General features: G+C 46.3%; 2 protein-coding genes and 1 pseudogene across 3 annotated transcripts; 1 reads left to right on the top strand and 2 right to left on the bottom strand.

Moving 5' to 3' along the window:
- Positions 1-10,383: 10,383 nt before the first annotated feature.
- Positions 10,384-582,982, bottom strand: KMO (kynurenine 3-monooxygenase). 2 transcript variants are annotated; one of them, XM_069234506.1, is made up of 15 exons: positions 582,792-582,982; positions 447,612-447,681; positions 355,378-355,475; positions 327,741-327,830; positions 322,391-322,439; positions 263,857-263,944; positions 262,345-262,510; positions 160,882-160,953; positions 115,299-115,420; positions 78,186-78,333; positions 75,741-75,798; positions 73,999-74,081; positions 53,042-53,143; positions 14,207-14,266; positions 10,384-10,807 (listed from the first exon to the last, which is right to left on the bottom strand). In XM_069234506.1, the coding sequence occupies exons 1-15, from the start codon at positions 582,843-582,845 to the stop codon at positions 10,637-10,639; spliced, it is 1,431 nt and encodes a 476-aa protein (XP_069090607.1). In that variant the 5' UTR covers positions 582,846-582,982; the 3' UTR covers positions 10,384-10,636. The 2 variants fall into 2 exon arrangements, with proteins under 2 accessions (XP_069090607.1, XP_069090608.1); XM_069234507.1 differs by lacking the exons at positions 10,384-10,807; positions 14,207-14,266; positions 53,042-53,143 and adding an exon at positions 55,504-56,436 and having other exon boundaries at positions 582,792-582,981.
- Positions 582,983-644,676: 61,694 nt separating this feature from the next.
- On the top strand, positions 644,677-649,403 carry LOC138295897 (uncharacterized). The gene is made up of 2 exons (XM_069234508.1): positions 644,677-646,045; positions 649,023-649,403. Exons 1-2 carry the CDS (start codon positions 644,707-644,709, stop codon positions 649,055-649,057), a joined length of 1,374 nt encoding a protein of 457 aa, XP_069090609.1. The 5' UTR covers positions 644,677-644,706; the 3' UTR covers positions 649,058-649,403.
- Positions 649,404-798,351: 148,948 nt separating this feature from the next.
- LOC138297050 (protein YIF1B-like) lies at positions 798,352-873,383 on the bottom strand (annotated as a pseudogene).
- Between the last annotated feature and the right edge of the window lie 280,050 nt (positions 873,384-1,153,433).

The raw sequence follows: 1,153,433 nt of genomic DNA on the forward strand, positions 1-1,153,433 counted from the left end.
CTCTATTCAAAGTATAAAGCGGACGGAGAATATTTGTAAAACTTTTTTTACTCAACATTGGTATAGATGGTAGTGAACTTCAACAGTCTGATACAACTTTTACCAGTCTGATACTGCTGGGAAAAGGGGGGGGGAGAGAGGCGCGATTACCAACATCTAAAAGTATAAAAAGAGAACCGAATGACTCGGGGGCCCTAATGCTGTTGGATGCACAAGTCGATTTATCTAGGTACCCATATACTCCCTCACAGCCTCTGAGGAGTGTGATTAAACAAGCAATATCCGATGCGTTAGCGGCAGTGGCCGGAATAACAGGATTTTTGAGACTGTTATCTCACGTTCTGAAAACAAGTATGCCACCCAAAACTACTCGGAATCTTGGAGACAAGACCGAAGGAGTTAAGATGACACGCGTCGGAAGAGATAAAGGAGAGCTAGTGGGGGTAAACAAACGCCTGACATCAATAATAGGCAAATCAGCTGGGAAAAATATGCCTGGGTTGGGGAAAGATGCCAAGATGAGCGATAGCACTACCCCCCGCTGGAAGTCAAGGGGAAAGGCAAAAGTCAATCTAATATTATGACTTTTCTTGCGGGTGGGGCACAAGATAGCTTCTCTGCACACATAACCCCCCCTTCTGAAATCAACGCATCAGGGAAAGAACTTACTCTCCCGGGTACCAGTAGCAAGAAGATGTGCATCGAAAATAATGAGCCCCTTATTAAAGCCACACAAGGCACCGAGGACTCAAGCAACCGGAGTGTCAGATTAGGGAAGGAACTGCAAGTGCGTCAGGACCTGCAGCAGATAGTGAGGACCTACATAAGATTTTAGGAAGCCCTAAAGGGTGGAATAAAGCAACTGGAAAAGACCCCAAATTTGTGGACTGGGGCAAAGATAGTAACAATAAATTCTACTCTCTGACAGAAGAGTCTGATCTCAGCAGCGCCGATCATAGCTTCGGTGAGTCTGACTGCAGCAAGACATCTGAGGCTGGAAATAAATCATCAAGTAATGAACCTACAGTGCAGCAGCTGCGCCGACAGCGGAAATCCGTAAAATCCCGGCCCTGTTCTCAGGAGGATTTTGAATCCTGAAGGCAGGACATATCCCTGGGTGTTTTATAAGCCCTGGTAGTGGAAAACTCCTAAATTCATTTTTCACTGCTCTGAGGCCTGCTCCTTTCATAGGCTAACCTTAGGGCTGCCCTCATATACTGATTGAGTGGTAGATTATGATAATACAGGAGTAGACAGGTCATATTTAGTATGGCCGGAATGGTAATTCAAAATCCTGCTAACTGGTGAGGTTGGATTTTATGTTACTATTTTAGAAATGCTACTTTTAGAAAGTGAGCATTTCTCTGCACTTAAAATCCTTCTGTGCCTTACAGGATGTTTCCAATCCACTTCTGGCCTTTTCACCCAGACAACCACAAATACAGGATGCTCAGTCACACCTGCACACATCTGCATACTGAATGGGTCTTCCTGGGCTGGAAGGGTAGAGGGCCTGACACTTACATTTCAAAGGATAGTGGCCTGTCCTCACACAAATGATTGCCAAACCCTCTACTGGGACCCTGGCAGACAGGATCATACTGAAAGGGGACCTTGTGCACTTCAAAGCCACTCTTTGATGTCTCCCTCACTTCAAAGGCACTTTTGGGTATATAAACTGGGTCTCTGACCCTACCCTGCTGCAGTCAATATATAGTTCAATTAAAGAGCTGCAAACAGAGACCAGGATCGAAAGCCGGCGTGCAAGGATCGATACAAAGCGAATGCAGGGAACGGTTTGCAAGGTTGCAAAATCATGTACAGAAATCAAAGCTAAGTTATGCTCAATGGAAGAAAGGATAGTGGCAGTCGATGAGGATGACGATACCCGTAAAGAGCAGAGCGCTACAAGAGACGACCAATTGACAGATGTAGTGTGGAAATTGGAAGACTTTGAGAATAGACAGAGAAGGAATAATCTTCGATTTCTGGGCATACTGGAAGGGCTAGAAGGAAGTAATATACAGACTTACATGGTCAAGCTCCTGCGCGGGGCCTTCGCGGAACTGGGGAATTGGGATTGGGAGAACGAACTTCAGCGGGTCCACAGGTTTCCAGCAACCCGGTGGGAGGGGGGCCAACGGGCAGATTCTAAATACCCCAGAGCTATTTTAGTTTACTTTGGAAACTACTTACTACGACAGGAGATATTTGATAAAGCTCGCCCTAATACCCCACGTACTGTGGATGGGGTTACCTTCTTCACTCGCCCTGATTTCTGTCATGCCAATGTTGAGCGGAGATGGCGGCTCTGACAGCTCATCAAACCATTTTCAGACAAAGGAGGGGAGGCCCATCTGTTGGCCCCTGCTCGACTTAAAACAGTAATGAATGGGAAAGTAAAAGTATTCACCTCAGAAATTAAAAAAAAAGAATACCTGATGGGGGTTAAGTAGTAGAGCGCAGAGACACATAGAAGGCAAAGGTGCTCAGAGGATGGGTGGGCGGGTAGGCCCACACACGCACGACACCAACATTCAGGCCATCAGTGGTCTGATTGCTCAACAGGATGGGGGGCCAGTCCCGGGGAGGAGGGAAGTTTGGGAGGGGGTTGGAGGGGACTGGTCTGGGGTGGAGGAAGGGGGAGGGGAAGGGGAGGAGGGAGGAGGAGAGGGATGGTGGAGAAGGGTAGGATATGGGGGGAGGGGACAGGAAAGTGGGGGAAACAAAATGGAAAGGAAAGGATTAAGGGAAGCAAGAGAAATGGAAAAAATAGGAACAAGGGAGCAAAGAGAGAAGAGAATACAAGAGATTGTGCAGTTAGATAGGAAGATCTGGGGGGAGAAAGAGAAAAGAATAAAAAAATAGCAAATGGCTAGACTTCGAATTGCCGCAATTAATATATGCGGATTAAATGACCCTCCTAAAAGAAGGAGAGTGGTTGAAGAGTTAAAAACCTTTAAGGCAGACGTCTACTGCCTACAGGCGACACATGTGGAGTATAAAAACCTTGGAATTCTTGGTTCGCTCGGTATGAGAGTGATTGCTCGTTCAGAACAAGAGGTTAGAACTAAAGGGGTGGCGATATTAGATCGGACTAATAAATTAAACTTCATCAGGCAGAAGGCGGACAGGGGCGGGAGATGGGTGATTGTAGAGTGCAGCTATGGGCATGGTAGCTTTACATTATGCTCTTTATATGGGGTAGTCACGGATGACCCAGTAGTATTGGATACCCTCGCTATTGCGTTAACAGGATGGGCCCCTCCCTATATTCTACGTAGTGATTTCAATTTCAATGGCTCTTGGGAGGGACTACAGGATTTATTAGCGTCCACAACGAAGAAGTACCAGGGGCGTAAACCTCGGGTATATAAGGCAATGGTCGCTATTCAGAAAGAATTAGGACTGGTGGACGCTTGGCGAAATTATGTAAGCTGGACCCCGGATATACTTACTATTCGGCCCCCCATGCGAAATTAGCACGACTCGATTATTTTTTGATTTCTCCTGTATTATTAAAGCAAGGAAGGTTGGAATTATATCCACGGGCTATATCAGATCATAACCCCTTAGTATTCGATCTGGAATTGGATGGGCTTGAGCCAAAGGTTAGGAGATGGACATTTGAAAGAGGGCTCCTTAAGGACCCGGAATACTGTGAGTATATGAGAAAGTGGATAGTTGAATTCTTGGGGTTTAACCAGGGATCAGCTCCAGCAGAGATAGTCCGGGATACCCTAAAAGCAGGAATTCAAGGTGAAACGTTGAGTTTCAGTCTTAAAAGGCAGAAAAACTCCCAAGGCAGAATAAAAGACTTGCATATGAAGCTGAGGGCAGCAGAAAGACAACTGATTATAGCTATAGAAACTGGGGTGGATATAAAGAGGACTCAGGAGGAAGTCGCTATAGCTAAAGCAGCAATTAACGAGGTTATGGCTCAAAGAATAGCGGAGAAATACTTAGCACAGCGCTCACAAGGGTATAAGTATGGAGAAAAATCCGGGCGCTTGCTAGCAATAAGGGCAAGTCAGAAAACAGTATCCGGGGTCATTAGGGAGATTAGAGATTGGCAAGGACAGATAGTGTCAGACGTGGATGGAATTAGGAAGGTGTTTCACAGATACTACACGGAACTATATAATGATACATCTGTTCATTCGGATGAAGAAATGCTGGAATTTTTATACCCCATTAAGGCTGATAGGCTTTCCGAGGGTGATTGTCTATACATGGGAGATCAGATAGATATCTCGGAAATTGATAAGGTAATGAGTGAATTTGCTACCGGAAAAGCCACAGGCCCGACTCGATCCCCTTCGAGTTTTATAAAAAAAGTACTACTACTCCCGGTGATGAGAGAGCTCTTCATTCAGGTACAGAATGCAGGGGAAACCCCCCATCATGGGGTATGGCCAAAATAGTAATGTTCCTGAAGAAAGGGAAAGCCCCACTAAACCCGGCTTCATATCGGCCGATCACATTAATCAACAGTGATGTTAAAATATATTTAAAAATATTGGCCGCTCGATTATCTCTGGTGATTAAGAAGTTAGTTACCCCTAGGCAACATGGGTTTGTCCTGGGTAGGGATACTACCGATCATATTCAAAGAGTTCTTGCGCTCTTTGATGCTACGGAAGTAGCAGAGGAACCTATGGCAGTCACATTATTAGATGCAGAGAAGGCGTTTGACCGGGTGAACTGGAATTACCTGTGGTATGTAATGGAGAATTATGGATTAGGGAAGAAATTCATCACAGCAGTAAGGGCTCTATATAGATCACCGGCAGTGAAAATACAATTAATGGGAGGACAATCCGATTGTATCCAGGTCAGGAGAGGCACTAGGCAGGGATGCCCATGCTCTCCACTCCTGTATGCTTTATATATAGATCCCTTGCTTAGACAGTTGGAAGAGAATAGCAATCCACTGATAGGTAGGCAGGGATGGGATACAAAAGTCCTAGCATACGCAGACGACATAGCTATATTAACCCCCTCCCCTGATCCGGCGCTCAGAGAGGTTGAAGAGGTGACGAGGAAATTTGGAAGATTTTCCAGATACCTGTTAAATAGAGCTAAAACGCAGTTACTGGCTAATCAATATATAAGCACCCAGGATACTCGGAGGGTTGATCACGCAGTATATCTGGGTATAAATATTACACCAAAAATAGGAGAAACTGTTAATCTGAATTTGGATCCCATACTCGTGAAAGCCAGAAAAGGTATATGCAGATGGAATAATCTACATTTGACTATTATGGGGAGGTGTAATAGGGTGAAAATGATCTTCCTCCCTAAATGTTGTATCTGTTTCGTGCTGTACCACTGAGCTTTACAAATCTTAGATTTAAGTAAACAGATAGAGTGATTATAAGATTTATCTGGGCATATGGCAAGTGTAGAAGAGCAAGTAAATTTATGTCTCTTCCTCGAGAAAGGGGGGTGTGGTCCTTACTGAATATAAAAGTATACCAAATGGCAGCAGCTTTTCAGTATATGCGCCCATTATGGGGTTTTAAGAAAGAAGGGATTGTGGAAGAGGACTGCCCTAATATATACGAATTGCAGATAGGAACAGCAGCCAACGGGTGCTTGGTAACATTTCATGAACCTGGATATTAGAAGAAAACTCGATATAAGGTACTGGAGGCGGCCTATAAATGTTGGCGATTGTGGCATAAAAAGAAAGGACTTGGCAGATATAATTACTATACCATAATTGAGAATAATCAATTTCTCCCTGAAATATTTAAGGATAGGTATATGGCAAATTGGGCCTCCTTAGGCATAGAGAGGTTAGGGAACTTCTTCGACAATTTTGGGGTCAAGGCGTTTGGGGATCCACTGGAGCAGTATGGCTGAGAGCGAAGGGACTTCTTTAAATATCTACAGATACAAGATTTCCTGGCAAGAAAAACAGGGGGTGTGCAGGGATTTAGAAGTAATCAACTGCTGAATTACATCTTGGCCAATCCCAACATAGCAATCAGGTCGATTTATCCATTATTGTTGGCAGAACAGCCCGACGACTTAGAGAAGTATAGTGAGAGGTGGAGAGAGAAGCTAGTGGATGGGAGCAATAACTTTATAAGGTCACTAGAGTTGGGACACACTATCTTACTCTCCTCTTCACTGCAAGCACAGCATTATAAGACCATGTTTGACCTGTATCATACCCCAGCTCATCTCATCAAATGGGGGAGCTTATCAGGAATAAACTGTCCAAGATGTGGGATGTATGGAACAGAGATTGTACACATGATGGCTACATGTGGGGAACTAATGGTTTTGAGAGAGGGTATTCAATCTGTCTTGAAAAGGGTGGTGGGATATGACTTGGCTCTTACCCCCGAGATCATGGTCCTAGGGGTCGCGGGAGAAGTAGGTGGTCTGCATAGAGCGTTTATCTTTGTGGCCATGGCAGTGTATCAAATATGTATATCGTCTGCGTGGTTGAATGTACGACCTCCATCTTGGCAGCAATGGCTGGCTAGATTGTTGTCTGTATATCATTTGGAGATGGCACTGTACGAACGCAAGGGGAGACGCGCTAGGAAGAAAGGGAAGGCAATATGGGGGCCATTCCAGGACTGGATCCTGGCTCATAATGATTAATGTTCAAACTAAACCCAGACTATCCTCCCCCAATTTAACTTAATCATCTGGAAGTCCCGTCTGGATTAGTTGGGCTGCTGAGCTTCTCTTTATTTAGGTTGTATTTTTCTTCTAATTTATTTTTCTTTGGTATGAATTCCCTTTATTTGGTGTAAAGTGATGTATGAGTACATTTGCTGTATGATTCCTTTCCAATAAAAAAAAAAAAAAAAAAAAAAAAGAAACAATTACTCAGCAGATGACCTTTCATGAACAGGTTATACAGCCCATCATAATCTTGTACCTTGTTTCCAGCTAACCACCTACCCAACTTTTTTACTGAATAGTCCACAACGTCTACCCAGGTTTGGCTCTGGTGTCCTTTTAGCCTCCTCAAACCTTATTCTGTTCTGTTAAATCCAAAGCCCTCAATCATGGTAGCCTTCCTGAGGTCATAGGATGTATAATCTGCCTCATTCAGTGACAGGAGCCTATCCATGCACTTTCCTGAGAATAACCCCCACAACAGTTTGCCCCAATGCTTTTTCTCAATTTCTGGCCACAATGCAGGTGCTTTCAAAGAAGACTATATCATCCCCTTCAAGGAAGGGAGGGACAACTTCTTTTGGGAATTTTATGTTGAAAGATTTCTCCCTCAACACTTGTATGCTGCTACCATAGATGGGTCCTAGGTCCAACTCTTTTCTTTGTTTCTCTATTTCCATGTGCTGACTCTTTAAGGCCAGTCTCTTGTTATAGCCTGCAGTCTCCTTAATTAGTCATAGTTATATGCCTCATAAGTTTCCAACTCAAGCTCCTGGGTCTTGGTCTCTGCATCTGTCACTTTTATTTTGCTAAAGTTAGGACCTTTTTCAAAATGTGGAATCCCCTTTTTGGATAGGCCAACTAAAGTAGGGACTTTTAAAACCTTTAGCTAGAGTTGTAGGGACCTAACCAGGGCCCTAACAATTATTTCAAACATTTGCAAAAAATGTTTAGGCAATTAAAAATCAAACATTAATTAACTAAATACATTTTGAAGAGTTATCTGTGTGCTCACAAAATTGATAGAGTGGTATCAGCAATTGCAAAGTCTTTCTCCCACCGCTGATCCACCAATTGTAGGAGGCTGGCCCTCTATGTAGTGTAAACACTGTGCAGGGGGTCCAGGCAACCACACGTTGGTTTACAGGGCTAAAAACTAGATCATCTAATGCTCTAATTTTTAAGGTAGCTTGGTTGAGCAGTTAGGCCAATCTTGGCGGAGTACAAAGCATTTGGTTTACTCACAGCATCAATCTTGCAACTCACACATTCAAAGGAATAACCTGAGACCAATTTGTAAAAATACTTGATTTGTATGTAATTTTTAAGATGAAGACAATCAAAATTGGTTAGGTACTTTTTGAGATATGAATTTTTGAAGTTTAATAAAAATAGTCTTTTTGTGAGTAATTTGCACCATTGAAATCAATGGAAGATCACTCATAAAAATACATATAAAATCATACAGTTGGTTTAACAAGTTCTTCTTTTGCAGGTTGGTCAAGGTCATCAGTGGACACACTGTGTCAGCTGGTGAAGTTTGGGCGGCTCCCTGTTCTGGTGGGAGCAGCAATGAAACGTCTCTGGATCAGGTGCAAGGTCTCTGCAGGGGACCAATTGAAAAAGTACTGCATAGGTAAGATTAAGGATGGTTCCTTGGGGTCCCCTTGGAATGTCGAGGTCGCAAGGGGTGGGGTACCCTTAGCGCACAGCAGGTTCTTTGTTGCAGGGCACAGGGCGAATCCGTGAGCCAGGAGTTGTGCGCAAGGATGCCTAAGGAACAGGAGATAAGTTGGTTCAAGGGTCATTGCAGGGCAATGGGGGCACTCTGGTGGGAGTTCCCTCGACTGGGGCTTCCTTCTGGTCCTTTTTCAGCCTCAGGTGGGCATGTTTTCTCAGTATCTGACATTAATTGACCAATATCCACGGTGTTGGTATGGTTTGACCACGGGAGGGCGCAGTACCACCAAACTTGGCGCACTTGCAGGGTCTGTCCTTGTGGTCGTCAGTGTGTGGTTGGGTCCAGCTGCAACTTCTGGTTTGGAAAATAGCGGCTGGTCAATGACGTGAACCTCACTGGTTTGCCGGTTTCTTCCTATTGTAGAGTTGTGCCTCCACTTTGGAGGGAGTTCTATGGTGATTTTCAAAACATAGAGATCCTCTAGAGTTCTTTAGAGTTTTTCCTGTTGTCCAGCAGCTTCTCAGTGGTGATTGTTGGGTCCTGGGTGCAGCAGGCAGGGTTTGGTGCCTTTTCTTTGTCTTCTTTTGTCCATAAAATCTGGTTTCCTGGTCTAGGGATGCCCACTAAATTCTGCATTTAGTGGGCATTTTATGGAAGAACCTGTTAGTGACCAATCGGTCACCTAGCTTTGGGAGGCTACACCCACTACAGTAACCACTTCCTGTGAGAAGGGTCACTTCCCAGTCCCTGATTGGCTTTTTTCCTTCCATACAAAATGGAGGAGAATGAAATGGAGTGCCCAACCCGCAGGCAACACCTTAGGGGTTGTGCATGCCAGGTGGGGCTACTCCTCCCACTCTTTGTTTGAGTTTCCTGCTGTTGCTCCCAACCAATTTGGGGTTGACACAGTGGTTAGCTGCAGGCCTGGGGTCAAGTTTCAAAGGTGGTTAGCCCTTTGAAGCTCACTGCCAGGGTATTGTACATTTCTGAGGGAGAGGTGGTTAGCACCTCCATCTAGGAATGGCTTTGTTCTACAAACCAGAGAGAAGGATTTCTCCCCCAAGGTTTGTAGATTAGGTGTCTGGAGGTGGTAAGATGGATAGAACCAGTCAACAACCATGCCAGGGCAGTTAGTTTTTGCAGGGGCACCTCTAAGTTGACCCCTGGATACATTTGGGATAAATCCAATACTGGCACCAGTTTGGATTTATCATTCGGAGTTGTTTGATACCAAACAACCCAGGGTTCAGAGTGGCCATCATGTAGCTGGAAACTTGTATTGACCAGTGTCCAGCACATGTATTAAAATGGCTTCTCTGTTCTCTCATTATGTCCCAGGTTTGGCAGATACACAGTTGGGGCATATTGCTCATGCAGCAATGCCCTCACATATAATATGGTGCACCCAGCCTTATAGCTGGTAGGCCTGCCAAAGGGGGGGTCTCACACATAGAGTATGTGGGGTATGGTGGACAGGGCACACAGGCACTGTGCCATGTTGAGTCTGTGTTTTAGGTTTGCCCCAGGACACCCAGCCTGCAATGGGGGTGCTGGGTGCATCTGGATGCATGGCCCTAGAAGGTGGCACAATCAGTGCTGCTGCCCTCAGGGGCCTACCTTTAGTACCTCATGCCCTGGGAACCTAAGTACCTTTTACTACAGACTTATAGTGGTAGCTAAATGTGTAACCAACTGTGACAATGCATCACAAAAATTTTAGGGAAGGAGATCTGGCCCATGGAACCTGGTTAGCAGGGACCCTGGGCACTCCAATGTCTAGGCTACATCATACATCAGGCAAAAAGTGGGGGGACTGTTTTTAGGAAATAAAAAGGAACAGGCACATTTCTTTCTAAATATGTTCTCAGGACAGACAAACAAAATCATTATGTTTGTTCAAACGCGCCTATGGGGAGCAGCATTTCATTAAATTTTTTTATCGATTGTGACGTTATAAAAATTCAGAAACAAAGGTACAATGTCAAGTATTGGTAAGTCAATTGTGCAACTCTTCTTTAAAAAGAAAAACATTTCAGACAATCGCTTATGCTTGTTGGAAAATACTTTTATTTTTCATATTTTAAATAGTCAAAACAATGCCCGTAATTGTTTTAGTGAAACATGTAAATACAATATTGGAATTTAAGTGTGTATTAAGACATTTGTTGGTGCTAAAACTATAGAGATACTCTTTTCATAATATTCATCACAGTGTAGACAATGTTTTCTTAACTTCATGTGTGCCTAATGATATACTTTCAAGTAACAGGCTGAAATGATTGCTTCGCTGGTCCAAAAATTAGCACTTTAATTCTGGCTTTTTAGGAATGAGAAGCTGGCAGCATTCTTCACATGGCTAGGCCAGTTCCACAAACTTTGTAGGCAAATGTTGGGTCTATGAGGAACATACTTTACAATCAGGAAAGTACCACTAAATAATGTGGTTGCTGCCAAAGCCAGAAGTCCTCCATTGATGACCTGAAAGGAAAACGACAGTCACTTTTTTATCCACAATATTACAAGCATGCAACCTCCAATATTGAATAAAGAAATCTCGTCTTTTAAACCACCAGCAATCATGAGAATTGCCAAGAAATCGTGATTACATATTCATCCTATGGATCTGCTTTGACCACCTTGAAGTTACACTTAGTGAAAAATTTCTAATGTCATCTCTACTTTATATCATGGATAGCAGTGGTGATTACTATTGAGTTTTGTTTATTGCCATGTTTTAGGGTGGTACACATCACTCATACCACTCAGGACCATATTTATACTTTTTGACGCACAACTGCGCCGACGAAGTTTTGCGTAAAAAATCTAACCGCCGGCTAACGCCATTCCTACGCGCCATGCGGGCACCTTATTTAGCCGGCGCTGCGGACTGGTCTCAGTAAAAAAAAATGACTCAAACCAGGCAGCGCCGGCGTAGGGAAAAATGGGGGTGTGTGTCAAAAAATGGTGCAAGTCAGGTCTGAGGCAAAAATCATGCCTCAAACCGGTCTTGCGCCATTTTTTGATGCACAACCCCCACTGAAATGACTCCTGTCTTAGCAAAGACAGGAGTCATGCCCCCTTGCCCAATGGCCATGCCCAGAGGACTTCTGTCCCCTGGGCATGCTCATTGGGCACAGTGGCATGTAAGGGGGGCCAAATTAGGCCCCCCTATGCCACTTTAAAAAAATAATAAAAAATACTTACCTCAACTTACCTGTACCTACCTGGGATGGATCCCCCCATTCATGGGTGTCCTCCAGGGGTGGGCGAGAGTGGCAGGGGGTGTCCCTGGGGGCAGGGAAGGGCACCTCTGGACTCCTTCAGAGCCCACAGGTCCCTTAACGCCTGCCCTGACCCAGGTATTAAAACACGGCGCACATCAGGCTGTGTGCCGTTTTTTAAGGCTCACCCCCTCCTGTGCGGCAAAATGACACTGGGGTATAAATAAGGCACACAGGCCTTAAAGTCATTTTATGGGTGGGAACGCCTACCTTGCATATCATTAACGCAAGGCAGTTTCCAGCATTCACAAAATGACGCACAGGGTGGAATTTTGACATCTGCGGGATCGGGCGTCAGAGTTTAAATATGGGGCAAGGTTTGCGCTGAATGTGCGTCAACATTTTTTACGCACATTCGGTGCAAACAGAGTATGAATATGCCCCTCAGTGTTTACTTCACCTCTGGCTACGGCAAAATTGTTGTGCTCAAAAAATTGCTGCTGGTGTTTAAATGGCTTCCATGATTGACACAAACTTTCAGAAAACCTTGTGATTGCCTACATTCTCATTTGAGTGCCTTATTGCACCATCAATAATCTTCTGGAGGCCCTCAGATTAAGGTATGCTACTATGCATGACAAACGTTTTGCTCCGAGAAATTATTTTCTTATGAACCACCCACAAAAGGCAGAAAACATGAATTTAAGAAGTACGATCTTGAATGTTTCTTCCAAAAAAATATTACAATAAAGAGATCGAGTACCTGATTTTTAGGTCGGGCAGTTGACATAAAATTGTTGAAGTGCCATTCCCCAACCTAAGTGTTACCCCACTTTATTCTAAATACAGTGGAAAACAGTTTTACCAATGATGAGCTGCTGCTGGTTCCACCATTTGGAAGACCAATTGGGTGGATGTGACAAGGCCAGTCATGGTGTCAGGCCCAATTTATGGTTGATAATCTGCCATGATTCCTGAGCGGTGCAACTTCCGTGGAAAGTCCCAATGCACAGAAACCTATCAACTTTTCTTTGATGTGTTGGGAGAAAAGGACTGCATGTTATGGACATTTTGAACAAGAGTATTGAAAACATACTAAAATCTTTTGAGATTCTCTGTTTACTTAGGATTATGCCCCCTAACGGGTGAAAAAAGTTTTTTTTATTACTTTTGGCCAGTGGCGGCTGCCACTGAACAGGGGTGGTGGTGGGTGTTGAAAAAATAAATACATAAAAATACACTTACTTCCTGGAGACGCGCATGTCTCTCCAATGTCCCTTGTTCTCGTCCAGGAAGCACACAGGCTCCCAGCCCATCACGACGCTGCTGTCACCAGCATGGGAGCAGCATCATGGCTGGTGTGAGCGACCTTCTTCGGTGCTTACAGAGAGAGTGGCACCCTGTGCACTTTCTCCTCCTGGCTGTTCAAATACAGCTGGGTTGAGAAATGCAAAGTGCGCATGTCTGTTTGGCCGTCCCAACAAGGCACATAAAACTCCCCCTTCAGCCCTCCTCCTGACACCTCCTGCCCAACCCCAGCCAGGATAAATAAAATTATAATAACATAGCGTTATTATCATTTTCTTTTTTCTTTTGCTGCATCCTGTGGGGCGACGCTCCTCTGCCTTAGCAGGAGGAGCTGCTGCTGCTTTATGCCACTGTGTAACTTCTTGACATGTGTGCCTGTTGCTTTCTGGTGATGGGATAATCTTTCATGGCAGACCTGGGAAAGGAAAACTAGTGATGCACTAAATATTTCGCGCCAACCTTCACTTTGTTCTGGAGACCCAAGGGCATTTAGTCCAGCAGGTCAAGGGCTTTTCAACAGCAAAATCAACTGAGGCTCCAGCATTAGAAAGTCTGTTGTTCTGCCCCTTTGGGGGTAACCACGAAGCTAGTGTCCAGAGCAACAGCAGTGTTTAGTGGATTCCCCTCACCTTGAAACCTCTAAATGGGGCCCTCAGTGTGCCTGCATTAGATGATTGTGACACAGATTACAATAGTATCACTTGAGTGAATCAGACTTTCCTCCTTCCTTTACTAAATCAGGATCAGTGGCTAACTGGAGCACACTTTAGGACAGAGTGCAAAATTGCATTTTGCCAGTGGATCCTATTCAGGCCTTAGGTGAGCAAGAGACAAAGACTGAATAATAGTGGACTACATAAAAAACCTTTTTGAGTGCAGTTTACTGGAAGAAAAAGCTATAAAGAAATAATCCTGCAATTAAAAATGTTCTTATTGACATGGAAATTCCAAGGGTTCCAATCACAGAAGAACAGTATCACCCTGTGTTCAATTTACCTATCAATTACCTTTTTAAATATTGACACATACATAACATTTAACATTAATCCGAACAATCAATAAGTTATTGAAGTGCCCGGCACCATTAGAGTACAACAAACACACCCGATTAAGGATTAAGGAGTTTGAAACTATATTAAAATTTTATTTTCCTCACTCAGGCATTCATTGAAATGTCTCTTACTTATGTGAGGCTGCCATTGCTTGACAAATGCATGTTTTCATTTGCTCACTTCCCCCAATAGTTGCCACTAAAGAGAAGATGTTTTTAAATATGTTGTACATTCTACTTCATTTAACTTGAACCCTGGCTAGAGCTTTCAGTTAAAAACAAGTATTGTTCACTAACTTTGTTTTGCCATTTCCACCGTTGAATTACTTCATGGTATCGGATCCTACTGAAGGTTACCTAAAAGAAATAAAGTTGAAAAATAATCAGTTAGAAGATCTCTTCTTGCACCTTTGCTATTGTCTTGGGTTTGTATACCAATGCATGCATTTGTTTTACAAAACAACATTCACATTGTGGACATCCTCATATAAGTAACAACTTTGTCACACTTCATTGTCATTCTACTATATCCGTTATAATAAGCAGCGTTCTCAGTTATTAGGGATACCTTAGTGTTGCAAAATGGGGTCTGCCCATTTAATATTCCTAGATTGCTTGCTTTTTGGATCACCCAGTTTTGGACTTTTTACTCTAAGTGTCTCTCACTACATTTGTCTCATCCATGTTAATCACATGGCAAATAGACTGCACATGTTTACCCCATTATCTGGCTTTCAAGGCCACTGTGACGCAGCTAAAGAGCAAGTGGCTGGTTACAGATGAACACATGTGCACAAGCGTATGCACATGCGTGCTGGCTGCGTGTGTGAGACTACCATCATGTGCAGTCTGAGAAATGCACACAGGTAGCCTAGTGTAGAGGGGACTCTGCAAGGTTAGATGATGACCTGGCATGGGCCCTATAATATCAGTGGGCACTTATAGGTAACGTCAGTGTGATTTACTGTTCCATCTGCAGTAACACTTTATTATATATTTAGGGGGAAATGTGTCTTAGAGTGCATTTTTGCTTCCTTTTGGCCTACAAAGTCCTGTAAAGTATGAACTGGGGTGAAAAAGATGTGCATATTTCCTATTCGCAGCTCCCACAACCATACATGTACATCTTATGGGTCATTCGGAATTGTCACATTTTTCTGGTTCAGCTCAAGATCAGTCTGACTGTGCCCAGGATGGCTGGCTCCCGCTAGAGCTCCTGCACCACCCAGAACCGTCTTGGAGGATTAGGCACACCCTCGGCTTCCAGCTTCCCATAACAGAGTATGTCAGATGTAGGAGTAGGAGGAGCACCATCTAGGGCCCCTCTGGTAGTTGCTTAAAAAGCATTTCCTCATACTGGGTTAGGGAGCCCGGCGGGGCCAGCTTTCTCCCTTTTCACCATCCTACTGTGTTGGACTATTCCCACCCAACGTGGGGCAAGGTGAGTGGGGTAGTGGAGGTGCACATTTAGTAGCAGCCTCAGATTGCTGTTGGGCACAGGGGCCCCTCAAGCTTTCATTTCAGAGGAGTTGATAGCCTAGACAAGTCTTCAACCCCTTGGGCTTACCCGGGATCACGGCTGCCATATTCTGCTGGCATGCCTGCCCCTGAGCTTATGTAGGCAGCCCCTACCTCTACTCAGTGCCCTGTATGGCAGAATTGGGCCCTACTGGCTTGGGGATCAATTGGCTTTCTTGTCTGCTCTGCTGCATTTGCCTTTGGCAGTGACCTACCTAACAGCGTAGCTGCTCATTGGGAGTGGGTTCCAACACTGGGCAGGGGGCCTCCTCTACCTATGAAGAGAAATAATACCTCTTGCTTGTGACTGTTTCTCTGTCCAAGCAAATAATATGTTCCGATGGCACTCTGTCTTGTTCTCAGGGGGCATTACGCAGTCTACATACATAATGGAGGGCTACCCTATGGAATAATACACCCACAAGTCCTATTGCAGCTCGGGGGAGGTTGCCCCATTGATAGGATACACGGATCTGTTGACGCTGAGACGCCCATTGGAGTGGTGCTGGAATAGGCACTGGGCACTGAGATTGCTACTGACCACCTTACATACTCTGAGGCGTCTATTGCCCATTTGAGGCCCTCTTGGTGGTGCTATTGATTCACACAAAGGACAGTAGCTCTGGGTCACTGCCCATCCTCAACCACAGCCGCTACAGTGGGATCACAGCACCCAGGCATCTGGTGGGCTTTGTGTTTGGGACACTGTCGGATTTGAGGGCCATCTCAGCTTCCCGTGGCTAATAGCAAGGGGGTGCCCCCGTACCAAAACACATCACCCACATTGCACTATCTAACTGGATCTGATATACTGATGGGGGGTTCTCACCTCCTCCTGGGTCTTATATTCTCTCGCCCTACTTGATGTCCAAAGACAAAACCACGTGCCAGCTCCTTTTCATGGATGTGGAGGCCAGAAAGTCCAAGACTGTTGCCCCCACCACGGCAGATGTTACTTTGGAAACCTTAATGGGAGAACTCACAAACATCAATACGTCAATTGACTAATGCACTTGGACACCAAGTCCACATCCGTGGATCTAAAATCCCTTCGGTCAGACCCTAGCTTTTTGCATGCACAGCTTGACAATTTTGATCATAGGTTTGAGGCTGTGGACACATGCCTGCCTATTCTGGAATCTAATCTTGATGTGGGGAGTGAGGTGTTGCACCTTCATAGAAATAATGTCTGCTTTTCTGACATGCTGGCAGAGATGAAGGTGAAAGACATGAATGGTTTTCTCTCTGTTTTTCTCCCAGAACTGACCTTTGTGCCCTATTGGAGTTTCAAAGGGTTCACAGGATCCAGGATAGGGGAGCTGCACAGCAGAACACACAGTGGGTAGTTATTACATGTTTCCTTTGACATCAGCAGGCCAGGCAGGTCATTATGGCAGCTAAGAGACATAATGATCCTTTTTTCTATCAAGGTGCAAAAATCATCCATGTCGCAGATGACTTCTCACATAACACAGTGATTTGAAAGAAGATATTTTTGTTGATCTGGCCAATTTTGAGGAAACATGGTATCGGATATGGCCTCCTGGAACTGCCCACTATGCTCCTTACAATTTATGGCAAGCAAAAAGATTTTGAGGACCTGGATGACCTTGAACAATTTTTCCGCTCACTGCCTGGAGCAGATATGGAGGTGTTGTGACCTGCGATTGCCAATGCACCACAGCAGGGGTTGGGTCTGGAGACTTTCCAGTGCCAAGACCTGAGCGATGACACCCCCAGAAGACCAGCGGCTGGATACTGAGCTGAAATGATGGAAGGGAAGGCGCTTCGAGAAGGAGTTGACTCTGCTGGGAGAGTCCATCGTATTTGTGTTTGTATTTTCATATTTATAAAGCGCATTCCGGCTGGGGCATCGAAGTGCTAAGCAACAGGCAGTGAAGTGACCGACAGAAAGACAGAAAGAAGAAAGAATAGAGAATTAAAAAAACTACTGAGGGAAAAGCCAAGTTTTTAGCTGCTTCCTAAAGACAAGGAAATTGTGTTCCTTCCTAATCATTACGGGCAGCATATTCCAGTGTTTAGCAGCAATCACTATAAATGCTTTGTTGCCCTAACTGACCTTGCGGGTCCAAAGAACATGGACCAGGCAGGATCCTGTAGACTTGGGACATACCAGCGAAGCCTAGGTGACAGGTATTCAGAGCTGCGCATATTTAGGGACTTATGTGTCAGACATATCGTTTTGAAAATAATACGCTTCTTGACAGGTAACCAATGTTACTGTCTCAGATTTCCACTGGCCGAAGCTGAACAGGGAAGATTTAGTATTGAGCGAGCAGGATTATTCTGGATTAATTGAAGTTTGCTGAACGAGAGGTTATCAATATTAAGCATTAAAGCATTACAATAATCTATTTTGGAGATCACCAGGGCAAGCTCCTCTTGTAACTAAGGAAAACCTTTTTTCAGAATTTTGAGAATCCAAAAGCAAGATTCTTGGTGGAACTAATGGGGACAGGTAAATCTCCACATGCTGATGGCCACCAGCGTGAGCTCCACAAATCTCTACTAGAGCCAAAGAGTAGAGTCCCAGTTTTGTCGCCGTTCATCTTGAGCCAGTTTAGGCCCATCCATCTATTAACCTCACTCATGCAGTGGTGAAAATGATCAGCCACTTCTTCCCAATTCTTATTAATGGGAATGATTAATTGAGTATCTTCCGCATAGGAAGTGGCCAGGAAGCCAAAGGATCTAAGAAGTTTGGCCAATGTTGCCACAAATAGATTGAAATGTGTGGGGCTGAGCGAGGAGCCTTGAGGGACCCCGCACGGTAGTTGATAGGAGGGTGCTCTAAAATCCCGGTAAGATACTATAATATCCTCTAAAACAGACTTCAGAGTGTACAGAGCTGTGCCTCTGACACCCGCTTGGTAGAGACGGTGTGTCATAATTTGAGGAGAGATGGTGTCAAAAGCTGGTGAAAAGTCCAATAGCACTAAGATGGCTCCAAGTCCCTCATCAACTAGTTTCCGAATAGTGTCCGATGTAGTTATGAGGGCTGATTCCGTGCTATGGGCTTTCCTAAAACCATGTTGAGTAGAGTCTAAACTACCCGAATATTGGAGAAATTTGGCAAGTTCTTCACTTATATGTTTTTCAAAAAATTTTGTTTGAAAAGGTAGCAGAGCAATAGGCCGAAGATTCTTAAGGTAATTTGCTTTACCATCTAATTTATTTTTCAGAGGAATCACCATTGCTTCCTTCCAAGAAGGAGGGAAGACTCACGTAGTCAGGACCTCCTGAAAAATCGGATCAAGGGCTGAGGGGACTAGGTCAGGGACGAGCTGTAAAATGTGCGGAGGGCAAGGGTCACTAGGAGAACCCGATTTAATGGTCATCATAAGCTCCTTAATCCTCTCCAGCCATAACGGCTGAAAATTAATCAGTATAGGACTGTCATCCTCTATGGAACTGTGTAGAGATTCATATAGATCCAATACTTCTTCAGATTGAGTGAAGCTGGCTTGAATTTGCAAGACTTTGCTTTCAAAAAATGTAGCAACCTTGTTGCAAAAATCTTGAGAGTTCTCAACTTCTGAGGGTATGACAGGAGTTGTAAAGGAGCGAACTACTTAAAAAGGTTCTCTAGGAGCCTTAGATGCTTCCTAAATTTTCTGTGAACAGTACTCTGTTTTAACTTTGTTAATCGCGTCTTTAAAAAGACTAAAGGTAGCTCTGAGCTTTTTCTTTTCCATAGGATTAGAGTCTAATTTCCACTTCCATTCTTGTTGACGGTATTTTCTCTGCAGATTTTTAAGGTCATTGGTGAACCAAGGACTGCTGGCATTTTTCTTCCTTGAAAATCGAGGAGATTTAAGAGGGGCCAACTGATCAATAGCTGTTTTAATCCCCTGATTAAACCTGTCTGTGGCTTATAAAGGGATAAAGGGAGTTCTTTTGTTGCTTCCCAGCCTAAGACCAATAAGTCTTGGTTACCCATCAAACCTTACCTGCCTATGGCCCTTGGACTCTTTTTCTGGAATTTTGATACATTTTCTAGGGAACATGTGGGTGAAGTTTTTACCATTTGTTGTGTGTTATGGATCGGTGGGCACTTTTCTGGTGGATGTGGGGAAATTGGGGGAAGTTGCCTGTCCTTTTCTGTGCTGTATGTTTGGGGTTTGCGCCTCCTTGCCAAAATCATGTTTCCTATTTAGATTGTGACTGCTGCATATATCTTTGAACTGTCTAGGGAAAGAGTGGTCCTAGAGAAACTTAGCGGTCCAGAATGGTCTTGGGAGGTACACTCACCTGTTTCAAGTAGTTTATATATATTCTTGGTAATCAGAGATCACTACTCCTTCTTGGATTGTTACGTTATTGCTTCCCTGAATGCCAACATATAGTTGGTGTGTAGTTCCTTCATAGTATTTGCGTATTCAATGTCTTAGCCCTCTTCGTGCTCATAATATAGGCCTGCAATTCTCATCCTGTTTTTGAGATAGTCATTTGCCCTTCGCCTCCCCACTGCGGCTGGCTTAGGCTTGCCCCCAACTCATGTCTCTGCAGTCACAGCCCAACAGACTTTGCATATTATCCCTTAGTGTTAGTGGGCTTATTCATTACACTAAGATGAAGAAGGTACTGACATATCTTGCTTCAAAGTCCCCAGACATTGCCTTATTGCAGGAGGCACACCTTTCTGCCCTAGAGTCTGATAAACTGAAAAACAACTGGGTGAGTTGTGTCATTAATAGTAGTATAGTGCCTGCCACTTCTGCTGCTGCCAACCCTTCCAACTCCCGATCCTCTCCAAAGTGGTGTGGGGTAGCCATTCTTTTATATAAATATGTCCCAGTGACTGTCTTCATGACGTGGACTGACACGCTGGGTAGTTACATTTTTGTAAAATTTGAAACTATGGACCAGATTTGATACTGGGATTGGTATATGCCCCCAATCACGATAAGGCACCTTTCTTTTCTTCTTTATGCAGTCTGTTGAAGGAGTTTAGTACCATCAAGACGATTATAGGGTAATAAGGTAGTGGTAGCACTTGATCCCCCTTAGATGGTTCTGGACCATGGGATAGGCCTAAAGCAAAGAATAGAGCAATCTTACATGATGTGATACCGGACCATGGCCTCCAGGATCTCTGGGGCCTGACTCACCCTTGAGATAGGGACTATGCCTTTATTTCCTGTGTGCATGGGACCTGCTCCTGGATCGAGTTTTCTTAATGTCTCATGCTTCGCTGGTCTTCCTATGTGCTTATACCATTGAGCCTGCAGGAATCTCTGACCACGCCCCAAAGATACTGGAGCTAGACATGGGACACTTGTGCCCCACATCCAAGCGTTTGCAACTGAATCCCTCCCATTATCACATGCCAAAGAATAAACAGAAAGTCATGGGTTATCTCTGTCGGATTTTGCTAGACAATGACTCTTCGATTACTTCTGCCCAGGTATTATGGGCAGCGGGGAAGGGTACCTTGAGGGGCATGATTATGCGTGACACAGTGATCCTAAGCAGGAGGTTCAGGATGTACAAACCCCACACTGGCCCTTCTACAACGGTTAGAGCAAGCAAACTACAATCTCAATGTTCATTCTACAATGCAAGTAGAGTATGCCCTGCTTCGCCTGAAGTGGCGTCATTATGAACAGGGAGAGAAGGTGGTCAGACTCCTTGCAGTGCAGCTATGCCAGTTGGAGGCCAGCTCTGCCATCCCAGTGATTCGCAGTGAGACTGAGGGCTTCATTACTCACGCAGTGGAGATTACAGAAATGTTCACCTGTTTCTTTACTACACTGAATAGCACAGAGGCACCTGCTGACCCTGCCACTGAATTGGATTTCCTAAGAGACCTCTGCCTGCCCTCTTCCTCGAGGCTGGTAAGCAGCTCCTATAGGAAGAGATTATGAACATCTTGGAGGCTGTCACAAGCATGTCCAACAACAAAGACAATGTATTTCTGGTTAAGTTGTATATGATTAACATGGAGCAGATGGTCCCATCCCTCTACAGACTCTTCAAGGAGCTTGTGGGTGTTATTGTAACTGATAGGGACCATACTAAATGTGAGACTTACAGCCCTATATCAATCATTAATGTGGTATGAAGATCCTTACGGAACCACCTTAAGAAAGTCCTCCCTAGTTTGATACATGACTCTCAGGTGGGATTGATACTGGGATGTTCTTTCTGCAACCATATACATCTAATGTCCAATGTTTTATGGCACTTACCTAATGATTCCAATCATAACCTATTGCTTTCTTTGGATGCCGAGAAGGATTTTAACTGGGTCTAGTGGGGGTTTCTTTTCCATACACTGAGCAGGCCAGTTATAGGTCCAAACTTTTTGGCTAGAACCAGTGGTTCTACACAGCCCAGATTGTGGGGGACCATTTTTAGAGCCTATATATATCGGGGTATGAGGCAAGGTTGCCCGCAGTCACCTTTGTTGATCATTTTGGCTCTTGAGCTTTTAGCGGTAGCTATCCGCCAGTCCACTCATATGCGAGCCATAGATGAGCCTGTAGGCATTAGCAAAATGCTGCTCCACAATGATGATAACTTACTATGTTTGAGCGAGCCAGATTCCTCTGTCGCATACCTCATGTCTCTAATTGGTGCTTTCATGGTCTTCCCCGGATACAAAATAATTTGGTCTAAGTGAATGGCATTAAAGCTAATGTATGGGGACCGATGGCCTTCACGGGATACTTTTGGCTTCATGTGGAAGACCTTGGGATTGCAGTGTTTGGGATTTGTGGTTAACTGGGGTTTAAATAACAATGTGAATGACAATATTCAGCCCTTGCTGACTAAAATGGAAAAGGATTTTGCAAAATGGTCAACTTTCCAAGTCTCTTTTTGGAGACAAGTACAGATTATCAAGATGGTGAAATACTCCAGATTTAACTATGTGTTTGGAATGCTGCCCCTTTTGATGCCTGCGCATGCCCTGCATGCCATTATTAGGAGCATAAAGCAGTTTGCCTGGATGGGCAGAAAACTGTGTCTTAAATCATTATGGCTACATATAGCAACTAGAGCAGGAGGTTTATGCTCCCTGAAATGCGGCTCTACAATCTGGCGTAACACTTGCTCAGTTGGCCTACATGCTGGTTTGGTCATGGATCAGCCCCTTTTGCTGCCTTGGGATTGAGACACTGAGTGGGACCCCATAGGTTTAGGTTGTTTGTACAATACTCATGCTCTGACAATCTCTCTTTGCCCACCTACCCTAGGGCTAGGTAGGCCACCTGGAAAGACTCACAGCCACTTCTGGGTATCGACAGAACTGTTCATAAATAGCTCCACTCTGGTCAAATGAGGGGGTCCTTGTCGGGCCAGCAAACAATCAGATGGGATATGTGAGAGGATTAAGGAATCCAAATATTTGGAGACCTTCTCGAAAGGAACTCATTTCGATCCTTTGAGATGCTAAAATTGGACTTTGCACTACCCCACTCACAGTTATGGCAATATTGGCAATTGTGAAACTGATTGTGGGGTAAACTGGGGTGGGGTTCAATACATCTCTCGACCTCACTGATTCTGGATTAGCTCAGGATAGGGGGGCTCTCCAGAGAGGTGACCAGTATGTACCAAATACTCATTGATAATCTTTACTTGCACAATATTTGCCTGGCAGCTGGGAAGTATTGGTAGGAGCAGCTTGGATTAGCCTATTCAGAGACTGACTGGAAGGAAGATGTAGAGTACCATGATCGCTCACTGAGGAAATCGTGCCTCAAGTATGCTTATTTCAAGATTTTCCATAACTGGTCTTAGTCCCCACAAAAGTTGCATGGGGCACCTTTGATCCTTAATGCTGTATACTGGAGGTGTATGGACGTTGCCTGTGATCTGTACCATATAATATGTCCTTGCCCTATTCTAGTTACCTATTTGCACTCTATATGGGAGATGTTACAATCCACTAGTTTTATCCGTTTTGTGGAATCTGACAAACTAGCCTTGTTACATGATTTTATTGACTCGGAGAATATGGCCTCCCACTGGCGTAGATGGATGTTTGCGGCTTACATGGTATCTAACAAGTGCATTCGACAGCATTAGCGGTCATCACTGGTGCCCACGCACCAAGAATGGCTCGCTTGGCTATGTCGAATGGCTACCTATGTACGCCGTATCTACAAGGTTCAGGATCAAATACACATTTATGATGCTATATGGGGGTTCCTTTTTATTAGGGCCATTATCAACTTTAATTTTCTTCCCTCCTATTATGACCTGCTCCAGCTCTCTGTTTGTTCGAGCTGGCAATCGGAATGGCTGTTACCACATTTGGCATCCAGGCAGGAGTGCTATGGGCATGGCTTTGGGGTTTGATGCACGAGGAGTGATCCTTCCTATGTACACAACTATGTTGCTGTTTTCTTTTTGTTCTATTTGGATCAGTGGGGTTGGGGATGGGCGTCGGGTAGATGTAAAGATGCTATATCTTGGTGGGGTTCGGGATGTACCTTGGGATGTCACTTCAGGTGGTGTTTACATTGTACTTTGTGAGCATGCTAGCTCTTTTGGTCCTTTTGGTTCTTGTGTTCATTTAGTCCCTTTCAGGATCTCCCATAATTCAGTCCCTATGCATAGTGCGGAGTACCATGTGAGGCCTTATTCTATAGCTGTTGTTTTCTTATCAACATCTCAAAAATTCAAAAAGAAATTTATGAAAAAATAGAATCTGAGCACAGGTCTTGTATCGCCATGCTGGGCCATGTTAATTACATTTCTTCCCAGATGAGGGAGCACAGGCGTCCCTAAACAAAAGTAGTAATTATCAGTTATTCCGTCAGATTCTGAGGAGGAAGGGGTTGAGATAATAATCTGCATCTGTAAATTACCTATCACACTGTACCAGGGCTAATGACAGTCCAGGACCACTAAACCAAGAGGAAGCCCAGACAACTGGAGCCTACAAAGGAAGGGTCTCGCCTTTGAAATTTTGGTGGGAAAGGCCCTTGCAGTGATGTCAGTGAGGGGCAGCGCTGAGGCTCCGGTAGCAGATATGACCAGTGACACCTTGCTGATGCCATCTTGAACTGTCCCAGCATGCTGTGCAGGAGGGTTAGGACAGGGGTGGAGAGGTGATGTGGTACCCTAGGATTGACTAGGGGTGGGAGGTTTCTAGAACCTTCCATACCTTTTAAAATATTTTGCATAAGGTAGAGCAAAGGCTCTGTGTGTTTTTTTGCTGCTGTACCCTGAGACTGCAACAGCCATTCACAACTGGAAGAAAAAAACACCTGATGCCCACAAGGACTCTTCCACATTTTACCTCAGGACCAATGGGCCTCTCTAAGGGCCAGTGAGGCTACCCACCCTACAGCCCTTAAAGACCAGATGGGGGAAGGATCTGGATTTCTGAACCTAGAGACAAAAACCAGGAGGAAAGCTTTTGCAGGGAGCCAGTGGAACCAACTCCCTGCCAATTACACCCTTTGACACTCTAGAGATGGCCACCAGGAGTAAAATGATCCCAGAATTGTTCAAACCAGTCGAACTTATGGCTATTTTAAGGGTGGTGACATTTGACCTTTTCCAAATGACAGAGTACTTGGGGCTCCATGTGCCGCCTGGAGTGGGCCAGAGCCTGGGGCACAAGAATTCATCCATTATTTGCCTGGAGGAGGTGGTTGGACCCCTACCCAACTGTAACTCCTGCTCCCGGGGTCCCTATTTCCCTGTGGGCCAACGCGAAACTAGCCTGTGTCCCTGGGACCCTAATCCCTGGACACTGAGCACCAAAAAGGGCTGAAAGTGCCTCACTGCACCTCCCGGGCTCATGTCTGGCAGGGCGGAGGACACCCAAGCAGATTGCCAATGCGGACTAGAGAAGGAGAAAGGGCTGGCTCCTGCACTGGCCTAAGGAGGAGGACAAGCGAGAGAGAGCTGGCCAGAGTGTGGGGCCCAGAGGCTCCCCCCATGTTCCCCACCACTTCACTCACCTAGGGGGTGTCCCAGGTGGGACAGGGCACCCCGAAAAGAGAAGGAAAACCATGGTGCGAGACTGCTTACAGGCAGTGCTTCTCTCCTGAAAGCAGCGGGAAATCAGATAAGTAAATATTCACTGCTTCCCAGCAGAAACACCCCATAATGCCCTGTAGGGTTAATTTGCCTACATTTCTCTCTTCTTGTAGTGGTCCCAGGAAGACAAGGGATCCACCAATAAACATGAGCAGTGTTGTGTGGGCTGCAGGAGTTGTAGCAGACCCCCCAGAAGCAACTTTAAAAAGTGTTTGCAGGATGAAGGAATGAATGGGGATTCTTATACCTTTTCATGAACTACATACAAAACTGAAGATAGCTTTACAGCTAGTAGTGTGTTGCCTGCTAGGTGCTGGTTCTATGGCTGTATACCATGTAGGTGATGGTGTATAAAGAAAATGTTGGTTATTAATAATCATTGCATTTACACTCAAAATTATTTTTTTTAAACGTGTGGTTTGTTGTTCCCGTAATACAGTGAACCCTTAATAATGCCAATATGCCTGTTTTTATCTAAACTGATACCCCCTATATTGTCATGTCCTATGTGGTATAGGTGGGGAGGTAATGTGGTTTTAGGGGTCATGACCCTTTAGGGGTCAAACGGGCTTTCATTATGTTATCTAAGGTATTTTCCATCTGCCTTGTGTATATATTTGTAAATCAATGTGTAGTATTTAGTAATGTGTGTGTAATAAATGTACTTTTCCTTTTTCTAAAGAAGAAAACACTCACTGGACAGTCATTTAATGAGTGTTGACATTGGGTGCCAGCAAATGGTGATCACTAGCCCACACCACTTCCTCTGAGTAGGCCTCCGACTATTCTGCTTTGCTACTCTGTGAGAGTAAAGCGCTACCATGGGGTGCTTGGTTCCCACAAAGGGGAAATTGTGGACCCATTACTTGTGCAGGCCTCACATTCTGCAAAGCTAATAACCCTATTTCTTACACTGGTTCAATCAGGCTGTAGATACAGTAGTTAATAACTGCTATTATTAAAATCTTCTGTGTAATCTGGAGAACTGCCTAGATATTAAAACCAGATAATCTTCATATATAATTTTCAAAAATACAAACAACAATCAAGACCATTATACCAAACGCTTCTGTCAATACATAAACCATTTATCTACATCTGCAAAATGACTGAATTATTTATAATAATGATTCTGATTTTGAGCCTGCCTAAGTTTGACCATTTGAGAAAAAAGAGCAATGTTCTTAGTACTCCCATATAACAATAAATATTTTTCAGACTCTACATTTTCCCTCCAACCTGGGATAAAGAAAAGCCCCTCCCAGTGCTACAAATAAAATTTCGAAATCCTTATGGTTCCAGGAGGATCATCTACTGTTTTCATCATTACATAAGGAGCCATAATAGTCAATCTGCAGGAAGATTCCACATACCTTTTCCTTTCCTGGCCAAATAGAAATTAGTTTGTCAAGTACTATTTATGAAGTGCTGATGAAATATCAGAGAAAAAAACAGACATCAAGGTTTCAAAATGGGGAAATGACTGATTAATTTCATAAATGAAACTGATTCAAAGGAACTCATTTAGTTGTTCAAAAAACATAAGTGATGAAAGAGTTATGCTCTTTAAAATTATACTCTTGCTAACAGATTTAAAAGGAAGCAGATAGGGTGCAGATCTAATTTGATCATGTAGAACAAATAGAATTTGGAGGGAAGGACAAAGCTGGCAGATGCCTTTTGTATTCCATAATGTTTATTTGGAAATTCTCTTTTCTAACACAAAGATGTATGATGGAATATGATTGTCAAGAAATTGTCAGATATAAATATTGTCTATTAAATATTGCTTACAAAAATATTGTCCCATTGGATGTAGATTTTCTATGCTAAAGCCCTTACCTGCTGGGCTTTATTTCCTATCCCCCAAGTTTTTTTTATATCTGTGTCAGGCACACTTAGGGCCTTATTACAAGTTTGGCAGTCCTAGGACTGCCAAACTCACGGTGGTGTTCCAACAGGCGCAATTGTGGCGCTCAGACCGCCAGGAGACCACCGCCATTGCCAGGAATAGGGATCTCGCCAGTTTGGTGGCAGAGAAAGTTGTTGTCAGTCACAGCGGTGCTGAGTTTGGCACAGCTGATCGTGACTTTCCTTTCTCCCAGCCTTTTCATGGCGGAGCCCCCACCATAAAAAGGCTGGCAAAAAGGCAGAGTTGGGCCCACATGGGGGCTCCCTCACTGTCCATGATGAGGTTGTGGGCAGTGCAGGGCCCCCCCACCCCCCATCACCACTCTCAGAATCTGCACTGTCTGTTATGGTAGACAGTGCTCATTCCAAGGGTGCTGTGTGTGATGGCATTGGTCAGCCTGGCAGAAACATCGTAAGGCAACGTTTCCACCAATCAGCACGAAGTGCTTATGTGAGTGGAAGAATACGTGAGTTTGCCCCCACGTGTTTAGCTTTTTATGTGCTGCATGTTTGCTACATTGCTAAGGCCCTGCCTATCTGCTAAACCACTGCCTACCTGCTAATAGTAGGGCACTGCTCTCTCAGACCCTGCTGATGCTTAGCAACGATTTGCTCACCTGTCTCTGCACCTATTGCCAGTGACTTAGCATTGTCACTTACAGTGAGGGCGTCGCTACCAGCTGGCCCAGTTAACTCGCATTGCTGCGGACTACTTACTTCGGGCCTAACTTGAAGCTAAGTTGGACAAATATGGAGTGGAATGACGCCATATAAAAGCAGCTCAACTTTGAGGCTGCCTGCACTCTGCGCTGCCATTCCTCATCTCAGGGTGTTGGCAGCCCTGTTGATCAATCTGTACCCAGAACAGCACTAAATAGTACTCCTGCCATTATGTCAGAATTGAGGGCAGGGTTCAAAGCGATAGACACTTGACTTGATACCCTATAAAGCCGCCTTGACAATATGGCTGAGTATCTTGATTGGCACAACACCAGAATAGAGGGCACAGAAGGCTGGATCTCAGTCCTGGAGGATGGGAACGTCAATGTGCTTAAATGGTTGAACATGCTGAATGTATTCTCATGACCGTTGCTGCTAAGAATTAGGACCTGGAGTCGCAACAACATCCGTATTACTGGAATAGCTGAATCCACTAACACCGTAGGGATGGATGTATTTGTTGAACAACTGCGGATGGACCTATTTGACTGGAAGTCCTTCACCAACGCCTTTGTAGTTGAGAGGTCGCATTGCTCCCTTGGCCTGCGCTTCCACGGCAGATCATTTCTAGACTACTAAATTATAGGGACCAGGACACAGTCCTGCAGCTCTGAGTTATTATGGCCCCCTGCACTATCAGGGCTCAGTGGTATCCCTTTACCCCGACCACACCAATTGTTCAAGAAGTTTGCTGAAATTTAACGATGTTAAATGTATCCTTCAAAAGTGAGGCCTTCAGAATGGGATGCTATACCCTACATGCCTGCGTGTGGAGGTAGGGGGACAGCACTTTTTCTTTACTACCCTAGCTGAGGCAATACAGTTTTGTAAGCAGCTTGGACCAGAAGACCCATCGCTATGTACTAGTCTATGGCAAATTGGCGGGAAAGTCTGTATTTTTTTGTCTATGCTCCTAATATTAACTCCCTTTAGTTTTTTACTGATATACTCGAGCAAATTGAATGATGTCAAACATTATAATGGGAGGTGTTTTTAATATTACCTGTCAGCCTGACTGTGACTCTACCGGTTCACGTCTCGCAACTAAGCTGCACTCCTTCCCTAACCTGCCTACTGTAGACACTACAATTAGTTGATGCATAGTGCCACTACAGTTAGTTGATGCATGGTGCCACAGATGTCCTCACAGGTGTGACTACACCTTTTATTCCGCTCCACACAATGTGTGGACTCATATTAACCATTGGTAAGCGTAGAACGGTGCGCTGCTCTGGCTTGACACCATCAAGCATCTCCCCCATACACACTCAGACCATGCATCTGTACGCATGTTACTCAATGTGCCCTGTCATACCCCAAAGGAAAGGCAATGGCACTTTCCTGAAAATGCACTCCATTTCACTGTTTTTTATACAGAGGATCGGGATGCAACAGTAGAATATTTTTCCACCAATACTGGCTCCGTGTCACAATATGCTACACTGAGGGAGACCTTTAAGGCCTATATAGGAGGGGTCTGTATTGTAAAACATGCTGGGGTCCTCCGGAGTATACGGAAGACTGTGTCAGAGTGGAGGGGAGGTTGCGTGACCTTGAGCTGGCGACCAGGGCCCCCATGCAGTCGGACGTTACGTGAGATAGGGTGGCCCTGCTGCGCGAATTTCAGGAGCTTGCTCAGAAGGAGGTTACCTACCTGGGCAAATATGCCACGGGCTGCCAAAATGGCGAGGGTAAGCACTTGGGCCGTACTCCGGCCTGTTAATTACAGTCTCCATATCAGGCTAGGTATGTGCCAGGTGACAAGACCGGATGGGACAGACATCATAGATGGTGACACAATACTTACCGAGTTCATGTCATACCATAAGTCCCTATATGCATCTCGATTAAGTGACAGTCCATCAGCACTTGCTGACTATCTGTCAGAGATAACCATGGTCTGGCTGGAGCCAGGAAAGCAAGCAGTTTCTAGCTGCTCCTATCATGTGTGAGGAAATATCCCAGGCAATTGATGCCCTAAGCGGTTATAAGGCCCCAGGACTTGACAGATTCACATGGGACTTCTATAAAGCTTATAAAATGCTTCTGGTCCTCCAGTTGTTGGAGGTATACGCTAAGTCACTGAGTGGGGTGTCCTCCCACCCACGCTGCACAAGGCAGTGAGTATGCTACTACTCAAACCCAATAAGTCCAGCCACCAGTGTACATCCTATCGACCTTTGTCACTCATGAACCATAACAATAAAATATTGGCCAAGGTACTGGCAACCCACCTCTCCCTGATACTGGACTACATCATATCACCCATGCAATCTGGCTTTATACAGCACCGCTCCACTTCCATTAATCTGCATATTTTGTTTGCAGTGCTTAATCAAATTTATCCAAATACCCCAGCAGGAGCTGTTTTGATAGACATGGAAAAAGTGTTTGATTCCTTTGAATGGGCTTTCCTACATGCTACGCTTGCGAAACTGGGCATTCCTAATGGCTTTCAAAATCTTGTCTGCCTGCTGTACACTGATCCATTAGCCAGGCTGTGCGTAAATGGTACACACTCAAAGACTTTCCCACTGACATGAAGCACCCAACAGGTGTGTCCCCTTTCCTCTCTATTGTTCATTAGTGCTATGGACCTGCACGTCCACCACCTGCAGGAATGGCATCTCCAGAGGGGCCTTGGCTTCCCCTGAGGGATGCTGTTGGCATCTCTCTATGCTGATGATATTCTACTATTTGTAAAAGACCCCTCCACCAATTTACCCCCCCATTGTTCGAGAGGTACAGCGCTTCAGAACTTTCTCTGGGCTACATATAAATTGGAGTAAATCTTAAATATTTCTTCTTACGGAGACTACAGTTGCATGCAATCTCGAATTCCCCCTACAGTGTTGCATAGAATATTGACACTTATCTGGGTATTTATCTCAATAGAGGCTGCACTGAGATGGTTTGGCAAAATTATAGGCCAGCCTTGGATAGGCTTGAAATGCAGGAGGAATACTGGATTAAGTCCCTGCTGGGAATGGTTGAGTGCATAGCAATTGTTAAAATGCTTGTCCAGCTGAGATTTCTGAATCTGTTTTTAAACATTCCTGTAGTGCTAACTGGTAGCTTCTTTGGTACATTGTGGGGGTTACTTATATGGCTCATATGGGCAGGACTACGCATGCGCGTCCGATGGGACACTCTTACACTTCCACATGACAGGGGAGGGCTTGGAGTCTCAGATCTCCAGCTATACTATTTTATAGTGCAGACCCATAATGCCTATCACTGGTATCATCCTGACGGTAGACTTCCCTTTTTTAAGCCTGAGAGGGCTCAATAGCCCCATATTCCCTAATCTACTATATTGCCGCAGGGACTCTTGCTACCTCTAGTTAGGCCTCGTTCAAATTGCTGTGATCCACAGGGGGAGATTTTCTTTATTCCCCTCATATCCTTCTCATTCACAATCTGTGGCTCCCCCTTACATAGGAGCACCTGGTTCAGTATACACTACGGGTAAGTGGTTTGCAGGTCACCGGAGATCTGTTTGTAAATGAGATACTGGGGCCCCAAACCACTGCAAATGAGAACGGGGAGACCACCCCAAGGATGGGTTTGTACTACATCGGCTGTATAGCACATTGAGTGAGATGCTATCTGATTATCTGCACAAACCCATGGACTTTACCCCACTCACACTGGTAATCACATTCCCAGACAGCTGTCATATTATTTCAAAAACATATACCATGATTTCTCACGATTAGGAAAACCTGGTATGGAGAGGACCAGGGCAGCCAGGGAGCGAGGTACAGTTCCCTTGACTGACAAAACCTGGTACTACTTTTGTACACAGACTAAGCTAATCCCTGGTAACCACTGACATAAATTGCTCCACTATAAGTATCTCAACAGGGCATATACAGTACAATCCCACAGGTGCTTGCCGAGCTTGATCCCACCAGACTGCATTGCTGCCCTAAGTGCCTTGCCAATCAGGCAGACTTCTTTCACCTCTCCTGGACTTGTCGGGTAGTAGCTGCCTACTGGGGGGACATTTAAGCAGCACTGTCTCAAATGCCTGGTCATCAGCTAGCAACGGATCCCTTGATGGCGCTGCTGGGATATGTCAAACCATTCCTCAGGGCCTACTACTATACACTGCCACCTCCCTCCTTATTGCTAGATAGGCAGATTTTGTTACATTGGGGGCTGTGACAGTTCCTACTGTATCAGTCTGGCTCAAAGATTTGTCCTATTGCAATACCTCCTGTGAGCTTTTTGATTCCTTGCAACACCCTACTTCCTGGCCCAAGGATATATGGCAGCCATTGTGTGAATATCTTAATGTTAGCCACAACTGAGGACGATACTGTGGCCTACACTCTCTCTGCCAGTTGCTGGGGTTGGCGATATCTGGATGGCTGCCCGCTTATATAATCGTTTTTCTTTTTTTTTTTTTTTTGCCGGTCATGAACAGTTTTAATACTTATTTATCTCTTCACCGTTACATCATTTAATCTCCTTGTGTCTTTCTATTGCTTTGTATTTTGTTTTTCTGTGCCCTGGACTGGGCTGGATATGTCACAAATGGATATTACATTAGTGTCTTTGCCACTATGGTTGGTATGGCTTTGATATTTGTGGTGTACTTTCACCACAAAACGGTAAAATAAAGCTTAAAAAATAAAACAGCCTTCAGCCAGATGCATTGCATCAAGGCTATCAAAGAGATACATGTCAGCTCTCGGAACTCCCTGGACGGGAGTGACAGATAAGGGCACCATAGTTTGCTGAATAAATCACTCTGTGCATTGAGTGCCAAAGTGAGTTTTTCCTTGCCCAGCACGTGCCATAATCAATGAAACTACCCCAAATGTGTAGGGAGTATATCCTTGCCTTGTTTTGAAAGGCCGCCCCTAGCGCCAGTCCAATCTATCACCCTTGTCTAGATTTCAGTGGCTAGGTGAGGGCATTAGGAAGCCCTAATAGGATATATGCAGGGAAGCATGGAAGCTGTATCTCTAGATGCATGTCTATATCTCCTAGGACTCCCGCCCAGTAATGTGTGAGCTTTGGACTTTCCCATAGCAAATGTACCAATATCCTGGGGGAACCGCATTGCATTGCCTCTAGCACTCTGTACTTTGTGTGTGTAGGAAACTGGCACCATGTTGCAGTACCCCCACCTTTTGCCTGGGTTCTGGATGCAACTTTGGCTGGAGTGCACTGGGACCCAGCTAACTAGGTCCCCAGTGCCAGTGTTCTTTCCCTAAAAATTGCTGAGGTATTGATACAATTGGCAACACCTTTAGCTGTAACTATAAGTACCTAGTAGATGGAACTTAGGTACCCCAGGGATGGGGTGCTAATGGTTGGCCCCTGAGGGCAGCAGCACAGATTGTGCCACCTTCTAGGGCCATGCAACCAGTTGCCCCTAGACATGTTATTGCAGGCTGAGTGTTCTGATGCAAGCCTAAAATGCAAACTCTACATGGCACACACCCTGTGTGTACATTATACACTGCATGCAATATAGGATGGTCACCCCTCTGGCAGGCCTTCTAACCCTATGGCAGGGTGCACTATATTGTATGTGTGGACATAGATGAATGAGCAACATGCCCCTATTCTGTCCTTGCCAAACCTGGGACATAGTAAGTGAACAGAGCAGCCATTTTAAATGAATGTTCTGGACACTGGCCAGTATGAGTTTCACAGCTACATGATGGCCACTCTGAACCCTGGGTTGTATGGTATCCAACAACTCAGAATGATAAATCCAAACTGGGACCAGTTTTGGATTTATTACATGGACCCAGTGGTCACATTAGAGGTACCCTTTGCGAAAGCTCGCTACCCTGGCATGGTTGATGGCCAGTCACAACCAGCCTACCAGCACCAGAAAAGATTCTGGAACCCTGGGTTGAGAGATCCTTCTCTCTTGGTGCCAGAACAAAGACCTTCCTGGGCAGAGATGCTATTGCACCTCCCTCCAGGAATGTGCAATGCCCTGCTAGCAAACATCAAAGGGTTTACTGCCCCTAAACTCAACCCCCAAGTCTGCTGCTAGCAGCAGATGACCGCCCACATTGCTTTGGTGGGAGAACGGTGGGAAGCCACACAAAGGACAGGAGAATAGTCAGCCCCTGCTTGCACCGCCCCTAAGGTGTTGCATGTGAGGTGACCACTCCATTTCATTTTCCTCCATCTTTGCTGGAAGGACAATAACCAATCCAGTGTGTAGAAGGGACCTTTGCCCAAGGAAAGTGGTCACTTAGTGGGTGTAGCCACATTACGGTAGATGACCCATTGTTCACTACCAGATACTCCCCTAAACACCCACTAAATACAGAATTTAGTGGGCATCACTAGACCAGAGGATCAGATTCCAAGGATTAAAGAGGACCAGCAACAAAGAAGATCCATGGCTCGAGAACTGAAGTCCTGCTACACCAAGAAAAAGGCGTCAAACCCTGCCTGTGGCACCCAGGACTCAACAATTGCTTTTGAGGGGTGGCTCAGACATCAGACAGGCTCTACAGACCTCCAGAGGACATCAACACTTCTTAAAATCACCAAAGATCTTCCTACAGAGTGAAGGCATCACTCTTTTGCAACAAAGACCAAAAGACCAGTGAAGTCCTGTTCACTGACTAGCTACAGACCAAGCAACTGGATTCTGCAACTAGACCAAATTTCACCTGATTGACAGAGAGGACAAAACCTACCAGTGTGCCAAGTTTTGGTGGCACTGCGACCTCCAGTGGTTGACCTGTGCAATAACCCCTGGTCATTCAACATCAGACACCCAGAAGGACACTCCACTCTGGACTGAAAAAGGACCAGGGGGAAGCCCAGTTGAAGGACTTCAGAGACCACCAGGACCCCCACCAGAGGGTCCGTGCTGACCCACAAGGGACCTTCAAAGTGATCTCCCTCCTGCTTCAAAGGGCATCTTTGAACACACATCCTGGCTAACTGATTCGTTCTGCACCTGGCACCCTGTGCCCTGCAGGAAGATCCAGCTGTGTTCTAGGGGTCCCCCACAACTTGCAACCTCAACACTCCAAGGAGACCCAAGGGACTCACCTTGAAGTACACCTGTGTAGTGCTTTTCCAAGTGGTCTCCTGCAGTGGCCTTGCACCAGCTCCAACAACTTTCTGCAGCTGCTCCCGCTGAAACTGGGAGCTGCCCGAACGTCTCCAGCTGGTCCACAGTGCCCACCGATGACATCTGCCTATCGGCAAAAGGAGACATTGGTAAACGCTTTGCCCGATTTTATATGCATTTTTTAATTATTTCTTCATTGATTCCTATGGTGCATAATTACACACAGAACTGAGACATTTTCTAAACTTTAAAAATGTACCCGATTTTGATGATGTTGGGCTGAAAGATTTGATAAAATCTGAAAGATTTTGTAAATTGGTCTTGACTCATTCTTTTGTGTGTGTGGTCGCATTTATTGATACCGTGAGTACAACAAATGCTTTCCACTTCTCGCAAGACTAGCCTAACTGCTTGACCAAGCTACCATAAAAATTAGAGTATCTAGTGGCGGTCTAGTTATCACCTTTGTGAACCAATTTGTGGTTGCCCGGACCCTCTACACAGTGTGCCTGGTTTTGGACTCTACACAGAGGGCCAGCCTCCTACAATACCTGAGTGACCGTCAGCACAAAAGTGGCTCACCCAAGCTGCTGGGCTTATGGTGGTAATACTTGAGTTGTCACTGGAACCCAAATAGCTAATATCCTTAACCACTCTCCAGAAGGATGTAGAGTCCTTATTCCTGCAAGACAGCATCAACCTCCCCCATTGCTCTGAATTAATTTCTTTGTGCCTCCTATTCAGGTCTGTTTTATACACCACAACGTATTCCTTAATTTTGGGCAATCTCTAGGTGCCTCCTTTAGGACCCTATGCAAGGTTGAAGAAGACACACACAGATCTAATCAGTTAATCTCTGCCCAAGTAAATATCTGGCTTACTTTTAAAAACAAAGATTGACTGTGAGAAAAGACTCTCATAAAATGTTCAGACTAAAGTATAAATCTGATGAATCCTTTTGTAGGCCTCACAATCCTTTCCAAAGCCCTTGCGGCATAGTCCGCATGCACTTAACTTCATTGCGAAATATTACTGGCCACAAATGAATTATTGTGACCAGTTGCAGCATTGAATGTGTCCCTCTGCTGCCGTGCATTTGGGGCTTCTTGGTTGTCTCATATTGAGATGCCTGGTCTTGAAGTGTACTTTCCTTTTTGTTCCCTTGCTGACATTAGCAGCCCTTAAGGGTGCTTTGACTGAGGAGCTACCTGTTCTGTAGATAAATCAAGATTGGTATTCGAAACCTCTCTGACATTCTAGGCCTCATTATGAGTCTGGAGGTCAACAGATCACCAGACTCGTGGTGACAGTCCGACCGCCAAATGACTGCTTTCTCCGCCAGGAAAACGTTTCCCGACAGGCTGATGGTGGTGCAGGTTGGAATCAGCTAGGGCAGCACTGAACTCAGTGCCGCCCTGCTGATTACAACCTGGTTTCACCACAATGAAAAGGCTGGTGGAGAACATGTGCAGGGGGCCACAGGTGGGCCCCTGCACTGCCCATGCGCTAAAGCTGTTGAGGTGGGTCAGTTCCCTAGATGGAAAGACCTGGACACGGTATGGACAGTGCAAGGGTCCCCATGCCCAGCACCATCGAAATGTGCAATGTCTGCTGTGCAGACAGTGCGCATTACAAGGGTGCTGTTGCCCCCTGCGGGTGGCAGAATTGCCACTGGCTCGATTATGTGCTGGAGACAATGCTGCCGCCACTTTCCCGCTGGGCTTACAGGCAGAAACCATCCACCTGTCAGTCCAGCAGGAAAGTCATAATGGGGCCGGCCGGGTGGTCGCCAGTAAGGCAGCAATCACCCCATCTGAAGCTCGGCAGATGGGTCTTCCCGACTGCGAACACGTAATTGCCTCACTGAAGGAAACCTGACATACATTAAACTTAGTTGTAAAAGCTAATATTCTGGTACAAAATATTGCCCTGCAAAATTGTTACATGCAGCGCATTGAATACAACTATAACATGAAGGCAACTATACATATGTAAGTATAAATGTACTTTTCTTAGTTCCACATATGCATATCTTGAAGGAAAATGTATGGACTAGGTACGTAGATATCAAACTAAGAACAGTAAATTTATACTAACCTCTATCTATTTACTTTGCCAATATAGTGGTAGTCTTTATTCCGGAGTCAATATTTTTGTAGTACAATATTTAAAACAAATCAATACCATCAAACACCAACTCAAAGAATTGCAGAGTCAATATGCAGGGCATAACCATTTTCCAGACTTTCTCTGCCTCCAATCTAATCTTACATATGAAATGCCTATCGCCCATGCCAGATATGTTAGTCAGCCCTAAACTGTGGCCTATCATGAACCTGCTTAACCACCACTTCTGCATTACAAGGAGTAAAATTTGTGTTTACCCCTAATCTTGCAGTCCTTTATTTTAAACACAAAGCTGTGCATATCCTGTATAAAAGCGCATCTACTTTCAGTCTTTAATGATAAGCAGTAAGCTTACACTGTTATTATTAAAACTCTAACACTGCAAGTCAGAAATGTCACTGGGATCCGACAATTACCCGCTGCAAACATCCCAGCTTATTCCGAATATTAGGGCAAAGTATTAAAGTACAAAATGCGCACAACTCATAATGTTTTGCAAGAATTAGAATGAGTGACTGTGGGCTACTTTTTGAGCTACTATCAGAATCATGTCTTGCCCGACCAAACACACAGGATACACCCGCTACTCACTTGAATCAAGAATTACACCATGCCATTACCCCCCCCCCCCAAGGTAATCTCGGATGTGGAAACAATGGGGGACGTGTAAGTGGACAAAGCACTGTCCCTCATCCTCAGGGATTCTGCACCGCTCAATTTGTAATCAGCTCCCAGATGTGCAATTTCTCCAGCAGCAATCTTGTCAAGTTGGACTTAAAAAATTATTGAATTTTTCAACACTTGTCTCTTTAGCTGAGGCTGTGGAACTCAATTTTTGCATCAGTTCTCAGCATTTTACATCAATTTAATTTTTTATCCATTACAATAGAATTATTTATTATTCTTGTAGAGTTTTTGATTTTTTTTCTTTTAATAATTTTTTCCTTCTCAAAAATGGATTGGAAGGTTTTACTATTTTGTATTTCATATAAAGTCAGAAATAAGCTTAGGGATTTTTTAAGAAAAGTAGCGCTGCACACAGTGCAGCGTCACTTTTCTTGCACCCCTTAACGTTCACCTAATGCCACCATTTGTGCACTGTATTTAAAATACATGAAAAAGTGACGATAATGTGGGGTTCCAATGGTGCTAGGGGCTCTCAAATATGCCCCTTAGTATTTAAGTACACACCTGCCTAGGTTTTCTTTGCTGCTCTAACAGTGGGCCTGATTACAAGCAAAGGTGCTATCACACCTGGTAAATAACAATACCCTGCACCTGTTATGAGTTATTGGGGAACAACAATCAGATTTTGTTGTTTAAAACGTTAAAAAATGCATGGTGCGGTAAATACCGTACACATTTCCCCTGTTAAATTTCGGCATTCGAAATGTAATGAATGCTGTGTTATTTAACACATCTGATAATTATTGCATGGTTAAAAAAAACTAAAATCGTAATTGCGTCCTGTGCATAAACTCCTGTTGGAATTAACCGCCTAACATGTATTCAAGGCCTCGGTTTTTAAATTTTGTTCATTTTTAGTTGTGAAATACTAGTTAGTCAATCAACGGGCGCTCAATCGAATTTCGGTATTCGCACAGATTTAATATACGTTTTTTACTGTTATCTTTGGAAGTTTACATTTTCAATGTCTGAAAACAGTACAGTCTGTCAAATGTGACCATTTCCAAGCAATCATTACTTATTACAACCGAAAGGAATTACTAACTCAACATATTTAATTCTCAAAAATACTGCACTGCGCAACAGTAAAAATACATAGTAATGTATTAAAATGATAGTGAAAATCCCAAATGTCTTTGCAACTCATATTAGCTCCACTTCTAAAGATGTAACTTTGATAGACTCAACACACAGGATCATGCAAGCATGAATGGCTGCGTTATCATCTTAAAAGCAGTCACAATAAAATGGGACTCTGTCTTATCTCAACTCATCTTTGCGAACTTCAGTTTTGGAAATAGCTTGACTCATCCGGATTCCTAGATTGCACTCCGTTCATCACTGACAACATCAAAACTCTAGACTTTACCCGCAAACCTCAAATCCAGCTTCATAAATATTATCAAACCAATGGTCAACTTAGATTGATTCAGGGAATCAAACCTCTCTTCCATGACCAAGACCCAAAAACATTGATCCAAACACTAGGATTAGTGAAAATTGACTATAGTAGTTCTATCCTCCCTGTCGTTCCCAAAACTCACCTTACTCCTCCCAAAGCTTCTCTGGATGCTGCTGCTCACATGATCAAGCGTATTAACTGCTCCAATCGCATAATCCCTATATCAAATTTCTTAGGGTAGCTTCCTATGGATGTCAGTTCAACCTACAAACTTGCATGTTTAGTGCACAAACTTTTAAACTTTAACTACCCTTGCCAACTTAGAATATTTTACACCCTCAAGCTTAAAATCCCATTCTTTAATGGAAAACACACCCTCAACCAGTCCTGTTTTCTATGACCATGGCATTATGGGGGTCATTCTGACCCTGGCGGTCGCGACCACGGAAGCACCGCCAACAGGCTGGCGGTGTTTCCTGGCCAATTCTGATCGCGGCGGTAAAGCCGCGGTCAGAAAAGGGAAACCGGCGGTTTCCCGCCGGTTTTCCCCTGGCCAAAGGAATCCTCCATGGCGGCGCTGCAAGCTGCGCCGCCATGGGGATTCCGACCCCCTTCCCGCCAGCCTGTTCCTGGCGGTTTACACCGCCAGGAAGAGGCTGGCAGGAACGGGTGTTGTGGGGCCCCTGGGGGCCCCTGCACTGCCCATGCCACTGGCATGGGCAGTGCAGGGGCCCCTTAACAGGGCCCCATAAAGATTTTCAGTGTCTGCTTGGCAGACACTGAAAATTGCGACGGGTGCCACTGCACCCGTCGTACCGCAGCAAATCCGCCGGCTCCATTCGGAGACGGCTTCATCTTTGCTGGGGCTTTCCCGCTGGGCCGGCGGGCGATCTTTTGCAGATCGCCCGCCGGCCCAGCGGGAAAGTCGGAATGCCCCCCGTGGTCATCTGACCGCGTGGCGTGTTTGGGCAGTTTCCGCCCGGCGGCCACCGCCCGCCGCCCGCCGGGGTCGGAATGACCCCATTTGTCTTTTTGTGCCGCACTCAGATAGTAACTCTACCCCTTATTCTTCATGCACTATATATAGCACTTTCGACTTGCCAAGGCATGACAAAGTCAAGCCCATCACTGTCCGTATAGTTCCCATCAGCATCTAGAGCCAAACATGCTGCTTTCCGATGCATGACCATACAGCATGTCTTCGCCGTATTGTATATTCACCTTCCAGCCTTTCATCCTACCTCACCTCTTACTGTTCTGACTGTGCTCACAGAATCTGACAGTAGCCCCTATAATAAATCCCCTAGCAACCTAGCACAGTCAAATCAGCTTAGGTTCATCATATTTATTTCCCATTCACTAAGTATGCATAAAATTGAGATCTGTGATTGTATACAGGAATATGAATCTGACATCCTGCTTGTAAAATAATCTTGTACAAATAATGCTTTGGCATCCACCCTCATTCTAGTAATTCCTCCCAACTATGAAGTCCTTCACCTCCCCATTCTTATAAAAAAATTAGGCAATCAGATGACCATCTTCAAAGCATACCTTTCTCTCACTCGGGTGAAGCTAGATCCTTGGCATGATGCTGACGTTATTGGCTTGAATATATTGACTTTCTCTTCATGCTCGCTTACAGGGACTGCACTTTATCTTTCATATGGCTCTGCTACCACCTTTACAAATTCTTTGTCTGACATCCTCTCCCCTAGCTTTGTAGGGTGCTATTGTATCTATTTCTTGGCAATTATAACATATGGAAAAAAACAGAAGCTACTTGATTGTTGCTTTGCCCTTGGAGTCCACCAACGTGTCACTGGTTCCACCCACAAAACCAGGTCCAGCCTCGACCTCTCTTCACCCTGAACTTGCAGTCCTTTATTTAAACTCCATCTGTCTCAGTGGCTGCAGCTCCTTGGACCAATCAAGGAGCTATGTTTTAGAAATTATAACATAGCGTTATGGGCACCAAAGTTACAATGTATATTGGAACAGTGTCTTTACGGAGCGTATTGTGCAGAAATTTCTTTGAAGGGGCCCGACCCGCTTTTGTCAGTGAGAACCACAGCATTTATCCAAGACAGAAGGTTAGACAGAGGAGAGCAAGGGATGGGAGAGAGGTATTTTACCTCCCTTCTAGCTGATTGGGACATCCTTGAGGTGAGAGGAACATGGTCAACAACTTTAAAAACAAATACACTGTTCCAATGTACGTTGTAACTTTGGTGCCCATAATGCTATTTTACGTAGTGCAATGATTCAGCACCAGAGTTTAAGAACACAGAATGGTGCATCTTGGGACATGGAGTTTGTGATTATCAGGTCACATGATTGGCAATTCAAAAAGCACTGGCTTTGTGATCACTTGCATTGTCTCACCTGTGATCAAGGCAGTTGGAGCCGAAACGCTTCAGGAAAAGGAGAGCTGTTGTTCACTCTTCAATAAAGCGCGCTTGGATGGATCCCAAACTGGTGCCTCGGCTATTTTGTTGCGTTATATATATATATATATATATATATATATATATATATATATATATACACTTATGTAAACAACATGTTTAAAATGTTAAGTATATATTGAGATGCTGTATCATTACTTTAGTATCAAAATTAGAGAAAGAAAAGTCACATAAATGCTCTTTTAACATTACAGTGTCACCTTTTGTAGTACATGAGCTCAAGCAGATTTCCTGAAGCACATTTAGGCAAGTAACTACAATAATATTGTAGAATGTTCAGAAATGCATTTGTTCCTTCAAGATAAGCACTCTGCTAAAATATGAGGTCTGAAATACACCAGCTGCTCTAGGAAAACGCATCGCTCAAAGAACAAACTCCCTGGAGAATACTAGTCACTTAGCTGCAGTCTTTTCAAGAGTGCTGGAGGAATGCCGGGTGTCAGATGGTACAGGAACGAAGAAAAGAATTGCCTCAAAAGTCCTGAATATGAGGATGACAGCAGGGGCTGGACTGCCAAATCAGATGCTGAGATCAGGAAGCAAAACAAAGCCAAGCAGGGAGGCATGCTTCACTCTGCTATTTATAGCCAATCAGGAAAGCAGTTGAGTTTCCACATGTGGATGAGTCACCACACCCAATTAGAAGCACATGTCTACACCACACCCAATTAGAAGCACATGTCTACACCTGCTCACATTAGCAAACAAGCATTAGTAAAACAAGCATTGATAAAACCAATTGTGTAACACAGCACATTATGTTTACTTAGAAACATGAAGAAGAGAGATATGATTTAATCCTTATCCCTGGGGATGCTGACAGATAATGCAGGAGGCACCTTGGGGATTCCTGACACTGGTAGAGAGAAGTCTTTGTTGTCCCTGAGACTTCAACAACAGGAGGCAAGCTCAGTTCAAACCCTTGGAGATTCTTCACCAGTGGGAAGTCACCCAAAAGTCAATCTTAGTCCTCTCTCAGGAAGAAGCAGCTACTGCAGGTCAACCTAGCAAAGCACAGTCACAGGCAAAGGGGCAGTACTCCCCCTCCATCTCTTGTCCTTGGCAGAGGTTCCTCTAGGTTCCAGAAGTAATCTGATTTTCAAGGGTTTTGGGTGTTCTTCTTAAACCCCTTTCTGCCTTTGAAGTAGACGTACTTCTAAGAGAAGTCTCTGTTGTTTTGAAGTTCCTGTCTTGCCCAGGCCAGGCCCCAGACACACATCAGGGGGCTGGAGACTGCATTGTGTGAGGACAGGTATAGCTCTTTCATGTGTAAGTGACCACTCCTCCCCTCCGCCCAGATGGCCCATCAGGATATGCAGGCTAAATCCTAGCTCCCTTTGTGTCACTGTCTAGAGGAGAAGTACAAACAGCCCAACTGTCAAACTGATCCGGGCAGGGAACCCACAAACGGGCAGTCACAGAATGGTTTAAGTAAGAAAATGCCTACTTTCTAAAAGTGGCATTTTCAAACACTCAATCTAAAAAACAACTTCACTAAAAGATGTATTTTTACATTGTGAGTTCAGAGACCCCAAACTCCACATGTCTATTTAAAGGAAGCCCCCATGAGATAGGCCTTGCAACAGTGAGAAACAAATTTGGCAGTATTTCACTGTCAAGACATGTAAAACACATAAGTACATGTCCCACTTTTAACATACACTGCACCCTGACATGGGGCTACCTCGGGCCTACCTTAGGGATACCTTACATGTATAAAAAGCAAAGGCTTAGGCATGGCAAGTGGGTACACTTGCCAAGTCGAATTGGCAATTTAAAACTGCACACACAGACACTGCAGTGGCAGGTCTGAGCCATGTTTACAGGGCTACTAATGTGGATGGCACAACTAGCGCTGCAGGCCCACTAGTAGCATTTGATTTACAGGCCCTGGGCACCTCTAGTGCCCTTTACTGGGGACTTACTAGTAAATCAAATATGCCAATCATGGTTAAGCCAATGTACACATATAATTTATACAGGGAACACTTACACTTTAGCACTGGTCAGCAGTGGTAAAGTGTCCAGAGCAAACAAAAACAGCAAAAACAGAGTCCAGCACACAGAAGCAACCTGGGAAGTAGAGGCAAAAAGTTAGGGGAGACCATGCCAATGATGCCAAGTCTAACAGTGGTGAAGTGTTTTAATATCGTAGAAGTAAAATGTAATACTTGAGCATTAATTTATATATATATATTTATATATACATATATTTATTTTATTTTTTACACGTATTTACATATCGATATTTATAGCTTGTTAAACATACTTGTAGGGAAGTAAGGGATATAGGGTTGATAAATGTGAAAGTGTATTAATACTCTAGTATTACGTTTTACACACACACACACACACATTTTTATACATATACAGATATATATTTATACCATGTTATATATACTGATACGGGCAGGATGTAAAGATATAGGAACAATGGGTGGAAAAGTTAATTAATACTCTAGTATTACATTGTAATACTTGAGTATTAATTTTAAATCATATATGTTTATAAACATTTTTATAAATATACAAATATATATTCATACAATATTACATACTGTATACTATTGGGATGTTTTGTAAGCGATATAGGAGTAATGGGTGGGGAAGTGTATTAATAATCTAGTGTTAAATTTTAATACTTGAGTATTATTTTTTAGAAAAGAAACATATATAAATTATTTTGAATACGTTTTTTTTTTAAATGTATATATATATATATAATAATATATGTATATTCTAAAGAATGGGAATTCATGCTTAATTGGGGTAATGGGTAGTTGATTATATCAATATTTTATTCTAAAATAAAATATTTTTTTAAATATAAAATACACAATAATGTATTTTAAGTGCAGTTCAATAAATTACATGGTGGAGTTAGAAAAGTAATTTTATCCTCCGGTCACTATCCACCACCTTCCCTGAGGTAAGTGGCCAGGCGGAGTTAGAATGGTAATTTTACCCCAGTCACTGTACAGCACCGCCCCTGAGGTAAGTACCTAGTGGAGTAAAAATAGTAATTTTGCCCTCCTGTCAATGGCCAGCACCTTCCATTATGTAAGTACCCGGTGGAGTTAGAATAGTAATTTTGTTCTCCAGTCACTGTCCAGCACCTTCCCTGAGGTAAGAGTCCCATGGACTTAGATTAGTAATTTTACCACCCGGTCACTGTCCAGCACCTTCTCTGAGGTAGATACGATGTGGAGTTAGAAAATTAATTTTGCCCCTATCACTGTCCAGCATCTTCTCTGAGGTGGGCACCAGATGGAGTTAGAATAGTAATTTTGCTCCCTGTTACTATCCAGCACCTTCACTGAGGTAAGTAACTGGTGCAGTTAGAAATGTAATTTTGCCCCTGCTCACCGATCAGCACCTTCCCTGAGTTAAGTACGCAGTGGAGTTAGAATAGCAATTTTGCCACCAGTAACAGTCCAGCCCCTTCCCTGAGGTAAGTACATGGTGGAGTTAGAATAGTAATTTTGACCCCTGTTGCAGAACAGCACCTTTCCTGAGGTAGGTAACCTTTGGAGTTATAATAGTAATTTTGCCCCATCACTATCCAACACATTCTCTGAGGTAAGTCCCTGGTGGAGTTAGAAATGTAATTTTGTCCCCGGTCATTGTCTAGCATCTTCCCTGAGGTACATACCTGGTGGAATTAGAATACTAATCTTGTCCCCCATCACTGTCCAGCACTTTCCCTGATCTGAGCACCCAATGGAGTCAGAATAGTAATTCCCAATCACTGCCTAGCACCTCCACTGAAGTAAGTACAAGCTGCAGTTAGATTAGTAATTTTCCGCACATTTATTAACCAGCACCGTCCTCGAGGTAATTACTCAGTGGTGTTAGAAAGTAGTTTTGCACGTTAACTCTGCTGCACCTTCATTTAGATGATTAACATGAGTAGTTACAGTACTACTTGTTCCCCTTTTCATTGTTTATTAATAATTTGATAATGCTTATTGAATTTTTTTCGTTGAATTATTATTAAAATATGACTTTAGCACACTTTATAAACAACATATTAATGTATATTTTACCATAGTGTGTTCTCATTTTATTTAACAGATAATCTTAATGGTATTTATTTTTCGATATTTTATCTTAACTTGGTTTTACTAAGATGGTAATTTGCTGTAGTCTCTAGTACCCCTTTTTATTCCACGAATCAGTGCTTAAAATAAATAATAGCACTGTAAGTATATAACATGGCAAGGATGAATATTTCTTTTAGGGTTCTATACTCTTATAATACTTATGTGAAAAGATAGGTGGCAGTATTTATTTAAACATCCCTGTTTGTACTGACAGCTCTTAGTGTCATATCTGGTCACCTCACATACCAGTGTCACACTGGCGACAAAATAGTGGACAGCATTTTTTATAGTGTTTTCTTATGTGTTTACCATAATTTTAAGGAAATATGTTTTGAAAACGTTTTTTCCACATTTATTTGCTGACTAAACATGTATTTATTTTAGTAGAGGCAAAAAGTACAGTTAGATCTTTTCAGTAACGGGTATCAGCCATTTTGGTAGAGGACAGCTCCTTGACAAATCACTGAAATAGAAAATGGACAAAAAGTTTCATGGTCGTGCACGGTGGTGAAAATACCATACATTCTTTTGATTATATTTTTTGTTTAGCTGCTCCGTATTTCCTTATAATGTTTAATCCATTTATTTTAAGTGTAATTACGTACAAGAAAAAAATCATTGGTTTTATAGATTTTGAAAGTGTCTCCGCATCAACGTTATATAAATTAATATGGGTGTTACTTTTTTAAACAATTCGGCACAGATTTAAGAGGGCCTAGCGCCATATAACGTCATTTTTTAATGCTAATGTGGCACTATTATGGCAAAATTGTCATGCCATATTTACAAAGTGGTGCAATGCATGCTTTGAGCCACTATGTGACCCCTTGCGCCACATTATGCCTGTGCCTAGCATAATGCATGCAAGGGGGCGATTCCATTGTTAGGGGGGCCAATAAATGGCACAATGACATCTGAAAGGTTTCTTGGCACCATTTCTTTTGGCATTTTTAATGCTTGCACAGACCAGGTGTTAAAAGGAGGTACACCATTGTTTTCATTGGGCCTCAATGTGCTTTGGAGGATTAGCATAAATTTTTTGGCGCTAATCCTGCAAAACACAAAACTAGCGTAAACAATGTCTTACTACCGCCATGGTACATCGCATATTAAATATTGCACCCACATGGTGGCAGTAGGGGGCGCTATGGGGCGCAAGAAAAGAGGCGTTGCATTGGATGCCTGCCACTTTTCTTGAATCTGGCCCTTTGTTTCTAGGACTTATATAATAAAAGTTTGCAATGCGTGGTAAATGGATGCGTGGTTGTGGTATACGTGGTGACTGTGTGTATTGTAATGGTACAGATCGTTATTTCCAATGTCCGTGCATTGTAACAGTATGCGTGATAATATACATTGTGTGGTAATGCTCCCGTTGTAAAGACATGTTGTAAATATATGCTTTGTTCCATCATACAGCCGTTTGTCCCAACAATCAAGAACAGAAAGTGAGAAGTTAAACACCTTTATATTCTCTCAGATCTTCTTCACTCTGCCTGCTGCCTCTACACAAGATTAACCTTTCTTGTGTTGTCAGCTGATCTTTTTCTTAACTTGTTGCCAGGTCCTGGACTCCTTTCTCCTCCATATGTAACTGAACAACTATTACTGAAACTCTCCTCTTTCTAGCAGCCTAAGCCTATAACCCTTGTGTCATACTCCATTTACTAGCTTCCCTCTACAGTGCCAGGATGCCCTTTTTTTGTGACTGGGAGCTTCGAAATAAGCTAGACTAGACTGCCTTACTCTGCAAAAAGGAAAAGCATTATTTGAGGTCTTCAGGCTCTCGCAGGTCTCCAATTGTCCATTCACATATGGTAGCAAGGAATTACAGAAACAGTCCTTCATCATGAATATTGTTAAGAGAGGATTTCTCTGAATCATAGTGGCCAGTTCTAAATAAACCTTCTGCTGCTTTTTTAATGTAAGTTGTGAAACTGGTGTTCTTTATATTTACCAGTGTTATCTGTAATGATACTCTCTTTTTTATGTTTGTATAGGGTTTTGATTCCCCTTCATCCAACATGTTGAAAAATAAATAAAAAATGATGTTTTATGTATTTGTTTGGCCACATTTAGAACACACAGCATATATCCCACATCACCCCTGTATTGTTAGTTTTGTAATATTAGCCCCTAGGTACCCAGGGAATGGATTTTCTGCAGATTCCAGAGTTAAGCTCAGGGCTTCAGATATATCCACAGAACTGATAACAAGGATCGCCCCTTCTTGTGCACCACCAAAGGAAGACAGTATTTGAAATAAATCTGCTTACTCTAACCCTGGCAAACTCTGTGCCTGAAAAGACAAACCACTGGGCCCAGAAGCCCTTTTTGTTGAGGGAAACTTGGCATACTGTGGGCCTGATTTAGAGTTTGGTGGATGGGTTACTCCGTCACAAATGTGACAGATATCCCATCCACCATATTACAATTATAGGATATAACGGGATCATAATGTGGCAGAAGAGATATCAGTCACATTTGTGATGGAGTTATCCCCTCAGCCAAACTATAAATCAGGCCCTGTGTTGCGTGGAGAACTCAGTTAGGTTTGGTATTCTATGGAAATTTCCCACATCTGGCAGCTAGACGTCCTGCCTAGTTTTGTTGATTATCATAGGAGGAGGTTATTTCTAACATAGAAGTCAGTATATATTTATGTGATGTTTAGCAAGTAGACATTTTAGTTATCCTTTTGCCTCCAAATAATGTAACATTTCTACAACAAGATCAGCCTAAGATTGTCACAATAACTTACAAAATTGTTAAAGAAACTGAAAGGAGAGGTGTTTGGTTTGGTTTTTCTCTCTACATGGGGTACTCTTTAGGAGTCATTTAACACTTTCTGCAAAAGTAAACAGGGAGCCTTTGCCTAAGTAATTAGTGGCTCCTGATCCTCCCTCATTTTCAAATGTCTGTAGCCTACTCTGAGCTCCTCCAGGATAGATACCAGAAATGATTCACGCTGGATTCCAGACAGACACCAGTCTGTGTCTCACTTAAAGAATTATGATTCTGTGAATGCTCACAGAGGATGCCCCATAACCTTCCAGCACTCTTTCCCTACAAGGCAATAATGAAACAGGGCAAACATTTTTAAAAAATAATGGTTTGAGTAAGAGGTTTTTTTTTGTTAACAGTGGAATGACAGTTGCCTTTTAACAAAATAGATAACACTTGGCCCTTTTCAAGTGAGGACATTTAATACACAGCATGGAGATTGTACAATCACTGGAGCAAGATGGTTAAATGTTAAAAGTCATCACTGGGCAGGGTGAGTGAAAGCGCCCTAGCTGTATCAGCCCGAGTAAATCTGCAATTGTAAACAAAGAAAACGTTGTTAGCCTAGGCACCAGCTCATCCCCGGGTGTCACCCCCAGAATAAAGAAACCACCCTCTTTGTCCCATTTCATATCTTCCACTTTCGCAAGAAAACAAAATTCAAGCTGCTCACATAATTCTGGGGGGAAGTGACATTAAGTGATATGGTTGATATGCTGGAACTGTCCGTCAATTCTCTGTAGATCAAAAAACATTTTTCAGCATGCCATGAGAGCGCATGATCTTATGATAACAAAATGGTTTTTTGGCTTTCCTGAGATTTTATAGCTATTCAGGTTTTCCTTATATTTCAACCTATCAGCAGTGAATGCATTTCCTACCATTAGTATTCCTTTTAATTTTTTCGTCCAGTCTCAGTTCAGGGGTCACCTACTGGACTGCGCTTCTGACTCCTAACAGTGGTTTTTCTGAGTGGTATATTCTGTTAGACTACCTTCATCATTGAGTTATGGACGGCCTCCCCCTGCTTATACAGTGAGCGGGAAGATCTGCATGTCTGACATCTTCCATCTCAGCAGCATCATTACTCTGGGGTACCTTTCACCTCCTCCTTGGTAACATTGCTGTCATAGATGTTCTTTACCCTTAAGGTAAGCAAATGCCCCCATGTAGCTGAAGATTGTCTTACCAAAAGTGCAGCTTTATCCACAGATCCATTAACTGCAGGCCTAAGGCCTGTCATATACCTCCGAGAGAAACTATGCCAGATAAAAGAGGTCGAGGAGTCCACAATGTTCTTGGCTGCTGAGTCTTCAACCAGTGAACCCATCTAATAATTTAAATCACCCACAATTATCATCCTAGAGCAATGGGATAGAAGCAAACCGACTTAACTGCTCATTCCATCCAAAAGGTTGCCTTTCACGGTAGTGGACAATAGGCTGAGACTGCTTCAAATGTGAAATCGTCCCAACGTACCTACAAATTGAGGTATTCTGCAGAAGAAAAGGAAGCATCCTGAATAGGGACCGACCTTAGCATATTTCTGAACACTGCTGCCACACCCACTCACTTCTTGTCAGTAACACGATTGCCCAATCATATATTGTGGCCTGTTGGTAAAGCTGCATTTTTTCTGCAGCACTATCCATACCGATGTCTCAGCTAATAGGAGATCCAAACTATTTTGATCTATTACATCGAAAATCTGTAACTTGTGGTTTGGGTAGGAAAGCACAAGTTAATACCGATGATCCTTCACTAAAGGGGCTTTACCTGTCAACGGTGCAGCACGTAGCTCTCCTGCCATTCTTTGGGCATCTGAAATATTAGCCAGCATGGCTTCTGCAAGTTCCCCTCTTGACCTGCTGAAGTGCCACGAGTTAATCCTTGGAACATACATACAAATGAGCAGGGTCCCTGGCCATTGGTTCAACTTGGGACCAGTGTTGGAGCAGATATGCTGATATGAGAAATTTCTAATGATTTGTGTATGAATACTAATGAGAAAACTCGATAAAGAAACTAATATTAGAAAATAACAGGTATGAGCAAAACGTGCCCACAGGGAGTGGTCGCCATGTGTATTAACAAGATGCTAAAAAATGAAATATATATTAAAAACGTCTTAATATGTCATAATTGAATGTATAACCTATGTTTTATGTTAATTTGTGTTCTTAACTTAGCCATACTGGAGCCCTGGTTTTCACTGGGCCTTGCCTGCTTTAATGTGGAGACGCGACAAAGCTGCTGAGGACTTGAACTGGAGAAAAGAACCTTGAACTGTACAGAGTTCAGAGAGCTCTGCTAGAAAATTCAGCAAATGTACCAGTGGACAGGAGATGATGAGGACAAATTGATACAATTATGTGTAGTGTAGGCTAAACGTACTTTCCCAGGACTTGAACAATGGAAACACTGACTAAAAGACTGTGAGCAACAATTTTGTTACCTTACGAGCCGGATGATGTTCTCATCGACAGAAGAACCAATCAAACTAATGGAATTTGAATCCTGAATAGACGTGTACATGTGGTAAACAAAAACTATAAGTTAGAGTCATAACTTCTGATAAGGTTGACCAATTAGCTACTAGTGGGATGGACTGAAAGAACCTAATAAAAAGTCATGACAAAGGAAGGAGATTTAGAGTGGAGAGGAGAAAGTTGATGACGTCAAGAGACGCTGTCCGAAGTGCTGATAATTGGGCTTACTCTCTGTGAGCCTGATACTTTGCTGATGAACGATGACCTGGAGACAAAGACTGACCCGTTACTGATCCATCTGGGATAGGTAGCTATAACAATGTGACTGACAAATGAGTGCTTTTTCTTCTAGGTACCAACTGTGCTGTTTTAAATGTTTTTGCGCTTTTAGATAGATTTTCCAAATCAATGTTTTTGTCTAAATTGTTTTTGCATGAAGTCCCAAATGCTGATGCTAATTAAGGTTAGGTATGTTGACAAGGGTGACTTTGACGGCGACAATTGACTGACTAAAAAATTGCATTGCTGAATTACTCTATAAATGTTTTAAGATTTCGCTAACTTCTGTTGTACTTTGATTGCTTGAGATACTTTTGGTGAACATTGTTTTGTGATGATTAATAAAGCTTGATTAACGATGAATTGAATAAGGTTTTGATTAGAATTGTAACTAATAGGGAATAAAAACGATTAACAATATAGAGAGTGATGGTATTTCTTTTTAGATAGTTTTTTCATTAGTGGTTGCCATTGATTTTAGTGCTATTGATGGTTTCACTGGTCTACCGCTTAGCTAGGATACTCTATGCGATCCAAAAGGTTAATCGACCTATACGAGTCCCCTTGTAGGTTCACTTACTGAGGACCAGGCGCGCTAGCACTAGCTTTCCTTTGGCATGTCCACTTCATGTCTGAGAAGTGGAATTAGCTTTATACAGCTGCTGGTCTCCACGCATGTCTGAATACAGAGTGACAGAAAAACTAGCCCAGCACCCCTCCAGACATCTACTCGGTGTCGAGTCCAAAAAACGAAGTAAAAAATCAGACCTTATGACCCTTTCCAATCCGAGCCCCTTTATAGAACCATTTCTTCATGACTTTCCCCTGAAAGTTCACTGTGTAAGCCTCGTGTAGTCTAAAAATTAAACGAGATATTTAATGCTGATGAAATCAAGGTGAAATACCTTCTAGCTTCCCAGTCACACCTCGTTGAGAAAATGTTACTTTATTAACTGAGGTACTTTGTGCTGAAAGTTACTCGTTTAACTATCACTTAATCTATATTTTAATTACTGATTTCAAGACCCGAGACGTCTGACAATAGAATTAGTTCTTTCATGGGAGCAAACACAATTTTACATTAATATGAGACACTTATCAGAAATGATGTAAGGCCTTTTGATCAATTCCATAGTGTAAGCAAGTATGACCGGTAGTAGGGAGCTATTGGGTGGTGCATCCTACACAGGTAACCAACAAATAAGGTGCTCATTAACCAGAATTCTGATTTTAGGGCATCTGTCGTTTTGTTTGTGTACTTAAAATGGCCTTCATTTCCCAATATACTTACAAAAACTGATGTCATGAGAGAAAGAAGGGTAATGATTACCTGGGGTTACGGTGAGTACTTAAGCTGCTCATGACTCATGTCTGCCATTTCTAGAACACATTTTCAAATATATCTTTCAAAGGTTTTCAGTTCACTGAAATTCCTTTTCATAACGTGCTCTTCTTGTTCTGTAGCTGAAGTAGATATATTCTCCATAACAATTCCACTCAGAAGTGCCGAGAACAGATTTGCAAATGAGGCAAGCATGTAAAAACTGGATCTTACCATTGTGTATAACGGAACAACTGTAGAAGGGAAAATGGCATGGAGAAAGTTGTCTACGTGTTTTCTGAACAGGAACCATTTAGAATTGACATGTGCACGCATCTGAAATGAGAAAAAAACATTTAACAATATCTGATTCCTTCATAACAGTAAAGAAGAACGCAATAAAAACGATTGACCATGTGTAATAACATGCCTCAATTACCTACTGTTAATTGAATTACTCAGAGTCCTTGTCCTTTGCTTCAATTCATCAGATTATGAGGCAGTCCAGCTTCCAAGACACCAAAGTCACTTCAAATAAAACAGCCTTCTCTCCCTCGCTCGTCCTGTTCGTACAAAGCAAGAGACGGAACCAAAACAAGCTGATCTTGAAAGTACAAGGTGGCAGGCGGATGTAATGAATTGACTCAGGGGAGAAGGACTGCAATGTAATGGCATTACCGGTAAGTAAATGAGGCAATACCTTCTTGTTCCTCCCTTTTTAAACTAATCACATTGTGAGCTGTGCCAAAGCAAATCCAGGACAACTTAGGTTGAATGCAGCAATCTTTTTAATCACATTCAACATACAACCGCCCTATAATCACTTCACAGAGGTAAAAAACCTGGAACCAAAAACATCATTTAAGTCCAAGTCCTGCACAATTCATTAATAGTTCACAAAAGTACATTGAATAGACCAAGTGGTCGATTTGCAAATTTCCACAACAGACAGAGGCACCCTGGATTTCTGAAACAGTAGTTGACATCCCCCTGGACAACCTGTCCTATCTCCCAAGAAGGGAAGGACGGGACCGCTGCCCTGTAATGTAAAGAGACTGAGGACCTGATTCATATATTAAGAGTTAGGACCAAAGGCTAGATGAGAACTGTTCTTTTCACATTAAGAGTATGAAGCCTATTTTCTTCCTCTTAAGTAGGAGAAGAAAAGAACTCCAGTAACTTCACCTCTTGCTCTCTGTGAAAGTGGAATGTACATTAGGAACAAAAGATGGACCCTGACATAGAAGGATTCTATCATCAAAAATCTTTAAAAATGGGTGTCTATCGGAAAGGGAACTCAGTTCACCAAGCCTTCTGGCAGATGTATTTGTCACTAGTAACAATGTTTTTTCATGTTAGTATCCTAACATCTACTGAGTCTAGAGGCTCAAAAGATGTGTCCTAGAGTGCCTTTCACAGCAAAAAAAGATACCAAGTGCAGGGAGAACTGAAGCAATAATAGAGCAAATGTTATTAACACTCTTAAACTACTTGATGCACCAAACTCTCCTAATCTGAAAGGTTCTCCTGAGCACACCTAATTGCCTTGATAGCTGACCATTGTTAACGCTCCTGACCTTATTTGGTTAAGTTACATTATTTTATAAGGAGACGCATAAGAAGGTCGATGGACCTTTTGACTGTGCTTAAAGTATTTCCCACCATGAGACTCCGTGTCAATATAAATCAATGGCAATGACAATCAATAGCATCAATAATCACAGGAGTCAGTAATTTCCACACATCATTTCCTTTCGATCATGAATAACCACACATTTACGTAAAAGTTAGAATGTTTATTTCCCGATGTTAACAATGCTAATATCACATAACTTAATCTCAAAATCAAATGATAAGCAAACAGAAACAATACTGGCTGCCCCAATCTTCTAGAGAAACGTAATTTAATCAAAGCTTGGACCACTACACATTCTAAGGTTACTGTACAAATCAATAGCAAGAATAACTGTGGAAGAGAAATGGCATACATTTAGATTCAGCAAAGAAAATACATCAACTGTTATTATATGTAGCAAGCACCATCAGTGAGTAACCTAACTAACCTTCAGATTATAATAGCATGTTTGGACTTCATGCAAAACAATTGTAGTCAACACAAATTTGGAAAAACATCTAACTATGGCTCTATGAAAATTATCGGTTGGTACCTAGGGATAAAAGCAAATAAACAACATCGTCTTATACCTTGCCTCAGTATGGTTTAGCAAGCTGTGACAGTCTTCGTCAATTGGACAGCAGTCTAGTCAGCAAAGCATCGGAATTCACCATTAACATTCAGGAAAGTAAAGTCTCTTCATGCAGTTTGGAAAAAATAATATGGAAACCCTCAAGAGGAATGGGGAGAATGGAGCCTCTCCTCTGGGTGCAGTCTGGCTAAGTTAGATTCCCTAAAACTACTTCCCCAATTGCTATTTGTCAAAGAATCATACGTTTACATTTAGTCCAATGAAAGTAGAACCCCAAATCTAAGAATTTACTAGACCACTGTTCACATGTCGATGATTGGCTCCTCTTCTCGTGTTCCCATTGTTGGGTTCGTCAGGTAAAATATTTGTATCAGCTTATACTCCAGTCAGTGCATCCATTGTCTGCTCCTGGGAAGGTCGTCTTTACATACACTAATATATACAATATATCTCTAGCTAGTACAGTATATTCTAGCAAGCAGTTCTCATGGGAAACAATTCTAGTTACTAACAATCGGTCTAGGCAATAGGAAATCACAATTTAATTCTCCTAAACAGCCATTATATAACTCGCCTACGCAATGCAGGTTGAAATGAGGCAGTGCAACTAGGCCCAAGACCTCGCTAAATTAAGGCCTATGATTAATAAAGAAAATACATAATACATGACCTTTAATATGACATACTACTACATTCATCCAAACATGAGCTCACCATATTGCATTAATAAGCTGTTAATAAGTATGCTTCATGATTATTGGTGGTCACTCAAATAGGCACATTTTCAAATGCATGTATCATTTCTCTATGGTAACTCATTTTCTATGCAGATTCAACACTCAAAATACATGAATATTCATTAGTAAAAATTCAGCTTTAACAATCCCTCCTCCGATGACTACATCTTCCCACACAAATTTTCTGCTTCAGCTAAAATTTGTCATCTCTATCACTTTTTATCTTCGTTCCCTCCTTGAATGTTTCCTAAACAAATTGTCAATTTTTATCTCTTCCCTCCTATGGTCATTTTTCATTTTCTTTGATTTAATCACAGGATACAATTGGCATATTCCCCATGTTACAATTATGCAGATCACAATAATCGATATTCCTTGTATTATTTTCAATATCATTACTTTCCCAATGTTGCTGAGCCAAACTCCCACTGCAGCATAAACTTTGCCAACTTTCTCCCAAACACCTGGTACTTTCAGCTCTTTGAAATCAGCAATTCATTAGTCAGATTATTAAGTAAGCTTCTAATTTATTTTCTTTTATCAGGAATATATGAACAACAATGCTTCTAATTAAGCATCTTGCAAATTCTGCCATCTTTTTCTAAAGGAATATCTAACGCAAGGTGGTTCTGAAGAGTCATAGATCTTACCACAACCATTTCTGTATCCATTAGGATCATGGCTCCTGAAAATTTTTTCAACATGTTATCCACATGAGTAGACAACTTTTGAATCTTTATAGAATTCAGAACAACTCCTACTGAAAGAATCATTGATCCAAATATATCTCCTACTTTACCAGAAGCAGATTCTCTCTTTTGTTTAATGGGATGTAATTCAGTCATTTTCGGTAATCTTTTCAAGTCCTCTAGTTGAAATATCTTTAGGAAAACTATCCCCAAGTAACATGTGCCATACCATCCTCTTGGAAGACGGTAATACGCATTTGGCCCATAGATGTTACATATTTCAGGGATCGCTGAATCCTGTACATTCAACATAAATGTCCATTTAATCTGAAACAAGAACACATGTCTACATTCACTCTTTCCCACAAACAAAGTGTCAGTACTAGATTTAGGCCTAACTACACAAAGCTTCCCTACATGTTGCACATCTAAAGCTAATCTCCCTTGTGTTTTTATTTCACTAAATGTGTAATCATTTAAAAAAAAGAAATTCTCTAAACTCTTTTCTAACTTCTCCTTTAATGCCTTTCTCTTGTTGTCTGTCTGATCTAAGAAGCTCTTTTCTAGTGGAGTAAGCAAGCATGTCAAGTTATTTTTGTGCGCATTTGCCGTGCCAAAAGTTAATGTAGGCTCAAAGAATCCTCTCACTAAATCCATATTGTTCTGCTTAGCTACTCTACTCAGGTACTTCATTATGGGGACAAACGAAAACACAACGTCATAGTTGGAGAAGAAATACTGGATGTACCCCTGGTTATAAAATCTTGTTAGAAACAGGCTACAACTTATGCCATATGTGAGGGGCAAACTGTGAGAGGTAACGCCTTCTTCGACTGATGAAGGAATATACGCGCATCCATAACAATTTCTCGCATCCATTGTTTCAACATATTCACTCACTCACTAATAAGGGATAGAAAACATGAGAGGAACGTTCTCCTTGTGCATTGTCTAAGTGTAGATACTTCTCATCTAACCTGAACTTCTCTATTTCTGTTATTGCTGTAGTTGTTTCTAAAGCTGAAGTATGGTTGGCTCTACTCTTATCAGGAACAGTCATTCCCACAATCAATATCATGAACAATACCATGCATACAATCGCCAAACCAATACTTGGGTATTTACAGCATCTATTCTTCCTACCCTGCTGGCCAAGGTTATTCAAGATCTGTAAAGAATCAGAAAGTAGAAGAGAAAAATAGTAACTATGCAGCGAAAATCAAAAACAAAATCTTCAAACTTCTTTCAGCAATTATTTACAGCTTTCAGTCTTACTTCCAGGACCCTTTGTCAAAATTGCGACTGAATGCTAACAGCCTGGTAAAGCTGCTGCAACTGGGTCCACAGTAGCTGGAAATATGCTACTGGGCGGTTTAAACCTCCATGGACTTCAGTCAAGACAGACAAAGAACATGCATCACGCTCATGGCAAAACAACATGAAGGGCTTTGTGTAGTCAGGCATTCCCAAAGCCGGAGCTTTACACAAACTTTCTCTCAATCAAGAAAATGCTTTCATACAGACCTGGTCTAACACTAGGGGATCAGTAACTTCTTCAGCTTCCCTAATGGCTTTCAAATGACTGAAAAGTTGGGAATCCACTGGCGACAGTAGCCTACCATACCCCAAAAACATCCTGACATCTCTCTGTGTGGCTGGGGGACTTTCCCTTTTCAATCTGGGTGCCAAAACACTTCACTTCTTTCTGACAGTATTGTAATTTAGGTGGAGACACTTTATGACCACCATTTCCCAAATGGTTCAGTAAGGCAATTGTGATATATTTACAGTCTACCTTTGTTTTGGATGCAATCAACAAATCATCGATGTACTGTACCAATGTGGATTGGCAAGACATTTCCAAGGTTTTTTTTCAAGATCTGGTTGAATATGGAAGGTGATTCTAAAACCCTTGAGGAATTCTACACCAACATTAAACTTGATCTAAAAATTTGAAACAGATGAGAAATTGAGTATCCTTGTGAAGAGGCACAGAAAAGAAGGCTTGTGACAAGTCTATGATGGTGAACCATTCAGCATCACATGGAATCTGAAACAAAATCATGGCTGGATTTGGTACTACGGGTCAACATTTGACTACAATGTAATTTATTTTTCTTAAATCCTGGACAATCTGAGGGCCATATTTATACTTTTTGACACACAACTGCGCCAACGCAGTTGTGCGTCAAAAATTTTAACGCCGGCTAACGCCATTCCAAAGCGCCATGCGGGCGCCTTATTTATGGAATGACGTTAGCCGGCGCAGCTGACTGGTGTGCGTAAAAAAAAATGACCCACACCAGGCAGCGCCGGCGTAGGGGAAAATGGAGCTTGGGCGTCAAAAAATGGGGCAAGTCAGGTCTGAGGCAAAATATTAGCCTCAACCCGATTTGCGCCATTTTTTTTTGCTCCCAACCCCCATTGAAATGACTCCTGTCTTAGCACAGACAGGAGTCATGCCCCCTTGCCCAATGGCCATGCCCAGGGGACTTATGTCAACTGGGCATGGTCATTGGGCATAGTGGCATGTAGGGGGGCACAAATCAGGCCCCCCTATGCCACAAAAAAAATATATATATATATATATACTTACCTGAACTTACCTTAAGTTCCCTCGGATGGGTCCCTCCATCCTTGGGCGTCCTCCTGGGGTGGGCAAGGGTGGCAGGGGGTGTCCCTGGGGGCATGGGAGGGCACCTCTGGGCTCCTTCCAAGCCCACAGGTCCCTTAACGCCTGCCCTGACCAGGCGTTAAAAAATGACGCAAAAGCGGCTGGACGTCATTTTTTTTGACCCGCCCACTCCTGTGCGTCATTTTTGCACGGGAGTTTAAATAAGGCGCACATGCCTTGGAGTAATTTTTTAGACGGGAACGCCTACCTTGCTTATCATTAATGCAAGGTAGGTGTCCACGCAAAAAATGACGCAAACTCCAAGATCTTTGGCGCTAGACGGATCTAACGCCAAAGTACAAATATGGAGTTAGCTTTGCGTAAAAAAAAACGACGCAATTCCGGCGCAAACAGAGTATAAATATGCCCCTGAATGTCCCCACAGGGCTTTCGCAATCCCATTATCGGGGAATTACATGGACTGCTTAACATTTCTTTCAAGACCCCTCGGTTCACAAATTCTGCACTTATGGGAGCAACCTTCTCAATGATATATTGTGGCATGTGGTACGGGGGAATCTGGGGAAAAATTGTGTTTAGCTCTACCGGAACTTTAACTGGCTCAACTCCCTTTATCAGGCCAATGTATTTCCCTGTCATATCCCACACTCTCTCTTTAACTGTTCCCTGTAAGTCAGGAGGAAGATATTTTACTGTAAAAACAGGAAAGAAACTAATAGGGAGTACTCCTCATTTATTACTTCACACTCTGGAGCTGGGTCATTCTCATTATCACTGTTCATTTGTAGCTCGATTCCATCATTTGAGCAAGTAATCAAGCATCTTGTTTTACACAGCAATTCTTTTCCCAGTAGGGATACTGGACTTGAATCACAGACTACGAATTTGTGTAACCCTTTAAAGTTGCCAATTATAACCTGAACCAGTTCTCTATGGGTTGGTCAAATACTGATTTTCTACTCCTACAATCTGGACTGTTTTTCCTGAAAGGGGCAGGTTTGGAACTTCTGCAGTTCTCACAGTAGAGCGTCTAGCTCCTGTCTCAACCAAGAAGGAAACTTTATGACCCTTTACTTTTCCCTTCACATATGGACCTTTCTGATCTACTTCCAATGAAGCTGCAAGCACACATTCCTCTTCATCAGAACTCTTGTTCACCCAATCATCATTTATTCCATACTCACTCTGTAATGTGAATTGGTGTATTGTGTTATTACTCTGGTAAAACTCCTGACCTGTGACCTGTTGGGGAAGCATCACCTGCTGGTATTCCATTGGGGCTTGAAGTATTTGGATTTGCTGTGTAGGTACCATTTGAACCTGCTGTGCCATCTCTACACATGGCATTTGCACCTGCTGAATGGGTTGAAAGCTTTGCATTTGATTCACATTGTTTTGAAAATTTGGATTATGACCTCTCACTCTTGGTCCTCTCATATTTTGGAACGACTTGATATCACTTGTTTGCTGAATAACACCTTCCTGCGCCATCACCGGGCACTCCCTCTTCTATTGTCTGATTGCTCGGCAAGCGTGACAAGGCAACAGTTTCTACATTCCCTGCACATCACTCTGAATCACTACAGTACCCAGATCAGGACTACGGTTTCCATTTCCAGTTCCTCAGCAACCTCTGCCTCTCAGCTGATTTTGAAATACCACATTACCCTGCTGCTGCTGCTGTTGTGGAAAATTTCCCTGCATCCCTGTTGGTGCCGCTCTAATCTGCATCACCATCGCCTTCTCTTTCAATTTTCTCTGCTTCAATTCAATCTTGTCACTACAGTACTTTGCATACTGTGATACCTCATCAATCGGCTTTGCTTACCAGCAAATCAAATGACTCTTAATCATCTGGCTAATTTCAGGTCTTAATCCTTCCACAAATCTAAACACAAAATAAATCATATCTTTTGGCTCAACTGTCTCTGTACCACTGTAATGCTTAAACACCTGCAACAATCTCTCATAATACACATGTATCGACTCTTTCGCTTCCTGAGCTGTCTTATCTATTTTCTGCCATTCAATGTTTTTGGGTGAAATTCTCCTTTTAAAAAATTCAGTCACTTTGTAGTATTTCATTACCTCGGGAGATGGTGGACCTGTAATCGGATCTCTCTCTGATTCTTTTGTCGGCCAATCTATATTCCTCTTGCACTCCATCCATAAATCAGCTGGAACTACTATCTCTAATAGAGTGTTCAAATCCTCCCACAGGCATTTTGCAAGTTTCATGAACCTGTCTATCTGCTAGTACCATTCTACTGGTTTCTCTCTCAACCTGGTATAATCATTTGTGAAGGACAGAGGCCCTCATTACAAGTGTGCCGGTCTCGAGACCGCCACACTCACGATGACGGTCTGACCACCACAGACAGGGCAGCCCGACCACCCTATTATGACCGTGGCAGATGTGCCATGGTCCGACCACCGGCACCACCAGGTTGCTGCCTGGGGATTACGAGTCTCCTTTCTGCCAGCATTTGCTTGGCGGTCTTACTGCCATGCAAAGGCTGGTGGCAAGGAAGTGTCGGGGGACCCTTGGGAGCCCCTGCACAGCCCATGCACTTGGCTTGGGCAGTGCAGAGGCCCCCATGGACAGCCCCGTTGCACATTTCACTGCCTGAATTACGGGCAGTGAAATGAACGATGGGTGCTGTCGCAGTTGACGCACCACAACATTGCCGTCGGCTCTATTACGAGCCAGCGGCAATGTTGGGGTGAGTTTTCTTCTGGGCCAGTGGGCAGAAAATATGTTTTCGCCCGCTGGCCCAGCGGAAAATTCCTAATAGGGTGGGCAAAAGACCTCAATTACTGGCAGTCTTTTGTCTGCAGCAGCTTCAGTGGTCCTGTGAAAGGACCGCCAAAGTAGTGATGAGGCCCAGAATGTCACTTCTGCTCCAAGGGACATGAGCAAAATTCCCTCCTGGAATCTCTCTCATTGGTAAAATTTTCACCGGACCCTCAACCTGCTGCACATTGCAGTAGGATTTGAGAATTCCTTTTCCTTTTATCTCTCTTCTTTACCCATCTGCCTTCCCACTTATCTAATGCTCCCCATGTCTGGATACATTGCAGTAACTCCCAAAGGTGTGCTTTCATTCCTACAGATCACATGTGTTCAAAATCTTTTGTGTCAAAATCTAACTTGTAACTCCTCTTCAAATGTTTAGTTTTCTCTGTTTCTATTCCATACTTCTCTGCCAAGTCTGCTAGCTTCTGATGTACCTCGCTTGCCTCTCTTGTAATTTTCGGGCACAGGTATCTCAATTCTGCTTTGGTGTAAGATTTGAGTCTGTTCACACCCATGATCCCTTCAATGAGCTCACCTGCTTCCATCCTTAGTCTCATATAGTTCAAGTACTCCTCTTCCCTAGGAGCGCTCTGCAGGGTATTCAGCTTGTCTAACCATTCAGTCAATTGTTGGGCAGTCAAACCTTGCAACAAAATATTGTCGGGCTGAGTATTTGGCAACGGCTGTACAACTAGATTTGGAGACTGCGGTGTCAGTAATTTAAGGCTATGAATGGGGGTTGACGCTATTACAGTATCCTGGACTAAGGTCTAACAATGATCTAATTCCATCAAAGGGCTGTCCCATGGGAGAGACTATCCCACAGGAGAGACTATCTGAGTATTCCCATTGGGTCCTCCCCTCATAAAATTCTGACTAAGGACTCCCTGTCCATTTGTGCTGTTATTTTCTTGTGCAAACAAAGGCATGACTGGGCCAATGATAATGGGAACAGATAAGGCATCGGACTTCGTCTGACGTTTCTGTCTGTGTCCCTATTATAGGAGTGTAATTTGGCATTGCTTGTGGTTCCGCTTGAGGCAATAAGTGGAGTTTTTTCTGTCTGAACCAATGTCGGTTTCGGGAAAACCTGTCCTGTTGGCACTATTAGGTTTGTGGCAGTTTCCACAATTGGTACATCTGGGCAAATTCTCAGGACATTTGGCTGTGGCATCTAATTTTGTGCTACTGGTGTCTCAGGCAGATTAAGACTGCTCTGCATTGGGCTCTGTGTCATGCTAGGATTAATCTGCACTGGACTCGTCGTCATGTTAACCGGTGTCAGTGCTGAAGGGTTTACGCTCTCTTCTGCTGCATATGGTGGGAGACGATTTCTCAATAATTGTAAAATAAACTCATCATCATCTGACTCTTCCTCAAATGATAGAGATCTCTTAGACTCCTTTGATCTCCACTCCCTACTCTCGGAATGGCTTCTTTTTGTCTTTCTGGTAGCTTAAATTCCTTCTCTCTTGCTGTCCTGTGTAATCGCAGGAAACAATTTAATCCCCTGTAAAGTCTCAGTTCTCCAAAATTTCTGATCGCTGTTCCATCTGGCCTCTGCTAGTGTCTTTTCCCCCTTTCACATCCTCCACTCACACATCTGTTGCTGTTGCTGTCTGGCTACTAATTCCCAGATCGCTAAGGCCTCGAACTGTGCTGATCTCAGAGGAGGTTTCAAGTCATATAGCACCCTCTTCAGATTCTCAAAGCTCCTCAAATTAAATGTTTCATGGGAAGGAAACGCTAAACTCCCATCTTTCTCTGTCACTTTGCACCAGTGTTTCAGCCAGAGACATGGCGCAGCACTTTTTCTCCGATTACAATGTAAGCTGGTGTACCTTCTGGTGGTGCAATAGCTCCTATACTTGTTGTAATGCAGCAGCATCCCAGGCAAGCAAAGGAGCCAGGGCACAACCAAGTGGGGAAGCATCTGGACACAGTACCTCTGATCATGACACCACCAACACAGAGGGTGCATATTACCCAGAGGGTGAGGGGAGTGCCACGGAAGAGACAGGATCAATGTCTTCATCATCAGATTCTACCTCCAGGGGCCACTCCCTAGTGGTGGCGGATCCATCGGGACCTACTGCTGTCCCATCTTGTCCGCCACCACAAGTTCTATCACCACCCTCCCTGTTGCACCCCACCCAGGTGGCTCTGCCCGCTCACACACGAAGGTGGGTGTCTCCTTTGCCACAGGCACCTCTGCCCCAGGCCCTGTTACCCTTGCTGTCCTGAGTAAGGAAGCTATTGACCTCCTGAGGAGTACATCTGTGGGGCACACTGCCATTGTGAAAGCCATCCAGGGGTAGGCCAGCCAACTTCACCAGATCAATCCTTTCCTGAAAGGTATTCGCAGTGCCATGTCTGGCCTACAGAGATTTTCTCAGGCTCTGGCCTCTTCACTGACGGCAGCCAGTCACCCACCACATCCTCCCCTCCTCCACCTCCCTCTTCCTAATCCTAATCCTCTATTCCCATATCTATCCCAAGCACACTGACACATCCACACGCAATCACCTCACACAAAAGTAGCACACATTGACACAAACACCACAAGACACACTGGCATGCATACACTCAACATACACCCACAAACACACTAGCCTCCATTTCACCCGATACCCCCAAAACCCCTACCAACCCACAAACCACATCAAGCATACCCACATTCACCACCACAAAAGCCAGTGACACTTCCATCACTCCCACCGTACCCACAGACACCAGCACAACACGCTCAGGCACATCTACCTTACCTGCAGACACCACCACAACACCCACAGACACATCCTCCACATCCAGCATACCCGCAGACACCACGCCAACAGACACAGAAACATCCACCACATCCACCATACCCGCAGACACCACCCCAACAGACACACAAACATCCACAACATTCAACATCCCCAGAGACACAGAAATACCCACACTCACATAAGCAAAAGACACCATCAAAACAGAAGAATCCCTCACACATACACACACCCAAGACATCCACACCCACACACCAGACAACCACTCCCTCAACCTCAAAATCCCCAACCCCTTCTGTAGACAGTGCCATTGTTCCCAAGTAGAGTTTCCTTTTCAAGCATGCCCTTTACCCTGTTCCCTCCACCCCTCCTTCCAACCCCAAGAGGTCCCACCCACATCCCAAACCATCACTTCCACATCAAAGTCCTCCCCTGTCACACCTGCCCCCCTGCAAGCAACTATACCCCTCACCCCAAGAAGCCCACCCCTCCAAAGAAGCAGCCCCCCAAACCCAGCCATTCCCAAATCCAACCCCAGCCGACCGAAGGATGATTCCTGAGGTGCCTGTCTACCCACTTGATACCCCGTCCTGTGGAGGTTCCCTGGCAGTGATTGGGGGCAAGTGTGGGCACAGTGATGCACATGGACATATCTATATGGACTGGCCAGTGGCCTTTGCTCTTATGAATTTTGAGTTAATAAACCCAAGCAGGTGGGTACACATTTGACCTGCAATTCCTTTTCTACCTTGTTCCTGAGTAACTTGTGTTGTATGCCTACAGTTGTGTATGTTTCACCAAGACTGCTGATCCTTTTGCTGTTGTTTCAAATATCCGACATTGTGGGCAGTGCTGAGGTCATCCAAGACAAAGGTAGATGTTGACTGTATGGATAGGTGATTGTTAATTAAAGTGGGGTGTCATTGTATTGTGTTATGTTTGGTATAGTAAGTATTTCATCTTGTGTGGTCCAATGTCAGCATGTATGATGTTAGACTTGTCCCCCTGATATGAAGTTCACCTTTGTCTCATATGTGGAAGCTTAAGTTTTGTTTGTCCAGACATGGAGGGTGTTCAATTGTGCTAGCTTCCTTTGCAGTTGACCATTCATGTGTCCATTTTGCTGCATGTACTTTGCAGCAACTTCATCTAGATGTACGGCCCATGTTGCAGCTGTATTTGCTTTCTTGACTTGCACTTCCACATTATGCAGATGGGCATGTAACTTGGCTCTGCTATTGTTTGTCCCTGAAATACCTGAAGAGCCACTTCCTGTGTTAGAAATGGGGTCTCTAGTTGGCAGAGGTATGCACCCTTGTCCAAGTAGGGACCCCAATCCTAGTCAGGGTAAGTCACACATAATCCAAATGATCCTGTGCGCACCCTCTGGTAGGTTGGCACTGAGCAGTCAAGTTTAACTGTAGAAGGCAATGTGTAAATTATTTGTGCAATAAATCATGCAATAACACAGTGAAAGCACCACAAAAATACACCACAGAGGTTCAAAAAAATATAAGATAGTTATCTGATTAAATTAAGGTCAAAACGATTAAGATGTGATAAGCACAAGTTAAAATATCACTTTTGCCATGTTAAGAAGAATCTTAAGTCTTTAAAAATCAGCAATTGTCTCTTGTGTGCACAAAGTACCTGGTTTGCATCAAAATTACACGCATGGAGACCCCAGAGGAGGAAAGGCGTGGAAAAAGGAAGGTGTACGTCGGATTTCCTGACACAGCACAGATGATGCGTTGTTTCTTCAAACCCTGATATCCAGCACGCAGTCTTGGATTCTTACTGCAATGCGGGGTGTTTTGACACCCAGGAATGATGTGTGGAGATCAATGACGTGCAGGACGAAGTCACAAGAGCTGCTTCAATCCGGTGGGCGATGCATCGGAGTTTCTGTTGCAAGGCAGACGCAGCGTAGATTCTTCACTCAGAAAGTTGGGCTGCGTCGTTCCACCTCAGCTGTGTGTCGATCCAGTGTGGCTGTGCGTCAAAGTTCCTGTTGCAACACAAGTGCTACGTCGATCTCCACTCCGGGAGCCGGGCTGCTTCATTCTGGTTCAGGGATGCAGCGATTATCTCGTCGCTGGGCAGGCACACGTTGTATCTGGCAGGCTGTGCATCGATTTGCGCCGCACAAGGAGTTTCCTTGAAAAGAGGAAGTCTTTTTGGCCCTGAGACTTCAGCAAGCTCAATCCAAGCCCTTGGAGAGCACTTCTCAGCAAAGCCAGAGGCCAGCAAGGCAGCAGGACAACAGCAAGGCAGCAGTCCTTCACAGCAAAGGAGTCCAGGTGAGTCCTTTGGGCAGTCAGGCAGCTCCTTTTGACAGGTTGCAGGCTCTGGTCCAGAAGTGTCTGTTCCAGGAAGTGTCTGATTTGGTGGGGTTAGAGACCCAGGGGCATATTTATACTCCGTTTGCGCCGAATTTGCGTCGTTTTTTTCGACGCAAATTCGACGCAAAACTAACTCCATATTTATACTTTGGCGTTAGACGCGTCTAGCGCCAAACTTCATGGAGTTAGCGTAATTTTTTTGCGTGAACACCTTCCTTGCGTTAATGATATGCAAGGTAGGCGTTCCTGTCTTAATGATATGCAAGTATGCGTCTACTGTGAATATTTACAATGAGAAACTCTTTTGGAAATACGTTAGTTACATTTTTAACCAGTACAACACAGCTCGACGGTTTCTACCATGGATTCAAAGTAAAGTTCCACATAGGCTTCAAATTAAATGTGGGTTTTCATGAGGATATGAGGTCAGTGTTCCAGTTGCCTTTTCTGCAGTTTTGAGCATCAACCTCAAACGACAGAAGGAGGAGTTGACCTTGGTTGAATCATAACCATGCGAATGCTTTACAGCAGTGGAGTCCTAATGATATGTGCCAGTAATTGCTAGTGAATTTATTTGAAATATGCCAAAACCACAATGAGAGCTTTTAACTGAGAGAAACTCCAAAGCTGTGTTAAGCGGAGGGAAATGTTGCAAATCTTAAAGTGTGGAACACTGTCACGTGTCATTTAAAAAACTCTGGGCCAGCTTTACAGATGGTGACGACCAGTGCGACAATCTTGGCTGGTGCCATTATACCCTCCTTCTCCACGGATCCCCTCACTACCACGCTCCATGGATACTCCTCATTTTTCCATAGTCCCTACCACATTTATCTAGTTTTAGATTGAGCCTAGACAGTGCACAGGGGTATAGGCATTTGGTCCGGCCTGCCGCTGCCTGCCACTTCCAATAGGTTGAGAGCAGTGTCGCTCTTGTAGTGCTGCCTCCTAAGTGGTTTGACAGCCGATACGTCACTTCCTGTACTTGGCCGAGGAGCACCGGCCAAGTACAGTTTACTTACGCCTCAAATGTTTTTCTGTTGTTTGGATGGACTATTTTTCTTTGATTCCTGCCTCTCATGTTTGTAAGTGAGCACTCGTGTTCATACGTGTGGTTTGTATTCCGCATTTGCCTATCACGTGGTCCTTAGTTTACATAAGCAGTAATTACAAGTAGTTGTGTTGTACCTGTTTTGTACTTGTTTTTGTTGCCTTATATTGCATGACATCGACGTAGGAATGAGTCCTCAACAGCGGCTCTTCCGGCACAACAGGAGAGCAGGTACTACAATATTCACTGCACTCGGGGAAACTCACCGCATAATGCTTTGTAGACATTCATTTTACAATGCATTTGTGCCCATAATTCAGCCTGTGGTGTTCCTAGGGCAATGGAACCACCCCTAAAACATTTATAATGATGTGCTCTTTCTGTTCAAGCAATCTTGTGGGTCACACTAGATGAGAGGGGACCCAAAAAGCATGACCTCTTCCACCATTCAATGTGCATTTAAATTTTTTTGTAGTTGAAACTTTGTTTTTTTACAGCAAAGAGGAGTTTGTGTTATAAGGTCCTTGTGAGTATTCTGACATTCTTGTTTGGTCTGTAGCTTTGTAATGTTCTATGTGCTCTCTATATCAAAAAGATAATTACTTTAAGAGACTACTGACTTAGTTGGTTCAACATAGATCTCTAGCCATCACCAGTAATACTGCATCTTTTGCTAATTCACTACTGACTTAGTTGGCTTAATAGGGACATGTAGCCACCATCACTGATACTTCAACTTCCGCTAATGAACAAGCACACTGTATTTCTGATAAAGGTTTATTGTATTCAAGGAAACAGCCCATACTGCTTTGCAGGCACTCATTTGACAACACATTTGTGCCCATAACTCAGCCTGTGGTGGTCCTAGGGCAATGGGACCACCCCCAAAACATTCAGAAGGATGTGCTGTTTCTGTTTAGGCCATCTTGTGGGTCTCTGTAGGTGAGAGGGGACCCTAATATCATACTCTCTTCCACCATTCAATGCACATTTAAGTTTTCTCATTGTTAAAACTTTTGTTTTCATAGTTGAGGATAGTTTGTGTTATAAGATCCTTGTTTTAATAGTATATTGATAATCTTGCTTGGTCTGTGCTTTGCCTTATCTGGTCTGAAAAATGATTATTGTTCTAAGGTACTCCCAATTCACATAGCTTAACTGGGGCATCTAGTCACTGTCAGTAGTATTGCACCTTCTGTTGAATCTACAGAGACATTTAGCCATAACGAGTAGTACTACATCATCTGTTGTTGAATCTGAAGGGACATCTAGCCTAAACCAGTGGTATTGTACCTTCTACTATTGACCAGTGGTACTGCACATTCTGCTGTTGACTCTACTGGTACATCTAGTAATGATCTGTGGTACTGCACCCTTATGCCACTGATTCCACAGTTAAATTATATTTGAAAGGCCTGCAAGGCCTGAAAATGTGTAATGTACTATGTCCTCAAGGGGCTAGTTATATGATTACACTGCAATATTCTTTATCACTCTTTTTTATGTGATTATGCCCCCTAGGGGCTGAATATATGTTTATAAGACCATGCTTCCTCCAAATGCTATTTGTATTGTGGTGCTCTGTAGGGGCTGTTCAGACCATTATAGTCTAATGCCAATTGTATGAAGGAATGCACAAATACACATTTAATGTGCTGCATGGCAAAATGTTTATAAGGTCCCAAATGTGGGGTTGTCATTATCATTTACAACGACAGCAGCTCTAACTCTGGCTCATGCAAGACCTATTGCACTGCAGAAGCTTGTTTTATTGTGCTACTCATCCCTATGTAGAGTGTCAGAGCATTGTACATCACACACACATATTGTACAGAGACAATTAATCATACAATTGTGTAAACCAATGTTTAATTCATGTTACGTAAAATAATAGGGGCTGCAAGGCATGGGAGTCATATGCTATCCAACCTGGTAGGGATTATATCAGGCTTCCTTAACGAGTAGTTTGTGAGCTTCTGGCAGCTCTCCATCTACAGTAAGTGGCTCTCTTGTGCGTACCCTAGTGAACTAAATTAGAAGCGTTTCCGTTCTGAATAATTCTATGTATATGAAAATTGTCAAGCATGTTTTCAAAATCAAATTATCTTATTATTCAGTACTCATAAGTTGATGTTTGGAAAAAGTTGTTTGATTTCCAAAATATATTTACAGTTGATATGTATATACTTAGGCCCTGATTTATACTTTTTGAAGCTAAACTGCGCTAACGCAGTTTAGCGTCAAAAAGTATACCACCGGCTAGCACCATTCCAAGACGCCAGTGGGGCATCTTATAAATGGAATGGTGCAATCTGGCGCAAAGGGTGGGCTAACGTCATGGAGAATTACGTTAGCCGGGTGAGGGTGGCGGTATGGTAGAAGGGGGTTATGCACCAAAAAATGACATTAGGCTGGTTAGAGTAAAAAAAGATTACTCTAACCAGCCTAGCGTCATTTCTTGATGCTAAACCTACCATACCACATGATTCCTGTCTTAGAAAAGACACGAGTCATGCCCGATACCCCAATGGCCAGCACATGGGACAATGGTCCCCTGGGCATGGTCATTGCACCCAGTGCCATGTATGGGGGCCCATTTCAGGGCCCCCAATGGCACTTAAAAAAAATACTTACCTCTACTTACCTATATTTACCTGGAATGGGGTACCCCATCCATTGCTGTCCCTCTGGTGTGGGTGGGGGTGTCCTTGGGGTCTGGGTAGGGCACCTGTGGACTTATTTCATGGTGGTCCACCATAGAAATAGGCCCACAGGTCTCCTACCGCCTGCCCTGACCCAGGGGTTAAATAATGACGCTAAGAAAGCTTAGTGCCATTATTTACGCCCGCCTCCCTCCCATGCACCGTTTTTGCACAGGAGGATAAATAAGGCGCACAGGCCTTTTTTTGTCCGGGAATGCCTACCTTGCATCTTATTGACGCAAGGTATTTTTCCACAGGCAAAAATGACTTTAATTCCAATATTTTAACACTAGACGGGTCTAGCGTCAAAATATAAATATGGAGTTAGGTTTGCACTGAAATAGCGTAAAAAGAAATGACGCTATTTCAGCTCAGAGTATAAATATGCCCCTAAAAATCAAACAATATTGGGCAGAATTATTGTTAAAATTATTAAGTCAGTACTAGGAGAACTGCAGCTAATGCTTTTACATGCTACGCTTGGAAAGGGCATTCCACATTGGCAAAGCATTTTTACATTATTGCTGACAACCATGCCTGATGCACAAGGAAAGCACTGCTGGCAATCTTGCATATGAGGGCCACTAATGTAATCTTGCTTTATGTGGGTACTTTTATATTTCTAATAATACTTGCAGCTCAGGAGCAGTCTTGTAAAACATTAGTAGCTCCTATTACAAAAAGGTTGGAGACCCATGCATTATATGTTTAGGCCCAGATTTATTCTCTGTTTGCGCTGAATTAGCATCATTTTTGTTTATGCTAATTCAGCACAAACCTAACTCCATATTTATATTTTGACACTAGAATAGTCTAACGTCAAGATATTGGAGTTAAAGTAATTTTTTGCTATGGCAAACTACCTTGTGTCAATGAGATGCAAGGTAGGCATTTCTGGGCAAAAAATTATTCTGAAGGCCCTAGCTCTTTATTTATCCTCCCATGCAAAAATGGTGCACGGGAGGGAGGTGGGCCTAAATAATGGCACTAAGCTTATTAATGCCTGGGTCAGGGCAGGCGTTAGGGGACCTGTAAAAATATTTATTTGGTGGAACATCATGGAATAAGCCCACAGTCGCCCACCCCAGGCCCCAGGGACACTCCCACCCACACCAGAGGGACAGAGGGGGATGGGGGATCCCACCCCAGGTAGGTATGGGTAAGTAGAGGTAAGTAGTTGGATTAATTTTTATAAGAGCCTTTGGGGGCCCTGAAATGGGCCCCCCTACATGGCATTGGGTGCAATGGCCATGCCCAGGGCATCCTTGTCCCCAGTGCAGGCCATTGGAGTGGTGGGCATGACTCCTGTCTTTTCTAAGACAGGAGTCATGTGGTATGGTAAGTTTTGCGTTGAAAAAAGACACTAGGCTGGTTACAGTCCATTTTGTTTACTCTAACCAGCCTAATGTCATTTTTCAGTGCAAAACCCCATTCCCCAATACCGCCACTCCCACCTGGCTAACGTAATTTTCCTTGACGTTAGCTCTCCCTTAGCACCGGCTTGCGCCATTCCTTAAATATGGCGTCCGACTGGAGCTCTGGAATGGTGCCAGCTGGCGGTAAACTTTTTCATGCAAAACTGTGTGAAAAAGTATAAATATGGGCCTTAGTGCTTTGTCTGGGGAAACGCCATACTCAAGATTTAAAAAGTAAGAGAGTGATTGAGGTTGCCTATTGTAATACGAGTTAACTACCACCAAAAGAACCGTTTTTAGTGAAAGACTGAGAAGAAAAACCAAGGCTCAAATTCATACTTTTTGAAGAAAAACTGCGCTGTTGCAGTTTTGCATCAAAAAGTATAGCGCCGGCTTGCGCCATTCCAGGATGCCATATTTATGGAATGGCGCAATCCAGCATAAAGGGTGGGCTGGTGTAAAAAAAAAATACGTTAGCCGGTTGGGGGTGGCGGTATGGGAAAAGGGGGTTTTGCACCAAAAAATTACGTTAGGCTGGTTAGAGTCAATAAAAATGACTGTAACCTTCCTAGCATCATTTCCTGACGCAAAACCTACCATACCATATGACTCCTGTCTTATAAAAGACAGGAGTCATGCCCACCACCCCAATGTCCTGCACAGGCGACAAGTGTCCCCTGGGCATGGCCACTGCACCCAGTGCCATGCAAGGAGGCCCATTTCAGGGCCCCAAATGGCACTTTAAAAAATAACACAAAATACTTACCTCTACTTATCTATATTTACCTGGGATGGGGCCCCCCATCCTCTGCTGTCCATCTGATGTGGGTAGGGATGTCCCTGGGGCCTGGGAAGGGCACCTGTGGGCTCTTTTCATGGTGTTCCACCTGACCCAGGCGTTAAATAATGGCGCTAAGCAAGCTTAGCGCCATTATTTAAGCTTGCCTCCCTCCAGTGCACCATTTTTGCACGGAAGGATAAATAAGGCGCCTGGTCCTTAGAGTCATTTTTTGCCATCTCATTGACGCAAGGTAGTTTTCCGCAGGCAAAAAATTACTTTAACTCCAATATTTTAACACTAGACTGGTCTAGCGTCAAAATATAAATATGGAGTTAAGTGTGCGCTGAAAAAGCGCAAAAAAATTACGCTGTGTCAGCACAAATAGGCCCTGATTTATACTCTTTTGCGCCGCATTACCATCATTTATTGAAGCAAAAGCGGAAAATACAATTGTATTTTGTAAGTTTGCACCGTTTTTGCGTCAAGAAATATGGTAATGTGGCGCAAAAAAAGTATAAATCTAGGCCCAAGTGTATAAATATGCCGTCAAAATTCTAAACAGTTTTTATGCAGCTCTTAGATGTCACTTCATAGCTCACTCTGCTTTTTTAAAAGGATCATAACGTATGAACTTCAAGTAACAAAAAGAATCTCTGTGAAAAAAACAGTAACCAAGTAAGCTATCTACACAAAATTCAAATTTGTGATCTGAATGTTACACCTTGTGCACCGTTTCAGCAGGCACATTAACCTTATGCGATACTTTCTGATGAGTCAAAAATGTGACTAGAAAAAAACCCACAGATTTCTCTAGCAAGTACAGCAGTTTATTAATTCCAGACTGCCAGTTACCATGTGGAAACTGGCGTACTGTTTGTCCATGATGTGTCAGTTCAGTAGAAACTATAACAGTTAACGCAGATTATTAAAATGATTAGCTAAAACTGCCAGCCGAGTCGACAGAGGCTCCCCAATCAAAATCATGCACTCAAATGAGGCCACTTATAGAGAGTATATCCTTATGTTTATATTCAGCAGTTGCCGAGCTCTAGATTTGGGCCCCTTCTTACCTCTTTATAATTGTACATGGCCAGGTCTGAAATAGCATGAGCATCTGGCACCCGCAGTCTTGAAAATTCAGGTAGACAGACCTCTGGAATATAAAATAACTTGTCACACAAAGTTTTACATTTTTTTCACAAACAAATTTGTGTGGCTATAGATATGAGTAAAGTATGTTGAACAATTCACACTATTTAAAGAAGTAACTAAACCATGCATTGCAGTTTGGGCCCGAATCTCTGCATTTTTGGGACACTTTACTTGAACGGCCATAAAAAAGAAGGTGAAAGTAGTTTGTGGATAGTCACCTGACTTCCCAATGTATATTTCTCAATCCCATTGAGGCATGCAACTAGGCTGCCAAAAGGATGGAGTAAGTACGTGAATGAAGCAGAAAAAGTACCAGTCTGTAAGCAATATCCACCTCTTGCCCCGGTGCATGAACTCCCTGCGCTGCAGAAAATCCACATATATTAGTGAAGGGCAACAGGGTTTTCCATGCATATCATTTTGGAGAAATAGCACGTTGGTCTAAGGCCCATATTTATACTTTTTCACACAAAACTGCGCTAACGCAGTTTTGCGTGAAAAAGTTTACCGCCCGATACTGCCATTCCAAGACACCAGCCGAGCGTCTTATTTATGGAATGGCGCAATCTGGTGCAAAGGTTGGGCTAAAGTCAAGAAAAATGACGTTTGCTGGGTGGGGGTGGCAGTACGAGAGAAGGGGGTTTTGCACCAAAAAATGACATCACGTTGTTTAGAGTAAAAAGTGATGACTCTAACCAGTCCAGCGTCACTTCTTGACGCAAAACCTACCATACCACATGACTCCTGTCTTATAAAAGACAGGAGTCATGCCCACCACCCCAATGGCCAGCAGAGGGGACAAGGGTCCCCTGGATATGACCATTGCACCCAGTGCCATGTAGGGAGGCCCATTTCAGGGCCCTCAATGGCATTTAAAAAAAATGCAAAACACTTACCGCTGCTTTCCTATACTTACCTGGGATGGGGTCCCCTATCCTCTGTTGTCCCTCTGGTGCAGGTGTCCCTGGGGCATGGGGAGGGCACCTCTGGACTCATTCCATGGTGTTCCATGGAAATGGACCAACAGGTCCTCTAACGCCTGCCCTGACCCAAGCGGTAAATAATGGCGATAAACAGGCTTAGCGCCATTATTTAGGCCCGCCTCCCTCCCTTGCACCAAAACAAAATTAAGCTAATTCAGCGCAAACACAGTATAAATCTGGGCCTAAATGTTTTATGACTGGGACCGGGAACAGCAATCTATCCGATTAATAGGGAAGTGAGAGACTCCTATTTTCTCCATCAGTCAAGCAGTTACTTGTGTAAGAACAGAAAGGTTGATAGTCCATTCGGAATGTCACGGTTGCCCTAGTAAAAGCATCTCGTGCCAACCTGTCAATCCAGCATATTAATAAGAAATTTCTGCAGTATGTCTCTGTTTTGTCCGATTTTTAATCTGGCTAGTCTTCCTTACTGGCCCATTTGTGACTGCAAAAATTTGACTAGAGCGATGATCGAAAAAAAGTCCAATTGTAACTGAGAATACCAGCAAATACACCTCTTTCCCTATTTTCATGGGTTAACTGAGCATTTTGACCCCGATATTCAAAAGCCCGACAGCCGAATGTTTAATTACAAATTGCAGCATTAATTTTCAATTTTCTGTCTTCGACATAACTCTGAATTTTCCTTCACCATTGATTTTATTAGGTTTTCTTACTGATGTCATTCTGGTACTGATCCATCAGCTCTGAGAACAGCAGACAGTCTTCAAATCCCTGCAATGATAACGGAGAGCAAATGAGCGCTCTTCAGACAGAAAATACTTTCAGAGGTTATGGATTTTACCAGTGGTAAACAACACTAAGATTTCTGGAAAGGTTTGCAGTAAATACGCAAAAGACCCAAATATTTGCAGTGTCTCAATGTTTCATCTTGTATTGTAACAAAGCCCCTTACAGTGTTGCCCTGCTTTGTGCTACTTGTGGTAAGGCACCTGCCTCGGAATAACAGCATTACTGATCCTGCTAGTTCTGTATTACCTGTAAAGACTCTCCTAGGTGAACCTAAATAATCTGGACACCAATAGCTTTGCTGATTGTTTAGTGGTAGATCTGATGTAGCCAACCACACGGGCCCGACTAACACGTGAAGGAAAGACACAAGAGCCTCTTTACAGGTCCTAGCAGGATAGCAGATTGAGCACAACACTCTCCCATAAAAGACGTCCGGTCACGGGACACAATAGAACCCCCCCCCCCGCACCATCCAAAGCACCCCCGTCTACAATGCTTTTCGCCATTATCTACGGGCTGTATGGTGGATTTTCTGCCTACCAGTGCGGAATATTTTTTAGACTAACACTGTGTCTGTAATAGTGACAAATGTGTCGTTACCTTGCTATCGATGAATATTCTGTGTCACTGTTAGTTATGCTATCATGTTACTGACGATTTTTAAAAATCTAATACCCGTTAACCGTGAACTGTTTACATGGTACATATAGTTTATTCAAATTATTGTACACTGTTTATGATAAGAAAACCTCTGCAGCCCAATATTGCGTTATTTTCCTCAGCACTGAAAAGGGGTACGTACTTTAACCAGCATAAAAGGTACGCTAGAACATTTTCAAAGTAGGTTTCATATTTTGTGGTCAAAGTATGTAAGAAATTCTTAATTTATCAAGTCCAAGCATATGTATATCATCAACGTTTTAATCCAAAGGCTAATCATTTACAAGGCATGGTTTTCATCTGGACAGGAGATGATGATGCAACCCGGAGCGAGTGAAATGTATAGCATATAAAGTGGTAAGAATCATAACCAATTCCCTTCAAGAAAAACGATAAAGTTCAGGACAAACGGATTCTCAAAACATCCAATCTAATCACGGAAATATCAGAAGATACCTCTTTGACCAGCTAGCCCTGTTTCTGTCACCCTGGACTATCTGGCCCATTTCTATCCCCCTGACCGTGGACCCCGTCACAATACACAGTTTGAGTCCGAGATGGACTGCTTGAGGTGTGTCTGTTGGCTATCAGTCATAACAGAATTTGGAATAGTGTGATACTTAGCATAACCACAAAGCCTCTGAAGGAAAATAAACTAAATTGGAAAAAAGAGAAGAATGACTTTTCTCTCCAAGCCACAAGCTGGTAGAAAATAATTCTAAAGAGGTTGAAAATGTGGAGAATACACAACTTGCCACTCTGTCTCATTGGATTCTTTGCTTAATGACCTTTAGCGTACGAGGCACACAACCACTACAAGTTGGTTACTCTGAATGAAGTAGATACAAGGCTTCGAACAGAAACGTATGGGTTTGGATACCAGGGCGGATCAATGAGAAAACTTGAGTACTTCAGGTATCGTGCCATCAGCCAGTGCCACAACTGAAATGGGACATAGAGTGAGTAGATAATGTAGAGCTGTTCCGGCCATCTCAGATAGAAGTGGTGATAATCAATTATGAAATACACATTGTCACAGATATAAGCAGGACACCCTGAAAAGGAGACCAGAATTAGAAGAGGTTAAGAAAGTCATATTGGGCTTGATTTAGATTTTGGCGGACCGGTTATTCCTTCACAACGGTGATGAATACCCCATCCGCTGAAATATAAATCCCCTTATTTCCTATGGGATTTATACGTCAGCGGTTGGGATATCCATCATTGTTGTGATGGACTAACCCATCAGTCAAAATCTAAATCAGGCCCATTGTCTAAAGTTTTTTGAAGCCTCACTATGCTTTCTAGTGTAACTCAAAGTAGTTCATGTGGGCAGAACCTTTTTTTTCACATAGCCTTGATCTGCCCGGCAATTCCTGGGGACAAGGAAGTTTTGTGGGGAAGTTGGGAACAAATGGAACCCATTACTTGATCTTGTTATTGTGTTTGCGACCATGTGAAGGAGTGATCCATATAAATTGAGTCTGAAGGGGATTACATTTGATCTTGTTATATCTGTTCCTGTGTTTTTGTCTCTCCTTTCCTCCCATTTTCTATGATGATTGAGTGTAGTTTTTGGCCATTGTGTGATGGTTTATTGTTCTTACAGAGTGGCTATAAAAATGGGATTGCTATATTCTATTGTTTCATTTTTTTAACTTTTGTATACAGCTTAATAAAAAAGGTTTTGAAAAAAAAACCATACTCACAGCATTCATTCCTTGTCCATAGAAGGGCACCATGGCATGCGCTGAATCTCCCATCAACACACACTTGGTGCCTATGTGGAATGAGGAACATTTGACTGAGATCAAGGCCTGAGGTGGCAGCAGGAAGTAATCCCTTTTTAGCGCCTGCCTAAAAGAAATTACAACTTAAATTGTTTCATTTGTTTTGGTTACATGGGCATCACCGTGTTATAAGCATATTTAATTATGAATGAATAACAGCATCACAAGCCACATTAAATAACTAGTCTCAAGATCCTTCATGCAAGCAAAAGGAGTAAGAGATTCAGAACTGTAATCAACAGCTGTACAGTAGTCTTCAGGGTGATGGCAAGGCCCACAATCACTGTGTGAATGCTGAGTGGAAGAATGTTTGTTGTGTCAGGTCACTGGTGAGTGCAAGGGCACAAGGGCGAGAGTTGATTTTGTTTAAACTATTTTCATTAGGGGCGTAACGGAGGACCCAGCAGCCCCCTGCAGTGTAGGGGGGCCCTATGGTACCGTATTTTGGCAGGGGTACCCTTAGCTTTAGCCTTGCCATTGCATGCCTGGCAGAATCTGTGCAATGGCATGGAATAAGAAACATTTAAATGCTTGAGAAAGCCACTCTTCTTTCCCAAGCAGAACCCCCCCCCCCCCCACACAGAAAAGCAACACTGCTCATGTATCATCGCTGGCAGATAGAGGCCCAGCAAAAGGTACATCATGTCCCCATGTCCAAGGCAGGGGTGTAATGCAGGCCCCTGCAGTGAAGGCGGGGGGGTCAACCTTTCAGAGGTTCCCCCATTCAACCTGAAGACTAATGAATATCTGTGGGATCTGCGAGACACCTGGTCTGCTCATGACATTATGCAGGGGGGCCATCATTTTGTGTTATGCCACTCTGCCCTAGTGAATGCCTAATTTGCCTATATGGATGGGATGTCCCAGATCAGGCCCCAGGCACTTTAGTTTTGTACAGAGTGAGTGCTAGTTCTGATGAAGAGACCATAATGTTACCTATCTGCAGGAGTGAAGGTCTTGAAGTCCACAGCCGTTAGTGCTCTATATCCTGGTCACAGCTACCTACATTGGTTCGTTTTTCACACACTGGCAACCAAATATTTGTATAATATTTGTATGTGTTTATGAAAAAGGCATAGTCTGGACATATTTTGAAATGCCAGGGCAAAATTTGGAAGTGCTGTGCATAACACATGTCATCTGAGGGCGTGGCTTAGGGCGTCAAGATGGCAGTCTCACTCACAGTGCTCCGGACCTGTCCGTCATCCACCACCATTTCCAGCAGTGCCCTGCCTCACACACACCAAAATGTACCAGCAAGACCCCTGAAGAACACCGTCAAGGTGATGTGGCATTCAAACAATCTTGAAATGCCATTTCTGACAAGTGTGGCACAGATGGGTCGAGGATCTAGATGGCAGATTGGGCCTTTTGAAATGCTTGCAGGCCGCAAGACAGACTGAGGTCCCGGAGTGGGGATACCCCTGGGGGCCAAACATCGGAGGAGTGGAGACCTGCCTGGTAGCCGCGCTGCCCTGCTATGACCCCCAGGTGAGCATCTACTCCAGTAGCGGGCTAGGTGCGGGGGCCCGATCCTGCAAAGAGATGACTGCATGGAGGAAGGAGGTATAACTGCTGCACTAGCTTGGGGGCTACACCTGTGCCTCTCCCTGAAGCCTCCTCCTCACTTGCATTGAAACGGTGGAGTATTGCCACACCAGCACTCAGGGAGCTGACGGCAGGGGAAATGCGGCCCTCTTCTACCAAAAGGGCCACAGCCCTACATCTGATCCGCTGAGACCCCTGGGATACCTTCCACCCACTTGAGCAGTGGTGGCGGTGCAAGGGTGGGGGGCCTTGACGAGCATCCCAACTGGAAGGTGAAGGCTGACTGCCCAGTATGGATGGAGGAGCTAGTGCCTGCCTCTCTGAGAGCACTATGCTCCCCGTGACGGCATGGCTTTGGCTGGGACTGAACCAATGCCCTGTGACCTGACCGGGGCCGCACTCTGCATTATCCCTCGTGGCTGCACAACCTAAGTCCTTGCTTGCAGCAATTGGCGGAGCAGAATGAGCCTTCCTTCCTCCAAGGCACCCATCACCAGCATGAAGCCCTTCCCCCACTCCAGCACATGGCCCACTGGGACCTGCCGTCTGCGCATATTTACTGGACTGGTGCTGGGGTGCCCTCCCGTTGGGCCACACGGAGCATCTGGGCCTATTGACTGTGTTCCAGTTTGCGACCTGGCCTACACAGCCTGACGGCCTCACGCTCTTGCATGGGGTTCCCCCCCTTTCAGGAGCTGTGTCTCTTCCGCACTCATCCAACGCATTGACTGAGAGTCAATGATTGGTCCTCCCTCGCTGCTTGTGCTACAGTTGTTAACAGTAAGCGGGCCCGACACTAACATTTTGAGACAGCATCCTAGCCGCAGAGATGGGGAAGGACAAAACGGAAAGACCACCACCCCCCCTCCCAGCCCTGCATTGATCAATTCACCATATCCACTGGACCCACCGTGGTCAAACGTCCTGTTAAAGGAGCACCTGTTAGGAGTGACCTGGACAAAATCATACACGCTATCCATACCTCGCAAACAGCGGTCGAGGCGAAGATCAGAGAGGTGCGTGTGAATATTGAACTTTTTTGCCAAGATCTGTGCAATGCCTCAGACTGCATCCCTGAGACATAAGGATGCATCTCCATAGTGAAGAATAGGGTTTCTCACCTTAAAGCAAAAGTGCCCAACCTCCTGACCCACACAAATGAGCTACATCAACGAGCCAAAGACATGGAAAACCACTCGCGGTACAACAAACTGAGTTTCATGGAATTTTCAGGGGACATGGAGATCTCCTGACCCATCGAGTTCCTTGAGAACTGGCTTAAAAGTTGGATGTCTGAAGCCAGCCTGTCCCAGTGGTTTGCGATTCAGAGGGCACACTGGGCACCTACGCCGAAGCCACCCCTGGGGCTCAATAATGCCCCCTGATTGCAAGATTCCTCAACTTTAAGGATAGGTACACCATTCTGAAAGAGGGTCAGATGCACCCAGACCTCCACTACCAACATTCTACAATACTTATCTTCCAGTACTACATATGTGGAGGTCCAGGGCAAATGCAGCTCCTATGAATCCATCAAGCAGAAACTCTGGGCGCTCCAATTATCTATATGCTCCTCTTCCCAGCACGTTTTAAAGTCATTCACAAGGGCAAATCCTCCTTTTTCGGTACCCCAGAGGCAGCCTGGTAATGGCTAACAGAGGACAGGCAGCTCCGCCTCACATCCCAACCCTCATCTCAGACCAAACGACAATCACTGCCACAGGAGCACCCATCGAAGCAATGCCAGAAAAGGGGTCCCTCCTGCACCCACCAGTGGAAAACTTGAGCAACACCATTCTCCCCAAACGAGGGATTTTGACCTCACCACTGCTTCAGGGGTCCACCCAGTCCCGGGACACAGGGAGTGACGTACCTCCCCTCCGTCCTGTGCTGTACACTTTGAGCTGCAACTGCACAGAACAGTAATCTGAAACACTCCTGCACCAGATCCAGTAGATAGAAGGGTAAAATGAGGCCTACTTCACAATCCCCAAATTCAGTCTTCTTGAACCCGCTGTCTTCACAGCAGCGGAAGCCCTCGCCAGCTCCTGGCAAAGATAAAAAAGTGTCAGTTCGAAAAAAAGACCATCTAACTCAGACAGCTTCAGACCTCTAAACCCATCAACAGGCATTCTGAAGGATGTACTTCCTAGGTGCAATATAATCTTTTGATAATAGATAGTCATCCTGCTTGTGCAGGCTGGCACTGATGTTGTTGTATTCATCCAACAACATGGAGGGGTCCACCACGTCACACCAAAAAATCCACTTTGGTTCTCTGTTAGGGTGATGGTTATGGGGTGACAAATGCTTCTTGGGGGGGTGTATGGGGAGGTTGGAGTTACAATGTTTACGCACATTCCCTCAAAGAAACATTTGAATGCTGATTGTTTAACCCTGTGTCCTTTCAGGCTGTCACAAAGACCTAATACCACCATACCTGCAGCAACCTCTACACACTTGTTCATTGGCACACCATACCCGACATCCAGGCTCCTCGAAGCCACTGACTTACTTCCAATCCGGTCACGAGCCATGTCAACACACCTTCCATGGCTCCATACACTGTGATGTCATGGAATGTACATAGCCAATTGGACCAGATTGCTCCCTTCCATCTTACTGCTGCAGGAGACCCACCTGCTGGGCATATGTTGCCCATTCCTGCCCCTCTTTGGTTTTCATCACATATATCATTCTGGCTTTACATGAGGGCCCGCAGGGTGAAAATACTTCTGCATCATTCCTTTCCCTTAGTGGTTAGTCAATCCTTGAAGGGCCCTCATAGCCACTACCTCAACCTAACAGATATGACGGAAGGCCACCCCTGAAAATTCCTTGTATTTATGCACCTCCAATGGTGCTTGACTCCTTCCTAGGCACACTTATTGGGATAATGGCCTGCCTTCCTCCTAGGATTAGAGTCATTGGTGGTGATGTAAACATTTTCTTAGAACCCACACTGGATTCCACAGGCCCTACTGCTACCCGGTTCTAGAGAGCCACCTCTCTACTTAACTGGGTAACCGAACTAGGTCCCTGTGATGTGTGGAGGACCTGGAACCCCAGGAACTGGCAGTACACCCATACCTCAGCTGCGCATCATACACATGCGCGTATTGACATGTTTCTTTTGCCAACCACAGACATACTGTTGGTCATGCAGAGCCAGATACTCGCTCGAAGTATCTTGGATCATGCTCCATTACTTCTCAGTATTGGCTCACCGGACACCTCTTGGTGTCCCCTATGGTGACGCAATGCTTGGCACCTCCAAGATGAGGAATGCACCTGAGATATCAGCCGAGAGATCGAGGCATACTTTTGCAATGATGTGGGAATGGTCCGATCCCAAGGAACCTCGTGGGTGGCATGTAAAGCCACCCTCTGAGGATATGCTAAAGCTCTTCGCAGGGTGAAAGAGAAGGCCCAACAGGAGCACATCAACTAACTGGAGGCCTGGGCCCTCCTCCTAGAAATGCAGCTTACCCACGATGGCTGGTGCACAGACGTTGTGTCCCTGTCTTTAGTGAGGGAGGAAATCAAAGCCCCCTCCCTAGAGGCAGAAAAGCAAATTTGGCATGTTTCTCTGGGGCAGATCTATTGTTGGGGGGACAAGAATAGTAAGTTGTTATACTGGTTCGCTTGCAAACCACTGGCGGGGCAGAATATACCTTCAGTGGCCACCCCAAAGTGTCTTATGCAAACCACCTCCCTAGGTATAGCCTCCACATTTGCAAACTACTATGCCGGGCTTTACACAGCTGTCCCCGACCTGCTTTAGAAAGAACCGCTCCCCTCACTGATGAGGTACCTATGCCTCACGTATCAAGTTCAAAGTGATAGGTGCGGGACAAACCTATGATGTTGGAAGAGACTGGAGAAGCAATCTCAGCCTTGAATCCAAGCAAGACGACAGGCCCAGAAAGCTTTCCAGCCGAATTTTACACCAAATTCAAGGACATCCTCACCCCTCACTTACTAAATCTATACGAAGAAGCAATGAAGTTGGGTACCTTCCCTCAAGACCTTGACCAGGCCACCATAATGGTCATAGTGAAGACATAACCCCCATCCACATCTTGTGCCAATTACCGGCCTATCTCCCTCATCAACGGAGAAGTAAAAATGTAAGCCACAATCCTGGCTAATTTCCTGCAGCAGGTCAAAGGGTCACTGATCCACTCTGACCAGTGCGGCTTTATACCTGCCCGAAGCACCAGACGCTGTCTGCAACATCTACACATGGCGCTCGCCCAATTACACACTCTCCCAGCTTCACTCGCCTTGTTATTGATTGATTTTGAGAAGGCGAACTGGGACCATTTTGTTTTAGTCCTAGAAAAGGCCTCACTTGGCCATAGTGAACATTAATGGGGTGGTGTCCAAGGTATTCAAAATATGCTGTGGCACCCAGAAGGGCTGCCCTCTATCCCCCCTCCTTTTTCCACTAGCCATAGAGCCTCTAGCTAGGCTTGAATGCTGCGCCCTACTGCTCACAGGACGGAGGTGAGAAGTAGGCTACGAGGACCACATCACACTTTATGTGGATGATGTTCTATTATGCTTACTAAACCTGGCGGACAGAGGCCCTTGTTGTCTTCACCTCCTGCAACTATTCACAGGTATCAATGTCACGCTTGAGCCGTTCCTGCTCTGGTCCCTCAATATAACCCCAATAGTCCGCAAGGTCAGATCAGACCTTAAGAAATGGCAATCCCTACCATTGAACATCATGGTCCGAATCGCATTATATAAGATGATGGTCTTACTCGGTTTACTCTACCTTTTCCAAACTCTCTTATCAACATTCCTCACCACTGGTTCAAGGAAACGGAATCCATGGCCATAGCCTTTCTTTGACACCAACAGGTGGCCCTTAGCCTGGAACATTTGTCAACGCACCCCTTATGAGGGAGGGCTTGGCATGTCTAACCTATATTGCTACTACTTAGCATCTCAAGTCCTCATCATCAATGACTGGTTCACAGAGCGTTAGTCCAGTCCAGCCTACCGACTAGAACTCACCTTGCTAGGCTTCCTCCATATTATGGAACTGCTTTATGGCAGCCCCATTTCTGTAAACATTCCAGAAGTTACCAGGATGGTATTTTGTGGCTGGAGAGCCCCACAGAGACACGTGGGATGGTGGAATAAAATCAACCAATACCCCTGTGCCACGGGATGTGACTGCGAGAGGTAACTGCCATGGAAGATTTATCCCAAAGGGATCCTAAACGTACCACCCTTGTGGGGGATGTATGGTCAAGTACGAGCATGGCCTCCATCCAGGAACTCCAAAAGACTTATGCACTACCCATCATACAATTTCATAAACTTTTGCAGCTGTGCCATGTATTGAGCATGTACATCCCTTCTGACACCCCCATGTCAGAATTCAGCCCTACAGATGCTAAAGTAGTTATGGGGACAGTGGGTATGGGAGGGGTCTCTCAGATATACTGCTCCTTGATACTGAATGCCCCTGAGACTTTCCAATCCCTTAGGCCCGCTTGGAAACATGGATTGGGCCCATGGTGGATGAGGACTGGCAAGGTGATCATGGATGAACTTTCCAGAGTGCTGGATCAAACACTGAACCTCTCCTTATGTGTAGTTATATTGGGGGCAGAAGGGGGGGGGGGGGTTGGGGGCTCTTGTGCAGACAAGGCCTTGCTGGTCACTGCTCTAACGGTCTCCAAAAGAGACATTGCAGCGCACTGGAACGCACCTGGCCCTCCTTGGGGCTCGAAGTGGAGGAAGGGGGTTGATTGGTGTGCCCAGATGGGACGATCAGTGTACATAGCACGAGGATGTCCAAAAAAGCATGCCAAGATCTGGTCCAAATGGTTAGATGATTTAAGATCGGACATTGAACGGTGATAATACCGGAATGGATGGTTTGTGGTGATACTATCTCTATGTTGCATGATACGTATATGTTATAATGGGTGTGCACGAACCGGGGAGGGCAGGGCTCGAATTCATTGGATCTGTAATGTGACCTGTTATCATTTGCAAAAACAATAAAAATTGATTGTCAAAAAAATAAAAACACATGCCACCTACCACCACCAATAAATATACAGAAACTAAGTGTAGCTAGTGTGTCAGACTTAACAAGTAACAATGCCTCTTGAGGTCCGGAAGACAACCAAATTAAAACAGCAAACCAGACATTTTCCTGTTATGCTCCGGATGTATATAACGCTCTCTTGGACATTTTTTTTTATCAGAGAGTAAATACCACATTATTCAAATTAGCTCTGTTCGGAGACCATGTGTACTGTATCCTGAAATGAAGTCATGCATTATACTCTGGCTGCTGTTCTTTTATTCACCGTCACTGCCTAATGAATGCCTAGTTGCCTTCGGGTGCTTATTGCACATCACTGTAAAATCACACCAGTCAGGTCTCATTGAAAAATGACTTAAAAACAAAAATCAAGTTTCCTCCACTCGCCTGACATGATTTTGATTTTAGAGCGTAAATGTTGCTGAGTGCATAATCTACCATGTAACTTGAAAATGAGCTGGTGGTCCCAGGCTGTTCTCCCTGAACTCCCTAGAGTTCTCGTAATTCACTGACCCCTGTGGAATCATTTGCAACTTTTAACATTTGTTCTTTGAAATCAAGTAACCAACACTTTTTCAAAGGAAACTACCTAATCTGTTCACGAATAATTATTTTCAATATCTAATGTATGAGAGCTTATTCTCAAATAATGATTTTGAATCCGATAAAGCAATACACAATTATGACAACGGGTTTCACATTCCACCATTGCTTTATCATTGTCTTCTGGTGCACAAATTTAATGTACATGTGTCAATCATACATAACGAAAAATCTTAATATGCCTTTTTCAAGTAGCATTTGTTCTAACCTAACCTAGACTAAACTGTAAGACAAAACTCGGAGGCCAGCTAACACATCACTTGGGAGCTCCTCCACCCGATTACTGCAGTTTGGAAGCACCATTTCGCCACCTCTACACACCGAGAAGCATCTGGCAAAAGCAGGATTTCTTGAACGCTCTACTGGTACCACAAGGCTCCTTTTTAACCCATTTCTGACCCCTACCACTCTTACCTGCTAAGTGAAATAGAGCTGAGAACTCATTGCATGTGGATGTGAGGTCTCTCTTGTATTTCTTTCCACCCTGATGGATGGATCGTCATAGGCAAAGGAGGAGAAGAAAGCGCTGTGCCCCTGGATGCAGGAATGGCTGATGCCAAACACAGTTTAAAGAGAAGGAAACTGTTGTAATGACTGTGTCTGAAAAATTGTGCCTCCAATGGACTGAAGCACTGAATACGCCTCAACACTACAGTATGACTACTGGGCAGGCGCTAGTAAGAACACATTCAGCAGGGTCTCCAAAGACAGAAAAACAAAGTAAAGCACATGGTAGGAGCATGAAAGTAAGAAAGGCTAGTTCTTTTTCATCTAGGGCCAGGCCCCGTTTTTTTTTATACTGGCGTAACAGTAAATAAGCTTCGGTTAAAGATAAGTCTCCTTCACAATCGAGTGGGCAGTGAGGTGAAGGTAGGTACCATTAATCCCCACGTGGGATTCCTCTACCCTTTCCAAAACTCTCTTATCCAGTGAAGGAGCATGACTCAAATCCCCATTGCTCAGTGTGAAGGTCACAGACCTTCACACTGAGCTTTGAGGGTTTTCCTTTTTTTTTGCCCTTTATGGGCTATGGAGGACTGCGAGGAAGCCCTCAAGGGCTCCCCTACGGTTCCTACTTTTTTCATTTATTTATTTTTTTGATTAAAAAGCTCTTTATAGGCTATGTGGGACCGCCAGGAAGCCCCTTGGTCCCTACTTTTTCATTTTGTTTTTTTAAATTGAAAAGCACTTATCAGCTACCTTGCACTGTGAGGGAAGCCTTAATGTTCCCCTACAGTGCCACTGCTTCAGTAAGGTGCAAACTTCTTTGACAGCAGCTGCCTGCTTGTTGAAGCATTTCATCTCTGTCCCCTGCACGTGTGGGGGACAGAGAATAAAGCTCTGCTGTTTGACAGCGGGACCTGATTTAAAGGCCCCGCTGTCAAACAGCAGAGTGTTTGCTGTGGCTTGGCTACAGCTACAGCGCTGCAGCCAGGCCACAGCAAACAGCTATGTCCTGGGGGCTTGCACTCCCGGAACATAGCAAGAGCCCAGGGCCATCACAAGCTCCTTGAGGGGGCCACGTGGGCCCTCCACCAACATAGGCATAGCCCCAGGGGGTGGTGGTCCCTTGGACTAATGGGGGTCGAAACCGCCCCCTTTTGTTTTGTTTTTCCATTTTGACCCGGGGGTGGTGGTCCGCAGGGCACAGGGGGTCCGTGGCCCCCCGCATACATTTAATTATAAATCCTGAGGAGGTGCTGGTCCCCAGAGCAGCGGGGGGCTGTGCATGATACAGTAGAAGCCCCAGGAGTTGGTAGTTCCTAGGACACAGAGGGCCCTGCCCCCCTGCATATATTTAATTATAAGCCCTGGTGAAGTGGCAGTCCCCGTGGCAGGGGGGGGCACAGGCCCCCACATGCATGATATATTAGAAGCCCCAGGGTGTGGTGGTACCCAGGGCATGGGGCTACGGGTCACCCTATATATAAAAATTGAAGGCCTGGGGAGGTGGTGGTCCCCAGGGCAGCGATGGGCTCGCCCCTCTCCCGCATACAAAAAAAATGAAAGCTCTGAGGAGGTAGTGGTCCCGGAACTTTGGGGGGGTCCCAGAACTTTGGGGGGGGGGCAGGGAGGCCCCCCAAATAAATTTTGTTATGTCCCCAGCACCTGGCCAACCCGGAGGCCTAACAAAAACAAGTGTGGGAGCCCACACTTGTTTTTTAAAACTTGTTTGCCACAAATTTGCAAGTCCCGGGAACTTGTGAAAAAAAAAAATTATAAAAATTTTACAATGTGTTTTTGCTTCCCCCCCCCCCCCTGCCCGCACCAGTTCTAAGGGGTCAGGGTATTTCTACCCTCACTCCTTTTATTTTAACTTATTTTCTGGCACTCGGCTCCACCGAGTCCCAAGATGGCTGCCAACACTTCCTGGTTTGAAGTGTTGGCAGTCCATCAGAGCTGTGCACTTCCCTGCACGAGCTCATCTTTGTTCACAAATACTTTGCAGCCAGAGATATAGAAATTTGAATTTCCCTACATTTCTCAAAAACTACAGAATGGATTTACACCGAAAAGCACAGTCTGCGTACCGACAGCTAGCTCTCTGCCAAATTTGATGTAATTTTGTCCAGTGGTTCGGGCTGGAGATGTGTTGACAGATTCAATGGGAATTACCATGAGAAACACAAAATTTTTGAGCCCCTTTTTCTCTGCCCTCCATTGACAGATCACCCGGAAACTTTCCATGTGTGCCAAGAATCATCGGGGGCACTTTTTTTGGAAAATTTGATGAAGATTCCTTAAACGATGTCAAAGAAATCCGCAAGTCAAAATACGCTTTTTCCATGGAAACAAGGCCCTAACGATAACTACCTACTGGCGATCGCCAGTAGGATATATAGATATAGATATAGATATATATATATATATATAGATATATATATAGATATATATATATATATATATATCAAAACAAAACCCTTTCAGGGTTAGGGTGATGCATAAATTATGCAAACCAAAAGAAAGAACTCTGGGTAGTTCCCGAGTTTAGGTGGAGAGCAGCTCCAGTAAAGAGCACCCAGCAACACCAGCAACACTCTGGATTTGCTCACCTCAAATTTTTAAGCACAGGATGAACACAGTGCCATCCATGCTGAGATAGAAAATGACAAAGTCTTTTGCCATTTGCACAGTAAAATCGTTAAGCATTGGATCAGCTCAGTGCCATCCTCGCCAAGCTGTAAAGTTACAAAAGCCTTTCATCACTCCAGGCACAATACTACAGCTTTGCATTGATAAAATACCATCAAAGCCAACCTGGAATAAGCAAAAGCAGCCCCTGATATGTGTTTCAATGTCATTACATCTCTTCATAGAGATTTAGCTTTGTCCAGACACAAGGGAGCAACCAGTATAAGTCAAAACAAAACTCTTTCAGAGTTAGAGAGACACATAAATTATGCAGAGCAAAAGAGAAAAACAGACATTTGAGGTTAGCAAATCCAGAGTGTCACTGGTGTTGCAGGTTGCTCTTTACTGGAGCTGCTCTCCATGTAAACTTGGAAACTACCCAGAGTTCTCACTTTTGCTTAGTATAAATAAATATATATATGTATATATATATATATATATATACATATATATATATATATAGATAGATACATACAAATATAGGAAATAGATTAAAGTATTGCTCCTGCATGCAGGGAGGTACATTTCTAGTACCTCCCTGCTTGCGGGAGCAATGCCGGCTCCTGTAGGAGGCAGGGAGCTAGCTGGGACCGCGGGGTCTTTGAGACTCCCCCCACACTCCCCGACATACAAAAAGCATCAAAGTGTGTTTTCTCTGCATGTCCATCTTGATAAGTTATCTGATGAAGACGCTCGAGGAACAATAACACTGGCAAAGTTACAGACACACATGGTCACTGGAGACATTACCACAGCGTCCTTTAGGTAGCTCTAGTGTAGGAGATACACTATAGATATATCCAATGAGGTAGCACTTACTAATTACCCAGTAGAAAGTACTCTATTTGGGTAGACATTGTGCACAAAACCTTGAATTAATATTCAGGGCAGGATTCATTATGGCATGATACTCATTTGACAGAAATCAAACCTCAACGGAAAACACTCATAGACATAAACAAAGCATGTGCCCAAGTTCAAGGTCCACTTCTGCATAGTACTAATCATCTTTTTTTTTTTGTGCATGGTCACGGCACAGCAGGTGTTTTTTTCCTCTGCATTTCGGCCTTGAAAAGTTGTCTGTAGTCCTTGGTGAAGGTGTTTGCATCCTTGCTTTTTTCGAGCACCTTATCTCATGTAGTGACTGTGACAAGTGGGTTATTTCTTGTCATGTGCTGCCGAGACCAGAGATCATCTTCTCCCTTTAGAAAACTACAAGTATGTAAAATGGCTTAGAAGCTCAGCCCTTTTGGACCCGCCCCATATATATTAGTGGTATGCAATGTCTTCCCGCCATTTTCCCAGGATGATGGGGAGCTTACTAAAAGGACCCCCAAGCATGTTTCCCACCAATGTTTGAAGAGCATTCTTGATGCAGAGGAATATAATCACATCTCCACCAAACAAGGAAGAACTTCATGTGTGGCGTGGGGCTGGGTGGTTATAGGGGCCTGGATGCAGGGCCTGGCCACAGGGCCGTGCACAGCTGTGTTTGGATTAACATAAAATAATTCAAATTACTTAAAGTTAACAAATTCACTGAAAAAGACAAAGGTTACAGGGATGTTATAGTTAGGACATAGAATTAAATAAAACATAAAAATTCACTTAAAAAACAAAGGTTACAGGGTGTTATAGTTAGGTTCTGAATTAACTCACACAAAACCATAGAAATTCAGCTGTTATAGTTTAAGTTATATAAGTAACTATAACTCGTGTTCTGAGGTAACTATACCTAACGCCCTCACCAGGCACTGCTAGCTATCCCATATATTACATCACTCGTTGCATCATTTATGACATAATTGACAAATCACTGCAACATTTGCAATAAAATTATTAATGAGAAAACTGTGCATTAAGGGGGCGCAACTTAAATTTGTAATTTTACAAATAGTGCACCAATCGCACAACACTAAGCCCAATTTCGCATTGCCCAGGGGGCACAAGTCCGCAGTCAGAGAACTTGCACATAAAAAGATAGAACAGGCCTATCTTTTTTATGAGCGGATTCACCGATACGAGTGCCAAGTCCCACAGATCTAAATATACTTTTAGTAAAATTAAACTTGTAGTTTGTGAATACCAAACAAATAGCAAACTGAAACAAAGTCTAAGCTTACCTTTTTTAATCAGGTCCTGTATGTGCAAGTAAAACAACACTGCAAACCTCCAGGCATGCTCTACTAACACCCCAACACAGACTACTATTGTCCAGCAACTCGCTACAAGTATCACCAAATGCTCAAGTAAAAATGTCACCTCAGCAACTCCACTATCAGCCCTATCCCCACACTACTGTCCCCTCAAAATGGTCAACTACATCCCAAAATCACAATTCCACTCCTCATTACGACACAGTTACCACCATCAGCCACCACTGCAGCAGCATCTCCCCATCAAGTAACCACTCTCCACATTGCACTACACGATCTCACTGCTGTGCCACCCTTCCTACTGCACTACCATCCCCATCCACTTATCACCATCACGGCAGGGCAAACTGCATGCCTCTGTAGATTTTAAGATAATTGTACAATATGATAATGTTTAAGTTCATATTGTATTATGCATCTATTTGGGGATAAAGATAACACAAAGGGACTAATTTACCACTGTACTGTGTGAGTGCTCATGTGATATGAAGTGGTGCTGTACAATGCAAAGCTCAACACCACAAAATTGTCCCAGAGGAGTCACTTGACAAGATATTTTGCACTACTTGTAGGAAGTTGGCTCTGTATGTGCTATTTCAAAGTAAGGAATAGCATGCACAGAGTCCAAGGGTTCCCCTTAGAGGTAAAATAGTGGTAAAAATAGATAATACTAATGCTCTATTTTGTGGTAGTGTGGTCGAGCAGTAGGCTTATCCAAGGAGTAGTGTTAAGCATTTGTTGTACATACACATAGACAATAAATGAGGTACACACACTCAGAGACAAATCCAGCCAATAGGTTTTTATATAGAAAAATATCTTTTCTTAGTTTATTTTAAGAACCACAGGTTCAAATTCTACATGTAATATCTCATTCGAAAGGTATTGCAGGTAAGTACTTTAGGAGCTTCAAATCATCAAAATTGCATGTATACTTTTCAAGTTATTCACAAATAGCTGTTTTAAAAGTGGACACAGTGCAATTTTCACAGTTCCTAGGGGAGGTAAGTATTTGTTAGGTTAACCAGGTAAGTAAGACACTTACAGGGCTTAGTTCTTGGTCCAAGGTAGCCCACCGTTGGGGGTTCAGAGCAACCCCAAAGTCACCACACCAGCAGCTCAGGGCCGGTCAGGTGCAGAGTTCAAAGTGGTGCCCAAAACACATAGGCTAGAATGGAGAGAAGGGGGTGCCCCGGTTCCGGTCTGCTTGCAGGTAAGTACCCGCGTCTTCGGAGGGCAGACCAGGGGGGTTTTGTAGGGCACCGGGGGGGACACAAGCCCACACAGAAATTTCACCCTCAGCAGCGCGGGGGCGGCCGGGTGCAGTGTAGAAACAGGCGTCGGGTTTGTAATGGAAGTCAATGGGAGATCTAGGGATCTCTTCAGCGTTGCAGGCAGGCAAGGGGGGGTTCCTCGGGGAAACCTCCACTTGGTCAAGGGAGAGGGACTCCTGGGGGTCACTCCTCCAGTGAAAGTCCGGTCCTTCAGGTCCTGGGGGCTGCGGGTGCAGGGTCTCTCCCAGGTGTCGGGACTTAGGATTCAAAGAGTCGCGGTCAGGGGAAGCCTCGGGATTCCCTCTGCAGGCGGCGCTGTGGGGGCTCAGGGGGGACAGGTTTTTGTACTCACAGTCTTAGAGTAGTCCTGGGGTCCCTCCTGAGGTATTGGATCGCCACCAGCCGAGTCGGGGTCGCCGGGTGCAGTGTTGCAAGTCTCACGCTTCTTGCGGGGAGCTTGCAGGGTTCTTTAAAGCTGCTGGAAACAAAGTTGCAGCTTTTCTTGGAGCAGGTCCGCTGTCCTCGGGAGTTTCTTGTCTTTTCGAAGCAGGGGCAGTCCTCAGAGGATGTCGAGGTCGCTGGTCCCTTTGGAAGGCGTCGCTGGAGCAGGATCTTTGGAAGGCAGGAGACAGGCCGGTGAGTTTCTGGAGCCAAGGCAGTTGTCGTCTTCTGGTCTTCCTCTGCAGGGGTTTTCAGCTAGGCAGTCCTTCTTCTTGTAGTTGCAGGAATCTAATTTCTAGGTTCAGGGAGAGCCCATAAATACTAAATTTAAGGGCGTGTTTAGGTCTGGGGGGTTAGTAGCCAATGGCTACTAGCCCTGAGGGTGGGTACACCCTCTTTGTGCCTCCTCCCAAGGGGAGGGGGTCACAATCCTAACCCTATTGGGGGAATCCTCCATCTGCAAGATGGAGGATTTCTAAAAGTCAGAGTCACCTCAGCTCAGGACACCTTAGGGGCTGTCCTGACTGGCCAGTGACTCCTCCTTGTTGCTTTCTTTGTTCCCTCCAGCCTTGCCGCCAAAAGTGGGGGCCGTGGCCGGAGGGGGCGGGCAACTCCACTAAGCTGGAGTGCCCTGCTGGGCTGTGACAAAGGGGTGAGCCTTTGAGGCTCACCGCCAGGTGTTACAGCTCCTGCCTGGGGGAGGTGTTAGCATCTCCACCCAGTGCAGGCTTTGTTACTGGCCTCAGAGTGACAAAGGCACTCTCCCCATGGGGCCAGCAACATGTCTCTGGTGTGGCAGGCTGCTGGAACTAGTCAGCCTACACAGACAGTCGGTTAAGTTTCAGGGGGCACCTCTAAGGTGCCCTCTGGGGTGTATTTTGCAATAAAATGTACACTGGCATCAGTGTGCATTTATTGTGCTGAGAAGTTTGATACCAAACTTCCCAGTTTTCAGTGTAGCCATTATGGTGCTGTGGAGTTCATGTTTGACAGACTCCCAGACCATATACTCTTATGGCTACCCTGCACTTACAATGTCTAAGGTTTTGTTTAGACACTGTAGGGGTACCATGCTCATGCACTGGTACCCTCACCTATGGTATAGTGCACCCTGCCTTAGGGCTGTAAGGCCTGCTAGAGGGGTGTCTTACCTATACTGCATAGGCAGTGAGAGGCTGGCATGGCACCCTGAGGGGAGTGCCATGTCGACTTACTCGTTTTGTCTTCACTAGCACACACAAGCTGGCAAGCAGTGTGTCTGTGCTGAGTGAGAGGTCTCCAGGGTGGCATAAGACATGCTGCAGCCCTTAGAGACCTTCCTTGGCATCAGGGCCCTTGGTACTAGAAGTACCAGTTACAAGGGACTTATCTGGATGCCAGGGTCTGCCAATTGTGGATACAAAAGTACAGGTTAGGGAAAGAACACTGGTGCTGGGGCCTGGTTAGCAGGCCTCAGCACACTTTCAATTGTAAACATAGCATCAGCAAAGGCAAAAAGTCAGGGGGCAACCATGCCAAGGAGGCATTTCCTTACACAACCCCCCCCCAAACGAAAGAGGATGAGACTAACCTTTCCCAAGAGAGTCTTCATTTTCTAAGTGGAAGAACCTGGAAAGGCCATCTGCATTGGCATGGGCAGTCCCAGGTCTGTGTTCCACTATAAAGTCCATTCCCTGTAGGGAGATGGACCACCTCAACAGTTTAGGATTTTCACCTTTCATTTGCATCAGCCATTTGAGAGGTCTGTGGTCAGTTTGAACTAGGAAGTGAGTCCCAAAGAGGTATGGTCTCAGCTTCTTCAGGGACCAAACCACAGCAAAGGCCTCCCTCTCAATGGCACTCCAACGCTGCTCCCTGGGGAGTAACCTCCTGCTAATGAAAGCAACAGGCTGGTCAAGGCCATCATCATTTGTTTGGGACAAAACTGCCCCTATCCCATGTTCAGAGGCATCAGTCTGCACAATGAACTGCTTAGAATAATCTGGAGCTTTTAGAACTGGTGCTGAGCACATTGCTTGTTTCAGGGTGTCAAAGGCCTGTTGGCATTCCACAGTCCAGTTCACTTTCTTGGGCATTTTCTTGGAGGTGAGTTCAGTGAGGGCTGTCACAATGGATCCATATCCCTTCACAAACCTCCTGTAATACCCAGTCAAGCCAAGGAATGCCCTGACTTGAGTCTGGGTTTTTGGAGCTACCCAGTCCAGAATAGTCTGGATCTTGGGTTGGAGTGGCTGAACTTGGCCTCCACCTACAAGGTGGCCCAAGTAAACCACAGTTCCCTGCCCTATCTGGCATTTGGATGCCTTGATAGAGAGGCCTGCAGATTGCAGAGCCTTCAAAACCTTCTTCAGGTGGACCAGGTGATCCTGCCAGGTGGAGCTAAAGACAGCAATATCATCAAGATAAGCTGTGCTAAAGGACTCCAAGCCAGCAAGGACTTGATTCACCAACCTTTGGAAGGTGGCAGGGGCATTCTTTAAACCAAAGGGCATAACAGTAAACTGATAATGCCCATCAGGTGTGGAGAATGCTGTTTTCTCTTTTGCTCCAGGTGCCATTTTTATTTGCCAGTACCCTGCTGTCAAGTCAAAGGTACTTAAGAATTTGGCAGCACCTAATTTGTCTATGAGCTCATCAGCTCTTGGAATTGGATGAGCATCTGTCTTGGTGACAGAATTGAGCCCTCTGTAGTCCACACAAAACCTCATCTCTTTCTTTCCATCTTTGGTGTGAGGTTTGGGGACTAAGACCACTGGGCTAGCCCAGGGGCTGTCAGAGCGCTCAATTACTCCCAATTCCAGCATCTTGTGGACTTCCACCTTGATGCTTTCCTTAACATGGTCAGATTGTCTAAAGATTTTGTTCTTGACAGGCATGCTGTCTCCTGTGTCCACATCATGGGTACACAGGTGTGTCTGACCAGGGGTTAAGGAGAAGAGTTCAGGAAACTGTTGTAGGACTCTCCTACAATCAGCTTGCTGTTGGCCAGAGAGGGTGTCTGAGTAGATCACTCCATCTACTGTCCCATCTTTTGGGTCTGATGACAGAAGATCAGGGAGAGGTTCACTCTCTGCCTCCTGATCCTCATCTGTTACCATCAACAGATTCACATCAGCCCTGTCATGGAAGAGCTTAAGGCGGTTCACATGGATCACCCTCTTGGGGCTCCTGCTTGTGCCCAGGTCCACCAAGTAGGTGACCTGACTCTTCCTTTCTAGTACTGGGTAAGGGCCACTCCATTTGTCCTGGAGTGCCCTGGGAGCCACAGGCCCCAGAACCCAGACTTTCTGTCCTGGTTGGAACTCAACCAGTGCAGCCTTTTGGTCATACCAAAACTTCTGGAGCTGTTGGCTGGCCTCAAGGTTTTTGGTTGCCTTTTCCATGTACTCTGCCATTCTAGAGCGAAGGCCAAGTACATAGTCCACTATGTCCTGTTTAGGCTCATGGAGAGGTCTCTCCCAGCCTTCTTTAACAAGGGCAAGTGGTCCCCTTACAGGATGACCAAACAGAAGTTCAAAGGGTGAGAATCCTACTCCCTTCTGTGGCACCTCTCTGTAAGCGAAAAGCAGACATGGCAAGAGGACATCCCATCTCCTTTTGAGTTTTTCTGGGAGCCCCATGATCATGCCTTTTAATGTCTTGTTGAATCTCTCAACCAAGCCATTAGTTTGTGGATGGTATGGTGTAGTGAATTTATAAGTCACTCCACACTCATTCCACATGTGCTTTAGGTATGCTGACATGAAGTTGGCACCTCTGTCAGACACCACCTCCTTAGGGAAACCCACTCTGGTAAAGATACCAATGAGGGCCTTGGCTACTGCAGGGGCAGTAGTCGACCTAAGGGGAATAGCTTCAGGATACCTGGTAGCATGATCCACTACTACCAGGATATACATATTTCCTGAGGCTGTGGGAGGTTCTAGTGGACCAACTATGTCCACACCCACTCTTTCAAAGGGGACCCCCACCACTGGAAGTGGAATGAGGGGGGCCTTTGGGTGCCCACCTGTCTTACCACTGGCTTGACAGGTGGGGCAGGAGAGGCAAAACTCCTTAACCATGTTGGACATATTGGGCCAGTAGAAGTGGTTGACTAACCTCTCCCACGTCTTGGTTTGTCCCAAATGTCCAGCAAGGGGAATGTCATGGGCCAATGTTAGGATGAACTCTCTGAACAGCTGAGGCACTACCACTCTCCTAGTGGCACCAGGTTTGGGGTCTCTGGCCTCAGTGTACAGGAGTCCATCTTCCCAATAGACCCTATGTGTTCCATTTTTCTTGCCCTTGGACTCTTCAGCAGCTTGCTGCCTAAGGCCTTCAAGAGAGGGACAGGTTTCTTGTCCCTTACACAGCTCCTCCCTTGAGGGTCCCCCTGGGCCTAAGAGCTCAACCTGATAAGGTTCAAGCTCCAAAGGCTCAGTTCCCTCAGAGGGCAGAACTTCTTCCTGAGAAGAGAGGTTCCCTTTCTTTTGCTGTGTTGCAGTTGGTTTCCCAACTGACTTTCCTGTTCTCTTGGTAGGCTGGGCCATTTTTCCAGACTCCAGCTCTACTTTTTCACCCTGTGCCTTGCATTGTGCTCTTGTTTTCACACACACCAGTTCAGGGATACCCAGCATTGCTGCATGGGTTTTTAGTTCTACCTCAGCCCATGCTGAGGACTCCAGGTCATTTCCAAGCAGACAGTCCACTGGGATATTTGAGGAGACCACCACCTGTTTCAGGCCATTGACCCCTCCCCATTCTAAAGTAACCATTGCCATGGGATGTACTTTTCTCTGATTGTCAGCGTTGGTGACTGTGTAAGTTTTTCCAGTCAGGTATTGGCCAGGGGAAACCAGTTTCTCTGTCACCATGGTGACACTGGCACCTGTATCCCTCAGGCCCTCTATTCTAGTCCCATTAATTAAGAGTTGCTGTCTGTATTTTTGCATGTTAGGCGGCCAGACAGCTAGTGTGGCTAAATCCACCCCACCCTCAGAAACTAGAGTAGCTTCAGTGTGGACCCTGATTTGCTCTGGGCACACTGTTGATCCCACTTGGAGACTAGCCATACCAGTGTTACCTGGATGGGAGTTTGGAGTGGAACCTTTCTTGGGACAGGCCTTGTCTCCAGTTTGGTGTCCATGCTGTTTACAGCTATGACACCAGGCCTTTTTGGGATCAAAGTTTTTACCCTTGTACCCATTGTTTTGTGAAGAGGCTCTGGGCCCACCCTCCTGAGCAGGTTTTTGGGGGCCTGTAGAAGACTCTTTACTATTTTTATTTTTGGTTGTCTCATCACCCTTCCCCTGGGGAGTCTTTGTGACCCCTTTCTTTTGGTCACCCCCTGTTGAAGTCTTGGACACCCTTGTCTTGACCCAATGGTCCGCCTTCTTTCCCAATTCTTGGGGAGAAATTGGTCCTAGGTCTACCAGATGCTGATGCAGTTTATCATTGAAACAATTACTCAATAGGTGTTCTTTCACAAATAAATTGTACAGCCCATCATAATTACTTACACCACTGCCTTGAATCCAACCATCTAGTGTTTTCACTGAGTAGTCAACAAAGTCAACCCAGGTCTGGCTTGAGGATTTTTGAGCCCCCCTGAACCTAATCCTGTACTCCTCAGTGGAGAATCCAAAGCCCTCAATCAGGGTACCCTTCATGAGGTCATAAGATTCTGCATCTTTTCCAGAGAGTGTGAGGAGTCTATCCCTACACTTTCCAGTGAACATTTCCCAAAGGAGAGCACCCCAGTGAGATCTGTTCACTTTTCTGGTTACACAAGCCCTCTCAAAAGCTGTGAACCATTTGGTGATGTCATCACCATCTTCATATTTTGTCACAATCCCTTTGGGGATTTTTAACATGTCAGGAGAATCTCTGACCCTATTTATATTGCTGCCACCATTGATGGGTCCTAGGCCCATCTCTTGTCTTTCCCTTTCTATGGCTAGGAGCTGTCTCTCTAAAGCCAATCTTTTGGCCATCCTGGCTAACAGGAGGTCATCTTCACTGAGAGCATCCTCAGTGATTTCAGAAATGTGGGACCCTCCTGTGAGGGACTCACTATTTCTGACTAACACAGTTGGAGACAGGACTTGAGGGGTCCTGTTCTCCCTATTTAGGACTGGAGGAGGGACATTGGCCTCCAAGTCACTAATTTCTTCCTCTGTGATGTCATCATCAGAGGGGTTGGCTTTTTCAAACTCTGCCAACAGCTCCTGGAGCTGAATTTTGGTAGGTCTGGAGCCAATGGTTATTTTTTTGATATTACAGAGAGACCTTAGCTCCCTCATCTTAAGATGGAGGTAAGGTGTGGTGTCGAGTTCCACCACATTCATCTCTGTATCAGACATTATTTTGCTAAAAGTTGGAAGACTTTTTAAAGAATCTAAAACTGTTTCTAGAATCTAATTTCAAACTTTTAACAAACTTTTAAACTCTAAAAGACAATGCTAAACAGGGACTTAACACACAAGGCCCTAGCAGGACTTTTAAGAATTTAGAAAAATTTCAAATTGCAAAAATGAATTTCTAATGACAATTTTGGAATTTGTCGTGTGATCAGGTATTGGCTGAGTAGTCCAGCAAATGCAAAGTCTTGTACCCCACCGCTGATCCACCAATGTAGGAAGTTGGCTCTGTATGTGCTATTTCAAAGTAAGGAATAGCATGCACAGAGTCCAAGGGTTCCCCTTAGAGGTAAAATAGTGGTAAAAATAGATAATACTAATGCTCTATTTTGTGGTAGTGTGGTCGAGCAGTAGGCTTATCCAAGGAGTAGTGTTAAGCATTTGTTGTACATACACATAGACAATAAATGAGGTACACACACTCAGAGACAAATCCAGCCAATAGGTTTTTATATAGAAAAATATCTTTTCTTAGTTTATTTTAAGAACCACAGGTTCAAATTCTACATGTAATATCTCATTCGAAAGGTATTGCAGGTAAGTACTTTAGGAACTTCAAATCATCAAAATTGCATGTATACTTTTCAAGTTATTCACAAATAGCTGTTTTAAAAGTGGACACAGTGCAATTTTCACAGTTCCTAGGGGAGGTAAGTATTTGTTAGGTTAACCAGGTAAGTAAGACACTTACAGGGCTTAGTTCTTGGTCCAAGATAGCCCACCGTTGGGGGTTCAGAGCAACCCCAAAGTCACCACACCAGCAGCTCAGGGCCGGTCAGGTGCAGAGTTCAAAGTGGTGCCCAAAACACATAGGCTAGAATGGAGAGAAGGGGGTGCCCCGGTTCCGGTCTGCTTGCAGGTAAGTACCCGCGTCTTCGGAGGGCAGACCAGGGGGGTTTTGTAGGGCACCGGGGGGACACAAGCCCACACAGAAATTTCACCCTCAGCAGCGCGGGGGCGGCCGGGTGCAGTGTAGAAACAGGCGTCGGGTTTGTAATGGAAGTCAATGGGAGATCTAGGGATCTCTTCAGCGTTGCAGGCAGGCAAGGGGGGGGTTCCTCGGGGAAACCTCCACTTGGTCAAGGGAGAGGGACTCCTGGGGGTCACTCCTCCAGTGAAAGTCCGGTCCTTCAGGTCCTGGGGGCTGCGGGTGCAGGGTCTCTCCCAGGTGTCGGGACTTAGGATTCAAAGAGTCGCGGTCAGGGGAAGCCTCGGGATTCCCTCTGCAGGCGGCGCTGTGGGGGCTCAGGGGGGACAGGTTTTTGTACTCACAGTCTTAGAGTAGTCCTGGGGTCCCTCCTGAGGTATTGGATCGCCACCAGCCGAGTCGGGGTCGCCGGGTGCAGTGTTGCAAGTCTCACGCTTCTTGCGGGGAGCTTGCAGGGTTCTTTAAAGCTGCTGGAAACAAAGTTGCAGCTTTTCTTGGAGCAGGTCCGCTGTCCTCGGGAGTTTCTTGTCTTTTCGAAGCAGGGGCAGTCCTCAGAGGATGTCGAGGTCGCTGGTCCCTTTGGAAGGCGTCGCTGGAGCAGGATCTTTGGAAGGCAGGAGACAGGCCGGTGAGTTTCTGGAGCCAAGGCAGTTGTCGTCTTCTGGTCTTCCTCTGCAGGGGTTTTCAGCTAGGCAGTCCTTCTTCTTGTAGTTGCAGGAATCTAATTTCTAGGTTCAGGGAGAGCCCATAAATACTAAATTTAAGGGCGTGTTTAGGTCTGGGGGGTTAGTAGCCAATGGCTACTAGCCCTGAGGGTGGGTACACCCTCTTTGTGCCTCCTCCCAAGGGGAGGGGGTCACAATCCTAACCCTATTGGGGGAATCCTCCATCTGCAAGATGGAGGATTTCTAAAAGTCAGAGTCACCTCAGCTCAGGACACCTTAGGGGCTGTCCTGACTGGCCAGTGACTCCTCCTTGTTGCTTTCTTTGTTCCCTCCAGCCTTGCCGCCAAAAGTGGGGGCCGTGGCCGGAGGGGGCGGGCAACTCCACTAAGCTGGAGTGCCCTGCTGGGCTGTGACAAAGGGGTGAGCCTTTGAGGCTCACCGCCAGGTGTTACAGCTCCTGCCTGGGGGAGGTGTTAGCATCTCCACCCAGTGCAGGCTTTGTTACTGGCCTCAGAGTGACAAAGGCACTCTCCCCATGGGGCCAGCAACATGTCTCTGGTGTGGCAGGCTGCTGGAACTAGTCAGCCTACACAGACAGTCGGTTAAGTTTCAGGGGGCACCTCTAAGGTGCCCTCTGGGGTGTATTTTGCAATAAAATGTACACTGGCATCAGTGTGCATTTATTGTGCTGAGAAGTTTGATACCAAACTTCCCAGTTTTCAGTGTAGCCATTATGGTGCTGTGGAGTTCGTGTTTGACAGACTCCCAGACCATATACTCTTATGGCTACCCTGCACTTACAATGTCTAAGGTTTTGTTTAGACACTGTAGGGGTACCATGCTCATGCACTGGTACCCTCACCTATGGTATAGTGCACCCTGCCTTAGGGCTGTAAGGCCTGCTAGAGGGGTGTCTTACCTATACTGCATAGGCAGTGAGAGGCTGGCATGGCACCCTGAGGGGAGTGCCATGTCGACTTACTCGTTTTGTCCTCACTAGCACACACAAGCTGGCAAGCAGTGTGTCTGTGCTGAGTGAGAGGTCTCCAGGGTGGCATAAGACATGCTGCAGCCCTTAGAGACCTTCCTTGGCATCAGGGCCCTTGGTACTAGAAGTACCAGTTACAAGGGACTTATCTGGATGCCAGGGTCTGCCAATTGTGGATACAAAAGTACAGGTTAGGGAAAGAACACTGGTGCTGGGGCCTGGTTAGCAGGCCTCAGCACACTTTCAATTGTAAACATAGCATCAGCAAAGGCAAAAAGTCAGGGGGCAACCATGCCAAGGAGGCATTTCCTTACACAACCCCCCCCCAAACGAAAGAGGATGAGACTAACCTTTCCCAAGAGAGTCTTCATTTTCTAAGTGGAAGAACCTGGAAAGGCCATCTGCATTGGCATGGGCAGTCCCAGGTCTGTGTTCCACTATAAAGTCCATTCCCTGTAGGGAGATGGACCACCTCAACAGTTTAGGATTTTCACCTTTCATTTGCATCAGCCATTTGAGAGGTCTGTGGTCAGTTTGAACTAGGAAGTGAGTCCCAAAGAGGTATGGTCTCAGCTTCTTCAGGGACCAAACCACAGCAAAGGCCTCCCTCTCAATGGCACTCCAACGCTGCTCCCTGGGGAGTAACCTCCTGCTAATGAAAGCAACAGGCTGGTCAAGGCCATCATCATTTGTTTGGGACAAAACTGCCCCTATCCCATGTTCAGAGGCATCAGTCTGCACAATGAACTGCTTAGAATAATCTGGAGCTTTTAGAACTGGTGCTGAGCACATTGCTTGTTTCAGGGTGTCAAAGGCCTGTTGGCATTCCACAGTCCAGTTCACTTTCTTGGGCATTTTCTTGGAGGTGAGTTCAGTGAGGGCTGTCACAATGGATCCATATCCCTTCACAAACCTCCTGTAATACCCAGTCAAGCCAAGGAATGCCCTGACTTGAGTCTGGGTTTTTGGAGCTACCCAGTCCAGAATAGTCTGGATCTTGGGTTGGAGTGGCTGAACTTGGCCTCCACCTACAAGGTGGCCCAAGTAAACCACAGTTCCCTGCCCTATCTGGCATTTGGATGCCTTGATAGAGAGGCCTGCAGATTGCAGAGCCTTCAAAACCTTCTTCAGGTGGACCAGGTGATCCTGCCAGGTGGAGCTAAAGACAGCAATATCATCAAGATAAGCTGTGCTAAAGGACTCCAAGCCAGCAAGGACTTGATTCACCAACCTTTGGAAGGTGGCAGGGGCATTCTTTAAACCAAAGGGCATAACAGTAAACTGATAATGCCCATCAGGTGTGGAGAATGCTGTTTTCTCTTTTGCTCCAGGTGCCATTTTTATTTGCCAGTACCCTGCTGTCAAGTCAAAGGTACTTAAGAATTTGGCAGCACCTAATTTGTCTATGAGCTCATCAGCTCTTGGAATTGGATGAGCATCTGTCTTGGTGACAGAATTGAGCCCTCTGTAGTCCACACAAAACCTCATCTCTTTCTTTCCATCTTTGGTGTGAGGTTTGGGGACTAAGACCACTGGGCTAGCCCAGGGGCTGTCAGAGCGCTCAATTACTCCCAATTCCAGCATCTTGTGGACTTCCACCTTGATGCTTTCCTTAACATGGTCAGATTGTCTAAAGATTTTGTTCTTGACAGGCATGCTGTCTCCTGTGTCCACATCATGGGTACACAGGTGTGTCTGACCAGGGGTTAAGGAGAAGAGTTCAGGAAACTGTTGTAGGACTCTCCTACAATCAGCTTGCTGTTGGCCAGAGAGGGTGTCTGAGTAGATCACTCCATCTACTGTCCCATCTTTTGGGTCTGATGACAGAAGATCAGGGAGAGGTTCACTCTCTGCCTCCTGATCCTCATCTGTTACCATCAACAGATTCACATCAGCCCTGTCATGGAAGAGCTTAAGGCGGTTCACATGGATCACCCTCTTGGGGCTCCTGCTTGTGCCCAGGTCCACCAAGTAGGTGACCTGACTCTTCCTTTCTAGTACTGGGTAAGGGCCACTCCATTTGTCCTGGAGTGCCCTGGGAGCCACAGGCCCCAGAACCCAGACTTTCTGTCCTGGTTGGAACTCAACCAGTGCAGCCTTTTGGTCATACCAAAACTTCTGGAGCTGTTGGCTGGCCTCAAGGTTTTTGGTTGCCTTTTCCATGTACTCTGCCATTCTAGAGCGAAGGCCAAGTACATAGTCCACTATGTCCTGTTTAGGCTCATGGAGAGGTCTCTCCCAGCCTTCTTTAACAAGGGCAAGTGGTCCCCTTACAGGATGACCAAACAGAAGTTCAAAGGGTGAGAATCCTACTCCCTTCTGTGGCACCTCTCTGTAAGCGAAAAGCAGACATGGCAAGAGGACATCCCATCTCCTTTTGAGTTTTTCTGGGAGCCCCATGATCATGCCTTTTAATGTCTTGTTGAATCTCTCAACCAAGCCATTAGTTTGTGGATGGTATGGTGTAGTGAATTTATAAGTCACTCCACACTCATTCCACATGTGCTTTAGGTATGCTGACATGAAGTTGGCACCTCTGTCAGACACCACCTCCTTAGGGAAACCCACTCTGGTAAAGATACCAATGAGGGCCTTGGCTACTGCAGGGGCAGTAGTCGACCTAAGGGGAATAGCTTCAGGATACCTGGTAGCATGATCCACTACTACCAGGATATACATATTTCCTGAGGCTGTGGGAGGTTCTAGTGGACCAACTATGTCCACACCCACTCTTTCAAAGGGGACCCCCACCACTGGAAGTGGAATGAGGGGGGCCTTTGGGTGCCCACCTGTCTTACCACTGGCTTGACAGGTGGGGCAGGAGAGGCAAAACTCCTTAACCATGTTGGACATATTGGGCCAGTAGAAGTGGTTGACTAACCTCTCCCACGTCTTGGTTTGTCCCAAATGTCCAGCAAGGGGAATGTCATGGGCCAATGTTAGGATGAACTCTCTGAACAGCTGAGGCACTACCACTCTCCTAGTGGCACCAGGTTTGGGGTCTCTGGCCTCAGTGTACAGGAGTCCATCTTCCCAATAGACCCTATGTGTTCCATTTTTCTTGCCCTTGGACTCTTCAGCAGCTTGCTGCCTAAGGCCTTCAAGAGAGGGACAGGTTTCTTGTCCCTTACACAGCTCCTCCCTTGAGGGTCCCCCTGGGCCTAAGAGCTCAACCTGATAAGGTTCAAGCTCCAAAGGCTCAGTTCCCTCAGAGGGCAGAACTTCTTCCTGAGAAGAGAGGTTCCCTTTCTTTTGCTGTGTTGCAGTTGGTTTCCCAACTGACTTTCCTGTTCTCTTGGTAGGCTGGGCCATTTTTCCAGACTCCAGCTCTACTTTTTCACCCTGTGCCTTGCATTGTGCTCTTGTTTTCACACACACCAGTTCAGGGATACCCAGCATTGCTGCATGGGTTTTTAGTTCTACCTCAGCCCATGCTGAGGACTCCAGGTCATTTCCAAGCAGACAGTCCACTGGGATATTTGAGGAGACCACCACCTGTTTCAGGCCATTGACCCCTCCCCATTCTAAAGTAACCATTGCCATGGGATGTACTTTTCTCTGATTGTCAGCGTTGGTGACTGTGTAAGTTTTTCCAGTCAGGTATTGGCCAGGGGAAACCAGTTTCTCTGTCACCATGGTGACACTGGCACCTGTATCCCTCAGGCCCTCTATTCTAGTCCCATTAATTAAGAGTTGCTGTCTGTATTTTTGCATGTTAGGCGGCCAGACAGCTAGTGTGGCTAAATCCACCCCACCCTCAGAAACTAGAGTAGCTTCAGTGTGGACCCTGATTTGCTCTGGGCACACTGTTGATCCCACTTGGAGACTAGCCATACCAGTGTTACCTGGATGGGAGTTTGGAGTGGAACCTTTCTTGGGACAGGCCTTGTCTCCAGTTTGGTGTCCATGCTGTTTACAGCTATGACACCAGGCCTTTTTGGGATCAAAGTTTTTACCCTTGTACCCATTGTTTTGTGAAGAGGCTCTGGGCCCACCCTCCTGAGCAGGTTTTTGGGGGCCTGTAGAAGACTCTTTACTATTTTTATTTTTGGTTGTCTCATCACCCTTCCCCTGGGGAGTCTTTGTGACCCCTTTCTTTTGGTCACCCCCTGTTGAAGTCTTGGACACCCTTGTCTTGACCCAATGGTCCGCCTTCTTTCCCAATTCTTGGGGAGAAATTGGTCCTAGGTCTACCAGATGCTGATGCAGTTTATCATTGAAACAATTACTCAATAGGTGTTCTTTCACAAATAAATTGTACAGCCCATCATAATTACTTACACCACTGCCTTGAATCCAACCATCTAGTGTTTTCACTGAGTAGTCAACAAAGTCAACCCAGGTCTGGCTTGAGGATTTTTGAGCCCCCCTGAACCTAATCCTGTACTCCTCAGTGGAGAATCCAAAGCCCTCAATCAGGGTACCCTTCATGAGGTCATAAGATTCTGCATCTTTTCCAGAGAGTGTGAGGAGTCTATCCCTACACTTTCCAGTGAACATTTCCCAAAGGAGAGCACCCCAGTGAGATCTGTTCACTTTTCTGGTTACACAAGCCCTCTCAAAAGCTGTGAACCATTTGGTGATGTCATCACCATCTTCATATTTTGTCACAATCCCTTTGGGGATTTTTAACATGTCAGGAGAATCTCTGACCCTATTTATATTGCTGCCACCATTGATGGGTCCTAGGCCCATCTCTTGTCTTTCCCTTTCTATGGCTAGGAGCTGTCTCTCTAAAGCCAATCTTTTGGCCATCCTGGCTAACAGGAGGTCATCTTCACTGAGAGCATCCTCAGTGATTTCAGAAATGTGGGACCCTCCTGTGAGGGACTCACTATTTCTGACTAACACAGTTGGAGACAGGACTTGAGGGGTCCTGTTCTCCCTATTTAGGACTGGAGGAGGGACATTGGCCTCCAAGTCACTAATTTCTTCCTCTGTGATGTCATCATCAGAGGGGTTGGCTTTTTCAAACTCTGCCAACAGCTCCTGGAGCTGAATTTTGGTAGGTCTGGAGCCAATGGTTATTTTTTTGATATTACAGAGAGACCTTAGCTCCCTCATCTTAAGATGGAGGTAAGGTGTGGTGTCGAGTTCCACCACATTCATCTCTGTATCAGACATTATTTTGCTAAAAGTTGGAAGACTTTTTAAAGAATCTAAAACTGTTTGTAGAATCTAATTTCAAACTTTTAACAAACTTTTAAACTCTAAAAGACAATGCTAAACAGGGACTTAACACACAAGGCCCTAGCAGGACTTTTAAGAATTTAGAAAAATTTCAAATTGCAAAAATGAATTTCTAATGACAATTTTGGAATTTGTCGTGTGATCAGGTATTGGCTGAGTAGTCCAGCAAATGCAAAGTCTTGTACCCCACCGCTGATCCACCAATGTAGGAAGTTGGCTCTGTATGTGCTATTTCAAAGTAAGGAATAGCATGCACAGAGTCCAAGGGTTCCCCTTAGAGGTAAAATAGTGGTAAAAATAGATAATACTAATGCTCTATTTTGTGGTAGTGTGGTCGAGCAGTAGGCTTATCCAAGGAGTAGTGTTAAGCATTTGTTGTACATACACATAGACAATAAATGAGGTACACACACTCAGAGACAAATCCAGCCAATAGGTTTTTATATAGAAAAATATCTTTTCTTAGTTTATTTTAAGAACCACAGGTTCAAATTCTACATGTAATATCTCATTCGAAAGGTATTGCAGGTAAGTACTTTAGGAACTTCAAATCATCAAAATTGCATGTATACTTTTCAAGTTATTCACAAATAGCTGTTTTAAAAGTGGACACAGTGCAATTTTCACAGTTCCTAGGGGAGGTAAGTATTTGTTAGGTTAACCAGGTAAGTAAGACACTTACAGGGCTTAGTTCTTGGTCCAAGGTAGCCCACCGTTGGGGGTTCAGAGCAACCCCAAAGTCACCACACCAGCAGCTCAGGGCCGGTCAGGTGCAGAGTTCAAAGTGGTGCCCAAAACACATAGGCTAGAATGGAGAGAAGGGGGTGCCCCGGTTCCGGTCTGCTTGCAGGTAAGTACCCGCGTCTTCGGAGGGCAGACCAGGGGGGTTTTGTAGGGCACCGGGGGGGACACAAGCCCACACAGAAATTTCACCCTCAGCAGCGCGGGGGCGGCCGGGTGCAGTGTAGAAACAGGCGTCGGGTTTGTAATGGAAGTCAATGGGAGATCTAGGGATCTCTTCAGCGTTGCAGGCAGGCAAGGGGGGGGTTCCTCGGGGAAACCTCCACTTGGTCAAGGGAGAGGGACTCCTGGGGGTCACTCCTCCAGTGAAAGTCCGGTCCTTCAGGTCCTGGGGGCTGCGGGTGCAGGGTCTCTCCCAGGTGTCGGGACTTAGGATTCAAAGAGTCGCGGTCAGGGGAAGCCTCGGGATTCCCTCTGCAGGCGGCGCTGTGGGGGCTCAGGGGGGACAGGTTTTTGTACTCACAGTCTTAGAGTAGTCCTGGGGTCCCTCCTGAGGTATTGGATCGCCACCAGCCGAGTCGGGGTCGCCGGGTGCAGTGTTGCAAGTCTCACGCTTCTTGCGGGGAGCTTGCAGGGTTCTTTAAAGCTGCTGGAAACAAAGTTGCAGCTTTTCTTGGAGCAGGTCCGCTGTCCTCGGGAGTTTCTTGTCTTTTCGAAGCAGGGGCAGTCCTCAGAGGATGTCGAGGTCGCTGGTCCCTTTGGAAGGCGTCGCTGGAGCAGGATCTTTGGAAGGCAGGAGACAGGCCGGTGAGTTTCTGGAGCCAAGGCAGTTGTCGTCTTCTGGTCTTCCTCTGCAGGGGTTTTCAGCTAGGCAGTCCCTCTTCTTGTAGTTGCAGGAATCTAATTTCTAGGTTCAGGGAGAGCCCTTAAATACTAAATTTAAGGGTGTGTTTAGGTCTGGAGGGTTAGTAGCCAATGGCTACTAGCCCTGAGGGTGGGTACACCCTCTTTGTGCCTCCTCCCAAGGGGAGGGGGTCACAATCCTAACCCTATTGGGGGAATCCTCCATCTGCAAGATGGAGGATTTCTAAAAGTCAGAGTCACCTCAGCTCAGGACACCTTAGGGGCTGTCCTGACTGGCCAGTGACTCCTCCTTGTTGCTTTCTTTGTTCCCTCCAGCCTTGCCGCCAAAAGTGGGGGCCGTGGCCGGAGGGGGCGGGCAACTCCACTAAGCTGGAGTGCCCTGCTGGGCTGTGACAAAGGGGTGAGCCTTTGAGGCTCACCGCCAGGTGTTACAGCTCCTGCCTGGGGGAGGTGTTAGCATCTCCACCCAGTGCAGGCTTTGTTACTGGCCTCAGAGTGACAAAGGCACTCTCCCCATGGGGCCAGCAACATGTCTCTGGTGTGGCAGGCTGCTGGAACTAGTCAGCCTACACAGACAGTCGGTTAAGTTTCAGGGGGCACCTCTAAGGTGCCCTCTGGGGTGTATTTTGCAATAAAATGTACACTGGCATCAGTGTGCATTTATTGTGCTGAGAAGTTTGATACCAAACTTCCCAGTTTTCAGTGTAGCCATTATGGTGCTGTGGAGTTCGTGTTTGACAGACTCCCAGACCATATACTCTTATGGCTACCCTGCACTTACAATGTCTAAGGTTTTGTTTAGACACTGTAGGGGTACCATGCTCATGCACTGGTACCCTCACCTATGGTATAGTGCACCCTGCCTTAGGGCTGTAAGGCCTGCTAGAGGGGTGTCTTACCTATACTGCATAGGCAGTGAGAGGCTGGCATGGCACCCTGAGGGGAGTGCCATGTCGACTTACTCGTTTTGTCCTCACTAGCACACACAAGCTGGCAAGCAGTGTGTCTGTGCTGAGTGAGAGGTCTCCAGGGTGGCATAAGACATGCTGCAGCCCTTAGAGACCTTCCTTGGCATCAGGGCCCTTGGTACTAGAAGTACCATTTACAAGGGACTTATCTGGATGCCAGGGTCTGCCAATTGTGGATACAAAAGTACAGGTTAGGGAAAGAACACTGGTGCTGGGGCCTGGTTAGCAGGCCTCAGCACACTTTCAATTGTAAACATAGCATCAGAAAAGGCAAAAAGTCAGGGGGCAACCATGCCAAGGAGGCATTTCCTTACACTACTTCATTCAGATTTTTTTTTAAAAAGTACTCATGACCTCTGGCTTCTGCAAAACAAAGTAATTCAACCTGAGGCTTCTGAGACATGACTGAGAAACTGCAATAGAAAGATATGCCAATATTCCTTGCTGGATTTCTTCCAGAGTTAATTAAATTGACTTTTAAACCACACCTGAAGTTTATGGGTGAGTGTTTGTCCCTGGCTAACCCCCCACCCCACCTCATCCTTCCACAAACCCTTCTACATTAGGTGTATGTATTCCCGATTTTCTGGACACTTCTCGATCCCTCCAACCTTTAATATTAAAAACATAGATCTAAGTGTGCTTAAATCTTCACACATGAGTTGGACACCACAGCACACAAAAGATAGGAGTGGCCAAGGTGGCAGTCTCTGCAAGTTTGTTAGTGAATTGCATTTTGTAGTATGAATGCAGTACTATTGTAGTATTATTTCTACTACTACAAAATGCAGCTTGTGAATAGGCCCCCTAGTGTGCACATGGAGTGCGAATGCCTGTCTCCAGCTTACATTGTATGAAACAATTTAGTATATTAACAGGAAGCTAGTAGTTCTCGCTCACAGGCCAGGGAACGAAAGCTTGTGAGTGAATTAAACACAATTGCTGCTTGGAAACTAAATACCCCATTTGCGCTGAATTTCCTTAATTTTTTTACGCAAATTTGGTGCAAAACTAACTCCATATTTATATTTTGACGTTCGACCCGTCTAACGTCAAAATATTGGAGTTTGCACCATTTTTTAGATGCGTGAACCTACCTTGCGTCAATGAGATGCAAGGAAGGCGTTCCCATCTAAAAAAATGGTGCTATCCCCATATTTATCCCCATGCTAAAATGGCACAGGTGGGAAGAGGGGATAAATAATGCTGCAAAGCTTGCTTTGCACCGTTATTTAACGCCGGGTCAGACCAGGCATTAGGGGGCCTGTGGACCCATTTCCATGGTTAAACACCATGGAATGGGTCCACAGGTGCCTTCCTCAGGCACCAGGAACATCCCCACCCACACCAGAGGGACACCGGAGGATGGGGGACCCCATCCCAGGTAAGTAGGGTAAGTATAGGTAAGTATTTTTTATTTAAGATTAAAGTGCCATTGGGGGCCCAACTTGGGGCCCCCTGCATGACACAGGGTGCAATGGTCGTGCCCAGGGGACACTTGTCCCCTGTGCAGGCCATTGTGCTTGCGGGACATGGCTCCTGGCTTTTCTAAGACAGGAGTCATGTGGTATGAATGGCTTTGCATCAAGAAATGATGCTAGGCTGGTTAGAGTCATCTTTTTTTTACTCTAACTAGCCTAACATAATTTTTTGGTGCAAAACCCTCTTCCCCCATACCTCCACCGCCACCCAGCTAACGTCATTTTCCATGACGTTAGCCCACCCTTTGCACTGGATTGCACCATTCCATAAATTTGACACCGGCTGGTGTCCTTGAATGGCACAAGCTGGCGCTATACTTTTTGACGCAAAACTGCGTTTGCGCAGTTTTGCTTCAAAAAGTATAAATCTGGGCCTTATTATTTCAATGGGGAATTGACTCTAAGAGAGAATTCACCAATGCCATCCACCCCCATCATCTCATTGCCTCCTTGGCTTTTGACATATTTTCATAATGGTTACTCTGGTGGTATTACAAATCTCTAATATATATGGGGTAAAGCACCTCCTACCATATATTATAAGGATATTGAAAGGCACCGAGAAGTTTCATGACCATATAGAGGAACGAGGCCGTAGACCCAGTTCCTTTATAATGTTATAGAACTCAGAGGTGACTTGCAATATCCTTTTCACATACAGTAGAGGATATTTTATTCTGTATAATGCATGGTCACACCCTCACCTTTCTCACGACCCACTTAAATTATTGTTACACAAATCTTTCTTATGAAAGACAGATTATGTTTGCAAACATTAAAAAAAATAGAATCTATAGTGCTAATATTTGTTGCAAAAATATATTAAAGACGTTTAATATGAGTTCGTTTTTTTTTTAAAGTGCAGTATAAACATTCAGAAAGATTCTAACATTTCTGTTATTACTAAAACAAAAATGTTGCTATAAATATCTCTTTACTTCTTGTGAATACACAACTAGAAAAACAGAATAGGAGAAGAAAACGCAGTGTTAGTTTTGTTGTTAAACAGCTACTTTAATTATGCTCTGTGACCTGACTTGTCTTTCCCCTTGCCTGCTAGCCCTGTCAGCAGGCATTGTGATATCAGAACTCAACTGTAAGAAGTTACTACAGTTGAGTTCTGATCTTATTTCTTTATAATTGTTGACTGGGTGTGTCACAAATCGTTGGTTATAAAGAAATTAGAGACTGTTTTTTCACACATCAAGGTTTGCAATATCCCATGTATTATAAATCATTCTGAAACACACATTTGTTCCATATGAGACTGTTGGACTTTTTTGCTTATGCAGGGTCATCCCCAATCTTTTTGCCTCCTGCCTCCTATTTTTTCTGACCTGTTGCTATTGGCTTTTGAACTCCGAGCACTTTACCACTGCTAACCAGTGCTAAAGTGCATATGCTCTCTGTGTAAAATTGTATGTAATTGGTTTATCCATGATTGGCATATTTGATTTACTAGTAAGTCCCTAGTAAAGTGCACTAGAGGTGCCAGGGCCTGAAAATCTAATGCTAGTAGTGGGCCTGCAGCACTGGTTGTGCCACCCACATAAGTAGCTCTGTAATCATGTCTCAGACCTGCCATTGCAGTGTCTGTGTGTGCAGTTTTACCTGTAAATTCGACTTGGCAAGTGTACCCACTTGCCAGGCCTAAACCTTCCCTTTTATTACATGTAAGGCACCCCTATGGTAGGCCCTAGGTAGCCCCAAGGGCAGGGTGCAGTGTATGGATAAGGTAGGACATATAGTAATGTGGTTTATATGTCCTGACAGCGAAATACTGCCAATTTCGTTTTCACTGTTGCAAGGCCTGTCTCTCTCATAGGATAATATGGGGGCTACCTTTAAATATGATTAAAGTGAAGATTCCCCTAGAGAGTAGATGGACATGTGGAGTTTGGTGTCCCTGAACTCACAATTTAAAAATACATCTTTTAGTAAAGTTGGTTTTGAGATTGTGTGTTTGAAAATGACACTTTTAGAAAGTGAGCATTTTCTTGCTTAAACCATTCTGTGACTCTGCCTTGTTTGTGGATTCCCTGTCTGGGTCAGTTTGACAGTTGAGCTGTTTTTCACCTCGCACTAGACAGTGACACAAAGGGAGCTGGGGTGTAACCTGCATTTCCTGATTAGCCATCTCTGCTAGGAGGGAGGGGTGGAGTGGTCACTCTCATCTGAAAGGACTATGCCTGCCTCTGACAATGCAGACTCCAACCCCCTGGTGTGTGTCTGAGGCCTTGCCTGGGCAAGGCAGGATTTCACAAGTAGGTGTGAGCTCCCTTTGAAGAAAGGTGACTTCAAAGACTGAAATTGGTATAAGAAGGGCACCCAAATCTACAGACTTGAGAAACACTTCTGGAACCAAGAGGAACCTCTGCCTGGAGGAGAGCTGAATAGCTGAGGAAGAAGTGCTGCCCTGCCTGTGACTGTGCTTTGTGGAGATTTCCTGCAGTTCTGCTTCTGCCAGAGTAAGAGGGCAAAGACTGGGCTTTGTGTGCCTTCCATCTTGTGAAGAAATCTTCAAGGGCTTGATTTAGAACTTGCCTCCTGTTGTTTGAAGTCTCAGGGACAGCAAAGACTTCTCTCTGCCAGCACCTGGAGTCTCTGGAGAGACTCCTGCTCTGACAAGTGGTGCCCTATCCAGTCCCTGGGCCCTTGAAAGGAAAGCTGGTGGAAATCCAAGGAAATTGACATCGGACGACTCCGGACCAACGCCGCTGCTGAATCCGGTGACGCCGCCTGCACCCGACGCCGTGACCTTCTCTGGAACGCGACGCTCTTCGCAGGCCCGACGCCGCTGCAGCCCTGCTGATGTCCGCGACTCCTTGGAAGTCGCCGCACCACGTCGTGACCGACGCCGCTCGAAGTGCACGGATTCAACGTTTCGCACAGACGCCGCGATCCCCGACTTTGCGCATTGGCTTGTTTTCACTCTTCACCAAAGGTACTGTACTTGGGGGTCTACACGATTCCGTGTCTGGCACCGCTGGTGTCGGCTTGTTGGGAACGACTCCGTCACAACAGCGTGTTAACATCTCATTGAAGCATTTTTGTTTCTAAACACTATTTTTGAGTTTAATCTTTACAAATTCATAACTTGACCTGTGTATGTCAGATTTTTGTCGTTTTGGTCTTGTTTTGTTTAGATAAATATTTCCTATTTTTCTAACCTGGTGTTGTGTCATTTTGTAGTGTTTTTCATTAAGTTACTGTGTGTGTTGGTACAAATACTTTACACCTAGCTCTCTGAAGTTAAGCCTACTGCTCTGCCAAGCTACCAAGGGGTTAAGCAGGGGTTAGCTGAGGGTGATTCTCTTTCACCCTGACTAGAGTGAGGGTCCTTGCTTGAACAGGGGATAACCTGACTGTCAACCAAAGACCCCATTTCTAACAGAGACAATGTGTGACAACATTTTTGTAAGTCTCTTTTTAAACAGTTTTTTACTACATTATCATATAAATGTTTACTTGAAAATATCAATGCGCCACAAATACATTATATTGGCCATGAAGGTCTGATCGCAGCTCGCACATTACACATTACAATAAATGGAAAAACAAGGAGACACAACTTACTCTCCAATAAATTGAATAGAGTCTGGAAAGTATGTTTTGAAGAACTCCAATACTTCATCCCCTGTGGTGAGCTGTTCGAAGTTTTCAAAAGGCATGAATAGAGTGCATGTGAACGATTTATCCTGTGGAAAGAAAGAAACGTATCTAAAAGTGTTTGATGAAGGGTGGCACATTTTCAGTTCCTCATCAACAGTTAATGCTATTTTTGCAACACCACAATTTGTTTTACTTTCATTATTTAAATCACCTCAACCTTGTTGGGCTGACAACTCAGCACCACACTTGCAAGAGCCACTTGTGTGTGTGAAATCTTTGACTGTTGCAAGAGTTGCCAGAGTTGCAAGAGTTGCCCACCCACCTCATGCAACAGGGGCTGCAGGAGCCTGCTTTACGCCCCAGGTACAAACCCTTCTGTTATTAAGATCAGTCTTTGTAAATTACAAAAGTGGTTTTGTTGCTCATTCAGATTCGCAATTAGGAGTGGGAATGAACGGCGCGTCACCACATAATTGCAAATTAAAATAAAATGTATTAAAGGTTTTTGACTACAATTGCAGTTGCAACCAAACCATTAAAAACTTACCAGCACCTCAAAAGAGGAGGTAACTCATTCTCAAAGGGGACACCATACCTGTTGGCTAGCTTCACCTTTGGGAACTCTGTTGGGGGGCCTCAGGCAAGTAGGCAGTGGTTCAGAGGACCACAGTTCCTCCCCCAGTGCCTTCCCAAACAAGATAATTTTGGAAACAGCAGTACAACTTCCTTCAAGGACCACAAGGACACCATCCTTGGATATGTAGCCAATCGCAGGGGTCACAAATACTGAGCTGGCTAATCAATATTTATTAGGGAGGTTGTTCTGCGACCTTTGGTGACCGAACACTGTGGGATGTAACCTATTAATATATAAATTACAGACAGATGGCAAAAGTTTGTGTCCACTATTGGTAACATGTCTGTTAGTACAATGAACTCTTGGTTAATTATCATTAATTTTTTTACACCAGGCCTTGCATTGACTCTTCCTCATTATTGAATATAAATTTTCTCTACAAGAGCTTTCTGCCTCTTAAGATAGGTATCCTGTTTGCCATCCTTTTTGCAATAGTATGCAGTACTTCAGCCATCGGCTCATACCTCTTAAACAATCTAGTTGTCTCACTGCCATACTGAGGTTGATGCTTGGCAATCAGAGGAAAGGAGCAAAGAAAGCAAGTACTGTAATGAGGAAAAATCTGACTTGGTGTAATGGATGTTATTAGTAGGCAATTAAGGCATTAGCACATTTTCTTTTCTTTCTTCATTGTCACAGCACTTGATCTGAGGGGAATTACCAAAGAAGAAACAGGTTCCAACCACAGGAACTGATTCCAAATGAAAATAGGCAAAAGTAACAGATCAGTTATGCATACTTACATCTGTCATAATTTCTGTGTCTGTCAAGTAAATCATCAAAGGCATACTTTTTTCACTATTAGGGGTCAAACAGATTAATCTCCTTTTTCAGGCCTCACTTGCAAAACCTTATCTATGTACATTTTTACTGTGGTCTTGTACAGAACATTAGTGCAGGTTTACTGTTTTTATTCTGGATTCAAAAATATCCAGCACAAAAGCACTTTTTAGCCAGGAATGAAACATTCAAATTGATTATTGAAAGGGGAGTCAGAGAATCAATTTTCTTCTCCTAGATCCGGAGGGAGAGGATAATCTTGAAAAAGTCCAGGACTATTTCATCGCAAAGGTTTAAATGTCTGAATGCTACTAATGGGAGGGCCACCATGTTGCGTTGAGAAACAGAAAGGAGATGAAATTATCCCTGAAGGCCCTGGTCAATTTTTAGAATCATGTGATGATAAAAGGGAATTCTTCTTGCTGACCAAAGGAATTACAAAGGCGTTTGATATGCTCCTAGGCATGGTACCACCTGTTAAACCTTATCCTTTCTTTGGGGTCTCCCAAGATGTTTGCCTTCCTCTGCCCTCTTTTTCTGAACCAACTTTTGTTGGACTCTGTGCACTTTTTCCCTGCTAACCAGTGCCAAGGTTTGTGTGGTCTCTCATAACACAGCAAAATTGGCCTACTCTTGAATGGTACATTTAATTTACTTGTTAGTCCCTGGTAAATTGTACTACCTGGGCCTTAAATTAAAAGGTACCAGTGGGCATGAACACTCACTGTGCCACCCACTAAAATGTCACTGCAAAATATCACTCAGGCTTGCCATTGCAACCTATAGTACACTTTTAAAATGTCATTTCAACCTGGCAAATTGAAACTTTTCAGAAACAAGTGATAGAATGCACACCTTGTTTTACTTATGAGCAACAATTTTGAAAAAAGCTCGATGGCAAGATTTTGGCAGGCTAGCTCGACTCATGCTCTGCCCCAGTAACCCGAAATTCAATTGCACAACTAGGTGGTGCACAGTCGCAAACCAAGCTCAAGAAGCACAGCCATGCGGACATGAACTAAAGTCTGATTTCCATCCATCTAATCTGTATTAATCTATGTATTTTAATGTTCTTTAATGATTTCTAAATTCACAGAGTCAGCTTGGTTCCAAACTTTAAATGCTAAAGAAATGCCCGTACAGGCTTTTTTCTGCAGCACTTTAGATTACACATCTCAAAGTAGGTAGCCATACAAATATTCATCCAAAGTATTTCAGTCTGAAAGCCCTTTGTCAAGGGTAGATGTAATGTAAACAAGCATTTGTAATGCAATGGGTCTCACATTTGCTCGAATTAGAGCTATTGGCATTGTAAATTCCTAACTGGACTTTTCTTGCCACATAACTTGAAAATGAAAAGTAAAACAGTTGACATCATTGTGCTTTGCTGGATCTAACAACATGAGGCCCCATGTGCAAGGGTCCCCACCAGCTCTAAAAAATGCTATGAAGAAGGTTGTATTTAAGCCCTCTTAAGTTATAGGAGGTAGAAAAATAAACCAAATGCTGGGGGGCATGATGCCTTTTGGGACATTTAAGTGAAAGAAATTCAGGCCCACAAGTACGTAGGGAGACATTACATGAGTTGGCAATTATCATAATAGTACAATAATGCAAACTAGACAGGGAGTTCTAGAATAATCAATTAGCATGTCTACTTAATAATGTTTGGGTTTTATATTCTCTTATCCCTGATAACATTTGTGATCATCAAAGTAATTAACATATATATTAGACTCACATTTAATAAACTCCTAATATGATAAAATAGAAAACTTCAGCGGTTCTCTGGCTGGTCTGTTCAATTGAAAACATCCACAACTCATGCAAGCAGAATCCAGAGGAAGGGTTTGGATCATTCAGTTTACCTTTCTCTCTCTGCAGATGCAAGGGCCACCTTTGAAGGCCTAGGAAATCCACCAAAGTGTGATGACCCTCCCGAAAAGGGGGTTTCACAAATGTATAACGCAAGTCTAGGCTAATAATCATTTCTCCCTGATGTCTGGCATGGTCTGGGCCAGCACAGTTTGATGTAAATAAATGTGGGAATGACACTGATACCTATTGAATGAGTGGATTAGTGTCACTGGTCTTGGGTTGAAGATCTTAGTATTCTTACTCAAACAATGTACCTAAGAATGTCAATCTAATGCACTGAAAGTATCAGAAAAATATATCATAAATGCAATAACTCAATATATATTACACAGTGGTACTCTCCAATGTGTAGTTATTGTTTTGTTGGAGTCTCCACGGGAAGAGCATTTTTGAATGTTTAATAACTTTTGCACTGTTTCACAAATCTGCACAAAACCTTTTTACCAAAATGTAATCTACTATGAATGTTCCTTGGAAACATTTATGCCAATCTGTCCCGCAGGGGCTAAGAAAGTGGGAGGGGTCATAAAAATTCCCATGTTAAATCCGATAGGAAGGTTTTCTCTCTGATACAGAAAAAAATAGCTGAACAAAATGACACCATATTTGGCAGAAAGTTAGAACTTTATTCAGGAAGTGTGCTTTTTGTGAATTCATGTCCTTGCATTTCTGAGAAATTATTTGAAAAGGAGCTCAGGGTAGAATTAACCTTGGTGTTAAAAAAAATTGCCATATAAAGAGGAGCTCAGGGTGGGAATTAAAAGGTTAATGTTCAGACATAGTTAGGTCTGTCTTTATAGTTGACCCCAGAGGAGTCCCCAGTGCCAAAAATGTAAAAATTAGGACCCTTTGATTAGCTGTGGGAGTTTTTAGTTCTGCTGATCATTTCAGTACCACAGTACGAGTGCTGACACCACAGTACATAATCCTTTGGCTGGTGGCAACACTGAAGAAAATATTATGGCCACCATTGCGGGGCTCAGGGACTCAGTCCCGAGACCTGAAAAAAATGAATGTCTATATGGGAAGGGGCAGCGTAGGAAGACCATGACCCCCTCTTGGCCATGTGGGAGAGTTCCCAAAAGGGCCCTTCCTTAAGTCATTTTTTTTGAACAAATAAATACTTTTGATCACTGATACCACAGTACCAGGTATCGCAGTACCCAGAGACGTCCCGGTGGTACCACATTATCTAGCACAGCATCCCCTTTTTTACCGTGGTAGCATAATGCCATACATTTTTTTACAAGGGTCTGGTCTTTAATCAGACCCTGCGACTAACCGCCATTGTTCATGTCATAGGCCATGCACAGTGGGGACTGACCATCTGCAATAGGTTGGGCACAAGGCCTACTCATTGCTTCACACTGCTGAAGGCTGTGTGCAGCAGGGGTTGCTCTCCCACAGTGTGTTGGGTGCTGGTTGCCGAAGGGGGTTGGGATTATGCTAAATTTAGATTATAATTAAAAACTCCAGAAACTCAACAAAAAAACAAAGTTTACAGTGATGTTATAGGTGGGTGTTGAAATGAGATAAAAACTAATGTTGAAAAAAATGAAGAAAAAAATACCTGAAATTTACCAGTTACAGTTTAGTGAACTAAGTATAACTTGTTCCCCTGTCATGAACTGCATATGACAACACATATCAAATCATCACTGATGGGTCAATGAAACAAATATTGATTCAAAAATATTACACAACATAATTATTGAGTCAAAAATATTGTCATAAAAAATATTTTTATTGTGGTTTGTAATTTTTGTTGTGTAATTAACATTGTTTTACATTTAATTAGCACTTTTGAAATTAGTAGCGGGTTGTTAGGTTTGCGAGGGAATAGGGTGGCAAGTTATTTAAATTATAAATTACTGTTTCTTATTCCTAAAAGTTTAAATTAAATACATATTTCATTAGTTGTTATTTATGTTAATTGAATAACGTTTTTATGTATTTAAGTTTATTTTCTGCTTTTTAATGTATATTTTCCATTACAATGTATTTACAAATGTAAATTGTAGTAGTACGTTGTTGAGTTTGTAGGGGCATAGGTTGAAGAGTTTGGTGCATTCTAATAGTGTTTTACATTACAATTTGTGGTAATTAAATATTTAATTGGTATTGAATTATGTACATTATTTTAAAGATTATTTGTTATGATTTAAATTATTTGTTACACATTCATTATTTCCTAATGAATTGCTAAGTGTATTGAATAGTACACTTTCTAAACTTTACTTTTATATTTATTATTGTTTTTATTTTATTTGTTGTATTTAAATATTATTTTACTTTTAGTAATGTTTTATTTCTACTTTTTTTTGGGGGGATATTTGTGTTTTTTTAGACAGTATGGAGGAAAGCGATTTCTTTTACACTTATTTATTCAGTTTTTTATTTGATAAAAATGTGTATCATAATTTTTAAATACTTTATTTTTGTATTTATATAGTAGATATTTTTTATTTTGCATCCTTTTTAATACTTTTATGTTAGGTATATAAATGTTTTTTAAAAAAAATAATATATTGAGTTGAAATGTTACATGTGACCCTTTTGAAGTCCAGCACTTTCCATGATGTTACCTACTGTTGAGTGAGAATTGTAAAACTAACCCCTTTTATTAAGTCCAATACCATTCCCACTGCTGCTTAGATTGCAGTAGGATTAGAAAATATAACTCCCCTGAAACGTATCACTTTCCCTAATTTTGCCTATATTGGCCGGGGATTGGTAAATCTAACCCCTCTGAATTCCAACACCTTTTCTACTCTTGCTTAGATTGGAGTGGAAATAATAAATCTAACCCTTCTGAAATCCAACACTTTCTCTACTGTTGTTTAGCTTGGAGTGGGAATAGTAAACCTAACTCTTCAAAAGTACAACAGTTTCCCTGATTTTGCTAAAGTTGGAGTAGGATAGAAAATCTACCCCCTACAAAGCCCAACATTTTACCTACCATGTCTTAGATGGAGTAGGGATAATAAATCTAAACCGCCTAGTCCAAAACATCCTGCTACTTATTCTGGAAAGGGAATAGTAAATCTAACCTCTCCAAAGTTCAATATTTTTCCCCTTTTTTGGTTAATTTAGAGGTAAAGTAGTTAGTGAGACATCTTTAAAGTTGAATCATTTAAAAAAAAAAATCTTTTTTATTTACTTTTTTTAGATTAAGTTTATTTTTCAAATTAAGGGGGTGATTCTGACCCCGGCGGTCTTAGACCGCCGGGGCCAGGGTCGGCGGGAGCACCGCCGACAGGCCGGCGGTGCCCCGCAGGGCATTCTGACCGCGGCGCTTTGGCCGCGGTCAGTGCAGGAAAACCGGCGGTCTCCCGCCGGTTTTCCGCTGCCCCTAAGAATCCTCCAAGGCGGCGCAGCTCGCTGCGCCGCCGAGGGGATTCTGACCCCCCCTACCGCCATCCTGTTCATGGCGGGAAAGCCGCCATGAACAGGATGGCGGTAGGGGGGTCGCGGGGCCCCTGGGGGCCCCTGCCGTGCCCATGCCAATGGCATGGGCACGGCAGGGGCCCCCGTAAGAGGGCCCCGCAAAGTATTTCAGTGTCTGCCTTGCAGACACTGAAATACGCGACGGGTGCCACTGCACCCGTCGCACCTTCCCACTCCGCCGGCTCGATTACGAGCCGGCATCCTCGTGGGAAGGGAGTTTTTCCCTGGGCTGGCGGGCGGTCTTTTGGAGACCGCCCGCCAGCCCAGGGAAAAACTCATAATACCCTCCGCGGTCTTCTGACCGCGGAGCGGTATAATGGAGGGCGGAATTCTGGCGGGCGGCCTCCGCCGCCCGCCAGAATCAGAATCACCCCCTAAGTGTGTTATTTGTTAATATGTTTGTTAATTTTAATTTTTAAGTTATCACTATTATTAATTTTATGTTGTTTATAACCCCTCTCCGCCTCCGCGCCACCTCCATCCCCGCTTTCTTTCTGTCTATTTCCCCGCCGCTGCGTCCCCTGCGGCCCCTCCCACCTCCCCCCTCCTTCTCACCGCTCCATTAGCCAGTTTTTCCCCGCTGCTGCGTCCCCTGCGTCCCCGCCCCCCAGCCCTCCCATTGGACAGGCCCTCCCGCCTCCCAGCTGCCACTCCCACCCTCCCCTCCTCTTATGGCAGCCGCGGCGCGGTGACAGGGAGCAACCTTTGACCCTGCTACTGCAGGCAGGTCGCTCCCCGCTCCGCCTCCGCACCACCTCCATTCCTGTTTTCCTTCTGTCTATTTCTCTGCCGATGCGTCCCCTGCGGCCCCTCCCTCCTCCCCCCTCCTTCTCACCGCTCCATTAGCCAGTTTTTTCCCACCGCTGCGTCCCCTGCGGCCCCGCCCCCCAGCCCCGCCATTGGACAGGCCCTCCCGCCTCCCAGCTGCCACTCCCACCCTCCCCTCCTTTTATGGCAGCCGCAGCGCGATAACAGGGAGCAACCTTTGACCCTGCTACTGCAGGCAGGTCGCTCCCCGCTCCGCCTCCGCGCCACCTCCATTCCCGTTTTCCTTCTGTCTATTTCCCCGCTGCTGCGTCCCCTGCGGCCCCTCCCGCCTCCCCCCTCCTTCTCACCGCTCCATTAGCCAGTTTTTTTCCTGCCGCTGCGTCCCCTGCGGCCCGCCCCCCAGCCCTCGCATTGGACAGGCCCTTCCACCTCCCAACTGCCACTCCCACCCTCCCCTCCTCTTATGGCAGCCGCGGCGCGGTAACAGGGAGCAACCTTTGACCCTGCTACTGCAGGCAGGTCGCTCCCCACTCCGCCTCTGAGCCACTTCCATTCGGTTTTCCTTCTGTCTATTTCCCCGCTGCTGCGTCCCTGCGGCCCCTCCCGCCTCCCCCTCCTTCTCACCGCTCCATTAGCCAGTTTTTTCCCGCCGCTGCGTCCCCTGCGTCCCCGCCCCCCAGCCCTCCCATTGGACAGGCCCTCCCGCCTCCCAGCTGCCACTCCCACCCTCCCCTCCTCTTATGGCAGCCGCGGCGCGGTAACAGGGAGCAACCTTTGACCCTGCTACTGCAGGCAGGTCGCTCCCCGCTCTGCCTGCCAACCAACTCAACACCCTCAATCCCAGCCACATCACAGGATGCTCCCAGCCCTCACCAAGGAACACCCACAGAACCTTTGCATGCCGCACCTGCAGATTCACCTGCGACAGAACAATGAAACCAACAAAGACCGAAACTAACCACCTCCACTGCATACTCCTCAACACCCGCTCCGCACGCAAGCACGCCATCGAGCTCTGGGACCTGCTCGACTCCTCCCCCCAGACGTAGCCTTCCTGACCGAAACCTGGTGGAACGACTCCTCGGCGCCCGACATCGCAATAACCATCCCGGACGGCTACAAGATCATCCAAAGGGACCGCAACAACGGAATCGGAGGAGGCATAGCCATCACCCACAAATCCTCCCTCAAGGTCGACACCCACACTGACGACTCCCTCAAGACCGCCGAACCCCTACACTTCCGCATCCACACCGACCCCAACACCACTCTCAGAGGAACGCTCATCTACAGACCCCCCGGACCACGAGCACCATTCAGCGAATCCCTCGCCAACCTCACCAGCACCCACGCCCTCACCTCAACGGATTACATCCTCCTCAGGACCTAAATTTCCACCTGGAGAACAACAACGACACCAACTCCACTACCCTGATCGACAACCTCACCAACCACGGCCTCAGACAACTCGTCAACACACCAACCCACATCGCCGGCCACACGCTTGATCCCATCTTCTCCTCAAGCACCCACGTCACCTTCAACCATACCACCGTACTCCACTGGACTGACCACCACTGCATCCACTTCACCTACAAGAAACATACCGGGCACCATCGCACCCAACAACCACCCCGCCGATGCTGGAGCAAAGTTACGGAAGACCAGCTTACCAACGCCCTCGCCCAGAACCCACCCCCGACTCCACCGACCAAGACACCGCCGCCAACAACCTCAACCTGTGGATCAACGACTGTGCCAACACCCTCGCGCCACTCAAAAAAACCACCGACAACCAAACCAGAAGAAAAGCCACCTGGTTCACCGACGAGCTCCTAAATTCCAAACTCGACTGTCGGAAGCTAAAAAAGGAATGGCTCCTCAAACGCACACCTCACAGCCCACAAGGACGCCACCCACAAGCACCACCAACTCATCAGACAAGCCAAACAATCCCACTTCAAAAACCGCCTGGACAACAACGCACACAACAGCAAAGAGCTCTTCAGCATCGTGAAAGAACTCTCTAACCCAAGCGCCAACATCAACGACATCCCTCCATCCCAAGAACTCTGCAACGCACTGTCCACCTTCTTCCACCGGAAGATCACCGACATCCACAACAGTTTTGACGCCACTCCCACGCCAGACCCCACCCCCGAACACTCCACCTGTGCAAACCACCTGACCTCCTGGACCAACGTGAACGACACAGAGACACGCAAGATCATGAACTCCATCCACTCAGGATCTCCGTCAGACCCCTGCCCCCACCACGTATACAATAAAGCCGACTCCACCATAGCCCCCCAACTACGGAAGGTCATCAACATCTCCTTCAAAACAGCTACATTCCCTGAAAAATGAAAACACGCCGAAATCCGCGCCCTCCTCAAGAAGCCCAAAGCAGACCCCAAGGACCTCAAGAACTTCCGACCCATCTCCCTGCTCCCTTTCCCAGCAAAGGTGATTGAAAAAATCGTCAACACACAACTAACCAGCCACCTCGAAGACAACGGCATCCTAGACCCCTCCCAGTCCGGCTTCAGACGAAACCACAGCACCGAAACCGCCCTTCTCGCCGCCACAGACGACATCAGACGCCGAATGGACAACGGCGAAACATCAGCCCTCATCCTCCTGGACCTATCTGCCGCCTTCGAGACAGTCTGCCACCACACCCTGAAATCACGCCTACACGAAACTGGAATTCAAGGAAAAGCCCTCGACTGGATCGTCTCATTCCTCTCCAGCAGAACCCAGAGAGTCCGCCTCCCCCCCTTCTGCTCCGAAGCCACCGACATCATCTGCGGCGTCCCCCCAGGCTCATCCCTCAGTCCAACGCTGTTCAACATCTACATCCCCCCCTCGCTCAAGTGGCCCGACAACACAACCTCAACATTCTCACCTACGCCGACGACACCCAGCTCATCCTCTCACTCACCAAAGACCCACGCACCGCCAAAACCAACCTCCACGAGGGAATGAAATCCATCGCCGAATGGATGAGAAACAGCCATCTGAAACCGAACTCGGACAAGACGGAGGTCCTCATCCTCGGACCCACCCCCTCCGCCTGGGACGACTCCTGGTGGCCCACCGCACTAGGAACCCCCCCGACACTGTCGGACCACGCTTGCAACCTGAGCTTCATCCTCGACTCCTCCCTCACCTTGTCTAAACAGGTCAACGCAGTTTCCTCCTCCTGCTACAACACACTCCGCATGCTCCGCAGAATCTACAAGTGGATCCCTACAGAAACAAGAAGAACAGTGACACAGGCCCTCGTCAGCAGCAGGCTGGACTACGGCAACGCACTCTACACAGACATCCCAGCAAAAGACCTACTACGCCTCCAACGTGTCCAAAATGCCTCCGCCCGGCTGATCCTCAACATACCCCGCCACAGCCACATCTCCCACCACCTGAGAAACCTTCAATGGCTCCCGTGGACAAAAGGATCACTTTCAAGCTTCTTACCCACGCTCACATAGTGCTCCACGACACCGGACCAGCTTACCTAAACAACAGACTCAGCTTCTACACCCCCACCAGTCAGCTCCGCTCCACTAACTTCGCCCTCGCCGTCGTCCCCCGCATCCGAAGAAAGACCTCCGGCGGCAGATCTTTCTCATACCTCGCCGCCAAAACCTGGAACACCCTCCCCACCAACCTGCGACAGACTCAAGACCTACTCACCTTCAGAAGACTCCTCAAGACCTGGCTCTTCGACCAGTAACACTAGCTCTCCCCCCCCAGCGCCTTGAAACCCTCACGGGTACGTAGCGCGCTTTATAAATTTAATGATTGATTGATTGATTATATATTGATTTTATATTTCCTAATTATTTATATATGTGTATAAAATTAATTTATTTAATGTACAATATTATACTTATTTTTATATTAACTTTAATACTTAAATAGGGCGTGGCCAAGACGAGGGCCTTATTGGACACACTAAATTAGCTCCACTGCCGGCCCTTCTGTTATCCTTAATTTTCCTGCCAGACCAGCTATAATATCCCATGAAAGGCTGCCGAACGCCACAGATCCTGTTTCTTGCACTCAGGACTCTCACACTGAAAGGATCACAGCTGTGCAGCACTGGTCAATGAGGAGGGTCTGGTGTGAGGCCTAAATCGGAGCTGCCCTGTACCTGCACAGGGCCCAACCACTAGAGTGATCAGCACTGACAACAAGGTGACTTCGAGTGTCTGTATTCCCGATGCTCGTCTCCCATGTTCCCTAGACAGGAGAGCGGTGTCTCATCGTGAGGGTGGCCTGAGATAAGCAGCTGTCTCCCACTTGACAATCCGAGCCATGAGTGTCTCCCTGCCTACAAGTGAGTACAGAACTGACTAGGCTTCTCCCTACACTCCTGAACTCCCAGCGCTGAAGCAGCTACACATGGGCTCACTATTGCCTGGCTGGTGGAAGCAATGCTGTGCGGACTGGCTTACTGCTGAGCGGCAACGGTGCCCCCCCAGGAAGCCATGATGGTGCCTTAACTCCCTGCCGAAGGGACCGCACTTCAATCAGCCGTGCACCCCAGAAGTGAGTCTGGATGGTGTGCAGCACTGTATGTCTGCCAATTGCCTGCCTTTCTCGCATTAACAGCTGCCTGGGCCCTCATTACTCTGGGTGAGGCCATGCTTGATTTACTGGTAAGTCCCTAGTAAGGTGCACTAGAGGTGCCAGGGCCTGTAACTCAAATGCTACTAGTGGGCCTGCAGCACTGGTTGTGCCACCCACATAAGTAGCTCTGTAATCATGTCTCAGACCTGCCCCTGCAGTGTCTGTATGTGTATTTTTACACTGTAAATTCGACTTGGCAAGTGTACCCACTTGCCAGGCCTAAACCTTCCCTTCCCTTACATGTAAGGCACCCCTAAGGTAGGCCCTAGGTAGCCCCAAGGGCAGGGTGCAGTGTATGGATAAGGTAGGACATATAGTAATGTGGTTTATATGTCCTGACAGTGAAATACTGCCAATTTCGTTTTCACTGTTGCAAGGTCTGTCTCTCTCTCATAGGATAATATGGGGGCTACCTTTAAATATGATTAAAGTGTAGATTCCCCTAGAGAGTAGATGGACATGTGGAGTTTGGGATCCCTGAACTCACAATTTAAAAATACATCTTTTAGTAAAGTTGATTTTAAGATTGTGCGTTTGGAAATGCCACTTTTAGAAAGTGAGCATTTTCTTGCTTAAACCATTCTGTGACTCTGCCTGGTTTGTGGATTCCCTGTCTGGGTCAGTTTGACAGTTGGGTTGTTTTTCACCTCACACCAGACAGTGACACAAAGGGAGCTGGGGTGTGATCTGCATTTTCTGATTAGCCATCTCTGCTAGGAGGGAGGGGTGGAGTGGTCACTCTCATCTGAAAGGACTGTGCCTGCCTCTGACAATGCTGTCTCCAGCCCCCTGGTGTGTGTCTGAGGCCTTGCCTGGGCAAGGCAGGATTTCACAAGAAGGTGTGAGTCCCCTTTGAAGAAAGGTGACTTCAAAGACTAAAATGGGTATAAGAAGGGCACCCAAACTTACAAACTTTAGAAACACTTCTGGAACCAAGAGGAACCTCTGCCTGGAGAAGAGCTGATAGCTGAGGAAAACGTGCTGCCCTGCCTGTGACTGTGCTTTGTGGAGCTTTCCTGCAGTGCTGCTTCTGCCAGAGTAAGAGGGCAAAGACTGGACTTTGTGTGCCTTCCATCTTGAAGAAGAAATCTCCAAGGGCTTGATGTAGAGCTTGCCTCCTGTTGTTGAAGTCTCAGGGATAGCAAAGACTTCTTCCTGCCAGCACCTGGAGTCTCTGGAGAGACCCCTACTCTGCTCTGTGGTGCCCTTCCAGTTCCTGGGACCCTGAAAGGAGAGGCTGGCAGCCTAAGGACAAAAATACACGCACCGAGCGCCGTGCGGAGAAAAGATCGACGCGAATCCGATCGCGGCTGAGAAAACGACGCGACGCCGGTTCCGCAGCTGAGAAACGACGCCGCAGGAAACGCGACCGAAAAACCGACGCCCGGAGCAGGAGAAACGACGCGCAGCATCGCTGACGGAGGCTGAGAGATCGCACCCTGCGCCGCGGGACTTTCGGATCGTCGTGTGGCTGGCTTTTTCAACGCGCACCGCCGTGCCGAGTTGTTTTCGACGCACACAGCCGTGCAGGGTTACTTTCGACGCACACCGCCCGTGCGGAGTTATTTTTGACGCAAACCAGGTACATTTTCACGCTAGCAGCGCTAGTGTGGTGTTACAACTACCTAAAGACTCTTTTTATTTTAAACCTTTAAAAAAATCATAACTTGACTTGTGTATGTTGGATTTTTGTCGTTTTGGTCTTGTTTTGTCTAGATAAATATTTCCTATTTTTCTAAACTGGTGTTGTGTCATTTTGTAGTGTTTTCATTAAGTTACTGTGTGTGTTGGTACAAATACTTTACACCTAGCACTCTGAGGTTAAGCCTACTGCTCTGCCAAGCTACCAAGGGGGTAAGCAGGGGTTAGCTGAGGGTGATTCTCTTTTATCCTAACTAGAGTGAGGGTCCTTGCTTGAACAGGGGGTAACCAGACTGTCAACCAAAGACCCCATTTCTAACATTGGTGACCAGCGGTCGGGATTGGACTTGTATTTGTACTTGACATACAGTAATTGAGTGTACACTACTGTTTTGATCTCAGACCACTACGTGACCACATACTACTTGTTTGGTGATCTTTTGATTTTTCTCTTAAGGACTCTTTTTATTCTACTTCCATGATTTTGCTGATCCCTTGACTGATTCTTTTTACTTCATTGGGAAATTATTTTTTTCTGCCTTTTGGAACTTTGCACTTGTGACCATCATGTCTCAATCTGGAGATGCAACAGCTGGAGCTGTGTTTGAAATGGAGAAACTGAAGGAGTACTCAGTTGCTCAATTGAAACAGTTCCTTAAAGATCTTGACTGTCCCACTGAGAGCTCCACCAGGGAGGGGGAGCTGCAACAGGCACAGAGGGCTTGGGTGACAATCAAGAAGGCTGGAGGGCACACAGAGGAGGAGAATATGGGTGGGGAAGTGCAGAGGATACACAGTGGTATAGTGGAGGAACCTGTTACGCCTGGGGGGAGGGTCCCCAGGAGGGGTGGCAGGGTGTCACCCAAGGGTCTGACTCCTGAAGAGTTACAGGACAGACAGGCAGAGAGGGAGTACCAATGGGAGCTGAAAAAGCTCGATTGGGAGTTGGAAGAAAGGAGGAGGAACTTAGAGATTAAAAAAATGATTTATGCTTACGAGCTTAAATTGAAAGAGCTGGAAGTCATGAGGCTGAGTCCAGCTGGAATGGTGGCAGCAACAATTGTATATCCAGTGATGCTGCAGAAGTGCACATGCCCAGAGAGGTGGTGCCCTACTTGAAGGAGGGAGTTAACACACGCCAGGAGGGTCAGGGGTATGAGGTAGCTCCAGTGATGCACAGGGTCCCTGAGGTGGATTGGGGAACTGGCATGGGGAGTCATATTCCTACTGGGGGGAGGGACACTCTACTGACTCTAGGTGAGAGTGACAGGGAGAGGGGTTTCCCCCAGGTAGAAGTCCTGGTTATGGAGTGTGAAAACATCCCAGAAGAGTGTGGGTTGAGTGTCAGGGACAGTCAGGTACTGTCTCACCAGTCTCAGGAGGGTGATGTGGGGTGCTTTTTCAAAGCAGAGTCACTGGATGGTTGGGTGAAGGGTACTTTGGTTAATTCATGTGAGGGGCTGAGTGATGTAATTGCTGGAGAGCATATGTCTAGTCCTTATTTTCCAGAGCTATGCCAACACCAGGTGGAGTGTGAGTTCTCTGACCCCAGGGAGCTTACAATGGAGGCAGACTTCTGGGTGAGTACCAGAGGGTCTGAAGAGGCATTTGGGGGTGCTCCTGAGAGGAGTGGTCTAGGTAGTTCCCAACCAGGTGAGGTAGGGAAGGATTGTAGTGTCCCAGGTAGGTCCCAGTGTAGTGGGATGGGTGAGGGACCCCATGTCCAGTCTCAGAGGAGAGGGAATGGGGATGGGTTGAGGCCCAAGGTGCCCGAGATCCGGTCCCAGGTCCTGGAGGGTTCCCTGCGGGAACACCAGGAGGGGAGCCTAGCCTGTACCATAGGGCCATCTGTTGAGGGAGACCCCACAGTGTCAGGAGAACTTGGGGGGGCGGCTGTAGCCAGCGTCCCACCAGTTCTGGTGTCTGGCAGTACCACTCCTAGTGAGGGGGTGCAGAAGTCCAGACAGAGGGTTGAGAGGGGGTTGCGGACCCCAGTGGAGAACCTGGAGGGTCAGGGGTCAGCTCTGAGAGCAGAGCCCCCCATGAATGACCTTGGTAAGACCATTTCTGGGTTGGGGGGAATCCAGACTCTGTCAGATGGGCAGAGGTCAGGAGACCTGCGCCAGCCAGACTCTTGTGTGGCCCTTCGGGACAGTGTGTCCCTTGAGGGGGGTAAGTGTGCCCCCCTGGAAGTCCTGGTGTGCCAGGCAATGGTTCAACCGCAGGGTGGTGACTCTGGGTTGAATGATCAGGTTCAGGGGGTAAACTCTGACCTGATGGGGGGTAAGTGTGCTCCCAAGGAAGTCCTGGTGTGCCAGGCAGTGGTTCAACCGCAGGGTGGTGACCCTGGGTTGGATGACCAGGTTCAGAGGGTAAACTCTGACCTGGTAGGGGGTAGGTATGCCCCCCAGGAAGTCCTGGTTTGCCAGGCAGTGATCCAGTCTGTGGGTACAGACCCTGGATTGGGAGGCCAGGTTAAGGGTGTCCCCCCTGACCTGGAGGAAGGGGCTACTGCTAACAGTGCCCCTACCATGTTGTCTTCTGGGGGGGCCACTCCTAGTTGGGTGGTTCAGGTCCCCAGAGGAGAGGGCAGGGGGAGGGAAGCCTCACCCCTGGCCCTGGTCCAACCTGAAGGTACAGACCCCAGGTTGGAGGATCAGTTGCAGGTTAACATCCCTGCACTGGTGGAAGATTTGTGCAGGACTGCTTCTACAAGCACCCTGACAGTTTTTGACTCTGGGGGTGCCGCTTCTGCAGGGAGGTTACAGAGCCCCAGAGGGGAGGACCAGGGTCAGGTTGTCATCCCTGACCTGGTGGAAGAGAGAGTGGTCAAAGGGTGCCAGGCACCTGGGGCTACCACCCCCCACTCTCCACAGTCACAGTGGTTAGAGAGGCCTGAGGTCGGGCTCTCATCCCTGACAGTTGTCTGGGGCCACTGTGGCTTGCTGTCCTGGTGGACAGAGTTGCCCCTGGGGGGGGGAGGACGAGAGTCACACCCCGGGGGTGGAGTGGGCAACACCACTGTGTTGGCCCTGGTGGTACTATCTGCCCATTGCAATACATCTGTGAGCAAAGTAAAGTTAGGTGTTGCACAGATGGTGTCTGTAGATGTGGAGAAGGGTTCCCCATGGGTTAGCTTAGTGGGCCCTGAGAGTATGGACAGAGGGATCCAACTGGAGTCGGGAAGGCGTAGAACTGGAACATGCCCCTGCTGTTGTGGGCCTGGGTCCCTGTTCTATCGCCCCAATCAGGGAAGTACATCAAGGTATTGATTGTTCTCCCCTGGCTTTAGGCTGGTAGGGGGTCGTGTTGGACTTTTGCTTATGCAGGGTCATCCCCAGTCTTTTTCGCCTCCTGCCTCCTAATTTTTTCTGACATGTTGCTGTTGGCTTTTCAACTCTGAGCACTTTACCACTGCTAACCAGTGCTAAAGTGCATATGCTCTCCTGTTTAAATTGTATGTAAGTGGTTTATCCATGATTGCATATTTGATTTACTGGTAAGTCCCTAGTAAGGTGCACTAGAGGTGCCAGGGCCTGTAACTCAAATGCTACTAGTGGGCCTGCAGCACTGGTTGTGCCACCCAGATAAGTAGCTCTGTAATCATGTCTCAGACCTGCCCCTGCAGTGTCTGTATGTGTATTTTTACACTGTAAATTCGACTTGGCAAGTGTACCCACTTGCCAGGCCTAAACCTTCCCTTCCCTTACATGTAAGGCACCCCTAAGGTAGGCCCTAGGTAGCCCCAAGGGCAGGGTGCAGTGTATGGATAAGGTAGGACATATAGTAATCTGGTTTATATGTCCTGACAGTGAAATACTGCCAATTTCGTTTTCACTGTTGCAAGGTCTGTCTCTCTCTCATAGGATAATATGGGGGCTACCTTTAAATATGATTAAAGTGTAGATTCCCCTAGAGAGTAGATGGACATGTGGAGTTTGGGATCCCTGAACTCACAATTTAAAAATACATCTTTTAGTAAAGTTGATTTTAAGATTGTGCGTTTGGAAATGCCACTTTTAGAAAGTGAGCATTTTCTTGCTTAAACCATTCTGTGACTCTGCCTGGTTTGTGGATTCCCTGTCTGGGTCAGTTTGACAGTTGGGTTGTTTTTCACCTCACACCAGACAGTGACACAAAGGGAGCTGGGGTGTGATCTGCATTTTCTGATTAGCCATCTCTGCTAGGAGGGAGGGGTGGAGTGGTCACTCTCATCTGAAAGGACTGTGCCTGCCTCTGACAATGCTGTCTCCAGCCCCCTGGTGTGTGTCTGAGGCCTTGCCTGGGCAAGGCAGGATTTCACAAGAAGGTGTGAGTCCCCTTTGAAGAAAGGTGACTTCAAAGACTAAAATGGGTATAAGAAGGGCACCCAAACTTACAAACTTTAGAAACACTTCTGGAACCAAGAGGAACCTCTGCCTGGAGAAGAGCTGATAGCTGAGGAAAACGTGCTGCCCTGCCTGTGCTTTGTGGAGCTTTCCTGCAGTGCTGCTTCTGCCAGAGTAAGAGGGCAAAGACTGGACTTTGTGTGCCTTCCATCTTGAAGAAGAAATCTCCAAGGGCTTGATGTAGAGCTTGCCTCCTGTTGTTGAAGTCTCAGGGATAGCAAAGACTTCTTCCTGCCAGCACCTGGAGTCTCTGGAGAGACCCCTACTCTGCTCTGTGGTGCCCTTCCAGTTCCTGGGACCCTGAAAGGAGAGGCTGGCAGCCTAAGGACAAAAATACACGCACCGAGCGCCGTGCGGAGAAAAGATCGACGCGAATCCGATCGCGGCTGAGAAAACGACGCAACGCCGGTTCCGCAGCTGAGAAACGACGCCGCAGGAAACGCGACCGAAAAACCGACGCCCGGAGCAGGAGAAACGACGCGCAGCATCGCTGACGGAGGCTAAGAGATCGCACCCTGCGCCGCGGGACTTTCGGATCGTCGTGTGGCTGGCTTTTTCAACGCGCACCGCCGTGCCGAGTTGTTTTCGACGCACACAGCCGTGCAGGGTTACTTTCGACGCACACCGCCCGTGCGGAGTTATTTTTGACGCAAACCAGGTACATTTTCACGCTAGCAGCGCTAGTGTGGTGTTACAACTACCTAAAGACTCTTTTTATTTTAAACCTTTAAAAAAATCATAACTTGACTTGTGTATGTTGGATTTTTGTCGTTTTGGTCTTGTTTTGTCTAGATAAATATTTCCTATTTTTCTAAACTGGTGTTGTGTCATTTTGTAGTGTTTTCATTAAGTTACTGTGTGTGTTGGTACAAATACTTTACACCTAGCACTCTGAGGTTAAGCCTACTGCTCTGCCAAGCTACCAAGGGGGTAAGCAGGGGTTAGCTGAGGGTGATTCTCTTTTATCCTAACTAGAGTGAGGGTCCTTGCTTGAACAGGGGGTAACCAGACTGTCAACCAAAGACCCCATTTCTAACATTCAGCTGCTGTCTTGAAATTTTGGGGTGATCCATCAAGCAGCGCTGAGAAAAATAGAGTGTCCCAAAACATGTTTTCCCCATGGAATTTCCCATAGGGATTTCAAACATACTACAGCCCGAGCTGCTGGATGGAATTACAAAACATTTTGCAGAAAGCCAGCTCTTGTTCCAGAAAGAGTACGTTTTGTTATTTGATGTAAATCTGTTCAGTACTTTTTGAAATCTGAAAAAAAAACTAACTACAGATATCTAGAGGCGCGAAGGGTTCACAAATAATTACAAGCTCGTGCAGGGAAATGCAGTGCTCTGATTGGCTGCCAACACTTCAACCAGGAAGTGTTGGCATCCAAAAAAGATGAAAAAAATAAAATGGGCCACAATAGGGACACCATGACACCTTAGCTCTAGTGCTGTGGTCCCAGAGGGTCCTGCTCCAGGGCAAAAAAGCTTTTCGTTTTATTTTCCCACAAATTCACAGTGGATCCACAAATCTGCAACAAAAATGAAAAATAAAAAAGTGGGCTCCCGTGTTTGTTTTTAAGAAGCCACGTGTGGGCCATGTCCCAGGGGCATTGAAAGTTTGCATACAGGGGGCCTGTCTGGCCCCCCTGCAGCTCCAGGGATCAAAACCTCCCCAGGGCTATCATCTAATTAAATTTAGAGGGAGGCACAATCTGATAAAATGTGGAGGGGCCGGGTGCCCTGCCTATAGCCCCGTGGACAGCCACTTCCCTGATGCTTTCATATAAGTAAACACAGGAAGGCCAACCCCCCCACCGGCATCACCAGGGAGCACCACCTCCTTGGGGCTAACATTCTATTAAATGCAGTGGGGCCACCCCCCCACCCACTCTGTTCTTGGTTAAACCTTCATGTTTATAAGTAAACACAATGTGCTGTGTTACACTATTCGTTTTATCAATGCTTGTTTTACCAATGCTTGTTTGCTAATGTGAGCAGGTGTAGACATGTGCTGGGTGTGGTGACTCATCCACATGTGGAAACTCAACTGCTTTCCTGATTGGCTATAAATAGCAGAGTGAAGCATGCCTCCCTGCTTGGCTTTGTTTTGCCTCCTGATCTCAGCATTTGACTTGGCAGTCCAGCCCCTGCTGTCATCCTCGTATTCAGAACTTTTGAGGCAATTCTTTTCTTTGTTCCTGTACCAGCTGACACCAGGCATTCCTCCAGCACTCCGGAAAAGACTGCAGCTAAGTGACTAGTATTCTCCAGGGGCTTTGTTCTTTGAGCGCCGCGCTTTCCTAGAACAGCTGGTGTATTTCAGACCTCGTATTTTGGCAGATTGCTTATCTCGAAGAGACAAATGCATTTCTGAACATTCTACATTATTATTATAGTTACTTGCCTAAATGTGCTTCAGGAAATCTGCTTGATCTCAAGTACTACAAAAAGTGACAATGCAATTTTAAAAGAGCATTTATGGCATAACTCTTGGATTTAAATTGTGTCATTCATGCCTGTGTTTCAGGTTTGAGGAGTTTGCTTTTTGAAGGGTTTTTCACACACACAGTGAAACCAAACCAAACTGTGCCACCCTAATTGTTTGAACCCAGAGTGGACATTTGTATTTCTTGGATTGTTTTTGTTCCTTTTATTTTAGCCCTATGCATGCAGGAAAGTTGTATGTGATATAATTAATGCCCAATGTCTTTCTTGTGCATGATAAGTGCAACCACAGTTCTAATTGTGGTGTGCAACAGTGAATCTCTGTGAAGCCAGCCCTAGTGGTGCAGTACTTATTGTTATGGTACTCAGTTTGGGTTTTTGGTAACGCAGTGTTAGTAACTGTGCCAACAGTTATTATTATCCAAGAAAAGTGCTGAAGCATCCCGGTTTTCTTCTACCGCTCCCATATCAGAAAGAGAGATTCAGTTTCAATGAAGTTGAGTGCACTAACTCTACTATCACTCTGTCGACAACGACCTGCCCCCTGAAGATACAGGGTGCCTGGCTGGACCGGCAAGACGTGGCAGTGTTTTGTTTCTTTCTCTTCCACTCCCCTTTTCCTTTTGAGACACCTGCCGGGATTTATGTGTGCACCAGGAAGTGCCAAGAGGTATTCCAGGAGGTTGGGGGCATACCATCGCCCCTGCAGACATCATGCTTTTCAGGTGAGTGGCCCCGTCTCGATAACAGCCCTGGAGACAGCTACCTCCCTTGGGCTAATCTCCAATTGAATGTGGGGTCTGCCTGGCCCCCCACAGCCCGAGGGTTGCCACATCCCTGGGGCTACAATTAAATAAGATAGGAGGTCCACTGCGGACCCCATACCCGAGGGACCACCACCTCCCCGGGTCTAACTAGGTTGGAGGGAGGCCGCTCGGCCCACCTCATTGAGCCAATGATGGTAATGGGGACTACTACGCCCCAGGGCCGGCTCCTACAATGTCCCGGGGTGCCCACCCCCAGGACATAGCTGTGTGCTCTGACTTGGCGGGAGCTTTCACAGCTCAGAGCAAACACTTCGGTTCCAGCAGGAGAGAGCTGTCAAACAGCTCTCACTTGCTGGAAGCAGAGGTTGCCTTCAACTGAAAAAAAAAATGATTATATATATATATATATATATATATATATATATATATATAGATATTTATATATATGACACCAAGCTGTCTGCATATAAACGTTGGTTAGTCTGTTGCCTAGGGTGGGAGTATTTTTGTTTATGTTTGGTTGTTCTGAAATTGCACCTCTCATGGTCTCATCCATCTTAAGGACACACCAGTTCTCTCTCAGTAGATCCCTTATTTCTCTGTGGGATGTATTACATTCCATGATGTATCTCAGAGGTCCTTCTGCCTCCTTATCACCCAGGTTTTTTCGAATATTTGATTTTGCTGCCAATAGTTCCTCTCTTTTCCTTTTCCTGCCTCTCAGAAATGCTTCATTCAGGTATTTTTCTGGGTATCCTGCTGCTTAGAAGCACTCATACATTTCTCCTGTTTGTATCTCAAAATCTTCTAACTCTGATCAGTTTCTCCTTGCCCAGAGGAATTCCCTGTAGGGTACGCTCCACTTAAGTGTAACGTGGGTGGCCACTATTGGCTTGCAGAATGCTATTAGTATTGGTGGTTTTCCTGCAGATCTTTGTGCATAACCTGTCATAATTTACATACACATTGAGGTCCACATAATGTATTGTTGTGTTGCTGACCTCAAAGGTAAATTTTAACTCTTGTGGGTTATTGTTAAGGGATTTGATGAAGTCATCAAAATCCTCTCTCTCACCTTCCCATTGCAAAAAGAGATTGTCATTATAGAGAACCCACATGATGACCTGATCCGCTCAAGCCAAGTTTTCTGCATTCCACAGCATCTCTGCTTCCCATCAACTCATCATGAGGTTTGCGTAGGTTGGTGCGAAGGATGTCCCCATGGCCACGCAGTGTTTTTGGAGATAGAACACATTATGCTGAAGACACAAGTCCATCATCTCAATTATCATTCTACAGTGCTCTAACAAAGATACTGGAACTTTAAAAAGTATTCACAGGCTCTCCACCCATCTGAGTGTCTGATTGAGGTGTACAATGATACTACATCCACCAGCACCATCCAACAGAAGGATTTCCAGGGTTTCCCCTCTATTTTATTAAGGAGGTTTTGTGAGTCCCTGCGATATGATGGCAAGGTGGTTGCATATGGGAAGAGGAAGAGGTCAATAAACTGAGAAGTGTTCCCCAATAGGGCTCTCATCGGACTCATTATTGGCCTCCCTGGTGGATTAAGCATGTCTTAGTGTACTTTTGGCAAAAAATATATTGTTGGACTGACAGGATGATCAATTTTCAAATAACAATATTCTTCTTCATCTAGTAGTGCCTCTCCATTCCAGTTTTTATATTTTTGATGGAATTCCTCCTTAAACTGCCTTGTTGGATCTTCTCCTAATCTCTGATAATGTTCAATGTTCCTCAGTTGCCTCTTGGTTTCTTCAATGTATTGTACTTTATTTAAGATGATGATATTTCCTCCCTTATCAGAGGCTTTGATGACAACATCCTTATCCTCCTGTAGATCCCTCAGTGCCCACCAGTCATCTGCCGTCATATTGTTTAATTTGTCTCTTTTATTTTTTGAGGCATTTTTGCTGATTCTATGCAGACCTGCCACCATTTTGTGGAAGACATCTATCTTATTACCTGGTGGGAGTTGTGGGCAGCACTTGGATTTCGGCTTGCATCCGCTCAATGTTGTTTCTGATACTGAGATACCCAAATATTTACTAAATTGTGAAATAGTCAACTTTTCTGTCTCATATTGTGTGGATACGTCATCTGCCTCCAATGCCAATGCTGTTAAGATCTTCAGATTAGTTAAATCCTCTGCTGTGGATGCCAATATGGTATTCCTTTTTCCCTTGATTTTAGTTGTGTTTCCTTGTTGTAGCTTCTTTTGTTGAGCAAAGTATTTCTTTAATTTCAACTTTCTGGAAAATGTATACAGATCTATTTTAGCAGTAGCCAAATCCATCTCCACCAGGGGGCCAAATGTTAGACCTTTATGCAGCAACTTTGTATGCTTTTCATTCAGTATTTTGTTTAAAAGATTAATGATTAAGTTGTTATCCATTTCTAAGGTTACTTTTTTTGCCTGCGTAGCCATGTCCTCTTCCTCCGCTTTTTGGACCTCCTTATCCTCCTTGTTCTCCATCTGGCAGTGGAATCATTCCTTTCACCAGTACTTCTACCCCCTTCCTTCTCATCTCCATTTGGTACAACTTTCCCTCCTCAGGAAAATCCATTCTGGGCCTCGAAGTTGTTGTACGCTCACCCACCAAGCTGATTTCCGCGCTGTCCTTAATAATCTGTGTAATCTTTGTGCCCATATTTTGCTCCATTCGTGTCTGCTGTACAGGTAGTCAAATGTTTTGGCAAAGGTGTAAATTCTGCCAGTAGCATAATCTATTCTATCCTGATTGAATTTCCTACCTTTTTTGGTCTCAACTTCAGCTTTATGTTTCTCTAATTTCTTTTCCATTAATGCCAGGTTAATTTGGACCTCTTTGCAATCCTTAAAAGGTTTTAGCAGTTCTTCCAATTGTTTTTTTGTGGTCTATAGCCCTAGTCTAGTCTTGGGCTGGTGGTGGCCCTAGTAGGGGTAGGGGCACCACTAACCATTTTTTATTAAGTTGTGGATGGCTTCAGGGAGAGCAGCAGTATCTCAGCAACATTAAAACATAAAAAAAACACAGTAAGTCTCCTGGGTCTTTGAATCCATGACCTCAGGGGAGCTTACCATATTTTTTGCAAAGCACGCTGAGTTGAAATCGTATGTTCTTCGGGTGGAGTGCAGGGAACCCTTGTGGTTGGTTCTATGGCTTCAATTTGTGGCCTGAAAAATGTTTTAAAAAATACTCAAAGACATGTTTAATGCTTTTTTAATAATACGTTTTGAAAATATTTTGAGATACTATTATTAAAGATGTCAATGTGTGAATTTATGAAAATATAACATTTTAATATATTTATTAATTACTTTTTGACAAAGTCATTGGTCTTTTTTATCTATGTTGATGTACGCACCCTTGATAAAGCCAATAGACCTGTTGCTTTTTGTATTTTGACCATTTGATTTAAAACAGCACCCTTTATATTGTTATACGACATAGTCATGCACAGCCTGGGGTTGGGCGTCTGCTAGGGTAGGCTGCAGGGTCTGGCCACAGGCAAGGCCAAACACCACACTACACATGGCTGAAAGTTTGGTGCATCAGCTGTCCGGATTGGGTGTCTGACACCATGCCACGCCCACACTGAGTAGGATGCCCATGGTGGGTTGGGTACAGGGCCTGGCCGCAGGTCCTGTGCCCAATCCCATGGCACACATGCATTTTGGTTGTGTGCAGCGTGGGACTTGGGCGCAGGCCCTGCACCCAACACCATGTCAGAGGCCATGCACCGCAGGAGGTGGTATGCCTGTGGTGGTTGGGTAGAGCTGCCCAACCCCATGCGATGTACGGCCAAAGACCTGCGCTGCTAGGGGTAGGGCACACATGGTAGTTTGGGCACAGTGCCTGGCCTGCACCCAGCCCCATGCTGCACATAGTCAAGAGCCAGGTTCTGTGCCCAAGCCCATGCCACACAGGGCCAAAGGTCGTGCACGTTTGGGGGTTGAGCGCCCAACCCCATTCTGCACACAGCTACTGACAGCTTACTTTATGTTTAAAAAAACATACATTTTCACTGAAAACAAAGGTTAAAGTGAGCTTATAGTTAGGAACTCCAATAATATCTTACTTTCTGTTAAAAAAACCTTAGATTTTCACTGAAATAAAAGGTTAAATGGTTGTTATAATTAGGTAAAAATGTCAGGTAAAACATACCACTTTAAATTACAAAACAACCAGTTATAGTTATCTCAAGTAACTTTAACTCATGTCCTAAAAAATCTATAACTCGTGTCCTCACCATGCACTGCTAATTACATCAGACATTACATCACTCATGACATGTTCTATGATATCATAGATAACATCACTACAACATCTCAATGACAACACTGTGCATGGTTGGGGCGTGAGTTATAGTTACTTTCCACCACAACATATTGTCTCCCAAGAAGGTGCCCAGGCGGCTTCAGTGTGACCTTCACCTTGCCTTACCTTTCTGACTCGTGTTGGTGCCTGTCTCCTGCCATTTTTCTTGTTAGCTGCATAATCTACCCCTGACTTGGAAACTGTTTGTTCCTGTTTGTGCCATTTGTTCGATCAACTGTTCTTTCCTGTTTGTGCCTTCTGTTCTATTTGCCCCTTTTGTCTGCTTAACTGCTTCTTTTTGCATCCTTTGTTCTTCTTAACTTAACTGCCCCTTTTGTATCTTTTGCTCCTCTTACTGCTTGGTTTTGCATCTTGGTATTTTCTGTCAGTTCTTGCCCCCTGACTTGCTCCGCTGGTCGCATTTTCTTGCCTTGCTGCTCTTGCTGGACTTTCCTGCTATCTCAACTGGGCTTTCCCACTCTTGATGATCCTGCACTCTGCCCCCCTCACTCCTTCAACTCTCCAAAGCCTTACTTGTTGGAGGCTACAGAGTGAAAGTGCAGTTAATGCATGCAGAGGGCAGGTTGCAGTTCACCACCGGAATGCCATATGCAGGCCCATCTGCACCTGTTCACGCCTGGACTGCATCCAGCACTGGGAACACTGGTTCAAACACCTTCTAGTGTTACACTGCTTAATGTTGGACGCCACCACAAATGCTCTTGCCGAGCTACACCTCAGTCCACTGTGGGCTCTTATGCCTTCTTGCATTGGCACTTCACCTGCTGCCACATGCCCGCTCCCTCAGCCCACGCCCACACAATACCCCCTTCCAAGTCAGAACTCAAGACTAGCACTCACACAGCACTGCACATCCACCCCACACAACAAAGTCACTTGAATGCATGCTCCTCAACACACGCTCACTAGGCAAGTACTCCATCAAGATTTGAGACCTCATCAACTCCAACAACACCTGGACCTCCTCTTCCTCACCAATACCTGGCTCAACCCCACATCAGCACCAGATCTCACAGCAGTCATGCCTACTGGATACAGTATCCCACACCAGGACCAACCCTATAACCAGGAGGTGGACTCGCCATCATCCACAGAGACGCCATCAAGAGCACCTCTTAAGCTGACCCAGATGCCATTTTAATGGAACACATGCACTTCAATTTCAGATGGACAGTAAAACCACTATCAAAGGCACCCTCGTCTATTGGCTACCAGTAACTCACACCTACTTCAGCAACCTCCTCACCGACCTCACCGCTCCCCTCACCATGGGCATCAAAGAATTCATGTTCAAAGGTGATCTCAACTTTCATCACGACAACCACATGAACTCCAACTCCATAGACTTGCTCGAAAGTCTACAGAGAATCAGCTTTATCCAGCTCGTTCATGGCCCTGCCCACATCCCAGTACACATCCTGCACCTCCATCTTCTACTCCAGCAACATTTTTAAAGCCAGCCACACCACTCCATTCACATGGATGGACCACTCCATCATCCATTTCCACATAACAGGGCCACCAACCTCTTCCACGGAGCCTCGTACCACCTCATGCCACTGCTGGAAGAAAGTTACAGAAACAGAATGGCTCAATGACCTCCAACTAAACTACCCAGACCCCGCCAACGACCTCATCTTTGTCAAAACTTCAACAAATGACTCACCACCTGCACCAATACTCTGGCACCGCTGCAAAACATCAAACTCAAAAGGTACAACAAACAAACTAGCTGGGACAACGTTGACCTCAGAGACTCCAAGAGAGTTTGCAAACAACTCGAAAGGAAATGGAGAACCACCTTCAGAACCACCGTAACAAACACCTACGAGAGAGCACTTAGACTCTATCGACATCAAGTAAAATAGACCAAGAAAAATGCCCAGACCCTGAGAATCAATTCTAGCTCCAACAACTGCAAGGAACTTTTTGTGTCATCAAAGAATTCACCAACCCAAAAGCCACAGGCCAAACCATCACCCCCACACCATAACTTTGCTAAAAGCTCTCAGACATCTTCCATCGTAAAAACATACCAAATGTTGAAGACAAACCTACAGACCCCTGCCCCAGCCATTGATAGAACCTGGGAAGAGTCACAATAACAGCTGTACTCACTTCTATCATCAACACTTCCCTTAAGCCAGCCACCTTCCCAGATAGCTGAAAACACATCGAAATCACTGCCCTCCTCAAATTCCCCACACTTTTCAACATATACATGAATCCTCCGGCAAATATTATCAGGTCCCACAAAATCAACATCATCTCCTATCTCTGCAGAATCTAGCTTATTTTTTCCCTCTCAGGCGACACCGTCACCACCAAGACAAACTTCAAGCAATGCATGACCAGCATGGCCAATTGGATTAAATAAAACTGCCTCAAGCTCAACAACAACAAAACTGAAGTGCTGTTCACTGGGAATAAAATATCACCTTGACACTCCACCTGGTGGCCCACACCCATTCCGACTGACCACTCTAGGAATCCAGGCCTCATCCTGGCCACCAACTTCACCATGAAGTCCCAGGTCAACACTGTCAAGTCCTCATGCATCCACACCCTCTGCATGTTATGTAAATCTTCAAGTATCTCCCACTGGACACCAGACGTACTATCACTAGACACCAGATGCTCCATTCATTCTTTCAGTAGTTTAATAGTGGCTGCAGCATTTTGGATGGTTTGAAATCTGTGAGGGAGATTGGTTGAGATGCCGGCGTGTGCTGCCATAGTCCAATCCGCTTGTTACTAGGGCAGCACTGTCGAAATTATATAACTCAAAAGAAGCTACAATAGAAATCCTCCCAAAATTAATAATAAATGAGAACCTCAAACCGATATACAAGGGGAAATTAAATTACACTACTACACAATAAACTACTGAAAGAATAAATGGAGGACAGTTTAATCAGTTTATTCAGCAGGAAGCTTAAACCTTGGACTATTGCTATCTTACAATCTTCCAGGCTTCCTCCAGGAACATCAGGAACATGAAGCAGAATACATTTTAAGAGACAATAAACAAGACCATGAAACTGTTTGAATTAAGGGTATTTAAAAAAATTCTACAGGACACATTTCAAACTTGAGCTGCACACACAAAGAAGTTATAAATCATTTTAATTTTCAAATGTACAAAGTTCAACAAATAAATTGCAGGTGAATTTGCAGTTTAATCATGTCAATTTAAAAAGCTTTATTATGTCAAACTCAGCGTAAATATATTATATGAGACCTTTCTGTGTTAACTAAACATACGTTGTTTTTATTTCTCAATTCACTCCAAGAGGGACAGTGTCACAGCTTCAACAAACAAACTGTTCAGGTTGAAACCAGCCAATTAGAATTGACTAGCCTCCTTTAAAGTAGCCAAGCAGAGAATATTTGGACACCAACTGTCCAGATATACCTAATATCTTAACACCTTCATGCCTAAACCCACCCCCTATTTAAATGTAAATTTCTTGAAAACAGGTGAACAGATTGACACCTAATAATGAAAAGCTTGCTTTCTAAGTAGAGTTTTAACTATCTGTCACATTGGGTGTAATGTTTTTCTCCTGTATCTCTTCCCAAAATTTCTCATTGAAAATAACATGGGAACTCAAGACTTTGGGGGTCATTACAACATTGGCGGTAAAAGGCGCTTACCGCCGTACAGAAGACCGCCAATACACCGCCACGGCCGCGGAAGCGGAATTCCGCCACAGCTATTATGACACACAGCTCGGAATCTGCCAAAATTCAGACACCCACACAACTCCGCCACACCAAAGGTCAGTGATAAACTGGCGAAAACAAAACCTCCACCTCCACGCCAACAGAAACACGCCCATGCTATTACGACCCACGAATCCACGCGGCGGTCTTTCAACCGCGGTATTCCATTGGCGGTACACACCGCCGCGCTCAAAATACACACACATCTCCAAAACACCACCACATTGGACAATTCAAAATACACACACCTGATACACAAACACACACCACTCCCACACACCCAATACTATAAAAAACACACACCCACATCACCCTCAAACCCCTATGACCGAAAAATCACAAACGAAGGCCAGAGAGAGAGCACAGAATAGACAACCCCATCACACAGAGGCACACAACACCATCACCCACACAACATCCACGCACCAAACACCACACACCACTACACATCACCACACTCATCACCACATACACCACCCCACACATCACACACACCACCCATGTCACGCCAAAGACACTTCTCCGAGGAGGAGCTCAGGGTCATGGTGGAGGAAATCATCCGGGTAGAGCCACAGCTATTTGGCTCACAGATACAGCACACATCAATAGCCAGGAAGATGGAGCTATGGCGCAGAATAGTGGACAGGGTCAACGCCGCGGGACAGCACCCAAGAAATAGGGAGGACATCAGTAAGAGGTGGAACGACCTACGGGGGAAGGTGCGTTCAACGGTCTCCAGGCACAACATCGCGGTGCAGCGGACTGGCGGCGGACCCCCACCTCCTCCCCCACAACTAACAACATGGGAGGAGCAAGTCTTGACCATCATGCATCCAGAGGGCCTCGGAGGAGTCGGTGGAGGATGGGACACTGGTAAGTCAAATCTTAACTATCATATCCCCCACCCTACCTGCATGCTATCACACACCCCCACCCTCACCCCCTCCCCTATCACTCCAACTCCTCACTAATGTACTAATAACACAAACCACACATCCCAACACCAAGCCCTGCATGACACAACTAAGCATGGTCACCCCTCACTAAAGCATGCTCACTGCACATACCCAGAACAACCCCCTAACCATCATCACACAAGCCCCCACACAGTAATGCTTGCACTGGGGTACACAGACACACCCATGGCACACCATCACACACACGTGCAATAATCATGCTCTTATGCCCCTGCAGGAACCCGAAGGACCGTCACCACACCAGAGGGTCCAGACAACACCACTCCACCCCCAGAAGAGGCCCACAGTGACGATAGCAGCTCTGCCCTACTGGATCCTGATGACCAGCCCGGACCATCGTGGGCCTCGGGACAGTCGGTTCCCCTTGCACAGGCACAGCCCAACACTGACCTTCCACCCTCTGGTAACACCAGCACAGCATCCACCCAGCGGGCCCAAACCTCCCTACCAAGGACAGGTCAATCAGTGGTGTGTCCACCACTACAGGGAACCCAGGATAACCCACCACCCCAACAACAACAGGGACCTGGGGGCAGTGGTAGTGGGCACACGGTCCAGGGGACGGAAGCACAGGAACACAGGGGAACTGGGAGGGCTGCTGTGCGACAGGGGGCGGACAGGCCAAGGGAACCCACTCTCCACGAGGCCCTCTCCTCCATCATGGGAGCCTACCACCACTCCCAGGAGACGATTGCGACGGTCCTGGCCAAGGTTCAGGAGATCCTGCGCCTGCAGGAGGAACAGTATTTGGGGTTCAGGGAGGAGCTCAGGACCATCAGCTCCGCCTTGGGCACCATCGTAGGGGTGCTGAAGGACATACAGAACACCATGAGGGACACCGTGGCACTCCAAGGGGCCCCTGACACTAGCCAGGATGATGAACTGCCCACCACCTCCGCCGGCGCTTGTTGACAGGACGCCCCGCCACAGGACCAACACACCAGCACCCCACCCCCTGCAGACAGACAACCACCACGCAAGCGGTCCCTGAGATCCAGGAACAGGACAGAGCAAGATGGCAAGACCCTCGCCAGGAAATTAGACCACCCTGTTTGTCCTCCCACTGTACCACCTTGTTACCGTGTCCATACTTAAACTGCCCCAGCTCCACTTCCTATGCCCAGATGGGCAGTGCATCTGTGAGACTAATAGACTGGACTCTGCCATGGACATTCCTACGCCATCACCCATCCTCTTTTTACAACCCCCTCACATTTCTGAGCACTTCAATAAACACCCTTGAAACACAAAACAATCTTGAGTCAGTCTGTGATTTACTAATTATGTATTATCAATGACAGTGTCATAATGCGTTTCCCATTGTAAGGCTAACATACCTATGTCACACATCACAAGTCCTTGAAGGATGCAAGCAGATGACACGTTGGTAACCACACCTGTGAAACCGTAATGGAAAGGTACAACTCAGATACCAAATAGTGTTTGAAATCGACAAACCGGATAGAGGTATACGTGTGAAAGTTAATGTAATGTTAAACATGAAAATGTTCTCACCTGTGTGTCACTGGAAATATTGCTGTATGACTGACTCCCTGTTGTCATTGTCTTCTTCCTCAGCTTCCTCCTCATCACTGTCCACAGGCTCCACAGCTGCAACAACACCGTCATCTGGATCATCCTCCTGCAGAAAAGGCACCTGGCGTTGCAAAGCCAAATTATGGAGCATGGAGCAGGCGATGATGATCTCGCACACCTTCTTCGGTGAGTAGAATAGGGATCCACCTGTCATATGGAGGCACCTGAACCTGGCCTTCAGGAGGCCGATGTGCGTTCGATCACCCTCCTAGTCCGCCATGGGCCTCATTGTAGCGTTCCTCTGCCCTGGTCCTGGGATTCCTCACTGGGGTCAATAGCCAGGAAAGGTTGGGGTAACCAGAGTCCCCCAATAGCCATACATGGTGCCTCTGGAGTTGACCCATCATATCAGGGATGCTGCTATTTCACAGGATGTAGGCGTCATGCACTGAGCCAGGGAACATAGCATTTACCTGCGAGATGTACTGATCTGCCAAACATACCATCTTGGACATTCATTGAATGATAACTCTTCCTGTTCCTATACACCTGTTCACTCCTGTGGGGGGGGACCAGAGCTACATGGGTCCCATCAATGGCACCTATGACGTTGGGGATATGTCCAAGGGCATAGAAGTCACCTTTCACTGTAGGCAAATCTGCCACCTCAGGGAAAATGATGTATCGCCGTACGTGTTTCAGCAGGGCAGACAGCACTCTGGAAAACACGTTGGAAAACATAGGCTGGGACATTCCTGATGCCATGGCCACTGTTGTCTGAAAAGACCCACTTGCAAGGAAATGGAGCACTGACAGCACCTGCACGTCAGGGGGGATTCCAGTCGGATGGCGGATTGGTGACATCAGGTCTGGCTCCAACTGGGTACATAGTTCCTGGATTGTGGCACGGTCAAACCGGTAGGTGACGATGACATGTCGCTCTTCCATTGTCAACAGGTCCACCAGCGGTCGGTACACCGGAGGATTCCGCCATCTTCTCAACTGTCCCAGCTGACGGTGCCTACGAAGGACAACAGCGAAGAATCAGTCATTATTCCTCCAGGTATGTACCCACAGTTACACACAAGACTACACCACTCACAGAACCCTTCCTGTATGTGTGTTGAGTGTAGGCCTAGCTATGTGTGACGCAGAGGTAAATTAAGCCATGTGGGCCCCTAAAATGGCGGCTGCCTGACCTCTAAACTGGGACAATGGGATTGTGGGGTAACTGCGCTGGCGTTGCACACCGTCGCGGTAGGCGACCGCGGCGCAATGCTGCATTGGTTAACTTTGGACCCTATGGGTCCCAGGAGCCAATTGACAGGTGCGCCGGCGGTGATGATGCGCACTGCCGCGGACGTCACCGCCGCGGACGTCACTGCCATTTTCTATCTGTTCAATCACTAGATATCTGACCTTTGACAGGAAAGGACCTACACTGCAAGTACTGCTGTGACCTCGGTCTGGAAGCGACGATGGCTGCTGCATCTGGGGAAAGGGCCCCTGCCTTCACTGCACAGGAGTTGGAGAAACTGGTAGACGGGGTCCTCCCCCAGTACACGCTACTCTACGGTCCTCCAGACCAACAGGTTAGTACACAGGGAGCACGTGGTATGGGCTAGGCCTGGGTGGAGAGGGCTGGTTGGAAGAGGGAAGGGGGCAGAGTTCATAGTACATTAATGCATGGGAATGAATGGGCCACATGGCCAGAGTAGGGAGGGGGCCCCTCACAACGACGGTGCAGTTGTTAATGACTGTTCCTCTTTCCTTGTGCATGTCATGTAGGTCAGCGCCCACCAGAAGAGGGACATTTGGCGTGCCATCGCCAAGGAAGTCCGGACCCTGGGGGCCCACCAGAGACGGGGCACCCACTGCCGTAAGAGATGGGAGGACATTCGCCGCTGCAGCAAGAAGACAGCGAAGGCTCAGCTGGGGATGGCCTCCCAACGTGGGAGGGGTGCCCATCGCACCATGACCCCCCTGATGTTCCGGATCCTGGCGGTGGCCTACCCGGAGTTGGATGGGCGCTTGAGGGCATCACAGCAGACACAAGGGGGTGAGTACACTCTCATTCTGCGGACTTTGCGCACAGTGGAGGTGTCTGGGTGGGGGAAGTGGGCTGTGGGTGTCCCTAGGCCAGGGCGAGTTCGGTAGGCAAGGCCCCTCCATAATGTAGGCCATGTGGCACTCTACCCCACATCAGCAGAGTGCCAAGTCGAGGTATAGTTGCCCCTGTGACATCCATGTGCGTAGATGTCCACCGTTGCCATGTAGGCCATATCCCAGGAATTGCATGTGCAGAGGGCAGGAGCACGGCGTAACGCAGGGGGCTGCTGTGTCTGTCTTGTCCGCCGACGGTAGCAGTATGCCATGCACTAAAACTCTCTTTCTTCTGTCAGCATCATCAGGCGAAGGTACAGTGGTACCGGAGCACGAGGGAGCTGCATCCCACATGGCCATGGAGGGCCACACCACGGACTCTGAATGCACCAGTGGGACGATCACCAAGCAGCGACACGGACTCGTCCGCTGATGGGGGCTCCCTTGTGGTGGCGGCACCATCTGTGCGCCCCACTTCTACAGGTACAGCCGCCACCTCCCCTACCAGCACCGCCTCCCAGCAGCCCCTCAGTGTTCGCCCCGTGCCCGCTCACCCAGGAGGGTGGGCATCACCTTCGCCCCAGGCACCTCAGGCCCTGCCCCAGTCACCCCTGCTGCCCTCAGTGAGGAGGCCATTGACCTCCTCAGGTCACTCACTGTTGGACAGTCTACCATTGTGAATGCCATCCAGGGAGTAGAACGAGAGTTGCAACACGGTAATGCATTCCTGGAGGGCATTCATTCTGGTCAGGCTGTCCTTCAGCGAACCCTGCAATCTCTGTCCTCAGCACTGATGGCAGCCCTTGTCCCTGTGTCTAGCCTCCCCCCTCCAACCTCCTCCACCCAGACCCAATCTCCTGTACCCCAGCCCATCCCAAGCACACCTACAGACCAGCATGCACACAAGTCAGCACACACAGGTAGCTCAAGCAAACATAGGCACCACACAACCCACAGGCACTCACGCAAGCCTCACCCACGTACAGACACAGCAACATCCACTGCCTCCACTGTGCCCCCCTCCTCCTCTTCTCCCTCCTCCCTCCCAGTCTCGTCTACACACACACCTGCATGCACCACATCTACAGGCACCCTGAACCGCACAAGGAGACCCAGCACCACAAGCCGCTCACCTGCACTCACCACCTCCACTCCCATTTACACGTCCCCTGTGTTCTCTCCCAGTGTGTCTGTGAAGCCCCCTCCCAAAGTACATAAACGCTGGCAATCACTCACCCAACATCCATCCACCTCACGACAGCCTCCAGTACCTGCACCTGCACCCAAAACACCTAAAGTGACACCTCCGACAACCACCTCCTCTTCCTCCACTCCCAGGCCCCCTCCAACTACCCATCCCAGTGTTCATCAGAAACTGTCCCTCTGTAAAGTTGACCTTTTTGCACCCCCCCTCCAATTCATCAGTCTCGTCGTAGCGCCTCAGCCAAAAAGCCTCCAATACGATTATACGACGGAACACCGAATCAAAAACAACTACTAACCTTAACAACGAGGTCGTCCTTACTACTAATGATTTTACCACAAATGTCTTAACAACGAAATTTCGTTGTAAAGGCATTCCTGATAAAACCATTACTAATAGGCACCATTCACCCTACATCCCTCACCCCACCCCCCAACCCCACCCCAAAACCTAAAACCCCCTGACCCCCACCCCCTCCCCAAAACCAAAAACGCCCCACCCCCCAACCCCTCCACAAAACTAAAAACGCCCCACCCCCCAACCCCACCCCAAAACCTAAAACCCCCTGACCCCCCACCCCCTCCCCAAAACCAAAAACGCCCCACCCCCCAACCCCACCCCAAAACCTAAAACCCCCTGACCCCCCACCCCCTCCCCAAAACCAAAAGCGCCCCATCCCCCCAACCCCACCCCCTCCCCAAAACCAAAAACGCCCCATCCCCCCAACCCCACCCCAAAACCTAAAACCCCCTGACCCCACACCCCCTCCCCAAAACCAAAAACACCCCACCCCCCAGCCCCACCCCAAAACCTAAAACCCCCTGACCCCCCACCTCCTCCCCAAAACCAAAAACGCCCCATCCCCCCAACCCCACCCCAAAACCTAAAACCCCCTGACCCCCCACACCCTCCCCAAAACCTAAACCCACTACTTACCTTAGTCAACCCCTTGTCACCTGCGTCGTCCTCCTTCGCCAACTCCCTTCTTTGTACCTTAACCACGCATGTTCGTTGTTCAGAACATACGTAGTTAAGGCACAAAAAAACGAAGTTGTGGTTAAAGAAAGCGTTGTTGCGCTTTCGTTAACCACGACTTTCGTAATCAAAAAGTCGTAAAAAAGGATGTTTCCTCTCCAATACCAGTGGTGCCTGTTCAAGGTTTGTGGAGTGCACCGGCCACCAGGGCAGGCAGTATGGCCCGGAGCCAAGGCACTGGCAGCCCACCCCCTGTAAAGGCTCTAAAATTGGAGAGTGGACGACGGGACCGTGTGAAGACTCCTGGTGGGAAAACAACTCACATGGGTTCCAAGGGGATTGGAGAGTCAGCTGTGACTCCACCAAAGGTGGGGAAGGGCCAGAGGAAGTCTGCCCAGCCTGTTGTGAGTGTCACGGCGGAGAAGTGCGCCAACATTTCCGGCGGTGGAGACACAACCGCCAGCACCGTCGTCACTGGTCCAGAGAACACCGCCAGAGTCACAGCCCAGGAGGGCCCAAGTATCGTCAGTGGTCAGGAGACCACCGCCGGAGTCACAGCCCAGGAGGGCACAAGTATCGTCACTGGTCCTGAGACCACCGCCGGAGTCACAGCCCATGAGGGCCCAGGTATCGTCAGTGGTCAGGAGACCACCGCCGGAGTCACAGCCCAGGAGGGCACAAGTATCGCCACTGGTCTAGAGACCACCGCCGGAGTCACAGCCCAGGAGGGCACAAGTATCGTCACTGGTCCAGAGACCACTGTCGGAGTCACAGCCCAGGAGGGCACAAGTATCATCACTGGTCCAGAGACCACCACCGGAGTCACAGCCCAGGAGGGCACAACTATCGTCACTGGTCAGGAGACCACCGCCGGAGTCACAGCCCAGGAGGGCACAAGTATCGTCACTGGTCAGGAGACCACCGCCACCGCCAGAGTCACAGCCCAAGAGGGCCCCGGCTGCCACAACCCAGGTAGGCTATGATGGAACGTCATGCCACACACCAATGCCCAGTGTAGGGAACGTCATGCCACACACCAATGCCCAGTGTAGGGAACGTCATCCCACACACCAATGTCCGTACCAGAACCGCCATGGCAAAGCACCGCTGAACAGTCCTGAACCGCCATGTCGAAGCACCGCTGAACAGGGCAAAGACCGCCATGGCAAAGCACCGCTGAACAGGGCAAAGACCGCCATGGCAAAGCACCGCTGAACAGGGCAAAGACCGCCATGGCAAAGCACCGCTGAACAGGGCAAAGACCGCAATGGCAAAGCACCGCTGAACAGGGCAAATACCGCCATGGCAAAGCACCGCTGAACAGTCCTGAACCGCCATGTCGAAGCACCGCTGAACAGGGCAAAGACCGCCATGGCAAAGCACCGCTGAACAGGGCAAAGACCGCCATGGCAAAGCACCGCTGCACAGGGCAAGCACCGGGTAGGAATGAATAGACCCCCACATCAGGCATCCTTATCCCATGTGCAGCTGGGACAGTGACAGGACAGGAACTTTCACGGGGAGACTCATCCAGTCTGGGCACCAGTCCCCCTCCAGAACCAGTGGAGACCTGCATCCACTCTGTCTGTCCTGCACAAGATGAAGCACTCTGGGCACCATTCCCCCCCACTACCAGTGGAGACCTGCATCTACTTGAGAGACTGTGGCTTTGCACTCCCCAGGATGGCACAGTGGGCAAGCGACCCACTGTAGAGACTTGAGAGACTGTGGCTTTACACTCCCCAGGATGGCACAGTGGGCACCCCACCCACTGTAGAGACTTGAGAGACTGTGGCTTTGCACTCCCCAGGATGGCACAGTGGGCAAGCCACCCACTGTAGAGACTTGAGAGACTGTGGCTTTGCACTCCCCAGGATGGCACAGTGGGCAAGCCACGCACTGTAGAGACTTGAGAGACTGTGGCTTTGCACTCCACATGATGGCACAGTGGGCAAGCCACCCACTGTAGAGACGTGAGAGACTGTGGCTTTGCACTCCCCAGGATGGCACAGTGGGCACCCCACCCACTGTAGAGACTTGAGAGACTGTGGTTTTGCACTCCCCAGGATGGCACAGTGGGCAAGCCACCCACTGTAGAGACTTGAGAGACTGTGGCTTTGCACTCCCCAGGATGGCACAGTGTGCACCCCACCCACTGTAGAGACTTGAGAGACTGTGGCTTTGCACTCCCCAGGATGGCACAGTGGGCAAGCCACCCACTGTAGAGACTTGAGAGACTGTGGCTTTGCACTCCCCAGGATGGCACAGTGGGCACCCCATCCACTGTATAGACTTGAGAGACTGTGGCTTTGCACTCCCCAGGATAAATAAATGGGCATGGAGCCCCGTCGTGGATCTGGCTTTGCAGTCATCCGGCTGAGGTGCCCCTCCTTCCCTTCCCCCTGAGGTGCCTGTAGTATTTCTATCTGATGCCCCGGCAGTGTTCTCTCCGATTGTGGTCAGGTATCCTTTGTGGGCCTCGTCCATGCATTTTTGGACTGTTGGTGCACGGACATTGTTGTGTACATATCTGCACTACTTCTCGTACTGTATACAGTATAACTATGACTGATTTTCATATATATCTGTATATTTTTGTATGACATGTATATTGCCACATTACAATGTTCGACCGAATTTTGCTTTGTCTTTTCATTCTTCCGGGGGGATTGTAGGTTGTTACTGTGATTTTTGTGAATGCATTGGTGCGTATGTTGTATAATGCGAGGTTGGGGGTGGGGGTGGGGGTGTTTGGTGGGTGTCCCCCTAACTTTTGCCTCCCCCTTCCCCCATGTCGTAGGTGCAGTACTCACCGTTGTCTTCGGCGCCTACGTAGATGATGGTCGTAGAGGAGCAGAAACACAAGGGCAGGGAGTATTTGCAGTTCCGGGTCCATGGAGTCCTCGTTCCTCGTGGGATGTGTTCAGGTGAGTGTTTTCCCATTGCCAAAGCTGTTTCCGCCGTGTTTTTATCCACGGTGAATCCGCCCCGGAAAAGGTGGCGGATTGGCGGGTTGTGATACTATGGGCGGTACATTGTGTTCCGCCTGTCTGTTGGCGGTGACCGCCGCGCTGCTTGTCTATACCGCCGTGGTGGGCGGTGTGTTAAAGTGGCTGTCTTTGTTGGCGGCTCCCGCCAGGGTAATAATTCCCTTTTTTTATCCGCCGGCCTGTTGGCGGTCTTACTGCCGCTTTAACACCGTCCGCCAGGGTTGTAATGACCACCTTTGTGACCCCGCCATTTTTCTTTGTCCCCCTCTTCAAGGATGATCACCAAGATGCCTCTTTCCAGGAAGGTGCTGAGATGGACGTTCTTTTTTTTTAACGTTTTGTTCAGATTTTTCAAATCGAGCCAAAGTTTTAGCAAAACATAGCACTGCGAACCATAAAACTCTCTTCCAATGGAATTTCTGACATAACTATAACTACAAAGTATATATATATATATATATATATATATATACATATATATGTGTATATATATATATACATATATATATATATATATATATATATATATATATATATATATATATATATATATATATATATATATATATAAATTAACAGCAGTAAAGTGCTTGTGCACTGCCTTTTAAACATGGCAAAATTAGCTTCCACCTAATTGGTCATTTAATTTATCTATAAGTTCCTAGTATATTGTACCATATGTATATAGGCTGTGTAAATGTAATGCTAAACGTGGACTACAGCACTGTCCCACCCACTAAAGCATTACTGTAAAACATGTTTCTGGCCTTCCTCTGCAGCCTGTAAAGCAGCTTTAAACTTTTACCTGCCATTTCGACCTGAGAAAATAAACCTTTTGCCAGGTCTAAATGTTCCTTTTCCAAACTCAAATATCACACCCAATGTAGGCCCTAAATTATCATATGGTAGTGGGCATGGTATTTAAAAAGTAGGACATGTGTATTTAGGTTTTGCATGTCCTGGCAGTGAAAAATCTCCAAAATTATTACACTAACACAGGTTTATCTTATTACATTCAATACGTGCTAAACTCAGTTTGGAATTAACCAGAGAAATACTTCTTACAGTCTCTTTAATTGTAATTTATAATCCTCCTTAAAGGTGAAGCCAGATTTTAAATTACTATTTTGAAAATGTCACTTTTGGAAAGTTGGCATTTTGCTGTCCAAGCAAAATGAGTCTTACTGTCAGTGACCAGGATCATCTAACTGTTAATGACTCTCCTGTGGTGTGATGTGTTTTTCTCCCAGAGAGTGCATCATGGGCCTTGGGTGTCGGCAAAGGGACTTTAAAGTGCTTTAAAGGGTAGCATGATGCCATATTCAACCTCTTCCTGACTTCAGATGATGCCTACCCTGTCATTCGCAAATGCAGTTCATACCTGGCCCTGTCTGCATGGTCTTTCATTATACAGACTGAAGCTAAACTGCGAGGAATGGGAAGATCTGATCAGATTACGTTTTAGAGTTAGACAACAGGGTGTCCCTCACCCACATGCTAGCACTGGGCATAAAGGTGGCATATCCAGAACCTAAAACCAGAATAATTCTAGACATGAGAAGATTCAGAAGAACTGTCCTGCTGTCTATAGAAGGAAAACTAGACTTGCTTGCCTTGAATCCCAGGACCCCAGACCAGAGACGTTTTAAGGCATGGGCAAAGTGAGCTCTGGCCCAGGGCCCCTGCCTTCCGGGGGGGGCTGATAGAGCCAGCTCTGTTCTGCAGAGAGTCTTTCCCTGCTGACCTTGAATAATTCTTAAACAGATTGTTTAAAATATCATTTCCCTTTAAATTATTTTTTATATGAGTGATGTGTGAGAGTCTATTACAGACATTTTGCAGAGAAATGCTGTGTTTATGTTTCATACAACATCCATAAATAAAGTTTCTTTTAGATCAAAACAGAACAGACCCTCAATCAATCGATCAATCAATCAGTGATTTACAAAGCAAAGCTAATAACCTCACATATTAGTGAGCTACTGCTGTGTTAAAATATTGAAAACACACATCACTATCTCTGAATATTGGATGTAACAATTTTAGAAATTGGGCAAGTGTGCCTGAGCACCTTCAGTGACTTGGCCAAAGAGGACAAGAAAGTGCTGAAATTGGATCATAAATTTCAAGCTGTTCCGAACAGGGGTCCCCAAAATACGTTTGGCCCGGGCCCCAAAAAATCCTTCAGATGTCCCTGCTCCAGATGTGGCTCCAAGGGTCAGTTGGCTGACCTCCCGTTTGAGCTACAGGGACACAACCTGCTTCTAGAAGCCTTGCCACCTCTCTCGCTGACCCGTACAAATTGGACCTGACTTGGTCCACCATGTTGGCCTCGGTGGGAGTGAGTCCTGACCTCCAAGTGTCATCCTTAAGGTCCTGGACCCTTGATTCACACTACATTTCTTCCTTCCTAACTAAAGGTTTCACCAGATCAGACGTTGAGCAACATAGAGCGCAACAAACCAGCACTCTGCAGATTCTGCAACAAAGGCAGAAGATAAAAGCTGCAGCAGGGCGAACTTGGCCTTGTATCTGGCTCGCCCTCCACTACGGTCAGCTTGTGATTTTGTCCCACTGCAGTGAGACGAGATACTTACAGTCGGAGCTTCGCGCCTCTTGGTGCTATTTTAACATAAAGTTAAAAAACTCATATCGCTGATTCTACAGATTGGATATTTGTTATTATGGTGTCATTTTTGTATTACCATATTCCCTATTTTTCCACATTGGTTTGGGATTCTTCTTCTGTTGTGTTTTTAATTTATTGATGTTTGAGTGCTGCATAAATACACAACTGCCTCTAAGTTAAACCTGACTGCTTGTGTGCCAAGCTACCAGAGGGTTAAGCAGAGGTTTAGTTAGTGACTTTTGTGATTCACCCTTGACAAGGATTGAGATTATTATATGAGGTGGGTTCCCACTCCGTCAACTAATAACGCAAGTTATTTCAATATTTATTTTAACTAGGTCACGAGAGACACCTTGGTAAACGGTATAACATGTTACTCAATCAGCATATACACCTCAATATGTTTTTGAACTTCAATGGTACATTGTGAAAACAATGAGGATCTCTGCATATGGAATCTAGGCTTTGGAACAAATATGTCATCTTCTTATCATCCTATATATACAAAAAAAGTCAAACGTTATGCACATTTGTATTTACATGATTGCAGGGAGAGCATTATTCTGTTTATTTTAAAATCTTAAAGCAGTTGATTGAAATGTAAAAGAATGCTCCTTTTTATGCTCCGGACTGGTGCAGTTAAACCAAATAAATAATATCAGATCATCGATAAGCGCTATAACTACAACTGATGAAAGAAAAGAAAAGAACTGGAGGTCGCAAGTTTGATAAGAACGGAGAGCAGGACTCAAAAGATAAACATATGTTCAGGTATTTACAATTAAGCTAACTGGAGTCAGATGTTTGATTAGAAACGATGGAGAAAAAAATCATAAAATAGCAAATTCATTCCCTGCGGCTGTTTCAGAACATAGGGCTCCAGGGCGGCTGACCAACTACTGCACATGGGTGGATAGAGCATTGGTCAATGGCAGCCAAAGATTTTACCTTTGGATTTAATCTTCCCTGAGCATCACAACACAGGTACTCATATGCTAAGGCTGGTGCGTTCCTGTGTACAGACATTCAATTTACAGCATGCTATTTATTAATAATTCACACCTCGAGGCCATGTACCTATCACGAAGTAGGTGTGATTCTGTTCATGGGCTGTAAGTTCACAGTGTTCTGGCTGTGAATAATTCACATCTCCCCGCCAAGTGCTTATTCACAGACTGGTGCGATCCTACTGCAGTCAATTCGCAGTATAGTTAGTATGAATAATTCACACCTATCAAGTGTCAGTAATGTATGGTATCTTAAAGGAGCACACCAGGAGTTATAGCCACAAGAAATTTGGGGATACAACATAAATACATAAACTTTCTTCCAGGTTGATGATTGAGTGAGGCGCCGTGCTTATAAAAAATGGAAAAATAACCTCCGCACCTCTTAAGAAGTTTTTGTCGCCAATCCACCAACTGACCAAATGCAAGACTTCTTATCCTTGGGCATACAAAGGGTAAACAGAAGCCATGGACCATTTGAAAGTCCTACTGTTCCTTTTCGCCCACCTTCCCTTCATGGATGCTGCCAAGCGGAGTAAGAAGAAAGCAAAGTGCCATCAACAAGGGTAATCTGTTGTACTGTTACATTGTGTTATGTGGGTGCATGTGGTGTATGAGATAGTGAATTTTGGGAGATGCGGGTTATTTTATGATGACCAGTGAGTGACAATCATAAGACGCACAGTCTTGAAAACCTCTCTTCATTGCCCTCTGCCTCCCATCTCCTCTTTGACTAACGGAATTATCATCAGCAGACTGTTAGTTATGAATCACTTTCTAGTGCAAACCGTGAACCATTGAATGCATCAGGATTCATCTTCCATTTTATAACTTTAGGCACACTTATAGGTGCATCAATTACACTTTGGACTCACGTGGCCTTGTTTATGTTTGCAAGTGCCCTCCAAGCACCTTCCTAGTTTCTGAGAAATATGCCTAACATGGATGAGAGCTCTGAGAAGAAATGTGAGAAGAAAGGACGTCATTTGTAGCGTATATTGTTGGAGTATGTTCACATAATATGAATATCAGTAGAACCATTAGAAACAGTAAACAGAAATGTGTCTACCTATGTGACTGAGAAACAGGGAGCGCCTAAACCACTTAAAACATCTAGAAACTGACAACTGAAATGACCTCTGCTGGAGAAACTGTTATTGTATGCATTCCGTTTAATTACTTTTGTAATGCAAAACAGACATATACCATCAAAGTTCATCATACCAATAAAATGCATGGACTCTATTATATTTGGCACAAAGGAAATATTGAGTTACCACCAGGAGGAGACATGGAGCAAGTCTAAACAGGATGAGACTCTTCACTTGCACGGTTGGCGATTTTGGTAACAATCCACGGGCAATCTGGGCAATGTAAATACAAAAAGCCAAACTGAAAGCATTTACCTGAAGAAAATGAAATGTTGTAAGGACCCTTATATCCCTACAAGACTGCTGGATTAGGGGATGGCAGCACCTCTGATTGTAGGTGGCTGCGTCACTCCTACACCAGTTGGCAAATGTCGGCCCAACATTTATGGCTGTCTAGCAGCACGTCACCTAAACCCAAACAGTGAAGGTGATTTCTGACAGCCTAGAGCATGGACTCTATAAGACACTCTTAGGGAAAATCGCGGTGCAACAAGTCTTACCATTTTCTCTCGTTACCAATAAGGCCCATATTTATACTTTGTTAGCGACGCATTTGCATCATTTTTTGATGCAAAAGCGGCACAAACGTACAAATTACAATTGTATTTTGTACGTTTGCGCCGATTTTATGTAAAAAAATGGCGCAAATGTGGCGCAAAAAAGTGTAAGTATGGGCCTAAGTCTCTTACACACTCAGCGGCAGGAAAGAAGATGCAGGAAAGTTTCCAATAAATGTATTGAAAAGATTGCAATCTATGATAAAATGCATGAGCTGCAATGATTAGGATAATGGCAAGAGACAAAATCAGGATTGTGAAAATACGCAGAGTGAATATGAACAATCCCAACATTTTGCAAAAAACATGAATATGCAAATTCCTCCCTAAAGCGTATTGTCTACCCTAAATAGAGCAAGGCATGATAAACCTAATCTGTCTAAGCCATGTCCATGAGAAGAGCCCAAAACCCCATTACCTTAGGACAAGGTTGGCCTCCAGTCAGGCTTCATAAAAACACAAAGACTGAGGTCTGCTGCAAAGTGACATGGAGTTTAGATGGAATATCCTGATTGGTACCCCCTCTAATGACCTTGTTCTCAGAGAGTTTTTTTATAAGGCCCATGTTATTGTCCGTGTAGACATCCTTACGTGGATATGTACCTAAGCGTTAGATTATGTGTGCAAACTTGTATCGACAATATCATAACAAAATGCCTAACATGTTCACATTCTGTTCTCGTCTAAAGTGAAGCAAAGGGACATAATGACAATCCAATACGTACATTATTGATAATGGCGCTTTCACAGAATGGCAACTGATTAAAAAATAAAAACATTTCTTATAAATTGCAAGAACTGAAAGTACAGCTAAAATGAATAAAAATGAATAATAAAACAGAGCATATTTCTCTAGGTAAATTGGAAGAGGCCAGCAAGCCGAAGCTAAGCTAAACTCCTATACCCCAGCAAAGTAAAATGGATACACGACAGAAAGAGACAATGGGCCACTCACCAGATTAGGGAGCGCGATCATCATGAAAGTGTTCCTGGGCCAGATGTGGAGATAGTTGGGTTTCATTGCAAACTAGAGTAAGGACAAAGGAGATAATGTTTATTGAATTCTAGCATTAGAATGCATTAGCAGCCATCCCAATAAAATGTTCAGTAAGATTTTTCCTGAGTATTTTTCTTACTTTGCAAATGTGTGGGGTATTCGTCAATAAAGGTACCCTATAAATTAATGCCTCCCTTTAACAAAGGTGTTTGCTTCCACATTCACCTAGATGCTAGTCATGCTCTTGTGTCTGTTGCCGTTTTCATTCCAACATAGATGGCTGCAACAACAATTAAATTCTCATGCCCTTAAATAGTGGAACAGCTCTATCCTTTTTTCTGAAAAGATGGTACTAAGTTAAAAATCCCTTTGTCTGTTCCATCTCTTTCTCTATATAAAAGCCTGTTGAAAAATGGGAGCGCCCCCTCAGTCTTGACAGAATTATAGACAGGATTATATCACTGTCAGTCCTAGAATATCTAGAGATATTGCTTAATAGAAAAGAATTTGAAAGCCCAGGAAGACCCTGGAGAGCCCCTCAGTCTCTCATTTCAGATGGACTTAAAATCTGACATTCACAGTGTCCCGGTTCCAAAGCCTATCCATGCACTCAGAGTACCACCCCTCCCCATTGTCACAGATCCCTCACATAATAAAGTTGTGTGTGTGTGTTTGTGTCCTGTCAGTCAGACGCATAGTACTGTGGACTGGATGAGCATCCAACGTGCATGTGTCTTGAACACCAGAGTCATTTAACTGGTGTCCTGTGTGTTGCTCCATGTTATCAGAACATTATTTTTGAAGTGAGAGCTTATCCAATGTGGTAACATTTCAGTGGAGCATTCAGCCAAGCGTTGAGCGCATCCCCTCTGGATCAGTGAAGAAGTCAGGTGGGTTGCGCTCTTTGATTTGGAACTCTTGGGTAACACTTGTGAAGATACTGTGAAGGCATTGAAGGAATGGACTTGAAAGGGAACAGGATCGAGTAATGAAAACCACCATAAGCATTATGAAGGAAAAAGGATATGAGCATATATTCATCAGATGAATAGTTCAAGTTAGTTGAGGGGGTATTTTATCCAGTTATTCAAAACTACTCCTATTGCACAGAGTACGATAATTTTCATAAATTATATGTTTGTGATCTTGGAAGTTTTTTAACATGGGTTTTTAATATTATTGGAAAGTAAATAATTGCACTGATTGCTTAAATATCAAATCACTAAAATTTAAGGAATAGTGTATTATTGTAACTCCTCATTAAAGACAAGAATCCATATTTGACAACCAGCCCTGATTCACAGCATTTTGCACAAATTTAAACAGAAATCCTGTGAATTAGGAAGGAAGAATTCCAAAAAGAACTAGAGCATGTGTTTGTAAAACACATAGGACCTAGAAATATGTGAACTACTCACACTAGTAAACTGAAACACTCTTACTATAATTCAGAATCTCAGCATCCAGAGTGTGATGTTTTTAGGAGTATTTTGATATTAGTAGTGGTGATGGGCAATTTCTCGGGCCGCACAAGGTGATACGTCATTTAGTTTTCACGCAGGGAAGGCTTTACATCGATTTCCTGTGCTCGGTCATGGATCCTCTTCGCGTTGCGGGGTTTTGAGATGCGTGGATTTCCGGTGCTGACAGGATGAAGTCACAGGGGCTACGTCGATCCGGTGGGCTTTGTGTGGAAATTTCTACCTCACGGCAGGCGCTGCTGAATCGATTCCTCTCTGGAAGTCGGGCTGTGTCGTTCTGACTCAGCTGTGCATCGATCCAGTGGGCAGTGCGTTGAATTTCCGGTCGCTACGCTGGCACTGCGTCGATCTCCTCATTGCGAAGTCGGGCTACAGTGTTCCAGTTCGGTGTGCAGTGAATTTCTCACTGCGATGCAGGCTGTGTGTCGATTTTTCACCGCACAAGGATTCCTTCTTGCAGAGATGAAGGGCCGTATTTATACTCTGGTTGCGCCGAATTTGCGTCGTTTTTTTCGACGCAAATTCGACGCTAAACTAACGCCAACTAACGCCATATTTAGGAGTGTGCGTCATTTTTTAGCGTGAACCCCTTCCTTGCGTTAATGATATGCAAGGGAGGCGTTCCCGTTTTAAAAAATGACTCCCAGGCCTTTATGTGGTATTTATACTCCCGGGCAAAAGAGACGCCCGGGAGTGGGCGTGGCCAAAAACGGCGCATTTGCGCCGCTTTTTAACGCCTGGGTCAGGGATGGCGTTAAGGGACAAGTGGGCTCAAAATGAGCCCAGAGTGCCCTCCCCTGCCCCCAGGGACCCCCCCTGCCACCCTTGCCCACCCCAGGAGGACACCCAAGGACGGAGGGACCCATCCCATGGACATTAAGGTAAGTTCAGGTAAGTTTTTATTTTTTTATTTTTTGTGGCATAGGGGGGCCTGATTTGTGCCCCCCTACATGCCACTATGCCCAATGACCATGCCCAGGGGACATAAGTCCCCTGGGCATGGCCATTGGGCAAGGGGGCATGACTCCTATCTTTACAATGATAGGAGTCATGTTGATGGGGGATGGGCGTCGAAAAAAAATGGCGCAAGTCGGGTTACGACGATTTTTTCGACGTAACCTGACTTGCCCCATTTTAAGACGCCCATACGCCATTTTCCCCCTACGCCGGCGCTGTCTGGTGTACGTGGTTTTTTTCCACGCAAACCAGGCAGCGCCGGTCTGTTTGCGCCGGCTAACGCCATTCCATAAATACGGCGCCCGCATGGCGCTTCAGAATGGCGTTAGACGGCGCAAAATTTTTTGACGCTAAACTGCGTTAGCGCAGTTTAGAGTCAAAAAGTATAAATATGGGCCGAAGTCTTTTTGGTCCTGAGACTTCAGGGAACAGGAGGCAAGCTCTATCCAAGCCCTTGGAGAGCACTCCTCACCACAGCCAGAGAGCAGCAAGGCAGCAGGGCAACAGCAAGGCAGCAGTCCTTCACAGAAAGCAGTCAGGTGAGTCCTTTGGGCAGCCAGGCAGTTCTTCTTGGCAGGATGCAGGTTCTGGTTCAGGTTCTCTTCTCCAGGAAGTATCTTGATGAAGTAGAGTGTCTACTTCAGAAGTGTCCAAATTGGTAGGGTCAGAGACCCTGCCTAAATACCTAAATGTGCCTTTGAAGTAGGGGAGACTTCAAAGAGTGGCTTAGAAGTGCACAAGGTCCCCTTTCAGTTCCATCCTGTCTGCCAGGGTCCCAGTAGGGGGTGTGACAGTCCTTTGTGTGAGGGCAGGCTACTGTCCTTTGACATGTAAGTGTCACGCTTTCCACCCTCCCAGCCCAGGAAGACCCATTCAAAATGCAGATGTATGCAAGTGAGGCTGAGTATCCTGTGTTTGGGGTGTGTCTGAGTGAATGCACAATGGAGCTGACAACTAAACCTAGCTAGACATGGATTGGAAGGCACAGAAGGATTTAAGGGTCATATGTACGAGCACATTTCCCCATAGACACAGAATGGGTAAAACCCTTTGCTACATCTGGCCCTAAGTGTAGAGAAATGCTCACTTTCTAAAAGTAGCATTTCTAAAATAGTAATATAAAATCCAACTACACCATTCAGCAGGATTTTGTATCGCCATTCTGACCATACTTAATAAGACCTGGCTACTCCTTTCAGATCAGGATCTACCACTAAAACAGTATATGAGGCTAGCCCCAATGCTATCCTATGAAAGGAGCAGGCCTCACAGCAGTGGAAAAACGAATTTAGGAGTTGTACGCTACCAGGACATATAGAACACACATGTTCATGTCCTGCCTTTTACCTACATAGCACCCTGCCCTATGGGCTACCTAGGACCTACCTTAGAGGTGACTTATATGTAGAAAAAGGGTAGTTTAAGGCTTGGCAAGTACTTCTAAATGCCAAGTCGCAGTGGCAATGAAACTGCACACACAGGCACTGCAGAGGCAGGCCTGAGACATGGTTATGGGGCTACTTATGTGGGTGGCACAACCAGTGCTGCAGCCCACTAGTAGCGTTTAATTTAAAGGCCCTTGGCACATGTAGTGCACTTTACTGGGGACTTACAAGTAAATTAAATAAGCCAATTGGGTATGAGCCAATATCACCATGTTTTAAGGAGAGAGCATATGCACTTTAGCACTGATTAGCAGTGGTAAAGTGCACAGAGTCCTAAAGCCAGCAAAAAATGAGGTCAGAAAAAGAGAAGGAGACAGGCAAAAAGTTTGGGGGTGACCCTGCAGATAGGCCATTTCCAACACACTGCACGTATGATAGTTAGAAGACTTGTTTTAGGCACGTGACTTTCTCACGTTAGAGACTTTCTTGGGGTAGGAAGGGCGAGCAGTCCAGGCTTCCTCCGATAAGAAGAGGGGCTTAGAGACAAAGGCCCTCATTCCAACCCTGGCGGTCTCTGACCGACAGGGCGAGGGCAGCGGAAGCACCGCCAACAGGCTGGCGGTGCTTCCTGGGCTATTCTGACCGCGGCGGTAAAGCCGCGGTCAGAAAAGGGGAACCGGCGGTTTCCCGCCGGTTTTCCCCTGGCCCAGGGAATCCTCCATGGCGGCGCTGCTTGCAGCTCCGCCATGGGGATTCCAACCCCCTTCCAGCCAGCCTGTTTCTGGCGGTTTTCACCGCCAGAACCAGGATGGCGGGAACGGGTGTCTGGGGCCCCTGGGGTCCCCTGCACTGCCCATACCACTGGCACTGGCCACTGGCATGGGCAGTGCAGGGGCCCCCTAACAGGGCCCCTCAAAGATTTTCACTGTCTGCTTAGCAGACAGTGAAAATCGCGACGGGTGCCACTGCACACGTCGCACCCCTGCAACTCCGCCGGCTCCATTCGGAGCCGGCTTCCTCGTTGCAGGGGCTTTCCCGCTGGGCCGGCGGGCGGCCTTTTGGCGGTCGCCCGCTGGCCCAGCGGGAAAGTTGGAATGGCCGCCGCGGTCTTTTGACCGCGGGGCGGTCAATTCGGCGGTGACCGCATGGCGGTCGGCGACCGCCGCCCGCCGCGGTCAGAATGACCGCCATAATCTGTATTCCATTTGAGTATATTATAACCCCTTGCGCTAGGCTTTAAAATTCAGGATAATATCGAAACCCATGGTTAACGTCATGGTATGGGTGGTGCTTTCAGTTGAACTGGGTCTTTACAGAAGCATATAGGTCCCTTAGTGAAAGACAAGGGTGATTGAAAGAATGCAGGAAGGGATACAGTTTCCAAGACATAACTTTGAAATGACTGCCTGAGGTACATGAGGAAGCGCTGGATAAAAGATGTCAACTGTAAAAGTATTGCAAGTCCTAAATTAAAAAAGGAAGTCAAAAAAATCAAAAATAACTAAACCACGAAACCGATCACTCAACCAACAATGTAGCTTTGTCATGAAGATAAAAAAAGAGTAGCAAAATGTAAAATAGAACCAGCCCTGGCTAGCTGACTCCACTCAAAAAGTAAATATGCATGCCTATCAATCATTCTATGCAGCTACTTTCTATTCTCCAACCGAGTCACATAGTCACCGAGTCACGTAGTCAAGCTACTGTGCGGGACTTCTTGTCTCTGTGCAAGTCAAAAAGCACGATGAAGTTGCAGACTTCCAAGACTTATGGGCAATCTGGTGGAGAATGAAAAACACATAGAAGTACCACTGCTTATCCAGCAGTTCTTTCTTGTATGGAAGTCTCCTAGTTTTCCAGTGAACAAATATGAATATTAAGCTTAAGATGAATCAAGGGCTGGCCTGCGGATCAGAACTTATAATCCTTCGGTGGGTTTAGTTGGCATGTCAGAGCCTACTGGATACTGCAGGTTTTAGGATAGCCTTATAGACATATGGCCTATACCAGTCATTAAAGGCCCGCTCCAGTGTTAAAGGTCCGAGCTACACTAAAGGACACTACACTATGCCGGGCTATAAGTCTATTAGAACACTCTGCCCGAGAGTGCAAAATGTCCTAATTATAAAAACAAAGGCATGAGAGCTGCAGGAGGTTGAAATCCCTGAGGCACTGAAGACTTTGATTCACAGCTGTTGCAGTGATTGTTCAACAGCTAACAGCCACGTGCAGGCTACAGCTGTTAACTGTAGAACATTCACAGCAAAAGCTGTGAAAAGGGTTGGAGTCAGCCCCTTGTTCTCCCCAGCTTGACTTAACTTCTTTTTGTCTCATTCAGCTGAGCCCGGGAGAACCAGGAGCTGAGCAGCATTACCGCTCCATCTTTCTGAGGCTCCAGTGACTCTGCAAAAGGGAGGAGAAGGGGGAAGACCCTGGTGTGCCTTGCACCACAGTCTCTGCCTTTTCCTTTACCCTGCCCACTCCATGTATTTTGGGAAGGCAGAGGCTGTTTATTAGTACATTGAAATGTTGAAAGCAGCAGGCCTAGACCAGTTTATATAGGCCGCTGACGCTAAAATTGTCTTCAATGACACTCTCAACATTCCAATCTTCCAATCATGTGGTAGCATTTTTCCTACAATTACTGGTTACATCTGTGGACTTCCTGAACTGTGTCCACTCTGAGATCAGTTTGGGCTTTGTCAGATGTGACGCATAATGTCTTGTGTTTGGCGAGCCATTAATAGGAGAAATTAAACACAACATGGCAACAAAAGGGAGGGGTGGATTTATCCTGGGCAGGAGAAACTGTCCTAAAATAAAGGGTTTGGACTGGCTAACTATCCGCATCCATGAAGTATGAGACTGTTGGGCAGAAGCAATCAGGAATATCAGAGATGACCATTATCAGTGCAGTACAAAAAGACTGCCATCTTGTGCATCACACACAGATGAAAACCCAGCACTCACCATTGACAGCAACAACAAACACACACACCCACACACACACACACACTCTATGCACGTTACAGGCAACCTTCAATCATACATACCATAGACAAGATGAATGCAAATGCCCAACTAAGAGAGCGCCAGTAGTCATTCTCGCTACAAGGGTGTAGATAAAAAGACAAGTGCTTTTAACTACAAACAAGATGTTGCAATCATCATTCAATGCATTGCCTGGTCTGAGAGGACTGTAGCCACTCTCACACAAATGGAGTACACTTTGGGCATGAACTGCCATTACAGTGGAGCACTGAAGCTGATAAAACATTAAAGTATTGGGGGCATCACCACTGGGTCCGTATGATGATCAAGCTTATTGGGCAAAAAACATGCACGTCTGCCCAGAATTGTACAAGGGCAGTGCAGCACAGTTTTAACAATGGCATGCAGAAAATATTACACCCAACATAAGGCTTGATACAAAAAGTGACTCTACCTGTGTGTTGCTGCTCTACATGTGTAATATGCTAAAGAAAAACACCATGAGTCAGATCACAAAGCATTTTGAGTAGCACTATTTAATGTCCTTTGTGGTAAGTTAAGGCAGTGGCTGCTCCAAATACTTTACCATTCTGAAAACTAGATCTTGGAGGTGGTTAATTTTTATTATAACGTGCTATTTGATATTATATTGCAGTAGTTGTGCTGCACTCTGTTTTGCCTGTTTTGTTGTAATGTGTTCTGTTATGGTTTTAATGTTGCTGTGTTGCTTGTTATTGAGTTATATTATGTTGTTTACTTTATGTATGTTGATAAATGTTGCTACATATTTAGCCAAATGCAGCTCATGCCTAGAAAGGTCTTGTCACAAGCAACCAGTCCCCTCTATCTAAGGTGGTAAAATACCACAATTCCAGCTCTTTAACTACTTAAGACAACCATCAATCTAAACCTGTGGCAGAGACTGTGTCTTAACTGAGCTGTTCCTGTGTGCACTTTATGTGATGTCGCCCAACATCTCAGTACATCAGGGCCCGTATTTATACTCCGTTTGCGCCGAATTTGCGTCGTTTTTTTGACGCAAATTCGGCGCAAAACTAACGCCATATTTATACTTTGGCGTTAGACGCGTCTAGCGCCAAAGTATGGGCAAATAGCGTCATTTTTTTGCGTGAACGCCTTCCTTGCGTTAATGAGATGCAAGGAAGGCGTTCCCGTCTAAAAACAGACGCACATAGCGGTGCGTGGTATTTATGCTCCAGGGCAAAAATCACTCCCGCGCGGCAGGCGGCACAAAAAAATGGCGCAAAGCACGAATAGCGTGAAATTTTAACGCCTGGGTCAGGGCAGGCGTTAAAATGGGGCAAACACACCTGTACTTAATCAGAACACACAGAACAAACAACAGAGCAGCAGAGCAGCAGAGCAGCAACAGGGAGACATGGAGGTGCTTTTTCTTCAACGTGCACGTAGACGAAGAGCCCTGCAGCAACAACAGCAGCCACAACAACAACAGCAGGGACCCCAAAGACAGCACAGAAGGCAGGAGAGGATATTCCGCCCACGAACAACCCTGCAGGGCCTCAGGGAACGAGACATCATCCAGAGGTACCCGTTGAACTGGCAGGCCATTCAGCAGCTGCTGACAAATATTGAACAGCAATTGGCCCCCACTTTAGTGACTCCACGCACTATCCCAACCGAAACAAAGCTGCTTGCCGTACTTCACCTGCTGGCAAGTGGCTCGTTTCAGACAACTGGTGCCCTGGTTGGTGGAATCTCACAACCATCTTTCTCCGCATTCCTGCCTAAAGTACTGGATGCCATCATTGGACTGACACCCCGCCACATCTGCTTCCCTAACACAGTGCAGAAGCAGCAGGAAACAAAACAGGGGTTCTACGCCATCAGTGGCTTTCCGCACGTCCTTGGTGCAATCGACTGCACACACGTACGCCTTGTGCCACCTGCTGCGAGTGAACACCTCTACCGCAACAGGAAGCACACACATTCCATCAACGTGCAGGCCATAGTCGATCACCAAGGACTGATCAGCAACATTGTGGCTAAATATCCTGGGAGTGTACATGACGCATTCATCTTCCATCACTGCACCATCAACCAACACTTCCAGGATGGACGGTATGGCAATGGACTACTTGTTGGTAAGGACAAAAATCTACTTATATACTCACTGCACAGAAATCCTCTAGGATAAACAACCCATACACCACAATAGCAACACCTAGACAGGAACACACTGAGGTACTCACATCACTAGCCATGTGTCACAAGTCACCATTGAACCTCTCACACATTTGAATTTACTCCACAGCTTAGTGTGAAGACATTCATGACTGTGGTTGCCTAAATGTCACCTTGCAAATTGGAAGTCTCACAATAACCTGTACACTAATACAATGCATAACTTTTAAGGGATGGGATGGCCTGGCTATGTTCATATGAATGTTTCTAATACCCTTTCATGTTTCAACTCTGCATGGAACTATCATCACACCCCCAGTGAGGACACACGGACACCTGTGTCACAAGTCACAATGCAAGGGAGGGCACACTGTACTTGAGAAACCAATTCATCCTGCTGACAAACAGTTAGACAACAAACACTTGCTCAGCCAATGAAAAAAAACAATGCCAAAGTTTCCACCAACAACCATAGGTTGTCACATTAGTACACAAAATAGTCACAGACAACACAACACAACTACTGCCATCAAAGATACGTACAACAGTGCCTCCTACATCTAATTGATACCATTCTGTGTTTCTCTTTCAGCTGATCAGGGGTATGGCATCCAGCCTTGGATAATGACACCATATGGGAACCCAAATACTGCTGCTGAGCGGGCATACAATGACGCCCACAAGAGGACCCGCAGCATTGTGGAGAGGACCTTTGGGATCCTAAAGTCAAGGTTCCGCTGCCTTGACATCACTGGCGGAAGCCTACTATACTCCCCAGAGATGGTATGCAAAATCATACTCACTTGTGCCATATTACACAATATTTGTGTGCAAAGGAACATTCCCCTCCTTGAACCGGACCCAGACATGCCTGAGGATGATGATGAGGAGGATGCTGGCCTGCAACAGGAGGGGGAACAACCTAACACCGCAGCAGGAGTGCGTAGGCGCCAACAGCTTGTGAACAATTTTTTTACTTAACTTATTATAATCACTTGTATTCCACACTTGTAAATAAACACAGATCACAAACACCACATCATGCTTTGGCCTATTCATTTCTGACCACCTTTAGTTTGAAATAGCTGAAGATGAATGTCGTCTCATTGATCAAGAATGCCATTAAAATTCATCACACCAAAAATAAACATCACAACTGTATGCACAGAGGGTAGGATGTGACCTGTTACATTACCATACACAGAGCCCAACAAGAGTACAAATGTGACAATTACACATGCCGGATCCAAACAACTGAAACAGTCTCTCATCCAGCCCAAAATTTGAGATCATTTGAAAGTCACATCACACGTGTTCAGAGACAGGGTGGGACCATCCATGTGTACGTGAACATGTCATCAATGGCTTCTCTCAAGTGTATGATGTGAGCAATACACAATTGCAACAACATCAGCTGCCACTAACTCAGGAGGAGACCTTGAAGTTACAGTGACAACATACACACAGACAGGTCATACTGGATCCACATTCCCACACACATGTACACATATGTCATACAACCAACCTAATATTTGAAAGTAGACCATCACAGTTGTGTCCCAGTTTGAACCTAGCAGGAAGATTGTAACATGACACTAAACCAGTTTATGCAGAAAGGGACACAGACAAGCAAAACAATCTTCGCATTATCACATCGTGAACGCTGAGAGTCTTGCAAACTTAGGGGGTCATTCTGACCCTGGCGGTAATTACCGCCATGGCGGAGGTCGGCGGTAGCACCGCCAACAGGCTGGCGGTGCACTGATGGGCATTCTGACCGCGGCGGTTCAGCCCTTGAGAATCCGCCATGGCGGCGGAGCGCGCTCCGCCGCCATGGGGATTCTGACACCCCCTACCGCCATCCTGTTCCTGGCGGGTCTCCCAATGGCATGGGCACTGCAGGGGCACCCGTAAGAGGGCCCCACAAATAATTTCAGTGTCTGCTTTGCACCCGTCGCACCTTCCCACTCCGACGGCTCCATTCTGAGCCGGCGTCCTCGTGGGAAGGGTGTTTCCCGCTGGGCTGGCGGGCGGACTTTTGGCGGTCGCCCGCCAGCCCAGTGGGAAAGCCAGAATGACCGCCGCGGTCTTTCGGTGGGAACCGCTTGGCGGGCGGCGACCGCCGACCGCCGCGGTCAGAATGACCCCCTTAGTCATATGAAAATGGTATGCAACTTAGCTCCAAATCATCATTACTGCAAACGTCAAATGGGCTAATGAGATGAATGAATGGTCAACAGTCATTCATACCATATGGCCTTACATTCGCCCGCTGCTGCAGGTTTGCCAGGATATGATAAAAATACTCCATGGATACAGTAGCTATTCTGGATGGTCAAATCCTAGGGTGCTGGGGGCCTAACTCCACCTCTACCACCCCTAAAACATACAAGAATCATGTACTTGTGAACTAAACACATGCATAAGGCACATGTGTGGCCTCCATGTCACAAGTCCTACACAAATATGAAACACAAAATCATAATGGGACATGGTCAGCCCCATAAAAACTGAAAGTGACTCTCCCACTCCCTGTTAGGACTACAGATAAAAGCATCCCCATCATAAAGGTGGGGACATTTTGGAGACGGAATACATAATGGTATCAAAAACATCATTTCAAAATAGCCATCAGCAATTACACCAAATATGTTGTCAAATATGGTCAATACATTAGTTAACGTATCCCAAACATCACAGTGTGAAGGCCGTCTATACATAAAAGTACGGACATTTGTCATATACAAACACAAATGTGTCTCACATCGCACCGTTTTACCATGACAAATCACCTTTCCAAAGCTAAACACATGAAGACATTTGGATAAATTTGCTCCATATTCTACGCATACAGCATGGCCGTCATAATTTGTTCACGTACATGAGTGCACACAATGCAGAGTCAGATACAAATGTATCCAAAAGTGTCTTGATATTTCACCTTCAAATTATTATTTACATCCACAATATTTTTGACTCTGCATCATGTGCACTACTGTACGTGTAAAAAAAACCACGCCCATGATGTATGCGTCGTGAAATTGACGCTACATGAACAATATATTGGTCATTTCATGTACAGTATTAATTATTAATATTCATATCATATTTTTTCACTCCGCATCATGTGCACCACTGTACGTGTAAAAAAAATGACGCCCATGATGTATGCGTGCTAAAAATGACGCTACATGGACAATATGTTGGTCATTTCATGTACAGTATTAATTATTAATATTCATATCATATTTTTTCACTCAGCATCATGTGCACCACTGTAAGTGTAAAAAAAATGACGCCCATGATTTATGCGTGCTAAAAATGACGCTACATGGACAATATGTTGGTCATTTCATGTACAGTATTAATTATTAATATTCATATCATATTTTTTCACTCCGCATCATGTGCACCACTGTACGTGTAAAAAAAACGACGCCCATGATGTATGCGTGGTGAAATTGACGCTACATGCACAATAAATTGGTCATTTCATGTACAATTTGAAATATTAATTTTCATATCATTTTTTTTCACTCCGCATCATGTGCACTACTGTACGTGTAAAAAAAATGACGCCCATGATGTATGCGTGGTAAAAATGACGCTACATGGACAATATGTTGGTCATCTCATGTACAATTTGAAATATTGATATTCATATCATATTTTTACACTCCGCATCATGTGCACTGTAATGCGTTAAAAAAATATGACGCACATCTGTGTATGCGTGAAAATATGACGCATTACGCGAAAAGAAAAACGGCGGCCATTTTATGCAGGAAGTGATGTAATAGGATATCCTGTTTACCAAATCTGTACTGGGAGTTGACTTTCACTTTCACTTTGCAGTCTCAGAGTTATCTAGACTGTGTGGTTGTGTGAAAGGTGTTGTCCTGTGTTTTACTGCTTTAGTGTCCTGTGTGCCTTGTATTTTGTCTTTGTGTCAATCTTTTATTGTTGTCTAACATTGTCTCAGTCTGTTTAGTGTTATTTTGTCTATACCTGTGATAGTTTGTATTGCCTGTGGGAGTCTGTTGTGGGTAGCATAGTTTGGGGGGTTAGTTGGGCTATTTTTCTCCTTCTTCTTGTTCTTTCACACCTCTACCTTTCCCCATTTCCCACTTTTTCTTTCATTTTTCTTTTGTACTTTTTTACACCTCTCATCATGTCAGGTAGGCCTCGCCTGTCCAGGATGGGTGAGGACGAATTGGGGGGCTTCATATGGCTCGTAAGCCATTTCTTCCCACTGATGCTGGAGGCTGGGGGCCGTGTGATACAGGGGTATCACACGGAGGCGAGGAAAATCCGTTGGGAGAAGGTGCGCCATCACCTGGTCCGGGTCTACGGGAGTCTGAGGAATATCCATCAACTCAAGCACCGCTGGGCAGATCTGATCAGCAGGGAACAGGACCTGCTGGACCACCTGGGACTCCGGATTGGTGGCTATGTTGGTGAGTACTAATCAATTACATGGGAATAATAGGAATGTGTGCGTGAACATGTGATGATTGGTAGCCACTCTGCAAAATAAGTAGCTGACTGCGTGTTATGCTAGGGAAACCTAGGCCCATGGGTATACACATAAATCCCCATTTTTGCTACACATGTACACCCAATAACAGCAGTAAAATGCAACATCTATTTGTATTTTGCTAAGTAGCCCCCTCTCTGCGTCACAAAATGATGCAAATGCTGCGCTACAAAGGTATACATATGTGTCCAAATGTGTATTTGTTGCAGGATGTGTATGAAGACCTATGCTACCAGGCCGATGCCTCATTTTTGCAACACATACCAGATGGCTGTAGCTGCATGGAATGTACTGTTGCATTTGTGTCTGAAAAGCAACACGTGAACTGCTCTATTTGTACTCTACTGGTCATAATGGGCAGTGAGTACGTCATGTAGAAACAACATACCTACATATGTAGACGCCATAGCTAGACCGAAAATTGCAAACACATGATGATGCTACACGTGTGTTGCCTTCACGTCACATGAAGTTAGTCATGTTGTCCACACATATGTCACATGTGTGTCTGGTTGCTGTGTGTTGAACCTGTCCACATAGCCTGTTTGATTGTGAGTGGTCATGCAGTTCTCATGGAACCAGTTGTGGAATGTTTCTCTCTGGGATGCACATGCTGAGATGTATGGATCACATGATTGTTGGGGCCTACTAATGGAGGATTAACTTGGACGACACATGACTGTCCTGGCCACTGCATGAGTGTAGTAGGGTGTGTCACTGGAGCAGGAGACTCATCCAATGATAATCTAGAATACAAAGTCAGCCAGGCAGGATGAGCATGTGTGAAAGTGTATCATTACCATGTAATATTCACACACTGTCATTGTAACAGAAATTATTTGTCTGTTCACCCAGTCTGAGTATAATCTTCCTTTCATGCTTTACAGGTGGACCAGCCCCGTACACCGTTGGTGAGGTGGCCCATTTTGACGACCCCGATACCTACAGTGAGTGTTGCCTAAGTGCTATTTACATTGTTTGGAAATGAAGCATGATGGATTACTGTGTGTTCAGGATAATTCATGATTTGATGTGCTGGCCGTTCATTGGCTTTGTTGTTTTGGTGTGATATCAAATTGGAATAATGTTTCTGTAAAGCAATACCTAGTCATCTCTCAGATTGAGGGGCAGTAGGTCATTCAATTAGTGCGACAATTGGGAATGGCATGACTCATTTTGAATACACTGGTCAATGTTAGACTTGGTCAGGAACTTGCCATTAACTGAGTCAGCATATCAGACTGACAGTCTCCCAGATAGCTTAGGCACATGGCTTCGATGACAAGTGCTTCTTCCTAGTTGAGGATGGACTGTGTACACTGTAGGTCGGATCTTCCGGGGGCATGTACTTCCACAAGGTGACCTCGAAGTGTGTGTGACTTGAGTGCAATGGCCTAGGTGTTCTGTTGAATCATGTGAATGGGTGTTCTACCTCCTCTGTGTGTGTTGTAAAACATGCCTCACTAATAGTATGTTATGTTGGGCTAAGTCATATCATTTTGACATGTGTGGACCTGGGATGTGACAAGGTTGGGCTGACTCCAACGTGTTGCTAGCCATTCATAGGTGTTGTGTGTGAAGGCACATGCTTGTTGAACTTTCTGTACACTCCTGGTTGTGCATTGATCATGGGATTGTTGTTTGTTCTTCCCACACCACCCACAAAGACTGGGATGTTACTGTGAAACAGGGTACCTAGGACTGTAGCAACCAGTATGTTACACGTACTTAACACCTTTTGTGACTTGAGTTTGTACCTAGGTCCAGATGTAGCAAAATGTCTACACATTGCAAATAGCATCATTTGATATTAGTGAGTTGCAAACGTCTGTTTCCTAATCCGAAATGTTTTTGGTGGTCATGTACATATTCGCAAAATGCTTTTCTAAATGAAAAAAATAAAGGAGTTTACCAGCCCTACTTGCAAATCACAGTGGTAGGCAATCCCATTTGCTAACGAGTACGTGGTTGCAAAGTGAGTAGCTGTTATCATCCACTTGAAGTGGATGCTAACCAACTTGCTGACTGGAAGGGGTCCTCATTGTGAACCTTCACCTTTGTGAGTGGACCAAAATACTCCTGCACAAAACAGCCAGTGGTCTAGGGGAGCAATAATTATTGTGTAAATTACGAAAAATCAATTGTTGTGAATTTAAACAAATCGCAGCTCATTTTCCTTTCAGATAAAGGGCCTACACTTGGTGAAAAATAACTTGCTTCATTTAAAAGCAGTCACGTCTATGGAGTTCTGCTGTTCCCAGCAGGCCTCCATCCCCGTGAGTGCCCATAGTTGCTAAGGTGGTGCAAGTTGGAACCCACATCATTGATGTTCATGAGGTGGGATTTAGGGACCCCATAGTGACTCGCAGACGGTGTCAGAGACACCGTTCAGCTTTGCAATTTGCTAGTTGATTTCCCATCAATTCCTACATCTGGCCCATAGTGTCGACGTATGATTCATGGCCAGGGGTTCAATCTTAGCACACATCTATTTCGAAATGCCATTGAGTGAGGATTGTGATTCTTATCACAGAGAATGACATATGTAGTGAAGTCAGTATGCGGACGAGCTGGTGCCATAATGTATAATGCCTTAGGTATGAATTGTATGAGTAGTTTAGGGTGATGTCATCCATCATGTAGAGACATGGATATGCTATATGTGATATGCCCTTCAGTAGGCATGATTCACATGTATTTCCTCTGATCCTTCCCGTGAACTATGTTGTAACAATTGCTGCAACCAATACATTGCTAGTAATGGACAAATTACCCATTGTGGTATTCAACCCACTGTAAATTCTATGCTCAATATTTGCCTTTTCTCTTCACAGCTGCAAACCTGAGTGCCGCAGCTCGCAACCAGTTTGAGCGCCGGGCAATGAGGTACAGCCACATCCTGCAGGTGCAGTGTGGGTATCGGAGGATGGCCCGCAGATACAATTCGGAACGGGCCTCCGGGGCGTGGTATGCCACACCACAGGCTCCCCCAACGGTGCCCCCAACAACCCCCACCACTACATCCACCAGGTCTGGCCAAGTGGACCCAGCAACGGACCAGGCATCCTCATCCAGACCTGGACCCAGCCGTGTGGTGGGAGCAGGGCAGTCCCGTGCCCACACCACTCCACCAACACAATCCACCTCCACCGGCACCCAGACCTGCACTGACCCTCCGATCAACCCAGCGGACTTCCACGCATTGTCAAGGAAATTGGACAGGTTGATTGCAAAAGTTGACACCCTGACGGAGGACATGGCTGAGGTGAAGAGGAAGGTGCGCTCCATCCGGCGAACACTACGGAGGCCAAATCAGTAGACATTTTGCCCTCCAGAACTTTTACCCCTCCCCTCTCACCTCTTTCCTATTTCATACTGTTAGTTGGGTTTGGGGGTTAGTTATAGGATAAGTGTAGGAAATTAGCTTAGTTAGTGTTAGGTAAGAGGGTGGGGGGTCCTTCTTCTTTATATCTTATCTTTTTGTGTGGGTGGGTGGGTGGGGGGCAATGTTGGGATTCCTGTTTAAAAAAAAAAAAAAAAAAATCTATAAAAAAAATATAATAAAAAAAATATATGTTTGTTTAGGATAGTGTAGTATGTGAGTAAGTTTAGCTTAGGTTAGTTAGGGACAGTTGTGGGTTAGTAGTAGTCAGGTTAGATTAGTGTAGGTTTATCTTTCCCTTAGTTGCCTCTTTTATTACTTATTGGAAATAAAAATTTTGTTAACCCTTTACCTGATGCGTTAGGTGCTACCTTTTCATGGCCTTGACATCAGTGTAGCAGAAAGTTTTAGTATGACATTTGTGTCCTATGCTCGCTATCCCCAGGCTATTGAGGTTTAACATGCCAGCTACCCGTGTGCTAACTTGGTAAGTATCCACCATGTGGGAGAGCCACCATTGGTAGTGTGCATAGATCATCAAGATTTGGGGTTGGTATGTATCCTACTTCACAAAGAGTGCTTCCAGAGTTGATTTTGTAGGTAAATAGATAGGTCGGACAGCATTGTGAAGTTCAGGGAGAGCTTTGTAGATGAGTATTTGTTCACACTCTTGTCTTGTTGCTGTCATTGCTGACCTACATCATGTGTGTACTGCTTGAGCATGACTTTCCTTCATGGTAGTATACGCTGTAAGGGTGATTGATGCAGTGTAATTTGGTTATCATTCCTTTCATTTTACAGCATAATTTCTTGTTTTAGTATTGCAAGGTGCCTACATTTCTCAGCCACCATTAGTTGTCTACAATAGCTATGGATGGGGCCTCATTCTGTCCAACACAGCATGATTGTGTGTGCTTAGTCCCTACATCAGTTATTTTCCTCAGTCTAGTAAAGCTATGATGCAATCCTGGCCACTGCACAGATGTTTCAGTATACATGAAATCAGGACAGTAGTATAGAGAATCGACATGGTTGCCACACAGCCACTTTGGAGTTATGTACTGCACAGTTGAAGTGTGAAATGACACAGAGACACAATAGGTGTGCAAGTGATATTTATTTTTAGGTGGAGTAGTGCAAAAAGTCCATTAACAATGTTAGGTGAGTCCGTTCTGGTGCATTCTTAAATGGTGATCCTATTTACAGGGTGTGGATGATGCTGACATGCTGGGGTGATGTCACAGACGGTGCAGAGGAATAGGAATTGCCAAATGGTAGGAGAGAAACATTTACAGCCAATGTGGACAAGTTAAACAGTGGATTGCCGAACAATCATTGAGGGTAGTTGGAGTGAGGCTGGCATGTGTCAAAACGTAGGACCTTGGTCAGAGTAGGGCATGGTGCAGGGACTAGGGCTTCCGGGTACTCTTGCGAGTGAATGTTATCTGTTCCATGTCTTCTTCTTCTGATGTGTGTGATGCCTGGTGTGTCCTTGTTGTTGTTGGTTGTGAAGGGGCAACACACACCTCAGTGTCAGAAGACATGGAGGCAGACATCCCGGGGGCTGATCCCTGTCCAGTTATGAAGGGCAGTACTGCAGCAAGGAGGGCGTGCTGGTTTTTCAGAATGGCAGCCACATCCCGATGGTAGGCAGCCAGGTCGGCCCTGAGGGGTTCGATGTTGCATTCGTGCACACGTGCACACGCTGACTGGCTTGCTGTTGGAGTTGTTTGGTCAACTGGATGACAGCTGTGCAGATTGCCTTCTGTGTTACTAAAAGTTCCTCCAACAGCGATGTTCTGGCTTGCATTGCAGCTGCCTGATCAGCAGTTGACAGCATGCACGAACGCACCCCCTCAAGGCTGGCTGCCATAGTTTGCATCCCCACCCGCACCTCCTTGGCCAGCTCCCGCTGGACCCCAACAACTGTTCTTTCGAAGCTGGTGCCAGTGTCGTCAGAGTCCTCAGCTGTGTTGGAGCTGGCAGGTCTTACAATTGGGGTGGCGGGTGGTTCTACTGTGGTGGCTGCTTCTTCTTGGCTCCTCCTTGTTACTGAAGGGGGGGTTTGGAGGCTTTCGAGGACCATGTCAATGGTCTCTTGTGTGAGGTTGATGGTCTCGTCATCCATGTCATCAGGGAACTCATGGACAGGCATATCGGCAGGAGATCCGTGTTCCTCTGCAAAGAAACAGGGTACAATTAGTGTGTCGGTGTTGAGATCATTTTGCACTAAGATACAAGCCTTTGGATGCCTTAACTTTGTACTCTGATTTTGTCTTGGTATCTGCTGTCCGTCATAGGGCATTGTTGTAGGCCTATGGCCCACCTGTGTGTCACATGTATGATATGGAGCTATCAGACATGCCTGCCAGGTCATCTCTAGGTGTTGATTTGTAATTATTTCGGAATATGCATTTTTTTGTCCTACTCCTCCCTCGGTGTTTCACTATTGTTATGGAGGGACATTTGTTTGGGTGGGCTCTCATTATCCTACATGTGATTCTTGGCTTTCTAGGCAGCAGGATAGCTAATGGTGTGGGGGACTAAGTTTGACCCACTTGTAAATAACTCTGTCACCCAGATATTCTATTTAGCTCAGACAGACTAGCAGTGCCTCTGGTCTCCCACAACAGAGGAATGTTTAGAAGTCCAAGCCCATGACATCTTTGGGACTTCTCAGGGAAGTGGTAGTCACTCAGGTCCTACACATTTCTATCTTTTCCGGTATGTTCCCATACACAAATGACACAGACAGTATTTGTTTGATATGAAGTTTCATTGTACAACTGACTTGTAGGAATTTAGGTGTGAGCCCCAATAACCAAAACAATACACACAGTTAGAACTGAAATAGTCCGCAGGAGAGTAATACATTGGTACACAGCTATCATGGTGCCTAACAGTTTCTACTCTCCCTCTGCTTGTTCTATATATAGCACAGCATGTTAAGTTTGGAGCTTGGCTGTCTGAATCACAGGGGAGACATCATCCCTCATATCAGAGGAATGGGCTGGGATCTGGTTGTGCATCAGCAGCAAGGCAGGCAGCATCTAGATGTGATTTTCTGTTTGTAAACTCCCCCATGCGTGTCTTGGGACGAGGAAGTGAATTTAAAAGACATATGTCATTGTGATGACAAAGTTTCCCTACGCAGGAATGGCAAACCTTAACCCCTAACACATCTATCATCAACGAACCAGACGGTATCCTTGACTGGGGCACAGAGTGAATATGTTCTGGCAAACTCCAGTGCAGAAGTAGGCAAAACAGGGTGATTTGACTAATTGCCAACACCTTAGGACTGACTATTTGCTACATTAACTGATAGGAAGGGCAATGAGATTCATTTAGTGCAAAGTGCTCTGAGGCACTTAGATGTCAGCAAATTAGTATAAGTACATTCAGAGTAAGATGCACAAAGGCCTCCAGCCTGAGGCTATTGCGCAAAGTATACGTTTCACTTGCCACGCTACACTTTGACTGACTGTGGGTGTTGTGACTGCCCTGACAGCACACTTGCCTCACAGGCCCTGCACCATACACTTTTTATTCACATTGCATGATCTGTACATGTTAGGTGGCATGACCTATGTATGTCAATGTTAGGATGTGGTATGGATGTAAACATTGTTGATGTTTGTATCTGATGGGGTCTCATGTGTGTCTTACTGGATTGGCCTGTTTATCGTATGAATGTCCTATTTTTTGGTTAGACTGTGCAGATGTGTTTCATTGACCAGTTGCCTGTGTCCCCTCGTCAATGTTGTTGTCTGAGCAGTATGACATTTGTGATGTAGCATTGTTGGGCAGGCACGTGAGGGACCCTGACGTATGCAGCATGTGTGTGTCGTTAGTGCTGTGTGGCTCCTATTGCTGTTTACTTAGGCTTATGTATGTGTCAGTTATGGACATTCGGCATTTAAGTGTACTGGTACCTTTGTCTTATTTCTAGGAGTAGTTGCAGATGTCATCCTCACCCCCTAATTTAGGTATGTATGTTCCAGGGTGGGGTTCCTGCCATTTGGTACTATAGCTGCCCAGAGATGAGAGGTGTTATTGTCAACTGTGGTGGCAGTTAAGTTGCAGTTGTTGTATTTGCTACTGCATTACAGGTAGGGACCTAGTTGATGGGGAATAGTTTGTGCAAAACAAGTGCCTGGATGTGGATTCAGGGTAGTGTCCTTCCCACCTGTCACTGGTTTCCCTTGGCTCTCTTGTTGTAATTACAGGATGTCCCCGTGGGACTGTAGTGGTGGCAGTATTTTGTCGTGCCCCGGCTATGGTCAGTACTGGCCATTCCCCCCTGCCGTGCCCCTTTCCCCATGCCACTTCATATATGTGCTAAGTTACATGCATTGTGTAGTAGGTATCCCCCCCTGCTTACAGTCCCCATTATTGCATTGTAATTCCCCATGCGACTTACCCTGCATGTGCGTAGTGTCGTGGTAGTCTGCGCTGTCCAGTCCTTGTATCCCTGTGACGATCTCCTCCGGGATGACGGCTGCGACCATCTCCTCCATGTGGTCCAGGGCCTCCTGTTGTGCTGGACTCCCCCCTCCAGTCTGCATTGCTGCCTTCCTGTTCCTGGCCATTTTCTCTTTGGTCCTACGTTTACAGTCATGCCAGCGTTTCTTACACTCGGTGACTGTCCGGCGTTCTTCAGCCACACTGTTTATCTTGTCCACAATTTGTTTCCATATGGCCTCTCTCCTACTGAGTGGCAATTTTGAGGATATGAAAAGTTGGTGCTGGTGTTCCGTCACCTCTTTCACCAGGATTTCCTGCTCCTCTGCACTGAAGCGACACTTTCTTTTTTTCTTTAACATGTCCTGGTTCCTGTATGCTTCCTCCTGGCTGGTTCCTGGTCTGCTCTCATCCTCCTGGGGTCTGTTGGGGCATCTAGGATCCATTTTGGGTCTCCTCTCCTGTAAGTGCAGTTTTCGCGCAAAAATGTCACGCAATAGCGTGAAAAAAACCGGCGTTTTCACGATTGCGCTGTCGTAAATCGACCCACAGTGATTTGCGTCACTTTTACGTGGGTTTCCCTTACGACAGACCGACGCTGTGTGCGTCACGAAATAATGACTCCCACCTGTTGGTTGCGCCGCCGTACGTCAAAGTATAAATTTGACGCCCGAATGGCGCATCCAAATGGCGTTAGACGGCGCAAATTTTTTTGACGCAAAACTGCGATAGCGCAGTTTTGCGTCAAAAAGTATAAATATGGCCCCAGGTGTTCTGGGGTTACATACAGTGCCCTGGGAGTGCAAGGAGCATGTGCACTGATTATTACACCCAAGGGGCACTATAGTATTACACAAGGGACCAGAGAAGCTTGTGTGGCCCCCCTCTGTAATACAGGTACAACTGGTCCACATATAATGTTGGAGATATCCTAAGAGGGTGTTCCCTCATTTGCCTGGCTGTATGCAAATGAAGGAAACACTTTGCTTCTGTGCCTGCTTCATAGTATGGATGCAGGTGGAGACAAAGAGGCTGTCAGAAGGCACTCTCATTGTGCTCTACAATAAGGTGGGGAACAGTCAGTGCTCCCCAGGAAGGCAGTCCTTTAGAAAGGGAAAGCTGGGGCAGCCCTGTGTACTGGGAAAGGGAGACATCTGTCTGCATGTGAATGCAGACGCTCACTGCACCTTCCTGCAAGGAGATCTGTCACTGTGCCGTTTGCACAGAGAAAGACAGAGTGGTTGCTTAAAGAATGGCTGCTTTAAGCAACAACTCCAGCCTTCACTATTGCGCTGTGCCTAGGGCATTAGCAAACTTGCGTTTTCCCTGTGGGCAGTGCATTATCAGTACTATAGAGCACTGCCCCCCTTTGTGCCTGGCACTGGCATAACAGGAGCAGTGTGCCATATTTATATTACGGCCCTGGTGTACTATAGAAAGTTGTTGACCCTGTCTCGACTGCCTATAGTCTGACTATGTCTGGGCTATTAATTTTTAATCACTGAACTGAATGTGGTTGGATCTTTCTGCCCACTTCAAAACTGTACCTTGAAAAGATGCTGGGTTTTCCTCTTGATTAACAAGACAACACCCACCAGCTTGTATTTCAGAAATTCAAGGAGCAGCTCTTCAAACACTGACTGCCAGAGATGCTCATTTAATACAAGAAATTGAATCATCTGCCACCTTCCTCTAGTTCCAACTGACACCTTAGTACTGTGTTCAGCATCTAGAGAGATTTGCACTATAGAAACACTAAGGCATACTTACAAGAATGAATGCAAATGGCTAATAACATAATAGAAAACAACATGTCCCAAAATACGAAAGAGTAATAACATTCAAGGGCAAGAAGGGATGAGTTAGCACGGCTTTCATTTAAACAGTTGACTTGCATGTTATAGGGCTTGCTAAATTGCAGGCTCAAAAAAAGAGATGGCACTGCTTACATAGTTTTCTGTGCACTACCTCTGTAGGTATCTCAAATCACATTTTTAGGTTGAGCAAGCAAGCGCTTTGACCCCTAGTAAGCATTGTGGGCTTTTAACCACACCTACTGCACATCCATCACTTTCACTCATTCCTCCGCTTGCCTTTCAGAATTCCTTTGTTATCATTGGTAAATACTTTACATTTGTCCCACCTTGGGGTGATTTGGTTACCACTTGGATACCAATCCTATTACATGGATTATTGCACGATACGTTTGACTTTCAGTGAACTTTTTTTTCCTTTTGTGTCTCTCTTTCGTTCGCACTCATGCTCATGGTGACCATGGCACATTGAATCGGCTCGCTTATGTAGATGGCAAGTTGTAGAATACTTTATGAATCTAAATGTGTGTATGTTTCATGGCAAAAAAACGGGCTCGAATGCGTGCATGTTTAGAGGGCTTTTAAACCGGGTGTAAATGGTAATTTCATCAAACAGTGCTGAATTTCACCACCTTCTGGGTGTTCACAAGACTCATCGATTTGCATAATGAAGCATGGATGAGTAACCTGCTGTTTTCAAGAATGCACATTGGTGGCCGTTACATGTGCTAGCTGATTTGGCAGGCCCCTTCGCAAGTGGCACAGGAGGGCAGATGTCAGACACACGCTAATTCACAATTCTAGGTCTCAGAGGCTTCATAATTTCACACAAAAACACTGTGCCTGCACTCCCCCTTAAAACTGCAACTGCTTGCTATGCCTTCCTTGCATGTCTACGAGGCTGGCTGTAACATTTCATCAAATTACACCACTCCTTGTGGTGTCTACAATAATGGAGCTGCTTTTTAGGGTCGAGTGCGGAAGCGCTCTGGCCTGTTGTAATCTCTCTGTGGGCTTTTAACCATGCCCATGTCCCGCCCATTCCTTTCATTCTTTCGTGGGCTTGTCTTTTAAAATTTGCTTGATTTTATTTGTGAAAGGCATACATAAGTCATGCCTTTTCCGGTGTTTAGCCCTCCTCGAGCGCACCAGACAACTACGGAAAACTTACGAGGCGCCTTATTTTCCGCATCGTTTCTGGACCACTTTTTCTTTTTTTGTGTCCTATGCTGCGCGATCTCGCTGGGCAGTAATCGAGCACTTTCCATGACTAGTTATATCAATGCAGATCTCTGGGAGACCACAACAAGATAGTTGCTTTTGCCCGGATAGGTGGCTGTGTCCATAATTCAGCTGCACCCCTCACCCTGGTCCCGGTAGCGCCTCACTCTCAGTGTAGAATGCATATTCTCTGCCCTGCCGTGTGCCCTTCATTTCACCAACCAAAGAAAACACCACCCCCAGCCCACCCACCCCCACCCCAAGTGGTGACTGCTTCAGGCCCGCCACGTTTCATGCCTTATCCAGGGCTGGGGAATAAAGCAACGCCCCAGAAAAATACCGAGCGGCTCTTAGCGCATTAAATAGCATATCACATCGAACACTGCATAGCACATCAATGGGGAGGAGGGCAGCCCCTGGGCTCCTGGTGCTGACCGCCTTTATCGGCTGTGGAAAGTGGGGGCAAGGCATGGATGCATACACTGCATGCACATCTGCAGCACGGCCTGGAGAGGAGAGGGGGCTGTATCCGCAGCCCACCCAAAGAGGAACATTCCCCCACCACCCTGCAGAGGGGATGGGTGCAACAGGAGAAGGGTGGGGGCATGCTGAGGATGCTTTGCGTGCAGACGTAGGCCCATAATTATACTTTTTTAATGCCGCATTTGCATCATTTTTTGAAGCAAAAGTGACGCAAACTTACAAAATACCATTGTATTTTGTAAGTTTGCGCCGCTTTTGCATAAAAAAATTACGCAAATGCGGCACTAAAAAAGTATAAATATGGACCTTAATGCGGTAGTGCTGGTGGGGTGGTGACTGTGCAAAACACTCAAATATAATCACACTTTAACTAGGAATGCCAGATAAAGAAAATGCAGTTTCTTTTACGTTTCTTGGCAATCAAAATATTAATGCGAGATTTGGGAGTGCCCTTACTTCTGACACAGCAGGTGTGCACCGATAAATAATATCTTGTTTTTATATGGTGGTTCATGCTGCTGTTTTACTGTTTCTAAGCACTATAAATCATAGGTATTACAAATACCACATTCAAGGGTCTATGGTTCATAACTTGCCACTAACTGCCACAATGTCAGAATTGCACTGTTGCCCTTGGGCTTCTGGGTGCATGGCCGTGGGGCTCACAATTGCACCACTGACTTCATTGAGCCACCTGCCCCACTGACACTTTATCCCTCATTACGAACTCGGCAAGAAATCACACTGAGTTTGGTGCTGGAGGACGAAACCACGACCGCCAGCACGTTGAAGACCCCGCCCGACAAATAAACAACATTCCGCTGGGCTGGTGGGCAGAAACAGTGTTTCCGCCAGCTGGCCAAGCTGAATGCAGGGCCTGTACATTGCCGACGGAATGTAGCAGTGAGGCGGGTGCAGCAGCACCTGTCGCACATATCACTGCCTGTAAATCGGACAGTGACATGCGCAACAGGGCTGTGCATGGGGGCCCCTGCACTGCCCATGCCAAGTGCATGGGCAGTGCAGGGGCGCACCGGGGCACCCATTCCGCCACCCTTTCCCTGGCAGCCTAAACTGCCAGGGAAAGGCTGGAGGAAGACAGGTTCATTATCCGGCGTGCAGCGCTGCCCTGTCGGATAAGGAACTCCGCCATCGCCAGGCTGCCTGGTGGCAGTAGGCTGGCGGTGGCAGAGTTCCGCCTGTGGCGGTCTCCCCATGTCCATTATATAGCGGTCCGGACCGCCATGCCGGTGGCAGTAATTTCCGTCACCACCAGCATGGCGGTCCGGACCGCCATGTTCATAATGAGGGCCTTTGTTTGGTGTGGCACAGCACTTTTGCAACTTGATCTTGTGATGTTCAACTGCATTACTTTGCTACTGTCCCTGTTTGTTTTGAGTGCTGTTTGAAGGGATTTGGGGGCTCATGAGCTTCACTAGTGCCCCTGTGCCACAAGGAAGCTGTACCATTGCACAGCTGTGCTGTGGCAGAGATATATTACTGTACATTTACCCTGTAAGATATAGCTGCACCACTGCTCATGAGTAGACGAGCTGCAGTATTGCACACTTACTGTGAGAGGTAGAGCTATAGAACGCCCCACTATCCAGCTTGGAAGAGCTTTTGCTCCTCTGCCCTTTGTAGCCTAGCTGTACTATTGTTCTGTGTGAAAGAGCTGCACTATTGTATCTCTGCCTAGTTTAAAGGAGCGCTATTGCACCACTGGCCTACTGGTACAGGACGGGGGAGACGCATTGCTGCTTGTTTGCTATTTGTTGGTGATGAATTATTACACCACAGCAATTTGTATGGTGCGTGGAGGCACACCACTACTGCATTATGGTGTTTGCCTGTGAAGAGAGAGATGGCCAGTGCTTAATTAGTGCAGGTGGTTTCCGGTGTTTGGCACCCGCACGTAATAGTCAACACCGGCTCTTATTTGATACTTTTCAAATGAGCACAACAACAATTATTTAATAATTTAAAAGGCATCAAAATGACAAATATCCGCTGCCTCATCCATTCCTTAAACTTTTAGTGGCCTGGAATAGCCTAAGCTGTCACACTTTTCGGAGTGGGATGGCTAGTAGTTGTGCTGGTACAGTGCAGCGTTTGCTTTTGTTCACCTCTGTGTTGTTGCTTGCCCGCCCTCCTCTCACTGTTGCTGCTTGACCCCACCATCTGTCCATGTTGTTGCCTGCCCCACACGTTGTTGGTGTTGTTGCTTGTTTTCTGTGTTACTATTCTGCCCCTTGTTAATTAATGGCGGGTATCCCAAGAGATTCATGACAACCACCCAATGTGGTCTTAGAAACCAGGTGAGATTAGCACCATCCTGCTCCTTATTGCTATACAATACCCACAAGTACTGTGAGCAGGTGACTAGACTCCTTTTCCCTTGGACGCAACATGTTCGTACCTGGCATTTTGCAATAGATGAAAAAGGTAAATGGAAATGCTTTAGTTATACGCAGGGCCACTGAAATTATGTGGCAGAACAAGACCAAATTATGAGGCAGGGTTGACCAATTTAAAAAAAAGTACAGTTATTAATTTACAGTGCCAATAGTTCTAACTCAAGCAAATGCAAGACCCATTCCTTTGCAAATGCTTGTTACTGTGTACCGCCACGTCTCTTAGCATGTCACAGTCGAAGGACGGATCTGCAATCATTTCAAAACATCACTGAGGAAACTGGACTTCCTCTGAAACAGCAGATAATTAATATACACTGCTTACTCTCCTGTCGCATAGCATCTGGAAAGGGGTAGCATGTCATAATTTCAAACCTTTATGAAAAAAACTGAGCTAGCTCTAGCAGAACAGTCTTGTAACTTGAAATGTGACCTCTCCTGTCTGCATATCACTGGAATAAGGCTGACATTATTTCACCATTTCAAACAGTGGCAAGGGAATCTGAGCTCGAGCTCATAGAGCTGCCATCTCTTTTCTCTGCATATCACTCAAGAAAAGCTGGCATTTCAAACCATCATTGACCTTACCTAAGAGAAATTCAGGTGAACAGCCTTTTAGCAGGCACTAGCATCTCCCCTCTATGTAGCATCTTATCCAGTGAAAGTCATGGAGGTGCCTTCCTTTCCAAAGTCAGTGAAGCCATTTAACACACAGAACAACTCTCCTCTCCTGACAGCTTCCAAGAAGGGATGGCATTTCATCATATAAGCAGTTATGCAGTAGCTGAGGTTCCTTTAGCAGAGCAGCTTTTAGACAAGGTCTCCTTACGCTTTCCGATTTTCATCGAAGCTTAACTGACAAGCAACTCTTTGGGCACTGGACAGGCAAATAACATTGGTTCCCCTGTGGTCGCTGTCAGACTGACCTTGTTGTCTGTATAATAATAACAACAACTATAATAATAATAATGTAGTTCTTGCGACCGCAGAAATGCTTAATGTGTGGAACCGGATAAATGTTATTACAATCCGTCAATGTAGTGCAAATAAATATATGCATCTAAAATGGGGAATCATGTACTCGACATCAGAAGGATAAACGGTTGAGCTTGCCATCCTGGAATTGGAAAGATTATTTTGCAGAGCTACAATGTCTATATAGGAAACAAGAAGCTCACACAATGTTTGCTCACTCAGGTATTGTTTATGACACTGTAGGAAAGTACCCTCTTTCTTGGCATGGTTACCCCCATTTTCTGCCTCATGTCAGTGTGCTTATATGTGTACTGGGATCTTCCTAATGAGGATCCCAGTAGTTATGCACTCTCCTTCTGAAATTGGTTGTAGTATACTGTTAACACAGTATTTTACCCACAATTGGCATACTGGTGCCCCATTATGAGTCCCTAGTATATGGTACCTAGGTACCCAGGGTATGAGGGTTGCAGGGGATCTCTATCGGCTGCAGCATATATGTTGCCACCATAGGGAGCCCATTCAAAGGCTTCTGCAGGTCTGCCATTGCAGCCTGCGTGAAAAGATGCATGCACCCTTTCACTGCCATTTACACTGCACCAGGTCACTTATAAGTCACCCCATAGCAGGCTCTCCAGCGCTGAGGGCAGGGTGCAAAGTACCTGTGAGTGAGGGCACCCCTACACTAGCAGAGGTGCTCCCATGACCTCCAAGACAAAGACGATTTTCCTTGACTTTGTGAGTGCGGGGATGCCATTTTATGCACATACTGGACATAGGTCACTACCTATGTCCAGCTACATAACGGTAACTCCGAACATAGGCATGTTTGGTATCAAACATGTTGGAATCATACCTCAAGGCTTTTGCAAGCATTGGTTGTATGATTCCATGCACTCAGAGGGCTCCTTAGAGGATCCCTAGTATTGCCATTACAGCCATTGGGGTTTTTTAGTACTCCCAGCACCTCTCTACATACCACACTTGCCTAGGTGGGAAACCAACATTCGCATTCCACTTTCTTAGTATACGGTTTGTGTTCCCCCTAGGCCCATTTCTAACTGTAGGAGGCTGGCCTGGTTTGTAGTGGGTACCTTGGGTGCTTACACCTTATACCAGTTCCAGTTATCCCTTATAAGTGAAGTAGTAGTTTTCTAGCAGCTTAGGCTGATAGAAGTAGCTGTATCAGAGGAGCTTAGGCTGAACTAGGAGACATGCAAACCTCATGCAATACCACTTATAGTTACACAGTACTTATACACAAGTAAAGACAATACTTAGTGTCACCAAAAATATAGGTATTTATTTGGGTGACCCAGTACCAAAAATATCTTAGTGATAATACTCCTTCTGGAGGTAAGTATTATACACAATATATACACTAGACAACAAAATTAGACAAGTAAATAGTCATAGAACAATGCAAACAGTAGGAAATCCTATAGAATGCAATGGGAGAAAATAGATCTAGGGGCAACACAAATCATATACTAAAAAAGTGGAATGTGAATCACAAATTCCCCCCCTAGACAAGGGTAGCATGTGCAGAATCGCTGGGAGAGTAAGAATACAGTAAAGGTGAGTAAATTACCCCACCCCGGAGCCCAGAAAAGCAGGAGTAAAGTACTGCAAGTTTCCTTAGGACACACTACACCTCGTTTTTGGGAATTTGCAGCAGCCAAACAAGTCTGCAAAGAACAACTGCTGGATTTTGGGACCTGAAGACCTGCAAAGGAAGGGGACCAAGTCCAGAAGTCGAAAGAAGTTCCAGGAAGGACAGGAGCCCCTGCCAACCCAGAAGAGGATGCAAAAGAAGAGTCCCTGGTTAGTTGGAGACTGCAGAAATGCACCCTAGGAAGATGCCAGCAGGTTTCTGCATGATGCAAAAGATGTCCCACAGCGTGAAGATTGTTGTAGACGAGACTTCATATTGGAAGGCGCCAACAAGCCTAGGCTACGGCAAAAGTGTGTTTTTCATCAAAATGGTGCTGGATGGACCCAGGGGGGACCTGGGGGTCTCAACTCTATGTGAGGAGGAAGAGGGGCCTCTCAGCACTTTAGAGAGCCCTGAGGATGCCGGCCAGCACCCCCAGAAGCCACAGGATCTGGGTTCAAAGGAGGTGCAAAATGCAGTTAATGCAGCACAACCAAAGAAGGTCCCACGCCGCCGGAGAACAACTCGGCGAGTTGAGCATCACAGGGTGAAGTGCTGGGGACCTGGGCCAGGCTGTGCATGAAGGAATTTTGCAAAGAGTGCCCAGAGGCCTCAGGAGGTGAAGAAGACACAATATACAGGGGTACTGTCGTTCTTGGGGAAGGCAAGGTCCTACCTCCTCCACATTGCATCAGCAGGACCTCAGGACAGTCTTTGTCGATGATGTCCACCCTCTGTGTCTTTAGGGGCATGCTCGTTGCCTTAAGAGGAGTCCCAGAGTACCAGTCATCATTTTAGAAGGTGACTGATTGGAGCAGGGGAGTGATTCCGTCACTCCACGGGAAATTTCTTTGGTTCTTCTGGTACAGGATGAAGGCAGGGAGTCCACAGAGAGTGCACACTATGGAAACTGTTGCAGTTGCTGACTTGGAGCTGAGGTTGCTGGGAAAAGTGTCTCTTGTAGACACTTTGTTGCAGTTACAGTGTTTCTTGGAGCAGGCTGTGGTTGATCCAAGGTCAGAAGAGTCTGAAGTTGTTGCAGAGGATTCCTGAAGGAAACTTGCAAGCAGAATCTGAAGAGAACCCACAGGAGAGACACTAAATAGCCCTGAGAGGTGGATTGGCTACCTTATCTGGTATGGACCTATCAGGAGGGGTCTCTGATGTCACCTGCTGCACTGGCCACTCAGAGCCCTCCACAGTTCCCCCACACCTTGCAAAGCAAGATGGCTGAAGTCTGGGACACACTGGAGGAGCTCTGGGCATAACCCCTGGGGTGGTGATGGACATGGGAGTGGTCACTCCCCTTTCCTTTGTCCAGTTTCATGCCAAAGCAGTGGAGAAGGGGTCCCTGAACTGGTGTAGACTGGTTTATGCAAGGAGGGCACCATCTGTGCCCTTCAATGCATTCACAGAGGCTGGGGGAGGCTACCCTTCCCCAGCCGGTAACACTTATTTCCAAGGGGAGAGGGTGTAACACCCTGCTCTCAGAGGAAATGCGTTGTTCTGCCCTCCTGGGACTGGGCTGCCCAGGAGGGCAGAACCCTCTCTGTGAGGTGGCAGCAGCTGTGGCTGTGGCTGCACTGCAAGCCTCAGAGAGCTGGTTTGGCAGACCTGGGGGTCTATGATGGAGCCCCCAGGATGCATGGAATTGGATTCCCAGTACCAGATTTTGAATGAGGGGACAATTCCATGATCTTAAACGTGTTACATGGCCATATTTGGAGTTACCATTGGGAAGCTACATATAGGTATTGACCTATAAAGGTGTCCCCGCACTCACAAAGTCGGGGGAAATGGCATTGAACTATGTGGGGGCACCTTTGCTAGTGCAAGGGTGCTCTCACACTTAGTAACTTTGCACCTAACCTTCAGCAAGTGAAGGTTAGATATATAGGTGACTTATAAGTTACTTAAGTGCAGTGAAAATGGCTGTGAAATAACGTGTGCGTTATTTCACGCAGGCTGCAATGGCAGGCCTGTACAAGGGTTTGTCTGAGCTCCCTATGGGTAGCAAAAGAAATGCTACAGCCCATATGGATCTCCTGGGACCCCAATGCCCTGGGTACCTAGGTACCATATACTAGGTACTTATAAAGGGGGTCCAGTATGCCAATTGAAATTGGTAAATGTAGTCACTGGCCTACAGTGACAAATGTAAGCGCAGAGAGAATAAGCACTGAGGTTCTGGTTAGCAGAGCCTCAGTGACACAGTTAGGCACTACACAGGCATACATTTAAGAGCACAAACTATGAGCACTGGGGTTGTGGCTAGCAGGATCCCAGTGAGACAGGCAAAGCACACTGACATATAGGTTTTTATGTATGAGCACTGGGGTCCCGGCTAGCAGGATCCCAGTGACACAGTAAAAACACACTGACACACACTCACAAACAGGCCAGAAGTGGGGGTAACCATGCTAGAAAGAGGCTACTTTCCTACACTGACTATTGTGATTTTCACTAATTGCACTGTTTTATGCCTATTTCTGCATACTAGTGAATATATTTGGTGTATTACTTACCTCCTAAGGGAGTATAGTCTCTATGGTATTTTTGGTATTTGAATCACCAAAATAAAGTACCTTTATTTTTGTAACACTGTGTGATTTCTTTCATGTGTGTGAGTACTGTGTGACTACAGTAGTATTGCATGTGCTTTGCATGTCTCATAGATAAGCCTTGGCTGCTCATCCACAGCTACCTCTAGAGAGCATTGCTTCTAGACACTGCCTACATTACACTAATAAAGGGATAACTGGACCAGGAATAAGGTGTAAGTACCATAGGTACCCACTACAAACCAGGACAGCCTCCTACAGACACTCACACAAGTCCTCTGTGAGATGTAATGTTTTTCTCTGAAAATTAAAAGAGTGCACTTATAGCTTCTGAACACAAATGTGTTCATTCAGTTCTTGCATATGTCCAGAGCACCCTATATCTCCAAATACGAAAATGAATTACTATGTTGGAATTAATTATTTTGCATATTTACATAATGAGGACATTACCATAAGGTCTTACCAGCTTTAGACTAAAAAAAGTTTCATTACGAGAGATACAAAGTTACAAACAGTTGCATAACAAAACATAGCACAGCATAACATAGCACAAAATAACATAACACAACATAGCTTAACATAATACAACATAGCACAGCATTATATAGCACAGCATAACACAACATAACACAGCATAACATAACATAACACAACATAACACAACATAGCATAACATAACACAGCATAGCATAACATAACGCAATATAGCATAGCATATAACACAATATAGCATAGCATATAACACAACATAACATAGCATAAAATACAACATAACACAGCATAAGATAAGACAACATAGCCTATCATAACATAACACAACAAAGCGTACCATAACACAACATAACATACATACCATAGCATAACATAACTTAAGACAACATAGCCTATCATAACATAGCATAATATAACACAAAACAACATAGTATACCATAACATAGCATAACATAATATAGGACAACATAGCATAACATAACACAAAATAGCCTAGCATAACAAAATATAAGACACCCTAGCTTATTATAGCATAACACAACATAAGATAGCATAACATAACACAACATACAACATTGCATAACATAACAAAAAATAGCAAAACATAACACAATAAAGCATAGCATAACATAAGACAACATACCCATATAGTTCCATACCACACCACTAATATCATAATGGCCAGAGCTTCAGACTTTGGAGCTGGGATGCCAGGTTTGAGTCTCTGCGACGGTTCAACATCCTGTGATTCTGGGCAAATCACTTAGGCCCTCATTATGATATTGGCGGTAAAGCTCTGCCATGCTGGCGGTGGCGGTAACACCGCCGACAGCGTTGCGGGCTGGTCAACAGCCAGTTCACCACCTGTACCACCAGGGTGGTCGGACCGCTGGGGTGAAGGTGGACCATCTTTGCCCCGGCGGTCCACCACAGACTACCGGCGGTATTAGGAGCCTCCTTTCCTCCAGAGATTCCCCAGCAGCAACAGCGCGAAAAAAATCCCTGGCGGAAAGGATACTGGCAACAGGAATCTACATTTCTGTTGCCGGTATGTGACTCTCCCTAGCCCCCCCACATAGCCACAGTCCCCCCTCAGTCCCTAGGGACCCCCTCACCCCCACCTCATCCAAACATGCGTGCACCACACACACATGCAATCATGCATTCACGCACTCATACAGACACACTCATACTCTTGCACACACACCCAACACACCCACATCCATTCACGCACTCACACGCTCACAATCACACACATACACACACACAAACCCCACCCCCTCCAATCACATACACGCACACACCCATGCACACACACACCACTCATCACCCCCCTCCCCTATTGGACGGGCACTTACCTTTTCATGGTGGTCATCTGGAAGGGGATGGGATCCTTGAGGCCTGCTCTGCCGCCAGCACTCCGTCACCACAACACCGCCACGCCTATTACAAACTCGTAATAGGCGTGGCGGTGTTGTGATGATGGGGCGGTGCAAGCGGAGCAGCTGCCACTGCACCGCCAGTATGGCTGCTGGCGGCTCTCCTTGGCGGTCTAGTGGCTGGTGGGACTTCGGCGGTCTAGGCTTTAGACTGCCAAAGTCATAATGAGTGCCTTAATCTCCCAGTGCTTACCAAAAATGAATGTGTCCATGTGTAATGTAAGTGGTGCACATGTAAAGCACTCCAATACCTTCGGGTCGAGTTTGCACTATATGAAAACTGCTGTTGGACCTGGCCCTTTTCACAGGGTCATCCCCAAAATGTTTGCCTTCCTCTTTATTTTTTCTTATCTCTTGTTGTTCGCTCTAGGACTGCTGATCAGTGCTGAAGTGCAGGTGTTCTCCCTTCTAAACTTGGTATGATTGGCTTACACCTGATTGGCACATTTAAGCCTTATGGTTAGGGTGCTATGTATGTATAAGGCAGGACAGGTGCCTCATTATGTTGCCTGTCCTGGTAGTAACAAACAGCCTATTTGGTTTCTCACTGCTGTGAGTGCTGCCTTGCTCAGGGCTTTGCATTGGAAATGCCCTGCCCTATTTCTAGGAGATACTGTCTGAACTATGAGAGGTAGCATAGGCATGTTTGCTATGGTTGTAATGGTAGTGAGAAATGCTGCTTACTAGTGTAGGTGGATTTTTTATTACCATTATTGAAATGGCACTGCTAGAAAGTGAGTATTGCTCTGGTGTTTTGCAGCATGACTCCAATCCACGTCAAGGGGAAGAGTGACAGCTGGGCTTTGTGCATACTTTTCAGACAGCCTGTACACAGGGAAGGTGGAGATGTCACAGAGGGGCATCTACATATTGAATGGCCTTTCTGGGCTGAGAGAAGGAGAGGCAGGGCACACCTACATTTGTAAAGGCTTTGCCCTGGCTTCACACAAAGGGCTTGTTTACCCCTCACTGATGTCTGGAGCCTGTACTGGAGGAGAGAGGAGACACTCCTAGAACCATTTAGGACTGGTTGGAACCGCTTCTCCCCCTTTTATAAAAGCTTGTGCAAAACTGAGTATAAGTACAGGGTGTTTTCCCCATGAAAGAGAGACATTAATGGACTACTGAACTGGACACAGGATGCTGCTGGAGGGCCTTGCCAGGAACCGCCTTGGACTGCTGCTGTTGTGCTGACCTGTGACCGGCTGGGTCACTAGGAGGAACTGCCACTGCCTGAAACCCTTTGTGCTGGCCTGCTTGCTTAGGCCCTGCAATTCTGTCCACCATTCGTTGTCTCTAGGGGCTGGGTGATGTGCCCCCTGTTACCCTGCAGCTTTTCCCTGTGCTGGCTGTGACGCAGGAAGAACGCTTTTTGTTGACTCCTGGAAGCACATGAAGAGTGCTTCATTGTCTTTGGTTAAGCGCAGACAGAGAGCTTTGCTTTATTGGAATCAAGCGTGTGAAGAGCACTTTGTCCTTGATGCCTACCGGATCTTGGAAGCGCAGGAGGAGTGCTTTGTTTTCTCTCTTTAGAGAGATTTACTTTATTTGGTTCAAGCGCTTGAAGAGCATTTTGTCAGTGTGGCCGGGTGGATTGAGAAAACCCAGCATGCACACTGTGTGTTCTTGGGTAGGTGCCCCCGGTCACAGAAGCGTGTAGAAGAGTGCCCCCGGGGCACAGGTAGGCACCTGCTTTGGTGCCATCACTGCTGCGGCCCGGTGCGGCTGTTTGAGGACACTCGTGCACCATATCCAGCGGAGGAGCAGCGGCCATGAAGGTGGAAAACCTCATTGGAGATCTCTCGCTGGGATGCCCCAGGGCTAATGCAGGAGAGGCATTGCTCCCAGGAGGGTGAGGGGGGAATGCTTGGTCCCCGAGGCGTGAGAGGTGGTGTGAGCCTCTGTTTCCTCACTGGGCGGTAGGGAAGCCTTGACGGAGGCCCCACCCAGCTGAGGGTGAAGGAGACAAGGTGACCCCCGTCCGAGGAGGGGCACCTCAGGAGCAGGACCCTGGTGACTGAGGGTAAGTCCCTCTGCTTAGATCTCTGCGATAGGAGCATGTGTGCTCCTCATGATCATACGTCAGGAGACCTTCCGCTGCGAGAGCCTGCCGTGGCTCCCGCGGCCGATCTTTGTTGTATTCGTTGTTTCTGGGGAGATATCTCCCCACCATAAGGGAAGGGGTGGGTGGTCCCTCGCAAAGGACGGCTCGCATGACGGGAAAGGGATCCTCAACGGCGGTTCCACCCCAGCGAAACCAGTTTCGGCTGCATTTAGCATAGAAGGAGAGCTGGAGCTCCTTTATGTGGCCCAAGGAACTTGTCATGTACCATGCAGGTAATGTTTCATTTTAATGTGCATTCATGATGTTATGGTGACATTTACGCAATGTAGTTTCTGGTATGTGCAATCATGATGTTGTTTGACCTTTCTGGTAACGTGTTTTCCATGACGTGCATTTCTACTGATATTGTTGTCCTGACTACTGCTTATGTTGCAGAATACTCAGTAACCTATATGACTACTGCTGGCTTTTGCAGAGTACTGGTAACTGAGTAATGCTCTGACAACTGCCTGTGTAGCAGGGTATTACTGACATGTTGTGTTTGGTTTAGTAAGGTTGTGTACAATGAGCAGGGGTTATCTTGGGTGTGTAACTCCCTCTCCCTGACTAGAGTGGGTGGGTTCTGTCTGGCTTAAGTGCATACCCCAGTCAACCACAAACCCCATTTCTAACAACCACAAAAAAAATACCAAAACACATGGGTAAAAAACATTGTAATTTACAATGCCAATAGCTATCACTCTAGCAAATATGAGACCGATTGCGGTGCAAAAGCTTGTTAAGAATTGTAATCTATGCTGCGGTCCATACAACAACCCTCGCATTTTTCCCTAGTTAGTTCCAGCAGGTCCCACCTTACAAAATTTACATGAAAAAATACCCAATAAATAACAGGATATGCAGACTGTGGTGTGGAGGCACCATGTTCCACGTTACGCCCCATTTATAGGGTAAACCCTAGGCAATTGGTGGAATGTATCGCACCTGAACACGGGTATGCTAGATATCATAGCATCGCAGCATCTCTTCTCACTCCGCAAAGATCCCGACATTCAAAATAAGAGCCAAAGAGCCACTGTTAGATTGAATGCAACGTTATTTCGTTATTTGATTAGTTTTGCTTGACAGTGTTGGGTTTCATAATCGGCGGAACTCGGTAGGAAAAATGCAAGCAATATACGTTTGGTCTCGTCGATCTGCGCCGTGATTCTCAGACATACGCTTCTGTTGCCATCTTGTGGCTATATACTGGAAGTACTGGTTGTAGTTTAATTTGATTCAGTTCAAATTCTACTCTCACCTTCGCAAGGGTTTAGAAAACAAAAGAGAAGTGAGGGCAGTTAAGTCAAACTGAGAGGGTAGGAAGAGCCAATGTCAGGGGATTCGCTATCGGTCGTGCAGCAGGTGCAGTGGCACCGGTGCCCACAGACATAATAAGCCTACAGAACCCTGATTAATGCCGTATTATACTACTTAAACAGCAGTCAGAGTGCCAATGTTCTTGCTTGCACTAGGTCTATGGCGTCATTACTGTACCACTGGTCAAAGGATCGGGCCAGGAAAGGCCAAGAGATGTGGGCCCATATTTATACTTTTTGACGCTAAACTGCGCTAACGCAGTTTAGCGTCAAAAAATTTAGCGCCGTCTAACGCCATTCTGAAGCGCCATGCGGGCGCCGTATTTATGGAATGGCGTTAGCCGGCGCAAGCAGACCGGCGCTGCCTGGTTTGCGTGGAAAAAAGCCACGTACACCAGACAGCGCCGGCGTAGGGGGAAAATGGCGTATGGGCGTCTTAAAATGGGGCAAGTCAGGTTACGTCGAAAAAATCGTCGTAACCCGACTTGCGCCATTTTTTTTCGACGCCCATCCCCCATCAACATGACTCCTATCATTGTAAAGATAGGAGTCATGCCCCCTTGCCCAATGGCCATGCCCAGGGGACTTCTGTCCCCTGGGCATGGTCATTGGGCATAGTGGCATGTAGGGGGGCACAAATCAGGCCCCCCTATGCCACAAAAAAAAAAAAAAAAAAAAACTTACCTGAACTTACCTTAATGTCCATGGGATGGGTCCCTCCGTCCTTGGGTGTCCTCCTGGGGTGGGCAAGGGTGGCAGGGGGGGTCCCTGGGGGCAGGGGAGGGCACTCTGGGCTCATTTTGAGCCCACTTGTCCCTTAACGCCATGCCTGACCCAGGGGTTAAAAAGCGGCGCAAATGCGCCGTTTTTGGCCACGCCCACTCCCGGGCGTCATTTTTGCCCGGGAGTATAAATACCACGTAAAGGCCTGGGAGTCATTTTTTAAGACGGGAACGCCTCCCTTGCATATCATTAACGCAAGGAAGGGGTTCACGCTAAAAAATGACGCACACTCCGGGCACTTTGGCGCCCGAAGCGTCTAACGCCATAGTATAAATATGGCGTTAGTTGGCGTTAGTTTAGCGTCGAATTTGCGTCGAAAAAAACGACGCAAATTCGGCGCAACCAGAGTATAAATACGGCCCGTGGTGTTTATTCGGATTGAAATATTCGTATTTTCTATGTGTACAAGTTCACGTAATTATATTTCTGCTGTATTTAAAAGTGGATTTTTCTTCCTGTATATATATAAAACGATGAACATTATAGTAGCTTCTGATTTCTCCATATTGAGGTTCATACACAGCATCCCTGTGCCACTCCTGGTCTACCCTCCACTAAAGAGCCTCCGTTAGTCAGCAATCATCCACCCTTATGCCTGTCACCATCATGGTATAAAAGTAACCATACCCGTGACCATACCTGAGTAAGCTTTGCCTTGGCAATCATTAACATTTCATCAGCTTCTCATTTTTACAAGGGCCAGATTGGAAAAGCAATAGGAAAGGCAATAGTCCTTCATTTTAAAGAACAAAATATTGCCAATGCTCTCTGACATCGGCAAGTATGAGCTTGCACCAAGATGCATGTGCATGCATGGCTAGACATCGAGCCATAGGGTTTCTAATAAAGAACCTAGACCCATATTTATACTTTTTTAGCACCGCATTTGCGTGCAAACATACAAAATACAATTGTATTTTGTAAGTTTGCGCTGCTTTTGCTTACAAAAATGACGTAAATGCAGCGCAAAAAAGTATAAATATGGGCCCTAATTCCAAGATGGCTGTCGATGTGCATGCACGCGTTCTAACAATAAAATATAAATCTGTGACCTGCATGTTATACGTTGTGCTTTGCTGCAGGCACTTTAAGCCTGTATGATATTTTTATGATGAGTCAAGCGTGAGATTAGAATAGGTGTGTGTGACAATACCTTTCATTACAGTTTTGCAGCAGTTTCAAGGTCTTTTTCTTGCTTCTGATTGCCCAAGAGAGGTAATTTCTGACATTTCTTTCTTGCTACTGTCTTCATTTCTTGGTTTTACTCGCAGGAAAGTGTCACTCGAAGTGTCCCACATTTGGCAATAGAACGTCATTCGTACATACGTTGAAAGCATGTAAATGTCACACATAAGAAATCAGAATATTTGCCAGCTATGCATATGCATGTGGGCCACAAAGCATGGGTTATGATGCTAGCATGTGCATGTGTCATGAAGCACAGTGGCTATTTTTATATTACCTTTCCAACATGGCGGATTGCCGTGTGTTGAAAACTGGGTTATTGGTTGAGTGGTTAAAACTCCACTCAAGCAGCAACCACATTTTCTGTCAGGGGGAAGTCACAAACAAACTCCAAATTAACCAGTGCTTAACCCTATGGTAGCTTGGGACATAGCAGTCAGGTTTAACTTAGAAATGTGTAAAATAATTATGCAGTGTTTCAAACAGTAATAAAGTGAAAGTAAAACAAGAAAAATCCCACACCAATTTAGAAAAATGGAGTAAGATGTAGTAAATTATTTGAGACCAAAACCTTCAAATTTAATCGTGAAGAGTTCCGTTCACAGTGGAAGAGGCCACGAGGATCAGGAAGAGTGTGGCAGATGGTCATCGTTTCGTGAAGAGCAGGTCAGGCATCATGAATGGTCATCACAGGAGCATGAAGATCCTGTCAAGCATCGCTAAAAGTCATTGCTGGAGCTTTCTTTTTGTGGTCACAGCGAGCTGTTGATGAGGTAGTGTGAGGTGCAGATCTTACATTGCCAGGCATTTCTGGCAGTCGCTGTGGCCTAAAGAGTCAGGTTCACTAGAGCTTCACATTGGTAGGTGGTGCAGGCAGCAAGATCTTGGCACAAACGGGCCCACTCACTTTCACAAAAAGTCCAAAACATCCAGATTTCTTCTTTTTGTTGCCGATAGAGCTAAACTGTTGCCACACCAAGGGCCTAATTTCTGAAGAAGTGGCACAACATCACTTCAGAAACGCTGGGATGCACCATATTTAGGCCCTCATTACAACCCTGGCAGTCAAAAACCGCCAGGGTTGTTTTGGCGATCGTACCGCCAACAGGCTGGCAATACAATTTGCCATATTTTGACCGTGGCGGTAGCGCCGGGGTCACACCGCTGGGACCGGCGGATTTCCACCATCGTTGTGTTGATGAGTGTGCATGCTGTTCTGATGGTGTGCTTGGGATAGGCTGAGGTACAGCGGATTGTGTCTGGGTAGTAGAAGTTGGAGGGGGGAGGCTGGACACCGGGACAATGCCTTCCATCAGTGCTGAGGCCAGAGCCTGTTGGGCCGCCTGCCCAGAATGAATGCCCTCCAGGTATGCATTTGTTTGTTGCAAATCCCTCTCAACGCCCTCGGTGGCATTCAAAATGGTAGATTGCCCAACAGTGAGGGATCTCAGGCGGTCAATAGCCTCCTCACTGAGGGCAGCAGGGCCTGAGGTGCCTGGGGCAACGGAGATGCCCACCCTCCTGGGTGAGCGGACATGGGACACACACTGAGGGACTGCTGGGAGGGCGGTGCTGGTGGGGGGTGGCAGCTGTACCTGTTGATGCGGTGGGCACAGAGGTGCGTGCCACTGCAAGGGAGCTCCCATCAAAGGAGGAGTCGCTGTCACTGGTGTATGCTCCTGTCACCGTCATGGTGCTCCCCTCGGCCTCTGTCCCACTGGTGGCTTCAGACTCCGTTGTTTCACCCTCCAGGGCCAAGTGGGTTGCAGCTCCTACCTGCTCCGGTGCCACTGCTCCACCGCCTAATGATGCTATTGCACACAAGAACAGGGAGACTACAAAAAAAGGGGGGGAAGACAGAAGAAAAACATGTTCAGTGCATGCAACACCACTACCGTTGGCGGACACAACACACAGGGAGCAGCCCTCAGCAATACGCCATGCACTAACAGTTCCTAGAAAATTCACATGCCCATGGGGTACGAGGCCTAAGCACAATTGCTGCACACCTGGAAGTCACAGGAGCCTGACTAGGTGTAGATGGCTCTTACCACTAGTGGGGTTGGGGTGCCACATTGCCTGCCTCACAAGGGACCTTGCCTACCAAGTTCGCCCTGGCCTAGAGGAACATACTGCCCACCTCCCCCACCCAGATACCTCGTAATGCGCTCAGAGTCAGCTGAATTAGAGTGTACTCACCCCCTTGTGGCTGCTGTGATGCCCTCAAACACCCGTCCAATTCCGGATAGGCCACCGCCAGGATCCGGTACATCAGGGGGGTCATGGTGTGACGGGCACCCCTTCGGCTCAGGTCATGCCATCTTTTACAGCAGTGGGTGCTCCGTCTGTGGTAGACCCCCAGGGTCCGAACGTCCTTGGTGATGGCACGCCAAATACCCTTCTTCTGGTGAGCGCTGACCCAGAGGAATGGTACAGGGGGGAAGAAATTACTCACCCGTCCGGACCGTCATACTCATTGCCCACCAGTTCCCACCCGTGCCCTGACACACATACACTCACCATCCGCACATGCAGGCCTCTGCCCCCCCATGTATCATCCATTCACACCACTCAAAACAGGCATTGCCCATGCAGCATGCTCTCAGTGTACTCACCTTTTTGTCTGGAGGACAGCACAGTTACATGTACTGGGGAGGACCCCATCCACTAGTTTGTCCAACTCCTCTGAAGTGAAGGCAGGGGCCCTTTCCCCAGACACTGTAGCCATCGTCGCTTACAGACACAGGTCACAGCAGCACTTGCAGTGTAGGTCCTCTCCAGTTGATGGTCAGGTATCAAGTCAGTGAACAGACAGAAAATGGCAGTCATGTCCGCGGCGGTGTGTACCGTCACCGCCGGCGTACATCGTCATTGGCTCTTTGGACCCATAGGGCCCAATGCAGAATTGCGCCGCAGTCTTCGACCGCATACCACGACGGTGTACAACGCCAGCACAGTTACCTCATTACCCCTTGTCCCACCTTACAGGTCAAGCAGCCGCCATTTCAGGGGGTCACATGGGATGGATAAAAACTGCGTCACACCTATCTAGGCCGGGAATACACACAGATAACGGCACATCGCGGATTACAAACGTTTCTGCATATAACACATTGTGATACCTCAGTGTTGGATGCCTCTGCTCGCTGTTCTCCTCCATAGGGAACGTCTGCTGGGGCAGGTGATGAGATGGCGGCATCTTCCGGTGTACAGACCCCTGGTAAACCCATCGACAATGGAAGAGAGACACATCATAATCACATACAGACTTGATCGTGCAACAATCCTGGAACTGTGTGCCCAGTTGGAGCTAGACCTGATGTCAGCTATCCGCCATCCCACAGGAATCCCCCCTCTCGTGCAGGTCCTGTCTGTACTCCATTTCCTGGCCAGTGGGTCTTTTCAAACAACAGTGGCCATGGCATCAGGGATGTCCCAGACAATGTTCTCTAACGTGTTGTCCAGAGTGTTATCTGCCCTGCTGAAACACATGCGCAGCTACATCGTTTTCCCTCAGGTGGAGGATTTGCCCACAGTGAAAGGTGACTTCTATGCCCTGGGACATATCCCCAACATCATTGGTGCCATTGATGGTACACATGTGGCATTTGTACCCCCCCCTGCAGGAATGAACAGGTGTACAGAAACCGGAAAAGCTACCATTCGATGAATGTGCAGATGGTGTGTTTGGCAGACCAGTACACCTCCCATGTGAATGCCAAGTATCCTGGCTCTGTGCATGACGCTTACATTTTGAGGAATAGCAGCATCCCTTATGTAATGGGGCAACTCCTGAGGCACCGTGTGTGGCTAATAGGGGAGGCCAAGGTCCCAATACAGTTGACATAGGTGTCTGGGTATGGGGTTGTCCCTAAGGGTTAGTGTGTGTCTAACAGTTGTCTCTCGACATTTGCAGGTGACTCTGGTTACCCCAACCTGTCATGGCTACTGACCCCACTGAGCAATCCCAGGAAAAGGGCACAGGAACGCTACAATGAGGCACATGGGTGAACTAGGAGGATTATAGAACGCACCTTCAGCCTCCTGAAGGCCAGATTCCGGTGCCTCCATCTGACAGGTGGATCCCTATACTACTCACCGAAGAAGGTGTGCCAGATAATCGTGGCCTGCTGTATGCTGCAAAACCTGGCTTTGCGACGTCAGGTGCCTTTTCTGCAGGAGGATGGGCCAGATGGTGGTCTTGTGGCAGCTGTGGAGCCTGTGGACAGTGAAGAAGAGGAAGCAGAAGAAGAGGATATCGACAACCGAAACAACATCATTATGCAATACTGTTGGAAAATGGGTTATTGGTAGGGCAGGTAGGTACCTACACCTAGCAACAAGCCACAAACCTCCACAAAAGTACAGTTAGGTCTCAGTAAATTAATCCCAGCTCTACCCTTGGTAGCTTGGCATCGAGCGTCAAGGCTTAACTTAGGAGACAAAGTGTAAAGCATTCAAATATCACAAAACAGTAATTAAATAAAACACAGGAAACAGTTTAAAAATCCAAAACCAATTTATAAAAATAGCTTATATTTTTATCTTTAAAATGACACAAAAACAATTAAAATCGGTTCAGGGGAACCGGAGATATGAATTTTTAAAGTATTATTATTTTCTAGCGCATAGAAACAAAAAGCGCCAATCGGGTCATCTGGTTGCACCAGGACCGGGACAAAGTCAAACTTTCAGGCCGACCGCGATGGAGCCCTGCTCGGATACAGGTCGCGGGAAGCCTCGGTTAAAAAGTTACCTTCTGACTTAGTCTTTATTTTGAAGTTTTTCTTCACCGGGACGAACCTGCCAGTTGGATCCGACCTCCTGGAGCCCTTGTCCGGATACGCGAAGTCGGTTTCCTCGGTGGTGATTTCTACCTTCGGACTTAGTCGTTTTTTCGAGATGAAAATCCTTCGACCGGGGTAAACCTGGATCTTGATCCGACGTCCGTGGAGCCCTTCTCGGATACGATGGCTGGAAGGTCCCGGTCAACTTTTTACGTTCGGACTTAGTCTCTTTTTCGGATGTTTTTCTTGACCGGGACGAACCACGAAGTCAGGCCGGGTCGCGGTTGAGGCAAGCCGGCTAGAATTTCCGCGTCGAGTCGGTCACTTCATGGAGCTTTTTTCTAAAATTTCTCCAATCTTTTCCAAACTTCTGGGGCTTCACCCAGATGTTCTTTTAAGGTTCTTTTGGGGTCCACAGCTCACCCCAAGGGTCCAGAAGTTCTGTGATGGTCCTTGGGAAGTGCGGACTTCAACTCCCAGAGTGCACCTGGCGCAAACTCCTTTTTGGCCACTGGGCAGTGGTCAGCTGGTCACTTTTTCAGGAGTTGGTGCAGGGGACTCTGGTTAGCAATTTTTCACCTGTAGCAAACAGGGAGTCCCTCCTTGAACCAGTGGAAGCCAGGCAAAGTCCTTCTTGTGGTGAAGCCCAAGTGTGCAGCTGGTGCAGTCTTTCTGAGTGCAGGGTCCAGGTGCAGGCCAGGGGTCCAGCAGGGCAGTCCTTCTTCTCCTTGTAGTTCTTTCTTCTTGAAATTTGGTGGGGATCTGAGGCGTGGGTGCAGGTCTGCCAGTTTTATCCTTGCTCCTGGGTGAAAAGCAGGGGGGCCCTGGTCCTCCAATCAGGGACAGGGTCGTCCCCCTGTGATGACCACTTCCTGGGAAGTGTGGCAAAAATCCATCCCAGAAGGCAACAGTCTCTAAAAATCCAAAATGGATGAATCTGATTTTTAGAGGAGAGATCTGGCTGAGCCCACCCACTGGTGTGGCTAAAAATCATAAACACACCCCTCTCCTGCCCTCTCCTAATCTAATCAAGGGGGCACCTAGCTGTCTGGGGTTGCAGGATGTGGGGGTGTTGCTGGGTGCTCCAGATGTCCTTCTCTGCCTTTGAAGACCAGTTTGGCAGCCCTCCCCCTTCCTGCTTCCCCATCTGCTGAGGGGAGATTCTCTCCCCCAAGCACATTCCTTTGTGTAAAGCCAGGCCACTTCACACCTCATTAAAGTGGCCTGGCAGAAGCTGCTGCAGGCTGGCCAATCAGAGCACAGCAGCAAAAACAATGCAGAGCTGAAATTGGCAATTTTTTAGGTAAAGTCTAAACTTTTTACCTGCACTAGTTATATTAAATCCAACAACTGGAAGTTGTGGGATTTATTATAACAATCAATTTGATACCAAATTCTTGGTATGTAACATTTAAGGAGACTTTAAAATTTAAAATAAAGTCTGCCCATTCTAGCCTATGAAGGCCATTTACTTCAATGAGGGAAAAACGAATTTGGCTGTTTTTACCTCACCAGGGCTTATAAATCTATTTTTATAAAGTCCCTGCTTATAGTTACATGGCACCCAGCCCTAGGGGCACATAGGGCACACCTTAGGGGTGACTTATATGTAAAAATAAGGTAGTTTAAAACTTTGGAAGTACCTTTAATTCCAAAGTCGAATTTGCATATAACTTTAATTTAAAAGCAGCCAGCAAGGCAGGCTTGCTTTTAAAATGACACTGGGCACCTCAGCAATGCACCTAGGTGTGCACCACCTATGCTGTGGTCCCTAAACCTACATGCCCTACCATATACTAGGGACTTATAGGTAGGTTAACTTAGCCAATTATAATTAGCCTAATTTGCATATCCATTTTACACAGAGCACTGGCCCTGGGACTGGTAAGCAGTACCCAGGGCACAGCCAAGAGTCAGTAACCACCAGTACCTATCCAGAAAGAGTGGGGGTGATCAGGCAAAAAAAAGGACTTTCCTACACTGCCCCCCCCCAGATGAAAGGTGATGGGTACTAACCTACACCCTGGTAGTCCTCATCAGCTAAGTGGAAAAACCTGGAAAGGCCATCTGCATTGGCATGAGCAGTCCCAGGTCTGTGCTCCACTGTGAAGTCCATCCCCTGTAGGGAAATGGACCACCTTAACAGTTTTGGGTTCTCCCCCCTCATCTGCATCAACCATCTGAGAGGTCTGTGGTCAGTTTGTACACGGAAGTGAGTGCCAAACAAGTAAGGCCTCAACTTCTTCAGGGACCAAACCACAGCAAAGGCCTCCCTCTCAATGGCACTCCATTTTTTCTCTTTGGGGAGTAGTCGCCTGCTGATGAAGGCAACTGGGTGATCATGGCCCTCTTCATTAACTTGTGCTAACACTGCCCCAATCCCTTCCTCTGAAGCATCTGTTTGCACTACAAATTCCTTGCTATAGTCAGGGGCCAGTAACACTGGTGCTGAACACATAGCCTGTTTTAGGGTGTCAAAAGCTTTCTGACACTCTGGGGTCCAAATGACCTTCTTGGGTTGTTTCTTGGAGGTAAGCTCAGTCAGAGGGGCCACTATGGTCCCAAAATTCTGAACAAACCTCCTGTAATACCCAGTCAGGCCAAGAAAGGCCCTGACCTGAGTCTGGGTTTTTGGAGCCTCCCAATCCAGGATAGTCTGGATCTTGGGCTGGAGAGGTTGTACATGGCCTCCACCAACAAGGTGGCCCAGGTACACAACAGAACTTTGCCCTATCTGGCACTTGCTTGCCTTGATAGTCAGGCCTGCTTGAAGCAGGGCCTGAAGCACTTCCTTCAGGTGGACCAGGTGGTCCCTCCAGGTGGAACTAAATACAGCTATATCATCCAGATAAGCTGCACTAAAAGATTCCAACCCAGATAGGACTCTATTCACCAACCGTTGGAAGGTGGCAGGAGCATTTTTCATCCCAAAGGGCATCACCTTGAACTGAAAGTGGCCCTCTGGTGTGGAAAATGCTGACCTCTCCTTAGCTCTTGGACTTAAGGCAATCTGCCAATATCCTGAGGTCAGATCAAATGTGCTCAGGAATTTGGCAGCCCCCAACCTGTCAATGAGCTCATCAGCTCTAGGTATGGGGTGAGCATCAGTCCTAGTGACTGCATTTAGACCTCTGTAGTCCACACAGAATCTTAATTCTTTCTTCCCACCTTGGGGATTAGCTTTGGGTACCAGTACCACTGGACTGGACCAAGGACTATCAGAGGGCTCAATTACCTTCAGGTCCAACATCTTGGCCACTTCAGCTTTGATGTTGGCCTTGACCTGGTCAGACAGCCTGTACAGCTTGTTCTTGACAGGCAAGCTGTCACCAGTGTCAACATCATGGACACACCAATTGGTGAGTCCAGGGGTCAGGGAGAACAGACTAGCAAACTGTCTCAAGACTTGCTTACAGTCTTGTTGTTGCTGATCTGTCAGTTTGGGAGAGAGTACCACTCCCTCCACTGACCCATCTTTTTCTTTTGAGGATAGGAGGTCTGGCAGAGGTTCACCCTCCTCCTCCTTCCCTTCATCAGTGACCATCAGCATGGTCATGTCTGCCCTGTCCTGGTGGGGTTTCATCCTATTAACATGCAGGACCCTGTGAGGATTCCTGGGGGTGCCAAGGTCCACCAAATAGGTGACCTCACCTTTTTTTTCTAGGATTGGATAGGGCCCAGTCCATTTGGCCTGTAGTGCCCTAGGAGCCATGGGCTCCAAAACCCACACCAGCTGTCCTGGGTGATACTCAGGCATGGTAGCCTTTTGATCATGCCAGAGCTTCATGAGCTCCTGACTGGCCTCCAGGTTCCTGCTTGCCTTCTTCATATACTCAGCCATGCGAGACCGCAGGCCTAGTACATAATCCAGCACATTCTCCTTGGCTTCCTTGAGAGGCTTTTCCCAAGACTCTCTCACCAAGCACAATGGGCCTCTTACAGGGTGCCCAAACAGTAACTCAAAGGGGCTGAATCCAACCCCCTTCTGTGGCACCTCCCTGTAGGCAAACAGCAGGCATGGGAGGAGGACATCCCACCTCCTCCTGAGTTTGTCAGACAAACCCATGATCATGCCCTTCAGGGTCTTATTGAATCTTTCCACTAGACCATTGGTCTGTGGATGGTAGGGTGTGCTGAACTTATAAGTAACACCACACTCCTCCCACATGGCTTTCAGATAGGCTGACATAAAGTTTGTGCCCCTATCTGAGACCACCTCCTTTGGGAATCCCACTCTGGTGAACACACCAAGTAGGGCCCTAGCCACTGTGGGTGCAATGATTGTCCGGAGGGGTATTGCCTCAGGGTATCTGGTGGCATGGTCCACTACCACCACAATGTACCTGTTACCTGAAGCAGTTGGTGGGTCTAGGGGACCAACAATGTCAATCCCCACCCTCTCAAAGGGAGTCCCAACCACTGGCAGTGGAATTAAGGGAGCCTTTGGCTTGCCCCCTGTCTTGCCACTGGCTTGACAGGTGACACAGGAGCTGCAAAACTCCCTGACTTTTTCTGACATTTCAGGCCAAAAAAAATGGTTGACCAGCCTGTTCCAGGTCTTGGTCTGTCCCAAATGACCAGCTAAGGGGATATCATGGCTTAAGGTAAGGAGGAATTCTCTATACTTTTGGGGGACCACTACTCTCCTAGTAGCCCCTTCTTTGAGGGTCCTAGCCTCAGTGTAGAGAACTCCATCCTCCCAGTAAACCTTGTGGGTACCACTGGTATCCCCTTGTTCTTGCCTGGCAGCAGTCTGCCTCAGGCCCTCAAGAGTGGGACACTCTCTTTGTCCCTGGCACAAATCTTCTCTGGTGGGCCCACCTGCCCCTTGCAGTTCTGCCAAGTCAGGCAGAGTTTGCAGGGAAGGTGTCCCTCCCTCAGAGTTCAGATCCTCCCCCTCAGGGTTGGATTCTTCCTGACCCTCTGTACTTGTTGGGGCTGGTAAGCCAGACCCAGTGCCCTTTCTCTTCTTCTTGGAGGCTTGGCCCATTGTTCCAGGGTCCAAGTGTCCAGCATTTCCCTGTTGTGCTGCCTGTGACCTGGTCACAGCACACACCCATTCAGGGAGATCCAGCATCTTTGCATGGACCCTTCTCTCCACTTCTGACCATTCAGATGCTTCAAGATCATTTCCCAGCAGACACTCTACTGGGAGGGCAGGAGCTACAGCTACTTTTTTAGGGCCAGTCACACCTCCCCATTCCAGACTCACCATAGCCATGGGATGGAGTTTGGTTCTGCTATCTGCATAAGTCACCTGGTGGAAGACACCGGGTAAGACCTGCTCTGGAGAAACCAGCTTTTCTGTGACCATTGTCACACTGGCTCCTGTATCTCTCAGAGCTTCCACTTCAGTCCCATTGACTTTAGGCCTCTGCCTATACCTCTGCATGATGGGAGGTAAGGTGGCCATAGTTGCAATGTCCACCCCACCCACGGATACTAAGGTGACTTCAGTGTACCCTGATTCCACCCCTGGGCCAACTTCCACCCCCAACCCTACACTAGCAATCCCCTGGGATTGCCCACCAGTGGGGGGCTTCTTGGTGCAGATAGCATCTCCTCTTTTATGTCCTGGCTGATAACAGTCAAAACACTTGCCGGCCTTAGCAAGCTCCTGAAACTTTCCTGCTTTAGCAGGATCAAAATTCTTTCCCTGATACCCTTTCCCTTTAGAAGTGAATTGGCTCGGGGCTCCCCCTCCCTGAGAAGTTTTTGGGGACTCTTGTGAGGACTCTTTGGGTTTTTTGTCATCTTTCCCTTGGTTCTTCCCCTGAGAAGAACCATGTCCTCCCTTTTTCTGATCACCCCCTGGGGGTCTCTGGTTAACTCTAGTTCTTAACCAGTCATCTGCTGCCTCCCCCAGCTCTCTGGGGTTGGTCAACCTAGAGTCTACTAGATACTGGCGGAGCCTCTCTTGGACACAATTAGTTAGAAGGTGCTCCCTCATAATCAAATTGTACAGCCCCTCAAAGGTACTTACCCTGTTGCCCTGTATCCAGCCCTCCAGTGCTTTCACTGAAATGTCCACAAAGTCCACCCAGGACTGGGTGCTTGTCTTTTGGGTGTCCCTAAACTTAAGCCTATACTGCTCTGGGGTTAGACCAAACTTCTTAGTCAAGCAACTCTTCATACTGGGGTATGAGTCTGCATCCTCCCCACTCATGGTTAGGAGCCTATCCCTCCCAGAGTTGGGAACTAACTCCCAAAGGAGTGAACCCCAGTACTGAGGCTTGACTTTCCTCATCTGGAGGGCCCTCTCAAAGGCCCCCAGCCACTTATCGATGTCATCCCCCTCTACATAGGCAGGAACCACCCCTTTGGGTAATCTGGGGGCAAAACCCCCACCCAGGGACACCTCAGTTTCTTTCTCGCTGCTTCCATCTTTTTTTTCTTTGCTTGCCCACTTTTTCTTTTCTAGGGCAAGCTTCTCTGCCTCCAAAGCTATGTAGGCTAGCTGGGCTTCCAGCTCTCTTTCCCTGATGGATGGGTTCTCTCCTCCTGAAAGGACCCTCTTCCTACCACTAGCTTTGGGTCTGCCCCTAGTGACTGTGTCCAGTGAGGACCGTTCCTCCTCTTCCTCACTTGGGGTCTGATGCCTTTCCTCCCCTGACTGGTTAGAGTTAGCATCATCCTCTTTTGGTTCCTCCTCTGGAGCTTCCTCTGTCTCTACCTCTTGGGCCTCAGCCCATGCTGTCAGGGATTTAATCAGGATTTCCTTCCTGAGATTAGTGGTTGCAGGCAACCCCCTCTCAATACACAACCCCCTAAGCTGGACTACTGTCAGTGTGGGTAGGCTAGCGAGATCAAGCTCCATGGTTCCCTAGTTTTGTGTCAACAAAAACTTTTTGCAAAAATTGGAAACAAGAATTTAGAAAAAATTACAAAAATTCAATAATTGAAATTAATCCAAATTAATTTAAAAAAAAAAAATTAAAATTAAAAATTAAAAACAATTTTTGCACTAGGACAATTTAAAGGATTTTTAATTTGTTTTATCTAAAACTGTAACGTGATATTGAACACAAGTACAGGATCCCGTCGCTGCTTCCAATTATGTTGGAAAATGGGTTATTGGTAGGGCAGGTAGGTACCTACACCTAGCAACAAGCCACAAACCTCCACAAAAGTACAGTTAGGTCTCAGTAAATTAATCCCAGCTCTACCCTTGGTAGCTTGGCATCGAGCGTCAAGGCTTAACTTAGGAGACAAAGTGTAAAGCATTCAAATATCACAAAACAGTAATTAAATAAAACACAGGAAACAGTTTAAAAATCCAAAACCAATTTATAAAAATAGCTTATATTTTTATCTTTAAAATGACACAAAAACGATTAAAATCGGTTCAGGGGATCCGGAGATATGAATTTTTAAAGTATTATTATTTTCTAGCGCATAGAAACAAAAAGCGCCAATCGGGTCATCTGGTTGCACCAGGACCGGGACAAAGTCAAACTTTCAGGCCGACCGCGATGGAGCCCTGCTCGGATACAGGTCGCGGGAAGCCTCGGTTAAAAAGTTACCTTCTGACTTAGTCTTTATTTTGAAGTTTTTCTTCACCGGGACGAACCTGCCAGTTGGATCCGACCTCCTGGAGCCCTTGTCCGGATACGCGAAGTGGGTTTCCTCGGTGGTGATTTCTACCTTCGGACTTAGTCGTTTTTTCGAGATGAAAATCCTTCGACCGGGGTAAACCTGGATCTTGATCCGACGTCCGTGGAGCCCTTCTCGGATACGATGGCTGGAAGGTCCCGGTCAACTTTTTACGTTCGGACTTAGTCTCTTTTTCGGATGTTTTTCTTGACCGGGACGAACCACGAAGTCAGGCCGGGTCGCGGTTGAGGCAAGCCGGCTAGAATTTCCGCGTCGAGTCGGTCACTTCATGGAGCTTTTTTCTAAAATTTCTCCAATCTTTTCCAAACTTCTGGGGCTTCACCCAGATGTTCTTTTAAGGTTCTTTTGGGGTCCACAGCTCACCCCAAGGGTCCAGAAGTTCTGTGATGGTCCTTGGGAAGTGCGGACTTCAACTCCCAGAGTGCACCTGGCGCAAACTCCTTTTTGGCCACTGGGCAGTGGTCAGCTGGTCACTTTTTCAGGAGTTGGTGCAGGGGACTCTGGTTAGCAATTTTTCACCTGTAGCAAACAGGGAGTCCCTCCTTGAACCAGTGGAAGCCAGGCAAAGTCCTTCTTGTGGTGAAGCCCAAGTGTGCAGCTGGTGCAGTCTTTCTGAGTGCAGGGTCCAGGTGCAGGCCAGGGGTCCAGCAGGGCAGTCCTTCTTCTCCTTGTAGTTCTTTCTTCTTGAAATTTGGTGGGGATCTGAGGCGTGGGTGCAGGTCTGCCAGTTTTATCCTTGCTCCTGGGTGAAAAGCAGGGGGGCCCTGGTCCTCCAATCAGGGACAGGGTCGTCCCCCTGTGATGACCACTTCCTGGGAAGTGTGGCAAAAATCCATCCCAGAAGGCAACAGTCTCTAAAAATCCAAAATGGATGAATCTGATTTTTAGAGGAGAGATCTGGCTGAGCCCACCCACTGGTGTGGCTAAAAATCATAAACACACCCCTCTCCTGCCCTCTCCTAATCTAATCAAGGGGGCACCTAGCTGTCTGGGGTTGCAGGATGTGGGGGTGTTGCTGGGTGCTCCAGATGTCCTTCTCTGCCTTTGAAGACCAGTTTGGCAGCCCTCCCCCTTCCTGCTTCCCCATCTGCTGAGGGGAGATTCTCTCCCCCAAGCACATTCCTTTGTGTAAAGCCAGGCCACTTCACACCTCATTAAAGTGGCCTGGCAGAAGCTGCTGCAGGCTGGCCAATCAGAGCACAGCAGCAAAAACAATGCAGAGCTGAAATTGGCAACTTTTTAGGTAAAGTCTAAACTTTTTACCTGCACTAGTTATATTAAATCCAACAACTGGAAGTTGTGGGATTTATTATAACAATCAATTTGATACCAAATTCTTGGTATGTAACATTTAAGGAGACTTTAAAATTTAAAATAAAGTCTGCCCATTCTAGCCTATGAAGGCCATTTACTTCAATGAGGGAAAAACGAATTTGGCTGTTTTTACCTCACCAGGGCTTATAAATCTATTTTTATAAAGTCCCTGCTTATAGTTACATGGCACCCAGCCCTAGGGGCACATAGGGCACACCTTAGGGGTGACTTATATGTAAAAATAAGGTAGTTTAAAACTTTGGAAGTACCTTTAATTCCAAAGTCGAATTTGCATATAACTTTAATTTAAAAGCAGCCAGCAAGGCAGGCTTGCTTTTAAAATGACACTGGGCACCTCAGCAATGCACCTAGGTGTGCACCACCTATGCTGTGGTCCCTAAACCTACATGCCCTACCATATACTAGGGACTTATAGGTAGGTTAACTTAGCCAATTATAATTAGCCTAATTTGCATATCCATTTTACACAGAGCACTGGCCCTGGGACTGGTAAGCAGTACCCAGGGCACAGCCAAGAGTCAGTAACCACCAGTACCTATCCAGAAAGAGTGGGGGTGATCAGGCAAAAAAAAAGACTTTCCTACAAATACTTCCAGTGAGTCACAGGTAAGAAGATGTAACTGCTTCCCACATCTCATACTATTGTTGGAGCTAGCATAAGTCTGTAATTTTCACTCAGTGTATGGACACTGACTTGTCACTTTGGCTTTCCATTTCACAGATCTGGGTCCCACTTTGTGCCCTCTGCTTTGCTTTCTACTGGCCTACAGCTGTGTTACATTGGTATGTGAACAAGTAAATTGATATTGCTATATTCCATAGATATTGCAATTACACATTTGTGAAAGCACAGATTGACTCCAGATTGTTTTGTGATTGAAGTATGTTTATTTATGTGCAAATAAGTGGAGGGGGTAGTAAAATGGGCTGTGGTGATGGTGGAGGAATGTCCATGGCAGAGTCCAGTCTATTTGTTTCACAGGTGCATTGTCCACAGGGGCATAGGAAGTGGAGCAATGGCAGTTTAAGGTGGACAGGGTGACATTGTGGGACAGAAGGGTGACATTCAGGGGGGTCTTATTTCCTGGTGGGGGTCTTGGCAATATTCTCTGTCTTGTTCCTGGATCTCAGGGACCGTTTGCGGTTTGGTTCTCCATCTGCAGGGGGTGGGGTGCTGGTGGCCTGTTGTTCCTGTGGCGGTGCCTCCTGTCCACTAGCACCGGTGAAGGTGGAGGGCTGTTCATCGTCCAGGCTAGTGTCAGGGGCCCGTTGGTGTGCCACTGTGTCCCTCATGGTGTTGCCAAGGTCTGCCAGCACCCCTGCAATGGTGACCAGGGTGGTGTTGATGGACTTCAAGTCCTCCCTGATCCCCAGGTAGTGTTCCTCCTGCAGCCGCTGGGTCTCCTGAAACTTGGCCAGTACCGTGGCCATGGTCTCCTGGGAATGGTGGTAAGCTCCCATTATGTTGGAGAGTGCCTTGTGGAAAGTGGGTTCCCTGGGCCTGTCCTCCCCCTGTCGCACAGCAGTCCTCCCAGCTTCCCTGTTATCCTGTGCCTCTGTCTCCTGAACCATGTGCCCACTGCCACTGACCCCAGGTCCCTGATCGTCCTGTGTTAGTGGGGTTGCCTGGGTTCCCTGTAGTGGTGAACACACTGCTGAGTGACGTGTCTTGGGGACAGAGGGATGGGCCTGCTGGGTGGGTGCTGTGGTGGTGTTTCCTGAAGGGGCAGGTTCAGTGGTGGTTTGTGACTGTGTCAGGGGAACCGACTGTCCTGAGGTCCCTGATGGGCCGGGCTGGTCATCTTGATCCAGGTGTGCAGAGCTGCTGTTGTCACTGTGGGCCTCTTCTGTGGGGGGACTGGATATGTCTGGCACCTCCTGTCCGGTGACGTTGGATATGGGTCCTGTTGGGGTGTAAATGCATAGTTATTGTATCTGTGTGTGCCATCTTGTGCAATGGGTGAGTGACCCTCTACTCCTGTGCTTGCATTACTGCCGTGGCCCGTGTGTGATTGGTGATTTTGGGGCATGAGTGAGTCTCTCTACTGGACATGCTTTGGTGATGGGTGTCCATGCATTGGTGTTACATGAAGGGCTTGGTTTTGGGATGTGTGGGTTGTGTTAGTGGGGTATCTGTGGGTTGTTGGGATGATGGGTGTGAGGGTAAGGGTGGCGGTATGTGATAGCATGCAGGTGGGGTGGGGGCATAAAGTAGTAAAGATTTGCCTTACCAGAGTCCAGTCCTCCTGCTACTCCTGCGAGGCCCTCAGGATGCATGATCACCAAGACTTGCTCCTCCCATATTGTTAGTTGTGGTGGAGGAGGTGGGGGTCCACCGCCAGTCCTCTGTACAGCAATCTGGTGTCTGGATACCACGGAACGTACCTTCCCCCATAGGTCATTAAGCCTCTTCCTGATGTCATCCCGTGTTTTTGGATGCTGTTCCACTGTGCTAACCCTGTCGACAATTCTGCACCATAGCTCCATCTTCCTTGCAATGGATGTCTGCTGCACCTGTGATCCGAATAGCTGTGGCTCTACCCAGACGATTTCCTCCACCATGACCCTGAGCTCCTCCTCAGAGAACCTGGGGGTGTCTTTGAGGTGCCATGATGTGGTGTGGGTGATGTGTGAGGTGGTGTCGGTCATGATGTGTGAGGGAATGTGTTGGTGTGTATTGTTTGAGGTGCATGGATGTTGTGTAAGTGATGGTGTTGTGTGTCTGTGGATGCTGGTGTTGTTTTACGTAGTCTCTCTCTCTGGCCTTCTTTCAAATTTTTGGTTTTAATGGTTTATGGGTGATGTGGGTGTGTGCTTTATATTGGATTGGCTGTGTGGGTGTGGTGGGTGTATGTCTATCAGGTGTGTGTATTTTGAATTGTCCAATGTGGTTGTGTTTTGTTAGTGTGTGTATTTTGAGCACGGCGGTGTGCACCGCCAATGTTTTACCGCGGTTGAAAGACAGCTGCGTTGATTCGTGGTTGTGATACTGTGGGTGTATTCCTGTTGGTGTGATGTGTCGGTTTTGGTATCGCCAGTTTATCACTGACCTTTGGTGTGGCAGACTTGTGTGGGTGTCTGTATTGTGGCGGATTCCGAGCTGTGGGTTGTAATACCTGTGGCAGAATTCTGCTGCCGCAGCGGTATGTTGGCGGCCTTCTGCACGGCAGAAAGCAGGATTTACTGCCAGGGTTGTAATGAGGGCCATTGTGTCCCTCAATTGTTTTCGGATACATGTCTGAACTGGATTCTGACACATACGTAACAAGTTATAGCTTACCTCAGGTAACATCTTAGAATGCTATTTTGAGTTTGTAGTGCCACATTTCAATTAGGGGTGGCTGGCAAATGGTATGCACACAGGTTCATATCTCCATGGTTGGTGCAACTCACCATAGCTGTGGCACATCAAATGAAGAAAATGATACAAATTGAGGGCTAACAACTGTCCTTGGCCCTCTGTACATTTTACCTGTGTGTCTAAAATTGGTTTAAGTCACAATGTCTGGGTGACTGGTATTGCAGTCCTCACGGAAAGTGGCTTTGCATGTCTCTCATGGATACACATGATGAGAGGAATACACTCTATGAATTTGTCTGCTCCCTAATGAAGGAGCATGTTTGCCACCACATGATAGTTAGGGCCACTGCATGTGTTGCGATATGTGTGTATCACTCACTGGAGTCCCCGGGTCTATACATGTTTGCAGTGGTATGTGGGATGCAGTATCATCATGTCTGAGAGGCTTGACTTTCTGAGTTAATATTACACATAGTATTTGTATTTGGAAGTGTTGTACAGTGCACAGACATTGAGCAAATTTTTCCCTTCCATGCCTTACAGGTGGACCTGCACCCTACACTATCGGAGAGGTGGCTTGATTTGCGGACCCAGACATCTCCAGTAACTGTTGATATTTCTGTTCTGTGTTGTGTTTGCTGATGATGTGTGATTGACTCCTGTGTGTTGGACACATAGCAAGGTGTGATGCGCTGGTCAATGATCTGTTTTGTTCCTTTAGTGGAGTATCATTTTTTCCCCATCTTTCAGTTGGCCAATCCTTATCGTATTGTCATATTTTGGGATTGTAGGTCAGTCCTGTAGGCACGGCAACGTGAATAGGGATGAGTTATGTGGATAAAACTTGAAATCAGAAAATGTAGCTGTGGACCATATTAGTGATTTAGTCAGCCAGTCAGACCCTGATTCTCCCAGAATAGGGATGCCAAAGTCTTACCCACAGACTTCAGCTTCCCTATTCACTAATGAACATGTTTGACTGTATGTTCAACTTCCTAGCAGCATGTAGCTCCACATGTTGTGCTACGAGTATGTGGCACTTGAGTACGATGGCCGAGGTGTGCATGCAGCTCATGGCCAGAGGTGTTCTTGCAACTATATGTTTGTTGTAAGTAATGGGTTACTGGTAGGAAATGATGTTGACAATGGTCTGCATTTTCCAAAGATATGTGTTGATGGAATTGTCCAAGGTTTGGGTGTATCCTATTTGGAGTTCCTCCTTACCTGTGGTGTTCTGGCCAAACCCATGTACTGCTTTCCAAAGCTTCCTGGGTGTCCTTGTTGTTAGAAATTATTAGTTGCTTGTCAACTCCCCCCCTCAGGCACATGCGTAGGGTTATGAATAGTGTACCTAGGACTGATGATCCAAGTTTGGTACACAGACATGTAAATCTGTAAATCACTTGTCCAAACCTAGGATACCCACTCGTGATTGGCACCTGCATTCTATACTGGCAGTTCCATTTACAACTCGCAGATCTTGTGGCCCTAGATTGCCATCAAGAACATAGAAATGTGTTGGCCTGTCAGTGGTGGAGGATTTGCAGCATGATTTTTACCTGACAAGTGGCTGAACAATGATGCCAAAGTCATTCCAGTTGTTACCCATCTTTTAGGGTTTGGATGTGATGTTTGATGATAGGACATGTGTAGGCTAGCTTGCCATGTACTTCCTCAGGGACAATCAGTGAACTGTATGATGATATAGGCTGTTTCAGGTACATTAGATGTGTTGTCGGATTTATGTCTTGAGCCATTTCACACAATGAAGTACCTAATGTTTGGTTTTCTATTTGTCTTAACAGTTGCCAATGTGACTCCCATCCAGATTCCAGAGTTTCAGCGCAGGGCAATGTGTTACCGCCACATTCTGGATGTGGAGTCTGGACCGCAACATGGCAAGATGTTATCGCCATGAAGGAGCCTCCGGAGTGTGGAGGGCATTTGCCCAAGGGGGCCCTTCCGTGTCCACCACAGCCACCACCACCAGCACAACCACTACCACCCTGGTGGCACCAACAGTAGCAGGGACCTTTGCTGGACCATCAACATTGACAGCTCCAGAACCTGTCACAGCACCACCTGCACCTCAGCCTACGGATATGACACCGACGAGGGCCCATACTTCCTCCACTCGCACCCAGACCACCCCAGCTGCAGTCATAGACCCTGCAGCTTTTAACCAGATGCAAAGGAACTTGGACCGTGTGCTACGTAAAATGACCAGACTGCAGCAGGAGGTGGCTCAAGTGAATCGGAGGGTGCGTGCCATCAAACAGACCCTGCAGAGGGCCAACTTGTAGGTTTATACTCAACCATGATTCTCTCCCCTCCCTCCTCTTTCCTGGTTCTTTAAATTAGTGGGTTTAGGGGGCTTAGTGTTAGGTTAGTATAGGCTGTTAGTTTAGTTAATAGTAGTGGGTGGGGGGTGGGGTTATCATACTTTTTACAACTGTTTTTAATTATGTGTCTGGGGGACGATGTTGGGGTTTTGGTGTTTTAAAAAAAGAAAAAAAAAAGATAGTATGTGTTTAGGTTAGTATATGTTGTCCTCCATGTGACCCGTCTTATAAGGGGGGTGGGAGGTTGATATTTAGATCATTTTGTTAAATGTGATAAGTAAGTTTAGCTTAGGTTAGTTAGGGACAGTTGTGGGTAATGTGAGTAGTTTAGGTTAGGTAAGGTGTTTCTCCTGGTTTTAGCTTCTGTTTTTTACTGTTTAATAAATATCTAGGTAACCCTTTACAGTATGTGTCAAATGCTTGTAGATCAGGGCCTTGCCATGACTGAACAGTGTCTCTTTTGTATTAGCTTTTGCGTCCCATGCTACAACCATATCCCAACTAAGCTGTTACATTGGCAGCTACACCAAAGCTACTTAGCTAAGATTCGGCCATCCATTGCACCCACCACTCACGGTTACTATGGATCCCAAGGTGTGGTTATTTTGTGATGTATGTTTTCAATGTCACATACTTTGCTAACAGATTTGGTATTGGGGAAACTGTGTTAAGTCTGCCTGCAGCCTGATGTACCAGCAAATCCTTATAAGGTGAGTGGTAGTATGCTCTCATGTAGTATGGTATACATAACTTACACCTATCATTTGTTACAATGTTCAGCCCAGTTACTTATTTGTATGGAAACTCATACACATCCCTTCATGCTGTTTGGTGTGTGTTAGTTAAAATTGGGGCAAATGTCACATACGTAAGTTTTGACTTTCAGTAAAAATTGAAGGCTCTATTTTCTGGCTTAGACATCCCTTGAGGAAGCGTTATTCTGTACAGCACAGCATTTTGGTGTATAGTTTATATTTTCCTCTGAAATAACCCTCAGAGAGGACAGATGATGGTACAATCCAGGCCACTGTGCATAGTTATCAGCCAAGATTAGTTCAGGTCAGGTGTATAGACAATCAATGTTCCTTGACCTGAGGTTAACATCACTGATGGCCATCACGTTTGATGTGTCACATTACACAGAGACAAAGTTGTTGTGTAAGTGTTATTTATTTGAAAGTGCTGTAGTGCTATATATACATTGTCCATGATTCCATTAGAGTCCATTAGTGTGACATCTTCCATTGTGATCCTACACAAGTGCAAAAGGACATGTCATTGGACATGCTGGGGTGGCATGTCAGACAGTGCAGAGGGACAGGATTTGCCAATGATTTAGTGAGAGACAATCACAGGGCAGGGTGACAAGATAAACAGTGGGTTGAAGAACAGTGCTTGAGTACAGTTGTTGCAAGACTGGCATGTTACAAAGCACAGGACCTTGGTAATAGGTGGCCATGTGGCAAGGACTAGTGCTACTGGGTACTCTTACGAGTGAAGGTGATCTGTTCCACATCTTCATCTTCTGATGTGTGTGTTGTCTCCTCTGCCCTTGGTGGTGGTTATGAAGGGGCAACACACACCTCAGTGTTTGAAGACGTGCGGTCAGACATCCCGGTAACTGCTAACTGTGGGGGTCTTAAGGGCAGTACTGCAGCAAGGTGGAGCTGCTGGTTCTTAAGAATAGCAGCCACATCATGGTGGTAGGCAGCCAGGTCGGTCCTGGGGGGGTTCAATATTGCATTTGTGCACGCGTTGACAGGATTGTTGTTGTAGGTGTTGGGTCAACTCTGTTACAGCTGTGCTGATTTCCTTCAACCTTTTTTCTTAGTCCCTGCAAGATTGTTGTTCGCCCTTGCATAGCTGCTGCCTGTTCTTCAGTTGACATCATGCACAAATGCACCCCCTCTAGGCTGGCTGCCATAGTTTGCATCCCCACCCGCACCTCCTTGACCAGCTCCTGCTGTACTCCAAATACAGTTCTCTCAAAGCTGGTGCCAAGATTGTTAGAGTCCTCAGCTGGCAGGTCATACAATTGGGGTGGTGGGTGGTTCCTCTGTCATAGCTGCTAGTTCTGTGCTCCTCCTTGTGACTGAAGGTGGGGTCTGGAGGGTTCCAAGGACATCTTGGAGGGTCTGCTGGCTGATGTTTGTCAGCTCATCATCCATGTCATCAGGGTAGTCCTGGACAGGCATATCTGCAGGAGAGCCATCGTCCTCTGCAATGAGATATGGTACAATTAGTGTGTCTGTGTTGTGGGCTTTATAATGTGACATGCCTGCCTTCCGATTATTTTCACATTGTGATATTGGTTCCTATTCATTGTTACTGTCTATAATATAAGCATTCTCACAGGCCTAAGCCCCACCTGCATGTCACATGTGTTGTGGTCAGTTTGTGGACTTGTCAGCATCACATCCTCTAGGTGTTGGTTCAGGCCAAATTGTGAATTGCCACCTTCTTGTCCTACTCAACCCTCTGTCTACTTCCATTCTCATGGTGAGGCCTTTCACTGGCTGTGGGTGCTCTGATGGCACTAGCACCACACTTAACAATCTGGACCTGCCCGAGTCTTTGATCTTTCACATCCACCTATATGTGGTTGAGATCCAGCATATACTATGTATAGCTTTGTCATGGCACAATATGGATGTCAGCATTAGTAATGTGTACTGCTGATGTTGGGGAATGTGTGGTACATAGGATTGTAATGATAGTCCTAGCAGTGTTCCATTTCATTCTCTGACTGTGCAGGTGTATTTCTGTAACCAGTTACATGTGTCCTCCCCCTCAATGCTGTTGTCTGAGCAGTATGACATTTGGGATGTTGCATGGTGGCACTGGAGCTATTGTGACCCAGTCACAGGGTGGACCCTGACATATGCATCATAGTTATGGCATTAGTGGTGTGTACCTCCTAATGTTAATGAAAATGGCTGATGTCTGTAGCAACTTTGGACAATCACATTTTACTGGATTGGAACATTTGTCTTGATTACAGGGGATTGATAAAGTTGTCATCCTGAAGCCTCTAATTTGGGTGTGTTTGATCCATGGGGACTTTACTGCCATTAGCTACTTGACCTGCACACACAGCAGAGGTGGTAGTGGCAACTGTTGTCAATGTTACATTCCACTTGCAGGTATGGCCAGAGGTTGTTAATTGGGCCCTAGTTACTATAGGGAGAATACTAGCTGACGTGTGACGGGCTTCCAGTTTTACGTTGTACCCTGCCCTCCTGGCCTGGCTTTACCTTTGCAACATCCTTGGCATGGCAGCATACCCCCATGCAGAGGTTGTTGGTGTTGTGAAGTAGTGTGCCCCAGGTTTCCTCAGAACGGGCCATGCCCCCGTGTGGTGCCCCTCTACCCATTCCACTTCTTGAATTTCATGACTTACATGCATTGTGTAGTAGGTATGTCCACCCCCCCTGCTTACAGTTAACATTTGTGCAATTTAATTCCCCATGTGACTTACCCTGCATGTGTGTTGACTCCTGGTAGTCTGCGCTGTCCTGTCCTTGAATCCCTGTGACGATCTCCTCAGGGATGACGGCTGCCACCATCTCCTCCATGTGGTCCAGGGCCTCCTGCGGTGCTGGACTCCCACCTCCAGTCTGCAGTGCTGCCTTCCTTTTCCTGGCCATCTTTTCCTTGGTCCTGCGCTTGCAGTCATGCCAGCGTTTCTTGCACTCAATGACTGTTCTCCGTACTTCTGCCACACTGTTGATCTTGTCAACAATTTGTTGCCATATTGCCTCTCTCCTACTGATTGGCAACTTTGAGGTGACAAACAGTTGGTGCTGGTGTTCTGTCACCTCTTTATCCAGAATTTTCTGCTCCTCTGCACTGAAACAACACTTTCTTTTCTTTTTCTCCCGGTCCTGGGTCTTCTGTGGGTCCTCCTGGCTGGTTCCTGGTCTGTTGTCATCTTCCTGGGGTCTGTGCAAGCATCTGGGATCCATTTTGGCTCTCATATGCACATTTTGCAGTGTTTGCGGTGCTTTTTGATGCAATTGCGTCAAAAAACAGCGCGTATCCGGTTTGCGATGTCATAAACCGACTCACAGGAATTTTCGCTGCGTTAATGTCGTTTTCCTTTACGACGTGACGCATTGGTTTGAGTAAAAAAAAAAGACTCACACCTGTGGTTTGCACCGCCATACGTCAATGCATAAATTTGACGCCCGTACGGTGCAAAGAAATGGCGTTAGCCGGTGGTAATATTTTTGACGCAAAACTGTGTCGGTGCAATTTTGTGTCAAAAAGTATAAACATGACCCTATGTGTGCTGCACAATGCAGCACACATAGGAGTAGCAAATCGTCATAATTTAACATTGTTTATTTGCAAGAAGGGAAACCTTCCTGCACATAAACAATCGTTAATGGTGTTTTACTCTTCCTATGTGTGCTGCATAATGCAGCACACATAGGAATAGCAAAAACAAGAAGAAATAAAAAGTATTCCTCCTCTTTGTGCCATGCTAACGCCTTCCCTATGGTGGGATTCATTTTTAGTTCTGCCTCAGGTTTGCGAATCCTTGTAAATCTGAGTCAGCGTCAAAATGGAATGGATGTTGCAGTGGAACGCCCACAGCAACACCCATTGCACGCTCCTTTCACACAACGTTGTGACTTTAAAGGGGCTTGTTAGAAATGGGGTCTCTAGTTGGCAGAGGTATTCACCTTTGTCCAAATAGTGACAACAATCCTAGTCAAGCTAAGTCAAACACAATCCAAATTATCCTGTGCCCACCCTCCAGTAACGTGGCACTGAGCAGTCAGGCTTAACTTAGAAGGCAATGTGTAAATATTGTGTGCAATAAACCATGCAATAAAACAGTGAAAACACCACAAAAATATACCACACAGGTTTAGAAAAATATCAGATATTTATTTGATTAAATTAAGGTAAAAATGATCAAGATTCAATACTTTTAAATGCCAAATCTAAGTGGCAGTGAAACTGCACACACAGGCCTTGCAATGGCAGGCCAGAGACATGGCTAAGGGGCTATTTATGTGGGTGGCACAATTAGTGCTGCAGGCCCACTAGTAGCATTTAATTTACAGGCCCTAGGTAGATGTAGTGCACTTTACTAGGTACTTACAAGTAAATCTAATACGCCAATTGGGAATGAACCAATGTTACAATGTTTAAGGGAGAGAGCATATGCACTTTACCACTGGTTAGCAGTGGTAAAGTACGCAGAGTCCTAAAACCAGCAGAGACAGGTTCAGAGGCAGGCAAAAAGTTGGGGGATGACCACCCTAAGGCTGTCAGGTCTAACATGTGTCCCCCCCAGCTGAAAGTGGGGAAAGCTACCCAACCCCTTCGGAGCTCTCATCGCTAAGGCGGAAGTATCTGGAGAGACCATCAGCATTGGCGTGTGCAGTCCCCGGACGATGCTCCACCGTAAACTCCATCCCCTGTAGTGAAATGGACCACCTCAAGAGTTTAGGATTTTCACCCCTCATCTGCATGAGCCATCTGAGGGGCCTGTGGTCTGTCTGAACCCAGGAGTGAGTGCCAAACAGGTATGGTCTCATCTTCTTCAGTGCACAGACCACAACATATGCTTCTCTTTAAATAGCACCCCACCTCTGTTCCCATGGTAATAGTATTCTGCTAATAAAGACTAGTAGTTGGTCTAGGCTCTTCTCATTAAGCTGTGCTAGAACCGCCATTATGCCATGCTCTTAAGCATCTGTCTGCAGAATGAACTCTTTGGAGTAGTCAGGGGTCCTGAGCATGGGTGCCGTGCACATGGCTTCCTTAAGGGAGTCAAAGGCTTTCTGACAAGCCTCTGTCCAATTCACCAACCTAGATTGTTTCTTAGATGTGAGTTCTGGTAAGGGGGTCACTATGGTGCCATAACCCTTACCAAATCTACGGTAGTACCTGGTGAGACCCAAGAGGGCTCTCACCTCTGTCTGGGTTCTAGGTGATTGCCAGGTCTTGATCATCTCAATCTTGGCCTGGAGGGGCTGCACCTTGCCACCACCTACTAGGTGTACACCACGGTACCTTGCCCAGTCTCGCACTTACTTGCCTTGATAGACAGGCCTGCCTGCTGCAGAGCCTGAATCACCTCCTTGAGGTGGAGCAGGTGTTCCTCCCGGCTGGAACTGTAGATGCCAATGTCGTCTAGGTAAGCCGCTGCAGAGCGCATCCTTGCCAGCTAGGACCCTGTTAACCAACCTTTGGAAGGTAGAGAGGGCATTTTTCAGTCCAAAGGGCATTACTCTGAACTGGTAATGTCCCTCAGGAGTAGAAAAAGTGCAGATCTCTATTTAGCCCCCTTAGTCAAGGCGATCTGCTAGTACCCTGATGTAAGATCAAAGGTACTGAGGAATTTGTCAGTACCTAGCCTGTCTATGAGCTCATCAGCTCCTAGGATGCGTTGAACATTTGTCTTCGTGACAGAGTTGAGACCCTGGTAGTCCAGGCAGAACCTAAGTTCTGGCTTGCGACCGGAAGCAGCAGCCTTGGGAACCATCACCACAGGGCTGGACCAGGAACTTCTGGACTTCTCAATCACCCCAAGAGCCACCATCTTGGTGACTTCCTCCTTGATGCTAGTCCTCACCTTGCCTGACACTCTGTAAAATGTGTTCTTAACAGGGGCACTGTCTCCTGTGTTAATGTCATGGACACACAAGTGTGTGAGTCCAGGGGTGAGTGGAAAACAGGGAAGATAACTGTTCCAATAACTGGTAGCAGTCTCCTCTCTGATCTAGGATCAGGGAGTCAGAGAGATTGACACCCTCCACTGACCCATCACCTTCCTTGGCAGAGAGGAGGTCAGGGAGAGGTTCACTCCCCTCCTCCATACCCTCATCTGTCACCAAAAGCATGCTGACCTCAGACATCTCAAAATGAGGCTTCAGTCAGTTCTGATGGAGCACCCTTAGGGGGTTTCTAGGGCACTTGAGGTCCACCAGGTAAGTGGCCTCGCACTTCCACTCCTTGATTTCAAATGGGCCTGTCCAGCGGTCCTGAAGAGCTCTAGGCTCTACTGGCTCCATAACCCAAACTTTGTCACTAGATTGAAATTCTACCAGGGTGGCCTTCTGGTCACACCATTGTTTCATAAACTCTTGACTGGCCTCGAGGTCTTCCAGAAGCGTTGCATGTGGTTACAGAGGGGCAGCATGTAACTGACCAGATCCTGGGGGGGGGGGGGGGGGTTCCTGGAGCTTTCTCCCATACCTCCTTTATTATGCTTAGGGGTCCCCTGGCAAGGTACCCATAGAGACGTTCAAACCCACCCCTTTCTGTGACTCCTCCCTATAAGCAAAGAGAAGGCATGGCAAGAGGACATCCCACTTATGCCTTATGGCCTCAGGAAGGCCTGTGATCATGCCTTTCAAGGTCTTGTTGAATCTCTCCACAAGACCATTGGATTGAGGATGATAAGGGGTGGTGAACCGGTAGGTCACACCACATGCATCACACATAGACTTCATGTATGCAGACATGAGGTTTGTGCCTCTGTCAGACACAACCTCCTTTTGGGAATCCCACACCGGTAAATATTCCCATCAGAGCTCTGGTCATCACCAGTGCAGTCACTGTCCTCAGAGGGATCGCCTCTGGGTAGCGGGTGGCATGGTCCACCAAAACCAGGATAAGCCTGTTGCCTAAGTGTAGTAAATTACCATCTTGCCTGGCATGTTACCCCCATTTTTACTGTATGTATGTTTGTTTTTGCCTGCGTCACTGGGATCCTGCTAGCCAGGACCCCAGTGCTCATAAAGTGTGTCCTCTATGTGTTCCCTGTATGGTGCCTAACTGTATCACTGAGGCTCTGCTAATCAGAACCTCAGTGTTTATGCTCTCTGCTTTTAAAATGGTCACTGCCGGCTAGTGACTAATTTTACCAATTCTGATTGGCACACTGGAAAACCCTTATAATTCCCTAATATATGGTACCTAGGTACCCAGGGTATTGGGGTTCCATGAGATCCCTATGGGCTGCATCATTTCTTTTACCACCCATAGGGAACTCAGACAATTCTTACACAGGACTGCCACTACAGCCTGAGTGAAATAACGTCCACATTATTTCACAGCCATTTTACACTGCACTTAAGTAACTTATAAGTCATCTATATGTCTAACCCTCACTTAGTGAAGGTTAGGTGCAAAGTTACTTAGTGTGAGGGCACCCTGGCACTAGCCAAGGTGCCCCCACATTGTTCAGGGCAAATTCCCCAGACTTTGTGAGTGCGGGGACACCATTATACGCATGCACTACATATAGGTCAATACCTATATTTAGCATCATAATGGTAACTCCGAACATGACCATGTAACATGTCTAGGATCATGGAATTGTCACCCCAATACCATTCTGGTATTGGGGGGACAATTCCATGCATCCCTGGGGCTCCAGCATACAGCCCGGGTACTGCCAAACAAAATCTCTGGGGTTTTCTCTGCAGCTACCGCTGCTGCCAACCCTCAGACAGGTTTCTGCCCCCCTGGGGCCTGGGCAGCTCAGTCCCAGGAAGGCAGAACAAAGGATTTCCTCTGAGAGAGGGTGTTACACCCTCTCACTTTGGAAATAGGTGTGAAGGGCCTGGGAGGAGTAGCCTCTCCTGGCCTCTGGAAATGCTTTGAAGGGCACAGATGGTGCCCTCCTTGCATAAGCCAGTCTACACCGGTTCAGGGATCCCCCCAGCCATGCTCTGGCGTGAAACTGGACAAAGGAAAGGGGAGTGACCAGCACCTCTCAAGGGAAGATGCCCAGAGCTCCTCCAGTGTGTCCCAGACCTCTGCCATCTTGGATGCAGAGGTGTGAGGGCACAATGGACACCCCTGAGTGGCCAGTGCTAGCAGGTGACGTCAGAGACCCCTCCTGATAGGTGCTTACCTTTCTCTGTAGCCAATCCTCCTCTGAGGGCTATTTAGGGTCTCTCCTGTGGGTTTCTCTTCAGATAATAAATTCAAGAGCTCACCAGAGCTCCTCTGCACTTCTCTCTTCGACTTCTGCCAAGGATCCACCGCTGACTGCTCCAGGACGCCTGCAAAACTGCAACAAGGTAGCAAGAAGACTACCAGCAACATTTTAGCGCCTCATCCTGCCAGCTTTCTCGACTGTTTCCTGGTGATGCATGCTCTGAGGGCTGTCTACCTTCACCCTGCACTGGAAGCCAAGAAGAAATCTCGAGTGAGTCAACGGAACCTTCCCCCTGCCAGTGTCTGCATCACCGGTCCTCTGGGTCCACTCTCATCTTGATGAGCGTGGTCCCTGGAACACAGGACTGGATCCAAGTGTCCCCGACAGTCCAGTGGCCCTTCTCTCCAAATTTGGTGGAGGTGAGTCCTTGCCTCCCCACGCCAGATGGTAACCCTAAGTACTGCGCGAACTGCAGCTGCTCGGGCTCCTGTGCACTTTTGCAAGACTTCCTTTGTGCACAGCCTAGCCCAGGTCCCCAGCACTCTGTCCTGCATTGCCCAACTCGCTGAGTTGGACTCCGACTTTGTGGGACCCTCTTTTGTTATGCTGAGTCAACCATTGTTCTCAGATCTTCTGGATGCCTGTTCAGGTGCTTCTGCGGGTGCTGCCTGCTTCAGCGTGGGCTCACTGTGTTGCTGAGCGCACCCTCTGTCTCCTTCTCCAAGGGGCGACCTCCTGGTCCTTCCTTGGCCCTGGCAGCACCCAAAACCTTCGACCATGACTCTTGCAGATAGCAAGGCTTGTTTGTGGTCTTTCTGCGTGGAAACAACTCTGCATCCTCCTGCATGCTGTGGCACATCTTCTGACCAAAGGAGAAGTTCCTGGCACCTTCTGTTGTTGCAGAATCTTCAGCTTCTTCCACCCGGAGGCAGCCCTTTTGCACCTTCATCCGGGGTTTAGTGGGCTCCTGCCCCCCCTGGACACTTGCGTGACTCTTGGATTTGGTCCCCTTCCTTTAAAGGTCCAGGAATCCATCTTCAGTGCTTTGCAGTCAGTTGTTGTCTTTGCAGAATCCCCTATCTTGACTTTCCTGTCTTTCTTGGGTAGTAGGGTGAATTTACTCCTACTTTTCAGGGTCTTGGGGTGGGGTATCTTGGACACCCTTAGTGTTTTCTTATACTCCCAGCGACCCTCTACACACTACACTAGGCCTGGGGTCCATTCGTGGTTCGCATTCCACTTTTGGAGTATATGCTTTGTCTTGCCCCTAGGCCTATTTTCTCCTATTGCATTCTATTGTGTTCTACAGTGTTTGCACTACTTTTCTGATTTTGGTCTGTGTGTATATTGTGTGCATTTTACTTACCTCCTAAGGGAGTATATCCTCTGAGATACTTTTGGCATATTGGGGGTCATTACGACCCTGGCGGAAGGTGGAGAACCGGCGGTAAGACCGCCAACAGGGTGGCGGTCTTACCTTGTGGAATTATGACCATGGCGGTTACCGCCATGGTCATCCGCAGGTTCTCCGTTCCGCCCGCCAGGGCGGAGACGACCGCTGAGCTGGAGACCTGGGTCTCCAGCCCGGCGGCCGTCACTGTACCGCCGGCGGTATTTGGACCCGGCTTACCGCCGTGGATTTCCAGCGGTTTGAACCGCCATGAAATCCATGGCGGTAAGCACTATCAGTGCCAGGGAATTCCTTCCCTGGCACTGATAGGGGTCTCCTCCACCCGACCCCCTCCACTACACCCCCCACCACCCCTGCCACCCCCCAAAGGTGGCAGGGCCCCCCTCCCCAACCCGACCCCCAACATCACAGAACTCACACACACACGACACGCACGCAGGCACCACCAACACACACACGCACACACACCGACATACATGCCTACATCCACACACTCAGTCAGACACGCACACCCATATACAGACATACACACACACATCCATACAGACATACATACAGACATACACGCACTCATTCCCATAACACGCAACACATCCGCAAGCATACACGCACTCACACACCCCCTCTACATACACAGACGCACATCTCCATGCACCCACACAACACACAACACCCCCCCACCCCCCTCCCCTAACGGACGATCGACTTACCTGTTCCGTCGAGCCTCCGGGAGGGGACGGGAGCCATCGGGGCTGCTCCGCTGACACCACACCGCCAACAGAACACCGCCGCGCCGAATCACAGGACGTGATTCGCTGGGCGGTGTTCTGTTGGCGTGGCGGTGGAGGTGGAGCAACCTCCACTTCCCCGCCGCCCGCCAGTATGGCTGTTGGAGGCTCTCCATCCGAAAAAGGACGGAGAGCAGCCAACAGTCATAATACGCTGAGCGGCAAACCGCCACTACTGGCGGTCTTCCGCACGGTGGTACCTCGGCGGTCTTGTAAAAAGACCGCCGAGGTTGTAATGACCTCCATTGTCACTAAAATAAAGTACCTTTATTTTTAGTAACTCTGAGTATTGTGGGGGTCATTACAACCCTGGCGGACGGTGTTAAAGTGGCGGTAAGACCGCCAACAGGCTGGCGGGAAAAAGTTTGCAATTACGACCGTGGCAGAAACCGCCAACAAAGACAGCCACTTTAACACTCAGACCGCCACCGCGGTACAGACCAACAGCTTGGCGGTCACCGCCAACAGCCAGGCGGGAGACAATGTACCGCCCACACTATTATGACAGGCCAATCCGCCACCTTTTCCGGGGCGGATACAACGCGGATAAAAACACGGCGGAAACCGGCATTTCGAATGAAAAACGCTCACCTCTACACACTCCACGAGGAAGGAGGACAGCATGGAGCCATAACTTTATATTCTTCAAGCGCCAGTCTTCCAGCTCTTCTACGAGGATCACCAACGCCGGCGGCGAAGAGCACGGTGAGTACTGCACCTACGACATAGGGGAGGCAAAAAACAGGGACACACACACTCAACACTCCAACCCCCACCCAACCCTCACCCACCACAACACACACACCAATGCTTATCTATTCATTACAGTAACACCCCCCAATCCCCCCCCCCGGAAGAATGCAAAGACAAAAGGAAATTAGTGTAACTATTGTAATATATCAAAAATCAGTAAGCAAAAATATACATATATATATATATATATATATATATATATATATATATATATATATATACACTATAAACAAAATATACACCACGATTATTAGTGCAGGTTTTGCATCATTCATAGTCCGTGGACCACTGGGCCCAAAATGCATGGGCGAGGCCCACACAAGATACCCGAACATGACGGAGAGAACACTGCTGGGGCATCAGATAGAAATACAACAGGCACCTTAGGGGGAAGGGAAGGGGGGGCACCTCAGCCGGATGAGTGCACAACACCAGATCCACGAGGGGGCTCCATGCCCAGTGATGTATCCTGGGGAGTGCAACGCCACAGTCTCTCAAGTCTCTACAGTGGTTGGTTTGCCCACTGTACCATCCTGGGGAGTGCAAAGCCACAGTCTCTCAAGTCTCTACAGTGGTTGGTTTGCCCACTGTACCATCCTGGGGAGTGCAAAGCCACAGTCTCTCAAGTCTCTACAGTGGGTGGGTTGCCCACTGTACCATCCTGGGGATTGCAAAGCCACAGTCTCTCAAGTCTCTACAGTGGTTGGTTTGCCCACTGTACCATCTTGGGGAGTGCAAAGCCACAGTCTCTCAAGTCTCTACAGTGGTTGGTTTGCCCACTGTACCATCCTGGGGAGTGCAAAGCCACAGTCTCTCAAGTTGATGCATGTCTCCACTGGTTCTGGAGGGGGACTGGTGCCCAGAGTGCTTCATCCTGCCAAGGACAGAGGGAGTGGATGCATGTCTCCACTGGTTCTGGAGGGGGACTGGTGCCCAGAGTCCAGCACTCACCCCGTGACGGTCCCAGTTGCATCACTGCCCCTGCCGCAAATGGGCTAGCGGTGTTTTCCATGGCGTTCTTTGCCCTGTTCAGAGGTGCTTGCCCTGTTCAGCGGTCCTTGGCCTGTTCAGCGGTGCTTGAGTTGCCAGTTTCTGACCTGTTCAGCGGTGCTTGCCCTGTTCAGCGGTCCTTGGCCTGTTCAGCGGTGCTTGAGTTGCCAGTTTCTGACATGTTCAGCAGTGCTTGCCCTGTTCAGCGGTGCTTGCCATGGCGGTCTTTGCCCTGTTCAGCGGTGCTTGCCCTGTTCAGCGGTCCTTGGCCTGTTCAGCGGTGCTTGAGCTGCCAGTTTGACCTGTTCAGCGGTGCTTGCCCTGTTCGGCGGTGCTTGAGTTGCCAGTTTCTGACCTGTTCAGCGGTGCTTGCCCTGTTCAGCGGTGCTGTCCATGGTGGCCTTTGCCCTGTTCAACGGTGCTTGCCCTGTTCAGCGGTCCTTGGCCTGTTCAGCGGTGCTTGAGTTGCCAGTTTCTGACCTGTTCAGCGGTGCTTGCCCTGTTCAGCGGTGCTCGCCATGGCGGTCTTTGCCCTGTTCAGCGGTCCTTGGCCTGTTCAGCGGTGTTTGAGTTGGCAGTTTCTGACCTGTTCAGCAATGCTTGCCCTGTTCAGCGGTGCTTGCCATGACGGTCTGTCATTGCCCAGCTGGGCTGTGGCTGGCAGTCCTTCATGGGTCAGCTGGGCTGTGGCTTGCGGGGCCCTCCTGGGCAGTGACAATAGGGCTGGCGGTGGCCTCTTCCTGGGCAGTGACGATGGGGCTGGCGGTGGCCTCTTCCTGGGCAGTGACGATGGGGCTGGCGGTGGCCTCCTGGCCAGCGGGGATGATGGCGGTCTTCTCCACCGTGCTGCTCCTCCCAGACTTTGCAGGTTTCTTCTGCCCCTTCCCCAACTTGGGAGGAGTCACAGCTGAGTCCACACTCCCACTTGCCCCTGTGAGCGGCTTGGCTGGCTGGAGTCTTCCCCCTCTCCTGCTGGGCACTGTCCAACTTCTGGTGCTTCACAGGGGGGGGACTGGCTGTGCTGTGGCTCTGTGCCACACTGGCTGCCCTGGTGGCCGGTGCACTCCACATACCTGTAACAACAGGCACCACTGGTCCCGGAGATTTTTTGGCTGAGGTGCAAGTACGGGACCTATGAGTTGAGGGGGGGGAAATAGGTTAAGGGGGGACAGGAAAAGTTTTTGGGACACACTGGGACAGGTAGCTGGAGGGGGTTTGGGAGTGGAGGAAGAGGTTGTGGTTGTAGGAGGTGTACATTTTGTGGATTTGGGTGCAGGTGCATGCGCTGGAGGCTGTCGTGAGGTGGATGGCTGTTGGGTGGGTGTGTGCCTGTGTTTGTGTATCTTCGGAGGGGGAGTCACAGACACACTGGGACAGGACACAGGGGACGTGTAAATGGTAGTGGGGGTGGTGAGTGCACATGAGCAGGGTGTGGTGGTGGGTGTAGTGGCTGTAGTGGTAGTGCATTCAGGTGTGTGTATAGACGAGACTGGGAGGGAGGAGGGAGACGAGGAGGAGGGGGACACAGTGGAGGCAGTGGATGTTGGTGTGTCTGTATGTGTATGATGCTTGCGTGAGTGCCTGTGGGATGTGTGGTGCTTATGTTTGCCTGAGCTTCCCTTGTGATGTGAGGTGTGTGCAGGCTGGTCTGATGGTGTGCTTGGGATAGGCAGAGGTACAGGGGATTGGGTCTGGGTGGAGGAAGTTGGAGGGGGGAGGCTAGACACAGGGACAATGGCTGCCATCAGTGCTGAGGCCAGAGTTTGAACGGTTCGATGAAGGGCAGCCTGACCAGAATGAATGCCCTCCAGGAATGCATTTGTGTGTTGCAACTCCCTTCTACACTCTGGATGGCATTCAAAATGGTAGACTGCCCAACAGTGAGGGACCTGAGGAGGTCAATGGCCTCCTCACTGAGGGCAGCAGAGGTGACAGGGGCAGGGGGTGAGGTGCCTGGGGCGGAGGTGATGCCCACCCTCCTGGGTGAGCGGGCACGGGGCACACGCTGAGGGGCTGCTGGGAGGGCAGTGCTGGTAGGGGGGGAGCTCCCATCGGAGGACGAGTCCGTGTCGCTGGTTGCATATCCTGTGACCGCCGTGGTGCTCCCCTCGCCCTCCGTCCCACTGGTGTATTCTGAGTCCGTAGTGTGGGCCTCCATGCCCATGTGGGATGCAGCTCCCTCGTGCTCCAGTGCCACTGTACCTCCGCCTGATGATGCTAATGCACACAAGAACAGGGAGACTGCAAAAAAAAGGGGGGGAGAACAGAAGAAAGACAGGTTAAGTGCATGGCTTACCGCTACCGTTGGCGGACAATACAGACACAGCAGCCCCCTGCACTACGTCGCGCTGTTGGGCTCTACAGTTCAATTCCTGGAAAATGGCCTACAAGGCTATGGACGACATCTGCACACATAGATGACCCTGGGGCATGAATAGCTGTACTTGACACTCTACAGAGGTGGGGTGGGGGGATACAGGGCCATGCCTTATGAATGGGCCTAGCCTACGGAACTCGCCCTGGCCTAGGGGAACCCACAGCCCTCCTCCCCCACCCAGACACCTTCACTGCACGCAAAGACAGCTGAATGATAGTGTACTCACCCCCTTGTGTCTGCTGTGATGCCCTCAAGCGCCCATCCAACTCAGGGTAGGCCACCACCAGAATCCGGAACATCAGGGGGGTCATGGTCGACAGGCACCCCTCCCACTTTGGGAGGCCATCCCCAGCTGAGCCTCTGCCGTCTTCTTGCTCCAGCGGCGAATGTCCTCCCATCTCTTCCGGCAGTGGGTGCTCCGTCTGTGGTGGACCCCCAGGGTCCGGACGTTATTGGCGATGGCACGCCAAATATCCTTCTTCTGGTGGGCGCTGACCTACATGAAATGTACAGGGGAAGAAGAGAAGTCATTACCAACTGCACCGTCAAAGTGAGTGGTCCCCATCCCTACCCTTGCCATGTGGCACATGAATTCACCGTCTTTCATGCACTCAGAACTCCCTTCCTTCTTACAACCAGCCCTCACCACACAGGCAAAGCCCATACAACATGCTCCCTGTGTACTTACCTGTTGGTCTGGAGGACCGTTGAGTAGCGTGTACTGGGGGAGGACCCCGTCGTCAAGCTTCTCCAACTCCTCTGCAGTGAAGGCAGGGGCCCTTTCCCCAGACGCACGAGCCATTGTCTCTTCCAGACCGAGGTCACAGCAGCACTTGCAGTGTAGGTCCTCCCCTGTCGAAGATCAGGTATCAAGTGATTAAACAGTTAGAAAATGGCGGTCACGTCCGCAGCGGTCATGTCCGCAGGGGTGCGTACCATCACCGCCGGCATACATCGTCATTGGCTCCTGGGACCCATAGGGTCCAATGTTAACCAATGCAGCATTGCGCCGCAGTCTTCGGCCGCCTACCGCGACGGTGCACAACGCCAGCGCTGTTACCTCACATCCCATTGTCCCGCTTTAGAGGTCAGACAGCTGCCATTTCAGGGGCCCACATGGCCTAATTACCAACTGCGTCACACATACCTAGGCCTAGTCTCAACACACATACAAGCTACATTTTGTGTATGATTGGTGTTCTGTGCATACTGTGGGTACATACCTCTGAGTTGTTTTACTGTGCTCGCTGTTGTACTACATAGACACCATCCGCTGGGACATGTGAGGAGATGGCGGAATCCTCCGGTGTACCGACCGCTGGTGGACCTGTCGACAATGGCGGAAAGACATTTGATCATCTCCTACAGGTTTGATCGTGCCACAATCCAGGAACTGTGTAGCCAGTTGGAGCCAGACCTGATGTCAGCAATCCGCCATTCCACAGGAATCCCCCCTCAAGTGCAGGTGCTATCATTGCTCCATTTCCTTGCAAGTGGGTCATTTCAAACAACAGTGGCCATAGCATCAGGGATGTTCCAGCCGATGTTTTCCAACGTATTGTCCAGAGTGTTGTCTGCCCTTCTGAAACACATGCGGAGCTACATCGTTTTCCCTCAGATGGAGGATTTGCCTACAGTGAAAGGTGACTTTTATGCCCTACATCATAGGTGCCATTGATGGGACCCATGAGGCTTTGGTCCCCCCCCCACAGGAGTGAACAGCTGTACAGGAACCAGAAGAGTTATCATTCGATGAATGTTCAGATGGTATGTTTGGCAGACCAGTACATCTCCCATGTGAATACCATGTTCCGTGGCTCAGTGCATGATGCCTACATCCTGCGGAATAGCAGCATCCCTTATGTGATGGGTCAACTACAGAGGCACCGGGTGTGGCTATTAGGGGATTCTTGTTACCCCAACCTGTCATGGCTACTGACCCCAGTGAGGAATCCCAGGACCAAGGCAGAGGAATGCTACAATGAGGCCCATGGGCGGACTTGGAGGGTGATCGAATGCACCTTCGGCCTCCTGAAGGCCAGGTTCCGGTGCCTCCATATGACAGTTGGATCCCTATTCTACTCACCAAAGAAGGTGTGTCAGATCATCGTGGCCTGCTGTATGCTTCATAATTTGGCTTTGCGCACACAGGTGCCTTTTCTGCAGGAGGATGGTCCAGATGGCGGTGTTGTGGCAGCTGTGGAGCCTGTGGACAGTCATGAGGAGGAAGCAGAGGAAGAAGACATTGACAACAGGGACTCAGTCATCCAGCAATATTTCCAGTGAAACAGGTGAGAATACATTCCTGCCTACTACAACTACTTTTACACTTCTACCTCTATCCTGTCTGTCGATCTCACCCAGTGTATGGTCACTGAGTTGTCACTTTCCCTTACAGTTTCACAGGTGTGGGTCCCAACGTGTGTCATCTGCTTAGATTCCTCATGGACTAGAGCTGTGTGACATAGGTATGTTGACATTACTATTTCCTGGAAATTTTGTCAATGTAATTGCAAATACATTATTTCAAAATCACAAACAGACTCCAGATCTTGGTGCTTTAGGTGTGTTTATTTAAATGCAAAATATTGGAGGGGGAAGTTAAATGGTGAGGGGTGATGGTGGAGGAGTGTCCATGGCAGAGTCCAGTCTATTTGTCTCACAGGTGCATTGCCCATATGGGCATAGGAAATGGAGCTGGGGCAGTTCCAATATGGACAGGGTGACAAAGTAGGACAGTGGGTTGACAATCAGGGTGGTCTCATTTCTTGGCGGGGGTCTTGGCATTGTGCTCTGTCTTGTTCCTGGATCTCAGGGACCGCTTGCGGGGTGGTTCTCCTTCTGTAGGGGGTGGGGTGCTGGTGTGGTAGTCCTGTGGCGGTGCCTCCTGTCCACTAGCGCCGGCAGAGGTGGTGGGCAGTTCATCGTCCATGCTAGTGTCAGGGGCCCCTTGGAGTGCCACAGTGTCCCTCCTGGTGTTTAGTATTTCCTTCAGCACCACTATGATGGTGCCCAGGGCGGAGCTGATGGTTCTGAGTTCCTCCCTGAAGCCCAGATACTGTTCCTCCTTCATGCGCTGGGTCTCCTGAAACTTGGCCAGGACCGTTGCCATCGTTTCCTGGGAGTGGTGGTATGCTCCCATGATGGAGGAGAGGGCCTCGTGGAGAGTGGGTTCCCTTGGCCTGTCCGCCCCCTGTCGCACATCAGCCCTCCCAGTTCCCCTGTGTTCCTGGGCCTCCGTCCCCTGGACCGTGTGTCCACTGCCACTGCCACTGCCCCCAGGTCCCTGTTGTTGTTGGGGTGGTGGGTTATCTTGGGTTCCCTGTAGTGGTGGACACACAGCTGATTGACGTGTCCTGGGTACGGAGGTATGGGCCCGCTGGGTGGGTGCTGGGCTGGTGTTACCAGAGGGTGAAAGGTCTATGGTGGCCTGTGCCTGTGCGAGGGGAGCCGACTGTCCCGAGGCCCACGATGGTCCGGGCTGGTCATCTGGATCCAGTTGGACAGAGCTGCTGTCATCACTGTGGGCCTCTTCTGTGGGTGGGGTGGAGATGTCTGGACCCTCCTGTCTGGTGACGTTGGGTAGTGGTCCTGCAGGGGTGTAAAAGCTTAATTATTGCATCTGTGTGTGTCATGGTAGACAATGGGTAGGTGACCAGTGTACCCCAGTGCTTGCATTCATATGTGGGGATTTGTGTGATGATGGGTTAGGAGGTTGTATGGGTATGTGCAGTGGGCATGCTTTAGTGATGGGTGTCCATGCGTTGGGGTTGCATGCAGGGCTTGGTGTTGGGATGGGTGGTTTGTGATAGTGGGGTATACGTGAGTAGGTGGAGTGCTGAGGGTGAGGGTACGGGTAGGAGTGTGTGATGGCATGCAGGAAGGGTGGGGTATATATTAGTAAAGGTTTGACTTACCAGAGTGCATTCCTCCACCGACTCCTGCGAGGCCCTCAGAATGCAGAATCGCCAAGACCTGCTCCTCCCATGTTGTTAGTTGTGGGGGAGGAGGTGGGGGTCTGCCGCCAGTCCACTGAACCGCCAAGTGGTGTCTTGAGACCACGGAATGCACCTTCCCCCATAGGTCGTTCCACCTCTTCCTGATGTCGTCCCGATTTCTTGGGTGTTGTCCCACTGCGTTGACCCTGTCGACTATTCTTCTCCATAGCTCCATCTTCCTTGCAATTGAGGTGTGCTGCAGCTGTGCTCCAAATAGCTGTGGCTCTACGCGGACGATTTCCTCCACCATGACCCTGAGCTCCTCCTCCGAGAACCTGGGGTGTCTTTGCCGTGCCATGGGGTGGTGTAGGTGATATGTGGGGTGGTGTGTATGGTGATAGTTGTGGTGATATGTAGTGGTGTGTGGTCTTTTGTGCGTGGAAGTTGTGTGGGTGATGGTGTTGAGTGCCTGTGGATGCTAGTTTGTGGATGGTGGTGTCTCTCTCTGGCCTTCTCTCTGTAATAGTGGTCGTAGGGGTTTGTGGGTGATGTGGGTGTGTGTTTTATATTGTAATGGTTGTGTGGGAGTGGTGTGTGTATGTGTCTCAGGTGTGTGTATTTCGAATTGTCCAATGTGACAGTGTTTTGTAAATGTGTGTGTATTTTGAGCGTGGATTCGTGTGGCGTGATAGTGTGGGCGTATTTCTGTTGGCGTGACGGTGGAGGTTTTGTTTTCGCCAGTTTATCACTGACCTTTGGTGTGGCGGACTTGTGTGGGTGTCTGAATTTTGTCGGATTTCGAGATGTGGGTCATAATAGCTGTGGCGGAATTCCACAGCCGCGGCGGTATGTTGGCGGTCTTCTGCACGGCGGTAAGCGGCTTTTACTGCCAATGTTGTAATGACCACCTGTGTTTCTTATGATATAGTTCTAAGTGATATAAGTGGTATATTAGGAGCTTTGCATGTCTCCTAGTTCAGCCTAAGCTGCTCTGATATAGGTACCTCTATCAGCCTAAGCTGCTAGAACACTACTAATCTACTAATAAGGTATACCTGGACCTGGCACAAGGTGTAAATACACACAAGGTGCCCACTATAAGCCAGAAAAGCCTCCCACACTAAGGCAGTCTTGGGGTGCAAGGTACCAATGATGTTGATGCCCACCCTTTCAAAGGGGGTGCCAACGATGGGGAGTGGGATCGGGGGGGGCTTGAGCCTTTTTCCTGTCTTCCCACTAGCCTGGCAGGTTTGGCAGGGCCTACAGAATGCATCTGAGGCCACCCGCTTTTGGGGCCAATAAAAGTGGGTGACAAGCTTGGCGAAGGTCTTGTTTTGCCCCAATGTCCCGCCAGGGGGATTTCGTGAGCCAGACCCAGTAGGAAGGCCGGGTAGCGCTGGAGGACCACCAACACATGTGCTGCCTCAGCCTCTGGCACCTTAGGCTCACTGTAAAGGAGATCATTCTCCCAATATATATGGAGATCACCAGAGGCTTCACCTGCTGCTTTGACTGAGGTTTGTTGCCTCAGACCCTCAAGAGTAGGGCATTCCTTCTGTGTCTTGCAGAATTCCAGTTGGCTCAGGGGCCTCCTCCTTGGGGACCCTGTCAACCACCATGGGAACTTCTGGGACCAGTTTCCCGCACCTCTTGCCCCTCTCTTTGGCAGCTGTCTGGGCCATTGTTCCAGACTCCAGGCGCCCTTTACTTCCTCTTAGAGTGACCATACTTAGGCCCTGATTTATACTTTTTTGCGCTGCATTACCGTCATTTTGTAGACGCAAAAGCAGAGCAAACTTACAAAATACAATTGTATTTTGTACGTTTGAGCCGCTCTTGTGTCAAAAAATGATGGTAATGTAGTGCAAGAAAAGTATAAATCAGGGCCTTAGTGCACTCTGTACATTGGGGTACAAACCTCCCTTTCTTATGATCAAAAAACCCTGGTTTCTTTTTGAAATCAGATTGAGACTGGTTACTGATACCTCCCTGGGAATTATTTTGGGGGTCTTTTGAGAACTCCTTATTTTTAAGTTTTCTATCCCCTCTTTCTTCTGGTGGGAACCCTGACCACCTTTGTGGGTGTCTCCCCCCAGATAACTTTTTGGACACTCTGGTGCTAACCAAAAGGCCCGCCTCCTCAGCAAGCTTGCTAGGATCAGTCAGCTTAATGTCAACCAGGTGCTGGCGCAACTCTGTAAAGCAAATACTGAGCATATGCTCTCTCAGGATCAAATCATATAACCCCTTATAATCAATTGCTTTACTGCCCTGCACCCATCCATTCAGTACCTTACTAGAAGAATCAAAAAAGTCTACCCAAGTTTGCGTGGAGAGTTTGGTACTGTCCCTGAATTTCTGGCGATACTTTTCAGGAGTCAGTCCAAACTTGCCAATTAAAATGGCTTTAATGAGCCGGTATGTGTTCTGGTCCTATTCTTCTAGTGTGAGAAGTGTGGTCCTCCCAATTGCAGGTACATATTTTCACAATAACCGCCCCCCCCCACTGATCTTCAGAAACCCTATGGGCCCTTAGTACAACTTCATAGGCAGCAAACCATTTGTCAATGTCATCTCCCACCACATAACTTGGCACCACATCTTTGGGCATACAAACTTTTTTGTCTCCAGTAGGTCCTGTCTGTGTGCTGCCACCATCACTGCTGGACTCAGACTGCCTAGACTTGAGTTCCAGCTCCTTTACAGTAGACTCAGTTCATGAGCCAGAAGTAGTTTCTTTTCAGCCAAGGCTCTCTCAGCTGAAGCCTCTGCTCTCCTCTCCTCTGCCTATCTCTGAGCTCTCCTTTCCTCTGCCTCCATGTTTAATCTGGCCAACTGCAGATGAAACTCTCTCTCCTCCCTACTTTCCTCTGCAGTCCTCTGCGGTCCTCTGCGGTCAGGCCATGACTTCAGACAGTGGTCTCTGGTTTAGCAGGGGACACAGATCCAGGGGTGACATCACCCACTGTTGTTAGGAATCCTCTGGAGAGCACTACTCTTCCTCTCCCAGCTCAACATTCTCTTGTGAATGGGCTTCTGCCCAGGCCCTCAGCTCCTTTTGGTACTCCTCCCTCTTAGAGGCATCCCGGAAAGGTACTCCCATCCCCTTTGCAGAACCCTTTCAGCTGGCTGACAGTGTATGTCTCCAGCTTGGCTGGGTCTCAACCTCCAGCTCCTCCTTGAGACCCAGCCAGAGACATGTTCTATAGGATTTAGATTAAAATGTCAAGCAAGAGAAATGAAATTGCAAAAAAAAGAAGAAAAAAAAATCAAATTGACCTTTAACTGTGGGTAGGTAGTGTACACATAGCTATTGTATGTCAGTGCACAAACACAAGTCTTACCCTCACCGCTGATCACCAATGATAGAAAAGGGGTCTCCAGATGGCAGTGGTATTTACCTTTGTCCAAATAGAGACCACAATCCTAGTCAGGGTAAATCACACACAGTCCAAATTATCCTGTGTCCACCCTCTGGTAGATTGGCACTGAGCAGTCAGGCTTAACTTAGAAGGCAATGTGTAAAGTATTTGTGCAATAACACAGTGAAAACACCACAAAACTACACCACACAGGTTGAGAAAAATATGAGATATTTATCTGATTAAATGAAGTTCAAAACGATCAAGATTCAATAAGCACAATCTGAGATATCGCTTTTGCAAGTTGAAAAAGAGTCTTAGATCTTAAAGATCAACAGTTGTCTCTTGTTTGCACAAAGTACCTGGTTTGCGTCGACATTACCACGCACAGAGACCGCAGAGGAGGAGATGTGTGAACAAATAGGGTGTGCTTTGGATTTTCTGACGCGGCACAGACAATGAGTTGTTTCCTTCCACGCTTCTAGGGGCTTTGCGTTGATTTTCTGGTACACAGTCTTGGATCCTCACTGCGATGCAGGGTTCTTTGGATGCCCAGGGACAATGCAGGGAAAAGTCCTGGGCTTTGCGGGAAGAAGTCAAAGGCGTGAATCCGGTAGGCAATGCGTCGACTTTTCTGTCACACCGCAGGTGTTGCGTCAATTCTTCACTAAGGTCAGTAAGTCTGGCTGCGTTGCCCTGGCTCGGCTGTGTGTGGATCCGGTAGGGCCGTGCGTCAAATTTCAGGTCACAACACAGGCGGTGCATTGATCTTCGCTTGGGAAGTCAGTTCAGCTGTGCAGCCATTTTCTCATCGCAGGGCAAGCTGTGTGTCTTTTTCAGCAGACTGTGCATTTCCTGAAGAGATGAAGGCCCATATTTATACTTTTTTAGAGCCACATGAGTTTGCGCTGCTTTTACGTTAAAAAGCGGCGCAAATGCTGCACTAAAAAAGTATAAATACGGGCCACAGACTTTTTGGCCCTGGGACTTCATAAAACAGGAGGCAAGCTCAATCCAAGACCTTTGAAAGCACTTCTCAGCAAAGTCAGAGGCCAGCAAGGCAGCAAGGCAACACCAAGGCAGCAGCACTTCACAGAAAAACAGTCCAGGCAGTTCCTCTTGACAGGTTGCAGGATCTTGTCCAGAAGTGTCTGATCTGATCTGGTGGGGTCAGAAATGCATATGAGGTGGGGGACACTTCAAAGAGTGGTTTTGAAGTGCACCAGGTCCCCTATCAGTACAGATCTGTCTGCAGGGTCCCAGTAGGGGGCTTGGCAGTCCATTGTGTGAGGGCAGGCCACTAGCCTTTGAAATGTAAGTGTCAGGACCTCCACCCTCCCAGCCTACGAAGACCCATTCAGTATGCAGATGAGTGCAGGTGTGGCTGAGAATCCTGTGTTTCTGGGTGTCTGGGTGAAATGCACAAGGGAGCTGTCAACCAGCCTAGCAAGGCATGGATTGGAGACAGGGTGTAAAGCACAGATGGATTTTAAGTGCAGAGAAATGCTCACATTCTAAAAGTGGTATTTCTTAAATAGTAATATAAAATACAACTTCACCAATAAGCAGGATTTTGTATAACCAGTCTGGCCATACTATATATGACCTGGTTACCCCTTTCTGATCAGAATATACCACTCAAAAAGTATAAGAGGGTAGCCCTAATCCTATCCTATGAAAGGAGCAGGCCTCACAGTAGTGGAAAACAAATTTAGGAATTTTGCACTATCATAACATATAAATCACACATGTACATGTCCTGCCTTTTATCTACAATGCACCCTGCCCTATGGGTTTCCTAGGGCCTACCTTAGGGGTGACATATGTAGAAAAAGGGGAGTTTAAGGCTTGACAAGTACTTTTAAATACCAAGTCAAAGTGGCAGTGAAACTGCACACACAGGCCATGTAATGGCAGGCCAGAGAAATGGTTAAGGGGCTACTTAGGTGGGTGGCACAACCAGCGCTTCAGGCCCACTAGTAGCATTTATTTACAGGCCCTAGGCACATGTAGTGCACTTTAATAGGACTTCCAAGTAAATCAAATATGCAAATTGGGAATGAACCATTGTTACCATGTTTAAGGGAGAGAGAATATGCACTTTAGCACTGGTTAGCAGTGTTTAAGTATACAGAGTCCTAAAATCAGCAAAAACAGTGTCAGAAAAGTGGAGGGAGGCAGGGAAAAAGTTGGGGGATGACCACTAAGGCTGTCAGGTGCAACAGGGCTGTATTTACAAAGCGGTGTTAAGCCACTAAAAGTTAATGCAACTTTGTAAACATGGGGCAGGGCATTGTTACCAGGGACCTGCACGTAAATTAAATGTGGCAACTGAGTGTAAGCCAATTCTACCATGTTAAAAGGAGAGAGCACAAGCACTTTAGCTCCGATTAGCAGAGATAAAGTGCACAGAATCCTAAAAGCAAACAAAAAATGGATTAAAAAACAGAAACAGGAGAGTGAAGGCAAACATCTGGGGATGACAATGCAAAAAGTGTCAAGTCCAACACCATGTTAGAATAAATTAATCTGAAGAAAAAAAGTGAAAAACAATGCATCTGAAACACAAAAAAGAAAGTAAGCACTCTGCAGCCGCTCCACAAATGTCAAGGGCCAGGGAGTCTTGGCTCGTAAACCACAGCTAGAGGTTTTGCCAAATGCTTTGTTCCTTGCTTCCCTCATGTGAACCATGCATTATAATGCATGCACACACATTATCTGCAAATCTTGCAATGGGTTTTCTATGCATACATCTCAGTGCACAACTATGTTATTTTTAACTCACCATTAAAACATAGCGAAGGTCCATATTGTAACTTGAGTGAAAGTTAAAAAATGAAAAACAAAGTAACAAAGTCTGTGCCAGTTAAAAAATGGAGGCTAGCACCAGACAGCTTTTATATCTGCTGGGTTCCAGCTATAAAAAATAACAACAACAACAAGAAGAACAATAATAATAATAATAATGATAATAATAACAACAATAACAAAAGAATGTAGCACAGGAAGCATGACAGGCAATTGGTTTGGTATCATAGAAGAGGGAAGTAAAAAGACAGTGTATGGGAAGGTACAAAGAAAAAAGCAGGGAGAGAGAGAGAGAGCTAAGAAAATATGCATTCAGAGGGAGTCCTGAATATAAAAGACAGAGATAATTTTCTCATCAGCAGTTGAGTGAGCAACTGAATTAAGGGCAGACACATGAGATTGATGGCAAAGACATCAAAGCCACTGTCAGAACCCAGATCAGGGGGACACAGGGCATGCAGGAGCTACTGGGTCCAACCTAGATGGTTGAGGCTTTTTACCCCTGATGTCCCGGAGCCCACCCTAGTATGGATCCAGCTCAACTGAGTCAAGCACCTCCTTCTGCATCTGACTCTCAGCTGAGTAGCATAGCTTGAGCAGTCAAAGATCCTATAAGGGAAGCTCAGATACAGTACAGTGAACATGACTCATACCCTCTGTGCGGGCAGCAAAAGCAATAAATCAATGCCCGGTCAAATACTTGTTTTTGTATAAAAAGAAGTACTTTAATTTTAACTCTGCACATGCAAAAGAAAATGACATTTAAAGGGCAAGAACACCACTTTGAAGTAGGGACAATATTATTTGTCAAGCCCCTTCCTGTATTCACAACTCTTGTGTAATAGGTGTGTTGTTATTTCCCTTTACTTATGACTGCATCCAGGCAATGGAAACTATTAGGCCATGCTCAAGAGTTTTCCCCTTTCGACCTCTTTTCTAAAGGTGTAGTCAATTAGAGTCAATGGGGCTGCAGAACCAAAGGCAGTATATCCCCCCAGGCCTCAAAGGCCTAGTTCTCAGCTTACCCGCTCCAGAAGTACAAAACCTGTAAGCAGTGCAGGTCAGACCTGGTCTGGAATGGCAAAGTCAGTCTGCACACAGTCACGCACAGCTCATGGCAAGCGCTGGCTCTCTGTCTTCTGAGCTGCGCTTAGCAGCAGTCTTGACGTTTGGAGTTCCTCCCGCTCCACCAAGCATGTGGTAAGTCTTTATCTCCTTCCTCAGGGATGGGCTGTAGACTCCTTGCTCTGGAGGGGCTCTGATGGTGTCCCGTTTGACACGGGCCTCCTCAGGTGCAATCCCCCACATACAGGCTGATCCTGTCTCGTTGCAGTAGCGGTTTCTAAATTCATGGTCTACGATCCTGACCTACGGCCTCAATGCCTGCGTGATACCTCCTGGCATACGGGAACACTCCAATGCACTCCACCAGTCTGGTCATGCTGGTTTCAAGTTGGCTTCCTCTCTGTTCTCTCCTACCATCAGGGGTTGTGGACACTATTCAGCACAGGGGTGATGGCCTGATTGGTGTGGGAGTTGGATTCTTCTACCGCTCCGTAGCTTAGTTCAAGGCAGTCCGTCTTGGCATATGAGGTTGCCAATTTAATCCTCTGCACATGGCGACAGTCTCATGAGTGTGGGATTCTCCCACCGCTCCATAACTTAGTTCAAGTTGGGTCCTCCTGGCATACAGAGTCGCCGATTTAGGCCTCTGCACACAGGCAACAGCCCGATCTGTGTGGCACAGTTCCTCGCACCCCATCAGAAAGCCCATACATCTGGGCTCTCTTCTTGATCTCACTTCCTCCAACACATTCCTCTCCTCACAGGCACACTGGTCTTGGGGAGCAGGTAGGCACTGGTGCTCTAGATTCCAGGATAGCTGGTTTTGGTTTCCCTGGGTGGTGTCCCCTCACCTAGCAGAAAGACTAGCAGGTTGGCACATATTCCTGGACAAAGGCAGATGTTTTACATAGCTTCCCCTTCTCATGCAGCGTGCCTGGCTGCTTGCAGATGACCAAGTTAGGGATCTCAGACTCCCCTACTTATAGAACTTTTCCATACACAAAATGGGATGCAGAGTCTGGACCTTTGAAGGTTTATGTTGGGGTTCTGCTTCTTTCAAATAGACATCTCTCCCCTTTCTTCTTTCTCCTGAAGGATGTTTTGACAGCAGACAGGACTACGTAGCTGATTAACCCACAAGATTAATTGGAGCGCCCAGAGCTCACGCCTGGATGTCAGGCAAAGTGTTATCTGTATTAAAGGTTACTTCTGGGCCCTCTGCCCTACCCTTTATGGTTTCCTTATCAGCCTCATCTCCCTCTTCCAGAGATGTGTCCAGGCCTCTTCCTTGTGATCTGTCACTGAATCAAAGAGCCCTTTGAAATGCACTGGGGGAGCTTGTCTCCCCCTCATTCAGTGCTTGTCCCACCCAGCTTACAGTAATGCAGAATATACAATTCTGTCTGGGGGAATTTCTCGACTCCTCTTGTTTCCACAAGGCAGGCCTAGGATTCCCAAAAACGGAACCCAAGATCCCTCATGTCATGAACCAGTGCACTCAGTGTACATTCACAGCACTCTCCACTGTCTAGTACTGTTAACTCAACATATAATGCAGCCACCAGCATACCCACATGCAGCACACACACTCAGTCTGCGCAAAGTGTTCAGTACTGCAGTCTCTCTGTACTACGTCAGAGTGTGTTATTATAAAAGCACACTCTGCCAGCACACACACACTTACCATGTACATACAGTACCATACTTCACCCTAGATGTAGTGCATCCCTTACGAACACGCATGCCCTCAACACATGTTTTTATCACGCATGCACTTCCAAATCAAACTGATGTAGGCCAGAGGTGAGTTAAACACACACAGCAGAACTTTTAAAAGGGTGAATAAGCCTGTAGGCCTCACTCCAGTGACAGGTTAAAAAAACCAGTTCACTACTACTGATCACTACGTGGTAGTCTGCCACCACCATGGTTATCTGTTTAACTCCTGGTGAAGGCAATGGCCTTCCACCAATATGAGGGTAGCACATTGGGCACCACTCTGTTAGAAATTGGGTTTCTTGTTGTCAGGGTATGCACCCTGTACAAACAGGAACCACAATTCTAGTCAGGGTAAGTCAGATACCCACTAAAAGATAACCTGTGCTCACCTTCTGGTAGCTTGGCACAGAGCAAATAGTGCTTTAGTGGTTATTTTAGGTCACACAGGACAAGGATAAAGTCAAGAGTTCAGGCCACCTTTAATGGAGTGCCGGCCGGCTACAGTACCCACGCAGGGTCAGCTGAGCAAACTACCTTAATCCTGGTCACAGTCACAAGATGCGTTGATTTTCCTCGAGCAGTGGTGCCAATTCATTGGGTCCAAACGTGAAGCGCCAATGCTCCAATACGTTGGTGCCAAAGCTGATGCACTGGATTTCTCCAAGCCATGAAGGGATGTGTTGACATTCCTTTGAGAGTGGCGGTGATGCGGTGGTTGTGATACAACATCGATGCATTGGTTTCGAAGCTGATGCACCAGGGTTCTCCATTAAATAAGTATATTGATGCGCTGATATTCATTATGGAGTGGCAGCGATGCATTGGTTCTGATGCAGAGATGGTGTGATGGCGAAGCACTTGTTCTGAATGGGAAGCGCCAGTTCTGCTCCCACAACAGTGTTGATGCCACCTCTCACAGTAGGTGATGCATTGATTTTCCCTGGAGCAAGTATTTGGGTCCACTTCAAGTGAACCAGGCACAGGAGCAGGGGTCGAGACTATGGAATTCCTGAGTCTCTAGAAAGAGGAGGTAAGCCAGGAGGCAAGCCAACAAGCACTTGGAGATCACTTTGCAGTGCAAGGCAGAGTCCAGATCTATCTCAGCAAGGTCAGAGAGCAGCAAGCACCATGACAGCACTGCAGAAAATCAGCTCTTCCAGGTCTGCTGTCCAGTGAAGTAACAGTCCTTGGTGCAGCAAAGCAGTTTTAGTGACAGAGTCCAGTTGTAGGTCCAGAAGTGTGTGAGCTGGTGGGGTCAGAGACCTAGTATTTACATCCAAAAGTGCCTTTGAAATGGGAGTGACTTCAAAGAAGTTTATTTGAAGTGCACAACTATCCTTTCTTCCAAAGCCCTAGCTCCAGAGGGGATAATCAGCCCTTTGTGTTGGGACAGGCACTGCATATTCAGGCCATCCCTTCCCATCTTTCTGGCCCAGGAAGAGCCATCAGTATGCAGATGAGCACGCATACACACCTTACTTTCCTATGTTTGTGGCTGTCCAGAGGGAATGCACAAAGTGTAGCTCTCACGCACTGCAGAAGTGTATTGGAGAAAGGCTGCAGACAGACAAGGCTCTGAAAAAAGCCCACTTTCTAAAAGTAAAAATAGCAGATGATGGACAGAATGCTGAACAAATCAAACATTTATTATTCAGTCACAGATCTGGGTTTAATCCATTGTTTTTTGCCCACCATGCCATCCCAGTTTGGACCCAGCCATTTACAAAGAGGTCTTCACACTGCTCTCCATGGGAACAGTCGATCCCAAACTGCCAGGCCAGGTCCTCTCTGGAAAGGCAACAAACATGGGATGCTACCCTGAGATATTGGCAGTGGTTAGACAAATTGAAAGCATTACTTTTATGTGTTTCATGCACCACCCTAAGTGTTATGGGTATTCTTAGACTTCAGTCCCATGCTTGCAAGCATTCCTCCAAAAACATTGTTTTTGTGTTTCAAGATGTGACTCGAACCCTGGTGAGGCTGATATATGTTACGGAAAACAGAGTAATTCATTTGATTTGACCTTTTTTCCTTTTCTATAAAACAAAAAAACAAGAAAAACTACTTGGAAAAACATGAGTACCAGTAGTTGCAGGTGGTGGACACAAACCCTCATTTTTGGGATAGAGGACTTAGGCCCTCATTACAACATTGGCGGTAAATGCCGCTTACCGCCGTGCAGAAAACCACCAACACACCGCCGCGGCTGCGGAATTCCACCACAGCTATTACGACCCACAGCTCAGAATCCGCCAAAATCTAGACACCCACACAAGTCCGCCACACCAAAGGTCAGTGATAAGCTGGCGATAACAAAACCTCCACTGTCACGCCAACAGGAATACGCCCACACTATCACAACCCACGAATCCACGCGGCGGTCTATCAATCGCGGTATTCCATTGGCGGTAGACACCGCTGCGCTCAAAATACACACATATTTACAAAACACTACCACATTGGACAATTCCAAATACACACACCTGATACACACACCACTCCCACACACCCAATACAATATAAAACACCCACCCACATCACCCACAAACCCTTACTACCAAACATTTAGACGAAGGCCAGAGAGACAGCACAGCAAAGACACCACCAGCACACAACACCATCACACATACACATCCACATACAAAACACCACACACCCCTAAACATACCCCACACATCACAACACACACCACCTCACACATCACCCACACCACCCCATGGCACCGCAAAGACACCCCAAGTTTTCTGAGGAGGAGCTCAGGGTCATGGTGGAGGAAATCATCCGGGTAGAGCCACAGCTATTCAGATCACAGCTGCAGCACACCACCATAGCTAGGAAGATGGAGCTATGGCGCAGAATCGCAGACAGGGTCAACGCAGTGGGACAGCATCCAAGAACACGGGATGACATCAGGAAAAGGTGGAATGACCTACAGGGGAAGGTGCATTCCGTGGTCTCAAGACACCACATCGCGGTTCAGAGGACTGGCGGCGGACCCCCACCTCCTCCCACACAACTAACAACATGGGAGGAGCAGGTCTTGGCTATACTGCATTCGGAGGGCCGCGCAGGAGTAGCAGGAGGAATGGACTCTGGTAAGTCAAATCATAACTATTACATCCCCCACCCTACCTGCATGCTATCATATACCCCCACCCTCACCCCCATCACTCCAAATCCTCACATATGTCCCACTATCACAAACCACACATCCCAACACCAAGCCCTGCATGCAACAACAAAGCATGGACACCCATCACCAATGCATGGCCACCACACATACCCACACAGACCCCTAAACAATTAGCACACAAGGTCCTACACAGGAATGCAAGCACTGGGGTACAGGGTCACCTACCCATTGCACACCATGGCAAACACAGATGCAATAATCATGCCTTTACACCCCTGCAGGACCTCTAGCCAACGTCACCGGACAGGAGGTTCCAGACATGTCCACTCCACCCACAGAAGAGGCCCACAGTGATGACAGCAGCTCTGTCCAACTGAATCTAGATGGCCAGCCTGGCCCATCTGGGACCTCGGGACAGTCAGTTCCCCTCACACTGGCAGAAGCCACAACAGAGCCTCCCCCCTCTGGAAACACCAGCACAGCACCCACCCAGCGGGCCCATCCCTCTGTCCCCAGGACACGTCAAGCAGCAGTGTGTCCACCACTACAGGGAACCCAGGCTAACCCACCACCCCAAGAACAGCAGAGACCTGGGAGCAGTGGTAGTGGGCACATGGTCCAGGGGACAGAGGCCCAGGAACACAGGGGAACTGGGAGGGCTGCTGTGCGACAGGGGGAGGACAGGCCCAGGGAACCCACTCTCCACGAGGCCCTCTCCAACATCATGGGAGCCTACCATCATTCCTCGGAGACGATGGGAACGGTACTGGACAACTTCAGGAGACCCAGCAGCTGCAGGAGGAACAGTATTTGGGGTTCAGGGAGGAACTCAAAACCATCTATACCACCCTGGGCACCATTGTAGGGGTGCCGAAGGAACTCGTGAACACCAGGAGGGACACTGTGGACAGGAGGCACCGCCACAGGACCACAACACCAGCACCCCACCCCCTGCAGATGGAGAACCACCGCCTAAGCAGTCCCTGAGATCCAGGACAAAGACAGAGAACAATGCCAATACCCCTGCCAAGAAATGAGACCACCCTGATTGTCATCCTTCTGTCCCACTTTGTCACCCTGTCCATCCTTAAACTGCCCCAGCTCCATGTCCTATGCCCCTTTGCACCTGTGAGACTAATAGACTGGACTCTGCCATGGACATTCCTCCACCATCACCCATGACCATTTTAAAACCCCCTCCAATATTTAGCACTTAAATAAACACCCTTAAATCACAAAACTATCTGGAGTCAGTCTGTGCTTTCACAAATGTGTATTTACAATAACTGAGGGATATAGCAATGTCCATTCTATTGTAAACATACCTATGTCACACAGCTCTAGTCCATGAGGTTACATAGCAGAGGTCACACAGTGGGACCCACATCTGTGAAATCGAAAGGGAAAGTGACAAATCAGGGTCCATTCACTGGGTGAAAGTGACAGACAGATGAGAGGTAGAACAATTGTATCAGATGTAGGAGGCAGTGATGTCTTCTTACCTGTGTCTCACTGTAAGTATTGATGGATCACAGTGTTTCTGTTGTCTATGTCCTCTTCTTCTGCCTCCTCTTCTTCACTGTCCACAGGCTCCACTGCTGCCACAACAACCCTATCTGGACCATCCTCCTGCAGAAAAGGCACCTGTCATCGCAAAGCCAAATTGTGCAGCATACAGCAGGCCACGATGATCTGGCACACCTTCTTTGGTGAGTAGTAGAGGGAACCACCTGTCATATGGAGGCACCGGAACCTGGCCTTCAGGAGGCCGAAGGTCTTCTCTATAACCCTCCCAGTTCACCCATGTGCCTCACTGTAGCGTTCCTCTGCCCTTGTCCTGGGATTCCTCACTGGGGTCAGTAGCCATGACAGGTTGGGGTACCCAGAGTCACCTGCAAATGTCGAGGGACAACTGTTAGACACACACTAATCCTTAGGGACAACCCCAGACCCAGACAACTATTCACATGGTATGGGGTCCTTGTCCTCACCTAATAGCCACACACGGTGCCTCTGGAGTTGGCCCATCACATAAGGGATGCTGCTATTCCTTAGAATGTAAGCGTCATGCACTGAGCCAGGAAACTTGGTGTTCACATGGGAGATGTACTGGTCGGCCAAACACACCATCTGCACATTCATGGAATGGTAACTCTTCCGGTTTCTGTACACCTGTTCACTCCTGCGGGGGGGTACCTAGGCCACATGTGTCTTATCAATGGCACCTATGATGTTGTGGATATGTCCCAGGGCACAGAAGTCAGCTTTCACTGTAGGCAAATCCTCCACCTGAGGAAAAACGATGTAGCTGCGGATGTGTTTCAGCAGGGCAGACAACACTCTGGACAACACGTTGGAGAACATAGGCTGGGACATCCCTGATGCTATTGCCACTGTATTTTGAAAAGACCCACTTGCCAGGAAATGGAGTACTGACAGGACCTGCACTAGAGGGGGGATCCCTGTGGGATGGCGGATTGCTGACATCAGGTCTGGCTCTAACTGGGCACACAGTTCATGGATTGTTGCACGATCAAGTCTGTAGGTCACAATTACATGTCGCTCTTCCATTGTCGACAGGTCCACCAGCGGTCTGTACACCGGAGGATGACGCCATCTCCTCACCTGCCCCAGCGGACATGCCCTATGGACGAGAACAGCGAGCCGAGAGTCACCCAACGCTGAGGTATTAAATAGAATATTTATTGCACACATTTGTCAATCTGCTATGTGCCTGTCTTAGTGTGTATGTAAGGCCTAGATATGTGTGACGCATTTACAATTAATGCCATGTGGCCTCATGAAATGGCTGCTACCTGACCTGTAAGGTGGGACAAGGGGATATGAGGTAACAGCGCTGCCGTTGTACACCGTCGTAGTAGGCTGTCGAAGACCGCAGTGCAATCCTGCATTGGTTAAGAATTGGACCCTATGGGTCCCAGGAGCCAATGACGATGTACGCCGGCGGTGACAGTACGCACCGCTACAGACGTGACCACCATTTTCTCACTGTACACTCACTTGATACCGGATCTTCGACAGGAGAGGACCTACACTGCAAGTGCTGCTGTGACCTCAGTCTGGAAGCGACAATGGCTCAAGTGTCTGGGAAAAGGGCCCCTGCCTTCACATCGGAGGAGTTGGACAAACTAGTGGATGGGGTCCTCCCCCAGTACACACTACTCTACGGCCCTCCATACAAACAGGTGAGTACACTGTGAGCGTGCTGTATGGGCAACGCCTGTTTGGAGTGGTGTGGATGGGAGATTGGGGGGGGGGGAATGAGGCGTGCAAGAAACAACAGTGAATGTATGTGCGTCATGGCAAGGGTAGGAACGTGGTTCAATGACTGTGACGGTCCGGACGGTTATATCTTCTCCTTTTCCCCTGCACTATTCCTGTAGGTCAGCGCCCACCAGAAGAAGGATAATTGGCATGCCATTGCCAAGGAAGTCCGGACCCTGGGGGTCCACCAAAGACAGAGCACCCACTGCCGGAAAAGATGGGAGGACATTCGCCGCTGGAGCAAGAAGATGGTGGAGGCCCAGCTGGGGAAGGCCTCCCAACGTGGGAGGGGTGCCCGTCGCACCATGACCCCCCTGATGTTCTGGATCCTGGCGGTGGTGTACCCGGAGTTGGATGGGTGCTTGAGGGCATCACAGCAGCCACAAGGGGGTGAGTACAGTCACATTAATCCGATTCAGTGCGCATTGGAGGTGTCTGGGTGGCGGAGGTGGGCTGTGGGTACCCCTAGGCCAGGGCGAGTTTTGTAGGCAAGGTCCCTTCGTAAGGCAGGCCATGTGGCACTCCACCCCACCAGTGTTAAGAGCCATCTACCCCTAGTCAGGCTCCTGTGACTTCTATGTATGCAGCAATCGGGCATACGCCTTGTACCCCATGGCCCTTTGATTAATTAGGGAACTCTAAGGCCCTCATTCTGATTTCGGCGGGCGGCGGGAACCGCCACTTGGCCGCTCCGCGGTCAAAAGACCGCGGAGGCCATTCTGGCTTTCCCGCTGCGCCGGCGGGCGCCCGCCAAAGGAGCGCCCGCCGGCCCAGCAAGAAAGGCCCTGCAACAATGAAGCCGGCTCCGAATGGAGCCGGAGGAGTTGCAGGGGTGCGACGGGTGCAGTTGCACCCGTCGCGATTTTCACTGTCTGCAATGCAGACAGTGAAAATCTTTATGGGGCCCTGTTAGGGGGCCCCACGACACCCGTTCCCGCCATCCTGTTCCTGGAGGTAAAAACTGCCAGGAACAGGATGGCGGGAAGGGGGTCGGAATCTCCATGGCGGCGCTGCTTGCAGCGCCGCCATGGAGATTCAGCCCAAGCAGGGGAAATCCAGCGGGAAACCGCCGGATTCCCTTTTCTGACCGCGGCTTTAACGCCGCGGTCAGAATGGGCATTGAAGCACCGCCAGCCTGTTGGCGGTGCTTCCATGGTCGTCGACCCTGGCGGTCGATGACCGCCAGGTCAGAATGACCCCCTAAGTGTATGGCGTAGTGCAGCGGGCTGCTGTGTCTGTAGTGTCCGCCAACGGTAGCGGTACTGCATGCACTGACATGTCTTTCTACTTTCTTTTCTCCCCTTTTTGTGGTCTCCCTGTTCTTGTGTGCATTAGCATCATCACGCGGAGGAGCAGTGCCACCGGAGCAGGAGGGAGCTGCATCTCACATGGCCCTTGAGGGCGAGACTATGGACTCCGAATTCACCACTGGGACGGAGGGCGAGGGCTGCTCCACAGCGGGGACAGGATGGGAGCTCCCTTGCGGTGGCAGGCCCCTCTGTGCCCACCGCATCAACAGGTACAGCTGCCACCCCCCCTACCAGCACCGCCCTCCCAGCAGCCCCTCAGCGTGTGTCCCGTGGCTGCTCACCCAGGAGGGTGGGCATCACCTTCGCCCCAGGCACCTCAGCCCCTGCCCCTGTCAGCCCTGCTGCCCTCGGTGAGGAGGCCATTGACCTCCTGAGATCCCTCACTGTTGGGCAGTCTACCATTCTGAATGCCATCCAGGGTGTAGAGAGGCAGTTGCAACAGAAGAATGCATACCTGGATGGGCATTCATTCTGGTCAGGCAGCCCAACAGCAAGCTTTTCAGACTCTGGCCTCAGCAATGATGGCAGCCATTGTCCCAGTGTCCAGCCTCCCCCCTCCAACTTCCTCCACCCAGCCCCAATCCCCAGTACCTCAGCCTATCCCAAGCACACCATCAGACCAGCATGCACACACCTCAACACACAAGGGTAGCTCTGGCAAACATAAGCACCACACATCCCACAGGCACTCACACAAGCATCATACCCATGCACACATACCAACATCCACTGCCTCCACTGTGTCCCCCTCCTCCTACTCTCCCTCCTCCCTCCCTGTCAAGTCTCCACTCACACCTGCATGCACTACATCTTCAGCCACTATGTCCATCACCAGCACGCCCATCACCACACACCGCTCATGTGCACTCACCACCCCCACTACCATTCACACATCCCCTGTGTGCTCTACCAGCGTGTCTGTGAGACCACCTCCCAAACTACACAAACACAGGCACACTCCCACCCAACAGCCATCCACCTCACGACAGCCTCCAGCCCATGCACCTTCACCCAAAGTCAGCAAACGAACACCTCCTACAACCACTACCTCTTCCTCCACTCCCAAACCCCCTCCATCTACCCGTCCCAGTGTGTCTAAAAAACTTTTCCTGTCAAACCTTGACCTCTTCCCTTCATCTCCCCCACTCCTTCTGTCCCTTAGGGCCCGCCTTTCCAGGTCCCAACCCAACACATCAGCCACCACATCACCGGGAACAGTGGTGCCAGCAGTAACCGTCTTCTGGAGTGTGCCAAGCAGCAGGGCAGCCAGTGTGCCAAGGAGCCAGGTCAAGGACAGTCCCCCACCTGAGAGACATAAGAAGCTGGCCACAGCACGGAGGGAGAAGGGCAAAACACCTGCCACCAAGGGCTCTCCCAGGACTACAGTTGGGAGTGACAAGACAGCTGCGCCACCATCCAAGGTGGGGAAGGGGGAGAAAACAAAAGGGAAGTCGCCGCCAACCTGCACGGCAGACAAGACCGCCACCGGCACCGCCACATGCACCTCCACCACCAGCACCGCTTTCCAGGACACCGCCGACACCAGCACCACTTCCCAGGACACCGCCGCCACCAGCACTGCTGCCCAGGACACCACCGCCACCAGCACCACAGCCCAGGACACCGCCGCCAGCAGCACACTCACTGAGCCACCCACCAGCAGCGCTGGCCAATGAGCGCCGCAAGCACCGCCACTACTGAGGCCGCAGCAAGCACCGCCAGCGGCCACGCCACATCATGTGCCAGTGGCACCACCGCAGACATGGCTGCCATCCCCAGTGGTCAGTCGTACGAAGCTGGTGGTCAGTTCCAGGGGCCTGGACAGCTTCCATGTAGGCCCACCGTCAGTGGAGTGTGACATCCACTACCTTTCTCCTTGGCAGGATGAAGCACTCTGGGCACAAAGCCCCCTCCAGAACAAGTGGAGAAAGGCATCCACTACCTCTGTCCTTGGCAGGATGAAGCACACTGGGCACAAAGCCCCCTCCAGAACCAGTGGAGAAAGGCATCCACTCACCCAATCCTTGGCAGGAAGAAGCACTCTGGGCACCAAGCCCCCTCCAGAACCAGTGGAGTATCACATCCACTAACTCTGTCCTTGGCAGGATGAAGCACTCTGGGCACAAAGCCCCCTCCAGAACCAGTGGAGAAAGGCATCCACTACCTCTATCCTTGGCAGGATGAAGCACTCTGGGCACAAAGCCCCCTCCAGAACCAGTGGAGAACTGTTATCCACTTGAGAGACTGTGGCTTTGCACTCCCCAGGATAAAGCAGTGGGCAAACAACCCACTGGAGAGACTTGTGAGACTGTGGCTTTGCACTCCCCAGGATAAAGCAGTGGGCAAACCACCCACTGGAGAGACTTGAGAGACTGTGGCTTTGCACTCCCCAGGATAAAGCAGTGGGCAAACCACCCACCCACTGGAGACACTTGTGAGACTGTGGCTTTGAACTCCCCAGGATAAAGCAGTGGGCAAACCCCCCACTGGAGAGACTTGAGAGACTGTGGCTTTGCACTCCCCAGCATAAATCAGTGGGCAAACTACCCACTGGAGAGACTTGTGAGGCTGTGGCTTTGCACTCCCCAGGATAAAGCAGTGGGCAAACAACCCACTGGAGAGACTTGTGAGACTGTGGCTTTGCACTCCCCAGGATAAAGCAGTGGGCAACCCACCCACTGGAGAGACTTGTGAGACTGTGGCTTTGCACTCCCCAGGATACATCAATGGGCATGGTGCCCCCTCGTGGAGCTGGCATCGTGCACTCATTCAGCTGAGGTGCCCCCCCTTCCCTTCCCCCTGAGGTGCTTGTTTTATTTCGATCTGATGTCCCTGCAGTGTTCTCTCCGTTTTGATCGGGTATCTTGTGTGGGCCTCGCCCATGCATTTTGGGCCCAGTGGTCCACTGACTATGTAGGTGCAGTACATGGACTTGAATTCTTGGTGTATATATTTGTTAATAATGTATATATATTTTTGAGTAATGGATTTTAATTGATTACATTCGTTCAACTCATTTCCTTTTGTCCTTGCGTTCTTCCAGGGGGTTTGGGGGGTGTAAATGTAATGTATCAACATGTATTTGTGTGTGTGTTGTAGTGGGTAGGGGTAGGGGTGTTGCGTTTGTGTGTCACTCTCTTTTCCCTCCCGTCTCCTCTGTGTCGTAGGTGCAGTACTCACCGTGGTTGTCCCCGCAGGCGTTCATGCTCCTGGTAGAGGAGCAGGAGGAGAATGGCAGGTAGAATTTGGAGTTCCGGCTCCATGGCGTCCTGTTCCTCGTGGGGTGTGTAGAGGTGAGCGTTTTCCCTTCCAAGTCCTGTTTCCACCGTATTTTTGTTTGCGGTGAATCCGCCCCGGAAAAGGTGGCGGATTGGCCTCTCATGATACTGTGGGCGGTACATTGCCTTCTGCCTGTCTGTTGGTGGTGACCGCCGGGCTGTTTGTTTTTACCGCCGTGGTGGCCGGAGTGTTAAAGTGGCTGTCTATGTTGGCGGTTTCCGCCACGGTCGTGATTCCATTTTTTTTACCGCCGGCCTGTTGGCGCTTTTACCACCACTTTAACACCGACCGCCAAGGTTGTAATGAGGGCCTTAATTTTTATTATCCGACTTTAAGCGATAAACGAGACAAAGTGACAGAAAGACAGAGGGAGGAGAAAGCAAGAAGAACATGCATTTGCAATGCAATGGGTCTCGCATTTGCTAAGGTTAGAGCTATTAGTGTTGTAAATTCCTAACTGGACTTTTCTTGCCATATAAATTGAAAATGAAAAGTAAAATAGTTGACATAAGTAAGCCAATTCAAAGCGCCACGGCTGCCATGAGCATGAGTGCGAAGGAGAGACACAAAAGGAAAAAGAACTTTGCTTGTAGTCAAACGTATCGGCAAACATGCAATTATACATGTAACAGGCTCAATGACCAACGCGGTAACAAAACTGCCCCATGGAGGGACAAATGTAAAGCATTTACCAATGATAACAAAGGATTTTTGAAAGGCAAGCCCATGAACGAGTGATAGTGATGGGCATGGAGTAGGCGTGGTTAAAAGCCCAAAGATAGATTACAACACATCAGAGGGCTTGCGCACTTGACCTAATGATAGAAAAACGAGGGGTTGGTCTGTGTTTTACGGTGTTGTCAATCTGCTACTTGGCTGTAGGTAAGCGTTCAGTGGGAGGTCTACAGGATGAGATGGCCGAGGGTGGTGGAGGTGGAAAGGCCCCTCCGCAATAGCCGGCCACACCCTAAGCGTCCGCCCTGTTGTCTAAGGCAGTAATTACTGAACATCATTTCACGTTCCCCTCCAACCCTGCCACCTTCAAACATAGCCTTTACTTTAACGATTTCCATTCTAACCAACCTCTTTCATATTGAAGAGTTTTTTTGTTTAAAGATATGTCACGCTAAATACTGGCCTCTTCGGATTTTGTTTAGGACACCCTTCGCTGTTAAGAGGACAGTGGCAGATAGCAAGGAACAACGTGTTTTGCCCAGAGGAGCAATGTTTGGACAATCGGGGAAGCCCTGACTGCAGGCTGCAGCACAATCTTCCTGGTACTACAGGAGGCAACTTGGTGAACGGACCACCTCCACTCTAAAATCTAGGGGTGGCGCACATGCAATCATAGCACAGAGGCTTTCATCATAGGTGCAGCAGTTATGTGCTCATCTAGTCTGATTAAAGTTATTTGACCAGTGCGCATGCCATGGCCCCTCATATTGGCAAGGGATAAGGTGCCCGTGTACATAAGAGTTAGGTGCAGCCGCCAAGATGAAACCAGAAGCCCAGCTGCAACAACAGGGGAACAAGGGGGCAGGAGCGAAGATGTAATAACATACGGCAGCACCGAATCTGCAATACTTTAAGAGGAAGTGAAAACACAAGTGCTGTTTACAAAGGCACTGAAGCAAGTGAAACAAGCATTTGGAAAGCAATAGTCTTGTGTTAGCGTGAGTTAGAGCTCTTAGCGTTGTAAATTACTGACTGGACTTTTCTTGCCACACAGACTAACAAGAGGAAGCGAGCGAGAGCGAGCTGGCGCTGGAAAAGCCCCCCACTGCTGTTGGTTTATGTTTACAGAGGGAGCTGGTGGGGAGGAGGGGCTGATTATACATCCACAGTGTAAGACAAACAGGCCAATACTGAAATAAAAAGTCCCCTTCAGAAGAGATAAACAGGACATAGTGTAATTATACAGTAGTTTGTGGTGCTCCCAAAGAGAAAAAAGGCAGGACAAAGAGGCAGAAATGACCACTAGCAAGCAAGGATGTTTGAATGACAGTGGAACCAACAAATGAAAACACTGGAACCCACAGTATAAGTATACTTAAAAAGTATACAACACGTCAAACACCACGCTCAACTTACAAACATATAAAATTTGTGACAAAAGGAGAAAGCAGGGATGAAAAAGAACCTGCAAGAGTGAGATGAAGAGACAGGAAGTAGGGTAATTAAAAGACGAAGCATGAGGTGGAATGAAGACTAGAAAGCCTTTAGATCTGCACCCTTTGCATTTAGTGTAAACAGCAGTGGGCTCCTTAGAAAAACTTTGGACACCTGCACCTATTTTTAAAATTAAGCACTGATATTTTGGAATACACTACTAGAACTCATAATAGGATTGTGCCATGCTAACTTGGTTCCCAAAGCAAAATATTAGATATTTATCAAAGTTGCATTTTTGGGGATTTAGGTACCATGTACAGACATGTACACCAGGAGCAGCCCACAGTGCGGAAAAGGGGCGGGCAGCACCTGGCCGGGGGTGTTGTTATTGGGGGAAAGAAAAAAAAAGAAAAATGCAAAAAAAACACTTACCTGATTCCTCTCTGCCGAACCACTCTTCAGCCTCCACTGCAGGCAGAGGCTCCCAGCCTGTCCTGCGGCCAGTCCAAATGCTGCTCTGATGCTGCTGGCAGCATGAAAGCAGCATTTTGGGTGGCCGGAGCCACCTGGTGCTCCAAGGCAGACTGGGAGCCTCTGCCTGCTCTCTCCAACCTGGCAACACAGTGCCAGTTAGGAGAAAGCCCAGTGCACGTGTGTGTTTGGCCGACCCGGGATGGCAGGCCAAACACACATGAGCACTGAGGGGAGTGCCCTGTCACGCCCCGTGGCCAGCCCCCTTAACAATAAAATGTTAATAAACATAATTTATTATTGTTTTATTGTGAAAGATTTGCTGCTGCTGCTGGTGGGTAGGGCGTCACTCCTCCGCCATAGCGGAGGAGCCGCGCAACATAGCTTTAGCATTATTTCAAGCCAATTTCCCCTTGATATTGCTAACCAACCAAAAGTTAATTTCTTCAAGCAAAGCATACTTTAGAAATGTGCTCGGTCAGGCAACTAAAGACATGGAGGTCTTGGAGTAGAGGGTACTCACCTCACCGTCTTTGGGTGGGATAGTCAACTCTTTGTAACCATGAGGGATGTACTCTTGGCTGTAGCTGAATCGTGTTTGCCTCATGAACTGCTTCCTTACAGATGAAAAGGCGCCATCGCATGCCACAATGAGATCACAGGAGAATTCTAAAAGCTCTTTGCAAGGTCTGCAGAGAGATGCAAAATGGATAAAACAAAACAAGTTCACAAAATGTGCATCCCTCGAGCAGGCTTAACAAAGCAGGTGAGTGTGTAAGGTCGGCTGATGCCAACAACAATGGTGGCTCTTCAGCAGTAAACATTTATCTTCACCTTTATTAGCCTCAGTCCCTTGATCTACATGATTTATAATTGTTAAGCAGTGAAAACAAGACTTGTCCCCTTCTAATATGCTATCATACGGCCACCTATAAATTGGATCTCCTTAAATTCAGCACAGCTTCTAGCGACCCAAGTAACACTGCAAAGACATTTCCCAGCTTGTGTTGCAGCTCCATTGTGTCCCGTCAGCATTTTTAAGTAAGCAGTCTGTATCTTACCACACATTACCCGGCCATGTGAAAATAACTCAAAGGCTCTATACATGTTTTGTTCTTAGGCATGGTTATTTTGCCAGAGTTTAGGTTGGCCACATACATTTTTTAAGTAATTTGATTTGAGTTTTAAATTTAGCAATCGAATTCTTCCAAGCACAACAGTCTGCAGAATATCCTGGATGATAGCGCGAGAAGCTGTGTTGTAATTTATCCCTCCAGGAGTTTGATCAAAAGAAAGTAGTCATTGATCTTATCTAACTACAGTCACTTATGACATCTCTTTCCTTGATGACACCTCGTATATTTATCAAACACGGGAAGTGCAATCAATAAGTGAAACTAATTCTGAAAGTTGTTTTTGGAATGATAAGGAAACAAAATTGGACACCGTGAGTGTCTGAGTTGTTTTAAGATTGTGTGGCGTGCCAGTGGTTGAAAGGTGAAGAATGATTAATTTTTTTATGTTTTGAATTCTTTCCTTGGGCTAGGGTGGGTTTATTCAGTGTGAGATCTTATAAAACGTACTCATAAAGTATTTTTGTATACCATACGTCTAATAAGGCAGTATTTTGTATACCATATATGTACTGTTATTGCTAAGTAGTTTGTTATTTTAATAAAATTGATGACACAATGTATTAATGAGTTATGGTATGAATTTGATTTTGTTTGGTTCTACGGTATGTACTTGCTTATTGAGTAGCTGGAACTGTGTACCAGTAAAAAAGTAACTTAAGGTAGGCGTGTTGGTGTGTTTTATCAAACATCGTTATTCCTCTGTCCCCAGCCCATATTGGTTTTTCGAGGCCCCTTGTGTGCTTCTGTTTGCTTCCTGCGCATGTCAACAAAATTAGAAGCGCAAACATTCTTGGTGGCAACGTGAGTCTGACTTTGCCCCTTTGCTATTTGAGGGACTTTTAATAATTAAGCAAAAACAATCAATGACAAACATTCTTAGGCTGACCGTCCACTGTTACCTAACAAAGGTCATTGCTCCCATTGGAGGTTTGCAGTCCAGGAGCTTGTGTTCAAAGTGCATTGTCACGTTGGGGAATTGTTCAGCAGCTGCAGAACAGAAAAAGAGACATGTAAGCAACTCCATGCCGCATAATAAAATGATTCATCAAGGTATTAACCAAGTCGCACATTTTTATTTCACAAACTAAGTCCAGAAAGGAATATTTGCATACATACAAAACTAATGTAACCTAGCACCCTCTGTGGTGTACCATTATGTACAAGGTCGTCTTTTAGGATCTGCTAGCTAGGCCCACGCTACGGGCGCCGACATCTAGAGGGGCGCTTGAGTTCTCTGCAGCAGTATCCCTAGGACTTAGGCCAAAAGAAGTGTTGGAGAGGGTGGGGTAGTAAATTTATTTTCACCCACGGCGCTCTTTGGGCATATGCCATCTCTGTGTCTGTGGCACTACAAACACTACAAACACTTTGGCGATCCTCAGATATTACGGAGCATATCTAAGAGCCACTCGTGTTGCCTTAGTGCTGCTGTACCATAATTTGTTTGACACTAATGCGCCACTAAAATGTCTTTTCTGCTGCACCATATTTACAAAGTGGAGCAAAGCTTTTATTGTGCCATTTTGTAACCCCTTGCACCCCATTATGCCAGCGCCAGGCATAACGTATGGAAGGGGGGCATTCCGGCGCTAGGAGGCCTGCAAAATGGCACAGTGAAATTTAAAATATTTCTGTGTCATTTTTGGCTTTATTTCTAATGCCTGATCAGAGCAGGTGTTAACTTGATGCTAAATACACACGAAAGTACGGGGTTCTCTAAAAGAGGACGTCGCGGATATCAGCGTAGCCCTGGATTGTATGTATTCCTATTTGGAAGGGTAATGTCAGTGGAAGGTCAGTTGGAAACTGCCGAGTACATATACGGAGAGGAACAACGGGGGGGGGGGAAAAAGGGATTTCCTTTTACAGACTAGGTGGTCTCACACACTATATAGTGTCATGCTTCATCATTTGACCACCTAGACCCGCCCAGGTAGGACAGTGCCACCTGGGCGGACTCAACCTCACTGTTAAAGGAACAGGAGGGAGTGCGTAAATAAACTTGTTTCTGGAAAGATCGGGATCCAGCTAATCTACTGAAAAAACTGAAAACACCTAAGCAGACACCTGTGAAGAGCAACAAATTTAATAGTGGTGTCTGACTGGTGTAGTTAAAAAGGGGGGTTGGGACACCTCTGTGAGGACAAGGACTCACAGGGTCACCTAACTAATTAATAGCCAACATGTTTCTGCCCTCAGAAGTGAGCCAATGGAGGTCTCAGGGCATTCGTCAGGGCCTAGGATCCCTACGTCTCACGTTGGAGGAAAATACTCTATGTGGAAATCAAAGAGTGAAAAAATGAAAAATGAAAGATCTACCTTACCCAAGGAATTACCTTGAGGCGGCCCTTTTCTTAGAGGCTGCTAGCCTCTGGTATCCAGGAGGGGGAGTGTCCCCTTATAGTCACACATACATCAAAGGGGACGCTCGCCGTGCGCCTATTTCGTCCTCTCCTTGGACCGCTTGAGACATGTTAACTTGATGCTCCCATAGTAACCTATGGGCCTCCTTGCACTTTGCTACACTAGCGTCAATTTTTTTTACGCTACTACAGCAAAGCACCACAATAGCATCAAAACTGTTTGCGCTATTGTGCTAACGACCGACTGTCATTAGGTGCTGTTAGGGGGGCACAAAAAAAGTGATGCATCATAGCTGTTGCGCCATTTTTCTCAAATATGCATCTACATTTTGTAGCAATATCCGCAAAACCAACATGCAATTCCGCTATTGAACCTTAACAACCTCTGTGTATGGAGGTGTATAAAAAGCCTGGAGCAGAATCATAAAAGATACATACAATTTGTTCAGTAGTAGTGTTAGAAACGAGGTCTTTAGTTGGCAGTCAGTTTACCCCCTGTTCAAGCAAGGGCCCTCACTCTAGTCAGGGTAAATCACACACAATCCAAATTATCCTGTGCCCACCCCTGGTAGCTTGGCACTGAGCAGTCAAGCTTAGCTTAGAAGGCAATGTGTAAAGTATTTGTGCAATAAATACATGCAATAGCACAGTATAATATTTATCTGATAAGATGCAGGTCAAAATGATTAAAATGCAATAAGTATATGTTGAGGTATCATAAGAAAAGTGAAATAAAGTGTCTTTAGTCTGTTAAAAGCAACAAATGTCTCTTTCAAGCACAAAGTATCTGGTTCGCGTTCAAAATCTCCGTGAAGGACCACAAAGGAGGAGATGCATGGAAAACAAGGGGGTGTGTGCCGATTTCTCGGGCCACACAAAGCGTTGCGTTTTCACGCAGGGACAACTGTGCGTTGATTTCCGGTGCTCGGTTGTGGATCCTCTTCGGGTTGCGGGGTTTTCAGACGCCCCGGGGATGATGTGTGGATTTTTGGTGCTGACAGGACGAAGTCACAGGGGCTGCGTTGATCCGATGGGCGTTGCGTGGAAATTTCTACCGCACAGCAGGCGCGGAGTCGATCCCTCTCTGGAAGTCGGGCTGAGTTGTTCCGGCTTGACTGTGCGTCAATCCAGTGGGCCCTGCGTTGAATTTCTGGTCACTATGATGGCGCTGCGTCGATCTTCTCATTGCGAAGTCGGCTGCGCCATTCCAGGTCGACGTGCCGGTGAATTTTTCACCATGGTGCAGGCTGTGCGTCATTTCTGGCAGGCTGTGCGTTGATTTTCGCCGCACAGGGAGTCCTTCTTGTAGAGAGGAAGTCTTTTTGGTCCTGAGACTTCACAGAATAGGATGCAAGCTCTATCCAAGCCCTTGGAGAGCACTTCTCACCACAGCCAGAAAGCAGCAAGGCAGCAGGGCAACAGCAAGGTAGCAGTCCTTCACAGAAAGCAGACAGGTGAGTCATTTGAGCAGCCAGGCAGGTCTTCTTGGCAGGATGCAGGATCTGGTTCAGGTTCTCTTCTCCAGAAAGTGTCTGAGTTGGTAGGGGCAGAGGTCCTGTTTAAATACCCAAATGTGCCTTTGAAGTGGGGAGACGTCAAAGAGTGGCTTAGAAGTGCACAAGGTCCCCTTTCAGTTCAATCCTGTCTGCCAGGGTCCCAGCAGGGGGTGTGGCAGTACTTTGTGTGAGGGCAGGCTACAGCCCTTTGACATGTAAGTGTCAGGCCCTCCAGTCTCCCAGCCCAGGAAGACCCATTCAAAATGCAGATGCATGCTCATGAGGCTGAGTATCCTGTGTTTGGGGTGTGTATGAGTGAATGCACAAGGGAGCTGTCAACTAAACCCAGCCAGATGGGGATTGTAAGGCACAGAAGGATGGAAGTGCAGAGAAATGCTCACTTTCTAAATGTGTAATTTATAAAATAGTAATATTAAATCCAACTTCACCAGTCAGCAGGATTTTGTATCACCATTTTGGCCATACTAAATATGACCTTCCTACTCCTTTCTGTTCAGCAGCTACCACCCAAACAATATATGAGGGCAGTCCCAATGTTATCCTATGAAGGGAGCAGCCCTCACAGCAGTGTAAAAACGAATTTTGGAGTTTTACACTACCAGGACATGTAAACTACAGAGGTACATGTCCTTCCCTTTGTCTACACAGCACCCTGCCCTATGGGTTACCCAGGGCATACCTTAGGGTTGACGTATATGTAGAAAAAGGGGTGTTTTAGGCTTGGCAAGTACTTTTAAATGCCAAGTCGAACCACCAGTGAAACTGCACACAGGCCTTGCAATGGCAGTCCTGAGACAAGGTTATGGAGCTACTTAAGTCAGTGGCGCAATCAATGCTGCAGGCCTATTAGTAGCATTTAATCTACAGGCCCTGGGCACATATAGTGCACTTTACTAGGGACTTATAAGTACATTAATGATCCAATTGGGTATGATCCATTGTTACCATGTGTAAGGAAATGCCTCCTTGGCATGGTTACCCCCTGACTTTTTGCCTTTGCTGATGCTAAGTTTTGATTTGAAAGTGTGCTGAGGCCTGGTAACCAGGCCCCAGCACCAGTGTTCTTTCCCTAACCTGTACTTTTGTTTCCACAATTGGCACACCCTGGCATCCAGGTAAGTCCCTTGTAACTGGTACCCCTGGTACAAAAGGGCCCTGATGCCAGGGAAGGTCTCTAAGGGCTGCAGCATATCTTATGCCACCATGGGGACCCCTCACTCAGCACAGACACACTGCTTGCCAGCTTGTGTGTGCTAGTGGGGATAAAAAGACTAAGTCATCATGGTACTCCCCTCAGGGTGCCATGCCAACCTCACACTGCCTACAGGTATAGATAAGTCACCCCTCTAGCAGGCTTTACAGCCCTAAGGCAGGGTGCACTATACCATAGGTGAGGGCATAAGTGCATGAGCACTATGCCCCTACAGTGTCTAAGCAAAACCTTAGACATTGTAAGTGCAGGGTAGCCATAAGAGTTTATGGTCTGGGAGTCTGTCATGCACGAACTCCACAGCACCATAATGGCTACACTGAAAACTGTGAAGTTTGGTATCAAACTTCTCTGCACAATAAATGCACACTGATGCCAGTGTACATTTTATTGTAACATACACCCCAGAGGGCACCTTAGAGGTGCCCCCTGAAACCTTAACCGACTACCCGTGGAGGCTGACTGGTTTTAGCAGCCTGCCACACACCAGACATGTTGCTGGCCACATGGGGAGAGTGCCTTTGTCACTCTGTGGCTAGTAACAAAGCCTGTACTGGGTGGAAGTGCTTCACACCTCCCCCTGCAGGAACTGTAACACCTGGCGGTTAGCCTCAAAGGCTCACCCCCTTTGTTACAGCACCCCAGGGCATTCCAGCTAGTGGAGTTGCCCCCCCTCCGGCCACGGCCCCACTTTTGGCGGCACGGCCAGAGGAGATAATGAGAAAAACAAGGAGGAGTCACTGGCCAGTCAGGGCAGCCCCTAAGGTGCCCTGAGCTGAAGTGACTCTGACTTTTAGAAATCCTCCATCTTGTAGATGGAGGATTCCCCCAATAAGGATAGGAATGTGCCCCCCTCCCTTCAGGGAAGAGGTACAAAGAGGTTGTAGCCACCCTCAAGGACAGTAGCCATTGGCTACTGCCCTCCCTGACCTAAACACACCCCTAAATTCAGTATTTAGGGGCTCCCCAGAACCTAGGAACTCAGATTCCTGCAACCTAAGAAGAAGAGGACTGCTGAACTGAAAAACCCTGCAGAGAAGACAGAGACACCAACTGCTTTGGCCCCAGCTCTACCGGCCTGTCTCCCCACTTCTAAAGACACTGCTCCAGCGATGCTTTCCACAGGGACCAGCGACCTCTGAATCCTCAGTGGACTGCCCTGCATCTAGAAGGACCAAGAACTCCTGAGGACAGCGGCTCTGTTCCCCAAAGACTGCAACTTTGCAACAAAGAAGCAACTTTGAAACAACTTGCGTTTCCCGCCGGAAGCGTGAGACTTGACACTCTGCACCCGACGCCCCCGGCTCGACTTGTGGAGAACAATCACTTCAGGGAGGACTCCCCGGTGACTGCGAGACCGTGAGTAGCCAGAGTTGACCCCCCTGACCCCCACAGTGGCACCTGCAGAGGGAATCCCGAGGCTCCCCCTGACCGCGACTGCCTGCTTCTAAGAACCCGACGCCTGGTAGGGACACTGCACCCGCAGCCCCCAGGACCTGAAGGATCCGACCTCCAGTGCAGGAGCGACCCCCAGGTGGCCCTCTCCCTTGCCCAGGTGGTGGCTACCCTGAGGAGCCCCCCCCTTGCCTGCCTGCATCGCTGAAGAGACCCCTTGGTCTCCCATTGCTTTCTATTACAAACCCGACGCTTGTTTGCACACTGCACCCGGCTGCCCCGTGCCGCTGAGGGTGTACTTTATGTGTGGACTTGTGTCCCCCCCGGTGCCCTACAAAACCCCCCTGGTCTGCCCTCCGAAGACACGGGTACTTACCTGCTGGCAGACTGGAACCGGGGCACCCCCTTCTCCATTGAAGCCTATGCGTTTTGGGCACCACTTTGACCTCTGCACCTGACCGGCCCTGAGCTGCTGGTGTGGTACCTTTGGGGTTGCTCTGAACCCCAAACGGTGGGCTATCTAGGACCCAAACTTGAACCCCGTAGGTGGTTTACTTACCTGCAAAAACTAACAAACACTTACTCCCCCCAGGAACTGTTGAAAATTGCACTATCTAGTTTTAAAATAGCTATATGTGATTTATGAGAAAACTGTATATGCTATTTTGCTAATTCAAAGATCCTAAAGTACCTACATGCAATACCTTTCATTTGAAGTATTACATGTAAATCTTGAACCTGTGGTTCTTAAAATAAATTAAGAAAAGATATTTTTCTATACAAAAACCTATTGGCCTGGAATTGTCTCTGAGTGTGTGTTCCTCATTTATTGCCTGTGTGTGTACAACAAATGCTTAACACTACTCCTTTGATAAGCCTACTGCTCGACCACACTACCACAAAATAGAGCATTAGAATTATCTCTTTTTGCCACTATCTTACCTCTAAGGGGAACCCTTGGACTCTGTGCATACTATTCCTTACTTTGAAATAGTGCATACAGAGACAACTTCCTACACCATGTTTAAAGGGAGAGAGCATATGCACTTTGGCACTGGTTAGCAGTAGTAAAGTGCGCAGGGTCTTAAAGCCAGCAAAAACAGTATCGAAAAAATGGAGGGGGCAGGCAAAAAGTTAGGGGTGAACACACTAAGGCTGTCAGGTCTAACAAGTAGTTATTATTTGGGACTGAGAAAACCAACAGGTCTATAATATACCCAGAAAAGGGCAGTTTCCCAGGCACATCTTTGAGAACATGTGAAAAGAGACTGAAAATTTGCTGGCTGCAGAAATATAAACTAAAAAACATCTACTGTTAGTATATGCATTATATATACACATCTGCCCAAAAAATCACTGTGGCCCTCATTCCGAGCCTGGCGGGCGGCGGAGGCCGCCCGCCAGGCTTCCCCCCTCCGAAATACCGCTCCGCGGTCGTAAGACCGCGGAGGGTATTCCGAGTTTTCCCCTGGGCTGGCGGGCGGTCTTCACAAGACCGCCCGCCAGCCCAGGGGAAAACTCCCTTCCCACGATGACGCCGGCTCGTAATAGAGCCGGCGGAGTGGGAAGGTGCGACGGGTGCAGTTGCACCCGTCGCGTATTTCAGTGTCTGCTTTGCAGACACTGAAATACTTTTAGGGGCCCTCTTACGGGGGCCCCTGCCGTGCCCATGCCATAGGCATGGGCACGGCAGGGGCCCCCAGGGGCCCCGCGACTCCCCCTCCCGCCATCCGGTTCCCGGCGGGAGAACCGCCAGGAACTGGATGGCGGGAGGGGGAGTCGGAATCCCCATGCCGGCGCAGCATGCTGCGCCGGCTTGGAGGATTCCTTTGGGGCAGCGGGAAACCGGCGGGAGACCGCCGGTTTCCCTTCTCTGACCGCGGCTGAGCCGCCGCGGTCAGAATGCCCCGCGGGGCACCGCCGGCCTGTCGGCGGTGCCACCGCGTCCCACGGCCCTGGCGGACTTGTTCCGCCAGGGTCGTAATGACCCCCTGTGTGTCTAATGCCACTGTCAAATGCCTGCCTGCAACCATGGTAGATCTGGAGTTAGATTAGTTAATTAACTCAGTCCCTCCTCACTGTTTCTGACTTTTCCTGCACACATAAGTATAGGGAGTGCAGAGCTGTAAGTCTCCACACATATTTAGAGTATACCAAAACGGAGTAAACATATACAAAAGGGTATGTTTATCTTTGAATCAGGCCCTCAGTATCTCACTTTGGGCCTTGGGGCTGGATCTCGAATCCTTGTTCTGTTACGTGAATGAACAAATTGTGATCTCTGGCAAATCACTTAGGCCCTCATTACATCCCCGGCGGTCAAAGACCGCCAGGGCTGTTTTGTCGATTGAACTGCCAACAGGCTGGCGGTGCAATCTTGGGAATTACGACCGCGGCAGAAGCGCTACAGTCGCACCCGGTCCCGGCGGATTTAATCCTCCAGGGCAGCGCTGCTTGCAGCGCTGCCGAGGGGATTACGAGTCCCCCTCCCACCAGCCTTTTCATGGCGGTAGGAACCGTCATGAAAAGGCTTGCGGAAAGGGGAGTAGTGGGGCCCCTGGGGGCCCCATGAAGCTTTTTGACTTTTGCGACTGCACCCGTCGCACCGCCGCAACACTGCCGGCTCCATTTGGAGCCGGCTCCCATGTTGCAGCGTCACCCCTGCTGGGCCAGCGGGGATGTCGAAATGGCAACCGCGGGAGAGCGGCCGCGTGGCGGTTACAACTTGGCGGGCGGCAGTTGCCGCCTGCCAAAGTTGTAATGAGGGCCTTAATCTGTAGCTGCCATTATTGTAAACTTGTGATGTGAAAGTATGTGAAAGACTTAGGCCGTCATAACAACCCTGGTGGTAAATCCTGCTTTCTGCCGTGCTGAAGACCGCCAACATACTGTTGAAGTGGCCGAATTCCGCTACAGGTATTACGACCCACATCTCGGAACCCGCCACAATACAGACACCCAAACAAGTCTGCCACACCAAAGGTCAGTGATAAACTGGCGATACCATAACCCACATTGTCACGCCAACAGGAATATGCCCACACTATCACGACCCATGAATCAACACATCCCCCCACACATTACAACAGACAGAACCTCACACATCACCCACACCACATCATGGCACCTCAAAGACACCCCAGGTTCTCAGAGGAGGAGCTCAGGGTCATGGTGGAGGAAATCATCCGGGTAGAGCCACAGCTTTTTGGATCACAGGTGCAGCACACCTCCATTGCGAGGAAGATGGAGATATGGCAGAGAATCGTCGACAGAGTCAACGCAGTGGGATAGCATCCAAGAACACAGGATGACATCAGGAAGAGGTGGAATGACCTATGGGGGAAGGTGCGTTCCGTGGTTTCAAGACACCAGATTGCTGTACAGAGGACTGGCGGTGGACCCCCACAACTAACAACAGGGGAGGAGCAAGTCTTGGCAATACTGCATCCTGAGGGCCTCGCAGAGTAGCAAGAGGACTAGACTCTGGTAAGTCAAATCTTTACTACCATATCCCCCACACCCCACCTGCATGCCATCACATACCCCACCCTTACCCTCACTCCCATCACTCCATCATCTCACATATGTCCCACTATCCCAACCCACACATCTCAATACCCAGGCCCTGCATGCAACACCTATGCATGGACCACCATCACCAAAGCATGTCCAGTTCAGATACCTACACAGACCCCAAATCAACTATCTCAAAAGGGCTAACACAATGATGCAAGCATAGGTGTAGCCAGTACCTTACCCAATGCACACGATGGCACACACAGATACTAAAACTATGCATTTACACCCCAACAGGACCCATACACAATGTCACCAGACAGGAGGTGCCAGACATATCCAGTCCCTCCACAGAAGAGGCCCACAGTGATGACAGCAGCTCTGTACGCCTAGATCAAGATGACCAGCCCGGCCCATCAGGACCTCAGGACAGTTGGTTCCCCTGACACAGTCCCAAACCACCACTGAACCTGCCCCCTCAGGAAACACCGCCACAGCACCCACCCAGCGGGCCCATCCCTCTGTCCTCAGGACACGTCAATCAGCAGTGTGTCCACCACTACTGGGAACCCAGGCAAACCCACCAACCCAAGAAAATCAGGGACCATCGGGTCAGCGGCAGTGGGCACATGGTTCAGGGGACAGAGGCACAGGATAACAGGGAAGTTGGGAGGACTGCTATGTGACAGGGGGAGGACAGGCCCAGGGAACCAACACTCCACGAGGCACTCTCCAACATGATGGGAGTTTACCGCCATTCCCAGGAGACCATGGGCACGGTACTGGACAAGTTTCAGGAGACCCAACGGCTGCTGGAGGAACACTACCTGGGGATCAGGGAGGACTTGAAGTCCATTAACACCACCCTGGTCACCATTGCAGGGGTGCTGGCAGACCTTATCAACACCATGAGGGACACAGTGGTACACCAACGGGCCCCTGACACTAGCCTGGACGATGAACAGCCCTTCACCTCCGCCGGCGCTAGTGGACAGGAGGCACCGCCACAGGACCAACAGGCCACCACCACCCCACCCCCTGCAGAATGAGAACCACCCCGCAAACTGTCCCTAAGATCCAGGAACAAGACAGAGAGCATTGCCAAGACCCCTGCCAAGAAATAAGACCCTCCTGAATGTCACCCTTCTGTCCCACTTTGTCACCCTGTCCACCTTAAACTGCCATTTCTCCACTTCCTATGCCCCATTGGACAATGTACCTGTGAGATCAAGAGACTGGACTCTGCCATGGACATTCCTCCACCATCACCCCAGCCCATTTCACAACCCCCTCCACTTATGAGCACAAAAATAAACACCCTTGAATCACCAAAGAATCTGGAGTCAATCTGTGCTTTCACAAATGTGTAATTGCAATATCTCTGGAATATAGCAATGTCAATGTACTTGTGCACATACCAATGTTACACAGCTGTGGGCCAGGAGTAAACATAGCAGAGGGCACAAATTGGGACCCAGAACTGTGAAATGGAAAGCCAAAGTGACAAGTCAGGGTCCATACACAGAGGTAAACAGGCAGACTTATGCTAGGTCCTACAATAGTATGAGATGTGGGAAGCAGTTCATTCTTCTTACCTGTGTCTCACTGGAAGTATTGCATGATGATGTTGTTTCGGTTGTCTACATCTTCTTCTTCTGCCTCTTCTTCTTCACTGTCCACAGGCTCCAAAGCTGGCACAAGACCACTATCAGGACCATCCTCCTGCAGAATAGGCACCTGCCGTCGCAAAGCCAGGTTGTGCAACATACAGCAGGCCACGATGATCCGGCACATATTCTTCGGTGAGTAGTATAGGGAGCCACCTGTCAGATGGAGGCACCGGAATCTGGCCTTCAGGAGGCCGAAGGTGCGCTCTGTTATCCACCTAGTTCGCCCATGTACCTCATTGTAGCGTTCCTCTGCCCTTGTCCTGGGATTCCTCACTGGGGTCAGTAGCCATGACAGGTTGGGGTAACCAGAGTCACCTGCAAATATCGAGGGACAACTGTTAGACATACTCCAAACATTAAGGACTCTCCCATACACAGACAGCAAATGAAACTGTGTGGGGACTTTAGGCTCACCTATTAGCCACACACGGTGCCTCTGGAGTTGCCCCATCACATAAGGGATGCTGCTATTACTCAAAATGCAAGTGTCATGCACTGAGCCAGGATACTTGGCATTCAGATGGGAGATGTACTGGTCTGCCAAACACACCATCTGCACATTCATAGATTGGTAGCTTTTCCGGTGTCTGTACATCTGTTCATTCCTGCGGGGGGGACAAATGCCACATGTGTACCATCAATGTTACCAATGATGTTGGAGATATGTCCCAGGGCATAGAAGTCACCTTTCACTGTGGGCAAATCTTCCACATGAGGGAAAACGTTGTAGCTGCGCATGTGTTTCAGCAGGGCAGACAACACTCTGGACAACACGTTAGAGAACATTGGCTGAGACATGCCTGATGCCATGGCTAGTGTTGTTTGAAAAGACCCACTGGCCCAGAAATGGAGTACAGACAGGACTTGCACTAGAGAGGGTATTCCTGTGGGATGGCGGATAGCTGACATCAGGTCAGGCTCCAACTGGGCACACATTTCCTGGATTGTTGCACGTCAAGTCTGTAAGTGATAATTATGTGTCTGTCTTCCATTGTTGGCAGGTCCACCAAGGGTTTGTACACTGGAGGATGCCTCCATCTCATCACCTGCCCCAGTGAACGTGCCCAATGGAGGAGAACGGTGAGCAGAGGGTCATACAACACTTAGGTATCACAAGGCTGTTTAGCAAAAACGTTAAATTTTCTCTATGTGCCTTTGTCTGTCTGTATTCCTGGGCTAAATATCTGTGACACAGTTATTTGGCCTGCCATGTGGCCCCATGAAATGGCGGTTGCCTGACTGTAAGGTGGGACAAGGGGAAATGAGGTAACTGCGCTGGCGTTGTGCACCGTCGCAATAGGCAGTCGAAGACCGCAGCGCAATTCAGCATTGGTTATTATTGGGCCTTATTGGTTCCAGGAGCCAATGACGATGTACACCGGCGGTGACGGTACGCCCCTCCGCGGACGTCACCGCCATTTTCTATCTGTTCGCTCACTTGATACCTGACCTTCAACAGAAGAGGACATACACTGCAAGTGCTGCTGTGACCTGTGTCTGGAAGCGACAATGGCTACAGTGTCTGGGGAAAGGGCCCCTTCCTTCACTTCGGAGGAGTTGGAGAAACTGGTGGATGGGGTCCTCGCCCAGTACATGCAACTGTATGGTCCTCCAGACAAACAGGTGAGTACACTGTGAGCATGGTGGATGGCACATGATTGTATGGAGTGTTGTGGATAGAAGGGGGGGACAGGCCAGCATGTGAGGATGGTGTGTGTATGTATGTCTGGGCCAGGGTGGGAGGTTTGTGGCCAATGTGTGAGAAGAACTGTACGGGAGAGTAACATCCATTCTAACTTCAAATTTCCTCTAGGTCAGCGCCCACCAGAAGAAGGGTATTTGGTGTGCCATCGCTAAGGAAGTGCTGACCCTGGGGGTCCACCATAGACGGAGCACCCACTGCCGAAAAAGATGGGAGGACCTGCGCTGCTGGAGCAAGAAGACGGCAGAGGCCCAGCTGGGGATGGCCTCCCAATGTGGAAGGGGTGCCTGTCGCACCATGACTCCCCTGATGTACCGGATCCTGGCGGTGACATATCTGGAGTTGGATGGGCACTTGAGGGCATCACACCAGCCACAAGGGCGTGAGTACACTCTCATTCAGCTGACTCGGCACGCTTGTCGAGGTGTCTGGGTGGGGCTGGTGGGCTGTGGGTTCCCCCAGGCCAGGGCAGACGCACCAAGGTAGATCCGATGATTTGCAGGCTCATTCCCACTCCAACCCCAAAGGTGGTATTTGCCCTCTACACCTAGTCAGGCTCCCATGGGTTCCAGCTGTGCACGAAATGGGTCTGGACAGAGTCCCCCTTGGGCATGTGCTTTTCCCCTGCACTGTTTGTGCATGGCTTAGTGCATAGGGCTGCTCCCTGTGTGTTGTGTCCGCCAACGGTAGTGGGGTTGCATGCGTTGACCTTGTGTCTCTTCTGTCGTCCCCCCCTTTAGTTTTGTCACCCTGTTCTTGCGTGCATTAGCATCATCTGGGGGAGGAGCAGTGGCACCGGAGCAGGAGGGAGCTGCATCCCACAGGGCCCGGGAGGGTGGAGTAACGGAGTCTGAAGCCACCAGTGGGACGGAGGGCGTGGGGAGCTCCACGATGGGGACAGGAGCATACACCAGCGACAGCGACTCCTCCTCTGATGGGAGCTCCCTTGTGGTGGTGGGCTCTTCTCTGCCCACTGCATCAACAGGTACAGCCGCCATCCCCCCTAACAGCACCGCCCTCCCAGCAGCCCCCCATCGTGTTTCCCGTGCGCGCTCACCCAGGAGGGTGGGCATCTCCTTTGGCCCAGGCACCTCAGGCCCTGCCCCAGTCAGCCCTGCTGTCCTCAGTGAGGAGACTATTGACCTCCTGAGATGCCTCACTGTTGGGCAATCTACCATTTTGAATGCCATCCAGGGCATTCATTCTGGCCAGGTGGCCCAACATACAGCATTTCAGGCTCTGGCCTCAGCACTGATGGCAGCCATTGTCCCTGTGTCCAGCCTCCCCCCTCAAACTTCCTCCACCCAGACCCAATCCCCTGTACCTCAGCCTATCCCAAGCACACCATCAGACCAGCATGCACACTCATCAACACATAAGAGTTTACATGGCAAACATAAGCACCACACATCCCAAAGGCACTCACACAAGCAGCATCCCCATGCAGACACACCAACATCTACTGCCTCCACTGTGTCCCCCTCCTCCACGTCCTCCTCCTCCCTCCTTGTCTCGTCTCCACTCACGCCTGCATGCACTACATCCTCAGCCCCTACCTCCATCACCAGCACGCACATCACTACACAGCACTCATGTGCAATCACCACCCCCACTACCATTCACACATCCCCTGTGTCCTCTCCCAGTGTGTCTGTGAGCCCTACTCCCATACTACACAAACACAGGCACACACCCACCCAACAGCCATCCACCTCACAACAGCCTCCAGCCCATGAACCTTCACCCAAATTCAGAAAACGTACACCTCCTACAACCACTACCTCTTCCTCCACTCCCAAACCCCCTCCATCTTCCCATCCCAGTGTGTCTAAGAAACTCTTCCTCGCAAACTTTGATCTCTTCCCTACACCTCCCCCCCGTCCTTCCCCTAGGGCCAGGCTGTCCAGGTCCCAGCCCAGCACCTCAGCCACCAAATCCTCAAACACAGTGATCCCAGCAACTCCGGTCTCATCGCCTGCGCCACCTATCAGGGCTGCCAGTGTGCCGCCTAGCGAGGCCAAGGAGAAGGCCATTCCGCCACCTCCCAAGGTGAAGAAGGTGCCCACATGCCAGAGGGAGAAGCTGCACCTACCAGCAAGCAAGGTCTCCTCCAAGCCAAAGGGGGACGGTGGCAAGGCACCAGCAGCGACATCAAAGGTGGGGAAGGGACACAAGCCGAAGAGCAGGTCAAGGCACTGTGGCTCTGGATGAGGGACCAGAGTCACCCCTTCTGTCAACCACAACATCAACCTGTATGGCGGTGGACATCACCACCTGCACCGCCACCTGCACGTCTGCTGCCTCAGCAACAGTCCCCAGCATCATCCCCAGTGGGCAGCCGTCCAAGGCTGCAGGAGACGTCCTGGTGTGTCCCTCAACAGGTGCAGACACATGCACCACCGCCAGCACCTCCGCCACAGACACCGCCGCAAACCCCGCCACCAGCCCTGTGACGTGCTACGACAGTCCACCACAGCTGGCATAGCAATCATCCCCAGTGGGCAGCCGTATGAGGCTGCAGGAGACGTCCTGGACCCTGCCCAGCATGAGTGACTCCCAGCACTGTTTGTACCTGCAGGTGGCAGGCAAAGTCGCAGCAGGGTGGAGTGTGTCTGTGCCTCCATGGAGTATCATGCTACCTGTTCCCAGGCAATCTCGTGGCACACACACCCAGGTGAGGCAACGGGAACTACCACACTGCATGTGAAGCACTCTGGGCACAAAGCCTCCTCCAGAACCAGTGGAGATTGACATCCACTACCTCAGTCCTTGGCAGGATGAAGCACTCTGGGCACAAAGCCCCCTCCAGAACCAGTGGAGAATCACATCCATTACCTCAGTCCTTGGCAGGATGAAGCACTCTGGGCACAAAGCCCCCTCCAGAACCAGTGGAGACTGTTATCCACTTGAGAGACTGTGGCTTTGCTCTCCTCAGGATACAGCAGTGGGCAAACCACCCACTTGAAAGACTTGAGAGACTGTGGCTTTGCACTCCCCAGGGCACAGCAGTGGGCAAACCACCCACTGGAAAGACTTGAGAGACTGTGGCTTTGCACTCCCCAGGATACAGCAGTGGGCATGGCGCCCCCTCGTGGAGCAGTAGCGTCGTCCATTCATACGGCTGAGGTGCCCCCCCAGTGTTCTCTCCATTTTGTGTCAGGTATCTTGTGTGGGCTTTGCCCATGCATTTTGGGACACTGATCCACGGACAATGATTTAATTTATATCCGGACTTGTGCAGTTGGCGTACATATTTGTATATACTAACTTTTGAATTTGGCCTATCTGATATTTCAATGATTACACTTGCTACAATGATTTTCTTTTGTCCTTGCATTCTTCGGGGGGTGACGGGGTGTGTATGTAATGTTGCTGCCTGTATTTGTGTGTATGTTGTTGTGGGTGTGGGTGGGGGTGTTGCATGTGGCATGTGTGCGTCACTCTCTTTTCCCTCCCCCTCCCCTGTGTGCTAGGTGCAGTACAGCAGCGTCTTTCCTGCTCCTGATACAAGAGGAGGTAGACCAGAATGGGCAGGACCTGTAGTTCCGTCTCCATGGCGTCCTGGCTCCTCGTTGGGTGTAGAGAGGTGAGTGGTTTCCCTTCCAAGTCCTGTTTCTGCCGTGCTTTTGATAGCGTTGGTACCGTCCAGGAAAAGGTGTCGGATAGGCGTGTTATAATACAGTGGGCGGAACCTTGTATTCCGCCTGTCTGTTGGCAGTTACTGCTGCGGTGTTTGTTTTTACCGCCGTGACAGTCAGGGTGTTAAAGTGGCTGTCTATGTTGGCGGTTTCGGCCATGGTTGTGATTCCATTTTGTTTCCGCCGGCCTGTTGGCGGTATTACTGCTACTTTAATACCAACCGCCAGGGTTGTAATGAGGGCCTTAATAAGGTACAGTGCACAGTGCTCTGAAGCTAGGTTGTAGTTCATAAATACCAGTGCATTCATTCCGAAGTCGTTTTAATGCCCTACTAAAGAAAAATTCTTCCCTAAGGAGAGACAAATATCTAGGTCTTTTGCTGCTTTCCTTTATTGTTCATTGTTTATCTAGATGTACAGTGACAAGCAGAAAGGAGATATTTATTGGCAACATGTTTATTTTTTAACTCTTCAAGTAATTACAAAAACGTTAGAAAATTTCTACTAAAAATCTTTTACTAAACCAATTCTTATATTTGTTTGCAACAAATATATAACTGTTTTTGATGTGTTTACTTTTGCAATTGAGTTTCAAATTTTCTTCTTCATAATTGCAACTACGTTTTCTCTTACATATGAAAGAGCTACGCATCAAGAATTTAAGTAGTTTGTGGAAAAGGTGGTGGTGTGTCCATCTATTATAAGGAATAAAACATCACCTGCTGAACATAAAGATATTGCAAGTCACCTTGGAGTTTCTTAACCTTGTAAAGGAACTCAGCCTTTGGCCTTGTTCCTCTATATGGTCATGAATCTGTTCAGCGACTTGCAAAATCTTCAAATTGTACTACAGGGTACTTTATCCCATGTATAAAAAAAAATAATGTTTCCTTTTAAGGAGAAAACGATATCATGCTCTTTTGTGTGTGCATGCGTGACCGTGTTGAATCTTGACGTTACCTGTAAGGTTGATACTGGGAAACAAGTGGGCATGAGGATACTGAAGCAATGAGCCACAAAGTTTACAGTAAGTTACAGCTTAATACAGGTGAGCAAAAATGGCATTTGAGATTCTAAATTCCACGTGCTAATTCACAGAACTAGGATGTTACAATTTAGAAATATATATGTTAGTATTTTGCACACCCTTATCAATCTGTCAGGCAAGAATCCTCCAATCCTGATTGGCATGTCAGGAGACATCACTAAAGGACTTCCTTGATATTTATGTTTAAATCTCCTGAAAGAGGTATCTGTGTTTTATTCTACGTCTCTTATAAAAGAGTATGTGCATAGGCAAAATAAAATGTGATATTTATTTCCATTAGTCATCTGTTTATAAGGAATGACAACAGACATTTCCAGGTTTTCAAAAGGTTTGAGGAGCTTCAAACATTGAAAACAAATGCAGCACAAGTTATTTATCTTACAGTAAGTTCTCGTAGAAAAGCCAGGTTGGGGAAAACTCGTGAAGGTACAGATGTAAACCTCAGGACCAGGGAAATATGGGAATTAAATATATTTAAATTATTTACCCCCTATCCAGGCAATAATTTAGTAGATGGTTGGCCTGCCTTTCCTCAGAGGTTTTGTAGAAAATGACATTTCTATTTTTTTTAAGAAAAAAAGAAAATTGATGGGTGCAATGCTTGAATTAATCTCAACCATGGGTCTTCATCCAGAGCATTCTTAGTTGCCCACCATGGCCCGCTGAACAGTGACCAGCCATATACACAATATAATTGCTCCTGCTTAAATAGTTCCTTCTGAATTATTTTCCTGAAACTTCACAAAAATTAAATGTATCCCCCACTCACTCTTTTCCACTGAAACATGTTGTTAGAAATGGGGTATTTGGTTGGTAGTCAGGTTACCCCCTGTCCAAGCAAGGACCCTCACTCTCACAAACACACTTAGGTAACCCCTGCTCCCCCCCTTGTTAGCTTGGCACAAGAAGATGGGCTTATCTCAGAAGCAATGTGTAAAGTATTTGTACCAACACACACAGTAATACAGTGAAAACACTACAAAAGAATAAGGGCCAGATGTATCATTCATTTTTGCATTTGCAAACGGTGCAAATACAAAAATGCCTTTCAGTATTTATGAAAGGCATTCACAATTCACGAGCCCATTTGGAGAATCGCAATTATCTAAATAAGAAATCGCAAATACATAATCCTTATTTGCGATTTCTAAACCACATGTAACAAGCAATTCCTTAATGCGAATTGGGCTTTAAGGAATTGCTATTACCACCAAGTTAAACTTAGTGGTAACCATGTGCAAATTTTAAAAATGCATAAAAAATGCATTTTTAAAATTGACATGTAATGCACACATGCCCCTTTGGCATGTGTGCACCTTACATGTCCTTAAAAAAATTATTGGGGTGCAGCAGAGGGGGCCTTAGGCCCCCAGCACCCTGGGTTTTGCATTTCCCAAATTTGTGAATTCCAGTTAGGAATTCTCAATTTGGGAAATGCACAAAATTCGCAACTATGGGCCTACAGGCCCATGGGTGCGAATGGGTCCGGGATCGCAATTTGCAAATCGGTAATAGCATTTGCGATTTTTAAGAAATCGCTATTACCGAGTCGCAAATATGATACAGAGCATTTTGCGATTCAGAAATAGCGATTTCTTAAAAATCGCTATTACCAAATTGCAAAAGGCTTTTTTGATACATCTCGCCCTAAGAGTCTTACTCCATAGACAACAATGGAAATGTTAATTGTGCACAAAGTTCCTGGTTAGCGTAAAAAACAAAGCTGCACGGGCAATGGTGCATTGGAAAAGGTAGCGATGGGTCGATTCCTTCCTCGCAAGGGAGGCCATGTGTTGTTTCTTCCTCAAACGGGTCAGCGATGTATCGTTTTTCTCCCTCGCAAGAGAGTGACGCGTTGATTTCCGGACGGGGCAGAGTCAGGTTGACTTTGACACCCAGGGATGATGTGTGGGAAAATTCTGTCTCACGGTGTTAGAAAACCACACTGCGTGGGGGTTGTGTCGTTATTAACAGCCTCAAGCGGGTGTTGTGCATTGTTTCTCCAGCAGTGATGCGTCGATCTCCCAGCCGTGATGCAGGTGGAGAGTCGATTTTAGCTGCGAGGTCGGTGGCGTGTCTTTTAGCAGCCGCATTACAGATGGTGTGTTGAAAATTTCCCCACCTGCCGTTCTGTGCGTTCTGTGCGTGGATGTTCAGCTCTTATTTACCAACTTCAAGTTTCAAAGGCCCAGGGACTGGATAGGACACCACTTGGCAGGGCAGGCATCTCAGCAGATATGCAGGGTACACCCCAGCTCCCTTTGTCTCACTGTCTATAAGGGATTCACAATCAGCCCGCCTGTCAAAATGACCCAGTCAGGCAATCCACAAACAAGCAGAGTCACAGAATGGTTTAAGCAAGAACATGCCTACTTTCTAAAAGTGGCATCTTCAAATAAACAATCTAAAAACCAACTTCACTAAAAGATGTATTTTTAAATTGTGAGTTCAGAGACCCCAAACTCCACATGTCTATTTGCTCCCAAAGGGAATCTACACTTTAATCATTTTTAAGGCAGCCCTGCCATGTTAAGCTATGAGAGAGACAGGCCTTGCAACAGGGAAGACTGAATTTAGCAGTATTTCACTGTTAGGACATTTAACACACATCAGTACATGTCCCACCTTTAACATACACAGCACGCTGCCCATGGGGGTACCTAACCCCTACTGTAGGGGTGCTTCACATGTATGAAAAGGGAAGGTTTAGGCCTGGCAAGTGGATACACTTGCCAAATTGAATTGGCAGTTAAAAACTGCACACACAGACACTGCAGTGGCAGGTCTGAGCCATATTTAAAGGGCTACTTATGTGGGTGGCACAACCAGTGCTGCAGGCCCACTAGTAGCATTTGATTTACAAGCCCTGGGCACCACTAGTGCACTCTACTAGGTACTTACTAGTAAATTAAATATGCCAATCATGGATAGCCAATTACACATACATCTTACATAGGAGCACTTGCATTTTAGCACTGGATAGCAGTGGTAAAGTGCCCAGAGTATAAAAAAACAGCAAACACAGAGTCCAGCACACATCAAAAACCTGGGAAGCAGAGTAAAAAAGTTAGGGGAGACCATGCCAGGGATACCAAGTCTAACACGTCATTAGAGAAGGTGCGCCATCATTTGTATTCATCCTGACATGCTTAGTATGGAAGTATCTGAGCAAGTTGGGGTCTCTAATACTTAATCAGATTCAGCATGGGTGACCTATGTTGTAAGAAACCCGTATTAAGCAGTGCGTTTGGGAAATAACCCCTGATAAAAATTAACCCAAGTACAGTAGAGTAACATGGAAGAACCTTGAGACATTTATTGGCTGATGGCAGACCTACCTGTGATGGATTAATTTTCTGTAAAATCTTCAAGAAACTGACTAACATTTCACTGAATATGCTAACACAGGGTCACTTGCTGTGCTCAAGCTGCTTGTCTACCCTGGCAATGAAAGTGTGGGCCCCTATTGCTGAGTGGAGTGTAGTTCCTGGTCTGCAGGTGTGACTCCTTCATTTGATACTCACTCTGTTGTCAGTTTGCTTCTGCTTGATAGGAGCTGTGCGCTCACACTGCCACGGGTGGCAAACAGTTCTACTATCCTGGCACCACTAAGAGGTACCACACACACACACCTCTCATCAGAGGCCATGGTGTGTTCGGTAACCTGGTGTAGGAGGCTAGCCTGGTTTGTAGTGGGTACCTAAGGTACTTACACCTTATACCAGGTCCAGTTATCCCTTATTAGTGAAATTTATGCAGTGTTGTAGCAGCTTAGGCTGTCTAGAAGTAGCTGTAGCAGAGCGGCTTAGGATGAACTAGGAGACATGCAAAGCTCCTGCAATACCACTATAGTTACATTGTATTTATACACAATAAAAGACAATACTCAGTATTACCAAAAATAAAGGTGTTTTATTTTAGTGACACAAGGCCACAAATATCTTAGAGACAATACTCCTTCTGGAGGTATATGTATTATACACAATATATACACTAGAGACCAAAATCAGGATGCGACACAAACCATATACTAAGAAAGTGGAATGCGAATCACAAATTTTCCCCCAGGCAAGTGTAGTGTGTAGAGGGGCGCTGGGAGTTAAAGGACACACCAAAGGTAAGTAAAATACCCCACCCCAAAGCCCAGGAAAGTAGGAGTAAAGTACTGCAAGTTTCTTCGGGACACACTACAAGTCGTGATAAGAGATATTGCAAGAACCAAGCAAGACTGCAATTAACAACTGGTGGATTCCTGGACCTGAAGACCTGCGAAGAGAGGAGACCAAGTCCAGAAGTCGCAGAAGATTCCAGGAAGGACAGGAGCTGCTGCCAACCTAGAAGATGGTGCAAAAGTGGATTATCTAGTTAGAAGAAGTCTGCAAAAGAACACCAAAGAAGATGGCTGCGGGTTCCTGCACGATGCAGGAGATGTCCCATGTCGAGATGTTGGATGCAGGCTGTTTGTGTTGCTGGATTCATCCAACAAGCCTTGGTTGAAGCAAGTTTGCGGTTTGTGTCAAAATGGTGCAGCCTGGACCCACAAGGGACCAGGGGGCCTCAACTCGGACTGAGGAGGCAGAGGGGGCTATCAACACTGGAGAGAGCCTACAGAAGACCAAGCAGCACCAAAAAGAGTCCCAGGACATGGGGACAAAGAAAATGCAAAGTGAGGTTGGTGCAGCACAACAAAAGAAGGTTCCACTCCGCCAGAGAACAACTCAGCAAGTTGTGCGTCGCAGGATGGAGTGCTGGGGACCAAGGCTACCGTGTGCATGAAGGTTTCTTGGAAGAAGTGCACAGAAGCCCAAGGAGCTGTCGATGATGCGGTGCACAGGGGTACTGTCGCAAACCAGGAAGGCAAGCTCTTACGTCCTCCAAATTTGAACAGCTGGACCTTAGGACAGTCTGGGTCACGTCGGTCCACCACCTGTGTTCCAGGGAGCACTCTCGTCAGCCGGAAAAGAGTCCCAGAGAACCGGTTGTCATCGCAGAAGGGTGCCTGCAGGAGCAGGGAAGTGACTCTGTCACTCCACAGGAGTTTCCTTCATTTCTTCTAGTGCAGGGTGAAGACAGGGAGTCCTCAGAGCATTTACACCTTGGAAACTGTTGCAAATGCTGGCTGGAGCTGAAGTTGCAGGTCATAGGAGTCATCCTGGATACTTTGTTGCAGTTACAGTGGTTCCTGGAGCAGTCTGCGGTTGATCCAATGGTCAAAAGCTGAAGCAGAGGATGCAGAGGATTACTGGAGGCATCTTGGAAGCTAAATCTGAGGAAACACCCAGAGGAGAGACCCTAAATATCCCTAAGAGGGGGATTGGCTACCTACCCAGGTATGCACCTATCAGGAGGGGTCTCTGATGTCACCTGCTGTCACTGGCCACTCAGAGGTCTCCAGAGTGTCCCCACACCTTGGAATCAAAGATGGCTAACACCAGGGACACACTGGAGGAGCTCTGAGCACCACTCCTGGGGTGGTGATGGACAGGAGAGTGGTCACTCCCCTTACTTTTGTCCAGCTTTGCGCCAGAGCAGGGACTGGGGGTCCCTGAACCAGTGTAGACTGGCTTATGCAAGGAGGGCACCATCTGTGAACTTCAAAGTATTTCCAGAGGGTCTGGAAGGCTACCCCTCCCAAGCCTGTAACACCTATTCCCAAAGGGAGAGGGTTTAACACCCTTCTCCCAAAGGAAATGCATTGTTCTGCCTTCCTGGGACTGAGCTGCTCAGACCCCAGGATGGTAAAAACCTATCTGTGAGGTGGCAGCAGCTGGAGCTGCAGTGGAAACCTAAGAGAGCTGGTTGAGCAGTACTGGGGGTCCATGGTGGAGCCCTCGGGATGCATAGGATTGGCCTCCCAATACCAGATTTAGAATGGGGGGACAATTCCATGATCTTAGACACCTCACATGGCCATATTCGGAGTTACCATTTTGAAGCTTCATATAGGTATTGACCTATATTTAGTGCACGGGTGTTATGGTATCCCGCACTCATGAAGTCCAGGGAATTGGCTCTGGACAGCGTGGGGGCAACTTTGCTTTTGCAAGGGTGCCCTCACACTTAGTAACTTAGTAACTTTGCATATAGCCTTCAGCAAATGAAGGTTAGACTTATAGGTGACTTATAAGTTACTTAAGTGCAGTGAAATTGGCTGCAAAATAGTGGGTGCACTATTTCACTCAGGCTGCAGTGGCAGTCCTGAAGAATGGTTTGTCTGAGCTTCTTATGGGTGGCAAAAAAAAAGCTGCAGTCCAGTGTGCCAATTGGAATAAGAATATGAAGTCACTAAACCATAGTGACTAATTTGGAAGTAGAGAGAGCATCAGCACTCTGGTTAGCAGAACTTCAGTGTCACAGTTACGCATTACTGACAACACACATATAGGCCACAAACTATGAGCACTGGTGTCCTGGCTAGCAGGATCCCAGTGAGACAGGCAAAACACACTGACAAATAGGGTTTTAACTATGAGCACTGGAGTCCTGCCTAGCAGGATCCCAGTGAGACAGTAAAAACACACTGACACACACTCACAAACAGGCCAAAAGTGTGGGTAACCATGCTAGAAATAGGCTACTTTCTCAGACGTGGGAGGTAGCACAACCACCAGAGTGTACACCCACTGAAAAAGCAGAGAAAGTGACACTCAGAGGATTATGAATAAGTTGCAGGGGAGAGCACCCAGGTTTTCAGCAGCACTCCCATAATCTCATGAGAACCAACCACACAAAGGCATCACAGGGATAACCCAGGAAATAGAAAAAAGTCTATTTAACAAGGAAAGCACATGGATTAATTGAAAAGGTAATAATTACCATTGATTGAAGTGTGAATATCAAAAAAACTTTGTGCACGCCTCTGAGCAGGTAGATACTCCTTTAACACACTGCAGAGAGATATTTGCAAAAGTGCATAGAAAGTTGTTTGAATGAGTGATGCCAATCCCCAAGGATGCATCCACATCTCAAGTAGGAGACAGGTGGTGGGACAGACACTATCAACCGAAAAAGTTGCTTACAAGAGGACTCTTGCAACACTACCTGGATAGCTCATATTTGATGCCAACAATCAGGGGAACAATGATGGGCAGGCGACCATCCCCATTGTGAACCATGGTGGTGGGGCACAGGCAGTAGCAGTGGAACAAATTCTAGTCATGACCAGACCACTGCTCCCCTCTGCCACAGCTGGGTGCCACGTCCAGTCCTCTACTACCATTCAGGGACCTGCTGATACCCGCCACATCTGCTCTTAGATGGAAAATGCGAAGAACTATTTCAAAACCACTAGAGACAGAGAAGGTACAATGAAAAGGTCTGTTATGTTGCAATCTTGAAGTAAAGAGATATTCAAAACTGTTTTTGAATTTGCCCCACACAGGCAATAACACAACCTACAAGCAGCTGTTTCATTGTCTAAGTGTGCTGATCCTGTGTACTGTAAATGTTGACCCTGTGTGAAGCAAGCATGTGCTTGATGCCATCATCTCTCTATGCAAGTCTCATGAACTGTCAATTACAAGAGCAGAAAAGACACAGAGTAGCTTGGCTTGTATGCCAATCAAAGAAGCAATGGGATTACAACATCCCATCAAAACCAAGATAATTGATGGCATTGAGGACAGGTCTATAGCAAGAAGTACAAAATCCAAGAAAGAGTATGACAAGGACAAGCATTCATTATATGACTAATGCATGAGTAAACCTCATGCATCTATTGCGTGTTCTACCCAGTGCAAAGACTGCTATAATTAGGGATGCCAAATATATTAGTGAGTATGACTGGCAGAATGGAATGACACTGTGAAAAAGACATGATACACCATAAACTCTACAGAGGCTATAGCACAAGCAGAAATGCCCATACAGAACTTAGTCATTACTGGTTTATCTTAATGGACGGGAGGAGGAGATATTCCTCAATTCAACTGTAGATATTTTGAACAAGAATAGACACCCTCAGCCTAAGAAGGAAGTGATAATACAAAGCCTGAAAGTGACTGCACTGATTGACTTTGATGCCTCCGTGAACATAATGCCAAAGTGTCAGTATTCACATTTGAAACCCAGATAGCATTTATCACCTACCAAAAAAGTATATATGTGTTGGACTTTTTTTGCTTATGCAGGGTCATCCCCAATCTTTTTGCCTCCTGCCTCCTATTTATTCGGACCTGTTGCTGTTGGCTTTTGAACTCTGAGCACTTTACCACTGCTAACCAGTGCTAAAGTGCATATGCTCTCTGTGTAAATTGTATGTAATTGGTTTATCCATGATTGGCATATTTGATTTACTAGTAAGCCCCTAGTAAAGAGCACTGGAGGTGCCTGGGTCTGTAAATCAAATGCTACTAGTGGGCCTTCAGCATTGGTTGTGGCAGCCACATAAGTAACTCTGTAATCATGTCTCAGACCTGCCACTGCAGTGTCTGTGTGTGCAGTTTATAACTGTAAATTCGACTTGGCAAGTGTACCCACTTGCCAGGCCTAAACCTTCCCTTTTCTTACATGTAAGACACCCCTAAGTTAGGCCTTAGGTAGTCCCAAGGGCAGGGTGCAGTGTATGGTTAAGGTAGGACATATAGTAATGTGTTTTATATGTCCTGACAGTGAAATATTGCTAAATTTGTTTTTCACTGTTGCAAGGCCTGTCCCTCCCATAGGTTAACATGGGGGCTACCTTTAAATCTGATTAAAGTATAGATTCCCTTTGGGAGCGGATGGACATGTGGAGTTTGGGGTCTCTGAGCTCACAATTTAAAAATACCTCTTTTAGTAAAGTTGATTTTAAGATTGTATGTTTGAAAATGCCACCTTTAGAAAGTGCGCATTTTCTTGCTTATACCATTTCTGTGACTCTGCCTGTTTGTGAATTCCATGTCTGGGTCAGTTTGACAGTTGGACTGGTTGCACCTCACACTAGACACTGACACAAAGGGAACTGGGGTGTAGTCTGCATTTCCTGATGAGTCATCTATGCTAGGAGGGAGGGGAGGAGTGGTCACTTACATCTGAAAGGGCTGTGCCTGTCCTCGCACAATGCCGTCTCCGACTCCCTGGTGAGTGTCTGGGACCTGGCCTTGGAAAGGCAGGATTTCACGTTCAAAAGAGACTTTACTTTGAAGTAGGCCTACTTCAAAGGAGAAATTGGGTATAAGAAGGGCACCTAAAACCACAGACTTCAGAACACTTCTGGAAACACGAGGAACCTCTGCCTGGAGAAGAGCTGAAGAGCTGAGGACGAAGTGCTGCCCTGCCTTTGACTGTGCTTTGTGGAGTTATCCTGCAGTTGCTGCTTCTGCCAGGTTAAGAGGGCAAAGACTGGACTTTGTGTGCCTTTCATCTTGTGAAAAAATCTCCAAGGGCTTGATTTAGACCTTGCCTCCTGTTGTTTGAAGTCTCAGGGACAGCAAAGACTTCTCTCTGCCAGCACCTGAAGTCTCTGGAGAGACTCCTGCTCTGACAAGTGGTGCCCTATCCAGTCCCTGGGCCCTTGAAAGGAAAGCTGGTGGAAATCCAAGGAAATCGACTTTGGACGACTTTGGACCAACGCCACTGCTGAATCCGGTGACGCCGCCTGCAACCGACTCCGTGATCTTCGATGGAACGCAACAACCTTCGCAGGCCCGACACGGCTGCAGTCCTGCTGAAGTCCGCAACTCTTTGGAAGTCGCTGCACCACATCGTGACTGACGCGGCTCGAAGTGCACGGATTCAACATTTTGCACAGATGCCGCGATCCCCGACTTCGCGCATCGACTAGTTTTCAATCTTCACCAAAGGTACTGTACTTGGGGGTCTACGGGACTCCGTGTCCGGTGCCGCTGGTGTTGGCTTGTTGGGAATGACTCAGTCACGGCCCCGTGTTAACCTCATCGAAGCATTTTGTGTTTCTAAGCACTATTTTTTAGTTTAATCTGTAGAAATTCATAAGTTGACTTGTGTTTGTCGGATTTTTGTCATTTTGGTCTTGTTATGTTTAGATAAATATTTTCTATTTTTCTAAACTGGTATTGTGTCATTTTGTAGTGTTTTCATTAAGTTACTGTGTGTGTTGGTACAAATACTTTACACATAGCACTCTGAAGTGAATCCTACTGCTCTGCCATGCTACCAAGGTGGTAAGTAGGGGTTAGCTGAGGGTGATTCTCTTTTACCCTGACTAGAGTGAGGGTCCTTGCTTGAACAGGGGGTAACCTGTCTGTCAACCAAAGACCCTATTTCTAACAATATGCATATGGGGATACACCCACCCAGTGAGATTTGCAGGCACATTCATCACATGTGTGTACCATGGAAACAAATCAGTACAAGACAAACTCTTTGATAAAGAAGAGAGCACTAGCACCTTCCTGAGTTATGCCAGTGCAAAACATCTGCACTGATCTTCTTTGCCAAAAGTGTAAAAACCTGGAACACTGAAAAAATGCTGAAGGAATTCAGCCAGTTATTTCAGAGCCTTGGCTGCCTCAAGAAAAAGAACCCCCAAACTTAAGCCATTTGCACTTCGTCATCAACACATATCTTGTTGCCTCAAACCACTGATGGAAGCCAAACTCGTCAAACTCAAGAAACAAGGTGAAATTTCTGGTCTGACCATCTACTGTCTTCCGGGGTCGTTACAACAAAGCTCAAACAACTAGGGGTGGTAAAAGGTTGCATCAATATGTGTCTGCCTAACCATGTCATCAAGAGGGGGCGCCATATCACCCTGACGAATGGCAGCATACTCTCAGTACCGACTGGTTTTCCAAGCTTGACATCAATTCAGGATTTTACTAGCTAATGCTGGATGAAAGAGGTCAGTACATAATGACACTCTGAATCCATGTACGGCTGAGGTGATATAAAAGAGTCGTCTCCAATGTTGTCAGGTTGGAGGTTTCCCAAACAAAATTAGAAAAATCCTTTCTTTGTTTAAGAGAAACATGAATATCAATGATGATATGCTGACAACATTGGTGATCACCCCGTCATCTAGGAGCCATGCTGGTATGCATCTGAGAGTGTCCCTTTATGCTTGATTAACAAAATTCCTCAAAGACAAAATACACTTCTTTGGCTATGTTTTCTTTAGTTGAGGACTTAGCACTGATCCAGACAAGGCTTGTATGGTGATTTATTGAGGGCGCTTTACTCCATAGCCTGGCACCAACACTGAGTCATTGAGACAACTCACAAATGCATCGGTGCTGTGGGAGTGAGTTGAATCACTTTAAGCTCTTTAAGAAACATAAAAATGTAATTTTGAAGGATGCAGAAATGCAGTACTTTTTCTCAAAGGGAAGGACCAAGCTCATGGTGGACGTAAACACTACAGGTCTTGGAGCAGTCTTAATACAGGAAAAAAAGCATGGAGAGTGCTCACCTGTTGCATTTGCAAGCAGAGCATGGATGGTCACAGAATGAAGGTATTCCCAAATTAAATGTGAGACTGTGTCAATTTCCATCTATACATCTATCAGAGGTTTGTGGACAAAGACCATTTTTGACTCATTTAAGTTAAACATTATCACTGACCAAACCTTATATCCTGCTATTTCAAGGGGCGGTGCCTCATTCATCATCAAGAATTGAAAAATGGGCACTGAAGTTGCAGAAATACATATTCACATTCACATATATACCAAGCATCAATCCCCCCAGGATTATATTTTAAGGCTTCCCAAATCAGGAACAAGGAATGAGGATCCCGTGGAGCATAATACAGAGGAACATGAATGTGAATAGTCCCAACTGTATGTCCTACAGTGATCAACATGGAAGAGATTTGAAAGGTGATCAAAGAAAATGACAGTCACCTAATGGAGACAGTGCCTAAGCCTTAAGATTGTTGTAGGGCCACACAAGATGTACAGATAGATAGTTGAGTTGTGTTTTGCATAGTCATGCCCAATTGTTGAATGTCTGGGTAAATCACTTCTTAAGGGAACTAATCAAATGTATTCATTTAGTATTGCATGACTCCACGCCTTATATATGTCAGTTAAGCTTGGTTATAAGTGGAAACTCAAAATAAACAATAGTTGACTGTTTGCAGATAACAATGTCGGCAGTTCAGGACAAGAGGTGAAAGACATATTTGAGGGATGCAGCCCAAATATGCACTCTGTGAAATCATGCTGTCTTCCTTCTGGAGCAGTACGACATGAGCTTGGTCTCACAGTTCATGGTCTTGTATTAAGTGGCAACACTGTAGTACCTGCAAAAGCTTACGGGCACATTTTCAAGACTCGTGCACTGCTGGTGTGTCAGTTTTTCTGATGCTCCAGCAGCACAGTGTGCAGACCCATAAGTAGGAGGTCACCCAGAAGACACTTTGCATGCCTTTTCAGGGCCTCATAGAAATAGGCCCTCATAACAACCCTGACTGTCGGTGGAGAAGTGGCGGTAATCCCGCAAACTAGCCGGCGGTAAAAAAATCGGAATTACAAGCATGGCAGTGACGCCATGCAAAACCGCCACTTCTCCACTCCGACCGCCAGGGTTATAAAGACCGCTGGGCTGGAGACTTCAGTCTACAGTCCAGCGGGCGTTACTACACTGCCGGCGGCATCACGACCCCGCATACCACCATGGATTTCGTGGGGTTCTGCACTGCCACAAAATCCCTGGCAGTAGGCACTATCAGTGCCAGGGAATTCGCTCCCTGGCACTAATAGGGGTCTCCACCACCCCCTCCCTCTCCCCAGAGTCCTCCCCCCAAACCCACGACCCCCCCTACCACCCTCAAAGGTGGTAGGACCCCCCCTCCCCACCCGACCCCAACATTGACACGCACACCCCTACATGCACATTCACACTACAACTACACATACACGCACAAATACAGGCACACATACACGCACACATACACACAGACATACATGCACAAATTTTCCAAACACACAACACACCCCTCGCATGCATACACGCACTCACACACACCCTCCATGCACTCACATGCACAAACCCATGTACGCACACAAAACACAATACCCCCCGCCCCCCTCCCCTAAAGGACGATCACCTTACCCGGTGATCCTCCGGGAGGGAACGGGATCCCTGGGGGCTGCGCCGCCGCCAGCTCCCCGTCACCAGAACACCGCCGCACCGAATCATGGGATGTGATCCGGTGGGCGGTGTTCTGATAATGTGGTGGTGGAGCAGCCTCCACTTCACCGCCAACCGCCAGTATGGCTGCTGGCGGCTCTCCGTCCGAAAAAGGGCAGAGGGCTGCGAGCAGTTATGATATGCTGTGTGGAAAATCGCCTGCATTGGCGGTCTTTAGCACAGCGGTACCTCAGCGGTCTTGCTTATAGACCGCCGAGGTTGAAATGAGGCCCATAGTGTAAGGCAATGCAGAGCAAGTCGCTGCTTTGCCTTTCACTGCATCATGGAGGCATACCATGAGTGCTGTGGTGGGTGTTTCCACACAACATCCACTGTTGACACATTCCCAGATTTACAAGAATCTGTAAACCTGAGAATGCGTCAAAACTGTGCACCTCCCCCAGGACAGGTGCAATGAGGAGAAATATATTTTGCAGCACACAGAGAAAGAGGAAAATGCCCTCTAGATTGTTTTTGTGCAGGAAGGTGTACTTTCCTGCAGAAAAGCAACCTTACTGACAACGCAGCTACCCTTGCACCATGTGCAAGGGTGCCTGAGTGGGCACTAGGCAGCAATTTGTGCGCCAGTGTAGGGGGAAAAGACAGAAATGCACCGTCCCTTGAAAATACAGTGCATTTCGTCCTTTTCAAATTGGTGTAGGACAGCGCCACAAGAATACCTGAGGCGCTGTCCTAAGCCAAATCATTGAAAATATGCCCCTTAGTGTCAAAGTGGTTCAGATAGTGCTTCAAGGCTACCAAGGCATCAAAAAAGCAAAGGCTTGCCTGCAAGAATAGGTATGGGTCCCCTGAATCAATGCCATGGCTAATTTTATTCTTAATAGCTGCCAATTCTATCAAGCCAACGGGAGAGGTGATGGAAGACACCAGTGATACTGCATGGCCATCAAGTCAGTGTGGTTTTCCGCATTCTGCTAGAATGGTGATTCCTGTTAACCCTGGGGCCTCAACATAACATGTTCTATGTGCTGGAAAACGTTGCATCAACTCTGTTCAACAATATGAAACCAATGTAGAGGAGGTCTTGATTGCTTATTGCCTTTTTTTGATGAAAACAAATAACGGACCCCATTTCAATCAAGGATATCTTTCGAAGTAGGTGGAGCAAATGGCTGCGAGAGGGGCTATGTAGATGTTGAAGAGGATGGGGCTTAGGAAGGACCCCTGAGGCACTCCGCAGCTGATCTCTGTGGGTTCTGAATTGAACTGTGGAATTTTAACTCCCTGTGTTCGGCCAGTGAGGAAAACGGATCCATTCTAGGGTATTTTTGCAAATGATGGTGTTGTGGAGTTTTGTGCAGAGGGTGTGGTGGGAGATGGTGTCAAAGGTGGCTGAGAGATCCAAGAGGATGAGGGCTGTTATTTTTCCTCAGTCGAGGAGGGTGCGGAATTCATCTGTGCAGTGAGGAGGGTAGTCTCGGTGCTGTGGTTGCTTCTGAAGCCCAATTGGAAGAGGCACAGGATATGGTTCGTTTCAATGGACTAAGAGAGTTTGGTGTTGATAGCTTTCTCAATGACTTTGGCTGGGAAGGGGATCAGCGAGATAAGTCTGTAGTTCTTGAGGTCGGTCGGGTCAGCCGAAGATTTCCTCAGCAGTTCGCTGATCTCTGTGCGCTTCCAGTCTTCTGGGAAGGTGGCAGACTGGATGGAGTAGTTGACGGTGCTGCAGAGTTCGGGTGTGATGGCGGTGCCAGCTCTGTTAAAGAAGTGGTGAGGGCAGGGATCCGAGGGTTCTTTGGAGTGGATGCTCTTCAGGATCCTGAGGTAAGGGCGGTACACTTGGATAATATCTAATGGGGTCTGGAGTCATTGGTTGTGGTGGTTGTGAGTGCAGTGGGTGGGTCTTGTGTTGCAAAGATGTCATAGATATCCTTGATCTTGTGGTGGGAAAAGGTAGTAAGGTTGTCACAGAGGTTTTGAGAGCGGGTAATGTTTGCTGTCTCTTTGTTGGGGTTGGCAAATTCTTTAACTATGGCAAAGAGTTCTTTGCTGTTGTGTGCATAGTGTTGATGCATTCCTGTATGGCTCCGTTTATTTGTTGTTCTGATGAGGTAGTGATGTGCAGTGACGGCGGTTTTGAAGGCTGTGTGGACTGCCACGGTCTCGCTGCTCCTCCATCTTTTCTAGAGCCATCTGCAAGTGCGCTTGGACTCTTGGAGGGTGGGGTAGAACCAGCTGGCTTTATTGGAGGGCTGCTTGTCTGAGGGTTTCCTGATGGGAGCCAATGTGTTGGTGCAGTTGGATATCCAGCGGTGGAGGTTGCCTGCTGAGGTGTTGGCATCCGTGGATGTCAGTGGTGGGGTTTTGCTGAGGGAGGTGGTAAGCAGGTCTTCTGTGACCTTGTTCCAGCTTCTGGGAGAATCACGGTCATGGTGGCATACAGTGGGTTTGGTGAAGGAGAAGTGGACGCACTGATGGTCCATCCAGTTTAGCTTGGAGGTGTGGTTGACTGAGATGTTGTTGCTTGCAGAGAAGATAGGGTCAAGCATGTGTTTTGTTGAGTGGGATGGAGTTGTTACCAGTTGTTTGAGTGCTATGGTGGTGAGGAGCTCCAGCAGGGATGAGGTGTTTTGGTCATCAAGGTTGTCCAGGTGGTAGTTCAGGTCACGGAGAAGGATGTAGTTCACTGAGGCGAGAGGGTAGTGAGTGATTAAGTTAACTATGGCTTCGCTGAAGAGGGAGTGGAGTCTGGGGGTCTGTAGATGAGGGTGCTACAGAGGGTGGTGTTCGGGATGGTCTGGATCTGGAAGTGGAGGTGGAGGTGGTGGTGTTCCATTTTGGGTGAGATGTCATCAGAGCTGGTTGTGAGGTGGAGGGTGTTTGTGTGTATTATGGCGTTGCCTACTCCTGATCGGCTGACGCAGTCCTTGTGGATGATTTTGTAGCCATCAGGGATGGCGGTGGCGATGTCTGGGGCTGAGGTGGAGTTCAGCCAGGTTTCTGTAAAAAAGCGGACGTCAGGGGGGAGACGGAGTCGAGCAGGTTCTTGATCTCCACTGCATGTCTTATGAGGGAGCAGGTGTTGAGTAAGAAGCAACCGAGGTGTGATTTCACAGGTGTGGTTTTCACCTTTATTTAGAGTGCCTAGGGAAAATGATACCTTCATAGCTCCAGGCACATGGAGAAGTGGAACACTTCATGAGAACCCTACATTTTTTTTCCTGCAGATCAGTTTGGAACAGAGAGAATATTGTGAGTGAGCAATCTTGTACAATAATTGGAGAGCTATCCAGCATGACCAAATGTGCAACTGCCAATCTAATCTTTGAGTGAGCAAACAGAGACTCCTTTCCAGTAGTGCCACATTTGGATCCCACTGCCCTAGATACACAAGCCGCTACGCAGCATGGCCAGAAAAACAACCAATATGCCAGCCAAGAGAAGCAAGCCTTCTAAGTACAAATGAACATAGGTGAGAGTGAAGTTATAAGTAATCAGCACCCTGCAGTGAAGTGAATCATCACCCTGGAGTGAAGTTTTACATGCCATTTGGATGCAGATCACAGACCATGACTGACATCAAAGAGACCATAGTGCTAGCCACCCCTGACTCTGAACAGGTCACTCGCAATTAACTATTTTCAAGTAGCTGAAGCTCTCCACAACAACAAAAACTCTGACCGGGGGGTGAGGGGAAGATTTATAAAACTAATGTCCTTGCATCAAAATACTAATCATCCCAGTGTCCTCCTCCCAGTGCTAATTTTATATTAGGGTTGAAATTCTAGGAAGCCTATGATTATGCAACATTTCTAATAATATTTCTAATAATACTTGACAAGGAACAGATAAGGGTTTTATTTCTGTCAAATATTTCAATATTCAGAGGCTTTGTTAAGGGCAGCTTTATGATCACAACAGACCTCTGAATGTGCCAGCCCCTTTTTTGTGCTGGAGTTCTGATTATAGTGGAGATCAGCATATACCATTGTTCTAACTGTACCTTTGCTATCTTTCTGGCTTTAGTTCGGAGGAATCATCCGTGAAACGGTTTGGCAAATATACTTTTAAGCATTCAATCAATTTCACAAAATGTTCTGTAAATAAAACCATTTTATACTTGCAGTCCAGTCCCTATAGTGCCAGCCAAGAATCAATTAGAATGCTCACAGACTGACCTTCTTGACTTGAACACACAGTGTAATTCTTGGGAAACACACTACGTCTCAGTGTGCCTCAGTTCCACTGTTTGCCATAATATCAGCATAGAACAAGCACAAGACCAATGATTGTTTTGCGTTTTACAATCAGATGAACTCCACAAGGTTGTAAGAAATTGGATTACTGGTTAACTGTGATGTGACCCCTGGTCAAACAGCAACCATTGACTGTGTGAGGGTAAGTTATAAGACAATCCTAAATTAACCTCAGGTAGTTTACCACACAGTAGTCAGGCTTAACTTTAAGTCAATGTGTAAAGTATTTGTGCAACAATTCAAACAGTAATGAAGTGAAAACACCAAACAAAAAGGCTCTCACACTAAGTTAAGAAAATAGAACTTCTTTTAGTTACTAAAACAACACCAAAATGGCAAAAACCCAATCAGTAGAACCGGAGATATACCATTTTAAAGGTTTTGGTGAAAGTAGCTGCAAAAAGCACAAAGCGCTAACTATTGCTGTCTGGTTGCACGGGACTGGGAAAAAGTTACAAATTCAGGCTGACCACGATGGAGCACAGGCAGGTTACAGGAAACCAGTTAGGCCCGCTGAACAGAGTTCCTAAAATCCTGGTTTGCAGTGCATTTCGAGGACCTGCACTGAAGATACGTCACCCACCCAAAGAGATACATGCAACGAGGCTGTTGTCTGAGGGCGTTTTTAGTTGTTGAGGATCCTGTCAAAGGGGCTTGCGATGTGAAGCATGTAATTGAAGTATGGTGCATAGTTGAGGCGATGCGTCGATTCTGAGGTGCTGTCAGGCTGCAATATGGAGTATGTCATCAAGACTGCTGTCAATGAGGAATGTGAGGACCTGAGCTGAGGATGTGCGTAGCAACAGCAGTTCTGATGGGGCTGTGAAGGCGATGCTGGTCTTTGTGAGAGGTCCAACCCACGTATCAGCAGCGATGAGTCGGTTCTGCTTGGGTGTCTCGCCGCACAGCAGAGGAGAGATGGATGTCCAGTCCTTCTCACCCAAACAACAAGCCAGCTTGTCAGCACAGCAGGGCAGCAGTACTTCAAAGCAGCAGTCCAGCAGTTTGACAGTCCCTTGAGCAGCACAGCAGTCCTTCCTCCTGGCCGAGTATCCACAGGTCCAGATGTCTTTTGAAGAGTTGGGTTCTGAAATCCAGTATTTATACCTGTTTGTGTCTTTAAAGTGGGAGAAGCCTTTGAAGTGCAAGGGTGCCGTGCCCTTCTGGGCCTGGCTCCATAGTAACTCCAGCTGTATGCAGCCCCTTGTGTGGAGACCAAACTCAGCCTAATCAACTTTATCAGGGGCTGGGCCCAGCTCCTTCCTTCCATCCTGCCTGTCAGGACCCATCCAGACACACCTAAGCTCCCCATTTAGTGTGGCTGTCTATAAGGAATCCACAAAGCCCAACTGTCAACTCTACCCAGTCATATACCCAAAGATATGCTGCAGGGACCAAATGGCCACAGCAAGAAAATACCAACTTCCTAAAATTGGCATTTGCAGAATTGTAATTTGAAATACAACTTTGTCATAAATTAGGATTTTTCATTACAATTCCAGATACACATAACATTACCTGATTATCTGTTTCTATTTGGAAATTACACTCATAAAATATAATAAGGTAACTCCAAAGTTATCATATGGGAGAGGTAGACCTTGCAGTAGTGAAAAACGAATTGAAGAGTTTTTCACTACCAGGCAGCTCTACCACGTACCATGCATCTCGAGTTAGACTAACAGATTTTGGGTAACTTTTCTGCATTACTGCACACACCTGAGATTGTCACATGAGCAAATAAAGCTGCAAACCTCTCTCTGAAGCAGGGGCAGTGTTCCCTCAACTACAGTGAATATCAGTTATTAAAGTGAAAGTAGGAACCACTAAATTAAGCTACGGGGTGTGTGCAAGTAAAGCTGCCTCTACAACCTCAGGCTACATTGGTTGTTGATACCTTCAGGGTGTCTGGGCCCTCCTCCTCAAGGCATTTAGCACTAGCCACCACATGCAGATCTTGTGCAGTCCAGGCTTAACTACTTAGACCAGGAGTGTCTCCATTCCAAGCTATCCACTGCACTAATGCCTGAACATCACCAAACATCAGCAGTGCAGGCAACTGTAGTGGGACAGAATCCGATTGCATGTGAAGAGTAGAAAGTTGGAGCTGCAGCACTGAGCCATCTAGCACAGTACAGCGTTAGACCAACAGTAAGTTAAAATCTACCCAACAGTCGCAGGCTTTGCCTGGTGCAGTAGAGAACTGCATAAAAGAGCAGAAATCATCATAAGGAATTCAGGGATTGTGGGGAGCACGTAGAAGGAAACACTGGAGAGTTCAGAATTTCCCCAGACAATTGTTGAGATAAAGGCATTTACTCCCCAGCACTTTGAAGCTAGACTGACCAGTAATAAGTGCAATTATACAGGGAATTTTAGCCATATGTGTTTATTTTTCCTGTTTATTGCAAACTCTATTAGCTATTATTTCAATTTAGTGAATTTGAATGCTAACCTCAAACTACTTTATATCCTTGACAGTTGTGCTTTCACTCTAGAGTCTCACATACTGCAGGGCAGTGATTTAGCACTGCCAACTTTTCATGTTATGTTTTGATGCAAATATTGCATGGTGAAAACGCCTTTGAACTATGTGGAATGAGAATAAAAGAGAGGAAAGTCACCTTTGCAGTGTTATAATGAAACGTATAAACTGTTATTTAAAGATCAGGAACATACTCAACAATGAGTGAATCATGCAGACAGACAGACAGACAGTTAGTCTCGCCCAACACTGCAATTTTTATGAAGAATCAAACAGCCAACAATGGAAAAGTACAATAGCTTTTTTTCCTGAGATTGCCACCCTGAAGAATTAGTACACAAATTTCCATAAAAACATAACTTTCATACACGTTAGAAAAAAATAAGATAAAAACAGTAATCCAGCAACCTCTGTGCTTAAAATGTGTACTCAGCCTCATCCTATGAGGTGAGATGGATACCAGGACATTTTTTTAAGCCACATACCTAAACAAACAGTTATCTATGTGGAAATCCCAGCCACCTCTCATCAACCTGGTGAGAGGGATGCCAGTTTGCAGGAAGAACATCTGCCTCAGTTCTCCCTCATTACATGAGGGCCACATTAGAGCCCCTGGACAACCACAGTAAGCCACAGAAACTCATGCCAGCCTCTTTGATCTCCAAGTCTTATTCCAGTGCAGCCTCAGGAGTCCCAAATGCTTAAATGATGAGCATCCTCAGGGCCCAGCAGACCCTGTTGCAGAACAACTTTAGTAGCCCAAAATGCTGTTCTGAGGCTGCTCGGGCTTTTGGTGTCTAATATGTGATTTACAGGTTTTAAATCACTGCATCCCACACATGCATATCACCAAGGATCTTATTACAAGTCTGGCGGTCGTAGGACTGCCAGCCTCGCAATGGTGGTCAGTCTGCCGTGGCCGTGGTGGCCAACCACCACATTACAAGTTTGGCGGGCGGACCGGCCTAAAGACCGCTGTCCCCGCCAGGATCAAAGATCCCGATGGGGAGACGGTGGTCTTAGGCATAGTCAGCCTTAGCCACACTGAACTCAGCGCTGCCTGCATGATTACAAACTTGTTTTCTGCCAGTCTTTTCATGGCTGTTTCCCCACCATGAAAAGGCTTGCGGAGAACAAGTGCTGGGGGCCCCCCTGCCCAACACCATCGGAATGCGCACTGTCTGCTTTATAGACAATGCGCATTCCGAGGGTGCTGGTTGGCCCCCTCTGTGCTACGAGATCGCCCTTGGTTCCTTTGAGAGAGCTGACTGATATCTCGTAGCACTGTTCCGGCCCGTCTGACCAGCGGGAACACTCTATTACAACATTCCCTCTGGTCAGCCCGGTCAGACCAGCAGGAACAATACCATAGGGTGGGGGGACGCCACCACCATGGCAGTGGTGTCCTCTCCACAAATTTGGCGGTCCAACATTGGGACTGCCACAATCGTAATGTGACCATAAGACTTGTATGCTAACTCATTTATTTGTCACAAATTTAAAATCTAAATAAGTGTGCACTGCTAAAAAGAGAAAATAACAGGTAACCAAGAAACAGTTCATGGTTCTTATTGCTTGTGAAACAGTGCTGGAGTAAAATGCTGCAACTTGGTGTCTTTTTCAAGCTGCACAGAGAGAAGTACCAAACCAACATTTTGGACAACTACCATTGATGGTGAACAGCAGGACGAGAACAAAGTGAACAGAAAAAAATTGATATATGGGACAATGAATGCAGCCATAATTCCAGAACCACTCGTTTGAAGGTGCTTTTCTGGGTTTTAATACAGATACATATTATATTTAAAGGTAGATGTGCATGTGCAAATTACTGGGCGAGCATGAAAGGAAAGGGATTTCTGTTCTAAACCTTTTACTATGACTACACACGTTTTTCAAATCTTTTAATGCTATTTCTAAATCTTTACACTGTGCAGAATGTGACTATTTCAGTTTACTATCTCATTATGCACATATAAGGTCTTGAAGTGTCACACCAAAAGGCACTATGAACATGGAAACGTTACACATAAGCAAAGTGATAACTTGGCAGCTATGCCCAGGACATGTATGACTTAAAAATACATGTCCTACATTTTAATTACATTGCACCCTGCCTTCTGGGGTGACTAGGGCCTACCCAAGTGGTGACATACATATATTAAAAAGGAAGGTCTGGGCCTTGCAAAAGGTTTATTTTGCCAGGTTGAAAGGGCAGTTTTAAACTGCACACACAGGTTGCAATGGCAGACGTGAGACATGATTAAAGGGCTGCTTAAGCGAACGCCACATTCAGTGCTACACGCCTTCAAGTAGCATTTAATTTACAGACCCTGGGCACAGGTAGTGCTACTTTACTAGGGACTTACAAGTAAATAAATATGCCATTTGGGTATAAGCTAATCTAGCATGTTTTGAGCAGAGAGCACAAGCACTTTAGCACTGGCAGGCAGTGGAAAAGTATGCAGAGTCCTAAGACTAGCAAAAACTAAGTCAGCAAATAGGTCTGAAGGTAAAGGGGAAATCCACACCAAGGTTGCAAGGTCCAAAAAAACAGCTTATCGGAATCAAAATATTATGGGCCTGATTCCTCAAAGTTATTTACTTATATAAAGATGACTTACATATGCAGATGTTTGGTTGACGCTACTAAAAGGATTTACTCACAAGATAATATCCTCATAGGTGCTGAAAGCAGGTGGGAAGTGGGGATTCCTCTGTTGGAATACCCTGTGAGTTTATGCACATCTGAAAACATATGTTTAAGAGCATTCATCAACTCATTTCCACACATAAGCGTCCAGGAAAAGGTTAGAAATGCACTACTGCAAAGCATAGGATTAAAACGTTTTCCAGGAAGAAGAAGGGACCATCACCTCCAATAAATAAGGTGAGTGTGTAAGGAAGGAAGTTTGTCCATGGGGGAAATATTTACCCCTGGCCACCTCAAAGGACACTTCTGTTAATAATTCACCCTGAGCAGCAGCAGAAGTCATGTCTGTGGCAGATGAAGAAGGATCTCAATACAATCTGAAGCCTCACCCCAAACATCTGCAACACTGAAAGACCATGTGTTAAATAAGCAGTTCTTATATTGTAGAACAAAGTTGGAGCATCATTTTTTACCTCCAGGTTATGGCGGGATGTGTATGCCACACTTATATGGTAACTTACACATCACAATACATGCATTCATACATGCATTCATACACCTAAGTAGCTGAGCTCGGCACATAGTGTAAATAAATGTCGTTTGAACTTCAAAGGATCGCAGACCATCCTCAAACATTCAGGCCCTGATTTCAGAAAAGTGGCACTGCATGCAGTACAGTGCCACTTTTCTTACTCCCCCCAGTGCACCATGGTGGTAGTTAGGGGAACTAGTGTCAAAAATGTTTATGCTAGTTCAGAGCTTTGCAGGATTAGCATAAGAAATGTTGACGCTAATCCTACAAAGCCTATTGAGGTCCATTGAAAACAATGGCTGCTGTGAGCAGGCATTAAAAGTGCTGAAATCAATGACACAAACATTTTTTTATATTTCTTTGCGCCTTTTTTCACCCCCCCTGATGGTGGAACGCCATCTTTGCATACGTTATGCCTGGCGCAGGTATGATGTAGCACAAAGGGTTAAAAAGTGGCAAAATGCATTGGGAAACTTTAAAGTAAAAAAAATATATATGCTAATATGGCTCAAGGAGGCGTTAGGGGCTCTTTAATCTTCCCCTCATGGTTTGATGTTTTTTGGGATGACCCTATACACCTCCCTTAAGCCTGAACAAATCAAGACAGAATTTGCCCTCTGTATTCTTAGTGGAGAGATGCGAGGCAAGAGTAGATTTTCATTAGGTATTTATTCTGCGAAACTGCTAAATAAAAGCAAAGCACAGGCTGACATTCAATATACTTTGCAGAGAATGTCCGTTCTGATTGCTTCTTCTGATTTCTTAAAACTTGATGATTTTCCTCCTTTTAAGAGAAACATATTAGCAAAAAAGGTTGACTACACTAAAGAAAAAAATGCAGGAAGCAGGTAGCAGCATAGTTCCTCGGACATTGCTACTAGATTTTTTCTTGCTGAAATATAAAAATATGAAATAGAAGTGGTGGAAATGTGTTCTTTAAAAATATTATAGCAAATGCAGTTTCTTTCATGGTTTACGTCAGACAGTGGCAAATTTGCAAAGTCGCCATGTTAATCTTGAGTTTACTATCTGAGTTTAAGGCCCACATGTATACTCTTTTTAGCACCGCATTTACGTCGTTTTTTGATGCAAAATCGCCGCAAACTTACAAAATACAATTGTATTTTGTAAGGTTGCGCTACTTTTGCGTTAAAAAATGAATAAATTACAATGGGTTGTCAGAGATGATCTGGTCGTCTACATCTTTGAAACACCAAACAAGGAGGTTTTATTTTCGAAATCCCAGAGAATTCAAAAGCCTACGCCCTAAGGATCATGACAGGAGAATGTATTGCCAAAATAGTGACATCATTAGTCATCACAGTATACCGATGCTGAAGGCCTCTTCAGGCTCTGTCTCTTAACCTCTTAGCTGCTGGGCCTTTTCCCCCCCAGTGCTGAGCCCTTTTTTGGCTATTTGGGGTAGTTCGCGCTTAGGGCTTCATAACTTTTTGTCCACATAAGCTAACCACGCCAAATTTGCGTCCTTTTTTTCCAACATCCTAGGGATTCTAATGGTACCCAGAGTTTGTGGTTTCCCCTGGAGGAGACCAAGAAAACAGCCAAAATACAGTGAAAATGTAGTTTTTTCCAAAAAAATGGGAAAAAAGGGCCGCCGAAGAAGGCTTGTGGTTTTTTCCCTGAAAATGCCATCAACAAAGGGTTTCTGGTGCTGAAATCACTATCTTCCCACCTTTCAGGAACGGGCAGACTTGAATCGGAAAACCACATTTTCCAACACAAATTTGGCATTTTACTGGGACATACCCCATTTTTACTATTTTTGGTGCTTTCAACCTCCTTCCAGTTAGTGACAGGAATGGGTGTGAAACCAATGCTGGATCCCGGAAAGCTAAACATTTCTGAAAACTAGACAAAATTCTGAATTCAGCAAGGGGTCATTTGTGTAGATCCTACAAGGTTTTCCTACAGAAAATAACAGCTGAAATAAAAAAATATTGAAATTGAGCTGAAAACAACAGCCATTTTTCTTTATGTTTTACTCTGTAACTTTTTCCTGCGATGTCAGATTTCTGAAAGCAATATACCGTTTTGTCTGCTGGACTCTTCTGGTTGCGGGGATATAAAGGGCTTATAGGTTCATCAAGAACCCTAGGTACCCAGAGCCAATAAATGAGGTGCACCCTGCAGTTGGTTTTCATTCTATACTGGGTATACAGCAATTCATTTGCTGAAATATGAGGAGTGAAAAAGAGGTATCAAGAAAACCTTTGCATTTCCAACATGGGATCAAGATAAGGTTTTGAGGAGCAGTGGTTATTTGCACATCTTTGAATTCCGAGGTGCCCATACTAGCATGTGAATTGCAGGGCATTTCTCAAATAGACGTCTTTTTTACACACTCTCTTATATTTGGAAGGAAAAAATGTAGAGAAAGATAAGGGGCAATAACACTTGTTTTGCTATTCTATGTTCCCCCAAGTCTCCCGATAAAAATGATACCTCACTTGTGTGGGTAGGCCTAGCGCCCGCGACAGGAAATGCCCCAAAACACAACGTGGACACATCCCATTTTTTCACAAAATACAGAGCTGTTTTTTTGCAAAGTGCCTACCTGTAGATTATGGCCTCTAGCTCAGCCGGCACATAGGGAAACCTACCAAACCTGTACATTTTTGAAAACTAGAGACCTAGGGGAATCCAAGATGGGGTGACTCACGGGGCTCTGACCAGGTTCTGTTACCCAGAATCCTTTGCAAACCTCAAAAAGTGGCTAAAAAAACAAGTTTTCCTCACATTTCGGTGACAGAAAGTTCTGGAATCTTAGAGGAGCCTCAAATTTCCTTCCACCCAGCGTCCCCCCAAGTCTCCCGATAAAAATGATACCTCACTTGTGTGGGTAGGCCTAGCGCCCGCGACAGGAAATGCCCCAAAACACAACGTGGACACATCACAGAAAACAGAGCTGTTTTTTGCAAAGTGCCTACCTGTAGATTTTGGCCTCTAGCTCAGCCGGCACCTAGGGAAACCTACCAAACCTGTACATTTTTGAAAACTAGAGACCTAGGGGAATCCAAGATGGGGTGACTCGCGGGGCTCTGACCAGGTTCTGTTACCCAGAATCCTTTGCAAACCTCAAAAAGTGGCTAAAAAAACAAGTTTTCCTCACATTTCGGTGACAGAAAGTTCTGGAATCTGAGAGGAGCCTCAAATTTCCTTCCACCCAGCGTCCCCCCAAGTCTCCCGATAAAAATGATACCTCACTTGTGTGGGTAGGCCTAGCGCCCGCGACAGGAAATGCCCCAAAACACAACGTGGACACATCACAGAAAACAGAGCTGTTTTTTGCAAAGTGCCTACCTGTAGATTTTGGCCTCTAGCTCAGCCGGCACCTAGGGAAACCTACCAAACCTGTACATTTTTGAAAACTAGAGACCTAGGGGAATCCAAGGAGGGGTGACTCGCGGGGCTCTGACCAGGTTCTGTTACCCAGAATCCTTTGCAAACCTCAAAAAGTGGCTAAAAAAACAAGTTTTCCTCACATTTCGGTGACAGAAAGTTCTGGAATCTGAGAGGAGCCTCAAATTTCCTTCCACCCAGCGTCCCCCCAAGTCTCCCGATAAAAATGATACCTCACTTGTGTGGGTAGGCCTAGCGCCCGCGACAGGAAATGCCCCAAAACACAACGTGGACACATCACAGAAAACAGAGCTGTTTTTTGCAAAGTGCCTACCTGTAGATTTTGGCCTCTAGCTCAGCCGGCACCTAGGGAAACCTACCAAACCTGTGCATTTCTGAAAACTAGAGACCTAGGGGAATCCAAGGAGGGGTGACTTGCGGGGCTCGGACCAGGTTCTGTTACCCAGAATCCTTTGCAAACCTCAAAAAGTGGCTAAAAAAACAAGTTTTCCTCACATTTCGGTGACAGAAAGTTCTGGAATCTGAGAGGAGCCACAAATTTCCTTCCACCCAGCGTTCCCCCAAGCCTCCCGATAAAAATGATACCTCACTTGTGTGGTTAGGCCTGGTGCCTGCGACAGGAATAGATCACACAACGGTCAATGTTGGTCCTTACGTGAGGCAGCTGTTGACCCTGGGGTGATCCATTCCTGACACAGACACTAGTTGTAGGCACTCAAGTGGGGTAGTGTTTTTATCAGGACAGGTGAGGAGTCACTGGGTGGTAGGAATATTGTGGATCCCAGCATATTCCTGTAGTTTGTGTGACAGAAATGCGAGAAAAATTGAGTTTTTTTTCAACATTTCAGCTTTGCAGGGTATTCTGGGTAAGAAAACTTTGGGGAAGCCACACAAGTCACACCTCTGTGGACTCCCCCGAATGTCTAGTTTCCAGAAATGTTTGGGTTTAGTGTGTTTCTCTATATGGCCGCCGAATCCAGGACCAAAAACACAGGTGCCTGCCTTACAAAACCAGTTTGTTTTGCCATGGATAATTTTGATGTCTCCACAATATGATTTGGGTGGTGGAATTTGGGGCTGAACTAAATTGGGGAGCTCCCAAGAGAGCACTCTCTCTCTGCTTGCCGCCGCATTCACCTGCTCTCTGGGTTGGCCTAACCCACTATTACCCAGTTGCACAAACAGCTTGCGAAGGGACAGCAGGACTGTCCTCATCACCTCCCTCATAATGTACTGGAAGAGGAGTTATCGAATGGGACTCCTCTGACTGAAAAATCACTCCCAGAGTCTGCGCCATTGTCCTATCCCTCAGATGCTGTCTCAGTATCTGATGTCTCAGTCTCTGATCCTATGTCAGAGCGGTCCTCTATAACCCGAGTGCAGGCAGCAGTCATCCATCAAGATGCCATCTCTGCTATTGGCTAAACTGTTGCTCTAAAACACTAGCCTACGTAGACAGTCACAAAATCGATGGTGTGTGAGATACGTGCAACAGTAGAGGCCACCTTACCTGCGCTTCTTCCCTCAATCAGCACGTACTTTCAAGACACTCAAAAAACACCTTGTCACATACCATTCGTCACAGTCTTTAGCACCTCCTGCGCCCAGTCCAACAATCATTATTGGTGCTCCCACTCCCTCCTCCTCGGATTCCCTCATTACCACCCAGCAAAAGTGCCCTTCATCTCTCCATAGACTTTGCTAATGTACTCAGCTATTTACATAAAATACAGATTTGCTCTTTGCAGTAGGCATATAAACCTTCTGCGCTTCTTTATGGCACTAAAACTGCCACTAGACAAGTCGGACCCTTTTCCCCCCAGGGAAACCACACACATATTGACAAAAGTGATATATATATGACAGCCAATCACCTGAAACTCAACTCAAGCAAAACCGAAATAATCCTCTTTGGCCCACACAAAAACACCTGGGACCCCTCATGGTGGCCCACCACGCTAGGCCCTGCACCCACCCCCGCCAACCACGCACGCAACCTCAGCATCATCCTAGACTCCTCCCTCTCGATGACCCAACAAATCAACGCTCTCACCTCCTCATGCTTCAACACACTCCGTATACTGAAAAACATTCAAATGGATCCCTACAGAGACCAGAAAAAACGTCACTCACGCACACATCAGCAGCAGGCTTGATTACGGAAATGCCCTCTACGCCGGCACCACTCTAAAACTCAAGCGCAAACTACACGCATCTAGAACTCAGCAGCACGACTCATCCTCGACCTCCGCCGACACGAACACATCTCTCCACACCTCAAATCCCTCCACTGGCTCCCCATTGACAAAAGGATCACCTTCAAGATCCTCATCCTCGCACACAAATCACTCCACAACACAGGCCCTGCCTACCTCAACGAGAGTCACCTTCCACACCCCCACACGAAACGTCCGCTCAGCTGACCTCTCTCTCGCCTCTGTCCCCCGCATCAAACACACCACCACCGGGGGCAGATCCTTCTCCTACCTTGCACCCAAAACCTGGAACGCCCTCACAACCCACCTTCGCAAGACCCAAAACCTACTTCTTTTCAGGAAGGGCCTCAAAACCTGGCTTTTCGAACAGTGAACCTCCCAGCCCCCTTCCCTCCCCCGCCCCCCCCCCAAGCGCCTTGAGACCCTCACAGGTGAGTAGCACACTTTATAAATCTCTTTGGTATATATAGATCTACCTCTATATATATATATATATATCTATGTACATAGATATATCTATAGATATATCCATGTACATAGATATATCTATCTACATAGATATATAAATATAGATCTATATATAGATCTATTTTTTTTAGTTGTTGTATGGTTTCCTTGGGGGCCAAAATGGCCCCCAGGGAAACCCTACAACATCTAAAAAAAAAAATGCCCCCACAGGGGGTCACCCTGCCCACGGGCGACCCCCTGTCATTTTTTTATTTTTTTATTTATTTTTTTTAAAACAATCCCCGGGGGGGGGGCGCAATCGCGCCCCTCCCCCCCAGGGGGCACCTACCTTTTTTTTTTTAATTAATTATGCCCCCGGGGGCGGCGGCCCGTTTTCCGAGGGGGCCGCCCCCCCAAAGTGAAATCCCTGGCGTCTAGTGGTGTTTCCTGGCCCCCGATCGCAGCTGTGCTGCGATCGGGGGCCAGGAAACACTTTGAGAAGGCCTTGTAAGAAAGGGGAGACTCTCCCCTTTCTTACAAGGCCTTTTCAAAGTGTTTCCTGGCCCCCCGAAGTGTTTCCTGGCCCCCGATCGCAGCACAGCTGCGATCGGGGGCCAGGAAACACTTTCAGGAAGGCCTCGTAAGAAAGGGGAGACACTCCCCTTTCTTACGAGGCCTTCCCGAACGTGGGAAAGGCCGTTTTCCCCATGAAAGCAGGAAGCGGCCGCAAGGCTGCTTCCTGCTTTGATGGGGAAAACACCTTTGCAACGTCAGCGCGCCGCGAGGCGCGCTGACGTCACAAAGGGGCGGGTAGGGGGGCGGGGGGAGACACGGAAGCTTCCGTGTCTCCCGGGAGGGGTTTAAAAAAAATAATAAATCCTCTGGTGCGACGCACCCGAGGATTTATTGATACCCTTCCTGGTGTCGGCCACTGGTCGTGACCCGCACCAGGGAGGGTGTGTGGGCGTCGGCCAGTGGCCGACGCCCGCATTCAACGGGTTAAGAAGATGCACTCTGTACGAGCTGCATGTTTCTATAGTGCAGAACCTTCTGAAGAGAAAGGTAGCAAAAGAGTGACAAAGAGAGAACGCAGACATGAAAATGACTCTGCTAAGGTGAGATAAAGAGACAAGAGGAGTAGTGCTGTGAAAGAACGACATGGGATGAAATCAAGACCAACCGGCTTTGGTATTTGGCAACCACACTAGTCAGATTCAGAAACCCTTTAGGCACCTTATCTTTTTCAAATTAGGTACTGCGAGTGAGTCATCCTACTTAGCTACATCACTCTTTGGAAGATAACACATTCTGCAGCCTAGCGCAGATATTGTTTCGGGGTCACCATTAGAAGTCCACCACTCAAAACTTTCTCCCCAAGAATGTAGCACACCTTCCCATTGAATAGTGTTTGTTTTTTATCACCAGCCAATGACTCAGAGAAGAACTTCTGATTGTCCTGTTGTGAACTCCTCCCGTTGGGCTGCAACATTTCCTTGATATTGTGCAAGAACAGAATAGGGAATAGAGGAGATGAGGCAAAAGCATGCACAAAATTGTCAACTTGTAATGATTCCTTGTAGTTTGTGTACTCAAAAACAAATATTATGTGTTTCCCTGTCTGCATTACTACATGGAACAACCACCTCAAAAAACATATCATGGGTTTAAGGATTAAGGAGATGGGAAATCGACCAACTGAAAAGAAATAACCATCTTTCATCTGCCACCTACCACCCAACACTACTATCTCCATTAAAATGTATTTCTAAGATAAGTTCTTAATGCAATACTCTACACAGAACAGTAGTGAGCTATACTCTTATAGGACTTGCTGAGGGAGATTCTTACCAGGAAAAACGTCTAAGCTGTATGTTTGACATCTTTCTGCAGTCAGTGTATAGACGTCTAGAGCCCAACAAGTAGGAATGTGTCACTTTGATTAATGGCTTCTATTCTTTCCTGAAGTAGAGAAGTGTTTCTGAAAATCAAAGTTGGTACAGACCTAACAAACATTTTGATCATTCTATGATGACATCGGAGAAAATTACTTCGCTTGAACTTAAATCTGCTCATCAGAACAGTGTATTTTAAACATTTTTATGGCAACCTCAAATGATTGATTCAATCAGTGATTGATAAAAGTTACAGTGGAACAGCTACTCAGACTGGCAAAAGCCAATGCCATTCTTACATTCAAAAGAACATTATTTAAAATGCATAAACCATAGACGTTTAGAAGCAGTCGAAACGGGTTGCTAGCAAAAACAAGGGCCAGCAAAGGCTGCCTCTGACTATCCCTTAACAATGCCCCCATCTTAGCTATGTAAACTAGAGCAACATGGTGTCTAAAAGAGGTTGCTGCTTATCTTATATGAAAAGATTATGATTCTGAATTGTGATTTGGATTCTTATTGAAGATTAGAAAGATCCATAAAGAGCAATGGAGGGGGACAGAGAACTCATTTGCTCAACAGGTACAGTTATACTGTGCCCCCAAAAAGAACAAGCATTTTCAATGCAACGGGGCTCGCATTTGCTCGAGTTGGAGCTATTTGCGTTGTAAACTCCCAACCTAACTTTTCTTGCCACACAAATTAAAAGAAAAAAAACACGTAAAATGCAGCGCGATCGCGCTGAAATTGAAAACGAAAAAACAGAGCGTGATCGCGCTATGTAAACCCCAGCGCGATCGCGCTGCAGGGAAAATTAACAGATAAAGTAGTCCAGAAACCAGGCTCAAAACATCGAGCCTCGTATGTTTCTAGTAGTTTACCGGTGCTGTGTAGGTGGGCTAAACACCGGAAAAGGCATGACGTATGCATGCCTTTCACAAATGAAAGCAAGAAGATTTTAAAGAGCAAGCCCAGGAACCAATGAAAGAGACTGACGTGACCTGGGCGTGGTTTAAAGCCCAAAGAGAGATTACTTTATGGACGGAGCGCTTTGCGCTCGCCCATAAAAAGGAGTTTCATGAAATCAAAACAGAAGATTAAGGCCCTCATTACAACCCTGGCGGTCGGTGTTAATGCAGCGGTAATACCGCCAACAAGCCAGCGGAAAAAAAAGGGGATCACGACCACGACAGAACCCGCCAACACAGACAGCCACTTTAACACTCTGACCACCACGACGGAAGCAACAATCACCACGGTGGTCACCGCCAACAGACAGGCGGAAGACAATGTACCGCCTACCCTATCACAACCCACCAATCCACCAGCTTTTACGGGGCGGTACCAATGCCATCAAAAGCACGGCGGAAACAGTACCCAGAAGGGGAACCACTCACCTTTCGACACTCAACGAAGAACCAGGACACCATGGAGCCCGAACTAAAGGTCCTATCGATGCTGGTGTATCTGCTAATACACCAGGAACACTAAAGACGGTGGCAGCGACGACCACGGTGAGTACAGCACCTAGCATACAGGGGAGGGGGGAGGATAAAGAGAGTGACACACACAGGCAACATGCAACACTCCCACCCTCACCCAAAACACCATACACACAAACACATGCAGCAACAGTTCATGTACACCCCGTAACCCCCTGGAAGAATGCAAGGACAAAAGGAATTGAGTGCAAATAGTGATATTTAGAAAAATGCAGATTGTAAACAAGAGTATTTCCAAATATTTATAATATGTACAGAAAGCCGTACACTGTCCTTTGAAATGTTTATGGCTCAGTGGGCAAAAAATCATGGGCGAAGCCCAAACTTGACACCTGCCTCAAAACGGAGAAAACACTGCAGGGGCAACAGGTTGAAAATACACAGGCACCTCAGGGGGAAGGGGAGGAGGGGCACCTCAGCTGGAAGATGGTACTACGCCACTGCTCCTGGAGGGGGCTCCATGCCCACAGCGATCTCCTGGGTAGTGCAAAGCCACAGTCTCTCTAGTGGGTGGTTTGCCCACTGCTTGGTCCTGGGGAGTGGTTTGCCCACTGCTTGCTCCTGGGGAGTGCAAAGCCACAGTCTCTCAAGTGGGTGGTTTGCCCACTGCTTAGTCATGGGGAGTGCAAAGCCACAGTCTCTCAAATGGATGCCTTCTTCCACTGGTTCTGGAGGGGGCCTTGTGCCCAGTGTGCTTCATCCTGCCAAAGAAAGTGATAGTGGATGCATATCTTCACTGATTCTGGAGGGGGCCTTGTGCCTAGCTTCTTCATCCTGCCAAGAAAAGTGATAGTGGATGCATATCTCCTCTGGTTCTGGAGGGGGCCTTGTGCCCAGTGATGCTGCACCTGGGGTGTGGCAGTTCCCATTCCCTCACCTGGGTGTCTGAGGCATGAGATGTGCAGGGAACAAGTAGCATGATACTCAATGGAGGCAGAGCCAGACTCCATCCTGCGGCGACTTAGGCTGCAAAGTGCTCGTAGTGCTGGTGCTTCAAGTGGTGGGTGGGGGGTCCAGGCCACCTCCTGCATCTCTGGATAGCTGCCCACTGGGGATGCTGCTGATGACAGATGTAGTGGCACCGGCTGGGCATGTGGTGGTGCAGATGGCAGTGCAGGTGGCGGTGTTTGTGGTGGTGTCTGCGGCGGAGATGCTGCTGGTGCTGGCTGTGGTGCAGGTGCTGTTAGTAGTGGAGGGAGACACCAGGCCGTCTCCTGCAGCCTCGGACGGCTGCCCACTGGGGATGATGCTGCTGACTGTTGTGGCAGCGGCAGTGCAGGGGGTGGTGCAGGTGGCGGTGCAGATAGCAGTGCAGGTGGCGGTGCTGGCGGCAGTGCTTTCTGCGGTAAAGGTTGCTGGGCTGTCGGTAATGATGGTGGGCACCAGTCCCTCACCTGGAGGCTCCGAGGCATGAAGTGCCTTGCCTTGGGTTTTCTTCCCCTTCCCCACCTTGGCAGATGCTGCTGGGACCTTGGCACTGGCAGATGCAGTTGTGGAGGAGGCCTTGCTGGGTGGGTCGTGCTTCTTGGATGTGTTGCATGCTGGCACCTTCTTCACTTTGGCCTGTGGCGGAATGTGTTGCTCCTTTGCAAGGGTCAGTGGCACACTGGCAGCCCTGACGGGTGCCCCCTTTGATCCCCTGGGACTTGCAGGTACCACAGCGGATGCCGACTTGGTGGCTGAGGTGCTGGTCTGTGATCTTGACACCCTGGCCTGTGTGGGAGGACGGGGGGAGGCGTAGGGAAGAGGTCAAAGTTGGCAAGGAAAAGTTTTTTAGACACACTGGGATGAGAAGATGGAGAGGGTTTGGGAGTGGAGGAAGTGGGAGTGGTTGTAGGAGGTGTACGTCTGCTGAGTTTGGGTGAAGGTGCATGGGCTGGATGCTGTTGTGAGGTGGACGGCTGTTGGGTGGGTGCTTGCATTTGTGTACTTTGGGAGGAGGGGTCACAGACACACTGGGAGAGGACACGGGATGTGTGCATGGTTGTGGGGGTGGTGACTGCTCGTGAGGGGCGTGCTGGTGATGGACGTAGTGGATGAGGATGTAGTGCATGCAGGTGTGAGTGGAGATGCTACTGGGAGGGGGATGGACGATGAGGAGGAGGGGGACACAGTAAAGGCAGTGGATGTTGGTGTGTCTGCATGGGGATGGTGCTTGTGTGAGTACCTGTGTGATGAAGTGTGGTGCTTGTGTTTGCCTCTGCCACTTCTATTTGTTGATTTGGGTGAATGCTAGTCTGAAGGTGTGCTTGGGATAGGCTGGGGTTGAGGGGATTGGGGCTGGGTAGAGAAAGTTGGAGGGGGAGGCTAGACACAGGGACAATGGCTGCCATCAGTGCTGTGCCCAGAGCCTGAAATGCCCTCTGTTGGGCCGCCACGCCAGAATGAATGCCCTCCAGGAATGCATTTGTTTGTTGCAAATGCCTCGCAACACCATGGATAGCATTCGGAAAGGTTGGCTGCCCAACAGTTAGGGATCTCAGGAGGTCAATAGCTTCCTCACTGAGGGCAGCAGGGCTGACTGGGGCAGGGCCTGAGGTGCCTGGGGCAAAGGAGATGCCCACCCTCCTGGGTGAGCTGGCAAGGGAAACACGATGAGGGGCTGCTGGGAGGGCGGTGCTGGTGGTGGGGTGGCGGTTGTACCTGTTGTTGGGGTGGGCACAGAGGTGTCTGCCACCGCCAGGGAGCTTCCATCAGAGGAGGAGTCGCTGTCACTGGTATCCCATCCTGTCCCTGTCGTGGAGCTCCCCTCGCATTCCGTCCCACTGGTGCCTTCACCCTCGGTGAATTCGGCTTCATGGGCCATGTGAGATGCAGCTCCCTCCGTAGCTGGTGCCTCTGCTCCTCAGCTCCTCCGTCAGATGATGCTAATGCACACAAGGACAGGGTGACAAAACAAAAAGGGGGGGAGAAACAGAGGATACACTTGGTCAATGCCAGCAACAACACTACTGTTGGCATACACAACACACAGGGAGCTGCCCTATGCACTAGGCAATGCCCAACCAGTCACTAAGGTAGTCACAAGCCCATAGGGTACAATGCCTATCACCAGCATCTGCACACCTGACACCCACAGGACCCTGCCCAGTAGTATATGCCCCCTAACACCATTGGGTTTGGAGTGCTTCAGAGCCTGCACACAAGGGACCTACGCTGCCATGATCGCCCTGGCCTAGGGGCACCCACAGCCCACATCCCCCACCCAGCTAGCTCCTAAAGTCAGGATTCAGAATCTGTACTCACCCCATTGTGGCTTCTGTGATGCCCTCAAGCGCCCATCCAACTCCGGATAGGCCACCGCCAGGATGCGGAACATCAGGGGGGGTCATGGTGCGACAGGCACCCCTTCCACGTTGGGAGGTCAGCCCCAGCTGGGCCTCTGCCATTTTCTTGGTCCAGTGGTGCAGGTCCTCCCATCTCTTGCAGAAATGGGTGCTCTGCCTGTGATAGACCCCCAGGGTCCGCACCTCCTTGGCGATGGCATGCCAAATGTCCTTTTTCTGGTGGGCGCTAACCTAGATAGAAAATACAGCAGAAAAGGAAATTACTCAACCGTCCGGACCAGCATACTCATTGCCCCTCAGTTCCCACCCATGCCCTGACGCACATACACTGACCACCTCTCATGCAGCACTCACGCCAGGATGCATCAGCACCCCCCAACATGTGGCTTACATCCACACCACTCCAAACATGCATTGCCCACACATGATGATAACAGTGTACCCACCTGTTTGTCTGGATAACCGTAGAGTGATGTGTACTGGGTAGGACCCCATTCACCAGTTTCTCCAACTCCTCCACAGTGAAGGCAGGGGCCCTTTGCCCAGAGACTGTAGCCATTGTCACTTCCAGACTCAGGTCACAGCAGCACTTGCAGTGTAGGTCCTCTCCTGTTGACGGTCAGGTAGCAAGTGAGTGAATAGTTAGAAAATAGCGGTGACGTCCACGCCAGTGTGTACTTTTACCGCCGGCGTACATCACCATTGGCTCCTGGAACCCATAGGGCCCAATTAAAACCAATGCGAAGTTGAGCGGCGATCATCGACCGCCTATCGCGACGGCGCACAACGCCAGCGCACTTACCTCATTTCTACTTGTCCCTCCTCACAGGTCAGGCAGCTGCCATTTCAGGGGGGCACATGGCATGGCACCTAACTGCGTCACAGCAGACATTGGCCCATCAACTACTGTCGACTTCACATACTGCTTGAGTGACCTATTTTCAGCAACAGTTGTGCATTCTATGTTTAAATATCACTTTCTGCTCACTGTTCTCCTCCATAGACTACAACCGCTGAGGCAGATGATGAGATGGCGGCATCCTCCGGTGTACAGACCCCTGGTGGATCTGTCAACAATGGAGGACAGACACATTATCATCACATACAGACTTTATCGTGCCACAATCCAATAACTGTGTGCCCAATTGGAGCCTGACCTGATGTCAGCTATCCGTCAGCCTACAGGAATACCCCCTCTAGTGCAGGTTCTGTCAGTGCTGCATTTCCTGGCAAGTGGTTCCTTTCAAGCTACAGTGGCCATGGCATCAGGAATGTCTCAGCCAATGTTCTCCAACGTGTTGTCCAGAGTGTTGTCTGCCCTGCTGAAACACATGCACAGCTACATTGTGTTCCCCCAGGTGGATGATTTGGCCACAGTGAAAGCTGACTTCTATGCCCTGGGACATATCCCCAACATCATTGGTGCCATTGATGGGACACATGTGGCATTTGTTCCCCCCCGGAGAAATGAACAGGTTTACAGGAATAGAAAAAGCTATCACTCGATGAATGTGCAGATGGTGTGTTGCGGACCAGTACATCTCCCATGTGAATGCCATTTACCCTGGCTCTGTGCATGACGCCTATGTCTTGAGGAATAGCAGTATCCCTTATGTGATGGGTCAACTCCAGAGGCACTGGGTGTGGCTAATAGGTGAGGTGAGCCTAAAGTCCCCACCCACTATAAGGAGGTGTCTGGGTATGGGGTTGTCCCTAAGGGTTAGTGTGTGTCTAACAGTTGTCCCTCGATATTTACAGGTGACTCTGGTTACCCCAACCTCTCGTGGCTACTGACCCCATTGAGGAATCCCAGGACAAGGGCAGAGGAACGTTACAATGAGGCACAGGGGCGTAGAAGGAGGATTATTGAGAGAACCTTCGGCCTCCTGAAGGCCAGGTTCCGGTGCCTCCATCTGACAGGTGGATCCCTGTACTACTCACCAAATAAGGTGTGCCAGATAATCGTGGCATGCTGCATGTTGCACAACCTTGCCTTGAGACGTCAGGTGCCTTTTCTGCAGGAGGATGAACTTGGAGATGGTCTTGTTGCAGCCGTGGAGCCTGTGGACAGTGAGTAAAAGGAGGCAGATGAAGAAGACGGTGACAACAGAACAAACATTATACAGCAGTACTTCCAGTGACACACAGGTATGAGACTGTAACTCAACTTTACTTTTCAGTAATCTTTTGTACATTGTACATGGTAGCCTCTTACCCTCTGTCTATGGACACTGACTGTACGCCTTGGATTCTCTATTTTCAGATCTGTGTACCCTATTCTGGCTCCTGCTATATGTAATGCTGCCCACCAAAGGTCATCCTGTAGTAAATTTGACTTGACACATACTTTGCTCTGCTTTGATGATGTTGTACTAATACATTAATCGATTCATGACACTGACTCCAGTATGGTATTTGTTTCGAGGGTGTTTATTTTTGTGCCAATAAGTATGGGGTATGTGCAAGGGGCTGGGGTGATGGTGGAGGAATGTCCAGTTAGAGTCCAATCTCTTGGTATCACAGGTGCATTGTCCAAGGGGACATAGGAAGTGCAGCAATGGCAGTTCAAGGTGGACAGGGTGACATAGAGGGACAGAAGGGTGACAATCAGGAGGGTCTTATTTCCTGGCGGGGTCTTGGCAATGTTCTCTGTCTTCTGTCTGGATCACAGGGACCGTTTGCGGGGTGGTTCTCCTTCTGCAAGGGGTGGGGTGCTGGTGGCCTGTTGGTCCTGTGGCGGGGCCTCCTGTCCACTAGCGCCGGCGGAGGTGGAAGGCTGTTCCTCGCTTTGGCTAGTGTCAGGCGCCCTTTGTTGTGCCACTGCCTCCCTCATGGTCTTGCCCATGTCAGCCTGTACCCCTGCAATGGTGACCAGGATGGTGTATATTTTTGTGAGGACCTCCTTGATCCCCAGGTACTGTCCCTCCTGCAGCCGCTGGGTCTCCTGCAACTTGGACAGTACCGGGCCCATGGTCTTCTGGGAATGGTGGTATGCTCCCATGATGTTTGAGAGTGGCCTGTGGAGGGTCGGTTCCCTGGGCCAGTACTCCCTCTGTCGCACAGCAGTCCTCCCAGCTTCCCTGTTGCCCTGTGCCTCTGTCCCCTGAACCATGTGCCCACTGCCCCTGACCCTAGGTCCCTGATCGTCCTGAGTTTGTGGGGTGGCCTGTGGTCTCTGTAGTGGTGGACACACTGCTGACTGACGTGTCCTGGGGACAGTGGCATGGGCCCACTGGGTGGGTGCTGTGCTGGTGTTTCCTGAGGGGGAGGCTCTGTGGTGGTTTGGACTGTGGCAGGGTAACCTACTGTCCGGAGGCCCCTCATGGGCCAGGTTGGTCATCGTGATCCAGGTGTGCAGAGCTGCTGTCATCACTGTGGTCCTCTTCTAGGGGATGGGCGCTGGATATGGCCTCCTCTCCGGGGACGTTGGGTAGGGGTCCTGTTGGGATGCAAAATGCATTGTCATAGTATCTGCGTGTGCCATCCTGTGCATGGCTGTGTTTCCCACTATGATTGTGCTTTCCCTGTCGGCTTGGCCTTGTGTGAGTGGTGATTTTGTGGGCTGGGTGAGTCTCTCTATTGGGCATGATGGGGTGATGGGTGCCCATGCAGGTCTGTGATAGGTGTCCATGCATTGGGGGTGCATGCACGGCTTGGTTTTGGGATGGGTGGGTTGTGTTAGTGGGGTATATGTGAGTTGGTGGAGTGATGGGGTGGGGGTAGGAGTTTGTGATGGCATGCAGATGGGGGAGATAATGTAGAAATGATTTGACTTACCAGAGTCCAGTCCTCCTGCTACTCCTCCGAGGCCCACAGGGTGCATGATCGCCAAGACTTGCTCCTCTCATGTTGTTAGCTGTGGCGGAGGAGGTGGGGTCCACCAACAGTCCTCTGTACAGCAATCTGGTGTATTGAAACCACAGAACGCACCTTCCCCCGTAGGTCGTTTCACCTCTTCCTGATGTCATCCCTTGTTCTTGGATGTTGTCCCAAGGCGTTGATCCTGTCCACAGTTCTCCGCCATAACTCCATCTTCCTTGCAATGGATGTCTGCTGCACCAGTGATCTGAATAGCTGTGGCTCTACCCGGATGATTTCCTCCACCTTGACCCTTAGTTCCTCCTCAGAGAACTTGGAGTGGCTTTGGGGTGCCATGGATGTGGTGTGAGTGATATGTGTGAGGATGTGTGGGGTGCTGTGATGTGTGTGCTGTGAGGTGCACGGATGGTGTATGGGTGATGGTGTTCTGTGGCTCAGATTGAGTGGGTGCTCCTGGCTTGTCTCTCTCTCTGTTCGCAATCTTTTTTTTTTGTGGAAAGGGTTGTGGGTAATATGGGTGGGTGTTTTCTAGTGGTGTGAGTTTGTGGTGTGTGTATGTGTGTCAGGTGTGTGGTTTGAATTGTCCAATGTGGTGGTGTCTTGTAAATGTGTGTGTATTTTGAGTGCGACGGTGTGTACTGCCAATGGTTTACTGCAGTTGAAAGACCGCCGCGTTGATTAGTGGGTCGTGATACTGTGGGCGTATTCCTGTTGGCGTAATAGTGTGGGTTTTGCTATCGCTGGTTTATCACTGACCTATGGTGTGGCGGACTTGTGTGGGTGTCTGTATTGTGGCCGTATTCTATATGTGGGTCATGATACCCGTGACGGATTAACGCCGCGGTCACAGTATGTTGGCGGCCGTCAGCACGGAGGTAATGGCGTTTACCGCCAGGTTTGTAATGAGGGCCTAAGTTTGCATTGTTAAGTGTTGAACTTAAAAAGGAAATATAGCAAACTATCACACAGTAATTGCTTTTGTCAAACAGGCCTGTATTTCTTTTGCATCTTTAATAAAACTTGCCCACATAGGTATACTTTTCAAACAAAAAAAAAACCTTAAATCCAACAACATGTTATCATGTAGAAAAAAAAACCCAAAAGAATACACAATAGAGATTAGTGGATAGCACCGTACCTTCATTTTATAACAGGCTTAGTTGCCCACGCAGCAAACAGTAGATCCATATTTCAACACTTAGGGGCATATGTACAAGCACCTAGTGCCACCATGCGCCACCCTAGCGTCATTTTGTTTTACCAAGGTGGAATTAAGGAGGCCTTTCTCCCACGCCATATTTACAAAGTGGCACAATGCTTGCATTGCGCCATTTTGTAAACCCTTGTTCCACATTATGCCTGATTTGCTAGGAATAATGTATGCAAGGGGGCATTCTGACACAGGCAGGCCTGAAAAATTGACTCAGTGAAATTTACATTTCACTTCGCCATTTTTTCAGTCATTTTTAATGCCTGCTCAGAGGGGGTGTTAAAGTGACGCACCCCTTTAAATCAATGGGCCTCCCTGTACTTTGTGGCACTAGTGTCAACTTTTTTTCACTAGTGCAGCTAAGCGCCACAATAGCGCAAAAAATGTTGACACTATTGTCCTAATGACCTCCATGATGCACCATATGATAAATACGATGCAACCATGGTGTTGTTAGGAGGGGCAGGGGTGACGCAAGAAAAGTGGCACGTCAGGACCTTTGTACAGAAAAATCAAAATTTTAATTTTAGGCATACAGATTTCTTACCGGCCATACAAAAAATTAATCATAATGTCTTATAATTCCTAGCAATTGGACACAAATAAGAAACATGTCAGGCTCAAAGATGAATTCAACTCACCATTTAGCAGTTCCTTATTTAGGTTTGCTCGGTCAACTGAAAGAATACACTGCAAAAAACAAAGATGGAATATATTTACCAAATACTTATGCATACATATGTTATCACTTGCACACGTCAATTCTACCAATATATGAACTTCTAGCAGTTGGAATAACGTTGCCTTATCTGTTTGAAAATAGAGATATTTTTTTGTCTTGTAGAAATATTTATTGAAACTATCTCGCCAAGGTGTTTTGGACGAGTTAATAGAAATTATTTGAGGCATTTCTATGCCGGGATGCATATTACAAGAGATACGTAGTGCACTGATTTGAATACAACAGACCGTGAAAGAATATATTGAATTTATAATCCCAGTGAAAAAGCCTTTGTGAAAAAGATAAGAATTAGGGTATCGGTATAAATCGCTATTCCACAAAACCTGTTCCTATTTCGATTTGAGTGTGAGATCAGTATAGTCCTATTATTTCTATATTAGAGTGTCGATTGTCGGGGTGAGTGGGGGCAAGTTATTAAAACAGGGTAAGAGACAGAGTCCCAACGACTGCCAGCACCCTTAAAGTGGCAGTCATCTGTTGGCACTCCAATCAGCACTTTAAAATTCGTTGTTTAAAATATATGGACTGGGCACTGCCATTTTATTTAAGTTCCTCCCTCCCCCGCACCAGGGCATACTGCTCTGTGCAACCATTAAAACATATTAGGTGCAGAAACCCCAGTCATGGTATTAATGGATGAGGATCTACACCAGGTAAAATAAACGGTTAAGAGAGGGGAATGTCTGCGGGCAGAGGCACGAGGGGGCTCCTTCCTGTCCCCTCCTGCACCAGAGTGGCAACAACGCACTCCTAGAGAGGCCAAAGTCTCTCCAACCTCAGATACCTTCACCATCTCACTCAACTTCCCCGACCTTCACCACCTACCCCACAGATGTTTACTATCTCCTCTGATCAGTGTTAACCTTCCCACAATTGGGTAAACTTGCATAACAGGACCTTGTACTCCTGGGTCTGGCAGGTGATTTCCCAGTCCGTTGACTTCTGCTCATTAACTCATAGGGAATATAGGCCAGAATCGTTCACCCTGGCCAAGTGTCTCCATAATGAGTCAAAGGGAGTTTGGAACAGGGACCCTTGACTCTGCACTTTTGCGTCTTGAAGATTATTTTGGTTTTTTTATGCTATAAAGAAATATAATGAAATTGAGCATTTTTTAGTAAAGGAATTCTGGTAGGTGTTTTTCTCTTCATTTTTATATTATCAAGATACATATGTAGGGAGGACCTTTCATGGCATCTAACAATGATTTAGGACATTTTATAGAATATTCTTGCTTTCACCAGCACCCAGACGAGGTTTATTTGGTGCTGAATGTTGTTTTGATTTTTGCGAGAATCATAGAAGCAACACAGTGTTGTGTTTTGTGGTCGGTGAAGTTTGTTGATAGGTAAGTGGGAGTGCAATATTTCCATAGAGAAGGTGGAACTTTAAATGTACTTCATCCCCAACTGAGGAGTACTAGTCAATATGGATGAATGGAAGAGTATTTTGAAGTCTGTGGAGATTACTTAACCATCCTCCACTTTGGATATTATATTAAGGATGAGAATGGCTCCCCGATGGTACCTACGTTTGTAACATTAAGCTTGAGAGGGGCAGTTTGTCTGAAAACTGATAGAGGTAGATTTAGCCAGCTGTCTTTAAGAGGTGGAATAGATTTAGAACTAGGATTACAGTCTTGCAGAGGAAGGTTTTAAATTGTTATGACTAATTTAGATTATAATTGCTTTCAGGCTATTCAAGATGTTTTGAAATGATCCTCCCCCAGCCCTCACCCCGTGGATGACAGGTAGATTTGCAGGCCATCTGCATAAGGGTAGAAGAGGAGGTTTTGAGTTTTTCGGAGGTTCATTAGAAGTTCTAACAGTATGTTGTAATATAGGGCAACAAATGGGGATCCTTGAGCAACTCCACAAGAGACTGGACCTAAAGGGGATGGGAATACGCCTAGTTTTACTTCATAAACTAGCTAGTGAAGAAAACGTTGAAACAATATTGTGACTGTGGCAAGAGCTAGAATAAAGTCAGCAAAGAAAATCGGCACAACTCATTATTTAGAAGTAGGAAAACAACTCGAGGAGTGTTAGACTTTTCATCCTTGGTGTGGTCTCCCTTAACTTTTTGCCTCTGTTTCCCAGGTTGTTGATGAGTGCTGGACTCTGTTTTTGCTGTTTTTGTTACTCTGGGCACTTTACCAATACTAACCAGTGCTAAAGCGAAAGTGCTCCTCTGCAAATTGTGTATGTAATTGGTTCAACCATGATTTGCATATTTGATTTACTGGTAAGTCCCTAGTACAGTGCACTAGAGGTGCCCAGGGCTTGCAAATGAAATGTTACTAGTGGGCCTGCAGCACTGGCTGTGCCACCCACCTCAGTAGTTCTGTAAACATGGCTCAGACCTGCCACTGCAGTGTCTGTGTGTGCAGTTTTTAACTGCCAATTCAACTTGGCAAGTGTACGCACTTGCCAGGCCTAAACCTTCACTTTTCTTACATGTAAGGCACCCCTGAGGTAGGCCCTAGGTAGCCCCATGGGTAGGGTGCAGTGTATGTTTAAGGTAGGACATAAACTAATGTGTTTTTTATGTCCTAACTGTGAAATACTGCTAAATTCGGTTTTCACTGTTGCAAGGCCTATCTCTCTCATAGGTTAACATGGGGGCTGCCTTTAAATATGATTAAAGTGTAGATTTCCTTTGAGAGCAGATAGACATCTGGAGTTCGGGGTCCCTGAGCTCACAATTTAAAAATACATCTTTTAGTAAAGTTGATTTTAAGATTGTGTGTTTGAAAATGTCACTTTTAGAAGGTGAGCATTTTCTTGCTTATCCCATTCTGTGACTTTGCCTGTTTGTGGATTCCCTGCCTGAGTCAGTTTTACAGTTGGGCTGTTTGCACCCCTCTCTAGACAGTGACACAAAGGGAGCTAGGGTGTAGCCTGTATATCCTGATGGGCCATCTGGGCTGAGGAGAGGGGAAGAGTGGTCACTTACACCTGAAAGGGCTATGCTTGCCCTCGCACAATGCAGTCTCCAGCCCCCTGTTGTGCTTGGGGCCTGGGCAAGGCAGGATCTTGAAAACAACAGAGACTTCTATTTGAAGTATGCCTACTTCAAATGCAGAAAGGGGTATAAGAAGAGCACCCAAAACCCCTTAAAATCAGATTACTTCAGGAACCAAGAGGAACACCTGCCAATTAGAAGAGATGAAGAAGCTGGAGGAGGAGTACTGCCCCTTTGCCTGTGACTGTGCTTTGCTGGGTTGGCCTGCAGTAGCTGTTTCTGCCTGAAAGAGAACAAAGACTGACTGTTGTGTGACTTCCCAATGGTGAAGAATCTCCAAGGGCTTCAAACTGAGCTTGCCTCCTGCTGTTGAAGTGTCATGGACAGCAAAGACTTCTCTCTGCCAGCACTTGGGCTTTCTGCTGAGAAAGGAGCAGCTGGTGGAAAAGGACAGAAATCCACTCAAAGACCACTGTGTGGGGAAACTTTAGACGCACCACCTCTTCACAGCTGAAAAACGACATGCCACCAGCCTCGGAGCTGAAATCGACGCTCCACCTGCATTGTGGCAGGCAGATCAATGCAACGAGGCTGGAGGAACGACATGCAACACTCACAGCGGCTGCTGTTAATGACGCAAGCCCCCACGAAGCGCAGTTTCTTGACACCGTGTGACCAGATTTCTACGCAACATCGCTGGGTGTGGAAAATCAACGCAAGGCCTGCCCGGACCCGAGGTGCCCATCTGGATCGATGCATCGCTCTCTTGCGGGAGAGAAGAAATGATGCAGGTCGACCTGACCGGAGGAGGAACGAGGCACGCTCCTGCTTGCGAGTGAGAAATCAACGCATTGCTGGCCTTTTCCGACACATACTCGCCCGTGCAACTTTATTTTGCCGCTACTCAGGTATTTTTGTATGCTGAACATTCTCACTGTTTTCTAAAGGATTTAAGACTCTTTTGCTTTTTAAATTCATAACCTGACTTGTGTATGTTGGATTTTTATCGTTTTGGATTTATTTTGTTTGGATAAATATTATCTATTTTTCTAAACCTGTGTTGTGTCATTTTGTAATGTTTTCACTGAGTTACTGTGTGTGTTGGTACAAATACTTTACACCTTGCTTCTGAAGTTAAGCCTGCCTGCTCATGCCAAGTTACCAAGGGGGTGAGCAGGGGTTAACTGAGGGTGATTCTTCTTTACCCTGACTAGAGTGAGGGTCCTTGCTTTGTTGTATAGACTTTGATTGTGTTATCATGTATGAAGTTGTTCTCCTATTCAGAAGTAGACTGGAAGAATGCATTTACTATAGATAGATATACTCGACCCAAAATTCTTCCTATAGCCTTTTATTGTCATCCTCTGAATAAAATATGGATAAGAACAATTATGTAATAGTCTTTGGACTTTTTATTGTATAGAGTTTAAGGTATGATGATTGAGTCTGGTTTTGAGTGTGAATGACCTTTGATGTGATTGATGGATGGTGGTTGTTGTTCATGATAGGGTGGGGTATTTATCTTGTATTACCTTTATGATTTTTGTGTATTATTGTTCTCAACACATTTTTGCTATAAATTGTTATAAATAAAACGAATATATCAATGGACGCGTATGATTGTTTAATAATTATAGATAAGTATGCCAAAATGAATAGAATTATGCCATCAGATATACCATGACTAGAGCAAATAAATTGTTTTATAGACATACATAAGGAATGGTTTAGCTGGGACCTATGAGAGAATTTGTCTGACATACTTATAAAAATACATTTATTGCGTTGTTGTTTGTAACATATATTCATAGAGTTAGATTCAAGAGTAGCTCTATTCAGATTTTTTTAGTGTTGTACAGAGCGTAACCTGAATGCCAACCAAAAACCCCATTTCTAACAACTCTGGACAACAATTTTTTACAGAGGTATATCAGTGGGGTAGGACTATAAGATATATGGGCTACTAAATGGCCAGCAACCAGGAAGAAGGTATAACCCACCATCCCATGCTGAGTAAAAGGAATAGGGATATCCCAGTGCCTGACCCACCCACAGGGATGGGGGTATGATCGGTGACCTGCTCATCTCACCCTTTAACAGTTTCCTTTCATTGATAAACTGCAAAATTAGGCAGAGTGTCAGTCGTTCATGCAGGGCAAAGTGATGAGATCTAATATGTGCAGATAGACCTCCAAGCTTCAAGCTCCCCTGCTTATCTCCACCCGATTCATGCTGGTGTTCAAAGAAATGTATTTTTGTAAAATACCCATTCTTCATGTAATTACCTGGTTTCGCTTTCCATAGGGAATCGAAGACTGTTTTCCTGATAGTGAATGAATCATCCTGGCCCTCATTGGAATTCCTTTGGAAAGAATCTAAAAACAAAGGAAAACACTATTTATTTTTTAACCACAACTTCTATACCCAGACTACATTTCAAGGCAATTCTTAACATATGCAGGCTATTTTGTAATTAGAAAGATGACAGGTAATTATCCCTCCTTTATGGGAAAAGAGGTTTGTTTGTATTGTTCTTATTTACTCGATCTTACAATACTTTCAAGCTTCTCTTCCATCTTCCACTGCTAAACTGATTTTGAAAAAGGGACAGTCAACCTTCATTAAGTTTAACAAGTTATATCTCGAGCTCTGTCATGAATAATAAATGCACATGCCTACACATGATTTGTTTTTTCAAGGATACCAACATTTACATCTCTTTGGATGGGGAATATTATTGTTTCAGTTCAGATGATGATTGTCTAGACTTATAGGATTCAAATTCTGTCAAATTTATGCTCAATGAGCCACCAATTTGAGAACTTATAATCACGTTTAGAAGGTCATTCCTGGATCAGTATTGCAACTGTGTTAAAAGTACACTTTTGGCATATTTTTACACTGTATATACAGCATATGAGCAACAAGCACTTTAACTGAAACTGATTCTCCTTGCCACTTATCAGTAATGTTTTTCTCTTGATTTCCTATTCAAATCTCATTTTACCTCTATAGCATAAAGTATACCAATTTTCTCTTTTAATGTAATTTCCAATTATGACATTGACTGTCTTCATGATTGGTTCACCTATTTTCTTCTACAGGGACCCTTGTCCCCTAAAATAGAACCTTGAGCTAGCATCTCATTTCTGTGTTGAGTGAATATGGATATGTAGTGTGTGTAAAACATGTGCTGTGATAACATGTGTGGATGATTGAGCATGAGTAAAGGAGGTCAGTGGGATCCAGTTTGGATGGACCTGGCCTGGCACAGACCAAGATGAAGGGTGAAAACTTATTTTCCAGAATGTGGAAGTGTATTACTTGCATTTCTGTGGCCTGTGGAATAAGAAGAAGACACAGAAGGATCGTGACAGGGCAACCTTTAGACATTTCATGCGGCCTTTTGTTAGTAAGGAGTTGCAGATTAAACTTCCTGAGCACTGCCCGTTTGGTTGATAGCAAGGGTGAGGTGTGGGGCTGCAGTCTCTGTTGTGTGAGATGAGGAACCTTCTACATCAGACCTACCCTTCTGTCTGTCCCTGATTACTCCTTCAGCTGGGCTGATGACAGCCAGGTGTAGAAGCCACACACCTCTATTGCTCCTGATTGGAGTCAGCCCCAGTGCTACCTGCTATGGGAAGCAAACCTTCACACAAAGACTGTGTATCCAGAAATTACAAAAGGGGACCCTTGAGGAACCACCCCAACTACAGTTTGAGAGAGTTGATCTGTATCTTCTCTCTAAAAGTTGTGTATGACAGTGAGTTTGTTCCAGTTCCAAGTTCTTAATGACCAGGGGACTACTGTGCAACCTGCCTCAGAGCCAGTCTTGCAGATGTGAAAGGACATCACCTGAAGGGGTGCACCTCCTAATGGAGGAGCTGTGGTCTTCCTGAAGAACCAAAAACCTCCCTGCCTTCTGAGGGAAGGAATATGCCTGGTTCTGTAGGAAGAGAGGTTGTCCACGATGATAAGGCTGGGGAGTCTCCAGTCGCTTAGAGACTTCCACAGAGAGCTGACTGTCTGAAAACCAGCTAGGTGGGACCCGTTTTCTTCAAGGAGGCCCCCCTGGTCTTTAATCCCAGGTCCTGGCAGGTGCCACAAGTGCTGTGATCATATTTGGCCCAGCCGGTGCTGCAACTGCTGTGATCATACACCCAAACGTGGGCTGCACCTGCACTGATCTTCGTGGGCCAGGCCAAGGCCTCAACGTCCGTGCTCATTGTAGGTCCAGTAGCGGATGCAATTGCGGTGATCATCATTGGTCTGAATGGGGGATGCAGCCACTGTGACCACGATAGGCCAAGTTTGGGCTGCAAGTACAGTGATTATCATAGAGTCCTGGTTAGGACTGCACCTAACTTTGATTTGGTATTGACTGCGACTGCTGCAACACCCATTGGCATTAGAAGGGATGACTCTGTCCTTGGCCCAAGTAGAACCTCATCAATGCAACCATCACCAATGTAACCATCCTAGTCTGCCCCTGTCGAGTTTGCACCACTGCCAGCAAATGGAATCTAGAGAATGAGACTTGGTGGGTGGATAGATGGATGCAGCCCACACTAAACTTTGATTGTGGTGCAGTAGACATCATGCTCATTGTGGACCACTCACTAGGTGCAAAGGAGATCTGCCTGAATGTAGGAACGAAGAACTAGCACTCTGTGTACCTACCTCCTACACAGACTTGAAAGTGAGAGCACATTTGACTGTAAAAGAGTGGAGGAAGCTCCTCTGCTTGATTCAAGCCATTGCCTGGTTTCCCAAGGGGGGACCCAGTGGCTGGAGGGTAACCTGGTAGGGATTAGTGAGTGGATAAATTGGCATTTAGCGTCTTGAAGACAAATCACACCCAGGGAGAGTAACTTGTATGACAAATCGAATTGTGCAGATTTTAATAAAGCTGTGAGATTTAAAGTACTTCTGTATTTGAAAAGACAAGCACTTGGCTGCAGATTGGAATTAGGGTGTCTGTTGGTTGACTGTTGAGCGCTGAGCTTGAGCAACCCACACTGCTTCCCCATGAATCGTGTAACTGCTTGCCTTCTCTACCCTGAGGGTCTAGTGCCAAAAGGGATTGTAGAGCCAAAGAAGGAGAGGCCCCAGGACATCAGAGGCAAATGACTAAAACCTTCAAGGTTGAGGCCTAGTGGTCCCTGCCTGCTCCATGACACCCTGAACAGTGTCTGACACCGTGCCTCTTTCAGAGTTTAAACTGAAGACTAGTAACAATTGAGTTTGATATCACCCTACAGCTGTTGTTTTTGGTAAAGCCCTTATTCATATAACATGTGAAATGCCAGAAATTCGCCTAACATACAGTTTAGGTGAAATCACAGCATGGCGAAAAACAAGTAATTCATGCGTGAAAAAAATCCAAATCTAGACATAGAATTGTGGACCAGGTGAACACTGTGGGATAGCATCCATGAACAAGAGCCGACATCAGGAAGAGGTGGAAAGGCCTACTGGGGAAGGTATGTTCCATGGCAGCAAGGCGCCAGCTCACTATCCAGACGACTGCCGGTGGACCCCCACCTCCTCCTCGACAGCTGACAGCATGGGAGGAGCAAGTCTTGGCAATACTGCATCCTGATTGACTCACTGGAGTTGCCAGAGGACCGGAAACTGGTGAGTCAATATTTACTACCTATCCCCCCAATGCCTGCATGCCACCACTACCCCTCACCCTGACACCCATCACTCCACTCCATCCAACACAGTTCACCAACACAAACAACAATCCGAAATTCCAAGCCCTGCATGCCATACCCACTGCAAGCACATCCCTCCCATTCCTGCATGTACATCCACCACCAATGCATGCACAGCGTAGAGAACTAATAATCCCACAATACATCACCATACACAAACAAAGGTGGCAGGGCAACAGCAACAATATAGAGGAAGCTAGGGATGCAGAATATGTCACAGACATGTAGCATAATACACCACTTACATCCCCACAGGTGCCCTAATCATTCCCAGCGGTGAGGAGGTGCCACGGCTACCCAGTCTCCCACCAGAAGATGCCCCCAGTGATGAGAGCAACTCTGGACTACTCGATCTGGATGAACTCCCTCGCCCATCACTCCCTCGCCCGTCAGTCGGATACCCCAACCCACACCCAGTCCACCACAGAGCCTCCCCATCAGTATCCAACACCAAATCAGCCACCCAATGTCCCCACACCTCTGTCCCCTAGACACGTCAAACAGCAGTGTGCCCACCTGTTCAGGGCCCACACCTCACAGCCAAGACAATCAGGGTCCTGGGGTCAATGGCAGTGGAAACACCATTCAGGGGACACAGGCACAGGGGGAGAGGGACACACAGAGGACAGCTGTGCACCAGGAGGACAGGTCCAGGATACTGACTGCCTAGGTGGCACTCACTAATGTCTTGGGGGCTTACCAACAATCCCAGGACAAGATGGGTCGGATTCTATATATCATGCAGGATAACCAGTGGCTGCAGGAGGAACACCACCAGGAGATCAGGAAAGAATTGTTGGCCCTCAACACCACCATGGTCTCCATAGCAGGGGTGCTGGGTGATATGACCAACATCATGAGGGACTACACAGCACACCAGCTGGCCCCTACCACTAGCCAGTCAACTGACCAGTCCTCCACATCTGCTGCAGGTAGTGGACAGGAGGCCCTGCCACAGGACCCACAGGTCACCAGTTACCCCTCCCCCTGCAGTAGTTGAACCACCCCACACACGTTCCCTGCGACCCAGACAGACACCAGAGACACTTGCCAAGACCAAGATCACCACCAGGAAATGAGACCCTCCTGAATGTCCTCCTTGTGTTCCACTCTGTCACCTTGTCCACGTTGAACTTCCATTGCTCCCCTTCCTTTTGCCCCTTGGACACTGGACCTGTGCTACAAACAGACTTGACCAACATCCTGGACTTACCTCTACCTTCACCCCATTCCATTGCACTATTCCTTCTAAATTTTCATTTCAATAAACACCCTTGAACACGACTTGAGTGATAGTGCTTTATCTGACACAAATGTGCAATGTGTTGAACTGTTTCATCTTTTGCAATTGTCTTGAACTTTGGGATTCCATCCAAAAAATGGTCTGTAGCAGTATGTAGTCATCACATCAGTACACCGTAGTACCCACACCAACATCTGCAAAATGGGAAGGCATAGGTGAAAGTCAGTTGGGAGGCTAAGAAAGTTACTACCATCATGCTACAGCCACACAGAAAAATAAATAATCAGAGGAATGGTCAGTTCTACTGTCCTACCTGTGTGTTGTTGGAAGGTGGCAACACTGACTCTGAATCCTCCTCTGATGTAAGCACCCTGGTGGTGGGTGACACCTCTAGAACCACCCCAGCTACAGGTACAGCTGCCGCCCACGGTACCAGCACCACGCTCCCAGTAGCCCCCCACCGAGTTGCCTGTGCCCGCTCACCCAGGAGGGTGAGCATCTCCTTGGCCCCAGGCACCTCAGGCCCTGCCCCAGTGAGCCCTGCTGCCCTCAGTGAGGAGGCTATTGACCTCCTGAGATCCATCTCCGTAGGGCAGTCAACCATAGTAAATGTCATCCAGGGGCTGGCTACCTAGAGAGCATCCACAGTGGGTTGGTGGCCCTACAGAGATCATTTCAGGCTTTTGCCTCCTCTCTGATGGCAGCCAGTGTCCCTGGTCCTACCGTCCCCCCTCCAGCTACCACTTCTCAGTCGCAGTCTCCTCAACCCCAAACCATCCCATTCACAAATACAGACACGCATGCACACAAAACCTCACACAAGAGTGGCACAGACAAACACAGGTAGCAAGGCTCAAGCACTCACACAAACAACAGACAGTTTGGCACACAAAAACATCCACTGTCTCCCCCTCCTCCTCCTCCTCCCTCACAGTCACATCTGTGCTCACACCTGCATGCACTGTATCAACAGCCACCACCACCATCACCACATCATGCAGCACACCCACCTCACTTGCAGACACCTCCACAATATCCATCCGCACGTCCTCTTTGTCCTCTCCCACCCTGTCTGTCCCCTCCTATGAAACACAAACGCTCGCACTCAGACACCCAACAGCCATCCACCTCACACATGCACACTGTCCATGCACCTGCACCCAAGTCCACCAAACGTACACTCCCTACAACCACTACCTCTATTCTCATCCCTCCTCCCACATCCCACCCCAACATCCGTAAGAAGCTTTTCCTTGCCCATCTTGCCCATCTTGACCTCTTCCCTTCACCTTCCCCCTGTCCTGCCCAGAAGTGCAGGGTCCCAACAACCCAGCCCAGCACCTCAGCCAAACAGTCTTCCACTGCTCCCACCAAGAAATCTGCTGCTGGCATTAAGGGACCCCTGAGTTTGACTGCAGTCCACATCTCCACCTCAAAAACGGAGGTCTAGGGTGGCGAAACGAAAAGGACAGAGGACGGGGTCAGTGGAGGCACCTCCTAGACCTGGAGGCAAGGACACAAGTCACATGACAAAGGCCAAGGGGGCCCGTCACAAGGTGGAACCCAAGGATCCTCCTCCACCACCTGTGGGCAAGGAGCCCCCTCCAACACCAAAACAACCCAAGGAACCCCCTTCACCATCTGAGGGCAAGGAGCCCCCTCCACCACGAAAGGAACCCAAGGATCCCCATCCACCACCTGAGGGCAAGGAGCCCCCTCCACCATCTGAGGGTAAGGCGCACCCTCCACCACCTGAGGGCAAAGAGTACCCTCCACCGCCGGAGGGCAAGGAGCACCCTCCACCACCTGAGGGCATGTAGCCCACCCTCCAGAGACTGTGGCCTTTCACTCCCCTCCAGTGACTTTTGGGCAAGGAACCCCGCCAGAACCAGTGGGCATGACACCCACTCCAGAGACTGTGGCCTTTCACTCCCCTCCAGAGACTGTTGGGCAAGGATCCTCCTCAAGAACCAGTGGGCATGATACCCACTCCAGAGACTGTGGCCTTTCACTCCCCTCCAGAGACTGTTGGGCAAGGAGGCCCCTCCAGAACCAGTGGGCATGGAACCAACTCTAGCTGAGGTGCCCCCCTAGCCCCCTTTCCCCATGAGGTGCCTGACCATTTCCACAAGATGCCTCTGAACAGTGGAGTTGAGATGTTGTCAGGAGTCAATTTGGGGCTTGGACTATGCCCTGTGGCCATGTGGTCCTTTGGTACTTTGGAATGGCTATTGGCCCAATCTGTCCATTGATGTCTGCATTTTGTTTTCATGATTCATTATGTTGGCTGCAAATTACAGCGTTCGTACTTCGGAATTGTTGTCCTTGCATTATTTGCTTGTGGGTCGATTTACTCTACAGCTGGTTCTGTGTATGTGGTGGGTGTGTATGGTGTGTGTTGTGTGTGTGTGCCACTCTCCTTTTCTTCCCTCCCTTCCTTGTGTGCTAGGTGGCTCTACTCACAGTTGTCGTCTTGGTCGGCGTTGGTGCTCAAGGATGGCCATGTCGTGGTAGAGCATCTGGAAGACTTGGAGTTCCGGTTCTATGGCGGCCGAGGAGTCCTCTGCGTCCTTGATGGTGACTCTTTCGTTTTCTGTAATGTGTTTCCGCCAGGCTTTTGATGCCATTGGTACTGCCCCGGAAATCCTGGTGGTTCACTATGTCATAATATGGTGGGTGGTACCTTGACTTCCACCTGGCTGTAGGTGGCTACCACAGTGGTCAGTGTTGTTAATGCCATGGCGGTTGGTGTAGTATATTGGCTGTCCATGGGAGGTATCACCGCCATGGTCATAATTTGGTGATAATTACTGCCAGGCTGTAACAGTGGCGGTCAGTACACCGCAAATGTCATAATGACCACCTAAGTCTGAAGGTAAACTCCCGCTTGCTGTAGCTGAGGAGGGCTCCATCCCGGTTGGCCTCAAACTTTGACTTTGCCCGGGTCTAGGGTGACCAGATGACCAGATTGGCGCTTTTAGTTTCTATGCGCTAGAAAACCATAATTTAGTTTTAATTCATATCTATGATTCCCCTCATCTGATTTTAATTATGTTGGTGTCATTATGAGGATAAAAATATAATCTATTTTTATAAATTAGCATTGGATTTTTATTTGTGTGTTATGTTTTACTTATTTACAGTTTTGTGATTTTTAAATGTTTTACAATTCTGTCTCCTAAATTAAGCCTTGTCGCTCGCTGCCAAGCTACCAAGGGTTGAACGGGGATGAATTTATTGAGACCTGACTGAACCTGGTGGGGGTTAGTGGCCTATTGCTTAGTGTAGGTACTTGCCTGTCCTTACCAATAATCCACTTTCCAACACTTATGGTATAGAGCTTGTAATTAGTGTTCAGGTTTTCTGTGTGCCAGAAGGGCTTGTGGACTCCTGTTCCCAGAGCAGCCCTTCTGCTGTCTGCTACTGCAGGAAGGCTCTTAGGCCACTGACTGGCTTAAGGTGCTGATGAGATTTCTTGCCAAAATGGCACCCCATATATTGTCAGTACCATGAGACCGCTAGGTGGACTCTTGAAGGTGGATGGCAGACCGATCTTCAAGCCTGAGGGCACCACTAAAGGGGTAGCAAAGAGCACCGTATGGCAGCCCAGAGCTGTAAATTAACTTTTTATAGATGCATAAAGGTTACCGAAGAGTGCAGACAAGAAATGCAACATTGACTGTGGTGCTGACAATCCTTGCACCACTCCTGATCTTGACTGCAACTGAGTAAATCTGGGACAGTAGGTGCAAGGAGAATGCGAAACTCCTTGTATTTAGCAGGAAAGACATGGGCTCCCACTGATTAAGGTAAACCTCCCTACTTATTTTATTAGATATAAAGAATTTAGGGGCATAGTTACAAGAAAGTGGTAAATCAGCTATGATGCGCAACTTTTCTTGCGCCCCCTTAACATCAATATGGTAACACCATACTTACAATACGCCACACCATGGCTCACATAGCACAATAGCGTCAAAATATTTGATGCTATTGCGACGCATTGGTTGACTTGCGACAAATGTTATGGGGCTAGTCCAGCAATGCATGGGGGGCCCATTGGAAACAACAGGAGTGTAACTTTAACACCTGCCTTGGGCAGGCATTAAAAATAACAGGAAAAATGTTGCAGTGAATCTCGTAAATTTCACTACGCCATTTTTCTGGGCCTCCTAATGGGGGAACGCCCCCCCTTGCATACATTATGCCTGGTGCAAGCATGATGTGGCGCAAGGGGTTACAAAGTAGCGCAATCCTTGCATGGCACCACTTTGTGAATCTGTTGCGGGGAAAAGGCCTCCTTGATGCCGCCTTAGCATTAAAAAAAAATGACACTAGGGCAGTGCAAGGAGGCACCAGGGGCTTGTAAATATGCCCTTAGTGTGTATCAAAAAATGCTTTACTGAGCACCATAGCTCTTCACTTATTTAGACACGGTTGACTAATGCATTCTACATAACATAGATATGTGGAGTACAGGATATTAGTATTTTTTCGTTGCAATGATTCTTTAGAGAAGTCTATTGATAAAATACATTGGCTTTTCCATGATACACGTTTTGTTAATATTATAGCTGAAATGTAAATGAAGCATTTGCTTGACCCTCTTTGCTTTCAATAATAAAGTAACATAATTGAGTTTGCAGCACATTAGCTCCACCTTGCTTTTGGCTAACTGATGAAGCTGCAGCAGTAATTGACAGGGGTGGTTTCTGTCTAGGGGTGTTGGGGTGTTGCCCCAATGATACTTTGCCCCCACCCCCATATTGCATGTGAAAATTACACTTAATATTGCACTTATCTGAATTGAAAACATTTAATTAAGTTAGCCTGTGTCAGCCTTCAGCCGCGGGTGCGGCAACAGTTCTGAAGGGGGTGGGGCTTAGTGGATGACACATGGTCATGGGTAGCAGTAAGCAAATGAGCACGTAGGCCACAAAGTGTGCATGTCAGGTTGGATGGGTGCCTTTCTCCAGCCAGCCGGACATGCGCACTAAAGGCTTCATTCTACTGCATATTAGTGAGCAGGGGTTGCTCAAATCTGCAGAACCCCCAGTCTCCTAATGAGCGGTGAGCTTTCCCGCCAAAGCCAATCCTGGCGCTGCTGCTTTGGTGTATTACAGCAAGGGAGCAGTGCCTGGCCTGGCTAAGAGGGTCTCTAAGCCAGCTTCTCTTTCCCTCTCCTTTCTCTCAGTGAGCCAAACTGTCACACCAGAACTGTGAAGTTAAGTCGAGACGTGTGATCAGCCATCATAATCATAAAGATTGGAGCCGAATCATAGTAATGTGGCACTTTAACACTGAGGAAAAAGTAGGTGACACAAAAACAATATTTTGTGCAAAAACCAAATATATATTTATTGTGTGTACATTGTGTGAAACGGGAACTCGATAAAGGAAGAGCCAGCGAAGGCAACTTGGAGTTGGCTAGTGTTTAGTGGGGGGATGAGAAGCGGGATTCAGTCATTCAGGCAGAATAATTATGGAGAGGTGAGGTTGAGTTGGTAACAACTAATGTTGGTGATTGTGTAAGTCCTGGTGATTGTTAACGCATTAGTCATAAAATCCTTATGGGAATCCCGGTACCTTTGGATTAAAGAATTCAAATCCCAGGGCAATTGTCTGTTAAGGTTAAACTGTCTTTTTTGTATTTATATTCCCTGTTGGCTGCTTGGCTTTCAAGATCATTTAGGTGTGCAGTGCTGCTACAGGCAGTTAATTGCGGCCAGCATGGCGTGCCCTCGTGAATGATCACCAGTGCTTAATTTGTGCTTGTTGTTTCGTGTGCGGAGCAGCAGCATTTGTTTTTCTGCCTCAAGCATTTACTGTGAGCAAAAGACACATATGGGAAAAATGAGAAAGAGAAAAATGAAAAAGTGCCACAATGGGAGAAAGCTGCAAGAGTGTGTTGAAGGGGCAGAGAGTGTCTTTAAATGATTGAAGAGGCCCGAGACAGCTTCAGGATTACACTGCCTCAGTATTCAGTGCTTGCACATTTAATTGCAGCAGCCACATGTTTAAGAGGGCAGCTTTGGGCACCAGCACATTTTTATTTACAAATTAAGCACTGACAATCATGCACGTTAGACCTGTGCTGGTCATGATTTATGACAGAAGGCAGTTTGTCGATTGTGGGATCCAGCTGCAGCTGGTAACTTAAAATGAAATTGAAATGAGACAAGTCTCCTAAATGCAGATTGATTTTGGGACTCTTGCCAGCTCTTCCCTTTGACCCCTGGTAATTTGAGCGACAAAGATTGTGGCTTTAAAACACGTGACTGGATGCCAATACTATTGCAGTGGATGATTTACCTAGTGTGACAGCAAACCTGGTCGAATTTACAGTGAAGCTGCTTCCCAGAGGAGCTGTAATACCATATAATTTACATTTCTACGTGTTGGCATAGTTTATGACTCTTGTGGGCTTTTACAACTGATTAGAGACTGTTATTTTACAGTTCCTGTCACAGCTTGCTACTTCTTTTTCACATATGATTTTATGGGCCTCACTGGGCTTGCTTCAGGGGCAGGTGTAGTGATTCCTAAAATGGAATTTAATAAACGCAAGGGCTCGGCCCATTGTCTAATAATGCCCTGTCCATGCAGGCCCACCTACATCCCTCCAGTATGAGTACGATATGCACTGGGCTGCTCCAGTATAACCCTCGCCAGGTACGAGGCCCTCAAATATGCAGTCTGAGTGCAAGGGTGATAAAAGAATGAAATGAAAGCACATGTGGAGACTGTGGGTATGGATGGAAATGTATTCTAGTATTTAGCTTTCTTAAAGTTACATATAAATGAGATCTCCCATAATCTGTCTGCAGACAGATGCTTGCTCTCTGAATGGTGTGCCATGTGCTATTTATTACAAATGCAACATCAATTAAGATTTTCCTTCCCTTGGTATCTGAAAGGCTAGATTTTATTAAAGACACGGAGGCAAGTATTATGCTTATCTTTTCTCACTTTATTAAACAGCAGCCAAGAACTACAAATCCCAGAAACCCTAGGAGAAAAACTACCAGATAGCGTCACAATGGGGTGACCAATCCAACATCGAGTACGCACATAAACATCTTGACTGAAAGCAACAAGCCCTATTTTCTTGCGAGAGTCAGTCAAAAACAGGATCAGATAGAAAAAATAAAACTATGTACAGAGTCAGTAGCTGAGAAGAAATCCTTGAAGAAGTCCATCAGGAGCCAGGGAGAAAGACCTACCGATCCAGAACTTTGAAACGGAGGCATCAGACAAGGAGAAACTGGATGTGGATCAGCCAGCTGCAATGGAGCTTGTTGAAGGCATGGCAATGGCAGAAGAAGCAACAGGGAGGGTTAAAACAAATGTGGTGGGACAAGCCTTTCAGACACCAAGGCTAGGAAAATCTCAATTTTATTACAAGACACGAGGCTCTTATTATGCTTGTTTAAAGCAACAAAATAACAGTGTCCAATGGATAGATTGACAATCAAAAGTTTTAAACGTACTAACATTTCACCAATCTGCAGATCTGAGAATGTCCTGTAAACAAGTGCCTGCCCAAAAGGCCTGAGAGGCCGCAGTCCCCCTTACCGAATGAGCGCCATAAGAAAGGGTATAGACACCAGCCAGGGACATGAGCCATCTAACCCAACGAGCAAAGGTGGGAGCGGAGACCGGTTTGTGGGGTTTCTGAAAGGAAATAAGCAATTGGGAAGAGGAGGAAGTTCTGAGATCTGCAGTTCGAGAAAAGTAAGTTTTTAAACAATTACTGACACACAATTTAGGTTGAGAGGGGAAGAAAAAAGGTAATGTACAGTGGATAAGTTGGTTTTGGTACACCTAATGATTTGAAAATAAAGACCTAGAGAGGAATAACAGAAGGAGGAAACATCCAGTGCCTTAGCATCCGACACCCGTTTAATAGAAACTAAACACAAGAGCATAGTCAATATAGCAGATAAATGTTTCAGCAATGAATCAGCATTGTCCGGCCATGCGAGAATACTGAGAATTACTGAGTCAACATCCCACATAATATTGTATTTAGGCACAGGAGGTTTAGCAAAATGTACTCCCTTTAAGAGCTGACAAACCAAAGGATGTTCTTTAACAGGCCCTAAATCCACCCTGACATGCTCTGAAGAGATCGCAGACCTGTAAGTATTGACAGTGTGATAAGCCTTACCTTGTGAAGGCAAAGAAGCCAGAAAATTCACCACCAAGGTTACATCTGCTGAAAAGGGAATTGAATCCCTGTCCAAACACCAGCTACATCAGACCAATCAGGTGGATTTGTAAACCCTTGTTGTACCCGGAGCCCAGGATTGTTGGATGAACTGGACAGCTTAGTTCTAAATTCCTGGGGTTCTCCAGGAAGCCCTGAAATTCTCCATGCTATGAGATGGAGGGAGCCTTCTAAGACTTGAATGTGAGGAAGACCCTGGGGATTCAAGAGCAGATCAGGAAACGGGGGATAAATACTGGAAGATCTGAAAAAAGCTCCTACAGATTTGCATACCATGGTTGGGACTGCTAGAAAGGAGTGATCAGAACCAGGGATGCGTGTTGCCTGCGGGCCTGAGCTAGCACCTGAGCAATAAAGAGGAAAGGGGGAAAGGCATAAAGGAGAGAAGAAGAAGACCATGGTTGAAGGACAGCATCCGTAGCAACAGCTAACGGATCTGGCCTCCAGCTGACAATGGAATGAAATTGAGTGTTTATCCGGGAAGCAAGCAGCTCCATGGACATGGGACCGAAGATCAAAGAAAGCTGACTGAATACAGAAGGATGAAGTCTCTAATCGCTTGAGTCGTAGGTATGCCTGGAAAACCAATCGACCACCACGTTCAGCTTGCCTGGGAGATACTCCGCATTGACCAAGATATTCTTTGGGCAACAGAATTCCCACAGGCTCCTGGCCAAAAGAGCCAGTGGTTTGGATCTTGTTCTGCCCAGAAAATTTATGTACCTGACAGCAGACAGGTTGTCCATTCTCAGAAGGACTGAGCATTTTACTCTGTCTTTTATAAATGACCCAATGCAAAGGAACCTGCAAGCATTTCTAAACAATTGATGTGCAGAGAGGACTCCTGAACGGACCATGGACTGCCAGTCGAGAGTTGACCAAGTCTTACGCCCCAACCCGTCAGACTTGCATTTGACTCTAAGACAAGATCTGGAGCGGCAGAGAAAATCGTTCTTCCGTTCCAGCGTCTAAGTGACTCATACACCAGCAAAGCTCTTCTCTGGACTTGGAATCCAGCACAATGGGGTCTGAGTAGACTAGACCCTTTCAAAGGTGACAGATCTTCAATCTTTGAAGAGCACTGTAATGAAGGGGCCCTGGAAAGATGGCCTTAATGGAGGAGGAAAGACCATCCAAACGAGCTAAGGATTTGAGGGAACAGAGAGGGATAGATAAGGCGTGACATATCCTTTCTTTATCAGAGTCACCTTCTGTTGAGGGAGTTGAAGCACCGAGTCGACAGTGTTCACTATAAAACTGAGAAATGTGAGACACTGGGATGGAATTAGAACCGATTTTTAAAGATTTATAAGAAACCCCAGCCTTGACAAAAGGTCCCAGCAAAGGTTTAATTGATTCAACAGACAAGATGTGTCTTGTGCCATGATGAGGAAATCATCCAGATAGGCTATGAGTCTTATCCCTTGACCTCTGAGGAAGGCTATTACTGTTTTGAGGATCTTGGTAAAGCACCAATGAGCTGATGAAAGACCGAAAGGGAGAGTTTTGAAACGAAAGAAGGAGGTCCCCCATTGGAACTGAAGAAATGTCCTGTAGGAACGATGAATGGGTACTAAGAGATACGCGTCTTGGAGGTCTAGATGGACCAACCAGCCGTTTTGAAGCAGAAGATCTCTCAGATGGAGAATAGTCTCCATCTTGAAATGATGGTAAACCACAAAACTGTTGACGAGTTTCAGGTTTATAACCGGACGATGTTTGTTGTTCATTTTCTGAACCAAAAAGATGGTACTGAGGAACCCCAAAGGGTCGAAGAAAACCTTTTCTATAGCCTGTTTTGTCAGTAAGGACTGTACTCCCTCCTGAACCAGAAGGAACTGATCTTGGGAAAAATGAAGAGGTTGAGGTAAATGAGTTTGAAAAGGAACCTGATAAAGCTCTATACATTAACCTTGAACTGTTTGGATGACCCAAGGATCCGAGGTTAGAGATAACCAAGCATGTAGTCAAGACCCCAGTCTGCCTCCTACGGGAGGAAGGCCAGAATTAGAAGTTCTTACCTGCAAGCTGCTCTCCTTTGGATCTATATCCACTGTTACGACCTCCAAGAAAATGTCGGGATAGAATTGAGGTTTTTACCCCTGACAGAATTCCTGCTGTGTGCCCTGATTAAAGGAGCCTCTGCCGAGTGATTGCTCTCTTGAAGAATAACGGTCTGCAAATTGATCCCTTCCTTTGCCGGCCCTTCCAAAAACACGCTGGGAAAATATTTTCTTCATTGAAGAATGCACCTTATTCGAGGAAGTAAACATAGAAACCAATTAGCTCATTTCTTTTATAAACGAGTCGCTAAAAGAAGGCCATCCACATTAGAGCCTTCCTCTTTGGTTGCCAATGAACTAAGCTTGGGGTCAATTTTCAACAACAGGCTTTTCCACCGCTCCTGGGAGATTTCGGCATTGGCATTGCCCAGCATACATACAGCTCTCTGAGCCCAGTTCGAGAGCGCCTCAGGGTCCACATGATTGCCCTCCATCTTAGCCTCTTCAGCTAAATCCAGAATCCTAGTTAAAGGTCCAACTAGATCCAAGAGTCTATCCTGGCAGTTAGACCAGGTCCTTATGACCCCTTTCTTGGGGTCCTTCCCAAACGTAGTAAAAAATAACAGCATGTTGGGATCAATTGTGCGGGTATCAGCCGCCTTAAAGGGAAGGGACGGTCAAGGACACTCTGACCGGTGTCAGGCATCAGTTCATTTGGGAGAGAAGCAGGCCCAAGAACTGATTTATAGTTACTACAGAGGAGAGCTGCACATTTGCATGTCCACACTTTTGGGTGGGCATGAGCTGTGCACAAGGGGAAAAGGTTCTGTAATTTTGTTTTGTCTCAGAATGCGGTGCAACAGGGGTGGGGTAAAGGGGTGGAGGGATGATGTGGCATCCTAGGATGAGCAAGGCTGCCTGGCATAAACAACTTCCACCCACACTGTACAATGGAGAGACAGTGAATAAGACCCCAGATCTGGAAGACAATGACACCAGAATCATGGGCAACCAGAAGGAAAGGCCACCTGATGCTCTGCTAAGGACATTGTCTCCAGCTGACCCCAGGACAAGATGGGTCTCTCCTGGGCCAGTGGTACTGGTCCCCTTACAGTGGCGGGTGGTGGAATTTTAAAGTGATGGGTGTAAGACCCATTAACAAACTTTAGTGAGCAAGCTCGACATTTATGAGGGGGTTTCGGGGGTGGCGGTTTCCCCTTAGGAAAATTTGTAAAAATGGGTGCAATTTTTCCTCACTATTTCTGTGATAAATGGACCAAAACACAGTTCTTATAGACATTTATGAAAGAAAAACCTCATAAAATATTTAATAGAATTTCTGCTTTGTCAAGCATGTTTAACCTCCAAAGGGAACCAGGGTATAAGATAAGAAAGTTTGGGATCTCCTTGTTACAATGTGAAACATATAAAACAGGAGCCACAATTCTGTTATCTAATCACTAGTCTCCAGTACTGATTTCTTCTCTGATACTGATTACAGAGAAGGATTGCTCTGCTGTTTGCTATTAATATCTTTCTCTTGTGCTGTGCACAGGAAGGCAATAGTTCAGCAACCTGCTCACTAATTTACAGTGCTGTTTCTCATTGGTGCTGTGCAGAAGGAGCGATAGCCCTGGTAGCATCTGCTCATCAATATGCTCCTCCCTCTGTATTTGATTAGGCCTGTTGTCAAGGAATTGTTGGTAGATACTGTGGTAGGTAAATACATCCTGAGAGGCTGAGACATATGCCTTTTGGCCTCCACAGTTGCTGTGGAGGATTAATAAGGCCTGCACAATGTTTGCTGGTTATGATGCACAAGAGATAAACTATTTGTATATGGTTCAGTATAATGTGAAGGCTATTCATAGCAGGGGTCTCACCAATTAAATCTGTACCAAAATCATTACAGAAAGTGCAAACTAAATACCAGAGCAGACTTGCTGACTACTGCTTCCACCTATGACTCAAGAGTGTCCTTTGTGTTGAGTGGTGTCCAAAGTTTACATAAGTTATTCAGACTAATGCAAGTATTTTTCAGTAACTCACAGTTCTCTATTGTAGAAGGCTTTAATACTCCTTGTGTTACAGTCAGCTCAAGCGTAAAACAGACACTGACATGTTGTTCGTGAACTAATTCTCCACTCTTTTCTTTTCCTTGCCTGTCTAAAAAATAAAGAAGCTTTCGAAGGTGATACACCAAAGTGTAAGAAAAAATATGCTCATTTGTTATTCATGTTAAGATTTCTTCAACATAAGTGGCTGTTTCCTTATACGAAATTACAATTAAAACAGTCCTGCAAGAAGCCCATTCTCTGGCATTCGCTCTGTTTTTCTCAGAACTTTTAGGTGTACCAAGGCTTGTCGCATCATGTAATTCAAACTTGCCTTTACAGATTTTATAATGAGAAAAGCTGACATTGAAAATGCACCATAAAACAAGCAATACCAAAGACGATAGATCGGTTGATTTTATGAATTAAAGGATTTCGTCATTGATTGGGAAATCTCTCTATATGTTTGCATGCATGGACGGGAGGGTGAATCTGTAATTTGATGACATGAATGATGAATGCGTGAGTGACTGAGTGCATAGATGAATATGGTGTAAGTGGATGTATGTATGAATTAACAGATTGGTATATGGATTAAAGACTAACCGCTAAATCCTGACGGATTTGAAAAGTGTGGACTCATTTCAGTGAAAACTGGGTTTTAGCAGCCTCTAATAAGGATGTCACTTGTGTACAGTAACATGTTGTTGCGCTTGTCTAGGCCTGCCAAAGGTCACTTATCACCAGTGTCACCAGCACATTGTAGCACATTGTGCCGCATACCAGCAAGAAGAGCAAAATGTTAAAAAGTGTTTGTCTAAGGGATTTAAAGTTACTAAGTGCTCAGAATTCTCTCCCACATTGTCCCCTCACGAGCAGTGTAGCTTGACATGCCATGGACCCCCCTTGTAGAGTCTGTTTTTTATTTCTTCTCATAATTATCTCCACTTTTTCCAAGCCCTCCATTCCAGACAAAGTACCATCGAGTGTATCAGGTAGGAAGCTCTGGCAGCAACCTGGGGATTTCTAGGTATCTGTCAGTCTTGAAACAAAATGATGACTGTATAGGGGACACGAAAAACATAAATATGAGGAAAGTAGAAGAGGGATGGGATATGCTGGATACAAGAACACTGAAGTGAATACACACAAAGGAGAAGGAAGAGACAGAGACACGTGGATAGGAAAAGAAAGAGGTGGAGAGATTGGAGATAGAACTGCTACATGACAGAGAGGGACATAAATTGGAATAGGTAGGAGAAAAACACTACAAAACAGACAATGTATTAGATTAATCCCTGTACAGTGTGTCTTTCAGCATGATGCTGGAGCAAGCTCTAAAGGTGAGAACTGGAGAGCTACTAGAGATGAGGGAAGGACTAAGAGCCAGATGTACAATGCTTTTTACTAGTTGCAAACAGCCTGATTCGCAGAATCAACCCATTTGCGACCAGAAAAAAGCATGTCTGTATGCACAGACCCCATTTTGCGATTAGGTAATCCATTACCAAATTGAAAGGTTTTTGCGAGTGGCTATTAGTAAGGGGTGTGCCAAGGGCGTCCCTTCCTGATAGCAAGTCTCAGGGCCATGTAAGATTATTTTTCAACTGTAAACGCGGTTGCAAAACAATCACAGTTACCACCAACTTCAAGTTGGTGGTAACCCATTTGCAAATGGGAAGAGGTCCCCAAAGGGCACCTTCCCTTTTGTGAATGCAAGCAAAAATATGTTTTCAGAGCAGGTAGTGGTCCCATGGACTACTGCCTACTCTGAAAAAATGAAAAGAAAACTTTTCATTTTTTTGTTTGAAATGCATCCCATTTTCCTTTAAGAAAAACAGGCTGCATTTTGTTTTTCAAACTGCTTTATTTAAAAAGCAGTCACAGATATGGTGGTCTGCTGTCCTCAGCAGGCCACTATCCCTGTGAGTGCGGCCAGTCCCAATGGGGTCGCAAATTGCGACATACCTCATGAATATTGATGAGGCAGGTCTTTGAGACCTCACTGGGAATCACTAAATGTGCCTGAGACACATTTGTACATTTAATTTTGCAAGTCTCTAATTGTGACACGCAAAACTTTGCAATTAGAGGCTTGCAAAATGAAATGGTCATATATCTGGCCCTTAGACACTATGGTCCAGATTTATTAAAACGTGGTGCAGCACGGTGCTGCCCCAAAATTTGCAGCACCATGCTGCGTCACTTTAGAAACCCAGGGATGTGCTGTATTTACTAAGATACAGCGCGCTCCTGTATTTCCCCCTGCACCGGTGTTGGATTTAGCTGCCAGCACCAATGCAGGCATCCTTGCACCATAGTGAAAGGGTGTCTGCATTGAGAGGATTGATTGTTTATGTGCAGGAAGGTTTCCCTTCCTGCAAATAAACAATGTACAATGGCCATTAGGCACTTCTGTGTGTGCTGCAAAATGCAGCACACATAGAAGAACCAAATCTGGAATGATTGTCTATGTGCAGGAAGGTGTGCCTACCTGCACATAAACAATAATTCATGGCCTTTTCCTTTCTATGTGTGCTCTAGAATGCAGAACACATGGAAAAAGCAAAAACGATGAGGAATAAAAGTTTTCCTCCTTGTTGTGCCATGCTAACACCACCCCTGGGGTGGTGTTAGTTTTTGGCGCTGCCACAGATTTCAGACTTGTTGTAAATCTGGGGCAGCATCAAAAGCAATGGGTGTTGCGTTGGAACCCCCACAGCAACACACATTGCAAGCCCCTCTAACACAGAAAACTGTTTTGGAGGACCCATATTTACAAGGTGGCACTAAGCCACATAAAGTAGCTTGGCGCCGCCTTGTTGATATGCCGCACTGCACAGCACCACCGGAGCATCACATAAAATGGAGCTCCAGTGGCGCATTGGCCTTGTAAATCTGGCCCTGTGATATTCCAGAATAAAAGGTATAACTATCACTGAGAGAAGCTAGGGAAATATAGAGAACAAAAGACATAACATGAGACACTGTTGGGGCAGGGGCACAACACAGAAGAGAAGTGACATACATGTGCCTTTAAGTGGAAATAAAGTAATTTTCTTCAGATTTTTTTGCTGGCTTATTCTGTTTCTTCCTTTTACTGTCAGAGCTTCTGTTTCATGAAAATTGCTTGAAATTCGTGTTAATTGGGTGAGATTTGGGTTGATGGTATTCTCTTTGAGACATAGGCCCTCATTACGAACATGGCGGTTCAGACCGCCATGCCGGCGGTGATGGAAAATACCGCCACCGACATGGCGGTCTGAACCGCAATATTCTGAACAAGGGGGGGCTGCCACAGGCGGCCCTCCACCCCTGCCAGGCTACAGCTGACAGGCAGCCTGATGATGGCCGATTACTTTATCCGACAGGGCAGCGCTGTAAGCAGCGCTGCCCTCCGGATAAACAACTCTTGTTCCTCCAGCCTTTCCCTGGCGGGTTCCCCCTGCCAAGGAAAGGCTCGCGGAAGGCGTGCTCCAGGGGCCCCCGTGCAGTGCCCCATCACGGAGGTTACTGCCTGATTTACCGGCAGTGATCTGCATGACGGGTGCTGCTGCACCCGCTGCAGAGCGGCATTGACTACGGCTCCATGTGGAGCAGTCGCCAATGTCGCGGCCCTGCATTCTGCTGGGCCGGCAGGCAGAAACACTGTTTCCGCCCACCGGCCCAGCAGAATGTATATTATGCGGCTAGCGGGGTCTCAAGGGGGCTGGCAGTCTGTGATAAGACCGCCAGCATGAACATGGCGGGGCTTCCCGCCGTGTTCATAAGACCCCCTTAATGCAATGACACCAATTTAAGATTAGCTTAATTGTCAGTTGTTGGAGAAACTGCTGTTAAGAATTGTCCATAATTTGGAAGTGAAAGGATACAGCAATTGCAGGGCCATTTCTAGTTTTTACCAATCCGAGCATAAGAAAATTGTTACTGTACTGTACCATTTCTTTAATGAGCTTCATGCTATTAATAATGAGCAACTCGCTGATATCACTGTGAAATGGATGTCTTCATGATGAGCATTCATTTAAGATTATTATACATTCTGGGAATTGCAGTTTCCACTTATGTCAATAGGTTTATTAATGTTATCAGTTTAAAAAGGTTTCACAGATAAATTCAAGTTTGGAGGTCACACATTTTGCAAAAACACAATAAACTTTTAAATTTTCAATATTTTAATTTATTTGTCTCCATACCAATCCATGCGGGGAAGGAGAATCATGAGGAATTGACAAGACCATGACATGGCTAATAAGTGGCCCGAGTCTTGCATGACTGACAGGTTAATCCAGATCTGACTCTTTACAAATGATCACACAAAAGGCATTACTAAGTCACACCTAAGTGCTCCAAAAACATAAATATGCCACACATGGGCATACTCAAAACCTGGCAGTTATGCTTTTCTGCCCACAATGGTGATTATAGGTATTCAACGTGGTAACTGTGTTGGAGTGTAGCTTTTATATTCAATATTAACATGATAAGCTTGCAAAATAATGCATAATGAAGCTGCATAGAAAACGTGATGGAAGGAAGTTAATGTGCGCGTCTGAAATATGCCCACGGGGAGTGGCCACCAATGTATACGAGGATTAATGAAATTGACTAATAACGAATTAATAATGTACTAATGTATGATTTTGTATTAGCACTGATAATTATATGTTGAGGTTTTGCTAAATCACACAGTAGGCCTTAGTTAGCAAGGGTCTGGGCCTAGCTACCTGGTCTCATATTAAATGTGTTTTTCTAACGTGCAATGTGCTGTCTTCCTGAAGGACATGAAACTGTACTTTTCCAGAAGCTAGAGATGTGTGTATAACCGTAGTAAATTCTTTCTCATGAGACCCGACTTGCTCAAGGAGACATTCTTGCTGAATGCAGCAGTGTAATTCGCAACAGGTACAAGGTCGCCTAAACTGGTAAAGACAATGGAGCTACTGACTGAAGCAAGGAGAGTAACTTTTCTTACCTGACATTCTACCCGTTGAAGACGTAAATCACAGGAGCCAATAAACTGCATGAGAACTGTTTTAGGTGAAAATTCTAGTAAGGTGATCAACGGATCATTGGACAGAGATATCGACGCACCAAACATTGACCAATTGGAAATTAGAGACTTGTCTGGCAAATTCGATTTAACAACATGGTACAAGGAGAAATCAGTCATTAGAGGGACACCCCTGCTGTTACTCTGACATTCTGTCTCAATCTTTGCTGTTCTAATACTTAAACCATCCTCACTTTTTCCTTGCCCAATACTTGCTTCTCCTCCTTATGGGGAAGAGCTTTCTGCCCTGTTTGCTGAGACTTTGTTGTTCTATCCTGGCTGATGGTGAATGAACTGCTGTCCTGAGGACGAAGACTGATTCTGTATGCTGACTCATTATGGACGGTAACTATATGATGATGAATTGTAATTGTCTGTTCGCCTTTCCTTTCTAGGTACCAACTGCTATTTTGATAGAGGCCATAGTTAGATGTTTTCTAAATTTGTGTTACTAAATTGTTTTGCATGAAGCCCAACATGCTGATGCTAATTAGAGGATAGTTAAGGAGTTCACAAATTTGGATGCAAATAGACAAGTAACTGAATCTTGCTTTGTTGAATAACGTGCTCATGATAAAGTTGATTCATGTTGACGTTGTGCTTTGTTCTAATGTTCATGAGCTTTGCTTTGTTTAAGTCATATTCAAGTTGCCACATTGTGACATTGTTGACGTGTTTTCTGGTATTGAGACTAATAAACTTGCTAGTAGAGTGTAACAAATAGGGAATAAATATCATAAATCTTACTAAAATTGTGTGGTTATTCATGGCTGAAGGGTCATGGTGTGTTTCGATTCTTATTAATTGATTTGATAGATCGCTATTGTGAATATTGATGGGGTTATTGATTCATTGATTCCAATGCAGAATAGATATCTCGTCTTAAGGTGTCTCCAATCAGGGTCAAAAGATTCATTGGCCTAAAACGAGTCCCCGTGTAAGTAAAGTATCTAGGTCGGGACGCGTTATCAACTGCTGTGCAGTCAACTTTGGTTGTATGAACAATGTTGTCAACATCGTCCATACACCTAAAGCAAACTGCACATATATTGAGACTCATGCCAATCATAACTTGTTCTCCGTTGTTTTTGCATTATTAAAGTTTGCACTACACCCACTGTTGACATATGCACGGTAGTGGCAATGGCAATCTCGAGTATGCTGGAACATGGTTGCACTGTAATGGAGAAAAGAAAGGTCTGGACATTTTGGTAAATCACCCTTATCTCCAACAGGCATGTGTGACGTGATGACTATTTGGTTGCCCGTAGTGTTTGAATTCTTAAATTGTGCACTGCATCTTTTAATAATGCAAACTTCACGGAGAACGCGTTACTATTGTGCTAGTAACATGTTCTCCACTTCACTGTGCAGCGCACACTTTAATAAAGCAAACACCACAGAGAACACGTTATTATTGTCATCAGCTAGCAACGAGTTCTCTGTGGTGTTTGTATTATGAAAGCGGGCACTGCACACTTTAGTAATGCAAACACCGCAGAGAACCCGTTGGTATTGTGCAGTCATTGTTTTCAGAGGGCTTAGTCTGCTGCAGGAGGGTATAGTTTCCTTGAGTTTCACGGCAAGCAGCTCCTGTGCGTATTTTCTCTTCCTACATTCCAGCAATCGAATGTGCTGGGAGAGGTGGAATCAACAAGTGGAGGAATGGCACAGAGCATAAATAGGGCTGATGCTGCACAAACCCTCCGGTGGCTGAAAATATGACGCTATTTTGTGTCATTAGTGAGCGGTCTTTGAGGACCCCAAAGTATTGCAGCAAGGGATGGCATCATCTCAGCCCGTTTAATATCAAGCTGCGAATAAAACCATTTCACTGGCACATGTGCACTAACACATGTGCTTCAAGAAAACTGCCTGAGGTCCAAGGCAGCGAGCTGCGAGCATCATGTCATGTGGGCAGGTTTAAGTGTTCTAAAGGAAATGTGAATGGTAATTGTTTTTTGCAATTACCATCCAAATGGCTTTTCATTTTAGAAAGGCGGTGCCCCCTTATGAGCCCTGGGGACCAACTGGGGCAAGATCTGGACTTCACTGTCACCTCAATGACTTTGTGTGAGATAGCCCCGAGGCTCTGGGGCTATGGGCTGTGGAAGATGCCCCTACAGCAGGAGAGAACTACCAGGAGCCAGGAAAGGAGAACACTGGTTCCAGGGAGCCAGTAAACCAGCTCCCTGCAAATTGGAGGCCAGGAAGCCTGTTGGAAATGCCCCTGGAGGTTAGAGCTTGCCACCAGGAGTAAAATGAGCCCAGGATTGACACAGTTGGCCCATCATGCAGGAGTTATCCTCTGTTGAAGTTTTGCTCTTTGACCTCTAAAAAATACGTTTCCGAGTGTGTGGCGCTTGGCCGCTGTGGTGGGCCAGGGTCTGGGTATCACCACAAGGAACTTTTGCTATTTTTTTATCAGTGTAGGAGGGAGCTGTGCGTGCCCCCCACAACCTCTGCCCCCCCAGAGGCTCATTTGACCCCATGGTCCCCATCACCTGGAGCCAGCACACAATAGAGTGGGGCCTGGGAACCCTTCCCTGGACCCTGATATGAGAGGGAGAAAGGGGGCATACTGCCATGCCCCTAATTGCAGTATGTCCACTCCCCTTGCTCATGGGAAGTGGGGTGGCCACCGCATCCTATAGAAACAGCCAGCATAGAGCGGGTAGGGAAACTGGGTATGCTGGCTCCTGCACTGGCAAGTAGAAGTGGCAACTGGATGTGGAGTCAGCTGGAGAAGCCAGAAGTGGGCTCTCCACAATGCTTTCAAAGATGTTTGCATTTGTGCGTTCCCCCAGGTGGTACCGGGGCACCCGTGGAAATAAAAAAAAAAGGAAAAGTGAAAAATAAGTCTAGAATGTGGCAAAAGGCAGTTGAGCAAACCCCTTCATTTGATATGTACGTGCTCAGTCTTGAGTGCCCCATAATGCCCAGTGAGGCCTAATTTCAATATTCCTCATGTTTTGTGGTGCCCAAAAGAGAGGCAGGGAGACAACTGATGGTTTTGCAATGTGATGTGAAGGGGCTTCAGGAGGTTCAGCAGCCCCACTCCACTACTACCCTGCCAGGCCACAGGATGCATGACTTGTGGAAACTGTTCAGCATTATTCAAGCATTCATGGAGATGTGGCTTGGTACTCTTCATTTCAGGATTGCAAGGACACCTAGTGGTTGGTCATATGGCTGCATTATGTGGCCACTGACACATCTTATTTTGATTTGTAATACTTTTTTTTTTAGTGACAACGATTATTGATGTCAATGAAATGCTTACATTAATTGCATTTGGATAGGGTTACTGTTCCTATTCATTTTTATAATAAATCAGAATATAGGCTTGCCTTATACATATTAATGTGGTGATCTCTTGACAAAGCCAATAGGCCTATCTTATGTTGTAATATGGTGACCCTTTGACAAAGCCAATATGCTTGTTTTATATATTGACGCAGTGATCCCTTGATAAAGTCAATCAGCCTGCTTTATGGAAAATGACACCCCCTTATACTGTGTTGTTGAATTAGGTATAGGTGGGTGATAGTATGAATATAGGGATCATGACCAAGTACGGATCAAATGGATTTGAGAATGTTATCAAAAGTATTTTATCTATTTTTATAAATGAATGTTTAATATTTAGTACTGCATTTGTGTAATAAATGTGCTTTTCCTTTTTCAATGATAAAGCACTAAGTGGACAATGATTTATTTCGTGTTGTGTTTTCATACGAGTGAATGGAGATTACTAGCCCACACTACCACCCCGAGTAGGCCTTGGACTACTCTGCTTCGCTAACCTGAGAAAGTCAATAGCTACAATCCCTGGATAGCCTCTCAAGTGATTAGTGTGCAATACAAATCAATGTAACATAACACAACAGTGGGGTACTTAGTTATCAGTAAGGAGACGATTGTTGACCTCTTACTCGTGAAGGACTCACATCCTGTGTGACTAATAATCAATTTAATATGTAATGCATTTCTAAAACAAAATTTCACATGTGAAAATATCTCTCAGCACCACTGTTTCAAACAATATGGGCAAGGATGTTCCTACAAACACAATTAGAAGTTAAACAACAATGTTTTAGCTTTTTCTTACAAAGGAGCAAGTTGGGTTCATCCCTAAGTCTAAGAGGAAGGCAATACACAAATAGGCCTCTTGGCAGCTGAAGACCCTAATATTTGGATCTTTGAAATGTATGACATACATGTGATGAAGCTTTCATGGCAGAAAGGCCTCAAGGTAGATATTTAAAGAAAACTATAGAAATAGATGATGTTAAAACATATTTCATTATGCTATATTATCCCCAGTATAAATAAGAAGACAAGTGAATATTTGAGTATATTCATTAACAAAAGTGCACAAAATCATCATCAGTGGCCCACACCCCCCACCTTTTTTCCCTCAAGAAGAGTATCTGTCATGCTGAGCAAAAGTCAGCCTGACAGACACTCTCCATCTTTAGGTAAGGCAGCCAGGAGCGAGACATGCTCGATTTGCGCCAGCTACCTGAGCTGAGCTTTGCTGGCCTGAAGAGGTGGCAAATCCTATGGGCGTGACCTCCTCAGCACAGTAAAGGTGCCTCAAGGCCCTCCCCCTCGATAATGAGGGAAAGCGGCACCCATTGACTCCGACCTGTGCACTTCAGGTTTGAGCCCTGAAGTGCCCAGACTGAGTGTTAATCAGTGACACCACGTCACAGAGTGGGGTGGGGTCAGCAGTCTCACTGTCCCCATCCCACTCTGTGACGAAGTTGGGACTGTTGCCTTCCCTCACTGGCTGACCTAAGGTCAGCCAATGAGGAAAGGCAGCAGTCCCAACCCTCCTGGGACCTCTGAGGAAGTGCTGAAGGTAAGTGTGTGTGTTTTTGAAAATGAATGTTTGGTGAGTGCGTGCATGTATGTTTGCAGTATTTGATAATGAGTGCTGTGAATGGTTGTGTGCATGCGTGTGTGTGTCAATAAATGAATGAATGTGAGTGTGCATGTGTGTCCCGCTCCCCTCCCTCCTTAATTTACCGGCTGCCACTGGAAATCATATTACACCACTGTGCATGTGCAGCTGGAAAGCAATTGCTTCGTACTGATTCAATGTTTTATACTGTATTGTATTCTCTGACAACTTTGCTAGGCCATGGTAGGCCCAGGAGCTATTATGTCTTGTGTGGTACATTGCACATTTTAACAAATTTAACATCATTTTCAAATGTGGCAAGAGAAGCTGTGTTTGTAGTGCTTTGCTGCAACTAACATTTTTTCTGGAGTGAGATCAGGTCAGTTGAAATGACAATGGTCTTTGAACTTTTTGCTTTGCTGACTGCTATTTTGCTTTAAACACTGTTTGGACATGGACTTCCCTACCTGTTGCGTTTAATTGTTCACAGTAATAAACGAATTAAAAGACGCACAAAATATTAAGAAGAATTTACAACAGTATTACATGGACCCAACAATTTATCAGTAGTGTTGATGGATCTCTGGGTCCTGCCCGGATCTACTTTCCTTCGCACTATGGGTTACAGATAGAAACCTGGCAAAACACATTTTCAGTTAGCATTCGTCTTCATTCCCATGCTAGACAATTTGGATCCTGTCATACTGTACCTGTTCTTCCAACCCAACTGCTTGAAGGGCCTGACGTCCTCTGTGAGAAAGGGCCAAGTTAATACTTCGTCCATGGACAGTTTTGGCTGTTCGAATATCTAGAAAAAGTTATGAGAATTAATTTAATTCCGTGTCAAGAGTAAGTAATGATACATGTAAGAAAAAAGCTACAAGAAAACATGCACATAAAGATAGCATAGGGTGGCAAAGAAGTAAACGATCCGGATGGACCGGTTCACACGGGGACTCGCTTCTCTGAATCAGCAAAAGATTATGGCCCCATTCTGAGTTCTGCAGAAAGTGGGTGATGATTACCACATCCAGTAAATACCATTATGTTAGGGTGGGGTATTTCTGAGGTTTGGAAGATCTCAACTATTTCAAGTTTTTCAGGTCAAAGGAGGCGTAGAACATGATATCAATGTTTTCCACACCAATTGCCCCATATTCCTTTATTTCTACACAGATAACAGGTTTCTCCTGGCAAAATGTGCCTGTGAAAATCTACAGGTGGGACATAATTAAAATGTCATTTAATTACCCCACACTTGAAGTTACAATTTGTGTGAAAATTGCTATTTGTTAACACATCGTAATTCACCTCACTACTCAGTATAGTGATGTGTGATTTACTTAATACCAAAGAGACAAATGTTCATCACAACTTCAAACATAATGCTTCCAAAATGGAGTCTAAGGCAAAAATAATAAAACAGAAGCGTATGGCTCGAGGGGCAAATTTACTATTATTTCATGCAACACTGGGCAGCAATGGAACTTGCTGCAATGTGCTGCATGAAAGGAAGCAAGTGGAAATGCTCCATATTTACTAAGATATGGTGCATTTCTGCTCTTCCTTTCCACTGACGCACTGTGTGCTGCTAAGCACAAGGGTGCCTGCGTTAGGTGCAGGATTGTTTTTGTGCAATAAGGGACACCTTCTAGCACAAAATCAATCTAGACAAGCATATTCCTCATTCTATGTTGTCGCATAGGCTCCCATTATTCTAATGAGACTACTGGATTTTGAGTGGGAGAATCGCCGGCAGTGTGGGAGACTGAGTCTTACCCACTAAAGGTGACGCCTGTTCCAGGTTTTTGCTCCGACTAACTAGCAGTGGCTCATCTCTACCCAAGGACAGGGATGATTGGGCAGCCGAGCACATGACATAAATGATTTCTCAGGGAAATCGTGGTCACTCAGGTCTCATCTCTACTCAAGGACAGGGATGATTGGGCAGACGAGTGCATGACATAACTGATTTCTCAGGGAAATCGTGGTCACTCAGGTCTCATCCGTTTCTCTCAGGTACATTAGTCTCACACACACAATGGCAACAGAGGCAGTATATGTTTCAATAAATTTTAATGAAGCAACTGCATCTTAGATAGCAAAGCATGTACTGCAATAACCATTAAAATTGTGAGGAGATTGAAGCATAGAAATAACGCTATCACATTGTCACTAGAGTCAATAGACTAATTCCTAACAAGGCTATAATAGAGCACAGCATGTTAATCTCTAGTTCTGCCCTTTGGGTTCCCCTGGGAAGACATCATCCCCTGAGCAAAGGCCTGAAGTCTGCATAAACAGCTGTAGTGAGGCGTTCAGCAATCAGCATACAGTTGTGGTTCTCTGGCTGCAATCGCCCTCTAACGTGTAAGGGACAGGGAAGTGTTTATATAATAAAACAGCTGATGTTCTAAGGAAATGTCCTTACATAAGGATGTGTGTTTTTCTCTGAATATCAGAGAAAAAACTTGTACCATGTTCACCGGCAACCTATCTTACTGCAGCCTTGAAAGAAGCACAGAGAGAGCAAGAATGTCTTGTTTAAGAACATATTGCTGGCCTAAGCAAAAACAGCTGATAGAAAGAAATTAAACAGGACCGCAAAAGTTGCTATTGTAAGAATAATAAACAAAGCTGAATAAAATATATCTAGAGTAAAGTGCACAGCGGCAGGCCTAGCATGCAAAAATAGCATGCATGGAGCTATAGCTAAAATGGCTACACAGCAATGTGTTCTACAGAATGCTTTACACATGGAAAAAAGAACCAATGAGAAGAAATACAGATATTTCACCTTATTAGGCCTCTTTTGCACAGGTGCACCATTTCGCACAAGCCAGATTTCTAAGTCTTTGTAAATCTGTGTTTGAATCAAAATATATGGGTGGATGCATGGGTCTGCCCATGCTACACCCATGTAATGCATACTCCACACAATGTAATGTGAAGCAGCGAGCACTGTGTGATCAGGCACATTATTTTGCATTTAATAAACCACGCAAGCCACTCAAATGTGTGAAAATGTCTATTTGCTTACAAATCATAATTTACCTCACTACTCAGAATGATGGTGTTTGATTTACTAAACACCAGTGAGGAAAAGGTTTATCACACCTACAAGCATAATTTTTTCCAAAGATGTAGAGCATTTCTGGTTTCTCTTTGAACTAGCACCATTTGTGGTGCCTAGAGCCATTACAGGCAACCTTGTGCCATAGTGCAAAGGTGCCTGCACTATGGGCCTATGGGCAGGATCATTTTTGTGTAGGAAGAGATACCTTCCTGCACAAAAACAAGCCTTGGAGGCATATTCCACTTTTTATTTGTGAAGCAGACTGCAGAACACATGGAAAGAGGATGTAACAAGGAGCAATAAAGATATTTCTCCTTGTTAAACCTCTGTTGATTAGGTACACCATTTTGGATTCAATCCCAGGTTTACAAGTCTTTGTAAATCTGAGTTTGTGTCAAAATGCATGGGTGTATGCATGGCAATGCCAGTACTCTCCCCCATGTAATGCCTACCCACTGCAATACAATGCAAGGCAGCGCTTTATGCTGTGTTATTTTGAATTTAATAAATCACGCAAAGCCACAAAAAGGATTTTGGATTGGACCACGCCACAAAAGTGATGCAGCCCTGACACAAAATCATGGTAAATCTGGGCTACAGTGTACATCAATGGAATACTCAGGCAAAGAGTCGGCAGCTAGCTAAGTTCATGCTCCGTCGGTGTCTCTGTCTGCTCAGTGTGAGCCATTCATTGTGCATTTACAAGGAAAGGCCAGGGTCAGACTGGTGTATTGGACAATCTGCAGTGCCAGGAAGGCTGGTCTGACAGATCAGCATGTGGGCAGTTTTTTAGCTATTTTTTGGGCTGTTTTATGGTGGAAAATGCAGTTTTTTGCTGTTAATTACCCTGATAGTACCACAAATATTGCCTTCAGCGTACACAAATGCATCTATTTTCCTATACCTTGCAAAACACCACTACAGTGTGTCTTTACAGGCTCAAACCTGCCCCTATTTGAAAGTGTGAGCAACTTATTTAGTGATCTAATCCTCTATTGGGCACACTTTCATTTGGGTGCCTAGGCCTATTTTCTGTGCCAGTCCGACCTTAGCAAATGCCTTGGTTTTTCAGACTTCAGGACCGTTAAAAATAAAAAAAGTGGGCAAAATAAAGAGACATTAAAGTATAATAAGGGAAAAACAAATGTTTCTCAGGCACACATACAAAGTTAATGGGGGGAGCATCAGAAGATCCTAAAATGATTGTAGACAATGAACTTGAAAGCTGCTGGTTTCAATTTGGGTATTTTTTAGGTTAATTGCACATTTTATTACCAAAACCTAACATCTAGTTCCTAAGAAGACTAAGGATAATGGACAGGTGTAAAAGATGACCCCCAAGACATACTATAAAGAAATAGAATTCTGAAGTCCAAAATCCTCGGCACTTATTTAGAAAATGCAAAGGGTGTCTGAATGCTGAATTTATTACTAATAAATTTGATGTATTATGAGGTATGGATTTGCATAGAATTAGTTTATTATAGAAAATAAGGTTCGATTTGGAAAATGTGCCCACTTAAGTGGCCGTCATTAAATATGTAATACTTTTTAATTAATGCATATTAATGAGAATTCTAAGTATATGAGTAGAAAATTTGCAACAATATGTTATATTAACGATTTGATGTTATGTTTTTGCTTATTAATTGTAGGCTTTAGGTCTGCAAGGTTTGGGCCTAGTTTACACAGGCTCATATTAAACTCCAAATGTCTAAATAAAAATCGGTTGAATGCATGTCAAGAAAAATGGAGATGTATTGTTCAGACTATGTTGACCAAACGTTAGCAGAATTCTTTAACTTTCTCATGAGAACCGCTTGCTAGAATGTTCTGTATTAGTTGTTGTTACATTGGAAAGTTTGATGCGTGGCACAGCGATGCTTGCGCAGCTTAAGCAAATTGCAGATGAATTGTGATGTTTGAGAGGGTTTAGGGAGTTTGCGTGCTCCAAATGAAGTTGTTTAAGGAGTTTGCATGCTTTGAAGGGTGAGAGTAGGTAAGTCATCGAACTTTACATGTGTGTGGCACTTTGTGCTCAGAAATTGCCCACGTGGTTGTTGGTATATGGATCGTGCATAGTCTAAGACTCTGGAGTATTGAAAAGTGTATGAGACACTTGGTTTATATTGTAATTTGTCTGTTTAATAGGTCAATTGGGCTTGGTTGATAACTTCTAGCGTGCGTGTTAAAGTGAGTGATAGGTTTTCGACTGAGTTTTGGTGAGTCCTATGTGCAAAAGGAGGATTCAATAATCAGTTAACACCGACATTTGTGGGTCGAATTTTGCTTGCAACTCAGGGAGACTGAGAGAGAAGGAGTATCTGTCAGAGCTAAAGGCCACAAAAAAAAATCAGTAAAGTTTCTGAAGCAATTGTGTAACCTACCCGTAGTAAACAGACAAATTTGTTTATTGATTTTTATTTAGTGCTATTTTGCATTAGTTTTGCGCAGATCTGAGTTTGGGAGGGCAAGCCGAAGGGCTTTTGGAGCCGCGCTGGGATAGGTTGGTTAGTGAAAAGGGTCGCAAACGGATTGGTGTACAACCTTGAAGCATAATTGGTTGCGAAGGTAGGCGAAAAGGATTTTGGGATTGAAAGTCATTTCATGATTTGATTGAAAGTAGCGTAAATTACTGAGAAAAACATTTTTCAAAGCTTTAAAAAGTGCCCTCAGGGGAGATACGTTTATCCCAGCTAGAATAGGAGAAGTTACACCACCAGAAGGCACACCTGCCTATGTTGTGTTCAAAGAGCAAGGTGCTGCGCCATGTCTTTGGCTGAAACTGTGGTGCAAAGGAGCAGAGAGAGACAGGAGTTTAGTGTTCCCTGCCCATGGAACATTTAATTTGAGGATTTTAGAGAATTTGAGAAGAGTACTGTAGGATTTGAAACCTCTGACGAGACCAGGACAGTTAGCAGCATTAGATGTTTGGGAACTAGTAACCAGACAGCAACAGCAAATGAAAATTGAGTGGAGAATGAGGAAAGTTGAGAAGGCTTTAGCTGAGGCGAGATGGGATAGTGATCAGAAATTTTGGAGAACTGAGACTTTAAAGGGAATTAAGGCCCTCAGTACAACCCTGGTGGTAAATCCTGCTTAACGCCGTGCAGACGGCCGCCAACATACCGTGACCGCGGTGGTAATCCACCACGGGTATTATGACCCACACAGAGAATACCGCCACAATAAAGACACCCACACAAGTCCCCCAGCCCAAAGGTCAGTGAGAAACTGGCAATAGCAAAACCCACATCATCACGCCAACAGGAATACGCACACAGTATCACGGCCCACGAATCAACGCGCTCAAAATACACACACACTTACAAAACCACACCACATTGGACAATTCAAAATACACACACCTGACACACATACACACACCACACCCACACACTCACATCACTATAAAACACACACCGACATTACCCACAACCCCTTACATAAATGTCATTTAATTACCCCACACTTGAAGTTACAATTTGTGTGAAAATTGATATTTGTTAACACATCGTAATTCACCTCACTACTCAGTATAGTGATGTGTGATTTACTTAATACCAAAGAGACAAATGTTCATCACAACTTCAAGCATAATGCTTCCAAAATGGAGTCTAAGGCAAAAATAATAAAACAGAAGCGTATGGATCGAGGGGCAAATTTACTATTATTTCATGCAACACTGGGCAGCAAGGGAAATTGCTGCAATGTGCTGCATGAAAGGAAGCAAGTGGAAATGCTCCATAATTACTTAGATATGGTGCATTTCTGCTCTTCCTTTCCACTGACGCACTGTGTGCTGCTAAGCACAAGGGTGCCTGCGTTAGGTGCAGGATTGTTTTTGTGCAATAAGCAAAACCTTCTAGCACAAAATCAATCTAGACAAGCATATTCCTCATTCTATGTTGTCGCATAGGCTCTCATTATTCTAATGAGACTACTGGATTTTGAGTGGGAGAATCTCCGGCGGTGTGGGAGACTGAGTCTTACCCACTAAAGGTGACGCCTGTTCCAGGGTTTTGCTCCGACTAACTAGCAGTGGCTCATCTCTACCCAAGGACAGGGATGATTGAGCAGCCGAGCACATGACATAAATGATTTCTCAGGGAAATCGTGGTCACTCAGGTCTCATCTCTACTCAAGGACAGGGATGATTGGGCAGCCGAGTGCATGACATAACTGATTTCTCAGGGAAATCGTGGTCACTCAGGTCTCATCCGTTTCTCTCAGGTACATTAGTCTCACACACACAATGGCAAACAGAGGCAGTATATGTTTCAATAAAGTTTTAATGAAGCAACTGCATCTTAGATAGCAAAGCATGTACTGCAATAACCATTAAAACTGTGAGGAGATTGAAGCATAGAAATAAAGCTATCACATTGTCACTAGAGTCAATAGACTAATTCCTAACAAGGCTATAATAGAGCACAGCATGTTAATCTCTAGTTCTGCCCTTTGGGTTCCCCTGGGAAGACATCATCCCCTGAGCAAAGGCCTGAAGTCTGCATAAACAGCTGTAGTGAGGCGTTCAGCAATCAGCATACAGTTGTGGTTCTCTGGCTGCAATCGCCCTCTAACGTGTAAGGGACAGGGAAGTGTTTATATAATAAAACAGCTGATGTTCTAAGGAAATGTCCTTACATAAGGATGTGTGTTTTTCTCTGAATATCAGAGAAAAAACTTGTACCATGTTCACCGGCAACCTATCTTACTGCAGCCTTGAAAGAAGCACAGAGAGAACAAGAATGTCTTGTTTAAGAATATATTGCTGGCCTAAGCAAAAACAGCTGATAGAAAGAAATTAAACAGGACCGCAAAAGTTGCTATTGTAAGAATAATAAACAAAGCTGAATAAAATATATCTAGGGTAAAGTGCACAGCGGCAGGCCTAGCATGCTAAAATAACGTGCATGGAGCTATAGCTAAAATGGCTACACAGCAATGTGTTCTACAGAATGCTTCACACATGGAAAAAAGAAGCAATGAGAAGAAATGCAGATATTTCACCTTATTAGACCTCTTTTGCACAGGTGCACCATTTCGCACAAGCCAGATTTCTAAGTCTTTGTAAATCTGTGTTTGAATCAAAATATATGGGTGGATGCATGGGTCTGCCCATGCTACACCCATGTAATGCATACTCCACACAATGTAATGTGAAACAGCGAGCACTGTGTGATCAGGCACATAATTTTGCATTTAATAAACCACGCAAGCCACTCAAATGTGTGAAAATGTCTATTTGCTTACAAATCCTAATTTACCTCACTACTCAGAATGGTGGTGTTTGATTTACTAAACACCAGTGAGGAAAATGTTTATCACACCTACAAGCATAATTGTTTCCAAAGATGTAGAGCATTTCTGGTCTCTCTTTGAACTAGCACCATGTGTGGTGACTAGTGCCATTACAGGCAACCTTGTGCCATAGTGCAAAGGTGCCTGCACTATGGGCCTATGGGCAGGATCATTTTTGTGAAGGAAGAGATACCTTTCTGCACAAAAACAAGCCTTGGAGGCATATTCCACTTTTTATTTGTGAAGCAGACTGCAGAACACATGGAAAGAGGATGTAACAAGGAGCAATAAAGATATTTCTCCTTATTAAACCTCTGTTGATTAGGTACACCATTTTGGATTCAAACCCAGGTTTACAAGTCTTTGTAAATCTGAGTTTGTGTCAAAATGCATGGGTGTATGCATGGGAATGCCAGTACTCTCCCCCATGTAATGCCTACCCACTGCAATACAATGCAAGGCAGCGCTTTATGCTGTGTTATTTTGAATTTAATAAACCACGCAAAGCCACAAAAAGGATTTTGGATTGGACCACGCCACAAAAGTGACGCAGCCTTGACACAAAATCATGGTAAATCTGGGCTACAGTGTACATCAATGGAGTACTCAGGCAAAGAGTCGGCAGCTAGCTAAGTTCATGCTCCGTCGGTGTCTCTGTCTGCTCAGTGCGAGCCATTCATTGTGCATTTACAAGGAAAGCCAGGGTCAGACTGATGTATTGGACAATCTGCAGTGCCAGGAAGGCTGGTCTGCCAGATCAGCTTGTGGGCAGTTTTTTAGCTATTTTTTGGGCTGTTTTATGGTGGAAAATGCAGTTTTTTGCTGTTAATTACCCTGATAGTACCACAAATATTGCCTTCAGCGTACACAAATGCATCTATTTTCCTATACCTTGCAAAACACCACTACAGTGTGTCTTCACAGGCTCAAAACTGCCCCTATTTGAAAGTGTGAGCAACTTATTTAGTGATCTAATCCTCTATTGGGCACACTTTCATTTGGGTGCCTAGGCCTATTTTCTGTGCCAGTCCGACCTTAGCAAAAGCCTTGGTTTTTCAGACTTCAGGACCGTTAAAAATAAAAAAGTGGGCAAAATAAAGAGACATTAAAGTATAATAAGGGAAAAACAAACGTTTCTCAGGCACACATACAAAGTTAATGGGGGGAGCATCAGAAGATCCTAAAATGATTGTAGACAATGAACTTGAAAGCTGCTGGTTTCAATTTGGGTATTTTTTAGGTTAATTGCACATTTTATTGCCAAAACCTAACATCTAGTTCCTAAGAAGACTAAGGATAATGGACAGGTGTAAAAGATGACCCCCAAGACATACTATAAAGAAATAAAATTCTGAAGTCCAAAATCCTCAGCACTTATTTAGAAAATGCAAAGGGTGTCTGAATGCTGAATTTATAACTAATAAATGTTATGTATTATGAGGTATGGATTTGCATAGAATTAGTTTATTATAGAAAATAATGTTCAATTTGGAAAATGTGCCCACTTAAGTGGCCGTCATTAAATATGTAATACTTTTTAATTAATGCATATTAATGAGAATTCTAAGTATATGTGTAGAAAATTTGCAGCAGTATGTTATATTAACGATTTGATGTTATGTTTTTGCTTATTAATTGTAGGCTTTAGGTCTGCAAGGTTTGGGCCTAGTTTACACAGGCTCATATTAAACTCCAAATGTCTGAATAAAAATTGGTGGAATGCATGTCAAGAAAAATGGAGATGTATTGTTCATACTATGTTGACCAAACGTTAGCAGAATTCTTTAACTTTCTCATGAGAACTGCTTGCTAGAATGTTCTGTATTAGTTGTTGTTACATTGGAAAGTTTGATGCGTGGCACAGCGATGCTCCCAGCAACCAACAATGGATGCACTGAATTGGGTACGGATGGCTACAAGAAAGTTACCTGACAAGTCTGACAATAGGAACAGGAGAAGAGGAGCCAGTCGTCAACGTGTGAAAGATAGTTTAGTTATATATTAGATTTGGGATTTAATTCTTGTTGGATTAACTGGAAACGTATGATTTTCTGACCAATGGCAATGTGGGAAGTTCTTTAGGTGATTCTAACTTAGCCCGACTGCACAGAGAAGGTTTCCTCCGTAGAGGTTCTGATTGAGAATCTGAACAGTTCCTTATGACTTTATTCCTAAACTTGAACTTTAAAGCTTGATGGCTAAATGATTGATGTTGTCCCTTAGAGATTGCTTCTTAAATAGTTCGGATTGCTTAGAGACCCTGTGTCTGATCCATTCCCCTTCATTGCCCTTTGCTGAAGATGACCAGATGGATGTCCAACTGACAAAGAGAATCGCAGCTTGTTGATCCATGTTGAGGAGAGGTATAACAAAATGCTACTGTCTTGGTTTTAGATTTTATTAGTTGTTTCTTTGTCCCAACCCCTATTTTGTTAGAGCCGTAGTTATATGTTTTCCAAATTTATTTTCGACTAAACTGTTTTGCATGAAGCCCAAACATGCTATTCTAATCAGAGAGCTAGATAGGGAGACATCGGAGATGCTAAAAGTACTACTAAAAGAAATTATATTCTTCAGTTGCTGAATCTAAATGTATGCCATTTCCAATGCACAGTTATTCTTGCTGTTAATTTGTACTGTGATTCTAGAATGCTTAACTGTCCATGCTTTAGCTAAATTGAAATGCTTTAGAAGATTTGCACAACCAGTGTTGTTTGTGAATGTATAATACTTGGTTTTGAGATTGATTTCCGTGATATTTGCCTTATTAATCAAGGGAAATAAATATATAAACTTTTCCTAGAGGTGTAGTTATTCATGACCAAATGGGTCATGGTGCGTGACGATTATTGAGACCAGAGATATAAATGGGTAAGGTTTATTGATTATGATGTTATATTTGTATTGAATAGGGACTTATGGTGGAATCACTCTAAGCGTAGTCAAAAGGTCTATCAAAGCCTCTAACGCATCCCCTTTTCAATTAACAACAAAATACCAAATAAGGACATACGCGCTAACAGAAATGGTAGCAAAGGATGGTTGGTCTCCTTAAGATGACATCATAAGGTCCTTTACATGGTTAGTCTCCTTAAGAGATCAACATAATTTGCTGATTTGGTAAAGAAGGTGGTAAACGTTAAAATTTTCAGATACTATGATACAAAGAGAAGAGATTGTCTCCTTATGAGCTTGTTGTGTAGCCATTTTAGTTATAGCTCCATGCACGTTATTTTAACACAATAGGCCACTATGCACTTTAACCTAGATATATTTTATTTGGCTTTGCATTGTTATTTTTACAATAACCATTTTTACGGTGTTGTTTAATTTTTCATCTATCTAACTGTTTTGCTTAGCCCAGCACTGTGTTCTCAAACAAGACATTCTTGATCACTCTGTGCTTCATTCAAGGCTACAGTTTGGTACATTGCCGGTAAACGTGGTAGAAGTTTAGTCTCCAACATTTGTAGAAAATACACATCCTTACGTAGGGATATTTTCTTAGAACATCAGCTGGGTTATTATAAAAACACTTCCTAGCCCCATTATACATGAAGAGGGAGATTCCAGCCAGGGAACCACGACTGTATGCTGATGGCTGAATGCTTCGCTACAGATGCTAACACAGACTACAGGCCTTTGCTCAGGTATGAGGGTTGATCTCTCTCCGGGGGAACCTGAAAGGCAGAATTAGAGTTTAATATGCTGTGCTCAGATTATGATTTAGATAGGAAATAATCCATCGATCATACTGACAATATGATAGCGTTATTCTTATGCTTCACTCTTCTCGTCACCATTTTAATACTGTCATGTTGTGTCGTCCTGGTTTTTGCAGCTCACGCTTTGCTATCTAAGATGCTGTCGTTTTATTAAACTAATTATTAAAACATATACTTCTTCTGTTTGTCATTTATATATGAGACTGAATTGTAAATGAGAGAACCGGATGCGACCTGAGTGACCACGACTTCCCTGAGAAGCTTAATATGTCATGCGCTCGGCTGCCCAATCATCACTATCCCCTGGTAGAGATGAGGCACTGCTAGTTAGCCGGAACAAAACCCCGATTTAGAGCGACAGGTGTCACCCACAGTGGGTTATACTCAGTCTCCCACATCGTGGACGATCTTGCTGCTCAAAATCCAGTAGTCTCATTAGAACAATGAGAGCCTACGTGACAAGCTTACCATGACTTTCCCAAAACCTTGGCGTTTGCCATTGCTTGTTTAAAGATGTTCTTGGCATTCTAGTGACAGAGTGAACATAATAGGTTATAAGCAAATTGCAGATGAATTGTGATGTTTGAGAGGGTTTAGGGAGTTTGCGTGCTCCAAATGAAGTTGTTTAAGGAGTTTGCATGCTTTGAAGGGTGAGAGTAGGTAAGTCATAGAACTTTACATGTGTGTGGCACTTTGTGCTCAGAAATTGCCCACGTGGTTGTTGGTATATGGATCGTGCATAGTCTAAGACTCTGGAGTATTGAAAAATGTATGAGACACTTGGTTTATATTGTAATTTGTCTGTTTAATAGGTCAATTGGGCTTGGTTGATAAATTATAGCGTGCGTGTTAAAGTGAGTGATAGGTTTTCGACTGAGTTTTGGTGAGTCCTACGTGCAAAAGGAGGATCCAATAATCAGTTAACACCGACATTTGTGGGTCGAATTTTGCTTGCAACTCAGGGAGACTGAGAGAGAAGGAGTCAGAGCTAAAGGCCACAGAAAAAAATCAGTAAAGTTTCTGAAGCAATTGTGTAACCTACCCGTAGTAAATTTGTGTATTGATTTTTGTTTAGTGCTATTTTGCATTAGTTTTGCGCAGATCTGAGTTTGGGAGGGCAAGCCGAAGGGCTTTTGGAGCCGCGCTGGGATAGGTTGGTTAGTGAAAAGGGTCGCAAACGGATTGGTGTACAACCTTGAAGCATAATTGGTTGCGAAGGTAGGCGAAAAGGATTTTGGGATTGAAAGTCATTTCATGATTTGATTGAAAGTAGCGTAAATTACTGAGAAATACATTTTTCAAAGCTTTAAAAAGTGCCCTCAGGGGAGATACGTTTATCCCAGCTAGAATAGGAGAAGTTACACCACCAGAAGGTACACCTGCCTATGTTGTGTTCAAAGAGCAAGGTGCTGCGCCATGTCTTTGGCTGAAACTGTGGTGCAAAGGAGCAGAGAGAGACAGGAGTTTAGTGTTCCCTGCCCATGGAACATTTAATTTGAGGATTTTAGAGAATTTGAGGAGAGTACTGTAGGATTTGAAACCTCTGACGAGACCAGGACAGTTAGCAGCATTAGATGTTTGGGAACTAGTAACTAGACAGCAACAGCAATTGAAAATTTAGTGGAGAATGAGGAAAGTTGAGAAGGCTTTAGCTGAGGCGAGATGGGATAGTGATCAGAAATTCTGGAGAACTGAGACTTTAAAGGGAATTAAGGCCCTCATTACAACCCTGGTGGTAAATCCCGCTTAACGCCGTGCAGACGGCCGCCAACATACCGTGACCGCGGTGGTAATCCACCACGGGTATTATGACCCACACAGAGAATACCGCCACAATAAAGACACCCACACAAGTCCGCCAGCCCAAAGGTCAGTGAGAAACTGGCAATAGCAAAACCCACATCATCACGCCAACAGGAATACGCACACAGTATCACGGCCCACGAATCAACGCGCTCAAAATACACACACACTTACAAAACCACACCACATTGGACAATTCAAAATACACACACCTGACACACATACACACACCACACCCACACACTCACATCACTATAAAACACACACCGACATTACCCACAACCCCTTACAACCCAAAAAAGAGACCAAGCACAGAGAGACAAGCAAAGAGCACACACCCAATCAGAGGCACAGAACACTATCACTCATACACCATCCAAGCACATCACATTATACATTCCAACACCTCACACCACACATCACCTCACACATATCACACACACCAGATCATGGCACCTCAAAGACACCCCAGGTTTTCTGAGGAGGAGCTAAGGGTCATGGTGGAGGAAGTCATCCGAGTAGAGCCACAGCTATTCGGATCACAGGTGCAGCAGACATCCATTGCAAGGAAGATGGAGCTATGGTGGAGAATCGTCGACTGGGTTAATGCCATGGGACAGCATCCATGAACCAGGGATGACATCAGGAAGAAGTGGAACGACCAACTGGGGAAGGTGCGTTCTGTGGTATTAAGACACCAGGTAGCTGTACAGAGGACTGGCAGTGGACCCCCACCTCCTACCCCACAACCAACAACATGGGAGGAGTAAGTCTTGGTGATTATGCATCCTGAGGGCCTCACAGGAGTAGCAGGAGGACTGGACTCTGGTAAGCCAAGTTCTTCTTTCCAACTTAATCCCCCCTACCTGCATGCCATCACATACCCCCACCGTACGCTCACTCCCATCACTCCATCACCTCACATCCACCCCACCATCACAACCCACACATCCCAATACCAAGCCCTGCATGCAACCACAATGCATGGACACCGATCACCACCGTATGCCCAGCAGAGAGACTCACCCAGCCCACACAATCAGCAATCACACAAGGCCAATGCGACAAGTAAACCACAATTCTATAAGGGAAACACACCCATTGCACAAGATGGCACACACAGATACAATACCAATGCATTTGCATCCCAACAGGACCCCTACCCAACGTCACTGGACAGGAGGTGTCAGCTATATCCAGTCCCCCCCCCAAGAAGAGGCCCACAGTGATGACAGCAGCTCTACACCACTGGATCACGATGACCAACCCGGCCCATTAGGGATCTCTGGACAGTTGGTTACCCTGCCACAGTCCCAAACCACCACAGAACCTCCCCCCTCAGGAAACACCCACACAGCACCCACCCAGCGGGCCCATGCCACTGTCCCCAGGAGACGTCAATCAGCAGTGTGTCCACCACTACAGGGACCCCAGGCAACCCCACTAACACAGGACGAATAGGGACCTGGGGTCAGTGGCAGTGGGCACACGGTTCAGGGCACAGAGGCACAGGACAACAGGGAAGGTGGGAGGACTGCTGTGCAACAGGGGGAGGACAGGCCCAGGGAACAAACCCTCCACGAGGCACTCTCAAACATTATGGGAGCATACCACCAGTCCAAGGAGACCATGGGCATGGTACTGGCCAAGTTTCAGGAGACCCAGCGGTTGCAGGAGGGACAGTACCTGGGGATCAGGGAGGACCTCACAAAAATCTACACCGTCCTGGTCACCATAGCAGGGGGGCTGGCTGATATGGACAAGACCATGAGGGAGGCAGTGGCACAACAAACGGCCCCTGACACTAGCCAAACCGATGAACAGCCTTCCACCTCCGCCGGCGCTAGTAGACAGGAGTCCCCGCCACAGGACCCACAGGCCACCAGCATCCCACACCCTGCAGAAGGAGAACCACCCCACAAACGGGCCCTGCGATCCAGGCAGAAGAAAGAGAACATTGCCAAGACCCCTGCAGGAAATTTGACTCTCCTGATTGTCACCCTTCGGTCTCACTCTGTTACCCTGTCCATCTTGGACTGCCATTGCTCCCCTTCCTATGCCCCATTGGACAATGCACCTGTGATACCAAGAGACTGGACTCTAACTGGACATTCCTCCACCATCAACCCAGCCCCCTGCACTAACCCCTATACTTATTAGCATCTAAATAAACACCCTTGAAACAAATACCAATCTGGAGTCAGTCGAATGATTCACAAATGTATTAGTACAACATTATCAAAGCATTGCAAAGTATATGTTCATTTACTCATGCCAATGTATGACAGTTGGTGGGCAGCAGTACACATAGCAGAAACCAGAATGGGGTATACAGATCTGAAAAAAGGAAACCCAACGGGAACAGTCAGTGTCCATTGACAGAGGGTAAGAGGCTGCCATGTACAATGTCCTAAAGTATACTGGAATGTGAAGAGGAGTTACAGTCTCTTACCTGTGTGTCACTGGAAGTACTGCAGGATAATGCTTGTCCACATCTTCTTCATCTGCCTCCTCTTCCACACTGTCCACAGGCTCCACCGCTGCCACAAGATCATCACCAGGCTCATCCTCCAGCTGAAAAGGCACCTGGCATCTCAATGCCAGGTTGTGCAACATACAGCATGCCACGATGAACTGACACACCTTCTTGGGAGAGTAGTACAGGGAGCCACCTGTCAGATGGAGGCACCGGAATCTGGCCTTCAGGAGGCCGAATGTCCTCTCAATAACCCTCCTAGATCGCCCATGTGCCTCAATGTAACGTTCCTCTGTCCTTGCCCTGGGATTCCTTACTGGGGTCAGTAGCCATGACAGGTTGGGGTAACCATAGTCACCTGTAAATATCGAGGGACAATTTTGAGACACGCACAAACCCTTAGGGACAACCCCATACCCAGACACCTACTTATACTGTGTGGGGACCTTGGGCTCACCTATTAGCCACAGCCGGTGCCTCTGGAGTTGGCCCATCACATAAGGGATGCTGCTATTTCTCAAGATATAGGCGTCATGCACAGAGCCAGGATATTTGGCATTCACATGGGAGATATACTGATCCGCCAAGCACACCATTTGCACATTCATCGAATGGTAGCTTTTTCTATTCCTGTACACCTGTTCATTTCTGCCAGGGGGGACAAATGTCACATGTGTCCCATCAATGGCAACAATGATGTTGGAGATATGTCCCAGGGCATAGAAGTCAGCTTTCACTGTGGCCAAATCCTCCACCTGGGGGAACACGATGTAGCTGCGCATATGTTTCAGAAGGGCAGACAACACCCTGGTCAACACGTTGGGGAACATTGGCTGAGAAATCCCTGATGCCATGGCCACTGTAGCTTGAAAGGAGCCAGGAAATGGAGCACTGACAGGACCTGCACTAGAGGGGGGATACCTGTGGGCTGGCGGATAGCTGACATCAGGTATGACTCCAATTGGGCACACAGTTCATGGATTGTGGCACAATCAAGTCTGTATGTGATTATAATGTGTCTGTCCTCCATTGTTGACAGGTCCACCAGGGTTCTGTACACCGGAGGATGCCGCCATCTCATCATCTGCCTCAGCAGTTGTAGCCTATGGAGGAGAATGGTGAGCAGAAGGTCATTTACCACATAGATGGCACAACTGTGCCTGAATTAATGTAACAGAAGCAGTGTGTGAATTTGAGAGTCAGTATATGTGCCAATATGTGCTGTGACGCAGTTAGGTGCCATGCCATGTGCGCCCCTGAAATGGCGGCTGCCTGACCTGTGAGGAGGGACAAGGGGAAATGATATAACTGCGCTGGCGTTGTGCAGCGTTGTGCAGCATCGCAGTACACGGTCGAAGACCACCCCGCAACTCCACATTGGTTATCATTGGGCCCCATGGGTTCCACGAGCCAATGGCGATGTACGCCGTTACGCACCGCCACGGACGTCACCGCCATTTTCTACCCATTCACTCACTTGATACCTGACCATCAACAGGATAGGACCTACACTGCAAGTGCTGCTGTGACCTGAGTCTGGAAGCGACTACGGCTCATGTGTCTGGGGAAAGGGCCCCTGCCTTCACTGCAGAGGAGTTGGAGAAACTGGTGGATGGGATCATCCCCCAGTACACCCTACTTTACGGTCCTCCAGACAAACAGGTGAGTACACTGTGAGCATGATGCGTGGGCAATGCCTGTTTGGAGTGGTGAGGATGTAAGCCACGTGTTGGGGGGTGGTAAGGCATCCTGGCCTGAATGCTGCACAAGAGGTGGTCAGTGTATGTGCATCAGAGCATGGGTGGGAACTGGTGGGCAATGAGTATAACGGTCCAGTCGGGTGAGTAATTATATTTTCCACTGTCTTCACCCTCTAGGTCAGCGCCCACAAAGAAAAAGGGGATTTGGCATGCCATCGCCAAGGAGGTGCGGACCCTGGCGGTCTATCAAAGGCAGAGCACCCACTGCCGCAAGAGATGGGAGGACCTGCGCCACTAGACCAAGAAGACACCAGAGGCCTAGCTGAGGCTGGCCTCCCAACGTGGAAGGGGTGCCCGTCGCACCATGACCCCCCTGATGTTCTGCATCCTGGCGGTGGCCTATCTGGAGTTGGATGGGCGCTTGAGGGCATCACAGCAGCCACTAGGGGGTGAGTAAAGTTTCAGAAAGCTGACTTTGCACGCTTTAGGAATTAGCTGGGTGGGGGATGTGGGCTGTGGGTGCCCCTAGGCTACGGCGATCATGCCAGGGTAGGTCCCCTGTTTGCAGGCTCTAAAGCACCCCTACCCCAATGGTACAAGTGGCCAACTACTACTGGGCAGGGTCCTGTGAGTGTCAGGTGTGCAGGTGCTGGCATTAGGTATTGTACCCCATGGGCTGGTGACTACCTTAGTGAGTTGTTGGGCATGGCCTAGTGCAACGGGCAGCTCAGTTTGTGTTGTGTACGCCAACGGTAGTGTTGTTGCTGGCATTGACCATGTGTGTCCTCTGTCTATCCCCCCTTCTTGTTTTGTCACCCTGCCCTTGTGTGCATTAGCATCATCTGGTGGAGGAGCAGAGGTACCAGCGACGGAGGGAGCTGCATCCCACATGGCCCATGAGAGTGAATCCATGGAAGGTGAGACCATCAGTGGGATGGAGGGCGAGGGGAGCTCCACGATGTGGACAGGATGAGATACCAGTGACAGCGACTCCCCCTCTGATGGAAGTTCTCTGGCGGTGGCGGACACCTCTGTGTCCACCCCAACAACAGGTATAGCCGGCACCCCCTCTACCAGCACCGCCCTCCCAGCAGAACCTCAACGTGTTTCCCGTGCCCGCTTACCCAGGAAGGTGGGCATCTCCTTCGCCCCAGACACCTCAGCCCCTGCCCCAGTCAGCCCTGCTCCCTCAGTGAGGAGGCTATTGACCGCCTGACATCCCTCACTGTTGGGCAGTCAACCATTCTGAATGCCATCCAGGGTGTGGAGAGGCATTTGCAGCAAACAAATGCATACCTGGAGGGCATTCATTCTGGCGTGGCGGCCCAACAGAGAGAATTTCAGGCTCTGGCCTCAGCTCTGATGGCAGCCATTGTCCCTGTGTCCAGCCTTCCCCCTCCAACTTCCACTACCCAAACCCAATCCCCTCTACCTCAGCCTATCCCAATCACACCTTCAGACCAGCATGCACACACATCAACACACAAAAGTGGCTCGGGAAAACATAAGCACCACACATCATCACACAGGCACTCACACAAGCACTATACTCATGCACACATACCAACATCCACTGCCTCCACTGTGCCCCCTCCTCTTCTTCGTCCACCTCCCTCCCAGTAGCGTCTCCACTCACACCTGCATGCAGCCACTACCTCCATCACCAGCACGCCCATCACATCACACCCCTCACGAGCAATCACCACCCCCACAACCATGCACATGTCCCTTGTGTCCTCTCCCAGTGTGTCTGTGAGCCCTCCACCCAAAGTACACAAACGCAGGCACACACCCACTCAACAGTCATCCACCTCACAACAGCCTCAAGCCCATGCACCTTCACCCAAACTCAGCAGATGTATACCTCATACAACCACTACCTCTTCCTCCACTCCCAAACCCCATCCATCGTCCAGTCCCAGTGTGTCCAAGAAACTTTTCCTAGCTAACGTTTACCTCTTCCCTAAACCTCCCCCGTCCTTCCCCTAGGGCCAGGATGTCTCGACCACCTGCCAAGGTTAAGAAGGGGCCGGCATGCAGCAGGAAAAAGACGCAACACCCACCCAGCAAGGCCTCATCCAAAACCAAAGAGGACAGTGCCAAGGTCCCAACAGCGACTACCAAGGAGGGGAAGGGACACAACAGTAAGGGCAAGTCACCTCAGGGCTGGAAGCCTCCTAGTGAAGGGCTGGTGACCACCATTTCTCCAGACAGGGCAGCAACCTGGACCACGGTCAGCACCGCCACAAGGACTGCCACTTTCACTGCCACCTGCCCAGTCATTTGCACCACCCCCTGAACAGCCGCTGCCACAATGACAGTCACCAGCATCCTCCCCAATGGTCAGACGTCCGAGGCTGCTGGAGACGGCCTGGTGTCTCCCTCCACTACGACAGACACCTGCACCACGGGCAGCACCGGCAGAATCTCTGCCTCAGACACGGACGCAGCCATCGCCACCTGCACCACCATCTGCACCGCTACGTGTCCAGCCTGTGCCACTACATCGGACATCAGCAGCATCCCCAGTGGGCAGCCGTCCGAGGCTGCAGGAGATGTCCTGGACCCTGCACACACCACATGAGACACCACCATCAGCACTGGCACTAAAAGCAGTTTGCAGCCTAAGTCGCCGCAGGATGGAGTGTGGCTCTGCATCCATGGAGTATCATGCTACCTGTTCCCTGCACATCTCGTGCCTCAGACACCCAGGTGAGGGAATCACTGGGCACAATGCCCCCTCCAGACCCAGTGGACGATGCATCCACTCCCCCAATCCTTGGCAGGATGAAGCACACTGGGCACAATGCCCCCTCCAGAACCATTGTAGAAAGGTATCCACTCCCCCAATCCTTGGCAGGATGAAGCACACTGGGCACAAGGCCCCCTCCAGAGCCAGTGGGCAAACCACCCACTTGGGAGACTGTGGCTTTGCACTCCCCAGGACCAAGCAGTTGGCAAACCACCCACTTGAGTGACTTGAAAGACTGCCTTTGCACTCCCCAGGACCAAGCAGTGGGCAGACCACCCACTTGAGAGACTGTGGCTTTGCACTTCCCAGGACCAAGCAGTGGGCAAGAAGCCCCCTCGAGGAGCAGTGCCGTAGTACCATCTTCCGGCTGAGGTGCCCCCCTTCCCCTCCTCTTCCCCCTGAGGTGCATGTGTTTTTTCAACCTGATACCCCTGCAGTGTTCTCTCCGTTTTGAGGCAGGTGTCATGTGTCGACTTCGCCCATGATTTTTGGGACCACTGGTCCATAGACATTTACAAGGAACAGTGTACGGCCTTCTGTACATAATGTAAATATTTATATATACTGATTATTTTAAATTTGATTGCTATTTCTGAATGTTCCAATATATCACTGGTTAAATTCATTTCCTTTTGTCCTTGCATTCTTCCAGGGGGTGACGGGGTGTATCTGTAATGTTGTTGGAGGAGTTAGTGTGTATGTTGTTGTGGGTGAGGGTGAAGGGTGAAGGGTGAGGGTGTTGCGTGTGTGTCACTCTCTTTTACCTCCCCACCTCCCCTGTGTGCTAGGTGCAGTACTCACCGTCATCGCCGCCACCTTCTTTCTACTTCGTGGTGTATTAGTAGATATACCAACTTGGAAAATACCTGCAGTTCGGGCTCCATGGCGTCCTGATTCTTCATGGAGTGTCAGAAGGTGAGTGGTTCCCCTTCGGTGTACTGTTTCCGCCATGCTTTTGATGCCATTGGTACCGCCCAGGAAAAGATGGCGGATTGGCCTCTCATGTTAGGGTGGGCGGTACATTGTCTTCCGCCTGTCTGTTGGCAGTGACCGCCCCGGTGTTTGTTGCTACCGCCATGGCGGTCAGAGTATTAAAGTGGCTATCTATGTTGGCGGTTTCCGCTGTGGTCGTAATCCCATCTTTTTAACGCTGGCCTGTTGACGGTGTTACCGCCACTTTAACACCGAACGCCAGGGTTGTAATGAGGGCCTAAGTTGTTTTGTGTAATTACCCAAGAGAATGGGAACGGGACTAGAAAAAGTACAAAGAGGAGGGATTCACATCCATCTGATGACAAAGAGCAGAGATCTAGAAAGTCTTTGACTTTCAGTGACCAATCAGATGATGATGAGTTCATTTTACAATACTGAGAAATCGTCCCCCACCATATGCAGCACATGAGAAAGATCCAAGTACAAGTGTACACCCTACAGGCCCGACTCCAGTTGAATCCACCCAGAGCCAGCTACACGTTAGTCATGGTGCTCCGAATATTTCTGTGATTCAAATGCCAATGCCGCAGATTGATATACTGAGAAGTTACCCAGATATGGCAATTGTAGATACTGCAACAAACCTAGTAGTGCCGACAAGACAAGTTTACCAGAAGCCGACTGACTCAGATAGAGTCCACACCGAATCTGATAACCCCAATGCAAGCATAAGCAATCCCAGACACCCCCATAACAGGATCACACAGAGGTGTCTTCATTGATAAATCAGAATACAGGAGTAATGTACCTGAGAGAGTCAAATGCCAGATCCAGTCCGGATGCAGTGCCAGCACTGGTTACCATAGGTCCAGTCATACCATTGTTTGACCAGGGAAAAAACAGGAGCAGTGAGCAGAAAACCCAGAATCCAAGCTTAGAAGGGGAGAGATGTACTGAAAACACCAGAATGATGACCCCCCATGAGACCAGAATTTGACAGAACTGGTCCCCTAATTGATTTGGGTTCTTTTAGGACTCCTCCAAATAGTCAGGAAAGATTCGAGACATGTCCCAATCCAAGTATGGTGACACCAGAAACCCTGAGCCTAAAGTTACAGAAAGTGACAGGTGCAAGTAATAACAACGTCTCATTACCAGGTTTGACAGCTCGGCAGTTAACTGAATGGTTAGAAAAGCTAAGTAGCGCACAAGATGATTCCAGCAGAGGAAGTGCCCTAACTTTGCCCAGGCTGAGACTAGAAGCAGAAGACTTGATCAATGGAACGATGGGGTTAGACAGAATTGACTCATACAGGGAAGATGAGTCACGTTACTTGTGCAAACTGATTAATAATAATGCAGGAGCTGTACATCAGAAATTGGCAGACTTAGCAGAAAAATATGACTTAGAAATTGAAAAAACAAAGCACATAAAGAGAACATCCAGGTTAGAGTTTGACTCAAAGGACTTTGAGAATATGAGGATACCGGGAATGAAAATTCACATTTGAGAATTAGTTCAAAGCATTCAAACATGGGGAGCCTTAGACAAGTGGGAAGGCAGATGGGTGAAGAAAAGAGACAAAAGGAAAAGAGATTCCGGGAAACTTACTGTAAACTTCCAGCAGACTGAGGACCCAGTGAAAATATTACCTATGAGAGAAATTCCGGGAGGAAATTTTGTCCATGTCCCTTGGAGCAGAATTGACATATTGTCATTTAAAAATAACTATTTTAGGATGAGAGAGAAGCCAGTGGAATGGTACCAGCAGACAGATAGGTGTGTGAAATTCACAAGGTGCCTGTGAGAAGAGTTGAACACCCTGTTAGAAATAGTAGTTCCAGCAGACTTATGGGTCGAGTGCAAGAGGAGTATAAATTTGCCAACAAAAGAACCACGAGAGATCCAGCTACAGGTGCACCACCTCCTGATGTAATGAAATATTACTATAAGGTGATTGAATATTTGAAAATGAGAATTTCACCCAAGAATATTGATTGACAGAGAATAGAAAGGACAGCTCAGGTGGGCAAGGAATCAATACATGCACGCTATGAGAGATTGTTGCAGGCATTCAAACATTACAGTGTGACAGGGACAATAGAGCCAAAAGACATGATTCATTTTGTGTTCAGATTCTTTGATGGATTGAGACCTGAAATTAGACAGATGATTAAGAGTCATTTGATTTGTTGGCAGGCAAAGCCGACTGATGAAGTTTTGCAATACGCAAAGTACTGTAGTGACGAGATTGAGTTGAAAAAGAAAGCAATGGAGATACAGATTAAAGCGGCACAAACAGGGATGCAGGGAAGTTTTCCACAGCAACAACAGAAGCAAGGAAATATGTGGTCGTAGAGGTAGAGGTAGAGATGGAATTGAAAATGTGAATCATGACCCTGATTTGAGTACAGTGGTTGTTTAGAATGATGTGCAAGGGATGAAGAGATTATTACAGAGTCACACTTGCGGAGGCCTCGGACATTGGAAATGGGAGCGTTCAATGTTAGGTCAGGAAGGTATTGTTCAGCAACAGAACAAAATCAATTCTTTCCCAAATATGAGAGGTCCAAGAATGAGAGGTCAAAAGCCAAATTTTGAAAATAATGTGAACCCAATGCAACATTTTCAGCCCGTGCAGAAAGTGCAAATGCCACGTTTGCAGATGTCCCAGTTGCAGCAAATGCAGCTTCAAGTGCAAATGGTACCTAGGCAACAAATTCAAATACTTAAAGCCCCAATGGAGCAGCAGCAGGTGATGTTTCCTCAGCAGGTCACGAGTCAAAGGTTTAACCAGAGTTGCAAACGCTATGAAAATCATTGCGGTAGACAGGCTCAAAATTCCGCCAACGATACAATAGTGGCAGCTGGGCTGGAGATTATTATCTCCGGCCCGGCGGCTGCTACCACCATGGCGGTAGGAACGGTAAATTGCCGGGTTGACTGCAGCCAACCCACCAATGTCATAATGTGGCGGTATGTACCACCAGACTGTTGGTGGTAATACTGCCACATTATCACCTACTGCCGGGGTCATAATGACCCCAAAGTGTCCCCAGGGAAATTACAATACTGCCAGAAAGAAGTGGCCGCTGGACTGGAGATTACTATCTCCAGCCCGGCGCCTGCTACCGCCATGGTGGTAGGAACAGTAAATTGCCGGGTTGACTGCAGCCAACCCACCAATGTCATAATGTGACGGTATGTACCACCAGCCTGTTGGTGGTACTACTGCCACATTATCACCTACCGCCGGGGTCATAATGACCCCCAAAGTGTCCCCAGCGAAATTACAGTACTGCCAGAAAGAAGTGAAATATTTGTGACACCATATTGAAAAGGATGTTAGTAGGATTTCCTGAAAGAGGGTTACAGCCATAATGCAAATGAATCCCCCAGCTACACAGAGAGACGTCAGAATGTTTTTGGAAATGGTGAGTTATTGTTGCCAGTGGATTCCCAACTTTGCAATCATTTCAAAGCCACTGCAGAAGCTGACTCAAAATGATTTTTCTGATCCCTTAGTGTTAGACAAAGTATGTATGAAAGCCTTTACTGAATTGAGAGAGCGTTTGTGCCAAGCCCCTGATTACACCAAACCCTTCATGTTGTTTTGTCATGGGAGTGATGCATGTTCTTTGTCTGTTTTGACACAAGTTTATGGTGGTGTGAACTACCCAGTAGCATATTTTTCAGCTGCTTTGGACCTAGTTGCAGCAGCTTTACCATGCTGTCAGTGTACTGTTGCCGTGGTTTGAGTGAGCCTCACTCAGAGTGAGAGCATTGTGTTGGGACATCCCTTAACTGTAATGGTCCCTCACTCCATAGAAGTTTTACTTACTCAAACCAAGATTCAGCACCTGACGAACGCCAGGTTGACGCGGTACAAAACTGTCACCTGGGGTCCCCCAATGTGACACTGAAAAGGTGTGCTGTGCTTAACCCAGCAACTTTACTTCCAAAAGAGAATATTGAAGTTGACAAATTAAAAGAAGTTGAACATGACTGCATGGAAGTATCTGATTTGTGCACAAAACCAAGACCTGATATTAAAGATACTCGATTGGAAGAAAATGACCAAATTGTTTTTGTTGATGGTTCCTGTGAGACAACATGGGAACTTTGAGAACAGGATATGCTGTGTGCACAATTTCAGGTATACTCGAAGCAGCCTTGCTTCGAGGAGTGTATTCCGCACAAGTTGCTGAATTAGTAGCTCTTACTAGAGCATGCCATGTTTCTGCGCAGCTTAAAGTTACCATATATACGGATAGCCAGGATGGATTTGGAATAGTCCATGACTTTGGTCAGCTATGGTCACAGAGAGGTTTCCTGACCTCTTCCGGTTCTCCGGTTAGAATCCATGACTTGTTACAAGCTATACAACTGCCTGAAAAAATTGCTGTGGTGAAATGCAGTGCACACCTGAAATCTCAAGATTTTGTATCAATGGGAAATGGATATGCAGATCAAGTCGCAAGGTTTTGCGCATTGAACTGTATATCTTTCAAAGACAAATGGGAATTGTTACCTGAAGAAAAGAATTGTACCAGTTATGCTTTGCATGTAATTGACACATTGGAAGAATTAAAAGCCATTCAAGAGAATGTTGACAGGGAGGAAAAGAAAGATTGGTTAAAGTTAAAAAAAATTCAATGTGAGAATGGCATGTGGGTGTCATGGGAGGGACAAGCAGAATGCAGATGGATTTCATTGAGATGCCTGTGTGTGAAGGATTGAAATACGTGCTGGTGATCGTTTGCATCTTTAGTCACTGGATTGAAGCTTACCCTACACAAAGAAATGACAGCCTTACAGCAGCGAAGTTTCTGCTTAGGGAACTGAAACGGCGTTTGGCAAGGGGAGTCGCTTCAGAAATTAAGTAATCAAATTGCTATGTTCAGCTTTGAACATTGAGCAGAGGATGCATTGTAGCTAGTGTCCTCAAGCCTCAGGACTTGTTGAGCAGATGAATGGTACTTGGAAGTCAAAAATGGCGAAAATGTGTGCGTCCACAAATCTGAAATGGTCAGATGCCGTGCTGTTAGTTCTGATGAGTATGAGAAACACACCTGTCAGGAAAACTGGTCTGTCACCGCATGAAATCCTCATGGGCAGAGCAATGAGATTGTCAGCGGTTCCTGCAAATGCTCTTGTGAACATAACAGATGATGCAGTGTTGGACTACTGTAGAGCAGACATTAAAAGGGGCCACACCATTAGTTACAATGGGCCACTATGTACTGTTCAGTGTTAGTGGCAAAATGTTGGCACTAACCCTGAACAGTACATCAATAGCATAAACATTTTTGATGCTCTTGCCCCCTACCCTGTGCCATGGTGTGCCATATGTTGAGTACAGTGCACACATGGTAGCGGTAGGGGGGGCTCCAAGGGGCGCAAGAAAAGTGGCACTGCACTGGGTGCAGCACCACTTTTCTTAAATCTGCCCCAAACTGTCTTTTATAGCTAAACTTTGTTCTGAATTGCAGGAATAGTGGCAGACAGCATGAATTACAGTGCTTTGTCACCTCAAGAAATCGGTCAATGATGGAGACTTTGTGTTACTGATGTTACAGTTTCAACACCCTGGACATAGATCCCTTATTTCTTTTGGTTTCATGGCTAAGGGGCAGAGATAGGTTGTTGGTGCTCTGGAGATCTAATTGCTCATTCTCTACAAGGGCATGATGGCTGTTGCACCGGTCACTCCGTAATCTGGAGTATGAAATGGCTTAGTGCTCTGCAAGGTTTAGGGTATGACCAGTCAGGTTTAATCTCTCTTTAACAGTTTACATGGCCTCAGCTGTTGAACTGATTTATATCCAGGTTCTCCTTTTTGTCGTTCCATGGTTTCCTATGTGTGAAAAATTGAGTAAATGGCTGACCTAGGCATGAGCCCTGGGCAAGCAGCAACCACAATCCTTGTCAGGGTAAGGCACAATCAAATTCCAAATTAACCTGTGCGAACTCTGGTTACTTGGCACAGAGCAGTCAGGCTAAACGTAGAAGCAATGTGTAAAGTTCAAACAGTAAAATAGTGGAAACATCAAACATAAAGGATCCCTTGCATGCAATGTTAGATAAATAGAGCATAAATTAATAATTAAAACAAGACCAAAATGACAAAAATCCAACCAGCAGAATCGAAAGTATAACTTTTTAAAGAATAAAGTGTGAAATAGTGCCTAAAAGCATAATGCCCCAACTGCAGCTATCTGGTTGAGCCAAACTGGGTCAAAGTCAAAGGTTAAGGTCAACCGCGATGGAGTGCAGTTCTGTGTAATGAGTCCTATTCGCATTGGAGAGGGTGGCGAGGAGCAAGGAAAGCATCCTAGGCAGTTGTCAGCATGTCATGAAGAGCAGGCCGGTGTCACGGATGCGCAGGCTGGAGCTTTGTGTTGGTGGTCCTCTGCAAGCAGTCAATGCTGCAGTACAAAAAGAATGGCTGGTGGTGGCTCACTCTGATTTCCGGTGCAGGCAGCACAGTCTTGTTGTGAACAGACCTATTCTTGAAGAGCCAAAAAACTTGATTTAGGTTTGCAGAGCCACACCAGGACCTGAGTGGCACCACTTGGTGGTGAGGAACTCACTGCAGCTCTATCCAGGAGCTGGTTTGTGAGACTTTTATGTTCCTGAGATTCAGATCAGGAGACTAGCGGACTAGGCCTTGGACTCACATAAAATTATTTTTCTCCAAATCATAAGTATATTACAACTATAATGAATAGACATATGACATCAAGTAGGATCCAGACCTGGCAATATGAATGTTTACAAAGTAAATAATCAAATACAGTAGAAGAAACTGATTATTCTTCCTGCCCAACATGATTGAGTACAAGAAAACTGTATGCCAGTTGCATAGCTTGCTTAAAGTGAAACTCAGACTCAACGTAAATATCTTATTATTGTACAATCCAAATCATTCCCCTAGGAAGTATTCCATTTCATAATTGAGGCCTTCCTCTACTGCTCTTAGTTTGAGAATCCAATACCATTCCCGCTGCCTGAGTGTCAATTCTCTATTTCCTCCATGAGGATCCTTACATATATATTCAAAGCCAAAAAATTCAAAACTCTTAGTCTGACCTTGTTTTGGGGCATTGTTTCATGTGTGTCACTATAGGATAACGATCATCCTCTTGTCTCAGAGCCCTATGGTGTTCACTAATTCTTATTTTTAATGGTCTAATCGTGCTACCCAAGTAGTATAGTCCGCACTTACAAATAATCATATATATAACATAATTGCTGTTACAAGTAATGTCCGAAATGATGCGTAATCGGTCGCCAGCCTGATTAGTGAAGGTGAAAATTCCAGATCTGGCCCATTTACACATTCCACATTGGCCACATTTGTAGAAACCTTTGTTACGGCTGGTAAGCCAATCTTCATGTTGCTGTATACTGGGATAACTAGGGCACAACGTATTCTTAAGGGTCCGTCCCCTACGGTATGTAAAAGTAGGGGTATTTGAAATGAATCCCTTAAGGGTTGCATCTGCTGTTAGCACATGCCAATGTTTGGTCATGCATTTGCGTAATCATACAGAAGTCTGTGTATAGTTAACTATACAATGAATATTGGTATTAGTAGGTCTGGTTTTATGTCTAAGAGTATACCTTCACCGTCATACACATGACTCTACTGCACGCATTTTCTAGAATATGCAGCGGGTAGCCACGTTGTCTAAATCAGTCTTCCATGTCATTTATACAATTACAAAATTCAGTTTCCAAACTACAATACCTTCTAGCCCGCACCATTTTTCCAAATGGAATTGAATCTATCTGGTGTTTGGGATGTGAGCTTGTTGCATGCAATATGGAACTGCAAGCTCTACTTTTTCTGTACAAACGGCTTTCAATCCTGTCATTATAAATAACAAGTTCTACATCTAAAAACGGAATACTAACCGTACTGTGTTCCCAAGTGAATTTAATATTGAGATCATTGGAATTCAGATATTCTATGAAATTGTTAAGTTTCCCTATATCTCCTGTCCAAATCATTATGCAGTCATCAATATATCTGCCCCAAAAAAGTATATCTGTATTCCATGTATTGCCTTCAGTACTCCAAATGACCTTCTGTTCAAAATACCCCATAAAGAGGTTTGCATATGCCGGTGAAAATCTGGATCCCGTGGCAACCCCCTGCTTCTGTCGGTATCATTCTTTTTTAAATAAAAAGAAATTGTTATCCAAGATCATTTCTACCATATCAAGCAACATTTTGGTATGTTCATACAGGCTAGCTGATCTATTGTGGAGGAAATGGCGTAAGCTCATCATTCCCAAGTCATGATTGATGCTGGTATAAAGGGATGTCACGTCAAGGGTTACTAAGGTCATCCCTGATTCCCAGTTTATATCCGCTAGGATACTCAGGATATGCTTAGTATCTTTGATGAAAGAAGGAAGATTAATCACAAAGGGCTGCAAGAAAATATCTACATATTGAGAAAGTCTCTCCGTTGGGCCACCCATTCCTGTTACTATTGGCCTACCAGGTGGGAAACTAAGGTTTTTGTGGATTTTCAGAAGAGTATATATACACGGATGTCTAGGTATAAATACTCGAAGATACATGTACCCTCTGGATGTTCAGATCCCATCTCAGAGTTAGCATAGGTGTGCTACTTGGTAAATTAGGTATTGACCTTAGGAATCTATTTTACATTTGTGCTACCAGGCTTGTGTCACTATAGCCCCAAAGCTCTGCCTCATATATGGCCCCACTCAAAGTCATTGCTCTGTAAACCTCACCGGCAGGTGATAGCACCCTACTAGAAGTACCCTTTTTTAAATGGTTGTAGATCTGTGCTGCAGCAGTGATGTGCTCTTTTTTCAGTTAGGGCTTCCCAGAAAGTTTCTAGGAGAGTCTAGCACCTAAATAATCAAAACTCCTGACCCGCTCTATCAATGTCCCATCCACTTCCATTTAGTTTTTAAATGAGCGATGGGGGTTTAAGGACATAAACTTTGTTTTTTCTGTATTCATTTCAAGGACTCTATACTCACAAAACCTTTGGAATTCCACCAACAAAACTTGAAGGCCCATGGTTTTGCGTAACATAAGTAAAGTATCATCAGCAAACATCAGCACAGGTGTGTCAATGTTTGCTAGTTTTGGAGTATCATGTTCATTCAACCACCCCACCAAACCACTAATATACAAACAGAAGACGGTGCGGGTTAGTACACAAACCTGTCTAACCCTGCAGTTAATGGGAATCCATTTGGTAAGATCCCTGTGGCTATCCAACCTGGCTTGGGCATAAGTATTAGTATGTAATTTAGTTAAACTATATAAAAGATATTCAGGGATAGCATATTATCTGAAAACTTCCCAGAGGTGTTTCCTAGGGACTATCTCAAATGCAACATTGAAATCTATGAAGGCCACAAAGAGATTGCCTTTTCTTAGTGTAATTTACTTCCAGCAAATGGCTGAAAAAACAGAAACACCTGGATATTTTGTGCTACTTTTCTCACATAATCCTGCCTGAAAATCAGACAGGATGTCATGCTCTTTCATTCAAGTCTGGAGCCAGGAGAGAACATGCCTAGTGAAGATCTTTTAAGAAGTGTCTACAAGACTAATCAGCCGGTAGTTCCCTGGTTTATCTCTCGCTTCCTTCTTGTGGATGGTGACAATAATAGCCCCTCTCCAAGACTTGGGAAGATCTTTTCCCCATGCAAGGGTATTCAGATAGGGCATCCAAACTTCAGGCTCAGATAAAAACAAATCACTTGGAATACTATTGGGGCCTGGTGCTTTCCCCCATTTCATTAAATGAAGGGCTATCTCAGTGTCTTTCAATTAAAAAAAGCATGCAAATGGTTTGCGTTCAGACAGTTGCGACCCCTGGGACCATAATTCGTACTCAATATTATCAGTAAAAGTTGTCACATGCGTCTCACGTTCTTTAAAAAAAATAGTAAATTGAGCGACCCACTGGTCAGGTGGGGCAATGAGTCTCCAGAAGAGTTGGGTCTTTTTCCTTGTCAGGGTATCTGTAAGTTCTACCCACTGGACCACCTCCCATTCTCTCCTATAGGCCCTTAGAGTTGGCTTGAATGCCTTTTTGGCAATAGTTAATTTGGTTTTATTGCCCTTTCTAGCTGCTTCTATCAGCCCCTGCTTTGCTACTTTAAACTCCTTGTGAACCATGTGCAGGATATATTTGTGATAGTCTTTCATTTAGCATGGATCATAAAAAATGGTCTTAGGATGTTGAAAAAGCCTGGATCAATGGAAACAAAATTTACCTCATTTGTCATAAACAGCTAAGTCATGAAAGTTAAAAAAAATAACAACAAGTTGGTAAAGTCTGCCCAATAATGAGTCATTATTGATTTTGTCACTCCATTTTACATTTCAAAGATCATTGGTGGTAAGACTCAAGTCAAGTCAAAGAAACTTTATTTCAGCTACAAGAGCCATAGAAGCGCATAGCAGCAATAAATACAAATACATACACAAGGTAATAAATATAATGATAAAAAATGGAATAAAGATAAAATACACTCACACAGTGCGATGGGACAGTCTTGTTGGAATCATTAGACTGATAAGAATTTCCTTCTGAAAAAACAGCTAGCTCCGAGGAACTTGGCAACGGCGATCACTAGAGCTGGCCTAGTGTCTGAGATGAGGATTCGCAGGGCGATTTCAGAGTTGCGGACTCCCAGCAGTCTGCATGCCGGGGCCAGCCATTTCCTACGTGAGGCGGTGAACGCGGGGCAGGCAAAAAGGACATGAGGGAGATTCTCGACGGGGGCTTTGCAGGCTAGACAGGCGGTTGATTCTTTGTGTGACCAGTGGCTGGTGAAAAGTCTTAATGGTAGCGTTCCAATGCGGAGCTGAAAGTACAGTTTCCTTTCCATTGGGACCGTGATTATGTCCCAAAAAGCCTCATACTTGCATGTCTCTTTTAGGTTAACAAAATCACAAGATAATGTAGTGTGAAGTGCGGCCCCTATATCTTCGTGATCTGCCATTTGCCAATATAGTTTTTTTAGTTCGCTTTTCGAGGGAAAGACGGAGGTGGTTGGTGAATTCCAGAGTTCACTGAGCCCGAGTGAGTAAAGTGACCCCTTGATGTATCGTAGCCAGGGGATTCTGTGAAGATGATCAGCTTTTAAAATAACCTGCAGGGCTTCAGTAAAGGTTTCAAGCTCTGGGGTAGTCCAGAGACGCCACCGATACATCAGAGGGTGTAGGCGGGCTTTATGGCTGATGCGTTTTATGCCAAGATCTTTAAAAAGGGGGAACATTGGAGTGCTTGGCAAAAGGGACACAAGGTTTCTGAGGAAGTTGTTCTCAGCGATGGTTATGTCTTGGATTTTGGCATAACCCCATAGTTCAGCCCCGTAAAGTGCTGAGGTCACAGCCTGGGCTTCGTATATCTGTATTGCTGGGCGAATTGGTTTTGCGTATGAGAGGTGGAAGTTTTTTGATAGTGCCCCTGTTGTTTGCTTTAGTTTTAAGGATTGCTTTCCTATGTGTGATTTCCAAGACATGTTGTCAGTCAATGTTAAGCCCAGGTAGTTGAAAATGCCCACCTTCTCAAGTGTGGTGCCCTCTAGTGTAAACTTCCCTCTAAAGGATTTATGGGGATTAAGGGTCATTAGTTTTGTTTTAGAGGCATTGATTTCAAGTCCCCGCGTTGAGCAGAATTTCTCAAAGTACGTGAGGAGTTTCCTTAGTCCACTAGGGGTCTTGGATATCAGGAGAGTATCATCTGTAAAGAGCAAGACAGGGATGTTTTATGTGCCAAGTGATGGTGCGTCAGCCTCCACTCTAAACAGGGAAGGGACGATTTCCTTGATGTACAGAGAGAAGAGGGTTGGGGCAAGGACACACCCTTGCCGCACACCCCTTGATACATGGATTCTATCAGTTAGTTGCCCCTTGTTGTCCCACCTAACTTGTGCGTAGTTGTCCTCGTGGAGCCGTATCAATATTGCTAGGATATGCTCCGGGATTCCCATTTGGGAGAGAGTGCCCCATAGTTTGTTGTGAGGTACTAGGTCAAAAGCAGACTTTAGATCCACAGAAGCACCGTAAAGGCTCCCTTTACCAATGAGCACTGTTTTCCAGTATAAAAATAGGAGCCTGAGGGCTTGATCAGTGGTAGACATTTTCTTCCGGAAACCGGCTTGGAGGGGACTAAGGATATCATGATCAGTCATCCAGTCTTCGATCTTTCCCAAGAGGCAGTGGCAGAAGACTTTTTGCACACAGTCAATTATACTAATTGGTCTGTAGTTGGAGGGGAGTGATCTGTCACCCTTTTTAAAGATTGGGATAACAATAGCCCCTTTCCAGGACTCAGGGATAGGCGCCCCAGATGCTATTGCGTTCGCTATGATGGCGAGGTATCTTGACCAGGAAGCTATGTCGGTTGAGAACAGGTCTGCTGGGACACCATCTGAGCCAGGGGCCCTGCCGCGTTTTATGGTGCCTAGGGAATAAGTTATGTCACTTTGAGAGAACACCTGGGGTACTTCAGTTGTGGGTGCTAAAGATGTGATTAGGCAGGGGTCTATGCAGACAGGAGTGGGGCTATCATGGTCATGGGAGTACAGCCTGTTAAAATGATCTACCCAGTCTTTCGGGGCGATGTCAGGGACCAGAACAGGCTACAGTTCCTCTTGCGCACAGCGTCACTAAGTGCTGTCAACCACTTATCGTCTTGGTCACGCTTGGCTTTGCGTATGGCTGACTGGTAGGACTTTGTAGCTAGGCGGATGGCGGCGGCATCCTTAGATTTAATACTTTGGATTAAGCGCTTATTTAGGGACCGACACATTTTATTGAACCAGAGGTGCCTACCTATGGGTCTCTTGCCATCATGGGCTGTGGAAACTGAGAAGTGGGCTGCGATATCCCTGAAGCATGAGGTGTTGAGCTTATTTCCTTATAGGGGATTGCGGGACCCACGTCTAGGTTCATTAATGTAGTCTTTAGGGTGTTAATGGCTGCATTGATGAGTGCGGGCCAAGCCGCAACCTGGTCCCACTTTAAGTGTTGTTTGTCGTTAACCAGGCTAATACACTCTGGTGCTGCTACTGAGGAGTTAATCGTGGGCGAGAGGTTGCCCAAGGCTAACGTGTGAACAGAGAGAGGATTATGATCACTTTCAGTTCTTTCAACGATCGTCATATCGATGACTAGGGGCCATAATTTTATGTCAAATAGACAGTAGTGGATTCTGCTGGTGTGGTTGGTTTTGTTGAATGTGTGATGGCCTTTAGCGTCTGATTTGGTTCTGCCATTTAACGCACTGAGCCCGAATTCAATGGTCAGTGACTTAACTTGGACTGCGACCTGCGTCCATCTTTTAATGGGTGGAATGGACAGGGCGGGGATAGACCAAGCTCGATCCTCCTCGTCTGTGGACCTGAGATCATCCTAGTCTAGAGGTTTGAACGTGACATTGAGGTCACCTGCCACAATGGTTTTATCATGGCGGGGACAGTTTTGCAAAAGAGCTGCCAGGACACAAAGGGTTTTGGAGACTTGACCCCCCCTGACCCCTCGGGTGTAGATATTGAAAATGTTCACAACAGTGTCAGGCCCGAATGATAGACGAAGACCTAACAGGTCGGGAGAATCGGTGGGTAGCTGTAAGATATGACAGTTAAGTGATGTTCTGATCCAAATAGTCAAGCCCCCTGAAGGCCTGCCTCAAGTACTGGGCACGGCAGGGATGTAGAAGTTTCAATTCCACATTCCTTGGGAGTGAGACAAATATCTGCAGAAAGATCTTGAACCAATTTGTTATGATCACTATCGGCCAAAACATAACCTTTACATCCCTTAAGAAGGGTCACAATCTAAGGTCCAGCAATATATAATCAATATAGCTTAGGGATCTGCCCCCTTAAAGGTAGGTTTAGCTAGATAGTCAGATTTAGAATGCCCATTGCTTGCTCTTAGCCATCTTCTTCGGTTAAGTGAAATAGCTGATAAGCCACCTTAGAACATTTTTTCATCCTGTTGGCCAATAGCTCTGGAATTCCCCACTTCTTATCCTCTGCTAATAGCAGGGTCAAGAACAGCTCAAAAGTTTCATAGTATGTATTACAGTCCCCAGCCATGATCACATGCCATTCTTGCTTGGTTGAGTCAAGAAAGTGGAGTATTTGGGATTCAAAATTATCTGCTACTGATCGGACATAAATATTAATCAAAACAATATGTATACAATTCAATCTGGGGGAATTTCTCAGTCAGTTTAATACCCAAGATTTACCTGGAAATGGAATCAAGTGTTTCAATCTTAGAAATAATTGTGGACTTTACCCACGTTATAAGACCCTCTTATGTGCACCCAGAGCTGGCAGGGGTAGAACTACCATAGATCCTCAAATAACCTGGCCTAAACTCTGGATGAGTCAGCCACATTACCTGGAGTAAGATGATATGATGACCCTTCCTCAGGAGCAATCGATGATTGTTGCTGTAACATGGCCATCAAGACACCACAGCCACCATTTTCCCCACTGCCCTGTGGTTGAACGTGCTGCAGTCAAACAATGTTACATGCCCCCAATAAATAAGATCTTTAGGCGCGATTGTTTGGGAACAGAGCAGGTGTTTTAACTAGCGAGCTCAGGCTGGCAAATAAAAAATGTGTCTGATAAATGAAGTTTTAAACAAATGTGGAGCGAATCATGAGAATTAAACCATCAACAATAGCATTGCTTTCAAATCTAATGCCAATGCAGTCAGTTCTGCTATGCTTAGTCAGATATCTTATTACAGTAACAATGTCTTCCCTAATCACAGATCTGCAATTTTGAATATGACGAAGCCAATGGATTGCTTTGTTCGTCAATGACTCATTACTTTCTGGGTCAGCCGAAAAAGGTTAGGGACATTTGTCAGAAACTATCCTCTACTCAGTTACCTGTCAGGCAGACTATCTCTGATGCCCATGGAGCAGTGGGAAATAGGCTTTCTCTGGGGGAGAGACATTTTCTACCTGCAATTTAAAGTGGGGTAAAATGTTTTTTGTAACACGCCTGTTATTTGATGAGATTGCTAAGCTCCTAGCATTTGGAACAGAATAGTTTAGCCTATCATAGGAGAGGCCGTCTGCCTCATGTTACTTCTCTCAATTGGGGTAATGTCTCCGGGCAATGGCAGGACACAGGTATCAGTATTAGGTAGAATTGGCGTTTGGGACTCAGGGCAACAAGGGGTACCTTTCTGCTCTCCCTTTGCCATAGTCTCAAGAAGCAACCCCAACTTCTCCACTTTCTCAACTAGGAGATGCACAAGTGAATTTACTGCAGTTTTTAGCCCCATAATTTCTTTTCTCAATTGATTGAGCTGAGTCCCCACATCCAACTCTGAATGTTGGTGTGTATGTTATCTCAGATATCAGTAGATAGGTCAGTTTGTTGAGGATATCATGAATCACATCATTCTCCAGTTCCTTTAGAGATTCAAATCTATTTGTGCCCTCAACCAATATGATGTTAGGGGTGGTTTCATGAGCTTCTGTAGTGCTCCCTGAGACTACTAGAGTTGCTGATTCACTACATAGGGCCCGTAGATTAGCTTGATGGACTAAAATGTCCATTGAATTACGCCTTTTCTCACTCCTACATAGTTTATCCAGGAAAAGCTTAATATTTCCCAGGGCACCTCTGGTTTTAACTGGACTTTTTTTCTTCTCAAGTATTTCAAGAGGCCCTCTACTTCTTCTATAAGAACATCTATTTCATCTAGGGCGCTATCTGCTGACACATGATCTGCCTGCTTCCTGGCCTTTTTTAAACTCTACTGGATTATCTGTAGCTTTTCTTTTACCCATTTCAGAGGCAGAGGACTCAGCCCCTTAATGCCACCTTATCCACCTGGTGGTAGAGAACTAATCCAATAGTGTTTACAATATCAGTAAGCTACTAGGGAGATGAGGATTCATCAAGCTGTAAAACGTTTATAACTAGAACTCAATTTATCGAAATATACCCAAGAAATTCAAGCAGAAGAGAAAGAAATGTAATACAAAACTGGCAAAACTAAAACATTCCAATAGAGGAGACAAGGTCCAATGACACGAGGCCTATCGCTACGAGGGTGAAGACACGACTAGTGTGATGAAGATAGTTTAGGTCCAAAAGGCTGAATGCCAACTGGGGGAAAATGCCTCCAGTTTGAAAATAATATAAAAAATAAAAATGTTGGCAGAACCATTAAAAGGAACCCATGGCCTGATAACCAAACCTTCACCAGAAAAATGGCAGCCGAGGGACTAAGGCCCAGATTTATGAAAAGTGGCGGTGCACCTAGTGCAGCAGCACTTTTCTTGTGCCCATTAGCGCACCCTCTAATTGTATTGTATTGTATTGACTTATTTATAAAGCGCATTCTGGCGAGATGCATCAAAGCGCTGATCTGAACGAGAACACAGGGAAAAGCAAAAGCTACCGACCGAGAGCGCCTATTGTGAAAAGAGCCAAGTTTTCAGGCTTTTCCTAAAGGTGGAGTGAGTAGCTGTTTGGAGGAGCGCAAAAGGCAGGGTATTCCAAAGCCTTGACGCTTCCACCGTAACAGCACGGTCTCCCCACCTAGCCTTATTGAATTGAGGAACTGCGATCATATATTTGGAATAAGATCTCAAGTTTCTAGTCAGTTAGTAGTATTGCAAAGTAGACTTCAAATATTCACAGCCCTCCGACTGTAAGGCTCTGTGAGTCAGGCAGAGAGTTTTGAAAATAATTCTCTTATTAATAGGTAACCAATGAAGAGATTTCAGAATGCTACTAGCCAATGAAGACTGAGGAAGATTCAGAATAAGCCGCGCAGCCGTATTCTGGATGGACTGGAGTTTATCGAGAGCAGTTTTATTTACATTTAACAAAAGGGCATTACAATAGTCAAGTCTTGAGGTGACTAGCACCAGCACAACCGGCATCCTTAAGTCTTCCTCAAGAAGATGCAACATTTTCCTGAGAGTTTTTAAGATCCAGAAGCAGACTTTAACCGTATGATTGATCTGTAACTTGAAGGAAACGGAAGTATCAAATATAATACCTAGATTTTTTGCAGAGGGACAGGGTGGAAGGCCACCAGCTGTTGTTCCAAGGAATGTTATTACAGACAAAACACATAATCACTGTCTTATCCCCGTTAAGTTTAAGCCAATTTCTGGCCATCCAATTATTAATTGCTGTCATGCAGAGTTGCACACATGCCACCATGTGTGCAACGTATTTAAAATACGGCACACAATGGTGGTAATCAGGTGGACAAGTGTCATAATTTTTTACGCTAGTCCCACTATTTGCAGAACTAGCATCAAAAATTATGACGCTAATCCTGCAAAGCATCCAGAGGCCCATTGACCCCAGTGGGAGCCTCTTTTTAATGCCTGCACTTAGCATACGGATTCCACAAGAACCACAGGACTGAGACCGCACTCATCGCTGCTACGGATGACATCAGGACCATGCTCAATGAAGGCGAAACCGCAGTACTCATCCTCCTGGACCTCTCCGCAGCCTTCGACACCGTTTGTCACCACACCCTTCACACACGCCTCCACAACGCCGGGATCCGCGACAAGACTCTCGACTGGATCTCTTCATTCCACTCCGGCAGAACTCAGAGAGTCCGCCTTCTGCGTTTTCTGTCCGAAGCCTCCAAGACCATCTGTGCCGTCCCCCAAAGATCCTCCCTCAGCCCAACACTTTTCAACGTCTACATGGCCCCACTTGCCAACATCGCACGAACCCACCACATCAACATAGTATCCTACGCAGGCGACACCCTGCTGATCCTCTCCCTCACAAAAGACCCTACAACCGCAAAAAACAACCTCCACAATGGACTTCACGCCATCGCTAACTGGATGGAATCAAGCCGTTTCAAGTTAAACACTGACAAAACAGAGATCCTCATCTTCAGCACCGAGCTCTCACCTTGGAACGACTCCTGGTGGCCTACCACCCTACGAACTGCACCCACACCCACCACTCAAGCACGCAACCTAGGATTCATCCTGGACTCAGCACTCAACATGACTCAGCAGGTCAACGCAATCTCCTCTTCCTGCTACAACACCCTTCGCATGTTCTGCAAGATTTTCAAATGGATTCCTGTCGAAACCAGAAAAACAGTCACTCACGCTCTTGTCAGCAGCCGATTAGACTACGGAAACGCACTCTACGCGGGAACTACGGCCAAACTCCAAACGAAAATGCAACAAATCCAAAACGGATGCGCCCGCCTCATTCTCGATGTCCCAAGCCGCGACCACATCTCAGCCCACCTCAGAGACCTACACTGGCTACCCGTAACGAAGAGGATCACCTTCAAACTCCTCACCCACGCACACAAAGCCCTCCACAACACTGCTCCGTCCTATCTCAATGACAGACTCACCTTCCACACTCCCCCCGCCATCTCCGCTCTGCCAGCCTCGCCCTCGCCTCCGTCCTCTTCATCTGCCGCACCACTGCTGGAGGAAGATCCTTCTCTCACCTCGCCGCCAAGACCTGGAACTCCCTACTGCTCCACCTACGCCAGACCCAGGACCTCCTGACATTCAGAAAACGCCTCAAAACATGGCTATTCGATCAGTAGCCCCCCCCCCACAGCGCCTTGAGACCCTGACGGGTGAGTAGCGCGCTTTGTAAATCTCTTGATTGATTGATTGAAAGAAACCTGGGGCACATAGTTCTGAACGCTGACTCCACAAGAATGTCCAAGAAATCAGCACTCAGGCAGCAGGGCAGTCTTCAGAGGGCACACTGCAGGCTGCAGGCAGCAGGGCAGCTCTCTTGGTTCAGTAGGGCAGTCCTCTGAAGTACACAGTAGGCCATAGGCAGCAGAGACTCCTTCTGAAGGTCCAGAATTAAACTGAAGAGTGGGTCTAAGGATCCCATTTTTATACCTGGTGCCCCCATTGAAGTGTCTGGAGATTCCTGTGCCCTTGCCCTGGTCCCAGTCCGTCTGCAGGCACAATAGGCTAGTGTGAAGTTCTTTGTGTGTTAGCTGCAGCAGTGTCATTTGAAGTGCAAATGGGGCTGCCTTGGGTGGCCTATTCTGCCACAACCCAGAGTCTCTACTGTGTGGCTGTCTGGGAGCAATGCACAAATGCCAACTGCCAACTACACATGTCATGGGAGCCGGGAAACAGGCTGCAGGCACCAAAACACCAAGGACCACATTTATACTCTGTTTGCGCTGCATTAGCGTCATTTTTTTGGGTGGGCATTCTATCCAAGAAAGAACTCTAAGGCCCTAGTGCCTTATTTATCCACCCATGCAAAAATGGTGCACGGAAGGGAGGTGGGCCTAAATAATGGCACTAAGGGGGTCATTCCAACCCTGGCATCGGTGATAAAGCGGCGGCCAACCCGCCAACAGGCTGGCGGTCCAAAAAATGGAATTCCGACCCTGGCGGGAACCGCCAACAGAGACCGCCACTTTAACACTCTGACTGCCATGGCGGAACAAACAAACAGCGCGGCGGTCACCGGCAACAGACAGGCGGCAGACAATGTACCACCCACACTATCACGACCCACCAATCCGCCACCTTTTCCGGGGCGGTTGCCCCGCCGATAAAAGCACGGCGGAAACAGACTTTTCGAACGGAAAACGCTCACCTCTACACACTCCACGAGGAATCTGGACAGCATGGAACCGGAACTACACATCCTCCCAGCCATTGTCTTCCTGCTCCTCTACCAGGAGCACGAACGCTGGCGCAGACGACAACGGTGAGTACTGCACCTACAACACAGGGGAGGGGGGAGGCAAAAAATTACGGGCACACACATACGCCACACACCCACCCCCACCCTCACCCACCACAACACACACATCAATGCAGAGCAACAACTCAGAGTGACACCCCCCAAACCCCCCGGAAGAATGCAAAGACAAAATAAAATGATCATTAAAATTGAAGTATATTATAGCAAAATTGAAGTTAAGTGAAATATGAAATATATAAATAAAATATATTACATCATGAACAATATATACATAGGCCAAAAGTCCGGCCCATATTGTCTATCAGCCATTGTTCGTGGGCCAATGGGCCTAAACACATGGGCAAAGCCCACACACGAGACCCGATTCCATTGGAGAGAACACTGCAGGGGCATCAGATAGTAAAACTACAGGCACCTCAGGGGGAAGGGAAGGGGGGGCACCTCAGCCAGTTGAGCCCACGACGCCAGATCCACGAGGGGCCTCCATGCCCATTGATGTATCCTGGGGAGTGCAAAGCCACAGTCTCTCAAGTCTCTACAGTGGGTGGATTGCCCACTGTTCCATCCTGGGGAGTGCAAAGCCACAGTCTCACAAGTCTATACAGTGGGTGGGTTGCCCACTGCCATATCCTGGGGAGTGCAAAGCCACAGTCTCTCAAGTCTCTACAGTGGGTGGGTTGACCACTGTTCCATCCTGGGGAGTGCAAAGCCACAGTCCATCAAGTGGATTACAGACTCCCCTGGTTCTGGAGGAGGCATGTTGCCCAGTTTGCTTCGTGAATCCCTTCCCGACACAGATCCGGCCCTGCCAATGGGCCAGTGATGCTTGAGATGAAGGGCCTAGCGGAGCGGTTCAGAGACGGCGGTGCCCAGCGGAGCGGTGCTTGAGATGAAGGGCCCAGCGGAGCGGTGCTTGACAGGAAGGGCCCAGCGGAGCGGTGCCTGACAGGAAGGGCCCAGCGGAGCAGTTCAGAGACGGCGGTGCCCAGCGGAGCGGTGCTTGAGATGAAGGGCCCAGCGGAGCAGTGCTTGAGATGAAGGGCCCAGCGGAACGGTTCAGAGACGGCGGTGCCCAGTGGAGCGGTGCTTGAGATGAAGGGCCCAGCGGAGCGGTGCTTGAGATTAAGGGCCCAGCGGAGCGGTGCTTGAGATGAAGGGCCCAGCGGAGCGGTGCTTGACAGGAAGGGCCCAGCGTAGCAGTTCAGAGACGGCGGTGCCCAGCGGAGCGGTGCTTGAGATGAAGGGCCCAGCGGAGCGGTGCTTGACATGAAGGGCCCAGCGGAGCGGTGCTTGACAGGAAGGGCCCAGCGGAGCCGTGCTTGACAGAAAGGGCCCAGCGGAGCGGTGCTTGAGATGAAGGGCCCAGCGGAGCGGTGCTTGACAAGAAGGGCCCAGCGGAGCGGTGCTTGTCACGGCGGGGCCCTGTTCAGCGGTGCTTGTCTTGAAGGGACCTGTTCAGCGGTGCTTGTCACGGCGGGGCCCTGTTCAGTGGTGCTTGTTTTGAAGGGCCCTGTTCAGCGGTGCTTGTCACGGCGGGCCCTGTTCAGCGGTGCTTGTCACGGCGGGGCCCTGTTCAGCGGTGCTTGTCACGGCGGGCCCTGTTCAGCGGTGCCTGTCTTGAAGGGCCCTGTTCAGCGGTGTTTGTCACGGCGGGGCCCTGTTCAGCGGTGCTTGTCTTGAAGGGCCCTGTTCAGTGGTGCTTGTCACGGCGGGGCCCTGTTCAGCGGTGCTTGTCTTGAAGGGCCCTGTTCAGCGGTGCTTGTCACGGCGGGGCCCTGTTCAGTGGTGCTTGTTTTGAAGGGCCGTGTTCAGCGGTGCTTGTTACGGCGGGCCCTGTTCAGCGGTGCTTGTCACGGCGGGACCCTGTTCAGCGGTGCTTGTCACGGCGGGGCCCTGTTCAGCGGTGCCTGTCTTGAAGGGCCCTGTTCAGCGGTGCTTGTCACGGCGGGGCCCTGTTCAGCGATGCTTGTCTTGAAGGGCCCTGTTCAGCGGTGCTGGTCACGGCGGGGCCCTGTTCAGCGGTGCTTGTCACGGCGGGGCCCTGTTCAGCGGTGCTTGTCACGGCGGGGCCCTGTTCAGCGGTGCTTGACATGTGTTCCCAGGGAACACGATCAGGCCAATATTTACCGCTCAGTCGCCATCCGACCTTTCGCTTGCGGGGCCCTCCTGTGCTGGAGTCCTGGGCCCGTGGGTGTCCTCCCTCACACCCGATATGGGGCTGGAGGGGCCCTCCTGGGCAGCTCGCCTGCTGCCAGACTTGTCCGCCCTGCTGCCCTTGCCCTCCTTCGCCGATTCTCTGGGGCCCTTGCCTCCCTTTGTGGATGTGCCAGGTGACGGTGCCAGGGTAGTGTCTTTGGGGGCTGCCGTCTCTGGCCTCTTGCGCCGGCCCTTCCCTTTTTTAGTTTTTTTCCCAGGGGGTGGGCTGGCTGTCCCCTTGCTGCTGGCTGATGTTGCTGCCCTAGAAGCTGGTGGACTCCAATAGCCCTGGACTATGGTCCTTGTAGGTCCAGGCCTTGTGGTGGCTGAAGTGCTCTTTGGACTCTTACGAGATGGAGGGGGTGGGTCAGGTGAGGGAAAGAGGTTAATTTTGGAGAGGAAAAACTTTTTAGGAGCAGTGGGAAGGGTAGGTGCAGTGGGTATGGGAGTGGAGGAAGAGGATGTGGTTGTAGGAGAGTCAAGTGTGCTGTCTTTGGGTGCAGGTGCTTGTGACGGAGGCTGTCGTGAGGTGGATGGCTGTTGGGTGGGTGGCTGCCTGCGTTTGTGTAGTTTGGAAGAGGGGGTGACAGACACACTGGGAAAGGACACAGGGGACGTGTAAATGGCAGTGGGGGTGGTGTCTGCACGAGTGCGGAGTGTTCTGGTGGGTGTGCTGGTGATGGACGTAGTGGCTGATGGTGGTGTGCATGCAGGTGTGAGTGGAGACGTCACAGGGAGGGAGGAGGGAGACGAGGAGGAGGGGGACACAGAGGAGGCAGTGGCTGTTGGCATGTCTGCATGTGGATGTTGCATGTGTGAATGCTTGTGTGATCTGTGGTGCTTATGTCTGGATGAGCTTCCCTTGGGTGTTGAGGTGTGTGCAGGCTGGTCTGATGGTGTGTCTGGTATAGGCAGAGGAACAGGGGAGTGGGACTGGGTGGAGGGAGTTGGAGGAGGGAGGCTGGAGACAGGGACAATGGCTGCCGTCAGTGCTGAGGCCAGAGCGTTGAACGATCGCTGATGGGCAGCCTGACCCGAATGAATGCCCTCCAGGTATGCATTGCTCCAGTGCAACTCCCTTTCTACACCCTGGATGGCATTCAAAAGGGTAGACTGCCCAACAATGAGCGTCTGGAGGAGGTCAATGTTCTCCTCACTGAGGGCAGCAGGGGTAACTGGGGCAGGGCCTGAGGTGCCTGGGGCGAAGGAGATGCCCGCCTTCCTGGCCGAGCGGGCACGGGGCGAACGCTCAGGGGCTGCTTGGAGGGCGGAGCTGGTGCGCTGGGTGGCGGCTGTACCTGTTGTAGCGGTGGGCACGGATGTTGCTGCCACCACAAGGGAGCTCCCTTCCGAGGACGTGTCTGAGTCGCTGACGTCTCCACGGGTCCCCGTTGTGGAGCTCCCCTCGCCCTCCGTCTCACTGGTGAACTCGGTGTCGGTTGCATGGCCCTCTGGGGCCATGTGAGATGCAGCTCCCTCGTGCTCCGATGCCACTTCTCCTCCGCCTGATGATGCTAATGCACACATGAACAGGAAGACCAAAAAAAAAGGGGGGGGAAATAATGACATGTTGAGTGCATGCATTGGCGACACCTTTGGCGGAGAGGACAGACACAGAAGACCCCTGCACTACACCGCGCACTCGGTGTACACTACTCAATTATTGTGACTTGGCCTACAAGCCTATGGGCGACAAATGCACACATAGGTGACCCAGGACCATGGATAGCTGTACTTAGCACCCTACAGAGGTGGGGGGCGGGGGCACAGGGCCATGCCTTACGGAGGGGCCTAGCCTACAGAAATCGCCCTGGCCTAGAGATACCCACAGCCCTCCTCCCCCACCCAGACACCTCCACTGTGCGCTAATATAGCAGAATTTGCTGGTACTCACCCCCTTGTGTCTGCTGTGATGTCCTCACGCGCCCATCCAAATCGGGGTAGGCCACCGCCAGGATCCGGGACATCAGGGGGGTCAATTGTCGACTGGCACCCCTCCTAGGTTGGGAGGCCATCCCCAGCAGTGCCTCTGCGGTCTTTCTGCTCCCACGGCGGATGTCCTCCCACCTCTTTCGGCAGTGGGTGCCCGTCTGTTGTGGACCCCCAGGGTCTGGACGTCCTTGGCGATGGCACGCCAAATGTCGATCTTCTGATGGGCGCTGACCTATGTGACATGTACAGGGTGGGAAAATAAATATCATCACTTTTCTGCATGGTCGATGTGAGTGGCCCCCCCTCCCCAATCTTGCCATATGGCACATACTCTCATCTGTCGTGCGATGCATGCCTCATTCGCTCCCCTCCCCACCATCTTTCATCCACCCCACTCAACCCAGGCATTGGCCACAAAGCATGGTCCCAGTGTACTTACCTGTTGGTCTGGAGGACCGTAGAGTAGCGCATACTGGGGGAGGACCCCATCCACGAGTTTGTCCAATTCTTCAGAAGTGAAGGCAGGGGCCCTTTCCCCAGTCGCAGCAGCCATTGTCTCTTCCAGACTGAGGTCACAGCAGCACTTGCAGTATAGATCCTCTCCTGTGGATGATCAGGTATCGAGTGATTAAGCAGATAGGAAATGGCGGTCACGACCGCGGCGGTGCGTACCGCGGCGGTGCGTACCGCGACCGCCGGCGCACATCGTCATTGGCTCCTGAAACCCATAGGGTTCAATGTTAACCAATGTGGCTTTGCGCCGCGGTCTTCGACCGCCTACCGCCACGGTGTGCCTCGCCAGCGCATTGACCTCACATCCCATTGTCACACCTCACAGGTCAGGCAGCCGCCATTTCAAGAGCCCACATGGCTTAAATTCTACTGCGTCACACAGGCCTAGGCCTTGCATTGCCACTCATACAAGCCATTCAATGCATAGAGAATCGTGTACTGTGCAAGCTGTGTGAACCTACCTGTGGGTTGCTTGACTCTGTGCTCCATGTTGTCCTCCTAGGCACCGTCCGCTGGGACTTGCGAGGAGATGGAGGAATCCTCCCGTGTACAGACCGCTGGTGGACCTGTCGACAATGGAAGAAAGACATGTCATACTGACATACAGACTATACAGGAACTGTGTGCCCAGCTGGAGCCAGACCTGATGTCACCCATCTGCCAACCCACAGGGATCCCCCCTCTAGTGCAGGTTCTGTCAGTGCTCCATTTTTTGGCAAGTGGGTCATTTCAATGTACAGTGGCCATTTCATCAGGGATGTCCCAGCCTATGTTTTCAAAGGTGTTGTCCAGCCCTGATGAAATACATGCGGAGCTACATTGTTTTCCCTGAGGTGGGCAATTTGGCTACAGTGAAGGGTGATTTCTATGCCCTGGGACATATTCCCAACATCATTGGTGCCATTGATGGGACCCATGTGGCTTTGGTTCCCCCCAGAGAAAGTGAACAAGTGTACAGGAACCAAAAAAATTATCATTCAATGAATGTCCAGGTGGTCTGTTTGGCTTACCAGTACATCTCCCATGTAAATACCAAGTTCCCTGGGTCAGTGCATGACGCGTACATCATGCGAAATAGCAGCATCCCTTATGTGATGGAACAGCTACAGAGACACCGTGTGTGGCTAATAGGTGACTCTGGTTACCCCAACCTGTCCTGGCTACTGACCCCAGTAAGGAATCCCAGGACCAGGGCAGAGGAACGGTACAATGAGGCCCATAGGCGTACTAGGAGGGTGATCGAGCGGACCTTCGGCCTCCTGAAGGCCAGGTTTAGGTGCCTGCATAAGACAGGTGGATCCCTAATGTACTCACCGAAGAAGGTGTGTCATATCATCGTGGCCTGCTGTATGCTTCCCAACCTGGTTTTGCGACGTCAGGTGCCTTTCCTGCAGGAGGATGGTCCAGATGGTGGTGTTGTGGCAGCGGTGGAACCTGTGGAGAGTAAAGAGGAGGAAGACGACAGGGACGACACAGACAACAGGGACAGAGTGATACTACAGTATTTTCAATAACACACAGGTAAGATTCAACATCGGCATTTTACAATTACTTACAGTCTCCTGCCTCTCTACTGTCTGGCCTATTCCCCCAATGTATGTTAACTGAGTTGTGACTTTCCGTTCAAATTTCAGAGATGTGGCCCCCACTGCTTGACCTCTGCTTTGTTTACCCATGGACTACAGCTGTGTGACAGTGGTATGTTCTCATCACTGTGTAACTGGACATTTTGGCAGCGTTATGTTTAATACATTTGTTCACAATACAGGCAGACTCCAGATTGTTTTTGTGCAATATGTGTTTTTATTAAAGTGCTGAATTTAGGGATATGGATGAAAAATCGGTAATGTGTGATGGTGGAGGAATGTCCATGGCAGAGTCCAGCTTTTCAGTCTCACAGGTGCATTGTCTGTATGCCTGTGGAAGGTGGAGCTGGGGCAGTTTCAGGTTGGACCTGGTGACAATGTGGGACAGTGGGATGACATCAGGGGGTATCCTTTGCTGGCGGCTGTCTTGGCATCCTACTCTGTCTTTTTTCGAGATCTCAGGCCCCGCTTGCGGGGTGGTTCTTCTTCTGCAAGGGGTGGGGTTCTGGTGGCCTGTTGTTGTGTGGGGGCCTCCTCTCCACTAGCGCCGGCGGAGGTGGTAGCCTGTTCTTGGTCCATGCTAGTGACAGGGGCCCTTTGTGGTGCAACATGGGCCCGCAATGTGGTGACAATCTGGTTGAGTGCCCCGACGATGGTGCCCATTGCGGAACTGATGCTTCGCAGTTCTTCCCTGAACCCCATGTACTGTTGCTCCTGCATGACCTGGATCTCCTGGAACCTGGCCAGTACCGTCGCCATCTTCTCCTGGGAGTGGCGGTATGCTCCCATGATGGAGGAGAGGGCCTCGTGGAGAGTGGGTTCCCTGGGCCTGTCCCCCCCCTGTCGCACAGCAGCCCTCCCAGTTCCCCTGTGTTCCTGTGCCTCCGACCCCTGGACCGTGTGCCCACTACCACTGCCCCCAGGTCCCTGTTGTTTATTGGGGTGGTGGGTTAACCTGGGTGCCCTGTAGTGGTGGACACACCGCTGATTGACGTGTCCTGGAGACAGAGGCATGGGCCCGCTGGGTGGGAGCTGTGCTGGTGTTCACAGAGGGGGTTAGGTCTGCTGTGGCCTGTGGCTGTGTGAGGGGAACCGACTGTCCCGAGGTCCCCGATGGGCCGGGCTGGTCATCTGGGTCCAGGGAGACAGAGCTGCTGTCATCACTGGTGGCCTCTTCTGGGGGTGGGATGGACATTTCTAGACCTTCCTGGGTGGTGTGGTGGCGTTCGGGTCCTGCAGGGGTATAGAGGTATGGTTATTGCTGCAGTGTGTGCCATATCATGCAATGGGTGGGTGCCCGTGTACCCCAGGGCTGGCATTCCTGTGTGGGGGCTTTTGTGAGGGTGGCTTGTGGGGGAGATGTGTATGTGCAGTGGGCATGCTTTGGTGATGGGTGTCCATGCTTTGTGGACGCATGCAGGGCTAGGTGTTGGGATGGGTGGGTTGTGATGGTGAGACATTTGCAGGGAGTGGGTGTGATGGGGTGGGGGTGAGGGTGGGGGTATGATTTGGGATGCAGGTGGGGTGGGGGGATGGAGTAGTTAAGATTTGACTTACCAGAGTCCATTCCTCCAGCTACTCCTGCAAGGCCTTCAGGATGTGCAAGACTTCCTCCTCCCATGCTGTTAATTCTGGGGGAGTAGGTGGGGGCCCGCCGCCAGTCTTCTGTACCGCGATGTTGTGCCTTGATACCATGGAACGCACCTTCCCCCGTAGGTCGTTCCACCGCTTCCTGATGTCATCCCGATTTTGTGGATGCTGTCCCACAGCGTTGACCCTGTCCACTATTCGTTGCCATAGCTCCATCTTCCTGGCAATGCTGGTGTGCTGCACCTGTTTCCCGAACAGCTGGGGCTCTACCCGAACTATTTCCTCCACCATGACCCGGAGTTTGGCGTCTGAAAACTGGGGGTGTCTTTGGGGTGCCATGGGGTGGTGTGGATGAGGTGTGGGGTGGTGTATGTGTTATAGAGTGTGGTGAGTGTGGTGATGTGTGGTGTTTTGTGCGTGGATATTGTGTGGGTGATGGTGTGGTTTGCCTCTGTGTGATGGTGTTCTCTATTCTGTGCTGTTTGTCTCTGGCTTTCTGTCGGATTTTTTGGTCGTGAGGGTTTGTGTGTGATGTGGGTGTGTGTTTTATATTGTTTTGGGTGTGTGGGAGTGTTGTTGTATGTGTATCAGGTGTGTGTATTTCGAATTGTCCAATGTGGTTGTGTTTTGTAAGTGTGTGTGTATTTCGACCGCGGCGGTGTGTACCGCCAATAGAATACCGCGGTTGAAAGACCGCCGCGTGGATTCGTGGGTCGTAATGGCATGGGCGTATTTCTGTTGGCGTGACGGTGGAGGTTTGGTCATCGCCAGTTTCCCGCTGACCTTTGGTGTGGCGGACTTTTGTGGATGTCGGGTTTTTGGCGGTTTGCCAGTTGCGGGTCAGAATGACTGTGGCGGTTTACCGCGGCCGCGGAGGTGTTATGGCGGCCTTCTGACCGGCGGTAAGCGCCTTTTACCGCCGTGGTCAGAATGACCCCCTAAAAGCCTGCTTAGCACCATTATTTAACGCCTGGGTCAGGGCAGGCCTTAGGGGACTCTGGACCCATTTTCAAGGTCAAACACCATGAAAAGAGCTCACAGGTGCCCTCTCCAAGCCCCAAGAGCACCCCCACCTACACTAGAGGGACACCAGAGGATGGGGACCCCATCCCAGGTTAATATAGGTGAGAATTTTTTTCAAAGTGCCATTTGGGCCCTAGAAATGGGCCCCCCTTCATGGCACTGGGTGGAATTCCCATGCCCGAGGACCCTTGTTCCCTGTGCTGGCCTTTGGGGTGGTGGGTATGACTTCTATCTTTTATATGACAGGAGTCATGTAGTATGGATGGTTTTGCGCCAAGAAATGACGCTAGGCTGGTTAGTCATTTTTTTTTACTCTAACCAGCCTAACATCATTTTTTGGTGCAAAACCCACTTCTCCCATATCGCCACCCCCACCCCATCCGGCTAACATCATTTTTATTTTATGCTAGCCCACCCTTTGCGCATGATTGCACCATTTCATTAATATGGTGCCCGGCTGGCGTCCTGGAATGGTGCAAGCCGGCGCTATACTTTTTGACGCAGAACTGCACAAATGCAGGTTTGCGTCAAAAAGTATAAATATAGGCCCAACTTTCAGAAAGTGGCATTTTCAGGATTGTGACATAAAATCCCATTTTACCATTAAAGAGGATTTTTAATTACAATTCTCTAGACATCAAACATGAAATCTCTACCTGCTCCCATTCAAAAGTTATCGTGTATTGAATGTAATAAGGAAGCCTCATGTTTTCCTATGAAGACATAGGACTAACAATAGTGAAAAATTAATTTGATTTTTTTGCTACCACAACATGTAAAACTTAAAAGTACATGCCTAACTTGTTTTTGTATTTTCCTATGAAGACATAGGACTCACAATAGTGAAAAATTTATTTGCGTTTTTGCTACCACAACATGTAAAACTTAAAAGTACATGCCTAACTTTTTTTTGTAAAAGTACAATGCACCCAGCCCTATGGGATGTTTAGCGCCTATCCTATGGATGACATATGTACTAAAAAGGCAGTTTTCAGTTTGGCGAAAAAATTATTTTGCCAAGTTGCATTGACAGTTGAAAACTGCATACCGACTGCAATAGCAGGGCTGAGACCCATTTTGGGTGGCACAATAAATGCTGCAGGCCCACCAGTATAATTTAATTTACCTGTCCACGATATATGGTATATCCCTTTACTAGGCACATATAAGTAAATTAAATATGCCAACGAGGTGTATGCCAATTTTACTATGTTTTAGGGAGTGGGCACAAGCACTTTGGTACTGGTTAGCAGTGGTAAGGTGCACAGAGTCCTATAGCAAACAAAAACTAATTCAGAAAAATAGGAGAGGAGAAAGCAAAACTTTAGGTGGAAGTCTACCCTCAGGCTGACAGATCTAACAGCACTACTCTTCATTTAATGTATAAGTATTTGTTGTTTCTCTCAGATGTAATGTGCATACTATTTATGCTCCATGTATTAATATTGTAATTAGTCAGTGATGTCATTATATAGATGAGCTAGAGGTGTTACATTCTATTACATTGCATATTTCTCTGCCCAGCTGTAATTAAGTATACTTGTGAATGAGAAACACTGATGCCCCACCTAAAGCAACAGCTTTAGAAGAGAAATTAGCCTAGCTTGCAAACTAACCAAGGCACCCTGAATATATGAGATGGGAGAAACAAGTCCCCCTGTAATAAACTTGTGAAAACCTGTAGATAACATAGCAAGGAATCATCTGTCTGAGTCTTGGCACAGTTATGAAAGGAGGGAGCGTAGGTCTTCTCAACTTTATGCTGCAACACTTGTATTGACAGTGAATATGTGTGGGTTTGCAGCTGGGTGCTTTCAAAGCCGAGCACCTGATGTCAACTGCTTGCTCTTCAGTTGACTGTGAAGCATGTTGTGTGTGCAGCATGATTGTTCTTGCAGCTTCCAAATGTGCATCTTGTAGCTTACCAGCTCAATTTTCTAAAGGCATTTGTCTGGGTATTTGTTCCAATGCACTCCATTCAGTACCAGAATCAATGAAGAAATGTTATTTATCCTCAGGTTTTACTATGTGCTTTGCAGGGATTATCTCAGCTTCATCTCACTAAGTTTGCATTTAACTCCTGCAAAAGAGGCCAATTTGGAATGTACCCTAGATTAAAGTCCACAAATATGTGGATTTGGTTACTAATTATTTCAGGATGAATGGTTTGCCTGGTAGCATATAGAATTTCATCACAGTCTTTGAAATGAAATTTAGAAACAATTTCTAGGGGCAAAGAACCAGAAGGTCTTGGGGCAAGAACCCAGTGGGCTCTTTCAAGGGAGCACAACGGAGATAGTTGAGAAGACGGAACAAAACATTTAAAGCATGATTCTAAGCAGGCCACATCATCTTGGTGTTCTGACCCTTCAGGCAGGCCAACACTTTGGATTTTGCTTCATCATGCATGACCCTTGACATCCTTGGTCCTATCTTATAAGATGTAGACTCTGTCAAATCAATGAGCTGCTTCTGTACTTCCAATGTTGGAGGCTTTGGGTCTAAGAATGTGTGTTCTGTTTGTGAAACCCTGTTGGGTAATTTCTTGTGGTCGTCCCATGGCAAGCAAACACCAAGTGCCAGAGAACTTATTTTACATTCAAGAGCTGACATTGAATGCTGAGTGGCTTCTAAAATAATGCCCATTTTTTCAAGCAAATCAGCAAAGGTTGGCTGAATATTTTAGGCCAAGAGAGTCACAGCTTTAGAGCGCTGGCTGGCCTTGGCCAAAGATTGTGTTACTTTGAGAGTTCCATTGTGGCACTATAAGCCCATTTGTCAGAGCCAGCACAGGCATCCAAGAGGATAGCCACAGGACTAATGTTTATTCTACTGGCATTCAGATCTTAAGAAGAAGCCTAGTGTCTCTAGCCAGCCACCACCAGGAGGTGAGACATGAAACAACAGCATAGACAGACTGTGGGGATCTGGGTGACACAGGCTTACCCTTCTAGATACTTAGGGGGTGCTCTCAGGGAGTGCAAGCTGCTGATAAGCAGTCACCACAGCAGGGGGGCAAAGGTAAGCAATGCTTAACAATGGTCTTTCCGGGGGCGAAATTGCAATGGTAAATTATAACAGTCACTAGTAAAACATTGAGGCACCAGCCCACTTTCCACAGCTTGCCCACACCAAAGGTGCAGCCGGAAGTAGCAGCACGAGCAGGCCCACCACTGGAAATGGCAGCAGTCACACTGAGGGCAAATTATTAGTTGGGTTGAAGGGCCCTCATCTATTCTACCGCAGATCTTCAAAGAGGGAGACTTGGTTAATCTGTTGCCAAAAATGGATAATCGTATCAAATCTAATTAAGCCTATATTCCCTCAAGAAGCCACTGAGGTCTAACAGCATATTTCACTCTACAGCATGGTGCAGTGATAACGTCACACAGGGGAGGCAAAAGGACACACCTGTAGACCTCACCAGCAGCAGCTGGTTTTCCCCATTACATCCAGAACCTAGAGTAACAATATTTGAGTGAGAGGAGTGGTGGGGTGTGCTGTGGCCTACAACTCCAGATGGTCTTTGTTGTCCATGAGACCACCACCAACCTCGCATGCCTGGGTGACTGAGGTCTTCACTTAGGAATGCCGCTAGTGCAGGGTGGATGCCACAGTTTGTGCTTTTCCCTTCCTTTGCTCACTACCACCATCACAGTGCACTGAACCAGATCACAACCACAAGGCCTGTTGCAAATGGCCACTTTATCAAAAAGCCTGGAGGCTGTCCGGTGCCCCCGAGCTCCTCTGGTAGGCACCCAGGGTGAACAAATCATATATGCCGTTCAGGAAGCTGCAGGTGGCAGTCCTGCACCAAGATAATGGTAGATAATTGAGGCAACCTGACTTGGAGATCTTGAGTTAAATATGCCTCCTCTCGGCCACCTCAGCCATGCCTCATCACTGTGTTATTTCATTGTTTATTTATTTATTTGTAACACTTTTATAGCACACCTATTAATTGAAGTATAAAGGCACTTTAAACTGTATATGAAACATTATTGTGATTAAATTAAGACATCTCACAAGATATATCCGTATAAATAGACTTAGGAAGTTAGGGGGATTAGAGCTATAGAAGTCTTCAGTATATTATGTTGCTGAAACAAGGATTACAGAGGGTTAACTGGTAGGGGAAAACAAATGTCCAAAACATGTGTTGAAATAGGCGAGTTCCAGGTGGACAGAATAAGAGTGTTATAAAGAGCTAAACAGGGAATTGCCAGAATAGGCAGGTCTTAAGGTGCCTCCTGAGATTGAGTTTTGTTTTCATAGGTGTTAGACTTTTCCATCCTTGGCGTGGTCCCCCTTAACTTTTTGCCTCTGTTCTCCAGGTTGGTGCAGTGTATGGTTAAGGTAGGACATATAGTAATGTGTTTTATATGTCCTGACAGTGAAATATTGCTAAATTCATTTTTCACTGTTGCAAGGCCTGTCCCTCTCATACGTTAACATAGGGGCTACCTTTAAATCTGATTAAAGTGTAGATTCCCTTTGGGAGTGGATGGACATGTGGAGTTTGGGGTCTCTAAGCTCACAATTTAAAAATACATCTTTTAGTAAAGTTGATTTTAAGATTGTGTGTTTGAAAATGCCACTTTTAGAAAGTGTGCAGCTTCTTGCTGATACCATTTCTGTGACTCTCCCTGTTTGTGGATTCCCTGTCTGGGTCAGTTTGACAGTTGGGCTGGTTGCACCTCACACTAGACAGTGACACAAATGGAGCTGGGGTGTAGTCCGCATTTCCTGATGAGCCATCTGTGCTAGGAGGGAGGGGAGGAGTGGTCACTCACACCTGAAAGGGCTGTGCCTGCCTCACACAATGCAGTCTCCAACCCCCTGGTGATTGTCTGGGGCCTGGCCTGAGCAAGGCAGGATTTCACATTCAAAAGAGACTTTACTTTGAAGTAGGCCTACTTCAAAGGAGAAATTGGTTATAAGAAGGGCACCCAAAACCACAGACTTTAGAAACACTTCTGGAAACAAGAGGAACCTCTGCCTGGAGAAGAGCTGAGGAGCTGAGGAAGAAGAGCCGTCCTGCCTGTGACTGTGCTTTGTGGAGCTATCCTGCGGTTGCTGCTTCTGCCAGAGTAAGAGGGCAAAGACTGGACTTTGTGTGCCTTCCATCTTGAGAAGAAATCTCCAAGGGTTTGATTTAGAGCTTGCCTCCTGTTGTTTGAAGTCTCAGGGACAGTAAACACTTCTCTCTGCCAGCACCTGGAGTCTCTGGAGAGACTCCTACTCTGCCTGGTGGTGCCCATCCAGTTCCTGGGACCCTGAAAGGAGAAGCTGGCAGCCTAAAGACAAGGAAATCCATGCACAGAGAGCTGTGCGGGGAAAAGATTGACGCAACTCCGATCTGCGGCTGAAGAAACGACGCGCTGCCGGCTCCGCAGCTGAAAATCGATGCTCGCCAAAAACACGACCGAAGAATCGACGCACGGAGCAGGAGAAATGATGCGCAGCATCACTGACGGAGGCTGGGAGATCACAACCCACACTGTGGGGTTTTCAGATACTCGTGCGGCTGGATTTATGACTCAAGTACCGCTGGGCATGGAAAAACAACGCAAGGCCTGCCAGCCCCGAGAGTGCTGACCGGATCGACGCATCGCTCTCCTGTGGAGAGAAGAAACGACGCGCCCGACCCGGCACAAGGAGAAACAACGCAAGGTCCCACTCGTGAGTGGAATCAACGCATCACAAGCCCTTTTTGATGCGGACTCGCCCGTGCTGGGTAATTTCTGACGCACTCCAGGTACTTTTTCACGCTAACAGTTAATTAAAGACTCTTTTTGCATTTTTATTGCTAACTTAATCAATCAATCAATCAAAAAATGTATAGAGCGCGCTACTCACCCGTGAGGGTCTCAAGGCGCTTGTCGGGGGGCTGAGGGGGGTTTACTGTTTGAACAACCATGTCTTGAGGTTTTTTCTGAAGAGTAGGAGATCTTTGGTTTTGCGGAGGTTGGTGGGGAGGGAGTTCCAGGTTGTGGGGGTGAGGTAAGAGGAGGCCCTGCCTCATGTGGTGGTTTGTTTGATGCGGGGGACTGTATCTAGTGCCAGGTCGGCTGATCGGAGGTTGCGGGTGGGAGTGTGGAAGTTCACTCTTTCATTGAGGTAGGTCGGGCCGGTGTTATGGAGGGATTTGTGTGCGTGGATGAGGATCTTGAAAGTGATTCTCTTGTCTATGGGGAGCCAGTGAAGGGATTTGAGGTGTGGTGTGTTTCGTTCGTTGCAGAGAAGGCCAAGGACGAGGCGTGAGGCTGTGTTCTGGATTCTATGGAGTTTGCATTTGAGTTTGAGTGTGGTGCCGGCGTAGAGGGCGTTACCGTAGTCTAGTCTGCTGCTGATGAGTGCATGGGTGAATGTCTTCCTGGTCTCTGGGGGAATCCATTTGAAGGATTTTATTACAGTTCGGAGTGTGTGGAAGCAGGAGGAGGTTAGTGTATTGATTTGCTGTGTCATGGAGAGGGAGGGGTTAACTTAACTTGTGTATTGTGGATTTTTGTTGTTTTGGTCGTGTTTTGTTTAGATAAATATTTCCTGTTTTTCTAAACCTGTGTTGTGTCATTTTGTAGTGTCTTCATTAAGTTACTGTGTATGTTGGTACAAATACTTTACACCTAGCACTCTGAAGTTAAGCCTACTGCTCTGCCAATCTACCTAGGGGGTAAGCAGGAATTAGCTGAGGGTGATTCTCTTTTACCCTGACTAGAGAGAGGGTTCTTGCTTGAACAGGGGGTAACCTGACTGTCAATCAAAGACCCCATTTCTAACAATAGGTCAGGTGGCAGAAAGTTTAATGTTGTAGTGGCAGCCCAAGAAAATGATTATTTGAGGAGTAAGGTGATCTTAAAATTAGGGATTTCCAGGAGAAGCATGTCTCTACTTCTCTGTTCTCCTGAACCATCACACTTACAAAAAATGTGTTAGGTAAGGTGAGCTTTGATCGTGGATGGCCTTGTGTACTAATAAACCATTTGAATTAAATTTGTTGATGATCTGCAGCCAGTGTTGGTCTTTAACAATGAGAGTAATGTGTTCCTATGCTAGACTAGCCTACACTCTGAGGCCCAGATTTATGGACTTGTGGCACAGGGCAGTACAGCAAGTCACTCTGCTGGACTGTAATGTGTCAAAAGGAAAAGGCAGGAATGTGCCATATTAATGCAATATAGCAGATTCCTGTCCTTTTCCACTGTGCTGGAGCCATTTTGGCTGCCTAGCGCCAGTGCAGGCACCCTTGCACCATGGTGCAAGGGTGTCTGCATTGAAGGGAGGATTGTTTTTGTGCAGGAAGTGTCAACTTCCTGCACAAAAACAGTCCTTGGAGGCTTTTTCCTCTTTTAATGTGTGCTGCACTGGAGAAGCCATAAAGTTTTGGTACACCCCTAGGTTTACAGGCTCTTGTAAATCTGGGGATGCATCAAAATCGATGGCTGTTGCAACACCCATGGAATGCCTCCCTAAGGCAGAGCACGGCAACCAGTGATTTGCCCTGCCTTGCCTTACTCTATATCTATGGGGCCATTGAAAGTCACACAAAGTAGCTTTGCGTGGCCTCATAGATATGGTTTAAAGGTTTGCGCCGTAATTACATCACTAAAAGTGACCATCGGTGGAGTAAGCCTTTCATAAATATGCCCCTGAGTGTAGGATAGTTTTTAGATGGGTAATGTGGGTTTGGGGTAAGTCAGAAAGGATGGTGTTTCAGAAGTCCAGCATAGATGTGAGTGGCGAGTGAAATGTTGTTCTGAAATGCTCCGATGAAATTAGGTGGTGGATTTACTTTCATGAATGAAGAATAAAGTGGGCTGCTTTTGTCTCTTTGTTGATATTTGGGATGAGGGTAAGAGCCGAATCTAGAGTGAAACACAAAGACGTATAGTGTAGGAGATTGGAAAAAAAAGTCTAGATTCTATGAATTCAATAAGAATAGACCAGGCTTTTATTTTGAGGAAATGGATGTCAGAAGGGAACTCTGTTTTTGCGTGTTAATAAGCAGAGTTGTCTAATATGTCTTAAAGGTGTATGGTGTCTTGTTAGGAGGCAATGTCATCCATTGCTGATGTTTTTAACTACAGTTGATCTCATCTGAGTACTGATGCCCCCCGACACCAGAGTTTTCCAGTTTTAGACTTATGCCCATATTTATACTTTTTTAGCGCCACATGTGCGTCATTTTTTTACACAAAAGTGGCGCAAACTTACAAAATGCAATTGTCTTTTGTAAGTTTGTGCTGCTTTTGCGTCAAAAAGAGGCGCAAATGCGGCGCTAAAAAAGTATAAATATGGGCCTTAGACTCCAAGTAAACATTGAGTAGTGTGCGAGCCAGGTTGATCCCAAAGGAGCTCGTCAAACTACTATTGCAATGTTTTCAAAGTGGGCTCTCTGCATTTTACCACTTGGTGACTATTTGATAAATAGGAATAGATCCTGTTCAGGACCTATCCTCATATGTCTATGCAGTGTACACAGCACGCTCACAACAAATATAAGCTCATGATTTAATCATGGAAATTCATGATGGTACTACAAGTCAGCCGGCATGCTCTGTGGCACTCCGAGTTTGCTCATTCCATTTTCCTCTTAGCTAGCATACTTTGGCTGCGTGTGAGGAAGCACATTAGCTCTCATGGTTGCTCCATGTTCATGAAACGTTCATTGTGCACAGGTGAAACTTGTATTACACAGGAAAAATCTTGTGAAATTTTCAAATTTTGTTGTTTCTTTTCTGTATCACAGTCTCATAATTTGGCATGCTATTCTTCTGTGGGGACTGTTTTGAACAGAAAAAAACACGGGTGATAGACACAGAAAGCTCTGCAAATACAACTTTACAGTCATACTGCTTAGAATGGCATCTGCCAACTCCCCAGTGCAGAGCTATACACAAGGTGCACTCTGCACTGGAGAAAGGCAGTCTGCCTCGAAAATGCACACGCTTCTCCAGTTTGCCTACCCTGCATACGAATGTGGAGGTGTTCCATTCCTCTATCCTAGCCTGCACCAACCAGCCTAGGAAATGGCTGGATAGGAGTTTGTGAATGTCCACAAGATCAGAATTTTGCTGGCATTCACAAACTTGCAAGGCAAACCACACCTTGATCCGCACACACCCAGCCCCTTGCATGGGCTTTACTACTATGTAGTTGTATGGAGTTGTGGTTACCTGCCAGGAGCAGACTGAGCCATTTTTGGCCATACACGTAGGTTTCAGTCCATAAATGGCTTTGTGAATGAGGCCCAATGTGTTTGTTAGCCGACTTTGAAATCACGGAGAATAACTTTAATTGGCTGACAGAATATTTTATTAAGGTATCGGTTCATATTTTGATGGTAATGCACATATGGATATTTGAAATGCTTTGGAGAGGGATGCTTTCATTTGAGTGAAAGTAGGGTAGAGCTATCATACTTTGTGTTAGTCTAGCCATTTAGGCATAGTGGCATATACCAGTAAGCTGCAAGTTAGGGAGATAATTTATGGCTGGATGGCTGCCATGATCCAGCCAGGAAAGTCCCCATGGTCTCATTCTAAATACAACCCCATGCCAAGGCTCACACCCAGCCGACAGGAACAATAACTCCCATACCTGAAAGCAGAAAACATTACAAAGAATGGGTTTTTCTGGGTCAGAAAAACAAAGTGCGCATACACATGTATGCATAGAATATCCTCTTCTGTGGGTGATCCTGCTGCTGTGTACTGAAGTGGTGTTCTGAGCAGCTGATACTCTGTAAAGTCATCGGTGGACAGGCCCTGCAGCTGCTAGTGCATGCAGTCAAGGACCTCGATAGCCTTTGCTGTACAGGTCTCTCTGTAGAGGGTATTAGGGGAGGAAGCAAATGGTACGCTGGCAGTGGTGCTAGCACTGAAGGGAGTTTTAAATAATGTATAGTTTGGTTTGTGCAGGACATAACTAACGTCACCATCTTTGAAGCTTGTTCGGAGCTTTGCAGGATTAGAATAAAACAATTGATGCTAATCTTGCAAAATCCATTAAGGCCCATTGAAAACAATGGCATGCCTCTTTTTAACGCCTGCAGTGAACAGGTATTAAAAATGCCAAAATAAATGATGCAAAGAAATCTTTCAGATTTTTTTGCGCCGTTTTGTTCGCCCCTTAATGGGAGAATGCCCCTTTGCATACATTATGCCAGGAGCAAGCATAATCTAGCGCAAAGGGTTACAAAGTGGTGCAATGCATGCATTGAGCCACTTTGTAAATTTGGTGCAGTGATTTTGGCCTCGTTGGGCCACATTTGCATAAGAAAAATTACACTAATGTGGCACAAGGAGGCTCTAGGGGCTCTTAAATCAGCCTTACGTTTAAACATGAGAGTTTTGCATTAATATTAAATTAAGTACTAATGTGAATTAATGTTAAGAATATTATTGAAATATTAAATTAATATGAATTAATTGTACTTATATTGAATTAATGGATTTTATTAATGTAAGTTACATGTGTGCAGAAAAATAAATGCATGTTTAAATTAGTTTCAACTTGTCGTAAATAATGTTTTCAATTAAACCATTTGCTCTGCATATATGAATGTAAGGTGCGCAATATGTTTATTAATGTGTTAAATATATTTATGTGTTAAGGATTTCTTAGCTTGACTAGGCCTGAAAGATTAATTTTGCAGCAGCAATGAAAATCACTTGTTTATTCTGTCCCCTCTGACCTCAATTCTTTTCCTAGGCTGCTAATGCGATTTCGAATGTCCTATTGTATTGAAGGCAAGAAACATGTTTTAGGAATAATATTGTTGTATTATTAGTTCTAGCTGTCGAACAAGACAGGAAATGTATGGATCTCTTGAAAAATGTATTAGTTTATTTTATTGGGTGTCATAAAAAGGATTTGAAGTTACAAATGACTAGAGGATGTAATATTTTGTTAAAAAATGTGTGAAATCATTTGATGAGAATGCACATTTGCTGAGAAGTTCCATAATAGTCGCAAACTCGGTTGTGTTATCTGCAGCCATTGGATGCTGAATCTGACATCTGAAGTGCACCCACCTAAAGAAGCAATCGAGAGGCCTGTGATTATTTCAATTAGTGAGGGACTTTGAAATTCGGAGTTAGTCTTTTCACACCTTAAAGCTGTTTGGAACTCTGCCAGAGTCTGTCTGCTCTTTATTTAAGTCTGTTGTCACATCCTATTCTTTAAATCCCCGGATGAGATTTCTCATCTTAATATTAACTACCCTATTCTGTTATGGGGTTCAGTACTAATAGGCCCAACCGAACTGTTGATCTGTCCTATGTCTAGCCCGTGTTCTGCACTGTCCTAATGCTGATGTCAACCGACGTCGGGAGAAGGAGACCACCCTGTCTGATGAATCATTGCTGTAGGCTGTGCCATGAGGCGATGTATAACTAAATGTGGTTTCTTGTTTTCTTTTTAGTTAGGTACTTACACCAGCATATTTTTATAGTGATTAGCCCTAGTTAGATGATTTTCCAAATTATGTTTGTCTTTATTTTGTTTTTGCTTTTGGCCCCATGTGTTAGCTCATTCCCACACATGCAAATCCAAATTCGTATTAGTTATAGCAATGGCCCAGCCAACTTGTAATCTGAATTTGAATGTTAAACTGTATTTTAATGATTTACTGATATCACCATCATCTGCTTTGAACTCTAATAGTAATGTTTGTATTGTGTTGTTGCTAATTTATATCATTCTCTTGGAGTTTCTAACAGTATTGATGTTTAGTAGGTTAAATCTTTTCAGACGTTTCTGTCAGCCTATGGTTTTTATGTATGTTTATAATTTAGTTTTGAGCACCATATATGTGACATTAATTTTGGGATTGTAATTAAGCTTTGAAACTTTATTCGGTTTGGAGTTTGATTGAGTATTAAATTGTTAATGGGGTTTTGAATTTTTATGTTATAATGTAATTGATTTGTGATTAAATGATTCTGACTACTGTCCAAAGATTCAGTCAACTACTAAAGATGAGAATAGTGATGGTGTTTCACCTGTGTGCTGGTGGTTCTTGAAGGAGGAGAAAAATGGCCCCAGGGCCCAGCCCTCCCTAGGTTTTGGTAACAGAGTTATGGTTTTGTCTTGTGAGGAGGAGAGTGAAAATGTGCGCAGTGAAAGGGTTGATGAAATTCCAGCATGGTGTTTTAAGTGCACAGTATGCATTTTGAATAAGGTTTGCACTTGCAATGCTTTGGCTAAATTGCTATAAAGTGTAATATGCGAAGTGAGTAAGCAAATGAGTAGGGAGTTTGCGTACTCCGAGGAAGAGAGTGGGGAGATGGCATACTCTAAGTGAATGCTGCTCTTTGTGCTCAAAAATTAAATTGCCTATGTGGTTGTTGTTAACAGGTGCTGGGAGGCCTAAGACTTCAGAGTATTGTACAAGTGTATGAACACTTGGGTAATTTTTTGGTCTGCAGGTGAAGGTGTTGGTTGATTAAGCTCTATTGACAATGCCAGTAGATTTCCTTTGGGAATGTCTGTGTTGTTGTTTGGTATTAGGTCAATCCTGAGTGCACATGGAGGATCCGTACTAATCGGAGTGAGGTTTGAGGGTCAAATCTTACTTGCGTTTGTGAGAAAGCCACAGCCAGAAGAGTAGCTGTTTGTGCAAAGGGCCACAGTCAACATTTACGCACAGCTTTCAAAGCATTTGAGTCCTACCCGTAGTGAGAAGACAGGTTTGGGTTTTGTGCTTGCAATATTTGCATTTAGGTGTATGAGATGGCTCTGAAGTTAGTTGCAGCTGCTGAGCGAAGTGAGTGTGATGTCATTTGGCATGCACTGGAATAGGTTGGTTAGGTGAGAAAAGCAGCGCACAGATTGGTAGACAAGACTGCGCTACTATAGTTTGAGAACAGCTTGTGAGATGGATTGTCGGACTGAAAATTACTTCCTGATTTCCTCGATTTTGTGTTTGTGAATTAGATTTGAGCGAAAGTGAAGTTTTTCAAAGCTTTAAGGAAAGCGTTGAGAGGAGATAATTTGATCCCAGTCAAGGAGGGTGAGCCTACTCCCCCTGAGGGTACACCAGCATTCAAAGTAATGGAAGAGAGAGGAGTTTCAGCATGTCTTTGGGTAAATCAATGGTGCAAAATAGCTGAGAAGGAAGGTACTTTAGCTTTTCCAATTTACATGTATTTTAATTTGAGAATTATGGAGAACTTGAGTAGGGGTTTGTAGGAATCAAAGCCCCTTCCTAGACTTGCACAATTTGAAGCACTTGCTATTTGAAATTCGGTGTGAGACAAAAAGAGGCTTTTTGAAAGAAAAATGAGGAAAGCAGAAAAGACACTAGTGGAAGCTAAATGGGACGCAGACCAGAGAATGGGGAGAGCAGAGACATTACTTGCAGTGAAGTTGTTTCGAGCAATTGCATAGGAATGCAGGGGAAGTGTTAAGTCGAAAGCCAAAAAGAAATCTGAGGAAGGTACAGAAAAGAAATTGGGTGATCACAAAACAGTAGCACATGTTGAGAGGGATTCAGATGATGAATTTATAAATCAGTTCTTGTAGAATCATCCCCCACCATATAATTCAGTTGCATCAGCAAGACAGAATGTAGTCCCGAATGTTGCCATAGCTCCAGTTGCACAAAGCCAGGTTCAGATAATTTCAAATGTGCCAACTGCTAATGTTGCACAGGTGCAAGCAGTTTAATCGACAGTTCCAAATGTTAACACAGTTTAGAATGGCCCAGTTCCAGTTATTCCACAGCCAAATCAGAATGCAGGAATGGCTCAACTTGAGTCTGCACCTAATGTACAGACGCCTGCACAATGTGTAAATCAGATTCAGACAATGCCAATGTACTCCCCAGTGATGACACCACAGAATGTTGCCAGAATCAGTCAAATTAAGCTTGTGGTGCAGTATTAACTGCCCAAAGTAGAAGATTAATGTTCCTAGAAAGTCGGTCAAATTTGTCAGTGCCAGAAGCATTAACAGTTCCGTAACCATGGGTCCAGTAGTCCCATTGTATGCGCAGGGTAATAATGAGAGTGGTTCCCAGATTTTAAATCCAGTATCAGCAATGAATTTACCTTTTTGAATTAATGCAGAAATGGAGAGACTAAGCACTACTGTGCCAGCCATGACCCCTATGAATTCTTTTGGTTCAGGTCACACACACAAAGGACTTGGTCCACTGATTGATGTGACATCTCCCCTGTGCTATATAGGTTCATCTGTGATGGCTCAAGAGCAGGCTACGAGAGCCCCGTACAATATACCACAGTTTAGGCCCAGAGATAAACAGAATAATATTAATTTGCAAGGTATTAACAGCACAGCAATTGACTGAATGGTTAGACAATTTCAGTTTAGCATCAGTTCCAGGAAACATGCCTGAAGGAGAAAAGACATTGAACACGGATAGGTTAAAATTTGATTTTAAATTAAATGATTGAAGGAATCTTTGAATTGGACACATTAGATTTTTACAATGAAAATTAATTGCTCTTCTTCTGCAAGGCTGTTACTCTTCAAACAGGACATGCTTATGAGAAATGAACTAATTTAGCTGAGAAATATGAAATTTAAATAATTAATCCAAAAAGGTGAAGAAGGGTTAGAGGTTAGAATTTGACGTGAGAGACATTGCAAACATGAGATCACCTGGAATGAAAATTCAAATTAAGGAGTTGATTCAAAGTATTCAAACAAGGAGAGCATTCGATAAATGGGAAGGCAGATGGGCAAAGAAAAGAGATCAGAAGAAAAAGCTGGCTGAATCTTCAAATTATGTACAGCAAGCTGAGAGAGCTGTAAAAATGATGCAAATGAGGGAAACTCATGGAGGGAATTTTGTTTATGTTCCTTGGAGCAAAAGTGACATACTCTCATTTACAAAGGATTACCCAAAGTTGAGGGACAAACTAGTGGAATGGTGCCAGCAAACAGAGAGGTTTGTTCAGCTTGCAAAGTATTTGTGGGAAGATATGGGAAGACTTGAAGACTTTGAGATTGTGGTTCCAGCAGATTTGTGGGTTGAGTGTAAGAGGAGTATTGATTGGCCAATGTGTGAGCGGCAAAGAGATGCAGTAAAAGGTGCGCCATCTGAAGAGGTGATGAAATCTTATTACAAGGTGATTGAATTTCTAAAAATGACAGTTTTCTCTAAATATATTGATTGGCAAAGGATTGACAGGATGTCTCAGGAGGCAAAGGAGTCTGTTCCTGCCTATTGTGAGAGACTGCTGAAAGCATTCAGACAATACAGTGGCACATGGGTTATTCAACCAAGAGACATGATTTATTTTGTGTTTAGATTTGTTCAAGAATCATTTGATTTGCTGGCAAGGGAAGGCAATTGATGAAGTTCTGCAATACACAAAATATTGCAGTGATGAGATTGATTTGAAGTGGAAAAGGTTGAAGAAAAAGGCAATGGTGGTGCAAATCAAGTCTGCCCAAGCAGCAGGTGTGCAGGGACTGCAAGGAATGGAATGCAGCAGGAGTGCAGGGAATGCAGCAGCAAGGCAATATGGTGCTGCAGTTCGGAGGAGAGGTCATGGAATTTGAGTAGATCAAAATGTGAATGTGGCTGATTTTCAGAAATATGAAGAAAATGTCACCTTGTCATGCGTGCAGCAACGTCAGACATTGGAAATGGGAGTGTCCATTTAATAATGTAAATAATCTGGTGCAAGGTGGTTGTGCTACGCAGATGATTGACAACAGTCAATTTAAAAATCAGAGAGTTCAAAGGCCCTGCAAGCAACGCATTAATGTTCCTACTGGAGCAGTCCAAATGCAGGTTCCCCAGCAACAAGTACAATTTCCCCAACAACAAATCCAAGTCCTACAGCAAATGCAGATACCACAAGCTCTGAAGGCACAACATCAGCTAATGGTTCCTCCGCAAAAGCTAAACAAAGAACAAATGCAAATGTAAATAAGTTAATCAAACTATATCCATTGATTGATTTCAGAGGTGATGAGATGAGTGAAGAATGCATGAGTGAGATTTCAGAAGAAGAGGAATGTTTGTTGGCTGCGACTTTGGAGGTAGATTAACATTGTCCTTAAATGAAAGCAATTGTTATGGGTCATGATGTTCTATTCCTGGTTCACACTGCAGCAACTTGTTACATTGATAGAACTGCAGAAGTCACTAATGTGCCCTTTTCAGGAAGAACAGTTCAGCTTGCAGGAGTAGCAAGCCTGCATTTGGTAAACCCCATTACAGAGCCCATTTTAATTAAAATAGGTACATTTAAAGGTCTGCGCTGATTTGTGGTTTGCGATTCAAGTCCTGTAAGTCTGCTAGGAAGAGACTTACTGTGCAAATTAAAATGTTCTATCACTTGTACACATGAAGGGATAGCAAGCCAAACTAATAGTGATGATGAAACCTCCAGTCAAAATGATGAGATGTATCCTCTTATTACATTGGTTCCTGCCATGACAGTTAAAGACGTTACTGATAAATTGCAAGAGACAGGAACGGTGTGAGTTTGGGATCTCTCTGGAAAGGAGATTGGACTTATTTGAGGTGTTGAATCAGTCATAGTAACTGTTAAGACAAATGCAGTTTCCCCCAGAACACCACAGTATAACATGATTCTAAGAGAGGTCAAGGATATTACCCCACTAATGCAGATTTTGTAGAGCAGGTCATTTTAAAGGAAGTGATGGGCAGGCCCGTAATTCACCAATAATGGGACAGCAAAAGCCAAGTGGAATTGTTCAGTATTTGAGAAAGGTGAATGAAATTGTGGTATCCTGTTGTCCCATAGTGCCAAATTCAGCAGTGATAATATTTCCAATTCCATGTGAAGCAGAATGGTTTTCAGTTATTGATTTATTACAGGCAGTTTTCTCAGTTCCATTGCACGAGGATAGTCAATTTCTCTTTTCATTCAGATTTGGCAACCAAGTGTGCTCACGGTGTCGCACTCCACAGGAGTTTTCGGAATCTCTGTCTATTTTCAATCAGATCCTGAAGAACATATTGGCCCTCATTCTGACCTTGGCGGTCTTTTCGCAAGACCGCCGAGTTACCGCCGCGGTGAAGACCGCCGACCGCGGCGGTGTGCCGCTGTGCGCATTCTGACCGCTGGGAGCGTTCCGCCGGAAAACCGCCAGCAGCCACACTGGCGGTCGGCGGGAAAGTGGAGACTGGTCAACCTCCACCGCCACGCCAGCAGAACACCGCCCACAGAATTACGACCCACATTTCTGTGTGGCGGTCTTCTGTTGGCGGTCTTCTGTTGGCGGTCACGTCCCTATGGCTCCCGTCGCCTCCCGGAGGACCAACGCACAAGGTAAGTTGATCGTCCGTGAGGGGAGGGGGTGGGGGGGTGTTGTGTGATGTGGGCGTGCATGGGGGTGTGCGTGTGAGTGTGTAGAGGGGGTGTGTGAGTGCGTGTATGCGGGCGGGGGGTGGTGCTGTGTCTATGGGTAATGTGTGCTGTTCGGCAGGTGCGCATGTCGGCATGTATGTGTGCGGGTATGTGTCCCCGTTGTGTATGTGTGTGTAGGGGGTGTGTATATGTGCATGTTGGGGGTGTGTGCATGTCGGGGTACATGTATGTGCATGTCGGGGTGGGGGTGGGGAGGGGGTTCGTACCACCTCTGGGGGGTGGCAGGGGGGTGGAGAGTGTGGGGTGAGGACTCGGGTGGGTAGTGGGGGGTGGGGGAGACCCCTATCAGTGCCAGGGAAGGAATTCCCTGGCCCCGATAGTGCTTACCGCCATGGTTTGCACGGCGGTTCCCGCCCGCAAGAAACCGCGGCGGTAGGCAGGGTCATAATACCCTTGGCGGTCTTGGGACGACCGCCGGGCCGGAGTGCGCAAACTCCAGCCCCGCGGTCATGACCGCCGTGGCGGTCGGAGTGGAGAAGTAGCGGTCGGTCGCGGCGGGGACCGCCGCGGTCAGAATGCCATTTTTAATACCGCCGGTCTGTTCGCGGTCCGACCGCCGTCTCTCCGCCGACCGCCAGGGTCAGAATGAGGGCCATTGTCTTTAAACATTCCATTTCAGTCTGCTTTAGTGGAGTACATTGATGACCTGATGGTAACATCCAATACATGTGAAGCTTGCAGACAAGATACCATACGGTTATTGAATCATTTGGGTGAAAACTGACACAAGGTTTTCCCTGCTAAATTACAGTATTGTCAGAAAGAAGTAAAGTATTTGGGTCACCAAATTGCGAAAGGTGCAAGGAAAGTAACTCGAGAAAGAGTTGCAGTAATTATGCAAATGAATCCCCTAGTTACACACAGAGAAGTCAGAATGTTTTTAGCATGGGCAATGGATCCCAAATATTTTGGTAATTTCCAAACCGTTGCAGAAGTTGACACACAAAGAAGTCCCAGACCAGTCCCATTCAATGAAGAATGAGTTGAAAGAGAGTTTGTGCAGAGCTCCAGCTTTGGGCATGCTTGATTATACGAAAGGTTTTGCACTGTTTTGTCATGAATGTGATGGCTGTGTTCTTTCTCTTTGATGCAGTCGCATGGAGGAACAAACAGGCCAATTGCATATTTTTCCGCCACATTAGATCCTGTCGCTGCTGCTTTGCCCGGCTGTTTGAAAGTTGTGGCCTGTGCTGGTGTGAGTATCAGTCAATGCAAATGCATTGTGATGGGACACCCTTTAACTATTTATGTCTCAGTAATTGCCGCCAACGGCATGGTGGTCCAGACCGCATTATTACGAGCGTGGCTGAACCGCCACGGTTGAAACAACGCCACCGCCAGGCTCCCGCCACCAGACAGCCTGGCGGTGGCGACGGTTCAGATCCAACAGAGCAGCGCTGCCATCCAGATAATGAGTCAAATTCCACCAGCCTTTCCCTGGCAGTTTTTACTGCCAGGGAAAGGCTGGGGCAATGAGTGACTCGGGCCTCCCCTGGGGGCCCCTGCACTGCCCATGTACTTGGCATGTGCAGTGCAGGGGCCTCCATGCACAGCCCGTCACGCATTTTACTGCCCAAATTAGAGGCAGTGAAATGCGCGACGGGTGCCGCCAAGCAGTCTGCATGCAGATAAAGGTACAGACAAAAGTGCAGGAGAGCAAATTCAGTGAATTGATTCCTGCCAGTACAGCAAGCTTTGTGAAAACAGTTGCACCCCGAAAGGGAACTGTGAAAGGAGATAAATAGCCTGCAGCTGCACATGGACTGGCTGCTGATAAACTCCCATCAATAACAGAAATAGTTGATGAATCAAATCAGAGTGAAGATGAAGATAGTGCTGTAAGAAGAACGAAAAGGAAAAGAGTGCCAAGTCCCAGATACTCTTCACCTGAATTGATCTACCTTGCCACAAATGAATGGGTGAGCAAGTTTATGGCTCTTTGTTTTGACCTTGAGAATTCAGGTGAACATTCTGGAACTTGAAATTGCATTTGAACTGAGTTTTGAAATAACCTTGCCAATTGATCAACAAAGATGTTACACTCTGGAAGTAACCTTAAGCGATCATCAGACTGTGTTCTATTAAAAAAAAAAATGATTTTTTTTTTTTAGTTTTTTAATTGAATCTTGAAGAACTTTCTAGAAGATCACAAACTGCTGTAAAAAGTGCAAAGACTTTGAAAAGCTGCTTTGTGTTTTATTTTTGCTAGCTTTTGATATTTATATTTTTTTCTACTTTTCTGAATTCTGAACAGGACAAACACAGTAGATGTAAATATGTGTGCATTAGTTTAATAATAGTATGCATGATTGCATAATTTTTATTGACTGAAGGAATGAGTGTTTCAATGAAAGGAGAGGTGTAAAGCATAGCAACTCCAGTGCTCAGTAACAACATCCAAGCAGGATACGTTTTATAAGGATGAGGGATTGCTTCATTTAGATGACACGAAGGGGGACATATCTCACAATGTTATTTATAGTTTGCTGTATAAGTATATGGACACAATGAATGTACATGATTGTTATGTGTGCAAACAAATTCCTTTGTCAGTACGAGAAGGAATCACTTATCTTAGCTTACCACTAACTTATGGTATTAGTTGCAGTTTAACATTAACACAATTGAAAAGTCAAGAGTACATCCAGTACTTCTATTATACTTTTGTATCTTTGTATTCTCTTTTGTTCCTATTAATCAGCATTTGAGTAGCATTGCAAAGGCTAGAAACATAGATATAGTAGGAGGAGTCTTTGAGCATACATTGACTTTTGGCACAACATATGCATACCGGAATAACTTAACATGTCTTCTTACACAGGTAGAAAAGGAGTTTATTAATCAGGTAGATGATAGAAGAAAGGCAAGTTGCAGAAAGGTTGATATGGTACGTTATTTAGGAGTGTTTTTTTCTGAAAATCTGGAGAAAACACTGACAATCCAGAAGAGACTGAGGCCCTCATTACGAGTTCAGTGGTCTGAGGACCGCAGCGGTGGAGGTGGCTGACGCACCTTCGCAGGCCCGATGGAGTAGACTGCCATATTATGACCATTGGCGGTGCTCCGACTGAAACACAGGCAAGTCACCACCAGTACTGCCAGTGTGGATGGGCCGCCACTGTTGGCGGTAGGCATTTCCAGGATGGCGGGGAGCATATTTCCGCCGCCCATATCACAAGGTTGCACACCCCCAGGATATTGGCCGCTGTTAACCCGCCATGAAAAGCCTGGTGGAAACAAAACAACATAAAAGGGGACACTCAAATTCAGGAATACAGGCATGTCCGCAGCCGCCATGGAACCAGAACTGGAAGTCTTCCCAATTCTCCTGCTAGCCATACAACTCCAGAACCATCGACAGTGACGAAGACCCCAACCGTAAGTACACCTTCCTAGCACACACTTGAGGGAAGGCCATTAGTACACACACACACACACAGAGCACAGCTGCCACACACACACACATGCAAACACCCATACCTACACACACACACATACACTCACACACAAACTACACACAACAAATCACACATATGCTACACATACATGTGAATGGAAAGCCAGGACAAGTATATTACCCTCAACAGCAAGGGGTCTCTGGTGCAGTTATATTAAATAGCAATAGCAACATATTAAAAAACTATCTACAACAGAGGCCTACTGGCCAGGCCAACAGTAGTGTGTGCCCCAGGCACACAGGGCAATATCCGTGGTCCCAACTTGACTCCTGACTTCAAAATGGCCTCCACATGGCAGGGAAATCAATGGGGCATGCAGGCACCTCAGGGGTGATGGAGGGGACCTAGGTGGGGGCTTACATTTTGAGGGGAATTCCTTGGTTTGGATTTGGAGGGGGGGGGTCCTTTGGTTTGGGTTGGGGGGTTAGGTTTAGACTTTGATTTTAGTGTGGGGGCTTGGGTTTGGCTTTGGGAGGGGTAAACTTGGCATTTGTGGGGGCAGAAGTCTTAGGCAGGGAAGGGGCATGGTTTGTACCAGGGGGACCATGGGAAGACTGAGAGGTGGAAGGCAGGGGTTTTGGGAGGGTAACAGGGTGCTTAGGGGGAACAGGGACTGGGTCAGTGGAAGGGAACACAGAAAAGTCTTGAAGGAAACATTTTTTAGGGGCACAAGGTTGGTCATGGGAGAAACGTTTGGTAGTGGAGGGAGCAGTAGTGGTTGTGAGGTACTTTGGGTGCAGGTGTGAGCGTGGATGCCATGTGTGTGCTGTGTGACCTTTGGGTGGGTGAGTGTGGGCGTTTAGGTGTAGTGGGAGGAGATGGGGAGGAGATGCAGCAAGGTGGCAGAGTGGATCTGCAAATGTATGTTGTGGTGGTATCTGCAGGTAAGGTTGACGTGCTGCTTGTGGGGGTGTTGACAGTTGTGCTGAGTGTGCATGTGGTGTATGGGGTGCATGTATGGGGTCTGCTATTGTGGTGACAGTGGGAATATGTGCACTTGTGGCAGGAACTTGGGGTGATGATGCAGTGACGGCAGGTTTGATTGGTATGATTTCTGTGAGGAAGGAGGTGGTGGGGGAGTCTGTGTAGGGAGTGGATGTTGTTGTGTCTGTATGTGTCTGTTGTGTGTGTGCATGGCGGTGATGTCTTTTGAAGTGCTTGTGTTTGTCCTTGGGAACCATGTCTGTTGATGTGGATGCATGTTGGTATGAAGGTGTGCCTTGGATGGGTGAGGGGACTTGGGATTAGGTGCAGGTAGTTGGAGGGGGGATGGAAGAAGAAGGGACACCGGCTGCCATCAATGAGGAGGCCAGAGCCTGAAAGGATCTCTGCCGGGCAGCCAGGGCAGCATGAATACCTTCCAGATAGACACTGGACTGCTGCATATGTGATGCCATTCCCTGGATGGAATTCACAATAGTTGACTGCTCCACAGAGATGGACCTTAGGAGATAAGTAGCCTCCTCATTGAGAGCAGCAGGGCTGACTAGGGCAGAAGCAGGGGTGCCTGCGGCAAAGGATATGCCCACCCTCCTGGCTGAGTAGGCACGGGCAACTGGATGGAGAGCTACAGGGATGACGGTGCTGATACGGGGGATAGCAGACAAGGATGGTACTGGGATGGTCCCAAATGGGTCCACCACAGCCAGGGAGCATCCATCGGAGGAGGAATCTGAAGATGTTGATGTTGTCAATCCTGTCTCCCCCGTGGCACTCCCTTCATCCTCCATCCCACTGGTCCCCTCGGCTCCGCTGGTATCATCCTCTTGGGTCCAGTGGGCTGCAGCTTCCCCACTCGCCACTGCCCCTTTTCCTTCACCTGATGAAGCTGATGCACACAAAGACAGAGGAGGAGAGGGAAGGAGGGTGGCAGAGAAAGACAGTGTGCAATGGGTCAATACCAACACTACATTCACACAGAGTAAAGACATCATTATCTGCTACTATGCATGGCAGCCCCTTTCGTCACCTATATACGCTACAACAGTAGAACACCATGGAGGAAACTGTTGATGCTGGAACAGTTGCACTCATGGACATGCTGAGGGTCATACTAGTCACAATTGCCCAGTGTCTGGCACGTCCTCATGGTGGTGTATGGAGACATTTTGTGTACTGCTTATGCAACAGAATCATGCATGGGTAGGTAGCATGCCCACTAATCCATTGACAAATAGCACAATGACATCTGGGACCACTGTGTCCATCGACACATACAGTACATGGCAGCTGATTGAGGACTCACTAATTACCTCTGTCACAGTGGTAGGCTGATACTGATGGCAATGCTCTGACACCTCAGGTGTACTGATGCTGATGGAAGAAGCTGGGCTCTTAAACCTTATTGAGGGTGACCACACAAATCCCAAATTGGAAGTAAATACCCACATAAGACACTGTCTGCATGGTATGGGCACACACCTATGAAACAAATTCTGCCAGGGTGGCTGATACCCATAGTCTGCATGCGACTACCAATGGCCTACGCTACATCGTCCCACTAGTAGTCAACCCAAAGGCGTACAAGCATAACAATATTGTGGCTGCTGTGCTACCCTCAAGCGCCCATCCACCACAGGGTAGGCCCCTGCCAAAATGTGAGCCATTAGGGGGGTCAGGGTCCGACGGCCACCCTCCCTCGTTGGGAGGACATCCCCAGTTGGGCCTCTGCGGTCTTACATACCCAGCGTCTCAGGCCCTCCCACTGCTTTCTGCAGTTGGTGCTCTGCCGGCTATCGAACCCCAAGGTCTGCACTTGCTTGGCGATGGCACGCCAAATCCCCTTTTTCTGATGGGTGCTGACCTGCATAGGTGACACAGACAGAAGGACAAAGTCATGTAGATTGCCATTACAGGGTCAGCAGTGGACATCACACATCAGACACATCTCATGACCACACTCACATGTCATCACGCCACTAACGCTCAGACTCCTCACCCATCTCCATGAATCCACTCAGTCTGCCTCGTCTGACGTTTAGCAATGTGTTGAAGGATGTACGATGTGCTTCGCTCAAACATTTCCCCTGCTACATCAGGTTCCCCAACGTGCAGATTTGGCCACTGTTAAAGCTGCCTTCTACGATTTGGCACATGTCCCTCATGTTATAGTGGCCATAGATGACACCCACATTGTGTTGGTTCCACCCCGGATATATGAAAAAATGTTGACGGTAATCATGCAAAGTGCCAAACTAGCATCAAGAATGTTGACGCTCGTTCCCTAACTACGGCCATGTTAAATATGGTGCACACATGATGGTGTTAGGGGGGCACTAGGAGCGCAGGAAAAGTTGTGCTGCATTTGGTGCAGCGCCACTTTTCTTCATTTTCACCCATAGTCTTTTGACCGTCAGTGGTTTGTCTGTAGTTAATGGCGTTTCAACCCTACTTTAGGATATGAAGCTCTCTTCAGGACTGATATAACCTGTGGGACTAACAGGTAATATAAGTGTTAAGAGTGGAAATAGGTCTGGTGTTTTTTAGATGAAAAGGATAAGAAAAGGAAGGAACATACTAGTTTGTATGGTAACTGGATTATAATCCACAATAAATTAGATTGAAATGGCTGAAAATATTTACAACATGCTGGATTTCTCTTGATTGAATCTCAACAGGTCTTTTGCTGTTTGATTGTAAATTGCATAAATGAGTTCAATGTGAACGCCTGTGTAAGTTTTGATTTACATATAGGCCAGTCTGACCCTGCTTACAGGAGCAGTGTGCAAACTGGCATTATAGCACGGTTGTATCGTAGAGGATCCCACAAATGTTTCAGAACTAGGCTGGAATAATAAGGAACCAGAATCAGCCCTGGCACCAGCTGATCTGCACACTGAGATGTCACTTGTCACAACGAGCAGCGTTTAAACTTTTTACGCATCTGTGATCACAGCTTACAAGCTGGTATATTTTGCGGCATGACAAAAGTTTTGTTACATGCGCTACTGGCACTTAATATTCCTCTCCGCACTGGCCTCTGGGCGAGCATTCACTGGGACACACTGCATCCAACGGGAACTGCATCTTACATGAGCCAAACACTTGCCTTATTGCTTCCATTATTATTGGGCCTTGCACACGAATTTGATGTAGCCACATACAGCGTGTTCTACTTCGGAGAAGTATTATTCCAGGATGCTGTGGCACACCTTTAGGAACTGGATATTATTAGGAAACACTTTTCAGAATATCTCAGAAACTTCTGCAGTAACATTTGCCATTTGGCCCATCTTTCCTTTTTTTGGATGGTCTGGGATACTTACTCAACCACTGGCAAGGTATCGGATTACAGGATTGTATTTATTTATTTATAATTTACTGGCTTCCCCTCATTCTTTTCTACAAAATAATTTCATATATATATATATATATATATATATATATATATGTATATATATATGTATGTATATATATATATATATATATGTGTATATATATAATTCTTACATTTTTTATAGACGATTAATTATACAGTACGATGGCACAGGTAAGTGTAAAAACAAATTCTTAACTAATGTAAATATCTAAACCTATATCAATATCGGGCATCAAACTTATCCCACATTTGATAAAATATTTTAACGTTTTGGAATTTTTTCCTGTATTGTTTGTAAGTATATATATATATATATATATATATATATATATATATAGATATCTGTTATCTCCCACACCCACTGTTACAGAGCTGGGCTGGCCCGACCTTTCAAATGTTGCATTGCCTCTAGGCATGCAGCCAAATTTTCCAAAAATACAAATCGAGATTTGGGTTGTGCTGTACACGCTAACATAATCAGCTATATCTGATTTTTTTTTTCTTTAACAACATTCAAAATTTTGGCAAAGACTAAATTCTAATAGGTCCTAATACAGCAAACAAACACAAGTAAATGACTTGCTGACTTAAGTTGGCATCTAGGGCAGCTAGTGGAAGTTCCTGGTTTCCACACAGAAATCTTATATTGGGGGATATAAAAGTCAAATAAGTTCTTACAATTGCATTTGTTAGTGCGTCGGACCTTAATAAGTAAACTCACAAGGAGACGCGTATAGACCGATGGACCTTCTGACTGCGCTTAGAGTAGTTCCCACCATATAACCCCGTACAAACACAAAAAAATTGTAATATCAATCAAGGACATCAATAATCAGTAGGAATCAGTAATTTCCACACACCATGACCTCTCAGCCATGAATAACCACACCTTTCTGTAAAAGTTAGAATGTTTATTTCCCTATATTAACAATCCTAATGTCACATAACTTAGGCCCTCATTCTAAGTTTGGCGGGCAGCGGTCGCCGCCCGCCAAAATAACCCCGCCATTTGGCCGCTCCGCGGTCAGAAGACCGCGGAGGCCATTCAGACTTTCCAGTTGGGCCGGCGGGCGCCCGCCAAGAGAGCGCCCACCGGCCCAGCGGGAAAGGCCCTGCAACATAGAAGCCGGCTCCGAATGGAGCTGGCGGTGTTGCAGGGGTGCGACGGGTGCAGTTGCACCCGTCACGATTTTCACTGTCTGCTATGCAGACAGTGAAAATCCTGCTGGGGCCCTGTTAGGGGGCGCCTGGACACCTGTTCCCGCCATCCTGTTTCTGGCGGTGAAAACCGCCAGTAACAGGCTGGCGGGAAGGGGGTCGGAATCCCCATGGCGGCGCTGCTTGCAGCGCCGCCATGGAGGATTCTCCCAGCCGGGGGAAATCCGGCGGGAAACCGCCGGTCCCGGCTGGGCGACCGCGGCTGTAATCCCAAAGGAAGCACCGCCAGCCTGTTGGCGGTGCTTCCGTGGCCATCCACCCTGGCGGTCGATGACCGCCATGGTTGGAATGACCCCCTTAGTCTCAAGATCAAATGATAAACATACACAAACAGTACTGGCTGCCCAAAGTGATGAAAGAATCACAATCTAATCAAAGCTTGAGCCACTACACAATCTAAGGTTACAGTGCAAATCAATAGCAAGAATAACTGTGCAAACAAAATAGCATACATTGATTCAGCAAAGAGAAGACATCAGTTGTTATTACATGTAGCAAACCTCATCAGCGAGAACCCTAACTAACATCAAATTAGAATAGCATCTTTGGACTTCATGCAAAACAATTTTGTCGGTACCTAGAAACAAAAGCAAATAGACATAACAATCCGTATCATTGTCATTATATCAGTCCTCAATATGGTTCAGCAAGCTGTGACAGTCTTCGTCAATGGGACATCAGTTCCGTCAGCAAGGCATCAGTATTCAGCATTAGAGTTCAGAAAAAAGCAAATTCTCCTTAAGCAAATAAGGTTAAGCGCGTCTCTACTTAGGACGTTCGAGAAAATAATGACCTATCTGCTCTCGGTGCAGTCTGCGCTATGTTAGATTTCCTAAAACTACTCCCCATGTCCCTATTGGTCAGAGATTTGCATGTTTACATTCAGTCCGATGAAAATAAAACCCCAAATCTGCTAATTCTCTAGTACATGGTTCAAATGTCAATGATAGGCTCCTCTTCTCCTGTTCCCATCATTTGGCTTGTAAGGTATTTATATTGTTGCAGCTTATACTCCAGTCAGTGCATCCATTGTCTACTCCTGGGAAGGGCAGTCTTACACATACTACACTAAACAAAGTATCCCTAGCCAGTACAACATCTTACTGCAAGCAGTTCTCATGAGAAAGAACTTCCGCTATGAGCACTTGGTCAGTACAGTGGAAAATTACAATTTTATTCTCTAAGCAGCCATTTTATAAGTTGCTTAAGAAATGCAGCTTGACATGAGGCCGTGCAAATAGGCCCAAGAACTCGCTAAGTTAAGGCCTACAATTAGTAAAGCTAATATTTGATACATAACCTTTAATATGACATATAACTACATTAATCAAATATAAGCTCAACATTTCATATTAATATATGTATATATAAATTAAAACAAGATTGGAACTTTTCATTAATGACAAGGGAAGGATTTCCTATTAATGACAAGGGAAGAATTTCCCATATATTTAATAGTTGTGCATTTTTTTTAACAAAGGTCTGTATTTGTTTAAATATTTTATTGAGCAGTTTAGATCATACTAACATGCCAAGGTGCTAACTGAAAAATTGGAACAGACAAACATTCCACTATACTAAAGTGCAGCTGCAGATTCCTGATACAAAGTGCAAAAGAAAAACGTGCAAAAAAGCATATCACAATCATTGCATTAGATCACATTAGATCGCATTAACATGCCATGGTGCTAACAAGAGAATTGTCACAAACAATCATTCCACTATGTTAAAGTCCAGGAGCAGATACCTGATACAAAGTGCAAGAGAAGAACATGTGCAAACAAGCAAATAACAATCAATAGCTGCCTACTTTTCACTTATTGGCACATAGCCAACAAAGGTGCATGTCGGGCCTCAAATACCCCTTTTTCCCTTCCTTCATTATTAAAGTGCTATAGAGCTGTATTAGAGGAATGCATCAACAGACGAAGCAGTAGAAAATATTGCACACTAGATATTTTTAAATGTGCTACCATGATAAATCAACTTCATCATTCTAATAGAACCCTCAATGCTGCAGGGCAGCATTCTTCATCAGCAATCGACCAATAAAGGACACCACTGGAAACCCCCCTGATAACATGTTTCAGTATGCCGGGCCCTATTCTCCAGCGGTGCCCATACAAAGGTCTATAAATGATGGACCTTATTTTATAAAATGATGATGTAAGCCATATTCCTAAACATTTGATACTGTTAACTGAACACACTGATTTATGAATTGGTGAGGTGAAAGGACCCACTGGTAGAATCTGAATGTTACGTTATTCATTTTGTATCTGGAACATTACCAAATACTTTTGCTACTGATTCAGAATCAAATTTAGATTTGATTTATTGTTTAAGTTAATTAAAACCATAACAATTTTACCTATACATAAAGGACATCCAATATGCTAAAAAATTCCGGTTACAGGGTATTTATATATCAAAATAAAAGAAAAAAACAGTTTTACGTAGAAGGTCGTGCTGTTTTGATTGTGCCGTACAGTCAACTACAGACCTAAACTTCCCTTTTGTTGCAATGCAAGTGTTAAGTATTTGACAAACTTATAATTTAGTTGGGGATTGTGCGGGTTGAAGCAGGCTACTATGGCCCCTCTGCAAGTTTGTACGCCTCTGTCATTGAACAGTTTCTTGAGGAACCTCCTTTGAAGGTCTAACAGACGCGGGCAAATGCAGATTATGTGTGCGAGATCTCCCTTATGGCATGGAAAATGCCTGCAGAACTTCAAAGTAGTGTTCCTCCATGACGGAGCGATGGCCGGGGTTGGCAGGTTTCCTAATCGCATTATCATAAACTGGTATTTCATGTGTGGCGCATAAGGAGTGGAAAGTTAGGCTGCCAGTTCTAGGTTGCCGTAGTGCCTTAGAATCATCCATGTGTATACATGGGCACTAAATTTGACTTTGTCTTGTGTGAACGAAAGCAATTTTCTGGCCTTGTTAACACCTTCGGCAAATCATTTGTATATCAGTGCTGCCTCCCACAGATCTTGGAGCTGTAGTTGGCTAATAGATGACCAAAGGTACTTATTATAGGCTGAGTGCTGGTAATTTTCTAGGGCCCACCAAAGTGCATCATTCAATTTGTCTGCTGAATGGCTGATTTTAAACCAAGATTTTGCCACCTCTGCTTTTGCTGCCAGGTCTTGCTGTATGAAATTCAGGTGTAACTGCGCTGGTGAGACGGAGTTTGGTAGTTTAAAAACTTGCCTAAAAACCTGGAGCTGGATTTTATATATCAGGGACTCTTCCAGGCTGTGCATAGCCACTCTGGCATAAGTTAGTGTAGGAAGCATTTTGGATAAGATAACAGTTAGCACTGGGCGGACTGATAGACCATGTAGCCATTTGGCCAGAAGGGAGAAAGCATAAGTTAATGCTGAAGCTCTTTGCACAATGTATTTCTTCTGTTGACTGAAGGTGCCTTGATAATCTAGAATTACTCCTAGGTTTTTGTAATATAGCACTACCTCCAGCAAAACGTTGTTTAAAGCCATTCTTGGTCTGAGAGTCTGCCTGCATTCAACCTGCATTATTTTGGATTTGGATACGCTGATTTCCTGCTGGTTGGAGTGAATGTAGTTGGCCAGAATATTTAAAGATGTTTGTAAACCGACCTTAATGCAGCTAAACAGTATTAGATCATCCGCGTATTGTAAGTGTGCCATTGAAATCCCTCCCAACTGTGGAGGGTGAATATTTCCGCCATTCAGAGCTGGAGTCAGTCTGCCATAAACGGGTTGAACAGATGTGGGGCAAGCACACAGCCTAGTTTCTGACCAAGGGTTGTGGTAATTTTACTTGAAAGCCTCAAGCCATCTCCGATTTGTATTCGTGACCATATGTCTGAGTATAAAGAGTTTATTGCATTCAGGAGGGGGGCCAGGAGACCCCACTGCTTAAGTTTCCTCCAAAGCAGATGTCTGTTCACTCGATCAAAGGCGGCCTTAAAATCAATAAAGCCAAGATGTAGTTTTCTATGACCCATCTGCTCTGCTCTACGAGAAAGGAGGTTATTAGGCTATCCGTAGTGGTGCCCAGCGCTTTCCTGAAGTCTGTTTGGTTGGATGGAACAATATTGTGTTTTTCTGACCATGCTGTTAGTTCAGCGAGGAGCAAGGAGGCATAGTTTTTTTGCCTCAACGTCTATAAGGGCATTTAGTCTGTAGTCACCCGGATTGTCTCTGTTGCCTGCCTTGAAGATGGGATTGATTATGGAGCCTTGCCAGCTCTCTGGGATGGCTCCTCCCAGTCTTGCTTCCTGATATAGGAAGGTCAGCACGTCTGACCAGGAAACAGTTTGTACTCTGAAGATGGCTTGTGGAACGACATTTGGCCCGGCGGCTCCTTCTCGGTGGGCCTTACGGAGTACTCAATATGTCCTGTCAGTGGACAGAGTGAGGTCAATCATCTCCCCGTCATCCAGCGGGAGGATATTTCCCCTTTCAGGTGTCCATGATGGTAATTGAGGGGTATTTCCACAGGGTTGGCATTTAGTTGAAAAACTTGTTTTGAGGTAGCTCGTCCAGTCATTTTCAGAGATGTTTCAGTTGTTGATTAAGTTTCCTGGAGTATTTAAATGGTTGATAATTTCCAAGAATTTCCGTTTTTTTCACCTTTCGAAGCATGTATTAGATTTGACCAGAAAATACTGTTGCCTTCAGCCTTTTCTTTCCATATTTGTCTATTGGAATTTTTGTTTTGTGTTCTTCAGTTGTTCCCAGAGGTGCTCATTGCCTGGGCATGCCTTCAGGCGTCTTGCCAGCTTCCTTTGAGCTTTTTTAAGGAGGTAGCTTGATTTTGATAGACGGTCAGGAGTGATTTGGCTGATTCACTGCGCAGGCCGTGGTAGATTGCTGGAAGAGTGCTAGTATAGTATTTTCTCTCTGAAGTCATCCCAAGCGTCCAATATTTGTCCGTGGCTTTTGAGGCTCTCCTGCATCTGTGACTTTGCAGATGAAGAAAGGGCTGCTATTGTGTCAGATAACCAACGTAGTCGCTTCAAGCTTGTTGACTCTATAGAGCCCACCTGTACTGGGGTATGGGGGTGAACAGGTAGGGAGGACCTAAGGGTGAGTATTTGGCAGGAATAGTTGCTAGATGTGGTGTATTTTATGTTGAATTGCTGTACCACAGGAATCAGAGGCAGTGTAACTAAGGTGTAATCTAGGGTAGACCGTGAGTTGGGGCAGTGGAAAGTGTGGCTTTGTGGAGAGTCACCTGGGAACCTTCCATTTAGGACCCCTAATTTGAGGTATTCCACCGATGCCACCAGCTGCGCACCCTGTCGGTCACAGAGGAATGTTCGATGGCACCTGTGTCAGGACGTTCCAGCAGGAGTTGTCAGCACTTTGGCCTATATTTATACTTTTTTAGCGCCACATATGCACCACTTTTTGATACAAAAGTGGCATAAACTTACAAATTACGATTGTATTTTTGCGCCACTTTTGCATAAAAAAATTACGCAAATGCGGCGCTAAAAAGTATAAAATGGGCCATAGTATTTCATCATCCTCTTCCACCATGTTTAAGTTCGAATCAAAATCTCCAGTCAGGGTGATGTGCCAATCTGGATGGCTTTGTCGGTAGTACAAGACAAGATAGTGGCTGTTAGCCTTTTTTTTGCTGCCCGCTTGCGAGAAAGACCTGGTTGAATATACAGGGAGTGCAGAATTATTAGTCAAATGAGTATTTTGACCACATCATCCTCTTTATGCATGTTGTCTTACTCCAAGCTGTATAGGCTCGAAAGCCTACTACCAATTAAGCATATTAGGTGATGTGCATCTCTGTAATGAGAAGGGGTGTGGTCTAATGACATCAACACCCTATATCAGGTGTGCATAATTATTAGGCAACTTCCTTTCCTTTGGCAAAATGGGTCAAAAGAAGGACTTGACAGCCTCAGAAAAGTCAAAAATAGTGAGATATCTTGCAGAGGGATGCAGCACTCTTAAAATTGCAAAGCTTCTGAAGCGTGATCATCGAACAATCAAGCGTTTCATTCAAAATAGTCAACAGGGTCGCAAGAAGCGTGTGGAAAAACCAAGGCGCAAAATAACTGCCCATGAACTGAGAAAAGTCAAGCATGCAGCTGCCACGATGCCACTTGCCACCAGTTTGGCCATATTTCAGAGCTGCAACATCACTGGAGTGCCCAAAAGCACAAGGTGTGCAATACTCAGAGACATGGCCAAGGTAAGAAAGGCTGAAAGACGACCACCACTGAACAAGACACACAAGCTGAAACGTCAAGACTGGGCCAATAAATATCTCAAGACTGATTTTTCTAAGGTTTTATGGACTGATGAAATGAGAGTGAGTCTTGATGGGCCAGATGGATGGGCCCGTGGCTGGATTGGTAAAGGGCAGAGAGCTCCAGTCCGACTCAGACGCCAGCAAGGTGGAGGTGGAGTACTGGTTTGGGCTGGTATCATCAAAGATGAGCTTGTGGGGCCTTTTCGGGTTGAGGATGGAGTCAAGCTCAACTCCCAGTCCTACTGCCAGTTCCTGGAAGACACCTTCTTCAAGCAGTGGTACAGGAAGAAGTCTGCATCCTTTAAGAAAAACATGATTTTCATGCAGGACAATGCTCCATCACACGCGTCCAAGTACTCCACAGCGTGGCTGGCAAGAAAGGGTATAAAAGAAGGAAATCTAATGACATGGCCTCCTTGTTCACCTGATCTGAACCCCATTGAGAACCTGTGGTCCATCATCAAATGTGAGATTTACAAGGAGGGAAAACAGTACACCTCTCTGAACAGTGTCTGGGAGGCTGTGGTTGCTGCTGCACGCAATGTTGATGGTGAACAGATCAAAACACTGACAGAATCCATGGATGGCAAGCTTTTGAGTGTCCTTGCAAAGAAAGGTGGCTATATTGGTCACTGATTTGTTTTTGTTTTGTTTTTGAATGTCAGAAATGTATATTTGTGAATGTTGAGATGTTATATTGGTTTCACTGGTAATAATAAATAATTGAAATGGGTATATATATTTTTTTTGTTAAGTTGCCTAATAATTATGCACAGTAATAGTCACCTGCACACACAGATATCCCCCTAACATAGCTAAAACTAAAAACAAACTAAAAACTACTTCCAAAAATATTCAGCTTTGATATTAATGAGTTTTTTGGGTTCATTGAGAACATGGTTGTTGTTCAATAATAAAATTAATCCTCAAAAATACAACTTGCCTAATAATTCTGCACTCCCTGTATGAGTTGACCAGCAGCATCGGTGGCCTGTAGTTAGTGGTTGCATAGTTTGATCACTTGGCAGACTGGGCCTTCTTGTGGGAGCTCTTCTGTATCCATTTTCAAGTCTAATGAGACGTAGACTGCTGGACCACCACTTGGCCTACCATACTGCTTGTTCTTAACTGCATTTATTTGGTAGGACATGAAGCCCAACAGCGGAAGATCCTACTGAGACTAGGTTTCCTGGAGTGCAATTATGTCCATGTGGTGCCAACCTTTGGGAGGATAACCAGTTTCCAGCAGTGCTCGAGCTCCTGCTATGTGCCAGGATAGAAACCTTAGGTGTTTCTGAGCTGAACGTGCCCCTGGTGATTGTGTTCCTCATACGGAGCGAGGAGGAAAAAGAGCCCATGGGAGCCACTCCCTTCTGGCCCCAGCAGTTAACGTTTGAGTTTGGGTTGGATGGATTCTTTGATTACCTGGCTGCATGGGGGAAGTGCCTAGACCACCCCTCAAACTGTTAAAGGTTGTGCGTCCGTTGCCAAAGGAGCGTTAGAGCTTAAAAGCGGAAACAGGTATCTGTCTGACTCTGGCATGGCTATAGATATCTCCCAGGTCTCGAAGCGCGATGCAAAGGACAGGATTTGGACCACCATTTCTGCTGATTCCCAGGTTGTTAGAGTAGCTTCTTATTGGCTGTTGTCATTAGCTGGATGGAACTCCACCATGGTTAATTCTGCTGAGGACAAGGTGTTAAGCTCTGGAATCACTTTTAAGAGCCTCACTATGTTCCCTCTATTAAGGTTATCATGGTTCCCCTGTGAGGTATAGTGTGGTTGAAACTGCAACTTAAGCTAGGATCAATTGTAACTTAAAGGCACTGGTTGCCGTGTTGTTGTATTTTGAGCTGGTGCCTTTGTTAATTTTTTGAGGCATAGAGAAGTGCTGAGATGCAGGCTGGGAGCTCCTATGTTTGACCCACACCAGGTCTGCCTAGAGCTTGCGATGAGGGGCTTCAATTCAACTGGAAAGGAGTATATTTGTAGGATCATCTATAAGTGCTATTTCTGGCCCTGCCACAACCAAACGACCATGGGTTCTTGTGTTCACTATTAGTCTGCTAGCGCTCCCTCCTTGGGCTTCCCTCCTACCTCCCCAAGGCAGAGATGGAAAGGGAAGCCCTTCCCCTAGAAACCCTGACCCTCCCCCACCCCCCTAATAATGTCAGGCATTTGCTTCCAGCGCGATCACGGAGAAACAGGTAAGTTTCTCCTCTGGCGGGTGGGGTGTTTCACACAAAGAGGTATTGGGGGAAAGGAAAGGGTTTTCCTTTCCCCCGATGTCTCTTTGAGCATTGCTGCTGCCCGATCGCATCTCGATCGGGCAGCAGGAATGGCCACTAGACGCCAGGGATTTTCTTTTTTTTTGTTTTAATGTGCTAGTGGTGTGTCGGGAAGCGGCCCCTTAGGCAAGGGTTGCTCCCCTTTAGGGGCATATGATTTATGGCCATTTCTGCACCCCTTGGGGGCAGATCAGCCTAGTATTTTTAGGGTGATCTGCCCCAAGGGAGGCAGAAACCACTGGAATGCCAGGGATGTTTTTTATTTGTTTATTTCTGTGGGGGGCACAGAACTGTTGGCCATTTCTGCAGATCTGCCTACTTTCTTAGGGGGGGCAGAAGCCACTTAGGCACTAGGGATAATATGTGTGTGTGTGGTTATAGGATGGGGGGGCAGCCTCTTGGGCAAGTGTCACTCCCCTTAGGGGGGCATATTATTTTTGCCCATTTCTGCCCCCCTTGGGTGCAGAGAGGCCTATTATTTTTAGGCTGATCTGCCCCCAAGGGGGGCAAAAACCACTGGAATGTCAGGAATTGTTTTTATTTCTGTATTTCTCTAGAGGGGGGCGACCCCCTGGGCAAGTGTCACCCCCCCGAAGGGGGCGAAGAACTGTTGGGGCAGATCAACCTATTTTATTTAGGCCAATCTCCCCCCAAGGTGGGCAGAAGCCACTTAGGCACCAGGGATAATGTGTGTGTGTTGTTTTGCTTGGGGGGTGGCCCCTTGGGCAGGGGTCACTCCCCATGGGGGCACACTACTAAAGGTATTTTCTGCCCCCCTTGGGGCAGACAGGCCTATTTTATAATAGGCCCATCTGCTCCTATTGGGGGGAAGAATCCACTTAGGCACCAATTTCTAAATGCTTGATGGTGGGGTGTTTGTCAACTGGCAAAGAATTTACATTTGTAATAAAAGAAAAATCTCCTTTTTGGTCTAGTTCAAAGTTTTTGCTTTCTTTGCTGTGGCTCCTTGTAGTTTTGGCAGTGGTTGACCTGCGGTTTGCATAGTTGCATGTTTTAGGTAAGTAAAAACAATTTACTCCAAAGGAGTTTTGTTGCCATGCATAAATGACATGTTTGTAGGATTGTGTGTGAAATTTTCATTAGATTTGTGCACAATGATATTTGTGTTGTCTTATTTCAAATTTACTTTTCTTTCTTTCTTTTTAGTGGGATATCATTGGTGATTGCTGTGTCTGTGCAGAGTAGTTGCTGTTGAGTAGTTTTTTACAGCAAGTGAGCGGTAGCGTTTTTCAGTACATAACTCTTTGTTTAAAGCCACACTTTGTTTACCACTTATCTTACATAGTGCTGTTTGTTGGTGGTGCATTTGTCCTGTTACTTTTCGTAGGAAGGATCATGGCTAGCTGCAGGATGATTGCTCAGCAGGTTGTTGATGTCATTGTCTGATCATGATTATGAGACTGACTCTGCATCTGAGGAAGAGGAGGAAGTGAGAGATTCTGGCAGTGAAATTTCTGTCAGAGAGGAATCTTCTGATGAGGAAGCCACTCTCAGTGCAGATGAAGGGCCTGTTTCAGAGGAGGACACTGATGTGCCATTAGTGCAGCACCCTGGGGCTGAAAGGTTTCCCGTTAGAAAACCTGAACTCTCGGTTGCCCCAAACATGGAGCAGTCAGAGTTGCCTGCCTTTACTGGTCTCCTGGGGTGTAGAGTCAATACAGAGAACTTTTTGCCTGTCAATTTCTTCGAGTTATTTATGGATGATGTGTTTTTGAAAGAGATTGTTGAGCAGACTAATTTGTATGCGGAGCAGTATTTCAGGGAGAACGCTGCTAGACTTAGGCCACAATCTAGAGCTACTCAGTGAATTCCCACAAATTTGGAGGAGATGAAAAGGTTTTTGGGTTTGACTCTTTTGATGGGATTGATAAGGAAGCCGTCACTGGCTTCTTATTGGTCTACTAGTCCCTTGATGGCAACGGTTATATTTCCTGCAACCATGAGTCGTAATCGGTATTTGCTTCTTAGGATGCTGCATTTTGTTGACAATGCTTTAGCCTTGCCACAAGATCACCCTGATTGTGACCGTCTTTTTAAGATTAGACCTGTCCTTGATCATTTTGTAGATCGTTTTTCAGAGGTCTATGTTCCAGGCAAAGAAATGGCTGTGGACGAGTCTTTGGTCCTCTTCAAGTGTCGTTTGGTTTTTAGGCAGTACATTCCCAGCAAGAGGGCACAATATGTAATTAGATTGTATATGCTGTCTGAAAGTAGTACAGGATATGTGTAATTTACGGGTCTACACTGGTAGGGATTCCGGTATTAACCCTCCTGGTTGTCCTCCCAGTTTTGGAGTTACTGAGAAAATTGTGTGGGAACTTGGTAGACGACTGTTTAATAAAGGTCACCATTTGTATGTAGATAACTTCTACACTGAAGGGCAGTTGTTCAAGGAATTGTTTAGAGTGGACACTGTTGCTTGTTGCACAATTTGTTGTAACCAGAAAGGCTATCCAACGGAGCTTGTCTGTAAAAAACTTGAGAGGGGACAGTGCAGTGCCTTGCGGAATGATGAGATTCTAGCTTTGAAATTTTCAGACAAGAAGAATGTTTACATGCTAAGTACCATCCATGAAGAGAGTACTTCCCCGTGACTGTTTGGGGCCAGGTTTATGAAGTGCGCAAACCTGTGTGCATTTTAGATTATAATAAGCACATGGGAGGTATTGATAGAGTTGATCAGAGGTTGGAACCTTACACTGCTATTCGTAAGTCTTGCATTTGGTATAAGAAGCTAGCAATTCACCTCTTCCACTTGGCAATTTTTTATGCTTTTATTGTGTTCAAGGATAGGTCTCCAGAGTCAAAGATGACATTTGTGAAATTTCAGGAGTCAGTGATAGAGAGTCTTATTGTGGTGGAACAGGCAAGGGTTTCTAGAGAAGCAGTGGTGGAGGATGTGGCTAGATTGAAAGATTGCCACTTTGCTGAGCACATTCCTCCCATGCCCAAAAAAGACTTACCAGCTAAGAAGTGTAGAGTCTGTGCTCAAAGAGGTGTCCGGAGGGAGACTCGAATGTACTGCCCAGATTGTCCTTCAAAGCCTGGACTGTGTGTGGGTGGTTGTTTCAGGAGTGATAATACCCAGAAGAATTACTAGGAACTACCATGAGTGTAAACAGCCTGTTTTATATTTTCATGTGTTCAGTTTCATGGTTGGCATTTCTGTCATGTACTTAGTTAGAGTTTTGTGTTTGTAGTTTTGTAATTATTTCTAATTAGTTAGTGGTTTCTTTGTTTAAAAAAAAAAGTGATGCCATTGTGTGTGGAGTGGCGGTTGGCTGGCGGTGTAAATATTGACTTGCTGTTGGCTACTGCAACACATTGCCAGCCAAACGCCAGTCCACACACTCCCATCAGCTGGTGTGATTGCTGTATCAGGCGTGTGGGCATATGTAAGTGATGGGCCCTTGAGTGGCGTTGTGAGTCGATGCGAGTGTTGTAATGTGCTGGGCCTGTGGCTGGCGGCGTGAATGGTCTTGTGCATGTCATGTATGAAAGGTGTGTGAATGGACTGTAAAGCGGTTGGTGCCTTGTCTTGGCTTTACAGCTCACGAGCTGTGAGTCTTTGTTTCAGTTTTTTCGCCTTTCAGTTATTAACAGTGCATTTCATTTTTGTGAAATCTCTTGTTAATAAAATTTGATCCACTGAACCATCACTCACCCTCGTGCCAAATCCAACCAGTATGTGTGGTAAAAATGACAAAACCTGGTCCGCTGTTATCAGTCATCTGCACACCTGTGACACGCTAGGTGTCTCGGGTGGGACCCTGATGATAAAGCATGCCACCAACTTGGTTGGTGGGTGAGGGGTCTTTTTAACATAACCTAAGTGCCTTTTATTTATTTTTTTACAATTTTAGTGTTTAGAAAATCACATAAGTACATGGACACATCAAAATGATCTATTGCAAAACTACCTATGTTTAGTGGGGGACACCGATGATTTTGGTCCCGGGTGCAGCCTTCATCTGAGGAAGCCTACCAAACCCAGACATGTTTTAAAAATAGACACCCCAAGAAACAAAAAGTTCTAGGAGGTGTGGCTTGCCTGGATCCCCCAACATGTTCTTTCTCAGACTCCTCTGCAAACCTCAAAATTTGCTTAAAAAAGCATATTTTCCTCACTTTTCTTTGTAGGATCACCACTGCTCCACAAATTTCCTACCACCCAGTATTCCCCTCAGTATCCCAAGTAAAATGATACCTCACTTGTGTGGGTCCCTAAAGCAGAATCAGTCTAAAAGATGTATAAAAGAAAAATATGTGCTTATCAACTTGCTGTGCTATCCCCTCAATCTCTACAGGTTTTTGGCATTTTTCTGTTGCAGGCACCTGGGCCACCCATACAAGTGAGGTATAATTTTTATCTGGAGACTTGAGAGTACGCTGAATGAAAGGAAATTTGTGGCTCCTCTCAGATTCCAGAACTTTCTGTCACCGAAATGAAAAGAAAAAGTGTTTTTTTGGGCCAAATTTTGAGGTTTGCAAAGGATTCTGGGTAACAGAACCTGGTCAGAGCCCCACAAGTCACCCTATCTTGGATTCCCGTAGGTGTCTGGTTTTCAAAGATACGCTGGTTTGGTAGGTTTCCCTAGGTGCTGGCTCAGCTAGAGGCCACAATCCACAGGTAGGCATTTTGCAATAAACACCTCTGTTTTCTTTGGGAAAATGTGACGTGTCCACGTTGTGTTTTTGGATATTTCCTGTGGCTGGTACTAGGCCTACCCACACAAGTGAGGTACCATTTTTATCATAAGACTTGGAGGAGCGCTGGGCGGAAGGAAATTTGTGGCTCCTCTCAGACTCCAGAACTGTCTGTCCCCGAAATGAGAGGAAAAAGTGTTGTTTTGGCCAAATTTTGAGGTTTGCAAAGGATTCTGGGTAACAGAACCTTGTCAGAGCCCACAAGTCACCCTATCTTGAATTTCCCTAGGTGTCTGGTTTTCAAAAATGCCCAGGTTTGCTAGGTTTCCCTAGGTGCCGGCTGAGCTAGAGGCCAAAATCACCAGCTAGGCACTTTGCAAAAATCAGCTCTGTTTTCTTTGGAAAAATGTGATGTGTCCACGTTGTGTTTTGGAGCATTTCCTGTCACGGGCACTAGGCCTACCCACACAAGTGAGGTACCATTTTTATTGGGAGACTTGGGGGAACGCCGGGTGGAAGGAAATTTGTGGCTCATCTCAGATTCCAGAACTTTCTGTCACCGAAATGAGGGGAAAAGGTGTTTATTTGGCCAAATTTTGAGGTTTGCAAAGGATTCTGGGTAACAGAACCTGGTCAAAGCCCGACAAGTCACCCCATCGTGGATTCCCATAGGTGTCTAGTTTTCAAAAATGCACAGGTTTGATAGGTTTCCCTAGGTACCGGCTGAGTTAGAGGCCAAAATCCACAGCTAGGCACTTTGCAAAAAACAGCTCTGTTTTCTTTGTGAAAATGTGATGTGCCACGTTGTGTTTTGGGGCATTTCTTGTCGAGGGCGCTAGGCCTACACACACAAGTGAGGTACCATTTTTATTGGGAAACTTGGGGGAGCGCTGGGTGGAAGGAAATTTGTGGCTCCTCTCAGTTTACAGAACTTTCTGTCACCGAAATGAGAGGAAAAAGTGTTTTTTGGCCACATTTTGAGATTTGCAAAGGGTTCTGGGTAACAGAACCTGGTGAGAGCCCCAGAAGTCACCCCATCTTGGATTCTCCTAGGTGTCTAGTTTTAAAAAATGACAGGTTTGCTAGGTTTCCCTATGTGCCGGCTGAGCTGGAGGCCAATATCCACAGCTAGGCACTTTGCAAAAATCAGCTCTGTTTTCTTTGGGAACACGTTGTGTTTTGGGGCATTTCCTGTCACGGGCGCTAGGCCTACCCGCACAAGTGAGGTACCATTTTTATCGGGAGACTTGGGGGAACGCCGGGTGGAAGGAAATTTGTGGCTCCTCTCAGATTCTCGAACTTTCTGTCACTGAAATGCGAGGAAAAGGTGTTTTTTGGCCAGATTTTCAGGTTTGGAAAGGATTCTGGGTAGCAGAACCTGGTCAGAGCCCCACAAGTCACCCCATCTTTGATTCCCCCTAATTTAAAAAAATGCTCAGGTTTGCTAGGTTTCCTTAGGTGCCGGCTGAGCAACAGGCCAAAATCCACAACTAGGCAGTTTACAAAAAACATGTAAGATTTCAATGTAAAAATGTGATGTGTCAACGTTGTGTTTCCTGTTGCGAGCATTAGACCTACCCACTCAAGTGAGGTACCGCTTTTATCGGGAGACTTGGGGGAACACAGAATAGCAAAACAAGTGTTATTGCCCCTTGTCTTTCTCTACATTTTTTCCTTTTAAATGTAAGACAGTGTGTAAAAAAGACGTCTATTTGAGAAATATCCTGTAATTCCCAAGCTAGTATGGGCAGCCCGGAATTCAGAGATGTGCAAAAAAACACTGCTTCTCAACACCTTATCTTGTGCCCATTTTAGAAATAGAAAAGTTAACTTGCTACCTATTTTTCACTTTTTATGTTTCAGCAAATTAATTGCTGTATACCCAGTATAGAATGAAAACCCACTGCAAGGTGCAACTCATTTATTGGCTCTGGGTACCTAGGGTTCTTGATGAACCTACAAGCCCTGTATATCCCCGCAACCAGAAGAGTCCAGCAGACGTAACGGTATATTGCTTTTAGAAATATGACATTGCAGGAAAAAGTGGAGAGAAATGGATGTTTTTTCACCTCAATTTCAATATACATTTATTTCAGCTGTTATTTTCTGTAGAAAACACCCTAGGGTCTACACAAATGACCCCTTGATGAATTCAGAATTTTGTCTACATTTCAGAAATGTTTAGCTTACTGGGATCCAGCATTGGTTTCACACCCATTTCTGTCACTAACTGGAAAGAGGCTGAAAGCACAAAAATAGTAAAAATGGAGTAAGTCCCAGTAAAATGTCCTAATTGTGTTGAAAAATTGGGTTTTCTAATTCAAGTCTGCCTGTTCCTGAAAGCTAGGAAGATGGTGATTTTAGCACCGCAACCCCTTTGTTGATGCCATTTTCAGGGAAAAAAACACAAGCCTTCTTCTGCAGCCCTTTTTTTTGCCATTAAAAAAGAAGAAAATAATGTTTTGCTCTATTTTGGCGAATTTCTTGGTCTCCTTCAGGGGAACCCACAAAGTCTGGGTACCTCTAGAATCCCTAGGATGTTGGAAAAAAAGGACGCAAATTTGGGATGGGTTGCTTATGTGGAGAAAAACCTATGAGGGCCTAAGTTCGAACTGCCCCAAATAGCCAAAAAAAGGCTCAGCACAGGAGGGGAAAAGGCCTGGAAGCAAAGGGGTTAAAAAGCAGCAGTGAAAGTGCGTAGTACAATGTCTATTTAATCCAGCACTGTCAGGTATGCCTTTCTTTTTAAAGCATTTTTGATGGTTTTATATTTTATTATTGTAGAGTTGTTGTAGTTGTTGCTATGCATATTATGTTTTGTATTGTGCTTTTTCTTACTTTTATGGATGTATGTTGTATCCGAATAAAGTTAATAAATCTGTGAAATTACATAAAACATGTTTATTTGCATAAGGGCTCTTACATTTTTAACTTCAAGGCTGCCTTTCTGTCAGTGTTTCTTTTTTAATAAATCAACAAATTCTTACCTTCTCTTGTTTCAAAAAGATCAACGCTGAAGCCCTTCTTCGCAAAAAAGCAAGCATTTAAAGCCCCCACCTGAAACAACAACAAATTAATGCTGTGGCATTTGATGTGGTTGTAGACTGTATAATCGTTAACTCTACGGCCAATAATCTTACAAAGCAGTTTAGTGGGTGGTTTTACAAGAAGTGCATGTTCCTTATTGCTAGACGGTCTCTTCAAACAAAACGTATTTGCTTGCAAAATTATAAATTCAAAACAACACAACGAAAGTCACACGCTCTGTCTTGGTTTGTTTTACCTTTCTAACCCATGTATACTTAGTAGGATTTGGAGATACACCTTCAGCTATAGAGCTAAAGCGGTTTTCCTACTGCTTGCTGTGCCACTGCATTCACCAGGACAACTTAAATAATAATGTATTTCAATGAATAAAGGGGCATATTTATACTCTGTTTGCGCCGAATGTGCGTCAAAAATTTTGATGCACATTTGGCGCAAACCGTGCACCATATTTAAACTTTGACACCCGAGCCCGCGGACATCAAAATTCCTCCGTGTGCATCGTTTTTTGGATGCGGGAAACTGCCTTGCGTCAATGACATGCAAGGTAGGCGTTCCCGCCCCAAAAATGACTTTAAGGCCTGTGCGCCTTATTTATACTCCTGCATATTTATACTCCTGCATCATTTTGACGCACAGGAGTGGGTGGGCCTTAAAAAACGGCGCACAGCCTGATGTGTGCCGTTTTTTAACGCCTGGGTGAGGGCAGGCGTTAAGGGACCTGTGGGCTCACTTCCATGGTCCCTGCCCCCAGGGACACCCCTGTCACCCTCGCGCACCTCAGGAGGACACCCATGGATGTGGGGACCCATCCCAGGTAAGTACAGGTAGGTTGAGGTAAGTATTTTATTTTTTATTTTTTAAAAGTGGCATGGGGGGCCTAATTTGGGCCCCCCTACATGCCACTGTGTCCAATGACCATGCCCAGGGGACAGAAGTCCCCTGGGCATGGCCATTGGGCAAGGGGGCATGACTCCTGTCTTTGCTAAGACACGAGTCATTTCAATGGGGGTCGTGCGTCAAAAAATGGCGCAAGTCCGGTTTGAGGCCTGATTTTTGCCTCAAACCAGACTTGCACCATTTTTTGACGCACAACCCCCATTTTCCCCTACACCGGCGCTGCATGGTTTGAGTCATTTTTTTTTACTCTGACCAGTCCGCAGCGCCGGCTAACGTCATTCCTTAAATAAGGTGCCCGCATGGTGCGTAGGAATGGCGTTAGCCGGCGGTAACATTTTTGACACAAACCAGCGCCAGCGCTGGTTTGCGTCAAAAAGTATAAATATGGGCCAAAGAACTTAGCCCAAATTTATACTTTTTTAGCGCCGTATTTGCGTAATTTTTTTGATGCAAAAGCGGTGCAAACTTACAAAATACAACTGTATTTTGTAAGTTTGCGCCGCTTTTGCGTCGAAAAGTGGCGCAAATGTGGCGCTAAAAAAGTCTAAATATGGGCCTTTGTGTTAAAAACACATGGACATCGTGCACAGACTGAGCAACAAGTGAGGAAATAACTGAACTAGTGAAACGCTTTGTAGATCAGGATTGAAATCAGCAAGAAATGTTGGTCATACATCCATATGAAATTGGAGTTGTTAAGAGGTTTCGTTGTGATAATTCCAGCTGCAGAGAAGGGAGGAGGGCAGAACAGAAGATCACATCCAAGCTTTATTGCATCATGGCACGATGTTCTTCCCAGCAAGATGGTGAATTTTATAAACATATACCGAGTATTGACATCCCCATGTGCTGGTAGAAAAGTGCTTTCGTTTATAGCAGTCTCGGGTAATTTGGAAAGGCCAATATATACTTGTGTTTTGGACGCATAGCGTTAAATGACATTGCATCATATGGCGCACAAAGCAGAACGGCCTAGCGTTGCTTGGAATACGGACATTAAATTAATACAGATGCAATCACTGGGCAAAAGCGATGTGGCCCTTCCCAAAATGTCAAACCACAAATATCAGTAAATCGGCCTCTACTGTCTGTAACTTCACAATGATGGAAGAACATCTGGGTACTGTACATTTCTCATTAGTAGTGTAGTACCAAGTTTACAAGGCTATACCTCAGGAAAAGCAAAAGATTAACACTTTGCTACACTCTAAATATGTACATGTGTAGAACAGTCCTATGACTGTGGATTTCCTTGCTTTGGTGCTTACTGTGTATGTTGTCTTCTTTGCACTTGTATTTTTGCCGCATTCTGTTAGCGGGCTTTAATAACCTTTGGTGCTCCCAAAGACTTTTCAATGGAACAATAAAGAAAATGAAGGCCCTTATTTATACTTTTTTAGAGCTGCATTTGTGCCGCTTTTTGATGCAAAAACATTGCAAACTTACAAAAAACAAGTGTATTTTGCAAGTTTGCGCAACTTTTGCGTCAAAAAATTACTCAAATGCGGCGCACAAAAAGTATAAATATGGGCCTAAGAGTGTAGTCCACATCTCAGCAGGAAGGGATAACAAACATAGCTCTCCATTCTAGATGAAACAAGCTTGCTCTATTGACAAAAGATATCATTTGCAAAAGCAGTATTTACAGTTGTTTCTTTTTTAGTTTCTGCAGTTAATGTAACTGCATTTTTTTAAACAAATGTATCAACCATGGTAGCCCATACTACTACCACTTCCATGGTAGCCCATACTACTACCACTTTACTTATCCAAACAGTAATGCCTGTGCTTTCATCAACGCCATTGGCTGCGCCTCTTTCAACCAGTGGCAAATGCAAAATGATAGGCCCCCTTCAGAATGTGATGAGGGACCCCTGAGACATTAATAGGCCTTGGGGTGAATGGGATAGACGTGCAGGTATGGGGCCTCCCTGCACCACAGGAGCTGCATGGGCCTGTGTTACGTTTTTGCTTTCAAAAATTTGTCAGCAGCTTGTTTGTCGCTCTTCTTCATCAACAACATCTTCCTTTATGTCTGAGACAGGTATGTCACAAGGAACTGTGGGCCTCATTACAACACTGGAGGCTGGAGGACCGACAATGCCGCTGTGAGGGCTGTCCCCATGGCTCCTGACGGGCTGACGGCAGTTGGAGTCATGGTTAGCTATGGCGGCACTGAGTTCAGTGCCACTGCGCTGATCACGAGTCCAGTTTCTGCCAGACTTTTAATGGCGAGGATCCCACCATGAAAAGACCCCTGCCAATCACCCTCGGAATGCGCACTGTCTGCTATAGCAGACAGTATGCATTCTGAGGGTGTTGGGGGCATCCTAAATGCAACAACATTGGCCCGCCACACAGTTTCCACTGGGCTGACGCGCCGGAAACCTGTGGTGAAATAATCTACCAATAGGTTACAATGAGCCATACACAGTGAGGGGTTGCCATACCATCACTGTCAAGCAACTGTAATAACCATGCTCAAAGTTACAAAACTACATCTTTCATGGAACATAGAGTCTGAACATTCTATGCACCAGGGAGACACTCTCATCCTTGGGATTTAGTCAATGTACCAACCCGAATCAGAAAACGTGTTCTACTGCAACTATTCCACAACCCACTGACCAATATTTGAGCAAGATGTGTTTCAGGTAACCATCAATACTCTGAGACCTTAGAAGGATAATTAGTGGAGTCCCATTCCCTCTTTCATTAAACAACTACAGACTTGAGAACACTAGAATATGAGGGATACATTTAAAATATTTATTCAAAATCAGAATACTTTTCCAGGGTACACAATATGAATTGTAAGCACAATGACTACAGATAAAGTGGCAGCTCATACGTTCAACAAATTTGTGAATAAGAGAAACAAATTCCACCTTCTTGCTGAAATAAGTCAATAGGTATTCTACACTCATTCTGCTTCTTCTAGGAAGTAATTTAATTGTAGCACAGCAGAAAATAAACCCCAATTTGAGTTTCAGGGATGGTGCACGCATGCATACCTGTTTGAACAACAAATCTTACATCCAATGAAGTCCTAGAGTCTTTTAGTCTCATCTCATGAGGCGAGCTGGCAGCTGCATGTAGCCTTTGAGGAGCGAAGGCTAAATGCACCTGTCCTGGTAGCCTTCATTTGGGAGAGAGATACAATTCTCAGAGTGTCTGACTGTCACTCTGTGTGCTAAACTTTTATAAGATAATATTATTTGTTTTGGAAACTCTTAGCAAAACAATTAACAGAAAGGTGCCTGGTTCTCTTTGAATTATTTCATTCTGCAAGATTGTGCTCTTTTGAAATATCAGCAAATGGTACAAGTAGGGGCCTATTCACAAACTGCAGTTTGCAGTACATCTAATAGTACTAAAGTACTACAAAATGCTATTCACAAAATCTATAAGTGTAACCCTCCACTCAACCTCTTTTAGCTTTTCTTTGAGAAGATCCTCACACATGTAATATTATAACTTTGTGGTAAATGTGAGGGGGACAGGTTTGAGTGGCTGAAAAAAAGGAGCATACTTTCTAATACATTGGAGGGGTTTATGGAGGAATGGGTGATCTATAGAAAAAGAGAGAAGTTTGGGGAGAAGTGTAGGGAGGGACATAAATTGTAAGTCTATTGCTATTCACAAACTACACCTTTAGAGTGACAGAAGGGTCACACAGCAGTAATACATGACACCAGTTCAGAGCTGTACTAAGTCAACACCACACATGGCCAACCACTGGTACTGTAACAACCTCCCATGGAAAATAGAGGCGGTAGGGATCTAAAATAAAATCCACTAGGAAGTATTGTTACATGAAATTATTTAAACATATATATAAATATAATTTTGTGTTAAAAATATCTAATAATAATACATATTTATTATTATAAAAATGTTTAACAACCTTGCTACACTTCATAAATGTATTTTGCATTACTTTTATTAACATATAATTACATTACTTTTAACTAATTACATTCAGCACTTTTAATAGTCACTAATGCATAATGCAAATGTTTTTGTTTACTTTCAGTGGGAGTTTTTTTTATTTTAAATTTCAGATTTTGTTTATTGAAATTATTATATCTAAATTAAATAATTATATAAAACAAAATTAATTCATTTGTGCAGAAGAACCTATTATTGTGGTCTACATTTAAAATAAATATATACAATAAATTGACATCAATATGTAACATAAAAATATTTTTACTAATTTGTTCAGTTAATAAACTTTTTTTTAAACTTTTCCCTGTACTTCTGCTGGGGTGGAGACCTTACGATGTTAATGTACTGGGGAAATGAAAAAGATTTATCGAACATTATAAAAAAATAGTAAAAATATGTTATAATAAATATTATTGTAAATCGCATATGTTTCTTTTGAATGTAGAACAAAATAAGAACAATAGCATAGCATTATAAACTCAACTTTGAATTAAGTCTTTACGTAGCTGAAACATAATCAATTTAAATTATTGGTATGAAGTTTAAAATGTACAAGTAAATACCCACAGAAAGTAAAAAATATCTTTTAATCATGGGTAAATAATTATTAAAAGTGCTATGTGAAATGAATTAAAATCATTATATTTTTATGTATAAGTAATGGAAAGGTAATACAAAAAATGTGTTAAATAATTTATATTTAAATAATACATGTTTTATTTTTTTAAAGAATTTATATTTATATTTTAAACCTTTTTAAATAATTTAATTTAATTAGCATTTATTTCCAATGTTTTTTTTTTTAAGTCCCCATCTCCATTATTGTTTATGGGAATGAGTTGTATTAACAGTGGTTGGCAATGTGTGGGGCTCGGCTTAACACTGTTTCTTTAATTCAGTAGTAATTCACGAATGTAAATATGACTCCGCCCCTTATCTCCAAGTCTCATCAGATGTAGAAATACAGGGGAAGATTTACTAAGGTTTTCTGTCGGTGTTGCATCACTTTTATGGCACAGCCGGCACACAATCAGGCTGCGAGCACTACACACACCTTTGCATCATAGTGCAAGGGTGTGTGTGTGATGTCAAGCCAAGGTTTTGTACTGGAAGGGCAGGTAGCACACATACAAAGTGGGAAACGTTATGAGAAATAAAAGCATTTCTTTTTTCTCTCCAGCTTCTTTGCCAAGAGGCTCACTGAGACTATAGCCCCTTGACACCTACAGTTGTTTGTTGCACTCTATAAATTCTGCTCAAATCAAAACAAACCAATCCCTGCTTCAAAACATTATTTTGTTTGCTCAAAACCCTGTCTACTATTTTGTAGATAGGCCCTTGAACGACAATTCATGGGTGGTTGCATGGGAATGCCTATGTACCACCCATGTAATGCCTTCTTGACTGAGAGAAAATCATAGCAGTGCTTTGCACTACTTTGAGTTACTTTCAGGCAACTTTCCAGTGCAAAACTTGTTTTGCACTACAAAGCAATTTTTTTTCTTAAAACAGCAGTTTTGTCTCACTTTTGTGACACAATCCCAGTGCAAAATGTTTGTAAATGTGAGCCACACTATGCTAACAAACACATACCATTCTCCATATGAGTTACTAATACAGTACCACTTACCACACATAACTTGACTGAAGAAATCTACAATAATACACAAAACAGTAAAGATAAGTTCTACTTCACACGGTTCCACAGAGGCTCCTCTTGCACTAGTAACCTTCATTCACAACTTACTTTCCAACTCACTCGAAACTATGGAAAATTATTGAAAGGCCACAACTTTCCACTTTCTAAACAAAAAGCAGTCCAAACATACTTATTTACTTTACATTATTATGAGTGCCAAGAAATGCTTTCTCTCCGACTGCCCTGCCATTGTGTATTTGCAATGTCACCATATATCACCTTCCTATTGCAAACCTTAGTTTGTCATTTCCCACCCCAATTCTTGATCAAATCATAATGATTAGTGCATGTGGCCTCCATAGATACCACTTTGTGCACTGCCCATGCCTGAGCCAGACTGAGTGCGAGAGTCATTATGGACCTATCATATTATCTATTTATTACTCCTACTGTCCTTCTACCCAAGACTGCCTTAGACGCATGAGAAAAAAGTGATTTCCCTATTACATTCCTTTGACCTTGAGAAATGGGGCAATCTAAAAATAAATGATGGCTTCATTGCACTTTTTGATGTCCCAGGTAGACCGGACCATACTCCCCTGGCCATTTTCCTGTACGGGCACCTCCGGAGAGGCCTGTGGATTGGAATTGTCCACAATCCTGTTAGAGCCAATAGCTCTTACAACACTAAATAAAACAGTTACAAATATAAATAAATTATTATTGATGTTAAGAATAAGATATAAAAATAGTACATATTTATTAACGGTGCCTGTTAGACCTGTCAGCCTTATGGGGGTCAAAATGTTTGGTGGCCCCCAAATATTTTGTATTTTTCCCTCAAGGTTTGCTGAAATATGTTTTTGTTGGTGTTAGAATTGGAGTCTCTGGCTGGCAGTTTGTTTGCACTCTGGAGGGACCATCATTCTAGTCAGGGCAAGAGTGATACTCACTTAAGATAACCCCTGCTCACCCCCTTGGTAGCTTGGCACAAGCAGTCAGGCTTAACTCACAGGCAATGTGTAAAGTATTTGTAACAACACACACAGTAATACAGTGAAAACTCTACAAAATGGACACCACACCAGTTTAGAACAATAGCCAATATTTATCTAAATAAAACAAGACCAAATTGACAAAAGTCCAACACACACAAGTCAAGATATGAACTTTCAAAAGAATAGATTCTTACTCCATAGAAAACAATGGAAATGTTGATGTTACACAAAGTACCTGGTTTGTTTAAAAAATAAAGCAGCACGGGTGAGAGTGTGTCAAAAAAGTCAGCAATGCATTGATTCCTTACTCGCAAGTGAGGCAGTGCATTGTTTCTTCTCCAGTTGGGTAGGTGATGCGTCTTTTCTCTCTCCAGCAAGAGAGCTATGCACCGACTTCTGTATGTGGCACCTCAGATCTGCGCAGGTTCAGAATGGTTTTGGTGCCAAACGATCATGCTTGTGAAATCAGGCGCACGTTGATAGAAAACCACGCTATGTGGGGTTTGCGTTGCTTTTTGCAACCGCAAGTGGGTGTTGCGACGTTTCCCCCGCCGCAATGCAGGTGGTGCGTCGGTAAGGCAGATGGTGCGTCTCTTTTAACAGCCACGTTGCAGGTGGGGCATCAGAATTTTTCTGGCACAGCTTCCTGTGCACGGATTTCAGTGCTTGTTCTACCAGCTTCACCTTTCAAGGACCCAGGGACTGGATAGGGCACCGCTTGGCAGGACAGGAGTCTCAACAGAGAGTACAGGTGCTGGCAGAGAAAGTCTTTGATGGTCCTGAGACTTCAAAACAGGAGACAAGCTCAGTCCAAGCCCTGGGAGAAACTTATCAAGCAGGATTGTGCCACAAAGTCCAGTCTTTGTCCCCTTTCAGAAGGAAGAAACAGCAATTGCAATATAGCCCAACAAAGCGCAGTCACAGGCAGGGGCAGCACTTCTCCTCAGCTTTTCAGCTCTTCTCCCTTGCAGAGGTTCCTCTTGGTTCCAGAAGTAATCGGAAAATCTGGGTTTTTGGGTCCACTACTTATGCCCCTTTCTGCCTTTGAACTAGTCAAACTTCAAATGAAAGTCTCTCTTGTTCACAAGATCCCGCATTGCCCAGATCTGGATCCAGACACACACTGGGGGTTGGAGACTGCATTGTGTGAGGGCAGGCACAGGCCATTCAGGTGTAAGTGACCACTCCTCCCTCCAGTCTAGCCCAGATGACCCATCAGGATATGCAGACCATAACACAGCTCCCTTTGTGTCACTGTCCAGTGGAGATACACAAATAGCACAACGGCCAGTTTGACCCAGACAAGGAATACACAAACAGGCAGAGTCACAGAATGGTTTAAGCAAGAAAAGGTTCACTTTCTAAAAGTGGCATTTTCAAACTGACAATCTAAAAACCAACTTTAGCAAAAGATGTATTTTTAAATTGTGAGTTCAGAGACCGCAAACTCCAATCTCTATATGCATCTAAAGGGAAACTGCACTTCAAAGATATTTAAAGGCAGCCCCATGTTAACCTATGGGAGAGATAGGCCTTGCAACAGCGAAAACTGAATTTTGTAGTATTTCACTGTTAGGACATGTAAACACACCAGTAATGTCCCACCTTTAACATATGCTGCACCCTGCCCATGCGGCTACCTGGGGCCTACCTTAAGGGTGCCTTGTATGTATTAAAATAGTAGGTTTGGGCCTCACAAGTGTGTACACTTGCCCGGTCGAATTGGCAGTTTAAAACTGCACACACAGACACTGCAGTGGCAGGTCTGAGCCATGTTTAGAGGGCTACTCATGTGGATGGCACAATTAGTGCTGCAGCCCCACTAGCGGCATTTGATTTACAGGCCCTGGGCAGCTCTTGTGCACTTTAGTAGGGAGTTACTAGTAAATCAAATATGCCTATCATGGATAAACCAATTACCAATACAATTTACACAGAGAGCATATGCACTTTAGCAGTGGTTAGCAGTGGTTAGCAGTGGTTAGCAGTGGTAAAGTGCCTAGACTCCTAAAGCCAATACAACTGGTCAGAAAAAATAGGAGGAAGGAGGAAAACAGTTTGGGGATGACCCTGCAAAAAGGGCCAGGTCCAACAGTTGGTCTTAGGACTCTATGCACTTTGTCATGCTAACTGGTGCTAAAGTGTTAGTTCTCAATTCCCTAAACATGGTAAATTGGTGTATACCTGATTTGGTATATTTAATGTACTGATATGTCCCTTGTAGAGTAGTGTACCATATACACAGGGCCTGTAATTTAAATGCTATTAGTAGTCCTGCAACACTTGTTGTGCCGCCCACTTTAGTAGCCCCTTAAAACATGTCCCAGGCCTGCGACTGCAGCCTGAATGTAGTTCTAAATTGCCAGTTTGACTTGCCAATATAAGCCCCTTGCCAAGCCTTAAACTCCTCTTTTATTGCATATAAGTCAGCCCTAACGTAGGCCCAAGGTAGACCAAAGGACAGGGTGAATTGTTATTAAAAGGTTGGGTGTGTACTTTTAAGTTTTACATGTCCCAGTAGTGAAATACTTCTATATTTGTTTTTCACTACCGTGATGCCTAGCTGTCCCATAGGGTAACATTTGGTTGCCTTATTACATTTAATAATTGCAAGTTTTTGATTGAGAACCGGCTTCCAGTCAATAAGCGCATACAAACTCCTGATCCACTTCATGGCACTGCACAACACGGGACCAGCATACCTCAACCACGCTTCACCTTCTAAGTACCCAACAGATGTCTTAGATCTTCCAAGCTTGCCCTGGCAGCGGTCCCCGTGATCCACAAAGTACAGCAGGAGAAAGACTCTTCTCCTACTTAGAAGCCTGGACATGGAACACACTTCTCCTCAAGCGCAGGCAGGCCACATCACTGAAGCAGTTCCGGAAGGACATCAGAGCTGGCTCTTAGACTGAGCAGCAGGCCTACAATCAGTGCCTTGAGACCCTATGGGTGATTAACCACACTTTACAAATCGTTGATTGATTGATTGAAATATCTTTTATGTAAAATGTCGTATGTGAAGTAAGGCTGTGGGGCTAATGGTGTAGATTGGAGATACAAAGTTGTGAGTGTGAAGAAATGTGCTGGATAGAATAGGCTATGAGGGATTTCTATAGAGAATTCCAACTGCCTAATTAAAAGAATGGTCACTATCGAGAGAGGCAATGATCTCAGTTAGTTCAGTGGATCAACATGTTTCTTGCAGTTCGAAGTCAATACTGACCATGGCAATTCTTCAGGACCAATTGTTCTAATCTATAAAGTGGTTGGCATCTATGTGTTTTGAATAGTTACCAATCACAAACCAACACAACTTGATGGAAGGTTAATACCTTCTTCTTATTATGGAAGCAACCTATGTCAGAGAGACAAAACACCATCAATAATGCAGTTTGCATGTATCACAGCTCAGAGTCAAGCCTCTGACAAGCAGCGTAGAACTCCTTTCATCGTTGCACTCACAACAGGTGTACAGACATCAAACAACGTGAAGCCTTAAACATATAGTAGCACCCACCACAAAAAGCACACATGACAGAACAATAGGAAACCATAAAGCACAGATTACACACACTGCATTAAGAAGGGTTAACTTAACCCATTTGGGTATCAATACGGTCCCCTCGAGTGAAGGCAGTGCAAACGCTATTAGGTGTGCTATGAAAGACAAATAAATGCCCATTAGTGATGATAAGATGGGCTCTTCACAGTGGGAGCGCCCAAGACAGTTCTGAAAACAGTAATACTCACAGGAATGAAGGAGAGGCATCCAGCGAACAACCTACTCACACTCTGCTTCTTCAGAAGTAAAGAAAAAGGGCTGGTAGGCTACCGTTCAAGGGTAGGGTTGAGGGCAGCCAATTTACTGCACATGCAGCAGCTGCTGTGTGTCAGGCTGGGGCTGGAGCATGTCTGAGATCAGAAGTTCAGAAGATCAAGGGCACCATGTTAGAAGCACAAGGCAGCCTGAAAAATATCTAAAACAAGGGGAAGTGGGCAGAGTGAGCCATACAACGTATTGCTGGCAAAATGTAACCAAACATAATGTCCCACAAGTAAAACGGGCAGGAAAGGTCGAAACCTTCCAAAAAAAAGAGGAGAAGAGGGAATAAAATGGGTAATGGCCGCCATCTTGGAATGGCAAACCCATTCAAAGATACTAGATAAAAGGTGCTAAGTGTAAGAATAACCATTTCACACACAATAAAGGTTAATGTGATAGACATACACCAAGTGTCCTGTAATAGAAGCCCTTTTGGATCTGAATGTGATCATTTATCATGATAATGTCAAAAATTCAGAGAAGACACAAAATACAAAAGGATTACGCCCCCTGGTTAGGGCCATAACACATTTAAGCTAGAAATGTAGGGGCCACTAGACTGGCTGTGGAAATTGTTAATGGTCCAATTCACTCCATGGAATGTGATCATTCGGGCCATCTCTGTGTGTGGACAGCAGAAAAATCAATTTTTGTTCCTTTTTGAATGAATTATTCTTACTCATATGTTGGTGTTTCTCTAGTATTGTCCTGCCTAAATTGTCAGGTGAATGACCTTCAGTAAGGTAGTGTGTGCACATTCTTTTACTGGCTTTTTTACAATGTATGTGTAGTACAGCGATGGTGATGCTGACCACCTCCAACATGGCCACAGCAAATATCCAGCCCGTCAAAATGCTGAGAAGACGCAGACAACAACGTTGCAACGTGTGCAGGCAACATAAAAGATGTACTACCCATCGTACCATCGTCAGACACCAGGAGTTGGGAGGCCGTGGAGGCAGCGCATGGGGACCACCAGAACACAGGAGGATTCAGAGCACATGAATCCTGGAAAGCTGACTAGAAGCAAGGAAAAGGACAGAGGCAAAGGAGAAGGTCGAAAGGCAGTGAGCAGTGGAAGAAGGTGGAGGCACATGAGGAACAACTGCAAAAAGGTCTGGTGATCCCCAAGAAAATACCTCGACCTACAACCAAGAAGGACATATGCTCTTTTTTAGGACTGATAGGATACTACCATTGTTTCATTCCTCGATCTTTGGATAGAGCCATCTCCTTTACAGACTTCTTAATCCACAAACATCCCAACAAAAAGTTTCACTCGACAGATGAACATGACCACAGTTTTGTTACTTTAATACTACTCTATTTCATGCTCCCATCTTCATGTTTCGTGATTTTAACAAAACATTTGTGCTATAGACAGATGCATTAGATCGTGGACTCGGGGTGGTGATATTCCAACCAGACTCACAGGAGGAGCTGAATATAGTCCTATATCTCAGCCACAGGCTTTTTTCCAGGGAAAAGTACTATTCTACCATAGAAAAAGAGTGTCTAGCCATCAAGTGGGCAATGGAAGCATTACAATACTATTTGTTAGGGGGTACGTTCATTCTGTTAACTGATCATGCTCCTCTTCAGTGGTTAACCCATCATAACTACACAAACCAGAAAGTGCTTCTGTGGTCCTTGGCCATACAGTCTTTTTCATTTCAGGAGTTCCATGTCCCTGAACCCTTACAGGTTAATGCAGATTACTTATCCCAGTGTCCTGTTCAAGAATGGCCCAATCGTCCATTCCCAATGGAGGAGCAGTGTAGTACAGGGCCGTTCACGCTGACCTCCTCCAACATGCCATAGCGAATATCCAGCAACATGGGCAGGCAACATAAAAGATGGACTACCCACAATACTGTCGCTGGATGCCAGGAATTAGAAGGCAGGGGAGCAGTGCTTGGGGACAACCGGAACTCAGGAGTATTCGGAGCACGTGGATCCTGAAGATCTGATCAGAAGCAAGGAGAAGAAGGATGGAGGTGAGGGAGACACCGAGAGGATCATGAGCAGTGGAAGAAAATGGCAACACGTGAGGAACAGACTGTGAATAGGTCTGGTGATCCCCAGGGACAGGTGGATGCAGAGGCTTTCCTAATCATGGTCCTGGAGGGCTGTGGTCTCAGGCAAGTGCTTACTCCAGCAGGTATTTATTTAAGATGGTGGAGGGAGGGATGCATGGGAGAGAGACAGTAGCACAGGGGAAGGTTATAAAAATGTGCACTAAACCAAAGCATGAGACCCCTGAGCACTCAGTGATCACTACTGCACCCCAAGTACTAAGCACTAAGAAACCACACCAGCATCTTGTTTTTTTTTCTTTTGTTTGGACAAATATTATTTTCTTTGTCCAATGGCCACCACAAGCACCTGAGTCTAATGGTGGGAAACCCATACATCCAGAGGGAAAGCAGAGGAAAACCCAAGGAGGAAACGCAAGGACTGCTCATTCCTCCTTTTTTGAAGGGTTCGAGTTTCTTTGCCTGTTTTGCAGTGGGACTCTTCCCATCAAGACTTTAGGTTTGGTTAAGTTTTGCCAGCAATACATTGTGTGGCTTACTCTGCTCCAACTCCCCTTGTTTTAGACTGTCTCATACTTCCAACATGGCAGCTGCGATTTTCTGAGCTTCTGATCTCGGACACACTCCCTCCCTGGCCTGACACACACTGGCTGCTACAGATGTAGTCAATTGGCCGCCCTCAGCTCTACAATTAAACACTTAGGCCCATATTTATACTTTTTGACGCAAAACTGCGCTAATGCAGTTTTGCGTCAAAAAAATCTAACGCCGGCTAACGCCATTCTGAAGCACCATGCGGGCGCCGTATTTATTGAATGACGTTAGCCGGCGTTAGCCGCCGGCGCCGTCTGGTGTGCGTTAAAAAAAACGACGTACACCAGGCAGCGCCGGCGTAGGGGGATATGGGGCTTGGGCGTCAAGAAATGGGGCAAGTCAGATTGAGGCAATTTTTTCGCCTCAACCCGATTTGCGCCATTTGTGTTCACTCCCAACCCCCATAGAAATGACTCCTGTCTTAGCAAAGACAGGAGTCATGCCCCCTTGCCCAATGGCCATGCCCAGGGGACTTCTGTCCCCTGGGCATGGTCATTGGGCATAGTGGCATGTAGGGGGGCACAAATCAGGCCCCCCTATGCCACAAAAAAAAAAAAAAAAAAACTTACCTGAACTTACCTTAATGTCCTGGGATGGGTCCCTCCAGCCTTGGGTGTCCTCCTGGGGTGGGCAAGGGTGACAGGGGGTGTTCCTGGGGGCATGGGAGGGCACCTCTGGGCTCCTTCAGAGCCCACAGGTCCCTTAACGCCTGCCTTTTGCAGGCGCTAAAAAATGGCACAAAAGCGGCCGTACGTCATTTTTTTTGACCCGCCCACTCCCGGGCGTGAATTTTGCCCGGGAGTATAAATCCGACGCACATGCCTCGGAGTCGATTTTTTAGACGGGAACGCCTACCTTGCATACAATTAACGCAAAGTAGGTGTCCACGCTAAAAAATTATCCAAACTCCATGGACTTTGGCGCTAGACGCGTCTAACGCCAAAGTATAAATATGGAGTTAGTTTTGCGTCGAAATTGCGTCAAAAAAACCGACGCAATTCCGGCGCAAACGAAGTATAAATATGCCCCTTAATCAGCAGCCTCCCAGCCTGTTTCACTCCAGAGGAAGCAGAGCATGTGTAGGTTGACCGCTGGATGCCACTCCAAGTTCCTGTGAGTATTACTGTTTTCAGAACTGTTAAGAGCCATCTCGGGCACTCCCAACATAAAGAGCCCCCATTTTCAACACTAATGGCTGTTTATTTGTCTTTCATAGCATGCTATATAGAGTTTGCACTGCCTTCACTCGAAGGGACACTATTGATACCCAAATGAGATGAGATATTGGTTTCTCATTGTTGTGTCACACATGCTTTTTGCGGTGGATGCTACTATATGTTTAAGGTTTCACTTTGTTTGATGCATGTACACCCATGGTTATATGTGAGCGCAACAACAATGGCATTTTTACTCCCCTTGTCAGAGGCTTGACTCTGAGCTGTGACACATGAAAACTGCATTATTGATGGTGTTTTGTCTCTCTGTCATAGGTCGGTCAGATAATAATAACAAGGTATTTACATGCCACCTAGTGGTGGTGATTTGTAATTGGTAATTGTTGGTAACACATACGCTAAGGTGCCAAACACTGTGTAGATTGGTGTAGACCCACTCAAACACCCACTCAGACACTAATGCACCTACTCACAGAACCACTCAGTCCCTCACACCCAGATAGACACTCTCACACTCAGAGACACCCTCTCACACCGGAGAGACAGATCTTTCGGCCGTGCATGGCGGGGGTTGGGTGGTTATAGGGGGTTGGCTGCAGGGTCTGGTTGCACACCAGGTTCTGCGTCCAAACCCCGCCATGTACAGCCAAAGGAAGTGCAGGGTTTGTTGGTTATAGGGGGTTGGAAAAAGGGCCTGGCCACAGACCAGGTCTTGAGGACAAGTTTGGGCATGCACAGCTGTGCGCAGTTGGGTGGTTTTAGGGAGCAGGCCGTGCCCTGTGGCCAAAAGCCATGCACAGGGATAGTTGGATTAATGTATAGTAATTTATATTACTTTACATTAAAAAAACTATAGAAATTCACTGATAGAAACAAAGGTTACAGGGCTGTTATAGTTAGGAAATACAATTAAAAAAACTAAGAAATTCACTTAAAAAACCAAAGGTTACAGGGACGTCATAGTTATGTTCTGAATTTACTCATATAAAGCCTTAGAAATTCAACAGTTAAAGTTGGAGTTATTTCAAGTAACTATAACTCGCTCCCTATGGTAACTATAACTCTTGCCCTCGCCATGCACTGCTTATTGCCTCAGATATTACAGCATTCATGACAACTTTTATAATGTCATTATTAAAAATTATCAATGAAGCATTAGAAGTCACATTAATGATGAAAAAACGGTGCATGACAAGGGCGAGAGTATAGTTACCTTAAGGCGCAAACCCCTACTTTAAACATTTACAATTGGATGCATAGTATTTAATATATTTTCTCCTTTTAGTATTATTGAGTTAAAACATTATGGCCCTCATAACAACCCTGGCGGTCAATGTTAAAGTGGCGGTAATACCGCAAACATTCTGGTGGAAAAAAAATGGGATCACGACCTTGGCGGAAACCGCCAACATAGACAGCCACTTTAACACTTCGACCGCCACGGCGGTAGAAACAAACAGCGTGGGGGACCCCGCCAACAGAGAGGCGGAAGACAATGTACCGCCCACCCTATCACAAGATGCCTATCCGCCGCCTTTTCTGGGGCGGAACCAACGCGAACAAAAACACAGCAGAAAAAGTACATAGAAGGGAAAACACTCACCTCTCCACACCCCACGAGGAACCAGGCCGCATTGGAGCTCTAATTGCAGATACTGCTGCTGATGGTTTTCCTTCTCTTCTACAGGAGCACCAACGATGGCAGCGATGACCACGGTGAGTACTGCACCTAAAACACAGGGGAGGGGGAGGGAAAAGAGAGTGACACACATACGCAACATGCAACACCCCCACCCCTACCCACAACACCATACACACAAATCCATGCAGCAACAGTACACATACACCCCCCACACCTCCTGGAAGAACGCAAGTACAAAAGGAATTGATTTGAACTAATGTAATCATGTGAAATCTCATTATCAAAGTTAAACATCCAGTAAACGCAATTATGTACACCAACTACAAAAGTCCGGATAGTGCACCAATCATTGTCCGTGGACCACTGGGCCCAAAATGCTTAGGCGAAGCCCACACATGATACCTGACTGGAAATGGAGAGAACACTGCAGGGGAATCAGCTCAAAATGAAACAGGCACCTCAGGGGGAGGGTGGGCACCTCAGCCAGATGAACGCACAACGCCACTGCTGCACGAGGGTGCTCCATGCCCATTGCTGTATCCGGGGGAGTGCAAAGCCACAGTCTCTCAAGTCTCTCCAGTGGGTGGTTTGCTCACTGCTTTATCCTGGGGAGTGCATAGCCACAGTCTCCCAAGTCTCTCCAGTGGGTGGTTTGCCCACTGCTTTATCCTGGAGAGTGCAAAGCCACAGTCTCTCAAGTCTCTCCAGAGGGTGGTTTGCCCACTGCTTTATCCTGGGGAGTGCAAAGCCACAGTCTCTCCAGTGGGTGGTTTGTCCACTGCTTTATCCTGGGGAGTGCAAAGCTACAGTCTCTCAAGTCTCTCAAGTAGGTGGTTTGCCCGCTGCTTTATCCTGGGGAGTGCAAAGCCACAGTCTCTCAAGTGGATACCTTTCTCCACTGGTTCTGGAGGGGGCTTGGTGCCCAGAGTGCTTCATCCGGCCAAGGACTGAGGTAGTGGGTGCCTTTCTCTACTGGTTCTGGAGGGGGCTTGGTGCCCAGAGTGCTTCATCCTGCCAAGGACTTGAGGTAGTGGATGTATATCTCCACTGGTTATGGAGGGGGCTTGGTGCCCAGAGTGCTTCATCCTGCCAAGGACTGAGGAGTGGATGCCTTTCTCCACTGATTCTGGAGGGGGATTTGTGCCCAGAGTGCTTCATCCTGCCATAGACTGAGGTAGTGGATGTATCTCTCCACGGGTTCTGGAGGGAGCTTGGTGTCCACAGTGCTTCATCCTGCCAAGGACTGAGGTAGTGGATGTATCTCTCCACTGGTTCTGGAGGGGGCTTGGTGCCCAGAGTGCTCTACTTGCAGTGTGGCCGGTACAATGACCTCACCTGGGTGTGTGTGCCACGAGATTGCCGAGGTACAGGTAGCATGTTCCGCCATGGAGGCTGCGACATACCTCACACTGCTGCGGCTTCGCATTCCACCTGCAGGTGACAACTGTGATGACAGTAATGCTTCATGCAAGCTGCCCAGGGTCCTGGAACTCACCACCAGCCTCGGACGACTGACCACTGTGGATGGTAGGCATGTCTGCGGTGGTGCCACTGTCCTAGGATGTCGCAGGCCGCTGGTGGTGCTTGCGGCGGTGCCAGTCGTGGTGGTGCTTGCGGCGGTGTCAGTCGTGGTGGTGCTGGCTGCGGGGTCCGTCGTTGCGGTGCTGGCTGTGGGGTCTGTGGCAGTGGTGCTGGCTGCGGGGTCTGTGGTGGCGGTGCTGGCTGTGGGGCCTGTGGCGGCGGTGCTGGCGGCGGGGTCTGTGGCGGCGGGGTCTGTGGCGGCGGTGCTGCCGGTGCTGGTGGCGGGGTCTGTGGCGGCAGTTCTGGCGGCGGGGTCTGTGGTGGAGGGGCATGTATCAGCACCTGCTGAGGGAGAAAGCTGGATGTCTCCTGCAGCCTTTGACGGCTGCCCACCGGGGAAGAGGCTGGGGACTGTCGCAGCGCCTGTAGACGTGCCAGAGGCAGTGCAGGTGGCGGTGCAGGTGGTGGTGTTCGCTGCCGTACAGGTTGGCATGGACGAGGACAGAAGGTGTGACAATGGTCCCTCAGTCTGAGCCACTATGCCCTCTCCTGACCTGCCCTTCAGTTTTTTGCCCTTCCCCACCTTTTATGGTGGCGCAGTTGTCTTGCCACTTTCCCCTTTCGTTTTCGCTGACCCCTTGGTGGCAGGTGTTTTTGGCTTCTCCCTCCGGGATGTGGGCACCATTTTAACTTTGCCAGGTGGCGGAATGTCCTTGCCCTCGCTCTGTGGCACACTGGCAGCCCTGATGGTTGGCGCACTCCATGACCCTGCAGTTGCTGGCACCACTGTGCCTGGGGATGTGATGGCTGAGGTGCTGGGCTGGGACCTGGAAAGCCTGGCCCTGTGGGAAGGAAAGGGGGAGGTGTAGGGAAGAGGTCAATGTTAGCCAGGAGAGTTTTTTAGACACACTGGGACAGGTAGATGGAGGGGGTTTGGGAGTGGAGGAAGAGGTAGTGGTTGTAGGAGGTGTACGTCTGCTGAATTTGGGTGAAGGTGCATGGGCTGGAGGCTGTTGTGAGGTGGATGGCTGTTGGGTGGGTGTGTGCCTGCGTTTGTGTACTTTGGGAGGAGTGCTCACTGACACACTGGGAGAGGACACTGAGGATGTGTGAATGGTAGTGGGGGTGGTGAGTGCACGGGAGCGGTGTGTGGTAATGGGCGTGCTGGTGATGGAGGTAGTGGCTGAGGATGTAGTGCATGCAGGTGTGAGTGGAGACAAGACTGGGAGGGAGAAGGTAGAGGTGGAGGAGTGAGACACAGTGGAGGAAGTGGATGTTGGCATGTGTGCATGGTTATGATGCTTGTGTGAGTGCCTGTGGGATGTGTGGTGCTTATGTTTGCCTGTGCCACTTTTGTGTGTTGATGTGTGTGCATGCTGGTCTGATGGTGTGCTTGGGAAAGGCTGAGGTACATGGGATTTGGTATGGGTGGAGGAGGTTGGAGGGGGGAGGCTGGACACAGGGACAATGGCTGCCATCAGTGCTGAGGCCAGAGCCTGAAATGCTCTCTGTTGGGCTGCCTGGCCAGAATGAATGCCCTCCAGGTATGCATTTGTTTGTTGCACATGCCTCTCAACACCCTGGACGGCATTTAGAATGGTAGACTGCCCAACAGTGAGGGATCTCAGGAGGTCAATAGCCTCCTCACTAAGGGCAGCAGGGCAGACTGGTGCAGGGCCTGAGGTGCCTGGGGTGAAGGAGATGCCCACCCTCCAAGGTGAGCAGGCACGGGACACATGCTGAGGAGCTGGTGTGAGGGAGGTGCTGGTAGGGGGGGTGGTGGCTGTACCTGTTGATGTGGTGGGCACAGAGGTGCCCGCCACCGTAAGGGAGCTCCCATCAGAGGAGGAGTCGCTGTCGCTGGTCTCTGCCACTGTCCCCACCGTGGAGCTCCCCTCACCCTCCATCCCAGTGGTGGATTCAGACTCCGTTGCTTCACCCTCCAGGGCCAAGATGACGCTATTGCACACACGAACAGGGAGACCAAAAAAGGGGTGGGAAAGACAGAAGAAAGGCATGTTCAGTGCATGCAACACCACTACCGTTGGTGGATACAACAGACAGTGAGCAGCCCTCTGCACTACGCCATGCATTTATAGATCATATATTAATCACATGTCCATGGGGTACGAGGCCTAAGCCCAATTGCTGCACACCTGGAAGTCACAGGAGCCTCTAACCACTAGTAGAGTTGGGGTGCCACATAGCCTGCGTCACAAGGGACCTTGCCTACCAAGATCGCCCTGGCCTGGGGGGTACCCACTGCCCACCTCCCCCACCCAGACACCTTGTAATGCACGCAACGTCAGCTGAATGGGAGTGTACTCACCCCGTTGTGGCTGCTATGATGCCCTCAAACGCCCATCCAACTCCAGATACGCCACCGCCAGGATCTGGAACATCAGGGGGGGCATGGTGCGACGGGCACCCCTCCCACATTGGGAGGCCATCCCCAGCTGGGCCTCTACCATCTTCTTGCTCCAGCAGCGCAGGTCCTCCCATCTTTTACGGCAGTGGGTGCTCCGTCTGTGGTGGACCCCCAGGGTCCGGACGTCCTTGGCGATGGCACGCCAAATACCCTTCTTCTGCTGAGCGCTGACCTGGAGGAATGGTACAGTGGGAAAGGACATTACTTACCCGTCCGGACTGTCATGCTCATTGTCCCCCGTTCCTACCCTTGCCCTGACGCTCATACACTCCCCATCCACACATGCAGGCCTCAGCCCCCCCCATGTATCTTCAATCCACACCACTCAAAACAGGCATTGCCCATGCAGCATGCTCACAGTGTACTCACCTGTTTGTCTGGAGGACCGTACAGTTGCGTGTACTGGGGGAGGACCCCATCCACTAGTTTCCCCAACTCCTCCGAACTGAAGGCAGGAGCCCTTTCCCCAGACACATGAGCCATCGCCGCTTCCAGACTGAGGTCACAGCAGCACTTGCAGTGCAGGTCCTCTCCTGTTGAAGGTCAGGTATCAAGTGAGTGAACAGATAGAAAATGTCAGTCACGTCCGCGGCAGTGCGCACTGTCACCACCGGCAAACATCATCATTGGCTCCTCGGACCCATAGGGCCCAATGTTAACCAATGCAGAATTGCGCCGCGGTCTTCGACCACCCACCGCGACGGTGTACAACGCCAACGCAGTTACCGCATATCCCATTGTCCCACCTTACAGGTCAGGCAGCTGCCATTGCAGGGAGCCACATGGCATTATTAATGACTGCGTCACACCTATGTAGGCCTGGAATACTCACAGTTACAGGCACATTGCAGATTAATAAATTTGTGCAAATGATATTTTGGGATACCTTAGTGTTGGCTGACTCTCTGCTCGCTGTTCTCCTCCATAGGGCACGTCTGCTGGGGCAGGTGATGAGATGCGGCATCCTCCGGTGTACAGACCACTGGTGGACCTGTCGACAATGGAAGAGAGACACATAATAGTCACATAAAGACTTGATAGTGCTACAATCCAGGAACTGTGTGCCCAGTTGGAGCCAGACCTGATTTCAGCTATCTGCCATCCCCAGGTATACCACCTCTAGTGCAGGTCCTTTCAGTACTCCATTTCCTGGCAAGTGGTTCCTTTCAAACAACAGTGGCCGTTGCATCAGGGATGTCCCAGCCAATGTTCTCTAACGTGTTGTCCAGAGTGTTGTTTGCCCTACTGAAACACATGCGCAGCTACATCGTGTTCCCTCAGGTGGAGGATTTGCCTACAGTGAAAGGTGACTTCTTTGCCCTGGGACATATCCCCAACATGATTGTTGCCAGTGATGGGACACATGTGGCATTGGTACCTCCTGCAGGAGTGAACAGGTGTACAGAAACTGGAAGAGCTACCATTCTATGAATGTGCAGATGGTGTGTTTGGCAGACTAGTACATCTCCCATGTGAATGCCAAGTTTCCTGGCTCAGTGCATGACGTCTACATTTTGAGGAATAGCAGCATCCCTTATGTGATGGGGCAACTCCAGAGGCACCGTGTGTGGCTGATGGGTGAGGCCAAGGACCCAATACAGTGTGAATAGGTGTCTGGGTATGGAGTTCTCCCTAAGGGTTAGTGTGTGTCTACCAGTTGTCTCTCAATATTTGCAGGTGACTCTGGTTACTCCAACCTGTCATGGCTACTTACCCCATTGAGGAATCCCAGGACAAGGGCAGAGGAACCCTAAAATGATGCACATGGACGAACTAGGAGGGTGATCGAACAGACCCTCGGCCTCCTGAAGGCCAGATTCCAGTGCCTCCATCTGACAGGTGGTTCCCTCTACTGCTCACCAAAGAAGGTGTGCCAGATAATCGTGGCCTGCTGTATGCTGCACAACCTGGCTTTGCCACAGCAGGTGCTTTTTCTGCAGGAGGATGGGCCAGCTGGTGGTCTGGTGGCAGCTGTGGAACCTGTGGACAGTGAAGAAGAGGAGGCAGAAGAAGAAGATATCGACAACCGAAACATCATAATCATGCAATACTTCCAGTGAGACACAGGTAAGAAGATGTCACTGCCTCCCACATCTCATACAATTTCTGGAGCTAGCATAAGTCTGTCATTTTCACTTAGTGTATGGACCCTGACTTGTCACTTTGCCTTTCCATTTCACAGATGTGGGTCCCACTTTGTGCCCTCTGCTATATTTCCTCCAGGCCTACAGCTGCGTAACATCTGTATGTGCACAAGTAAATTGACATTGCTATATTCCATGGTTATTGCAATTACACGTTTGTGAAAGCACAGACTGACTCCAGATTGTTTTGTGATTGAAGTGTGTTTATTTCTGTGCTTATAAGTGGAGGGGGTTGTAAAATGGGCTGGGTTGATGGTGGAGGAATGTCCATGGCAGAGTACAGTCTATTTGTTTCACAGGTGCATTGTCCAAATGGGCATAGGAAGTGGAGAAATGGCAGTTGAAGGATGGACAGGGTAACATAGTGGGACGGAAGCGTGACATTCAGGGGGGTCTCATTTCCTGGCGGGGGTCTTGGCAATGTTCTCTGTCTTGTTCCTGGATCTCAGGGACTGTTTGCGGGGTGTTCTCCATCTGCAGGGAGTGGGGTGCTGATGTCGTGTTCCTGTGGCGGTGCTCCTCTCCACTAGGGCCGGCAGAGGTGGAGGGCTATTCATCTTCCAGGCTAGTGTCAGGGGCCCCTTGTTGTGCCACTGTGTCCCTCCTGGTGTTGACAAGGTCTGCCAGCACTCCGGCAATGGTGACCAGGGTGTTGTCAATGGACTTCAAGTCCTCCCTGATCCCAAGGTAGTGTTCCTCCTGCAGCCGCTGGGTCTCCTGAAACTTGGCCAGTACCGTTGCCATCGTCTCCTGGGAATAATGGTAAGCTCCCATGATGTTGGAGAGTGCCTCATGGAGAGTGGGTTCCCTGGGCCTGTCCTCCCCCTGTCGCACAGCAGTCCTCCCAGCTCACCTGTTTTCCTGTGCCTCTGTCCCCTGAACCGTGTGCCCACTGCCCCCAGGTCCCTGATTGTCCTGTGTTAGTGGGGGTTGCCTGGGTTTCCTGTAGTGGTGGACACACTGCTGATTGACGTGTCCTGGGGACAGAGGGATGGGCCCACTGGGTGGGTGCTGTGCTGATGTTTCCTGTGGGGGGAGGTTCAGTGGTGGTTTGAGACTGTGTCATGGGAACCGACTGTCCCGAGGTCCCTGATGGCCCGGGCTGGTCATCTTGATCCAGTTGTGCAGAGCTGCTGTCATCACTGTGGGTCTCTTCTATGGGGGGACTGGCTATGTCTGGCACCTCCTGTCCGGTGACATTGGGTAGGGGTCCTGTAGGGGTGTAAAGGCATGATTATTGCATTTGTGTGTGCCATTGTGTGCAATGGGTGAGTGACCCTGTACTCCAGTGCTTGCATTCTTGGCTTGGTCCAAGTGTGATAGTTGGTTTGGGGTCTGTGTGGGTATCTGTAGTGGACATGCTTTGGTGATGGGTATCCATGCTTTGGTGTTGCATGCAGGGGTTGGTATTGGGTAGCTGGGTTGTGATAGTGGGGTATATGTGAGGTGTTGGAGAGATGGGGGAGAGGGTGTGGGTATGTGATGGCATGCAGGTGGGGTGGGGGATATGGTAATAAAGATTTGCCTTACCAGAGTCCAGTCCTCCTGCTACTCCTGCGAGGCCCTCAGGATGCAGTATTGCCAAGACTTGCTCCTCCCATGTTGTTAGTTGTGGGGGAGGAGGTGGGGGTCCACCGCCAGTCCTCTGTACTGCAATCTGGTGTCTGGAGACCACGGAACGCACCTTCCCCCATAGGTTGTTCCACCTGTTCCTGATGTTATCCCGTGTTCTCGGATGCTGTCCCACTGCATTGACCCTGTCGAAAATTCTGCACCATAGCTCCATCTTCCTTGCAATGGAGGTGTGCTGCACCTGTGATCCGAATAGCTGTGGCTCTACCCGGACGATTTCCTCCACCATGACCCTGAGCTCCTCCTCAGAGAGCCTGGGGTTTCGTTGAGGTGCCATGATGTGGTGTGGGTGATGTGTGAGGTGGTGTGTGTTGTGATGTGTGAGGGGATGTGTTGTTGTGTGTTGTTTGAGGTGCGTGGATGTTGTGTAAGTGATGGTGTTGTGTGTCTGTTGATGCTGGTGTTGTTTTAGGTAGTGCCTCTCTCTGGCCTGCTTTCAAATTTCTGGTAGTAAGGGTTTGTGGGAAATGTGGGTGTGTGTTTTATAGTATTGTGAGTGTGTGGTGTGTGTATGTGTATCAGGTGTGTGTGTTTCGAATTGTCCAATATGGTTGTGTTTTGTATATGTGTGTGTATTTTGAGCGCAGCAGTGTGTACCGCCAATGGATTACTGGGGTTGAAAGACCACCACGTTGATTCGTAGGTCGTGATAGTGTGGGAGTATTCCTGTTGGCGTGAGAGTGGAGGTTTTGTTATCGCCAGTTTATCACTGACCTTTGGTGTGGCGGACTTGTGTGGGTGTCAGTATTACGGCGGATTCCAAGCTGTGGGTCGTAATAGCTGTAGCGGAATTCCGCAGCTGCAGCGGTATGTTGCTGGTCTTCTGCACGGCAGTAAGCGGCATTTACCGCCAGGGTTGTAGTGAGGGCCTATGTCTACCCACCAGTTTCAATGTTAAAGCCTTACACAACAGTTGTTAACAATTTGTCCCTAACTATTAAATGTTTGGAATCCCCCCAGTTTATGGCTCATTCTACAATGTAACTGTCAACCCATGTGTCTACACACTATGTCCCCAAACATGTTATGACCCTACTCCTCTTTCCTCCTCAAAAGCTATCCATCCTTGTAAATTTGTTTATAAGACAAAAGTCACATATGATGAATATATACAATTGATGCTGCACAAAACAGGTTAGAAATGCATACCTCTCCATTGATTATTGTCTCTGTTTTTATTTCTATACTGAGTGATCCCTCCATAAAACTAATAATGAATTATTGCTAGAAAAGAGCAATGATAAATCAAGGTACTTCACTTTGTGTTGAAACCACAAAGTTCAATTAGCGTGCTTTTGTCTGTTTTAAAATACTCATTCTGATTACACTCTTACATCAAGAGGTATTATATTTTGTCTTGAGTTTGTTTGCTGTAAAGTGTTAGAATGGATGGTGAGAAAACAGAGAATACCATGATAAATTATATGCTGTTTGCGTAGAGAGGAGGTCTGACAAACAGACACAAGAAGAGCTGAGTTGCCTTTTACCTGAGTGATGATTATAAAGCTGACCTTAATATTTACCAGGTATCATGGATTATTTGTGAATGTAAATAGGGGCACTGAAAGGAGCTTTGTGCTGCTTTTGTACTTCCTCCGGGGTTGATATATTTCGAAATACTTGTGAACTTCAAAAGGGAATTTTGCAAACGTGTTTATTTAACATAGGTTACAAAACTGCTGACATATTCTGAACCTTTCATCTCTTCTGGAGTGTGACTAGTATCTTTGAAAGGTACAAAAGTGCAATCTATTGGCACAGAGAAACTTGTAAGTAGAGACCAGCATTGATAAACCAATAAGCAAAGGTCTGCAAGACTAAGATGCTGCATGGAGTGTCTACTTAGAATTTGACAGGCACACACACACACACACACATGTGTGGATACCTGCCTTGTATGGAAGAACCTTTCCCAATAATATTAAAATATAATAATTATAGAAAAATATTAAGAAAAAATAATTGAGGATCCTGTTTCAAATATACAAATATTGTTTTATTTAATCATGCTCACAGAACCGTCCTTCCAAAATTGTCATTTGTTGTTAAATACATTCAGAAACAAATAGCTAAAAGTATTCTTCAGTGCTATACCTAATTCCATAATAGTTTAGTATAGTTGTAGCTGCTTGTGTCCTAGGGGCACACAGAAAATAAATCTTGATGTTAATGCATATCTCAGCAGAAAACTATAGCATACCAAGTCCAATGAAAGAGAATCACAGATCTTTAGCCTATTGCTGAGTGCTGACAAACATTAAGGCCCTCATTATGACATAGGTGGTAAATGCTGCCTATCGCCACTGCGACGGCCACCACAAGACCATCGCTGTGGCTACCTACCGTCCGCCAAATTATGACCATAGCCAGAATTCTGCCATAAGGAGGGCGGAATTCTGGCTACGGTCATGACGGCGGACGGCGGTAAGGTGGCGCACGCCAGTAGACCATGATACGGTCTTGCGGTGTTCTGCTGGAGGACACTGCTCCTGTCAGCAGTACCACGTCCGTTCTCCTGCTGGAGGACCCCCTGCAAGCAGGTAAGTCGGATGTCTGTGCGTGTAGGTGTGAGTATGTCAGGGAGAGGTCGGAAGGGGGAGGATGGAGGAGGACTCTGTGGAGGGGGGTGGGGGAGACCCCTATCAGGGCCAGGGAAGGAATTCCCTGGCACTGATAGTGCCTACTGCCATGGTTTTTGTGGCGGTAAAAAAACACGGAAACCATGGCGGTGGGCGGGGTCATATTACTGTGGGCAGCCTAGTGATAGCCGCCGGGCTGGAGACTGTCAACTCTAGCCCGGCGGTCATTACCACCGTGGTGGTCATGTGGTATATTGGCGGTTTGGCTTTTGCTAAACCGCCAATGTCATAATATGGCGGTATGTACCGCCAGCCTGTTGGCAGTACTACCGCCACTATACCATCGACCGCCGGGGTCATAATGACCCCCATGAGATAAGGAAACAACACATAGTTAAATTATGTTAGAGGTCAAAGATCTTGCCATATGGTTAGATGAGAAAGCCAGGTTGAGAGAGATTACTTCATTTTCTTTCATTAACTTCAACACTAGGCATCATCTTCTTCATATGGCTGTGAAATAGTAGTCCTAAAGATGTGATATGTCTATATTAATGTCCTAAAGCTGACAGAATGTGTGTTGATAGTAGTTCTCAAGTCCCCAAAGAGACAGTGCATGATTTTATTGATGCCCATGTCCCTGCAGATTTAGGCCCGTATTTATACTCCGTTTGCGCCGAATTAGCGTCGTTTTTTTCGACGCAAATTCGGCGCAAAACTAACGCCATATTTATACTTTGGCGTTAGACGCGTCTAGCGCCAAAGTATGGGCAAATAGCGTCATTTTTTTGCGTGAACGCCTTCCTTGCGTTAATAAGATGCAAGGAAGGCGTTCCCGTCTAAAAAAATGACGGCGACGCAAATGCGTCGTATTTATACTCCCAGGCAAAAATCACGCCCGGGAGTGGTCGGGTCAAAAAACCCCGCATTTGCGCCACTTTTTAACGCCTGGGTCAGGGTAGGCGTTAAGGGGCCTGTGGGCTCAAAATGAGCCCACAGGTGCCCTCCCATGCCCCCAGGGACCCCCCCTGCCACCCTTGCCCACCCCAGGAGGACACCCAAGGATGGAGGGACCCATCCCAGGGACATTCAGGTAAGTTCAGGTAAGTATAATTTTTTATTTTTTTTTATTTTTTTTGGTGGCATAGGGGGGCCTTATTTGTGCCCCCCTACATGGGTTAGCGCAGTTTAGCGTCAAAAAGTATAAATATGGGCCTTAGCATTTATTAAAGTCACTCTCAAGTCCCTAGAGACATGGGGCCCCATTATGAGTCTGGCAGTAAGTAGACCGCCAGACGTGCAGATGGTGGTTGGACCACCACCAATGCTGCGGTCAGGACGCCATATTTTGACCAAGACGGTCTGATGGTTGTGGCGGTCCTAATCCACCAGGACAGCGCTGCCCTGGGGACTACAACCTTGTTCTCTGTCAGCCACTTCATAGCAGAAGTACCGCCATGAAAAGGCTGGTAGAGGATGGGTGCAGGGGGCCCCAGGGGGGCTGTTGGCATGGGCAGCACAGGGGCCCCCCTGGCTAGCCCACTCGCAATGTTCACTGTCTGCTCTGCAGACAGTGAACACTGCAATGGTGTTGGTGCGCCCTGCATCCTACAGCATTGCCACCGGCCTGATTATGAGCCAGAGACAGTGGTGTAGGCTGTTTTCCACTAGGCCAGTAGGCAGAAACCGAGCTTTCCACCTGCTGACCTAGCAGGAAACTCTTAATGGGCATGGTGCAGAGATAGCCACTTTGGCAGCAACTTCCCTCTCAGAAGTTCGGCAGATGGTCTAAACCATCCATCGAACTCGTAATGATGCCCATAGTGTTGGATTACATTTATGTTGAAGTCCGTGAAGCAGTAGTATGTGATTATACTAGTGTGTAGTGTGTAATTATACTAATATTCAAGTCCCCGCAGAGATAATGTGTAATCAGACTAATATTCAAGACTCTGTAGAGAGAGGATGTGATTATACTAATATTCAAATCACCACGTAGTGTGTGATGGTAGTTGTGATGCAGTCACCTGAGCTAGTGTGTCATTAGAGTGATGCCCAGGTTGGTGGACAGATAGCGTGTGATCACAATTATGTTCATATTCTCCAGAAGATAGTGTCTGATTATAGTCATGCTGAAGTCCCCACAGATATAGTGTTTGGTTTAGTCATGTTCAAGTCCCCCTAGAGATAGTTTAGGAGGACAGTCATGATGACGTTCATGCACAAATAGTGTGTTATTTCAGTACTATCCAGGTCCCCAGAGAGATGGTGAGCTGACGCTCATGTGGAAATAGTGCGTAATTGCAGTAATACCTAGGACTCCACATATATAAAGTTTATTACAGTCACTCTCACGTCCCCATAGAGATAGTGTGTGATTATATTCATGCTCAAGTCTCCTCAGTGATAGCGTGTGATTACAGTCATGTTCAAATCACCACATAGAGATTGTTATGATAATAATGTTCAGGTTCCTGGAGAGATGATGTACTATAATAGTCAGGCTCAAGTCCTTCAGAGATACTGTGTCATTACAGTGAATTCCAGACCACCTAAGAGATAGTGCGTGATAACATGGATGCCTACATTTCCACAAAGATAGTGATTATAGACCTGCATAGAAAGTGTGTGATGAATGTCAAGCACAAGTCCTTGTAGAGACAGGTTTATTTTTAACAGACATATTGATGTCCCTGTAGAGATAGTGTATGATAACAGTTATGTTCAAATCACAACAAAGTAAGACATCTTGCTGCTTTGCATGAAAGGGAGAGGATGGGGATGCACCATATATTACATTATATGGGGCATCCCTGTCCTCTCCTTGCTCTGCAGTACCATTGGCTGCCTAGCACCAAAGCATTTACCCATGCAGCATGGTACAAGGGTGCCTGCATTGCAGGTAGGATTGTTTTGTGTAAAAAGTGATATCTTTGAGCACAAAAACAATCCTTTAAGGCTTTTTCTTCGTTCTACAAGTGCTGTAGAATGCAGCATATGTAAAATAAAGGAGAAAAACAAAGAGAAATATAGATATTTCTGCGTGATACGCCTCCACTGGGAAGGCATAACCTTTTGACACATTCCCAAGTCTACCACTCATGGTAATCTGGGAATGCAACCAAAATCTATGTTGGATGCCTGTGAACACCCATGTTTACCCATGGAATGTCTCCCAGCGACATGCAAATCCTTGAGTTACTCCAGATTTACCAAGCACATCAAGGCCTTGCAAGGTGTCCTTGCTTGCTTAGTAAATCTGAATTATTGTGTTGCCCTTGAGGTACCTTGCTTAACAGAAGGGTAATACAACACTTTGATAAATCTGGCCCATGGTATGTGATGACAGTCATATTCAAATACCCACCAAGATAGTGTGTGGCTGAATATGTTGATGTCAGGTCCCCACAAAGATAGTGTGTGATTATAGACTTGCCCATGTACCTGTAGACATACTATGTGATGAAAGTCATGTTCAAATCCCTGCAGCAATAGCGTGTGATTAATTATATTGGTGCCCAATTCCCTACAGAGTTGGTGTGTGATATAGGGATGGCCTGGTCCCCTCAGAGATGCCATGGTCCAAACAGAGGTAATGTGTGATGATAGTAATGTTCAGCTCACTGTAACAATAGAGTTGATTGAATACATTGATACCCATGTTCCCACAAAGTTAGTGGGGGAATTTAGGGATGCCCTACATAGCTAGTTTTTGATTATAGTCATGTTCAAGTTCCCACAGAGAAGTTGTGTGATTACACTGATGTTAAAGTACCCAGAAATAATGTATTATAACAGTGATGTTCAAGTTCCCACAGAGATAGTTTGTGATTACAATGATGTGTGATAGTGATAGTGTGTATGAGTACAGTGATGTGTGTGATGATAGTTTTGTTGAATATCTCACACAGATGGTACTGGTGGTTCAGTAAACTAATGTAACCACATGGTCTCCCACTCACATGTTTGAATTGTGGTTCTTCCACTCAGCAGTTCATCTTTCTGAGGTTAATACAATGAGAACCATTGACTTGGGTAACAATAAACATCCGCATCACTATAGCAAGAGGGAAATGCCAATGGGTAATTATTTTAGATCAACCACTCCATAGGAGTAGTGTTTTTTGTTCTGCTAATAACTTTGGTCCCATTTGACAAATTGCCATGAAACTTTCTAAAAAGATGCTGCTTTTTGATTAGTTTGTGCATGGAAAGTTTTGGGAGATATGTCTAGTAGTGACCAAGAAAAAAATCACCATGCACTTTTCTTTAGACAGGGTTACAGTAATAACTGTGGAATTTAATTACACTAAATTTGTCAGGAAGCTAAGTGTTGGTCTAGAGACTGTGCTTTTAGTTATTTGGTGTGAATTAGATCAGTAGTTTTTTTAGAAATTAAGGATCAAACATATTTGTATATCTGGATGGTTGGGTCTGAGAGAGGCTCAGGAGCCTCTCGCAGGAACGCAAATTCAAAATAGTGTTCTGATTGGCAGAGGGACCTTTTTTGCCATGGCCAATTTGCTCCCATAGAAGTCTGGCTGCCAGCAACATCAGAAAATTGTTCCTAGAAGCCGTTACAGGACTCGGGGACTTAGTTCCCTGTCCTTAAGTTTGACGAAATAGATTTCACAGGCCAGGGCTAGGCATGCACTGTCCCCCAAGGCTCCATGGGGGGAACCCAAAGGGTCCACCCTGGGGCCAAAATACCAAAATAATCAGCAATTTTGCCATGCTCTAGCACAAGTCCAGTGGAATTAAAAATTAAGTGGCAGACCTCAGCCATACATTTTGATGAAGGTGAGGAGGACACAATGTCCCCCCCCATGAGCCATTTTAGGGCCCAGGAGCCCACCCCCATGGCCATATTTCATAAGGGGAGGTGGGCGCATAGCCCCCCTCCCTGAGCCTTGAAAGGCCTTGGGACCCCTATTCCCTGCAGCCAAAATATTTAATTGAAGGGGAGAGGGCCATGGGAGCCCAGTGTTGAGCCATTACGGGACCCAGGGAGACCTTCACTGGGGACAAAATTAGCAAAACAAGACTTTAGAAGCACCAGGGACCCCATCCTCCAGGGTTGGCTCATATACTCTGTCGTTTCCCTGCCTGCATCATCACGGGCTAAAAAACTTGTGTTTGCTCCCACCTGATGGGAGCATTTCTGAAACTCCCACCAAATGGGAGCAAACATAAAGTCTGCAACTAGCAGCAGGAGCTTTGAAAATGCTCACGCCAGCTGGGAGCAGACTTTTGATCAAGATGTTGCTCTTGTCCTGAGGAAACAGCATAAATAGCTGTTCTGTTTGGGTGGGAGCAATTACGGCTCCCACAGCATGCGGGGAGCTGGCCGGAGATGGGGGGGCACTAGGGCTCTCAATGTGGCCCACTGTCTGTCTTAAGGGTCTTAAGGGTGCCCTGGGTGTGCACTCATCGATATTAAATGCAGGGGTTCCCAGTTCCAGAATATGATTGGAGAGAGGGAACGCTCGCCCCCTACCCTTAAAATAAACACAGCCTGCGGAGATAGGGTCTCCAGGGCCTTTAAAAGGCTCAGGTAGGGGAGCCATGGGCCACCCTTCTTCTTGATAAATTGATCGGGCCCTGGAGGTTGTGGGCCCTAGGTCCAAAAATGGCTTGGGGTAAGTGGCCATGTGCCCCCTCCCCCATAAATAATATAGTTGGCCCCGAGATATGGGGTGCCTGTGGCCGTAATAGGCTCAGAGGGCCACATGAACCCCCTTCCCTTTAAAGCAGATACAGTCCTCGGACCCTGGGGGATGAGGTCCTGAGGGCCACAATAGGGTTGGGGAGGGGCACCATGTGGCCCCTTCCCTTCAAAAGAGATACAGACCTGGGACCCTGGGGGATGGGGTTCCTCAGGCCATAATAGGCTTGGGGAGGGAGGGACATTAATGTCCCTGGAAATGGGGTCCCCAGAGCCTAACAAGGCTCAGGGAAGGAGCTGCGTGACCCTCCACCCCTTCTATTAAAAAAAAGGGCCTGAGGATGGAGTCCCCAGGTTCTAAGGAGGCTCAGGGCAGGGGGGGGGGGCAAATGATTCCTGTCCTCTTCAAAATACTTAAGGCCGTGGGGGATGGGGTCCCCAGCCCCTTATGAGACTTGGGGGGCATGTGCTCCCACTCTCCCCAAAAAAGGTCCTGTGTATGGCATTGGGGTCTTATGGAGGGGGGCCATGTGGCACCCTCCCCAAGCCTCATTAGGCCCTGGGCACCCCATCCCCCAAGGATGCATGTTTTTTAAGGGAAGGGAGCTTGTGGCCCCCACCCCTTTTTACAAAAATATGTCCCAGGGGGATGTAGTCCTAGGGCCTATTGAGGCTTGAGAAGTGGGCCAGCATGATTTTCTGCTCTGTTTAATTGTAAATAGCCCTGGGTATGGGGTCATTGGGCCAATTAAGGGTAGGTTAAGGGGGTGTATGCCCCTCTCCCCTTAATATTGATCTTTTGTCCCACAGGCCCAATTGCCCACTCTATCTTTGGCTGTGGGCAGGATGGGGTTGGCTGCCTGTGAGGAGTTGGAAGCAGGGCCTGCTGCAGCACAGTCCTTGTGGCACCTAACCCACCAACAAACAAAGACCAGGCATGGTGTAGGGTTGGCTGCCTTCAGATGGCTGCCTATGTGGTGTTGGAAACAGAGCTTTGCTGCAAGCTAGGCTGGTGGCCAACTCCACGCTGCACACGATGAATGGCCATGTACATAGTGAGATTGGCTGCCTGCAGGGGTGTCTACTTCATCTGGGTGGTTAGGCCACAGGGCCTGGTTGCAGGCCCTGTGTCCAACCCTCCAGAACACACATCTGAATGCTGGGAGTTGGCTTCACATATGGTAATAAAAGATTACTTTACTTTAAAAATGTCTTAGAAATTCCCTGAGAAAAACAAAGGTTAAAGTAACGTTATAGTTAGGTGAACGTTTTAGACTAAAAAAACATGGAAATTCACAAGTTATAGTTAGGAGAGCTAACTGTAACTTTTACCCCCACCACGCAGTGCTTATGACCTCACATATTACTTCACTCATGACATGTTCTATGACATTATTCATGACATCACTGATGACATCTCACATTACTTCATTGACATCATCCAATAAGTGTGAGTTTTCTGTAACTTTTCTACTGCTGAGTCTATGATTTGTAACCCGGTTGGTTACCTAATGAGGATTGGGAGTTTGGAGTCTTGGGCTGTGTGTTGTAGGGGCTTGGGTGTCTAGAAGGAGGGAGTTCTCTTTGAAGAGATCTGTACCGGGCAAAGGTTATGTGTTATAGAGGTTTAGCCTCCTAAAGGGGCGTGGCTCTCTGGAGGGAGTGGACTGTCTGTGAAGAGCTGTGTACATTTTGAGGGCTGTGCATAGTAGGGGCCTAGCCACAAAATTGGTCTTGGGGTCTAGAGGGAGTGGGCTATCAATGAAAAGCTGTCCACAGGGTGAAAGCTGTGTTTAGCAGGTGATTGACTAATACCGCATCACTTTCACATTTCTTTTTTCAGTGTATTTGTAGGGTTTTTACAACATAAAGTTAAATATGATCACAATACCTAACTATACCTTCACTGTGAGAAAGTGGATTATTAGTTGGGGTGGATAGTAGTCCCCCACAAGGCACTATTACTGTTAGGTTCAGTAAAGGTTTCAGTAATTTAAACCTGAGCTCAACCCCTGGGAGCTATGGCACAAAACAGAAAGGCCTAATTTAAGAAAATGTGTAAAGCATTTATGATTACCAAAACTGTTATAATGTTCAAAACACAACACAATAAAAATTCCACTCGAATTTACAAAATTAGAGAACTTTTTATGAACAAAATTACATCAAAACATCTGCAACCCAGTAAGGGGATCCAGAGATAGGAATTTTCAAAATTGTAAATAAAAATTGCACCAAAAAGTGCAATCTGCCATTTGTGGCCAATTTGGCGTTCTAGACTGGACAAAAGTCAAAAGCTGAGGCAGACCATGGTCGATCACCAATCAGAAAAAGGGATTGAGTTACTTTCTCGAAGCAGGGCTTGATGTCAATAGGTTGCAGGAGGATGGGGGTCCAATTTGGCATTCTATGCCGGAGCAAGGGTCAAAAGCTGAGGATTACAATGGTCGATCGCCAGTCTGATACAAGGAATGAGTATGTCCTGTTCAGAGAGTTACCTTCTCAGAGAAGGGCTTGATGCCAACAGGTTGCAGGAGGATGGGGGTCCCAATGTAGTCATCAACAAAAGTGGGAAGGATCAGAGCAGAAGTTCACAATTCATACCAAAACTGTCCTCAACGTCAATCAGGGGTCGGTGGCACTGGTTCTGGTGATGTCTTTAGCAATTGGTCAACAGCATTTCTCTGGAGTTTAGGATTCTCTCAGCAAAGCAAGGCTACAGGCTGGTGCCAGTGAAAGGGTTTGATGCCATCAGATGTGGCTTGGACATGGGTCCCAGTGAAGTATGAGGTGGGAGTTGCAGGAAGTCCAATCTTGCTGGCGAAACAAGTCGTAGTCGTAAGTTGATTCTCTTGAAAAAAACTTGTCAGAATGTTTTAAAGGCCCTACTTTTAGGGTGAGACAGGAGTAGTACACTCTGACACCAGCAACGGGTTCCATGACCTTGGAGAAAACATGTGAGGGTCAGGACTCATACCATGGGGAGCCACCAGCAGGATCCAGGGAGGGATCCATTGAAATTGGTAGCCGGGCCTTGCAAGGAAGTGAGCTTGCTTCTTTGCATCCAAGTAGCTTAACAAGAGGTTAGCTAAGCCTTGGAGTCTATTTCTTTGACATAGATACGAATGTAAGAAGGTTCAGCTCTTAGGGGGTCTCCTAATGGTTTACAAGATCAGGTTCAGTCCTTTTTCTGTGTACCACGAGTCCAGTAGTTTGATGTAGTTTCTGTGTGCCCTACTGAAATCATCCCCACAGTGTCCCTCTCTAACTTAATCCAACCTGGCAGAAATGTTCTCTCCCTTTGCAGAGCTCCAGTGCTAAACCTGCAGGGGTAGCATGGGAAATGACCATCCCCACCTATGTGGTCACTCAAAACCGGTTATGGGGGCAGCTCCCCTCCCACTGGGATTGGTGCCTGACTGGTGAGGGGGGCAAAGGAAGGGGTAAGCCCAGTTGCTAGAAACATCTGCCAATGACAAAGTAGGCATTCTTTGAAGGTCAGGAAGAGGTTGGTCACAGCCTCCAAGTCATCCTTCTTAAGGAACAAAGATACTGCCCCACACCAGAAGCCTCTGGTCAGGCCCTGCATCCAAGCCCCAAACCCCGCCACACACAGCCAAAGGATGCAACCAACCCCCCAGCAGGTGGTCATCAACTCATCATGCACAACTGTGCATGACTTGTTTCTGGCCACTGGGACATATTATTTTAATGCTTTTTTCCAGTTCTGCTCTGAGGTACTCCGAATACACTTCCATGCCACAACCAGGGGCATCAAAATGGATTCTACATGTGTTAGTAATCAGATTCATGCACACAAAAGTCCTATTACCATCTTAGTATCATATGTTCACTGAACGCCACACACATACAAGATACTAGGTATTGGGCTTTACAATGGAACTTTACATAATAAGGGTCAGTAAACTGAGTTCTCTCTGAAACAAAGAAAAAGGTCTGGTTACACTATAATCATAAAATATGGCAAGCTGCCCCCCTGGTTTATGTGATGCACCCATGACAGGGAAGGTAATCTGCTGTTTGCTTTAAGGCCATGCTTGGTGTGCCTTTCTAGGTCAGAGGCCTAAGTCTCTGCCATGAAACCAGTGCCAGACAAAACATCCAAATACCAATTTTTCACATTCAATGAGGAACTCAGAGCAGTGGAATCACTTGGGCATCACTCTTGGGAGATTCTTGTCCCATTACCCATATTCAGGACCACCTTCCACTGGAATACCTGTTAGTCTCAAAAGAAAGGATGGAACTGAATGAGAGCCATTCTGACGTCACTGCCCCCTTCCAGACTAGGGTTTATGTGCACTATTGGTAGTGTAATATCCCAAACCCCTCACTCTCCTCAGGACTTAGGGCATTAATTCTACAGCTTTGATTCCTCTTAACAACTCCTAATTGACAAAAGTGGTGGTTCACTGACAAAATATTGTGGCAAAAAAATTAGTTGACATATTGTGGCAAAAATATTGTTTACCACAATATGGTGCTCATATGCTTATAATGGTGAATACAAAAACATCGGATAAATAATATTGTTGAAACTAATATCATTCAACAATTGACACAAATATATATATATATATATATATATATATATATATATATATATATATACATATCATATTTATTTTACATTACATTATTTGTTAATATTCAAGACATATTAATATCACAATATATGTATATATTCATAGTAACATTAATAAAATATGTATTCATTAATTATGTGTGTGTATATATATATATATATATATATATATATATATAAATATATATATATATATATATTTTTTATATATATATATATATATATATATATATATATATATATATATATATATATATAAACTCTCTGAAGAGCTATGATGATAGTGAAAAATGTGTCAAAGTCTGCTTTTATGCATTGCAGTTTGGCTTGGATGGTATTATACCAGTCCAAAGCTGTAATACTGTGGCTGGAGTAGTAAAAGGCTTTTTTTAATTTTACAGCTTGGCATGAATAGCACTAAGTTACTACTATGCTTAAAGACTTTGCGCCTCATTACGAGGTCACAGTGGCAGTTGTGCCGCGGTGGGACCGCAAGCACTGCCAGTTCTCCTCCACAGGCAGCGCCACACTAGGGATTACGACACCCCTCTCCGCCTGGTTTTACATGACAGTAGCACCGCCAGGTAAAGGCTGGTGGAGATGAGGTGCAGGGTTCCCCAGGGGGGGCCCATGCGCTGCCCATGCACTTGGCATGGGCAGTGCAGGGTCCCCCGCTGGCCAGCCACGTCACGATATTCACTGTCTGCTTTGCAGAAAGTGGACACTGTGAAGGGTGCTGGTGCACCCTATGCACTACAGCATTGATGTCGGCTATGTAAAAACCAACGCCAATGTTGTAGGCTGTTCCCTGCTGTTTCTGCCCACTGACAAAGTGGGGAAATAATAATGGGGCACGCGGGAAGGCATCCGCACTGGCGGGCCCTGACCATGCGACTTCGGCGGACGATGTAAACCATCCGCCAAAGTTGTAATGACTCCCTTTGTTCTTTTCTATTATGGCATGGATGACACTATGCTAAAAGTAAAACAATTAATGCTATAAAATCTATGTAACCGTTAATATAAAAACTACTGGAGTCTAAGCATATTAATTATATTATTCCCACTCTATTCTATGCAGCAGTAGGGAGGTGTTGGACTTCAGAGAGATTAGATTTACTTTATTTTATAAACAATTAATAACATTTATATAAACAATATTAACACATAAAATGTATATAGCAACTAAAACACATTAAAATAATTAACAATATTTTTTATTGCAAACATCAATATTATTTAAAACACTATTACCTGAAAAACGATATTCATGTCAATGATATTTCCGCATCATGATGTTTGTATGTCATGATATTTAATTTTTGACATTTCTATCTCCTGATATTTTTTACTTATTATTTTGTCTAAATACGCTGCAGTAGTGTAGCCAGTGTGTCTTGTGAATAGTCATAGAAGGACAGGAGTCCCAAGGGTGCTCTTTAAATGATAAAATACAACAGTATTCAGGGTTCAGTGGGTCTCTCATGTCTCTGGGCCCCCGTGCTACTGCACCTCCTGCACCAATGGCAGGTGCGCCCCAGGATGCCTAAGGTCCTTCCCTGCAGCTACAGCTCTCTGATTCTCAGGAAGGCTTGGGTGTTGCTAGACCAGAAGGACATTTTAGTGGTGAAATTCTTGTAATTCAAGACTTGTGCATTAGATGAAGTTTATACAATTTCTCAAAATGTTGCATTACATAATTTTGGATAATTGTCTTTAAATGCAGAAGAATTCATTCATGCTGAAAATGTCTTACTGAGGGACATTTTCTGCTTGAACCAGCAAGACTTTTTGCATGAAGTGGCAGTGTATGAAAAAAGTAACAAGATGCCTGAAAACCTCGTTATACTCTACAATCATACTTTTTTGCCCTTTTCTGTGAATTTACTAAAAAGGTTATGCAATTTTGCACATCCCTAATTTTAACCACATACTTGGAATCACGTTTTAATCCAGGGAGGGTATACCACGTTAGTTGGATGTACCCCAATCTGTACAGCAGTTGTTAAAATTGCACAGCGAGTTAGTGTGCCCTTTGCTATAGACTGAGGTGTAACACTAGGTCACAGGTTAAAAACCCCTTTAGGGTCAACTCGGACTTACATATTTCTGTGTTTAATAAAATGAGTAGCATTGTAACATCCGCACATTGACAACTGCATGTATAGGCATGAGCTATTTATGTGCTCAATATCTGTAAATTTTGCCTTTCCCTACAGGAGCTAGACCAGAAAGTGTAATTTCACTAATGTTTCTTATTTCTCAACTGACCATATTTAGTATTTTATTTGCTTTTGACACTAGAAACCTCTTCTGCTGACCTTATAATATACTTCTAAAATGTAAAGTATCTCAAACATTGCAAAGCCTACTTGCAATGTAAGCTAAACAAGTTTTATAGAGGAGACCACCTGCCATGTATGAGATTTTGGTGTGAGTTTCCTTGGAACTTATATACTGAGCACAATGAAGCAACTTTGCCTTGATGCTCTAAGATTTCTATTATTGACATGAATGCTGGCGTGCCTTAATCATTTACTGTGCAAGATAACGTTTTATTTATAATAGAATTTTGTCGATATGTCAAGAACTGTTCATTTGAAACAGTTTCCCCTTTGTGAGAAACTGACTTGTTATGGTATGTTCTGCAGTTTACTGAGTAAACAGGTTTCCAAGTGGCTCACATTTTACAGCATGCCCAGAGTGACAAGGCCATTTTCGATCAAATGAATGATGTGCGTCTGTCAGAATTTGTAAAAAATACATATTTCTTTTCCAATGCAACCAGTTCCTTACCCCCAAACACATACATTTACACTATTCACGAACCATCCTGAACCTCCACTCTTTGAAGTGAAAGAATTTTTTTTCAAATGTCAGAGACTTTTCACAAGTAAGAGGTAATTTTTTTTCAGAAATGCACCCCCTAAAAAAAAAAGCCAAAAAAGAAGATTGCGTTGATTTTGAAATTTTCAAGGCAAAAAAAATGCCTAGAAGCTAAAATAGTAATTTAAAGTGGTTTTCCTTAATAACACAATGAAAGCATTGATGTTAAACGTTCTGCGTACTTGTGCAGGTTAACTCACTGCTGTTCCATAAATACACTCATACAGGATACTTAGGGGCATATTTCCATGCCCCTTGCGCTACCTTAGCACCGCTAAAGTGTCATTTTTTTGACGCACGTCAGATTTACGAAGTGGTGCAATTCATGCACTGTGCCACTTTGCAACCACTTGCACCAAATTACGCCTGTCATAATGTATGCATGGGGGTCATTCTGATGCAGGAGGGTCTGAAAAAATGGCAAAGTGAAATTTACTAGATTTCACTGCACCATTTTTTCCATAATTTTTAACACCTGCTCAAGGCAGGCGTTAAAAAACACACCCATTAAAATCAATGGGCCTCCCTGTGCTTTGCTGCGTCAACATTTTTTATGTTAGTGCATCAAAGCGCCACAACAGCATCAAAAAATTCAGACGCTGTTCTGGTAGCAACTGCCATGGTGTGCTGTATTGTAACAAGAGAAATGGCCCATCAGCACCAATGCGCCACTTTCTCACAAATATCCCCCAGAGCTTTTATTAAATCGTGAAGATTCCTTGGCTATTGCCATTTTTTTATGTAGTGCAAACTTGACTAAAGTGCAGTAGAGCACTTTACATGATCACCAGATCACATTACCCAAGGTAAGACTTTTTCATAGGGCACGAGGAGATTAAAGGCCAGATTTATCAAGGTTTACAATGCCTTTGCACGACTCAACGTAACGTAAGGGTGATGCAAAACCTCGATGAGATTAACCAAGTCATGCAAGGCTCTCGTGTATAGCCCTGCGTGGCTTGGTAAATATGGAGTACCATAAGGCAGAACAAGTCACTGCCTTGCATTACTCTGTGTGGTGGGGGTGTTACAATGGGTTGAGTGTAGGTGTTTCCACACATCGACTCATGTATTCTGAGGCATTCCCAGATTTACCAACACTGGTAGACCAGGCGATGGATCAGAATTGTACACCTTCCCTTCAGAGATGCAACGAGGAGAACTATCTTTGTTTCTCCTCATTAGTTCCTCTTTCTAAGTGTATTGCATTCTAAAGCACACTTAGAAAGAGGAATATGCCTCTAAGTATTGTTTTTGTGTGGGAAGGTGTCCACTCCTTCACAAAAACAATCCTGCTTCTGTTGCAGGCAACCTTGTTTAATGACGCAAGGATGTCTGCTTTGGCGCTAGGCAGCTGATTTTGAACCAGCACAGTCAGAGGACAGGAATGTGCCATATCCTCATGGATATGGAGCATTCCTGCCCTCTCTCTTTCAGGAAGCGCAATGCAGTAAGTGTCTTGCTCGTTGCGCTGCACAAAAGAATGATAAATTTGCCTCTAAGTGCTTTGTCCAGAAACACTGGAGGTTTAGCTAACACCAGGACTTTTCCAAATTCCAAATTTGGCTGCTTTAGTTTATATAAAAATAAAGCTCCTCAGTATTTGCTCCACTTAAAAATACTTTTTAAATGTTTTTGCTCCACTTGAAAATACTTTAAAAATGTTTTTTAAATGAGCACAAAAACACTTTGGGCAGATCCTCAGCCTTTAGTGCTCAACCTCATTCTGCCTGCGCATAAGTTTCAGGCGATTCTCAACTACTGCTATTTCCGCCTACCTCCTCTGCTTACTTAACTAAGGAGTGTTAATAGTGTTGCAGAAGGGCCCATTTCCCAGACTATAACGTTTGCACATAGCAAATTACAGAAACCCTATATATTTTGAACACAAGGTCAATCGTTTACGGGAAAAATAATAAGTAAGCTGCAAGGAAGTTCTTGTATTTGTAAGCCTTTCAGTTTGCTCAGGTACAGTTCTTTAAATGTCAAATGTCATTTTGTACTAGTCCTGCTTAAATTGGTACGGTTACATTGCCATGCTGGAAATTCAAATAAATACAAGCTATTATTAAATAACTGGTGATTTTTCATTTGTGCTTATTTGTTCAAGGTCAGAGTCCGATCGGTTTCACTACATTAATTTCTTTTGGCTGTGCTTCTAACAGGGTGTTTGTTCATCTTTTGTGCTGGCTGTTCTTTTGAAGGGGGACTTAAGGTAGGAAGGAAAAGTCATTGAGTACTGTGCTATGCAGCAAAGACAGTTACATTCTCTTATGGCCCAGTTCATTTGCACCTTGGGGACTGGATGGCGGGAGAGAATCTGCCAGTGGAATTAAGTCCACCAAAGCAATAGTATGGCATGGTATTTCTGCTGGTGCATCCACCATCAGTTAAGAGTTCTCCAAGGATGGCCTTATGATTTCCTTCAGAAGTCTGTAGATTTTATAACTCACTATCTCTGACTATTGTTGGAGTGTGTCTTTTAAAATTAATAATAACATAAAAAGCTTGCAATATATTGTGTAATGAAGCTGCATAGAAAATATGTTAACGTAGAAAATAATGCACGCATTTGAAATGCGCCCACGGGGAGTGGCTACCAATGTATTCGAAGATTAATGAAAGTTATTAATGATGAATTAATAATGTATTAATGTTTTGAATTTGTATTAGCATATTATATTTAGAGTCATGAATTAGGGGTTTGTTAACAAAATTACTAGGCCTTAGTTAGCGAGGGTTTGGGCCTAGCTGCCTGGTCTCATATTAAGCTGTGTTTTCCTAACGTGCAATGTTCTGTCTTCCTGAAGGACACAACGCTGTACTTTTCCAGAAGCTAGAGATGTGTGTGTAGCCGTAGTAAATTCTTTCTCATGGGACCCGACTTGCTCAAAGAGACATTCTTGCTGAATGCAACAGTGTAATTCGTAACAGGTGCAAGGCTGCCTGGAGTAGGAGAAAACAATAGGACTACTGACTGGAGCATAAAGTGTAACTTTTCTTACCTGACATTCCACCCGATGAAGACTTCAATAACGAGAGCGAATCAACGACATGAGAACTGTGTTCTGTGAGATGTGTGAAGAATTATGGGTCGGAGATATTGATGCACCAAATATTATCCAATGGGGAATTAAGGGCTAGTTCGACAGGTTTGATATAAGTGCATGACCCGAGGAGAAATCGGACATTGTTTGCCATTATTCTGACATTCTGCCTTAAGCCATAGTTTGCCATTTGGAGACTTTGCCGTTTATTCTTCCTGATACTTTAAACCATCCTCTAGCTAAGTCCTTACTGATGCTTACTTCTCCTCCATATGAGGGCAGAGCCTTATTATTTAGCTATGCCATATTGAGACTTTGCCCTGTCCTATCTTTGCTGATGGTGAATCGACTGATGTCCTGAGAACGAAGACTGACGCTGTTTGCTGATTCATTGGAGGGGTAACTATCTGATGAAAATTGTAATTGTCTGTTTGCCTTTTCTTTCCAGGTACCAACTTCTCTTTGATAGAGGCCATAGCTAGATGTTTTCCAAATTTGTGTTTGCTAAATTGTTTTGCATGAAGCCCAACATGCTGATGCTAATTCGAGGGAAGCTAAGGTGTTCACAAATACCGGGTGCAAATAGACAAATGACTGAGTTCTTGCTTTGTTGAATCTTGCACTACTGAAACTTTGCTAACTGCTTCTTATTAATGATGTGTTAATGTTTGATGAATATTCTCTATGCATTGATTAATTTGTGTTCTAATTACAAAATCTGAAGAGTTACTAATGAGATGAATTTCTAATGAGATTAACGGAGATGATATTAGATTGTAACCAATAGGGAAATAAATATTCTAACTCTTAACTAAATTGGTGTGGTTATTCTTGACTGAAAGCTAATGGTGTGTTCACTTTATTGATTCCTATTAAATGTTATTGATTAATGTGTTAATTAGTTACTGTGAATATTGATTGGGTTATTGATCCATTGATTTTGTGATGCCAGAAAGATATCCCGTACTGGGAAGTCCCCGAAAGTGGTCAAAAGGTTGATCGGCCTAGCGTGACTCCTTGTAAGTTTACATATCAAGGTTCTGATGTGCTTTCACTATGAGCCACACCGTTATTGAGCCTCAGTTCCATTATCTTCCAAAATGTAAAGGAATTAGATCCTGCACAAAATGGCTAGTTTAGAGTTGTGAAGTTGCTGATAACTTTCCTATTTATGGAGTAAGTGCACATTTGTAGGTCGACCCCCCAGCAAACTTTTCTGTCAACATATGGATAGTATGGTGGAGGAGTACCTATATATCTAGAAAATCCACCAGTGGATTCTCCTATTGTTTAGCACTTATTTCACAAAAAGGATTTTGTGTTATGCATCTGGGATGATTTAGAGTTGAGGGGTAAAATTAACTCTGTCAGCCCTCAGCTTTAAACATCCAAAGTCCCAAACACTTCTTGCACATCATGCAGACCAGCTCAGAGCCTACCTAAAGCTCAAACCAACCAAAACCGAATTCCTGTAATTGACCAAGAACAAAAGACACAATACAGCACTAACCTCCCTCAATGACACGAACCATGATGGCTTCAAAACCCAACTTTCACCGAATGTCAAGTCACTTGCATTTACCCTGGACACCACCCTCAACCTCAAGGAACACTTGGCAAAAAAAACAAAGGCTACTTGATACCATCTCTCCCTTCTTAAGAACGTCAAAACCATTTCTTCCAGAAAGTGACTTCAGAACTGCTTTTCAAGACCTCATATACTTGCATCTGGATGATGGTAATGATTTCGCTCCTTGGCCTCACAGATTTCATACAGTCTCCATTTAGGGGAGTCCTACATGCTGCAGCACATCTTGTTCAGGGTCTGAAGAAATATGATCACATCACGCCCCTCCTGATGGAACTCTATTGGCTCACCTTGCCAGCCTGCACCATCTGAACCTGTTGCATCATTCACAAAGCTATCATGACTAGCACATCAGTTTATGCTGCAGTCAAGCTCATGCTTTTTGGTGGATTTGTAGCCAGGACACCATCAGCCTAAGAAGTGTAAAAAATAAAACATCAAGACAGCTAGACTTTTTCCAGCTATTCACCTAGGATCTGGAACAACATTCCTGTATCCAAGTTGCTCCAATTTAGGAAAGAGTTGAAGACTCACCTCTTTAAAGAATAGTACATCGCTATGCATTAACTATCCATAACCAAGCTTTTTCTCTTATTAGTAGACATTATTCTGTCAATAGCCATAAGCAACTACTGCACTGCCGTTGGGCTACGTTTGAGCTACAGAAATACCACATGCATACATAGATATATACTTGACAAGCAATTTGAAATGTATTTATTTGAGAAGACTGTACCTGTTGACAATCTGTCTTCAGAATTGCATCTGTCATATTGTACTAGAAATGAGGAAGATTCTCTGCACAGGTCAAGAAATCTCCAATGAAGAATGTGTCACTTACACCACAATGTAGAGGATTTTCCATGACTACCCAGCATTAAAACCGTGTCTTAATCCTATTGTATCTCCTGGGATATTTAAAGTAGCTAAAACAAATAGAGATCTGATTTAGAGTTGGGTCACAATGAAACATCCTCCAGTGCCTGGAGGAGGGGCTGAACCTGGATGAGAATCTACTGTAGAATACTATCCACTACTTTGTTAATATGGTTGAGGACCTACCAATGGTGAAGCTGCCTGTACATCTACTGCCATCAACAATCCAAGGATTTCTTGTCATTACCCAACTACTAACCAAGTCTTAGGGTCACTACAGCAGTGTAAATTCAGCAGCTAGACTCTCTATTGGCAGAGAACTCTCCAAAAGGAAGACATGCTTTGTTATTGTAAACACCCATCATTAAATCAGCTTGCACCTAAATCTCACAATGACAAATATATTTGCTTAACCACTCTAGTCCAGGATAGTGAATAGTGCTACCAGAAAACCAAATAATACCACAGAAAAACAAACCCCTACTTCTCCTGTTCAATCCTCAAATCCCTAATCTGAATTACATATTTTGTGGATTGGATTCTTTACAGCCAACCATTCATTCCAGTGCCAGGATCTCTTACGATCACAGCCAGCTATATAAAGAAGATACCCCACTTCCCACAAGCTATGAACCCAGAATTTCTGAAGGTATATGACCAAGATCCCCTCCAACCCACAACCCAATGCAACACATGTCACTTCTGGTGTAAACCTGGGTATCCTCACCTGGAGTCATAGTATGAACATGACACGCTGTCCCACTCTGCATCACGGCACACCTTTAACAGATTAGGAGAGTGCGTTCTATTTGAACCAATGGCCTGTTCAGAGCACAGACAAAAAGGCACTATTGAAGGTCAGAATGACTGTTTCAAGTCACTGCTTTGCATTTCACGATAGGTAGTGATCTAGCCTGATTTTGAAAGGGGGCCAAGGATTTCCCCTGTAGGCAGGGGCAGCGCCCGACTGCACCAAAGTGCACGGTGCATGTCTTGAGGGCTCCTTGCACACCTATCCCTAATACCAAAGGGTACTATCAGGTGTTGAGTGCCTGAGCACCATATTTATGTTGTGCATAAACAGAGCACCTTTGGATGCTTTTTTGGCATTGCCTCTGCATCATTAATACACTGTAGGCACAATAGCAAAGGGTTCACTTACTTGTGTGAGGCGACACACCCATGCAGATCAGGGAACACCTGTGATCATACAGAGCACATTTTGCATCTGTGTGATACATATTACTCAAGGGGCCACAGATTCATCTATGGTCCCTTCTGCAATATTAAAATGCACTGGGAATGCTAAGTTAGGCTACATAAGTAGGATGAGTAAGCTCACACATGAGCCTATAGCCATCTGTGCTACAGGACTTAAACTACGCCTCACTAATGAGGCCCAGCAATGCCAAAATCAGTCAGGGTTACTTGTGTTCTCTTTCAGAGGGGATATGGACAAATATTTCAGTTTGGAAAGTCCCATGTAGGTTGTGCCAAGGCTAGTTGCATGGTTTGCATATGGCTGATTAATCTGTCATAACACACAAAAGCTGAAAAGATGGACTGGAATGCGGCCCAAAATACCTAACTGTGGGTGAGAATAATTCAAGCATACCATCTATCATTTGTGTTCTGTCTAAGAGAGTCTCTCGAAGTAAGATGAGTGTGCCCAGCTATGGATTTAAAGCTCACTGTGCCAAAGGACTCAAGCTGCACTTCACTGATGAAGCCTAAGGAGCCCGGGGCTGGTATGTGGTTGCTTGTGTACCGATTCAGACAGAACATCGCCTGGCACTTTGTTTTATGCTGTTTCTAGCTGGGTTGGTCAAAAATGATTCACATACTCTGATTTCTGTAACTGCACAGATGAGCTGAAACACAATGGACTGCAATGACGATGACTCCCAGAGGAGTTACCAGAAACTGAGGTTAATCTAAGTATTCCATCCATGAACTTTTGGTTCTCCATAAACTCAGACACTTACTTAAAAAAATAATCTGGAATTCGAGTGGATGCACCAGAACTTTTTCAAATTAGGATTGGGATAATAAATTAAGAGGAAACCAAAAGACAAACTATGTATTATGAACTGGTAAGTGGCAGAACTAAAAAGCTGCTCTGAATAAACAAAATATGAATCTATCACTGTTTAAGACTCTGAATTGTGAACTGCTTTAAAAAATCATATTTGGCACAATAAAACGATTATTGTCATAAAGATAAGGTTTGTTTATCTTTACTCTACAAAACAGGGACTTGGTCTCCCATAGAAGAGAGACCATTCCTAGTATGGTTGAGCAACCACTCTTAAGATTGGTACATGACAATTACAGTAATTTATACATTACAGGATGAATCTTAACAACTCTCAATGACTTTTTGGTTTGGTCACCAAAACAAAAGTCACTTCATTGTGATCAGTACTCATGCTGCCATTATGTATGCAGAAAATATACACGACCTCCTTGCCACACATAACTTTCCTAACCCTAAATCTAATTCTACTCCTGAACCTAGCCCTAGCCCTGAACCTAACCAAAGCCAGGAGCCTAATTGCTACCTCTAAACTAAACCTTAGCCCTGAGCTTAAGCCTTGCAATAACCTCAAATCCAACCCTAGTCCTAACCTAACCCTAAACCTTATAAAAAACTTGTCTTAATGGTTACCTACTAATTAGACTAGATTCTGACTCCCAATGTCTTTGTCTTGAAAATATTTTGCGCACGATATTTGAGCAACAATATTTTAAACCATGGGCCTGATTACAACTTTGGAGGAAGGTGTTAATCCGTCCCAAATGTGACGGATATACCACCAGCCGTATTACGAGTCCATTATATCCTATGGAACTCGTAATACGGCTGATGGTATATCCGTCACATTTGGGACGGATTAACACCCTCCTCCAAAGTTGTAATCAGGCCCCATATTTTGATGGTAAACCCTTATGTTCGCATATGTTACTAACATCATTTCTGTATTCACCAAACTAGTACAACTGTTAAACAGCAGTCCCAGTGGTACAAGGGTGAATCTAACCATCTAGGGCCCCCAACTCTTCAAGGATACCCCATTCATTGGAAAGCCAGTGAAGATTTGTGAGATATGGGAGGCTTAGAGGTCTCTTGTCACATTCCGCAGGGATGGGGCCATCATTTTTAAATTATGCCAGTTAAGGCAAAGTGGGTCAGTGAGGTATACCAATATTGGTGAGCTATTTCGTGACTGGCAGTTTTCCATTTTGAATTCTGGCAAAAACCAAATCAGCCTTCCTACGTCTGAGGTTGGTAACTGAATGCCATTGCATTGGGTACTAGGATAATCTGGTATTTACATTGTTTAGAAATAACAGAAAGCAAAATGAACAGCTATGTAACAATTATTATTCATACACAGTACATGACAGATAGTGTATAATGCATTTTTCAGGAAGCTCTGACTTTAGATTAGTATTCCTTTTCATCCAATTTAACCTCGACATGTTGAATCAAGGAAGATTAGAGATGCCACTTCTCCAAAATGAGTAACAGTCGACTTAATGTGGACAAACAGGATTGGATGAGGGGAGGAGTCAAAGGTCCTAGGAGAAGTGAGACTAAACCTACTGAACAGCGGGGAGGTGCATGAACATACACTAGCACCACTCACTAGGATATCATTTGAGCTTGTTAAGCAGCCTGAGTAGGAGGTATGATTACCTCTGAGGTATATCATATCAGATTAGTTGTACCTCAGGTGTTTTTGACTTTCCTCACACCACACTCAAGACTAAACATAAGGTACAGTGGCTAGGTGAAAAGACTAATTGGGAACGATGTGAGGGCACCAAGAATGGCAAAAACATGAGGGACAAGAAACGCACAAGAGATTCATGAAGCAATCATTTTAGTTCTTTAAGTAATGTGAGATTGAGGTACACAAAAACAGTTAGTACAATACTCGCTGACCCCTATACGTTTTTAATTTAGTGCTCTTCAAATCTTCTTTCACCATCAGAGAAAGAAGAAGGAAATACAGGCACTGTGAGAAGAGAAACAGGTCTTCTCTTTGGTAAGGGTAAGTAGAGTTCTAGGATAAAAGACCTTGCTGAAGAGCTTCAACAGAATCCCTCATGAACCAAGAAATCTGATAATGTTGAGAAGGGAACCACTTATCAAACATGAGACTCCTTCATGAGTGAGGGAACCACCATTTGTTTATAAATATTGATTAAGGTCAATAGACCAGCAACAGACAAATCCAATTTAAATGTATTATTAACGTAGTTTTCCAGCCTGAGTATACATTGGGTGCAGGGCCACTTTCCTTAAATTAGGCCCTAACAGTTTTGACAATAGTACAATTATTTTATTGCAACCTTCCTTGAAATTCTATAAACATGTCACAAAATTACACATTTCAAGAAAAATATGGTTTGACAGTATCTCTTCTGACTTTTCCCGCCTGAGAGTGCACATTGTGTACAAAAACTTCATGAGCTTGCAGCATGAGACTGGTTTGAGCAGAAAATGTCTTTCAGTGGAATATGGCAAGCAAGTCTTCAAAGGCAAACTTCAGGTGATATTGCATTATGCAATTATTCATTAAGTTCATGTGACATGAAAATGAATAATTACTTGGACTTTGCCAGTGTAATCAAAATATAGTCAAGGACTTGATAACAGCCATGCACAGGTTACTAGAGCAATTGACCCAGTTTGTGTTCTAGGAGGATACTGCTAGTAAATGTGTCCTCCTGAGCTGCAAATCTTTGCAATAATGTTTGCAAACCTCCTAACCACAATGGCCTACAGAATATCTTTATGGGATATGAGGAACTCCTCCAGAGCAGTGTGTTTTTATAAGATCACCAAATTAACTTTCTGGTGATTTAGGCCCGTATTTATACTTTTTGACGCTAAACTGCGCTTACGCAGTTTAGCGTCAAAAAATTTTGCGACGGCTAACGCCATTCTGAAGCACCATGCGGGCGCCGTATTTATTGAATGGCGTTAGCCGGCGCAAGCAGACCGGCGCTGCCTGGTGTGCGTGGAAAAAAAACAGGTACACCAGGCAGCGCCGGCGTAGGGAAAAATGGCGCTAGGGCGTCTTAAAAATGGTGCAAGTCAGGTTGACGCAAAAAATCGCCTCCACCCGATTTGCGCCATTTTTAACGACGCCCAGGCGCCATTTACATGACTCCTGTCTTAGTAAAGACAGGAGTCATGCCCCCTTGCCCAATGGCCATGCCCAGGGGACTTATGTCCCCTGGGCATGGTCATTGGGCATTGAGGCATGTAGGGGGGCACAAATCAGGCCCCCCTATGCCACAAAAAAATATTTTAAAAAAATATATTTATACTTACCTGAACTTACCTGAATGTCCCTGGGGTGGGTCCCTCCATCCTTGGGTGTCCTCCTGGGGTGGGCAAGGGTGGCAGGGGGGGTCCCTGGGGGCATGGGAGGGCAGCTGTGGGCTCATTTTGAGCCCACAGGTCCCTTAACGCCTGCCCTGACCCAGGCGTTAAAAAGTGGCGCAAATGCGGCGTTTTCTGCCCCGCCAACTCCCGGGCGTGATTTTTGCCCGGGAGTATAAATACGACGCATTTGCGTCGCAGTCATTTTTTGGGACGGGAACGCCTACCTTGCATCTCATTAACGCAAGGAAGGCGTTCACGCTAAAAAATGACGCTCTTTACTCATACTTTGGCGCTAGACGCGTCTAGCGCCAAAGTATAAATATGGCGTTAGTTTTGCGCCGAATTTGCGTCGAAAAAAACGACGCTAATTCGGCGCAAACGGAGTATAAATATGCCCCTTAGTATCCCTAAACCAGACAATATGAGTGACACTAAACTCATGGGGTCGGATTTATTATTGTATTGCATTTCCATTGCAACATGCATGGTGTTGCAAGGGCAACGCAATACTTGAGTCAGATTTACCAAGCAATGCAAGGCCACCTTACATTGACCTGCGTTGCTTTGGTAAATTGGAGTAATGCAAGGCAGCGCCAGTCGGTTCCTTGCATTACTATGCCCTGGGAATGCTTTCCCAGGGAGGAGCATGAGTTTTCCCATGCATCTACTTATAGAATTTAATGCATTACCAGATTTACCAAGACTGGTAAACCTGGGTATGTGTCAAAATGCTGCGGATTCCCAGAGAAGGTGCAACATGCAATAATATCTTTATATCTCTTTGTTGTTTCCTATTTCTAAGTGTGTTGTATTCTGCAGGATACTTTCAAAGAGGAAAACTCCTCTAAAGATTGTTTTGTCCAGAAAGGTGTCCCTTCCTGCACAAAAACAATCCTGCCAGCAACACAGACACCCCTGCACCATGGCACAATGGTGCATGCATTGGCTCTATGGAGCAGATTCTGTGCCAGCACAAGCACATTCCTGCTCCCTTCCTTTCATGCAGAGCAGCAAGATGTTTTGCATGTTACGTGAAATAGTGATACATTTCACCCTTGGTTTTCGGTTTCACATTGATGGTGCTATTGCTCCTCTGAGGGTTCATATGCTGTTTTAGTTGCTAAAATTTAAGTAGATGATGTTGGCATCTGAACAGGACACATTACCTTTTAAAAAATAAGCCAGATGTGGCACATACTCACACTTCATTTGAACAATATGAAACTATGAGCTCCAACACTACATCAGTGGCTTCCTGTTGAATATTTCAGACCATTTGCATTCTAGCACATAGTGAAATGTTTCTATGTATAATTCAACGGCACAGTTAAGAAAGTGAGCTGAGATCAAATAAGCTAGGCCGAGGCATGTAAGCAGTTTAATTTTTTTAATCTTTGTTGACCAACAGTGATTAGTATTATATTTTTACCATATGTAATGCATGAAGTGTACAATATGGTATCAGTGGGAATGGATAAATGGGTTAAATGTATATTGGGTTGTGCAAGGTATTTGCAGTCATATACTAGAGCCATGCGTAATCACTTTAGGCTCAACAATTATTCATTCAATAAGTAAAAAAGGTACATTGGATTTTAAAACAATGGACTGGTTGCATGCTGCAGCTAAGGTTGATGATCAAATTTGCTTACTGAAGTTGAAGTTATTTGGCATTTCATATAGTGGTTAGGCTAAGTATTGGTAATATAGGAAACTGATCAAATTGTTCAAACGTATGCTCCTAAAATCAAAATAAATATTCTTGAATATAAATATGCAAAGTAAAAAAGGAACATTTAAATTAAACTGAAAAAGCCATTGCATTCAATAAAATATACTCAATGCTTTTCCTTTGAAAGGGCACTCCATTTATGCTAGCCCCAAAGATCATATTACCAAAGTGTGTTTATATTCCTTGGTATTTTGAATGCTGCAGTAATACCTCCTGCCTACGGGGCAGAGTTGAGCAAAAAATAATCACATTGGGAATGATTTTCAAATTGCATTTACTACACAGTAAGCACAAATTGCATTTTTGTAGTAACTTATACTTCTGAGTAAGTTTAATACATTTCAGTGTTCACAAACAGCAGTTTTCAGAAACATTGAGGCTTATTAAAAATATTTTGGTGCAGGGAAGTGCAGCAAGACTTCCATCTGCGCTGCCCTGCATCACAGAAAAGGGCAGGAATGAGCTGTAGCTATGAGATAAGGCGCATTCCTGTTCTCTTCTACTGCGCTGGCGCACAATTTTCTGCCATGTGCCAACACAGGCACCCTTGCACCAGGGTGCACGGGTGTCTCCGTTGTAGAAATAAATGCTTATGTACAGGAAGGGACATCTTCCTGGACAAAAACAATCAGTGGAGGCTTTTTTCTCCTTCTATGTGTGCTGCAGATGTTGTTTCTCATTGTTACTCCCCCATTGGGAGGCGTAGGCTTCTGATGAATTCCCAGAGTTTACAAATACTTGTAAGTCTGGGAATGTGTTCAAATCCATGGGTGTTACATGGGAGCACCCATAGCAATGCACATGAAATGTCTCTTTGATGCAGAGTAGGGCAAAACAGCAACTTTCGCTGCACTACCTTACTCCATTTCTACAAGGCCAAGAAAAGCCATGCAAAGTGGCTTTGTGCGGCCTTATAGATATGGGTCTGCAGTTTGCGCCACTCGTGTGCCACAAAAAGTGACACACCGGATGCGCAAGCTGCTTGTAAATATGCCCTGTACACTTTATTAGTAGTAAGTCCCTACCTCCATTATTTTTATGGGAGGCTGTTGCAGTACTATTGTTTGGCCATGCGTAGTGCTGGACTTACTACAAAAGTGTATGTTACTACAAAACAGTAAGTTACTACAAAAGCTCAGTTTGTAAATACTGAAAAGTAGTAAAATCACTCAAAATTGTAAGGTACCCTTGTGAACTAGGCCCAATGTCTGCTGCAACACTGATGAATCACTGAGGCATTGCCTTCAGGACACAAATCAAGGCCCATGGTATCACAGGGCACCTGGGTACCAGTATCCATGACTATGGGGGTTATTCCAACTTTGGAGGAGGTGTTAATCCGTCCCAAAAGTGACGGTAAAGTGACGGATATACCACCAGCCGTATTACGAGTCCATTATATCCTATGGAACTCGTAATACGGCTGGTGGTATATCCGTCACTTTACCGTCACTTTTGGGACGGATTAACACCTCCTCCAAAGTTGGAATAACCCCCTATATCTTGTCACTCAAACCTCTGGTTTAAAAAGAGAAATCTGAATGCGTCCAACAATCTACATGAAGACAGGAGGCACACCCTATAGAATGACACTGACCACAGGGCTTAATTTTATAGTATTGTCTAGCACCTACTGTGAGTTAGCTATAATAATCTTTAGAGCTGGGTCCCTCACCCCTAAAAGTGTGTAGCAGTTCTGGGTTAGCATCATAACTTTATGTGTGTCTAGCTTACTTGCCTGTAATAAACCCCTTTAATTCCTAAAAGTAAAGAACTAACTGAACAAGCAAGGTCTCAGCTGCTCTGAAAGAGTTATAAGGTTTCTGGTTTTCGAAACCCACACCACCTGCAGGTATATGCCTTGATTGCTCAATTCTTCAAACTTCAGGGAGTCAAGGAATAAAAGAGGTCAGATAGAAAAGATGCCAGGCCAACGATGTCAAAAGAATAACCCTAGCATGTGATGCCCAGTACCCTCTGAGTGTCCTGAGACCCCAGAAAAGGCTTCACGCTCCTCTTCCTACACTGGCAGTAGAGGGTCACCCTTTGCCATCCAGGCCTACAAGGTTATTATCCCAGTTACAAAGATTAGCATGCATTGGCTGACACCACTCTTCAATTATTTTAGCACATTTTATTTCAACTACCGCACATCTATCAGTTTCTTTTCAATTCCCTGACTAGTGTATGAATCTTTGGTATTTTAACTGCTGTCATACACAGTTGCACACAGAGCCGGCTTCAGGACGGCGTGACTGGTGCTGCTGAATCAAGCGCCAAGCTTGAAGAGGTCCTGTTTGCATGTCAGGAGAGGTAACAGCAGCCTGTTGTTTGTGGCCCCCATTTTTCAGGGGACAATGATAACTGGAGGTTAATGCATTTGATAGACATATCTGTAATTTTTGTAGTCACAGTTTGAATTTCCATAAAGTGGCATAAAGAGTTAATATTCTGGCTGTAAAGCACAACGTTTAATATGCGGATCGTTGATTTGTATTTTATGTAGTGAGCACGGTGGGTGACTGCTTATGCCACAGAGATCTGTCACTTGTAAGTCATAAGTTACAATCTTTCTGATATAGGGGCTCATTCCGACGGGGATGCTGGGGATGCTGGAGCACCGCCAACAGGCTGGCGGTGCCCCGCAGGGCATTCTGACCGCGGCGGTTTGGCCGCGGTCAGACCAGGAAAACCGGCGGTCTCCCGCCGGTTTTCCGCTGCCCTGGGAATCCCCCATGGCGGCGCAGCTTGCTGCGCCGCCATGGGGGATTCCGACCCCCTGCCCCAATGGCATGGGCACTGCAGGGGCCCCCGTAAGAGGGCCCCACTTTGAATTCCAGTGTCTGCTCAGCAGACACTGGAATTCGCGACGGGTGCAACTGCACCCGTCGCACCTTCCCACTCCGCCGGCTCCATTCGGAGCCGGCTTCCTCGTGGGAAGGGGTTTCCCGCTGGGCTGGCGGGCGGCCTGCTGGCGGTCGCCCGCCAGCCCAGCGGGAAAGCCAGAATGGCCTCCGCGGTCTTTCGACTGCAGAGTGGCCATATGGCGGTTCCCTCCAGGCGGGCGGCTCCCGCCGCCCGCCGGGGTCTGAATGACCCCCATAGTCTAATTAACAGAATTCATAGCACTGCATACAAACTACGGGACATACGTGTAGGACTGTATTTTTCTCCTCAGTATTTTGATATTCTAAGGTTGATAAAAAAAGGTTTCTTTGATTAGTAAAACACGTTTATTAGTATAGATCACCCCAATCTCTGTGTTGTTTCAAATTCCAAGTTTATGGGGTATATTTACTAAGATTTTGCTCCAGGTGTGTGCCACAAAAGTAATGCAAACTAGCACCAAACATTGTTTTTGTAAATTATTTCCAGTGCAAATAGTGGATCATCATGGAAAGTAGCCCTACAGTAATGTAAAGAAGCACTTTGCGTTACTTTGCATCAAGGAGGTGTACCATGGGTGATACAAGCACCTTCCCATGCAATCACCCATGGATGTAAACACAAAACCTTATTTGCTAACATTCATGAAGGAGGTTTGCTTCCAGAAATTATGTCTTCTCTAGGCAGGTGTAAAGTTGAAGAAAAAATGTATTTTCCACAAACGTTCCCAACTTTGCATGTTTATTGCACTGTACAGCACACATACAAAGTGGTAAAGAGTTAAACGTTGTGAAACCATACAATTCTGTGCTGGAATGGTACCGTTCCAGTACAAAACCTATGTTTTTCATCACATACAGCATGGCACTATGGTACAAGATTGCATACATTGGCACAAGACAGCCTAAAGTAGAACAGTGCTGCGTAGATTGGAACATCACTCTTTCTAAATAGATATGGCGCTGTTGTGCGTTCCACTTCTGACTTTGAAGGGTGTGAAAGGAATTTTCTTCTTTAAAGATGACATTCTGGTTATGGGTAAGAATAAGAAAGAGCATGATGTTTGTCCGAAAAAACTGTTAGGCATTTTTGAAGAAAAGGGCCTTACAGCTAAATTACAGAAGCGCAAATTTGCTAATTACTCTGTCATGTACCTAGGACATGAAATTTGTAAGCAAGTTGTTAAACCTAAAAAGGAAATGGATGAAGCAGTAAAGTGGTTAGCAGAGTATTACTTGAAAGTTGTACAGGGTTTGGCAGAGAAGACACATGCTTAGGCAATTGCTGAAAGTAGTTCTGAGTTTGTTTGGACAGTTGATTGTAAGAATGCCTTCAACAACATAAAAAATAAAATCAGTAGGGCACCTCTCCTAAAGAGATATGGTCCAAGCCTCTAAGGTGTAATAACAATCGATGTGAGCAGTAAAGGGCCCGGCAATATATTGGCACAATTGGCAACTAATGGAAAAGAGGCAATAATAGATCTCACCCCAAGCAGCTTATCATCTAATGAAGAACGATATTCAAAATATGAGACCTTTTGGCATGTGTCAGAGGAGTGGAGCATTTAGACCTTTGTATGGGAAAGAAAACTTCAAAGAAGAATTGTAAGTAAGGGTTTCGTAATGAGAGGAGAAAAAAATATTCCACCCGTTCAGTTGAGAAGAGAAGTTCTTCAGTTGTGTCACAAGAGATATCTTTGCATTGTCAAGATCAAAAGGAAGATCAAGGGATTGTGTTGGCAGCCAGGAGTAGACATAGATACAGAAAGACTTTTAACAGACTGTTCTGAATATTACAATGCTGATAAAGCTTTGAGCATGCTGTGTCCTACTCTGAGTCCAAAAGGATGTCTTAAGAAGGGGAAAATCAGGGAAATCATTGGTATTCATATGGCAGGCAGTCGCCAATGTCCTCTGAGAACCCCAAAGACCCTCCCCGCCCTCACATATCCACTTTGATGACAAAGGCCCAGTCCAGTTCTCCTTTGGGATGAAGTTCCGAGGCCCCCTGCCATATTTATTAAACATGTATACAACACAATTTCAAATATTATTGCACAGTAACTCAGATTCATCACATCCTTTTTTACGTAGTTGAGACCTAGGGGGTTATTACAACTTTGGAGGAGGTGTTAAACCGTCCCAAAAGTGACGGTAAAGTGACGGATATACCACCAGCCGTATTACGAGTTCCATAGGATATAATGGACTTGTAATACGGCTGGTGGTATATCCGTCACTTTACCGTCACTTTTGGGACGGTTTAACACCTCCTCCAAAGTTGTAATAACCCCCTAGTCTTAAAAGAGACACTAGTACATGGGAGTTACCTAACCAAAAGTATCCCACTCGTCAAAATATAAATCCCATAGGACGTAATGTGATTTATACTTCGGTGGACCAGATATCTGTCACCATTGTGACAGAGTAGCCCGTCCGCCAAACTATAAATCAAGCCCTAAGTTTGTTCCTGTGCAACCAAGAGGAACATAAGCATTCTGAGTGAGATCATGACTGCTTTAGGGCCCCTTCCTCTTAGAACCCTCATCCCAGAACAAAAGATGGGTCCCTCCTTAAGGGAGGACCCCACCAATCGCCCTCCCATACCGGGAGTCCCGGACAGGGGGCCCAGCTGTTCTTAGAACACCTAACTCAGCACCCCCAGCACCCACTATTCCTTGTCCCCCAGGGCCTGTGACAACATGTCCCAACTGCACTTGGTCCCAACACCCCACATCCCTGTAACCTCCTTTCGACTTGCTGCCAGCTTCCCTTGAAGGGTCCAGTGACACCACTGTTCATTTTGGTCTGGAGGTATGCAGTTTATGGATCCTAAATGTCTCCACCAATCAAGACCTCACCCGCCAATCACATAAATAGGACATACCATTACAACCAGCAAAACAAGGCACTAAAACATGACATCCAACAAACATGATGACACCTGCAACTGAACCAAGGTTAATAACCAGTACATATGTTTCAGTAAGCCATACAGCCCACCCCCACCCGAGCACATCTTCCCAACCCTGCTCTCACATGTGCTCCTTGCTCTGGTGGTGGTAAACCGGAAAAGCAAGTCCTGGGCAAATTTGGCCATGTGTGGGGTGGGGTGGGGAGCTAGGAGGACTCATGTTGGGCGTCTCGGTTGGCATGCCCTATCCAAAAAGGCCCATGCATCGTGCGTGCCACCGTTTTTAGGAGCACGCCGACCTTCCTCCTTGGTTGTGACCCTGGAAGCAGTTTAGTGCTTTCAAAGGTCACGCTTGGCCAGCCAAACCGTCTCGGCCAGCCCACAAAGGCCGTGGCGGAGAAGCGCCTCGAACTCTGTAGTGGGCCACATCTGCCCACCATATAGGAGGCTCCTCTCAGTTGGGGGAGCCTCTGCAATATTATTATTCAGATGCAATGTGAAGAAGATATGTGCAAATATGTCAGTTTTCAAAATGGGTGAGAGAGGAGATAACTGGGATAGCTGAAGCTGCAGTTACATTTTTTATTTATGTTTTGTGAGGGAAAGGTTGCTTAAAAGAATCATAATTGATGACGGTTCACAATTCAAGTCTATGATGGTTGAAAAAATCCTGAAGAGAAATGGCACTATCCATCATTACTCTTCGGTATTTCATCCAGCTGGAAACGGTGATGTTGACGGTTTGATTAGGGCAATAAAAGTCACAATCCAGTTGCATGTGATGAGTGGTAAGAAATGGATAGCAGATGTGAAGAAAAGCTTTTGAACGTTTCAATCTACACCCTCTGTTAGAGGGTTCTGTCCTTTTAAATAGATGAGAAGGAAAAAACATATCTAGGGATTACGTGGGATGGATATATGTATCAAGAAAAGTAGAATGATCTCCAGAAGTAGTAAGGTGCAATATTAAAAAAGCCCAATACATTTACAAGAAACATTATGATTCAAAGAATGCATGCACTGATGTAGCATTATCAGTAAAAGATTAGATGCATGTAAAGAAAATAGGAACATTTCTCAAAGGTGAAAGTTCTTTCTCTGAGTCTTAGAAAGTATTGGAATGTTTGAAGAATTCGGAATGTCTAAGAGATGGGAAAGTGTGGCATTTAAGATGCATTGCCAAGTGTGCAACAACTTGATTTGAAACTCTAAAAGTTCTCCTGGTAAGCTTAGTAACGGGTTGGTTGATGTATGTGGTGAGGAATTCACTAGCGATGACTTGTTTGATTTGGAACTCACAGAGCATACATAAATGGATGCATGCCAAGTGAACAACACCCACAATCATAGCTCAAATGCTGAACTAGATTCTGCAATGACAAGAAATTATACTAATCCTAGGAGTCGGTAGGCCATGCCATACATTTGCCTACTGGTTGTCAAATTATTATATTTTAAAATGAGTTTATTTGTTTTAATTGTATTAGGCCAATATATGAATTTAAAAAATAAAAGTGTTTGTAAATTTGAATATTTAATTATAAGTGAAGGCTCTTACATAACCTCAGCATGTTTAACATTTTCCTTTAATAGTTTAGTCATTAATTATTACTTTGCATTGGTGATACAAACGGGGTGTGGATAGAGCTGTAGGTGGAATTCACAAGACACATCAAAATCTCTTTGATGAAATGGAACCTAGTGCTGCGAACATTGTTGGTATTTGTAAGGTCATGGAAACCTTGAAAGAGAGAGAATTGCATCTCAGGGTTGCCAATAAACATATAATTTACAGAGGTAGTAAGGTGATTTTTTTCGCACCATCTTCACACCAAGGTACTAGTGAGCGAAACAAGGAAACAGAGAAAGCTAAAATGTGAGTAAAGGTTGGGAGGAAAGAGAGAGGTATGGTGAAGATGAAGAAGATGGATTGGTACTATAAAGAAGTGAAAAATGACAGATATGGCGTGGTTTTCAGCCCTTAGCCCGCGGGGTTGAGTTTTTCTCAGTACGCCATGTATTGCATCATCTGGACATGAAATGCAATAGCCTATGATGTAGTGCTGCAAATCATTACCATTTCGATATTGGCCCCTAGGGTCTGAAAATGTCTGTTGCATTTATATTGTGATAGGATGTAGCTAATACAATCATTTCTTATCGAGCAAAAGTGTATATAATCATAATAATTATTTGCTACTATTGGTTTCTACAAAGAGTTCTTCTGAAAGTGGTTGGCATGCCACCTTACTTGGATACATGTCCCTATGCAAAGAAGCCCTGTAAAGGGTAACAAAGTACTCTTACCCAGCAAAAGATTACTCAGCAAACAGTTGCCATACCAATATATATATATATATATTTTTTAAAGCCTTTACTTTTCATTTTCACATGAAGTAACTTTACAGCAGTTATGACAGTAGCTACACTATACAGCAGCTCGGTAAGGGAGGAGTGTTCCACATTGCAAGAGTCAGATTCATACACTGTCCTAAGGGAGAGCAACAGGTGCACACCACAGCAAATCCCCTGCACATCCCCACCCCACCTGGGGGGCACACCCAGCGATGGACTACCATCTGGAGCCACAGTTATCACAAGTAGTCAGGTCAGAGTCCGGGGCCAAAAACCTGTCACCCATATCTTGCCACACGAGAATATCTTCCCCCACGTTATCCCATTTTCTGCTAAGTTTCATATGAATCCCTTCTGCTAAGAGTCCATTCCACCACGTCCCAGTGCCAGTGATCGGTCTCCAGGGTGCGCTGACTCATCCAGCTGATGGACATCCGGTGCTGGCAAGAACCAGTGGCAGCTGCAATGACTTTAGGTCTACTGATATCCCCCAATAAACAACACTTTGCGGTTACAGTGGCCTATAATGAAGTAACTCCTTTGAGTTCACCCACCACTCGGATCCAAAAGTCCTGCACTGATTGGCAGCTCAAGGCCAAATGGAGGAAGTCAGCCCCCATAGTTCCTCAACGAGAGCAGATATCAGGCTCCATCTGCGATGTAAGTCGGAGATTCAAGGGTGTCAGGTAAGTGCGATGCAACGAATTGCAATGGACCAGCTTAAAGTGGGCATTGCACAATACAGACTGCATGAGCGTACAGGTGCGAGCCCAGTCTGTATCTTCCCTGGTCACCCCAGATCCTCCTCCCAAGCCACCCAGGGCCGCACCTGGCTACCCCTTGCATCTGCTCTTAAAGCGTATCTTAGATATGGTGCAGACATGGTGGAATTAGGGGGGAGCTAAGGGGCACAGGGTACAGCGCCACTTTTTAAAAATCTGGCCTCAAATGTCTACCTGACCTGCAGGACAGTAAGGTCCCCAGAGTGTTAGCTGCTCGCGGCACAGCAGGAAACATGGTCCAGGTCTGCCTGGCCATCTCAGCCAAGCCAGCATAGTGCAGAAAGTGACTCAGTCCCAGTACAGACTCCGCCTTTGCATCTTTAAATTAAATAAGCTGCTCATTGGAGTACAAGTCCCCCAACAGCTCAAAGTCCCACTCCGTCCATGGCCAGAAGGGCATATTTTTGGCCATCCATCAGACCGGCACCAGTATCCACACCGGCAACTACCAGTGGAAGGGGGCATGTCTCAATAATGCTGTAATTAGCTTTTGTCAGTTTTAAGCCGTCTGCCTTACCAGTAATGGCACAATGTCTAGGGCCCCAACGCCCTCCATCAATATCACCGGGAGCTGCCCTGCATCAATCATCCCTGCCAACATGTGTTTCTTCCAGCTGTCTCCAGTCTCCAGCCAGCGTGCAGCGTACTGCATGGTCATGGCATAATAATATAAATCAGGCCATGGCATCACCAAGGCCCTCTTTGTCTCAGCAGGGTGGTCAAAGCTACTCTGCTAAGCTTTCTGGGTGTAAGAAGGGAAACAAGAATTTGCCTAAACACCTCTGTGGGCAGTGGCAAAGAGAATTCTGCACAGCATATAAACAGCGCTGCAAGAGAACTATTTTGGAGATGGCTAGTCTGCCCATCAGTGACAGTGAAGCATGTTCCAGAAGGTGACTGAGACTCTCAGCGAATCCAGCACATTCCCAATAGTGAGGAAAATGTGTTGCACAGACCAATTTCTGGCAGGTTCTCAACCGGGGTCCCCACCAGTGAAGCAAGAGGAAAAAGTAGGGACTTACCACGGTTAATCAGGGCCCCAAAGTCATCTAGCAAGCGGAATAGAATCTCAAGGGATTCCCGGGGGAGCTCAAGTGAAAAAGAGCATCATCCTCATATAATAATACAATATGCTTAGAGTTGCCCAACTTTATGTCCCAGTCCCTCAGCTATTGCCTTGCCCACACCGACAAAGGTTCCATTGCAAGTGCGAAAGGGAGTGGGGACAGGGGCAACCTTGTTGTGTCCCAGGGCCCAGAGCCCAACTCTCTGAGCGACAGTGTCCCACCCGCACCGTTTCACTGTGTAAAGAAGTCAAATCTATCCCCAGAAATGGGGTCTGAACCCCATGACCCACAGAACCTTGAGCAGGTAGTCCTAATCAACAGTGTTGAAGGCCTTTTCCAAGTTAATGGAGACAAAGGCCATTTTATTGCCACAATGCTCAACCTTGTGCATTACATCGGATAAACAGCTGAGGTTCATCCCAGTGATACGACCCAGGATAAACCTGCATTGGTCCTCATGAACCAGGCTAATCATAATAGGATTCAAGCTGTTGGCTAACAGCTTGCACAAGATCTTCTTGTCCGAGTTGGTCATAGTAAGCAGCCTCTACGCCACAAGATCAGTCTTGTTCATGCCTGGTTTAAGCAACATGCATATGTCCCTATCTCTCATGGTGGGCGGCAGTACCCCTGTGTCCCCCGCCTCAAGGAAAATCTCAAACAGGCCCTGCATGACCACAGCAGAGATTTCCTGAAAAAACATCCACTGGTAACACATCCCCTCCTGGAGTCTTAACCCACTTTAACATGCACAACACTACACGCAATTCTTCCAGCTCAATGGCAGAGTCTAGTTTACAGCAGTTGTTTCCTCAATTCGAGGAAGTCTCAGACCTTGCAGAAAACACTTATAGCAGTCCGGCACAATCCTGTAGTCAGGCCTGTACTCTCACTCCAGATGGCCGGGAATTGCGGCAAAAATGCTCACCCTAGTTGTCTCACTAGCTCAGTGAGGGGTCACCAGATGTGTCATTGGGAACAGAGCATGCTCCCTGTGCAGGATCCAAGCCAGCAGCCTGCCCGACTTGTTTCCTTCCCTGTGCAGTCACTGCCTGTATTGCTTCAATGTGTATTGATCTAGCCAGTCCCATTGATCCGATATGCACCTGTGCACCTCCGTTCCCTCCCTGTATGAGTCTGGATCAGTCAGGTCCCTTGTCTGCAGCACTGCCAGGTCTGTTTCCCATCTTAAGCTCTGCCTGAAGTTGACGCCATACCCTGCACTTCGAACCCATACATGTTCCCTGCAGCACAGCTTTCAGTACCTCCCATTCCAAGGCTCTGTGAGCCGTGGTGCTCCAGTTGATATCCAGATAGTCCTTCAAAGCCTGGGACGGCCTTTCCCTCCCTACCGTAAGTCCGTAAGTATTTCCACCTTCAGTCTCCATGCTGCTACTCTCTGTACACGACCCCCCACTTCAATGTACAGAAGACCAGGGAATGATCTGAGAGTAACCTAGCTAGGTGCATTATCGCCATTCCCTCCACCACACAAACCCCTTCCACTAAAATCCTATCAAGCATGCTGTGTAAGTTATGGGTTAATGAGTGGCATGAATATGCCTGCTGCCTGAGATGAAGTGTATGCCATATAGCTGCAAGATCCCAGTTGTCCATAACCCCTTAAAGCATTTCAATCATGTGGGGTTTAGTACCCTCCCTGGGGGGCACCCTATCAAGGTTCCCGTCAAACCCGCAATTGAAGTCTTGCAACCAGAAAATGGGTGTTTTCACTTCCTGCACCATCAGGTGCTGCATTGCAGGGAAAAAACGTAGGTTATGTATATTCGGGGCATACATGTTAAGCATAGGCACCTGTCTCCCATCTAGTGCCCCCTGAAGCAGCACATACCTGCCCTCCACATCAGCTTTGACAAATATTAAGGAGAACGGTGTGCCCAGGGCCATTCATATTAGTACCCCCCAGGGTGTACATGGACTAGGAGGAATGAAAAATCTGACTTTGCCATTTCCAGACCAAGCGCCTGGCCCTGGTATGAAAAAGATGTGTCTCTTGCAGACAAGCAATACTAATCCCTTGTTGCCTCAGAAAGGTGATCACCCTGTACCTTTTCATGTAGGAGCCTAAGCCTCTGACATTCCGAGTCAGCTGCTTAAAGTCATCCTCCAACATTGGTACATACAAACTTTGGGTGTCCCCCCAGTGCACTGTGTTCAAACCCAACCACTGCACAAACATAGTCAAAAACAAACAAATGTGAACAAGTAATCCCCCACCCATGGACAAACATAGTGTAACATGAGTGCACTCCAGATGGGTCCAACACTCTCTTTCTGAATGCCCATATGTTGCTTTTGAAAGAGGTATGGGTTACCAAGGGTGTGTGAACCCCTTATATTAACCTCTGAGGTATGTATTAACAACAAAGTATAACCTCTAATTATTTTGTGGCATTTTCTAATTTAAGTGTACCGTTGTTTACTGTGGTGCTTTAAGATTTTATTTGTATGGAGCTTATGCCAAAAGCACGTATATCTTTATAGGACTCAGTCAGTGATTAACTGTAGCTAGGGACTGTAACAACATATGTTCTCTCTGTATAATTTTTATTGATGCAGATTTGTTCCCTAATCATTCCAACATGCTAATGGAGCAATATAATAACTCACCTTAAGAATATTGCAATAGGTATTATACCTTTTTTATCATTTTTCAGCATGGGTGGATTGTTGCATGGGGGATTTCAATGACTACTTGCCTGTCTTGAGTTCTTTTTTTACATCTTTGACACAGTGTTCTAACTTCCACGGATTGTGATTGACCTCATTGGTATTCACAGCTTGATGTCTTATTTAACAATGTGTGATTGACTAGGATCATATCTATTGTCTTTTCTTCCTTCTTTCTTGTGATTTCTCCTTCTTGCATGGCTGACTCACTAGCTAGCACCTGTTTCTCTGAATCATGTATTTCTCATATTGCTGGTGGTGCTATATATGTAAGGCAATTCACACACGGATCTTTGGAGATAGTCGGTGCTTTTCTTCAACCTTTTAGCACGTGGTTGAGATTCAGATATTTTCCTCAATGCCTCTTTTTCAGAAGGATGGATGTTTCTAATTGTCCTTGTATTATTTTCATCCTTGCGAAAGCCCTAGATTTACGTACCACTAGGGGGCGAAACACGTGTCAGCTTCATCTTTGTACGCCATACTGGTATTGTGTGTTCCATTCATGCACCTTACAATAAACTTCATTGGATCTACTGTTTTGGCTGGATATGATAATTCCAAAGAGAACTCTGATGTGAAGATATGGATTAATTAGCTGATATATGGGTTTACTAATACTTTGTTGTTAATAGTGTAACATATCGACTACAGATGTCCACACATTGCCTGTGCTAGGACCTGCACAGCAACCCAAACTGTCCAACAGCGACAGGTGAACTCTTCCAGCTCCCCGGCCAGCCACATAGCTCTACTTGTGTCACCTAGGTCTCAGCAGGGGATCCAGACCCTGCCCCAGTGGCTGTAGCCCAGTAACACTACTACTGTAGGCCGGGGCCAGGTCTCAGCAAGCCTCAACTCTTGGGCTTCTCACAATGCTATCAATCATCCACCTAGGGACATCAGCAACATGCAGCCACACAGGTCTGCCACCACTCAAAGGTGCCCTCTACACAGTAAAGTCAGCAGCAGCCAATTCAATGTCCCATCTACCCTGTGTTCAATACATCAGGCACAAATTCCAACACAGGGCCCAGTGCTCCAGGCTCAGTTCCTACCCCAGGGGAGGGAGTCTTGTTGTGCACTGGCATGGTGCCATCCTCCTGGACTGTCACTCGCTGGGAGCCCCAGGGGTCAGCTTCCAGCGGTCCCCTCTGACGCAGTTACATCTGGGGCCCCAGTGAGGCCGAGTCCCTGGGCTCTAAAGCGTACCCTCACTAGGTCAGAGAACTGAGATCTTCTACATAGTTCCAACCACTCCCAAACATCTTCTTGGTGATCCAAGAAGTGTGCTTTCCCCTGCAAGATGACCTTCAGTTTTGAGGGGTACAGGACGAAGTATTTCAGTTGAGGCACTTGCTGCGTTTGTTTAAAACTCAAGAAGAATTTACGTTGTTTCTGAAAATTTTTAGTGTAGTCCAAGTAGATGGCACTTCTACATTTCTTAAAAAGGAGCACTGGCTGTTCTCTGGAGGCACGAAAGATGCAGTTCATGTTGCAATAGTTAATGATCCTGGGGATGATTGCCCTCAGTGGGGCCCCAGTGGTGAGAGGGCACAAGGGCCCTGTATGACTGTTCCTCCACAAAGAAATCAGAGAGCCCCTGCAGCCGGAGCACCCCCTGCACCCAGTTTTCAACAAAAACCTCCGTCAAGGTCCCCACCGCTCTCTCCAGGAACCCCAGCACATGGATGGTACTATGGCCGGGGGCAGCCCTCTCCATCCTTCACCCGGCATTCAAGCTCAGTGGAGACCATGGACATTTGAGCCATCTAATGCTTGAGGGCAGCAATCACTCCCTGCAACACCTCAATGTTAGCTTCAGCTGTTGTGACTTTGTCTGCTACTTTCCTCAGGTTGACACGCAGGATATTAATATCTATGGAGACAGTCTCTATTTTTTGCTCAAGTACTGTTTGGGAGTCATGTATGGCTGTCAGTAGCTTGGCCTGCATGGGCACCTGGTCCCTCTCTGGGGGTCCCTCCAAACTTTCCATCCCTCACTGACATGTGAGCCTCAAGGGGTTGTTGTTGCGGCATAGTGTACTGCATGATCCTGATCACAGGGAGTGAGTGCCCCAACCTCTTACACAGGAATAACAATGCACGCCCACCCGCCCATTACAGTGCAAGTGTAAGCAGCTGGGGCCACTCGTGCCTCTGGGCTGTATCTCACAACCCCCCCAAGTCATGCATCTGGAGTCTACAGCTGAAAGCCCACTGTTTGGGTGGTGTTGTCCACCTTCCCGCAGCTGCCAGCTGCGAGTCACCTTGAACATTCTAGTTCGAGACTCCTACCAGCCTCTGCTCCTGCCACCCAGCATCAGCAACTGCAGGACATCTCCACACAAGTGCTACCCCAGTGCCCAGAGCCTTCCAATCTGTTGAGGTGCTCACCTGCAGCACTGTGTCTCCTCCTAGGGATGATTTTGCTAGCCCGTGGACTCCATTGGCGTCCCCTCTGGCTGCCATACTGCTGGGCCAATGCAACTCCAGCCCAGACCTCTGGTTCTCTCCCCTCTGTTACTCAATGGCACTTCCAAGACACCTCTTCTCAGGCAACAGCAACTGGCCATACATGTGGCTCATGGTTGCCAAGAGGGCCCCCATGGGTTGCTTCTAGCCACCTATCTCCCTCCGCAGCTGCCTTACCAGTCAAGCCACAGGGGCAGGGCCTTCCTCCAGGATTCTTGATGGGCCTGGTCTCCTCCACCATAAGAGGGGGAAGAGAATGTTGATGTTAGGTCATCTGCCCCCCCACCACAGCCTCAGGCCAAGCAGCGGCCTCCTCGATTGGTTACAGCGCCTCCGCTGCACTAGGGGGGAGTGAGGGAGTGACTCGAGGCTGCTTGCCTCCAGCTGTGTTACAAGACTGTCTCTGCTGCTAACCTCCCTCATAGAGTGCCTCAGCATCTAATGCTGTAGAGTCTCTCTGGGGGCTCACCGCTGCTTATTTGGGTGCCTGTCGGCAGGCTTGTACATTCCTTTGCGCGGTCCCTGCTCCTTGACACTCTGTGTGGAGAACCCAGCTCTAGCCACCGCAAGGTGTCCCGGGGGGGTCCCACACCCCTGCTCATTCGCTCACCAGCTGGACCTGGACCACGGGACCTACAGTCACAGAGCCAACTCGGCCACAGCATCTCTCCTCATCAGACAGGTGGCTGCAGCCAGTCCCGGCCCACACCATGTCAAGCACTCCAACCTCATGGTCGCTCTAGCCCTCGGCTATATGTACCAGCTCTGGGGCTTTGTAGGGAGCCCAAAACAGCTCCAGCTGTACCTCGTGTTGTGGCCGTTCCTCCGGGGATCCTCTCGGCAATGTAGTCATGTTTAGGGCAGCAGGATTGTGAATGATTAACATGGGCCAGCCAGGAGCTTGGAGGCTCATGTCCTGTCAGCCATATTGCTTGGCCATGCCCCGCTATGCCACTAAATTTGAATAGTACAATTATAAAATATTTGTATTTTACAATTAAATATTAAAACTGTACTATTTGTTTATATGTTTTAACATTAATTTACAGGTATTTACTTTTTAACCATTTAAAGGAATGTATCTTAATGTAACATTAGTTCCTGTGGGGGGGGGGTTACTTTAAGTCCCTACCTCCATTATTTTCTATTCATCAAAAACATACAATCATGCCTTTTCCTGAATTATCATAAGGAAATACAATAGACATGTTCCACACAGCAGTATTAAAGGGCCTGGAGGATGAATTAAAGAAATACATAAAGAAATTAAGATTGCTACTCAAAAACATGATTCATAAGGAGAGAACAGCAATCAATGCCTTACAAAACAATAATGATGTAATCATAAAAGAAGCAGACAAAGGAGGGACTATTGTCCATTACATCCGGATTACTATATTGCAGAAGCAAACAATGATTGGATACCAACTGCTACAGAAAACTCAAGGAAGATCTTCCCAAAGATATCTAGAGGAAACTCAAAATAAAAATTGATGAATTGTACAATTTAAACTTCGTAATACTAGAAGAAAACAAAATATGTTTATTGCATTATCTACCAAGGCCACCTTTTAGTTATTTCCTGAAATACACAAAAATGGATTTTCCACCCCCTGCATGCCCCATCATATCAGGAATTAATTATATTTGTTCCCACATGGGAGATTACATTGATCACTACTTACAGACTTTCATGAAGAAATTTCCATCCTACATCCAGGATACTAAGGGTATTTTCAGAAAACTGGACAGTATGCTATGGGAGGATAACTATATCTTAACCACTATCAATGTGGTAAGTCCTTATACCTCCATCAGACACACAGATGGAATTAATGCAGCACTTAAAGCATTAGGAACAAAATCACTACATTTCAAGGTATCAAGTCAATTGATACTCGAGATATTACACTTCTGCTCTCAAACAATGCTTTTAGTTTAAATTCAGATGACTTCCTCCAGATACAGGCTACAGTGACGGAGGCCAAATTCGCACTGACATATGTCTGTATGCTGATGGGAGACGATGAAGAATTCTGTCTCTGGGATGAAGAATTTGCAGAATATACACTTGATGTAATGCTTTGTGACCAAAACATCAACAACATCCTCTGCATCTGTAAAGGCCCAGAATTCACACTAAAAACAAAAAATTGCAAGTCCACATTCCTTCACATAAAACTACCAGAGAAATAGATTACTTGGACCTCACTATCCAAATCAATGACAAGAAATACACACTTAACTTTACAGAAAAAAGCACCAGCAAATTCAATTATGTGAGCAGGCAGTTGCCTCCCGCAAAGCACCGTCAAGAACATTCCCAAAGAAGGACTGAAATGCATCAAATGCAACTGTAGTTACAATGATATGCTTTATAACAAAAGCAAAAGAACTGATGGAGCACCTACAACACAGATGATACCAAAAATTAATCTGCTGAACTTAACCCAGGAAATGGGCAAGAAAATACACCAAAAATTACTTCAACAGAAAACTTGAACTGCCCATCATAAATCTAACCAGGCACGTTTTCTGACAGACATTTACAATGGATATTTACAAATCAGATTTGTTAAAAAACCTCTGGTACTTTATTACAACTACTTCATCCATCAACTCTAATATCAAAAGAGATTTAGCAAAGCTACTGTGCAAATTGGAATTCTTTCTCAAATGAAAAACAGTAACCACCTTTCTACGGCAGCGAATAGGGTTTTACACATGCCACAATTGTTGGGTCTGTAAACTGGATGCACAAAAATCAAAGAAGTCTCACCAGAATCAGGTATCACATTGAAATTTCAAGACTTGATTAATTGCACCAGCGGTTTTATTATTTACATCATTCAATTTCCATGCAATGGACTGTAAGAGGGCAGAACATTCCGACCCCTACAAACCAAAATACAAGAACAATATTGAAACATGAACAAATCAGAATTAGACCTTCCTTTGACAGAACAATTTCAACCACATAACAGAATCGTCACTTCCTTTGGAATAGAACACATCAAACAACACTACAAAGGTGGAAACCACAAAATAAGAATGAGAAGATATGAAAGTAAGCTAATCCTTAAATTGTGTACCCTTTCTGGACTGATAAAGGATACAAAAATGCACTACCAATAACAGGAAATATAAAATCACTTAAATTACCCTCTGGTCACCTGTACAAACCCTACCCACTTCCGTGTAAGGCATGGGTATTATCCTCTTCACGTTTCATGATCAACTGACAGTAGACAGGGATATGTATACCCTGCAAAACAATGTAACTCACTAACGTGATCATGCATTAGTTTTTGGGAGTCATATCAACTCATCACCAAATGCTGAACTGTAAGCACTCTGGGTCTGACACATCAACACTTAATGCCACCACAAATCACCTCAGTACACCAAAATATACCATTGATCAACATATAAACTGACATCCTTGGGACATCTATTGCTTGCATGATAATCTCACAGATCACATATGGATACTTGTGCAATGACACCATGATTGTAACTCCATGCTTCATATGTAACCAATTTGCCACTTGCACCTCGAATGAATACATGCTGTTTTATCAAACTTTGTACTTTGATTTATTACTGCAAATATATCACTATCAGTAGCAAGCACTCATCCACTTAGCTCTACCTATTATTATCTCAGAGAGGCTCAACTACTAAATAATATAATGCTGTACGAAATTGGGTTATTAGTAGAGAACAGTAGAAGCCAGACTTAGGCAACAACCACAATCCTTGTCAGGATGGGCCACACAAGAAAGTAAATCAATTTGTGCTTTACCCTCTGGTAGCTTGTCACAAAAGCTGTCAGGCTTAACTTTAGAGGCAATGTGTAAAGTATTTATGCAGCACATAAGCAGTAATAAAGTGAAAACACTACACAATAAATATTCCAAGCCAACTTACGAAAATAGATGACATTTTAATAAATGAAATGACACCAAAACAACAACAATTCAATCAGTAGAACCAGAGATATTCATTTTCAGTAAAAATAGTGCCTAAAACCACCTAAGTACCACTCAAGGTCATCTGGTTGCCCTAAACAGGGAAAGCCACAAGGTAAAGGTGACCGCGATAGAGTTCAGGTCAGCTACAGGGATGAAGGAAATCAGGTTCAGTCTTCCTTCTCAGACAGTAAGGCACTCTCAAGCAGCAGGGCAGTCCTTCTCCTATAACTTCCACAGGTTTAGTAGTGTTCTAAAGAGCGCCTCTGAAGATCCAATATTTATACCCTGTGCCAGCCTTGGTGAGGGGTGACTCCCTGTTCTACCTCTACATCGGATTTTGGAAAACCCTTCCCCTTCCTTCTTAAGGCTCTAAACTGTCTAGGGGTAAGAAAAGGCTGGATAGGCCTGGTGTCAGATTAATGTGTGTGTGTGTGTGTGTGTGTGTGAAAGTCCTTTGAAGTGCAAGTGGGAATGGCTACAGACCTTCCTGAGTCATCCTGCCAGGATGGCCCTTCCTGTCCCCACCTAAGCCCGCTTTGTGTCACAGTTTGGAAGGACTACACAATTCACTATAGCAGTGCCATTCATAGTCATGTGACCCAGGGCACTGGCAGAAGGCAGAGATGGTTAGGACATGAAAATGCTAACTTTCTAAAAGTAGCATTTCCGCAATGGTAACTTAAAATCCAACTTAACCACTGAAGAGGATTTTACATTAAAATTCAGTTGAGTGTAAACAGCATACCTCCATCCAAGCCATTTGCTTCCAGCGCGTCGACCAGGAAGGAGGTATGTTTTACCTCTGGGCGAGGAGGGGATCTCTCTGAAAGAGGCATTGAGGGAAAGGAAGGGGTTTTCCTTTCCCTCGATGTCTCTTTGAGCATTCCTACCACTAGACACCAGGGAATTAGTGTGTGTGTGTTATTATTGCGTGGGAGAGTGACTCCTTGGGCAAGGGTCCCTCTCCTTTTGGGGACAATGTATTTTTCGCCATGCCTTATTTTTAGGCCCATCTGCCTCCAAGGGGGGGCAGAAAGCCGCTAGAAACCAGGGATTGTTTTCTTTTTCTGATTTGTTTGTGTTGGGGGTGGCCCCTTAGGCAAGAGTCACTCCCAAGAGGTAAAAAGCACTATTGGGCAGTTCTGCCCCTCCTTGGGGGCCGACCAGCCTTTTTTTTAGGCTTTTTAGGCTTAGACTCAGCCCCAGGGATCATGTGGGTGTGTGTGCTTTGCGTGGGGGGGTGGCCCCTTGAGCAAGGGACGCCCCCCCAAAGGGGGCAGTGTAATCTAGGCCATTTATGACACTTTGGGGGCAGATTGGCCTATTTTTTGTAGGCCCTTCTGCCCCCAGAGGGCAGAAACTATGAAGACACAAGGGATGATTTTTCTTTCTTTCTTTTGTTTTTTTTTTGTGTTGGGGGGCATCCCCTTGGGCAAGGGTCGCCCCCAAGAAGCAAAAACTACTATTGGACAGTTCGGCCTATTCATTTCAGGCCTATCTGCCCCCAAGGTGGGCAGAATCCATTTAGCGCCAGGGATCAAGTGAGTGTGTGTGTGTGTGTGTGCGCTTTGTGTGGGGTTTGGCCCCTTGGGCAAGGGTCGCCCCCCAAAGGGGTAAATATAATCGAGGAGATTTCTGCCCCCCCTTGGGGACAGATTGGCCTATTTTGTTTAGGCCCTTCTGCCCCCCTGCCCATGAAGTCGCCAGGGATTTCTTTTTTTTCTTTAGTTGTTTTTGTGTTGGGGGGTGCCCCTTTGGGCAAGGGGCGCCCCCAAGGGGCAAAAAGCACTATTGGCAGTTCTGCCCTCCCTTGGGGACAGATTGGCCTATTTTATTTAGGCCCATCTGCCCCCAAGGGGGGCAGAATCCACTTAGGGCCAGGGATCATGTGTGTGTGTGTGTGTGTGTGTGTGTGTGCTTTGTGTGGGGGGGGTGGCCCCATGGGCAAGGGTCGCCTCCAAAGGGGGCAATGTAATCTATGCCATTTCTGCCCCCCTTCGGGCTGATTGGCCTATTTTGTTTTAGCCTTTCAGCCCCTGGGGGGGGGGGGGGGACAAACCATAAAGATGCCAGGGATTTTTTATTTTTTATTTCTTTTGTTTTTTTTGTGTTGGGGGTGCCCCCTTGGGCAAGGGTTGCCCCAAGGGCCAAAAAGCACTATTGGGCAGTTCTACTTGGGGAGTGGCAAAGGGGGCAATATATTCTATGGCATTTCTGCCCCCAATCAGAGAACAATAGACCCAAGGGAAAATTTGAAAATGGTTGGTGGCGGGGTGTTTGTCAACTTGCGAAGTATTTGCATTTATGATAATACCAGTTTATTTCTCCTTTTTGTTCTAGTTCAAAGCTTTTGCTTCCTTTGCTGTGGCTTGTTGCAGTTTTGGCAGTGGTTGTCCTGCAGTTTGCGTAGTTGCATGTTTTAGGTAAGTAAATACATTTACTCCAAAGGAGTATTGCTGCCATGCATGAATGACATGTTTGTAGGTGGTGTACTGAATGCAGGATTGTGTGTGAAATTATCCTTAGATTTATGCACAATGATTATTGTGTTGTCTTATGTCTAATTTGTTTTTTTTCTCTTTTTAGTGGGCTATCATTGGTAATTGCTGTGAGTAGTTGCTGGTGAGTCAAGCTTTTTCAGACAAGTGAGCGGTATAGTTTTTGAGTTTATAACTCTTAGTGATAAAGCTACACTTTGTTTGTTACTTATCTTACACAGTGCTGGTTGTTGGTGGTGCATTTGTCCAGTTAATTTTTGTAGGAAGGATCATGGCTAACCGTAGGATGACCACTCAGCAGGTTGTTGGTGTGCTTTTTGAGTCGTCTTCTGACCATGATTATGAGATTGACTCTGCATCTGAGGAAGAGGAGGAAGTGCAAGAGTTTAGAAGTGAATTTTCTGTCAGAGAGGAATCATCTGATGATGAAGCCACTCTCAGTGCTGATGAAGGGCCTGTTTTAGAGGAGGACACTGATGTGCCAATGGTGCAGCAGCCAGCAGCTGAAAGGCTTCCCATTGGAAAACCTGACACATGGGTTGCACCAAACATGGAGCAGCCACAGTTGCCTGCGTTTACTGGTTTCCCAGGGTGTCGAGTTAATACGGAAACCTTTTTGCCTGTCAACGTTTTTGAGTTGTTTATGGACAGTATAATTTTGGAAGAGATTGTTGAGCAGACTAATTTGTATGCAGAGCAGTATTTGAGGGACAACCCTGCCAGGCTTAGGCCACAGTCTAGAGCTAGCCGGTGGATTACCACAAATCTGGAAGAGCTGACAAATTCTTGGGTTTAACTTTTTTGATGGGGCTGATAAGGAAGCTATCACTGTTTTCATATTGGTCTACTAGTCCCTTGATGGCAACTGCTATATTTCCTGCAATCATAAGTCGCAACCGGTATGAGCTTCTTCTTCGGATGTTGCATTTTGTAGATAATGCTTTAGCCTTGCCACAAAATCAACCTGAATCTGACCGTCTTTTTAAGATTAGACCTGTCCTTGATCATTTGATAGATCGGTTTTCAGAGATCTATGTTCAAGGCAAATAAATATCTGTAGATGAGTCTTTGGTCCTCTTCAAGGGCCTTTAGTTTTTAGGCAGTACATTCTTAGCAACAGGGCACGGTATGGAATTAAGATGTACATGCTGTCTGAAAGTAGTACAGGATATGTTTATAATTTTCGGGTCTACACTGGTAGGGATTCCAATATTGACCCCCCTGGTTGTCCACCCACTTTTGGAGTTAGTGAGAAATTTGTGTGGGAACCTGGTAGACGACTGTTTAACAAAGGTCACTATTTATATGTAGATGACTTCTACACTGGAGTTCAGTTGTTCAAGGAGTTGTTCAGAGTGGACACTGTTCCTTGTGGCACAATCCGCTCTAATCGGAAAGGCTATCCAAGAGAGCTTGTCTGTAAAAAACTTGAGAAGGGACAGTACAGTTCCTTGCAGAATGATGAGCTGCTAGCTCTGAAATTTGTAGATAGGAGGGATGTGTACCTGCTAACTATGATCCATAACGAGAGTACTTCACCTGTGGCAGTTTGGGGTCAAGTTGCTGAAGTGCGCAAACCTGTATGCATTTTAGACTATAATAAGCACATGGGTGGTGTTGATAGAGTAGATCAGAGGTTGGAAGCTTACACTGCTGCTCCTAAGTCTTATGTTTGGTTTAAGAAATGATATGTTCACGTGTTCCGCTTGGCAACTTTTAATGCTTTTGTTGTGTTCATGGATAGTTCTCCAGAGTCAAGGATGACATTTGTGAAATTTTAGGAGTCTATCATAGTGAGCCTTGTTGTGCTGGAACAGGCAAGAGTTCCTAAAGAAGCAGTGGTGGAAGATGTGGCTAGATTGAAAGATCGTCACTTTGCTGAGCACATTCCTCCCACAGCCCAAAATAACTTTCCTGCTAAGAGATGTAGAGTCTGTGGTCTAAGAGGTATCAGGAAGGAGACAAGGATGTACTGCCCTGATTGTCCTTCAAAGCCTGGGCTGTGTGTGGGTGGCTGTTTCAGGAGCTACCACACACAGAAGAATTATTGGGAAATACTCTGTGCGTAAACTGCTATTTTATATTTTCATATGTTCAGTTTCACAGTTGGCATTACTGTCATGTATTCAGTTAGAGCTTTTGTGTTTGTAGTTTTGTACTTATTTATAATTAGTGGCTTCTTTGTTGTTTAAAAACAAAAAAAAGTGATTGCAGTGTGCGTGGGGTGGCTCTTGGTTGGTGGTGTGGTAGGGTGGCGCTTGGCTGGTGATAAGTGTGTGGTGGCGCTTGGCTGGCAGTGTGCGTGGGGTGGTGCTTGGCTGGCAGTGTGCGTAGGGTGGTGTTTGGCTGGCAGTGTGAGTGGGGGGCGCTTGGTTGGCCGTGTGAGTGGGGGGCGCTTGGCTGGCAGTGTGAGTGGGGTGGCGCTTGGCTGGTAGTGTGCATGTGGTGGCGCTTGGCTGGCAGTGTAAATATTGACTTGCTGTTGGCTACTGCAACACACTGCCAGGCAAACTCCAGTCCACACACTCCCGACTGTAAAGCGGTTGGTGCCTTGTCGTGGCTTTGCAGCTCACAAGCTGTGAGTCATTAGTTCAGTTTATTGGACTTTCAGTTATTAACTGTGCATTTCATTTTTGTGAAATCTCTTGTTAATAAAATTTGATCTGCTGAATCATCATTCACCCTCGTGCCAAATCCAACCAGTATGTGTGGTAAAAATAACAAAACCTGCTCCGCTGTAATCAGGCATCGAAGCCCACCCGTGACACGCTAGGTGTCTTGGGTGGGACCCCAATGATGAAGCACCCCACCAACTTGGTTGGTGGGTGAGGGGTCTTTTTAACATAACCTAAGTGTGTTTCTTTTCACAATTTTAGTGTTTGGAACATCACATAAGTACCGGGACACATCAAAATAATGTATTGCAAAACTACCGGTGTCTGGGGGGGCACCTATGTTTTTGGTCCCGGGTGTGGCCTTCTTCTAGGGACACCTACCAAACCCAGACATGTTTTAAAACTAGACACCCCAAGGAGTCCAGGGTAGTGTGGCTTGCCTGGATACCCCAACATTTTCTTACCCAGACTCCTCTGCAAACCTCAAAATCTGCTTAAAAAAGCATATTTTCCTCTCTTTTCTTTGTAGGATCACCACTCTGGCACAAATTTCCTACCACCCAGCTTTTCCCTCAGTCTCCCATGTAAAATGATACCTCACTTGTGTGGGTCCCCAAAGCAGAGTCAGCCTAAAAGCTTTATAAAAGAAAAATATGTGCTTATCAACTTGCTGTGCTAACCCCTCAATCTCTACAGGTTATTGGTATTTTTCTGTTGCAGGCACCTGGGCCACTCACATAAGTGAGGTATCATTTTTATCGGAAGACTTGGGGGAACGCTGGGTGGAAGAACATTTGTGGCTCCTCTCAGATTACAGAATTTTCTGTCACCGAAATGTGAGGAGAAAGTGTTTTTTTAGCCAAATTGTGAGGTTTGCAAAGGATTCTGCGTAACAGAACCTGGTGAGATCCCCAAAAGTCACCCCATCTTGCATTTCCCTAGGTGTCGAGTTTTAAAAAAATGCACAGGTTTGGTGGGTTTCCCTAGCTGCCGACTGGGCTAGGGGCCAAAATACACAGGTAGGCACTTTGCAAAAAAGTCCTCTGTTTTCTTTAGGAAAATGTGATGTGTCCACGTTGTGTTTTGGGGCATTTACTGTCGTGGGCACTAGGCCTACCCACCCAAGTTAGGTATTGTTTTTATCTGGAGACTTGGGGGAACGCTGGGTGGAAGGAAATTTGTGGCTCCTCTCAGAATCCAGAACTTTCTGTCACCGAAATGTGAGGAGAAAGTGTTTTTCTAGCCAGATTTTGAGGTTTGCTAAAATCTGGGTAACTGAACCTGGTGAGAGCCCCACAAGTCACCCCATTTTGGATTCCCCTAGGTGTCTAGTTTTAAAAAATGCACAGGTTTGGTAGGATTCCCTAGGTGCCGGCTGAGCTAGAGACCAAACCCTACAGCTAGGCACTTTGCAAAAAACACTTCAGATTTCAATGTAAAAATGTGATGTGTCCATGTTGCGTTTCCTGTAGCGAGCATTAGACCTACCCACACAAGTGAGGTACCATTTTTATAGGGAGACCTTGGGAATACTGAATAGAAAAACAAGTGTTATTGCCCCTTGTCTTTCTCTTCATTTGTTCCTTCCAAATGTAAGACATTGTGTAAAAAATACATCTAATTGAGGAATGCCCTGTAATTCACATGCTAGTATGGGCACCCCGGAATTCAGAGATGTGCAAGTAACAACTGCTGATCCACACCTTATCATGTACCCATTTTGGAAATACAAAGGTTTTCTTGATACCTATTTGTCACTCTTTATATTTCAGCAAATGAATTGCTGTATACCCGGGATAAAATGAAAACCCATTGCAAGGTGCAGCTCATTTATTGGCTCTGGATACCTACGGTTCTTGATGAACCTACAAGCCCTATATATTCCCACAACCAGAAGAGTCCAGCAGACGTAACGGTATATTGCTTTAAACAATCTGATATCGCAGGAAAAAATTTACAGAGTAAAACTTTGAGGACAATGGCTGGTTTTTTTCACCTCAATTTCAATATTTTTTATTTCAGCTGTTATTTTCTGTAGGAAGCACTTGTAGGATCTACACCCCTTGCTGAATTCAAAATTGTGTCTAATTTTTAAGAAATGTTTAGCTTTCTGAGATCCAGCGTTGGTTTCATACCCATTTCTTTTACTAACTCGAAGGAGGCTGAAAGCACAAAAATAGTAAAAATGGGGTATGTCCCAGTAAAATGCCAACATTGTGTTGAAAATTTGGGGTTTCTGATTCAAGTCTGCCTGTTCCTGAAAGCTTGAAAGATGGCGATGTTAGCACTGCAATCTCTTTGTTGATGCCATGTTTGGGGAAAAAACCACAAGCCTTCTTCTGCAGCCCTTTTTTCAAATTTTTTGGGGAAAAAATTAAATTTTCTCTGTATTTTAGCTAATTTCTTGGTCTCCTTCAGGGGAACCCACAAAGTCTGGGTACCTCTAGAATCCCTAGGATATTGGAAAAAAGGACACAAATTTGGCGTGCGTAGCTTATGTGGACAAAAATTTATGATGGCCTAAGCGCAAACTGCCCCAAACAGCCAAAAGAAACGTGCCACCTGAGGGGGAAAAGGCCTCTCAGCAAAGGGGTTAATGGACCATCTTTCAGCTCACAACTCCAAGATGGGTGCCACGTAAAACACCTCCCTGGTCCTTGATGTTTTGACCTTTAACCTTGATTCACAACCTCACCTCAGCCCTACAAGTAATCCCCTCAGAAACCTCTGATCATTCCAGATATCCCTAAGACTATCAGCTGTGCGCATTGGAACTCTTCTCTAATCGCAGTAGCCACAAGTCCAACCATGTCTATCATACAAGGTAAACCTCGCCCAGCTCTAACATAGTGACTGAGGATTCTGGTGGAAGGGAGCCAGGACCGCTCGTGAAGCCGGCAACTTGAACTGGATATCTCAAGGGACCACTGGACCGCAGGAGTCGCCCTCGGGAGGAGGGGAGAGCCCAAAAAGGGAGGACGGCAGTATGGCGCTGAAGCACAGGGATGCAGCACCTGTCTTGATGGGGACGGGTTCACCGTGGAAGCAGACACAAACTTGAATGACTCTGACACTTGACCGTACTTTCTTTATGTGTGATGTATGCACTCTTTTCTTGATGTTCTCCTCTTTCCTTCTCTCCCTGTTCACTCTAGTGCTGAAGTTGTGCGATATTGATTTTGTATGACCCACAGCTGTGGGGTGACAAACGCAAAAAGAAGAGAAGATGGACGGAATGCAAAGGAAATCAAACATTCACCCCCAGGTACATATCTGGGTTTAATCCATCAGTTTTTTTGCCAGACGAGGTCCTCCCTGAACCAGAAACAAGCATCCTGGGACCGGTTTCAGGGTATCACCCTTCACCAGCCAGACTAGCTTGAGTCTGGTGGCATAGCAAGCACGGGACCCATGTCCGGGCATACCCTTCCCACTTGGGGCGACAAATGCAAAAACAACAGAAGATTAACGGAATGCAGAGCAAATCAAACATTTCCCCCCAGTCATAGATCTGGGATTAATCCATCAGTTTTTTTGCTTGCCATGCCATTCCAGTTTGGACCCAGCCATATGCAAATAAGTCTTGACCCTGTTCCCCATGGGAACAGTCCAGCCCAAACTGCAAGAACAGGGCCTCCCTGAACCAGAAACAAGCATCCTGGGACCAGTTTTAAGGTATCAGCCAGGCTAGCTTCAATCTGGTGGCATAGTAAGCACGGGATCCACATCTGGGCATACACTTTCCAATTGGGGCGGCAATTGTAAAAACAACAGAAAATGATCAGAATGCAGAGCAAATCAAACATTCACTCCCAGTCACATATCTGGGTTTAATCCATCAGTTTTTTTGCTTGTCATGCCATTCCAGTTTGAACCCAGCTACATGCAAATCAGTCTTGACCCTGTTCCCCATGGAAACAGCCCAGCCCAAACTTACAGACCAGGTCCTCTCTGAACCAGAAACAAGCATCCTGGGACCGGTTTCAGGGTATCACCCTTCATCAGCCAGGCTGGCTTGAATATGGTGGCATAGCAAGCACGGGACCCACGTCTGGGCATACTCTTCCCACCTGGGGCGACAAATGCAAAAACAACAGAAGATGGACAGAATGCAGAGCAAATCAAACAATTACCCCCAGTCACAGATCTGGGTTTAATCCATCAGTTGTTTTGCTCACCATGCCATTCCAGTTTGGACCCAGCAGTATGCAAATCAGTCTTGACCCTGTTCCCAATGGGGAACAGTCCAGCCTGAACTGCCAGAGCTGGTCCTCCCTGAACCAGAAACAAGCATCCTGGGACAGGTTTCAGAGTATCACCCTTCATCAGCCAGGCTAGCTTGAATCTGGTGGCATAGCAAGCACGGGACCCACGTCTTGGCATACGCTTCCCGCTTTGGGCGACAAATGCAAAAACAACAGAAGATGGACGGAATGCAGAGCAAATCAAACATTCACCTCCAGTAACAGATCTGGGTTTAATCCATCAGTTTTTTTGCTTGCCATGCGATTCCAGTTTGGACCCAGCCATATGCAAATCAGTCTTGACCCTGTTCCCCATGGGAACAGTCCAGCCCGAACTGCCAGACCAGGTCCTCCCTGGGGTGGCATGGTGAGCACATGAACGATGGATTAAACTGGGGGTGAGTGTTTGCATTGCTCAGCACTCTGTCCATCATCCTTTTGTGTTGCTACGGCTGTGGGGTGGCATGAGTGCTATGATTTTGGTTGAATTTGCTAACTGGTTTGGGTCTACATTTGCTACGGGGACGGGAGCACCTCTCTCCACCTTACATGTTAGGCCATGTTTCTAAGTTTTGGGGTTAGGCTGTGGGTTGTGGCAGCATGGTCCCTAATGGGCATGCAGTGTGCATTGTTACTGTTGTTATACTGCCTGTCCGGGGTGGGGATGTTTGGGGATTTGAATTGTTCAATACCACTGCTTGTTTTGGAGGGTGGTTGGATATGTGCAGTGCATTTGAGATTTTCCACTACACCTGCCTGATGGATGGGAGGGCCTGTGTGGGCAGCTGGTCGGAGGGGAGGCAGGGCCTGCTAGGGTCAGAGAAGTATTGCAGCTTGTCATATCTGAACATACGAATATCTTGACCTGGAATGTCCAGGGTTTAAAGGGATACTCTAAACGATATAGGGTTCATTCATTCCTTCGCCGCCATAGGAAACAGACAGCCTATCAGCAGGAAACCCACCTCCTGGGGGATGAGGCTCAGGGGCTGGGGAAGAAATGGAGGGGACAATTGTTTTCAGCCATTTACTCCTCTTATGCACGGGGGTTGCCATTCGGATTGCACCTGGGGTACCTTTCAGACATGTATATAGCGAGGCGGATATAGAAGGATGCTATGTACTGGTTCAGAGTATGCTAGGCGGCAGGGTTGTCACATTACCTAATACTTATGCACCCAATGTGGATTATAAATGATTTTTCACACACATCCAGGATCTTTTGGAGGACAATCTTGGAACACCGGTGATCTGGGAGGGAGATTACAATTGTAATCTAGAAGTACCCCCATCCACCCCACGAGGTACTAAACTGCTGGTGTTGTCCTCTCTTGCAGTAGTCATGCGTAATCTGGGGTTCAGATCATTCAGATGGTCTTGAATACACATGCCATTTGCAGACTCACAACACTTTCAGTCGCCTGGATCTCATACTAGTGAGTAGCATAGATGTGCAGCATCTAGCAGGGGTGGAACATTTGGGGTGGTTCCTTTCTGATCATGCACCAGTGTTACTTAGACTACAATGGGGTCCGAGTGTGCAACGTATGCACAGCTGGAACATGCCTTCGTATCTCTAAATGGATACCTTGTGTCATGACACATTGGCGACCACCCTTACGAACTATCTGGAGGTCAATTGGGGGGTCTGCTACAACCAGGGCACTAGATTTGGAGGCCCTTAAGGATGTCATGCACTGAGACTGCATGGGTACAACGTATACAGTGCAACAACAGTGAGAGGCCACTCTGGGGGCGAGGGGGTGCCGACTGGCTGTTCTACAGGGCTCTGAGGTGACATCACAGAGGGTGCGGCAGGAGTTGCTTCAGGTTCAAAGGGAGGTGCAAATGACTTTGGACTCCCTAGATAAGTGTACACTCAGGGCGTATCGCTAGCGAGTTCATGGGGAGAGGGACAAATCTGGGAGACTCCTAGCATGGATATTATGACGGGAGCAGGAACTTTCCCCCAAACTCTATGTTCATACCCCCAATGGGGCACTGGTGACCAAACGCCAGGCTATCTTGGAGGCATTTGTGGATCATCTCTGGGAAGTATACCGTGCCAAAGATGTGGGCCCTCTGGGGAGGATTGAAGCATATCTGGAGGGAGTGGAGTTGCCTATGCTGAACCCAGCACCTATGCAGGAGTTGGAGAGTGAGACTGGCACAGAGAAATTGAGAGCAGCTATTTGGGCTCTAAGTAGATCTAAAGCTTCAGGCAAGGATGGATTCCCTGCAGAACTTTATCAGGCGTACTCTGTTACTCTGAGGGAAAAATTGTTGGAAGTCCTTCGTGAGGCTCGGGACAGTGGGATACTGCCACACACTATGAGGGAGGGTATAATTTGCCTTTTGCCAAAACCTGGGAGAGCTGCTACTGATTCCTTGTCATACAGGCCTCAATATAGTATATAAACTGTTGGCATCACGTTTGACGACAGTGATCCGCACACTGCCCATGAAGACCAATGTGGTTTTATGCCAGTATGCAGTACTACTCTCAATCTCCAGAGCCTCACACATTTATTGCTTGAAACAATGGATAGTGACCGTGAGTTGGTCTTGGTCTCACTTGACCTGGAAAGGGCATTTGACACGGTGGAGTGGCCCTTCCTTTTGGCTGTGTTGCAGGGAATGGGGTTCGGCTCCGTCTTTTGTGGTTGAGTGCGACTCCTATACACTAGCCCCACGGTTCGTGTTAGGATTGGGGGTAACCTCTCTGAGGAATGGGAAGTGGGGAGGGGCTCCAGGCAGGATTGTCCTCTCTCGCCGCTACTGTTTGCTCTCACCATTGAGCCCTTGGCGATCCTGCTGCTTAGGGAATTGGAGACGTGGGGGATTTGGGTTAGGAATCCACAAGTTATTTCTCTCTATGCAGACGATGCACTGCTGTATGTTCACACCCCTGGTTGGGCGGTGCCGATCTTGATGGGGCTCCTCGATGCCTTTGGCAGGGTCTCCTGCCTTTGGGTCAACCTCAGGAAGTCACTCCCGTTCCCTTGGCAGCCTAGTGGGTGTGTCCGCTGACCGATTGACTGAACTTGGGTGGCGCACACCAAGGACAAGTATCAACGCTTAAATGAGGACAGAGTCATGACAAATCTTGAGAGGTCCATGGCATTCTGGAGTAGACTCCCCCTGTCTGTCATAGGTAGGGCAGCAGCGGCCAAGATGGTTTTCCTTCCAGGCTGCCTTTACCTGGTTCAGAACGCTGTGTTTATGCTCCATTTCCCATTTTTTCACAAGCTGGATAGTTTGCTTATCTCACTTGGCTGGGCAGGACATCGAAGTAGAGTGGACTTATCGGCTCTTAAATGTGATTTGGAAGATAGCTGTCTTGCTATACCTGACATGCAACATTGCTATTACGCGGCCAATTTACAACATGCTGTGAGATGGCTGACAGAGATGGACAACTGGGAGAAGAGGCTGTTCCTGGGTATGCTGGGGAATGACATGCTGGTGTATTTACTGATGGGGGGAGGTCGGTCTGGGAGGCGGTCCCATATCTAGTGAAGCAGACCACGGCAATCTGGGAGGCACCGTGGGAAAGGTAATACGCAGGGCATCATTCAATAGAGAGCTATACATTTGGGACCATGACCCATTCAGGGCCATGGAATGTTGGACCATAGGGGTTTGCCAGACGGTGGGGGACCTGTACCCCGGGGAGGTGTTTATCATGTTCCAGGAGGCCCAGGATACCTTTGAGGTGGGACCGGGTCAACTCTTACATTATGTTGAACTGGAAAGCGCGGGAGGTCTGGGCTGGGTTTCCAGCCGCCCTCCCAGGTGTTGGCCTGCTGTGGTGGGGGGAGGGGGAGCACTTAATCTCATTATTCTATAGGGCAATTAGAAATTATATGGTAATGCCCCAGTGCGTTGCAAGGGATGCCTGGGTGAGGGAGCTAGGGGAGGCGGTTACAGATGTTGAATGGGCACGTGCGTGCACATTAGTGAGGAAAGTGTCCTTCAATCATAGATTCAAGTTGCTTCATTTCCATTTTTTACAGTGTACCTGTGTGACTCCAAAACACTTAAATAGAATAACTCCCAATAGGGGGGCATGGTGCATGCGATGTGGGGAGTTCAGTTCTAGCTTTTTTATTCGGGCCTGGACATGTGCAGGTGTTCAGGGATTTTGGGGGGCAGTGGTGCCAAAAATAGCAGAGGCGACAGGCAATGAGATTCATTTGACTCCATTGGCCTGCCTCTTGGGAGTAGTGGTGCAGCCCAGGGGATGAATGATGCATCACAAGATGGCCCAGCTGGCTCTGTTGATGGCCAAGAGAAGAGTGGCCATTTGCTGGATAAGTACCTGCGCACCCCTGATGTCTTCATGGCAGCGGGACCTACTTGAGTGGTGAGTGGCGGAAGAGGTACATATTCACACTACTCGTAGGGACAGAGGGGCCTCAGATGTGATCATGTTGTGTTGGTCTCTCCTTCATAATTTTGCAGAGGAGGATGAAAATGATTCAACAAAAGGCTCTAGTGATGAGGGACCCTCTAATTACCAGCAACGAGATTATGCTAGGCAACTGTGTAACTATGTGATACCTATCATGAACCCAACTAGTAGACTTGGCCTTGGGCCACCCAGGACCTCTGGGGGTCATGCGCACTTGACACGTCGACCCAGACACATAAAATACCACTCTTGAGTGTACCGCTACAAATACAGACTTGAAATCTTCCTCCTATTGATATGTCAATATGCACTGTTTGTTGTTTTTATTGTGTTTGTTTTATTATCAAAAATCAATAAAAAACAGTTTTTAAAAAACCATAGTGACTGAGGCCATAGCCCACTTGAATGAGAACAGTAGCCGCTACCTTTACCATTTATTTAGGCTGCAGTTATAACTACTTTTAAAGATTAAGGTATACGATCTTTTTATCTTATTTACAGCACATGATCTGTACAGAGACTGAGCAGTATTAATGAACTATAGATGTTGAACCATTTTCACATGCAGAATACCAGTATTTGTACCGTTCACAGACCAGGAACGACCATACATAATATGTCTTTATATCTGTAATAGTGTCTTGCACAACACCTTTTTCTCACTTGCACTAACACCAGCGTGAGGATACTGGCTAGGACGTTTGAAGTTTCTTGCACAGTGTATTTTTTTCTCACATTTTTTCAGAACTGTGCAGTGCCCATGTGGTTTTGATTACTCCTGTATGTCTTTATAGATGTAAAATTAGCAATAAGTAGTATTTATTTTTCATTTCTTTGTTTGTGTTGTACTCCTCTTTTTGACTCTATATTATTTTTACCTTACATAATACAATGCACACCCAGAAGGAAGGGGTGAAACATGTTGGCTGGCCGTTGTGTGATACTTCAAACTTTTGTTTGATATACAAATTAAATATTATAAAAATATTCAAGAATTGTACTTACGGTGCACTCCAATGAGCTCATTCAGATAACTATAACTTGCCCCCCACCATGCACTGCTTATGAACTCATGTTACATTACACATGACATGTTCAATGGTATCACTGATGACATTACTAATTACATCAAAACTGACATCATTGATGACATACACACTGAAAAAAACAGAGACTAAAGGGATGTTATAGGTAAAATGTAAGCTAAAGCATAAAATTTGAATCTAAAAAAAACACTAAAATTCACTGATTACTCGTTCCCTTAGGTAACTAGTACTTCCTCCCCCACCATGCACAGTGTTGTTATCAATGTTATAATTTCAGATGTCATTAGGGATGTTATAAATACAGTCTTGAACATGTCATAAATGATATACTATGATGTAATATGTGAGGGTACAAGCAGTGCATGGCAGAGGTGCAAGTTATAGTTACTTTAGGGAACAAGTTCTAGTCATGTGAGATAAATATAACTGGTCAATTTCAGTGGTTTTGTTAATTTTAAATGTTATGTTTTATCTGACATGTTCACTCAATTACAATGTCCCTTTAAACTTTGTTTTTTTCCCTGAGTTTTTTAATGTAAAGTAAGATATTATTACAGATCCTAACTATAACGTCTGTTTTTTTCAATGAATTTCTCTTTTTTTTAACATAAGTGAGCTGCCCCATCCCCGAGCACAGTCGACTGCTATGTAACAATATAAAGTGTGTCATTTTAAGTAAGGCAGAACTATTGGCAGACCTATTGGCTTTATTAAGGGATCTACACATTAACATATATAAAGTTGACATATTGGCTTAGTCAATAAATCAACACAATAATTTATCAATAACTATAATCCAATGTACTTCCATGTATATATGTGGAATTGATTAATAATAATCACTATCACATAATTAAACATTTTTGTTCACATCTCCCATAAACATGCATTGAGTCTTTTATTCACATTCGTCAAGTCACAAAATGAAACCATAGAATTAACCACAAGGGGTTCTTGCACTTCAACTAAACAGCATGCATATCCAGCTTGGAGTCCTTTAGAGAATATGGTGAGTCCTCCTGGGGTAATGAATTCAATGACCCTAGAGGCACACTGTAATTTTTTTAAAACGTTCCTGGGGAGTTGCTACACTCCCTGGAGCCCCCCACAACATTTTAAAGAAATCGTGGTGGTGCCCGGCCCCTTCTAGGGGCACCATAAGCATAACAAATGTTATAAATAAAAACTCTTGAAGGCCATTATGGGGCTCTCCCCAAATGAAGCAGTGAATGTGAAATGAAGGGCTACTCCACTGATTTCACATTAACTGATTTGTTTTCAATTCTTTCATATTCAGATGGGGCATGTAGCCCCATCCTTGGGCCTTCCAGAGGCCCTAGGGACTCTGTCCCTGGAGGTGAAAAGTTATTTAATAGCAGGTGTGTCCCCCTTGCCAACCCTTTTCGAGTCCCTGGGGACCCCAACTCCCAGGGCCAATATATTTTAGTTTTCAGGGTGACAGGCACTCCCCTCCCCGATGCTTGTGAATGCCCTGGACCAGATTCACTGGGCCTATGTATTTTTTTCTTTGGGGAAGGGGAGTAGGCCCATCTCCCTCTTTTTCTCAGTGGACTTCTATTTTTTTTAATCATATCCAGCCAACTGCCCCTCTGAACATGCCTTTCGGCTGCGTGCAGTGGGGGGTTGGAAGCAGGACCTGGTCTCTGGCCAGGCCCTAAACCCAACCCACCCTGTGCAGCTAACTTCCTGGTACACATGGCCTATTGCCATCCTCAACCTATGTGTGTGCAGCAGGGGGCTCAATGTAGGGCCTGGCCATATGCCAGACCCTGCACCCAGCCCCCAGCCCCCCTCCCAGAGATTCCAATCCTTCCACTGACTCCAACTCCACATTTTACATATTTTTTTGCAGTACTGCTGCTCAGGGTTCACATTTATCGTACCACAGAACTGTTCAAGTGTCACTCAGTGAAGCAAAAAGTACTACGGAGGGCATGGTTGAGCCGCAGCTCCTGCAGCAGTATCTCACTCGAGAGCCGCACTGGGTCCCACAGGTGTGCCATGGTAACCCCAGTATGGAAAAATGTTTAAAATTCACGAGGTGGGGTTCCTCTGGACCTCCTACACACAAGTGCGGTAAAGCACATTATGGGCCCAATCTACGAACGGTTTGTGAGTCACAAATCGGTCACAATCGGGTTTCTGGATGCAAAAATGGCCCTACACGATGTACGACAAGCAGACGCAAACCTGAAATTGCCATGTGAGAAGCCGGAAAATGTGACTTGCATTTAGCGATTTGCTAAAGGCGAGTTGTAAAAAAGCATGTACAAATGAGTCGCAGTTTGCGAGTAGTTGCAAAATAGCCTGTTTGCACATGCAATTCAACACCAATCCAAAATAGGTGTTAACTTAAACCAACCTATAAAAACAGGGCCCAGAATGCATCAGGGACCTCCCACAATAGCTTCCCTGTGCCTGATGGATGGAGATGAATACCAGCTGACCAGGAGAGGAGGCGAAGACAAGTGAGTCTCTTCAGGGTTAGGCTGAGCCTGCTTGAGGAGAAAGAGGACATATTTGAGCAGTACAGGCTGAGTAGCAATGTTATCCTTGAGCTAATGCCACCCTAAATTCACACCTTGAAAGCACAAGACAGCAAAGCAATGGAATGTCTACCCATGTCCAGGTCCTTTGCTCACTCAACCTATTGGTCAGTGGTAGCTACCAGCATGTTGTAGCATTGGCTGGAGGAGTATCACAGACACCATGCTCCAGCACATACACTAGCACATCTACATGCCCAGGGACAACCAGGAAATGCAGCATATCAAAACACAACTTTACCAGATAGCGGGACTTCCACAGGTTATTGGCTTCATAGATGGGACTCATGTGCCCATGTGTCCCCCATCCCATCTAGAATACATAATTCGGAACCATAAGAGCACACATTCCATGAACATACAAATTGTGTGCAATGCTCAGAACATCATCATAGACCTTGTAGCTAAGTATCCAGGAGCACACATGACTCCTATATATTCCTGCACAGTGGCATATACCAGCGACTAGAAAGAGACAACTTTGATGAAGGACTCAGATTAGGTGATTGAAAGGCTGTGCACATAAATGTTTAGTTCTAAATGTATAGAACTTCATTTTTTTAACCCAAATCTGTGTCTCTATATATGTGTCTCTATAGATGAAAGTGCATATGCCCTGCATCCTTGGATCATGACACCCTACTTGACTTCCAACACTCCTCAGGAAAGGCACTACAACTTGGCACACAGGCACACAAGGACTGTGATTGAATGTACGTTTGGCCTCCTGAAGTCATGTTTCTGTGGGGAGCCTTGCAATATGCACCTGAAACAGTGCGCAAGATAGTGGGAACCTGTGCAATATGGCAAAACATAGCTTGCAGGCGTGATCTACATGTAGAGGCTTTCCATAGAGGCTTTCCAGATCTGAATCTGAGGACAATGGCCCAGCTCTACCTGCACAACAGCTTGTCGAAGGAAGCAGAGTAGCAGAGGAGAGAAGGTGCAGACCACAAAGCAAGGCATTATTTTGCACGGTACGAAATCCACATCTAACCAATCCTCCAAAAATGACAAAAACAATTGTTGCTTTTAAATGCCAAAAGGTAACACTTTGATGTCAGTGTTGGCAACAGCAGGGCTGGACACCCGGTCTATCATGGTGCAAAGTAACTGTACCTGCATGTGTTGTGCGGTTATGTCTCTGCATGGGAGAGCATAAAGAAAAAAACAAGACAGGCACAATGTTTATGTTGACCAGATACACAGTCCTACTTGATTTGTAGGAAATATATAACATGGTCCCACCAATGTTCTAGGTCAGTAGCTTGTTTAATGGGTCTCCTGAGTAGTTGTTAAGTACCCAAGTGCTCAGTTCTCTCCGTTATATGGAGACATCCATGGTGTTGGGGATTAATCCTCCTCAGCTTAATAGAAAACCCCCTATTTTATCTGTAGGTTGCCTTAGCTTGAAACTTTACAAGGATTACCCCACTTCCCTTTCTGAATTCTATTCTTTAAAATGGCAAATGCAGTTTACATTCCGGTCGACTGCAGACAGGCTGTCACCACATATTTGTCACAACTGGGTGTCCCTAACATGGGGGAGTTACCTTTGTGGTAGAAGCCCATGAAGCTTATAAATGTGAAATTTTCTATTCATGGGTCGATTTTCCTGCAGTAGACCTAAACACATAAACTTTTCATACATACACTCGGATGACAACACAGATCACACAATTGGCTCCAAGGTGCCCTTCCACATGTAATGTCAAACTCGAGACAGGGTCCCCACGTCAATGATGAGTCAACCTAGCATGTCTTAGCCGGCTACACATCATATCCAAATATAACTGCATTAAATTGTGGTGAACTCAGTACCCTATATAATGGGTTGGTTAGACTCTTTTGAGATCTTACTCAGTTTATTATGTGAACAATAACAACTCTCCCAGATAGGGTTGTTCAAGCTGTCCAGCCACAGTTAGATGTGTCTGCAATTTGTCCTTTCCCTATCAATTATAGGTAAGGTTCTCACAAGCATTTGATTTCCTGGAATGGCCCTTCCTTTTTGAGGTTCTACAGTGCTCTGGCCTCAGATTCCAATTCATTCCTTTAGTTAAACTCCTCTATAATTTTCTGCTGGTGAGGGTGAAGACTGGTGCCCTTGCCTCTGAGCCCATTCCAATTGCCAAGGGTACATGTCAGGGCTATCCTCTTTCTCCCCTACTTTTTTCATTAGCTATTGAATTGTTAGAATTAGCACTTCGAGCCTGTGGCCACATGTGGGGAATCCCACTAGGGGATGGTCTACACTTAGTATCACTGTATGCTGACAACCTCCTTTTATACCTCAAGGATGTCATAGTAATACTGGAAGAAGTAGTCTCCATTTTTAATAGATTTGCTGCCTTATCCGGATTGAAGGTCAACTGTACCAAATCCTGTCTCTTTTCATTCCGTCCCATGTTAGTGGACCCAGCATCCACTATCAATGCCTAGGCAACTCAACATGTTTCACTACTTGGGTATGTGCATTTACCATTCGCCAGTTGATTTATATGATGGGAATCTCACCAGAACACTAAAATCAGTGCACCCGCAGGTGGGGTTTTGGTAATCCTTCCCACTCGCAGTGGCAGGCCTCATTGCCCTTGTTAAAATGATTATGCTACGCCGGTTCCTATATTATTTCACTAATCTTCCCCTCTATATTTCGAAACCCTTTTTTTGCCTCCCTTGAGAGTTTGATGCAGACACTGATTTGGCACAAAACATGCTGCGGTGTGGTGTTGCAGAAACTCTATCTGCCCACTGACAAAGAAGGGTTGGTGGTCCCTAATTTTGAGCAAAACGGCCACTGGACAGTGGTCAGGTGGTCAGTTTCTTCAGGATATGATGCAGGGGTCTCTGGTTAGCTATTTGTCACCTGTAGCAAGCAGGGAGTCCCTCCTTGAACCAATTGAATCCGGGCAAAGTCCTTCTTGTGGTGAAGCCCAAGTGTGCAGCTGTTGTAGTTCTTCAGAGTGCAGTGTCCAGGTGCAGATCAGGGGTCCAGCAGGGCAGTCCTTCTTCTCCTGATGTTCTTCCTTACAGGGATCTGAGGTGTGGGTGCAGCTCTGCCATATTTATCCTTGCTCCTGTGTGAAAAACAGGGGGGGTCCTGGTTCTCCATCCAGATGGAGGGTCCTTCCCCCTGTGATGACCGCTTTGTGGGAAGTGTGGCACAAATCAATCCCAGGGAGCAACATTCTTCAAAAGTCCATCATCGCTGAAACTGATTTTTGGAGTTTACATCTGGCTGAACTCACCCACTGGTGTGGCTAAAAATCTTAAACACACCCCTCTCCTGCCCTCTCCTAATCTAATCAAGAGGGCACCTAATTGTCTTGTTTGGCAGGATGTGAGGGAGGTGCTGGGTTGCTCCAAATGTCCATCCCTGACTTTGAAGACCAGCTGGCATCCCTCCCCCTTCCTGCTTCCCCATCTGCTGAGTCAGTTTTCCTCCCCCAGGAACATCCTTTGTGTTCAGCCCGGCCACCTCCCACCTCAAATGACGCACTATTGCATACAGGGTATACTGGGAAAATAATAGTGATTTAAAATCGACTTGGGGAACATACCATTGGGGAGTACAGGGTACAGATGCTTTGTTTAGAGCCTGTCTAATACCATGATAAATGAGTTTGCTGCTCAAAACAGTGCAACAAACACTCACATGGATATGGGTAAAATTAAAGATATGAATACACCTAGCATTCCCTCCATTGCACGGTTTGCAAATTAGCAACATTTAGCTAACTACATAGAAGAGCAATTAAATGACATGATTCAGAATGGTACGTATAATTATTCATTTTCAGGTCCAGACTGGTGGGTAGCATGGACAGTAGACACAAAGGCCCTGATTCTGACCCCGGCGGTTCCTTACCGCCGGGGCCGGGGATGCGGGAGCACCGCCAACAGGCTGGCGGTGCCCCGCAGGGCATTCTGACCGCTGCGGTTTGGCCACGGTCAGACAAGGAAAACCGGCGGTCTCCCGCCGGTTTTCCGCTGCCCTTGTGAATCCCCCATGGCGGCGGAGCGCGCTCCGCCGCCATGGGGATTCTGACACCCCCTACCGCCATTCTGTTCCTGGCGGGTCTCCCGCCAGGAACAGGATGGCGGTAGGGGGTGCCGCGGGGCCCCTGGGGGCCCCTGCAGTGCCCATGCCAATGGCATGGGCACTGCAGGGGCCCCCGTAAGAGGACCCCACTTTGTATTTCAGTGTCTGCTATGCAGACACTGAAATACGCGACGGGTGCCACTGCACCCGTCGCACATACCCACTCCGCCGGCTCCATTCGGAGCCGGCTTCCTCGTGGGGAGGGGTTTCCCGCTGGGCTGGCGGGCGGCCTTCTGGCAGTCGCCCGCCAGCCCAGCGGGAAAGCCAGAATGGCCTCCGCGGTCTTTCGACCGCGGAGCGGCCATATGACGGCTCCCTCCACGCGGGCGGCGACCGCCGCCCGCGGGGGTCAGAATGACCCCCAAAGGGTTGTCATGCACGTTTTTAAACTCTACTTTGGCTTTTAAAGCTAGCAGACCAGACCCTCCCGGTATTTGCAGTCACGACATTCAGAGGTAGTGACCACTTATGGGCCTGATTCACAAAGGTAAAATTTGACTTTTGGTCTAAACTTAGACCAAAAGTCTAAGCTTATGACTTTGGGAATTCACATAGGGCATTCACTATTATCTTCTTTATGTCCACACTCTGGGGGAGACAAAGATAATACTCGGCCTTTGGCCATGCGCAGCTGTGGGGATGGCCATACAGACCTCCCCCATTATAAATTACTGTTGGTGTGGTGCCTAGGACTGCAAGGGAGGCCTTACGGGTACCATTTCAGGGTACAATTTTGCCCCAGGGAGGTGGCAGTCCCCAAGGGCTGTGGTGCGGCCACACGGGCCCCCTGCATGAATTTCATTTGTAGCTCCGGGGAGGTAGGGTTCCCCGGGTCAGCGGGAAGGCGGTACGGGTCTCCCCAGTATAAGTTCTTGTTTTGTGAGGGGGCATGGCTTGGCCTGCAGGCAAGATGGCCGTCGCTGTGTGAGGCTCTGCCGGGCTTAGGGCCTTTCTTCGTTTATGTATCCGGACGGGCGATTACATTGGCGCTGAGCTGGCACTGCAGGCCATTGGGACCCCCGGTGCCACTTCTATTTCAACGGCAGGCCCCTGGTGGCAGCTGGCCGCAGTGTTTCCTTGGCCCGGAGGGAGCAAGGCCTGGCCGCGCAGCGCGGCCTGTGGAGGTGCGCAAGCTTCCTCTCCTGGGGCGCGTCCTGCTGCTGGGCCTCCCGGGGGCGTTGCTGCTGCCGGGAGAAGGAGTGATTGTGGGGGGCATTTTAACCCCTGATGCTGGAGCCTCCGGTGGTCAGGTCTTCCCACGGGCTGGACGGTGCCTCCCGGTGCGGGTGTGCACGTGCCGCATGTGCGGCCCAGCGCCCGTGCCGGGGGCTGACTGCCTGAGAAGGTCGGGCCTGTCTCCTGGTGCGCCGGGCACCTACGGCTCGGGTCCAGAACCTGACAATTTGGATTTACCCGGTGGCGGGGGAGGTGAGGGGGCCCGGCGCTTTACCGGAGGGCGGAGTGCTGGGGGCCGGCCTAGGGTGACCCGCGTGGTGTGCCTGTCTGGCTGGAGCCTGGCCTTGGCTGCCTGAGGGACGTCGCCCGCTAAATCGGGCCGGAGGAGGAGGCAGCTTGCTTACTGGAGGGGGTGAAGCCCTGCCTGGCCTCGCTTCAGTGAATGCTGGGGCACCTGGAAAAGAAGGATAGGCGCTACCGAGCTTGGCCCTGAGCTGGGGCGCCTGAGTTTTGGTCTACACCTGGAGGTTTCCTGGTATTGGACATCGGAGCTAGCCCCTGCGGTGGCTGCTGGTGGCAGCTGGCGCTTTCTGGATTGGCCTGCAGGGTGTGACTGAGTGACTGGTTGGAGGCCCGCATCTGCCCTGCCGGGCCTGTGAGGTGAGGCCCCCGAAGTTTGGGGAGAGGCCCCTTGAGGCGAGGATCCCCGGGACAGGCTGCCTCCTATTTTTTCCTGCTGGCGTTGGCGCTGGATGGCGACAGTGGTCGTGGATCATGGGCAAGGCGGAGCAGCGACAGGCTAAGCTTACCTTTGATGGAGGAAAGAAGAGAGGTGGCTCTACTGCCTGTATATCTAGCTGTGACAGGGGCGAGGAGGGGAACACGGGTGCTTCAGTGAAGTCCATGTTTCTGGAACTCAAGAGCAGCCTGGTCAGTATTAATGCGAAGCTGGATCATGTGACCGAGCAGTTGGATCGAATAAAGGCTCGGGTGGATGATCATGATTCCAGATTTGAGTTATGGAGTTGCGGGCATCGGAGCTGGAGGATTAACGCCGAGGTGATAGAGAACAACTTTTACAAATGGAGCGAATCCTGGAGGTTATCCGGAATAAAAATGAGGATTTAGAAGCCCGGTCACGTCAAAGCAATATTCGCATAATTGGGCTGCCGGAGACTACGGACATGGGTCGTATGGAGAAATTTGTGGAGGGCATGCTGTCTGATCTGTTTGCTGCTTAGCTCTCCCGACTGTTGGTGGTTGAGCGGGCCCATAGATCCTTGGGACCTCGGCCCCCGCCTGAAACTCCTCCACGTCCCATAATTGCCCGCCTGCTGAACTATCGAGACAGGGATACTATGGCCCGGGAGAGGAGACCTGTGGTGTACAAGAACTCTGAAAGTAAGTTTTTCACAGACTATACTCCTGGTGTGCAGGCGGCACGGCGTGCCTTTTTGCTGATCAAGCGCATGTTGAACGAGGCGGGCGTAAGATTCGCTTTGCTGTATCCTGCTGAGCTGATGGTGGGAAGTTGCTGTTTTTTAGTGACCCAAAGCTGGCTGCCAAATTCACCAAAAGGATACCTAAGCGGTTGGAGGTTGTGGGCACAGACAGTTCCGGATCTGAGCAGGCTGCCTTGAGTGATAATGATTAGTTGGCGAGATGCTGGGACTGGAGCGGCTTACTGGGGCTGCTGGAGGTCTAAATGTTCTACTTCTATGTCTGGGGTTGCTCTGCTGTTAGATTTGCTGTTTGGCCCTTCTGCCCTTCTCCCCCAGTCCTGAATGGGTGGCGGGATGAATGGCCTGGCTTTCGCCCTCTGGATGAGTCCTGATCATAGTTCACTTGTTATGAATGGGTGGTTTGGTGTTTTGGGGGGGTGGGCTTCTGCAATGGCCCAATTGGGGGGTCTGCGTGGGAGGGGGTTGGGATTGTCTCAGTTCCGCTTTGTCTTTTTTTTCTTCTATACCCTCTTTTCTGTTTGTTTGCTTTTTTCTGGCTGGCGGGGTTGGGCTCTGCGGAGGCGCCTGGTGCTTGTGAGGAGGCTGAGATGGGAGCGAGAAGCATGACAATGGTGCATTGTCTGACTTGGAATGTGCGTGGGCTGAACGATAGGCAGAAGGCGCGTCTTGTGTCTGCGTATGTTAACCACAATGAAATTGGCATTTGTATGTTGCAGGAGACTCATTTGGTAACTTCTACGCTGGGATGGCTGAAGGCCGGCTGCGTTGGTGAATATCACTGCTCGGTGTTTTCGCGTTATGCTCGCGGTGTGGCGATTTTGCTGCGTAAAGGGTTACAGTGGCGCACTCAGAAGATTATTACTGATCCGAATGGCAGATATGTTATGTTGAGTGGTATGCTGTTGGACAGAGCCTGTCAGCTAGTTTCCATCTATGGTCCTAACACTGATGACCCTGAGCTTTTTCGGGAGCTGTGGCGTCTGGTGGCGTCGTTCGGAACTGGTGTGGTGATCTGGGGTGGTGACTTCAACGTGATCCTGGATCGGAGGATGGACCTCAAAAGTGTGGCTAGGGTGCAGCACGTTGCAGCGGTGAGAGCTTTGGCATCGGTGATGAAGGAGGGCGCTTTGGTGGATCTGTGGAGGCTGCAGCATGGCGCCGCTAGAGAGGGTACATGCGTTAACTATACCCATAGTAGCTGGTCCCGCATCGATAGCTGGTTGGGTACAAGAGATGTGGATTTATGGATGCCATCCATGGATCATCTGCCTCGCACGTTGTCGGATCATTTGCTGGTTCAGTTAGTGTTGGAGGTGCCCTGTGGGCTGGAGGGCATGTTCTTGTGTCGGCTCCCACATGGGGTGCTCCGGGACGCGGCGTTCCACAAGGTGGTCCGTGAGTTAATTGTACTGTTTTTTGCTGAAAACTGCGGCTCTGTGAGTTCGGCCAGCACTTTGTGGGAGGCATTTAAGGTGGTTATTCGTGGTATGTGCCTCTCGAAGCAGCATGGGATGTTGAAGGCACTCCGCCGGGAGCTGGCAGATCTGGAGGGGAGGATTGCGGAGCTGGAGCGGCATTTGGTGGTGGACTGGTCAGGCGAGGTGATGGCGGAACTGCTGAGTGCAGTGTCCTTGTATGAGGAGGCCTCCCTCAGAGAGGTTTGTTTTTTGGGGAGGCCTGCTCGGGCGCGTCGCTATGGTGAGGGGGGGAGGGCCAGACGCACGGTTGCAGGCATGCTGCATAAGCCATGGGCTAGCAATTATGTCACTGAGATTGATGGTGCTGGGGTTGAGCGTGCGGCTGGGACGCGTGGAGTTATGCAGGTTTTTGCCCAATTTTTTGCGTATCTATAGACGGATCCGACCAGGCTGGACGCTGCTGCGGCGCAGGTTTACTTCTCTGAGATTGCGTTGTTGTGGTTTGACGACGCCCACCACTCCATTTTCTGTGGAGGAGGTCGCTGCAGCGATTTGTAGCCTGCCTAGCGATAAGTCTCCTGGTATAGATGGCTTGACTCCTGCGTTTTACAAGGAGTACGCAGATATTCTTGCTCCTCATCTTTTGGAGGCATATGCGGAGTCCTTGGAGACCGGGATTCTTCCTGCCTCTCTCCGGGAGGCCCTGATTGTCACGATCCTCAAGCCGGGTAAAGATCCGTGCTGTTGCAATTCGTATTGCCCGCTCTCTATGATAAACATTGACAAAAACATTGTGGCTAAAATGATTGTGGCGCGCTTGCAGCCGTTGCTTCCTAAGTTGGTGTTGTCGGATCAGTCCAGATTTGTGCAGGGGAGATCTACATCTCACAAGTTGCATACGTTTTTTGCTGTCGCGGTTCGATGGAGGCTGATGAGAATGCGGCGGCAGTGTTTTTAGATGCTACCAAGGCTTTCGATTCTCTGGCATGGAAGTACATGTTTGCATTACTTGCTCGAGTGGGGCTGAGTGCTCGATTTGTGAAACTGATCTGATTACTGTATACGCTCCTCACGGCTAGGCTTAGTTTGAATGAGAATGTCTCTGCTCCTTTTCCGGTCGCCCGTGGGACTCATCAGGGATGCCCTTTGTTCCCGTTACTTTTTGCGGTTGCGATGGAGCCCCTTGCAGTGTGGCTGAGACAACGACATAACGATAGGGGTCTGCTGTTTCGGCAGCGGCCTATTCTGATTTCTATGTATGCTGATGACATTACGCTGTATGTACGTGATACGCGTAGGAATCTAGATGTTCTGCTGGATGAGAGCGTGCATTTTGCCACTTTTTCTGGGATCATGATTAATTGGTCTAAGTCAGTGGTGATGCCTCTGTCTCCAGGTGTGGTGGTTTTCTTCCCGATATCCCATTGAGTGGGTGAACGGCCCAGTTCGTTATGCGGGAGTCTGGTTGAGTTGTGATACGGAGACTCTCTGGATGGCCAATTATGGTACGGTGATCTCGTGGTTGGAGGAGAAGGTTGATGTATGTGGCTCATTACCGCTTTCGCTGATTGCGCATATTGCTATTGTGAAGATGGTGGTGCTCCCCAAAATTTTGTATCTGTTTGTGAATCTTCCGCTCATACTCCCGAAGAGTTTTTTGAGGCGTCTTCGCTCTGCACTGATTCGCTTTGTTTGGGCGGGCGGACAACCTTGTATCGCCTGGGAGAAGGTGATACTGCCTTTCGAGTTGGGTGGCCTTGCCACCTCTGACCTGGAGCTTTATTAACATTGCGCTCAGCTGCACTTTGCGTATTATTGGCTGCATCCAATTTGGTTATTTGCCCCATCTGGCGCCTGAAAGTGATGCGGTTTGGCCAGATGGCTTGGCTTGTGTCCTTGGAAATCCATCCCGGCCTTGTTCGTGGGGTGTTGACACTGTGGCGTGTACTGCTAAAGCCTGGACGGCGCTGTTGCGCTGCTCCGGAGTTAATATACCCTTTGCCCTTTCGTTACCCATTCTTGCTATTGCTGATGTTTGGATGTTTTGCTACGCGGGGTTGTGTGATTTTCTTCATGATTCTAACTTGACTGAGTTGGCCGATTGGTATGTGGATGGTCGTTTGATCCCTCCTAGAGATGCGCTTGGGGATGAATGCTCAACTGCGCTACAGCAGATGTATGTGCTGTGTGTATGTGCTATGCTGCTTGCTCGGTTCCCTGGCCTTCCCGGGACTCTGCCGGAGTGTCGGGCTCTGGAGGTGCTGTGCTGTGCTCAGTTACCATGTAAATTAATTAGTAAAGTATATAATTACATCCAGGAGCAGCGGGGTGCCCTTGGAGGGTCTGCCAGGGTTTGATGGGAGATGGATGTGTGAGAGCCTATTACGGAGGAGACGTGGCGGAGTTGCTGTGCGCATATGAGAGTATTGTCCCCTAATTATAGGCTGCGTCTGATACATTTCAAGTTTTTGCACCGCCTATATTACACGCCCAGCGGACTCTGTTCTATGGGTCTGCGAGCGGATGCGCACTGTGAGCGGTGCCGCGCCCCTGATGCTGGATTCTTACTTCTTGCGTCGGAATGTGCTGAGGTCTATGCTTTTTGGGTGGAGGTAATGTGTATGATTACTGAGATGACAGGGTCGGAGCTGCCTATATCCCACAAAATCGTGCTGCTTGGGTGTGTGGGTGAGGTTCGCCAGACATATAGAAGGCTGGTGAGCCTGCTTCTTTTGCTGGCTAAGCGCAGAGTTGCCATGTGCTGGGCCGGGGGCGGGCTCCTTGTGGGTCTGACTGGCTACGTGATGCCTCCTTTTGTCAGGAACAGCTGATGATCTTTTGGGAATTGACTCCGGAGGGCTCCCGACCAAAGGATATTTGGGCTCCGCTGCGATCTTTCTTGGAGGCCTCAGGCGGGGATGTGTGAGTGCTGTGTGACTGCTCGTGCCTTAGGTGACCCTATCTCCCACAGTCCTCCTCTTACGCTGTGCATTGTGTGTAGATGTTTGTTGTTGGGTGCCTCTGTGCACGAACTCTGCCTGCCTTCTGTTTCCTTTCTTTCCATTTGTTTCTTTTTTCTGCTGTTAGTCCTTTGCCCTATGGTGCTTGGCGAAAGACCCCGCGCCTGGACTATGTGCTTGGAACATACTATTTGCGGAGGCTGGGTTAACTCTGCCGACATTACAGGATTTACATATGATGCACCCGCACGGAGTAAAGTTTGTGCCATTCCCTATAGATTGTATCCCGGTGTCAGGATGGGGATGAACTTCACCACAGCCTGTATTCATGCTTCGTGGGCTAGCCTCTGTTGTATGTGTAATATGTAATAATCAATAAATACATTTAATTTTTTTTTTTTCAAGTTCTTGTTTTGTCCTGGGAAGGTGGTGATACCTGTGGCGCCAGGATCCTGGCACCACCCCTGCATATTTTTGCATAGTCACCCTGGGAAGGTGGGGGTCCCCGGCGCTCAATGAGCCTTAGGAGGGGGCCCCGTGTACACCCATCCTTTTTTTAAAAAAAGCCCCCGGGACCTGGCCCACCTGAGCGCTCTATTCAAAACAAGTGCAGGCTTTTTTTTATTTTCATTGAATTTGCAGATCTGCCATGATTTTCTGTGAAAATTACAAAAAAATACTTTTTGGTCCTGGTGGGGTTCATCTGGGACTCCAACAACAGTGCAAAGGGTTCAGAGTATACCTACCATGCCCCCTTTTCTTTTTTTTTTCATGTTTTTTCTTGGACTCAGCTGAAGTGAAGTCCCAAGATAGCATCCAACACTTCCTGGTTGAAGTGTTGCCAGCCAATCATATTTCAGCACGAGTTTTGTGAAAGCCTTTATTCCCCCAGATATCTACATTTATTTTTCTTTTAATATCTCAAAAACTACTGAACGGATTCACACTAAACAACAAAAAAGCTTTTTTCCAGGACCAAAAGCTAACTTTCTGCAAAATTTGGTGTAATTGCGTCAAGCAGTTTAATTGGGAGGGACATGGGGAATTTTAAAGAGGGCTTTTGGGTGGGACATACTAATAAAAACACACCCACAAAAGAGTAAAACATAAACTACACTTCTAACAATACTGGAGCCTTGAAAGTGTTAAAACAGGTGTACATGTACTCCAACAAAACACATGAGTAAGCCAAGAATCATTCATGACCACTGACAGGTACTGCAACACAATCCAATAGAAAATAAGGGAGGCAGGGAATTTATATAACACAGCATAGGAAATAATGATCAATAAATTAAACTGGAGGGGCATAAACCCATAAATGTGTGATACATTCTGTGTGTTCACATGTCCATAACTCCTACTCAAGGATAGATTTGATATTAAGTAACAGAAGGGTTATACAAATCATGCAGGGCATTAAGTTATGCAACATAACTCTTCCGGATCATGCACCAGTGAGGTGTCTGGAATTATGAAATGTGACATAAGAACATTGAAGTCTTCAATAAGGAATTACAGGATACTGAAAAATAATAAAATCTAAGGTTTGGAATAAGGACTTGATAAAATAAGTTGAAAATGTAAAATAAGAGATTGATTAATATTAAAATAAAAGAGCAGAATGTGAACCTTTAAGAACTAGACAGCACTTCTAGGAAGGAGGAGAGAGAAGTGAGAAGCTAAATGTTTACCATAACTTTACAATGATAAAATGATTCATTCTGTTGCCAGAAGGTAAACTTAGCGTTAACAATCACAGAGTATCTAAGGAACCTGCCATACAATGAAGAAAATGGGACTTATTTTGATTGTCTCTCCGCTGTCATTAATACCTTCATGTCTAAAGCTGTGCAGATTGACCTTGGGGAGTTAAAACAGTATGACATTTCTTTGAAGAAACTGCATATTTTAAGACATGTTTATGCACTAAAGCTAATATGTTTATGTGGGTGTACTATTTTAATATATTTGGCAGCATAATATGCTAAAACCTGACATGCAGACAGGCATGAGTGCAACGTTTGTCAGTTATATAAATGTGATAATTTACTAGTTACAACTTCACTCTTTCCCAACAACAAATGTGGTTAAATACAGATGTGTTCACCAAAAAATATATATTGATAGATACAAACAGAAATATTTACAAAATAGTTACCATAAAACCGGGAGCCCTTAATACTAAGTACCTCTGACATCCATATAGAAACTATTTTTAACTCTTCGTAAAAGGCTGTAACTAACCCAAATAACAGAAAAGCATTTTGACTTGATTGAAAATGGAATTACTTTAAAAAAGTAATACATGTGATTGATACACTGCACATTGGGAAATTACCTGGTCCCAATGACATGACATCAACGTTTTTCAAACTTTTTAAACTGAAAGTAGCCCCTATCCTTGTTATATTGTACAATAACTGCACAAGAAACCAATAGTTCCAGAAGAGAGGCAAACATCATATTTCCTGCTTGTGCTAAAAACAAACAATATAGGCCCACAGATGAATTAAAATGATAACATTTAACTAGCACAGACAAAATGGGTATATGAAAATGGATAGTAATGACCTCAGGCAAGTGTGAGATATACTTTCAAAAATCAGAAATGGCACATCACATATAATCACATCTAGAGATGGAGAAAGCATTTGACAATGTAAACTTCATTTCTGTTAGAGACATTAAATAGAAAGAAATTCACACAAACATAAACACACCTTTGAACAACAAAATAAAACAATTAGCCAATAATAATCTTTTCTGCCATGTCTTAGACTGGACACGTCAGGATAAAGGGCAGCAGCTACAATTAATGCAGTGTATTGTGTCAGCAAATAAAATTATATTGAAAAATTGGGACTAGATGTTCAAATATCAGCTTGGTTTCTCAACATGGCAAACCAAGCTCCACTAGAGAAGACATTGCTTAAATTAAAAGGACAACCATAATTGTGATATATGGAAACTATTTAAATTCTGTGTAACTCCAAATTCAATTAAGGAACTTTGAAAGATAGTCTGAAATATTTGATTCTACTGTAATGCTAAATTGATGCATTGCTGAGTTTTGAAAGCAATTATGGCCGTGCTTTTTTAAATCACAGGAGAAATGCGCACTATATATAGCTTCATGTTTTTTATTGTGCAAAACTGCTGTCTCAGCCAATGTTAAACCTGTTACAATTCAAAACTTTCCTTTCTCTTTTTATCTTACGGTGTTATAAGATTTTTGTTGGAAAGTGGATTATTGGTAAGGGCAGGTAAGTACCTACACTTAGCAATATGTCACTAACCTCCACTTAGGCCCAGTTAGGTCTCAATAAATTAAACCCAGCTCAACCCTTGGTAGCTTGGCAACAAGAAACAAGTCTTAATTTAGGAGACAATGGTGTAAAACATTTGAAATCACAAAACAGTAAATAGGTAAAACACAACACACAATAAAAATCCAACACCAATTTATAAAAATGTATTATATTTTTATCTTTAAAATGACACCAAAACATAAAAATTGGATAAGGGGGGTGGGGGGCGTGGCCAAGGCGTCACTTTGTTAGTGCTTAGGACCCCTCCGTCATCCGCCACTAATAGGGCCACTATCCGACAACATCGACCCCGCAGATGTTCTTCTGGGGCCCCGCAGATCCGCCTCGGAACTAGAGGTGGGGTTGCTGGATCTCCGCATCCCCGTGGAACCGGGGACTTGCTGGGGTCGTGCCTGAGCACGGCCGCCTCGGACAAAATGGCGACCGAGAGGTGGGCCAGAGACGAGACCCGTCCGAGGTGAGGGACGGCTGAAACGGCAGGAAGTGTCGGAGGGCCTGCCGCTGGGCTCCGAAGCGCGAGAGAGACAGAATCTGCCACCGAGGAGCCGCGGTGGCCAGGAAGGCCATGACACACCCCAAAACTCCGGGGCGGGAGACCACCGAGTGACGGCTGAGGAGCCGCGCAGACCGAGAAAGACTCTGGTGAGCTAGTGCCGGCGGCGGTGGGATGCTGGCGTCCCTTGATACTTACCCGGGTCCCTTTCTTCTGCCCCCTTTCCTGGGGTGGCTGAAATCGGACGAGAGACTGGGGTCGCTCCCCCGGGCCTGAGGAGGAGGCGTGGGTCAGACGGAGCCCGGCGGACCCGGTTCCCGATTGTGAGACGGAGGGGGACGACCTGCCGGGAGCCTCTTGGGCAGTCGACGGATCAAGGGCGGTATTGTGGAGGCGCGAGGACCCGTGAAGGGCAGAGACGGAGGGGCACGGAGGAGACATCCACGAGGCCACTCTCGCACACGCAGGTGGGACACACGGTGGCAGAGATAAAACCCTGGGGGGAGAGGCAGCCGCCCTCCTCCTCCCGAGGTGCCAGGACCCCACTGTGGGCAGGGGAGAGGCCCGGTGGACCGGAGCCCAGAGACGGTGAGGGGGCCTGGAACGGCAGCCCAGGACAAATAAAACTACGGGGAGGAAGAGAACGACCCAGCCGGGAGGGGAGTGAAGCCGGTTCTGACAAATCTGTCCCCGAGAGCCCCATAAAGAAAGACAACCATAGAAAGATACTAAACCCAGGTCACAGGAACAATATCTGAGCCAAGATAGATATGGGGTCGCGCAACAGAAACCCGGCCTGACTAAGGGACAGAACACCATAAGTCATATGAAGCGAGTCACCCCACACCCCTCTGGACAGATATCTTGGTCCCCTGGCACTGGGTATTCTCACCAACCGGGCATCGGGGACCCCGAGGCCACACCAAAAGAACAAAAGAAACACTATCAAGACAAACTAGCGGTGAGAAGAAAGAAAAACAACAAAACAAAGAAAGAAAGTCAGACCTTGTAACACAGCGTGTCCCAAGACCATGGAAATAACGGGCAAACCCATAAGGTATGACACATTATAACAAAACGCTGTTGACCGCCTGAACCCACACTTGCCAGACACATATCAGGACGGCACAATCCTGCCCCGGTCAGTTGGGTGTCCAAAGTGACCCTAGTGAAACCAGAACCACACTCGGATGTCATGGGCAAAGACAAGGCAGCCAAGCAACCAATGGCACAGACCCGCATGGACCAGTTCACCACAGGGGCGGCGGGCTCCCAGCACAGCGACTCAACCCCACATGGTGATGGAGACCCACGGACTTCATCCGGAGACCTGGCGGCAATACTCCAGGCAATTCAAGTGTCCCAGACAGCAGTTGAATCCAAAATAGGAGAAGCTGGAGTGGATGTCAGCCTGATCCGCCAAGACATCCGTAACGCAGTGACCAGAATCAAGGAAGCCGAATCCAGAATTTCCACAGCAGAGGACGAGATAACCACCCTCAAAGCTCAAGTCTCAATGCTGACCACACGCACTTCAGAACTGCACAGAAGGGCAGAAGAAGCCGAAAACATGTCTAGACGTAACAACCTGCACATGGTGGGGTTACCTGAAACCATGGCGGAAACGTCGCTGGCTTGGAGGAGTGGTTCAGATCTTGGATGCCGAAGGAACGCCTCACACCGTGGTTCACCATCGAAAGAGCTCACAGGTCACTGCGTGCAAGACCACGTCCGGGTTCCCCACCCAGACCGGTAATAATCTTTATGCTCAATTTCAAAGACAGAGATTGGGTCCTACAGGAAGCCCGCACCAGAGGAAACCTCCTTTGCCAGGGGACGAAAGTCCTCCTATTCCCAGATTATACATTTGAAGTACAGCAACAACGCCACTCATTTATGGAGGTAAAGCAAAAACTAAGATCAATGGACATCCAATACCGCCTCCTATTCCCAGCAAGACTCCGGGTGATCTACAATAACAAAACCTACTTCTTCAACCAGCCGGCCAAGGCATGGACCTGGTTGACGGAAGAAACCCCACTGGATATACACAGACCAGGAACACGGCCACCCCTCGGGGCGACGCCAGCGTGCCAGAAGGGACAGCCACATGAGAGAAGTCGGCGTACACGCTCACGGCGAAGAAGAGGGATATGGGGATCCGGATCGGGCTCCCCCTCCGGAATGCACCGCTCAGAGCCACAAAACACACAATTGATAGCGAGACTGGAAACCAATCAACCAAGTCAAAGCATGCAGGACACAACCCAAAGTCAACTAGAGATACGGGATGACACAGACTTATCCCGCAGCCCGGTCCTATGACTATACACCACCAGGGGGGACCTGTGTGGGAGATAGCCTCGAGACACCGGAAAACAGGAACGATGAACCTAAATTAAACATACATCAAATGCTGTATATTCCTACATGATCCGATACTATGGAGGGGTCCACCACCACTACCACAGCCTCACCAATTTTAAAGACACCTCACCAGTTTTAGAAGTGAGGGAGTATTTAAATATATGGGTGACAGATGCTTCTGGGGGGAAGTATGGGGAGGGGAGGGAGTTGGGGGGCAAGGGAGTTCAGGCCTCGTTTTAAAGGCCAATGTTAGAAACTTTATACAAATGCACAGTCCACATTCGTTCTTTAATGCGCAGGGCGAGAGGTTTAGCACTACGACAGAAAACACACGCACTCAGGGCAAACAACAAAGAAAGGCAAAAATAAATCCCCCTAAGTCTCACAACCCAAGTAACCAAAGCCGGAATAACGGTTGTGAAATCCTAACTCAAAACACTCATCACCCATGAAGCAAATACAGATAATATTGTGGAATACTAATGGACTTCTTGATAAGATCAAACGCACCGCAATATTTACTTTTACACACAGATACCGCCCAGACATACTCTTACTGCAAGAAACCCAACTCCTAGGGGATAAATGTCCCTTCCTGGCGTGACGGGGTTTCGACAGGGTATACCATGCAGGGTTTACATGGGGATCACAAGGGGTAGCCATACTACTACATCGTACCTTCCCCATGACACATATCCAGATATGGAGAGACCAACAGGGGCGTTATGTAGCCATTACAGGTAGGATAGAAGGGGTCACATTCAACATAATCAGCGTCTACGCCCCCCCTCTCTGATTGGCCCAACCCTCCGGGCACTCACCAAACTACACTCGGATCTACCCCCCGGGCACACCATAATAGGTGGTGACTTCAATGCAACACCAGACCCGACCATGGATGTGGAAGGTCCAATCTCCACACATAGGCGCACACTAGCACTGGAAATCAATGGATGGTTGTCGGCTGTGGGGCTATGCGATGCCTGGCGAATCTGGCACTCAAGGCGGAAACAATTTACACACACCTCAGCAGCTCATGGCTCTCAATCTAGAATAGATTTGGTGCTACTTCCGAGTACAGACTGTACGACCCTTTCACACGTAGAGATTCTAAGTAGAGGAATCTCTGACAATGCCCCTATCCGACTCACATTGGGCCCGGCAAATCCCCAGCTTAGGCCAATATGGCGACTAAACGTCCAAGATGAGCAATTTTGTGAAAGACTACACCAGATTCGGGAAGAGTACTTTCACCTAAACGAAGGCTCGGTCACCTCGGAGGGCACGGTATGGGTGGCCGGGAAAGCAGTGGTCCGAGGTATGGCCAAAAACATAATACGTGCTCAGGAACGTGCCAAAACCCAATATATTGAGCAACTAGAGCTCCAGGCGCTGAGCCTCGAAAGAAATAACGTGACAAACCCCAGTGAGAAACTGACGCGACAAATCCGTCTAATCCAAGAAGAAATACGGGACCAATCCCTATAAGCCGCGAAACACATATGGAGAGCAAGTAATGGTAAGATATATGGCTGGGGACACAAAACTGGGAAAATGTTGTACTGGCTGATCTCTCGTAATCAAGCCTCTAAGATTGTCCCCGAAATCTATGATGAGAATGGGATTTTAGTGACAGGACACGCCGAGATTGCAAACACATTCGCCAATTATTGAAACTCGCTATATCAGGCTTCTACACAAATAGATCTGCGCCAAGCCCGTCGACTTCTGGAAGAGATTCCCCTCCCGAAATTATCCATGATAGAGCTTTTAGAAGAACCCATTAAAGCAGAGGAAATTGAAGCGGCGATCCTGGCATTGAGCACTGGTAAAACGCCAGGCCCACACGGATTCCCACCAGAACACTATAAAACATTTAGAAAAGACCTGACCCCACGCCTGCTATGCCTCTTTGCAGAGGTAGAACAAGGCGGATCCTTTCCCAAGGAGTTAGACACTGCCACAATATTAGTGATCCCCAAAACCCAGCCCCCCTCACCACACTGCGCAGACCACAGGCCAATATCGCTAATCAACCCCAAAATAAAAATCTTCGCCTCTATCCTTGCCACCCGCATAAAAAGGATCCTGCCACAATTGGTACATCTGGACCAATGTGGATTCATGGCATCCAGCAGTACGCAACACTGCAGCCGTAGACCACATGTAGCCCTGGCCGAAAAACACCGACTGCCCCGGAACCTGACCCTCTTGTTTATAGATTTTGAGAAACCATTCGATTCACTTGACTGGGGATTCCTTCTCTTGGTGCTCCACAGGGCAGGCATGGGAAGAAAATTCTGCCACCTTATTGAAGCGCTATACACCAATCCTACGGCATGTGTACAAGTGAACAGGACCATATCCCGTAGATTTGACATCCGCAGAGGTACACGACAGGGATGCCCCCTATCCCCCCTCCTATTTACCCTGGCCATTGAACCTCTGCCCCAGATGGTCAGGAATGACTCAATATATTGAGGTTGGAAATGGAGCCCATCCCATGAAGACAAGATAAACCTATATGCAGACGGTGTTCTGCTGTATATGGAGGAGCCGAATATAACTGGTCCTAGAAGTCTGTGCCTTCTGAAGAAATATGAACAGATCTCGGGCCTCAGGATGAACCCTACTAAATCAATTCTAGTTCCACTTACAATCACACGGGATTGCTTTGACTGGCAAAACACAATTCCCCTACGCAGACTGAGTTTTAAATACCTAGGCATATGGATCTCCCTCCTGCCTGAATTGTCGTGGGTGAAAAATATTTCCCCACTACTACCACGAATCAAAACAGATCTACAGAGATGGCAACCGATGCCTCTAAACGTGATGGGTCGGGTGGCCTTATACAAAATGATGATCGTACCAAGGCTTTTATACGTGTTCCAAAACTTTCCAGTACCCATACCCCACACTTGGTTCAAAAATCTTGAACCTATCACAGGTAAATTTCTGTGGCAGGGCAACAGGCATTGTGTAGCGATACAACAATTTAGAAGAGGGACTTACGACGGGGGTTTGGGTGCATCAGACCCCTATTTATATTATTTGGCTACCCAATTGATAGTGATCCACGACTGGTTCAATGGGGGGTGGGAAGACCCGGCATACAGGACAGAACTGACACTCCTAGACTTCCCACAGATCCTTAGCATCCTACATGGATCGCCACTCCCTCGTGACATGGAGGAAGTAACCAAGGTGGTCTTCCGGGCGTGGCGTGCAGCACTACGCTATACTCACTAGAACACGGTTATCACTCGCCATACTCCATTATGGAGAGGAAAGTGGCTTCATGCCTCAGCCGCTTTGGAGGGGTTCACTAATTGGGACCTGATTGGGAGGGCCATGAAATTGTTTCAGGACCTACAAACAGAATTCCAGCTAAACCAGACACAATTCTCCAAATACCTCAAGCTGAGACACGCACTGGGGTCCACTTACCTACTACAGACCCCATACCGTACTTTAACCCATTGGAAAGTAAATTACTTATGGGACGTCTAGAGGGGAAGGGAGTCTCTCAATTTACAAGATACTAATTAACAATGCCCCTGACAAAATAGCCATCCTTAGGAATAAATGGGAATCATGGGTTGGTCCCCTGGCAGAAGCAGAATGGGGGGAGGCCCTGATGGCGCCCAAAGTACTGGCAATATCGGCAAGACTCCGTACAATACAATTCTATTATCTACATGGAGCCTATCTGACACCATCCAAACTGCACAAAATGGGAGCACGCCCATCTGCCAAATGCCCAAGATGCTCAACTGAGCCAGCAGACTTTTTCCATATGGTGTGGAACTGTAGCATAATACAGAAATATTGTGAGGGAGTGCTCCGGAAGATAGAAAGGGCCCTAGGACAAGAAATCCAAAAATCAGCTAAACTTATCCTACTGGGGATAATGGAAGAAATGAGAGGGACAAGTGCTACACGATCATTCACAGCCACAGCACTATTAGTCGCCAAGAGGGACATTGCCGCAACTTGGATCCTCCCTAAGGGCCCATCGATCCAAAAGTGGACAAAATGGGTGAACTGGTGTGCCAGCCAAGAGAAATTAGTATTCAAATCCAGAGGATGTCCGAATAAATTTGGAAAGATATGGGGGAAATGGATAGAACTACTGATATAAACCAGGTAGATTTCACAACACATGATATTATAGGGAGGAAGGAAAGACTAATGGTTTTACAGATAGGCCTAAAAATCACAATATTGTCGATTGCAAACTCTGATGCATTGTTACTAACGGACCGATACATATTACATGTGTATTTTACCCTGTGCACTAACCCTGTTTGTAATGTAATGTTAATCCCATTCCCCTTTCCCTTGCAAAAACAATAAAAATTGTTTATAAAAAAAAATTGGATAAGGGGAACCAGAGATATATATTTTTAAAGAATTAATGCTTTTTAGCGCTTAGAAACAAATAGCGCCAATCTGGTCGCACATCGACTGAGGCAAAGTTTGAGGCTGACCGTGATGGAGCTCTGCTCGGCTACAGCTCGCCGGAGGCCTCGGTCAAAAGTTTACCTTCAGACTTAGTAGTTTTCTTGAAGATTTTCTTCAGTGGGACCAAGTCGCCAGTCCAATCCGACCTCACGGAACTCTTCCTCAGATGCGTGTCATGGGAGCCTTCGCTGGAAACTTTTACCTTCCGACGTAGTCATTTTTGCGAGATGAAAATCCTTCAACTGGGGCAAACCTGAATCTTGATCCAACGTCCCTGGATCCCTCTTTGGATACACTGCCTGGGTACTCCCGGTCAACTTTCTACATTCGGACTTAGTCACTTTTTCAGAGATTTTCTTCACCTGGACGAACCTGCAAGTCAGGCCCCGTCGCAGTTGAGGCAAGCCAGCTTGAGTTGCCGCGGCGGGTCAATTCCTTTAGGGAGCTTTTTTCAAAAGGTCTATAAACTTCTGGATCTCCTTCCCGATGTTCTTTTAAGGTTCTTTTGGTGTTCACAGCTCACCCCAACGTTCCAGAAGCTCTGAGGTGATCCTTGGGGGAGCGGACTACAACTCCCAGAATGCACCGGGCACAAAACGGCCACTGGACAGTGGTCAGCAGGTCAATTTCTTCAGGAGTTGGTGCAGGGAATTATGGGTAGCAATTTTTCACCTGTAGTAAACAGGGAGTCCCTCCTTGAACCAGTTGAAGAAAGGCAAAGTCCTTCTTGCGGTGAAGCCCATGTGTGCAGCTTGTGCAGTCCTCCAGAGTGCAGTGTCCAGGTGCAGGTCAGGGTTCCAGCAGGGCAGTCCTTCTTCTTCTGTAGTTCTTCCTTGTTGGAATCTGGTAGGGATCTGAGGTGTGGGTGCAGGTCGGCTAGTTTTATCCTTGCTCCTGGGTGAAAAACAGGGGGGTCCTGGTTTTCCAATCAGGTGCAGGGTCCTTTCCCCTGAGATGACCACTTCCTGGCAAAAATCAATCCCAAGGATCAACATTCCTCAAAAATCGATCATGGTTGAAAGTGTTTTTTGGAGGTTACATCTGGCTGAGCCCACCCACTGGTGTGGCTAAAAATCTTAAACACACCCTTCTCCTGCCCTCTCCTAATCTAGTCAGGGGGCATCTAATTGTCTGGGTTTTCAAGATGTGAGGGAGGTGCTGGGTTGCTCCAAATGTTCTTCTCTGCCTTTCAAGACCAGTTTGGCAGCCCTCCCCCTTCCTGCCTCTCCATCTGCTGAGGGAAGTTCTCCTCCCCCAGTCACATTCCTTTGTGTTGTTCAGCCCAGGCTACTTCACGCCTCATCAAGACAGCATGGCCAGACTGCCAGAGGCTGGCCAATCAGAGCAGACCACTACAGGGCTGAAGTTGGCAACTTTTGAACAAGTTATATTAAATCCAACAATTGTAAGTTGCAGGATTTATTATAACAATTAATTTGACACCAAACTTGAGGTATCTGTCACTTAAGGGGACTTTATAAATTAAAATAAAGTCTCCCCATTCTAGCCTATGGAGGCCTTTCACTACAATGAGGGAAACACAAATTTGGCTATTTTACATTACCAGGGCTTATAAAACTATTTTTTATAAAGTCCCTGCTTATAGTTACATGGCACCCAACCCTAGGGGCACATGGGGCACACCTTAGGGGGTGACTTATATGTACAAATAAGGTAGTTTAAGACTTTGGAAGTACTTTTAATTCCAAAGTCGAATTTGTATGTAACTTAAATTTAAAAGCAGCCAGTAAGGCTGGCCTGCCTTCAAAATGACACTGGGCACCTCGGCATTGCACCTATGAGTGCACGATCTATGCTGGGGTCCCTAAACCTACATGCCCTACCATATACTAGAGACTTTTAGGTAGGTTGACATAGACAATTATAATTAGCCTAATTTGCATACCTTTTTTACACAGAGAACAGGCAGTGGGACTGGTGAGCATTACCCAGGGCACCATCAGATTCAGGAAAACACCAGCAAAAAGTAAAAAACATGGGGGCATAAAGTCAGGGGGCCTCTGCAATCAGCCCTGTTTTCTCACAGATTCCATTCAGTACCATGAGGGAAAAACAAATTTGCCTGTGCACCTCAACAGGGCTTATAAAACTATTTTTATAAGGTCCCCGCTTACAGGTACATGGCACCCAACCCTATGGGGCACATAGGTCACACCTTATGGGTGACTGATATGTAAAAATACAGTAGTTTAAGACTTTGGAAGTACTTTTAATTCCAAAGTCGAATTTGCATATAACCTTAGTTTAAAAGCAGCCAGCAAGGCAGGCCTGCTTTTAAAATGACTCTGGGCACCTCAGCAGTGCACATATGGGGACACTACCTATGCTGGGGTCCCTAAACCTACATGCCCTACCATATACTAGGGACTTATAGGTAGGTTGATATAGCCAATTGTAACTAGCCTAATTTTCATACTCATTTTACATAGAGCACAGGCACTGGGATTGGTTAGCAGTACCCAGGGCACCCTCAGAGTCAGGAAAACACCAACCCAAAGTGAAAAATCAAGGCAAAAAGTTAGGGGACCTCTGCATTCAGCCCTGTTTTCTCACAATTGTATTAGTCTCAGGTGAAAATAAGATCCAGTATGCTGAATTCTATGCCTTGTAGTCTTGCTTTTGACTTGACACTGGGCTGCTTACAATCCCATTTTCCAGTAGTGTTTTTGATTTAAAAAAACACTTTGCTGACAACAAAAAACCACATGCTACTCATGGTCACATTCACTCTGTACACGATGTGAATGTCATGAAAGCATCAAGCCCTTTGAGTGTTTACAATGGATTCATGTGTAGCGGGCTATTGTCCAGTCGTAAGTGCCTCTGCAACTATGTCCTGGAGATAGGTGATACTCTGCCTCGTCCATTAGAAATCTGGAGGGAAAGAGGAATGGGGAGGGAAAACTGCTGAGCAGTACCCTTGTGTGGCATGGATTGTTTTTTCCTGAGTTGTATTGCCTCTCAGTGGGAAGCAGAACCTCTTCAATAGCAGATGAGCAATAAGGGTAGTATGACCCTGCTCCTCAGTCAATAATATATAACTAGCCTTAGGGTCACCATTGCTTCACCTAGCATTCTGTGCATGGATATTTACATTAGTGGCTCCAGTATTTGAAAAAACATTAGGACCTTTTACTTAGAAATTACGTCTATCTGTCAATTGTTACAGTGCAGTCCACTAATATATACTTATTCACTGGAAATATACTGACAGCAAAGGATTCCTGAGTACAGGGTTCTTGAGATTTTGGGAGATCTTTTTCTGTAAGCGCCCAAAGAAAATTATATTCTGAGCAGGTGGGAAGCACCGGCAAAATGCTGGACACATCCTGATATACCAAAAGCTAAAAACGGCTGCCACATGGGAAGACCACTAAGGGGGTCATTCCAACCCTGGCGGTTGGTGATAAAGCGGCGGCCAACCCGCCAACAGGCAGGCGGTACAAAAAATGGAATTCTGACCCTGGCGGGAACCGCCAGCACAGCCCGCCACTTTAACACTCCGACCGCCACGGCGGGACAGACAAACAGCGCGGCGGTCACCTCCAACAGGCAGGCGGCAGACAATGTACCGCCCACCCTATCACAACTCACTAATCTGCCACCTTTTCCGGGGCGGGAGCCCCGCCGATAAAAACACGGCGGAAACAGACTACGAACGGGAAAACGCTCACCTCTACACACTCCACGAGGAAGAAGGACAGCATGGAACCCGAATTAAACATCCTACCAGCTATTGTCTACCTGCTCATCTACCACGAGTACGAACGCCGGCGCAGACGACAACGGTGAGTACTGCACCTACGACACAGGGGAGGGGGGAGGAGGAAAGCTTACGGGCACACACATACGCAATACACCCAACCCCCCACCCCAAATACCTACACCCCAATGCAGAGCAACAAGTCAGAGTGACACCCCCCAAACCCACCGGAATAATGCAAAGACACAATTAAAATGATCTATAAAATATATGTATAAATAGCTCCATTGAAGTCATGGGAAATATGCAATATGAAAGATACAAAATAAGGAATGAACATAGTTGAAAATATATACATAGGCAATAAGTCCTGCCCATTCTGTCAAAGTTCCATAGTCCGTGGGCCAATGTGCACAAACACATGGGCAAAGCCCACACACGAGACCAGATACCATTGGAGAGAACACTGCTGGGGCATCAGATGATAAAACTACAGGCACCTCAGGGGGAAGGGAAGGGGGGGCACCTCAGCCACATGAGTCCACGACGCCAGATCCACGAGGGGCCTCCATGCCCACTGTCCCATCCTGGGGAGTGCAAAGCCACAGTCACACAAGTCTCTACAGTGGGTGGCTTGCCCACTGTGCCATCCTGGGGAGTGCAAAGCCACAGTCCATCAGATGGATAACCGACTCCACTGTTAATGGAGGAGGCATGGTGCCCAGAGTGCTTCGTGAAGCCCTGCTTGACACAGAACCGGCACCGTCAATGGGCCAGCGGTGCTTGAGACGGCGGTGCCCAGCGGAGCGGTGCTTGAGATGAAGGGCCCAGCGGAGCGGTGCTTGAGACGGCGGTGCCCAGCGGAGCGGTGCTTGACATGAAGGGCCCAGCGGAGCGGTGCTTGACAGGAAGGGCCCAGCGGAGCGGTGCTTGAGATGAAGGGACCAGCGGAGCGGTGCTTGACAGGAAGGGCCCAGCGGAGCGGTGCTTGACAGGAAGGGCCCAGCGGAGCGGTGCTTGAGACAGGGGGTGCCCAGCGGAGCGGTGCTTGACAGGAAGGGCCCAGCGGAGCGGTGCTTGAGACGGCGGTGCCCAGCGGAGCGGTGCTTGAGATGAAGGGTCCAGCGGAGCGGTGCTTGACAGGAAGGGCCCAGCGGAGCGGTGCTTGACAGGAAGGGCCCAGCGGAGCGGTGCTTGAGACGGGGGTGCCCAGCGGAGCGGTGCTTGACAGGAAGGGCCCAGCGGAGCGGGCCTTGACATGAAGGGCCCAGCGGAGCGGTGCTTGAGATGAAGGGCCCAGCGGAGCGGTGCATGAGATGAAGGGCCCAGCGGAGCGGTGCTTGACAGGAAGGGCCCAGCGGAGCGGTGCTTGAGATGAAGGGCCCAGCGGAGCGGTGCTTGACAGGAAGGGCCCAGCGGAGCGGTGCTTGACAGGAAGGGCCCAGCGGTGCTTGAGACGGGGGTGCCCAGCGGAGCGGTGGTTGACAGGAAGGGCCCAGCGGAGCGGGCCTTGACATGAAGGGCCCAGCGGAGCGGTGCTTGACAGGAAGGACACAGCGGAGCGGTGCTTGACAGGAATGGCCCAGCGGAGAGGTGCTTGAGACGGGGGTGCCCAGCGGAGCAGTGCTTGACAGGAAGGGCCCAGCGGAGCGGGCCTTGACATGAAGGGCCCAGCGGAGCGGTGCTTGACAGGAAGGGCCCAGCGGAGCGGTGCTTGACAGGAAGGGCCCAGCGCAGCGGTGCTTGAGACGGGGGTGCCCAGCGGAGCGGTGCTTGACAGGAAGGGCCCAGCGGAGCGGGCCTTGACATGAAGGGCCCAGCGGAGCGGTGCTTGACAGGAAGGGCCCAGCGGAGCGGTGCTTGAGATGAAGGGCCCAGCGGAGCGGTGCTTGAGACGGCGGTGCCCAGCGGAGCGGTGCTTGACATGAAGGGCCCAGCGGAGCGGTGCTTGATAGGAAGGGCCCAGCGGAGCGGTGCTTGAGACGGCGGTGCCCAGCGGAGCGGTGCTTGACAGGAAGGGCCCAGCGGAGCGGTGCTTGAGACGGCGGTGCCCAGAGGAGCGGTGCTTGTCACGGCAGGCCCCTGTTCAGCGGTGCTTGTCACGGCGGGCCCCTGTTCAGTGGTGCTTCTCACGGCGGGCCCCTGTTCAGCGGTGCTTCTAACGGCGGGCCCCTGTTCAGCGGTTCTTGTCACGGCGGGCCCCTGTTCAGCGGTGCTTCTCACGGCGGGGTCCTGTTCAGCGGTTCTTGTCACGGCGGGTTCCTGTTCAGCGGTGCTTGTCACGGCGGGCCCCTGTTCAGCGGTGCTTCTCACGGCGGGGTCCTGTTCAGCGGTGCTTGTCACGGCGGGGTCCTGTTCAGCGGTGCTTGTCACGGCGGGCCCCTGTTCAGCGGTGCTTCTCACGGCGGGGTCCTGTTCAGCGGTTCTTGTCACGGCGGGCCCCTGTTCAGCGGTGCTTCTAACGGCGGGCCCCTGTTCAGCGGTGCTTCTCACGGCGGGGTCCTGTTCAGCGGTTCTTCTCACGGCGGGCCCCTGTTCAGCAGTGCTTCTAACGGTGGGCCCCTGTTCAGTGGGCTGGTGGGGCCCTCCTGGGCAGCTCGCCTGCTGCCTGACTTCTACGCCCTGCTGCCCTTGCCCTCCTTCGCTGAAGCTCTGTGGCCCTTGCCTCCCTTTGATGATGTGGCAGGTGACGGGGCAAGGCTACTGTCCTTGGTGGCAGCCGTCTCAGGCTTGTCGCGCCGGCCCTTAGTTTTTTTTGTCCTCTTCCCAGGGGGTGGGCTGGCTGTCCCCTTGCTGCTGGCCGATGTTCCTGCCCTAGGAGCTGGTGGACTCCAATAGCCCTGCACTATGGTCATAGTAGATGCAGGGCTGGTGGTGGCTGAGGTGCTTTTTTTACTCTTACCAGATGGAGGGGGTGGGTCAGTGATTGGAACGAGCTCAAGGTTGGAAAGGAACTGCACTTGGGAAGGACAGGGACGGGTAGGTGTAGTGGGTATGGGAGTGGAGGAAGAGGATGTGGTTGTAGGAGAGTCAAGTGTGCTGTCTTTGGGTGCAGGTGCTTGTGACGGAGGCTGTCGTGAGGTGGATGGCTGTTGGGTGGGTGGCTGCCTGCGTTTGTGTGTTTTGGAAGAGGGGGTGACAGACACACTGGGAGAGGACACAGGGGACATGTAAATGGCAGTGGGGGTGGTGACTGCACGTGTGCGGACTGTAATGGAGGGTGTGCTGGTGATGGAAGTACTGGCTGATGGTGGTGTTCATGCAGGTGTGAGTGGAGACGTCACAGGGAGGGAGGAGGGAGATGAGGAGGTGGGGGACACAGAGGTGGTAGTGACTGTTGGCATGTCTGCATCTGGATGTTGCTTGGGTGACTGCTTGTGGGATCTGTGGTGCTTATGTCTGGATGAGCTGCCCTTGGGTGTAGAGGTGTGTGCAGGCTGGTCTGATGGTGTGGATGGGATAGGCAGAGGAACAGGAGACTGGGACTGGGTGGAGGGAGTCAGAAGAGGGAGGCTGGAGACAGGGACAATGGCTGCCGTCAGTGCTGAGGCCAGAGCGTTGAACGATCGCTGACGGGCAGCCTGACCCGAATGAATGCCCTCCAGGTATGCATTGCTCCGATGCACCTCCCTTTCTACACCCTGGATGGCATTCAAAAGGGTAGACTTCCCAACAATGAGCGTCCGCAGGAGGTCAATGACCTCCTCACTGAGGGCAGCAGGGGTAACTGGGGCAGGGCCTGAGGTGCCTGGGGTGAAGGAGATGCCCGGCTTCCTGGCCGAGCGGGCACGGCGCAAAGGCTGAGGGGCTGCTGGGAGGGCGGGGCTGGTGCGCTGGGTGGCGGCTGTACCTGTTGTGGCGGTGGGCACGGATGTTGCCGTCACCGCAAGGGAGCTCCCTTCCGAGGACGTGTCGGTGTCGCTGACGTCTCCACGGGTCCCCGTTGTGGAGCTCCACTCGCCCTCCGTCTCACTGGTGTACTCGGAGTCTGTTGCATGGCCCTCCGGGGCCATGTGAGATGCAGCTCCCTCGTGCGCCGATGCCACTTCTCCTCCGCCTGATGATGCTATTGCACATATGAACAGGAAGACAAAGAAAATGGGGGGGGGGAGAAATGAAGACAGGTTGAGTGCATGCATTGGCAACACCGTTGTCGGAGAGGACAGACACAGAAGCCCCCTGCACTAGGCCGCGCAATCGGGGTACACTACTCAGTTATTGTGACTAGGCCTACAGGTCTATGGACGACAAATGCACACATAGATGACACAGGGCCATGAATAGCTGTACTTGGCACCCTACAGAGGTGGGGGGCGGGGGCACAGGGCCATGCCTAACGGAGGGGCCTAGCCTACAGAATGCGCCCTGGCCTACAGATAGCCACAGCCCTCCTCCCTCATCCAGACATCTTCACTGCGCGCAAAGATAGCGGAATGTGCTGATACTCACCCCCTTGTGTCTGCTGTGATGTCCTCACGCGCCCATCCAAATCGGGGTAGGCCACCGCCAGGATCCGGGACATCAGGTGGGTCAATTGGCAGCTGGCACCCCTCCTACGTTGGGAGGCCATCCCCAGCAGAGACTCGGCGGTCTTTCTGGTCCCGCAGCGGATGTCCTCCCACCTCTTTCGGCAGTGGGTGCCCCGTCTGTTGTGGACCCCCAGGGCCTGGACGTCCTTGGCGATGGCATGCCAAATGTCGATCTTCTGATGGGCGCTGACCTATGTGACATGTACAGGGTGGTAAAGGAAATCTCATTACTTTTCTGCCTGGTCAATGTGAGTGGCCCCCCAACCTTGCCATGTGGCACATGCTCTCATCTTTGGTGCGTTGCACTCCTCATTCGCTCCCCTCCCCACCATCTTACATACACCCCACTCAACACAGGCATAGCCCATTCAACGTGCCCCCTGTGTACTAACCTGTTGGTCTGGAGGACCGTAGAGTAGCGCATACTGGGGGAGGACCCCATCAACAAGTTTCTCCAATTCTTAAGAAGTGAAGGCAGGGGCCCTTTCCCCAGTCGCAGCAGCCATTGTATCTCCCAGACCAAGGTCGCAGCAGCACTTGCAGGATAGGTCCTCTCCTGTGGATGATCAGGTTTCGAGTGATTAATCAGATAGAAAATGGCGGTCACGCTCGCGGCGGTGCGTACCGCCTCGGTGCGTACCACGACCGCAGGCGCACATCCTCATTGGCTACTGAAGCCCATAGGGTGCAATGTTAACCAATGCGGCTTAGCACCGCGGTCTTCGACCGCCTACCGCCACGGTGTGCCACGCCAGCGCATTGACCTCACATCCCACTGTCACACTTCACAGGTCAGGCAGCCGCCATTTCAAGGGCCCACATGGCATAATTTCTACTGCGTCACACAGCCTAGGCCTTGCATTGCCACTCACACAAGCCATTCAATGCATAGCGATTCGTGTACTGTGCAAGCTGTGTGAACGAACCTGTGGGTTGCTTGACTATGTGCTCCATGTTGTCCTTCCTAAGCACCGTCCGCTGGGACTTGCAAGGAGAAGGGTGAATCCTCCCGTGTACCGACCGCTGGTGGACCTGTCGACAATGGAAGAACGACATATCATACTTACAGACAGGCTTGACAGAGCAACTATACATGAACTATGTGCCCAGCTGGAGCCAGACCTGATGTCCCCCATCCGCCAACCCACAGGGATTCCCCCTCTGGTGCAGGTTCTGTCAGTACTCCATTTTTTGGCAAGTGGGTCTTTTCAGACAACAGTGGCCATATCATCAGGGATGTCTCAGCCTATGTTTTCTAAGGTTTTGTCCAGAGTGTTGTCTGCCCTGATGAAATACATGCAGAGCTACATTATTTTCCCTGAGGAGGGCGATTTGGCTACAGTGAAGGGTTATTTCTATGCCCTTGGACATATCCCCAACATCATTGGTGCCATTGATGGGACCCATGTGGCTTTGGTTCCCCCCAAAGAAAGTGAGCAGGTGTACAGAAACAGAAAAAGTTATCATTCGATGAATGTCCAGGTAGTCTGCTTGGCTGACCAGTACATCTCCCATGTAAATGCCAAGTTCCCTGGGTCAGTGCATGACGCGTATGTCATGCGAAATAGCAGCATCCCTTATGTGATGGAACAGCTACAGAGACACCGTATGTGGCTAATTGGTGACTCTGGTTACCCCAACCTGTCGTGGCTACTGACCCCAGTGAGGAATCCCCAGACCAGGGCTGAGGAACGGTACAATGAGGCCCATGGGCGAACTAGGAGGATCATAGAAAGGACCTTCGGGGTCCTGAAGGCCAGGTTTAGGTGCCTGCATATGACAGGGGGATCCCTAATGTACTCACCAAAGAAGGTGTGCCAGATCATCGTGGCCTGCTGTATGCTTCACAATCTTGCTTTGCGACGCCAGGTGCCTTTTCTGCAGGAGGATGCTCCAGATGGTGGTGTTGTAGCAGCTGTGGAGCCTGGGGAGAGTGAAGAGGAGGAAGACGACGGGGAAGACACGGACAACAGGGATACAGTCATACAACAATATTTTCAGTAGCACACAGGTAAGAATCACCCACGCCATTTTACATTTACTTAAGGCCTCATGCGTCTTCACTGTCTGTGTTTCCCCCCAGTTCCTGTTTACTGATTTGTGACTTTCCCTTCCCTTTTCAGAGCTGTATGACCCACTGCGTGGCTTCTGCTTTGTTTGCCCATGGACTAAAGCTTATTGAAATTGGTATGTTGTCATCACAAAGTAACTGGACATTATTGCACCGTTATGTGTAATACATTTGTTAAGAATACAAGCAGACTCCTGTTATTTTATGTGCAATAAGTGATTTATTTTAAGTGCTACATATAGGTACATGATAGTAAAACGGTGATGGGTGGGGGTGGAGTAATGTCCATGGCAGAGTCCAGTTCTCAGTCGCACAGGTGCATTGTCCATATGCCTGTGGAAGGATGGAGCAGGGGCAGTTAAAGGTTGGACAGGGTGACAATGTGGGACAGTGGGATGACATCAGGGGGTATCTTAGGCTGGCAGGGGTCTTGCAATCCTACTCTGTCTTCTTGTGAGATCTCAGGTTCCGCTTGCGGGGTGGTTCTTCTTCTGCAGGAGGTGGGGTTCTGGTGGCCTGTTGTTATGTGGGGGCCTCCTGTCCACTAGCGCCGGCGGAGGTGGTAGGCTGTTCCTGGCCTGGGCTAGTGACAGGGGCCCTTTGGGGTGCCACATGGTCCCGCAATGTGGTGACTATCTGGTTAAGGGCCACGACGATGGTCCCCATTGTGGAACCGATGTTCCTCAGTTCCTCTCTGAACCCCATGTACCGTTCCTCCTGCAGTGCCTGGATCTCCTGGAACCTGGCCAGTACCGTCACCATCGTCTCCTGGGAGTGGTGGTAAGCTCCCATGATGGAGGAGAGGGCCTCTTGGAGAGTCGGTTCCCTGGGCCTGTCCCCCCCCTGTCGCACAGCAGCCCTCCCAGTTCCCCTGTGTTCCTGGGCCTCTGTCCCCTGGACGGTGTGCCCACTACCACTGCCCCAGGTCCCTGTTGTTGTTGGGGTGGTGGGTCAACCTGGGTGCCCTGTAGTGGTGGACACACCGCTGATCGACGTGCCCTGGAGACAGAGGCATGGGCCCGCTGGGTGGGAGCTGGGCTGGTGTTCCCAGAGGGGGTTGGGTCTGGTGTAGCCTGTGGCTGTCTGTGGGGAACCGACTGTCCAGAGGTCCCCGATGGGCCGGGCTGGTCATCTGGGTCCAGGGAGACAGAGCTGCTGTCATCGCTGGGGGCCTCTTCTGGGGGTGGGATGGACATCTCTGTACCCTCTGTGGCGGTGTGGTGGCGTTCGGGTCCTGCAGGGGTATAAAGGTGTGGTTATTGCTTCTGTGTGTGGAATTTCGTGTGATGGGTGGGTGTCCGTGTACCCAAGTGCAGGCATTCCCTTGTGGGGGCTTTTGTGAGGGTGGCTTGTGGGGGTGATGTGTGTGTGCAGTGGGCATGCTTTGGTGATGGGTGTCCATGCTTTGTGGTCGCATGCAGGGCTTGGTGTTGGGATGGGTGGGTTGTGATGGTGAGCCATTTGCAAGGAGTTGGTGTGATAGGGGTGGGGGTGAGGGTGGGGGTATGATTTGGCATGCAGGTGGGGTGGGGGTGGGAAGCAGTAGTGGAGATTTGACTTACCAGAGTCCATTCCTCCGCCTACTCCTGCGAGGCCCTCAGGATGCAGGATGTGCAAGACTTCCTCCTCCCATGCTGTGAATTCTGGGGGAGTAGGTGGGGGTCCGCCGCCAGTCTTCTGCACCGCAATGTTGTGCCTTGATACCATGGAACGCACCTTCCCCCGTAGGTCGTTCCAGCGCTTCCTTATGTCATCCCGATTGCGTGGATGCTGTCCCACCGCGTTGACCCTGTCCCCTATCCTTTGCCATAGCTCCATCTTCCTGGCAATTGTGGTGTGCTGCACCTGTGCCCCGAAGAGCTGGGGCTCTACACGGACTATTTCCTCCACCATGACCCTGAGTTCTGCGTCAGTGAACCTGGGGTGTCTTTGGGGTGCCATGGGGTGGTGTGGATGAGGTGTGGGGTGGCGTTTATGGTGATGAGTGTGGTGCGTGTGGTGGTGTGTGGTGTTTGGTGCGTGGAATCTGTGTGGGTGAGGGTGTAGTGTGCCTCTGTGTTGTGGGATTGTCAATTCTGTGCTCTCTCTCTAGCCTTCGTCAAGAATTTCAGGTCGTAGGGGTTTGTGGGTGATGTGGGTGTGTGTTTTATATTGTGTTGGGTGTGTGGGAGTGGTGTTAGTAAGTGTATCATGTGTGTGTGTTTCAAACTGACCAATGTGGCTGAGTTTTCTATGTGTGTGTGTATTTTGACCGTGGCGGTGTGTACCACCAATGGAATACCACGGTTGAAAGACCGCTGCGGGGATTTGTGGGTCGGAATGGAATGGGCATATTTCTGTTGGCGTGACGGTGGAGGTTTGGTCATCGCCATTTTTTCGCTGACCTTTGGTGTGGCGGACTTTTGTGGATGTTGGGTTTTTGGCGGTTTGCCAGTTGCGGGTCAGAATGACCGTGGCGGTTTACCGCGGCCGCGGCGGTGTTCTGGCGGTCTTCTGACCGGCGGTAAGCGCCTTTTACCGCCGAGGTCAGAATGACCCCTAAATCTCTTGAGATTACAATAGTGTTAGAAATGGGGTTTTTGGTTGGCAGTCAGGTTACCCTCTGTCCAAGCAAGAACCCTCACTCTAGTCAGGGTAAGTCACACACAATCCAAAATTAGCCTATGCCCACCCTCTGGTAGCTTGGCACGAGCAGTCAGGCTTAACTTAGAAGGCAATGTGTAAAGTATTTGTGCAATAAATCGTACAATACCACAATATAGCACCACAAAGATACACCACACAGTGTTTAGAAAAATATATAATATTTATCAGGATAATTGCAGGTCAAAACGAATAAAGTTGCAATGTGAAATTGTAGTGATATCACTGGAAAGTGATAAAAAATGTCTTAAGTCTTTAAAAAGCAAACAAAGGGGGTTATTACAACTTTGGAGGAGGTGTTAATCCGTCCCAAAAGAGATGGTAAAGTGACGGATATACCACCAGCCGTATTACGAGTTCCATAGGATATAATGGACTCGTAATACGGCTGGTGGTATATCCGTCACTTTACCGTCACTTTTGGGACGGATTAACACCACCTCCAAAGTTGTAATAACCCCCAAAGTCTCTTTCAAGCACAAAGTACCTGGTTTGGAGTGGAAAATCTCTGCAAAGGGCCGCAGAAGAAGAGATACGTGTAAAAATGGTGTGTGCGTCGATTTCTCCCCAGCACACATGTACTTGAGTCGTTATTTTTCAGGCGGGGAAGTCGTGCGTCGTTTTCCGGCGCGCGGACAGTCTCTTTCTGTGGGTCACGGGGATTACCAGATGTCCCGGGTCTGTGCGTGGATTCTCCTGCTTGTTTTCTGGCTGTGCGTTGTTCTGCGGGGCTGTGCGTCGGAGTTTCGCTCTCACAGCAAGCGTTGCGTCGATCAGCGTCGGTTTGCAGCGTTTTTCTCGCCGCGGAACAAGCTGTGCGTCGAAAATTTTGCCGCACGAAGCGTCCAAGTGAAAAAGAGAAGTCTTTTTGGTCCTGAGACTTCAGGGAACAGGAGGCAAGCTCTATCCAAGCCCTTGGAGAGCACTTTCGCAGCCAGACAAGAGTTCAGCAAGGCAGCAGGCCAACAGCAAGGCAGCAGTCCTTTGTAGAAAGCAGACAGGTGAGTCCTTTGAGCAGCCAGGCAGTTCTTCTTGGCAGGATGTAGTTTCTGGTTCAGGTTTCTTCTCCAGCAAGTGTCTGATGAGGTAGGGGAGAGGCCCTGTTTTATACCCAAATGTGCCTTTGAAGTGGGGAGACATCAAAGAGTGGCTAAGAAGTGCACCAGGTCCCCTTTCAGTTCAATCCTGTCTGCCAGGGTCCCAGTAGGGGGTGTGGCAGTCCTTTGTGTGAGAGCAGGCTCTCCACCCTCCCAGCCCAGGAAGACCTATTCAAAATGCAGATGTATGCAAGTGAGGCTGAGTACCCTGTGTTTGGGGTGTGTCTGAGTGAATGCACAAGGAGCTGTCAAACAAGCCCAGCCAGACGTGGATTGTAAGGCACAGAAAGATTTAAGTGCAAAGAAATGCTCACTTTCTAAAAGGGACATTTCTAGAATAGTAATATCAAATCCCACATCACCAGTCAGCAGGGTTTGGTATTACCATTCTGGCCATACTAAATATTACCTTCCTACTCCTTTCAGATCAGCAGCTACCACTTCAATACTGTATGAGGGCAGCCCCAATGTTAGCCTATGAAGGGAGCAGGTCTCACAGTAGGGCAGAAACGAATTTAGGGGTTTTACCCTACCAGGGCATGTAAACGACACAGGTACTTGCCCTGCCTTTCACCCACACAGCACCCTGCTTTAGGGGTTACCTAGGGCACACATTAAAGGTGACTTACATGTGCAGAAAGGGGAGGTTTAGGCTTGGCAAGTACTTTTAATTGCCAAGTCGCGTTACAGTGAAACTGCACACACAGGCCTTGCAATGGCAGGCCTGGGACAAGGTAAAGGGGCTACTTACGTGGGTTGCACAACCAGTGCTGCAGGCCCACTAGTAGCATTTAATCTACAGGCCCTAGGCACATATAGTGCACATTACTAGGGACTTGTAAGTAAATTAAATAGTCCAATCAGGTAGGATTCAAGGTTACCATGTTTAAAAAGGGAGAGAGCATATGCACTTTAGCACTGGTTAGCAGTGGTAAAGTGCGCAGAGTCTAAAAGCCAGCAAAACAGGGTCAAAAAAGTGGAGGGAGGCAGGCAAAAAGTTAGAGGTGACCACCCTAAGGCATGTCAAGTCTAACAAATAGCCATTGTGGATTAGGAATAAGCCCTGTGTAAGTTCTTCATGTGTGTTCAGGAAACAACACTTTTGAGTATAAGGGTCTTCAATCAATATGTAGAAGGCAAAAGAGAAGGGCAGCAGATACTGTACAAAAACTGACAAAGCCATCTGCCAATGTTACCCAATGTTAACTGTTGTTATATATGTGTAGGGGTTAAACTCTTTATTGTGAGCTGGTGCCTGACATATGCCCAAGTTGGGTAGCCTGTGCATATCAAAAACTGTACATGAAGTGTGAAAACATGTTACTTATTTACAGTTGTTGGCTTCATTTAGTAAGTATGTAAAAAATATTATTTAACTAAATATTCTTTATGTCTCCTACCATTACATATTTTCTATACTTTTCCTCTTCTTGGCCTGCATTGTCGGTCCTTCAATGTTACATATGTTATTTTATGTTAATTGACTTATGAAGCTCTCTTTTAGTTTTAAAATGACCTCATAAAAGTACTATAAGGCATAACATGACATGACACTGCAAGACCATACAATGTAAATACCAGGAGTCACTGGATAAGATCCCAGCTCCCTGGAGATTTATGAAGCTCTCATTCAGTTTCAAAGTGACCTCATAAAGGTACTATCAGACATAACATGACATGACACTGCAAGGCCATACAATGTACAAACCAGCAGTCATTGAATAGGATCACAGCTCCCTGGATATATACAATTTTGTGGCCACAGCATTTTCCAAATAATTTTAGATTTACTATACTTGGCACATAACCCACCATCTGCTACATATTTTTTGCGTTTCAACAACAACTATTTTGTTTCTATCTCAAATGCATCAAACGTTACTGAAAAAACACATGGAACTGCACATTGGATGACCTCTTGTGAATGTTAACTGGCCATGTTACATTTGCTTATTGCTGTCTTCAGATCTTAAACTTGCAATAACAAGATATAACATTTTCCCATACACTATTAATATGTGTTATAATGTCAAAATAGCAAAATAATAATGGAACAGAATGTGCCACATTGTGTTGCCTAGTATACCTTATTCTCGTCCTGTATTGCGACATATTTCAACCACCACGTCAACAGCGAATCCACTGTTGCCTTCGTCCAATGGAATATCCTCTCCCACCAAAATACTCCAGCAAAACATCTTTGTATTGCACTTGCAAGTAAATGACAACAGTTCGGCGAGTATTAACTGCCCCTTCTGTAGGAAATAGAAAGAAGCACCACAGCGGTAGGCAGCCAAAAGGCACAGCTGACTGTCTTCAGTATTGGCACCAAATAGCTCAGTTTTCCAAATACAATGGCAGCTTTTTAAAAGCAGTCAAAGACCAGAAATGTGGTGTACTGACTACACTCCGGTCATGGACACAGTTCTGAAAGAGGAGGATAATTACTACTTAAGAAACCACCTGCCTCAACACACCCCTTATCATGACTATCCTCCGATTTCCAAACCTCATATGAAAGGAGAACAGTACATTTCAATTTCTTGTTTGATCTATCTAGAATCAATCATAATGGTAATGTAGATGCATTCCTCTTTTTTTATTGATATTTTTATTGATTATAACAAACCACAGTCTATAGTACATATAAAGTTTCAGTATTTGACTTTTTATGGTCCACCTTGACACATTTATGTTGTGCTACAGAATAAAACACAATATATTAACCAATAAAAAAACAGTCACTGGTCTATTTGATTACTTCTAGTTTATCAATATATTGCATAAGCCCAAGGTCCCGCAGTCTCAATATGAGGTGACTATATGGTCTACATATTTCCAGCTCATTCTTCTCTGTTGGTGCGAGATTAGGACTGTGGCCTAGATAACTATTATTGAATTGTCTTTGAGTCCCCCACAAGCTAGCAATTGTGGTGTTCTTAAGTTTTGGTCCATTTTAGGAGTTTCTTTATCCAGGGTAAATTGTGTGGTGTTCAGTGATTTCCACAACTTGGCTGTGAAACTTTTAACCAGCAGAAGTGACACATCAATACATTCACCTTTTTTTTTTGTTCTAACCATTAAACCTGCTAAACATATCTAAGGAGTACAGACATGTTGGACTTGGCCTTCTCTGCAGGGTCACCCCTAGACTTTTTTACCTTCACCCCTCCTCTTTTCTGAACCTATTTGTGTCGGCTTTTTACGACTCTATGAACTTTACCAGTTCTAACCACTGCTCAGGTGCTAGTGCTCATGCCTTAGAGCATGCTAAAATTGTCCTATTCCTGATTGGAACATTTAATTTACTTGTAGGTCCCTAGTAAAGTGAAAGTGGTACAAAATGTACGCAGGGCCTATACATTAAATCTACTAGTGGCCCTGCAGTACATACTGTGCCACCCACTTACGTAGCCCTTTAAAACATGTCTCAGACCGGCTATTGTAGCCTGTGTGGAGTTGGAAAACTGTCAATTCAACCTGGCAAAATATTTTTTGGGCCAAGCCTAAAACTCCCTTTTTAATATATGTGTCACCCCTAAGGCAGTCCATAGACAACCCATAGGGCAGTATGCAGTGTATTGAAAAGGTTGGGCATGTACTTTTATGTTTTACATGTCCTGGTGGTGAACAACTCCTAAATGTGTTTTTCACTACTGTGAGGTCTACCTCATCCATAGGATAATATTACCTTATTGCATTTAATAAGTGATAACTTTTATTTGGGAAAAGGTATACATCTCATGTTAGGTCTCAAAAGAATTGTAATTTAAAATATGCTATGATGGTTAAGTCAGATTTTAAGTCGCAATTTTTAAAATGCCTCTTTTACAAAGTTGGCATTTTCTTGTTTTAGCCATGTGGGTCCTCAGAGCCTTTGTTTTCGGTCACATGACTGTGATCAAAGTGGCAGTTGGCCTTTGGGTATTTCTCTCAGACAATGAGGCAACAGGAGACTAGCTGTTGGCAGGAGGGACCGTCCTTCTAGGATGGGAGGGGCAGAGCTGTTCCCTACCCCACTTACATTTCAAAGAAGCTACCTAAGCACACTCACAAAGAGCTTCACACTAGCCTTTTGTCACTCCAGACCCCTTGGAGCCTAGGCAAGGAAGAAGGAAATTCCAGAACCATATGTGGGACGGGACTCTAGATGTTTCTTTCACTTCAAAGCTGGAATCAGGTATAAAAATAGGACTCTCAGTTTCTCTCTTCAGTACACTACTGAACCTGTGGACATTATAGAGGCAGGGCTGCTTTGATCCCCAGAGGACTGCCTTGCTGCTTGAGGCCTGCCTTGTTCTTCAGAGGACTGCCCTGCTGCTACAAGAGGACTGCCGTGCTGCTTGAGGCCAGCCTTGTTTCCCTCAGGGCTGCCCTTCTGATTGAGGCCTGCTCTGTCCCCCAGAGAACTCCTGTGCTGCTTGAAGCCTGCCCTGCTCTTTGAGAAGGAAGACTGAACCTGCCCCCTTTATCCTAGGCTGACCTGAGTGACTTTAAGGGTCAGTTGGCTGACCTCCAGTTCTGAGCTACAGACACACAAAACCCTCCAGAGACCTCCCTGCAATTGCCCAGTTAACCTGCTGCAACTGGCCTGGCCTGGCCTAGACCTGCAACTGGATCTGTCTGCACCTGCAACTGGACCTGTCTGGGTCCTTATTGCCTCTGCTGGAGTTAGTCCCTGAACCCTAAAAGGTGTCTCTCTCCAGGTCCTAGACCCTTTTTGGCATCAGCTGAGTTTCTTTAGTGAATTCCTGAAGTTTTGAACTCTGCGTGTCGGACTTTGAGATGGTAACTTTATCAGAAGGACTAGCCTGAATCTGGCCCCTGTATTCAGCCTGCACTCCATTGCTGTCCGCCTGAGCTTGTGACTTTGACCTAGTCAGACACACCCAGATACCCCCAGTAAGTGCTTTCTGCTTTTTAGCACCATGTTTACTCAAACCTTTAAAGTTGCAGATTTCCAGTTCTACTGATTGGATTTTTTGTAGTTTTGGTCTCATTATATTTATTATATTTTACTCTAATTTTCTAAATTAGTGTGGGATATCTCTTGAATTGTGTCTTCACTTTATTGCTGTCTGTGTGCCACATAAATACTTAATACAGTGCCTATAAGTTAAGCATAACTGTTTTTGAGCCAAGCTGCTAGAGGGTTAAGCACAGGTTAATTTAGTAACCTTTGTGGTTTAGCCTGACAAGGATTGTGGGTATTGACTGAGGAGGGTTTTCACTCCCCTCATTCACAAACACAAATTCCTACAAGATGTTAGTTCTATTTGTGAGTGTTGTAACCTCATGTGATATAGTTGCCCAATATTCCACATTCATTGGATAAGAAAAAAGCATATACAAGTTTGCTTCTCCCATGCCACGTCTTCAACAAATATCAAGTACCCATGGCCCATTCTGTGCAGTCTTTGTGGACTCCAGTACATTTTGTTAGGATGTTATACTGATGTAATTTGAACCAGGCATTTCTAGAAACTTTGGCTTGGAAGCTAAGGGCTGCAGTTCACTCTGATTTGGAAACATCCCTCTCTATTTCTCTGTCCCATTCACCCATCAGTCAGTCTAACTCACTTAAGCCTTCCCTTGATATATTAAAGGAGCTGCCCTACTTGTATATCTGGGTGTGAGAAGTGGATTCAGAACAGCATGTATCGTTGTTCAGTTGTGTCACAGTTCCATGTCTGTAGGATTGTTCAGGTTAAACAGCCATAAGTCAAAATGGGTCTGATGGAACCTGCAATTTTGAATTAGGCTAACAAACATATGTAGTGACTCAGTACCAAATCGGTCGTCCCATGTGCATACACCCAACTTGGTCCACATTGTCTTGTTAACAACCTATGCTATTTCCCTGTACTTGGGGCAGTGCCACAATGGCAACCCAGATATGAATGCTGTCCTTGTCTTGGTTCACATAAAGCATCTCCTAGAGCAATGCGTTGGTGTTTTCATCGGTTGGGGATATCCCCAAGACCTGTCATGACCCTCAAGTAGTCTTTCTAGCAGTAAGGTAACAAAAATTATGTTCCTTCTGTTCAGCTGTGCAGACAAGTAATTGAATTTAAAATTCTAACGCTTAATCTCTCAGCAGTTTAACTTTCTAATTGTCACTGAAAGCATACATGGACTGGCAGCAGAATAACAGGTAGGTGGTAAAAAAACATATTTAAATCTTGGTAGGATCTCCATATTTGAAAACTCTATCCTACCCATCAGCAACAAGGGGATTTCTACCAAAACTCTATTGACTAATGAATAGGAGTCAGTACTTCGGGTAAATTCCAATCAATTGCTTCTGCATCAGTGTAATATATCTGTATTCCTACATTTTTTAAATATGTAGACTTCCATCTGAGCATCAAAATTGTTATCCTGTTTGGATCCGCTACATTATTATATCAGAGTCAGAGTGAGAACAGAGATCTCCTCCTGTGGTACTGTCTCAGCGAAGGGTTCCACAGCCAATGTGACAGACAGGCATGGATAGAGAACATCCCTGTTGGGTTCCTCTTCATGCCTGTTACAAGTTAGAAATAAACTTCTATGCTTAGATCTGAGCAGTGAGTTCAGAGTATGTCAAATTATTCTAAGAGTCTATTACACTCCCATATTCTTTAAGATGGTAAAGAGGAAGTCCCAGTTCAAAGTGTCACATGTTTTCCCAAATCTATTGAAATATTGGGCAGCAGGGCTTCTTCCACACAAGGTATGTGGAAGGTGAAATAAATTCTGTGTGTTTGACAATTACTTTTAAATAGTTTCAAAACTGGAATTATCTGGGAGCACCAAATGGGAAAAGATCTGGGTTATTCTGTTCAAAAGTATTTTACCCAAGACATTCAATGGTCCCTATGTGTCAAGTGCTGGTCTGTTGGGCGATGTGTGCAGAGTCTTCTTAGTTCACAGTAATGGTCACTTAGCTCCAGAGGCAGTATCAGATGCCAGATTTATGGGAAGTCTAGTACTCCTGCAGAAAATAGTCAATCAAGAAAGAGAAAAAATTAGACACCCGAAAAAACATTCAAGCTGACCGAAGATCAGAGAAATAGCAACAGGAACTGGAGAGGGCATAGAATCCACGAAGTCCAGTGAGCAAGCAATGATTGAGAAACTATTGCGGCATCACAGGACTTCAAAACAGAGGTCCTTAAATTGTGGAAAAAGGGACATGACATAATCCTAGAAAGGGTCCAGCCATCTTGTATTGGGACGAATGTTTTATAATAAAAGCTATGTCCTTTAAAGATATACATTAAACTAAGGCATAAGAATCCACATAAAATAGTCATTGACCAGCCTAACTCACAGTATTGTAAATCTTCCACAAGTGGTTTTAGCCTAAAGTTGATATCCGGAGGTACTAGACCCACTATAGTCTGCTTGGTCGGAAGCCGACATGTGCAAGGGAGTCTGCAGCAGCAGAGTTTTTGCTTAGCAGGGAAAAGGGAAAGGAAGTGCCGTTAAGAGTGATTGGTGGAAGTCAGCCATTCTCTTTAGCTTCTATATCCATTTACAACAATTTAGGACCTAGTAGTTAGCTTTGCCAGTCTCGGAGGTCAACTTGTGAGGAATTAGGGACATACACACCAACTATCATTATGAAGTCTTTTTCTAGGCTCCCCTCAACCTCCCTGAATCTACTATTGGGGTCCACTCACCCTCTAAACAGTGTAATGAAGATCACGAGGTTTATATAGAAGTACTCCCCTGTATATGAAGAATAAGAGTTTTTGCATATAACTGTGCAAGGAGTCCATCATTTATTGTAGATTTAGCACGTGCTAGACCTATAAAACAGATGTAATTTTTCCAGCATTAGTGGAGTGTCTACATGCTCTGATTGCGCCAGTAATGAACTCTTTAACTGTATTTCGGAAATATACCTCTCTATATTGTCACTGTCATGTACTTGAGAGTGTACTCTTATAATTGAGTATTGTAGTTATCAGATGAGGAGTTAATTTCTGTTTGGGAATTGCTTCTCCGTGAATGCCTTCTCGGGGTTTATCAGTCATTCAAGTGGCTTTATTACACTCAATGTGCAACTATTCCCAGTATTTAAATGATCTCATGAGTTCTAGCTCCTTTACGTAATCAGATCTCTTTCTTCATATTGGGGTCATCATTCATGAGTTGTCTGGTACCCCTGGGTGACCCAAGACTTTTGCCCAGGATAAAAGACAGGGCATGTGAGGGTTTTGATTTAATTGTGTGGGTGACTGACAGCTCACCAAAATAAGACCTGTCCCCTTATCAGTAGACCACGCCACTCCCATTTAACTTTCATGAAATGTCGGGTGCCTTTTACTGATATGTTGCTAAACTGCTTCAAGTCCTGTCCTGTTGGATAGCTGAGTAGGTTGAAGTGGGTCAAACCTTTCTAGGTTAAAAAAAAACCTAGACAGTTGTCCTTGGACCTCATGCTATATGTTATGCTACCCTTTTTTGGAATGTTGAAGCATTCATGAAACAGTTCGCACTTCAGTTCATACAAAGTACTTCTTCACAAATGTGGCCCAACCTTGCACCTCTTCACTTTAACAGATTTGTGTCTCCACCACTCTCAAAAAGGCCTTGCAGAAACTGTGTGATATTGATATTCCCAAAAGCCGACAGTAGCAGTCAGTAAGAAATACAGATCAAGTGCCCTTGTATAATGCGAGTACCAGCCAGGAAGGAACTGAATTTTTATTGTGCGAGCATAATCTTATGTAATTCATACAGTTCTATTTTGGTCGTCACGCGTTCTAACTTTATTTTTCGCCTACAAGAGAGTGTCTATAATATGCCCAATTATGCAAATAATACGCATATTTTGCATAATTTGCAATCAGAAAAAGTAACAGTAAACACAGTTCTTTATGTAAAAAGAACTAGCCCCACGTTAACAAACAATGAGCACCTCATGTGAAAGTTTCTGCTGGAGCATACAGTAAATACCCCAAGGCTAACAAAGCATGCTTTCTCTATATTGTTAATTTTCCATCTGAACTTTTCAAAGATATCTGTGGTGCTGCAGCATTCCCCGCACCCCTACTTCCAGCGCCACTGCATCAGATTTTGACCAAAAGCCAAAACAAGTGTTAGAAAAGTGACAAAACGAAGCAAAACATATGAAAATAGGTAAATAGGGAGAAAGCACAGACGAAAAAGAACGTCCAAGAGTGAGATAAAAGAAAGGAAGAGTAGGCTGGTATAAAAGGGCATTAAAAAGAATTATATAATTCTGTGAATCTTTCTACATAACATGCCACTCACATGTTCATTACCTTAGTGTTTTACGTACTCAAAGGCATGTTTACCAGTCTGCGGTCGAAATGATGACAATGCGTCCCAAGTTACTTATTCCAGCGCTTCGAAATTACAAGTATGTAGCAAGAAGCAGAATAGTTGGAACAGGACACTATTTACATTTATGAGTACATTTTCTCCTAATGTTAAACAACTGTTAAAGGTCGATTATGCTGCTTGTTTGCAGTAACTGAATGGACCCACTTCGGCTCTGAATTACGCCAGGTACACTTTCTTCTTTGACATTTCAAACGCCTGGGCACCGAGTATCATATCGGAAACCGTGGGACAGAAGGTGCTAATATGTTCCAACACTGTGGTCACTCTGTCCGATTACGAAGTGTGCAGGAACAGAAAAAGTTCGTGTTTACCTAGATATAACAAAATTCAGGCATTCATCTTCTCTAACGATCTGAATGACGCTGCCTGTTCTTATATTTTCTCGGTGTTAACAAGAGTCTCACTGAAAATCAACAGGCGAATTTTACGAGACGCTCAAAGGATATTTGGTAAGTCTTTTACAGATCCCATCTAGAGAAAAAAACGCAGAGAACAGTTGAACGTTCAAACTTCTGTCTTACCAAGCCTCCTCCCACAACAGCTATTCGTTGCTTCTGAACTTCAGCGGAATCCATGTCAGAAATCGTTATGAAACGGGCGGCACGGAGAGCTGTGCGTGCACCCTGAACGCTGCCTTCTGGAGACTGCCTTTAGTGTGCTGTGGCTGCGCGTCTAAGCCTCTAATCAGGTGCAGCGAGGGGAGGGTATACATTGGGGGGAGGCGAGGTGGAGAGGGAACCAGAGATGCATGTTTGATTAAGAGAATTGCTTGGGCACTAAGGGGCATATTTACAAGCCCCTTAGAGTCAAACAGGACCTCCCCCTGCACCGTATTTACAAAGCGGCACAATGGTACCATTGCGCCACTTTGTAAACCCTTGAGCCACATCATACCTGAGCCAGGTATAATGTATGCGCCACTTTGTAAACCCTTGAGCCACATTATACCTGAGCCAGGTATAATGTATGGAAGGGAGGACCTAAAAAATGGGGCAGTGAAATTTACAAGATTTCACTGCACATTCTAGCGTAATTTTTTCATGAAAACTGACATTTGTGCTATATCGTATGGGGCTCCCTGAGCTTTGCTGGACTAAAGCCATCATTTTTGGTGCTAGTCCAGCAAAGCGCCAATATGTTTGGCGCAGTTGTGCTAATGGACCCCATGGTGCGCTGTTTTGTAAATACAGAACTACCGTGATGCGTTGGGGGGACGCAGGGCAGCGCAAGGAAACTGACGCATCAGAGCCAATGGGCCAGTTCCTTGTAAATATGCCCCTAACTGTTCAATAAATTAAACAATGTGGTAAATAAAAAGCCCAAAGAAGCGCATGATGTCAGATTAAGTCGTCTTGCCTTGTTAACCAGGAGCAATGTAAAGGGTGGGGCTTGTGGGCCCAAATTTATAAGGGGAAAAACAAAACTAAAAGTATATGCATGTAAAGTGACCCTTATGATTTGGGGGCGTTTGGCAGATATGTGATCTGTTGCTTGCTATTGGAGTTCTGCCAATATATCCTGTGTTATGGGTACTCGCAAATATTTTCTCATTGGCCAAAAAGTTTGGTCTGTGGTGTGACAGAGGGCTGCATTGATGCCAGCAGTGCGGTGTTGGGTGCAGAGGCGGGGTGTGTTCTATCAGGGGCTTGGGGGGCAGTAAGGTGAGTGTAGGGCAAGCAAAGCATGTACATCTAGTTGCTAAATTACACAATGTGAAACCAGAAAACCTGTGCTTAATCCTAGCTTCCCTACTACACCAAACTGTGTGATCCTAGGCAATTGTTTCATTTCACTCTCGCCTTTTTTCTTCATTATCACATATGAGGACCTTCAAGTACATGACTTCAGAATGGATGCTGTACAAAACACTCTACTCTGTTTGATTTAAGAAAGAATGTCCCAGATTTACGACAAAGTGGCTCAACTCGGTGGTGCGCCAAAAATATCAGCGCTGCAGACTTTTGAAATGTAGTGATGCACCGTATTTACAGGAATATGGCGCACCCCTGGGTTTCCTCCCGCGCGGAATCCCTTCCTGCACATAAACAATCTACAATGGTGATTTGGCGCTTCTATTTGTGCTGCAAAATGCAGCACACATAGAAGTACCAAAGTGTCATTTTGGTGATTGTTCATGTGCAGGAAGGGACGCCTTCATTCTACATAGAAAGAGCAAAAAACGAGGAGAATTAAAAGTATTCCTCCTCATTGTGCCATGCTAACACTACCCCTGGGGTGGCATTAGTTTTTGGCGCTACGTCAGATCAACGCCTTCTTGCAAAATTGGGGCAGCATCAAAAGCAATGAGTGTTGCTATGGAACGCCCACAGCAACACCCATTGCACGCCCCTCTGACACAGAAAACGGTGTCAGAGGGGGCCATATTTACAAGGAGGCATTAGGCCACAAAAAGTGACTTAACGACTCCTTGTAACCATGATGTAGTGAAAAGCACCACTGGAGCGTCACTGAAAGTGACACTCCGGTGGTGCTAGGGTCTTGAAAATGTGGCCCTATATGTGTAGCAGGTGTAGTAGGAACCTAGACCACCCAAACAGTGCACATAACAACTAACTTGGGTCTTAGGTTCACTTTTGGCATTGTTGTCATGGTGCAGGTAACAATGAATGTTTGTAAATTTACATTTCAAAACTATCACTTTTAAAATAATAACTCTCAGTGCACTCTGAGACAATCTGATGTACTAAAATGGAAAGGTAGTGCATGTTAATTAAAGAAAATGTTTGAATTTTGAAGAAACTATCATATTTTAACACTTTTTCTGCACGATGTCTTTAAAAATGAAGGTGCTCCTAAAGTTAGGGGATGCCAGACTCATTGGTTACTTTCTTAACCTTTAAATAAAGGTTTGCCTGTTTTATTTCACATCTTTATACTGTTAGTGTTGGACCTGGCCCTTTTTGCAGGGTCATCCGCAAACATTTAGCCTTCTTCCTCCTATTTTTTCTGACCTCTTGGTGTTGGCTTTAGGACTCTGAGCTCTTATATCACTGCTGATCAGTGCTAAAGTGCAGGTGCGCTCCCTTCTAAACTTTGTATGATTGGCTTACACCTAATTGGCACATTTAATTTACCTGTAAGTCCCTTGTACAATGGTATCCCTATCCCCAGGGCCTGTAAATTAAATGCTTGAAGTGGACCTGCAGTACGAACAAGCATTTGCAATACAATGGGTCTCACGTTTGTTTGAGTTAGAGATATGAGCGTTATAAATCCTAACTGGACTTTTTTTGCCACATTCATTGAAAATGAAAAGTAAAACAGTGGACAGAAGCAAGCCGATTCAAAGCGCCAATGCTGCCATGAGTGTGAGCGCAGGACTTATTGCTCCCTGCCTGAATGTCTACAAGGGATCGCGGCTGGGATGAAAGGCAAACTGAAATGAGAGGAGGGGCCATCACACGTTGTAACAGGAGGAAGTGTGACGTAGTGTGAAGGCCAACAAAAATGTTCAATTAGTTAAAACGCCTGGGGAGGGAACTCAGCACACAAAGGAGGGACATTTCACAAAATGCACCAATAAAATTGCTGCATTTAAGACAAGCACAACAGAGAATTTATAGCAAGCGTGCAAGAGTGGGCATGGTTAAATGCCCACAGAGAGATTACAACAGGCTAGATCTTCCGTGCTCGACCCTAAAAAGAGAGGTTTAGGCCTGGCAAAAGTTTTTTTTTGCCAGGTCGAAATGGCAGTTTAAAACTGCACTGTAGGCTGCAGTGGCAGGCATGAGACATGTTTTAAAAGGCTACTTCAGTAAGTGGTGAAAAGAGTGCTGAAGGCCCACTAGTAGCTTAATTCACAGTCCATGTGTTTATGTAATATCATTCACTAGGGACTCACAATTAAATTAAATGTGACAGTTATATATAAGCTCATTTTACCATATTTGGGGGGGGGGGCACTGCCATGCAATATCACTAGAAATGCATAGTCAGCACTAGGATAGTTATCTCTCCCGCTAGAAAATGTCTAGTCCTTTGCAGCACTTTCCTGCAATGATGACTACCAAGGAAAACACAGATGAAAGAAAATCATTTTTTTTCCATTAAAAAAGTACAGAATATTGTCAATAGTAAGAGTACGAGGACAAATAAAAGCTCGGAATTTCTAAAAGTGAAAATGATTTGAAAAGCCTTGGTGGTTAATGCATTAATGTGGAGAAGGCACTGTATCACACAGAAGTCCAATCCTAAAGAAACTAGTGACTTTCGGATTGTGCATACACATCCCTCTCCAAACTGGAAGCCAAGGTAGACTTCCTAGAGAATGAAGCTAAGGCATTAAAGATTAATATCTTGTGGATGCCTTTCAATTTCTCTAATGCCCAGCAGGCTGATGTGCAGTGCTTTACAATGCATCAAATAGGTCTAAAAGGATACACAAATGAATGATGTGGAAGTCACTCGGATTCCTGCAAAAAGCCCTTCTGGTAAGTAGTCCATAATGGGTGTGTTAACAGCAGAGCTGAGAAACATCAACAACATGAGTTGGAGACCAAGTGATAAATAGGTGAAAAAGAGGAACAATGCCAAGGCAAGCCTAGAATTTACATATGAGGAGTCCTGAATGGACCATCAAGAAGGAGATTATAGCCATAACTATGTTACCTCCTTATGCGTTGGTGGCACTCTCAATGTAAGATCTATCCAAGTGCCCATGCAGTCAAATTAAAGTAATTGATTTAATCAAACACAATGTTTTCTTAAGATTTGGAGATATTTTTTAATAGAGAAGCATGGCAGTTCTTTAGCATATGGACGTCATTAAAAGAGTGCATGAGAACTTCTGACAAAAAAATATTGGACATCTTGTTTATCTGCACTGATAATGAATAGCAAATATAAACAGACAGAATCATGTCCAAAACTAAGATCACACCATTATCATTCACATACTGGACAAAAACAGGTAATGGCAACAGCATGTTTTTTTGATATGCAATCCCTAAGAGGCCTTCAGATAGATCCATCCTAATGAGCTTCATTGGGATAGTAATGCTTAAACGAAGATTACTTTTCCATAACATAAACTCAAGGGCATCAGAGTACTTGTTAAGGACATCCGCTCGTAGGTACGAAATAGAACAATTTTCATATTGTATGCTTGGATTAGTGATTACAACGAGCAGCTACATTGTGGCTCTTAAACTTATTCAAGCCACCCATGGTGGATCCAGCAGTTCTTTTTTATAGCCAACAAAGCTTTCAAATAGAACAGATTATCCAATGTATGGGTGAATTATTATGGAAGAAGTATTCAGTCATCACTTTCAGCTGTTAACCACCAAGAAATCACTGTTTGACCTCAGCCTTTCTTCCAAACTGCAAGATCATATGGTTTATCAAATTCATCTTTAACTTGTGGCATTCACAATAGGCTTGTCACCAGCACGCATGAAGTCCTAGCCAAGGATGGTTTAAATAACTATATCATCCACACAAGGTTAAGTTCAACAAGGGCATAACCCAGTTGTGCTGGTACTATAAGCGTCAGTTGCACTGATAGAAGCTGCAGTAGCAATTGTATTGGCACCAAAGGGTCAAGCAGTAGTTGGCACAGGCTTGCCAAGTATTTGTTTATGAGGATGACAGTGAGGATTAAAAATGGTCTAAGCCTTTGAAGTGTGTAGGGATGGGTGTTCGGAAGAGCCAAAAAGAATGAGGCGTATGGAAGGCAGGTAGTCAGATTAACCACACATGAGCACAAGTTGCCGGAAACTAAAATGTAAAAAAACACTCTTATTTAACTTCCTTACTGTTAGAATACATCTACAGGCTGTATTCGCTGATGTCACTTCTTGCTTCTTCTATAAAAGTTACAAAATGTCAAACAATCAAAAGCTTGCTACAAAAGCTAAACATTAGCTGCACGGCAAACGAAAAAAGTGTGGTTATAAAATTCAGTAGAATTTAATACTCTGATAACATACGTTGTTTTTATGATTACTTTCCATCCTCTTTAACGTGAAGGGAATTCCAATGGGAGGAAATAAAGTCTGATAATTTTACCCTACTGTGTGGTGATCTAAACCCCAAAACAGTAGGCAGTGGTGAAGACCTCAACACAAAAGTAACAGGAAAACCCGGCGTCTTTGCTTCGTTTGGCCTGCAGGCTTCTCTCTGACCTGAAAGATAACACAATCCCCTCCTATAGAGCTTGCATGGTTTGGCGGCATGGTGACAAGCGAGTGGGGCTGTAAAATATATCAGTCACGAAAACACCACAACAGAGTATACCGAGATAGAAAGCCATCAGTGAGTTAGAATAAAGTAAACGGTTATAAGTTTTGTTTTTGAAAATGATTGATTTCTCGTTTAAATCTATCCAAATCTGCACTACCCAGGCATCGCAATGCTGGTAATCATATGCCAGCGTCTTCCCACTTCTCGTAGCAATGGGTTTACCTGCCTTGCCCAGGGAACTGGAAACCAAACACAGCAGGATTACGTGCTTACCACGCCAGAAACCAGCTTTCAGTGTACACATATATAAGGAAGAAAATAAATTGAGATAGAATATTAAAATAATGCGATCAAAGAAGACGCAAGGGGTACTACGAGCCAGTCGGATGCCACCAACAGGAAGAGCCGCTGGACAAGCCTGACCTCTGACCTGGAGGCGGGATTTCCCCAGCCTCCGTCCAGTGTACCAAGAAGAATGAGTAACTCAAAAAAAAAGTTACTTTTCAACCAGAGGCCGATTTATGGTGAGTACTGCACAATAAGCAAAACAAGCATTTGGAATGCAATAGTCTTGTGTTTGCTCGAGTTAGAGCTTATAGCGTTGTAAATTACTGACTGGACTTTCATTGCCAGACAGACTGAAAATAACAAAAGTAAGAGAGCAAGGGTGAGCTGGCCCTGGAAAAGCCCCCCTCTGCTGTGGTTTATGTTTACAGAGGGAGCTGGTGGGGAGGAGGGACTGAACAAGCATCCACACTGTTGAGGTGAAACAGGCAAATGCCAATAAAAAGTCCCTTACAGAAGAGATAAGCAGGACATAGCGTAATTACACAGTACTTTGTTCTGCTCCCAAAGTGAAAAAAGGTAGGACAAAGAGCGAGAACTGACCACTAGCAAGCAAGGATATTTGAAGGACACTGCAACTAACAAATCAGAAGGCTGAAACTCACTCTATTGTATACTTTAGTATACAGCAGGCCGAACGCTAACGCTCAACCTAAAAATGAGGCAAACCCACTAACCCTTTGACCTGGGTAAATAAACAATAATAATAATACGTGGTCACTACAAGGGGCAAGTAAACCTAGGCTTCCATGGAAAAATATATTTAAGATAATATTCAATACATCCGGTCTTCTTGGATTAATTTATTTTTTAATTTCTGTTATCAACTCAATTAAGGTCATCGAAAAGCCTCAATGTATACTTATAGGTGCTCCTATATTTATAAACACAGTGAAAGTGAATATTGCGAACAAAGGTGATAGTGTTATGTACAATACATACAAAATATGTGGTTAAAAATCAATGTGAACTTAGAAAACATGTAATGTCAATCCACATTCAATTTATGTCGATGTTTTGACCCTGTATATAGATATGAATCAACAACGGGTCATCATGAGGACTGGGAATCATTCTCTATAGTGTAGCACCTATAAGATAATATTTAAACAACTAATTTAATCAGGGAACTTCATTCATAAAGAGCACTGTATCAATTATCGGGATAGGGGTAACAACTCACCCAATAGTTCAAATTCTAGATTGTCATTTCTTGATAGAGTCAGCTTCCTAATAGAGACATAGGGCCAGATGTAGCAAGGTCCGAATTTGCGATTCGGAAATTGAAAGTCGGTGCACCTCGCAATTTCTGTATCACAAATTTGGATGCAGAACGGTGTCTCAGAAAACCGTCTGCGACTCGCTACGGGGTCGCAAAGATCCACCACATTAATATTAATGAAGTGGGTCGCATTTTGCGACCCCATAGCGAGTCCCTGCACTCACAGGGATGGTGGCCTGCTGAAGTCAGCAGACCTCCATGTCTGTGACGGCTTTTTCAATAAAGCAGTTTTTTTTTTTTTAATTGCAGCCCGTTTTCCTTAAAGGAAAACGAGTTGCAAAATAAAAAAAATAACAAAACCATTTGGTTTCGTTTCATTGGACCACTGCCTGCTCTGAAAAAACCTTTTTGCCCACACTCACAAAGGGAAAGGGGTCCCATGGGGACCTTCCCTTTTGCGAATGAGTTACCACCAGTGTGACACTGGTGGTAACTGCGAATTGCTTTGCAACCGCATTCACGATCACAAAGCAATTCTGCATTGCGATGCGAGTCCCAAATAGGAAGGGAACACCCCTTCCTATTTGCGAGTCGCATTCACAATTTGCGAGTCGGTACCGACTCGCAAATTGTGAATGTGCATCACAGACGGCTGTTTGCATGGCGCAAACTTCGATTTTCGCAGTTTGCACCATGCAAACGGCTTCTTACATCTGGCCCATAAATACTGTAAATAATCAAAATGTATTAATCTAAAGTTGCAAAAGAAATGAATAAGCAAATAATGTACAGTGTAGAAGTGCCTACAATTTTAATGATTCTGCACAATACAGCTTATTCAATAAAGCCTCAAAATAGGCTCCTCATTCTTTATCTCCTCAATAAAAGAGTCCTGGCAATACTGGTGGATGATTTTCAATTTAAGGCTTCTAGAAAACATTAATCAAAGATATAGAATTTAAAATGCCGAAAAATACTGGCATTCAGGCCTTTAAATGAATACTATCACCAACTTACTTTATTTCAGAATACCATCACGCACAGAGGAGAAAATCAGATCACGACCTCCCATCTCCGTCGACCGGGAGCGGTTAAATAGAGTAAGGCTTATGTGTGCCTGCTCGCATCAACAGTTTCCCATCGAGTCCGCCTCTTAGCGGAACAACATTATTTCAAAGAACCGTACTCGGCAACAAACCGTCCCCTTTCTGGTCTGACAGAGCAAGCTTATATCAAACACCTGTGCACTTTCACTAAAATTTGAATTCAACGGTGTTTCCTTTCTAGTCCGCCTGTTGGCGGAACGTCATCATAGCTAATACATCCAATCCCCTTTCACTTCCCCAGGGGCATTTTTTCTTTCATTACGTGCTTCAACACAAGAGCAATCTATCGTAATTCACTATATCCGTATGTCGCTTACGACCATCAACCAGCTTCAACTCCATTAACCATTAACATGCCGTATTATCAATAGATGCTCTCCGCAATAATGTCAACTTCAATTGTTTATTGCACTATCATTAGAATAGAAAGGATTTATTTTCCGATCCGCCTATAATCGGAATCTATTCTTATTAAATATAAACAATCTCCTTTCTATTCCACGGGTAAGTTTTTTCTCTAATGTCCCAACAACAAAAACAATCTCTCATCATTCACGGCCTTCGTAGATCATGTACGCGAGGTCTGTTAAACAGCCTCAGCTCCATTAACCATTCCAATGCCGTCATGGTCACACCATGTATGATGGAGCAAAACCACCCGCAACCACCTTCGTGTACACTGGGTCGCTATCAAGAGGTCAGACCCTATGGCCAAACACAATTATATTTGCAAGTCTATTATGCCACAAATTTTACATATATAAATCCACATGATTCATATGTATGTACACAAGTCAGGGTGATCAAGCATATTGTCTAATATCAAGCTGCAATATATAACATCTATAAATGATGGAAATAGCTTAACAATTATAAAAAAGAGGCCTGCCTCCAATCCTCTAAAGTGTTCAATCCATCATTTATAGTTCCACATTTTTCCATCTAAAACAATTCTCGTTTGGTGAGGAGGTAATCCTTATCACCTCCCCTGGGGCCCAAATTGATTTGTGCAATAATTTGCCACTCCAGATCATCACTGTTATGCTGGAATGTTTCATAATGTTCTACTAATGGAGCTCCCACTGTTTTACATTTAATTCTTCTCTTATGCGTATGCTTTTTCCAATATACATGAGTTTACATGGGCACCAGATTACATAAATAACATCCTGTGTATTGCAATTTGTAAACACAGGTAAGGTGAACATGTTATCATTGTAGCAAAATTATGTTGTATTAAAGCTAAGTTTGCCACCCATAAGGAGCTCTGACAATTCTTACACAGGCCTGCAGCACAGTGTCCACATTTATAGTGTCCCACAACCGCTGGCAACCCCCATAGTGTGTTATCTTTCCTTTTTGGTGTCTGTGGTAGAAGTGCTCATGTCAGAATATCTTTTAAGTTCTTCCCTTTCTTGAAGGAAAATAATTGGGAATCCTGTCCATGAAGGTGATCTTTGATCAATTCCCAATATTGTAGATTTGTTTTTTTAATATCGTTGCTAGCTGGACTGAATGTAGTTACACAAGCTAGTCTATTCTGGTGGACCTGCAACACAGCTTGCTCCATCTACAGAATTAGCCTTTCAAACCTGTCTCAGGCCTGCTAGCGCAGGACTTATGTGCACAGTTTATTGCCACAGGGACCTGGCATCTCAATTTATTTGCCCGGCCTGGAACTCACCTTTTACTACATGTAAGTCATCCCTAAGGTAGGCCCTAGCTAGCCCTAGGGACAGGGTGCTAAGTATGTAGAAGGCAGGATATGTGCCTGGTGTATGGCCTGTCATGGTAGTGACAACCAGCCTATTTGGTTTATCACTGCTGTGAGTGCTGACTTGCTCATAGGATTGCATTGGAAATGCCCTCCACTATGTCTAGGGGGTATTGTCTGATCTATAAGGGGTAGCGTAGGCATGTTTGGTATCGTTGTAATGGTAGTGAGAAATGTTGTTTATTGGTGTAGGTGGATTTTTTATTACCATTCTAGAAATGCCACTTCTTGAAAGTGAGCATTTCTCTGTGCTTATGACTCTGGAGTTTTGCGGCTTGACTCCAATCCACTTCTGGGGCAGAGTGACCGCTGGCTTTGTGCATACTTTTCAGACAGCCAGTATTCAGAGAGGGTGGAGGTGTCACAGATGTGCACCTGCATATTGAATTGTTTTCCTGGGCTGAGAGAAGGAGAGGCAGGGCACACCTGGATTTGTAAGGGCTGTGCCCTGGCCTCACACAAAGGGCTTGTTTACCCCCAACTGATGTCTGGAGCCTGTGCTGGAGTAGAGAGAGGACACTACTAGAACCAGTTGAAACTGGTTGAAACCTCTCCTCATCCTCTTTCCCCATGCTAGAGACACTGATGGACTACTGAACTGGACACATAATGCTGCTGGAGAGACTTACCAGGAACCGCCTTGGACTGCTGCTGTTGTGCTGACCTGTGGCCTGCTGGGTCACTAAGAGGAACTGCCACTGACTGCAATCCCTTGTGCTGGCCTGTTTTCTTGGGCCCTACTGCCCTGTGCCCCCTTCTTCCATCTCCAGGGGCTGGGTGCTGAGGCCCCTGTTCCCCTGCAGCTTTCCTTGTCCCCCAGTGCTGGAGAGCCCTGCAACTGAGGACTCCCATGGTGTCGGGAAAGCACTCTGACGCCCTAAGCACAAGGAGGAGCACTTTATTGTTTGAGAAAGTTCGCAGAGAGCACTTTCTGTCTGCGTTTTTGAGCGCATGAGAAGCGCTCCTCCTTTGCATAGTGTGCAGCAACTAGGAAGCATCCCCATATCACGTGGATGTGCTCCACCCCTCCCTGACACCAGGAAGAGGGCAAAGAGCTCACCGGCAGCCTCTCAACCAGTGTGGATGAAGCGCACTTTCAGGTGCCCCCGGGTCAAGGATCGCTTTCAGGAGTGCCCCTGGGACACAAGAAGGCACCTGAGGCTCTGCCTGCCAGGCAGAGGTACCAGAGCAGTAGACGCGCGGTCTCCTAGGACGGAGTGGGCAGGAGCTGGCTGTGAGCACCTCATCACTAGGGGCTTTAGCCTCGACCAGGACCATTACATAGGGGAATCCAAGGAGGGTTTCCCCCACCAGCCTACGACAAGGTGACCCCTGTGAGAGGAGTGGGGTAACCTCCCGGAGGAGTAGTGCATTTGTGACAATTTCTTGGCATACCTGGTGATGTAGTGATAATATGATGTGTGCCTACCAAGAATGCTCCCCTGATATGAGCAGCTATATGGGTGATCCCAACGGCTTGACATTTTGGTGATATGTGTTATGACATGCATTGGGGAAGGTGCAGTCATGATGATGTCTTGACATGCTGGTGATATGTTTGCTGATATGTGCCACCATGATGGTGCATTTCTGACAATGTTCTGGCATTTTGGGGGTAATGTGTACTTACTAGGAGATGTGCATTTTTGGTAATGTGTTTACTGTGACGTGTATTGTTGGTGATGATGACGGCCTGACTACTGCTTATGTTGCAAGATAACCAGTAACCTATGTGTTGTATGTGACTACTGTTGGCTTTTGCAGAGTAGTAGTACTGTGTAATGTTCTGACAACTGCTTGAGTAGCAATGGATTACTAATATGTTGTGTTTGGTCTAATTATGTTGTGTACAATACAGTGTATTTTTATCTAACTTTGTGTTGTGTTTCCTTAGTGGTGGGGATAGTGTGTAACATGTGTTGTGTGTGTTGTGCAATCATTTTACTTATTGCCTCTGGGAGGGGCTTGACTGCTTGTGCCAAGCTACCAAGGGGGTGAGCAGGGGTTATCTTGGGTGTGTAACTCCCTCCCCTTGAGTACAGTGGGTGGGTTTTGCCTGGCTTAGGTACATACCCTAGCCAACCAGAAACCCAATTTCTAACAGTTAACATGTATCTAGTAAACAGCAGCTGAGCACTGCTGTTCACCAGGGGGGCCGCATGTAAAGGTCTGCATGCGCCTCGTGGGCAATATTTTGAGTATCAATGTCCTGAGGAGACATGTAAAAAAAAGGGAGATGTGCTGGGATGGAAATGTCCCTTGTATGGAATATGGGAGTGTAGCCTTGCACTGAGTGACCTAATGCACATGAAACTGGTATTCTTACTTTGTGCTGGGTTAGCATTTTGCTAATCTAGTGTGTGCACTGCAGCTCGGGCTTAGAACATGTTCTGTGACCTGGAAGGACACACCGAGTGTGCCCTATTTATTAACTTGTGACAACTGCCCAAATTCACTGTGGCTGACATAAAGTGGTGCTGGCAGCGGATTGTTGTTTTATAGATTAATAGTCCCGACCAGACCATTTTCTGTTCTAAGGGGGATTGAGGGCTAGAAGTCCCACTCATGTATAATGCATCTGAAATGTGACATCTAGACCCTTGCACAGACATTGCATGTGTATGGTAAGAGTATGTATGCATGTTGGATGTTCTATGTAGTGTACGTATGATGGCTGGGACCAACAAGGCCATTTTGGTTGGCCCCTGATTTAACATGGCACAAGATTGAGGTGGATAGAGCTTCCCCAGACAGTAGAAATGTTTTGAGACTACCCTGCAGCTGGAACTTGGAGATGCCAAAATATGACATTCTGCTGTGTATAGGGATTGGTAATAGGCTGTCAAGGTGTCTGAGATCATCTGTGATTGAGTATGGAAATTGTATTTGATGTGTGACTGTGAAACAAGGGTTGGTGCCTCCAATAGCTTACTTTTCAGTAAATAACATCACCAGTGTGTACTCTTTTTTGCTCCAAATCACACAAACTGACCTACAGATTACTGAAACATAGGGATAGCTTAGTGAATTCAAAAGTGTGCCTGTTGCTGCCTATATTCTCACATCCCCATTAGATGCCACAGACCTTGGAAACCTCATAGGAACCAAGAGTAGACAATTAGAGGTGGTGAGACGCTCAGCAGAAATCCATAGTTGGGAATATCAAACCCTGTATTGAAATTCCATTAGTGTGTGTAGTCTTTTTGTTTTGCTGTGACACTAATACAAGAACTGGGTTGGGAAGTGAATTATTGTGTATGTTGTTTGTGAATCTTTGCCCCCCCCCCACACTACCACCCTAAGAAGCCCGTGACTGCTTGCCCTGGCTATGCTGAGGATCAAGTGTGGAAGAAGTGTACTTGGCCCAGTTTTTAGAGTCATAGTTGGACAGACTCCAGAAAACCAAAGATAAACAACCCAAAAAACCACAGTTGTTGCCCAGTAGGTCTTGTATGCCCTGAGACCCTTTGGACGGGTTCCGACAGTATGGTTGTTCTGGGAAAGATGATGTGAACTTAGAGCAGTAGGTCTATAGTTCTGTTAGTGCATGCATGGTAGATGGGTTGTAAAGAGAGGCTGTGAAGAACCAAGGGTGCACTATTGTAAAGGTAAGAGGGATGGTTGACTGACAACATGAATCACAAGCAGCTGCTCCTAGAGAGACTCTGATCAACTGTTGCCCACAGAGCCCTTAGGCATTGGGAATCCAGAACCTGTGCACAGCTGCTGCAGTGCAAGACACTAAACCATCTTCATTTTTCAATATTCATCATAAAAAATGTCAATACAATTAGTGGAACAGTAAAAACAAATATCTCAAAAAAGGACAGACCCACCAAAATGAAGCATGAAACATAATAAAGAAGATCATCACTCTGCTGAACTGTAACAGAAAAATATAAATTCTGACCCCAAGACAAATCAATATGACCCAAACCTAGTTGACTGACAATTAAAACACATAAAGACAGCAAATGATCAAGAATTGAACTGAATTGATTTTGTCATTTATAAATTGCAACTGTTACTCCCATAGGAGCGTCCTGGTGCTGTAGCGAAGACAAGTGGTGGGTGAGAGCATAGAGACTGTAACGTTCCCAGTTGTGACGAGAAGAGGACATCCTACAGAATGTAGGGATAGCAGAGGGGATCAGAGATCCCGAAGACCCAGGTCTTAAGGCATATTCTAAATTTTTATTCTGAGTCAATGAACCTTAAGTAGCTTGGAAGAGAGTTCCACGCCTTAGTCCCAAGGGCCATGAATGATTTGCCTCCATCTGATTCTTAGTCTAAACTAGACTGGTTTGAGCACATTGGCCTGTGAGGATCTCAAGGTTCTACCTATAGAGTAGAGTGTGAACCTGCCAGAAAGATTTTGTTTGCCTGATCTCTTTGTATGCAATAAAGGTGAACACATTCTTTTTATAGAGTACTCTCTTGTGGATCAGCAGCCATTTAAATGCCTTTAAGGCAGCAGAGACGGAGGTTCCTATCAGTAATTTGAGAACTGCCCTTGCAGCGGCATGCTGTACTACTTGAAGTTTAGGTGCATGCTGTACTACTTGAAGTTAATCTATAACTTGTTTAGAAGATCCAGCATACAGACTGTTGCAGTAATCTGGCTTAGAGGTGCTTAATGCACTTGCTACTATTTTCCTAGATGTCAGGGGCAGAAGGTCAACAAACATTCTTTAAGGATTATATTAAGTTAAAGCAGGTCCCTGTGACTGCACGGGCATGGGGCCAGAATGACAGCAAATAATCAAACTTGATTCCCAAGTTTCTAACAACCTCCACCGGGTGGGGGAGGGGGAAGGGGACACCATCTGGCCACCAAATAGAGGGGATACAATCATTAGACTTGCCCATTAGCATGATCTTGGTTTTGTCTGTATTACATTTGAGGTGGTTGAATTGCATTTATTTAATGATGGCAGTTAAGCAGTTTTTTAAATTAATTTCTGATGCCAGAGATGGTTTATCAATGGATAAGATTAGGTGGGTATCGTCAGTGTAAGAAATGGTATCAAGATGTTATAAGGGAAATTAAAGCTGACATGTAAATGTTAAATAAAACCGGACTAAGGGTGGAGCCCTGTTGGACTCCAGTGGTAACCATGGTTTTGTTCGATGTAGAAGGGCCTAGATTTAACATCTGGTTCTGGACAGTGAGAAATTATTTTAGCCAGGAGTAAACAGACCCATAGATTCCACACTCTCTAATACAGTAGAGAAGAATTTCATGGGAGATGGTATTGAATGCTGCAGATAGGTCTAACAAGATCAGCACATGACTCTTTCCTTCATCCAATGTTAACAACTTTAAGGTGTCTGCAACTTCAAGCAGAGCAGATTCGGTTGAGTGTTTTGGAAAAAAGCCTAATTGAAGGGGATGAAGTACTTTAGCTGTTTCTATAGAAGTGGTTAATTGAGTGTTTATCTCCTTTTCAATTATTTTACTCAAGGCTGGCATCAGTGAGATTTGATGTAGATTGGATACGGTTGTGGAATTCACAAGAGGATTTTTCTTCAAAAGCCTAACCACAGCCACTTTCCAAACATCTGGAACCTCTGCAGTTACCAAAGAATTATTCAGGATTTTAATAATCACTGATTGCACAATGTCTACCAGCTTGTGGAGGACCCGGGGAGGGTTGGGGTCACTAGGCAAACCTGATTTGGAGGGCAAAATGTTCTGGTGGGACTGGGATAATTAAATTATCTGAAACATCACCAAAGTACCCATCTCATTCCTTAATGAATTATCTCTCCCTGAACTAACCAATGGGGGAGCTGATGTGATGAATTCTTTACAGATATTCTGTATCTTTTCGATGATGTAGGAGGAAATTTGATCACATAAAGCTTGTGATGGTGGAATCTGACTGTCCAATGCCTTAGGCTTAAGGAAATAGTTTGATATCTTGGAAATAAGCTTTTGGTCAGATTTGTCCGACTCTATTTGAGAGGAGAAGTATGTCCTTTTAGATATTTTGATTTGTTTATGCTAACCTTTCAATGCTGCCCTAAATTGAGCTAGATCCTCGGAGTTGCATGCCTTGCACCACTTCTTTTCAAGTTGCTTGCAAAGACGATGTTGATCTCTTAAGGTTGAGTTATACCTGGGAGTCGGGGTTGCAGTGTGGGCTTTTTTCTTGGACATAGTGGCTGAAGATAGACCGTTAGCTGCCTGGCATATCCATCTGTTGAAGGTTTCAACATTAGCAATGATTCACCCTATTGGAGTGGGGGATGATTTAAGGAGGGATTGTGAGAATATGAGGTCAGTAACCAACTTCCCCCACCTACAAATGGTAGGAGGAACCATAGGGGCATCTACAGGGATAAGTGAAAGGGATTAACAAATGGTCAGACCAACTCAGCTAAATAGGTCTTTTTACAGATAGGAGACAGTTATTAGTACAAATGCCATCAGGTGTATTGCCTCCCTCATGGGTAGGACATACAACCAAGTTAAGCAATCCTAAAAAGTTCAAAGTATCCAGAGAATTACTTGCCTCTGGATCCCCTGTACATTCTATATGGAAATTAAAATCTCCAAGAATGGTCAAATTTGAGTACCGGAGAACCAGTGAGGCCAGAGCTTCCCTGAGTGAAGCCAGGAACATAGGGCCCATGTCTGGGGACTGTTAGATTAGGGATCCATGAAAAGATTGAGTGGGGCTAACCCTAAAACAGAACCCTAGCCTTTCTGCTCCTACAAAGGGGCTAAGATTCAAGGGGCCATATTTATACTCTGTTTGCGCCGAATTTGTGTCAACATTTTTTACGCGAATTCTGCGCAGACCTAACACCATATTTATACTTTGACGCCCGACCCCGCGAACGTCAAAATTCAGCAGTGTGCGTCATTTTCTAGATGCGCGAAACCTCCTTGCGTTAATAACATGCAAGGTAGGCATTCCCGTAAAAAAAATTACTTTAAGGCATGTGCGCCTTATTTATACTCCCACCTCCATTTGGCACACAGGAGGGGGTGGGCCTTAAAAAATAGCGCACAGCCTGATTTGTGCCGTTTTTAAAGGCCTGGGTGAGGGCAGGCGCTAAGGGACCTGTGGGCTCATTTCCATGGTCTCTGACCATGGAAGCAGTCCACAGATGCCCTGCCCTGCCCCCAGGGACGCCCCCTGCCACCCTCCCCTACCCCTGGAGGACACCCATGGATGGGGGGACCCATCACAGGTAAGTACAGGTAAGTATTTTATTTTTTTAAGTGGCATAGGGGGGCCTAACTTGCCCCCCCTACATTCCACTGTGCCCAATGACCATGCCCAGTGGACAGAAGTCCCCTGGGCATGGCCATTGGACAGGAGGGCATGACTCCTGTCTTTCCTAATACAAGAGTCATTTCAATGGGGGTTGTGCGTCAAAAAATGGCGCAAGTCCGGTTAGAGCCATGATTTTTTACTCTAACCTGACTTGCACCATTTTTTGACGTACAACCTCCATTCTTCTCTATGCCTGCACTGCCCGGTTAGAGTCATTTTTTTTTTACTCTAACCAGGCCGCAGCGCTGGCTAATGTCAATCTATCAAGAAGGCACCCGCCTGGTGCATTTGGAATGGGCGGTAAATTTTTTTACGCAAACTAGCGCTGGCGCTGGTTTGCGGCAAAAAGTATAAATATGGACCAAGGTGTCCAAATAAAGTTTGTTTCTAAAATTAATGGTAAGCCCTCCTCCCTGATATCCGGACCTATCCTATCTAGAGATTGTATAGTCCGTAGGTAGTGCAATTGTAATATCCGGGTTGCTCCAATCTTTTAGCCAAGACTCAGCAATGGACAGAAAATCAAATTGTAACTCAGAAATTAGGTTGTGAATTTCATGGGGATGTTTACAAAGAGAGCCTGCAGCCTACACGATTTCTGGGCCAGAGGGAAGACTAGGGGTGAAGAATCGATAATTCCAAATTAAGCTTTACTTTTGACACAGGAAACAGGGCCCTCTATCTCATTTGAAGATATAGGCCATCATTACAACCCTGGCGGTCGGTGTTAAAGCGGCGGTAAAAAAAATGGAATCATGACCACGGCGGAAACCGCCAGCACATACAGCCACTTTAACACTCTGACCGCTACGACGGTAGCAACAAACACTGCGGCGGTAACCGCCAACAGTCAGGCGGAACACAAGGTCCACTGTATCACAAGAGGCCTATCCGCCACTTTTTCCGCGGCGGTACCAATGCCATCAAAAGCAAGACGGAAACAGTGTTCTGAAGGGAAATGACTCACCTCTCGACACTCAAGGAAGAACCAGGACACCATGGAGCCCGAGCTGCAGGTCTTCCCCATGCTGGTGTATCTGCTCATATACAAGGAGCACCAACGCCGACGCCGACGACCACAATGGTTACTGCACCTAGCACACAGGGGAGGGGGGAGGAAAAAGAGAAGAGCGTGACACACACGGAACACACAACACCCCCACCCCCATCATCACCCCCAACACCATACACACAAACACATGCAACAACATTACAAATACACCCTGTAACCCTCTGGAATAACGCAAGGACAAAAGGAATGGAGTCAAATGAGTGTAATATTAGAAATAGTTAGAAATACGTTCATAATTCAAAAGCAGTATTTACAATATATACAATATATACAAAAGGCAGGACAATGTCCACTCAAAATGTCCTTGGCCCACTGGGCCAAAACACATAGGCCAAGCCCACACTTGACTCCTGCCTCAATACGGAGAGAACACTGCAGGGGCATCAGGTTGAAAACACACAGGCATCTCAGGGGAGTGGGGAAGGGGGCGCACCTCAGCCGGAAGATGGCACAACGCCACTGCTCCTGGAGTGGGTTACATGTCCTCTGCGATGTCCTGGGGAGTGCAAAGCCACAGTCTCTCAAGTGGGTGGTTTAGCCACTGATTGGTCCTGGTATTGCAAGGCCACAGTCTCTCAAGTGGATGCCTTCTTCCACTGGTTCTGGAGGGGGCTTTGTGCCCAGTGTGCTTCATCCTGCCAAGGATAGGGTGAGTGGATGCCTTCTTCCACTGGTTCTGGAGGGGGCTTTGTGCCCAGTGATGCAGCACATGGGGTGTGCAAGGTCACAGTCACTCACCTGGGTGTCAGACCCATACCATTTTCTGTGGGCAGGATGCATGGCACACCATGGAGGCAGGACTACAGTCCATGCGCCGACGGGGACGGCTGTACAGTGTTTGCAGTGCCAGTGCAGGTGTCGGTGCTGCCAGTGGTGGGGGGAGGTTCCAGCCCTTCCCCTGCAGCCTCGGACGGCTGCCCACGGGGGCTGCTGCCAGTGGTGCTCCTTGCGGCGTTGCAGGTGGCGGTGCTTGTGGCAGTGCTTGCGACGGTGCAGGTGGCGGTGCTGGCCACGGTGCAGGTGGTGGTGCTGCCAGTGGTGGGGGGAGGCTTCAGCCCTTCCCCTACAGTCTCGGATGGCTGAAGTGCCCTGGCTCGTGTTCTGTGCCCCTTCTTGCCCTTGGCAGATGGTGGTGCCTACTTGCTTCTACCAGCTGGTGTCTTTGCCTTGGCCTTGCTGGCTGGTTGTGCCTCCTTTTCCTTGCTGGATGCTCTCCCCTTTTTGCCCTTTCCTGGTGGCGGAACCTTCTTGGCTTTGGCAGGTGTTGGTGGCACACTGGCTGGCCTGACGGGTGCCTCCTTAGAGCCTCTCAGAGCTGCACAAATGACAGCGGACGTGGACTTGGTGGCTGAGGGGCTGGGCTGGGTTCTGGCCACCCTAGCCCGAGGTGAAGGACTGGGGGGAGGGAAGAGGTCAAGGGTGGCGAGGAAAAGTTTCTTAGGGACACTGGGGTGGGAAGAGGGTGAAGGTTTGGGAGTGGAGGAAGAGGGAGTGGTTGTAGGAGGTGTAAGTCTGCTGTGTTTGGGTGCAGGTCCATGACCTGGATGCTGTTGTGAGATGGATGGCTGTTCGGTGGGTGTGTGCTTGCATTTGTGTACTATGGGAGGAGGGGTCACAGACACTGTGGGAGAGGACATCGGGTACGTGTGCATGGATGTGGGGGTGGTGACTGCCAGTGTGGGGAGGTAGTGATAGGCGTGCTGGTGATGGAGGTAGTGGATGAGGATGTAGTTCATGCAGGTGTGAGTGGAGACGCTACTGGGAGGGAGGTGGACAACGAGGAGGAGGGGGAACAGTGGAGGCAGTGGATGTTAGTGTGTTTGCATGGGGATGGTGCTGGTGTGAGTGCCTGTGAGATGAAGTGTGGTGCTTGTGTTTGCCTGAGCTACTTCTGTGTGTAGCTTTGGGTGAATGCTAGTCTGAAGGTGTGCTTGGGATAGGTTGGGGTTGAGGGGATTGGGACTGGGTAGAGGAAGTTGGAGGGGGGAGGCTGAAAACAGGGACAATGGCTGCCATCAGTGCGGAGGCCAGAGCCTGAAATGCTCTCTGTTGGGCTGCCATGCCAGAGTGAATACTCTCCAGGTATGAATTTGTTTGTTGCAAATGCCTCTCAACACCCTGGATGGCATACAGTGTGGTTGACTGCCCCACAGTGAGGGTTCTCAGGAGGTCAATAGCCTCTCACTGAGGGCAGCAGGGCTGACTGGGGCAGGGCCTGAGGTGCCTGAGGTGAAGGAGATGCCCACCCTCCTGGGTGAGTGGGTACAGAAAAAATGGTGAGGGGCTGCTCAGAGGGCGGTGCTGGTAGGGGAAGTGGCAGCTGTAGCTGTTGTTGGGTGGGCACAGAGGAGTCGGCCACCACAAGGGAGCTTCCATCAGAGGAGGAGTCGCTGTCTGTAGTGTCCCCTCTTGTCTCCGTCGTAGTGCTCCCCTCGCCCTCTGTCCCAATGGTGCACTCACCGTCGGTGGATTCGGCCTCCAGGCCCATGTGGGATGTAGCTTCCTCCGTTGCTGGTGAGTCTGCTCCTCCGCCAGATGATGCTAATGCACACATGGACAGGGTGACAAAACAAGAAGGGTGGGAGAGACAGAGGATACTCTTGGTCAATGCCAGCAACAACACTACTGTTGGCGTACACAACACACAGGGATCAGCCCTATGCACTAGGCCATGCACTACCAGTTACAAAGCTAGTCACAAGCCCATGGGGTACAGTGCCGAACGCCCTTGGCTGCACACCTGAAACCAATAGGACCTTGCCCAGTAGTAGATGCCCACTAACACTAATGGGGTTGGAGTGCTCCAGAGCCGGCCCAACAAGGGACCTAACCCTGCCAGTTCACCCTGGCCTAGGGGCACCCACAGCCCACATCCCCCACACAGGCACAACCTTAACACGCGCAAAGTAATGAATCAAAATCTGTACTCACCCCCTTGTGGCTCCTGTGATGCCTTTAAGATCCCATCCAACTCCAGATAGGCCACCTCCAGGATGCGGAACATCAGGGGGGTCAGGGTACGACGGGCACCCCTTAATCATTGGGAGGCCAGCCCTAGCTGGGCATCCACCGTCTTCCTTGCCCAGCGGCACAGGTCCTCCCACTGTTTGCAGCAGTGGGTGTTCCGCCTGTCAAAGACCCCAGGGTCCTCACCTCCTTGGCGATGGCATGCCAAATACCTTTTTTTTGATGGGCGCTGACCTGCTGGTAAATATGCATAGAAAAAAGGGATTAGTCATACCGTACATACTGATACACTCATGGCCCACAATATCTCTCCTATCCCCTTACACACAGACTTTGACCACCAAATATGCAGCACTCTGCCCAGGGCCCTTCAGCCCCCCCACACGAGTTTTACACACCGCAATCCACACATTCATGACCCACGCATCATGCTCACAGTGTACTCACCTGTTTGTCTGGAGGACCATAGAGTAAAGTATACTGAGTTAGGATCCACCAGTCTCCAACTCCTCTGAAGTGAAGGCGGGGAACCTTTCCCCAGACACTTGATCCATTGTTGCTTGCAGACAATTGTAGAAGTGTGGCACAGTGGTTAGAGCGGCAGACCCTGATGCAGAGATCTGCCCTGGGACTTGGGCTCAGTTCCCGTGGACCGGATAATTCTCGCCTCAGTGCCTAATCTAATTAATGGGTCCCACTCTGTAGCTCTGGGCAATAGCTTGCTTAATCTCCACAACAGCCCTGACAGCGCTTGGATGCCTGGCTTCACCCTGGGGGCTGCCCAGGAGTGGGTGCCTCACAGGGAAAAAGCCGGGAGGGGTTGTACAGTGCTTTGAGACCCTAACGGGTGAGTAGTGCGCCATACAAGTGCGAAGTTTACCTTTACACAGGTCACAGCAGCACTTGCAGTGTAGGTCCTCTCCTGTTGAAGGTCAGGTAGCAAGTGATTGAACATATAGAAAATGGCGGTCACGTCTGCAGTGGTGCGTACCGTCAGTGCCAGCGTACATCACCATTGGCTTCTGGAACCCATAGGGCCCAATGATAACGAATGTGAAATTGCGCTGCACTTATTGACCGCAACGCCGCACAACGCCAGCGGAATTACCTCATTTCCACTTATCTCTCCTCACAGGTCAGGCAGCCGCCATTTCAGGGGGGCACAGGCCATGGCACCTAACTACGTCACAGCAGAGATTGGCACACCAACTGACTTTCGTATTCACATACTGTTTCTGTATTTTCACATATGTGTGATTATGACCCTCTGCTCGCCGTTTTCCACCCTAGAGTTCAACCGCTGAGGATGAATAGGAGATGGAGACATCCCCCGTGTCCTGGCGACTATGGAGGACGGGCACATTATCCTTACCTATAGACTTGATAGGGCCACAATCCAAGAACTGTGTGCCCAATTGGAACCAGACCTGATTTCAGCTATCCGCCAGCCCACAGGTATCCCCCCTCTAGTGCAGGTCCTGTCAGTGCTCCATTTCCTGGCAAGTGGTTTCTTCCAAACAACAGTGGCCATGGCATCAGGGATGTCTCAGCCAATGTTCTCCAACGTGTTGAACAGAGTGTTGTCTGCCCTGCTGAAACACATGCGCAGCTATATCGTATTCCCCCAAGTCAGTGGTTCCCAAACATTTTCGACCCACGGCTCCCTTGATCTATTGGCCACTGGCTGCGGCTCCCCATTATGTTACTTTTTGTTGGCGGGTGGGGGATGTAAGCCTGGCCTAGGGAGTACATCCATTTTTCTCCCTGAAAAGAATTGGGATGACGCCAATTAAGGTATTGTAATTCTATATATAACTGTAAAAAATAAAAATGTAACAGTAGTTTAATTACAGCATGCATAGGGTTTTTTAGTAAGGGGAAAATATTGGTTGACGGTAACCCTAGTAAAATGGGCAGGTCTCATTTTTATGTAGTTATAACATAACTGTTTAAATATTGTGAAATGTAGAATCCCTTTAGTTGTGTTTAACCACCAGAGGGCGCTCAAGGACAAAATTAAAAAAGAGCTGCTACAACTGAGTAGTTTTATTTTGTACGAACTGGCCCAAGGGCTATAAATAGCTCAGTGGTTCCCAAACTGTGTGCGGCGCCCCTGGCTAGTTTTGATGGCGCACCAGCGAGCCGCGGCGCACAGATTGGGAACCACTGCCCCAAGTGGAGGATTTGGCCACAGTGAAGGCTGACTTTTATGCCCTGGGACATATCCCCAACATCATTAGTGTCATTGATGGTACACATGTAGCATTTATCCCCCCCAGAGAAGTGAACAAGTGTTGAGGAATAGAAAAAGCTTTCACCATCTGAATGTACAGATTGTGTGTTTGGCGGACCAGTACATCTCCCATGTCAACGCCAAGTATCCTGGCTCTGTGCATGATGCCTTTATCTTGAGGAATAGCAGCATTCAATATGTGATGTCTCAACTCCAGAGGCACAGGGTGTGGCTAATAGGTGAGCCCATGGTCCCCACCCAGTTGATGTAGTTATATGGGTGTGGGGTTGTCCCTAAGGGTGAGTGTGTGTCTAACAGGTATCCCTCGATATTTGCAGGTGACTCTGGTTACCCCAACCTCTCATGGCTACTGACCCCAGTGAGGATTACTAGGACAAGGGCAGAGGAATGTTACAATGAGGCACATGGGCGAACAAGGAGGATAATTGAAAGAAACTTTGGCCTCCTGAAGGCCAGGTTCAGGTGCCTCCATTTGACAGATGGATCCCTGTACTACTCACCCAAGAAGGTGTGCCAGATCATTGTTGCATTGGGAGTTACACAACCTGGCCTTGAGACGACAGGTGCCTTTTGTGCAGGAGGATGAGCCTAGAGATGGTCTTGTGCCAGCGGTGGAGCCTGTGGACAGTGACAAAGAGGAGGCATAGGAGGAAGATGTGGACAACAGAAGTTCACTCATTCAACAGTACTTCCAGTGAAACACAGGTAAGACACTGTAACTTCACTTTCCATTGCAGTTTTGTGTTAGACATTGGACATGGCAGCGTGATTTCCCTATGACTATGGGCACTTACTGTACCCTTTGGCATCTCTATTTTCAGATATCTGTGGCCCACTCTGGCTCCTGGTATGTTTACTGCTGCCCACTACAGGTCATACCTAGGTATATATAACTGTACATATGAATTGAAATGTTTACAGTTTGTTACACTAATACATATATCATTCAATTGACAGACTCCATCCTTGTATTTGATCCAAGGGTGTTTATTTAAGTGTTAAGAGGTGGAGGGGGGATATGCAATGGGCCGGGGAGATGGTGGAGGAATGTCCAGATAGAGTCCAGTCTCTTTGTATCACGGGTGCATTGTCCGAAGGGGCATAGGAAGGGGAGAAATGGCAGTTCAAGGTGGACAGGGTAACAGAGTGGGACACAAGGGTGACATTCAGGAGAGTCTTATTTCCTGGTGGGGGTCTTGGCAATGTTCTCTCGCTTCTGCCTGGATCGCAGGGACTGTTTGCGGGGTGGTTCTCCTTCTGCAGGGGGTGAGGTGCTAGTGGCCTGTTGGTCCTGTGGCGGGGCCTCCTGTCCACTAGAGCCGGCGGAGTTGGAGGGCTGATCTTCGGTGTGGCTAGTGTCAGGGGCCCGTTGCTGTGCCACTGCCTCCCTCATGGTGTTGGCCATGTCAGCCAGCACCCCTGCAATGGTGACCAGGGTGGTGTGGATGTGTTTGAGGTCCTTCCTGATTCCCAGGTACTGACCCTCCTGCAGACGCTGGGTCTCCTGCAACTTGTACAGTATCTGGTACAAGGTCTTCTGGAATGGTGGTATGCTCCCAGGATCCCGGCAAGTGCCTCGTGGAGAGTGGGTTCACTGGGCCTGTCCTCCCCCGTCGCACAACAGTCCTCACAGCTTCCCTGTTGTCCTGTGCCTCTGTCCCCTGAACCGTGTGCCCACTGACCCCAGGTCCCTGATCGTCTTGTGTTTGTGGGGTTGCCTGGGGTCCTTACAGTGGTGGAAACACTGCTGATTGACGTGTCCTGGGGACAGAGGGATGGCCCCGCTGGGTGGGTGCTGTGCTGGTGTTCCTTGAGGGGGGAGGCTCTGTGGTGGTTTGGGACTGTGGCAGGGTAACCGACTGTCCAGAGGTCCCTGATGGGCCAGGTTGGTCATCGTGATCCAGGCGTGCAAAGCTGCTGTCACTGTGGGACTCTTCTGTGGGGGGACTGGATGTTGGTGGCACCTCCTCTCCAGTGACGTTGAGTAGGGGTCCTGTAGGGATGTAAATGCAGTCTTATTGTATCTGCGTGTGCCATCTTGTGCATGGGTGTGTTTCCCTGTATGGTTGTGATTGCCCTGTCAGCTTTGCATTGTGTGAGTGGTGAATTTGTGGGTTAGGTGATTCTCTCTAATGTGCATGCTTTAGTGATGGGTGTCCATGCAGGTCTGTGATGGGTGTCCATGCATTGTTGTTGCATGCAGGGCTTGGTATTGGGATGGGTGGGTTGTGATAGTGGGGTATATGTGAGGTGGTGGAGTGATGGCGGTGAGGTTAGGGACAGGAGTTTGTGATGGCATGCAGGTTGGGTGAGGGATATAGCAGTAAAGATTTGGCCTACCAGATTCCAGTCCTCCTGCTACTCCTGTGAGGCCCTCAGGATGCATGATCGCCAGGACTTGCTCCTCCCATGTTGTTAGTAGTGGGGGAGGAGGTAGGGGTCGTCCGCCAGTCGTCTGTACGGCTACCTGGTGTCTTGCAACCATGGAACGCACCTTCCCTCGTGGGTTGTTCCACCTCTTCCTGATGTCATCCCTTGTTCTTGGGTGCTGTCCCATGGCGTTGACCCTGTCCACAACTCTCCGCCATAGCTCCATCTTCCTTGCAATGGACATCTGCTGCACCTGTGATCTGAATAGCTGTGGCTCTCCCTGGATGATTTCCTCTACCATGACCCTTAGCTCCTCCTCTGCGAACCTGGGGTGTCTTTGTGGTGCCTTGGGTGTAGTGTGAGTGGTATATGTGAGGGTGTGTTGGGTCAGGTGTTGGGGTGTGTGCTGTGAGGTGCGTGGATGGTGAATGCATGATGGTGTTATGTGGCTCAGATTCAGTGGGTGCTCCTGGCTTGTCTCTTTCTCAGTTGGCTATATTTTTTTCCGTTGTAAGGGGTTGTGGGTAATGTGGCTGTGTGTTTTATATTGGATTCGGTGTGTGGGTGTGGTGTGTGTATGTGTGTCAGGTGTGTGTATTTTGAATTGTCCAATGTGGTGTCGTTTTTTTAGTGTGTGTGCGGTGATTCGTGGGTCATGATGCTGTGGGCGTATTTCTGTTGGTGTAATGGTGTGGGTTTGGGTACTGCCAGGTTATCACTGACCTTTGGTCTGGTGGACTTGTGAGGGTGTCTGTATAGTGGCAGATTTCTCTGTGTGGGTCATAATACCTGTAATGGTATACCGTCGCGGTCACAGTATGTTGGCGGCCATTAGCACGGCGGTTGGCGGCATTTACTGCCAGGGTTGTAATGAGAGCCATAATGATGTCACAATGAGGAGTAGTTTTAAATGTTTTTACCTGGTAGAGAAGGGACAGCATGGCTGGTGCTGGTCGTGTGCCTAAAGCACGCCAGCGATGTGCCCACTGCACATGTCTGCTGCACATTCGCGTCATGGGGCAGGGCAAATACCAGCTCTGCCAGCACCCAGTAAAGAAAAAAAAAAAGACTAGAGCGCCCCAACCCAAAATGGCGGCTCTGAGGGAATCAGGAAGGAACCAGGAAGTCAAATATAAAATGCAAGTGCATAGCTGTCCAAGTACTTTAAAAACAATAAAAAATTATTTCATTGTGAGAACAATAGTCCCCCATCAATGATCAAATACAATCACAATTCCTAAGTTAAACTTCAGGGTGTCACAGATATTGAAACTCGCTACAGCGGAGGGCTCACCAATTAAAAAATTAGGCTTTCCGCTGTGCATCCGTATCATTGGGCAGCTCAAACAGCAGCTTTTCCAGAACCCAGTAAAGGAAAAAAAACAGTAGAGCACCCTAAACTCAAATGGCAACTCTGAGTGGAATCAGGAAGGGACCAAGAGGAGAAATATAAAATGCAAGTGCATGGCTGTCCAAGTACTTTTAAAACAATTAAAATGTATTTCAGTGTTAGAACGAAAGTCCCCTCATCAATGCCCACATACAGTCACAATTCCAAAATTAAACTTCAGGGTGTCACAGATATTGAAAATCGCTACAGTAGAGATTAACAGTCATGCATATAGTATATTCCTGAATCTCACAGGAATTCTTCTTTCTCTTTCACGCCTCTTTAAAAGGTTAGTTTTCTGTTATGCTTTAACAAAAACACCGTACTCTCTAGAAGCAAAACAATTTGTTACAGCATCCTCTCTTACTACCTAGGTTGCTACTGGCTATGTCATCCCTTTCTCACTCATTCTAATCATTCCCCACTCTATCTTCTGCAACCTTTGTCAATCTACCTACATTCCATTATTGATCAACCCAAATTCCTGCAATGGTGCCTTTACCTTCCAAGACCTGTGATGGCTCACAATGCTTGGATATTCTATTATGTACATAACGAGAATCCTTCACCCTGACCCAATCACCAGTGGCTACTTCTTAAATCCTTGTTACTTGCCCTTCACAAATAAAAGTTTCTCTTCATGACCTCCTTTTTCTTCCCTAAATTACTTCAAGTGTTAACTCATACATCCCATATTTCACTCCTGCACTCACAATCAATCCGACCTCTGATGCAGGTGGGACACAGATCAGAAAGGGCCTTCCTTCCCATTATCTCCTCAAAAGGAGAGACACCAGTAGCCCTCTGCAATGTTGTCCTAAGAATGGCAATCAAATCCTGCACTGCTTTTGTGACATTCTGACCACACCTCACTCTCATTGTATGCACACTACAATCACCCTGTTGCACCTCTCAACCAACCCATTAGTTAGGGGATGACACAAATCCATTGTTAGCTCTGTTATGTTTCTCTCCTTCAAATGCTGCCCCACCTTCAGTGAAGTAAATTGGACACTGTTTTGCATAGAAATCCTTCCAGGCAGATATTTCCTTGAAACAACTCATTAAAATATTCTAATTCCACCAGCTGATAAATTTGACTTTCATCCATTTTGTCAAATAGCCTTCAACAAATACTACATATCTATGCTTATCAAGTAACATATTGAAAAGTACCAAAACATTAACCCCATTATCTGCTACACTTTCTCTGCACGTTCCATAGGTTAAATAGATGGGCAGTTAGTTAACAAATGTTTATAGCTCATGACACAAACACTAGACCACCCCCACATAATCTTTAATTTCTCTATCCATTCTTGGCCACAAGAATGTTTTACTCTCAATGATCTCTTCATTATTGCCATACCAAATGACCTTTATGCACTTCCTCCAATAATTTTCCTCAGATAGTTCACTTGCTCACTTCTAGTAACATTGCAGCTCCTGGTCTAAGCTTTTCATTCTGGGCGTTCCCATATTTCTAAGAGTATCATCATTTTTTCTCTGCCTTGAGCAATTCCTTTGAACCTCACACCACACTGCATACATCCACAAAGGCTAACAGTCATGGTTACAACTCACCCCCTCTACTTGGAACCTTTTCAAATACTAAAGGGAATCTCAACAGGCAGTGTGCCATCTGGTTCTTCCCCCAATAACAAATTAAAATGCATAATTATAATCTAACTTGCATGCTTACCTTGAAAATCTAGGAATCCATTTATTATTTTGTTCCCACCTAAGATATCCACCAGTGTTTTATGACCAGGTTTTAAAACAAACCATTGCCCCCACACAAATACATGGAATTTCATGACTCTCCCCTACCTGACCCCGCACATACACAAATGCCAACATATCGTTCTCTAAAACAGAATAACTCCTCTCTGTCTGTCTCAGGCCAATCCAATGATGAATTCAGAACCTGTGTGTTAGGACTGCATCAAACCATGTGCACTAGCATTTACTGTTACTATTGCATTTGTAGTGGACAAATACGGTTGCAGTAGATGTGCCTGTCAAAAATTTTCATTTATCAGGTATTATTACATTGTGCATCTGTATGTGCACTATAAATGTGTTTGTGTTTGTGTTCAATCCATCAATTGACATTCATCACTGCTGTTACTTGCCTTTAAAAAAACACAAACAGGAGGACTTTGAAAATAAAAGAGCAACCCTCTAGAGATAGAAAGGAATTTTGTGTGTGTGTCCCTAAGAGATCACAAGGAATCACATGTGTGTATGTGTGCAGGTTTGTGTAAATATCCTTGTGGGGGCTTGAGTGTGAAAACACACTCACGCTTTCGAGACTTGATTGCACTGTGGGGACCTGAACCCAGGTCCAACAAGGCAATGTCTTCTAAATGATAACAAAAATACTTTAGGAACATTTGTATACATTTTTACGACTTTAAAAAAAATGCATTTGGGGACCTGTGCTTTATCAAGGGTGTTTATATTTTTGTTCAGCTCTGGCTCTGTAGTGAGGAAGTGGTAATGCAGTCTTGAACACACAGAATTAAAACACTGATTTTTCACCAGAAATGCACACTAACAGCAGAAAGGACAGCCAGTTGAAAGGGAAAGCTGCATAATTCTGTGTTATCCAAATATGTTTCTTGCAAATTAACCTTTTTTTCTCTAATTATTAAATTAAAACCTTATTTACATGAAGCTATTTAATTTAGACAATGATAGTGGTTTTATTATCATTGCTAAAACCAATTTTGGTCAGTTTTGATTCCCAGCATACTTCACTATTGCGGTTTGATCCTTATTTGTAATTAAAGAATTATGATGCACTGCACTGCGATACAATATAAATTGATCTGATCATTTTTTGCAAATAACCCAGAGGTAAAAAATCCTATTGTTACATTTTAAATATTGGATCTGGACTTCAGAGTCTTTATGTTACTTTGGCTTAGTTTACAGAACATGCACTATGGAATATGTTCTTTTAGATGAGGGCTAGAGAGAGAGCAACTAGTGTTGCACTACCCTAGGGCTACGTTCTCACAGACAATGAACTGAAGCAATGTTATGCCCACAGAATGGGGGTGTACACTTCTAACAGAAAAGGCATCTTCTTATAAAATTAATGAACTTCTTAGAAGATATTTTTAAATATCGCCATAGAATTTATTTTGAGTGATGTAAAGAGCAGAACAACATGCAGTTTGATATTAGTGCATGACAGATTTACTACTTTCAGTTCAAAATCACTTCACAATTCCAAGTTGCTCTTTCACTTAAGCTACAGCACAGCTTTGCATTAGGTCAGCGCATCCAAACATCTTTTCTCATGTGTATCATATAAACTATTTCTGATATTATTGTATGGTTGTAGCTGGTAACCTATTTTAAATAGTAAAAAAGGGAGGTCAACTGCACCAGTTGCTGGCAGAAAGTATAATGGAACTGCTTGTCTACATAGACCCCAAATATAATCATAGACAACAATAAAATGTGGCTCATATTTTCAAAACCATTACTTTTCTTCACATTACCACAGCCTTGCAAACTGCAGTTTGTTGACACTGAGATGTAGGGAAGTGCAGAAGCTCGTATGGAAGCAGTGATCATTCTTCTGCTGGATCTGTTCAGAGTGCTGGGGGACAAAGGAGTTAGCATCAGATCCACATTTGCAATTCTGTGGAGCCCATTTGGATACATAAAGAGGACCAGGAATAGATGTTGAAGTTTAGAAGATTAATTCCAAATTAGTAACCACTCCAATGTATAAGCCTATCAAAATCAGATTATGAAGGTACAAAATCAGAATTGCAAGCTGAAAATGCTGAAACAAGTTCAATTTTTTCGGTATAAGGCATATAACGATTACAGTCACAGAAATGCAAAAGCTAAGGAATAACATTTGACATTTTATAAAAGAATTTAGATATGTTCTATGTAGTATGAATGAAAATAAGGACATCTAGCTAGGTTCTAGAATAAATAAGACTAGATTTGAGGGTCTCAAGGTAGTGCGATGTAGGTGTCATCATTGCAAAGATTCCAGTAGAAGACTTCAGAAAACTAAGAATCCAGTGTTAACATGAAGGTATGCACTGTGAGGACAAGAGCTCTAAGAGATCTGCACCTTTCAGAGTCTCAAATAATTCTGCTGTAGCTCTAACGGTTTAAACACTGAATTAATGTGGAAGGTTCCAGGAGCATCCATATCTTCTGAACACGTCATCAGTAACCCTATTATTTCTCTTTCTCATGGAGCGCACTTGCAACATGTAGTGATTCTTCCATAGCACGGAAGACTAACAAACAGGTCGACCTTGGTTCTCTTCTCAGATAGACAACATTAATAGTTGGCACACTAAATCATCCAATCTGTGCCAATGTCTTCTTGCTCAGCCTTTCTATCTCTAATACACAATACTCTTTTCATTAACTAAACAATCAAGAATATGCACCTTTAAAGAAAAATTATGTGAAGTAAAGAGAATACATTTCACACTTTAAAATGTAGGCCTGCTTATGCTAACGTAACAAGCCACATCTAGTATGCACTCTTAAATGCTCTGTTAGAAATACAAACATAATATCAGGATCAATGCAAAACATAAGCAGTAAATCATGAATACATGAGCATGGCTCTTTTAAACATAAGCAAAACTTTGAAATACAAGTATAAGTATGAATGAGAACTACAATTTCACGTTAGAACTCACACGTATAAATTGAAAACACTAATTTCTACAGTGAATGTACTTTTGATAATGTAGTTTGATGTTTCACTTTACATTAATGAGGTTAAGGCACACAGTATATTTGATGTCGGTTACATTGTTTGGTTACTTTTGCAATGTGTAGGGTACATCCAAAAATTACACGGTTCCAGGAGCAAAGCAATCTAACTTGAAAATAGACTCCTGCAGCAAACCTAGATCTCATATTTTGAAGAATACAGGATACCAGTGACTTAATTTGCATATCAAGAAAGCTTTTGATTCTATGCAGTGATGGTGCCTGATGTGTATGGAAAGGGTTTGTAGCAAGTGCACATTTGGTTCATTAATAATGTTTCTCTGTGTTCAGTCACTTACACATTGGCTATCTACAAGCTGTTTGACCTGTCTTGTACTGACATAAGTGTGCTTCTGACAAGAGTGGTATAAAGGGAGGATTAATTTTCTATTGTGCTTTTGGTAACTTTTATATGTTGAATAGTACAGTCCAAATCCGTTTGAAAATGAGGAAGACAAAGAAAAGAAACTGTGTCTTCAATCCTTTTTAAATTGTATTTACTAACTAATCACTTAGCTAGCTTTTCTAAATGAAATATTTTTGCATTTGGAAATGTGTCTAGATCCTTACGTTTTTCTATGATGAGGCTGAAGCAATACCAATAACATAATAAGGGCCACATGTACAAATCAGTGGCTGATAAATAATGGACTCAATTCGCAACTAGTATTTTTGTGACCAGTGTGGTAGTTTGTGAACTGTCTTTAAAAATTAATTGCACTGGGTCACTAGTCAACCTACCTCATGAATATCAATGAGTTAGTTCGCAAGTTGTGACCCACAGGGATTTTTTGCCATCACAGAGATAGTGGCCTGCTAGGGTAAGTAGACAACCATCTCTGTGATTGCATTTTAATCAAGAAAACATTTTTTTTTTAAATGGAGCCTGTTTCCTTAAAGGAAACAGGACGTCAATCAAAGAGAAAATGTTTCTCTTTGTTTGTTTGTTTAAGAGACAATGATCCTGTGGACTGTTGCTTCCTTTTAAACAAACTTTGTTTTTTTACAGCCACAAAGAGGCGGGGACCAAGGAACACTTTTACGAATGGGTTATCTACACATTTGCGCTAATGGTAAAATATAAATGTTTGCATGTATGTATGAATCGCCATAAATTTCCAAATACATTTAACAATTCGGTGTTTGGGAACATGACATGAGTGTCCTTCAATATGTAGTAAGGGCCCGAGGTTACAGCTTTCTGCTATATAATGTCTCAGATGCAAGCTTCCAGAACTTCTTTAAGTTTAAGGCCAACCACTTCATGGATTTACAAAGTCCTTCGATAGAGCAGTGGCTTCTAAATAGAGTTCCTCTGTGCTGTTAAGGCTGCTGGAATCCACTTTACACAGCTACATGTAAAACTGAGCAAAATATTAATATTCAGGGCCAAGTCTCATAGGATTAGGCAGGCGTGATCTATGGTTTGCACACAGTCATGGTTGGGGTGGTCAATGGCAAGATGAGGAGGGGGACACAGTTCCTTGATACATTCAGTGATAAGTTATAAGTTCAGTGATAACAGATACAATGCCAGAGTATTCCAATTAATTTAATTTCAGATGTGAATTGCTTTACCTATTGATTGAGTAAATTTTTTCAATGTGTATATTGCTTTTTTTAATAAAAGGAACAACTTCAATTTTCACAGTACATGGAATAAAATAGAACTGGGTGAGCAAATATCACCAGATGTCAAACAACTTGAGAGCTGCAAATGCCAAATTCTGTAATTCACAAAATGTAATGTCATACCCAAGGGGAATACTGAGTTTTTTTTCCTGTTTTGTGAATTTTCTACTATTTGCCTTCACTGCTACCTCCAGCATAAGTGGTAACATGTAATATGAGAGCCAGGGCCGGTGCCGTCCTGCTTTTAACCACACCACAACAAACAACAACAAAAATTAAATGTATGACTATTTTTGTAGAGGCGCTCATAATCGAATGACCCCGCGAACGTAGTGTGCTGTTCAAACTTGATTAATTGCAATATAATTGTGCAGTGCTCATATCCCAAATTTATACAGTGAACACACAATATGTTGCTCACAAGTAGCTAGTTATTAAAGTTCTATGAGTGAAATGGAACAAAATGATACAGTATTGTTTAAAAAGATTAGGGGGGTTATTCTAACTTTGGAGGAGTGTTAATCCGTCCCAAAAGTGACGGTAAAGTGACGGATATACCACCAGCCGTATTACGAGTTCCATAGGATATAATGGACTCGTAATACGGCTGGTGGTAAATCCGTCACTTTTCCGTCACTTTTGGGACGGATTAACACCTCCTCCAAAGTTAGAATAACCCCCTAAGATTTATTTTGTGATAAACGTGCAAATGTGGAAATGTTTTTTATATATCCAGTATCTGTTGCAGAAAACAGATGTCTAACTTGTTTTACACTTTCATTTATGTTCATGCAAAACACTGCCTTTCAGACACTACACCTTCCTTGAAATGTTAATTTGCTTGGAAGTGACTGGGTGAGGATGAGCTGTGAGCCCCAGTCACAGCAGGACGCACTTCCCTATAACAAAGAGCTAATGTCACCTTTTCTCACCTGTCCTGTGCTGCAGGACACAGCTTTTCTCCAACACAAGCACATAAGAAAGGAAGCTCGGCCATATCAACGTATGTTTAGCAGGGGCGTCTCTTCTGCTGGGGCGCAGGAGCAACGAAACAATAATAAACCATGGTTATTATCATTTTGTTGTGAAAGGGGCGGGGCATTGGGGATGACGGGGATGAGGGGAGTGCACTGTGCACTCCCCTCAGTGTGCATGTATATTTGGCCAGCTGTCTCAGGCCAGCCAAACACACATGCACACAGGTCTCTCTCCAGCCCGGCACTGTTTTGCCCGGCTGGAGAGAGCAGGCACAGGCTTGAAGTCTGCCTGGGAGTGCCCTGGCTGGGCGCTCCCAGACAATCCTAACGCTGTTCTGAGCAGTGATGACGCAGAAATGAAGGTTTTACATTTATTAGCGCATAAAACGTAGTGTTGCAATAATCAAGTGTGACTTTAACCGAACTAATAAAGATTGTACGGGGACAAATGTGCCCTCAGAGTAGTTCGCCAACATTTATAAGCGTGCTTTATATAACGTGATGTATTAGAATTGTACTAATCTGACATAACCGTAAACGTGTGCTATGATTTGCTTGTTTGAAATGTTTTAACTTAGCATAACTTTAGTGGAGGCTTCGGCCTAGTTGCCTTGTCTCACGGTTTAGATGCTCGTGTTTTTCTAATGTGCTAATGAAACGTGTATTCTTGCTTGAAGCTGTACTTTTCCAGTGAGATCGGTTCACATGCTTATCTTTAAGGTTTCGTGCCAGCCTGGCATCTTCTTCTTTGCTCCAAGGTCAATCTGCAGGTGCAGACAATGGAAGCTCTGAAAGTGAGTTAATTGGTAAAATATGTTGCAACTTACGTTCCCGACTCCAAGGATAATGTATGCCTAGGTAGAAGCTTGTGAATTGTTATTTTTGATTGGACAATTTGAAGCCAACCTATGAACCCTCCAATGAAAGACCCTACTGGATTTGAACTGTTGTTTATTTAAACCTGGTGCACAAGAAGAAAGCAGCCATTTGCCATTGGCCATTACCCATTGCACCCATTGAGGACATTGGACATTATTGCCCATTGCAGCCATTATGGCTCATCTTGCCGACCTCGTCATTTTGCCATCTTCTACGATGCCAATTGATGTTTGATGCTTTCTCTAATCGAGAGAAAGAGACTTTAAGTATTCTCGCCCTAGAGACTTTAACTTTGATTTGCCCTTTGCATAAAGTAGTAGTTTTGTCCTTTTATCTTGCCGCTGTGAGGCAATTGCCCCGTCCACCCTGCCCCTTTGTCCCCGTCCCATGCTGATCGAAACCGGTACCTGTGAGACGAAGACTTCCTTGAATGCTGATTGAATTTGGTAAATATGAAAGGAAAATGTACAATTGCATTGTGTTTCTTTTTAGGTAACCAACTGCTGATTTTGATAAGAGCCCTAGTTAGGAGTTTTTCCAAATTAATGTTGCTAAATTGTTTTTGCATGAAATCCCACATGCAGATGCTAATTTGAGGTTAGATGAGGATTCATTTGTTGCACGATGCAATTTGAGACCTTGTTATGCTGACTAATGTATGCAATTAGCCCATTACAGATTATAGTTTTAGTGGTTTGCGTTGCTATTATCGAATGTATTGTTATTCAAATGCTGCATAGATTGCATCTTTTTCGCCGTTATGGACAGCTATTAATGTTCATTTACATATATCATTTGGTGTTGAGACACATTTATATCGTGCTAGCTTTGTTAATATAGGTAAATAAATTCATTAACTTTGAATGAACTGGTGTGGTTATTCATGGCCGAAAGGTCATGGTTCGCCGAAATGTTTTCTGGATTAATTGTGAAGTGTTATGTTGATCAGGGCATTGCTTATGTTCGTTATTGATTATTGATTTGATTAAATTGACTAATCTTGGGTGAAGAGAGCCCCACTTGGTCAAAAGATTCATCGACCCAAGAGCGTCCAAATACAGGTAATTTATTAGGTCGGAACGCTCTATCAGCAGCGTCAGAATTGGCCCCAGGGCAGGCTGTGAGCCTGTGCCTGGAGGGATGAGGGAAAGAGGTGCTGCGTGGGGTAACAGAGCAAGTAAGTTTTTTTTTTTTTTCAAAAAACGTTATTAAATGTTTCCCCATCCCCTGCCGCACGCTGGAACGGCCCACCCATTCGGAGCGTAGCAAGACGCGACTGATCTATAACCTTCAGAGTCCATCCGAGTCTTTGAATCTCCTCTAATTTTTACCCTAGAAAGCAGATGTTTTTTGAAGCGTTGAGTCCTTGCTGCCATCAGCACCTTGAGGTCAAACTCTTGCAGGCGTGTATGGTAGCAAGACAGGGGATTATAGCTACACTGCTCATGGGCAACAGATGACGCATTTGCAAATATGATTATTTTTTTTTAAATAACACATAGAAATATATTCATATTGCAGGAGTGTAATTCAAAAACTGTCTACAACATTTAGAGTTGTGCATGATTATATCACTTCTTTGCAATAATAAGTTGTATGTAATTCAAAACAATTTGGCAGACAAGTTCCAGAAAAGTTATTTTGCAGAATTCCTGATGACAAAATCTGAAGCAACTAAAAAAAAACAGGAGCAAACATCACGGTGTAAAGGTTGAGAACATAGAGCAAAAAGCAAGTATGGTGAATGGTGATAAATCACTTGTGTAAATGAGCAGGCTGCATCTGACATTAGTTGTTTCAAATATTTGCATTCATGGTGTACAGAAACCTGAGGCTGAATCAGGAACAGGAGTCATGAGAAACTCACTTATGTGTCTCATTTTAAAGTAGTTTCACCCAGTACTTAGGGGCAGACTTATGAAAGGTGCAGCGCCACTTTTGTTGCGCCCCTTAGCGCCCCCCTAACGCCACCATGTGTACGCCGTATTTAAAATACAGCATACCATGGCAGTAGTCATGGGGACTATCATCATCATTTTTTACACTAGTCTGGCGCTTTGCAGGATTAGCGTAAAAAATGTTGACGCTAATCTTACAAAGCACCAAGAGGCCCATTGAAAACAATTTGAGCCTCCCTTTAACACCTGCTCTTAGCAGGTGTTAAAAATGGCAATAAAAATGACACAAAGAAATCTCTTAGCTTTTTACAGCTCCCCTCATCCCCCGGCGCTGGAACTCACCCCTTGCATACATTATGCCTGGCGCAAGCATTGCACCACTTTGAAAATATTGCGTGGCATTTTTGGCCTTCCAATGCCACATTAGCGTAAAAAAATGACACTAATGTGGCATTGGAATGGCACTAGGCCCTTTTAAATATGGACAATTGTGCCCATGAAATGGGCACAAAAAACAGACTAGAGTAGAGGTTTGGGGACTCTATATGGGTTCAGGCATGGGCAGATTCAGGGAGTCCCTGGGCGGGGTGGGATAAAAGATTTGAATCTAGGTCATGTGGTGTCTGGGGCTATGGGACACACCTCATTCTATAAGTGCTTTCGCAAGGTCGGATTGAGAAGGTATTATCACATCCCTCTCCTGTGCTACTTTTCCAGCATATCGCATTCCTTGCTGGGTCCCTTATCATAACTCCAAGGTCAAGCCATTAGGTTAGATTTTTTTATTTTTAACTTTGTATTTATAGGTATTGCTAAACCTCCATCAAGACACTATCCACAAATATAACAATGTAGTGTGGAAAAGTCACCATGGTCCTAACATGTAAAGGATGAACATGTATTTTTCTGCATAACATAGCTCTTCCTTGCTGATCATTTTACCTAATGTTTCTCTGATGCAAAGCCTGATTAGAAAAGCTTAGGGGCCTGATTTAAGAAAAGTGGTGCTGCACCCAGAGCAGCACCCTTTTTCTTACGCCCCTTAGTGCACCCCTAATGCCACCATGTGTGCGCCATATTTAAGATACGGTGCACCATGGCAGTAGTTAGAGGCACTAGTGTCAAAATCTTTGACATTAGTTCGGTGCTTTGCAAGATTAGCCTAAAAAAGGTTGATGCTAATCCTGCAAAGCCCATAGGAACCTATTGTAAACAATGGTGTGTCCCCTTTTAACCCCTTCGCTGCCAGGACATTTCACTCAGGTGCCAGGCCTCTTTTTGGCTATTTGGGGCAGTACGCCCTTAGGCCCTCATAACTTTTTGTCCACATAAGCTACCCACGCCAAATTTGCGTCCTTTTTTTCCAACATCCTAGGGATTCTAGAGGTTCCCAGAGTTTGTGGGTTCCCCTGAAGGACACCAAGAATTTTTTTTTTAAAAAAGGAAAAAAAGGGCTGCAGAACAAGGCTTGTGTTTTTTCCCCTGAAAATGGCATCAACAAAGGGTTTGCGATGCAATAATCACCATCTTCCCAGCTTTCAGGAACAGGTGGACTTGAATCAGAAAACACAATTTTTTCAACACAATTTTGGCATTTTACTGGTACATATCCCATTTTAATGATTTTTTGTGCTTTCAGCCTCCTTCCAGTTAATGACAGAAATGGGTGGGAAACCAATGCTGGATCCCGAAAAGCTAAACATTTCTGAAAAGTAGACAAAATTCGTAATTCAGCAAGGGGTTATTTGTGTAGATCCTACGAGGGTTTCCTACAGAACAGCTAAAATGAAAAAATATTGAAATCGAGGTGAAAAAACGTCCATTTTTCTTCATGTTTTACTCTGTAACTTTTTTCTGTGATGTCAGATTCTTGAAAGCAATATACCGTTACGTCTGCTGGACTCTTCTGGTTGCGGGAACATATAGGGCTTGTAGGTTCATCAAGAACCCTAGGTACCCAGAGCCAATCAATGAGCTGCACCTTGTAATGGGTTTTCATTCTATACCGTCTATGCAGCAATTCATTTGCTGAAATGTAAAGAGTGACAAATAGGTATGAAGAAAACCTTTGTATTTCCAAAATGGACATAAGATAAGGTGTTGAGAAGCAGTGGGTATTTGCACATCTCAGAATTCCGGGGTGCCTATACTAGCATGTGAATTACAGGCCATTTCTCAAATAGATGTCTTTTTTACATACTGTCTTACATTTGGAAGGAAAAAATTTAAAGAAACGCAAGGGGCAAACAATCTTGTTTTGCTATTCTGTGTTCCCACAAGTCTCCAGATAAATATGGTACCTCACTTGCGTGGGAAGGCCTAATGCTCATTTTTACATTGATATCTGATGTGTTTTTTGCAAAGTGCCTAGCTGTAGATATTTGCCTCTAACTCAGCCGGCTCCTAAGGAAACCTACCAAACCTACGCATTTTTTAAAACTAGACACCTAGGGGAATCCACGATGGGGGTGACTTGTGGGGGTCTCACCAGGTTCTGTTACTCAGTCTCCTGATAAAAATGGCCTTACTTGTGTGGGTAGGCCTGGTGTCCGGGACAGGAAATGCCCCAAAACACAATGTGGACACAACACATTTTCCCAAAGAAAACAGAGCTATTTTTTGCAAAGTGCCTAGCTGTGGATTTTGGCCTGTAGCTCAGACGGCACCGATGGAAGCCTACCAAAGCTATCCATTTTTGAAAACTGGACACCTAGGGGAATCCAAGATGGGGTGACTTGTGGGGCTCTCCCCAGGTTCTATTACGCAGAATCCTTGCAAACCTTAAAATTTGACCAATTTGCCTCTAACTCAGCCGGCTCCTAAGGAAACCTACCAAACCTATGCATTTTTTTAAACTAGACACAGAGGGGAATCCAAGATGGGGTGACTTTTGGGGCTCTCACCAGGTTCTGTTACCCAGAATCCATTTCAATCCTCAAAATGTGGCAATAAAAAAACTTTTTCCCCTGATTTCGGTGACAGAAAGTTCTGGAATCTGAGAGGAGCCACAAATATCCTTCCACCCAGCGTTCCCCCAAGTCTCCTGATAAAAATGTTACCTCAGTCGTGTGGGTAGGCATAGCGCCCGGGACAGGAAATGCCCCAAAACACAACGTGGACACATCACATTTTCCCAAAGAAAACAGAGTTGTTTTTTGCAAAGTGCCTAGCTGTGGATTTTAGCCTCTAGCTCAGACGGCACCGATGGAAGCCTACCAAAGCTATCCATTTTTGAAAACTGGACACCTAGGGGAATCCAAGATGGGGTGACTTGTGGGGCTCTTACCAGGTTCTGTTACCCAGAAACCTTTGCAAACCTCAAAATTTGGCAAAAAAAACACTTTTTCCTTTCATTTCGGTGACAGGAAGTTCTAGAACCTGAGAGGAGCCACAAATTTCCTTCCACTCAGCGTTCCCCCAAGTCTCCCGATAAAAATGGTACCTGACTGGTGTGGGTAGGCCTAGTGCCCGCAACAGGAAATGCCCTAAAACACAAAGTGGACACATCACATTTTCCCAAAGAAAACAGAGCTGTTTTTTGCAAAGTGCCTTGCTGTGTATTTTGGCCTCTAGCTCAGCCAGCACCTAGGGAAACATACCAAACCTACACATTTTTGAAAACTAGACACCTAGGGGAATCCAAGATGGGGTGACTTGTGGGGCTCTCCCCAGGTTCTATTACGCAGAATCCTTTGCAAACCTTAAGATTTGACCAAAAAACACTTTTTTTTCACATTTCGGTAACAGAAAGTTCTGGAATCTGGGAGGATTCACAAATCTCCTTCAACCCAGTGTTCCCCCAAGTCTCCCAATAGAAATGGTACCTCACTTGTGTGGATAGGCCTAGTGCTCGCAACAGGAAAATCCCCCAAAAACGATCTGGACACATCAAAATGATCAAATACAAAACTACCTGTTTTTGCCTTGGGGGGTGGGGGGGGCAGTGCACCTGCATTTTTGGTCTTGGGCTCAGCAGCCAACTAGGGAAACCTACCAAACTCAGACATTTCTGAAAACTAGACACCCGAGGGAGTCCAGGGAGGTGTGACTTGCGTGGATCCCCTATTGTTTTCTTACCCATAATCCTCAGCAAACCTCAAATTTCCTACCACCCAACGTTCCCCTCAGTCTCCCGTTAAAATGATACCTCACTTGTGCAGGTGGGCCAAGTCCCTGTGACAGGAAAGAGCCAAAAACATGTCGAAATTGAGGGGGAACCAAAGCAGGTCCAAATGGGCAGTTTGAAAAAAAAACATTTTTAGGCTGACAAGTGCAGCAGAATTTTTATCGCTATAGATGAGACAATGTTGGGTGGTAGGAATTTTGGGCATTCCTACAGATTCCGGAAGTTCCCACCCCAAAAACGTGTGGAAAAATGTGTGATTTCCAGCAAAGTTGGAGGTTTAAAGGGCATTGTGGGTAAGAAAATGGTGCGGGTGCGTGTGAAGCACACCACCCTGGAATCAACCAGATGTTTTGTTTTCAGATGTGTCTAGGTCTTGGGGATTTTTCTACATGGCAGCGTCCCAAAGTCAAAAAAGTGCAGCCCTCACCTTTCCAAGTTGGACGATTTTGAGAGTTACCAAGCTCTCATGGCCCAAATGTAAAATGAAAACCCAAAATAATCAAATGTCCTCTTGCTTGCCATGGGACAAGATGTTTTAATGTGAGGGGGGAGCTGAAAGACTGTTACCCCCTTCAGTTGGGGTGGGGACACAACCAGGCCGATACTGGTTCGTAGCCACCACCCCACTATTTTTTGTTTTTTTTATTCCCTTGCATCTAGTAGACTTTCAGCCCCCCTTGCATGTGGATCGGGGGTAATTGCACGTTCTGGAAGAAAATAGAAAGGGTGTTGAGTTTAGGAGAATTGGTGTTCAAAGTTTGGAGGTGTGTGTATGATCTTCCAAGAATCGCAAACGGTGCACTCCTGAGGGACTACACCCCTAACCCACAACTGATTGGCAACAGGCAAACAATATACAGAAGAGGCAATCATTAAATAATTAAATGTGTGCAGTTATTAAATGTCAAAATATCCATCAAAGTCAGTGTGAACAACCTTAGAAAGTTCCAATGACACCAAACTGAGTATCACAGAATAGTGTGAAGTTCATTTCAAAAGGAAAGAGGCGTCAGTAGTCTCCAGCGTGATTCATCAATCTTGAGATTTACTGTCTCTGTCCCATCTCTCGTTCTTCCAATGTGTAGATATACATGAATCCAATAAATCAAGCAGTCATCAAATTCACCAAGGAATCATGTACTTGATGTCTCCCTGATCAGACCCCACAGCCAACACATGTTTCGTCTTGGGACCACCCCATCGACTTCATCAGGGCTGAAATTTCACCAAATATAGACCACATAAGCAAGAACTGCCATCAAGTACTAAAAGAAATACTATACCCTTCACCATAATGAGGTGGGATTGAAGAATAAGGAAAAGAGTTGGTTAACATTTTTGAAATCTCCAATAGAGCCCATACCAGTAATAGTCACCCCACACCGTGAGCAACACACGATAATAATCCACCAATGAAAATCCAAGAGTGCCAAAAGTCATGCTTTAGTCAGACCCATATAAAAGGAAAAAGCTCTCCGATATCCTAGGGCATAATTATAATTTTACAGAATATTCCAACATCATTAAAAATCAAAAAGTATTAAAAGTGAGTGCCATGCATTAAATACCAGTGTGAAAGCCAAATTAACAATCCAAAATATTACCTGAGAAGCATACATGTCATGCCCCAATAGCTAGGTTTGCTAATTAACACATTTCATATCAGAATACATCGTCAACTCTCACTATTTGAACATTTGAGTATTAGAGACACCGCTCTGGCATCCAAGTATTGTGCCACAAATCTGTCAAATAATCAAAACCAACTTCCTACTAATGTCGCTGCAAACTGAGCAGTAACGCTAGTGTGCAGGCTCTGACACAGCAGAGTGAGTGTTCAAATACCAGGAATATTCAGAACTTTAGTCTTAAAGAGACTCATCTGAGTTATGTAAATGTAAAAAAGTGCTGCCGAAAGAAGCCGGAACATATAGCCTGGTCGCTAGTACGCTAACCAGTGTCATACCCGGAAGTGCCTCATTTATTCACTAAATGGACATAAAAAAGGACTTTAGAGATCCGTTGCTGAAGTCTCCAGCCTAAATTTAACGCACCCGGAAGTGCCTTCATCCCAACACGTTGTGAATAGGGCTGTTCAGCTCCGTCTCTATCACGGAGAGTTACAAATGTTTTTAACACTTTACTTGTCACAGAACCTAACTGCAATACAAATCCAAAGCATGGATCCTCCACCATTCCAAATTATTTTATCGCCTAAAAATACTTAAGAAACCAAATGTTTCAAATCGTGCCAAACCAAAATTACAGAAGCAACATTCCATATTACCCTAATGTATACCAGCAATATGATATTTTAAAGAAACTAATTATTCAGTTTTGTGCCAAACCAATATTTAAAGAAATCAACAAAGGACCAAAGTTGTCCCATTAACTGCCCACCATCTTAAGTGTAAAGAGATTGAAAATCCCTGCTATACTGTAATTAAGTGACCATTATCCAACTAAAATATTAGTTTTAGTAGTTGATAGTGTGTCTATGAGTACAAATCAATTTGGATGAAACACCAAACGCATAATTGAAGGTGCAAACAGCATCCTAATAATATATCAAATTAAACAGCCGTAAACATGTTAATAAACGACACACTAGAAAATAAAAATAATGTCAATATAGTGCATACACAGAGTATATGTCAAATTAGATAACAATAAAGCTGATGAAAAAATAGTAAATGTACTTGAAAAAGAATTGTTCAGACGATTAGCATCATAGTATATCTGGTTATACATAGTAAAAACTAAATTAAAAGAGAGATAGATACATAGACCCTGTCAAGGCATGTTACTGTTGTATACCCCCCTTATTTTTAGTGCATCTATATAATCTACATCCTAACCCTGTTGAAAGGGAAACTTTCATTATGAAGTTTACATTAAACCAGAGATCATCATCACCATCTAAGCTTAATCTCCCAGGAAGTATTCCAATTCACGATCAGTGTTGAGAACCTCCTCCACTGCTCAGAGGTGCAATAACCACAATGCCTCCTTTCTACGCAGGGCTAATTCCCTATTACCCCCTCTGGGATCTTTCAGTATATGTTTGAAACCAAAAAATTCAAAAGTTTTCCAGGTGCCCTCTGCCACACATGTCATTATATGTGCCACTAACGGACACCTAATGTCTTCGTGTAGCAGTGCTCTGGCATGTTCACTGATCCTTACTTCTAGCGGACGAATTGTACGCCCCACATAAAAGTGGTTGCATTTACAAGAAATAATGTAAACAACAAAAGATGTGTTACAATTCATGATAGACATAATCTTAAAGGTCTGTCCCATATTGTTGGTGAACTCCCTTTTTCCATGGCAGGCCCATCTGCACATTCCACAATGGCCACAACTAAAGAAGCCCATCCTATGGGTGGACAACTAATCATACCCCCTTTTTAATAACGGAAAACTGGGGCTGAGGATATTCTTCAAGGATCTACCTTTGCGATATGTAATCTCCGGTTTGTTGGTGATGAAACCCCTCAAAATGTCATCCTGCTGCAAAATGTGCCAGTGTTTATAAACAATCTTCCTCAACATTAGGGAAGTACTAATATAATCCGTGACTAGTCTCCCCTTATCCGTGTCTTTCTTGAGAACAGAACGTTCTCTGGGCTTAAGTGTATCTCTCCTAGGGATATGTCTAACTTTGTGTTGTGCTCTCTCTATAGTGCGCTTCTGGTAACCTCTCGGTTTGCACCTTATAAGAGTAGTTTTATAAGTCCTGGTGAGGTAAAAACAGCCAAATTTGTTTTCCCTCATTGTAGCGAATGACCTTCATAGGCTAGAATGGGGAGACTTTATTTTAATTTTAAAAGTCCCCTTAAAAGACAGATACAAAGAGTTTGGTATCAAATGAATTTTTATAATAAATCCCACAACTTCCAGTTGTGGGATTTAATATAACTTGTTCAGGTAAAGAGTTTTAAACTTTACCTGAAAAGTTGCCAATTTCAGCCCTGCCTTGTTTTTGCTGCTGTGCTCTGATTGGCCAGCCTCTGGCTGCCTGGCCAGGCTGCCTTGATGAGGTGTGAAGTGGCCTGGCTTCACACAAAGAAATGTGCCTGTGGGAGGGAATCTCCCCTCAGCAGATGGTGAGGCAGGAAGGGGGAGGGCTTCCAAACTGGTCTTCAAAGGCAGAGAAGGACATTTGGAGCAACCCAGCAACACACCCACATCCTGCAACCCCAGACAACTAGGTGCCCCCTGGATTAGATTAGGAGAGGGAAGGAGAGGGGTGTGTTTATGATTTTTAGCCACACCAGTGGGTGGGCTCAGCCAGATGTAACCTCCAAAAATCATTTTCAGCCATGATGGATTTTTGAAGAATGTTGCCTCCTGGGATTTATTTTTGCCACACTTCCCAGGAAGTGGTCATCACAGGGGGAAGGACCCTGCACCTGACTGGAGAATCAGGACCCACCTGTTTTTCACCCAGGAGCAAGGATTAAACTGGCAGACCTGCACCTACACCTCAATTCCCCATCAGATTCCAACAAGGAAGAACCAAAGAAGAAGAAGGACTGTCCTGCTGGACCTCTGGCCTGCACCTGGAACCTGCACTCTGAAGGACCACACCAGCTGCACACTTGGGCTTCACCACAAGAAGGACTTTGCCTGGCTTCAACTGGTTCAAGGAGGGACTCCCTGTTTGCTACAGGTGAAAAATTGCTAACCAGAGTCCCCTGCACCAACTCCTGAAGAAATCAACCAGCTGACCACTGCCCAGTGGCCAAAAAGGAGTTTGCACCAGGTGCATTCTGGGAGTTGTAGTCCACACCCCCAAGGATCATCTCAGAGCTTCTGGACCCTTGGGGCGAGCTGTAGACCCCAAAAGAACCTTAAAAGAAAATATGGGAGAAGACCCAGAAGTTTGGAGAAGTTTGGAGAACTTTAAAAAAAAAGCTCCATAGAGGGACTGACCCGCCACTGCAACTATAGCCGGCTTGCCTCAACCGCGACCCAACCTGATTTGCGGGTTCGTCCCGGTGAAGAAAATCTCCAAAAAAGAGACTAAGGCCCATATTTATACTTCTTGACGCTAAACTGCGCTAACGCAGTTTAGCGTCAAAAAATTTTGCGCCGGCTAACGCCATTCTGAAGCACCATGCGGGCGCCGTATTTATTGAATGGCGTTAGCCGGCGCAAGCAGACCGGTGCTGCCTGGTGTGCGTGGAAAAAAACCACGTACACCAGGCAGCGCCGGCGTAGGGAAAAATGGCGCTAGGGCGTCTTAAAAATGGTGCAAGTCAGGTTGACGCAAAAAATCGCCTCCACCCGATTTGCGCCATTTTTAACGACGCCCAGACGCCATTTACATGACTCCTGTCTTAGTAAAGACAGGAGTCATGCCCCCTTGCCCAATGGCCATGCCCAGGGGACTTATGTCCCCTGGGCATGGTCATTGGGCATTGAGGCATGTAGGGGGGCACAAATCAGGCCCCCCTATGCCACAAAAAAATATAAAAAAAAAAAATATTTATACTTACCTGAACTTACCTGAATGTCCCTGGGGTGGGTCCCTCCATCCTTGGGTGTCCTCCTGGGGTGGGCAAGGGTGGCAGGGGGGGTCCCTGGGGGCATGGGAGGGCAGCTGTGGGCTAATTTTGAGCCCACAGGTCCCTTAACGCCTGCCCTGACCCAGGCGTTAAAAAGTGCCGCAAATGCGGGGTTTTTTTGCCCGCCAACTCCCGGGCGTGATTTTTGCCCAGGAGTATAAATACGACGCATTTGCGTCGCAGTCATTTTTTGGGACGGGAACGCCTACCTTGCATCTCATTAACGCAAGGAAGGCGTTCACGCTAAAAAATGACGCTCTTTACTCATACTTTGGCGCTAGACGCGTCTAGCGCCAAAGTATAAATATGGCGTTAGTTTTGCGCCGAATTTGCGTAAAAAAAAACGACACTAATTCGGCACAAACGGAGTATAAATATGCCCCTAAGTCCGAACGTCCAAAGTTGACCGAGACCTCCCAGCCAGCATATCCGAGGAGGGCTCCAAGGACGTTGGATCAAGATCCAGGTTTACCCCCGTCAAAGGATTTTCACCTCGAAAAAATGACTAAGTCCGAAGGTAAAAATCTCCACCGAGGATTCCTGCGAGGCGTATCCGGAGAAGGGTTCCAGGAGGTCGGACTGGACTGGCAGGTTCGTCCCACTGAAGAAAATCTTCAGAAATACGACTAAGTGCGAAGGTAAACTTTTGACCAAGGCCTCCCGCGGCTTGTAGCCGAGCCGGGCCCCATCGCGGTCGGCCTTAAACTTTGACTTTTCCCCAGTCGAGGTGCAACCAGATGACCCGATTGGCGCTTTTTGTTTCTAGGCACTAAAAAATAATAATTCTTTAAAAATTAATATCTCCGGTTCCCCTTATCCAGTTTAATATGTTTTTGTGTCATTTTAAAGATAAACATATAATCTATTTTTATAAATTGGTTTTGAATTTTTAAACTGTTTCCTGTGTTTTATTTAATTACTGTTTTGTGATATTTGAATGCTTTACACTCTGTCTCCTAAGTTAAGCCTTGTCGCTCGTTGCCAAGCTACCAAGGGTTGAGCTGGGTTTAATTTACTGAGACCTAACTGGACCTAAGTGGAGGTTGGTGGCCTATTGCTAAGTGTAGGTACTTACCTGCCCTTACCAATAACCCATTTTCAAACATTTTGGTGCGCAGTGGTGGGATCCTTTACTTGTGTTCAGTATCACATCACAGTTTTAAGTAAAACAAATTAAAAATCCTTTAAATTGCCCTAGTGCAAAAATTGTTTTTAATTTTTAATTTGGATTAATTTCAATTATTGATTTTTTGTGAGTTTTCTAAATTCTTGTTTCCAATTTTTGCATTTTTGCAAAAAGTATTTGTTGACACAAAACTAGGGAACCATGGAGCTTGATCTGGCTAGCCTACCCACACTGACAGTAGTCTAGCTTAGGGGGTTGTGTACTGAAAAAGGGTTGCCCGCAACCATTGACCTCAGGAAGCATGTCCTGATCAAATCCCTGACAGCATGGGCTGAGGCCCAAGAGGTAGACTCAGAGGAAGCTCCAGAGGAGGAAGAAGCAGGGGAGGATGCTAGCTCCAACCACTCAGGAGAGGGAGGGCATCTGAGCCTAAGTGAGGATGAGGATGACAGGTCCTCATTGCACACAGTTACTAGGGTCATACCCAAAGCTAGTTGGGGGAAGGTGGTCCCTTCAGGAGGAAGAAACCTGTCCCTCAGGGGAAGAGAGCTGGAGGCCCAGCTAGCATTTGTAGCTTTGGGGACAGAAAAGCTGGCCCTAGAAAAGAAAAAGTGGGCCAGGGAAGAGAAAAGAGATGGTGGCAGCGACAGAGAAGCTGAGGTGTCCATGGGTGGGGGGTTTTGACCCAGATTACCCAAGGGAGTGGTTCCTGCCTATGTAGAGGGGGATGATATGGACAAGTGGCTGGAGGCCTTTGAGAGGGCCCTCCAGATGAGGAGAGTCAGGTCTCAGTACTAGGGTTCACTTCTTTGGGAGTTGGTCCCCAACTCTGGGAGGGATAGGCTCCTAACCTTGAGGGTGGAGGAGGCAGATTCATACCCCAGTATGAAGAGATACTTTACTAAAAAGTTTGGTCTGACCCCAGAGCAGTATAGGCTCAAGTTTAGGGACACCCAAAAGACAAGCACCCAGTCCTTGGTGGACTTTGTGGACATCTCAGTTAAAGCACTAGAGGGCTGGATACAGGGCAACAAGGTAAGTACCTTTGAGGGGCTGTACAATTTGATTATGAGGGAGCACCTTCTAACCAATTGTGTCCAAGAGAAGCTCCGCCAGTATCTAGTTGACGCTAAGTTGACCAACCCCAGAGAGCTGGGGGAGGCAGCAGATGACTGGTTAAGAACTACAGTTAACCAGAAACCCCCAGGGGGTGATCAGAAAAAGGGAGGACATGGTTCTTCTCAGGGGAAAAACCAAGGGGAAGATGACAAAAAGCCCAAGGAGTCCTCCTAAGAGTTCTCAAAAACATCTCAGGGTGGGGGAGCCCCAAGCCATTCCACTTCTAAGGGGAAAGGGTATAAGGGGAAACATTATGATCCTGTTAAAGCAGTCAAGTTTCAGGAGCTTGCTAAGGCCAACAAGTGCTTTGAGTGTCATCACCCTGGACACAAAATAGGAGATGCTATCTGCTCCAAGAAGCCCCCAACTGCTGGGCAATCCCAGGGGATTGCTAGTGTAGGTTTGGGGGTGGAAGTTGGCCCAGGGCAGGGATCAGGGCACACAGAGGTCACCTTAGTATCCGTGGGTGGGGTGGACATTGCAACTATGGCCACCTTTCCTCCCAGCACGGAGAGGTATAGGCAGAGGCCTAAAGTCAATGGGACTGAGGTGGAAGCTCTGAGAGATACAGAAGCCAGTGCGACAATGGTCACAGAGAAGCTGGTTTCTCCAGAACAGGTGTTACCTGGTGTCTTCCACCAAGTAAGATATGCAGATAGCAGAACCCAACTCCATCCCATGGCCATGGTGAGCCTGGAATGGGGAGGTGTGACTGGCCCTAAGAAGGTAGCTGTAGCTCCTGCCCTCCCAGTAGAGTGTCTGCTGGGAAATGATCTTGAAGCATCTGAATGATCAGAGGTGGAGAGAAGAGTCCATGCACAGATGCTGGACATCCCTGAATGGGTGTGTGCTGCGACCAGATCACAGGCAGCACAACAGGGAAGTGCTGGTCACTTGGACCCTGGAACAATGGGCCAAGCCTCCAAGAAGAAGAGAAAGGGCACTGGGTCTGGCTTGCCAGCCCCTACAAGTACAGAGGATCAGGAGGAATCCAAACCCGAGGGGGAGGATCTGACCTCTGAGGTAGGGCTACTTCCCCTGCAAGGTCTGCCTGACTTGGCATAACTGCAAGGGGCAGGTGGGCCCACCAGAGAAGAGTTGTGTCAGGGACAAAGAGAGTGTCCCACTCTTGAGGGCCTAAGGCAGGCTGCTGCCAGGCAAGAACAAGGGGATACCAGTGGGACCCACAAGGTTTACTGGGAGGATAGAGTTCTCTACACTGAGGCAAGGGATCCCAAACCAGCGGCAACCAGGACAGTAGTGGTCCCCTAGAAGTATAGAGAATTCCTCCTTACTTTAAGCCAGGATATTCCCTTAGCTGGACATTTGGGACAGACCAAGACCTGGAACAGGCTGGTCAACCATTTTTATTGGCCCTAAATGTCAGAAAAAGTTTTGCAGCTCCTATGTTACCTGCCAAGCCAGTGGCAAGGCAGGGGGCAAGCCAAAGGCTCCCTTGATGCCACTGCCAGTGGTTGGTACTCCCTTTGAGAGGGTGGGGATTGACATTGTTGGTCCCCTAGACCCACCAACTGCCTCAGGTAACAGGTACACTTTGGTGGTTGTGGACCATGCCACCAGGTACCCTGAGGCAATACCCCTCTGGACAGTCACTGCTCCCACAGTGTCTAGGGCCCTACTTGGTGTGTTCACCAGAGTAGGATTCCCAAAGGAGGTGGTCTCAGATAGGGGCACAAATTTTATGTCTGCCTATCTGAAAGCCATGTGGGATGAGTGTGATGTTACTTATAAGTTCACCACCCCCAATCATCCACAGACCAATGGTCTGGTGGAAAGATTTATTAAGACCCTGAAGGGCATGATCCTGGGTTTGTCTGACAAACTCAGGAGGAGATGGGCTGTTTGTCTACAGAGAGGTGCCACAGAAGGGGGTTGGATTCAGCCCCTTTGAGTTACTGTTTGGTCACCCTGTAAGAGGCCCATTGTGCTTGGGGAGAGAGTCTTGGGAGAAGCCTCTCAAGGAGAATGTGCTAGATTATGTGTTGGGCCTGCGGGCACGCATGGCTGAGTACATGAAGAAGGCAAGCAGAAACCTGGAGGTCAGCCAAGAGCTCATGAAGCTCTGGCATGATCAGAAGGCTACCATGCCTGAGTATCACCCAGGACAGCTGGTGTGGGTTTTGGAACCCATGGCTCCTACAGCACGTCAGGACAAATGGACTCGGCCCTATCCAATTGTGGAGAAAAAGGGTGAGGTCACCTACTTGGTGGACCTTGGCGCCCCCAGGAATCCTCATAGGATCCTGCATGTTAACAGGTTGAAACCCCACCAGGACAGGGCAGACATGACCATGATGATGGTCATTGATGAAGGGAAGGAGGAGGAGAGCGAACCCCTGCCAGACCTCCTGTCCTCAAATGAGCAAGATGGGTCAGTGGAGGGAGTGGTACTCTCTCCCAAGTTGACAGACCAGCAACAAAAAGACTGCAGACAAGTTTTGGAGCAGTTTGCTAGTCTGTTCTCCCTGACCCCTGGACTCACCAATTGGTGTGTCCATGACATTGACACTGGTGACAGCTTACCTGTCAAAAATAAGCTGTACAGGCTGTCTGATCAGGCCAAGGCAAACATCAAAGCTGAAGTGGCTAAGATGTTGGAGCTCAAGGTAATTGAGCCCTCTGACATTCCTTGGTCCAGTCCAGTGGTACTGGTGCCCAAACCTAATCCCCAAGGTGGGAAGAAGAAATTGAGATTCTGTATGGACTACAGAGGTCTAAATGCAGTCACTACGACTGTTGCTCACCCCATACCTAGAGCTGATGAGCTCATTGATAGGTTGGGGGCTGCCAAATTCCTGAGCACATTTGATATGACCTCAGGATACTGGCAGATTGCCTTAAGTCCAGGAGCTAAGAAGAGGTCAGCATTTTCCACACTAGAAGGCCACTTTCAGTTCATGGTGAGGCCCTTTGGCCTGAAAAATGTACCTGCCACCTTCCAACGGTTGGTGAATAGAGTCCTGTCTGGGTTGCAATCTTTCATTGCAGCTTATTTGGATGATATAGATGTATTCAGTTCCACCTGGGAGGACCACCTGGTCCACCTGAAGTAAGTGCTTCAAGCAGGCCTGACTATCAAGGTCAGCAAGTGCCAGATAGGGCAAAGGTCAGTTGTGTACCTCGGCCATCTTGTTGGTGGAGGCCATGTACAACCTCTCCAGCCCAAGATCCAGACTATCCTGAATTGGGAGGCTCCTAAAACCCAGACCCAGGTCAGGGCCTTTCTTGGCCTGCCTGGGTACTAGAAGAGGTTTGTTCAGAATTATGGGACCATATTGGCCCCTCTGACTTAGCTTACCTCCAATAAACAACCAAATAAGGTAATTTGGACCCCAGAGTGTCAGAAAGCTTTTGACACCCTGAAACAGGCTATGGGGGTCATTCTGACCCTGGTGGTCATTGACCGCTAGGGCCAACAGGCTGGCGGTGCTTCCTGGCCAATTCTGACCGCGGTGGTAAAGCCGCGGTCAGAAAAGGGAAACCGGCGGTTTCCCGCCGGTTTTCCCCTGGCCAAAGGAATCCTCCATGGCGGCGCTGCAAGCAGCGCCGCTATGGGGATTCCGACCCCCTTCCCGCCAGCCTGTTCCTGGCGGTTTACACCGCCAGGAAGAGGCTGGCGGGAACAGGTGTTGTGGGGCCCCTGGGGGCCCCTGCACTGCCCATGCCGCTGGCATGGGCAGTGCAGGGGCCCCCTAACAGGGCCGCATTAAGATTTTGAGTGTCTGCTTGGCAGACACTGAAAATCGCGACGGGTGCAACTGCACCCGTCGCACCCCAGCAAATCCGCCGGCTCCATTCGGAGCCGGCTTCATCTTTGCTGGGGCTTTCCCGCTGGGAAAGTTAGAATGGTCCCCGCGGTCATTTGACCGCGGGGCGGTGTTTGGGCGGTCTCCGCCCGGCGGGCGGTGCCCGCCGCCCGCAGGGTCGGAATGACCCCCTATGTGTTCAGCACCAGTGTTACTGGCCCCTGACTATAGCAAGGAGTTTATAGTGCAAACAGATGCTTCAGAGGAAGGGATTGGGGCAGTGTTAGCAAAAGTTTATGAAGAGGGCCAAGATCAACCAGTTGCCTTCATCAGCAGGCAATTACTCCCCAGAGAGAAAAGATGGAGTGCCATTGAGAGGGAGGCCTTTGCCGTGGTCTGGTCCCTGAAGAAGTTGAGGCCATACTTGTTTGGCACTCACTTCTGTGTACAAATTGACCACAGACCTCTCAGATGGCTGATGCAAATGAGAGGGGAGAACCCAAAATTGTCAACCCCTTCTGTGCCCAGGACGTAATGGTTACGTCCTGAGGCACAGTGCTGCTGTGCCCAGGACGTAACCATTACGTCCTTGGCACACAGCCCAGAGGGAGCGCTAACGTTCCCTCTGTGGGGTTTCCCCCCACCCCCCCAAGGCAGGGATGGAAGGGGAAGCCCTTCCCCTTCCACCCCCGACCTCCCCCAGCCCCCCTGTGACATCAGTGCGCGATCTCACGCTGTTTGTCACAGGGCTTCCGATCGGAAGAGAAATGCTTTGCATTTCTCTTCCGATCACGTGGGGGAGGCAGAGAGAGGCTACAAAGGGAAGGAAAGTTATTTCCTTCCCTTTGAGGTCTCTCTCTGCGTTTTGGCAGCCGGATTGAAAGCAATCCGGCTGTCAAAACACCCACTAGACACCAGGGATTTAATTTTCAAAAAGGAAATTGGAATAAGGGAGCGAGTCCTTGGGCAAGGGTCGCTCCCAGGGGGGGCATTTTTTTCAAAGGCCTTTCCTGCCCCCCCTGGGGGCAGAAACCTCTAGGCACCAGGGATAATTTTTTTTGTTTGTTTTGTTTTTGTTTATTTTTTTGTTTTAGAGGTGGGGAGCGACCCCTTAGGCAAGGGTCGCTCCCATAGGGGGCAAATTATATTTAGGCCATTTCTGCCCCCCCCCTTGGGGGCAGATTGGCCTATTTTTATGAGGCCAATCTGCCCCCAAGGGGTACAGAAACTACTAGACATCAGGGATTTTTTTTTTTTTTTTTGTGAATTTCAAGTAAGGGGAGCAACCCCTTAGGCAAGGGTTGTTCCCCTGGGGGGGGGGAATTTATTTTAGGCCATTTCTGCCCCCCAGGGGGCAGATGAGCCTATTTTGATTAGGCCGACCTGCCCCCAAGGGGGGCAGAAACCACTAGGCACCGGGGATCTTTTTTTTGGCGCCGTCACGCAATGAGAGTGACCCCGTAGGCAAGGGTCACTCCCCAGAGGGGTTGTGGGGGCAAATTTATTTTAGGCCATTTCTGCCCCCCTCCGGGGCCGGCTGAGCTAGAGGCCAAAATCCACAGGTAGGCACTTTGCAAAAAAAAACTCTGTTTTCTGTGAAAAAATGTGATGTGTCCACGTTGTGTTTTGGGCCATGTCCTTTTGTGGGCGCTAGGCCCACCCACACAAGTGAGGTACCATTTTTATCGGGAGACTTGGGGGAACCCTGGGTGGAAGGACATTTGTTGCTCCTCTCAGATTCCAGAATTTCTGTGACCGAAATGAGAGGAAAAAGTGTTTTTTTGGCCAAATTTTGAGTTTTGCAAAGGATTCTGGGTAACAGAACCTGGTCAGAGCCCCACAAGTCACCCCATCTTAAATTCCCCTAGGTGTCTAGTTTTCAGAAATGTGCTGGTTTGCTAGGTGTCCCCAGGTGCCGGCTGAGCTAGAGGCCAAAATCTACAGGTAGGCACTGTTTTCTGTGAAATAATGTTATGTGTGCATGTTGTGTTTTGGGCCATTTCCTTTCGTGGGCGCTAGGCCTACCCACACAAGTGAGGTACCATTTTTATCAGGAGACTTGGGGGAACGCTGGGTGGAAAGAAATTTGTGGCTCCTCTCAGATTCCAGAACCTTCTGTCACCGAAATGTGAGGAAAATTTGTTTTTTTACCCAAATTTGGAGGTTTGCAAAGGATTCTGGGTAACAGAACCTGGTCAGAGCCTCACAAGTCACCCCATCTTGGATTCCCCTAGGTCTCTAGTTTTACAAAATTCACAGGTTTGGTAGGTTTCCCTAGGTGCCGGCTGAGCTAGAGACCAAAATCTACAGGTAGGCACTTTGCAAAAAACACCTCTGTTTTCTGTCAAAAAATGGGATGTGTCCACGTTGTGTTTTGGGGCATTTCCTGTCGCAGGCGCTAGGCCTACGCACACAAGTGAGGTATCATTTTTATCGGGAAACTTGGGGGAACGCTGGGTGGAAGGAAATTTGTGGCTCCTCTCAGATTCCAGAACTTTCTGTCACCGAAATGTGAGGAAATTGTGTTTTTTTACCCAAATTTTGAGGTTTGCAATGGATTCTGGGTAACAGAACCTGGTCAGAGCCCCACAAGTCACCCCATCTTGGATTCCCCTTGGTCTCTAGTTTTCACAAATGCACAGGTTTGGTAGGTTTCCCTTGGTACCGGCTGAGTTAGAGGCCAAAATCTACAGGTAGGCACTTTGGAAAAAACACCTCTGTTTTCTGTCAAAAAATGGGATGTGTCCACGTTGTGTTTTGGGGAATTTCCTGTCCTGGGCGCTAGGCCTACCCACACAAGTGAGGTATCATATTTATCGGGAGACTTGGGGGAACATAAAATAGCAAAACAAACGTTTTGCCCCTTCTCTTTCTCTATATTTTTTCATTCCAAATATAAGAGAGTGTGTAAAAAATAAGTCTATTTGAGAAATGCCCTATAATTCACATGCTATTATGGGCACCTCGGAATTCAGAGATGTGCAAATAACCACTGCTCCTGAACACCTTATCTTGTGCCCATTTTGGAAATACAAAGGTTTTCTTGATAGCTATTTTTTACTCTTTATATTTCAGCAAATGAATTGCTGTATACCCGGTATAGAATGAAAACCCACTGCAGGGTGCAGGTCATGTATTGGCTCTGTGTACCTAGAGTTCTTAATAAACCTACAAGCCCTATATATCCCCGCAACCAGATGAGTCCAGCAGACGTAACGGTATATTGCTTTAAAAAATCTGACATTGCAGGTAAAAGTTACAGAGTAAAACGTAGAGAAATTTTCAGTTGTTATTTTCTGGAGGAAACCCTTGTAGGATCTAAACAAATTACTCCTTGCTGAATTTAGAATTTTGTCTACTTTTCAGAAATGTTTCGGTTTCTGGGATCCAGCATTGGTTTCATGCCCATTTCTGTCAATGACTGGAAGGAGGCTGAAAGCACAAAAAATCGCAAAAATGAGGTATGTCCCAGTAAAATGCCAAAATTGTGTTGAAAAAATGGGTTTTCTGATTCAAGTCTGCCTGTTCCTGAAAGATGGGTAGTTGGTGATTTTATCACCGCAAACCCTTTGTTGATGCCATTTTCAGGGAAAAAACCACAAGCCTTTTTCTGCAGCCCCCTTTCGCCATTTTTTTGAAAAAAAATAAATTTTCACTGTATTTTAGCTAATTTCTTGGCCTTCTTCTGGGGAACCCACAAAGTCTGGGTACCTCTAGAATCCCTAGGATGTTGGAAAAAAAGGACGCAAATTTGGCGTGGGTAGCTTATGTGAACAAAAGGTTATGAGGCCCTAAGCGCGAACTGCCCCAAATAGCCCAAAAATGGCTCGTCACAGGTAGGGGAAAAGGCCTGGCAGCGAAGGGGTTACGGTGGTCCATTTCCCGACAGGGGATGGACTTCACAGTGGAGCACAGACCTGGGACTGCCCATGCCAATGCAGATGGCCTTTCCATGTTTTTCCACTTAGCTGTTTAGGACTACCAGGGTGTAGGTTACTACCCATCACCTTTCATCTGGGGGGGCAGTGTAGGAAAGGCCTCCTTTTTGCCCTGGTCACCCCCACTCTTTTTGGACAGGTACTGGTGGTTACTGACTCTTGGCTGTGCCCTGAGTACTGCTTACCAGTCCCAGGGCCAGTGCTCTGTGTAAAGTGGATATGCAAATTAGGCTAATTATAGTTGGCTACGTTAACCTACCTATAAGTCCCTAGTATATGGTAGGGCATGTAGGTTTAGGGACCACAGCATACGTAGTTCACCCATAGTTGCACTGCTGAGGTGCCAAGTGTCATTTTAAAGGCAAGCCTGCCTTGCTGGCTGCTTTTAAATTGAAGTTATATGCAAATTCGACTTTGGAACTAAAAGTAGTTATAAAGTCTGAAACAACCTTATTTTTACATATAAGTCACCCCTAAGGTGTGCCCTATGTGCCCCTAGGGCTGGGTGTCATGTAACTATAAGCAGGGACCTTATAAAAGTAGTTTTATAAGCCCTGGTGAGGTAAAAACAGCCAAATTAGTTTTCCCCTCATTGTAGCGAATGCCCTTCATAGGCTAGAATGGGGAGACTTTATTTTAATTTTGAAAGTCCCCTTAAAAGACAGATACAAAGAGTTTGGTATCAAATTAATTGTTATAATAAATCCCACAACTTCCAGTTGTGGGATTCAATATAACTTGTTCAGGTAAAGACTTTTAAACTTTACCTGAAAAGTTGCCTATTTCAGCCCTGCCTTGTTTTTGCTGGTGTGCTCTGATTGGCCAGCCTCTGGCAGCCTGGCCAGGCTTCCTTGATGAGGTGTGAAGTGGCCTGGCTTCACACAAAGAGATGTGCTTGTGGAAGGGAATCTCCCCTCAGCAGATGGTGAGGCAGGAAGGGGGAGGGCTGCCAAACTGGTCTTCAAAGGCAGAGAAGGACATTTGGAGCAACACACCCACATCCTGCAACCCCAGACAACTAGGTGCCCCCTGGATTAGATTAGGAGAGGGCAGGAGAGGGGTGTGTTTAAGATTTTTAGCCACACCAGTGGGTGGGCTCAGCCAGATGTAACCTCCAAAAATAATTTTCAGCCATGGTGGATTTTTGAAGAATGTTGCCTCCAGGGATTGATTTTTGCCACACTTCCCAGGAAGTGGTCATCACAGGGGGAAGGACCCTGCACCTGATTGGAGAATCAGGACCCCCCTGTTTTTCACCCAGGAGCAAGGATAAAACTGCCAGACCTGCATCCACACCTCAGTTCCCCATCAGATTCCAACAAGGAAGAACCAAAGGAGAAGAAGGATTACCCTGCCGGACCCCTGGCCTGCACCTGGAACCTGCACTCTGAAGGACTGCACCAGCGGCACACTTGGGCTTCACCACAAGAAGGACTTTGCCTGGCTTCAACTAGTTCAAGGAGGGAATCCCTGTTTGCTACAGGTGAAAAATTGCTAACCAGAGTCCCATGCACCAAGTCCTGGAGAAATCAACCAGCTGACCACTGCCCAGTGGCCAAAAAAGGAGTTTGCACCAGGTGCTTTCAGGGAGTTGCAGTCCACACCCCCAAGGATCATCTCAGAGCTTCTAGACCCTTGGGGTGAGCTGTGGACCCCAAAAGAAACTTAGAAGAGCATCTGGGAGAAGACCCAGAAGTTTGGAGAACTTTTGAAAAAAAGCTCCATAGAGGGACCGACCCGCCGCAGCAACTCTAGCCTGCTTGCCTCAACCGCGACCCAGCCTGATTTGCGGTTTCGTCCTGGTGAAGGAAATCTCCAAAAAAGAGACTAAGTCAGAACGTATAAAGTTGACCGGGACCTCCCAGCCAGCGCATCCGAGGAGGGCTCCAAGGACGTTGGATCAAGATCCAGGTTTACCCCGGTCAAAGGATTTTCACCTCTAAAAAACTACTAAATCTGAAGCTAAGAATCTCCACTGAGGATTCCCGTGCCGTGTATCCGGAGAAGGGTTCCAGGAGGTCGGATTGGACTGGCAGGTTCATCCCACTGAAGAAAATCTTCAGAAAAATGACTAAGTGCGAATGTAAACTTTTGACCGAGGCCTCCCGCGGCCTGTAGCCAAGCCGGGCTCCATCGCGGTCGGCCTTAAACTTTGACTTTGCCACGGACGAGGTGCAACCCGATGACCCGATTGGCGTGTTTTGTTTCTAGGTGCTAAAAAAACAATAATTCTTTGAAAATTCATATCTCCGGTTCCCCTTATCCGATTTTATTCATGTTTGTGTCATTTTAAAGATAAACATATAATCTATTTTTATAAATTGGTTTTGGATTTTTAAACTGTTTCCTGTGTTTTATTTACTTACTGTTTTGTGATATTTGAATGCTTTACACTCTGTCTCCTAAGTTAAGCTTTGTCGCTCGTTGCCAAGCTACCAAGGGTTGAGCTGGGTTTAATTTACTGAGACCTAACTGGACCTAAGTGGAGGTTGGTAGCCTATTGCTAAGTGTAGGTATTTACCTGCCCTTACCAATAACCCATTTTCCAACAGCCCCTTTAACAGGGGAACTCTTCCTTTGCATACATTACGCCTGGCACAGGCATAATGTAGGGCAAAGGGTTACAAAGTGGCATAATGCTTGCATTGCACCACTTTGTAAATTTGGTGCAGCAATTTTGGCCTGGTTGGACCACATTAGCGTAAAAAATTTAAAATGATGATAATGTGGTGCAAGGAGGTGTTAGGGACTCTTAAATCTTAAATCTGCACCTTAGTATCTGAGGATCAAAAAAAAACAAGAGCCCCTCTCTTTTTTCAAGTTCATGCTGGCAAACAACAATCTTTACTTCAGACCTTCCCCCACGGCACCCTGAGTTCTTCCAATCTGCTTCTTCCCTGAAGTGATCACAATGGAATATGTGCACATATAAAACCACAAAAAAAGACAGTAAGGTTGTCTGTGGCTCTCATAAATGTGAATAGGTCCAGGAGTTAATTTAGAGTTTGGTGGAACAGATGAATCCCTAAAAATTGGCAATTCATTGCCTTGCCAAACTGACGGGCTCCCCCGCATCCCATTTATTGTGCAGCCAAAAAAAATCCTCGCGCCCCTGGTCTGCCATTGTAGGTGGCCAAGGTAGAGAATTCATGACAGGAGATGAGCCAAGGGACTGTGTTTTGAACCAAAGGAAAAAAAAAAGTTCTCTTTGTTCTTTCTTCTGTCTCTCTTGCTCTTATATTTTCCCTCTAAATTCTGTTTCAGCAGCCCGTGCACTAATTCTTTCCTTTACACCACACTACCACATAATTCTCCAAACTCCCATGCGTGCAGCGGATGAGGAGCTGGCAGAATTGTTTTTTTTTTGTATTTTCATTCTGGAAATGCTACAGTTCTGTGCCACTGTACAGCCCTTCCTCTGGTGCAACCAGTGGGACTCAGGAAATGTTGTAAGAGTGTACAGAATGATGCAGGTGAGGCAGAAAGTACAGCTTCTTGGCTCAGCTTGTTTTTCTCTTAAGCTGCTCAGAGGACATCGAGCTGAGCCAGCGCCATTTATGGTTCCGGCTTTGGGAATTTATTTTTGAAAAACAAAACACTTTGAGTGAGGGACCAAAACTACATTGTACCAACTCCTCTACGTACTCTTCCTTCCACACCACCACAGCACAGGTGCTTGTTCTTAAAGTATTTGAGGTACCCACCATGCAGTGAGCATTTCTAAATATGACAGGCAGTCCTATGTCAGGAAATTGCACGCCCTAGCCTCTTCTGATATGGTTGGCTCCAAAACCTCATTATTAGAAGTGGATTGGTAATTTTATGACAAGACCGGAGGCTCCTATTATGCTTTCTTTTCCTGCTTTATTTTAAATAGCAGCCAAGAGGAAAAGCACCAATCCCAGAGGATTGCAAACAAGCAACCAATGGGATAACGAAACTAAGAACGTTGACCAATCAATGCAGTGCATCACATAAGGTATACCTATCCTGACTGCAGGCAGCCCTCTTTTCTTGCTGCTCGCAGTCAAGATAAGTATATCTTTCATTGCTCCTCATAATATTTGTCTTTACCTTATATATATATTATTTTCCATCTCTATTTATAAGCGTATTGTTCTATTTATTGTATTGTGTCCAGCGTGTATCTGTTTTGTTGAATTGTTTAGCGCGTAAACGCTTAATTTTCTTTCAGTCATTTCGGCTCGTGAGGCGCGCTGCGGTGAACGTTCTATCTTGAACGCCGGCTGACGCGACCTCCATTTGGCAGCAGGCTTCAGGAGGACTACATTCCTTTCATTCTGGAGAGCCGTGGGATAAAAGCTTTGAAAGCTTTTATTGATTTTTTCAGCTGGTTTCACTTCCTCTTTTCGCTCCGCTTTACAGACACAAGTCAAGAGCTTGAAAGCTCTTATTGACTTTCTATTAGACTCGCGTTGAAACATTAATCAGCCACAAGTTAAAGCTTGAAAGCTTTATTGATTTTTTCAGTTACCCTCCACCGGCATTTATTCTTTTCAAGGATTTCCCTGATTTTCTCTTGGTGAGTCACACTCCATTAATCTTTAAACTTGTTATTTACATTTAATCCTTTTAAATACAGTTTTAAATACCTTTTTTCTCTCACTCTCCATAGCTATGGATTTCTCAGATTATTTCAAATCTAATGAAGATTCTGAAGAAGATTTCTCCTATAATTTAAATAACTTCATTCAATCCTCTGTTAAAAAAGCAGTTTCTGCTTCTATGGATAAAATTTCCAAACAAATTCAGTGCACTATGTCCTCATGTTTATCCCAATCACAAAAGGCCCATTCTGCGGGGGAAAGCAGAAAGCGCAAAGCCCCGGAGGCTTCTCAAAGTCAGTCTAACGACTCGTCTGCGCTTATGGTTGGTGAGTCAAACTCACACGGGATAGAGGACAAAGTCCCTCAAAGGCCTCCCAGTTCGGAGGGGAATAAAAATTTGGGTCAAAAATGTAAAAGTAAGTCAAAAAATGTCCCCAAGACCCAAAAAATTGTGATTGAGGATATTAAAGATACCGACGACGATGCTGACTCTAATGTCTCCTCGTCAGACATTGAGGACGATAACTACTCTAATTTTTGGATCGGACCTCTCCCTAAAAAATCAAAATTAACTTCATCTAGCCAATCCCATGCCCCCCTCTTAGATTCTGACGGCAACCTCATGTTTGACCCTGGGCTAATCCACCATCCTAATTCTACAGAATGGGTTCCCTCCAATCATGTAGCAAAATATATTTTAGCTAAATTGCGACCTCCTCTAGACAAACAAGTTCGTTCAAGACTACGAGCTGAATGTCCCAGACCTTCTCTCCCGTTACACATTATCGATACCCCTGCCATAGACCGGTCCCTCCTAACATTCTTCTCCAACTTTGGCAAAGACCTACGCAAAGGGGTGGACAGAGCATGGGCTCTATGTCAAGATAAAGTACTGGATCTGGTCGGACCGTTATCCCGCATTTTTGATTTAGCTGAATCAGCTAGAACCAATGATGAGTCTATTGACCCAGAAGAACTCTCTCTCTGGATTCAGAGAGCTTTTTGCTTGTTGGGTAATGCCAACTCAGCCATGACGCATGAACGCCGTAAAGGTCTTCTGCTTAAACTGGACCCTAAACTTGCAAATTTGGCGCCTAAAGATCCAGGAGCTAAAGCCGATGGCTTACTGTTCTGGGACAATTTCATCAAGGAACTAAGTAAATATGTTACCACTTTTGCTTCAATTAACAAAGCCCAACAATCACTTAAAAAGGTTTTTAATTCTCGGGTTTTTGTCAGGGCCGGTAGAGGCAGAAGCCGCTCCACCGACCGCCCTTCCAGAAACCAAGGCTTCAGAGCATCATTTGCTCACCAGCAACAACAGCAACAAGACTTTCGTCCCCAGTTCTATCCCCAGCACTCCAGAGGATACAGAGGGAGGAGCCAACGCAGATCCTACAACAATTCAGGTAAACCTTCCTTCTGGCCATCCTTCTGTAGGGGGTCGTCAAAAATTGTTTCTCCACAAATGGATAGAGATTACCTCAGATCCCTGGGTACTCAACACAATCAAAGGTTATTTAATAGAATTTTACGAGATTCCCTATCAAAACTTCCCACTGCTCCCTCTCAAATTTTCAAAAGAATTGTCAGACTTAATCTCTGCAGAAATACAAGAGCTCCATCAAAAACAGGCTATTCAACCGGCATTTCCCCTTCCTTCAGGCTTCATAAGCCCACTGTTTTTAGTAATAAGAAAAAACAAGAAAATCAGACCTTTCATCAATCTCAGGCAACTCAATCACTTTGTTGTATACAGACACTTCAAGATGGAAACCATTCTCCATCTACGAGATTCCCTATTGCTCAACGACTGGATGGTCCGTCTAGATCGCCAAGACGCGTACCTAACAGTTCCAGTTCACTACTCTCACAGAAAGTTTCTTCAATTTCAATGGAATCTCAATACCTATCAATTTACTTGTCTTCCCTTCGGTCTCTCTTCAGCACCTTGGTGTTTCACCAAGCTAATGAAACCTATAGTAGCTCTTCTTCGATCTCAAGGTTTCAGATTAATAATATACTTAGACGATATTCTTCTAATGCATCAAGACATTTCTATTCTGAAGTCCCAACTCGCTTACACCATCTCTCTTCTTTCAGACCTAGGCTTTCTAGTAAATCAGCAGAAGTCAATTTTTACCCCTTCACAGGAGATGGAATTCTTAGGATTCCTGATCAATTCCCCTCAAGGTCTCCTTCAACTCCCGATCTCAAAAATAAAACACATCAAATCCGAGATAACCCTATCTTTACAGCAGACTTCTCTCTCCCTCAGGTCTCTTGCAAGAATTGTAGGTCTTCTTTCTTCTTCAATTCAAGCAATCTTTCCAGGTCCTCTTCACTATCGGGCTCTTCAGAGTTTAAAAATTCGTCATCTTCGCAAGGGTCTTGCTTATTCAGATTTCATCCCCCTCGATCTCGAATCCCGTACAGAACTCCAATGGTGGCTGGATCACCTCGAAGCCTGGAACGGCAGGACCATCTTTGCCTCAGTCCCAGATCTTGTGTTAGAATCCGATGCAAGCCTAACAGGTTGGGGCGCAAGGTGTGGTCACGTATCGACTGGAGGCACATGGTCTCGACAGGAGTCTTCATTGCACATCAATTATTTAGAGATGCTTGGAGGATCCTTTGCAATAAGGACTTTCACAAAAAACAAAGTTTCTTGTTCCGTACTTCTTCGTATGGACAATCTTACAGCGGTAAGATATATAAATCACCTTGGCGGTACTAAATCCAAACCACTAGCAGAACTAGCAAAAAGCTTTTGGGATTTCTGCCTTCACAGAAAAATTTCAGTTCAAGCAGAATACTTACCAGGTTCTCTCAACTCAGTATCAGATTGGTTTTCTCGTCACCTTTCAGATTACAGCGACTGGAAACTTCACTCTTCAGTTTTCAACTCTATCCATCACAAATGGGGTCCCTTCCACACAGACCTGTTTGCATCCCGTCTGAACACTCAACTACCTCGTTTCTTCAGCTGGAGACCAGACCCTCATGCGTTAGCGACCGATGCCTTTCTCCAACAGTGGCATCCTGCAACGCACTATGCATTCCCTCCGTTCATAATGATAAACAGAGTCCTCAATCATCTCCGATGACAAAAAGCCACTATAGTCTTAATAGTCCCGTTCTGGCAAGCTCAAGTATGGTTTCCCACTCTCCTGGAGTTAGCCGTCGACTTTCCCGTCCTGCTACCCTCCTTTCCCTCACTACTTCTCAATCCTCAAGGTCTTCCCCACGATCTCATTGTCAACAAAACCCTGTTTCTATCCGCTTGGAAAGTCTCAGGTCTTCATCGTCTTATCCAGGAATTTCACTCGAAGCTTCAGCTTATATCAACAGCTCCTGGGCTCCAGGCACTTCCAAAGCATACAAGTCAGCTTGGTCTATCTGGTCTAGCTGGTGTCTGGGAAAATCATGCGATCCCTTTTCAACAGATCTAACCTTAATAGCTAATTTCCTTGCCTCTCAGGCTAGCGCAGGCAAATCTTACAGAACCATTAATCTATATAGATCAGCATTGTCGCTACATCTTCCTCTTATAAACGGGAAATCAGTAGAAGAACATCCTATGATTTGTTGTCTATTAAAAGGAGTGAAATTTTCCAATCCATCAATTCCCAAATACTCCACCATATGGGACGTCAACCTAGTCCTTCAAATGTTTATCTCTTGGCAAGATAATGACTCCTTATCTCTGAAAATGCTTTCAGCCAAATTAACAATGTTGCTGTGTCTTGTCTCTATAAAACGTTTGTCAGATGTAAAAGCCTTAGATATCTCGGCTCGTCAATTCACTCCGTCTGGTATTCTGTTCAATGTGTCCCGTCGTACCAAAAACAATATTACCTCTGTGTTTTATCCCTTTTTTCCAAATCAACCAAAACTCTGCGTAGGAAACTGTTTAAAGGTTTATGAACAAAAAACGGCCGATCTTAGAACATCTTCTGATTCCCAACTGTTAATCTCCTTTAGGAAACCTTATAAACCGGTCTCTTCTCCTACCTTGGCTAGTTGGGTCAAATGGGTAATGTCTCTAGCGGGCATTGATACTTCAAAATTTGGCGCCCATTCTGCTAGAGGTGCCATGGCATCAAAAGCCTTTTGGGCTGGTTCAAGATTGGAGGATATTCTAAGATCGGCAGATTGGTCTAATGATTCTACTTTTCGTACATTTTATTGTAAACCTGTTAATTCAGCAACTTCTATTGTAATTGACATGCTTTAAACAAGCATAATAGGAGCCTCCGGTCTTGTCATAAAATGTAGATTTTCCAAGTAGTTTATGATGGAAAGTCTTAATTTTATTAAAGACACGGAGGCGAGTATTATCCCACCACTTATTGTATTAATCTTGTTATCTCCCTCCCTTTCTAGCCAATACCAACGCTTCAACATCCTCCTCAACTTAAGTCAGCGGATACCTTTCCTTCACGAGGATCTTGTTCACCACGTCTTTCACTAACCTCGGACCTGTACACTCCTAATTTGGACAGAATTCAAGACTTTTTTGCTCTAATTCTAGCAATATGTTTGATTTGTTGTATAGTACCTTTGTTTAAATCTGTTTCTTGACTGTCTCGCAACCGAAAAGAGGGCTGCCTGCAGTCAGGATAGGTATACCTTATGTGATGCACTGCATTGATTGGTCAACGTTCTTAGTTTCGTTATCCCATTGGTTGCTTGTTTGCAATCCTCTGGGATTGGTGCTTTTCCTCTTGGCTGCTATTTAAAATAAAGCAGGAAAAGAAAGCATAATACTCGCCTCCGTGTCTTTAATAAAATTAAGACTTTCCATCATAAACTACTTGGAAAATCTACATTCTAATGCAGTAGTATTGCACCGCAAATCATGACACTGCGGGTATAATTTTGAGTTATGAAATTACAGTTGGAATTATGAGTTCTTCCCTGCAGAATGTGGAATTACCGGGGGCAATCGTGCTGTACCACTGATTTTGTAGGTAATTCCTGCATTGTAGATCTTTTCCCAGGGACATATTTAGTCAGGCTTGACCTAGTGAATCTGTCTCTGAACCATCCAGAAGGTTTCGTAAAGGCTATAACACTGCCTTAGTCAGAAGATTCGGCCTGGAACTTCTCGTTCGCGCCAATTGAATCCCTAAAAACTCATATCCAGGGCCTACGTCTCCTGCTGTAAAGTGATTTTACACTGTAGGTAATTAAATGCAATGAACTGTGTCCGCTCAGGGAAAACGAAACCCCCGTTCCTCGGGCATTGACAAGGAAAGGCAATGGTTAAAACCGTATTCAACAGTGACGACATATACTGATTTTGAGGAACGCATGTATATCTTGGCACAACAGTTTATGAATGGAGTTGAAATATGCAAATAATCCACAGAAACCACATGATGGCGTTTGCTATTATGAACATCGGTTTGCTTGAAGCTTCTGTCATGAAGGTGTGCACTAGTCTCAGTACTGAAGCTAAGCATGATGCACGTGTACTATTAAATCTATGCATGAGGCATTTTCTCGCACATGTTTGGGAATATTGGACACTGCACACAAGGTACCAAGGCCCAAATTTAAGAGGGCCTAGCTCCTCCTTGCCCCACATTAGCATAATTTTTTATGACGCTAATGTGGCATTGCGCCACTTTGTAACCCCTTGCGCCACATTATGCCTGCGCCAGGCATAATGTATGCAAGGAGGCGTTCCCTGTTAGGGAGACTGCAAAAATGGCGCAGTGGAATCTATGACATTCCACTGCGCCATTTGTAGCGGCTATTTTTAAAAACGGGGCACATCATTATTTACCATGGGCACCCATGTACCTTGCAGGATTAGCTCCAAAATGTTTGGCGCTAATCCTGCAATGTACTACAACAGGGTCAAAAGTTTTGACTCTATTGTCCCCAACCTGCGCCATGGTGTGCCATGTGTTTAATACAGCGCACACCTGGTGCCATTAGGGTGGCACTGATGGGCACAAGAAAAGTGGTGCTGCTTATAATGCAGCGCCACTTTTCTTACATTTGGGCCTAAGAATCTCCTAATGTTTTGACAAAGGAAAAATGAAAGTAATAGTAAAACCAATGACTCAAATAGTATTTCCCCTTTATCTCCTATAAGGGCTGTTACAATCATACATATCAAAGTAGCACACTCATCAAATTCTTAAGGACGCCGTCTTTGCCATCAAAAAATTAGACAAATGTTTTTATCACAAAATTAAAGGCTCCTAACTGGCCTCCCTTTGGTTCAACCCAGAAATCAAACTGAAACCTAATTCTTCCCTCTGGGAACATAGGGCCTCATATTATATATTAAAGACATCAAACACACCGAAAATCCAATTACTTTTTTCCACACTATCCTCCAAATATAATCTCCATCCAATTGATTTCGATAAATTTTTGTCCCTCAAAGTCACCCTTAAGAATTAAAAAACAACTCACAAACTGATTGCCTAAACTTTCTCCAAAACTTATTCTCCAAAGACCACGAAGTTTCAATATTTATAATTTACAGAAAAAAATCCTTCCCTACACTCACAGAAGATATTCAAAATAAGTGGACTAAATCCTGTATTAATCACGATATTACTCCCGTAACATCTTGACAATGGCTTAAAATCTAGAAAAACATGCTGCAACATACAATATCACCTCCTATCCTAAAATGCAAGCTATGGACAACATATAGAGCATTTTGTACTCCGGAACATTTACACAAAAGAGGCCTTACATCTTCAGCAGCTTGTTGGCACTACCAACACCCCTTGGGTTATTTGGAACATCTCTTATTTTTCTGCAGTCCCACTACCCAATTCTGGCAAACTATTGAATGAACATTATGTAATACATTCAATATACAACTATCTTTAACAATTACAATAGTTGCATTAAGCATAAACGGCTCATCAAACCAAACTACAATATCTTCACTATCTACATGGGATTGTTTTCTCATAGATATCTTCATCACCATAGGCGTCAAAACAGTTCTAGCCAACTGGAAAAACTATAATAACATATCCTTCCATATGTTGTGGGCTTGGTTTGATTTGCCAGAAGCGCTGATAATAGCCTCAATAACCAAGTCTTTCAGCAAAAACTCATCTTGCCTTGTTTGGTCCAAACTCCATTTGTACCTGCAAAAGATTAACCCACCCTGATTCTTCATAAAAGATGCACTATACATGCTATCCCTTACCTTCTCCTCCCTTTATCTCATTCCTCCTTTCTTCCTCTCCTCTCCCTCTCTCTGCACAGGTTAGGTGAGCTATTTCCGTTATTATGGATAATTTAGGACATGTAATTATTATTCTTTTGCTCTTTGCTATTATGTTTCCCTTATGCTGTTTTTCACCAAAATCAATAAAACCGTATTGAAATAAAAAATAGTAAAACACAAAATGAAAGCAAATAAGAATGCACATAATTTGCATCTGTAAAACCTGGGGCCTCATTGAGTGAGAAAGTATTGATATTAGAAGATAAATTGTATCAAATTGTTGGACCTGGCCCTTTTACAGGGTCGTTCACCAGACTTTTTGCCTTTTTTCCTCCTTATTTTTCTGACCATTGTTGGCTGACGTTATGACTCTGAGCACTTTTTCACAGCTAATCAGTGCTAAAGTGCATGTGCTCTCCCTTGTAAATTGGTATGATTAGCTTATACCTAATTGGCATATTTAATTTACATATAAGTCCCTTGTAAAGTGGTATCCCTATACCCAGGGCCTGTAAATTAAATGCTACTAGTGGGCCTGCAGCGCTGTTTGCGCCACCCACTTAAATAGTCTTTCAAACCTATCTCATGCCTGTTAGCACAGGGCCTGTGTGCGCAGTTTTCTGCCACAGGGACCTGGCATCTAAATTTACTTGCTAGGTCCAGAACTCCCCCTTTACTACATGTAAATCACCCCTAAGGTACGCCCTAGCTAGCCCTATTGGCAGGGTGTCATGTATGTAGAAGGCAGGACATGTGCCTAGTAATGTGGCCTGTCCTGGTAGTGACAAACAGACTAACTAGGTGTCTCACTGCTGTGAGTGCTGCCTTCTCATAGGATTGCATTAGAAATGCCCTGCCTTATGTGTAAGCGGTATTGCCTGATTTTTGAGGGGTAGCGTAGGTATGTTTGGTATGATTGTAATGGCGGTAAGAAACACTGCTAAGTGGTGTAAGTATATTATATTTTTTATTACTATTACAGAAATGCCACTTCTAGAAAGTGAGCATTTCTCTGTGCTTATGACTCTGTTGTTTTGCAGCTTGACTCCAATCCACGTCTTGGCAGACTGACAGTTGGGCTTTGTGCATACTTTTCAGACAGCCTGTACACAGGGAGGGTGGACGTGTCACAGAGGTGCATCTATATTCTGAATAGTCTTCCTGGGCTGAGAGGAGGGAGATGTGGGATACACCTGCATTTATAAAGGCTGTGCCCTGGCCTCACACAATAGGGTCGTTTACCCCCCACTGATGTTTGGAGCCTGTGCTGGAGGAGAGAAGGGGCACTCCCAGAACCAGGAGTAACTGGATGAAACACCCTCTCCTCCTCATTGTGGAACACATTGTAAACTGAGTGCATGGGAAGCATACTTGGAACTGGACACAGGACGCTGTTGAATGGACTCACCAGGACCCACCTTGGACTGCTGCTGCTGTGCTGACCTGTGACCTGCCTGGTCACTAGGAGGAACTGCCATCATCTGCATCCCTTGTGCTGACCTGTTGTTGGGGCCTGATAGCCGTGTGTTCTCCCTCTTTCTGTCTCCAGGAGTAGGGTGCTGTGGCCCCTGACCACTGTACTTTCCAAAAGCACGAGGAGTGCTTCGTTTCTGCCTCTGCAGTGCCTGGAGAGCCCTTTTCTGCACCCCCGGCACTTCCAGAGCGCAGTTGCCGTGAAATAGTCTCACTGCTGCGACCCAGGCTAATAGACGTGCACTAAGCGCTTTGAAGAAGCGCTCCCTTGCTGCACAACTTCACTGCGTAGTCCAGGTGCTTCTACATTACGAGTGTGTCGCGCTCAACAAGTGCCCCCATGGCACCAACAATAGAAAGAAAGGAGCGAACGCACTCCAACCGTGCCCACGGGGCGAAGTGCATTCTAAGATGCGCCCCAGGGCACCAGCAGACACCTTCCTTGGAGCCTGCACACACAGCAGCCCGGGAAGGGCAGAAGAGCGGCTTGCACAACGTGTTGGGTGCGGCCGCCTCAGAGCAGGAGGGAAGCCTCATCAGAGGCCCCTGCTCCACTCTTCACTTAGGCAGCCGCACCAAGGATGAGGGCAGCTGCCTCCAATGTTGCAGGGCACGGGGACGGAAAGGGAGTTCCTTTCCCCCCGGCCACTGCCTTAGGGGCGCAAACTCTCCAGTAACTTTTTGCCATCTGTAGTTTGGTGGCCCCCGCAAGAGGGTCAGTGGTGACCCATGGGGGGCCCATCGAATGTGTCAGCACCTGATTTAGGCGCGGGCCCCAAGAGAGGACCCGACACTCAGCACCGGAGGGGTGCATACTGCCACACTCCCCCCAGAATCAACGCGTGGCCCCCGCTTTGCACCTAGGTGCACCGGGGGCCCCTCTAGTGACATTCGTGGCACAGGAAGTGCCATTTGCACCCTCAAAAACAGGTACTTGTTCACAAGTCTAACCTAATTAGTAGTTGCCTATACTGGACTAGCTAGGATTGTCATACAAACCTGTTTTTCTTTTGTATGATGACAAATATAAGTGTTGATCCTCCTTTTGTGGGCATGACATGCTGATATATGTTATTATGACTTGCCACAAGTTCTCTAATAATTCCTTTTATGGATATTTATGAGGTGTTCATGACAAGTACATATATTTCTTTATTGTAAATCCTGACTACTGCTTATGTTGCAGAATCCTGAGTACTTACGTGTTCTATTGTGACAACTGCTGATTCTTGCAGAGTATTAGTAACTTGTGTAACATTCTGACAACTGCTAAGGTAGCAGGGTATTAGTGATGTATAATGTTTGGTCTAATTATGTTTTGTGCAATACAGTTTATTTTTACATAGCTCAGTGTTGTGTTTACTTTGTGATGTACATATTGCGTCACATGTGTTGTGTGTGTTGTGCAAATGCTTTACACATTGCCTCCAGGTTAGGCCTGACTGATCGTGCCAAGCTACCAAGAGGGTGTGAGGGGGTTATCTTGGACGTGTAACTCCCTGGCCCTGACTAGAGTGGTTGGGTTCTGCCTGGCTTAGGTGCATACCCTAGCCAACCAGAAACCCCATTTCTAACACAAATTATAACTAGTTCAGAAAACGGGGGCAGGCAATAGGTAAATAATGCACGTCACTCTAACCCCCAAGTCCTTATGTGACTGAGTGGAAATAAAATTAGAAAATGAAGTTAGTCGAAAAATGTATGAAATTTGGATGATGTCACACAGTAACAGAAAAATGTTGGATGTATGCACGTTAGCAGATACCTGATTTTAACTAGTTCTCCAGCTGTAGGTAATGTATGACTGTGGGTGAAAAATTTCATGTAATACTGCCGCCAAAGATAAGAAACTCTACAGTGACCAATTCTTTGAGACAGCCCTCCCCATACTCAGGTAGAGTTGCGGGTGAGGGTCTGTTCTGACAGACTCTGTTGTCAGACTGTGGCTAAGAATGAGGTAAAAATATGCACTATTTCAAGTTCAGCATACAAAATAGGCCGGGAGCATGATTCTCCTAGCCCCATTCAGACCTGTTTCTCCCCCTGACACCAGCACTCACAGAGCAGCAATTAATTTAAGGGAGACCCCCTGCAGCTGTGGAGGGGGAGAACACATGGGAGTTTAGTTCTGATGTCTACACCCTCCCCAATTGAAGCCGTTTGCAGACGAGGTTAGCAACTAAAATTCTGGCTTATATTAAACTGTATTCTTGCAGTAATTACATCACATCAGTTTAAGCATGCTCTCACGTGGAAAACTAACATTTTCAGATCTACATTTCTTTATTATTTACTTTGCAATACGATTAAGAGTACTTTAGAGGCAGATGTCCAACAACAGAAATCAAGTGCACCTACTTATATCACTTAGGGGGTTATTACAACTTTGGAGGAGGTGTTAATCCGTACCAAAAGTGACTGTAAAATGACGGATATACCACCAGCCGTATTACGAGTTCTATCGGATATAATGGACTCGTAATACGGCTGGTGGTATATCCGTCACTTTACTGTCACTTTTGGGACGGATTAACACCTCCTCCAAAGTTGTAATAACCCCCTTAATTTGAAGACTACTTTCTGTTTTATAGCAATATATATTTATCATACTTGGCCCTCTTTCCACATATACAATGCTGTGACGCTGCAAGTTGCTAGTTAATGAAATTGAAATGTTAAATATTTGGCTTAAAATGGTAAAATGTTTAGCGAAGAGGTAATGGGCACAGCAGCGATCGGAATTTGACAAATCAGAATCAGTTGAACATTCACACGAATAGTAAAATTAATGATTTCTCAGAAATCTGAGTCTCTGTGTGTCTGTTACTTTGGACAGGATAATGTAAATTGCTTAATTTTGCACCTTGTCACCTGGATTGTAACTGAGGCGGTCATTCTGACCCTGGCGGTCATGGACCGCCAGGGCCGGGGACCGCGGGAGCACCGCCAGGCTGGCGGTGCTCCCAAGGGCATTCTGACCGCGGCGGTATGGCCGCGGTCAGAGACGGAAAACCGACGGTCTCCCACCGGTTTTCCGCTGCCCTGTGGAATCCTCCTGCGCCGCCATGGGGATTCTGACCCCCTCACCGCCATCCTCCCGTAAGAGGGCCCCTAAAAGATTTTTAGTGTCTGCCATGCAGACACTGAAAATCGCGACGGGTGCTACTGCACCCGTCGCACCCTTCCCACTCCGCCGGCTCCATTCGGAGCCGGCTTCCTCGTGGGAAGGGGTTTCCCGCTGGGCTGTCGGGCGGCCTTCTGGCGGTCGCCCGCCAGCCCAGCGGGAAACACAGAATAACCGCGGCGGTCTTCTGACCGCGCAGCGGTATTCTGGCGGCTCCCGCCGGCACCGCAGTTACCGCGGCCGGCAGAAGTCCGAATGACCCCCTGAGTGTTCTGCACTAAGCAAAAACATTTTGCAGTTTGAGCAAGTTGCTTTATCAGCACTCTTCACTATTAGTCTACAAATCCCTATCAATCCTGGTTTCTGCAATGCAGTCATCACAGGTCCTGCAAACATGTTTCTGAATAAAGTACCTCGTGTTCGAGAAGCTCCTGCTACAATTAGCGTGTTTTCAGTACAACGTCCTGCTGTTCTTGGAAATTATAGGTCTCTGCTTCACCGACCAGATGATAGAATTTCGGGGCATATTGATATAGAACTGGTGCAGCGTAGTGCTGCATCAAAATTGGCAGCACCCTGCTGCGTCAGTTCTGAAATGCAAGGATGCGCTGTATTTACAAAAATACGATGCACCCCTGGGTTTCCCCTAGTGCTGGCACTACATTTAGCTGCCAACGCAGGCATCCCTGCACCATAGTGCAAGGGTGCCTGCGTTGAAGGGAATAATTGTTTATGTGCAGGAAGGTGTCCCTTCCTGCACATAAACAATCTACAATGGCGATTTGGCACTCTGGGGGTCATTCCGACCCCGGCCGGGGATGCGGGAGCACCGCCAACAGGCTGGCGGTGCCCCGCAGGGCATTCTGACCGCAGTGGTTTGGCCGCGGTCAGACAAGGAAAACCGGCGGTCTCCCGGCGGTTTTCCGCTGCCCTGGGAATCCCCCAGCTGCGCCGCCATGGGGGATTCCGACCCCCTCACCGCCATCCTGTTCCTGTCGGCTCCGACCCCCAGGAACAGGATGACGGTGAGGGGTGTCGTGGGGCCCCTGGGGGCCCCTGCAGTGCCCATGCCAATGGCATGGGCACTTCAGGGGCCCCCGTAAGAGGGCCCCACTTTGTATTTCAGCCACTGCACCCGTCGAACATACCCACTCCGCCGGCTCCATTCGGAGCCGGCTTCCTCGTGGGGAGGGGTTTCCCGCTGGGCTGGCGGGCGGCCCTCTGCCGGTCGCCCGCCAGCCCAGCGGGAAAGCCAGAATGGCGGAGCGGCCATTTGGCGGCTCCCTCCAGGCGGGCGGCTCCCGCCGCCCGCCGGGCTCAGAATGAGCCCCTCTGTGTGCTGCAAAATGCTGCACACATAGAAGTAGCAAATTGTCATTATTGAATGATTGTTTATGTGCAGGAAGGGACACCTTCCTGCACATTAACAATCATTAACAGCCTTTTGCTCTTTCTATGTGTGCTGCAAGAAGCAAAAACGAGGAGAAATGAGAAGTGGCTTAGCGCTGCCTTGTAAATATGGCGCAGTGCACAGCGCCACCGAAGCATCGCTAAAAGTGATGCTCTGGTGGTGCTAGGGGCATGTAAATATGCCCCTTTGTTTTGCTGATCTGTTGCAGTCAGCCACTGTAGATGAGACAAGGGGAATTATGGACTGAGGTAGTTACTGATATCAAGACGGGGTAGACTTACATGGGAGGACATGGAAATCGACAGAGGTGAGAAGACACAGGCATACACAAACAGAGTGATGAATGGCGAACACAGGGACGCGGAGAAACACAGGGAAAATGACATGAGAAACGTGCATCAGACACAAGGGCATCAACTCATACAGGGAAACATATGAAAAAACAAACACAGGAAGACAGAAGGAAATCGAGACGTATGGACAGTGACATGGGAAGATGGAAATGGAGAAAAAAAGGAAGATAGGTACACATGGACATTGAAAGACATGTATATGGGAGACATAGGGAGAGCAGGAAAACACAATTGAGCAGTGAGAGATAATTGCAATGAGATAGGGTTACATTGAGTCCAGTAAAATTACACACAAACTTTGGGACATGAAGAAATGTGCACTGGTGTAGAGACACTGGAACACAGAGTCACAAATTCCAAGACGTGACCTTAGACCAGGGCAATGGTAGAGGGGAAGTACAGAGAGCTAGACAAAGATACATCACACTGGGACATTGGAACTTTGACAATAGTTCAGTCAAAAACTCTTAACAGAGTGAGAGTGGTACACTAGGAAGATTTATAGGTGCCTGATTCACTAAGTTAACTTTAACTTTTGTGTAATTCACACTTTTGAGTCAGTTTACTACTTGGCTTTTCACAAAGTTCGAGTGTAGTTACACTGTTATTTTTTGAATAGCCAAAAACATTAAACTTACTAAAAAGTGTGAATTATTAAAAAGTGTTTAGCTCCCTGGCCTTATAGTTTGGTGCAGACATGTGACACGAAAAATTTTATGAATAGCCAAAAAGTAGTGAACATAGTCAAAAGTTGAATTACTCAAAAGTGTAAGTTACCTTTGTGAATCAGATCCATACACTGGGGTGCAGAGACATGGGCATTAGGACACAATAGCATAAATATGGGCACTCTTTTTTGACACTGCAGCATAAAATAAACAACCCTCAGATGTCAACAGTATCTGTGCTTTCCAAATACCACTTAACGTAGCATAACATTCAATGATTCAAACTCATTGCTAATTAGTATTTGTTTAATCAACCCCAGTGAAATGTTGGTACTGTCCACAAAATACAGGAAATCCCACAGGGAAGTGGTTGTTGAGGCTGTCCCATTTAAAGTAGTTTGATTCTGCAAAGAAGTGTTGATAATGAACAACATAAGTGCAGGAGCTTTGCTGAGAAGTGTTGGTAATATGCAATAAATGTAGAGAAGCCCTCCTCCAACGTATTGGAAATGAGCAATAAAAGTATTGCACTACTGGCCAATCTTTGCACTGTCCATGAAAAGTACAGAATCACTTCTGAGAAGTGTTAGTAGAAAGACAGATAGATAATTCTTAAATTTTGCATTTATTTAAAATCATTATAATAAAAACCATTAGTGCACTTTTGCTTGTCAGTAATACATCAGTGATTACAAAGGCCAAAACGCCTGAAACCAAAATAAATTTAGAAATCACTGAAATACAAGAAATATAAAAAGTGCAAACATTTAAGAAGTAGATGGTAAAACAGTACATAAAACAAGGGTGCAATGTTTAGCCTTAGATCGAGTGCAAGACCAGCCCCATAAGTGTGCACAACGTCTCTAGGAGGGAAGGCCCTGAAGAGCTAACAAAGGTCCAGAGTCCAAATTAAAGTTCAATTACTAAACAGTGTCTCGATAAGTAGACCTTACAGGAGATCTAATAAATGATGGACTGGTCCCAAGAGCTGACAGAAAGCTTGTCAAGAAGGTACTTGTGCATGCATAAAACCTCTTAACGAGGCTCGGACTAAAGTGCAATTACTACACAGTTTCTTAGGAAACTAGCCTTACAAGAGGACCAGATGGGGGGGCGGTTAGTTGATAAGGAGAAGCTATTACAGTTGGACATTAAAAGATTGTGATTGCTTTAACAGTCTATTATAGTATGGCATCTGATGCACATGTAGATGATGCCCAAGGGGCTCTCAAGAACTTCAGAAATCGAGCTGCTAGATGCCCAAACTCACTTTTCAGGAATACTTCAACAGCTGCGTTACAAGTTCTAAAATGCTCTGAGGTGGTACAGATGGTTACAGACACAAGGGATGTGGATAATGATTCCTCCTGCTCTCCACAGAATTAACAGCGGCTGTCCTGATCATCAGAGTTTCTCCGGCCATACCAGTACGTTGGGGTCAACCCAAAACACAATCTCATTTGCTCTTGCTTTAGGGCCAGGCTAAATGGCAGGGAAAGATAAGTCAGCAGGGTCCCTGGCTCATAGAGTGCGGAGGCTCTACTGCGGTGGACCAATTTCTTGATGCCCTCGGCTTCCTGTTCCATCAAAATTGCTTCTGCTTGCTTAGTTATCAATCCAGAGGTTATTGATACTTGGAGACCACTTGACCATATCTCAAGGACATCAACCGTGTCCAGTGCATAGTTGAAATACTTGTTCCAGTTAGTCAAGGTTTCTTTTGTTGGTTCCCAAATTATACTTTTCGGCGTGTTTTCTTTCGTTTGTTTTGCATTCAAACAATATACTAAAAATGTTGCCTTAAGTGCCCAATGCTGACAGACCAAGCAGAAATCCTGATGAATTTGGGCATGTGCTGTGCAGTTGGGGAGGGAGAAGACTCTTTGGTAGTACATGGATTGGGCCCTATCTAGTTTGCCATTCTTTCTCTAAACATGATCGCACCATGCATTACTGTAGGAAGTAATATACAGCTCATCACCTTTAACTGTGGTCTAGATCAGGATTCACCAATGACTTCTGTAATTTGCGAAAGGCCCATTTCAGCGAGCTTGCAGCTGCCTGTTGCGCATGAGCAAATGTGTCCCTAAGGTGCAGCCATACTTCCAACTATATGTAAGTTTCCATGACTTCATAGTATCCAATAAATGTTTGAGAGCTTTCTGAAAAGTGTTTTCTTGTCAGTCCCAAACTGGAAAAAAATACATCCGGACCATCCGCTCTAAATAGGGTGGATGGTCAAATGCATCTAAATCAACAAATCGAACTCAGCCGGGCTATCAGTATAGGGTTTCCGCTGGTGCAACCTGCGCAAACACTGCAATGTGGAACATAAATGCCCACCCGAGACTAAATAGAGCAGATGGACCATCCTTTTTCATAGATACTCCCTCCACCACTCTTGTGGCGGAGTGCCCTGTCTGCCAAAATCTAAAGCAGTCCATTGTATTCCAGTCAACCTGCAAACCTACACATTTCTGCTCTACCAAATCAATGCTGCTAAACTAACTGCAAAATATTTTGCTTGCAGCTCATGGTGTAAAATGTGCTTTATACATGTGGTCAGTGGCAGTATGTGTAGTAGTAAGTCCCAATAGGATACCTCAGAAGTTTGGGTGTTTGTCTCAGAAATAATGTTTTTAATATGTCTGCCACAGGTCGCAAATGAATAAGACATCTTGTGAGGTTAATGTGTCTGTTGTAGCTGTGTATACCATACCCACTGTTGATATGCAAGACAGGATTTGATAAAATATAATACCACTCAGTAGTTAATAAAAGTAGAAATCAATTGTCAATAGCAAATGGATAATCTCCCATGTTTTTAGAGTTGCTTCAATTAATACACCAGATATTCCTCAACATTTTAATGCAAAAGTACAAACGGTATTTTGTTGTGGATCCAAAATGTTCATATAAGTTTACAGTTTTAAGGACAGCTGACAACTATTTTTACATATGATAGAATATTTCAGCCTACTGACTTTTTAAGACCATCTCAAGAGAATCTAAAGGTCAAAATCGTAACTCTCCCGCAAAACTATTTTCTTGACAATATACTGATTAACATTCTCTGTTCCTCATGCAGTAGTTTATGTCCATCAAGTACTCTCTTATTATTATCTTTCACTTCAGTTGATAATGCAGCCAAAAGCAATTTCTTATATACTCTTTCTTTTGGTTAATTGCAACAGCCAACATGGTCCTCCGCATCCTCATGGCTAAATTTCTGAACAACTGGGCCGACCTAATAGTTTAAATCCATTGAGGTTAATCAAAGGTATTGCTTTGATAGATAACAGTCATAACAGGTCTCTATTCAATAATGTTAAGTAGCTGGTGGAGAATTCAAAAGGATCTCACTATTATGCATAGTCTTCCTATAATATAAATATTGTCCTTGGTATGATAAACCTTCTTGATATGTTTAAATATAAGAAAACACAGGGCAGCATGATAAGCATCATAGATCTTCTTCATACCTCAATAAGACGCCTAATGAGGTTACTTCTTCTTCATCTGAGCTGTTGCTGTAATTACAGCCCTAGACAAAGCCAGCTTTCCCAAATGCTAGCTGTTTGACTGAGCATATGTTAGCTAATAAACAGGTCATGTTGGAGATTTTCGGAAAAAGACCTCCTGTTTGGCCAGCCAAATTGGCAGTAGTGGATCTGTTGAGCATGTGGAGGTAAGCAGCTGTGGGCCTGATTTTGATGTTTATCTCAACACTGATTTATTTGGTTTTGGTGGTTCCGTTAACTTTAAATTCGCTACAGATACTGTTTGATGGGGTGCTGGTTTCTGCTTTAGCATTGATATCAGCATCTAGTTGTGGAGTTGGTTCTGCTTCTGAACGTAGAAACTTGATGGAGTTAAGGCAGCAAATGTATCCAGCAAACAGGAAGGACATCCCTGGGTTCAAATTTTTAACATTACCACCCTGAGCTTTTTATGCCTAAATTAACAGATTCACCGGGACACTATCTGATACCATATTCAATGTAGTGAAGCTCTTCTCAGATGCAGCCTTCTGCCTCATCCCGCTTTAGGACTTTGACTTCCAGAAAAAAAGACTAAACCCAAAGGTGAAACCTCTGACCAGGTCAAACTTGGCTGTTGTTTCAGACTCACACTCCATTGCAGTCAGCCTTAAATTGCACCTAGGTTCTGGTCTACTAGTTGACCGCTGTAATTGCACCTAGGTTCTGGTCTACTCGTTGACCGCTGTTGATGCTTAACACTTTTTGGTGCTATTTTTATTTAAAATGAAAACAAATCATATCTCCAGTTTCCCTTATTGGATCTTTGTTGTTTTTGTGTCATTGTGCTCTATAGATTATTCTCTATTTTTCTATTTAGGAGTATGATTGTATTTTGTTATATTTTCAACTTTGTACCTGTTTTGGTATTTGTAAAGGCTTTCCACATTTTCTTAAGTCTGCTTTCTCCGTGCCATAGCTACCAGGGGTTGAGCTGAGATTTATATTATTATAAACCTTTACTAGTCCTAACAAAATAGTGCTATTATTACTTCTGGTGGGCTCTAATCCACCCCAACTAATAGTCAACTTTCTCACACTTGTGTGCATTTTGATCGCCAGAGTCTTCGGATGCAAAGCAAATACTTTTCTGGAGGGTGAAGGCCATAGTAAAGCAACAGCTACAGTTTTGCCACTCTCTTCTGCTATAAAAAAAGTTCCACTATTAGTACCAAAAGTTCCAGGGGTATGATCATCAGTTTGGTTGTTGGTAAATGCAGCATATGCTACCACAAACTGCATAGCCTACTGGCGCTTTTAGAGGCAATGGTAGGTAACTCTGTCCCCTTCTTCTGTGACTACTGCAAAGCCTCTTAGACTCACTTGTAAAACAGCATCATTAAAGTCCAGCCAGAGGTCCGTTGGCTGTGCTCTGTGCCTCTGCAAGGTGATAACCTCAGACTACTGGATCCTGCAAATTATTGCCAGGGGTTTTTTCTGCCATTGAAAAGGAAGTCCATTCTGTTCCTCCTTTACCTTCTGGCACTCCCCTACACAAAAATCTTGATCAATCAAAGAAGGGGTACATGTGTTGGTAAAGGGTAATTTGCTTGAAAGGACGGGGTTGGTAATATGTATACCTCTTGATCTTAAAGAATAGAACAAGTACAATTGTCAAAAGATTTCTCAAGCAGGCAAAGCTTACTGCAACAAATATTGCCTGCTCTCCGGGGTCAAGATTAGTTCATCTCAGTTGACATGTTAAATGCTTCTTTTGATATGTCAGAATATGCTCAGTCGGTGCTCTGTGCTATAGGAAGTATCTGCGATTCTCCATGGGTAGTCACCATTTCTGATTTGGAATTGTAATTCTACAATTAGGCCTGGGTGCAGCCTCTGAAGTACTTACATAAGTAACAGCACCTTTATCTACATTTTGATGATTGGTTGCTAAAAGTAAGGCTCGTATTTATACTTTTTTAGTGCCGCATTTACACCGCTTTTTGATGCAAAAACAGCACAAACTTACAAAATACAATTGTATTTTGCAAGTTTGCACTGCTTTTGCATCATAAAATGACACAAATGCAGTGCTAAAAAAGTATAAATATCGGCCTAAGTACAGACAACGATTTGTTAAACCTTGTTACACTTTTCAAGTAACTCTTTTGCATGAGTTGGGATTCTCTGTCAATTTCTAGAAATTTAATTTGATTCCATTGCAGAAGATTAATGTGATAGAATTAGTGCTGGGCATGAATTTCACGAAGGCTTATCCCCAAAGAAGAGATTTGCTGGCATTGTGACAATGGTGTCAATGTTTAAGAGAGTGAGAGCTCAATCAGCAAGAGCTATTTTGAGGTTTTTGGGTCTGATGCCTCTTTGTATTTTTATCGATACCCGGGTAGAAGAGATTCCAATTGCACCATCTGGAATTCTCTATGGATCCAATGGCAATGAAAATACCTCTGTGACTCAGAAGGGCACATAAGATTATTTTTCAAGACAGCTAAGATGGGAAATGATGCTTTTATCTGTCTGCTCCACTTGTATTTGTCATAGATAGTAAACCTTTCCCAGACCACAAGAGACCTAGGCCCATATTTATACTTTTTTAGCGCAGCATTTGCGTCGTTTTTTGACGCAAAATCTACGCAAACTTACAAAATGCAATTGTATTTTGTAAATTTGCACTGCTTTTGCGTGAAAAAATGACGCAAATGCGGCGCTAAGAAATTATAAATATGGGGCCTAATCTTGTAATTTAAATTAATGAGATCATCAAATATCTGGGAGCCAGTGTGTAAGGATCAGCCTCTAGCCAATTCTTGGGCAGCACTAACTATATCTTACATTTACTCTTACTCAGCTAAAAATAACTGTTTTAATCCATGAATGGATCACTTTCAACAGGGATAAAGTATACAAATCAGGATTAATCCCATCAGGAATTGGGTGTCTCTGGCATATGAGTAATATTTATTATTTAAGATCATGCTTTTTATTATATGAACCCGTTGTTTAAGATATTTATTGAGCAAACAGAGTGATAGCGGTGGCTCCAGAAAAACTCCACAATTGATAAGTGGTTTGTGTGTGTATGTTTTCCCCAGGTGTATCACTTTGAGTCTGTCACCCAGGAAAGAAGAAAGCGAGTGAGTGGCACGTTTGTTTTAGAACAGGTTGATGTTTTCGTTTTGGAGCTGATAACGCGTCCAAACCTTGATAGTTTACTCATAAGGGGACTCGTTTTAGGCCAATGAATCTTTTGACCCTGATTGGAGACTCCTTAGGACGAGATATCTCATTAGCATCTCAATTAATAGATCAATAACCTCATCAATATTCACGCTAACTAATCAATTCTGATTAATCAATAACATTTCATAAGAATCAAACAAACCATGACCCTTCAGCCATGAATAATCACGCAACTCTAGTAAGATATTTAGGGCCAGATGTAGCAAGATATGCTTTTGCGATTCTGAAATTGCGAGTCGGTGCGACTCGCAATTTCCGAGTCGCAAAAGCATATGCAGAATGGTGTCTCAGACACCTTCTGCGAATCACTATTGGGTCGCAAAGACCCACCTCATTAATATTAATGAGGTGGGTCGCATTTTGCGACCCCATAGCGATTCCCTTCACTCACAGTGATGGTGGCCTGCTGGAGACAGCAGACCTCCATGTCTGTGACTGCTTTTTAAATAAAGCAGTTTTTATTTTATTTTGCAGCCCATTTTCCTTAAAGGAAAACGAGTTGCAAAATGAAAAAAATACCGAAACCATTTGGTTTCGTTTTTTCAGTGTAGGCAGTGGTCCATTGGACCACTGCCTGCTCTGAAAAAACATTCTGGGCAACATTGACAAAGGGGAAGGGGTCCCATGGGGACCCCTTCCCTTTTGCGAATGGGTTACCACCAGTGTGACACTGGTGGTAACTGCGAATTGCTTTGTGGTTCACAAAGCAATTTAGCAGAGCGATGCGAGTCGCAAATAGGAAGGGAACACCCCTTCCTATTTGCGAGTCGCATTCACAATTTTCGAGTCGTTACCGACTCGCAAATTGTGAATGTGCATCGCAAGAGGCATTTTGCATGGCGCAAACTGCGATTTTCGCAGTTTGCACCATGCAAAATGCTTTCTACATCAGGCCCTTATTTCCTATTAGTTACAATCTAAAGTCATCATGTTTATTAGTCTCAATATCAATAAGCACATCAAAAGCACTATAATATGACAACTTGAATAAGACTTTATCAAAGCAAAGATGATGAACATCAAAACAAAGCACGACTTCAACATGAATCAACTTTAGCAGAGTAACATTAGTATATTATTCAACAAAGCAAGAATTCAGTCATTTGTCTATTTGCATCCGGTATTAGTGAACTCCTTAACTAACCACAAATTAGCATCAGCATGTTGGGCTTCATGCAAAACAATTTAGCAAAACAAATTTGGAAAACATCTAGCTATGGCCTCTATCAAAAGAGCAGTTGGTACCTAGAAAGAAAAGGCAAGCAGACAATTACAGTTTCATAATCAGATAGTTACCCCTCCGAATTGGGGAGCATACAGCTTCAGTCTTCATCCTCAGGACATTGGTCAATTCGCCATCAGCCAGGATAAACAGCAAAGTCTCAGTAAAGTGGGGCAAAAGCTCTTCCCTCTTAAGGAGGAAAAGTAAGTATCAGGCAAAGAGGACAAGGTGAGGATGGTTTAGAGTGAAAGACAAAAGTCTCTCAGAGTAACTTCTAGGGATGGCTAAGAACAGCTGAAGAACAATGGATGGTTTCTCCTTGGGTCACGTCATTATATCAAAATTGTCTAACAAGTCCCTAATTTCCCATTGGGCAATATTTGGTGCATAGTTATCTCTGTCCATAATCCACGATCACCTTACTAGAATTTTCACCTAAGACAATTCTCATGTAGTTTATTGGCTCCTGCATTTGACGTCTTCAGCGGGTAGAATGTCAGGTAAGAAAAGTTATACTCGTCGCTCCAGTCAGTAGTCCCGTTGTCTTTACCAGTTTAGGCGACCTTGTACCTGTAGCGAATTACACTTTTTTCATTCGGCAAGAATATCTCCTTGAGCAAGTCGGGTCTCATGAGAAATAATTTACTATGGTTACACACACATCTCTAGCTTTTGGAAAGTACAGCTTCATGTCCTTCAGTAAAACAGCACATTGCACGTTAGGAAAAACACATTTAATATGAGACCAGGCAGCTAGGCCCAGACCCTTGCTAACTAAAGCCTAGTGATTAATTTAGCAAAACTAATGCAATAATTCTTAATACCAATACAAAATCATACATTAATACATTAGTAATTAATCATTAGTCAGTTACATTAATCATTGTATACATCGGTGGCCACTCCCAGTGGGCACATTTCAAACGTGTGCATTACACTAACACATTTTCTATGCAGCTTTATTAGACATTATTATGCAAGCTTCTCACATTAATATTAATTTAAGAGGTATACTCCAACAATCCCTCCTCTGATGACCCTTGTCATCACACAAATCGTTTCCCCTTTCTACAATATCTTCATCTTCTTATTTCTTTCATCTCAATTTCTTTCTTCGGTTTTGCCTTTCCAAGTTTTGCTCTAAACAACTTTTCCCTTTTCTTTTCTTTTCTTCCCTCTTCGCATTATGTTTTGCCAATTTTGCTCTAATTCTTTTACTAATTTTGCATGACAACCATAGGCCAAATAAGCAAGCCAAAACAATCAATATTCCCTGTATTGTTTTTCCCAGTATCCCCTGCCAAATATTACTAAACCAGCTTCCCACTTTAGCAAATCTCTTTCTAACCGTTTCCCAAACCCCTGGTTCCTTCAATTCCTTCAGATCCGTACTATCTGTTGTTAGGTTAGTAAGCATGCTTCTAATCTCATTACTATTGTCAGGTATGTAGGCACAGCAGAATGTCGAAAGCAAGCCTGTTTTGAAGAGTCATAGCCCTTTCCGCAGCAAGTTCAGTATCCATCAGGAGTGTAGCTCCTGTTAAATTGTCAGCATGTTATCCACAATAGTAGACAACTTTAGAATCTTTATGGAATTTAAGATAACTCCCACTGAGGCAATTATTGCTCAAAATATGTCTCCTACTACACCAGCAGCAGTCTCTCTCCTCTGTCTAATACGATGTAATTCAGACAATTTCGGAAACCTCTTTAGATAATCTAATTGGTATATCTTTGGGAAAACTATCCCCAAATAACTTGGCCCATACCATCCCTTTGGAAGACGGTCATAAGCATTAAGTCCACAAATATAATAGATCCCAGGAATCGCTGGATCCTGTCCATTTAACATGAACATCCACTTCTCTGAAACAAAAACACATGCTTACATTCACTCGTTTCCACAAACACATTGTCATAATATGACTTTGGCCGCGTAATGCAAAGCTTACCTACATGTAGTGCATCTAAAGCTAATTTCCCTTGTTCCCTAACTGCACTATAACTCCAACTATTAATAAAAGATCGTTGCCTTAAGCCTTTCTCCAATTTCCCTTTCAAAGCCCTTCTTCTATCTTCAGTGTGATCTAGAACGCTTTTCTCTACAGGTGTAAGCAAGCATGTTAAGTTATTGCGATGTGCATAAGATGTACTAATCGTTAATGTTGCTTCAAAGAACGCCTTAACTCATTTTATGGCATAGTATTTAGCTACACTATTCAAATCTTCTATGATAGGCACATAAGAGAACACAAGGTCATGGTTAGAATAACAATATTCACAGGTTTAAGTACCACTCTTCGCTGATGACGGCCAAATAGCCAGAAACATGTGTCCGAAGATACGGCACTCGCCGCACCAACTTATGGTGAAAAACTTTCAAAACTCTATTCAAATTCGTGCTAATGACTGCATTTACCATGATGCCTTGGGGTCACAAATGCTGGAATGGAAGACAGGGTGCTCCCCATTTTGACTGTTGTAATTAAGGCTCCCGTGAGCCTCTGAGCTGACGAGCTCGGGTGAAGCACCTGTGCGCCTTCTTGAGTGGTACTTAAACCTGTGAATACTTTCAAGGCGGCATTTCAAGCAACCCCGCCAGCTACACGTTGCTCTTCGCTGATGACGGCCAAATAGCCAGAAACACGTGTCCGAAGATACGGCACTCGCCGCACCAACTTATGGTGAAAAACTTTCAAAACTCTATTCAAATTCGTGCTAATGACTGCATTTACCATGATGCCTTGGGGTCACAAATGCTGGAATGGAAGACAGGGTGCTCCCCATTTTGACTGTTGTAATTAAGGCTCCCGTGAGCCTCTGAGCTGACGAGCTCGGGTGAAGCACCTGTGCGCCTTCTTGAGTGGTACTTCAACTTGTGAATACTTTCAAGGCGGCATTTCAAGCAACCCCGCCAGCTACACGTTGCTCTTCGCTGATGACGGCCAAATAGCCAGAAATACGTGTCCGAAGATACGGCACTCGCTGCACCAACTTTTGGTGAAAAACTTTCAAAACTCTATTCAAATTCATGCTAATGACTGCATTTACCATGATGCCTTGGGTCACAAATGCTGGAATGGAAGACAGGGTGCTCCCCATTTTGACTGTTGTAATTAAGGCTCCCGTGAGCCTCTGAGCTGACGAGCTCGGGTGAAGCACCTGTACGCCTTCTTGAGTGGTACTTAAACCTGTGAATACGTTCAAGGCGGCATTTCAAGCAACCCCGCCAGCTACACGTTGCTCTTCGCTGATGACGGCCAAATAGCCAGAAACACGTGTCCGAAGATATGGCATTCGCCGCACCAACTTATGGTGAAAAACTTTCAAAACTCTATTCAAATTCGTGCTAATGACTGCATTTACCATGATGCCTTGGGGTCACAAATGCTGGAATGGAAGACAGGGTGCTCTCCATTTTGACTGTTGTAATTAAGGCTCCCGTGAGCCTCTGAGCTGACGAGCTCGGGTGAAGCACCTGTGCGCCTTCTTGAGTGGTACTTAAACCTGTGAATACTTTCAAGGCGGCATTTCAAGCAACCCCGCCAGCTACACGCTGCTCTTCGCTGATGACAGCCAAATAGCCAGAAACACGTGTCCGAAGATACGGCACTCGCCGCACCAACTTATGGTGAAAAACTTTCAAAACTCTATTCAAATTCATGCTAATGACTGCATTTACCATGATGCCTTGGGGTCACAAATGCTGGAATGGAAGACAGGGTGCTCCCCATTTTGACTGTTGTAATTAAGGCTCCCGTGAGCCTCTGAGCTGACGAGCTCGGGTGAAGCACCTGTGCGCCTTCTTGAGTGGTACTTAAACCTGTGAATACTTTCAAGGCGGCATTTTAAGCAACCCCGCCAGCTACACGTTGCTCTTCGCTGATGACGGCCAAATAGCCAGAAACACGTGTCCGAAGATACAGCACTCGCCGCACCAACTTATGGTGAAAAACTTTCAAAACTCTATTCAAATTCGTGCTAATGACTGCATTTACCATGATGCCTTGGGGTCACAAATGCTGGAATGGAAGACAGGGTGCTCCCCATTTTGACTGTTAGAATAAAAATACTGTATCTCTTCCTGGTTATAGAATTGGGTTAGTAGCAAACTACAACTTATCCTGTAAGTTAAAGGTAAACTATGGTAGGTAACCCCTTCTTGTACTGAAACAAGAATTTGTGTACACACATAACAAGCTTTCGCATCAATGGTATCAACATATTCACTCAGCAAGCGATAGAAAACATTAATAGATTGTTCCCCTCTTGTGTTAGTGCCTTCATGCAAATACTTAGTATCTTGCTCAAACCTCTCCCAGGGTGTTAGTGAAGCCGTCTCAGGAATTGTATCATTGTTAGTTTCATTCTCATCCACCAATCGCATTTCCACAAGCAAAGCTACAATGAATATCACACATACAACACCCAAAGCAACATCCAAATATTTACAACACCTACGTCCCCTAGTATCATCCCTAGTGTCAGTCATGATCTGTAAAGAATCAGAAAGTGAATTATTATTGGTTCTAATAAGAACTAACAGAGGATGGTTAAAAGCCTCCTTTTTTTTCTTCTTTTTTTCGGTAAGTTAAAGCAAGCAAACGTCTTTCTGCAGCAATAATTTACAGCTTTTTACATTCACTCCGAGGATCCTTGTCAATTTTGGTTAGCAGCTTGTCACAATCAGTTTTCGATAGTCAATTCAGGTTATCAGTGTCACATCCAATTATATTCCAGTCTCTTTTCTCAGCATTCTTTAGCTCAAAATTTGCGTTAATTCAGCCTCTTTTCTTTCTAGCTAAACTCAGGTACCATAGTATTGACCTAGAACTTCTCGATCAAAACAGAACGCCACAATCTCTTGTTGCCACTCAGCTGGCATTGCATATGCCCATTCATTACCTGAGTACCTTCTATTAGCTACCCTCTTTCTTTTCAACTTGCGATCGCCTTGCAACTCTCCCTCGCTCAGATCTTCTTTCCTTGTAGTATCAACTTCTTCCTCAATTATATCCTCGACAACCACCTTTCCCCTTGTCACTTGCGATTCTGGCCACTTAACTCCTTTCAGTGTCTCTTTGTTCTTTGATCTTCTTTGTGGCAGCTGGTCGCCCTCTTCTGACTCTATGGTGTTTTCTCTTGATGGACCTGCAATTCTCTCAGGGGGAGTCTGAACACTCTGACTCTCCTCCGCTTCAGCTCCTTCACCTTCTGGGTCTGTCAGGGGCTCTACTTTAATACCGTATCCGTCTGCTTCTAGGAGAACCTCTCTCTGGGTCAGTCCTCCTGGCGCCTCAGTTGAGATAGGCTCACCGTCACCCGTCTGGGTCTCGTTTGTTGTTTGAGTGACCAAGCCGTCCTCAACGGCCTCTCCTTCAGTCTCAGTTCCCCTTTGATTACTCTCCGGCCCTGAGACTTCCTTGTCTACAGCTGTTACTTTCGATAATTAAATTTCCTCATCAGTTGGACACGTCACCTTTTTTGTGTGACTGGCATGGATCCAGTTTGGAATTCATGCACATTTCACAGCAGTAGTAGTTGTCAGTATTACTTGATATGGCCCTTTCCAACGTGGCTCCAAACACGACTTCATCACGTGTTTCTTGATGACAACCCAGTCACCAGCTTTCAGGTTGTGACCTGGATCATTTATCAGTGGCAGTGTGATGGCCTCCACCTGGTGAGAGAAAGAGCGGACCACGTCAGCCGGACCCTTGCAGTAGTCCAACACCATATCATCCATGATATTCACAAGAGCATTTGCAGGCACTGCAGGCAGTCTCATAGCTCGGCCCATGAGAATTTCATGAGGAGACAGTCCTGTTTTCTTGTTGGGCGTATTTCTCATTGACATTAGCACTAAGGGCAATGCATCAGGCCATTTCAGATTTGTAGCTGCACACATCTTTGCCATTCTCGACTTCAGGGTACCATTCATCTGCTCCAATAATCCTGATGCTTCAGGGCGGTAACTACAATGCAACTTCAGTTCAATGCTGCACACAAGAGCTTAACCACCTTGTTGTTGAAGTGGCTTCCTCTATCTGATTCTAAAGAGATCGGAAACCCGAAACGTGGTATGTATTCCCTAAGCAGCAGATTTGCTACTGTGAGACTGTCATTTCTGCGTGTGGGGTAAGCTTCAATCCAGTGACTGAATGTGCACACAATCACCAACACGTACCTCAAACCTCCACATACAGGCATCTCAATAAAATCCAATTGCATTCTGCTGAATGGACCTCCTGCTCTCCCAATGTGGCTCAAATTTACCACTGTCCCTTTCCCCGCATTCATCTGCTGACAGATGATGCCCCGTGACAAATCACTTCTGCAGCTTGTCTGAACTTGGGGTTAAAATAGTCAATCTTGAACAACCTGATCATGGCATCTCTCCCAATATGTGCTTGACCATGGTAAAATCTTGCAAACTGTGACAGAAGACTGTTCGGCAAAACCATTTTCCCCTCGTCTGAAACCCACAAGTCATCTAGTCTTTGTACACATTGCATCTTAAGCCCGTGCGTTTCTCATCTCTGCTGGCACGTCCCTGAAACAATTTCAATTCTTCCAATGTGTCAACCACCCTTAATGCGTAACCTGTGCATGTCTCATTTTCTGTCTCAGGTAGCAATTCCCACTGATCCTTGAACGATATACAATTCAATGGGCAAAACCTTGCAACTTGATCCGCATATCCATTTCCTATTGAGACAAAGGGGGTCATTACAACACTGGCGGTCTTTGACCGCCAGGGCTGTTTTGACGGAAGCACCGCCAACAGGCTGGCGGTGCTTCCAGGGGAATTGCTGGGACCGGCAGTTTCCCGCCACTTTAGTCACGGCGGTTTCCCGCCACTTTAGTCCCGGCGGTTTAAATCCCCCAGGGTAGCGCTGCTTGCAGCGCTGCCCAGGGGATTACGAGTCCCCCTCCCGCCAGCCTTTTCATGGCGGTTTGAACCGCCATGAAAAGGCTGGCAAAAAGGGGAGTCGCGGGGCCCTGCCACGGCCCCATGCAGCTTTTCACTGTCTGCATAGCAGACAGTGAAAAGCGCGACGGGTGCAACTGCACCCGTCGCACAGACGCAACACCACCTGCTCCATTTGGAGCCGGCTCCCGAGTTGTGGCCGAGATCCCCGCTGGGCCGGCGGGCAGAAACCAGGTTTCTGCCCGCCGGCCCAGCAGGTATCTCAAAATAGACCCCACGGGAGTGCGGCTGCATATGCGGCTGCCCGGCGGTTCAACCTTGGCAGCAGGTAGAGTGATTTCACATGAGCGCTGCATTTCACCACGGCAATTTCAAGAGGTGACTGAATCGTGTGCAACAACTCCTTAATTCTTTCACCATTTTTCACTGGAGAACCAGAAGAGGTTAGGAAACCACTCTGTGACCATAGCTGGCCAAAATCATGGACAATTCCAAATCCGTATCTGCTATCAGTATAGATAGTTACCTTCAGTTTGTCAGCGGCATGGCATGCCCTAGTAAGAGCAACCAATTCAGCCACTTGAGCAGAATATACTCTCTCAAGCCAAGAGGCTTCCAAGATACCAGGGATTGTACACACAGCGTACCCGGCTCTCAGTACTCCTACTGAGTCCCTTAAACATGAACCATCAACAAAAATAATGTAGTCATTTTCTTCCAATTGGGTATCTTTAATGTCAGGTCTTGGTTTGGTGCACAGTTCTGTTACCTCAAGACAATCATGTTCTACCTCCTCAGCATCCTCAACTTCTGTATTCTCATTTGGAAGCAAAGTTGCCGGGTTTAACACAGTACATCTCTTCAGTGATACATTTGGTGACCCCAATATAATCGTTTCATGTTTCGTCAATCTGGCATTTGTCATGTGCTGAGTTTTGGTTGTGGTCAATAAAATCTCAACCGAATGTGGGACCATACCTGTTAAAGGGTGTCCCATCACTATGCCTTCACACTGTGTGAGGCTTCGACCAACTGCTGGAACTGCACGCAGACAACCTGGTAAGGCTGCTGCAACTGGGTCAGAAGTAGCTGAAAAATATGCGACTGGTTGGTTTGCACCTTCATGGACCTGAGTCAGAACAGACAAGGAACATGCATCACGTTCATGACAAAACAAGACAAAAGACTTCATGTAATCAGGCATACCTAAAGCTGGAGCCCTACACATACACTCCCTCAGCTCGATGAATGCCTTCATCTCCTTTTCGGACATAGTTAGGGTATCTGGGCCATCCTTAACCTCCTTAACCATCAGTCTCACCAAAGGCTTGGAGATGACTGAGAAATTCGGGATCCACTGGCGACAGTAGCCCACCATTTCCAGAAACATCCTAATATCCCTCCGGGTTGTCGGGGGACTCATCTGCAATATGGCGGTCACTCTCTCCTTGGATATTTTCCTCAACCCTATCTCAATTAGATGTCGTAAGTATTTCACCTCCTTCTGACAGTATTGCAGCTTCTTTGGGGACACCTTATGCCCATTCTTTCCCAAGTGGTTCAGTAAGGCAATAGTATCATCTCTTGTTTTGGATGCAAATAACAAATCATCAATGTACTGCACTAGAGTCGATTGAAAAGGCAATTCCAATGACTCAAAATCCTTTTTTAATATCTGATTGAAGATGAAAGGTGATTTTGAAAACCCTTCAGGAATTCAACACCAACTGTTGACCTTGTCCAAGAATTTGAAACTGAAAAGAAATTGGCTGTCCTCATGAAGAGGCACAGAAAAGAATGCTTGGGACAAATCAACTACCGTGAACCACTCCGCATCACATGGGACCTGGAACATGATCACAGCTGGATTTGGCACTATCGGGCAACACTTCACCACAATGTCATTGATCTTTCTCAGGTCTTGAATGATTCGAACCTTCCAACAGGGCTTTCTTAGTCCCATTATTGGTGAATTACATGGACTACTCATCACTTCCTTCAGCACCCCTTGCTTCACAAAGTCTGCAATTATCTGTGTTACCTGTATAAGGACTTCTTGAGCCATATGATACTGTGGTACCTGGGGGAACACAGCATTCGGCTTCACAATGACTTTGGCTTGTTCTACACCTTTTATCAGTCCCACTTCCTTTCCTGTAAAATTCAACACTTTCTCTGTAACTGTCCCCTGCATAACTGCTGGCAGATCAGTAAATGTGAACATTGGTAAGAAACTTATCAAAGGGTACTCTTCATCTGTGGTCTCCGTCTCGGGCTCTGAGATCTGACCATCATCCCCTTCATCATCACTGTTTGTCTGTACCTCAATGCCTTCATTGGAACAGGTGATAGAACACTTTGTTTTGCACAGTAAATCTCTTCCCAGTAGGGACATGGGACTTGAGTCACAAACCACAAATCTGTGCAATCCCTGCAAAGTACCAATCTCAACCTGAACTGGATCTGTAATCGGGTTAGTCAGGAGCTGGTTTGCCACTCCTACTACCTTTATTGTATGTCCCGAAAGTGGCAACTTCGGAACCTCTGCACTTCTGACTGTGGAGCGTGTAGCTCCTGTGTCAACCAGAAATGACACTTTGTGACCCATCACCTTCCCTTGCACATAAGATCCTCTCTGATCTACTTCTAGGGACGCTGCAAGTCTGCACTCCTCACTGTCTGAACTCTCATCTGACCATTCATCGTTTATTCCATTCTCACCACGCAATGGGAACTGTTGTACTGTGTTACTTTGACTCATTCCTTCACCTTTGACCTGTTGAGGAAGCATCACCTGTTGCTGTCCCATTGGTGCTAAGGGCAACTGCATTTGCTGTCTAGGTACCATTGGAAGCTGCTGTTGTACTTGCTGCATCTGCACTGGTTGCACATGTGGCATTTGCACTTGTTGCATGGGTTGGAGACCCTGCATCTGAACCATGTTATTCTGGAAGTTCGGATTTGAACCCCTCATTCTTGGTCCTTTAACATTTTGGAATGCATTGACAACATTGCTTTGTTGAACAAGCATGACACAGTAACACCTTTTTCATCCCCTGCACATCATTTTGAATTGCGACGGTATTCAAATCTGGACCACAGTTCACAAAACCTCCTCGACCTCTGCCTCTCACTTGCATCTGAAACATTCCATTTCCCTGTGCCTGCTACACCATCTGTTGGACTCCATTTCCCTGCATCCCTGCTTGCGCTGCCTTAATTTGCATCACCATCACTTTCTCCTTCAACTTTCTCTGCTTCAACTCAATTTCGTCACTACAGTATTTCACATACTGCAACACCTCGTCAATCGGCTTCGCTTGCCAACAGATCAAATGATTCTTAATCATCTGGCTAATCTCTGGTCTCAGTCCTTCAACAAACCTGAACACAAGGTGATTCATGTCCTTTGGCTCTATGACTTTTGTACCACTGTAATGCTTGAATGCCTTCAACAGCCTCTAATAGTAGGCGTGTATCGACTCTTTACCCTCTTGTGCAGTTCGATCAATCTTTTGACAATCAATGTTCTGCGGCGACACCTTCTGCTTCAAAAATTCCATCACCTTATAATAATATCTCATCACATCAGGAGACCGAGCTCCTGTAACCTTATCCCTTGCTGGTTCTGCAGCTGGCCAATCCACACTTCTCTTACACTCAAGCCATAAATCAGATGGGACTATAATCTCAAAAAGGGTATTCAGGTCTTCCCAAAGACATTTCGCAAGCTTCACAAACCTGTCGGTCTGCTGATACCACTCTATTGGCTTCTCCCTCAACCTGGGAAAATCATTTGTAAATGACAGAATGTCACCCCTTGACCATGGTGCATGGACAAGAACACCTCCTGCTGTCTCTCTCATTGGTAACATCTTTATTGGACCGGTGTCCGACCCTGGCTTTGCCTGCTGTGGCTCTAGGCAATCACTTTTCCTTTTCTCTCTTTTCTTTGCCCATCTAAGGCTCCCCAAACCTGGGCACTCTGCAGGATCTCCTTAGGGGGTGCCTTCATCCCAGTAGACCTCATGTGATCTAAATCCTTAGGCTCGAAGTCTATCCTCTTCGGTTGTTTCGTATTGTCTAAGTCTATGCCGTATTTTTCTGCTAGGTTTGCCAACCTCTGGTGCACTTTGCTCACTTCTTTGGTTATCTTTGGGCACAAGTACCTCAACTCCTCTTCAGTGTATGACTCTAGCCTGTTCACTCCCATGCTCCCTTCAACTAATTCAGCTGCTTCCATGCCCAATCTCACAAAATTCTGGTACTCTTCTCTTTCCGACCGCTCTGCTGTCGCAGGGGTAATCTGTGGTGAATTCAACTTGTCTAACCATTCATTCAGTTGTTGCGCTGTCAACCCTTGCAAAGAGATATTCCCAGCCTGCATCATTGGTGTTTGCGGTACATTCGCACTTGAGATCTGCGGAGTCAGCAGTCCCAAACCTGATTGTCTCATGGCATCTGGAGGAACCCCTATCGGACTGAAGTCTAACAGGGACCTAGATCTGTCAACTGTCTGTTCCACTGGTGTTAATCGTTGAGAGCTCCTTGCGAACCCTCCTCTTGTCATGTCTTTTGTCATTATTCCCTGATCACATACGCTAGGCTTGGCCTGCATATACAATGGTACTGGTGGACCGACTGTAATAGGTAAGGATATGGCGGCTGGTGCCTGCTTATTTCCCACAACCTGTGGAACATTAACTCCCATATTCTGATTCATTGTCTGTACCGTAGCCAACTGTGGCCCTGCGACCGAAGTGTAACTCGGAACCATCTTTTGCTGTGGCTGGGGCAGTAAAAGTGGAGTTGGCTCAATCTGTACTAATTTTGGCCTCGTTAATGCCTGATCTGATGGCACCATCAAGCTCGTAGTAGTTTCTAGTACTGGGACATCAGGGTAGAGTCTCTGAACCGGTGGTGGCTGCACCTGCATCTGCATCTCTGGGGCAGTAGACACACTGACACTATTCTGTACTCGAGCTGGCGTTGCAACAGTAGTTACCTGTACCATATTTGCTGTCCCCTGATTCTGAGTTGAATTGGTAGGACCTGCACTAGTACTCGGTCTATTATCATCTACGGCATATGGTGGTGGTCGATCATGTAACAACTGATTTAGGAACTCATCATCATCTGAGTCATGTGCATCTACCCAGGACTTTTTAGTCTCCTTCTCTTTTCTAGAGCCCTTGTCCGTCTTACAGTTGCCTTTACCCCCTTGCGTTTCAGCTTCTTGAGTTATAGCCGGAAACATTCTAACTCCATCTATTATCTCCCATCTCCACATCCTGTGCTCACTATCCCACCTAGCCTCCACTAGTGTCTTTTCTGCTTTCCTCATTCTCCTCTCAAATTTCTGCTGCCATTGTCGTATGGCCATCAGTTCCCAAATTGCTAATGCCTCAAACTGTGCTGGCCGCGGAGGGTGCTTTTGCTCATTTAACGCCTTCCGCAAATTCTCTAAGATCCCTATATTGAATGACCCCTTATCCGGAAATGCCAAACACCCGTCTTTCTCAGTTAATTTGCACCACTGTTTTAGCCAAAGACATGGCGCGACTCCCTTCTCTTCCGTTACGGCATAAGCCGGAGTATCCTCTGGCGGTGTAGGCTTTCCGACACTCGCGGTAATATACACATCTCCCCTCAAAGCGCTTCTTAGAGCCTTGAAAAACTTCAGTTTTGCGTCTTTTATTTTGCTAACAATTGAATCAGGAAGTGACTTTAATTCCCAAAACACTCTTCGTCTACCTTCTCAACCAATTGCCTCTCACGGACGGCTGCCAATCCGTGCGCGACCCTTCTCACTAACCGACCTATCCCAGCGCGGCTCCAATGATGTCACACTCACACACACTGCGGCTGACAAAGTCTTGCGGCTTGTCATCCTCACACTCGATTCACACAAAAACTAATGCAATATATTGCGAGCACTAACAAAACTCAAATTTGCCGGTTTACTACAGAAAGGGTAACACAATCGCTTCAGAACTTCACAGAGATTTCACTTGAAGCCTCAGGTGCTACTCTCTCCTTCTCAGATCCCGCATTCGCAAGCAAAATTTGACCCGCAAATTCTACTCTCGACTTGTCAATGGCTCTTCCTAGTGCACTTTAGAACTTACCAAATCTCCATCAAAGTTTTCATTCACTCACTTTGACTCAAACTCGACTCGTCAACCACGCCCAATTGACCCATTAAACCACGCAAACTACAACATAAACCAAGTGTCTCATACACTTATCAATATACTCCGGAGTCTTAGACCACGCAGGGTCCGTACATCACCAACAACCACGTGGACAATTTTTTAGCACAAAGCGCCATACTCACATGAAGTTTGCCAACTTCCCTACTCTCATACTGCGGAGTACGCACACTCCTCTAAAACATTACCTGGCCTAAAATTCTCATAATCCTCACAATTCACCTGCGGTATGCCTACGTCACCCACACTATCACTAGAACGCTGTGAACATACCCAACTCACTTCGGCAAGCTCTGAGATTCCGGGAAAGTCATTCGGGACTTAGGGGCACATAATTTCTCCAATTTGCATTATCTCACAAACAATTTCTAACCAATGGTCCCTCGTCCTAGGGCCCCAAAGGGCCAAAACCGTCCTCTACTACCAGAACTGATAACACGTCCAAACCTTGATAGTTTACTTATAAGGGGACTCGTTTTAGGCCAATGAATCTTTTGACCCTGATTGGAGACTCCTTAGAACGAGATATCTCATTAGCATCTCAATTAATAGATCAATAACCTCATCAATATTCACAATAACTAATCAATTCTGATTAATCAATAACATTTAATAAGAATCAAACAAACCATGACCCTTCAGCCATGAATAATCACGCAAATCTAGTAAGAGTTAAGATATTTATTTCCCATTAGTTACAATCTAAAGTCATCATGTTTATTAGTCTCAATATCAATAAGCACATCAAAAGCACTATAATATGACTCCTTGAATAAGACTTTATCAAAGCAAAGATGAACATCAGAACAAAGCACGACTTCAACATGAATCAACTTTAGCAGAGTAACATTAGTATATTATTGAACAAAGCAAGAATTCAGTAATTTGTCTATTTGCATCCGGAAATTAGTGAACGCCTTAACTAACCACAAATTCGCATCAGCATGTTGAGCTTAATGCAAAACAATTTAGCAACACAAATTTGAAAAACATCTAGCTATGGCCTCTATCAAAAGAGCAGTTGTTACCTAGAAAGAAAAGCCAAGCAGACAATTACAGTTTCATCATCAAATAGTTACCCCTCCGAATAGGGCAGCATACGGCTTCAGTCTTCGTCCTCAGGACATTGGTTGATTCGCCATCAGCCGGGATAAACAGCAAAGTCTCAGTAAAGTGGGGCAAAAGCTCTTCCCTCATAAGGAGGAAAAGTAAGTATCAGGCAAAGAGGAAAAGGTGAGGATGGTTTAGAGTAAAAGACAAAGGTTTTTCAGAGTAACAGCTAGGGATGGCTAAAAATGGCTGAAGAACAATAGATGGTTTCTCCTTGGGTCACGTCATTATATCAAAATTGTCTAACAAGCCCCTAATTTCCCATTGGGCAATATTTGGTGCATCGTTATCTATGTCCAATAATCCGTCGATCACCTTACTAGAATTTTCACCTAAGACAATTCTCATGTAGTTTATTGGCTCCTGTATTTGACGTCTTCAGCGGGTAGAATGTCAGGTAAGAAAAGTTACACTCGTCGCTCCAGTCAGTAGTACCATTGGGGGTCATTACGACCCTGGCGGCCGGCGGTAAGGTGGCGGTAACACCGCCAGCAATTATAACCGTGGCGGAATTGCCAGGGCCATACCGCCGGCCCCTCCAATATCCCGCCAGGATTCCGCCTGGCGGTCATAATCTCCAGGGCAGCGGTGAAAGGCTGGCGGTAAGGGGACTTTGGGTGCCCCTGGGGGCCCCTGCACTGCCCATGCACTTGGCATGGGCAGTGCAGGGGCCCACAGGCATAGCCCCGTCACGCATTTCACTGCCCGAATTTCGGGCAGTGAAATGCGCGGCGGGTGCTACTGCACCCGCTGCACATCAGCATTGCCGCTGGCTCTATTACGAGTCGGCAGCAATGTTGATGTGATATTTCCGCTGGGCCAGCGGACGGTAACAGTGTTACCGTCCGCTGGCCCAGCAGAAATGTCATATTAGGGAGCCAGGAATACCGCCGACAATGGCGGTATTCTGTCTCCCGCTGCCTCGGCGGTCTTTTTGCAAGACCGCTGAGGTCGTAATGACCCCCTTTGTCTTTACCAATTGAGGCGACCTTGTACCTGTTGCGAATTACACTGTTGCATTCGGCAAGAATGTCTCCTTGAGCAAGTCGGGTCTCACGAGAAATAATTTACTATGGTTACACACACATCTCTAGCTTCTGGAAAAGTACAGCTTCATGTCCTTCAGTAAAACAGCGCATTGCACGTTAGGAAAAACACATTTAATATGAGACCAGGCAGCTAGGCCCAGACTCTTGCTAAATAAGGCCTAGTGATTAATTTAGCAAACCTAATGCAATAATTCTTAATAACAATACAAAATCATACATTAATACATTAGTAATTCATCATTAGTCAGTTACATTAATTATCGTATACATTGCTGGCCACTCCCGTGGGCACATTTCAAACGTGCGCATTACACTAACACATTTTCTATGCAGCTTTATTAGACATTATTATGCAAGCTTCTCACATTAATATCAATTTAAAAGGCACACTCCAACAAAAGTGAAATACGTTATTTAGAAATGTTCTCAAAATGGGAGTCATGTTGTATCTTACTGATTAGGCAATACAACTTATTTCAGGGTTTCATATTTCGATGCTTCGCACAAACCATCACATTTAATCATCTTTATCTTATAAATTTAATTTTGAATATCTGAAGCCTCCCCCTTCCTTTTCTTCATAGTCTTTCTGATCATCCTATCATAACCCCCTTGGGAACCAAAGTGTGAAAATGTATAGTTCCCAGAGCTCAAAAACCAGCTTAGAAATGAATAACATGTTAAGTTACAAATTCGTAGTTGGTAAAGTCCCTAAAATGTTTTGGATGTTTTAATGCTTTTCTTACATTAGTTTGCACCAGAACTGGACCATGCATTGCGTCTCCATATGTAGAACTTCCACAATATCTAGTTCTGTGATCTGTTTCAAGATTTTCAGGGGAAGATAGATACTTCGAAGGGAACACATTCATTTTGTTGCTTGTAGAAGAATGTCATCATAATACAAATAAATAATATACATAGGCTGGCCCCCCTGTGTTTGTTCAGAGTGATTTGATCCCCATACTGGACCCTATATCGAAGAACAAGATGTAAATATATAATTTTACATATAATTAAGTTGATGGTCATGGATTGTAACTGTGCATGATGGTCAGTCCTACAAACTATGCCATACCCAACCAAGCTGTGTGCTCATTTACAATCTTTCTGTGGTGCAATGCTTCACATTATACTACAATGTGAGCAACTGCTAGAGCCTATTGGGGCTTGAGTTTCCCAATACAATTTTTACATGCACCACAACTCACACTTTCCTCTCAACCCAAACACTAAATGCAGAGGAGAGTAAATGGATGGTTCAAGTGCCTTGTTATATTAGTAGAATGCACATTTCCAAATGTATTTAGACTAAAAGGGCAAACCAGCAGGGTATTTTGTGATGTTAGGGGGTTTCTGATGATAATGGTTGAGAGTGAATATTTAAGTAAATGGATATGAAACATTTGCTAACAGGTTGTATGCATCCAGTGCATTAAAACATAAATCTTAAGACATCCATTTGAGCTATAAAGTAAATTGAGCTTTCGTTAATATATTAAGGCCCTCATTACAAGCCTGGCAGTCGGTGATAAAGCGGTGGTAATACCGCCAACAGGCTGGTGGTAAAAAAATTGGAATCATGACCACGGCGGAAACTGCCAACACATACAGCCACTTTAACAATCCGACCGCCACGGCGGTAGCAACAAACACCGCAGCGGTAACTGTCAACAGCCAGGCGGAAGACAATGTACCGCCCACTGCATTACAACACGCCCATCCGCCAGCTTTTCCGGGGCGGTACCAACGCCATCAAAAGCACGGCGGAAACAGAACACAGAAGGGAAACGACTCACCTCTCGACACTCAAGGAAGAACCAGGGAGCCATGGAGCTCGAACTGCAGGTGTCCCCCATGCTGGTGTATCTTCTCATACACCAGGAGCATGAACGCCGGCAAAGACGACCACGGTGAGAACTGCACCTAGCACACAGGGGAGGGGGGAGGAAAAAGAGAGTGACACACACACGCAACACGCAACACTCCCACCCCCATCCTCACCCCCAACACCATACATTCAAACATATGCAACAACATCACATATACACCCTGTAACCCTCAGGAATAACGCAAGGGCAAAAGGAATGGAGTAACATGAGTGTAATATTAGAAATTTTGAGAAATAAGTTCATAAAGGAATAAACAGTATGTACAATATATACAATATATGCAAAAGGAAGGACAATGCCCACTCCAAAACATCCATGGCCCACTGGACCAAAACACATAGGCCAAGGCCACACTTGACTCCTGCCTCAATACGGAGAGAACAGTGCAGGGGCCTCAGGTCCAAAACACACAGGCACCTCAGGGGGACGGTGAATGGGGGGGAACCTCAGCCAGAAGATGGTATAACGCTACTGGCCTGGAGGGGGCTCCATGCCCACGGCTTGGTCCCGGGGAGTGCAAGGCCACAGTCTCTCAAGTGGGTGGTTTGCCCACTGCTTGGTCCTGGGGAGTGCAAAGCCACAGTCTCTCAAGTGGGAGGTTTGCCCACTGCTTAGTCCTGGGGAGTGCAAGGCCACAGTCTCTCAAGTGGGTAGTTTGCCCACTGCTTGGTCCTGGGAAGTGCAAAGCCACAGTCTCTCTAGTGGGTGGTTTGCCCACTGCGTGCTCCTGGGGAGTGGAAGGCCACAGTCTCTCAAGTGAGTGCCAGTTTTCCACTGGTTCTGGAGGGGGTCTTGTGCCCAGTGTGCTTCATCCTTGCAAGGAGGGGCTGAGTGGATGGCTTCTTCCACTGGTTCTGGAGGGGGCATGGTGCCCAGTGTGCTTCATCCTGGCAAGGAGGGACTGAGTGGATGGCTTCTTCCACTGGTTCTGAAGGGGGCCTGGAGCCCAGTGTGCTTCATGCTGGATGGTGCAAGGTCACAGTCTCTCACCTGTTTGTCACACCGATAGGTGTTGCAGGATCCAGGATGCACTGCAGCCCATGTAGTCACCACTACACACTGCTCTCCGGCGGTGACGGCTGCTCAGTGGATGCCAGTTGCGCTGCAGGTGGCGGTGCAGGCAGTGGTGGTGGTAGCCTCCAGGTCATCCCCTGCAACCTCGGCGGCTGCCCACTGGGGCTGCTGCTGCTGGCAGTGGTGCTGCTGGCGGTGGGGCAGGTGGCGGTGCTGGCAGCAGTGCATGTGGCGGTGCTGGCCGTGATGCAGGTAGCAGTGCTGGCCGCAGTGGTGGTGGTGGCCTCCAGGCCTTCACCTGCAGCCTCGGACAGCTGAAGTGCCATGGCAGGTGTTCTGTGTCCCTTTCTACCCTTGCTTCTGCCAGCTGGAGTCTTTGTCTTGCCCTTGCAGGCTGGTTGTGCCTCCTTCCCCTTGCTGGCTGGTGTCCCCTTCTTGCCCTTGCCAGGTGGCGGACCCTTCTTGGCTTTGTCAGATGGTGCTGGCACACTGGCTGGGCGGACCGGTGCCTCCTTGGAGCCTCTCACAGCTGCAGAAAACACAGTGGCCGTGGATTGAGTGGCTGAGGTGCTGGGCTGGGTTCTGGCCACCCTGGCCCAAGGTGAAGGACGGGGGGAGGGGTAGGGCAGAGGTCAATGTTGTTGAGGAAAAGTTTCTTAGGGACACTGGGGTGGGAAGAGGGTGAAGGTTTGGGAGTGGAGGAAGAGGGAGTGGGTGTAGGAGGTGTCAGTCTGCTGTGTTTGGGTGCAGGTGCATGGGCTGGATGCTGTTGTGAGGTGGATGGCTGTTGGGTGTGTGTGTGCTTGCTTTTTTGTACTTTGGGAGGAGGGGTTACACACACAGTGGGAGAGGACACAGGGGACATGTGCATGGATGTGGGGGTGGTTACTGCCAGTGAGGGGTGTGTAGTGATAGGCGTGCTGGTGATGGAGGTAGTGGATGAGGATGTAGTGCATGCAGGTGTGAGTGGAGACGTTAGTGGGAGGGAGGTGGACAACAAGGAGGAGGGGGACACAGTGGAGGCAGTGGATGTTGGTGTGTCTATATGGGGGATGGTGCTTGTGTGAGTGCCTGTGAGATGAATTGTGGTGCTTGTTTTGCCTGAACCACTTCTGTGTGTTGATTTGGGTGATTGCTGGTCTGAAGTTGTGCTTGGGATAGGCTGGGCTTGAGGGGATTGGGACTGGACAGAGCAAGTTGGAGGGGGGAGGCTGGAGACAGTGACAATGGCTGCCATCAGTGCGGAGGCCAGAGCCTGGAATGCTCTCTGTTGGGCCGCAACGCCAGAGTGAATGCCCTCCAGGTAGGCATTTGTTTGTTGCAAATGCCTTTCGACACCCTGGATGGCATTCAGTATGGGTCACTGCCCAACAGTGAGGGATCTTAGGAGGTCAAAAGCCTCCTCACTGAGGGCATAAGGGCTGACTGGGGCAGGGCCTGAGGTGCCTGGGGCGAAGGAGATGCCCACCCTCCTGGGTGAGCGGGCACGGGAAACACGATGAGGGGCTGGTGGGAGGGCGGTGCTGGTACGGGGTGGTGGCTGTACCTGTTGTTGGGGTGGGCACAGAGGTGTCCGCCACCGCCAGGGAGCTTCCATCGAAGGAGGTGTCTCTGTCGGTAGTGTCCCCTCCTGTCTCCGTCGTGGTGCTCCCCTCGCCCTCCGTCCCACTGGTGCCCTCACCGTTGGTGGATTCGGCCTCCAGGCCCATGTGGGATGCAGCTCCCTCTGTTGCCGGTGCCTCTGCTCCCCGCCAGATGATGCTAATGCACACAAGGACAGGGTGACAAAACAAAGAGGGGGGAGACACAGAGGATACACTTGGTCAATGCTACAACACTACCATTGGCGTACACAACACACAGGGAACATCCCTATGCACTAGGCCGTGCACTACCAGTTACAATGCTAGTCACCAGCCCATGGGGTACAATACCTAACACCATTAGCTGCACACCTGAAACCCACAGGACCCTGCCCAGTAGTAGATGCTCACTAACACTATTGTGGTTGGAGTTCATCTGAGCTTGCCCGTCATTGAACATACCCTGCCATGTTCGCCCTGGCCTAGGGGCACCCACAGCCCACATCCCCCACCCAGGTAAAATCTGAATGCGCGCAAACTCATGATTCTGAATCTGTACTCACCCCCTTGTGGCTGCTGTGATGCCTTCAAGCACCCATCCAAATCCGGATGGGCCACTGCCAGGATGCGGAACATCAGGGGAGTCAGGGTACGACGGGCACCCCCTACTCGTTGGGAGGCCAGCCCCAGCTGGGCCTCCGCTGTGTTCCTTGCCCAGCGGCACAGGTCCTCCCACCGTTTGCAGCAATGGGTGCTCCGCCTGTCAAAGACCCCCAGGGTCCGCACCTTCTTGGCGATGGCACGCCAAATACCCTTTTTCTGATGGGCACTGACCTGCAGAAAAAATGCAGCAGAAAAGGGATTAGTCATACTGTCCGGACTGTCATACATTGACCACCATACATGCAGCGCTCTGCCCAGGACCCCTCAAACCCCACCCTACACGGGGCTTACACACAAAGCACTCCATACATTGATGGCCAACACATCATGCACACATTGTTCTCATCTGTTTGTCTGGAGGACCATAGAGTAAAGTGTACTGGGGTGGACCCCATCCACTAGTCTCTCCAACTCCTTGGAAGTGAAGGCAGGGGCCCTTTCCCCAGACACTCAAGCCATTGTCGCTTCCAGACACAGGTCACAGCAGCACTTGCAGTGTAGGTCCTCTCCTGTTGAAGGTCAGGTAGCAAGTGAGTGCACAGATAGAAAATGGTGGTCACGTCGGCGGCAGTGCGTACCTTCACCACCAGCGTACATCGCCATTGGCTCCTGGAACCCATAGGACCCAATGATAACCAATGCGATCGTGTGCGGCGGTCGTCGACCGCCGACCGCAGAGGTGCACAACACCAGCGGAATTACCTCATTTCCACTTGTCTCTCCTCACAGGTCAGGCAGCCGCCATTTCAGGGGGGCACAGGCCATGGCACTTAACTACATTACAGGAGACATTGGCACAGCAACTGAGTCATGAGTTCACATACTGTTTCTGTAAAGGAAGAAATGCATATTAATAATGACATATGTGTGAATATGACCTTCTGCTCACCGATTTTAACCCTAGAGTTCAACCAGTGAGGATGAATAGGAGATGGAGACATCCCCCCTTGTACAGACCCCTGGTGGACCTGGCGACAATTATCCTGACTCTCAGACTTGATAGGGCTACAATCCAAAAACTGTATGCCCAATTGGAGCCAGACCTGATTTCAGCTATCCACCACCCCACAGGTATCCCCCCTCTAGTGCAGGTGCTGTCAGTGCTCCATTTCCTGGCAAGCGGTTCCTTACAAGCAACAGTGGCCATGGCATCAGGGATGTGCTGACCAGAGTGTTGTCTGCCCTGCTGAAACACATGTGTAGCTACATCGCATTCCCCCCAGGTGGAGGATTTGTCCACAGTGAAGGCTGACTTCTATGCACTGGGACATATCCCCAACATCATTGGTGCTATTGATGGTACACATATTGACTCCCCCCCCCCAGAGAAATGAACAAGTGTTCAGAAATAGGAAAAGCTCTCCCTCTATGAATGTGCAGATGGTGTGTTTGGCGGACCAGTACATCTCCCATGTCAATGCCAAGTATCCTGGCTCTGTGCATGATGCCTTTATCTTGACGAATAGCAGCATTCCATATGTGCTGTCTCAACTCCAGAGGCACAGGGAGAGGCTAATAGGTGAGCCCATGATCCCCACCCAGTTGATGTAGGTATATCGGTGTGGGTTTGGCCCTAAGGGTGAGTGTGTGACTAACAGGTATCCCTTGAATATTTGCAGATGACTCTGGTTACCCCAACCTCTCATGGCTACTGACCCCAGTGAGGAATGCCAGGACAAGGGCAGAGGAACGTTACAATGAGGCACATGGGCGAACAAGGAGGATCATTGACAGAACCTTTGGCTTCCTGAAGGCCAGATTCCGGTGCCTCCATCTGACAGGTGGATCCCTGTACTACTCATTCATGAAGGTGTGCCAGTTCATCGTTGCATGTTGCACAAGCTAGCCTTGAGACGCCAGGTGCCTTTTATGCAGGAGGATGAGCCTGGGGATGGATGTGTGGCAGCGGTGGAGCCTGTGGATAGTGACGAAGAGGAGGAACAGGACAAAGATGTGGACAACAGAAGTACACTAATTCAACAGTACTTCCAGTGACACACAGGTACGACACAGTGACTTCACCTTCCATTGCAGTTTTGTGTTTGACATTGAACATGTCAGCCTGATTTCCCTATTTCTATGGCCACTTACTGTACCCTTCGGCATCTCTATTTTCAGATCTCTGTGCCCCACTCTGGCTCCTGGTGTGTTACATGCTGCGCACTGCAGGTCATACCTATGTAAATATTACAGTACATTTGAATTTCAATGTTTACAGTTTGTGAAACTAATACATTTGTCATAGAATTCACAGACTCCATACTTGAATTTGTTCCAAGGGTGTTTATTTAAATGCTAATAAGTGTAGAGGGTATTGCAATGAGCTGGGTTGCTGATGGAGGAAAGTCCAGGGTAGAGTCCAGTCTATTTGTATCACAGGTGCATTGTCCAAGGGGGCATAGGAAGTGTAGCAATGGCAGTTCAAGGTGGACAGGGTGACAGAGTGGGACAGAAGGGTGACTATCAGGAGAGTCTTATTTCCTGCGAGGGTTTGGCAATGTTCTCTGGCTTCTGCCTGGATTGCAGGGATCTTTTGCGGTGTGGTTCTCCTTCCGCAGGGGGTGGGGTGTTGGTGGCCTGTTGGTCCTGTGGCGGGCCTCCTGTCCACTAGCGCCGGTGGAGGGCTGTTCTTTGGTTTGGCTAGTGTCAGGGGCCCGTTGGTGTGCCACTGCCTCCCTCATGGTGTTGGCCATGTCTGCCAGCACCCCTGCAATGGTGACCAGGGTGGTGTGGATGTCCCTCAGGTCCTCCCTGATCCCCAGGTACTGTCCCTCCTGCAGCCACATGGTCTCCTGCAGCTTGGCCAGTATCTGGCCCATGGTCTCCTGGGAATGGTGTATGCTCCCAGGATGTTGGTGAGTGCCTCGTGGAGAGTTGTTTCCCTGGGCCTGTCCTCCCCCGTCGCCCAGCAGTGCTCCCAGCTTCCCTGGTGTCCTGTGCCTCTGTCCCCTGAACCATGTGCCCACTGCCACTGACCCCAGGTCCCTGATCGTCCTTTGTTTGTGGGGTTTCCTGGGGCCCCTGTAGTGGTGGACACACTGCTGATTGACGTGTCCTGGGGACAGAGGTATTGGCCCGCTGGGTGCGTGCTGTGCTGGTGTTTCCTGAGGAGGGAGGCTCTATGGTGGGTTGGGACTGTGGTTGGGTCACTGACTGTCCAGAGGTACCTGATGGGCCAGGTTGGTCATCCTGATCCAGGCGTGCAGAGCTGCTGTCATCACTGTGAGCCTCTTCGGAGGGGGACTGGATGTGGCTGGCACCTCCTCTCAGGTGACGTTGAGTGAGGGTCCTGTGGGGAAGTAAATGCAGTGTTATTGTATCTGCGTGTGCCATCTTGTGCATGGATATGCTTCCCTCTATGGTTGTTATTAGCAAGGCAGCTTTGGCTTGTGTGAGTTGTGCTTGGTTTGGCTAAGTTATTATCACTAGTGTGCATGCTGTGGTGATGGGTGTCCATGCAGGTCTGTGATGGGGGTCCATGCATTGTTGTTGCATGCAGAGCTTGGTTTCGGGATGGGTGGGTTGTGATGGTGGGGTATATGTGAGGTGGTGTGGTGAAGGGGGTGAGGGTAGGGGTTGTTGTTTGTGATGGCATGCAAGTAGGGTGGGGGATTAAGTAGTAAAAATGTGACTTACCAGAGTCCAGTCCTCCTGCTACTCCTGCCAGGCCCTCAGGATGCATGATCACCATGAATTGCTCGCTCCTCCCATGTTGTTAGTTGTGGGGGAGGAGATGGGGGTCCACCGCCAGTCCTCTGTACAGCTACCTGGTGTCTTGCAACCACAGAACGCACCTTCCCCCGTTGGTCGTTCCACCTCTTCCTGATGTCATCCCTTGTTTTGGGGTGCTGTCCCACGGCGTTGACCCTGTCCACGACTCTCCGCCATAGCTCCATCTTCCTTGCAATAGATGTCTGCTGCACCTGTGATACGAATAGCTGTGACTCTACCCGGATGATTTCCTCCACGATGGCCCTTAGCTCCTCCTCAGAGAACCTGGGTTGTCTTTGTGGTGCCATGGGTGTAGTGTGAGTGGTATGTGTGAGGGTGTGTGGGGTGATGTGTTGGGGTGTGTGCTGTGAGGTGCGTGGATGGTGGGGGGGTGATGGTGTTTTGTGGCTTAGATTCAGTGGATGCTCCTGGCTTGTCTCTCTCACTTGCCAATATGTTTGGGTCGTAAAGGGTTGTGGGTATTGGGGGTGTGTGTTTTATAGTGTTGTGGGTGTGGTGTGTGTATGTGTGTCAGGTGTGGGTAGTTTGAATTGTCCAATGTGGTGTTGTTTTGTTAGAGTGTGTCTATTTTGAGCGCGGCGGTATGTCCCACCAATGGTTTACCACGGTTGAATGTCCGCGGTGGTGATTTGTGGGTCATGATGCTGTGAGCATATTTCGGTTGGCTTAACGGTGTGGGTTTTGGTACCGCCAGTTTATCACTGGCCTTTGGGCTGGCAGACTTGTGTGGATGTCTGTATAGTGGCAGATTTCTATGTGTGGTTCATAATATCCATAGCGGTACACCGCTGCGGTCACGGTATGTTGGCGGCAGTCAGCATGGCGGTAAATGGCACTTACCGCCAACGTTGTGATGAGGGCCAAAATGTAGTACCAGCCTTGTGGTAATATTATACAGTTATTTCTGGCACCAGCTTGCATGGTGATTTGGAGAAGTGGTATCACATGTAAACTGATTTAATATCTGTAAATTGTTAAGTATTATGAATCACATCTCCTAGAAAGAAGATGGATGAATCCGTGGAGGTGGAACTGTGTCAATTATTGGCTAGACCCCGAAAATAGTTTCTGTGTTTAAAACCACTGTGTTTAGCAATGTGCATTTATTGTACCGTGTTGTAAAATAGATTTTAAATAACCAATTCAGGCAGAAAGAAACAAATTGCCAAGTGAACCCGTTCAATTTAATTAAGCCCAACAGCACCCAAAGTATTTGAGAATCATGATGGTACACAGTAGCCTTAGCACTTTTGCAGCACGCTAAATGCAACAGGAGTATTATCATCACTTTGTCAGCAACTGGCTGCTACACTGACTCTCTTTTGATTGATCAAAACATTTCCCTTTTCCAAATAAATCTATGCTCTCAACATCACCATCATAATTAGCCAAAAAAAACACCTTTGTTTGGCGGTATGCTCAGCAGAGCAACCAGCTATTGAAAGGATATTCATATTTTGAATATAGGGAAGTTTGGAACTCCTTATAGAAAAACATTACAAATGTGGTTACTGGTTGAACTCTAGTCAGGGTAAGGTACAGGCAGACTCTAAATTAACCTTTGCTCGTCCTCTGGTAGATTGGCAGAACACAGTCAGGCTTAACTTAGAGCAGTGTGGAAAGTATTTTTTGAACACTTCAAGCAGTAAAACAACGATAACATCACACACAAAAAATCCACACCATGTTAGAACAACAGATCACAATTTACTAAATACAACAAGACCAAAATGACAAAAATCCAATAAGTAGAACTGGAAATATTGAATTCAAAGTTTTAAGCAAAAATAGGGCAAAAAAACACTAGACCGGGACAAAGTCAAAAGTTCAGGCTGGCCGCAATGGAATGCCAGCTGGCTACAGAAGCCCAGTTAGGCCCTCTGAACCAAAATACCTTATGAATCCGTGTTAAAGATGCGTTGCACAGCCGAGGCGTTGCATCGGTTCAGAGATGCAGCACAGCTGCGGTGTGAGGTCCTGTTGTATCGATGTAGAGGATTGTGTTGACAGGGCTTGCAATGCCAAGGCTGGTGTCGACGATGTGTTGCACAGTCAAGATGATGAGCCAGTTCCGATGAGGGATGAAGCTGCGATGTATGGTTTTGTCATTGTCATCAAGGCTGCAGTCAATGAGAGATGTTAAGTGCTTGTGCCAGGAAAGCATTGCTCAGTGAGGTTCCAAAAGTGGTGCATCAAACTCAAGAAGTGTGATGCGGTAGCGATGCAGGTCTGTTGCAAGAGGTCTCATACATGCAGCAGCAGCAAAGCATTGGTTCTATGTGAGGATGCATGGCTCAGCTAAGGAGATGTGTCAGTTTTGCTCGGGATGTGTTGCTCAGCAGAGAGGATGTGTCGGTTCCACTGGCAAGCACCCTAAGACCAATTCCATAGGTCCAGGACTGGGGTGGCATCACTGGGGAGATTAGATTCACAACTGGCAGAGTCCAGGTGCAAAAGGAGGGTGGTTAGAAGTCTTTTATGTCCCTTAGACTTCAGATCAGGAGGTCAGCCAACTAGCCCTTGGAGCCACTCTGGCTTCTGGGGTCGAGTGATGCAGGTCCAGACCTTCTTACCAAGGCAAATGGCAGCAGGTCAGCATAGCAGAGCAGGATTCAAGTGGTGTAGCAGCCAGCAGAATGGTGTAGGAGGCTGGCCTGGTATGTGGTGGGTACCTATGGTACTTACACCTCATACCAGGTATCCCTTATTAGTGTAGTGTAGTCAGTGTCTAGAAGCCAGGCTCTCTAGAGGTAGCTGTGGATGAGCAGCCAAGGCTTATCTAGGAGACATGCAAAGCTCATGCAATACCACTGTAGCCACACTTAGTACTTACACACATGAAGGAAAACACTCAGGCCCTCATTCTGACCTTGGCGGGCGGCGGAGGCCGCCCGCCAAAGTCCCGCCGTCAGGTTACCGTTCCGCGGTCGAAAGACCGCAGCGGTAATTCTGACATTCCCGCTGGGCTGGCGGGCGGCCGCCTTCAGGCCGCCCGCCAGCCCAGCGGGAAAGAGGCTTCCACGATGAAGCCGGCTCGGAATCGAGCCGGCGGAGTGAAAGCTGTGCGACGGGTGCAGTTGCACCCGTCGCGTATTTCACTGTCTGCGCAGCAGACAGTGAAATACATTTAGGGGCCCTCTTACGGGGGCCCCTGCAGTGCCCATGCCAGTGGCATGGGCACTGCAGGGGCCCCCAGGGGCCCCGCGACTCCCCCTACCGCCATCCGGTTCCCGGCGGGCGGACCGCCGGGAACTGGATGGCGGTAGGGGGGGTCGGAATCCCCTCGGCGGCGCAGCTAGCTGTGCCGCCTTGGAGGATTCCAATGGGCGGCGGTACACTGGCGGGTGACCGCCAGTGTTGCCGGTCCGACCGCGGCTTTACCGCCGCGGTCGGAATGCCCATTGGAGCACCGCCGGCCTGTCGGCGGTGCTCCCGCGGTCCTCCAACCCGGCGGTCATGGACCGCCAGGGTTGGAATGACCACCTCAGTGTTACAAAAATAAAGGTACTTTATTTTGGTGACACAAGTACCAAAAATACCATAGAGACTATACTCCTTTAGGAGGTAAGTAATACACAAATTATATAGCTAGTATGCAGAAATAGGCATAAAAACAGTTATAAAACAGCGCAATTAGTGAAAATCACAATAGTTGGAAATGGGCCTGGGGGAGCACGAACCATATACTACGAAAGTATAATGTGAAAGTCGGTCCTCCACCTAGGCAAGTGTAGTGTGTAGAGGGAAGCTGGGAGTACTAGAAAAGCTCAAAGGTAAGTACCACAACCCACCCCAGCGACCAGGAAAGCAGGAGTAAATCACAGTAACTTTCCCAGAACACACACAGAATCAAGAAGAAGAATTATGCAAAACCCAGAAGAGACTGCAAGACACCAACAGTGGATTCCTGGACAAGAAGACCTGTGGAAGAAGGGGACCCAGATCAAGAAGCACAGAAGAGTCCAGGAACGGCAGGAGGCCCTACCAACCCGGATGAAGGTGCAAAAGGTTAACCACCGGTAAAGAAGAAAAGTCAGCACTACACCCAAAAAGACGAAGTCGGGTTCCTGGAGGGTGCAAGTGATGTCCCATGCCGGATGGAGGATTGTAGTCAGGTTTGCATCGTCGGAGTCCGCCAACATGCCTTGGCACACGTAAAGCACATGGTTAGCAGAAAATAGCGCTGACAGGGACCAGGAAGGACCACGTGGACTCTACCCAGGAGGGGGAATCAGAGGGGGCCCTCAGCGACTCAGAGAACCCACAGAAGATCAGACAGTGCACACAGGACAGGAGTTGCAGAAGAGGTCCATGTAGCACTACAACAAAGGCTTCCATGCTACTGGAGAACAACTCAAGAAGCTGTGCATCACAGGATAGAGTGATGGGGTGGCACGTCAAGATGCATGAAGATCTTGGAGCAAGGATGCCAACAAACCTTGGCAGCTGCAAAAGACGCAGTGCAGGGGGGTACTGTCTTGCATGGGGAGGCAAGGTCTTACCTCTACCAAAGTTGGACAGTTGGAAGAGAGGACCGTCAGGACCACTGCACTCCACCACCCGTGATGCAGGATCCACGCAGCTCAGCAGGAGAGGGGATCCATGCAGCCGATCGTTGTTGCAGTCAGTGCCTGAAGAAGCAGGGGAGTGACTCCTTCACCCCAAGGGAGATTCCTTCTTCCTTCTGATGCAGGCTGAAGACGTGCTGTCCTCAGAGGATGCACAATTGGGGAAATGTTGCAGTTGCTGGAAGGAGCCGGAGATACAATGTTGCAGGAGGAGTCTTTCTTCTTTGTTGCAGCTTGTAGGGTCCTGAAGAGTGCAGATGCAGTTTTGTCGGTTGAAGTGGAGGATGCAGAGGATTCCTGCTGGAGTTTTACAATCCAAATCTGAGGAACCAACCAAAGGAAAGACCCTAAGTAGCCCTGAAAGGGGGATTGGTCACCTAACCAGGTAAGCACCTATCAGGGGAGGGCTCTGACATCGCCAGCTGGCACTGGCCACTCAGATGCTCCCAGAGTTCCCTGCCAACCTTGAATCCAAGATGGCAAAACCCAGGGACCCCCTGGAGGAGCTCTGAGCACCACTCCTGGGGTGGTGATGGACAGGGGAATGGTCATACCCCATTCCTTTGTCCAGTTTTGTGCCACAGCAGGGACTGGGGGTCTCTGAACCAGTGTAAAATGGTTTATGCAAGGAGGGCACTAAGGGCCAGATGTAGCAAACTTCCAAATTGCGACTTGCAATTTGCGAGTCCCAGCGACTCGCAAATTGCAACTCGCAATTTGGAATGCAGTACGGTGTCTCAGACACCGACTGCGACTCGCTATGGGGTCACAATGACCCACCTCATGAATATTCATGATGTGGGTCGCAAATTGCGGCCCCATAGCGAGTATAGGCACTCGCAAACATGGAGGCCTGCTGTCGTCAGCAGACCTCCATGTTCGTGACTGCTTTTAATAAAGCAGTTTTTTTTTTTTTAAGTGTAGCCCGTTTTCCTTAAAGGAAAACGAGCTGCACTTAAAAAAAAAAACGAAACCTTTAGTTTCAGTATTTTTTCAGGGCAGGGAGTGGTCCCTTGGACCACTCCCTGCCCTGAAAAAATATTTTTGGGTCCATTCACAAAGTGGAAGGGGTTCCATGGGGACCCCTTCAAATTTGCGGGTGGGTTACCATCCAGTTGAAGTGGATGGTAACTGCGACTCCATTTGCGACCGCGTACGCGGTCGCAAATGGAATTGCATCCCACTGCGAGTCGCAAATAGGAAGGGAACACCCCTTCCTATTTGCGAGTCGGAAATGCATTTTGCGAGTCGGTTCCGACTCGCAAAATGCATTTCTGCATAGGAAACTCCGGTTTGCGACTCGTAAACGGCAATTTTTGCCGTTTGCGAGTCGCAAACTGTTTCCTACATCTGGCCCTAAATGTGTACTTCAATGCAGTCCAGTGGCTTTGTGAGGCTACCCCCCCAAGGCTGTAACACCTATTTCCAAAGTGAGAGGGTTTAACACCCCTCTCCTAAAAAAAATCCTTTGTTCTGCCTTCCTCGTCTCGAGCTTCTCAAGCAACAGGAAGGCAGAAATCTGTCTGGGAGGTGGCAGCAGCTTGGGCTGCCTGGAAACCCTCAGAAGGCTGTAATGGCAATACTGGGGGTCCTCCAGGGAGCCCCCAAAGTGCTTGGAATCATACAACCAATGCTTGCAAAAGCCTTGGGGTATGATTCCAACATGTTTGATATCAAACATGCCTATGTTCAAAGTTACCATTATGTAGCTGGACATAGGCAGTAACCTATTTCCAGCACATGCGTAAAATGGCATCCCTGCACTCACGAAGTCCGGGAAAATGGGCCTGGAGTTTGTGGGGGCACCTCTGCTAGTGCAGGGGTGTCCTCACACACATGTACTTTGCAGCCTGCCCACTGGGCTGTAAGGCCTGCCATTCGGGTGACTTATAAGTTACCTGGTATAGTAAAAATAACAGTGAAAGGGCGCTTGCACCTTTTCACGCAGGCTGCAACGGCAGTCCTGCAGAAGCCTTTGCATGGGTTCCCTATGGGTGGCAAAACATATGCTGCAGCCCATAGGGATCCCCTCGAGCCCCAATGCCCTGGGTCCCTTGGTACCATATACTTATAATGGGGCACCAGTGTGCCTATTGTGGGTGAAATACTGTGACAACAGTAACCAACAACCTAATTTAAGGGAGAAAGCATAACTACTGGGGTCCTGGTTAGCAGGATCCCAGTAGACACAGTCAAACACACTGACAAACAGGCCAAAAGTGGGGGTACCAAGGCTAGAAAGAGGCTACTTTCCTACAAATGGCAGTCCTTTAAGAAGCACATCAGTCCTTCTTTCTGGCAGAGTATCTAGAGGTCCAGAAGTGTAATGAATTGGTAGTGTCTGAGGTCCAGTTCTTATACCCAGTGGTGCCTTTGAAGCAGGGGAGACTTCAAAGACATGCCTTTGAAGTGCACAGATGTCCTCTCTCCCTGTCCTGTTTCAGACTCACTACAGGGGGGTATGCAGCCCTTTGTACAGGAACAGGACGCAGCCCATTCCAGGTATATATGAGGCCACGGTCAGCTCCTTCCTCACATCCTGCCAGAATGGCCCATCAAGTCACACCTAAGATCCCATTGTGTGGGGCTGTCTAGGGGGAATACATTAGCCCAGTGCTGACCCATCCCAGGCATGTTATCTGATACAGGCAGGAAGCACTAAATAGCTAAAGTAAGAAAATGCCAACTTTCTAAAAGTGATATTTTCAGAATTGCAATTCATAATCCAACTTCACTATACGTTTGGACTTTAAATTGTGATTCCAGAGACACCAAACTTGAAAGAATTATCCCTTCCCGTTTGGAAAGTATCTCTATAATTTGCAATAAGGCAACTCTAATGTTATCCTATAGGAGTGATAGGCCTTGCAGTAGTGAAAAACGAATTTTAGAGTTATTCACTGTCGAGACGGGGCCACTCACCTGAAAAGCAGGATGTCTGCAGGGGTGATGGTATGACCCCCGACCTACTGGAACACCTCTCGGCACTTCCTGGTGGATACAGAAACCCTGGCAGGTGTCCCAAAAGGAAATGGGAAGTGGAAGAGAAAGAGACTAAACACTGCCACGTCTTGCCAGTCCAACCAGGCACCCTGTATCCTCGGGGGCAGGTCAGTGTTGACAGAGTGATAGTAGAGTTAGTGCACTCAACTGCCTTGAAACTGAATCTCTCCTTCTGATCTGGGCACGGGAGCGGTAGAAGAACACCGGGATGCTTCAGCACTTTTCTTGGATAATAAAAACTGTTACCACAATTACTAACACTGCATTACCAAAATCCCAAACTGAGTACCATAACAATAAGTACTGCGACACTAGTGTTGGCTTCACAGAGATTCACTGTTGCACACTACAATTAGAAAAAACAACAAGTGATGGACGGAATGCTGAACATTGTCAAACACTCACCCCCAGTCATAGATCTGGGTTTAATCCATCGTTCTTTTGCTCACCATGCCACCCCAGTTTGGACCCAGCCATATGCAAATCAGTCTTGACCCTGTTCCTCATGGGAACAGTCCAGACCGAACTGCCAAGCCAGGTCCTCACTGGACCGGAAACAAGCATCCTGGGACCGGTTTCGGGGTTTCACCCCTCATCAGCCAGGCTAGCTTGAATCCAGTGGCATGGGAAGCACGGGACCCACGTCTGGGCATACCCTTCCCACTTAGGGCGACAAAGCAAAAACAACAAGTGATGGACGGAATGCTGAACATTGTCAAACACTCACCCCCAGTCATAGATCTGGGTTTAATCCATCGTTCTTTTGCTCACCATGCCACCCCAGTTTGGACCCAGCCATATGCAAATCAGTCTTGACCCTGTTCCTCATGGGAACAGTCCAGACCGAACTGCCAAGCCAGGTCCTCACTGGACCGGAAACAAGCATCCTGGGACCGGTTTTGGGGTTTCACCCCTCATCAGCCAGGCTAGCTTGAATCCAGTGGCATGGGAAGCACGGGACCCACGTCTGGGCATACCCTTCCCACTTAGGGCGACAAAGCAAAAACAACAAGTGATGGACGGAATGCTGAACATTGTCAAACACTCACCCCCAGTCATAGATCTGGGTTTAATCCATCGTTCTTTTCCTCACCATGCCACCCCAGTTTGGACCCAGCCATATGCAAATCAGTCTTGACCCTGTTCCTCATGGGAACAGTCCAGACCGAACTGCCAAGCCAGGTCCTCACTGGACCGGAAACAAGCATCCTGGGACCGGTTTCGGGGTTTCACCCCTCATCAGCCAGGCTAGCTTGAATCCAGTGGCATGGGAAGCACGGGACCCACGTCTGGGCATACCCTTCCCACTTAGGGCGACAAAGCAAAAACAACAAGTGATGGACGGAATGCTGAACATTGTCAAACACTCACCCCCAGTCATAGATCTGGGTTTAATCCATCGTTCTTTTGCTCACCATGCCACCCCAGTTTGGACCCAGCCATATGCAAATCAGTCTTGACCCTGTTCCTCATGGGAACAGTCCAGACCGAACTGCCAAGCCAGGTCCTCACTGGACCGGAAACAAGCATCCTGGGACCGGTTTTGGGGTTTCACCCCTCATCAGCCAGGCTAGCTTGAATCCAGTGGCATGGGAAGCACGGGACCCACGTCTGGGCATACCCTTCCCACTTAGGGCGACAAAGCAAAAACAACAAGTGATGGACGGAATGCTGAACATTGTCAAACACTCACCCCCAGTCATAGATCTGGGTTTAATCCATCGTTCTTTTGCTCACCATGCCACCCCAGTTTGGACCCAGCCATATGCAAATCAGTCTTGAACCTGTTCCTCATGGCAACAGTCCAGACCGAACTGCCAAGCCAGGTCCTCACTGGACCGGAAACAAGCATCCTGGGACCGGTTTCGGGGTTTCACCCCTCATCAGCCAGGCTAGCTTGAATCCAGTGGCATGGGAAGCACGGGACCCACGTCTGGGCATACCCTTCCCACTTAGGGCGACAAAGCAAAAACAACAAGTGATGGACGGAATGCTGAACATTGTCAAACACTCACCCCCAGTCATAGATCTGGGTTTAATCCATCGTTCTTTTGCTCACCATGCCACCCCAGTTTGGACCCAGCCATATGCAAATCAGTCTTGACCCTGTTCCTCATGGGAACAGTCCAGACCGAACTGCCAAGCCAGGTCCTCACTGGACCGGAAACAAGCATCCTGGGACCGGTTTCGGGGTTTCACCCCTCATCAGCCAGGCTAGCTTGAATCCAGTGGCATGGGAAGCACGGGACCCACGTCTGGGCATACCCTTCCCACTTAGGGCGACAAAGCAAAAACAACAAGTGATGGACGGAATGCTGAACATTGTCAAACACTCACCCCCAGTCATAGATCTGGGTTTAATCCATCGTTCTTTTGCTCACCATGCCACCCCAGTTTGGACCCAGCCATATGCAAATCAGTCTTGACCCTGTTCCTCATGGGAACAGTCCAGACCGAACTGCCAAGCCAGGTCCTCACTGGACCGGAAACAAGCATCCTGGGACCGGTTTTGGGGTTTCACCCCTCATCAGCCAGGCTAGCTTGAATCCAGTGGCATGGGAAGCACGGGACCCACGTCTGGGCATACCCTTCCCACTTAGGGCGACAAAGCAAAAACAACAAGTGATGGACGGAATGCTGAACATTGTCAAACACTCACCCCCAGTCATAGATCTGGGTTTAATCCATCGTTCTTTTGCTCACCATGCCACCCCAGTTTGGACCCAGCCATATGCAAATCAGTCTTGACCCTGTTCCTCATGGCAACAGTCCAGACCGAACTGCCAAGCCAGGTCCTCACTGGACCGGAAACAAGCATCCTGGGACCGGTTTCGGGGTTTCACCCCTCATCAGCCAGGCTAGCTTGAATCCAGTGGCATGGGAAGCACGGGACCCACGTCTGGGCATACCCTTCCCACTTAGGGCGACAAAGCAAAAACAACAAGTGATGGACGGAATGCTGAACATTGTCAAACACTCACCCCCAGTCATAGATCTGGGTTTAATCCATCGTTCTTTTGCTCACCATGCCACCCCAGTTTGGACCCAGCCATATGCAAATCAGTCTTGACCCTGTTCCTCATGGGAACAGTCCAGACCGAACTGCCAAGCCAGGTCCTCACTGGACCGGAAACAAGCATCCTGGGACCGGTTTCGGGGTTTCACCCCTCATCAGCCAGGCTAGCTTGAATCCAGTGGCATGGGAAGCACGGGACCCACGTCTGGGCATACCCTTCCCACTTAGGGCGACAAAGCAAAAACAACAAGTGATGGACGGAATGCTGAACATTGTCAAACACTCACCCCCAGTCATAGATCTGGGTTTAATCCATTGTTCTTTTGCTCACCATGCCACCCCAGTTTGGACCCAGCCATATGCAAATCAGTCTTGACCCTGTTCCTCATGGCAACAGTCCAGACCGAACTGCCAAGCCAGGTCCTCACTGGACCGGAAACAAGCATCCTGGGACCGGTTTCGGGGTTTCACCCCTCATCAGCCAGGCTAGCTTGAATCCAGTGGCATGGGAAGCACGGGACCCACGTCTGGGCATACCCTTCCCACTTAGGGCGACAAAGCAAAAACAACAAGTGATGGACGGAATGCTGAACATTGTCAAACACTCACCCCCAGTCATAGATCTGGGTTTAATCCATCGTTCTTTTGCTCACCATGCCACCCCAGTTTGGACCCAGCCATATGCAAATCAGTCTTGACCCTGTTCCTCATGGGAACAGTCCAGACCGAACTGCCAAGCCAGGTCCTCACTGGACCGGAAACAAGCATCCTGGGACCGGTTTCGGGGTTTCACTACAATTAGAACTGTGGTTGCACTTATCATGCACAAGAAAGACAAATAAGGGCATTCATTATATCACGTATAACTTTCCTGCCTGCATACATAGGGTTAAACTAAAAGGAACAAAAACAATCCAAGAAATACAAATGTCCACTCTGGGTTTAAACAGTTAGGGTGGCATAGTTTGGTTTGGTTTCACTGTGTGTGTGAAAAACCCTTCAAAAGCAAATTCCTCAAACCTGAAACACAGGCATGAATGACACAATTTAAATCCAAGAGTTATGCTTTTAGAGAAAGAAAAGTCACATAAATGCTCTTTTAAAATTGCACTGTCACTTTTTGTAGTACTTGAGCTGAAGCAGATTTCCTGAAGCACATTTAGGCAAGTAAATACAATAATAGTGTAGAATGTTCAGAAATGCATTTCTCTCTTCAAGATAAGCACCCTGCCAAAATACGAGGTCTGAAATACACCAGCTGTTCTAGGAAAGCACAGCGCTCAAAGAACAAACTTCCTGAAGAATACTAGTCACTTAGCTGCAGTCTTTTCCGGAGTGCTGGAGGAATGCCTGGTGTCAGCTGGTACAGGAACGAAGAAAAGGATTGCCTCAAAAGGCCGGAATATGAGGCTTCTCAGCAGGGGCTGGACTGCCAAATCAGATGCTGAGATCAGGAAGCAAAACAAAGCCAAGCAGGGAGGCATGCTTCACTCTGCTATGCATAGCCAATCAGGAAAGCAGTTGAGTTTCCACATGTGGATGAGTCACCACACCCAATTAGAAGCACATGTCCACACCTGCTCACATTAGCAGACAAGCATTGGTAAAACAACCACTGATAAAACCAATTGTGTAACACAGCACATTATGTTTACTTAGAAACATGAAGGTTTAACCAAGAACATAGATATGATTTAACCCTAATACCTGGGGATGCTGACAGATAATGCAGGAGGCACCTTGGGGATTCCTGACATTCAGTGACAAGACATGTAAAGCTTTAAAATACCTGTCCTGCTTTTTAAATTCATTGCACACTGCCCCTGGACTGACCAGGCTTACCCTAGTGGTTACTTACATGCATTAAAAAGGAAGATTTGTGAATGGCAAAAGGGTTATTTTACCAGGTTGAAACAGCGATTCAAAACTGTACACACAGGCTCGGCAATGGTAGGCCTGAGAAATGAGTTAAGAGATACTTAAGTGAGTGGCACAATCAGTGCTGCAGGCTCACACATACCCTTTAGTTTACAGGCCCTGGGCACATGTAGTACACTTTACTAAATTAAATATGCTAATTGGAGACAAGCTAATACTACTGTGTTTAGAGCAGTGAACACAATCACTTTAGCACTGGTTAGCAGTAGGAAAGTCCACAGAGTCCCAAGGCCAACAAAAACGAATTTCAGCAAAAATAGGAGAAGGAAGGCAAAGGTCCAACAAGATTTATTTTTTGTCTTAAGCATTTATTAAACACGAGTCCTTATATGTTAGAAAAGTATGTTTTTTGGGGTGTGGGTGAGCCTAGGACAGTGGTTCTTAATGTGGGGTGCCACAAATCTTTAGAAATTAAATCATAAGATTAACAGCTTAGTAAAGTATATGTAGGCAAAAAAGCAAAATGTAAAATTTAACATTTTGAAATGTTTGATAAAGGTAACAGAATTTGAAATATAAGGCAAACAAATAGCCTAGTATCCTTAACTTGAGATGCGGGAGCAGTGCAAGGACAGGTACAGCAATCAGACATTGAGGGTGAGATGCACAAATGAGATTTAGTCACAAACTGTAATCATCATTATACATATATTTAAGATTATGTTACGTACAACATTTAAACATAGGAGACAATTTATGCAAAGTCAAGTTTTTATCCCAAATAAAACATTTAGGGCCTGATTTATATATTGGCGGAGAGGGTGCTCCATTGCCATGGCGACAGAGTTCCCTCCCCCTGCAATATAAAGGTCCGCCTGCCAAATTTTATTGTCGGAAGATCTTAAGTTTAACCATGGTGCAGGCCACTCTGTCTCCGCCGTGGCCAAACATCCCCAATGGCCCTGAGGAGGAAAGCTCATTAGAGAAATGGCTACATGTCTGTCCACCCAATTTAGATAGGCAGACATGTGGTCATTTTTTACTTTTCTTTACCACCAGGTAAAACCTAGCGGTAAAGAACAGTGAAATAATTCTAATACTCCTCTTGGGAGAAGCCTCCATGGTAAGGGGAGCATCCTTTTTTTAAATTTTTTTTATGGAATACTTTTTGCTGAAGGGCTGTAACCTTTAGACAGAACACAACCCTGCGGCAAGCAGTAAAATGCATTAACAGGAATCCCCCATGGCAGCGTTTCCTGTCATTGCCTTAATAAATGACCGCCTGCTTGGCAGTTATTTATACATTAGATGGATGGCATATCCACAATGGAGACAGAGTAATTTACTCTGTACCCATGATGGAATGGGGGCTGCCCTCCTAATTATAAACGGGTCATTAATCTTAATATACAGGCATTATCCATTTACAATTTGCAATTGTTTCAGCCACAATTTACACTTGTTCAACCAACACGTATTTTACTCTCCCCTCTAAAGGCGAGCAGGCCTAGGGCTTTTTCCGGGTTTTGGTGAATAAGTATCCTTAATGGATGGATACTCATGATCGCTATTCAGGTATATTGTAAAGAGCCATACATGAGTAGGCCATAGCACAGCATCTTAATATAATAAGGACTATTATTCAGAATTAATCCAAGGTGTCTAAACAGAGGACTTGCATGGAAAGGGCCAGACAAAATAATCATGTGTTGCATAAAAGAGCACTTCCCTCTTAAAGGAACTATTTTAACTTCCATTTAGTCCATAGCAAAAGAACTGGAGGTGGGAACTGTATGTAGCACGTCGAAGTCTGGGCAGAGCTGTTATGGACCTGGTACCTTCAGTGGGACAGTAGTCAGATACCGCTGTAGAGCTAAATAAGTGTATCATAGTCTGCACTTCTGAGTGGAAGGGACTAATAGGTGCAAATAGCCCTTGATTTTGGACAGAACAATAGTGTGTTGGTCTGATGCGGTCTGGGAAGTCAAAGGTCATCCAACTCTTCCTGGTGGCCTGCCCCAGTGGGATTTAAAATAACTATTACCATGATAGTGGCAATTTCTCTAGTAAACAAAATCCTTTGAACAAATCACTACCACTATGATTTAAAGGGTTTCAGTGAAATGATTCAGGAATATGCTATATTCCAGGTATTGGATATATATTTTAAAATCTCCACTGTCTACATATAGGAGGCCTAGTAGGCATAATTCACATTATTTTGCCTTTCACCTGTTCCAATTCTTTTTTCTCCAACCCAAGCAGCGTATTAAAGGGTCATATAAATGTATCTTGCAACACAGTATGTTTGGGCAAAAAGGTTGATCCTGACTTGATCTTTTTTCCTAACTAATTCATGATGCACTCTGGTATAGTATCTGGTCAATTTTCATAGGCCAGATTTTACACCACTAACGGGGCACACCTCTTGTGGGTAGCTAACCCGTGGCAGGGGCACAGTAAGCTGGTGAAGCTTGGGACAGCATAAACATCAAGACAGGAAATGAAGGGAGAGTTTCAGCTAAGTAGTGGATGCTGATAATCCATGATTTAAAATGAAAGTTAAGACAAGCAGCTAGAAGTATGGCTTACAGAAAGACGAGGGTCATTGTTGAGGAAGGCAGAGCATTCTTATTTTAAATGTAACACATTTGTCAACAGCAAGAGAAAACATTACTGTAATCTTACTTAATCATGTTCAATGAGCGTACGCCAGACTTAGTAGTAGGGAATGGGAGATATGGGGGCTTTTCTAATAGTGTGTAGTTGATATCTATCTGGAGTGGCTATCATAGAAATTAAGATGTAGGAATGACAGCGTATTTTAGTGTCAATTCATTCCCAGGGTTCATAGCATATAGAAATTTTCAAATTGGAAACACATGATTAGAGACAATGTAAATCACATGGAAATAGATGAACTCAATTTTATATGAATTGAGAATTAGTGATTTTACAGCATACAGTGTCTGATGGTGGTAGGGCAGTTTTAGACTTGACAATGGAGGCGAGGAGAGTGAGATGGGAAAATAAAGGAGATTTGAGAATATGTAAATTAAGCTAAAAAAAGGGAGATACTATCATAAAGAAAGAAGGTGCATAGCAAAATGTTTAGCTGGCCTAAAACTGGACCTAAAAATGAAAGCATACCATACTGAAAGAACGGTGTATGAGACCTGGGATAAGCATCACAAAACAGAGATGAAATCGTTAAGGATATAGAAGAAGAGAAAATGACCAAAATGATACACTGAAAAGTAAAAGTGGCACATGTATGGAAGTAATTGGTCAACAGTATCAAAGGCATCAGGCACATTAAGGAGGATAAGAATGACTGATAGATGGTTGTGTTTTGGTAAAGAGTTTGTCTTTTTGATCCTAGATTGCCAATTATTTGAAAAAAGACAGCAGGTTGACAGACAGAAGAATAGTTGGAGGAATGGTTATTGGTTTTGTCAAAATTGGTAGTAGAATGGCAGACTCAAACCATGGTAGGTAGATGCCAGTGTTACGCAACACTATGAAAAGTTTGAAAGAGTGAAAAGGATACCTTCATAAATGATAGAAGATATGAAGATTTGAGGACAAAAGGAATCAGAAGGGGCATGTGAATGATTAGCAGACTTTAGTAACTCATCTTATTTGGGAATGTGCTAGAAACTAAGTGAATATAGGTGGTTCACTCAGGAGAGAGGGGCGATGGTAGATAGGGAAGACATAAGTAGGGTGTTAAGAGTGTGCATAATTTACTTTGTTTTTCAGTGATGATTTTGTATCTAGTGGTAAGAACAATGACTGGATGGATTAGAACTACAATTTTGTGTGAGGTATGAACGATGTGATAAGGTGCTAGGAACAGTTTGTGCAGAGGCTCTATTCACATGGCTGCAGGCCGCCAAATAGTTAAAAGTACCCAATGTAAGAAGAAGACATGTGGTTAAAAGGACACACAGTTGCAGAACATCAATCATTGAATGTTAGCATTTCGAGATAACCACCTCTATCATGATTTTTAACAATATCATAGGTTACCACAATACATTCTTTTCTGGTGATTTACAAGTAATTGTAATTATTGTTCTTTGAGGATCCCTTTGCTATTTAGTGTATACAAAGATCTCCGAGGACTGTTAAGCCCATGTGCACAACTAATATTGGAGTCTGGAGGAGGAGCAACCCAATAATAAAGCATGCTATCTAAGTTGGTGGGTGAGAGTTTGCATCACTTTGTTTTTAAGAAACATTCTTGGTTAGTCCGTCCCATTGCGGGTAACTTTCATCATTGGAACCAAGTTAGACATCTAAAATGTTTTTTGATGAGCTTGATAGTAGTTTATGGGAGGATGATTTGTTTGGGCAGCCCAAACCTCTCATTCCGCCACTTGAATAGTTTATCGCTATATTCAGACACTATCATCTGTGGGGACTTGAACACAACCACCATAATGCACTATTGCTGTAGGGACCTGGGGATCACTATAATCACACACTATCTCTGTTGCGTCCTCAGCAGCACTATAATCTCATGCTATCTCTGTGGGGATCTGTGCATTACTGTAATCCCTAACTATCTCCCTGGGAACCTGGGCATCACTATAATCACACACTGTCTTTGTGGGGGCCTGGGCATCACCTTAATCACCCACTATCTCTGTGGGGACCAGGGCATCACTAGAATCGCACACTATCTCTGGGGACCTGGGCATCACTATAAATATAAACTATCTGAATTGGGCTCTTGGCATCACTATAATTACATACTATCTCTGTGGGGACCTGGGCATTGCTATATTCACACACTATCTCTGTGGGGACCTTTAAATCACTGTAATCACACACTATCTCTGCTGAGATTTTCAAACATGATTATCATCACATCTTATCTCTGGAGGAATAGAAAATTACTACAATCGCACACTAAGGCTCTCATTACGAGTTTTGCAGTCGATCGACCTCCAAATTTGTGGTGGTCGCACCCTCTGTGTGATGGCAGTGGCCTTCACTCCCTGAGGAGCCAAGGCCAATGGTGCTGCACTGTGTCTCCTAATGCAGAGGTTTCCACCGGTCAGCCCAATGGAAACATCATAATTGGGCCGGTGGGGAGACCGCCAGCTCTGGGATGGTCTTGCGCGGGACTGGCGGGCAGTCGGTTGGCCCACCAAACTTGTCATCAGGCCTTATGTCTTTGGGGACCTTGGCCTCACTATATTTACATGCTATCTGTCTGGTGACCTACGTATTACTATAAATACACACTGTCTCTGCAAGGATTTCAACATCATTATAACCACTCACTATCTCTAATGGGGCCAAGAACAGGACTATTGTCACACACTATCACTGAAGGTACAGAAATGCCCGCCCCTAACTCCCTGATGGCCAATCCTTGATGGGCTTGCTCATGTTGCAGGTAGCTTGTGATGCATAATATGTGCGACATTGGCTACATCTATTTTGGCTGTGAGGGGTGTTGATTGCCAAAGCTCTGTAAACGTTTTGAGAAGAATGGTAGAATCTGCCTTCCTTCCCTAGAAGAGCTTCAGACTTTGCTGTACTGTTTAGTCATAACTATGACTACACATTGTTCAGAGACTCCAAACTATGTGGTGACTCCTGCACAATGACAATAAAAGAATTCATGCACACATGCCTTAACATTCTGAACATTAAACGGGCACTTCACCAACACACTTTAAAGGTACCATGCCCAAACTCATCCTGTTGGCATCACCCACAATCCACTACAATATTCCAATACCAATCTCCAACCTACAAAGCACACCTTTTCATCAAGATCAATTAATTAAAGAAAAATTGACTTTTTGCTTCATTGAAAACATCCCCTTAGACATCCTCAAGAGGTACTCAAAATATCCTTCAGTCTAAACCTGCAATTCTTCCTTCAGCCTATATACGATTTCAGCATCACCCTCACTGTCTACAACACAAATCTGAAAACTATGTACAACTCATAAGTTTATTGAAGACACAACCCTCCAACCCTAAACTGTCCACAATCTAGTCTCCCCATGACCTCTCAGGGATCAAGCAAACCAAACACAGGAACAAAGGAGACAGACAAATATCATCCAGGGCCTGATGCTATTCAAAGCATTCAACTTTGCATGCAGATCCACCATCATCACACCTAAAGCCATCTTCTACAAGCCCACCATCAACTCAACATTTAATACAAGCAAAGTGTTCATTGAGGGTGTTTGAAGATGGGTTCTGCTCATCTTATCCACCCAGATTTTTCGCTTTTTGATCACCTAGTTTTAAACATTTTACAGTGGGGGAGCCTCATAACCTGTGACTCACCCACAGTAAACTCATGGCAAATGAAATGCATGTGTCTACCACCAGTGTCTGCCTTTTAAGATGGGGTGCTGCAAGTGTAAAAGGCACTTAGCTGGTTACGGTGAACATGTGTGCACATGAGTGTCCAAGCCATATGGCTATGTATGGGAGACTCCTGTCGTGCACAGCACAGGAATTACACCAGGTAGCCTAGTGCAGAAGGGACTCTGCATGATTGGGTATTGACCTTGGATAGGCCTTATAATGTTGGTGTACTCATATTGGAAAAGTCAGTGTGGTTTACTGCCTTGTCTGCAGTGATATTCCATTATATACATGTGGGGAAGGCTGCCTTAGAGTGTAGCTCTACTTCCCCTTTGTCTACAGACACCAGAGTCATACTGATGTACATCGTAACTTGTAGAAAAAGAACAATTCTACAAAGTCCAAAGAATGTACAGCTTATGAGTCATCCAGGAATGTCATTGTTCTCTGGCTCAGCTCAGGATCTGAGCCCAGGCATTTTGTCTTCCTGCTGGGCTGAGTTAATTACCTTTTACTGCAGCAGTGGAAACAAAGGTCTTGTTCCACAAAGGGAGCAATCAACAGTGCTTTAGTCAGTTCATGAAAAGTAAAGGTGTGGTGTGGACTATTTTTCATCAATAAGCCAGCTGTCACCCAGTGCCAGGAAGAGGGGCTTCCCAAGCCCACTAAACAAAGGAGGATGCCCAGACCTTTGGAGCCAAACCAGGAAGGAAGGGGCTCCTTTGAAGTTTTCCTGGGGAAGACCCTGGCAATGATGTCAGCCAGGGGTAAAGCTGAGACCCCCAGAGCAGGTGTGGCAAGTGACTCCTGTGTGATGCCAGTTTGAAATATCCCAGAAGGCTGTGCAGGGAGGTTGGGGGGGTGGGAGGTGATGTGATACATCAGGATAGGCCAGAGGTGCATCCCTGCTGGACACTCCTGCCCCCACATAAAAGGTCCTGTGCAGGGGAGAGAGCTCTCTCTTGGGTGTGCTTTTCAGCTGAACACTTGAACTGGAGGAAGCCGCCATGGGTAATTGGAAGGAAGAACTCCCTTATGACCATCTGGACTGAGGACTCTGACTCTAATTGACCCCAGGACCAGTGCGGTACTCCCCAGGACAAGGGAAGCTGGTCCCCTCACACCCCCTCCAAATTAGCTGGGGTAAAGACTGGCCTTCTGTATCAGGGAGGAGAGAGACCCAGAAGAAAAACAAAGAGGAACAAAGCGAAGAGCTGGTGCGGATAGCCAGTGAAACCAGCTTCCTGCAAAGTTTGTTGCCTTTGATGCTGGGAGGCCTAAAGAAAGTGCTCCTGGTGGCAAGGGCTCACCACCAGGGACAAAACAAGTCCAAAACCAAGAAAAATGACTCCCAATGAGGACCAAAATTTCAGCAGAAGAAGGATTTTGACCTTTGACCCCCAGTGCAAATCCAGAGCTCTGCTGCCTGTTCGATTTAGACCCCTGTGGTGAGAAGGGCTGGGGTTGCTGCAAGGAATCCTTTCAAAGCTGAAAAGGGGTGTGTGTGGAGCCCCCTCCCAGACAGCAGGAGACCTGGCACCCCCCCAATTCCCCTGCAGTGCTATTTATGGGGGGCTTGGACTCTATCCCAGTCCCCCGCAGCCAAGAAGGAAATGGTTGCACCAGCATGCCCCGCTAAGTAACCTTAATGGGGCCCAGGATCCCAACTCTGGGCACCTACTGCCAAACAGAGGGTGAGGAAGCACTGATGTGCTCTGCTGCGATAGCAGGAAGGGGCCCAGGACCCCATCCCTTGACCCCAGTGGTGAAGAGAGCAGGCTGCTGCTTTCCCCCCACATTGCCGGCCTGCTTCCAATGCCCATGTCTAGAGGGTGCGGGAGGTGAGACACACACAATGCGCCTACATGCAGGAGCAGTCAGGCCAGAAGAACTCTGCCGGCTCCGCAGCAGCACACTGGAGTGCTGCCAGTCTGGGGAGCCAGCGGGGACAGCCAGGGATGGGCCTCCTGACCTGTCCTTCATCGTGGGATCTTCACGTGAGGGAACAGCTTATCCTCCGCCCATAAGGATTTCCTGAGTCCCCGTCCTAGGTTGGGTGGGTGTTAGACCTGGCATCCTTGGCGTAGACTCCCCTGTCTTTTTGCCTCTGCTTCCTATGTGTTGACAGTGTGATGGACTTTGTTTTTGCTGTTTTTTGGTACTCTGGGCACTTTACCATTGCTGGCCAGTGCTAAAGTGCAAGTGCTCTCTGTGTAAATTGCATGCGTTATTGGCTTTTTCATGATCGGCATATTTGATTCACTAGTAAGTCCCTAGTAAAGTACAATAGCGGTGCCCAGGGCTTATAAATCAAATGCTACTAGTTGGCCTGCAGCGCTGATTGTGCCACCCATATGAGTAGCCCTGTAAACATGGCTCAGACCTGCCACTGCAGTGTCTGCATCTGCAGTTTTCAACTGCCAATTCGACCTGGCAAGTGTACCCACTTGCCATGCACAAATCTTCCCTTTTTGTACTTGTAAGGCACCCCTAAAGAAGGCACTAAGTAGACCCATGGACAGGGTTCAGTGTATGTTAAAGATAGGACATGTACAGATGTGTTTGACATGTCCTGACAATGAAATACTGCCAAATTCATTTTTCACAGTTGCAAGGCCGTCTCTCTCAGTTTAACATGGGGACTGCCTTTAAATATATTTTACATGCACTTTCCCCTTGGGAGCAGAAAGAGATGTGGAGTTTGGCATCTCCGAACTCACAATTTAAAAATACATCTTTTGGTAAAGTTGTTTTTTAGAATGTGTGTTTGAAAATGTCACTTTTAGAAAGTGGGCATTTTCTTTCTTAACCATTCTGTGCCTCTGCCTGCTTGTGTATTCCACATCTTGGTCATACTGACAGTTGGGCTGTTGTGAATTCCCTCTAGACAGTGACACCTGTATATCATGATGAGTTTCCTGGGCTAGAGTGTGAGGGAAGAGCTGACACTTACCCCTGAATGGGCTGTGCCTTTCCTCACAGAATGTAGTCCCCACCCCTGGTGTGTGTCTGGTTCCAGGCCTGGTCAAGGCAGGATCTTGGGAACAACAGACTTTCCTTTGAAGTTTGCCTACTTCAAAGGCAGAAAGGAGTAGAAGTACTGGACCCAAAACCCCAGATTTCTACATTACTTCTGGAACCAAGAGGAACCTCTGCCAAGGAGAAGAGCTGGATGAAGAGTTAGGCCCCTTTGCCTGTGACTGTGCTTTGCTGGGATAGCCTGCAGTTGCTGCTTCTGCATGAAAGAGAACAAAGACTGGACTTTGTGGTATTTTCCTGCTTGTGAAGTGTCTCCAAGGGCTTGGACTGAACTTGCCTCCTGTTTTGAAATCTCAGGGCCATCAAAGACTTTCTCTGTTAGCACCTGGATTCTCTGCTGAGAATCCTACCCTGCCATTTGGTATCCACTCCAGTCCCTGGGCCCTTGAAAGATGAAGCTGATGGAACCAAGGCAAAAATCCACACACAGGAGCTGTGCAGGGAAATATTCGACACACCACCTGCAACGCAGCTGTAAAAATGACACACCATCTGCATCGTGGCTGAGAAATCGACACACCACCTGCATCGCAGCTGGGAAATTGACGCATCACCTGCATTGCATCTGGAGAAACAATGCAACACCCGCTTGCAGCTGCTGAAATCAACACAAGACCCACACAGCACGGTTTCTCATCATCATGTGGCCATATTTTGCATGCATAGTCACTGGGTGTCAAAATTGACGTGAACCTGCCCAGACCCAAGGTGCCCGTCTGGAAATCGACACATTGCTCTCTTGTGGGAGAGAAAAACGATGCATCGCCTACCCGACCGGACAAGAAACGATGCACGGCCTCACTTGCGAGTACGAAATTGCCGCATTACTGACTTTTGCGACGTACGCTCAACTGTGTGGCTTTATTTTTTATGCAAACCAGGTACTTTGTGTAACATCAATGCATCCATTGTTTTCTATGGAGTAAGACTTTTAAATTTAAAAATTCATAACTTTACTTGTGTATGTTGAAATTTTGTCATTTTGGTCTTGTTTGATTTTGATAAATATTGACTATTTTTCTAAACTGGTGTGGTGTCCATTTTATAGTGTTGTCACTGCATTGCTGTGTGAGTTGGTACAAATACTTTACACGTTGCCTCTGAGATAAGCCTGACTGCTTGTGCCAAGCTACCAAGGGGGTGAGCAGGGGTTATCTTAAGTGTTCATATCTCCATTGCCCTGACTAGAGTGAGGGTCCCTGCTTGGACAGAGTGCATACTGACTGCCAACCAAAGACCCCATTTCTACATTGGTGATTAGCGGTTGGGATAGGACTTGTGTTCGACTTACAGTGATTGGTGTACACTACTGTTTTCGGTGCAGACCATTATGTGACCACATACTACTTGTTTTTGCTTTTTCTCTTTTTAGATTTTTTCTGCTACTTTTTTTTTTTTCTTGGGAACTTTCTGTCTATTTGGAACTCTTGCATTTTTACTGAATGTCACAAGCATGCCTCAATCTGGGGATGCACCAGCTGTTGCTACAAAAGCTGTGTTTGAATTGAAGCAACTGGAGGAGTATACAGTGGTTCAACTTGAGCAATTTTGTAAGGATCTTGCCTGCACAATCAAGAGCTCCACCACGAAGGAGAAGCTGCAAGAGGCGTTGAGGGCCTGGGTGGCAGCCAAGGAGGCAGGGTGGGCACACAGAGGAAGAAGATGAGAGGGAGGAGGTGCAGAGTGTTCATAATGATGTGTTGGGTAACCCTGTTCTTCCTGGGGGGAGGGTCTCCAGGGCAGGCAGTAGTGTTTCATCCAAAGAGCTGACCTCTGAGGAGTTGCAGGACATACAAGCAGAGAGGGTGCACTGATTTGTATTAGAAAAACTTAAAATGGAGACGGAGGAGAGAAGGTTGGCTATAGAAGAGCAAAAGATGCTCTTGGCTCATGAATTAAGTTTGAGGGCAGCTAGACCAAAGGAGTCAGTCCAGCAGAGATGGTGGGAGCAGCACCTCAGTGCAGCCTGAGAGAAGGGTACACATTCCAAAGGACTTAGTAAAAGGATTACAGGAGAAATGATGACATATACCTGTGGTTTAAGGGGTATGAGTCAGCTTTCCACATGAAAATGGTCCCTGAAGCACATTGGGGGGGTGTCTGTGGAAGCACTTTGAGGTAAAGGGGAGGGACACTCAGAAATTCTTAGGGGATCTAGATCCCACTTTGGAAGGGGTAAGAGTGATTACGCAATGTCATCAAGAAGCATTTCCATCAACGTATGTATGTTTGTAAATTGCTTCATAGTATTGAGTAGTATGTGTGTAACAAATGTGCTTTTTCCTTTTCCAAAAGAAAAGGCACAGACTGGACAATTATTTAGTGAATGTTATTATTGTGTATCAGTACATGGTGATTACTAGCCCACACCACCTCCCTTGAGCTTGGACTGCTCCACTTTGCTACCTGGAGAGAGTCAAGTGCTACAATGGAGTGTTTGGTTCCCTGTGGAGGACAGATGTGGAACCATTACTTGTGCAGGACACACACTTGATGACAAAGGACATAAAGCACTTTTAGAATAGACATCTAGATCTTCCAATCCCACCAGCAGTTGATAAATGTAACAACACCAATCACTTTTTCAGTGAGAGAGGATCAACAAAATCAAAGTCCCACATCAGCAACATGAGGTTCTCTCTCATTTCTCTATCCTCAAGTGGATGGTATGCTCACTAAATGAAGCATCATCCTGAACTCACTCAATGCTACCCCCTAGCGAGATAAAAGTCTACATTAATTCAACATCTCATTTCTGTAAGGAAGTCCTCTTATACCCCTCCTCAACAATGTCAACTCTTCCTGCAGTTCAGGAACTTTCGTTGGATGCCATTAAAACAGGACAGAGCATTTCACAGATGGAGAGACCAACTTTAGACCATGATCTCACTAAATTCCATCCTTTCACCTATCTACTCTTCATAGTAAAAATCAGCAAAACGTTGTCTCTTTCCAGTGACAGAAGAACGTCCTCCTGGAGAAAAAGAACCTGTCCATCCAAAAGCTGATTTCAGAACAAAAGTGCAAGCCCTGATCCTCTTTTACCTGAATGAAGCAACAGTCTTTTCACAACCTTCCAGTGATTCATTTGGCACTCCTAAAAGGAAACAAACATTCTTCAGCATATGTACGTTCCACCATATCACTTCAAAATTGAAAGAAGCTCACTTGTTTCCCCTTAGGTCTGTATCATCATATTGACCAACTCAATCACCTACAAGGTCATTGGAAACAACACTTGGCACCCCTTAACAAAAAATGACTACCTCAGGAGGATACAGCCACATTCGGAGCTGTGGCATCTCCTATCTGGAGAAAAATAAGTTTAAGAATGGAAAAACAAATGGGGGGCCTTCTCCATTAATGCATTCCTATGTTTGTATGGCATCCCTATCAACATCAGAATTGTTCCAATCCTCCTGCAGTTCTGAAAGAAACTGAAAATCTTCAAAGGCCATTTGTCTTTGCAAAGCGGAACTGCTGGCGCCTGCGGCAAAAAACATTCTGATTTGTATGTGGGTATCCTGCCTGCTGTTCAGTGATTTGACGTGTCCTATCTAGATTCATATTATAAAAGTATCATTACATACATACGTACATAGAAGATGTGGCAGTACTTTCTTTGAAGGGAAGCAATTGCCATGTGGAAGCCCAAATCTTAGATTCAAACTGATAGTACTTGTGACAGGTAAACATATCTAGTCAATCAATGCATCATTGGTGGAGGATGATCCTTTATCTATTTTCGGGTCAAAAGTCCCTGGTGTGGTGTTCATATGATACCCTCCTTTTCAGTTTAACATTCTGGCAGACTTAGTGAGTTTCCGGGTGTGGGAGGCATGACTCACAATTCTCTTGAGCAGTGTTCTACATGACTGTGATGTGTTGCTCAGTAACAAAGTGCTAGACTGTAGCTGATTGAGCTGTACATGAGAGACAATACCCTCTGTTTGATTACCACAAGCTGCAACAAATATGTTGTATGCCTTTCATATTTGTGACTTGCACTGAGGCCAGTGTACCTCTCCAGTCAGCTACACTCTAGTGTTCAAAATATTTTATTGAATTTCATGATAAGACAGTAGACCACCACAAAAAAGAGTACAGAAAAAAGTACATTGAAATTTAACAATATAACATTTGTATAATAATTATACCTAAACAATTACAATTGCAGTATGATAATAACTAAGGTTGAAACATAAAATAGGGGTAATCAATAAATATAATCTTTACCAGTATAGCATATGTGGAGATGGCCAATGATCACACAGGAAAGCGATGACAGTGAAATTATAAGTTTAATAATATAACTCCCCAGCCACCTCACATCACAGTCCTTGTCACCCTCAGATCTCCTCCAGCAGTCTCAGCTCTCCTCCTGGAATCCTGGTGGGAGAGCCCATTATGATAAGGGTCAGAGGGGACACCTGGGCCCGGGATGAACCAACACAGGAAATACAAGATACCACACATCCCCCTTTCATTACAGAAACAAGTTAGTTACCGATGATCACAGAGTAGGGAAAAGGGGTGAACAGGGGAAAGAACTAGAACTTAATTAAATCTAAAAGGAACATGTGACGCTTTTTAACCATATGTGTAATACATCAAATAACCACGGCTGTTAACATATAATGAGGAATGAAGGAAAACATACAATAGACACCCTGCACAAATCAGAGAATAATCTGAGGTTCTTTTTTAGTTACAGAAGTTCCCCCAACAGAATACCGCTACGCGGTCAGAAGACCGCCGCGGTTATTCTGTGTTTCCCGCTGGGCTGGCGGGCGACTGCCAGAAGGCCGCCCGCCAGCCCAGCGGGAAACCCCTTCCCACGAGGAAGCCGGCTCCGAATGGAGCCGGCGGAGTGGGAAGGGTGCGACGGGTGCAGTAGCACCCGTTGCGATTTTCAGTGTCTGCATGGCAGACACTGAAAATCTTTTAGGGGCCCTCTTACGGGGGCCCCTGCAGTGCCCATGCCATAGGCATGGGCTCTGCAGGGGCCCCCAGGGGCCCCACGACACCCCTCACCGCCATCCTGTTCCTGGCGGTCAAAACCGCCAGGAACAGGATGGCGGTGAGGGGGTCGGAATCCCCATGGCGGCGCAGCAAGCTGCGCCGCCATGGAGGATTCCTCAGGGCAGCGGAAAACCAGCGGGAGACCGCCGGTTTTCCGTTTCTGACCGCAGCCATACCGCCGCGGTCAGAATGCCCTTGGGAGCACCGCCAGCCTGTTGGCGGTGCTCCCGCGGTCGTTGACCCTGGCGGTCAATGACCGCCAGGGTCAGAATGACCCCCATAGTCCATTAAATATTTCGGTGGTCGAACGGGTCATGTTCGTACTCTACAGGGATATCTCCATGAGGTGTCTTCACTTTCACGCGGTGTTGACGAGGATTCCACAATTCCAAGTGGTTTGTTTTTGTTTGATCCTCCTCTACAGGCATTGTGGGTTGTATATCCAATTGAGGAAGGCTTGATTATAGCTATCCTCACTAGGTTCCATATTCTGCCATCATCAGTTTTCACAGCATTGGGGAACAATTTGACCACTCTCATTGCTCTTGTGAATTTCGAGTCCTTAGCGCTTCCCGTGGGAACCTTGACCTTTACCCAGTCACCTACCGAAACCTTATTGTCTTTTGTGTGATTATCTCTGTCATATTTCTCCTTTCTCCTCTCCTGTTTTCGGATTTCCTGCTGTCTCCATGGTTGTTTCGTGTTTATCGTGACCCATCCTTTTCCCCATTTCATCCATGATGGAAGCAGTTGTGAAAGGGGCTTTCTCCCTTTAAGTAGTTCAAAAGGTGTTTTCCGAGTGCTTTGGTGTGGAGTCAGGCAATATTCAATAATTCTTTTAGCTATTTCCATCTTCCAGTTGAGGGAATTTACTTTAGCAAGCTGAATGATCTCTTTTAAAGTTTTGTTAAGTCGTTCAACGGCTCCATTGGTCTCTGGGTGGTATAAAGCTGAACGACAATGTGTTATGCCATTCTCTTTCATGTATGTTTGCATTTCATTTGAGCAGAATTGGACACCATTGTCCGTTTGGATTGATGATGGTAATCCTTCTCTTGCAAATAGTTCACGTAAAAAATTTATGACACTACTGGAGCTGATGTCGGCTGTGATTTTTATTTCAGGCCATCTAGAGTACAAATCGATTACAACTATGATATATGGTGTGGCCTGTTCACCTTGTAGGGGCCCTATAATGTCTAGTGCCAGTTCATCCCAGGGGTGTTTTGGGAGTTTACGCAACTGCATTGGTGGTTTTCTTGTAATTAGAATTTTGTCACTCTCACTGCAGGGTACACACTCCCTTATGCATCTTTCAATTTGGATATCCATACCAGGCCACCAAAAGTCCATTCGTAGTCTCTCTTTGGTTTTTGACACACCAAAATGACCCTTGTGAGCTCTGTTTATAAGTTTCAGTCTTAGATTATTTGGGGGTATCAGTTTTGTACCTCTAAACAAGCAGTCATCATGTTCTGCTAATTCACTCCTCACACACCAAAATGCCTTCAGTTTGTCTTTGATTTGGGTTTTAGACGGCCATTTGCTGTTCAAGTACTGCCTGACCAAATTCAGATTCTCATCTTCTCTGAGGTTTGTTTTCCATTCTGCTTCTGTTATCACCCCTTCAGATATTACGCAGACATTCGAAAGCACAACATCTTCCTCCTCTGAAAGTTGTTTGTCATCCCCAACACTATCTGTGCTCGGAGGTAATCTGGATAGGCAGTCTGCTGCTTTGTTTTTTTACACCTGGGATGTAGTCAACTGTGAATGTGTACTCCTGCAGATTGATTATCCACTTCCTAATGCGACTTGATATAGCATCTAGACCTTTCTTCTCAAATATCTCCTTTAGCGGTTTGTGATCAGTTCTGACCTTGAATTCACTACCCCAAATGAAGTTTTTAAATTTTTGGAGGGCCCAATATACAGCCAATGCCTCTCTTTCTATCACCGAGTAGTTGGCTTTTGCTCCTCTCAATGATCTTGAGGCAAACGCTATGGTGACTTCTCCTTTACTATTAACTTGGGATAGGACAGCTCCCAGACCTTTTATGCTGGGCTCTGTGGTCACTATCACTTTCCTTCCTGGTATAAAGGCACTGAGGTTGGGTGCATTCCTGAGGCACTGCTTCACATCCTGGAATTCTTTATCACACAAGGAGTCCCACATAAATTCTGTTTTGGATTTCAAAAGTGATCTCATGTGGAATGTTCTTTCAGAGAAGTTAGAAATGAACTTACTGTAAAATTCCACCATCCCAAGAAATGATCGAAGTTCATCTTTGTTTGATGGAGTTGATAAATCTATTATTGATTTCACAAGATCTCCCTTCGGTTCGATCCCTTTGCCTGAAATTTTGGGGCATATTTATACTCCGTTTGTGCCGAATTAGCGTCGTTTTTTTCGACGCAAATTCGGCGCAAAACCAACGCCATATTTATACTTTGGTGTTAGACGCGTCTAGCGCCAAAGTATGAGGAAAGAGCGTCATTTTTTTGCGTGAACGCCTTCCTTGCGTTAATGAGATGCAAGGTAGGCGTTCCCGTCCAAAAAAATGACTGCGACACAAATGCGTCGTATTTATACTCCCGGGCAAAAATCACGCCCGGGAGTAGGCGGGGCAAAAAACCAGCATTTGCGCCTCTTTTTAACGCCTGGGTCAGGGCAGGCGTTAAGGGACCTGTGGGCTCAAAATGAGCCCACAGCTGCCCTCCCATGCCCCCAGGGACCCCCCCTGCCACCCTTGCCCACCCCAGGAGGACACCCAAGGATGGAGGGACCCATCCCAGGGACATTCAGGTAAGTTCAGGTAAGTATAATTATTATTTTTTTTTATATTTTCTTTTGGCATAGGGGGGCCTGATTTGTGCCCCCCTACATGCCTCAATGCCCAATGACCATGCCCAGGGGACATAAGTCGCCTGGGCATGGCCATTGGGCAAGAGGGCATGACTCCTGTCTTTACTAAGACAGGAGTCATGTAAATGGCGTCTGGGCGTCGTTAAAAATGGCGCAAATCGGGTGGAGGCGATTTTTTAGTGTCAACCTGACTTGCACCATTTTTAAGACGCCCTAACGCCATTTTCCCCCACGCCGGCGCTGCCTGGTGTACGTGGTTTTTTTCCACGCACACCAGGTAGCGCCGGTCTGCTAGCGCCGGCTAACGCCATTCAATAAATACGGCGCCCGCATGGCGCTTCAGAATGGCGTTAGCCGGCGCTAAACTTTTTGACGCTAAACTGCGTTAGCGCAGTTTAGCGTCAAAAAGTATAAATACGGGCCTTTGTGTCCTAGGTAGGATATCTCTGGACATGCAAATTGACATTTGTCCGCTCTCACTGTGAGGCCAAATTTCTTGAATCTTTTGAGGACTTGTTCAAACCTAACTTGATGTTCCATGTTGGTTGCTCCACAAACTAGCACATCATCTTTGTAGTAGAAAACGCCTGGAATACCTTTTAGGATTTCCGTCATAGCTCTTTGGAAGACCGAGGATGCTGAAATTAATCCAAAAGGCATAAGTTTGAATTTATATGCACCCATAGGTGTGATAAAAGAGGTTAGGTCTTGGGAATCTGGGTGTAATCTGACTTGGTAATATGCTGAGGCCAGATCTAGGGTTGAAAAGACCTTTGCTCCTTTTAGGGCGGTGAACATTTCTGCAATAGTAGGTAGGGGAAATCTGTCTACTACCACTTCCTTGTTTAGTGCACGCAGGTCCACATATAATCTCACTTTATTATCCGCTTTGCGAGCCACTACAATCGGAGCAAGCCACTCCGTTGCTTCAACAGGTTCAATGACATTTTGCTTACAAAGTTTCTCTAACTCATCCCTCACAGCATCTAGGATACTTATTGGTAGTCGACGGACTTTAGAAACAACTGCGATTGCATTCTGCTTCAGTTTTATTTTGTGAATGTATGTTTTGAGGCATCCCAGTTTCTCAGTGAAAACTTCTGGAAATGTATTTACAAAGTAATTTTCTTGTACTTCTTGGACTTTGATTTGAGGTGATGCATTAGGGTCCAAGATAACTCCTAAGTTTTTTTGAACAGGCCAGCTTAAAATGTTGTCACCCCTTTCTGCTGCATAGACTTTAGTTTGTGTTTCTGTTTCTTCATATTGAATAGTTCCCCAAAAGTATCCTCTCATGGCTATTGGCTGACCCCGATACCCGCCAGGTTGTATGTCCATTTCATACAATTTTACTTTGTTTGCAAAATTTCTACAAAACACAGAAATGATTGTTAGACGTGAACATGAATCAAACATTGCTTCAACCTCAGTGTTATCTATTTTTATGATGTCTTTGGGATTACCTTTGCCTGAATCGTTCACTTGCAACACAATTTCATCATAAACCTCAGAAACTTTGACAGTGTTATTTCTTTTATCATTTTTCTTATATCTACAACATGCAACAAAATGACCTTTCTTGCCACACCCTTTACATACTGCCCTCTATGCTGGGCACTCTTTCCAGTAGGCCATGTGACCTGTCATTCCGTATCTGAAACACTGTCCTCTAAACTCTTTATCAGGAGTATTTTGAGTTTCCTTCTTTTTCTCTTTCGCCACGTTTACTTCTGCTTTATTCTCAGATGTTGCACTTTTACTCTCAACTCTAAGTTCTTTTACACACGAAAGCATATGTTCTACCTGTTTTGATACTATTAATACCTCATTGAGGGGGGTCATCCTTGAGCCATTACTCCTCACGGACCCTCTCAATGTTGCATGTTAATAAGAACTGGTCACAAATGCGCTCTTCCAAGGTTGCACCAAATTTACAGGATGAAGCCAATCTCCTTAGCTCAGACACGAAGTCATCTATGCTCTCCCCCTCCGTCTGTGAGCGTTTGCCAAAATGATACCTCTCTAGAATTGTACTAATCCTGGGTAGGTAGTGTTTATCTAGCTTCTTTATACATATTTCATATGCATTCAAATTGTTTTCTTCCTCATCTGACAAACCTGGAAGGTGTTCTAAGACTTCCTGTCCTTCTTCTCCCAAACAGTGTGCTAGTAGTGCAACTTTTCTCTCAACATTTATATTAGGACCACACACTATAAGGTAGTTATTAAAAACCTTTTTCCACTTATTCCATGTCATTGATGGTTCCCCTGGGGTGTTTAAGAAGAATGGAGGTTGCGTCATGTTTTGCATGGTGGGAGACTATGTGGTTAGATGCTATTCGAGTTATGTGCTTGGTCAAATCCCTGTGTACTAAACTATTTGACACATATATGCACCTACAACCTCATATTTTAGCCACTTGTAGCTCTTCACTTGATTTTAAATATATATATTGATTACATTTATTTGCACTTCACATGAATATTCTATTATTAAATTCTGAAGTAATCAATACACACAGCATATGTAATTGTACTGTAATACATAAGGGTGCTTTCAATCTTATTATTTGTAATTTGAGTAATACAACTGTTGTTAACTATGCAAACATTTCTTTCCTTTGTATTCTGAATATTTCTAGTATGTGGATCACTGTATCTCTTTAGTGTCCACTGTTCTAATGTGTTTGATTCAGACACAGTGGTCTGCTGAAACCTCCTATGTTGTCTTCTTGCTGCCTGACACCTTTCAAGTTTGTCCACTAGATGGTGCTAATAACACATAAATTCTATTATGGAGAAATGGCAGCTGTATCTTGAGAAAAACGACTCGATGTCCCTTATTAAGGTTCAGTTCTATAAAATGTGACACATTTTTTAAATACAGCAGTTGTTTAAGTCATATTGGCATGAAGATTCCTTGAACTATTTGTTTCTTCCTTGGTTATACTTGCAAAGTGCGTGCGCTCTGCCTCAGCTGAGAGGAATTCCCTGAGGTGATATGAACATTCTAAATGAAACGCCCAGAGTGTGCTGCAGATTTATAGCTGTTGGCCTTTGTGGTGAATTCCCCGAGGCACAATTATTGATATAATTCGGACTTAAACCACTTTACACCTTTGATCTTTAGCTGGAGAGTTATTTCCACGATTTAGCTGCTAAATATAGAGACTTCCAGGCAACAAACAGTTGACATTCGTAGCCACTACACCTTTCCTCACACTCTGAGCTGGACAGAAATAGTAATGTCCCTTAATTAAATGTGGCAAGACTGCCTTAATGTTCCAGTGCGAGAGTGCTGGCTAAAAGGACAGATGGTCACTTGTGTCGTTACGCAAGCTTTCACATCCGATGACTTTACCTCTACACTGCAGGGTTACATTTAAATTTCACCATCCCTCGTGAAAAGTAAAAGACACTGCCTCACCGGAATCTGTCTCAGGACCACAGCGCTCAATTAATCCTTCTTCACAGTTCGTATGTGCTGTTCACAACTTGCCGTGTTGGGGCGTGTTCTCTTTTGCATCACAGGATCCCATCCTCGTCACCAGTGTGGAGATGGCCAATGATCACACAGGAAAGCGATGACAGTGAAATGATAAGTTTAATAATACAACGCCCCAGCCACCTCACATCACAGTCCTTGTCACCCTCAGATCTCCTCCAGCAGTCTCAGCTCTCCTCCTGGAATCCTGGTGGGAGAGCCCATTATGATAAGGGTCAGAGGGGACACCTGGGCCCGGGATGAACCAACACAGGAAATACAAGATACCACAGCATACTAGAGCTACTCACTATAAACATAAAGGGGGTGATTCTAACTTTGGCGGGCGGCGGAGGCCGCCCGCCAAAGTTCCCCCAACAGAATACCGCTACGCGGTCAGAAGACCGCCGCGGTTATTCTGTGTTTCCCGCTGGGCTGGCGGGCGACCGCCAGAAGGCCGCCCGCCAGCCCAGCGGGAAACCCCTTCCCACGAGGAAGCCGGCTCCGAATGGAGCCGGTGGAGTGGGAAGGGTGCGACGGGTGCAGTAGCACCCGTCGCGATTTTCAGTGTCTGCATGGCAGACACTGAAAATCTTTTAGGGGCCCTCTTACGGGCATGGGCACTGCAGGGGCCCCCAGGGGCCCCACGACACCCCTCACCGCCATCCTGTTCCTGGCGGTCAAAACCGCCAGGAACAGGATGGCGGTGAGGGGGTCGGAATCCCCCAAGCTGCGCCGCCATGGAGGATTCCTCAGGGCAGCGGAAAACCGGCGGGAGACCGCCGGTTTTCCGTTTCTGACAGAATGCCCTTGGGAGCACCGCCAGCCTGGGGGCGGTGCTCCCGCGGTCGTTGACCCAGAATGACCCCCAAAGTCTTTATGTAATGAATAATATGAAACATATTAATAGTACTTATTTATAAATATATTGTTATGTAATTATCAATGGGTTTCCAGAATGATTTATAAGCAGATGTAATTGTGAAAAAGACCCAACATAGACAGATCAGCTCCTTTTCTGGTAAAAATTATCCATGACCACCATGTACGGATTTATAATAATGAAGCGTTTATCCAACTGGCAGTAAATGATTTTAGAGCAGCAGATAGTAAGAAATCAAAGAGTTTGTTATTCGATTCAGACAGTTTTGTTGAAAGTAAAATCGATTTACAAATCAGCATATTATATGAAAGTTTATCTGAGAGATTAAACATTTTTGTAATAGCATCCTAAAACTCTTTACAAAACTTAGAAACAATAATACATTCAAAAAGCATATTTGTTTACAATCCTGAATATAAAAACAGTGCCTAGAATGAGGAGAATTTAATATTTTGCATTAATAGTTTTAACGGAGTCCATAAGCAATTAAATATTATGAAGGAATTAGTTTGGCATAGAGATACAGGAAACCAACCAGAAACTCAAGTCAGCCATATTTTCCTCCATACATCTTGAGAATTAGATATATCTAGTTCACTATTTTAAAACGAAGAGAGAAAATTAATATTATTCCGTACACAATTATTCAGTTTTTTTTATAATACATTGACATATCATGAGCTGAAGTTACTATTGTTTGAATGTAAATCTCTAAATCAGATATGTATTTCACAGGAAAATTGTTGGGAAATGAATCAAGGAATGATTTACATAAACATTTATATTTGAAAATATCCGATGGGGATTGGAAAAGGTTCTGTTGCAGTTCTTCAAAAGTTAAAAAAGTGTGTTATTATATATATCTTTTAAGTGAAAAATACTAGCTTTTACCCAAGATTACCAAAATGTTGTATTTTGATTTAGTTTAAACAATGGATTATACCATTAGGATATATTTAAGGCATGGGAAATAGACATTTGAAATAGATAATCTAAATCTTGTAATAATATTTTTGTAGATTTTAGTATTGTGGATCTTTTTATTAAAGTATTTTAAGTAGACATAGTCAGTAATATAAGAAACCAAAACGGTGATATCAAACTTTGTTCAATGAGAAGCCATGAAGGTGCATTATTAAAGTCCGTATGATTAAACATAAAGATGCTTTGTTTTAAAATAAACGCTTGATAATAATTAAAAAAGTCTGGTGCAATTTTTAATTTTGTATAGCTTATACGTGGTGGTTTATTATGCCAAATAAATGTAGATATACTTTTATCTAAATTTTTATGAAACTTAGGAGGGAGTTGAGTGGAAATCATGAAAAGGAGATAAAATATGTTTGGGGCAATAACCATTTAATAGAGTCAATTTTGCCCCACCATGATAAAGTAAAGTAAACCATTTAAGAAATTTGTCTTTGATATGATCAGTGGTACAATACATATTTAAAGGAAAAAAATCTGTGTTATTAGTGTTTAACGTATAACCTGAAATTTGGGAGTAAGTTTGAATTAGATTTAACCAAGGGGGAATGGAAGAAATAGGATTTCTGATATACAGTAAGACATCAGCATATGCTGAAGTTTTTATAGAAACATCATGAAAAGCAATGCATTTTATTCAGTACAATTTCTGATAGCAATGAGCAAAGGTTCCATAGAAAGGAGAAAAAGTAAAGGTGATAAGGGACAACCTTGGCAAGTGCTTCTAAAGAAGGAAATATTTGCTAACGACTTGCCCATTAATGAAAAGTCTTGTAGATGAACTTGAATGGACTGCTGAAATCATGCTAATAAAGGACTTGACAAAATTGAATGTTGATAGAATATAAAATAATATACTGCCAGTGTACTTTCTCAAACACTTTATGACATGATCTCAGCTGTGAGCAGGGCTAGTCATGCCTTAGCCATGCATTATTACCCCCCCCCCCTTTTAAAGTGACATCAGAGATGTTGTTATTTTCTTTTCATCAGTACCAGTTTGAATCATGGTATGCCTTTGAAATCTTGACTAACATGGCAACACAGTTATTAGCATAATACAATGTTTAAAGTAGATCTAGACCAATGCTAGCTGTCAAGATAACTTCTGAACACCTGGGCCTCACCGAGGTAATCCAGGAAGCACATGTCAACTGTCTACAACTACCTGGGCGTCACCCAGGTAATCAAGGAAGCACACGTCAACTGTTGACAACTGCAGGTTCTTTAATTGATCCTCCTAATGGTAAAAAGACAGTTGAGAAATGTGCAATTACAATAATGACTAACAAGTTCCTCTGTTTTCCCAATGTGTTTCCTTGCATCTGGTTCGGGTCGGCTATAAAAGCCAGCATTTCAGACGAAATCCTGCTTAGTCTTGTTTAACTTGGAAGCAACACTTACCCGTTTCCAGTTTTCAGCAGCCTTCCCTTTGCAATGGCAGTCCTCTCTTCACAGCGGCATACATACCTTCACAGCAACAGGCTTCTCCTCGCAGTGATGCGCTTCCTGAGTTCCTATCTAGTATTTCCAATCTTCTCTGCAGTCACCGCAGTACCTGTAAAAGGCGGACAGCGTGCAATTCATCTCACATCACGCTTTCTTGTGCTAGCAAAAAGACAAAAGTCATTCCAAATAAGGAAACATATGTTTTTCTGTTTAATTTGGGATCCTGATGAGCAATGAGTAATCAAACTTATCTGAAGCCAGAAATAATATTCAAATCAATCTTGTGACTGAAAAGACATTACAAAAAAGTTGTATTTCTTATAATAGCTGCACCTTCCTGGATCTTATTCTAAAGACTTTCGGGACAATTGAGAACTATAGTCTCATTGCCATTACATATTTGCATATGAACCTTGAATTCTTGAGACTTTTGAACTACTGAATCATTTGGAGTAGTTTTGTTGTGATTAAGCCAGTTATTTTCTCTCAGTGGAAATCCTTGTATATGATAATTCCAGTTCATGATAATTCCTGGATAATTCTTGAATCACAGCTGGGAATGTCTCTAGTTTGCAATCTTGGTTAATTAAAGGTATAGGGTGGTAATTTGAAACAATAGTGGGGTCTTTGTCAAAGCTTTCCATGAAGAATCCTGAAGTTGTGCCTGTAATACTATAATGAGTAAATTGTTTAAGTAAGTGAGGTTTTAGGTAAGGAGAACATTCTTTATAGAAATCAGCAGGTGTACCATCTGTTCCTGGTGACTTACCCAGTTTAAGAGATTTAATAGCTAAATTAATTTCTTCTACCGAAATTGGTACGTCCAATTTTCCCCTGACTGATTGGGTAAATTTGGGTAAACCACAAACTGCAAAACAAATCAGTATTAAGCATATCTGTAACTGAGGGAATATTGCATAGATTTGAATAGTATTTTAAAAATTCATTAACTATTTCATCATGACATAGGGGCTCATTCCGACCCTGGCGGTCCAAGACCGCCAGGGCCGGGGACCACGGAAGCACTGCCAACAAGCTGGCGGTGCTTCCCAGCCCATTCTACCGCCGCGGTCAGAAAAGGGAATCCGTCGGTTTCCCGCCGGATTTCCCCTGCATGGGCTGAATCTCCATGGCGGCGCAGATTCCGACCCCCTTCCCGCCATCCTGTTTCTGGCGGTTTTTACCACCAGGAACAGGATAGCGGGAACGGGTGTCGTGGGGCCCCTGGGGGCCCCTGCACTGCCCATGCCACTGGCATGGGCAGTGCAGGGGCCCCCTAACAGGGCCCCATAAGGATTTGCACTGTCTGCATTGCAGACAGTGAAAATCGCGACGGGTGCAACTGCACCCGTCGCACCCCTGCAACTCCGCCGGCTCCATTCGGAGCCGGCTTCATTGTTGCAGGGCCTTTCCCGCTGGGCCGGCGGGCGCTCTTTTGGCAGTTGCCCGCCGGCCCAGCGGGAAAGCCAGAATGGCATCCGCGGTCCTCTGACCGCGGAGCGGCCATTTGGCGGTGACTGCATGGTGGGCGCATAATGCCAGTTTACCATTTAAACCATGAATTGCATTAATCTGAATTTTATCTTCTTTATACAGAGATAATTTACCAAAAGTCGTCCAGATCTATTAGCGTTGAAATAAAATTTAGCCTTTTTATTTTAAATTTGTATGTCAGCTCTTTTGCTTACCAGACAATTTGATTCATATCGAAATTTCTGTAATTGTATTTTGTATTTGTTATCATTAGATGTAGAGAGGCATTCATGTTTTGCTATTTGTTAATCTAATTCTTTAAGTTTAGCTTTAAATATTTTATTATTATGTGCCATAATCGATATTGTTACTCTTCTGATATATGCCTTAAAGGCATCCCAACAATTTACAAGTGAAGTATATCCTTCTGGACTGAAACAGAAATAGTCATGTAGAGTTATTTTTGTCATTGAGGACAATATTTGTATTCATACGCCAGCAAAACTGAGATTGCTGAGTGGAGTTAAGTTGTAAAACCCGTGAAATAAGTGCATGGTCTGAAATATCTATACTGTGAATTATAGGATCAGAAATTGACTGGATGAATTGATGGGATATTAATAAATAATCTATTAGAGAGTATCAGTTATGAGGGTCTGAAAAAATGTAAACTGTTTCTACTTTGAGTGATGTAGACGTCAAATACCTACCAATTTGGTTGATTTAAAAAAAGATTTAAAAGTGAAAAAAGCTTTAGGTGGATGATATTTGGTTTGAGAACATCTGTCAAATAAATGGTCCCATATTAAGTTAAGGTCACCACCCATTATAAGTGGTACATCATATAATTTAATCACTTCATAAGTAAAGAGACACCAAAACATTGGATTGTCATTTATTGGACCATATATTAATTAGATGAAAAATGGTAGTATCTATTTACATTTTTGCTATAATATAACGACCATCTGTATCTGAACATTTGCTTAGTAATTGAATGTTTAGTTTTTTGCAAAAAGGATAGCAACACTGTTCTTTTTGTTAACTGCAGGAGATAAATAATATTACCAAACAATTTTTATTGATATATGATACAACAGTATCATGTATAGGTGTCTCTTGAAGTAGACAGATATCTGCGTTATGTCTTGCTAAATAATCTATAACTTTAGATCTTTTAACAGGGTGTCTTCAACCGTTAATATTAAAAGAAATAATTTTAATTGTATTAACATTATCTATATTCAGTAAAGAGAAAATACATTTTGTCCTTTCTATCTTCTGCTGTGGGGGCCTTGGAGCAATAAATCAATCATGTGAGGGTGAACTAGCACAACGTAACTGAATCAACGTGTTATCTGGAACCCCGGATGATCCCACTCCAGGTACGGGTGGCCATGCCCAGAACTTTGTTACTGCGGAAGCCCAAGTCCATAATGGGACTGGGGAAAAAGATGGTTTACTGAATCTGGGAGCTTCAGGGTCTGAGATAGTAGGTGAACCTGCTTCCCCAGCCCAGAAACGGAAAAAGAGAGATGGTCGTGGTCAGGATAGGGAGAGTGGGTTGCAATCTACTGTGAGGTTTAATCTGGGAAAGAAGTCTACAGAGGACTTGATTCACAGTAAATTTCAGTCATGCTTAGACTCTTTGGCCCAGATTCTGGTATGTGTCATGCAGCGCAGTGCAGCAACCAAAAAAGCTGCACTGCACTGCATGACAAGGAGAGAGCAGGATAGTGCCAAATTCACATAGAAATATCACTCCACTCCCCTCTCCCGTATTTAATCTGCTGTGCACCACACACACACCTTAGCACCATAGTGCTTGGGTGTGTGCGTGTCTAGCATAGGTTTTGTACAGGAAGGGTACCCTTCCTGTACAAAATACTATGCCTAGTCAAATGCAAATGCTTTTCCCACTTTGTATGCATGCTGTACAGTGCAGCACACATACAAAGTCAGAAAAGCAGGGAGAAATAAAAACTTCTCTGTTTGTGCCTACTTTTAAAAGGCATAAATTTTTGGTGCTAAATCCTTTCTTCTGATCTTTCAGAATAGGGTTTAGCATCAAAAAGTAAGGGTGGTAGCACTGGTACACCCATGTGCCACCCATGTAACACCCCCTTGATGCAAAGTAAAGCAAAGCAGCGTATTGCGCTGCTTTACGTTACTTTGCCACACAAACAAATGCAAATACCTATTTGCGTTGGTTTGTGAATGGCAAAAAAAGTTGTGCGTCGGTTCAGAGTTTAAAGAAAGCAATGCTAAACCAACGCTAAGCCTTTGAGAATCTGGGCCTTTATATTCTAGGTTTAAACTTTTAATTAAGAGATGGTTGGAAACCTTAATACTTTGTTGTAAAAATATTGAACAGGCTGTTTTGTATATTAATGGAGGATCATCTTTGGGAGCATTAGGGCCCTTGATAGGCACTTTGTCAATCCCCCAGAGGCTATTGTTCCAGATAACTCGAAGCAGGGTAGATATGAAGAGGCCCTGATCGGCATCAGAGGGAACTGTAAGCTGACCATTAACCCTAATACCATTGTCAATATTAACACTAATTTCCCTCCCTTAGGAATCATTTCAGAAGATCAGAGTGAAGTAGGTTGTAAACAGTCATATAAAGATTTGGAAGAGGGAGATCTTACCCGTGCTAGGCCGTCACAGTCCCAGGGGGAGCCTTTGTTAAAATGTAGTGCATCTGAATCACCTATTATCAATCTCCCCGCTGAAGCCACCCCGTACATGGTGGTTCTTGGTAACATTCTGCCTTTAGCTAATAATCATCATGAATCATTTGCAGAGTTGAAGAACAAGGTAGTGCATTTGTTTGGCTCTAATTTAAACATGGGCCCAGAAACAGTGGAAAATTTCAATATGGTGAGAAGAGTGAAATGACTGGGCAAGGGTTCTAAAGCCCTGAAGGGTGACTGCATAGTCGTGAATTTCAATAGGGTTCAAATGGTGGAACAGATGATTGCTTTGGCCCATTCCAGGAGAGATTGTTCATCCTCTAGCATTCACATTTTGCCCCAGGGATATTTTAATAGGCAGCTGCAAGGAAACCGTTTTCTTGGGAATGAAGATAGATTGGTGAAATCTAATAGTATTCTATTGTAGCCTCTTCTTTCCCAAGTGAATTGTTCCAATAGATTTGTGCCATTGAGCCAATTGGATGTCTTTGACTGACATGTACATCCAGCAGCAGATACTTTACCAGGGCAAGTGTTCCCTATTTGTTTAGCCTCTGACGATCACAGGGTGTTTGCTTTTCCTGATGAAATGGGGACAGACATATCAATGCTTAGCTGGAACATAGCAGGACTTTCTTCTAAGTTTAAGGAGCCTTTGATTAAGATATGTGAAGGGCTATCATCTGATCTGTCTTCAAGAGACCTGGGAGTGGGTCAATGTCTTCCATTTAGAAGGTAGTAAAACATATTGTACTCCTGCAATTCAGTCTACTACTGGCTGTGCCAAAGTGGGCATGATTATATTTGTATCTATTAATATAAATGGGAGGATCAGAGAGTTAGCGTAGACATTGGCTTCCTTACAAGCTCTTAAGATTGCAGTTAAGGGGTCCTTGAGTATGGTGTTACTAAATTGTTAGAATGCAACAACTTGGTCCCTGCCTGCTTCTTATATTCAAAGAATGTCCATATTTCTAGCCTCATTAGGATGCTAGCTGAGGGGGAGGTCATCAAATTTGTTGTTTGTTGGGGACTTTAGCAAATATCAATACGGGGTGGGGAACCTTGGTGGTTTGGATCCTGACAAGCAGGTTTTGACCAGTGACATTCTGTCGAAGTGTTGTCTAGCCCAAGGATTTCACCTGGAACACACCTGTGAAAGCATGGAGCTTATGGCATTGTTGAATGATTACAATTTTGTGCATGCTTGGGATATGCTTACGATACCTCAGGACGGGATTCTTGTCCCAACCTATAAAGGGAAAAACGGTTCTTCTATTTTAAATCATCCTTGTAGTGATCATAATCCTTTAGTATTGAGGATGAGGACTCCTGGGTCAGTATGAAGCAAGGTATAGTATCAGCAAGTGTCCCCCCAAATTCAGCTTCAGAATCAGAGAAGATGCATAGTGTGGTCACTAGTGGATTCTGACTCTTTTGTTGCATCCTTATTCCATAGTTGTCCTAACAATATGCCAGTTTGCCAAGAACCCTCTTCAACAGAGGAAGGCCTTTTTAGTGCTTTCTCCATTATTGCAGCTAAGGTCAAAGCTCTTCTTACTGTTGATATTATTAGATCATTAAACCAGTCTCCGAAATGGTTTGATTCCCCCTGCTCTAAGGCTTTGCGTAATCTGAAATTTTCTCTTAAAGAAGTACCCACGGATATGAATTGTGTGAGAACGTACTGGCTTATTTACAAAGAGGAGCTTGGAAGGAGGAAGGGGGATTCAAGGAGTAGGCTTAGGAGGATTTGGTACAATCCAGCACTATTAAAAACAGGGCATTTTTTGGGGAATTATTAACCAGCCCAGCTCTGCCCAGAACAATCCCCCTAATTTATGCCATCACATATTGGCCCAGGATTGGGAGGACCACTACAAGAAAATGTTTAATTGTTCTTCACAGGTCGCTCGAAATGTGGAGGCTGAGACGGAGCGTGCAAAGTCTAACTTGATCGATACTCTAGATGAAATGAAACAGGTTATGAAGGGCCTAACTAGGAACAAGACACCAGGCCCCGATGGCATCCCCCCAGACCTGCTTGTATCGTATATTGATGTATGGGCTTCTATGTTAACGTTGATGTAGTAAGGGTGGGTCCTCCGTCTTCCTAGTCTTTATCCACCATTGTTCCTGTTTTTACAAAAGGGGATAAGAGTAGGCTGGAGTGTTATAGGGCCATTTCTCTTATCGACTCAGTTGTAAAAGTCATGGGAAGGGTAATATTGGATAGGATGCATTCCTGGACAGAGGAAAATAATATAATATTGTGCTGCCAATATGGGTTTCAGCAGAGTAAGTAAACCACGGACCAGTGTCTGAATCTTTTTCAAGTAGCCAGAAAATACACCATTTCTCAGTCCCAGACCATGTATCTTGCATTTATGGACCTAACAGCCGCATTCCACTGGGTAAATAGGGATAAATTGTGGAAAATACTTTTGACTCAAATATTGTATGCTTTCTGTAGGACCTCTATTCAGAAACCCGTGCTGTGGTGAGATACTCAGCAGATCTGGCATGTTCTGAGAGCTTTAAGACAAATTGTGGAGTTAGACAGGGGTGCATTCTTGCTCCGTTCCTGTTTTGTTTATATTTGAATGCCTTGGAGAAGGCATTAGTGGACTCAAAGTCGAACTGTCCCCTAATTGGTTCTCACCCCCTGCTGGCACTGTTATACGCAGATGACGTAGTTCGGATAGCAAGAACCACAGTTGGCCTGCAGAAGTTATTGAGCACATTTGATAACTTTATGGGGGAGCTGCATCTATCAATAAATTTGTCAAAATCTTATATTATGGTGGTGGGTCCTAAGTCTTTAAAAGAAAAGCCTTTCTTTTTAAAAGGCTACCACTTAGTTAAAGTTGAGAGTTTCCCCTATCTAGCAGTCCAGTTTGATGCTAAATCAAATTGGAGGCCCCTGATAGAGGCAAGGAGACTGGATTGTAGAAAATCTGTAGGGGACCTTTTTAGTTTTGTAGGGAGTATAGACAGTTGTCCGTTAAAAGCCCTAGCGAAAGTTTATGAAGCCAAGAGTATCTCTAAGATTCTGTATGGGAGGGAACTATGGGGATATCTATCCCCTAGGGAATTACATACTTAGGAGAACCCATTTTTGAAAATGTTTCATGTGTGTTCCCCAATGTACTGCAAGGTTTGCGGTCCATGTGGAATTAGGGGTTAAGTACCTGAGCAACTCAATAGCATTGCGCCCATTGCTGTTTTGGATTAGGGTATGGTCTAAGGAGGAGTTAGTCTTAAACCGCCTAATAATACAAGATTGACGCCTTAAAAATCCCAGGGTTAAATTATTTGAAGGAATCTTTTGTGAAGTTGGGTTAAGAAGGGACTTTTCGTAACCCAGAAGGCATTGTTAAGAGTGATTTGAAGTGGGTTAAAGATTCCTTTAGGGAACAGTTATCATTACTCAGGGAAGAGGTCGAGCTGGTTAACCTTCTGTTCACCATCATGTCTTGATATCTAACATATAGTATATCATGCCGTATTTAACATTGGTGAGAAATAATAGGGATAGACGTTTACTAACTTGTCAAATGCTAAATTTGATGCATTTGTCTCTAGCTCTTCCCCGGGGATGTTACAATTTTCACCAACTGGGGCCATGCAGAAGTGATGGAAACTTGCCCCTAGACACTTTACATTTGATAATGGGTTGCAAGTATTATCAAGCCCCCAGGATTTGTTACATTCTTCCCCTTCTTCAAGGGTGTGGATTTACGCAGGCGAGCTCTGCACTTTTATATTCACAAATGTTGTCCGGGCCTGGGTGATATCTAATGTGTGGAAATTTTTAATTACTGCTTTGCCCTTCAGAGATACTTATGGATGAGGTTTCCTAACTCTACTGATTTTACATTCTTAAACTTTTGTCTTTATGTACAACAGCTATGATTATAAAACATTACCATGACATACAGTAGCCCCCTAGCAACAAGCTCCAGCAAAGTGGCTACAACATTTGCCACACCATGTGCATGCATGCTACATGAGCTGTCAACAGTGGGCCACATGAAAATCAGAATCACAGACAACTCCTATTGCATGGGTGAAGTTGTGCAAACACCGTGCCCAGTGAACAAGCAGGAGACCTTATCACTTTCAGTGGTTTGCCTCATGTAGCATTCCTCAGTTACCTGTTGTCATACAATAGTAGGGCAATGGCAAGTTTATTTACACAGATCCCAGACAAGGTCATACATACAGCTAATCTTCATACACCCAATACCACATCATTAAGAAATTATGGTTAAAAATCTTCCCATGTTGCTGACAGAAGTACAGTAGCCTGAAGAAGGTGACATGGAAACACCCATGTCACACTCTAAACAAATCAAAATGGTAACTTCACTATGTGTATTTTGTCCAAATGGAGTCATGGAGGTTGTATTAGCGTTTCTCAGATAGATAATACATCTTGCACGGAAACCTACACTGGAGACAACTTGTATGAAATGTCAGGGAGATATCTCTACAAAATCTACACTACAATGAATAAGCTAGCCCCAGGGATTACACCTCTCTTGAAGGGCACTCCTGACAATAACATTCTATGATTGCATCAGTAGAAGCCAATAGTCCTTTGAATGTTGGAGAGGCCCAGGGATTCTCAAGTACTTGTAGAAGGCCCTCAACATGTTGCCCAAGGGAAACCATATCACAGCCTCTTTTTGTCATGCAGACACAGATTCCCTTGCATGAATGGTTGTACACACCAACATATGATTCACTCATAACTGTAAGTGACTCCATGATGCATATCAACACTTAGGTAACAAACCTTCCCCATTTCACATGTGCTAAGCATATTCCTTGATGATTCCACATCAATGGCATGGAAATGTACATTGTGAGTAAAAACTGAAGTCCTACCTGTTCATTGCTACTGCAGTTGTACCTGCCAAATTACATTCAATTATGGGTGAGGTCATTTGTGAGCCACCAATCAATGGTGGCACACTCCTATCTGCGGCACCACATGCACAGTAGCCCCATCACATATGTCCAATTCCAAACACATGTAGGCATGCACACATATGTGAGGGAAATCAGACATCATCTCATTAAAACATGTACACCATGCATGCATCAGCAGTGAAAATGAGTTGGCAAAACTGAAAGGAACACATGATAACATGTAGGCACAAGTAATGATGGCAACAGTGATGTCACCAAAATCAAGTCAATGGACATTCGCCACTTACTAAGGGAAAGTATTGCTCTGTGACTGCACACAAGGAGCAAATATGCACAAACAGTAGTGAAGCACCAGCAATCATGACACACTGAAGAAAAGTGGCCCCAGGGGGAATGATACCAGTATACTCACTTGAGCACACACATGGCTGAGGACAGTGATCCATTATTTTATGTTGGTTGGGCTGTCTCACTGAAGAGTAGTGGACCGTTGTGCACAAATTACACTCACAACAACAAACACCATTACCTGATTGATCACTGTACTCAGCCATGTGTTGGCCCTGGAGAGTTAATTGGTTGTGAACTGTCATTGGGTGTGTCCTTGGTCACTGGGATAATAGGCAAGGTACATCAGCATGCACCAACTTCCACACCTACACAAACAATTACTCATTTTGGGTGTCACATATGGCCCATCCCTAAACTTCAGGGGGGGATGTCAGAACCTAGCACATCACCTTGGCAATGTTACAGTCATGAATATGCTTTGGCTGCAACCCCTTGTAGCTGCTGTGCTCCCCTCAAACACCTATAAAGTTTGGGGTAGGTCACCACCAGAATGCTGGCCATTAGGGGGTTCAGGCTCTGATGTACACCTTGTCCACGCTTTGAGGACACCCCCACCAAGAATCTGCAGGTCTGCAGGAAGTGGGGACGGTGCCACAGGTGCATGGCCACAGTAACTCTATTCCAGCATGGACTATGGGCCATATTTATACTTTTTGATGCACAACTGCGCCAACACAGTTGTGCGTCAAAAATGTCACCTCCGGCTAACGCCATTCCAACGCGCCATGCGTGCACCTTATTTATGGAATGATGTTAGCCGGCGCTGCGGACTGGTCTGAGTAAAAGAAAAAGACTCACACCAGGCAGCGCCGGAGTATGGGAAAATGGGGGTTGTGTGTCAAAAAATTGTGCAAGTCAGGTCTGAGGCTAAAATCAGGCCTCAAACCGGACTTGAGCTATTTGTTTTGATGCACAATCCCCATTGACATGACTCCAGTCTTAGCAAAGACAGGAGTCATGCCCCCTTGCCCAATGGCCATGCCCAGGGGACTTCTGTCCCCGGGCATGGTCATTGGGCATAGTGGCATGTAGGGGGGCCCAAATCAGGCCCCCCGTGCCACCTAAAAAAAATGTAAAAAAATACGTACCTGAATTTACCTCTACTTCCCTGGGATGGGTCCCCCCATCTATGGGTCTCCTCCAGGGGTTGGCGAGGGTGGAGGGGGGTCCATGTGGACAGGGGAGGGCACCTCTGGACTCCTTCCGAGCCCACAGATCCCTTGACGCCTGCCCTGACCCAGGCGTTAAAAAACGGCGCACATCAGGCTGTGTGCTGTTTTTTAAGGCCCACCCCCTCCTGTGCGTCAAAATGACGCTTGGGGATAAATAAGGCGCACAGGCCTTAAAGTCATTTTTTGTAAGTGAACGCCAACCTTGCATATCATTAACGCAAGGCAGTTTCCCGCTTCCAAAAAATGACGCACATGGTGGAGTTTTGACATCCGCGGGGTCAGGCGCCAAAGTATAAATATGGGACACGGTTTGCGCCAAATGTTTTGTCAACATTTTTGGTGCACATTCGGCACAAACAGAGTATAAATATGCCCCTATGTTCCATACTGGGAGATACATTTGACAGGCCCTGGTCTCTGCAGGCTGAGCATACAGAACCTACCTGACACTCACATTTCCATCACTTCCATGCGTGACAGTACATCATGTGGCCATCAACAATGTGGCTTGTGTGGCACTCTGAAGGGCACAGTGAGTCATTATCTGCTTCCATACACCAGTTTGGCAAGGCCAGATGTGGGCTGAATGATCTGTTGCACTATACACATTGCTTACAGGATCCTCAAATGCCTCAAACAGTATGCAGACACAGCTCATGGTGTCATACACATACTTGTCGTTTGACATTTACAACCATCGTATCAATTGATGTGTCATTGTATGGATGTAAAGTCTCCTTGCCTAGATACATGAATGCAATACAAGGGCGATCTAGACCTTAAAATACATCACACAACACAATGTTAAGGTGCAATACATAGAGTAATTTCCTCCACTACCTGCACCATGTACATCCCATTGATGCCACACAAAATGTGATAACTGGCACACAGGGGTACATTGTAGCCTGTGAGGAGGGAAAGGATAGTGTTGAACAGAGTCAAATGTGCCTACGAGGTTCTTACCTGCTCCTCTGGTGAGCCTTAGAGCTAACCATACAGAGGTAGGTGCCATTTTCCAACTGAGATGAGTATGCTGGGCTTTGGCTCCAAACAATTGTGGCTCTAATCCTATGATTTCATCCTCCATGACTCTCAACTCATCTTCTGAAAAATGGGGATTTTGGGGATGTGACATGGTGGAAAATTAAAGAGGGTGACAGGGACTTGGTTGTCAGGGAAAGTGCAATAGGAAGTGGATGGACAAAAGTGTGTGCAGGGTCTTAAATGGGATGGTGAAAAAAACAGGATACCTAATCTAGGGAAACATGAGAAAATAGTGGTTTGACTTCTTTGTAATCCAGTGGAGATGCAGACCATTCTGGTCTGTGAAGGGTGTGCTTTGCATGTGTGTCCACTGGGCCAATATGTGTCAGCTTAGTTGTTTTTGTATTCATCCAATAGGCACTTGTCTGTTGCATTGCTGAGCTTGGACCGTGCCAGTCGGCAGGCATTGCCCTGCAGACCACCAGGGGACTGCCATGACAACTGTGTGTTTGTAATAGGCTCTGTGGTTGGTCGAAATGCTGGTGGCGCTTGAGGTTGGACCGCCTATATAGCATACCGCTGCACCACTGGTGGTCTGCCTTTTTTGCTTGGCGGGAGGGGGTTCTGCCTGTAGATATTGTAATACAGCTTGCTAGAGACCGCCGGTAAAGCTGTCTTTTTCGGACCGCCAACATGGCGGTTTTGCCGTCCTACTGCTAAGCTCGCAATCGGGCCCTTAATCTGCCGTCAAATGAACTTTAAACAAAGGAAGTATACAGTTATACAAGAAAATCACCACTGTAGTAGCCTGTGCAGCAGCTAAAACAAGCTGTGGAAGTGATGAAAGCCTCAGCCGCACCCTTTCTTGCTTATGACTCTGCCCTCCTAATAGGAAGCTTCAGTAGCAGTGCACATGAAGGCTTGAGGAATGCTCCGGCTGGAACAATACCTTCCAAACAGCTTGTAGAGCCTCAAAATTGGATCCCTGAAGAAGCGCTTAACACAGACATGGATCAATGCCATAAAAAAGGTAATAAAACAGTCCGAATGTTTTAAAAAATTGTCGGTAAATGCAGGCATCTCGGGAGCATAGCAGGAGGTGGCCATCTTATTTCATGCGCTTGCACGACACCACTCAGCTACACTCTGCAACTGCATTGTGGAAACACCACAGGCTGGCTCACCATTCTCACCTGAGTGCTTGCATTGAGAAATGTCAAGCTAACAACTGGCCTGCACATACCTCTTTGGTTACCATGCCTCCACAACAACCCAAAAGGCTTTAGAGAAAAGAAAAATTACTGATATGATGCAAAGTGAGATAAATATCATTGAAATTCTTAGGTTACTAAATATGTTTGCTTACTATAAATAAAACTCTTACGTTTTAGAGAAGAAATAACACTGCTTGAACAATTTATTTATTGTGAGTGATAAATCTACAGCCTGAAGTGGTAACTCTACCCCCAGGCTGACATTCAAAAGTACACATTGACTGTTCTACCCACTGCCCCCTGAAGTCAAAACTTAAACTGCAGGCCTTTGCAGGGCCAGACTGGGACCCAAAAGCAGCCCTGGCAAATTTTGTCAGACCAATCCCAGTACTGAATGTAGCAAGCAAGAGCAGCAAGCGAGCCTGACCAAGTCAAGAGGGGTTTGGTTTGGGGTGGTGGAATTCTTACCCAAGAACTTTGAAAAAAAAAATGCAGTTATGGTGCATTTTACAACCTATTTTTCATAATTGAACCTTGTCCAGTCACTGAATGGTAGGATAGAGATTGGAGACAGGGCTAAATGGTTCCATGACTAAATAAGTCAGATGGTGATGAGTTAGCGGATTAATCAATTAAAAAATAGTTGACAATGAATAAAAACTTAGAAAAATTGTCTCAATGCACTCTGAACAAGGGTGGGTGCTCTAGTTTTCATTTTAGCTTGTATGCCAAAACATCACCATCCCCAAACATTACTATTATCAGTCATAATAAAACAAGCATAGTCTAGATGTATTTAAAACCATGCACTGATTTAGCACCTCACCCATTAAACAAAAAGTATTATGTCTTAATCTGAAACAGGAGAGAGAATAAGATAACCATATATTGGCTGAATTTCAATCAAACTTTGCATCAATCCTGGCTTCCACTTGACCACATTGTGTGATCCTATGAAATTACTTTTTTCACAGTGCCTCCTTTCCCCTCATCTTCACACCTTGAAATAAATCAGTTTGGTGACCCCGCTGCACAAAAACAAAAGAGTTGAATTTTTCTTCAACCATACTAATATCCTAGACTTCTCATAGGGGACAAAAGATAGGGGGGCATATTTACAAGGCCCCTGCAACACCATAACGATGCTAGAGCGTCACTTGTGATGCTCCGGCAGCACAGTGTGCCGGCACATATTTACGAGGCCGTGTAAAGCCACCTTTCGAGGCTTTTCATGGCCTTCTAAATATGGCTTGTTTCAGACATAACTCTGCGTGAAATGGGAGTTCCATGGATGTTGCTGTGGGTGTTCCCAGGCAACACCCATGGAAACTGACGTATTCCAGGATTTCCAAGCTTTCGTAAACCTGGGGTGGGGAGGACAACACCACTAATGATTGTTTATGTGCAAGAAGGTGCCCCTTCCTGCAGATAAACAATCATTCCTGCAACGCATGCACCCTTGCACCATAGTGCAAGCGTGCCTGTGTTGGCCCAAGGCAGCCAATTGTGCGCCAGGGCAGAGGAAAGTAAAGGGATGTGTCGCATTGCTGTAAATACATCACTGCACTTTGCTAGAGGCGCAGCGTTGTGCTGCAAGCATCTTTTTTTTGTAAATATGGGCAAGGGTTCCACTTAACGAATTAATAACATCGCTGTCAGGGTGGTGGTGTGGCCATGGTTGGATGATAAAAATATTGTTTCTAAAATACTGTGTGACATGAATATAGTGTCAAAAATGTTGCCCCTCGTTTTTACCTTGGCGGTCTTTTGACCGCCAGGGTTAATGTGGTGGTATTTCCACCAACAGGCTGGTGGTACATACCCATACATACATTATGAGTGTGGTGGTTGGCTGCAGCCAACCCGCCACTTCTCCACTCATACCGACGTGGTGGTATGAGCCGCTGGGCCGGAGATGTCAATCTCCGACCCGGCGGACCACAGAGTACCGCCAGCGGCATTATGAGCCGTCATACCACCATGGTTTCTGTGGAGTTAGCAATACCACGAAAACAATGGTGGTAGGGCTCCCCCACCCTCCCAACACTCACCTGACACCCCCTACATCCAAACACCTCCCTCCGTATAGCAGACAGTGCTCATTCTGAGGGTGCTGGCAGGGGGCCCCCCAGCACTAGCTTTCCACACGCCTTTTCAGGGCAGGGATCCCTTCATGAAAAGGCTGGCGGAAACAGGACTCTTGATCAGCGCAGCAGCACTGAACTAAGCACAGCCATGGCTGACCATGACTTCAACCGCTGCCACCCCACCGGGATTCATGATCCTGGCGGTGGCGACAGTCATCTGGTGGCCTAACCGCCAGGGTAGTAATCTAGCGGTTGGACTGCCAGGAGTGCGGTTCTCAGACCGCCAAACTCTTAATAGGGCCCTATATTTTCATTTTTCCCATTTAATTTTATTTATTTTTATGCTATATATATGTCATTGTGAATATGTTTATTAATTTTATGCGAGGTATTTAAATGTTTTTTTTAATTATCAGGAGTTAGAATGGTATATTTAACCCTTCAAAAAAGCAGCACTTTCCATGTGTTTGTTTACACTGATGTGGGAATAGTAAATGTAACCTCACCAAAGCCTAACACGTTCCCTACTGTTGACTAGATTGAAGTTGGAATAGTACATCTAACCACTTTAAAGTCTGACATTTTCCCTACTGTTGCTTTTGTTGGAATGACAATAGTAAATCTAACCCCTCCAACATGGCTAACATGGCTCAGTAGTACCTTTAGTCACTCCAAAGTCCAACATTTCCCTACTGTGCCTTATGGTGGAGTGTCAATAGTAAACCAACTCTTTTACAGTCTAACACTTTCCCAACTGTTGCTTAGACTGGAGTAAAAATAGTTAATTTAAGCCCCTCAACTTTCTCCACTGTTGCATAGATTTGAGTTGGAATAGTAAATCTAGCCCTTTCAAAGTCCAATACTTTATTTGATTTTGCTTACTTTGGAGTGGGAATAGTAAATTGAACCCTTCCAAAGTCCAGCACTGTCCCTACTGTTGTTTAGATTGGAGTAAGAATTGGAGTGGGAATAGTAAATATAGCACCCCCAAAGGTCAATATTTTCCCTCCTGTTGCTTGCATTGGAGCTGGAAAAGTTAATGTAACCACTCTAAAGTCCAACACCTTTCCTAATATTGCTTATATTGGAGTGGTGATAGTAAATGTATCCCCTCCAGGAGCCTAATATTTCCCTGATTTTGCTTTCATTGACATGGAAATAATAATTTTAACCCTTCCACAGTCCAACACTTTTCCTGCTTTTGCTTATGCTGGAGTGGGAATAGTAAATGTAGAACCTCTAGATCCAACACTTCCCTTACTTTTGCTTATACTAGAGTGGGAATAGTAAATCTAACCGTATTAAACTGCACCAAATTTTCAACTGTTGCTTAGACTGGATTGGGAATTGTAAATCTAACCCCTCCATAGTCCAACACTTTCCCTACGCTTGTTATATTGGAATGACAATAGTAAATCTAACCCTTCAAAGTCCACCTCTTTCCCTACTGTTGTTTAGATTGCAGTGGGAGTGATAAATATAGTTCATCCAAAGTTCAACACTTTTGGTACTGCTGGTTACATTGGAGTGGGAATAGTAATTCTACTCCTCCAAAGTCAAACATTTTCCCTGCGTTTGTTGGTGTTGGAGTGGGAATAGTAAATGTAACCCCTCTAAAGTAAACACTTCTTTTACTTTTCTCTAAGCTTCTGTGAAATCCAACACTTTTGCTAGTGTTGTTTATTTTCATTTTTGCTATTTTTTAATGCTTTGTATTTGTTCTTTAATGTTAATATTATTACTTGAAAAATATATTTTTGAAATAGTATCTTATTGATTTTATAGACTCAAACAAATACAGAAGCTTCACATTTCCCTCCCACCCTTTTCTCCCCTCCCTCCGCCAGTTGCCATGTTCATTCATCCGGTATACTGTTCCATCCTGTCTATACTTTGTCAAACCTCTTAGGGCATCCACTGATGTTATAGACTGAAAAATATATTTTATTGACATTCTGATTTTTTTATATAAATTTTATTTTTTCTTTAAGTGTGATATGTTTTTCTTCATATATGTTTGTCAATGTTAATGTTTAAATCATTTAAATATTACAATGTTTTCACATTATTTAAATATCTTCTTATTTGTCAAAATACATACATAATCATGTATATATTATTTATATATTGAATTTATAGTATTAATACTCTTATTGATAGAAAATTACATAGCATGTATTATTTCCATTAATTATTAAAGCTGTTTATTTACAAATACATATATATAAATATATATATATACCTAGTGGTGGTAATAGTTGCGATCATGTTTCCATAGAAAAAGTGAACAGCTGAACAAACAAATTTGCTGGTGATTCATGTTGCACATGGGAAGTTTCAGGGTGATCCGTCAACCTGGGGCTGAGAAAAAGGTGGGGGGGTCAAAAACATGCGTTTCCCATGTTAATTCCCGTAGGAGTTTTGAACACGACTACAGTCCAAACTGCTAGACGGAATTACACCAAATTTGCAGAAAGGTAGCTTTCGGTACGCAGATTATGCTTTTTGTTATTTAGTGTAAACCCATTCAGTAGTTTTTGAGATATTAAAGGGAAAATAAATTTGTATATCTAGGGCCACGGATCCTCACCAATGGCTTTGCGAATAATAGGAACTTGTGCAGAAGCTGCAGAGCTCTGATTGGCTGCCAAACCAGGAAGTGTTGGCAGCCATCTTAGGACTCGGCTTCAGCCAAGTCCCAGAAAAAAAGTAAAAATAAAGGAAAGGGGCCAGGGTAGGGACACCCTGACCCCTTAGGTATGGCGCTGAGGTCCCAGAGAGACACTGTCAGGGCAAAAAATACTTTAAAAAAACAAATGCTGCTAATTTGCAACAATGTTGCAAATGCCAGCAAAATGTTTTAAAAAAAACAAGAGGGGGCTCCCACACTTGTTTTTATGAAGACCCTAATTTGGTCAGGTCCAAGAGGCATGTTGAAATAAAGTAGGGGGGTGCATGGGGCCCCCCTCCTAGGGCATTTTGATGCCCCAAGGACTGTGACCTTCCCAGGGCTTTAATTATAATGAATGTAGGTGACCATGTGACCTCCCTTCAGCCTGGGGAGCGCCACCTCCCTGGGGCTTTAATCAAATATAATGTGGGGGCCACAAGGCCCTCCTGCAGCCCGGGGACTTCCACCTCCCAAGGGCTGAAATCAAATACAATGCAGGGGCTGCATGGCCCATCTCACATCCCTGGGGACCACCACCTCCTTGGGGCTGTAATCAAATACAATGCGGGGCTCATGGCCGCTCCTCAGCCCCGGGGACTACCACCTCCCCGGGGATGAGCTAAAATAATGAAGGGAGTCTGTCACATTAATTATAATGAATGCCTCTGGAAACCACCACCTCCCTGGGGCTATTTTGTATTGGAGGGGGGCTGCGTGCCCCCCCTCAAGGAGCCATAAATCCTGCTCCTGCCATGTCCTGGGGTGCCCACCCCGGTGACATGGCTGTTTGCTCTCACTTGGCAGGAGCTTTCACAGCTCACACTAAGTCAGAGCAAACACTCCAGTTTCTGCAAGTGAAAGCTGCCAAACACCTCTCACTTGCAGAAAGCAGAGTTTTCACCCGTTTCCCTGCATGCAAATATGCGTTCAGGGAAACAGTTGAAAACTGCTGCCACAAGCAGGGAGCTGCTACTTAAAGCAGCTCCCTGCTTGTGGGAGCAATGCTGGCTCCAGCAGGACACGGGTAGCCGACTATGACCGCAGGGGCCTTGAGGCTCCCCATGCAGTTCTGTCACTCTCTCTCTTCCATTCCATAATGGGATGGAAGAGAGAGATTGTTATTGCAATGGTCACTCCAGGCAATGACTTCAAAGGATGAAACTAGAAAGATGCCGGTGTTTTGGCTTATTTCCTAGAGTTTTGATTGTTAAACAGTCTTAGTGAGGGTACACTGAAGTCTTTTTCCACTCACAATTTGTAGTTTGGATGTCATAGCTAAGTCTGGATAGTGCACCACAAGGGGTCACCTCTGGCCTAGTGGTTAAGGTCCTAGACATGCATACTGAAGGTTAAGGGTTCCAGTCTAGGTGAGTCTATGTTCATTTCCTGCTTTAGGTTCTTTTCAACTATAAATATTTAAGTTACATACTGAAAGATGATCTCACTCTTTTTAATTGACAAAAACATTTTTCTTTTCAATTTGTCCGGAAATTTCTAATTCTAAGTAAGACATTCATCAAAGCCTAAATCGTTCTTTCGCTCAAACTCTCACTTTCTCTCTCTCGCTCCGTGTTGGGTGGTTAGGGGATTGGCAGTTGGATTAACATATAGTAATGAAAATTACTTTACGTTAAAAAAAAGCCATAGAAATTCACTGAAAAAAACAAAGGTCACAGGGATGTTATAGTTAGGAAATAGAATTTGAAAAACCATAGAAATGTACTTTAAAAAACAAAGGTTAAAGGGATGTTATAGTTAGGCTCACATTTTAAATGTACAAAACCATTGAAATGTACCTGTTAGAGTTATCTCAAGTAACTATAACTTGTGCCCTAAGGTAACAAGAACTCACACCCTCACCCATGCACTGCTAATTACCCCACAAATTACGGCACTCATGACATCTTTAATGACATCATTGATAACATCAACTTAATATTTGAAGTAAAATGTTTGACGAAAAACTGCTCATGGCGGGGACACAAGTAGAGTCTCAGCAATGCAATCTGGAGTTAACTGTAGGATTTTTCTTGGACAAGGGTCAGCTGGAGATCCTGACTTAAGATTCAAAAGGAGCTCCTTAGTTTTTTGCACCAAAATAGGAGGAAAGACAGCGAGCCAAGGGGGAATGGTAGAGGTGACCATTGCTTCTACTGGTAGATTGTTTTCAGAGTAAATGTTAAGGATTTTATCTCTGAAATAGGTGGCCAGTCTATCGCAGAACTCTTGTGAGGAGTCACTAAGGTCAAGAATTAAGGGCTGAGATAGTTCTTCAACTCCTTTAAATAGTTCTTTAAAGAAGTTTCCTGCCAGTCTTATTTTTTTCTGCAAGTTTGTATTGGTGTACAATGGCTTTATCAGAGGGATCTTGGTGCAATATCTATTTCTCCTCTTGTCTACGACAAATCTGATGAAGATTTTTAAGGTCATCTGTGTACCAGAGTGCTGAAGGTTTGGATCTGGTGCAGTGCTTAGATGTCAATGGTGCCACAATATCAAGGGCTGCTGCAATCCAATTCTGGAAGCCTTCAGCTGTAAAAATCAGGGTAGTTCCTGCAGAGATATGGGCAGTGTTAAGTGCCTGTTCACAGCCTCGAGGAGTGACTTTGCTCCAGTTTCTACTAAGACCTTCCTTAGGGTTGGATAATACCAAGCCCCCTGTCTTAGGCATCAGCAAAGAGTAGCTAACTTTAAAGCAGGATAACTTCATTAGGCGTAAGGGAGAGTGAATTGGAAAAAATGCCACCCAGGGTGTGTCCTTCTATACGAGTGGGGCTTTGACCACTTGAGTAAGCCAAAGTTCAACACAGTTTTGTTAGACCAAAAGTAGCTCTGGTACTTGGAACCAGGCTTTAAGTAAGTTAGAGCACAGACTAGGTGCGTGATAGGCTAAGCGTCCAGTGAATATGGGGTTTACTGCAAGTTTAAGTCTAAAAAAGACCACCTCAGCAGCCTCTAAAGTGTGCAACATAACTGATTCTAATTGAATAAATCTTTAAAAATAGTCACCAGGCTACCTCCTCTCTGGCCAAGATGGTCTTGCTAGGAAATAGCATAGCCAAGGGCTTTGCTGCTACAAGGTCAATGCCAAATCTTCTGATGCCCAAATTTCAGTGACAAAGAGGCAGCCAAGACAAAGAGATATGATAAGCCCATGAATTTCAATATTGTGTCTACTGAGAGAGAGCGCATTTAATAATGCAGATGGAATGTGAGGCCGAATGGTGGGGTTTATTTCCATTTCCTTGGATTCCCCCATTGTACAGAGGAGGTATAGGCTTCTACTGGCCGATTAAACTTAAAATGTCAGCAGGGACAATGAAAGTGTATTTCATTTGTTAAGTAAGACCTGCTGCATCCCATGTATTTACCTCCATGACGTATGGCGGGTGCACCGGGTGAACTATAAAGGCCAGCCTCGGAGGGGGCGTGGCAGAGGCAGTAGAGCTGTAAAAGGGAGGGTAAAGAAATATGGAACTGGAGTCCAGCCACTCCTACCTGCATGTGAAGGCTCCTCTTCACTGCAGCAATACTGGAACTAGAACAATTGTATGAAAAACAAAACGTAAAATTATTAAAATACCCTAAAAGTACCCAAAAGGTATTACAAGTATGGCTGGACTAATGGAGTCAGACAACTACACAAAATCAGGTCATGCACACATCGTACAAGGAAATGAAAGTGCCACCTTGTGAAGATCAGTAGAGAAACCTGACTAGCAGGGCTAACTAAGAGCGTGGGTGGGATCCTTTAAATAGCAGCACAGATTCACCATCATGTGAACTATAAAGGCCCTCCTCAGAGGGAGTGTGGCAGAGGAAGTAGAGCTGAAAAAGGGATGAAAAAGCAACACGGACCTTGTGCCCAGCCACTCCTACCATGCATGAAGGCTTCCCTTCACCATAGGAATACTGGAAAATAAAAACAAACTAAAACAATAGTGTGAAAAACAAAATATAAAATCATTAAAATACCCTAAAAGAACCCGAATGATACTACGTATGGCAGGATTATTGGAGACAGGCAACTCTACAATCAGTGTGTGTGCGCCATACAAGGAAATACAAGCTCCACTCTGAAATAAAAGCTCCACTCTGAAGATCAGTAGAGAACCCTAACCTGCAGGGCTAACTAAGAGCTTGGGTGGGAATCACCAAATTGCAGCGCGGATGCGTCAGCATGTGAACTATAAAGGCCAGCCCCAGAGGGGGAGTGGCAGAGGCACTGCCTCAGTACCGCAATTCTTCGCGATTGTAAAAAGCTTCTGTTAGGGTGTAAGACTTTCTTATTCAACCAACTGAAAGCAGCAGTTTATTTTGGGTTTTGTTTGTAGTGCTTTTGGCTGTACCGCAAGCATTGTACTTTGGCAGCTGCTTTTATTGTTCTTCGGCTCTTCTTTAGGACACTGATTTCTTTTTTTAAATGAATGGTTTTATTTGGCAGGATGCTTTGTTCTGCACAGTTGGGTGCCTTGTTTTTTTATATTGTTGGGCCTGTTGACCGGTAGTTAAAAAAAAATAGCAAGAGAAAAAATAAAGTTCTGTTCGGAACTGTTTTCATTGTCATTATAATAAAGAGCTGGTTACTATTTTAACATTTTCCCACACAGATACAGTAAATATTATATATGAAACAACAGTAAAGGAGAAGGCAAGTGAAAGGTAAGGAATATTATATAGGTACACAGAATTAAGGAGGGTATGTTGTATTTTTTAGATGTTTTACTACTAGGATGTTTCTTAAATAAGAGAATAAAGTTAGTTAAATATAATAAGAATATTTTCAGTACATACTATAAGTGGAACATATTTTATTTTGTTTTTCTCAGATATTCGTAACAATAAAGTCACACATATATATGCTATCAATATATGCTATCCTTGACCAGCTAAAAAGGTGCAGATATGCTTTATATTGTGGTCATTATGAAACACTAGGGAAAAACACAAATCAAATTGATTGTGGGAAAAAAACTGTTTAAATGCTGTGCTTGTTTAACTGTCACTTTTAATGAAAGCACCAACGCAAATAATACAAGTTAACTCAGTTTTGTACCTAAAGCAGTACATTTCTTCCAAAGTCATAGTGACATAGGCGGTCATTCTGACCTCGGCGGTAAAAGGCGCTTACCGCCGGTCAGAAAACCGCCATAACACCGCCGCGGCCGCGGTAAACCGCCACGGTCATTCTGACCCGCAACTTGCAAACCTCCAAAAACCCGACATCCACAAAAGTCCGCCATACTAAAGGTCAGCGAAAAGATGGCGATGACCAAACCTCCACCGTCACGCCAACAGAAATACGCCCACACTATCACGACACACGAATCCACGTGGCGGTCTTTCAAACGCGGTTTTCCATTGGCGGTACACACCGCTGCGGTCAAAATACACACACACATAGAAAACTCAGCCACATTGGTCATTTTGAAACACACACACCTGATACATATACTGACACCACTCCCACACACCCAACACAATATGAAACACACACCCACATCACCCACAAACCCCTACGACCCGAAATTATTGACGAAGGCTAGAGAGAGAGCACAGAATAGACAAACCCACAACACAGAGGCACACAACACCATCACCCACACAGAATCCACGCACCAAACACCACACACCACTACACGCACCACACTCATCACCACAAACGCCACCCCACACCTCATCCACACCACCCCATGGCACCCCAAAGGCACCCCAGGTTCAGTGACGCAGAACTCAGGGTAATGGTGGAGGAAATAGTCCGTGTCGAGCCCCAGCTCTTCGGGGCACAGGTGCAGCATACCACAATTGCCAGGAAGATGGAGCTATGGCAAAGGATAGTGGACAGGGTCAACGCGGTGGGACAGCATCCACGCAATCAGGATGACATAAGGAAGCGCTGGAATGACCTACGGGGGAAGGTGCGTTCCATGGTATCAAGGCACAACATTGCGGTGCAGAAGACTGGCGGCAGACCCCCAACTACTCCCCCAGAATTCACAGCATGGGAGGAGGAAGTCTTGCACATCCTGCATCCTGAGGGCCTCGCAGGAGTAGGCGGAGGAATGGACCCTGGTAAGTCAAATCTCCACTACTTCATTCCCCCCACCCCAACTGCATGCCAAATCATACCCCCACCCTCACCCCCACCCCCATCACACCAACTCCTTGCAAATGGCTCACCATCACAACCCACCCATCCCAACACCTAGCCCTGCATGCGACCACAAAGCATGGACACCCATCACCAAAGCATGCCCACTGCACACACACATCACCCCCACAAGCCACCCTCACAAAGCCCCCACAAGGGAATGCCTGCACTTGGGTACACGGACACCCACCCATCACACGAAATGCCACACACAGAAGCAATAACCATACCTTCATACCCCTGCAGGACCCGAACGCCACCACACCGCCACGGAGGGTACAGAGATGTCCATCCCACCCCCAGAAGAGGCCCCCAGCGATGACAGCAGCTCTGTCTCCCTGGAACCAGATGACCAGCCCGGCCCATCGGGGACCTCTGGACAGTCGGTTCCCCACAGACAGCCACAGGCTACACCAGACCCAACCCCCTCTGGGAACACCAGCACAGCTCCCACCCAGCGGGCCCATGCCTCTGTCTCCAGGACACGTCAATCAGCGGTGTGTCCACCACTACAGGGCGCCCAGGTTGACCCACCACCCCAACAACAACAGGGACCTGGGGGCAGTGGTAGTGGGCACACCGTCCAGGGGACAGAGGCCCGGGAACACAGGGGAACTGGGAGGGCTGCTGTGCGACAGGGGGGGGACAGGCCCAGGGAACCGATCTCCAAGAGGCCCTCTCCTCCATCATGGGAGCTTACCACCACTCCCAGGAGACGATGGCGACGGTACTGGCCAGGTTCCAGGAGATCCAGGCACTGCAGGAGGAACGGTACATGGGGTTCAGAGAGGCCCTCAACCAGATAGTCACCACATTGCGGGACCATGTGGCACCCCAAAGGGCCCCTGTCACTGGCCCAGGCCAGGAACAGCCTACCACCTCCGCCTGCGCTAGAGGACAGGAGGCCCCCACACAACAACAGGCCACCAGAACCCCACCTCCTGCAGAAGAAGAACCACCCCGCAAGCGGAACCTGAGATCTCACAAGAAGACAGAGTAGGATTGCAAGACCCCCGCCAGCATAAGATACCCCCTGATGTCATCCCACTGTCCCACATTGTCACCCTGTCCAACCTTTGACTGCCCCTGCTCCATCCTTCCACAGGCATATGGACAATGCACCTGTGCGTCTGAGAACTGGACTCTGCCATGGACATTACCCCACCCCCACCCATCACCGTTTTACTATCATGTACCTATATGTAGTACTTAAAATAAACCACTTATTGCACTTAAAATAACAGGAGTCTGCTTGTATTCTTAACAAATGTAATACACATAACGGTGCAATAATGTCCAGTTACTTTGTGATGACAACATACCAAGATCAATAAGCTTTAGTCCATGGGCAAACAAAGCAGAAGTCACGCAGTGGGTCATACAGCTCTGAAAAGGGAAGGGAAAGTCACAAATCAGTGAACAGGAACTGGGGGGAAACATAGACAGTAAAGACACATGAGGCCTTAAGTAAATGTAATATGGCGTGGGTGAATCTTACCTGTGTGCTACTGAAAATATTGTTGTATGACTGCATCCCTGTTGTCCGTGTCGTCCCCGTCGTCTTCCTCCTCTTCACTCCCCACAGGCTCCACAGCTGCTACAACACCACCTTCTGGACCATCCTCCTGCAGAAAAGGCACCTGGCGTCGCAAAGCAAGATTGTGAAGCATACAGCAGGCCACGATGATATGGCACACCTTCTTTGGTGAGTACATTAGGGATCCCCCTGTCATATGCAGGCACCTAAACCTGGCCTTCAGGACCCCGAAGGTCCTTTCTATGATCCTCCTAGTTCGCCCATGGGCCTCATTGTACCGTTCCTCTGCCCTGGTCCGGGGATTCCTCACTGGGGTCAGTAGCCACGACAGGATGGGGTAACCAGAGTCACCAATTAGCCACACACGGTGTCTCTGTAGCTGTTCCATCACATAAGGGATGCTGCTATTTCGCATGACATACGCGTCATGCACTGACCCAGGGAACTTGGCATTTACATGGGAGATGTACTGGTCAGCCAAACAGACCACCTGGACATTCATCGAATGATAACTTTTTCTGTTTCTGTACACCTGCTCACTTTCTTTGGGGGGAACCAAGGCCACATGGGTCCCATCAACGGCACCAATGATGTTGGGGATATGTCCAAGGGCATAGAAATCACCCTTCACTGTAGCCAATTCGCCCACCTCAGGGAAAATAATGTAGCTCCGCATGTATTTCATCAGGGCAGACAACACTCTGGACAAAACCTTTGAAAACATAGGCTGAGACATCCCAGATGACATGGCCACTGTTGTCTGAAAAGACCCACTTGCCAAAAAATGGAGTACTGACAGAACCTGCACCAGAGGGGGAATCCCTGTGGGTTGGCGGATGGGGGACATCAGGTCTGGCTCCAGCTGGGCACATAGTTCATGTATAGTTGCTCTGTCAAGCCGGTATATAAGTATGATATGTCGTTCTTCCATTGTCGACAGGTCCACCAGCGGTCGGTTCACAGGAGGATTCATCCTTCTCCTCGCAAGTCCCAGCGGATGGTGCCTAGGAAGGACAACATGGAGCACAGAGTCAAGCAACCCACAGGTACGTTCACACAGCTTGCACAGTACACGAATCGCTATGCATGGAAAGGCTTGTATGAGTGGCAATGCAAGGCCTAGGCCTGTGTGACGCAGTAAAAATGATGCCATGTGGGCCCTTGAAATGGCGGCTGTCTGACCTGTGAAGTGTGACAGTGGGATGTGAGGTCAATGCGCTGGCGTGGCAAACCGTGGCGGTAGGCGGTTGAAGACCGCGGTGCTAAGCCGCATTGGTTAACATTGAACCCTATGGGTTTCAGTAGCCAATGAGGATGTGCGCCGGCGGTCGCGGTACGCACCGCGGCGGTACGCACTGCCACGGGCGTGACCGCCATTTTCTATCTGAATAATCACTTGAGACCTGATCATCCACAGGAGAGGACCTATACTGCAAGTGCTGCTGTGACCTCGGTCTGGAAGATACAATGGCTGCTGTGACTAGGGAAAGGGCCCCTGCCTTCACTTCTGAAGAATTGGAGAAACTTGTTGATGGGGTCCTCCCCCAGTATGCGCTTCTCTACGGTCCTCCAGACCAACAGGTAAGTACACAGGGTGCACGTTGAATGGGCTATGCCTGTGTTGAGTGGGGTGTATGTAAGATGGTGGGGAGCGAATGAGGAGTGCAACGCACGAAAGATGAGAGCATGTGCCACATCGCAAGGTTGGGGGGGGGGCCACTCACATTGACCAGGCAGAAAAGTAATGAGATTCCCTTTACCACCCTGTACATGTCACATAGGTCAGCGCCCATCAGAAGATCGTGCCATCGCCAAGGACGTCCGGGCCCTGGGGGTCCACAACAGACGGGGCACCCACTGCCGAAAGAGGTGGGAGGACATCCGCCGCGGGACCAGAAAGACCGCCGAGTCTCTGCTGGGGATGGCCTCCCAACGTAGGAGGGGTGACAGCCGCCAATTGACCCCCCTGATGTCCCGGATCCTGGCGGTGGCCTACCCCGATTTGGATGGGCGCGTGAGGACATCACAGCAGATACAAGGGTGTGAGTATCAGCACATTCTGCTATCTTTGCGCGCAGTGAAGGTGTCTGGGTGGGGGAGGAGGGCTGTGGCTATCTCTAGGCCAGGGCGCATTCTGTAGGCTAGGCCCCTCCGTTAGGCATGGCCCTGTGCCCCCATCCCCCACGTCTGTAGGGTGCCAAGTACAGCTATCCATGGTCCGGCCTCACCCATGTGTGCATTTGTCGTCCATCGACCTGTAGGCCTAGTCACAATAACTGAGTAGTGTACCCCAATTGCGCAGCCTAGTGCAGGGGGCTTCTGTGTCTGTCCTCTCCGCCAACGGTGTTGCCAATGCATGCACTCAACCTGTCTTCATTTCTCCCCCCCCATTTTCTTTGTCTTCCTGTTCATGTGTGCATTAGCATCATCAGGCGGAGGAGAAGTGGCATCGGCGCACGAGGGAGCTGCATCTCACATGGCCCCAGAGGGCCATGCAACAGACTCCGAGTACACCAGTGAGACGGAGGGCGAGTGGAGCTCCACAACGGGGACCCGTGAAGACGTCAGCGACACCGACACGTCCTCGAAAGGGAGCTCCGGTGGCGGCAACATCCGTGCAAACCACCACAACAGGTACAGCCGCCACCCAGCGCACCAGCGCCGCCCTCCCAGCAGCCCCTCAGCCTTCGCTCCGTGCCCGCTCGCCCAGGAAGGCGGGCATCTACTTCGCCCCAGGCACCTCAGGCCCTGCCCCAGTTACCCCTGCTGCCCTCAGTGAGGAGGTCATTGACCTCCTCAGGACGCTCATTGTTGGGCAGTCTACCCTTTTGAATGCCATCCAGGGTGTAGAAAGGGAGGTGCATCGGAGCAATGCATACCTGGAGGGCATTCATTCGGGTCAGGCTGCCCATCAGCGATCGTTCAACGCTCTGGCCTCAGCACTTACGGCAGCCATTGTCCCTGTCTCCAGCCTCCCTCTTCAAACTCCCTCCACCCAGTCCCAGTCTCCTGTTCCTCTGCCTATCCCATCCACACCATCAGGCCAGCCTGCACACACCTCTACACCCAAGGGCAGCTCATCCAGACATAAGCACCACAGATCCCACAAGCATTCACCCAAGCAACATCCAGATGCAGACATGCCAACAGTCACTACCATCTCTGTGTCCCCCACCTCCTGATCTCCCTCCTCCCTCCCTGTGACGTCTCCACTCACACCTGCATGCACACCACCATCAGCCAGTACTTCCATCACCAGCACACCCTCCATTACAGTCCGCACACGTGCAGTCACCACCCCCACTGCCATTTACACGTCCCCTGTGTCCTCTCCCAGTGTGTCTGTCACCCCCTCTTCCAAACCACACAAATGCAGGCAGCCACCCACCCAACAGCCATCCACCTCACCACAGCCTCCGTCACAAGCACCTGCACCCAAAGACAGCACACTTGACTCTCCTACAACCACATCCTCTTCCTCCACTCCCATACCCACTACACCTACCCGTCCCTGTCCTTCCCAAGTGCAGTTCCTTTCCAACCTTGAGCTCGTTCCAATCACTGACCCACCCCCTCCATCTGGTAAGAGTAAGCACCTCAGCCACCACCAGCCCTGCATCTACTATGACCATAGTGCAGGGCTATTGGAGTCCACCAGCTCCTAGGGCAGGAACATCGGCCAGCAGCAAGGGGACAGCCAGCCCACCCCCTGGGAAGAGGACAAGGAAAACTAAGGGCCGGCGCGACAAGCCTGAGACGGCTGCCACCAAGGACAGTAGCCTTGCCCCGTCACCTGCCACATCATCAAAGGGAGGCAAGGCCACAGGGCTTTAGCGAAGGAGGGCAAGGGCAGCCGGGCGGAGAAGTCAGGCAGCAGGCGAGCTGCCCAGGAGGGCCCCACCAGCCCCATTCCGGTTGTGACGGACGACACCCATGGGCCCAGGACTCCATCACAGGAGGGCCCCACGACCACAACGTCAGATGGCGAGTGAGCGGGAAGTCTTGGCCAGGTCTGGCTCCCTAGAAACACAGGACAAGAACCGCTGAACAGGGGCCCGCTGTGACAAGAACTGCTGAACAGGGGCCCGCTGTGAGAAGAACCGCTGAACAGGGGCCCGCCGTGAGAAGAACCGCTGAACAGGGGCCCGCCGTGAGAAGCACCGGTGAACAGGGGCCCGCCGTGAGAAGAACCGCTGAACAGGGGCCCGCCGTGAGAAGCACCGCTGAACAGGAGCCCGCCGTGAGAAGAACCGCTGAACAGGGGCCCGCCGTGACAAGAACCACTGAACAGGGGCCTGCCGTGAGAAGCACCGCTGAACAGGGACCCGCCGTGAGAAGAACCGCTGAACAGGGGCCCGCCGTGAGAAGCACCGCTGAACAGGGGCCCGCCGTGACAAGAACCGCTGAACAGGGGCCCGCCGTGAGAAGCACCGCTGAACAGGGGCCCACAGAACCGCTGAACAGGGGCCCGCCGTGAGAAGCACCGCTGAACAAGGGCCCGCCGTGAGAAGAACCGCTGAACAGGGGCCCGCCGTGAGAAGCACCGCTGAACAGGGGCCCGCCGTGACAAGAACCGCTGAACAGGGGCCCGCCGTGAGAAGCACCGCTGAACAGGGGCCCGCCGTGACAAGAACCGCTGAACAGGGGCCCGCCGTCTCAAGCACCGCTCCGCTGGGCCCTTCCTGTCAAGCACCGCTCCGCTGGGCACCGCCGTCTCAAGCACCGCTCCGCTGGGCCCTTCCTGTCAAGCACCGCTCCGCTGGGCCCTTCCTGTCAAGCACCGCTCCGCTGGGCACCGCCGTCTCAAGCTCCGCTCCGCTGGCCACCGCCGTCTCAAGCACCGCTCCGCTGGGCCCTTCCTGTCAAGCACCGCTCCGCTGGGCCCTTCCTGTCAAGCACCGCTCCGCTGGCCACCGCCGTCTCAAGCACCGCTCCGCTGGGCCTTTCCTGTCAAGCACCGCTCCGCTGGGCCCTTCCTGTCAAGCACCGCTCTGCTGGGCACCGCCGTCTCAAGCACCGCTCCGCTGGGCCCTTCCTGTCAAGCACCGCTCCGCTGGGCCCTTCCTGTCGAGCACCGCTCCGCTGGGCCCTTCCTGTCAAGCACCGCTCCGCTGGGCACCGCCGTCTCAAGCACCGCTCCGCTGGGCCCTTCCTGTCAAGCACCGCTCCGCTGGCCACCGCCGTCTCAAGCACCGCTCCGCTGGGCCCTTCCTGTCAAGCACCGCTCCGCTGGGCACCGCCGTCTCAAGCACCGCTCCGCTGGGCCCTTCCTGTCAAGCACCGCTCCGCTGGGCCCTTCCTGTCAAGCACCGCTCCGCTGGCCACCGCCATCTCAAGCAACGCTCCGCTTGGTCCTTCCTGTCAAGCACCGCTCCGCTGGGCCCTTCCTGTCAAGCACCGCTCCGCTGGGCACCGCCGTCTCAAGCTCCGCTCCGCTGGGCCCTTCCTGTCGAGCACCGCTCCGCTGGGCCCTTCCTGTCAAGCACCGCTCCGCTGGCCACCGCCGTCTCAAGCACCGCTCCGCTGGGCCCTTCCTGTCAAGCACCGCTCCGCTGGGCACCGCCGTCTCAAGCACCGCTGCGCTGGGCCCTTCCTGTCAAGCACCGCTCCGCTGGGCACCGCCGTCTCAAGCACCGCTGGCCCATTGACAGTGCTGGTTCTGTGTCGAGCCGGGCTTCACGAAGCACTCTGGGCACCATGGCTCCTCCATTAACAGTGGAGTCGGTAATCCATCTGATGGACTGTGGCTTTGCACTCCCCAGGATGGCACAGTGGGCACGCCACCCACTGTAGAGACTTGTGAGACTGTGGCTTTGCACTCCCCAGGATGGCACAGTGGGCAACCCACCCACTGTAGAGACTTGTGAGACTGTGGCTTTGCACTCCCCAGGATGGCACAGTGGGCAACCCACCCACTCTAGAGACTTGTGAGACTGTGGCTTTGCACTCCCCAGGATGGCACAGTTGGCATGGATGCCCCTCATGGATCTGGCGTCGTGGACTCATGTGGCTGAGGTGCCCCCCCTTCCCTTCCCCCTGAGGTGCCTGTAGTTTTATCATCTGATGCCCCAGCAGTGTTCTCTCCAATGGTATCTGGTCTCGTGTGTGGGCTTTGCCCCTGTGTTTGTGCACATTGGCCCACAGACTATGGAACTTTGACAGAATGGGCAGGACTTATTGCCTATGTATATATTTTTAACTATGTTCATTCCTTATGTTGTATCTTTAATTTTGCATATTTCCCATGACTTCAATGGAGCTTTATTATACATATATTTTCAAGATCATTTTATTTGTGTCTTTGCATTATCCCGGTGGGTTTGGGGGGTGTCACTCTGACTTGTTGCTCTGCATTGGTGTGTAGGTATTTGGGGTGGGGGGGTGGGTGTATGGCGTATGTGTGTGCCCGTTAGCTTTCCTCCTCCCCCCTCCCCTGTGTTGTAGGTGCAGTACTCACCGTTGTCGTCTGCGCCGGCGTTCGTACTCGTGGTAGATGAGCAGGTAGACAATAGCTGGTAGGATGTTTAATTCGGGTTCCATGCTGTCCTCCGTCCTCGTGGAGTGTGTATAGGTTAACGTTTTCCCGTTCGTAGTCTGTTTCCGCCGTGTTTTTATCGGCGGGGCTCCCGCCCCGGAAAAGGTGGCGGATTGGTGAGTTGTGATAGGGTGGGCGGTACATTGTCTGCCGCCTGCCTGTTGGCGGTGACCGCTGCGCTGTTTGTCTGTCTCGCCGTGGCGGTCGGAGTGTTAAGGTGGCGGTCTGTATTGGCGGTTCCCGCCAGGGTCAGAATTCCATTTTTTTGACCGCCTGCCTGTTGGCGGGTTGGCCGCCGCTTTATCACCGACCGCCAGGGTTGGAATGACCCCCATAGTGACATATCTATTATGTACTACATTGAGCCCATATTCCTAATTTGTCTATGGTTGTACCTCAAATTTACATTTTAGAGTTAGAATAAGCAGGTAACAGTTGTGCAAATTGTTAGGCAATTTTTTATAAATGTTAGCTTAGAGTCATCAGATTCACTCCATCCCGTATTGTTCCTTAACTATGTTGTATATGGTCCTGAAATAGTGTTTTCTCCATGATGAAAAATAAGAGCAGTAGAACTAAAAGTGCATCCAGAAATTGAATTTGGTTAGCAATGAAATCAGTAATTAAGATATTAATTTTCATATTATTTGGAGCACGTCATTTAGACATAAATACTTATTTACCATATTCAACCTAACTGTCGACACAACTTTCAATAAATAGTTGGAACAAAAATTAGAGTGGTCAGTTTTAAAAAAAAAGAATCTTTATGTGCATGATTATATAAAATCTTAGCAAAGGGGAAGGGGTGAAAAGAAAGTAAGCAAATAAATGAACACATTAAAATACATAAAAAAAATCAACCCCACTAAATGTATAGACATGTATGTAACACTATGCATAGATTCTTAAAACTCTTATAATTATAAAATCCCTGAAAGGTGATATACAATCTGAATCCGCTATAAGTAATCCATTAACTATAAGGTGCTGGTGAAGAGGAAGTGAACAAAGTTGGATAAAGTCTTCATAATACATAATTCCATGGTATTAAAGTCATTGAAAGCACAATCCTGACTGGTCATCTTCAGCACACTGTACCTTCAACTTTACTACAACCTCTATGTTAAATCGTACCTGCACAGTCATACCTGGACGGTGCTTCCGACAGACCTTGCTTTAGATATTTAGCATTCATGGTTAGAAATTTCACCAGTTTACACTTTGTTTGTGGATCGGATGGATCAAACACTTTCATTACTGCTGGCTGACAGGAGCGGAACCCACTCATAAGAAATACTGGTCTCAACAGTTGACAACGAGCTTCCCTTAGGGCCGGGCAGATAGAAATCAAATGAACCATATCCTATGTCCCACCACCGAATAACCTGCATAGCGACTCACTGCCATTCTTCCATGCTGGTTGGTTCGCTAAGGATGGTAGGAGCCCTAACCATATAGCAAGCAGCTGGCGCTTTAGATATACCAGGTACGTTAGGATCAAATACTGTGCTGGCACTAATATGCTGTAGTTGTGTATAACCATCCATGCGTGTGACCGGCCTGCAAATGTATGCCTGTAGTCCAGCAAGGACTTCAACCTGCCTTCTCTTTTTAATGCAGGACAGAAAAGGGAGTAAGATGTATTGGAATCCCAAAATTGCACTGTTTGTGTCTCTTGGAGGGAACATTGCAAATATCCATTGTATACTGACTTTGCATCATTAGCCACAGAATTCTATAGTACAGCAAATAGTGGACTCATTTTATTTCCCCTAATTTTATATCAGGTCTTAATCGTTTTCTAACTAACTGCTGTTGTTTGAGACCGAATTCTAGTCTAACTTGTGAGGGGGAGGCTCGATGGGGAAGACAAAAAACTTGCCTGTATATTTTGATTTCTTGCTGGTCCAAAGTTAATGAGCCTTTCCATGTAGTATTGCACTGCCATAGGTTATGGCTGGTAAAAGTTTTGCAGACATGACAGTCAGTAAGGGTTTATACGAAGACCCGTTTATCTTCCTAGCCAGGGCACAGAAGGCAAATGTCAAGGCTTTGCATTTCTGTTTAATATGTTGTTTTTGCACTTCAAAGTTCAATTTGTTATCTATGTTCATGCCCAGGTATTTGTAGTGACTGATGTCCTCTAACAGTGTGTTGCCTAGTTTGAGTTTGACCACAGAACTAGAAGTGCACCACATTGACATAGTTTTAGACTTGCTGATGTTAATTTCCAATGTATTTGTTGCTGCAAAGCTGACCAGTATTGACTAGTCACTGGAGACCCACTTTTGTGTGACTCAGTAAAACTATATCATCTACATACGAGAGGTGCGACATAGGCGGGTTCCCAATTTCAGGGAGTGTGAGTTTATCGCATCTAGCTTTGGAGAATGGTCAGCCATTAAAAGATTAAACAAGTGCAGGGCTGAGACACACCCTTGTTTAAGGCCAATATTTGTTGGAATCATCCTCAAAAGTTTTGTGCCATTGGATAACTTTATCTGGACCCAGGTTTTGTCATAAAGCTTTTCTATGCTTCATAACGTTTTTTCGTGCAGGCCCCAGCTTTGCAACTTTTCCCAGAGAATGCGTCTGTCCACACGGTCAAAAGCACTTTTAAAATCTATAAAACATAGGTGTAGGTTTTTCCTTTGGTGCTTTGATTTTTTAGCAATGTCTCCTAATACTAGTATGGTTATCATAGTGCCACATTGATTCAAAGGAACTATGGGCCAGATGTAACAACAGAAACTTTTGCGACTTGCAACTTGCGAGTCAGACCGACTCGCAATTTGAAACTCGCAAAATTGTATGCAGAAAGGTGTCTCAGACACCTTCTGCGACTCGCTATGGGGTCGCAAAGACCCACCTTATGAATATTAATGAGGTGGGTCGCAATTTGCGACCCCATAGCGAGTCCCTGCACTCATAGGGATGGTGGCCTGCTGGAGACAGCAGACCTCCATGTGTGCAACTGCTTTTTTAATAAAGCAGCTTTTTTTCTTGAATTGCAGCACGTTTTCCTTAAAGGAAAACGAGTTGCAATTAAAAAAAACAATGAAACCATTTGGTTTCATTTTTTCAGAGTAGGCAGTGGTCCATTGGACCACTGCTTGCTCTGAAAAAATATTTTCAGCGACTTTCAGAAAGGGGAAGGGGTCCCATGGGGACCCCTTCCCGTTTGCGAATGAGTTACCACCCACTTCAAGTGGGTGTTAGCTGCGAATTGCTTTGCGACCGCTTTCGCTGTCACAAAGCAATTCTGCATCGCGGTGCGAGTCGCAAATAGGAAGGGAACACCCCTTCCTATTTGCGAGTCGGATTCACATTTTGCGAGTTGGTACTGACTCGCAAAATGTGAATCAGCATCGCGATGGCCGTTTTGCATGTCGCAAACTGCGTTTTTCGCAGTTTGCGACATGCAAAACGGTTCCCACATCTGGCCCTAAGTTGTTAGAATTAGACCAGTCAAGCAAATCATCTAAAATCAAAGAGGCAAAATACTTAGCTTCAGAATCAACTAGCGCGATCAGCCTGTAATTGGCCGGATTCGATCAGTCCACCCACCTTGAATATCGGGATGATGATGGACCCTCTCCAGCTGTCTGGTATGGTTCTACCTATTTCAGCTTCAGTGAAGAGGATTGCAAGTGGCGTGGACCAAAATTTCAGGTCTGCCCTGAATACCACCTGTGGTAAACCATTAGAGCCGGGCGCACCATCACTACCCCCTTTCTTAGTCACTACGGTTACTGCATCGGGGTCATAACCCATATAATTCTGTCTAGTGTTATAATCGCTTATTTGCATATTTGACTGCGAACTTGCATCAGATGACAATTCCTGTCTGGTGAACATGTTGGTCAAGTGGGCTACCCATTTTTCCTCAGGAATAGATGAATAGTTAATATCTCTTGATATCCTATTGATGCCATTAACCTTTACCTAAAAGGCCCTGGAATTAGATGGTTTTGAATAAAAAATTAGTTTTGACTAGAAACTGTCCTCCTTTTTGCGTTCAAGCCATATCTGAGATTTGTAATTTTTCCTTAAGCGCTCTATTCTTTCACACATGGTTATTGTAACATTCAGTATTTGATCTTTTTAAGCTCTTTTCGTAGGTTCCTTCTCCGCTTTAAAATTTTACCAACAAGCTTGACGTTCCTGACGACATTCGCATCAGCGCAGGTCATGGTGCGGTACTAAAGGAGGACAATCTAGTTAAAAAAGTGGACCACACTTCCATTTCCGAAGTGTGCAGAGATGTTATAGATAAATCCAGGGCTTTTGTCTTGGTAAGTATCTTGGGCAGTAAATTTGGAGACCAGGTCAGATGCCTTAGAGTGGTAGATCCCAGACAACCGAGATCTCCCAAGATTGGCGTCTGTCTTGGGGCATTCAGGTACAGTTCTATATGCTGGTATAAGTCGTCACTTTTGTTAGACTTTTCATTCTTGGCTTTGTCTCCCTCAACTTTTTGCCTCTGTTCCCCAGCTTGTTGATGTGTGCTGGACTCTTATTTTTCAGTTTTTGTTAATTTGGGCATTTTACCACTGCTAACCAGTGCTAAAGTGCAAGTGCTCCTTTACAAAATGTGTATGTAATTGGCTTATCCATGATTGGCATATTTGATTCACTAGTAAGTCCCTAGTAAAGTGCACTAGAGGTGCCGGGGCCTGTAAATCAAATGCTACTAGTGGGCCTGCAGCACTGATTTTGGCACCCACATAAGTAGCTCTGTAATCATGTCTCAGACCTGCCATTGCAGTGCGTGTTTGTTCAGATGGCGCTCGCCAGTCCTAAACCTTCCCTTTTCTTATATGTCAGACAACCATAAGGTAGGCCCCAGTTAGCTCGAAGGGTGCAGTGGATGGTTAAGGTAGGACATATAGGGGGTCATTCTGACCCTGGCGGTCATGGACCGCCGGGGCCAGGGTTGGCGGGAGCACCGCCAACATGCTGGCGGTGCCCCGCAGGGCATTCTGACCGCGGCGCTTTGGCCGCGGTCAGATGTGGAAAACCGGCGGTCTCCCGCCGGTTTTCTGCTGCCCAAATGAATCCTCCATGGCGGCGCAGCTCGCTGCGCCGCCATGGAGGATTCTGACACCCCATACCGCCATCCTGTTCCTGGCGGTTCGCCCCGTAAGAGGGCCCCAAAAAGAATTTCAGTGTCTGCTTTGCAGACACTGAAATTCGCGACGGGTGCAACTGCACCGGTCGCACCTTCCCACTCCGCCGGCTCAATTCTGAGCCGGCGTTCTCGTGGGAAGGTAGTTTTACACTGGGCTGGCGGGCGGCCTTTTGGCGGTCACCCACCAGCTCAGTGTAAAACACAGAATAGCCGCAGCGGTCTTCCGACCGCGGTGCGGTATTCTGGAGGGGGGAAGTCTGGCGCCCGCCAGACTTAGAATCACCCCCATAGTAATGTGTTTTACATGTTGTGACAGTGAAATATTGCTAAATTTGTTTTTCACTGTTGCAAGGCATGTCCCTCTCATAGGTTAACATGGGGGCTACCTTTAAATCTGATTAAAGTGTAGATTATCTTTGGAAGCGGATGGACATGTGGAGTTTGGGGTCTCTGAGCTCACAATTTAAAAATACATCTTTTAGTAAAGTTGATTTTAAGATTGTGTGTTTGAAAATGCCACTTTTAGAAAGTGAGCATTTTCTTGCCTACACCATTTCTGTGATTCTGCCTGTTTGTGGATTCCCTGTCTGGGTCAGTTTGACAGTTGGGCTGGTTGCACCTCACACTAGACAGTGATACAAAGGGAGCTGGGGTGTAGCCGGCATAGCCTGGTGAGCCATCTGTGCTAGGAGGGAGGGGAGGAGTGGTCACTCACTCCTGAAAGGACTGTGCCTGTCCTCACACAATGCAGTCTACAACCCCATGGTGAGTGTCCGGGGCCTGGGCAAGGCAGGATTTCAAATTCAAAAGAGACTTTACTTTGAAGTAGGCCTACTTCAAATGAGAAAATGGGTATAAGAAGGGCACCCAAAACCACAGACTTCAGAAAACTTCTGGAAACAAGAGGAATCTTTGCCTATTGAAGAGCTGAAGAGCTGAGGAAGAAGAGCTGCCCTGCCTGTGACTGTGCTTTGTGGAGCTATCCTGCAGTTGCTGCTTCTGCCAGAGTAAGAGGGCAAAGACTTGACTTTGTGTGCCGTCCATCTTGAGAAGAACTCTCTAAGGGCTTGATTTAGACCTTGCCTTATTTGTTTGAAGTCTCCAGGACAGCAAAGACTTCTCTCTGCCAGCACCTGGAGTCTCTGGAGAGACTCCTACTCTGCCCTGTGGTGCCCATCCAGTTCCTGGGATCCTGAAAGGAGAAGCTGGCAGCCTAAGAGGAGGAAATCCACGCACAGAGCGCTGTGTGGGGAAAAGATCGACGCAACTCAGATCTGTGGCTGAAAATCGATGTTCACCAGAAACGCGACCAAAAAATAGACGCACGGAGCTGGAGAAATGATGTGCAGCATCGCTGGCGGAGACTCGGAGATCGAAACCCGCGACGCATGGTTTTTTAATCATCGTGCGGCTGGATTTCTGATGCAAGTACCGCTGGGCATGTAAAAACAACGCAAGGCCTGCTCGGACCTGAGAGTGCTGACCAGATCGATGCATCGCTCTCCTGCGGAGAGAAGGAATGACAAGCCCGACCCGACAAAAGGAGAAACAACGCCACGTCTTGCTTGTGAGTTAAATTGTCGCAGTGCAAGCCCTTTTTGATGCACACTCGCCGGTGCGGGGTTATTTTTGACGCACCCAAGGTATATTTTCACGCTAACAGTGTTAGGGGGTCATTACAACCCTGGTGGACGGTGTTAAAGGTGCAGTAATACCGCAAACAGGCCTGTGGACAAAAAAAAGGAATCATGACCCTGGCGGAAACCGCCAACAAAGACAGCCACTTTAACACTCCGCCCGCCACGGCGGTACAGACAAGCAGCGCGGCGGTCACCGCCAACAGACAGGCAGAAGACAATGTACCGCCCATAGTATCACAACCTACCAATCCGCCACCTTTTCCGGGGCGGATTCACCGTGGATAAAAACACAGCGGAAACAGTTACTGCAATGGGAAAACGCTCACCTGAACACATCCCACGAGGAAGGAGGACTCCATGGAGCCCGAATTACAAATCCTACCGGCCCTTGTATTCCTACTCATCTACGAAGAGCAACGCCGGCGCCGCTGAAGACAACAGTGAGTACTGCACCTACGACATAGGGGAAGGGGGGAGGCAAAAGTTAGGGGGACAGACACGAAACACCCCCACCCCCACCCTTGCATATGACAACACACACACCAATGCATTCACAAAAATCACAGTAACAACCCACAACCCCCCCGGAAGAATGCAAAGACAAAATGAAATCAGTTCAAACATTGTAATGTAGCAATATACATGTCTCAAAAATATACAGATATATTATAAAATCATTCAAAAGTATACACAGTACGAGAAGTAGTGCAGATATGCACATTTCAATGTCCGTGCACCACTAGTCCAAAAATGCATGGGCGAGGCCCACAAAAGATACCTGTCCACAAACGGAGAGAACACTGCTGGGGCATCAGATAGAAATACTACAGGCACCTCAGGGGGAAGGGCAGGGGGGGGCACCTCAGCCGGATGAGTGCAAAGCCAGATCCACGACGGGGCTCCATGCCCATTGATGTATCCTGGGGAGTGCAAAGCCACAGTCTCTACAGTGGGTGGGTTGCCCACTGTACCATCCTGGGGAGTGCAAAGCCACAGTCTCTCAAGTCTCTACAGTGGGTGGTTTGCACACTGTACCATCCTGGGGAGTGCAAAGCCACAGTCTCTCAAGTCTCTACAGTGGGTGGGTTGCCCACTGTACCATCCTGGGGAGTGCAAAGCCACAGTCTCTCAAGTCTCTACAATGGGTGGCTTGCCCACTGTACCATCCTGGGGAGTGCAAAGCCACAGTCTCTCAAGTCTCTACAGTGGGTGGGTTGCCCACTGTTCCATCCTGGTGAGTGCAAAGCCACAATCTCTCAAGTCACTACAGTGGGTGGCTTGCCCAATGTACCATCCTGGGGAGTGCAAAGCCACAGTCTCTCAAGTCTCTACAGTGGGTGGGTTGCCCACTGTACCATCCTGGGGAGTGCAAAGCCACAGTCTCTCAAGTGGATAACAGTCTCCACTGGTTCTGGAGGGGGACTGGTGCCCTGAGTGCTTCATCCTGTGCAGGACAGACTGAGTGGATGCCTTTCTCCACTGCTTCTGGAGGGGGACTGGTGCCCTGAATGCTTCATCCTGTGCAGGACAGACTGAGTGGATGCAAGTCTCCACTGGTTCTGGAGGGGGACTGGTGCCCTGAGTGCTTCATCCTGTGCAGGACAAACTGAGTGGATGCAAGTCTCCAATGGTTCTGGAGGGGGACTGGTGCCCAGAGTGCTTCATCCTGTGCAGGACAGACTGAGTGGATGCCTTTCTCCACTGGTTCTGGAGGGGGTCTGGTGCCCTGAGTGCTTCATCTTGTGCAGGACAGACTGAGTGGATGCAAGTCTCCACTGGTTCTAGAGGGGGACTGGTGCCCTGAGTGCTTCATCCTGTGCAGGACAGACTGAGTGGATGCAAGTCTCCACTGGTTCTGCAGTGACGGTCCCAGTTGCGTCACTGCCCCTGCCGCTCATGGGCTAGCGGTGGTTGCCATGCCGATCTTTGCCCTGTTCAGCGGTGCTTTGCCATGGCGGTTCTGGACTGTTCAGCGGTGCTTGCCCTGTTCAGCGGTGCTTTGCCATGACGGTTCTGGACTGTTCAGCGGTGCTTGCCCTGTTCAGCGGTGCTTTGCCATGGCGGTTCTGGGCTGTTCAGCGGTGCTTGCCCTGTTCAGCGGTGCTTTGCCATGGCGGTTCTGGACTGTTCAGCCGTGCCTGCCCTGTTCAGCGGTGCTTTGCCATGGCGGTTCTGGGCTGTTCAGTGGTGCCCCTCCTGGGCACTGACTCTGGCGGTGGTCTCCGGACCAGTGACAATACTTGGGCCCTCCTGGGCACTGACTCCGGCGGTGGCAGGGGTCTCCTGACCAGTGACGATATTTGGGCCCTCCTGGGCAATGACTCCGGCGGTGGTCTCCTGACCAGTGACGATAGTTGGGCCCTCCTGGACACTGACTCCAGCGGTGGTCTCCTGACCAGTGACGATACTTGGGCCCTCCTGGGCACTGACTCCGGCGGTGGCAGGGGTCTCCTAACCAGTGACGATACTTGGGCCCTCCTGGGCAATGACTCCGGCGGTGGTCTCCTGACCAGTGACGATACTTGGGCTCTCCTGGGCACTGACTCTGGCGGTGGTCTCCGGACCAGTGCCGATACTTGGGCCCTCCTGGGCACTGACTCCGACGGTGGCAGGGGTCTCCTGACCAGTGACGATACTTGGGCCCTCCTGGGCAATGTCTCTGGCGGTGGTCTCCTGACCAGTGACGATACTTGGGCCCTCCTGGGCACTGACTTCGGCGGTGGTCTCCTGACCAGTGACGATACTTGGACCCTCCTGGGCACTGACTCCGGCGGTGGCGTTGGTCTCCTGACCAGTGACAATACTTGGGCCCTCCTGGGCACTGACTCCGGCAGTGGTCTCCTGACCAGTGACGATACTTGGGCCCTCCTGGGCAATGACTCTGGCGGTGGTGTCTGGACCAGTGATGACGGTGCTGGCGGTGGCGTCCCGACCGCCGTGAAGGATGCCGCCCTTCTCCGCCGTGAGGCTCACACCAGGCTGTGCAGACTTCCTCTGGCCCTTCCCCACCTTTGGAGGAGTCACAGCTGATTCTGCAATCCCCCTGGGACCCCTGTGAGTTGTTTTGCCTCCAGGAGTCTTCACAGGGTCCCGTTGGCCACTTTCCAATTTCAAAGCCTTTACAGGGGTTGGGCTGCCAGTGCCTTGGATCCAGGTCACACTGCCTGCCCTGGTGGCCAGTGCACTCCACACACCTTGAACAGGCACCACTGGTATTGGAGGCTTTTTGGCTGAGGTGCTAAGACAGGACTGATGAATTGGAGGGGGGGCAAAAAGGTCAACTTTACAAAGGGACAGTTTCTGACGAACACTGGGATGGCTAGTTGGATGGGGTCTGGGAGTGGAGGAAGAGGAGGTGGTTGTAGGAGGTGTCACTTTAGGTGTTTTGGGTGCAGGTGCAGGTACTGGAGGCTGTCGTGAGGTGGATGGATGTTGGGTTTGTGGGTGCCCGTGTTTGTGTACTTTGGGAGGGGGCGTCACAGACACACTGGGAGAGGACACAGGGGACGTGTAAATGGGAGTGGAGGTGGTGATTGCAGGTGAGCGGGGTGTGGTGCAAGGTGTTCTGTTGCGACTCCTGGTACCCGTAGATGTAGTGCATGCAGGTGAGAGTGTAGACGAGACTGGGAGGGAGGAGGCAGACAACGAGGAGGGGGCCACAGTGGAGGCAGTGGGTGTTGCTGTGTCTGCATTTGTGTGATGCTTGTGTGTGTGCCTGTGGGTTGTGTGGTGCCTATGTTTGCCTGAGCTTCCCTTGTGTGTTGACGTGTGTGCATGCTGGTCTGTAGGTGTGCTTGGGATGGGCTGGGGTACAGGGGATTGGGTCTGGGTGGAGAAGGTTGGAGGGGGGAGGCTAGACACTGGGACAATGGCTGCCATCAGTGCTGAGGCCAGAGATTGCAGGGTTCGCTGAAGGACAGCCTGACCAGAATGAATGCCCTCCAGGAATGCATTACCGTGTTGCAACTCCCTTTCTACACCCTGGATGGCATTCACAATGGTAAACTGCCCAACAGTGAGTGACCTGAGGAGGTCAATGGCCTCCTCACTGAGGGCAGCAGGGGTGACTGGGCAGGGCCTGAGGTGCCTGGGGCGAAGGTGATGCCCACCCTCCTGGGTGAGCGGGCACGGGGCGAACGCTGAGTGGCTGCATGGAGGGCGGTGCTGGTAGGGGAGGTGGCGGCTGTAGCTGTAGAAGTGGGGCGCACAGATGATGCCGCCACCACAAGGGAGCTCCCATCGGTGGACGAGTCCGTGTCGCTGCTTGGTGATCCGGTGGCCGATTGTGAAGCTCCCCTCGCCCTCCATCTCACTGGTGCATTCTGAATCCGTGGTGTGGCCCTCCATGGCCATGTGGGATGCAGCTCCCTCGTGCCCCGGTGCCACTGTACCTCCGCCTATTGATGCTGATGCACAAAAGAACAGGGAGAGCACGAAAAGGGGGGGAAGACAGAAGAAAGACAGGTTGAGTGCATGGCATACCGCTACCGTTGGCGGACAATACAGACACAGCAGCCCCCTGCACTACGCCGTGCTCCTTGCCTCTCTAGATGCAATTTCTGGGATCTGGCCTACATGGCTATGGTGGACATCTGCACACATGGATGCCACAGGGGCATCTATACCTGTACTTGGCACTCTACTGCGGTGGGGTAGAGTGCCACATGGCCTGCATTACGGAGGGGCCTAGCCTATGGAACTTGCCCTTGCCTAGGTACACCCACAGGCCTCCTCCCCCACCCAGACCCCTCCACTGCGCTCAAAGTCCGCAGAATGAGGTTGTACTCACCCCCTTGTGTCTGCTGTGATGCCCTCAATCACCCATCCAACTCAGGGTAGGCCACCGCCAGGATCCTGAACATCAGGGGGGTCATGGGGTGATGGGCACCCCTCCCACGTTGGGAGGCCATCCCCAGCTGAGCCTCCGCTGTCTTGTTGCTCCAGCAGCGAATGTCCTCCCATCTTTTCCGGCAGTGGGTGCCCGTCTCTGGTGGACCCCCAGGGTCCGGACGTCCTTGGCGATGACACGCCAAATGTCCTTCTTCTGGTGGGCGCTGACCTACATGACATGCACAAGGGAAGAAGCGAAGTCATTACCAACTGCACCGTCGATGTGAGTGGGCCCCCTCCCTACCCTAGCCATGCAGCAACCATTGTCACTTCCAGACCGAGGTCACAGCAGCACTTGCAGTGTAGGTCCTCTCCTGTCGAAGATCAGGTATCTAGTGATGGAACAGGTAGAAAATGGCGGTGACGTCCGCGGCGGTGACGTCCGCGGCGGTGCGTATCATCACCGGCGGCGCACTTGTTCATTGGCTCCTGGGACCCATAGGGGCCAATGTTAACCAATGCAGCATTGTGCCGCAGTCTACGACCGCCTACCGCGACGGTGTGCAACGGCAACGCAGTTACCCCACAATCCCATTGTCCCAGTTTAGAGGTCAGGCAGCCGCCATTTCAGGGGCCCACATGGCTTAATTTACTTCTGCGTCACACATAGCTAGGCCTACACTCAAAACACATACAGGAAGGGTTTTGTGTTTGGTGTCGTCTGCAGTGTAACTGTGGGTACATACCTGGAAAAAAATTGACTAGATCGTCGCTGTTGTCCTTCCTAGGCACCGTCAGCTGGGACATGTGAGGAGATGGCGGAATCCTCCGGTGTACCGACCGCTGGTGGACCTGTTGACAATGGAGGAGCGACATTTAATCGTCACCTACAGGTTTGACCGTGCCACTGTCCAGGAACTATGTACCCAGTTGGAGCCAGACCTGATGTCACCAATCCGCCATCCCACTGGAATCCCCCCTGACGTGCAGGTGCTGTCAGTGCTCCATTTCCTTGCAAGTGGCTCTTTTCAGACAACAGTGGCCATGGCATCAGGTATGTCCCAGCCTATGTTTTCAAACGTGCTGTCCAGAGTGTTGTCTGCCCTGCTGAAACACGTAAGGAGATACATCATTTTTCCTGAGGTGGAAGATTTGGCTACAGTGAAAGGTGACTTCTATGCCCTTGGACATATCCCCAACATCATAGGTGCTATTGATGGGACCCATGTAGCTCTGGTCCCCCCCCCCACAGGAGTGAACAGGTGTACAGGAACAGGAAGAGTTATCATTCTATGAATGTACAGATGGTATGTTTGGCCAACCAGTACATCTCCCAGGTTAATGCTATGTTCCCTAGCTCAGTGCATGACGCCTACATCCTGCGGAATAGCAGCATACCTGATATGATGGGTCAACTCCAGAGGCACCGTGTGTGGCTATTAGGGGACTCTGGTTACCCCAACCTGTCCTGGATATTGTCCCCAGTGAGGAATCCCAGGACCAGGGCAGAGGAACGCTACAATGAGGCCCATGGGCGGACTAGGAGGGTGATCGAACGCACCTTCGGCCTCCTTAAGGCCAGGTTCAGGTGCCTCCATATGACAGGTGGTTCCCTATTCTACTCACCGAAGAAGGTGTGCCAGATCATCATCGCCTGCTCGATGCTTCACAATCTTGCTTTGCGACACCAGGTGCCTTTTCTGCAGGAGGATGGTCCAGATGACGGTGTTGTGGCAGCTGTGGAGTCTGTGGAGCCTGTGGACAGTGATGAGGAGGATGCTGAGGAAGAAGACAACAACAACAGGGAGTCAGTCATACAGCAATATTTCCAGTGACACACAGGTGAGAACATTTTCATTTTTACCATTACATTCACTGTCACACGTCTTCCTCTATCCTGTGTGTAATTTCATGGGATTATTTGGTAACTGAGTTGTTTCTTTCCATTACGGTTTCACAGGTGTGGTTACCAACGTGTCATCTGCATGCATCCTTCAAGGACTTGTGATGTGTGACATTGGTATGTTGCCTTTACAACTAGAAACGCTTTTTGACACTATCATTGATAATACATTTTACCAAATCACAGACTGACTCCAGATTGTTTTGTGGTTCAAGGGTGTTTATTTAAGTGCTCAAAAATGGAGGGGGGTTGTAAATGGTGATGGGTGATGGTGGAGGAATGTCCATGGCAGATTCCAGTCTATTAGTCTCACAGGTGCACTGCCCATATGGGCATAGGAAGTGGAGCTGGAGCAGTTTAAGTATGGACAGGGTAACAAAGTGGGACAGTGGGAGGACAATCAGGGTGGTCTCATTTCCTGGCGGGGGTCTTGCCATCTTGCTCTGTCCTGTTCCTGGATCTCAAGGACTGCTTGCAGGGTGGTTGTCCGTCTGCAGGGGGTGAGGTGCTGGTGTGGTGGTCCTGTGGCGGGGCGTCCTGTCCACTAGCGCCGACGAAGGTGGTGGGCAGTTCATCGTCCATGCTAGTGTCAGGGGCCCCTTGGAGTGCCACGGTGTCCCTCAAGGTCTGCTGTATGTCCTTCAGCACCCCTACGATGGTGCCCAAGGCAGAGCTGATGATCCTGAGCTCTTCCCTGAACCCCAAATACTGGTCCTCCTGCAGGCGCTGGGTCTCCTGAAACTTGACCAAGACCGTCGCCATCGTCTCCTGGGAGTGGTGGTATGCTCCCATGATGGAGGAGAGGGCCTCATGGAGAGTGTGTTCCCTTGGCCTGTCCGCCCCCTGTCGCACAGCAGCCCTCCCAGTTCCCCTGTGTTCCTGTGCCTCCGTCCCCTGGACCGTGTGCCCACTACCACTTCCCCCAGGTCCCTGTTGCTGTTGGGGTGGTGGGTTCTCCTGGGTTCCCTGTAGTGGTGGACACACAGCTGATTGACCTGTCCTGGGTACGGAGGTTTGGGCCCGGTGGGTGGGTGCTGTACTGGTGTTACCAGAGTGTGGAAGGTCAGTGTTGGGCTGTGCCTGTCCAAGGGGAACCGACTGTCCCGAGGCCCACAATGGTCTGGGCTGGTCATCAGGCTCCAGTAGGGCAGAGCTGCTATCGTCACTGTGGGCCTCTTCTGTGGGTGGAGTGGAGATGTCTGGACCCCCCGGTGTGGTGACAGTCCTTCGTGATCCTGCAGGGGCATAAGTGCATGATTATTGCATGTGTGTGTCATGGTGTGCAATGGGTGGCTCACCGTGTACACCAGTGCAAGCATTCCTGTGGGGGGGCTTGTGTGATGATGGTTGGGGGGGTGTTCTGGGTATGTGCAGTGAGCATGCTTTAGTGATGGGTGACCATGCTTAGTTGTGTCATGCAGGGCTTGGTGTTGGGATGGGTGGTTTGTGTTATAAGTACATTAGTGAGGAGTTGGAGTGATAGGGGAGGGGGTTTGGGTGGGGGTGTGTGATAGCATGCAGGTAGGGTGGGGGATATGATAATTAAGATTTGACTTACCAGTGTCCATTCCTCCACCGACTCTTCCGAGGCCCTCTGGATGCATGATGGTCAAGACTTGCTCCTCCCATGTTGTTAGTTGTGGGGGAGGAGGTGGGAGTCCGCCGCCAGTCCGCTGTACCGCGATGTTGTGCCTGGAGACCGTTGAACGCACCCCGTAGGTCCTTCCACGTCTTCCTGATGTCCTCCCGATTTCTTGGGTGCTGTCCCACAGCGTTGACCCTGTCCACGATTCTGCGCCATAGCTCCATCTTCCTGGCTATGGATGTGTGCTGCACCTGAGAGCCAAATAGCTGTGGCTCTACCTGGACGATTTCCTCCACCATGACCCTGAGCTCCTCCTCGGAAAAGCGGGGGTGTCTTTGGCGTGACATGGGGTGGTGTGGGTGATGTGTGGGGCGGTGTGAGTGTTGATGTGTGTGGTGATGTGTAGTGGTGTGTGGTTTTTTGTGCGTGGATGTTGTGTGGGTGATGGTGTTGTGTGCCTCTGTGTGGTGGGGTTGTCTATGCTGTGCTGTCTCTCTGGCCTTCGTCAAATTTCTGGTCGTAGGGGTTTGTGGGTGATGTGGGTGTGTGTTTTATATTGTGTTGTGTGTGTGGGAGTGGTGTTTGTATGTGTATCAGGTGTGTATATTTTGAATTGTCCAATGTGGCGTGTTTTGGAGTTGTGTGTGTATTTTGAGCGCGGCGGTGTGTACCGCCAATGGAATACCACGGTTGAAAGACCGCCGTGTGGATTCGTGGGTCGCAATAGCAAGGGTGTGTTTCTGTTGGCATGGAGGTGGAGGATTTGTTTTCGCCAGTTTAACACTGACCTTTGGTGTGGCGGAGTTGTGTGGGTGTCTGAATTTCGGCGGTTTCCGAGATGTGTGTCATAATAGCTGTGGTGGAATTCCACGGCCGCGGCGGTGTATTGGCGTTCTTCTGCACGGCGGTAAGCGGCTTTTACCGCCAATGTTGTAATGACCCCCTTAGTGTGTGTTTAAAACTACTTAAAGACTCTTTCTGATTTTTAATTCATAACTTGACTTGTGTATTGTGGATTTTTGTTGGTTTGGTCTTGTTTTGTTTAGATAAATATTCTCTATTTTTCTTAAACTGTGTTGTGTCATTTTGTAGTGTTTTCCTTAAGTTACTGTATGTGTTGGTACAAATACTTTACACCTAGTACTCAGTAAGTTAAGCCTACTGCTCTGCGAAGCTATGAAGGGGGTAGGCAGGGATTAGCTGAAGGAGATTCTCTTTTACCCTGACTAGAGGGAGGGTCCTTGCTTGAACAGGGGGTAACCTGACTGTCGACCAAAGTCCCCATTTCTAACAACTTTGCAACGTGGTTTTGATTTTGAACTTTCTCAGCTGAGACCAAAAAGCAAGATTCACTCAGTGTAGTCTATTGTTGAGCCCACCTTTGAGCTATAATGGGTGTAATTTGGTGGTGTATCATCTATAGCTCTCCCATTTAGAACTCTCGTTCCCAAATGATCCAATGTGCCTACCAGTTTCCTGTCCATGTCATTCGAATGCTTCCCAGGTTGAGGGGCCTGCGGCAGAACTGACCATAAAGCATATTCGGTAGTAAGCTGCTCGTCATTATCTGGGGTATAAATTAAATTTGTATTAAAGTCACCAGTCACTAAAGTATCCCATGTTGGATAGGCATATCTTATTTCTGCAATCACGTGCAGTAGTTTCTTAAGGAGATATACTTTATGCATCTTCCATAGGTGGACATAAACATTGAATATGACAAGAGGTTCTGCTTGGCAGTTGTCTCCAGAATTAAGCTTGACGGCCTGCAGATCGTCAGTCGATAATGTTAATAGCTCCGTGGTTGCATGTATTGCAGTCGAGACATAGATTGCTAGGCCTCCACTAGGTCTTTCAAATTGATTTGGTTTCCTGGAACTGAAGTGATGTAACATGTAACCCCCTAGGTGCATAGAGTCGATTAGCCATGTTTTTTGCAATATAGCTGCCTTTAGTTGCCAGCACAAAGCCATCTGCGATGATGTCTTTGGCTCCAGCAACATTCTAAGACAGAATGTTTACGACCTTCTGCCATTATACGTTAACTACATTGTAGTTTTGATGTCAGTTGTTCCTAGGTGCATTCAGGGTAGCTGCAATCCATCTCCATTCTGTATAAGGGTCATCTAACCATTGCAGAGTTGAAGGGGCAGAGTTACAGACATGCTTTGCTATGATTTCATTCTTCTCGTGTGGCCTTGTCCAAGAGTCATTCACTTGTGTACCGAGAGGATCACAGTTCCTGTTGGATGCGGGAACAATTTGCTGTCTTCGTGCTGGTAGCCAATAGGGGGAAGGAGAAGCGTAATTTTTTTTAGCATCCATAATAAATGCTGGAATCTCCTGAGATCTTCAGGTGGTGAGCGTTTGTTCTGATGCTTAATTGTCAATGCTTGCTAGGAATTTCACCAATATTATATCAGTATATTCTATATTTTGAGGTAGTGGCAACTCAGCTAACAACCTCAAGATGTTTCCTCTGTTTAAAGTATCTTCTTGACATTGTGATATATAATGCAGGGTTGATGTGATTTGTCGAGATTCCCGACTATCCAGCAATTCAGTGTTGTGCTGAGGCTGATGGGCTCGTCCTATCATTGCGTGGGCAGTTGGTTTCCACAACAGTTTGGATTCTTGCTGTTCCGCATGTATGTCCCTAACAGGATGCCAAACTTGAATAATTAAATGGGACTTATATTGGATGTACAATGGAGAATTTCATTAATTCTGGATCGCTATATTTGTTAAAGAAAGACCCCGCTCTTTATTAATTGTAACAACCCTTGGCGGGCAGTTTGACTTTGGTAATGGCTCAAATATGTTTTGCTTACGGTGGATGTTCTGTTCACTGCAGCTTAAACATTTTAAGCCGGACGGCAATACACCAGTTTGTTGCACAAGCTTTGTTTGTACTGATCCATGATGTTTGTGTAATTGCAAAGTATTTCCCTGCAAAACGCCCATATTGACACCCACACATTCAGCTGTAAATGCAGAGAGTTTTTTGAGCCGCCGGCTTTAAGTGCAATGGGACAGCTGAATTTCCTGGCCATGACCTGATTCCTGATGCCTCAAACTGTTGGTTTCATTATTATTGTTGAGGGTATCTTTGGGGGGCTCTGTGTTGATGTTACAGGTCTAAACAGCTGCTCCTCCAACAACTTAGGCCTTCATTATTGCATTGGCGGTAAATCCCACTTACCGCCACGCTGACTGCCACCAACTTACCGCTGCTGCAGCGGATATCCGTTCACCGTATTATGACACACACACACCAATCCGTCAGTATTCAGCCACAGACGAAAATCCGCCACACCAAAGGTCAGTGATAAACTGGCGGTATCAAAACCCACACCGTTACGTCAACAGAAAAACACTCGTCACATTATGACCCAAGAATCATCACGGCGGACATTCAATGATGAATCATTGGTGGTACATACCGCTGCGTTTAAAATGGACACACACATAATAAAACAACACCACATTGGACAATTCAAACAACACACACCTGACACCCATACACACACCACACCCATGCACCCACACCACTATAAAACACACACACATATTACCCGCAACCTTTTATCATTCCAAACCATTGCCAGCAGAGAGACATCAAGACCACAGACACAACTAGAGCCACACACTATTCACACCTATATACCACTCACGCACCCCACATCACACACCCCAACACATTACCCAGCACACCCTCACCTACACACCGCACACAACACCCAAGGAACCACAAAGACACCCCTGTTTCACAGCGGAGGAGCTAAGGGTCATGGTGGAGGAAATTATCAGGGTAGAGCCACAGTTCATTGGAGCACAGGTGCAGCAGATATCAATAGCTAGGAAGATGGAGCTATGGCGGAAAATCATGGACAAGGTCAACACCGTGGGACAGCACCCAAGAACTAGGGATGACATCAGGAAGAGGTGGAATGACCTACGGGGGAAGGTAAGTTCCATTGCAGCAAGACACCAGCTCGCTGTACAGAAGACTGGCAGTGGACCCCCACCTGCTCCCCCACAACTAACAGCATGGGAGGAGCAAGTCTTTGCAATCCTGAGGGCCTGGCTGGAGTAGGAGGAGGACAGGACTCTGGTAAGTCAACTCTCTACTACTATCACCCCCCTACCTGCATGCCATCACATACCCTCACCCTCACTCCCATCATTCCTCCACTTCCCACACACCCCAACATCACATCTCACTCATCCCAATGTCAAGCCCTGCATGCTCTACCAATGCATGGATACCACTCACAGCCCTGCATGGGCACTCATCACTAAAGGATGCACACTATAGAGAAGTAATAATCCCACCACACACCAACGTACACAAGTGAAAGCTGAGAGGGCAAATACAACCAAAGAGGGCTAGCCACAGATGACAATATGTCAGACACAGAAACCATAACACATCATTTACATGCTCACAGGTACCCCAGCCAATGTCAGTGGAGAGGAGGTACCAGCAATATCCAGTCCCCCGACCTAAGAGGCCCACAGTGATGACAGCAACTCTGGTCTTCAGGATCTGGATGACCAACCTGGCCCATCAGGGACCTCTAGACAGCTGGTTACCCAGGCCCAGTCCCACACCACCACAGAGCCTCCCCCATCAGGAAACACCATGACAGCACCCACCCAGCTTACCCACACCTCCGTCCCCAGGACACGTCAATCAGCAGTGTGTCCACCTCTACAGGGACCCCAGGCCACACCTCATACCCAAGACAATCAGGGACCTGGGGTCAGTGACAGTGGGCAAATGGTTCAGGGGACAGAGGCACAGGCCAACAGGGAACCGATTCTCCAGGAGGCACTTGTAGAGATCCTGGGAGCCTATCAACATTCCCAGGACACGATGGGCCAGATCCTGGACAATGTGCACGAGAACAGGTGGCTGGAGGAGGGACAGTACCAGGGGATCAAGGAGGACTTGCAGGCCATCAACACCACCCTTATCTCCATAGTGTGCTGGCAGACATGGCCAATATAATGAGGGAGGCAGACACACAACAGCGGGCCCCTGCCACTAGCCAGACATCTGAAAATCCATCCACCTCCGCTATCGCTAAAGGACAGGAGGCCCTGCCAGAGGACTCACAGGCCACCAGCACCCCTCTCCCTGCAGAAGGAGAACCACCCCACAAACGTTCCCTGCGATCCAGACAGAAGCCAGATACACTTGCAAAGACCCCTGCCAGGAAATGAGACTCTCCTGATTGTGACCCTTGTGTCCCACTCAGTCACCCTGTACACCTTGAACTGCCATTGCTCCCCTTCCTATGTCCCCTTGGACAATACACCTATGCTACAAACAGACTGGAACAATACCGTGGACTTTCCTCCATCATCACCCCAGCCCAATGCACTTTCCCCTCTATATTTTAACACTTCAATAAACACCCCTTTGGAGTTTGGAGTATGTCATGTATATCAATTACATATTCATTGAAACAGGTACAAACATTGCAAATCAACTGTACAGAATATGAGCATAGATTAATGACCTGTAGCTGGCTGCAATGATCAAACCAGTAGTATATGTGAGGTCACCAATATCTGCAAAATTAATTGCCAGAGGGCACAGTAAGTGGGCATAGAGGTGGGAAATATCAGCATGCCAGTGCCACAGAAATTCAAACAAATGTAATTGAAATGTGAAGTAACACTGTCCTACCTGTGTGTCATTGAAAGTATTGTCTGATCACAGATGTTCTGTTGTCCTCATCCTCTGCCTCCTCATCCTCACTGACCACAAGGTCCACTGCTGGCACACGGGCATCTCCAGCCTCCTCTTCATCCAGCAGGAATGGGGCATGTCGTCTGAGGGCCAGGTTATGCAAAATGCAGCATGCCACCACTATCTGGCAGACCTTCTTCAGTGATTCGCACAGGGATCCACATTTCAGATGGAGGCACCAGAACCTGGCCTTCAGGAGGCCAAAGGTCCTTTCAGTTATCCTTCTGGTTCGCCCATGGACCTCATTATAACATTTTTCTGCCCTTGTCCTGGCATTCCGCACAGGGGTCAGCAGCCACAACACTTAGCCACACAGCATCCCATATTGCCCACACTGTACCCATATATCAACATCTACTGGGTGGGAACCAGGGCTCATCTATTAGCCACACCCTGTGCATCTGTAGTTGGGCCATCACATTTTGGATGCTGCTATTCCTCAGGACAAAGGTATAAATCACCAACCCAGGATACCTAGCATTGACGTGGGAGATGTACTGGTCTGCCAAGCACACCATCTGTACATTCGTAGAGTGGAAACTCTTCCGATTTCGGAATGCCTGTTCATTCTGGCGGGGGGGGACACATGCAATGTGTGTTCCATCAATCGTCCCAATTATGTTGGGGCTATGTCCCATTGCATAGAACTCGTCCTTCACTGTGGCCAAATCTTCAACCTGGGGAAAAACAATGTAGCTGCACATGTGTTTAATCAGGGCAGACAACCCTCTTGTCTGCACTATTGAGAACATTGGCTGTGACATTCCTGCTGCCAATCCCACTGTCACTTGGAAAGAACCAGTTGCCAGGAAATGGAGCACTGATAGAACTAGCACAAGAGAGGGGATCCCAGTGGGGTGATGGATAGCAGATATAAGGTCAGGCTCCAATTGGGCACACAGATCTGTGATTGTGGCCCTGTCAAGTCTTTAGGTGAGGATAATGTGCCTGTCCTCCTGTGTTGCCAAGTCCACCAGGGGTCTGTACACGGGGTATGTCTCCAGCTCCTATTCACTCACAGCAGTAGGAATCTAAGGGACAAAAGAGTGAGGAGCTGGTCACAAACTGAACAATGAAGCTACAGCAGAACTTTGCATCCTGTTAACTTGTAATGGGTCAGTGTGATTTGTCCAGTATGTCCTAATATCACCGGTGATGCAGCAACATTTTAGGGCCTGCCCCCCCCTCCTGAAATGGCGTCCACCTGTCCTGTGCGGAGGGACAGGTGGAAGTGAGGTAATACCGCTGACATCGTGCACCATTGCGGGGGGCGGTCAGGCACCGCCGTGCAACTCCTTCTTGGTTAACATTGGGCTCTGTGGGGTACAGTGGCCAATGGTGATCTAAAATGGTGGTGACGGTATGCACCGCCGCGGAGGTGACCGCCATTTTCTACCTGATTCCTCGTTGCTACCTGACCTTCCACAGGAGAGGACCTACACTACATGTGCTGCTGTGACCTGTGTCTGTAACCTACCATGGCCCGCGTGACTGGGGAAAGGGCCCCAGCCTTCACATTGGAGGAGTTGGAGAGACTAGTTGTTGGGGTCCTACCTCTGTACGGACTGCTGTATGGGCCGCAAGACCACCAGGTGAGTACACTGTGGGCATGTGGCATGAATGCATGGAGTGGTGTGTGTGAAGGCCTCATGTAAGAGGGGTGGGTGGATGTCCTCTGGGTGGCATACAGGTTGTGTGCTGGGCCATGTGTGTGTAAATGGTGATGGAAACAGGTATGGTAGGCCATAGGTTTAACAGGACTGTTTGGCTAAATCTATTTTCCTCTGTTTATTGCCTCTGCAGGTCAGCGCCCTTCAAAAGAAGGGTATATGGTGTGCCATTGCCAAGGAGGTGCGGACCCTAGGAGTATATGGCAGGCGGAGCACCCACTGTTGCAAATGGTGGGAGGACCTGAGACACTGGGCACAGAAGACGGTGGAGGCCAGCTAGGGATGGCCTCCCAACGAGGAAGGGGTGCCCGTCGAACCCTGCCCCCTCCGCATACTGGCGGTGTCCTATCCAGAGCTGGGTGGGCACTTGAGGGCATCACAGCAGCCACAAGGGGGCCAGTACAGTGCCCCTCATTACAACCTACATGTGGTAGGGTGGTATCCTGGTTGGGGATGTGTGTCAGTGGATGCCCATAGGCCAGGCCTGACATTGCAGCGTAGCATGACTAGGGTTCAGAAGGGAAAATCTTGCTACCTAGCTCTTAGGCATCCACTACTGGTCAGGGCTGCGTGGGTCCCAGGTGTGCTGGATTTGACAGTGTGTGCCCCTCCCCATGCCTTGGTGGCAAACTATTTCTCTGGTAGTGCTATGGTATATTGCGTAGGCCTGTTCCCTTTGTGTGTATGCCAATGGTGGTGTTGGTGCAGCCATTGACCAAGTGTATCCTTTGTCTCTTCCCGCCGTTTTTGTTTTGTCCTCCTGTCCTTATGTGAATTAGCATCATCTGGCAGAGGAGCAGAGGCATTGGGGATGGAGGAAGCTGCATCCCTCAGACCCAGGAGGCATAGTCCATTGATGGTGTGGGCACCAGTGGGACGGAGGGTGAGGGGAGCACCATGGCGGGAACTGGGGGCAACAGTTCTGACACAGATACCTCCTCCGATGGAAGCTCCCTGGTGGTGGTGGACACTTCTGTGACCACCCCAGCTATAGGTACAGCCGCCACTGCTGTACCAGCACCGCCCTCCCAGCAGCCCCTCATTGAGTTGCCTGTGCCCGCTCACCCAAGAGGGTGGGCATCTCCTTCACCCCAGGCACCTCAGGCCCTGCCCCAGTTAGCCCTGCTGCCCTGATTGAGGAGGCTATTGACCTCCTGAGATCCATCTCTGTGGGGCAGTCAACCATTGGGAATGCCATCCAGGGGCTGGCAGCCCAAATGCAACAATATAATGCATTCCTGGAGGGCATTCACACTGGATTGGCCCCAACAGAGATTGATTCAGTCTCTGGCCTCCTCTCTTATGGCAGCCATTGTCCCTGTTTCTACCCTCCCCCTCCAACGTCAACTGCCCAGTCCCATTCTCCTCAACCCCAACCCATCCCAAGCATGCACACAAGACAACACCCAAGAGTGTCACAGGCAAACACAAGCACCACACTTCATCCCACAGGCACTCACACAAACACCATTCAGTTGCAGACACAACAACAACCACTATTTCCACTGTCTCCCCCTCCCCCCTCCACAACCTCCCTCCCAGCCACGTCTACACTCACACCTGCATGCACTACATCATCATCCACTACCAGCATCACCACACCAATCAGAATACACACCTCACTGGCAGACACCTCCACAACAGCCATGCACACTTCCCCTGTGTCCTCTCCCACTGTGTCTGCCCACCTCCTAAAGTACACAAACGCAAGCACTCACACACTCAACAGCCATCCACCTCACAACAGCATACAGCCCATGCACCTGCACCCAAAAGAAGCAGATAAACACTTCCAACAACCACTCTCTTATCCTCCACTCCCATTCCTTCTCCATCTTCCCGCCCCAATGTCCCTAAAAAACTGTTCTTATCCACCATTGACCTCTTCCCTACCCCTCTCCCCCATCCTGCACATATGGGCAGGGTAGAAAGAACCCAGCCAAGCACCTCAGCCACACAGTCCACGGGCCCAGTCGTCACCACACCCACTTGTGGTGGAAAAGGATCCAGGCCACATGTCCTGAAGATGAAGGAGCCTGCACCAGGCAGCCTCAAGGGAAAGGAGCCTGCCCCAGCTGTCAGGAAGACCAAGGAGCCTGCACCAGCAGGCAAGAAGGGAAAGGATCTGCCCCAGCTGCCAGGAAGGCCAAGGAGTCTGCACCAGCAGGCAATAAGGAAAAGGAGCCTGCCCCAGCAGCCAGGAAGACCAAGGAGCCTGCACCAGCAGACAGGAAGACCAAGGGGCCTGGGGCAGGAACTGTGTTGGATCCCCCACCACCAACCATGGTTGTGCAGTCGTCAGAGGTTGCAGGGGATGGGCAGGAGCCTCCCCCCACCACCACTGTGTAGCCGTCTGAGGTTGCAGGGGATGGTCAGGTGCCTCTTCCCACCAGCAGCACCACCACCACTATGCAGCTGTCCGAGGTTGCAGGGGATGGGCAGGAGCCTCCCCCCACCAGCAGCACCACCACCACTGTGCAGTCGTCACCTTCGGCGGATGATATGTAATCCTGCCTTCATGGGCTGCTGTGCAGCCTGCCCCCTCCAAAGCCAGAGGGTATGACACTCACTTGAAAAACTGTGGCTCATCACTCCCCAGGATCAAGCACAGGGCATGTTGCCTCCTCCAGAACCAGTGGTGAAGACACCCACCTGAGAGACTGTGGCCCAATCACTCCCCAGGATCAAGCACAGGGTATGTTGCCCCCTCCAGAACCAGTGGGGAAGACACCCACCTGAGAGACTGTGTCACTCCCCAGGATCAAGCACAGGGCATGTTGCCCCCTCCATAATCATTGGGGAAGAAACCTCCCTGAGAGACTGTAGCCCAATCACTCCCCAGGATCAAGCACAGGGCATGTTGCCCCCTCAAGAACCAGTGGGGGCAACACTGAGAGACTGTGGCCCAATCACTCCCCAGGATCAAGCACAGAGTATATTGCCCCCTCTAGAACCTGTGGGTAAGACATCCACATGCCCATCAATCCCCAGGATCAAGCACAGGGCATGTTGCCCCCTTCAGAACCAGTGGGTAAGACATCCACATGCCCATCACTTCCCAGGATCAAGCACAGGGCATGTTGCCTCCTCCAGAACCAGTGGATAAGACATCCACCTGAGAGACTGTGGCCCAATCACTCCCCAGGATCAAGCAGAGGGTATGTTGCCCCCTCCAGAACCAGTGGGTTAGACACCCACATGCCTATCACTCCCCAGGATCAAGCACAGGGCATGTTGACCCCTCCAGAAACAGTGGGTTAGACACCCACATGGCCATCACTTCCCAGGATCAAGCACAGGGCATGTTGCCCCCTCCAGAACCAGTGGGGAAGACACCCACCTGAGAGACTGTGGCCCAATCTCCCCAGGATAAAGCACAGGGCATGTTGCCCCCTCCAGAACCAGTGGTCTTGTTTCATCTCCCAGCTGAGATGCCCCCCCTTCCCCTGTCCCCCTGAGGTGCCTGCCTGTTTACCAACTGATGCCCCTGCAGTGTTTTCTTCCATTTTGAAGCAGGTGACAGGTGTGGCTGTGGACTTTGACCTGTGGTCATGTGGCCTACGAACGTGGACTGGGCTGTGGCCCTTTTTCTGTACATATGTATATGTCTATTATCTTGCCTAACTTACTTTTCATACTGTGTTGATCTCATTACATTCACTTTTGCTAAATTGTTTTGTCCTTGCATTATTCAGCCAAGTTACGGGGTTAAATTGTTTTTATAATGCATCTGGTTGGGTGTATGGTGTGTGTGTGTGTGTGCGGGGTGTGTGTTGTGTGTGTGTTTGTCACTCTCGTTTTCCTCCCCCCCTCCCTTGTGTGCTAGGCGGCTGTACTCACCATCATCGTCTTCACCTGCGTTGGTGTTCATGGTGGAGCAGAGCGTAGAAGATCATTGGGAAGACATGAAGTTCTGGTTCCATGGCGGCGTGGTTGTTCCCTGTGTCACCAATGGTGAGTCATTTCCCTTCTGAGCTCAGTTTCCGCCAGGCTTTTGATGTCCTTGGTACCACCCCAGAAAAGGTGGCAGTTTGCAGGGTCATATTATGGTGGGCGGAACATTGAATTCCGCCTGGCTGTAGGTGGCTACCGCCGAGGTGGCTGTAGTTTCTGCCCCAGCGCTCAGTGTGGTACATTGGCTTCCTTTCGGAGATCTTTCCGCCATGGTCATAATTTGGCAGTAGTTACTGCCAGCCTGTTGGTGGTATTACTGCCACTTTATCACCGACCGCCAGGGTCGTAATGAGGGCCTTAGTTTCTGTATTTGGTATCTGGATTACTGCCACACTCGCTACTCATCCCTGCCTTTCCATATTTTTCAGTGGGAGCAGGCCCTCTGCACCGCATCCCTAATATCCAAGCTTGGTTGACTAGATGATTGTGGTTCTGTCGTCCTTTGTACTGCAGGTTTTGAGTGAGGGGGAGTCACAGTTTGTTGTAAATTGTCTGCCATCAACTGTATACAGCCATTTGTGGCCCTTATCGGTAGAGCCACTGAAAACAATGACACCTTGAAGGAGAGGGACTTTGAATCATCGGCTTAGATTGAGCTGTAAATATGGAATAACAAATACTACTACTGTCTTTACTACTGTTTTTTTTCTGGCCTTTCTAGCTCAATTGTTTGCCTTTTGGTTAAAGGCTTGGACGCAGCTAAATATGCTGATGAGTGGCTATGATCTATTGAACTGGAGCTTGGGCAAGTGGACAGTGTCATATATTAACTTTTTAAATTACATGAATTTATAATCCAGAATAGGAGGGGATGTAAATCTTTCAAATTCAGTGACTGTAGAGAAAGCATTCAAGCACTGGAAACATTCATGTTCCAAATAGTACCTTACACCAAAAGATCTATATGTGGCAAAGTCTCATTACCCATAATTTCAAGAATAGCTATACCAAATTCTTGTGCATCCTTCTGCTGTTTTAGAAAGAAGTGAACTGTTCCTGTACAAACATCAATAATATCTCTTATACCACTTGTAGACTGGCACAGTTTTTTTTTCGTATTGAGGTAGGGAATACAGATTAGTTACAGCCTTCCAAAAAGGTTGTATTTTGTAGAAGCAATTCTTTTACTATTGATAAATATAAAATTAAGTTAGTAATCACATTACTATAGCACCTGATACCATTTGTATTACTAAACTGAAAGCCAAATATTTCCAGTTGCTTTTCTTTTTTCTTTTCCTCACATGGTTCTGAATTCTGTAAAGGCTCATTGATTGTCAACGTTTCTTTCCTCTTCATATATATTGTAGGTTTAGACACAACTGGATATTCGCCAAGAGAAGGAGTACATATTCTTTGCAAACAATTGTATTAGCATACACAGGAAGTATCAGCATTAAGTTTTGTGTTATCAAATAAAGTCCTCCTAATGTTTTCACACGAGATAAAGCAACATATAACAGACACTCATTGAAAACAGTACAGCCAATGCTAATTAATGTGTAATCCAAGTTTACCTCTCAGGATTTGTGTATTGTTACAGCATAAGCTAAATATACTCAAAATTGTTCTCACCCAATATATCAGTCTTTTATCATTAAAAATCGTGCTGTTCCTCTTGAAATTTGTTTTGGTTCCTTAATGTCAAATGTAGCAATCAGAAATTCAATATCATCATTACTTCTATATTTAACAAAATGTAGCATATGTCCCATTAGTCCATTACAAGTGCATTTTCCACATCCAAATTTTGACCTACAATTTCACTATATTTTTTACGAAGAAATATGACTTCTTCTAATGCTGCAGTCCGTGATACCATTTTTTCCATGCTTAATAATTTTGTAGATAAGGATTTACTTATAGAAATATTTAATCCGTGAGTTTCAAAACAATCTTTACAAGGTAAATTTATATTTTTTCATTTTCCATAGAAAATATTTCCATATTTAAATCACAGCATTCTATTAGTGTTGTAGTTAAACAATGGGTAGGCTCTCCAAAATAAGAAAATCAATAACTTCTGCTTCAGATTTGAAATGTGGGAATAAACCAGATATAGTTCTTCTATGAAGCATATTTTTGCCTCGTCTGGTATAATCCCTAGCCTAATATGTTTTAATATTTTGCCATATTCCTCATCATTTGCTTGTCTCATATTCTGTGTAACTTCACTATTGAAGTAATGTAACCAAATATTAACATTACCTATACTTCCTAAAGAGTTTCTAGATTATTTTTATGTCACTGTTTTAAAAATTGTCTCCCCTTTTACAGAAGTTAGATGAAGTAGATCACCTAAAAAATCACAATTCCATCTAAACAGATTATCATAAGATTTCTTCAGTACTTATTTTATATGCAGGTGCATAAAAGCCATCCTTAATTTAGAAACCATACTAACTTTAACTATAAAGAAAATATGTAATTCTTTAAGAACTCAACGAAGTTACTGAGAGGTATCACAATCTGATTTTAAGTATTCTGGTTTGTTAACATGTTCCACTGGTAGAAGTAGTCGTTGATGTAATGTAATCCTTTTAATATTATATCCCACTAATACAGTTGGAGCAGTAACAACACATCATAAGTTGAAATCAGTAACTTTTTGAAGGTAAGCAGTTATAACTTTCATAAGGAAACTTTTACCTTATATATATTTTAATAGAGGCTGAAAATCTGAACATAAATCATGTTCATGTTTGCGGCCATGATCCACACTTGTTTGAATCTGTTGAAAGATTTCAAGTATTTAATTTTGATATAAGGTAATAAAAGTTCTCACCATTTTCATGCATATCACACATAGCACGATCTACCTCATTAGCAATATTTAGTTGTCCAAGCGGGTCTGCAGGTGTAATATTGAAAGGGTTATTTGTACTTGCAGTATTGGATAATATTACAGATTGTGTTTTTTTCCTCTAAAGTTTCTTGGTCCAAAATTTCAATATAAATCTGTACCTCTAGAACTCTGTTACAGTGATACATGTTTTATAGGCATAAAAAGCGTCCTTATATTATGTTCCACACAATTATTTTTCCTTTCACCCTGGTTTAAAAAAGCTATAACAGTGCAAAAAATAACATTTGTTATTAGCATTATTGCATTGTGTACATTTGCAGTGATTCATTAGTGCAGTTTTGGGATGCGTTTGTTCCATCAATATGAAATTTTCCAGTATTAACATCCTCAACAACATTATCACGCTCATTATGAGTTTGGCGGGCGGAAAAGGCCACCCGTCAAATTCCCGCAGTCTGGTTACAGCCAGTGCGGCCCCCTTCCCGCGGCCCCTATTAAGAGTTTCTCGCTTGGTCCGCTGGCGGAAACAGAGTTTCCACCCGATGGCCCAGTGGGAAACAGCCCACATTGACGCTGGCTCGTAATTGAGCCGGAGGCAATGTTGCAGACACGAGGGGCTGGCCATGGGGGCCCCTGCACTGCCCATGCCAAGTGCATTGTCAGTGCAGGGGCCCACATGGGGCCCCCTGGATCCCGTCTCCACCAGCCTTTACATGGCGGGGCAACCGCCATGTAAACGCCTGTGGAGAAGGGGCCTTAATCCCCAGGGCAGCACTGCTTGCAACGCTGCCCTAGTGGAGTGGGACCACCAACAACGCCAGGCTGTCGGGTAGCCGAAAAGTGGCGGTAACGGCACGTTATAATGTGGCTGCCGGACCCCCACATTGGTGGCGGTCTGACCGCCACCGCGGCCCTGGCAGTCTGTAGACAGCCAGGATCGTAATGAAGTCCTATATCTGTGTGTATCAAATTGAACTGCTCCATATAGTGATAAGTGTTCCAATAAAGTGTAGTAAGTATCCAACAAATTCGTTTTTACAATGTTTTGTTCTCTGGGTCAAAGTGAGCAGGATAAACAATTTCTGGCAATGTATTTAAAATTCTTCTTCAAGAGGAGGCTAATCCTAAACTGAACCATGTAATGGCATGAGATTTAGCATATGAACTTGAAGAGTTTAAAAGGTCATATGCCTCTCAACTGGTCACAACTGGTCATAGCATTTGAAGGTTAAATCGACATAGCCTTTTAGTCAAAGATTGCTCAGCAGATATCCCTTCCAATTCTTCCTTCTTATCTTTGTTTAGCTTTTGCAATATACAAAGTCACATAATGTCCTGAAGTAGTAAAATTAGCTGCAATAAATTGTATATCCATATTAGCATTCCACATATGTAGTATTAAAGGGTTGTAGTCATTGATCCACTATGATGTGTGTCTCCTTTTTAAATTGTATGTGTTTTAGGAGCGTTTCCTTTAACACCATGCCTAACAAAAGACAAGATTGTTGACTCTTCTTTTATTTAGAATTGGTCTAGGGAACCCAAAACGGCATATTGTGTACTATTTACTTTTGTTTTTAAACTTTCGTAACCAGTTCTACCCGCTTTTATGACTTTGAAATTTTATAGCAGTTTATTTTTTTCTTTGTTTGGGATGTCACAAGTAACATTACTCAATACAATTTTGAACAGATTCATCTGAATCATAGCCAAATTTTGGAGCAACTTTTGTCCATAACAGAATATGAATATGAGGTGCACCTCTTGCTTGGTGCTCTTTCCTCCAAAATAAATCAACAACCTCTCCTAGGGGATTTTTAATATTATCTGTTGAGATCTTGAGCATAGTTTGGAATTTGTGAATAAAAAATCTGCAAACATTTGCTGGATCTAAAAATCATAATTCACCAGGTGTCTTAAATGCAACATCTGTTAGATTAGTGTTAGCTTTAAGGAGGAAATTGTATCAATCATCCCATAGGTATTTAGCACAGCCCACACCAAAAAAGCAAGTAGGTAGTCCCAAATTCTTCAACATACATCTTAGCTCTCCATGTCTTCGGAACCAATATTCATTTGTACCTCACTGACACCCCATAATATTTATTTAGCTATATTTGAGGTTTTTGACATTGCTTTCCACTTTGTTTAGGAAATGTTTACCTGTAAAGTTATTAATTGTGTTCCAGTTTGAATCACATGTACAACAGCATAAGAGGTCCTGGATAGTTCACTTTCATATAATAGAATGAAAATATAATGGATGTTCTGTTTAAAACCTGAGTCCTCTGAATATAATCTTGTGGAGCGATATTCCGATGCAGGAATCTGAATAGGATGATCATCATATTGCCCTCCTTTTCCTGTTGGAAAATGGATAACATCTAGCCTTTAAAGTTTTTTCCCAGATAAATAACTGGATCTCCTGTAGCCTCTTTCATTTGATACAGTTCAAAGGCATCACCCATAATATTGTTAGAATGCAGTGAGTGTATGCTTTAGTGTTCATATATTTTTTCAGTGTTCTTTAATAGTTTTCTCAAACTGTCCAATGTCAGTATCATCTTGAAATTGCAGTTCAGTGATATCCACGAAGTCATTAATTTCCATATTTGTGTAGTGTATGTTATTTTGTTAAGGGTACAAAATAGCATCTTGTATTTTAGAAATGCTTTTTAATTTTTGTCAAATATTTTTTACCTTTTGTTTGCACTCCATTAGCTAATACAACTAATGTTTGTTCAATTTTGCACCGTATTCCCACAGTTTCAAGGTTTTTTGTAAAATCTAATGGCAGGAAAACAACCTCCTCTTTCAGTGCCTGGATTATTTCTTGCAGTTGAAATTTCCCAGATTTAGGTTTAATTCCAATAATAGTTTGAGATGGATTTAGAGTTTGAATTAATATTCCTTCCTATAAGTGTATATTTTGTAATTCTGCAGGTATGGGGTAAACCTCTAAATTGTTGTGAATTGCACATGAAGGCATAAAGTTGTGGTGCAGTTTTCTAAGGCAATAATAACATACGATTCGACAAGCATAAACATATCTGTTTTAGACAATCAGATAAATCGCATGTTTTTGCCAAAGTACTCTGGGGTCATTCTGAGTCTGGCGGGCGGCAGAGGCCGCCCGCCAGACTTCCCCCCTCCAAAATACCGCTCCGCGGTCGAAAGACCGCTGAGGGTATTTTGGCTTTTGCACTGGGCTGGCGGGCGACCGCCAAAAGGCCGCCCGCCAGCCCAGTGCAAAAGACCCTTCCCACGAGGACGCCGGCTCAGAATTGAGCTGGCGGAATGGCTGTCCTTCTAGTCTGCAAAGCAGACACTGAAATACAAAGTGGGGCCCTCTTACGGGGGCCCCTGCAGTGCCCATGCCATTGGCATGGGCACTGCAGGGGCCCCCAGGGGCCCCACGACAACCCATACCGCCATTCTGTTCCTGGCGGGAGAACCTCCAGGAACAGGATGGCGGTATGGGCTGTCAGAATCCCCATGGCGGCGCAGCGAGCTGCTCCACCATGGTGGATTCTAATGGGCAGCGGAAAACCGGCGGGAGACTGCCGGTTTTCCGCATCTGACCGCGGCCAAACCGCCGCGGTCAGAATGCCCTGCGGGGCACCGCCAGCCTGTTGGCGGTGCTCCCGCCGACCCTGGCCCCGGCGGTCCGTGACCGCCGGGGTCAGAATCACCCCCTCTGTCTTCTTCTTCAGTTTTTTTTTGTGGTAAATCAATATATTTAGTTTGTTTGGCATATTGTGTCTGTCTACAGCAGATGCATACTTTATTTGGAATTTTTAGAAATATTTTGGTTAAATTGAAAAATATCCAATTCCTAATCTTTGAAGTCCATAATTGTATTGTCCATAGTATTTTGTGAGTATACAATATTTGGACACACCAAAAGTTTTGATTCCCCACCCAAATATTGAGGAATAGTAGTACTAAATTCAACCCGGGCATCAGGTCGCGTTTAATGCCACTATTAATTTGCTACCTTACATGACCCAGTTTAGTAGTCCCATTCAGGAGTTAGCCAAGTTGGGATGCCAACCAGATATCCTGTGTTAGCCAATGGGGATTGTTAGACCGGTGAGCTCTTGACGTGGTTTCCCCCTGTACTTTTTGCTTCTGACCTCCTGTTTTTGATCCTGCACTCAATTTAGTTTTTGCTGGCTTTATGTCTCTGGCCACTTTACCACTGCTGACCAGTGCTAAAGTGCAATTGTTCCCTCCCTAAATTGTATTGGTGATTGGTTGCTCCATGATTGGCACATTTTATTTAGTAAAGTGCACTATGTGTGCCCAGGGCCTCTAAATCAAGTGCTACTAGTAAGCCTGCAGTACTGATTGTGCTACCCACATGAGTACCTCTGTAAACAAGTCTCAGACCTGCCTCTGCAGAGTCTGTGTGGGAAGTTTTTCAACTGCCAGTTCGACCTGCCATGCCCATACCTTCCCTTTTTCTACAAGCAAGTCTCCAGTAAGGTGAGCCCAAGGCAGTGCATTTAAAAGGTAGGACATGTACTAGTGTGTTTTACATGTCCTGATAGCAAAATACTGCTGAATTTGTTTTTCACTATTGCAAGGCCTATCTCTCCCACAGGGTAACATGGGGATTGCCTTAAAGGATCTTTTAATTGTACTTTCCCATTGGGAGCAGATGGAGATTTGGAGTTTGGAGTCTCTGAACTCACAATTTAAAAATACATGTTTTGGTAAAGTTGTATTTTAGATTGTAAGTTTGAAAATGACTCTTTTAGAAAGTGGGCATTTTCTTGCTTAACCATTCTGTTCCTCTGCCTGGCTGTGGAATACACGTCTGGATCAGACTGACAGTTGGGCTGTTTGGGAATTCACTCTAGACAGTCACACAAAGGGAGCTGAGGTGTGTACTGCATATCCTGATGAGTCTTTCTGGGCTAAAGTGGAGGGAGGAGCTGACACTTGCACCTGAGTAGGGCTGTCCCTGTCCTTACACAAAGCAGTCTCCAACTCCCTAGAGTGTGTCTGGGGCCAGGACAGGGAGAGGCAGTGTCTTGTGCAATACAAAGACTTTCCGTTGAAGTTTGCCTTCTTCAAAAGCAGAAATGAGTATAAGTATTGGACTGCTGACCCCACAACTTCAGAACCCTCCTGGACTGAGGATATTCTGCCAGAAAGAAGAGCTCGATGCTGTAGGAGGAACTTCCACTCTTCCTGTTGCTTTGCTGTGCTGGCCTGCTGCATACTGCTCCTGTCCTGGTAGTGAAAGGACTGGACTTTGCTTTCTACGTCCTGCTTTCCAAGGTTCTCCAAGAACTTGAACTGAGCTTGCCTCCTGTTGTGAAGTCTCAGGGACATCAAAGACTTCATCTGCAAGTGCCTGGTCTCTTCTGCTGAAGGTTCTGACCTGCTAATTGGTGCTGAATCCAGTCCCTGGGTCCGTAAAAGTGGAAGTTTTGTAACCTGAGTGAAACTCTACTGAACCGAGGCCGTTACGGCAGAAAAATCGAGATTGATGCAGCACCTATCTTGTGGCTGCAAAATCGATGCATCGCCTGCTTCAGTGCAGATCCATTTTTGACGTGCATCTGGACTTTTCACGCATCGTCCCTGGGTGTCATTTTCTTCATTGCTCTGCAACCAGGAATCAACGCATCGCTAGTCCGGTGGGAAAAAAATGCGTGATTCACCAGCCGGGTGGTAAAAGGATCGATGCATCACCAGCCTGGCAGGAAAAGAATCCAGGTTGAAAATAATAGACGCATTGCATGCTTTTCCTCCTTTGCGGCCCGCATCATCTTTGTATTGATGCATCCAACGTACTGTGTGTCGTAAAGATACAACCACTGATTTCTCAGGATTAGGATTGTTTAAAAAGTGATAACCTTATTTGTGTATGTTGGATCTTTGTTGTTTCGGTCTGGTTCTACTAAATAAATATTGCCTAGTTTTCTAAACTGGTGTTGAGCATTTTTGTGGTGTTTTTACTGGGTTACTGTGTGTGTGTACAAATACTTTACACATTGCCTGTGAGATAAGTCTGACTGCTTGTACCAAGCTACCAACGGGGTGAGCAGGGGTTATCTGAGCTGTGTATCTCCCTTACCCTAAGTAGTGTGAGGATCCCTTCCTGGACAAGGTGTCAACTGACTGCCAACTAGAGACCCCATTTCTAATAGGGTTACTAACTTTATCCATAGCAAAACAACAATTTGGAAGGGTTGCTGTTAAGACATATCAAAAATATATGTCTTACTTAACAAAATACAGTTCCATGCCATAGGGTTCTATAGGCCTTCCTTAGGGGAGATGTACGTACAGTGCTAGGAGAAGGGTGTCTTTGCTATTGGAGTGAATGGCAAAGACAAACTAGCAGTGAAAACACTGTCCTTCTAGTCTGCATTGGCAGGCTGGGGGGGGGGCATCCATTTTGTACCTTGTCAAAAACAGGTGGCACAAAACAGTGCAGCAGCCCTTAGTGCGATGTGTTTGGCTTTACACATATGCACAATTATTTTTTTATTTGGTGATGGGCTTATGGCAATACAAAATGTGGCTTGTTATTACCTCATGTTTTGTTTAAAACTTTCACTATCAGCATTGAGACAGCCCCAGACTCCGCAAGTCGAGAGGGGGCGACACACATGTTGGCTGTTTTCTTTTATACTACAATTCCTCATGGAGAAATTCCCAGAAAAAAATGAAAGAATAAAGAGTTATTTTCTGTCAGACCTGGACTTTCTGTCTACATTGGAATTCCAATTGACTGTCACTCAGCTCAGTCTGTTTTTTCTCCCATTGCAAAAATCACATTATAAAGAAATAAATTGATAAAGAGCTGTCATCATATACATACTGGACTCTGTAACAAGCAACAGCGGTCCCCTCCCCCCTCACTGCCCTGAAGCTCAGTGCTACTCACTGCATAAGAAGGAACGACTCAAATAAAGAAGCAAGAATTAGCAATGCCAATAGTTCTGGCTTTCAAGGAATGTTGGATGGTAATGTGAAGCATTACAAGTAGATAGCATGGGAATAGATATGTATTTGTGTGGAAGCAAAGCACAGTAGAACAATATTGGTGTAGGTTAAATGGTCAGGTGACACTTGCACTGTCAAATCAGACCTAAATTCCATGTAGGTTAATAGCTGCCCTCCTCCCATTTGGACGCTGGCTGAGGAACAAAACATAGATTATCTTGTTAACCAAGACACATTATTAGCTTTACAGTGTCATATGTGTGTCCCAAAAAGTTCAAGATCAGGCAGCTGGATAAATAAATGGATCACAGACGATTGGAGAGGAAACACTATTTTTGTGAAAGCACATAACTTCTGCCCACTCTAAAGATGTACTCCTCTCTCCCAAAATGTGGGCAGAGCCAGAGCTCCTCTCTAGTTGTTCTCAGATAATTGTCTGGCAACAGGTGTGCTATCAAGTCAGGGCTTAAAAAATGTTTTTTAAGCACACTTTAAAATCATTTGTTTTGCATTGTTTATTTGTAAGCGCTGGAGGCAGGAAACAAGGCTTCCACCAGCAGTGAAACCTGACCCTACTCTGCCAGTCCTCCTGGAAAAAGAGCAGTGCCCTGGAGCACCAGTCTGGGCCTGGGACTTTGACATTTCACAGAGGTTAGAGCAATGATTAGTGCTCTTTCAGGTATAGTGTGGTTAAATGAGCAGGTGGATAGGTCAATGCAACCTCACATCTTCAATAGTTACATACAAACTTTTCTCTCAAAAGCTTCGATTTCATCTTTGAAGGTCAGTCTTTACCTTAAAAAGGATCAGGTTCAAATTTATTGTGTGTTTGTAGCACACACTCAGGATACCGAGGCTGGACTGGCCATATAGAGAATCCAATGTTTCCCCGGAAGGGTGGGAGGCTGGTTTTGTCGCAGTGCAGCAGTTTTAAAAGCACTGCAGAGTTCCTTGTACATTCAACAGTTTTCAGGCAACAATAAAAGTGCCTAGACTTTGGTGATTAATGTACTTGCTGGAGAGAGATGGAGTTTTCTCTAGTGGCAGTTTTGACTCATCTAAGGTGGGGCAGAGGGTTAATATGCATCCTGCAAAGAACGTATACCATGCAGATTACAGAACAGTATTTTATGTGCATAGCTCAGTGGGCTACTGCTTTTGTAATTGAGAATCTCTTGTTACTGTGCAGTTTGTAAGGGCCAGATGTAGGTAAGTAAAATTTTGTGACTTGCAATTTGCGAGTATGACCGACTCGCAAATTGCAACTCGCAAAATCTTATGCAGAAAGGTGTCTCAGACACCTTCTGCGACTCGCTATGGGGTCGCAAAGACCCACCTCATGGATATTAATGAGGTGGGTCGCATTTTGAGACCCCATAGCGAGTCCATGCATTCACAGGGATGGTGGCCTGCTGAAGACAGCAGACCTCCATGTCTGTGACTGCTTTTTTAATAAAGCAGTTTTTTTTTTCTTTTTGCAGCCCGTTTTCCTCAAAGGACCACTGGCGTCTCTGAAAAAACATTTTTTTCGGCATTCACATGGGGACCCCTTCCCTTTTGCGAATGAGTTACCACCCACTTCAAGTGGGTGGTAACTGCGAGTTGGTTTGCGACCGCATTCGCGGTCACAAAGCAACTCAGCATGGCGATGCGGTCGCAAATAGGAAGGGAACACCCTTTCCCATTTGCGAGTCACATCCTCAAATTGCGAGTCGGTACCGACTCGCAATTTGAGGTTGTGCATCGCGATCGACCTTTTGCATGCCGCAAAACGGCGTTTTTCGCAGTTTGCGGCATACAAAAGTCTTCCTACATATGGCCCTAAGTTACAATCCTAATTTAGCACAGTGAGCTATAAACTGCCATCAAAGAGATGCATGCAAACTGCATGGTACGGATTAGAAAGTTATGTTTTTTCCCAGTCTTTGATTTCATTTTAGTCGTCAGGCTCGCTCGTTGTGTAACCCATGGGGGCTGGTGTGACAACACTTTCGACATCTGCTTTGGGTTCTCTGTCTGGCCCTGCAGAATATCCTGCGGTATTTGATTAGCTTATCCAAAGCGCGTTCCTCAAACATGGCCTCCTCCCTTTTGTGTTTGTGCAGCACGTTTGCTACAGTCTCACTGACTACACGATTATGAAAGCCCCTTTGCCATTTCATTTGTGACAGCACACAATGCAGAAATCTAAATCAAATAACGCTGCTGACCTTCAAGAAATCAGCGAGATGTTCTTTGTCAACAAAATCTCAAACTGACCTCCTCTCCGACCTTAGAAATCAATCTTGTTGATGTGGGTTTACTGTTCGGCGCGTTTGTCCCTGACAGTACTTTAGGGAGATTAAGCGGGCTAGACCAGGTGAAATTGCATGTATACAATTGTTTGTTTTATTTCTTTATTTAAAAAAACGTTTAACGGAGTGACTGCTGCCAGAACAAAACGAAAAAAATAACTCTGTAGGCAGTTGAGGTACATTCCTTTCCCAAAAAGATGAAAATCTTTCCGATGTTCATAATATGGAAAAGTGAGGTTCCCAAATTAGCTAAATGGGAATGTTCTCAAATCCGACGAAATACCCACATTTGTGGAAACCAAACAATAAAAGCAAAGTACAGTCTCCAGGCTCTGCGGCCGTAGTGTCACCAAACTGCTGCTTCTTTCAGGTCATTTCAAGTTCCTGGCTTAAGAAGTGGTTAAACACAGCACATATGACCTCCGCAAAGGTCACTATCAGCTCATTAGGTAAAAGGTTAGCCAAAACATGAATATGGGTTGTGCGGCAGAAATAGCCATTGTGAGATACATCCTAAATTGGTTCCTGGTCCCACGCACTACCACGCCCTCTGCTGCACCTTCGGACAGTATTTTCAGACGTAATGTCCTTATGATAAAAACAACATTGGCGATGCAGCACCAACTCAGCATGAGGTAGTATCCTGTCCGTCCAAAGAGCAACCCTGATAAAACCCCTAAAATCATCCCAACATGCTTGTACACAGAGAACGCAAAAAGCTCCACCATGGTCAGGTCTTTTGTTCACAGTCCCCAAATACAGTGCAAGTAAAATAGCCAACACCTCCAAGATGAGCCAGGCAAAAGCTGAACTGGCCTGCACCCCGAGATTCTCGGGCGAAAACCTGTTCTGTGTCCCTAGTGCAGGACCAGCCACGAGAACATACTTAATAAAAGCCATAACTGGAATATAGAGGTCGGGGGCATTTAGATCAAAGTGTGTCCTGTTGGTATTGCACTTCCCAGTCCTGGTGCATGTAGGGAAACACAAGCAGCCCCAGCTTCTTACCCACGTAGATGGTATCCACAGTAAAGTAGTATTTCAGCTTGCTCACTGGGATAAACCGATCGATGTTTTTGTCCATCATTTCCTTGCCCTGGACGACGAGGCTGCTGCACTATGCTAAGGCAAGGTTGGACATGGGATCTGAGAAGAAGGACCGCCCAGAATGGCTGGGCCCAGGCCTGCCACCCTGACTTACAAAACTGAAACTTGTGTCATCAAACAGCTGATGTGGATCCGCGTTGCAGGGTTCCGGGATCCGCAGCCGGGGACGGCTTCGAACTGCATGCTGTCAGAGAAGGGAAGGGGAAAATTAAGCACAACATAGTGTTTGTGATTATTTGAACGCACTTTGTAACAAAAAATGTATGCTCACAAGCTGTAGTATCTCTCAATTAATACAAACGCCAAATTGCTAGGTGTGCAAGGGCCCCTTCTGAAGATACCAGGCAAAGTTTGCTGGAAGTTTGCGGCATTTACCGTTACCCCAGGATGAAGTATTTTCCAGGTATGGTAAATGGCTCTAATTCTGAGTATTAAACTAGAAAATGAAGCATAACACGAGGGGTCCGGTTTTGTAACAACGAATTCTGCATATTTTGCCTTTTTCTGTGCCTTCCTCCACATAAATTTCAGCATGTTTCTCTTGTCGGAATTTATCAGGGAAAATGTACCATACTCAAGGGAGGACACACACCTCTCTCAGACCGTTGCTTTCATGACAGAAAAAAAGGAAAAACTTCAGGGCTAGCAGAAGGCCACTCCCACCATGGGCGTAGGAAGTGTGGGGGACGCAGGGGATATGTCCCCCCCAGATTTTGGAGTGGGGGGACACGGGGGACAAGGGTGGGGGGGGGGCGAGGGGACAGAAGAATTTTCCCTTCTCTTCTGTAATTCACAGGGCCATTAACACATGAAAGCGTAACCTATACTGGCCCTGAACGTGACCTGTGACCTTCTTCCAGGACACTTGCCCTCTGCCCTTTTGTTGTGCTGCAGCACACAAGGGATTCCTTCTCACCTTGCCATCATCAGCTGCCTGCAGTCTGCCCTTCTGAGAACAAAGGCAGATGAAAGAGGCCCTTTGTTGATTGCTGTCTGCATCCAGTCCCTCCTGAGCCCGACCCTTCCTGTCCCTTGAAGATCCAACCCTGAAGAAAGCAGCAAGATTTGAGGAGGTTAGGAGGTTTGGGTAATTTAATGAAGTATTTCCAAGTATCTCCCCTTCTTTTGAAATACAGTGTTGTGTTGCGGAGTATCTCCCTTATTAGGGTCGAGCCTGCGTTGCATGCACTCGCGCATGCATATCGCAGCGAGACGCTTTAGTATTTAGAAAAGGGCTCGGAGCCCTGTCAACTTCACATCAGTGTTTTTTATTGGGTCGTGGGCTTGCCTAATAAAATCTGCTTGCTTTCATTAGTCGAAGGCACGCATACGTCATGCCTTTTCTGGTGGATAGCCCTCCTCGAGCGCAGCGACCAAGTACAGAAAACATGCGAGGCTCGCTGTTTTCCATCGGGCTCGTGGACTTCTTTTTCTCTAATTTATGAGCGCGATCACGCTTGGCAGAAGTCGAGCGCTTTACATAGTTAATTGCACTTTTTCGAGATATGTACATAAATGCACTTTTGCCCGATAGGTGAAAAGTCGGGTTAGGAGTTTACAACACGATCAGCTCTAACATGAGCAAACGCGAGACCCGTTGCATTGTAAATGCTTGTTAAATAAATTATTGTTGAGTTACTGTGAAATATGAGCAGTGAAGGCTTTAGCGCACTGATGCAACAATGTTTGTTAGGGCCCCCGTTTCTGTTGCCTCTCTCTCACTCTCTTCTCTCCTCTGTCTCCAGCTTGCCTGCCCCAGTGCGAATTATTGTCCCCTAAGTTGACATCCTGCCCCCCCAACATTCGGGTCTCCTGTCTCTCCCTCAGCCATCCTGGCATTTGTGACAGCCCACTCTGAAGGCCAAGGGCTGTCTGTAAATCTCATTTCCTGCCAATGGCCTGTAGATGTGAAGCCAGCACTGTGGCAACTCACAGCCTTTACAGGACTTCACAGGCTGTGGTGGAACACAGCCTGACACTGCTGGATAGACAGCGGAGAGACCAGCACACAGCAAGGGTCCCATAAAGAACCAGTTGGCCTGAGAGATGGACAGGGCCAGGTAAGTCAGCAGGGCCAGCCGCACCGGGTGCTTACTTAGGATGGGGGCGCTGTGTTTGAGATATATTGTGGCTTTAAGAGCACCTGCTGGGTGTTCCTTGCCACCAACAGTTTTCAGGCAACAATAAAAATCTCAAGATAATTCCAGTGATTAATGGTCTTCCTGGAGAGAGATTGAAGTTTTGTCTAGTGGAAGTTTTGACTCATCATAGTGTACAGGGTTACTATGCCTGCTGCAAGAACATCTACATGCAAATCACAAAGTGCATATAATGTGAATATGTCAGTGGGTTACTGCTTTTGTCAGATGTAGGAAAGCACCCTCTTTTTGGCATGGTTACCCCCACTTTTTGCCTATTGTCAGTAAGTTTTGATTGTGTTCACTAGGATCCTGCTAATCAGGACCCCAGAGCTCTCTCCCATTAAATTTGGATGCTTGGACCACACACACACCCCACATTTGGCATACTGGTGCCCCTTATAAGTCCCTAGTATATGGTACCCAGGTACCCAGGGCATTGGGGGATCAGGGGTTCCCCATGGGCTGCTGCATGTATTACGTGTTATGCCACCCATAGGAGCCCATGTAAAATGTGTCTGCAGGCCTGCCATTGCAGCCTGCATGAAAAGGCGCATGCACCCTTTCACAGGTGGCAGAATAAAGGATTTCCTTTGGAAGAGGGAGGCAACACTCTCTCCCTTTGGAAATAGGTGTTACAAGGCTTGGGAGGGGTAGCCTCCCCAAGCTACTGGTATGCTCTGAAGGGCACATTTGGTGCCCTCCTTGCATAAACCAGTCTGTACCAGTTCAGGGACCTCAGCCTCTACTCTGGCATGAAACTGGACAATGGAAATGGGCGTAACCACTCCCCTGTCCATCACCACCCCAGGGCTGGTGCCCAGAGCTGCTCCAGGTGGCCACTTGATTCTGCCATCTTGAAACCAAGGTGGGCAGAAGCCTCTGGGAGCATCTGAGTGGCCAGGTAAGACAGGTTACGTCACAGCCCCCTCCTAGGTGGTCACCCTGCTAGGTGACCAATCCCCCTTTCTGGGCTATTTATGGTTTCCCTTTTGGGTGGGTCCCCCGATTCGATGTGCAAGATTCCAGCAGGACTCCTCTGCAACGTTTACTTTGACTTCTGGCCACTGGAACCGCAGCTGGACTTCACAGGAACCTACAATCTGCAGTTCCAGCGACAACTTTGCCCTGCAACATTGTTTCTCTGGCTCCTTCCAGCAACTACAGAATTTACCCGGCTGTGCTTCCTCTGAGGGCAGCAAGTCTTCAGTCTGCATGAGAAGAAAGAAGGAAAATTCCTTGGAGTGAAGGAGTCACTTACCTGCATCTGCAGGCACCAACTGCAACAACGATCTCCTCTCCTCCTGAGCTGGGTGGATCTTGCATCAGGGGTAGTAGTCTGGAGTGGTCTCCTTGGTCTGCTCTACCAGCTGTCCAACTTTGGGGCAGGTGGGTCCTTGCCTTCCAATGCAGGACAGTACCCCCATGCACCACGTCTCTTGCAGCTACCAAGGCTTGTTGGCCTCTCCTCCAACGGATCTTCATGCTCCGTGTAACCCCCAGCGCTCTTCTCTGTGAAGCACATCCCTCTACGTGCTTCGCCTGTGACATGGGACCTCTCTTCAGGTGTGCTGCGTGGGCCTCTCTGCAGCTCTTGGGCTCCTTGCCTGTGGGTCTTCTGTGGGGGATGCCTCTACTTCTCCAGACTCTGTGCCTTGCTGAGGGTCACCTGGGACTCCCCTCCTTGGGTTGAGTCCCCCTGGACCTTGCTGGTCCCCGGTAGCTAGACTTTTCTCCTACTGTGACATTTGCCATTGCTTGTTGGTGGGTTTTCCACACCACAGACTGACTGCACTTCTTCATCCGGCATGGGACGTTGACTGCATCACCTAGGAACGCTTCATCTGCTCCAGTGATGTATTGTTGACCATCTTCGTCACCCCGTCGACCAACTCCTGCATCCACAGACGGGTGGGTATTGCTCCTGGCACGACCGGATACTCCAACTGGACTTGGTCCCCTTCTTTTCCAGGTCTTCCTCTTCCAGGGTCCACGTCTGGTTTCTTGCAGTCTTGTCTGCGTTTTGCAATATCCTTCTCTAAAGTCCTTTAGGTGGGTTGTGGAAAAAACAGTAACTTACCTCTTTCTCCTGGTCGCTGGAGTGCACTCTGGTACTTACCTTTGGGGTTTCCTAGTTCCTCCAGCTCCCCTCTACCGATTCCACTTCCTTGGGTGGGGACTCGACTTTCGCATTCCACTTTTTTAGTATATGGTCTGGTCCCCACGAGGCCTTCAGTATTGCCTATAGCTTTTTACTGTTTTCTATTGCTTTTTATGTCAATTTCTGATTGCTACTGTACATATAATAGTGTGGTACTTACATCTTATTGGAGTATTGCCTATCTAGTGTTTTAGTGTTTGTGTTACTGTAATAAGGAACCTTTATTTTCATAACATGTGTTTCTTTCATGTGTGTAAGTGCCGTGTGACTACAGTGGTATTGCGTGATCTTTGCATGTCTCCTAGATAAGTCTTGGCAGCTCATCCACAGCTACCTCTAGAGAGCCTGGCTTCTAGACACTGCCTACACTTCACTAATAACGGGATACCTGGATCTGGTATAAGGTGATAATAATACCATAGGTACTCACCACACACCAGACCAGCTTCCTACAACAGAGAGCTCCTTTTTCGTCCCCTGCAATTTATAAATTAAAACTAAATATATAACAGTGAGCAATTAACTAATCAAAGAGCTTCATGCAAACATCAAGGTATAGATTAGAGCGTCATGATTTCCCCTCACTTTTTCATTAACTTAATGTTGCAAAACAAGTTAATTTGAGTGCAAATCAATTCTTATTATTAAACCATGGTGTTATGTTTTAAATTCAGAGGTTGCGCTTCTCCAGATAAAGCACTCTTAAACTATACCTGCTACCAGTATGCATGACCTGTGACACCTACGCCTTGTAGTCCTCTCTTAGGTAACATTTCATATACACCTATTTACACACATATGATGGTTGTCTCTGCGTAATGTCTGTGTGATGTAAAGTGCTTTGACACCCTAGACTGGTATGAGGGCTGAATGATGGAACAACACATGCGTATATCATGCATGCCTTAACAACGTGGTCTCAACAACGACCGTGTCTTTACTACGCATGCGTTACAACAAATTTCGTTGTAAAAGCATGTTTGGTAAAGGAATATGCGTGGTAAATTCTCCCCGCCCTGCCCCCTTACACCTGATACCATACTCTTCCCTGCCCAAGCACTTAATACTGCCCCTGCCCTGAGCCCTAAACCCCCCCGCCCTGAGCCCTAAAAGTAACCCTGCCCTGTCCTAAAAACTACCCTGACCCCCACTCTGAATCCTAAAACCTACCCTGAACTGCCCTAAAAACGACCTTGATGCACCTGCCCCCACCCTGAACTGTAAAACCTACCCTGCTCTGTCCTAAATACATGACCCCCACCCTGTACCCTAAAACCTACCCCATACTGTCCTAAAAGCTACTTGTCCCCCACGCCTTCGTCCTGAACCCTAAAACCTACCCCACCCTGTCCTAAAATCTACCCCGACCCTACCCTCTCCTAAAAATGACCCCAACCTACCACCCTAAACCCAGCCACAACCCTACTTACCTCTCACTCCTCTAATTCTTCCTGTTCCACCCGGACAGCTAGACCGCTCTCTATGCTGTAACCACGCATATGCGTGGTAAAGACATGTGTGGTAAAGGCATGCATGCTAGACCCATATGTGGGGTAATGGCAGCGTGGTAAATGCAGTGCAGTGCATTGATTGCAGTGTAAGGGATATTTCCCGGTATGAGTGGTGCTATAAAACGAATGAAATGCATCTGAGAGAGACTGGTGATGGATAGTAGTGAGGAAATTTGTGGCGGAGGTGATCACTGAGGGGTGCAAACAAACAATGTCGCACAGGGCGCCACCAGCACTAAGGCCGGCCCTGTCAGACAGCACAGCAGTTCACTGGAAGGTGGCAGCACAGAGACTGCCACCTGACAGTCAGACAAGAACCTAGCAGCAATCATAGCCCTTACTGGCCTTTATAGGCAGGCGGGGGCCCAGACACTGACACAGCCTGACAAGAAAGAAAGCTCCCAGCAGGCAGCACAGTGCATGATAGGCAGCACAGGAATCGACAGGAAGCACTGCACCCAGCAGGCAGCACAGGCCTCTTAGGACTTCACGCAGGCAAACAGCAGCACAGAGCCTGTCGCTGTCTAACAGGCAGCAAAAAAAGGGCCCAGCAGACAGGGAAATGCAGGCCTCACAGGAGTTGACTGGAAGCGATCCCCGCTCCCCATCTTCCCATCTCCCCCCCACCCTCTCCCACAGCAACCCTTCTGGGTGCACACTTTCTGCAGGGGGCCCACCTCAAGGTTGTCCCTGTCCCCCCCTGAAATTTAGTGTCTCCTACGCCCCTGACTCCCACTACAAACGAAATTTACGGATTGACTAACCCAGCAAATTCCAGTATCTATGCATTAGAGTCTAGCCCACAGTCTGAAGAATATCACCAATGATCAGAACTTGGGTCACAGTAGACAAATCTCATTGTATATTCTCGTGATGCTCTTGTATGATTTCTCCTTCACTTCTTAAGAGGCACTTGCTTTTTTCAATAGGGGACGTAGTAAGAGACAAAACACACAGTCTTATGCCCTTAGTCTTGAGAAATTTGTTATTTTTTTACCCAACTGATGTGGTAGTATACATTCTTTGTACACTGAAGGCATAACAGGAAGTTAGTAGTTGAATACTTCTTCAAATTACTAGAGTTTTTGTACATCTCACTCAGATGAAGACATCCTTGATTGAGTCCCTTCTGCGCTTATTAGAGATATTATACCAGTAAACTTGTCAGGGTGGAAGTGGAGTGAAGTTGGTTTACTTCACCTGGATTCACATAAGGCAAAGTTTGTGAACTTCTCATGATCAAAGGCAAAAAAAAAATTCGGCCTGCTCTACCAAGGACATGATAGCATGTGGAAGGTCCATCCACTCTGACCACCCCCACAAAAAAAGGCCTGGGGGCCTCTGCCCACATCCAGATGAGGCATTTCCTTTGCATTTACATTCAGATTGCAATAAAGCTTCGTAGACATGCTGTACTTAACTCTACAAAATGTATTCAAAGGAGTAGCTTGGTATCACTCAGGGTCGACAGCTCCTCAAGCTTTTGATAGCATACAAATATAGTCAAATCAAAGGCATATTTGTTTGGCTTCAACAGGGCGCATAATTCTAAAGACCTTCACAACAGCTGGCATACAAGGTTACACGAGTAAAATTTCAAATGTTCCTGTGTGACTACAAACAAATAAATCAATTATTGCCATCGAAATCAGAAACCCTCTGCAGCGCGAAAATGTGCAGTGATTCATAAAGTGCTAGGCCATATATTTGTAAGGGCCTGTGTTGTAACTTTTCTTGTTGCCTGTTATTCATCCACCAGTGTACGGAAAAGATGAACATTCAAAACCGTGTTAGTCATATTCCTTAGTGTAGCGCTAGAGTAAAAACGCATTGCTCCTCCCACAACAGGAAGCTCAGAATAGGCGTCCTTTTCCCAGCCTTGTGTTAAATTGACAATCCCAAGATGGCAGGCAGCTGCCATTCCTATATACTGTTGAGTTTCAAAATAAAATCAGAGTGAAGGAAGGAGAATCAGTCACTACCTATACTCTCTAATTTGTTGAAGTAGGGAGCACTGGATGCACTTTACTTCGTATAATGCTATTCTATGCACTGGAGTTGTGTGTGGTTAGTGCATTTACTTTTAAGGGTTGGTTTGAAAGCACAGCTCTCACTAGCCCTTATATGATCACCAGAAAAATTATTTTAAGAAACAGTGCTTGGAAAGGGGATTTGGCTCCACCCACATTTTGATCTTCCTCTTTACCAACTTTTGATTGGACAGAAGTTGTGTAGGTCTAATGAAAAAGAGTGGTTGTATTTGTCATTCAAAAACAATTTGACTCAACACAGTAGGCCTGAGCTAGTCATGAAGACAAGCCAAAGACCAAGGCATGGTGGCACATCAAGACTGTTCTGTTTCCTGTGAAATGCTATGATAAAGGAGGTGCTATGATAAAGTGTCATTTACATAAAATGTACAAGTACAGGAAGGCCCAGAAAGGAGCACCCTGAGGATTTCATTAGTCTTCTTTCAAATGCACAGAAGGTAGTAAAACAATCAGCCAAATTCTAATGTAATAAAGAACACTTTGCAAAATGTTCTACAAGTGATTCCTCCAAAACTGCTAAGTATGCCTGATCCAAAAGGGGTAAGATGTTTCTAATCAGGATCAATAACGTTTCTCAATTATTAATAGAAGTCTAGATAAATGGAGTAAACTTTTTATGTTTAGTCGCTACTGGAGCCACCATGAATGCAATGACTAATGTGGAATTTGCAAACCTGCTCACATTTACAGCTAGTGAATGTGATAATAAAGGTATACGGCATGCATATACCTCTTTCCTGCAAAGCCTACTTTAGTACCATACTTTCTCTCTGGCAGGTGAGGCTTTGCGAAGCATGTTGCACTGCATTTATGGAGAATATCATTACAGATTGAAAAATACGTGGAAGCTGAAATTAAGCATGTACTCCAATAAACACCATTGAGCCTGTAATGAAGCCTACCCTTCAGGTTTTCTATATTCTACCTATCCCTACCAGGGAATATGGAGGACCCTTTTGCATCTGTATGGGCATGTAACTGTATGGGCATGCCGTCATTCTATGGGAACAACATTTGGCCCTTGAATACAGGCATTATGCACCATTAAAGGAGGTATGGTTCTTCTCCAGTCTGGACTAAAATAAGGATATCATAAGTTGGAGCTAGAAGAGTCATCACCTTAATGTAGCTGGTTTTGTTGTAAATAACTTGACTTTGCTGTCTTTTCAGCAGCTGAAGTATTTCAAGAGGACATATATAGGTGACTTAAAGTACCTTAACTGCCTAATCTACAAAAAGCTATCCTGGTATCTGGCGAGACATAATACAAGCATAATTATGCCATGATGAAGGTCTGTGACACCCTTGCTTCTTGCCACCCACACTGTCAGTACTTGCCCTGGAATCTCATGGGCTTAAGTTCTTCATCAAAGGTGTGAGGCCAGATCCAGAGAAAGTAGAAGTTCTCACAGGAATCACCTCCATCAAATGTGTCTACACTTTATTTATTTCTGTCCTCACTTTATTGCCTTTATGGCCAGTTTTTGTGCCAAATCGATCCCAGATTTTGCATCCATCAATGCCCTCTTGAGAGACTTTACCAGGAAGACAAAAGCATGTATGTAGTCTACAGATGTTAAAAAATCTTTGAAGCCACTAAGGCTTACTTTGCAGAAGTTTACATTTTTATTTTATTTCTCCTTACGAACAGAAGATGATGTGGATGTCAGCCCAAAAGGTTGAGCACCATCCTTCCCAGCCTGTTCAGAATTTTGAAGTACCCAAACAAAATACTCCTGCATGAGCCTAACAAAGTTTGAGAAGGCTTAGGTCCTAATTTAGATCTTTGCAGAGGGAAATACTCTTTCACAAACGTGACGGATGTCCCGTCCGCAATATTACGATCCCATTATATCCTATGGAGATCATAATACAGCGGACGGGATATACATCATGTTTGTGACAGAGTATTCCATCTGCCAAGCTCTAAATCAGGTCCTTAGTCAGAAGCATAAAATGATAGCCACATTGTGGTCTGGGCATGTCAGCACTTTCATTTGTTTCTCTATAAGAATGCTGTGAACTTTGCCACGGATCGTCAGGTACTTGTCACAATTTCCATAATCTCTAGAGAAAAACTACCACCATGGACTGGACAATCATCTCTAAGACTGTATATTCTAGGCAAGGACTACAACTCTGCTGACTTCTTTTTTCATATTCCCTCAAATACACAAATCGTAAAGGCTGCTCTAGGGCTATCAGCAAGAGAGATGTACCAAAAGCCACAGAAGAGGATCTCACACCAAATGCTGTGTATAAACTCTTCAGACCCAATGCTAAAGGGATGTTGATCCTATTAAGTTGGCTTATTGAAATAGCAAGCAGAAGGTATTGTTTCTTTCCCTGGATGAGTAAAGATCACCTTATATGTCTCCACTGTCACAAGGCACATGGGAAGCAGTAGTGGGCTTAATGTTTAGTCCTGATTCCAAAGGGGTAATACCTGCTGTTAGCCATGGATGAGTATTCCAGAATCCCTAAGGTCATGGATGTACTGAGCATCACTGCAGAGGTGCTCCTCTTTGTACTGAAAATATATTTTCAACATTTGGAATCCCTGAAGTTGCCAAATTAGACTAGGTCACCCTCCAATGGAACCAATTGTAGGGATGTCGCCGATTACAGTGGCTTCTCCATTGCAAGATTATGCTATACATTATAACTGTTAGCCAATTACATTTAGGATTGCTACATGGCAACCTTCATTTCATTTCCATTTGAATTTTAAAGCTGATAAAAACCTGCATGTATAGAGTTATTTGGCATTCACTGAGAGACCATTGTGACATTCTACACAGCACCACAAGAAAGTAATCGGCTGAGTTGTACTTAGGAAGAAAGAAAGATGTGCGGACGTCTAAGGCAATGCCTGGAACAACTCCATATTGTGAAGCGTTGCCCCAGTAGGATCTGTACAGGAACACAAAAACGGACAACCACACACACACAAAGGTAGATGTGTCAAACTTTCCCATCAGACCCAGTGGGATATGGTATGGCCAAGACCAGAGGCTTGCACAAGGATGACTCACCATTTGACCCTCAAACATATGTCAATACTGCTAACAGTCTGGAAAGATGGACACACAGCAACAAATACTTCTTCTAATTCTTTTTGTTTGTGCAATATTTCTTTGTTGCCTTTTATCATGTAAATCAAGGATGCCATAATATTTGAACAGTTAGAGTAAAAGTATCATGATCAAACATGGGAAATCACCTTCAATAGGCACAGAAAACAATACTTGCACAATTTGGATTATGTTTTATGGGTATCAGCCAGAATTACCACACTGGATCAGAATGAGTAGAGAATAAACCCATCAAATCTTAGCATCCTAGGCCAATGAATAAATCCAAGTGTAAGTTTGTCAACATACATATAGTGCCCATTATTAATAAACATTTCAAAACCTGATCCTTGCCTCACAACTATATATGCCAGTAAATAAATTAGCATTATATAGATCAAACCAGGTGTCTCCAACCAGTCAATTGTGAGCTACTGGTAGGTCGAAGACACCTTCAGAGTAGCTCACACCCTTCCATTTGTTTTAAAATAAGCACAGGGTCACATTTCCCTTTTCAAGTTAAGGGAAGTGTGTGTATTTATTTTACAAATTATCTTCAGGCTGCAGATAGCTGGGACTGATAATGAGCAGTGCTGGAGTCAGATTTCTGACCTGAGGTCACAAAGGTAAAGCACTGAAGCACTGAGGCCTTTACATCTTAACTAAAAGACCTTGTCTACTACTGTGAGAAAAATATTACGTTTCTGAATGCTTTTAAAGAGGAGAAACTTTCAATGAAGTGTTAAATTAATGATTAAGTTAACTTTTCATATTAATTTTTTCTCATTTCAAAGTGCTACCTTTACAAACAGAAGGCCTCCTGCTCCCAGTGACCAGTAGATAATGTGCTATATTTAAAGCTAAAAGTACAGTAATTTCTTTTAATTGGAGAAAGTTAAAGTGAAGAATAATATTTATATGAAATATTAAGTCAATTATGTCTTAATATTTTGTGACGCATGTTTCTTCACTCTATATTCCTCCCATTTAAATAAATGGTTGTATTATTTTGTTATAAATGTGGCACCCTGTCCTCAGGCCACTGGGTGCAAGATGCTTCATGTTTGTAAATGTCACACTTTGGAAGTGCGGAAAAGTGTTCCATGTTATAAATATGTTTGCAGAACATTATCATGCACTTTAAAATTCTCCCATAAAAATGGCTGTATGTTTATGTTATACATATAACAGTCCCGCATATGGGTAAAGGTATGTCCTGTGCCACAAGTACATATGACACAGGCTTACTTTCACCTATTCACATATATCCCATTCATAGGCGCACAAGACCACGTTCTCACTCGCACACATGCCAGCCCTGTCATAGCGCCCCTAGTCAAAAAGTATTTTGTTCAAACCATACTTCCTGGTGAACATTAGACTTAGTCAATTAACTGGGCGTGGAGTGTCTAGTACACTGTGAGAGTGCCTTATCATTCAGTAGCTCACAATGATTTTCACTGATCAGAAGTAGCTCTCATTACAGTAAAGGTTGGAGACCTCTGGATCAAACTATATTGAATATTACAGAATGATTAGCTGTTGTATGGTTCACAGCATTGCAATTTTACGAGAAAAGTAGGGGGAGAATAGGAACTAACTGGCAAAGGTGGAGGAAGAATTTCAATTATTGTAGCTGTAGGTGCTAAATAAATGGATTCCAAAACAACTAGAAAATATATTGTTATCCCAGCAGTCTGTACATGACACACTCCTGTCTTACCAGAGCCACTAACTCTTAGAGCCAATCATCATGTGTGGGAGAGTCTTGAAGCCACCAATGTCACAAAATAAACATCTTTTAGCTACAGCCAGTGCTGTGTTAACCACCTCTTCCAGCGGTTCATGATACTAGAGTTGTCCAGGAAGGCATGTTATATCACAAAGAATGAAGATAGAGTGAAGATGAGGCCATTCATGGCCATCATCATATTCCATATTGTTTTCTAGGGCCTATGCAGGAGTGGGCAGGACCATATCAGATGCACCCCCCACACCTCCAGTAGTTGTAACTTGGGCTTAGATTGTCTTGATGATATTTGTGAAGACTAGTGCCAGTCATGCAACAATTTGAAGAAATAAAGTTTTATCTTTGCTTCATGCAGACCCCTGTCATGAAGTTCCAGCAGGTTGGTGCTGTAGGAAAGTACCCCTTTTTTGTGGTTACCACCAGCTATTTGCCAATATTGATGCTGATGACTGAAAGTGTGCTGGGATCCTGCTATCCAGGCCCCAGAACCAGTGTTCATTCCCTAAAACTGTACCAGGTACCAGTGATACCAAGGGCTCTGTGACAGGGAGGGTCACTAAGTGATGCAGCATGTACTGTGCCACCCTAAGGGACCCCTCACCAAGCACATGCGCACTGCATTGCATTGTGTGTGCTGGTGGGGAGCAAATGGTAAAGTTCCTCTCAGGGTGCCATGCCCAGCAACCACTACCTGTGGCATAGGTAAGTCACCCCTTTAGCAGGACTTACAGCCCTTAGGCAGAGTGCACTATACCACGGGTGAGGCCATAGCTGCATGAGCAATATGTCCCTACAATGTCTAAGTCCATTCTTAGACATTGTAAGTGCAGTGTGGCCCTATTAAGTACAGGGGCTGGGAGTTTGCCATTACAACTCCACAGCTCCATGATGGCTTCACTGAAGACTGGCAAGTTTGATATCAAACTTCTCAGCACAAAAAACCCACACTAATGCCAGTGTCTGATTTACTGTACAATGCACCCAGAGGGCACCTTAGAGATGCCCCCTGGATTTTAACCAACCCTTTAGTGTAAGGCTGACCAGTCTGTGCCAACCTGTCACTAAAAGACAAGTTTCTGACCCCATGGGGTGAGAACCTTTGTGCTTTCTGGAATCAGAAACAAAACCTGCTCTGGGTGGTGGTGCTTCACACTCCCCACCTGCAGGAACTGCAACACTTGAAGGTGAGCCTCAAAGGCTCAGGCCTCCTGTTACAGTGCCCCATGGAACTCCATCCAATGGAGCTTCCTGCCCACCAGACGAGCCCCCACTTTTAGCGGAAAGTCCAGCAGGAAAATTAGGAAAAACAGGGAGGAGTGACCACTCCAACGAGGACCACCCCCTGAGGTGTCCAGAGCTGAAGTGACCCCCTTCATGAAAAACCTCCACCTTGGTGTGGAGGACAGGGACCAATAGGGTTAGGAATGTGTCCCCCTCCCCGAAGGGAGTGGGCACAGGAAGGGTGTAGCCACCCTCAGGGACAGTAGCCATTGGCTACCTCACTCCTACCCCTGTAACACCCCTAAATTTCAAATTTAAAGGCACCCCTGAACCTAGCTTACCAGATTTCTGGTGACCTCAAGAAGAAAAGAAGAAAAAAGCAAGAAGAAGGGCTGCTAAGCTGACCCCAGCAGAGAAGACTCCAGACACCAACTAACTTGTCCCCAGCCCTACCAGCATTCTGCAACTTCTAAAGCCTGGCTACAAAAAAGGCGACACATCCTGCAGGACTAGTGACCTCTACAAACCCCCAGAGGACTTCTTGCCCAGCAGAGGGCCAAGAACTCCTGAGGACAGTGGTCACCTAAACTCCCAAGGTAGGCCCTCAAAAGTCGCAGGTACTTACCTGCCAGCAGATCTGTTTCCGAGTGCCCCAGTCTCCATAGGATCCCATTCTAAATTCAACACCAAGTTTGACCTCTGCACCCGGTCTGCACAGTGTTGCTGGTGGTGCATGTTTGGGGTCATCTTGAACCTTAACCAGTGGACATCCTAACCCCCAGAGACTGGAACTGTAAGTCGAGTACTTACCTCAAAACTACACTAATACCCCCCCAACACTCCCCCAGTACTGTACTAAATAATGCAGTGTCAACTTTTGAAAGTGAAAAGTGTTAATTGCCTGTAAACAGTTTTATGTGCCAAACTCAAAGTACAAAGGATACCTTTGTTCGATACTTACTTGCAAATGTACATACCTGCAACAAGAACCTTTTGGTTCTAGAAATAAAGGCCCTCATTCTGACCCTGGCGGTCGGCGGAGAGACGGCGGTCGGACCGCGAACAGACCGGCGGTATTAAAAATGGCATTCTGACCGCGGCGGTCCCCGCCGCGACCGACCGCTACTTCTCCACTCCGACCGCCACGGCGGTCATGACCGCGGGGCTGGAGTTTGCGCACTCCGGCCCGGCGGTCGTCCCAAGACCGCCAAGGGTATTATGACCCTGCCTACCGCCGCGGTTTCTTGCGGGCGGGAACCGCCGTGCGAACCATGGCGGTAAGCACTATCGGGGCCAGGGAATTCCTTCCCTGGCACTGATAGGGGTCTCCCCCACCCCCCACTACCCACCCGAGTCCTCCCCCCACACCCTCCACCCCCCTGCCACCCCCCAGAGGTGGTACGAACCCCCTCCCCACCCCCACCCCGACATGCACATACACGCACCCCGACATGCACACACCCCCAACATGCACATATACACACCCCCTACACACACATACACAACGGGGACACATACCCGCACACATACATGCCGACATGCGCACCTGCCGAACAGCACACATTACCCATAGACACAGCAGCACCCCCCGCCCGCATACACGCACTCACACACCCCCTCTACACACTCACACGCACACCCCCATGCACGCCCACATCACACAACACCCCCCCACCCCCTCCCCTCACGGACGATCAACTTACCTTGTGCGTTGGTCCTCCGGGAGGCGACGGGAGCCATATGGACGTGACCGCCAACAGAAGACCGCCAACAGAAGACCGCCACACAGAAATGTGGGTCGTAATTCTGTGGGCGGTGTTCTACTGGCGTGGCGGTGGAGGTTGACCAGTCTCCACTTTCCCGCCGACCGCCAGTGTGGCTGCTGGCGGTTTTCCGGCGGAACGCTCCCAGCGGTCAGAATGCGCACAGCGGCACACCGCCGCGGTCGGCGGTCTTCACCGCGGCGGTAACTCAGCGGTCTTGCGAAAAGACCGCCAAGGTCAGAATGAGGGCCAAAGTAACAAAACACATTTTTCCTATATAAATACATTGGCCTGGAGTTAGTCATTGACTGTGTGCCTCATATCTTGACTGTGTATGTACAAATGCTTTGCACTACCCTCTGAGAAGCCTAACAGCTTGACCACACTATCACAAAAGAGAGCATTAGCAGTATCTACTTTAGCCTCTGTTAAGCCTTTGGGGATCCCTTGGTTTCTGTGCACACAATACCTCATTTTGGTATAGCATATACAGAGCCATCTTCCTACAGGTGCAGTCATTGCCTGTGTAGTATCTAGAGAGATTAGTTTGATCCATATTCTAAAGGGAATTTCTGGCTTGCCAATGAGTGTTACTGTCATTGTATGAATCAGTATAGCCACTTCTTCGTTCTGTATGAGGAGACCAATATGAAGAATACCTTCTCTACCCATGTTCTTTTCAGTTTGACTGCTGCTGGTTGTAACAAATGAGTTTCTTGTAACTGAACAATGTCACCTATTGGCATCATAGTTAAGTACTTTGTCCAATCTGAAGAAACCTGAAAAAACTAGTAGCCTTAAGTAAGAAAACAGAGATAGTTCTCATGATGGCATGTTGCGCTGAAGTGGTCAGTCATTAGTTGAAAGATTTCCAAGTTATGAGTCTGTATGGTATATTTTTAAGGATGTGTGGTGTCAGATCTAGAAACGATGGAGGTTGTTGTAGAGCTCTTCAAACTTTGTCTTGTCATGTATGAGCGCAAAGGAATGCCTGAGATTAATCATTGGAAGGCAGTAAATCAGTATGCAACTCAGATCGGTGACTGAAAGCAAACAATATGTTTTGCCGTGTTATTCCAGCAACAGTATTAAAGGTACATTCTTCAGTTTAGACCTTGATTTTCTATGGACTGTATGGTTCAACCTTTTGCCCTCCTGAGTCCAGAAGGGTTGAGTATGTGTGGAGTTGTAGTCAGCCAAGTGGCAACCTTGTTGCTGTTCGGGGTTCAGGTTTGGGCCGACATTTATCTCCAATGTACTCACAGGGATTCCCAAATCTATCGAAGATTCTTCCAATCAAAGAAGGAACCATTCCAGTTCTTCAGGTCTGTAGTATTATTTTGTTTCTCCCACCCATATCAACAGTAATAAACATTGTTGCAGGCACTAGCAACTGAATAGGACATTTTGTTCAGAGTAGATCATGATGCCAGAACCTTCTGGTGAAGAACATTAGTTTCATAGGAAAAATCAACAGAAATTGAGATTTCATAGTTTTCATGTTGATATGGGGCGTGTGCTTTGGTTTTGAGGATAATATTCCTGATTTATTGGTGGCAGAAGCACGCTATAACTGGGCATGCCGCATCAGTCTTATTTGGTGTAAACTCTGTGTTCTCTGAAATTTCAGTGGAGGACTGAAAACTACTTCAATGAATGTCAGTACACATACAGTTAGGAAGGATATAATTGTGCCACCTTCTTGGACATCAAACATTACAATGTTGTTTATCCTACTCCCGTTCTCCAGCTTGATCACTTTCCTTTGAGGGTTCCAGAGATCGAAGCCCCACCAAAATGTTGTCAGTAGTTGCTGTTCTAGTTTATCTAGGTTTCAGTCATGAACTTCCAGATTTACTTTAAGTAAGGGCAGTTCAGAATTCATGGATTTAATCTTCAGTCAACATCTCCACCTTATAGATTTTAGTTCTACCATCAGGGTATCCAGTGTGACTAAAGCCATAGGATTAGAAGGGTCTGCCTCTATGACATTTTGTTGCTGGCCAGGAATGGTTTCTAAAAATATTAGCTGGTGACAGGCTTTATTACCCAGTGCAAGAAATTACATACCATTAATAATCACAGTCCTTGCCAGAGTGAACCGCCAATGTGTGACCAAAGTCACTAAATAAACCTGTGCTTAATCCTCTCGTAATTTGTCACAAAGCAGTTGGGCTTACCTAAGATGCAATGTGTAAAGTCTTTATGTGGTACTCAAACAGTAATGAAGTAAAAACACAATGCAAGAAAAATCTCGGACATTTAGAACATTTTAATATATAAAATGACACCAAAACAACCCAATTCCAATAAGTAGAACTGGAGATGTGAAAAATAGCACCAAGAAGCACAAAGGGCCAACCACAGTTATTTGGTCACACTAGACTGGGTCAAAAGTTAAGGCTGACCACTATGGAGTGATGAGGTGCTGGTCGAATACAGGGATCAGGTTCTTCCCAGTGGAAAGTTCACCTTCGGACTTAGAAATGGAGAAAATTGGTTGTCGACAAGTCAACATTGGAGTAATCTTTAAGCTGGATCCAAAGTGGGACTCGAAGACAGCTGATTGCTAAACTTCAAGATCCTAATGCGGTCATCGACAAAGGTGGGAAAGCTCCAAGTGGGCAAAGTTTAAAGTTTATTCGTAGGGAGGCCTCAACATCAACAGTTTGTAGCTCGGTGTTGGTCCCACGGAAGCCCTTTAGGTTCAGACTTAAAACATTTTCTGAAGGTCAGATCATCTTCAGTGGGGCAACCCAGCAAAGTGAGGCCAACAGTGATTCTGCTGCTGCAAGATCAACTGTAATCTCAGTCTCTGGTTGTTCTCTGGGTAAAAAGTTGGCAAAAACTCTAACATCACCATGGGTCCAGGACTTAGGGGGCACCTCCTGGGGATCAGAACTTGCTCCAGCAGAGGCCAGGAGCACGGCAGGCACAGTTGGTATTGGTCAGCTGGGCAACTGCAGGGAAGGCCTCTGGAAGCTGGTTGTGTCACTGTAGCTCGAACAGGAAGTCAGCTTTGAGTCCCTTCTAGGCCCTGGCTTCAAGGCAAGAAGGCCCAGTCTTCCTTCAGGTTCTTCATACAGCAGAGTAGTCCTTCTGATTTTTTACAGTTTCAGGAGTATTCTCAGGAGGGCACTAGAGATACCACATTTATGCCCAGTGCCATCCTATGTGTGGGGAAGACTCCTGGCCACTCACTAACCAATGGGGTGAAAGTTTCCCCAGGGTGAGCCTACCCACTTTTGCAGCACTTGTGTGTTTTACTGTATGCAATCCACAGCTCACCAAAGGAGAGCCATCAGCAGTCTGGTGACACATGAGACTGACAGAATAGCCTCTATGGCTTAGGCAGGAAAATGGCAACTTTCTAGAAGTGGAATGTTCAAAATAATAATATAAAATTCAACTTGATCAATAGGTTGGATTTTAAATTACTATTAAAACGAGCCCTTCAACCATATTTCTAGCTGCTCCCAAAATGAAATCCAGTGTTTTCCTATGGGAGAGCCAGCCTTGCAACAATGACAACTACATTGGAGGCTTGTCACTGTTAGGGCATGTAAAACATTGTATGTACACATATATTATATTGAAACTATAGGTGATGGCACAACACATACCATGCTCAATAGTAAGAATGTAATTGTATCAATGAGTGGAGAGTGCTTGGATGTACAAGGAAGATTGTGGCTCTCAATATAAGTGATGTTATCATTTGCCATTTAACCTAAGCCGTAATGGCCTCTGCTGATGCCAGCAAATGGTGCTCAAGCATTTGTAGGCACCCTTGTTAATACAAATGAAAGCTCTCTAGGAATTCCAGCAAGGTGTGGCCCTTGTGGATTACTGCAGATCATGGAGTCGAATAGAGCGAACAAGGAGCTTCCTGCTATTTCAGCAGGGTCCGCAGCAAAACAGGAATATGTATTTTTGTATTTTGCATTTATTAAGACAAAGTACAGAGAGTAGGGATCCAACCAGCCCTGATGAAGTCCCTAGACTCTGAGGCTACTACTAGGTCTATGTTGACATATTTGGGAATGATTGAGATTTAATCTCTCATTTTTAATCCAACCTGCCTACTTTAATTCACCCTGTGTACCTTTTAATAAAGACAATTCCTTTGGGATTATGTGGAGATTTTTTTAACAGCAGGCTGGATCACACATATTTATCTTGAACACACGTGTTTTGAGACCGAGGCTGCCTTAGTAGTACTAATTTATCAGGGTGAGGTGGAAAAGTCAATGATGAAGCATGCCCCAAAAGCTTGGGTGAGGTTTATCAGGCTAACATCATCAATGTTCTCTTTGGGAGGTCCATGAAGGCATGAAAGTTAATTTGTCTCACTATTGCATATTTTGTGTGTGGTCTATATACAGCAAGGAGGATGTGTGACAGTGAAAAACCTCTTTCTAACTGTTGTACATTCCGCAGCAGAACCAGTACTCCTATGGCTCACAGGGATCAACCTCGCTATTCTCCTGTCACACAGGTCGGTGTTTCAACTTCACAGACAATTATTCCAATATCAGGAAATCGATATGGGTGGTGGGGTTCATTTTACAGTGCTGATTCCGGGACCTAACCTCAATTCTCAGGATCTTAGGAAAAAGGTGTGGACACTATATATAGAATTAGGCTGTTTAATCAAAAGGTGTGGATCCTGTAAGCAAGATTGAATGAAATAAAACAAAGGCACAAAGGAGCTTCTTTAAAAGGTGGCTGTCACAGGGGAAGCCAAGCTCTTAATTCCTACTGTTTGATCAATGAAGGCCCTTGTGAACTCTCATTGGCGTATGCAGGCACAAGCGTTAAATACCCATGTGAAGGGAATTCTGTCTGGATGTCAGCATTAGGGCAGTATGTGGTGGAACGCTGCCCAAATAATCTCTTAGTCAGGACCCAGCAGGGACTGTTAGGTGCAGTTGTTAGTTACCAATAAATCACATCTGGGAGGGTTTCCTAGTATGTGAAGTGCGGACAGCAATGCTTTAAGTGGGTTGGGTAAAAATTGACTTTGAAATGAGTCCCTATCGGACCTTCTACCCATGTCTTGAACTTTAACAGCAAACAGACACATTGATACCTCAACAATGATTGCAAAAACTGTTAATGTAATAAATGTCAGCAATGCAGACTTGGTTCCATTTCACATTTTACCTTATCTTTCACTCCCTAAAATTGTTTTTTTCCCCATTGTTTTGTTTCTGTAGTTTCTTGATGCAATATATGATAGTTGTAAAGTGTGGGGATTTAGGTGTACTATATGATATGGCTGTGGGGCCTTAGTGTGCAGTACACTCATAAATACCATTTTGGGTCCAGTCACACTTGTTTAATTAACCGTAAGCTCAACCTTGGGTAGCTGTGGTTGCAAGCAGGAAGGCTTAGCAAAGGAACTATGCGTAAAGCATTTAACAACACCAAACAATGAAATAAGAAAGCCACAGCACATGAAAGAAAGAAGACACCAATATATAAAAATAGATTATATTGTTATACATTTTTAGAGATCTTGATGAACAGAATACACAAAAGTGTTCAGGAGACACAGATTTTAGAAGATAATAGCACTTGTAAATGCAACTGCAAACTAGCATTGGTCAACAAAATCTTTGGAAAATTTTGAAAAGTTTGAAACTGTTAGTTTGGCTATGGCAGCTCGGGTTGGGCAACCAATTCTGGCAGGACAGAGTTCTAGGGAGTCAGACTGGATACTCTGGACAGTTACCTGGCCATTGGAGAATTTTTAAATGAAGATCCAAACTTTACTGGGCAACCTGAATACTCCAGTTGTGGTGTGGTCAACTGGGGTGCCATTTTGAGTGCTCGATGGTCCATGGGGGAAGTTGGGGAAACTTGGCCACAGAGAAAGGGGTCATTCGAAGTCCTCTACATTGCAGTTGCAGGCCAGCCGATGCTGGGCTACTGATCAGTGTGCACCACAGTTAGGGCAAATCAGTCTGCACCATGATTGGGATGAAATACTTAGGTGGGAGCTAGAGTTCCTTGGGTGTGACAATTCCAGACTTGGATAGCACTCACAGGTCAGGCAGATTAGGGTGCAACTTTTGGCTATTTGAGATTTGTTCTCTTGGGTGCCAGTGACTTATAGTGGCAATACTTCTGCGGTGGCTACAAACTTGTTGGTTTGGGCTTCTTCAGCTCTTGCATCCCTGGAGCTGTATCCAGGAGATCAGTCGACTGATCCTTTGAGTAAATAATGTAGGCTGGGTCTAGGAATCAACCTTTCCCTGAGCCAGAAACCTCAGGCACAGTCCAAACTTTGCTAGCCCAAAAGCAGCAGGTGCAGTCCTTCCAACGGTGCAGCGTCTCTTTGTGTGGGTCCAAGGACCAGAGGGCTACACGCTGACAGTACCACCCGTTTGAGGGTGAGTTTTCCCTCCTTGACTGTGTCTCCACTTTGTCTGCAAAAACAAAAGGCATCCTGCTCAGGGGTGTTGGTACTACTTCCCTCACAAATGCGTCTTCACCTTTGAAGCTCGCCTTTTGGGCCAACACCCTGAGTGGCCATCCTGGGAGAGGATGTGAACCCTCACTCAGCGGCAACTGCCTTTGGTCCTGGGCTGGGGGTCATTAACACTTCTCCCCAGGTGGTCAGTAAGCTGTCTGTGTGCCAGGGCCTTTGTGAGGTGGCTGAGCTATCTGGAGTACAAAGTGGCATTTTTTTTTTAGTTGCTAAACTTTAATTGTGGTATCAAATTGGGCCTGGGCATCAGGTAGGGTTTAATACCACACACAGAGAGGCACAAACAGTGCTGCAGCCCTGAGTGGACACTCTGCATTACATGTCCTGGGTACCCTGGGTACCATATACTAGGGACTTACGAGTAAGCCAGACCTTGCCAATTGAGTGTATTTAATTTGACTGCAATATATACAGGGTCAGAACATTGACACTGGGGTCTTGTCAGCAGGCCTCAGTGCACTCTCAGAGTTACAAAACATCAGCATAAATCCAAAAATATCAGGGTGAACATGCAAAAAAAGGCTTTTTTGTTTCATATCCCCCCAACCAGATGAAAGGTGATGAGCAACTAATCTTTAACCTGGTAATTCTCATCATCTAAGTGGAAGAACATGGAAAGGACATTTGCCTTGGCATGGTCAGTCCCAGGTCTGTGTTCCACTGTAAAGTCCATACGCTCTAGGAAAATGGACCACCTCAAAAACTTGGAGTTCTCCGCTCTCATTTGCATCGACCAAGCAACAGGTCTGTGGTCAGTTTAAACTGTGAAGTGATTCCAAACAAGTAGGGTGTTAGCTTCTTCAGAGACCAAACCACAGAAAAGACTTCCCTCTCAATAGCACTCCAACGCTGCTCTCTGGGGAGGAGTTGCCTACTGATAAAGGCAACTGTTTGATCTTGACCCTGGTCATTTAACAATGACAGACCTGCTCCAATCCCATGTCTTGAAGCATCAGTATGGACAACAAACTCTTTACTGATACCAGGTGCTTTTAGGACAGGTGCTGAGCACAGGGCTTCCGTAAAGGTATCAAAGGTCTTTTGACAGGAGTCAGTCAATCTGACTTACATGGACTGCTTTTTGGACGTTAATTCTGTTAAAGGTTGCACTATAGCACTATATCCTTTTATAATCCTCCTATAGTACCCAGTCAGACCTAAAAAGGCTCTGACTTGGGTCGGAGTCTTTGGAGCTTCCCAGGTCAGAACTGTCCAGATTTGGGGCTGGAGAGGTTGCACATGGCCTCCACCTTATTGGTGGCACAAGTACACTACATACCCTTACCCTTTCTGGCACTTAGTTGACTTGATAGTCAGCCCTGCATGTTGAAGGGCTTGAAGTGGACCAGGTGATCATTTCAACCAGCAAAATCATCCAGATATGCTCCAGTGAAACTTTCCAGACCTTGAACTGAGAGTGGCCTTCTGGGGTTCAAAAGGCAGACTTCTCCTTGTCTCCTGGTGAAGGCTATCTGCCAATACCCTGAAGTCAGGTCAAAGGTACTCAGATATTTTGCAGCCCCCAACTTGTCTATGAGCTAATCAGCTCTGGGTATGGGGTGAGCATCATTCGTGGTGACTGCATTTAGACTTCTCTAGTCCACACACCATCTAATTTCTGGATTTACTCCTTTTGGATTGATTTTGGGCCCCATAACTACTAGGCTAAGCAATGGACTACTATAGGGCTCAATCACCTTCAACACTAACATCTTAGCAACCTAAACTTTATTGCTAGCCTTGACTTGGTCTGGCAGTGTACATTTTACTTTTGACAGGTAAACTGTCACCTGTGTCCACATTAAGGGTATACCATGTTGTCAAACCTGGAGTCAAGAAAAACATCCCGCAAACTGCCCAATCAAGTTGCAACAGTCCTTCTGTTGCTCACTTGTCATAGTGGGAGAGAGAACTACTCCCTCCACTGAAAGACCTGTGACAATGGTTGACATCAAGTCTGGGGGAGGTTCCCCTTTCTTCCTCTTCTCCGCCATCTATCACCATGAGCATTTTGATATCTGCTGTGTCATGATGTAACTTGAGCCTATTCACATGTATCCCCCTCTAAAGGTTCCTTAGGGTACCTACGTCCACGGAGAGTGTGACTTCCCCCTTCTTCTCCAAGATTGGGTAAGGCCCGTCCATTTGTCTTGGAGGGCTCTGGGTGTCACAGGCTCTACCAATTGTCCAGTTTGGTAATCAACCATAGCAGACCTTTGTTCATACCAATGCTTGGCAAGCTCCTGTCTGGCCTCCATGTTTCTGCTTGCCTTTTTCATGTATTCTACCATCCAGGGGCAGAGGCCTAATACATAATCTAGGCTGCCTGTTTAGGGTCCTTAAGAGGTCTCTGACAACCTTCTCTGAGCAAACTTAAGGGACCCTTGACAGGGTGTCTAAAGAGTACTTCAAAGGGACTGAAACCTACTCCCTTCTGTGGAGCCTCCCTGTGGGCAAACAATAGGCATAGGAGAAGAACATCCCATTTTCTCCTGAGTTTTTCAGATAAACTCATAATCATGCCATTCATGGTCTTGTTAAATTTTTTCTTCAAAGCCATTAAGCCATTTCCTTGTGGATGGTAAGGTGTGGTGAAATTATAAAACACCCCACACACTTCCTATATTACTTTCAGACAGGCAAACATGAAGTTGGTGCCTCTATCTGAAATGACCACCTTAGGGAAGCCCACCCTGGAAAAATACCCAGTAGGGTTCTAGCTACTACAGGAGCAATAACTGTCCTGGGGGAAATTGCTTCAAGATATCTGGTGGCATGGTCCACAACCACCAGGATACACCTTTGCCCAGAGGCAGTAAGTGGGTCTAGGAGACCAACAATGTCAATCCCCACCTTCTCAAAGGGAGTCCCCACCATAGGAAGTGGTATTGGGGAGCCTTTGGCTTGCCACTTGCCTTGCCACTGGCCTGACAGGTGACACAGGAGTAACAAACCTCGTTCACGTTCTCAGACATTTGGGGCCAATAAAAGTGGTTGACCAACCTGTCACAGGTTTTGGTCTGCCCTAAGTTTCCAGCTTAGGGGATGTCATGGGCTACGTTAAGGAGGAATTCTTTGTACTGTTGGGGGACCACCATTCTCTAGACTGTCCCTGGTTTGGGGTCCCCTGCCTCACTGTACAGAATTCCCTCTTCCCCATATACCTCATGGGCACCACTCCTCCCTCTTGTTTGACAGCCAACTGTCTCAAACCCTCTTCTGTCAAGACAAGTCTTCTGTCCCAGGTTCAAGACCTCTCTGGATGGATCACATGCTCCTTGAAGCTCTGCCAAGTCAGACAAGTCTCTCATGGCAGCACGTTTCCCTTCATAAACGAGGCCCTCTCCCTGAGGGTTAGGCTTCTTCTGGTTCTGGTGAGGTTTGTAAGAAGCCTTCTTAGGCTTCCTGCACTTCCTCTTAGTACTAGGGATAGGGCCACTGTTTCAGGATCCACACTCCCTTGTGTTTCCCTTAAAGCCTTCTATGCTCTAGTAGAGACACAAACCCACTCAGGGAGCTCCCACGCTGCTGCATGAGTTCTTCTCTCCACCTCTGCCCAGGCAGAAGTTTCAAGGTCATTGCCCAATAGACACTCCACTGGGATGGCAGGAGACACAGCTACTTTCTTAGGGCCAGTAACCTCTCCCCACTCAAAGTCTACGACAGCTATGGGATAGGACTTTGTCACATTGTTAGAGTTGACTATCTCATGCAGCTCATTAGATAAGATCTGGCTTGGGGAAACCAGCTTGGCATTAACGATGGCTATTCTGGCACCTGTATCCCTCAAGGCCTGAACCTTCACCCTATTGATTTTTGGCCACTGCCTGTACTTTACCATTCTAGCAGGCCAGTGGGCCAAAGGTTCAACTTCCTCACCATCCAGGGAAACTAATGTAGCTTCAGTGTACCCCTTCCATTCCCTAGGGGCAACTTCCACCCCGATCTCTGTACTGCTATTGCCTTGGTAGTATCACCAGTGGGTGACTTTTTGGTCCATGCAGACCCATCCCTTTTGTGCCCTGGCAACTTACAGTCAAAGCACACCCCATCCTTTGAAAGGTCATAATTCTTCACCTAATGCCCTCCCCCCTCTGATTGAGATGTGGCTCTGGGCTCCCCCTCTTGAGCTTCTTTTGGGGAATCTTTGGTATTCTCTGACTTTTTAAACTTGCCCCCATCTTTGCCCTAAAGAGAGGCCTATCCTGACTTTTTGTGTTCACTACCTGGTTATGTTCTGGGCACTCTAGTGCGTACCCACTCATCAGCTATCTTCCCCAGCTCTCTAGCACTAGATAACTTGGAATTTACCAGATGCTGATGTAACTTTTCTGAGAAGTAATTGGTACGTATATGCTTTTTAACCATTAAATTGTACAGGCCCTCATTGGTATCTACCTTGTTACCCTTAATCCAGCTATCCAGTGACGTCGTAGAGGCATCTATAAAATGAACCCATGTCTGTGTTGTTCACTTTTGAGTGCTCCTAAACCTTTGTATGTACTCTTCTGGGGTAAGACCAAAGAGCTCAATGAGTGGCTCCTTTATGTGAGTGTGAAACTCTGCCACCTCATCCTCAAGTGTCAATAGCATATCTCTCCCTACAATTGGGATGAGTTTCCACAGTAAGGAGCCTGAATTGTGTGCACCCACCCTTCTCATCCTAAGAGCTCTCTCATAGGATGCCAGGCCCATGTCATGTCCCTCTACATATTCAGGCACAATTCCCTTGGGCATCCTGGAATCATGGGCACCCTCTGCAGTTACCTTCTGCCTCTTTAAAGCTGCCACCATGTTCTTGGGGTTTTATTCCCAGCTTGACCCTCTTCTCCTCCAGGATAAGGCTTCTCTCCTTCAGGGCCAGCTTCCTCTCCTGGATCTCCAAGAGATTAAGCTGGGCCACCAGGTTCCTTTTTCTCCTCACTACTGGGGATCTCCTTTCACTCCTAGATAGGGAGTTGTGCCCCTTCTTTAACCCCACTCTCGGGGTGTTTACTTCCTCCAGCTGAGCCTGGTTCCTTCTGGAATCCTCCCAGGCTCTTACGGCTTTCTCCAGCTCTACATTCTTAGCAGAAAGACCTGGAAAAATGTCTTCTCCTTCCACAGTGCTCTCAGTTCATTGATCCTAAATGTGGGCAAGGTGGCCAAGTCGACTCCCTGGTTTTATATCTTGGAAGGCTTTTTAACAAGAACTTTTTGCAACTTTGTAACTTTTTCTTCTTGAGAAGCAGGTGCCTTGTAACAGAGCTTGGCAGTGTCAGAAAAACATTTTGTCAATGTCGACTTGGAGATTTTCTTTCAGTAGTCACTGACTTATTAATTGCCTGGTTCAGCAAAACACAAGTTCATTATCTCACAACTAGGCACCAATGTGAGGATTTGGGTGTGCTATATGATATGGCTGTGGGGCCTTATCGTGCAGTACACTCAATTACCATCCTGGGTCCAGTCAGGCTCATTTACTTAACTTTCAGCTCAGCCCTGGGTAGCTGTGGCTACGAGTAGTAAGGCTTACGAAAGGAACTATGTATTAAGCATTTACCAGAACCAAACAACAAAATAAAAAGGTCACAACACATTAAAGAAAGAAGACACCAATTTATAAAAATAGATAATACTTTTAAGAATATTTAGAGACCTTGAACAAAATTCACCAGAGTGTTCCAGAGACACAGGCTTTAGAAGATATTATTACAGTGAAATGCCACTGCAAACAAACATTGGTCAATAAAAACTTTAGAAACTTTTGAAAAGTTTCAAACAGGTAGTCTGGCTACTCCAGCCCGGGTTGGGAAACCAGTTCTGGCAGGACTGAAGCCTAGAGAGCCAGAGTGGATACCTTGGACAGTTACCTGGCCACCAGAGCATTTTTAAAGCAAGATACAAACTTTACAGAAAAACCACCATAGACATCAACGGAGTGGTCCTGATGCTGAGGGATGCAGGCAAAGATGCTCAACGGATGCTCCGATTATGGTGCGTCAAACGGTGTATGTGTGTGTGTGGGTGCTCCTTAGCCCATGCATGAAGTGAGGCAAACTTGGCCACAGAGATCGGGGGTCCCTCCAAGTCCTCTGCACTGCAGTAGCAGGCCAGCCGATGTTGGGCTGCTGGTCAGTCTGTACCATGGCTGTGGCAAAATCCTTAGGTGGTGTCAGAGTCACCAGATCCTCGGGGTCTATGCACGTTCCCAACACGTCCACCAATGAACAGCTCCAAGACTCTGATAGATAAATCACAGAGACTGAGAGAGTTCAAGAGGGGAAGAGGGGATTGGGAAGGGAACAGCTGGGAAGGAGACCTGTAGTAAGAAAAAGGTTAGAACACACAATATGAAAATGATATCTCCTGAAATCAATACTAAACTATGATTCTAAGCCTAGTCACTCTGAAAACATGAACAATCTAAGAGTTAAGTTTAAAATGACTAAGTTTCAAGATGGCCGGATACCTGTAGGGAAATCAAGATGAATTAAACTTTCTTATTCAAGTTCTTTCCTTTACATGAGAATCAGAAAAAAACATTCTGACTATATTTTAAACCAGTCATATAAACCCTGTTTTGAGAATGTATACTAGGACCATACAATATTGCATCTAGAAACTTTGGCCTTCTGTGTACTCTTAAAATGTTTCAACACAAATTTGCGAATATTGCAGATATATATATATATATATAGTAAACACCATAAAAGGATTGTGCACCATGAATAACACAATATGGATTCAGGAAACAAATAAGATAACTTGTCAACTCGAATATTACATAATAAATATCTTAGAATAGTGGCATACAATAAACAACATGAATTAAACTCGAGGATAGAATCGTGCGTCTTGCCAATTCGAGTGTTACCATGTAAAATACCAAGAAATGGTAACATGCAATGAATATCGAAGTCAAATCCTCATTAATCGAATTGCGCGTCTTGCCGATTCGTAAAACACAATATAAATGTCAAGGAATAACAGCTCACAATAAATAACAAGATCAAAGTGCAATGAAACAAATCGCGCTTCTTTTGCCGATTCTTAAGCCACTATGTAAATGTCAAGAAATGGTAGCGCGCAATGAACAACAAAGTTAAATGCTCATGAAACAAGTTGTGCGTCTTGCCAACTCATAAAACATCATGTAAATGTCAAGAAATAGCAGCGCGCAATGGACAACAATGTCCAAACACCATAAAACGAATAGCGCATCTTGCCGATTCTTAAGCCACCACATAAATGTCAAGAAATGGCAGCGCATAATCAATAACAAAGTCAAACCTTTATGGAATAAACCGCACGTCCTGCCTATTTGCAAACCACCTTATAAATGTAAAAAAATTGCAGTGCGCAAGTAATCTGTTATTAATTTAAGAATTAAACCAAGAATATGAAAATTCTCAATAACTGTGTCGGGAAATGTCCAACCACCGTCTTACCGCCAGGAATAATGATCACCAATGAAGGATGAGGCCAGAAGACTGGAAGATCCAAATAGGCCGCCGGGACAGGAGCTCAGGAAGAAGCTGCTGCTCTGCATCAGGACCTCTGAATAGTGAGCACTGGGAGTTGGGCTGGCTCTCTTTTATAGAGTTTTGGCCCAGCCCAGAACCACACCCAGGCATATTGCAGGGAAAATCTCTGGAAGGCCCTGGAAAGGGGCCACACCCTAACACACTCTGAAAACCTGCAGCAATACATTGCAAAGGAAGAGTATTTGTAAACATATTAAAAATAAGTTTTCAGGATTGAACTCTGCAATGCAAAAGGTTAAACCACAACATATCAGCACAATGCATAAATTACGTTGTTTTGAGAGCGCTGTTTTTTTGCATTTTTGTCGCCAATAGAGCGCGTACTGCTCTGGTGTTGACAGGTGGGGGCTAGTGTGCCTTGGGTGCGACAAATCTGGACTTGGATAGCACTGCCATGTCAGGCAGACTCAGGTGCAACTTTTGGCTATCTCAGATTTGTCCTTTTGGGTGTCCGGCGACTGGTAGAAACACAATTTCTGCGGTGGCTACCAACTTGGCGATTTGGGCTTCTTGAGCTCTTGTGGTCCTGGAGGTCTTTCAAGGAGATGAGCCAACTGATCCTCGGAGTAAAGCTGTAGGTTTGGTCTGGGAATCAATTTTTCCCTAAGCCAGGAGCCACAGGCAAAGTCCTAACTTTGGTAGCCCATAGTGCAGCAGGTGCATTACTTCTGACAGTGCAGCCTCTCTTTCTACAGGTACAACGACATCTGGGCAGTCCTTCTTTGGTCCCTTCTCCGATTCCAGTGTGTTCTGAAGATCAAGGTTCAAGGGGTGCCATATCTATCCCTGCAAAGTTCCCTGATGGGACCAGGTGGTCACTAGCCAATTAACTATTGGCTCCCCTTTGACCTAGTGATGAAGTTCCTGTGACTTTTGCCATCTGGCTATCTCAGAGTGCAACAATCTTGCCCTTTCAAGATGGCACAACTCTTACTCGGTCGCCAGGAGCTTGGTAGCCTACCCTAGAGGTGTGGCTACCAGAGGGCTACACGCCCAATGTAGAACAGGTTTGGGGCAAGTTTTCCTTCATTGACCCTGTCTCCTCTTTGTCTACAGGAACAAAAGGCATTCTGCTCGGGAATGTTGGTGCTACTTCTCTCACAAAGGTAACTTCATCTTTGAAGCTTGCCTTTTGGTCACCCTGGGCAGCCATTCTGTCAGGCAGGTGACACCTCACTCTGCGACAACTGCATTTATTCATGAGCTGGAGAGTTGTTCCCATGTCTCCCTAGGTGGTCAGACTCTGTCTGTGTGGCAGGGCTTCTGTGAGGCCGCTAGGCAACTGTAGTACAGAGTTGCAGCTTTCTAAAAGTAGCTAACCTTTAATTGTGGTATTGAATTTGATCTAGGCATCAGGTCTGGTTTAATGCCATAATTAACTTGATACCTTACATGGCACAGTTAGATAGCCCCATTCAGGAGTTAGCCGGGTTGGGGGGCTAACCGGCAACCCTGTGTTAGCCCATGGGAATACTAACTTTATCCACATCAAAATGATAGTTTGGAAATGTTGCTGCTAAGACATTTTAAAAATATAGGCCCTTCTTAACATTATACAACTTCCTGTCATAGGGCTCTATGGGCTTTTCTTAGGGGAGACATTTAAATTGTTAAGGTATAGGGAGGCTTTGCCATTGGTGTGAATGGCAAAGTCAAACTGCCAGTGAAAACACTGTCCTTCCAGTCTGCAGTAGCAGGCTGAGAGCCATTTGGTACTTTGTCACACACAGGGCGTCACAAACAGTGGTGCAGCCCTGAGTAGACTCTCTCCCTTACATGCCTTGGGTTCCATATAGTAGGGACTTATGAGTAAATCAGCCCTTGCCAATTGGGTGCAACCAATTCAACAGGCAATTTGTATAGGGTCAGAACGCTGGCACTGGGGTCTGCTTAGCAGGCCTCAGTGCAATCTCTGAGTTGAAAAACCAGCAGCATCAGTCCAAAGATGTGGGGATAACCATGCAATAAAAGGCATTTCCTTACATATAGTGCATACTAGGAGTCGCCTTGATCTCTTTGGATGAATTCGAGTTGAGAGTGGGTGTTCATGATGGAGCACGATTCAGTTCACTGAACCTAAGCCTGAAGGCAGTGTGAGTTTCTAAAGGTGTTCAGAGTGCACGTATATCCAATCCTTGGCCTTTCTGCACAACACACAGAGCAGTGGTCACTAAATACCAAATGTATTTGTGGGAAAGTGTGTGAAAGAGGTACACAGCTTTTGAAATATGGTCAAAGCCGAAAGGAAAATAAGTTGCAGTGTTTACAGATGAATTGGTAGTTAGTGTGCTTGTGGGGCGGACAAAATGAAAGGAAATATGGGCAGAAGAAGAGAGTGAAAAGACAGTGCTAAAGGAAAAGGGTGAAGTGTGAGAAATGTAGGTAGAGATTTGAGAAAAATGTGTGAGGAAAAGAGTGTATGTGTTTAACAGAGTGGGAGACTCCAGATGAAAGTAGTGTAAACTTGAAAGTGGAAGTGATTTTCGCAGTCCCTTATTATCAGAATTGCAACATTGTTTAATTCTAATCATTCAGCACAAAAAACATTGTTGTTTCTCATTTGCTTCCTATAGCTAACAAGCATTGGCAAAGGCAATATGTCTGACTTATTTTACGCATAGAGCTTTTATTGTTTTATATTTCTTGTGGCAATAATGGAAAACTCAATGAGAGGCACCTAAATACTGGCAAGTGGCCCAATGCCTAAAGAATAGGATTTTAGTTGACATATTTTAAGCCACGTCTAGGAAATGATTCCTAGTTATGCTTCTTTGGTCAGGACCATTTTAAAGGCCCCACCCTACCTTTTTCATCTAATTTAAGGCATTGACAGGCAGATCCAGAGTGGTCAGTCACTCTCTAATTTAAAACGTTGTGCCAGTCGTGCAGGTCAGAATAAAATATTGTTACTAGTTGAGAATGAGGAGAGTCTCATTTATGTAATAAACATAATCCTTGTCAGGTGAACCTCCACAGTCACTAACTATACCTGGGCTTAGCCTTGTGTGGCACAAAAGTAGTCTGGGGATCCTGATTTCAAAGCAAGCAGGTCCAGTCTTTATTATTCAGAAAACAGGACAGTCCTTCTCCTTAACATTCCCCAGCTGTGATGAGAGGTTCTGAAGGTGTCATTTTTATACCCGGTGACAACCATTGTGTGGATGCAATCCCTAACCTAGTCCTAAACTAGTTTTGGCCAGTTCTTCCCCCTCCCCTGGGGTTGGCATGTGATCATTGGTATTGGCAGAAAGGTGCATTTGGTTATGGCAGAATAAGGGCAACTTATTTTCTAAAAGTTGAAATAGACAAAAAGTGATGGATTGAATGCTTGGATTAATACTCAGCTATTGGTAATTACTCAGGCCGCATCCCATTCCATCTTTGTTTTGCACACCAGTTTGGACCTAGCTATATGCAAATCAGTCTTGATCCTGCTCCAGTAGGAGCAGTCCAAACCAAACTGTCAAGCCAGATCCACTCTGAACTGAAATAGAAGCAAATCAGGACTGGATTTGCCCTTATTATAGACTCAGTAGCCAGGTACAGCTCAGTTCCAGTGACACAGTGTGCACGGGTCCCATGTCTGGCCATACCCATCCCACTTAGGCCGGCATACTAAAGTATACAAAAAGTGATGGATGGAACGCTTGAATTAATCTCAGTCACTGATAATTACATGGGCCACATCCCATTCCATTGTTATTTTGTACACCATGCCACCTCAGTTTGAACCCAACCATATGCAAATCAATCCTGACATTGTTTCAATTAGAACAATCCAGTCCAAACTGCCAAGCCAGGTTCTCCCTGAACTAGAACACAAGCAACCCAGGACCAGTTTTGCATTTATGATAGCCTCATCAGCTGGGTATGGGACTTTGCACTTTAAACACCACGCCTTGCACCATCATTCACACAAAAACACTTCAAACCACCTAGCTGGCTTACCAATTTCTACCTTAATAGCACATTCAGACCAAACTATACTCACACATGTCCTGTGACAGTGAATTTAAACTCAATTACCGGTACCACCATGCCATAGTATACCACACTTTGTAAACAGATAGCAGTCTGAGTACTTTGTTAACCATTGCTGTGGATAATGCACAGGACGATTCTGCAGCTGTGGTCATTCTTCACATAATTTAGATTTTGCTCTAGGGATCTCATTATCTCCTTTTTGGGTCGCATAATGGGCCATTTAGCATTCAAGTGCGTGTCCGCCCTGATCCCCTGCAAGGCATGTTTGCACTGGATCCGCTTATAGCTGCCTTTTGTTTCACCCTTTGCCCTGCGGACAGCCTGCAAATGATTCCTCCTCCCACGACCTCTCAGCTCTCTCACAGAAACATGCTGACAAATGTTACAGTGAATAGGTAAAACGGAAACATAGACTATATTATTATTTGTTTAAAGTTACAGACGGTAGAACTGTGTACGAATATGAAAAATGCCTATAAAGTCAAAGGCGTTTTTCCTATTTGCATTTTTGTGTGTAAAGTGCCAACATGTGTTCACAAACAGAAGACAGCTGAGTGTGATTGTAGTAGGTATTTGTTCGTATGTTTTTATGCTATAACACTTATAAGAGTTTTCTTTCTGTTAATTAGTTATTGTTTCCATTTTTATACGTTCCAAGTATATAGAAGTACAATGTTTACTTTTAATCTGCCAAACGCTCTGTAAGGTCATGTAGAACCTTGGCAGAGGTTCTAGATCCCACGGTTGGCACTAGCGATCTGGACATGAGGCTGTACGGATGCCAGTGCCTGCCGTGGACCTTCAATAAACACGTCGCTTGTCGCTTGAAGACTTACCGTAGAGCTTGGAGTCTATTTTCTATTGGAGTGCTTGGCTCACCATGCATTGCTACATTTTTGGTACCAGGAGTGGGGCATCTCCCTCTCGCCGAGGAAATAGTTTCAGGTTCACCGATCAGCACCTCTGGACGATCGTCTGCTGCCTTCGTTACTAATTTGTGTCAACTTTGAAGGTACTGTTCTGTTAATTTTGTTTTACGGGGGGAGTCTCTACTCTGCTGCGTCTCGAGCCGGATTGACCGTTGGAGGTGGCAGCGTCTATGCACGTCTCTGTGCTGACATGCGCTGCAGTTGCTTGGATACCCAGCTCACCACTGCCTACACGCGTCTTGCTGTTGCTAGGATGCTTCCAGCCATAGTTTCTCTCCGAGGATTTCTGTGCGCGTCTGTGTTGTCATGGTTACCGCACTACGCATCTGAGACGCGCATGCCATGCCGCATATGGTCGCTTAGCAACCCTACGAGTATTTTGCAGTTGTTTCCCCTACAGGAGTGCATTTCAACTCTACTTGTGAAGGATACAAGCTTCTGAGAGTTGTTCACTATGGCATCAAACCATATCGTCGTTCAACTGCCACCGTTCTTACAAAGAGCAGGAAAACCAGAAATTAAATGGAGCGAATGGCTGAGGATCTTTGAAAATTACTTAACCGCAATTGATGCCAATGACTATTCCCCAACGAGGAAGTTTGCGCTTTTGTTTAACCATCTTGGTGTAGCTGGACAACGAGTATTTGATAATCTGCCTCCCATCCCGTCACCCGCTGGGGACAGCGTGTGGAACGTCTACATTGAAGGGAAGGAAAGGATTAGAAAACAATACTCTGACGAGTCTAATGTGTTACTAGAAAGGTTCAATTTTGCAATGTGCAAACAAGCTGTAGATAAGTCTGTAGATGAATATGTGGCTAGCCTGCGTGTACTTGCTGCAAGGTGTGACTTTGGTAGTAATGTGGACTTTCATATTAGGGATCAATTTGTGTTTCACTGCTACTCTAAAAAAATCCAAGAATGACTGTTGGCGTGTCGCAACCCTTCCTTAGATGACACTATTAACTTAGATAAAGCTGTGGAGAGATCAATAGTTACATCAAGGGTGGTGTGTGAGCAGAGTGAACAAACAACAGTCAATCAGGTACTTGAAGACCCAGATATATGCTACATCAAGGACAGAGGTGTTAAGCAGAGCAGAAGTCATTTGTCATGTTTTCGTTGTGGTTCACACAACCATATTAGCACTAATCAATCTTGTCTGGCGTCGGGAAAAAAATGCTTAAAATGTCAGAAAGTTGGTCATTTTCAAGCTGTTTGCAAACAAACCAATCGCAACTACAAACCTACCCTCAGTGGTGTTAGAATGAAAGTTAACAATGTCTACACTCAGGATGAAGATTTGGTCCAAGAGTGCACAGAGAAGTTATCCAATGTAATATCAACGGTGGACGTCCCTATTAATGGCGTGAGTGTAGTTAGGATAATCAAGGGACCCATTTGTCAGGCAATTATTGACTCCAAGGTAGTTTCGGTCATGGCACGACGTTTAACAAGCTCTGGCCTGCAGGGATGGCCTTGGAATATGCTGACATCAATCCCAAGGCTATTGGGGATCATGATATTGATCTATTAGGGTATTTTACTACCACTTTGTCTATTTTAGGGAGGTGTATTGAGACCAAAATTTATGTAGCATTAAACAGTAGGGATATTGTTGGCTGGAGAGATCTAGCCAGTTTAGGTATTATACTTTGTCCTGGGTGTGACCCTCCCATAACATTGGGTGAGGTACCCAACAATCAATCTGATGAATCAAGGTTATCCTCCATCTCCACAGACGGCTTACAAGAGTCTTTCATAACAAAGTTTCCGACTGCATTTGCGAATAGAGTTGGTACAGTTAAAGGTTTTGAGCATTGTATCAGAGTCAAGGAGGGGGCTATTCCAGTTTTACATAAAGTCAGACCGGTACCCATTTCAGTGAGGGGACAACATTTTACCTCTACCAAAGTTGAAACCTTCATGAATGAGTTTAATGTCAACCATTCACGAGTAGCTTTGTATAGTCCTGCTTCAAACGGTTTAGTTGAAAGGGCAAACCGTCTCATAAAGGAGGTTAATCAAACAGCTTTAGCGATCAATCATAATGTAACTGATTTCCTGAGAAAGAAAGTTTGGGCATATACAAAAATCTCTTCTTGACAAATTAATTGATGATGGCATCATAGCTCCCACGGACTCCTCGGAATTGGTTTCACCTGTGGTTTTGACCAAGAAGTGAAATGGCGACCTGAGATTATGTGTGGACCCTAGATCACTAAATAAAAATATACTTGTGGACTGTCACCCCCTTCCTCACATTCAAGAACTAATTTCTAGTCTTGGTAATTCAAAATGTTTCTCTACAATGGATTTACACTCCGCTTATCACCAGATTGCACTCAGTCAGGATTCTCAGGAACTGACTACTTTTGTGACCCCTTTTGGTGCCTTTAAGTATCTTAGGCTTCCCTTTGGCTTAGCGTCTGCAGCAAGTGTATTTTAAAGAATGATGGATTCCCTGTTTGGACACTTGAGTAACTTATGTGCTTTTCAAGATGACATTTTAATACATACTGAAAGTATTGAAGAGCATAGACGGTTACTTGACAAAGTATTCTCCATTCTCAGTAGTCGTGGTATGACCATCATGTCAGAAAAGTGCAAATTCATGGTTAAGAATGTTGAATATTTGGGTCACACCATATCTGCAGAAGGTATTAAACCTAAACAAGGGAACTTAGAAGCAATTAAAGACTCTCCCTCTCCTGCTAACAAGGATGAGTTACATTTGTTTCTCGGTCTTTGCGAGTATTACTCAAGATTTGTCTGTGGTTATTAATTATTAGTGCAACCTCTCAGATCTTTACTAAAGAAAGGTAGCACATTTATTTGGGATGAGCAAGCCATGTAGGCCTTTGTTGCCACCAAATAACTTATTTTATCTGCCCCAGCCCTGAAACCTTTTTTACCTTCAGCAAAATATTTCATAACTGTAAATGCCAGCCTCGAAGGTCTGGGGGCGGTTTTAGGCCAATGGGTAGATGGTAAGGAACATACTGTTGCTTTTGCACCTAGAGCTCTCCCAGTAGCTGAAAGCAACTACAGCACTATTGAAAGAGAGGCCTTAGCCTGCGTTTGGGCAGTACAAAAGTTTAAGACGTATATATGGGGTACTTGTTGTGTTCTTTTTACTGATCACAAGCCTCTCTTGTTCCTAATGAGTGGTAATGGCTTGGGAAAAGCATCTGCCAGACTGGTATGATTACTTTCAAGGTTACAGGAGTATAATTTAGAGGTTAGGTATGTACCCGGTGGTAAAGATGTTCGAGCAGACTGTCTTTCACGCCTGCCGTTGCCATGTTCTTAGCCTATTTATGAGGATCAGGATACTGAGTGGGTAGCTGGGGTATTAGATGTGGTTCCTGCATCGGAAGGGTTATTTTCTGAACAAGATTGGGAGTCTGCCATGTTCAAAGATGTCTTGTTGTCAGAAGTGTTGTATCATGTTAAACATGTGTGGGCCAATAAAAAAAATATAAAGAAGAACTCAGCACTTATTGCCAGTTTGTCGCTGAGTTGTCCTGTGAAAACGGTGTTTGCATGAGGGGTCCTGTTTGTATTCCTCCTAGTCATCTCAGACCCATGTTAATCAGAGCTGCGCATGAGAGTCACCTTGGAATCTCAGCCACTTGCAGAAGACTGAAAGAGAAATATTGGTGGCCTAGTCTTGATAAACAAGTATCAGATTTTGTTGATAAGTGTTCCTCTTGTACTGTGTGTGATAAGCATTGGAAGTGCCAGACAAAACCTCTGTGTACCGTTCCGCTTCCAGACAAAACTTGGGAAAATGTTGCTGTTGATTTTTCAGGACCGTTCCACTTGTTACCTAGAAATATGAAGTACCTAATTGTCGCTATAGATTATTTCTCAAAGTGGATATACTATTCTTTTGTTGAAAATGCTGATGCTGAATCTGTTGTTTCATTTTTATCTCATCTTTTTCTTTAGAAGGTCCACCATCAATTATAGTCACCGATAATGGTGCACATTTTACCTCTACCAAAGTTGAAACCTTCATGAATGAGTTTAATGTCAACCATTCACGAGTAGCTTTGTATAGTCCTGCTTCAAACGGTTTAGTTGAAAGGGCAAACCGTCTCATAAAGGAGGTTATTCAAACAGCTTTAGCGATCAATCATAATGTAACTGATTTCCTGAGAAAGAAAGTTTGGGCATATACAAATACCCCACTCTCCACCACGGGGGTTTCTCCTTTTGTTCTGCTCAGAGGTACAGAATCCAGATCCAAATTAATTCAGTCCTGGATGGCTTCATTAGATAACAATGGCATAAATGTGGATCTAAATAAGTTAAAACACAGAGTTTACGAAAAACAGGCATCTCAGAAATATGATTATGATGCAAAAAAAGGTATACATGATGTTGCATTTAGTGTACAAGATTGGGTTTTGATTAAGAAACCGTACAAGGTGTCTAAAGGAGAATCTAGATTTTCTCTCCCTACAAAAGTGATTAAGATGTCCAAAACTTCTGTTCTCTTGGAAGGAAAAGGGTGGTGGAACAAGAACAGTCTTGTTCCCATTTCTAAAGAAGGAAAACCACGGCACATCCCAAGAGGTTATAATGTTCCAGTTTATTCCTCGTAATGTCATTAGATGAAACAATGGCCTGTGGCCCAAGGTGACATCTTGGAGCCAGAATCAAAAGATGACAACAAAGATCCTTTTCAAATGAACAGCAGCCCAAATAGACAACAGCCGACACGTGTTTCGTCTGGGTAGACTTTATCAAGGCTATAATGAAGATAAGTAGCTCAATGTTCCAAAGTACCAGAGACAAGTTGATGTCTTATGTTTAGAGAAAAAGGTCGAGTAAGAGAAGGCTTGAGGACCGTGGTAAGCCTCAAATAACTCAAAGCGTTTCCCTCCGCGTTGTGTTGACGGCGCTGCAAATGGTAATTGTTCCCATTTCTAATTTGCAAGCAGAAGTTTTTAGACGTACATACTTAGGAAGAGAAGACAGTTCCAGTTCTAGTATCATGTTTCTTGAGGATTCTTCAGCAGTACAAGCAGAGAATGGTGGGACCATAGAGAATGGAATTGACACTGCATTATTGGATTCAAAATCTATGAGCATGTGCAGCTATGGACCATCTTCCTTGGATATGGAACCTACACGCACACGTAGTCATAGACTGGTCAAGCTACCTACCAAGTTTGATGATTTTGTCTTGACTTAATTATCTTCCTCCTTTGTTTGTTTAAAGGAGGGAGGTGATGTCGGTTTTTGTTCGTATGTTTTTATGCTATAACATTTATAAGAGTTTTCTTTCTGTTAATTAGTTATTGTTTCCATTTTTATACATTCCAGGTATATAGAAGTACAACGTTTACTTTTAGTCTGCCAAACGCTCTGTAAGGCCATGTAGAACCTGGGCAGAGGTTCTAGATCCCACGGTTGGCACTTGCGATCTGGACGTGAGGCTGTACGGATGCCAGTGCCTGCCGAGGACCTGCAATAAACACGCCGCTTGTCGTTTGAAGACTTACCGTAGAGCTTGGAGTCTATTTTCTATTGGAGTGCTCAGCTCACCGTGCGTTGCTACAGTGATGTGAAAGTTCTAAGCTAGGGATGAATTAAAGACCAAGCATAAAAAACAGGCGACAAAAAATCCTTAAGTCTGTAAACATTTCTGATAATATCCCGCTGCAAACAAGCTGTCTACATAAAGCCTCATCAATTGTCTCTCTTGGTTTGGAAAGACATGCCAACATTTTTTACCCACAGGGAAAAAATAATGCATATTTTTGCACAAAGATGCAATTCGTATACGTCCAACCTTGTGCAGATGACAATGAAGTCAGAGGTTGTTCTGTTGGGTATAAATACTAATGAGAAAAAAACACAAAGTGACGTGTGCAGATCCTGTTAAATTATAATTGTAACTGAATTTGTATAGCACTTACTACCCTTGGCGAGGCGTCTAAGCGATTTTCAGCAAGTAGTATGTTACTCTGAAGCCTAAAAATGATTGGTGGAGGATTAGTATAGAGCAATATGAGTTAATTTGTGTGGTGTCTGTTAGTTGGATTGAATAGGATAATGGAGTGATAGTAGGGGGAAGAGTCTAGAAAGCTTTATTTTGGGAGATCATGTTAGTAAGATGAGGTTTGGGAAGAGTAAAAGGAGAGATGGAGAAGGGAAGAATCTCTAGAAATGGAGTAGGGAGATTGTACTATTAAAATTAGATTAGGGAAGAATTTAGAAAAGGTTGTTTAGGAGATCACAGTAGTAAAATGAGGTTTGGGGTTGTAGTGTGGTTAGTTTTACGTATCCTTTGCGCATTAGCTTCAGGCTTTAGGCCTTTGTGCACTTTGCCCTGGATGCATTTTATTCATTTGCTTGCAGCTTAGAGCCTTTGTGCACTTTGCTCTAAATGCTTTTTATTAGGCTTCGTACTGTTATTTTTCAAATAGCCTGTTCTACGGTCTTGTTTTTTATTTATATCACACTGTTTAGCCTACTTCAGCACTGGAGTTTTCCATAACACATTCCTGTTTACTCTGTGCTTCAGTCAAGGATACAGTCTGGTACATTGCCGATAGACGTGGTAGGAGTTTAGTCATTGGCATTCCTGCGTAGGGACATTTTGTGATCACGCTGACATGTTAGTTATAAAATCACTTCCTTGTCCCAATACACGCAAGAGGGAGATTCCGACCAGGGAACCACAACTAGACGCTGACTGCCTCGTTGCAGATGCTGAACCAAGATCACAGGCGTTTGCTCAGGTGTGAGGGCTGATGTCTCCACAGTGATTCAGAAAGGCAAGTTAGAAGCTTAACATGCTGTGCTTGAAATATATAAAGCAGAGGGAGAGTAGAAACTATTAGACACGATGATAGCTTTGTTCTTATGTTTTACTCTCCTGGTGACTATTTCAATCCTACTGTGTTGTATGGTTCTGGTTATTGCGGCTCACGCCTTATTATCTAAAATACAGTCGTTTTATTAAAACATTATATAAAACCTATACTGTCTTTGTCATTTACATATGAGATCATACTGTAAATGAGAGAGTTGGTTTGGATCTGAGTGACCACGACTTCCCTGAGAAGTTCCAAAGATGTCATGCGCTCGGCTGCCCAATCATCTCTTCCCCGTGGGAGAGATGAGGCACTGCTAGTTAGCCGGAGCAAAAACCGGATTTAGGGTGACAGAGTTCTTTACACGTGGGTCAGACTCAGTCCCCCACATCGTTATCGATCCTGCTGCCTAGAAATCCAGTAGTCTCATTTAGGATAATGAGAGCCCACGCGACATGGCGCCGCCAATGATTGGTCTGGCTCTAATTTTTAGGTCCGGCTGACTCTCTCGGTCTCATATATATTTTGACTCCTCAGTTCCGTAAGCGGAGACGTCCGTGGAGCTGAGGATTTCCGCCACCACGAGATAGGCATCCTATTACTTAGTGGTTGGTTGTTCAAGCTTGAACTTTGAAAGGAAAACGCAGAAATTGGTGTGCCTTCTCTGAACTAGTGCTGTTTTTACAAATGGCGAATCCTAATGTAGTGAATATAGCGCTCAATATGCGACAACCGCTCACAGGACACCTGATAGCACATGGACTGACGGTCCAAGGGGGTCCGGTCACTTTTGTGGTGGACGCCCATGCAGCCTATACAACAGAACTTTTTTATTCTTGGGTCGTATTTCCAGCAGTTGATGGGGGTACAAACACTTTTCACGAATACACTGTTGCGAATGTCCCTGGACAGTACAGGGCTTATGCATACTTAGAGATACCTTTATCTTATCAAGAACACCATAATTGGCTTGATGGCGCCCTCCCACACACAGTAGCACCGGTTAGGTTAGGTCCCTTAAGTAATGAAGGTCCTACCTGGCCTTTATTGGCTACTTACACACCATATCCTGCGGTTGCTAATCTGGTAGTGGCTGACGTGCGTCGTTTATATATGGATTTGGCAGCTATATTCAGAAGACTGGTTCAGTTTGTCATGCAGGCATTAAATACTAATGCAGCGCGTGCTGCTCCAGCGCACCCACAAGCAGTGGTTCCGGGTATTAATCCGGCCATTGTACACTCAGTTATGGGTAAGGTACCGGCTAAACGTGAGGAAACTCCATTTTGGCTGGAGCAAAAAATTAATACGCTGGAAGCAGTATTTCCCCATACTGGACCTTAGGATAAACATAGAATATTGACGATGTGTTTGCCGTATGGAATGGTTCCTCCGGTGGACCTTTGTAATACCTGGGGCATGGTGTTTGCCGCGCTCTACACTACGGCACACGGTACACCAACATTAGCTAATTTACCGGAAGTGCTTAAACAAATTCAAGATGAATATGGGGCTGCCCCCGCCTTAGATTTAGGCATGCAGTTGATGGGCAATTTTGCCGCTGTTTCTTCTATTATTTTGAGTAATCTCAAGGGAGAGGCAGTAGCACTAGCAGTGCGAATGCGTCTTCGGGACGTTCCGCAGATTAATCAAGAAAGGGAACTCCCGAGAATAATAGCAGAAACATATTCCAGTATTGGTCGCGATAGCCTAGGGGCTAGACCACAAAAACCCCAATTACAGGGTAAAAATAATAAAGACAATGCTAAACAACAGCAACCTGAGGGTACTAAAAAGCGCTGGGAAAAGAAACAGCAAACACCTAAGAAAGATGGGGGACAGTCTCCGCAACCGGAGACCCCGCAGAATAGGTATAATCTCAGGAATATGGATAATTTGAAGACGCCTGATATATATCAATATACTGATACACGCCAATCTCGTTCCTTTCAGGACTCCTCGGACAAGAGAAGTGAGAGAGGTGGGCGGTCAGAGCGGAGAACTGAGTACGTGAAACCAAGACAGGATTCACAACGCTCAACGGAGGTTTCTATTAAACAAGAAGAGAAACTACTGCAACAAAAACAACAATTTAAAAAGAAGAAAGTGGCAGCAGTCTCAGTTAGACATGACGCTCAAGAAGAGAGTTCTCTTGACGAACAAGACATGGGCGTTAGCACTGTTAGACAGCGCGGCAGAGGTCACAATATTTTGCCGGAGTCTTCTAGAGCATCTGGAGGTGAAAGCAACTGATGACTTCTTACAAGTCGAAACGGCGGATATGCGAGTCTCTGATCCAGATAGAGTATATAACGTGACTCTGCAATTAGAAGGGGACATTGACCGCATTGTACACGCCATCTTTTGGGACCATATGGTGAAATCATATGATGTTCTGCTGGCCGAACAAGATTGGCCACCTGACTTTGTTCGCGACTGTCCGGTTGGGGAAGAAGTTATTACTCCTTCCTTCTCACCACTTGTTCCGAGAGAACTAGCGGAGTCCTATAGTAAGATATGGGCTCTAGCACAGGCACCCGCTCTATATAGAAATAATGTGGGGTGGATAGACAATCACCTTATCATGTAATTCCAATAAAGGGCGAACCTCAGCCGCAGCCGCAGTATCCTATCAAATTTGAGGCAAGGGCATCGGTTAGGAATATTCTTACACAATTGGAGTACCAGGGTGTAATTGAGCCCTGTGTCTCGCCGATGAATAATCCCTTATTTCCGGTTGCTAAACCGGACCATTCATATAGGATAGTGGTGGATTACAGACATTTAAATGGACATACACGCACATATGCGATACAGAATTCACATAGCGCAGCGCTTATGAATAATGTAGTGCGTAAAAAATACAAAACAACATTAGATATCTCAAATGGATTTTTCTGCCAAAATATAGCGCCCGAAAGTCGGGACTATACCAGATTCAGTGCGTTTGGCTCTCAGAAAAATTTTTGTCGTTTGCCTCCGGGGTATAAGAATAGCCCAGGACTATTTTCGGCTTGTGTAACTGAAATTCTGCACGAGTTGGACCCTGAAGCGTTATCATATGTTGATGACATATATTTGACAGACGATGAGATTCTGCAACATCTAAGGCGTGTATCACGCATTGTTGTGGGGTTTGCTGAAATTGGCTATAAGTTTAATTTTAAGAAATCGAAGATTGCCTTCCTCAGCGTCATTTTCCTGGGATATGAGTTGTCGAGTGAGGGCAAGAGCTTAGCGCCACATTTTTGGGAGAAATGTGCTCAATTGCAGACTCCTAATACGGTTCGGAAGCTCCAGTCATTGTTGGGGTTTCTGAATTTTGGCAGAACTTACATTCCTGATTATGCTACACGTATAAAACCCTTATATGAGTTGATTCGTCCGAATTTTTCGAGTAGATTTTGGTCGATTGAGCATACACATATACTACGAGATTTGCAAACTGATTTCTTAGCAGTTCAACATTTACACACACAGGACAATAAAACACATTTAGGCCCTCATTCTGACCCTGGCGGTCGGCGGAGAGACGGCGGTCGGACCGCGAACAGACCGGCGGTATTAAAAATGGCATTCTGACCGCGGCGGTCCCCGCCGCGACCGACCGCCACTTCTCCACTCCGACCGCCACGGCGGTCATGACTGCCGGGCTGGAGTTTGCGCACTCCGGCCCGGCGGTCGTCCCAAGACCGCCAAGGGTATTATGACCCTGCCTACCGCCGCGGTTTCTTGCGGGCGGGAACCGCCGTGCGAACCATGGCGGTAAGCACTATCGGGGCCAGGGAATTCCTTCCCTGGCACTGATAGGGGTCTCCCTCACCCCCCACTACCCACCCAAGTCCTCCCCCCACACCCTCCACCCCCCTGCCACCCCCCAGAGGTGGTACGAACCCCCTCCCCACCCCCACCCCGACATGCACATACATTCACCCCGACATGCACACACCCCCAACATGCACATATACACACCCCCTACACACACATACACAACGGGGACACATACCCGCACACATACATGCAGACACGCGCACCTGCCGAACAGCACACATTACCCATAGACACAGCAGCACCCCCCGCCCGCATACACGCACTCACACACCCCCTCTACACACTCACACGCACACCCCCATGCACGCCCACATCACACAACACCCCCCCACCCCCTCCCCTCACGGACGATCAACTTACCTTGTGCATTGGTCCTCCGGGAGGCGACGGGAGCCATGGGGAGGTGACCGCCAACAGAAGACCGCCAACAGAAGACCGCCACACAGAAATGTGGGTCGTAATTCTGTGGGCGGTGTTCTGCTGGCGTGGCGGTGGAGGTTGACCAGTCTCCACTTTCCCGCCGACCGCCAGTGTGGCTGCTGGCGGTTTCCCGGCGGGACGCTCCCAGCGGTCAGAATGCGCACAGCGGCATACCGCCGCGGTCGGCGGTCTTCACCGCGGCGGTAACTCGGCGGTCTTGCGAAAAGACCGCCAAGGTCAGAATGAGGGCCTTAGTCATCAGGGTGACACCTGGGGCTGTTGGGTTTACATATGTCACCTTTAATGAGGGTGAGACAGTCCCGATAGCGTACAAGTCACACTTGTATTCTGCTGCAGATCCAAGGAGGGATAGAGGAGAGAAGAGTCTAGAAAGGGTTATTTTGGAGATCATAGTAGTTGAATGAGGTTTGGGATTAGTCAGAGAGTGGAGGCAGATGATATATTGAGAGAGGTATAGGGTGAGCCATAGAGTAGTGCATTGGATAGATTCAAAGTTTTCTTCTACAGTAGGAGTAAACTAATAAATATATAAATACATAAGTAGGTAGTGTGGGTATACACGTATAAGGAACAGAATATGCTGAGATTTAAAGTAGAACTCAAACTTTCAAGTGTTGCTGTACTTTAAGCTAATTTATTTGTAAATATAATTACTTTTTTGTTGAGAGGCAATGCATTCTGTGCTGATCTCAGTGCCCTCCAGAGGCAAAAGCCTGGATTTCCATCTGTCCTTTGGGAGAGAGGCGGTTTTATTAGGACAGGTATGCAGACTTCGAAACCTTTATTTACAAACATTTATCAAAAAAACCCGCCTCACCAATACAATAAAAATTCCTGCCTCCCCACCTTTAAGCCTCACCCGCTAAAATAAAAGGTCCCCCATCTATAATCCAAAAATTAATTTTTTGCCATCCCCTTCTTTCATTCGCTATCTTTCCAACTCCACCCAACCATTGCTCCCCTATCTTCCCACTGCAATGCCCACCCTGCAAGGTCCCAACCCTTTCGGCCTGCCTTGAGCTCCTCCCTTTCTGGCTCCAGGAAAACAACCTGACAAGGCATTTTGCTATCCCCTTTCACTCATATTACAGGGATACAAAATACTTTGGCTGTCGTTACAACAGACACAAATGGAAATTTGAAAACAAGAATTTGAGTAACACAGGGCTGTCGCCATAACAGTCACTAGTACCATCCCTTCATGGGTATGCCTTGGTCAAAGTTTATTTTATCGCTAGTAATTATAACTCAATCCCCATAAAAGACAGATGCACCCATCGTGCCTAAAAAAAAATTCACTCTTCCTTCCTTATTTCTGCATGTTCTATCCACCCTACCCCAGAGGGTTACAAAATCGTTGCATATCCCTATTCACTTACCTCCTAGTTTTCTCTACTGCTGACCCTCTGTGAGAAATAAGTCTCTTTCTAGCACGGTAACCCCCACTTTTGGCCTGTTTGTGAGTGTGTGTGTCAGTGTGTTTTTACTGTGTCACTGGGATCCTGCTAGCCAGGACCCCAGTGCCAATAGATAAAAACCTATATTTCATTGTGTTTTGCCTATCTCCCTGGGATCCTGATAGCCAAGACCCCAGTGCTCATGGTTTGTGGCCTAATATGTATGCCTGTGTAGAGCCTAACTGTGTCACTGAGGCTCAGATAATCAGAACCTCAGTGCTTATGCTCTTGCTGCTTTAAAATTTGTCACTGTAGGCCAGTGACTTCATTTACCAATTTCAATTGGCATACTGGACCCCCCCCCCTTATAAGTCCCTAGTATATGGTACCTAGTTACCCAAGCATTGGGGTTCCAGGAGATCCATATGGGCTGCAGCATTTCTTTTGCCACCCATAGGGAGCTCAGACAAACCCTTACAAAGGACTGCCATTGCAGCCTGCGTGAAGTAATGCACACACTATTTCACAGCCATTTTCACTGCACTTAAATAATTTATAAGTCACCTATATGTCTAACCTTCACTTGCTGAAGGTTAGGTACAAAGTTACTAAGTGCGAGGGCATCCTTGCACTATCAAAGGTGCCCCCACATAGTTCAGGGCCATTTTCCCGGACTTTGTGAGTGCGGGGATACCATTACATGCGTTCACTACATATAGGTCAATACCTATATGTAGCTTCACAATGGTAACTTTGAATATGGCCATGTAACGTGTAGGATCATGGAATTTTCCCCCATTCCAAATCTGGTACTGGGGAGCGAATTCCATGCATCCTGGGGGATCCTCCATGGACACCCAGTATTGCCAAACCAGCTCTCTGAGGCATGCACTGCAGCTACAGCTGCTGCCACCTCACAGACAGGGTTCTGCCCTCCTGGGGTCTGGGCAGCCCAGTCCCAGGAAGGCAGAACAAAGCATTTCCTTTTGAGAGCAGGGTGTTACACCCTCTCCCTTTGGAAATAGGTTCTACAGGCTGGGGAGGGGTAGCCCCCTCCAGCCTCTGGAAATGCTTTGAAGGGCACAGATGGTGCCCTCCTTGCATAAACCAGTCTACACCGGTTCAAGGACCCTTTTTCCTCTGCTCTGGCACGAAGCTGGACAAAGGAAAGGGGAGTCACAACTCCCTTGTCCATCACCACCCTAGGGGTAGTGCCCAGAGCTCTTCCAGTGTGTCCCAGACTTCAGCCATCTTGCTTTGCGAGGTGTGGGGGCACTCTGGAGGGCTATAGGTGGCAAGTGCCAGCAGGTGACATCAGGGACCCCTCCTGATAGGTCCATACCTGATAAGGTAGCCAATCCCCCTCTCAGGGATATTTTGGGTCTCTTCTGTGGGTTCTCTTCAGATTCTGCTTGCACGTTTCCTTCAGGAATCCTCTGCAACAACTTCAGACTCTTCTGACCTCGGATCAACCGCAGCCTGCCCCAAGAAACGCTGTAACTACAACAAAGAGTTTACAAGAGGCACTTTTCTTCAGCAACCTCAGCTCCATGTCAGCAACTGCAACAGTTTCAATGGTGTGCATGCTCTGGGCATTCCCTGTCTTCATCCTGCACCAGAAGGACCGGAGAAATCTCCTGTGGAGTGAGGGAGTCACTCCCCTGCTCCAAGCAGGCACCTTCCAAGATGACGACTGGTACCGTGGGACTCCTCTGACAGTGACAAGCGTGCTCCTAAGGACACAGAGGGTTGACATCATCGACATAGACTGTCCTGAGATCCTGCTGATGCAATTTGGAGGAGGTAAGACCTTGCCTTCCATGAGAGCGATAGTACCCTGTGTACTGCATCTTCTTCGCCTCCTGAGGCCTCTGTGCACTCTTTGCAAAATTCCTTTGTGCACAGCCTGGCCCAGGTCCCCAGCACTCCATCCTGCAATGCTCAACTCACTGAGTTGTTCTCCGGCGGCGTGGGACCTTCTTTTGTTGTGGTACATCAACTGTGTTTTGCACCTCCTTTTAATCCAGATCCTGTGACTCCTGGGGGTGCTGGCTGGTATCCTGAGGACTCTCTAACATGCTGAGAGCCCACTCTTCCTCCTCACATAGAGTTGAGGCCCCCAGGTCCCTCCTGGGTCCATCCAGCGCCATTTTGATGCAAAATGCACTTTTGTCATAGCCAAGGTTTGTTGGCACCTTCCAACACGAAATCTCATCTGCAACAATCTTCACGCCGTGGGACATCTTTTGCATCATGCAGGAACCCGCTGGCATCTTTCTAGGGTGCATATCTGCAGTCTTTGTCTAACCGTGGACTCTTCTTTTGCACCCTCTTTTGGGTTGGCAGGGGCTCCTGTCCTCCCTGGAACTTCTTTCGACTTCTGGACTTGGTCCCCTTCATTTGCAGGTCTTCAGGTCCAATAATCCAGCAGTTTTTCTTTGTCGACTTGGTTGGCTGCTGCAAAATCCCCAAAACGAGGTGTAGTGTGTCATAAGGAAGCTTGCAGTACTTTACTTATGCTTTTCTGGGCTCTGGGGTGGGGTAATTTACTTACCTTTACTGTATTCTTACTCTCCCAGTGATTCTGCACACACTGCACTTGTCTACGGGGGAATTTGTGATTCACATTCCACTTTTTTTAGTATATGGTTCGTGTTGCCCCTAGACCTATTTTCTCCCAATGCATTCTATAGGATTTCCTATTGTTTGCATTGTTCTATGACTATTTACTTGTCTAATTTTGGTGTTTAGTGTATACATTGTGTATAATACTTACCTCCAGAAGGAGTATTGTCTCTAAGATATTTTTGGTACTGTGTCACTCAAATAAATACCTTTATTTTTGGTAACACTGAGTATTGTCTTTACTTGTGTATAAGTACTGTGTAACTATTAGTGGTATTGCATGAGCTTTGCATGTCTCCTAGTTCAGCCTAAGCTGCTCTGCTATAGCTACCTCTATCAGCCTAAGCTGCTAGAACCCTACCACATTTCACTAATAAGGGATAACTGGACCTGGTATAAGTTGTAAGTACCCAAGGTACCCACTACAAACCAGGCCAGCCCCCTACACCCTCCCAGGGACAAACGCTGTCCAGAAGAAGTGAGTACCCGACCATGACCTCCCTATCAAACCCAGATCCCTTTTCTCCTCCTTCATTATACCCAATCCTGATTCTCTCACCAAGTCGTTATCCCACAATTGTACTATCAACATATTGGGACACGCTTGATCTGCAGTCAAATTTGATAAGCAAGGCAATAGCTGACCCCACCTCATATCCCCCACCACCCAACTCCACCACTGCAGATGAACATCATCAAAACAAAAACCCTGGTTTCTCCCCAAGGCCTCTTCTCTGTGTATTAGCCACCCACTTTATGAAGGAATGCCCCACAATCCAAATGGAGAAGGCCACCAGAGCCAGTCTTGCCACCCAACCTGTAAAATACAGGTGTTTAGTTTCAAACACCTCATCCTAATAAATCCATACTGATTCCAGTATCAGATTTATTATGACATGTACCTAGAGGGGACCTTAGAGGTACCCCCTGAAAATCTACTAGTGTCTTAGTGTGTTGATCAGCCTCCCCCACAGACACGTTTCTGACCCCCTGTATGTGAAAGTCTGCACTTCAGAGGCAAAAAACAATGCCTACTCTGGAGGAAGGTGTTATCACCTCCTCCGGCAGGATGGCTAGCAATTTAGCATATGTAGGATGGAGGTCTCTTCTGCCCTCTGATATGCGACCCTGGCTTATCCCAGACCTTGGGGACACCACCCCCTGCCCTGAGGCCCATTTGTCACCAGAGCAGGAGGGAAATTAGTTACTCAGGAGGGGTGTTTCACTTCTAGGCTAGTCACCCCTAAGGCGGCTACCTGAAGTGAACACTCAAGGAAGAGTTCCATTATCTTGTTTTGAGTGGAACTAGGAATACTGGATAGTGAAAATGCCCACTCTCCCGAGGAAGGTGTCATCTAGGGGGTGTAGTCACCCCAGGAATAAGTAACCCAATGACTATTACCCTACACTCCCCTAAACGCCCCTAAATTCAGTATTTAGCCCCCACTCTGACACCAGGACTTCAGAAGAAGAGCAGTCACGGCAAGAAACGAGGACTTCACCATCACTAGGAGCAAAACCCTGAGGGACTTCACAATAGATGAGCTCCACAACTAGAGTGGCCCTGCTGTGTTGTTATCTCTCCTCTGCAAGTTTACTGTGAACCTTGTGAACCACCACTAACTGACCAGTACCTCTGCACCCAAGCCCCCCAACTTGGGGACACAACTTCTGTCTTTGTCCCCTTGCCCCAGGCACCCCCTTGAGCCAAGCCCCATATTGGGTTCCACCAGTCTTATCCCCAAGTCCCCCCTTGCAGACCATGTTGTTTGACGGGTCCCTTTAAACCTTCCTGTTGTGGTGCTCAAGGCTACAAACTCCTCAAGCACCTCTGCACCCAAACGCACAAGGGCAGGTAACCCCGAACTGCTGGTAGTACTTGGGACATTAGCCCCCCAGCACCTTAAGTCCTAAGGGAGACCCCCAACAGTTTGTTAATAGCCCTATGCAGTGAATGCTTTTCTGATAGGTAACCCTTACCACGTTTGAGGCTCATGCCTCATATCTGCCAGTTGTGAACTTGCTTGTTCTTTCTTAAAAAGTCAATAAATAATCAAGTAAAAAAGCAAAACTTTGGTTGTTTTCTTTTTGCATGTAAATTACATAGTGTACCAGAAAATGTTATATTCATTTTCATTTTGCCTATTGCTGCTGGAATCTATCACTTTTTCTATAGTAGACAGTCTTCTCTTTTTCAGATCAAACTGTGCATCACTTTGAATCATCAAAACGCTCATTGGGATGAGCCTAACTGGAGGCAAATTTCCTGTCCCGCTTTAACAACAAATTGGACACACACTGAACAAAGTAGTAGTTTGGGAATAATCCTTTTCCACGTAAAAGGGAGGAGAATGGTTCTAGCCTTTAAGGCCATGATTTATACTTTTTGGTGCTAAACTTCACTAACGCAGTTTTTCACGAAAAAGTTTAGCACCAGCTTGCACCATTTCTGTGCACCAGTCGGGCACCATATCTATGGAATGGTGCAAGCCGGTGCAAAGTCTAGGCTAGCATTAAAAAAATGATGTTAGTCGGGTGGGGCTGGGGGTATGGAAGAAGAGAGTTTTGCACCAAAAAAAGACGTTAGGTAGGGTAGAGTAAAAAAAAACGACTCTAACCTGAGAGTCCTTTTCTGACGCAAAACCATCCATACCGCATGACTCCTGCCTAAGAAAAGGCAGGAGTCATGCCCGCCACCCCAGTGGCCAGCACAGGGGACAAGGGTCCCCTGGGCATGGACATTGGACCCTGTTCCATGTATGGGGGCCCATGTCAGGGCCCCCATGGCACTTTAAAAAACAAAATTAAATACCTACCTGTACTTACCTGGGATGGCGTCCCCCTTCCTCTGCAGTCCCTCTGGTGTGGGTGGGGGTGCCCCTGGGGCCTGGGGAGGGCACCTGTAGGTATATTCCATGGTGTTCCACCATGGAAATAGGCCCACAGGTCCACTAATGCCTACTCTGACCCAGGCGTTAACATTTTTTTTGACCCCTCCTCCCTCCCATGCACCATTTTAGCACTGGAGTATAAATATGGCGTTAAAGCCATAGAGTTATTTTTTGCACGGGAACGCCTACCTTGCATCTCATTAAGGCAAGGTAGGTTTCCATGTCCAAGAAATGACTTTAACTCCATAAATTTGGCACTAGACAGGTCTAGCGCCAAATTATAAATATGGAGTTAGTTGTGCACCGAAATAAAGTAAAACAAAATATGCTAATTCGGTGCAAACAGATTATAAATATGCCCCTAAATCTCTGGTGAAAAGGTCAGGTAAAGGTAACCAAATTTAAGTGAAGGTGACTTGGACCTTTCGAATTATAGAACACATTAATGCTTTGTGTTTAGTTTTCTATGAATGTACGCAAGTAGAAAGATTATGCGCTTGCCATAAGTGCCATTAGTTTATTGACCAACCTCGTGCTGTGTGTGCAAATATAATGGAGATAGGTGTCAGTGGTACTTGTGTAAAGAATAAAAGATGCATGGCTTTTATTGCCTTAAAGTGCAGTGGCTGAGAATGATCCATAGTATGGCCCAATAGCAGGGGGCATAGTTATTAGTAGTGCAGCAGGTGCAGTAGCACTGGGGACCAGGGGTCAGAGAGCCCACGTCACCCAATTAGTAGCTGCTCTTTACTTCAACACTAGGAGATAGTCGCATATTTCTGTGATTGCATTAGAGACCATGGTGCTCCAGCTACCCTACAGAGCAATGATCCTACATAAAGTTATATAATAAAGCTATATATAGTATGTTGGTTTATACTTGTAGCATCAACGTGTAATTTATTTTATTTTTTACCTCACTGGTTAAATGTTTTCACAACCCATAAATGGTGTGACACCATTACGTTTTGGAATATGCGTTCTTCGTCAAATATATTTGTGACCAATTACCATATTTATCGGCGTATAACACGCACCGGCGTATAACACGCACCTCATTTTAAGAGGAAATTTCAGAGAAAAAAACCCATTACATTTTATCGGCGTATAACACGCACACATCATTTGCCCCCTATTTTCAGGGAGAAAAAGTGTGTGTTATACGCCGATAAATACGGTAATGACATTTATGCAAGTGCACAACCCCTGTTGTCCACACCAGATCACTGAGGACTATAAGAAAAGCAAATATTCAAGTTCCACATAACAAAGCTTTTACCTATAAAATGAAAGACTTGCATGCATCATGTGTGCCTTTTAGATATTGTATACATAGCACATACAGTACAAAAGTAACTTATTTCTTATGCACTACACATTTGTTTTATAACACTGCTTGGCAAGATATATTTTGAAGATGCATACGTTTATTCTCAAACCCTCACCCTTCAACCACAATCGCTCTCAGGTTGCTTTAATCTTCAGTGCATTGAACCTCTGCAAGGAGTTTGCAGCTAGTTTGCATACAGATAGAGGGAATGTATTCTACACTATCTGCAGTATTCTTTTAGATCAATGCCATTGTGAGGATTACTGTACAATATATGGGGAGGTTGTGAGACCTTACTGTGTGGCTTGGGTTCAGTCAGGCTCGTTTGTAAAACCTCTTGCTCAACCCATGGCAGTTGTGACCTCTAAAAGCAAGGCTTAAACAAAGGAACTTGTGTAAAGCATGAAGAAGCACAAAACAAGAGTGCAAGAAAGCCACACAACACAAAAGAAATCTGACACCAATTTATAAAAATAGATTATATTTTTAAGAATTTGTAGACACCAAGATGAGCAAAATCCACCTGAGGATTCTGGAGATATAGCTTTTTAAGTAAAACGTAAATCTCATATTTTCAGTCCAAAGCGCAAATAAGCATAGGTAACTGTAAAGTTTGAAAACTTTTGAAAAGTTTAGAAGAGTTGTGCTTGGCTACTCTGGCCTGGACTGGGCGACCACTTCAGACATTGAGAAGGTCTGGGAGACCAATAGGAATACCTGAACAGTGGAGGGAGGAGCCAAGATGTGTGCCCAAAGAGGATGCACCTCACTGCAGCTGCGGCATTTGCTAGTATTGGGGCCACCCTCAGGCTCACAGGCGCTCGCGAAGGAATACTTGGAACCCATAGGTGTGCCCCCACTCAGGGGATAACACAAAGGAAGCAATGCATCCCCAATAGGAGTGTGCTGCCTGATGAAAACACAGCACGGGATGCCATTGTTATGGCCTGCCCTGCCGCAGGAGCTGTGGGAGGGCTGCGGCGTGGACCGCGGTAATAGCCGTCCCGCAGTACACTGCACCTTGGGGCCCCAGGAGGGGTTCCTGCAAGCATAGACAGAGCCACCAGCAGTCACCAGAGATCAATGCGGCACATCTGCAGGGTGCGGGGATGGCCTTGGAAAAAGTGAAGTGAGAGGTGCAGTCCACAGTCCTGGCTACTACTGAGAGATGCCATGCAAGGGGACTGAATCCAGGAGAGTTTTTTAGGCACTGCGGGGGAGGAGGGGGACGCTACCATCCACCCACACACACCTCAATACAATTGACTGCAAGGGGATGGCAGTCATGGTGATCCCTATTGGAGCGGGGCAGGTGCCATGTGATACATCAGTGGCTGGGCTTGAGGAGTACTGCACACGGAGCACCCCAGGGTGGCAGATGACCCCTCCACCAGGTAGAAAAATCCCCATTGGATGGGCTGGGATTATGAGGAGATCATCTCTGCATGCACATAGAAGTTGAAATGGCTGAGGTCTCAATGTTTCATGCTAGGGGGGGAATGAAGATATGCCTTCGCCAGGACTAACTGAACCGTAAAGGGGCTGCTGTTGAGCTCTTCTGGCAGAGGGCTGCCAAGTGAAGCAGAGGGGGCCTACATCTGGATGAGACTGACTACCAAAGAAAGTAACACCTCGCAGACCACACCTGACTGCTTGGCCTATTGCATAGAGCTCTGGGCTCAGCATTGACACCTGCCGCAGTGGTAGCCCCGGGGGTTCCACTTTTATTGCTGTACCAGGCGCAACACGTAATAATTCTTCCTTGCTCCTTGTGAGAATAGCGGTGGCCAGAATCACTCACCCCAGGCCCTGAACACATCAGTGACTCCCTGCCGGCTATGAATGCCACCAAAGTCCAAGGTGGGCACAGGCATGAACTCTAAGACCTGGTACCCAATTGAGGAAGGATTGGCTGAAATGGCACAGGGTGCAGCATCTAGCAGGGAGCTTACTATGAGGGACCCATCGCTCCACTCGACTATGGAATTTAAAAATCTAATTCTGGATGGCAACAAAGCCATCACAGAAAAAGATAGATGGGGTGACCATCACAGTGGCACTACTATGCTAAGACATGGACAAGATCACAGAGCGTGTGAAAGATCTGGGAAAAAGAACAGATGGAACAGATGAATTACAGGGGGCACACACTATCCAAGTGGCTGATCAGGAAAGGCGACTACAAACACAGTAGGACAGGTTGGCAGACTTGGATGTCAGATCAAGATGCAACAATGTCCATATACTTGGCCTGCTTGAAGGGAGAGAGACCACCCCAGTGGAACAGTTCCTACAAACCTGGCTTCCTATGGTGCTGCCCAGGTTGGAGGGTGATGGGAAGCTACCAGTGGACAGGGCTCATAGAACACCGGGCAGCGGACCCAAACAGGGGGCCCCATCATAAATGTTAATGGCTTGGATGCTACAATACAAAGACATGATGGGAATACTTGGGGTGGCACGACAGCAGGGCAATGTGGAGTATAAAGGCTACTGAATCTCTTTCTACCAAGAATACAGTGTGCCACCCAGAAGAGATGGAGGTGAAGCAGAAAGTAGGGGATTGAAGTCTGGACTATGAGCTGCTGCCGTCGGCACATCTGTAAGTGGATATACCAGGGAAGAGACACTTCTTTCACAAAGCAGAAGATGTTATTCAGTTCATTGAAAACATTGACATTGAGGAGAACCACATAACTATTGCATAGGTCCATGATTGCTGGGTGGGGGGAGCACCAATGCCATAATGTATGAGCCGGAAAGGGGGTGCTTTACAGCGGATTGAAAATGACATGCGAATCAGTGACAACTGGAGGGGCATACACATACAACACTGCTCTTTAGTGTGTGTGTGAGACCTAGGGGCATAACTACCACAGCACCCTGACACAGGGACCATGGTAACATCACACCAGGAAAGGAAAGTTTAATTGCAGTTAGGGGAGGTTAGGATGACATCATGTGTGTTGATTGTGGAGGCTGAGTTTGGAGGGGCCACACGGGAGTGGGAGCATCACGGGTAGTTGTTTTGTCAGGGGGGTATTTGTTTCAGATCATCAGACAGAGAGGCCTGGGGTACCTGTACCACAAGGATAAGCTGGCGTGACCGAGATGGGCATGCAATAGACACACACACAACACACATGAGGGTGATAGCGCTATCCTGGAATGTTAAGGAGATACAGAACACCATTAAGCATCAGAGAATTTAAACTTATGCGAAGAAATACCAAGCAAAGATAACACACCTGCTAACACAGAAACATGAGAAGCTACAAACTAAATGGGAGGTGGACTATGGTACTCTAGCTTGTTGAGTGGCGTACACTGAAGAGGCATGGGGTGGAGTTGCATACAGTGTAATAGAGTAGAGTTGACTGGCATAGAGTGGAGTTGTGTGCAGTGTAATAGAGCAGAGTGGAGTGGCACTGAGTGGAGTAGCATACAGTGAGGTGGCATATAATGGGGAAGTGTAGACTGGAGTGGCATACAGTGGCATGGGTAGAGTGTACTAGCATACAGTGGCATGGCATATATTGGATTGGGGCCCAACCGAATAGCATTGAATGAAGTGGTGTAGAGTGGAGTGCCGTGCATTCAGTGGAGTGGTGTACAGTGAAGTAACGTACTACAGTGGAGTTTTTTAGAGTAGAGTGGCTACAGTGGAATAAAGTAGAGTGGAGTGGCCTACAGTAGAATGGCAGATAGTAGACTAGCGTATAGTGAACTAGCATCCAGCGGAGTAGCATACAGTGGAGTGGCCTAAACTGGAGTCGCGCACGGTGGCATTGCATACAGTGTAATAGTGTAGAGTGGAGTCTTGTATATTGGAGAGGTGTAAAATGGAGTGGTGTAGAGTGGAATAGCATTTAGTAAAGTGGCCACAGTTGTATTGCATATGGATGTATGTGAAATTTAGCAGCAATGTAGATTATGGTGTGCAGAGTGACACAAAACAGCAAATTGTGCTGCCTTGTGTTTCTCCAGATTTACCATTCAATGCAGGGCCACACATGGTGACCTTGCATTAGTTTGTAAATCTGACTTAAGTATTGCATTGCTCATGCAACACCATAAGTGACGCAGGTGTACAGCAATCTAATAATACAGCTAGGCCTTAGATATATTTTGGGCCGTTGTATATCGCAATAACGTTGCCGTATACCATGGTACCTGACAATGACAGGCCAGTATATCATTTGATAATGGCTGTTTTTAGAGAATGAGAAGGCTGTGTTCAGTGTTAGGGACTTAGATATAAGTAAGTAATAGGTCCCTATCTATTACCAATTTATTTGAGTCATAATAGTTAGGGAAATATTATTATTATTATTATTATTATTATTATTGTTATTATTATTATTATTATTATTATTATTATTATTATTATTATTATTATTATTTATAATATATATTTGTTTATTATTATTATTATTATTATTATTATTATTCGAATTATCATTATAATATATTTTTTTAATGAGTATACAACCATGTACCGTGGAAGCTACACAAAACTTTGTGACACTTCGCAAAAGTACAGCGGTCAATGATATCACTATGTTTAAATGCCTTATAACTTACAAAAACTTACCCTTTTTAACAGCAGTACCCAAAAAGTATTATCTCTGCACTCTAATGTATAATCCTGCCAACATTCAGCTGTTTTCGTGCTACATCAAATACAATAGTTAATGGAGAATGCGTTGGTGGAAGGACACATTTTGAGACCCCCATTTTTCATTGCACTCCCTTAAGAATTTACCGCAACAATTTACTGTTATCTCAAAATGTAGAAAATGCTATAGGTCTGGAAAGTTTTCTGTTGAATTGCCTCAATCTTTGTAAAGTACAACTTGTCACCTGTACGGGTGCCAGGTGTTAGAAGAGGGTCTTCACTTGAAGAACCAGGTGTTGAGTCCTTTCCTGAATAGGTCAATGTAAGGGAGGTCTGGAGTGGATGGGGAGAGTGTTCCATGCCTTGGCGGTGAGGTGGGTGAAGGAGCGGCCTCCTGCGCAACAGCAGCGAGCAGAGGGTTCTGTGCGAGGTGCAGGTGTGTGGAGCGAAGGTTCCTGCTGGGGTTCTGGAAATGCAGACATTGGTTCAGGTAGGCAGGTTCCTGGTCATGGAGGGCTCTAAAGGCGTGGGTGAGGAGCTTGAAGTGGTATCTCTTCGGGACCAGGAGCCAGTGGAGCTCTTTCCGGTGCTGAGTTTGGGCTCTCTTGGGCAGGTTGAGAATCAGTCTGGCGGCTGCGTTCTGTATTGATTGGAGCCTTTGCCTGAGTTCAGTGGTGGCAACTGCATAGAGTGTGTTGCCGTAGTCAAGATGGCTGGTGATGAGGGCATGAGTCACTGTCTTTCTTGTGTTGATGGTGAGCCACTTGAAAAGTTTCTGGAGCATGCAAAACATGTGAAGCCAGGCTGAGGCGATAGAGTTGACCTGACATCTCATTTAGAGCTCACTGTCTAGGATGATGCCAAGGTTGAGGGCATGGTCTTTCAGTGTGGGAGTGGGGCCAAGCTCCGACAGCCACCAGGAGTCCTTTTCTTTCATTCATTTACTTTATTCGGTACATAAATACCATAAAAGACATCAAATAAATAAAACATACAAATTTCTTAATCATTAAAATTTCTAAAAACGTTATTAAGACATTTTCCGAATACCATGAGCAGCATGTATGAAATTTAACACAGCCTGAATTGTGTCCATATTTCCCAGATCGTGTAAATGGGAATAAGCAAGCTGGCTAGTTCTAATACTATTACACAAAAATAACGGGCGTAAAAACCTTTTTCTTGGAACAACATGTAAAGTGCAAAAAAGCATAAAATGTAATGTACTCTGAGGTGTCTTTCCATCGCAGAGACAAGGAGGGAGGTTCTTAAACCAGGTTCCACATACTGGAAATGCTACCAAGTAATGTAAAATATTTAAACGTAGCCTCGTGAGTAAAAACCTTTGTCGCTCATGATTAATAATGGTCAGATACAGCTTTGGTTGAAATTGCTGTGTCTCATACCTCAACCATAATCTCATTACACCAGATGCTGACTCCATGGCCTGATTTTTCTGCCAGAATATATCTTTAACCTTCTTAATGTCCTGTCTTGTTAGGGTGTCTGGTTTAAGAAAAAAATCCCCTAATCCTAGTGATAGGAGAAAGAGATAAACATATCTAAGCCAGGGTATATCCAGGGATCGTGACAAGAGGAGACAATCCTGTATCACCTTTCTACATAAATGCGCTTCTGGCTCAGTCCAGATTTTGACCCACAATATTACAGGTTGAAGTTTTATATAGCTAGATATGTATCTCAAGCCTACCTCTTTGTGACAGAACTTTACTGGAGTAGATTGAGGGACTGCTCATAACCTTCTTAAAAATTTATTTTTTATAGTCTGAAGTCCTGTACATTCTGCATACCCCCATACCCCGGCTCCAAATGTCGCAATAGAAAGACACTTAGAGGAGAAGACATTTATCATTTCCTTAAGAGGTTTATGTCGGAGTCTTTTCGCAAACCTAAAAACTGCTTCAATGGCTTTTTGGAATTGTATTGAGCGTATATTAACTAAAAATTTCAAATTAAAATCTACATCAATAGGAACCCCCAGATACGTAAAATGTGGGACCTTGAGTATCTCATGCCCGTCTAAAACTAATTTTTTTCATTTTTGCTAATTTGGGTCCGGTCTTCATCACAAATGACTTAGGTCCAGATGTAGCAAACCATTTGCGACTCGCAAACGGCGAAAATCGCCGTTTGCGAGTCGCAAACGTGGGTTTGCCATGCAGAAATGCATATTGCGAGTCGTTACCGACTCGCAATATGCATTTCCGACTCGCAAATAGGAAGGGGTGTTCCCTTCCTATTTGCGAGTCGCAGTGGGATGCAATACCATTTGCGACCGCGTACGCGGTCGCAAATGGCATCGCAGTTACCATCCACTTCAAGTGGATGGTAACCCACTCGCAAATTGGAAGGGGTCCCCATGGGACCCCTTCCAGTTTGTGACTGGACCCAAAAATATTTTTTCAGGGCAGGGTGTGGTCCAAGGTACCACTCCCTGCCCTGAAAAAATACCGAAACTAAAGGTTTCGTTTTTTTTTTTAAGTGCAGCTCGTTTTCCTGTAAGGAAAACGGGCTACACTTAAAAAAAAAAAAACTGCTTTATTTAAAAGCAGGTCACGAACATGGAGGTCTGCTGACGTTAGCAGGCCTCCATGTTAGCGAGTGCCTATACTCGCTATGGGGCCGCAATTTGCGACCCACCTCATGAATATTCATGAGGTGGGTCATTGCGACCCCATAGCGAGTCGCAGTCGGTGTCTGAGACACCGTACTGCATAGCAATTTGCGACTTGCAAATTGCGAGTCGCAGGGACTCGCAATTTGCAAGTCGCAAATTGCCGTTTTGCTACATCTGGCCCTTAGTTCTATTTATTTTAGGACCAAGGTTCCCCATAAAAGTATTAAAAGCATTTAATAATAGCTGGAGGCCATTTGCTGTCCTTGAGATGAGTACAGCATCGACCGCATACAGAAGTACAGGGATTGGAGAATTATTGATAACTGGGGAATCCTTCCCTGATTCGCAAAGAAATTTCTCTAGGCCGTTTATTTACAAGAGAAAAAGAAAAGGGGCAAGGACACATCCCTGTCTAACCCCCTTTAGTGAGGGAAATATCTCTGTCATTCATCCCTCCTGAGAATAACGGACCAAGCCTCTGTACAGGCATGAAGTTTACTAAGTAATATGACTATATCTTTATCCACGCCCATATCCAGCATTACCATCCACAGTTTCTCCCTATTGACTGTATCAAAGGCACAGGACAGATCCATGAATGCTAGATGTATGCAGCCTCTTTTAACTTTAGTATATTTCTGGACTATGAGAGTCAAGTTAAGAGTTTGTTCCACTGTGCCAACACCTGGGCGAAAGCCAAATTGTATTTCTGAGAGGGAGTGAGATTCAGTTGCCCATTCTTCTAGCTTATTTAGGATCACTCGACCTAAAATTTTGACTGAGCTATCCAATAAAGAAATTGGGCGATAACACAAAGGATCAGCCCTGTCTCCCTTCTTAAAAATCTGGACGATGATCGCCTCTTTCCAAGAATCTACTAGAGGGCCTGCCACAGCTGATCTCAGAACATTAGTAAGCAGTGGTCCCCAGAAATCTGGAAGTGCTTTATATAAATCAGCAGGAATTCTGTCTGGGCCAGGGGCTTTCTCAGGGGGGCAATCTTGAATGGCTTGTTTAACATCGTCCACACTTATAATATTACTAAAAGCCAGACTTAGCTGATCATTTCCTGCAAACTTCAGACACTTTAACATTTCTGGTTGAACATTTGTCTCTGTGGCAAAAGTTTTTTTTAAATAGTCCACCCAAGTTTTGGCTGGAATGACAGTATCCATGGGCGTCTCATGTTTGTCATTCGACAATAAAGAGTTAACCACACGCCAAAATGCAGTTGTATCTTTAATTTTACTTGCAACCATCAGTTCCTCCCACGCAGATTCACTTAGTTCAACTTTCCTTTTAGCAAGTGCTTCTTTGTAGTTTTTCCTAGCAATCTTAATTGCTTGTCGATCTTGAGGAGATGCATTGATTGTTTTCTTTAACTTACTTAAGGATGTGGTACATGCGTGATTAAACCATCTTGAGCCATGGGCTTTGTTAGTGCGTGAGGGCTGTAATTTCTACGCCATATACTTTGTCAGAGAGGAAAATGCATGGACGATTTCATGGGGGGCCCTATCTTCATCCAGGGATGTCATAACATCTGACCATTTATTCAGAAATAGATCTTTGAAAAAGGTATTACTATTTATCTTTCCCCATTTAATTGTGAGTCCTTTTTGGGATGAGAGCTTCATAGCAGAATGTTGCTTCCCTCTTCTTGAGTCGCTCGTCAAATCCAGGTTAATCACAATAGATAAGGGGTTATGGTCACCCTGAATTGTCCTGCAATAGAGGATAGTTCTCTGGAATAAATAATATAATCAATAACAGTATGAGTGTCCCCCCTTACAAATGTTGGTATCCCTCTAATAGCTGGTATGGAAAAAGAAGAGAATTTGCTGTTATCAAAGAATTAAGAGCATTCCCATATGGGGAGTGTTTAAAATGTTGAGTGGGATTATCATTTTTGTCCAAAAGTCCACAACAGTCCAAGAACTCTGGCTCTCACAGGTGGGCATTAAAATCACCAACCCAGACTATTCTTAGGTCCTTTTTACTAATAGTTGTTACCTTATGTATTAACGTCTCCAAACTACTAACCACACTTATATCAGAATTATCGAAAGTATTGTTATAATAGTTGATCAGTAGTATATCAAATGGCTCTGCTACTTTCAAAGAGAAAGCCAGAAAAAAAGGAGATGTGCCCACAACACGTGCTTCCATCCCTCCGGCCTCCACAGATAGAAAAGTAACCAGACCGCCCTTAGCTCTATCAGTGGAGGCCTTAGTTGCAGGAACACTATGGGGGTCATTACGACCCTGGCGGACGGTGTAAAAGGTGCGGTAATACTGCAAACAGGCCGACGGACAAAAAAAGGGAATCATGACCCTGGCGGAAACCGCCAACAAAGAAAGCCACTTTAACACACCGCCCGCCACGGCGGTACAGACAAGCAGCGCTGCGGTTATCACCAACAGACAGGCGGGAGACAATGTACCGCCCACACCATTACAATCCGCCACCTTTTCCGGGGCGGATTCACCGTGGATAAAAACACGGCGGATACAGCTTTTGCAATAGGAAAATGCTCACCTTCTACACATCTCACGAGGAACGACGACTCCATGAACCCGGAACTCCAAATACTACCTGCCCTTGTCTTTCTGCTCCTTTACGACCAACAGCGACGTAGGCGCAGAAGATTCCGGTGAGTACTGCATCTATGACACGGGGGAGGGGGAGGCAAAAGTTAGGGGGACACCCACCAAACACCCCCACCCTCGCATATCACAACATACACACCAATGCAGTCAAAAATATCACATTAACAACCCACAATCCCCCCGGAAGAATGCAAACACAAAGCGAATTTCGGTCAAACATTGTAATGTGCCAATATACATGTCATACACAAATATACAGATATATATCTCTAAATCACTCATAATTACATATACAATACAAAAAGTAGTGCAGATATGTACACAACAATGTCCGTGCACCAACAGTCCAAAAATGCATGGGCGAGGCCCACAATAGATACCTGACCAAAATCGGAGAGAACACTGCCGGGGCATCAGATAGAAACACTACAGGCACCTCAGGGGGAAGGGAAGGGGGGCACCTCAGCCACATGAATGCGAAGCCAGATCCACAATGGGGCTCCATGCCCACTCTGCCATCCTGGGGAGGGCAAAGCCACAGTCTCTCAAGTCTATACAGTGGGTGGTTGCCCACTGTGCCATCCTGGGGAGTGCAAAGCCACAGTCCTTCAAGTCTATACAGTGGGTGATTTGCCCACTGTGCCATCCCGGGGAGTGCAAAGCCACAGTCTCTCAAGTCGCTACAGTGGGTGGGTTGCCCACTGTGCCATTCTGGGGAGTGCAAAACCACAGTCTCTCAAGTCTATACAGTGGGTGGGTTGCCCACTGTGCCATCCTGGGGAGTGCAAAGCCACAGTCTCTCAAGTCAATACAGTGGGTGGGTTTCCCACTGTGCCATCCTGGGGAGTGCAAAGCCACAGTCTCTCAAGTCTATACAGTGGGTGGGTTGCCCACTGTGCCATCCTGGGGAGTGCAAAGCCACAGTCTCTCAAGTAGATGCAGGTCTCCACTGGTTCTGGGGGGGGACTGGTGCCCAGACTGGATGAGTCTCCCCGTGAAAGTTCCTGTCCTGTCACTGTCCCAGCTGCACATGGGATAAGGATGCCTGATGTGGCGGTCCATTCATTCCTACACAATGCATGCCCTGTTCAGCGGTTCTTTGCCATGGCGGTCTTTGCCCTGTTCAGCGGTGCTTTGCAATGGCGGTTCAGGACTGTTCAGCGGTGCTTTGCCATGGCGGGTCAGGACTGTTCAGCGGTGCTTTGCCATGGCGGTCTTTGCCCTGTTCAGCGGTGCTTTGCCATGGTGGTCTTTGCCCTGTTCAGCGGTGCTTTGCCATGGCGGTTCAGGACTGTTCAGCGGTGCTTTGCCATGGCGGTCTTTGCCCTGTTCAGCGGTGCTTTGCCACGGTGGTCTTTGCCCTGTTCAGCTGTGCTTTGACATGGCGGTCTTTGCCCTGTTCAGCGGTGCTTTGAAATGGCGGTTCTGATACGGACATTGGTGTGTGGCATGACGATCTCCACACTGGACATTGGCGTGTGGCATGACGATCTCTACACTGGACATTGGTGTGTGGCATGACGATCTCCACACTGGACATTGGTGTGTGGCATGACGATCTCCATACTGGACATTGGTGTGTGGCATGACGATCTCCACACTGGACATTGGTGTGTGGCATGACGATCTCCATACTGGACATAGGTGTGTGGCATGACGTTCCATCATTGGCCAGCGGGACTGTGGCATCCTGTCCCCTCCTGGGCTGTGACTCCGGCGGTGGTCTCCTGACCAGTAACGATACTTGTGCACTCCTGGGCTGTGACTCTGGCGGTGGTCTCTGGACCAGTGACGATACTTGGGCCCTCCTGGGCTGTGACTCCGGCGGTGGTCTCCTGACCAGTAACAATACTTGTGCCCTCCTGGGCTGTGACTCCGGCAGTGGTCTCTGGACCAGTGACGATACTTGGGCCCTCCTGGGCTGTGACTCCGGCGGTGGTCTCCTGACCAGTAACGATACTTGGGCCCTCCTGGGCTGTGACTCTGGCGGTGGTCTCCTGACCAGTAACGATACTTGTGCCCTCCTGGGCTGTGACTCTGGCGGTGGTCTCTGGACCAGTGACGATACTTGGGTCCTCCTGGGCTGTGACTCTGGCGGTGGTCTCTGGACCAGTGACGATACTTGGGCCCTCCTGGGCTGTGACTCTGGCGGTGGTCTCTGGACCAGTGACGATACTTGGGCCCTCCTGGGCTGTGACTCCGGCGGTGGTCTCTGGACCAGTGACGACGGTGCTGGCGGTTGTGTCTGGACCGCCGGAAAAGATGGCGCACTTCTCCTCCGTGACACTCACAACAGGCTGGGCAGACTTCCTCTGGACCTTCCCCACCTTTTTTGGAGTTACAGCTGACTCACCAATCACCTTCGATCCCATTTCACTTGTTGTCCCACCAGGAGTCTTGACACGGTCCCGTCGTCCACTCTCCAATTTCAGAGCCTTTACAGGGGGTGGGCTGCCAGTGCCTTGGCTCCGGGTCCTACTGCCTGCCCTAGTGGACGGTGCACTCCAAAAACCAGGAACACGCACCACTGGTACTGGAGGCTTTTTGGCTGAGGTGCTACGACAGGACTGATGAATTGGAGGGGGGGGGGGCAAAAAGGTCAATTTGACATAGGGACAGTTTCTGACGGGCACTGGGATGGGTAGAAGGAGGGGGTCTGGGAGTGGAGGAGGAGGAGGTGGTTGTAGGAGGTGTCACTTTAGGTGTTTTGGGTGCAGGTGCAGGTACTGGAGGCTGTCGTGAGGTGGATGGATGTTGGGTGAGTGATTGCCGGCGTTTGTGTACTTCGGGAGAGGGCGTCACAGACACACTGGGAGAGGACACAGGGGACATGTAAATGGCAGTGTAGGTGGTGAGTGCAGGTGAGCGGCTTGTGGTGCTGGGTGTCCTGGTGCGAGTCCTAGTGCCTGTAGATGTGGTGCGTGCAGGTGTGTGTGTAGACGAGACTGGGAGGGAGGAGGGAGAAGAGGAGGAGGGGGACACAGTGGAGACAGTGGATGTTGCTGTATCTGTATGGGTGTGATGCTTGTGTGAGTGCCTGTGGTGTGTGTGGTGCCTATGTTTGCTTGAGCTACTTGTGTGTGTTGACTTGTGTGCATGCTGGTCTGTAGGTGTGCTTGGGATAGGCTGGGGTACAGGGGATTGGGTCTGGGTGGAGGAAGTTGGAGGGGGGAGGCTAGACACAGGGACAATGCCTGCCATCAGTGCTGAGGCCAGAGATTGCAGGGTTCGCTGAAGGGCAGCCTGACCAGAATGAATGCCCTCCAGGAATGCATTACCGTGTTGCAACACCCTTTCTACACCCTGGATGGCATTCACAATGGTAGACTGCCCAACAGTGAGTGACCTGAGGAGGTCAATGGCCTCCTCACTGAGGGCAGCAGGGGTGACAGGGGCAGGGGCTGAGGTGCCTGGGGCGAAGGTGATGCCCACCCTCCTGGGTGAGCGGGCACGGGGCGAACGCTGAGGGGCTGCTGGGAGGGCGGTGCTGGTAGGGGAGGTGGCGGAGTGCCTGTAGAAGTGGGGCACACAGATGCTGCCGCCACCACAAGGGAGCTCCCATCGTCGGATGAGTCCGGGACGCTGGTTGCTGATCCGGTGGCCGACGTGAAGTTCCCCTCGCCCTCCATCCCACTGGTGCATTCAGAGTCTGTGGTGTGGCCCTCCATGGCCATGTGGGATGCAGCTCCCTCGTGCTCCGGTGCCACTGTACCTCCGCCTGATGATGCTGATGTACAAAAGGACAGGGAGAGCAGGAAAAGGGGGGGGGAGACAGAAGTAAGAGAGTTTTAGTGCATGGCATACCGCTACCGTTGGGGGACAAGACAGACGCAGCAGCCCCATGCATTACGCCGTGCTCCTGGCCTCTGCACATGCAATTTCTGGGATATGGCCTACATGGCAGTGGTGGAAATCTGCGCACGTAGATGCCACAGGGGCAACTATACCTCAACTTGCCACTCTTCTGAGGTGGGGTAGAGTGCCACATGGCCTACATTACATTACTGCCTACCTAACTCGCCTTGGCCTAGGGACACCCACAGCCCACCTCCCCCACCCAGACCCCTCCACTGCACGCAAAGTCCATAGAATGAGGTTGTACTCACCCCCTTGTGTCTGCTGTGATGTCCTTAAGCGCCCATCCAACACCGGGTAGGCCACCGCCAGGATCCGGAACATCAGGGGGGTCATGGTGCGACGGGCACCCCTCCCACGTTGGGAGGCCATCCCCAGCTGAGCCTCCGCCGTCTTCTTGCTGCAGCGGCGAATGTCCTCCCATCTCTTCCGGCAGTGGGTGCCCCGTCTCTGGTGGGCCCCCAGGGCCCGGACGTCCTTGGCGATGGCACGCCAAATGTCCCTCTTCTGGTGGGTGCTGACCTACATGACATGCACAAGGGAAGAGGAACAGTCATTACCAACTGCACCATCAATGTGAGTGTCCCCCTCCCTACTCTGACCATGCGGCCCATTTATTCCCATGCTTTACTGTAGTATGAACTCTGCCCCCTTCCCTCTTCCACCCAGCCCTGTCCACCCAGGCCTAGCCCATACAACGTGCTCCCTGTGTACTAACCTGTTGGTCTGGAGGACCGTAGAGTAGCATGTACTGGGGAGGACCTCATCCACAAGTTTCTCCAACTCCTGAGCAGTGAAGGCAGGGGCCCTTTCCCCAGACGCAGCAGCCATCGTCGCTTCCAGACCGAGGTCACAGCAGCACTAGCAGTGTAGGTCCTCTCCTGTCGAAGGTCAGGTATCCAGTGATTGAACAGATAGAAAATGGCGGTGACGTCCGCTGTGGTGCGCATCATCACCGCCGGCGCACCTGTTCATTGGCTCCTGGGACCCATAGGGTCCAATGTTAACCAATGCAGCATTGCGCCGCGGTCTACGGCCGCCTACCGCGACGGTGTGCAACGCCAGCGCTGTTACCCCACAATCCCATTGTCCCAGTTTAGAGGTCAGGCAGCCGCCATTTCAGGGGCCCACATGGATTCATTTTCAACTGCGTCACACATACCGAGGCCTACACTCAACACACATACAGGAAGGGTTTATTGTCTGGTGTAGTCTTGTGTGTGACTGTGGGTACATACCTGGAGGAATAGTGACTGTTTCTTCGCTGTTGTCCTTCCGAGGCACCGTCAGCTGGGACATATGAGAAGATGGCGGAATACTCCGGTGTACCGACCGCTGGTGGACCTGTTGACAATGGAAGAGAGACATTTAATCGTGACCTACAGGTTTGACTGTGCCACAATCCAGGAACTGTGTACCCAGTTGGAGCCAGACCTGATGTCACCAATCCGCCATCCGACTGGAATCCCGCCTGACGTGCAGGTGCTGTCAGTGCTCCATTTCCTTGCAAGTGGGTCTTTTCAGACAATAGTGGCCATGGCATCAGGGATGTCCCAGCCTATATTTCCAACGTCTTGTCCACAGTGTTGTCTGCCCTGCTAAAACACTTAAGGAGATACATCATTTTCCCTGAGGTGGAGGATTTGCCTACAGTGAAAGGTGACTTCTATGCCCTTGGACATATCCCCAACGTCATAGGTGCCATTGATGGGACCCATGCAGCTCTGGTCCCCCCCGCAGGAGTGAACAGGTGTACAGGAACAGGAAGAGTTATCATTCGATGAATGTTCAGATGGTCTATTTGGAAGACCATTACATCTCTCAGGTAAATGCTATGTTCCCTGGCTCTGTGCATGACGCCTACATCCTGCGGAATAGCAGCATCCCTGATATGATGGGTCAACTCCAGAGGCACTGTGAATGGCTATTGGGGGACTCTGGTTACCCCAACCTTTCCTGGCTATTGATCCCAGTGAGGAATCCCAGGACCAGGGCAGAGGAACGCTACAATGATGCCCATGGGCGGACTAGGAGGGTTATCGAACGCACCTTCGGCCTCCTTAAGGCCAGGTTCAGGTGCCTAGATATGACAGGTGTGTCCCTATTCTACTCACTGAAGAAGGTGTGCGACATCATCATCGCCTGCTCCATGCTCCATAATTTGGCATTGCGACGCCAGGTGCCTTTTCTGCAGGAGGATGATCCAGATGACGGTGTTGTTGCAGCTGTGGAGCCTGTGGAGCCTGTGGACAGTGATGAGGATGAAGCTTAGGAAGAAGAAAACGACAACAGGGAGTCAGTCATACAGCAATATTTCCAGTGAAACTCAGGTGAGTACATTTTCCGCTTTAACAGTACATTAACTTTCACACGTCTACCTCTATCCTGTACCGACATTTCACTCACTATTTTTTAACTGAGTTGGCCCCTTCCATTTCAGTTTCACAAATGTGGTAACCTACGTGTCAACTGCTTGCATCCTTGATGGGCTTGTGATGTGTGACATTGATATATTAGCCTTCCAATGGGTAACCCATTATGACACTGTCATTGATAATACAAAATTACAAATCATAGACTGACTCCAGTTTTTTTAGTGTTTCAAGGGTGTTTATGTAAGTGCTAAAAAATGAAGGGGGGTTGTAAAATGGTGATGGGTGATGGTGGAGGAATGTCCATGGCAGAGTCCAGTCTATTAGTCTCACATGTACATTGTACATCTGCCCATTGGAAGTGGAGCTGGGGCAGTTCCGATTTGGACAGGGTAACAAAGTGGGACAGAGGGGGGACAATCAGGGTGGTCTTATTTCCTGGCGGGGGTCTTGCCATCTTGCTCTGTCCTGTTCCTGGATCTCAGGGACCGCTTGTGTGGTGGTTGTCCGTCTGCAGGGGGTGGGGTGCTGGTGTGGTGGTCCTGTGGCGGGGCGTCCTGTCCACTAGCGCCGGCGGAGGTGGTGGGCAGTTCATCGTCCTGGCTAGTGTCAGGGGCCCCTTGGAGTGCCACGGTGTCCCTCAAGGTCTTTTGAATGTCCGTCAGCACCCCTACGATGGTGCCCAGGGCAGAGCCGATGGTCCTGAGCTCCTCCCTGAACCCCAAATACTGCTCCTCCTTCAGACGCAGGGTCTCCTGCAACTTGTCCAAGACCGTCGCCATTGTCTCCTGGGAGTGGTGGTATGCTCCCATGATGGAGGAGAGGGCCTCGTGGAGAGTTGGTTCCCTTGGCCTGTCCTCCCTCTGTCGCACAGCAGCCCTCCCAGTTCCCCGGTGTTCGTGTGCCTCCGTCCCCTGGACCATGTGACCACTACCACTGCCCCCAGGTCTCTGTTGTTGTTGGGGTGGTGGGTTAGCCTGGGTGCCCTGTAGTGGTGGACACACCGCTGATTGACCTGTCCTGGGTAGGGAGGTTTTGGCCCGCTGGGTGGGTGCTGTGCTGGTGTTACCAGAGGGTGTAAGCTCGGTGTTGGGCTGTGGCTGGGCAAGGGGAACCGACTGTCCTGAGGCCCACGATGGTCTGGGCTGGTCATCAAGATCCAGTAGGGCAGAGCTGCTGTCGTCACTGTGGGCCTCTTCTGGGGGTGGAGTGGTGTTGTCTGGACCCTCTGGTGTGGTGATGTTCCTTCGGGTTCCTGCGGGGGTATAAGTGCATGATTATTGCATGTGTGTGTTTCATGGTGTGCAATGGTTGGGTGTGCGTGAACCCCAGTGCAGGCATTCCTGTGTGGGGGCTTGTGTGGTGATGGTTGGGGGGTGTTCTGGGTATGTGCAGTGGGCATGCTTTAGTGAGGGGTGACCATGCTTACTTGTGTCATGCAGGGCTTGGTGTTCGGATGGGTGGTTTGTGTTATGGGTACATTAGTGAGGAGTTTGGGTGATAGAGAAGGGTGTGAGGGTGGGGGGGTGTGATAGCATGCAGGTAGGGTGGGGGATGTGATAGTTAAGACTTGACGTACCAGTGTCCGTTCCTCCAACGACTCCTTCGAGGCCCTCAGGATGCAAGATGGTCAAGACTTGCTCCTCCCATGTTGTTAGTTGAGGGGGAGGAAGTGGGGGTCCGCCGCCAGTGCGCTGTACTGCGATGTGGTGCCTGGATACCGTTGAACGCACCTTCCCCCGTAGGTCATTCCACCTCTTCCTGATGTCCTCCCTATTTCTTGGCTGCTGTCCCACTGCGTTGACCCTGTCCACTATTCTTTGCCATAGCTCCATCTTCCTGGCTATGGAGGTGTGCTGCACCTGTGAGCCAAATAGCTGTGGCTCTACCTGGAGGATTTCCTTCACCATGACCCTGAGCTCCTCCTCGGAGAAGCGGGGGTGTCTTTGGCGTGACATGGGGTGGTGTGTGTGATGTGTGGGGTGGTGTATGTGGTGATGAGTGTGGTGAGTGTAGTGGTATGTGGTGTTTTGTGCATGGATGTAGTGTGGGTGATGGTGTTGTGTGCCTCTGTGTGATGGGGTTGTCTATTCTGTGCTCTCTCTCTCGCCTTCTCTCTGAATTACTGGTTGTAGGGGTTTGTGGGTGATGTGGGTGATGTGGGTGATGTGGGTGTGTGTTTTATATTGTATTGGATGTGTGGGAGTGGTGTGTGTATGTGTATCAGGTGTGTGTATTTGGAATTGTCCAATGTGGTAGTGTTTTGTAGATGTGTGTGTATTTTGAGCGCAGCGGTGTGTACCGCCAATGGAATACCGCGGTTGAAAGACCGCCGCGTGGATTCGTGTGTCGTAATAGCATGGCCGTGTTTCTGTTGGCGTGGAGGTGGAGGATTTGTTTCTGCATGTTTATCGCTGACCTTTGGTGTGGCGGTATTATGTGGGTGTCTGAATTTCGGCGGATTCCGTGATGTGTGTCATAATAGCTGTGGCGGTCTACCGCCGCCGCGGCGGTGTATTGGCGGTCTTCTGCACGGCAGTAAGCGCCTTATACCGCCAATGTTGTAATGACCCCCTATATGTGGTATAGCCATTGATATGCGGGGATTCTGTGAGCCAGGTCTCCTGGCAGCAGATAAAAAGATTTTCCGTCACTAATTTTATCCAGTCAGGGTTTCCAATTTTTTATTTTAAACCTGCAACGTTCCAGGAGATAATCCCTAAAGTGTCATACCCTGTGTATCATGTATATCGGGGGCTCCCTTGGATTGCAAGAGGGACTGTGGCAATATATTTGTCTCCAGGGGGCCTTTCAGAGAAGGCTCGATTACTAATGGTCAGTCTAACTGCTCTATTGAGGTCAAAGGCTTATGCCTGTTAGATAATATCAAGACAGTGTCAGGGGAGTTAGAGGGACCAGGGTTGCTGAAATTCTGATTCCCAGAACAAGTTGGATCCAGGTAACATGGATTTAATGTCGGAAGAATAAACTTAGTCAGACTTTGTACTCTTATAGGCCCTGCAGGTGGTCTCATAATCGAAAGATGGTGGTACAAAGCATTGACAGTCCAGTGGCTCCTTAAGTTTATTATGATACAATCCCCAGGTGATGCTTTAGGAGATGGGCCAACCCAAGGAACCCTTCTTACAGTTAAAATGTCCTCATGGAAATCTACCAGCCCTCCAGAGTGCTTTCCTACCCAGTGAGTCACTTTATTTAGCAGTGACACATGGGACTCGGGATGAGTGTTTTCTAATATAGGGACATTTTCCAAGATTAAGATATAGGGGGCACATGCCAACGGAATCCTCGGGCAGGCTATTTGAGTTCTTGTTATCTCATGACCCATTAAGCCTTCCCTTTTGGTTATACCCCGCTGTGACTGTAGGTTTATAGAATCCTGGAATGCCTCTAAACTCAGTGGTTTTTGGATTGAATTCTGGGCAGGAGTCAACCTACAATTTTGGTGCTGGTGCTGGTGAACAGGCGGAGCTGGTAAGCAAAGTGGGACAGAGTGATTGTGATTGTTCTGAGTTTCTGCCCTCGATGGTATAGGGTTTATATTTATTATAAGTTCAACCTTCTGCTCAAGGGTGGCCACTCTCTCCAGAACTGACGAACACAGCTTTTTAATATCTCTAAGTTGATCTACAATCTGAGAGAAACAAGTTATGATTGGATCCAGATTTTTGCAATCTTTTAGTTGTTTCCCTGTAGTTTTTTTTTTTGAGGATTAGATAAACATTTCTTCTTGTTCTTCTTAGTTCCTAATAGGGGCTTTCCAAAGTTGTGCCTGTCTGCAGGAGATCCAACTAAATCTATGGGGGTTACTGCAATATGGGGGGGAATTACTTGCCTACTTTTTTTTTTAGGTGGACTCTCTGGAGTTGGGGGAGTTATTTGATCAATTTCTGTTATTACACAAGGGTTTCCTGTCTTAGTCTTGGTTAATGAAGGTATAGCAGGCAAAGTCCTTCCCTCTCTCCCACCCTTTCCTGCCTTCTCAAGAGATGACTCTAGAGTGGCTTCTACTCTCCTTATCTCCGTCTCAATAGCGCCCATGACTGAGGTGTCTCCTGGATGCATTCCCTTCCCCCATTATCTCCTTTACATTTTCCCATTGAGGCAGGCTAGTCCTTTATCCAAGAGAGGTGCGTTAGTCTCAATGCCCCAGACTAGGGAGGAGTAAAGCCGAGTCATGCTCCGGTCCTATCCTCTGTCTCAAGAAGAAATTGTCCAGCCACAGCCTTCTACCACACAGAACCCCCCTAAAATTGTAGCACAGTAGGCCTTGCTGTCACCTTGCGCATATTCGCATATATAAGTCAGCAGAGTACAGATGGCGGGCTAAGTTAAAAAATAAAATAAAATTAAAATACCCAAGTCACAGTTGGCGAAGACTTCACTCTGCTTTCCTTAAATTAGCATTTCTCCATAAAGCCAGGGCCACCAATAGAAAAAGAAAAACGAAAGGGAGGGGGCCCAGCACAGTCTTTTCCTGGCGATGACGGGTGAAGGAAGGGCCCGCCCTTGGCCCGGGCTTTGCCCGGACGCCGCCCGCACGCGTCCCGCGAGGCGGGAGTGCGATATTCAATTTAAAGGGCTCCTGCCCTCCTCCAAGACGTCACCGGCACCAGCAGAGCGCTTCCCGCGAGGCGGGAGCGCGATATTCAATTTAAAGGGCTCCTGCCCTCCTCCAAGATGTCCCCGGCACCAGCAGAGCGCTTCCCGCGAGGCGGGAGCGCGATATTCAATTTAAAGGGCTCCTGCCCTCCTCCAAGACGTCACCGGCACCAGCAGAACGCTTCCCCAGGAGTCATTCCAGAGGGCTGTGTTTTTGTCAAAGATGAAGAGGAGATGATGGTTATGTTGTGCGATCTGACTATGTCTGCGAGTGCAGTCACGTAGATGTTGAAGAGTGTGGGGCTGAGGGACGAGCCTTGGGGAACACCGCAGATGTTATTGTTGGCTTGGGATGTGAAGGGAGGAAGCTGGTCTTACTGATTGTGCTCTGTGAGCAAAGATGCCATCCATCTGAGCTTGTAATCAGTGAGTCCCATTTGGTGCAGGCGGTAGATGATTGTGTAATGGAAAACAGTATTGAAGGCGGCAGATAGGTTGAGGAGGAGGAGGGCACAGATTCTTCTTTGTCGAGTATGACTTGGGTGTCATCTGAGGCAGCCATCAGGGCTGTCTTGGTACTGTGGTTGCTTCTGAAACCTGATTGGGTCAAAGTCTAGTATGATGTTTCTTTCCAGGTGTTCAATGAGTTGCAGATTAATGGCCTTTTTCAGGACTTTGGCGGGGAAAGAGAGTGATGAGATGGGTCAGTAGTTTTGTAGTTTGTTGGGGTCTGCTGAGAGTTACTTGAGGAAGGGTCTGACCTCAGCGTGTTTCCAGGCATCAGCAAAGGTGACCATGGCCAGTGAAGCATTGATGGTGGTTGATCTCATCCCTTGGGAGGTTGAAGATTGGATGGAGCTCATAAGGGCAGTTGTGTCTGAATCGTTTAGTTGTTTCAAGGCATTGAGATGGTGGTCCGTAGTGGTGGTAAGATGGAGGTTGGGGGTGTTGGAGGGTTGGGGGTTGAAGTTCTTGTAGATGGTTGCTATTTTGATGTGTAAGGGGTCGGCGAGGGTGTCACAGAGCTTCTGTGATGCTGGAATTGCATTTTTGGTTGCTGCTGGGCAGGGAAACTCTGACAGTGGTGAAGAGTTCCTTGGATCGGTTGGTGCTAGTGTTGATCTGAAAGGTCAGGGCCTCCTTCCTTGCTGTTCTGATATATCGGTGGTAGATGTTTAGGGCTGATGTGAAGGCAGCTCTGTTGAGTTCCTCCTTGCTGGTGTGCCATCCTCTCTTGAGTTGTTTGCATCTGTGTTTGGTCCAGCTGAGTTCCGGGGTGTACCAAGTGACTTGCCTGGCTGGTCTGAGAGCCCTAGCTGGTTTGGTCAGAGCGACTTGTTCGCCATCATTGGTGATCCAGTCAATGAAGTTCTGTACTGCATGGTGCATGTTGGGGGGGGTGTGGTAGGGCTGGGTGGCAGTCAGCCCATTGTTGCTGGGAGACCTTGTTCCAGTTGTAGTAGGGTGCACTGTGGAGGTTGGGGAACATATGTACATCTTCGTATCTATCTCTGGTGTTAACACCACTTTTCCTCTAAAGAAGGTCTGGGGCCCTCAAGGTAGCCCACACATTGTTTTCTGGGTGTTTACAGAGCTTTCTGGCTACATTGTGTAGGAGGCTGGCCTGGTTTGTAGTGGGTACCTTGGGTACTTACACCTTATACCAGGTCCAGTTAACCATTATTAGTGAAGTAGTAGTATTCTAGCAGCTTAGGCTGATAGAGGCAGCTATAGCAGAGCAGCTTAGGCTGAACTAAGAGACATGCAAAGCTCCTGCAATACCACTTATAGTTACACAGTACTTATACACAAGTAAGGACAATACTGTTACCAAAAATAAAGGTAGTTTATTTGGGTGACACAGTACCAAAAATACCTTAGAGGCAATACTCCTTTTGGAGGTAAGTATTATACACAATATATACACTAGACACCAAAATAAGGCAAGTAATTCGACATATGATAGTGCAAACAATAGGAAATGCTATAGAATGCAATTGGAGAAAATAGGTCTGGGGCAACTCAAACCATATACTAAGAGAGTGTAATGGGAATCACAAATTCCCCCCTAGACAAGTGTAGTGTGTGCAGAATCACTCGGAGAGTGAGAATACAATAAAGGTAAGTAAATTACCCCACCCCAGAGCCCAGAAAAGCAGGAGTAAAGTACTGCAAGTTTCCATAGGACACACTACACCTTGTGATTGGAATTATTGCAATAACCAACCAAGTCTGCAAACAACAACTGCTGGATTCCTGGACCTGAAGACCTGCAAAAGAAGGGGCCCAAGTCCAGAAGTCGAAACGAAGACTACAGGAATGCACCCTAGGAAGATGCCAGCGGGTTCCTGCATGATGCAAAAGATGTCCCATGATGTGAAGATGGATTCAGATGTGATTTCGTGTTGGAAGTCGCCAACAGGCCTTGGTTACGACAAATGTGCATTTTGCATCAAAATGGTGCTGGTTAGACCCAGGAGGGACCTGGGGGCCTCAACTCTGGGAGAGGAGGAAGAGGGGGCTCACAGCACTTTAGAGAGCCCTCAGGATGCCAGACAGCTCCCACGGGAGTCCCAGGACACAGGGACAAAGGAGATGCAAAACGCAGTTGGTGCAGCACTACAAAGAAGGGTCCCATGCCGCCGGAGGTTAACTCAGCGAGTTGAGCGTTGAAGGATTGAGTGCTGGGGACCTCGGCCAGGCTGTGCATGAAGGAATTTTGCAAATAGTGCACAGACGCCTCAGGAGGGGAAGAAGACACGGTACACAGGGGTACTGTCGCTCTCAGGGAAGGCAAGGTCCTACCTCGTCAAAATTGTGTCAGCAGGACCTCAGGACAGTCGGAGTCGATGGGGTCCACCCTCTGTGTTTCTAGGAGCATGCTTGTCGCTGTGAGAGGCGTCCAGGAGTACTGGTCCTCGCCTTGGTAGGTGCCTGCGTGAGCAGGGGAGTGACTCCGTCACCCAACGGGAGATTTCTTCGGTCCTTCTGGTGCAGGATGAAGACAGGGAGTCCCCAGAGCGCGCAGACCGTGGAAACTGTTGCTGGTTGGAGCTGAAGTTGCAGACAAAAAGTATCCCTTGTGGATACTTTGTTGCTGTTACAGCGGTTCCTGGAGCAGGCTGCGGTTGATCTGAGGTCAGAGGATGAAATAGTAGTTGCAGAGGATTCCTGCTGGAAACTTGTAAGTAGAATCTTAAGAGTACACACAGGAGAGACCCTAAATAGCCCTGAGAGGGGGATTGGCTACCTCACCAGGTAAGGACCTATCAGGTGGGGTCTCTGATGTCACCTGCTGGCACTGGCCACTCAGAGCCCTCCAGAGTGCCCCCACACCTTGCAAAGCAAGATGCCTGAAGGCTGGGATACACTGGAGGTGCTCAGGGCACCACCTCTAGGGTGGTGACAGACAGTGGAGTGGTCACTCCCCTTTCCTTTGTCCAGTTTTGCACCAGAGCAGGGGAGAAGGGGTCCCTGAACCAGTGTAGGCTGGCTTATGCAAGGAGGGCACCCTCTGTGCCCTTCAACGCATTTCCAGAGGCTGGGGGAGGCTACCCCTCCCCAGCCTGCAACACCTATTTCCAAAGGGAGAGGGTATAACACCCTGCTCTCAGAGGTAATGCTTTGTTCTGCCTTCCTGGGACTGAGCTGCTCAGACCCCAGGAGGGCAGAACCCTGTCTGTGAGGTGGCAGCAGCTGTAGCTGCAGTGCAGTCCTCAGAGAGCTGGTTTGGCAGTACGGGGGGTCCATGGTGCAGCCCCCAGGATGCATGGAGTTTGTTCGCCAACACTAAATTTGGAATGGGGGGACAATTCCATGATCTTAGACACCTTACATGGCCATATTCGGAGTTACCATTGTGAAGCTACATATAGGTATTGACCAATATGTAGTGCATGCGTGTAATGGTGTACCCGCACTCACAAAGTCCAGGGAAATGGCCTTGAACTATGTGGGGGCACCTTTGCTCGAGCAAGGGTGCCCTCACACTTAGTAACTTTGCATCTAACCTTCAGCAAGTGAAGGTTAGACAAGTTACTAAAGTGCAGTGAAAATGGCTGTGAAATAACGTGTGCGTTATTTCACGCAGGCTGCAGTGGCAGTCCTGTAAAAGGGTTTGTCTGAGCTCCTTATGGGTGGCAAAAGAAATGCTGCAGCCCACAAGGATCTCCTGGAACCCCAATGCCCTGGGTACCTAGGTACCATATACCAGGGACTTATAAGGGGGGCCTAGTGTGCCAATTGAAATTGGTAAATGAAGTCACTAGCCTACAGTGACAAATTTAAAAGCAGAGAGAGCATAAGCACTGAGGTTCTGATTAGCAGAGCCTCAGTGACACAGTCAAGCACTATAGAGACACACGCATTAGGCCATAAACAATGACCACTGGGGTCCTGACCAGCAGGATCCCAGTGAGACAGGCAAAAACATACTGACATACAAGTAAAAATGGGGGTAACATGCCAGGAATGATGGTGCTTTCCTACACACAGTCCGCCACCTTATGGTTTGGGGTCCATTCGGAGGACCAAGTATGATAAATACCACCTGGGTCAAACATATTGGTATGACCGGACTACCCATCTACAAAATCCGAGACGGTAGTTCCAGGGAAGCACCCTCTGCAGGAACCTCGTTCCTAATCTGTGGAAACCTCTTTGTCAGATTCACCCTCCCCTTTGTCAGGGAACCCAGTATCTTGGTCAGGATTTGGTGTGGCTACGTCTTGATTTTCCCGACAAATGTCCTCCTTCCACTAAGGTGCATTTTTAACACGTGCGCACTCTTACGGAAGACTTCACCCAATCTATCAAAGCCTTCCCGATGCCTCCCGTCACATGGATCTTTTTTGTCCCAGAGGAAGAAAGCCCACTAGGAAATGCACCGAAATCTCTAGTTCCCTAGAAACCCCTAGAATCTGGGATGTTAACTTGTCTGTCTGGTCCTGCTGGGGTGCAAGAGCCTTAGAAATAAACTGTGACAGCACTTTGTCTACTTTTGCAGGAAGGCGTCGTCTATCAGGGAGCCATTCTTCTTCAGCCTCATAGTATGAGAAATATTGGTGATCCTTTAAGGACTGCATAATAGCTGAGAGTGAGAGCACTAAATAGAAAAACATCCCTAATGCAATATATATATGGAAACCCCTCGCAAGTGCTTTAATATGTAACTTGAAGTCTTGGTGAATTTACGCGAAATTACGACAAGGTAGCGTTATCAGCCAATCTGGCCATAAAAAAAGGTGCGCAGTAAAGTTTACCGCCAAAGCAGTGTCAATTTCAGAGAGGGCTGGATGAATGCCCTGAGGGAATCCCACATGGAAAACCTCAGCTGGGCTTCCCCAACATGCTTTGCAATCTCGGAAAAGTGCAAAAAGCTGCTCTGTCAGTCCAAAATGCACCTGACAGATTCCATCAAAGGCGCAAAACAGCTCCTGCTAAGAGACGAGCGTGTTATCAAATAAACACGCTCGGCCTGAAAAGCATACCACGTGTGCAAACTGCACAAATTTAGAGAAAACAGCACAATAATCAGAAAAAAGGGCACCAGTTAAATAAACTAGGGCATAGAAATTAAGAAAACGCAAATGACAAGTGATGAGCAGTGAAGAAAGACGAACAGGAAGGGACTATATATATATATATATATATATATATATATATATATATATATATGTGTGTGTATATATATATATATATATATATACATATATATATATATATATATATATATATATATATATGTGTGTGTATATATATATATATATACATATACATATATATATATATATATATATATATGTGTGTATATATATATATATATATATATACATATATATATATATATATATATATATATATATATATATATATACACAAGGGACTGTTATGTAATTAGACAGTGGTTGGTATGGATACCTATTCCCAGTGGTTCATGGGAAATGTAGTTAATGTTTTTTTATTTTATTTATGATATTCTTTGAAGCTCCTTCTTAATAAAGGGGAAGAAAGATACGCATATTCCTTGCCTCCGGTCCTGACATAATATGAAAGCCAAAAATTATTATTTTTTTCCTAGTGGCCAATTATCATGTCCTTCAAATAATAGTTTGTGTGGGTCACTGCTAGGGGAATGTCTCATTTTGTTGCACAGGGGTGCATAAAATAGATGTTTTTTGTTTGGCTTGTTGGGCCACTTTTATTTTGCGATCATGCAAACAAAACATATGCAAATTAAGATATATTATATTTGCCATGTATTTGTTTACAGGTTTGCATTAGCATGTGCCCATAAATGGGTCTTTCAGTTGTTCATGTAGAAAATCTGAAACATTACAGATGCAGTCTCATTTATTTTTTGGGCTTCCTTGCCACTTTTAGTTGTAGTTGGATTCTGCTACATATGAAGGTTAAAGTGAATAAAGAGCAATCATTGTTAAGAAAACGGAGGTTATTGTTTTTTTCCTAGTAGTCAATTATCATGTCTTCCAAATAGTAGTTCATGTGGGTCACTGCTAGGTCAATTGTTCATTTTGCTGCACAGTGGTTCATAAGAAAGAGGTTTTTTGTTTTGCTTGTGGAGCTACTTTGATTTTGTGAGCCAGCGAGCATTGTAAAGCAAACTTGTGTAGATTACAATATATTCTATTTGTTACATATTTGTTTATAGCATTCCATTAGCATGTGAAAATAAATGGGACTTTCAGTTGTTCATGTAGTAAATCTGAAACTTTACACTTGCAATACTACTTGCTTCTTTTAGTAGTATTGCGCTACGAGATATCACTAAATTGAAAAACCTTACAAATTAAAAAATACTTACCCTACTTACCTGCAGTACCCAGAAGAATTATCTGTGCACCCTATTATCGAATGCTGCCAAATTTCAGCAAAATCTGACTGACTGTTTTCGTGCTAAGCGAAATACAAAATTGTATGTAAAATGAGCTATATATCTATATAATTGTTTTTTAGTTAAAATGTTATATTACATTTACATCTAAGCATACAATTCATAAAATAATCAACGTTTTTAAAAATGCTAGTGAGTGTGGGATTTATTTTCGTTTAATTTAAAAATCTATATTTATTAAGTAAATGGAGATCTTCTCTATACTTAAGGAAATGACTGAGAAACCTGTTGCCTCTAGTCTTATAGAAGCTTCCAAAGAACACAGCAATAATTTAGCTTGCTTTTTTCGTAATAACATTTCTGAGATCCGGTCAACCTTTTCTAATGACTCATCTAAAGAGCCTAGAAAGTTATCTCAGACTGAACACCATCACTCCAGACCCTCTCTCTCAGTCATCCAACCGATGACAGGAGATCTACTTGGAAATTATTTGTTAAGAATAAAATCAGGATCTCCTTTGGATCCTGCTCCTCCAGCCGTTTTAGTTCAAGGTTTGAATGTTATACAACCGATTTTAGCTAATATTTTCAACAATTCTTTTATAGTTCGGAGTCTACCCCAAATTTGGAAACACGCTATTTTTAAACCTCAACTGAAAAAACCTAAGCTGAATGCATTTCTACTAAGCAATTATAGGCCTATTGCTCTTCTTCCTATAGCATCCAAACTAGCGGAAAAGCATGTTTGCAAACACATTTCTGGCTTCTTAGAAGAACATAAGCTCCTACATCCCACTCAGATAGGTTTTAGACCGCAACATAGTACGGAAACCGCCCTTTTGGCAGTGACAGAAGAAATTCGTCAACGACTAGATACTGGTGGCTATGCAGAAATTATTTTATCAGACTTAAGTGCAGCATTTGACACAGTCGATCATAAAATCCTTCTTCAAAGAATTACTCAAGTGGGATTCAAAGGTACTATTTTTAACTGCCTTTCTTCCTTCTTAGAAGGTGAGTCCTTTCAGGTTTTGGATAGGTCTTTTTTCTGATATCCATTCCTTTAGCTGTGGGATTCCTCAGGGCTCCTCTCTAAGCCCCACTCTTTTTAATACCTATATGTATTCCTTGGCTAAAATTGTGGAACCCTATGGTCTCTCTCTGATATCTTATGCTGATGATACCCAGCTGGTCTATTCTGGTAGCACAAGTGTAAACTCTGATTAAGAAGCGCTATCTTCCTGCCTTATAGACATCGCTACCTGGATGTTAGATAGTAAGCTCAAGCTAAATGATGAAAAAACTGAAGAAATGTTGGTTGGCAATTTTTCCCTGCTTAAATCTCCCATCACAATTCCAGAAGAATTGAAAAGACTTCCTCCCCCAAAGGAAACCATAAAAAGCCGAGGAGTATGGCTGGGCTCCCGTCTATCGATGGAACAGCATTAAAACAAAATTAGCGGCTTCTTGCTTCAATTTCAAATCCCTCCCCTTTCTTGCCAAAAGACTTATTGTTCAAGCCCTCATATTATTCCGCCTAGAGTATGGGTTCTCCTATCTGTGTATTAAGGAGACTGCAGATAGTGCAGAATGCGTCAGCCCGGCTACTTATGGCCATTCCCAGAATCGCATCGGCCAAACCAGCTTAGCCTCCCTCCATTGGCCACCTATCGAGCAAAGGATTAATTTTAAAGTTTTGTGTATGGTACATCGAGCTCTTTATAATAGGGGACCTTCTTTTATCAAGCGCATGATCACACCCTACAGCCCCCAGAGATCCCTTAGATCCTCATCTGCTCCTCTAATTAACACCTGCTGTGTTAAAAAAACAAGATGGGGAGGTAGGTCCTTCCCATTCAAAGCAGAGAATCCCCTCCCCCTGTCACTTTGAATGGACTATTCCAAACTCTCTTTTTGAGGTAAATTGAAGACTCTACTCTTTCCAGCATAAATTCTCACTGTGATGCCTTTGTTCTCCTTCAGTGCTGGGAGGCCTTCGGGTAGCCATGCGCTTGATAAATCTATTAAACTAAACTAAACTAAACTTAATGGTCTGGTAAATCAGTACCCTGAGGTGTCCTTTACAAGAACATGTATTTTACCATCTAGTCACAGGTTCAAACTGAGAGACAGGTCAGCTCAGCCGTTTATCCTTTCCATATCAATGAAAAGAGCACCACTGAGGTAGATAAAAGTGCGCATCTTAAATCTGACACCACTTTGACAGTGATCAAGCACTTTAAAAAACAGGCATTTTGTTTTCTATTACATTTTACTACCTTGTTAAGTTATTGGAGCCTTCACCTACGACACATTTGTGCCCTTCCTGCTTGTTGCCCATCTGTTAGACCTGGCATCCTTGGTGTGGTTTTTTCTCTTCTGACCTCCTGTTTTTCTTACTTCATTTTTGCTGGCTTTAGAATTCTGTGCACTTTACCACTGCTAACCAGTGCTAAAGTGCAGGAAATCTGTACTCTAAAACATGGTAATATTTTTTTATCCACAATAGGCTTATTCAATTGACTTGCAAATCCCAAATAAAGTGTACTACATGTGCCCAGTGCCTGTAAATTAAATGTTACTAGTGGGCCTGCAGAACTGATTGTGCCACCCACTACATAGTCCTTCAAACATCTCAGGTCTGCCACTGCAGACCTTGTGTGTGCATTTTTAAACTACCATTTCGACCTGGCAAGTGCACCCACTTGCCAGGCTCAAACCCTCCATTTTATTACATATAAGTCACTCCTAAAGTAGGCACTGGTTAGCCCCAAGGGCAGGGTGTAGTGTATTTAAAAAGTTGAGCATGTCCCTGTAGTGAAAAACTTTTTTTCACTACTGCAAGGCCTATCTCTCCCCCTTAGGTTAACATTGGGGTTAGCCTGGAGCAGTGGTGGCTCCTCCGCTATGCAGCAGCAACTGCAAACCTTCTACTACAAAACAATAATAACTGTGTTTATTATTGTTTTGTAGAAAAAGGGGTGGGGCATTGGGGATGACAGCCATGGAAGGGAGTCCACAGAGCACTCCCCTCAGTGCGCATGTGTGTTTACATGCGCACTGTGCTCTCTCCAGCCCGGCACTGTGTTGCTGGGCTGAATAGAGCAAGCACAGGCTCCCAGTCTGCCTGGGAGGGCCCTGGCTGGGAGCTCCTAGCCAATCCTAATGGTGCTCTGAGCAGCATTAGGATTGGTCGCAGGGCAGGCTGGGAGCCTGTGCCTGCAACCTGCAGGAGAGGAGCGGCATGGTGGTGGTGGGGTGGGGGCGACAGCGAGTGAAGGTAAGTATATTTTTTTAAATACAATTAATTCCTCCCTCTCCGCATGCACTGCTGCACCCTTTCAAAGCTCCAAAAGCCGCACCTGCCCTGGAGTAGCCTTTAAGTGTAACTTCCGATTGGGACAATATATAAATTTGGAGTTTGTGTCTCTGGACTTTAAAAATACAACTTATGGTGAAGTCAGATTTTAAATTATGTCTGAAAATGCCACTTTTCGAAATTTGGCATTTTCTTACTTTAACCATTTTGTGCCTCTGCCTGTCTCTGAATACATGTCTGGGGTGGGTGACAGAAGGGCTCTGTCCATTCCCTCTAGACAGCTACACACAAAGGGACCTGGTGTGTGACATTTATACCTGATAGCCCAATACCAGGTTGGTTGGCCTTCCTGGTTCAATGGGATGTAGGAGCTGACACTCACACCTGAGTAGAGCTGTGCCTGTCCCCACACAAAGAGCTGCATAACCCCCTGTAGAGTGTCTGTAGCCAGGGAAAGAAGGGCAGGGCCTTGTGGACTTCAACAGCCTCTCTTTGAAGTCTCCCCCACTTCAAAGGCTCAACTGTTTATAAGTATTGGGCCCCAAACCCCACCAAATTGTTACACTTCTGGATCTGAGGACATTCTGCCAGAAAGAAGGGCTGCTGTGCTGCCAGTATGGGCTGCCACTCTGCTAAACTGCTTTGCTGTGTTGGCTTGCTGCCTATTGCCTGGGAGTGGGAAGGACTGGGACTAACTCTCTATATCCTCACAAGAACCAAATGACTCCACGGACTTGCTGGGTTGCCTCATGTTCTGAAGTCTCAGGGCCATCAAAGACTTCCTCCTACTCTGCTGTAGCTGCTGGACTGTGCCAACTGTGAGTCCTGTCCTGCTGCGAAGAGGTGCAAACACAGTCCTGGGCCTTGCAAGGGGACTCTGCAGCTGTTTTCCTGCAAAAACTGATGCTCTGATTAGAGCTGCATCTTCCCTCGATGCCGACGCATTGCAGCGTGGCTCGACGACAATGCATCGCCTTTATCGCAAGGGTTCGATGCTGTACCTTGAGGACAGAGCATCAACAATTGTGTAGCTTGATGAAAATGCATCCCCAGGACTCCACAGATCAGAACCGACACATCGCCTTCACATCGCCTCCTTGACATCGACGTGACCCTCCATCCAAGGTACCTTTCAGTGGGCACTGCATGGGTCCTGGAGCCTGCCTACCCTCCATTGTGTTCAGCCTAAACTTTGGATTTGCCATTGTCTAGCGTGGCCTCAAGTAACCTTTAGTGCTATTGACTTCTAAGCACTATATTGCAGTTTAATCTTTAAAAATTTATATCCTAATTCTACTTATTGGATTTTTTGTCGTTTTAGTCTTGTTTTACTCTGATAAATATTCTCTATTTTTCTTAATTGGTGAAGTAGTCTTTTTGTGGATTTTCACTGTGTTACTGTAATTTAAATGTTGCACAAATACTTTACACATTGCTTCTTAAGGTAAATCGGACTACTCTGTGCCAGTCTACCAGAGGGTGAACACAGGTTGATTTAGGTTGTTTATCTGACTTACTCTGCTAGGTTTGTGGTCCCTACTTTGACCGGGTGCATTTCTTTGCCAACTGCAGACCTAGTTTGTAACTCCATCGAACCGAAAGTGTGAGCTTCTGCAGAACTGCTTCTGCAGTGAAGGGTCAGCATCTTCCGAGTGATAAAAGACTATCTGACTATCATGCATGTACAGTTTTTGTTGTTTGGAGAATTGATGCACCAGCCGTCTGCAAAATTCAAAGGGGCAGAAGATAACTATTTAAGCTCTCCATAGTGCTGCAAAGTCAATGACAGGTCTTGAGACACAGTTGCAGTGTGATTAAGAGTGCAGGGGCTGTAACACCAGTCATCACATGGCTTAGGGTGCATGACAATAGGTTGTTTTACAGGCATTCAGATATCAGTCGAAGTGTAACTGTGACACGAGGTCTGTCAGGCAGGAGACAAGTGATAAATCGCAATCAAACTGGCAGCAAAAGCTGGACTAGATAGCAGAGTGAGTGTGTAAATAAGACTTGTATGTTGTTGGTATGTGTGCATACGTATGTGTGTGTTTGCATGCGGAAGATCATGTGATGTGTTCTCCCTTCCTTGGTCTGTTGATGCCCACTCCTGTTATAATGTTGACCTTAACATAATGATGGTAGGTATTGTCATGCTGTGGGCAACCAATGAACTCTGATGGTGCCTTACTGCTAGCACTGGTATACTGGTGATATTTCTTGCCATACTATGAGCACACAAAGCCTGACAATCCCTCTAATGCGTATAAAACTGGCCATGATTGCTTGACACATGGGCATGCAAGGTAAACTATATCCATGTGTGCAGTAGTACTTGTCTGCATTTGATGAAAGTCACACACTCCTGTTTGGGCACCAAATATTCATTTACTGAAAATGAAAAAGCTGGTATTGAAGACAATGAATTCTCTTTTTTCATGTACTGTTTACCTTTTGTTTTTGTAAATCGAGATTTTTTCCAAAATAAAAAGCTTGCAGTTGATTACAAAATGTGTAAATGTTTGCTTAACATATTTACGGCTCCCTGTTTTCCATTTTTACTGATTGGTACAGACAAATACAGATAGAAAACATTGTGTTTCCTGACTGGATATATTTTTAAAAGCAGAAAAATACAAATGTGGCTTCTTTTGAGTGACTCTCCATGCTGAGATTAATGACGTTCAAGCCAGTAGCTGTATATATTGGCCGCATGGGAAGTTATAAACCTCAATGAGATTTGCTTAAATTACTGCATATCGCAACTTGTATTTGTGCTATTATGCTAATTTATTTTATTTTATTATTTTAAAATGTCTGGCTGCTTAATGTGCTGTAACCCAACACGAATCAAACTATGAGTGCACGTTTATCCATTAACTAAATGTGGAAACCTACAAGATACCACCTCATCTGTTCAAAAACCCCAAAATCAATGTGGGTAAATACAAATAAGATGGGCAAAAAATAAAAATGGATAAATACTGACGGAAATGTTAAAAAAATATATCCCGCAAAACCGGGAGCTCTAATCATATTTTGAAAAGCTGATGATTCCAGTTGAAATGATTACATTTTCAAATAAGTATGCAGGTTAACTTGAACAAAGACACGAATTGCTTATGTTCGTGAGAGAGATAGACAAAGAGAGAGAACGAGAGAGCTGCATATATCAGTGTGTGTTGTATTGATAAATTACATCTTCTTCAGATTAATAAGTGTGGTAGCTGATGGATATTGGCACAGATTTGTGGAGATGTGTGCTGAGAATGATTGATCAGAGTGGGTTTTTTACATACATTTACAGGGGTGCAACTTCCAGTTGTGCAGAAGATGCAGTAGCCCCGGGGCCCCACTGCCTGAGGGGTTTGTTAAGCCATAATAATGCTGTATTTAATCCTTGAAACAGAAGACATTGGTCTATTTCTACCTTGCACTATGGCGCAAGACACACGGGCTACACTGCTGGAACTATAGGTGGTCACTGATTAGGTCCTGGCACATACATTTCATCCCTCAGCAGGGAGCTGGCACTAATGTCTAGCGGTTCCAAATAATTTGCCTACCAAGTTTGCGCCCCCCATAGAACAGATATTAAAACGTATCTATTGTGAACTGCGATCCTAGATCAAACATAATTTAAAACACACCATATGGCATATATTTTACTCTTGAGAGTCTTGAGACTAACTCCTGGTCTAACCTATATAGTTATCTTTTAATGTATCCAGTTTTCAGCTATGTTACTGGTCCACTGTATTTTGAAATGTGCAATTGGCAACAGTCTTTTAAAACAATCCTCAAGTAAAGCATCTCCAAATCCTCTGTAAAGGTTTATTTAAATTGTATCCCATTTTAATTTATTTCAGTATTCCAGTGTGGTTTGGGATATTCTATATGGCCCATAAAAATCCAAATGCCCTGGAAATCTGTCTTCATCTTACAGAGTTTTGACAAAGGTTACTGGCCCATTGCGGTTTATACACAACCCTGGACATTACTGTCCCCATGTATTCCTTAAAGGGACCAAACACCGCTCCGACAAAGATGCCGTTAAATGTAATTCAGTTTTCACAATGCAACAATTGGTACTCACTTTCACCCCTGGGGTGAACAACATAACAAATATTTTTTGAAATGCTTCAAAATATCACCGTTAGAACAGCACTTCTTCAAATGCAACCACATCTAACCTGCCCTCCTTCCCTGAACACTTCCTTGTCATTGCTGGAGTGTCGTGCCCCCCCCCAAAATATTTACTGCTGTCTACGGCCCTGGTGAGACTGCAGGCTCTTGGACAAGGGGCTTTTGGTAGTTAATTCAAGGCATGGTGGCTTTGGTTTCATGCATTGGAGAGTGATGCTTAATAATAGCTTATAATGTATGGTTGTTCTATTTAAAGTACAATGTTTTCACATGCACAATGCTTGCAATGCATGATCTACAAACGTTATGCTTTAACCGACTTGCTATTTATTACACATGACATGCAATATATTTAATTTTGGAACAGAAGCATAAGAGTTGAATGCTTTATGACATACCTTATTGGTGTTTCTTCTTCATACTTAGGAGAGTGCTGGAATAAGAGGTGTTGGTACTAGTTGGAGCTCTCGAACTACCAATCTGAGATTTTGCAGGTGTGTGGCAGTTTTCAATAAAGTTCTGAGGCAGCTGGTGAGACATCAGCCTTCCAGTCCAAATCTGGATTCCTCAGTAAGAGTTTGGAGTGTCTGATTAAAATACTGCAGCAACCAACGAAGCAATAAATGGAATATTAGAACACTGAAATGTTGAGAGCTGTACTGATGACAAAGGAGCAGCAGCGGCCTATATTACCTTGTATAGGCCTGCTACTCTGTAGGAAAGTACCATCTTGCCTGGCATGTTACCCCCATTTTTCACTGTATATATGTTGTTTTAGTTGTATGTGTCACTGGGACCCTGTTCTCCAGGGCCACAGTGCTCACAAGTGTGCCTGAATGTGTTACCTGTGTAGTGACTAACTGTCTCACTGAGGCTCTGCTAATCAGAACCTCAGTGGTTATGCTCTCTCATCTCTTTCAAATTGTCACTAACAGGCTAGTGACCAATTTTACCAATTTATATTGGTTTACTGGAACACCCTTATAATTCCCTAGTATATGGTACTGAGGTACCCAGGGTATTGGGGTTCCAGGAGATCCCTATGGGCTGCAGCATTTCTTTTGCCACCCATAGGGAGCTCTGACAATTCTTACACAGGCCTGCCACTGCAGCCTGAGTGAAATAACGTCCACGTTATTTCACAGCAATTTTACACTGCACTCTATGTCTAACCTTTACCTGGTAAAGGTTAGGTGCAAAGTTACTTAGTGTGAGGGCACCCTGGCACTAGCCAAGGTGCCCCCACATTGTTCAGGGCCAATTCCCCGGACTTTGTGAGTGCGGGGACACCATTACACACGTGCACTACATATAGGTCCCTACCTATATGTAGCTTCACAATGGTAACTCTGAATATGGCCATGTAACATTTCTATGATCATGGAATTGCCCCCTCTATGCCATCCTGGCATAGTTGGCACAATCCCATGATCCCAGTGGTCTGTAGCACAGACCCTGGTACTGCCAAACTGCCTTTCCTGGGGTTTCACTGCAGCTGCTGCTGCTGCCAACCCCTCAGACAGGTTTCTGCCCTCCTGGGGTCAAGCCAGGCTCGTCCCAGGATGGCAGAACAAAGGACTTCCTCTGAGAGAGGGTGTTACACCCTCTCCCTTTGGAAAATGGTGTGAAGGCAGGGGAGGAGTAGCCTCCCCCAGCCTCTGGAAATGCTTTCTTGGGCACAGATGTGCCCAATTCTGCATAAGCCAGTCTACACCGGTTCAGGGGACCCCTTAGCCCTGCTCTGGCGCGAAACTGGACAAAGGAAAAGGAAGTGACTACTCACCTGACCTGCACCTCCCCTGGGAGGTGTCCAGAGCTCCTCCAGTGTGCTCCAGACCTCTGACATCTTGGAAACAGAGGTGCTGCTGGCACACTGGACTGCTCTGAGTGGCCAGTGCCACCAGGTGACGTCAGAGACTCCTTCTGATAGGCTCCTTCAGGTGTTGCTAGCCTATCCTCTCTCCTAGGTAGCCAAACCCTCTTTTCTGGCTATTTAGGGTCTCTGTCTCTGGGGAAACTTTAGATAACAAATGCAAGAGCTCATCAGAGTTCCTCTGCATCTCTCTCTTCACCTTTGCCAAGGAATCGACTGCTGACCGCGCTGGAAGCCTGCAAAACTGCAACATAGTAGCAAAGACGACTACTGCAACTCTGTAACGCTGATCCTGCCGCCTTCTCGACTGTTTTCCTGGTGGTGCATGCTGTGGGGGTAGTCTGCCTCCTCTCTGCACTAGAAGCTCTGAAGAAATCTCCTGTGGGTCGACTGAATCTTCCCCCTGCAACCGCAGGCACCAAAAAGCTGCATTACCGGTCCCTTGGGTCTCCTCTCAGCACAACGAGCGAGGTCCCTCGAATCCAGCAACTCTGTCCAAGTGACTCCCACAGTCCAGTGACTCTTCAGTCCAAGTTTGGTGGAGGTAAGTCCTTGCCTCCCACGCCAGACTGCATTGCTGGGAACCGCGACTTTTGCAGCTACTCCGGCCCTTGTGCACTTCCGGCAGAAATCCTTTGTGCACAGCCAAGCCTGGGTCCACGGCACTCTAACCTGCATTGCACGACTTTCTAAGTTGGTCTCCGGCGATGTGGGACTCCTTTGTGTAACTGCGGGTGAGCACCATTTCATGCATCCTTTTAGTGCCTGTTTCTGGCACTTCCCTGGGTGCTACCGGCTGCTGAGAGGGCTCCTTGTCTTGCTCGACGTCCCCTCTCTCTTTTGACGCAATTTGCGACATTCTGGTCCCTCCTGGGCCATAGCAGCATCCAAAAACGCTTACCGCACGATTTGCAGCTAGCAAGGCTTGTTGGTGGTCTTTCAGCGGGAAAACACTTCTGCACAACTCTCCACGGCAAGAGGGATCCGTCCTCCAAAGGGGAAGTCTCTATCCCTTTTTGTTCCTGCAGAATCCTCAGCTTCTTCTGTCCAGTAGAAGCTTCTTTGCACCCACAGCTGGCATTTCCTGGGCATCTGCCCATCTCCGACTTGCTTGTGACTTTTGGACTTGGTCCCCTTGTTCCACAGGTACCCTTGACTGGAAATCCATCGTTGTTGCATTGCTGGTTTGTGTCTTTCCTGCAGAATTCCCCTATCACGACTTCTATGTCCTTTGGGGAACTTCAGTGCACTTTGCACTCACTTTTCAGGGTCTTGGGGTGGGCTATTTTTCTAACCCTCACTATTTTCTAATAGTCCCAGCAACCCTCTACAAGGTCACATCATAGGTTTGGGGTCCATTCGTGGTTCGCATTCCACTTTTGGAGTATATGGTTTGTGTTGCCCCTATCTCTATGTGTCCCCATTGCATCCTATTGTAACTATACATTGTTTGCACTGTTTTCTAAGACTATACTGCATATTTTTGGTATTGTGAACATATAACTTGTGTATATTTGCTATCCTCATACTGAGGGTACACTCTAAGATACTTTGGCATATTGTCATAAAAATAAAGTACCTTTATTTTTAGTATAACTGTGTATTGTGTTTTCTTATGATATTGTGCAAGTGACACTAAGTGGTACTGTAGGAGCTTCACTCGTCTCCTAGTTCAGCCTAAGCTGCTCTGCTAAGCTACCATTATCTATCAGCCTATGCTGCTAGACACCCTATACACTAATAAGGGATAACTGGGCCTGGTGCAAGGTGCAAGTACCCCTTGGTACTCACTACAAGCCAGTCCAGCCTCCTACATTGGTTGTGCAGCGGTGGGATAAGTGCTTTGGGACTACTTACCACTCTTGTCATTGTACTTTTCATAAGAGAAAAATATACAAAACAAGTTCAGTGTGTGTACACATAGCTAAAAAGTTTTGCATTGCCTCTTTTCACTCTTTTCTAAGTGCTGAAAAGTACTTCTAAACTTTCTAAAAAGTTCTAAAAAATTTAAAAAGTTTTTTCTGTCTTTCCAAAAAGTTCTGGAATCTTTTTTCTCTTTTTCTATCACTTCAACTCTCTCTAAAAATGTCTGGCACAGGCCAAAATGTTGACGTGTCTAAGATTGCATATGATCACCTTAGCTGGAAAGGAGCAAGGAGTCTCTGTGTAGAGAGAGGTTTGAGTGTAGGGAAGAATCCTTCCTTGGAATTGTTACTTAACATGCTTAGAGAACAAGATAAGGCTAAAAGTGCCCCATCTGTTGAAAAAGTAGCTAATGGTTCCCAATCTGATCCAGGGACTCCCACAGGAAAAGATTCAGGAAAGAAACTTCTTAGCCTGCCCATTACTAGACAGTCTAGCATAGTTGGTAATGATGAAGAGCCACACCATCCAAATAGTGTTGTCTCACATCATAGCAAGAGCATTTATTCTCACCACAGTAGAAGTGATGTTTCTGTCAGCCAAACTGCTAGGGTGCCCTCTGTAAGGGACAGGTCTCCTTCTGTTCATTCCCATCATACCTCTGTGTCTAGGAATGTCCCTCCCACCAACCCTGATGACAGATTGTTAGAAAGGGAACTCAATAAGTTGAGGGTGGAACAAACCAGACTGAAGCTTAAAAAGCAACAGCTGGATTTGGATAGACAGTCTTTAGAACTAGAGAAGGAAAGACAGAAGTTGGGTTTTGAAACCCATGGTGGCAGCAACAGTATTCCCCATAGTCATCCTGCAAAAGAGCATGATTCCAGGAATCTGCATAAGATAATTCCCCCTTATAAGGAGGGGGATGACATTAACAAGTGGTTTGCTGCACTTGAGAGGGCCTGTGTTGTACAGGATGTCCCTCAAAGGCAGTGGGCTGCTATCCTATGGCTATCATTTAGTGGAAAAGGTAGGGATAGGCTCCTTACTGTGAAAGAAAGTGATGCCAATAATTTTACAGTTCTTAAGAATGCACTCCTGGATGGTTATGGCTTAACCACTGAACAATACAGGATAAAGTTCAGAGAGACCAGAAAGGAGTCTTCACAAGACTGGGTTGATTTCATTGACCATTCAGTGAAGGCCTTGGAGGGGTGGTTACATGGCAGTAAAGTTACTGATTATGACAGCCTGTATAACTTGATCCTGAGAGAGCATATTCTTAATAATTGTGTGTCTGATTTGTTGCACCAGTACTTGGTGGACTCTGATCTGACCTCTCCCCAAGAATTGGGAAAGAAGGCAGACAAATGGGTCAGAACAAGGGTGAACAGAAAAGTTCATACAGAGGGTGACAAAGATGGCAAGAAGAAGGATGGTAAGTCTTCTGACAAGGGTGGGGGCAAATCTAAAAATGAGTCTTCATCAGGCCCACAAAAACACTCTGGTGGGGGTGGTGGGCCCAAATCCTCTTTTAATCAAAACAAAGAAAAGAAACCATGGTGCTATTTATGTAAAGTAAAAGGCCATTGGACAACAGATCCCAGTTGTCCAAAGAAAAGCACCAAGCCTCTTACCACTACAACCCCTACTGCTACACCTAGTGTCCCTACTAATAGCAGTGGTGGCGGGAGCAAACCTACTAATAGCCAATCCAAGGGAGTAGCTGGGCTCACTTTTGGTAAATTAGTTGGGGTTGGTTTTGTTAGGGAGACCACAGAGGCTGTGTTAGTCTCTGAGGGGGCTATTGATTTAGCCACCTTAGTTGCTTGTCGGTCCTAGTACAGCCTCTGCCTCTCTCTCTTTCCTCTGCCTCTCCAAAATATATGGATTGGGCAGGGGAAAGCAAAAGGTAGAGCCTGTGCAGCAGGACACATAGGTGTCTTACTCCCGTAGCTCACAGTGTCTCTGAAGCCTTCGAAGGAGGGAGGGAGGGGGGAAGGAATTCTGCTCAGCTCCTGGGTCTTCCAGGTTAGGCTAAAAGAGGAAAAAACTGTTTTGCCGAGCCCAGACAGAACCTGGGGCTGACTTCCACTGCCTTTCATAGCTATTTCTGTGAATGTTCAACGGCATTAACCATGGCCCTGTATGCAGTTGTTATCTGTTGAACATCCACAGCAACAGCTGTGAAACAAAGGCTTCACAACATTTGGGGTGGGGGGGTGGCGGTCAACTACCGCTGGCTACGAGAGGCCTATGTTTCTTTAATTAGGATATTCAACCCTCATTGGACAGAATGTTCTAACATTCTATAGCCCGCCACAGCAGGCTATACCTGCTATTAAAAGCTTGCTCCATTGTAAAAGACCCTTGCATTCATCTCAGGCGTTTAATGCTGGAGCAGGCCTATGGCGTAGCCCGCTAAGGTGGGCTGTAAGGCCATATTAAATTAACCACTGCCACATTCCAGGTTACTAATTTTTATCTAAGAAAAAAAGGGGGTACACTGTTCCAATCAAGAGGGAAAAGGAGGACCTAATTCTACAGGAGCGAGAACCCTCATGCATCACACTGGATGACTGGCTTCATCATTGGGAGGGCTCCTCGTTAGGTCGGTACTGAAATGCCTAACGGGCTCCCGAGCGGAGCTCTTAACCGTATTGCTCTAATAGTAGCAGATGGAATCAGATCATATAGATAAGGTACCTAAATTCAAGTACCTGAGCAAAGATGGAGAGAATGAAATAATAAAATTGGTTATCCATCAAAAAGTATTAATCATAGATTTAATCAGTGTTGATAAGATGGAGACCAAGATTAAAAACGAGATGGGAGCAAATGGGTGAGTAATAATGCTCACATACTCTCAACAAAAACACAAGAGGATTGAACCAATTATAGTGCCTCTAGTCATCAGGTCTACATGTTTCGCGTCTGGTGGTCCAGCTGGATCCATTGACGCTTCATCAGGACCAAAGAAAATGAACGACTTCTCCAAACTATAAATTAATGTGGACCCTAATAGGAAGAGAAATACAAAAAAATGTCACTTACTTTAGTCTACTTGCTATGTCAAATAAGGTCGCCCTAAAAAATCAAAATCAAAAGGCACATATAGAAATGTAGTCCAGGATAGAGTGCACTTATGAATATAGTGATTTAGTGCATAATTCGCGTGAAAGTGTGAATATATTGGGCTTGCCATCCCCGGTCTCAGGATAGAGCGCCTAGGAATCGCATGTCAGGAACTGGAACTGACATTCTATGTTTACGGTAGTCATAAGAAAAATAATGTTAACAGCAATATGTTACAATGATAATAAAAATGGTAACCTATATTAAAGTATCACATCCAGCCATCATATACATCTATGAGAGCTAACAAAAACATTATAGTGACAATTCTATCACTATACGGTGAGTTATCTGTCAGAATAAAACAATACTGTATACCCTAAAAAAATGTTTAGCAGTAACAACATTGTCCATTATGAGGGTAATAATGCCCCTCGTTGTAATGCCTAGATATAATGCCCAGTGGGGAGGTATGCTCTCAAATGGGCCTGGCTGTAATAAAACAAAGTACCAATTGGGTCAATGATAGGGGCACAAAAAAGTGTCATTGGATCATTTTAATGTGGATCCAGCAAACATATACACTGACGAAAATGCCAAGCTATGTCAAAAAATGGAGTAATATTCGCCGGCCGATCCATGTTAATTAAAGAAAAGTGGAGCAAACTTACATTTATATAGTGTCCGTAGTTCTGTAAACCTACCCTCCTGACAGCGTCCCCGATAGAAAGTGGCTGGGCGCTCGACAGAGTTTTAAATACGTGCAGCGAGAACCCGGAAATGAATACCGGCTCGCGCGCGTATAGACAGTACTAAAAATAGAAGACGGACTCAGTCTTCATTAAAGGGCCGGTGTCTATTATTCTCCTTGGTGTGCCAGAGCTGAGAGAAGGGAGAAAGCAGACTCGTAATATAAGAGTTTGCAGACTGTGTTGAAATGTGACCAATGTAAAATTTATGAAAAAATTATTTTTAATAGTGACAAAAATAAACTCTCTAACTAAATTAAGTTTATTTCTGTTTCATGTACAGCAGCTTTGCTGTGGGACCTAGTAGTAGTTTCTAATTAGAAACCATCCTCTCTAATCACCAGATCCCGTAGAATTCTATATATGACATGGAGGCGTGCATTATGCTTCTCTTTCTTTACTGACATAGAATACAGCAGCCAATCACATTAAATAAAACTTTAAACTACATATTCCAAGAGCATAAGCCCTCTTCTTTGTTCAATCACAAGGAACCTCCACTATATAGATTCCTGCACCAACAGCCTGGAACATCAAACAGTCTCCTGCAAGATGAACTGTGTCACTGGAGGTTGAACCATGAGGAACCGGAACTCCATATTTCACTCGTCAGGTTTGTCAGGTTCAAGTAGCTTTGCTGTCAGCACCTAAGGAATAGAAAATTGTAATAATACCAACATAATATCAAACAGGGAAGGTAAAATGTACAACTCAAGAACATACATATTGATGCCATTACATAGAAATCAGCTTTAACAACACAAAAGGATGATGGACGGAGTGCTGACAATGCAAACACTCACCCCCAGTTCTTTTGCTCACCATGCCACCCCAGTTTGGACCCAGCCATATGCAAATCAGTCTTGACCCTGTTCCTCATGGGAACAGTCCAGCCCGAACTGCCAGGCCAGGTCCCCCCTGGACCGGAAACAAGCATCCTGGGACCGGTTTCGGGGTTTCACCCCTCATCAGCCAGGCTAGCTTGATTCCAGTGGCACAGTGAGCAAGGGACCCACGTCTGGGCATACCCTTCCCACTTGGGGCAACTTTAACAACACAAAAGGATGATGGACGGAGTGCTGACAATGCAAACACTCACCCCCAGTCACAGATCTGGGTTTAATCCATCGTTCTTTTGCTCACCATGCCACCCCAGTTTGGACCCAGCCATATGCAAATCAGTCTTGACCCTGTTCCTCATGGGAACAGTCCAGCCCGAACTGCCAGATGGATTAAACCCAGATCTGTGACTGGGGGTGAATGTTTGATTGGTTCCGCATTCCGTCCATCCAGTTACGCTATCCCACAGCGTTTGTGTTTTGCTTTGCTTTTGCCGCCCTAAGTGCGCCGGGTATGCCCAGACGTGGGTCCCGGGCTCACTGTGCCACTGGATTCAAGCTAGCCTGGCTGATGAGGGGTGAAACCCCGAAACTGGTCCCAGGATGCTTGTTTCTGGTCCAGGGAGAACCTGGCCTGGCAGTTCGGGCTCGACTGTTCCCATGAGGAACAGGGTCAAGACTGATTTGCATATGGCTGGGTTCAAACTGGGGTGGCATGATGAGCAAAATAATGGATAGATTAAACCCAGATCTGTGACTGGGGGTGAATGTTTGATTGGTTCCGCATTCCGTCCATCCAGTTACGCTATCCCACAGCGTTTGTGTTTTGCTTTGCTATTACATAGAAATCAGACCATATAAAACACATATCACTCTGCATGGGTGGGAAAATCCTCACCTCTGCGTACTTAATAGAATCTAAAATTGTTGATGCAATAATTGCAACATTTTTAAATCTATGGCAGGACTGGAGGCTTCAGATTATGCTAGTTTAAAGTTGTTCTACCACTCTTGTTACAACATTCACAATTTGTTTATGATAAAATACTTTAAAAGTAGAATCAGAAGATCAATCTGCCACGGCCATAATATCTTCCAGTCAAGTGCCTGCTGATTCGGTCTTGGATGCCATTGCTCTTGCACAGAAAGGGCTCCAAAGAGACTGACATGTATATCAGCCTCTCCAAGCAACCGTTTGACACAAAAGACCAATGTCGCAGAGGAGACCAGGCAGAAAGGTGTTTGCAAAGAAATAAGCAATTGACCTCCTGTATATCACTAATATTTACAAGTACAATCCTCATATGCTTTTAAACATTTAACTACACACAATTTGTGATTATGAGGAAATGTAGGATAAGAAACACAACAAGGAGCAGTCTTTGTACATATGGAAATAGTAAAATAAACTTTGGAAGGTGTGAGCATTCTACCTGCAATATCCAGTGCTCTCACATCCAGTACCCGTCTGCAGGATATCAAACATAACAGGAGGGTCAATTTTGCTGATAATTGCTTGCAAGAAAGATCTTCATTAGAAGGCCAATTTCTGAGCATTTTTAAGACCACATTAACATCCCATAGCACTGAGTATTTAGGTTGAGGGGGATGTATCAATCTAATGCCTCGTAAAAGTCTTCAGACCCCAGGGTGTTTTCCAACTGGTTTACCATCAATATGAGGTTGACCTGCTGAGATGACTGATCTAAAATTATTCACTGTCCTGTAAGCTTGACTGGCCAAATCTAATAGGAAATTCACGATTACTTGAATTCCAGCCCCCAAGGTGCCACATTCCGTTCACCGCACCATTTAACCCAGCGTCATCAGGCTGTTTTGCACCATTTGTGAGTAAAGGGAGCCCAAGAGTGTGCGAGGAGGAACACTATATCCTCCGAAACTTCAGACATTTGGCAACATCTCCTGAAAGTCTCCATACCATGAGAAACAGAAGTCCCTGTGAAATCAGTGGATGAGGCCAACAAAATGGATCCAATAGTAAGGTCGGAAAGGAGCAGATAGGAGCCGGAAGGTCGCAAGACAATGTCATCGCCTCTGGAAACCAAAATGTGCCTTCCAACAGGGAGACACCATCACCACCTATGCTTTGTGTCATCTGATCTGTACCAAGACACTCTGAATAATTCAAAACGGAGGGAATGCATAAGGGATCCCCGAACAACCGAGATTGTAGAAAAGCATCCAAATTTGCAACCAGCGGATCCGGCTTCCAACTGAAGAAAGTCAGGAGCTAAGCATTCAGCCTCAAAGCAAAAATATCTCTCAGGCATGGCCCCCATTGTTGATTGATGGCCCGATAAATCCTGGGGTGCAACCTCCAGTTGCTGGAGTCACAAAGGAATCTGGAGTTGCACAGAATATGTTCCGCTAGTACAGAGATCTGGCATTCCAGGCAATAATGCCAAAAGTCCTTGGCTATTTCTGCTAGAAGCTGGGACTTTGTACCCCCTGGGGGATTTATGTAACAAACTGATGAGATGTTGTCAATTCTCAGGAGTATGCAACATTTCGCTGTGAAAAGGGGATAGAGACCTGAGTGCAAACGCCCCCACTAATCGTTCTAGACAATTGAAGCGCTATCGGAGTTCCTCCGGAGACCATTGGCCTCCACTCTCCACCAGACCGCAACGGGCTCCCCAGCCCCAACGACTGGCATCCAGTTCTATGATCACTTCTGGTTGCGATGCAAAAATGGTCTTGCCTTTCCATGCATCCATGTGATCCAACCACCAGGAAATCTCCGTTCTGGCCTCTTCAAAGAGCATTATCTGCTCGGAGTAGGCCAACCCCTTCCTAAGATGTAAAATCTTCAGCGTTTGAAATGCCCTGTAGTGTAGGGGTCCCGGAAAAATGGCATGAATAGAAGATGCTAGGAGTCCTACAAGGCGAGCCAAAATATTCAACGATATAGTCAGATGCACGGGCTCTCCTCAACTCTTTAGTGATAGACATTCCAGTTGGGAAGAGGAAGTTTCAGTTGTGCTTTGATCAAGTCTATCTGAAAACCTTAGAATTCTATGGTTTGAGAGGGACACAGACATGATTTTTTGTGGTTGATGATGAAACCTAGATCCTGAAGCAATTGAATTGCCCAAGAGAGATGAAGCATGACTAAGACCCTCATTACGACTTTGCCGGTCTTCCATAAAGACCAGCAAAGCCGCGGGGGCCAGGAGACCGCCATACCATTGGTACTATAGGATTTCCCCCACACTTTGAGCAGAAATCCAACAGTAGTTGTGCTGGCGGGTTAGGCCCTCTGACGGTTCTACCACTGGCCCCGCCTAGCCAGTAGGACACCGCCTGCCATATTATGGGCTGAGGACAGACCAAAAGGAAGGGCTGTAAATGAGTAATATGTCTGATTCCACTGAAACTGAAGGAACCATCAGTGAGGAGCAAAAATTGGAACTAACAGGTAGGCGTCTTTTAAATCGAGACACACCATCCAATCCCCTTCCAGTAAAAGATTTCTGAGCAAATGGATACCTTCCATCTTGAAAGCCACCACCTTTTTTCTGTACCAAGAATATTGTGCTGATAAGACCCTAGGGATGAGGAACTGTCTCTACTACAGCCGCTTTTTGAATCAGGACCTAAACTTTGTCGGTTATGAACCTGCTCTTGTTTAGGGAAAAAAGGAGAGGAGTTGGAGGAATTAATTGCTTCGGGAGGAGTAAAACACCAGGCAAAAACCTTGTATCGTCTGCAGCATCCTGTGTAATGGAAGGCCCGTGTCTACAAACAGACAAATCCTCCCCCCCCAGATTGACCTCTGAGTCTAGAATCAGTTTTACCTGTAAAGGTGGCATCCACTGCATTGGGACTTCTTTGATAGCCTCCTCTGTGGGTTCTGCCCCGTCCATTTCTGTATCTCATTGGGTAGAAGTTTGAGGATGAGGAATCTCTAGCTCTGGGAGCGACTTCTCTAGAGGTCTGCTGGAAGATCCTGCCTGGCATTCGACCTGTATAATGCCCAGCCCTGGCAAAAATGGCATGGTTGTTCTCCTTTTTGAATTATGTCTGAGCTTGTCTAAAGCTGAAAAGGTAGCCACGTACTTTCCAAGCTCCTTAACAAACTTGTCACAGAATAATAGCCAGTAGCAAAAGACCCTGCTTCTTTAGACGCTAGGTCCGCCAGTTTGGGGTCAATGCGTATGAGGAAAGATTTACGCAGTTCCACGGACATGGCGCAGTTGGCGTTTCCAAGCATACATATAGCGCGTTGAGCCAATCTGCAAACTCAAGAATTTCAGTCAGGGGACCAGATAAATTTAATAACTTGTCCTGACACCCGTGCCAGGCGTGATCTAGACCTTTTTTAGGATCCTTGGTGATTTTTTTCAAAAAGGTTACAATGATGGTGTCTAGCTCTGGCATGTCCCTCACTTTACCGAGGAGTGATGATCGAGGGCATTCCGATCACAGAGTATTACGAATGTTACATTCAAAGCTTTTGCCTGATTTCTCTTGGACATAGTGTGCGACTTCTACACAAGGAACCCACTCAGTGGATGGTGGATGGATAATATTTTCTGGTTCAAATAATAAATTGCGCCCAACCGATTCTGGTACCTCAGTAGAGGAGTGGTGAGCTTTGTGTTTCTCTTTTTGAGTTTGGGATTAATCATCGGATTTTCAGATTTTTCAGAATCTGTGGCCTGAACAGGGGTGTCCAATGAACAAGGGGTGGACTTACTCCCCGAAGGGCCTTGGAGGTCAGTTCCCTCATACTTGTGGTCTCTGAGCACAGAGGCAGCCACTTATGCCAGGATATCGACTGAAGACGAAGCCCCTGCTGATGATCTTGAATGGGATTCAGAGTTCTGAAAGGGCAATTGAGGAGGAAAGTTGACCTGTATGGAGCCTCCCATTAGTTCTCTGTTGCCAAATCTCACCAAAGACTGTGCAGCTGGCTTGAGGGCTTTGATTAATGCCCAGTTCATGGAATCTTGCACATGGCAGCCCAGTGCTTCCACCAGACGCTCTTCCATTTGGTATTCTTCTTGATTGCCTTGTAGATCCATCTGGAGATCCTCTTCATCAGCGTAGTATGTCAAAATAGTATGCTATGAGGAGAGGAAGAGGTTCAGGGGGTAGCCCCAAGCAGGAAAGTTAATGTATGTGTGATTTTTGGCTATTACACACAGAAACCAATTTTTTGATATGTTGGAAGTAGAGGGAGCACCTGCTTACACACTAGGCAGAGCCTTCAAATGTTATTGAGCCCGGTCGGGCCTTCTGGGGACCTTGCCAAGCCAGTGTCCAAATGTGTGTGGAGCTGACCGGAAAAAACAAAGGTATTGTCAGTCTGGCTCCAACGTGCATGCCCGAGCACCACAATAGAAAGAGGACGAGTCCTCTAGGGAAGCAAAACCTCCTGTTCCCGCTCTAACTCCACTGGTAATTAGAAGCAAATATGAGAGTGAATAGAAGTGATTGAGCCGTGGAATGTGGGAGTACTATGGCCAAAACGTAACACGTTAATTAATTACACTTAAACAAACTTTGTGCTATATTTATCTCAAGCTGCAGCAGCAAAGAAAGAGGAAAGATGATGTTGGCACAGACATATATATAGAGGAGGTGCCTTGTGATTGGACAAATAAGGGAGCTTATGATGTTGGGGTATGTAGCTTAAACCATTATTTGATGTGATTGGCTTCTGTGTTTTACATCTGTAAAGATAGAGAAGCATAATCCAAAGCCTCTGGTCCTGCCATAGAATCCTTTCTATTGCTGGGCAGTGGGCACAGTGGCAAGACCACCAAAAGGGGCTCATGGTCACTGCCCCGTCTTTTTGTCTACAACAACCATCATCCCTGTGACATCACACAATGATAAGGGTGAGTAGGGGTCTGAGGAGGGTAGTGGAGGTTGTCAGTTGAGACATCGAGTCCATGCCCCTTCTCCATGTGGCTCCTCACCTTCCGCCGGGGTTTGTCTTTCTTGCTGTGACACATGATTGTAACGTTTTCCTTTGAAAGGGCAACACTTATGCACAGTTAAATAGTGTTTAGCGAAAGGCAGTTCACTCTTGCAACGATTTAAATGGACACACCCAAAAACAAGTTACTGAAGTGAAATCTGCTGTTATTAAACCACAATGCGTTTTCATTCACCACTACCAAGAGGCTGAGGCAGCCCCATGCAGTACTGTAGTGCATGTGAACTCAATCAAGCCATGTGTAAGTAAGCGATCCTGACAAGGAAAGGGGCTACATCAAGGCAACAAGTTGCTGCACTATGAAGGGCAAGTTTGAAATGGTGTAAAGTGCATTGTGTGTACAGTACCTGGTCCCTGAGAGTGCCACACCAGGGTCCACAGTATTTGGTAGAATCACAACACCATACCAGACAATGCCAAAAAATGATGTCCTTTCGGAAAAAACAATCTGAAGAACAAAAATATAAATGCCTGACTTATCTCCTTGAAAGAGGCTGTAGCTAGGGAGCACAGTCACATTGAAAGTGTGCAGTTTCCTCTCCATGCAGGTTCGCTCCAGTTCCTTGGCAACTCCATGCTTCGGAATACCCATTTGACAGGCATCTCAGCCTCAGATGCTTTCCTTTCCAAAAGCTTTTTAGTTTATGGGAAATGGGCTGTTAGTTTTGTCAACGACTGTGTTAGGAACGTGAATGGGTAAGATGCAAACTTATTTCATACGGGTGCTGCCACCACCACTGTGAGGAAAATACTCTGCAGGTTCCAAACCTTTTGCTAAGAGCATACTGGCGTGCTTTCAGGGGTGACTTAATTGCATTCTGGTTCCCATTATAGAGGTGAGCTCTGGTAAACTCTGCCACGCAGGGGATGGTGGAGTTTTTAGTGCAGAGTGGTAAAACTCAGCGAACTGCTCCAGCGGAACAGAGTTTACCGCCCACACCTGTACCATATTGAGGAACGAGGGAGACAGTGATTTTCCTTCATAAGGTCATGGAACTCCAAGGTGACGTGCAGTATTCTTCTAATGTATGCCAGGGGTACTTTATTCCTTATAATAAATGGTTACATCATCACCCCACCCAACAACCACTTAAATCCTTAGTGTATTGGTCTTTCATATGAGGTAGGATGTTTGCTGTCATGAAGAATATGTAATGCAAAATTAAACACAGCAGGAGCAGTTCAATTTTTTTTACAAAAGATATTAGAATCAGTTTAATGTAAGTCAGATTTAAAAGACCGCTCTTTCTCAGAATGTGTGGAAACATTGATAGATCTTCTTTCTTCCTATAATTACCTAAAACATGTAAATAATAAACATGTTTTCATAAATATCTCCTTTCTGTTGATCACTGTTAATTAAAAAAAAAATCATAAAAAGGAAATGCCAGGTTTCCTTGATGTTTAACGTTATAAGGTTGCTTCCATTGGCCAGTGGCCACACTTGCTCCCCAAGGCATCTGTCGGCCTTTGGCCAACACTGGGGAGGGCTACAAAGGATCCTCCTGTGCTAGCACTGGAGGATTCCTTCTTGTTAACTAATGGGTGGGGTGATGCAGAATCGCTTCGGTGCCAGCCCCCACTTCGCCCTCCTGCCGATCTGTGACATCATCACAGATGCCACACTGGAGCAGCAGGAAGGAGCTACTAAGAGCTCTCTCCCACTCCACTGTGGAAAAAACGCTGAAAATTGTCTCCCCAGGTTTCAGGGATTTGTAAGGTGAGAATCTCCCCTTTCCAACAAGGCCCTCCTGAAACTGTTTCCTGTCTGTGGATCGTAGTTTTGCCGCGATTCACAATCACAAAACCATTAGACCACCAGGGATATTTGTTTGGAGCAGTCAGCCCTCATGGTAATGGCCCACCCCGAGGGACAGCTAAAAAATAAATGGTGGTTTTCCCTCGTGGGACTCAATCACGTCCCGAGGGGAATGTAAAAAACATGTTTTTTTCTTTTAAAATTAAAATTAAATTAAATTGACAACGGTTCAGCACTCCTTGCTTAGTGGCCGACCTCCTGTGGGCCCCAAAATTCTTTTTTTGAAATGTGTTGTTTCCCAGGGACCCATACATTTAATACAAACATTTAAGTAACAAGCCAGTAGGGGGTTGATCCTCAGCATTTGGGCAGACTCCCTTTGGGGGTAACATATATTTTTCAAATGTATGTTTTCTGTTTTCCCTGGGGGGCATATAGTGCCCTCAAGAGAATACACACATATATATATATGTATTGCAGCCCATTTTGAAGTACAGCTCTACGGTGTTCGGCTGAGGGAAAGGAATCGTGGACAGGGCGAAGGGAGTGAAGCCAATTGTTATATATATATCTATGGGTATGTGGCAGGGTGAAGTAATACGTGTATTTTTTGCTTTTTTAGTGTTTTTGAAGAACCTGCAGATTCACCAAAAAGGTAAGTTTTTATTTATTTAATGTTGCACACATCTCACAGGAGCACACACCCACAGACCAATTTAGAGCATTTTTCTGCCTTCTACCTAGGACAGTGTTTTAGAAGGAAGGTTTTAGCCAGTCAGCAGAGATGACATCTCAGTTTATGACTGCTGCCCAGGCCCTTAATCAGGGTATGGAAGACAGCTCGGAGGCAGGATCTGAGGCTAAAAATGAATATACCGAGACCGCGTGTGGGGGAGAGCAAAATCAAGCAGAATCTGGAAGTGATTTCCTTCTGACGACTTATCTTCTAGCAATTCTGAGTGACGTGAGAATGGCGGTCGTACTATCCCTTCACAAGCAAATTCTGTGCAGCAGAGCAACCGTAGCAGGTTAGACCAACCCAGAGAGCAGGTATGTGCGGCAGCAAGCACAGATGGATTGCTCTCTTGGGGCCTCCCAATGTATTTAAGCTGCAAATTCCACCTTTCACTAGTGACGCTGGACTTAAAGTTGATATAGCCAATTTTTTGCCAATTGACTATGGCCCTTATTATGACTTCGGCAGTCTTTTGCAAAGACCACCAAAGTCGCAGGCGCCAGAAGACCACCAGTGCTTGTGGTCTTGCGACCACCACATTACGAGTACTGAACAATTTCCTCCACAATTTGAGTGGAAATCCTCCAGTAGTCGTGCTGGCGGTTGGTGATGCACAGGCGGTTCCACCACCGTAACCGCCACGTCAAAAGGACTCCGCCCACCATATAACAAGCAGTAATATGGCATGGCGGTGTCCTGATGGCGGGGCGCTGCTGGATGTGGAAGCGCCTGTTCCCGTTCTCTTGCAGACGACCTCCTCCTTGACAAGTAAAGGTGATCGTCCGACAGAGGAGGGAGGAGGGAAGGTGGGGGGTGTTCTGTGTGCGTGTGTGAGTAGGTGTTGTCTGCGTGTCTGAATGTAAGTGTGTCTGCGTATGTGCATGCATGTATGAATGCATGTGTGTATGGGTGTTTAAATGTGTGCATGAATGCATGTGTGTATGGGTGTTTGAATGCATGTTTATGGGTGTTTGAATGAATGTATCAATGTGTGTCTATGGGTGCTTGAATGCATGTATGAATGTGTGTGTGTGTGTGTGTGGGTGTTTGAATGCTTATTTGAATGCGTGTGTGTTTGCGTGTTTGAATGTGTGTATGATTGTTGAAGTGAGTGCGTTGGAATGTTTGTGTGGATGCGTGTCTAGTGGTGCAACTGAATGAGTGTATGAATGCGTGTTGGTGAATGCGTGTATGTAAGTGTTGGTGAATGAGTGTATGCGGGGTGCATGTGGGAGTGTGTGCATGTATGTAAGTGTTGGTGAATGAGTGTATGCGGGGTGCATGTGGGTGTGTGTTTGTGTGTGCGTGTATGCTGGGAGGGTGGTAGGAGGGGGCTGCTGTCATGGAATGGTGGGCGGGGAGGTAGGTGCTGTCATGGAAGGGGGTGGGGGAGGTAGGTGCTGTCATGAAATGGGGGATGGGATGGGAGGGTATTGCAATTTCAGGCAGGGTTGAGGGAGTCATCTGTCGGTGACAGTAAAAAAGTTTCCTGTCACTGGTAGCCTTTCCGCCAAAGTTTTCATGGTGGTGCTACTGCCGCAGAAACTGTGGCGGAAAGGAGACTCGTGATACTGCCAGTGGTCTTCAGTGAACCGCCAGGTCGGAGATGCTGATCTCTGGCCCGGCGGTCCGACCACCCTGGCGATAGCAGCGAGGATGTGGCGGTTTATGAGATACCAAACCGCCACACTCGTAATGTGGCAGTCTTGACCACCAGACTCGTAATGAGGGCCAAAGTCCATCTCTTTTGGATGTTGACCTTCTTTAGCAAATTGTACAAGAAACAAATTTGCATGCCAAACAATCTCTGAGGCCTCATTCTAGAACACACCAATGGCCTCCAACTTCATTTGAAGAGTTTAAGATTTTTTTAGGGCTTACTCTCAAAACGGGGTTAGTGCACCAACCAACCTTGCAGTTCTACTAGTCTACTTGTATGGTTTGGGTAACCCCCATCTTCGCCATGTACATGAGCAGAGATTGCTTTTTGCTATTGCAGGAAGCAAGTGCTGCATTTTAATGACAATTCAGCTGCACTGATCCAGGATCATTCAGTGCATGATGGCTTGTTCCAAATTCGAGTTTTCATAAAACATTTGTCTGCCAGGTTTCCAGAGATTTATACCCCTGGAAAGAACGGAGTGACTGATGTTTCCTTGGTCCTGTGAAAAGGGTGGCTGCTGTTCTGGCAGTATATTGTGACCAAAAGAGCTTGTTGTGGCACCAGGTTATACATGCTTTGTGAGAGACCTCTATTATCTAAGTGTACAGCTTGAAAGTGTGTACAGGGAAGGACTAAACTGTAAACCCTGTAGGTTGCTCTCTCACGTTAGGAGTCACAGGAAAGATTGTATATAAGTTTGCATAGCCACTACTTTAAAAAGGTTTGAACCTTATGTGGACAACTTCCATACAAGAGTACAGCTGTTCACTTAGCTGTACAAAGCTGGCTCTGCGGCATGCAATATAGTTCCTTCTCACCACGAACAAAAGATTCCCGCAAGAGCTTGCTTGTAAAAGGCTACGACAAACCCAGAGAACTGCATTGTGTTCCAGTGAACTGCTCACAGACGAGTTCTCTAATAGGCTTGATGTGTACATGCTCACTATAGTTCATGATGAGAGCACTTCCTTCTTCATGGTTTTAAGTCAGATTGCCGAAGTTCACAAGCCCACCTGTATGATGGATTTCAAGTATGGGAGGAGTGGATAAGAATGACCAAGTTTTTCAGCCATACAATGCCAGTTATAAAACTCATGCTAGACCTGTCAGCCTTTGGGTGGTCTTCCCCCAAACATTTGGCCTGCTTGCCTCCATTTTTCTGGATTTTTGCTTCTGTTGGCCTTAGGACTCTGGGCACTTTACCCTGCTAACCAGCCCTAAAGTGCTTGGGCTCACTTCCCTAACCATGGTTTTATCAGCATATACATGATTGGCATATTTAATTTACATGTGAGTCCCTTGTAGAGTAGTATGCTACATACCCAGGACCTGTAAAGTAAATGCTACCAGTGTGGCTGCTGCATTTATTGGGCCACTGTTAGAAAGCAAACATTATTAACAAAAATTAATCACTAAAACACAATGTGAAATAACGTGTATTCAAAGGCCTAACTGAAAAACATGTGTTAGAAAAATAAACGTACAGATTTAAAAAGTGACTGACTGGGTGTCCACCACAACGTGTTTTATGTGAAAATAATAATGTCTAATGAAAATGTATTTTGTTTAATCATCATTAAATGTACTGGCATTAGTTAAAAGGCCCACGCTTTAGCATTTTTTAGAAGCATGATGTTTTAAAAGTTGCTGATTTCACTAAAATGTTTTACAAGCAGTTCATTAAACATCATGTGTGACTTGCACAGTGGAAATTTCTGTCCTACTTTTCTGCTCGTGTTGTACTTTCTTGAGATAGTAATTGTAACTTTTAACAATGAACTTTATTTTCTGAAAGAAAGCAATGTTAGTTAAATGTTGTGCTCAGTGCTGCTGTTTAAATAATTTATTGTTACACAGAAGCTGCCATCTAGAGAGGAGAATGAACACGACACTATCTTGGAATGGAGGTACATTTGAAGCATAGATGAAAGTTTATTGGTTGCGCACTAAACCACCTCATAGTCTTAGCCAATAGAGGGTTAGCTGGTAACGTTTTGGGACTTTCATTTAGCAAGCAGGTGAATTGTGAGGTATGTGAGAAATAGTGTTTTTACATACTCCATCGTAGTTTGATTAGGGAGTTTGCGTAATCCAAAGGGTGATTGTAGGGAAGTTGACATATGTCAATTGAATGTGGTGCTTTGTGCTAAAAAATTCCCCATGTGGTTGTTGATATACGGACCCTGTGTTGGTCTAAGTCTAAGAGTACTGTACAAGGGTAGGAGACACTTGGTTGTTGTTATAACCTGTTTCCCGTGTTTGGTCAATCGGGTGTGGTTGGCAAATAGTATTCCTAGAGTGTGTGTTAAGAGAGTGTCAGTTTTGACAGATACTTGGTGATTCCCGAGAGCTCAAGGAGGATCTGATATTAGTCAAGGGTGAAATTTGCAGGTCCGATTTTAATTGTGAATGAGAGAAAATCGGATGACTAGCTGTCAGAGATAAAAGCCGCAATCGAAATATCAGTAAAGCTTCTGAAGTGAGCCCCTACCTATAATAAGCAGACAAGTTGTTTTTTTGATTTTTCTTTGGTGCTCGCAATATTTTGCATTTCGTTTTTTGTGTGAATTGGGTTTAAAGGTCGAGTCCATGAGGCTTTGTCAGCCGCTGTGTGAGTGAGTGTGACCTCACTAGGTCTGTGCTGGGATTGGTTGGTTGGTAAAAAGGAGCCGTGAACAGATTGGTGGACAACCGTGAACAGCTATTGGTTGAAAGAAGCAAGCAAAAATGATTTTGGGATTGAATTATGTCTTGCTTTGAATTGAATTAGACGATTAGCCAATTAAAGGTAAAAATTAAAAAATTTTAAAGGTTACAGAGTGCAAGAAGAGTAGATGCTTTCATTCCAGTCATATTAGGAGAAATTGCCCCACCAGAAGGTACACATGCATACATAGTAATTGAAGAGAAAGGTCCCTTAGCATGTATTTTGTTAGAACAGTGGTGCAAAATAAGGGAAAAGGAAGGAAATTTAGTATTTTCTGCTCATGGAAGTTTTAGTTTGAGAATTTTGGAAAATTTGAGAAGAGTACTTTATGAATTAAAGCCCCCTCTGAGACCAGCACAACTTGAAGTGTTAGCTATCTCGGAGTTAGTAGCCAGACAACATGAGAAATTAAACTTTGAGAGGTGAATGAGAGAAGTTGAGAAAACTTCACAAGAAGGAAAATAGGATAATAAGCAGACATTTTTGAGAATGGAAACTTTACAGATTATTGGAATGCATCCTGCAATTGTGCAAGAGAAAGAGGACAGTGTCAGACCAAAGACTACGAAAAAGAATATAGATCCTGAAGAAACTTAGTCAAGTCAGATGAAGCCAGGAAATCAGATGATGATGAATTTAAAACACAATTATTGAGAAATCGTCCTCCACAATATGCAGCACAAGAGGCAAGTCCAGGTACTAGTTCTAGTCTAAATGCACCACCTCCAGTCGTGGTAACACAAAGTCAAGTACGGATTGTAACTAATGTTCCTACTATTACAGTTACATAGACTCCTGTGATTCAAACTGTAGCTCAGCCTGTAGTTTATTCTACAATTCCTGTTGTGTGTTCTGCACTGACTCTACACTTAATTTAGTGACTCAAGGGCAAGCCCGAACAATGCCAAGGTATACTCCAGTAGCAGTAACACAATCAAGTTCTTCAGTACTTACTGGTCAGAGTTCTGGAGTGATTTACTGGAAAAATCAGAATGCTCCATCAAGTCCAGAAGCATTAACAGTTTCTGTCACTATTGGTCCACTTGTTCCATTGTATGCCCAGGGAAATAATGAGGACAACATGCATCTGTTTAATACAAATGCAGAAATGGAGAAACTCAATGCTACTTCAGTAGTTATGTCTCCAATTAATCAAACATTTGATAGAACAGGTCCACTTATAGACTTAACTTATTTCAGGACTTCACAAAATTTGGAGAAGTCAAATTCAGATTCTAATAAACTTTTGATGACAACTGAGAGAGTAATGGGTCCGCCATCTAGGGCTCCATAATGTCTACCCAATGTGAATAATAATGTCTTGTTACAAGGCTTGACAACTCAACAGTTAACAGACTGGTTAGAAAAAATGACTGGAGTGAAAACAGTTGCTGAAGGGGGAAGAACAATGAATCTGGCAAGAATTTTTTTAGAATTAAATGAAATGATTAAGGGTACAATTGAATTAACTAGAATTGACTCATATAATGAAGATGAATTATGCTTCATGTGTAAAGTAGTCACAAACAGTGCAGGATTGGCACATCAAAAATGATCAGAACTTACAGAGACATTTGAAGTAGATATTGAGAAATCTAAGCCACTGAAAAGTAGCCACAGGTTAGAAACATGAGTTCACCTGGGATGAAAATTCATATTAAGGAAATAATCCAAAGTATTCAAACATTGAGAGCATTAGATAAATGGGAAGGCAGATTAGTAAAGAAAAGAGATCAGAAGAAAAGAGAGTCTGTTAATTTGAACTCTACTGACACACAGTAGACTGATAGTCCAGGCAAGATATTACCAATGAGAGACATTCCTGGAGGGAATTATGTTCACGACCCTTGGAGCAGAGGTGATATTTTGTCATTTACAATTGATTACCTGAGAGAGAGAGAAGCCAGTGGAATGGTACCAGCAGACAAATAGGTTTGTGAAACTCATAAATTGCCTGTGGGAGGATTTAAATACTCTTTGAAATGTTGACGGCCAACAAAAGAGCCTCCACTAGATCCGGTTACAGGTGTGCCATCTCCTGATGTAATGAAAAGCTATTACCAATTGATTGAATTTTTGAAAATGAGAATTTCCCCTAAAGCATTGATTGGCAGAGAATAGATAGGACAGTACAGGAAGCAAAAGATCAATACATGTATACTATGAAAGCTTGCTGCAGGCATTTAAACATTACAGTAGTACAGAAACAATAGAACCTAAAGACATGATTCATTTTGTGTTCAGATTTGTCGAAGGGTTGACAGCTGAAGTGGGTAACATGTTCAAGAGTCTTTTGATTTGCTGGCAACCAAAACTGGTTGATGAATTATTGCAGTTTGCTAAATACTGCAGTAAAGAGATCGAAATGAAACAGAAGAGATTGGAGGAAATGGTAGTGGTGATGCAGTTGAAAGCAGCACAATCAGGGATGCAGAGAATTTTTCCACAGCAACAAAGAAACATGCAAGTGATTCAAAATCTGGGACAGGCGAGAAGTGGAGGACGTGGTGGAAATGGAAATGGAAATGGTGTTGTCGCCATTGATTTAAATACTAATGTTAATTCAGGTGATTTGCAGACAAAGTGAAAGATTTTACCTTGTCACACTTGTAGGGGTTTCGGGCATTGGAAAGGAGAGTGTCCAATGATGTTGCAGGAAGGTGTTGTGCAGATGAATGAACCCAATCGTCTGTCAAAATTTAAGAGGACAGAGAATTCGGAATCCGTATTTAAATGTCCAGAATATGAATAATCAAATGTAGATTCTACAGCAAAAGCAAATTCACCAACAGTAGATGGAGGTGCCACATATTCAGGTAGCATAACAACAGCAAATTAATTTGCAAATGCAAATGATGCCCCAGCAGCAACAAATGCAAATACCTCACGCTCCAATGACACAGGAGCAGGTAGTGGTTCCTAAGCAGAACATAGGTCAAAGATTAAGTCAAAACAATCAGTTAATACAGAAATTCACATTACACAGTGAGGATGAATTGAGTGCTGAAAATGTGAGTGAGAGTTATGATGAAGAAAAATGTATGCTACAAGCTTCATTAGAGATGGATTAAAGGGGTCCTTATTTAAATGGAACAGTAATGTATCTGCAAGTCTCATTTTTGGTTTACACAGGAGCTATACACTTTACTGTCAGAACTGCAGAAGTTCCTAATGTTCCACTTTCTGGAAAAAACAGTGCAGGTTGTAGGAGTAGTGAATCAATCCTGACAAATCTGTGTACTGAACTGATTCCTGGTTAAATTGGTACTTTTGAAGGCTTGCATACATTTGTAGTCTGTGACTCAAGGCCAGTAGCCCTTTTGTGAAGAGGTCTGTTGTGTAAAACAAGATGTTCAATTACTTGTACAAATGATGAAATTGCCATTTAGTTAAAAAGTGATGAAGATAATGAATCATATATACCAATTGACTGTAATTCAGTTAATGAAAAATTCCCACTGGTTACTTTTTACCCTGCATTTACAGTACAGGATCTGCCAACTGATACATAAGGTACCATTACTTTGAAAGTTTGGGATATTTCTGGGAACAACATTGGTCTAATTAAAACAGTTGAACCAATCAAGGTCACAGTCAAAACTAATGCAGTTTTGCTGAAAACTCATCAGCATCATGTGGCATCAATTGAAGGAGTTACTCCTGTAATTGCAGATTTTGTTAAGGGAGTTTTGAAAGAAGTGCTGAGCAGGCCATCTAATTCACCTATTATGGGTTTGCTAAAACCAAGTGGGAAAATTCACATTGTTCAGGATTTGAGAAAAATTAATGAGATTGTGGTCAAATGCTGTCCATTGGTACCCAATCCAGCAGTGATTTTATTCCAAATTCCATGTGACGCAGAATGGTTCACAGTAGTGGACTTGTCACAAGCATTTTTCTCAGTGCCTCTACATGAGGATAGCCAGTTTCTTTTCTGTTTCAAATTCTGCAATCGTGTGTATTGTTGGTGTAGGATCCCACATGGCTTTTCAGAATCTGCATCAATATTTAATCAAGTGTTGAAAAAGAATTTGTAATCAATGGAAATGCATTTCCAATCAACATTGGTTTACTGTAAAAAAAAAAAGTGAAGTACTTGGGACATTAGATAGAGGAAGGTGCAAGGAAGGTGTCCAGAGAAAAGGTTACAGCTATTTCACAAATGAATCCTCCTGTTACTCAAAGATATGTCAGGCTGTTTTGGGGAATGGTGGGTTACTGTCACCAATGGATTCCCAATTTGTGCTGTTATTTCAAAGCCACTAAAGAGATTGACTCACAAAGATATCACTGATCCAGTCCCATTGGATGAAGCTTGTATGAAAGCTTTTACTGAGCTGAGAGAAAGTCTGTGCAGAGCACCATCTCTGGGAATGCCTGATTACACAAAATCATTTTCTTTGTTTTGCCATGAACATGATTGCTGTGCACTTTCTGTCCTAACACAGGTACATGGTGGCGTAAATTCCCAAAAACCAACAAGGCTGTGTTACCCCATACTAATTGTGTTGCTAAGGAAATCGATGACCTGATTGAAGAGGTGGAGCAGATCTTAAACAATAAGGAGAGAGTTCGACGGAAGGAGCCAAAAACCGGCACTCTCATTCCGTTCTTATCATTGAAACCACATACCACTCTTAATTCGCAAACTGCCACCCCTCCTTATCAGATGCCAACCTCCCAAGGCCCTAATAAAATCATCAGTTCTCCTACTATCTCTGCACCTTATCTCGAATCTGAAGCATTCAAATTCAATGCAACAAATTTTAAGCTTTAACCGCTTTTCCCCCCTGGCCCCCCAAGATCTGGATAATCCGCGACTAACTCCCATGATTTCACCACACACGGAGGGTGCTCCCTTGCAAGATGACTTGTTAGCACTGGTGTCTAGCCTCAAGAACGAAGTAGGCGAGTTGAAATCCTTACTGCTTGAAATTTCCTCCCTTCTTAAAAGCAAACATCTCCCCCCCACTCGTGAGCCTAAGCCAAACCCTGTGTTAATCAAACATCCGCTTGCTAAAGGCGTTTCGACAATTGGGCCCCTGCCACTGCCAGCAAGTGTAGCAGGCCCTATAGAAAGACAGTGTCTCCACAGCCAGCATAGGCCCCTTTCCGAAAGTAACACCTTTCTTCCTTCCAAGGTCCTTTTCCAATGGGACACCACAAAGGCTTTTTGCCGGAACTCATATCCAACTAATAACAACTACATATATATGTGTAATGTTCCATCTTTGTCTCCAAAGTCACGGGAGGGCAAAGTCTCACTTGTTAACAAGATCTCGCACTGGTTGAGACACGTCAGAGTTTGTGGTTCAATAATTCACGATAATATTCTATCCGCGAGCGAGTAACCTGGCAGCTGGGACTACATAAAACTTAATTTTAAAAATCCCCACTTGACAATAGGTCTTCTAGATATGGAAGCACGCAACACAAATAGGAAGGCTTCTGCTATCTTTCTTAGCGATAGCCGTCCTTTTGCCAACTACATGCAGCTGAATCCTTTTCCCAGAGCAGCCAATCTGGCTCCGAGCTGTTCTGCAGACAATCAAGTTTCCAGGCCACTAGGCTATCAGGCTTCCAAAGGCATACCACCTGACCCAGCTCCCACGACTAGCGCTAGTCCCGCTTTTAGTGGTCAAACAGCATGCAAACTGGATTTCCAGGAGGCCACTTCTGATATTGATTGACTATGGTGGTCATTACAACCCTGGCGGACGGTGTTAAAGATGCAGTAATACCGCAAACAGTCAGATGGACAAAAAAAGGGAATTATGACCTTGGCCGAAACCGCCAACAAAGACAGCCACTTTAACACACCGCCCGCCACGGCGGTACAGACAAGCAGCGCGGCGGTCACCGCCAACCGACAGGCGGGAGACAATGTACCGCCCACAGTATCACAATAGGCCAATCCACCACCTTTTCCGGGGCGGATTCACCGTGGATAGAAACACGGCGGAAACAGCTTTTGCTATGGGAAAATGCTCACCTTATACACATCCCACGAGGAACGACGACTCCATGGAGCCGGAACTCCAAATACTACCTGCCCTTGTCTTTCTGCTCCTTCATGACCAACAGCGACGTAGGCGCAGAAGATACCGGTGAGTACCGCACCTACGACACCGGGGAGGGGTGAGGCAAAAGTTAGGGGGACACCCACCAAACACCCCCACCCCCACCCTCGCATAGTACAACATACACACCAATGCAGTCACAAAAAGAACAGTAACAACCCACAATCCCCCCGGAAGAATGCAAAGACAATGCGAATTTCGGGCAAACATTATAATGTGCCAATATACATGTCATACAAAAATATACAAATATATGTATTCCAAAATCACTCTTATTTACATAAATTATCCGAGAAGTATTGCAGATATGTACACAACAATGTCCGTGCACAAACAGTCCAAAAATGCATGGGCGAGGCCCACAATAGATACCTGACCAAAATCCGAGAGAACACTGCCGGGACATCAGATAGAAACACTACAGGCACCTCAGCCAGGTGAATACAAAGCCAGATCCACGACGGGGCTCCATGCCCATTGATGTATCCTGGGGAGTGCAAAGCCACAGTCTCTCAAGTCTCTACAGTGGGTGGGTTGCCCACTGTTCAATCCTGGGGAGTGCAAAGCCACAGTCTCTCAAGTCTATACAGTGGGTGGCTTGCCCACTGTTCAATCCTGGGGAGTGCAAAGCCACAGTCTCTCAAGTCTCTACAGTGGGTGGCTTGCCCACTGTTCAATCCTGGGGAGTGCAAAGCCACAGTCTCTCAAGTCTATACAGTGGGTGGCTTGCCCACTGTACCATCCTGGGGAGTGCAAAGCCACAGTCTCTCAAGTTGATGCAGGTCCATACTGGTACTGGGGGGTGACTGGTGCCCAGACTGGATGAGTCTCCCCGTAAAAGGTAGTGTCCTGTCACTGTCCCAGCTGCACATGGGATAAGGATGCCTGATGTGGTGGGCCATTCATTCCTACCCGGTGCATTGCCCTTTTCAGCGGTGCTTTGCCATGGCGGTGTCTGGACTGTTCAGCGGTGCTTTGCCATGGCGGTTTTGGACTGTTCAGCGGTGCTTTGCCATGGCGGTCTCTGGACTGTTCAGCAGTGCTTTGACATGGCGGTCTTTGCCCTGTTCAGCAGTGCTTTGCCATGGCGGTCTTTGCCCTGTTCAGCGGTGCTTTGCCATGGCGGTTCTGGACTGTTCAGCGGTGCTTTGCCGTGGTGGTCTCTGGACTGTTCAGCGGTGCTTTGCCATGGCGGTTCTGGACTGTTCAGTGGTGCTTTGCCATGGCGGTCTTTGCCCTGTTCAGCGGTGCTTTGACATGGTGGTCTCTGGACTGTTCAGCGGTGCTTTGACATGGCGGTCTTTGCCCTGTTCAGCTGTGCTTTTCCATGGCGGTCTTTGCCCTGTTCAGCAGTGCTTTGCCATGGCGGTTCTGGACTGTTCAGCTGTGCTTTGCCATGGCGGTCTTTGCCCTGTTCAGCGGTGCTTTGCCATGGCGGTTCTGGACTGTTCTGCGGTGCTTTGCCATGGCGGTTTTTGCCCTGTTCAGCGGTGCTTTGCCATGGCGGTCTTTGCCCTGTTCAGCGGTGCTTTGCCATGGCGGTCTTTGCCCTGTTCAGCAGTGCTCTGCCATGGCGGTTATGGACTGTTCAGCTGTGCTTTGCCATGGCGGTTCTGGACTGTTCAGCGGTGCTTTGACATGGCGGTTCTGATACGGACATTGGTGTGTGGCATGACGATCTCCACACTAGACATTGGTGTGTGGCATGACGATCTCCATACTGGACATTGGTGTGTGGCATGACGTTCCATCATTGCCCAGCGGGGCTGTGGCATCCTGGCCCCGCCTGGGCTGTGACTCTGGTGGTGGTCTCTGGACCAGTGACGATACTTGGGCCCTCCTGGGCACTGACTCTGGCGGTGGGCTCTGGACCCGTTACGATACTTGGGACCTCCTGGGCACTGACTCTGACGGTGTGCTCTGGACCCATTACGATACTTGGGCCCTCCTGGGCACTGACTCTGGCGGTGGGCTCTGGACCAGTGACGACGGTGCTGGTGGTTGTGTCTGGACCGCCGGAAATGATGGCACACTTCATTCAGGCTGGGCAGACTTCCTCTGGACCTTCCCCACCTTTTTTGGAGTTACAGCTGACTCACCAATCGCCTTCGATCCCATTTCACTTGTTGTCCCACCAGGAGTCTTGACATGGTCCCGTCGTCCACTCTCCAATTTCGGAGCCTTTACAGGGGGTGGGCTGCCAGTGCCTTGGCTCCGGGTCCTACTGCCTGCCCTGGTGGACGGTGCACTCCAAAAACCTGGAACACGCACCACTGGTACTGGTGGCTTTATGGCTGAGGCGCTACAACGGGACTGATGAATTGGAGGGGGCAAAAAGGTCAATTTGACAGAGGGACAGTTTCTGATGAACACTGGGATGGGTAGCTGGAGGGGTCTGGGAGTGGAGGAAGAGAAGGTGGTTGTAGGAGGTGTCACTTTAGCTGTTTTGGGTGCAGGTGCAGGTACTGGAGGCTGTTGTGAGGTGGATGGATGTTGGGTGAGTGATTGCCGGCGTTTGGGTACTTTGGTAGGGGGCGTCACAGACACACTGGGAGAGGACACAGGGGATGTGTAAATGGCAGTGGAGGTGGTGAGTGCAGGTGAGCGGCGTGTGTTGCTGGGTGTCCTGGTGCGAGTCCTAGTGCCTGTAGATGTGGTGCATGCAGGTGTGTGTGTAGGCGAGACTGGGAGGGAGGAGGGAGAAGAGGAGGAGGGGGACACAGTGGAGACAGTGGATGTTGCTGTGTCTGTATTGGTGTGATGCTTCTGTGAGTGCCTGTGGGATGTGTGGTGCCTATGTTTGCCTGAGCTACTTTTGGGTGTTGACTTGTGTGCATGCTGGTCTGTAGGTGTGCTTGGGATGGGCTGGGGTACAGGGGATTGGGTCTGGGTGGAGGAAGTTGGAGGGGGGAGGCTGGACACAGGGACAATTGCTGCCATCAGTGCTGAGGCCAGAGATTGCAGGGTTCGCTAAAGGACAGCCTGACCAGAATGAATGCCCTCCTGGAATGCATTACTGTGTTGCAACACCCTTTCTACACCCTGGATGGCATTCACATTGGTAGACTGCCCAACAGTGAGTGACCTGAGGAGGTCAATGGCCTCCTCACTGAGGGCAGCAGGGGTGACTGGGGCAGGGCCTGAGGTGCCTGGGGCGAAGGTGATGCCCACCCTCCTGGGTGAGCGGGCACGGGGCGAACGCTGAGGGGCTGCTGGGAGGGCGGTGCTGGTAGGGGGGGTGGCGGCTGTACCTGTAGTAGTGGGGCGCACAGATGGTGCCGCCACCACAGGGGTGCTCACATCGGCGGACGAGTCTGTGTCGTTGGTTGGTGATCCGGTGTCCGACGTGAAGCTCCCCTCGCCCTCCGTCCCACTGGTGTATTCAGAGTCTGTGGTGTGGCTCTCCATGGCCATGTGGGATGCAGCTCCCTCATGCGCCAGTGCCACTGTACCTCCGCCTGTTGATGCTGATGTACAAAAGGACAGGAAGAGCAGGAAAATTGGGGGAGACAGAACAAAGAGAGTTTTAGTGCATGGCATACCGCTACCGTTGGCAGACAAGACAGACGCAGCAGCCCCATGCACAACGCCGCGCTCCTGCCCTCTGCACATGCAATTTCTGGGATATAGCATTGGTGGAAATCTGCGCACATGGATGCCACAGGGGCAACTATACCTCAACTTGATAATTTACTGAGGTGGGGTAGAGTGCCACATGGCCTACATTACGGAGGGGCCTTGCCTACCTAACTCGCCCTGGCCTAGGGACACCCAGAGCCCACCTCCCCCACCCAGACACCTCCACTGCACGCAAAGTCCGCAGAATGAGAGTGTACTCACCCCCTTGTGTCTCCTGTGATGTCCTTAAGCGCCCATCCAACTCCGGGTAGGCCACCGCCAGGATCCGGAACATCAGGGGGGTCATGGTATGACGGGCACCCCTCCCACATTGGGAGGCCATCCCCGGCTGAGCCTCCGCCGTCTTCTTGCTGCAGCGGCAAATGTCCTCCCATCTCTTACGGCAGTGGGTGCCCCATCTCTGGTGGGCCCCCAGGGTCCGGACCTCCTTGGCGATGGCACGCCAAATGTCCCTCTTCTGGTGGGCGCTAACCTACATGACATGCACAACGAAAGAGGAACAGTCATCACCAACTGCACCATCAATGTGAGTGGCCCTCTCCCTACTCTGACCATGTGGCCCATTTATTCCCATGCTTTACTGTAGTATGACTTCTGCCCCCTTCCCTCTTCCACCCAGCCCTGTCCACCCAGGCCTAGCCCCTACAACGTGCTCCCTGTATACTAACCTGTTGGTCTGGAGGACCGTGGAGTAGCATGTACTGGGGGAGGACCCCATCCACAAGTTTCTCCAACTCTTGTGCAGTGAAGGCAGGGGCCCTTTCCCCAGACGCAGCAGCCATCGTCGCTTCCAGAACGATGTCACAGCAGCACTAGCAGTGTAGGTCCTCTCCTGTCGAAGGTCAGGTATCTAGTGATTGAACAGACAGAAAATGGTGGTGAAGTCCGCGGCGGTGACGTCCGCGGGGGGGCGCATCATCACCGCCGGCGCACCTGTTCATTGGCTCCTGGGACCCATAGGGTCCAATGTTAACCAATGCAGCATTGCGCTGCAGTCTACGACCGCCTACCGCGACGGTGTGCAACGCCAGCGCTGTTACCCCACAATCCCATTGTCCCAGTTTAGAGGTCAGGCAGCCGCCATTTCAGGGGCCCACATGGATTAATTTTCAACTGCGTCACACATACTGAGGCCTACACTCAACACACATACAGGAAGGGTTTTGTGTCTGCTGTAGTCTTGTGTGTAACTGTGGGTACATACCTGGAGGAATAGTGACTCGTTCTTCGCTGTTGTCCTTCTTAGGCACCGTCAGCTGGGACAATTGAGAAGATGGCAGAATCCTCCGGTGTACCGACCGCTGGTGGACCTGCTGACAATGGAAGAGAGACATTTAATCGTGACCTACCGGTTTGACTGTACTACAATCCAGTAACTATGTACCCAGTTGGAGCCAGACCTGATGTCACCAATCCGCCATCCGACTGGAATCCCCCCTGACGTGCAGGTGCTGTCAGTGCTCCATTTTCTTGCAAGTGGGTCATTTCAAACAACAGTGGCCATGGCATCAGGGATGTCCCAGCCTATGTTTTCCAACGTGTTGTCCAGAGTGTTGTCTGCCCTGCTGAAACACGTAAGGAGATACATCATATTCCCTCAGGTGGAGTATTTGCCTACAGTGAAAGGTGACTTCTATGCCCTTGGACATATCCCCAACGTCATAGGTGCCATTGATGGGACCCATGTAGCTCTGGTCCCTCCCCCCGCAGGACTGAACAGGTGTACAGGAACAGGAAGAGTTATCATTCAATGAATGTCCAGATGGTCTGTTTGGCAGACCAGTACATCTCTCAGATAAATGCTATGTTCCCTGCTCAGTGCATGATGCCTACATCCTGCGGAATAGCAGCATCCCTGATATCATGGGTGAACTCCAGAGGCACCGTGTATGGCTATTGGGGGCCTCTGGTTACCCCAACCTTTCCTGGCTATTGACCCCAGTGAGGAATCCCAGGACCAGGGCAGAGGAACACTACAATGAGGCCCATGGGCGGACTAGGAGGGTTATCGAAAGCACCTTCGACCTCCTTAAGGCCAGGTTCCGGTGCCTCCATATGACAGGTGGGTCCCTATTCTACTCACCGAAGAAGGTGTGCGACATCATCATCGCCTGCTCCATGCTCCATAACTTGGCATTGCGACGCCAGGTGCCTTTTCTGCAGGAGGATGATCCAGATGACGGTGTTGTGGCAGCTGTGGAGTCTGTGGAGCCTGTGGACAGTGATGAGGATGAAGCTGAGGAAGACGAAAACGACAACAGGGAGTCAGTCATACAGCAATATTTCCAGTGACACACAGGTGAGAACATTTTCATTTTTACCATTACATTAACTTTCACACATCTACCTCTATCTTGTACCTACATTTTACTCACTATTTGTTAATTGAGTTGTACCCTTCCATTTCAGTTTCACAAGTGTGGTAACCTACGTGTCAACTGTTTGCATCCTTGAAGGGCTTGTGATGTGTGACATAGGTATGTTAGCCTTCCAATGGGTAACCCATTATGAAACTGTAATTTATAATACAGATTTACAAATCATAGTCTGACTCCATTTGTTTTTAGTGTTTCAAGGGTGTTTATTTAAGTGCTCAAAAAATGAAGGGGGGTTGTAAACCGGTGATGGGTGATGATGGAGGAATGTCCATGGCAGAGTCCAGTCTATTAGTCTCACAGGTACATTGCACATCTGGGCATTGGAAGTGGAGCTAGGTCAGTTCCTATTTGGACAGGGTAACAAAGTGGGACAGTGGGGGGACAATCAGGGTGGTCTTATTTCCTGGTGGGGGTCTTGCCATCTTGCTCTGTCCTGTTCCTGGATCTCAGGGCCCGCTTGCGTGGTGGTTGTCCGTCTGCAGGGGATGGGGTGCTGGTGTGTTGATCCTGTGGCGCGGCGTCCTGTCCACTAGCGCCGGCGCAGGTGGTGGGCATTTAATCGTCGTGGCTAGTGTCAGGGGCCCCTTGGAGTGCCACGGTGTCCCTCAAGGTCTTTTGAATGTCCGTCAGCACCCCTATGATGGTGCCCAGGGCGGAGCCGATGGTCCTGAGCTCCTCCCTGAACCCCAAATATTGTTCCTCCTGCAGACGCAGGGTCTCCTGCAACTTGTCCAGGACCGTGGCCATCGTCTCCTGGGAGTGGTGGTATGCTCCCATGATGGAGGAGAGGACCTCGTTGAGAGTTGGTTCCCTTGGCCTGTCCTCCCTCTGTCGCACAGAAGCCCTCCCAGTTCCCCTGTGTTCCTGTGCCTCTGTCCCCTGGACCGTGTGCCCACTACCACTGCCCCCAGGTCCCTGTTGTTGTTGGGGTGGTGGGTTTGCCTGGGTGCCCTGTAGTGGTGGACACACCGCTGATTGACCTGTCCTGGGTAGGGAGGTTTGGGCCCGCTGGGTGGGTGCTGTGCTGGTGTTACCAGAGGGTGTAAGCTCGGTGTTGGGCTGTGGCTGGGCAAGGGGAACCGACTGTCCTGAGGCCCACGATGGTCCGGCCTGGTCATCAAGATCCAGTGGGGCAGAGCTGCTGTCGTCACTGTGGGCCTCTTCTGGGGGTGGAGTGGTGTTGTCTGGACCCTCTGGTGTGGTGACTTTCCTTCGGGTTCCTGTCTGGTATAAGTACATGATTATTGCATGTGTGTGTTTCATGGAGTGCAATGGTTGGGTGTTCGTGAACCCCAGTGCAGGCATTCCTGTGTGGGGGCTTGTGTGCTTATGGTTGGGGGGTGTTGTGGGTCTGTGCAGTGGGCATGCTTTGGTGATGGGTGTCCATGCTTAGTTATGTCATGCAGGTCTTGGGGTTGGGATGGGTGGTTGGTGTCATGGGTAGATAGGTGAGGATTAGGGGTGGTAGGGGAGGGTGTGTGTGATATCATGCAGGTAGGGTGGGGGGTATGATGGTTAAGATTAGACTTACCAGTGTCCGTTCCTCGAACGACTCCTCCGAGGCCCTCAGGATGCAAGATGGACAAGACTTGCTCCTCCCATGTTGTTAGATGTGGGGGAGGAGGTGGGGGTCCGCCGCCAGTCCGCTGTACCGCGATGTGGTGCCTGGATACCGTGGAACGCACCTTCCCCCGTAGGTCGTTCCACCTCTTCCTGATGTCCTCCCTATTTCTTGGGTGCTGTCCCACAGCGTTGTCCCTGTCCACTATTCTTTGCCATAGCTCCATCTTCCTGGCTATGGATGTGTGCTGTACCTGTGAGCCAAATAGCTGTGGCTCTACCCGGATGATTTCCTCCACCATGACCCTGAGCTCCTCCTCAGAGAAGCGGGGATGTCTTTGGCGTGACATGGGGTGGTGTAGGTGATGTGTGGGGTGGTGTATGTGTTGATGAGTGTGGTGAGTGTAGTGGTATGTGGTGTTTTGTGCTTGGATGTTGCGTGGATGATGGTGTTGTGTGCCTCTGTGTGATAGGGTTGTCTGTTCTGTGCTGTCTCTCTGGCCTTCTCTCAGAATTTTTGGTCGTAGGGGTTTGTGGGTGATGTGGGTGATGTGGGTGTGTGTTTTATATAGTATTGAGTATGTGGGAGTGGTGTGTGTATGTGTGTCAGGTGTGTGTATTTCAAATTGTCCAATATGGCGGTGTTTTGGAGATGTGTGTGTATTTTGAGCGCGGCGGAGTGTACCACCAATGGAATACCATGGTTGAAAGACCGCTGCGTGGATTCGTGGGTCGTAATGGCATGGGCGTGTTTCTGTTGGCGTGGAGGTGGCGGATGTGTTTCCACCAGTTTCTCACTGACCTTTGGTGTGGCGGTATTGTGTGGGTGTCTGAATTTCTGCGGATTCCGTGATGTGTGTCATAATAGCTGTGGCGGTCTACCGCGGCCGCGGCGGTGTATTGGCGGTCTTCTGCACGGCGGTAAGCGCCTTATACCGCCAATGTTGTAATGACCCCCTATGTCTTTCCAACTCTTATATTACCATTTCCAGCCCAAACACACCAGCTACAGGTTCTCTACTTAATTTACCTAGCCCAGGTGCTGTGCCATCCCTGGAACTTCAATCTGACTTTACCAACAATTTTGCGAGCTCACCTCCGGTGGAGCGTACTGACAGCCATCCCTCAGATGACACTCTTAGGAAACTAAGCTGTCCCACTGCTCAGGCAACAGCAACATTTCTGTCCTGGAATGTGGCTGGCATCAATGGCAAACTTGCTGATACTGAGTGGGGGGCATATGTTGATAACTTTAATATCTGTATGTTCCACGAAACTTGGGCAATACATTGCTCGCATAGACAGAGGTTCAGTTCCTTTTTTAAACCAGCTAAGCCATCTTTAGCAGGTAGGGCAGTAGGGGGCTTATGTACCTGGGTAAAATCAACAGAGGTGGGAGGAACTAAGGAGGTATATGTAGATTCCCCTGATATCTTGGCCATTGCTATCCAACTAATTTCTGGCTCCCCTGTTCTTTGTATACTTATTTACAGTAGGCCGGGTCCTTCCAATCATCACTCAACCATTATTGAGCTTCTGAATACTTTAATCACAGACCTCCGTTTAAAATATCACATCATAATAGCAGGGGATTTTAATGTTCAACTCGATCTTAATTCAGACCTCATAGAGGTCATGCAGCCTGAAGGTAGCACATGGAATATTCCCCCCATCCCGTACAACAAAACTCATACAAACCTTGTGTTAGGGCTATGCAGACAATAGACCTTATTATACTCCATGGTCTCCGTCTTGGTAATGGCCGCTTCCCAGCTGATACTCCTGCCAGACCAACCTTTTTCAGGGGCTCATACAGCAATAAATTGGATTATATTCTTTTTGATTTAAGAGTTTGGCACCATGTATTAGATGTGGAAGTGGGCAATCCATATACCAGCGACCACGCCCCTCTTAAGATTACGTATAGGAGATCTCTTTTAGCAGGAGCCGCATTTTCTTCTGCTCCTTCTGGTGATATGGTGTTGTCTAGCAATAGGCGCACGGTAAGATGGGACTCCTTTCAGAGCTCAAATATGCTGCAAGATAAACTATGTGTTTTAATTTCTACCCACCAGCTATTCGACGATAGTCTTTTATTTGCCCCATCCAAAGTCACGTCCTTACACCTGGACCTCTTTGCAATCCTGAAAGAGCTGTTTTCTAAATGTGTTAGGCCATTGACTAATTTTTGTGCCCAACCTCGCAGCAAATGGTTCAACAAGAGATGTAGAGAGGCAAAAAATACCCTGGTCAATGTGTTAAGGACAAAAGACAGACCAGGAATCATTAATGCCAGGCGCCATTATGTCTCCATATGTAACAAGAGTAAACATGAGTATGAAGAGGGGCTTTGGAGCGAATTATCTGAGGCAGCTAGGGTCCATGACTCCAAACGGTTCTGGCTTCTGGTCTCTCATAGCGACCAGAACCGGGTACCTTATTTGGAATCCCATATTACTCCCAATGTCTGGCTCTCCCATTTTAAGGAACTGTATGCTTCACCATTGGCCTGTGATGCACCAAGTCTGGGAGAGCTGACGGCCCCTTATTTGTCTATGTCCCCCTTGTCTCCTTTCACATTGAATGAAACTGTGTTGGCCATTACTGCACAAAAACCAGCAAAGGCCCCAGGGTCGGATGGGATCCCTTCTGATATGTTTAAAGCGGACCAGAACATCTGGAGTCTGTATATTAATAGGCTTTCCAACGCCATTCTGACTACTAGATCCTACCCTGACTCATGGAAAGAGGCAATTACTGTGCCCATCTACAAGAAAGGAGAGAGTAATTTCCCGGGAAACTATAGACCCATCAGCCTCCTCGATAATCTCCCAAAAATATTTTGTTACCAACTGTTGAGCAGGTTGAAGAAATGGATAGTGGAAAATCAAATCCTAAGCCACCTCCAAGCGGGCTTCAGAGAAAAAGTTAGTACAATAGACCAGATTTTCCATTTTATTTCTATTAAATGGAAAGTTGTTGATGTGGATCAAGGCCATTTATTTGTAGCACATGTTGACCTAAAATCAGCTTTAGATTTAGTACCCCGCTACAAATTGTGGGAGGTCTTGACCAAACTGGGAATCCCCTGCCCTATCTTAAATATCATTCGAGATCTCTATACTTGAAATCATGCCAGAATTAGATGGGGTCGGCAAGGCGAATTAACTGAAGAATTTCCTACCGTTCGTGGTGTGAGACAAGGCTGTGTACTCGCCCCTACCTTATTCCTTTTATTTATAAATGCATGCATTCCCTATCTTATGGAGTGTTCCAACGATGCCCCAAAATAGGAGGACACCTTGCTGATATCCCAAACAGCCACAGGACTTTCAATCCTGCTTTCACGGTTCATGGATTTTTGTAATGACCATGGCCTCGAAATCAATTGACTTAAAACCAAATGCATGGTGTTTGGGGACAGAAAAGGCAGGATGCGGCAACCTATTTATTTAGAGGGTGCCGCGCTGGAAAGAGTTGGTGATTTCGAGTACCTAGGTCTGAAACTAGAAGTCTCACACAAGTGGCATTCCCATCTTCAGAAAGTAAACCTCCGCCTGAAACAACGGACGAGTGGCATTGTAAGATTTGCAGCCAGATCTCCTAGCTTTGCCATGACGCCCGCTATTGAAATCCACAAATCGCAAGCAAGGGGGGGGCCCTCTATGGACCTGAACTATGGGGCCATTGCAACTTAGACGATTTGACAAGGGTGGAAAACACTTTCTTAAGGTCGTTGTTAAGAGTTCCCCCTGGCACCCCAATGCTTCATATTCGAATGGATTTAAATTTGCCTCCCATTAGCCAGATCACTGCTCTTAGCCCTCTGTTGTACTGGATCCGCCTCTGGACACTAGATTCCCTTATTCCTTATAGATGCGGGCTAGTTAACATGATGGCGAATGGCACTAGTCTAAAAATCAAGTGATGTGCGTATATAGAACGGACCCTCGTACTACTTGGTTTGGGATCATATTGGAAGTATCCATCATCTATCCCAAAAAATGCATCATATATCCTGAAGGATGCGTTTTGGCTCAATGTCCAACTTTCACAACTATCTGCAGTCTTCTCATCATCTATGACTGGTAGCTTCCTAAAAGTCAAATGTCACTATGAATTCGAGCAATATATAGACATTGTACTCTCTCCACGTGCACGTGCATTGTATATCAGATTTAGGATAGGTTCTCTTCCCTTGCGCATCCTAACACACAAATGGACCAATACTAGCGGCACCTCTAAGATGTGCCTGATGGGCTGTGCCAGGGAAGAATCTATAACCCATGTCCTTTTCCAATGTCCTGCATACTATAAGCAGAGGGTCCGTTGGATTATTCCATTATGTAGGAAAATGGGCTTCAGGAATTGTCTACTGGCTCTGAGAGTTCTTAAATCGGATCCATCTGTTTTAGTGGCTTGTTGTCTGGCAAAATATTTAGATTCCATTTGGCACTGCAGATTGAACACGCTCAAAAAATTAGGGGAAAATCCAACAATAGTTGCTGGGAGTGGCCATTGACAAACTCACTTGTGAATCTCAATGTATGCATTTACAAATTTTATCACTTTTTTATTGTCTAACAAATTTTTCCTATATTCTTATACCTTTTAGGAATGTTTTATTCTTATTTTAGCTACTGTGTTTAGTTAGGTACTTTTGCATGATCCCATAATATGGCAAAACATTTTAGAGGAAAAATGTTTATGTTTAAAAGTTTTTTTAACGTAATTTAACATCTTATTTTTGAGGTTTTTGTCTTGTAAATTATGAATTTGTGATTTGTGGTGTGCTTTTATGGTATTTATTTGTACCGAAATAAAGCTAACGAATGAATGGACGATAAAGTTTGTCCTTCTAAGACACCTACTCTGTCAGGTCGCTGAAGGAAGTTTTCCTTTGAGGAGCCACAGCAAAATAATGGGACTATAACTAATTGAAATGAACATCATTGGAATAAGAATGAATATCCCCAGTAAATCAGAGGAACATATTTAGGCATCAAAGACAGAGAATAACAGAAACTTGCAGAGATGTTTTATCATTGGCTTTATTACAAATATTGTACGAAATAAGTTACTGAATAAATAGAATAATTATGATACCTTCATTCTTGTGGCTATTGATCAATCATTTCACAGTTCTACATTTATACTCATTTTACAGACAGGAGATGTGTGTGCACTGTTGAGGTTTCAGAACTGATTGGGGATGATTCTCTTTTGAATGTTATTTTCTGGCTGTACGTCAGACAGAGCCTTTGTGCTTGGTTATGGCTCTCAGTAGCAATAGTGCTAGCTCTAAGCAGGAGTATCCATAACAAGGTAATGGGAAGCATGAGATCTCAGCACCTGGCTGTCATCAGCCTTCCTGAACAGTCATCAAGCAGTGACAAAAGGACAAACCTGCTTAGAAACTTTGTCACATTTAACAAGCAAAACCTCTGAACTACCCCTCACTCCAATGTTGTCACTCAGAACTAATCAGCAGTAGTTTGCTAACAAGTACCTCACAGAATTTCTGCAGTTAGCCTTTTGTCCATCCTCATTGACTTCAGTGTCTGGGTCTCCACCCTCCATCCATAGGGGTGGATTCAGTACTCTTCCTCTGTCTAGGAAACTGTATTTACTTTCTAACACATAATGCAAAATGTATCCCAATGGGCAGGAACTAGACTTTCACAACATATGGAGACTTAGTGCTACATAGTTGCTACACATCTACTGCACATATTCGTACATGGAATGTCAACTCAAAGGAAATGGAGTCACACTTACTACTCTACCGGATCTTGAGACACATTGGTCCTCATTACAACATTGGTGGTAACTGCCGCCTACCACCACGTCGACGGCCGCCAACATACCCTCGCTGTGGCTACCAGCCGCCCACCCGCATTATGACCCTTGACGGAATTCCGCCAGAAGGCTGGCAGAATACCGCCGACGGTCATGGCAGAGGACAGCGGTAAGGTGGCACTGCTGTCAGAAGCAGCGCTACGTCAGCAAAACACCACCTACTGTATCATGAGCAATGATACGGCCTGGCGGTGTTTTTCTGGCGGACGCTGCTGCTCACAACAGCGCTGCATCCTGTCTCCAGCCGGAGGACCCCCTGCAAGCAGGTACAGGAGAGGGAGTGGGGGGGTTGTGTGTATGTGGGGGGTGTCTGTTTATGAATACATGCATGCGGATGTGAGACGCGTTGAATGAGTGCGTAAATGCCGAATGTGAGTGTACATGTATGTTGTGTGTTATGCATGCATGTGTGCGGCATAAGTATGTAGGTGTGTGTTGCATTGTGTGGGTATGTATGTGTGCATGCGTGGGTGGATGTGGGTATGTGTGTGTGTATGTGAATGCGCATGTGGGTGTGGAAATGTCCAGGGGGCAGGAGAGGGAGGGGGGATGGTGGGGAAGAACTCTGGGGAGGGGGCGGGGGAGACCCCTATCAGTGCCAGGGAAGGAATTCCCTGGCACTGATAGTGCCTGTCACCATGGTTTTCATGGCAGTACGCTTGCCACGAAAACCATGGCGGTAGACGGGGTCATAATCCTGAGGGTGGGATTGTGACGGATGCTGGGCTGAAGTCTCCAGCCCAGCGGCCATTACCACCCTTGGGGACGGAGTGGTACATTGGCGGTTTGGCTTGAGACAAACTGCCAATGTCATAATTTGGGAATAGGTACCACCAGCCTGTTGGCAGTACCTTTCCCCAAATTACCGCAGACCGCCAGGGTCGTAATGAGGGCCACTGTCTCTTTGCTCACCTTACAAATATTTCTGCCACATAAGTACCTCCACTGTATCTAGCTCTAAGAGTTTCAAAGACCATTCATCTGGTGCTGAAGCTTTCACTTCTGCTGTGGTTCCCTGTACAATGATAGTTGGCAATTAAGCCCTTTGATACTCAGAATCTAAGATGATCTACCTGGAGTCTCCCTCACCCCCTGTTCATCTCATCTAGATGTCTTATGATCCTGAGCTCCTTTTTGCTACCTACCACAGCTCTTTGACCCCCTTTGTTATCCATTAACCATTTTCGTTGACTTCATTCATCTGAGTTTCTCAAACCCTTTCTGGCATTCTTCACAAAGCACACTCCCCTTCATCCATCTAACTGTAGACCTTTCTGTCATGTTTTAATCCCTCTGCCCTCAGACGTTTGTGACAGCATCAAACAGCATCTGCTATCACTCAGAGGTCAGCGTGTAACAGTCATTTTATTCCTTTGCATTCTCTGATTTTTCAGGAAATACCTAACAGTTCTATATGTAGGCTAAAACAGGTAGAGGTTTCTGTAGGTTGACAGCATAAGACACAATGAATAAGGACCATTTTCTAAAGGTATATCTTAATACATGTGTCATAGAATCACAAAGACCCCCCCTCCTGGTCTTCTTCTTTCTCCTCCAGGTCCTTCTGTGCCTTGTGGTGTTGGTCCTACTCCTTCTGGTCCTTTTGCAAGTTCTCCTTTTCTGGGTTGTTGTGGCCGTCCAGATGCTCATCCTTGCCCTGCGTCAATTAGTTCTGGTTATCAAGGTACTTGTTTCCTGAATCTGACACTCCTGATTCTAGCCTTTCCAGACCCTTGTCTTCCTGGCCCTTCTCCTGACCTGGTACTACTGATCCTCACCCTGATCCTGTTGGCCTGCTGGGCCATTCTCCACCTATCCCTGTTGTCCTGGTTCTCCTAGATCTAGCAATCTTAGTCTTCCTAGTTTGGGTCATCATTCTTCCCCTGGCCTTGGTCCCTGTCTATGTGGCCCATCTGGTGGTGCATTCTATGATCCTGGTCTTTCTTATTTGGTTCTCCTGGGCTGGGCCTGATCATTTTGGTCCTGATAATGTCCCATTGCTTCTTGTGGCTCCGACTGTTCTGGTCCATTCTACTCTCGCCAGCCCGTTCCTGATACCCCATTGCCTGATCCTCCTGCTCCACCTTGCACTTGCAGATACTGGTCCTCTTGGCCCATTGGTTCTGATCTTTCAGCACACCCAGCCCTGTTACTGCATATTGTGATCCTTCTAGTCCACCTAATCCTCCTCAATCTGCACACTGGTCTTAGTGGCCCAAGTCTGCCTCCTCCTCTCCTGAATAGTTCTCCCAGTCCTCCTCCAATTTGTCATAGTACTCTTGGCATTGGTCCTCCTGCTCCTTGTTATCTTGGATATAATACTTAGTCCTGATGATCCTTGTGAAGACATCCTATTCTTAACCACCCAGCCTGGTCTTCATGGCTACTGTCATCCTGGCCCCCCACCTTGACCTGGTAATTATTTTCTTTCTTGTACTGGTCCTCCCTGTCCTGGTATACTGGGTCCTGATAATCTTGGGCTTCTGTGAATTGATCTTCCTTTTCCCCTTGGGTGTGGTCTCACTAGCCCTCCTTGCTCTGGTCCTCTTAGCTGTTGTCCTGTTGGGTCTGATTGCCTGACCATGTCCTTCTGATTCTCCAGGTTGTAGTCTCCTAGTTGCCCTCATTTTCAATCTAGTATGCTTAGCACTGACCTTCCCATTCCTGGTCTTCACTGGCAAAGTTCTCTTACTGGTTCTGTGCCTGCTAGATGTGTTTCTTTTGTTCCTAGTCCTCAATGTTTGGGTATTTATATTCCTAGTCCTTTTAGTTCTAGGCCTCATGGCCTTACATGCCCTCTTATCCTAGGTCTTTCTCTTCCTTCCTGACCCTTTTGACCGTAACCCATTTGAGCTGGTCATTCTAATCCACCTCACCCTGCTTATCCCATTCCTAGTACATTAATTCCCGGGCTTGCTGATCTCCTTGGTCCCCTCTGCCTCGCATGTCCATGTCCTCTTAGGCCTCACCCTCTTAGCTCTTGTCTGTCTTTTCTGCCTCATACTGATCCTCCTGCCTCTGTGTCTGGGACTCATGGGCCTTCTGGCATGGTGTGCAATGGTCTGGGTCCTTTTGGTCCTGGTTCAATTTGCCAGGACTTTCTGGTTCTCCTGGAAATCCAGATCCAATGCCCTGGCTCTTGTCCTTGTCTTTCTGCCTGTGGTCCTTCTGATATCTTTGGTACTGGTCCCCTCGTCTATCTTGCTTATTCTAGTCCTATTGCTATAATCCTTATACTAGTAAGCTTCCTAGCCATTGGGGAACAATTCCTGATCTTCCTACTCTTTTCCCCAGTGCTTCTTCACCCTCTTATTATGTCCTCCTTGATCTGGTCGCCCTGGGTCTGGACATCCTGCCCCTCATCTTCCCGGCCATCTTGTGCCTAGCGCTGTGTCCTGTGCTCCCCAAGGGTGTTGTCTTCCCAGTCAGGATGCTTCTGGTCATGATTCTTGGCCCTGTGACCTTGTCCTAGTTTTCCTCATCCTGAACCTCCTAGCCCTGGTACTACAGGTCCTAGTCCATCTAGCCTCTTGTGTCCTGCCGTCTTAGACTTTGTCCTCCTAGGTTGGGTTGTCTTGGTCCTTCGGGATCTCTCCCCTGTCACCTTAATTCTACAGTACTGCAACCATTGATCCTGGCTCTCTTGATCCAGGTCCTTGTCCCTCTGACCCTATTCATCTCTATCATGGTCTGCCTATTAATGAGCCTCCTGGGTCTGGCCTTCATCATCCATCTGACACTTGTTCCCCTGGTTCCCATGTTGTGGGTCACGATGGTTCATGTAGCCCTTGTCACCCTGGTTGAGGATCCCACCGAGTCTGACTATCATGGACCTTCTGATCCTAGCTCCACTGGGCCTCGGATTCCTAGCCCTTTATATTGCTCCTGGTCATTCTAATCTGTGGTATCTAGATCCTGCTACCTTTGGTCCTTTTTGGTTATGGCCTTCCTGGTACTGGATCAATTGCTTCTGGTTCTCCATGATCTGATCTCTGTGGTCTGGGAACTGCAGTCTCTGGTCCTTCTTTACGCTGTTTTCTTTTTTCCGGTCCTCTTTGGTCTGCTACCTAGGGCAGCTACTCCCGGCCTAGGTGCTTCTGTTAGGTGCTCTTAGGCCTTCTTAGCCCTCCTTGCTGTTTTGGTCTGGGACCTTCTTTTCCTTCTACCTTTGGTTGTTGTGTTCTTTCAGGCCCTTGTCCACTGGGTCCAGAACTCCCTGCTACACATCCTCATGGCCCTCCTGAACCTCCTCACTCTGGTCCCAGTCCTGTTTTTCCTTACACTGTTCCTCAGCATCAAATTGTTTATAGTCTATCTGGCATTGGTAACCCAGGCATGGTAGATTAGGCATCCATGGGCCTGATTCTTTGTGTCCTGTCCTTGTGGCTCTGATTATCCTAGCCATCCTGGTGGCCCACCTCCTAGCCCTTATTTTCCTACCTGTCATCATCCTCACATATTGGTCTTAATGTTCGTCCCCCAGCCCCCCTCCACACTGACTTTAGTCCAGTACTGTCTTCAAGTCTGTCACTCAGATTCCTATTATATTTACATTTTTGAGCTTCTAGATTATTTCTGTGGAGAAAACACCGTCAAGGAAAGAAATGAGGGCTCTGTGTAGAAAGAGCCTTGGCCACTTTAAACACTGCATAGCATGTTAAAAATCAAAGCTTACATTCTTAAAATACTCTGTGCAGATGGCTTATGTCAGTGTGGTCAAAAAGGCCACTTGTAACATGCATAGACAAGTATCTATGCCTCAAAGCCACTCTCCTGGTTTAATAGTATGAAAATGTGTGTTTATTCTCAAGTAGGAGAGCAAGCACAATCCTCCTTAAAAATGCAGGAATAAAAAACGTATGAAACATGCTTTAAAACCATACTCCGTATTATTTGCAGACAGCCAAATACCTCTAGTCTGCAGTGCAGATTATCTGTGTGCCATATTCTGAAGCTCTTGAAACAGACCTTTGATTCCTACATTTCTTATTTGAATATCAAAACAACATACATGTTTTTATTCAATATTGATTTTACATTTGTTTTCATCCATAAACAGCTTAGTTTAATTCCTGCACTTATGTTTGGATAAACTATTGTACATTTGTATATGCACTTATTTTCAAATGCTTCACTCTACTTGAACAAAACGTCAAAGGCAATATGAAAGGATCTTAAACCATTACCGTGGGAGATTGCCTTGCTGGAGATATGTTGCATATGGTCCTTTTCATTTAAATTTCTAGAATGCATTTCTTAACCAAACATAGGCAAGATCTCACAATTTCTAAAATGCCATTACCTACTTTCAATGAAAACTTTATTTGCTTCTTATGACTTCTCCCTTTAAAAACCATCGTCTTACATTTAGTTGTATTGAGAAAAGATGATTTGCATACTGTTGAAAAACTGTAATATATTTTTGTACAACCTTATGTGTGAGGTCAAAAATTACTATGTCATCTGCATATAATAAACACAGAATCATACGTTATCCTGTTTTCCGTACATCACCAATCCAAGTGCTTAGAGCCTGAGGAAAATCACATAAATATATATAAAGAAAACAATAAAGGTGCAAACATGCAACCCAGTTTAAGACAATCTGAGTATTATTTGAGATGAAAGGCCTAGGCCTCCCCCTTGAAGCACCTGGCACCATGTAGAGGTATGCAGAGCTATGATTAAATGTTAAATAGTCTCAATCATACATATATTTGATGGATTTTTTCTATAAAGCTTGTCTATTCATCAGGTCGAATGCCGTAATAAAATCTATAAAAGCAGAATATACAAATTGGCCTCGAGTGGAGACATATATTGAAGTGACTCATTGTAACATGGCTAAATTAGCCAGTTTACTACACTTTTTCCTCAAACCAGCTTGTTTTATGGGGATTATTTTACATTCTGTGACCCAGTCCTGCAGATGTTGGACAATGTTTTTAGCAAAGATTTTGCCTGCAGAATCAAGTAAGGATATCTGCCTGTAATTGTTTGTGGAGTACCATAAACACTTCTTATGAAGGGGAAACAATAATAATCCTAATTCAGGATTCTGGAATTAGACCAAGATAGTACCAAAAACGAAATACAGGTGTAAGAAAAATAGACTCAAGCGAAGCTTTCTTCCTTATCAAAGAAATTGCAATTTCATTGGATCTCATTGTCCCAGATGGTCTTACACCTTGATTAAAACATTAAGGGGCAGATTTATCATTAGTTGACGCAGCGTGATGCAGCAAGACGCACTGTTACGCTTCAGCAAATGGAGATAGCAGGAATGTGCCATGTATACCAATATCTGATATATTCCATCTCAATCAAGGCTGGCACACTTTGTGCTGCTTAGCACCAACACAGGCATCCTTGCGCCATGGTGAAAGGATGCCTGAGTTGCAGGTAGTTTGTTTTGTGCAGGAGGGTACACCTTCCTGCACAAAAACAACCCTTAGATGTCTTTTCCTAGCATTAGGTCTAAAAAAAAGTAAGCAGGAGAGCTCACTATCCTGAGCTAATTCTATCCTAAAAACATTCCTTGTTATGTGCCCCAACCCTAAGACGAATGTTCACTCAAAGCTCTGAATCTAAGCCTAATTATAAGTTTTGTTTTATGTTTGGTTAAAAAATAAAAGCATATGTTAAATACAGAAAATGAGTCAAGTAAACCAACTTTATATTTTTCGGTATTTATGTTTTATGTGTGTTTGCTTTGAATATGATAACAGAAAGCACTTCACTGGTCTGCATTACTGGAGTTGAGCTGATTGAGAGATACCAGGTGTAGGAAAGTACACTCCTTTTTATATGGTTACCCCCACTTTTTGCCTGCTATCAGTATGCTTTGACTGTTTTCACTGGGATCCTGCTAACCAGGACCCCAGTGATTAAGCTCTCTATCTCTAAATTTGGATGCTTAAGACTTTGCACACCCCACAATTGGCATACTGGTGCTCCCATAAAAGTCCCTACTATATGGTACTTAGGTACCCAGGGAATTGGGGCACCAGGGGTTCCCCATGGGCTGCAGCATGTACTGTGTCACCAATGGGAGCCCATGCAAAATGTGTCTGCAGGCCCGCCATTGCAGCCTGCGTGAAAAGGTGCATGCTCCCTTTCACCACAGGTCACTACACCAGGTTGCTGTAAGTCACCCTTTTGTTAGGCCCTCCTAGCCCAGAGGGTAGGGTGCAGGGGTCTGTGTGTGAGGGCATCCCTGCAGGAGTAGAGGTACCCCTACGAACTCCAGCTCCATTACACTGCACTTTATAAGTTTGGGGAAGCCATTTTACTTGTGTACTGGACCTGTGTCCAGCACCATAATGGTAACTGCGAACCTGGACATGTTTGGTATCAAACAAATCGGAACCATACCCCAATACTGTTGCCAGTATTGGTTGTATGATTCCATGCACTCTGAGGGCTCCTAAGAGGACTCCCAGCATTGCTCTTACCATCCTGCTGGGATTTTCCCCTCATACAGGTTTTTGCCCTCCTGCTGCTTGACCAGCTCAGGCAGAGGAAAGCAGAACAAAAGATTTCATGTGGGAGAGGGAGGTAACAACCTCTCCCTTGGAAATAGGTGTTCAAAAGGATTGGGAGTGGTAGCCTCCCCAAGCCACCGGTATGAACTGAAGGGCATATTTGGTGCCCTTCTTGCATAAACCAGTTTGCACCAGTCCAGGAACTCCTGGTCCCTGCTCTGGCGCAAAACTGGACAATTGAAAGAGGAGTGGCCACTCCCCTGTCCATCATCGCCCCGGGGTAGTGCACAGAGCTCCTCCAGGTGGCCACTTGATTCTGCCATCTTGAATCCAAAGTGGGCAGGGGCCCCTGGGAGCATGTGAGTGGCCAGGTCAGGCAGGTGATGTCTCAGATCCCTCCTGATAGGTGGCCATCTAGCAGGTGACCAAGCCCCCCTCCTGGGCTATTTAGGGCCTCCCTCTTGGGTGGCTCCTCAGATTCGATGTGCAAGGTTCCAGCAGGATTCCCTTGTATCATTCACTTCATCTTCTGGCCACCGGAACTGCAACTAGACTCTTCCTGTGACTCTCTGGACTGCTGAGGGTCACCCCGGACTCCCCTCCTTGGGTCAAATCAATTGGGCCTTGCTGGTCCTCTTCAGACTTGCAACTCGTCTTCTTCCTCTCTTCCACTTGCCAAGGCTTGTTGGTAGTTTTTCAGCACTACTGACCCACTGCAACCCGGCAGCCGAAGTGGGACACCATCTGCATCACTTCAAGGACTTCTCTTCTCCTGTGCTGCACAGCTGGGCTCCTGTCACCACTGGACATTCCATCACAAACTGGACTTGGTCACCTTCCTTTACAGATCCTCTTCTGCTAGAATCCACCTTTGGGTTCCTCCAGTCTTTTCTGTATCTTGCACAATCCTTTCTCATAGTCCTCCTGTTAGTTTTGGGGAAAACCAGGCACTTACTCTGCTCTCCGGGTCCCTGGGGGTCACTATGGTACTCACTTTTTGGGGTCCCTAGTTCCTCCAGCTCTACTCTAACGATTCCACATCCTTCGATGGGGGACTGTTTCTCGCATTCCACTCTCTTCGTATATGGTTTGGCCTTCCCATAGGGACTACTCCATTTTCTATTGCTTTTGCCAATACCTATTGCTTTTTATGCTCTTTACTGATTGATAATGTGTATATTATAGTGTGTTTACTTACCTCCAGTTGGGGGGCATTGCCTAATAGTATTCTAGTGTTTGTGTTACCATAATAAAGTACCTTTATTTTTGTAACACTGTGTGGTTCTTTCACGTGTGATAGTGCTGTGTGACTATAGTGGCATTGCATAAGCGTTGCATGTCTCCTAGATAAGCCTTGGCTGCTTGTCCACAGCTAACTCTGGAGAGCCCTGGCTTCATAGACACTGCCTACACTTCACTAATAGGGGATACCTGGACCTGAAGTAAGGTGATAACACCACAGGTGCTCAGCACACACCAGGCCAGCTTCCTACACCAGGGTTCCGTTTTATTTCACAAATAGCATGGGGCCAATATATGAAATGATATGGTAACTCTAAATAGATTACTATGGCCTGGCCCATCTGTATGCTAAGGGCTTGTCGTCTGAAATGGATCCAGTATTTCTAAGAAGATTTCCGGGTCAGCGTCATCATGAGCCTTGCTATTCTATTCCTCTGGATACTTCTTGCTGTCCATAGCCAGACTCTCTGTGTCAGAAACTATTTCCTAGCAACCTGGAGTACTTTGGATGTGAACCTGAAATATCTTACAAGTGGTGGCTAATATATGTCTGGCTCTTTTAAAGAACATTCCATAGCTCCTCCTAATTACGGAAATAATTACTACTGGTTTAAATGGTAAATATCTTATGATGCTAAACACTGAGGGTAATATGATTTCTACCAGAGATGTTGTATTGTTTATTGATCTTTACATGTTTGTCTAAGCCATTGTAAATTGGCCTGGTGGAGCAAATTTCTTATGCTTCTTCTGCAAATGCCTCATTTCTGAGGAGGGAAACTAATTAAAATTTGCAATACATAAACTGTAGCAGAAATGTGAACAAGTGAACTTCTACACATCTTTATCGAAAGGTTAAAGCTTCTTTACCTACAGCTTACAAAGGTGAGGGCATGATTTAGAGTTTTGCAGTTTGTTGACTACATTTCAATGGGATGGATATCTTGTCCACCTTTTTACAAGTGCCCTAGGATGCAGTGTGCTTGTAATAAGGTAGCTAGGATATCTTTCACATTTGCGACGGAGTACCAATCCCTCAAACTGTAAATTCGGTCCTTAGTTTCTAGAAAACCTCCAATTTCATATCACTCTAATATGGTGAAATGCTATTTGAAAACTGAACAGAAGTGTGTTTTTAAAAAAAGTGTCCATAGAAGTAATTTTGTTTGTCCTCTAACATATTTGTGCTTTTCTACTGTAGCTCCTTCATTTATGGCGCAGACAGCAGATAGTGGAGCTGCCGGCGGACTATTTCTGCATAAAGGAATTTATTTCTCAAGAAGGTTGGCTACTCCTGAACAAGTAGATTCTTTCGAGCACTTCCCAGTAAGGGACAGTGATGTATATTTATTCACTTATCCAAAGTCTGGTAAGGCCGAATCATTGAGTTTTCTTATTTCTACAAACATAACATTCATAGATTTTATTTATTTTAAAATATTTTTATTTTTTTCCATAGTACAAGTAGCTAAAACACTTACACAGTGGCTGTTCAGCCATAGTACAAATGCTCTATAGGTTCAGCAGCAGGTATTCTGACTCTGTTTCGAGGTGAATCTGAGGTTACAGTACAAAAGACAGCTTGTTCTCATATGTTTCCCGGGCACCATAGCCTCTCAGTTATAATGCAGTATATAGGGCGCCTCTCTTTTTCTCCCCTTGAACTCCATATCTTTTCTAATATTTTCAGAAGCTCTCATCCCTCTATTCTTTTCATGCACATAAGCCAGTTCATATCATTTTTGCATTCTTTTATCTTAGTTCGGGTGAAAGAGCCTAGCGTGGCTGTGCCACTATGGCTCTGAAATAAAAATGCGAAGGGTGGTCACTTTCTGGTGGTCACAATTTGGTGGTCAGATTCTGTATAACACGATGAATTGTTTTTATGTAATTACTGCACTACAAAGCATATGCATGGAGTGCACCATTGGATATAACATTTAAGTAAGGTTTCAAGTATATCTTTTGGAAACTAATGTTTCAAAAGTATTATTTTGCATAACCATTTCATACATTCTCACTTGTAATGCTTAGAATTCATTTAATCTGAAAGTATATTTGTGTTTTATTAACTTGGCTGGAGTGAAGGTCTAAACACATTTTTCTTTTCACAGTTAACTTTCAGTGTGGAGTTTGTTTTCTTAAATGTTTTCTCTCTGAGATGCAGGTATCAGGAGCTGAGATGGAGTTAAAAGAAGCTTATTGTGCATGAGAAATAAAAAAGCCTGAGATAAACTATGCAAAAAACAGAGGAGTATTCTGGTAGTTGGCAGCTGCAACCTTTTGCAGAGACCAAAGAGTATCAAGATAAGATGTGTGAAGTTTCTGAAAGTTGTAACTTCTAATTAAAAGTAATTGGAGGTTCAGTTCAGAAGTTTTGAGTGTTAAGTCATTGTCTTGAGAGACTGTGATTTAAACAAGGTATAGTTAGGGAGAGATCACACGTCTTTTTCCACCCTAAGAGCTGAAGGGACCCTTCAGATCTTATACTTTGATTTTATGTGGCTTCAAGCCACATGCACCTCTCTAAACAGAATATTCTAAAGAATATTTTTCAACTTTCTAAAATAGAGTAAGAATAGTTTAGGGTTTAGTTTAAATGGTTAGGCAGGAGAACTCGGTTCTGATGACTAAGAACCACATGCTTTTTCTGATTTTCTGTATTGTGGCAATCAAAATCTTTTATATGTGACTAAGTTGAATACTGTACAACACTTTTATTCTCCTTTGCTGATTTTATATATCTATATTATGGTTTTGAGACTCATTTATGTCACGTTGACTTTGAGTCTGTAATAAAGCCCCTATGAATCTCTGAATTGACTCTGATTATTATTATGTGGCATTTGGATTGCTCAAAAGTTTTTAAATGGTTTGATAACTGTTACTCTCTACTTCTCAGAACTGAGAAGAAAAGATTCATCTGACCCCAGAAATGGAGATAAGGGCCCGAGGCTGGATCAGGGGCATCCACATTTCACCTCATTACCATACTCTTCCAAAGTTCTGGTATGTCCTCTAAAACACACAACATTGGGTGCCAGAGATTTTTTTTTAAAGATTGAAATATGAGCTGAGGTAGTTCCCATGGGGATCCCCTGCCCCACAAATGTCAACTTTGTAGTTAACCCATTGGATTTAACATGGGGACATTGCCTTGGGTGGGCCATGGCTTTAAAGGTGACATGCATGGGACCCCCTCCTCAGAGCTCTATGCGACAGGAGGGGCTGATGTCACGGGCTTGTTCATGCACCATGGGATCAGGGACCCCATCTTTGGCCCTGAAGTAAGGTGCAGGGGAGCATCATTGCACTTCTAATGGAAGAGGAGGAGGGAGAGAACCATTCCACTCCCCTGAGAAAACCAGCTTGAGCAAAAGATCCCCATCACAAAAGGAAAGGGGCCCATGACCCCAATGGCCAGACCCCAATGGTGATCGTCTCACTCTTGCTCACTGTACATGTGCATGGGGAGAGCAGGGCAGCTACTACACACAAAGCACCCTGACCACTTGGAGCAAGCAGGGGAGAACTCAGTTGCTTCCTCTTGTGCTGGCAGAGATGGATGCCAGCTGAGCAGGAAGCTGGCAGGGGCAGCCAGGGGTAGGCTCTGATGCTGTCTCCAAAGTGGAATCATGTAGGGGTGCCCAGGTAGGTCCCTACACCCCAAAACAAAAAAGCAATAAAAAAAGGAAAACAGCTCCCTCAATCCTTCATCTAAGATGCTCCATAATGCCTCAGCAGAGGCTCATTTACATATTTGTTTTGCCTTGTGGAGGCCGCAGGATGGCAGGGGCACTGCAACCGTTAAACAAAATGATGGAGGGACTGCAGGAGTGCAGCAGTTTCCACCCATAAAGATTTTAAAAACTAACCCTATGTTTCTGGGGTCCTAAAATATATACCCCACAAGGGATTTTCATAATATTTAAAACACTCCTGAGCTTTTGTTTTAGGGTTGGGTGTGCAACACTCTTTAGGGGTGATTCCTGCATTGAATTTCATTTGAATAGAAGGTATATAAAAATGATGCAGATGCATGTTATGTTCATTCTGAATGCTTTTCCAAATTGTTGACATTGACAGTGATTGCTGAGCAGTGTTGAAATGCTTTATTGACAATAAGTATTACATTTGCACCTGGTATTATTGATTTTGCTGCTGGTTTTTAGCACGTGAATTTTTCATCTTTTAATGCGGGGACCCTTGACAAAGCCAAGAGGCCTGTTTTATTTAAACTGACCCCCTTTAAATTCGTGGAGGAGCACTGTGATTTTGTGGGTCATGACCCTGTAGGGGGTTAAATTACAGAATGTCATCTAAGGTATTTTTAATCTGCTTTATTTATATATTTGTCAATTAATGCCTAGTATTTTGCAGCATGTGTAATAAATTACCTTCTAATACTGCAACTCTTAAAACTCTGTGTTTACATGATAAAAACAAAATCTCAATATATTATATTCCTTCCGCATATATTCCCTCACTATATAATCATGCATTTCTATATCTATTACTATAGTATTTCTGTACAGGAGGAAAAAGAATACTCTCTCTAAAGCTTTACTCTGTCTCACCATCACCCTATACCTTTATCAATCTATCTTCTCTCTCCACTCTCTGACTCAACCCAAACCCATTCTACTACTATTCTCTCCATAACAATCCTTCCTAGACTCTCCCCTCTAGCCTTCCTGGCTCACCCCAAACCTAAATTTCCGCTGAAATTAAATCATACTTCCCTATACTGTACTCATATTCCCCTTTACTAATCCACCACTAATCCTTTTGGGTTCGGAGTAACGTGTTACTCACTGAAAAGTGCTTCAACGCCTTTTCAGGGGTAGTAAGTGCTATATAAATACAATTACATTCACTTTTTCTTTTTCTAAAAAAAGGCACTGACTGGACAATCATTTATTGAGTGTTAATATTGCATGCCAGGGAATGGTGATTACTTGCCCACACCACCTCCACTGAGTAGGCCCTGGACTGCTCTGCTTTGCTGCTCTGAGAGAGTCAAGCACTACAATGAGGTGCTTGGATCCCAATAAGGGGAAATTGCTGACCTATTACTTGTACAAGCTTAACACACTGCATAACTAATAACCCAATTTCCTATATCAGTGTTCAGTGTCGGTACGCATTGACAACATGTGATAAGTTCAGTTTTGCCATGCATTACCTTTGCATAAATGCCCAATTATCAGTGTGCAAGTTTGGAGAGGGGTTCAGAGGTTTGATTCTTTGATCTTCAGATGTTGGAAAGGAAGGCCTCTGCACACATTCGTCATGGAAAAATATTGATTGTTGGTTAATGGAATAACTGTTTATTATGACTAGTTTATATTTTTGAAATGATGGGATGACAGTGTCTGTTGAATCCCAGAACTGGGTGAAGGGTGGGACCTGCTCCTGGGAGTATAGGAGGTAATTAGGGGCTTCAGGAAATTCTTGTACTTGCCATTGGTAGTACAGATTTCTCATGAGGGAGCCCACAGTGAGTCATTCTTTTTTACAGTTTTCCCCACCATTGTTGCCGGCCAAAAACCACTGAATGTTGGGGCAAAATCCATTGCCACTTGTTACTGATGACTAAGTAGGAGTATCCATGAGCGATGGCTGTTTCGTCTTTAGATTCAGCTGGCAGTAGCGTGTGTTTCAAAATGTATTCTGCCCATTTTGTATACCTGGATTTTTTGCTTTTTTTTTACCACCAGTTTTGGACTTATTTACTGTTGGTGAGTCTCACTACATGGGTCCTACCCATTGTAATCACTTGGTAATTGAACTGTGTATATTACTGCCAGTGGCCGCCTTTTAAGATAAAGTCACTGCAATGCAGCAAATTAAGGGGCACTTAGCTAGTTACTTGTGAACGCATGTGCACATCTCATGGAGGCAATGTGTACAATATTTATGCACGCTTTAAACAGTAAAAATGCAACACAAGAAAAATCCCAGACCACTTTAGAAAAACAGAGTGAAATTAACTAAATTATTTGACAGCAAAAGGGCAAAAATCTAATTAGTATCCAATTAGTAGATGCTGAGATATGCAATTCTAAAGATTTAGGTGAAAAAGTTCTTAGAAGCTCAAAGCACCTACTTTGGTTATCTGGGCTGGATACAAGGGAGCAAGGTAGGCCAGCTGAACAAAGTACCTTAATTCCGGGTTACGGAGCACAGCAAGGTCCTGCAAGCAGGATGTGTTGTTCAGTAGTGAATACGATGGACTGAGGGCTGCCATGCGAGATCCTGCATTGGGATGCATCATGCAGCACAGCTCAGATCAGCTGTGGGGCTGCAGTGTGAGGTCCTGCGTTGAGATACATCTTACAGTGGCAGTTTCAAGGAGCTGCGGGGCTTCCATGCATGGTTCTGCATCGCACAGTGGTGTTTCCAAGGATCTGCGTGGCTATAATGCACGGGCCTACATTGAGATGTGTTGCAAAGCAGCAGTTCAGAGGAGCTGGCGCATGATGCGTCTCACTGCGTCGGTTCTGCAGGTGCTACAGCTGAACTGGCAGAGAAGCTTCAGGCCCACTTGCAAGGGTTCAGGACTGGGTTGGCACCATATAGGGACAAGACTCACAGCAGGCCCATTCCAGGCGCTGGGTTCAAGATGGTTGGAGCTTTTTCTGTTCCTGAGGCTTTGATCAGGAGCCATGCAAACAAACTCTTGGAGTCACTTGTGATCCTGGGTTCAAGATGCTGGTATAGTCCTTCTCATTCAGGCAGCAGGGCAGCAGAGTAGCAGGCCCTCTTGCAAAGCATCACAGCAGTACGTCTGAGTCTTCCACAGGTCCAGAGATGTACTGAAGAGTTGCTTCAGAGAGTCCAATTGTTGGGCCGTGGTGGACCGTGGCGCAAGCCAACCATTCGGCTCTGAACACGGTGTGCCCCTTCTGTTCTTTACTTCCTCGCACGTGGCCTCAAAGTGGGCATGAGGCCTTGGTGAGTCTTGGGGGCAGCGTACCATCAATATTAGCTGTGGGCATCTTCCCCATCACTTACCTGGTGCAGCCTGTCCTTTTCTTCTTTTTCTTCTTTTCTCTCTTCTTTCTCATTTTCCTCTTATTTTTATTTTTACATTTAGCAGCCATGTTCTTTCTCCCAGCATGCCTTTCTTTTTCCCTGCATGCCTTAGGACCCATTTTCAAAATGGCGTCTTTTCTTTATATGTTCCTATGATTCTTTCTCAATCCAATATGGTGACTTTCTTCTTCTTGTTAGTCATTTCCTGTTTTAGGGTATATAAGGTGAGTGATTCTTGTTCTCCTTGTGCTGCAACACTTCCTTTGGTGGTGATTTTCGCTCCTATTATTTTTCTCCAGTTTTTTACCTCACTTGTTCCAGCTTCTTCCAGTATTGTTTTTTCCTGTTGGAAGACTCACCCTTTTGCTTCTTTTTTGTTCCAGGGAGTTCCTGCTATAGAGGTTTTTCCCTTTAGGGTTTTTTCCTCTGGGACTCATTCTGGAGGGCACGGACTGCTTTTCAGCCTTCCTTCCTTGGCAGCACTTTGGCTACCAGAAAGGGCCCCCCTTACCTTGGTCAAGGCAGAACCTACAAGAATCAAGACCCCTCTACAGTTCCAGTGGGGCAAAGACATAAACAACGAGTAGCCCTGATACCAATATTTATACCTGGTGACCACTTTGAAGTTTCTAGAGGCATCCACCCCTTGACGTGCTTTCAGTTTCCTGTTTCCTGGCCCTGACTCAGCTTGTCTGGTGTCACAAAGGACTGGTGTAAAACTCTTTGTGAGTTTGCTCAGGTAGACCCTTTGTGATGTGCAAGTGTGGTAGGTGACAGCTCCTCTCACTCATCAAGTCAGAGGTGGCCCGTCCTACAAATATGTATTCACCCCTTGACTTATTATCTAGGAGCAATCCACAAAGACCAACCTCCAGCTGTTCTTGGTAATGTGCCGATGGTTACAGGCTTCAGGCAGTAAATGGCTAATAAAGGAAAATGTCAACTTTCTAAAAGTGGCATTTTCAGAATTGTGACTAAACTCTGACTTCACCATAAAAGAGGGTTTTAAATTACAACTCCACTTACTAAATTTAATAAGGGAACCCAGTGTTATCATATGAGAGGGGTAGACTTTACAATAGCAAAAAACAAATGTAGGAGTTTTTCAGTACCAGGACATGTAAAACTTAAACGTACGTGTACAACTTTTGTAATACATTGCACCCTGTCTCCTGGGCTGTCAAGGGCCTAACATGGGGATGACTTATATGTATTATAAATGAAGATTTTTGGCTTGTCAAAAGATTTATTTTGCCAGGTCGACATGTTAGTTTTAAACTGCACTCACAGGCTCCAACATGTAACCTTAAGGTTGACGACCTCTGACCTCTTCTGAGAAATGGAGTGTGTGGTTTTCGGCCAGGCAGAGTAAGGTCATACATTTGTAATGACCTAGGGTGGGTGCATACGTGGGGCACCCTCCCCTGAGCTCTGTGCGGCCCAAGGACCATATCTCACAGGCTGGTTCATGTAACAGGGGGCTTTGGAGCCCAACTCCATCCCCCTGAAACAAACTGAGGGGGAGCATTAGTGTGCCCTTCCCAAAGGGAGTGAAGGAGGCAGGAGCATGTAGCGCGCCTCTAACTCAGGGCAAGAACCTGTCAGCAAAAAATCAAAGGTGCTCAGGACCTCATCTCAGGGTGCCCAACTGTGATGGCCTCACTCATGTTCCCTGTGCGTGTGTCTGCGGGGAGGCTACTGCATACAGAGCACCCTGTCCACATTAAGCGGGAAGGGAAGAACTCAGCTGCCGGCTCTGGTGCCAGCACAGATAGAAGCTGATGAGCAGGGAGCCAGCAGGGTCAGTCAGGGTTGGGCTCGGAGTAATGCCCACAAAGTGGAAGCATGTTGAGGTACTGTGGTGCGTAGATCGAATGTGAAAGGTTGACATTCGCATTCGATCTACGAGACGGGGGTTCGGAAGGTGGCGGTTAGGAAGGAAAGGATCAGAATGAACGGAGCGGTTCCGACATTGCTCCTGTAAAGTCCCCGCATATTTTAGAATAAAATATTACCTGTTACTGCCGGTCTCCGTCTTTACAGTGGCGACGAGGCGGGCAGGAGCGATGTCGGAGGTGAGGATCGTGCTTTTATTTTCAGCGAATTTCTGGCTGCTGGTGTTTCCATAACTTGAGGGGCGGCGCATTAAGTACTTCTTGATGTCCTGTATTGGCAAGATTCCTGTTTCGGAAAAATATCTGCAAGTACGCCAGGAATTATGGGTTGGAGTGTGCCCAAATTACTCTAGAGAGTGAACAACACAGTTGAAGCAGCCATTTTGAAGTGGTTTGGAGATCTTTTCAATCTTTATTAAGGAACACGGTGATAGGCACACCTGTGTGCCTACAAATAGAAAATTGGCAGCCATCTTTAAGGAGTAGACTTCGTACCTGCAAATATTGTCTACAATTACAAGGAACTAGGCACGTTTAGTGTGCTATAAATACAATTACAAGGAATTTGGTACGTTTAATTTGGAATACGGTGATAGGCACACCTTGTGCTTATAATTACAAAAAGAACCTTTATCTATACATTTGACTTGTTGGATGTGCCGGAATTTATTGTGACTGGACTCTGTTTAAAAAAAAAAAAAATAATACAACTGCATTCAGTAATTATTGATATAGGACATTATTAATTACAGAATGTCTAGTATTCAACCTCCACCATTTTTTTTTAATGAACCAGGAGATCCGCCCATTCAGTGGGAATTGTGGTTGGATTTATTTGAGGCATATGTTGATGTGTTGGAAGAGGGCGAATGTTCACCTGATAGGCACCTGTCATTGCTTAAACATCGTTTGGGCGCTGTAGGGTTAAGGGAATTTAAAAATTTACCACCTGTAGATAATGTGCATGGGGTAGATGTGTATAAATGTGCTTTACAACAGTTACAGGATAGGTATGGCCGGAAAATAAATGTAGTTATGGAAAGATATACATTTTATTCCAGGGAACAGAAGGTTGATGAGTCTATTGACCAGTATATGGCAGTGTTAAGAGGCTTAGCGGTTACGTGTGCTTTTGACAATATGACATATGACCAAGTTTTAAGGGACCAATTATTAATGAAGACTAAATCTAAAAAAATACAGGAGAAACTTTGGTCTTCTGGGGAAATATCTTTAAAAACGGCTGTTGAAGTGGCGAGGAGCATTGAGATTACCGAAGATTGCAAACAAACTATGAGGAGGGAAGTTAAAGATTGTGACAACGTTTGTACCGTAAGCAAAGACAGGGATTGCAAGGATAAAAAGAAAAAAATGGTTTCCTGGTCTGGTAGTGGGGATAACAAGTCTGGCATGAATAACAATACTAGAGTGTGCTTTAGATGCGGCGCCAGTTCGCATTTTGCAAATTTTAATGGTTGTCCGGCGATTGGGAAAAATTGCAGTGCATGTAAAAAAAAGGGACATTTTGCACGCGTCTGCAGAAGTTTCGAGAAAAAAGTGAGTTGTGTTGTGGAGAATGTGGATGATGATGAGGTTGAGGGAGGAATTCAGAATTTGGTATTAAGTATTCAAGAGCGTAACATTAAGGGAAAAGAGCTTCAATTTCCGAAGTGTTATATAAATATTGACGGTGCACGACTGGAAGTTATGGTGGACTCGTGTGCGTGGTACACTATAATAGGCAAGTCTCTATTTAATCAGTTGTGGCCTGGAAGGAGTTTACAAAAAACAAAAAACAGTCCTTGCAGTTATTCTGGTCATAAAATTGCTATTGTAGGAAAAATACAGGCAGAAATCGAATATGCTGGAAAGAAGTGTTCAGGTGAAGTTCTTGTGGCAGAAGGAGGGGCAACTATTCTGGGTTGGCCACATATATGTCAATTGGGGTTGAGGGTGGACCCTAATGCTACTCCGCCAGTGTACATTGTGAGTATGGATACGTCACAGGATGATTTGTATCATGATATAAAGGGACTATTTCCCACCGTGTTTAGTGGTTGTTTGGGAAGTATGAAAAATTTTAGACATACAATTGTATTAAAGGAGAATGCTGTTCCCATAAGGCAGAAGTTGAGGAATGTTCCCTTGAATTATAGAGAAAAATTGAAGGAGATGTTAAAGGATTTGTGTGATAATGATATTATTGAACCCATTGAGTGCTCCGATTGGGTTTCTCCGATTGTAATTTCGGTAAAATCCAGTGGGGACCTCAGGTTGTGTGTTGACCTGCGGGCACTCAATGATGCAATTTGGATAGATACATTTCCTTTACCAAATTTGCAGGAATTGATGTCGTCTATTGGAGATGCTACTGTATTTTCAACCATCGACTTGGCAAGTGCGTATCACCAGATACATTTAAGTCCTGAGTCTAAACATTGTACAGCTTTTATTACACCGGAGGGGATGTTCCAGTACAAAAGGATGCCGTTTGGATTGGCTAGTGCGTCTGCAGTTTTTCAGAGGGAATTGTCCAAAATACTTTCGAATGTTAAGGGGGCAAAGGTATTCCAGGATGACATTTTAGTATATGGTCGCGACAGAAGTGAGCATGACCGGAACTTAAAAATAGTATTGCAAGCACTGAGTGACTATGGATTAACTGCTAAGGATCAAAAGTGCAAATTTGGAGAGAGCCACGTGGAATATTTAGGTCATATTATTTCTAAGGATGGTATTCGACCTAAGGTTAGTCACATCAAAGCTATTAGTGAGGCTCCAGAACCAAGGTGCAAGGAACAATTGTTATCATTTTTAGGCCTAGCAGAGTTTTATTCTCGCTTTGTGGAAAACTTTGCATCCAAGGTGGAGAACCTCCGTGCCTTGCTGAGGAAAAATGCGACGTTCTGCTGGACAGAGATACATTCCAAGGAGTTTTCGACTATAAAGAAAGAAATTGTCAATGCCTCTTGTCTCAAATCGTTTGATGAAACTGCTGAATGTATTATAGCAGTAGATGCTTCCGCATATGGTATTGGTGCGGTTTTGTCTCAGAAGAAGAAAGGAGACACATGGGTGGTTGCATATGCTTCTAGTACTCTGTCTCAAGCAGAGAGGAACTATTCTGTAATTGAGAAGGAGTTATTGGCCGCTACGTGGGCTGTGCAACGATTTAGGATGTACATATGGTGGCGCAAATTTAAAATTTGTACGGATCACAAACCTCTGATTAATATTTTGAGCGCGGGAGGGGGAAGGAACCTCACTCCTAGGTTGGCAAGGTTGGCTTCCAAATTACAAATGTATCACTTTGAGATTTTGCATCTTCCAGGGAAAAGTAATTGTGTAGCAGATGGGTTGTCTCGGTTACCACTATCGCATAGTAGTGCCGAGGAAATTGATGATGGAAAGTGTGATGTTGCGTTCACTTATAGGGATGCTATGTTTCTGCAAAATGGGAATGTGCATGACAATTTATCTGAATGCGTGTGGATGAGAGAAATGCAGAAGGATGAGGTTTTGTTGAAAGTGAAGGAGTTTATTTTGAGAGGATGGCCATCAGAACGTAGTTTACGAGGTGAGAGCAGTACATTTTGGAAGATTAAAGAGGAATTGTCTGTGTCGAATGATATTATATTAAGAGGTGATAAAATTGTGCCTCCCTGTGGTATGCGTGATACCATTGTTAAGTTGGGACATGAAGGTCATGGTGGCATGGCAAGTACCAGGAGGAAGATCAAAGAAGTTTTTTGGTGGCCGGGGTTAGATGGTATGGTAGATCGTTGGGTAAGAGAGTGTGGTAAGTGTGTACTGAGTGATAAGTCTGTGAAACCATTAGTGGTACCATTACAGTTGGTTGAGTTGCCTGATGGCCCGTGGCGCAAAGTTGCAATTGATTTTATGGGTCCGTTTGTTAACTTACCTGCTAAGGAAGGGTATGCGATTGTCCTAGTTGATTATTTTTCCAAATGGCCAGAGGTTCGTATGGTTGGCAATATAACTACTGATACTGTGATCCAATTCTTAAAAGATGTATTTGCGTGGGAAGGAATTCCTGAAACTATTGTTTCGGACAATGGTGTACAACTTACTTCTGTTAAGATGAGTTCCTTTTTGAAGAGCTGTGGGGTAAATCATGTGAGTGTGTCATTATACCATCCTGAAGGCAATGGTCAGGTTGAAAGGTTCAACAAGGTTATTAAGGACACTATACAATTAGCTTTAGAATCTAATTTGTCTTGGAAGGAGGCCATCCAAAATATGTTGTTATCATACAGAATTACGCCACATTCAGTCACTGGAAAAACACCTTTTGAGTTACTGAGGGGTCGGAAACCATCTTCTAAACTAATCCCTTGGTGGTTGATGAACAGAAGGCAAGGAAGTTTTGGTGGGGTAGACTTTAGCTCTGTGAGAAATCGGGTGCAAGAGTATCAAAACAAAGTTTTAAGCAAAATCAATAGTGGAAAAAATATGCCAAACTTGGCAGTTGGACAGTACGTACGTGTGAAGAATTTTGGGCTAATAAATAAAGGGAATGCGAGATGGTCACGCCCTGTGAAAGTGGTGAAGGTATTGAATGGTGCAGTTCAGCTTGAGGATGGAAGAGTACGTAATTTGCGGCATGTGAGTTTGTTTAAAGCAAGTAACATTCCCCAGGAATTTGGGTGTGAAGATTTTGATGAAGAGAGTGGATATTTGTGGGGATACGAGGATGCGCGGCCAGACAGAGGTGAAGGAGGCGGTGAATTCCGTGGTCTTGAATCTAGGAATCGGGAGGATGACGTGATACCTATTCGTAAAAGTTTGAGAGAAAGGAAATTACCAAGGCATTTCAATGAATTTGTGATGGGAAGTTAACTAAATGGGAATGCTTCCAATTCAATGTAAAAAATTAATTTCCTTTAGAGGTACATGTACTGTATTATGTATGTTCTCTTATATGTATTTTCCAAATTTTAAGTATGTTATTTGTTTTGTTGTTGTTGATAAGAGGGGAAGATGTGTGGTGCGTAGATCGAATGTGAAAGGTTGACATTCGCATTTGATCTACGAGACGGGGGTTCGGAAGGTGGCGGTTAGGAAGGAAAGGATCAGAATGAACAGAGCGGTTCCGACATTGCTCCTGTAAAGTCCCCGCATATTTTAGAATAAAATATTACCTGTTACTGCCGGTCTCCGTCTTTACAGGTACCTGGGTAGGACCGGGCACCCACAAAGAAAGAAAAAGGGAAGCAGCCCTCCAGAACAGCAGGAGAGCCACTAATAAGCTATTCTCTGCTCCTCCAGCTAGTGCCCCATAATGCCTCAGGAGAGGCTTATTGTCATAATTGTCTTGCCTTGTGGAGGCGTCTGGGTGGCAGGGGCACCACCAACATTAATAAGAAATTGTGGGGGGCTGCGGGAGTTCTGCAGTTTCCCCCATCAAAGTTTTAATAACTGACCTTATGTTTCTGATGTCCTAAAATGTATCCCCACCCCACCTCCTGCAACAGCATCATATTTAAAGCATTCCAAGGTTGTATCTCTTGTTCTTCTTCTGGGAGTACAGTTCTCACTGGGGCTGTTTTTTGTTTTCATTTTATATGACCTAAAGGTGTATAAAAAAGAAACAAATATATGCTAATTTTGAATGGTTTGTTAACCATTTATGTTATAAACGGTTATTGTTTAACAACATCCATATGCTTTATTGACAGTAATGATAGCATTTACACCTGATTATTATTAATTTTGGAGGTGGGTTTTAACATGTGATTTGCAATTTGATGAAATTTGACAAAGCCAAAGGGGCTGTTTTATTTGAAGTGATACCATACCCCTTTATATTGCAATGTGTTGTCTGGTATAGGTGGGGGGGGGATTGTGATTTTGAGAGTCATGACTCTTTCGGGGTCAAATAATATTGCTGAATGTCATATAAGGTATGATAAATATTATATATATATATATATATATATATATATATATATATATATATGAGTTAGTGTATAGTATGTAGTATTTAGTAGTGTGCATGTACTTTTCCTTTTTCCAAAGAGAACGCACTGACTGGACAATCATTTCTTGAGTGCTATTATTGCATGCCAGAAAATGGTGATTAGTACCCAACACAATCTCCTCGGAGAGGGGCTTGGACTGCTTGCTCTGCTTCGCTACCCTGACAGAGTCAAGAGCTGCAATGGGATCCTTGGTTCCCAGTATGGGGAAATTGCAGACCTATTACTTGCACAGGCCTCACACCCCGCTCTATTAGTAATCCATTTCCCTACAAAAAGGTATATGCAGCCTCTCTTAGTCAGTTGGCGAGTATTTTAGTCAGATGACAAGTATTTTGGCCAGTTTTTTGGTATCTGTGTTTAAGGGAGACGGGGCCGATATGAAGAGCATTCTTGCTTGGATTGCCCACGTTTATGAATAACTAACACTGCAGCCATACACACGTCGTATGATAGGCAGCCCTCTGCCTTCGCGTTTGAAAATACTGCTTGAGGATTTATAGTCAGTATGATTATCTTGTAATGCTCAATAAGCAGGTTAGTCTGCTGCAGGGCTCTTCCGATTGTAATCGTTCAATGGTGCCATTTCTGACTCAAGTTTCTCTCCGATATTGGAAGGGAGAGCAGGGATTTGCGCGATAAACATTTGTGTATCAGTTTCTCAAGGAGAGCCATGCAAGGCGCACATGGTTCAAAAATAATCTGTAAAGTTTTTTGCAATGTTGAGTTACCCCATCCACCAACTTTTGTAATTTCTTTTCTCTGAACATACTAATAGTTTTGCTGGTTTGTTTCCCAACTCATATAACTTTTTCTGTGTCTAGAAAACGATTGAGTGCATCATGTCCGGCTTGTAACTGGTATACTTGTCATTTGAGGTCCAGACAGTGGCCAACTTTATCATTATTTGTTTGCAGGTGCTGTCTTTTGAGCTCAAGGACACCAGAATTGGCTTGGTTAGCATCTGCTCATCCCTTTTTTTGAGTGTTGAGAACCAATCACATATTTGTCTAAATTATGTTCCTTTTAACATTAGTGGCACTAGCAAAGATTGATAAATGTGAGGATAAAGGAACAGTGGCATGTAAGTATATATTGACGTACACGTAAATCATGATTAGTGTAACTTATAACTAAAAAAATAATAGAAATAGGGGGCTGGTCCGATTTAATTTTTTATGATTTTTCTAAATTTGTTTGTTAAATTAGTCATAAATAGCTTTTAAGAAAAAATATTTTGCAATTATTCTTCAGCCATGTGAATGTTCTTTGAAATGAAAAGTGTTGGCTGGCTGATTTTGTTCGTGTAAATTTGGAAAAATAAAGAATTATAACATTGGAAGTTAATGGGTAGTGAACTATTTATTCCTTTGGAAATTCGTACCTCACCCAAAGGATATTGATTTGAGGATGGACATCTAAAAAAACTTGTAAGATTTGGTTAAGAGTCAGAATGCTTATCCCTATTGTGCATAGATATTTCCTGGATTTTTTATTTGAAAAACGTGGCATCTATAACGGCTGGATCCTGGGGATGTAGAACCTTCAAATAAATTATTGACTGGCACCAAAAGAAGTAGTGTGGTGAAATTTTCACAAGCTGTCAATAACTTGCAAAGGTTGTTATTTTACTAAGAAAATGTCTGACTTAAAACAGGCTAAGCTTGAATGGCTCTACACCATCATCTCCAACCACCTCACTCAAGACTCCAGACCACCCAAAAAGCCACTGCCATACCAATCCTAGATGTCCTCAGAAGCACCTACATCACTCCCTATCTCTCAGAACAACACTGGTTGCCCATCCAGAAACTATGCCAATGTAAGCTGCTTGTCCACGCCTAACAAGCCATCCACAATACCGGACCTGCGTACCTGACTGACCGACTTCAAATCTACCATCCAACCAGACAGTGACACTTAGCCTCACTTGCCCTCGCATGTGTCCCCCCATCTGCACAAGCAAGTCAGGAGGGTGCTCCTTCTCCTACATTGCTGCGAAGACCTCCAATGTTATGTCTCAAGAAATTAGTACTGCCCCTTTGATACTCAGCTTCAACAAAAAAACTCAAGAGCTGACTCTTCAACTCAGAGTTCCGCCCGACCTACATTCCTGCTCCAGCGTTTGGATTCCCTCACGTTTGATATGTTGCACCATACAAATTGACCTAACATAACATAATACAGGGAACGTTTTTAGTTAATTCTTAAAAAGGAAGCTGAGGTATTGGCACATACTATAACAAAAGATAGTGCTAGGTTGCATTAACTTTGTGCAGGATCCAATAAAGCAATACTCCTCTCAGTTTCTCAGTGTTCCCAGCAATAACCACATACAACAGATGTGCGAATCAGTGATACAAGTTGGGAAAGAGGAATAGAACAAGAGAGAAAACAGAGGCAGAGGACTGTACACTTGTCGCACGTCACTCATGGGGTCAAGGATGTCTGGATTGTGTAGTGGATTTCTGCAAAAATAAGCACTGTCTTAAGTAACTTGTCATTAGAATAATTGTAATTATGAATAGATAAACCTTAGCAATATTTCTGTATAACCACTCTCTATACTTCCTTAGGAAGCTAGAAATTCCTGAAAACTAAAGACAAGTAAACAAATATCTTGGAAGTGATAACGCGTCCAGCCCTTATAAATTACCTGTACCTGGACACGTTGGAGGTCGGTGAATCTTTTAACCGAGTCGGGCTCTCCTCATCCTCAATAGTCGAGTCACTCAGATCAATAATCAATAACTGTTGTAATCAATAATCAGTACTCAATTGATAGATCAATATAACACATCAGGAAATCAATAATGGTTGGTATTTCGGCGCACCATGACCTTTCAGTCATGAATAACCACACCAGTTTATTAGAAGTTAGTGAATTTATTTCCCTATATTAACAAAGCTAGCACGATATATATATGTCTCAAGACCAATTGATATATGTATATGAGCATTACTAGCTGTCCATAACGGCGGAAGAAACGCAATCTACGCAAAATCTGAATGATGATACACTCTGTTATAGCAATGCAAATCACCAATGTGACTAACTGTATTTGACTAATTGCATACATTCGGTCAGCATAACAAGATTTCAATTCTTCATGATACATTGAATGAATACCTCGACTAACCTCTAATTAGCATTGGCATGTGGGACTTCATGCAAAATGAATTTAGTCAACACAAATTTGGAAAACTTCTAGCTAGGATCCTATCAAAATAGCAGTTGGTACCTAAAAGGAAAAACACAATGCATAATACATTTATCCTTTCATATTTACCAAATACAATCAGCATTCAAGAAAAGTCTTCGTCCTTCAGGTACCGGTTGATCAGCATGGGGCAAATTTCAAAGGGGCAAAGTTAAGGGCAAACTTCCTTGCAGCGACAAGGAGAATGGGGCAAAGTTACTGCATAAGCAAGACAGGGGCAAATCAAAGTTAAAGTCTCTAGGGTGAGAATTCTTAAAGTCTCTTTCTCTCAGATAGAGAAAAGGGCATCAGGGTGTCGTCCAAAATGGAGTCTGGCATCAGGCTTCAAACTGGCATCGAGGAAAATGGCTGACTTCTCTTTGTCCGGTGGGTTTAAGTAAGAAACATTCCAAATCTTGCAGGGGCTTCCATTGGAGGGTTCATAGGTTGGCTTCAAATTGTCCAATGAAAAATTGTCTTTTACTAGAACTTATTTGTGCATACATTAGCCTTGGAGCCTTGGAACACAAGTTGTATCATGGTTTGCCAATTATTTTTGGTATCTGTACCTTCATTGTCCGCACCTGCAGAGACTGACCTTGTATCAAAGGGGATGAAACCAGCCTAGTACGAAACCTTGGAGATAAGTGTATTAGTCATCTCTGCTGGAAAAATACAACTTCAAGCAAGAATATATGTTTCATTAGTTCAAGAAAAAGCCACGCAGTTAGAATTTGAAACCAGGCAACTAGGCCAAAGCCTGTACTAAATTTAAGCTAAGCAAAACAGTTTTCAAGCAAGAAATCATGGTATACATTTGCAATTATGACGGATTACTACATTTTCAATACTTCATGATTAATAAAGCTCGTTTACAATGATGGCGAACTACCCCGAGGGCACATTTTCCCTTGTATATTATTTCTTTTACTAACATCACTCTATATTATATGTTTGATTATGCAATATATATGAATATATGTAGGACCCTCTTTTTCTGCGTCATCAATCCCTCCTCTGATGACTAATTATGTCATCACATCAAATCTACCCACAAATTTTATTCCATTAAAATTCTGTATAGTAATTTGGCACTTCGGTCAATTCCCTTTTTCTTTTAGTCCCTTTTGATTTTTCTCTATAAATTTCCACCATTTTGTTCTCTATTTTCTCCTCTCTTTTCCTTTTGTTCCTTGCTTTTAATATTTTAATAACTTTCCATATTCCCCAAGGACCTAATAAACAAATTAATATTATTAATATTCCCTTTACTATCTTTAGTAACAATCCGTTCCAAACGTTGCTGAGCCAATTTCCCACAGAAGCAAATCCCTTTCCAACCTTCTCCCAAACTCCGGGCTCTTTCAATTCCTTCAAATCTACGCTTTCCTTGGTTAAGTTCGTAAGCATTGTTCTAATTTTTCCACTACTGTCTGGTATATAGGTACAGCAGTGACGTGTACCAAGCATTTTGCAAACGCCACCATCCTTTGCTAAAAGAATGTCTAAGGCAAGCCGATTTTGAAGAGTCATAGCTCTTTCTGCAGCAAGTTCAGCATCCATCAGGATTATAGCTCCTGAAAACTTTGTCAGCATGTTATCCACAATAGTAGACAACTTTCGTATTTTAATTGAATTCAATATGACTCCTACTGAAGGAATCAATGCTCCAAATATATCTCCTACCACACCAGAAGCTGTCTCCCTCTTCTGGACACGATGTAATTCAGACAGCCTTGGAAATTTCTTTAAGTCATCTAGTTGGTAAACTTTTGGGAACACTATTCCCAAATAACACCTCCCATACCATCCTTTAGGAAGACGATAATAGGCGTTGAGTCCACAAATATAATATACTCCAGGAATAGCTGGGTCTTGTCCATTCAGCATGAACGTCCACTTAGGTTGAAACGCATACGTATGTTTGCATTCACTCGCTCCCACAAAAACTGTGTCATAATATGATTGAAATCTATGTATACAAAATCTTCCCACATGCAATGTATCTAAAGCTATTTTCCCTTGTGTCTTTATTGCAGCAAAAGCATAATTATCTACAGATGTCCTTTCGTGTAATTCCCTTTCTAATTTCTCCTTCATTTCATTCTTCCTGTCATCAGTGCGGTCTAAAAATTCTATTTCTACTGGTGAAAGCAAGCATGTAAGGTTCTCTCTATGTGCGTGAGCTGTGTGAAAAGGTGACATTGGTTCGAAGAATTCCCTCATTAATTTGGCAGACCAATCTCTAGCTACCTTACTTAGATGCCCTATTATGGGGACATATGCAAAAGTAACATCATAATTAGTATAGAAATAATGAATATCCTTTTGACCATAGAATCTAGACGCTATAATACTACATGTAATTCCATATGTAAGAGGCATGCTGTGATATGTTACCCCTTCCACCACTGAGGTAGGTATTTGTGTACACACATAACAATCTTTCGCATCCATGGTCTCAACATACTCACTCAGCAAGCGATAGAAAACGTTAGATGAAAGTTCCTTTTTATCATGCAAGTGCCTCTCGTCTTGTTTGAGTCTTTTCAGAGCTGTTAGTTCAGTAACGATAGTAGGTTTAGAAGTAGTGGCATAATTCATCTCTTTCTCATTCTTCCCATGCATTCCAAAGACTATTACTACTATGATTAGTATGCATGCTGTTAATAAACCTATACCCATTCATTTACAACACTTCATTTTACGCCCCTGTGTAGTGAAACTAGTCATAATCTGTATAGAATCAGAGAGTTGAAGACACCTTATCAAAGCGATTTTGCAGGTATTTACAAAGCTGAACGAGTTCAATGTTCACACAGTTTTCTTTAGCAGCTTAGGGGCTGATTCTAATTCTGGCTCAGAATTCCGCCCCCATAATACCGCTCCGCGGTCAGAAGACCGCGGAGGGTATTATGAGTTTTTCCCTGGGCTGGCGGGCGGTCTCCAAAAGACCGCCCGCCAGCCCAGGGAAAAACTCCCTTCCCACGAGGATGCCGGCTCGTAATCGAGCCGGCGGAGTGGGAAGGTGCGACGGGTGCAGTAGCACCCGTCGCGTATTTCAGTGTCTGCAAGGCAGACACTGAAATACCTTGCGGGGCCCTCTTACGGCATGGGCACGGCAGGGGCCCCCAGGGGCCCCGCGACCCCCCCTACCGCCATCCTGTTCATGGCGGCTTTCCCGCCATGAACAGGATGGCGGTAGGGGGGGTCAGAATCCTCATGGCTGCGGAGCGCGCTCCGCAGCCATGGAGGATTCAAACGAGCAGCGGAAAGTCGGCGGGAGACCGCTGACTTTCCGCTTCTGACCGCGGCTGAACCGCCGCGGTCAGAATGCTCGTTGGAGCACCGCCAGCCTGTTGGCGGTGCTCCCGTGGTCGGTGGCCCTGGCGGCCACCGGCCGCCAGGGTCAGAATGACCCCCTTAGTCTCTTATCGGTTAGCAGCGTTGTCTCAAGATCGGTTTCAAAGTCAATCAAGTTAGCAATGTCTTAGCCGGTTGTAAGTCAATCAGGTAGTCAATGTTTTTCAATCAACAGAGTCCATGATGTTTTTATTTCCAAAATGTAATTCTGCCTCCTCGTTCTCGAGACTGAGGGATACGAATTCGTCTGACCAATCGTTATTGGCTACATATGCCCATTCCGGACCGGAATACCTCCTGCTCGGTATCCTTTTTCTTTTCAATTTTGCATCTCTCTTTGATTCTTTCTCACTGGTACTTTCCTCTTTGGCCAAGTCCATTTCTTCACTTGGTGTCGGTATTACGACAGACACTTCCTTTCTTTTCTCTTTCACCTTTGGCCCTTCACTGTCGTTCGACGTTTCTCTTATTCTTAGTTTTACTGGTGAAATGCTTTGTCTTCGTTTTGCACTGGGTCCACTTGATGGACCTGCAACCTCTCCCGAAAGAGTTTGAACAGCTCCACTCTGTATTGTTTCGCCTTCTCCTTCTGGGAAGTCAATCAGGTTCTCCTGTTCTTTTTCTATATATCGTCTGCTTCTGGGAAAGCCCTCCTCTGATCAGGCTCTCCTGCTTCTTTGCCTGTTTCGAGCCCTTTGTCACCATTACTTTCTTCAGGTTCTTTGTCACTTTCAGCTGCTTCAGGCTCTTTGTCACCCTCAGCTGCTTCGTCGCTTTCTGAGGCTCCTCCTTGGTCTTCCCCAAGTGAGTCAGTTGCTTCGTCCTCAGAGAATATTTCTCCCTCCTCTATTTCTGCCTGTTCGCTTCTAGTTCTTTTTCGTTCTGTCTCAACGCCTGGCACTTTGTCGTCAGGTACTGGTAACTTCAGCGCTTCAACTTTCTCGTCTGTGGGACACAATACCCTCTTTGTGTGACTGGCGTGAATCCAGTTGGGAACTCCCGCACACTTCACAGCGGTGGTAGTCGTCAGAATCACTTGAAAAGGTCCTTTCCAACGGGGTTCCAAACACGATTTCCTCACGTGTTTCTTTATCACGACCCAGTCACCTGCTTTCAGGGCGTGTCCTGGACCTTGGATCGGTGGCAAGGTGGTTGCCTCCACCTGGTGAGAGAAAGAGCGAAGCACATCAGCTAGACCTTTGCAGTAGTCTAACACCATATCATCTGTAATATTCAAAAGCGCCTTTGCAGGGACTGCTGGAAGTCTCATAGCTCTGCCCATGAGGATCTCATGTGGGGACAGTCCAGTTTTCCTGTCAGGGGTGTTTCTCATTGACATTAGCACCAAAGGCAACGCGTCAGGCCATTTCAGATTTGTTGATGCGCATATTTTCGCCATTCTTGATTTCAATGTGCCATTCATTTGCTCTACCAGACCTGATGCTTCAGGGCGGTAGCTACAATGCAGCTTTTGCTCAATGTTCAGTGCTGCACAAAGCAATTTTATTACTTCATTATTGAAGTGACTTCCCCTATCTGATTCTAAAGAGATCGGGAATCCAAAACGTGGTATTAACTCTCTCAAGAGTAGTTTTGCAACTGTGAGACTGTCATTTCTGCGTGTAGGGTATGCTTCAATCCAGTGACTAAAAATGCACACAACCACCAACACATACTTCAAACCTCCATGCACAGGCATTTCAATGAAGTCCATTTGCATCCTGCTGAATGGACCCCCTGCTCTTCCAATATGACTCAAATTTACTACGGTTCCTTTCCCTGCGTTCATCTGTTGGCAAATGACGCAACGGTGGCAAACTGCTTCAGTAACTTGACGGAATTTGGGGTTAAACCAATCAGTTTTAAACAATCTAATCATGGCATCCCTCCCAAGATGAGCCTGTCCATGGTAAAATCTTGCTATCTGTGTCAAAAGACTGTTTGGAAGAACAAATTTCCCTTCACTTGAGACCCACAAATCATCCAGCCTCTTGACACATTGTGATTTGGTCCATGAGAGTTTCTCATCCTCACTAACATCATTCTGTAAGGATTTCAATTCGTCCATTGTATCTATGACCTTCAGAGCAAATACTTCGCTTTGTTCAAGCTCTGGTTCACTTATCAAATTCCATTCGTCCCTGAGCAATATACAGTTCAATGCGCAAAACCTTGCGACTTGATCCGCATATCCATTTCCCAGGGAAACATAGTCTTGTCCCTTCGAGTGTGCGCTGCATTTTACCACTGCTACTTCCCCTGGCAATTGAATGGCATGTAACAATTCTCTTATTCTTTCACCATTTTTCACTGGTGATCCTGAAGAGGTCATAAAGCCTCTCTGTGACCACAATTGTCCGAAATCATGCACTATTCCAAATCCGTACTGGCTGTCAGTGTAAATGGTAAATGGTAACTTTCATCAATGCAGAGAGTTGGCAAGCTCTAGTAAGGGCTACCAATTCTGCTACTTGTGCAGAGTAGACTCCTTGAAGCCAAGATGCTTCCAGAACACCTGTTACAGTACATACAGCATATCCTGCCTTCAATATTCCCAATGCATCTCTTAAACATGAACCATCAACAAAAATTATTTAATCGTTTTCTTCCAATCGGGTGTCTTTGATATCAGGTCTTGGTTTGGTGCAAAATTCAGTCACCTGAAGACAGTCGTGCTCGATGTCTTCAGCGTTCTCAATTTCGGCATTTTCAGTGGGGAACAGGGTTGCTGGATTCAACGTAGTGCACCTTTTCAGCTGCACATTAGGTGATCCCAGGATTATTGTCTCATACCTTGTGAGTCTAGCACCAGTCATGTGCTGTGTTCGGGAACGTGTCAAAAGTATCTCGACTGAGTGAGGGACCATGACTGTTAAAGGGTGTCCCATCACTATTCCTTCACTCTGAGTGAGGCTGATACCAACTGCTGCTACGGCACGCAAGCACCCTGGCAGTGCTGCTGCGACCGGATCCAAAGTAGCTGAAAAATATGCTACTGGTCTGTTTACTTTCTGGGTCAATTTCAGCAGAGGTTTTGCTAGAGTCGAGAAGTTGGGAATCCATTGGCGACAGTAGCTCACCATTCCCAAAAACTTCCTCACCTCCCTCCTCGTCTTTGGGGGACTCATTTGGAGTACACTTGTTATTCTTTCCTTCATTATTCTACGAGACCCTTTCTCTATTTGGTGGCCCAAATATTTCACTTTCTTTTGACAGAATTGTAACTTGGAAGGGGACACCTTATGTCCATTTCTTCCCAAATGGTTCAGTAGGGCAATGGTGTCAGTTGTGCAATCATTTTCTGTCTTGGACGCAATCAGTAAGTCGTCGATGTACTGTACTAGGGTTGACTCAAATGGCAACTCTAGCGTTTCCAAATCTTTCTTTAGGATCTGATTGAATATTGACGGTGACTCCGAAAACCCTTGAGGGATTCGACACCAACTGTAAACTCTGTCTAGGAATTTGAAACAAAAAGGAAACTGGCTGTCTTCATGAAGAGGCACAGAAAAGAATGCTTGTGATAAGTCGATAACTGAGAACCATTCAGCATCACAGGGAATTTGGAACATTATCACAGCTGGATTCGGTACCACAGGACAGCATTTTACTATGATGTCATTTATTTGCCTCAAATCCTGAACAATTCGGACCTTTCCACTGGGTTTTATTAACCCCATTATCGGCGAATTACATGGACTGCTCAATACTTCTTTCAGTACTCCCTGTTTCACAAACTCATCAATGAGTTGGGCAACCTTTATGAGGGTATCCTGTGCCATGTGGTACTGTGGGGTCTGGGGGAAGGTTACATTGGGTTTTACAGTCACCTTCACTGGTTCCACTCCTTTCACCAGTCCCACCTCTTTCCCTGTCATGTCCCACACTTCCTTTCCGACTGTTTCTTGTAACTCAGCAGGAATGTCTGCCTCAGTGACCATTGGATAAAGGGTAATCAGGGGATACTCTTCATCAACAGTTTCCACTTCATCCCCTTCTACACTGTCCTCTTCTTCCCCATCGCTGCTCGTCTGAATTTTAATCCCATCATTCGAACACATAATTGAACATCCCAATTTGCACAATAGGTCTCTCCCTAACAGTGATATCGGGCTTGAATCACACACCACAAATTTGCCACTCCCACTACCTGTACTGTTCTTCCTGAAAGTGGCAAGTTTGGTACTTCAATGCTCCTAACAGTGGAACGTGTAGCTCCTGTGTCAACCAAGAATGAGACGCGATGACCCATAACTATTCCCTCCACATACGGACCCTTTTGATCAACTTCCAAAGATGCTGCAAGCACACAATTTCCCTCCTCATCTGAACTTTCACTCTCCCATACATCGTTTATTCCATTCTCGCTGTGTAATGGGAACTGGTGTACTGTGTCATTTTGACTCATTCCCTGACCCGCAACCTGTTGAGGAAGCATTGCTTGCTGCTGATTCATTGGTGCTAAGGGTATTTGCATTTGTGGATTAGGTACCATGGGAAACTGCTGTTGCATTGGCTGCAATTGTGTCATTTGCACACGGGGCATTTGCACCTGTTGCGGTTGCATGGGTTGTAAACCCTGCAGCTGGTTTATATTGTTTTGGAAATTTGGGTTTGGACCTCTCTGTTTTGGTCCTCTCATAGTCGGAAATGCATTGACATCATTGTTTTGCTGACCTACACCTTCCTGCACCATCATTGGGCACTTTCCGTTTCCAATGCCCGACGATTCCGCACGTGTGACATGGCATCACCTTCTTCATTGCCTGTATACCATTTGGAATCATAACGGTATTCAAATCAGGGCCATTATTCACAAAACCCCCTCGGCCTCTGCCTCTCATCTGCGGCTGAAACATAGCATTTCCCTGCTGCTGCTGCGGCATCTGTTGTTGAAAACCTTGTAAACCTGGTAAACCTGTCTGAGCTGCTCTGAGCTGCATCACCATCACCTTTTCCTTCAATCTTTTCTGTTTGGTCTCATTCTCATCACTGCAATATTTCGCATAATTCAACACTTCATCGATCGACTTTGACTGCCAACAAATCAAGTGTGACCTAATCATCTGGCTAATTTCGGGTCTCAGCCCTTCCACAAACCTGAACACAAAATGGAGCATGTCCTTTGGCTCAATCGTTTCCGTGCCACTGTAATTTTTAAACGCTTTCAACAACCTCTCATAATACGCGTGTATAGATTCTTTAACCTCTTGGGCGGTCCTGTCAATCCTTTGCCAATCCACATTTTTCGACGCAACCTTGGTTTTCAAGTGCTCGATCACCTTGTGGTACAAACTCATTACCGTGGGTAATGGCGCACCTGTGTCCCTATCTCTCTCTGGTTCACTCGTCGGCCAACCTACAGCCCTTTTACAATCTTCCCACAGATCTGCCGGGACCACAATCTCAAACAAAGTATTCAAGTCTTCCCAGAGACATTTCGCGAGTTTCACAAATCTATCTGTTTGTTGATACCACTCAATCGGCTTCTCTCTCAATTTGGGAAAATCATCAGTAAAGGATTGAATATCGCACCTGTGCCACGGTACGTGTACAAGTTTTCCCCCTGCTGTCTCTCTCATTGGTAACATAGTTATCAGATCGTCATTCTGTTGTTTTTTCTCATTCTTCTCTAGAGTATTTTCTTTCTTTTTATCCTTTTTCTTAACCCATCTGCTTTCCCATTTGTCTAAACATCTCCATACCTGTGCACTCTGCAGTATCTCTTTAAGGTGAGTTTTCATCCCTGCGGATCTCATGTGTTCAAAGTCTTTTGTGTCGAAATCTAACCTGTAACTTCTACTCAGGTGTTTAGTCTTACCTATATCAATCTCGTGTCTGTCTGCAATTTCTTGTAATTTCTTATGTATGCTGCTCACTTCTCTTGTAATCCTAGGGCACATGTATCTTAGTTCCTCCTCTGTGTATGATTCTAATCTGTTCAAACCCATTGTTCCCTCAACCAGTTCATCTGCCTCCATACCCAACCTTATCTTATTTAGGTATTCTTCTCCCTTCCCGCTAGATGCACTCTGTGGGGAGTTCAGGCTGTTGAACCATTGTGTCAGCTGTTGCGCGTTCAGTCCCATCAGTGTAGCGGTTACATCGACTGCCACTGACGGTTTCTGTAAGGTTTCAATCTGTGAAGTTAACGGTACTAATAGTGGTGGATGCGACCTTACTACGGTTGACGGGGCACAAATTGGAATAGGACTAAATTCCGTCAAGGACCCAGATCCATTTGGCAGTGCCGCTATCGGAGTTATCTCTGAAGTGGTTTCTATACATCTTCTCCCTGTCCCATTCTGTATCACTGATCCCTGGTCGCTTGTGCTTGAATTTGCCTGTATGTACAGTGGTACTGGTGGGCCTACAGTAATAGGTAGAGATATTGCGTCTGGATTCTGTCTGTTCCCCGAATTCGGTGGCATGTTAATCCCCACATTGTGGTTCATCATTGCTGACATACCTAACTGGCTTTCTATTACTCGCGCTTCTTGTGTCTGCTTTTGGGGCATCGAGAACTGTGTTGATTCCGCTTGAACCAATATCGGTCTCTGATAGTGTTGTCCTCCCTGTGCCGTTGAATCAGAAGTCATTCCTAAGTTATGCTCATTACAACAGTGCCCTCGAACCTGTGGCTGATAGTTATCAGCAGGTTCCAATGTAGGCACTTCTGGGTACATCCTTTCAATCAATCAATCAATCAATCAATCACAATATTTATAAAGCGCGCTATGTACCCGCCAGGGTTTCGAGGCGCTGGGGGGGGGGGGGGGGGCGTGGAGCGTTGCTGTTTAGCGGTCGAAGAGCCAGGTATTGAGGAGCCTTCTGAATGCGAGGAGGTCCTGGGTCTGGCGTAGAGGTGTGGGGAGAGAGTTCCAGGTCTTGGCGGCGAGGAAGGAGAAGGATCTGCCGCCGGAGGTCTTGCGCTGGATTCGGGGTACGATGGCGAGGGCGAGGTTGGCGGATCGGAGTTGACGAGTTGGAGTGTAGAAGTTAAGTCTGGTGTTGAGGTAGGAGGGTCCGGTGTTGTGAAGCGCCTTGTGAGCGTGGGTGAGGAGTTTGAAGGTGATCCTCTTGTCTACCGGGAGCCAGTGGAGTTCCTTCAGGTGAGGGGAGATGTGACATCGGCGGGGTATGTCGAGAATCAGTCGGGCGGAGGCATTTTGGATACGTTGGAGTCGTTTGATGTCTTTGGTTGGGATGCCTGTGTAGAGTGCGTTGCCGTAGTCAAGTCTGCTGCTGACGAGGGCCTGGGTCACCGTCTTTCTGGTTTCTGTTGGAATCCACTTGAAGATTCTGCGGAGCATTCGAAGGATGTTGAAACAGAAGGAGGAGACGGCGCTGACCTGTTTGGACATGGTGAGGGCGGAGTCCAGGATGAAGCCGAGGTTTCTTGGTCAGGGAGAGGACGAGCTGGGTGTCGTCGGCGTAGGAGATGATGCTGAGATGATGTTGGCGGGCCAGTTTAGCGAGGGGGGCCATGTAGACGTTGAACAACGTAGGGCTGAGGGAGGATCCTTGGGGGACGCCGCAGATGAGGTTGGTCGCTTTGGAGCGGAAAGGGGAGAGACGGACTCTCTGAGTTCTGTCGGAGAGGAAGGATGAGATCCAGTGGAGGGCTTTATCTTGGATGCCGGCTTCCTGGAGGCGGGTCAGTAGGGTGCGGTGGCAGACTGTGTCAAAGGCGGCTGATAGGTCGAGGAGGATGAGGGCTGAGGTTTCGCCGTTGTCCATTTGATGTCTGATGTCATCTGTGGCGGTGAGGAGAGCAGTCTCAGTGCTGTGGTTTCGTCTGAATCCGGATTGTGAGGGGTCCAGGATGGAGTTGTCTTCGAGGAAGTGGGTGAGTTGAGTGTTGACGATCTTCTCGATGACTTTAGCTGGAAAAGGGAGGAGAGAGATCGGACGGAAGTTTTTGAGATCGTTGGGGTCGGCTTTGGGTTTCTTGAGGAGGGGTTGGATTTCTGCGTGTTTCCAGCTGTCCGGGAAAGTGGCGGAGGTGAAGGAGAGGTTGATGATCTTGCGGAGTTCGGGGGCGATGGTGGCGTTGGCTGAGTTGAATACGTGATGAGGGCAAGGGTCCGTAGGGGAGCCTGAGTGGATGGTGTTCATGGTTGTTATGGTTTCTGCATCGTCCACGTGGGTCCAGGCGGTGAGGCGGCAGTCGTGGGAGGAGACGTCGGGGGTGGGGTCTGGCGGTGGACCGGTGTTGAAGCTGTCGTGGATGGTGGCGATTTTCTGGTGGAAGAAGGTGGAGAGGTCGTCGCAGAGTTTCTGGGAGGGCAGGATGTCGTTGGAGTTGGCTTTTGGGTTGGAGAGTTCCTTCACGATGCCGAAGAGTTCTTTGCAGTCGTGGGCGTTGTTGTTGATGCGTTCGGTGAAGTGGGCGCGCTTGGCGAGGCGGATCCGTTGGTGGTGTTCACGGTTGGCGTTTTTGAGGGTGGCGAGGTTGTCGGGTGTGCGTTCTTGAATCCATTTCTTTTTGAGCTTCTGGCAGATGCTTTTGGAGGTGGTTAGATCGTCTGTGAACCATGCTGGTTTTTTCTTTCCTTGGATTGCAGTGGGTTTCTTGAGTGGGGCAAGGGTGTTGGCGCAGTCGAGGATCCCTTGATGGAGATTGATGGCGGCTGTGCTCGGGTCGGTTGCGTCGGGTGGAGGGTTGTTGATGAGGGTGCTGGTCAGTTGGTCTTGGGTGACTTTGCCCCAGCGGCGGTGAGGAGGTAGCTGGATGCGGTGTTGCTCTGTGATTTTCTTATAGGTGAAATGGACGCAGTGATGGTCGGTCCAGTAGAGTACGGAGGTGTGGCTGAAAGAGATGTGGTTGCTTGAGGTGAAGAGGGGTCAAGGGTGTGTCCGGCGATGTGGGTGGGAGTGTTGACTAGCTGGTGGAGTCCGAGGTTGATGAGGTTGGAGGTCAGTGATGCGGTGTTGGCGTCGTTGGCGTTTTCCAGATGGTAGTTTAGATCTCCCAGGAGGATGTAATCCGTGGAGGCGAGGGCGTGGGTGCTTGCGAGGTCGGCGATGGTGTCGCTGAAGGGGGCTCTTGGTCCTGGAGGGCGGTATATGAGGGATCCTCTGAGGGTCGTGTTGGGGTCCGTGTGGATCTGGAAGTGGAGGTGTTCGGCTGTCTTGAGGGTGTCGTCCGAGTGGGTGTGGATTTTGAGGGTAGCTTTGTGAGCGATGGCTATTCCGCCTCCGATTCCGTTGGTTCGATCTCTTCTGATGATTTTGTAGCCGTCCGGTATGGCGATGGCGATGTCCGGAGCCGAGGAGTCGTTCCACCAGGTTTCGGTCAGGAAAGCCACGTCAGGTGCTGTGGTGTCGAGCATATCCCAGAGCTCAATGGCGTGTTTTCGTGCGGAGCGGGTGTTGATGAGGATGCAGTTCAGGTGGTTGGGGTTGAATATTTTAGTAGTTGGATTAGTCGTTCTGATGCAGGAGAAGTTGCAGGTGCGGCAGGAAAAAGGTCCTTTAGTGTGCTTCGGGGACGCCCGGAAGCATTCAGTGGAGGGGCCGGGGTTGAGAGCGCGGAGTTCGTCGGATGAGTAGCGGATGCGGGGGCGCGGGAGCCAGGGGGGGTGGCGCTGGGCGCGGTCCAGGCGCGGACGGGCGCAGACGGGCTTGCCTCTGGCGCGCCTCCGGCGCGCCAGCGGCACGCCCGCTGCGTGCGTGCGTGCGCTGCGCGGACGCGCAGCGCCAGCCATTAAGAAGGGAGGGGGGAGGGGGGAGGGAGGAGCAGCTGGGAGGCGGGAGGCGGGAGGGAGCGGCAAATGGGGGCGCGAGGGGGGCGGGGCCGCAGGGAGGCAGCGGCAGGGAACGGGGAGCGCACAAGGGGCAAAAACACTGAAAACGAGCAAAATACAAGCAGTTACAATAAGAAAAGCACACAATCAGAAATACAATAATGGCACAATACACGATCGGGGAGACAGCAATTCAGGGGGGCACAAAGGGGGCAGAAGCGCCGGCGGCGAGGCGCTGAAAAAGCGAAAAAGCCAAAAAACAACTTACAGGACGGCGGAAGCGGCACACGGGTCAAGTGAGCCCACTAGCCACCAGGGATGAGGCGCAGGAGGATGCCTGCGGGTGGAGGAGGGCCTTGAACACGCAAACGGCAGCGTGCTCGTGAGACAGAGGCAGAGGGCAGCAGGTTGGTGCTGCGGTCGTGGGGGGCGAGCTCAGGACCTGAAACAGGTCAGAGTTCGCTCACTCGCGACGCGCAGCGCCAGCCATTAAGAAGGGAGGGGGGAGGGAGGAGCAGCTGGGAGGCGGGAGGCGGGAGGGAGCGGCAAATGGGGGCACGAGGGGGGCGGGGCCGCAGGGAGGCAGCGGCAGGGAACGGGGAGCGCACAAGGGGCAAAAACACTGAAAACGAGCAAAATACAAGCAGTTACAATAAGAAAAGCACACAATCAGAAATACAATAATGGCACAATACACGATCAGGGAGACAGCAATTCAGGGGGGCACAAAGGGGGCAGAAGCGCCGGCGGCGAGGCGCTGAAAAAGCGAAAAAGCCAAAAAACAACTTACAGGACGGCGGAAGCGGCACACGGGTCAAGTGAGCCCACTAGCCACCAGGGATGAGGCGCAGGAGGATGCCTGCGGGTGGAGGAGGGCCTCGAACACGCAAACGGCAGCGTGCTCGTGAGACAGAGGCAGAGGGCAGCAGGTTGGTGCTGCAGTCGTGGGGGGCGAGCTCAGGACCTGAAACAGGTCAGAGTTTGCTCACTCGCGACGCGCAGCGCCAGCCATTAAGAAGGGAGGGGGGAGGGAGGAGCAGCTGGGAGGCGGGAGGCGGGAGGGAGCGGCAAATGGGGGCACGAGGGGGGCGGGCCGCAGGGAGGCAGCGGCAGGGAACGGGGAGCGCACAAGGGGCAAAAACACTGAAAACGAGCAAAATACAAGCAGTTACAATAAGAAAAGCACACAATCAGAAATACAATAATGGCACAATACACGATCAGGGAGACAGCAATTCAGGGGGGCACAAAGGGGGCAGAAGCGCCGCGGCGAGGCGCTGAAAAAGCGAAAAAGCCAAAAAACAACTTACAGGACGGCGGAAGCGGCACACGGGTCAAGTGAGCCCACTAGCCACCAGGGATGAGGCGCAGGAGGATGCCTGCGGGTGGAGGAGGGCCTCGAACACGCAAACGGCAGCGTGCTCGTGAGACAGAGGCAGAGGGCAGCAGGTTGGTGCTGCAGTCGTGGGGGGCGAGCTCAGGACCTGAAACAGGTCAGAGTTTGCTCACTCGCGACGCGCAGCGCCAGCCATTAAGAAGGGAGGGGGGAGGGAGGAGCAGCTGGGAGGCGGGAGGGAGCGGCAAATGGGGGCACGAGGGGGGCGGGCCGCAGGGAGGCAGCGGCAGGGAACGGGGAGCGCACAAGGGGCAAAAACACTGAAAACGAGCAAAATACAAGCAGTTACAATAAGAAAAGCACACAATCAGAAATACAATAATGGCACAATACACGATCAGGGAGACAGCAATTCAGGGGGGGCACAAAGGGGGCAGAAGCGCCGCGGCGAGGCGCTGAAAAAGCGAAAAAGCCAAAAAACAACTTACAGGACGGCGGAAGCGGCACACGGGTCAAGTGAGCCCACTAGCCACCAGGGATGAGGCGCAGGAGGATGCCTGCGGGTGGAGGAGGGCCTCGAACACGCAAACGGCAGCGTGCTCGTGAGACAGAGGCAGAGGGCAGCAGGTTGGTGCTGCAGTCGTGGGGGGCGAGCTCAGGACCTGAAACAGGTCAGAGTTTGCTCACTCGCGACGCGCAGCGCCAGCCATTAAGAAGGGAGGGGGGAGGGAGGAGCAGCTGGGAGGCGGGAGGGAGCGGCAAATGGGGGCGCGAGGGGGGCGGGCCGCAGGGAGGCAGCGGCAGGGAACGGGGAGCGCACAAGGGGCAAAAACACTGAAAACAAGCAAAATACAAGCAGTTACAATACGAAAAGCACACAATCAGAAATACAATAATGGCACAATACACGATCGGGGAGACAGCAATTCAGGGGGGCACAAAGGGGGCAGAAGCGCCGGCGGCGAGGCGCTGAAAAAGCGAAAAAGCCAAAAAACAACTTACAGGACGGCGGAAGCGGCACACGGGTCAAGTGAGCCCACTAGCCACCAGGGATGAGGCGCAGGAGGATGCCTGCGGGTGGAGGAGGGCCTCGAACACGCAAACGGCAGCGTGCTCGTGAGACAGAGGCAGAGGGCAGCAGGTTGGTGCTGCGGTCGTGGGGGGCGAGCTCAGGACCTGAAACAGGTCAGAGTTCGCTCACTCGCGACGCGACGCGCAGCGCCAGCCATTAAGAAGGGAGGGGGGAGGGAGGAGCAGCTGGGAGGCGGGAGGCGGGAGGGAGCGGCAAATGGGGGCGCGAGGGGGGCGGGGCCGCAGGGAGGCAGCGGCAGGGAACGGGGAGCGCACAAGGGGCAAAAACACTGAAAACGAGCAAAATACAAGCAGTTACAATAAGAAAAGGACACAATCAGAAATACAATAATGGCACAATACACGATCGGGGAGACAGCAATTCAGGGGGGCACAAAGGGGGCAGAAGCGCCGGCGGCGAGGCGCTGAAAAAGCGAAAAAGCCAAAAAACAACTTACAGGACGGCGGAAGCGGCACACGGGTCAAGTGAGCCCACTAGCCACCAGGGATGAGGCGCAGGAGGATGCCTGCGGGTGGAGGAGGGCCTCGAACACGCAAACGGCAGCGTGGTCGTGAGACAGAGGCAGAGGGCAGCAGGTTGGTGCTGCGGTCGTGGGGGGCGAGCTCAGGACCTGAAACAGGTCAGAGTTCGCTCACTCGCGACGCGCAGCGCCAGCCATTAAGAAGGGAGGGGGGAGGGAGGAGCAGCTGGGAGGCGGGAGGCGGGAGGGAGCGGCAAATGGGGGCGCGAAGGGGGCGGGGCCACAGGGAGGCAGCGGCAGGGAACGGGGAGCGCACAAGGGGCAAAAACACTGAAAACGAGCAAAATACAAGCAGTTACAATAAGAAAATCACACAATCAGAAATACAATAATGGCACAATACACGATCGGGGAGACAGCAATTCAGGGGGGCACAAAGGGGGCAGAAGCGCCGGCGGCGAGGCGCTGAAAAAGCGAAAAAGCCAAAAAACAACTTACAGGACGGCGGAAGCGGCACACGGGTCAAGTGAGCCCACTAGGCACCAGGGATGAGGCGCAGGAGGATGCCTGCGGGTGGAGGAGGGCCTCGAACACGCAAACGGCAGCGTGCTCGTGAGACAGAGGCAGAGGGCAGCAGGTTGGTGCTGCGGTCGTGGGGGGCGAGCTCAGGACCTGAAACAGGTCAGAGTTCGCTCACTCGCGACGCGCAGCGCCAGCCATTAAGAAGGGAGGGGGGAGGGAGGAGCAGCTGGCAGGCGGGAGGCGGGAGGGAGCGGCAAATGGGGGCGCGAAGGGGGCGGGGCCACAGGGAGGCAGCGGCAGGGAACGGGGAGCGCACAAGGGGCAAAAACACTGAAAACGAGCAAAATACAAGCAGTTACAATAAGAAAAGCACACAATCAGAAATACAATAATGGCACAATACACGATCGGGGAGACAGCAATTCAGGGGGGCACAAAGGGGGCAGAAGCGCCGGCGGCGAGGCGCTGAAAAAGCGAAAAAGCCAAAAAACAACTTACAGGACGGCGGAAGCGGCACACGGGTCAAGTGAGCCCACTAGGCACCAGGGATGAGGCGCAGGAGGATGCCTGCGGGTGGAGGAGGGCCTCGAACACGCAAACGGCAGCGTGCTCGTGAGACAGAGGCAGAGGGCAGCAGGTTGGTGCTGCGGTCGTGGGGGGCGAGCTCAGGACCTGTGGTATTTGTGGGAAAAAAGGCATATTGGGGCTGTTCGGTTTCTGAGATTTTCTCAAATTAGGTGTTACATTACCCTGTGTTGGTTCTGGAGGGGCAGTACTGATACTTGAGCCTTGTTCATTTTCCACATACGGTGGCGGGCGATCATTCAACAATTGTATAATGAACTCCTCATCGTCCGACTCGTCTCCCCTTTTTGAGTTTCTATTGCTTTCTCTATCTCTGGACTGACTCCTGTTTGTCTTTTGAGTGGCTTTCCTTCCTTCCATTTCCCCTTCATCAGTAATTGCTGGAAACAATTTAATCCCCTGCAATACGTCTGATCTCCAAACCTTTTGTGTGCTGTCCCATCTAGCATCTGCTAGTGTCTTTTCTACCTTTCTTATCCTAGTCTCGAACTTCTTTTGTTGTTGGTTTCTAGCTATCAGCTCCCAAATTGCTAGTGCCTCAAATTGTGCTGGTCTTGGAGGTACTTTCATGTCGTATAGCGCGAATCTCAAATTCTCTAAAACCCTCAGATTAAATGACCCGTGGATAGGGAACGCTACACTCCCATGTTTTTCCGTTAATTTGCACCATTGTTTTAACCATAAACATGGCGCTACACCCTTTTCTTCAATCACAATGTAAGCTGGTGTACCCTCAGGCGGTGTTTCTTCTCCTACGTTTGCTTTAATATAAGCGTCTCCCCTCATGGCACTCTTAAATGCTTTGAAAAATTTCATCTTTCCGTCTTTTATTTTTCTTAATATGTGTAATCAATAAGTGACTTTAATTCCCGGAATACTCTTCGCTTGCCTTTCCCCTTCCAATTGCGCTTCACGGACTCTATCCAATCCTTGCGCGACCCTTCTCACCAACCAACCTATCCCAGCGCGGCTCCTTGTGACGTCATACTCACACACTGCGGCTGACAAAGTCCCGCGGCTTGTCTTCTTTCACTCGTTCTTCACTCACAAACTAATTTTTGCAATATATCGCGAGCACTTAACCAAAATAATAAACAAATCTGTCGGTTTACTACAGGAAGGGTAACACAATCGCTTCAGAAACCTTAGGGATTTTTCACTAGCCTCGGCAGTTATTCCATCTTTCTCGGTTTCTCGGTTTCCCGCTTTCGCAAGCAAAATTTGACCCGCAAACTTTACTCTCAACTGATCAATGAACTATTCTAGTGCACTTTAGAATTCGTCAAATCTCAAAGTCGAAGTTTTCTTTCAGTCCGCAACATTCATACCGACTCGTTGACCACGCCTGATCAACCTATTAAACCGACCAGATTACAACATTAAACAAGTGTCTCATACACTTTTCAACATACTCCGGAGTCTCTTGACCTCGCAGGGCCCGTCTCAACATCAACAACCACGTGGACAATTTTTTTTCTGCTCAAAGCGCTACACACACGTGAAGTTCGACGACTTCCCTACTCTCACACCTTTGGAGTAACACTCCTCTAATATCTTTTAAGCCCCCTAAAATCCTCACAAACTTCTCAATTAATCTGCGGCGATAAGCTATGCAAGCGCAAAAACCCTAACTTCACTCATGCCGTCACTAGAAACGCCGAGACCATTCTCACACCTCCATGTCCTCCATTCGCAAGCTCCGAGATCCCGGGAAAGTCATTGGGGACTTAGGGCATCATCATCCCTCCAACTTATTTTATCAAAGAAAATTCTAACTTGACTCTGTCTATTGTTCGGATAGGGTCCCAAAGGGCAAAACCATCAATCTCTGCTACCATCTACTGATAACGCGTCCAGCCCTTATAAATTACCTGTACCTGGACACGTTGGAGGTCGGTGAATTTTTTAACCGAGTCGGGCTCTCCTCATCCTCAATAGTCGAGTCACTCAGATCAATAATCAATAACTGTTGTAATCAATAATCAGTACTCAATTGATAGATCAATATAACACATCAGGAAATCAATAATGGTTGGTATTTCGGCGCACCATGACCTTTCAGTCATGAATAACCACACCAGTTTATTAGAAGGTAGTGAATTTATTTCCCTATATTAACAAAGCTAGCACGATATATATATGTCTCAAGACCAATTAATATATGTATATGAACATTACCAGCTGTCCATAACGGCGGAAGAAACGCAATCTACGCAAAATCTGAATGATGATACACTCTGTTATAGCAATGCAAATCACCAATGTGACTAACTGTATTTGACTAATTGCATACATTCGGTCAGCATAACAAGATTTCAATTCTTCATGATACATTGAATGAATACCTCGACTAACCTCTAATTAGCATTGGCATGTGGGACTTCATGCAAAATGAATTTAGTCAACACAAATTTGGAAAACTTCTAGCTAGGATCCTATCAAAATAGCAGTTGGTACCTAAAAGGAAAAACACAATGCATAATACATTTATCCTTTCATATTTACCAAATACAATCAGCATTCAAGAAAAGTCTTCGTCCTTCAGGTACCGGTTGATCAGCATGGGGCAAATTTCAAAGGGGCAAAGTTAAGGGCAAACTTCCTTGCTGCGACAAGGAGAATGGGGCAAAGTTACTGCATAAGCAAGACAGGGGCAAATCAAAGTTAAAGTCTCTAGGGTGAGAATTCTTAAAGTCTCTTTCTCTCAGATAGAGAAAAGGGCATCAGGGTGTCGTCCAAAATGGAGTCTGGCATCAGGCTTCAAACTGGCATCGAGGAAAATTGCTGACTTCTCTTTGTCCGGTGGGTTTAAGTAAGAAACATTCCAAATCTTGCAGGGGCTTCCATTGGAGGGTTCATAGGTTGGCTTCAAATTGTCCAATGAAAAATTGTCTTTTACTAGAACTTATTTGTGCATACATTAGCCTTGGAGCCTTGGAACACAAGTTGTATCATGGTTTGCCAATTATTTTTGGTATCTGTACCTTCATTGTCCGCACCTGCAGAGACTGACCTTGTATCAGAGGAGATGAAACCAGCCTAGTACGAAACCTTGGAGATAAGTGTATTAGTCATCTCTGCTGGAAAAATACAACTTCAAGCAAGAATATATGTTTCATTAGTTCAAGAAAAAGCCACGCAGTTAGAATTTGAAACCAGGCAACTAGGCCAAAGCCTGTACTAAATTTAAGCTAAGCAAAACAGTTTTCAAGCAAGAAATCATGGCATACATTTGCAATTATGACGGATTACTACATTTTCAATACTTCATGATTAATAAAGCTCGTTTACAATGATGGCGAACTACCCCGAGGGCACATTTTCCCTTGTATATTATTTCTTTTACTAACATCACTCTATATTATATGTTTGATTATGCAATATATATGAATATATGTAGGACCCTCTTTTTCTGCGTCATCAGAAGCACACATGCACGAACATTTCTCCCGATGTTGAGAATAACTACCGTGAATCTTTTTCAGTTAAATCTCTTTAAAAGATAGGCATCGTTTCTACATGACATCCGTAGACCTCAAAAGAAAAGGAATGACACTTTCAGCTACTGTTAGTAACATAATCACTGTCTGGAAAACTAAAACCTTACACACAATTTTGGCAAAGATACATACATATGCAGTTGTCCTTTTTAGGATGAGGCCTGTTACTTCGTTGGTACTATTAGCAACACACACAACACCAATCATAGAAGTGCAGATAATCGCAGGCCAGTCTTAAACGTTCAAAAAAACATGCAAAATTGATATTCAACTATACACAACATGCCTGTAATCCAAAATGTCCATAGAAATATCCTTTAAGAAGCAATATTTCGAATACTTGGAATCCTGGACCAGAGTTATCACACTTTGATGCAGGACAATGCAGCAAGACAACTTGCTGTATTGTGTAAAATGGAGAGGGCAGGAATGCACCATATCTGTGAAGATATAGTGCATTCCTGCTCTCTACCTGTGCTGGTGCAGCCTTGCACCAACAGAGCCAGTCTGTGTTATGGTGCAAGTGTGCCTGCATTGCAGGCAGGATTTTGTTTGTGCAGAAAGGGGCATCTTCTTGCACTAAAGCAGTCCTTTGAGTCTTTTTTCTCTTTCTAAGTGTGCTGCAGAATGCAGCACATCTATGGTCTGATTTAGATCTTGGAGGAGGGGAACTACTCCATCACAAACATGACGGATATCCCGTCTACCATTCTACGATCCCATTATATCCTATGCGGATTGTAGTATGGTGGACAATATATCTGTCATGTTTGTGATGAGTATTCCATCGGCCAAGCTCTAAATCAGGCCCTTAGAAAGAGCAAACAATGAGGATAAATAACAATATTTCTCCTCATTGTGCCTCTGTCAGGAAGGTGTAGCATTTTGATGCATTCCCAGATTTACCAGTCTTGGTAAATCCAGTGGCGTAGCATGGGTTGTCAGCACCCGGGGCAAGGCAAGTAATTTGCGCCCCCTAACCCGTGGATTTTAGCACTCGAGTCTCTTCCAAGATGTTGCACCCGGTGCGGCCGCCCCCCCTGCACCCCCCACGCTACGCCACTGGGTAAATCTCGGAATATGACAAAATCCATGGGTGAATGCATGGGGACAGTGGCCCCATAGTACTGCCTCCTCTCACACACGACAGAATAAGTAGTAAGTAGTATCTCCAGCCCCAGTTACTGACAGAGAGTTAAAAAATGTAATCTCTGAACCAGACAATGAACACTCTCTAATAGTTATTTGACGGAAACATTTCTTAAATAAAAGGTACTTGTTTGAAAATCAGAGGCCTGGCTGCTCAATAAGGGTGGATATGTTCCAACAGAAAGGAATGATTACCTACCTGCATTTAAAAACAAGAATGGGCAAAGCCAGTAGTTTTAATGCCTGCAACAGAGCATGGTACAAGCAAGAAAAAAATGTATCCTTCACTGTAGAACATTTAAAAAAAAGAAATGCTTTGCATCTATAATTCATGGATGAGATAAACAATTAAGGGCCAGATTTATTATTATTACATTCACAAAAATGGTTGCAAATTGCATACAGACTTTGCGAAAATGGAACTGGATTTTGTAAACTAATTTATGTATCATAAAAAGATTGGAATTTTGGGAGCTCCACTGAAGTCAATGGAGTAGCTCTGGGCTTATAATGGCTGGTGTAAGTCTTCTGCTCCAACGTTCTAATGTTTGTCTCCCTGTTTCCCCCTTTTAAATTTAAAACATTCAACCCTCAGTGGTTGGAATGTTCTAATAGCCTTATTGCCCTTCTGCTTCATTCTATACTTGTTGTTAAAGCCCCTCTCCCACATTATAGTCCCTCGCCATCTCGGCTTCAGGGCCTTTACCAAACAGTATAACCCTCAGCAGTGGGCTTTAAGGCTATATTAGGTCAGTTCCCAAAATAATGAATCACATGGAGTTGCATAATGACTAGCCTACTTAATATTTATTAGACATGTTGCAATTTATGACTCCATGTATTTGGCTGCATTCACAGGGATGTGCCTAAAAGGAACAGCAGACCGCCATTCCTTTGATTGTGTTCCAAAATGGAAAAGTGTTTTTCAAAGCAGTCAGTCGGTAAAAGTGCAGCTTTAAATTAAAAAAAAATTCCATTTTGGAAAACTTCAGATGGAGCAAAAAGTGGCCTCCTGGACCACTGCCTGTTCTTCCTTTGTCTTGTCTCCTCAATTCCCAAAGGATGAGGGGTCCCAAGGAGACCCATCCCCCTTTCTGAATAACTGACCACCTCCTTTGTGGAGCTGATAACTAGTTAAGGGTTTGCCTCTAGAACTGCAGTCTCAAACTATTGATCTATTTAATACCTAATCACAGTTAGGAAGGAATGTCCCTTTCATGGTGATACCAAATGTTGATTCGATATGGCTCACAGAGCCAATTTCCTGATTGCAATTTGGATGTTGTACATTAAAATTTTATTTTTGCTGTTGGCAATCCAGTGGTTTTGCATAACACAAGGCTTGTGATCACAAAAGTGCTTACCATATCTAGCTCTAAGTGTGTGAGGGTAAGATGCCTTTCTAATGTAAAACAGTCCCTTATTAATTTCAGTGAGACTGAAAGGATAAGGCCAAACAGCCAATATAAAGAAAGTGATACAAAAAAGTGCCAATGGCCTGATTCAAGATGCAGTTGACAATACCTGAATATCTAGTTTCCTGAGCCAATGACATCAATGACTGAAGAAAGATGAACCAAAGCTCAATAAAGTATGTAGTAAATACAATAGGTTTGCCTTGAATGGTACAAGTACCATGCACATCAAACCTACATGTACTGACAAAACAAATAGGTGTGACTTAAAAAAAAAATAATAATAACAGTTTCTTCCATTACCAGCAATGTTGTGTTTGTGGCTGTGTTGAATGGTGAATGTGAGTTAAGTGTGGACGAATGAACAGATGAGTAAGTACATTGATATTTGATGTACTGGCACATTGTATGGATGGATGGATGGCGGGTGGGTGAGTGAACAACAGTGATGGGAGGGCAAACAAGTCCTCTGATAACAACAGGACACCATCTACATTTAGCGTCTTGGCAATGGACAATAAAGACCTCCATCTTGTCATAAGTCTCTGGTGTGTTATCCATGAGTAGGAAAGTGGAGTATTATGCAGTGAGGCTGTGTAAGTCTCTCTATGTAATACTCTTACAATACCCCAAAGCGGGTCCTTTGAATTGACACTAATAAATCTCTAGCTCTGTCATAGTAATCAGGCTTTACTAGAGGAACATGTGTTAAGCATTTCAGAGTACTAAGATGGATGATAAGTAAATGACACGTCTTGAAAGATATCTGACACCAATTAATAAATGTAGAGCAGATTTTTATATTATTTTTAGGCACCAAACTAAATCCAACTGGTACATATAACCGGAGTTATGTATTGTACAGTGAAAAATAAATGATTACTTTATAAGCTGTTAAACTTTACCATTGCGGTCAATGGGAAAAATCACTAGTGTCACTTGCAGGGTGAGTTAAGGGGAAATCACTTGAAGTTCGGACCAAGCTTCGACGGTCAGGCCAATTTTACCTGGCTTGTGTGGCGTGGGAGTAGAGGTGTCCTGGATGCAGGAGCTGTTGGTGCTAAAAAATCACACTCAGCCACTTGCAGATCGAGTTAGGGGGGGGACTACTGGGGGTTAAGCTTGTGTGGGCACCTGGACCAGGATTCACCAGAAAAAGCAACTCTACCTAGCTCAGGCATCTCGGATGTAGAGGTGTGCTTGACTATCCTTGTTGTTTAGCTTGAGCTGCAGGTGCTAGTTTTAACACTGGAACGGTGTGGGTGAGGAAACAGATACAAAAACGTGACAATGGAGCCACTGATTTGGTAGTTGAAGTTACAGGGGTGTTCCCTCGAGGGGTAGCATTAAACAAAGGGTCAGTAGCTAGAATGGCCACCAAAAAACTCGGCAGCAGCAAACACAGCACTTGGAGACTTCGGTGTCCTGGAGGCCAGGGTAAAGCTCTAGTCGACTGAAACTTGCTGGAGGTCAGGACTACATTTCCCAGTAGCCACTAGACAGTTTACTTTTGGGTGATCCTCCCTCGGCGGGCCTGATGATCCCATAACTCCTTGGATCTAGGAGTGCAGTTTCTACCTGCAGGCAACTAGTACCTATTGCCCAAGGGAGTTCTGGTGAGTCCTTTCGGTTGCAGAGGGGTTCCCCTTCCTTTTGGAACCAATCTCTGGTCCAGGAAGAGTCGTAGTCATGCACTTGCAGGGTGGGTGCCACAGGTGCATAGTTTTGGGCCCTTTTCATTGTGTCTCTCTGGAGAGGCAGATTCTGATCTCTTCTTTTTCCTTTGTCGCAATTCAGAGCAGATCTGAGGTTCTGGTGTCAGGGGTGCCCCTTAAATCTTAGATTTAGGGGTATTATGGGTGGTGGGAAAAGTGTCCAATCGAATGCTAGTCCCTGCAACTAATCCAACCCTGAGGCAACCACATCCGGGGGTGTGTGTCCCCTTTCCTACCCAGAACCCTCTATTTTGCCACTTTTCGAAAACCCGTCCTCAGCTGTGCAGACCATGTAGCCCACCCTAGAGGTGTGACTAACCCTTTTGTGGGTCTACGTCTCCTGACTACCTATTTGTCCAACCTGTCCAAGTGCAAATGTGCCTGGGGACAGAGGGATGGCTCTGTCCTCCTCTGGGGGACAACCTATTTGCATTTCAGAGGTGGTGTGCTCTTCGAAGCCCACCACCTTGATGTGCCACTTCACTAGCCTTCCTGCCAGGAAGAGAGGTGACACCTCCCACCCAGGCAGGCCTTTGTTTCTGACTCGTAGGAGTATTCACACCTCCTTGCAGGGGGGGCAGAATCCTGTTGTGGTGGCAACAGTTGCAGGCTGTCAGCCGGGGCAAAGGAAATGCTGGGGCAACCAGTTGGGCAACCTCGAAGGTAGCCACCTTGGTGCATGCTGCATAACATCTGACTTTAGATTCAAGTCAGGTATTATGAGACAAACTGTTTCAGACCAAACATGTCTACTTCGCATAGGCCATAAAGGGGCTGGTAGTCTCAGGGATGCCCAGGTGCCAACCTATGTTATCCTCTGGACTCCTGATCACTTATAGTAGACTTTAATTAAAAGGCTACTATAGGGACATATATGCTTGCACTTATATGTCAGTACCTTTAATATAATGTACCCTGCCTCCTGGGCTCTTGAGGCCTCCCTTATGGGTGACTGGCATATATTAAAGGCAGTGCCTTGACCTTGCCACACATGGTGTGGGCAATGATGAGTTCAAGCAGTTTACACTGCTCCTGCAGTCTGCAAACGCACGCCTGCTGCCATCTGTGTTTCCTGCGTCACTAAGAGTGGCACAATCTGTGCTTCAGGCTCTGTTGACCCCTTTCACATCCACACCATGGGTACCACTGGTACCATATACTAGAGACTTATAAGGCAGTTAAAATTGTTGCCAATTGGGAATACTAATTTAACCATGTCATATTTAGGGAGAGGCACAGGCACGGGGCCTGGTAATCATAGCCCATAGCTTTGGTGCAAAAACTGTAAGGGTGGCCATACACAAATGGCACTTTCATACACCATGTGATGACCTGCTCCTCATTGTTACATTTTGGTTGGCTACTCCTATTTTCTTTACCAAGGGACACAAGCCACAAGTTTCTTTTCTAGCGCTGTAATTTATTAAGGCATGTTAGTGAGTGCTAGGTTGTTTTCTATTTGGGGTCCCTGAAAAGTGGTGATCCTTTTAATTTGGGTGGCTTATTAAGCTCTGACGTTACTAAAGGTTGGTGGCACATGATTGTAGACATGGGGTGCAGACACTTTTTGCCCGTATCCGAGTGGACAAGCTGCTTAATAGCGGTCTCTGGCATATCCATGAAAGATGGGTCCAAAGATGGCATAGTTGGACCCTGCTTCCCTTCCTTGTGCGGCTGCTTAGGTTTCAAATGTTTATCTCCCCAGAGTGTTTTCTAAATGTAAGTGCATCTGGCTGGTTTCCAATATTCAGCCTAAAAGAAAGTGAAAAGGAGCATTTTGTCGTTCACTGGACTGAGTTAAACCAGTTGCAGCAAGCCAGGCTGTGTGACCTGGTTTGAGCAACACCAACATTAAGAAATGACTCAAAGGCAAGGCCAGCCTACTCACCTCTTACAGTGTATAGGAGCTCCCTGCTTCTTCCTGCATCCTAAGCTTGGCTGTGAGGCACAAGTAGCTGAGATCGATAAACAAAACCAGGAGGCAAGGGCACTGAGCTCATTATTTCTCACCAAACGCTTGAGACAGATTTTTCATTTGTCTGGTCAGTTGGGCGGAACCAACTCCCCCAACAACGGGCATAACCTGGACTACAGCAGATGCAGTGTCCACCTTTCAGCCTTAGGTCGCCGCACACCAATATAGAGGAGGTCATAAACCATAGAAGGGTTAGTGATGGTCTCTTTTCTATGAGAAACGACTATGCCTTTCATAAGAACCTGTATTTTCTCAGATTCGAACTAAGATTTCAGCGTCCGTAAATACTTGTGCTCTCATAGCTTGGTCTGATCAGCTCTTTATAATTTCTTGCCTCAGTTCATTATATTATATATTTAACTGGACCCTTTCTTCTATCATTTGATAATAAACTCATACTTTGCTAATGTTTTGTTAATATTTTTATGACTCATTTTAAAGGTTTGTTTTTATCGCAGATGTCCTTATTTGTATTTGCCTCATGTTTGTAATCCACCATGGTGACAGGATGGAGGGCCTGGAAGATAGAAGGTATGCATGTTTAAAAAGCTGGAAGGCAGGGAATGAGTTGTGGACGACATTGGCAGGCAAGGACACTAGATTAGCCAGGAGACTATTTAAAACTGATGTGCGCGCAGCCTAGAGAAGACACACTAAGGGATTAGCATTTGCATTTTATAGCCACTTTTCTGCTCCCACTTTCTCGAGTCTATTCTCACCACATTTCAAGATTTGCTTTGCATCTTCCTAAATGCCGTACTGTGGCTCTTTTGCATGGCAAATATAACCACGTCTTCTTTAAACTGCCACCAGAATGTTTATTCACTATGTTTATTTACTGAAAGTTTAAGTACCAAGAGCTTCACTGCGATTACATAACTAACCATGCAAAGCTCATCCTATCACCGAAGAACACGTTTCATTTAAGCAATCCTTACTATTTTACCTAGCGTTCGGAGTGCTAGATATCCTGAGCTCCAACTGCTGGGTCGTGAGTTAGTACTGCTGTCATTAGCAGAAGAGTAATAACCTATCAGTACTTACATTCAGGTGACTTCTGATACCCCTTTGAATTTAAATCAGCACCTTCAGTGACTTTAAAAGAGGCGTAAGCTTCTTCGTAGTAACTTAGCTGATCGCATCTATCTTGTCTCGGAACCTAGAAACATCCCGGAGAACGTGTTAATTAGTTGATTTTTGGTGACGCAGTGTCTCTATTTTCCATTCGTGTTTAATTACATGCCTTTAGATAACGTATAATCACCACTTACATATATACTCACATATATTTACATTTTTAGATTGACCGTAATGTGTGATTTTAACAATTACAGTTAATGAATGAAATGAAATGAAAATGTGACTTATAAAGCGCACTAGTACCCCTGGGTGTCTAGGTGCTAACCGCAAAGAAAGGTAACCTACCTGAGTATAGACACAAAGGGGAAAAAAGGAACTAGAAATGTAAAAGCGAGGTATTCAGGGTCCTCCTATAGGCAAGCAGGTCAGTCTTTCTTTTCAATTGGAGGTGAAGGGAGTTCCAAAGTCTGGATGTGCCACCACAAAGCTCCTTCCACCCCATTGGGATTTTTAAAGTTTTATCATGATAAAATTGGAGGCTGCAGCAGAGCGGAGCAGTCTTGGCGGGGAGTACCAGTAGAAACTTTGCTTGAGGTAGGTGGGACCAGTACTGTGGAGTGCCCTAAAGGCGATACACAGTGCCTTCAAATCTATGTGCTTCCTGGCTGGGAGCCAATGGAGATGGGTGAGCACAGAGAATCTGGATGTGTGCTTGAGAATGCCTAAGAGTAGGTGAGGAGCCCCGTTTTAAAGAATCTCAATTTTACTGAGGCACTTTTTAGGTCAAGCGCGCAAGCGCTCTGGTCTGTTATAATCTATCTGTGGGCTTGTAACCACACCCATCGCACGCACTTCACTTTCACTCGTTCGTGGGCTTGCCTTTCAAAAATCCTCTTTTATCATTGGTAAATGCTTTACGTTTGTCCATCCTTGGGGCGGATTTGTTACAGCCTTGGACGCCGACTCTGTTAAGTGGATAACTGCTCATTTGCTGATATTTTTGACTGCAAGTAAACTTTTTCCTTTTGTGTCTTTCCTTCTCATTCATGCTCATGGCAGCCATGGCGCTTTGAATTGGCTTGCTTATGTCAACTGTTTTACTTTTCATTTTCAATGTATGTGGCAAGAAAAGTCCAGTTAGGAATTTACAGCGCCAATAGCTCTAACTCGAGCAAACCCAAGACCCATTGCATTGCAAATGCTTGTTCCGGATGTTAACAAATAAAGCATTGCATAATCAATTTTTGAGAGGGTGAGGGCTGATATCACAGTTTTCTGTAGATTCCGCAGGTTATAGTGGGAAAATCTTTTTAAGACACTTCAGAGTATAAAAAGAAGCTGAGGTGATGGAGTTGACATGGCCCTCAAAAGACAGTTTATTGTTGAACCCTACACCAGAGTTCCTAACCTTCATAACTGGTGTAGGGTGAGCACCAAATTCCAGGGACCACCACAATTGAGACCAGAAGGAAGTATTCCTTCCAAAAAGGAGTACCTCAATTTTGCCAGAGTTTAGCTTCAAACAGTTATTGGACATTTATTTTCCAACCTGGAGCTTGCAATTGTGGAAGTGTGTAGCTGTGTCAGTGGGGTCACTGGCGATAGATACCACAATTTGGGTGTCATCAGCAAAGACACCACTGAGACCCAAACAATTTGATCCATTTAGTCAGTGGAGTTACGTAAATATTAAAAATAGTAGGACTTAAGGAGGATCTCTGGGGGCCCGCACAGGGTAAAAGGAAAGGGGATCGATTGCATTCTTCAAGAGCAACAAATTGTTCACAATCAGAGAGAAAAGATTTAAGAAGAATAAGGGCTCCTGCGTCAATGGTTTGTCTGATTTGCTCTGATTCTGCAATTAGAGCAAGCCCTGTGCTAGGATGGCTTCTGAAGCTAAACTGGGTAGGGTCAATATGACCCTGATTTTCAATAAAACGTATCAACTCAGTGTTGATGGCTTTCTGAGTGATTTGCATCCAGATTGGGCTTCTTAAGGAGAGGAAGGAATGAGGGTAACTTCTACTTTTTGTGGAAATAGCCAGGGTTGAACATTTGATTAAAGATACCCATAAGATAAGCAGGGATGATTTTAGGTACAAGGTGAACAATTTCTGGGGGGCAAGGATCCAACGGGGAGCCAGATGTAGTTTGGCTAGGTAAAGTTACGATTTGTGCTGGGGAAAGCAAAGAAAAGGTAGACAGAGTAGGAGAATCATCCTTCAGAACGAGCTGGGAACTGGTTAAATTATTCAAGGGGCCAGTGGAAAGCACAAATTCCGCAGGTTGGGCCTTAGTACGAAAGCATCCGTGGTTTATTGAGAAGAGGTGAATAACTGCCTTCAGCTTGTCTTGAAAGAAGGAGGCTAGTGAATCGCAAAAGGCTTGGCTGGTAATATTATTTTTGCTCTCGGGGAGTTTAGTCAGTTTTTTGAAAAGGCAAAAAGTTATTTTGAATATTTTTAAAGGATTCTGTCTTATGGGTGTAAAAACAAGATTTCTTCCTGAAAATCATTCCTTTATATGTTGCTATATGTTGCAAAAGAGCATTTGTAGATTTCTCTTTCAGTAGGGCCATATCATACGTTCATAAATTGCTAGAGAGTTTGTAGATTTCTCTTTCCATAGAGTCATAGTTGAGCTTCCATTTACTTTTCAGCCTGCACCAGGTCTTTTTCTCTAGTCTCACGCTTTCCGTGATCAAAGGTTCAGAGGGCATGGTTCTGGTGCTCTTGTGACTTTTTGGCAGTGCTAACTGATTTAAGGCGGAGTCAGTCCATTGATGGTAAGAGCTAGCTGCCAGATGGGGATCAATGGAGGCCACAGATGGAGTTTGGGCTAAAGTGTTTTTTAAAAAGGTCAGAGTTAATGGCATGACAGGGTCAAGAAGACCTCAAGGGCATGGGCAGCGAGGTGGTGGAAGAGTTCATAGCAAGTTTAAGATTGAACATGCTAGATGGTCTGAGAAGGGAGAGTTTGGAGGTGGGGATTGTGAGAAAAGATTCCTTTAAGAAGATGTCCAGCCATGTCAGTGGGTCCCTTGACAAGGTAAACTAATCCCAAGCTATCCATCAGATCAATGTGATGGGCTGAGTCATTGTTTAAGGCATTCTGTAGATGAAGATTGAAATTGTCATGTATCATAAAGTTGGCTGAATTTTGTGTCCAATAGTTGGCTGAGGTTTTTAATGGAAATTGTACAAGGTCCTGGAGGGCATATACAGGGAGTGCAGAATTATTAGGCAAGTTGTATTTTTGAGGATTAATTTTATTATTGAACAACAACCATGTTCTCAATGAACCCAAAAAACTCATTAATATCAAAGCTGAATATTTTTGGAAGTAGTTTTTAGTTTGTTTTTAGTTTTAGCTATGTTAGGGGGATATCTGTGTGTGCAGGTGACTATCACTGTGCATAATTATTAGGCAACTTAACAAAAAAAAATATATACCCATTTCAATTATTTATTATTACCAGTGAAACCAATATAACATCTCAACATTCACAAATATACATTTCTGACATTCAAAAACAAAACAAAAACAAATCAGTGACCAATATAGCCACCTTTCTTTGCAAGGACACTCAAAAGCCTGCCATCCATGGATTCTGTCAGTGTTTTGATCTGTTCACCATCAACATTGCGTGCAGCAGCAACCACAGCCTCCCAGACACTGTTCAGAGAGGTGTACTGTTTTCCCTCCTTGTAAATCTCACATTTGATGATGGACCACAGGTTCTCAATGGGGGTTCAGATCAGGTGAACAAGGAGGCCATGTCATTAGATTTCCTTCTTTTATACCCTTTCTTGCCAGCCACGCTGTGGAGTACTTGGACGCGTGTGATGGAGCATTGTCCTGCATGAAAATCATGTTTTTCTTGAAGGATGCAGACTTCTTCCTGTACCACTGCTTGAAGAAGGTGTCTTCCAGGAACTGGCAGTAGGACTGGGAGTTGAGCTTGACTCCATCCTCAACCCGAAAAGGCCCCACAAGCTCATCTTTGATGATACCAGCCCAAACCAGTACTCCACCTCCACCTTGCTGGCGTCTGAGTCGGACTGGAGCTCTCTGCCCTTTACCAATCCAGCCACGGGCCCATCCATCTGGCCCATCAAGACTCACTCTCATTTCATCAGTCCATAAAACCTTAGAAAAATCAGTCTTGAGATATTTCTTGGCCCAGTCTTGACGTTTCAGCTTGTGTGTCTTGTTCAGTGGTGGTCGTCTTTCAGCCTTTCTTACCTTGGCCATGTCTCTGAGTATTGCACACCTTGTGCTTTTGGGCACTCCAGTGATGTTGCAGCTCTGAAATATGGCCAAACTGGTGGCAAGTGGCATCGTGGCAGCTGCACGCTTGACTTTTCTCAGTTCATGGGCAGTTATTTTGCGCCTTGGTTTTTCCACACGCTTCTTGCGACCCTGTTGACTATTTTGAATGAAACGCTTGATTGTTCGATGATCACGCTTCAGAAGCTTTGCAATTTTAAGAGTGCTGCATCCCTCTGCAAGACATCTCACTATTTTTGACTTTTCTGAGCCTGTCAAGTCCTTCTTTTGACCCATTTTGCCAAAGGAAAGGAAGTTGCCTAATAATTATGCACACCTGATATAGGGTGTTGATGTCATTAGACCACACCCCTTCTCATTACAGAGATGCACATCACCTAATATGCTTAATTGGTAGTAGGCTTTCGAGCCTATACAGCTTGGAGTAAGACAACATGCATAAAGAGGATGATGTGGTCAAAATACTCATTTGCCTAATAATTCTGCACTCCTTGTATAAGTAGGCCATTGAATGAGTAACTCTTGGTTAGCTTGATTTTAAATTACATCGCTTAGATCTACCGGGATCCAGAGAGTCCTACAAATGAGGCTGCGATAGATGATGGGTAATCCACAGCTTCTTTTCCCCAGATGATCTAATCTGAGGAGTCAGTACCCTGCCGAGACTGCCAATGAGAGCTCTGGTCCAAAGGCTGCATCAGCCCAGGTCTCATTGATGAAGGTAATGTCTTGTGATGGGATTTGAGAAAGACTGCGAATTCCAGTGTGTGCTTGATGAGAGAGCGGGCATTTATAAGGGTACAGAGGGAGACTGTATTATTGGGTGGCTTATGACAGGTCTTAGTGGTCCTTGGGTGTTCAATTTTGATGTTAGATAAGAAAAGCTTACAGTAAGGACAAGTGAAGGAGTCTGAGAGACCCAATGGATTTAAAGTGGGGCTGTGGCAGCGCTTACCTATAGGATTCGGTTGTATGATGGACCAACGCATTTTTTACCCTGCAAATGTTTAGCAAGCATATGCATTTACCTTGCATGCCATTATCACACATTATTAGACTAACTAAGGTAAGTATATGTTTATATATGTTTAATTTTTATCCTTTTGGGGGGAGACCCCCCCAAACTCCCATACTTACCTTAAATGTTTGGTAAAGGTCTATACCTGGTAAAAACGGGTGTGCTAATAAAGGCATGGTAAAGGCACTGTAATGTAAAAAATGCAGTGTAAAGACTTTCCCATAGAATCATGCTGAATAGTTGGTCCTTTGAGTACAAGACAGGGGCTCCAGGCTGTGATGTGAAACAGGCAGAGTGGCTGGCGCTGAGCGTGGACCAGCGCAAACAGGCTTGCCTGAGGAGTGCCTTAGGCATGTTAAATCAAAAAATGAAATACAACTTGTAGAGCACACGGCTAGGCCATAGAGTATCCCTGCCCATGCAATCAGATTATCTACTCTTGTTGAAAAAGCCAGGTCTTCAGCCTTTTCTTGAACACTATAATGGCACTCACTGGGGGTAGCTCAAGAGTTTGTTTCATGTCAATGGTCTTACAAATTAGAAAGTCCATCCACCACTTACCAGCAGGCTGTTGGCTGACCTCAGGTTTCTAGGGGGGGCACAGAAATTGGTTCTAGCCCAAAGATAGCCTGCACCTCTATGGTATACTGCTTTGTGGACCAGAACTAGCATTTTGAAGCAAGGTTGTTTCTTTATTGGAAGCTAGTGAAGGGCACACAGGTGTAGGTACACGTGTTCTTGGAGGCAGAGTAAGGAGAACCATACTGTTTGTGATTCCCAAATGGGTTGCAAGGGACCTCCCTCATTAATATTCATGCGACAGATTGCAATTTGTGACCCATTTGGGAATGGCTGCACTCATAGGGATTATGGTCTGCTAGTCTCCCCTACCTTTTTGCCTCTGCTTCCCAGGTTGTTGATGTGTGCTGCACTCTGTTTTTGCTGTTTTTGATACTCTGGGCATCAAGACTTGCCCCTGGTTCACCACAGAACTTCAGTCTTCCAAACGAGAATGCTGAAAAATTGAGAAAGCCTGGCACCAAGAACCCTCAATGAGCAACTTCTCTGCCCTCAAAACAGCCATGCGCAAACACCACCAACACATCCGGACCACCAAACGGTCCTTCTACAAAGAACGCATAGACATCAACATGCACAACAGCAAGGAACTTTTTGCCATCATCAAAGAACTCACCAATCCCAAATCCTGCACCATCGACCCTCCACACTCCCAAGACCTCCGCAACTCCCTCTCCAACTACTTCCACCGCAAAATCGCAGACATACACGACAGCTTCACATCATCAGCACCCACCATCCCCACCACTGATACAACCAACACCACAACACCCTACCGCGCCAACCTACTGAACACCTGGACCCCCACCAACGACAAAGAAATTGGCAAAACCATGAGCTCCATCCACTCAGGCTCCCCAACAGACTCTTGCCCCCACCACATCTTCAACACGGCCAGCCAAATCATCTCTCCCCAGCTCCAGGCCATCATCAACAGTTCCTTTGACATTGCAACCTTCCTAGATATTTGGAAGCACACCAAAGTCAACGCTCGTCTCAAAAAACCCAAAACAGACCCTGAAGACCTCACAAACTACCGACCCATTTCTCTTCTCCCCTTCCCCGCAAAGGTCGTGGAGAAGATAGTAAACGTACAACTGTCTCCCTTCCTAGAAGACAACAACACACTTGACATCTCCCAGTCTGGATTCCGTAAGAACCACAGCACTGAGACCGCCCTCATCGCCTGCACAGATGACATCAGGACCAGATTGGACAAGGGCGAGACAGTCACCCCCATCCTCCTAGACCTCTCTGCAGCTTTTGACACTGTATGCCACCAAACCATCCGCGCTCACCTCCTTCCTCTCCGAAAGAACCCAAAGAGTTCGCCTCCCTCCTTTCCGGTCTACAGCCCACAAGATCATCTGTGGGGTCCCCCAAGGATCCTCCCTCAGCCCCACCCTCTTCAACATCTACATGGCTCCTCTTGCCAATGTCCTCCGCCCCCACGGCATCACCATCATTTCATACGCTGACGACACCCAGCTCATCTTCTCCCTCACTAGGAACCCAGCTACCGCCAAGAGTTACCTGCACGCCGGACTCCTCGCCATCGCCAACTGGATGACAGCAAGCCACCTCAAATTGAACTCAGACAAAACAGAGATCATCATTTTCGGCCCCAGCAAGGCAGCATGGAACGACTCCTGGTGGCCCACCACCCTCGGACCACACCCAACACCCACCACCCACGCACGCAACCTTGGCATCATACTGGACTCGTCTCTCTCCATGACCAAGCAAATCAACACCATATCATCCTTCTGCTTCAACACCCTTCGCATGCTACGCAAAACTTACAAATGGATTCCTTTAGAAACAAGAAGAACAGTCACCCATGCCCTCAGAAGCAGCAGACTGGACTACGGCAACGCCCTCTATGCAGGGACCACAGCCAAGCTCCAAAGAAAACTCCAGCGAATCCAGAACGCAGCCGTACCTCTCATCCTCAACCTCCCTCGCCACGAACACATATCCACCCACCTCAGATCCCTACACTAGCTGCCCATCAACAAAAGGATCATTTTCAAAATCCTATTCCACGTTCACAAAGCCCTCCACGACACTGGACCTGCTTACCTCAACGAAGGAGTCAACTTTACATACCAACTTGACAGTTCCGCTCTGCAGACCTCGCCCTCACCACAGTACCCCGTATCCAAGGCACCACCTCCGGCGGCAGATCCTTCTCCCACCTTGCCCCCAAGACCTGGAACTCCCTCCCCCACAAACCTACGCAAGACCCAGGACCTCCTAACCTTCAGAAAGCACCTAAAAACATGGCTTTTCGAGCAGTAACCGGCCACCCCCCCAGCGCCTTGAGACCCTATCGGGTGAGTAGCTCACTTAAGAAATTATTTGATTGATTGATTGATTACCACTGCTAACCAGTGCTAAAGTGCAGGTGCTCGTACGGAAAATGTATGTGTTATTGGCTTTCCCTAGTAAAGTGCAGTAGAAGTGCCCAGGGCCTGTAAATCAAATGTTACTAGTGGGCCTGAAGCTCTGGTTGTGCCACCCACATGAGTAGCTCTGTAAACATGGCTCAGACCTGCCACTGCTGTGTCTGTGTGTGCAGTTTAACCTGCCAATTCGACTTGGCAAGTGTACCATCTTGCCAGGCCTAAACCTTCCCTTTTAATACATGTAAGGCAGCCCTAAGGTAGGCCCTAGGTAGCCCCATGGGAAGGGTGCAGTGTATGTTAAAGATAGGTCATGTATTGATGTGTTTTACATGTCCTCACAGTGAAATACTGCCAAATTCGGTTTTCACTGTGCAAGGCCTATCTTTCACATAGGTTAACATGGGGCTGCCTTTAAATATTATTAAAGTGCAGGTTCCCTTTGAGAGCAGACAGAAATGTGGAGTTTAGGGTCTCTGAACTCACAATTTAAAAATACCTCTTTTTTTAGTGAAGTTGGTTTTTAGATTGTTAGTTTGAAAATGCCACTTTTAGAAAGTGGGCATTTTTCTTGCTTAAACCATTCTGTGACTCTGCCTGTTTGTGGATTCCCTGTCTGGGTCAGTTTGACAGTTGTGCTGTTTGTGCATCTCCTCTAGACAGTGACACAAAGGGCACCCAGAATGGGCTGTGCCTGCCCACACAATGCAGTCTTCAACCCCCTGGTGTGTGTCTGGAGCCTGGCCTGGGAAGGCAGGATCTTGTGCACAACAGAGACTTTTCTTTGAAGTTGAGCAACTTCAAAGGTAGAAAGGGGTATGAGTATTGGACCCAAAACCCCAAACTTTCAATCACTTCTGGAATCAAAAGGAACCGCTGCCAAGGAGAAGAGATGGAAAGCTGAAGATAAGTACTGCCCCGTCTGTGCTTTGTTGGGCTATCCTGCAGTTGCTGCTCCTGCCTGTGAAAGGGGACAAAGACTGGACTGTGCATTCCTGCTTGAGAGGTATCTCTAAGGGCTTGCCTCCTGTTTTGAAGCCTCAGGGACAGCAAAGGCTTCACCATCCAGTTATGAGTCTACATACTGTGGACTCTAGCTTGCCAGAGGGTGCCATTCCAGTCCCTGGGCCCCTGGAAGTGAATTCATGGAGAAAACCAGTTTAACATGCCAGATGATGCTGAGCCACTTCGCTAAGGACGCCACTGCATGGAAACCGTGATGCCACCTGCCCGAAGCCGCGGACCTTGCAGAAGCGCGAAGACCCCAACAACTCTGCAGGCCTCGCGCAGCTGCTGATCCTACACAACCTTGCTGAGATCGGAGAGTTGTAAGTCCGTCCATGACATCCAACGCCATCGCAGCACCTGCGGCCCTGTGACATCATTGCGACCCGTGCGGTCACCCCCAAAGCATCGTGATTTCGCCGGACTTCCTCTCTGCAGGAATCAAGGGACTGACACCTTGCGATTCTGTCACAACGCTGTTTAATACCGACTTGCAGCATTTCTGCCTCTAGGCACTATTTTTGTGTTTTAAATGCTAAGATCATATTTTTAATGGTGTATTGTGGATTTTTATCATATTTGGTCTTGTTTATTTAGATAAAATATTTCCTATTTTTCTAAACCTGTGTTGTCATTTTGTAGTGGTTCACTGTATTACTGTGTGTGTTGGTACAATTACTTTACACATTGCTTCTGAGTTAAGCCTGCCTGCTCGTGCCAGGCTACTAAGGGGGTGAGTGGGGTTAACTGAGTGTGATTCTCCTTTACCCTGACTAGAGTGAGGGTCCTTGCTTTGACAGGGGGCAACCTGGCTGCCAACCATAGACCCCATTCCTGACATTGGTGGCAGCAGTAGGATTGGACTTGTATTTGTATCTGACATACAGTGATTGAGTGTACTTTACTGTTTTCAGTGCAAACCATTACGTGACCACATACTATTTGTTTTTGCTTTTGCTCTTTTTGGACTTTTTTCCTACTTCCATATTTTTGGTGATCTTTCTTCAACTTATTATTGGGAACTCTTTTTCTGCCTTGGAATTTTGGACTTTTTATTTGCCATCATGTCTCAACCTGGAGATGCACCAGCTGGAGCTGTTTTTGAGTTAGGAAAACTGGAAAGTTAAACAGATGCTCAACTGAAACAGTTCAGTAAGGATCTTGATTGACCCACTAAGAGCTCTACCAGGAAGGAGAAGCTGCAAAATGCACTGAGGGCCTGGGTGGCTGCCAACGAGGCTGGGGAGCACACAGAGGAGGAGGAGGGGGGTGGGGAGGTACATAATATTCACAATAGTGTATTGAATGTACCAGTTATGCCTGAGAGGGAGGGTCTCCAGGGAAGGTAGCAGTTTGTCATCCAAGGGTCTGACTCCTGAAGATTTGCAGGACAGACAGGCAGAGAGGGGTCACCAGCCCCATTTCTAACAAATAGCATTGAAGTTACCTCATTACATTTTATAAGTGCAATTAACATTTGGAAATAGGTAATTAGTTCATGTTTAGTATCTCTGGAATACTAATTTAAAATCCTAATTTTATGGTGAAGTTGTATTTTACATTACAGTTTTGAAAATGCCACTATTAGAAAGTTGGCATTTTCGAGCATTAGCCATTTAGTGCGTACAGCCTGTCTCTGGTCACATGACTGGGTGCAGCTGCCAGTAAGGCTTTGTGTATTCCTCCTAGACAGCCATGCACAAGAGGGAGCTTAGGTGTGCCTGGAAGGGCCATCACTGGCATTATGGGAGGGAGGGGCTTGTCACAGCCTCTATTACTCATAAATAGGCTGTGTCCTGCCTCCACCAAAGGGCTGCATACCCCCTGAAGTTAGTCTGGAGCCAGTACAGGGAAGGCCGGATGCCCGGGGACTTCAAAGGGAAAGCTCTACAAGCTTCTCCTCCACTTCAGTGGCACAACCAGGTATGGGTATAAATACTGGACCTCAGACATCACCACTTCAATACACTTCTGCAACTGTGGCTATTCTGCCAGGAAGAAGGACTACTGTGCTGCTAAAAAGACTGCCGATCTGCTGGCTATTGCCTTGCTGTGCTGCTGCTTTGCTGACCTGTTGCCGGTTGGTACCTCTTTCCTGGGTGAGAAGGACTAGACCTACATTTCTTGAACCTAGAACCAAGAGTGGCTTCAAGAGCTAGCTAGCTGGCCTCCTAATCTGAAGCCTCAGTGACATAACAGTCTTTCAAAACGTTGCACTTGGGCTCTGTCATCTGTGAGCCTCCCATGCCAAGTGGTATATCACCCCAGTCCTGGACCTTTGGGGGGGGGCTTAAGGTGCTTCACCGGCCTATGTGGATCCAGCAGTACCAAAACATCTCATCTGTTGTGCAGCACAACCCGGAGGAGAACCAACCCATCGCCACTGCTGCATGGATTTAACCAACTGCAAAGATCAGCATCACCACCGCAGCCCGCATCACATTTGGAACTGCTGCTGTGGGACACATCCTCGGCACAGGCCAGCACATCTCTTTGACAGCAAACCGTACTAGTCAAGGTGATTTCCCGCTGGTGGAGATTTCACTTTGTGTGTCTGACAGGCACCAGTAAGGCATTAATCACTGATGCTCCTATAGTGATTATGAACTTTGAATTTTTCTCAATAGTAGAACAGATAAGGGATATCAATTTGTTTAAGTTTCAATAAATTGGGGCGTGGTCTGGCCACAGACGAAGATGGCCTCCTGAGAAGAGAGCTTCGCAGGACGGCAGGACTGGAGCCGGGTGGAGCGATGCGAGGGCCATGGACCTTTTTTGCCAATGACCAAGGAGTGAGCGGAGGACGCCGCTGAGGTGGGTATGAACCCCGAGGACGAAGCAGGTCTGTAGACCCATGAACCCGGGCACCAAAGAGTCATGGCCTTTGGCACCACCCCGGACCGCGGTCTCCCGCATTCAATGACCCCGGCACTGCCCTCAAAGGGGCCTGGAGAAGAGTCAGCACTGATTTATCTGGCTGTGGCCCCCTTCCCCCTCACCGGCCTGCTACTCTGCCGCTAATGCGTGGCCCACAGCGGTATTTGGAGCGGCACCCTCCCGTGCCTCCCGTGCAATCCACGCCTTTTTACCTGGTGCCGCCCCAGAGTGCTGGAGGTGGGGTCGCGCCGGGAGCCACAATACTTTTGTGCCCGGTGGAGATCTGCAACGTAGAGAGACTGGAGGCTGGTCGTGCCTCCACCTGGGGCCTCACCCTCATCTTCCTTTGCTCGTCCTCCCCTCCCCCGCTTCCCTGAAACAACCGAGACAGGCCTGCCTGAGGAGGAGAGGGGCGGTGGCGGGTTGAGGGGACGACTCTTCTTCTTTCTTCCCCTTCCAGCACGGGGGGGCATCTACTCTAATCAGAGCCAGCACGACTGCCATAGGGGGCACCCCTACACACTATCAGCATTGCCCAAGGGAACTTGGCCGCATGGTCCCCATCGGAACGGGATATGGCATCCGGGGATAAGGGCTGAGAGTCATTATCAGGGCCAAAGTGGAGTCCTACTACCCCGGGCGGAGAATGGTTGGCCTACTGTGACGACACTCCCTTGTCTGACCTTCTGCCCTCCCCCATTTTCCACCTCGACCCTATTGGACGCCTTCCATCGCATATGACCCCCTGCCTTCCTCCCTCCACCCTCACTGAGTGCAACGGGCACAGAGGGGTGCAACAATAACAGCCAGGAATCAAACCACGACAGACTGGGCAGCAAGTGAGCCACGCCCCACGGGGTTCTCATGCCCCCGAGCACAGAGGAAAGAACTCCCTTTGCCGGCATACCCCCACTGAAGCAGATAGACAAATACTTTTCACCGGGTTGAAACCTATTTTTTCTCTGTGAGCACGGACTATGCTATGAGTTCCGCCTGAGATGTGACAACCACTAGTTGTCTGGCTGATAGGGCGGAGACCCTTCATTTCCTCTCCCCTTTATCTTGGTATGCAGATACTGCATTACTCTACCAGTGGAGGAGGCCTGCTTGCGTCTCTGGCTTTGTTCAACGACGCACTCAGGCTCATCATCGGGGCCAGAGATGCCAGGTGGCAGGTTGTCGGCCAAGAACCCAGCAAACTAGCGAGGCAGCTGCTCTTTTCTGATGCCTTACTTCACTCAGAGACATCATCCCCCGCCCTGGTAGCCCAACAGCCTGCCCGGACCCATACCATGTCGGACTCAGCTCAGGAGTCCACCATGGATCGTATCCTTCAGGAGATATCAGCGGTGGGTCGTAGGCTGGAGGGGATGGACAATGCAATGGCCTCATTAATGGCAGAAACAAAATCCATCCGTCTGGACATTGGAGGCTTCCAGTCCCGGGTGATGGGGCTGGAACAAAGGGTGACAATGGTGGAAGCCCAAGCTGCCACCTCCCAGGACTGGGACCAGGAACTCCTATACCTTCGCACAAAGCTGACTGACTTAGAAGACAGGAGCCGGAGAGATAATGTTCGATTCCTAGGGTCTCCTAAAGCAATCGAAGGTGAGGATATGCACTCGTTCTTGCCAGAGACGCTGCCCAAACTCACGGGCATAACCTTCGACCCTCCCCTGGAGTTCCAAAGGGCTCACAGGCTCGGTCCCAAGAGACCTGATGCGACCGTTCGCCCCCGCCTGATCATAGACTGCCTCCTCAGTCACATGCAAGCCCGACAGCTTATATAACGAGCACGCACACACGGGTCCTGTCAGATGGACTGCCAGGAGATCTGGATATCAGCTGACTTCTCCAAGGAAACCAGTGAGTGCAGGAGGGCTTTTTTGGCCCTCTGACCCAGGTTACGCCAGATGGAGGTGAAATATGGCCTGTTCGAACCGGTGAGAATGTGGGTTACGAAAAATGGTGTGTCCCAAGACTTCTACGATCCGCAGGACCTATGATCTTTCCTGGATGGCCTGCTACCTATGGACACATCTACCCTGATCCCACCTTGAGACTCACCTGTGATGGACCAGAATAAACTGCCTCAAGGCCCCGCCCCAGGAGGGTCGGGTTCAGACCGCCACCCTACAAACTCCCACCCCAGAGGACGAGACATGGAGTGACTTATGTCATGATGACAGAGGGCAGGTGCTACATGCGGTGGCACTCCACACACAAGTGGCGGACATGGACAAGTCTTGCTCCCCTCTGAATCCCCCTGTGGACACACCTTACTGTTCTCTGCTGGGCTACAGGATGGTACGGGGACTGAAGCTCCTGTCACCCCTGGACTTGGACCAACAGACACTTCTCTGCTCTGATGGTTGGATGAGTATTGATTCACTTTGCTGTATAATGATAATATGTAATTGTAATTGCAATTGTGCCGCAACGCTCTTTTTTGAGCCTCATAGATACACCAAATACATTTATAGGGTTGCCAAGTCCCAGTCGGGACAGTTGATACAATAGATCTTGTGTCCTCTGTGGTCTTGGCAACCCCTCAGTTCGTTAGTTAATCTGTCAGCCTATATTGCATTCATAATTGGTTGCTTGTTTCATTATTTGCCATCTACATGTACCTTAAGTGATTAAGTGATGTGTGATAATGTAGCAGTGCTTATCTGTTCGTGCTATGTACTTCTCCTTTGCATCCTCTCTATGCGCGTGCTTCGCTTCGCTCCGCCTCCCCTTCTCCACCAGGTGCGCATACATTGGTGTTGCCACCATGGTGGCCCTCGCCACTCCTTCCCTCCTTCTTCCCCCTACCCCCGGGAGGCCTGCTGGGCTCGCCGCGGCACTCTCCGAAACGCGAGCCCTTCCATGGCACCAAGTAGTACTGGCCCCTATCATAGACTATCATGTGGAATGACTCTGGTCCTATGGACCTGGGACGTTTACGTTCATGGGCGGGGATGGTTCCACACCGCGCTCCCCCTCCCGCGGCTGGGGTCCCGCTGGTCAGGCGTAGGGGCTCTTAGGGTTCAGACATAGACCTGCAGATTACAGTTTAGAACCTCTGGGGCTCTTATTTTGCTCCAACCTTTTCCTCCTCTTTTCCTTTCTCCTCTTTTCTCCACTTTTCTCCCCTATGCTGAGACTAGCTCTGCTATTACTGTTATATTAGCTTCTTCTCGTTTGCCTCCCCTCCTCTGTACTTTCTTTTCTTCTGTCCTTCCTTCTTTTTTCTCCCGCTCTTTTTTCCTTTCTCTTATTCTTTGTCTCCCACCCTCTTGTTTCCCTCCTTCCTGGTGTCTTCCTAAACCTCATCCCCTTCTTCCCTTCCACCTCTGTCCCCTCTCTATTCCTCTCTATTTCCCTCTCTCTTCTCGCTTTTCCTACTCCTCCATACTAACTCCACCTTTCCCCTCTCTTTTTGATGGCTGGAACCCCTTGGATACTATATCCCCTTCCTACCTCCCACTGCCTCGCATCTCCCCCCCCCACCCGTTACTTCTCTGGCTTTTTAGTGCAAAGGTCTCAATCCCCCCCTCCATCGCCCCCTCCATTTCCTACACACCACCTACCCTTGCCGCATCCTCTAGCCCTTCTTCATGCATGGGTACTCAGCCTCCTCCCCCACCCCTCTAATGGTTGTCTACTGAAACGTCCACGGTCTCACCCATTTCATTAAAAGGAAGAAAATACTCTCATACCTCAACACTAAGCGGGCTGACATCACTCTCCTCCAAGAGACCCACTTGAACAGAATTGAATCCAACAAAATACGGCGGGATTGGGTGGGGACAGTGTTGTCTAGTTGTAGCCCTCCCCCACAGGATGCTGAAGGGAATGTGTCAATAAAATGCGGTGTTGCGATTTTATTACGGAAAAGTCTACCTTTTACTATCACCAAATCATGGGTTGACCCAGAGGGACGATATGTACTCGCTAAACTGAAACTGGGGAACTCTTTGATTTGCGTGGGCTCTGTGTACGGTTCGAAGAGGCCATTTTTTCTCCGTCTCATCCGCCTCCTGACGGAGGTAGGGGCTACCCGATACATAATTGGGGGGGACTGGAACCTAGTTAGAGACACGGTATTAGATAGAACTGGACCTTTGGACATCATTAATAACAGAGACAGGGCCTTACAGTCTGACGTCATGCAAGATAACGGTCTTGTAGACACATCCGGCAGATAGGGAATATACCTTTTTATCCCTGGTCCACGGCACTCAATACTGACTGGATTATTTTCTTATCTCACATAGCATTGTGGCACTTGCGCAGGATGCTCGCATATTAGACTGAGGTCTGTCGGACCACTTCCCGTTCCTTTTAGCTATCAAGATGGGCCTGATGTCCCCCGGGCGCAAGCCATGGCGATTCGCTGTCCACCGCTACTGAACCCCTCAGGGGGAGGCGCAACTGCAGGCACACACATCCACCTACATCCGTGACAATGTCACCTCAGTGTCGTCCAAGAGGGTTATGGGCGGTGACGAAGACAACTATACGAGGTCACATGATGCATGATGCCGCGCTGGTGAATCAAGACAGGAAAGCATGACAAACAACCCTATAAACTGATATCAGGAAGCTGACGCAACAATATACAGACCACCCCTCCCTTTCCATCCGTAGACAACTGGAGAGAGCCTGAATGGCTTTGAATGAACTCTACCTCTCAGGCCGAATATGCGCTGCAACGCCTACGGGGCGACATTATGAGCAGGGGGAGAAGGCTGGATGTCTACTGGCAGCCCAGCTCCACCAGAGAGCGCCAACCCTGGCTATACCGGCCATTAAGGCGTGTACTGGGGAGATCCTCACACACTCTCAAGAGATAGTTGACGAATTTGAGACCTTTTACCGACACCTCTTTGCACCAGAATCACAGTCCTCTCCTACCCAGATAGAGGCTTTTCTTGACAACATTGCTCTCCCCTCGCTCTCTAAGGAGGGCCACGGATTGCTAGAGGGGGAGGTCACTCAGCAGGAGCTCTTGCAGGCTGTCTCCGATCTCCCCTATCATAAGTCGCCTGGAGAGGATAGATTTCCTGCAGTATTTTTCAAATGGGCGAGAGAAGAAGCACTAGATGTCCTTCATGAAGCGCTAACTGAGGCGTGCCAGAAGGACTCTTCAGGTGTATTCTCCAATAAGGCCATCATCGCTGTTATACCCAAACCTGGCCGAGACCCGTTGCTGTGTGACAGCTACCGACCCATATCTCCCTTGAACGGAGACATCAAGATTCTGGCCAGTATTCTGGCGAACCTCCTGCGTAAAGTCATACCGTCACTTATACACCAGATGCAGGTGGGGTTCGTACCGTGCCGCAACTCACGTAATCATCTCTGTACCCTCTGCCATACTCTCTGGAGGGTTCAGGCCATGCCGGAGGCTGCGCTAGCATTGTCCTTAGATGCAGAAAAGGCGTCTGACCGCATAGAATGGGCGTACCTATTTGCAGCATTGAAGAAATTTGGATTGGGTGACCAATTCATGTTCAAAGTCCAATTGCTGTATGAGCACCCTACGGCGCGGGTCAACTGCGGGGGCTTTCTTTTGGATCCCTTCCCCACCATAGAGGAACCCGACAGGGATGTCCTCTATCCCCCCTTTTGTTCCTCTTAGCGTTGGAGCTGCTGGCGGCTGCCATTCCCCCCTCCCTACTGATAGCAGGTCTTCCTCTGCCGATAGGCACTACCAAGCTCTATCTGTATGCTGACAACATCTTGTTGACACTAACCGACCTTGAACACTCCTTACCAGCCCTGATGGGGATTATAGATGGCTTTGCACCCCTCTCCGGATACCGGGTGAATTGGGACAAAAGCGAGGCTCTCCCACTTTCGCGGGTGATGACGAAAGCAGCACTCTTGGGCTTCCTGTTCCATTGGACCCCAAAGCACCTCAAATACCTAGGAGTTCTAGTCAAACGTGGCCTAGAACGTATGGCGGCAGACAATCTGGACCCCCTCATTGCACGTTTGCGACTGGACTTCGACAAATGGATGCAACTGGGCCTATCCATGTGGGGTAGGTTGCAGGTGGTACGGATGGTCACAGTGCCGCGATTCACCTATGTTCTGGGTCTTCTGCCCCTTCAGATACCTCTCACCATGTTGAGACTGATTGATGCTGCAATCAGATCCTATGTGAGGGGCCCCATGTGCCCGCGGATGGCGCCAGCCAAGCTAATAGCACCCAGATCCTACAGTGGAATGGGGCTCCCTCGGTGGAGCATTATGCCCTAGCTCTCCACCTGTCCCCACCAGCTGCAACCGTACCTGGACTCACAGAATTGCCGCTGTGAGTTCCGGTAGAGATGGCACTACTCTCCCATAATGGAGGCCTTGACGGTCTTCATCACATGACCCCCGCATCCTCTAGTGACTTGAATCCGATCTTGAAGGTGACACGTGTTGCATGGCAGAGAGCCCATCGTCTTCTGTTGATCCCCCTCTTCCTCCACACACAGGCCCCCTATATGGTACAATGACATTCTACGCATAAGTGGAAAGGCTTTTCACTAGCCAGAATGGAGGGAAGCTGGCATAGACCGCCTAGCACAGGTGCAGTAAGCTTAAACCCTTTGCCAGGTTACGGAAGTAATTCTGCCTTCATCCCAAACAAGAATGGAGATACCATCTCCTGTATTGTGTGCATCAACACACTGACACTATTCGATGGGGGCTGCAGCCCTCGCCCATAGTAGCTTACCTGAAGGCCTGGGGGAACACTGGCTGGCCTATACGAAGTCATCACAAGCCACCTATACTCACACCCTACACTAGACATCTTGCGCCTCCAATGTCAAACCCGCCTTCAGCAGGTTTTTGACGTGGAGGACTGGGCGGACATGGTGGACGCACTGGACAGAGGCACGCGAGAAGCCCGCTTAAAATTCTGTCTCTTCAAGGTACTACACAATTGGTACTGGACCCCGGCGAAACTACACAAGACCAGCCTCCTTCCACACGCAATATGCTGGCGTTACACAGAAACACACTGTGATCTGCTCCACATCCTCAGTGGCTGCCTATCGGTCCGACCTATGTAGACAGTTATAGAACACACCCTGACAGAATCCATGTCGTCCATGACAATTAATTTCCACCAATAATCTAAAACTTAATGTTGCCAAGACTGAAATCCTCAGCCCCATCACTATTTCACCATTTTGGAATCTCCCATTCTGGCCTGTCTCCACCATGAACAACTTAAGCATTACAATGTATCGTTCTCTCACTCGTTCAGACAAAATTGTCACAGTAGTGAAGTCCTGCTTTTATTCAGCTTCACTTTCTGAAGAATGTTCTTCATCTTTTTACTCTTCTTCAGAAGCGCCTGATGCTTAACACTTTTGCTTAATACCATGTAGACTTCTGCATTTCAGTTTATCTTGAACTACCTGCTTATCAGATCCTCAAATTGCAGTTAATCCAGACCTATGCTGCTAGGAGTGGTCTAGGATGTCTTCTTGGAACCCACAATTCTTCTGCTCTTGTTACTTTACATTGGCTCCTGGCAAAACAGCAGATTCTCCGTTACTTTCAAAATTCAATGGGTTTAGTTGGTAGAAACTGACAGAAGAGATCACTAAAGAAAAATCCAAATCTGTTAGTCATTATCCAAATTACCAAATTTCACCACAAAATGGTCAGAGGCTGGGCTTTCTCTGTTGCAGCTACTTCCCATAAGAAATGTGTACTTTTATGAAGAAATACTTTTAATAAGATTCTGGAAATTTCTGAAAACTTCCTGTTTCCTTCCTATGAGACAATGGTGGTGATTCTAACCCTGGCGGTCGGTGATAAAGCGGAGGCCAACCCGCCAACAGGCCGGCGGTCCAAAAAATGGTATTCTGACCCTGGCGGGAACCGCCAACAGAGACCGCCACATTAACACTCCGACCGCCACGGCGGTACAAACAAACAGCGCGGTGGTCACCGCCAACAGGCAGGCGGCAGACAATGTACCGCCCACCCTATCACAACTCACCAATCCGCCACCTTTTCCGGGGCGGGAGCACCGCCGATAAAAACACGGCGGAAACAGACTACGAACGGGAAAACGCTCACCTCGACGCACTCCACGAGGACGGAGGACAGCATGGAACCCGAATTGAACATCCTACCTGCTCTCGTCTACCTGCTCATCTACCACGAGTACGAACTCCGGCGCAGACGTCAACGGTGAGTACTGCACCTACGACACAGGGGAGAGGGGAGGAGGAAAGGTTACGGGCACACACATACGCGATACACCCACCCCCCAAATACCTACACACCAATGCAGAGCACCAAGTCACAGTGACAGCACCCAAACCCCCCTGAAAAATGCAAGGACATATTTTAATAGCGAAACAAAATTTATGTAAAAAATAGCCTCTGATAAGTCATGGTCAAATAACATAAAAAATTTAAAAATCAATTGAACATGTTGTGCAATCGAGAAACCGAGGCAATTAGTCCTGCACATTGAACGAAAGCCAAGTGTCCGTGGGCCAAAGTGTGTCAACACATGGGCAAAGCCCACACAGGAGACCTGAGTCCTTTGGAGAGAACACTGCAGGGGCATCTGATGACAAAACTACAGGCACCTCAGGGGGAAGGGAAGGGGGGTGCACCACAGCCACATGAGTCCACGACGCCAGATCCACGAAGGGGCCACCATGCCCACTGTACCATCCTGGGGAGTGCAAAGCCACAGTCTCTTAAGTCTCTACAGTGGGTGGATTGCCCACTGTGCCATCCTGGGGAGTGCAAAGCCACAGTCTCTCAATGTCTCTACAGTGGGTGGATTGCCCACTGTGCCATCCTGGGGAGAGCAAAGCCACAGTCTCTCAATGTCTCTACAGTGGGTGGATTGCCCACTGTGCCATCCTGGGGAGTGCAAAGCCACAGTCCATCAGGTGGATAACAGTCTCCACTGGTCAAGGAGGAGGCATGGTGGGCACAGTGAACCATGAACAGTAGCTCGACACAGATGCAGCACTGTCATTGTGCCAGTGGTGCTTCAGACAGCGGGCCCAGCGGAGCGGTGCTTGAGATGGCGGGGCCCAGCGGAGCGGTGCTTGACAGGAAGGGCCCAGCAGAGCGGTGCTTGAGACGGCGGGGCCCAGCGGAGCGGTGCTTGAGACGGCGGGGCCCAGCGGAGCGGTGCTTGACAGGAAGGGCCCAGCGGAGCGGTGCTTGAGACGGCGGGGCCCAGCGGAGCGGTGCTTGACAGGAAGGGCCCAGCGGAGCGGTGCTTGAGATGGCGGGGCCCTGTTCAGCGGTGCTTGAGACGGCGGGGCCCTGTTCAGCGGTGCTTGAGGCGGCGGGGCCCAGCGGAGCGGTGCTTGACAGGAAGGGCCCAGCAGAGTGGTGCTTGACAGGAAGGGCCCAGCGGAGCGGTGCTTGAGACGGCGGGGCCCAGCGGAGCGGTGCTTGACAGGAAGGGCCCAGCGGAGCGGTGCTTGAGACGGCGGGGCCCAGCGGAGCGGTGCTTGACAGGAAGGGCCCAGCGGAGCGGTGCTTGACAGGAAGGGCCCAGCGGAGCGGTGCTTGAGACGGCGGGCCCTGTTCAGCGGTGCTTGAGACGGCGGGGCCCAGCGGAGCGGTACTTGACAGGAAGGGCCCAGCGGAGCGGTGCTTGACAGGAAGGGCCCAGCGGAGCGGTGCTTGAGACGGCGGGGCCCAGCGGAGCGGTGCTTGACAGGAAGGGCCCAGCGGAGCGGTGCTTGAGACGGCGGGGCCCAGCGGAGCGGTGCTTGACAGGAAGGGCCCAGCGGAGCGGTGCTTGACAGGAAGGGCCCAGCGGAGCGGTGCTTGAGACGGCGGGGCCCTGTTCAGCGGTGCTTGAGGCGGCGGGGCCCTGTTCAGCGGTGCTTGAGACAGCGGGACCCAGCAGAGCGGTGCATGAGACGGCGGGGCCCAGCGGAGCGGTGCTTGAGATGGCGGGGCCCAGCGGAGCGGTGCTTGACAGGAAGGGCCCAGCGGAGCGGTGCTTGACAGGAAGGGCCCAGCGGAGCAGTGCTTGAGACGGCGGGGCCCTGTTCAGCGGTGCTTGAGACGGCGGGGCCCAGCAGAGCGGTGCTTGACAGGAAGGGCCCAGCGGAGCGGTGCTTGACAGGAAGGGCCCAGCGGAGCGGTGCTTGACAGGAAGGGCCCAGCGGAGCGGTGCTTGAGACGGCGGGGCCCAGCGGAGCGGTGCTTGACAGGAAGGGCCCAGCGGAGCGGTGCTTGACAGGAAGGGCCCAGCGGAGCGGTGCTTGAGACGGCGGGGCCCAGCGGAGCGGTGCTTGACAGGAAGGGCCCAGCGGAGCAGTGCTTGACAGGAAGGGCCCAGCGGAGCGGTGCTTGAGACGGCGGGGCCCTGTTCAGCGGTGCTTGAAGACGGCGGGGCCCTGTTCAGCGGTGCTTGAGATGGCGGGGCCCAGCGGAGCGGTGCTTGAGACGGCGGGGCCCAGCGGAGCAGTGCTTGAGACGGCGGGGCCCAGCAGAGCAGTGCTTGAGACGGCGGGGCCCAGCGGAGCGGTGCTTGACAGGAAGTGCCCAGCGGAGCGGTGCTTGACAGGAAGGGCCCAGCGGAGCGGTGCTTGAGACGGCGGGGCCCTGTTCAGCGGTGCTTGAGACGGCGGGGCCCAGCGGAGCGGTGCTTGACAGGAAGGGCCCAGCGGAGCGGTGCTTGACAGGAAGGGCCCAGCGGAGTGGTGCTTGACAGGAAGGGCCCAGCGGAGCGGTGCTTGAGACGGCGGGGCCCAGCGGAGCGGTGCTTGACAGGAAGGGCCCAGCGGAGCGGTGCTTGAGACGGCGGGGCCCTGTTCAGCGGTGCTTGAGACGGCGGGGTCCAGCGGAGCGGTGCTTGAGACGGCGGGGCCCAGCGGAGCGGTGCTTGAGACGGCGGGGCCCAGCGGAGCGGTGCTTGACAGGAAGGGCCCAGCGGAGCGGTGCTTGAGACGGCGGGGCCCAGCGGAGCGGTGCTTGACAGGAAGGTCCCAGCGGAGCGGTGCTTGACAGGAAGGGCCCAGCGGAGCGGTGCTTGAGACGGCGGGGCCCAGCGGAGCGGTGCTTGACAGGAAGGGCCCAGCGGAGCGGTGCTTGACAGGAAGGGCCCAGCAGAGCGGTGCTTGAGACGACGGGGCCCTGTTCAGCGGTGCTTGAGACGGCGGGGCCCAGCGGAGCGGAGCTTGACAGGAAGGGCCCAGCGGAGCGGTGCTTGAGACGGCGGGGCCCAGCGGAGCGGTGCTTGACAGGAAGGGCCCAGCGGAGCGGTGCTTGAGACGGCGGGGCCCTGTTCAGCGGTGCTTGAGACGTCGGGGCCCTGTTCAGCGGTGCTCTTCTGCACGGCGGGCCCTGTTCAGCAGTGCTCTTCTGCACGGCGGGGCCCTGTTCAGCGGTGCTCTTCTGCACGGCGGGGCACTGTTCAGCGGTGCTCTTCTGCACGGCGGGGCCCTGTTCAGCGGTGCTCTTCTGCACGGCGGGGCCCTGTTCAGCGGTGCTCTTCTGCACGGCGGGGCACTGTTCAGCGGTGCTCTTCTGCACGGCGGGGCCCTGTTCAGCGGTGCTCTTCTGCACGGCGGGGCCCTGTTCAGCGGTGCTCTTCTGCACGGCGGGGCCCTGTTCAGCGGTGCACTTCTGCACGGTGGGGCACTGTTCAGCGGTGCTCTTCTGCACGGCGGGGCACTGTTCAGCGGTGCTCTTCTGCACGGCGGGGCCCTGTTCAGCGGTGCTCTTCTGCACGGCGGGGCCCTGTTCAGCGGTGCTCTTCTGCACGGCGGGGCACTGTTCAGCGGTGCTTGTCCATTAAACAAAGGGAGCCATAGCTGGCCTGGACTCCCTGCTCAGTCGCCCTCCGACCGTGCAGTGGCAGGACCCTTCGGGGACGGAGTCCTGGGCCCTTTGGTGTCGTCCCTTACAGCCAGGATGGGGCTTGTGGGGCCCTCCTGCTCCGCGCTCCTGCTGGCTGACTTCTCCGCCCTGCTGCCCTTTCGCTCCTTAGAAGAGGCTCTCTGGCCCTTGCCTCCCCTGGATGTTGTGGCAGGTGAAGTGGCCGAACTTTGGTCCTTGGGGGTAGCCGTGTCAGTCCTCTCACGGCGGCCCTTGAGTTTTCGTGTTCTCTTGCCTGGGGGTGGGCTGGCTGTCTCCTTGCTGCTGATAGAAGTATCACTGCTGCCAAAGGGTGGACTCCAGTACCCATGCACCACAGTGGCACTCGAAGCTGGGCTGGTGGTGGCTGAGGTGCTCTTGGGACTCTTAGCAGATGGAGGGGGTGGGTCAGGGGAGGGAAAGAGGTTAAGATTAGAGAGGTAAACTTTTTTAGGACCAAGGTAAAGGGTGGGAGCAGTGGTGATGGGAGTGGAGGAAGAGGATGTGGTTGTAGGAGAGTCAGGTGTGCTGTGTTTGGGTGCAGGTGATTGTGACATAGGCTGTCGTGAGGTGGATGGCTGTTGGGTGGGTGGCTGCCTGCGTTTGTGTGTCTTGGAAGAGGGGGTGACAGACACAGTGGGAGAGGACACAGGGGACGTGTAGATGGCAGTGGGGGTGGTGACTGCACGTGTGCGGACTGTACTGGAGGGTGTGCTGGTGATGGAAGCACTGGCTGATGGTGGTGTGCATGCAGGTGTGAGTGGAGACGTCACAGGGTGGGAGGAGGGAGACGAGGAGGAGGGGGACACAGAGGTGGTAGTGACTGTTGCCATGTCTGCATCTGGGTGTTGTTTGGGTGACTGTTTGTGGGATCTGTGGTGCTTGTGTCTGGATGAGCTGCTCTTGGGTGTTGAGGTGTGTGCAGGCTGGTCTGATGGTGTGGATGGTATAGGCAGAGGAACAGGAGACAGAGACAGGGTGGAGGCAGTTAGAAGAGGGAGGCTGGAAACAGGGACAATGGCTGCCGTCAGTGCTGAGGCCAGAGCATTGAACGATCGTTGATGGGCAGCCTGACCCGAATGAATGCCCTCCAGGTAGGCATTGCTCCGATGCACCTCCCTTTCTACCCCCTGGATGGCATTCAAAAGGGTAGTCTGCCCAACAATGATGGTCTGAAGGAGGTCAATGACCTCCTCACTGAGGGCAGCAGGGGTACCTGGGGCAGGGCCTGAGGTGCCTGGGGCGAAGGAGATGCCCGCCTTCCTGGGCGAGCGGGCACGGAGTGTAGGCTGAGGGGCTGCTGGGAGGGCGGGGCTGGTGCGCTGGGTGGCGGCTGTACCTGTAGAGGCGGGGGGCCCGGATGTTGCCGCCACCGCTAGGGAGCTCCCAACCGAGGACGTGTCCGTGTCGCTGGTGTCACCACCGGTCCCCGTTGTGGTGCTCCCCTCGCCCTCCGGATCACTGGTGCCCTCGGTGTCTGTACCACGGCCCACCGGGGCCTTGTGACTTGCAGCTCCCTCGTGCTCCGATGCCAATTCTCCTCCGCCAGATGATGCTAATGCACACATGCACAAGAAGATAAAGAAAAAGGGTGGGGGGAGAAATAAAAACAGGTTGAGTGCATGCCTTGTCAACACCGTTGGCGGAGAGGACAGACACAGGAGCCTCATGCACTAAGCCACACATTCGGGGTCCACTACTCAGTACTTCTGACTAGGCCAACAGGTCTAGGGACAACAAACGCGCACATGGGTGATGCAGGACCATGGATATCTGTACTTGGCACCCTACAGAGGTGGGGGGCGGGGGCACAGGGCCATGTCTAAAGAAGAGGGCTACACTACAGAAAGCGCCCTGGCCTATTGTCACCCACAACCCTCCTCCCCCACCCAGACGCCTCCACTGCGCATAAAGATAGCTGAATGTGCTGATACTCACCCCCTTGTGTCTGCTGTGATGTCCTCAAGCGCCCATCCAAATCAGGGTAGGCCACCGCCAGGATCCGGGACATCAGGGGGGTCAGGGTACGACTGGCACCCCTCCTGGGTTGGGAGGCCATCCCCAGCAGTGACTCGGCGGTCTTCCTGGTTCCGCGGCGGATGTCCTCCCACCTCTTATGGCAGTGGGTGCCCCGTCTGATGTGGACCCCCAGGGCCCGGACTTCCTTGGCGATGGCACGCCAAATGACGACTTTCTGATGGGCGCTGACCTAATTGACATGTACAGGGTGAAATAGGAAATTGCATCATTTTTCTGCATGTTAGATGAGATTGCCCCCCTCTCCCCAAATTTGCCATGTGGCACATGCTCTCATCTGTCGTGCGTTGCACTCCTCATTCGCTCCCCACCCCACCAACTTACATCCAACCCACTCCACACAGGCATAGCCCATTCAATGTGAACTCATTGTATTTACCTGTTGGTCTGGAGGACCGTAGAGTAACGCATACTGGGGGAGGACCCCATCCACAAGTTTCAACAACTCTTCAGACGTGAAGGCAGGGGCCCTTTCCCCAGTCGCAGCAGCCATTGTCTCTTCCAGACCGAGGTCACAGCAGCACTTGCAGTATAGGTCCTCTCCTGTGGATGATCAGGTCTCGAGTGATTAATCATGTAGAAAATGGCGGTCACATCGTCATTGGCTCCTGAAACCCATAGGGTTCAATGTTAACCAATGCGGCTTCGTACAGCGGTCTTCGACCGCCTACCGCCACGGTGTGCCACGCCAGCGCATTGACCTCACATCCCATTGTCCCACTTCACAGGTCAGGCAGCCGCCATTTCAAGGGCCCACATGGCATAATTTATACTGCGTCACACAGGCCTAGGCCTTGCATTGCCACACATACACGCCTTTCAATACATAGATAAACGTGTGCTATGCGAGCTGTGGTGAACGTACCTGTGATTTACTTGACTCCATACTCCATGTTGTCCTTCCTAGGCACCGTCCGCTGGGACTTGCGAGGAGAAGGAGGAATCCTTGCGTGTACCGACCGCTGGTTGACCTGTCGACAATGGAAGAACGCCATATAATACTTCGATACCGACTTGACCGAGCCACTATACATGAACTGTGTGCCCAGCTGGAGCCAGACCTGATGTCCCCCATCCGCCAACCCACAGGGGTTCCCCCTCTAGTGCAGGTGCTGTCAGTCCTCCATTTTTTGGCAAGTGGCTCATTCCAGACAACAGTGGCCATGTCATCTGGAATGTCTCAGCCTATGTTTTCCAAGATTTTGTCCAGAGTGTTGTCTGCCCTGATGAAACACATGCGGAGCTACATTATTTTCCCTGAGGAGGGTGATTTGGCCACTGTGAAGGGTGATTTCTATGCCCTTGGACATATCCCCAACATCATTGGTGCCATTGATGGGACCCATGTGGCTTTAGTACCCCCAACAGACGATGAGCAGGTGTACAGGAACAGGAAAAATTACCATTCTATGAATGTGCAGGTGGTCTGTTTGGCTGACCAGTACATCTCCCATGTAAATGCCAAGTTCCCTGGGTCAGTGCATGACGCGTATGTTATGCGTAATAGCAGCATCCCTTATGTGATGGAACAGCTACAGAGACACCATGTGTGGCTAATAGGTGACTCTGGTTACCCCAACCTGCCTTGGCTATTGACCCCAGTGAGGAATCCCCGGACCAGGGCAGAGGAACGGTACAATGAGGCCCATGGGCGAACTAGGAGGGTCATAGAAAGAACCTTTGGGCTCCTGAAGGCCAGGTTTCGGTGCCTGCATATAACAGGTGGATCCCTGATGTACTCACCAAAGAAGGTGTGCCAGATCATCGTGGCCTGCTGTATGCTGCACAATCCTGCATTGCGACGCCAGGTGCCTTTCCTGCAGGAGGATGGTCCAGATGGTGGTGTTGTAGCAGCTGTGGAGCCTGTGGAGAGTGAAGAGGAGGAAGACGATGGGGACGACACGGACAACAGGGACACAGTTATCCAACAGTATTTTCAGTAGCACACAGGTAAGAATCACCCACGCCATTTAACATGTCCTGAAAGCCTCCTGCATCTTTACTTTGTGTATTTCCCCCCAGTTCTTTTTAACTTATGTTTGATTTTCCCTTCCCTTTTCAGTGCTGTATGACCCACTGCGTGACTTCTGCTTGGTTAGCCCATGGACTAATGCTTATTGAAATCGGTATGCTGTCTAAACAAATTGACTGTACATTATTGAACAGTAATGTGTTATACATTCGTAAATAATACAGGCTGACTCCTGAATGATTTCAGTGCAATGAGTGATTTATTTTTAGTGCTAGATATTGGTACATGATATTCAAACGGTGATGGGTGAGGGTGGTGTAATGTCCATGGCAGAGTCCAGTTCTCAGTTTCACAGGTGCATTGTCCATATACCTGTGGAAGGATGGAGCAGGGGCAGTTCAAGGTTGGACAGTGTGACAATGTGGGACAGTGGGATGACATCAGGGGGAAGCTTATGCTGGAGGGGGTCTTGGCATCCTACTCTGTCTTCCTGTGAGATCTCATATACCGCTTGCGGGGTGGTTGTTCTTCAGCAGGAGGTGGGGTTCTGGTGGCCTGTCGTTGTGGTGGGGCCTACTGTCCACTAGCGCCGGCGGAGGTGGTAGGCTGTTCCTGGTCCTGGCTAGTGACAGGGGCCCTTTGTGGTGCCACAGTGTCCCGCAATGTGGTTTCTATACGGTCGAGGGCCTGGACTATGGTCCCCATAGCGGTAACGATGTTAGTGAGTTCATTACTGAACCCCATGTAGCGTTCCTCCTGCTGTGCCTGGATCTCGGTGAACCTGGCCAGTACCGTCGCCATCGTCTCCTGGGAGTGGTGGTATGCTCCCATGATGGTGGTGAGGGCCTCTTGGAGAGTGGGTTCCCGTGGCCTGTCCTCCCCCCCCTGTCGCACAGCAGCCCTCCCAGTTGCCCTGTTTCCCCGGGCCTCTGTCCCCTGGACGGTGTGCCCACTACCACTGCCCCCAGGTCCCTGTTGTTGTTGGGGTGTTGGGTCAGCCTGGGTTCCCTGTAGTGGCAGACACACCGCTGATTGACGCGTCCTGGAGACAGAGGCATGGGCCCGCTGGGTGGGAGCTGTGCTGGTGTTCCCAGAGGGGGTTGGGTCTGCTGTGGCCTGTGTCTGTGTGTGGGGAACCGACTGTCCAGAGGTCCCCGATGGTCCGGGCTGGTCATCAGGTTCTAGGTCGACAGAGCTGCTGTCATCACTGGGGGCCTGTTCTGGGGGTGGGATGGACAAATCTGGACCCTCCTGGCCGGTGTGTTGGTGTTCGGGCCCTGCAGGGGTAAAAGAGTATGGTTATTGCTTTTGTGTGTGCCATGGCGTGCATTTTTTGTGTGCCCTTGTCACCCAGTGCTGGCCTTCCCTTGTGGGAGGTGTTGTGAGGGTGGTTGGGGGGGGGGTGTATGGGTATGTGCAATGGTCATGCATTGGTGATGGCTGTCTATGGTTTGTGTTGGCATTCAGGGTTTGGTGTTGGGTTGGGTGGGTTGTGCTGGTGAGACATTGGCAGGGAGGATGTGTGCTGGGGGTTTGAGATTGGGGGTGAGGGTTGGGGTGTGGGTTGGCATGCTGGTGGTTGGGGGGGGTTGAAGTAGTTGAGATTGGACTTACCAGAGTCCATTCCTCCGGGTACTCCAGCGAGGCCATCAGGATGCAGGATGTTTACTACCTCTTGCTCCCATGCTGTGAATTGGGGTGGAGTGGGTGGGGGTCCGCCGCCAGTCTTCTGCACAGCGATGTTGTGTCTTGAGACCATCGAGCGCACCTTCCCCCGTAGGCTGTTCCATCGCTTTCATATGTCTTCCCGATTTCTGGGATGCTGTCCCACAGCGTTGACCCTGTCTACGATCCTTTGCCATAGCTCTGCCTTCCTTGCTATGGTGGTGTGTTGCACCTGTGTGCCGAAGAGCTGGGGCTCTACCCTGATTATTTCCTCCACCATGACCCTGAGTTCTTGGTCCGAGAACCTGGGGTGTCTTTGGGGTGCCATGGTGTGGTGTGGATGAGGTGTGGGGTGATGTTTGTGGTGATGTGAGTGGTGGTGTGTGTTGATGTGTGCGTAGATGTGGTGTGGGTGATGATGTTGTGTTCCTGTGTGTGTTGTGCTTTGCGTTCCCTGTGCTCTCTCTCAGTGTATAGCGCCTTCTCTCAGATATTCGTGGTTGTAAGGGTTTGTGGGTGATGTGGTTGTGTATTTTATATTGTATTGGGTGTGTGGGAGTGTTGTTTGTATGTGTATCAGGTGTGTGTATTTCAAATTGTCCAATGTGGCTGTGTTTTGTAGAAGTGTGTGTATTTTGACCGCGGCGGTGTGTACCGCCAATGGAATACCGCGGTTGAAAGACCGCCGCGTGGATTCGTGGGTCAGAATGGCATGGGCGTGTTTGTGTTGGCGTGGCGGTGGAGGTTTGGTCATCTCCAGTTTATCGCTGACCGCTGATGAGGCGGCCTTCCGTGGATGTCGGGTTTTTGGAGGTTTCACAGTTTGTGGTCAGAATGACCGTGGCGGTTTACCGCGGTCGCGGCGGTAGCATGGCGGACTTATGACCGGCGGTAAGGGCATTTTACCGCCGAGGTCAGAATGACCCCCAATGTCTTCTTTTTAGTTTCTGTTCCCTGTTCATGTCTTTTTGATTGTGTCATTGAGAATTTCTCCTTAGAGCCAAAATCTCCAGTTTAGGTGAATGTTGCACTTAATAAATCCCAAAATGAACCTAGAACTCAATAAATTGCGATTGCTAAGCTTGATGGCTGTTGAGTGAGAGCTGCTGCGAGGTGCTGCAATTTGTGTTGTTGTCAACATCAGGACAGTGCACGCTCTACGGGTGACGTAATACAAAAAGCCAATCCTTATGTAACGTAATAATTCATGCATTATGTTTTGAGGTAGTATGTTAACCTTTTGCATTGCAGAGATTCATCTTGAAATGTCATTAATGCTGTTTGCAATGTATTGCTCATTTTCAAGACTTTGTTGGAGGATTACAGGGTGTGGTTAGGGTGTGGTCCCTATTCTGAGCCTTTCTAAAATCTTTTCCTACAGTCTGACTGGGTGTGGCATGTGGGCAGGGCCTGGGTCTATTTAAGGGACCATGTGGCACCACAAAGGGCCCCTGTCACTAGCCTGGACCAGGAACAGCCTACCACCTCCGCCGGCGCTAGTGGACAGGAGGCCCCCACACAACGACAGGCCACCAGAACCCCACCTCCTGCAGAAGAAGAACCACCCCGCAAGCGGAACCTGAGATCTCACAAGAAGACAGAGTAGGATGCCAAGACCCCCGCCAGCAAAGGATACCCCCTGATGTCATCCCACTGTCCCACATTGTCACCCTGTCCAACCTTGAACTGCCCCTGCTCCATCCTTCCACAGGCACATGGACAATGCACCTGTGAGACTGAGAACTGGACTCTGCCATGGACATTACTCCACCATCACCCATCACCGTTTTACAATCATGCAAAGAAGCAGCATTTTCCTGAGCCCCTGTTCCAGAGGCCTGTCTAGTATTTCCAGGCCCTGTCCTCATTTCCTTGGTGATCTTCAAGCAGGGCGGTAAGGCGGAGGTCGGGTTAAGCCCCCAACTCCGTTTTCAGAAATACTTGAGTTTTGGGCCTTTTGGTCAAATCGCGTGTGCAATGTTTTTCTTGGCATTTAACTCTTGCAGTTCAGATCGTCAGTGTGCGTGATCATACCTTGGCATTTAAACCTTGATGGTTGAATCAGCAGCAGTGTGCATGATTCTCTTGGCAATTAACCCTTGCAGTTCAGATCAGCAGAGTGTGCGATCATGTCTTGGCATTTAAATCTTGATGGTTGAATCAACAGCAGAGTGCGTGATTCATTCTTGGCATTTAACCCTTGAGTTTCAGATCGGCAGAGTGCACGATCATTTCTAGGCATTGAAATCTTGATGCACAGTTTGATGTTAAAGTGTATAACATTTTCTAAGTAATTGAATCCTGAAATTCAACACAGAGTGTGACCTTGCAGTATCATTCATGAGTCTATCGCAGTTTATTCCTGAAAACTAGTGTGTCCATTGATTCCTGTTATAATGTAGTTTCTATTCCAAGAAATAACTTGAGACAGTTCAAGGTTCAGAGCATAAGATGCTATTTTAACAACGCTCATATGAAAGCTTGTATAATCCTTCCAACCTAAAACCCCATCCCCCACTTGGCAATTCTTTAACTCTGTGCTATAATAGCTAGTAGAGTTTGGAGCTGCCAAGAGGTGGACATATTGGGAACAGGCACAAACCCAGAGGATCCGGTCTCCCTGACAGTTGTAAGCTGCCACACTGTTATTGGTCAGTCGGTGTGTGCCACACTGGGATTGGTCATAATTATGTCACAAGGTGCCACACTGTGAGTGGCCAGTTCAGTGGTGCTGCATTGCCACATATAGGGCGTAGAGTATTTTTTACAGGAAAATAATTACTTAGTGATGATGTGACAATTAATTTCTGTGAGAGTGAGGGGGCCCATTCAGGGGGCACACCTGCATATTACATGACAGCCAGTGTCAGTGTGCCTACATATATCTGGCTTAAACAATGGAATAGAATCACTGCAGTTTAAGGGTCCTTGCAGTTTCACCCATATGGTACTTTTATTCTGAGAATAATTGGGAATTTGAGGAGAGTGTTGTATGAGTGTTGTAGAAGATGGAATTCCGTTTATACCAGCTCAGTATAAAGCTTTGAAAGCATAGGAGTAAGTAACAGACGTAAAAGAGAAAGAGAAATATCAGATTAAAGCCAATAAAACAGATTGCAGTTGGATGGAAGCGTAATTGGATGCAGAACAGGTATGGAGGAAAGATATGATTGAGGGAGTTTGAATGTATTCATGCTCCCCAGTGGAGGAACAGGAGGAAAGAAAGCAAAAGTGTGGGTGGGGGGGTCTGACTGAAACAAAGTGTTGGACATGGCCCCCTCTGCAGTACTACCCCCAAATCTTTTACCATCATTCCACTTGTTTTCTGAACCCATTTATGTTGCCATTTCAGACTCAATTCACCATACCACAACTGACCAGTGCTAAAGTGCTTGTGTTCTCTCCCTTAGCATGGAAATATTGCCTTACAACCAATTGCCACATTTAATTTACTTATGCATCCCAAGTATAGTGGCACTACATGTACCCAGGTCCTATAAAATAAGTGCTACTGGTGAGCCTTAGTCCTGCCATTGCAGCCTGTGTGCAGTTTTAAACTGCCAATTCTGCTTTGTAAAATAACCATTTTGCCAAACCTAAACTTCATTTTTAATACATTCAAAACACCCCAAAGGTAGTCTCTAAACAGCCCTTTGAACAGATTTTCGTGCATTTAGAAAGTTGTACATGTACTTTTAAGTTTTGTTTTTCTTGGTGCCAAAAAACGCTTACATTCATTTATCACCATTGCAAGGCCTACCTTTACCTTAGGGTAATATTTGGTTATCTTATTACATTTAATAAGGGCTAACTTTTGATTGGGAACAGACTGAAATCTCCTGTTTTGGTCTCAAATAAATTGTATTTTAAAAATCTCTTTACTGGTAAAATCACATTTTGAGTCACTATTCTGAAAATGGCACTTGTAGAAAGTTGACATTTTCTTGTCCTTGCCATTTGATACCTTCTGTCTGCATCCTGGATCACATGACTGGGTATAGCTGGCCTTTGTGATTTCCTCCCACACAGTGACACAAAGGGAAATTAAGGGGGTCATTCTGACTCCCGCCGGGCGCGGTCACTGCGCGCCCGGCGGGAGCCGCCAAAATACCGTACCGCGGTCGGAAGACCGCGGCGGGTATTTTGAGTTTTCCCCTTGGCTGGCCGCCCGCCAGCCCAGGGGAAAACGACCTTCCCACCATGAAGCCGGCTCGTAATCGAGCCGGCGGAGTGGGAAGGTGCGACGGGTGCTACTGCACCCGTCGCGTATTTCACTGTCTGCTATGCAGACAGTGAAATACAAGCGGAGCCCTCTTACAGGGGCCCCTGCAGTGCCCATGCCATTGGCATGGGCACTGCAGGGGCCCCCAGGGGCCCCGCGACACCCCCTACCGCCATCCTGTTCCTGGCGGGCGAACCGCCAGGAACAGGATGGCGGTAGGGGGTGTCAGAATCCCCAAGGCGGCGCAGCATGCTGCGCCACCTTGGAGGATTCTGACGGGCAGCGGAAAACCGGCGGGAGACCGCCGGTTTTCCTGCACTGACCGCGGCCAAAGCGCCGCGGTCAGAATGCCCTAAGGGGCACCGCCAGGCTGTTGGCGGTGCTCCCGTGGTCGGTGGCCCTGGCGGCCACCGGCCGCCAGGGTCAGAATGACCCCCTAACGGGGTCATTCCAAGTCTGGCGGAGGCCGCCCGCCAGACTTCCCCCCTCCGAAATACCACTCCGCGGTCGAAAGACCGCGGAGGGTATTCTAAGTTTTTCCCTGGGCTGGCGGGCGGTCGCCAAAAGACCGCCCGCCAGCCCAGGGAAAAACTCCCTTCCCACGAGGATGCCGGCTCGTAATCGAGCCGGCGGAGTGGGAAGGTGCGACGGGTGCTGTTGCACCCGTCGCGTATTTCACTGTCTGCCAAGCAGACAGTGAAATACTTGTAGGGGCCCTCTTACGGGGGCCCCTGCAGTGCCCATGCCAGTGGCATGGGCACTGCAGGGGCCCCCAGGGGCCCCGCGACCCCCCCTACCACCATCCGGTTCCCGGCGGGCGGACCGCCGGGAACTGGATGGCGGTAGGGGGGGTCGGAATCCCCTCGGCGGCGCAGCTAGCTGCGCCGCCTTGGAGGATTCCAAAGGGCGGCGGTACACTGGCGGGAGACCGCCAGTGTTGCCGGTCTGACCGCGGCTTTACCGCCGCGGTCGGAATGCCCTTGGGAGCACCGCCGGCCTGTCAGCGGTGCTCCCGCGGTCCTCCAACCCGGCGGTCATTGACCGCCAGGGTTGGAATGACCCCCTAAGTGTTGTCAGGGTGGGTGGGGCAGAACTGTCCTCTGCCCCAATTGCATTTTTAAAGGGGCTGCCTCCTACACACTCACAAAGAATTTGACACCATACTTTTGTTACCCCAGACACCCTGGATACTTGCAGGGGAAGGAAGGAAATCCCAGAACCAGATTTTCCTCCACTTCAAAGGCAGGGACCAGGTGTAAATATTGAACCCTCAGACCAACTCCTCAGTACACTTCTGGATCTCTGGAAGACTTCAGAAGGACTGCCTTCTACTCCAGAGGACTTCTCTGCTCACTTAGGTTTGCCTTGTTTCCCAGAGGACTGCCCTGATGCTTCATGTCTGCCTTGATTCTCAGAGGACTGCCCATCTGCTTGATGCCTGCCTTGCTGCTTAAAGGAGAGGTGACCCTCTCCTTGAATCTGTGACTACCAGAGTGACTCAAAGTGTAATTTGGGAGAGCTACAGGGCACGAGAGAATCATAAACATCAGCCTCATCTGAACTGATTCAGCACGATCCACAAGTCTTCACCTCACCAGCTCCTGACTGCAAGCTCCATTGGAATGGATGCAGCTCATTGCATCTCGATAGAAGGCTCCACACTGCAGCCCCAGACTGGGGTCTGTGTGGCTTAAAGCAGCAGGAAGCATCTTGATGATGGACCTCGCATCACAGCTCCTGCTTGGCTGATTCATTCGCACCAACTCAGTATGCTGCATCTCAAAGCAGGGCTTCACTTTGCAGCTCCTATTCAATAGCTCCTGCGGCCCTGACGCAGTGCGGCCCAAGCTAACACAGACCTGGCATTCAAACCCAAGGACAAAAGGTACTATCTAAAGCGGACGTAACTCTGTCTTGTACTCGGCTCGTACTCCATCATGGTTGCCTGAACTTGTGACTTTGACCCAGTTCTGCGTGACCAGATAGCCTAAATTGGCGCTTTGTGCTTCTAGGCTCTATACTTACCTAAAATGTTGAAATTGCATAAATCCTGTTTTACTGATTGGATTTTTGTCATTCTAGTGTCATTTTCTGACCGTGGTTTGGGATTTTTCTTGTGCTGTGTTTTCACTTTATTGCTGTTTCTGTGCTGCATAACTACTTCACACATTGCCTCTAAGATATGCCTGACAGCTTTTGTGGGTTTAGTGCAGGTTAATTTAGTGAGTTTTGTGGTTCATAAGGATTGCGGTTGTTGATTAAGAACCACCTCAATCAAAACCCAGTTCCGCATATTGGTGTTCTGTGGTGGCATTCAGTACTTTTTCACGTGCATTGCCAATCAGCAATTTTGTGCAAACTAACATGAAACATAAATAATCTGATATTAGATTCAACCTCTTTCTAACTTCTCCTTTGTTCTTGATTTGGCTATTTTTTTACTTTTTCTAAATTTAAGTTTACCTCTCCTCCTTTTTGCTTACAATGGAGATGGAGCTGATCAACATGGATGACCTCAGCAAGGCAGAGCTGCAGAGGCTTTTCAGAGAGGGAGGTCTGGATGTGGGAAAGATTTCCACAAAGGTTGTCCTGCAGGTAGCCCTCCAAATGTATGAGATGGCGAAAAGAATGCAGTCCACCCCAGAGGAGCAAGAAGACAATGGTCCTGAGAAAAAGGAGGTAGACTTACAGGAAGAGAAGGAGGACCTGGCCACAAAACCTGAGTTGTAACACTTGATGCAGGATGAGGAAGACCATTTGTTTATAGGAGATAAGGCCCTTGCCAAGACAGGGAGCATTTTGTCTTTCTAAGCCTGTGTCCTAAGGAACTAGTGGACAAGAGGGCTTGGAGGGAGTGAATGTATACTATTAAAAAAACTTCAGTTATGCATATGGTGGAATCCCCAACAACATAGGGAACATTTTAGAAACAAATGTGTAATAAAGGGAGAGAAACTAAGAAAAAGGATAAGTAGCAAAAGAAGACACCTAAAGAAACAATGAGGTTACATGTAACGTACATGGTAGATGGGTTGGAGTGGGCACCGTGATTAAAGTCATCTGATCACAGCCCATCCTGTGGTCTCTTTGGGCCTTACAGTACCCTGCCTCCTCAGGGGGCAGCACCACTATTTGGTCAGATTCATCTGGGGTAATAGGGTGCGAGATACAGACCAAAGACATTGTTCCAACCCCTCTTCATAGGATTCCATAAATGCCAGGCCTAAGTCGATTGGGTAGTTGCATTCACCAAATACATCTGTAGTGGGCCTTAAATATCTCTGGACCTACTGGCTACTGACAAAGTAGAATAGTATAGTTCCATTTCAGCATTATAGTATACCTTGTCTTTTAGACACTTTGCCACTGTAGGAATTTTCTCCAGTCCGACACGCAGGCCACTTGGCACTTTTCCAAAAGCAAAGCAAAGGAGACAAAGCATCAGAAGTCCTTCCTCATTGCTACAATACATGCTAACAATGCCAATTTCAGGGATGGCTGTAGAGGCGTGTGAATCATGTACAAAATTCTGCGAAATACTTCATACCAGTGCTCCCCAATGCATGCCCAGCACCAGGGCAAGTGCATGCAATCTGTGGCTGGGGCTCTGCACCTGTGGCAGGAGGAGACTGGCATCCCCACACTAGTCACACTCAAAGAGGAATGATATATCTTAAGCAAATATTGAAATTGGATGAGGCGCATCAGAGGACAGTTCTCCCAACTGGCCACAGCAGTATGACCACTCCTTATCAGTAAGCCACACCCCTAGGTCAGCCTCCCATCACATTATAGCCTGCAGCTTAGCAACTAAGGTCTCTGTAATGTACAGTAGAGGATTGTGAAAAAGTGTCTGTGAGATGAATTGGCTATTAGTAGTCCCAGTGCCTTACTAACCTGGGGCTCCTGCTGAAAAGAGGGGGAGGTAGTTCTACATAGAGCTCAAAGCCCCAGGTACACAAAGATATCCACAATTGTACATGCATTGCAACCCTCCTCATCTAGGGTGTCAAGGAACACACCGTTCAGAAACGTCTCCTTCCTTGTGCTATCACCTACACTTGAAGTGTATGGAGTACCTCCTTCTCTTCAGTAAGTTGTACAAATGAGTAGGAGGACATGCTTTGAATTGGGCAGTACATTGTCTGATGGCACAGGTGCTGTTGTACACTTCACTGTGTTTATCTCTGTAGTGTTAGCTTTTGGGGATTAGCCTTTCATCGAGTGCAGTGGGTGCAGATGTGCCATGTCTCATTCCACCGCTACATGCTTCACATTGTGCTGAGGATGCAGCAAGAAATTGGAGAACTGTGCTGGTCTGCAGCTGTAATATAGTTCAAAATCAGGGGCTCCCAGCCCAACCTGTTCATGTGGTAGGGTGAGCACCTCCCAAACATTTCTAGATTGCTTTCAGGCCCATGCCTTATCATCAGAAATAGATAGATTCCGTGACAAGATGCTCAGGCCCCTAGCTGCATGCAATTGATGAATCACAAATGTCAATTTGTCTGGGGCCTGTGCACATAGTAATGGGGAACATAGGCAACCCGGCTGTGTGCTCCTACTGTCCACCAGGGGTGTTGGCAGGAGACAATTTAAATTAACCCTGGCAGTAGGCTCCAGGTAGGGGAGTTTAATCCAACACATGAACCCCAAAGGGAATCCCATTCTTGACAGGACAGCTAGGAGGAATGCCCAATCCAAGGAATCAAATGCCTTGGTCGTGCCTAGAAAGACCACTAAAGTGTTTAGGTACCGCTTAAGCTGAGTAGTACTGTGAAAAGAGCTAGAAAGTTGTGGGGTTTAGATCTCCCTGGGATAAAGCCTGCCTGGTCTGGTAAGACAAGGTTCGGAAGAAGCAATAGTATCTGGTTATCAAGCTCTTTAGCAAGTATTTTTACATCAACATTGAGAGGACATAGCGGGCAGTATGAGTCGCACCTCAAGCGGAGCCTACCTGACTTAAGTAGAATACTTAAAGGAGGGGTAATGGTAGCCCTTTGTGAGGACCTCATTGTACACCTGAAGCAGACATGGGCTTAATGCAGGTGAGTACTTTTTGTAAAGCTCTGAGAGGTGTCCATCTCCTTGCGGTGCCTTACAGTTAGGAATGCTTAGACTTCTGTGATCTCATCAAGAGTGAAGGGTTCTGCAAAGCACTTGCACTGGTGCCCCTCGAGCTATGCTAGTGAAGTATGATCATAATGCGCCAGGTATGTGTGGGGTCTCGAGTTGTAAGGATGGACAACTCGAAAATCTCCTCTGCCTCATACACGGCCTTCTGCGTCTCACTGTAAAGTTGGAGTATCTCCTGGTGTGCATGTTCTCGGCAAAGCAGGCAAGATAATGTCCTGCATGGGTGCTCCACCTCACCATACATCCTAGCAGTTGTAAATGTGTGAAGATGTTTCATTTCTTGGTCTTGATCCTTATGTAATCGTCTAGTTTGGCTTGGATGCCAGCCATCATCTGAGTGGATGTTTGAATCTGTCCTTTCAACTCTAGGAGTGTGATTTCTGACTTCAGCAAGTCCAGGCAGTGTCTCTGAGCTTTACGGACCACGTGATGTTTAGCAGTACATACACCATGCAAGTAGGCCTTAAATCCCTGTGAGACAGTGTCAATCAAGTTAACCGAATTGTCACTCATACTAAAAAATGTATGATCTCTAGTCTGCATTTGTCACAGAATACAGTGACTAATAAAGCTGCAGGGGTCAGTCTCCATGTAAATTCACAGTGCTGAAAGAGGGACAGCTCGAGCTCTAGTTTGACTGGGTGTAAGCAGAGAATGAATGTCCGGGAAGGTGGCTGACTGCTTTCACTCATGTGCAGTTGTCGCTAGATTCAAGCCAATACTCTAATTGTGCCTAGGAGCCTTGGTAGAGTAAAGTAAAGTGCTGCATGTGTAATATGTGTAATAATCCCTCAGTCTGCATTCTCTCTAATAGGGTGTAGCAGCAGTGCTATGTGAGCGATTAGTAGTATTTGATCAGTCAAAATGTTTATTGAATACTAAATTGAAATCTTCCCCCCAAAGGATGGTATGAGGGGACAAAAGTGAACTTTTACCCCAAATCTGTGTGAGGAATTCCAAGTCATCGGTGTAGGGTCCCTAAGTGTTTATGAGAGTGAAAAGTTTATGATGTATCAGAGCCTTGATGATGACATAGCATTCCTAGGTATCAATGTTCTTGTGGAGCAGTCTAAAATGTGTCCTGCTTCTGACCAACAGCACCACTCGTCTTGCATAAGAGTAGGATGCCATTACCCTATAGATGTACCATTTGGCAATGGTAGGGGACTCTCCCTCAATCCCATGTGAGTCCCTGCAGTAATGCTATATTGACTTTGTGCTGACCAAAGTAAACTTGTATTTGCAGAGCCTTTTGGGGATTGTTGAGGCTGCGCACTTTTCAAGTCACTGGTGTGAGTGCTGGTCCACCTCTAGTCCATCTCTGTCCATGTGTCTGTATCGTGGTGATTGTTTATGTGGTGTTCTGGCCTATGCAACTTTAAAGCATCCTAGGGCCATGCCCCAATTTGGGGAAGGAGCTGTTTGATGTGCCTATGGGCTAATTGTGTATCTGTCATAGTTGCCCCCCAACAGCAGACAAGGACCTCTGCTAACCCTCCCTACTTCCCCTCACCCACACTAGCAATCCCCAACCTGCCAGTGGAACTCCCTCCCACTTCACCCACATGTAAGCGCCAATAGGCACCTGTAACCAGCTCAACCTGGTTAGTAACAGTATGTGGATCACCCAGAGGGAAACACAGAGTGCTGATCATCCATCAGCACCACCAAAGGAGGTTGGCACCCTCGGGGTGCTGTTGAAGAAAGAATTGCTTGTTGCTCTTAGTTAGTTATGGAACTGTTTATGAGACAACCATGCAATGGGTTGTTTTGGTAAACTTTCTTTCGCCAATCGTCCAGCATGCTGATCTTGTAGTCTCTTTCTTGTTGCACTTCAGTTCAAATGGATGCAGTCCATCATTGATGCAGCCAGCATAGTTCATAGGACCCCCCAATAATTGTTCAAGCAATTTGAAACATTCTTGATTCATGAATGGGGGAATGTCGGTGCCACATAAAAGACCCGTAGCGGATCTCTGCTTGGGTCACTGAGGTCTGAGAAGCTTCCCATGGTGTGGTTGCATTTATGATTCTACAGCACTAAAATTCTCCCGGGGGGAGGCTTTACAAACCGATAGGCCCCCTTGACTTCTGTAAGTAATGTCTTTAATAATTCATTGGTGCTCTGTGGTGTCAAAAACTGGTAGGGTTTATTCTGGTGAGTAACTTTGGGTCACGCCTGGTATAACATAGCATAGGTTATTCCTGCTTGCTGAAGTTTGAGCTTTAGGGGAAGGTATTCACGTCTGGTCTCCTGGACCACCCTAATAAAGTCTGAGTAGATGGAGATGGTGTTGCCATTGTGAGGCAGCAGCTGTTGATTCCGGTCCCGGCGGAGAGTCTCATCTGGTCCCTGAAGTTGAAGAGTCTTGCAGTGATCGGACACATTGGACAGTTTCTGCTATGTGACCAAGCTACTGAGTCACATATCATGGCCTCCTAGAAATCCACACACTGTCTGCACTGTGGGTCTGTCAGTTATACAATACGCCTGCACAGGACAAATATGACCTGTGTAAAGGTGACAACAGAGCTGTGCGACTAAGGGACATGTGATGAGTCTAAAACACACATTGACAATGATGCTAAATGTACATATGGACTAGATTAATGATTTACCTCTGAACCCATTTCTAATCTAGTCAAAGGAATGAGGCATTCAGGGCAGGTTTTGCCACCAGAGCCTCATATTGACCACATGAAAGTATCTGCTGGTGTACAGCAAGTTGATATAGTGCCACAGTAACTCTCCCACAGCCTAGGCAAGGTTCCATACTGCAAGATACATGTGACAGGCCCTGGTCTCTGCTGGCTGAGCTGACAGAACCTACATGACACTCCATTCCCATCACTTCCATGCATGACAGTATATCATGAAGCCAACAGTAATTTGTCATGTGGTGTGTGTGGCAACCTGAAGGGCTGAGTGATTCATGATATGCCTTCCACACAACAGTTTAGCAAGGGCAGATGTGGGTTGAAAGATTTGTGGCACTATACATATTGCTCACGACTCTTAACTGACTCATACAGCATGCATACATAGCTCATGGTGTTATGCACATACATTTTGACTGATGTGTACTGGTTGTCATGTCTGTCCATTCAGAAATGCCTTGTCACATGATATAATTGACATGCATCATATATGTTGTTGTGGGACACTGACTAATGTTAAAAATAATGCCTTGTTATCCATAGCTACCCAGGGAGAGTGAAGATGCAACAACCTCCTGTCTACCGTCCACTGCCAGAACTTCAGACCATGGTAGAATGCCACATCATACTGCTCTACCATCTGAATAGGCAAACAATAGTGGACGTATGTCATCAGTTGGAGCCAGATCTGATGTCAGCTATTAGTTTCCCACAGGGTCCTTCCAACATACAGTGGTCCTATCTGCTGGCATGTCCCATCCTAGGTTCAGTCTGGTGTTGAAGAATGTCCTCTCTGCAATGTTGAAATACCTGGACAGCTATAACTAGTTTCCCCGATGTGAGGATTTAGCCCATTTTATAGTTTTGCACACATCCCACATTTGGTGGGGCCATTGATGGCACACATGTTGGCTTGGCCCCACCTCAGGCCAATGAACAAATGTACTGCAACAGTAAGAACTTCCACTCCACCAACATGCCAGTTGTCTGTTTGGTGGATCTCTACGTTTCACGTGTGGCTGTTATTGGGGTTCAGCCCATGATTCCTTCATAATGCAGAGCAGCACTGTTAGGAAAGTACTCCTTTTGGCATGGTTACCCCCCATTTTTTGCCTGATATCTGATGCTAACTTGACTGAGTGTGTGATGGGATCCTGCTAACCAGGCCCCAGCACCTGCGTTCATTCCCTAAACTGTACTGTTGCTTCCACAATTGGCACACCTCTGGCACACAGCTAAGTTCCTTGTAAAAGGTACCAGTGGCCAGGGAGGGTCTCTAAGGGCTGCAGCATGCATTGTGCTGCCCTAAGGGGCCCCTCACTAAACACATACACACTGCCATTGCAGATTTTGTGTGTTGGTGGAGAGCAAAAGGTAAAATCTACATGGCATCCCTCTTTGGGTGCCATGCCCACACTGCCAGTGGCATAGGTAAGTCGTTTTCAAGCAGGCCTTACAGCCCTAAGGCAGGGTGTACTATACCACAGGTAAGGGTATAGCCCCTACAGTGTCTAAGTCCATTCTTAGACCCTGTCAGTGCAGCGTAGACATATTGAGTACATGGGCTGAGAGTTTTTCATTATGAACTCCACAGCTCCAAGATGCCTTCACTGAATGCTCAGAAGTTTGGTATCAAACTTCTCAGCTCAATAAACCCACACTGATGCCAGTGTTGGATTTATTATAAAATGCACACAGAGGGCATCTTAGAAATGCCTCCTAAAATTCACTCAAATCTCTAGTGTGTGACTGACCTGTCTATGCCAGCCTGCCACAACCAGATTTTGTGCTCTAAGGAGTCGGGGACAAAGTCTGCACTGGGTAGAGGTGCTTTGCACCTCCCAATGCAGGAACAGCAACACTTGGCGGTGAGCATCAAAGGCTCCTGCCTGTTGTTTTGTTGCCTCAGAGCAATGTCTGAGAGTGATCATCCATCAGCACCACCAAAGGAGGTTGGCACCCTCGGGGTGCTGTTGAAGAAAGAATTGCTTGTTGCTCTTAGTTAGTTATGGAACTGTTTATGAGACAACCATGCAATGGGTTGTTTTGGTAAACTTTCTTTCGCCAATCGTCCAGCATGCTGATCTTGTAGTCTCTTTCTTGTTGCACTTCAGTTCAAATGGATGCAGTCCATCATTGATGCAGCCAGCATAGTTCATAGGACCCCCCAATAATTGTTCAAGCAATTTGAAACATTCTTGATTCATGAATGGGGGAATGTCGGTGCCACATAAAAGACCCGTAGCGGATCTCTGCTTGGGTCACTGAGGTCTGAGAAGCTTCCCATGGTGTGGTTGCATTTATGATTCTACAGCACTAAAATTCTCCCGGGGGGAGGCTTTACAAACCGATAGGCCCCCTTGACTTCTGTAAGTAATGTCTTTAATAATTCATTGGTGCTCTGTGGTGTCAAAAACTGGTAGGGTTTATTCTGGTGAGTAACTTTGGGTCACGCCTGGTATAACATAGCATAGGTTATTCCTGCTTGCTGAAGTTTGAGCTTTAGGGGAAGGTATTCACGTCTGGTCTCCTGGACCACCCTAATAAAGTCTGAGTAGATGGAGATGGTGTTGCCATTGTGAGGCAGCAGCTGTTGATTCCGGTCCCGGCGGAGAGTCTCATCTGGACCCTCAGGGTCAGTAGCCATTGGCTACTGCCCTCTGACTCCTGTAATACCTCTACATCTAGTGTTTAGGGGCACCCCTGAACCTTGCTCTTCAGATTCCTGATGACCTGAAAAGAAGAAGAAGGATTGAAGCGCTACCAGCCTGTCTGCAGCTTCAAGAATCCTGCTCCAAAAAGGCGACACATCCTGTAGGACCAGAGACCTCTACAAACCCCTAGAGGACTGCCTGCCTACCCAAGGACCAAAAACCCCTGAGGACAACTGAACCTGTCCACAAAGAAACCTCCAAGAAGGGCTCCAGAACCATCCCGGATCCACGAGTCCTGCCCACTCTGCACCTGACACCCACAGCCTGTGTTCAGGTGGCCCACCAGTCTAGAGAAGGTCCCCGAGCGATTCTGACCTCAAGTCCACCCTAGTTTGACCCCTCCTGACTATCACGACAATGCCTGTAGCCTAAATCAAGAGTCCCCCCTGACTGTGACCGGCTCTAGTGAAGATTTCACAGCGCCTAAAGGTACCCATGTACCCACAGCCCCCCGGCATTGGGGAACCCATCCAATGACTCATTAACGTACATTGAGGTCCCTACTTACCTGTCAGCCATTGGTCTTCTTCAGCCAACTCCCTGGACCAAGCCTGCAGCCTCTTTGTGACCCTGATTGGGCCCCCGATGCTGTGTTTGTACCGTGCACCCAGCCGCCCCCTGTGCCGCTGGGGTGTGTGTTTGGAGCTGACTTGTGGTACCCTGGTGTTGATCTAAACCCCGCAGGTCAGTGGCTGAAGTTTTGGGTACTTACCTGCAAGCAGTTTCTTTCTAAGTGTCCCCAGCCTGCATAGGATTCCATTGGGTGCCCAACATCAAATTTGACCTCTGCACCCGGCCAGCCCCTTGTTGCTAGTGGTGCACACTTGGTGTCTTCCTAAACCTTGCCCCGTGGACACCCTAACCCCTGAAGACTGGGATTGTAGGTCGAGTACTTACCTGCAACTTGTGTTGTTACTTTTCCTCCCCAGGACTGCATTGTTTTTTATGAGAAATTGCACTGTCTACTTTTTAAATTGAAAAGCATTACTTACCTGAAACCTGTTTTGTTTGTAAATTCCAAACAAAGTGCATTTGAAACTTGAAAGTGATATATTTGTGAAACTTTGCTTACCAGCAACAAATATCCTTTTGGTTCTAGAAGTAAATTAACAATCTATTTTTTAGATACATAAACATTGGCTTGGAGTTAATCATTGAGTGTGTGCCTCATTTCTTGACTGTGTGTGGACAACAAATGCTTAGCACTACCCTCAGATAAGCCTAGCTGCTCGACCACACTACCACAAAAGAGAGCATTATTACTATCTACTTTAGTCTTGGTAAAGCCTCTGGGGATCCATTGGACACACTTTACTAAGGTATAGTATATACAGAGCCAACTTCCTACAAGCACCATACCCCAGCTGATGTAACAAATGTACCCAGAGATGGACTGGCTGGTTAGTAAGTCACTTCTGTCCTGTTTTTGTGTGTGCAATGTCTGGTGCTGCAATCTTGAAGTGAGTGAGTCATTTTTGCATGTATGTCCCATTCTTTAATAGGAAACTCCACATATCCAACCTGTCCTTGGTTTTTGATGCCACTAAGAAATCCAACTACGCCAGAGGAAGTCTGCTTCAATGAGGCCCATGGAAGAACAAGGCAGGTAGTGGAGTGGGTATTTGGTCTCCAGAAGGCCAGAATTTGGTGTCTTGACCGGACTGGTGGAGCCCTTCTCTTCTTACCCGGAAAAGTGTGTCAGATCACTTTGGCATGCTGCATGCTCCACAACATTGCCTTGCGGAGGGATTTCCTGTACATCCCAGAGGAGGGGGAGCCTGCAGTGCCACCAGGTGAGAATCCTGAAATGCCAAGAGAGGATGACAGTGGTGAAGAGGAAGGAGCTGTCTTGCGGGAAGATCCCATCAACAGCTACTTTTCATGACCGTAATATGTCATGTGATGTATTGATTGTGACTGTACAGTGAACTGTAGGTATGAGAATGTGTGGAGTTGAGTGTTTTTTCAACAACAAGGGAGCTGATACTTTGCAATATTCAGCCAAAGGCTGCTTGAAGAGTTTGTCTTTGTCATATCCACACCTTGATGATGTTTCTTTGTTTGTGTCACTTTCTTTGCAATGTAATGACATTTGTAGTAGCTTGCTATGTAATTTGTGCAATAGGTATGTTTTAAGTCTATTTGTTTTGTTTTTGTACAGCTACCTTCACCATGACATCCTCATGTGGACATTTCAGAGTTGTGACATTGGCAGGTATCTGATGCCGTTCTGACATGCAAAGTGAACATGGATTGTTCCAGGTAATGTAGGTCACAGATTTGGGGTGTATGAGACCTGTGCCAAGGCAGCTGGCACAGTGTTTGGGTGGAAGGTCAGAAGTGTACATTGGACTTGTTTTGTGTGCTGTGTTGGGCCAGTTGCATCAGGTGTGTCATGTGGGAATGAAATATGTAGTCATCGATTGTGAGCAAGTCATTCACCCTTCACATTGGCTAAACACTATTCTTGTACTACCAGTATGTAGTTGTTGATGTGTTTCATCATTGCAGGCGGCAGTGCCTGTGCCACAACACTGACATATGTTTGTGTCATACCACCAGATCCATGTCTTTGGATTATGATGGGCCTGTGATCAAGGAGTGTTGTACTGCCATGTCTGTGTCTTGGATTATGTGATGTTGGATTACTTTGGTGTGGTATGTGATAAGTCTCAAGCTGCTGACATCATCCACTTTAATGTTTGCCGATTCTGCAGAGCAATGTCTGACAGATCCCTCCCTTCTGTGGTTCTGGGGGTTGTACCTGGCATATGTACTTTGATTCAGTAATGAGTCACACATTGTTATGTAGCAGAGGTCCAGACATATAGACAGCCTATGTGCTGTACACTGGAATAAAATGTTTGGTGTGACCAGATACTTGTAATGATATGTTAGTGTGTAATGGGTGTATTCCTGAGCAGGACACTGTGTACCTATAACATATCCCTCCTTGTACACGTAATTTATGTCTTCGTCATATGGTTTACATGGTCTTAAATCTCTACATAGCAAAATGTTGAAATTAAGCAAGCAGACAATGAGTTTGTGATAGCTGAATTTATTACAGTGCTAATGCAGTAAATACAATTCTGACAGAAAGGAAGAAAAATAATAAAGTGAAGGTGTCAATCATGGTGAATGAAATTATTGAAATAGATGCCACACCATTGTGAGTCCAAACTCCAGAGTAGTACCCAATTGAAACTGCTGGTAGTTCAAGATCAGTCAGCAAGGTGAATGTGTGGCACACAAAGGAGTTCAGTTAGGAAGAGGTCACTTGCTAGATGTGGATGGTATCTTGCTATCCACACCTCTTGGATTCTTTGCCAGATGTACCCGCTTGCATGGAGTGGGAATCTGCTGCTACAGAGGCAAAGGTGTCTGGACCTTGTTCCTCTGGCAGGGCCTCCCTTATAGGGGCAGGCATCAATGAAGTTAGGCCTGGTGTTGATGCACCAAAGGAAGGGGTAGAGTGGTGTTGTAAAGCCCTGCTCAGGGTGGTGTTACTGTCCCTCATCACCCCTATTAAGGAGGCCATGTTGGTATTGTGAGCCTCCCACTGTTCATGCATTTCCCTGTCCAGGTCCCTCTGTAGCTATTTTATTTCCTGGAGTTCGCTTACTAGCTAGCCCATCATGCCTTGGGACTCCTGATAGACCCCAAGACATGGCTGATGGAGACTTAGCCATGAGCAGCACCACTGGCCTCACCCTGCTGTCTCACAGAATCCCTCCCACACACCCTACCCACATGAGCCTTTGCCCTGGCTACAGGGTGTCCTTTCCCAGTGGGTCTTGACCCTTATTGTCCAAAGTGCTGCGCTACAAATCAGGATCTAGGACTGGGGGCACGAGATGATAGACACTGTGCTCAGGACACAGGTTGTGGGGCGAATAGTGTCCTGTGATGTTGAGGAAACCGGGCTGGGAGATGTTGATGTGATCACATTGAGACTCACTGTTGATGTCTGACCAAGTTGCCCAGATGGGCCAGAACCGTCCTCCACGTCCAGATGTCCAGGAGTGTCTTTTTCACTGAGGGCTTCACCCAGGGGGGTAGTGGCAGTCTCTTCTGTGGCCTGTGTGCCTAGTGGCAGCTCGACCAGTTGATGTGAAAGATACAGTGTTACTGGTTGTATTGTCACATCTACCTCCAACATTTTAGTGTTACATTAAGCATAGACCTAGTACAAAGATATTTTGCAGTTTATCTCATTGTGGCAAGTAGCCATGATACTGGTTGTATTGACCTGACATTTATGAAGCATGCCAGTTTCATCTAAGTCAAGCAGCTGCTAAAATGTGCCGATCATTAGACCTTGAGAGGACGGCTTGAGAATGCCATCTTGCCACCAGCGCAGGTAAAACAGTGGCTCGGCAAGTTATGTCTTTGGGCATTTTGAGGCCTAGTTCATTTTTATGCAGGCAGACCCAGGAGTTTGTTGTATATGTGACTGGAGTCGTCACATGGTCAGTCCATTGTGAATGTGTCTATGGCAAATACCATTCTGGTGATGTATCTTGAGGCCTTTGGGATCATTGTTGTGCACACTGTATAAGCTGTCCTTCCTGCCCTCAATAGTTTCATCTTAGGTTAGCTGGTCAACACAGAGCTAGGTTGCCAGACACATCTCTGAGTTGAGCATGATCTGTATCGTTGTCCCTTCCAGGTGAGTAAACATCAATTTAGAGTCAGCAGGTAAGGGTATTTAGACAAGTGACCACTGTCCTTGTTGTTAGAGTTACTGAAACAATTCCTCCTGGGAATTTCAGTCATGTCACTCGCCATACTACACACATACTTGACAAATGGTATCCTCCCAGGTAAGTAAACTTAATTAAGAGTTCATAAACAGACAGACTTGGGCAAGTGAACATTGTTTTTGTTGTTGGAGTAAGAGACATAGGTCCTATTGGGCTTAGCATTCCGGTCTCCCCCTCTACTTTCCACCACCATACAAATGTTATCCTAGCATATGAGTAAACTTCATTTGAGGTTTAAGACACAGGGGTATTTGACATGACAATTCTGGGCTTGTGTTTGGAGTTGGAGAGAGATAGCCTACTGGCCTTAGCAGTCATGTCACTCCCTCTACTTCATACACTTGATAAATATCATCCCCCAGGTGAGTACACTTCATGTGTGAGTTACCAAACAGGAGTCTTTGGAAAAGAGGACTGGACAGGTGGTTGGAGTGACAGTAACTGAGCCTCCTGGAAGTTGTAGTCATGTAACTCTCTGTACTACAAACACTATACAAATATCACCCTCTGGTGTAGAGAAACATAGCCTCTTATGAGTTGCAGTCAGCTCACTCTCACTACTTCCCAATACTTGACACATGTTACCCCTCAGGTGAGTAAACTTAATTTGGGAAGTAACAAACAGTGGTCTTCAGACAAGAGAACACCGGGCTGGCGGTTGGAGTTCAGGACTAGTGCCTGCTGGGAGTTGCAGTCATGTCAGTCCCTGTACTACATACACACTATACGAAAATCATCCTCCCAGGTGAGTATACTTCAATAGAGAGTTGAGACACAGGGGTCTTTGGACAAGAAAACACTGTGCTGGTGTTTGGAGTTACAGAAACAGGATCTCCTGGGAGATGCAGTCACTTTCACTGTTCCCCAATCCTTGACAAATGTTATCCCCCCAGGTGAGTAAACTTAATTTGGGAATTGACAAACAGTGGTCTTTGGACAGGAGAACACTTTGCTAGTGTTTGGAGTTATAGGACTAGTTCCTGATGGGAGCTGCAGTCATGTCAGTCCCTGTACTACACACACTATACAAATATCATCCTCCCAGGTGAGTACACTTCAAAGAGAGTTGAGACTCAGGGGTCTGGTGTTTGGTGTTACAGAAACAGGGCCTCCTGGCATTAGCAGTCATGTCACTCTCTCTCTAGTACATATACTATACAAACATTATCTCCCCAAATGAGTACACTCCATATATGAGTTACCAAACAGGAGTCTTTGGAGAAGAGGACACTGGACTGGTGGTTGGAGGGACAGTAACAGAGCCTCCTGGGAGTTGAAGTCAAGCACCTTTGTGTACTACACACACTATACAAATGGTATCCTCCTAGGCAAGTACACTTTAATTGGGAATTAAGAGACATGGGTCCTTTGACAAGAGTACACTGTGCTGGAGTTTGGAGTTACAGATACAGGGCCTCCTGGGAGTTTCAGTCATGCCACTCTGTCCAGTACACACTATACAAACATTATCTCCTCAGGGGAGTACACTTCATGTGTGAGTTACCAAATAGGAGTCTTTGGAGTAGGGGACACCAGACTGGTGGTTGGAATGACCGTAAGAGAGCCTCCTGGGAGTTGCAGTCATGTAACTTCCTGTACTACACACACTATATAAATGGCATCATCCCAGGTGACTAGACTTCAATTGAGAGTTCACTAACAGATGTATTGTAGCATGTGACCACTGTGATAGGTATGTACCCTTAAACTGATATGTACAAAACTGGGGTATTTGCAAAAATGACCACTGGTCTGGTGTTTGGAGTTATAGAACAGTGCCTGCTGGGGGGGGGCGTGGCTAGCCGGCCAAGATGGCGGACACGAGCCGATAGAGCTCCGTGTCCTGGCTCCGACTTATCTGGCAATAAAATACATATGTGGGGCCAGTGACCACCTAATAACCAGTGGTCCGCTGTGCTGAGTCCCCCTGGACTGTCGGGCATCCGGATAGTGGTTTCGGTGCGCCCTGTCGCTCTGGAGTGGGGCACGCTCAGACGCCGGCGGCGGCCTACGTGGGTGAAACGCAGAGGCAAGATCCCATCAGACTGCGACGCTGCGGAAGACCTATAGTGGAGGCAGCACATGGCCCGACACTAGAAGCAGGAGCGGTCCGCGTGAAAGGTGGGTCGGTGCGGAGGCCGCTGTGGCCGAGTGCCCGGAGGCTGGGAGAGGGCGTGGGCACCGTCTGCGGCACCGCGGACATGGCAGAGGAGTGGAGGACCTATGCCTGACCACCTAAGACAGGCTGTGACACCTGGCGCGCGTTACTATAGAATTCTCTGACCGAATCTGGTGATCGGCCTTCTGGGCGCCCGGTGTGGTTCCCAGTGGTTGGGCCGCTTGTGCTGCTGCGCAGTGACATCTTGATGCGCATGCAAGCAGGCCCAGCCTAACCTTTGCAGCTGCGGTGGCACTGCACTCGACTAGCGGGTGAACTTAAAGGAGGTCTCACTGCTGCTCCCTGGACTGGTCGCAGCAGTTATATGAATCTGGGAGCTGGAAATATGCCCTAACAGAGCGCTAAGAGAGGAGATCAGTTAAATCAGCTGCACTGACGGAGTGGGAAAGGAGCACGTTTGGGCAGTCTCGCACTACAGCATAGCTGAGTCACGGGCTGCAACCACCAAAATAAGACGCCATCTGACCAGGCGGACTAGTATAGTTCCCGGACGATATTCCCTGGGTGGAAACTGCGAGGGGCTGTCCTGGGACGGAAGTAGTGATCTACAGCATCCCAGTTAACTTCGCAGACTGTAAGCATGGTGGGAGCTAGTCGCCTCCACTCTGGAACCGGTGCCAGGAACATGCAGGAGGCAGCAACACAAGACAGTCAAAAGTTGGACGCTGTCCTCGCGGCGGTGGAGCGTATCAGCGACTCCCTGGAGCAGGCCCGAACATCCCTAGAGGGCAAAATCGACACAGTGGCCAGCGAACTTGCTTTGCTACATGCTGACCACCGTAAATTAGCAGAAAAGACAGGTGCACTTGAGGCGCGAGTTGATGAGCTAGCGCCTTCCACATCCAGACTGGAGACCACTATGGCAGATGCAATAGCCCGCATAAGTGAATTGGAGCGGCGTGTCAAAGACACGGAAGGTTGTACCAGAAGAAACATCATACGAGTCATTGGACTACTGGAGGGAGTGGAGGGACGTGATGAGGTTGCATATTCCGAGACTTGGCTTCGGGGACTGGTGCCGGAGGGAACTCTGATGCCTTTCTTCTCAGTGGAACGTGCCCACAGGATCCCAACCAGAACACGACCACCAGGCAGCGGACCCCGTCCCTTTATACTTTGCTTACTCCATTATGCGGACCGGGACGCCATCGTTCGATCTGTTAGATCGTCTCCTTCGCCTCGGGTGGACAATGCGCAGGTTATGCTGTTTCCGGACTACACGCTGGTTGTACAGAGAGACCGTGCCTTCTACTTACCTTTAAAGCGCAAGCTCCGGGCTCTGAACCTTGCATACTCGCTTTTATTCCCAGCCAAGCTCCACATAATCTCAGGGAACAAATCCCACTTTTTCACCGCGCCAGAGGTGGCTTGGGAATAGCTGGAATCTACCGGCCTCACCAGCGGTCGAGACCCGGGGGGAGCCCGCCGGTGCTGAGGAGAAGACGCACCCGTGTGAGGCGAGATCGCAGGGCACAAGACACAACATCTGAGAGGGTAAAGCATGTCCCTGATTTGGAGCAAATCATCCGGGAATGCCGCGAGGCGTTGCAGTCGGCAGTGGCCATTAATACTTCCTCAGCTGCTTCGGAGGCAGAAACTGAAATCTCACAGTCCAATGGCGAGGGTCTTGCTACTCCAGACCAACCTTCCGGGGTGGCCTTGCCAGCGCACCTGGGGGTGACTCCCCAGACGGCAGACAAAATTTTCTAATAATTTCTTACACTATCCTTGCCATATAGATGACCTTCCAGGACTATAACTCATAATCCCTAGTTATATTGGTACCCAAGACATGGTCTGCTCATGGCTATCTCATGCACCAATGAACTGATGAACTGGAGTCGCTAGGCAGAATGGCAGGAAACCTATCCACAGGGGCGCATACATTTTATAGATGCCACTGCTGATCACATACATGTTTTTCCACTGGTCCCACACTTAAATCACTTATACATACCGGGGTCTGCAACCCATCACGCGCTCATCCCCAACTCGCTTGGCCTACCCCACGCTCCTACTAGTGGAGATTTACTATGCATAATTGTTTTGTTGCCCTTGAGGGTTGTTTAGTTTGGGCAGATACCGGTTGTCCCTCTGCTCTGATGGTATTTTGTTTGTTAGAGATGATATGGAGACCACGTTGTATTAGTCTGCCAAAGTGTCGGAACCGTACTAATTTGCACGTAGCTCAGCTTACACACATAGGGCCTCATTCCGACCCGGACGGGCGGCGGACGCCGCCCGCCGGGCGGAAACCGCCCAAACACCGCCCCGCGGTCAGAAGACCGCGGGGGGCATTTCAACTTTCCCGCTGGGCCGGCGGGCGATCTGCAAAAGATCGCCCGCCGGCCCAGCGGGAAAGCGCCTTCCACGAGGATGCCGGCTCCGAATGGAGCCGGCGGAGTGGAAGGTGTGCGACGGGTGCTGTGGCACCCGTCGCGCTTTTCAGTGTCTGCTAAGCAGACACTGAAAAGCAATGTGGGGCCCTGTTAGGGGGTCCCTGCAGTGCCCATGCCATTGGCATGGGCACTGCAGGGGCCCCCAGGGGCCCCACGACACCCGTTCCCGCCAGCCAGGTTCTGGCGGTGTAAACCGCCAGAACCAGGCTGGCGGGAAGGGGGTCGGAATCCCCATGGCGGCGCAGCTTGCTGCGCCGCCATGGAGGATTCCCATGGGCAGCGGGAAACCGGCGGGAGACCGCCGGTTTCCCGTTTCTGACCGCGGCGTTACCGCCGCGGTCAGAATGCCCATGAATGCACCGCCAGCCTGTTGGCGGTGCATTCGCTGCCCTCGGCCCTGGCGGATTCAATCCGCCAGGGTCAGAATGAGGGCCATAGTCAGTTGCTCTTACCACTGACAGCCGCCATGAATAATTACACCGCTCTCATGTGGAATGTGCGCGGCATATGTGCGCCAAAAAGAAGATACTCTATATACTCCTATCTTACAAGACACTCAGAAATAATCTGCTTACAGCGGCGATGGAGAGGGCAGTTATATGCAACAGGTTATTCCTCCTATGCTACAGGCGCTCTTATTTGGATTAAGCCAGGAACCCCTTTTGTAGCGGAAGCCCAAATTATTGATGATCAGGGGCGCTACGCGCTAGTGCAGGGGAGACTAGCAGGACAGGCTCTGGTACTGGGTTCAATATGTGCGCAAAACCTAGACCAGGCCTCCTTTCTCCACTCCCTATCCAAACAGCAATCGGGATGGAGTGACTACCCCTGGCTACTGGGAGGCAACTTTAATAGTGTACTGGATCTTGAATTGGACCGCTCCTTTCCCCTGCTGCCCGCGGCGCCCACTGCTGCACGTGCATTAAACACCTGGACTACATACTGGCACCTGTTAGATATATGGCGTCACCGCAACAACACAAACAGAATTTACTCATATTACTCCGTCCACACTCCTTACATGTACGCCTTGACAGAATATTATGCACACATAATTTATACACTGCAATGCTGGATTCTGATTACATGGGCTGTACACACTCAGATCGTAATCTGCAAATTGTGCGAATGGGCTGGGATATCTCTCCCTCCGACAGTACCTAACTGGAGACTCCGACCTGAGCTTCTAGAAGACAGCATTCAAAGCATCATTGAATGAGGCAATTCCCAGCTATTTTGCACACAACAAGGGTATGGCATCTTCCGGTCTGGTGGAGTGGGATGCTTTTAAGGTTTTTATTAGAGGCCACTGTATGGGAACGCAGTGGAGTCTGCAACGCTCAGTGGAACGCGATCTCACACGGTTGGAGTGCACCCTCCTACGCCCTGATCAGGAGAATACCTGAAGCCCCACGGGACAGGCACAACTATCATCAGCAAAGGCTGAGCATTTATCTCTTCTAGAGCGTCTACGTTGTTTGAATTATGCCACCCTTACAGCGCGCACGCACGCCTCTGCAGATAAGTCGGGCAGACTCTTGGCCTGGCTGACCAAATGTGAACGAGACCATGGCCCAATCACAGGGATACGTTCGGAGTCTGGTGTAATGCTCCATACGCCCTCAGAGATACACTCAGCGTTCACACAATACTATGGGGCCCTCTATGGTTCATCTGCATCACCAACTCAACAGTCCTGTGCAGACTTTCTCTCATCAATCACACTACCTCACCTGACGGAGGCTCAGCGGACCATGCTGGAAGAACCCTTAGAACTCTCCGAAATTCAGGCTAGCATCCACGAGCTGTCTGCAGGTAGAACTCCTGGTCCGGACGGCCTTCTCAACGATTTTTATAGGACTTTTTCCTCTGTCCTGGCACCTCACCTCCTCAGTATTCATGAGGAATCTATACAGGGAGGATCCCTGACGACATCGCAAATTGAAGTGATGTTGATTTCACTTCGCAAACCAGGCAAAGACCCACTGGAGCTTGGTTCCTATTGACCGCTAGCGATGCTTAATACAGACTATAAAATATTGGCCAAGACACTAGCGATGCGCCTGGAAACCATGGTGCCGGAACTTGTACACACTGACCAGAACAGTGTTGTTCCTTCCCGCGACACTTCCCACAACATCAGATGACTATTCCGTATTATGCACTATTCGAAACAAGACTGGCCACGGATGGGATGTCTTGTCCTTGACCTGGAAAAGGCCTTTGATTCACTGCAATGGCCATACCTTTTGAAACTCTGCAGCGGCTCGGTTTAGGACCTCGTTTTCTCCGCATGACTAAGTTATTGTACAGTAACCCTCAAATCTGGGTCAAGATAGGGGGGTGTATTTCGGAGTCACTTGGGGTACACAGGGGCACAAGACAAGGCTGCCCCCTATCTCTGTTGCTATTTCCCCTCGCCATGGAGCCTCTGGCGGCGATGCTACGTGAACGGGGTCCCAAGTGGAGCATTGCATTGGGAGATGGCCTACATACTGTATCACTATATGCTGACGATCTCTTACTGTATTTCGGGGATGTCACATGTGTTCGCACGGTAGTTGGGACAATACTACAACACATTGCTGAGCTCTCTGGACTACGGGTTAACTGGGCTAAATCCTGCCTCTTTTCCTTCGATCCCAATCTCCCGGACCCACTGTTGAGTATCTCTGGGATAGATGTTCCATGGCAACCACATACATTCTGATACTTAGGCATTCACATCTATCACCGAGAGAAGGATCTGTTTGATGGAAACCTGGGATGTGCGGTGACGTCCATTACATCCCAGATTGCTGTCTGGCAAACGCTGCCACTTTCGGTGGCAGGACGCATAGCACTCCTAAAAATGATCGTGCTACCACGACTATTATATTACTTTTCCAACCTCCCATATTATATACCAGCCAGTTTCTTTAGGGCACTGGAGCCCAAATTATGCGAATTCATCTGGAATAAGGGTCGCTGCAGATTCACGCTCAAACAACTTTATTTGCCATTAACACAAGGTGGTCTCTCAGCTCCTAATTTGGAGCATTATTATTTGGCGTCCCAACTCCAGTGGGTATCTAGATGCTGGCAGGACTTCATCTTCCCGACACAGCAACCATTACACGATCATGGTCTATCACGCGAGTGATGCATTTGTTCCACCCACTTACGCGTTCAATGGTGCCAGAGGAGCTCTTCCTCAGAGGGGCCTGCCACTGTTACCGCAGGTCTCTGCAGCTCAAGAAAGGAATAGTTCCATTCGCCCCATCTCTGGCTCTGTTGGGCACACCTCGCGGCTCAGGGGTCATGACTAGCGCGGAGCTGCGAACATGGCATGCCGTGAACCTGCACACACTGGGCAATGGGCAATCTATACCACGAGGGTGGGCTGATTGCGTTTACCACTCTGGCCACTGACACCGGTCTCCCAGTGGGACAATTTCTGCTATATAACTCGCTGCTATGGTGATTGTCGAGAGGGTGGGGAGACATGACAACGGCCCCCCCAACTCATTTTCTAATACAATATATACAGGTGATGGGACAGGGTAGACACCTGGTCAGGTGGTTCACAGAAGCATTCCGTGCCCATGTGACAAAGGAGCAAGTCAAGCTGCGCTGTGCTGGGAGAGGGACTCGGCCTTGACCTTCACAGACTCAAATTGGCAGTCAGCCCTCTCTAGCCACACTACTATTCCCTGGAACTCCAGATTCCAACTCATACAATTCTACATTATACACAGGGCATACCTTACGCCAGCTCGCATTAATAGATACTTTCTTCGCTGTGATGTAGGCTGCCCCCATTGCAAATATTTAGACCCAGATCTCCTGCATATGCTGTGGATTTGCCCCTCCTTACATAATTACTGGGAAGCAGTACTCACTAATTTGTCAGTGTGCACAGCGTGTACAATACCACATACATGGGAGACATGTGCACTGGGTTTATTTCCCAGAGGCCCGCACCACAGAGCCACTGCAAGATTTTTAGATTTGGGATTCATAACAGCTAAAAGGCTGAAATCTGCTGAGGTGCCCACTGCACTGGCTTGGAAACAAGCATTCCTCATCTGGGCGAGGGCTGAGGGAGTAGCACTGAGACAGGAGGACACACTTGGTTTACGTAAATATCCCCTGTCAGACAACTGGGAGACAATGTTGACCCACCTATAAGATCCAGAAACGGACTCTGACTGTACGGAGATGCTATAGTCTATCAGAGGACCCAGTGACTTATAGATCATCGAGACATTGCGAGAACAGGGTAAGGACTTCCCCATAATTGCTGCGCCATACCCATAAGCAACTAAATCAGAGAACTTTAGACACTACACACTTCGAGTTAATACACAGTCCAAAATGAATAGATGCATTCCCACAGCATCAAAGGGATGCCACATAAATGAAGGCACAGCCACACTATTATTAACATATTTGTAGTTAAGGTTCTCCACTGTTTGAAACTGTCACTGTTTACATATTAATATTAATATTGGATCAGCATTGATAAATACATATGTAAGCGTCCGTGCACTCAAATAGGATGGCAAAAGTAACGGAGAGATAGGACTACTGGTACACTGTGCTTCAGCAGGAAGATTCAAGTATCCTTCCTACAGAATGACTATACTGAGACCTACATAAATCCTACAAGAGGTGTTATGTGTTGCATAATATTGGGGTAGCGGCCAATCCCACCCTTTGCAAATGTGATATAGGTACCAATCGTTGCTACTGACACCCCCTGTTTTGCGATATATGTAACAGATGTAAATGTTTACTATGTGGACATTATCATTGGTATAAAATGTTTTGACATAACCGAAATAATAATAAAAAGATTAATGAAAAAAATAGAACAGTGCCTGCTGGGATTTGGAGTTATGTCAGTCCCTGTACTACACACACTATACAAAAGTGACTACACTTCCAATGTGAGTTGCACAATAGAGGTATTTGGAGAGGTGAACAATGGCTGGGTAGTTAAGTAACAGTTAATGAGGCAAAAGGTGAGCTATGAGAATGCATGGCATAGCAATTAAGTGACATTTTTAGTGTTGTGGCTTACCAGATTCCACTACCCCAGATATTCCTGTCAAGCCCTCAGGATGCAGGATGGCCAATACCTTCTCCTCCCAGGGAAATAGATGTAATGGGGCACTGGGAGGGCCACTGCCAGTCTTCTTGGCCTGCAGCTGGTGCCTGGAGATGAGGGAATGGACCTTGCCCCTGATGCTGGGCCACCTCTTCCTAATGTCCTCCCTTTTGCGCAGGGTGGTGCCTACAGCATTGACTCTTGACAATCCTGTCTCACATTTCCATTGTCCTACTGAGCGGAGTAGGCAGGACTTGTGCTCCAAACAATCAACTCTTATGATTTCATCCACCATCACTCCTAGCTCATCTTCTGAGAAACGTGGATTTATTAAACATGCTATTGTAGAAAAAAAAAACAAATGGATGACAGTGACTTATTAAAGAGGGGAAGTGCAAAAGGGTGCGACTGGACAAAGGTTTGTGCAGGATGTTGTGTGGGATGGTGAAGAAAAGTGATACCTAGTATGATACCTAGTATGTGTACTGTGTGGTAAATAATTTGCTCTGGCTTGTGTGTGTTGCAGTGTAAATGCAAAGGACTGTTGTGTGTGAAGGGGTGTGTTTTATAGTGTCCTTTGAAGATGTTTCTAATGTGGCAATGTGTGTCAGCTGTGTTGTTGTCAAATTCATTCAATGGCATTTCCCGCCACACTCCCTATTGGATGCAGCGTTCCGCTATGACCTAGCAAAGGCGGTCAAAAAATACTTCCAAGTAAATATAGTCTTGGTCCCTAACTTTATTTCGGTGTTCCAAGTATATATCCGTGGGATCGCAAGAGCTAAGCAAGCAGGGGTCCTAAAATCAATACGTATTCGACTGGCCTTATCGGAGCAGGAGATAGCTCAGCTGGAGAGGGAACATTCGGCAACAGAAGAAAAGCAAGTACTGAGTCAGATTCATGAGAAACTAACAGAATTCAACAACATAGCTCTAAGCGAGGTCCAACACATGGGGAAGTATGCGTCAGCACACGTGTATGGGGAGGGGGAATGCGCTGGCGTGACACTAGCAGGTGTGATGTGCCCCAATAGACAGAGGGACCCAATCCTAGAGGTGCAGGGTGAAGACGGTATTCTCATCAAAGACCCAGTAAAAATAAATTGGTTCTGTGAATATTATACATCGCTATATACTGCTAAGATAACCCCAGATATAGATGCAATTGCAGATTACCTGACACAGATCACCATGCCCTGGCTTACAAATACTGACAGAGTAATAGCACGCTATAACCGGTGGAGGTATGTAGAGCCCTCAAGAATTTGGCTGAAGGGAAGGTCCAAGGCCCAGAAGGGCTTACGGTGTCCTTTTACAAGACTTATTGACTTGTTGATCCCACACTTAGATGACACTGTATGAGGAAATGGTGGGTGCCAAGGAAATGCCACCCTCCAGGAGGAAAGCCCTAATCATTACACTACTTAAACCAGGTAAATTCCCCGTACAGTGCTCTTCATATAGGCAATTATCTCTGATTAAAGTGGACACTAACATTTATGCAAAAATTTGGGCAGATATTCTGGCGACAGTGCTGCCTAGAGTAGTAAAGCCGGAGCAAGCAGGATTCAACCCCGGTCGCAGCCTGACGGCAAATCTGCGTACACTATTCGGTGCTAATCAGCACATAGACCTAAGGGTGAGTGCGAATACAGCCTTTCTCAATGCTGAAAAGACATCCGATTCAGTAGAATGGAGCTTTATGCTGGCAGTTCTGCGCCGCATAAGGGTGGGTGACATCTTTCCTTAACTGGTGCAAACACTTTATACAGCACCCATAGCCATAGTTAGGATCAATGGATCTATCTCCAAGGTTATACCCATCACTGGAGGCAGCAGACAGGGATGCCCATTATGGCCGCTGCTGTATGCATTGGTTGCAGAGCTGCTGGTGTGTGCATTGCATGAATACCATGAACACTGGGGTATTAGATTCCCAGGATATAAACTGATAATCTCTGTTTATGTAAACAATACCTTGCTGTATATACGTAATCCCAGATGTAACCTGGCACCCACACTCTGAGAGGTCACAAAATTTGCCACTCTCTCCGGCCTGTGGATTAACTGGGATAAATCTATAGCATTCCCTCTAACACAGGCCACAAACACAGTAAGCATGGATTTCCCCCTTAAGTGGGATACAGGGTCTGTATGCTACCTAGGAATTCAAATACACACAGACCCCCAGGTTGTTATAGTGGACAATTATGGCAAAACAATACAACAGCTGACAAAAAGTGTGGAGAGGTAGATCAGGCTGCCATTGTCACTTGTGGGACGTATAGCACTCATGAAGATGGTGATACTACCATTGTTTTATTCCTCTTCCAGAATATCCCTATCCTGCTGCTGAGGACAGTCTTCTCCACCTTGCAGACTCTTCTTATTAAGTTAGCTTGGGCTGGCAAGCAGCTCAGAGTACAGTGGCAGTTACTGACTCTGCCATATGAAGTGGGCGGACTCAATGCACGCGACCTGGAGATATACCATAGAGCAGCACACTCAATGTTCGCACATCACTGGATGCACGGATCCCCTGAGACTCTACATTTGCAATTAGAACAAGTCATGTAGGAGCCGCTCCCCATGCTGAGTAGGCTGTTTCAGCTCCCGGCCCGCAGGCATAGAACCTTTGACTCCCTAAATGCCACTACCCATGCATGGCAAAGCCTCATGGCTGGACAAGCACTCTCCCAGTTATATTCTCCTCATATACCACTCATATTGTACATGGTTCCGGCTGGGGCGAGACAACAACGCAGTTGTAACGCTTCATAAATTACACGTCAAGATGATGGGAGACTTCTTTAGTGGGAGCATGATGCGTACTTGGGCATTAATAAAACAATTAAAAACATCTTTGGTTAATCTCTCTCTTGTTCACCGTCATGTTTTGGAAGATATTGTCTTGGATGGAGGGTTGCAATCTCCTTTTAATAAACCAGATGGTTTTGTATTTGTTTTTTAGGATATTGTTCCCCACATGAAGGGCTTGGCCTGAAATGCATTGGGACAAGAGGGTGTATTGAATATTATGGCCTGAAGTTCAATCTTTTCTAAAGCAATGATGTTTTACTATATCTGTTTGAAAGAAGATGATGGTATCATGATCCAGGAATAATCATGATTTGTATCTGAGATTCAAACTGAAGAAATGGAGCACTGATTTGATCAACCGTAAATAATTTTTTGAGAAACTTTGAAGGACTTGTTAGCGACTTTCGTCACCATTTCACAGAGAGTGTATTTAGGGGACACCCCTCCCAAGCAGGAGGAATGCTGTCATACTATTTTGAGGTTACACTTGGTATCAGAGGGTGATACCCTAAGGCACCCTGATAAGTGTTTTGATTTAAGCAACAAGTAATAAGGATTATTTACACTGGCCACATTGTGGTGTGCAGCTGTCTACTCTTCGATACCAACTGAAAAACTGTTTCATGTGACAATTACATGAGCTAAAGAACTATTGGGTTGTGATTCTACCCTGACCAATTGCCAGTGGTGAGACAAATTGCAAGCAGTCCTTCCATCAAATTTTGTGTGTTTCATATTTGCAACAAAACATGAAATGGCACCTTATGTTGAACTGCTGCATTATTGATTTAGAAAGCTTTCTGAATGGCTTGCAATGCTTCATCAAACAAGACTGAAGATGTTAGATGCCTTTCTCCAGCCCAAAACAGAAAGATTATTTGGTGCACTCATTCCTAGTGTGGTGTAATGCAGGCTTAGGACCAAATTACAAGTGAGGTGGTCCAAGGACCACCAAAACCGCAGTGGCGTCCTACTGACGCACTCCTGGTAGTCCGACCTCCAGATTACGACCGTGACGGTAGGACCACCGCCAGGATCACGGATCCTGACGGGGTGGCTGCGGTCAGAGTCGTGGCCAGCCAAGATGGCACTAAGTTGAGCGCCACCATGCTGATCAGGAGTCCTCTTTCCATCATCCTTTTCATGGAGGAGTCCCCACCATTAAAAGGATGGCGAAAAACCAGTACTGGGGGCTACAAGGGGGCCTCTATTCTGCACATGGCATGGGCAGTACAGGGGACCCCCCTACCAGCACCCTTGGAATGCACCCTGTCTGCAGTGCAGACAGGGTGCATTCCAAGGGTGCTGTTGTGTGACAGCATTGGCCTCGGCTAGCTGAAATGTCGTAATACGATGTTTCCGCTGGTCAGCCCAGTGGAAACATCGTAATACAACTGGGGGGAGGCAGCTGGCATGACGGCAGCCTCCGAGGCTTTGGCGGTTGGCTGGCCTGACTGCCAAAGTCGTAATGAGGCCCTAAGTCTTGGCCACCATTTAGTTGAAAATCATCCCACAACTCTAAAGAATTGTATCAAAATGGCTGTCTATTTCTGTATGGTTCAAAAGTCTTATGAATGTGTGCACAAATCTTTGATATAAAGTCTGTTTAGTGATATAGACAACTTAGGAACAAAATAAAACAGAACTGGCACACTAAGTAGCAGAATTGTGGCTGATAGTAAGTACTGTGCTGTTTCAGTTGACCATGGCAAGCGGGAACTAATTTAATATTAGGTTGGCAGCTAAACACTAAGGCCCATATTTATACTTTTTTAGCGCCACATTTGCACCGCTTTTTGATGGAAAAATGGCGCAAACTTACAAAATACAATTGTATTTTGCAAGTTTACGCTGCTTTTGCGTCAAAAGAAGACACAAATGCGCCGCTAAAAAAAGTATAAATACAGGCCTAGGTGGAGGCTTTCAGTTACCTTGCCACCTTGAAATCAAACTGATTTACGTGTATACTTGGAGAAACATAATTATGTATTGGTAAAACGCAGAAACACATGATAGAGATGCTGCTAAATGATAATTGATTTTGAAATCTTGATTGGAAACGCAATCAATATTGGTTAAAAACAGAAATAAATAACCAACTTCTAGAGTCATAAACAGGTAAAATGTATACCTTTTAGTCCAGGGGTTGCAAGCATCAGTATAGAAGGAGTAAACACTACGAAAATCACATCTGAGTGGCGGCTCTGTTTACCCTCTTCTGACATCCTTCCTGCTCCTCTGTTACAGCCCACTGGGCCAGGGACCGATCTACCCCTTCCATCATCAGAGTCCCCCAGTCTGTGTGCAATTAAAACATTTAGTGCAAAATGATCAGCAAACACCGAATCAAGAGGCAGCAGAGCTACCAATTATTATTTTTGAATGGTATAACGTTCTGATATCAACCAACCTGTTTCTTTCCACCACCTCCTAGTTTAGTCCAAATTCAGCATTGTCGTGTCCAGCGTGCTACATACTTTAATTTCCAATCCTTCGCCTAACATAAAAAACATCTTTATAACTTCCTCTTTTGAACCCTTCCATCACATTTCTGTGAGGGTCCTGTAATCCTGGTCACCTAATTTTTGCAGCGTTTATGGTCGGAAAAAACAAGAAAATCCTCTAGTTCCAGTTTCTTCTCTCAAATTATTTCTGAAGTCCCTCTTTCAAGCTACTTTATTGAATTTGGAACCTACACAAATCCAAATGTCTGTCCATTTGCTTCTTAGACTTGCACAACAAAAGGCAATGGAACTTTTTGTGACACATCAGCTTAGTCTGGACTTGTCCAAAAGGTGTAGGCATAGAATTGTTTTTGATTTCCATAACTGTACATTAAGCTTCATTTTTAGACATTTGTACTGCATCCCCTAGAAAGTTTACTGAAGGAGCAGGGGGACATGCAGATCCCACACTACAACAAACTTGAAAATCCTGCTAACATCTCCTTTATTAAATGTGGTTACGTCTTTGAACTTTGCCAAGAATTCATATGAGATGACTGTCCCTTAAATGTAACGGAGTGCTAAAAAAAAACCTCTACGGGAGGTTTTAAGTCTTTAATAAGCTTCTGTTAGGCAGACCACATTTGCAAACATTCTAGGAGATTCACATAAAGATCATTTCGCTGAGACCTACTTCCCAAACCATGAGAGATTAGGAAAACAGTTTTCCTGCTATAACGAGACTTTCAATTTGCGAATTATACTCTTTTCGAATATTGTTAAGTGAATTCACGTGACTGTTCTTCTGCAGGCAGAGTCCAGACGGTATAGTTTGGTTAAAGTCTACTTCCTTTGGCTTCTTTTATAAAGATTTGGGTTTTAATATCCCAGAAGAAATGGTATCCACAATTGTAAAGATAAACCTTTTGAGGTTATTGTCTGATACTATTGATTATTTCTGAAAATATCCTGGTAATAAAACAACACTCTTTCATCATACATTTGTTGGTGTTTCATAGTACTCTAATTGACATAAATAACTCTTATCCCTATTTAATGGAAGTAGGTTTTATCAAACTTGAATGTAGGGTTGAGATAGTCCTGTCAGCATTTGCGCTTATGGCCTATAAGTGGCAGAAACCTCTTCAAGGAACGTGCTTAAATCGCTAAGCTTTATGCATAAAAAATAATACAGCATGAGTTTTGCATTAATTTGCTGTTGATGTGTTTAACATAGTTTATATTTCTTGCAGGTTATTTATGTCACTAGAAATCCTAAAGATAACTTGGTTTCATACTATCACTTTACGAACATGTTAAATCAACTTGCAGGGAAGCCTTCCCAAAAGCTGGAGGAATTATTTGAGAAATATCTAGCAGGAGAAGGTAATTTACGCTTGCTATATTTTCAAAGAATGATTAAGAAAAGGACAGCTTTTTCATAAGGAAGAAAACAAATTAAACATCTAGCCTTGTTTTATAGGCTGAGGATAATTTCAAATATATGTACACACTGGTCCTGAAAGAAAATGCAGTCTCTTTTACTTGATTTACATTTATTTATTTAATGTGAAAGCTGTATTTGGCATTGTACCTGACAGTTCTGTGATTCATGGCAAATTTTGTCACAACCTTGTGACTCAAGTTGTAAATATTTTAATTAGGTGCTATTGAGTAAACACTGCATTTCCAATTACTGTCAAGTTACTGTCCCAGCCCTCCACAGGTAATGTGCATTGAATCCTCAAGTCTTACTAAGACGCACTCTGCAGATCCAAATCAGTCCAGTCTATTTTTTCACTCACCAAAAATGCAGATGATGATTATTTGATAAGCTGCTAAAGCAATTGACCAAATATTCACCTGCTATTCACCTGCCTCCACCACCCCCTACTTCCTTGCTCTTTCTTCAGTGGTAGGAGGTTACAACAGCAGACATCTCCTACAAATGCTTTTATCACACATTTGTTTTTACAACACATGCATTTACCATGCATATGTATCTCTCTCTCTCTCTCTCCCTCTATATATATACATATATATATATATATATATATATATATCCAGAAAGATTCATCACACTCCAAGAAACCCCAATACAACTTCTTTATTAAGAACTTTTGCAACCACCAACGCGTTTCAACTCCTTGAGAGCCTTGCTCACAGTGAAAGAGTCCTTCTACTATGCCCCTTAAAATAGTACAAAGTCCGTCCTGCCTGTAATGAGGCATTCTGGAGATCGTAGTTACTTTAAACGCAGAACAAAAACATAACGGCAATATCACATCTAACACAAATCACAATGGTTTTATATTGAATGACTCATTTGTAAAACTAAACTGAAATAACTTTCAAAAAGTAGTTAGCTGTATGTTATGCTCAATGTCAAATCTTTCTGGATGTAAATATTAATTTAAGGGTGGTCTCCTTCGTCACCGGCAGTTGAGTGCGCTGCCAAGACTTTCTTCAGACCTATTGTTTTGAAATATATATACATATATACAGTATATATACATATATATATATATATATATATATATATATATATATATATATATATAGAGAGAGAGAGAGAGAGATAAATATAGAGATATACACATAAGGACCAAGTTTCTATGGAAAGTGCGTTTTTTGTTTTGCTAATAACTTTGGTGCTACTTGGCAAATCTTCATGACATTTTCCAAGAAAATACAACGCTCACATGAGATGCTGTCTGGAAAGTTTCAGGGTGATCTGCCTGGGGGGAAGGGGGTGTCACAAAACACTTTTTCACTTGAGATATCAGGGTGAGCTCGTGTAGCAAGACAGTTCTCAGACCAGGAAGTATGCAGCAGATGGTATGTACAAGTAGGACAGGCTGGTGGGCTTCAGGAGGTGTATTGCACTTTTTCAAGTGATTGGTATTGATCCAGGAAGGATCTTCGGCACTCTACCGTGGTGTTGGTGATCAGTAGTGCTTGGTAGAGTTCCTTCCAGGAACACTGCTGAGTGCACTTCCATTCTCAGACAGAGCAGATCTGACCTGGGAACAGAAACCCTAGAGATAACAAATCAATTGTTTGCAGTATTCTATAATCATATCACCATCAGTTAAACTGCAATGCCAGTTGTAGTTCATTGAGGCATTTCATTTGGGTTTCTGAGCTAATTGTGGCTGTCTTATTCTTGCATGTGGAGTTAGTGGGCTCTACCTTTCTTGACAACTCTGGCTGGTAAGAACGAAAAGGTATCTCATTGTATCTTTAGGACCTTGAAAATTTCCTGAACTAAGGAGGACTCAAAGAGGGTACCACAGTCACTAGCATGGCAGAGGAGTACCCCAAAATGTGGAATGAATCTCTCAGCAACTTCTTTGCAGCAGTTACAGCATCTGCACAAGGATAGGCTCTCCCCCCCAAGAAAAAAGAACACTTACACACAATTACAATGACAGGAATAAGAACTCTAAGGCATCGAAATAGAGTCCATTTGCAGATAGAAGAAGGGTCCCGAAGGATACAGGTGAGCAGGGGAATTGTTCTTGATCCCTTTCTCAATATGTTGAGGTTAGTAGGTGAATCAGAAGTGGCAGTTATTCTGGGTAGCAAAAGGAAAGAATGGTACATACCAGTAGGTCTTTTCAGCATGAATAATACCATCTCTTTAACATCGATCATGACATGATACAAACAAGCTAGGTTGGAGAGCAAGATTTAAGGGGCAACCACACTCCCAGTGCTGTCCCGCCACAGTCCATGAGGGTCTCTTTTACAGTTCTGTTTGATGCATGCTTGTTTCTCCAAATCATATTCTGCTTCCAGCAATGCAGACAAATTATTTAGACTAGACACAGGAAATACGTGTTTGTCATACGTACATAGATGCTTTACCAATGGGAGACAACACAGAATTTTAAGCTGATGGCCTACCAAAGAATTTCCCTATCATCTGATAAAAACTGGTGTGTGAAAAACTTTAAATCACTGTTCTAAATGGGAGAATGAGAGTATTTAATAAATTCTGCCGGTACACCCCGTTCTCCAAATGTGCATACATGAATAATAATTAAATGATCAAACATACATGCACGTTGTTCATAATTATGTACTCAACTACATAAATTTGATTCTAGAAAAGAGACACGCAGACCTATATGTGGATACTCATCTACATATATTTTATTAATATACAATTACATACTGAACAAATACAACAATGCGAGAGTCAGGATGGGGCCTGAGCCAAAGAAGGTACTTCAGTACGGAAGTGTGAGGGCAGTATCAAAACACCAGAGCCAAAAGCTGTTTCAGGACCACAGAGGTGGCTGGTATGTTCTTGCCAGACCCCGCAGCAGTCCAATTTGGTTATGTCTATACTGTCCTCTGAGACACTGTATTAACCCTATATGCGTGTGTGCCTCTCTATGGCTGCCCAAAGAGTCAACAGGTAGGAGGGAGATGCCGGCGGGCTGGGAAACAACAGTGGTCTTGTGTTGAGTAGTGTGCCAGGTCAGGATATGAACCAGGCAGCAATAGTGCATCTTATGGCCTGGTGGGCAGCAACGCATTCACACCCGGCCAGCAGCACAGAAAATCATGTAAATTTTGTTAAAACATGCAAGTCTTGCACCTTACAATGCCAGCAGCACTGAATACCAACTAATTTTGTTAAAACTTGCCAGCCTTTTGCCTTGCAATGCCTCTCAGTGCCCTACAGCCCCACAGCACATTATAATTCCCCACAGTGTTTATTAAAAATACTGAACAAACAGTTCTTTTTTTTAACACGCTCAGCAAACGGTGAGCAATGAACAGGGAGCAACACAGCCTCGGTGCTGACAGTGAATAGCCTTTGAGAGACCAATGTACTTCTCTGCACAGAACCTCGGCATGTGGCCTTCACTCCGAGGTTAGTGGACTGCGGTAAACCCCAGGCCCTGGGTTCAAGGCCTAGCTCCACAAGAGGGTGCCTGAAGGAGCAAAATCCTAAATTGGTGGCCTGACACCATTGTATGCATCATTTCACTCTTGAGTTTGTACAATGTTTCATGTATTGTTGAATGGGAGGAACTAATTACATAGCAAACTGCACAAAGAAATCACCCATTGAATTACTGATACTGAATTCCAATTGTGATTTGGGAAGCAAGACTGGCTTGACTGGCATATGACAGATGTTCTTGTGCCCCTTCCTATAATTCTGTGGCTTGCGGCAATAATCAGAGAAATTGTTCTCAGGGGAAGGTGAGGTGAGGTCCAGCTCAACACCTCCAAAAATATAAAAATTAAAGATAACGCCTGCAAGTAAAGTATAACTAAGGATTACCTGATATTTTGCAAGTGTATGACAAACACGGACTAGAACCCATTTCTGAAAGAGTCGGGTCCATGTGACAGGGAAAAGTGGCAAATTGGAATCTATTAACCAGTACTGGAAGTGTAATTCCAATACAGATATTAGGTTAAATACCATAATGGGAGAGAATGTGTCGCAGCATTACTTAACCAGGAGTGGATTGGAGGCATATTATCTGATTACCGGGACGGCCCATAAAGTTTGGTCCCTGTGCAGGTCTGAGGTCAGTACTCCAACTCTAGGTACCAGTTGCCCCCCCACCCCCGACCTATCAGCAGGAGGTAAATTGATTTAGATGAAAAAATGTGCTCATTACATTCTTTGACAATGCTTCAGTCATTTGGAATTGAAGATTATGTATGCAGCTTGTCACAACTAAAAGGCATGCTTTCAGTTGGAGGCTCAGGTGTGGTAAAGTTCAATTAAAAACAAAGGCTTATAAAGGCAAAAGATCATGCATCTAATTTAGAACTGGATTCTTGGCCAAGTGGGTAAATGTCTTATTCTGACAATGCAATAGCATCAATCTTTGCACAAACAATAGCCCCCATTTAGACCAATTTGAAATTTGCTACACCAATTTAATTGAGATAAAGGACCGGCCCACAGCATAGAGTCTATCTGGAGATTATAGTGACTTAAGCCACCATAAACATGTTTTGGAGAACATCTAATCTAACCGCTGGTTAGTAAACAAGCCCATATGGGCTAGATAAAGTACCCTGGAGGAATTACAACTTATTTTGCAATGATATCCTGTCTAATAAAAATACACCTGTGCCAAACTGATGTGAGAACTTGGAAAATTATTCATTCTCAAAATTCAGTGTCCACCTCGGATTCCCCACTAATTCCTTCTTCCAGGTATTGTGGCTGCTACAGGGGAATTCAGGCATACTGTCGGAATGTACTGAAATCTTCAAAATGAGATGCCAGTAAAGTGCAAGCAGTGGAATTGCAAAATTACTCTAATGCAGCAGTATGTTCAAAATGAGATTGTTCCCTCTGGCAGCAACACTTAACTTGATGTCATCACTGTTGACTATCACAGTTGATGCATTAACCTTCAGTTCCAAAAGTAGACATTCCAAAGGATGTTCTACTTAGAATAGCTCTACAGATCCAGGATTATGATGAAACCATCTCTAATTTGTCTGTATGTAACAAGAAACACAATAGTCAGTCAAACAACCTCAGCCACTGTTTCTGTTGCAAGATCATTGTCAAGCTTGGTGTGCTAACAAGTATAATGAACACAATGATCAACTCATGGAAAAGGACTGAACAGGATATGTTTGACATGCCTTTAGTTGACTGTAGCAGACCTGGAACCAATCTCCATCTCCAATTGGTAGATTGAAAGAGTCTGGTACAGTAAATGATCCAAGTAGAACTAATAGTGAACCACACCTATATCTGTCCTTTAGTGACTCACTTGTTGACCTACCAAATGGGGACAAGCTGGAGCCTGTTCTTACACGTCCTCTCCTGTCCAGTTCCTGCTGTTGTCCCGATATTCTGTGTTCTACAGAACATACAGCCACATAGCAGTGGCAGAACACATTCAATTGAAAACATAACACCCACCTACATCCATCCTTTAATAACTCAGCTATTGACATACCATATAGGGACAAGTAAATACTTTAAAATGAGCCTCTGGCAAAGACCGCTTTAAGTACACTTACAAGCTCCAGACCCAAAGGAATAAGGGGAGAAGCTTCAACTAAATGAGGTATGAATGATTGATCACTAAGTCTGAATGACTTCACCTGTAGATCAGTTACCCTCAGGTGTGTCTGGGAAAAACAAGGAAAGGATAAAAAAGCTAATGCAGAAGAATAATTCTAAGAATATGAGCATGCGCAACTTCTTCCTAAAGAAGGTTTCAATTATTTTGTAAGGTAAAGATTTGAACCATAAGGAGGGAAGTGTGAAACTGCCAAATCATTCACAGTTAGCGCTGAGCTAGCAAGACGTCTTTTCGAGCAAAAGGCAAAAGGTTAGTTGGGCTCTAAGAAACAATCTGATCAGCCAAGTGCCAGAAACTCGAGAATGGGAACAAACAATATTGTTCTTTTGAATCTTGATATCCTTGAAGACCAGGAAAGGGCATGTTATGAGGACTAACTAATCGAGAACAGACAAACAACATTTATATATTTCCTGTCATTGCAATCTATTGCTATCTTTTTCAGAATGATAGGAGTACTTCGTGGGAAAAGAGCAAGACCCAACTAATGTGTCTCCAGGGACTGAAGGAAAGACACGAATGGAGACTAATTAAACAGTTGGGATGGATAAGAGCATTACCAATCCATTAGCATCGCAATATAAGAATGACAGAGGCAGAAAGCACAGGTTTTTTTCATATGATCTTGATCATACAGTTGTAAATTCACTTCACAAGGCAGTACTCTATCAATGGATGCAGGTTTGATGCATACAACTGACATCAAAGCCAAAGCGCAAAAAAATGCACATCCGTCTAGAAAGAGAGATGGCAGAAGCCAGCAGAATATTCCAACATATCCAATGCAGCACTACAGTTAACAACATTGAGGGTATTGACCTGGCGTAAAAGATAGAGCACAGCTATTCCTCCCCTTTGTGCATACAGAACACCCATATTGCAAAGTTGCCAAATGTGAAGAATGGAACAACCATACCTATACTATAAAGTACCCAGAGTAACAAAAACCCATAGAGACAATATTACTATCTCAATCTCTTGCCATCGAAAGGTATGAATGATCTGCCTATTGACAAATAAGTCAACTGGCACTGCTTATTTCAACGTCGATGATTGGGGCTGACTTCCACTGTTGCTCGCTGCAAATGCGCCAAAACAAGAGCAATTGAGAAGTGTAATGAGGGGACCAACCAAGGATCCTAAGAATACTAAGGGGGTCATTATGACCCTGGTGGAAGGCGGAGAAGCAATGGTAAGACCGCCAACAGGCTGGCGGTCTTTTTTTTTATATTATGATCATAGCGGTTACCGCCATGGTCATCTGCCACTTCTCCGTTCCGCCCGCCGGGCTGGAGACCTGGGTCTCCAGCCCGGCGGCTGTCACTATACCGCCGGCGGTATTTTGACCCAGCTTACCGCCGTGGATTTCCTGCGGTTGGAACCGCCATGAAATCCATGCCGGTAAGCACTATCAGTGGCAGGGAATTCCTTCCCTGGCAGTGATAGGGGTCTCCCCCACCCCCCCACCCCCACCCCGACTCCCTCCCCTACACCCCCACCACCTCTGCCACCCCCCAAATGTGGCAGGACCCCCCTCCGCACCCCGACCCCCAACATAACATCATTCATGCACACACAACACACACGCAGGAACCACCAACACACAGACACACACCGACATACATGCTAACATCCACACACACAGTCAGACACGCACACCCAAATTCAAACGTACACGCACACATCCATACAGACATACCTTCAGACATACACGCACTCATTCCCAAACACACAACATCCCACAAGCATACATGCACTCACACACCCCCTCTACATACACACACGCACACCTCCACGCATGCACACAACACACAACAACCCCCGACCACCCTCCCCTCACGGACAATCGACTTACCTGGTCCGACGATCCTCCGGGAAGGGACGGAGCCATGGGGGCAGCTCCGCCGACACCACACCGTCAACAGAACACCGCCACGGCGAATCACAGGACGTGATTCGCTGGGTGGTGTTCTGTTGGCGTGGCGGTGGAGGTGGAGCAACCTCCACTTCCCCGCCTCCCGCCAGTATGGCTGTTGGCGGCTCTCCATCCGTAAAAGGACGGAGAGCTGCCAACGGTCATAATAGGCCGAGCGGCAAACCGCCACCACTTGCGGTCTTCCGCACGGCGGTCCCTCAGCCGTCTTGGAAAAAGACCACCGAGGTCGAAATGACCCCCTAAGAGTTTACTTTTCTGGAACATTGCCATGACAGTGAAATTAAGACCAACACCAGCACTACAACAACATTATTTGATTACAAGAAACCCGGTGTCCAAAACAAAATTTTGCTTACAAAATCACACTACATGAAAAAACCTGTAGTTAAATTGTCAGACAAAGGCTGCCTCTCGGGTGGGTGGGTGGATGGTTTTATTTCCGTTGGGTTGAGTCCTGCAAGGAGAGATTCAGATAGTCTACAATTATACACTAGCTATGGAATTAATCTCAAGTGGTGTCAACAGTCAATAAGTAGTTATTTTGTATAACATGTGTATTCATCCTGACTCGATGAACAAACAACTGACACAAAACGTGTTGTTGGAGCACATTCAGAAGCTTCCAGCAAAGAATCTGCATCCACAGCTCCTAATCCCGGATCTGGTGGATGAACTCTATAGTTACTGGAGAATTCCTAACATGGTTTCAACTCGAAGACCTTCTGGAAAAAGTAAGCAACATTTTTGAGAATCAGTTTCAATGGGCTACTAACCCCAGATATAACAACAATGCCAACACATTACTATGGCGGAAAACAGAATTTGTTAACCTTTTATCTTGTAACTTTGACTCTATTAAAGCAAATTATGTAAGTATAGTCCTGCAACCAGAGATCAATCATTGGCCTCAAATAATGGAAATTAACTAGGGACTCAATTATAATGAACTGCTGAAGACAATTGTTGAGGGCAATGATAATATCAGTTTTCAAAAACTGAGATGGAACTCATATTGCCATAAGAAGTACTAATACTGGAGAAGGTCCCAGGTTGAGATAGCTTTAGAACATTTCTTCCTTTTAAGGTCAGAAAATCATAAAACAAGAATTTGACTGGGAGCATATTCTTACATCACTAGTAGATTTGTGTGCTTATGATTCAAATCCTGCACCCAAAAATTCGGACTAGTCAGACAACTATCCCACAATTGCATGGTACACTCCCACTGTAAGAGCTATGAAGAAACAACATAATGGGCTTGTAAAGCATTTTCCATGGTTGCATACACCAACAGCCCATCATGAATTGATGCAGTTTACATAGTTAAGCACAAAAAATTAACATTCAAAATAAAGTGGTGCCCTTATCAGTCAGACAGTATTCCATTGTGCAGAGAGATTTTGTGGACTAATTCGCAATCTTGAACAATCAGCAACAGTACATAACTACACTGGCGCAGTAACATGGAGGACCAAACTGACTAAATTGTATTTCAGCCCTGTGGCCAACCAGGGTTCATAGTGGCCTCATCAGAACCTTGATCCCTCAGTATCTAAACAAGGGGCTGCCTTTACTGGTAGACATCACCAATATGGCAGTAATAGAGGAGGTGATACAGTGGGCTAGCTCTCTCACATTGGGATCACTGAGGAAGTAATTCTGGGGGCTTTTTCTTCCTCCAGAAGTAACAGTGTACAAGGCTCCAATTGTGTACTTGTTTCCTTCTTCAAATAATCTGAAAGCTGCAAGAGACCATTATTACAACACTTTAGCAGACCATGAATTTTGAGATAATTCCAGACTCCTGGAAGTGTTCGATTTGCACTCCATCCATGAAAAGGCAGCTCAAGTGATCCGAAAAGCTATAGAACTAATACAGTTTTAGATAGCATTGCTAAAATGTTTGCTCAACTGCTTCCAAAGAAGCTTGAGGACTGGGTTTCCGGGAACAGTATTTTAATACTGCAACAGACAGGGCTCAGAAAAGGATCTGTTGCAATGGACAACATCAAGGCGATCAACCTATTGGTGCACAAACCCATCAAAAGAGGAGCATCTCTATAGACCTGCTATTTGGACTTTTGTACCTCATTTGATTGGGTGAACAAAGCAAATACTTTGGGGGAAATAACACTCTTGCGGCATTCCACTAATACCGTTTATTGCAATCCAAACGTTTCATACTCACACATAGGTAAGAGATAGTTTGAAGCAGGGCTGTTTACTTGCACCCATGTTATTTAACCTTTATAAAGCAGACCTAATAACTTCTTTGATAAAGAAACAAATATTGTCTCCCAAATTAAGCACCACTCACATGCCTGCCCTTCAGTACGCTGACAATACAGTTCTGTTAGATTATACTCCAACTCACTTAAAATGAGTCTTGACATGTCTCCACCAATATAATGAACAAAACATTCTTAAGCTGAACCTAAAAAAATCAGTACACTCCAGTTTTGAAAAATCACTGGTGTCTGTTCATGGCGGATTGGTGGAAAAAAGATCTTACTGATGGAAGTTTACCTGTCTCTAGGGCAGTGCTTAATTTGTGCTTGTCATTTCCTGTGCAGAGCACCGGCACTTATCTTTCAGGGCCGGGGATTATTCTTCCGCCTCAAGCATTTGCTGCGAGAAAAAGACACATATGGGAAAGACGGAGGAAGAGAAAAACCAAAAAGTGTCACAAAGGGAGAAAGCAGAAAGCTGCAAGAGTGAGCTGAAGGGGCAGGGAGTGGCTTTAAAAGGATAGAAGAGCCCCGAAATGGCTTCAGGATTATGCTGCCTTAGTATTCTGTCCTCCCAAATTTAATTGCAGCAGTCGCATGTTTACGAGGAAGGCTTTGGGCACCAGCACGTTTTTATTTACAATTTAAGCACTGCTCTAGGGAAGTGGTAGGGTCAGGAATTAAATGACAAAGTTCAGCTCTGAGCTAACTGCAGAAACTACACTACAGCTTGCACAGTCCAACTGGCTGTTCTTTTTAGAGCCAGATTGACTCCTGGGTCCACTTATGGTTCATCAACATGTGGGGCTAAGCTAAACTCTGCGAATGAAAAAACCTATTCCACCATGATCCGTGCAGTCTTTGGCCTGTCAACTGCCATTTACAAATGGAATTCAGTCTGATGAATCTTGGCACTTTGGTATTTCTTCAGTTTCTGAAGTATTGCTTTAGGCTGAAGAATTCAGAAGTAGGAACTCTAAAAACAATAATCTGGAATGAATTAGGTGTGCCCTTAAATTGACATACCTCTAATAGAATTGCCAACTTGTACTGAATAATACATTAAATGGATCATATGGAGAAATGGGAAATTAGTCCACAATATAGTGCCTTCAAGGTTATTACCAGAAAAGCAGCAACAGTGATATTGTATTACAAAAAGATTGAGGAATTCACTAACTTGACATGTGGGCCACCTCTTTTATCAACCTATTTCTCACCGGCTGCCCAGCATTATATGGGAATGAAATTGAAACACTCATGTAGAATTAGGTATATGATGCTCAGGTTTCTTTTGGATCCACTAGCATCACTGAAATATGGACTACATTTATTAAGGATTCAGGATTTCAAATGCTGTAGAGGTTGCAATTTTTATTCTTAGTCGATGGAACACATTATTTGCATATTCTCACATGTGTCTAATGTGTGCAGACAATTTCTTAGAATGGGCATACACTCAATTGTAACAACATTAATAATGTGTCTGCAGGGCATTGACAGTCAACTGATCTATTGATTAATTAATTGAGGGATCCTGGCAGCTAAGTAACTAAATAAATATGACAACAAGAGGCATTCTGTGGAGTGTTTGAAAATAGTCACATCTAACTAAGAAGATAGTAAATTGATGTTAAGATGTCAAAAACCAGACCTAAGGCCTCTGACATATTGTTACTCAAAGAACCAACCAGGTTAACAGCCTTCTCTGTAACCAATGCAGTCTTACACTATTAAGCATAATCATTCCCATTAAGCAATTGTCTGGCATGAAATTCAATATTTACAAAATTACAATTCGCAAACCAATACACAACACTTCCTTAGAGGGGCTTACAAGGATTGTCACAGTGCAAAACTCCCACCCCCAGAGTTTATCAGAAGGGCTGATTCACACCTCACCCTTGCCTATTAGAGTTATCTGAGACACACCATATAATAAAAAACCTCCAGTATTTAATATAATATAATCTAATACTGATAAACCTTTTAGGGCCTTTTGATTTTGACAAATACTTTTCACAATAAATAAATGAGGCTTACTACCTTTGTCATAACAGACCATACCTATGAAATATGACATAAAATTTACTATGAAACCAGGAAGACTTATAGCCATAACCTTTGCCATTGGCTTGTCACAATAACTAAGTCAGGTCGACTGTATTGCACATAAATTGGCAGCTATCAGGAATAGGGTCATGCTGACAAAATACCATGCAATCCCTATAAAATGCTGATTATCACATTGCAAATCTTCAATCCGAAGTACTTGAGGAGGTAAATAACACCCAAATTCTTGCGTACTATGGTAATCTGTGATATTCCAGGTAAGAAAGTACACATGTACTGCCTTCAATGTAGTGTAATAAAAAGACACCTTGCACTGACCACCACTTCATAGAGGAGAGTCCTGGAGTTATCACCACCTGGAGCACTTAAAAGCTCCTTCATCATCCCGCAGCTCGGAGCTCTTGCACCGCCCACCACTTCAAGGGGCTACCTGTCCCAGACTGCTTTGGGCCTCAAGAGGAGGATGCCCCTGGAATCATTGCCACCTGAAACATTTAAAAGCACTTACTTCATCCTGTAGCATGGGATATTTGAACCGGCTGCTACTTAAAGGGACTACCTGTCTCAGACTATTTTGGGCTTTGGAGAAAGAGGGCCCTGGAATCATCACTACCAGGAATGCTTAAAAGCACCTTTTTTGTTCTCCAGGATAGGACATGTGCTGGCCAGGGGGAGGGCCCATCCTACTCTGTCAGAGTCTGGAAGAGGCTAGGCTGAGCCATCCTCTTGGCTGCAAGACTAAAGGTACTGTAATACTCTATCTGAAAACTTAGAGTAAACAGCTGCTGTGGCAGGAAAGAGGACTAGCTTGTTGCAGCTTTATGATCTATCTCAGTTCTGAGTGCCGCTCAAACTACACACACAATTAGAGGTCTGTGCTGTAAAAAAGCGATCAACACACAGCTCACCGAGTTAATTGAGACAAACCACATGCTAAATACCTCCCAACCTGGATTCAGGAGCAACCACAGCACTGAGACCGCACTTCTAGCAGCCTCGGATGACATCCGCACCCTATTGGACCACGGTGAAACAGAAGCCCTCATCCTCCTCGACCTCTCTGCCACTTTCAACACCATCTCCCACAGCACCTTGTGCATCAAATTACACAACGCGGGCATATGCGGCAAAGCCCTGGAGTGGATCTTCTCCTTTCTCACTGATTGAACCCAGAAAGTCAGCCTCTCACCTTTCACTTTGAAACTGACAGAAACCAGCTGTGGAGTACCCCAGTGCCCCTCTCCGAATCCCACCCTCTTTAATGTCTACATGACCCCGCTTGCCAATATCGTCAGACACCAGGGGCTCGTTATTGTCGCATACGCCAACGACACACAACTAATTCTCTCCCTGACCGACGAACCATTGACAGCCAAAAGCAACTTTCTCAATGGAATGAAGGCAGTCATCGACTGGATGAAAGACAGCTGCCTCCAGCTCAGCTCGGATAAGACATAGATCTTTATCCTTGGCCCCAGCCCCACCGCCTAAGATGACTCCTGGTGACCCACTGCCCTTATACTGCCCCATCTCCCACCGACTATGCATGCAACCTCAGCATCATTGTCAACTCCTCGCTTTACATGGCCTGCCAAGTCAACGCTGTTTCATCCCCATGCTTCCACACACTCTGCCTGCTCCGGAAGATTTTCAAGTGGATCCCCATCAGCACGAGTAGAACAGTCACCTATGCACTCACCAGCAGTAAATTTGACTACGGCAACGCACTCTATGCCAGCATCACCAAGAAACTCCAAACAAGATTCCAGAGAATACAGAACACCGCGGCCAGACTTATCCTGGAGCATTTTATTTTATCTCAAGTGTCACTCTGTTTTACCTCATTTTAGTTTAGTTTCCTTTTGGTCTTTTGAAAGTATTTATAGCGACCAACTTTCATTGGAATTTTTTTTTACCTTTGCTCTTTTTATATGGGAAAACTTAAAGATAACGAATCTGCCCAAGGAGTTTCTAAGCAAAGCAAGGAGATAAACAAGTCTAGAAACAATGTGCTTATTGAAATAGGCTTGTTGATTGAAAAGGTGGAATAAATCATAGGCAATAAAAAATTCCAGCAAGAGGCCTAGGGAGTGCCAAACAAGAAAACTGTACGTGCATTAAATACGCTCCCTTATTTATTTAAAAATAAAATGGTAGGGAATGTTGTAGCCAAGACAACAACTGATGTAGACGCTACTTTGCATTTAGCCATTGTCAACTCTGAATGCTTAGATCCACATCAAGGGCTCTCTTTAGAATCAACTACAGTCTGTAGTAATCGTTTTTTGCCTCTTGTAACCTCAGATGTAGCCCAAGGGTCCCCGTTGACCTAAAGCAAGACTGGTGACCAAAGAGCTCCAGTGTAGCCTCTTGCATCCTTCCCAGACATCAATTCAGAGCCAATGATGGAGTTGATGACAGATATTGCTGGCCTTAAGACTATTGCATTGCACCTTGCAGACATGGTGAAGCAATTTCTTGCAGTGATAGCTGAGGCTGATCCCAACAGAATAGGTCAATGTGGAAAAAATATCTCTGGCAACACTTAAACATTACTTAACTCATCTAGTAACAAGAGAGTGAGGTGACCTTAAGGGGGGCTAGTCACAGGCCAGTCCAGGGTGCTCTTATTAGTAGGGCCACCATGGCAGCTAAGACAACGAGAAAGGCTAATAACCTGGTGCTGTATAAATTAAAGGCTGGCTTCCAGTATGGACAGGCTGGTGAGGCCTTGCATTTGGCCTCTGTCTGACAGTGAAAATCTATATAGAACATTTCAGTCTACCCAAAATGCACGTCCAATAGCTACAAATTATCGCCTAGTTGACAACAAGAGGCCTGTCCCATATGTTTACAAAGGAGGCTCTGCTATAGTAGCCCAGATGTACATGGCCAGTGTACCCAAACTTTCTTCTCTAGCATGAGAATTCATTTAAAAGTAAGGTCATACACTGGATACGCCATGGCAGAGATTGTAGATCAGTGATCAGGGAAGATATTTCCAGTGCCTTAAAGATGTTCTGGTAATAATACTTAACATGACTGTATAGAACTGACCTTTGCTGATAGAAATCTAGATGACAGTTTAGTGCCTCTTGGAAAGAGGACTAGCTCCCCCCGAATGGCTCCACCATCTAATTTAAATCTCACTGGTTTGATAAACAACTAGTTAACCCCCATCCTATTTTGGATCTACAAAATACTCATGACTCTAGTTTAGGAGATGTTGATTGACTGTGAGAGCTTTCCTCTTTCACCTGCCATGTAAGCAATGGTAGTGAGAAGAGCCCATTCATGAGGGTAGGTACCACTTTGTTTATTATAACTAATTTGATTTTTTCCCCAGTACCCAGGAGCAGGGGCTCGCAGCCCCTACTTAGCTCACTGCAAAATACCCAGAAAACCAACACTTTTAACCTATAATGATCTTGCCCCTGCAGTCTTATACCTCACAAAGTATGCCTAAACCGGACAAGATTGACACGGTATCAACTGTTTCTTGAAATAGAGCAGTCTTAAGGTCTAAAGATGTGCTGCCGGACTGGAATACTTTCATTGAGGGGTTTGATATTTCTATCTTCCAGTAAACATGGAGCACTGAGCAAGGCTGGGTATATCAATTGGATTACGGCCAAGGCAAATTTTTGTGGCCGACCGTCTGGAGGATTCCCAAACATGGTCAGAATCTCACTAAACTGTAAATCTGACAGAGGCTTCTATTTGCAGATTCCTTACCTTAGAATTTCCCTCAGGTGTCAGACTGGATCGGGAGATTTTTCTTCCAGCAATACTCTTGCATGCATTGTTGACATGATGGTTGCCGTGATGACGTCTGTTAGTTTCTTCCCGTTACACATGCAGATCTGGAGAAGAGCTACCCTTAGTCATTTTTTGACTAGCTTTGAACTTTTTGTTGTTATTTTTTACTTTTTTGGTGTGTCGAGGAATGTCACAGAAGACTGGGTTCAAACCGCGTGACTCCTGTCACCGAATGATGTCTGTGATGGATCCCCACCTCAGGTGTTTGTGGTGTCTTGAGCGCGACCAAGACCCGAAGTCATGCTCCAAGTGCGGGCCATGAACCCGAAGGCTTTGAGGGAGTGGTCCCTGAAGCTCACGGTGGCCGGCACTTGACTCTGCATCATTCTCACTCTCGTAGGAGAGGAATGGCTCATGGATTCACCACCACTCTTTATCGTCCCATTCTAAATCTTAGGGCCATAAGATGAAGAAGTTGAAGAAGGCCAAACATTCTTCAGCTTGGTCCCATCGCTCTGCTGATGCGATGCGGGAGCAGTATCACTGCTCTAAACCTCCTTCCATGATTCCTACTTCTGAGTCAGCTCTGCTCCATCCCTGCCCAACTGAAGGAGTTTTACGAGGCCATGCTCCTCATCTTTGGGCAGACCGACCCCCCTGTGGTGCCTTTAGGGCCTTGGGGATCGGACAGGGGCCCCTCAGGTTCTGTGCTGGCGGCTTCCACTCCAGCCACTGAAGGCCCCTCTGGATCCATTGTCGGATGCGAGCCGACAGAGGTTGTGGCAACGCAACCTTCCCCGGCAAAGACGTCAATGCTCCAACTGCGGGTTGGGCCCACAATCGCCGGAATGGACTTCGATTGGGTCTTCTCACCCCAGGTTGGATTCTGACCCTTTTTATTATGGATACAAATATGGGGAAGGATTGGAGGGGACGCTGGACCCTTTGGAATACCAGCAAGGCAACCCTGACTGGGCACATGAATTGGGCACAGCTAGTGGCCTGGATACTTCTCCAGATGCTGGCATACTTTCTCCTCCTACCGTGGCGACATCGGAGGGAGTGTCTTACTTCATGGTGGTTAGTAGGGCGGCTGAGGTCCTTGGCCTTGAGCTTCCTTCTTTTGCAGCCAGGAATAACCTCCTGACAGAGGTGCTTCAGTCTAGGGCTTCCACTTCAGAATTTCTTCTTTTATTTAATGATCACTCACCGATGTCCTTCTGGGTACTTGGTCCAGACCCAGGACAGGGGCTACTGTAAAAAGGACAATCGCCTGCCGCCATTTACCCACCCCGAACAACCCTAAATTCCAGGCCCAACACCCCACCCTTGAGAGCCTTGTCATCCAGCCTTCTTCTTCCTCTGAAGCATTCCCCTCCGCTCCCTCAAATAGGGAATCAAAAAGACTGGATCAACTTGGGAAGAAAATGTTTTCTTCCTCCAGTCTGGCATTGCGGTCCATGAACACCGCATGTCTTTTGGGCCACTATACCCATTCATTGTGGGATACAGTTGTGTAGGTATTACCACAGGTCCTAGAGGGGGCCCGGGCCATCATCTCCCAAGCCATTGCTGATCGGAGGGATGCGGCTAAGTTCACAATTTATTGTGGACTGGACAAGACAGACTCACTATGTAGATCGGCTGCATCAATGGTGGCCTTGAGGCACCATGCGTGGTTGAAGGCATCTCATTTTTCGGGGATGTCCAACAATCTCTCATGGTCATGCCCTTCGATGGCACCTGTCTCTTTGGAGACAAAGCGGACTCAGCGCTCAGGAGGTTCAAGGAATCCCGGGCTACAGCTTGGTCCCTTGGCCTTGCGGCTGCCCCTTGCCAAACACAGTCTGCTTTTTGCCCCTTCCATGGTCACAGAAGGGGCTCCCTGTTGTATCCTTTCCTTGCCAGCCACTGCACAGGGCAGAATCCCACGGGCTCATGGGACCAGGGAACAGAGGTCTGCCCAGTCCACCCGTGCCGCAGCCTCCAAACCCTCTAAGTCCATTCCACCATCTCAGACCAGTTGGGGGCAGGATCTGCCACCGCCTGCCTCACTGGGAATCCCTCACGATGGACAGGAGGCAAATAGTCTGAAGGGGCTACTCCTTCCCCTTTGTGACTGCCCCTCCGGCCATGCCTCAATCTGATGGGCAGCTTATCAGAGGATCACCTGGCATTTTCTTACAAAGAAGTCACCGGCTCTCTTGGTCAAGCGAGCTGTAGAGAGGGTCCCTGCGCCAGAACTAGCTTGTGGTTGTTATTCCCGCTACTTTCTGGAGTCCAAAAAGGACAAGGGCCTATGTCTTATCCTAGATCTTTGGGCCTTCAATCTCTTCCTCAAGAAGGAGAAGTTCAAAATGCTCACTCTGGCTCAGGCCCTGTCTGCCTTGGATCCAGGAAACTGGATAGTAGCGTTGGGCTTGCAGGACGCTTACTTCCATATAACTGTCTTGCCGGCCCACAGGCGCTAATTGCGATTCGTGCTAGGTCACGAGCACTTTCAATTTACTGTGCTCCCCTTCGGCTTTATTAGCACCCCCTCGGGTGTTCACAAAAGTGGTGGCAGTGGTTGCAGCTCATCTGTGCAGGTTATGGGTTTCAGCCTTCCCCTACCTCAACAACTGGCTGTTGAAGGTGAACATGCCCCAGAAAGTTGTCTCTCACCTTCAGACTACGGCGAACCTTCTGCACTCGCTGGGGTTAATTATAAACATGGTGAAGTCACACCTAACTCCTCAGATGATCCCTTTTATCAGAGATGTTCTAAAGCAAGTCCGGAATATTCAGGCTATGATCTGATGTTTCTGCCTTTATCATGGATTTCGGTGAGAAAGATTCTGAGGCTGCTGGGCCTCATGGCCTCCTCCATCCTGCTGGTGACACATGCCAGATGGCATATGTGGGCTCTGCAGTGGGACCTAAAGTTCCAGTGGGTGCAGCATCAGGGAATCTCTCTGACATGGTCCAGATTTCAGAGGGAACTGCAAAAGACCTGCAGTGATGGTTTTCGAATCGCAATCGGGTCAACAGCAGATCCCTCTCCCTTCCCCAACCAGATCTTATAGTAGTAACAGATACATCACTTCTGGGATGGGGCAGCTGCATGGGAGAGGTGAAGATCAGAGTTCTCCAGTCTCCACATCAATCTTTTGGAGCTCCGGGCCATCAGGTTGCAATAAAAGCACTCCTTCCCTCTCTAAAAGGGAAAGTGGTGCAAGTGTTCATGGACAACACCACTGTCATGTGGTACTGCAACAGCAGGGAGGAGTGGGGTTGTGAACTCTTTGTCAAGAGGCTTTGCACCCCTGGATGAGGCTGGAACACCAGGGCATAATCCTGGTGCTTCATCATCTGGGGGGCTGTCTGAACACCAGAGCAGATGAACTCAGCTGTTGATGCATAGTCGATCCCGAATGGAATATCCATCTGGAGGTGGGGCAAGGCCCTTTCAGCAGTGGGGAGAGCCTTAGTTAGATCTGTTCACCTCCGCAGAGAACGCACAATGTCAACAGTGACGCTCTTCATCTTGAGTGGAGCCTTCTTTACGCCTTCCCGCCTATATCACTTCTGTCCAGAGTTCTGAAGAAGATCAAGAACAACTAGGCCCAAGTTATCCTTGTGGCTCTGGACTGGACACAAAGAGTATGGTATTCAGAGCTACTAGGCATGGCTACAGATCCTCCCATCAGACTACCCCTTCAGGAGAATCTTCTGTCGAAGCAGCAGTGGACGGTTCTCCATCTGAACCTGTCCAATCTTTGTCTTCTTTCGTGGAGATTGAGAGGCGCAGTTGACAGCTTTTGAACTTCCACTCGAAGTCTGTGATTCTTTACCGACCTGCCCATCCTCGCCTCACTGCGAACTAATTTCTAGGAACAGGGATTCCTTTTTCAGGGCCCTAGTTCTGGGACACCATTCTCAGTGTTCTTCATGGCTCCACGCTACTGCAAAAAGAAACTGACGTCAGCGTGCCGGGGTGGTGCCTGTTCCTCTCAGGTTAACAAAGGACGTTGAACTAGACAATAACAAAGGTAGTGTCAAATGGCACCACTTAGCAGCTACCCCCGATAATCTTCTTTCTGTGTGCCAAGATCTACTAAGTGCCACATCCAATCTGTGTGAATTATTGACTAATACTATCAACATAGGGGAAGCAACATGAACTTGTACTCACTCATCCTGTTTTGACCAGTTAGGTTTGTACTTTACTGCTCCTAGAACTCAAACAGCAAAAAATCCTTGCAGTAGCAATAACTGGTTTGTACTAGATTAACTAGATTGTAGATAGGCCAGAAGGCAGCTAGCAATGGCTATTAAATCAAAAGCGCTGGCTCAGAAAACAGCTTTGAGGAACCCTGTAAACAAGTCCAGCATAAGACAATGTGAGAATGGGATGAGAAGAGATGGTGTGGTTTATTGGAATGTTGCTTTGACAAAGAGCCCTGAAAATTCTGGTCCAAGGTGATGTTTGGAAACAAAGCATTAAACCACTGCCTGCTAACCATACTCTGCTGCTTGACTGGTTTAAACATTTCAAGGATGTATGTCCTGATGAATCCCAGATTCATTTGTGTGATCCCTTTTTACAGCACAATGTCCTTAAACAAGATGCAGGCCTTGAAGGTATCAGGTTACACCTTTCTCCATGATAAAGAAAACTTGTCTAAATACATCTTACCATTGACAAATGCATTTTCTAGGGGAGTAACTATTCCTAACTCCTGGAATGGGACTCAGTTTGTGGCAGTCTGTAAAAAGGGGTACAGGAGTATGCCTATAATCTATAGACCCATAACCTTAATTGATACCCTACCAAAGATGTTTTGCCATGTAGTTCTGTGAAAGATACATGAGTGGATTGAAGACAATAATATACTCTTCACTCTCCAAGCCAGACTTAGGAGAAAAACTAGCACAATTGACCAAGTCTTCAGGTTTATTATGTTGTACTGGAAAATTGTGTTGATTAGCAGAGGACACTTATATGTGGTCTTTGTCGATCTAAGGTCCGGTTTTGTATTGGTACCCAGACAAAAGCTGTTGCGGGTTGTACAGGAAATACCTTCAAACGTAATCCCTATTATAATTTGCCTCCATGAGAATCATTTTGCTAGGTAAATTTGGAGTGATCAGGGGCAACTTATAAACCCTACTCTTATCAACAAGGATGTTCGCCAGGGCTATGTCTTAGCCCCTATGCTGTTCTTCCTTTATTTGGATGACGTGGTATGCTTTCTATCTCTACATGCTAATGATGCACCGTCCTTGGCTGGAGTTGAAATTCCCACTCTATTTTTCTCAGATGACACATTATTAGTGTCTCAAACTCCTGGTGGACCTCAATGCCTACTAAATCATTTTGAGGAATTTTGTACTATGTGTGTGTTAGTAGGTAACCCAGTTAACCCAGCTAAAACCAGGTTTATGACAATCAATCAGCACAAAACCTATAAAAGGAGGATGATTATGGGAGGAGTAGCCCTAGAAAATGTAGATGCTGTTGACTATTTTCAAAATCTCATGGAATTTGCATGTTGACCAAAGCTCCATAAGTTTAAGCATGTTGTGGGTGCCTTTCGTAGAGAACACAGCACTCTGTACAAGCCAATTTCTATTGCCTCTATGGTGCCAAGCTCTGATGCTTCCATAACATAATAGACATAGCTAGAACCTAAAATAGATTCCTAAGATCCTTAGTTTCCCTCCTCTCTAGCACCCTATTATATCTGTTAAAACTTGATATGGGGAGGAAATTGATCACCAAAAAAGCAAGAATCAGACTAGTTCTGTATTGGAGGAAGCTGAGAGCCTCAACCGAATTAGCTCCCTATCCTGAAGCCTTTTAAGAGATAGTTAAGCAGGATAATTCCACAAAATAGACTGGCTTAATAGTGTCAACAAACTTCTGAGCTCTCTGGGTCTACAGGATTTTTGGGAAATTTCTTCCACTGAGTGTTTCCTGTCTAAAGGAATATTTTAAGAGGTATACAGGTCTGGGGAGTGCTGAATGGCACCCAGAATACAAGTAGGGTTACCCCTTCAACAGCATTTTCTGAATTAAAGACCATCTGCGCTTTGAACAGTGCCTGGACCTCATTACTGACTCATTAGACAGAAAATTATATCTCCCACTCAGATTTGGATCTTTGGCTCTTAATATGTTCACAGCTAAGTGGTCATCTTTAACTTCTCTATCCCCGTCATGTCCTGTTTGTAATACCTACAAGGAGTCTTTGGCTTACATCCTGTTTGTCTGTGCAGTCTACCCTCAAACAAGGCTCACTGTGATCAAACCAGCATGTATCCAGCTGGGCATACTGAACCTTGCTGTAGCCTTAAGAATATGAAGACCTGAACCTAGGTCACATGCTTTTGCAGTAGCTCAATTTCTGGGACAGATGTGGACTTTAAGGCGGAAAGCTTTGTTAGCCCAATCTCAAACTTAGGGCCATATTTACATATAGGCGGACTGGTTATTCTGTCGCAACATTGACAAATAACTTGTCTGCCAAATTCTAAATCCCATTAAATCCTATCGGATTTAGATTTTGGCAGATTGGTTATCTATCACTGTTGTAAAGGACTAACCTGTCCTCCAATATCTGAATCAGGCCCTTAGTAACTTAACTCATTACTTTCTTCCTGTATGGAAGGAATTAATGTTATCTCTGTGTATTTTTGGTGCTGATTTTCTACAGTGGTGCACAATTCTCATTGTTTACATAGCAGACCTATAAACAGTTTTTGTATAATGGTTAGGTTTTGTTAACCTCTGTAGTCTAGCTGCCCTAAGGGTTCCACCTGGGCTACAGAATTTATAGGTAGAATATATAGGTAGTTAGCTTGAACTCATTCGTGTCTGAGCCCCCAGAATTTAGTTAGTTAGTTAAATGCTATTATATCATGTACAGCTACCCACTCGTGGTTCCCCATGCTTTGTGCAACAGGTAGGTATAACTGGCTCAGGTGAATCAAAACAATCATGTCTTTAATCGTCTGTGAAAATTTGGTAGTGAGGTGCAAGATCTCAGGTGTTCTGGCAGAGAGTTCCAAAGCTTAGGGCCAATGAACGAAAAGGAACAACCTCCCATGCAAGTGAGTTTGATCTTAGAAACAGAGCGCAGGGAAAAGGTTGTAGGACCACAGATAGCGAGTAGATTGATATGGGTTTATAAGACCGTTAATGTGGTGAGGGGCGGTGCCTGCCCTGGCTTTAAAAACATAGCATAGAGCTTTGAAATGCACTTGTTTTCTACATCTAGCCAGTGGGTCTTGTGTCAGAAAGGAGTAGCAGATGCATATTTAGGCAATCAATAGATCAGCCTTGCAGCTGCATTCTGCAACTTCCTGCAGGCATCTCATTGAGGCTTTATCAGCCCCCTGGTATAAGATGTTGCCATAAGTCAGGCAAGATTGCATCAATGCTTGGATGACTGTTCTTTGGGTAGATGTAGGAAGCATCCAGATACATTTCTGAAGCCATTTCAGAGCTGCAAAGCAGATTCCAGAAACCTTTGTCATATGTTCCTTTATAGAGCGTTTATTGTCAATCAGGAAACCTAAGTTCTTGACTTTGGAAGCAGAGGTATGGATCTTCCCAAGCACCACCGGCCAATGCTGTGGCCCCAAGAGGCTTGATTTTTTTGAAAGGACCAGCATCTCCATTTTGTCACAATTCAATGTCAGTGAGCTGGTATTCATCCAGGAGGCTTCCTGAACCAGACAGGAACTCAGAAGAGCAAAGCAGTGACGCCGATAGGATGATAAAGAAAAGATTTGCATATCATCGGCGCAGGAAAACAGAGTAAGACCACAGCGCTCCAACAGCTGGGACAGAGGATGCTTATAGATAGTGAAAAGAGCAGGGCTTAGAGCTGATCCATGAGGAACTCCAGAGGTCACAGCATGACACATAGACAAAACTCCACCTGAGGTAGCCTGAAAGGTACTACCCCGCAGGAAGGAGGATAGCCAAACCAAGGCTTTCCTCTGGATCCCCTGTTGGATAAGTCTCCCTATAAGCAGGTTATGGTACATGGTTTTGAAGGCGGCACTGAGATCGAGTAAGATCAGCACTGCTGTCTTGCCCTTGTCTAGGAGCTGACTAAGATGTTCTGTGACTCCCAAAAGGGCGGTCTCAGTACTGCGTATTGCTCTGAACACTAATTGGAAGTCATGTATTATATTTTTTGACACTGAATAAAGACAGAAAGTTGTTTGGGGAATAATGGGGAGCAGGGAGGTAGGTCTGTAATTAGCCCAATTATCAGGATCTGGGTTAGATTTCTTCAGTAGAGGTAGAACTTAGGCATGCTTCCAAGTCTAGGGAATAAAGCCCTCCTGCAATGAACAATTAAGTAGTTTTACCAGGAGATGCAGGATATCTGGATCTAAGAGGCAGACCTTTTTGCGGGGGGGGGGTCTTTCAGGGAAATCGATCTTATCACTTCTGCCAAAGATTCAAATGTAGACAGGTTCAAAATATCCCACGAGACCAGAGTATGGCAGGTAGGACGAAGGGTGCTAGAGTGTGAAATTACTAATACAATTCTGTGATTATCTGAAGGAAAAATTTGCGTTTTAAAGTGCAATGCTGAAATGAAAATGAGGCCTTCACTGATAATAGACACAGATATTTTGAAAATGAAAATAAATCACTGTATTTTATGTTTTACTAATTGAGAGTAATAAAAAAACATTACATGTTCAGAAAATAAATAGTTTGAGTTTTATGAAATGTTGTACCTTGCACACTTTACTGTGTTTTTAAACAGGCCTATTTTAACCTAATAGACCGAAATAATGTGATGCTCTGAAAATGTTGATGGCAGTGGAAAGTTTGCTGTTCTTTCTGAAACATCCCGTGTGATGATCTAATGTCCGAGAGAAATGTTCTTGTGTTGTTACTTTTATAACGTTTTGCTTAATCCTTGAAAGATAATGTTCCACAAAAATGTCTTTCAGTAGTGTTTTGTAGCTTGAAACATTTGATCTCTGTATAGAAACTGGGGATGACAGTGGAAGAAGCTGAACCAATGAGTGAAAAAAATTAAAACAAAAATGCAACAGGAAGAAACGTGCATTCGTTTTATTAGTTCTGTCCTAACCACATCATAGACTGACCAATAATATAGTAGCTAGTTATTTTCTGTGGCTTTAATATAGCAATGTTCAGGTGATGTCAGTTCAGAGAGAGACTTATTTTCTTCCTTTCTGAAGTGAGATTTATTTTGGATGCAGTTACTGTGTGTGCTGTGTTCAGATGTGCTATTATTTCTGCTAGTGAAATAATGTGCTATGTGCCATTTACAGTTCAGATGCATTAAGGCCAAATATATCTGAACTGTTTCCCCATATGTCACTGTCCACTGAAGATGACCAGAAGATGCTTAACTGATGAAGATTTTGCTGCCTGCTGAACCTATTAAGGAGATGACAAGACCATGTCCACTCACCTGAATTCTAGGTTACGTGGGAGCGAAGAGAATAAAACCCTCACCCCTAAACACTATTCTCTTGTGTCTGGACTCAACATGGAATGAGCGAATTGTCTCTCTGCACGAAAGGGATAGGGAACAGGGATTTGGGAAGGGAAGAGAAACAAAACAGTGGTTCACAAAGGAGCGTCACAGTTGTTTTAAGAAAGTTTCCTCAGGGTTTGGTGCAGGAATTTCTAAGACCAAAAGCAAATCAAAAACAAAAGAACTACAAATATAACAGAGATTTCAGCAAAATAAAAATAAATATTATCATTCGATTGAGCAATCACTGAGTCTTTCAGCAAAATCATAACAATCATTAGCACTTGAATGCTCAACTATTAAACACACTTTTGTACCTCACAACAAAATCATTATAAAATCAAACTTAGGAATTTGTCTTTTGTTATTCATTTTCACACAATCGCTCCAAAAATCATCAGAATAAATGTCTAATTTTGCATAGATATTGAGCGATGCTTTCAGGAGTTCACAACGCTTAACTTCAATGCTGCCTTTCTCAAGCTGTCTTTGGAAAATAGTCCTGTCCCATGGGTTTCCCAGCATAAACGAATGCTTTTCATAATGCACCAAAAGATCACTAACCATGAGAAGGTTGAAAACAGGGGAACGAGAGGGGGATTACTCACAAACTGACTTCTCCTGGAATGTTTTTGGTTATTTGAGGGAGATGGAATACTGTTCATAAATGCTACAGCCACCGTCAAAGTAATGCGCTCCAGAGAGGGAAGCTCCGATGAAGCCTTGCACTGAAATGACGTCTCCAGAAAAGAATCACGGAAACTCCATCTGAACCGGGAACACCTGCGAGTGAAGGAAGGCTCGAAGCAAAGCACAGGAAACACCTTGGCAGTTCTATTTATAGACTGGAGATGAGTCATCAGACACATGCTGGTGATGAGTCATCAAACACTTCTGATGATTCATATGAAGGAATTCGATGTCTCCATAAACCACTTGGCACACAGTTCACAAATGGAACACTTGCTTTTATCAATCTAAACAAACATGCAATGTAGTTTTCCTCACAAGTGACAGGGAAGGGCTGTGCTGTAAACACTTCATGACATGTTTAATTGTTCTTTATACATGCTGATTCATTTTGTGAGGGTGCAGCAAGACGCATGCGTGTGTGAGTGCGAGTCCTAACAGGAGAGGTATAACATAATGTGCATTTGTATTTCTTGGTTTTCATGTTTTTCTCTTCTAGAAAGCCAACCACTATTTTTGCTAGCACCATAGATACATGTTTTCCAAATTAGTTTGTGCCTTCTCTTACTTTTTACATGAAGTGCAACATGCTTAATCCAATTAGGATAATAGAATGTTCACATTCTGAATGTGGCAGGGCAAAATAACTGATTGTGAATAATACATCTATGTTAACTCAATGTATTCAATCTCAACTGTGCACCTGATTTTGCTGTTATTCTGTATGGTGATTCTTGAGTGACTAATAATTCATATTCCATCAAAGCTGAGATTCTTTAGAAGGTTTGGTCAACCTGTGTTATTCATGCATCTTTATAATTTGGTTTTGTGCTTGATTTACTTGATCTTAGCATTGTTAATCTAAAGGGCTATAATTGTTTGAACATTACCAAACTGGTTTGGTGATTCATGGTCAAATAGGTCATGGTGTGTTTAAATTACTGACTCTAATGTTGATTAATGATGGTATTGTTGGGTTTGGTTTAGTGTTGACTTTGTTTTGTTCAGAGTCAAACACTCACACCTATCTGAGTCCAAAGGTTCATTCAACCTCATGAGGGTAGATGCTAGTTTACCCTTAAGTGTCCCCATTTAAATGAACTATCAAAACAAATATAAAGTAGGACGTGCCCACAAAAGTGACTAAGACCGAAATGTCCGAATCCAGAGGAGGCAGAATGATATCAGTCTTTGAAAGATCTCCACTTCCTCCTAGCAAAGATTTGTGAATTTCCTGCATTTTGCTCACAAAAAAGGATGACAGTTCCTCACATTGAGCCAGGGATAGTGAAGCTGCTGGGGCAGTCCTGCCAGGATCGGAAAGCTCACTAACTATTCTGAAAAGTATTCTAGGACAGCCCCCAGAAGTATGTTTAGTGGGGCTTCTCCAATAATGTGATTTATAAAATTATAAGTAAACATAGGGGGTCATTCTGACCGCGGCGGACGGCGGTCGCCGCCCGCCACGCGGTTCCCGCCGAAAGACCGCGGCGGTCATTCTGGCTTTCCCACTGGGCTGGCGGGCGACCGCCGAAAGTCCGCCCGCCAGCCCAGCGGGAAACACCCTTCCCACGAGGACGCCGGCTCAGAATTGAGCCGGCGGTGTGGGAAGGTGCGACGGGTGCAGTTGCACCCGTCGCGAATTTCAGTGTCTGCTAGGCAGACACTGAAATTCTTTTTGGGGCCCTCTTATGGGGGCCCCTGCAGTGCCCATGCCATTGGCATGGGCACTGCAGGGGCCCCCAGGGGCCCCGCGGCACCCCCTACCGCCATCCAGTTCCCGGCGGGAGAACCGCCAGGAACTGGATGGCGGTAGGGGGTGTCAGAATCCCCATGGCGGCGGAGGGCGCTCCGCCGCCATGGAGGATTCTCAAGGGCAGCGGAAAGTCGGCGGGACACCGCCGACTTTCCGTTTCTGGCCGCGGCTGAACCGCCACGGTCAGAATGCCCTGCGGTGCACCACCAGCCTGTTGGCGGTGCTACCGCCGACCTCCGCCATGGCGGTAATTACCGCCAGGGTCAGAATGACTCCCATAGTGCCTTATATACATGCTTGTTTCCTCTGGTAGTATTTTCTCAAAAGCTCTCCTAGTGTTTCTAATACGCTAATGACGGTAAGTTTTTATAACATTGTATTTTTCACTTTAGATATGGTCTGAGTTTGCACTTTAAATTTCATTAATCAGTCATATGGCATATCTCATGCAAATTAGCTTTTGTAAGATTTTATTAGAAATGGGACTACCCCTCACTTGTAATCCCTCATGCTATAGAAATAAGTTGAAATCTGCAATCTAGGTATTACATTTGATAACTTGCTTGAGAAAAGGGGACAAGACATGTAAACAAACTTAGGCCCTCATTATGAACACAGTGGTAAACACCATTGACCGCCATGGCAACAGTGAACAGAAGATAGCCATTGGCGGTGATCAGAAACCCGCCATATAATGAATCAAAAATCAGAATCCAACAAAAATCACCAGTCCACCAGTCTCCACCAGGACCTTGTTGGCAGAAATGCTGGACCTCCCACCCCGCCACCGCTGAGCACACCAACACCCCACCCTCCAAATAATGATGCACAAATCACCTTGGTGGTCAGTGGAAGCCGAACAACCATTGGCTGTGCAGACCACCACCAGTGGCAAGTGGACCCAACAGTAAGAAGTGCACACATTGGATAAGTTAGAAACCCACACACCTGACACACATCCACAACACTATAAAACACTCACAGACACACCCTAACAATCCTTTGCAACAAAAGTAGGCCAACGAAGACAGAGAACACCAGAAGCAGACACCGAACGCCACAATCCACGATTCTTACACCCAACCACACAAGAGCACCCTTACCTAGATCAACACCAGACACCATTCACGACACTCACCATGGCACCCCCCAAACACTCACGCTTCACAGAAAGGGGGCTAAGGACCATGGTGTGCAGCACACACCCATCGCTAGGAAGATGGAGCTATGGCAGACCATAGTTAACCGGGTCAATGCAGTGGGACACCATCCACGCACTAGGGATGACATTCGCAAGAGATGGAATGACCTGCGGAGAAAGGTCAGGGCCATGGCATCCAGGCACCACATTGCAGTCCAGAAGACTGGAGGAGGACCTCCACCAACACCACACAACTACACTGACTGAGAGGAAAAGGTACTGGTCATCCTGCACCCTGAGGGACTCACTGGAGGAATGGACTCGGTAAGTCATCTACAATTACCCCATATCCATCACACCTAGAACGCATGCACCACTACACCCCTCCAACTCCCACCAGGACCACTAGCCCACCCAGCCCACAGGCTCTGAATCCAATCCCCCTGCATGCCCACAAACCCACTAACAGGCCCACATCCCACCCTCTGTGCACAGCCACCCACCCCTGCAAGGAAACACAATGGCCTATAACACCCACAAAGCACCTCCTAATCCTAAGCTAAAAGCAATGCTAACCTCACCAAAGCATCCTACATTGCCCCAAAGTGTGTAAACTGCACAAACCCGCCCAGGCCTCTGCACCCCATTCGACCATGCTCATGTAACAGAAATGTCAATTTCCCCCAACAGGCACCACCACCCATGCCACCCTGACCGTCAGGACAAGGAGTGGCAGTGCCCCACAGGGAGACAGAGACACCTCACAGGACACTGGGGATGGAACCCTGATGATCAGGCTGGCCCCTCACACATTTCTGGGCTGTCACCGTCCAGCAGCCCTACCCAGGATACCACTGACACCCCTACCACCCAGCCACGAACATCAGCCCAGGGTACCTGTCCCCACACCAGTGTAACCAGGCCACAGACTGGTGGAACACAAGTTCAGAGGCCACAGTCACCCCCTACCAACAGGCAGGAAGACTATGGCCCCAGTACAAGTGGTACTGCCAGATCTGTGCAGGGGACACAGGCACAGGGGGCTAGGCCCAGTGGGAGGGCATCAGTGGCCCAGGGGGGAGGACACAGGATGGATGCTGCAGCCCAGGATGGGATTTCGGAGGTCCTGGGAGCATACCACCATACCCAGGACAGATTGGCCCAGATAGTATCCACCCTAGAGCAGAGTCAGAGGATGCAGCAAGCACACCACCAAGTGCCCATGGAGCAGTGGAAACTGCACAATGCCACAATGGCCAGCATAGCAGATGCGCTGCTGCAGCTTGTCCAAACACAGCCTGAGGCCCACACAGAACAGGAAGCCCCCACTACAGCACAGGATACAGACCGGACAACAAGAGCATCAGCATCAACTTCACATGTACTACCCTCTGAGGAAATACAGGGGACATCCATCTCATCCCCTACAGGCCAACAACAGGTGCCCAAACGGACCCTCAGGCCAAGATATGGGACAGCAATACCTGTAAAGAACAAGGCCCACTCTAAGAAGTAACTCTGCAAAAAACTGTCCACCAAGTGTCCCACTCAAACAACCCCCAAGCAGTGCAACAAATAATAAAAACTTATGTAAACATGGATGGACCTACCAATACTGACAACAATGCTGCCACCATGTTGCCATTTTGGATAACCACCATTGACCCACTCCCATCACTGTAATTGGCACATTTTTTTCTCTGCACCAAATAAAACACATTTTACACCTGTTACAATGTCCCCGGTAATTAAGTGTGAACAAAGTGAAGTATGGATGCAACTGGTTGATAACCTCTTTATTTGTACCTGAGTAGCATGAAAAACACCACTCGCCTTACATTTTGTTGTGCCTAAATATGTGTTAAAATAAAAATAATTGTAAGCTGTCCTATGCAGACCTTGTCACAGGTGCAATTAGTATAGATCAAACCCACCCAGATGACTAGGCACACTGATAGTATGATCAACAGACACCAATCTCATCCAATTGTCCCACATAGTTACTGGAAGTAGAGTTGTATCAGTTGGGTCCTGGAATTTACATCTTCCTTATCATCACCATCACTCTCATCCCCTCTCTCAGGAAGCTGGGCTGGACATACAGCACCCTCCTCCTCCAAGAGGGGGATAGTATTATTCACAGACACGTTGTGCAGCATGCTGCAGGCCACCACTATTCTACACATCTTTATAGCCCCAAAGGCCAGGGACCAGCCAGAGATCTGTAGACAATGGAATCTAGCCTTCAGGAGACCTATTGTGCGCCCTATCACCCTCCTAGTACGTCCATGGGCCTCATTGTAATTCCTCTCTGTATCTGTTCCAAAATTCCTCACTGGTGTCAGTAGCCAATGCAAGTTGGGATAGCCAGAATCACCTATAAAAGGTGCACAACACTACTTTAAATGACAAACCTCAGAGGCAGACAGCCTGTCTGTCTGCTAGGTGGCAATAAGTGACAGAAGCACCTACCTATGAGCCACCCTCTGTGCTCTTGTAGTTGTTTCATCTTGTGTGGCACACTATTGTTCCTCAGCACAAATGAATCATGGACTGAACCAGGGAACATGGCATTCACATGTGTGATGTACTGGTCTGCAATACACACCAATTGAATGTTCATGGAATGAAAGTTCTTCCTGTTTTTGTACACCTGTTCATTGACTCTTGGGGGGATGATAGGTATGTGGGTGACATTGATGGCACCTATCACATGGGGTATGTTGGCAAAGGCATAGAAGTCCAACTTGATGGCAGGGCGGTCAGTACTTTGGGGGAACCTCACATGGGACTGCAGGTGTCGTACAAATGCATTCAGGAATCGTGTCAGTGTAATGCTAAACATTGGCTGTGAAAAACCTGCACCCATGCCACTGTCACTTGAAATGAGCCCGTGGCAAGGAAATGGAGTGCAGAAAGCACCTGCACTTCAGTAGGGATGGCATGCTGATTACGATTTGCCAGAGTCAGTGCAGAATCCAGTAATGCACAAAGTTCAAGAATAGTTGCACGGGTGAGTCTGTAATTGATAATGATGTGACACTCCACCATGGTCCGCAAATCCACAAGTGATCTGTACACCGATGGAGCCCTTCCTCGCCACAAGGGTCTGTACATAGGTGGAATTGAAAACGTGCGAGGAACACACATATATTGGCACACATTGTCAGTCATTGAGCACTGCTGGAATGATTGTCGTTGACACAAATGCATAGTGTGTATGACCAACAGCAACTTGACCACAATGATAGATCAGAGCTTGTCTGGTGAGCGAATCTTAATTGTCACATTCCTATGGTTGTTTGGGGAACTATAGGGCCTGCATTGTGCAGATGTGATTTTTATAAATGCGTAGTTTTTGCCAAAATGTCTGCCCCATGTAATCCACTATTGTCATTGTGGAAGTGACCTCATACCGCTAGCAGTTGACTAAACAGCATAAGGCGGTGTTTACCGCCATGTGCAAATTCATTGGTTAACATGGATGTCAATGGAGAATCCTAGCGTATCATGATCGCCGCCAGTGGTGACAATGCACACCGCCGCGGTGCATACGTGAACTCGTCAGCTCAATTTCACTTGACTCCCTGATCTCGTGCAAGCAGGTACTCCACTGTGTGTACTGCTGTGTCCTGCCTCTGGTAATGGAAGTGACAAGTGTTGCAGGGGAAAGGGCCCCGGCCTTCACCCAAGAGGAATTGGAGAGGCTCGTGGACGGGGTCCTGCCCCTGTACGCCAAGCTCTACGGACAGCCAGAGGTACAGGTGAGTAGGTGGATTGGGGGGCCATGGACGTGTGTAATGGTTGGTGTTGGCTGCATACATGTGTGCACCTCTGACACTGGATGGGCCAGGGCTCCTGACATGCTGCATGTATATGTGCTGTTAGTCTGTACTGTCCGTCCCATAGTGGACTTTTGGCCAGCTATATATCATCTGACATCTGTGTTACATTTATGTGTGTCCCTTTTAGGTAAGTGCCCACCAGATGAGGGTACTTTGGCATGCCATCGCCAAGGAGGTGCGTACCCTGGGGGGTCTACAACCGGCAGAGCACCCACTGCAGGAAGAGGTGGGAGAACCTGCGGCACTGGGCGTGAAAAATCTGCGAGGCCCAGCTGGGGAAGTTCTCCCAACGGGGAAGGGGTGCCCGTCGGTCACTGACCCCCCTTATGCAACGCATCCTGGCGGTGGTGTACCCAGACCCGGATGGGCGCTTGAAGGCTGCACAGCAGTCACAAGGGGGTGAGTACACATACCATTTATTTGACCCTTGATGGATGTGTGTGTGTGTGCATTCAGATTTATGCTGGTTAGTTGCAGGGACTCTGACTGATGTCTATCTACATTATGGCCCCCGTGGGGAGTAGCGGTGTTTTGGTCAGGTGTACTACACCTCGGGTCCTTGAGTTATTTGGTGAATGGTGGTAGAGCAGGGTTCCAACCTCCTCTACCCCTTCCAGCACTACTAGTCTGTAATGGCAGTGCTCGGTGCTTCTGGATGCATGGCTTTAGATGGTGGCACAATCTGTGCTGCTGCCCTCAGGGGCCTACTCTTAGTACCCTATGCCATGGGTACCTAAGTGCCATTCTCTAGGGACTTATGGTGGCAGCTACAGCTAAAGGTGTAGACAATTGTGCCAATGCATCACAACAGTTTTAGGGAAAGATATCTGGTCCAGGGAACCTAGTTAACAGGGGCCCTGGGCACTAACAACTTTGACACTACATCAAATACCAGTCAAAAAGTGGGGGCTAACCATGACAAAAAAAGGCTTTTTCTCACAGTAACCAAGCCCACAACCTTGACAAATACAGTAATCTTTTAGATTCAATGAAACACAAATCACAAGTCATTCTTAACACTGGCTGACTTTAATGAATGCATTTCTCACTCAATTGGTTAGTCTTACTCCTTTGTTGTAATTTTTCACATTACGCATACTGGTTATAGATTTTTTTGATTTTTTAAAATGTTTTTTGAATGTTTTAACATACAATTACACATATTATAGTGCAGACCATTCATGGGTTTCCTCAAAGTGTGACTAGTAAAAACCTGTGTAGGACAGTTTAAGTGATGCACAGGTCAGGTTAAGTCTGGAGACCCATCGGGGCATGTCCATGGACTGTATCAGCAGTGTCAGCATAGTAAAGTCCACTGGATCCTCAGGAAACTCAGAGATACACTCTCGGACCCTGCTTCTCAACCTGGCATAGAGAAATTAATCTAATGGAGTCAGTCTGTGGGGTAATGTGATATGATCTGTAGATACAAATATCCCATGAATATACATTGACCTACATTATGACCCTGTCAGTGAGTGATAAAGTGGCTGTAATACCGCCAACAAGCTGTGAGAACTCCCATAGACAGGAAATGTACCACGTCAACCACCAGGGCGGAACCGCCACTCATCACGGCTGTAGCTGTCAATAGCTAGGCGGAAGACAAAGTACCAGCCACCATATTTTGACCCTTGAATCTGCCACGTTTTCTGAGGTGGTACCAACGCCATCAAAAGCCTTGGGGAAACGTATCACAGAAGAGCAAAGACTCACCTTCGGAGACACAGAGAAGAACAACTCCGCCATGGAACCGGAACTGCAAGTCTTCCCGATGCTCATCTACATCATGCTCCACCTGGAACACCAACGCCGATGAAGTCAATGACAGTGAGTACAGCCGCCTAGCACACAAGGGAGGGAGGGAGGAAAACAAAAGTGACACACACACGCACGACACACACCCGACACACACACACCATACACACAACCAGCTGCAGACGAAAAAAAATGGCACACGATACACAGTACAATAATGCAAAGACAACAAGAATGCAGTAATGAGAATGTATTGAACCAATATTAAATAAGCAAATTGTACGAGAAACAGATATGTACAAATGTACACAAAAGGCCACTGCCCAGTCCAATGTACTAAGGGCCCACATGGCCACAGGGCACAGTCCAAGGCCCAACTCGACTCCTGACTTCATCTAGATAGAACTCTGCAAGGGCATCAGTTTGGAAGTGGGCAGGCACCTCAGGAGGATGGGAGTTGGGGGCACCTCAGCCGAAGTTGGGAACAAGCCCACTGGTTCTGGAGGGGGCTCCATGCCCATTACTTTGTGCTGGGGAGTGCAAGGCTCTGGAGTGGGTGTCTTTACCACTGGTTCTGGAGGGGGTTCCATGCCCATTACTCTGTGCTGGGGAGTGCAAGGCCACAGTCTCTGGAGTGGGTGTCTTTCCCACTGGTTTTGGAGGGGGCTCCATGCCCATATCTCTGTGCTGGGGAGTGCAAGGCTACAGTCTCTGGAGTGGGTGTCTTTCCCACTGGTTCTGGAGGGGGCTCGATGCCCATTACTCTGTGCTGGGGAGTGCAAGGTCACAATCTCTCAGGTGGGAAACATGCCCACTGCTCCTGGAGGGGGCCCCTTGTACAGCAGTCCCTGTAGAGTGGCCTACATGGCTTCCGGTGGTGGTGATGGCTGCACTGTGTCATCTGGAGTTGAGGGCTGCACAGTGTCAGCAGGTGGAGGTGCCTCCTGGGCAGCCTCTGCTGGTTGTGAGTGCTGAACTGTGGTGGCAGGTGGATGTGCCTACTGGGCGATGGGAGGGATGCACTTCCTCAGCTGGCAGTGGGGGCCCTGTGACCACTGGTGGTGGTGGAGGTGTCATCCTGACAGCCTCCGCTGGAGTCGAGGGCTTCTTCCCCTTCCAGGCAGGAGGCGTGGGATTCTTACCCTTCCTGGCAGGGGTTGAGTGCTTCTTCTCCTTCATGGCAGGTTGTGTGTGTTCCGTAGCCTTTCAGGCAGGAGTCGAGGGCGTCTTCCCCTTCATGGCAGGAGGTGCAGCCTCCTTCCCCTTCATGGCAGGAGGTGTGGGATCCTTAACCTTCCTGGCTGGTAGAGTGGGATCCTTCAATGACTTGCTACCACGACTAGGTGAGTTACCTCACTCCCACCTGTCCCTACATACAGGACAGGCAGTCGCCATTTCATGGTGGTGGACACTGGTCATACCATCCTTAACTGTGTCACAGCCTAGATTAGCACATACCTCACCATTCACATAAATGAACTATGTACACTGAAGTTTTGGTTCCATTGTTCAAATTGTGACAGCCTACTCACTCTTGTGTCCCTTTGATACCTACTGCTGTGGATAAATAGGAGGAGGAGACATAGCCCCATGTACAGACCCCTTGTGGATTTGGCTACACTGGAGGACAGGCACATTATACTCACCTATAGACTGGACAGGGCCACAATCACTGAGCTGTGTGCATAATTGGACCCAGATCTGATATCTGCCATCTGTCATCCCACTGGGATACCCCCTCTTGTGCAAGTGCTATCACTGCTCCATTTCCTGGCAACTGGTTGTTACCAAGTGACAATGGGCTTGACAGCAGGAATGTCACAGCCAATGTTCCCAATCATGATGGCAAGACTTTTGTCTGCCCTGGTGAAACACATGTGCAGCTACATAGCTTTCCCCCAGGTGGAAGATTTGGCCAGAGTGAAGGACGGCCGAATGAACAGGTTTTCAGGAATCAAAAGAGTTTCCACTTACTGAATGTGGAAATGGTGTGCCTGGCGAACCAGTACATCTCTCATGTCAGTGCTAAGTATCCTGGGTCAGTGCATGGCGCCTTTGATCTGAGGAATAGCAGCATCCCAAATGTGATGGCCCAACTGCAGAGGCACAGAGTGTGGCTAATAGGTGAGTTATGGCCCCCTCCCACTGTATGTTAGTGTATGCCTTCAGGTGTCATCCCTATAGCATTGTGTGAGGCTAAATGTTGTCCCTCAATATTTGCAGGTGACTCTGGCTACCCAAACCTATTGCGGCGGCTGACCCCTGTGAGGAATGCCAGGACAGGGGCTGAGGAATGTTATGATGAGGCACATGGGTGAACCAGAAGGATCATCGAGAGGACCTTCGGCCTCCTGAAGACCAGGTTCCGGTGCCTCCATCTGACAGGTGGATCCCTGTGCTACTCACCCAGGAAGGTCTCCCAGATAGTAGTGGCATGCTGCATGTTGCACAACATGGCCCTCAGACGGCATGGAGCCTTTCTGCAGGAAGAAGAGACTGGAGATGCCCCTGTGGCAGCAGTAGATCCTGAGGACAGTGAGGATGAGGACAACAGAACATTAGTTATCCGTCAATACTTCCAGTGACACACAGGTGAGACAGTGCAACTGACCATTCCTCTGATTATTGATGTTTTTCTGTGTGGCTGTGGCATGATGGCATTAACTCCCTTTGCATCTCAAGTTATTGTCACCTATGGCTTGTCATGTTACAGATGTTGGTGATATAACAACTGTGTACTGATGTGCTGACTAGAGACAGCGACAGGTCATTATTTCTATGCTCTCACAGTGTTCAGATCATTTGCACTTGATGTGACTGTTTCCATAAATGCACATTTTCAAAACATAAAATACTAGTAGTCAAGTTGTGTTCAAGGGTATTTATTGTAGTGCTATGAAATTGAGGGAAAAGTGCAATAGAATGGGGTGATGATGGAGAAAGGTCCAGGATATTGTTCCAGTTTGATTGTAGCACAGGTCCAGTGTCCAAGGGGCCATAGGAAGGGGAGCAAACGCAGGCCAAAGTGGACAAGATGACTGGGTGGGACACAAGGGGAACAATCAGGAGAGTCAAATTTCCTGGAGGTGGTCTTGGCAGGTGTTGCTGGCTTCTGTCGGGGTCGCAGGGAACGTTTAAGGGGTGGTTCACCTTATGCAGGGGAGGGGTGCCGGTGGCCTTTGGGTCCTGTGGCGGGGCCTCCTGCACACTGGCTGCAGCAGAGGTGGAGGGCTCATCAATGGGCTGGCTAGTAGTAGGGGCCCGCTGCTGTGCTGTTGCCTCCCTCATGATGTTGGCCATGTCTGACAGCAGCCCTAGTGTTAATTGCCTGCAAGTCCTCCCTGATCCCCTGATACTGTCCCTCCTGCAGTCGCCTGTTTTCCTGCATGTTGTCAAGGATCTGGCCCATCGTGTCCTGAGATTGTTGGTAGGCTCCCAGGATCTCAGTGACAGCCTCATGGAGAGTCGGTTCCCTGGCCCTGTCCTCCCCCTTGCGCACAGTGGTCCTCCAAGTGTCCCTGTTGGCCTGTGCTTCTGTCCTCTCAATGGTGTGCTCACTCCCATTGACCCCAAGTCCCTGATTGTCTTGGGTATGAGGTGTGGCCTGGTACAGGTGGGCACACTGCTGATTGAAGTGTCCTGGGGACAGAGGTGGGGGGATGCTGGGTGGGTACTGTGGTGTTCGATACTGATGGGGGAAGCTCTGTGGGTGACTGGGATTGGGCTTGGGTGACCGACTGTCCAGTGGTCCTTGACGGACCAGGTTGTTGGTCCAGATCCAGAAGTCCAGAGTTACTGTCATCACTGGGGGCATCTTCTGTTGGGGGACTGATTTGTCATGGCCCCTCCTCTCCGCTGACATTGGCTTGGGCACCTGTGGGGTTTCAAGTGATGTATTATGCTTCATGTCTGTGACATATTGCATACCCCTGGCTTCCCCTCTATCGTTGGTGTTGCCCTGCCACCTTTTGCTTGGGTACGGTGATGTATTATGTGATTATTAGCTTCCCTATGCTGTGCATGCTTTGGTGATGGGTGTCCATGCAAGGCTGGGAGGGTTGTCCAAGCATTGGTATGGCATACAGGATTTGGCATTGGGGTTAGTTATCTGCATTGGTGCAGTGTGTGGGGTGGAGTGTGTAGGACGCTGTCCTGGCTTATAGTGGGTACCTTGTGGTACTTACACCTTGTGCCAGGTCCAGTTATCCCTTATTAGTAGAATAGAGGCGTTCTAGCAGCTTAGGGTGATAGAGGTAGCTATAGCAGAGCAGCTTATGCTGAACTAGGAGACATGCAAAACTTCTACTAAACCACTTTTATCACTTAGTACTATATCATAAGAAAACACAATACTCAGAGTTACTAAAAATAAAGGTACTTTATATTAGTGACAATATGCCAAAAGTATCTCAGAGGATATACTCCCTTAGGAGATAAGTAATATACACAAAATATACACACACAAACCAAATCAGGTAAGTAAACAGTTAGAAAAGTAGTGCAAACACTGTAGAACACAATAGAATACAATAGGAAAAAATAGGCCTAGGGGTAACACAAACCATATACTCCAAAAGTGGAATGCGAACCACGACTGGACCCCAGGCCTAGTGTAGTGTGTAGAGGGTTGATGGGAGTGTAAGAAAACACTAAGGGTGTCCAAGATACCCCACCCCAAGACCCTGAAAAGTAGGAGTAAAGTTACCCTACTGCCCCAGAAAGACAGTAAAGTCGAGATAAGGGATTCTGCAAGGACAACAACTGACTGCAAAGCACTGAAGATGGATTCCTGGACCTGAGGACCTGTAAAGGAAGGGGACCAAGTCCAAGAGTCACGCAAGTGTCCGGGGGGGGCAGGAGCCCACTAAACCCCAGATGAAGGTGCAAAAGGGCTGCCTCCGGGTGGAAAAAGCCAAAGATTCTGCAACAACGGAAGATGACAGGAACTTCTCCTTTTATCAGAATATGTCCCACAGCGTGCTGGAGGATGCAAAGTTGTTTCCACGCAGAAAGACCACAAACAAGCCTTGCTAGCTGCAAGAGTTGCAGTTAAAGGTTTTGGGTGCTGCCAGGGCCCAGGAAGGACCAAGAGGTCGCCCCTTGGAGGAGGAGACATAGGGGGCACTCACCGACACAGAGAGCCCATGCAGAAGCAGGCAGCACCCGCAGAAGCACGTGAACAGGCGTTCAGAAGATCTGAGCACAATGGTCAACTCAACACAGCAAAAGGGAGTCCCACAAATTCGGAGTCCAACTCAGCGAGTTGGGCAATGCAAGACGGAGTGCTGGGGACCTAGGCTAGGCTGTGCACAAAGGAAGTCTTGCACAAGTGCACAGAAGCCTTAGCAGCTATAGTTCACACAGTACACAGGATTACTGTCTGGCGTGGGGAGGAAAGGACTTACCTCCACCAAATTTGGACAGAAGGGCCACTGGACTGTCGGCGACACTTGGATCCAGCTCCTGTGGTCCAGGGGCCCCACTCGTCAGGATGAAAGGGGACCCAGAGGACCGGTGATGCAGAAGTTTAGTGCCTGCATTGGCAGGGGGAAGATTCCGTTGACCCACTGGAGATTTCATCTTGGCTTCCAGTGCAGGGTGAAGGCAGACAGCCCTCAGAGCATGCACCACCAGGAAAAAGTCGAGAAAGCCGGCAGGATGAGGCGCTACAATGGTGCTGGTAGTCTTCTTGCTACTTTGTTGTGGTTTTGTAGGTGTCCTGGAGCAGTCAGCGGTCGATCCTTGGCAGAAGTTGAAGAGGGAAGTGCAGAGGAACTCTGGTGAGCTCTTGCATTCGCTATCTGGTGAGATGCCCACAGGAGAGACCCTAAATAGCCCTCAAAGGAGGATTGGCTACAGAGAATGGTAAGCACCTATCAGGAGGGGTCTCTGACGTCACCTGCTGGAACTGGCCACGCAGAGCTGTCCATTGTGCCCTCACACCTCTTCATCCAAGATGTGAGAGGTCTGAGACACACTTGAGGAGCTCTGGACCCCTCCCCTGGGAGCTGCTGGTCAGGGGAGTGGTCACTCCCCTTTCCTTTGTCCAGTTTCACTCCAGAGCACGGCGGGGTAGACTGGCTTATGCATGGAGGGCACCATCTGTGCCCTTTAAAGCATTTCCAGAGGCCAGGAGAGGCTACTCCTCCCAGGCCCTTCACACCTATTTCCAAAGGGAGAGGGTGTAACACCCTCTCTCAGAGGAAATCCTTTGTTCTGCCTTCCTGGGACTGGGCTGCCCAGGCCCCAGGGGGGCAGAAACCTGTCTGAGGGTTGGCAGCAGCTGTAGCTGCAGAGAAAACCCCGGAAAGTTAGTTTGGAAGTACCCGGGCTCTATGCTGGAGACCCAGGGATGCATGGAAATGTCCCCCCAATACCATAATTGTAGTAGGTGACAATTCCATGATCCTAGACATGTTACATGGCCATGTTCGGAGTTACCATTGTGACGCTAGTGCCAGGGTGCCCACACACTAAGTAACTTTGCACCTAACCTTCACTGAGTGAGGGTTAGACATGTAGGTGACTTATAAGTTACTTAAGTGCAGTGTAAAATGGCTGTGAAATAACGTGGACGTTATTTCACTCAGGCTGCAGTGGCAGTCCTGTATCTGAGCTCCCTATGGGTGGCAAAAGAAATGCTGCAGCCCATAGGAATCTCCTGGAACCCCAATACCCTGGGTACCTAGGTACCATGTACTAGGGAATTATAAGTGTGTTCCAGTATGCCAATTGAAATTGGTAAAATTGGTCAATAGCCTATAGTGACAAATGTAAAAGCAGAGAGAGCATGAGCACTTAGGTTCTGATTAGCAGAGCCTCAGTGACACAGTTAGGCACTACACAGATATACACATTCAGGCCACAGACTATGAGCACTGGGGTCCTGGCTAGCAGGATCCCAGTGAGACAGGCAAAAACAAACTGTCATATGTGTAAAATTGGGGTAACATGCTAAGAAAGATGGTACTCTCCTACACAACCCCTCCCCCCAAACGAGGGAAAATAAGGCTAACCTTGCTCAGATATGTCTTCATTGTCTAAGTGGAAATATCTGGAGAGTCCATCTGCATTGGAGTGAGTACTCCCAGGTCTATGTTCCATTGTATAGTCCATTCCCTAGGGAGATGGACCACCTCAACAATTTAGGGTTTTCACCTTTCATTTCTTTAAGCCATAATAGAGGTTTGTGGTCTGTACGCTGTCTTCAGTGTCAACTGTGTGCTCACACCAGGTAGTTGTACCTGGAATTAGTGAGATAAGGTCAGAGAACTGATCAAGGAGATTTATGTAGATTTATGAGATTTACGCAGTAGTCCTTCTGCTCAGCAGTAAAGCAATCTGCAAATACAACTTCCTCCACTAAGCCATCAGCTTCAGTGGTGGAGAAGAGGTCATGGAAAGGGTCACTCTCTTCCTCCTGCCCCTCATCTGTGGCCATGAGCAGGGTTAAGTCAGCCCTGTCATAGTAAGGTTTAAGGCGATTGACATTAAGCACCCTAAGGGGGCTTCTGGCAGTGCCAGGTCCACCAAATAGGTGACCTCACCTTTCAACTCCACAATGAGATGAGGTCCACTCCATTTGTCCTGGAGTGCTCTTGGTGCCACAGGCTCCAATACCCACACCTTCTGTTCTGGTTGGTAATGAGTCAGGACAGCCTTCTGGTCATGCCATTGCTTTTGGAGCTCTTGCCTGGCCTGAAGTTTTTACTGGTGTTTTTCATGTACTCAGCCATCCTTGATCTGAGGCCAAGCACACAGTCCACAATGTCTTGTTTGGCAGCTTTTAAAGGTTGTTCCCAACCCTCCCTCACAAGAGCAAGGTGGCCTCTTACAGGGTGTCCAAAGAAGAGTTCAAAGGGGCTGAAGCCCACTCCTTTCTGGGGTACCTCCCTATAAGCAAAATGGAGGCATGGCAACAGGACATCCCAGCGCCTCCTGAGTTTTTCAGGGAGTCCCATGATCATGCCTTTGAGAGTTGTATTAAACCTCTCAATAAATCCATTTGTTTGTGGATGATGAGGAGTGATGAACTTGTAAGTAACACCACACTCCTTCAACATTGCTTTGAGATATGCAGACATGATGTTACTACCTCTGTCTGATACCACTTCCTTAGGGAAACCCACTCTGGAAAAGATTCCCAGGAGGGCTTTTACCACTGCAGGAGCTGTAGTGGTCCTTAAGGGTATAGCTTCAGGATACCTAGTGGCATGGTTGACTACTACTACGATGAATCTGGTTCCTGAAGGTGTTGGAGGGTCAAGGGGGCCAACAATGTCAACCCCTACCCTTTCAAAGGTCACCCCCAACCACTGGAAGTGGAATTAAGGGGGCCTTAGTTGTGCCACCTGTCTTGACACTGACTTGGTAGGTCACACATGAGCAACAGAACTCCATGGTGTCCTATGACATATGAGGCCAATGAAACAATGGAACAAGTCTGTCCCATGTTTTAATTTGGCCCAAATGCCCAGCCAAAGGAATGTCATGAGCCAAAGTCAGAAGAAACTCCCTATACTGCAAAGGGATGACCAATCTCCTGGCAGCTCCAGGTTTAGGGTCTCTTGACTCAGTATAGAGAAGGTTATCTTCCCAAAAGACTTTGTGGGTATCAGTGACATCCCCATTTTGCTGTTTGACAGCTTGCTGCCTTATACCCTCTAGTGTGGGGACAGGTCTGCTGTGCCACACTCAGCTCTTCCCTAGCAGGCCCCCCTACACCAAAAAGCTCAGCAGTGTCTGCTGCCAGCTCATCTGGTGTAGGTTCTGCACAGGGATAGGATTCCTCTTCCTCAAAAGGGAAATCTTCTGGTGAGGGATGGATAGTGGGCAAGGATTTACCCTTTCTACCCCTAGCTTTTGGGAGCACTTGGTCCATTTTTCCAGGATCCAAGCTTCCATGTCCTCCTTGCTTCTGGGCCTGAGCCCTTGTGAGAGCAAAGATATGCCCTGGAATGCCCAGCATTGCTGCATGAGCCTCCAACTCCACTTCAGCCCAAGCTGATGTTTCCAAATCATTTCCTAGCAAGCAGTCTACAGGTAAATCAGTGGCTAACACAACTTTCTTTGAGCCAATCATCCCCCCAATTGAGATTCACAACAGCCATGGGGTGGCTAAGAGTGTTGTTACGAGCATCACTCACTTGGTACTGCTGACCAAGTAGGTGTTGTTCAGGGGCAACCAGTTTCTCTATCACCATGGTGGCACTGGCTCCTGTGTCCCTGTAGGCCTCAACCTCAACACCATTTATAAGTGGTAGTTGCTTGTACTTACCCATATTAAGGGGACAAGCAACTAAGTTGGCAAAATTAATACCACCATCAGAGACTAAAACAACCTCTGTGGTCTCCCTAACTAGACCAACCCTCACTACATTACAAATGGTGAGCCCAGCTACACCCTTTGACTGGCTATTTGTAGTGTTCCCACCACCACTACTATTACTAGGGACACTAGTGGTCGCAGTTGGGGTTGTGGTGGTGGGAGCCTTGGTGTTTTTCTTTGGACAAGTGGAATCACTTGCTCAACGGCCTTTACTTTTACATAAATAACACCATGGCTTCTTTTGATTGTGTGAAGAGGATTTGGACCCACCTCACCCAGAGGATTTTTGTGCGCCTGATGAAGACTCTGAATTCTTTTTATCTTTGTCCACACCCTTGTCATGAGACTTCCCATCCTTCTTCTCGCCATCCTTGTCACCCCTTGTATGAGCTTTTCTGCTCACTCTTGTTCTGACCCATTTGTCTGCCTTCTTTCCCAATTCCCAGATCTGAGTCTACCAAGTACTGGTGCAACAAGTCAGATACACAATTATTCAAAATATGGTCTCTCAAAATTAGATTATACAGGCTTTCATAGTCAGTCACCTTACTGCCATGTAGCCATCCCTCCAAGGCCTTCACTGAACAGTCTACAAAGCCTGTCCAGTCTTGAGAGGACTCTTTTCTGGTTTATCTGAACTTTGGGCCAGATGTAGCAAAGACTTTGTGACTCGCAAACGGTGAAAATCGACGTTCGCGAGTCGCAAATGTGTCTTTGCTATGTAGAAATGCATTTTGCGAGTCAGCAACGACTCGCAAAATGCATTTCCGAGTCGCAAATAGGAAGGGGTGTTCCCTTCCTATTTGCGATTCGCAATGGTATGGAAATGTACTCGCAGTTACCATCCACTTGAAGTGGATGGTAACCCAGTCGCAAACGGGAAGGGGTCCCCAGGGGACCCCTTCCCCTTTGTGACTGGACCCAAAAAATTATTTTTCAGAGCAGGCAGCAGTCCAATGGACCACTACCTGCCCTGAAAAATACCGAAACAAAAGGTTTCGGTTTATTTTTCAAAGTGCAGCTCGTTTTCCTTTAAGGAAAACGGGTTGCACTTTGAAAAAAAAAACTGCTTTATTTAAAAGCAGTCACGGACATGGAGGTCTGCTGTTCCCAGCAGGCCTCCATCCCCGTGAGTGCCCTGTGTCGCTATGGGGTCGCAAATTGCGACCCACCTCATTAATATTAATGAGGTGGGTCTTTGCGACCCCATAGCGACTCGCAGAAGGTGTCTGAGACACCTTTCTGCATCCCAAATTGCGACTTGCAATTTGCGAGTCGCAGGGACTCGCAAACTGCAAGTCGCAATTTGGGACTTTTTCTACACCTGGCCTATTATCCTGTATTTTTCAGTGGTTAAGCCAAATCCATCAAAGAGTGCATCTTTCAAAACTTTGTAATTGATCACTCTCCCTGACAGTAAGGAGTCTGTCCCTACCGCTGCCAGTGAAAGATAGCCACAATATAGCAGCCCACTGCCTTTGAGGGACCAACTGTACCATATAGGCCCTCTGAAGTGCAGAAAACCACTTGTTTATGTTATCCCCCTCCTTGTAAGGGGGACAATCTCATACAGGTTTCTTGAATCTGTTTCTCTAACAGGATGACTATCAAGATTTCTGCTGTTGCTGCCACCTTGGGGAACTATCCCCAACTCCTATCTTCCTCTCTCTACATCTAAGGATTCCCTATCTGAGGCCATCTGCTGCTGTCTTAGCCTCAGTCTGGCCTCTTCCAACCTCAGCTTTCTAAGTTCCCTGTCTAGGATGTTATCCTCAGTGTGGGAGGTTTGGGAATTCTCTGACATAGAGGTAATGTGAGAATGGGCAGAAGTGGACCTTTCTCTAAGTACCTGAACCCTAGTGACCTGGCCTTTTGGAGAGAAAGGTGCCCTACTGGTGTGTGACCCCCTCCCACTACCAGCTTCACTAGGTGGCCTGACAAGTGAAAGGTCTTCGGAAGTACCCTCCCCAGAGATCTCAGGACCCTCCCCTGAATCTATCTGGGTACCCCCCTGCTGATCCTGGGTCTGACCAGTCTGACTCTGGTAACTTTCAAGGAGAAGGCTAAGAAGGAGATCCTTAGTAGGGTTCTTACCAATCCCCAAACTTCTTTCTATACAGATACCCCTCAAACTTTTAAAGTTTAGATTCTCATAAGTTGTCTTCACAACTTCCGGAGTGGCCTCTACCACAGACATGGTGAAAAGAAAGAGGTTAGGGGTGAGAGAAAAAGTTTAGAAAACTTTTAAAGAAAAGAGAAAAACGTTTTCAAACTTTTTAGAAACTTTTTAGGAAGTTTTTAGAGGGAAAGTAAGACTGTTAAGTTTACTTGTGAATATTTGTAAGTAGTTAGAATATGTTTTTTTTAATGAAAAGCACCAATGACAAAGTGATAAAGCAATTACAAGTACTTATCCCCCTGCTGCACCACCAATGTAGGAGGCTGGCCTGGCTTGTAGTGGGTACCAATGGTACTTACACTTTATGCCAGGTCCAGTTATCCCTTATTAGTAGAGTGTAGTAGTGTTCTAGCAGCTTAGGCTGTTAGAGGTAGCTATAGCAGAGCAGCCAAGGCTGAAATAGGAGACATGCAAAGCTCATGCAATACCACTTATATCACATAGGTAATATATAATAAGAAAGACAATACTCAGTGTTACTAAAAATAAAGGTACTTTATTTTAGTGACAATGTGCAAAAAATATCTCAGAGGACATACTCACTCAGGAGGTAAGTAACATACATAAAATAAACACAACTAACCAAATCAGGTAATTAAAGCAGTCAGAAAGTAGTGCAAACACCGTAGAATACAATAGGATGCAATAGGTCAAGGAGCAACACAAACCATATGCTGAGAAAGTGGAATGCGAACCACAAATGGATCCCTAGGCTAGTGTAGTGTGTAGAGGGTCGCTGGGAGCCTCTTTATGGATTCCCTGTCCGGGTCAGTTTGACAGCTGGGCTGTTTTCCCCTCTCTCTAGACAGTGACACAAAGGGAACTGGGGTTTAGCCTATCCTGATGAGCCATCTGGGCTGGGAGGGAGGGGAGGAGTGGCCACTTACACCTGAAAGGGTTGTGCCAGCCCTCACACAATGCAGTCCCCAACCCTCTGGTGTGTGTCTGGGGCCTGGCCTGGGCAAGGTACGATCTTGAAAACAACAGAGTCTGCTCTTTGGAGTGGAGAAGAGCACCCAAAACCCCTGAAAATTAGTTCACTTCTGGAATCAAGAGGAACCGCTGCCAAGGAGAAGAGCTGAGGAGAAGTGCTGCCCCTGCCTGTGACTGTACTTTGTTAGGCTATCCTTCAGTTGCTGCTTCTTACTGGAAAAGGGGACACAGGCTGGACTTTGTTGTGCATTCCTGCTTGAGAAGAATCTCCAAGGGCTAGAACTGAGCTAGCCTCCTATTGTTGAAGTCTCAGGGCCATCAAAGACTTCCCCTGCCAGCACCTGGACTCTCAGATGAGACTCCTGCCCTGCCAGGTGGTGCTCTAGTAAGTTCCTGGGCCCTTGAAAGGTGAAGTTAGCAGACAAGAACTGAAAATCCATGCACAGACCGTCGTACTGGGAAATTTTCTATGTACCTTCCATGATGTGACTGATAAATGACGTGCCGCAGGTTTTGCGGCTCAAATCAACGCTCCACCTGCATCGTGGCTGGAAGATCGATGCAACACGGCTGGGGAAACGATGCGCAACACCCACTAACGAAGGCTGATAATGACGCAAACACCACTCTGTGCAGTTTTGTGATACCGTGCAACCGGATTTTCAACGCTGGCTGGGGACAATCAACGCAAAGCCTCCCGGACCCGAGGTGCCTGTCCAGATTGACGTATTGCTCTTTTGCGGGAGAGAAGAAATGACGCACGCTGATCCGACCAGAGGAAGAGCAATGCATGGCCTTGCTTGCGAGTGAGAAATCGACGCATCGCTGGCCTTTTTCAATGCACACTTGCCCGAGCGGCTTTATTTTGACTCTACCCAGGTACTTTTGAGGGCTAACAGCGTTCTCACTGTTTTCTAAGGATAAACACTCTTATTCTTTTGCAAATTCATAACTCAACTTGTGTATGTTGGTTCTTTGTCATTTTGGTCTTTTCTTGTTTAGATACATATTACCTGTTTTTCTAAACCTGTGTTGTGTCATTTTGTAATGTTTGTACTGAGTTACTGTCTGTGTTGGAACAAATACTTTACACATTGCTTCTGAAGTTAAGCCTGCCTGCTTATGCCAAGCTACCAAGGGGGTGAGCAGGGGTTAACTTAGGGTGATTCTTGTTTACCCTGACTAGAGTGAGGGTCCTTGCTTGAACAGGGGTAACCTGACTGTCAACCAAAGACCCCATTTCTAACAAAGACAATGATTCATTAATTGATTGATTGAATACAAGCAAATGGCAGATTTAAAAGGCTATGTCCTCCTGTCTAATGGCAGCCATTGTCCCTGTTTCTACCCTCCAACTTCCACTGCCCAGTCCCATTCTCCTCAACCCCAATCTATCCCAGGCACACATACAGATGAACATGCACACAAGACAACACTCAAGAGTGTCACAGGCAAACACAAGCACCACATTTCATCCCACAGGCACTCACACAAACCCCATCCAGTTGCAGACACAACAACATCCATTATTTCCACTGTCTCCCCCTCTTACTCCTCCTCCTCCCACCTAGTTACGTCCACGCTCACACTTGCATGCACTAAATCATCATCCACTACCAGCATCATCACCACACCAAGCAGGACACACACCCCCTGTGTCCTCTCCCACTGTGTCTGTCCCCCCTCCTAAAGTTCACAAATGCAAGCACTCAGACACCCAACAGCCATCCACCTCACAACAGCATACAGCCCATGCACCTGCACCCAAATCCAGCAGACACCTCCAACAACCACTCCCTCATCCACCACTCCCATTCCTTCTCCCTCTTCCCACCCGAATGCCACTAAAAAACTGTTCCTATTCACCATTGACCTCTTCCCTCCCCTCCCCCCGCCCTGCATGTATGGCCAGGGTATCACAAACACAGCCAAGCACCTCAGCAACACAGTCCACGGGCGTAGTCCTAACCGCACCCACTTGTAGTGGAAAGGGATCCAGGCCACTTGTACTGAAGGGGAAGGAGCCTTCACCAGCCAGCCTGAAGGGGAAGAAGCCTGCCACAGCAGGCAAGAAGGGCACGGAGCCTGCACATGCCACCCAAAAGGCCAAGGAGCCTGCACCTGCCACTCGAAAGGCCAAGGAGCCTGCACCAGCAGGCAGGAAGGACAAGGAGCCCGTACCAGCAGGCAGGGAGGCCAAGGAGCCTGCACCAGCAGGCAGGGAGGCCAAGGAGCCTGCACCTGCCACCCAAAAGGCCAAGGAGCCTGCACCTGCCACTGGAAAGGCCAAGGAGCGTGCAGCAGCAGGCAGGAAGGGCAAGGGGCCTGTACCAGCAAGCAGGAAGCTCAAGGACCCTGGACCAGCAGCTGTGACAGAGCCCCCACCACCAACCATGGTTGTGAATCCATCTGAGGGTGCAGGGGATGTGCAGGAGCCTCCCCCTACCAGCAGCACCACCACTGTGCACCCGTCCGAGGGTGCAGGGGATGTGCAGGAGCCTCCCCCCACCAGCAGCACCACCACTGCGCAGCCGTCACTGCCGGCGGACACAATGTAATCCTGCCTCCATGGGCTGCTGTGTGGGATGCCACCTCCAGAACCAGTGGGCAAGACACCCACTCAACAGAATGTGGCCCATCACTGCCCCAGATTAGGCATAGGGCATGTTGCCCCCTCCAGAACCAGCAGGCAGTATACCCACTAGACAGACTGTGGCCCATCACTCCCCAGGATCAAGCACAGGGCAGGTTGCCCCCTCCAGAACCAGCGGGCAAGACACCTACTCAAGAGACTGTGACCCATCACTCCCCAGGATCAAGCACAGGGCATGTTGCCCCCTCCAGAACCAGCGGGCAAGACACCCACTCGAGAGCCTGTGGCCCATCACTCCCCAGGATCAAGCACAGGGCATGTTGCCCCCTCCAGAACCAGCGGGTAAGACACCCACTCAAGAGCCTGTGACCCATCACTCACCAGGATCAAGCACAGGCAGGTTGCCCCCTCCAGAACCAGCGGGCAAAAACCCTCTCGAGAGACTGTGGCCCATCACACCCTAGGATCAAGCACAGGGCAGGTTGCCCCTCCAGAACCAGTGGTCTTGTTTCATCTCCCGGCTGAGGTGCCCCCCCGTCCAGCTGAGGTGCCTGCCTATTTACCAACTGATGCCCCTGCAGTGTTCTCTCCATGTTGAAGCAGGTGACCTTGGACTTTGGCCTGTGTTCATGTGTCCCACTCAAATTGAGGACTGGGCTGTGTCCCTTTTTCTGTAAATGTGTATATATCTGTTATATTGCCTAACTTATTATTTCTACTGTGTTGATCTTATTACAAACACTTTGGCGAAATCTTTTTGTCCTTGCATTTCTCAAACGATTTAGGGGGTAACTTGTTTTCTTGGGCAGCATGTTGTGTAGTTGGGATGTGTGTATGGTGTGTGTGTTGCATTTGTGTTCGTGGTGGAGCAGAACGTAGAATATCATCGGGAGACTTGAAGTTCAGGTTCCATGGCGGTGTGGTTCTTCCCTGCGTCTCCAATGGTGAGTCCTTTCACTTCTGTGCAGTGTTTCCGCCAGACTTTTGATGTCGTTGGTACCGCCCTGGAAAAGGTGAGGGTTTGCAGGGTCATAATATGGTGGGCGGAACATTGACTTCCGCCTGGCTGTAGGCGGCTACCGCCGTGGTGCCTGTTGTTTCCGCCCTGGCGGTCTGTGTGGTACATTGGCTCTTTCGGAGATCTTTCCACCATGGTCATAATTTGGTGGTAGTTACAACCAGCCTGTTGGCGGTATTACCGCCACTTTATCACCAACCGCCAGGGTCGTAATGGGGGCCAATGTGTGGATGCAAGCGTTAGCAGGTGGAGTAGAAGGGGGAGTCTGCATTTAAATGTGTGTGTTTGTCTTCCCTCCGGTTTAGCAAGTGCATTAATTTTCTAGTTGTTGCCATGTTCATACTGCTGACTGTGGGATGCTAGCCAAATTGTAGTTTCCTTGTTGCAGTACTTTGGTGGCCATGGTAAGTCAGTGAAGGGATCCTGGGGGTGCCCCTTTCGGCAGCAGTCGCTGCTTCTTCAAAGGTATTTATAGTACAATTCTTCTCTTGCTTATGGTAGGCTACTCTGAAAATGGTTTTGCCCATTATAATTGGCCTCTAACACCCCCAGAAGGTTACTCATGAGCCCCATGACCCTATGTTTTGATGGAAGTAATGGGTGGATGCTGTTCTTAATATGACTATGACGGGTTTTTGGCTAATCACCAAGCATCTATTTTCCACAGCAGTGGGAAGCATGGAGAATCTCCTTGGAGGTGGAGCTCCACTGGAGAGTGGTTGGACATACCCTCTGCTTGAAGTTTGATAGTCACTATTCGACTGAGATCTGCATATGGGACAAAGAAATAATCAATGTGTGTCAACAAATTATGGACTCCAGAGAATAAAGTGTATACTCCCTGGATTGAGTTATAATGTTGCCAGTCATCGTAAATATCCACTGTTCTGGCCAAGGGAGCTACTGGGCTGCGACTGGGCAGTGTTCATAGGCGTGGCCCTGCTCTGTCTAAGGCTGTATGGGAGAAGCCATTGAAACCAACCCCCATGATCATGAGACCACCAGGTGCAGAAATTAGGGCATTACTGTGGTGAGAGAAGAATATATGTGTCAAACATGGAGGAGCATAGATGGAGCATAGCATTAAATGGGGTCCTCTGAGTGAGCCCACCATCAACATATAATTGTCCAGTCTGTCAGCCTTGCTGTGATCTATCTGTCAGGGTATGTGAGTGCTTAAGAAGATCGCTACTCCTCTGGATCATCTCTGGACTACTACATGGTAGACCTTGGTGAAAGCATATCTGTGTAGGCATGTATGGCCATTCCACAGCAAGTGTGCCTCTTAAAGCAAAAGTATGTTGGCCCCAAGCAGTTTTGTTCTCTTGGGGAGGGCACTGTGCTTAATCTTAGTCAGGAGGCCATTTACATTACAAGTAAGTAATTGTAAAGGACTTGTGTTATGCATTAGGACAATAGTGCATAGAAGTGGGGAAAATAATCAAATGTAAGACAGTGAAAGCGGCCTTGAGAAGTGTATCTGAGAAACACAACAACAGCCAACATTTAATCATTCTTTTCCCATACTTCGAACCATGAAGTACTTGTCAAACAAACAGGGATAATGTAGTATAACCAGATGGCAATAAGAGTGTCTCTACTGACTGGCTAACCATAAAAACTGAAAACCCCAAATAAGAGTGAGGGCGTGCATAGCGTATTTATCCAAGGTCAATTCCGATTCAGGTCTATAAGTAGAGAGCCTGGACAGTCGAGATAGAAATTGTGGAGACTGCCAATCTGACCACCATAGGGGAACATAGACAGGGGAGGGGCTAGAACAGGTGTGCAAGGCAGTCTGGCACATCTTCTTCTTCCTGGTTTAATCTGGTCACAGGGTAGCATCTAATTTCAAATCCAAGGTCAGAGAGCGTGCCCGTCATCCATTGGACGCACCTAGGATATGTTTTGCTGTTGCTAAAAGTCCACTTGCTCCCCGTCCATGGCTGACCCATTGGGTGAATGTGGAGTTCCATGCCTCCACCTCACCTCCTTCCCCATGGGTAAGAACCACCCCTGGGACATCATACGTTGTAGGCCATCCCGTACAGGTATTGCAATTTTCTACCAATGAAGGTCTGATTGAGAGGGCCGCTTCTCCATCTAATGCCACGCCAGCTTCAGAGATTTGAACTGGTGAATCACTTAAATCTTTGCTGAGAAGAGTAGCATATATTGAAGCTCCATTGCTCAGAGTTTCTGTTTTATGGAGTCAAATGCCTCCCCTTGTTTTTGCATCAGAGTGGTGTATTCAGGGAAGATCATAATGTTATGGGAGAAATATTTGATTCCTTTTTGGGTTCTAGTTGTGTTGAAGTTCATACCCTGAACTTGGTAGTTCAAGAATTGTGCAATAACGGGCCTTAGAAGGGCTCCAGGTGGCCCCAGTTCCCAATGAACACTGAGAGAACTCCTGTTTCGGGATAAGGGACCAGATTCACTGCAACATGAATTGAAATGGGTTATCCTGGTCCACCCCTTCCTGAAAAATCCACAAGCCAAAGATTGTCACTACAAGAGTGGCCCTCAGTGCCTTCAAAATGCTAGATCTTTGGCTTCCGTCGCAAGGCTGGTCACTGTGGATTTAAGCTCCTTCTGTGTGTCTTCCAGTTCAGATATCCATCCTTCTTCCTCAGGTACCCTCTTAACAGCATTGTGAATGTCTTGACAGATCAAGGAAATGTTAGACTGGACCTCCCCTATGTTTGTCTCAAGGGTTGCTTGGAACATTGCAGAATCCAAGCTGTGGAGGATGATTGAGCATCCTCCTGGGCCATAGCCATTGTGGGGCCAGTCATTTTAGGACCACAGGCCAATGGCGTGGTGTATTTATCAACTTTTCGCTGTTTGGAGGTGGCATGTGATTCTTTTTTGGACAAAGGTATTCACAGTAATTGCAAGCTGCTTCCTCCCCCAAAGGTATTTAGAATCTTGGTGTCCGCAAGCAGAGAAAAATGGGCACAGAGTACCTCAAAAGAGGTCCCAGCCTCCCAGCAAGGACCCACCGATTTACCCCAGTCAGCAGTATCACAGCAAAAATCAGAGAAAAGCAGATAGAATGCATTTCTTCCTTTACAGAAACAATATATGAATTCAAAAGTCAGTTGAAGTGCCAATGTCTGCTGTGACGCAGTTAGGTGCCATGGCCTGTGCCCCCCTGAAATGGCGGCTGCCTGACCTCTGAGGAGAGACAAGTGGGAATGAGGTCATTCTGCTGGCGTTGTGCGCCGTTGCGGTTGGCAGTCGATGACAGCCACGCAACTTCGCATTGGTTATCATTGGGCCCTATGGGTTCCAGGAGCCAATGGCGATGAATGCCGGCGGTGAGACTCTGCACCACTGCGGACGTGACCACCATTTCCTAACTGTTCAATCACTTGCTACTTGACCTTCAACAGGAGAGGACCTATACTGCAAGTGCTGCTGTGACCTGTGTCTGGATGCGACAATGGCCTGAGTGTCTGGGGAATGGGCCCCCGCCTTCACTTCGGAGGAGTTGGTGAGCCTGGTGGATGGGGTCTTACCCCAGTATACTTCACTCTATGGTCCTCCAGACAAACAGGTGAGTACACTGTGAGCATGATGCGTGGGACATGAATGTATGGAGTGCTGTGTGTGTAAGCCTTGTGTAGGGGTCCTAGAGTGCTGCATGTCTGGTGGTCAATGTCTGTGTGTAAGGGGATGGGAGGGATATTGTGGGACTTCAGTGTAACAGACCAGACGGTATTACTTATCCCTTTTTTCTATGGATATTTCCCTGCAGGTCAGCGTCCATCTGAAAAAGGGTATTTGGCGTGCCATGGCCAAGGTGGCGTGGACCCCGGGGGTCTTTGACAGGCGGAGCACCCACTGCCGCAAACGGTGGGAGGACCTGCGCCGCTGGCTAGGAAGACAGCAGAGAACCAGCTGGGGCTGGCCTCCCAATGAGGAAGGTATGCCCGTCGTATCCTGACCCCCCTGATGTTCTGCATCCTGGCGGTGGCCTATCCGGAGGTGGACGGGCACTTGAAGGCATCGCAGCAGCCACAAGGGGGTGAGTACAGAATCAGATTCATTACTTTGCACGCGTTAAGGTTGTACTTGGGTGGGGGATGTGAGCTGTGGGTGCCCCTAGGCCAGGACGAACTGGCAGAGTTAGGTCCCTTGTTGGTGAGGCTCTGAAGCACTCCAACCCCAATAGTGTTAGTGGGCATCTACTACTGGGCAGGGTCCTGCTGGTTTCAGGTGTGCAGCTGATGGCGTTAGGCAATGTACCCCATGGGCTGGTGACTAGCTTTGTAACTGGTAGTGTATGGCCTAGTGCATAGGGCTGATCCCTATGTGTTGTGTACGCCAACGGTAGTGTTGTTGCTGGCATTGACCAAGTACATCCCCCCTTTTTGGTTTTGTCACCCTGTCCTTGTGTGCATTAGCATCATCTGGCGGAGGAACAGAGGTACCGGCGACGGAGGGTGCTGCATCCCGCATGGGCCTGGAGGCCGAATCCACTGACGGTGAGGGCACCAGTGGGATGGAGGGCGAGGGGAGCACCATGATGGAGACAGGAGGTGACACTATAGACAGCAACTCCTCCTCCGATGGAAGCTCTCTGGCAGTGGCGGACACCTCTGTGCCCATCCTAACAACAGGTACAGCCGCCATCCCCGTACCAGCACCGCCCTCTCAGCAGCCCCTCAACGTGTTTCCCATGCCCGCTCATTCAGGAGGGTGGGCATCTCCTTCACTCCAGGCACCTCAGGCCCTGCCCCAGTCAGTCCTACTGCCCTCAGTGAGGAGGCTATTGACCTCCTAAGATCCCTCACTGTTGGACAGCCAACCATTCTGAATGCCATCCAGGGTGTCGACCGGCATTTGCAAAAGTCAAATGCATACCTGGAGGGCATTCACTTTGGCGTGGCAGTACAACAGAGAGTATTTCAGGCTCTGGCCTCAGTACTGATGACAGCCATTGTCCCTGTCTCCAGCCTCCCCCTCCAACTTCCTCTACCCAGTCCCAATCCCCTCAACCCCAACCTATTCCAAGTACACCTTCAGACCAGCATTCACCCAAATCAGCACACAGAAGTGGCTCAGGCAAACACAAGCACCACACATCAACCCACAGGCACTCACACAAGCACCATCCCCATGCATACACACCAACATCCACTGCCTCCACTGTGTTCCCTCCTCCTCCTCGTCCACCTCCCTCCCAGTAGCATCTCCACTCACACCTGCATGCACTACATCCTCACCCACTACCTCCATCACCCTCACGCCTATCAGTACATGCTCCTCACAGGCAGTCACCAACTCCCCATCCATGCACACGTCCCCTTGTCCTCTCCTACTGTGTTTGTGACCCCTCCTCCCAAAGTACACAAACGCAAGCACACATCCACCCAACAGCCATCCACCTCACAACAGCATCCAGCTCATGCACCTGCACCCAAACACAGCAGACTGACCCCTCCTAAACCACCCCCTCTTCCTCCACTCCCAAACCTTCACCCTCTTCCCGCCACAGTGTCCCCAAGAAGCTTTTCCTCGCCAACATTGACCTATGCCCTACCCCCCCATCTTTCACCTCGAGCTAGGGTGGCCCGAACCCAGCCCAGCATCTCAGCCACCAAGTCCACGTCCTATGTGGTTTCTGCAGCTCAGAGAAGCTCTAAGGAGATACCCGTCAGCCCAGCCAGTGTGCCACCAACACCTGCCAAGGACAAGAAGGTTCCGCCACCAGGAAAGGGCAAAAAGGGGAGAGCATCCAGCAGCGAGAAGGAGGCACAACCAGCCAGCAAGGCCAAGGCAAAGACTCCAGCTGGCAGAAGCAAGGAGGCACCACCATCTGCCAAGGGCACGAAGGGGCACAGAACACCAGCCAGGGCACTTCAGCCATCTGAGGCTGCAGGGGAAGGGCTGGAGCCTCCCCCGCACTGCCACCTGCACCATAGCCTGCAGCGCAGCCAGCACCGCAGACAGAAGCACCGCCACCAGCAGCAGCAGCCTCAGTGGGCAGCCGTCCAAGGCTGTAGGGGAAGGGCTGGAGCCTATCCCCCTCCACTGGCAGCACCACCACCTGCATCAGCACTGCAACTACTGTACAGCCGTCCCCGTCGGCGGATGGACTGTAGTCATGCATACATGGTGTGTCATGCATCCTGCCCACAGAAAATCGTGTGGATCTGACACCCAGGTGAGTGACTGTGACCTTGCACACTCCATGTGTTGCATCACTGGGCACCAATCCCCTTCCAGAACCAGTGGAAGAAGGCATCCACTCACCTTATTCTTGGCAGGATGAAGCACACTGGGCACCAAGCCCCCTCCCGAACCAGTGGAAGAAGGCATCCACTCACCCTACACTTGGCAGGACGAAACACACTGGGCACAAAGCCCCCTCGAGAACCAGTGGAAGAAGGCATCCACTCACCCTATTCTTGGCAGGATGAAGCACACTGGACACAAAGCCCCCTCCAGAACCAGTGTAAAAAGGCAACCACTCACCCTATCCTTTGCAGGATGAAGCACACTGGGCACAAAGCCCCCTCCAGAACCAGTGGAAGAAGGCACCCACTTGAGAGACTGTGGCTTTGCACTCCCCAGGACCAAGCAGTGGGAAAACCACCAACTAGAGGGACTGTGACTTTGCACTCCCCAGGACCAAGCAGTGTGCAAACCACCCAGTAGAGAGACTGTGGCTTTGCACTCCCCTGGAACAAACAGTGGGCAAACCACCCACTAGAGAGACTGTGGCTTTGCACTCCCCAGGACCAAGCAGTGGGCACACTACCCACTAGAGAGACTGTGGCCTTGCACTCCCCAGGACCAAGCAGTGGATAAACCACCCACTTGAGAGACTGTGGCTTTGCACTCCCCAGGACCAAGCAGTGGGCTAACCACCCACTAGAGAGACTGTGGCCTTGCACTCCCCATGACCAAGCACTGGGCAAACCACACACTTGAGAGAGTTGAGAGACTGTGGCTTTGCACGTGCCTGGACCAAGCAGTGGGCATGGAGCCCCCTCCAGGAGCAGTGGCATTGTACCATTTTCCAGCTGAGGTGCTCCCCCCTTCCACGTCCCCCTGAGGTGCCTTTGTGTTTTCGACCTGATGCCCCTGCAGTGTTCTCTCCATATTGAGACAGGAGTCAAGTGTGTGCTTGGCCTATGTGTTTTGGCCCAGTAGGCCACGGACATTTTGAGTGGACATTGTCCTGCCTTTTGTAAATATTGTATATTTTGTAAATACTGTTTTTGAATTATTAACATATTTCTAACTATTTCTAACATAACACTCATTTGACTCAATTCCTTTTGTCCTTGCGTTATTCCTGAGGGTTAGGGGGTGTATATGCAATGTTGTTGCATGTGTTTGTGTGTATGGTGTTGGGGGTGAGGGTGGGGCTGGGGGTGTTGCGTGTGTGTGTCACTCTCTTTTTTTCTCCCCCTTCCCCTATGTGCTAGGTGCAGTACTCACGGTGGTCGTTGTCGCTGCCGTTGGTACTATGAGCAGATACACCAGCAGGGGGAAGACATGCAGCTCGGGCTCCATGGCGTCCTGGTTCTTCCTTGAGTGTCGAGAGGTGAGTGGTTTCCCTTAAAAAGTACTGTTTCCGCTGTGCTTTTGATGGCATTGGTGCCACCCCGGAAAAGCTAGCGGATGGGCAGGTTGTAATGGGGTGGGCGGTACATTGTCTATCGCCTGGCTGTTGACGGTTACCACCGAGGTGTTTGTTGCTACCACCGTGGCGATTGGAGTGTTAAAGTGGCTGTATCTGTTGGTGGTTTCCGCCGTGGTCATGATTCAATTTTTGTCACCGCCGGCGTTTTGGCAGTATTACTGCCACTTTAACACCGACCACCAGGGTTGCAATGAGGGCCTATGCATGCTTTGTACCCACATATCTCTTACGTTAAAATCCTGTATAATTCACCATGATGGGGCTTGGATCATTGATCGTTCCTTGTCCTTACAACCATGGAGTGGCACACAGCAGGGGTGCCCACTGTCACCTTTGCTGCTCGCCCTTGTGGTTGAACCCCAATACTAGACATCCAGACCCATCATAATAGACACCCTAACTTCTTATGGTAATGCCTCAAGCTTCTGGATCAACTGGAGTAAGATGAAAATATTTCCTTTGAAACACACTGGACATAAATTGACATGGGAAGGTCAGGTTGGTTTAACTGTTACATATTCTTGTTTCTGCTAACTGTGGTACAAATAACTGATAGTGAAGCAGCTGCTAGAACAGCAAATGTCTCGTCCCTACTAGCAGCTATCCAGCAGGACATGCAGACATGGTCCTCTTTGCCCCTGTCCTTTTTTTCAGGAGTGTGGTGTTGCTCAAGATGTTAACTGTCACTAAAATCCTCTACTACTCCAGAACTACCTATTTTACCATGCAAGGATAGTCCTCTGTGCCTTCAACAGACTGCTCACTATGTTTTGTGAGGGCTATATAGAGTAGCTTAGGGCAAAATACTGTGAGTCAACCTACAACAGTAGATTGGTGATGATAGATGTGACCTCAAACTATGAGGCCTGCCTCCTTCTGGTTCTTGACGATTGGCTCTATGGTCCCATAGATCATCCTTCTCCTTCTTATAGGCTATAACATCTGCTACTGGGAGAGAAACTTACCTTACATCACCTATATGGAGAAAAATTGCCACGGCAAGTGCTGAGTGCCACACTCAGCAGACCACTCAGTCTTTCTCCCAAAATGGCCTTATTGAACATATTGAAAGACGAAGGGTTTATGCATTCCAGAAAAAACTATGAGAAAAGAGACACTGCTCTGCTGTGGCAGCAAGCTGACCCACCTAAGTTAGGAGGCGGGGTGAATGCAGCCCCTCCCCTAAAGCTCAATAGGGTCCCGGGGACCTCCACCTTACCGGGGCTTTATTTAGAAAATGGAGGGGGAGTGCGTGGATCCCCCTTCTCAGGCTCATTAGAGCCCCAGGAACCCCCACCTCCTAGGGGCCTTACTTGGAAAATTGAGGGTGGCCACATGGACCCCCTCCTCAGGCTTAACAGGGCTTAATTCAAACATTGTAGGGTGTTGTGTGGGCCCCCCTCCTGTGGCTCCTAAGAGCCCTAGAGACCACTACCTCCCCAGGGCTTAATTCAAAAATGGGTGCGGGTTGTGTGGATCCCCTTCTGTGGATCTTAAGTGCCTCGGGACCCACAACGTCCTTGGGGCAAAGCCAAGCATTTGAAAATGAACAGCCCCCTCCTGGAGTCATTAATGTCCGAGGGACCACCACCCCCCAGGGCCTGCTCCCTATCTCTCGAGGTGCCCAACCTCTGGAGATAGCAGTTTGCTTTTGCTTGGCAGGAGATTTGACAGCTCTCGCCAATCGAGAGGAAACAGTAACTCCGCTCCCAGCTTCCTGGAACAGGAGTTTTCATCTGCCCTAAGCCTCTCACCCTAAGGTAAATATAACTCATGCCCCTGCCATGCACAGTTTTCTCATCAATAATTTTCTTGCAAATGTTGCATTGATAATATCAATGATGCCATAGAAGGTGTCATCAATGTTGCAATATGTAGAGTAATTAGCTGTGCATGGTGAGGGCTCGAGTTATATTTACCTTAAGGTGCGAGGTAGTTATTTGGTTTAATCATAACTATAACTGCTGAATTTCCATGTTTTTTTTAAAGTAAATTCAGAACTTAACTGTAACGTCCCTGTAATGTTTAGTCTTTTCAGTTAATTTCTATTTTTTTTAGCACACATTTTAATATAACCAGTGTCTTGCATGGTCTTCTGCCGTGTAAAATTGAAGTTTAGGAGCAGGGCCTGGCCATTGACCAGGCCATGCAGCCAACCCTGCCACATGCTTCCACACCGAAGCTGCAGCAACCTATGGGCGTGCGCAGCATGGTATTGGATGCAGTGTTTTGTTTTTGTTTTTTTCGCACTGGATCCGCAGATCTTCCCTGAATTTACACGGGGCCATGCTGAGACCTCTGGCGGATCCATGGGCAGATCCGCAGATCTCCGAATTGGATGAAAAAAAAGAATTGACCAATTGTTTGCCCAGTGGGGGCCCCTGAGGGACCCATCTATGTGTCCTATCAGGTCAGGATACCTGTATCCTGACACCTTGTATGTTTTTGCACTCTTCTTTTCCCTCCTGCCAGCTGATGAAACAAACAAAATGGTGGCTGCAGCTTTTCTTTCAGGTAGCAGCCAACCAATCAGGGCCTTGCCCGGATCCACGACCCGCCAGAGGATCAGCGTGCCTATATATCTATATTTTGTAACCATAAATAACTCCAAATCTACTGAACGCATTTACATTAAGTCACAAAAAGCACAATCTGCGTACCAAGATCTAGCTTCCTGCCAGTCTTGGTGTAATTCCGTTCAGCGGTTCGGGCCATAGGTGTGTCTAAAGACCCTATAGGAAAATGCATGGGAAATATGCATTTTGGAACCCCTTTTTTATTGGTCCCCGCTTGAGGGATTACTTGGAAACTCTCTAATTGGCAGCTGTACTGCCTGTGTATTAGTTTTGAAAATTTGTTTAAGATTTGTCAAGCTGTGCCAAAGCATTTATCAAAACAAAAAATGCTTTTCCTATGGAAACTAGGTCCTAACTATAACTACCTACTTTCGACCACCAGTAATTTTAAATATATATATATATATATATATATTATATATATACACATTTATAGTTAGGTCAGAGTTTCCATGAAAGTGCTCTTCATTGCCTAGATTGTGCATGGAGAGTTTTGGTGTGATCGTTCAAGCAGGGGCCAAGAATCCTAAACATAAAATCCTCACGGATTTTCCATACACTTCTTTAGGCAGCACTATAGCAAAAACTGCTGAACTGAACTACACCAAATTTGGCAGAAAGCTAGATCTTGATCCACAGTTTGTTCTTTTTTTGTGAGTTGGTGTAAATACTTTTAGTCGTTTTTTAAAAGCTAAGGTACAAAAATATTTATATAGCTGGAAGGTTAGGTCCGATGGACTCCCAAGACAGTCTTGTGGAGTGCCAGTTTGAAAATGGAGTGTCCTGATTATCCCAGGGAGCTTTTTTCCCTTGGGCCAGTTTGCACCCACAAGAATCAGACTCTAGTGGGTCTCAATATTGCTGACATCAATTACAGGAGTCTGGAACTTAGTCCCCTATCCAGAAGTTAACAAACATATAATAATATAAGGATGGCAGGTGTCTTATCCAGGCGGCTGGTTGACACCTGTTCGGTATAAGTCAATAAGGACACTCAATGAAGGACCACACGCCAATTATGAATACAATTTAGCTTTGCTATAATTTCAGGTAAATGCAGGCATTTAGCACATTAACAATAGTGGAATAAGAATAGCAATGAAAAGCATCTATTCATATATATGTATTCTACAGAGAGTATCTATGTATACGAATGAGCAAAGAGTTCATTGACAGAGTAAGAATAGCAAATAAAAAAAAAGCATCTATTGATATGTATATATATAAGTTAACTACAAAGAGCATCTATGTATACATCTGAGTAAAGAGTTCATTGACAGATATAAACTTGGAATAACTGTATACCAACATGTGATACACTATGATGTCCAGGGAGCAGAATATTAACAAGTTGTATACCTCAGATAAGGTTTGATTTACTGCACACTAAAATGCATATTTCAATTACTGTGGCAGACTCACACTACGATGTTCAGTAAGGCAGAAAAAAACTATAAACGAGCTGAATTTTCTCAGATTATAAACACAGTGCAAGAATAATAATCAATCATAATAATAGAGCAGAGAAACAAAAAGCCTTTCATCCCTGGGTGGAACTTAACTTAGTCCACGAATGCTGGGAAGCCCTCTACCGCCCGCTTGGAACTCTCTCCCCCTCGAGCGTCACGGTCTTGAAACAGCAAAACAAGGAGGCAGCTCTGGGTCTGACGATGACAGTTTCATAACTCCATCTGCAAGCTTCAAAATTCCCTCACCCACCTTTCAGTGTTTAAATAACCTGAAGCTTGGATTCTACCCCTTTTCAGTACTTTCTAGCTATGTTATCAGTATATGTCTCTTGGCTGCCTTGCCATTCCCTGGCCATTGTTTTCATTCCATCTTTTACTGTGGTCTTGTTCTCAAGGTTGAGACTGACTCTCCTTCACAGCCTGTTTCTCACACATGCAGCTGCGAATAAGTTTATCTACGGAATGTCAAAAGAAAACAAGCTTGAAAGCGAACATCGTGAATTTCTTCCACGTTATTATGGCTTCGGCAGGCATCACGCTCATCTACACTGTTCAAGCTAATTAACCCTTCGCGTTACAATGTCTTCCGCACCTTTCCCTACACTGATCAGCAGGGTAGGGATAACCTGAGCCCCCTAGGCTCTGTGGGAGGAACATATGTTGCTCCTGCCTGGAGGGAGCAGCATAAATAGCTGCTCCCTCTGCGTGGGAGTAATATTAGCTTGTGTATCATTCAAGGGGCTGGCTGAGGCCATGGGGACCCTAATGCTCCCCCCATGGTCTCCAACGTTGTGCATAGTGGGTGCCCTCGGTGGGCACCTACTGTGCCTGGCATTGTAAAAGGCTTTTTTTCATTGTACAGCTAGGCTGACATAGCACTGTGCCAATCCTATGCATAAAGACTTTTCTGTGTAATTGGCAAAATACTTTGCCCCTTTCTAGCATAGTGTGGTTAGGACTGTGCTAATCCTATGCTTCAAAACTTTGCTAGAAAAACAGATATTTGAGGTGAACAATTTTAGAGTTTCGCTGGTGTTGTAGGGTGCTCTATACATGATCTGCTCTCCACCTGAACTTGGGAACTACCCAGAGTTCTCTGCTTATATATAAGAAAGATAAATTGGAATAATCTACTAATGGAACACCTAGTGACAGTGAGCTCAGCTCGGATCCTGGATCAAGTGCGGATGAATCCCATGGCCATAGGGGGATTTTCAGAAGGAACAACGACCGTTGCGCATGAATACGCAACAAGGGGGAGAGGCAGAACATAATGGGAAATCAGAAAAGGCAATGCAGGATGATGAGGGGCAAGAGGAAGAAGACGGGGTCAAAACAGAGGGCAGAAAGAAGGAATTCTGGGGGAATTGATTTGGTTGGTAGCCCTTCCCGGGTTGTGAATATTTAATCAATAGTCTTAACACCCAGTCAGGGGAGAATACTGAACATAGGTCTGACCTTTTGTCCCACCACAGCCCCGGACTTCACTAATATCAGGATAGAACTTTACAAATACTTCAGGAGGATGAAATTACATAAATACCATCTAACAAAACCCAAGGGAATGGTGTTGTAGAGGGACCTGGTGTAATTCTCTGCATTGACGTTAGCAGACATTCCTAGAATACTGGATATGTATGAGTTAGCGGGTATAGGTTCACATTCACGATTCAGAACTCTGCATTGTGATCTGTGAGTGCAGGAAGTGGATAAAAGGGTAACATGACCAGTGCAATTAGGGAGAGGGATGCCCCTGTATCTACATCCCAAAAGGAGACCCTTGGTGCAGTGGGATTTGTGACACATTGTACAGTGACTAATTGGTTGAAAGTTACATCGAAATTCTGTTCACAACTGCCACAGGCCAATAGGGTTGATATGCTCCATTAACTAGTGATTGATGAGTTGAATAACTTATGAAGAAAGTGGCCTGATAAACGGAGAGGAGTAAACAAAAGCAATTTTTTACAGAAGGATTGGAGAGACCTTACAGCATTAAAGAATAATCCCCTTCTAATAATTAAACCATGAAACAAAGGGGGCAATATTGTTCTTATGGACCGAGACCTATATTTGATGGACGCTAAGAGACAATTGAGTAATACACAGCATTTCAAATGCCTCACTCGGAGCCCGCCAAAGAAATGGAGATAGAATTTCATCTTAAATTAAAACATTGATATGAGCATGAGCTCCTAGAGTGGGATGATGTGAGAAAACACGGCTGATTGCAGAGGCCCCTACAGTTTTTTCCCCATTTTTCACTTTTTGCTGGAGTTTTCCTGACTCTGATGGTGCCGTGGGTACGGCTAACCAGTCCCATGGCCTGTGCTCTGTGTAAAATGAGTATGCAAATTAGACTAATTATAATTGGCTAGGTCGACCTACCTATAAGTCCCTACTATATGGTAGGGCATGTAGGTTTAGGGACCCAAGCATAGGTAGTGCACCCATAGGTGCACTGCCGAGATGCCTATGGTCATTTTAATGGCAGGCCTGCCTGCTGGCTGCTTTAAATTAAAGTTACATGCAAATTCGACTTTCAAATTAAAAGTACTTCCAAAGTCTTAAAGTACCTTATCTTTACATATAAGTCACCCCTAAGGTTTGCCCTCTGTGTCCCTAGGGTTGGGTACCATGTAACTATTAGCAGGGACCTTAAAAATAGTTTTATAAACCTTGGTGAGGTAAAACAGCCAGGTTTGTTTTTTTCCTCATTGTAGTACATAGCCTGGATTGGCTAGAATAGGGAGACTTTATTTTAATTTATAAAGTCCCCTTAAGTGACAGATACCTCAGATTTGGTATCAAAACAATTGCTATAATGAATCCCACAACTTACAATTGTTGGATTTAATATAACTTCTTCAGGTAAGTTGCCAACTTCAGCCCTGTAGAGCTCTGCTCTGATTGGCCAACCTCTGGCAGCCTTGCCAGGCTACCTTGATGAGGTGTGAAGTAGCCTGGGCTGAATACAAAGAGATGTGCCTGGGGGAGGAGAACTTCCCCCAGCGGATGGAGAGGGTGGAGGGCTGCCAAACTGGTTTTCAAAGGCTGGGAAGGGCATTTGGAGCAACCCAGCACCTCCCTCTCATATCCTGCAAACCCAGACAATTAGATGCCCCCCTGATTAGATTAGGAGAGTGCAGGAGATGGGTGTGTTTAAGATTTCTAGCCACACCAGTGGGTGGGCTCAGCCAGATGTAACCTTCAAATTTCAGTTTCAGCTGTGATGGATTTTCGATGAATGTTACTCCCTGTGACTTATTTTTGCCACACTTCCAGGAAGTGGTTATCACAGGGGGAAGGACCCTGCACCTGATTGGAGAACCAGGACCCCCCTGTTTTTCACACAGGAGCAAGGATAAATATGGCAGAGCTGCACCCACACCTCAGTTCCCTGCCAGATCCCAACAAGGAAGAATGTCAAAAGAAGAAGGACTGCCCTGCAGGACCCCTGACCTGCACCTGGACACTGCACTCTGGAGGACTGCACCAGCTTGTTTTAAACTTCCGTCCTGGGGACACTGCTCTGGAAGAATGGGACGGCAGATGTATTATGTTGGAGGCCTTAGCCAAGCCCCCATTACTGCTTGTGTTCAGTTCTCACTGGGAATTCTAATTAGATACACTGTTCCTATTTAGAGCCATGTGGCGACCTATGCTTTTTAAAGAGAGATTTCCATGCAGAAGATTTAAATGAAAAACGTACTACTAGCTAAGAGATTCTAAAGTGGTCAGTACATCTGTGCTCCAAAAACTATCACTCTTGCAACAAAATACCCTAGTGTCGTTCTCCAAGCTGTCGTTACGGCATGAACATAAAAACAAAATGCCAGTGTGCAAATTTGAAGAAGGCAAATATGTCCTAGCTAGATGGTCCGATGGATTATTTTATCTTGGAACTATCAAAAACGATTATGTGGGGATGAACTTTTTCCTTGCTTGGGGGGAGCCTGAACTACAAGCCCCAGACTTATTAGCAGCACTAGAGCCACCGGCTGCCATTTTTCATCTGGAGGTGCGGTGAAAATGACGTTGCAAACCCGCTCTATTGGACGAACTTTCTCCTTGCTTGGGGGGAGCCAGAACTACAAGCCCAAGTCCCCTTAGCAGCACTAGAGCCGCCGGCTGCCATTTTGCACCCGGAGGCGCAGTGAAAATGACGCTGCAATCCCACTCCGCAGGACAAACTTTCTCCTTGCTTGGGGGGAGCCTGAACTACAAGCCCCAGACTCCTTAGCACTAGAGCCACCAGCTGCCATTTTGCTCCCGGAGGCACGGTGAAAAGGACACTGCAGACCCGCTCAGCGGAAAGCAGGCAGGACGCACCCGAGCGCATGCCCGGGCCAAGAGCAGGCCCGTCTGCACTCATCAGAGCCCAGAGGAAGCTGGGCTGGGCATACCTTGTTGTTTTTTTTGTTTTTTTCCTTTTCTTTTTGGTCTGAGGATTTGTATAAATCCTGTCTAGATTAGTAAAGATTACTCAACATAGCAAGTACATTTTACATTTACAATAGGGAAAAGGAAGCAAAACCAAGCGGGGAATGGTATTAATATCAAAACCTTTAGTACTACTAATATGATCACTAACTATCCTACAGATGCAATGGGGAAACTTAACGAAGAGATTATTAATGCTGAAGCACGTTTAGTGGCAACCAAAAACATTCTACATGAGGCCACTATAGAAGTGAGTACTGAGGCTGTAGACTCGATTATTGAACTAGAATCTCCAAAGGAAAGTCTTTTTGGGTGGTCTCTAGGTCTTCTTTAGGCCCATTAGCACACACTGACACAATAGTAGAAATGTAACCTCTGAATAGCATAGATGACCCAACCTCTCTGCCACTGAAGACCAAGAGACGTAGACAGATAACTAAATCTAATTCCATTTCACCACCACAGCTTTCTAAGGGTGGTAAAATAACCACCGAAGTGCATGGAAGTTATACATTAGCTGCCCCATTGGGCCAGGATGGCCCACTATTAAAAAGTATGGAAACCTATTTTAAGAAATTACACACTAAAATAGACAATATAGAGTCCACAGTATTGCCAGAAATTAAGGAGATAAAAGAACGTATTAGTAAGATAGAAGTAAGTGTTAACTCAGTGATTAACACTAAAAACTTGGCCCCTGGCTGCGATATTACTCCAAATGAGAATCAAGTGGATATAGGCACAAGGAATAACACAATGACAGGAATGTGTACTCTAAAAGAAGAGGTATGGAATGCTGTTACCCTGCACAGAGGGAATTATCCCAACTTAGGGCACCTATTATTAATCAAGCAAAGATATTAAATGTAAACCATAAATAGCAGAGTGCGATTAGCGATAGAGCTGTAAAAGAGGCCTTACAACTACCTCCAGATGCAACTCCATATACAATCTTAAAATCGTTCCCAAATTTGGACCAAATATCGTTGAGATTTGGCCAGAAATACCTAATAAGCTAGTACATTGGATGTTGATGAATATATGTACCCCAGATATATTATTTCGTGAAATGTTATATGCAAGGCAAGTCCAGTGGGTCGGATATTTGTATAAAGAAGAGGGAGATTGTATATTGGTTAATTTTTGTGATCTTCGTTTTGTGGGTAATCTACTACTAGATTTAGAGAAAAGATATCGAACCTTCAAAAGTATGAGAAGGGAGATTATGGCTGTCCCTCTACGGTACTTCTGTAGAACTCTGAATATTCTAGGTGCAAGATGCACAGGAGTTACAAGGAAAGTACCTAGTAATCCGGATGGGCATGATAACAGTGTCTCAATCGATGTACCCCCTTGAGTAATATGGAGGATCTCGATTGACTGCAGGAGTATATGAATAGAATTGGGATACCTGCTGTTGATGAAATACTAATCACCACAATAGAGTCAAAACCCAATATTCTGAGCTATAACAGTCATACTGAGTCTGATGGGAGGTCCTTAGTAAGGGACTCAATTATTCTCATGTCTTGGAATATACCCACGGTAAGATCTAAACTGGCTAATAAGGAATGGCAGACTATAATACGTTTGTCACATATTATCTGCCTACAAGAGATATGGCATATGGTATGCTTCTATATTGAAGGATACTCTGCTTTCATTACACCAGCTTCCGCTCCATCTAGTGGGAGGGCCAAGGGAGGGTTAGCAATACTGATTTCAACATTAGTACTGTTCATATCGATTAAATCCTTCCTTAACTCCCTTTATTATCAGTTTCTATACTTCCGGATAAATGGCATCATAGGAACTGTATTAATCAATTATTCTAAAAATAATCTTTTTGTATGAATTGGTGTTGGATTTTTATTGTCTTTTGTGTTTTACTTATTTACTGTTTTGTGATTTTTAAATACTTTACACACTTGTCGCCTAAATTAAGCCTTGCCGCACGTTGCCAAGCTACCAAGGATTGAGCTGGATTTAATTTATTGAGACCTAACTGGACCTAAGTGGAGGTTAGTGGCCTATTGCTAAGTGTAGGTTCTTACCTGCCCTTACCAATAATCCATTTTCCAACATTTTGGGTGCGCAGTGGTGGGATCCAGTACTTGTGTTTAAAGTCACAATACAGTTTTAATTGAAATAGGTTAAAAATCCTCTAAATTGACCTAGAGCAAAAGTATTTTTGATTTTTCAAATTTGGACACTTTTTTTGATTATTTTGATGTTTCTAAATTTTTCTGATCAATTGGTGCCAACGTTTTTTTAAGTTAGACAAAATTTAAGGGAGACCATGGAGCATGATCTGCTAGCCTACTCACACTTACTGCAGCTGAGCTTAGGGTGTTGTGTAGGAAGAGGAGATTACCTGATAATAACAACCTTAGGAAGGTTATGATGGTGAAGTCCCTTGAAGCCTGGATAGTGCAGACAGAAAGACAGAGAAAGCTTCAGAGGTAGGAAGAGAGAGGGAGATGTCCTCTCTGACCTCCAGGAGGAGGAGGATGATTGCCTTACTGTAATCTCAGCAGCTAGGGCCCCATCCAGAGCTAGTGGGAGGGGACAGTCTGTGGCATCTGACCAAGAGGAAGCAGAACTGGACCTAAGGAAAAGGGAACTTGAGGCCCAGGTAGCCCTCACTGCTTTCGAGGCAGAGACATTGGAATTAGAGAAGGAGAAGGGGCAAGGATTGAACAGAGACCAGGAAAGTCAGGATAGCCACAGGAGAGGTCACCTCCAAACCTGTAGCCATAGTGCCCCTAGAGAGGGAGGGTATCCTTGACTGGTTTAGATGGGTAGTCAGTGCTGACCTCCCCCTGGATTGTATCCTGGGCAATGACCTCCCAGAGGCGAGTCTGGTCCCAGATGGGCTGGTCACTCAGGGCACCCCCAACCCAAAATCCTGGGGAGCTAGTCCCTACAGTTAGGAGACAGGGGTCCCCAAGAAAAGTAAAGAAGAAAAGGAAGGATAGGCCACTCTTAAAGAGCGTCCCAGAGAGCCAACAGCCTTCTGCCCCAATAGGGGGGAGCCCAGAGTTGGCCCTGTTGAGGCCTCACCTGACCCCAAGGAAGTCCTGAGTAGTCAGGCAGCTGTCCAGATACAGGGTGTTGCCCGTGCACCGATACAATGGAGAGTGTAAGGAGGGTGTCTGCCACTGGAGATGGCAGTCCCCAACTCTAAAGAGCCACAGGGGTGCCAGGGCCCCACAGTTGCCCCTAAAGCAGTTCACCCTCCTGTCAGGGGAGAGCATAGGGTATGGTTCTGGATGCTGACAGCTGTCAGTAGCCTCTTCTTGGTGCTGGCCTCCATGGCAACACTGTACTTGGCCTAGGAGGCAGACTTCAGGGCCAAAAGCATAGCAGGTCCCCTGACCCTGTTGGTCATGGTGGGGTTGCTCAAGTGTTGGGTGACCTCTTTGGGTAAGCTGGATATTGCCCTAGCAAAGTTAGGGATAGGGGCGGTGGGCACCTCACTACCCAAGATGGCAGAGAGAAGTTTCACTTTAAAATGGGTCCTTTCACTGTTGGGATGGGTTCACTACCCAGAGGGAGTGACCATGACAGGAGGAAGTAAAGCATAGTAGGCCCTGCAAAGGGACAGCCAGTTTCCTTCACTGTCTTTCTTGCCTGACAAGCCATGAAGACTCTCCCAGGGTTGGGCTGAGACTCCTGGGCTTGTTGGCTGGGGGGGCTTTTGTGAGAAAACAGGGCTGATTGCAAAGGCCCCCTAACTTGTTGCCCCCATTTTCTACTTTTTGCTGGTCATTCCTGACTCTGACGGTGCCCTGGGTACTTCTAACTAGTCCCAGGGCCTGTACTTTGAGTAAAATAAGTATGCAAATTAGGCTACTCCTAATTGGCTATGTCAACCTACTTAGAAGTCCCTAGCATATGGTAGGGCATGTAGATTTAGGGACCCCAGCATAAGTAATGCACCCATAGGTGCACTGCTGAGGTACCCAGGGGCATTTTAAAGGCAAGCCTGCCTTGATGGCTGCTTTTAAATTAAAGTTACATGCAAATTTGACTTTGGAATTAAAAGTACTTCCAAAGTCTTAAACTACCTTATTGTTACATTTAAGTCACCCCTAAGGTGTGCCACACGTGCCCCAATGGTTGGGTGGCATGTATCTGTAGGCAGGTACCTTATAAAAATTGTTTTATAAGCCCTGGTGAGGTAAAATAGCCACATTTGTTTTTCCCTCATTGTAGTGAATAGCCTCCATAGGCTAGAATGGGGAGACTTTATTTTTAATTTATAAAGTCCCTTAAGTGTCAGATGGTTCACGTTTGGTATCAAAATAATTGTTATAATAAGGCTACGACTTACAATTGTTCGATTTAATATAACGTGCTCAGGTAAAGATTTTTAAACTTTACCTAAAAAGTTGCCAGCTTCAGCCCTGTAGTGCTCTGCTCTGATTGGCCAGCCTCTGGCAGCCTGGCCAAGTTGCATTGATGAGGCGTGAAGTAGCCTTGGCTGAACACTAAGAGATGTGCCTAGGGGAGGAGAACTTCCCCCAGCAGATGGAGAAGCAGGAAGGGGGGCTGCCAAACTGGTCTTGAAAGTCAGGGAAGGACATTTGGAGCAACCCAGCATCTCCCTGCAAACCCAGACAATTAGTTGCCCCCCTGATTAGATTAGGAGAGGTCAGGAGAAGGGTGTGTTTTACATTTTTAGTCACACCAGTGAGTGGGCTCAGCCAGATGTAATCTCCAAAAATCAGTTTCAGTCATGATGGAATTTTAATGAATGTTGCTCCCTGGAACTGATTTTTGCCGTACTTCCCAGGAAGAAGTCAGCACAGGGGGAAGGATCCTGCATCTAATTGGAGAACCAAGACCCCCCCTGTTTGTCACCCAGGAGCATGGATAAATATGACAAAGCTGCACCCACACCTCAGGTTCCTGCCAGATCCCAACAAGGAAGAACGTAAGAAGAAGGACTGCCCTGCTGAACCCCTGACCTGCACCTGGACACTGCACTCTGAAGGACTGCACCAGCTGTACTCTTGGGCTTCACCACTAAAATGACTTTGTCTGTCTTCTACTGCTTCAAGAAGGGACTTCCTGTTTGCTACAGGTACAAAGGAGCTGCCCAGAATCCCCTGCATCAAGTCCTGCAAGCAGAGCCTAGCTGACCAGTGTACAGTGGCCATTTGAGGAGTAAGACCAGGTGCATTCTGGGAATTGTAGTCCCAGCTCCCAAGGGGCAAAGTAGAGCTTCTGGAACCTTGGAGCAAGTTGTGGACACTTCAAGGAACCAAATAGGACCTCTGGAAAAAGATCCAGAAATTTGGAGACGTTTGCAGCAACTCCATAAGTTGAAGAGGTGCATTGTGGATGTTGTAGACCCAGACCCCAAGAGGCAAATCAGAGCCTCTGTACCCTTGGCTGGTGCTGTGGACCACTTTCCTGAATAAAGAAAATTAAGTGTGACAGTGTTACCTCGTGGGTGACCTGAACTCTGGACTTTGTTCCTTTCTAGTATGACCGTTTACTAACCCTTTGAGCGCTAGGTGCTTCTCTGCACTAGAAAACATTAATTCTTTAACAATTCATGTCTCCGCTTCCCCTTATCTGATTTTAATAATTTCTGTGTCATTTTAAAGAATAAAAAATAATCTATTTGTATGAATTGGTGTTGGATTTTTATTGTCTTTTGTGTTTTACATATTTACTGTTTTGTGATTTTTAAATGCTTTACACATTTGTCTCCTAGTTAAGCCTTTTCGCTCGTTGGCAAGCTACCAAGGGTTGAGCTGGGTTTCATTTATTTAGACCTACCTAGACCTAAGTAGAGGTTAGTGCCTATTGCTAAGTGTAGGTACTTACTTGCCCTTACCAATAATCAATTTTCCAACTGTAGCAGGATGAATATCAATATTTGAGGGTAGAACATGCAACGATGTGCACTATTTTCTCCCTAAAATTCACAAAAATGTGAGAATGCCCCCTGGCAGAACTAAAATGAGTTCAATTGGGTCACTATTAGAAAATCCTTCAAGATATGTAGATCTACATCTTCAACATTACGGCCTTTCTTACAACCCTGGTGGTTGGTGATAAAGCAGCAGTAATACCGCCAACAGGCTGGTGGTAAAAAAAGAATGGAATTATGACCACGGCAGAAACTGCTCACACAGACAGTCACTTTAACACACCAACTGCTACGGCGGTAGCAACAAGCACTGCGGCAGTAACCGCCAACAGCCAGGTGGAAGACAATGTACCACCCACACTATTCCTATCTGCCACCTTTTCCGGGGCGGTATCAATGACATCAAAATCACGGCAGAAACAGTGCACAGAAGGGAAACAACTCACCCCTGGAGACTTAAGGAAGAACCATGCCACCATGGAGCCCGAGTTGCAGGTGTTCCCCATGCTCGTCTATCTCCTTCTTCACCATGAATACCAATGCCAGCGAAGATGACCAAGGTGAGTACTTCTGCCTTGCACACATGGGAGGGGGGGAGGAAAAAGAGAGTGACACGCACACACAACATCATGCAACACACCCAACACCATGCACACAAACAGATGCAGTAACATTACAAATCCACCCTGTACCCCTCAGGAATATTGCAAGGACAAAAGGAATTGATTAAAGTGAGTGTAATAAGATAAAATACAAGAAATACGTCCTTCAAAATCAAAACAGTATATACATATATACAAATGGAGGGATACTGCCCAGTCCACAATGTCCATGGGCCACAGGACCACATCACATAGGCCAAGGCCCCACTTGACTCCTGCAACAACACGGAGAGAACACTGCAGGGGGATCAGGTCGAAAATACACAGGCACCTCAGGGGGAAGGTGAATGGGGGGCACCTCAGCAGGAAGATTGAACAACACCACTTGTCCTGGAGGGGACTACATGCCCATCACAGTGGAGTGCAAAGCCACAGTCTCTCAAGTGGGTGGTCTGCCTACTGCTTGGTCCTGGGGAGTGCAAAGCCACACTTTCTCTGGTGGGTGGTCTGCCCAATGCTTGGTCCTTGGGAGTGCAAAGGCACAGCATCTCAAGTGGATGGCCTCTCCACTAGTTCTGGAGGGGGCATTGTGTCCAATGTGCTTCATCCTGGCAAGGAGGGAGTGAGTGGATGCCTTCTTCCACTTGTTCTGGAGGGGGCTTTATGCACAGTGTGCTTTATCCTGGCAAGGAGGGGGTGAGTGGATGCCTTCTGCCACTGGTTCTGGAGGAGGCTTTGTGCCCTGTGATGCAGCACATGGTGAGTGCAAGGTCAAAGTCTCTCACCTGGGTGTCACACCCACAGGATTTGCATGGGCCAGGATGCACTACAGCCCATGGAGGCAGGACTACACACTGCCCGCCGGCGGTGATGGCTGCTCAGTGTTGGCAGTGGCGGGGCTGATGTTGGGGATGCCCGCCCCCTGCAGCCTCGGACGGCTGTCCCCTGGGTCTGCTGGCGTGCCGGCACTGGTGGGGAGGCTCCTGCCCATCCCCTGCAGCCTCGGACGGCTGCCCAATCGGGCTGCTGGAGGAGCTGGCAGTGGTGTGGGGAGGCTCCTGCACATCCCCTGCAGCCTCGGACGGCTGCCCACTTGGGCTGCTGCTGCTGGCACTGCTGCAGGCAGTGATGCTGGTGGCGGGAATGCCTGTGGTGGGGGGAGGATCCAGCCCTTCCCTTGCAGCCTCAGATGGCTGAACCGCCATGGTTGGTGGTGGGGGCTCAGATTCAGTCCCTGCACCAGGCCTCCTGACCATCCTGCCTGCAGAGGCAGGCCCCTTGCCCTCTCCTTCCCAGCTTGTGGTGCCTCTTTGTCCTTCACCTTGGCAGCTGGTGGTGCTTCCTTGCCCTTGTCCTTCACAAGTTGTGGTGCTTCCTTGCCCTTGTCCTTCACAGCTGGTGGTGCCTCCTTGTCATTCCCTTTGGCAGCTGGTGCAGGCACACTGTCAGTGGTTATCGCTGGTTCTCTGGAGCCTCTCCCACCTGCAGAAGCTGCCGATACAACTGTGGCCGTGGACTTGGTCGCTGAGGTGCTAGCCTGGGTCCTGACCACCTTGGGCCGACGTAAAGGACGGGTAGGGAAGAGGTCAATGGTGGAGAGGAAAAGCTTCTTAGGGACACTGGGGTGGAAAAAGGGGGAAGGTCTGGGAGTGGAAGAAGAGGGAGTGGTTGTAGGAGGTGTCAGTCTGCTGTGTTTGGGTGCAGGTGCATGGGCTGGATGCTGTTGTGAGGTGGATGGCTGTTGAGTGTCTGAGTGCTTGCATTTGTGTACTTTGGGAGGAGGGGGCACAGACACAGTGGGAGAGGACACAGGAGACGTGTGCATGAATGTGGTGGTGGTGACTGCCAATGAGAGGTGTGTAGTGTTTGGCGTGATGGTGATGGAGGTAGTGGATGAGGATGTAGTGCATGCAGGTGTGAGTGGAGAAGCTACTGGGAGGGTGGTGGACGACGAGGAGTGGGGGATCACAGTGGAGGCAGTGGATGTTGGATGTGTCTGATTCTGGATGGTGTTTGTGTGAGTACCTGTGGGATGATGTGTGGTGCTTGTGTTTGCCTGAGCCACTCCTGTGTGTTGTATTGGGTGCATGCTGGTCTGAATGTGTGCTTGGGATAGGTTGGGGTTCAGGGGAATGGGACTGGGTAGAGGAAGTTGGAGGGGGGAGGCTAGAGACAGGGACAATGGCTGCCATCAGGGAGGAGGCCAGTCCCTGGATTGATCTCTGTTGGGCCGCCATGCCAGAGTGAATGCCCTCCAGGAATGCATTTGTTTGTTGCAAATGGCCTGCCCAACAGAGATGGATCGCAGGTGGTCAATAGCCTCCTCACTCAGGGCAGCAGGGCTAACTGGGGCAGGGCCTGAGGTGCTTGGGGCAAAGAAGATGCCCACTCTCCTGGGTGAGCGGGCACGGGAAACTTGCTGAGGGGCTACTGGGAGGGCAGTGCTGGTATGGGGGTGGCGGCTGTGCCTGTAGTTGGGGTGGGCACAGTGGTGCCCGCCACCAGCAGGGAGCTTCCATTGGAGGAGGTATCACTGTCAAAACTTTCCCCTTCTGTCTCCACCGTGATGCTCCCCCCGCCCTCCGTCCCACTGGTGCCCTCGCCGTCGGTGGATTCAGCCTCCTGGGCCATGTGGGTTGCAGCTCCCTCCGTCGCCGGTGCCTCTACTCCTCCACCAGATGATGCTAATGCACACAAGGACAGGGTAACAAAACAAAAAGGGGGGAGACAAAGGATACACTTGGTCAATGGCTGCACCAACACCACCGTTGGCGTACACAGCACACTCACACAGGGAACAGGCCTACACACTATGCAATGCACTACAAATAACAATGCTAGTCACCAGCCCTAGGACAGGCATACCTAAGGCCAATAGCAGCATACCTGAGACCCACAGACCCCTACCCACTAGTGGAGGCCTACTAGCTTGGTTGGAGGACTTTCACATCAGAACCCTTTCCAACATGGGACCTACCATGCAATGTCCTGCCTGGTCTAGGGGCACCCACAGGCCCACATCCCCCACCCGGAGACCACCCCACCACGCGCAATTTGCACATTTGGAAACTGTATTCACCCCCTTGTGGCTGCTGTGATGCCCTCAAGGACCCATCCAGCTCCGGATAGTCCACCGCCAGTATGTGGAACATCAGGGGGGTCAGGGTTCGACTGGGCACCCCTTCCTCATTGGGAGGCCACACCCAGCTGGGCCTCCTCCATCTTCTGTGCCCAGCGTCTCAGGTCATCCCACTGTTTGCAACAGTGGGTGCTCTGCCTGCTGCAGACACTCAGGGTCCACACCTTCTTGACGATGGCACACCAGATACCCTTTTTCTGATGGGCACTGACCTGCAGACAAATAAACATAGAAAAAGGTATCAGCCATACCGTCTGGCCACTTACAGTCATGGCCCACCATATTCCTCACATCCCCTTACGTACAGACATTGGCCACCATACATGCAGCACGCTGCCCAGGACCCCTCCACCCCACCCTTACACGATGCCCTCACACACCGCACTCGAATGCATTCATGCCCTATGCATCGTGCTCACAGTGTAGTCACCTGTTGGTCTGGAGGCCCATACAGCATTCGGTAATGGGGTAGGACCCCATCCACCAGTCTCTCAAACTCTGCAGCGGTGAAGGCAGGAGACCTTTCCCCAGTGACACGAGCCATGGTCGGTTCCAGACACAGGTCACAGCAGCACTTGCAGTGTAGGTCCTCTCCTGTTGAAGGTCAGGTAGCAAGTGAGAGAACAGATAGAAAATGGCAGTCACGTCTGCGGCGGTGCGTAGACATGTATGACTTTGAACGAAAACATATTCTTTCACCATCTAACCTGTTTGATAATAATATCCATCTATGGAAACGTTACATAGACAATATTCTGGTTATAAGGCAAGGCCCCTTATCGATAGCAGAAGACTTCACCACTTGGATAAACTCCCTCGATCCCTATTTGAGATTCACAGCCTCAATATCTTCCACCCAATTGCCTTTCTTGGACCTAATGATTACCATCGATATGGGTCTTTTAACGACTAGTACATACCAAAAACCTACCGATCGGAATAGCCTGCTCCAATATGAGAGTTACCACCCTAAGGCCTTGAGAGATAACTTACCTGTAGGACAGTTCCTAAGGCTAAGACGGAACTGTAGTTCCATACATGATTTTGAAAGGCAAGCAGATACCCTACAAACAAAACTCTATTAACGACACTATCCAACTAAAATAGTAAACCTGGCCCGAAAAAGAGCTAAAAATAATCATTGGGACTGTTTATTGGTAAAATAGGAGAAAACCCCTCAGACACGTATGACTTGTGTCACTACATTCACTCCTTTGTCTATCAATATAAAGAAACTGGTCAATAAACGTTGGTCGATTTTGGAGAGTGGAGGTATTGAAATTCAAAAACCACTTTACGCCTTTAAACGCACGTCGAACATTAAAGACATAGTGGTCCACACACGGCCACAGGCTCCTGATAATACACAAAGACAACAGACTTTATGTGATCTTCCCCCGGTTGTAGGACACCACCCTTGTGGTAATTGTAATGTCTGTCCTCTAACAAGACGAACTTTAACATTAGACCTAGACCCGATTGGTAGATGGCATTTAAGAAGACACACAAATTGCAACTCTAAGAACTGCATCTATATGATTACATGTCCCTGTGGTTTACGTTACGTTGGGATGACAACTCGTCCTGTCAAGATACAAATAAATGAACACAAAAGCAACATTAGGTGTAATTGTGTGACCACAAAACTTTGCGCTCACTTTTTGGATGCTCCACACACTCCCGAGGACCTTAGATGGGTGGTTTTGGAGGCCCCCAAGACCCTTCCTAATGGCCCCAACTCCCTTTTTAGAATAGAACAACGTTGGATTTTCAAATTAGGGACCTCAATAAGGGGCCTGAATGATGACATTCCGTGGGTTTCGCTTTCATTTTAATCACTGATCCCTTTAGCTGTTTTGGCAAAATGTTTTCCATTTGAGAAGTGGCTTTTTTCTGTGTATACAGTGTCATACACATTTAAAGAGACCTGATATCTCACATTTATCAGTACCATTCATTTTCCTCAATGTTCAGTAATTTGTAGCTTTGCAGAATTCTTGTTTTTCACAGAACTTTCACATTGGTTCTTTCTGTGCATACAGTGTTATACATAACTAAAGAAACCTGATATTTCAGCTTCACTCAGTACTTTTTATTAATTTTTACATTTTTGAGAAATACGGAGCTTTGAGATTTTTGTTACACAATTGTAGAATAAGACTCGTCACGCCTTCGGTTTGAATTTACTGGTGCTCCAGATAGACAGCGACCCTTTCATTAGGGTCGAGTCTGTCTTCACTGTCTACTCACGCGCGCACCGGCAGTTCTTCCGGGTCTTGCTATCGCATTTAATACCCGGGTGAACACTGAGTTGCCGCTTAATGGGGACGCGCGTCGGCAGGGTAGGTTCATTGGCCTACACCAGGACTACTGAAGTAAGTTTTTACCTCAGTCATGGGCGGACCGAGTAACTTGCGAGTGATATGGACGCTTTACTTGATGGTTCCCAGGTCCATTTACTGACGGGATCCCTTCGATATCCCTTAAACTTTACTTACCACGTTTGACATTTCCCCTTGCTGTCTTGAGTTATGTGGAGGGTAGGGCGAGTTCCTTGATATGGACTATACCTCTGTTTCAATTTGAGACGAAGTGTACTAATTTGTCTTACAGTTCTGTTTCCTGACTCTACCATGTCACAATTTATCATAACTATTTTAATTTCAGCCGGAATGAGTTGATGTTGATAAAGGCCAGTGAGCTATCTAAAATGGTTATCACTTAGTACTAACTTAATTGTTTTTTTATTTTACAATTACTATCTCTTAGAATGTCAGTTCCTTTGCCTGACATGCGATCCCTCTGAGCGCTATCCTAACATTGGGGATGGTAAGCAAAATGTTTGTTTTGTTTCCACATGAGTGTTGCACTTTAAGCACTTTTTGGTCACATTTGCACTATGTTTGGGATTGCATTATTATATCTGTTAACTATTGGTTAATCTCCTTATCTATTCAGGGCGACCTTTTTGACGTAGCATGACTAAACATAAGTAAGTGACTGTTTTTTACTTACGCCTAATAGGGTTCACATTAGCTTAGAGTTTGGAGAAGTTTTTTTCCTTTGGTCCTGATGAAGCGTCATTGGATCCGGCTGGACCACTCAGACGCGAAACATGTAGACCCACACCCTAGAGATACTACAAAGGATTTATTCTCTAGTACTTTTTTGAGAGTAGGTGACCTATAATTAATCACCCTTACTCCAATTTCTGTTTTTAGCCTTGGTCTCCATCGGTCTTACACTGATTAAACGTATGATTTCTTTGATCCGATGGATAACCAATTTTAGCACTATTGTTTCTCTCCACCTTTTGCTTGGGTACTTGCATTTGGGGTACCTTTTCTCGATTACCCTTATCTCAATTGCTACTATTTGAGCAAAACACGTTTAAGAGCCCCCCGTTGGGGAGCCCGTCAGGCATTGCAGCACCGGCTTGACGAGGAGCTTTCCCAATGATGAAGCTAGTCATCCAATGAGATGCATGAGGGTTCTCGCTCCTGTATAATAAGGCTCATTCTTTAGCTTTGGAACAGTGTACTTTTGTTTTGTTATACATCTTTATTGGGAGGCTGTACACTGGACCAGTAATCTCCCAGTCCCCCCCTCTCCGTTTATTTTCCTCCGTCACCGCCTGCATACATCACCATTGGCCACTGTAACCCATAGGGCCCATAGACAACCAAAGAGGAGTTGCACGGCGGGACTCAACTGCCTCCCATAACGGCGCACAACGTCAGCTGCATTACCTCATTTCCACATGTCCATCCACACAGGACCGGTGGATGCCATTTCAGGGGGGAGCAGGCCATGGCACCTAACTGCGTCACAGCACACATAGGCACCATTTGGGCCTATGCAACAACATACTGTTTCAGTCACAACATGCAATGCAGTGTACAGTTTGGAAATGTGGAATACTGACCAGATGCTCATCATTTTGCCTCCTATATTGCAACTGCTGCAGATAAATAGGAGATGGAGACATCCCCCCATGTACAGACCCCTGGTGGACTTGGTAACAATGGAGGACAGGCACATTATCCTCACCTACAGACTTGACAGGGCCACAATCTAAGAGCTGTGTTCCCAGTTGGAGCCAGACCTGATATCTGCTATCCGTCACCCAACTGGGATCCCCCCTCTTGTGCAGGTGCTATCTGTGCTCCATTTCTTGGCAGCTGGTTCTTTCCAAGTGACAGTGGGCTTGTCAGCAGGAATGACACAGCCAATGGTCTCAATAGTGCTAACAAGTGTGTTGTCTGCCCTGATGAAACACATGTGCAGCGTGGAGGATTTGGCCAGAGTGAAAGCTGGCTTCTATGCAATGGGACATATCCCCAACATTATTTGTGCAATTGATTGTACACATTTTGCCTTTGCCCCCCCTCCCCCGGAGAAATGAACAGGTGTTCAGAAATCGAAAGAGCTTTCACTCGATGAATGTTCAGATAGTGTGCCTGGCGGACAAGTACATCTCCCATGTCAATGCAAAGTATCCTGTCTCTGTGCATGATGCCTTTATCCTGAGGAATAGCAGCATCCCATATGTGATCGCTCAACTCCACAGGCAACGGGTGTGGCTAATAGGTGAGCCCATGGTTCCCACCCAGTATATGTTGGTGTATGGGTATGCGGTTGGCCCTAAGAGTTAGTGATTGGCTAACAGGTATCCCTTCATATTTGCAGGTGACTCTGGTTACCCCAACATCTCATGGCTACTGACCCCAGTGAGGAATCCCAGGATAAGGGCAGAGGAATGTTACAATGAGGCACATGGACGATCAAGAAGAATTATAGAGAGGACATTCGGCCTCCTGAAGGCCATGTTTCGGTGCCTCCATCTAACAGGTGGTTCCCTGTGCTACTCACCCAAGAAGGTCTGCCAGATCTTCGTGGCATGTTGTATGTTGCACAACCTTGCCTTATGTCACCAGGTGCCTTTTCTGCAGGAGGATGAGGTTGGAGATGGGCGTGTAGCAGCAGTGGACCCTGTGGGCAGTGACGAAGAGGAGGCAGAGGATGAGGACAACAGAACAGCAATCATACAACAGTATGACACACAGGTAAGACACTTTAACGTCACCTTCCATTGACAGTTTTGTGTTGGATATTGTCACTGGCAGGCTGATTTTCCCACTACTATGGCCACTTACTGTACCCTTTGGCATGTCTATTTTCAGATATCTGTGCCCCACTCTTGCTCCCAGTGTGTTGACTGCAGCCAACTACAGGCCGTACCTATGTAAACATTACTGTACAGTTGAATTGCAATGTTTACTGGTTGTTAAACAAATACATAGTTCAATCAATTGACAGACTCCATACTTGTATTTTTTACAAGGGTGTTTATTTATGTGCTAATAAGTGGAGGGGGTATTGCAATGGGCTGGGGTGGTGGTGGATGAGAGTCCAGGGTAAAATTCCACTCTATTTGTATCACAGGTACACTGCCCAAGGGGGCATAGGGAGTGGAGCAATGGCAGTTTAAGGTGCACAGGGTGACAGAGTGGGACACAAGGGGGGCATTCAGCAGAGTCTTATTTCCTGGCGGGGTCTTGGCAATATTCTCTGGCTTCTGCCTGGATCGCAGGGACCGTTTACGGGGTTGTTCTCCTTCTGCAAGGGGAGGGGTGCTGATGGCCTGTTGCTCCTGTGGCAGGGCCTCCTGTCCACTAGCGTCAGCAGAGGTGGAAGGCTGTTCATCGGTTTGGCTAGTGTCAGAGGCCCGTTGGTGTGCCACTGCCTCCCTCATGGTGTTGGCCATGTCTGCCAGCACCCCTGCAATGGTGACCAGGGTGGCGTGGATGTCCCTCAGGACCTCCCTGATCCCCAGGAACTCTCCCTCCTGCAGCCGCTGGGCCTTTTGCAACTTGGCCAGTATCTGGCCCATCGTCTCCTGGGAATGGTGGTATGCTCCCAGGATGTTGGTGAGTGCCTTGTGGAGAGTTGGTTCCCTGGGCCTGTCCTCCCCCTGTCACACAGCAGTCCTCCCAGCTTCCCTGTTGCCCTGTGCCTCTGTCCTATGAACTGTGTGCCCACTGCCACTGACCCCAGGTCCCTGATCGTCCTGTGTTTGTGGGGTGGCATGGGGTCCCTGTAGTGGTAGACACACTGCTTATTGATGTGTCCTGGGGACAGTGGTATGGGCCCACTGGGTGGGTGCTGTGCTGGTGTTTCCTGAGGGGGGAGGCTCTGTGGTGGTATGGGACTGTGCCTGGGTAACCGACTGTCCAGAGGTCCCTGATGGGCCAGGTTGGTCATCCTGATCCAGGCGTGCAGAGCTGCTGTCATCACTGTGGGCCTCTTCTGGGGGGGACTGGATGTTGCAGGCACCTCCTCTCCGGTGATGTTGTGCGGGGGACCTGTGGGGATGTAAATGCAGTGTTATTGTTTCTGCCTGTGCCATCTTGTGCATAGGTGTGTTGCCCTCTATGGTTGTTATTGCCCTAGCAGCTTAGGCTTGTGTGAGTGGTGATTTGGTGGGCTAGGTGATTGTCTCAAGTGTGCATGCTGTGGTGATGGGTTTCCATGCAGGTCTGTGATGGGTGTCCATGCATTGGTGTTGCATGTAGGGCTTGGTTGTGAGAGGGGTGGGTTGTGATGGTGGAGTGTGTGGGAGGTGGTGGAGTGATGGGAGGGAGGGTGAGGGTGGGGGTATTTGATGGAATGCAGATAGGGGGGTGAAAGTAGTAAATATTTAACTAACAGAGCCCATTCCTCCTGCTACTCCTGCCTGGCCCTCAGGATGTAGTATTGCTAAGACTTGCTCCTCCCATGTTGTTAATTGTGGGGGTCCACCGCCAGACCTCGGTAATGCTATCTGGTGTCTTGCTACCACGGTACGTACCTTCCCCCATAGGTCATTCCACCTCTTCCTGATGTCATCCCTTGTTCTTGGGTGCTGTCCCACGGCATTGACCCTGTCCACGATCCTCCGCTGTAGCTCTATCTTCCTAGCAAAGGATGTCTGCTGCACCTGTGATCTGAATAGCTGTGGCTCTACCCAAATGATTTCCTCCACCATGACCCTTAGCTCCTCCTCTGAGAGCAAGGGGTGTCTTTGTGGTGCCATGGGTGTAGTGTGTGTGGTGTGTTGAGGGTGTGTGGGGTGATGTGTTAGGGTGTGTGTTGTAAGGTACATGGATGGTGTATGGGTGAAGGGTTTTTTGTGAATCTGGTTCTGTGGGTGCTGTTGGTCTGTCTCTCTCAGTTGGCAATATCTTTGAGTTGTAAGGGGTGTGGGTAGTGTGGGTGTGTGTTTTATAGTGTTGTGGGTGTGGTGTGTGTATGTGTGTCAGGTGTGTGTAGTTTGAATTGTCCAATGTAGTATTGTTTTGTTAGGGTGTGTGTATTTTGAGCACGGTGGTATGTACCGCCAATGGTTTACCGTGGTTGAATGTCCCCTGTGGTGATTTGTGGGTCATAATGCTATAGGCGTAATTCTGTTGGCGTAACGGTGTGGGTTTGGACACCGCCAGTTGATCATTGACCTTTGGGCTGGTGGACTTGTGTGTGTGTCTGTATAGTGACAGATTGCTATGTGTGGGTCATAATATGGGTAGTGTTAAACCGCCGAGGTGTCAGTATGTTGGTGGCAGTCGGCATGGCGTTAAGGTGGACTTACCGCCAATGTCATAATGAAGGCCTATGTAATTGAATTGCCATCCTACCTGAGAGATTCAAATGACTTTTTTGAAAAGTTAGATCAGATCCCATGCAAGGATGAATATGTTACGGTGACACTGGATGTCGAATGTTTAAATACATCAATACATCATGAGCATGGGGTAAAGGCATGGAAGCATTTCCTCAGAAAAAGACCTATACAACAACTAGAACATGCACAGATGATCATTGACATGCTCCACTATTGTCTTACACACAATGTGTTTATATTTGAGAATAAGTATTATTTGCAACAACAGGGAACCACAATGGGCACCTCCTTCACCACTACTTATGTGAATTTATTTATGGGGTGGTGGGAGAAGGCGGGTGCCTGGGGTGATGACTATGATTACTATATGCGGAAGGTGGCATTGTGGATGTGCTTCATAGATGACTTATTTGTCTTATGGGAGGGGACTGAGATGAGTCTGCTGATTTCATTGAGAGACTGAATTGCAATCAGTACAATATTAAATTTACTAGTGCATGGAGTAAATCCCAGGGCAACTGCTTAGATGTTGTACTCAATGTGTTAGATGGGAAGTTGTGCACACACAGCGAGGAATTCAATATTACATGCAAATAGTGGGCATCCTGAGGTGCTGAAGTGGAGCAGTCAGATGCTAAGGAAAAGAAGAATTTTCTCCACGGATGATGAGTTTAGTTAGGAGATTGATACGATGGTAAAGAGATTTCTGACGAGGGGTTACCTACTAAGGGGTATATTTAGGAGCCCTTAGCACCATTCTAACACCACATTAGTATAATTATTTATAATAATGTGGCGTTAGAAGACCAAAAAAAACCACTCAATATTTACAAAGTGGCTCAGATCAGGCATTAAAAGCAGGCTTTCAGTGGTTACAATGGGCCTGTGGATTTTTTTGCAGCATTAGTGTCAACATTGTTGATGCTAATGCTGCAAAACACCGGACTAGCATCAAATATTCTGATGCTAGTCCCCTAACTTCCACTACGGTGTGCTCTATGTTAAATATGACACGCGCATGGTGGTGTTAGGGGGCACTAAGGAGCGCCAAAGAATGGGTGTTGCACTGTGTGCAGAACCACGTTTCTGCCATTTTCTCAAATATGCCCAAATGGGGCATATTTGTACTCTGTTTGCACTGAATTAGCGTCATTTTTGTTAACTCTAATTTGGTGCAAAACTAACTCCATATTTAGACTTTGGCGCTAGACCTGTCTAGTGCCAAATTTATGGAGTTAAAGTCATTTTTTGGTTGTGGAGACCTACTTTGCCTTAATGATATGCAAGGTAGGCATTCCCGTGCAAATAATTAGTCTATGGCCTTAACGCCATATTTATACTCCCGTGCAAAAATGGTCCACGGGAGGGAGGAGTGGTCAAAAAATGGGGCAAAGCTTGCTTTGCCCCATTTATTAACGCCTGGGTCAAGGCAGGTACTGGGGGACCTGTGGGCCTATTTCGATGGTGGAACCACATGGAATAAGTCCACAGGTGCCCTCCACAGGCCCCAGGGACACCTACACCAGAAGGACAGCGGAGGATGGGGGACCCCATCCTATGTAAGTACAGGTAAGTATTTCATTTTATTTTTTATAGTGCCATAGGGGGCCCTGAAATGGGCCCCCATACATGTCACAGGGTGCAATGACCCTGTCCAGGGGACCCTGGTCCTCTGTGCTGGCGATTGGGGTGGTGGGCATGACTCCTGTCTTTTCTAAGACAGGAGTCATGTGGTATGGATGGTTTTGTGTCAGAAAATGACTCTAGGCAGGTTAGAGTTTTTTTTTTTACTCTAACCTGCCTAATGTCATTTTGTGGTGCAAAACTCCCTTCTTCCATACCACCAGCCCCACCCAACTAACGTCATTTTTTATGACACTAGCCTACCCTTTGCACCGGCTTGCACCATTCCATATATGTGGTGCTGGGCTGGTGCACAGAAATGGTGCAAGCCGGTGCTAAACTTTTTGGTGCAAAACTGCTTTAGTACGGTTTTGCACCAAAAAGTAAAAATCAGGGCCAAAGTGTTTTAACTGATGCAAAATGTAGAGTGATGGAGAAAGAAAGAGATCAGGTGCTTTATGGACAAAAGGAGAGGTCAGGAAATGAACAGGACACTGTGAAACGCTTGTTTTTATCATACAGTGAGGCGGATTCTCAGATAAGAACTATAATACAAAGGAATTGGCATCTGCTCAGCAAGGATGAACAGTTTAGTGATATTAGTCAAATGGGCCCATGTGTTACCTCCAAAAGAACTAGGTCTATTGGTGACAAGTTAACAAGTAGTTATTTGGCCGCAATGGTGAGTGGAGGTTGGCTACAACAGAACATGAAAGGCTTCATTAAGTGCAACTCATAAAGCCTGTAAATAGGGTGTCAATCAAAAGGTGTTCCATACATTTGAGGACCACAAAGTTCTGATCAAGGAAAGGATTACCTGCAATACGGAATTTGTTGTTTATGTTTTGCAGTGTGGTTGTGTGAAACAATATGTTGGGAGCATGATCAACAGATTGAGGTTACCTATTCTACAACATATACATGCTATTAGACATGGTGACAGGAACCACCCAATGTCCTCCCTTTTTGAACAGTACCATGAACTTTCTTTAGTGAGTTTCCGATATTTTGGTATATGACATGTTAAGACTTACCCACTGGCTGGGAACAGAGAAAAGGAATTAAGGAGAGAGGAGTCACGTATGATCCTGATGCTAGGCACTAAGGTCATATTGGGCCACAATACTCATGCTGAGTTACATGTCTCCTTCAATTTCTTGTGATGATCCTCCATGTATAACTGGTGTTATCTGGCCTTGCCCATGGTGTTGTCCATATTTGGTGTTAAAGATGTAGGTGATTTTACCAACATACATTGGAAGAGGATGACTTTTTAACTATGATTGATACTACTTGGCCTGAGATACTTTATCAACTATCTCAGTTTAAATATGGAACTTGCATCTTTAACATATGGGCAGGGTTGACTATATATATTTTTAAATTTTTATCCAGTGTTTGTATATTCTTGGTGTTCCTGCTACCAGTTTTAAAGGCAGGCTTTATATCGTCTTTACTCATGATGATTGACTTATATGCTCCTTACATCGTAACATCTGGATACATCTTGTACTGTTTTCACAGTTTTGATGTATGATCAATAACACATTCATGTGCACTCCTACTAAAGTTGATAGATTTATATGCAATTTGCAGCTTAAAATCTTTGCATGGGTCATGTTGCTCAAATTGTCAACAGCTGACATGCTCTTTACTATATACTGGTGATGTCATACTAATGCTTCCCTGTGAAAGGTTTTATTAATCTCCAATTTTTTAATCTGTTGGTTTGCACTTAAACACCCTTGGATGCTCTCCATTTTAACATTTTTGCATGTTTTGCACTATCTTTGTTGCTGCTAGCTTAATACATGCTTTTTGGACATTTGGGATGTCTATTTGAACGGACTTGCACTTTGTTATGTCACTCCTTGATTACACTTTAACGTTTAGCTTGCGCGACTTGCACTTTATTACAATTGCATGTTTTGTACACTCCATATTGCTGCTAATTTGATGTATATCCCTTTGCACACTATTGATATTTATTTGAATTGATATGTAACTTGTGATGTTTGATTTGCATCTTGGTGTCATTCTCATTTATTAATAATCCAGCAGCATTTTGTATAACTTTTAATGAATGTCATATTATTTACAACATTCTTGAGGACTATGATGATTGACTTCTATGCACCTTAAATCTTACAATTTTTTTTTCTTTTTATCAATTATCCTGCATACTATGAATGTACACTGAGATTGTTGTTATTATTATTAATATTCATCTTAGTTTGTGTAAGGGATTTTTTCACTTTTCTTGTACTGACCGTGACAGGAAAATAGTGGACGAGATGGGCCATTTTTAAGCTAAGGAACCATTCTGTATATAGCAGTCTAGTGGGTGACACACTGAAAACCGAGGAAGGACTAAGGAATAAAGGATAGTCTGTCACCAGTTTTTCCGAGGCCCAATTGAAGGCATATCGCCAAAACGCATGAGCCATGTATTTGTTCTAGTGTTGCTACACCATGAATCAAATAAAGTTGTCTCCCTAACTGCTGCTGTACTTAATGCTTGTAAGGAGCCTATGGCGTGACACCGTATCACGGATAAGAAAGGGTCGATGAGGAGCTGCATATATAAATATATTTATATTTGTCAACAATGCTATGCTGCCCAACTCGTAAATCCTCCAGCCTCTTCTTTTCTGAAAAAGGCTCTAGGCACTCTGTGTGCGTGTGAAAGTCAAATATTTATTAAGATGCAATGGAAACAACAGAACGAGTTTCGGCGATAATGCCTTTCTCAACCTGTCTGCCCCTCCAGCTTGTCAGTTAATAAACCCTCTACCTTGGCGACTGCATCGTACACAGCATCAAGGACACAAACAAACTAACATACTCACACTTGTCTAGTGCACTTAAAACAAATCTCTTTGTAATATCCATTGTATACACAGTCTGCTGCAGAACTGAATTCACAGTAATCAGACATCTAATTAACTCGGTACTTCATTTATTATCCTAAACTCGTGTAACTTGCTCACATTACACTGTTAATTTTTCCACAATGTACACCATTATAATTATTTTTCATTCTCATAATTTTAAAAAAATACAGCACATGCTCAGCGGGCTCTAATGCCCAAGTCATAGAGCCACATGTTTGATTGTACAATTCAGTAGAATCTAATTACCACTTTACTATGGTGCCCATACATGTCAAATACTACACTATCATTTATAATTAATGTAAAAATTCTCCAAGTGTGATCAATCTCAACCTAACACTCCAGTGGGCCATGTATCGGTACATAAATAAACATAACAACATTCCAGTTCAAACCTACATACTTGTGCATAGAAAATTAATTTCTCTTTGGTTTAGCCTGCTGGTAAAGTAAGATATAATAGTATATATCGCTCTTCTTGAGTGTTGGATTGCCATCCTACAGCTCTAAAACACAAAGACAAAAGTAAAAACCAATAAAAACCACCATATCCTCAAACACAACAACATTCTATCTACATATTTTAAGCTGAGAGTTGCATTTTATATACATTCTCTAAATAGGCATATGGTTCTTTGTCAATTAAAGGTGCACGTGTAGTTCTTCCCCACAATTTAATCCATTAGGGTCTTTGCTGTATAGGGCAGGTATATATTTAGACTCCAATATTCGTAACTTTTTTCTCTGTTGCTACCTTTACTGTTTGCCGCTATTCCATCAATGACACTATATTTAAGATCTCTCACATCACTTCAATGGCCCTCTTTATAGTGTCTGGCAACTGGATATATTAGATTCACATTCTTAATTGCCCTCAGATGGTGTAAAATCCTTTTGTATACCTGAAGTGTGGTACTTCCTACATAAATCTTGGACAGCTGCAATTCACCTTTCTTTTTCATGTGAACTGTCCTTTGATTTTCCGAACAGTTCTTCCCCCTCTTTTGAGTTCTGTAATATTCTCTCCATTTTTGCAAGCATTACATTTGGCACATTTCTTAAAACCACCGCTCGATTTTAGCCAACTATTTTTGTTTCTCATGATGTCACTTGTCACTACATTGACTCTTAATGATGTACTTCTGTAAGCAATCTGTGGGTGTCTAGTGAGATCTACATCCAACACTGGATTGCTTCTCAACAAGTGCCAATGCCTTCTCAGAACTGCTCTCACCTCCATCTGTCCTGTGTTGTATGTCATAATACATCTATATTGTATCTTCTTGGAATGTTTTGTCCTATGTCCACCAAATAAAAAGGATTCCTGACTTCTCCCCGCTACCTTGCAACAGGCCTTTTCCAAAGTCTCATCCTTATAACCCCTGTTCTTTAACCCCTGGACCATATCTTCTTGCAACACTCCGAAGTCTATTTTGTCACTACATATCCTTCTCACTTTAAGGAGTTCACCATAGGGGATACTTTCCTTCAAAGGGGTAGGATGGAAACTGCTTGCATGTAAAATGCTTTGCCCTGCACTGGGTTTTCTGTACAGGTGGTCTCTAACCTGTTGTCCACCGCTTTAATTTTCACATCCAGAAACTCAGTCCCTTTTTCGTTTATATTGTTTGTAAAGCATAAAATGAAATCATTCTGATTTTTTCTTTTACAAATTGCAGAGCACTCTTTTTATTCCTTTTCCACAATACAAAGATATCATCTATGAACCGCAACCATAATATAATGTGTGTGTTCCAGACATCCAGAGGACAGCCATTAAGCATGTGCTCCTCCCGCCAGCCCATGTGAAGATTTGCATAGCTGGGGGGGAAGCAGGTGCCTATAGCAGTCCTCTGTTGCTGTTCATAGATGACATAGTTAAAGAAACTAAATATTGTGTTTAAGACAACACTCCATCATACTTACCAGCCTTCTACTGAACCTTATTGGTCTTGACCTCAAAAGGTATTCTGTGGCCCTTAATCCATCTGTATGTCTTATACTAGTGTACAATGTAGCTACACCGAGCATCATTACGAGCATGTTTACCTCCCAGCTGCTATCAAATACTCTCCTCAGGAAATCTGTCATGTCTTTTAAATAAGAAGGGAGGTTTTCACCAGTGGTCTCAGGAAATAGTCTATGTATCATGACACATTTTCAAACAGCTCTTCTTGGGCTGCAATGATGGGTCTAGTGGGTGCCTCCTGAGCAACCTTGTGTACTTAAATAGAAAACTGTCAATTTGGGACAATCTGTCTTAAGAAAACTACATTCAAAGCTTGGGCAAACTCCACTTCTACAGTTTTTACATATGCAAGATCTACTTTTTTAAAACACTAAACATTTTTCAAATGATTATAGTCTTCTGTCATATATGCATCCATAGACCACAAAACCACAGTACCCCCTTTATCTGCATTTCTCACTGCTATATTCTGATTATACCATATTTTGTAGACAGTATTAATGACCTCCAGGTTAGTCTTATTTTTCCTATTCTTGGTGTTTTTAGTCCCGAATATTTTAAGCTTTTTCGGAACCACTTTCACAAATTGGTCAATATTGTCATTACCACTAGCTGGTACCGTTTTAGATTTGGGCTTTAATGTTGAGCCCTCCTGTAAGGAAAAGGCTCCCTGTTGCAGTAATCCCCACTTTCTGCCTGATACTGATGCTGAATTGACTGAGAAGTATGCGGGACCCTGCTAACCAGGCCTCAGCACCAGAGTTTTTTCACCTAAAATGTACCATTGTTTCCACAATTGACACACCCCTGGCACACAGATAAGTCCCTTGTAAAAGATACCAGTGGTACCAAGGGCCCTGTGACCAGGGAATGTCTCTAGGGGCTGCAGCATGTTGTGCCACCCTAAGGGACCCCTCACCTAACACATGCACACTGCCATTGCAGATTGTGTGTGTTGGTGGGGAGAAAAAGCCAAAGTCAACATGGCACCCCCCTCAGGATGCCATGCACACAAAATACTGCCTGTGGAATAGGTAAGTCACCCTTCTAGCAGGCCTTACAGCCATAAGGCAGGGTGCACTATACCACAGGTGAGGGCATAGCTGCATGAGCAATATGCCCCTACAGTGTCTAAGTCTATTCTTAGACATTGTAAGTACAGTTGTGGCCACCTGGGTGGTATATGGTCTGGGAGTTTGTCAAAAACAAACACCACAGCTCCATAATGACTACACTGAATACTGGGAAGTTTGGTATCAAACTTCTCAGAATAATAAACCCACACTGATGCCAGTGTGGGATTTATTTAAAAAATGCACACAGAGGGCATCTTAGAGATGCCCCCTGTACTTTACCCAATTGTTCAGTGCAGGGCTGACTGGTCTGTGCCAGCCTACTGCTGAGAGATCAGTTTCTGACCCCGTGTGGTGAGGGCCTTTGTGCTCTCTGAGGACAGAAACAAAAGCCTGCTCTGGGTGGAGGTGCTTCACACCTCCTCCCTGCAGGAACTGTAACACCTAGTAGTGAGCCTCAAAGGCTCAGGCTTCGTGTTACAATACCCCAGGGCACTCCAGCTAGTGGAGATGCCCGCCCCCCTGGACACAGCCCCCACTGTTGGTGGCAAGTCCAGGGGAGATAATGAGAAAAGCAAGGAGGAGTCACCCACCAGTCAGGACAGCCCCTAAGGTGTCCTGAGCTGAGGTGACCCCTGCCTTTAGAAATCCTCCATCTTGATGTTGGAGGATTCCGGTAATAGAAATAGGGATGTGCCCCCCTCCCCTCAGGGAGGAGGCACAAAGAGGGTGTAGCCACCATCAAGGACAGTAGCCATTGGCTACTGCCCTCCCAGACCTAAACACACCCCTAAATTCAGTATTTAAGAGCTCTCCAGAACCTAGGAAACTAGATTCCTGCAACCTGAAGATGAAGAAGGACTGCTGACCTGAAGCCCTGCAGAGAAGACGGAGACGACGACTGCTTTGGCCCCAGCCCTACCGGCCTGTCTCCCCACTTCAAAAAAAACTGCAACAGCGACGCATCCAACAGGGACCAATGACCTCTGAAGCCTCAGAGGACTGTCATGCATCTAAAAGGACTAAGAAGCTCCTGAGAACAGCGGCCCTGTTCAACAAAATTGCAACTTTGCAACAAAGAAGCAACTTTTAAAGACCACGCGTTTCCCGCCGGAAGCGTGAGACTTTCCACTCTGCACCCGACGCCCCCGTCTCAACATGCGGAAAACCAACACCACAGGGAGGACTCCCCGGTGACTACAAGCCAGTGAGTAGCCAGAGTTGACCGCCCTGAACCCCCACTGCGACGCCTGCAGAGGAAATCCAGAGGCTCCCCCTGCCTGCTTGAAGGAACCCGACGCCTGGAAACTACACTGCACCTGCAGCCCCCAGGACCTAAAGGAACCGAACTCCAGTGCAGGAGCGACCCCCAGGCAACCCTCTGCCAAGCCCAGGTGGTGGCTACCCTGAGGAGCCCCCCCTGTGCCTGCCTGCATCGTTGAAGAGATCCCCGGGTCTCCCCATTGAGTCCTATTAAAAACCCAACGCCTCATTGCACTCTGCATCCGGCCGCCCCTGTGCAGCTGAGGGGGTACTTTCTGTGCCTACTTGTGTCCCCCCCGGTGCCCTACAAACGAAGACGCGGGTACTTACCTGCTGGCAGACTGGAACCAGGGCACCCCTATTTCCATTGAAGCCTATGTGTTTTGGGCACCATTTTGACCTCTGCACCTGACTGGCCCTGAGCTACTGGTGTGGTAACTTTGGGGTTGCCTTGAACCCCCAACGGTGGGCTACCTTGGACCCAACTTTGAACCGTGTAAGTGTTTTACTTACCTGTGAACTTAACATTTACTTACCTCCCCCAGGAACTGTTGACTTTTGCCCTGTGTTCACTTTTAAAATAGCTTATTGCCATTTTTGCCAAAACTGTACATGCTATTGCTATTGTGATAATTCAAAGTTCCTAATGTACCTGAGTGAAATACCTTTCATTTAAAGTATTGTTTGTAAATCTTGAACCTGTGGTTCTTAAAATAAACTAAGAAAATATATTTTTCTATATAAAAACCTATTGGCCTGGAATTGTCTTTGAGTGTGTGTTCCTCATTTATTGCCTGTGTGTGTACAACAAATGCTTAACACTACCCTCTGATAAGCCTACTGCTCGACCACTCTACCACAAAATAGAGCATTAGAATTATCTCTTTTTGCCACTGTCTTACCTCTAAGGGGAACCCTTGGACTCTGTGCACACTATTTCTTACTTTGAAATAGTATATGCAGAGCCAACTTCCCACACCTCCTCTTCAGACAACCACACTCATTCTCTTTCCAATCTTTCCATCTACAGTATCATATATTTAAATAGTGTCATTTATTTCCAATGCCATTAATTCTTGCATCACATATACATCATCTATCAATAAATTGCTCCATACAGTATTCTCGTCAACTACTACAGCCTGAGTTTTTTTTTTTTTACAGTCTTTTAACTTATTTAACTTTGCTAGTTTAAATTTCCTAGCAAATTTGAAAAGGTCATTCTGAGTCTGTACATAGTCAAACCCATTCGTTGCACAATAGGATAGCCCCAAGGAAAAGTTTTTCACATCAACTTCACTTAATTCCATTTCTAATAAATTGATGGCTGTATTATAAACAGTCAATATCTCCTGTTCCTCCTGGTCACTATTCCTAGATTCTCTTCTGACAATTATATTCCTTTGGCCACCTCTTCTGTTTTTCCTCTGACACTTCCTCTGTGTTTTCTTCCACTTTGCCAAGACCCGTCTTAAAAAATGTAGCTCATCCTGTAAAATGGCATGTGTAGCCATTCTGTTCTGTTCATCCAGATCTGTGTCAGAATTGGCGTCTGTGCTCTTCTTACTTGGTGCTGTTCTGGATCTCTCTACATTATTACCTGAAAGTATTGTCTCCTCAAGTTGTCAAACGTTTTATCAAAAGTATAACTTTTTCGCAAAAGTATAAATCTGTCCTGTCTCATAGTCTCTCTTATCTCTACTGAACTTCTGTGCCTTCTTTTCTTTAATTGCCTATTCAGCCACTTTCAGTCTCTACAACATTAATTTATTCAAAGATTCAATAATTTATTTATCTGCATTCTTCTCTATTCCGAAATTTCTCCACTTTTGTTGATAAGTTTCTCCCTTTCCAATTGTGCATATGTGATGCTATTAATTGTGTTTGACCAATGACTTTGTGTTTCACCACTGCTCATATTAGTTGCTCAATGTTCACCAGTAGCACATTGTATGTTTTGTTCAGCCTAGCCGCCTATTGGCTTTGACATGGCATTAGCCATTACATTTTGTATTCAGTTTAGCTGCCTATTGGCTTTGACATGGCATTAGCCATTACATTCTGTATTCTGCCTATTGGCTTTGACATGCTGTATTCAGTTTAGCTGCCTATTGGCTTTGACATGATATTAGACCTTACATTTTGTATTCAGCTCAGCTGCCTTTTGGCTTTGACATGACATTAGACATTACATTTGATATTTAGGTTAGCTGCCTATTGCCTTTAACGTTGAGTTAGACCTTGCAGTTGAGAATCCAAGCTGTATTTTTCCAAGCTATGTTTTTCCACAAGATGAACCAAGCTGTTTTCTTCACACCAGACTAGACCTGATAAGAGAGAGTAAATTTGGTGTTTTCCTTTCTGCTCAGGCTTGGGAAGAGGAGAAGTCTAGGAGATCTGGCCAGTCTCCAAAGACTTGCATAGTTTTCCCGAGTCTGAGAGGAGGGTGCCCGCTTTTGTAAGGATGACTCTGGGCTACAGTGAGTTAGATTTGAATCTGCTTGACTTCAGGCTGGAACTAGGCACCAGTTGCCAGTCTCCCGTGTGGGTAGATAATCTCTTTCTCGCAGTTGACCGGAGTCATCAACTTGCAGACCCCAGAAAGATGAAGCTGAAGATAGGTCCTAGTTGCTCATACGGTGATGAATTTTAATTTTTATGCTTTGCTAATATAATCTGCTGTGTACATTGCAACTGAGAAGTACTGTGATATATTTTGTTTTCATTGCTGCGACTACTTTTACTCTTTTGAACGTGTGCTTGAAGTCTATTAGTTCGTCTCTCAAGAACTTGTGGGTGGGGAAGAATTAACAACAATAAAGGTCTTCTTTGAACTCAGAAGTGCATTCCAGAGAGGTTCTGTAAGCTCCGTTAGGAGATAAGTAGGAAGGCAGAACATTTTGGTACCAGAAGTGGGGTCGAATTATAAATTTCTACGTGCACAATTTAAAAGTGTAATTGTTTTTTTGTTGTTTGGAGAATTACAGAAGCACGGCAGACCATGTGTGAAAATGCATGTGTAGTTAAACTGACTGATGGTGCTGTGAGAAACATGTTTTCTTGTGATAAAGCATATTTAGAAAATGTGCCTTTTGGAAGCAATGATGATCCTTTTGTTTTTGACAGAAGGGTTTGGATACTTTTATCTGCTTACAGAAAAATGCAGGAGAAATGTAGGCAGTTGGAACATGAAAATAAGAATTTACGTGAGCAAATTAGCCAGAATACATTAATGCAAGATAATGCTGAAAGTTATAAAACTGCTGTTTTAGAAGAATCTCTCTTTTCCCATTCCAGTAATGAGGGGGTTAAGACAGTTGTGAGCCAGTCTGAGCCTCCGTGTGAGCCAGGTTTTTTGGCAGTCGAAGTGCATTCCTTAACTGATAACACGGAGAACAGAGCTCAGAATGTGATTTACGTGGTACCATCGCAAAATGTGCAGTTACTGGCACAAGTAAAATGAAAGATTTTAGAGTTTCTTACTGTTTGCACTAAGCAAGAGACACCGAGTTTCATTTGCTTGTTTGATTTTTGGAAACAGACTAGCCCTCATCTGAGTGAAATCTTAACACTTTGGTATATGGCCACTAGGAAAAATTATATGCAGCTGCGCGCTTGTGATTTGGCAAATGAAATAATGCAGACTTTAGGTTTCTGCGCAGTGCAAGAGGGAAACACTGATTTACATGTAAATCAGGAACAGGGGAAGAAAAGAGTGCCCCTAGCTAGGATCATACACTGGATCTGGTACCTGCAAGACAGGGCTAGAGTACCACAGGTAAAAGAGTCACTAGTGAAATTGAGTGCACCATTTGAATTCGTGTCCCCTGAAGATAAAAAGCATGTTTGTTTGACTAATGATTCATTGACTGAAATGTTGTTTTCTAGCACAAGAGAAGGAACAGCGTTGTACAATGTGTGTCAGATTTTAAAGCAAGAGCTGCTTGAGATGTGGCATTTTTACACTGATTCTTGGTTCACTGCCAATGGTTTAGCCGTTTGGTTTTCCACATGGCTTGTACATAGCTGGTTCAATTGCCTTGCAGATGTTAAAGAGAAAAATTCAGAGTCTGAAGTGTTCACCCAGAATTCTGACTTAGTGGGGATGGCTAAGTGGGTGCACCAGAAATGTGAACAGCTGGGAGAAAAAGCCACTTACAGGTGGGCAGAGATGAGAGATATGCACATTCCCCTAGATTTGATAAAAACTGTGCAGCACGCACAAGAGCAGTCTGTCCCACAAGCAGTCACAGAGCAGTCGGGGAGAGGAAAGTTACCAGGACAGATATGGCAAATTGATCAGGTTTTTTGGTGGGAGTGATTGTTGCAGATTACCAAGGAGAAATCAAAATTATGCTAGCAACTAGAAAATAATCTGATTCATTCATACAAATTGGAGACAGAATGGCCCAACTTGTCAAAAGTGCAGTGAATGGAGGTTTGGTAAAGAATGAGTCTGCCCCAGCCCTTCTGACAGTGCAAGAAAAGGGAAGCTGTGGTGCAGCAGATAAAAACCTCAGTGCTGAGGTGTGGGTTGAAGCCCCAGATGACCGTCCAGAACCTGCAGAAATCATAACCAAGGGCCCCAAAAACGTCCTGTTGATTATAAAACAGGGAAAGGTAGAGGAAGGGTACATTTCAAATGACAAATGTTATTTGCAAGAAAAGTCATACTTTTTTCTTTTGCAGATCCTACCACGTTTCGCCACTGTCCCTGAGTGTGCTGTGAGGTCCCCCTTCGGGTGTGTGCGTGTGGGGTCGGGGAAGGGACCGAACCCCCAACCTGAACCTGACTGAGTAAAGTGCAAGCACCATGGATCCATTTTGCGCAAATGGCGCCTTCAGTTCAAGTTCAACTTGGTTGATTACATTCTTCCACTGGAAATAAGCAACCTTAACAGTTAACTGTCTGTGTTTTTTCGTGTGGAACTCTGACTTTCACTTACTTTCCAGCAAACCTTTTAGGTGGACCGTGCACCTTTACATGAGTAGAACTCATGCTACATCAAATTGCTATTTTAGAGACACTATAATCTCATTCAGAGTATAAAAGTTTCAGTCTTTTCTGTGTAGATGTATCTGATGTGAAAGGTTATGAGATCTATATGTTAATCCACTTCCATTGCTTTACAGTGATTGCTTTGATCATTCAAATCTGATTTGCTGCTAATGTTTTTTTTTTGTGCTGATTTTTTTTAGTTTTTGTTTGAAACAAGTGATATGTGAAACAAAAATTCATTGATCATAGGGTAGAATGTGATGCTATTAATTGTGTTTGACCAATTACTTTGTGTTTCACCACTGCGCATATTGGTTGCTCAATGTTCACCAGTAGCACATTGTATGTTTTGTTCAGCCTAGCCACCTATTGGCTTTGACATGGCATTCGCCATTACATTTTGTGTTCAGTTTAGCTGCCTATTGGCTTTGACATGGCATTAGCTATTACATTCTGTATTCTGCCTATTGGCTTTGACATGCTGTGTTCAGTTTAGCTGCCTATTGGCTTTGACATGATATTAGACCTTACATTTTGTATTCAGCTCAGCTGCATATTTTGGTTTGGACATGACATTAGACATTACATTTGATATTTAGGTTAGCTGCCTATTGCCTTTAACGTGGAGTTAGACATTGCAGTTGAGAATCCAAGCTGTATTTTTCCAAGCTATGTTTTTCCACAAGATGAACCAAGCTGTTTTCTTCACACCAGACTAGACCTGATAAGAGAGAGTACATTTGGTGTTTTCCTTTCTGCTCAGGCTTGGGAAGAGGAGAAGTCTAGGAGATCTGGCCAGTCTCCAAAGGCTTGCATAGTTTTCCTGAGTCTGAGAGGAGGGGGCACGCTTTTGTAAGGATGACTCTGGGCTACAGTGAGTTAGATTCAAATCTGCTTGACTTCAGGCTGGAACTAGGCGCCAGTTGCCAGTCTCCCGTGTGGGTAGATAATCTCTTTCTCGCAGTTGACCGGAGTCATCAACTTGCAGACCCCAGAAAGATGAAGCTGAAGATAGGTCCTACTTGCTCATACGGTGATGAATTTTTATTTTTATGCTTTGCTAATATAATCTGCTGTGTACATTGCAACTGAGAAGTACTGTGATATATTTTGTTTTCTTGCTGCGACTACTTTGTGCTTGAAATCTATTAATTTGTCTCTCAAGAACTTGTGGGTGGGGAAGAATTAGCAACAATAAAGGTCTTCTTTGAACTCAGAAGTGCATTCCAGAGAGGTTCTGTAAGCTCCGATAGGAGATAAGTAGGAAGGCAGAACAGCATACTTGATAAGTATCTTCATCATCCCTTCAGATCCCTTCGTTTTATGATCCACCCATTCCGTAAACCGCTGGGTGCTCTCCCAACATCCAAGTATTTTTGTACTGATTCAATTTCCCACCATTTACTTTGTTCTGTCTTCTTTAGTTTCCCCAAGATCCTGAAAAGAGCATCTATATCCTTTGTGCCTACTTGTAAACTGCTTGCCCCATGTACTGCTCCACTCCTATTTATGTGTTCAAAAATTGCTGCTGCTCTTTGTTTTCTCAATAAGTATTCGTTTTCCTATCTCTCCCACACAGCGAGAGACAAAGTGCTGTCCTCCAAATGCCTGTAGTGCTACTTCACACGCTCCTCACTCCTGTGAGCATTTTATCCTTGCCCACTATATATATATGTATATATGTATGTATATATACATAACCTACTTGCGGTCGCCTGTAGGTAGTTATAGTTAGGACCATCCTTCCCTTGAAAAAGCATTTTTTGACTAGCCTATATCTTTGGACTGTTTGACAAATATTTATGAAATTTTCCCAAAAAGTGTTCCAGTGATTCTTGTACATGGGAAGTTTCAGGTTGATCTGTCAAGCGTGGGCCGAGAAAAATGGGGGTAAAAAAAAAATGTGTTTCACATTATAATTTCCATAGGAATTTTAGACACGGCTACAGCCCGAACTGCTGGACAGAATTACACCAATTATGGCAGGAAGGTAGCTCTTGGACCAGAAAGAGTTCCTTTTGTTATTTGGTGTAAATCCATTCAATAGTTTTTGAGACATTAAAAGAAAAATAAATATATATATATATATATATATATATATATATATATATATATATATATATATATAGAGGTGCAAACGATTTGCAAATAATAAAAAGCTTGTGCAGAGATCTGAAGAGCTCTGATTGGCTGCCAACACTTCAACCAGGAATTGTTGGCAGCAGTCATGGGAGTCGGCTTCAGCTGAGTCTCAGAAAATAAGATTAAAAAAAAATGGGGCCAGATTAGGGACATCCTGACCCCATAGGTCAGGTGCTGGGGTCCTAGAGGGACCTCGCAGGGCAAAAATCACTTAAAAAAAATATTTTGCTACAAATTCATGACAAATTTGCAGCAAAAATGTTTTTAAAAAGACAAGCCCGGTCTCTTGCCATTGTTTTACTAAAGCCCCCTAAAGGTCAGGTCACAGGGGGCAGGTTAAAAAAAAGGAGGGGGCACATGGGGCCCCCTCCTTTTATGCCCCGGGGACCACCAGCTGCCCAGGGATTAATACTTTTATATGCCATGGGGACCGTCACCTCCCCTTGGTCAAATTAATGATGTGCGTGGGGGGCGCTCAGCCCCTCCCAAAGCCCAGGGGACCACCACCTCTCCAGGGCAACTACAACATTGGAGAGGGCTGCACTGCCCCCTGTGAGGAGCCATAGATGGTTCTGGGGACCGCCACCCCCCCAGTGCCGGCTCCTGCTATGTCCTATGATAAAAGCAAACAAACTCCGCTTTCTGCAAGTGGGATCTATCTAACAGCTCCTGCTTGCAGAAAGCTAAGTTTTCATCTTAAGTCACTTCTGGCCTGCTGATAAAGCTATTGGACTGTCACTCATTAGATTGAAGGTTCAAGTCCTGGTAACTCATGCAGTGTGTCTGTTTATTTGCTAGTTTTTTGAATGGTAAACTTTATTAGTGATATAATATTTTTATGTCTTTTCCACAAACAAAATCTTTGGCATGAATGTCAAAGTTATGTATGGATGCTATACCCTAAGGAGTCATCTGTGGACTAGCGGGTAAGGTCGCTGACCCTCCCACTGAAGGCTGAGGGTTCCAGTCTTAGTGTGTCTCTGGTTGTTTGGCTAATTTAATTTATTTTCAATTTTAAACATTTAAGGTACATACTGAAAGGTGATTGCAAGCTTTCTACTTGATAATTCCATTTCTCTGTTCAAATAGATCATTTTAACTATATCATTTATTAAAGTTTAGAAAAACTCTCTCAGTGGTTACAGGGAGTTGGCTGCAATGCCAGGCCTTGTGGCTAACATCTGCTGTGCATGGCCGAAGGCTGAGGGCGGCAAGGGGTTATTTGGTGATAGGGGTTGGCTGCACTGTGCACAGCACATGGTTGAGTGGTGATAGCAGCAGGGCCTGCCACTGGCCAGGCCTTGTATCCAACCCCCGCTGCCATGTGGTGAACTCCGATACACAACCAAACCTGTACCGGGCGTGGCCCTGCGGGAGTTGGCCACAGGGCCTAGCCTGCTACTAGTTGCTGTGGCAAACCACCCTACCCCATGCTGCGCACAGCCCTGAGTAGAACTGTGAGTAGGTGCAAGGGGTCTGAGTCTGGATCACTTTTACCATCCAGAATGCAGTCTTCAGCATGCATCATGTCATATAGGTCAAAGGACCCATCTTCTGACCACAGGCTCATCTGTGGGGGCTAACCGCGCAGTTCAGTCTGCTAAACTGTCTACAAATAGAACAACAGAGTGCAAGCTATTTTCCCCTTCAGCAACGGTCTCACTTGGAATGAGGTCCACGCTGCACAAATTTGCTTGGGCACTCATCTGCTACGCTGGTCTATTGTAGAGTGTCACCCATCACCAACTTCACTGAATCCCATTCTAGGGTCTGGTTGGCCATAGGTACTTTGGAACTGTAACCGCTCAAGCTCTGTAGCTCAGTGTTTTCTACTTCTAGGGTGCACATCTCGCTCCCTTTCCCTTGCAACAGTAAGTTTAGGTAGTCTCCACACACCCCTGGTGTAATCTAAGTCAATAAGTGCTCTCTCTTGGATATCATAGGTAGGGAGACATAAATAGGAAGCTGGAGTTGTGTGCAGTGGACACCTACGGTGTTGGCACCTTATACCAGGTCGAGGCAACACTTATTAGTGAATGAAGACAGTGTCTAGTAACCCGAGCTCTCTAGAGGTATATGTGGATGAATAGCCAAGACTTATCTACGAGGAGTGTAAAGTACTTGCAATACCACAGTTGTCACACAGTAGCTTATCGCACCTGAAAGGAGCCACACAGTGTTACAAAAATAAAGGTACTTTATTACAGTAGCACTGAACTAGATTACTTATAGGCAGTCCCCCAACTGGAGGTAGGTACACACTATGGGCCTGATTCTAACTTTGGAGGACGGTGTTAAACCGTCCCAAAAGTGGCGGATATACCACCTACCGTATTACGAGTTCCATAGGATATAATGGACTCGTAATACGGTAGGTGGTATATCCGCCACTTTTGGGACGGTTTAACACCGTCCTCCAAAGTTAGAATCAGGCCCTATATATATATATTCACAGTAATAATTAGGAATTAGCATAGGAAACAACACGCTTTGGCCTAGAAACTATAGAAAATAGCAGGGGCTCTGAGGGAGGTCCAAACCATATACTAAAATAGTGGAATGTGAAGTGAAGTCTCCCACCCAAGGATATGGAGTTGTTAGAGGGGAGGGGGGAGAACACAGGACCCCAAAGATGTGAGTACCTGAGTGACCCCCAGCGACCAGGAGAGCAGAGGTAAGTACCTAGCCTTCCCAAGGATCAACAAGAGGACTTAGAAAAGGAACTTTGCAAGAACAGGACCAGACCAGAGGAACCCAAAGGTGGATTCTGGAAGAAGATGACCTGTAAAAGAAGGGGAACGAGTCCATTCCACAATGGAGTGTCCAGTCAGTCAGTCAGGGGCCACTACCCATCCTTCTGTGGATGAAGGTCGTTGGGTTGCAGTCAGTCAGTGGTCAGGAGGATCACCAACAAACTTTGGCAAACGAAAATTGGAGTACAAGAAGAGTTGCAAGACTGAAAAGGACCAGCAAGGTCCAGAGGACTCGACCCTTGGAGGGGAGTCCAGAATGACCCTCAGCAGTCGAAAGAGCTAACAGAAGCAGTAGCAGCCCCCACAGGCAGCCTACTGGCAGCAGGCATAGTAAGTTGCAGTGAGGTCCAATCAGCACACCTGGAGAGGAGTCCCATGTTGCTGGAGCAGCAAAGAGGGGACTGTCCTTCGAAGGCTGAAGTGGTGGAGGCTAGGGCTACTTGGGGCCTGACGATCCCTCAGTACAGGAGTCAACAAGCTTTATTTGCTGCAAGAGTCGCGGTGCACAGGGGTGCTGTCCTGCATGGAGAGGCAAGGGCTCACCATCTCCTAAAAAGGACAGAGGGCAGAGAGGGGACCACTTTGGATCACCACCTGTGTTGCAGGATCCATGCAGTTTCAGAGGAGAGCAGATCCACATAGCCAGATGTCATTGCTGTAGGGACCTGCGGATGCAGGGGAGTGACTTGCACACTCCAAGGGAGACCCCTTTTTGCTTCTTGGTGCTGCTGAAGTCTTGCCAACCCCTGAGAATGCAAAGCTGTGGAAATGTTGCAGTTGCTGGAAGGAGCCAGAGAAACAGTGTTGCAAAGCGTGGTTGTCTCGGGTTTTGCAGTCTTGTTGGTTCCTGGAGTGTCCGTTTGCGGTTCCTGTGGCCAGGAACAGAAGAAGTCGATGTAGAGGAGTCCTGGTGGAGTCTTGCATGTCAAATCTGGGACCCACCTACAAGGGAGTACCTAAATAGCCCTAAGAGGGGGTTTGGTCACTTTGCACAGTGACCACCTATCAGAGGGGGTCACTGATGTCAGCTGCCTGACCTGGCCACTCAGATGCTCGCAGGGGCCTCTGCACATCTTGGTTTCAAGATGGCAGAATCAAGTGACCACCTGGAGGAGCTCTGGGCACTACCTCTGGAGTGGTGATAGACATGGGAGTGGTCACTCCCCATTCCTTTGTCCCGTTTCTCACCAGAGCAGGGAATTGGGGTCCCTGGACTGGTGCAAACTGGTTTATGAAGGAGGGCACCAAATGTGCCCTTCAAAGTAAACTGATGGCTTGGAGAGGCTACCTTTCCTAGCCTTGTAAAACCTATTTCTAAGGAAATAGGTTGTTGCCTCTTTCTCCCACAGGAAATCCCAAACCTTCTGTGAGTCTGTCCTGTAAAGTCATCACCATACCCTTCTCTCCTTACTTCACTTTTCTCTTTCCTACTTTCACTGTGATAGTCAGTCCTGCACACTCTCTAGTGAGACAACCACGCCTCCTTCTCCTTCTGCCAAGGGGGCAAACTATCTTCAGTCCTTTTCTGCTCCTGCTCCCTTCCTTGAGATATTGGCTGTCATCTCATATCTGCAGTCCTTTGTACATAGTCACTACACCCTGCATTCCTTATGCCCCTTTGCTGTTGGTGGACACTATTCTCTAATTACTCTACCTGCAGTATCTCTTCTCTGAAATAACCGCGACATGGCTGATGAAATCTTTGGTTGGTCATCACTAGCCCCTGAAGCCCCTCTTGGGCTTTG

Source organism: Pleurodeles waltl, chromosome 5 (genome assembly GCF_031143425.1).
Source record: "Pleurodeles waltl isolate 20211129_DDA chromosome 5, aPleWal1.hap1.20221129, whole genome shotgun sequence".
In the NCBI taxonomy this organism is placed as follows: domain Eukaryota; kingdom Metazoa; phylum Chordata; class Amphibia; order Caudata; family Salamandridae; genus Pleurodeles; species Pleurodeles waltl.

Bases quoted from the DNA above. Each gene is read 5' to 3' on its own strand.
- KMO (XM_069234506.1), bottom strand. From the start codon at position 582,845: ATGGATTCCGCTGAAGTTCAGAAGCAACGAATAGCTGTTGTGGGAGGA. The intron at 327,831-355,377 runs GTACAGTATGAC...CTTTGTTTTTAG, and splicing joins CAGTTGGGTTGGAAGAACAG to ATTCTTTCCAAAGGAATTCC. The intron at 10,808-14,206 runs GTTAGTGAACAA...TTTTCCTTTCAG, and splicing joins GGTGGAAATGGCAAAACAAA to GTCATCAATGGAGGACTTCT.
- LOC138295897 (XM_069234508.1), top strand. From the start codon at position 644,707: ATGGATTTCTCAGATTATTTCAAATCTAATGAAGATTCTGAAGAAGAT. The intron at 646,046-649,022 runs GTAAACCTTCCT...CTCCCTTTCTAG, and splicing joins CAGATCCTACAACAATTCAG to CCAATACCAACGCTTCAACA.